The following is a 980,768-nucleotide window of genomic DNA, read 5'->3' on the forward strand; positions in this document are numbered from 1 at the left end:
AGCCTATCCTGCAGTAAGGCCCGGATGTTCTACCTTCAGGATATACGCTGCTGCTTTCACCTCCCTCTCCACCTCAAGCAGTCATCATTCCAGCCACTACCATCATGGGCCTGAACTATTTTATTCCCTGCCAACTGGTCTTCCTGCTGGCATCTTGCCCACTTACTTGTTCTCCCTGCACAAATAAATCATACCACTTCCTTGCTTCAAATTCTCCGGTGGCTTCTGTCACACGTGGGCTAACACCCCAGCTGGGGCTGCTAAGGCCTTCTGTGGTCTGGCAGCCCTTTCCGGGACCCCGTCTCCCACTCCTCTCCTTCTTCCCTGTGACTGGCCCACTCAGGCCTTCTGACAGTTCCTCTAACAAGGCAGCTATTTCTTTCCTTGAGGCCCTTGCCCTTGCTTATCCCTCTGCCTGGAATTCCCGGCTTCCCCCAGCTGCCTCCTCCTGCTTTAAATCTTGTCTTCTTAGAGAGGCCATTCCTGACCAACCACTCTAATGTCAAGCCCACCCTGCCCCAGCTACTGGCCATTAAATCGCTCCTTATCCCACACATTCCCATTTGTCCTATCTGCTAGCTGCCGAAATGCAATATACCAGAAACAGAATGGCTTTTAAAAAGGAGAATTTAATAAGTTGCAAGTTTACAGTTCGAAGGCCATTAAAGCAAGTCTATAGAAATGTCCGATCAAAGGCATCTAGGGAAAGATACCTTGGTTCAAGAAGGCCGATGAAATTCAGGTTTTCTCTCTCAAGTAGAAAGACACATGACGAACATGGCAGCATCTGCTAGCTTCCTCTCCAGGCCTCTTGCTTCATGAAGCTCCCCAGGAGGTATTTTTGTTCTTCATCTCCAAAGTTCACTGGCTGGTAGACTCTGTGCTTCTCTCATCCTCCTGTCATGATTCTGAAGCTCTCTCCTCGTTCTCAAAAGAAACTCTCTCTGAAATGTCTCCTCTTTTATAGGATTCCAGTAAACTAATCAAGACCCCAGGTAGAATGGGTGGAGACACGTCTCCATCTGATCAAGTTTAATACCCACAATTGATTGAGTCGTATCTCCATGGAGATAACCTAATCAAGTTTTCAGCCTATAGTACTGAATAAGGATTAGAAGAAACTGTTGTTCTCACAACACTGATAAGGATTAAACATGGCTTTTCTAGGGTACATAAATCCTTTCAAACTGGCACACCATCTAAGATCACCTTGCTAGCTTATTTGTTTCTTTCTTTGTTATCTTTCTCTTCTTGTCAGATGATCATCCCCATGAGAGCATGGTATGTGTCTGTCTTGGGTGAATCTCCAGGGTCTACAATGGTGTTTGATACACAATAGGAACCTAATAGACATGTGTCGAATGATGGACTAGTCGGGAGCCAGAAGTCCTTTGCTATCTTACCAGCTCTACCACTCGCAAGCTAATCAAGCTTGGGCAAACCACTTCACCTCACAGCCTCAGTTTGCCCTTTGTGGACAGTGGGGATAAGAGTCCCTTTGCTTTCTGTCTGAGTTGAGCTTGGAAGAGCTGCTATGAGGCTCAAATGAGGGATTGAAAGTGAAGACCCTCTATAAGTGTTTTCTCATGAAACATGAAGTCCTGTGGACATATACAGGTCAGGGGGGTGGCTGTCATCTTCACAACTGTCCTTACCACCTCCACATAACCTAGAGGAATTGGAAATGAGAGGAGAGCCGGGAAGGGCAGAGGGTAACCAGGTTTGAGTTCTCAGTTCACTGTGAAAGATCCACTGCCATTTATATGGCAAAAAGGAGGTGGGTAGCGCCTTTACAGCACCCTAAAATTGAGGCCTGCAGGGCTCCTGCATTCATCTCAGCCAAGCAGTGAGGTTGCCCAAGCTCTGCAAACTGAACCCAGAGAGCACAGGGGCCGACCTGGTGTTAACCGTGACAAGGACATCAATGATTGCATTCTTGCAATTTATAGCCAAGAAGCTTCTGTGTGTTTATTGATGACACCTTATTTTTTATAATAAAAATAAATCAGAGCATATTCTGACACTGGTAAATGACCCCAGAAGGGGTCAGAATGGCCCCTTCCCCATTTTACTAAGGTCACTAATCTTATTCCTTTTTTAAAATGGCAGCTATAACTGACAAAAAGGATATTGGGTTTTGCTTTCTAAGCCTCTTGTTATCAGTCCCCTCCCTTTGCAAGGTTTTAAGTGTGTGGTTCCATCTGGGAACCCACCAGCATGCAAATCAAGCCAGCACAGCTCTCCCTGCAGTACCACGTGTTTCCATCATGACACCTTTCAGCGCAAGTCTAAGCCGTATTCCTCCTTTCTGTTTCTGTTTGCCTTGGGGATTTTCAGTGGGGCCTCCTGTAGGGCTTTTTATAGAAAATTGAGATTTCAAAGTGAAAATGGAGGAAAGAGAGAGCGATGAGAGCATGGCATGTCCTGTAGTTGTTTAGAGAGGCATCCCCTTCCCAGAAGTAGGCAAAATCTCTGGAATTGGGCTGTGAAAATGCTCATGAGCACAGAGTAAATATTTCCCAATGGGGCCAGCTGTGGGACAGGGACAGGAAATGGGCCTGGACATCCAGAATCTCGGGGTTAGCAGGGACACACAGGTCAGGCCATCCAAGCGCCCATCTGCTGCTTGACTTTCATCTCGTCCTGTCATAAGGGTTGTGCAGCTTCTGCTGGGACACATCCAGTCTGGGAAGCTCACACCCCCCTTTGGACAATTCTGATTGCTAGATAATTCTCGAGTTCTGAGGTTGGCCACCAGGAATCCTCCTTTTCTGCCCCGCCGGTTACTTCAGAATCATCCACCTGGGTCCCGCTGATAATAGAACACTCGAAGGCATCCTCCAATCAGATGCTGGGATTTATATGGGCAAAACAATTACCACAGGGACTGTCAAGCTCCAGGAATTTGTAAGCTAGATGAGAGGACAAAGGTGAACACAGGATATTCATTAAAGGGAGACACACAGTGAGCTTTCCTGCCATGAGTGTGTACTTCTGGGCCTCCACCCATTTCCCCACCTCCCCAAGGGGAACGCCTCCGAGTTGCACAGTGCTCCCCCATGCCTCCTTTCTTTGGTCCTCACTGGGAGTCTGTGAGCTGTGCAACTCAGGGACTATCTCCACTCTTCCTTACTGCCTTCCCTCCATCCCCAAATCCACCAGTATCAATTCTCTTCTCTTCTCTACTTATGATGTGGGCACGATCTTCACTCAGTCATGTAGCCAAATGAAAAGAATGAATGTGTGCCCTCAATGTGCCAGGCACTGTGCTAGGTGCTGTGAGTACAAAGACAGCAGCCTCCCTGCCCTCAAGTAGGGCACAGGCCAGAGGCAGAGCCGGTCGCCCAAAGAGAAATTGTGATGACAGTGATACATGTGTAGTAGTAGATGTAATCCACCCAAGCTCCTGGGCCCCAGACAGCATCCAAAGACATGACAGCAGTCAAAATTAAATTACAAAGTAAGATCAATATGTATGTGTGCTTCTTAAAGACAAGTAAAGGGATCCCCCTTTTACAGTGACAAGTGTCACTGTTTTGGTTTGCTAAAGCTGCTGAAATGCAATATGCTAGAAATGGATTGGCCTTTATAAAGGGGATTTATTAAGTTACAAGTTACAATTCTAAGGCCGTGAATTTGTCCAAATCAAGGCACCAAAAAGAGGACACCATTCAAGAAAGGGTGATTGAGTCTGGGGTTTCTCTGTCACATGAGAAAGTACATGGTTACCTCTGCTGTCCTTCTCTCTGGGATTCTGTTTTCAAATTGCTCTCAGCATCTCCAAGCATCTGTGTCTTGGTTCCATCTCTCTCCTCTCTGCTCAACTCTGAACTCTTTCTCTCTACGTGAACTCTCGTAAGGATTCCAGTAATTAATTAAGCCCCACCTTGAAATGGTAGGGTCACATCTCCATGGAAATGATCTAATCAAAAGGTCCTACCTGAAGAATTATACATCATGACCAAGTAGGATTCATCCCAGGTATGCAAGGATGGTTCAACATAAGAAAATCAATTAATGCAATACACCATATCAACAAATCAAAGCAGAAAAATCACATGATCATCTCAATTGATGCAGAGAAGGCATTTGACAAGATTCAACATCCTTTCTTGTTGAAAACACTTCAAAAGATAGGAATACAAGGGAACTTCCTTAAAATGATAGAGGGAATATATGAAAAACCCACAGCTAATATTATCCTCAATGGGGAAAAATTGAAAACTTTCCCCCTAAGATCAGGAACAAGACAAGGATGTCCACTATCACCACTATTATTCAACATTGGGTTGGAGGTTCTAGCCAGAGCAATTAGACAAGAAAAAGAAATACAAGGCATCAAAATTGGAAAGGAAGAAGTAAAACTATCACTGTTTGCAGACGATATGATACTATATGTCGAAAACCCGGAAAAATCCACAACAAAACTACTAGAGCTAATAAATGAGTACAGCAAAGTAACAGGTTACAAGATCAACATTCAAAAATCTGTAGCATTTCTATACACTAGCAATGAACAAGCTGAAGGGGAAATCAAGAAACGAATCCCATTTACAATTGCAACTAAAAGAATAAAATACTTAGGAATAAATTTAACTAAAGAGACAAAAAACCTATATAAAGAAAACTACAAAAAACTGTTAAAAGAAATCACAGAAGACCTAAATAGATGGAAGGGCATACCGTGTTCATGGATTAGAAGACTAAATATAGTTAAGATGTCAATCCTACCTAAATTGATTTACAGATTCAATGCAATACCAATCAAAATCCCAACAACTTATTTTTCAGAAATAGAAAAACCAATAAGCAAATTTATCTGGAAGGGCAGGGTGCCCCGAATTGCTAAAAACATCTTGAGGAAAAAAAATGAAGCTGGAGGTCTCGCGCTGCCTGACTTTAAGGCATATTATGAAGCCACAGTGGTCAAAACAGCATGGTATTGGCATAAAGATAGATATATCGACCAATGGAATCAAATAGAGTGCTCAGATATAGACCCTCTCATCTATGGACATTTGATCTTTGATAAGGCAGTCAAGCCAACTCACCTGGGACAGAACAGTCTCTTCAATAAATGGTGCCTAGAGAACTGGATATCCATATGCAAAAGAATGAAAGAAGACCCATATCTCACACCCTATACAAAAGTTAACTCAAAATGGATCAAAGATCTAAACATTAGGTCTAAGACCATAAAACAGTTAGAGGAAAATGTAGGGAGATATCTTATGAAACTTACAATTGGAGGTGGTTTTATGGACCTTAAACCTAAAGCAAGAGCACTGAAGAAGGAAATAAATAAATGGGAGCTCCTCAAAATTAAACACTTTTGTGCATCAAAGAACTTTATCAAGAAAGTAGAAAGACAGCCTACACAACGGTAGACAATATTTGGAAATGACATATCAGATAAAGGTCTAGTATCCAGAATTTATAAAGAGATTGTTCAACTCAACAACAAAAAGACAGCCAACCCAATTACAAAATGGGAAAAAGACTTGAACAGACACCTATCAGAAGAGGAAATACAAATGGCCAAAAGGCACATGAAGAGATGCTCAATGTCCCTGGCCATTAGAGAAATGCAAATCAAAACCACAATGAGATATCATCTCACACCCACCAGAATGGCCATTATCAACAAAACAGAAAATGACAAGTGCTGGAGAGGATGCGGAGAAAGAGGCACACTTATCCACTGTTGGTGGGAATGTCAAATGGTGCAACCACTGTGGAAGGCAGTTTGGCGGTTCCTCAAAAAGCTGAATATAGAATTGCCATACGACCCAGCAATACCATTGCTGGGTATCTACTCAAAGGACTTAAGGGCAAAGACACAAACGGACATTTGCACACCAATGTTTATAGCAGCGTTATTTACAATTGCAAAGAGATGGAAACAGCCAAAATGTCCATCAACAGATGAGTGGCTAAACAAACTGTGGTATATACATACGATGGAATATTATGCAGCTTTAAGACAGGATAAACTTATGAAGCATGTAATAACATGGATGGACCTAGAGAACATTATGCTGAGTGAGTCTAGCCAAAAACTAAAGGACAAATACTGTATGGTCCCACTGATGTGAACCGACATTCGAGAATAAACTTGGAATATGTCATTGGTAACAGAGTCCAGCAGGAGTTAGAAACAGGGTAAGATAATGGGTAATTGGAGCTGAAGGGATACAGACTGTGCAATGGGACTAGATACAAAAGCTCAAAAATGGACAGCACAATAATACCTAATTGTAAAGTAATCATGTTAAAACACTGAATGAAGCTGCATCTGAGCTATAGGGTTTTTTTTGTTGTTTGTTTGTTTGTTTGTTTGTTTACTATTATTATTACTTTTATTTTTTTCTCTATATTAACATTCTATATCTTTTTTGGTTGTGTTGCTAGTTCTTCTAAACCGATGCAAATGTACTAAGAAACGATGATCATGCATCTATGTGATGATGTTGAGAATTACTGATTGCATATGTAGAATGGTATGATTTCTAAATGTTGGGTTAATTTCTTTTTTCCGTTAATTAATAAAAAAAAAAAAAGATCCCACCCACAATAGGTCTACACCCACAAGATTGGATTAAAGGAGCATTGCTTACTGGGGTACACAACAGTTTCAAACCAACACAGTCACCAACTCCTATCCTTTCTCCAAAATTCTCTCATGTGTCTCAAACCCTTGCTCACAATTCTTTCCCTAAAACAGACCCGGAAACTGCCTCTTCTTTCTGGTTGAGACCTCACAGCCTCTGCCAAATGCCCCCCAAATTTCTGCTTCCCCCTATAGGTCATGTCAGGAACTATAGGATGTTGCTAGTCAGAACTTCTGGACGCTCTACAGCCCTGGACTGCCTTTGGCCCTCTCAGGAAGTGGCGAAGCTTGCTCCCTATGATGCCTTACTCTTTTTTTTTCATATTTTTATTGAGAAATATCCACCCACATACAGTTCAACCACATTATACAATCAGTGTTCCAAAGTATCCTCATATAGTTGTATATACTTCACCACGATAATTTTTAGAACATTTGTATCACTTCAGAAAAAGAAATACAAAGAAAAGAAAAGAACTCATACGTCCTATACTCCTTACTCCTCTCTCCCATTGACCCACAGTATTTCAATCTCCCCAATTTTTAGCATTTATCTCCCCCTGTTATTTATTTGTCTTTTTATCCTTATTGTTTTTACTCATACTTCCATACCATGGATTAAAGGAGCATCAGACACAAGGTTTTCACAATCACACAGTCACATTGTAAAAGCTATATATTCATACAATCATCTTCAAGAATCAAGGCTACTGCAACACAGCTCAACAGTTTCAGGTACTTCCCTCCAGCCACTCCAATACACCATAAACTAAAAAGGGATATCTATATAACATGCAAGAATAACTTCCAGGATATCCTCTCAACATTTTGAAATCTCTCAGCCACTGAGACTTTATTTTGTCTCAGGTTTTTTTTCTCACTTTTGATCAAGAAGGTTTTCTTATTTCCATTATGCTGTGTTCTGGCTCATCTCCAGAAGTCAGGTCCCACATGTCAGGTCTCTACATGTCCCATGTAGAGGGGAGGGCAGTGAGTTCACCTGCCAAGTTGGCTTAGAGAGAGAGGCCACATCTGAGCAACAAAAGAGGCTCTCTGGGGGTAACTCCTAGGCATAATTATTAGTAGGCTTAGCTTTTCCTTTGCAGGAATAAGCTTCATAGGGGTGAGCCCAAGATCAAGGGCTTAGTCTACTCAATTGATTGTCCCTACTTCTTGTGTAGTCCCCAGTGCTTATGAAACTATCAGAAATTCCCCAGATGAGGAAATTGAATACTTCCTCCTTTCTCCATAGTTCCCCAAGGGGACTTTGCAGATACTTTTTTATTCTCTGCCCAAATTACTCTGGGATATATCAGGGCATCACACTAACCTGGACAACCCAACAAGATCTCAAGTCCTATTCAAAATTTCATAAAAACTTATGGTGTTCAACTAAAATGACCATACAAGTTAAATTAGGAAATGCAATACCCAAAATATAAATTGTGCACCAAATAAACATTCTTCCCTTTGGTCTTGCACAGTTGAAGTTTGAAAATATGGACCATATCATCCTTTACTCAGTGTGCTGGTTTGAAAGGATGTATGTCCCCTAGAAAAGCCATGTTTTAATAAAAATTTCATTTTCTAAAGGCAGAATAATTCCTATTCAATACTGTATGTTTGTATCTGTAATCAGACCATCTCCCTGGAGATGTGATTTAATCAAGAGTGGTTGTTAAGCTGGATTAGGTGACGGCATATCTCCACCCATTTGGGTGGGTCTTGATAAGTTTCTGGAGTCCTATAAAAGGGGAAACATTTTAGAGAATGAAAGAGATTCAGAGAGAGCAGAGAATGCTGCAGCACCATGAAGCAGAGAGTCCACCAGCCAGCGTTTTTTGGAGATGAAGAAGGAAAATACCTCCCAGGGAGCTTCATGAAACAGGAAGCCAGGAAAGAAAGCTAGCAGATAACGCTGTGCTCGCCATGTGCCCTTCCAGCCATGGGAGAAACCATGACTGTGTTCACCATGTGCCTTCTCGGATGAGAAAGAAACCCTGAACTTTATCAGCCTTCTTGAACCAAGGTCTCTTTCCCTGGATGCCTTTGATTGGACATTCCTATAGACTTGTTTTAATTGGGACATTTTCTCAGCCTTAGAACTGTAAACTAGCAATTTATTAAATTCCCCTTTTGAAAAACCATTCTGATTCTGGTATATTGTATTCCGGCAGCTAGCAAACTAGAATACTCAGTATTCTGATTTACCTTTGTCCTGTCCAGATCAGCTTTATTCAAAGCCTTACTCTTGCAAGAATCCTCCGTCAGGTCACAGAGGGATACCAAGGTGTCACAGGTGTTAGAGAAGGGATATATAAACCCATCCGGGGGTTCAAAGAAGGCTTCCTCCACCCCGGGCTGTCTCCAGGAAGGAGCAGGAGTTGGCACAGGAGAAAGGGGGTGAGGGGCAGAGAGGACACTCTAGCAAGGTGAGCAGGGCAGGAGGTATAAAGGCCGGGAGGCATGGGACATCAGTGCATGTTCAGGTTTGGACACATTTTTTTGTTCCTTAATCTTCATAGGCCATTGATGAGAAACTCTAAAACAAAGCCAGCTCACCCCATGAACACATGTTCAGCACATATCCAAGTCAGGCAGGCCCTCTCTGCACTTCTGCCAGTTCCCACTTTCTAATCTCCTTGTCCAACTCACCAAGTGCCCCCACAGCCCAGCAGCCCTGCACTGAGGAGATGAAGCACAGTCACCCAGACCTGCATTCTCACCCGAACAAGGCTACGGTCCCCCCACCCCACCCCTGTTCCCCTGTGTGAGAGTCATCCCTAGAACATGAGGATGCCAACTTTGCTTCACAATTTCTCATTTCCATCTAGGCCTGGAATTGCACAATCTAGTCTGTTACAACAGATACCCGGGGTTTAGAGATGGTACGTAGCTTGCTCAGACTCACACAGCAAGTCTACGGCTGGGCAAAGAGGCTCCCCGCCTGACTACCACCCTGCCTGTCCCTGAGTGGAACCGAATGGCCCCCTTAAACCTGTCCACTCAGCTCAGGACATTTCCTCATTTCCAGAAAATGATGGCTCCTGGTGAGGTGGTTTGAGGCTATTATGTACCCTAGAAAAGGCCATGTACCTTTTATTTTTAGGGGGGTGGGAGGGAGTGCATAGATGGGAATCGAACCTGGGTCTCCCACATGACAGGTGGGGATTCTACCACTGATCCACCCTCGCACCCCCCAAGGCCATGTTTTTTTAATCCATTCCTGTGGGTGCAGTCCTATTGTGGGTGGTACCTTTTGATTACATTATTTCAGTTGAGGAGTTGTCCCAGGGTGGGTCTTTCTATTTCATTTATTTTTATTGTGAAAAATAACATATAAACAGAAAAGCAATAAATTTCAAAGCATAGTGTAACAAGTAGTTACAGAACAGATTTCAGAGTCTGGTATGGGTTACAGTTCCACAATTATAGGCTTTTCCTTCTAGCTGCTCTAAGACACTGTTGGCTAAGAGAAATATCATTATAATGATTCAGCAGTCATACTAATTTGTTAAATCCCATCTTCGCTGTTATAACTCCACCTTCTAATTTGATCTTTCTCTCACTGTTTAGGAGTATTTATGTTATGCCCTTTCTAATTTTTCATGTTGGAATGGGCTGTTGCTAATATGGGATAGGAAGATGGAACTAGGTGATATTTTGGAGTGGCTGACCCCTCTGGGTTTTAGGACTTATCTGGTCTAGGAACCCATCTGTAGATTTCTGGAAAGTAATCATAGTGCATTAGAACCTTTCTAGAATCTTAGATAGAGCCCTAGGTGTTCTTTATGGTTGGCAGAAATGGTTTTGGTTTTGGTTTGGCAAACCATGGTAAATAACAATATCTAGGTGAAGCTCCCATAACAATAGCCTCCAGAATAACCTCTTAACTTCATTTGAACTCTCACCACTGATACCTTATTTTGTTATGATTCTTTTCCCCCTTTTGAGATTGCTGATCCCTTGGTGCCAGGGCAAGGCTCATCCCTGGGAGTCATGTCCCGTGTTGCCAGGGAGATCTTCACCCCTAAATGACAAGTCTCATGTCATGTCAAGGGAAGGTAATGATTCCACTTTCAGAGTTGGGCTGAGACAGAGAGAGGCCACATCTGAGCAACAAAAGAGGTCCTCTGGAAGTAACTCTTAGGCATACCTATAGGTAAGTTCAACTTCTCTGCTATGTAATTAAGTGTCACAAGAACAAGTCTCAAGATCAAGGGCTTGATCTATTGACTTGGGGGTTCCTAATATTTGAGACAGTATCTGGAGTTTCCCTGATGGCAAAGTTTAATGGTTCCATATGTTTTCTCCCATCCCTCAATGGACTTTGCCAACATACTCTGGGCTGTATCCAGGCATTACATTAAGTTATACAGAATTACAAGCCCTCATTCCCAAGGTGGGTCTTAATCTTCATACTGGAGTCCTTTTATAAAAGGATAGTGGACACACAGAAAAAGAAAAACAAAAAAACAAAACAGAGAGCTCAGAGAAGCCCCAGAGAAATGGAGAAATGAAATTAAGAGAAGCTCAAAAAGAAAAACCCTGGAGGAGCTAAGAGAGGACCTACAGAAGCTCAGAGAAGAAGCCACTGGAACCAGAAGTTGAAGACAATGAAACCCAGGAGCAAAGGACCTGCAGACACCAGCTATGTGCCTTCCTGTGTGACAGAGGTGTCCAAGATGCCAGCAGCCTGTCTTCAGAGAAGGTATCATCCTGCTGATGCCTTAATTTGGAAAATTTCATGGTCTTAGAATTTAACCTTAGATAAGGTTAAAATTTGTAAGCTAATAAATCCCCATTGTAAAAGCCAGTCCATTTCTGGTCTTGCATTTCGGCAGCTTTAGCAAGCCAAAACACCTGGGATTTATTATAGTAATAGCCACTATTAGTTGAGAATCTAGCATACATCAGAAAGTCCATGATTTACATGAATTATCTCAATCAGTCCTCGCAACAGCCTGGCAGATGGGAGGTCCAGAGTGTGAAATACGTTCCTCGAGGCCTCCTAGCCATGCTCTCTCACCAGGAGCCTATCTGGGGTTCATGTCGTGTCCTCTAGGAGGCATCCCTCTCCCCATCCTCTGGTGCACCGTGGCTCCCAGTCAGATCCTTGCAGTAAAGCCACCTCACAGGTGGGGAAGCTCTATCAGGTAGAAACTTGAACCCAGCATTGAACTCACAGCAGGGGGCTGGTAAATATCTCTGAAATGCACAAATGAATAAAGTGTCAGAGCTGGGCTATGAATATGGGTCCTCCTCTCTGGAGCCCATGCTCTCTCCACAACATACATCTGTCCCCTACACACACACACACAAACACACACACACACACACACACACACACACACAGCAATAGGCAATCCTAGAGGGGTTCACAGCTTTGACATCAGCCTTGGCAGGGGGAGATGCCCCTTGGGTTGGAGGCATCCTTAACCTTTGGGGTGCACCTCTTCCACTGGCCCAAGGAGCTGCCAAGATGTGCTCCTTCCTACCAGGTGGCACCCCTACTGCCTGTCAGTGCTCCCTGGACCATTCACCCATCTTGGAAACCACAGAAGCAGGTGAGCCACTGGGCTCCTGCAGGGACCCAGTTCTGGGGGACAGAGGCAGTGGAGCTTGTTCCTGCAAATAGGAAGGTGACCTTCTCTGGTGTTGCTGTTGGGCCTGGCCCAGCCCTACGTGGCCTGCTGGGCTCCCATAGCCCGGGAAGGGTCACCATGGAGAGGTGGCAGACCCACTTAGTGGGTCTTAGTCCAGGGGCCCCCACACCAGAAGCATGCCAGGAAATCTTCATCACTAATAAACCTTCCCTGGGAGAGGGCAGAGCTGGAGCAGGGAATGCCCAGAGCTGAAGGACTTTGTAGAAATTTGGCTTTGAAGAGAGAGAACAAAGGGTGGTTCAGAAGAAAGTGAAGGAAAATGCAGGAGGGTGAGAACAGCTGGGCCTTCAGGGTTCTGGGGGCACCTCCCAAACCCCCTTCAGGAGGGCCCTCCTTCCCCTAGCTGCCAGGAGTGTCAGCCGCTGATGACTCAGGGCTGGGTCCTTCCCGAGAGTCCCTGGCTGAAGGCAGCTGCCTTGCCCCACACTGCTCGGCCCAGGGGTGACCCGTGCCCAGTGACTGGGCACGGTAAGGGTTACCATCCCGTTCCCTTGCTTTCCCGGTCCTCCTCTGCAGCGTGGGACTGGCTGAGGCATCCGTTGTGCCTCCATCACTCTACACCCTCTCCCTGCCCAATCCTGCTCCCCTCCCGCAGGTCTTGAACCATAGGACACTTGCCAGAGATGTCCTGAGGGTAAATCTGGGTAAATCTCCATCGCAGAGTCTGTTTCCCAGGAATGGAAGAAACCTAGTGGGGGAGAAGCGGGAGCAGGGGTTGCTCACAGCACATGATGGTTCGGCAGCAGGGGTGAGACAGGGGAGCTCCTTCAGGGTAGTGGCAAAGCATGTGGGATCCCGGAGAGGAGGCCGGGCCAGGGAAGTGGGGGAGATGGGGAGAGGCTGCAGCAGCTGGTAAGAAAGGGATATCGAGGGGGAGGAGTTGTTAGGGCTTCCTGGACCTGAGATAGGTCAATTTCCTGAAAGGTGGGATGGGATGCTATGAGTCCAAGTTTATCACCAAGCGGCCTGCTCCTAACGGTGAACAAGGACCGACGCTGTCGAAGCAGGTGCTCACTCAGCCTCGGAAGATTAGCGGCCCACTTTTGGGCCCAGCTGTTGCTTCAACAGATCACCCGCATCCCGACCACACACTTCCCTGCCGAAAGGCTACACGCACCTACCGCCCATTCCCAGCCTTATTTCTGCGCCTGTGAAAGGGAGGCACCAGAATCTGGCTGGATGTGGTTTGGGGATTCCTGGCTCTGCCTGAGCTGTGGGAGAGGACGCCTTCCTCAAGGAGCGCAGGGGGGCCCGAATGGAAGGGTCCGCGCGGGACGCAGCCCGAGCGCGGGACCAGGACCTGGATGCCCACGGGGCGGCCTGGGGGTGTGGGCGTCTACACCAGCCGCACTGAGCAGCCCTGGGGCTGCCCCGAGGGACCGAGGCCTGTGGGTTATCTCTCCTGCTGCCCAGCTGTCCTGGGAGGGCGGCAAGGCCAGGAGTCAGGTAGGTTCTCCCCGGAGGACCCAGGCGCACCCAGCTTGCCCAAGTCCTGCTGTGCAGCCGGCACCAGGATCCAGGCTCCTGCCCCGTCCGTCCAGTCCCGGCCCGGCCGGCCACACAGAGGCACAGCTCGGACTCGGAGCCCTGGAGGACCCTAATAGGATCACGGATCCGCACGCGTGTGGACGCACAGGGGCGCGTGGACACGCCACGCTGCGGGAGAGAGGGCGCCGTGAGGGTGGGAGGGGCGGCCACTCTAGAGGGCTCTCAGCACCACTTTGTCAAAAAATTGAATACCTTAGGATCCAGCAGTCTCGTTCCTGGGCTTACGACCCAAAGAAATTCTCACCCAGTCCGTAAGGGACCAGTACATGGATGTGCACAGCAGGGTCATTTGCGTGTGCGTGTGGTGGGGGAAGGGCGCCATGAGCGGGAGCCGGGCGGGGCCGTGGGGGGCGCGCCGGGCGCAGCAGTTAGCAGGGAGGTGTGCACACCACAGGACGGTAGAGCTTACAGCCGGAGCTGAGGGAAAAGGAAAGGGCTTGAGAATATAAGAGGACTTACCTAAATTAAAACACAGATCCATAAAACAATAATAGCCTTTTGCAAGAACACTATGGTCAAAATGGCATACAGTAAGACTGTCTATCGAGGAGAGGGAATAGGAGACTGTGATGAAGGAAATAAACAAATGAAACAGGAGAGGGCCTTACAGGGAGCACTGGTGGGAATGGCATGAATTGAGGAGCATTAACTCAATCCTCTGTACCTGCAGTTTAAAAACAATGGTGACAATGAAGAGGAAGGAAGAGGTGGAAGGAACTGTTAGGACCCTGTGGCTTTGCACCCCCCCACCCCCCCACCCCCCACTGAACAGCAGAGCAGCCCAAGCTCCCAGGGAATGCCCCATCCCCCTCCCTGCCACCTCTGCCCCTCCCCCAACACACCCTCCCCCATCAAAACTTTCACCAGCGGGGCCTGCTCTGTGCCAGGCCTGAGCTGGCGCTGCAGAAGATACAGAGATGGTGGCGGCAAGGTAGCTGCCTGCAAGGGGCTCACCAGCCAATGCAGAAGGTGAGACATTGTGCAAGTAACCATGTTTCAAAGGAGAAAGTATCAGCTACTGCAAGGAAAGTAGGCAGGAGTTGGGGGGAGACCTCCAGGGGTTGGGGGAGAGCTTACGTCTTACAGGGGGATCAGGTCCTGCATGGGTATCAGGGAGGGTGTCAAAGAAGAGCTGGTAAGGGCATGTCAAGAAGAGAGAACAAACACTGGGAGCAGAAGGAATGGATTTAACAAGGTGTAGGGCTGGGTGTGGAGCTGGAAACGCATAGCTAGGATTTCAACCTTAAGGTGTGAGGCAGGTGGGCACTGGGGGTGGGGTGGGGGTGGCAGGCTGCTTAGCCTGAGAGGCTTCTTTGCAACCTGGTCACATAGCCAAAGGCCAATCGCTGTTAGCTGGCATAGCTGTCAATGAATCATAAGCAGAGGGGCTGGGGTTCCTGGAAAGCTGCTCATTCTCTCTGAATGAAAAAACAAAGTTGGCTAACAATAAATCTTGAGTGAGTTTCAATTTGAATGGTCATAAAAGTTCAGGTTGGTGAATTATAAGTTGAGGTCCTGAGGTTTTCAGGTTGGATTTAGACTCCGTGCCATGTGCATGCAGGAACCCAGACGGACACATTAAAAGGCCCATTTCTCCAAGCAGACCCAGTGCGGGTGGAGGTGGGAGATCTTGTTCAACCCCCTTGCTTTCTACAGATGAAGAAACTGAGGCCCAGAGAAAAGAAGGGGCTCCCTTCCAAAGAATTACCCACGGAGCTGCAGTAGCCCTTGACCCCCTGGCCACCCTCTGGCATCAGTGGTGTGGCTGGTGAAAAATCTACAGCCTACAAGCATCATGGCCATGTACCAGGCTTAGGAAGATGCTGTAAGCAAATGTAATGTGTCCCAGATTGTTGTTCTCCTCATGTAAAAGCGTTCTTGTATTTGTTGTAACTTGTTATTTAGAAAGGATACTTTACTTAATAAAATACCGATTCCTTCCCATCTGTGTAGTCTGTCACAACTTTCTTCTTGAGGAGGTCTGGTCACTATGTGTCTAGAAATGAGGAAAGAGGTGACTTTCCCAAGATTACCCAGGTAGTGAGGGCAGAACACAGGTTCACAGCCAGACCTCGGGCCCAAGGGAGGGCTCTCTCCACTACACCAGCCTGCTTGCTTGGAAATTTATGCTTCAGTCTTAAGCTCCAGATTCAGCCTGACCTCTGAGTATCCCACATTAAGATCAGCCAGGAAGTCTTAAAATTAGCAGCGTATGATGACTTGGAGGCTTTATGGACCCCAGAAAATATTGTTAAAGTTAATCTATTGCTGTGGGTGTGGGCCACTGTCAGTAGGATCTTTGTGATGAGTAGGTGCTTGAGATGTGACCCACCTCATCCAGGGTGGGTCTCAGTCTCCTTACTGGGGGCCTTTATAAGAGATCAAAGTCAGAGAAACACACAGAAGCTCAGAGAAAAAAGCCCAAGAGAAGCTGACAGAGAGAAATATAAAGAAAGCCCACTGATGGAGAAGCCAGAAGCTGTAAGCAAAGAAACTGGGGAAAGAAGGGAGAGACCAGCAGACGTCGCCGGGTGCCTGGACGTGTCACAGAGGAGTTGAGGATCACTGAGAGCCGGTCTTTGGGGACACTGCCTCACCTGTTGATGCCTTGGCTTGGACATTTTCATAGCTTGAGACCTGTAAGCTTGTAAGTTAATAAATCCCTATTGTAAAAGCCAACTCATTTCTGGTATATCGCATTTCGGCAACTTGAACAAACTGAAACACAGAGGTTTGTGTTCAAACCTCTCATCAAAGCAGGTGCCAAGCCACAGCTGCACTTTACTACCTTAACCTATAAATTCCTGGTGTATTCCAGGCTGTGTGCCCACTGAACCAGTACTGATGAAACGTTATTGAAGGGGATGCTATAGTGTTTTTGGGTGACATACATACAAAAATAAATCTTTTCAGTCAGGCTGTGAGCTTTTCAAAGCCCATTATCATTTGTCAGGTGGACTTTTTGTACCCACAAAAGAGGATGGTATCTGAGAGATGAAAGCAGAATCTGGAGCTGCTATTATTAGGATCACTTCTATTTAGAGAACTAGGGCATCAATAGGGAAGGTTGAGGATCCCAGAGCCAATTTTCTTATGGGTGATGTCAGCCATTTCAATGACCAGCCATGAGCTATAAAATGTGCCATACCCGAAATCGGGAGGGTAGGGACTGGTGAATTTTTTATAGAATTTAGTATGTTCATTATAAAAGCAATTACTATACACTATGGAAAATGTGAAAATTGCAGAAATAAAGATGAAGATAAAAATCACTTAAATCCTAAGACGCAGAAATGCTCTCTTTCAGACTTCTGTTCCACTCATATGAACAGGCATATGCTCTGTAGTGAAAGTTTTCAGGAGGCAAATTAAACACAACACAATGACCTATGTTTGCATTGCACTGATTACAACAGGAATCGGTGCTCAAAGATTGCTCATGGAAAAGTGCAGGAGCGCACGGTTGCTTTGTTGGTCTGGCTGTACTTCCTGTGGAGAGTTAATTTGCTGTTCACCATGAAGTTATAAGGTCAAGGCCAGCGGTAAGAAGAACGGGACGCTCCTGAGCGGGTGATCGCAAAAGGAAACAAGGAGATTCTGTTTAGCTTTGGACCAATTTGACCAACCAGTTTATTATTTTTTCCTTGCAATAACAAAACACATTATTGCTATAGGAACATTTTTACTATTGAAATTATTGCAGGGAAAAATACCTTTATTATTGTATAAGTCTAAAATCCTCTAGCCTTTAACCCACTTCTTCCCCATTAAAACAATTGTTTTTGTAATGGAGTGTCTGAAACACATGGTTTCTTAGGAGTTTGAATATTGAAATAGAACAGGACAAGCTCACTGGCCCTCACTACATACACACACCCACATACATACGACTTAAAAAATAAAATGAGGATCATACTGTACATGAGATTTTGTATTTTGCATTATTAATACCACATTATAAGCATTTCTCAAGGTATTACATGTTCTTCAAAAAGGCGATTTTTAATGGTCGCCTAAAGTATTCCATTATATGGATATAACATAATTTACCCACTGCTCTGTTCAGCATTATGAGTTGCTCCCCAATTTTTCCTATTATGAATATGCTGTGATAAACATGTAGTAAATGACTCTCCGTCCACATCTCTCATTATTTTCTTACAATAAATTTTAGAGTTTGAGTGATGTTAGTGAGGTTATGTGAGTAGTACTGATAGTCTACATTCCCTTCCTACCCTCCGTTCAATGTTTGGCACATTGCAGGCACCCAGTAATTGGTAGCTACAAATAGGAAATCAAGTAACTAGGAAAACAGACCAATTCCGTCAGAGCAGAGAGTTAGGAGAGAAACGCTCCACCTGTCCCAGGGATGATAAAACCGGATGGTGTGAGGGAAGGGGGATGAGAAAGGACAGGGTTGATTTGGCTCCCAGGAGCAGTTGGACTTGCCAATACTAGAATGAAATGATTCTCTACTTTGATCCATACACAGCAGTACCACCTGCCTAGCTACTCTCTCAGACATGCTCTCCCTTCGGTCTGAAAGGCTTGCTGTGAGCACACTGAGCTTAACTGTAGGAAGACGAGGGAGAATGTTGGGGGGCACTGATCACACTCCTGAGCCAGAGCCTTCACACAGCTGAGAACTATGTAAAAACGACAAAAATCATTGTGTTCTCGAAGGTTATTTATTAGCTGTTCTCACTCATGGGAAAAGAAATAAAAAAGCAAACAAAACAGAAACAAAGTAAGATGGAAATCCAACAACAATTCTGCCCCAGGAGCCTCAGCTGGAGTACAGAAAATGGACCACCAAGGGTTTCATGTTTGCAGCTTACTCTTGGGAGAACTCACTAAAAGATGGAATAAAGAAATGGCACGCTATTTTCTATTAAGGTATAAGGTTTGCTGTGGTACAATGAGAAAGTAACAAGGGTAATTTTTTTAAACAAAGGGTCTAGAATACTAATAAGCCCCCTTCCAAGGCCACATGGCTACACTGGTGGATGGTGAGTTCCTCTTTGGAATGAGCCTTTCCAGGCCAGAGAATTCGACTGCAGGTCCTCGGGAGTGACCAGCCTTTGTTCTGTGATGGTGATATTGATTCCTGAGCACAGTCTGATCACCTGGACCTGGCCTGAAGAAGGGACAATGGGGTTCTGTGACACAGTTGGAAAAGCAAAGCAAAGCTGTACATTCTAAAATAATGAAACCAGTTTTCTTATGTGGACCACAAGTTGGGCCCTGAAGATCTTATCCAAATGGGTGGTGCCCTTTACACCCACACTGAGCAATGTGAGCTTCGCAGTTAGAAGAGCTCGCAGACTCCCAGGGAGACTGTGAGGATGGACAGCATTCATTTGGCTGTTTAAGTGTGAGGTTGGTCATTAAAAAACTCTACCTGTCTCATTCATTCCGAGATCACAGCACTGCTGTTTGTTCTTTCTCATAAAATGGAAGCCTGTCCATTGAAATTAAGTTTATATTTGGTCCAAGAAAAGATGGGTCTTCAAAGAGTTTCCATTATTTGGGGACTGAAGGAAAGGAGCGCCATTTTCTTTTGTTCCTTTTCTTCAAACACTTAGCATTCTAGTCCAATGAGGGATGTCACCGAAGGCCAGTAACTCTTTGCCCTTCATGATGCCTGGCCCCCTGGAGGAAAACGGTCCCAAGGACAAGTAATCTATTAGATAGTGACCTGTCACTGTCACTGCGACCCGCTGGTGGGATATCTGCAGTACCTGGTCATAAAGAATATCACTGCAATGTCTCTGAAGGAGTTGCCACAGGTTCAGACATTGCCCTGGGGCTCTGGGGCATGTCCCAGGGGCACCTCTTCCTCCCCAGGTTGTGGCCCCGAGGCCATGGCAGTCAAGGATATAGCTAGTCCTCTGGGATAGGGGTATTGCAGTTCCCATGGTAGATCTTGACGTGGCCCTCACACCGGAAGTAGGCCTGAAAGACATCACTGTAGCCATGGTCCCTCCACCAGGTGCAGAGCTGGCGGTTCCAGGTGCAGTCCAGCACGTGGAAGAGCTCAGGGTGCTCCATGCCGATCATGGTAAAGAAGTCCTGGTCCCCGAGGTGGCCACGGAAGTGGTACTTGTTGGCCAGTTGCTGCACCTGAGCCGGCTCCAGCAGGCGGCTGTAGAGCGGGGAATGGCGCATGGCCTCCAGGTTCAGCAGCATCACCCCGCTGTTGAAGCCAGGGAGCCCCTCGGGGGGAGGGCTCCCAACCCGGGTCTTGGGGTTCTCATGGCGGAACTGCCAGAATGTGTGCCTGGGAAAGGGAGAGAGAAGACAGTTAGCCTGGCTTGCAGGGGTGAAGCAGTTTACCAAGTCTGTATTTCATTGGGTCGTCACAGCCATCCCAGAGCAACGGAAAATGACATATTCTAAAACTCAGAATCTACATCATACCGTTAATGAGTAGAAGAGCAGGGACTTGAACCCAGGTCTCCCAACTCCACACTCATGCTCTCATGTTTTTTCCAACATCCTCTGCTTTTGTAGATGGTGATGATGATGATGGTGATGAAAATGATGATGTCATTGTCATAGCTCACATTGTATGGACTTACAGTATACCAGAGAATATACCAGAGCAACTTACTTAATCCTCACGATGCCTTATGAGATGAGAGCCCATTTCACAGATGAGGAAACTTACTCACAGAGAGGTTAAGTTGCTCAAAGTCACACAACAGGTAAGTAGCAGGAGCCGAATGAAACCCAGGCCATCTGGCTACAGAGTCCATTTAAACACCCTGCTATATCTCTGAGGCTTTTCTTGCTTGATATAGCAACAATCTAGGTAGCACTTTCTACCTTTGTCTATTGTTCTAGTTTGCTAGCTGCCAGAATGCAATATACCTGAAACAAAATGGCTTTTAAAAAAGGGAATTTAGTAAGTTGCTAGTTTACAGTTCTAAGGCAGAGATAATGTCCCAATTACAACAAGTCTATAGAAATGTCCAATCAAAGGTATCCAGGGACAGATACCTTGGTTCAAGAAGGACAATGAAGTTCATGGTTTCTCTCTCAAGTGAGAAGGCACATGGCGAACACAGTCACAGTTTCTCTCTATCTGGAAAGGCACGTGGTGAACACGGTCAGGGTTCCTCTCTCATCTGGAAGGGTACATGGTGAACATGGCATCATCTGCTAGCTTTTTCTCCTGGCTTCCTGTTTCATGAAGCTCCCCGGGAGGGATTTTCCTTCTTCATCTCCAAAGGTCGCTGGCTGGTGGACTCTGCTTCTCAAGGCTATGTCATTCTGCTCTGTTGTCTCTGAATCGCTCATTCTCCAAAATGTTTCCTCTTTTACAGGACTCCAGAAACTTATCAAGACCACTCAAATGGGTGGAGACATGTCATCACCTAATCCGGTTTAACAACCACTCTTCATTAAATCACATCTCCAGGGAGACGATCTGATTACAGTTTCAAACATACAGTATTGAGTAGGGATTATTCTACTGTTGTGATATGGGATTTAGATTAAAGCATGGCTCTTCTAGGGGACATATATCCTTTCAAACCAGCATATCTATGATCCTGAAATGGAGAAGAGAGAGAGAGAAGTAGGGGGGGTGTTACTTTGAATGGTGAATTGGTAAAGACAGAGAAAGCTCAACACAGGCTGTGACAAAATCAGGTTCTGCTTTAGAATATGCCTCATTCATTAAGCCCCCCAAGCCTAGCATTTTTGAAAAGCTGGGCAGGGGGAGGAGGCTTGAAACTGCTCAGGAAACACACCTGTGTTTCAAGGTCAGACGTAACTATAGAATAGCCAAATCAACTCATGGCTATTTTAGAGGGAATGTCACCTCCGTTTCAATTTCCATCTAGGCAGATTTGGAAATCCAACCAGGGTTCATGGATAATGAGATGTTGGAGACAAAGGGATCCCCTATTCAAGCGCTTCCCTTTGGAAAGGGGAAAACTGAAATGCAGAAGCCTCCCTGCAAGTGACATGGTTAGCACATAGCTCACTCTTTTTGCCAACTTCCTTGGTATCAAGTTCTTGTATGTGCTGCAAAGGATGGGCAGCAGGAGGGGGCAGAGGGTGCCCCGAGCACCACACCCACAGAGGTGAAGTCATAGCAGACGCAACTGTAGGTTGGACAAAGGAAGGACAGGAGAATCCTCTGCTGCATGCAAGGGGCAGGGTTGGGTGTGAGGGTGTCCACATCAGATTCTGCGTCTCACCCATTTTTACCAGCTTCACTCCTTCCCTAGAGGGTGCTGAGAGTCGGGGAATTCATCAAAGCAAAACCAACTCTGCTTCCCAGCCTGGAAATGCTACCCCTCTGGTCCATCAAAGACTGATTAAAAGCAAGGAAACCAAGATACTGCCCCCCACCCCACCCCAATCACAGGATAGGCTTTGTGTGGTGAAGTGTGGGGCACAGTGGAAATAAAACCAGAGGTCTAGCTCAGGGTGGCCTCAGTGGATCCGTTTTCCAGTGTCTGGGAATGGAGAAACCTTCCTTGAGGTCTTTCTTATCACTGATGGCGCCGAAAGCTTGATCCTGATGGGGAAAAGCATTTTCTTCAGACATTCTTAAGGGTGGAACACACAGCTTCATTGTTTGCAGCTTTGCAATAATTGGGCTATGAGTGGAAAAGAGCTCTGGTACCCTGCGTGGTGATAACAACCTTGGCAAAAATAAGCTTCTAAAGCAAAATGAGATGCTGTAGTCACTGCTAGTCACAAAAACCTGCAGTAACGGGATCACAGTGAGGCTGGAATGCAGTTTGGCAACTGTTTGCTCATTTTACCATATTTCCTCCAAATTGTTGAAGACTGGGTTACAAACCAGCTAAAATTCTACCAAAACAGACTTGGGCCCCACTAGTAGGGATGATCCAACTAAGGGAAGTGGGTGCTGTACCACAAAGGGACTCAGTTTATCTTTCACAGAATGAGAAGAGAAGAATTTTGCAGGAAAGATGAGAGACACAAAGGAAAGGAAGAGAAGAGAAGCCGAGTCAGAGTCATTGCTGCAAAGGTCCAAGACCACCTCCTACTCACTCCATCACGCCTACTGGTCCTTTTGTACTTGCCCCACTTGGGTTCATCCTGCCTTCCCAGCAGACCCAGGGGAGGGCTTGGAAGCATGAGTGTAGGGGGTAGTGGCATGGGCTTTGTGTGTGACAAAGTTTGCCTCCCCCACCATGTGTCAGGTCTCTAAGGGCAGCCCCTCACACAGAGCTGGGCAAAGCAAGGAAAGATTAAGTGACCGAATACAAATGATGGAACGGCAAGTGTGGCTCAGAAATATGTATCTGTCAATATCTGATGGAGGCAGGGAGCATTACATTTATAGCCTCTGAAGATTGGGCTGGGCATGTGCCATCTATTTCCCTCTGTCATTAACCTATTTGAATCTCCAGTTTAAACCTGTCCTCCTCCATGAAGCCTTCTCGATTTTACCATTAAAATCTGCACCTTTTCCTCTGTCCTTTGTATGTGTTTCACCATGTTGTGCCATCCATTGCAACTGCTTGGGCCCGTTTCCATATTCCCTCTCCAGACTGTACAGGCTTAAAGGAAAAGAACTGAGTTTTATTCATTTTTGTAAAAGCCAGTGTTCGGCCAATGCTGACTGAATTCACAAATGGGGAATTTAAAAAAATGTTAAGACACAAAATCATAGTTGCTGACAGAAAGGCTGCTTCCCTGAGCATGCAATCCACCACTGCCAGGTCTATTTTGGGGAAGAGTGAGGAGCAGGGAACCACTGAAAGGATGCTCAGATGTTTTAAAAGGGTTCAAAAAAGGTTTCTTTTCTGCAGCAAGCTGGAGAGCAGACAGACCATCCGTGGCTCTGCAGCAGAAAATTCCCCCCAAATTTTCCCTGTCTGTGGCAAGAGTGACTTAACATGGAACCTACTGGGCTCAGGAGAGGGAGGGCCAGAGGCGGAGAGAGGGGACAGAATATCCTTCCAGGCAGAGACCATAACCCAGATGGCTCTTTGGGAACATTATGCCCAGCACTGCTGCTCAGTCAGGATCAAGAAGTATTTTATATCAAAGAGCCTGGTCTGGACAATTGCACATTATGATTTGTAAGGAGAAGCAAAGGAGGGACAGGAAATTGGAATTGCAGTCTGCTCAACAGAACAGATGGAAAAGGAACTAATGGCTCTCTTGACACAAAATTATTTCTAGGGTGTACATGTTCAAAGCATTTCTACTACTCCAAAATGAACCTGGAACACAGAGCAGCCACTTAGGGGAATGGTGGGTTTCTCGGGCCTCCGTGTCCGCGGGGTCTCATAGAGGACCTGCACCAGCCTTGCGGATGTGGGAGCAACTAGGGCTAAAGCAAGGGCCTCAGATTCACAGTAAAATGGACCACGGAGATGGTGCCACCAATTCCTCACATACTCTACCTCAAGTTCTCTCCCAGACAGCCAGGGCCATTATTACCTCACTGTAAGGGAGGGAACAGGGATCCTTAGCTTGGCACAGGCTTTCCTCTCTGACCACCTCACATCCTATAGGCTCACGCTCTAAAGGGCAGCATTTGGATTTCATTCTTATTTCTGAATTTGTTAGGCACATCCCAGGCCAGAGATCCAGGCGAGTGGACCACGGGATGATGCAGCTGCTGCTGGCGGCTAGGGTCAGATCCCAGCTGCTCTTGGCAGTCCTCACAGGGCCCGAGGCTGACCATATTCACAGGCCAGCCACTGAGAGTGGCATGTGCTGAGGCTGAAGGAAAGCTCCGTATGAATCTGTTTCTGAGTCCAGGGACTTCCAGAAGTTTCTCTGATTAACGTCACATGCCCCAAACCTGGCCATGTTGCCCTAATTGTTAAGACTTAGGTCTGAGGTCTTGTTCATGTGGAGACCCACATTAGAGGGGATAGAGTTCCCCCTTTAGCAACCCAACTGAGAAACAAGCCCGCAAGCAGATGGTCCACTGTAAACACCAGGTCCTTCTAGAAGGCAATGAACACCCACTGGGAAAAGATAAGAATCTTCAAATACATTCTTCCCATCATGGGTGATGAATTTATGTCCCAATTAATAATCACTGAAAAAAAAAAGGCTACTAAAAAACTACATCAGAGGTCCATTTAGTGGAAAGAGATATTTGGAATCATTTTTAGAAACAGTCTAATCGTCCTCTGCGATCATTGCCAAGGTTGCTCCCATAAAGACTCTCAACTGAAGAGACCCTGGCCAGAGAATCTAAAGCCCATGTTCCCTAAAGAAGAATGCATAAATAATCTCTTCTTCCTCCTTCTGCCACCCCAAATCACAGAATTGCCTCCCTGTCTCATTATTTTCACCTGGGTTAGCCCTTCTCGATTCTTGAGGCCCAGAGTTCACCCCCTTCCACTTCTAAGAGTAGAGAAGCAAGGATTGGGAGACACACTGAGCCTAGACAGGCCACCCAAGGCTCCCAAGGAAGGTTCTAGATGCCTGTGCTGACTCAGAGGTTGAGTCTAAGCTGAAGGCTATCAGGCAAAGAAAGTTCCATTTTAGCTCCGAGATTCATAAGGACAACACCACATGCTGCAAGCCTCCTGGCCGCTGGAACCCAAAAATGTTCATCAGAGCTGGGCGCAAAGTCACTAATGAGCAAGCAAGGCTGGGCCTCCTCCAGGAGGAAGCATGCCTCTGGGTACTGTCTAATCAGTGAAAGCCAGAATCAGGAAACATTATTTCCCTTATGCCCATGCTTATGTACCTGGCCCAATTAGCTCTTGTTTGACTTGGAAGGAGCCCTGTTTTCCACCTCCCAAGATCAAAGGCCAGGAGTGAAGAGCAACCCTTGGCAGTGGCCCAGTGTTTTATCCACCCGGGTCCTGTAAGGTGGCCTGGGGACAGGTCTGACAAGGTGACTTGGGGACAAGTCTGGCTCCAAGGGCTCTGATGGACACCCCACTCTCAGGGATGGATGAAGTGGAGCTAATTTCAGACCACTGACACTGTACCTCAGTTCTGTCTAAAGCTGAGGCTGTAGTTCTGGTGGTAGGTGCCATCTCTTCATTCTCTAAGGGAACCAGTGCCTTGTGGTATTAAACTAGAGAGGGCATGGTCTTCCTGAAGTTGCGGGGCCACCCACAAAGCTTCAAAGTGTCCATTCCCTAATGCATTGCTTATTGCCAAGTGTCATAACTGATCATTTTTTAGGAGCTCAAGGCCTGAAGCAGGTTTAGTTCTACAGCTTTGCTGGACAGAGAAGGTAAGACAAGTTTCCAAAGTCACATAGGTTTTTAGTAGTGGGACTGGGAGGGGTTCCTCCTAGAACCCCAGTGAGAAGACATGTTGAAACTATCTGGTTCATGTTCCCATTTTACTTATAGGGAAACCATGGCTCAGAAACTGCCCTGCTCTTAGTCACACCACTGACAGGGTGATGCCACAGTCCCAGACCAATCATTTGTGCTTTTCCACAAATGTCTCTGCTCAGAGGACACAACTGTATCCCCAATAGGTCCCATGGCCCAGGGGATAGCGCTACTCAGACAGTGCTGCCTTCCAGGAGGCAGAGAGCTTGTGCTTTCCAATCTGGCAAGGGCTACCTCCTCCCAGCTCTATTTCTAGCACGTTTGCACCTGGATGGAGCGCTGAGTACCCAAATGACTGTCCAGCCTTGCTTGGGCAACAGGAGGAAAATAAAGCAGGTGGAGAAGGCGTGTGTTTGTCCCTGTTCACAGGCTCTCATACAAAACATGTATTTGTTTTCAAACAGCAGCCCTACTTGCAGGCAGGTAACTGAGTTTTATAAACTGCAATATCCATAGTACTTGGACAGGACGGATTGAGGACAGGTGGGGGTTTGAAGCTGAGCTTAACAGGCTGAGAGGGCACCTGAGGGTGCTGGGAGTGAGGGGTGGGGCAGCTCTGAGTGCCGAAGCCAGGTTGCCTATTGGGAGAGGAGAGGATGCTTCCTCTTCACCCCTCCCTGTCCTCCCATCTCATTCCCACTTGAGCCTCTCCCAGCACTGCAGGCTGCAAATGCTCCTGCTTTGCAAACTCCTGGCATCTCTGCATACCCACTCCAGTCTGAGAGAATGGGTGTGGTGGATTGAATTGTGTACCCCAGTTTGGACATGTCCATGGTCTTGGTCCGCATTCAGGTGGGTGTGGGCCCATTGTAAATAGGATCTCTTCAAGATGCTATTTCAGTTAAGGTGTGCTGCCACCGAATCAGGTTTAATCCAGATTACTGGGGTCCTTTATAAGCAGAATGAAATTCAGACAGAAAACAGAACCACGGTGAGAACCCAGAGGAGAAAGAAGAGATTGCCATGTGCACAGAAAGCCAAGAACCAAAGGGTCACCAGCAGCCAGCCCCAGAAAACCAATCTTTGGGGAAAAAGCATTGCCTTAGTGAAGCCTCGATTTTGGTCTCCTAGCCTCAAAACCATGATAACAGGAGTTCACGGAAGTGAGCTAACCTTGGGGGAAGGTTTGGGAGAGAACTGGAGGGAGAAAAGAGCTAAATCTGCCAAGCTGATGTTTATCTCATTAACAGGACAATATTACCATCCAGCTGGCCCCCACTGGTTCAGAGAGGTGAAGTAACTTACTTGAGGTCACAGAGCAGACTGGGCTTTGAAATCAGCTGCATATGTCCCTGAAAGTCTGTGTCTGTTGAACTATGCCACAATGGGGTCTTCATTTGGGGAAGAGGGGATAACAACAGGGCACTGGGATGGCTATCATATGAGCCAGGTTTTCTAGAGAGCCAACTCTGTACCACTTGTTCATGGGTTCTTCCTTTTTGCCTATAAGACCCACTGAGTTCTCCAAGAATAAAGACAGAGGAGAGTATTATAGCTCATCTTCACCTGCATTCTCTTGCCCACAGGCTCAGAGTCCCTGTGGGGCTCAAAACTGCTCTTGGCAAAGCCCCTACCCCCTGCTGTCCCAGTGGGCCGGGGCTGAATGAGCCAGGATGGGGCAGGGGCCTTTGTCCAGGAGGGTGCCAGAAGAAAAGGGTGTCATGGCTAGGACACACTGGCTGCAGGTAAAGCAGAGAGGCATGGGGTTCAGAAATGTGGGTGTTGGGGAGCCAGAGGTCAGGCAGCGAACATTGCAGTGTCTCTTAGTTCTCTGTGAAAAATGCAGGAACAACAGAAATCACATTGAGTGGGGGGAATAAACTGATCAACAACTACCCAAATATTCAGTAGAGCATCTACTGGGCCTGATAGACCCACAGGCAAGTAGAACACAATTCCTGCCGTCAAAGGACTGGTGCGTAATGGGGATCCCCCATGACTCTGTCATCAGTGGCGGTAGAGACAGGAAGTGGGCCTGCTGTGTGAATCTCAGTTTGTTCAGCTACAAAATGGGGGTAAGGTTGCCCCTCCCCACAGGACTGTAATGAGACCAGGAGCGTGAGAAGGTACAAAAGCCTGCCCAATGTGGTGACCATGACTGTCACCGTGGATGCCCGGCCACAGGGCAGATGCAGCGGATACCTGCTCTCTGTCCAGTTCCTCTCAGAGTGTGGTGGCACCTCCCAGACCAGCCCTCGTCCACCCAGCCAGCTGGATGGAAGTTCTGCTTTGGCACGGCCTCCTGCTTCTGGGAGTCTGCCATGATGAAGGTGCCACATGCTTTCTTGTTCTCAAACTGTACTAGCTACGACCAGTTTATCTCTGTGAAGCTCTAAAACCCAGCACAGTGGTGGAATCGTGGAAGGTGAACATCAGTGCAAACAAGTAGAAAGGAGTCCAGTGCCATAACACCTGCAACCCTGAGGGCAAGGCTTCTGAATCACTGCAAGACACCCAGCCAGTTCAGGAGCCCTGGTCATCCCCAGATCTCCACAGGCCTCATTCTCTCTGGAGCCCTTGGGAAGGGCTGTCAGTCAGCTGGGGGTGGGGGGGCTGCCCCATCACATGGCACATAGAAGGCCCCCGAGGCTGCACATCCTGGCACAAGGCCACAAGGGGTCAGTGACCCTTCTATGGAGCTTCAGGTCCTCCCCCCACCCACATAAGGAGCAGGTAGGTCTACTGCCCTAGGTTTCCCATCCCAGCCCACCTGGGCATCTGTCAGGCCAGATCCCTTATCAGCTGCTGGCCTGGAGCTGTGAAAGCAAGTGGGTGGGGGAGTCATCGTGCTTCAATCCAACCAATAGCTCTAGAGCATGCATGTGCTGGAACTGGGCTAGGCCCTGGGGGTCTGCACGGGGAGGACTGAGGGTGGCAAGGGACAGACAGTGGAGGAGGAGGCATTGGAGGATTTGAACCGGAACACGGTGCTCTGGAGGCTTCGAGCCTGGGCTGCCACAGCAATGAGAAGGCAGGGAGGAGGGGCCTGAGGGGCGAGGAAAGGGGGAGGATCCCTTCTGTCCTGAACAGGTGCCAGCCACAGGAACAGCCAGGAAAAGTCCAGCAGGTGGCCAGAGTCCCAGGTCACAAGCAGAAAGTGCAAAGCAGGGCTGACAGAATTCTGGAGAGTTCCTACATTGAGCGGGGAGAAGAGGAGTTAGGTAAGATGTAGAACCCTGGAGCACCCCAGCCTCCTGTCCGCCCACACACAGCCTGAGTGTAGTACTGACTTAGGGGTGGGGCCCTTCATCTGCTGTGGGAACTGAGGGGCCACACGGGCTTTCTGCTGGACCTGCAGGCCCTGGCCTCACTCCAACCTCTCGTCCCTCCCCGCTCTGTGCTTAGGTGCACCCCAGTAATTTCAAACACCACCAGCCATACGGCCTGCCTCATCAGTCTAGTTCCTCTTCACCCCCTGCTCATCACCACTGCCCCCAATCGTACCCTCTTCCTCCCTGCTCTGCACCTAAGTGTACCCCAATACTTTCAATGGCCATGATGATGATCCTTCCCTCACCTTTGCCTCAGCGTTCCTCGAACCCCACCTCAGTGCCCATTCAGTTTCCCTGTGACTCTGGCCACCACCAGAAGGCACTCTGCTTCAGTGTCGGGGAACTGAAGTCCCTCCCGGAGGCTACCACGGACTGCTCTTCAGTCCCTTGGGAATCTCTGGGTCCCTACCTCTCCCAGTTCTCTAGATCATCACTCTCACTACCCAGTCTTAAAACTGCCCCCACCAGCACCTCGCAGCCTGCTGGAAGCCGCAGAGGGTGAGAGCTTGGCCATGTGAGGGAGGTGAATGACAAAGACTAAGCAACAGGACCTAGGACACCGGGGCGCATATGAACGGGAGGGGACAGAAGCAGGGAAGGCAGATGGCACGTCAGCAAAGAGAGGGCACAGGGAAGAAGGTTTTACAGAGAGGAATTGCTGAGTATGTCAATACACTGAGGGAAAGGAATGTATATGCAGAGAGGGGAGGCTGAGGTGTCACCAAATATGGGAGGAAACGAAAGGGCAGACCCTCTGAAGAAAATAGCTCACGTTTAGTGACTATGAACTATGTGTCAGGCCCTGCTTTAAGTTCTTTAAGTGGATTGACTCATTTAATTTTTGTAACAACAAAAGGACATATCATGATTTCTATTTTGTAGATGGAGAAAGTGTGGTAGAGAGAGGAAAAAAATTTGCCCAAGATCAGGAAGGGGAGAGGAGCCAGGCAGGAGAGTTTTCCAAGAAGAGGGAAACTTTGGGATGTGGCTGAGACCAGAGGAGAGGACGCAGACACCAGCAGGAAGGGAGAAACTGCGCCCAAGCTGGGTCGGGGTAGGGATGCTGACAAAGCTCAATCTTTATGAACTCTCAATTCTTGGGAAGAGAAGAGGTGACGTTATCTATGGAGAAAGAGGAGCTGGGGCACAAAGAAGTCTCTGAGGAAGACAGAAACAGTTTACAAGGGTCCCTGTGGATAAGACAGTAAGAAATCAATAAAAAAAAATCATTAAAGGGACTTGCCAAGGAGTGGTGAAGGCATCGGGATTCATCAGGAAGCCCTGGGACTAACAATCAGGGTGTCTCTTATTTATCTTTATGTCCTGAGGGCCGAACAGGGGCATCAAATTCACAGCAGGCCCTTGAAGATCTGGTTTCAAAAGAATGAATGGATGAACAAGGGAATGATTATAAAATCAGATGGCAGGAATTTGAAAGAGGAGAATGTGGAGTGAGGGTGGTGCATAGTTCAGAAAGGCAGTTGGTGGGCAGGAGAATGGGCACAGGATCTGAGCAGGGGCTGCCGGAGAAGGAGCTCCTCCCGGGGGGGGGGGGGGGTTGTGAAGAAAGGTCTTTTTTGGAAGAAGCCAGGTCTCCCTCCAGGTGAGAACAGAGAAGGCGAGGGAGAAAAGCTGGCCCCACTAGTGAGACATCCACTCCGGTGATGAGATGCTGCTGTGACAAAGGCTAGGCACAAGGAGGCCCAGAGGGACAGTCTGACCCAGGGGAGCCCACAGCCCTCTGACAATGCCCTTCCTGGTGCTGGCCCCTGGAAGACCCCAGCCTCCACGTATAGGGTCTTGAACATCATGTTAGGGAGCAGCTCAGATCTGGAAGGCACCCCAGGACCTAACCTGAAAGATGAGAGCCTGATGCTGGCGGGTGGGCGGGGGAGACCCGCATGCACTTGGCCTGGTCTGGCCCTCAAGCCCCAGCTCAGCTCCATTATCCTGCCGTTCCCTGAATTAAGGATGATGAGGGGACCTTCATCAGGGTGAAGACAAAGCCAGAGAGTCACCTTCAGAATCGGCTCACTGCCCCGCGGTCCCACGGCATCAGAGGACATGGGAAAGGAGATGCGTGAGGGTGTTTTCCAGAACAGTGAGCAGAAAGCAGACATGCGAGGTAAGGGTGGTGGGGGTTGAACTGTGTGGAATTTGACCTTGAGTTAATTTTTCATTGCTCTGCGCATGTCTGTGAATGACCACAAAAGTGCCCTGAGTTTTGGTTTGGGGGCTACAAATAAATTTTAGCAAGTGGGTGAATTTGCAAATATGGAGTACATGCATAATAAGAATCGACTATAATTTATTATTTTTATGAAGTGATAAAAACCACAATGTAACAATGACATTATTCTACTTTGAAAATGGTCATAAAATAGGCCTACATATCCACTTGCAAATTTTATACAAATCATATGCTAAGACTTCCTGTGCCTTCTCCCTCTGCCAACCCTGGTGGTGCCACTATGAAATGCTTCCTGGAGGCAGCAGGATACCTGGGTGCCAGAAGGGAAGGCCCTGCCGCACTACCTTAGATCCCTAGGAATTAGCAATCATTCTGCAAAGCAGAGGAAGGCCAGGCAGGGAAGAATGCATCTATCAGTTTCCCCTGCCCTGAATAAAAGGTATCAGTGCATGTAGGAGTTAGAATACAGGTCTGGGGGTGGGCAGAGAGACCAGAGTTCAAGTCCTGGTCCTCTGCTTACTGCCCTAGAAAAGGTACTAAAAAACTCTCTGTGCTGTAGGTATCTCATCTAGGAACAGGGCTGGTTGAGAGGATTTTAAGAGCTATTGAGAGTAAAATGTTCAGTATATTTAGATGAGATAATGAAAGCCACCGGCACATGTCAAGTTTAATGAGAAGTAGCATGGATTCTCTATGCCAAACACACTCACTTCACTGCCACATAGAATGGCAGGCAGTGAGCCCTGCACCCAGCTCATGGCCTGCACGCCCCAGTTGGAGCCTCAGTTCCTTCATCAGTTAGAGGGATAAATCAGCTCTGAAAGTCCATGGCTCTAAGCCAAGCCTTGGATTTAGAGTCCATGAAACCTTCTTGAGGGAACTGCAAGGCAGAAAGAAAATAAATATCACTAAACTCCAATGATTTATCTCTCTTTAAATGTATCACCAATGTCTGAGTATAACCTGGATTTTTGTTGTTGTTGCCTATTTTTGTTACAAAAACCCATGTCCATGTATCAGCAGACCACTGTTATTTGTCTTTCTGATGCTTTAGAGTCTCCCCCCTAGAGCTGGCCATCTGGCAGTTTTCAATGACAACTACCTGGTGTGTTAGAAGCAGTGCACAGAGCCATCACTGGTACTGTTTCTGCGGAATTGTTCTTAGTTTAGTCCTATTTGGACGCTGTAGAAAAAAGGTTTCAGGAAATAGGCTGTGGACTGCCCTTAGATTTTTGACCCTCTCCCTTCCTTCTGGGTGGTTTCACTGGATGGTTGCTGACACTTGCTCATCCTTTCTCTCTCTGGTGCTGCTCAGAAGACAGCTCCATGCTTCCTGTGCAGGAGCAGGTAAGTTCCCTGCTTCCCTGTACTCCCTCACTCAGTCATTTCAGCATAAAAACACTAGACCTCCGCAGGAGCGGGAGCCAAAGCAGGAAGAAAGAAAAAGAGGGATCCTGAATAAAGTCCTCAGCTGTGGTGCTCACTCGCTCACACAGAATGAGAGCAGAACTGGGGGAGCCTCTCCAACCACGGGGGGCACAGACACCGGTCCTCAGCCGCAGGCAGCTGAGCATGTAGGCCAGGAGTTCAGGTCACCCTCTCCCTTCCCCTGAAATGATCCCTCCGAGGGTTCTATTTAGGTTTCCTCAAGAACTGAGGCCTCTCTCCACATCAACTCCTTCTCAAAAAAGTCTTCAATTAACATTTACTCAAAGCCTATTCTGGATCAAGCACTGTGCTTGAATCAATAAGGAGGAAGAGAATGGCTGCTACCCCTTATTGAGCTCTTTATTCAGCTTTACATTCTTTATCACTATGCCTCACAACCACCATCTGTGGTCAGTATTATTCCCATTTTACAAATAAGGAACTGGAGGCCCAGAGATGAAATAATGTGCTTTTGGCCATACAGCCCTCCTGCTAAGCTAAACCAGAGGTAAGAAAGGTTGCCAGGGACAGGAGGAAGCTTCCTTCCTTACTTGGAGTTTTGCTCCAGAAAGGGCATCTACTGTGAGGGTCTACAGGATTGGATCTTCATCTCCTGTGTTCTCACCAAATTCAGAGTTTGAGCTGAGAAATAACAGCAGAGAATAGACTTATGGGGGATTTGCAGTCTCAGTGTAGGTCTGGCTAGTGTATCAGAAGATGGAATATGGGGATGTCTCGCCCCAAGGTTGGGAAGGTGGGTCCAGTTCATCAGGTCAGCTCCAGTCAAGCAGCAGGCTGAGTGTCAGTGGGGGAGACAGCAGGAGCATGCAGCAGTTCCCCGACCAGCACAGCAGACAGGAAGAGCAGCGAGCATGGAAGCAGGAAGCGTGGGGCAGCCAATGGCCCTAGTCCTAGAAGTGAAATCTTATAGCTGAAACAAACCTATAGGGATTACTCAGGAAAACAGAGAGCAAAAGCAGCATTCCAAGGCCCCCAACTGGGATATAATAACTCATTATTACAGGTGAAGGCACCACAAAAAAATGCCTTGGCCCATCTCACACCAGCAAGATGGCAGCCTTAGCTTATTTTGTCTCATGCTTTCAGATTCTGACTGAGGAAGATCACATTATTCTTAGGTCCCTCACACATCAATTCTTTCCCTAAAGTACTTAAGTTAACCCTTGCTGCCTGTTCTTCACTGGCCCTATTCTACTGAGTTTAACCACCCCAAGGGATGTTCTCTGCATAACTCCTACCACCACATACAATCACAGGACTCAGCTTTTGAAACCAAACCACAGCAATTCATTCCAATTCCTTTGTTCAATTACATTATCAAGGGCCTAGGATGTGCAGGGCATTGGTGATACAAAGGTGAACTGCACAGACCCTTGTCCTGTAGAGCTCATTTTCGATGGGACAGACACTCAGATGGCAAAGCCTTAGGGGCCAGACAGGTCCAAGTTCAAATCCAGGCTCTTTCAGGGACATTAGGAGATTGGACAACTCATTTTATCTTTCTAAGCCTCAGTTTCTTCATACTAGTCACAGGAGTGCTGTGGTCTGATAGATAATATCTATGCAAGTGCTTGCTAACCCTGATGAGCCCTGGTCAGATTTGAGAATATTATTGCAGAATGACTCCCTAACTATAGGAATCTTTGTCATCAACGATTCCTAGAAGTTATGCCAAGGAAAAGTTACCTTCTCCTATATGACTGCCATGTTTGTTTTTAATCATATGAAATCTACAAAAGTCTTCATGTTTCTCAACTTAACCTTGGCTGTTGGAAGCTCAGGGCACATGCAAAGCTCAGTTGTAGAAACCCTCCCGGGACAGTTATCTGTTCCTGGGACAGTTATCTTAGACTTGTTCTATAGTCCTCTCATGTCTTCTTGAATTGAATTTCTGGGTACATAAAAAAAAACAACAAAATCTGAAGTATAACATACATTTGAAAAATGTACAGATAATAAGGATATCATGGATTTTCAAAATGAACACATCTGAGTAAAGCATCACAGATCAAGGAATAGAATGCTACTATCACCTAAGAGTCCCCCTGATGACCCCTACCTGTTACCATGTCCCTGCCCACCAAGAGTGAACTACTATCTTGCCTTCTATCTCCAAAGATTGGTTTTCCTTGCTTTTTATTTGAATAGAATCATATAGTGTATACTCTATTGTTTCAGCCTTATCTTACTCAACAATATGCTGGGGTGAGATTCTTCTACGGTTCTGTATGTGGCATTGAATCATTCCTTCTCATTGCTGTATAGCATTCCATTGTATAAATGTATCACAATTTATTTATCCATTCTATTGTTGATGGACATTTGGGTTGTGTAGCTCCTGACTCTTACAAATAGTGTTCCTATGAATACTCAGTATATGTCTTTTGATGCATATATGCATGCTATTCACTGAACATATACTTAGAAGTAGGCTTGTTCATAGGCTATGTGTAGGTTCATTTTTGGTAGATGTATAGACTCAATATATCGACATATTTAAGTTCCCACACTCCCGCTAGCAATGGGAGTTGCAGCTGCTCTACATCCTTGCCAACATGTGGTACGATACTTCTCAAAAAAAATTCACCTATTCTGATGGATGTACTGGTATTTTATTGTCATTTTAATATACATTTTCCTCATGTATAATAATGGAAAATGTATTTTCAAATTTTTAGTAATCATTTAGATAGCCACGTTTGTTAAATGCCTATTCAAGTTTTTGCTCATTTTTCTACTGGACTGTCTATCTTTTTCTTATGGATTTGTATGAATACTTTATATATTCTAGATACAAATCTTTTATTGAATATGTTCATTATGTTCATTGAATATGCTTCATATTGTCTTTGGGTGAACAGAGTTCTTAAATTTAATGAAGTCCAGTTGCATAATTCTCCTTTATAGAGCGCAAAGAAAAATCATACATAAAATACAGGGTTCCCATGTACCACCCTATTATTAACACCTTGCATTGACGTGATACATTTTTCAAAATTGATGAGAGCACATTCTTATAACTACTATTAATTATAGCCTGGGTTTAATTAAGGGTTCACTGTTTGTGTTGTACAGTTTCATGGATTTTATAAAAAAATTTATTCTACTAACATTTATTCAACTTAAAATGTACCCTTTTAGTCACATTCAATATATAATTCAGTGCTGTTAATTTCATTCACAATATTATGCTACCATCACTACCATCTATTACCAAAACATTTTCATTGTTCCAAACAGGAATGCTGTACATTATAATTAGAAGCCTTAACTTCCCTATTCCTTATCCCCATCTTGTCCTCTGGTAACCTATATGGTAGATCCAGACTCTATACGTTTACCTGTTCTAATTATTTCCTATCAGTGAGCTCATACAGTATTTGTCCTTTTGTGGCTGGCTTATTTCACCCAACTTGATATCATCAAGGATGATCCATGTTGTTGCATGTATCAGAACTTCTTTCCTTTTAACAGCAGAATAATATTACATTGTATGTGCATACCACATTTTGCTTATCTATTCATTGGTTGATGGACATTTGGGTTGCTTCCATCTTTTGGCATTGGGAATAATGCTGCTATGAATATCGGTGTGTAAATAATCCAATTGAGTCCCTGTTTCAGTTATTTCAGGTATAATATGTAGTAGTGGGATTACTGGGTCATATGGGAATACTATAGTTAACTTTCTGAGGAACTTCCAAACTGTCTTCCACAGTGGCTGCACCATTTTATATCACCACCTTTCTCCACATCCTCTCCAACACCTGTAATTTTCTGTTTTTTTAATAGCAGCCATTCTAATGGGCTTGAAATTATATTTCATGGTTCTGATCTGCATTTCCCTAATACCTAGTGATGGTTAGCATTTTTTCATGTGCTTTTTAGCTATTTGTATATCCTGTTTGGAGAAATGTCTAGTAAAGTCTCTTACCTATTTTAAAATTGGGTTATTTGTCTTTTTATTGTTTCTTTAAACATTCTGGATATTAAACCTTTCTCAGGTATGTGGTTTCCAAATATTTTTTCCCATTGAGTAGGTAGTCTTTTCACTGTCATGATAAAGTCCATTGATGTGCATATGTTTTCCATTTGAGGAGGTTCTACTTATCTATTTTTTTGTTTGTGGCTTATGCTTTGGTTATAAAGTCTAAGAAACTGCTGCCTAAATACAAGGTCATGAAGATTCTTTCCTACATATTCTTCTAGGAGTTTTATAGTTCTGGCATTAATATTTAGGTCTTTGATCCATTTCGTGTTGATGTTTGTATATGGTATGAGGTAGGTGTCTACCTCCATTCTTTTGCATAAGGACATCCAGTTTTTCCAGAACCAACTATTTCTTCAATAATGGAAAGAAACTATTCTTTCCCAATTGAGTGGTCTTTGACCTCCTGTCAAAAATAGTTGGCCAAAAATGTCAGGGTTGATTTCTGAACTCTCAATTAGATTCCATCATTCTTTATGTCTATCCTTGTCTTAGTACCATGCTGGCTTGATTACTATGGCTTTGTAATAAGTTTTAAGATTGAGAAGTCTTGAGTCTTTCGACTTCATTCTTCTTTTTCAAGATGGCTTTGGCTATTTGGGGCCCACATAAATTCCATGATTGGCTTTTCCATTTCTACAAGGAAAGTTGTGAGAATTTTGGGTGGGATTGGTTTGAATCTGTAAATCACTTAGGGTAGAACTGACATCTTAACAATATTTAGTCTTGTAATCCATAAACATGAATGTCTTTCCATTTATTTAGGTCTCGTTTGATTTCTTTTAGCAATGTTTCATAGTTTTCTGTGTTCAAGTTCTTTAGGTCCTTGGCTACATTTATTCCTAAATATTTCATTCTTTAATTGTAATTATCAATGGAATTTTCTTCTTGATTTCTCCTTCCGATTGTTCATTTCTAGGACATATAGACACTATTAACTTTTGGCCATTGATCTTATACCCCACCACTTTGCTGAATTCATTTATTTGGCTCTAGGAGGTTTGTGGTGGATCTTTCATTATTTTCTGCATACAGTTTCATGTTATTTGCAAATAGGGAAAGTTTTACTTCTTCCTTTCCAGATTGGATGCCATTTACTTCTTTTTCTTGCCTTATTTTTCTGGCTAGAACTTCCAGTAAAATGCTGAATAACAATGGTGACAGAGGGCATCCTTGTCATGGTCCTGATCTTAGAGGGAAAGCTTTCAGCCTCTTACCATTAAATATGATGTTAGCTGTGGATTCTTCTCCTTTCTTCTGTTCATGTTGTGAACTAGGCTAACTGATTTTCAAAGGTTAAATCCAAACTTGTATTGTTTAAATAAGCCTAAATTGTTCATGATGCATTATCCTTTTTACATGTCACTGATTAAATGGGCTAAGATCTTATTTAGGATTTTTGTGTATATGTCCATGAGAATAATTAACTTAAAAATTCACTTTGTTGTTATGTTGCTGTCAAGGTTCTGCTGTCCCTAGAAAATGGATTGGGATGTGTTCCCTTTTTTTCTATTCTCTGGTTGAATTTGGTACCATTGGGATCATCAGTGAATACATCTGGTTCTGGAGTTTTCTTTGAGGGGAAGTTTATTTTTGATTGCCCTATGCTGAAGATGCTTTCCTTATACAACACCTTGAATCCTTTCTGGAAGCAAGGAAATAAACTATTAAAACTTCTCAGCAGCCCAGGGCTAGTCTGAGTACACAGAAGAGAACAGTTCAAAGAATATCAGTGGAAGTTTTGAGAAGAGAAATCAACACCCGTCCTTGGGTGTAATACATCCCCCTGGTCCAACAGGACACTGGGAATAGCACACCTTGGCTCCTGGCAGGGAAGCTTGTTTGAGGAGTTCCAGGACAGTTCTTCCTGTCAGTCACAGGAGCTGAAGGCAAGAAAAGCACACCACTGCTAAATTCTCTCAAAATACTGAAAACCCTCCACAGTATGTGCTTCATCTGAGTGGCCACAGTCTTTACGTGGATATATGAGGTCAAGCAAGAAAATAAAATATTGTCATTTGGAAGTTCAAATTGGGGACAAAAGGATGCCTCGTTACTTCCCTGCAGAATGGTTCAGAGAAGGAGCGTGGGCTTCAGAGGAGGAATACCTGAGTTTGTCTTTGCTCCTCCCCTTTCTGACCAGGTTTGTTGGGGATGACCCTGACTTCTCTGCACTTTCTCTGGGCCCTGCTGTCCTGGCTCCAAACTATCCAGTAAAGTCAGAGAGAAAGGGGGTTAGAGTCTAACTCCAAGTGCTCCTGCACAGCTGCATAGCCCACACCAGGCTGGGGTAGGCATTTGTGAGTCAGAATCTATATATAATGACAACTCCAGCAGAGCCCAGATTTGTTGCACCAAGCCCACTTCTTTACTCAGGTTCATTCTGACCATTCAACAAGTAGCTGGCAGGGTTTTGTTAAATATTCTCAAGACCCTGATAGCTTCATCACCCATTGGCTGTGGTGGTGGCATAACTGCTACGAACACTAAGTTCATGCTAAACTTTAAAAAAAAGCAGCAACTAAAGGGCTTGGGGGGTTAGCCCCTTGAGACAGCCCCCCCCCCGTCCACCCACCCCATTCATCTCTGCCTGCTGTGCAATACATGCCTTGAGGAGTTCAACCCTCACTCTAACTCTGTGATGCCTGCAAGCAGCAGAAAGTCTCATTCCTGATTTTTTTTTTTAAGCCTCTCCTCATTCCAGGGTTTCCTGTGGCCCTGTGCACAGGGACAACTGCATTAAAAGTCATTTCTATAAATAGAGCACACCTGAGCAAAACAAACCTGGCCTCCAGCCCACCCAAACATCCACCTGCCCAGCACCCCCACACATCTGGCTGCACGGCATGTGCTGCTGTCTCACAGCTTGGCATGACACTGTGTTGTCCTCTTATTTTTTGTTTTCTTTGTAAGAAAAAGAAGAAAATCCACAAAACCTGTCGTCCTGACAGGCTAACTCAGATCACAATTATGTTGGCTAGATCACAGAGCAGCATTACTAGGGCCTTATCAGAACTGTTCGGTTCAGAAAATAAACAACTAATTGAAGGTGGTGAGGTCTGGAATCTCAGCTGCTTCTCCTTTCCCTCATTCTCCATGTCTAAGCATGCCAGTGGGGTTTCAGAAAAGAATACAAACCTGCAGGAGAAAAGTCTCTCCAATTCTATTCAATGATCACAGTGGTTGAGATTTAAACCCTGGGTTTAAATCTTGGAACTTACAGGTAATTCCTTAAACTCTCTGAGTTGTTAACGTCTGTATAACTGAGATAGCTTCTTTTTAGAATTTTATGAGGCTCCTATAAGATAATGTTTACAAAGTGGCTGGGGGAGAGCTTGGCAAATTTATTAATTCAAGAAATACTGAGCACCTACTGTGTACTCGATGCCCTTCTAGGCTCTAGGGAGGCAGCACTAGGTAAGAGACTCATGAGGCTCATCTCCAAGGAGCTCAGCGCCTGGTGGGGGAGGTGGACCTATAAACAGGCCATTACAGTTTGGGGTGTTAAGAATGTGATGAGACAGTAATGGGACCTTTGAGACACCAAAAGAGAGGCTGCTTTCCCAGCCTTGGGGGGTCCACAAAAGCTGCCTGGAGGAGCTGGTGTCTGAGCCTGGACCTGAAGCATGAGTGAAGAGGTGGGATGGTGGGCAGTGAGAGAACCTGGCATGGGGAAACTGCAAACAGTTCAGTTTGCTTGGGGCAGGGTCTGACAGGCAGGGAGTTGAGAGAGATGACATGCGTGAGGGGTGCAGGGGTCAGACTAGGAAGGACCCTGTAAGGAATGTCAAGGAGGCTGGCCTTGATGCTGACGGTAACAAGGGGGTTTACAGCAAGGCAGAGGGGTGACCTACCTTGTGTTTGAGGAAGGTTACTTGGGCTGGGGTGAGGGGATGGCCTGGAGGAGGCAGGACTGGAAGTGGCAAAACCAGCCAGGAGCCTGTTGCAATGATCTAGGGAAGGTTGGGGGGTGGGGAGGGGTTGTCAAGGAGACACAGCAGATACTGGATCTGAGGACTGATGGACATAGGGGATGAAGGAGAACAAGGAACTTGATGTCCGGGTGTCACCTGGTTTATCCTGCTCTCTACCAGTCCAGGATAAATGTGAGTAGCTATTTTAAATCTTATCACTGACTTGCACAGTGAAAATGACCAGGTCATGCTGCCATTCTGGGCCTCATCCTCCCACCTGTACTACCGGGAGGCCGGACAGGAGTTCCTCTGGCCTTCCCACTCATGTAAGCTGTGACTCTGTGGCTCTTTACGTTGGGTCACCCTTAACCCCAGTCCTGCTGCAGTAACAGTACCATGCTCAGCAATTCCTGCCTCTCTGCATTTTCTCTAACCATAAGACCAGGTGGGCAGATGGGGATGAGAGCAGCTATGAGAGGCTGGCACCGTGCAGCCCATCTACATGCCACCTTCTTTCCAGGTGACTTGGATCTTGGAGCAAGTCGGCTCTTCCCCTACTCCTTCTGGACCTCAGCCAACCTCACACCCTCTGCCAGGCTGCTCAGGACTCTCCTGTGGGAGACGGTGGGAGATGGAGATGGCAGGAGACAGTACCCCCAGAGCTCTTTCTTTGCCTCCCTTCCCTACTGCCCAGTTTCATGAGGAAATTGTTTTCCCCTCATCAAATCTGAAATGTTAACCCTTAGCCTCTCTTTGAAACCTCTTTGTTCAAATCTCTTCTTGATGCCTTCTAGACTGTTCCCTTGAGTCTCTGCTGTGCCTGGGTGCACTCTATAAATGCAGAAAAGAATCTGAATCACCCTCTGTCCTGGATGGTGCTGGGGCCTGGGCTTTCCTGGAACTGCCAACTGGGATTTGAATGAGTGTGAAGAATGGAATTTAAAAAGAAGAAAAAGAAAAACAAAGACCAAAGTTGGCATTAAAGTTAGATCTTGGTTTAACACTACCTGAGAAAATAATTAGAATCCCCTAAACACAACAGCAGGTTGCTCGTCACTAACCCTGTAGCTTTTCTTCTTCTGGAATCCTCCTCGTCTCCTCTGGGGCTCCTAGCACCCTCTCTTTGCCTTCCTTTCCATGGCAGGTCAGGCTGCCGGACTTGAATTGGGGGAAAAGTGTCCTGACCCAAACCACACTGGACTAATGAGGCTCTTATCTTCATCACACCCACACCCTGCAGAGGGCTGGGGCCAGTCTGAGCTGCTCTCCTATAGGGCAGCAGCCCCTCCCTTCCCCGTGTCCTGTTGGAGAGGCCACAGAACTGGAAGGGTGGAGTTCCTAACACTGGCCTCTCCTCCTAGGTTTCAGCTGGAGCATGGTGAAACCTGGGCTTTGGACACACCTTGGAAAGCAGGCAATGGAGGAAAGAAAGAAACCCGCCAGGCAGAGCAGGGCCGGGCTGCTGGGAGCCGCTCGCCACCAGCTGGCCCCGCACGCCACCAGCTGGCCCTGCCTGCCTGTCTTCACCCTGCTGGAAGGCACCTCGATGCCCATGCCAGCCAGGTGTCCTCTGCACGTCCCTCCCGTCTGTGCCTCCTTCCTCAGTCACCGGGCCCTGTGCCCGGCCCAAGCATGCCACCTTGCCTCTCATTTGGTCCAGACACAGGTTCCCCAGAGTCGCTGACCCCAGGAGCGAGACTGTGTCTGACACATGCCCACAGCCGGAACGGAGGTGGACACACAGAGGGGTCTCAGGAAACCTGTGCTGAGCTGAACCCCAAGACCACATTCATGTCCTCAGAAGGGCTCCCCCATAGTAACAATCACACCTGAGAAGACTGGGGTGAGGATTATGTGAGGTAATGCCAGGCTTGACTGTCCCTAAATCACAGCGGGTGCTCACAAGTGCAGTTTCTCTTCCTTTTCTTTCCATTTTCTCACTGTAGAGGCCACAATGCCTCAGAGGAACATCAGGAGAAGGAAGTGAAATGATAATGAGGACACCCTGTGCGCAGTAGGTGAACCATGCGGTGGGTTTTCTTCCTTCTTTCCACTGCCTACGACTCGGTCTAGCTAAAGGATGAAGGAAGGGGTGCAGGGAGGGGGTGGGGCGGGGCCCAAGGGCCTGCCTCTTATAGCAGGAGTCTCCACATCTCATTCTGAGTGCTTGTGAGAATGCTGTTGAGGAAAGGCGCTGTTCCAACCACAAAGACAGTCAATTCCTCCAGTGATTCTGTTATTTGTGTGCTTACGCATGAGCCAGAATGGCCAATAAAGCTCGGGAGAAGCCACAGCGGAGAGAGGGCCTGGAGGTAGCAGCCAGTGTGGCAGTCCTAGGAAAGCCCCAAGATCTGCTGCCTCCTGCCGACCAGTGGGTTGGGGTGGCCTTTTAGAGTTAACACCAGCCGGGGCTAAAAGGCCAAAGCGGAGGACTCTGCGGACATAGTGAGTCTGATTCTCACAGCAGGTCAGCAGAAGGGCGGTCAGGCTGGGAAAGAATCATTTAGCAAAACCCCTCCCTCCCTGTCCCCTTCTCTGGTCTATAGAAACTCAAGCAGCTTTCACAGAGGGTCTTGCTTTCTTCCAGGGGCTCAGGGAATCCATCCAGTTCAACAAGCAATATATAGCAGTGTTGCTTTTAGGGTCTAAAGCAAAGGCAGGAGGAGAAAACTGGCTGACGGACAATCCCTCGTTGGCAACCATTTACTGATGTCCAGTCTTCCTTCTGACCTTCCCGCACACACGCATACAAAACTAAACCCCTCTGAGCTTAACCAGAAAATTAAGCTGTTCTTTCAACCTACATTTAGAAGCTACTTGCTGACGCTGGGACATCAGGGGAAACTGGGGGGTGTGGGGGAGGACGTGTGGCTGGAAGAGGGAGCCCCGTAAGTGATGCTGTGCAGACAGGGCACTCGGAAGTCTGTGTGTGGAGAAAAGGTGTGTGATCCCCGAGAGTGCCCCCTGCCCCCAACACACACATTTCCTCTGCCTTTGGAAGACCAAAGTTCAACTTCTCATCTAGTGCTGAGTCTTCGTTTCTGAGGTGAAATTTGTAAGGACCCCATCCCTTCAGCTCCCCCCGCCCCCGCCGTGCCCGACTGTTGAGTTCTGTCAGTGTTAACATTTCACGTAGCTGTTTAACAAACAGGCTTGAGGTTTCTTTCAACTGGCAATTAAGACCAGAGCACGGAAACAAGTTTTGTAGAGCTTGTTTTCCTGCAGGATAACTTTTCTTCCAGGGTTTAAAAAAAATGAGTGTCTTGATTGAAACTGTAGGTACCCACATGAACAGTGAAGCCCACTCAATCTCCCAAACTGAGAGGGAGTGTAAGGATCCTTTGCCAAAGGCTGTGAAGAATTAAAATTTCCATGATTTGTTTCCAATTTTGTTTTTAAAAAGGTGAAAATGCTAATACTATGAACTCACAGGAGACCTCAAAAGGCAGGCTGCCCTGACATTTACCTCAGCAGACCCTGAGAAGAGTTCCCTGTGGCATTTGTTCTAGTTTGCTAGCTGCCAGAATGCAATATACCAGAAACGGAATGGCTTTTAAAACGGGGAATTTAATCAGATGCTAGTTTACAGTTCTAAGGCTGAGAAAATGTCCCAATTAAAACAAGTCTATAGAAATGTCCAATCTAAAGCATCCAGATAAAGATACCTTGGTACAAGAAGGCCGATGAAGTTCAGGGTTTCTCTCTCAAGTGGAAGGACACATGACGAACACAGGGTTCCTCTCTCATCTGGAAGGGCACATGGTGAGTACGGCATCATCTGCTAGTTTCTTCTCTCCAGGCTTCTGGTTTCATGAAGCTCCCCGGGAAGCGGTTTCCTTCATCTCCAAAGGTCACTGGCTCGTGGACTCTCTGCTTCATGGTGCTGCAGCATTCTCTGCTCTCTCCGAATCTCTCATTCCCCAAAATGTTTCCCTCTTTTATAGGACTCCAGAAACTTATCAAAGAAACTTATCAAATGGGTGGAGACATGTTGTCACCTAATCCAGCTTAACAATCACTCTTGATTAAATCACATCTCAAGGGAGATGATCTAATTACAGTTTCAAACATACAGTATTGAGTAGGGATTAGTCTGCCTTTATGAAATGGGATTTGGATTAAAATATGGCTTTTCTAGGGGGCATACATCCTTTCAAACCAGCACAGCATCCATTTGTGCAACTTCCTACTTCTCTGTTCTTTTCTCCATAAGAGTAGGAAATGCAGGCAGTTCAGTTTTGATCTACCACTGGGGTGACCCAATACCCTATTACAGACCAGTGAGTTCAACCTGAAGACAGCCTGTGATACCGGGCTCAGTGCAGAGCTGGTCTGAGGTAATCTCACACACACACACACACACACACACACACACTAGTAGCTAGCATTTACTAAGCACTTCGTACATGCCAGTTAAAATATCTGTGAATATTTATATGAATTACATTTAATCTTCACAAAAATTTTGTGAAGCAGGTTACAATAATGACAGCAACAGCCAACATGTGCCTTGCACAGTCCAAATGGTTTATACTCATGAACTCATTTACTCTTCATGACATGTTTGTGAGGTAGGCACTACTGCTATCCCCATTTTACAGATGAACAAACTGAGGCTTTCGGGTTAAGGAATTTAGCCACAGCCACCCAGCTATGAAGTGGTGGGGCCCAGATTCATACCCAGGCACCCTGGCCCCAGAACCTCCTCTCATATACGGTGCTCAGCTGCCTCAGTGCATAGAGAGGGCCCTGGGAAGAGGCTGCTAACAGAAATCACATCCCTCAGCATCTGCTCTGTGTTGTGGTCCTGGTGCCCTCTCCCGTGGCTCCTGACACAGCAGGGGCATGTGGGTGGAGAAAGGGCCCTCTCATCCAAATAACATCCTTCAGAGCAGTGAGGGTGGGCAGACAGCAGGCTTCAAACCAATACTCTGACAGAGACGGGTCCTGCTAGTTGAGGGGAATCAACACAAGCACATGGACAGCCAGACCTTCGTGACGAACCAGGAAGAAAGACCCACAGAGTTGCCAATGCCCAGGAACGGCCAAGTGAGGGAAGGGAAAATGTGCTCGAGGGCCTGGAGGCAGCAGAGAGACCCCACTGGACCCAGGCGCTGGCAAGGTCCCCAGGGAACCCTGATCACTGCACTGGATGGTCCCTGCTGCAGAATTGTGGGCTGGGAGTGAGTGATTTGTTTCCCTTCAGTTCTGAGAGTTAAAGCAAAGCCGTTGTGCCTCTACATAGGATCAGATATACCAGAAAGAGGGGCTCTCTGCACACCAAAAGGCGCCTGCTCCTGGGGTCCTGCTCGGGCCTCGTCATCCCCAGGTGCTCTCCAAGCCACCCCGAGGCTGGCAGTCCCCAGCAAGCCCGAGTCCTGGGCAGCCCTGTTGACGAGCTTGGAAGGGCTGCTGCTTTCCCTTTTCAGTCACACCACTTCGAGCACAGACTGTTCTGCCATCACAGTGTTTCTGTTTTCCAAAGCTGTGGATGCCGAAGGAAAAACTGTGGTAGGAGCGTACTATATAATTAACGTGGAATGTTCACTCTGTGTTGAAGAGGGTCTGCTGTTTCTGACTCTCCCTTTCCCTTCCTGAGAGATTAAAATAAACTGAGAGAGAACAAAAATAAACATGTTTGCCTTCACATTTACCAAAAGACCCTAGTGTTGCTGCATGGACTCATGTCTGGAGTAACAGCTGGACAGACTTTGGTCTACATCCATCTGCACCTCCCAGGTGTGGAGGCGACAGAGGCACAGCTGGCAGACCCCACCACTGTGCCGGCACTGTCAGTCTAGACTCAATCAAGTCTGCTGAAAGGGAAATCCACTATTTATAATAAACATGTTTATAAGCCCCTTTCCCTGCAGCAAGTAATTTGGCAAAGATAGAACCATTTGATGAAGAATTAAATGCAGTAACTGTTATTTGAAATCTCATTCAATGTAGAGGCTCTTAAGAAAAATTTATCTTTTTTTTTTTTTTTAAGTCTAGCTTTGGTGATATTTGGAATCTGTTTCTTACTGGGTACAAATGGGAGAGGGAGGAGAAAAGTTCTTCCTGTCTATATTTTAAATTTAAAAACAGACTAAATAAAGTAGAATAAATAACTTCACAGAAGAAAGTAAAGGAAGTTTGGGGGATCTGGCATTTCCAGCTCCTACACAAAGCCTTCTGAGATCTTGCATTTGAAGTTAGTCTTCCCCTCACCCTGTTCTCACTGCTTCATACAACAGGCCATCAGAGCACTCCTTGCAATAAGTGGGGGTATTCTATTTCCCCTACTCTGTGGTCCTCTGATGGACAGGGTTGGTTCCCTATTTATCTCTGAATCTCCTGGCCACACACTTTGCATGGGGTCTTGTCTCAGGAAATGTGGTCTGTGGGAGATGGAATAGAATTCTGACTGCCAAGGTGTGTTAGCTAGGGTTCTCTGGAGAAACAGAATCAGCAGGAAAAATCTGTAGACATAAAATTTATAAAAGGGTCTTACATAACCGTGGGAACATAGAGTCCAAGGTGTGCAGGGCAGGCTGTAAGCTGGTAACTCTGATGAAGGTCCTCAACAAACTCTCAGAAGAGGCTGGCTGGACAACCATAAGAATGGAAGAGTCCTAAATCCGTAGGGTAGGCTGTGAAGCTGGCAACTCTGATGAAGGGTCTAGACGAACTCCACAGGAGAGGCTCACTGGTTTGATGCAGGAAGGAGCTGTTCCTTCTGAATCCTCCTTAAAAGCCTTTCAGTGATTAGATTAAGTATCACTCATTGCAGGAGACACTCCCTTTAGTTGATTACAAATGCAATCAGCCATGGAGGCAGCTGATGTAATCATGATTTAAGACCATGAAATGTCCTCATAGCAACAGACAGGCCACCACTGCCTGACCAGATAAACAGGAATCACCACCTGGCCAAGTTGACACATGAATCTGACCATGAAAGCCCACTCCTTCTCAACTTTGCAGCTATACACATCACCTTAAATCATACTTAATTTCTAAACAGAAAACAGTAACAGACACATTTCTTTCCTCGCCTAATGATACTCAACTGCCCTGCATACAACCAGTAATGCATTAACTCTCCCCAGAACAGAGTGCAAGTCCTTGGGTAATATTCATTCTTAAACTTGATATCTTACAACTTAAATACTATAATATGGACAAAACAGCATTACAGTCCTTATTTCTGTAACTGATCATGTACTCGTAGTTCATATTTATCACTACCTTCTTCCATGACCCATTCCATGTTCCCTTTATCCTCAGCAAGCACTTCAGCTGGCCATGATTCTTTGACTGGTGGGGTGACCCAAACTTTCATTCCTGAAGTTTCAGAACCATTGGTAGTCCTGCCTGGATTGAGTTTTTGCAGTTTTCCATTGATTTTAATCACAGGGCATGGTAGTACTAAAAGATGCCTGAGGGGGAATATTCCAAGAAATTATATTCCAGGAAAACTCTTCTTTACCTCCATTGCATAGTTGCAGTCCTATTTCCCCTGATAGTCAGAGTCAATCACCCCAGCCAGTAAAGTAATCCCGTTCTTGGCTTCTTGTTCCAGCAGCGTCAGTAGCCCAAAGTGACCAGGTGGCAGTCTTAGATTTCAGTTTAATGAAATCATTGTTGTTTCTCCTGGTGGAAGCACTCCCCCTTCTGGAACTAAAACCTATAGACCAGCAGAGCTCAAGGTCACAGGGACAAGAAGCAAACATTTTTCTAGTGGATCGCTAGGGCTAATAGTGAGGGTATCACTCCTATTCCTACCCCTTGGTTCCTGGACCCATGGATCCTGGCTATGGGAGAAACAGCACCGTACAGTGGATACTGATTCAGAGCATACACAGCCTCCTGGAGAACATCACCCCAGCCCTGCAAGGTATTGCAACCTAGTTGGTGCCAAAATTGAGTTTTCAAAAGGCCATTCCACTATTCTATCAATCCAGCTGCCTCTGGATAATGGGGAACAAGGTAAGATCAGAAAATTCCTGGCCCCTGCCTCCCATCTAGCCTCAGCTGCCTATGCTCCCTAGCACCCTCCTCTGCTCTCTAGTAGCCTCCTCTTGTGGTCTTTCCAGACCAAAGTATCTGAAGTCCCTGCATATGCCACCCTCTTCGAGGCTCCTGTGCCTGCTGTTCCTTCTGGCTTGGGTGCCCTTCTCCCTCCTTGTCCACCAGACAACTTCTCGTCATTTATACCAGCTCAGAGCTCACATCCTTTGCGAAGCCTGCTTCCTCCTTCCTCCTTCCTCCTTCCTCCTTTCTCTGGGCCTTGGAGCACTCGGGCTGTGGTGTGCATAAGACCCGATATGTGTCTCTGTCCTGTTAAGCTACCAGTTCTTTGAGGAAAGGAACTGGATCTTTTTATAGCTGAATCCCCATCATCTATCCCAGTACTTGGCACAAAGCAGGGACTGAGTACCTACTGACTGACGTGAACTCTTCTAGACAGGTATATGCTCACTGTCAAAGAGCAAGGATAAAACCTGCTTTTCCAAGATAGCTAGGTGCCACATTGTGGCCAAAAGGCCACCACGAGTCCCTGTGAAGGGGTTTAGGAACAATTGCAGCAGCACCCCAGCCTCAGTGCTATAACCTACAAAGCATCTTAAAGCATATGACAAAAGGCTACAACTAATAATACATTACTTTCAGAGCCTGCCCTCAGCCACTTGCCCATGCCATGCCATCCTTTGAAACTCTGACCATGTGTAACCAGACTGAACATAATCTACTTAATTAATTTACATCATATTAAAAAAACAACATAACTTCACTGCCACTTTCACAAAAACCTCTAAAACCACATTGGGAAAAAACACACAGAATCTTCCTGACAGACTAGAATTTATACTCTCAGGACACTGCCATGGTGGAATTGGCAAAAACATCTACTTTTACAAAACCAAATGTATATAACTTCTGTCTACTTTCAGTAAATATTTTAAAACACATATTGGCCCCAGGGATACTTCTTTCACACATTCTATATCTCAATAAGATTTGGGGTAAAATATGACAGCTATACATATACTTCCGATTAATCTATTTTCTGAATGAAAATGAGTACACCTGGCCCTTCATTAAGTTGAACATATGAAATTGGGATAGGACAGAAAAAATCTAGCATGTCCGATTCTCTACATTTTTCCAGCACTTGGTATAGAATGGATGTTTTCCGATTTTGCCTCCTCCTTTTTGTCTCTAAGGAATTAAAAAGGTATCACTTTAATCAAAGCCTGCACCAGATGGGGAGAAGTTGAAACTATTGCTAATGACTGTCATAGTGTTGGAGTAAGACAGAGGGCGGGACTGGGAATCCTATATGGAAATGGTGATTTGCTCAGTATGGGAGACTGGGATTCTGGGCCACAGGGCTGGACCTAGTTTACTCAATGCTGGCCGCCTGAAGTTCTCGTCACTAAGAAAAAGGGGAGTGCAGAAACTTGCCTCCCCCCCTCCCCCCCGGCAGGCTGTCCTTGGCAATTTTGAATTGAGATCTCCTGGGTCCAACTCACACGTGCCCAGAGCTCAGAAGGAATTGGGCCAGATAAGGCAAGCAAGGAGTTAAGCTTAAAAAGGAAAATGCTCTTTGGTTTTTTAAAGGTTACTGATACCTACTATCTCTTGCTCTTACCTGGACTTGGATAAATGAGGAAAGAGTCTGTGTTCTGTGAATCCATCAAGGGAAAGCTACTAGGCAAGAGAACTGTGACTCAGGCCTTGGGTAACCCAGGGAAAAAAAACAGAAATAATGCAATCCTGCCAAAGTGACCAATAGAAATGGCATCCTCTGACCTCGCAAGAATAAAAAAAGAGTCCCTGAAATATCTCAGAAGAAAACAGGAGCCAGGGTCATGCTTCTGGTTACTGAGCAAGGCCAGCAGAGGCTGACAGTACCTCGTGTTCCTGCCAAGCCACGTGTTCCTATACAGCCTCCCGAACAGGCGATAAAAGTTTAGTGCTCCAAAGATTCATTGCTTTGAGCCTGTTGTTTGGAATTCTGAACACATTATCCTATAAAAACTATGTCCTGGTAGAGCTCAGGCTCCTTTCTACATATTAAACACAGATGGACCTAGAGGAAAATGAGAACTCAGCAGGGCACTCTGGGACCACACTCCCACTGAGATGGCTGAGAGGGATCCATGTGTGCACATGCACAGCTGAGCATTTCACAGGAGGGCAGGTGCCATGAAAGAAAAATGGGGCCCTAGAAACAGAAACAGAGGTGTAAGGAAATGATACAAAGACAAGGAGAAGTACTAAGCAGAGGAGATGATCCTAAGTCCCAAAAACTCCTTACATTTTTATCATATTAAGTCCGTCTCTCCAAGACAGTTCGCTTCCCAGGTAGGAACAAAGGTGAGCTGCTCCCTTGAGGCACGAAAGGGGAACTGGGGACAGCAACCGGGTAGAAGCAGATTCCTGCTGCCTGCAGGAAAAGGATATTTGTAAGCCAGCTGCTCAGGTTATGATTGGAGAACATTATGCATGACCACGTGTGCACTGAATACAGATCATGGAAACCTCAGATACACAGAGGACCAAGCCCAGTGCTGTGAATGAGTGAAGGGCCAGGCAGTGCTGTGAATGAGTGAAGGGCCAGGTAGTGCTGTGAATGAGTGAGGGGCCAGGCAGTGCTGTGAATGAGTGAGGGGCCAGGCAGTGCTGTGAATGAGTGAGGGGCCAGGCAGTGCTGTGAATGAGTGAAGGGCCAGGTAGTGCTGTGAATGAGTGAGGGGCCAGGCAGTGCTGTGAATGAGTGAGGGGCCAGGCAGTGCTGTGAATGAGTGAGGGGCCAGGCAGTGCTGTGAATGAGTGAGGGGCCAGGCAGTGCTGTGAATGAGTGAGGGGCCAGGTAGTGCTGTGAATGAGTGAAGGGCCAGGTAGTGCTGTGAATGAGTGAAGGGCCAGGCAGTGCTGTGAATGAGTGAAGGGCCAGGCAGTGCTGTGAATGAGTGAAGGGCCAGGTAGTGCTGTGAATGAGTGAAGGGCCAGGCAGTGCTGTGAATGAGTGAAGGGCCAGGCAGTGCTGTGAATGAGTGAAGGGCCAGGCAGTGCTGTGAATGAGTGAAGGGCCAGGTAGTGCTGTGAATGAGTGAGGGGCCAGGCAGTGCTGTGAATGAGTGAGGGGCCAGGCAGTGCTGTGAATGAGTGAGGGGCCAGGCAGTGCTGTGAATGAGTGAGGGGCCAGGCAGTGCTGTGAATGAGTGAAGGGCCAGGCAGTGCTGTGAATGAGTGAAGGGCCAGGTAGTGCTGTGAATGAGTGAGGGGCCAGGCAGTGCTGTGAATGAGTGAGGGGCCAGGCAGTGCTGTGAATGAGTGAGGGGCCAGGCAGTGCTGTGAATGAGTGAGGGGCCAGGCAGTGCTGTGAATGAGTGAAGGGCCAGGTAGTGCTGTGAATGAGTGAAGGGCCAGGCAGTGCTGTGAATAAGTGAAGCTGGCTGGGGACCTTGGAGACCTGGACAGCATGTGCCAAGGGGCAACCATTGCTTAGCTCCAAGCCAAGGTCTCTGGACAGAAGGCAGACTGAATATTGTCATAACTTCTCAGTTTTATAGACCTGATTTTAAATGTTGGAGACTAATATACTTAAAAAATGCTACAGGTCAAAAACCAAGGCAAACAAAAAAACCTTCATTGTCCATTGGATACTCCTTTCCCATATTTGTAGCTCCAAGGAGTTCAGTTCTTGGGTTCCCAAGTCTAATTAAAGACCAGAATCACTTTGGGTGCATGTTCAAAGTGCAGATTTGCACTTTGGGTGCATGTTCAAAGTGCAGATTTGCAGGTCCACCCTAAGTCAATGGATTCAGAATCTACCAGCAGGAGGTCTAGGAAACTTTTTTTTTAACTGGCTCCCTGGTGACTATGATGTGGTCATACTGATTTTTGGGACACCCTGGCTAGTTTATATTTTTACTTTCCTTGTATTCATAGGAATAACCAAACATCTACTTTTTCTTATACCTCTAGGTCATAATGATAAAATGATGATATTACAGTAAACATCAACCAGGGACTCCCAAACTTCTCCTCGGGGAAAGGGCAGAGAAGAATGTCCAGGAAACCTGTGGACCCATCTAGTACCTAGTATGTGAAATTGTATCTTACATAAAAGATTTATAAAATTTTAATATTCTACTCTATAAAATACCCATATATTTTTTAATACACCAATTTCCCCCTACCAAATCTTTGCATAAAACTGACTCTTCAGGAAGATGCAATGTCTATCCTAAGATTTGTAGAGACCCACGTACTCCCCAAGTACAAGTATCCCAGGATATTTATACCTGAATTTGAGAGGCACAGACTTATGCCTATAGACCATGTTAGTTCATTCGATCTTAAGCTAATGGCAAAATGCCACATAAGTCCACAGTAGGGAGTCCGTGTTCTAAAAAATGTATGTATGTGTTAGAAATGTGTTAGATGTGGGAAAAAACAAGGACTTAAGAAACTATCCTTTAACAACACCCAGTTTCAAAGATTAATGGCTTAAGAATGGCTTGTTTACGTTTTTCATAAAAATAAGCAGTCAGCTGAAATTTAAGCACTTAAACTGCTCTAAGGCCCTGCTAATCTGGGCAGTGAGGGGCTGCTTTTGGAAGATTCTTTATTGTACTTTGTCATGTGAGTAGATCACACTCCTTCAGAGACCACAGCCCATCCCCGGGTCTGCCTCTGTGTCACCACACAGGGTGGCAGAGCAGTGACTTGGGGCCTGGTTCAACCATCACTGGGCAAAGGGTCAGCTCCTGCTGCAGACACTGTCAATGCGCCCTGCTGGCCACCCTGCTGTTGTCCATAAAATTATGAGGGAGACCAAGGAGCTCCCAGCCTACCTGCTTACCCTTGCTCTTCTTGGTGACATGCCCAACTGCCCCCAGCATTTAATGTCATATCCTTGATTCCCCACCTTCCCTTACACCAATATCACTTCTTAGTAAGCTTAAAGCCTTACTTTTTCCTGGAGTATTTACGTTTTCGTAATTGTGAGGCCACTGGTTCATTTTAGGCCGCAGTCCCTGATATGTAGCGTTTAACTATTGAAATACCATAGGTGCCCATTCTTATGGAAAGGGAATATTTATATTAAACCTTTTTATCCTTCATTCATCATTCATTAATGTTCCTGATGGAGAAATGTTCTTGTTTTATTCTGTTCCACTTTCCCGGAAGGTTCCAGCCCTGGCTTGGCCCCAGATCCACCATCTCTCATGAGGTTAGCCACTTTCTCTCCCTGCACCTCAGAGTGCTGCCCAAGTCCCCTTAGGCTGGAATGTTCCAGAGCTCTAGTGGAGCTGTGGCATGGGGGAGCCCAGAGCAGGTTCTTGGGCCTGTGCATGGGCTCAGGTGTGACAGAGGTGAGGCCCCTGCTGATATAAGATGAGACGCTACACTCACGCTGGAGGAGGAGGGCTGCCCCAGCCGGGAGGGGCTGGGGGCACGGTGGGTACTGACGCTGGGAGGTGACAGGAGCCAAGTCCTCCTCCTTCCTTTGCACCGCTGTCTGCCTGCTGCTACCACTGCCTGAGGATATAATCCATTATCCCGCAGTAATGGACAAGGCGGACTGGCTCCATCCCAAAACAGAATTTACCCCTCCTGGGCCAAGACGGAAATCTCCAGAGCCATCCCCAAGAGGGAAGGGGGCTGGGAGAGGCAAAGAGAAGACTCTTGGGGCACTGGGCATCTGGGCAGGGATCCCACAGACGACAGATAAGCTGCTCTCGGAGGCTAATAAAATCAGAGGCTCCTGAGAGTCTTTTTCTGCTAGTAACAGGATTAGAAAATAAAAATAAATGCCAAATACACTCAGAGGCACCACCCCTTTGCCTGCTGGAGCAGAGTTTTGTTTGGTTTTGCCAAGGCTGGCTGACCTTCCATTTTCAGCTTCGCTTTAGCAAAGACCCAAAAGCTGCCTCCAAGCACATTTCAGAAAGAAGAAAAAGAGCCATGAAGTGCCATGGGGCAAAATTAACAATAGCAATCAGTAGTTCCATCAGCACCACCATTCACCCCTTCTCTGAGCCTCCCACTTCAATTGAATCAAGCCCTGTCACCCCTTTTAAGTCCCATGTGGTGGAGAAAGTCACCACTGATTTTTTTATGGGAGGAAAATAGAAACTCAGGCATGGAAAAATTACTTCTCACAGCTTCCCACGGAGCAGGACCCTTCCTCCACTGTGGGCTGCCGGCCAGCGCTGGGGAGTGCTGGGGCGGGTCCCTGCACGCCTCACCGGAAGGACCCTTCTATCGGGGTGGCAGGACTCTAATCCCACTGTCCTCTGGCAGCCGCTGAACTCAAGGTAAGGCTGAAGACATCCGCACCCAACTAGTCGATTTTCAGCAGCCTCCCCAGGAAGAGCTGGTTCGAGGCATCTAGTGCTTTGCAGAGGTAGCTGGGTTGCAAGCACTCTGAGCCCCTGTTCTGGGCTTTATCCACCACCTTATATCGCTCTATCTCTTCCCATTTTTCTTTAATAAACATAACTCTATATGAAAACCAGCCAGACATAACATTAATTAGCAAACCACAACATTCCTAAAGTATGTGATCTGAGCAAGCTATAAAGAAATCCTAAGAACTAGATATTTGGGGAAGCTTTCTCAACAATGTTCAATTGTTATCAATCTGCAGAATCTCTAGTTTTACTCATGTGAAACTTAGTAAAATATATATTTTTATGTGAGAATCTGTTTGTAAAACACCTATGTTCAAAACAGCACTTACATATAATCCTATCACCAAGAAAGAGCACTTTTAACTTATCTTGAAACAACCTCAATATTGTTCTTTCACTCCCCCCACCTTCCCCTCTGTTCTCTCTCTCTCTCTCTCTCTCTCTCTCTCTTTCTCTCTCTCTCTCTCTCAGCCTAGGGAGGCAAATCTAAGGACTGTCCTCAACAACCCATTATTGCTTAAGTCGTTTCCCTCCAAGCATTTATCAATAATAATAATTAAGGCAGCTGTCATTTTGTGAGTTAAGCACTATGCTTAGTAGTTTACCTATATTTTCTTTAGTTCTCACAATAACCCCAAAGGTATTATCATTATTTGCAATACATCAATAAAGTAGTAAAGTCTCAGGAAAGTGAAGTAAGCAAGTGGCAGAGTCAGAATTTTAAATCAACCCAGTCTATCTGCAGCCCAAACTCACACTGTCTGCATGACATCAGATCCTTTCTCTTCATTTCCTGCAGCTCTCCCTTCTCAAACGGGAGCATAATTATAAAAAGGAAAACATAAGCATGCTTCTTCCACACCAGAGGCCACATCCCAGAGCCACTTTCATTACAGTTACAAAGTCCCTGTTATCCGACCACCATAAGGAGCAGGCTGGGGAAGGTGGTAATAACCAGAGCCAGGGGTGAGTGTGTGTGCAAGTGTGTGAATGTATGTGTGTGTGTGTGAGAGAGAGAGAGTGTGTGTGAAGGCAGGGCAGGGAGGGACTGGGCTGGGCTGACTTGCCGGTACACTTGTGTGGTTTCCACCTGGCCAGGACAGCTCTCGAAGGAGGCTGGCAGGTGTGCCATGGGGCCCATGTTTCTTATGAAGAGGATACACCTGTGCTTGTGAACAGCTGTAAGCTGTAGAGGGACATGCTAATAGTGACCAAGTCTGAACACCTGGGCCACCTCTGGCCCGCCCATCTACAACCCCTGGTGCTGACTCTCAAATCACACATTTTCTTTCAGAGTTCTACTACCTTTGAGCTGGTAAGGTTGACAAATAGGCTTCTAATATATGTTGTCCTCAGAGAGCCTTAGGGCTGGCTGTCTTATCTCAGTTACGGCAGAACTGAATTTTCAACAATATAATCTAAATGAAAAGATTTACAGTAGAGACAAAGTGGCCCTACTATGTCCCTGGGAAAAAAATATGTAAATATAGGACATCACCCTGCCTCCAATGGTGGAAACTTGGTTCAAATAGAGCATGCATGCTGTACACACAAAGTGTAAAAGATAGGCTGCAAATGTCTTAGGAACTCAATTCTACCACAGTTTACTTGGTATTACTGCTGCTGCATAAATGATGTTAAGATCAGTAAACTGGTATACCAAATCAGACGGAGTAAAGAAAAGACAGTTCTAATTATTCTTAAAACAATAGACCATTTCCAATCAATAATTGAATCCATGAACTAGAAAACAGAAAAAGGCCTGCTAACAATAATACCTTGACTACTTCTTGGTAAAGGCCTACAGAAATCTAGGTTGGGGGTCTGTGAACCATTACAACTGCACACTGAGCAGCTGATAAACATGGGTTGAGCTGAATGCTTTTGGCTTTTCCAGTACCAGAAGAAAGACCTGCCTATGCTGATCTGCTCTGCTCACTCCTGATCCCTGTACTGTTAACACAGGAGGCCACACAGGATAGGGCCACCACTTTCCAAGCCCCCTCACCCACCATCTGCCAGGACCACACAGCCCCTCATCTCTGAGCCCCAGATGGTGGGAGAAGCTGCATGACGCAGTCCAGGGAACATGAGTTTTGGAGTCTGGTCTGGGTTTGAATTGCAGGGGGGCCATTCACAAGCTGTGTGAATCAGGGCAAGTTGTTGGTCCTTTTGAGCTCAAGTTTCCTGTAGGATGGGAATATTAATACAAAATCTAGAGGTTCTGGTGAAGAGTAAATGGCATTTTGTATGAACAGCCTTCGCACAGAGCTTGGCCAGAGCCAGTTCTTAGTGGAAGTTTCTGTCCTTACTCCTTCCCATGGTGAGAACTGAGTCCTCTCAGGGAAAAATCTCCACCCAAATTGACAGTTTAATATGGCAGCAATTGTGAGATATAAAACAGAGGAAGAGATGCGCTCATCGGTATATCAGAAAATCACCAACTTCTGGCAGTATCTCCTGACAAGCAAGTAAGAAAGTTCTGAAAGTGTATTTGGGGAGAGGGTTTAATATATGGAATTTTGTTATGTGCCAGACACTGTTTTAAGAACTCTGTGTATCTTAACATATTTTAACTCTCACAACAGTTCTGAGGCGTAGGTAGAATCCTTATCCCTACTTACCAGAAGACGAAGCTGGGGTTAAATGACTGACCCAAGGTCACAGGGCTAATAAGGGGAAGCCCAGGACCCAGACCCAGTCATTGCAGACCCAGCACCAAGGCCTTAGCCACACTGCCCTGTGGCACTTTTGGCTGGAATCCCTGCCTTCTTCCTTGGTTTGAGATTCCTACTCTGTTTCATGAACTTTTCCTGACCTTTGCCTTCATTTCACTTTTTAATCATTCGCTCAACAAACATTTCTTGACAGTAACTCCGAGCCAGGCCCTGGGAATACAGAGCGAGGCTGTGAGGACAAGCTGCACAGCACCCCTGGAACTAAGTAAGGAGGCAGGAAGGGGTGAGGGCCAGGAGGGCAGGTAAAAATGCTCTGAGCATTCAGAGAGGGCAAGAGGAAGCACCTGTGGAATGCCATGAAGAAGGCATGATGAGCTGCCCTGAAGGACAGAAAAGATTTCTCAATGTGAAGATGGGTGAGGAGAAGCCAGTCCAGGTGGCAGGGACAGCACAAGTAAGGAAACGGAGGTGAGACCTTGGCCCACTACGAGGGAGCAGCCTCCAATTTGGCTGGAGGTCCTGAGTCAGTGCCAGATCACAGAGGCCTTGAATGCCTGGCCCCAGGGATTAACAATCTGAACACATTCCAGGATTCAATTAAGGATGCAGGGTGAAGACCTGCCATAGAATCATCACCGGATTCTAGTCCTAACTGGCACCTCATAATCCTGCCAAAACTGTGCCCTTGTTTGAATGCTCCCCAGAGAAGCTACTTTGGGAGGGGGGTGGTAGAATTCTCTTTTCTCCACATGGAGCCCTGAATACAGCTGAGCCAATCTGGTTTTTCCAAAGTCAGATCCTTTGGAAATCTGGGGGACTGGAGAGCTGGGAGGCACTCTGAGTCACTAGTTTCCTGACTTCCAGCACATTTAATTTCCATTCATTTCATTCTAGGTAACAAATAAATCATTTTTGAGCATCTACTCTGCATAGGGTGCTGTGCCAGGATCTGAGAAGGAAACAAAGGACTCAGACCTGGATAGGGCACCTCGAAGTGTGCACCCAGAAGTATACGCCCAGGGCATCTGAGGTGTGATTTTCATGTCCTTCCCTATTAATCAATCTTTGCCTCCTAGGAACTAAACACCTGGGCCAGTTCTGTAGCCATAAGCCAAATCATGCCAGCCTGCTGAACACTCTTCTATACCACCAAACTGAAACCCCTCCTACAGGCCCCAAGAGATACAAACTGCTGTAATTTCCCTAGCTACTTAAACATATTTCTCCCTCAAGCCAGTCATGTGTTACAACCATGTCATGATCAAGAAAAAGCTCTTGCTCATTACAGTGCTGGGACAGTACTCCTTTATGTGTGTAACAGTGAAGGCCAGGATGGACACAAAATCCTAATGATCCAAAACAAACACCACTTGATGCTGAAGCCAGCACAAATTAGCAGTCAAATTTCCTGCACATCTATCAAGTTTGTCACTCTGAAACCAGGTAAAACAAAGTAAAATTAGGAAGTGCTTGAAGACCTCAGGAAAATAGCAATATCTTAAGTGGATTCAAAAGCAGAAAGAAACAGGGAAACACTGTGGTTTCTTTGTTGGTTCACTGGGACCATGTTTGCTGAGAAGGAGAAACTCACTCCTGGGAGGGGGCTGCCACCTATAGAAGGCCCTGAGGCCAGCTGAGTATGGGAAGAAACAGGTCTAGCCTCGGTGCAGCCAGTCCCTTGGGCTGAGTGGAGGCTGGATTTAGTAGTGTGACTGCAGACCCCATCCATTTCCAGCATCAAAATCCTACCTATCTGAGAAAGAGGTTCGGACTGGCTCCCCTCCAACCTCCTTTTCATCCTCCTTTCGAGAGACTGGAGTGGGAAAACTATATTTCTTCAGCTCTGCTATAGCCAGAATTTTGGATATGAATTCGATTTTGCAGCTGAAGATATTTGCATGAGACGTGGAAGGTGGGAATGCAGCTTTTGGCTGCCACTGCTGGCTAAGAAGGCCACAGTCACTCCAGACCAGAAGACATGTTGCAGCTTCCTGGGTGTCAAAAACACCCAGGGTGGTGGTAGTGGTGGCTTCTTATCCTAACTCTGTAATCCTTGGACCTCAGTTTAGGGTATCCATTTTTCAGCCTCCTGTAGAGTTCAGAAATGGCTGGTTCTATACATTTTTGGAGTCATTCAAGAGGTTCAGCCTGCAACCTGCCTCTTCAGTATGTCCTGCAATTTTGTAAGCACCCACCTCATTCCCAATATTAATCCCCTTCTGGGTAAAATACCTGGAGTGGTTTCTGTTTCCTGTATTGATCCCCAGCTGGTAAACCATGCCTCAGCCTAAGTTCAAATGCTAAAAGAGCCAGAGCAGAAATGCTGCTGGGAGCACAAGAGTACCAACGCGACTCATTTTGCCAAGTGTGGAAGAGAAGTTTGGAGGAAGGCTGTGTGTGCTCTCAGACAGTGGCATGTGGGGGACATGTCTGAGTGGAGGCAGAGGTTCTGCAAGGGTTGGGGTGGATGAAGGCCAGTGGGTCAATGCCTAAAAGTGGGCTCAGTTACTTAGTGGATCACCAGGCTGAAAGTAGAAGGGCTGAAGACAGGTGAGAGTGCCGGTGGTAAGGGGCTAGACACACAGGAACTAGGCTGGGGGCCATGAACCAAGGAGGTGGAGCATCAGGGATCTGCTACAAAGGGAACATGGGAGGTTGAAGCAGGTTGTTTATCGATATGGGCTTGGTGTGACTGGAAGGTTCAAGGACAAGGAGAACCAGATGAATTTGAGACTATTGGGCTTCCCTGTCATCCATGGGAGAGAGGTACTATCTCCTGTTAGGTGATGCACACTAAAAGATTTCAAGATTAAGAGACAAGAACCTGTGCTACTGTGAGCTGTCTGATCTATATCAGGTTGGATTTATTGATGCACTAAAAAAAAAATTCTGCTATTTCTGGGCAAGTAATTTCTACTAAATATATTTTTTCTCACAACTCTAATCAGAATGCTTTAAGCCTATGTTCTCAAACTTTGATGTGCATACAAATCAGCAGGGGATCTTGTGAATGCCAATTCTGATTCAGTAGGTCTGGGTGGGGTCTGGGATTCTGCATTTCTAAAAGGCTCCCTAGAGATGCTGATGTTTCTGGTCCACCGACCCCACGTGGAGTAGAAAGGCTTTAAGCTTCGTAAACATCAGTCAAGAGCTGGGCTACTTTTTATGAGCAGACAACTCTGTCCAGTGTTGGTTTCCTATTTTACAGATGCAGATTTCACATTGCAAGAAGTTAAGGAACTAACCCAAGGGCCAGGCTACAGGTTTTTACCTGCTTGTAATTTAATTTCCTGCTCCCTCTCAGCGTCCTCACCCTCCACCCCTACCTCCCACTCTCCCCACCCTCCATGACCCCACAGCTATACCCTGGAACTCTCAGGAGAAAGTGATTAATTTATCTGTTCTATATACTCAGAGATTTGCCATTTAAAAAATAGCAATGAAAAATGAATTATGAGATCTGATAGTCACCAGGATCAGGTGAAGTCTCTTATGAAAACACACTCTTGCTTCCCTGGCTGACCCAGAAAGCCTTATTGGCCCCCGCCTCTGCGGAACCTTGGGAGAAAAATAGACAAAGGATATGAGCAGAAAATTCATGAAAGACAAATTCAAATGGCAACTAATCATATGAAAGAACGCTCAGACTCACCAGGAGTGAGAGAAATGAAAATCAAAGTAACAATGAGATATTCCCAGCTACCCACCAGACAGGCTAGCTAGCACTAACAAGGAAATAAGCAATACTGCTAGGATGGGAGACACTGGTACTCGCACGCATTGCTAATGGAAATAAGAACTATTGGTTTTTGGGAAAAGAATCTGAAAACATTTATTCAAAATAAACATACATGTACCCTTCAGCTCAGCACTCCTACTCTTAGGAATCCATCCCTTGGAAATTAAAGCACTACATAAGAATACACACACTCACCTACAAAGGTGTTTATGGAAATTTGATAAGTTAAAAAAAAGCAAACTGGAGACAAAGTCAATGCAATCAGTACAATAACAGTTGATTAAATATGGATAGTTTATACTAAGAAATAAATAAAATGAATGAAGTAAGAGATATAGTAGCTAACTTGGAGGGATTTCTCTATGAAGTACTGAGCGAGAAACAGTATGTAATAAATGTGACTAATATCCCATTTTTGTAAAAAAAAACATACTTTTAAAACCCTCTCACATATATACAAATATGTGTATTTATGTATGTATATACTTAGCCATGATTTTTATAAATATAGATAAAATTATGAAGATTCCTGGTTATTAAAATTAATCATTTGATGTGGAGCTCAGATTGGGGTTAGCATGAAAACAAAGAAAAAAACCCATACATATCTCTCTCTCTCTCTCACATACACACACACACACACACACACACACACACACACACACACATTTGCATGAACAAGGAGAAAAGCTATTCACCTGGCTATTTACACTGGATACTAACAATAGCTGTCCAAGGGTAGATTCTGGGGGAGAGATGATTAGCTTTTTTAAAAATTGTATCTCTGTATTTCACAGGTTTCATAACCATATCTTCGTTGACTATATTTGGAAAAATGCAAAAAAAGTTTCTATTTTTAAAGGAGAGGAGGAAGTGAATGCATATTTGAATACATGTTATATGCCATCACTACCAGGTACTTTAGGTTATGTATTTCTCCATTTAACAGTAATAAGGCTCTGTAAGGTCGCTGCTGTTTTCCCTCTTTACTGAAGTGGAAACGGAGTCACAGACATATCAAGGAACTTGCCCAAGGCCATAGCTATGAGGATGGCACAGTTAGGATTTAGAACTGACTCCCCCAAATGTGACTTTCCCATTTTCTTCATTTCTCCTTAGCCAAGGAGGCAGCCAGGCTGGGTGCAAGAGAAGGGAAAAGGAAGAGAGCAAGGCTGCAAAGCAGACCCGATCTGTTTACAAAGAGGCATCCCAGAGCTGCCTCTGAGGACAGGACATGTCCTAGAGCTCCGACCCCAGTCCCTCACTCCCTTCTCCTTGGAGGCAGAATGGCCAGGCCTGGTCTGCCACTCTGAAGGAGGGGTCACGGCTCACCCTGGCTGCCTGTGGTTCTGCCTGCTTCGTGCTGCTGTACATGTTCCCTGAAAACCCTGCACCAGAACATCCAACACACACACTTATCAGTACAAATGCCAAAGGATTGCAGAATATCCTATGTAGATTTAGGCTAGAGAAAAGAAACTTTTTTTTTATTACCTATCCTAGCATTAGTTGTGACCCAAAAGACAAAAGCAAGAATAATAATAATAAGCTAGGAAAAGAAGTATACGAGACCATTAAACACCAGCCCCTCAAGTTTCTTGATTTTCACAAAGCAGCTCTGAGACCTACCCTGAAAGCCAGCTTTACCATATTATCTCAATCAACAGGTTGGCACCTCAAAACCAGGCTCAAGATTGGCCAAAATCGCCATTAGGATGCTGAAGGGATTTTGGTCTACTATTTCATGTGCTTCCTGTCAGAGGCTTAAAAGTGGACCCCCTAGACATTTCATAGCACCATTGTGAGGTTAAACAGTGTGTTCGCGGGTGTGCAAGTGGGGTGTCTTCTGCTTTTGTGGTATGAATTGTTTCTAGAAGCCACAACATTTCTGCACTGATGAATGATGAGTGATGAAAATGGAAAGGTCATAGTTGTAGAAGTCAGTTTTTGAATCCCAACTCTGCCATTTAGTAGGTATGGCTTTGAACAAGTTCCTTCATCTAGCTGAGACTCAGTTTCCACCTCTGAAGTAAAGAGAAAAGAGGGCAAAATGTTAACAGTCTTGTGTGCTCCCAAAATCCTCCACATAAGCTCATTCCACATCATTAATGAGAACAACAGAATGAGCAGGTGAAGGAGAAAAACCACAACATACAAGAGTTCTTATTACACGATGTAGAAAAACCCAGCATAGGAAAACACGAAAACTCAGGAGCCCTGTACTACTTAGAAATCCCTTTGAGTGCAGCAGAAAAGAGCTTAAACACTGACAGTGCCAATGATGATTCTTTATACATTTACAGAATTTCAAAGTTACAAAGGTCTTGCGTTATATGTTATTCAGTTTGATTCCATCACTGACCTTGTGAGAACACATCTTATCTTTGCTTAATTAGAGTACAGGGGATACACACACACACACACACACACACACACACACACACACACACGTATCTCATCTCTAACCCTTATAAGAACCTGAAGGTCGGGGATTTTATCCCATATCACAAGGGAGGAAATTGAGGTTCAAAGAGGCAAAATGACTTGCCCCAGAGGCCTGGCACATGGCAGAGCAGCAGCGGGAATCCAAGCCTGGAGCTCCCTCTGCCCTCTGCCTCCACCCCGACGGCCAGGGCTCCCCTGAGTACTCCCTTTCTTCAGTAGCTACGAGTCTCCTTGGATACTCATTAGATCCGCATACCGCTGGACCAGGGGCTCTTCCAAAGTAACAACATTTCCCCAAGTAATTTAGCAAGATTTTTGATAACAGGAGGCACGCACAAAGTGAGGGAGAGATGCATGCCATTTATTTGGAAACCACTGGTTTAGAGGAAGAAGACTATGCCAGGTACTGTGCCTCCTCTCCTAGGGGCTGCCTCTTCACCAATAGGAGGGCTGTTCGATGTGGGTGAAGAGAAACCCTCCGCTCCAGACACTGAACCTACTTTGTCTCACTGCATCTATGGCCTTGTGAGGTAGCTCCTACAAAGGTGGACATGGGTCCCGAGGGGTCAGAAACTTGCTGGATGCCTTCCATCAGATAATGGATATGAGGCTCTAAGGGATACAAGAGCTAGAGGGCTGGGCTGCTGGGACTAGAACCCAGTTAGTCTGGCTCTGTGTCCTTGGTTCCCCCAGTCCATGCTGCCAACTCACAGGGCTGCTCGAAGGAAGACTTGGCACTCTACCACGCTGCTGTCTTCAGCAAATGTCTCCCACTGTCTGCAAGGTGTGAATCCAGAAATGAGATATCATAATTCTCTCCTCTCTCAAGAATCCATATGAAAAGCTACCACTCACAAGCCAGGCTGTGCTTACCCAGCTCTTATTCTCTACAGAAAATCCTGATAAGCCCTGTTGCTACATCACCAGCATCACATAGAGAAATTAAGGCTGATGTCAAAAGCACAGACCTCACCTGATTCGAGGGCATAGGTTATCAGGTGAAGGCCTATTGTAAAGGTTCCTAGATTGTAAGCTCTTACAGCAATCACATCTATTCCAGAGTCCTAACTGTTATTTCTAAATTCTGAGATGCCAGACTCTTTATGTATAACCTGGTTGTTCTCTGGAACTACGAGTATTTGTGAGACATCTGAGACTCAGAGCTAGAGTTCTGCAGTTATGAAAGTCAGCACTACCCTGTATAGCTATTGTTAAACACACTGAAAAAGTTATCAGACTTCAATTAGAGATATGAATGAAGTGATCAAGGTAGGATAAAGGTAAAGTAGACTAAAGGGTAAAGAATGATATCGATATATTTTAAAACTTCAGCTTCTGTGTGAGACCAAAGGAAGAAATGTTTATTTGGTACAAAATTTATATTTTTGGTAGCACACTATCTAACTTGTATGGTTAACTTATTCAAACACCATTATTACATGGAACCTTGACTGGGGAGTGAGATGTTGTTGGTTTGTACAGGTTGGTGTGATGCCCTGATACATCCCAGAGTCATCTGGGCAGAAGATTAAAAAGTATTTGCACAGCCTCCTTAAGGGACTGAGGAAAAAGGTGGAAATATTAAACTTCCCCACCTGGGGAAGACCTGAAATTCTCACTATCATTGGAGACTGCCAATTTGATGGGCCAGGCCCTCGATCTTGGAACTTGCCCTTATGAAACTTACACCTGCACAGGAGAAGCTAAGCCTACTTATAATTATGCCTAAGTCACCCCCAGAGAACCTCTTTTGATGCTTAGACATGGCCTCTCTCTTTAAGTCAACTTGGCAGGAGAACTCACTGCCCTCCCCCATACATGGGACATGACTCCCAGGGGTATAAATCTCCCTGGCAATGTGGGGCATGACTCTCAGGAATGAGCCTGGTCCTGGCATCATGGGATTGAGGAAGACTTCTTGATCAAAATGGGAAAGTGAAATGAAAGAAAATAAAGTTTCAGTGGCTGAGACATTTCAAATAGAGTTGAGAGGTCATTCTGGAGGTTACTATGCAGTGTATAGATATCCTCTTTCAGTTTTTGGTATATTAGAGTAGCTAGAGGGAAATACCTGAAACTGCTGAACTGTAATCCAGTAGCCTTAATTCTTGAAGGTGATTGAATAAACTAAGAGCTTTTAAGGTGTGAGTATGCAATTGTGAAGACCTTGTGATTGGCATTCCCTTTATCCAGTGTATGGACAGATGAGTAAGAAAAAAAAAAACAAAAATAAAAAACTATAGTGGGGAGGGAAGGTATGGGATGTTTGGGTGTTCTTTTTTACTTTTATTTTTACTTTAATTTTTTTTTTTTGGTGTAATAGAAATATTCAAAAATTGAGTGTGATGCATGCACAGCTATATGATGATACTATGAATCAGGTTGTACAATTTAGATGATTATATGGTATGTGAATATATATCTCCATAAAACTGCTCTATGGAAAAAACAAAGCATGGGTCTTGCCTAAAAGAGGAGTTCACGGTCTCCTCTTTCCCTGTTTCTCTTCATCTCTGGGGAACCTACCTGGGGCCCTGTTCTGGGCTGACTCAGTTCTCATGGATAGTGTGATGGTCAAATTCTGGTGTCAACTTGGCCAAGTGATGATGGTCCAAGCAAGCACTGGCCTGACTGTTGCTGCAAGGATATTTTGTGACTGGTTGATAAACCAAAAGGCTGGAATATTAAATCATCAATCAGTTGATTGTGTCTGTGGCTGATTAAATCTGGATCAACTAAGGAGCATCTCCCACCAATGAGATAACGCAATCAGTTGTAGGCTTTTAAGGGAGAAGAGAAACTGCTTCACTACTTCTTCAGCCAGCGAATCTTTCCTCTGGAGTTCATCCAGACCTTTCATCAGAGCTTCCAGCTTCACAGTCTGCCCTACGGATTTTGGACTCTTCCATTCCCATGGTTGTGAGACACCTTTATAAATCTTGTATTTACAGAACTCTCCTGTTGGTTCTGTATCCCTAGAGACCCCTGACTAACACAGGTAATCTTCCTTAAAGGACACTAGGGAGAGTGTCAATATGGATAAAAGGTGGGCAGTCATCTCATTGCTCACCCAGGGTTAGCCTCCCTATTCACAGTAGAGCTTGCAGATTTCCAGGGATAGAAACTTCACTCTGTTCAGGATGACATATCCTGTTTTCTGAAAACTAGTTTTTAGCGAGTTGTTTCTTACACTGAGCTGAATTTTGCTCCCTGGAAGCTCCCACATGAAGACAGTAATAATGCCCCCATGAGTTTTCTCTTATCTTGACTAAACATCCCCAGTTCCTTCCACTGGGGCTCAGCATTACTTTATGGCATTTCCTGAAGACAGGTCAAGTTGTTACTCCTCTGGTGAAACACAGGAATTTTGATAGGATACAGACAAAGACCCCAAATCTCCAAAGCCTCCAAAGGAACAAATCTGTACTATCTCTATCGGAAGAATTTTAGGAGGAGATAAGGAGGAGGATGGGGAGGAAGGAACTTCCAAAGTCCCTTCCAATTTCCTCATGACACCCTCTCTGAAGAATGTGAAAGAAACCCAACACTGCCGACCACTGGTATTGCAATACAAATGGCTAGAGCCCCTGGCTTCAGAAACAGATAAATCCAGCTCCAGATATATCTCACTGGCCAGGACTCATACAAGAGAAGGCTGCACAAAGTAAACCAGACATGGAAATGGCAGGAAGGCTATGCAATTGAGCCGCGTCCTCAAGAAGGCAAGTGAACGTCTTGGCTTCCTGACAATCACCCTTTAAAGCCTGTGGGCTGTGTGGAACGCCGGCATGCCAAGTTGCTGAGGAACAGCAGCCTTTACAAGACTGCTGTGGGCACCTGGGCCTGGGCTACTGGGGCCCACTGAGGGGGCTGCAAAGGGAGAGATGAACATTAGGGCAAAACTCTGCCATTTCAGGACTAGAAAGACCTGGGGCTGGAGTTTTAGAGTCCCAATCCTAAAAATAGCTTTCAAAGATAAATACCATACTGGAGTCACAATGTTTTACAATTTCCAAGGAAGCTGAGATAGTAAGCTTTCAAAATTTAGTTCCTTGACAGAGGAATCTTCAGTACAGTTCTCTTTCAGTTTGCTAAAGCTGCCAGAATGTAACAGTCTAGAAATGGACTGGCGTTTTACAAAAGGGATTTATTAGGTTACAAATTTACGGTTCTAAAGCCATGAAAATGTCCAAATTAAGGCATTGAGAGGGAGATACCTTCTCTGAGGAAAGGCTGCTGGTATCCGGGGTTCCATGGAAAGGCACATGGCGACATCTGCTGGTCCTTCTCTGTGGGGCTGTGATTTCAAAAATACCTCTCTCAATTTCTGTGGGTCCTTCTTACTTTTCCTGGGGGTGTTTTCTTTCACTCTTAGCTTCTCTAAACATCTCTGGGTTCTCTTGGCTTTTACTGTCTTTTTATCCTCTCATAAAAGACTCCAGTAAAAAGGATTAAGACCCACCTTGAATGGGTGGGTCATGTCTCCATGGAAACTACCTAATCAAAAGGTCCTGCCCACAACAGGTCTATACTCACAAGAATGGATTAGAAGAACATTGCTTTTTTGGGGGTATATAACAGTTTCAAACCAGCACAAGTTCTAAGAGTACTTTGTTCAATTCAGGCTCTGTTAGTTATTAGCTGTGTAATGTCAGGCAGGTCACCTCCCTGCTTTGAGCCTCAGTTTGTCTCTGATAAAATGGAGACGATAACACCTACATAATGAGAAAAAGATCCAATATGGAAAATCACATGAATTATTCTACCAAACTATGAATTGCTATCATACCTGAATATGGCTTTGTTATGCCTGCTGAGGATAGGTGATTGAAGGTACCCAGTAAGAGACTTGGGTAGCTAGGAATCTGTATGAAAATACTGTAACAGGGTGATACTACTGAGCCACTTCTCCCAATAAGATGAAAACGAGTGAGGATTAAAGGCAATTATAAGTGTGAATCCATCCCTAGCCGAGACCCTGCACAGAGCGGGTGCCTGACACTGGGGAGAGGACTCCAACTATATTCCAGGAGGCTCGGCTGGATGCCCCCTGAAGGAACCGTTTCATCCCTGCTTCTCCGGAACAATGCTGAGTCTCCGAATGCCTTTTTTGTTGCATACAGCCTGAAAATCACAAACATTTTTAAACTACCCCATGTTTTTTCTAGCTGTTTGTTCTTTTCTCAAAGGTCCCAAGATCACAGAAATGCTTCCAAGAACAATAGCGGGTAAACCCGCTCTGTGCAGTTGAAACAACAAGGCCGAGGGGTGGCTGGCTGAGAGGCAAGGAGGGCAGCAGGGTTAGGGGGTTGGGCCGGCGGGGTGCAGGCTCTGTGCCCACACTCCCTATCCGGCTGCCCCGGGGACAGGAAGCTCCCACTGAGTCTGGAGGATTCCTGCTGGATGACTGGGGCACTGGCTGCACTTCCCCAGGATCAGATTGCAGTCAAAACTCACATGGTCTTGACCTCACATTCTTTTCTCTCTGAAAACGAAAAGTTTAGACTTCTACCCTGCCCTCTGCCTAAGGTCTAAATCAAGGCTCCAAGGAGGGGATGACCTGCTTAAAGAAGGGCAGTCCCCGGAAAGGGTCTTGGTCCCTTCCACTCTGACACTGCCGCCGCCCCCTGCTCCCAGGAGCATTCCCCCAGCTCCCAGCTCCACTGCTGCCCCTCTGATGCCTAGTATGGCCTCACATGGACTACAGAGGGAAGGAAGGTGGGGTGAGGAGACTCAGACCGCGTGTGTGCTGGGGCCACCACTTCCTGGCTCTGAGGCTGACCTTGGGCCAGCACATATCTGTTCCTTAGTTATCTCATCTGGAAAGTGGGGATAATATTAATTGCTCTGTGGAACCGTTGTGAGGATTAAATGATACTCCGTATAAAGTGGATAAAAGTTAACTAATCTTATTTTTCCCATCAGTGGGAGCAACAAAAGGACCAGTATATCTGTACTGGTATTATTGTCCTTAGCACTACTATTGTCCCTTCAATGTTCTCCTCAGATGAGCTGGGTCCATGAAAAGCATTTAGTAACTGTTAAAGCTTACTTAGCTTAGCACCTGTTTTCATCATTCTAATTTCACTCAGGGCCTCCCTTCTCTGTGGCTCAGTTACTGAGCCCTTACCTTGTGGGGTCCTGCAGGGGAGAACAAGACAAGGCGTATCCCGGCCCTCGGGATGCTCACAGTGCTGGAGGCACACGGAGGGGGAGGCCTGGCCTGGCCCGGCTCTCTCTCTCTCTCTCTCTCTCTCTCTCTCTCTCACACACACACACACACACACACATACACACACACTCCTCACCTGCCTGCTCTTCCATAGATTCTGGACTCCCAGGACTTAACCTCTCAGGCCCCCTACAGCCTCAATCTGCCCTCAGCAGTGCTCTCAGACAGGACTCTCTTAGGACATTTGGCATGAGTTACAGATTAGGGAGTGGCTCAGATTAAAGCTGGGGGACCTGTTACGCTAAGTCTGTCCAGGGGCTACCTCCCACTTGTGTCCTCCCCTGTGGTCTAAACATCTGGACCCATGGTCCCCTCCGGTCAGGCTATACTCTGTCCTTAGAAATTGTTCCCTTATTAAATGCCCCCCGAGAGCCTCGGAGAGCATCAGAGTAGAAGCTGCCAAGCCAGTGTATGACGTCTGTCTTTTCTGCCTGGCTCCTGTCTGGTTTCATCTCCCTAAGCCTTTCTGGGCAAGCCCTGCCCCAGTTTGAAAGTCAAATAAAAAGAAAGCTTGTGAGAGAAGTGCTCCCTTTAGTGGAGAGAGGAAGTGAAGAAAGCCAGGATCCCTGTCTGGACTGGATGGAGAACCGCACCCATCATCCTGACTCCTACCTCTGCTCCTTCACTTACCACTCGTCCTCATACTCTCCAGATCGATCTCCAAGGAGCTCCACTCCTCTGGGCATTCCATTCCTCTGCTGAAAGCCTCTGAAGGCTCCTCTTTGCTTCTTGGCCCCGGTGAACTTTTCCATCTTATCTGTCCCCTCACCCTACTGTAAAACTCCCATCAGCCACACCAGCGTTCCCTGCTCTCTAAACCTATTCTGTATTTCCTAGTCATTGGTTTTCGGGGTTATGAGACCCGTTTGTCTTATACTGGAGAATGACATCCCCAACGGAAAGGCTGAAAGCCTATAGCTGAGACTCTGCAGGAAAAACTCTGAACGGGAGTCAGGCAGCCTGTGCTTCAGGCCTGGCTCTGCCAACAACTGGCCCTGGGACTCTGGGCAGGCGTCTGGGCCCTGATGTCCTCATCTATAAATGTGGCCACTGGACCAAGTCAAATCTAAAAGTGTTTCTAGCATTAAGACCCCACGAGAAAAATGACGATTGGTCTGCAGTCTCCAGTGCACCCATTTGTCATTCCCTCCTCCTCATAATCTAAGAGTCAGTATTTAAAATTCAGGTGGGGAGGGGTAAGATTCTGATTTCTCCCACGTCCAATTCTCTCCAGGGGAAAGTGGAAAACCAAGCTCAGGCCTGAGCACCCCGTAGTCAGGGACCAGCTGAGCCTACAGCAAATGAGAAGGGCTGATTTCCAATCTATTTCCCCGAGACAGCTAGGCTGGACTCCATGGCAAGGGGGGAAGAGATGTGAAGAAGTGACTGCCAGCACCAATCACCACAAATCATGAGGGAACCTGGGAGAAGGAAGGAGGAGTCTCCAGCCCTTTTTAACTTCCACATTATTTATGGCACTTAACAAAGGAGCCTCACAGCCCCATCAGTGTGACAGCTTAAGACCAATGAGGTATTCTGGGCATCATGACCTCAGAGAAGGAAACCAGCATCTGGGACTGTATACAGCACTCCAAGAAGGACCCTGCGCTCAGAGGCAGGGTGTGACGGACTGGAAAGGACACATGGCTACGAGCCTGGAGGCCTGGGCAAGGCCCAGTTCTGCAACCAACCAGCTGGGTGACCCTGAGCAAGCCCCTTTGCTCTGGTCTCTTTTTCCTACACTGAAAAATGAAGGAGCTGAATGAGATGATTTCTATGTTCCCAATCAGCTGTGATATTTTATAATTCTACTAAATGAGAATGACAGCCAGCTCTAATCAGCTAGAACTAATTCAGCCAATATTTTTAGGTGCCTTAGTGTGCAAGCCTATAACTTGCAAAAAAAAACCCAAAGCTCTTTTTTTTTTTCCAAATGACTGAATGCTACAGACAGAGGAAGCAGCGGAGGGGGCCCATTCACCCATCAGATTGGATAAGCTCTCCCCACCCTATCCCAGCACAAGAGCACCCCCTCCAAAGTGGCTGATAAAATTAGAGTGGGATTAACCTGTATCAGTCTTCCCTCTTCCAACTGATGAGGCTTTCGGGATGCTGGGAGAGCACAGAGGTACTACTGCTGGAGTCATTAACATCTGTAATATATCAGAAAATTCTCCCTGAAATGTCTTTGGAGGCAAAAGACAAGTGAGTCCTGAGGGCTGGAAGACCTGCATCTGAAGGAGCTCATCAGCTGAATTATTAATGGGACTCTGAATACTGCTCAAGTTTCCCATGACAGATGGTTGTGCAAGCTGATGGTTCTGAAGCCAATTATGAATGACTGTGGATTCTGACAGTGCCACTACCAGTGAGTATTTTAAATTGTCTCCAGTACCCGTTGGAAATTCACAATCAGCCATCTCCTTCGATACAGCCCCAATAACTAGCAAGGAGGAAGGGATGCCTGATGCCACAGGGAGTCTGGGGCCATTGCCCCACAATGACTGCTGACCCCAGCCCAGAGCCCCTACCTCCATTTACTCTATACTCAGCATGGTGCACCAGAACCCCAGTTACAGATGGCTAGAGCAGAAAGGGCCTTCAAAGGTTTCTAGTTCAGCAGGCTCTGAATATGTGTGTATATATATATATTTATTATATATTTATTATATAATATTTATATAAATATGCATTATATATACTTATATATATATATATGTTCAGAGTTTCTTGAATTTATCTGATAAGGAAACATCTCCTGGGATACGTGTAACATGGAACTCACCTCGGGAGGTGCAGCTGTAGACCACAACCCTCATTTAACAGATGAAGCAACAGAGGCCCAGAGTGGGGAAGGGTCCTGCCTACGATCAAGAGGAAGCCAAAGCCCAGGAGGAGTAACTAGAACTACAGAATTTTGTTCAAGGTGCTTGGCAGCTGCTTCAGGGCAGACTCCAAGGCTTCCTCCAGGAACTGCCAAGATGGCCTGGGGATGAAATGCTTCTGGGAAAACCATAGGTATAAAGTTGGGCCCTAAGATCTGCCTAAAGGGTCTTTTTTTGTTGTTTGTGATAACAGCATGAGAGGTCTCTGAGACCTTCTGGCCTAGCACAGAATAACACTTTTTTTCCTGATAATGATATTGCTTAATGCTTCTCTGTCTCCCCTGTTAGACCATGAGCTCCACATGGCAAGGACCATGCATGTTTTGCTCATGAATGCATCTCAGCACCTGGCCCAGTGCCTGGCAAGTAGACAGTGTTCTGTCAATACTTGCTCAGTGACTGATATAATACATACCTCAATATATCTGCTTCCAAGAAGTCTCCCAACCTACCCCAGACACCTTGAAAATGACATGCAAGAGCCCATGGAGAAATGTACACTGAGCCATCCTTCAGCCAGCGCTGGCAGGCTGCCCTTGCTGATTGAAGATGTGATCATTCAGGGTCCAGGGCCATAGCTCCCACAAGAGCCTACCAGAGTATGGAAAAGGGCTGGCTCCAGACAGGCTGGAGTCTGAGGAAACATGTGAGCCATTTTTCAGGGATGCAAGACATATCTGTATTTTCTATCAGTGATGCTAAATATGAGAGGCAGCAGTGAGTTACAGTGGTTCAAATAAATGGCACCCCAGCTTCTTTTGAGCCAACCCAGTATCCTTTCATCTACATGTACAAAAGGAAAGAGGAAAGAAGAAAAGCTTGGTGTATCCACCCTCTCCCTGCAAAAAGGCCGGTCAACACCAAAGACAAGAGGGATATATGCAGATGTGACTACCCAGCAGGAAACACACTGACATCAGAGAAACAAGGGCTAAGCCTGGCTTTGACAGGAAGATGCACTGATATTAAATTTGGGGGCTGAAAACGAGGCTCAGAGCTCCTACGCCTCCCACCCTTTGACCAGAACCATCCCAGATGGCTAAGGCGTAAGGTAAAGGTGGGGGAAGCCTGGATCTGGTTCCTCTCATTCCCATCCCTTCCTCTTTGGCTCAGGAGTTAGAAAAGGAGTCAGGGCAGGCCCTCCTTGGGAAGATCCACCAAGCATTAGGGCGATTCTCACCAGGACAGGAGGGATGCAGAGAGGAGCTGGGGCCGGGAAATGGGCACAGGAGCTGAGAAGGGGAACAGGGGGCTGTGACAGCCAATCTCTCAGCCTCCTGATTCAGCCGCCCTTAATTCTAGCCTAAACTGGAAGGATGGGGGAGGGGATCCCCTGTTAGAATCTAAACTCATCAATTCCCCTGACACTGCCAGCCAGCCCCCAGGCTTCCAAATGTAAATTACCCCAAGGAAGGAAGAAACCATGTTCATTCAGTTCTTGACTGAAATAAGTCAAAATTTCCACGGTAAGAACAAAAGATAAGATCAGGCTGGAAGACCCCAATGGTGCCCATCTGGTAAGAGGGGCTTCAGTCTATGTGTATGGGAACCCACAACATTTGGGAGCCAGAACCAGACAACAGCACCCACCAACAGGGAAAGTGAGGGCTGGGTCAGGCCTAAGAAAGACAGACAAAGGCATAAGCCCGAGCCAGGAGCCCTTTGGTCCAATACAAAACAGTCTCCTTCCTAAAAAGTGACTGTGAAAACAGGATAGGGGTTTCTTCCCACTTGGAAGAATGTCTGAAGGTAGAAATGGAAATATGAGGCCTGCTGGACAAAATGGGGGGCGGGGGCTTTCATATGCAAATGTGTACTGAGTACCCTCAATTTCAAAGGACAAGGAAGGAAACCATGTCGGCCCAGGAACTGGGGCAGCTGAGCCTGAGAGGGGCCAGGTGGGCAAGGGGCACCAGGGAATTGTTTCTCAAGAACTGAACGTACTTTACTGGCTGAGGTGGACACGAAGTCAGGCACAGTGAAAAAGAAGGCCTCTTTCTAGGACAAAAGTGTTCCTAAGGAGGGGCATCCAAGGCTCCTTCCAGCCCTGCGATGGGGGAACTATCAGACTCACCATCATTTTTTTTTGTTTCCTGCCTATATCCTGACCAAGGTACTATAGGATGTCAGGGGTGGGGTAGGAGTCAGTTCCTGAGACAGGAGCTTGTGTACAGATAGTTCCATTATGAGGTGATCCTGAGAAGCAGAAGTGAGTGAGAAGGGAGAAAGGAGGAAGAGCAAACATGGGGGGCTATTAAGATCACTGCTGTAGGCAATGGACCCGAGTGGGTGTACAGAATGTCCCCCAGAACTGTCCTCCAAAAGGACAGGAGGTGGAGCATTTATCCATCAGTTCCCACGCCCCTCAGGAGCGCTTGCCCCCCCCCCCCACTTCTGTGCGCGAGTGGACGCCCCCGATGTGCAAGAAGTCCTTGAGGACGAAGGGGAAAGATTGGCAGCCACCTGAGGTGGGATGCAGTTGGAGTGGGGGAGCCTGAGCTCTCCAGCTCTTCCCCGAGGCTGGAGCTGAACTCAGAGGTGGGACAAGGGCATCTGACTTGGGGATACCAAGATGTATCACATATTTCATCATACATAATTTTTTCTTGGCCTCCAAGAAGCTAAGTGCAAAACCAAATCCTTAGTCGAAGAAATTAAAATATCTTACTTTTTACTTCCTCTTTTTTACATGGTTTTTAAAAATCTTTCATTTTTATTTTAGCATGGCCTTTATCTCCTTTATCAGACACCACCTTAAAATCCTTGCACATACAAGCGGCCTAAAGTAGTAATAATTTTTTTTTGTAATGTGTGAATTGAAATTTTGATTTGAGTAACTTTTTGGCAAGCTCATGACATCCCTTGTGATGCCTGAGAAGGATGCCAGGGAGTACCACAAAACCACACACAGGAACTACTACTCTATAGTCAGCAAGTGAAAAACGTCAACAGTGACAAATGACCCCATCATGCACATGCTGTAAGGTTATTTTTAAATTTCTCTCCATCACAGACTTTCCTTGAGCAAGCTGATGCAGTTTTTTCTTTCTTTTCTTTTTTGTTTGTATGAGTTGAGTTTCCCTCCTAATTCACAGAGATGAGGTGGGGGAAGCTACTCACTCTTCCGAGCCTGGAGAGAGCAAGGCCCTGGAAGAAGGGCTTCTGGGCCCAGGCCTGAAGAGGCCACACGAGCACCACAGCAAAGGGGCCTGAGGTATTTATTCTTCTACCTCCAGGATACTGGCATGGCTAAGACCCCTGCCTGAGCCTGTAGGAACTCCAGGTCTGATGGGCAGTCCCAGAACAAGAGTACTCCCTGGTGAAGGCAGGTCAGAGGTCACCTCCTCACTGGCAGACGAGGACAACACTCGGGGGCTCATGATTTCGCGGAGCAAATACTCAAGACCACTACTGTGTGCCAAGCACAGGACCAGGCAGCAGGGATAAAAAGACGATGGAGTCCCAATTCCTGCACTCTAAGGGGGAGCTCAAGGACTTGGACTGGACCCTTCAACTCTGATTTTCCTCAGTTCTATTACAGTCTTAGCAAAGACCCAACAGGACAAAGCAACTTACAGGGGAAGAAAGCATGCAGGCACAGAATGTCCTTCCTTGAGAAAGAGGAGATACAGAAAAACAAACAGCCTTGAAGAGTGTCGCCTTCTTCCCTCAATCTGAGAGAAAAGAGACTGTTCAACAACAACGCCACACTGTCTCAGATGCCTTCCATTCGGCCCCGGTCACCTCAGTGGAAAAACACTGTAAATCTGGTGGGAAGAGGTTTGATTTTCTTGCCTTGGTTGTGATGCAATTATGATGCTATAAAGCAGAAGGACCAAAATAACTCTCATAGGGAAGCAGACAGAGTCCTTTCATCTTAACACGTACCATTTTGCTACCCAATTCTAGCAACCAACACCTGGGTCCATTTAACAGAATGTTCTCCATGTGGATTTTCAGAACTAGGCTATGAAATTAAAAGAAGAGGTCACAGGGAGAGTAGGGGTGGAAGGAACCAGAAGTATCTGGTGCGGGCATCTGTATTCAGAAGCAGTCTTGGTGTTGGGAGAGGCCTTTACCAACACAGCTCCCCGATAAATCTGAATCCTTCAAGATCTGCGTTGGGAAGAGAAGCCTTGGCAAGGTAGGGCAAAACTGAAAGCTAAGCTTTTGGAATTAACTAAATTCTGAGTAGACAGCCAATCAGAAATGAAAGTTTTGAAGTGCCTCTGCAATGATTATGTAAATTATTAAAAGAAGTGATTGTGCAAATCTGTAATCTGCCATCATATAGAATGACAGGATATCAGGGCTGGAAGAGAGCTTGGAGATCAATAACTCCATCTCCTCCTTGTACAGACAGATAATGAACCCCGGCCCAGGAGGCAAAGGACCTGGTGTGCTGGGAGCCCAGGGCCCATGAGGCCTGCAGCCTGTGCCAGGGCTGCCAGGGCAGGCTGCCCATGGCCACCTCACCGTTTGGGTCCATTCAGAACACACTGCCATATTTAAGCAGATGGACCAGCCTCAACACAGCTCCCTAGGAGAAAGCCAAGTTTAAAAGACTACATATCCCCCAGTTCCTCCTACCTCACAGATGACCATCATCACCCACAAGGATGTCCATCTCAGAGCCCCAGGCAGTGTCCTTGACCCCACAGCACTGTCCCCTCCTAACCAATTTCCTCTCCTTAAATCTTATCCCCACTCCAGGCATTTATGACTGAACCCAGTCACAACTAGTCTTCTATCTCACTGTCCTCCAATCTAACCCTTTGCAACACAGTTAGCCTGCCCTTTCTAAAATGAAAATGGAACCAGGACTCCTGACCCACTATAGAATAAGGTCCAAAGGCCTTTGCATGGTTCATGGGGGCCTCCAGGTATGGCTCCTCTGACCGTATCTTTTCCCTGCCCATCCTGGACCAAACTCTCATATGTCCCTGAAATACCTAAAATGTCCCTTCTCCCTGACCAACTCTTACTTATCTTCCAGTGAGTCACCTCCTTCTGATGCTTTCTCTCATTATTTCCAGCTCAGTTCAAGGGCCTCTCCATGTGTTTGCAGAGCACCCAAAGCATGTCTCTATTACAGCACATCTATTTTTGGCTTACTTAGAGACTTTTAACTCTATCTCTTCAGATCTTAAAACACTGGTACGTAATAAATCTTTGCTGTGAAAGAATGGCTGAATGAACGAATGAATGAATGAAAGAATACAAGCACCAAAACTGAAGATTAGTATAACTGTCTTGTCCTGGAGGACAACAAAGAAATACAAATACAAGCTGAGTTACTTTAATTCTCTTGGAAAGTAAAAGGACAGCTAAATAATAGAAATGAAATAAAATTTTCCATCTTTTAAAAATGACTGTATACTGGTCTGTCAATAGCTATGCTTGTCCAACCCTGGAAAACATATTGTGGGATTGAAGAGGATGGACAGGCAGACAGGGAATGTATTAAAAAATGTCTCCTTCTGTGAAAAACAGAGTTTAAGATACACATTAAGTCTACACTTATATTGCAGCAATGAAGATTCTCTTGCCTTTTTTTTTTTTGGTAACAGCTTTACTGACATATAATTCACATACCATATAATACACCCATTTAAAGTATATGATTCCATGGTTTTTAGTATATAGAGAGTTGTGCAACTATCACCACCATCAATTTTAGGACATTTTTGTCACCTCAAAAAGAAACCCCATACTCTTTAGTTTTCACCATTCAATCTCCCCATCCTACCTAAGCAATCACTAATTCACTTTTCACCTCTACATATTTGTTATTCTGGACATTTCATATAAATGGAAACATATAATATGTGGTCTTTGGTATATGTTTAGTATAATGTTTTCAAGGGTCATCTATGTTATAGCATGTATCAGTACACATTCCTTCTTATGGCTGAGTAATATTCTATTGTATGAATATATCATGTTTTATTTATCCAGTCATCATTTGATAGACATTTGAGTTGTTTCTACCTTTCAGCTATTGGGGAAAATGTTACTCTGAGCATTCATGTACAAGTTTTTATGTCGACATATGTGTTTGTTACTCTTGGGAAATGAAAGGAGTGGGGTTGCTGGATCATATGTTTAATCATCCAAGGAACTACTAGACTGTTTTCCAAAGTGGTTACACTGTTGTACACATATTATATACCAGTGGTGTATTACGGTCCTGATTTCTCCACATTCTCGCCAACACTTGTTATTATCAGACTTTTTATTCTAGCCATCCTAATGGGTATGAGGTGTATCTTATTGTGGTTTTGATTTGAATTTCCCTTATGATTAATTACATTGAATATCTTTTCATATACTTATTGGCCATATCTGTATCACTCCTGCCTTTTTGCCAGTCTTAGTAAATATTCAGTATACCCAGTTCCCAGGATTTCCTGGTAGATCTCTGGGTCCCTCTGGGTGGGAGTCACTGACTAGCATCTTTACAGGTGACTCTGGAACTGACTTTGAAGTGATACTGATACAGCCCAATAAATAGTAACTGTATAGCTTGCTGCCTTCTAGAGACTGTGCCAAGTGGAGCTAGTTAGGGGGAAGGGATCCAGAGATGAGAGAGGGTTGACCTTGCCCTAAAGGACCATCTGGGCATAGAGATATCAGGTAAAATGAAATAAATGCTTTAACAGTTATAAGAAAAGAGCTCTAGGAAGACAGGGAACAGGACAAGTGATTGCAACATGGGAATGGAGTGTGGATCAGAATGGAGTTCAAGGAAACGGTTATATTTGAGCTCAGCTTACTAAATAAGTAGGAGCTCAATAGATAGAGTTGGGGGAAGGGCATGCCAAGCCAAGGAATCAGCATGAGCAAGGCCTTGGAGGCGGGGAAAGAAGAACCAAAGCAGTAGGCAATCTGGGGAGGCTGGGATTAGGGTTGGCATCATTGAGAATATGAACAAATGCACCCATGCCCACACAAAGTCCACTGCAAACAATTTCATGATGTGGGAGAGAGGGGAGTGGAGGGGATGAGGTTGAAAGGACAGTTAAGGCCAGATCAAAAGGAGCCTCCATGCCATGCCAAATGTGGTTGTGTTCCACAGGCCATAAGGAAGGAGGGCGAGAAGGGCTCAAAGATGACAGGATCCCCAAGGGTCTGCACTCCCCAGGACCTGCAAATACAGTTGCTCATAGGTTCTATAACCGAGGGCTATGAGTTCTTCAGGCAGAACAGCCTGGTGCTTCCCTCAGTGTATGCCATCTAGCTACCTTCCCCTGTGGCTCCCTCAGAAACGGACCACAAAAAGTGTCCTCCCTTATGCTGGCTTTCATCAGCTTCTCTCCGTCCGATCAGCCTAAATACCAAAGATCTGACCCCACACTGCTCAATCACCCAAGAATCAGAACCTGAACCTGCTGGAGAAGGTTTCTTCCACCCCTCCTTCACCATCACCAATCATTTCCAAACATACTTGATCCTGTTCTGTGAAAGGGACATGCAGGCCACTGTCAGCAGGACATATGCTCTGACTCTGTTCCCTGTAAGGCAGGTAGACTTTTCTGTCCCAGCTCTGCATTCTCACCAGAACCTCATAAGTACAGTCAGGTCTTGGCTTTTTGCAGACCCCATATCTAGGAAAAAACATACATAGAGCATTTGACCAGCTACAAGCCTGGCTATTTCTGCAACCGCAAAAAAAATTACACAAATATAGTCACAAAGTATGGCCTGGATCACATAGTCACAAAGTATGGCTGCACCAGAAAAACACATCTCCAGGAATCCCTACTGTATATGTGAGGCACTTTTCCCACTCTTACCCCACTCAGTTTATAAGTCAACAATGCAAGAGACAGTTCAAATTGAGAACTAAGAACTTCCTTCTGAGAAGACTGGTCTCTGGGCATGTGCTGGGGCAGGGTTGGGGCAGCAGAACAGGAAGTGGGTGATGAAATTCTATAGCAAGTGTTTATCAGTAGCCAGCACATTTGCTACAATATGTAAAAAGAATACTGGGAAACAACAATGAGATACCACTACACATCAATTAGAATGGCTAAATTCCCAAAACTGACAGTAGCAATTACTAGTGAGGACATGGAGCCCTGGGAACTCTCATTCATTGCTGGTGAGAATGCAAAACAGCATAGACCCCCCTTTGGAAGGCAATCTGGCAGTTTCTCACAAAGCTACTTAAATCCAGCAATCATGCTCCTAGATATTTACCTAAAGGACTTGAAAACTTATATCCACACAAATACATGCATAGGAATGTGCATAGCAGCTTTACGCATAGCTTCCAAAAAACTGAAAGCAACAAGAAGTCCTTTAACGGATACACAAGCCGTGGTACATCCATACAGTGGAATATTAGTCTGTGCTAAAAAGAAATGAGCTATCAAGCCATGAAAAGACACAGAGGAACCTTATATGCATATTGCTGAGTGAAAGAAGCCAGTCTGAAAACGCTATATATAGTATGTCTGGTTTCCAGGGGATTGAAGGTGTGTGTGTGTGGGGGGGGGGGGGGGGTCAGGGAGGAAAGACGGAATGAAAAGATGAAGCAAAGGGGATATTTAGGATGATGAGACTCTTTCTTTTGTATGATACTATAATGTAATGGTGGAAACGTGATTATGCATTTGTCAAAATTCACAGATTTGTACACAGAGTGAACCCTAATGTAAACTATGGACTTTAGTTAATTTAAGTAAAAAAGAAAGAACAACAATACTGGGTTATGCTTGAGGGCTGGTTCCTCTATTCTCTAGTTTTGACACATTGGGCAAATTCTGTAAACTGGGAATACTATCTCCCCTACCTATCCTCCAAGGTCCTCAGTGGGTAGATCTGGAAACAAAGAAAAAAAGAAATCCAGGCAGGTAGTCAGCATCTGGGAAAGTCAACAGGAAGATGGTGGAAGTGAGCTAGTGAGACTGGGGACCTTGTGCCTAAGGCACTAAGGAACTAAATGGAGCTGAGGCAGGGCAGGAAGCCAGACACGGGACAAGGCTGGAGCCTGGCTGTCAGGCCGAGAGTGGAGGTGGAGCAGGACAGCAGAAGGCCAGAGGGTGAGGAACTGCTTGGCACTGTTGGGGGGACAAGGCTGCAAGGCTTAGGGTCAAACAGGGTCAGAGACAACTGGAAAGGGCTAAGCCACCACATCACATGACCCCTGGATTATGAGTCAGCCCACAGAATGAGGCTGAACACAGGTATAAGCACAAGGACTTCTAAAAATGGGATGGTCTCAACTTCCCTCTCCAGACTTACTTTCCACTTCATGCAATAATTTGTGCATAAATTATACCCCAGTTTATTCACACCCTATGCTCTAGACACACTGTTCCTTCCCTGGTCCTTGAACTCAACCTTACCTCTTCTTTACTTGGCCCTCATTCCTGCTGTACCTTCTGCAGAGAATGGCCTTTCTGCAATTTTGGCCTCAAGGAAATACTGGTGTCTCTCACTGCACCTCTTCAGGGCCCTCTAACTTAATATCCTTTCTGCCCCTAAGGCTTCCCCAGGCCTCATCCTTACCCAGGAAAGTCACAGACGCAGTGTCCTGCCCTTCTTGCAGAGGACTGGTGGCTCCTGTGTCTCTGGCCAGACCACCACTCCCCACCCCTGAGGGCAGCAGAGCCTGTGTTTGACTTCTTTCTGTCCCCCAGTGCTTGGCAGCTACCTTCACAGAATAAGTCCCAACCAGGATTTGCTAAGTTCTGAAAACCAGCAGTGAGCTTAATTTTTGAAATTTCAACTGTAAGGAAATGGCATTAAATGAACCACATGAGTCCTTGGCACCTGCCGTGTGATCACACACTCTGGGTCAGAGTCAGCTCTGAGTGCTCAGCATTGACACTCCAGGGAATGAGGCGACTGTCCCTACAGGCATGTGAAAGAAGATTGTGCAAAACAAGAAATGTCAAAGAGCTGATTCCTAGGGGTATGCCAAACAGACCCACAGTCAGCCCAACACAAACCTTCCTCCTCATCCTCAGAAACGAAGACACCCAAGGAAACCACCAGAGGGACAGACTGAGGCTCTCTCTGTGGTTAAGCAAATCAAGGCACTTTCTGGAGAGCATGTCTACTCTAGGAACTGGACAACCACAAAGGGGAGGCACCAGCCAGGGTCCGTCACCTGATACACCCGGGCCGAGGGCAGAGCCTTGATCCACAGCAGGACTCTGCGGGCGGCCTGCCAAGGTGTGCGCCGCGGCTCCACCCACCTGCACAGGCTGGGACCCTGGGGTGTGGGGAAGCCCTCAGTTTTCTGGGCCCCACTTTCCTCATCTGTAAAATGGGGATATAAATAGCCAGGACCACATGCTGTTGCGTTGATCAAACATCCAAGCACCTAGCCCTGGGCCTTGCACATGAGACTCAGTCACTGAGTCTCTGAGTCAGTATGTGAGCCAAGGAGCAGTGCCACGTTTTTACTCTTTACAGCTGATACCCACCATCCAGAAGACCCCGATGAAGTAAAAATGCTTAAAGATTAATAACAACAAAAGTAATAATTTTTCATAGATGTAACATTTTAAGGTTTACACAGATCTTCAAACAGCTGTGTGATTCTCATTTTACCAATGAAGAAAGTGAAGTGATGGAGAAATCATAAAAATTGCCAACATGTCTGCCGTGGCTGATGCAAGGCAACACAAAATGGCCTAGTCCGCGACCGGCTTTCTTCCCGGAACTGGCGGTGGTTCGCGCCAAAAGCGCTAACCTTAAATCTGCCCTCCACCCTAGCAACAACGGTGACCAATCCCAGAAATCTGCCCTCCACCCTAGCAACAACGGTGACCAATCCCAGAAATTTGCCCTCCGCCCTAGCAACAACAGTGACCAATCCCAGAAATCTGCCCTCCACCCTAGCAACAACGGTGACCAATCCCAGAAATCTGCCCTCCGCCCTAGCAACAACGGCCACCAATCCCAGCCTGACACGTGTCCCTGCATGCTCCCAGCCTATATAAGCCTGTGCACTTCCTCAATAAAGTGGACTCCTTCCACTCACCCCTGAGGGTTGTCTCCTGAGTCGTGTGCTGTGTGCTGTGTGTTTGTGTGACTGACTCAGTACGGCCGCTTACCCCCAGCCATCAGCTACCCAACAGTGAAGCAAGATTTGAGTTCCATTTGCCTAATTCCATATAGAACTCTCTATCAAACTGTATATTCTGAGGAACAGGATTTTCCAGTTAACAAGGGGCAGTAATAGCTACTGTCTGGCTACTGGAATCTTCCAGTTACTTGAGTTCTAATGAAATGAAATTTTATGGCATCTTATCCACAAAGACCTACATGGGGCAGAGGTGAGGGCAGACAGATGTCAATACCAGCATGGCTTTAGGAGTCTGATGGACCGAGGGGGATGTGACAGGGAATCAATTGGAGTAAGGAGCATGAAATATGAAGAAGGAGGCAGCTGATGCTTGAGCTGCCCCTCCTGCTGAACAGACAGATGGCTGCTGGGCTGTGAAGCTCTGATGAAGAGTAGAAAATTAATTTTTACTGAACGTCACTGGAGCAGCCAGCATCTGCAAGTGAATGGCTCTGCCAGCTCTGTGGCAGGAAGAAAAAGGGTGAGGGTGTGTCTCATAAAGCAGAAAGAAGAAAAATATCCAAATGCTCCCAAGAGTTCTGGAAGTACCATATGCAAACCTCTTACCAAAGACCTTCAGGAGAAACTGTCCCATAAATGACAGCATATTTCAGACTCTAAAAAACGTGTCTGCACCAGGAACGTTAGATTTACTGCCTCTAGCCTGATTACGTTTCAGGTTTTCATCACTTCTACTATTAATAACCACCATCGTCAGAAAGCTCTGGGATGCATATTTCTGGCAAACAGTTATACAGGCTGTATTGTAGATTTCAGCACAACTCTTTTGCTTTTTCCACAAATACTCATCTAGCACTTGTGCCAGCACTGTTCTAAAGCACTTGGCAAATGTTAACTTATTTAATTCTCCAGATGATGATCCGAGGCACAGTGAGGTTAAGTGACCTGTCCAAGGTCATGCAGGCAGTGCCCTCTGTACAGGCTCTGGGGTCTATGTTTTCTTCTCTTCTCTTCATAGAGGACTCCAGTAAAAGGATTAAGACCCACCTTAAATTGGGTGGGTTACACCTCCATGGAAACCATTTAATCCAAAGGTCCTACCCACAACAGGTCTGCATCCACAGGAATGGATTAGAATAACATGGTTTTTCTGGGGTATCTAACAGCTTAGAACCAATGCAGTCCCCGAGCTCAGCTTTTTCAAAACTTGTGGAGATTAGCCCAGAGACATCTAGGGTTTTAGTTTCTTTCTATTTCAATATAAAATTCAGGGTAATTCTTGGTAGAGACAATGTGGTATGAAGGCAGCCACGGAGAATGCTCTCCAAAGCCATGTCACCTACCCCATGGCCATGAGTCCAGTGGTCAGGAAGCTCCAGGCCCCTGAGATAAAGCTGGGAAAATGCACAGCCCAGCATGTGGTGGGAAACCCAGAAAGTACAGGCCTCTACCCAGAGGGCAGGAAGAATTGATAGCCACTCTGTAAAGCACTACGATTTGGAGAAGACCCACAGAACTTGTGAGTCTGCCTGAGGGCGGCGCTAGCATCCATCTCACCTGGCTTCAGTGATCTGGGATGACCACGCCTGTCTGTTAGCCAGGAGAAAAGACACAACCACAGATAATCTCTTATTTCTTCCTTACAACTGAGATGGGGCATGTAAACTGAGGCGGGAAAGCAAGTCAGTGTGGTCTATGTGGCCAATTCTTGGGAAGTCCTACAGGCCCTGCTTTTAGGGAACCTCCAATTGGCTCCCAACAAACACCAATATCTCTCTCTTCCAGAAGCTGGTTGTCCCTAAGCTCTAGCACTTTTTCTTCTAATGACCCCAGGCATCCAAACCCTTTGCTTGCTTGTCCCTGTACCCAGAACAAGAGCATAATCCTGGCGGATCATTATGCACTGAGGCATTTGCAAAAGGCAAGCGCTCAGGCAAGGCTCTGGGTCTCCTGGGTCCTCGCTGCGGCTCCACCATTCATTTTGTTCCCAGCAACTGGCAAAGTTAGCCCTCAGGATGCAGGGGTGGGACTCAGAGAAAATGACAAGTTCCTAATTTCCCATGTAGGAACTTGGAGTCTGTAGAGCCTTGGCTCCAGAGAGGCCTCTTTCCTGCCTCCTAGAACTTGTGCCAAGAGGAGAGGCTCTCCATCCATATTTCCAACTTGCTGGTGTTTAGAAGTGGAATGCCCTTTTCTGGGGTGGGATGGGGGTGCAATGTTAGCCCAGAGAAGAGCTGACTCAGGAGAAATGAAAGCTTCTCTGCAAATCTGAATATCTGAAGGGCCTTTGTAGGGAAGAGCGTGCAGGATCTGTGGCCTCAGAGTGTACAAGTGGGGACAATGGGTAGGAATCATAGAAAAACATTCCAATCCACGTGCCCAGTCACAAAATCACAGGCTCTGCATTACGGGAGGATCATGCTGTCAAGTAAGGGATGCTGTAGAGGAAATTCAAACATAAGAGGAGATGCCTTCCAAGGCCCCCACCCGCACCCCGTTCTGAGGTTCTAGAATTCCATTAATAGAATCAACAAATTTTGTTAGTTAGGAATGACATTTTAACCCATCCTTCTCATTTTATAAATGAGGAAAACAAGACAGACAGAGAGGAACTGTCTTGGCCCGAGCCACCCAGGTTTATCTTTCCATTCCCTCATCAAACAAAGTCATTCAGCAGGAGCAGGAATGTTCCTGAAACGTTTCACTGAGAGGAAAGTGGCAGCACGGAGATGGAAGAGAGGGAGGAATACAGCGGGTGGTCTCAGTTCCCGAGGGCTGATGACATGGTGAGCGCTGCTCCTCGCCTCCCTGGAGAGTCCAGGCTTGCTCTCTACGGGGCCCAGCCTCAGCACTACGCGCTGAGACCCTTGGGAGACACAGTGCAGGAGAAGTGGCTGCTTTCACAATAAATACCAGAGCGGGAGTTCTGTGAGTTAAAGAGCAGAAATGGAAACTCATTCAGCTTAAAGAATCTCCCACCCAAAGTAAATCCTTCCTCTCCCACTAGATATATTTCTGAAGGAAGGAAAGAAAGAAAGGAGGGAGGGATTGCACCAATGCTCCTATACTAACAAGGGAAGTTTTAATCCAGGTCAGGCTGCAGATATGTCTGAAAAAGGCAGCCACTGCCCTCTAATAACTAAAAACATACCCCTTGGATATAGAAGTGAAGTGGTTTGACTAGACACAATTCACACCTGGATGTATACCACTGAGATTTATACTCAATGAACTTAAACCCCAGTGATCAAAAAGCCCAAGAAACAGTCTGAAACCAGTCATCAACAATTCCCTTTAATTGCATGTTGATCACAAAATCATCAGGGACATCAGTGTGCTGTAAGGAAAAGTAATAACCCTTTCGGCTGGATCAACGGGCATATGTTGGAGACAAAGTCCAGCCTTTGCCAAATGTGACTGTGGATGAGGTTGGGAGGGCAGTTTGTATGGGGTGCAAATGCCAAGAGAGGAATTGAACGTTTTTAAATGCTTTAATGGAAAGACCGTGATTGTCTTTCAGATGTAAGTACATGCTCTATAAACCCCAGAATCACAGACTCAGTGACCCAGGCTGGGGATGAGGCTATGAAACCTGTCAAGATCTGCTGTTTCCTAATTCAGTAAACAGAGGTCTAGGAAGCATCTGCCTGGCACCTTGGGTGCACAGCGTACAGGCAGGGGGCCGAGGGCAAAGACCAGCTTCTAGTACTGACCGAGCAACTCAGGGCAAATCTAACCTGCTCAAAACAGTCTCCCCTTCTGCAAAATGAGAAGAAAACTTCCTATTTTCCTATTTTACTGAATTACTCTAAGGAGCAAACAGTTTGTCTTAGTTTTCCAGTGATGCTGTAACAAAGTACCACAGACTACTTGGCTTCATTTACAGAAGTGATCTCACAGTTCTGGCAGCTAGAAGTCCAAAATCAAAGCATTGGCAGGGCCATGCTTTCTCTTAAAGGGTCATGTTTTTTCTTATCCTTCCTCTGCCTCTCTCTTGGTTTCCAGTGGGTGGTTGGCAATCTCCAATTTCCACCTCCATCACATGGCTGTCTCTTTCTGTCTCTGTCTCTGTGCAAATTTCCTCTCCTCAAAAGCACAACTGTTGTACTGCATTAGGACCCACCCTAATCCAGTTTGACCTTATCTTAATTAAAAACATCTTCAAAGACCCTATTTATAGATCAGTTCACATTCACAGAACCAGGGGTTAGGACTTGAGCATGTCTCTTGGGGGACACAATCCAATCCACAGCACAGCTGAGCACCATGCAAGCCTAAGGAACTGCAGCACTGCTATAGCCCTTGGTAGGAGCTAAGGGACTGAAATGGAAGACTTACCCATTCAATATGTATACTTGTTTGCTGGTCAGGTGGATGGCATCTCTGTAAGAGGGCACAGGGAGTGGTGACTTGAGCAAAAAAGGGCCAAGAGAAAGTCCAAGGAAGTAAATAACTTATTCTTTGCTTCTGGAATGGAAGTGGCATAGGCTGGCAGCACACTGACCCCAAGGATCTGAGCCCAAAAGATAGGTTCCCAAACAGAGAAATGGCCATGACCATGTGGAGTAAGTACTTAGAACGAAGTGGCTAAACTTCAACATGGTCAAGGAAAGTGAGGCCGACCTGCTCACGCTCCACTGCAGGCAGGCCTGGAATCACCTGCACCATTAGATCATGTCACAGTGCCCACATGCTACAGGGGTAATGTGTCCTCCTCAGCAGATGCACAAGCCAGGGCAGAGAAGGGGCCCTGAAGGGAAGGAGAAATTGGGGTGAGAGGAAAGTGATGTGTGAAGCTTTCTTCTGGGGCATGGGGGCAGGGGGTGGCATGCAGAGATGGGCATGCTGAAATGCCTGAATACTGGTGCTGCAAAAAGCCTTGACACCACATTGTTAGATGCTGTTTTCAGTTTGTAATTTACAATTGAAATTGTAATTTCACCTTTAGCTCCAAACTGGCCACAATTTCTGGATCTTTGCCATTGGGCTTTACACACTGACCTCTGCACTATGGAACAGAAAAGCAAAATCAAGTTTTTCATCATGGCCAAGGGCACGCAACCGGCTCAAAGACCTCAAAGACCATGAAAAGAAAATGGCCAGTGGCGGCTTTATACGAGGCAGGATGCAGCCCCTTCCTGCACGGCACGTTCCCATTCCAAGCTGGAACAAATTCCTTCTGGCTTCAAAGGTGTCCCTAACTCACCCTCTACAGTAACCTTGTCATGTTCTGTAAATATCATCCAAGATTGACAAGCCCTCAGGGTCAGTTATAGACCATGTAAGGTGGGGATGGAGGGAGAGGGCGACTTAACTCTCACCAAGCTCCTCTGTACCTACTGCCATGATGGGTGAATATGATGCCACTTCATTCCCAACTATTTATTGAGCACCTATAATGATCTAGGCCAGTGATTCTCAAAGCAGGGCAAGGGCAAGAGCACAAATTCCAGCATCTCAGAACCACCAGGCAGGCCTTTTCAAACAAGGCATCTTCCCTGCTTGAACTACAAGTGACATGCTTGTCATAAATCTCAAATATGCCAGGGGGTGGAGACAGAAGAGGCTATGAAATAATTTTATGCTGGGTGCATCCCCATTTTACAAACCGAGGCTCATATAGGCTTAAGTTTATCATACAGAGTCATATGACTTAGAAAGTGGTGGAACTAGGAATCAACCCAGCTCTGCCTGATATCAAGGTTGGACACATTCCCAGCATCTTCCCAGAAAATATAAATGATTTTATTTTATAGCTAGAGAGTTGAAACTAGAGAGTTCAGTTCCTCTGCTTTCTCTTGACCCTTCATGCCATAACTGGAATATATAGTCAAGCCTTTTAACTCCAAGTAAGATGTAGTTGGAGAACCAAAGCTGGATATAATGCCTGGTAGAATGGTCTCAACTGAAGACCCCTGTGCTGGTTTGAAAGTATTATGTACCCCAGAAAAGCCATGTTTTAATTCTGATTTAAACTTGTGGGGAGAGCCGTTCCTTGTATCCTGATTCAATACTGCAGGTGAGAAACATTTTATTAGACTATCTCCACAGAGATGTGACATACCCAACTGTGGGTGCGGCGTATTATTAGATGGAGACATGACTCCATACATTCCAGATGGGTCTTGATCAGTTTACTGGAATAGTTTAAAGAGGAAACATTTTGGAGAAAAGAGCAGAGCTGACACAGATGCCGATAGCTGGAGAACAGAGACACAGATGTTTGGAGATGCCTGGAGCCCAGCAGATGTCACCAGGAGATGTTAAGCAAGCCAGAATCTGGAGAGAGCCAAGGGAAGCCAAGAGATGAAAGCCAGCCCAAGAGAAGTAAAGTGAGGAACCCCCACAGGAACAGAGGCTGAAAGCAACAGAGCCCAGGAGCAAGGGACCAGCAGATGCCAGCCACATGATTTCCCAGATGACAGAGGTATCCCTGACCCGTTGGCCTTCCTTGAATTAAGGTATCTTTTACTGGATGCTTTAGTTTGGACATTTTCATAGGTTTAGAAATGTAAACTTGTAGCTTATTAAGTTCCCTTTTTAAAAGTCTTTCAATTTCTGGTATATCATATTTCAGCAGCTTGCAAACTAATATAGCCCCTATATTGGATTCATGAGACCAGGAGGAGAAAGGGTGGGCAATGATTAGTTTTCCTAACCAAGGCCCCATCTTCCAAGGATTCATTGCTGTGTAGAGAGTGACACACATGACCCATGAATGATCTAAGCACAATACAAAGCGCTGAGGAATGGGAACTACAGCTGGACACAAGGAGGCCCTTGGGGAGCACCAGTGGCATCTCATCTGGGCCTTGAAGGATCAATCAGCAAAGGGAACAAGAGGATGGAATAAAAGGACTCCAGGCAGGGCGGGCCACGGTGGCTCAGCAGGTAAGAATGCTTGCCTGCCATGCCCGAGGACCCAGGTTCGATTCCTGGTGCCTGCCCATGTTTAAAAAGAAAAAAAAAAAAAAAAAAGGACTCCAGGCAGAGAGGACCACATATAAAGCCTATAAATATGGATAAGCACCTGTTTGGGAAATAACAAGGGTTCAGAACCTCTAAGTTACAGGAGTGTGGTCACAGACATCTCACTGCAAGGAGCTTGGCATATGGTAGGCAAAGACCTGTGGAATTCTTAGTGAATGAATGCTGAGCTATTCAAGTCATCCAGTTAGCTTGGATAAACTCAGATGTGCTGAGATGAGAGAACTAGAACCACCTCCCACAAAATGCTCCCACATGATGTCCAGCTCACATTAATTTCCTGAGGTCTTCTGTATCTTAGGGAATTCCAGGGCCAGGCCACATGGGTCTAATCTGCAGTGGAAATGTTGAGTTTCCATGCAGGTCCCCTTTTAGAGTGGGGCTAGCCTGGGCTGGGCAGCCTTTGCCCTCAGGCTCCTGCTGATTCTGCCAAATGAGGGACCTTCCCAGCTTATGGAGATTCTGCTCCAGACATACAAACTGATTCAGAAGGCATAAGGTGATGTTTTCTGAGCCCTCCACTCTAGTCTGGAGAGAGAAGCCCTCTCTGCCAGATATCTTCAGGCCCTCTGGAGTGCATGAGAACATGCAAGTCATGCTTTTACATGAAAGCTTCCAGTCCTGGTGAAATTCTGATGTGTAGCTAATGCACACTAAAAGCAGCTCTTGGGAATTTTTGAGATCAGCCAAAAAGCAACAGTGAAAAGAAAACATTTACACTTTTGTGAAGCAGCTGCCACACCTCCACTTCTTTCCTTTCTACATGGAATTATGGCCAAATCCTAGCAGTTAATTCTCAAAATTAGCAAATTTGTCTGCAGGCAGTGTTAGCACCACACAATATGGAAAGCCTAATAATCCTATTCCAGCCACCCAGGACCAATTTACAGCTCATCCGTGGGGATGCATGAGAGGTAGCCTTGGTAAGATTTATTTATAGAGACAGAGTATTTCTACCCTTTCTCTGAGGTAAAAAACAAACAAACAAAAACACTAAAATCCTGCCTAAGAATAGCTCTACTCTGTTCTCCTGGCCCTCTGGTCCATTAGCAGGAACTACCTCAGCGGTATTTCTAACCCTAAGCATCTCAGCCTCTCATAGCTTCCCTCCCTGCTGGCTTTCTCCACCAATTCTGCTCTACCACATTAATCTTAGGGTGATCGTACATTTTCAGTTTGCCCAGGATGGCCCTGGTTTACATTTGTTCTATCAGTGTAATTATTAATAGTACACACACACATACTACCCTACCTTTCACTCTCAAAAGTATTCTAGCTTAAATAATAAATTAATGGTTAAATTAAGTGCTTACCCCACCCATGCCACACTCCCATCTTTTCTCATGGTGGTTAGTTTTATTTATCCTAGGCAGGCGATCTAGAAAATGAAGTCTAAGCAGGTGGGACCTAATTCAGAATACGTACTTTCCTTCCTTCCCTTTCTCAAATTTTAATCCCCTATTTTGTTCCAGAAAGAATATTCTCAGATAGCAAAGCAACCAAAATACATCCTATGAAGAGTCACAAGCTTGCCACAGGTATACTACAAATCTAGCTCTAAGTTGTCTCTTAGTTATCTGAAAAAAGACTTTAATTGGTTGGTCAGAAGAAAAAACAAATTAACCATCCAGGAGAAAGAAATACAACTACTCCTGACTCGAAGACCAGGAAGAAAAGTGTTCTGAAGGGTCATCAAGAGGAACCTCTGCAATGTCATTACCAGCGTCCTTGACAGCACCCCCAGGCAGCAGCAGGTTTGGCGCTGGCGTCTGTGCCCACGCTGGGCCCCCACCTGTCCAGCACTGCTCCAGCCTGTTCATCAGGCAGCGCTGAATGGGCAGGACAATGAAATGAGAAGCACTGAACCCACACCTCCTGCCTCACTCACGGGCCTCTCCCTTTTCTCCTTCCCTCTCTTGGCTTTGGAGCTCTCTCCCTCCTTTCTTCCCTGTCGTAGCCTTCAACCTCCCCAAATCATCTACAGATACTGAGAGTAATTTAAAGATGTTCTTGTACATAATGTTAAAGTAACTGCAGGCTATGATGAATGGTGGATTTGGGGAGAGAACTTTTGTTTTTTTCCAAAATTATATTGCTGGACAAGAATTACGTTTGGCCTGTGCATTTTGTTATTTGGTAAGGCTGGGGTTAGAAAACATTTCATGGTATTTTAAGTTACCACTAAAAAACAGTGATTTCAAGTTAAATGAGAAAAACAATGTCTGAGTGCCCCAGAAAACCACCGGCATCAGCGGATGCATCCTAAGACCAGCCAACCAAAGCCTCCTGCGTATCCAGGCTGGCTGGAGGAAGCATTATCCATTCTTTGGTCTCCGCAAACCTTTAAACAAAGGTCTCAGACTGGCAGTTCTTGGACTGAATGTGGTGCACAAATGTGTTGTGTTTGTTTGCCCTGCAGTCCGTCTGCTTAATTGTCAATATTTAAAAAGCAGGAGATTTGCATTAAAAACACAGATTTTTGGCTTCTCTTTAAAAAAGAAAAATCAGAAGGTCTGGCAACACTGTGCCCATAATCACACATTATAAACAAGAACCAGGCCTAGAGAGGGGGGTGTTAATCAATTACTTTCCTTCCCCCTCTTTCACAGCCCATTTTTAAATCTTAAAAAACTTCTATTACTTTCTGGAGGCATCTATGTGAAATTAAACTGCTACAGGCTGTATCCTGAGTTTCTGAATCACATCTGGTCTCTTCTTGTACTTGTTACAATATGTTACAGTCATTGGATGATCCCTTTTTCTTTTGAGAACCTAATCAGGTGTTCTCTCATTTTACAATTTAAAAAAACATCCACCCACCTCCATCCCATCTTTAATATGATATGGTGTGTATCTGGGGACCAGGGCTCCTCAGGCCTGTTCAGTGGGGGTGGCTGGTAGACAATGACTTACAGTTAACCACATGCAATCTGTGTACTGCATCTCATTCACGAATCTATCCCAGGTCTGGCCTCTGGAATTCTCTCTACTCTCTTTCTATAGTAATGTATTGCTTGCTCTTCTGAAGGATATGCTTAACCTTTGACAACTGTCAAAAGCCTGTGAAGTATGAATAGAGAGGTGATCTGCAGAGCCAAAGAGGCCAGCGTCTGTCCTCCTCCCAATCCCCACCTATATGACTAAGACTGAGAAGGCAGAAGAAATGGAGGTGCCTTCCCTCTGCTCTAGTTCTTCCTTCTAAAGAATATGATTCCTCTTTATGTCTTCATCTAGTTTAGACACTCTCTCCCAGACTGACTCTGAAAGCTGAATGCCAATGAGCAGCAATTACATTACGAGGAACATGAAAATCATGTTCACTGCAGGGCCACATTGAGTGCTAAGATTATATTGCCTGCTCTACAGTTATAAGTCTTGATCCCTGGGCCAATCGAGATAAGATAGTTCTAGCTGTAAGGGTGAAGGTGTCACTTTCTAATACTCCATGAAGACTCTGGGCTTCATTTTATTAAGGGAGGCAGTGTTTCCTTAGAGAGCCCACAGGGATCAAGTGGAACCAGGGAGTCAGCCGAATGCTGACGGAGAATAACGAGGCCCTGGGAGCATTTCTAAGACTTCACATTTCTGAAAGTCCACCAGGATAAGCAACCTCATAATGAGTGCTTGTTAAAAACAGGCAGGCACACAGCAAATGTCCAGGCAAACCATTACATACTAAGCAATTCTGTTTCTCAAATATGCTTCCTCTTTTATAAATAGTGATAGAAATGTCCTCAAGTCAGGGATAAGACCAAGGGATTCTCTGTGTGCAACAGTCAATAGCTCACTTAAAGAACTCACCCAATGCAGGAAAAGAAGGTAAGGCACTCAGTTTCAAACCCATGTCCAGCTTAAAGGCTTGATATTTCTGCAATAACCAATTCTGTTGCTAACCTGGAGGCAGAGGGCCTGGGGACTGAATATCCATTTCATTTGGTCACTTGCAGAAATGCAGCCAGGTGGCTGAAATGTGTGCCCAAGGTGGCCATGCAGCCATACTGGAAGTCCCCTCACATGGAACTGATTACACTTAACTCCTTCCCACAAGCTGTTTGTCATAGAAGGTCCCCCCTGTGCAAATGCCACTGGGATTTGACTATGTTATTTTGCTTCTATTTGCCAGGAAGATGCTGACAGGTATGTCTTTTTTTTGCTGCCTGGACTGCAAATGAGGTCCTCTCCATGAGATTTCTATTTGGCAAAAGAAACAGGTTGCAATAAGGCAGGAAAAAAGGACAATTGTCCTGGGCCTGTCATCTTTTGTCATGCCTCAGCTGAGCACGTGCCCAAACCTACCTCCCAGTGGAGCGATTCAAGGACTTGGTCCTACCCGCTAGGCTGCAAGCTTATGCAGGAAGGAGCCAGATCTAATTCCTTCCCACCGGACAGCCAGGCCTCAGCAAAGGCTGGTTTCCTGATTTGGACAAAGAGCTAGGCCTACACGAAGTACACCTCCTAGAGGCTACACCTGCACAGCAAATATCACCACTCTTCCAAGAAACCCTTCAGGACGGGAACGTCGCAGACACCTGTTTGCTTCATATTCTGTCTTTGGAATTCTGAAGAATTCTGCCTTTAGCATTCATATTCTGCCTTTAGAATTCTTAAGAATTATGAAACTGAGGGTGAGATGGGCCACACAGGGAAGTTTAGAGTTCACGCAGCAAAGTGCCTTTAGGGACATCTCTAAGCAGCAGCACTGGCTTGGCATTTCTGTCTTTGACATTTGCGTCCTTATTGAATTTTATCTGCCCCATCTCCCTTACATTATAACCCCCTTGAAAGTAGCAACCAGGTCTTCTACCTCATAATACCTCAAATCACCTAATCCTGTGGTTCACCCATGTGAAAATCCCAATAAAAATTTGAGAATAAGAATATTTCCCTTGGACTATCTTTAAAAAGAAAAAAATGAAAGTGAGCGCAAATTTCTCTAAGTACACCAGTAATGGGACCGTGATCCCTTTCTTAATGCCTTACTGTCATATTGTTGAAGAAGTATCCCTGATTATACATCTGTTCCTTCATTTATTCAGCAAGCATCTACTATATGTCTGGAATTCGGTCTGCATTGTTTGGAGAGAACATGCAACCCGGCCCCACCTCATCTACTCATTCATTCCTTCACTCATTCTTTCAATAGACACCTGCATCAGGCATTATACGTTAGATAATTTTTTTACTAATTCAGCAGTACCAAAGCACTCATAATGGGCAGGAAGACAGAACTGAAATGAGCTGTGTTTCCAGAGAAGGGGAGCCCCCTTTCAGGCCTTCAGCGGTTTCCAGATGCTCCGAGCTGACCGTGGCAGAAGCAGCCACCATATCCACAATAACTCACCTGCGTTCTTTTGCATACAGCTTTTTCTTTCTTAAATGCATTTTATCACTGATGTCGCTAAAAAATAACTTCATAGACATTTTTTATCTCTACCACAAGGCAGGTATTTCCCTCCACTTTTATTAGTAATTCCCAGAAGAGCTGCATTATTGTCCCAAGGCTCTATGGACTATGCAAAACTGTTAGTCCAATCTTATGAACCCAGAGAGTGAAGAAACCCTGGGCTTCTTTGCCAATCCCTATTTTAAAAGGTGGCAGGCTTTTCCCTCTTTCACTCAGATTTAACTCTAATAGAAACTGACAGGTTCAATCTTGGTTAATTTAAAACACACACACAAAGAACAAGACCTGAGAAATTCATTCTCAGGTGTCACGGGAAAGATGAGAATCTAATACCTTTGATCGTCAAGTTGGACATTTACTCATCCTGAAATGATGGCAGTAATAGGGTTCCCTTCTGACGCTTCATGCCTACTGAACAATAGAGCTGAATTTCTTTCTGCCATAAAGCCTTCCAGATGTGACTGCTACATTAACATTCTGACACTAGACAATCTGGAGACAGAGAGAAGATGCTGACTGGCTGGATGTTAGAGTGGGATTGTCTTTTTCCTCCCTCACACCCACTGGCTTCAGATTGGGGAACTTGAAGACAAAACAACACATTGAGTTCACACAACTGTCCTCAGGTCCAAACCCAGCAACAGCAGATAGTATGTTTTCAAAAAATATTAGATTAAAAATAACAAAGGGGGTTAAAGATGCATGGTAAAGTATTTACAGATGAAATGGTATGATGTCTGGGATTTGCTTCAAAAAATAATCAGGGAGGAGAGAAGAAGAAAAGTGGATGAGAGTAGAGATAAAACAAGATTGGCTAGGGTGCATAGGTAGTTCCGTGGTTAGAATGCCTGCCTTCCATGTAGGAGACCCGGGTTCGATTCCCAGACCATGCACCCCAAACAAACAAACAAACAAAAAACAACCAAGATTGGCTAAGAATTGAAAATTACTGAAGCTCCATGTATATGTTGGAAATTTTCCATGATAAAAGTTTTAAAAGTATATTTGGAGATTAAGTAAAGTTAAAGGAAGACTGAATTAAGCATAAGGATATACTGTTATGAGATATACTTGTTAGGTCGGGGAAATGGGAAGGCACTGCAACTGGAGCTGCGGAGGCTCTGTCGCCCCTCCCAACATGGCTTCTGGAACCGCCCCTTCTGGACACCTGATTTCCGGAACTAATGAACCACCCCCTCCGGACACCTGACTTCTGGAAAACTGTCCCTTCCGGATACCTGACTTCGGAGAACCGCCCCTTCCAGACGTCACCTTGACCCCCTTTAAAAACTGCCCACACCATCACCCAGGCACTAACTTCCCTCCATCTTGGATTTGGTGAGCTCAGCCCGGGAGCACAGAAATAAACCTGTCCGCTTTAAATTTCCCAGTCTACCTTCCTTCTTTCTCACCCTTTCACCTCCTAAACCATTCAATACTGTTACATGTCTAAGGGTGAAAGTCTCCCTGGCAACATGGCACATGACTTCCAGGAATGAGCCTAGCCCTGGCACCATGGGATCAACAATATCTTCCTGATCAAAAGGGAGAAAAGAAATCTATAAAATAAAGTATCACCGGCTAAGAGAATTCAAATAGAGTTGATAGGCTATTCTTGAGGCTACTCTTAAGCAAGCTTCAGCTAGATATTGCTAATTACCATAGTTTGCCAAACCCCAACCAAAACCATTCCAGTTAACCCTACAGAACACCTAGGGCTCTATCTGAGACTCTACAAAAGTTTCATGCACTGAGATTACTTTCCAGAAACCTAAAACCTCCAGGTGGTTCACAGGCCAGATAAGTCCTGAAACTCAGAGGGCCCAGCCTCTCCAAGAACATCAAGTAGTTCCTTCCCCCATCCCGTATTGTTGACACCCCTTTCCAACATGAAAAAGTTAGAATGGGCATAGCTCAAATATCCCTAAAGACTGGGAGAAGGATCAAAGGAGAAGGAGGAGTTATGACATGGAAGATAGGATTTAACAAATGAGTATGACTGCTGAATCATTACATTGATATTTCTTTTGGTCCCTAGTGTCTTGGAGAAACGAAAAAAGAAAAAGAAAAAAAACTAAAATTGTGGAACTGTAACCATACCAAGCTCTGAAATCTGTCCTACAAATACTTGTTAAAATGTACTTTGAAATTTATTGCTTTTTTGTATATGTTAAATTTCACAATAAAAATGTTTTCAAAAATATGCACACGGATATAAAGTATGAGTCCATCTACATACACACACACTGCTAAATTTGTAGAAGATTACTGTAAATATAGTGGGAAACCATTAGCAGTTAATTCTGAGGAGTGAGGTTGCATATAATAGAGGAAGGAGGGCTTTTATTTTATGTAATACTTTTGTATACTATTTGAAATTTTAATAAAATTTATTACTTTTAATAATTACTTTTATATTTTTTTAATCCAAGGGGTCAGGACATAGTAAGGCACAAAATTGAGATACATTTTTATTACTTGCACACTTCACTTACATTGTATTGAGAATAGTATGCCAAAGTCTCTTATAACCAGTATGTTATTTTTATCTATTTTTCTTTCATCTCCTGTAATTTCTATTTTATGAACAGAAATGGTTCTGTTCATTTTGTGCACAGATATTCATAATTGTTATATCTTCATCATGGTATGTTAAAAAATATTTTTGTCCTGTTTTACATTGATTTCTATGATGCACTTTGAGTTAACTTTTATAAACAAGTAAATTATGACTCAAATATCATTACTTTGCATGTGGATATCAATTTTTCCAGCACCATTTGTTAAAAAGACCATGCTTTCCACAGTTAACTGCCTTGGTACCATAGCCAAAAAATCAGTTGTTCATAAAAGTGTGGGTCTATTTCTAGACTCTAATGCTCTGTTGATCTTTTTGTCTATCTTTACAATATCATGTGGTCTTGATTACTGAAACTTTAAAATAAGCCCTCAAATAAGAGTGTTAGTCCAATACCATTCTTTGTTTAAAATTTTTGGCAATTCTAGGTCTTTTTTATTTCTAAGGGACTATCAGAATTTGCTTGTCAATTTCTAGAACAATTTCTGGGATTTTGTAGGGATTGCGTTGAATCTGCAGATCTGGGGAAAACTGACATCTTGATAATGCTGAGTCTTTTAGCCCACAAACACAGTATAACTCCCTACTTATTTAGGTCTTCTTTAATTTTTCTCAGCAATGTTTTATAGAATTTAGTGTACAGGTCTTGCAGATATTTTATTATATTTATCTCTAAAAATGTCTTATTTTTTGATGTTACTGTAAATAGTATTGTCTTTTTGTTTTAATTTCTGATTTCTTGTTGCTACAGAATAGGAAGACAAGTGATATTTTATGTTGATTTTATAACTTGCAATCTTGCTTAACTCACTTACTATTACTAGTAGATATTTTTTTTTACAATCCCCAGGATTGTCTACATAGAGAATCATGTCATCTGCAAATAATGGCAGTTTTACTTCTTTCTTTCAAATTTAAATAGACTTCATTTCTTTTTTTATCATTTTATTTTATTTGCTATGTCCTCCACTAACATGTTGAATTAAAAAAAAAATTTAAGATAAACATCTCCACGGACCAGAAGTGGAACAGAAACCATATCAGTGACCAGAGCTAGGGCCATGGGCAGGAGTTCACAGGAGGCAGAGTGGACAGACAGTCACACTCTGGAAGGTAACAGGGACTGAGATACCCCATGCTTGGGCAGAAAGAAAAAGCCAGGCTCAGAGTGTGTGCTTTAGCTTCCTGGGCTGCTCAAACAAACATCATGAAATGGTTCAGCTTAATCAATGGGAATTTATTTACTCACAGTTTTGAGGCAAATCAAGGCATCATCAAGGTGATGCTTTCTCCCCAAAGACTAGCATTCTGGGGCTGGCTGCCTGCGATCTTTGGCTCCTGTCATGTGGCAAGACACATGGGGGCACCTTCTGGTCTTTTCCTTCTCTTCAAGGTTCTGTTTCAACTTCTCAGTTCCTGTGGCTTTCTCTCTGCATTTCATTTCCCTTATAAAGGACTTATTTCCCTTATCAGGATGGAATAACACCCATCCTGATGGAGGTGGGACACACCTTAACTGAGTAACCTACTCAAAAGGGCCTACTTACAGTGGGTTCACATCCACTGGAGGGGATTAGATTTAAGAACATGCTTTTCTGAAATGGATACAGCACAGAGAATGGGGTGCCTGCCTCAGGCACTGTGAGCCCTTCTCTTGCCTCTCCCCTTCTCCTTTTTCCTTCCCCCTCTGCTGTAACTGTATTGCAAACTTCTATTACATACCTCCCCTCATTTTGATCTCTTGGTTTCTTATAGATGTATATTAAAATTTCCCTCTATTATTATGGACTCATTTTCTCCGCGTAATACCGTCAGTTTCTGATTTGCAAATATCTTACATGGTTTAAGATATATATATAAAAAAAGTATAAAACTGGCCTGGATAGATAAAAATTCATGATGGTGGTTTCCTCAGAGGAACACAGTATCAACACCACTGCTGAAAGGAGGTTGGAAAATAAAGTATCCAGCCTTTTTGTGTTCCACGATGGGAGACAGGCCTACATGGCAAAGAATTATTCAAACATAGGAAGGGGGTTCAGAAGTAAAAAAAATCAGCTCTAATCATATTAAGTTATCAGAAGCATCAATTTTTTTTTAATATTTTATTTGAGATGTCCTCACACACATACAGTCCATTAAAAGTATACAATCACTGGCTCACAATATCATCACATAGTTGTGCATTTATCACCATGAACAATTTCAGAACATTTGCATCACTCCAGAAAAAGAAATCAAAAGAAAAAGGAAACAACTCATACATACCATATCCCTTATCCCTCCTTCTCAATGACCACTAGTATTTGAATCTACTCAATTTTTTAAATCCCTTATTCCTCTCGCTAATTATTTATTTTTTATCCTTATTTTTTTACTCATCTGTCCATACCCTGGATACAGAAGCATTAATTTTACATACAAGAAAACTGAGGCTCAGAAGTTAAATGACTTCCCTGGGGTCACCAAACTAATAAGTGGCAGAGCTGGGGCTTTGGATAAAACTTTGCTGCCACCACCACCACTGAGTACTGCTCTGTGCCAGGCATTGTAAATACATTGTATAATTTAATTCTCCCATCAATTCTGCCACTATGATATTATAACATCCATTAGTCAGCTAAAGAAACCAAAAGCTCAGAGAGGTCAAGTTAATTGCCCAAGGTCACACAGCTATTGAGTGGCAGTGGCTGTCCATCCACATCCTCTCCTCCCACCTCTTCACTTTCTCCCCTACATAGCCCCTAAGAGCCTTTCTCCAGTCCTAGGAATGGGATAAGGTAGCCAGCAGATGAGCTGGAATTTTTCATGCCAAGCAGCTGGAAGGAAGCTGGGCTGGCACAAGAGCTGTCAATAAAAAACCCAAGTGACTAAAATGGTGAAAGAGTGGACACTATTTAATATATCACAAAAAGCAAATCCCTGCCTAGTGGCATGTTATCAGCAGCTGACAGGATTGCCTGCTGCTTCCGCCTCATGGTGGGTCCAGGCTCAAAACAGCACACAGCTGGCCTGTGGAGCCAAAGAGAATGAAACCGGAAGCCCTGGGCCTGGCCCACAAAGCTCCCATTCAGAGGCTCCTCAGGAGGCCAGTTCTGGGACAAACTAACTAGAGCCAAGGGCTGCAAGCAGCACAGTACATACACACACTCAGCACTGACTCCAGGTTCAGCAGAGGCCCTGGGCCTGAGGCTAAGCCATCAACGGGCCCTCTGGCCCCACTGGACTCCCAGAGCCAAGGACCTAGGATGCATTCGGGCCCCCCAGCACCCAGATGGTGGTTCTCAGGCTAGGCGCCCACAGAGGCTTTGAGGACAGCCTCGAACAGCCTCCCACTGCCTCTCTCTCGCTCCTTTTTCCCTCACAAGCTTCACTTCGGTATCCTTTGTTCCTGTTCACCCAAGGATCTTGCAGAAAAGCCAGATCACTTGCTTCTGTTAAAAAAGAAAGCTTTAAAATCTAGGGTAGGGCTAGGACAGCGGGATTTATAGGGAAAAAAAAAAGAAACAAAAAAACTAGGATGCCAGCTAAATTTAAATTTCAGATAAATTACAAATAATTGTTTCGTATAAGTATGCAATATTTGGGAAATACGTTAACCAGTTATTTGTAGTGTATCTAAAATTCAACTTAATTAGGTGTACTGTATTTTAACTGGTAGCCTATATGGTGGGGAGTTGGGGGCAGGGGGGATAGGAGGTATCCAGAGAAACAAATCATCAGGAAAAGAAAACACCAAATGGAGTTGTAAGGATTAAAGCAGGGGGTGAGGACACACATTTTACAGAGGGCCTCTCTCAAACCAAAAACTTTCAGGTGCATTATTTCATTTGAATTGTCCAGCAATTCTGTCATGAAGTATATTTAACCCAACTTGTAACCAAGAAATTAGGATTTAAGGGATCATTTTGATCACTGAATCATTATATAGATATTACTTTTTTAAAGCTTTTTATACTGTATAATATAACATACTGGAAAGAAAAAAGCAATAGTTTTCAAAGCACTCTTCAACAAGTAGCTACAGGGCAGATCCCAGAGTTTGTCATGGGCTACCATATCATCCTCTCAGATTTTTTCTTCTAGCTGCTCCAGAACATTGGAAGAATATATATATTTTATCATCACTTTTTTTTTCTTTTTTGTGAGAAACAACATATATAGAAAAAAAAAACCAATAAATTTCAAAGCACAGCACAAGAATTAGTCATAGAACAGATTTCAGAGTTTGGTATGGGTTATAATTCCACAATTTTAGGTTTTTATTCCTACCTGCTCTAAGACACTGGAAACTAAAAGAAATATCAATATAATGATTCAGCAGTCATACTCATTTGTTAAACCCTACCTTCTCTGTATAATTTCACTATCACCTTTGATCTTTCTCCCAATTTTTAGGGGTATTTGGGCTACGCCCATTCTAACTTTTTCATATTGGAAGGGTCTGTCAATAATAAGGGGTCAGGAAATGGAACTAGATGATGCTCTGGAGAGGCTGGGCCCTCTAGGTTTCAGGACTTATCTGATCCAGGGACCCATCTGGAGGTTGTAGGTTTCTGGAAAGTTACCCTAGTGCATAGGAAGCTTTGTAGAATCTTATATATTGCCCTAGGTGTTCTTTAGGATTGGCTGGAATGGTTTTGATTGGGGTTTGGCAAATAGGTAGAAATGTCTAAGTAAAGTTTGTGTAAGAGTGACATCCAGATATCCTCTTGACTCTATCTGAACTCTCTCAGCCACTGATACCTTATTTGTTCCACTTCTTTTCCCCCTTTTGGTCAGGATGGCATTATTGATCTTACAGTACCAGGGCCAGACTCATCCCTGGGAGTCATCTCCCATGCTGCCAGGGAGACTTTCATCCCTGGATGTCATGTCCCTGTAGGGGGGAGGGCAATGGTTTCACTTGCAGAGTTGGGCTTAGAGAGAGTGGGGCCACAACTGAGCAACAAAAGAGATCCTAAGGAGGTGACTCTTAGGCACACATATAGGCAGGCTATGCTTTTCTGCTATATATATCAGCGTCACAACAGCAAGCCTTGATCTTGAAGATCAAGGGCTTGGCCTATTAATTTGGGTGTCCCTAATACGTGACACAGCATCAGGGGTTTCCCTGGTGGTAAAGTTTAATAGTTCCATATTTTCTCTCCCATCCCTTAAGGAACTTTGCCAATACTTTTGATCATCTGCTTAATATTTTCTGGGATATATCCAGGTGTTATATTAAGCTATACAGGATTATAGTCCCTCATCTTTATTCTGGGTTCCCTGTGTTTCAGTTATTTAAATGAACTACCTAGACGGGTTGAGTTAGATTATGTGCTACAGAAAATTTAGGTTCTGGACAAAATAAACCTTTCTTCCTTTGGTCTCATGGAGTAGGTGAGGTTCTAATATACAATGTCTTCTTTACCCCTGTGTTCTGAATTACCTTAACCCTGACCTGACTGGCTTCATTCTTAGCTCTAAGTACCAGTTGTACAAACGTAAAACAGCCTCTAAAAATACAGAAATAATAATCACCACTCCAGACAAAATGTGACTGCAACAAGAGCCCACAATCTAGGCCCCTGTTTCCTTATAAGCATTTTCTAAAGGAGAATATACAATAAATGCTCTTTTGTTTCTGGCTTATTTTTTTGTTTGTTTTTGTCTTTTTTGCATGAGCAGGTTCCAATCTCTGTCGTAGAGATTGAACCCAGGTCTCTGTCACAGCAGGCGAGAACCCTGCCTGCTGAGCCTCCATGGTCCACCCGTTTCTGGCTTATGTTGCCTCACCAAATGTCCCACAAGTTTGTTCACAATGTTGCATGTCTTACAACTTTGCTCCTTTTTGGAGCAGCACAATATTTGATCATACGTATATACCATTTGTCATATAGATATTCCTTTTTGCTTTCTGGTATATTGGAGTAGACAGAGGGAAATACCTGAAATCTCTGAATTGTAATCCAGCTGTCTTGATCTCTGATAATGGTTGGACAGCCTTTATCTTCTGCCTCTATGATTGTAAAAACCTTGTCACTAACCTTCATCTGTAACCAATTATCCAGTTTTTCAACTTTAGAGTCTTGTACTCAGTAAAGACAGCCCCTAATGTTTATTAATGAAGGGTCTTGGGTCAGCCCAGAACTAACCTACCACAAGGCCAAAGTTACCTTGATGACCAAGACAGGATCTAACCAAACTGGGCCCACCTGACATGTGCAGTAGCTTCGACTTTAACCTGTAAGTCACTTACACCTCACTCCACCGTTTTCTTACACACTTTCTGTGACTAAGCATGTAATCAATCTGCGCATGCTCAATAATCAGATCCCCGCTAATTACATCATCTGGGGCCATGGTGCTCATTACCCTAAACCCTGCCCATCTTTTCTCTAATAAAACCATGAAAATTATTTCAGTTCGGAGAGACAGATTTTGAGATTATAGGCCATCTGTTCTCCTACTATGCGCCTAATAAAAAATTCTTTGTCTCTTTGAAACCCCAGTGTTTCTGGAATTGGTTATTGAGTATGTCAGGCAAAAGAATCCACAGCCTTTGTCTGGTAACAAACTTACAGACGAAGAAACAGGGTAAAAGAAGCAAGTGAATTAATTGTAGAGTCTCGTGGATAATTTCTGGAAGGCAGGGCTTCTGAGTACAACCTGAGGGCTATTTCTTCTGTGTTGCACAACCTTACTTGCTGTGACACCTTTATAACTTTACAGGCTGCCTTAAGAGGAGCCAACGTTTTTTGCCTATTTTTCCAAAACATTTGTAAGGACAAAAACTCAAAATGGCATCCTGGAAAAACACGAATTTGCAAAAATAGTTGTCTATTTACAGAGACCATTCTGGTTTTTAGAGTAGGCACTAGATGCTTCTTTCCTTTTGGCCACTGGTACCAAGTAAACACATCACTAATAAGGACCTGTCCAGGGGTCTAGTTCCCTGCTAAAAAGGCAGAGAAAAGGTTAAAGAAGAAAGGGCAGTGCTCTACCTCTGTAGAGCACTGCTCAACATTTTTCATATGAAAAAGATCAAATAATGCTTGACTCTTAACACAGACCCCAGAGGGAAAGTTTCTTCTATCACTATGCTAATGCCCAGAAACACCCTCAGTTCTGGGCACATTTAGGGGAGGGAATTGTGGGAAAAAAAACAACTATTTGTCAAATGGACAGTAGGAAATTCCTTCTCCCCCCCCTTTCCCTCCGAGCTTCTAACATTTGTGGCACACAATAGAAGGGAAACAGTCATAAAAATGACTCAGTATTTGTGCCCTTTTGAAGTGCAGTAACTGTCGGACAAGCGACTATAAAAATAACACAGCTGGGGAGATCAAAATTTATTCCTGCTTAGTGATCTTCCAGATCACAATGTACTCAGTTAACCAGTCAGGTTTTCCTTTTGTGCTTTTATTTTATTATCTTTTATTTTTGCCCTCTTTTCATGGATGCCAGCAGATTCCACTCACAATAAAAGCTCGCATGCCTCACACTTCACCACTTGGGGAGACCCCTTGGCTGTGGGAACCCAGCTGCCAGCTCTTTGGGACTCTCATGGAGCTCCCCCTGCAGGCAGCTGTCAGAGCGGGTCTCTGAGCTGGGGATCCCCCATAAAGCAGGCTCTCTCCTCACCAAGGCTAAGGAGAAAGGGGCTGAGACAACCTGCCCAAGAAAGGGGCGGGCTATGCCTCTTAACTTGGGCGGCATGGTCTCATACCCCTTTAATTCTCACCCTCTTTCTACTCTCACCACATCCACCTCCTCATTTCTTCCTTAAGCGCAAACTCCAAAACTGCAGACAACTCAAACTTGATCAGTCAGGCCTCTGGAGCCTCCAGTTTTCTTGTGGAAGAAGGAAAAAAGCCATTCCATTCCTGGCCTGCCACCAGCCAGCACCAAACTACTCCCAGGCCCAGCAAGAGACTGCAAATATTAAAAGGCAATTACCCAGGGCCAGTAGGTGCATATTAGTGCAAGGCAGTCATTTGCAAATAATTACCAGAGGCCTTTAGAAACATTTCGATTGGAAGGAGAGATGGAGGGCAGACAGAGCTTGAAAAGGAGCTTCAATCTCTGTTGACTCTGAGTGCCCAAGCTCTACAAACAGGACATTTTCTGCACTCTACCAGCGGCCCTGGGGCAGAGGTCTTATTTTTCTCACGATGCTTCATGGCATTTAAAGACTCTGAAGGTGAGAAAAAGTCAATTTCATTTTGAATTTAAAATCTCTAATAGATTTCTTTTGAGAAGTCCAGACAATTAAATTATTTATAAAATCCTAGATCCATGGAAAGTATAAATTCCAGCCAATGCTGTTTAATTAAGTACCATTAGGTTTCTAGATTTCCATTTATATGTCATGAGATTTCTAACCAGGGTTTGAGGGCTTTAATGCTCTAATAGCATTTAATAATCAGCCTGGTTTCCCTATCCCAGAGACAGCAGGCCTTAGGAAGCAATAAGGAGCTTACCAGCAGACAGTGACTTCAGTACAAAGGAAAGAAAATGAGGAAATGGTGAGGGTCAGAAGAGCTTATGATCACAAAACACCAGAGCTGGGGGAAGGAGGTCTAAGAGCGCACCTGCTCCATTCTCAGATGGGGAAGCCAAGGTCCCAAGGATGGTGGCATATGGGACTAGCACCCAGACTTCCGACTCTCAATTCCATATTCCTTCAGTCACCCCCCTTTGTTAAATCAAGGGCCCCAAATATAAGCAAAACCTTGGATGAAAGTGGGAGTGTCTAATCCCCTTAATACCCCTTGCACCCACCCCCATTCCTCCTAACTCTGGGACAAACTGGGAGAGGATTGTGACAGGGAGAACAGTCCACAAGGCCCCAGGAGTTATCAGCTCATTCAGAGACTTGTATGATCATGGGCTTTTGCAAATAGCCAGAACCAAGCTGCTGGCTATCACTTTTTCCCCTCCCTCTTAGAGGAAATGTATGCCCTTGAATCACCAGCTGCTGGTGTCCAGCAGCTCTCAAAAGACTGGGCCTGGCTCCAAGAAGGTCCACAGGGAGTCAGCATTAGGCCTCTGCATGGAGAACAAAGAGTGGGCAAGCTCAGGGGCTGATGAAATCCCCGTTCTTTCCAAGTACACTTGTGCAGCTCTGGCTTTGACCCAGAGGAGGGAGAATCAACAACACGGCACTCTGGACCCACGGCTGTGCATCTGATTTTTAACAAAAACCTGTAGGTGCTTTTGTGTTTCCTTTTTTTTGGTTTTTGATTTTTAAAAAAACTGTAAGATCTACTACATATAAAAGAGTACATGCAAATATGTACCTATTTCTTGCCCCAAGTCAAGAAATATAGCATTACAGCAGTCCAGAGACAACCCCATCCCTTGTAGCTCTCCCCATCACATTCTCTCCCCACCCTCCAGGGGTAACCACCAATGCTGACTTTGGGGAGAATTTCTTTGCTTTTCCTTATAATTTTACCACCTGTGTATACATCTCTAAAAATTACAGTTTCATTTTGCTTTTTATTACATGTAGCTATAGTCTGCTCATTTTAGTTGTTGTATAATAACCCATTGATGAATATAGCACCATTTGTTTATTCATTCTGCCTTTTATGGACATTTAGGTTGTTTTCAGTTTGGCCTACTGCTGACAATGCTTCAGTGAATATTCTTGAACATGTCTCCTGGTTTGCAAGTACTCGAGTTTCTCTATGACACACATTTGACAATGAAATGCTGTCTAATGTGCTTGTTCACCTTGGTCAGGTAATACCAATCTGTGTTCCAAAGTTGTGCTGCCTTCGTCCTTACAAATCCACTGATAAACCCATCCCACGTATACAGATTAGAGGTCCCACTAGTGACCTGGAGGCCAAGGAAACTTAGTTTATCACTAGAATGGATATTACCTCTTCTGTAAGACAAAGATCAAGGTTTTAAAATTCTGAGTTTATTCAGAACCAACAACCAAAACAGATGGGCTTTCCAGAAGAAAAACATCACACAATCCCCCAAAATAGTGACGTAACATCCATGGCTTGGGAGCAGACCCACCTGCTCATACAAATGGGTACAAATTTGTTCCTAAGATATTAAGTACAAAAAGACTGCATGTCAGTAAATCACCATCTGCCCTGAATAGAAGAAAGGAGAGGGTAAAGGGATGCAAAGGAGAACTGGGGGCCACTCCATCCTAACTCCAACATACCTGTACACAGGCTGCATCTCTCTGGCTATGCCAATGACGGCACTTGGCAGGAAATTGTCAAACTCCTCAAACAACTCCCGGATGTTCGTCTTAAACTTTAGGTCTAGGTCCAGCTGAATTATCTGCAGAATCTCTGGAGGAAAGAAGAAGACCACAGTAAGACAAGGACATACATCCTGGAAGCTTCAGCTACTGACAAAAAAATGAAGTGGGGAACGCAGAAAAGGGTACAGGATTATTACTGCTGTCACCGGATAGTGTTAGTTATGGCCAGATACAAAGGCTATTCATCCATCAACTCCCTCTGCATTCAGAGTCTTCATGAACAACTGCCCCCTATATTACTTTCCAATTGCAGTCATATATATTTTTTTAAACTACATATGTTTCAGTTTAGTTTTGTTGTCCTAGTGCACCATTTCATTCTTAAAAGGATCCGGCCTAGAGGATACGTTATATAGACACTCTTCTTAAAACTCATGGCATCCTGGTGTTTCTCTTTGGGCACAAGGGGCAAATGATCCACAGGAGAGAACAGGGGAAAAAATCATTTTCTTAGGCCCTTATTAGTTCTGCAAACCCAGTTATATGTCAAGTTAAGACACTTACTCAGAGGGAAAGAGCTGGAAGACCTCAGATACTGTCTAAAGGACAAACTGAGCCATAACAATTCAGTCTCACAGTGATCTGACATGTAAGAGCTATTTGCTTTCTGCCTTGCCTCCAGATGATTCAGGGGTAAGAAAAATAGAGGAGGCAGAGTTTAGACCGGCAGAGGGAGTGAAGCTCTGGCCAAGTTCATTAGCTCATCCATTCACCCAACCAAGCCTGACTGAGGTCCTCCAGTGGCAGGGCCAGAAGGGGTCCAGAGACCAGACTGGTGGGACCCCTGCCCTCAAGGAGAGGCATACAGGTGACCATAAACAGACAAGGAGAAACTAATGTTGAGACATGACATAGAAGAAGGACTATGGAGCTCCAAAGAAGGGGCCTTAGGGTTAAATGATGAACTAGACAGAATAAGTACTTGATGCTGAAAGAAGGCCTGACCTGAGAATCAGAAAATAAAAGTGCAAGTTACAGTTTTGCTGGTGATTAATCCTATGACCCGGGAAAAGTTATTTACTTCTCAGAAACTTAGTTGTTTTGTTGGTTAAAATGGGGAAGATACTACCTATCTTATGAAGCTGTGATGTTGAGATGAGATAAATAGGAATATCCTGAAGCTGGAGAGTGCTACAAGAATCAAGAGTTTGGAAAGCAGGGAACTTGTTAAGGCTTGAAGACTTCATGGAAGAGGGGGCATGTGGACCTTAAAGTGTTGGGCAGGTATAGCGAGGAGAAGGGTCTGATTATGTGTCAAAGTATCACTAACACCAACTCTAGAACACTGGGGCTCTCCCTTTTGCTCTTCGCCAGCATTTTCACACCTTCACATGACAGAGTATTACAGCTCTCTAAGGACTGTCCACCCATAGTAGTGAGAGGAGAACCACATCTTACACATTTCAGCCTCCACCTGCTCAGGTGTGCAGCTTGGCATACAGGAAATACCCAGGAATGTTTATGAATTCAACAGCCATTCTCTTAACTAGTTTATGAAGAAATCACAGCTTACAGTTCAAGAAAAACTGATTCATTTGTTCCTTGTTCTATTTTCCTTTGTGATGCGGAAACAAAACATTGCTTGGCATTCTACATGAGTTTTCTGAAAAAAAAAATAAATAAATGGCAGCAGAGGAGACTCCAGCTGCTCAGGCCAGAGAAAACTGAGAGGGCACCAGGACCTGGCTTCGCTGGCCCATGTGGGAAGGAGTTATCGAAAAATGGGCTCCGCCCAGGCAGATGTGGGCACTGCTGTCTGCCTGACTTCACACAATGATGAGTAAAATTACTGCTTTCCTTCCTACACCTAAGAACCACCACCACCACCTAGAAATCGAGAAAGCTGATTATCCAGAGCCCGGATCTTAGAGAAGACTTAATAGCGACCTTTCCTGGTCTCCTGGAAACCTGTCCCAACCTAAGAAGTAGAGAACAGAGACAGGTCACAGGGCAGAGCTTCCAGGCACCCGCAGCTATCAGAGGCGGGCAGGGGGCAAAGGGAAGGAAACCGATGGTGACCCTAGGGAAGGACACTGTGTCCCAAGAAAGAACATACAGGAATGAAAGTTGCTGCCTTAGGGGAGTCATGATGGAGTGGTGAAAAGTTGGCCGCCACGGGCTGGGGAAGCCCCACTCCACATAAGCCTCTCAAGCCATTTCTCTTATTGCTCTTGGCTCATCTCCTGTACCCCGAGCTTCCATGTTCAGGGTCTCAGGCAGCTCTTAGGGGAAGTGGAGCAGAGCCCTAATGAGACAGGGATTGGCTGGTACTATCATCCCAAGCACAGAAACCAGGTCATCACAAGGTCTGTCGATGAAGGAGGGAGGGGGACAAGAGGGTTTGGCCTGGAGATAGGGCAGCCTTCAGTTTGCTTGGTGAGAGTTTTGCGGCACTGATATGGCTGTGAAAAAGAAGGGGAGCTCTCATCCTCGTGGCCCCAGGGAGCATGTCCAATGACGGCCACACAGGAACACCCGTTTTTCAAATTGTTTTTCAAGTATCCAGCATTGCATACACACTGGTTTATTTCTAATCCTCATAACTATCCAACAGGTTAAGTAGATTCATTCCCATGTTTATATAAAGAAACAGAGGCTTAGAAAGGTTAGAAACACTATCCCAAAGTCAGACAGCAAATAAGTGGTGGAGCCAGGCTTTGAGTCCCGTTGACTTGAAAGTCTTGCAATCTCTTTCCAGTATACCTTATTCCCCTTGTGATGGGAGAGGGACACTAGGGAGGCAGATTTGAGCTCCACTCCTGGCCCCACAGGGGCTCCAGAAGCACTGAAGTACAAGAGACCCTGACAGACAAATAAGAGTTCTGGGGCAGAGCAACAAGTTGGCCAAATACAGGGTTCAAGGGAAGCCCTCTACCTGCAAATGGTAATTTCACTATAATGAAAGAAACTCCTGCGGCAGATTTGTCAAGATCAGGTTCTTCCTTTGTTCCTAAATGCTGCCTCCCCTCACCGCACCCACCCCCCTTCAGGATGATGCTCTCACCTCTAGGAAAAATTCTAGAGACTCACCAGGGTCTCTGGCATTTCCATGTATGCTGGCAAGTTAACAATGAAGAGATCCAAGTGTGGAGCTGGAAGTTTGGGATACAGGAAAAGAAAGGAACACACACAAACACACATAAGTACGGGGGTGGCAGGGAGGTAGGCTCTTCCTGTTGAGTTGCGTCTTCCTCTATACTCACAGCTCTTTACAGGGCCAGCTGCAGCTGTCAAATGGCTTTTCAGCAGGGATGGTGCGAGGGGCCAATCATTCATTCATTCATTCAGTCAGTCAGTCATTCTTCATTGAAAGCCTACCATGTGCTGTGTTTACTCTCTGATGTTTCAAGGTCATTTACACTATCACTGGTCCCTGTGTACCTGTCTTCCTGCGTGTCTTTGCCAGAGTGAACACTCTTTGAGGACAGGAATGTGCTGGGAGGGTGGAGCTCAAGGACAGCAGTTGTTTCCTAAAAAGACCCAGCTCCCTCATTGCAGCAGAGTCCTAGCCTTGCCTTAACAAACCCCTCAATAAACCTGAGCACCTTCCCCGCCCTTTAGCGACTGACTGGGAGTGAACTGGAAAAGGTCATGCAAAGGTCACATAGAGCCCTAAGACAGAATTTCAGATGCTTAATATTATTTACACCACTTCATTTGTAAAGCACCTTTCAGGAAGGGTATGCTCAATGTGGCTAACATTTCTTTCCAGAGGGACTTCACCAAATGAGGTTAGATTACCAGGAACAGGCAGCAGCTCCAGCCTGAAGGAACTTCTTCACACTGATGTCAAACCCAAGGGACCGGCCTCACCTTTCAGCTAGGGCAGAGCCAATACTCCCTTCCAGCCAGGGAGGCCACAGCCCCCACTGCAGCCTGTGGGCATCTGTCCAAACAATTATCCTTTTATGTAATTACACAGTTAGATGCCAAGCTGTAAATGTCACTGCTGAAAAGAGGAATATGCTAACTAGGAACTCTGGGATTCATTAAGATTTCTTTTAAGGGACCTGTTCCTCTGGCCTCTGACCCTCAATGGGAAGAACTGAGTCTAGGGGCTTTCATAGACAATGCTGAAAGGCTGTTCTGGAGATGAAATTGATTATCCCCAGAGACTGATATATAGAAATGACAATCACAGTGATAGCAAAGCAGATGCTGGTTGGAGGACAGCTGAAATGACAGCAGTAGGACCACTGGAATTTAAGGAATAAATGAATAAACTAATTGCCCCCCAAGCAAGGAGGAAATGAAATCCGCAAAACATAGGGAAATGTGTATGTGTCTGAGGAACAGAAGGGCTAGACGTCTGCAAAACTCAAAAAGTGGCCGACTCTTTCTCTCTAAGCCCAAATCTGCAAGTGAAATCATTGTCCTGCCCCTATGTAGGACATGACATCCAGGGGTGAAAGTTGCCCTGGCGGCATGGAAGATGATTCCCAGGAATGAGTCTGGCCCTGGCACTGTGGGATCAACAATTCCATCCTGACCAAAAGGGGGGAAAGAAGCATAACTAATTAAAGTACCAGTAGCTGAGAGAGTTCGAATAGAGTCAAGAGGCTACTCTGGAGGTCACTCTTACATAAGCTTCAGTTAGAGACCTTGCTACCAGTCATAGCTTGCCAAATCCTAACCAAAACCATTCCAGCTAATCCTAAAGAACACCTAGGGCAATATATAAGATACTACAAAGGTCCAATGTACTAGGGTAACTTTCCAGAAACCTACAACCTCCAGATAGATCCCTGGACCAGATAAGCCCTGAAATGCAGAGGGGCCAGCCTCTCTAGAACATCAACTAGTTTCATCTCTCTACCCATGTTATCAACAGCCCTCTCCATCATGAAAAAGTTAGAATGGGCATAGCCCAAATACCCCTAAAGAATGGGAAAAAGATCAAAGGTGATGGTGGAGTTATTCAAAGAAGGTAGGGTTTAACAAATGAGTATGATTACTGAATCATTATATTGATACTTCTTTTAGTCACCAGTATCCTAGAGCAGGTAGGAGTAAAAATCTAAAATTGAGGAAGTGTAACCCATAACAAACACTGAAATCTGTTCTACAACTAATTGTTGTGATGTGCTTTGAAATTTATTGCTTTTGTTGTATATATGTTATTTTTCACAAAAAAGAAAAAAAGTTTTTTGTGATGATAAATGCACAGCTAGCATTTATTGTGAACTATATGATGATATTGTGAACTAGTGATTGAACACTTTGGATAATTATATAGTATGTAAATATATAATACATGTCAATAAAATATAAAAATAAAAAAAGAGTGGCCAACATCCAAGGCTGGTTTGTATGTCTACTATGTCAGAATTCTCTGGCAAGACAACAGAAAACAGAGGACAGAATAATCTAAATGATCAGATCTGAAAATAGAGGCTGGTAATAACCGAGGCCAGTCTACCCATTTTACAAACATGGAAACTGAGGACCAGAGAAGAAAAGGGACTTGTTGGGGCACATAGTCAAACTAAGTGGCAAAACTCAGGGGTTCTGACTTCCTAGTTAACATGCTTGTGTTAATTAGCAACTCCTCCAACCTTCCGCCCCCTAACTGGGGCCACAAACTCTCAGAAAGCAGAAACCATGTGTAATGGCCCTCAGAGCAGTGCACAGGACTTGGCAGCTACCCAACACAACTAGCTAATGGTGTATCTGCATACCATCCCATGAAAATACAAACCTGAAGAGTAGTAAGTAGTCAAAGAAAAGACATGAAACCTCCATAATCTTAAAACCTATAGCCAGCATTTGGAAAGAGAATGTTGCTCTCCATAATCTCACACTAACATCAGGCAGAGATTTTAAAACAAAGAACATACCTTGAACTGTGCTAAATTTGAAGAGAGACAGAAACCAGACTTAACATTCAGGACACAGAGACACTTGTGGAGACCCAAACTCAATGCCTAGCGAGAGGCCCTCAACCAGTTGCAAAATACCAACTGTCTACCTCAGTGCCCAGCCCTCTGTTCAGATTAGACCTGTTGCTTCCTAGAAAGGTATTTGCTGCTGCATCCAATCAGTTGAGCCTTCCAAACAGTTCCTTGTACTTATAAATCTTTGGAGTTGTCTAAATCACAAAAACAAGACCAGGAGTATGAATGTACAGCCTGTGGCATTTTCCTAGGCAGAGGAAAATCTGCCTGTGTCAGGAGCAGTCCTATGAAGGCACCTGGTAGCTGGGAACCCACGTGTGCCCAGCAACCTTCTTAGACTTGCTCACCTGCCTGATGCTGGATAATCAGGCCTCCTGGCAGAAGACAGGACCTCAGAGAGCCTCCAGCATTCCCAACTCATGGGTCAGCAGCTGGAGCTCTAAACACTGGTTTCCATGAGGGATGACAGTTTGGCAAGAGGGGAGGCTGACCTGGGCTATTTCAGGAAATGGAAGAAGTGCTGCCTCAAGGGCATGTAAGGTGGTTCAGGATCTTAGCTGAAGTCTCCAAATACAGAACTCATGAATGCTTGACCAGAAGACAGGACTCACTGAACTCTACGGCAAGCTAAAGTGAGGGAAGACACTAAGGATCTAGGTGGGCTTTCTGATCTGAGAACATATTTCCACTTGAACTTCAACTCAAGGAAAAGAGTAAAAAATGTGGGACCCTCTTCACTGGAGCATGTGTATGCTTACCTACATCTTCTCACATTCAAGTTTCAGGCTAAATAAATAGTGCCACCTGGCTGAACAAGGTGGAAGATGAAGGACAAGATAAAAAATGCTGGCTAGAGATGTAGCTTTCAAGACCCTCGGGACCCCATCAGCATCATCACCCCAAGGGCCTGGACAGCACTGAGGGGGTTGGGGTAGGCAGGGGCTGCCCAGGCAATTGTTTTCAGGCTTGAAGGAAGCCTACACTTGTCTATAGGCCTGAGCACCAGCCCTGGGTGGGCTGGAGGGGCAATTCCTCTATAAAAGTGGGCCATAGAAGGCAACGTTCACTGCCAGAGGACCAGCTAGGAGAGTCCCATATCAACATTTCCCTCACAAATCAACATTCCTCCATGGAAACAGGCTTGAGACAACTCATCATCGGCTTCCAATTAAACTAGCCACAAGGCATGTCATCTGACTATGGATGGAATTACAACCCAGAATGAGTAATTCATTATACCCAAAAATGAACAACAAAAGAAAAAAGAAAATCCAAGAATGTTTAAAAAAAAAAAAAAAGGCCTCCTTTCCTCAACCCTCCCTACTCCTATCCCCAGAAACAATTCCTGGCAGACACCTCTTACGCACAAAACAACACGCAGCAAAATAGATCAGGAAATTATGAAAAGAAGAGACGTGCTTAGGGAGGCCCTGAGACGATTATCCTGGGAAACAGGCTTTCTGGGAGGGGTAGGTTCGCCATGCAAGCGCTGTCTCTCTCTTTCTGTTGTGAAACAGCTTCAGACTTTCCCTGAGAAAAATATTTACAACACATCAGAGGGCTTTCACCTCAGTAAATCAGCCCAAGCTTTCCACTGAGCGGGAGACGGTCGGGGGAGAAGGGGAAATTATGACAATGCCGAGTTGTATGGCTCCATCACGAGGCTGAGGACCTCGGAAACAGCTGCTTGGAAAGAGAGCTCGTGTTCTCATTGTCATCTTTGAAATATTGTGGCCATCTGCCACCTGCTTCATCATCACTCTGGTGCTCTTTAATTGCTTCTCAGCAGCACCTCTGGCCTGCGGGAAACAGAGGGCACCTGAAAAGGGGTGGAGACTTCCTCAAAAGGTGAAAGGCTCCTGACCCCAGAGGAGCTGTTTTGAAGCCTGGGGTTAGGGACAGTTCTGCTGTGTCAGACTGGCTGGTCAGAGCAGTGACGTTCTCCAGTCATGATGGTGGGCTCGCCACTGCCTGCTCAGACCCGGTGGTGTTCCTGAGGGGATTCGTGGCTGGAATTGGCTGTGGAGTTCTCACAGTCAACAGGAAGCTTGGGTTGCTTCCCCTTCAGCATCCCCTTCGAAGCCTGAGGCCCCACGGCAGGACAGCTGGCTGGCTATGGGAATAGCTGCCACAAAGGAACAGTGCAGAGCATGCTGGGGCCTGGGACACAGATGCCCAGGGCTCCTGCAGGCTGGTCAGACAACCCCCACGTCTCCAGGAGGAAGGAGAGGGTGTGTGTGTACAGGCCCATGTGGAGGGCTTTAGGCTTTCTGACTCAACCCCCACTAAGGTTCTGTGAGGTGAGGGTTAGTACCTCCCATTTTCTGATGAAGAACCTGAGGTTCAGAGAGTTTTGGCAACTTGTGTAAGGCTACCAGCAAGGAGGCATCAGATTTGAAAGTGGATCTGCCTCACTCAGTTTCTTTGATCATTACAAAGAAATGAACATTACAATTTTCTGAGAAAAATGTTTAGACATCTCTGATGTCCCTTCTTAAATCCTGCTATCTTCAAAGAAAAAAACAAGAAACACCTCCACATCAAGGGTGAAAGTATCAGACAGTTTCCAGGCATCTTGGTACAATAACTGGGACCTCTATGGACAAAATAGAGGTTCTCCGTGTCCCTCTATCACCTGCCTCAAGACCCTCACCCCCAAGGAATCTGAAGGCTATTGGGTTTCTTATCATTGGGTGGTGACGAATGGAGAAACTCCTGGAAAAAAAAAACGGTATAAGGCCACATAAGCAAATTGAAAGGAAGTCTTTAATGGCAATAGCCAACATGTATAAATACATGATTCTCATTTAATCATGAACACTCTCAATGAGATTACCATCGTTTCCATTTGACGGATGAGGAAATAGAGACATTAAGTACAGCAATCAAGAACCCATGGCTGGTGAGTGCAGGACTGGGAATCACATGCAAATGTGTTGGGCTCTAAAAAGCCCCAAGTCCTTGCTCCTGATGCCATGTTACCCCGGGCTCAGGGTAGGATGTGGCAAGGATGGCCAGGATACAACCAGCATCAGGTCTGTGGGCTCCGCTCAGCCCGCAAGTCCCTGTCTCTCACCAGTATGAATGCATGTTTTCCATATTAGCAGCCTGCCCCCGCCTCTGAGACAGGAAGGGAAGAAAAAGGAAATGGAGTCCAAAAGAGTTATTTATGCAACCTAGTAGGAACTCTGGTAAAAGATTTGAGGGCCAGGAGGTTGAAATTAATGACCATGGTCAGTTTTATATATTAGTTCTAAAATAATTTTTTTCTTCTAGCCCTACCCACTGCCTCCCAAAATTAAACATGGAAAACTGAGGATTGGTTAGGGCTTAGCCATGACATTTTAAAAAACAATGACTATCAGCTCCTGTTTGGTGGACAAAACAAAACACATTATGAAAGGACATGGCTTCTGCTTCAGCGACAGTGTATCATGAGCTCCTTTCTCACCCTTAGCACCTTCTGTGACTAGTTGTAAATCATATCCTTTAAGATGGGACAGAATTTAGTTTGAACTTGGCTGAAAAACTTTAGGGACCATTTTAAATAATTCAACATGTATAGCACCTGGTCTCAATTTGCCTCTCGCTTCTAGTGCCAGTACGAAATCATAGCTCACATATTTCCTTATGAGGTCAACACACAGGGGAAATGGAATTTGAGATCTGAAAGGGGGACTATCCCATTTTTCCATTTCTATGGTACAGAGGTATGTCCTCGGTCCCTTTTGACCTCTCCACAGCTTATACATCTCCTGGAGTCTGCTACAGACTTTTTTTTTGTCTCTAAAAGTTTAAGCAGAGTTCTCTGTATTTTTTTGGAGGACATTGGTTTGCTAACATTTATGCTGATGCCTGGTCTTTGCTCTCCACCAAAAGGCTTTCTTCCTAGACCCCTGGAAGCCACACAAAACTATCCTCTGAGGCTGATTTAACAGGTGTTTTTGAAAATAATAATATAGCCACCACTGGTCTGCCCAAACTGACACAGTTCAACTTTCAGAACAGCCCACTTTGTGGTTTTTATATGGGGACTCATTTCTAATCTTATGTGCCCCCTCTCTCTCTACATCTTTTAGCTGCTCCTTCCCTCTTTCCTGACAAATGAACCAATGCTATACTGATGGATTCAGTGTAAAATTAGGAAAACTAGGAAGGTTTCCTCCTACTCCCTACAGCATCTCATCTCCACGCTCTACCCTGGCATGTATCCTGACCCTGGACCCAATGCAGCCCTGTCCTTTGGTTTATTAATGGAGATATCAGTAACAGCACTAATTCCTTCTATTTTACAGCACTTCATAATGTTCAAAGTGCATCCCAAGCTCATAAAACTCATTCCCATGCCCATTTAATCCTTGCAACAACTCTAGGGGACAGGTGCTTCTATGCAGATTAGGTTTGACTGCACATAACAGAAGACCTAAAGTTACAGTGGCTTAAACACATATAAGACCACAGCTAGGCCATCCAGGGATGGTATGGCTGGCTACTCCACGAAGTCATCAAGAGTCCAGGCTCTATCTACCTTTCTGTTCTGCTATCCTAGATCTGGTTTCCATCCTCAAGATCACTCATGGTTCAAGACAGCTACTGGGGCTCCAGCCAACTTGGCTGCATTCCAGGCAACAGAAAGGAGGAAGGGGAAAGGATACCCATCTCTGCCCCCCTCCACCGTACCCCTCCCCCCCCACACACTCACACAATGAGTCAGACTCTTTTAAGCAACTTTCCTAGAAGTCCTTCACATTTCTTCTTATATCTCACATGGAAAATTTAGCTGCAAGGGAAGCTATGAAGTGCATTCTTTTATAGAATGTAATGCCACTCCCCCAAAATGGGGTTCAGTTTTAAATGGAAAAGGAGAAAATGAATATAGGGCAGCAACTAGCAGTCTTGTCTGCAGCAGACAGTATTAATTTTATCCTTTGTACGGATGAAGAACTATAGACCCAAAAACATTAGGTTTTGCTAAGGTCAAATGTCCACTAACGGCAAAATGGAAACTAAATCCATTTCATCTGACTCATGTCCTTATCTTTATTCACGGACTCCCCTCACCGCAGTGGAGCTTCTGGTGTGTTCCTCTCTCCTTACCTTCCTGACCTCCACTCAGCCCCCACCTCTTCCAAGTCAGTCAGGATCTGCCTTCCTGAAGAGCTTCCTGCCTGAGTCCATATACCATGTCCCACTTGTGTCTTGGAATCCAGGCATGGTCACTAGTGGTGGACCAAGCCAGAGATGGCCACACCCTAGAGAGCCTGCAGATCCAGAGGGAGGAATACAACCTCCGAACTCTCTGAGATTTACATGGGAAGAACTACCCATTCCCTTACCTTTTATAGCAAGAGAAAAAAAGATATGATTTTAATCTTTTCAGTAGCAGCATCTGTTGCCCTGTGATAGTTTGCAAACTGACAGGCCAACAGTCAATTGGCTTTTCAGGTTTCCTGTCTCCTGAGCCAAGGCCCTTGCCAAAATGTCATGTATTTGTAGTAATTTTTGTGCTACATTTAAAAAATGAAAGAAAGAAAGATGAACTATCTAATGTATGCCAGGTACTAGGCTAGGTCTTTTTACATATTTTACTTAATTTAATTCACATAAGAATATAGTTTTCTCCTCCCCAACCTCCAGACTAAGTTTCATTGCTTTCATTCCTGTTTACTGCTGCTGAGGGAGCCCTCCTACTAAGAGTCTTTGATAAGAACTACACAAGGATGTGGAGAAGTCAAAAGACTGTTCCTATGCTACCAGAGCACATTCCAATTTCCATATGAAAGACAAATCTAGCCTTCTATGGAACAGGGTCCCCAAACTTTTTACCACCAAGAAACTCCCTTCATAACTTTTTCCCATTATAGACTCTAAGACTGAAAAGATATAGACTTTTCTCTCTACCAAAATACAGTTAAGCATTAATCTATTTCTCCATTTTAATTAAAATTTTATTTACTTAATTTAGTTTTTATTTTATTTTAATTAAATAACATTTGCCATTTATTTTCATTTTAATTAAGGACATAAAATACTGGCTGAATGAATGCAATTGCAGCTAAAAGCAAAAAAAAAAAAGTTTTAACCTCTAAATACTTCAGTGTGCACTTCTTAAGAAACAAGGATACTCTCTTACAAAATGACAGTAGAAGCATAAAAATCAGAAATTAACATTAATATATCACTACCATCTAATCTTCAGTCCCATTCAAAATTTGTCAATTGTCCCAGAAGCAAAACCAAAATTTCTAATCCAGGATTGCATTTAGTTGTCAAGCCTCTTAATCTGAAACAGTTCCTCAGTCCTTACTTGTCTTTCATGACCTTGAGCATTTTAAGGAGTACAGGCCAATTATTTAGTTAAATGCCCTTCAATTTGGATTTATCTAACATTTCCCATGATTAGATTGAGGTTCTAGAAGCAATGCTATGTTCTTCTCACTGTATCATATTTAGGAGGCACATCATGCCAGTTTGTCTCAAATATTTGTGATACTACTTTGATCACTATTAAATTGGTATTTTTTCTTTGTAACTGAAGTATTTTATGGAGAAATACTTTGGGATTATTCCCAAAATTTTACCTGCTCACTTTAGCATGCATTGATGATTCTTGACTGAATAAACTGTTACTAAGACAGCTGCCAAATGGTAATAACTTTCTAATACTTCCTACCAAAAATTAGGAGATATTCTATTCTAAAGAAGAGCTTTCTTTCAACCCCTACCTGCTTATTTACTCATGTATTTATATCAGAGTGGATCCATGGAGCTCTATTTTATTCAATGGGTTACAATCACAAATAAGCATTATTTATTTTGACGCCCGTTTTAGGCCATGAGAGTCCCTTCAAACTGATTGCTGTGTTCTTTTAACAAGTACCTGATTTTTTTATTTATTTATTTTTTAGCACTTACTTACTTTCTGGTACGTTTTAGACTCATTTTCTACTTTCCCTTCTTCAGCCCTGGAACCAGCCATTTCTCCAGGAAGCCCTGATTTCTTTCAGTGGACAACGGTATTTAGAAACTAAGAGATGGATAGTAGGTACTCATTGCTACTGAGATACTGTTTCTAGACCATCAGCAGAGTTATCATGCACACACACACCTTTATCTATTCCATATCTATCTGTCTGTCTGTCTATCTGTCTAAAACTGTAGGTTCATACCTGTACCTTCAATTTCGATCTGGACCACAGGGTTAATTCTACCTTTTACCACTTTCATACCTGTAATTCCCTTTTTTGACATTAAGAAACTTGGCTCCCATTATCCTCAATATATGTAATTATCTGTTCATCCCTTCTGCATGTAAGCAGTCTCCCAACCCTGAGACTGGGGCTTGTCATTCCCAGCCCCACATGCCCTTCCAGCCCCTTCTTCCTCAAGGGAAGGGAAGGAAAAGGAAGGAAAGAAAATTAATAAATACTTGAAAATAAGAGAAGAGAAAAAGAGAGAGAATGGAGAAAAGGAAGAGTGAAGCAAAGAATTTTGATGTTCTAAGTTCTCCTAGATAATCATATCGGGTAAGTGTTTAGTTTCTGCAAAATTTTTGAAACGTTGAAATTAACTCATTTAGCCCCATTACTGTCTTCTACAACTCTTATGGTTCAGAGACCGTGCAGGGGACCACAGCTTCTAAGCACACTGCAGTGAAGGCCCAAATGATGCCCAACATATATCCATTCTCCTCTCCTCATAGTGACTCCATTAAATTCCTGAGCTGGGAGACGAACAAAATTCAACACAGCTTCACACATATAACTCACAAAAATGACCCTCCAGCGTTTTCATTAACATGGTCTGCTCCAGGAATAACAAAGCTGTGAACACTTGGCTTTCCAGGGCTTCCTGGCCCATGAGAGAAAATGGGTCCCTAGCCTCATGCTGCTGGAGATTTTCCAGAGGATCAATGTGACCCCCAAATTTCAGATGAGGGGCCCAAAGCCACAACGACAGCAACTCTGGCACGTCCTCTTCATCTAGTTCTCCTGCAGCAGGTAACCCCAGAGTCTTTCATTCAGGGAAGGATTTGCTTGTTACAATTTACTGAAGCAGATTTATAGAAACTAAGCCTATTATGTTTTACTTTGGTCAACTGGGCAGCATTCTGAAAAGGTGATTTCCTTAGCAAGAAGGGGAAGCCTGCATGTCAGAGGCACTTCTACTAGGCAACACCAGACTACCTTTTCCTTCTCTCTTTTTTTTTAAACAAGTAATCCATGTTCTCTACCTTATTTAATGAAAATGTAGTCTTGGAGATCTTAGGCAAGTATGAGTGAAGAGGGCACTGGTCTGAGCCCTGGCTTGAGAACCTGACTCTACCATTACCTGCCTCTGGGCATTAGTTTTTCCAGGCTGCAAAGAATAGATTTGGAATAGAGGGTCTCCTAGACTCCCAGTCTGCCACTCTGCCCCTCATCCACAACCCACAGATAAATACTGGGAACAGAAATAGAGCCCACTGTGCTGATCTCGTCTATGCCAAGTCAAGATAGCCATGAAGTCTCAACCATGGGCCAAGTACAGAGTCTATATCAAATACAGAGGAGACTCATAAAGGAATGACACATTGTTCTTAGCCACAAGTACAATAAGATTTTCATCATATATGCACTGCTGCTACCACTGCTGCTGCTGTTTCCCTTGTTTCCTTATCATCATTACTCATGATGATTAAATATCACCGTATGGAAATTACATGTATTTAGTAACTCCTGTGTGCCAAACAGTGGAATACTTTTCAGCTTCCCAATTTCCACTTCACAAATGAAAGTTCATGGTAGCCAGGTGCGGTGGGTTGAATATGTTCCCCCCAAATTCATGTGCCTCTGGGAATCTCAGAATGTGACCTCATTTGGAAATAAGGTCCTTGCAGATATAATTAGTTAAGGATGTGGAGAGGAACTCATCCTAGTTTCCTTATAAGGAGAGAGGATCCAGGGACACACAGAGAGACGCAGGGAGGAAGACCGTATGTAGATGGAGGCAGGGACTGAGACTGGAGTTATGCTGCCACAAGCAAGGGCCCTGGAGCCACCAGGAGCTGCAGAAGAGGCAAGAGAGGAGCCTGCCTTGGAGCCACGGCCATGCTGACACCTTGATTTTCGACTTCTGGCCTCCAGAATTGTGAGGGAAAATTTTCCTGTTGTTTTAAGCCACCTAGTTTGTGGTAATTTGTTATGGCAACCCTAAGAAATTAATACACCAATAACTTGCCAGCAGTCACGTGGCTTGTGAGTGATAGAAGAGGAAGTCAAACCAGGTCTGTCTGGCTGCAAAGTCTGAGGTCTTTTGCCTTAACATGCTCCCTTTAAATGGGGTTTATTTTTAAATTAGCCTATGCCCTGTGCCAGTTACCTGTTGCTATGCAACAAACTATCTCAAAATGTAGTACCTTAAAACAACAAGGTACTATTATCCTTCATAGTTCTGTGGATCAACTAGGCTTAGCTGGCAGTTCTCATGGAGGGTCTCTCACATGGATGCAGTAAAACGGTGGCTGGGGTTCAGGTTATCTAGAGGCCCCAGCAGGCTGGTCACCCTAGATGACTTGACACACTCCTCGCCATCAATGCTGACTATTGGCAAAGGGCTCCACCGGGGCTGTCAACGAGAGCACCTTCGGGGAGCCATGCCAGGGGCTTGGGCTTTGTACAGCATGGCAGCTGGTCCCAAGAGGGATTGCACCAAGAGCAAGTGCTTCAAGACATCCAAGCTGAAACTGCAAGGCTTCACAACATCACTTCTACTCTCTTTGTCCAAAGCAAGTCACAGGGTCAGCCCAAATTTAAGGAGAAGGGACTGCACACAGTGTAACTACTGGAAGGAGTGGTTCATTAGGGGGCCGTCTTTGGGGACCGCTTAATACACACCCTCACTCCATAGTGCAATGACAGATTATTTTAAATTTCTTCTTTATGCTTCATTCAAGTCTTCTCCAATGTATATGTATTCTTTTATAACTATAAAAATATTAATATTTTAGAATATATTATATTGCATATATAATATAGAAGAGTATAAGAACATTTATGATGATTAGTCAGTCAAATTCATATATGTATATACGTGTATACGCATATGAAAGTATGTGTGTATATCTGTATACTTATACATAGATATATATAGCTAGAAGAAACTGTGCTAAAATTTCACTGTGGTAAATTGCGCAGTTATTTTTAAAATACTTTCTCATCTTTTCAAAATGGACATGTATTGATTTTAAATTTAAAACATTTTTAAAGGAATTCATTAACAACCTCAGAGAACATACCCATTCTGAGGCCATGTATATCAGATTTAAGGCATTTTGCCATGACCTGAAGTTTCTTTAGGATCACTCTAAAGGCGGCCAGAGGGACCCATTTTTTTATAATCTTTCTTCTAAGTCAAGTCCATCTAGAAACTTCTGCCTTTCTCTCGCTTACCACAAGGTGGTTTACTGGAGTCCCAAATGTATTTTTCAAAGAAAAAGCAAACATTGAACAGGAAGTTATTCTCATCTGGCTTCATTTCCATGTCACTTATTTAATTATATTTGTGCTACATTCTCCCCATCTCCTCTTGCCAAGTGCCTCTCGGAAGTACAAACCAAAGACCCTTTGTGTATCTGCGCCACTTAGAAAACCCCCAAGTCTAGTTGAAGAGTCTTTCTCCCAGAGGACAATTTGCATTCTTGGAAGCTCCAGGCTTAGAGGAATCCAACAAACAGAGAGAGCAGCCTTAGAAACCCAAGAGGCGCGAGAATGAGAACTGGGAAGTCCAGTTGCCCCTCCACGGCAAGGAAGGGAACACAAGGCAAAGCAATTCCCTTCCTGTCAGGCTTACATGACTGTAAATTTCATGACTGACAATGACAGTTGAAGGTGATGATCAAAGTTACCACGGCTTATAGATGAAAGGACCATCCACACCCAACACCTAAAGCAGTAGGGGGGTTTCCCTGTGAGTCACATCTACCACAGGAGACGGGGTGGGCCTAGACCGGAGACTCAGCCATATTCTCCTGGAGGAGGGCAGGGTACCAGGGCAGGGAGATGCCACATATGGCACTGAGCTCTCCTAGCAGCTCACACCCTTCCCAAAGAGAGCTGATTCTGAACAGAGAGCCTGAGAAGACAGATTTGGTGAGTCAGTCAGTGCTATTTTTACACTTTCCAACGATAAACCCACACTTCAAATTTCACTGTTTGGGGTAGATTAAGAAATCCGACTGCCTTTCTTGTGGTTTAATTTCCTGCGTGCCTATATGAGGGGAAATCTTCTGCATTCTTATGGAAACATACAACATTTTAACCTTTTCTTGGCGGGACGCTGTCCAAATTACTGGTGCCTTGACTCTGAACCTATGTCTCTCTGATTAGCAAGCAGGGATGCCATCAGCTGCACTGCTCTGCTCTACCATGACAGGTAGATTTGTGCAGGTCTGAATTTGTAGTCTGGCTAGTAAGGTGCCAGGTCTGGACAGGTCTGCCTTACGGCTATTGCCATCCAATGCCAAGAGATGAAGTTGCTTCTGTGCGATTCATTTAACAGATATTTGTAACTTTATTAAAGTCATTAGTGATAAACATCCAGGCACTGAGTTTAATATCTGCCAGTGATAGAAGGCTTGAACAATATAAATATTATTCCCAAATGGTTTCAATTATAAAGCCAGGCATGACAGTATGCTTGTAAAAACTTCAATACACGTGGAATTAAAGAAAAAAAAAGAATGCTCCTTTTTCATGGAAACCAGTAAGAGTTTTGTTTTCATTTTAAAACACTTTACCCCCACTCGTATCTTAAGTACAGTCATAATGTTGGTGACTTAAATTTCCTTAACATAGACAAAGTCTCTAAAACTCCAGGATGTTTCTGACTGGCAAGAACACTCAGGCAGAGCTATGATTTTCTGCAAAAGGACGAAGCCCTTCTCCTTTTCAAAAGAAAAACCTGGAAAACTTACATCACATTCTCCTTCTGTACCTAATGAGAAGCTTGAGATGCCATAATAAAAATAGAAATGCTGCTAGAAGAAGCGATCTGCTCAGGAGGAGAAAACAGCCCCCAGGTTGCCGACTGTCTCCCAGCCCAGGGAAGGCACCAAGCCAGGCCCTCTAGGCGACAGCACCAACAGTACAGCAGGCCAGCAACGCACTGCAGAGTTCCAAGATGCAGTTCTAAGTCTCTGATAACCAACAACTCTTCATTCTTTCAGTCAGTCAACAACTATATTGCACACGTACTGTGCACCAGGCACTCTTCTAGTTCTAGCAAATACAGCAGCGAAAAGACAGACAAGGGCTGAGCTCTAACATAACTTACAGTCAGTAAGCAAGTGAGCAAAGAAAATGACTTCAGATAGCAGTAAGCACTGTGCAGAAAATAAAAGAGAGTGATGGGATGGAACAGGGCATGGTGAGGGCGACTGAAGTCAGGCGGTCACAGGAGGTCTCTTTGAATTGGCAACGTGAGCTAGACCTGAAAGATGAGGAAACAGACATGCATCAGGAGGAAGATGGGGCAAAGGGAGCAACTAGCGCAAAGGCCCTAAATTAAAACCAGGGGATGCGTTTGGCACATTCATGTCAAAAAAAAAAAAAAAAAGGCCAATTGGGTAGGAGCCTAACTGAGTGAAGGGAGCGAGGTGTGACCATCAGAGGCCAGATCCCACAGGGCCTTTTTGAGGCCAGCCAGGGGCAAAAAGTGACCTGAAGTGGCAAGCTTCCTAGGCCCTGCAACACCCCCAGTCTGTGGACCTGGCATGTCTCCGAGTCTCCACCACGTCCAACTAGCCTGACACATAATTTGGCATGCCCTCTGGGCAGCCCAGTTCTCTTGATTTTGCTTCCAAACAGTGAAAATGCTCAACTTGAAAGACATAATAGGGCTCTTCCACTTAGGGAACTGCTTCTCTCCTGTGCTTTGTGTCCATTATTAACGTCTGTGAGGTGGGATGCAAAGACAGAGGGTGTGGCCACTGCTGTTTGAGGGAACAAAGTGTCAGGAAGGCTTAGGGAATCGTGCTCTCCCCTTCCCCAACATCTCCCTTTGACAGTATGGCCCCGTTCTGGTTGTGCTTTGGTTCTCCTTTGTGCTATTACCAAAGCAATACATTTCTTTTTAACCAACCCAGATAGGAAGAGCTACACATTCAGGCAAACCGGGGCAAAATGAGAGTAGAAAAATAACACGGGGGGGGGGGGGGGGGCAGTCTTCCTACATTCCTACCTCTGCCCCTTCCTCTGCCCATGAGTCCAGGTGAAATCAGGTAAAATGATCATCAAGAGCAGTGATAACAGAACAGTGGCCCTGAGAAGACTCTACATGGCCTAGCTCTCTGCAAAGGTGTGGACTAGGGGTGAGGAGGTGAGGGGGTATGTGCCTGTACATTTAATTCATTCAATCATAAGCTGTATTAACATATAATTTCTGCCACTCTGATGCTAGGAGTTGAAGAGAAAGGGATGAGCAAAACAAGGTTCCTGCCCTCAAGAAATTTAAAGACTAGAAGTAGAGATTAAATAATAACAACAGTAATCCAAGGAAGCATGTGATAAGTGTTCAGAGAGGAAAAGACAGTACTGAGTGCAGAGAGATAGAGGGGACTTTGGAGAAGAGATGCTATGTAACTTGGGCCTTGAGAAACAGATATGATCCAGGGTATTTATAGATAGGAATGGATATTCCAGAAGGAAAGCCTGGGGACAGCAAAGATAGGAGCATGGGAGCCTAGAAGACTTGTTCAAAGAGCAGAAATCCAGTTAGCCTGGCTGAGTAGACATGTGAAGGGCACAAGAGGGAGACAAGGCTGGAGAGGCATTGTGGGAGCAAGTTGTGAAGGATTCCAGTGCCATGCTTTGGCAAAAGCCAAACAATTTATTAGTCATAAGACTGACGGGCTCAGGTATGTACATTGTAAAGACCTCTCATGGTGAAGTGTGCAGGCTGGACTGAGCAGGGGCGAGTGGCTAAAGGCCGCTGCAATAGTCAAAGTGAAGACAGGGCTCTAATTAAAGCTATGCCTCAGAAGGGTGTCTTACAACAGACAGACGAGCATGAGCCTTTCTGGGACTAATTCTTTAGAGTGCACCCTGGGCAGCAGGTGGACAAAACTGAGCTCCTTACATCCAGGGATGCTTAGCAAAACTCCTCTCTGTACGAGAATGACTACCAAAAATCTGTCCAGGCACCATGGACAAAAATACTTCCCCATCTCATGCCCCCAGCCAGGGGGCCACACACCCTCCAAAGGGAGTATTCACCAGTAGAAGGCATGGGTTCCTCTCCAGCTAGGCTGAAGTCAATTGCTTCTTATTGGATCAAGTACTTCCCTAGACCTCAACCGTGCTCACGCTGACTCCTACGATGGGGAAACCACAAAAACCAGAACTAATGCTTATACCAAGCTACCCTCCCAGATCCTTCTCCCCAGAGTGACCCTAAAGCTTCCCTCAAGACAGAAAGGAAGGCAGATCCCTTGCTACTCTTGAATGGGAAGGCAAGGGGGGCATCCAAAGGTTCCAGAGAGCAGGACCTGTCCCTACGACCCAGAGGGCAGCATTCCTGACAGCAGAGACCAGAGCAGCCACCATGGTTTTCTGGTAAGGACAGAAAGTGGGCTTTGCTCAGTGGGGTCCTAGTCCCACACCATCTGACTACCATGGCTTCTGCACCCACTTCTCAGCTGCAAAATAAGGAGGCAGCCTGGATGACTCTCAGACCTTTCCAGTTCTAACTCCTAAGCTAACACAGTGCATACACCAGGGAGGCAACTGACCTCAGCTGTGCTTAACACCAAATATCATTCTGATGAATAAGGGTTGACAGGCGAACACCTAACAGGGCAACCTCAAGATGTGCCTAAAATTCTGTATAAAATGACTCTGGATCAAACCATTTGTCAGCATCATAGGAGCCTTACTGTTGGTAGCCAGGAAGCCCTCGCACTCCCCATTCCCATCTTTGCTCTAAGACCTCCCCAAAGGGGATGAGCCTTTCACTCTCCTTCCACAGAGGGAGCACCCAGGACCACAGTGACCAAGGCTAGGCACCTGCTCAGACCCTTATGCGCACAGCACCCCATTCCTCTTCTTCTCAGGACTTTACATTTACATTTTTTGTGTAATTATTTGTGGTCTGCCTCTCCCGTGAGACTGCAAGCTCCAAGAAGACGTGTGATGTTAGGAACTAGCAGTGCTTGGCGTATTCAACAACTGTTGTTTAGAAAGGGAAGGAAACGCAAGACCCTCTCCAGGAACCAGATTCACCTGGTAAGGAGATCCCCTCTTAAGAAATGTAGTGTCTCGTGGGGTAAACTATAAGAAACAGTCAGGGCTGTGTGCTGGACCTTACCGGCCACAGAGGCAGAGCATCAAACTCTGTTGGGCAGGGCAGTCAGAGAAGCTCAGGAAGGGAGTAAGGCTTGACAGAAGTCTTCAGAAAGCAAATGGCAGGACCTCACAGGTAACAGGCTCGCAGGGAGGCAGAGCTCAAGGCAAGCCACTGGCAGGGAGGCCACCTGGAACGTGGAGCAGGTCCTGCAGCCCTGCCGGGCCAGTAGATAGCAGGGGGTATAGGAACAACGTCAACTTACCAACCAATATGGGAGCATTTCACTATTTGAACAACTAGGGTGGCCATGCGGTGTGCAGGGGCCAAGCACCAGCCCCATGGACAGGAGCAGAAAACTGAAGCTACCAAGAGATTGGTGAGAGGGAAGTTTGGTAAGACTCAGTGACATCTATAGGAGGAAGGAGGAAGAAAGGGAAGTCTAAGATGATTCCTTTGTTTTGGGTTCAGACAATCTATGCTTCGTCAAAATAAGGAAAGGGGAAATTTGAGGAGAGGAAGACAATCAGTTCTGTGTTGCATATGTTAACTTTAACAGATTTGTGGGATATTCAGATGGAGATTTCCAGGGAGAGTTAAGATCTGGGTCTGGACTTTATTAAAAACGGGCCTGATGCGGAGAAGGCTGTAGCAAACATCACTAGCGATCACTCGCATCCTGTACTTCTGGCCAACTGCTATTAGATGGGGCCATGTGACCAGTTCCTGGCTAATGGACTGTGAGTGGAAGTGAAATGTCACTGCACAACCTCATCCACTCCCCCCAGGAAGCCATGTATTCCAGATGCTTCCAGGATGGAAGCAGCACGGATTCCTGAGTTGCTGCTTAGAAGGAAGCTGCCCTTGAGAGCCAAGGCAGCCTGAGTGAAATTTGCTTGGGGAAAATATCCTTTTCTGTATTAAGCCATAAGATTTCAGGATATGTCTGTTAATGCAATCCAGTCTAGCCTAGTCTTTCCTGTATAGAAATCATCAGCAGTTCAGGTGTGTTCTAGTTTACAAGCTGCCAGAATGCAATATACCAGAAATGGAATGGCTTTTAAAAATGGGAATTTATTACATTGCAAGCTTACATGTTCTAAGGCCATGAAAATGTCCAATTAAAGCAAAGCTATAGAAATGTTCAATCTAAGGCATCCAGGGAAAGATACTTTGGTTCAAGAAGGTCAATGACATTCAGGGTTTCTCTCTCAACTAGAAAGGCACATGGCAAACATAGTGACATCTGCTAGCTTCCTCTCCAAGCTTCTTATTTCATGAAGCTCCCCTGGGGGAATTTTCCTTCTTCATCTCCAAAGATTTCTGGCTGTGTGGGCTCTTGTGGCTCTAAAGCTATCTCCAGAATGGTTTCTTCTTAAAGGGCTCCAGTAAGTAAATCCATTTGAATGGGTGGGGACACATCTCCACAGAAACCACCTAATCAAAAGTTACCACCCACAATTGGGTGGTCACATCTCCATGGAAACAATCAAAATCTCCTACCCAACCATACTGAATGAGGATTAAAGGACATAGCTTTTCTGGGATTCACAACAGATTCAAACCAACACAGTGGTAACTGAAATCAAGGCATGGATGATATAAGCACACATAATAATACCTCATCTACCCACACACCTAAAAGACATTTTTTTTTTTTTTTTCTTGCATAGGCAGGCACCAGCAATCGCACCCAGATCTCTGGCATGGCAGGAGAGAACTCTGCCTGCTGAGCCACCATGGCCTGCCCTAAAAGACACTTTTAAGGATGCTTCCACACTGAAGTAATGGCTGTTAGGGGAAAAGTGTACCCTTTGCCCACTCTGGAATGTGCATCATAAGCTTGAGTGAAGGGGATTATATAGATTTTTTTCAAAATCATCAAATAATTCTGACACCTTTGTGTCGCTCTTCCACCTCTACAATCTGAGAAAGAGAAGAAATGCCATTCAGTCTGCCATTCAGTCTCAAACACAACAATCCGCACTTGTGAACCATCCATATGCACCACCTCTCTGGCACTCAAGTATTACTTGATTAATTTTTCATGTCTATTAAACTTCCTTAGATTCTGCAATTCATTATATTCAAGGATATATTGATGTTGATGAGGCTGGGAACTCAAGTAGAGTTCACTTGTACCTCACACTGCAGTCTGCATACGATCACATCCTAATGCTTAAGGCATCATGCAAAAGGCAGAAGTTTGGGATTGGAACTGACAATAAGAACAGCTCAGTAAAAAGATGCAAAAGTCACTGTTTCTATAGCAACACTCCTTACCTCACAGAGCACATGCCTACAGGGTCTGCTGGAAATGTGATTTTATTTGTAGGACATAGCCAACTACTTAGAACCAATGGGAACTCTCAAATACCTGTCTAGGAACTAAATCTCCAGGTCTGCTGACACAGCCCATATCTCCTTTCCAGCATGTCAAGGACCATGTACCACCTTTCTATCTGGGGCTTCACATCAGCACATCCAGCCAGGCACTCGTCCTCTGGGAGAGAGCAGGACACTGCTTACAAAAGCTGGGTCTCTTCCTCTGGCTTCAGCAGGTGCCCTCCTGCCAAACTCCTTCTCACACTTCAAGACCTAGTACGAATCTCATCTCCTTTTTGTTGACTTTCCTGACTGCCTATGCGGAATTATTTGCTCCCTAGCAGTATTTCTTTTACATAATTCTATTATATGCATATGGTAGTATGCATACTAGTCTGTGTGTCTGTGATACCCATCAGACAAAATAGGGACTGTATCTTACTCATCCTTTTATCCCACACCCTGGGGGCAGGATCTGAGGCAGGAACTCAATTCCAAGATAACCTCAAATGAATTAATTCAGGTCTCTCTTTACCTTATTCTGTTAAACATTTTCATTAAAGACCAGGTTTGCCAAACACACAGGATGATAAACTGGAAAGTCCAAGGGGTATGATGCTGATCTGGAGAGGCAGAATCAATGGGCCAAACCAAACTCAGGAAAGGCTAATCGAATAAAAATGCAGACCCCACACTGACATGGTGCTAACTAGCCACACAAGTTTATGGCCAAGAGACCTGCTTTAGCAGTAGCCTAAAAAAATGGAGAAAAAGAAATTGCTGTGCATCTTCACTCGGGTATTGGTTACAAGGATGTACACATGTGTCAAAACTAACTGAACTATACACTTACGATCTGTATATTTCATTGTATGTAAAAACTTTCCCCAATAGAAAAACTGAAAAAGGAATGTAATACAGAATACAAGGTAAAGGATGATACTGCCCATATTTTCAAACTTCAACCTCTGTGTGAGATCAAAGGGAGAAATGTTTATTTGGTACAAAATGTATATTTTGGACAGCACATTATCTGATTTAACTTGCATGGTCAGTTTAGTTGAACACCATAAGTCCAGGGAATCTTGAATAGGGTGTGAGATCTTGTTGGTTTGTACAGGTTAGTGTGATGCCCCAATATATCCAAAAGTAATTTGGACAGAGAGTAGAAAACTATTTGCAAAGTTCTCTCGGTGAACTGGGGAGAAAGGAGGAAATATTAAACTTCCCCATGTGGGGAATTACTGATATTCTTGCAAGCAGTGGGGACAACTGATTCATTAGGCTGAGCCCTCAATCTTGGAGCTTGCCCTTATGAAACTTATTCCTGCAAAGGAGAGGCTAAACTTACTGATAATTATGCCTAAGAGTCACCCCCAGAGAGCCTCTATTATTGCTCAGATGTGGCCTCTCCCTCTAAGCCAACTTGGCAGGTGAACTCACTGCCCTCCCCCCTACATAAGACATGACTCCCAAGGGCATAAATCTCCCTGGCAACATGGGACAGGACTCCTAGGGATGAACCAGGACTGGCATCATCAGAATGAGAAAGACTTCTTGATGAAAAGGGGGAAGAGAGAAATGAGACAAAATAAAGTCTCAATAAACTTGTGCGGCTGAGAGATTTCAAACAGAGTTGAGGTTATCCTGGAGATTATTCTTATATTGTATATATATCCCTTTTTAGTTTATAGTGTATTGGAGTGGTTAGAGGGAAGTACCTGAAACTGTTGAGCTGTGTTCCCGCAGCCTTGATTCTTGAAGACGATTGTATAACTACATAGCTTTTACAATGTGACTGTGTGATTGTGAACATCTTGTGTCTGATGCTCCTTTTATCCAGTGTATGGACAAATGAGTTAAAAAAAAAAAAGGATAAAAATAAATAAATAATAGGGAGAGATAAAGGGTAAAAATTGGGTAGCTTGAAATACTGTGTGTCAATGAGAGGGAGGAGTAAGGGGTATGGGATATATGAGCTCTTTTTTTTAATTTCTTTTTCCAGAGTGATGCAAACGTTCTAAAAATGATCATGGTGAAGAATATGCAAACAACTATGCGATGATATTGTGAGTCATTGATTGTATAATATGATTAGACTTATACCGTGTGTAGATATTTCTCAATAAAAATATTTTTAACATAAAATAAAATAAAAAACATTATGTTACAAGCCAGAAACAAAAGACTGCACATTGATGATCCTATTTATGAAACATTCTAGAAAAGGCAAAATTATAGAGGCAAAAACCAGATCAGAAGAGACTGACTTTAATAAGGCATGAGGAGAATTTTTTGGGGGGTGATGGAACTACAGTCAATTATCTATAATCAATTAAACTATAAACAGTTAATTATAATTAATTAATGTAATGTTCTATATATTAATTGTGGCTGCAATCACATGACTACATATTTGTCAAAACTCATTGGACTGTACACTTAAAAATGGTATATTTTATCAAATGCAAATTATACCTCAATAAATTTTATTTTCCTCTTTAAAAAAAAAAGGGAACGTAATAATCTGATTCCATTTTCGACATCTGACTGCTAAAGCTTTTAAGCTCACTCTTCCCTCTTGTCCTCTGCCACACATCTGGGCAAGCCGATAAGAAAATCCGGTGCTCCCTCCTTTGACGCCAGTGGGAAGTTCATGTAATATAAGCCCAGGTCCTCAAGAATGAGAACTCTCACCCGAGCCCTATACCCTAACCAGCCTAAAAACCCCAAATTTGTCTCCTTTCCTCACTGTCTCAAGCTATTTTTGGACCATCTTGGGAAGCCCACCCTGTTCTACCCAGAAAGCCTCATTATATAAGTGATAAAAACCCTTCCTATCTTCTCAGTGTGTGTGTGGCATCATCAGTCTCAACATCCAAACTGAATTTGGGGTGAGAGTTCATCCCAGTACTGCAGGAGCAAAGGGGTCACAATAAGAGGGATGGAGAGGGATTGATGGAACTGTACATCCAGCAGCACGTAGCCATCAAATTAGAGCAGAGGTACAGCAATGTCAACAGAGGTACAGTGATGCAAATATTCTAAAAAATGATCATGGTGATGAATATACTACTATGTGATATTGTAAGCCATTGATTATACGCCATACACAGAATGTCTGTATATTAAGAATGTTCATGTTTGTATGTTGTTTTGGTTTGATAATATAAAATAAATTAAAAAACAAAACAAAACAGAGGTATAGTCGTTCATACAAGAGAAGTAAGAATGCCACTTCACTCTGTGCTCTGGTTTATGTCTGTCACTCTTATAGTGCCCACATCGGAAGTATTGTGTTTCAAATCTGGGCCCCATATTTTAAGAGAAGCAGAGACCAACTGTAGTGTGTCCAGAAGCAGGTATCCAGATAGCGAGTAGTGTAGAAATATTTCCTGTGGGGAACACATAAGGAAATGGGCTGTTTCCCCTGATTTAGAAAGCTGCCTTTGAATTTCTGAAAGAAACTAGGTTTCTTCAGTGAGGTCAAGAGTTGGTTTAAGCATTTGTATGAGTTTCCCAGCTGCTAACACAAATACTTACAATGGGTTGGCTTAAACAACAGGAATTTATTGGCTCACAGTTTTAAGGCTAGGAGAAGTACAAAATCTAGGCATCAGCAAAGCAATGCTCTCTCCCTGAAGACTGGCATTCTGGGGCTGGCTAAAGCAATTCCTGGTGCTTGATTTTCCCATCACATGGCAGTGTAGATGGCAGTGTCTGCTCCTTTCTCTTCTGGGTTTCACTGACTTCCAGCTACTGGCTGCTCCCCACGGCTTCTCATTCCATGTCCAATTCCCTTCGCGTATAAGGACTTCAGCCGTATTGGATTGAGGCCCACCCTCCTTCGGTTTGGGCACCTTACCAACAATATCTCTAAAGGCCCTCTTTACAAATGGGCTCACATTCACAGGACCAGGGGTTGGGACCCAAACATGCCTTCTGTAGGGGACATGATTCAGTCCCCGAAAGCATCAACAGATGAGAGCAGTTTCTGGACAACACAAGAAAGAACTTTCTAAAGTCAAAACTTTCATGTCTGTAGGTGAAAGAGGCTGCCTCTGGTGGTAGCAGTTCCCTGGTATTAGAAGCAGTTTGCATTGGACAATCCCTCTTTCTGGGAAGGTCATGGAAGAAATCCAAGAGCCAACTATGGGATCGTTTCCTTAGAGTTTTTCTAACCCTGAAATTCTCTGACCCAATTCAACAACTTCCTTATCTCTGCTAAAAATTGCAGTGTTCAATACTCAGACCAGACAAGGATGCAGAAGTTCAAGCACTGGTTTTCAGTCACGTCTTATTTAAACTCAACCTGAATCCCAACCAAAAAAGCAGTAAGCTGAAGAGATCTACGTGTTCGTGGGTGTATATACACATCTGAATGGTTGGGGGGTGGAGATGGTGATAAGATTCAAACCCAGGGAGAATATTTTTAGATTACAAACTCGAAATCAACCCCAAGGAGGAAAACCCATGAAACAGAAACAACCCTATGTATACCCAAAGCTAAGCAGTTTCTAACTGAGGACTCGATTTCATCCTTCCTGTGAGGGAGGCACTAAAAAAGTGATTTCCCAAATTTCACTCGTAAGTGGTAAAATGTGACACAAATTTTAAAAGTAAGCCACAACTGTGACATGATCTTGTGGTGCGGCTTTGTTCCAGGAAACCCGTGTCTACATCCCTTCCATGCTGTGCCTGACGCACCCGCCTCTGTGCGCACCTCTGTGTTCCCCATTCTCCACCAATCTCTTGCCTCTTTATTTCCTCCTCTCCATCCTGCTTTGTCTCACACAGGCAGGCAGGCTCCAGGCCAGGACTCCAGGCTGTGGACAGGGTAGTACTGGGTGAAGGTGAGTGAGGGAGCCCCCAGTGAGGGGCAGAAGAATCTCTGAGCAGTGCCAGGAGTGACTTGGGGCCCTAACGGGGCCCTGGGAGAGCACTCCTGTACTCACAGTGGAAGGAGGGGAGCAGAGGAAGCAGCACAGGAAAGAGAGGTGGCCACACAGCACACCAGAGACTCATTTCTGACTCCAGGTCCCAACATCTGCACTGAAGCCAAAGGCGGGATATGGCCCAGAAGGCCTCAGTACCAGGAGGGGTCACTGGAGGCCCGGCTGGTCAGTGCCAGTGAAAAAGGAGTCCCAAAGGTTTGGGGATGATTTGCATCTCTGGCCTGCCTGCCCCTGCAAACTTAATTCCTTTGCACAGCCTTCTCTGATTCTCAAGCTGCTTATTGTAGGTTTTCTCATTTCATCATCCCCTTTTGAACAATTTCCTGTTCATTTTCTTTCCATGGGGGTTGCACTCCTCTTCCTGGCTCTGTAGCCCTTGGAAATAAGCAAACAAACAGATAAGTGTCAGCTTCTGGGGCCGGTCCCCGTAGTCCTTCCCGGCCCTCACCAGAGCACGACGTGGCCGCGCCTGGCCAAGAGCAGCAGACGGCGGCGGCATTGACCCGAGCAGAGCAGCAGGCACCACTGCAGACGTGACCAGGCTCACAGGCCCAACGGCAAGACACCAGACATGGATGGAAAGGTTCCCGCTGCTTCCTCAACCCGGCGACTCGCCAGAGCAACAGCAGTGCGGGGGCTCTTAGGAGAAACCATGGGGACCCTGTTCCTGCTGCAGGATTTTGCTCCTAAGGGATCTTCAGATCTGAAGTCATTAAAGACATTTACCCATAAAAAAGGAAGCGACACGGTTCACCCCTGCTTGGCTGAGGGTCGACTACATGCCCAAAGAGAAAATTTCCAAGTGATTTCAAAGAACTAAGTTTAGACAACAGACTGGGGTTAAGCAATGGTAGATGCCTCCCCCGCCAGACGACCGCGCAGTGAACAAAAGCCTGTCTGTGGTCCGGGTGTGAGAATGCAGAGCACATTTTCTCTAAAAAGAGAGAAATAAAGGTGTTCATTACTTTCCGAAGTCAGTGCTTGGGGAAGTTTTGCTTCCCCTGGGGATTTGATTTGCTTTCTCCTCTCTGATGAGGATGGCAATGTAAATTATGAGAATTTCCCGCTGTGCACAGGCAGCAAGGAACCAAACATGAGGATTTTCTTTTGCAATTATGCACGTCTTTACATCTTTTTTTAATGAGGTCTATATTTTCATCTTCGCTATATTTAGCCCTTGGCCCTGAGTTTCTATTTGTTTCTATTTTTGTTTTTTGAATTTTGGGTTATTTTAGAGAGCACCTCAAATTCTCCAAGGAATATGACAGAGGATTAAGTAGATAGGCAATAATAATATCAACAATACTAGCATGAGAAGTAAGCTTTTCTTTCTTTTTTGAGTGCTTGCCACACACCAGGTACTGCTTTAAGCTCTTCTTGTGTGTATGCTCATTTGGTTGTCACAACCCTTGAGGGAGATAAATTATTATTATCCTCATTTCACGGACGAGGAAACTTCAGTTCAGAGTTGTTAAGTAACTTGCCCACAGGTGGTATTCGGAAGGGCTCGGGTTTAGACCAGTCCAGTTTTCTTCCCCAGCCCTACTCTTAACCACGTGGAAACAGCACAGGTACATAAATGAACTGTCAGTTAACTAACTCACAGTGGTCAGGCTCCCAGGCTAAATTCTGAGGTTAATTCCTAATGTATTTAGTATTCTGCTTGTAGCCCTGGTTCCCCAAGGTCCCCCAAGAAATATACTACTCCAAACACATTTCCTATCTGTCTCAAGAGATACTCCACTTCTTCAGTCCAATTCCAGAACAATATGAGTAAAAACGGCCATTTGTTGAGTTTCTCCCTTGCGCTAGATATTCTCACCTTTAAGATGGGAATACCAACAGTCTGTACTTATCTACCTACCTCTTAGAGTGTGTGGGGATTCGGAGTCGGCACATGTAAAGCATTTAGTGGCTAGCTAACAGTAATTGCTCCACAGACGGCAGTTATTACTGCTGCTGCTCCAGCAGCTGTTATTATCAGACAATGTCAACTACATAAGGCAACCTGTTTATCTAACGAGAGCAATAATTGTAGGTTTTACTATACAGAGGACTAGAATGTAGCATTTCCATCCTAAAGGTTCTAAGTAAGTCTCAAATCACTCTCTAAATAAGTTAATGAGCCCCATGTTCAACTGGTCAAGATTCAGGGCTGCAGCGTCTGACTCAAACGATCACTAGGGTATGTTACTTCCACTGCCAAGAACTTATGACCAGCTCTGCAAAGGAGAAAACATCCTGCCTATTTTTCATTCTTTTTCACCCTGGAAACCTAGAAATAAGCCAAGATCTGCTTTCACCATCAAGAGAGTGAAGATCTTAATGCAAAAAGTCCTTGGTGGAAGGAAGGAAATTTAAAACAAGGCCTTACATTTTTCATCCCTTCCTGTGAAATCTATTTTTTCTTTCAACAATAACAACAACTACCTCCCCATAGAGGTCAGAATTAAAACTTTTTTCGGGTAGGCCTGCCAAAACAACTCCCTGAACCCAAAAAAGATTCACTGAGAACCTTCTAATGTCCCGGGTGCTAAAGAACGTACCAAGGATAGAGGAAAAGTTATTAAAATCTCAACTCCCCTCACTGACCGTCACCATACCCTCAGACCACTATAGTAAAGGGTTTTCTAATCCTGGAAGTTCTGGAAAAACCTCAAAATGATTTAAAACAACTCTTTCATCCACCCACCCACCCCCAAAGATTTGATGAGTCTGTCTGATCTAAGTCTTCTTACCCAAGAAACAGGGTCACTTCCTCTTGGGGTCTCACTGGGCAATCAACAAAACCCTCTCACGATCCCTATACATAGCTTGTAAAATTTCCAATATTTGAATCTAGTATAGACAATGCATCCGGGAAAATATTCTGGGAAATTTACTAATTCTGAAAGAAGTGCCTACTTCAGTTAAGAAAAAAATTTGAAGGTTTCCATGTTAAATCATCCTTATCTTTACCAATAAATGGTCAATATTTTGAAAAAAAGTATAGTTTATCTCTTGAGTCTTGAACAAGTCTTTCAGTTTCATTCTCCCAAATGCTGGGTATTTTATATGGCTTCTTTTACAGACTGTACAAATCAGAAGTTGTATGCAAGGAGAGCTTAGCATTCCTTTACTTCTACCTGTATAGGGCAGAAGCACCTCTGCAAATGATCTCTAGCTACCTGGAAAAGGAAAAGGAAAAGGGGAAGGGTAAAGGAAAGGAAAGGAAAGGAAAGGATGATGCATTGGGAGTATTAGGCATAAAGGTTTGCTCTGGAAAACAGAGAACAATCAGGTTTGGGAATGCTCAGTGTCTTTGAACCAAGAAGAATAACGAATGGAAAAAGCCGCTCAGCTAGGGAATGTTCCATTACAATAATTTGATTAGTGGAACATGAAACTTTGAGCACATCTGTGGTGAAGTGGGGGAGGAACGGAGACACTGGAGGGACAGTCCCCACCACCCGCACATGAGGACAAACAGACTAGGGCAAACAACAGACCTCTGATACCTTTGGGTCCCACCTTGGAAGTAAAGCTCAGGGAGGGGTCTTTTGTGTATTTTTGTTTTTTGACTTTGATCTTTGAGTTCTCTGTGTGACAAGGGTAATGAGGTCAGTTTGTGTGGATTTAAAAGAATCAGCTTTCTGATTTGAGAGCAGTGGCACAATTTTATTAGCCCTCCACTCTGCATCTGTGTAATTTATTACTGGAGCTAGGCTGACTTGGTCTGAGTGGCATGTCAATCCACCGTCTGGATGCCGAGGGATGAAATGGGGACAGCATAGTCACTTCACTTTTTCCTTCAGGCCCTTCTTGAGTGCTTGCAAGAGAGATTTAACTCATTTCCCTAAAGGGAGGGGTGGGGGCAGGAGGGAGGAATCATATACCCATCTCCACACCTGGATATTGCTCTCTCTTGTCACAAATCTCCAGCTTCTTCTCATTCACTTTCACTCAGATGTGCAACCTCTTTGTTTTTCTTAAAGCATCTCCTACTCTCTCAGCACTCAAACTTTGGAGGCTTTAGACTACAGCTTTCCCACGTCCTCTGACACCCGCCACAAGTGCGAAACCTCTCACTTTAGGATTTCCAAGCCCCTTCTCTTCTCATTGCCTGGACTGGCTCTCTCAGCTGCCGTCTGGTACACAGTATGTTTGCTCAGCACTTGAAAGCCACCGCAGAGCTACTGCCTGGACTATGCCGTTCACCTCTTCAAAACCTTCCAATGCCAGTTCCCTGACCACAATCCCACAAAGAGAATGCTTTGCTGGGCTTCGGTGTGCTCCATGGAGGTCCTCCAATCCATCCCTCAAGAAGGACTCTTTCAGGCCCATCTTATAGAAGAATGCATTAAAAAGCACTCAAGTCAGTTGATGGAAATACAAACCATGTCACCCCTTTGCTTAAAACTCTTCCGGGGCTTGCAAAACCCCACTGTCCCCAGGATAAATCCCCAGGCCTCAGCAAGGCTCTCCAGGCCTGACCATGCCCTCTGTTTAGCTCTGGTCTGCAGCTCAGTGGGCATTAGCCACACTGGCTATGCTTAGGTTTCTGGGGTGTATCAAGCTCCTTTCACTGAAAAAACCTTTTGCTGGACTCTCTACCTGTGTCTCTCTACTCTTCTGCCCCCTAGCCCAGCTGAGTCCCAACCACCTGTCAGTCTCATCTTAATGTCACTCTCTCAAGCCTTTCCTAACATTTCTCACCACCACCATGTCCCCGCTGGATCCCGAGGTGACACACACAGCACCTGTAGTTCTCCTTTACTGTCCTTATCACAGCTGCAATTAACTCCTTGTTTATCTGCAATTAACTTCAGTGTTTAACTGTATCTTCCATGAGGACAGAGACCACATCTGTTTTTCCAACTCCTGGGTCCCTAGCATAGGATTTGGCTCACAGTTGGAACTCAGTAAATCTTTGCTGAATGAATGAGCGAGTGAAGTCCTGGTGATAACTTCTCCATCTACCTGAGTCCTCTCACTGGCCAAGATTGGCTGATGCTCTGCCCCAACTTTCTCTTTTGTGTCCTTTCTCTTGATTTCTGCCTCTACTACTTAATCTTCATTTAATTTTTTCAGGAAACTAAAAAAAAATTATCCATGTAGCACTATGCAGAGCCATAAAAATATACTAGGGTAGGAACTGGGATTGGGAGTCCTCCAGAAGGAAGAGGAGTGAATTGGGGCTGGGGGTAGGGGTGGTTTGTGGCAGCGGGGCTGACAATGAGCTTTCTTGAGACTTTTTTTTTTTTTGGTCCCATTTGTGAGACCGGCGTTGACCTTAATGATGGGGAAACCAGGAAAATAGAAGAAACAAAAACTGAAGATGGAAAAGTAAAATAAAAAACACTGTCTAGTCTATGACAGAAAATCTGTTTCAGGGAAGGTAAATCAGCCTTTAAGCAACATGGAAGCTTGAGCACCAAGGAATTGGAATTGAACTTGTAGGTCAAACTGAACTTTTCACAGTGACAAGAGTAATACCCATGAATTTGTAAACCCAGTGAAAGAACTGGCCTTTTAGGAGAACTGAGTCAAGGCAGAAGTTATGACTTTGAACTCATGTAAGCTGAAAAAGCTATATGAATCTTACACTGGTGCCCATGTCCACTTGAGGTATTTTCTAAAAGTGGCAAAAGTAAGAAGACGGATGGACTTGGTAAAAGAGTCTGATCTTACTGCCACCTAACCTGATGTCAACAATCATTAAAATGGAAGTGGGCACTGATGACTGTCCACACATAGAACTTGAATATAGTAAATCAAAGTATCATTTAAAGGATGCGCTTGTTGGAAAAATTTATTTATTAATAAGGATAAAAATCTAACATATGGAATTACAACTGATCAAAAAAGAGATCATGGGAATTGGACCCAGTGCCATAACAGAAACAGAAAATATGAACTAATGGATGGTGCACCAATAAAAGGTGAATTAATTCCAATAAGGCTATTTTTAGCAAGTTCTGATCCAACTCCACCAATGAGAGACATGAACATAAATTTTTTAGTAGGCTGCATTTTGGACCTAGTCCTTGTTGATGAGAAAGGCAGAAAATCCTTCAAGCAGCAGCAGATCATTTTATGGAGAAAAGCACCTGAAAAACTGAAGAAACCAAGAACAAACAAATGTTCATCAGTGAATTGAATCTCCAGAATCACAGCCATCTGCAGAACATCCTGAAATGTGAACTGAATAGGAGAAAAAAGAAAAACAGAAAACTCCTATAACTGTTGAGATTAAGGTCAGCAGGTAAAAAATGGTTGCAGCAAAGTGAGGTGAGGGTGGGGTGGGGAGGCCCAAACTCCACTTTGGAATTAGTCTTCCTTTATCTAACAGTGCTGCATATAAACTAAATGTTCTTTATGTATACACACGTTTGAAAGTGATTTCTTTTAAGCTGCTTTTTTTTTTTTTTTACTGCATTTTTATTTGATGATAAACATGAAAGATTTCCCTGAGTAGCCTGGTATCTATAAGCTTTCTATCTGCATGGTGTTGATTATAAATCTTTTTTTTTATGCCTCTTCATGCTAATGATTACTTCTTTTTCCCTGTATGCAAAAATTAAATATTTTATGTTCAAATAAAATTAGAAAATCTGAGTAGCCCTTATATCATGCAAAGATTTTAAAAGAGCATCTCAATTAATTTTTTAAAAATGAATTTGTTTTTACATAAGTTTGAGAAAGGCATTGAAGTGTTTAACTGTAGGTGCTTCTGCATCTACCACTCCATAGCTTCTGGAATTTGTAATCCCTTTGAAATCTTTTGTCATATGAATATTAAAATTTTTTTCAAGGGATTATGTTGCATGTTATTGTGGCTTCTTTTTTTTTGCCATATTAAATAACCATTCTGCTACTTCCCAGCAATATCATTGTATGTTTTCTGCAATGTGGAACTGACCCTATGTTGATATTTAAACATTTGTCAAACTGTATAATTTTTCCATAAATACTGTGAAAACATGAAAAATACAAGAAAAAAAAAGGAATATACTAAATCAATCAGAGAGGCAATCTCCTCCTAACATTTGTCCTAAAGTTTAATGAAATCACTTAACTGAAGAGCTGCAATATGCAAAAGGGGAAAGGAGTGGGTTCCAACCTCTGGAAATGATTTCTCTAAACTTCTTTGATTTTTATTGTCTTGTGTGCAAACTAAGCTAGAGTCCCAGTTTCTTCCATTTGTATCCAGAAGTGAATGCTATGGGCTGCATTCCAGTGAACATGTTCTTAATATTATGGGAAGATTCAGGGCTGAGGATATGCTTGAATATGATTAACAAAGTCATGAACTTGTGAATTAGATGAATGCCAAAGAAATATTTTAAAGTTTCCGTTTTAACTAAACACTTCAAAGAGAAACAAAAAACTTTTGTTTTCTCAAACTTTTGCCCCCAATTAAAAAAAAAAAAGCAAATTCCCTTCTGACTGGCAAAGGCCTTACCAAAGAAATTCATTGTCATGTGAAATGTGTCCCAAGGACATGAGTCTAAGCATAAACACCTGGCTCTGAGAAAGGTCCAATACCAGAGATACCACTTTCAAAAAGGAAAAAAGTCTAGGGGATAGAATTAAATTAGTATAGCTCAAAGGTACAGTTAATAGAATTAGTCTCTAGCCACCTAAGCAGAAATATGGGACTTGGCCTTTACTCCTTGGGGAAGGAAATTCAGAAAACAAGGCTGAAACAGTTCTCTGTTCTGGCCAGAGAAGACTGTAGAGTAGCAGAGACAATAGAGGCTATGCATTCCAGTGATCACTCCATCTAATCTTCAAACTCTCTTCTACAGTTTCCTCTCGTTTTCTGAGCTGGGTAGACAGTGACATAAGGTACTCCAGCCCCCAGGGAACCTTTCAGAAATCCAAACTCATGCAAAGGCTGGGGTGAGCTTGGCTCTGCGAGGTGCTTTTTGGATTCAAAGCTGAAGATGCCTCTGGGGTGTATGTGGTCTCTCCCTGTTAGGTCCTCACAAATCTGAGGCTCTAATCGCTGATGTTATGTGATCAAAGGGTCCCCTGCCTGCTTGAGGTTCAATAGCTAAAACTACTTGCTCCCATATCTGTCCATTGTGCACTCTCTTAGAATCATAGAATCTGGGATTGAAAAGGTGAAATTTCTTCCACTGCCCACTCCAATGTTTGATTTCCTTTCACAGGCAAGCTTCTGTAAACATCAAGTATTTACTCAAACATTCTGTGACTTAACCTGATAGTGATATATCAAGACAAGGAGGCATAACCAGCTGGCCTGGGGACAACTGATGCTCTAGCTCTTCCTAGATATGTGATGCTTAGTAAGTCACTACATCTCTCTGATTTTCTTGTTCCTCACTCAATAATTATAGTAAATAATAATAAAACAAGGCAAAAAAGATACTGGACAGAGACATCAGAGGCCACTCATTACAGTTAAGGCAGATTTCACAGATTTTTCCCAGGCAAGTTAGTAAACAAATAAACAAGAAAAAAAACACAACAGAAACAATAACAACTGTCATGAGGGAAATATCAGAAACCCAACTTGCTATAATATATTATCAAAATGTCCAGTTTTCAACAAAAAAATATAAGTATGACCCATACTCAGGAAATAGAAACTACCTTTGGTTGTGTACTTAGACATCCAACTCAGCAGACAAAAATTTAAAGCAGCTACAATAAATATGCCCAAAGAACTAAAGGAAACCATATGTGGTAGTTAGACTCAGTTGTCAACTTGGCCAGGTGAAGGTGCCTAGTTCTGTGGCTGCGGACATGAGCCAATGGTACATGAACCTCATCTGTTGCTGATTACATCTGCAGTCGGCTAGGAGGCGTGCCTGCTGCAATGAATGATGTCTGATTTAGTTGGCTGGTGCTTCAATGAGAAAGGTCAATGTAGCACAGTCCAAGCAGCTCAACATTCCTCATCTCAGCACTCACAGCTCAGCCCAGGCCTTTGGAGATGCAGAAAGAAAACACCCCAGGGAAAGTTGTTGGAACTCAGAGGCCTGGAGAGAAGGCCAGCAGAGACCACCCTGAGCCTTCCCACATAAGAAAGAACCTCAGATGAAAGTTAGCTTCCTTTCCTCTGAAGAACTAATGAAATAAATCTCCTTTTATTAAAAGTCAATGCATCACGGTATGTTGCATTCCGGCAGCTAGCAAACTAGAACACCATATTTAAAGAATTAAAGTATGGTAATGATGAATCAACAAGTAAAGATTCTCAATAAAGATGCAGAAATCTTTTAAAATACTCAAATGGAAATTCTGGAGTTAAAGAGAGGGACTAAATGGAAGACTCTAGATGGCAAAAGAAAGAATCAGAGAACACAAATATAGACAAATAGAAATTATCCCATCTGAACACCAGAGAGAAGAAAAATTAAAGGAAATGAACAGAGCCTCAGAGACCTATAGGACAACATTAGATATATCCATATACACATAACTGGAGTCCCAGACAAAAAACTGTCAATCAAGAATTCCTTATCTGGGTGGGCAACAGTAGCTCAACGGCGAGTTCATACCTGCCATGCTGGAGACCCAGATTTGGTTCCCAGTGCCTGCCCATGTAAAAAAAAAAAAAAAAAAAAATCCTCATCTACCAAAACAATGCAAAAAAGAAACAAAATAAAGATATTAGTGAAGAGCACCAGAAATGTTAAATACATGTGTTAATATAAAAAATTCTATAAGTATATTTTTCTCACATCTCTTTTTTTTAAAGACATAAAACTGTGTAAAGCAAACATCATAACAGTGTGTTAGGAGTTTATAGTATATAGATGTAATAAATATGACAATAATAGCACAAATGTAGGGCAATACAATGGAACTATACCAGAGCAAAATTTCTATATTTCATGTTAATTAAGTTTCTAAAGTAGATGGTGATAAGTTAAAATGCACATTGCAAAAAAAAAAAAAAAAAATTTAAGAGAAAAAATATGCTTTCATCAATTGAAACAAATGTTCTACACAATACAAGGTATTAATAATAGGGTGGTACATGGGCATCCTGTACCTTATGCATGATTGTTCTGTAACCACGTTACTTCTCTGTGATGGTTAGGTTCAGGTATCAATTTGGGCAGCTGATAGTGCCCAATTGTTTGGTCAGGTAAGTACTGACCTAACCATTACTGCAAGAATATTTTGTGGCTGGTTGATAAACCAGAACACTGGTTTATTAAATCATCTGTCAGTTGACTGCAGCTATGCCTGATTATATCTATGATCAACTAAGGGCACATCACCTACAAACAAGATAATCCAACTAGGTGGAGACTTTTAAGGGAGAAGAATTTTCACTGTTTCTTCAGGTAGTGAGTCACTCCTGTGGAGTTTGCTGATGCCCTTCATCAGAGTGGTCAGCCTCATGGCCTGCACTATGGATTGGGGACTCTTGCATTCACATGGTTGTGTGAGACACCTCTACAAATCTCAATTTTCAGATACCTTTTGTTGGTTCTATTTCTCCAGAGAACCCTGACTAATACATTCTCTAATAAAGAAAAAAAGATCCAAAGGCATATTGCCATTCCTAGAGCAACCACAATGAAAATGGCAAAAAATACAGTGAAAAAACCAACAAAAGAATTAAAATGGTACTAAAAAATATTTAACATAAAAGGAGACAATCAAGAAGGAATAGAGGTACAAAGCCCACAGATATATACGGAAAACACATAGCTAGTTGGCAAATATAAATCCAATCATATGGACAATTATAGGAAACATGGATGGCCTAAACACCCTAATCAAAAGGCAGAGATTAAAAAAAAAAAAAAGGTGGGCCAAGTGGCTCAGTGGCACAGTTCTCACCTGCCATGGAAGAAACCCGGGTATGATTCCCGGTGTCCGCCCATGAAAAAAAAAAAGAAAAGAAAAAGGCAGAGATTGTCAGATCAGATACAAAAGCAAGATTCAAACTATATGCTATCTATAAGATTAGATTCAAAGGTATAAATACGTTGAAAATAAAGGAATGGAGAAAGATACACCATGCAAAGAGTGACCATATGTGAACCAGAGTGGCTATATGAATAAGAGACAAAATAGACTTTCAGACAAAAAAATATTATTAGAGAGAACGTTATTAGAGACAAAAAGGGATATTTCAAATTAAGAAAAGGGTCAATACATCAAGAATATATAACAATTACACATACATATGCACCTAACAACAGACCCCCAAAATATATGAAGTGATAACCATCAGAACTGAAAGTAGAAGTGGTGGCTACAATTCAAGAGTTGTAGATGTCAATATCCCATTCTTGATAATTGATAAAATAACTACACAGAAGATGAGCAAGGATATAGAAGACTGGAACAATACAATCAGCCAACTTGACCTAAATGATATATATATATAAAACACTCCACCAAGATTGCAAAATACTATTCTTTTCAAGTGTACATGGAACACTTCCAGTAGGTCATTGTGCTGGTTTGAAAGTATTATGTACCCCAGAAAAGCCAAGTTTTAATCTTGATCCAATCTTGTGGGAGCAGCTGTTTCCTTCAATCTCGATTCAATACTATAAGTTAGAAACTTTTGATTAGATTATTTCCACAGAGATGGGACACACTCAATTGTGGCTGTAATGGATGATTAGGTGGAGATGTAACTCTACCCAATCCAGGTAGGTCTTGATTCTTTAAAAGAGGAAACATTTTGGAGAGAGTCAGAAATGACAGAATCCTGAGAGCTGACAAAAACTTCAGAGCAGAGTTGACAGTCAGAGAACAGAGACACGGATCTCTGGAGATGCACGGAGCCCAGCAGACACTGCTAAGCAAGCCAGAACCTGGAGAAAGCCAAGGGAAGTCAGGAGATAAAAGCCAGCCCTGGAGAAGGAAAATGAGTAACCTCCACAGGAAGAGGCTAAAAACAACAGAGCTCAGGAGCAAAAAGGTACCAACAGACTACCCAACTGGCAGAAGTATTCCTGACCCCTCAGCCTTCCTTGATTTAAGGTATCTTTCCTTGGATGTCTTAGTTTGGACATTCTTATAGGCTTAAAACTATAAACTTGTAACTTATCAAATTCCCCTTTTTAAAAGCCGTTCCAGTTCTGGTATTTTGCATTCTGGCAGCTAGCAAACTAACACAGCCATACACGAGGCCATAAAATAAGTCACAATAAATTTAAAAGTTTTGGAATCATATCAAGTATGTTCTCTGTTTAAAGTTAGAAATCAACAAGAGAAAGAAAGCTGGGAGATCTTCTCATACTCAGAAATCAGACTCTATACTTCTGATCTAGTCAAAAAAGAAATCACAAAGGGAATTATTAAATATTTTGAATGCCACAAAAATGAAAACACAGCATATCAAAATTTGTGAGATACCTCTATAGAAGTTCTTTAGAGGGAACTTTATAGCTATAAAAGCCTATATCAGGTAAGAATATTTTCAAATAATTAGATTAATCTTTACCCTAAAGAAAACTGGAAAGAGAAAAGCAAACTAAAATCAAGCAATCAGAAGAAAGGAAAGAATAAAGATTAGAGAAGTCAATGAAATAGAAAACAGAAAAACAATGGAGAAAATCAGTGAAACCAAAAGTTGATTCTCTGAAAAGATCATCAAAATTGACAAATACTTAGCTAAATTGAGAGAAGAGACACAAATTACAAAGTGATGAATGAAAAAAAGGGACACCATTACTAACCCTACTGAACAATTTTGTGCTAACAAGTTAGACAACTTAGATGAAATGAAATTTTTAGAAGTACATAAATTACCAAAACTGACTCAGGAAAAAAATAACCTGAAAAGATCTATAACAAGTTAAGAGACTGAATTCATAATTTAAAATCTTCCCATAAAGAAAAGCCCAGGCCAGGTGGCTTCACTGGTAAATTCCATCAAATTTTTAAGGAAGATACAATATCAATCCTTCACAAAATGTTTCAGAAAATAAGAAGAGGGAACACTATTCAAATCATTCTATGAGGCCAAAGACATCACAAGAAAATAAAACTATAATTCTTAACAAAATGCTAGCAAACTATACCACTTAATTATGATATATAATTCTTTTTATTTTAGATTATATAAAAAAATTGATTTCTGATAACGGTTGTATAGCCCTTATCTTCTGCCCCTATGAATGTAAAAATTTCGTGGCTAACCTTCATTTGTACCCAATTATCCAGGTTTTCAACTTTAGAGTCTTATACTCACTAAAGACAGCCTGTAATGTTTATTAATGAAGGGTCTTGGGTCAGCCCAGAACTAACCCATCCCAAGCTCCAAGTTATCATGATAACTGAGACAGGATCTAACCAGTGGGCCAACCTGACTTGCACAGTAGCTTAGATTTTAACCTACAAGTCAACTGTACCTCATTCTGCCATTTTCTAACACACATTCTCTGACTAAGCATGTAATCAAGCTGAGCATGCTTTATAATCAGATCACCTCTAATTAAATCATCTGGGGCCACTGTGCTCATTATCCTAAACCCTGCCCAGGTTTTCTCTAATAAAACTATCAGAATTACTTCAGTTCAGGGAGACAGATTTTGGGCCAAAAGGCCATCTGCTTTCCGGTGACATGCCTAGTAATAAACTTTTTCTCTCTTTGAAACCACAGTGTCTCAGGAAATAGTCATTGAGTGGATCAGGCAAAAGATTCCACTTTCTTTCTCTGGTAACAGTGCCAGGGTGATTCTCATTACTTATCACTACTGTAATTGAATGGGGAAAGGCTAGGCCACTTAAATATTCACACGCAAAAATAAATAAATAACCTAAACGCTTACCTCACACCATACACGAAATTAACTCAGAATGAATCATAGGCTTAAATGTAAGTGCTAAAATTACAAAACTTCTAGGAAAAAAAACACAGGGAAAAATCTCCATGATCTTAGTTTGTGCAAAAAAATTTTAAATATGGGCCATGGTGGCTCAGCAGGCAGAATTCTCACCTGCCATGCTGGAGATGCAGGTTCATTCCCCGGTGCCTGCTCAAGTAAAAATAAAGAAATAAATAAAAATAAAAAGTTGTTTAATATGCTACCAAAGTCACTAACCATAGAAGAAAATACTGATAAACTGGACTTCATCAACATTAAAAACTATTGTGCTTCAAAAGACACCAGCAAGAAGACAAAAAGACAAGTCACAAAATGGGAGAAAACTGTTTGCAAATAATATGCCTGGCAAAGGACTTATATCCAGAATATACGAAGAACTCTTACAACTCAATAATAAGAAAATAAACAACCCAATTAAAATATGGGCAAAACATAACAAACTCTGAAATCTGTTCTCTAACTACTTGTTGAAGCATACTTTGAAAATCATTGCTTTTTCTTATTATTTTTCTTTGTATATATGTTATAGCTCACAATAAAAACTGTTTTTAAAAAAGAAACAGAAGGGATAATCTACATAATGGAAGAAACTTTTTGTAAATCACATATTTGATAAGGGAGTTATATCTAGAATATATGAAGTACTCCTACAACTAAAAACAAAAAGACAAACAATCCAATTTAAAATATATACATATGGTTAAAACACTTGAGTAGATATTTCACCAAACAAGAAATACGAACAGCTAACAAGCCCATAAAAAGATAGTTAACATCATTAATCATTTGGGAAATGTAAATTAAATAAGAAACCTGTATAGGGCCACTACAGTGACTATAACCAAAAAGATGGTAGCAAGCGTTGATAAGGATGTGGAGAAACTGGAACCCTCATGCATTGCTGGAGGTGATGTAAAAAATTGCACAACCACTTGGGAAAAGAGTTTGGCATTTTCCTAAAACACTAAACATGAACTTTCCATACAACCTAGCAATTCAACTCCTATGAATTTACTCAAGAAATACGAAACCATATGCTCTCACAAAGACATGCACATGCATGTTCATGGCAGCATTATTCATAATAGCCACAAACTGAACTGATCCACATGTCCCAAGAACTCATGAATGAATGAACAAAATGTCATATATCCACACAATGGAATATTACTCAAAAATGAAAAAGAATGAACTTCTTATTCATGCTATAACATGGATAAAGCTGAAAGCCATTATGCTATATGAAAAAAAAAACAAATGCAAAAGATTACACATTATATGAATCTATTTATATGAAATTTCTAGAAAAGGCAAATTGTTGAGAGTCAGAAAGTAGATCAATGCTTATCTAGGGCTGGGGTAGGAGCACAAGGGCACTTTTTGGAGTTATGGAAAAGGTTCTAAAACTGGATTGTGCTGCTGGCTGCACAACTCCATAAATTTACTAAAATCACTGAGCACTTACAATGGGTAAATTTTATTGTACACAGATTGTTTCTCAATGAAATGTTTTAAATAAATCAATTAAATGTTTTAAATAAATTTCTCAATTAGTTTTTTTAAAACAGACAATGCATGCGAAGGTTCTCTGTAAACCATAAAACACAGCAGCTACTATTACCTTCATTGGCAGGCTGCTGCATGCGTGGCCCCAGGCCTTTCCCACTGGGAGCCTCTAGGGATAAACTGCTCTCACTATTCTCATAAATGTCCTTTTAAATGAATTAATACATGTAAAGCACTTAGAACAGTGCCTGGCTCTTAGTAAGCATTGTAAATATTAGCTATTGTTATTATCAGCATCATCCTCTCTGCCATTATTATTATTAATGTGTACAGGCAGGCCTTTAAGTGTCCTGAGAAGGGGGTTCCTGAACCCCCCAAGAGTGGCCATTGTGATTGTTTCAGGACAGTTCCATAACTCTTTGAGAGTTAGCCACATTTCTTCCACTGGATTGACCCTTTCAATTTGAAAATTTTTAAAAAGTCACCTTCATCTTATTTGTTCCTTTGTTCTTAGAACCATGCAGATGCCCGGGGAATAGACACTCCTTGTGTCTATACAGATGAAGGAGATTCATGAATGAATAGCCTTTTGCGCCCTGGTCCTTCAACTCTCCCCTAAGTTTCCTCCTTCTGCCCATCCCACCAAATTTACTCACATCACTCTGTGGGATAGCGCTGAAGGTAGAGCAGTGCTGTCCTGGGAACCCTGCCTTCCCTACACCCCAAATAGGGCCCCACCCACCATGCGAGGGTCTAGACTCAGCTTGCTGCCACAGGTACCCCAGGGTGCTACAGTGACCGCGCACCTCTTTCTGACCTCCAAGCTGCAGTCCCCTCGTCCTCGCAGGGCTGACCCAGTGTGTGCTGGGTTTCTGCCTCCGCTGCCTTGCCTGGCACTGCGCTCCCTCCAGAAATGGAGGCCAGCCCTCGTCCCCAGCCTGCCTGTCCAGCCCACCTGCCTAGATCTGCTACTTTTCTTTTTCAGGAAGCTGAACTCCATTCCCTATAAAAAGGATCTGGACGGAAACTGCTGTGAACAAACACCCTAAATACTGGCCTCTCCAACCACCCAGGGGCTGCCAAGCCCTCTGGAACAATGCTGTGTAACAGGACTTCCTGCAGCGATGGTAATGTTCTCTATTGGTGCTGTCCACTGCATTAGGACTGGTCACATGTGACTACCGAGCACTTGGAATACGGCTAATGCAACTGAGGAGATGAATCTTTTGTTTACTCATAATTAAATTAAATTTAAACAGCTTCATGTGCCTGGTAGCTATTGGACAGTGCAGCTCCCTGACCTCCACCCTTCACCCCACCCCAGGACAGCACAGAAGGGCCCTGGCTTCCTCTCCTCTAGCCAGTACCACAGGACCCACACAACATAGATAAACAGGTCTGCTCACAGGGTGAGGACTGCTCCTTCAATCTTTCTGCAACACATCTTAGGAAAAAGAAAAAAATAATAATGCAACAGAAGTGGGGTGGAATGAGGAAGAGGACACAGAGATGCCAGCCTTGTGATGGAAACCCGAGGGGCAGAGGAGGCCTCGGCTTTGCTTTTCTAAATTGGAATAAATAACTTGCTTGGAATTTTTTCATAATTTCATCACTGCATTAACAGTTGGGAGCCAACTGTGTAAAACAAAATTTCAGAGTCTTATAAACAGGGAAAAAACGGGATTGGTATAAGGTGTTTATACTAAAGTGTCAAAGTATTGAGGAATATTGGATAAGATGAGACTAAGCTGGCTATAATTTCAAGTCGTTAATTGTCACTTCATAGAAATTAAAAACAAGTAGTACATTTGAAGCCAGGCCGAGGAGTTAGCAGAAAGAAAATGCTTTATGTTGGAACTACTATATATTTTTTTAAAAAGCTGCTGTGGGTCAATTATCCCACAGCATAATCTCCTCGGGCTGAAAAATCAATGTGCACCAAGGCAATTATTTTCTGTACCTCCTGCTACTGAACTGGCAATGAGTTTTCACAGCTCAATTAGCTTATAACTTAAAAAGCAGCAACTAGTCTCTATTTTCATCTGGCATAGTTATTTAGATCAAAAATACAATGCTAGTTCAAGGTGATTTAGGGAATCCGCAAAGGACAGACTGAGTGCCAAATGTTAGAGGTATAATATTAAAATGTTTTAATTCTTTGATCTAGTAATTTTATTCTTATCCTTGGAAAATAACACTCTGAAAGAAAAATGATGTACTGAAAATGCTCACAAACATCATAATCTATAATGACAAAACACTGAAACAATCTAAACAAAGTAAGTGTCTAAACAATCATATATCCACTCCATTCAAGCTATACTTCTCACTGCCCCTGCGAAGCTCCACCTCCAGGCTGCTAAATTCAGTCCTCCTCTTCCTTAGCCATCACCAACACTTGGTGTGGTGGATCTTTCTCCCTCTCAAGAAACACTCTGTTCTCTTGGCCTTGCATACTCCCCCAATGTAGATGACTAGTACTTGTAGAAGAAAAACAAACCAGGCTTCCCCCGACAGCCCTGTAGGCAGCAGGCTAGAGAGCAGCCCACACTGGTCCCAGTTACCAGTTACCTTCTACATAGGTCAGGGAGAGGAGCTAAACGGAACCATGCCCGGCTCACCTACTAACCACAGGCTTCACTCTCAACTTTCCATTATCCACAAAATCACACTAACAGAAGTGTGACTAATTCATAAAAGACACTCCAATAACCATTAAGCTGGAGGGGTTGTGGATTCACAGAGTATATTAAGCTCACTCAATTCTGTTTCACATGGATTATGTAAATTAAGCTACACTTCTAACTGCGAAGCAATTGTGGAAGGAAATATCCCAGAAGTATGCTTGAGAAAGGAGGGAAGCAAACTCAGGAGGCATTAATTAACATGAGTGATTCGTAAAAGGATGCGTAACTCTAAATAGGAAAAAAACTCGGAGAGAAGAGCCATGCAAAAGAGAACTTCTCAAAATGGGGGCCAAGAGGGCGGCTTAGCGAGGTGTGGGTTTGTCCCCCAGAACAGCTACTAAATAACCAAGAACAGTACAGAACTACTGCTGGGCCCACGTCAGTGACCAGACCACACAGCATACCCCAGACTAGACCAACTGGACCAAATGCAAGCCCACCCAGAACCGTGACTGCCCCAAGCCATAGTGGCGGGCAGCTGGCGCCCCTCCCCCACAGACTGCTTCCCAGAGGGGAAAGGAAAGAGACTTTACCAGCAGCAGGGGCTGAGCGCAACCAAACTCCAATTGTGGAATTAATTCACAAATTCTGACTACTAAAAATAGGCCCCAGCTCAGCTGAACCTCCAGTAAAAGCAGAGGTTGCTGGTTTTTACCCTGGCGCAGAGGGGGCAGGGCTGACAGAAAAAGAAAAAAAAAAAAACCAGGTTTTTTTTGGATCTGAAAAGGTCTGGGCCCTGAAGGAAAGGAGGGGGCACATAAGACCTGGAGATACACAGAGCAATGTACCAACTTAAGCTCCTGACTGGCAAACCCAAGGGACGGGGTCCTGCTCTGAAAAGAATTTTTCTCTTTCATTTTGGTGGCTGTGTTTCTATGGCATGACTGCTCTTTGGATACAGATGCAAGGCTTCTCGGGCTCCACTGCTCCAGGCATAGGCAGAATTAAGCTTATTTGAGTGTTTGTCTGGAGGCTGTACCTTCCCCAGGAGAGGGGTGGGACCCAGCTCAGGGGGAATCCTCTCTCAAGGAATTCAGACCCCAGGGTCTGGAAAAGCGAATTCAGACCCCAGGGTCTGCAGGCAGACAAACACACATACTGGGCAGGATAGGAAAATCAGAGAGTCCAGAGACTTCATAGGAAAGCCTTTCAATCTGCTGGGTCTCACCCTTAAGGAAAACTGATGCAGGTGACTCTTTCCTCCTGACACGAGGCCAGTTTGGTCTGGGAAAATCTGATCGGGGTCTATAGTACCTAAGTAGACAGTCCTAAGGTGGGGAAAAAAGGAACCATATATGCAGGGTAAGAAACAAGAAAATAAGAACTGAAAAATTCTCATCTGTTAAACAAAACCAGAGCTAGAGGTCCAGAAAAAGCTGAACTGAATGTCAAAGAACAGATAGACAACAAAGTCATCCAGGAAGAAAATCTGAGCTAAAAAAAGTGAAAACAATCTCCAGAATAAACTAATTAAGGTAATTAAATGCCTAGACACCAGCAAAAAGTAACGAATCATATTAAGAAAATTGAAGATATGGACCAGTCTAAGCAACAAATCAAAAATTCAAATGAGATACAGGAGTTGAAACAATTAATTCAGAACGTTCAAACAGACATGGAAAACCTCAACAAAAATCAAATCAGTGAATTGAGGGAAGATAATAAAGAAGGCAAGCAAAGAATAAAAAGAAGAAATCGACACTCTAAAAAAAAACAAATCATAGAACGTATGAGAATGGAAGTCACAGTAGAAGAGATGAAAAAAAAAATGGAAACCTGCAATGTCAGATTCCAAGGGGCAGAAGATAGGATTAGTGAACTGGAAGGTAGGACATCTGAAATCTGACAAGGAAAAGAAAATATAGGGAAAAGAATGGAAAAATATGAGTAGGGACTCAGGGAATTAAATGACAACATGAAGCACATGAGTATACATGTTGTAGGTGTCCCAGAAGGAGAAGAGAAGGGAAAAGGAAGAGAAAAACTAATGAAGGAAATTATCACTGAAAATTTCCCAACCCTTATGAAAGACTTAAAATTACAGATCCAAGAAGTGCAGCATACCCTAAACAAAATAGATCCAAACAGACATACTACAAGACACTTACTAATCAGAATGTCAGATGTCAAAGAGAAAGAGAGAATCTTGAAAGCAGCAAGAGAAAAGCAATCCATCACATACAAGGGAAGCCCAACAAGACTATGAGTAGATTTCTCAGCAGAAACCATGGAGGCGAGAAGACAGTGGGATGATATATTTAAATTACTAAAAGAGAAAAACTTCCAACCAAGAATTTGATATCCAGCAAAACTACCCTGCAAAAATGAGGGAGAAATTAAAACATTTTCAGACAAAAAAAAATCACTGAGATATTTGTGACCAAGAGACCAGCTCTGCAAGAAATACTAAAGGGAGCACTAGAGACAGATATGAAAAGACAGGAGAGAGAGGTGTGGTAAAGAGGGTAGAAAGGAAGACTATCAGTAAAGGTAAAAAGAAGGAAAATCAGATATGATATATAAAATCCAAAAGGCAAAATGATAGAAGAAAGTACTGCACATACAGTAATAATACTAAATGTTAATGGATTAAACTCCCCAATCAAAATACATAGACTAGCAGAATGGATTAAAAAACAGGACCCATCTATATGCTGCCTGCAGGAAATGCATCTTAGACCCAAGGATAAACACAGGTTGAAAGTGAAAGGTTGGGAAAAGATATTTCATGCAAATGACAATCAGAAAACAGCAGGAGTAGCTATAGTAATACCCAACAAGTTAGACTTCAAATGTAAAACAATTAAAAGAGAAAAGAAGTACACTATGTATTAATAAAAGGAACAATTCAACAAGAAGACATAAAAATCATAAATATTTATGCATAGAGTCAGAATGCTCCAAAATACATAAGGCAAACACTGAAAAGAGAAATAGACACCTCTACCATAATACCTGGAGACTTCAATTCCCCAATCTCATCAACGGACACAACATCTAGACAGAAGATCAATAAAGAAACACAGAATTTGAATAATACAATAATTGAGCTAGATAACACACATTTATAGAACATTACTCCCCACAACATCAGGCTGTACCTTTTTCTCAAGTGCTCATGGATCATTCTCAAGGACAGACCATATGCTGGGTCACAAAGCAAGTATCAATAAATTTAAAAGGATTGAAATCATATAAAGCACTTCCTCAGATCATAAAGGAATGAAGTTGGAAATCAATAATAGACAGAGTGCCAGAAAATTCACAAATATATGAAGGCTCAACAACACACTTTTACACAACCAGTGGGTCAAGAAAGAAATTACAAGAAAAATCAGTAAATATCTTGAGGAAAATGAAAATGAAAACACAACATTTCAAAATTTATGGGATGAAAGGAGGGGGCACAAATGAAATCAGAAAGATAGACGATAAAGACTGAGATGGTATAATCTAAGAATGCCTAGAGTGTATAATGATAGTGACTAAATGTACAAAATTTAAAAATGTTTTTGCATGAGGAAGAACAATGGAACGTCATTATTGCAAGGTGCTGAAAATAGATGGGAATTATTATTTAAAAATTTTACCTTATGTGTAAGACTAAAGCAAAAGATGTTTATTTGGTACAAAATTTATATTTTGACTAGTGCATCTCCTAATATAACTTATGTAGACAGCTTAACTGAATACCATAAGTACATGGAACCTTGAGTAAGACATGAGATTTTGTTGGATTGTCGAGAGTGATGCCCCGATAAATTGCAGAGTGATTTGAACAGTGAATAAAAAAGTATTTGCAAAGTCCCCTTCGGGGAATGATGAGAATGGGGGAAAATTCAACTTCCCCAAGTTGAATTGTTGATATTCTCACAAGCACTGTGGACAATCAAAGCTATAGGCTGAGCCCCCAGTTTTGGGGTTTGTTCAAATGAAACTTAACCCCACAAAGGATAGGTCAAGCCTACTTAAAATTAGGCCTAAGAGTAACCCCCAAGAGAACCTCTTTTGTGGTTCAAATATGGCCTCTCTCTCCAGCCAACACAACAAGCAAACTCACCACATTACTGCTGTCCACATGGGACATGACATCCAGGGGTGTGGACCTTCCTGGCAACTTGGGACGGAAATCCTGGAATGAGCTGAGACTTACCATCAAGGGATTGAGAAAACCTTCTCCACCAAAAGGCGAAAGAGCAAAATGAGACAAAATAAAGTGTCAATGGCTGAGAGATTCCAAACAGAGTCAAGAGGTTATCCTGGAGGTTATTCTTACGCATTAAATAGATATCACCTTTTTAGTTAAGGTGTAACAGAGAGGCTGGAGGGAACTGCCTGAAAATGTAGAGTTGTGTTCCACTAGTCATGTTTCTTGAAAATGATTGTATAATGATATAGCTTTCACAATGTGACTATGTAATTGTGCAAACCTTGTGTCTGATGCTCCTTTTATCTACCTTATCAACAGATGAGTAAAACATATGGAATAAAAATGAATAATAGGGGGAACAAATGTTAAAATAAATTTAGAGTGAAATGCAGGTGATCAGTGAGGGGGAGGCTTGGGGAGTATGGTATGTATGAATTTTTTTCGGTTTTTTTAAATTTCTTTTTCTGAATAGATGCAAATGTTCCAAGAAATGATCATGATGATGAATATGCAACTATGTGATGGTACTGTGAATTATGATTATATATGTAGAATGGAATGCTCAAAAGTTATGAATGTTTGCATTTGGTGTTTTTTGGTATTTAAAAAAATTAAAAATTAAAAAAAAGTAAGTCCTTAATATAGTATAACAGAGAAGCAGGATTTAACAAATGGATATGACTGCTGAAACATTATGTTGATATTTCTGTTGGTCTCCAGTGTCTTGTAGCAGCTAGAAGAAAAAAACGAAAACTCATGGAACTGCAACCTATACCAAACTTTAAAATCTGTTCCATAACTGCGTGTTAAAATGTACTTGGAAATTTATTGGGTTTTTTTGGTATATCTGTTATATTTTGCAATAAAAAAGATTTTAAAAAATAAAAAAAACTTTACAGGATGCAGCAAAGGCAGTGCTAAAAGGGAAATTTATTGCCCTAAATGTCTATATCAAAAAAGAAGAAAGAGCAAAATTCGAGGAATTAACTGTCCACTTGGAAGAACTAGAGAAAAAACAGCAAACTAACCCCAAAGCAAGCAAAAGGAAAGAAATAATGAAGATTAGAGCAAAAATAAATGAAATTGAGAACATGAAAACAATCGAGAAAATAAACAAAACCAGAAGTTGGTTCTATGACAAAATCAATCAGAAAGACAGATCTTTAGCTGTCTAAAGGGAGTATGCAAATAAATAAAATCAGAAATGGAAGAGGAGACATAACCACTGACCCCATAGAAATAATGGAAGTAATGAAAGGATACTATGAACAATTTTATGCTAATAAACTTGACAATGTAGATGAAATGGACAACTTCCTAGAAAGGCATGAACAACCAATATTGACTCCAGAAGAAATAGATGACCTCAACAAAACAGTCACAAGAAATGAAATTGAATCAGTCATTAAGAAGCTCCCCAAAAAGAAAAATTCAGGACCAGGTGGCTTCACATGTGAATTCTACCAAACATTCCAGAAAAAATTAGTACCAATCATGCTCAAACTCTTCAAAAAAATTGAAGAGGAGGGAAAGCTACCTAACTCATTCTACGAAGCCAACATCACCCTCATACCAATGCCAGACAAAGATATTACAAAAAAAAAGAAGACTACAGACAAATCTCTCTTATGAATATAGATGCAAAAATCCTCAATAAAATTCTTGCAAATCTAATCCAGCAGCATATTAAAAGAATTATACACCATGACCAAGCAGGATTCATCCCAAGTATGAAAGGATGGTTCTACATAAGAAAATCAATTAATGTAGTACACCATATCAACAAATCAAAGCAGAAAAACCACACGATCATCTTGATTTATGCAGAAAATGCATTTGACAAAATTCAACATCCTTTCCTGTTGCAAACACTTCAAAGAATAGGAATAAAAGGGAACTTCCTCAACATGATAAAGGGAATATCTGAAAACCCCACAGCTATCATCCTCAATGGGGAAAACTGAAAACTTTCCCCCTAAGATCAGGAACAAGACAAGGATGTCCACTATCACCACTGTTATCCAACAATGCGTTGGAAGTTCTAGCCAGAGCAATTAGACGAGAAAAAGAAATACAAGGCATCAAAATTGGAAAGGAAGAAGTAAAACTCTCACTGTTTGCAGATATGATACTATATATCGAAAACCCCGAAAAATCCACAGCAAAACTACTAGAGCTAATAAATGAGTACAGCAAAGTGGCAGATTACAAGATCAACACTCAAAAATCTGTAGTGTTTCTGTACGCTCATAATGAACAATCTGAGGGGGAAATCAAGAAAAGAATTCCATCTACAATTTCAACCAAAAGAATAAAATATTTAGGAATAAATTTAACTAAAGAGACAAAAAATCTGTACAAAGTAAACTACAAGAAATTGTTAAAAGAAATCACAGACGACCTAAATAGATGGAAGGGCATACTGTGTTCTTGGATTGGAAGACTAAATATAGTTACGATGTCAATTCTACCTAAACTGATTTACAGATTCAATGCAACACCAATTAAAATCCCAACAACTTACTTTTCAGAAACAGAAAAACCAATAACCAAATTTATCTGGAAAGGCAGGGTGCCCCGAATAGCTAAAAGAATCCTGAGGAATAAAAACAAAGTCGGAGGTCTCACGCTGCCTGACTTTAAGGCATATTATGAAGTTACAGTGTTCAAAAGAGCATGGTACTGTCATAAAGATAGATACACTGATCAATGGAATAGAATAGAATGATCAAATATAGACCCACTCATCTATGGACAATTGATCTTTGATAAGGCAGTCAAGCCAACTCACCTGGAACAGAACAGTCTCTTCAATAAATGGAGATCCATATGCAAAAGATGGATATCCATATGCAAAAGAATGAAAGAGGATCCATATCTCACACCCTGCACAAAAATTAACTCGAAATGGATCAAAGACCTAAACATTAGATCTAAGACCATAAAAATGTTAGAAGAAAATGTAGGGAAATATCTTATAAATCTTAACATAGGAGGAGGTTTCATAGACCTAACACTCAAAGCATGAGCACTGAAGAAAGAAAGAAAGAAATCGGAACTCCTCAAAAGTAAACACTTTTGTGCATCAAAGAACATCGTCAAGGAAGTAAAAAGACAGCCTACACAATGGGAGACAATATTTGGAAATGATATATCAGATAAAGGTCTAGTATCCAGAATATATAAAGAGATTGTTCAACTCAACAACAAAAAGACAGACAACCCAATTACAAAATGGGCAAAAGACTTGAACAGACACTTCCCAGAAGAGGAAATACAAATGGCCAAAAGGCACATGAAAAGATGCTCAACTTCCCTGGCTATTAGGGAAATGCAAGTCAAAACCACAATGAAGATATCATCTCATACCCACCAGAATGGCCATTATCAATAAAACAGAAAACGACAAGTGCTGGAGAGGATATGGAGAAAGAGGCACACTTATCCACTATTGGTGGGTATGTCAAATGGTATAACTGCTATGGAAGGCAGTATGATGGTTCCTCAGGAAGCTAAGTATAGAATTGCCATATGACCCGGCAATACCATTGCTAGGTATCTACACAGAGGATGTAAGGGCAAAGACACAAATGGACATTTGCACATCAATGTTTATAGCAGCATTATTTACAATTGCCAAGAGATGGAAACAGCCAAAATGTCCATCAACAGAGGAGTGGCTAAACAAGCTGTGGTATATGCATACGATGGAATATTATGCAGCCCTAAGACAGAATAAAGTTATGAAGTATGTAACAACATGGATGGACCTTCAGGACGTTACGCCGTGAGATTAGCCAGAAACAAAAGGACAAATACTGTATGGTCTCACTGATACGAACTAACATTAATGAATGAACTTGGAGAATTTCAGTTAAGAACAGAGGTCATCAGGAGATAGAAATAGGGTAGATATTGCATAATTGGAACTGTAAGGATACAGATTGTGCAACAGGACTTATTGTAAAAACTCAGAAATGGATAGCACAATACTACCTAACTGTAATACAATATTGTTAGCACACTGAATGAAGCTGAATGTGAGAATGATAGAGGGAGGAGGCCTGGAGGCACAAATGAAATCAGAAGGTAAGATATATGATAAAGACTGAGATGGGATAATCTAGGAATGCCTAGAGTGTATAATGATAGTGACTAACTGTACAAATTTTAGAACGTTTTGCATGAGGAAGAACAAAGGAATGTCAATTAGTGTTGAAAATACATGATAATTCATATTTTAAAACTTTAACTTATATGTGAGACTAAAGCAAAAAATATTTATTTGGTACAAAATTTATATTTTGATTTGTGCATTTCCTAATATAACTTATGTGGACAGCTTAATTGAACATCATAATTACATGGAACCTTGAGTAGGGCATGAAATTTTATAAGTTCGTCTAGAGTGATGCCTTGATAAATCCCAGGCGGATTTGAACAGTGAATAAAAACGTATTTGCAAAGTCCCCTTAGGGGAATGGTGCGAAAGGGGGAAAATTCAACTTCCCCAAGCGGAGATTTCTTGATATTCTCACAAGCAGTGGGGACAACCAGAGCAATAGGCTGAGCCCCCAATCCTGAGGTTTGTTCATATGAAACTTAACCCCAACAAGGATAGGCTAAGCCTACTTAAAATTAGGCCTAAGAGTCACCCCCAAGAGAACCTCTTTTGTTGCTCAGATGTGGCCTCTCTCTCAGCCAACATGACAAGCAAACTCATGGCCCTCCTCCTCCTCGCTATATGGGACATGATTCCTTGGGGTGTGGACCTTCCTGGCAACGTGGGACAGAAATCCTAGAATGAACTGGCACTCAGCATCAAGGGATTGAGAAAACTTTCTTGAATAAAAGGGGGAACAGTGAAATGAGACAAAATAAAGTTTTAATGGCTGAGAGATTCCAGAGTCAAGAGGTTACCCTGGAGGTTATTCTTACACATTAAATAGATATCACTTTGTTAGTCAAGATGTAGCGGAGAGGCTGGGGGGAACTGCCTGAAAATGTGGAGCTGTGTTCCAGTAGCCATGTTTCTAGAAGATGATTGTATAATGATATAGCTTTCACAATGCGACTGTGTGATTGTGAAAATTTTGTATCTGATGCTCCTTTTTTCTAACTTGTCAACAGACAAGTAGACCACATGGAATAAAAATAAATAATAGGGGGAACAAATGTTAAAATAAATTTAGTTTGAAATGCTAGTGATCAATGAAAGGGAGGGCTAAGGGGTATGGTATATATGAATTTTTTTTGGTTTTCTTTTTATTTCTTTTTCTGAATAGATGCAAATGTTCCAGAAACGATCATGATGATGAATATGCAACTATGTGATGATATTGTGAATTGCTGATTATATATGTAGAATGGAATGATCAGAAGTTAAGAATGTTTGCATTTGGTGTTTTTTAGTATTTTTTTAAAAATTAAAAAATATAAAAATAATAATAATTTAAAAAAAAGAATTATACTTAAAAAAAAGAACTCTGGTTCTATTCTGACTTTATCAGTGACTCAGTAGTCTAAGGATGGTGCAGTCATTTGGTGGCAAGAGCCCTGGAATATAAGAGAGAAACCTGAATTCAGGTCCAGGGCCCAATACAAGTTCCAGTGTCCAATGTGCTTTTCTACTCCACCACTAATCATGTCTCTGGGCCTCAGTTTCCTCTATCAGTAAAATCAGAAAAATCTTTTTTAAAATGAAGATTCTCAATTGGAGATATATATCAGTTTTATTCAGAGAATTTTGGGGGGATAGCCCTGTCCAGACACAACCCAGATCCAGTGAGTCTAAAACCTCTACTTTTACTTAATATAAATTTGACCCTAATTAAAAGAAAAACCTCTGCATGCTGGAACCCAGGCAAGCATTCTGAAAAGACTCCAGGACTCTAATCCATCCTCTTACTGAGGCCCACGGGCCTGGACGGACAGAAGCATCCCTTCGAAATCTTACACGAAACCATAAAACTTCTGGGTTCATTTGTAAAGAAGGCATGAAATTTAATGCCCCTTCAAATCATTTGGGTTGATGAAGTCAGGATTTCCCAAATGTTCTAGTCTACTAGCTACTGGAATGTGATATACCAGAAACAAAACAGCTTTAAAAAGGGGGAAATTATTAAGTTGCAAGCTGACAGTTCTAAGACCTTGAAAATGTCCCAATTAAAGCAAGTTTACAAAAATGTCCAAATGAAGGCACCCACAAGAGGTTACCGTCACTCAAGAAAGGCCAGTGCAGTTCAGGGTTTCTCTCTCTACCAGAAAGGCAGATGGCAAACATGGGGATGTCTGCCAGCTTTCTCTCCAGGCTTCTTGTTTCGTGAAACTTCCCCAGAGGTGTTTTCCTTCTTCATCTCCAAAGGTCTCTGGCTGTGTGGGCTCTCATGGTTCTCATGGCTCTCTCCAAAATGCTTCCTCTTTTAAAGGACTCCAGTAAACTAATCAAGGCCCACCTGGAATAGGTAATGTCACATCTCTTTCTAATCAAAGTTTAATACCCACAACTGGGTGTGTCACATCTCTGTGGAAATAATCTAATCAAGTTTCCAACCCATAGTACTGAATAGGGATTTAAAGAAAAGGATGCCTCCATAAGATGGGTCAGGATTAAGACATGGCTTTTCAGGGAACATAATCCTTTTAAGCTGGCACACGAAGGATGTATGTTAGGAAGAGTCCTCAGTCCATACACAGAAAGGTGATCTATACATATTGGATGTCTCCAGCATACATTTTTAACCCATTTGCTTCTGGAACATTCCTTACAGCTGTCTCTCTCTGGGAGTCCATCTCAACCCTCTACCTTTAAGCCATCCTAACACACTCTCAAACCATGTAACCACAAAAGCAAGAGCCAACAGTCCCAGATCCTCCTTTCTAATTCTATACTCACTTTACCCAAGTCCTATCAAAATGCTATTCCTTGTTGATAATGCCATTTCTACCTCTCTGGACTTGGAAATAGTGCTAGAGTCTCAGACTTTCCTTTGACAAGTTACCCTGTCCTGGGTGTGCCCCACTGGATTTTCACACTTTGGTGTATCTCAGGTGTGCTGGTTTGAAAGGATGTGTGTCTCCTAGAAAAGCCATGTTTTAATCCTAATCCCATTTTGTAAAGGCAGCCATTTCTTCTAATCCCTATTCAGCATTTTATGTTTGAAACTGTAATTAGATCATCTCCCTGGAGATGTGATGTAATTGAAAGTGGTTGTTAAACTGGATTAGGTGATGACATGTCTCCACCCATTTGGGTGGGTCTTGATTAGTTTCTAAAGTCCTATAAAAGAGGAAACATTTTGGAGAATAAGAGATTCGGAGAGAGCAGAGCAGAACGACATAACCACGAGAAGCAGACTCCACCAGCCAGTGACCTTTGGAGATGAAGAAGGAACATGCCTCCTGGGGAGCTTCATGAAACAGGAAGCCAGGAGAAGAAGCTAGCAGATGACACTATGCTCACCATGTGCCCTTCCAGATGAGACAGGAACCCTGACTGTGTTCATCATTTGCCTTTCCAGATGAGAGAGAAACTCTGTGTTCGCCATGTGCCCTTCCACTTGAGATATATGATCAAAAATAAGACAACAACAATGAAAAACAATTAAAATGAGCTTCATCAATGTAGTTGTTTTAGTTTGTTAAGCTGCCAGAATGCAATATACCAGAAATGAAATTGCTTTTAAAAAGGGAATTTAATAAGTTACAAGTTTTCAGTTCTGAGGAAGTAAGTGTCCAAATTAAGGCACCAACAAGAGGTTACCTTTACTCAAGAAAGGGTGATGCCATCTGGAACACCTCTGTCAGCTCAGAAGGCACATGGCTGGCATCTGCTGGTCCTCGTTCCTGGTTCATTGCTTCCAGCTTCTGATGGCAGTAGTTTCCTCTCTAAGCATGTGTGGGCTTTCACTCAGTTCTTCTGGGACCCAACTCTGGGTTCAGGCTTGCTTAGCTTCTCAAGGGAAGGTACATGGCGACGTCTGCTGGTCTCTGCCCATGTCTAGGCATATTCTCTCTCCGTGGGCACGTCATGCATCTCCAAAACATCCATGTCTCTGAAGTAACCGTTTTCCAAGCATCTGCATCTGCTCTGTTCTGAGCTCTCTCCAAAATGTTTCCTCCACTAAACTTAACAAATGGGTGTAGTCACACCCACAGTTGGGCATGCCACATCTCCATGGAGATAATCTAATCAAAAGTTTCTGCCCTACAATGTTGAATCAGAATTTTAAAGAAAAGCTGCCCCCGACCCCCAAGACTGGATCAGGATTAAAACGTGGCTTTTTTGCGGTATATTATAAATTCAAACTGGCACAGTAGTATATCTATCTTTACTGATATTGATATTTTCTTTCATGTTATCAAGTGAAAAAAAGGAAAAGCAAGTTGCAGGTCAATACGTAGACCTTAATTCCATCTATATTTTTTAAAAATTTCACTGTCTATTGGCATATGTGTGTTTATAAATACAGAGAGAAAGATCTATGATGAAACACACCAATCTATTTACAATGCTTACTTTTGAACCATGGGGAATTGAGGGCAGGAAAAAAGAAATAAAGGAATTCATGCACTGGTTTCCTTTACAAATCTACGGTTTTTTAGATTTTCTTAAAAATTGACCATCCAAAGCTTTTAATTTTGATTACTGTATTCTTTATTTCTTCAGTTCTATTTGGTTCTTTTTTATGTTAGGTCTTTTTTTATGATTTCCTGATTCCTTACAGATATTTTCAAGCTTGTCTTCTGTTTCTTTAAACATGGTTAGCATACGTCTTTTATAACTTTGAATATCTCCATTCCAGCGTCTCAAGCTTTTTAGGGTCTACTTTTGCTTCACTTGTTTTTTCTGGTTTTTACTCCCTGCATGTTGTTTTCTTTGTGCTTGGTTATTGTGGGTTGTGCATGGCTAACTGTCTTTGAAAGTTATTTGTGAGAATGAATGTACCCAGGACAACTTTTGACTAAATCCCACTGAGGTTTGTGAATCACCCAGCTCTCCTTTTATTGCTAGAGAGCACAGGTGCTGGAGTCAGGAAGTCCAATTCCAGTCCAGCTACTGTGTCTTGAAGCAATTTACCTGATCCCTCTAAACTTAATGTTCCTCATCTATGCAGTAGGAAGTTGCACCTCTCTCATGCTTATGGGGAATAAAATAAGAAAATACACATAATAAGGCACTCATCATATGTCTGTCCTCTGCAAACAATGGCATTTATTATTACCTACTGGGGACCTGATCCAAACAGACAGCAGCAAGAATGGAGGGGAAAGGGCAGCTAGAGACAATAACTGGAAATGGGGTCTGTGCCAGTTTGAATCTGCTGAATACCCCAGAAAAGCAATGTCCTTTAATCCTCATTCAATATTGCCAGGTAGGATCATTTTTATTGTTTCCATGGAGATGTGACCCACCCAATTGTGGGTGGGAACTTTTGATTAGGTGGTTTCCATGGAGATGTGTCTCTACCCATTCAAGGTGGGGTTGCTTACTGGAGCCCTTTAAGGGGAATCATTTTGGAAAAAGCTTTAGAGCCATCAGAACCGACAGAGCCAACAGAACAGACAGAGCCCTGGGGAAGCCACTGAAGAAGCCTGGAGAGAAAGCTAGCAAATGTTGCCATGTGCCTTTCAGCTGAGAGAGAAACCCTGAATGTCATCTGCTTTCTTGAACCAAAGTATCTTTCCCTGGATGCTTTAATTTGGATATTTTTATCGCCTTGCCTTAACTTGGACATTTTCATGGCCTTGGAACTGTAAACTTATAACTTATTAACTTCCCCCTTTTAAAAGCCATTCCAGTTCTGGTATATGGCATTCTGGCAGCTTTTACTAACTAAAACAGGGTTTCTCTCTGACTGACCTACAAGCTCTGCAGGAACAACAGGTGGTGGAGGGTGCATCTTAGCATTCCTCACAGAGCCGCCTATCTCCTTGGCAGGCATAAAACAGTGCCAAAGAAATCAAGAAACAAAAGAATGGGATTGTGTGCTAAAGAATCTTCCTCACCCTCCCTCCCCTCAGGCTTCTCAGAGACTGCACTGGCTGCCCTAAAACTGACTGCCCTCAAAAAGGCTGCTGCTAAGTCACAAAGCCACAAAGAGGACGTGCTCCCCACAGAACAGCCCCTGAACATGCTACTAATTGCCCTTTGGCTACAATTCTTGCTCACATCTCAGTCCTACATTAATATGAGCACTTCTGCCAGAGTACCAACACTCCTGAGGCTTGAATAGCCCAGTATTTGTTTAACTGAGTGGCTTGTACCCACCTTTCCACTTCACTGAAAACCTTTTTGGGGTCCATGTATCCTTCAAGAGAGCAGAGATATTGAGAAGAATTGACATCTTGTGAATATTGCATCTTCTAATCTGCAGACACACCATATCACTACTAAATCTTCCTTGATTTCTTACAATGATGTTTTGTTTCTAATTGTTTGCTGCTGGTATATAGAAATGCAATTGATTTTTGCATATTGACTTTATTTCCTATGACCTTGCTAAATTCACTTATTTGTTCTAGAAGATTTTTGTGTGTTTGTGGATTTAGGATTTTCCATGTACATGATCACATTGTCTGGTAACGAATAAAGTTTTACCTTAAAGACAGAGAGAGAGAGAGAGAGAGAGAGAGAGAAAGAGCAGTGAAGCAATCCCAACCCCAGGCCTGGGATTGATAGTGATGCAGAAGAGGGTATTGCCAGTACTAAAGTAGACCCACCAAAAAAGGGAATCTAACAAAATAAAAAACTCATTTTCTAAAATACAAGAACAGAGATCTAGCAATCATTCAGGCCTTTAAAATAAAGTGCAAGAGGCTTAACAGATGCATTCTCTCTGCTGTAACAGTATCTTTTCAATATGATTCATCAGCATCATGTTTTGTTTTGTTTTTTCCCCATCAGCCTATTATTTACTCCTCACAACCCACCTCCGCAGTATGCTGGTACCATTACCTTGGATGCTGATGGAGCTGGTCAAGCTAGGTAGCTGCTGGGCTTCAAGGAATTTGGGGACACATTAGTCAGGTCAGCCACTGGTGCAGAGGCTGACACTAACCTTAGGGGTATCAGTCAACAGCTCTGTAAGGGAGAGGAAAGGATGACGAGGAAATTATAGTTGTGTTAGACACAGCATAAAGGAGGAGACAAGTGAAGTGCTTTTAAAAGCTCCAAGTTTTTGCTTCTAATAGAGCCTGGTATTTGCCACACACAAGTGTTGGAGAAAATTGTCATCTTAAGCAAATCTGGCACAGATATGTGGCGGAAAGGTCAACTTTCACACCCCGGCCCCCCTCTGCGCAACACACATGTTGGCACCTCTGTGCCAGCCAGACAGGGTGAGTAAGAGGCCGACCTGCAGCACCATTTCCAGCAGCCAGACTGGTCATGTCAGAAACCAGACTGCGTCTAGCCTGTCAGCCAGGACCACAGTCTTCAGAGGCTGCTCAGGGAACTCGAGTGTCTCACTCTTGCCCATCATTTAAAGGCCAAGCTACACTTAACATGCTTGACCTACAGGCACCCTCATGCCCCAACTGCCCTGCAGAATCCAGCCAGGCTAGGAAATGCAGGAGCGGACAGCTAATAAATGTCTACATCACTTGAGATTCTATGACACCATTTTCAGATACACACATAAAAGTCCTTGACATCCCTGGTTAGGGTTATTCCTAGATACCTAATTCTTCTGGTTGCTCTACTGAATGGAAGTTCTTCCTTAGTTGTCACCTTAGATAGGTCATTGCTTGTGTATAAAAACATTGCTGATTTTTTTTACATTACTCTTGTATCCTGTCACTTTGCTGAAATTATTTTGTTTGCTCAAATGTTTTACTGTAGATTTCTCCAGGTTTTCTAAGTATAGGATCATGTCATCTGCAATAATGAAAGCTTTACTTCTTCCCTTCCTATGCGAATGACTTTTATTTCTTTCTCCTGTCTAATTGCTCCAGCTAGTACTTCTAATACGATGTTGAATTATAGTGGTGACAATGGGCATTCTTGTTTCATCCCTTATTGCAAGAGGAATGCTTTCAATTTCTCACTGTTAAGTATGATGCTGGCTATGGGTTTTTCATATATGCCCTTTATGATATTGAGAAAGTTTCCTTTGATGCCTAAATTTTTCCTTTGACATGCGCAGCCACCAGGAATTAAACCCGGGTCTTCAGCATGGCAGGTGAGAACTCTCCCACTGAGTCACTGTTGCCAGTCCCAGTTAGGAACAATTTATAAAACAGTTTTATGTGAATCACCTGAATTGCGCAAGATAATCAGAGACCAAGATTTTATCCCCAGTTGGCAGATCAGAAGAGAGCAGATCTATAGATTAAAGAGACTCAAGTTTCCATTCATATGAAATATCCAAAGCAATAAATCCATAAAGACAGAACACAGACTGTTCAGGGTAGGGGGTTGGAGAGCACTGCTTAATCAGGTTTGCTTTTGGGGTAATGAAATGTTTTACAACTAGATAGAGGCAGCATTTGCACAACACTGTGAATATACCAAATGCCACTGAACAGTTCACTTTAAAATAGCCAATTTTATGTTACTTGAATTCCACCTCAGTAAAAACTTAAGAGAATAAAATAAAAGAGACTTAGGAAACACTCACACCTTGCTGGTGGAATGTAAAATGGTATAGTCACTCTGGAAAACACTTGGGCATTCTCTTATAAAACTAAACATGCTATTACCATAGACCCAGCAATTTATCCCAGGGAAACAATAACTTACGTTCACACAAAAACCTGTATACAAATGTACATAGCAGTTTTATTCATGCTAGCCAGAACCTGGAAACAGACAAGATGTCCTTAAACTGACTGCGGTACATCCACACAAATTACTCAGCAATAAAAAGGAATGAGCTATTACGGCACACAACACCTTGAATGAATCTCCAGGGAATTGTGCTGAGTGAAAATGCCTATCCCAAAAGATTACACAATTTACAATTCCATGTATCTAACGTTCTTGAAATGACAAAATCATTAAAATGGAGCGCAGATCCATTTTGGCCAGGGTTTAGGGCCAGGCGGCAGGGAAGGAGGCGACTGTGGCTAGTGAAGGACAGGAGCGATCCTTGTGAGGGAACGTTCCAGCACCTTGGCCATAGCAATGTCAACCTGCTGGCTGTGACAATGAACTACACTTCTGCAAGACGGAACCACTGCAAGAAACTGCATAAAGGATCTCTCTGTCTTATTTCCTAACAACTACATGTGAGCTTTCAATTCTCCTAAAATACAAAGTCTGATTAAAGAAAGAGAGAGAGAGAGACTCGAGTCTGCCAAACAAATGCGTCTGTATTCTGATTTGAAGAAACCTATAAAAACACATTTCTGAAACAAGTGAAAAATTTGAACACTGCTTGGATATTACATGACAATAAGGAATTACTGTTAATTTCATTAAATGGGATAAAGATACTATGTTTAAGTAAAGTACTTAGCTTGTCAGAGATCAAAGTATTGAAGAATAAAATAATAGTATGACATCTAGTACTTGCATCAAAATAATCAGAGTTGGGTAGCAGTAGACATGCAATCAGACTGGCCATGAATTGATAACTATTGAGGCTGGGTGACAGGTACATAGAGGTTCGTTATATTTTTCTCTCTACTTTAGTATATAATTAAAATTTTCCATATTCAAATTAGAGAGGGAAAAAAAGTTTCAGAGAAGACTTAATAAGGCCATGCCTAGGTCTTCAAACTCGTCTACTCTCCTGGAATATGAGTCATGAGGGTGAGGCCCATGTCAGAGCTGGTAAGAAACTGCCCAGGGAGCCCTCAGTAGGCACACAGGTCCAAGGAGCACAGCGGGTAGGAGGCCTGTGGGTTCCCAGATGTCACCTCTAGTCAGCATTCAGTGTGCCAAGCAACCTCACACATGGATGGTGGCACCACAAATGGAGGCCCCCAGGGCCTAGAAGACCTATCCTTCATCAAAGATGCCACGCTCACACTGGGCAGGCAGGATCGAGGTAACAGCACATCTTACCCTTCCCAATAGAAGATGTGGGGGTCCTCAGAGGCCAGACTTTAGAAAAACAGCTTGTCCTCTAATCACCTTGGAAAACAGGACTACCTGATGGGCCTCTGTCAGGCACAATGGTTCACCTTATAGGGGACACACTCTATGTGGGAGAAGATGCCACTCTATGGAAAAAATAGGGTAGGCCTTGCTCAAATGCCACACACTTCCAATGCCTTCCCAAATTCCTTAGCCAGAGGTGAGCTTCTTTTACAATCCTGCCGCTCTGCATTATATCATATCCCCAAATTAGTTATCTATTGCTACATAACAAATTAACCCAAAACTTAATGACTTAAAAAAACAAGCATTTATTATCTTCGTCAATCTTCCAAGGTATATGGGTCCCCATCTTTCTTGCATGATAGGTGTTTGCATATTTATGACAATGTCTAATTCCTCCACTAAAAAATGAAGTCATGAGGATAGGCCCTGCATCTGATCCCCTCTGCCTGGCGGAGCGTCCAGCATGCGATGGCTGCTCAGTGCATGAGAGCAAGCAACTGCATGGCCTGCCCGCCCCCCACACCCATGCTGAAGAAACAAGCCTAGGAGGCAGGGTGCAGGAGCATTGCACGAAAGAGTTTACCTGAGGTTAGCCACAAAATCAGCTCAAATCAGAAGTTCACTCCTATTGTGGGTATTTATTTATTCTCCAAATTCCATAGCTCTGTGATTAATGACTGCAATGGACAACCTTATTATGTGATAGATGATACCTTAAAAAAATCAATATTGCACCTTGTATTAGTCAGGGCTCCCCAGGGAAACATAACCGATAGAAGATATAAATGTAAATATTAAGAGATTTATAATGGGAACTGGCTCATGCAACTGTGGGAATTGGCAAGTCTGAATTCCACAGGGTAGGCCTCAAGTTGAAAACTTGATGAAGATGCAGCTGAATTCCCCAGGAGGAGCCACAAGGTGGGAATGCTAATGACAATGATGAATTCTCCAGGAGAGGCTGCCTGACTGAAATGCAGACAAAAATTATTCCCACTACTGAAATCCTCAGTTCTCCTTTTAAGGCCTCCAACTGATTGGATGAGGAGATGCCTCTCATTGCTGAAAGCTATTGTTGACTGTAGATGTAATCAGTCTTAGATGCAACCAACTGACTAGTGATTTAGAACCATGAAATACCCCCACAGTTAACAATATGACCAGTGCTTGCCTGACCAAACAACTGGACACCATAATCTAGCCAAGTTTCACATGAACGTAACCATCACATACCTTATTAGCCCAACTCAATGCAGCAGAGAAACCCTCATCTACCTCACCTCACATGGCTTGCTCACTTCTCAGGAGGAAGTTTAGGTCCCAGAGCTTAAGATGTAAGAGAGATTAGGACAGGCACAGATTAGGACTGGTTAAGAAACCAGTCTTGAATTAAGGTAAGAAGCCAAAAAGCCAAGGTTTAACGCAAATAAGATCTACAATAGCTTCCTGGGAGATAGCTCTAAACAGTGTTTCATTAGCACAACTCCAAACCCATTTACTAGACTCTTACTCACATAGTAGAAATGCTTGGCTGCCTAGGAATCATTCTCGCCCCTCCAAGGGTTTTCAGATATTATAAAAAAAAAAAGTTAAAGTTCACATCATTTGGCCTGACTCAGGGCTCCAAAGGTCAAGGCAGAAGCAGCCTGCTGCTCAGAGAGGCTGCCCTGTGGGGACACTTCCCCATAGGCAGTGCCTTGGGAGTGGGGCATGAGGTGGGGAGGGAGAAACTTTCAGGTCAAAAGAACAAATGGGAAATGGGAGCTGGGAAATGGGAACGCAGAGTGTATGTTCAATCAAGAAAAATTTAAGGCAGCCCCTTTGTCTGGAGCACAGGATGGAAGTGGGAGAACAGCAAGAAACAATACTGAAGGGGAAAGTGGGCCAGACAAGGGAAGCCAAGGGCAGCAAGTCCTTGCAGCTCTCTCTGGGGGGCCAGGTAAATCCAGGAACATCCCAAAGGCCATCTAGAAGCCAGCACGAGTGGTGGGGAAAAGAAAAGAAAAGTCGGTCTGAGATTGAACCCAAGATGGTTAACCAACAGCACCAAGTCACGAGCAATTATGCATACATGGCTTGTATAGAGAAACTGAGTCCTCTCCTGGCAGTGGATGATGTGGGAGGGACAAAGAGAAGACACATAATAATGTCAGAGGTGCATGCTGGCCCGACACATTTGGGATTTAAGGCCATCTGACTGAAGGTCTGTGGCCGCACGCTGGCTGAAACCCAGGCTGCCCAGCATATCCCTCGGTCAGAATGTCTGCTCTGCCACTCCCCATCCTAATTGCTTAGGCTTCAAAGTCACACACAAAGCCCACCTCATCCTCTTCGAAACTTCCCTCTGAACTCTGACAGAACTGGCAGACCAAATAATCCTTCGTAATCCCCCTGAGGTCCTGGCACGGCGCCCAGGCTGCCATGCTGTCCTCAAGCCTCGTGCTCTGACCATCCCATCGCTTGCGTTCTCTCTCCCCAACCAGAGGATGAGCTCCCCGAGGACCGCTGCAGCACCCACCCCAGCGCCCTGCATGTGGCAGAGGAGAGCAAACCCTCCAATGGTGAAGAGGTGCCTAGAATAAAAGCTGGCTGGTGTCTTGACAACAATAAAAGCTGATTGATGCCTCTGACTGAGAGCCAAGAGTTTACAAGAGGCCCTTGAAAAGTTAAAAGGCAAAAATTAACCGAAGGGATCAAAATGGAATATGCCATTGTGTGACCAGTTTGGCAACTATTTTCGTGTAGTTTAGAAAAAGCTTCTGGCGCTGAGTTAGTGGTCCCCATTGCATTACTATTTTTAGCATCTTTGGACAAATTTGTTCAGCTGTCCCTCTTCAGAGTAAGAATCAAATGCCTCAAATTTGCTCCACTGGGAGCTGCCAGAAAATAGTTTTCACTGGACACATGTTTATAACCTTTTTTCAGTATTTATTCAGATGTTTTCACTCAGGCAAGTTCCTGAATATCATTTTTTCCCCTTGCTTTCTTCCACACGAGAACTCCTGCACCTCACGCCACGCTAAACCCTGGCTGTGAGAAGCCTCATCTTCTGTACCAGGAAATCAGCTGATGTGTGCCCCAAGGTTCAGGGAACCCATGGAGACGCGGATGTTCAAAAAATTTAAGTTCTTGGGTTTTTTTTAATCTTATTTTATTTTATTTTTTTTCTTTTTACATGAGCAGGCACCAGGAATCGAACCTGGGTCCTCTGGCATGGCAGGCAAGCATTCTTGCCTGCTGAGCTACCATGGCCCAAGTCCCCAGTTTTGACTAAATCTCAACTCACAGGAACATTTACCTTCCTCAGGAATTTGTACAATGGACTTACAAAGAGGTGCTGAGGCAGTAGCATATGTCGATTCTGACTGACTTCCAAAATAAGGTAGCTCAAGATAAAAACCTAATGAAAATTCATTCAGTCAAATCATTTGACAAATATTTACTGAATGCCTACTACATACCTGGTATTGTTCTAGGCATAAGGAATATAACACTAAACAAACAGACAAAACATCCTGTCCTCATGGAACTTATATTTGGGTGGGAAGGACATGATTTTTAAAAAGAAAAGGGCAGGAGTGCCAGGGTAGTTCAGTGGTGGAATTCTCGCTCGCCATGCGGGAGACCTGTGTTCAATTCCCGGTCCACGCACTTCCCCAAAAAACAAACAAAAATTCAACAAATGGTGCTGCAATAATGGGATATTCACATGGAAAAAGAATAAAATATGACCCCTGCCATACAGCATACAAAAAAATAAGCATTCCAGATGGGTGCAATTATAAATAGGCTGGTAGGGACAGCCTCGTTGAAAACAGGGCATCTGAACAGAGATGAGACGGAGGTCAGGAGCAAGCCGTAGGGCTAGCTGCCGGAATGGTATAACAGGCAGAGGGAGCAGGGAGCTAGTATGGTTGCAGTGGAGGGAACAAGAGAGGCCAGAGAAGGAGTTGAAGGCAGAGCAGCTAGCATGATAGCATGTAAAGAAGCCTCAGAGGGCTCCTTGTCCATGGGTCACCTGCAGGTAATGGAAAGACATGAAACCAAGATCTGAGACTAGACAAGGCACTCCACCTACCCAGGTACAGAGTTGCTTAAACCACCCACCCCCCGCCCCCTAAGGATAATGAAACAGCCAAAAAGAACAGAGTCTATCGCCATAGTCAGCCAGTCTGCATCCCTGTATCTTAACCAACACCTGGACTGAAAGGTGAGGACCTACCACCTAGACAGGGAGGGGCACTGTCCATGTGCCCACAGGGAGGTAGTGGCAGAATTTTTGTTTGTTTTCGTGTGTTTGTTTGTTTTGGGGGGAAGTCCTTGGGCCAGCACTTCTCTCAGCTACAACTCATGTGGCCTTTTGATGCCACACAGAACAAGTCTGCTTCTTCTTTCCCAGGACAAGGCTTTTAAGGGTCACCAAGCAACAGGTTTTAGACCCAGTTCCTTCAAGAGTCAATTTCAAACCCCCTCAGTCACCGAGACCCCTCCAGCTTATCAAAGCCACAAATGTGCTCTACCTACTGAGTGACACCAGATATACATTCCTCCTTTAAACCTCCTATGGCCCTGATGTCCCCATCATGATCCATGAACCAAAGAGAGTCTTCTTGGAGCTTCTGGGTCATGAAAACTTCAGGCATATCCAAAGCTACTTCAAATCCATCCAGGAAGTTGTTATGGTTTAAATAACAATGCAAGTAAATAATTAAAACGTCACACCCATGTTCTATTGGCTATTAAAATGTCACACCCATGTTCTACTGGCTGTGCTGCAGGAAAGAAAAGACAAACTTTATGCAGTGCCTTTGTCTGAAGGTTGAGGCTTTCCTGCTCCCCATTCCCACCCCAACAGAGAGGGTTACACAAGTGTTAAAAAAAAAAAAAAACAGCTGTTATTTTAGAGCAGGAATGCTTAAAGTGAGTTCCGTGAAACAATTCTATTTCCAGAAGTGAACAGGTATTCCTCAAAAAGGAGTTTGGTGGTAAATTATGTTTGAGAAATGTTGGGTTAAACAAAGTCAAACTTTTTTTTTTAACTGCAGCACTTATCAGAGCCTTTGATTTGCTGACAGGTACTTGGCCTTCAGAGAAGGCAAGTTATATCTGACACATACTGTTTTAGTTGCTAAAGCTGCCAGAAAAGAATATACCAGAAATGGATCAGCTTTTATAAAGGAGATTTATTAAGTTACAAGTTTACAGTCCTAAGGCCAGAAAACTGTCCAAACTAGAGAATTTAGATAAAGATACCTTGACTCTAAAGAAAGGCTGAATGGCATCTGGGTTTCCTTTGTCACATGGGGAGGCAGGCATGTGGCCTGTGACTTCTGGTCCTTCCTTAGCTTCTCTAGGGTAACTCTGGATTTCTTCTTTTAGCTTCCCTTGGCTCTCTCAAGGTTCTGGATTGCTTAGCATCTCAAGGAAAGGCACATGGTAATGTCTGCTAGGCTCTGGTTCCTGTCTAGATCCCAACTCCTGGTGCCTCCTGGGGATTCTGCATTTCCAAATGTCTGCTTCTCAGCTTTCTCAGTATTGGCTATCCAAGCATTTCTGTCAGCACTCCAAGGAACTCTAAATGCCTGCATCTATGTTGGCTCTGAACCCGTTCCCTCTCTGTGAGCTCTCTTAAGGAGTCCAGTAAACTAATTAAGACCACCTGTCACATTTCCATCTAATCAAAAGGTCACACCCACAATTGGGTGGATTACATCTCCATGGAAACAATCTAATCAAAAGGTTCCACCCTAAACAACATCTGGCCCCACAAGATTGGATCAGGGTTGAAAGAACATGGCTTTTCTGGGGAGTGTAACAATTTCAAACAAGGCGCACCTACTAAGCCAGGCTCTACACAGCTATCTCAATCAATTCTCATCACAACCCTACAAGTTCTATACACTCATCATCCCCATTTTACAGAGTCTACAGCTCAGAGAAGTTAGCTTGTTCACCCTCAGTCTCTGTTAGGAACTGAGAGGGACGTAGGAAATACTAGAAGATATCCTGACCAGAGCACTCAGAAATGGCCCAGTCATGCTTCTTCCTATAAATTTCTAAGCAATTTATACACATCAGGAATGCTGGCAGGTGGGAAATCAAAATAGCACTTTACATTGGCTGGGGCACAATGCAGACGTCTTGGTAAACCAGGTTGGAGAATGCGAACAGGCTCAAAGTCCCACAGGGTCTAACTCTCCTCCACTCAAGCAGGCATGAGGGATAACTGCGGAGAGAGAAGGAAACAATGCCCTTTCCCCACTGCCCAGCCCAGCTTATTTCTCCTGCCTCAGTAGTGGAGAGAAAACTACAGAGAGAAGGAAAGCTACGCTCGTGTGTGTATGACATTTTACACCGAGACTGACCCCTGGGAGCAAGGCCCAGGAATCTGTGCGGATTTGCCCCTGCTCTGAGCGCTCTCTCCTCTCCGTCGGACAGCCAGGGGTAATGGGCAAAGATCTCACTCCAGCCTCTGACACCAGTACTGGCATATCCTGGCCAGTACCCTTCTATTTTGGACTAGAACACCATTTTAAGAAGCATCAATGGGTTTAGGCAGCTGCTTGTCTCTCCTGATATTGAGATTAATAGGGTGAGGGTAGATGAGAGGTCACCCCAGGGTCCCCACCACTCCCCCACCTCACCCCAGGTTCCAGCATACATTTACATTCCTTTATGTATGGCTCCCCCAGCCCCACCCCATTAGATTCACATGCTTTACTGATGGCTAACAAAACATTCATTACACATTACATTGATATTTCTTTTAGTCTCCAGTATCTTAGAGCAGCTAGAATTAAAACCTAAAATTGTAGAATTGTAACCCATACCAAACTCTGAAATCTAATTATTGTGATGCATTTTGAAATTTATTGCTTTTTTGAATATGTTATTTTTCGCAAAACAGAAGTTAATTGTGAAAAAAATAAACAAAAATAAACACTGATTATGGAGTAATTCTCTGTTTTTGTTTCAAACCAAACAAAGTTATGAAGTTCCATAAACCAACTTAAAAGCCTCCATTTTATGAAACTGATATGAAAGAACCTTAGAGAAGGCTATAGACCTCCCTCAGTAGTTAGTAAAAATACAAAATGCACAGAACAAAAAAATTTCAAACTGAATACAGCTTTTACTACACTGGTCAAATTTTACTTGAGAGAGAAAGAAAAATGATGGAGCTTTAAAGACTCTCTGCAAAAGGCTGCACACTGGCCTCAGAGTTTCAAGGCATGAATGAATGATCAAATGAATGAGGACTGCCAGCCCGGATTTTCCCATTTGGTTTTGTCCCCAGTCTGCAGACTTTCTTGCCCTGCCTCAATTCTTTCTCACACTGGCCTGTGAGCCTGGGCTAAGATGCACAGGCACATGAATTAATCCAACGCCACTGCCTCAATGCAGACCAGGGAATATTGCTGCAAGATTCCAACTGTCAGCTCCCTACCTCAGGACAGCAAGTCCCAAAGACAGATAGCTGAAATAAGGACTCTTGGGATGATGATGCCCATGATGCTGGGAGAAGGGGACTAGAGCAGGACTGGGCAGCCCCTCTTCTTCAACAGGAAGGCAGTAGGGTTGGACTCAATAGAAGGGCTTGGCCACTGCTTTCTGCATGGCAAGTGCCAAGTTAGGCTTCAAGAAAGGGGCCTTGGGGCACAGCAGGCTTGCTCCGGTTTTGCATGGATCTTTACAACCTCTTGCATTTCCTTAGGGTTTTTTTTTTTTTATACACCCAGACATCCTTAGGAGACAGGAACAGGATGTGGCTGGTGGTGATAATAAAAACAATATGATATGATTGGGCGGGTTGCAGATACCCTGATTGTGGGGGCTGGTGGTAAAGGTCCTTCAGACAGACAAAGTGTTTTAGCTGCATTACTCCATTTCTAACTCACAGTAACCCCGAGGGAAGGCAGGTCACAGATGGTGACCATTACCTGGGGGACAAGAGGTGATATAACTTACCCAGGACCATCCAGAGAATTTCCTTTTCCCATATCCAAATCTCTTTCCAAAAGGTAAAACTGGGGTGGTCTAAAAGAAGAACTCCAGATCCCCACTCTTGGGTGTTGTGTGTAGAAGTGTGAGTTACCTCATCATCACCACCCAAGCCACTAACAGAAACCACTGGCCCTCACTGTGTGCCAGGCATCATGCTAGCTGCTGTTACGGGTATTACGTCAATCACCTTAAGTGAGCACTATATTATCCCATTTTATAGACAAGGAAACTGAGACCTAAATATGCTCATAAAGTGTTAGCCATGTGCCAGGCACTGTTCTGAGTCTGTTACATGTACTAACTCATCTAATCCCACAACAACCACTTTACATGGGAACTGCTAGGATCTCCATTTTATAGGTAAGGAAACTGAGGCATAGAGAGGGTAGGTAACTTGGCTGAAATTACACAGCTAATAAGTGATGGAACTGCCATTTGAACCCAGGCACTCTTGTGCCAGGGCCCACAATCTTAACCATTGCATTATACTGCCTCTTTTAAGTAACTTCTCAAGGTCATAAAGCTAGTGAATAGCTGAGCAGAGATGTACATCCAGCTCTGTCTGACCCAGAACCTGTACTTCTACTCCCTATGATATACCAACTCCCTTCTCAGCCTTCTAAGACCTGCCTGGTTCAATGCTTCCTGCAGACAAAGGGCCTGCAAATCAATAGCAGCTCAATCACAGTCGTCTATGGGCCCATTGGTTCCTGTACACCACAGTTAGTGGCCTGTAAGGGAGCTGGCAAGTGTTCTGTACAGGATGGGCCCCAGCAATGGACATGAATACCCTCTGCAAAGGGACTATTTAAATCAGACAGTGAGACGTGCCTGAAGAAAGTGCAAAGGCCCACAGTGTCAAGGGACTAAAGGAGTTTCTGAGATGCTGGCATTTAGAAAACACATACATGCAGGCGCACCAGAGTCTGAAATAATGTACACCAACTTCAAAGCTGTGGAATAGACAGAAAACAAACACACACATACCCTACACAGCCAGTATGCTCCTGGCCTATAACTGAAGGGAGCACATGCCCCAGATACTTGCCTGGGGAGGGCTGAAGAGACAATGGAGTCCAACATCCTCTTTGAATAGCTAGGGAAACTGAGGCTAGAAGAGAAATGGAGTTGGACAATCTAGGTTCTAATCACAGTTTTGCTTCAGTCACTTTGTCAATTCAAATCACCTCTCTGGCCTCACTCTGTCCATCTATAAAACTGGGATGATAATTCCTGCCTAAGTCACAGAATTTCTAGAGGCTTAAAATATATCATAGCTCTGCTCAGTCATCTTCAACAATTTCCATTCCCCCCACCTCAATGTCCCCAATGCACACATGTCCTATTAGGGAAAATTCACATAGATTTTTCCAGGATGAACACAACCTCTTCAGGAATACACAGTTGCCCACTAACAGGACAATGAAGTGCCCTATTGCAGCCCAGAGCTGCCAATCAGCCAAATCCACCTCTCTGGACAGGGCACCAAACCTAGCACCATCCTTTGCCCCACAAATAGGCATTGGTCTTCTCCTGGTGGCAAATGGAAGAGACAGTAATCAGTGATCTGTGGTGTTTTCTGGGCAGTGGAAGGGGTCTCCAGATGGCCAAACTAGGGAGCCAATGCTTTAGGGGTATATGACCTGAGAACACACCAGCATGCAGTAATAATAACTCCTAATGTGTACCCAGAGTCCATCACTGCTCATTCGACATTTTCCCTCACTGATCTTTCCTGACAACAGCCCTGGATTCATGGTAGAAAAGGTGAAATCATCCTCATTTCACAGATGAGAAACCAAGGTTATTTCCCAAGCACGGTATGAATTGCTAGGGTCACACACAGAGAAGCTGAAGCTCTCATGCCTCCACTGTGTCCCCTACTCTCTCCTCACAACAAATGCAAAGTCTCTACTATTTCTCTAAAATTGTGTCACTTGTTTCTGCTTTCTCTTCCTGATTAAACCATGCTTCATTTGAGGCAAACTGAGTCTTCTCTGCTTATTCTGAAGCACAGGCAAATGGCTGGGGCAGAGCTTGACTGAGCTCGGGTCTATCAAAGCTCGGTAGATTGGCTCAATGACAAACAGATGCTTCTCCAAATGTTAACCTCTCCTGCATCATCTCAGAGTATTAAGCCTGGAAGTCTGAGTGACATGGCTTAGGTCAGCCCCTAAGCCTTACTTCTGGGTCTCGCACAACCTGCCCATAATGTTCATCCCAGCAGACACTCAGTAAAGATATTCTGGTTGAATCCATCATCTCCCCTGTAATCCATTCCACCTCTTAGACATGTAAGCTTTCCTAAAGCACAGATCGGGTCAGGTCAAAAATAACCACCAAGGTCTCATCTATTGTTTGGTGCCAATTCCTCAGCCTGACACTCAAGGGGCTTTCCAGGATGTGTGTGTGACTATAGGAAAGTCTGCCAGGGGCCTGTGGCTGGTGTAAAGTGCTACAGATCAACTGGGAACCTGCCTTTCCTGCCCAGGGAGAGGCCCATCATAACGACAGACCAGTCAGTGTAACTCAGCCTCTGGAAAGCCTGCTTTTATAGCCCACATCACTGAGTGGGGGCAACAACTCCTGAGAGCCATGTGGCACAAAAGAGGGAAGGCTGTTCTTTGCTCCCTCCAGCTCCAGTTGGGCAAAAAACGTTGTATTTTCCATTGCATAAGAAGCTCCCGGTGGTGACAAACCCAACACCCTTGGCAGGAGGAGATAAAAGCCCTCTGGGTATGAGTGAGAAGGTGAGAGTAGCTGGGTGTCTGGGGAAAGACACAGAGCAGGTAAGTGTGAGGAGACCAGCCATGGAAAGAAAAAGGCAACGTTGAGTAAGCAACAGAGAGAAAAATAAGCTTGGACCTAAATCAAAGCCAGCGTGTTTCACCTGAGAGAGCCCCTGCTTCCTTCCCGAGGCACCCACTGTGCAGATGTGGCTCTGTGCAGTGCTGCTATGAGAGAAGCATCCAGGGCAAAACACATGGAGTTAATCACAGTCATCCCCACCCCCTGACCCCTGCCCCCCTCGACCTCCCCCAGCCAGGCCCACTCTGCAGGGCTGCCCTGAGCACCAACCCGTGGAGGGAGGAGGATGGGGGGAAAGCAACAAAGGCCACGCAGGTGTCAGAGGCTGGGGACAGCAGAACAGTGTGGGCCGAGGGATCAGAAACCAGGGTGAGATCTGGCCTAACCTCTCAGGTCCCCACTTTCCTCTCCTGTCAAGTGCAGACATCCACTTGCCAACAGTCTAGAAATTCCTATGCGGAGCGACAGAGGAGGTGAGACGTCAGTGTGCTGAGAAAATGATAGAACCTCACGTGGTGGGGCTGACAACACTGGAGAGGGGACAAGGCCACATACAGGTGGCTTTGTGAGGACCACCTTGGGTCCAGTAATTCCACTCCTGGGGAAATACTGTAAGGAAAAATCCTAATTAGACAAAACCATCTTTACGCATATGGATATCCAACAGTATAATTTGTGATAGAGAAAAAAATGCAGAGTCTAGATACATAGGAAATGATGAGTTAAGTTTTATCCATCTACTCATTCAAAAATTTTCAGACTATAATTACACAAAAAATGATGACGTGTGACATTAAGGAAAAAGTCAAAACAGCTTTATTTATTGTGCTTCTCTCATTTTGAAATGAAAAGCCCTGTCAGTTGAAATGAAGGTTCAATTTCATATTTTGTTGTGTACATTTTTTAAAAACTATGTGTTGGGAAATTATTAGAAGATGAAAAAAGAATAAATATTAATGTTATGTATGTAGTAGATAGTTTACTACTACTAACTACTGAATGAGTGTTAGTTTTAAAATAGAAAAAAAAAGTAAATATATTTTTAAATTAGTTTAGGTCCAGGAGGGTGAACTTCTGCTACAGAAGGGAGATGGGGAGGAAAGGCCGAGACACAGAAATATCTGGACCTGGATTACTGGGGCAAATACTAGAAGAACCTCTTGCAAGTATAACTCAGAGGAACACGAGCTTTTCTAACCCAGCCACCCTAGGTGGGTCCAAGGGCTCAGGACCCACCCACACTCCCATTCTCAATTTCCAGGAGAAAAAAGGAACTCAGTCAAAGAAACAAAACAATCAAAACGGCAAGAAAGGAGCAATTATGCAAGAACAAAACCAGAGACCAAAGCACAAAGCAACAGTAATTTCTACGATTAAAAAGAAAAAGAATACACAAAGGCAGCCATAAAAAAAAAAATGACAAGCTCAAGACAGCACTACTAACGCCTGAAAACAAAGCGTCCTTTCAAAAACTGCAGGATTTCCAAACCATCTGCCCAGTAGGAACTTTGCAATACCGCCAAGTTTGTGCAGCAGCCAGACTTCTCTAAGAACACGGCTCAGATTCCGCAGGAAACTCTTAGGACCACTCACTTTATTTCATAGCTTTCAAATTGTAGAAACTCCTAGTAACTCTCTCCTTAGGAAGCAGACCTTGCACATATGTAAAAATGAACCTCTGGAAGTGCGTTATCATTTGCCAGGAGAACCGGAGTAAAGACTTCGTGTTTGGGTCTGTTGAGGCACAGCTGACGCTCCTTCTGCAGATTCTGACACAGGGCCCAGCAGAGGGGCGCCGCCCACACTAGGCGGGAAGCCCATGACCTAAGCCACCACCGGCATTTGCAGCAAAGCTCTGGCCAAAGCCCCTACTCTGCAGACATCGCCCCCCTGAGCAAGGCCAGACTGCCGGGTGGGAGTCATGGAGGGCTGTCTGGTGTAAACTGCTGCTCGCTGCCCAGAGGGATGGAGGGAAGGCATTGTGGGAGCCTTACCATGTGGCACTTCACAACTCACTGCCTGGTTCTCTCTGAAGCAGAGACACAGAGGTGTCTTCTCTTCCCTGAAAAGCCGTGAGGGACACACTTCACCTCCTGCTGGGTGCCCCACCCCACAGCCCGGCCTAGGGTTTAGCGCAGGATGGGCACACCCAGCAACCGATAACGGGAGGGGGGAAGGAGGAGAGAAGGTCAGGATGCCTCCTCCCTGATCCCCTGCTGTCCTTTGATGAACGGTTTCTTTCAAGGCCATTCGTACATGCAGGACAAAAGGGCAGTTCAGGCCGTTCAGGCCTGTTTAGTGGAGTTGTTCCAAACTCACTTAGTGCAGAACCCCTGGACCAAACAGAATCCTACTTCACAACCTGATATAGCAGCAGATCAAGATGAACTGCTAGGAGTAAGGGTAAGAGACAGGAGAAGAAGCTAGATAAGAGGTCTAACCCCTCTGCCCCAACTCCTCAGAACCTCAGAACCCCCAGAGGGGTTCCTGCAATTCCTGAATTCTTGCAATGCTGAAGCATCACCCTGGTTCAGCCCCCTCATTTTACAGGTGGTGAAAATGAGGCCTAGAGAGACAAGCGGCTCATCCGAAGACACACAGGTGGCCAGTGGCAGAGCTGGAGCCAGGGGCCATACCTATGTGTATCTTTTCCATTAGAATCTGGGAAAGCAGGAATCCCAACTTCCTAAGTCTGAGTTACCTGCAGCACTGGACTGCCCAGAGATCACATGTGGCCACCAGAACAATTAGAAGTAACTGCTATTTGGAGAACTAGGTCTCTACAACAGACTTGGGTTCAAATCCCAGCTCTGCCACTTAAAAAGCTGTATGACCCTGGGTAAATCATTAACTCCTCGGTCAGTTCTCAACTGTAACCTCACAGAAGTGGTGGAGGATTTGATGAGATAACAGCAGAAACATACCATAAAGAATCATAACTGCCAGTTCTTTTCTCTGGGCCCTTTTGGTCAGCTTGTCTCCTCTATCCTTTAGACCCCAGCTCAAGCCCCCTGAACCCTTAGCCTTACGACTGACAGAATATTCAGACACCTCCAGGGTGCTGAAATTGCCTCGTGGGGACAAAGTCCCAGGCAAAATGGATGGGCATGATTTCCCCTGTGGTGTAGTAACCTGAAAGCCGAGTTGAAGTTTAACTTTGCACTCCTGAATCCCTGGCTTACCAGTCCCTTCACATAGTGGTGGTCCCTGACTCTTCCTGGCTGCTGAGTTGAGTAGGAGGCCACCACCAAATGGCCCAGCTGACCCCCAGCTGTCAGGTCCTGCTCGGTCTGGGGACTGCTGGAAACCCAACCAGCCACAGTTCAGGAAGCCACTGCCCCATGATCCTGGAACTCCTCACCCAGGTCACAGTTCACCATGGCCAGAAACTGGGCAACCTCCAGGGCTCCAAAACTAACCAAGGACCATGTGGAGGAGAACCCAGAAGCCTGGGACACCCCACAAGTGAGAACCCTCCACCAAGCCTTCAGTCCAAGGGTGAGCAGACTGCTTATTCCTAGCACTTCCACACAACCAGGACTTACTACAGATGGACACTGAAAAGGTTACGTGTATGTGTCAACATGGCCAGGTTATGGTGTCCAGCTGTTTGCTCAAACAAGCACTGGCCTGACTGCAACTGTAAGGATAATATGTGGATTTAAATCACTGGACAGTTGATGACCTCTGTGGCTGATTACCTCTACAATCAACTAAGATTGTCTCATTCCAATCAGGTGAAAGCCTTAAAGGGCGAACTGAGGATTTCACAGTCAGAAGGAAGAATTTCCATTTATACTTCAGTCTACCAACTTCTCTTGAGGAATTCCTTGAAAACCTTCATTGCACTTCCCAACTTGCAGTTTGCCTTACAGAATTTGGACTTGCTCATATCCACAGTTGTATGAGCCAGTTCCTATAATAAATCTAATATTTACAGGTATCTTCTGCTGATTGTTTCCCTGGAGAACCCAAACTAATGCAGACAATCACATCTCTTCTTTCCTTGAAGACAGAGGTCCAGAAAATCCTATTAATTGTGCATCAGAGTGTCAAAAAAAAAAGTCCTACTCAGAAACTGTATTGCGTTTCTCTCATATGTAGGTTTAATATTTTCTAATCTGTTAAGTGCAGATTCAGTCTAGGAAGAGTGAGGTCATAGTTTGGGATGGAGGATCATCTAGTCCAACCTGCCATTTTACAGATGAGCAAACTGAGTGCTGGAGGCGGCTGCATACCAGGGAGAGAGTCAGGCTGGGGCCAGATGCCCTGAGTCAGGCACCACAGAGAGCACGACTCCCCTGTACCCCAGCGGGTGTGCAACCCGGGCCCCTACCCTTGATTCTCATGAAACAGACCCTCTTAAGAAACGGCTTTGCTGGCTCCCTTGCCCTTTCCCTTAAGTTTCAATGGGGCTCTTTGTACAGACAGAAAGTTCCAGAGTGTTGGAGGCAAGGAAATGGATGCAGAGAAGTCAAACCCCCAGGGGCTGCTGCCCCCAACAGCCCAGGTTACCTTTGGGCAGGATCTGATGCATGGCCACCGAGAGGAAGAAGATAGAGTCACTATAGTAGGTTCCTGAGCCAGCACTGAAGTGCTTCTGCATGGCCTCCACGACAGGGAAGAGCTTCTCTGTCAGCACAGCAACATCGTGGAAGATGACCTGCAGCCAGGGAGGAGAAAACCAGCAGGGTGAGCAAGCCAGCTCTGGGCCCATAGGGATAAACAGACAGGGCCACTCCAGGGTCCAAGAGGCAGAATGATGCTGGGCCAGGGGGTGGGAAGTTAAGGAAACAGGGAACAACCAGGCATCAGAGTCAAGACAGCGCAGAGGTTGGCAATGGGGACGTGGTGACGTGAGGCATATGCAGGCATACCTAGAGGGGTGTGGGTGGAGGGAAAAGAGTCAGAGGGAGGACATGGAGTGGGAACGTCCACAGTCTGCTTTCTGCTCCTGGACTTTAAGCTGGCCCTGAAGGCAGCATTTTTTGTGTCAGTGACAAGAAAACATGTTAAAGTATCTGCATGTCTGGGTGGCTCATGCTGCTGCTCCAGGAATCACCACCTCCTGATGGCCCATTACATGTCGTTCCACATGAAGCTCAAATGCTTTGACTCTACCTCTCTTGTTGACTGTGGCCACTGGAAAATAAAGCCCAGAAAACGCCTAGTACCACAGTAACTCATCCATCAACTTAACCAGTATTTCTTGAGTATCCCACATACTTTGGAGGTACTGTGAAGGTGTAAGGAATAATCAGGAACTCTCACTAGGGAGTCACCAGCTGCCGAACACACAGACACACACGGATCCCCATAACAATCCTGGGAAGGAGCAAGGCAGACATCTATTTTGGTCTCCAAATTACAAATGAGAAAACAGATGCTCAGAGAGTTAAACTTGACCAAAGTCACGTCGCTAATAAGAGGAAGAGCCAGAACTTGAACCCTGGTCTTTGGATTCCAAGACCCATGTTCTTTCCACTATAAATACTTTCTGATTCCTTATCAGTGACCAACAAGGGAGGAAGATATTAGGGCAAACCAGTCATTAGACTAGACAAGACCTAATAGGGGTGACGTCAACAACACAGCAATGTAAGACATGCCCTGGAAAAACCTTGCCAGAGATTCAGTGAATAAAAGGACAAATCCCATTTGCTTAGAACTGCAGAGGATGGGAGAGACTGGAGAAAGACTCCACAAACACAAAATCGAAGAAAGGAAAATAGCAAGTAGGAAACTTCTGCCTCAGACCAGCAGGTCCTCTTGCCTTTCCCTCACTCGATCCCATGAAGCTTGGGAATTGCTCCAAGGCAGCGGCCAGGATCCCTCTCACTACCCACCAGGGACTGTAAAGCCACTCACAGCACTGAGTAAGAACCCCATGTATATCCAGACACGGGACCAAGTCCACACAGACCCAGGGAAGAACACAACCCAGCTGCTGAAAAGTGCTGCATTCAAAAGGACCCCCAGGGGGGAAATAAAAACAAAGACCACTGTAGAGCAGTAGTTACCAAGGGGTACTCTCATTGGATCCAGTTATATCAGTTGGACCACATAAATGCAAAACAGATTTTTCTGGAGTGACCCACCTTTCTGGCCTGACCCCCTCTGACTTCCAGGGGTGGGATACCCTAACAGGGAAGATTCAGGGGCAGAAAAGCCTAACAGAGAAAATAATGGAAGAGAAGGGATTTAAACTGAACTACTGTAAGACAGGAATGCTCCAGAACTGAAAAGTGTAAGGAAAACAGGGCACTGATTGAGGGAAATAATTTAAACAAATCATAGGAGTTGGGGAAAATTTTCTGCACAAAAATGAACAGCACAGATAAGATGCCCAGAGAAAGAACCAAGAAAAGCAAACTCTCTCCTGGAGGTGAAACAGTTACACAAAAGTGCAATCTCAAAAAATTGTACAACATAACCAGGGCAAAAATCAAATGAATAAGATCTGAGAAAATCTGATCAATTAAACTCAGGCTATTGTAAAGGTCCAGGATAAGTTGGACCAAGCAAAATACAAAGTGGTAAAGTGGGAAAAAACAACAAAGAGCCTTAACACAAAGCTAATCAACAAAACTCTAGATAAGAGGGAGAAACTGATCATCAGAGTTAACTCATCAAGATAATCAGATGCCTGGACATCAGCAGAAAACTACAAGTCATACTCAGAAACAGAAGGCCATGGCTCAGTGAAAGGAACAAATTAACAGTTCAGAGGAGACACAGATTTTGGAATAATTAATCAAAGAAGTTCAAACAAATCTCCTAAATCAACTCAAGGAAATGAAGGAAAATATGTATAAAGGGATAAAGGACATAAAGAAGACAATTGTGTGAAGATAAATAAGAATTTGAAAGCATAAAAAGAAATATAATACTCAAAATAAGTGAAAGAAGGAGTCAAACAGACATCTGCACACTGATGATTATGGAACATTACTCATGATACTCAATGGATTGAGGTGGCCGATGAGTGTAATGACTGAGAAGCAGAAGGGCAAACTGTGATGTATGCATCTGATGGAATACTGTGCAGCTACAGACAGGAACGAAGTCAAGAAGCATGCAACAAGGTAACTGATCAATGAGGACATTAAATTTGGCAAAATAAGACAGAAAAAAAGGGACAAATATTGTATAGTCTCTCTAAGAAAATACTTATAATAAAATTGGGGCCTAGATTGTAATTGTAATATACTAGTCATGTTTATTCCTGAGCCTTAAGTGTTATTTCTAAATTTTGAGTTGCTGTGCTATATGTGTATAACCTGGTATTTTCCTGGAATTTCAGGTACTTGTGTGACACCTAAGATTAAGAAATAGTGTTCAGCAACTCTGAAAGTCAGCATTCCTATATATAGCAACTGCTAAAGAAGTAGAAAAAGAGATAAGGCTTCAATCAGATATAAGAACGAAGCTGATCAGGTTGGGATTAACATAAACCAGAATACGGGGTAAAGGATGATACTGCCTGTATTTTCACCTACTGTATGAGACCAAAGGAACAGAGGTTTATTTTGTCTAAAACTTAAATTTTCTACAGCATACAAACATAACCTTTTTGATCAATTCAGTTAAACAACCTAAACACCTAGAGCTTAGAATTGGGGATAAGGTCATGGAATTCTGTATAGCTTGTAAATTCCAGAGTATGTTGGGCAGATAATTAAAAGGTAGTGCCAAAGTCCCTTGAGAGACTGGAGAAAAAATACAAAACTATTAAATTTTCCCACCTGGGAAATTCCTGTTCCTCTCTCAAACATTAGGGGCTCCCCAGTTAATTGGCCAAGCCATTGATCTTGAGGTTTGCTCCTATGGAACTTATATCTGCAGCAGAGAAGCTAAGCCTACCTATAATAATGCCTAATAGTCACTTCTAGAGAACTTTAGTTGCTTAGATGTGGCCTCTCTCTAAGCCCAACTCTGCAAGTAAAATCATAACCCTCCCCCCATAAGGGACATGATGTCCAGGGGTGTGAGTTACCATGGCAACATGGGACGTGACTCCCAGGGATGACCTGGCCCTGGAACCACAGGATCAACAATGCCTACCTGACCAAAATGGGAAAAGAAATGTAACAAAATATGGTGTCAGTGGCTAAGAGATGTCAAATAGAGTCGAGAGACTATTCTGGAGACTACTCTTATACAAGCTTTAGCTAGATACTGCTAATTGCCATGGTTTGCCAAATCCAAACAAGCATCATTCCTGTTAATCCTAAAGAACATCCAGGGCTCTATCTGAGACTCTATAAAAGTTCTACTGACTAAGTTTATTTTTCAGAAACCTATAACCTGCAGAGGGTCCCTAGGCCAGATAAGTCCTGAAAGCCAGTGATCAGTCTCTCCAAGAGCATCAATCAGTTGCATTCCCCTACCTCAAAATGTCGACATATCATTTCAACATGAAGAAGTCAGAATGGTCTTTGTCCAAATATCCCTAAAGATTGGGAGAAGGATCAAGGACAAGGAGGAGTTGCAATAGAGAAGACAGGATCTAACAAATGAGTATGACTACTGAATTGTTATATTGATATTTCTTTTCAGTCTCCAGTGTCTTAGAGCAGTTAGAAGGAAATAACTAAAATGGTGGAACTGTAACACATACCACACTTTGAAATTTGTTCTAAAACTACTTGTTACTGTGTACTTTGAAATGTATCACTTTTTAAATATATATATATATATATATTTCACAATAAAATATTTTAATAAATATAACAGAAGTTATGGGGACGGGAGGCAAAATAATGAACATTAAAAATGTGCTAGAAGCAAACAATGGCAGATTTGAACAGACAGAAGAATGAATCAATGAACTAGAAGACAAGACCATCGAAATCATACACTCAGAAGAACAGATAGAAAAAAGAACAGAAAAACAAAATCAACAAGTCTCAGGGATATGAGGGACAGCATGAAGTGCACAAATATATACATCATAAGTGTCCCAGAAGGGACAGATGAGGAAAAAGGGGCAGAAAGAATATTTGAGGAAATAATAGTTAAAATTTCCCAACTCTTACAAAAGTCATAAACATCCATGCCCAAGAAGCACAACATATTCCAAACAGAATAAATCCTAACACACACATACTAACCAAATGCCTTATCCAAAGACAAAGAGCAAACTCTGAAAGCAGCAAAAGAAAAGCAATTTGTCACATACAAGGGATACTCAATAAGAATAAGTTCCAATTTCTCATCAAAAGCCATGGAGGGGTTAAAACACTGAATGAAGCTGAATGTGAGAATGATAGAGGGAGGAGGGCTGGGGGCATAAATGAAATCAGAAAGAAAGATAGACGATAAAGATTGAGATGGTATAATCTAGGAATGCCTAGAGTGTATAATGATAGTGACTAAATGTACAAATTTAAAAAATGTTTTTGCATGAGGAAAGAACAAAGGAATGTCATTACTGCAGGGTACTGAAAATAGATGGTAATCAATATTTTAAAATTTCAACTCATGTGTGAGACTAAAGCAAAAAATGTTTATTTGGAACAAAATTTATATTTTGACTAGTGCATTTTCTAATATAACTTATGTAGATAGCTTGGTTGAACACCATAAGTACATGGAACCTTGGGCAGGACATGAGATTTTGTTGGTTTGTCCAGAGTGATGCCCCAATGAATGCCACAGTGATTTGATCAGTGAGTGGAAAAGTATTTTCAAAGTCCCCTTCGGGGTATGGTGAAAACAGGAGAAAATTCAACTTCCCCAAGTTGAATTCTTTATATTCTCACAAGCAGTGTGGACAACCAAAGCTATAGGCTGAGCCCCTAGTCTTGGGGTTTGTTCATATGAAACTTAACCCCACAAAGGATAGGTCAAGCCTACTTAAAATTAGGCGTAAGAGTCACCCCCCAAGAGAACCTCTTTTGTTGCTCAGATGTGGCCTCTCTCTCCGGCCAACACAACAAGCAAACTCACCACCCTACCCCTGTCTATGTGGGACATGACTCGCAGGGGTGTGGATCTTCCTGGCAACGTGGGACAGATATCCTAGAATGAGCTGAGACCCAGTATCAAGGGATTGAGAAAACCTTCTCGACCAAAAACGGGAAGAGTGAAATGAGACAAAGTGTCAATGGCCGAGAGATTCCAAACAGAGTCGAGAGGTTATCCTGGAGGTTATTCTTACGCATTAAGTAGATATCATCTTGTTATCCAAGATGTAATGGAGAGGCTGGAGGGAACTGCCTGAAAATGTAGAGCTGTGTTCCAGTAGCCATGTTTCTTGAGGATGATTGAATCATGATATAGCTTTCACAATGTGACTGTGTGATTGTGAAAACCTTGTGTCTGATGTTCCTTTTACCTACCTTGTCAACAGACGAGTAGAACATATGGAATAAAAATAAATAATAGGGGGAACAAATGTTAAAATAAATTTAGTTTGAAATGCTAGTGATCAATGAAAGGGAGGGGTGAAAGGGAGGTGTAAGGGGTATGGTATGTATAAATTTTTTTTTCTGTTGTCTTTTTATTTCTTTTTCTGAATAGATGCAAATGTTCCAAGAAATGATTATGATGATGAATATGCAACTATGTGATGATATTGTGAATTACTGATTATATATGTAGAATGGAATGATCAAATAGGAATGTTTGCATTCGTTACGTGTTTTTTGGTATTTAAAAAAACAAAATTAAAAAAAAAAAGAGCCATGGAGGTGAGAAGGTAAGACGTATGATATAGTTAAGATCCTGAAAGAAAAAACTGCCATTCAAGAATTCTTTGTCTGACAAAACTATCCTTAAACAATGAGGGAGAGTTAAAAAGTATTCACACATAAACAGAAATTGAGAGAATCTGTCAATGAAGATATGCCCTACAAGAATTACTAAAGGCAGCTCTGAAAGTTGAAAAGACAAGACAGGAGAGAATGGCTTGGGGTAGTTAGAAGACACCAGCAAAAAACTATGAGTTATAGCTGGAAAAAAGAAGATACGGCCCAAGCAAAGGAACAACCTAACATTGCAAATGAGATACAGGAGCTGAAACAACTAATTAAGGATGTTTGAACAAACATGCAAAATCACATCAAAAATCAAATCCGTTCCTGAGCAGCTAGTAAATAGCCAGGAACAGTACAGAACAAGTGCTGGGGCCACATCAGTGACTGCACACACAGCGTTTATCAGCCTGGACCAGGTGGAACAGCGGAGACCCCACACAGAACTGTAAGTCTCTCAAGCCGTACAGGCTGGCACCCCTCCCACACGGGCACAGCAGGCTGGCTCCCCGAGGGGAAAGGAGACAGACTTTACTAGCAGCAAGAGCTTAGCTCAACCAAGCTCCAATTGCAGAATTAACAAATTCTGACTACCGAAAATAGGCCCCAGCACAGATAAACCTGAAATAAGCACTAAAAGTACTAGGAGTTTCTGCTCCTGCAGAGAGGAAGTGGGGCTGACGGAAACAAACAACAACAACAACAACAAAAAAAAAACAGGCTTTTTGAGTTGGACAGCACAAAAGACTGGGAAAGGGCTGGACTCAAAGAAAAGGGCACACATAGAGCCTGGAGATACACCGAGCCACTTCCCAACTTAAACTTTTGATTGACAAACCCAAGGAGCAGGGGTCTGGCTCTGAAAAGGCTGTTTTTTGTTGCTGTTGTTATTGTTATTGTTGTTTTTTGCTTTATTTCTTCTCCTTAACGGCTCATTAGATAGAACTGGAAGCGCACTCAGGCTCCAGCACTGCTCCAGACAAGGGGAGAATTAAGCTTATCAGAGAGACAAATAGGTGAAAAGAGGTAATTCCCTAAAGGGTATATCTTCCCCTAGAGAATGGTGGGGACCAGCTCAAGCGGAATCCCTCCTTCAAGGAATTCAGGCCCCAGGGACTGAAAAACTGAAGCAATTAACCCATCATATTAACTCATCCCTCTCTCAACCAAGCCCCCGGCAGGAAAAATCTGCTAAAATTAAAGGCACCACATCACTTTACGCTGGTGGGAAGCCACAGGCAGACAGGATAGGAAAAACAGAGTCTAGAGGCTTCTTAGGAAAGTCTGTCACCCTGCTGGGTCTCACCCTCGGGGTAAACTGATGCTGGCAACAATTTCCTCCTGAGGTGTGGACCTGTCTGGTTGGAAAAAAATCTGTCTTGGATCTATAATATCTGAGGAGACCCTCCTCTTAAAAAGGGGGGGAGGGGCATATAGGCAGGGTAAGAAACAGAAAAACAAGAACTGAAAAATTCTGATCCTTTGAACAGAACCTATGCTAGTGGTCTAGAAAAAGTTGACTTGAATGTCAAAGAACACATAGAGAACAAAGCCATCCAGAGAGAAAATCCTAGGTGAAAGAGTGAAAACAACCTCCAGAATAAACTAATTAAGGAAATCAAATGCCTAGACATCAGCAAAAAATAATGAGTCACATTAGGAAAATTGAAGATATGACCCAGTCAAAGGAACAAACCAACACTTCAAATGAAATACAGGAGTTGAAACAACTAATTCAGGATGTTTGACCAAACATGGAAAATCTCATCAAAAATCAAATCAACACAGTGAGTGGAAAAGTATTTGCAAAGTCCCCTTCAGGGAATGGTGAGAACAGGGGAAAATTCAACCTCCCCAAGTTGAATTCTTGATATTCTCACAAGCAGTGTGAACAACCAAAGCTACAGGCTGAGCCCCCAGTCTTGGGGTTTGTTCATATGAAACTTAACCCCACAAAGGATAGGTCAAGTCTACTTAAAATTAGGCGTAAGAGTCACCCCCCAAGAGAACCTCTTTTGTTGCTCAGATGTGGCCTCTCTCTCCGGCCAACACAACAAGCAAACTCACCACCCTACCCCTGTCTATGTGGGACATGACTCGCAGGGGTGTGGATCTTCCTGGCAACGTGGCACAGATATCCTAGAATGAGCTGAGACCCAGCATCAAAGGATTGAGAAAACCTTCTTGACCAAAAGGCGGAAGAGTGAAATGAGACAAAGTGTCAATGGCTGAGAGATTCCAAACAGAGTCGAGGGGTTATCCAGGAGGTTATTCTTACGCATTAAGTAGATATCACCTTGTTATCCAAGATGTAATGGAGAGGCTGGAGGGAACTGCCTGAAAATGTAGAGCTGTGTTCCAGTAGCCATGTTTCTTTTTTTTTTTTTCTGCTATTAATATATTTTTAAATTTTATTTATTAATTAAAAAAATTAAACAAATGAAATAAACATTAACATAGATAATCAGTATAGCCATAACTATGTTATGTTAATGTTTCTTGATGATGATTGTATAATGATATAGCTTTCTAATGTGACTGTGTGATTGTGAAAACCTTGTGTCTGATGCTCCTTTTATCTACCTTGTCAACAGACGAGTAGAACATATGGAATAAAAATAAATAATAGGGGGAACAAATGTTAAAATAAATTTAATTTGAAATGCTAGTGATCAATGAAAGGGAGGGGTAAGGGGTATGGTATGTAAAATTTTCTTTTTTCTGTTTTTGTTTCATTTTTCTGTTGTCTTTTTATTTCTTTTTCTGAATTGATGCAAATGTTCTAAGAAATGATCATGGTGATGAATATGCATCTATATGATGATATTGTGAATTACTGATTATATATGTAGAACGGAATGAGCATATGTTAAGAATGTTTGTGTTTCTCTCGTAATTTTTTTTAATTAATAAAAATTAAAAAAAATCAAATCAACAAGTTGAGGGAGGATATAAAGAAGACACTGGATGAAGAAAAAGAAGAAACTGAAAGCTTGAAAAATCAAATCACAGAGCTTATGGGAATGAATGACACAATAAAAGGTGAAAAAACAACAGAATGACACAATAGAAGAGGTGAAAATACAACAATAGATTTGAAAAGGCAGAAGGGATTAGTGAACTAGAAGACTGGACATCTAAAATGTGACACACAAAAGACAACACATGGAAAAATCTGAAAAAGAATGGAAAAAATTGAGCAGGGCCTCGGGAAATTGAATGACAACATGAAACACACGAATATATGTGTTGTGGTGTCCCAGAAGGAGAAGAGAAGGGAAAAAGGAGGAGAAAGACTAATAGAGGAAATAATCACTGAAAATTTCCCTCATTATGGAAGACATAAAATTACAGATCCAAGAAATGCAGCACACCACAAACAGAATATATCCAAATAGACGTACTCCAAGACATTTACTAATCAGATTGTCAAACATCAAAAGCAAGGGGAGAATTTTGAGAAAAGCAATCCATCACACACAAGGGAAGACTGATAAGACTATGTGTAGATTTCTCAGCAGAAACCATGGAGGTAAAAGGCAGTGGGATGATATATTGAAGATCCTAAAAGAGAAAAACTGCCAACCAAGAATTCTATATCCAGCAAAACTGTCCTTCAAAATGAGGGGGATAAGGTTTAACAAATGAGTATGAATGCTGAATCATTATACCGATATTTCTTTTAACTCCAGTACCTCAGAGCAGCTAGAAATAAAAACCTAAAATTGTGGAACTGTAACCCATACCAAACTCTGAAATCTGTTCTACAACTAATTGCTGCAACGTACTTTGAAATTTATTGCTTTTATGTATATATGTTATTTAAAGAGAAAGAGTATAACAGAGAAGATAGGATTTAACTCATGAGTATGACTGCTGAAACACTATATTGATATTTCTGTTGGTCTCCAGTGCCTTGGAGAAGCTAGAAGAAAAAATGAAAAATCATGGAACTGTAACCCATACCAAACTTTAAAATTTGTTCTATAACTATTTGTTAAAATGTACTGGGAAATTTATTACTTTTTTGTATATCTGTTATATTTCACAATTAAAAAAAGATCAACATACAGAAAAAGAGGTTGCAATAAAGAGAGATACAAAAAAAAAAAAGATATCACATATAAAAACCAAAGGACAAAATAGCTGAAGCAAGTATATAGCTCTGCATGTTAATGGATTAAACTCCCCAATCAAAAGAAACAGACTGGCAGAATGAATTAGAAAGAATGACCCAACTATATGTTGTTACAAGGCACTCACGTGAGACTGGAAGGCCCAAATAGGCTGAAAGTAAAAAACTGAAAGAAGATATCCCATGCAAACAGTATTCAAAATAGAACTGGGGTGGCTATAATAATATCAGACAAAATAGTTCAAGTCGGAAGCTGTTATAAGAGTTAATGATACTATATATTAATAAAAGGGGCAGTCCACCAAGAAGAAATAATCATAAATATTTATGTACCTACCACTGTGCCCCAAAATACAGGAGGCAAATACTAGCAAATGGAAGGGAGAAATGGACAATAATAGTTGGAGACTTCAATATACCACTCTTATCTATAGGTAAACATCTAGATAGAAGATCAACAAGGAAATAGATCATTTAAATAATATGATAAATAAACTACACTTAACAGACATTTACAGAAAACTGCACCCAAAACAACAGGACATACATTCTTCTCAAGTGCTTATGGAATATTCTCCAAGATTGACCACATGTTGGGTCACAAAACAAGTCTCAGTAAATATAAAAAGGCTGAAATTATATGAAGCATCTTCTCTGACCATAACAGAATGAAGCTGAAAATCAATAACAGGCAGAGAACTGGAAAATCTACAAATACATGGAGATTGAATAACATTCTTAATCAGTGGGTCAAAGAAATTGCAAGGGAAATCAAAAAATGTCTTGAAATGAATAAAAATGACAATGGGATGCAGCAAAGGCAGTGCTAAGAGAGAAATTTATATCCCTACAATTACATTAAAAAAGAAGAAAAGGCAGAAACCAAAGACCTAACTGCACAGCTGGAGGAACTAGAAAAAGAACAGCAAACTAATCCCAAAACAAGCAGAAGGAAAGAAATAATAAAGATTAGAACAGAATTAAATGAAACTGAGAATTTAAAAAAACAAGAGAGCAGTAACAAAACCAAAGATGGTTCTTTAAACAGATCAACAAAATTGACAAACCCTTCATTAGACTGACAAAGAATAAAAGAGAAGATGCAAATAAATAAGATCAGAAATGAGAGGCGGGCATTCCTACAGACCCCACAGAAATAAATAGGGTCATAAAAGATTACTATGAACAACATATGCCAACAAATTCATCAACTTAGATGAAATGGGCAAATTCCTAGAAACACAGGAAAAGCCCACACTGACTCTAGAAGAAACAAGATCGCAACAGACCAATCCCAAGTCAAGAGATTGAATCAGTCATCCAAACCCTCCCAGCAGAGCAAGGGACGGAGACCCACCACCACACCAGGTACCCTGCCCCTACCCCCACAGCCGGCAGCTGTGCATGGGCCTAGGTCTTGTCAGTCAGCAAAACCCAATGCACTTCTGGTTAGCTGCTGACCAGTGAAGTCAACCCTCTCAGTCTCACAGTCTAGACTTTCCACCTTCGTACCCACAAGCTGAGTATTTACCATTATACCCAGCACTCAAATTCCCCACCCCCAAGGTTGTCAGCTTCAGATAAACCAGGACCTGGGAAAGATGAGGAGGCTGTCCCCTTGGGAAAAGAGGAAGAAGCAGAACAGTCCTGATGAAATCACTGCCAGGAGAGGGCAACCTATTGGGTCCTGCAGCCTTGAACCAGACCTTGACCCAGTCTGGACCCTGCCTAGTCAGCTGCTGCAACCAGGAAGACAAGGGATTGCGAGGAATAGGTGGCCTATGAGCACCATCTGCTGGAAAGGCTAGGAAAGTGCAGTCTGGAAAGCTGCTTTTCTGCCCACCCTCTATGAGTCTTCCAAAAGAGGCTGAACCCCCTGCATGAGGCCCTGGTGCTGGTTTGACTGGGAAATACTGACAAACCAAGTGCCAAAAGAGACCTTCAATGCAAACCCAAGCAAAAACGCAATCTTAGACAAGAGAGGGAAACCAACTTTCAAAATAATATTATCAAGATAATCAGATGCCCAGAAACCAGCAAAAAATTATAAAGTACATCAAGAAAGAAGATACAGGCAAGTCAAAAGATCAAATTAAAAAGTTAGTAGAGACATGGAATTTGAAAGAACTAATCAAAGATATTTTAATAAATCTCCTAAATAACCTCAATAAGCTGGTTAAAGAGATAAAGCATATCAAGAAGACACTAGAAGAGTATAAAAATAATTTGAAAGGATAAACAGAAAAACAGCAGATCTTACAAAAAATGAAAGATACTATAGATGAAATTATAAATATACTAGAAGTTTGGTCCACCATATTCTCCACGGTGCTTTGGGCCTGGGTGGCTGGCCTCACTACCCAGTGGGAGACACATACAAGGAATGTGCATAATACAGCTGTGCAAAATGGAGCTGGAGGAGCCTTATTTGTGCATAGAGATACTCCTGAGAATAACCCAGACACTCCATTTGATTTCACACCAGAAAACTGTAAGAGGATAGAGGCAATTGTAAAAAAACTATCCAGATGGGTCTAAAGTAGCAGCTGTGCTTCCAGTCCTGGATTTAGCCCAAAGACAAAATGGATGGTTGCCCATTTCTGCTATGAAAAAGGTTGCTGAAGTTTTATAAGTGCCCCCAATGACAGTATATGAAGTAGCAACTTCTTATATAATGTATAATTGAAAACAAGTTGGAAAGTATCACATTCAGGTCTGCACTACTACACCTTGCATACTTCAACATTCTGACAGCATACTAGAGGCCATTCAGAAAAAGTTGGGGATAAAAGTTGGGGAGACTACACCTGACAAACTGTTCACTCATATAGAGGTGGAATCTTTAGGGGCCTGTGTAAATGCACCAATGGTTCAAATAAATGACAACTATTATGAAGATCTGACTCTGAAAGATATTGAAGAAATGATTGATGAATTCAAGGCTGGCAAAATTCCAAGAACTGGACACTTCTTGTGAGCCAGCTGGTGGCCTTACCTCTTTGACTGAACCACCCAAAGAACACCCAAACCCAGGCCTTAATTTATATTAATTTATATTCAGATGTATGTATGTGTGTGTGTATATATATATATATATATATATATATCATACAAGAAATAAACTATGAATGTCCCATCTACTTAAACGGGAGTGACTGAATTCCAAAAGCACAAAGAACAAATGAAGAAAAAAAAATGGAAAAAAAATTTAACTTGATCTCAGAGAAGTGACTGACAACACAAACTGCACAAATATACAAATCATAGATGTTCCAGAAGGAGAAGAGTACAGAACCAGAAAGAAGATTTGAGAAAATAGTCACAGAAAATTTTGCAAACTTTTTAAAAGATATAAATATGTAAATCAAAGATTAAAGCATAAATAAATGAAATGGAGAACAAAAAAAAATAGAGAGAATCAATAAAACATAAAGTTGGTTCTTTGAGAGGATCAATAAGGTCAACAAACCCTTAGCTAGACTGACACAGTCAAAAAGAGAGACGATGCAAATAAATAAAATCAGTAATTAGATGGGGTCATTACCATGGACCACAAAGAATAAATAAGATCTTAAAAGGATACTATGAACAGCTATATGCCAACAAACTAGACAACTTAGATGAACAATTTCTTAGAAATACACAACAACCTACACTGACAAAGAAATAGAAGACATCTACAAACCAATAACAAGTCAAGATGTTAAATCAGTCATCAAAAACCTCCCTACAAAGAAAGCCCAGAACCAGATGGCTTCACAGGAGAATTCTACCAAACATTCCAAGAATTAATGACATTCCTGCTCAACCTCTTCCAAAAAATTGAAAAAGAGGGAACACTACCTAACTCATTCTATGAAGCCAACATCATCCTAATACCAAAGCCTAATATAGACACTACAAGAAAGAACACTACAGGACTTCCAGGCCAAGTGGCAGCTTAGCAATGTGTGAATTTTAGTTCGTCCTTCAGGACAACTACTAAATAACCAGAAACAGTACAGAAGAGCTCCTGGGTTCACGCCAGTGACTGGACACACAGCGTACCCCAGGCTGGACCAGCTGGACCAGCTGCGAGCCCACCCAGAACCGTGAGTTCCCCAAGCTGCGGAGGCTGGCGCCCCTCCCCCACAGGCTGCTTCCCAGAGGGGAAAGGAAAGAGACTTTGCCAGCACCAGGGGCTAAGCCCAACCAAATGCCAATTGTGGAATTGATTAACAAATTCTGACTACTAAAAATAGGCCCCCAGCTCAGATGAACCTGGTCAAAGTGGAGGTCGCTCATTTCTGCCCCGGTGCCAGGGGGCAGGGCTGACGGAGAAAGAAAAAAAAAAGGAAATAGGTTTTTATGGCTTTGTTCTATAAAGGCTTGACTGCCTTTGGATATAGCAGCAGGACTTCTCAGGCTGCAACTGCCCCAGGCATAGAAGGCAGAAACAAGCTCATTTGAGGGCTTGTCTGCAGCCTGTGCCTCCCCCAGGGAAGGGGTGAAGCCCAACTCAGGTGGAATTCCTGCCTCAAGGAATTCAGACCCCAGGGGTTGGAAATTTGAAGCCATTAAAACCAGCCTACAACCTCTCCTCTGTCTCCACCATGCCCCCACCAGGGACAGTCTGCCAAAGTTAAAGGTACCGCATCATCTTATGCTGGTGGGACTGCAGGCAGACAAGTACCACATACTTGGCAGGATAAGAACAACAGAGCCCAGAGACTTCACAGGAAAGTCTGTCAACCTGCTTGGTCTCACCCAGCAGGTGACTTTTTCCTCCTGATAGGAGGCCAGTTTGGTCTGGGAAAACCCACTGGGGTCTATAATACCTAAGTAGACCCTCCTAAGGGTGGGGGTAAAAAGGCACCATACAAGCAGGGCAAGAAACAATAACTGAAAAATTCTCCCTTAAGCTAGAGGTCCAGATAAAGCTGAACAGAATGTCAAAGAACAGATAGACAACAAATTCATCCAGCAAGAAAACCTTAGGTAAAAGAAGTGAAAGCAATCTCCAGAATAAACTAATTAAGGTAATTAAATGCCTAGATGCCAGCAAAAAATAACAAATCACACTAGAGAAATTGAAGATATGGCCCAGTCAAAGGAACAAACCAGCAATTCAAATGAGGAAACAATTAATTCAGAATATACGAACAGACATGGAAAACCTCATCAAAAATCAAAGCAATGAATTGAGGGAGGATATAAAGAAGGCAAGGAATGAACAAAAGGAAGAAATCGAATGTTTGAAGAAAAAAATCACAGAACTTATGGGAATGAAAGGCATGGTAGAAGAGATGAAAAAACAATGGAAACCTACAACGGTAGATTTCGAGAGGCAGGATATAGGATTAGTGAACTGCAGGACGGAACATCTGAAATCCGACAAGAAAAAGAAAATATAGGGAAAAGAATGGAAAAATATGAGCAGGGACTCAGGGAACTGAATGACAATATGAAGCAACCAAATATATGTATTGTGGGTGTACCAGAAGGAGAAGAGAAAGGAAAAGGAGAAGAAAAACTAATGGAAGAAATTATCACTGAAAATTTCCCAACTCTTATGAAAGACTTAAAATTACAGATCCAAGAAGTGCAGCGTACCCCAAAGAGAATAGGTCCAAATAGACATACTCCAAGTACTTACTAATCAGAATGTCAGAGGTCAAAGAGAAAGCAAGAATCTTGAAAGCAGCAAGAGAAAACCAATCCATCACATACAAGGGAAGCCCAATAAGACTATGCATAGATTTCTCAGCAGAAACCATAGAGGCAAGAAGACAGTGGGATGATATATTTAAATTATTAAAAGAGAAAAACTGCCAACCAAGAATTCTATATCCAGCAAAACTGTCCTTCAAAAATGAGGGAGAAATTAAAACATTTTCAGACAAAAAAATCACTGAGAGAATTTGTGATCAAGAGACCAGCTCTGCAAGAAATACTAAAAGGAGCACTAGAGACAGATACAAAAAGACAGAAGAGAGAGGTGTGGTGAAGAGTGTAGAAAGGAAGACTATGAGTAAAGATAAAAAGAAGAAAAATCAGATATGACGTATAAAATCCAGAAGGCAAAATAGTAGAAGAAAGTACTACCCGTGCAGTAATAACACTAAATCTTAATGGATTAAAATAACCAATCAAAAGACATAGACTGGCAGAATGGATTAAAAAACAGGACCCATCTATATGCTGTCTCTACTCAAAGGACATGAGGGCAAGGACACAAACGGACATTTGCACACCAATGTCTATAGCAGCATTGTTTACAATTACCAACAGATGGAAACAGCCAAAATGTCCATCAACAGATGGGTGGCTAAACAAGCTGTGGCATATACATACAATGGAATATTATGCAGCTGTAAGACAGAATAAAGTTATGAAGTATGTAACAACATGGATGGACTTTAAGGACATTGTGCTGAGTGAGATTAGCCAAAAACAAAAGGACAAATACTGTATGGTCTCACTGATATGAACTGACATTAGTGAATAAACTTGGAATATTTCACTGGTAACAGAGACCATCAGGAGATAGAAATAGGGTAAGATATTGGGTAATTGGAGCTGAAGGGATACAGATTGTGCAACAGGACTGAATATAAAAACTCAGAAATGGACAGCACAATATTACCTAACTGTAATACAATTATGTTAAAACACTGAATGAAGTTGTGAGAATGATAGAGGGAGGAGGGCTGGGGGCATAAATGAAATCAGAAAGAAAGATGATAAAGATTGTGATGGTATAATCTAGGAATGCCTAGAGTGTATAATGAGGGTGACTAAATGTACAAGTTTAAAAATGTTTTTGCATGAGGAAGAACAAAGGAATGTCATTACTGCAGGGTGCTGAAAATAGATGGTAACCAATATTTTAAAATTTCAACTTATGTGTAAGACTAAAGCAAAAAATGTTTATTTGGTACAAAATTTATATTTTGACTAGTGCATCTCCTAATATAACTTATGTAGATAGTTGGTTGAACAACATAAGTACATGGAACCTTGGGTTGGACATGAGATTTTGTTGGTTTGTCCAGAGTGATGCTCCGATGAATCCCAGAGTAATCTGATCAGTGAGTGGAAAAGTATTTGCAAAGTTCCCTTCAGGGAATGGTGAGAATGGGGGAAAATTCAACCTCCCCAAGTCGAATTCTTGATATTCTCACAAGCACTGTGGACAACCAAAGCTATAGGCTGAGCCCCCAGGTTTGGGGTTTGTTCATATGAGACTTAACCCCACAAAGGATAGGTCAAGCCTACTTAAAATTAGGCCTAAGAGTCACCCCCAAGAGAACCTCTTTTGTTGCTCAGATGTGGCCTCTCTCTCCAGCCAACACAACAAGCAAACTCACCACCCTACCCTGTCTCCATGAGACATGACTCCCAGGGGTGTGGACCTTCCTCGCAACATGGGATAGCAATCCTAGAATGAGCTGAGACTCAGCATCAAGTGATTAAGAAAAACTCTAGAATGAGCTGAGAAAACCTTCTCGACCAAAACGGGGAAAAGTGAAATGAGACAAAGTTTGTCAATGGCTGAGAGATTCCAAACAGAGTCGAGGGGTTATCCTGGAGGTTATTCTTACACATTAAGTAGATATCACCTTGTTATCCAAGATGTAACAGAGAGGCTAGAAGGAACTTCCTGAAAATGTAGAGCTGTGTTCCAGTAGCCATGTTTCTTGAGGATGACTGAATAATGATATAGCTTTCAGAGTATGACTGTGTGATTGTGAAAACCTTGTGTCTGATGCTCCTTTTATCTACCTTGTCAACAGACGAGTAGAACATATGGAATAAAAATAAATAATAGGGGGAACAAATGTTAAATAAATTTAGTTTGAAATGCTAGTGATCAATGAAAGGGAGAGGTAAGGGCTATGGTATGTATAATTGTTTTTCTGTTTTCGTTTTATTTTTCTGTTGTTTTTTAATTTCTTCTTCTGAATTGATGCAAATGTTCTAAGAAATGATCATGATGATGAATGTGCAACTATGTGATGATATTGTGAATTACTGATTATATATGTAGAATGGAATGAGAATATGTTAAGAATGTTTGTGTTTCTTTCTTGTATTTTTTTTAATTAATAAAAAAAAGAACACTACAGACCCATCTCCCTAGTGAATACAGGTGTAAAAATTCTCAAATAATATTAGCAAAGCAAATCCAATGGCGCATTAAAAGAACTTTATACCACAATCAAGTGGGTTTTATTCCAGAAATGCAAGGGTGGTTCAACACAAGAAAATCAATCAGTGTAATACAGCACATTAACAAATCAAAACAGAAGAACCACATGATCATCTCGATTGATGCAGAAGAGACATTTGACAAAATCCAGCCTCTTTTCTTGATAAAAATACCTCCAAAGGTAAGAATTCAAGGAAACTTCCTCAACATAATAAAGGGCAAATATGAAAAATTCACAGCTAACATCATACTCAATGGTGAGAGACTAAACGCTGTCCCTCTAAGATCAGGAACAAGACAAGGATGCCCACTGGCACATTATTGAACATTGTACTAGAAGATCTAGCTAGAGAAATTAGGCAAGAAAAAGAAATAAAAGTTATCCAAGTTGGAAAAGAAGTAAAACTCTCATTCTTTTCAGATGACATGATCCTATATCTAGAAAATCCCGAAAAAACAATGACAAAATTACTTGGACTAACAAATGAACTCAGCAAAGTGGCGGGATGCAAGATCAACATGCAAAAATCTGTAGTGTTTCTACACACTAATAATGAGCTATTGGGGGATAATTAAGAAAAAAAAACTATTCACAATAGCAACTAAAAGTATCAAGTATTGAGGAATAAACTTAACCAAAAGGATGAAAAAGGACCTCTGCCTCACACCCTGTAAAAAAATTAACTCAAAGTGCACCAAGACCTAAATATAAGAGCCAATACTATAAAACTCCAGAAGGAAATACAGAGAAACATCTTCAAAACCTAGTGATAGGAGGTAGCTTCTTAGATATTACATCCAAAGCATGAGCAATGAAAGAAAAAATAGATAAATGGGAACTCCTCGAGACTGAATAGTTCTGTGCTTCAAAGGACTTTTTTGTCAAAAGGGTGAAGAGGAAACCAACTTGAATGGGAGAAAATATTTGGAAACCCCATATCTGCTAAGGGTTTGATATTCAAAATATAAAAAGAAATCATACAACTCAACAATAAAAAGATGAATACCCTATTATAAAATGAGCAAAAGACATAAATAGACATTTTCCCAAAGAAGAAATACAAACAGCTAAAAAGCACATGAAAAGGTGCTCATCTTTACTAGCTATTAGGGAAATGCAAATGAAAACCACAATGAGATATCATCTCACTTTCATTAGAAAGGCCGTTATTGAACTAACAGGAAACTATAAGTGTTGGAGAGGACGTGGAGAAATAGGAACACTTATTCACTGCCGGCAGGAATGTAAAATGGTACAGCAGCTGTGGAAGACAGTTTGGTGGGTTCTCAGTAAATTAAATATTAAGTTGGCCTATAACGCAGCAATTTTGCTACTCAGTATATAACTAGAAGATCTGAGAGCAGGGACACGAACAGACATTTGTACACCAATGTTCATAGCAACATTATTCACAACTGCCAAAAGAAGGACACAATCCAAGTATCCACCAATTGATGAATGGATAAACAAAATGTGGTATGTATATGATTGACTATTATTCAGCCCTAAGAAGGAATGAAATCCTGATACCTGAGACAACATGAATTCTGAGGACAGTATGCTGAGTGATATAATCCAGACATAGAAGGCCAAATATTGTATGATCTCACTGATATGAACTAATTATAAGCAAACTCATAGAGTTAAAATATAGGTTACCAGGGGTAGACTGGGTCAGAGAAAGGGGAGTGGATGCTTAATTTATTCAGAATTTCTATTTAGGTTGATTGTAAATATTTGGAAATGGATGGTGGTGATGGTAGCACATTATTCCAAGTGAAATTAACAGCACTGAATTATATAGGTGAATGTGGTTAAAAGAGGAAATCTTATGGTGTATATGTTGCTAAAAGAAAAATCAAAAAGGTAAAACATAGGACTTTATAACAGTGAACCCTATGGTAGATGATGGACTATACTTACTAGCACAAGTTTTATAATGTTCTTTCATGAATTATAACAAATGCATATCACTAATACAAAGTGTTAAGAATAGGGTGGTATATGGGGAAAAATACATCTAATAGATGATAGTCAATAGCACTATTTTTTTTTTTTTTTTGCACAGGCAGGCACCGGGAATTGAACCCAGGTCTCCAGCACAGCAGGCAAGAATTCTGCCTGCTGAGCCACCATGGCCCACCCAATAGCACTATTTTAATAATCTTTCAACAATTATAACAAAGGTAACTACTATTAAAAAAAAAGTGCTATTATCAATTGTAACAAATGCTCCACACCAATGCAGGATATTGGTGGCAGGGTGGTATACAGGCATCCTATATTTTATGCATGATTGTTCTGTAAACCCACAACTTCTCTAATAAGATAAAATTTTTTAAGGCTAATTTAAAAAGTAAAATGACAACCTGACACATGAAATGAACAGGATATGGCAAAAGCTGGATCCAGAGAAAATGTAAATATTTAAATGCTTTCATTATTTTTAAAAAAATGAAAAAAAATTTAAAGAACTAACAGGGCCCTTAATTAACTGGTTCTCCTGGTTAGACATTGTCCCAGATTATAAACCCATCACACATGCAACTCTGGCCTTATAAAACATGCCAAATTACCAGGAACTCTGCTCTCGGGTCTTGGAGGTTTTCTCTGTTGCTCTATGTCCCCCACAACCTCTAGAACACTACACAAGAGACGCTCAGTAAATTCAGGCCAAACGAGAAACCTGGATGTTCCTTCTCCTTCTTCCCCAACGGTCGTAAGAAATCTACCGACAATCCTTTAATCCCCATCTTCCCTGGCAGCCAAAGGAAACACAGGATGGGCCAGCAAGGCTGCCACACTGCTAGTCTCTCCCCAGCTCAACCCACACCAGGCCAACTCACAGGCCAAGGACCTACGTGGACAGGGTGCCACTCAAATCCTGGGTCCTTCGTGCTGCCTGCGGCCCTGCCAGGGGGAGAAGAGACAGGTGTGGACAGTATCTGAGAAGTTCTCTGACATCTCCATTCTATCACCCACCCTCTGTCCTTTCCCTTTACTGTACCGGGTTGCTTCCTCTCCTGGTCTCACGGTGCCACCCGCCAAGGCCCACACTTCCCTGCACTGCTGGAGCCTTCTGTTACATCATTAGAAAACCAGCTCTCACAGCTCTGGAATGGTGAGAAACCTACCTGTCTGCTCTTCCCTACTTTTTTTTTGTTTGTTTTTGTTTTTTACATGGGCAGGCACTGGGACGCAAACCCAGGTCTCTGGCACGGCAGGCGAGAACTCTGCCATTGCGCCACCGTGGCCTGCCCTCTTCCCTACTTTCAGAGCCTCCTTTTGGAGAGAACCCTGTTTTGTTTTTTTGCTAACTTAGACATTGACGTTTTTTCCTTAAGTCTATTTAAACTTCTAAAGTACTTAACTTTAAAAACTTTCATACCACCTTAGTCCTCATCCTTCACTAATGCATTTTATGTAACTCTTTAATTATTTTATCTCCTTATAAAAGCCCTTCTAAAGTTACTTGACATTTCTCTTCTAATATTTTGTTTTCCTTTACATTTTTCTGACTACTTTTTTCCTTTGATTTTTTTCTGTTTTGGGCCCTCTCAACCCGAGATGGGAAATCTAGACAGTTCCTGCTATTTCCCAACACAAACACCAAATTATATCTTTCAACACTTCACTCCCTACCACCCCTGCCCATTTTTCAGTGCAACCTCTGTGAGTTCCTCACTGCCCACTTGTTTTAGTTTGTTAAAGCTGCTGGAATACAATATACCAGAAATGGAATGGCTTTAAAAAAGGAATTTATTAAGTTGCAAGTTTATAGTTCTAAGGTTATAAAAATGTCTAAACTAAGGCATCCAGAAAAAGACACCTTGATTCAAGAAAGGCAGATGGGATCGGAACACCTCTCTCAGCTGGGAAGGCACATGGTGATGTCTGCTAGCTTTCTCTCCTCATTTCATTTCAGTGCTCTGTCTGCACCGAAGGCTTTTCCAAAATGGTTCCCGCTTGAAGGGCCCCAGTAAGCAAACCCCACCCTGAATGGGTGGCAATACATCTCCATGGAAACCATCTAATCAAAAGTTACCACCTCTAACTGGGTGCGTCACAACTCCATGGAAACAATAAAAAAGCTCCCACCCAGCAATATTGAATAAGGATTAAAGAATATGGCTTTTCTGGGGTACGTGACAGTTTCAAACCAGCACTATGCTCATAATAAACCCTGAGACGATTCCTTACCTCTTGCCTTGGCCCCTCCAAACCAGCCTCCATTGTGCCTCTGGAGTAATTTTTCAAGCATATAAATTCATTTATTTCTCTCCTCGACTTCGAAACCTCCATGGCCCCTCAGTGCCCTTGGTTACAGTCCAAGCCCCCCAGCAAAACTACACAACCCTGCATTACTGACTGACTCTCCTGCCCTCTCCTCTGGTGCCTAGGCAGGACTCAGCCAGCCAGTTCCCCACCCTGCCTGCCACACCCTGACATTTCATATCCTTGTATATTTATACCTGTTCTTTTCCCACTGTCTGGAACTCCTTCTCCCATTTCTTCTCTCCCTTTACAGCCCCCATCTGCCTGGTAAATGCCTACCTAGTCTTCCAACTTGCTTGGACACCCTCCCACCTTCGCATAGCCTCCTACAATTAGCTACGCCCTTCTTGCACCCTGTGTTAGGGAAGACTTCATTTACTCTGACTCCCTGCAGGTCTCTGTTTCTAAATCCACCAGCTGGAGCACTCATTGAGACCAGAGGCAGTGATTGGCACCTGACATGCCATCAAATACAAGTTTAATAAACTTAGGGCAAGACTGAAGTTCTCCGAGCCTCAATGTCTTCACGTGTACTAGGGATCTGGATAACTACCTCCTATGGTTGCTGTGAGGATTGTGCGGGACAAGCACGTAAATCACCCACTCAGGGGCTGCCACACTGCACTTATTCCCAAGTGTTCACATCCTGTCTGCCTTCCCCCTCTGCAGTCCCCTGAATCCCCTCTTCTCACACATCAGTCCTTACTCATGAGTCCTCCTTTCCCCTGAGCCTCATTACACCTCCAAACCACCACCGGACTTGGACAAGAAGCAAGAAGCCAACAAAAGGGTCCTCAAAGAATTGGAAGTCTCTATATTCATTAAAAAGGAAGAGAGAGAAGGGATATGTACAACTACACACACAGCACAGCCAAGCTGGTCACGCCCAAGCTAGAGGAAGTAAAGAGAAATCAGCAGCTGGTTTGTTCCCTACCTCAGCCCCCACCTCAGCCCCAAGCTCCACAGGAGACAATTATATCCATCAGCATTAATAGATTTATGAGGACACACTGTACTCAGTGCTTTATTCCAAGAGTTATACAGTGGAGCTCTTGCAAATGAATCTTTCATATAGCAAATTTACTTAAAGATAAATTAGCATATTTCATGGAACACTTTATACAGCAAAAAAGTAAATCACAGACACTGCAAGTAGGAATCAAAACACCCATGGCCTGCCTACCACACCAATGCAAGGAGTATTGTGGGAACTCTGATTTTCCACATTTAAATTTTATAATATGTATATATATATATTTTTTAAAAGCCCATGCCTCCCAATGCCAAAAAATGGGTTTGCAAATCATGATCTCTCTGAGAGAGGGTGGGGTGGGAGCCCAGCACACTCCAAAGCCCCCAGCCCAGTCCAGCCCTCAATCTGGTGCTTGGCAAGGGGAAGCAAAGGAAGCAATGGAGAGAGATAAGAGGAGAGGGACAGGGGTAGAGAAAATGCCACCTCTCCGTCCTCTCCTCCTCCCTTTCAAATCCCCCACATCAGGAGCTGCAGGAAAAACTGCCAAATAACCTAGAAAATCAAGGCTATAAGGTGTTTCCCAGATTCAAACTGGCCAATGAGAAGATTCAAAACCATGGTTTGTGCCAACTTGAATATGAGTTTTAGGGAAGTAGATGAAATAGTCTAAGTGACTTCTTATAACTTTTATTATTTACATACACATATTCAAATTTTAAAAACCTATTAATTCTAAAATACCACTTCCCATTTACATATTTTCTTTTTCAAACCCTTCACGTGCACCCTCCACATTAATGTCGTCAAGTCAAGTTCTAGAACAGTTTTCCAGAGCACCTCTGCCTCATCATCTGTTTCAGACGTTCTGGACACAGCTCTCTGAACTGGAAGACACCATTAGGAGAAATGTCATTCCAGCCCCCAGAGCCCATTTTCATGTCATTACGGCAGTCGGCTTTCTCAGCACCCTACACACATTTGTAACCATTGACTAGCCACTCGCTATCTTCCTCTTATTTGTGATCTCAAAGGGCTTGTCTATAACAGCATTCCACACTTATAACTGTGAAGTCAGATCCCCAGGAATAATGACTGAATCTGTGTTAAATTTCTTTGCCTGCTCTTTATTTTCAGTCAACGCTGTCAGGTGACTTTCATAAGCGCCCCCACTCACCAATGGCTGAGGTTGCTTCAGGCTCGAGTCCTCGAATAGTACTTTGTTGTTCAAAATAAAGCATGTAACTGAGAGAGCACTGCATAACATAAAACACTGCAGACTCAGGCTGATAGAAATTTCATAGTAAACGTAAATAAGGTCGGAGGATCTAATATAAAAACTGATAATAAAGCATTAATGTAAAAATAGAACTTATTTTTGTCAAGAGTGAGATGTACACCTGTCATGATTTATATGTGTTGGCTTATATTTACTGCTATTTTCAAAATAGCCATGACCATTTTCCTTCTGGTCAGACTAAGTACTTTTTCTGATTCATATATATTCTTCATATGTTAAAATAAGAGAATCACTTTTATGTATCTATACAAATAATAAATACCCACATGGAAAAAGAATAAATAAGCTCTTACATAAAATGGGGAACAAAACATTAAAGACTGTAGACCAGGTGTGTGGCAGTTGCTGACCACAGAAGATCTGGCCAGCGAGGAGGCTGGCAGCAGCGGAGGCGGCACAGCACAACTCTCGGAGCCAGTAAATGCCCTGTGGCATAACGACTATTAAATGGCAAAACAAATGGGGAAGGACATTCAAGATAAAGATGATACATATCACAGGAACGCTATGAAAATGCAAACATGAAGCATTTGCAGATGAGTAAAATATATGGATAAAAATAAACAAATAATAGGGGGAACAAAGGTTAAAATAAATTGAGTAGATGGAATACTAGTGGTCAATGAGAGGGAGGGGTAAGGGGTATGGCATGCATGAGTTTTTTCTTTTTTCTTTTCTTTCCTAGAGTGATGCAAATGTTCTAAAAATGATCATGGTGATGAATATACAACCATGTGATGATACTGTGAGCCACTGATTGTACATCATGTATGGAATGTTTCTATGTTAAGATTTATCAATAAAAATATTTTTTTTTAAAAATGAAGCATCTGAGTGGACTAATTACACTGAGTTCAGCTTTTGTGGATTTTTGTACAGACCACACCGTAAGATTGACTTCTGCCTCAATTTCCTGTTGGAAATGACTTGCCCGTTTTAAGAACTGGTGTGTCTAGACACTTATTCTGCCCTCTGAGCCTTAATTAAACCTGGGCCTATACTTGGAAAGTTCATTACTATAGATTCAGAATGTCTAGTATTCATCCTAGAGTCACCTACAAAAGCTATTTTAACTCAAAAGAGACAACCCCAGTGGCACAAAATGCAGCCCAGGTTCTTGAGTCCTCGGAGTACCTGACACCTCTCTCAAAACCACCACTGCTCCTGCCTGAACTCATAGACAGAAGCCGAGGTGCATTTCCTCCCCCGAAGCCTGAGCTCAAAGTGAAACAGGTGCTGAGACTCAGGGGCACTGCCCTGACCGGAAGCATCATCAAAATCAACCCCAAGTGTGCCCCTGTGGAGCTACTACCTCTTCCTGTGCCATGAAAACCCTAGTAATAGGTTGACTTGGAAGAAAATTGGAGAAATTAAAGCTTTACCTCTCCCCACCCTGCCCCCTCCCCTCAAAAAAAGAAGACTGTAGACTCAATTCGTGGAAAGGACAGTTTTGGGGAGAGGGAGAGAGAGAGATCTTGCCTCGTATCCCATCACGTACAGGACATCCCCACACTTTGGACCTAGGGAAGCCAAAGCTGCTGGGAGCGGTAGAGCCCTGCGCCGGCAGGGGAGGCATCCATGCCAGCCAGCCCACTGGCACAGATAGGGCACTGTCCCTAGACATGTGACAGGGGCCATAAACCCAGATCAAGCCCTTAGCTCAACATCAACTCCCTCCCAGAGTCAGCTCAGGCCATGCTTTGGAGCCAAGGAGAAGTGGGGAGGACTGGCCCCGAGCACAACAAGATGACAGGAACACCCAGGCCTGTTTGAAGAATGGCTGCTGCAGGACGGCTGTGGGACAAGCACTGTGTCCACCCCTCCCCACTCCAGGTTATATCAGAGACTATCCCTAGAAAGAGGTACTGGAGGGAAGAGTGACAGCACAAAGCTCTGGGAAACCTATCCAAACCTAACATTCCTGGAGCACTTGGCCAAATGCTAGAATCCACCTACAGGCAAGAACCACAAACAGGTTTCAGCTTGCCCTGAGGGTCAGGCCAGAGCGCCCGGTAGAAAGGATTCTGCAGCAAGAAAACTTGCCATCATCAACAGATTGCACATTTGCCAGGGGGTCAGCAAATAGACCTCCTGGGTATTTGTCATCCCAGCTCTGTGGTCATCCTGTTTTGGTCTGAATCACTCCAGTGTTGTGCATTCAGCGCCTTCTGGAGATGAAGAGGCAAATGGCACACCATCATAGGACAGGCATCAGGGGAGGCATTCTGGGTTCATATGCCAGCTCCACCTCTTACTCACCTGGCAACCCTGGTCAAAATATTTAACTCCCTAAACACAGTCTCCTTGTCCATAAAATGGAAAGAATCATAATACCTGTCTCACAGGGCTTTTAGGAGGAATATAGCAGGAGTTCAATAAAGATAATATCATCATCCCATTCCAATTCAGTTGGAATGCCTTTCCTATATGAGAATACCTAGACTTGAGAAAGAATACGCTCTGCAGTAAATGGTCCCACACACTATATGGCTGTAATCAGAGCTGTCTGGCTCAGCAATGCTCTGGCCAGGATGGAAGGTGCTTCCAGGTCCTACATCCTGCTCCACTCAGCCCACACCCATGATCCTTACTCCACTAGCAGCTGCCTGTGCTCAGAAAGGTTGCTTCCATACTCATCATGCTCAGCAATCCATGCTTCTGAAGCTTAGAACCCATGCTTCTAAAATAATTGAGACCGTTAGGTAGATTAAACAGAGCCCCTACAATTTTGTTGATAAACTCTTCTAATTCAGAGCTTAGAAAAGAAAGCTTCAGACCAACTCCTGCTGAACTCTCACAAATTCTGAATTGAAGAGGTCTTGATGTATCAGAAAAACTCAGTAAGTGGATATCTGCATCCCACTTAGAAATAACATCTCACGCGTGCCAATCCCCTGCTCTCATGCCTTCTCCAGGGAAGACACAAAGGAGGTAAAGCTTCTTTGAGTTCAAGAAGCATGGCAGGTCTTTCAGAGGACTCCTAAGAACTCACCACCTTCCCAAAGAGGAGCTGTTTACACCTTCCTGGAACCAGGCAGATCTCCCATTCTCCCCCTGGCCCCACAGCTCCTCTCTGGACAAATGGGGGAAACAAGCATCACAGAATGATGTGCTATGAAGTTGGGGTTGGTGACAGAGTGGGCCTCCCATGGTCAAGTTCATGTATCAACTTGGCCAGGTGGTGGTGCCTGATTATCTGATCGGGCAAGCGCTGACCTGGCCTGTCTGTTGCTATGAGGACAGTTCATAGACTTAAATCATGTTTATATTGGCTGCATCCATCACTGATTGCATTTGTAATCAGCTAAGGGAAGTGTCTTCTGTAATGAGTGATGCTTAATCCAATCACAGGAAAGCTTTTAAGGAGGATTCAGAAGAGACAGTCACTCTTCCTGCTTCAGCCAGTGAGCCTGTCCCACAGAGTTCCTCCAGACCCTTCATTGGAGTCACCAGCTTCACAGCCTGCCCTACGGACCCTGGACCCTTACATTCCCATGGTTATGTGAGACACTTTTATATCTATGTATATCTCCTGCTGATTCTGCTTCTCTAGAGAACCCTAGCTAACACAGGGCTCCATCACAGACCCAGGCTCCTGATTCAGGAGACCACTTTTCTCCCAGGCTGGTCAACACCCATAACACACTCCCAATCTGAGTCAGATTAGTAACCAACTCCGACAACAGATGAAGGAAACAGTGACTTTCTGGAAAACAAACTTTTCTCATCCACTTATATTATGAATGTGAAATGTGAACCTACAGGTTGGCATTCTTCCAATCCCACAAATATGCCAAACATGTTTACACCTCAGGGCCTTTACACTGGCTTTTCCACCCCAGAATCTTCACGTACCTAGATCCTCTAGCCATTCATTTGAGTTGAGTTGAGGCGTCAACTCAAATGTCACCTCCTCAGTGAGACATTCCTGGACTACAAAGATAGCTACCACTCCCCCTTTACCCTGCCTGCCCCCCCTCAACACATGCACAACTAGTCCTGGCTATCCCATTACCCAGTGTATTTTCTCCATAACAATTATCACCACTTGATATGATATTTTTAAGTGTTTGGTGATTTATTGTCTGTCTCTCCTCACCACTCAACCAGCCTGTGACTCACCATGAAGGAGAGATCCTGCCTGTCTTGTTCGCTGTTATGTATATTCAGGTCTTAGCAAAGTGCTTTGCAAGCAGGAGGCTCAGTAAATGCTTGCTGTATGAATGAATGGATGAATGAATGGGCAGAGGTAAAAGCATCCAGAGAGGAAGGGGTAACATGACCACCTGCTCCACGATACCCTGCAGAACCTGTCCGTGGCTGAACTCAAGAACTCAGCAGCTTCTTCCAACCCCAGGCTCTCCCCTTTCAGCCTCTCGCATGCTTCTCCATCTCCATCCTGGCCCTTATCCAAAGGAGGGAAATTTCTTCCACGTGGGACTTAATGTAAACCTTTAGGAACATGGGCCTTCTTTTTACCTTCAACCTATTGGTTAAAATGTCCAGGAAAGCCAGTCTGTTATATCCCACCTTGTCAGTAAGAGCTGTTACCCAATAATTCCTATACCCAACTTGCAGGCTGCTTTAGAATTTTTAATTCTGAAAGCAGGTCAAAGGTGGTTTCTTAAATGAAGTTCTCCTGAACTATGGAGAGATAGAGCGATAACTGATTGACAGGCAGGTAGAGCAACAGATCTACTGATCTCTCTCTCTCTCTCTCTCTTTTTTAATCACTATCATGTTCTAAAAACACCATCAGTTACCAAGGGCTGTATGTTCACCCTCCAATAACTTTATTTCACTTTGAAAACAAAGATCTCTCAGAATAAGTTACAAATGCTCAGAATTTGTTAGTTTTAAATGGGAAAAAAGGTGAAAATCATCATTTTTTATAAGAAAAGAAAATGATGAATCCACAAGTTGGATCTCTCCCTGATGGGACTTTTATCACTTCAGTGGGATGTCCTAGATATAATTTAATTTTGTCAGGCAGACCCTAAGCAGCTGAAGAGAAAAAAAGAAGCCTGCACATTTAATTTCCAAAGTAATTTCCAAGACCCATTCTCATGGCCTACTTTCCTACACCTCAAAAGCTACAGCCCTCCCTTCATTCTCACTGCAGGGCCTCCAGTCATCACCAGACCATCACTTGGTCTGTGCCGCCCTCCCCATTCTATCTCACATCTACTGTACCATCGGAAGTTTGCAGATAGCCAGACCTGCAATTAATGTTCTGGGGCTCCAGCAAGGTGCCCTGTCCTGACTGAGATGGGCCATATTCCAGTGCTCCAAAGGCTTGATCTGACAGGGAACAGGACGGCAAGGAGGAAACATAATGTAAGAGGATTCAGCCCAACCCCTGTGGAAGAGGCCCACTGGGTGGTGGGTGACTGAGGGCCAAGCACAGAGAGATGTGTCCCCAACAAGACAGCATGTTTCTATTGCATCAGTAGGAAGGTCGTTTTGGAGCAGAGGTCTTGTAGTGCTTCACTCTGTAGACTCTCAAACACTTGGGCCTATCCAAAGGAATTCTCAGGCTGATCGCAAGGAGCTGTGACAACTCTCCAGGAGAGGGTCACCTCCCTGGAGGGCAAGGAACAGCCAGAAGAAGGATGAAAAGAAACACATGGAAAGGAGTAAAGGGAGGTAGGTGAGTTATGTCCTAGACACTCCTCCAAAGCCGAATATGCATGAACCGTAAGGCCACACCAAAGGAGAAGGAGAGGGAAAAAGGCCTGTGCTATCTTCTGAACTCTGTATTTGTCCATGATCAGCTAACAGAACATTAGATTGTGGCCACATGCCCTTCTAGGTGTTCTTGACATAGCTAAGAGGTTAAATAAGCATACATCCTAATGTCTCTTTAATCCAGTCCATCCAGTCCCCCAGAGGCCCACAGTCAAGGAGGCATGCCTGCCTCTCAAACTCCAGGATAGCTTGCAGAACCTGCCCCTGGTTGAACTCAAGAACTCAGCAGCTTCTTCCAACCCCAGGATCTCCCCTTTCAGCCTCTCGCATGCTTCTCCATCTCCATCTTGGCCCTTATCCAAAGGAGGGAAATTTTTTCCACGTGGGACTTAATGTAAACCTTCAGGAATAGGAAGGGCTCCTGATTCCAGCTTCACCTTGCCCTCACAACCTGCTGCTCTGGCCACTGGTCCTATTTCCCAACTCTCAACAGTGAGCAGCTCTTTTTGAAAACAAATGAACTTCTCCTGCCATGTGGGAGACCTGGGTTCGATTCCCAGACCATGCACCCAAACAAACAAACAAACAAAAATATGCACTGCCTGTCACCCTCCATCTTTCTTTACTTGCAAGACTTCCGGCATTCTCCTTTCTCTGCATGTGTATTTAATAAATTTCTTACCTACTTGCTCTATCTGTGCTGTGCTTCTGAATTCTTTCTTACAGCACAGCTAAGAACCTGTAAACCAAAATCCGGTAACATATTTTGGCGAACCAGTCAGGAGTGACTTCTTTCCAACTGTCTGGAATGATGAGTACCAGGAGTCTTGACCATGAGCTGTTGCTTTTCCTTCTCACTTGGTTCACTTCTATCCTATCCTATGTCTTCATTTTCACTGCTCTCTCTGGGACACAAACCTCGGTTCACCCTAAGCCTTTGGCTCCCTCCTTGGAGGTGGCAGGAACCTGTCTCAATGCCATGCAGATTCAAGAAGGCTCAGGGTGGCAGGTGATCAGCCCTTTGGAATCTGATTGGGGGCTTCTCCCCGTGTCTAGCAGAAGTCTTGTGGGAGCCAAATCAAGTCCCTCTCTCTCTCAGTTTGGCTGAGACCTCCCCACACTCTCTTTTCCTCCCTTGTGAAGACTAAAACTTTTCCTCCTGAGTCTATTCTTTTTTTTCACCTCTTCATCAGAGGTCTTCTCCTTGCCTCCATGAGAATCTCCCTCTTTCTCCTCTGTCTAGCTTTCAATGCCTTCTAAGACATCCCAGGACCCTGGGCTAAAAATTCTTGTACTAAACAAGGTGCTGTCATTAACATTTTAGAGAGTCACTTCTGGTTTATGCCCATGGGAACTGGGTACTTTACAACGGGAGTGTCTCCCCTAAAAGCCAAAAATAAGGTTTGTAGAATAAACAAAAGCCCTGGGTATCCTTTTATCTGAGTCTTTCCCTTTCTTTGTCAATTACTATGTCTCAAGTCCCAGCATGTTCTGTTCTTAGCTCTCTTGAAAGGGTCACCCAGTGTGGGAATAAACCATTGGCTGGGGACAATACACTCTTGTGTGTGTGTTCGCTTTCACTTTGTAAGATATGTGCTATAAAAGACAGAGAGAGCCTCATTCCTGGCCCTGCTGAATAGTATGCCTATACCTGAACCCTGTGATTGCCCGAAAAGGGTATCAAGCCACATTTTGTTAGGTGACTGGCCTTTCCCAGGACATTCTCTCTTAAGGGGAGCCCAATATCTTTGTCATATGTTCTTTCCCTCTATCCTGATCCAGGCAAAACCTGAGGAAATTCCCTCCTTAGAGTTTCTTTGTGGCAAATCCTTTCCATTCTCTTAAGCAGTAAGTCAGGCAGTAAGTTTAGAGCACAGACACCCAGGAAGATGAGTGGGTAGGTTCAGCAGCAAGAGAATGGTCCTGGGCCATCAGTCTCCTGAATCTTTGAGGATCCCTGGGGATGCCTGGGAATAGGGGGCCTGATACCATAGGCCCAATGGATTAGCACTTAGAATGGCAGGCTGGTAACCTGGGACACAGGGCACTGGTAGGGAAATCTGCTTTATTTCTTCTCACTCTTCCTTGAGGTGCTCCTACTGCAATACTGTCTAGCCACAATATCACCTAGAGAACAGCCAGTGTTGGCTCACAAATGGGAAATCTCTTGTGAAAAGGAGATAAAGTAGCAAGAGATTCTTTATATGTAGATCCATGAAGGGCTCTTGCAAATTACGTTATGTCCAGGTGGACTCTCAAGGGCTTCCTCCTCATGACTCTTCCTTACAGATGAAGGCAGATATTTTAAGTGATCCCTTCTTAAACAGCCCTCCCTACTATGGCCCTGTTCCAGACTGAAGCACAGGGCAACACAGACCAACTTGCGGGCCAACAGCCTACGCAATATGCAGTATGAGAGCAGCAATTCCAAATGCTGACCCAAACTGGAACTACCAGAGGAGTCAGGGAGACTTGAAAACCAGAGACCATACGATAACTTCCACAATGGAAAGAATGAAAAAGTATACCATCAAACCTGTAAATTGTAATAGATTAAAGAGCAAACTCAGGAGGATAAGGAAAACCCTGCTCTATTTCAGGGAAGGCTGGTGGAGACTATGAAAAAGTATACCCAAGTAGTCCCTGACTTCCCAGAGAGGCAAATAATGCCTAAAACCTATGTTTATTGGTCAGTCATCTCCCAATATAAAGAAAAAACTCTAGAAACTGGTCTCAGGGCCATAACCCCCTACGGATTATCTCATGAACACCAATTTTTCTGTTTTTAATAACCAGGACAGGGCTGTGGAGGAGGAGAAGGTAAGGAGAGACAGGAACAAAGCTCAGCTCATAGCACTTGCCTTGAATGGCAAACAGCCGCCTCAGGGCCCCTTGGGGCAGAAGCAGCTGGATTCTGCTATAAGTGAGGAAAGATGGGCACTGGAAGTATGAGTGTCCTCAAAGATGCTGAGAGCCCCCAGGGCTTTGTCCTAAGTGTGGGAAAGCTGGACACTGGGCCTGGGAGTGCGCCGAGTTCCAAAGGGGAGTCAAGGTTCTCCCAAAGGCATTAGTGACCACTCCCAAGTAAGACTGAGGAGGCCAGGGGTCACTAATGGCTCCCTGGACATTGCTGAAGAACATCAGTTTTAACAAGCCCCAAATGACCTTCAACACTACAGGTAAGACAACTAATTTTTTAATTAACACCAAAGCCACTTACTCTGTTTTGACCTATCACTCAAGTTCATTATCCTTGTGAACCTGTCCTATAGTAGGAGTAGATAAAAAGCCTGAAGACAGGACCATCATTCATCCCCTCCTTTGTCAACTGTCAGTGCACTTTCAGTTCATCTGTTCCTGGTAGTACCAAAATGCCCCACCCCTTTCTAAGGCAAGATCTTCACTCCCTGGGGACCACTTTAAAACTAGTAAACCCAGACAGTAGCTACCCTTAATTTGCCCCAGGCCTCTACTGAGTTGAGGTCTCTCAGCATCTCAAAGGAAATCCTTGAGCAAATAAGCTTGTCTATATAAAATAAAGGCATCCAAAGGCTAACCCAGAAATAACGCCAAACTGCATTCAAGTTCTCAGTCATAAATCTTAAAAACTCATTTTTGTATCCTTCTTCACCCTAATACCCATTGGCTTTTAAATGGCAAAAACTTAATAATAAAATTCCCACTCTACTTACTTAAACAGTGCTGCCCCAAAGTTTTCAAAATAATCCCCGTATCTGAGAATAGCTCGCACCCGCAGGGAGCCTGGAGGGCAGCAATCATCCACCATGGGGCAGGCCTCAGGGTGGGGGAAGTGATCACTCAATCAGGTGTAAGAAAAGCCAGCCTGCAGCAGCAGCATTTGGCAGGCCAACCAGCGCTGAGGATCAGCTGATGAGCTGATCTTCTAGGTGCTGGTTGGCTCCCCAGTTCCCTCGCAGAGACCTGCCCGCTGGTCAGCCCTGGTGGAGCAGCCCCCTGCTGAGCACGTGGACCTCCAGTCGCTCTGGCCAGGAGGGGCTGGGCTGAGTGAGGAGAAGACTCGGGCATGCCATCTGCTGGTCAGACAATGCTGAGAGTTCAGGCTGCATCTCCAGCATGGTAGTCAGCCATTCTGCCACTGGAATACCCATGCACTCCAGCCTACCTTATAACAGACCCTTAAATTAAACCATATCCCTACATGAGATCCAGACCTTGACTGAGCAGAGAATAATTGACAAAGTGCAAAAGGAAACATTCATCAAAAACTAAATAAATACAAAACTTTAGAAGAGTAAAGGAAACCAACTTGCATAGCAACCATATCAAGATCAACAAATGCCGAGAAAACAATAGAAAATCACAAAGCACATGAAGATCCAAGCAGAAATGGCCCAACCAAACAACCAAATCAAAATTTCTGAAGGGACACAGAATATGGAACTACTCAAGGATATTTATAAATAAATAAAGGATATAAGGAAGACACTAGAAGAGCATAAAGAATTTGAGATGTTAAGTAGAAAAATGGCAGATCTCACAGCAATGAAAGATAAGTAGACCAAATAAAAAATATACTGGAGATACACAATAGCAGATTTGAAGAAGCAGAGGGAAGAATAAGTGGGCTAGAAGATAGAACTAGAGTGCACAAAAGAACAAGAAAGATGGAAAAATGCACAAAAGAACAAAATAGAAAAAATACAACTCACCTTAGGGAAAAGATCGACAACAAGAAGTACAAAAATAAAAGAATTGTTGGTGTCATAGAAGGGGAAGAGAAGAGCAAAGGGTTGGAAAGTTAATTGAAGATATAATTGGAGAAAATTTCCCAACCCTTATAAAAGACATTAATATGCACATCAAAGAGACCCAATGAACTCCAAAAAGAATAAATCCGAACAAGCCCACTCCAAGACACATACTAATCAGACTGTCAAGTGCTGAAGAGAAACAGAAAGTCCTAAAAGCAGCGCAAGAAAAGCAATCTACTACATACAAGGGAAAACACACAAGACTGACTTCAGACTACTCAACAGGCACCAGGTAATCAAGAAGGCAATGGTGTGATATTTTTAAGATCCTGAATGAGAAAGGCTTTCAATTAAGAATTCTTTATCCAGCCAAATTATCCTTCAAAATCAAGGGAGAGATTAAAATCTTCAAAGATAAAGAAAGATTGAGAGAACTAGTCAACAAGGGACCAGCCCTACAAGAAATAGTAAAGGGAGCCCTGTCAGCTGATAAAAAAAGACAGGAGAGGGAGGTCAAGAGAAGGGCACAGAATTGAAGAATATGAGTAAAGGTAATGTAAAGGAAAAGAGAGGGAGAAGGAAAATATTATACAGATCTGACAAATAAAAACTAAAGGACAAGATGGTAGAATCAAGAACTGCTCCTACAGCAATTACTCTGAATGTGAATGGACTAAACTCACCAATTAAAAGATACAGACTGACAAAATGGATCAAAAAACATAATCTATGTATATGCTGTTTACAAGAGACACATCATAACCTCAAGGACACAGTTAGGTTGAAAGTAAAAGGATGGAAAAATATCTTCTATGCAAGTTGTAGCCAAAAGAAAGCAGAAGTAGCCATACTAATACTAGACAAAATAGACTTTAAATGTAAGGACATCATAAGAGACAAAGAAGGACACTGTATATTAATAAAAGGGGCAATTCACCAAGAAGAAATAACAATCACAAATGTGTATGCTTCCAATCAAGGAGCTCCAAAGAACACGAGGCACATACTGGAAAAACTGAAGGGAGCTATAGACATAAGCTTATTCAGAAATAAGTGGGAGACTTCAATACACCACTCTCCACTATAGATAAAACAACCACACAGAGGATCAACAAGGAAATAGAGAACCTAAACATTAAGATAAATGGATTAGATCTAATAGACATATAGATCATTACAACCCCAAACACTAGGATACATGTTCTTCTCCAGTACACATGGAACATTCTTCAGAATAGAGCTTATACTGGGACATAAATTGAGTCTCTATAAATTTAATAAGATTGAAATTATCCAAAGCACTTTCTCTGATCACAACAGAATGAAGCTGGCAATTAATAATCACCAAAGAACCAGAGCTTACACAAATATATGGACATTAAACAACACACTCTTAAATAATCAGTAGGTCAAGGAAGAATTGCTAGAGAAATCAATAAATATCTGGAGATGAATGATATGAGAATACGACATATCAAAACCTATGGGATGCAGCAAAGGTAATGCTGAGAGGGAAATTTATTGCCCTAAATGCCTATACTAAAAAACAATAATAAGCAAAACTTGAGGATTTAACTGCTCACTTGGAGAATTTAGAGAAAGAACAGAAAATTAACCCCAAAGTAAATAAGAAGAGAAATAATAAAGATTAATGCAGAAATAAACAAACTGGAGAACAATAAAACAACAGAAAGAATCAACAAAACTAAAAGTTGGTGCTTTGAGAAAATTAATAAAATTGATGGTCCTCTAGCTAGACTAGCAAAGAAGGAAAGAGAGATGACACAATAAACAAAATCAGAAATGAGAGGGAGGTTGTTTTCACAGATCATGAAGAAATTTTAAAAATCATAAGAGGACTTCTGGAGAAGATAGTGGCTTAGTAAGACGTGCGGGTCTTAGTTCCTCCTCCAGAACAGCTACTAGAGAAGTAGAAACCATTCAGAACAGCTCCCAGAAACACGACAGAGACCAAGAAGACAGCGTACCCCATTCTGGAACGGCTGACTGGCTGGGAGAACCCGCTCCGGTGAGATCTCCGAGGGGCGCGGGCTTCCCTGGGCCAGGGCGGCAGGCGGCCAGAGTCCCTCCCTCCCTCCTTCCCGGGCCGGCTGGGAGAATTGGACAGGCGGTCCCCGCAAGCCGCGGTGGCTGGCGCCACCCCCCCCACGCACGGCCCCCCAGACCACCTGGGAGAATTGGATCAGAGATCCCCAAGCCACGGAGAACGGCAACGGGGGTCCCTTCCAAACACATGGCTTCCCGGTCCGGCTGGGAAGGGTAGATAGACACTTCCCAAAGCCACGGCGCTGGCGCCCCCCTGCCACGCTTGGCCCCCGGCCGGCTGGGAAATTTGGACAGGCGTTCCCCCAAGCCGCGGAGGCCGGCGACCCTCCCCACGCACAGATCCCCAGGCCGACTGGGAGATTTGGATTGGCACTCCCTCAAGCCGCATCGGCTGGTGACCCCCGCCTACAGCGAGAGTTTTCCAAAGTTAAAGGGGCCACAGCATCTTTTACTGGTGGGACCCGCAGACAGATGAGCACCATGAGCGCCACCTACTGGGCAGGATAAGAAAAGCAGAGCCCAGAGATTTCACAGAAAAATCTTTCAACCTGCAGGGTCTTACACCCAGGGAAATCTGATTAAATGCCCAGACGCCAGCAGAAGATAACGGACCACACTCAGAAAATTGAAAATATGGCCCAGTCAAAGGAACAAACCAATAGTTCAAATGCGATACAGGATCTGAGAAAACTAATGCTGAATATACGAACAGAAATGGAAAACCTCTTCAAAAACCAAATCGATAAATTGAGGGAGGACATGAAGAAGACATGGACTGAACAAAAAGAAGAAATAGAAAAACTGAAAAAACAAATCACAGAACTTATGGGAGTGAAGGACAAAGAAGAAAAAATGGAAAAAACAATGGATACCTACAATGGTAGATATAAAGAGACAGAAGCTAGAATTAATGATTTGGAGGATGGAACATCTGAATTCGAAAAAGAAACAGAAACTATAGGGAAAAGAATGGAAAAATTTGAACAGGGAATCAGGGAACTGAATGACAATATGAAGCGCACAAATATACGTGTTGTGGGTGTCCCAGAAGGAGAAGAGAAGGGAAAAGGAGGAGAAAAACTAATGGAAGAAATTATCACTGAAAATTTCCCAACTCTTATGAAAGACCTAAAATTACAGATCCAAGAAGTGCAGCGCACCGCAAAGAGAACAGACCCAAATAGGCGTTCTCCAAGACACTTACTAGTTAGAATGTCAGAGGTCAAAGAAAAAGAGAGGATCTTGAAAGCAGCAAGAGAAAAACAATCCATCACATACAAGGGAAACCCAATAAGACTATGTGTAGATTTCTCAGCAGAAACCATGGAAGCTAGAAGACAGTGGGATGATATATTTGAATTACTAAAAGAGAAAAACTGCCAACCAAGACTCCTATATCCAGCAAAATTATCCTTCAAGAATGAGGGAGAAATTAAAACATTCTCAGACAAAAAGTCACTGAGAGAATTTGTGATCAAGAGACCAGCTCTGCCAGAAATACTAAAGGGAGCACTAGAGTCAGATACAAAAAGACAGAAGAGAGAGGTATGGAGAAGAGTGTAGAAAGAAGGAAAATCAGATATGATATATATAATACAAAAGGCAAAATGTTAGAGGAAAATATTATCCAAACAGTAATAACACTAAATGTTAATGGACTGAATTCCCCAATCAAAAGGCATAGACTGGCAGAATGGATTAAAAAACAGGATCCTTCTATATGCTGTCTACAGGAAACACATCTTAGACCCAAAGATAAACATAGGTTGAAAGTGAAAGGTTGGGAAAAGATATTTCATGCAAATAACAATCAGAAAAGAGCAGGAGTAGCTATACTAATATCCAACAAATTAGACTTGAAATGCAAAACAGTTAAAAGAGACAAAGAAGGACACTATATACTAATAAAAGGAACAATTAAACAAGAAGACATAACAATCATAAATATTTATGCACTGAACCAGAATGCCCCAAAATACGTGAGGAATACACTGCAAACACTGAAAAGGGAAATAGACACATATACCATAATAGTTGGAGACTTCAATTCACCACTCTCATCAACGGACAGAACATCTAAACAGAGGATCAATAAAGAAATAGAGAATCTGAATATTACTATAAATGAGCTAGACTTAACAGACATTTATAGGACATTACATCCCACAACAGCAGGATACACCTTTTTCTCAAGTGCTCATGGATCATTCCTAAAGACAGACCATATGCTGGGTCACAAAGCAAGTCTTAACAAATTTAAACAGATTGAAATCATACACAACACTTTTTCGGATCATAAAGGAATGAAGTTGGAAATCAATAATAGATGGAGTGTCAGAAAATTCACAAATACGTGGAGGCTCAACAACACACTCTTAAACAACGAGTGGGTCAAAGAAGAAATTGCAAGAGAAATTAGTAAATACCTCGAGGCAAACGAAAACGAAAACACAACATATCAAAACCTATGGGATGCAGCAAAGGCAGTGCTAGAGGGAAATTTATTGCCCTAAATGCCTATATCAGAAAAGAAGAAAAGGCAAAAATGCAGGAATTAACTGTCCACTTGGAAGAACTGGAGAAAGAACAGCAAACTAATCCCAAAGCAAGCAAAAGGAAAGAAATAACAAAGATTAGAGCAGAAATAAATGAAATTGAAAACATGAAAACAATAGAGAAAATCAATAAGACCAGAAGTTGGTTCTATGAGAAAATCGGTAAGATTGATGGGCCCTTAGCAAGATTGACAAAAAGAAGAAGAGAGAGGATGCAAATAAATAAGATCAGAAACGGAAGAGGAGACATAACCACTGACCTCACAGAAATAAAGGAGGTAATAACAGGATACTATGAACAACTTTATGCTAATAAATACAACAATTTAGATGGAATGGACGGGTTCCTGGAAAGACATGAACAACAAACTTTGACTCAAGAAGAAATAGATGACCTCAACAAACCAATCACAAGTAAAGAAATTGAATCAGTCATTCAATTTCTTTTTAGGAAAAGTTTCCTAAAAAGAAAAGTCCAGGACCAGACGGCTTCACATGTGAATTCTATCAAACATTCCAGAAAGAATTACTACCAACTCTCCTCAAACTCTTCAAAAAAATCGAAGTGGAGGGAAAACTACCTAATTCATTCTATGACGCCAACATCACCCTCATACCAAAACCAGGCAAAGATATTACAAAAAAAGAAAACTACAGGCCAATCTATCTAATGAATATAGATGCAAAAATCCTCAACAAAATTCTAGCAAATCGAATCCAACAACACATTAAAAGAATTATACATCATGACCAAGTAGGATTCATCCCAGGTACGCAAGGATGGTTCAACATAAGAAAATCAATTAATGCAATACACCATATCAACAAATCAAAGCAGAAAAATCACATGATCATCTCAATTGATGCAGAGAAGGCATTTGACAAGATTCAACATCCTTTCCTGTTGAAAACACTTTAAAAGATAGGAATACAAGGGAACTTCCTTAAAATGATAGAGGGAATATATGAAAAACCCACAGCTAATATCATCCTCAATGGGGAAAAATTGAAAACTTTCCCCCTAAGATCAGGAACAAGACAAGGATGTCCATTATCACCACTATTATTCAACATCGTGTTGGAGGTTCTAGCCAGAGCAATTAGACAAGAAAAAGAAATACAAGGCATCAAAATTGGAAAGGAAGAAGTAAAACTATCACTGTTTGCAGACGATATGATACTATATGTCGAAAACCCGGAAAAATCCACAACAAAAGTGCTGGAGCTGGTAAATGAGTACAGCAAAGTAGCAGGTTACAAGATCAACACTCAAAAATCTGTAGCATTTCTATACACTAGTAATGAACAAGCTGAGGGGGAAATCAAGAAACGAATCCCATTTACAATTGCAACTAAAAGAATAAAATACCTGGGAATAAATTTAACTAAAGAGACAAAAAACCTATATAAAGAAAACTACAAAAAACTGTTAAAAGAAATCACAGAAGACCTAAATAGATGGAAGGGCATACCATGTTCATGGATTGGAAGACTAAATATAGTTAAGATGTCAATCCTACCTAAATTGATTTACAGATTTAATGCAATACCAATCAAAATCCCAACAACTTACTTTTCAGAAATAGAAAAACCAATAAGCAAATTTATCTGGAAGGGCAGGGTGCCCTGAATTGCTAAAAGTATCTTGAGGAAAAAAAAACGAAGTTGGAGGTCTCACGCTGCCGGACTTTAAGGCATATTATGAAGCCACAGTGGTCAAAACAGCATGGTATTGGCATAAAGATAGATATATCGACCAATGGAATCGAATAGAGTGCTCAGATATAGACCCTCTCATCTATGGACATTTGATCTTTGATAAGACAGTCAAGCCAACTCACCTGGGACAGAACACTCTCTTCAATAGGTGCCTAGAGAACTGGATATCCGTATGCAAAAGAATGAAAGAAGACCCGTATCTCACACCCTATACAAAAGTTAACTCAAAATGGATCAAAGATCTAAACATTGGGACTAAGACCATAAAACAGTTAGAGGAAAATGTAGAGAGATATCTTATGAAACTTACAATTGGAGGTGGTTTTATGGACCTTAAACCTAAAGCAAGAGCACTGAAGAAAGAAATAAATGGGAGCTCCTCAAAATTAAACACTTTTGTGCATCAAAGAACTTCATCAAGAAAGTAAAAAGACAGCCTACACAATGGGAGACAATATTTGGAAACGACACATCAGATAAAGGTCTAGTATCCAGAATTTATAAAGAGATTGTCCAACTCAACAACAAAAAGACAGCCAACCCAATTACAAAATGGGAAAAAGACTTGAACAGAAGAGGAAATACAAATGGCCAAAAGGCACATGAAGAGATGCTCAATGTCCCTGGCCATTAGAGAAATGCAAATCAAAACCACAACGAGATATCATCTCACACCCACCAGAATGGCCATTATCAACAAAACAGAAAATGACAAGTGCTAGAGAGGATGCGGAGAAAGAGGCACACTTATCCACTGTTGGTGGGAATGTCAAATGGTGCAACCACTGTGGATGGCAGTTTGGCGGTTCCTCAAAAAACTGAATATAGAATTGCCATACGACCCAGCAATACCATTGCTAGGTATCTACTCAAAGGACTTAAGGGCAAAGACACAAACGGACATTTGCACACCAATATTTATAGCAGCGTTATTTACAATTGCAAAGAGATGGAAACAGCCAAAATGTCCATCAACAGAAGAATGGCTAAACAAACTGTGGTATATACATACGATGGAATATTATGCAGCTTTAAGGCAGGATAAACTTATGAAGCATGTAATAACATGGATGGACCTAGAGAATATTATGCTGAGTGAGTCCAGCCAAAAACTAAAGGACAAATACTGTATGGTCCCACTGATGTGAACGGACATTCGAGAATAAACTTGAAATATGTCACTGGTAACAGAGTCCAGCAGTAGTTAGAAACAGGGTAAGATAATGGGTAATTGAAGCTGAAGGGATACAGACTGTGCAACAGGACTAGATACAAAAACTCAAAAATGGACAGCACAATAATACCTAATTGTAAAGTAATCATGTTAAAACACTGAATGAAGCTGCATCTGAGCTATAGGTTTTTGTTTTGTTTTGTTTTGTTTTGTTCTTACTATTATTACTTTTATTTTTTTTTCTCTATATTAACATTCTTTATCTTTTTCGGTTGTGTTGCTAGTTCTTCTAAACCAATGCAAATGTACTAAGAAACGATGATCATGCACCTATGTGATGATGTTAAGAATTACTGATTGCATTAAGAATGGTTGCATATGTAGATGATTTCTAAAAAAAAAAAAAAAATGGACAGCACAATACTACCTAATTGTAATGTAATTATTTTAAAACACTGAATGAAGCTGCATCTGAGCTATAGTTTTTATTTTATTTTTTTCTTATATATTTTTGTATTTTTTATTTTTATTTCTTCTCTATATTATCATTTTATTTCTTTTTCTGTTGTCTTGCTATTTCTTTTTCTAAATAGATGCATATGTACTAAGAAATGATGATCATACATCTATGTGATGATATTAAGAATTACTGATTGCATATGTAGAATGGAATGATTTCTAAATGTTGTGTTAGTTAATTTTTTTAATTAATAAAAAATGTAAAAAAAAATGTAAAAAAATAAAAATTAGAAAAAAAATCAGGTTAAACTAAGAATCCAAACTGATGGTGATAAATATGGTGGTACCCCAATTCAACTCCATTTGAAAGAGAGAAAAAAAAAGGATATTGTGAATGTTGCTTGCAGAAATACGAAGATCTCGAAACTCATCTTCTAACTGAGCAACACAGAAACTTTACACAGAGTAACCAGTATCAAGTTGTTGATATTGTATCTAACTTGGTTATTGATTTTGTGGAATATGAAAGGAACATGCCTAAACAGAAATGAATAAAATACAGCGTTGGATCCCTTTCTCCTGTTACTGCAAAGAAGACTAAGCCAAGAGAGCACCTAGAACTGCAGTATATTTCTCAGAAGGACTTCAGGGAAAATAAAGTTGTGCAAATGATCAAGCAAAATTTCCTGTGTAAAGAGCCCCAAGAACCTGAACATAAATTTATGTTTATTTCAAAACCCACCCCCTGCCCTTCTAGTGAACTGAGAGAACTTGAGAAAAAATAAAAATAACAAATATTCCATATTAAATCCAGCTGAAAATGACATAAAACAGAATTTTACGCCGTTATCTTCACATGAAAATAAACAAGGATGCATTATTGATGTTTCTGAACATAAATGCATCATAAATGAAAGTGACTTAGAAGAACTAAGGGCAAATAACTGTCCATGTGGGCTACGGGACAATATTCTGATTTCATTAATAGTGCATCCCAACTGAAGCAGAAGTCAGATTCTGTGACTTTTGCAGCAAAGGATCTGAAGGAAAAGGACCTTAATTCAACATTTGGTCGTGGTTCTGGTCTGATAGCAATACACAGTTCACAAGATGACCTAACAATTCAGGCAAATACTCCATCCCACAGCCCTCTCATGGAAACAAATGATTGTGACACCAAGAATATGGATACTTTACCTTCTGGTAAAATCCATCGGAAAGTGAAAATATTAGGAAGAAATAAGAAAGAAAATCTGGAACCAAATGTGGAATCAGATAAAAGAACAGAGTTTCTTGCTACACAAGAAGAAAACAGAATTTGTAGTTCACCAGTGCAATCTTTACTGGACTTATTTCAGACCAGTGAGGAAAAATCAGAATTTTTAGGCTTTACAAGCTATGCTGAAAACAGTGGTACATGTAATATTATAGATATTTGGGAAGAAGAAAATTCCAATGATCTGTTGTCAATGTTTTTCTCTTCCCCTTCCACTTCTATATTCACTGGCTTTTAGTCTTTTTTAAACAGTTTGTACTTTACACAAGTAATAAGGATCATATTCTTGAAATTTTTATAAGTATGTATAAAAATTCTTGGAATTTTTTGCCAACTTCATTAAAGAGCTGAATGTAAATATTAAAAAAAAAAAGTCAACCCATAAAACTGAAGCAAGTATTTGTAAATCATACATTTGATATGGGATTTATTTAGTATATATTAAAAAATCTTACAACAAACAATAAAAAGAGAATCCAATTAGGAAATAAGTAAAGGATTTGAATAGACATTTCTCCAAAGAAGATATGCAAATGGCCAATAAGCTCATGAAAAGATGCTCAGAATCATTAATCATTAGGGAATTGCAAATCAGAACCACAGTGAGATCAGTATAATTAAAAAGACAGAAAATAACATGTTTTGGCGAAATGCTGAAATTGTAACCCTCATGTATTGCTAGTAGGAATGTAAGATGGTGCAGCTGCTTTGGAAAACAGTTTGACAATTCCTCTAAAAGTTTTAAACATAGAGCTGTATAATCCAGAAATTCCACTCCTTGGTATATACCTGAGAGAATTGAAAGCATATATCCATGCAAAAACTTACACATGATTGTTCATAGAAGCATTATTCATAAAAGCCAAAAATGGACACAACACAAAAAACCATCAGTTGATTAATGTAAAAATAAATGTTTATGTCTATGTGGTGGGATATTATTAGGCCATTAAAATGATTGGTACTGATACATGTTACATCGTAGGTGTACCCTGAAAACATACTAAGTGAAATAAAGCAAGACACAAAGTTCAAAAAAAAAAAAAAGAATTACTGATTGCATATGTAGAATGGAATGATTTCTAAACGTTGTGTTAATTTCTTTTTTTTCTTTAGTAAAAAAAATCATGAGACTATTATGAACTATGCCAACAAACTAGATAACTTAGACAAAATGGACAAATTCCTAGAAATACACGAATTACCTATACTGACTCGAGAAGAAATAGAAGATCTCAACCAACCAATTACAAGTAAGGAGAGCTAATCAGTCATCAAAAATCTTCCCACAAAAAAAAGCCCAGTACCTGATGGCTTCACAGGAGAATTTTATCAAACTTTTTAAAAAGAACTGACACCAATCCTGCTCAAACTCTCCCAAAAAACTGAAGAAAAAGGAACACTACCTAACTCATTTTCTGAAGCTAGCATCACTCTAGCTAAATTGGATAAAGATGATACAAGAAAAGAAAACTACAGACCAATCTTCCTAATGAACATAGATGTGAAAATTCTTAACAAGATACTAACAAATCGTATCCAAAGCCACATTAAAAGAATTATACATCATGATCAAGTGGGATTCATACCAGGAATGTAAGGGTAGTTCAACATAAGGAAGTCATTCAACATAATACAGCACATTCACAAATCAAAAGGGAAAAATCACATGATCATATCGATTGACACTGAAACAGCATTTGACAAAACCCAACATCCTTTTCTGATAAAAACACTTCAAAAGTTAGGCATCAAACGAAACTTTCTCAGTATCATAAAGGGCATATATGAAAAACCCATAGCCAGCATTATACTTAATGGTGAGAAATTGAAAGCATTCCCCTTGAGATCGGGGAGGAAACAAGGATACCCATTGTCACCACTATTATTCAACACTGTATTAGAAGTACTAGCTGGAGCAATTAGATAGGAGAAAGAAATAAAAGGCACCCAAATAGAAAGGGAAAAAGTAAAGCTTTCGTTATTTGTAGATGACATGATCTTATATTTAGAAAACCCTGAGAAATTTACAGTAAAACTACTTGAGCTAATAAACAAATTCAGCAAAGTGGCAGGATACAAGATTAATGTACAAAAATCAGTAATGTTTCTATACACAAGCAATGACCTATCTGAGGTGACAACTAAGGAAAAAATTTCATTCAGAATAGCGACCAGAAGAATCAGGTGTCTAGGAATAAGCCTAACCAGGGATGTCAAGGACTTATGCACAGAAAACTACAAAAAAAATGCTAAAAGAAATTTAAAAATGACCTAAATAGATGGAAAGATACTTCATGCTCATGGATAGTGAGGTTGAATATCATCAAGATGTAAATCCTATCCAAACTTACGTACAGACTCAATGCAATACCAATAAAAATCCCAACAAATCTACTTTGAAGATGTGGAAAAACTGGTTATCAAATGTATATAGAAGACCTCAACTAGCTAAAAATATCCTAAAAAAGAAGAGTGAACTGGGAGGTCTATCATTTCCTGACTTTAAAAGCTTACTATAAAGCCACAGTGGTCAAAACAGCATGGTACTGGCACAAAGACAGAAGGATTGACAGGTGGAATAGAATCGAGAGTGCGGAGACTGCCCACCAAATTTATGGACATGTTATCTTTGATAAGGCCCCAAATCCACTGACTTGGGACAAATAGTCTTTTCAATAAATGGGTATGATAGAGCTAGATTTCAATAGCCAAAAGAATGAAAGAGGACCCCTATTCTTACACCCTATACAAAAATTAATTCAAAATGGATCAAAGACCTAAAGGTAAGAGCCAGTACCACAAAATTTCTTGAAAAAAAATGTAGAGAAACATCTTTAAGATCTAATAATAGTAGCTGGTTTCTTAAACTTAACAGGTAAAGCACAAGCTGTAAAAAAATAAACAAGTGGGAACTCCTTAAGATCAAGAGCTTCTGTGCCTCGAAGGACTTTATTAAAGAGGTGAAGAGGCAGCCAACTCAATGGGAGAAAATATTTGGAAACCACATTCAGACAAAGGCTTAATATCCTGTGTACATAAAGAAATTATGCAGCTCACCAACAAAAGAACAAACAACCCAATTATAAAATGGGCAGGGGAAAGGAATAGGCCCTTTTCTGAAGCACAAATACAGATGGCTAAAAAGCACATGAAGAGCTGCTCATCTGCATTGGCTAAAAGAGAAATGCAAATTAAGACGACAATGAGATACCATCTCACACCTATAAGAACAGCTGTTATTAAACAAACAGGAAACGATAAATGTTGGAGAGGATGTAGAGAAATTGGAACACTTTCACTGTTGGTGGGAATGTATAATGGTTCAGCCACTGTGGAAATCAGTTTGACAGTTTCCCAGAAAACTAAATATTAAGCAGCCCTATGGCTCAGCAATAGCAATTCTTGGTATATACTCAGAAGAGTTAAGGGCAGTGATTCAAACAGACATTTGCACACCAATGTTCACAGCAGCACTATTCACAATTGCCAAGCGACAGAAACAATCCAAGTACCCAACAAGATATGAGTGGATAAACAAAATGTGGTATGTATATATGATGGTATATTATGCAGCATTTAGAAAAAATGATGCCCCAAAAAATATGATAACGTCGATGAACCTTGAGGACATAATGCTGAGTGAAATAAGTCAGACACAAAAGGACAGATACTGTGTGATTCCATTATTCTGACTCTGATAAAGTCGCCAGTGTTTTGGAGCAGCTAGAAGAAAAAAATCTGAATTGAGGGCATGATAGCCCATGACAAACTGGGAACTGTTCTGTAGCTGCCTGTTGAAGTGTGCTTTGAAAATTATTGCTTTTTTTCTTTGTGTGTGTATATATATATATATATACTAAATTTTACAAATGAAAAATGGTTTAAAAAAACTATAGGCAGTTATGGTAATATTAGATAAAATAAATTCCTAAAATCAAACATTTGAAAATACTTAGTAACATAGGTCACTACTTTAGCAAAGTTGGTACTTGTAATAATGTTTTACTTGATATTTTGAGAAAGCACATAGTTTTGATAGTTAATCGAATGGTATTTAAGGTACTGTTTAATATTTAGGATTCAAGTAACTCTGCTATTTGCATTTTTTAGATTTTTTTCCTTCCTTGATTAAATTTTTTTTTTTTAACTTTGGCAGGCACCGGGAATCAAACCTGGGTCTCCAGCATGGCAGGCGAGAACTCTGCCACTAAGCCACCATCGCACCACCCCCTTGTTTTAATTTTAAGTTGGTTTATGAAACACATTGTACAATTAGGCTTTACAATGATTACGTAGATTTTTTTTTTTAATTTGCCTACTACGGATAAGCTAACTAAGAGATCCATTTTCAGTGGTTAAGATTTCCATATGTTACTTGTTAAAATATTTGTATCTTCATATTTTCCTGAAATAAGGAATATATTTAGTAACATGGGTCATTACTATAGTAATGCTGATATTTGAAGAACTTTCTAGTTGATATTTTGAGAACATTCAGTTTTGACAGCTGATCAAATGGTATCTAAGTTAGTATTTAATACTTAGAATTTAAGAACTGTGCTACCTGAATATGTAATTTTTTCCTGTTGTCTCAATTTTAAATTGGTTTATGAAACTTACTGCGCAAACACAGGCTTTACAATGATTTATAAGGATACATTATTTAAATATGTCTATGGTTAAGCTAACTAAGATATCCATTTTTGTGGTTCTAAATGTATTGTTTGTTTCTTAAAAAAAATAATAATAATTTTAAAATCCCCATATTCTTAAAAAAAATTCCTTAGCAGCAAACTTTACTAGCCACCAATTGCCTCAAAGTATACAGTCTTGCAATATGTTAACTCTGTAAACTAACATATTCCTAACATAAAAGTGAATTTTATTGTAATTATTATTATTAACTGAACATATATGGATATGAAAAGTCACAAAATGGTTTAAGAAAGTAAATTTTATAGTCATTACTGACAACAAGCCCTAAGTGAACACAGAAAATTGCAAAAGGTTTAAGCCCTAGACGGATTTGGGAAGCTGTGAAAAAGTAAGATTTTTGTTTTTTTTTATTTTGGGGGCATGGGCAGGCTTTGGAAATTGAACCCAGGTCTCTGGCATGGCAGGCGAGAATTCTGCCACAAAAAATAAGTTTTGTTTATAGTCATAGCTAATTACAAAAAGTTCTGTTCAGTCAATGCTCTCAGTTAAACTGCTCTTAATGAAATATTATAAAACTTGTTCTTAAACATCTGAATACTCTATCTAAAAAAACAGGTTAATAATATCCTTTTGCTTAATGTTTATGTTAGCTTTATCATCCTTTATTTCAGAAAACAAACCTTCTCACCCTTAAAAGAAAACTTACTTTTACAAAGTGAGAGAACAAATCCTTTGTAAGGTGCTTACTGACTGAGAAGTAGATTGGTGAACGATGGTATAAACATATGATTAAACATGGTGCTGCTACAAAAAGGAACAAAACTGTGAGGCATGCAATGATGTGAATGAACCTGCGGGACATTTCGTGAGGCAAAATAAGCCAGAAACAAAAGACCAAATATTGTGTGATCTCATTTAGAAAATACTTATAAGAAAACTGGGGCCTAGATTGTAAGGTTTTATAGCAGTCATATTTAGTCCAGAGTGGTAATTATTATTTCTGGATTTATATATATATATATATATATATATATAGTGAATAAGAATGACAGTCTTTAATTCTGTATAGTTTAATGTGATGCCTGGCTATATCCCAGAGTATATTAAGCAGATAATCAAAAATTCTTGCAAAGTCCCTTGAGGGATGGGAGAAAAAATATGGAACTATTAAACTTTACCACTGGGGAAACCCCAAATACTGTGTCAAACATTAGGGACACCAAAATCACTAGGCCAAGCCATTGATCTTGAGGCTTGCTCTTGTGAATCTTATGCATGTAGAGGAGAAGCTCAGCCTAGCCATTGGTATGCCTAAGAATCACCTCTGGAGGACCTCTTTTGTGGCTCAGATGTGGCCTTTCTCTCGCTAAGCCCAACTCTGCAAGTGGAATCACTGCCCTTCCCGCCATGGGACATGACATCCAGGGAGGAACGTCTCCCTAGAAGCATGGGAGATGATGCCCAGGGATGAGTCTGGCCCTGTTACTGTGAGATCAACGATGCCATCCTGACAAAAAGGCAGAAAAGAAGTGTAACAAATAAGGTATCAGTGGTTGAGAGTTCAAATAGAGTCAAGAAGCTACTCTGGAGGTCACTCTTGTGCATGCTTCCATTAGACATTGCTATCTATCATGGCTTGCCAAACCCCAATCAAAACCACTCCTGCCTTTCACTGATAACTGTTCGCTGCAATACAAATATATTTTGAAAATGCATCCACAATAAATGGAATTCCTCCCAAAAAAAAAAAAACCACTCCTGCCGATCCTAAAGAAAACCTAGTGCGTACAACCTACAAACTTTCCAAAACCTACAACCTCCAGATGGGCCCCTGGACCAGATAAGTCCTGAAATGCAGAGGAGCCAGCCCTTCTAGAATATCAACTAGCTCCATCCTCCATCCCATATTACTGACAGTCCCTTCCAAAATGAAAAAGTTAGAATAGGCCTAGAACAAATACCCCTAAAGAATGGGAGAAAGATAAAAGGTGATGGTAGAGTTATACAGAGAAAGTCAGGTTTAACAAATGAGTACGAGTGCTGAATTATTATATTGTTATTTCTTTTAGCCTCCAATACCTTAGAGCAGCTAGAAATAAAAACCTGAAATTGTGGAATTGTAACCCATACCAAACTCTGAAATCTGTTCTACAACTAATTGCTACAATGTACTTTGAAATTTATTGCTTTCATGTATATATGGTACTTAAAGAGAAGGAGGAGTATAACAGAGAAGACAGGATTTAACAAATGAGTATGACTGCTGAATCATTATATTGATATTTCCATTGGTCTCCGGTGTCTTGGAGCAGCTGGAAGAAAAAATGAAAAATTGTGGAACTATAACCCATACCAAACTTTAAAATTTGTTCTATAACTACTTGTTAAAATGTACTTGGAAATTAAAAAAAAAAAAAGTAAGATGCTAAAATAGTTAACATATTACATTAAAAAGTGTTTACCAAGTATTACAATAATTAAAAGAAATTTTCTATCCTTCTGTTAGCTAAATTTGCATGAGTAAATGTTACATATTTTAAAGCTGTATAAAATTCCTAAAGATGTAATAGTATTCTCATTGCCCATGTTATATCTCAATACTTATCTATGTAACAACCAAATTTACTTATCAGTTAAAATACTTTAAGGCTTCTCTAAAAGCACAGGTAGTCAGCTATAAGTCAAAACTTCATTTTCAACAAACAGAACTTTAAAGAAGAAAAAAGGCAAGTATACAAACTATGTTCTAACTACTAATTAACCTAACCCTAGTAGTGTGTAAAAGTAAAACAAAACTTCTGCTATAGTTTGTAATTAATAACTCCAATATAAAACAACTGTCAAATGTTTTAATTTCTAAAAGTAAATTCAATTTAAAATGCTTATAAAATTAAAGCTTAAGGTGTAAGCTCTTAGAGCAATCACATTTACTCCTAAGTTTTAACTGTTATTTTTAAATTCTGAAATGCTTTGCTGCTTGTATTATCTAGTAATTCCCTAGAACTTTAAGTATCTCTGTAACACCCAAGACTCAAAGTTAAAATTCTCCAACTCTAAAAGTCAGCATGAGTCCATTCAGCAACTTGTATATGACACTGAACTAGTTAAGACAAAATAAATATAATATTGTCTATATTCTAAAACTGTTTAACTTCCTCAACTGGGTAATTCCTTCTATTCTCTTAAGCCACAAATGTTCCTAATTTAATAAAACAAAGCCCTACCCCCCAGGAACTTTAGCTCAGAAAGCAAAACTAATTGTCCTTAACTCTAAAACTGAGAAATGGGAAAAAGCTGTGTCTTCCTAGTTCTGCATGCTTATGTAGCAGTGTAGAAAGAGGGAAGCGTTCTCCCAATTAAACCCCATCAGGAGATACTCAATGTTGAGAACTTCCATGGAGACGGTGGAATAGGATGGGCTGAGTTTACCCATGCTCCAAGGAACAACTAGAGAAGGGACAGGAAAATGATCAGGACAGCAGTTTCAGGGTGCGAGTGACCTGAGAGTATCTTATATACTACATTGGAGGCACTGGATGAAAAACCTGAGGAAATGGGATGCAGAGAATGTCGTGACGTCACCGGGGACAGGCAGCCACACCCAGGAAAGTGCCTGCCACTGCAGCTAGTTTTGTGTATCAGCCCGTTCAGCTCCACAGCCCGGAGCGCCCTTGGGGAATCCGGAAGCCAGTAAACTTGCTTTCCTGTCCATAGAGACCATCCAGCAGGTGCACAGAGCTTACCACTCCCCTCTCCATGCAGAAGCCTGGAGCCCTAGGAGTGCAGACAGGGAGGTGGGGACAAGGAAGCAAGCCACGTCGCTCCCTGTATCCCAGGACCCAGCGCCCACATGCCCATCACCCTACGCACCTTGTACCCTGCCACTGCACCCAATGCACCCACACCCCCACAAATACGCCCAACCCATGCCCACGTGTCCCCGCACACATGCACCATACCCCCACCCCATGGTGGGTCCTGCCCTGCACCACCCTGCTCCACGTATGCCACACCTCAAGGCCATGGCATTGTGCCCCATCTTGCACCCCAACCCGGCCCTGCACCCTGCATCGCGCCCCACCCCATGCTGACCCCACCCTGGCACCCCACACTATGTCCCACCCCTGTGCCCTGCCCCACTCCCACACTCCCACGAGCCACTGCACCCTGTACCACACAATGCCACTGCACACCCACACTACACTACCACAGCCCCTCCCACCTACTATACCATGAACCATTTCCCACATTGCCCCATTCCCCTGGTGCCCCATTTCACACTGGCCCATGCTCCTGCACCACACACCGCAACCCCAGGCACCACATCACACACCACGACCCTGTGTCAGGCCACACCCAGCCCCTATCCCATACCATACCCAGCCCTGCATTTCTCTGTTCAATGCCCTGCACTCCACCCTGTGCATAACGCTTCATGCCTTGTACCCCACACCATGCCCTGTACCCCTGATACCTCGCCAGCAGGCATTTCCAGGTTGGCTGTGGACAGGGACAACTGGCACACTCAGTCCTAAAATCCAAGGTCATTACAAGCAGGAGTCTGGCGACCACCAGTCCAATCAGGCCCACAAGCAGACTCTCCACTGAGGTGCACACTGTCCAACCCCCAACCCCCAACCCCAGGGTTGGTGTCTTTCAGCACCACCAGGACCCGTGGACCTGGCTAGAATTACACCAGGTCTCCATGAAGCTCACCCAGCTTCCAAAGTCAGATAGAAGTGGGACTGAAGGGAAGAGGAGGCCCAAGAATGCTATCTGCTGGGAAGAACTGTAAAGGGCAGTCTAGCAAAGTAACTTCAAACAGATCCTCAAGTAGAGTTGCATCCCCTGCATAAGGTCATTTGGCGAGGAATTAGTGACAAACCAAGTGCAAAAGGAGACCTTCAATGCAAACCCAAGTAAATACAAAATCTTAGACAACTGAGGAAAATCAACTTTCAAAATAACCCTATCAAGGTCATCAAATGCCTCAAAGCCAATAGAAAATAACAAAATACATGAAGATACAGCCAGATATGGGTCAATTCGATGACCAAATTAAAGCACTGGAAGAGACACAGACTTTGCAACGACTAATCAAAGACGTTCATACAACTTGTCTAAATAAATTTAATGGGTTGGCTAATGACATAAAGGATATCAAGAAAACACTAGAAAAGCCTAAAGGAGAATTTGAAAGAATAAGTAGAAAAGTAGCAGATGTCAGAAAGATGAAAGATACTGTAGACCAAATTTAAAATATACTAGAGACACACAACAGCAGATTTGAAGAGGCAGAAGAAAGAATGAGTGAACTAGAGGACAAGTCAATTGAATCCGAACATACAAAAAACAAACGGCAAAAAAAGATGGAAAAATTTTAATTGGATCCCAGGGAAATGATGGACAACATGAAGCACACAAATATGAGAATCATCAGTGTCCCAGAAGGAGAAGAAAAGAGTAAAGGGCTAGGAAGATTAGTTGAGGAAATAATGGGGGAAAACTTCCCAACCCTTATAAAAGACATAAATATGCAGACCAAAGAAGCCCAAGAAACCAAATAGAATAAATTCAAATATGCCTACTCAAAGACACATACTAATCACTCTGTCAAATATTGAAGAGAAGAAAAAAGTCTTGAAAGTGGCAAGAGAAAAGCAACTCACAATATACAAGGGAAACCACACAAGACTGAATTTGGACTACTCAATAGGCACCATGGAGGTGAGAAGGCAGTGGTATGACATATTTAAGATCCTGTAAAGAGAACAACTGCCACCAAGAATTCTTTATCCAGCCAAGTTGCCCTTCAAAAATGAGGGAGAAATTAAAATTTTCGCAGCCACACAAAGAATGAAAGAAATTGTCAACAAGAGTGGCCTTATAAGAAATACAGGGAGTCCTGTTGGCTGAAAAAAAAAAAAAAAAAAAAAGACAGGAGAAGGAGATCTTGAGGAGGGCACAGAATTAAACAGTACCAGTAAGGGTAACTTCAAGGATAAAAAGAGAAAGAGAGAAAAGAATACAGGGACCTTACAAATAAAAAAAGCAAAGGAGAAGATGGTAGATTCAAGAAATGCCTTTATAGTAACAATTTTCAAAGTTAATGGACTAAACTCATCAATTAAAAAATACAGATTGGCAGAATAGATTAAGAAATGTGATCCATCCATACGCTTCTTATAAGAGACTCATCTTAGACCGAAGGATACAAATAGATTGAAAGTGAAAGAATGGAAAAGGAAGTTCCATGCAAACTGTAACCAAAAGAAAGCAGGAGTAGCTATACTAATACCAGACCAAATAGACTTTAAAGAAATGACATCGTAAGAGACAAGAAAGGACACTACATATTAATAAGGAGACAATTCACCAAGAAGAAATAACAATCATAAATGTGTATGCTCCCAATCAAGGAGCTCCAAAGTACATGAGGCAAACACTGGCAAAACTGAAGGGAGCTATAGACGTTTCAACAGTAATAGTGGGAGACTTAAATACACTACTCTCCCCTAAAGACAGAAAAACAGACAAAGGGTCAACAAGGAAAGAGAGAGCTTAAACAATTTGATAAGCAAATTAGACCTAACAGACATATATAGGTCATTACACCCCAAAACACCAGGACATATACTCTTCTCTAGCGCTCACGTTAACATTCTCTAGGATAAATCGTATGCTGGGACATGAAACAGGTCTTTATAAATTAAAAAACACTGAAATTATTCAAAGCACTTTCTCTGATCACAACAGAATGAAGCTGGAAATCAATAACCATCAAAGAACCAGAACTTTTACAAATATATGGAGATTAAACAATGCACTCTTAAAGAATCAGAGGGTCAAAGAAGCAATTACTAGAAAAATCAGTAGCTATCTGGAGACGAATGAAAATGAGAATACAGCATATCAGAATTTATGGGATGCAGCAAAGGTTGTGCCCAGAGGGATATCTATTGCCCTAAATGCCTACATTAAGAAAGAAGAAAGAACAAAAATCAAGGACTTAAGTGCTCACCTGTAGGTACAGGGGAAAAACAGCAAACTAACCCCAAAACAGATAGAAGAAGAGAAATGACAAAGTTTAAAGCAGAAATAAATGAATTGGAGAGGAAATGCAAAAAAATTAATAAAATCAAAAGTCGATTCTCTGTAGTGAATATTGATGGACCCTTAGCTAGGCTGACAAAGAAAAAAAGGGAGGATGAAAATCAACAAAATCAGAAATGAGAGGGGGGGGGTTGTTGCCATGGCACCAAAAGAAATTTTAAAAATCATAAGAGGACACTATGAACAACTATACACCAACAAACTAGACAACGTAGATGAAATGGACAAATTCCTAGAAACACATAAAAAAGCTATATTGACTCAAAAAGAAACAGAAGATCTCAACAAACTAATAACAAGTAAAGAGATTCAATCAGTCATTAAAAATCTTCCTACATGTATTACATAATTTAATTTGTATGGTCAATTTAGTTGAACACCATAAATACATGAAATCTTGAAAAGGTCATGAGATCTTTTTGGTTTGTATAGGTGAGTGTGATGCCCTGATACATCCCAGAGTAATGTGGGCAGAGAATAAAAAAGCATTTGCAAAGTACCCTTGCGGGACTAGAGAGAAAGGAAAAAAGACTCAACTTCCCCATTTGGGGAATTCCTTATATTCTCACAAGCAGAGGGAACAACCAAATCAATAGGCTGAGCCCTCGATCTTGGTGATCACCCCTCTGAAGAACCAGAGAAGAAGCTAAGCCTACTTATAATTATGCCTAAGAGTCACCCCCAGAGAACCTCTTTTGTTGCTCAGATGTGGCTTCTCTCTCTAAACCAACTTAGCATGTAAACTCATTGCCCTTCCCACTACATAGGACATGACTCTAGGAATGTAACTCTCCCTGGCAATATGGGACAGAACTCCTGAGATGAGCTGGGACCCACCATCATGGGATTGAGAAAGCCTTCCTGACCAAAAGGGAGAAGAGAGAAATGAGACAAGATAAAGTTTCAGTGGTTGAGAAATTTCAAACTGAGTTGAGAGGTTATCCTGGAAGTTATTCTTATGTATTATATAAATATTCCTTTTTAGTTTATGGTATATTGGAGTGGCTGGAGGGGACCGCCTGAAACTACTGAACTGAGTTCCAGTAGTCTTAAGTCTTGAAGATGATTGTATAATGATATAGCTTTTACAATGTGACTGTGTGACTGTGAAAACCTTGTGTCTGATGCTCCTTTTATCCAGGGTATAGACAGATGAGCAAAAAAGTAAGGATAATAAATAATAATAGGGGGGAATAAAGGGTAAAAAAACTGGGTAAATTGAAATACTGGTAGTCAAGTAGAGGGAGGAGTAAGGGGCATGGGAGGTATGAGTTATTTTCTTTTTTATTTCTTTTTCTGAAGTGAGGCAAATGTTCTAAAAATGATATGGTGATGAATTCACAAATATGTGATGATACTGTGAGCCACCCATTGTATACACCATGTATGGACTGTATATGTGTGAAGATTTTTCAACAACATATACATATAATTTTCCTACAAAGAAAAGCCCAGTGCCAGATGACTTCACAGGGGAATTTTATCAAACATTTAAAAAAAACTAATACCAACCCTGCTCAAATTCTTCCAAAAAAAGGAACGTTACTTAACTCATTTTATGAAGCTAACAACACTCTAATACCAAAACCAGGTAAAGATGCTACAAGGAAAACAAAGGCCAATCTCTGAAGTGAATATAGATGCAAAAATTCTCAAGAAAATATTAGCAAATCAAATCCAATGACACATTAAAAGAATTATACACCAGAACCAAGAATACCAGGAATGCATGGGTGGTCCAACACAATAGAATGAATCAATATAATACAATACATTAACAAATCAAAAGGAAAAAAATCACACGATCATCTCAATTGATGCTGAAAAAGCATTTGACAAAATTCAGCATCATAAAAACATGTCAGGAGGAAGGAATCAAAGGAAACTACCTCAATATGATAAAAAGCATATATGAAAAACCTGTAGCCAGTATCATACCCAAGGGAGAGAGATTGAATGCCTTCCCTCTAAGATTGAGAATGAGACAAGGATGCCCTCTGGCACCACTATTATTCAACATTGCACTAGAAGTTCTAGCTAGGGCAATCAGAAAGGAAAAAAGAAATAAAATGCATCCAAATTGAAAAGGAAGAAGTAATACTTTCATTATTTGCAGATGACATGATACTATACTTGGAAAATCATGAGAGATCTATGATTAAGCTTCTTAAGTAATAAACAAATTCAGCAAACTGGCAGGATTTAAGATTAATATGCAAAAATCAATATCGTGTCTATACACAAGCAATGACCTGAGGAGACAATTAAGGAAAAAATTACAATCAAAATAGCAATTAAAAGAATCAGGTATCTAGGAATAAACTTAACCAGGGATATAAAGGAGCTGTACACAGAGAATTATAAACACTGATAAAAGTAATCAAAGAAGAGCTGAATAGATGGAAAGACATTCTCTTCTAATGGGTAGGAAGGTTAAATGTAGTTAAGATGTCAATTTTACCCAAACTGATCTACAGATTCAACAAAATACCAAACAAAATTACAATAGCCTACATTGAAGATTTGGAAAACCTAGTTATCAAATTCATTTGGAAGAAAAAGAGACTTCAAAATACCTACAAATATCCTTAAAAAGAAGAAGGAAGTGAAAGGACTAACACTTCCTTATCTTAAAGCTTGTTACAAAACCACGGTGGTCAAAACAGCATGATATGGGCACAAAAATAGAAGTACTGACCAATGAAATCAAATCAATAGTGCAGAGATAGACCACCAAATCTATGGTCAATTGCTCTTCAACATGGCCCCCAAATCCATCGAATGGGAACAGAATAGTCTTTTCAACAAATGGGCATGGGAGAATTCAATAGTGATAGCCAAAAGAATGAAAGAGGACCCTTACCTTACATCCTATACAAAAATTAACTCAAAGTGGGTCAAAGACCTAAATATAAGAGCTAATACCATAAAACTCCTAGAAGAAAATATAGGGAAACATCTTCAGGACTTAGTGTTAGGAGGTAGCTTCCTAAACGTTACACCAGAAGCATAAGCAACAAAAGAAAAAACAGATAAATGGGAACTTCTCAAAATCAAATGCTTCCTTCTGTGCTTCAAAGGACTTTTGTCAAAATGGTGAAATGGCAGCCAACTCAATGGGAGAAAATATTTGGAAATCACATATTGGATAAAGGTTTGATATCCTGAATACATAAAGAAATTACACAACTGGACGACAAAAGAACAGATAACCCAATTACAAAATGGGCTAAAGATATGAATAGAGATCTTTCTGAAGAGCAAATACAGATGGCTAAAAAGCACATGAAGAGATGCACACTTTCACTAGCTATAAGGGAAATGCAGTTAAGACTACAATAAGATACCACCTGTAAGAATGGCTGCTATTTAAATAAAAAGGAATCTACAAATATTAGAGGGAATGTGGAGAAATTGGGACATTTATACACCGCTGGTGGGAATGTATAATGGTACAGCCACTATGGAAGGCACTCTGGAGATTCCTCAAAAACTGAATATGGAGATGCCCAATGACAATAGGACAATGGCACTACTCGGTATATATCCAGAAGAGCTGAAAGCAGTGACAAAAACAGATAGCTGCACATTGACGCTCACAGCAGCATTACTCATAATTACCAAAAGATGGAAATAATCCAAGTGCCCATCAGCAGATGAATGGATTAACAAAAATGGTATATACAAAAAATGGAATATTATGCAGCAGTAAGACGAAATGACATAAGAAGTACATGACAACATGGATGAGCCCTGAAGACATAATGCTGAGTGAAATAAGTCAGACACAAAAGGATAGATACTGTATGATTCTACTTTTATGCCCATGGTAAAGGTGAAGTCAGAGGCTTATAATACAGAATATAGAGGACCTAGAGAAACCTGGAAGCTAGCGATGGGTAAACGGTTAGCTAATGAGGTTGAACTTAAATGTAAGGGAACATATAGAGGTGAAGGCGGTCACTAGTGGGTTTTTAAGTAATATTACAATATTGAATGTGAACATGATTGAAAGAGGTTATATAGACCCATGTATCCCACTGATAAACACTAAAAATATAAATAATTTCTTGCATGAACTACTTCAAAATTGTGAATCTTTTACAAAGAGTGTATAATTTCAGTGTTAGGGGGAAAACTGCTATTATATGCTATGGGATATGTTAACAGGAAAATATCAACAGTACTACAGCAATATGAGGGGTAAATAATGAGGGGAGGGATGACAGTTAAGGGGAGGTTTGGATTTTCAATTTGTGAGGGTGTGTTTATCGGCTATTTTTCTCTTGGGAACAATGAAATTGTCGAAAATTTAGAGTGTTGATGGACTGTTGACTTTGGACATTATGCATGATGCCCATTGGATGGAGCTGGTTGAAGGATGCACTGACAGAAGTAAATTAGTAAACGATGGTGTATACATATGATTGAATATTGTGCTGCTACAAAAAGGAACGAAGTTATGAGGCATACGATGTAAATAAACCTGTGGGACATTTGGTTAGGCAAAATAAGCCAGAAACAAAAGAGCAAATATTGTATGGTCTCATTTGGAAAATACTTATATGAAAAATGGGGCCAAGATTGCAAGCTTTCATAACAGTCACATTTCATTTGAAGCAGTAATTGTTATTTCTGGATTTTGAGAGGTTGTGCTATATATGTATAACCTGGTATTAAGAGATAAGAACAAAGCTGATCAGGTCAAGATTAAGGTAATTCCGAATACAGAGGTAAGGAAGACACTTTCTGTATTTTAGAACTTCACCTACTCTATGAGGCCAAAGGAAAAAAGGTTTATTATGCTGTCTAGAACCTAAATTTTCAGTAGCACATAATCCAACTCAACCTGTCTGGATAGATCATGTAAACAATCCAAACACAGGGAGCTCAGAATAAGAATGAGGGCCTGAAATTCTATATAGCTTAATGCAATGCCTGGATATATCCCAGAGTAAATTAAGCAGATAATCAAAAAGTATTGGCAATGACCTTTGAGGGTAAGGAGAAAAAGTATGAAACTACAAACATTATCATTGGGGAAACCCCGGATACTGTGTCAAACATTAGGGACACCCAAATCAATAGGCCAAGCCCTTGATCTTGAAGTTTGCTCTTCTGAAGCTTATTTATGTAGTAAAGAAGTTCAGCCTACCTATAGGTATGCCTAAAAGTCACCTCCAGAGGACCTCTTTTGTTACTCAGATGTGGCTTCTCTCTCTTTAAGCCCAACTCTGCAAGTGGAATCATTACCTTCCCCCTTAAGTGGGACATGACATCCAAGGCTGAAATTCTCCCTGGCGGCATGGGAGATAACTCCCATTCCCAGGGATGAGCCTGGCCCTGGCACCATGGGACCAACAATGCCATTCTAACCAAAAGGGGAAAAAAGAAGTGTAACACATATGTTATCAGTGGCTGAGAGAGTTCAAATAGAGTCGAGAGGCTACTCTGAAGGTCACTCTTACTCAAGCTTCAGTTAGACGTTGCTACCTATCACAGTTTGCCAAACCCTAACCAAAACCATTCCTACCAATCCTAAAGAACACCTAGGGCATTACATGAGATTCTACAAAGGTTCCATGTACTAGGGTTACTTTCCAGAAATCTACAACCTCCAGAAAGGTCCCTAGACCAGATAAGTCCTGAAATTGAGAGGGGCCAGCCTTTCCAGAATATCAACTAGTTCCATCCCCCTATCCCATAGTATCAACAGTCCAAAGCAACATGAAAAAGTTAGAATGTGCATAGCCCAAAGAACTCTTTAAGGAGTGTGAGAAAGATCAAAGGAGATGATAGAGTTATTCAGAGAAAGTAGGGTTTAACAGGTGAGTATGACAGTAAAATTATTATATTGGAATTTCTTTTAGTCTCCAGTGTCTTGTAGCAGCTAGTAGTAAAAACCTAAAATTGTAGAATTGTAACCCGTACCAAACTCTGAAATCTGTTCTACAACTAATTGTTGCAGTATGCTTTGAAATTTACTGGTTTTTTGTATATATGTTATTTTTCATAAAAAAGAAAAAAGTGAATTATGATGATAAATGCGCAGCTATATGATGATACTGTGCACCATTGATTACACAATTTGGATGCTTACATGGTATGTGAATACATAATATATATCAATAAAATTTTTTTATAATTAACGATACACCATATAAAAAATGCTATGCGGGAATTTAAAAGAACAAAATAGATTTTTACGTGCTATTACCAAATGATGATCCAGATGTAAATATATCGATTGAGTGGAAAAGGTGTAGTAGAATAGCATTCATACTATGATTTATTTTATGAAAAAAAAACTACAATATGGCTGTATGTGAAGATAAGTTTTCAAGAAGAATATACAAGGAATTCTGAATAGGAGAAAAAGAAGAGTAGAAATTGAGGAATGGAGAGGATCAACTTTTACTTTTCACTTTATACCTTCTGAATTCTCAAACTTTTTAGAATTTTTGCCATAAGCATCTACTTTTTTTATTTTAAAAAATAGCTTGGGGAGGCGGGGTCAAGATGGCGGCTTAGTAAGGTACATGCGTCTTAGTTCCTCCTCCAAAGCAACTACTAGGTGAACTGAAACAGTGCAGAACAGCTCCCGGGGCTACGGCAGGGAATGGACACACGGCATACCCCAGTCTGGACTGGCGAGTCTGACTGTGAGACTCGGCTGCGGTGAGATCCCTGAGCGGTGCTCGATTTCCCGAGCAGCGGCAGCTGCGGCGGCCGGAGCTACTTCCTCCCTCCTTCCCAGGCTGGCTGAGAGTCTCAGAGAGGCAACTTTCCCAAGCCGAGGCGGCCGGGGCCCCTCTTTTGCGGGCGGCTTCGAGTCTCGGCTTCGAGTCCGCGGCTACGAGTCTCGGATCAGAGGGCTACCCAAGCCACGGTGGACCTCCCCCATAGGCGGCTTCCTGGTCCGGTGGGGAATTCCCCAGGCCGCGGCGGCCGGTGACCGACGCCCCTCCCCCGCGGGCGACTTCCTGGTCCGGTGGCGAATTCCCCGGACCCGCTGCGGCCGGCGACCAGCCACAGGGTCCCCTCAAGCCGTGGCGGCTGACGCCCCCACCACGCGCGGCCCCCTGAACCAATGGAGAGAATTGGATCGGAAATCCCCAGGCCGCGGAGATCGGTGACCGGGGGGATCCATTCCAAACACATGAGACAAACGTGTGCCACGAGCGCCACCTACTGGGCAGGATAAGAAAAACAGAACCCAGAGATTTCACAGAAATATCTTACAACCTTGTTGGGTCTGACACCCAGGGAAATCTGACTAAATGCCCAGACGCCAGCAGCAGAAGATAACGGTCCACACTCAGAAGATTGAGAATATGACCCAGTCAAAGGAACAAACCAAGAGTTCAAATGAGATACAAGAGCTGAGACAACTAATGCTGAATATACGAACAGAAATGGAAAACCTCCTCAAAAATGAAATCGATAAATTGAGGGAGGACATGAAGAGGACATGGGCTGAACATAAAGAAGAAATAGAAAAACTGAAAAAACAAATCACAGAACTTATGGAAGTGAAGGATAAAGTAGAAAAGATGGAAAAAACAATTGATACCTACAATGATAGATTTAAAGAGACAGAAGATAGAATTAGTGATTTGGAGGATGGAACATCTGAATTCCAAAAAGGAACAGAAACTATCGGGAAAAGAATGGAAAAATTTGAACAGGGTATCAGGGAACTCAAGGACAATATGAAACGCACAAATATACATGTTGTGGGTGTCCCAGAAGGAGAAGAGAAGGGAAAAGGAGGAGAAAAACTAATGGAAGAAATTATCACTGAAAATTTCCCAACTCTTATGAAAGACCTAAAATTACAGATCCAAGAAGTGCAGCGCACCGCAAAGAGAACAGACCCAAATAGGCGTTCTCCAAGACACTTATTAGTTAGAATGTCAGAGGTCAAAGAGAAAGAGAGGATCTTGAAAGCAGCAAGAGAAAAACAATCCATCACATACAAGGGAAACCCAATAAGACTATGTGTAGATTTCTCAGCAGAAACCATGGAGGCTAGAAGACAGTGGGATGATACATTTAAATTACTAAAAGAGAAAAACTGCCAACCAAGACTCCTATATCCAGCAAAATTGTCCTTCAAAAATGAGGGAGAAATTAAAACATTCTCAGACAAAAAGTCACTGAGAGAATTTGTGACCAAGAGACCAGCTCTGCAAGAAATACTAAAGGGAGCACTAGAGTCAGACACGAAAAGACAGAAGACAGAGGTATGGAGAAGAGTGTAGAAACAAGGAAAATCAGATATGATACATATAATACAAAAGGCAAAATGTTAGAGGAAAATATTATCCAAACAGTAATAACACTAAATGTCAATGGACTGAATTCCCCAATCAAAAGACATAGATTGGCAGAATGGATTAAAAAACAGGATCCTTCTATATGCTGTCTACAGGAAACACATCTTAGACCCAAAGATAAACATAGGTTGAAAGTGAAAGGTTGGGAAAAGATATTTCATGCAAATAACAACCAGAAAAGAGCAGGAGTGGCTATACTAATATCCAACAAATTAGACTTCAAATGTAAAACAGTTAAAAGAGACAAAGAAGGACACTATATACTAATAAAAGGAACAATTAAACAAGAAGACATAACAATCATAAATATTTACGCACCGAACCAGAATGCCCCAAAATACGTGAGGAATACACTGCAAACACTGAAAAGGGAAATAGACTCATATACCATAATAGTTGGAGACTTCAATTCACCACTCTCATCTATGGATAGAACATCTAAACAGAGGATCAATAAAGAAATAGAGAATCTGAATATTACTATAAATGAGCTAGACTTAACAGACATTTATAGGACATTACATCCCACAACAGCAGGATACACCTTTTTCTCAAGTGCTCATGGATCATTCTCAAAGATAGACCATATGCTGGATCACAAAGCAAGCCTTAACAAATTTAAAAAGATTGAAATCATACACAACACTTTCTCGGATCATAAAGGAATGAAGTTGTAAATCAATAATAGGCGGAGTGCCAGAAAATTAACAAATACGTGGAGGCTCAACAACACACTCCTAAACAACGAGTGGGTCAAAGAAGAAATTGCTAGAGAAATTAGCAAATACCTCGAGGCGAATGAAAATGAAAACACAACATATCAAAACTTATGGGACGCAGCAAAGGCAGTGCCAAGAGGGAAATTTATTGCCCTAAATGCCTATATCAGAAAAGAAGAAAAGGCAAAAATGCAGGAATTAACTGTCCACTTGGAAGAACTGGAGAAAGAACAGCAAACTAATCCCAAAGCAAGCAAAAGGAAAGAAATAACAAAGATTAGAGCAGAAATAAATGAAATTGAAAACATGAAAACAATAGAGAAAATCAATAAGGCCAGAAGTTGGTCCTACGAGAAAATCAATAAGATTGATGGGCCCTTAGCAAGATTGACAAAAAGAAGAAGAGAGAGGATGCAAATAAATAAGATCAGAAATGGAAGAGGAGACATAACTACTGACCTCACAGAAATAAAGGAGGTAATAACAGGATACTATGAACAACTTTACGCTAATAAATACAACAATTTAGAGGAAATGGACGGGTTCCTGGAAAGACATAAACAACCAACTTTGACTCAAGAAGACATAGATGGAGACTTCCGGAGAAGATGGCGGCTTAGTAAGACGCGCGGGTCTTAGTTCCTCCTCCAGAAAAGCAACTAAAGAAACAGAAACAATACGAAACAGCTCCTGGAGTCACGACAGAGACCAAAAAGACAGCGTACCCCACTCTGGAACAGCTGAACAGGCAGGGAGAAACCGCTGCGGTGAGATACTCGAGGGGCGCGCGTTTTCCTGGCCAGGGCGGCTGGCGACAGGGGTCCCCTCCACGCACGTGGCTCCCCGGTCTGACTGAGAACGTTGGATAGCGGGGCCCTCCCATCACGCTTGGCGTTTCGGGCCAGCTGGGCAATTAGGACCAGCACTCTCCCAAGCCGCGGCAGCCAGCGACCCCCGCCTTCACGCGCGGTTTCCCGGGCCGACTGCTGTGCAGACAGACGAGTGCCACGAGCGTCACCTACTGGGCAGGAAAAGAAAAACAGAGCCCAGAGATTTCACAGAAAAACCTTTCAACCAGCTGGGTCCCACACCCAGGGAAATCTGATCAAATGCCCAGACACCAGCAGAAAATAATGGAGGAAGCTCGGAAAATTGAAGATATGGCCCAGTCAAAGGAACAAACCAATAGTTCAAATGAGATACAGGAGCTGAGACAACTAATGCTGAATATTCGAACAGAAATGGAAGAAGTCTTCAAAAACCAAATCAATAAATTGAGGGAGGACATGAAGAAGACATGGGCTGAACAAAAAGAAGGAATAGAAAATCTGAAAAAACAAATCACAGAACTTATGGGAGTGAAGGACAAAGAAGAAAAAATGGAAAAAACAATGGATACCTACAATGGTAGATATAAAGAGACAGAAGCTACAATTAGTGAACTGGAGGATGGAACATCTGAATTCCAAAAAGAAACAGAAACTATAGGGAAAAGAATGGAAAAACTTGAGCAGGGGATCAGGGAACTGAATAACAATATGAAGTGCACAAATATACGTGTTGTGGGTGTCCCAGAAGGAGAAGAGAAGGGAAAAGGAGAGAAAAACTAATGGAAGAAATTATCACTGAAAATTTCCCAACTCTTATGAAAGACCTAAATTTGCAGATCCAAGAAGTGCAGCGCACCCCAAAGAGAATAGACCCAAATAGGCGTTCTCCAAGACACTTACTAGTTAGAATGTCAGAGGTCAAAGAGAAAGAGAGGATCTTGAAAGCAGCAAGAGAAAAACAATCTGTCACATACAAGGGAAACCCAATAAGACTATGTGTAGATTTCTCAGCAGAAACCATGGAAGCTAGAAGACAGTGGGATGATATATTTAAATTACTACAAGAGAAAAACTGCCAACCAAGACTCCTATATCCAGCAAAATTGTCCTTCAAAAATGAAGGAGAAATTAAAACATTTATAGACAAAAAGTCACTGAGAGAATTTGTGACCAAGAGACCAGCTCTGCAAGAAATACTAAAGGGAGCACTAAAGTCAGATACGAAAGACAGAAAAGAGAGGTGTGGAGTAAAGTGTAGAAAGAAGGAAAATCAGATATGATATATATAATACAAAAGCCAAAATGGTAGAGGAAAATATTATCCAAACAGTAATAATACTAAAAGTTAATGGACTGAATTTCCCAATCAAAGACGTAGAATGGCAGAATGGATTACGACCCAGCAATACCACTGCTAGGTATCTACTCAAAGGACTTAAGGGCAAAGACACAGACAGACATTTGCACACCAGTGTTTATAGCAGCATTATCTACAATTGCAAAGAGATGGAAACAGCCAAAATGTTCATCAACTGACGAGTGGCTAAACAAACTGTGGCGTATACCTACGATGGAATATTATGCAGCTTTAAGACAGACTAAACTTATGAAGCATGTAGTAACATGGATGGACCTAGAGAACATTATGCTGAGTGAGTCTAGCCCAAAACTAAAGGACAAATACTGTAGGGTCCCACTGATGTGAACCGACATTCGAGAATCAGCTTGGAATATATCATTGGTAACAGAGACCAGCAGGAGTTAGAAACAGGGTAAGATAATGGGTAATTGGAGCTGAAGGGATACAGACTGTGCAACAGGACTAGATACAAAAACTCAAAAATGGACAGCACAATAATACCTAGGTGTAATGTAACTAGGTTGGAACACTGAATGAAGCTGCACCTGAAATATGGTTTTTTGTTTGTTTGTGTGTTGGTATCTTTTGTTTTTGTTTTTTTCTTTTTCCTTTTTATATATATATATGTATTTTATTAGTATTATTATTTTAATTCTCTTCTCTATATTAACATTCTATATCTTTTTCTGCTGTTTTGCTAGTTCTTTTCCTAAAGCGATGCAAATGTACTAAGAAATGATGATCATACATCTATGTGATGATACTAAGAATTACTGAGTGCATTTGTAGAATGGAATGATTTCTAAATGTTGCGTTAATTTCTTTTCTTTTTTTTGATTAATAAAAAAAATTTTAAAAAAAAGTAGAAAGACAGCCTACACATTGGGAATCAATATTTGGAAACGACATATCAGATAAAGGTCTAGTATCCAGAATTTATAAAAAGATTGTTCAACTCAACAACAAAAAGACAGCCAATCCAATTACAAAATGGGAAAAAGACTTGAACAGACACCTCTCAGAAGAGGAAATACAAATGGCCAAAAGGAACATGAAGAGATGCTCAATGCCCCTGGCCATTAGAGAAATGCAAATCAAAACCACAATGAGATATCATCTCACACCCACCAGAATGGCCATTATCAACAAAACAGAAAATGACAAGTGCTGGAGAGGATGCGGAGAAAGAGGCACACTTATCCACTGTTGGTGGGAATGTCAAAGGGTGCAACCACTGTGGAAGGCAGTTTGGTGGTTCCTCAAAAAGCTGAATATAGAATTGCCATACGACCCAGCAATACCATTGCTGGGAATCTACTCAAAGGACTTAAGGGCAAAGACACAAACGGACATTTGCACACCAATGTTTATAGCAGCGTTATTTACAATTGCAAAGAGATGGAAACATCCAAAATGTCCATCAACAGACGAGTGGCTAAACAAACTGTGGATACATACGATGGAATATTATGCAGCTTTAAGACAGGATAAACTTATGAAGCATGTAATATAATAACATGGATGGACCTAGAGAACATGATGCTGAGTGAGTCTAGCCAAAAACTAAAGGACAAATACTGTATGGTCCCACTGATGTGAACAGACATTCGAGAATAAATTTGGAATATGTCATTGGTAACAGAGTCCAGCAGGAGGTAGAAACAGGGTAAGATAATGGGTAATTGGAGCTGAAGGGATACAGACTGTGCAACAGGACTAGATACAAAAACTCAAAAATGGACAGCACAATAATACCTAATTGTAAAGTAATCATGTTAAAACACTGAATGAAGCTGCATCTGAGCTATAGGTTTTTGTTTTGTTTTGTTTTGCTTTTACTATTATTACTTTTATTTTTTTCTCTATATTACCATTCTATATCTTTTTTGGTTGTGTTGCTAGTTCTTCTAAACCGATGCAAAGGTATTAAGAAACGATGATCATGCATCTATGTGATGATGTTAAGAATTACTGATTGCATATGTAGAATGGTATGATTTCTAAATGTTGGGTTAATTTTTTTTTCCATTAATTAAAAAAAAAAGAGAGAGAGAAGGGGTCATTGGAGCTGAAGGGATACAGACTGTGCAACAGGACTGGATATAAAAACTCAGAAATGGACAGCACAATACTACCTAATTGTAATGCAATTATGTTAAAACATTGAATGAAGCTGCATGTGAGGTATAGGTTTTTTTTTTCTCTCTATTATCGTTTTAATTCTTATTCTGTTGTCTTTTTATTTCTTTTTCTAAATTGATGCAAATGTACTAAGAAATGATGAATATGCAACTATGTGATGATATTAAGAATTACTGATTGTACATGTAGAATGGAATGATTTCTAAATGTTTTGTTAATTTTTTTTAATTAATAAAAAAAAAGCAAAAAAAAAAAAAAAGAAGAAGACATAGATGACCTCAACAAACCAATCACAAGTAAAGAAATTGAATTAGTCATTCAAAAGCTTCCTAAAAAGAAAAGTCCAGGACCAGACGGCTTCACATGTGAATTCTATCAAACATTCCAGAAAGAATTAGTACCAACTCTCCTCAAACTCTTCAAAAAAATCGAAGTGGAGGGAAAACTACCTAATTCATTCTATGAAGCCAACATCACCCTCATACCAAAACCAGGCAAAGATATTACAAAAAAAGAAAACTACAGGCCGATCTCTCTAATGAATATAGATGCAAAAATCCTCAATAAAATTCTAGCAAATCGTATCCAACAACACATTAAAAGAATTATACATCATGACCAAGTAGGATTCATCCCAGGTATGCAAGGATGGTTCAACATAAGAAAATCAATTAATGTAATACACCATATCAACAAATCAAAGCAGAAAAATCACATGATCATCTCAATTGATGCAGAGAAGGCATTTGACAAGATTCAACAACCTTTCCTGTTGAAAACACTTCAAAGGATAGGAATACAAGGGAACTTCCTTAAAATGATAGAGGGAATATATGAAAAACCCACAGCTAATATCATCCTCAATGGGGAAAAATTGAAAACTTTCCCCCTAAGATCAGGAACAAGACAAGGATGTCCACTATCACCACTATTATTCAACATTGTGTTGGAGGTTCTAGCCAGAGCAATTAGACAAGAAAAAGAAATACAAGGCATCAAAATTGGAAAGGAAGAAGTAAAACTATCACTGTTTGCAGACGATATGATACTATACGTTGAAAACCCGGAAAAATCCACAACAAAACTACTAGACCTAATAAATGAGTACAGCAAAGTAGCAGGTTACAAGATCAACATTCAAAAATCTGTAGCATTTCTATACACTATCAATGAACAAGCTGAGGGGGAAATCAAGAAACGAATCCCATTTACAATTGCAACTAAAAGAATAAAATACCTAGGAATAAATTTAACTAAAGAGACAAAAAACCTATATAAAGAAAACTACAAAAAACTGCTAAAAGAAATCACAGAAGACCTAAATAGATGGAAGGGCATACCGTGTTCATGGATTGGAAGACTAAATATAGTTAAGATGTCAATTCTACCTAAATTGATTTACAGATTCAATGCAATACCAATCAAAATCCCAACAACTTATTTTTCAGAAATAGAAAAACCAATAAGCAAATTTATCTGGAAGGGTAGGGTGCCCCGAATTGCTAAAAACATCTTGAGGAAAAAAAAAGAAGCTGGAGGTCTAGCGATGCCGGACTTTAAGGCATATTATGAAGCTACAGTGGTCAAAACAGCATGGTATTGGCATAAAGATAGATATATCGACCAATCAATCGAATAGAGTGCTCAGATATAGACCCTCTCATCTATGGACATTTGATCTTTGATAAGGCAGTCAAGCCAACTCACCTGGGACAGAACAGTCTCTTCAATAAATGGTGCCTAGAGAACTGGATATCCATATGCAAAAGAATGAAAGAAGACCCATATCTCACACCCTATACAAAAGTTAACTCAAAATGGATCAAAGATCTAAACATTAGGTCTAAGACCATAAAACAGTTAGAGGAAAATGTAGGGAGATATCTTATGAATCTTACAATTGGAGGCAGTTTTATGGACCTAAACCTAAAGCAAGAGCACTGAAGAAGGAAATAAATAAATGGGAACTCCTCAAAATTAAACACTTTTGTGCATCAAAGAACTTCATCAAGAAAGTAGAAAGACAGCCTACACAATGGGAATCAATATTTGGAAACGACATATCAGATAAAGGTCTAGTATCCAGAATTTATAAAGAGATTGTTCAACTCAACAACAAAAAGGCAGCCAATCCAATTACAAAATGGGAAAAAGACTTGAAGAGACACCTCTCAGAAGAGGAAATACAAATGGTCAAAAGGCACATGAAGAGATGCTCAATGTCCCTGGCCATTAGAGAAATACAAATCAAAACCACAATGAGATATCATCTCACACCCACCAGAATGGCCATTATCAACAAAACAGAAAATGACAAGTGCTGGAGAGGATGCGGTGAAAGAGGCACACTTATCCACTGTTGGTGGGAATGTCAAATGGTGCACCCACTGTGGAAGGCAGTTTGGCGGTTCCTCAAAAAGCTGAATATAGAATTGCCATACGACCCAGCAATACCATTGCTGGGTATCTACTCAAAGGAATTAAGGGCAAAAACTCAAACGGACATTTGCACACCAATGTTTATAGCAGCATTATTTACAATTGCAAAGAGATGGAAACAGCCAAAATCTCCATCAACAGACGAGTGGCTAAACAAACTGTGGTCTATACATACGATGGAATATTATGCAGCTTTAAGACAGAATAAACTTATGAAGCACGTAATAACATGGATGGACCTAGAGAACATTATGCTGAGTGAGTCTAGCCAAAAACTAAAAGACAAATACTGTATGGTCCCAATGATGTGAATCGACATTCGAGAATAAACTTGGAATATGTCATTGGTAACAGAGTCCAGCAGGAGTTAGAAACAGGGTAAGATAATGGGTAATTGAAGCTGATGAGATACAGACTGTACAACAGGACTAGATACAAAAACTCAAAAATGGACAGCATAATAATACCTAATTGTAAAGTAATCATGTTAAAACACTGAAATGAAGCTGCATCCGAGCTACAGGTTTTTGTTTTGTTTTGTTTTGTTCTTACTATTATTACTTTTATTTTTTTTTTCTCTATATTAACATTCTATATCTTTTTCGGTTGTATTGCTAGTTCTTCTAAACCGATGCAAATGTACTAAGAAACGATGATCATGCATCTATGTGATGATGTTGAGAATTACTGATTGCATATGTAGAATGGTATGATTTCTAAAAAAAAAAAAAAAAAAAAAAGGACAGCACAATACTACCTAACTGTAATGTAATTATGTTAAAACACTGAATGAAGCTGCATCTGAGCTATAATTTTTTTATATATTTTTGTATTTTTTATTTTTATTTCTTCTCTATATTATCTTTTATTTCTTTTTCTGTTGTCTTGCTATTTCTTTTTCTAAATCGATGCATATGTACTAAGAAATGATGATCATACATCTATGTGATGATATTAAGAATTACTGATTGCATATGTACAATGGAATGATTTCTAAATGTTGTGTTAGTTAATTTTTTTAATTAATAAAAAAATGTAAAGAAAAAATAGCTTGCACCCGTAGGTTATTTCAATTTTCTGGAAAATTCACTTGTGTAACACACCCCTCAAATCCTTTAAAGTATACTTTATGAATCAATATAATTAAATTATATTCAAATAGGTTAAAAAGAAAAAGACTACAATGAGATATTACCTCACACCTGGAAGAATGACTGCTATTAAATAAACAGGAAACTACAAATATTGGAGAGGATGTGGGAAAATTGGAACACTTATGCACTGCTGGTGGGAATGTATAACGGTGCAGCCACTATGGAAGACAATTTGGCGGTTCCTTAGGAAACTAAATATTGAGTTGCCCTATGACCCAGCAACAGCACTACTCGGTATATACCCAGAGGAGCTGAAAGCAGTGACACAAACAGGCCGACATTCATAGCTGTATTATTCACAGTTGCCAAAAGATGGAAACAATCCAAGTGCCCATCAATAGACGAGTGAATAAGCAAAATGTGGTATATACATACAACGGAATATGTAGCAGTAAGACAAAATGAGGTTCGGAAGCATATGACAGCATGGATGAACCTTGATGACATAATGCTGAGTGAATTAAGCCAGACATAAAAATAAAGATACTGTATGATTTCACTATTATGACCTTGGTAAAGGTAAACTTAGAGACTTATAATATAGAATATAGGGGACCTAGAGATACACAGAAGCTAGAGATGGGTGAACGGATAGCTAATGAGGTTGAACTTAAATGTAAGGGAATGGATAGAAGTGAAGGCAGGTCATTAGTGGGTTTATAAATAATATTGCCACTCTGAAGCTGAACATGTTGAAAGCAGTTGTATAGAGCCATCTATCCCACCAATGAACACTGCAAATATCATTAAGTTATTGCATGAACTAATTCAAAGGTATGAATCTTATACAAAGAGTCAATAAGGGATATAGGGGGAAAAGTACTATTGCATGCTTTGGGCTATGTTTAAAGGAAGACATCACAGTACCATAGCAATGCCAGGAGTAAATAACTGGGGGAAAGGACAAGAGTTTAGGGGAGGTTTGAACTTTCTATCTGTTAAGGGTGTGTATATCGGCTATTTTTCTCTTAGAAGCAATGAAAATTTTCTAAAAATGAGAGTGTTGACTGTACAATACAGTGAGGATAATGTGAGGCATGGATTGTTGACTTTGGACATTATACATGGTGCCCAATGGATGGAGGTGGGTGAAGGATGCAGATACTGAGAAGCAGAATGGTGAACTAGTTCCATCCCCCTATTCCATATTAGTGACACTCCTTTCCAACATAAAAAAGTTAGAATGTGATCAGCCCAAATACCCCTAAAGAGTGGGAGAAAGATCAAAGAAGAAAGTGGAATGATAACAGAGAACATAGGATTTAACATATAAGTATGACTGCTGAATCACTATACTGATATTTCTTTTAGCCTCCAGTGCCTTGGAGCAGCTAGGAGAGAGAAAAAAAAAAAACCTAAAATGGTAGACCAGTAATACCAAATTCTGAAATCTGTTCTATAACTACTTGTTACAATGTACTTAGAGCAATGCAGTTTATTGCTTTTTTTGTATATGTTAAAATTCACACAAAAAAAAAATTTAAAGAAGAGCTGCTCAATTTCTTAAATGCTGTGCTCTTACAATCATTGTAGGGCCATCTGAAAAAATAATGCTAACATCTCTTGAGGGAATAACTGGGCTAACACGGCAGCCAAAGTTGCAGCCCAATCAATCAAGCCCCTTCTAAGCCTCATTCTTGTACTTCGTAGCACATGCCCTCTTATTCCACACTTAAACAAGAATGACCCTCCCAACTAGAATTCATCTTAAACCTAAAAAAAATGGTCATTTCCTTCCCTCTTCCCTAGCCTCACTTAATTAATGCCTCTCCTAAGCTTGCTCATTTGTATACTCCTAACAATTGGCCCTTGCATATTTAAGCTTCTCACCAAGTTTCTTTCTTCCAGACTAGAAGCCTTTCACACCAAACCAATGTGATGGGAGGATTTTTAGCTATTCCAACCACCCCTCCTGACTCCTCCCCTCTCAATTTAAATGAGATAGCCAGAAAGTACTGTGCCCCACCAGGCAGGGTCTACATCCCCTGAGAAGCCAGAAGCAGCTACAGAAGACAGGCATTCACCCCTCAGCACCCCTTAAGATTAAGGAGCTAGACGTCTCTGAGGGGGAATTTAAGGCAAGCTAGAACAACAGGGAGAGAGAAGAAGAAAACCATGAAAGTGCCCTTGAACAAGGACAATTAATCAAGGTCAGCAGGACCTGTGGCTGGCACAGACACCCTGCCTATGGTAAGCACCCAGCAGCAGCCAGCCCATCTAAAGCTAACGCCCCCACCTGAGTGGTCATCCACGGTGAAGTATAAAACCAACAGACCCACCCAAATACACTATCTACCACTTGGCACTGTCCTGAGAAAAGGTCAGGGTAGAAGAAAGAGCCCCAAACAAGGAAGGGGGAGGAGGAACATATAAAACTCATCTATACCTCTCAGAGAATGGCCTTTCTTTGCAGTTGTTTAAAACTAATTTCCATGAAACAACAACAGAAAGCCTACCTCTTTGGTAAGACTAACTTGTCTCAGGGTGAAGGGCAGAATAAAGAAAGAGTTGGACAGAAGATAAAGGATGGCTCCTTCTGAAAACTTAGAAGAACGCTTTCCCCTATTTTGAATTGAGCTATGACATGGAGACTTCATAAAAATGGGATAGGGTGATGTTGGAACTAGTGATGGAAATATGCCTAGCTTTAATTTGGATTGATTAGCACTTAATGGTGTTAAGTAGCATAACCTTGTAAATGTGATACTAAAACTTGTATTTATCTCTAATGGGCCTCTGGCTGGACTTTGGATTTGGCTGGGGTCAAAGCCAGTTTGTTCTTCTCAAGTTGAATTCATTCCGATGCTTGACCCTGCTCCCTTCTTAGCTTGTCCAGTGTTGCCCTAATTCTAAAGATCAGTAGGCCATCTATGTAGTATCACAGATAATAATTAAGAGTAGGCCATGAGGGAAGATTGTCAATATTTTGTGTGGGAAATAAAGCCACTATCATTTCGTCTTTGAAAAAAAAAAAAAGCTCATCTATAAAAGCAAATGGCCCCACATTCCCTATTGCCTCTCACCCTCCATCTTTCTTTACTTGCAAAAGTGCATGTATTTAATAAATTTTTTACCTACTTGCTCAAAAAAAAGCAAACAAACAAATGCACTGATTCACTCCTTATCTTTTTTTTTTCAGCACTTACTAAAGATTCCTTTCAGTGAGCTCTTTGTAAAACACTCATCTGCAAGCACGGGTGGTCCCATGGTAGAATACTCGCCTTTCGTGCAGGAGACCTGGGTTTGATTCCCAGACTATGCACCCCCCCCAAAAAAAAATCAAATAATACTTATATAGTATGTATAATCATTCCTTAATGTGCCTCTCTTTTTTCAATTATGTGCATTTTTTTTAAATCTTATGGTAAATTTTTCAGACAGTAAAAATCAGTTTTCTACAAGATAACATTTTCCACTCAAAAGAAATGGGTAAACAGGGGTGTAAATCTCCCTGGCAATGTGGGACAGAACCCCCAGGATAAATCAGGACCTGACATCAAGGGACTGAGAAAGTCTTCTTGACCAAAACCGGGAAGAGAGAAATGAGACAATCAAGTTTCAGTGCCTGAGAGATTTCAAACAGAGTCAAGAGGTTATCCTGGAAGTTATTCTTATGCATTACATAGATATCCCTTGGTAGTTCATGGTGTATTGGAGTGGCTGGAGGGAGGTACCTGAAACTGTTGAGCTGTGTTCCAGTAGCCTAGATTCTTGAAGGCAATTGTATAAAGATAAAACTTTTACAATGTGACTGTGTGATTGTGAAAACCTTGTATCTGATGCTCCTTTTATTCAGAGTATGGACAGATGGGTAAAAAATATGGATAAAAAAATAAATAATAGGGGGGATAAGGGGTAAAATAAATTGAGTAGATAGAAATACTAGTGGTCAATGAAAGGGAGGGGCAAGGGGTATAGTATGTATGAGTTTTTTCTTCTTTCTTTTTATTTCTTTTTCTGGAGTGATGCAAATGGTCATGGTGATGAATACACAACTATGTGATGAGACTGTAAGCCACTGATTGTACACCATGTGTGGACTGTATATGTCTGAAGATTTGTCAACAAAAATCATTTTTAAAAAAAGGAAATTGGTAAAGACGTGAGAAAGAAAGCAGGGAAGGGGGTGGGTAAGGAAGCAGAGAGTGATAATTGCAGTCCTGGGATTTTTTTTTTTTAAATGGGCAGGCACCAGGAATCAAACCCAGATCTCTAACGTGGCAGGCAAGAACTCTGCCACTAAGCCACCGTTGCCCTCTCTACAGGTTTTGTGTAACTTCTGCAACTATCCTGTGAATTATTTCAAAGCAAGAAATTCAAGAAAGAGCCAAAAAAGAGACTGTATAAGACCTACATGTATCAACATGGATAAATCTCAAAATGGTGACTAAAAAAAGGAATATCAAAAGATTACCTAACATGACAACACTTACGTAACTACTTAAAACCTACAAAGCAATAATATGCATAATTTATAGATATACATATATGTGATAAAAATACAGAAACACAAATTCCACAAAGTATAACAGCTTCAGCATAATGGACATCTCTAGAGGGAATGTGATGGGGAAGAAACAAGGGTAGATTTCAGCTATATTTAGAATATTTTATTTCCTTAAAAAGAAAAACCTAAAGCAAATACAGCAAGATATTAGCATTTCTTTAACCTATATGATGGAACACAGATGTCTATTATGTTTTTTTCTGAATATTTCTATTCTCTTACAATATTTCATTATGTAAAGTTTTAATGTATAAGGAATAGTGTCCTACATACGAGGAAAGAACAGGGGCTATGTAATCTAAATTAGCAAGAAAAAACTGATTATAGTGGAAAACTAAGAAAGAGTGAGCACTGAGGAACATTAGTGCTAGCTTCTGATTTTCACAGATTTATAAATATGGACTGCACAGGATAGTGAAGTGTTTCTTGGGAAGATCAAGGAACAGTTCCCCAGAACAATGCAAAAGAAGGAAGAAGCCATATGCACAGAGATGCTCCTCGATGTTATCTCTGTGCATGTTATTTATAGTGTAGAAAATTAGAAACTCACAGAATGGCTTACAAATGAGATATGATAATATCTTATGCTATAGTCACAGAAACAATAAATCAGAGACAGGGCAGCAAGAGAGGAAAATGTTTATGACATGTGACACCACATGCAGATCCCATATAAAGTGAAGTGAGCAGAAAACAAAATTGTCCCGTGTGCTGGTTTGAAACTGTCGTGTACCCCAGAAAAGCCAGGCTCTTTAATCCTCATTCAGTATTGCTGGGTGGAGTCTTTTTTATTGTTTCCAGGGAGATATGACCTACCCAATTATGGATGGTAACTTTTGATTAGATGATTTCCATGGACATGTGCAGTCCCTTAGGAGGGAAAAAGCTCAGTGCTGATGGAGCCCACATAGCCAGAGACCTTTTGAGATGCAAAAGGAAAGCACTCCCAGCAAAGCCTTCTGAAATGAGGAGAGAAAGCTAGCAGGTGTCGCCATGTGCCTTCCCAGCTGACAGAGATGTTCTGGACCCATCAGCCTTTCTTGAATCAAGGTACCTGTCCCTGGATGTCTTAGTTTGGACATTTTCATGGCCTTAAAACTGTAAACTTGCAATTTAATAAATTCCCCTTTTAAAAGCCATTCCATTTCTGGTACACTGTATTCCAGCAGCTTTTACAAACTAAAACACCCAGCTATATCAAAATTGTCTGTAAGCAAAGGTTCAAAGGGAATATGGAAGAATGAAAAGTTTATCAGAATAGATTTATGATTGTATACCATTTGTCAAAGTAGGTCACCAAGGGCTCTCAGTGGGGTCCACTGCCTGCTCCCACCTGCTCAGTCTTTTCTAAGTACTTTCATCTCCCACTTTCTCATCACCTTCCCTCCACCTTAAGGCCCAGGGAGAAGACTGGTTCCTCAGAGTTGAACATTGTCATGGGGCAGTAAGAATTCTCTTTTATATGTCAGGCTACACAAATCCCCCAAAGATTTCCATAAATCAAATTCAGATGCTATATCTGTCACAGAAAAGGGCTCAGAAGTCCACAACTCCAGAAGCCAGCAAAGCCATGTTTCATTTCCCAAAGCCAACTGCTTAAGACAGAGCTTTAGCCTTAAGTGAAGAGAAATGCTTCCATTTTGCATTTGCTCTAAAAACGTCTTACAACTCACTAAGAGAATCTCATTTTTAAATAACCAACCACAGTTGCTCATGTTTCCAATCAAAGCAAGAGCTGAGGGTGAGTCCTAAGAATAGACAAGGAAATAGAGCCAACATACATAATGTCTTACAACCTCTGCAAATATTGCTCACCAAACTCAATTATTTAGCTGGCCCTTCGTCACTGACAAAGGCAGTCACTCACTAGGCTCTGCTTTAAACTAGCACATGGAAGGAAAGGATGTTATCAGTACATCACAGGGACGGCTGTGCATGCACCCCACCCTAGGGGTGCCATCACTGCAGACTGCAGGAGAAACGGTGCCCCTGAGCTGGGATGTGGTGACCTGTGCTCCCACATGTCCTACCCATCACCCCTTCCTGGCTGCAGGAGTCCATGCCAGCAAGCCCCCCATGAGCAAGGCCACAGACACAGCTGGACCCACTGGACGATAAGGGACCTGAGACTGTGGCCATAATTCAGAACTTAGCCTTGCCAGTTCTCCAGTGCCTCGTCTTCGTGACCAATGTCCTCCCTGCTCTGAACACAGGTTAGTCACTCTCAAACAAGGAGTCAGCAGCCAAATTATCAAGTAGCTCCTCTTCCCCCCCCCAGAGCCCAGGCCCACCTCCCAGCTAGGGTGTTTCCAAATCATGGTCTCCTCCTCAAGAGCATTCTCTAGAGCTGAGAGGGTGTTCCTTCTCCACTGTAAGAAAGCTGGGGACCACAGGGTGCAGCGCTTTGCAAACAGAGTCCTCTGAGCTCAGTCACTCTCTCACACTGACTTGGCATTTACAGAGAATAGAATAAGGTATGTGGGCAGCCAGTGGCTGCCAAGCCAGATGAGGGCATGAGGAGACCTTGTACCAGGAGCCCCACAGGATGAGCAAGTGAAGACCCGTGAGGAGCAGGTACATCGGACAGTTATTTTGGGGGTGGACACAGGTGGGGTTGCAGTGCTAGAGGGGAGGGTAAGACAGAGACCAGGAAGGACTTAGAAGGCATGGGGCAGCCACACCTAAGTTCACACCAGACACCGACCAGGTGCTGGGCATGAAAAAGTCCTTTGTATGCATTAATTTCATTCCTATAACAGTATTTTTTAATCTATTTTTTAACTTTTTTATTATATAGTATAACATATATACAAAGCAAAGAAATAAAAAAGCAATAGTTTCAAAGCCCTCTTCAGCAAGTAGTTATAGGACAGATCCCAGAGTTTATCATGGGCTACCGTATGATCCTCTTATATTTTTCCTTCTAGCTGCTCCAGAATATAGGAGGCTAGAGGGCTTAAATATTTATCATCACAATCAACTTTTTTTCCTTCTTTTTTTTGTGAAAAATAACATATATACAAAAAAGCTATAAATTTCCAAGCAAGCACCACAATTAGTTGTAGAACATATTTCAGAGTTTGACATGGGTTACAATTTCACAATTTTAGGTTTTTACTTCTAGCTGCTCTAAGATATTGGAGACTAAAAGAAATATCAACTTAATGATTCAGCATTCATATTCATTGGTTAAATCCTATCTTCTCTGTATAACTCCACCACCACCTTTGATCTTTCCAGCCCTCTCTTTAGAGGTATTTGGGCTATGCCCACTCAAACTTTTTCATGTTGGAAGGGGCTGTCACTAATATGAGGTGGGGAGATGGAACTAGCTGATGTTCTGGAGAGGCTGGGCATTCTAGGTTTCAGGACTTATCTGTTTCAGGGACCTATCTGGAGACCCTACAACAGTATTTTGAGGTAGGTGGAATTATTATGCCCCTTTTGCAGATGACAAAGCAGTTCAGAGAAGGCAAAGGAGTACCCACTGTCTCCCAAAGGGGTGGGATAGAGTTGGAATCTGAACTAGCCCCACTGGTGGCCAGCAACATACTCATTTCCTCCATCGGGCTGCACCAGGAGGGAAAGGGGAAATCAGCAGTGGACCCACCCTCAAGGCTCCCAGTCTGGCAAGGGCACCAACCTCACAGCCAGCGGGGGAAATAGTGGCATCAGAAAGATCAGCAGAGGCAGAAGGTCTTCAGAGAAGGGAATGGAGCCTCCAGCTTAAAAAAGGGGTGTTTATACTGCACCTTAAAGGTGAATTAGAAGGTAAGCCAGCAGAAAAGGAGGAGACATCCAGAACACCTACTGTGTGTCGTGGAGATCACCTCACATAATGGGGAGCCCCATCCTGGGGACCCTGAGATCCTTGGAATGGGCACAGCAGGGCTGGGGTAGGTGAAGTGCAAAACCAGGCCGCATAGAGTTCAGAAGGACTCCTTATACCACCACCATTATCCTCAGCTGCCAGCGAGGCCAGGGTCAGGCTGGGGGCTGAGCAGGGCCAGGCAAAAGGACAGCCTTTCTGAGTGGCTCTGGAGCCTGCATCCGAGGAGGCCCACTCAGCTTCCTTCTGGAGCAGCACTCAGTGGCATGTGAATCAAAGCCATTTGATGTATACAAAACACAGGTGGATGCAGGCAGTCACAGGTGGGTGAGATCCAAAAAATCTGTGAGGCTAGGAACAAAAACAGAAGACAAGAACACAGAACTGGTTCCAGGAACAAACAAAAGTAAAAGCAGGCAGGGGAAAAAGACAGGGAAACAGTGAGGGCAGGAAATCTGAAAGGGACAACAGGAGACCTGCATCCCAGACCCCCTTGTCCACTAACTGGCTGTGTGGCCTTGGGCAAGTCACTTGGCCTCTCTGGGCCGCAGTCTCCTCACAGGTATCCTGAAGGGCCTGAACTACATGGCCTTTTCAGCTGCCCTCCAGCCTTGACTTCATGTGACCTGCTGCCACATGAGGGAGGGGAGGCTCTGAATATCAGTCCCATAAGATCCCACATATACTGAAGGAGGAATGAAAGATCTGCTGTGAACAGGCTCTGGCATTTCCCTGCCCTCTGCATGCCATCAGGTGGGCCCTCCACCTGCCGACAAGGCAAAAAGGAGCCGTGTACAAGGACCCAGCAAGCAGCAAGCATGGGGCATCCTAGGCACACTTCTGGAGAGACCCCAGCTCTCACAGAGCATTCCCAGCTTCAGAATCTTGTTAAAGTCTTCTGGGTCAGCCAGGTACAGGAGGCAGAACCAGTCTGTTGCCCCCACTGACTCAGTTTCCTCCTGTATCAGATGGAAGATGTAGTAGTTAGGTTCAGGTATCAACTTGGCCAGGTGATGGTGCCCAGTTGTTCTGCTGCTATGGCCTAAAATCATCAGCATGTGAAATTCATCTATGGCTGATTACAACTGCAGATGGCTAAGGGGTGTCACAATGAATGAGGATTAAAAGGAGAAGTCAGAAGAGCAAGAAAACAGCTTAGCACTCGCACAACTCAGCTCAGAGCTGGCTCAGATCCACACATTTTGGAGAGGCAGAAAGGAATCACCCTGGGAAAAGCCATTTGAACTCAGATGTCAGGAAAGAAGGCCAGCAGATATCACTGTGTGCCTTGCCCTGTGACAGAGAAAGCCAGAGGAAAGCATGAATGACTCTGAGACTTTGAAATCTAATGGAGTTTGCCCTGCAGGTTCTCAGAATTTTTTTAGGTCCAGTGACTCATTTTCCTTACAATCTATCCCTATGGCAATGGGATCATTTATCATATGACTGTTCTTCTCTGTATACCAGAAACAGATAAATTGCTCTTAAGTTCACAGGTTCATAGCCAGTGGAGAATTTTGCCTTAAGACAGACTGACTTCAATGAGATTGTGAACTATTTTTGAGTATTATTACTGAAATGGTTTGTGATATTGTGATAAAATGAGTGTATTTTGTATATGGAAAGACTTAATGTGCTGTACGCAGAACAGATGAGCATTATTAGGTGAATAAAATGTCTGTTACTGTTTTCTATTTAGAGATTAAGTACTGTTTAAGATGATGTGTATAGCTGCCAAGTTGACAAAGGGTGAATGCTGTAGCAGTTAGGTTCAGGTGTCAACCTGGCCAGGTGATGGTGTACAGGTCTGTTGCTATGGACTGAAGTCATCAACATGTGAAATTCATCTATGGCTTATTACATCTGCAGGTGGCTAAGGGGAGTGCCTTCCACAATGAGTGAGGCTTAAAAGAAGTCAGAAGAGAGAAACAGCTCAGTATAGCCCAGCACAACTCAGCTCAAGACAGCTGAGACCTAATGTTTTGGAGATGTAGAAAGGAGTCGCCCCTGGGAAAGCTGTTTGAACCCAGAAGCTGGAGAGAAGGCCAGCAGATGTTGCCATGTGCCTTTCCATGTGACAGAGAAAGCTGGAGGAAATCCAGCTGACTTTCCTCCAAGGAACTGTAAATTTGCAACTAAATAAGTTCCTTTATAAAAGCCAGTCTAATCCAGGTAATCAATGTCTCTCTGGTGGCATAGGAGATGACCCCAAGAGGTGAGTCTGACCCTGGCACCATGGGGTCAGCAATGTTATTCTAACCAAAAGGAGGAAAAGAAGCGAAACAAGTAAAGTATCAGCAGCTGAGAGAATTCAAACAGAGTCGAGAGACTACTCTGGAGGTCACACTTACACAAGCTTCAGTTAAACACTGCTACCTATTATAACTTGTCAAACCCCACCCAAAACCATTCCAGCCAATCCTAAAGAACACCTGGGGCATTATATAAGATTCTACAAAGATTTTATGCACTAGGGTAACTTTCCAGAAACCTACAACCTTCAGATGGGTCCCTGGACAAGATAAGTCCTGAAACCTAGAGGAGCCAACCTCTCCAGAGCATCAGCTAGACCCATCTCCCTACCCCATATTACTGACAGCCCCTTTCAACATGAAAATGTTAGAATAGGCATAGCCCGAATACCCCTAAAGAGTGGGAGGAAGATCAAAAGTGATGGCGGATTTCTACAGAGAAGGTAGGGTTTAACAAACAAATATGATTGCTGAAATATAATGACATTTCTTTTAGTCTCCAGTATCTCAGTGCAGCTAGAAGTAAAAACCTAAAATTGTGAAATTGTAACCCATACCAAACTCTGAAATATGTTCTACAAGTAATGTGGTAATAGGCTTTGAAATTTATTGCTTTTTTTGTATATTATTTTTCACAAAAAAGAAAAGCTGATTATGATGCTAAAAATGTATATTACTTCTAGCCTCCTATATTCTGGAGCAGCTAGAAGGAAAAATCTGAGAGGATGTTATGGTAGCCCATGACAAATTATGGGATCTGTCCTGTAACTATTTGTTGAAGAGTGCTTTGAAAACTACTGCTTTTTTCTTTCTTTGCTTTGTATATATATTATATTATACAATAAAAAAAAAAATTTTTTTTTAAAGCCAGTCTGTCTTTGGTGTAGTGCATTCCAGCAGCCTTAGCAAACTAAAACAAAAGGGTCACATCCAATCAATTTATAGTGGATGAGCATCCTCAAAGCAAAGTTGCTGCCCTAGGCAGTCCCTCCATCCTTACAAGGCAGCCCCAGGCACACCTGAAGGAACCTCCTCCCCTCTGCCTTCCTCTCCCGCCTCCCCCCAGATAGCAGATGGCGTGGGGCACCCTGAGCAAGACTTGCACTATGCCTACACCTGTACAAGTTCTTACAACAAATTACTAATCCACCTGTCCACCTGCCAGGGCCAATGCAGCCCCTCTAGAATCCCACAATGACCCATATTCAAGGAGCCAGACCATCTGGGCAGGTCTCACAGGGCCCACGTCCTGGACTGCTGCAATGATCTGGCAAGAGCAGGGCCCCTCACAGCACTCAGGGGGTAGGAGGCACAGAGGACAAGGTCCAAGACCCACCGAGATATCGGGCTCGAAGCAGGGGCTTGGGGTAAGCATGGGCCCTAGCTGGGTATATATGGGTCTCCCCAGCAACCTGGTCTTTTTTAATCATCTCAAGTTGATACTTGGCTGAATTTCAAAAGAAGACGGTGAACAACTGGAGTGTGCAATCAGACCAAGAAAACAAATAAAAAGCCATTAGGAAGAAGCAAACAATACATCAAAAATGCTCACAGTTTACTATAAATAGATTTGAATTGGAAACTTCTGGAAACCCAGGAATATTCACAGAGAAAACTTCCTCCTCTGGAAGGTGAAACAGGATCACTTATGTTTCATTCACAAAACTAGAAAACACAGAGGCTCCGGCTTTACCATCTTGATAAGAAATAGCAGCCCCAGCCTGGGAACACAGGCCGAGTCAGAACCTCAGGGTGACTAGCATTCGCTGAGCCTCTGCCACAGGCTAGGCACGGGCTAGGCACAGTGTGAAAAGGGAGAGGGAAACACAGGCCTCTGGCCAAGATGGCAGCTTAGCAAGGTGTGGGATTCAGTTCGTCCTCCAGAGCAACTACTAAATAACCAGGAACAGTGTAGATCAGCTCCCGGGGCCACGTCAGTGACCAGAAACACAGCGTACCCCAATCTGGACCAGCTGGACCAGCTGCAAGGCCCCCCAGAACCGTGAGTTCCCCAAGCCGCCGCGGCCGGCACCCCTCCCCAACAGGCTACTTCCCAGAGGGAAAGGAAAGGGACTTTACCAGCAGCAGGGTCTGACCCCAACCAAATGCCAATTGTGGAATTGATTAACAAATTCTGACTACTAAAAATAGGCCCCAGATCAGGTGAACCTGGTCAAAACGGAGGTTGCTGATCTTTGCCCTGGCACTGAGTGGACAGGGCTGACGGAAAAAGAAAAAAAGAGAAACAGAAGGTTTTGTGGCTGTGTTTCTACAAAGGCCTGACTGCCTCTGGATACAGTGGCAGGGCTTCTCAGGCTGCAACTGCCCCAGGCATAGGCAGAAACAAGCTTGTTTGAGAGCTTGTCTGGAGCCTGTGCCTTCCCCAGGGGAGGGGTGAAGCCCCACCCAGGTGGAATCCCTCCCTCAAGGAATTCAGACACCAGGGCTTGGTAACTTGAAGCCATTAAAACCAGCCTACAACCTCTCCTCTGTCTCCACCACGCCCCCAGCCAAAGTTAAAGGTACCGCCGCATCATCTTACGCTGCTGGGACCTGCAGGCAGACAAGCGCCATATACTGGGCAGGATAAGAAAAACAGAGTCCAGAGACTTCACAGGAAAGTCTGTCTACCTGCTGGGTCTCACCCTCAGGGAAAACCGACGCAGGTGACTCTTTCCTCCTGACACGAGGCCAGTTTGGTCTGGGAAAATCCGGCTGGGGTCTATAATACCTACGTAGACCCTCCTAAGGGTGGGGGGAGAAAGGCACCATTCAAGCAGGGAAAGAAACAAGAAAACAAAAACTGAAAAATTCTGCTCTGTTAAACAAAACGTAAGCTAGAGGTCCAGAATAATCTGAATTGAATGTCAAAGAACAAATAGACAACAGATTCATCCAGCAAGAAAATCGTACATAAAAGAAGTGAAAACAATCTCTGGAATAAACTAATTAAGGTAATTAAATGCCTAGGCACCAGCAAAAAATAATGAATCACACTAGGAAAATTGAAGATAAGGCCCAGTCCAAGTAACAAACCAAAAATTCAAATGAGATACAGGAGTTAAAACAATTAATTCAGAATGTTCGAACAGACATGGAAAACCTCAACAAAAATCAAATCAATGAATTGAGGGAGGATATAAAGAAGCAAGGAATGAACAAAAAGAAGAAATCGAAAGTCTGAAAAAACAAACCACAGAATTTATGGGAATGAAAGGCATGGTAGAAGAGGTGAAAAAAACAATGGAAACCTACAAAGTTAGATTTCAAGAGGCAGAAGACCCAGGATTAGTGAACTGAAGGATGGAACAACTGAAATCTGACAAGCAAAAGAAAATATAGGTAAAAGAATGTAAACATATGAGCAGGGACTCAGAGAATTGAATGACAATATGAAGCACATGAATATATGTGTTGTGGGTATCCAGAAGGAGAAGAGAAGGGAAAAGGAGGAGAAAAACTAATGGAGGAAATTATCACTGTAAATTTCCCAACTCTTATGAAAGACTTAAAATTACAGATCCAAGAAGTGCAGCGTACCCCAAAGAGAATAGGTCCAAATAGACATTATCCAAGACACTTACTCCTCAGAATGTCAAATGTCAAAGAGAAAGCAAGAATCTTGAAAGCAGCAAGAGAAAAGCAATCCATCACATACAAGGGAAACCCAATAAGACTATGCATAGATTTCTCAGCAGAAACCATGGAGGCGAGAAGACAGTGGGATGATATTTTTAGATTACTAAAAGAGAAAAACTGCCACCCAAGAATTCTATATCCAGCAAATTGTCCTTCTAAAATGTGGGGGAAATTAAAACATTTTCAGACAAAAAAATCACCGAGAGAATTTGTAACCAAGAGACTGGCTCTACAAGAAATACTAGAGGGAGCACTATAGGCAGTTACAAAATGACAGGAGAGAGAGGTGTGGAGAAGAGTGTAGAAATGAAGATTATCAGTAAAGGTAAAAAGAAGAAAAATTAGATATGACATATAAAATCCAAAAGGCAAAATGGTAGAAGAAAGTACTGCCCATACATTAATAACATTAAATGTTAATGGATTAAAATCCCCAATCAAAAGACATAGAATGGCAGAATGGATTAAAAAACAGGACCCATCTATATGTTGTCTACAGGAAACACATCTTAGACCCAAGGATAAACAAAGGTTGAAAGTGAAAGGCTGGGAAAAGATATTTCATGCAAATAACTATCAGAAAACAGCAGGAGCAGCTATACTTATATCCAACAAATTAGACTTCAAATGTAAAACAGTTAAAAGAGACAAAGAAGGACACTATGTATTAATAAAAGGAACAATTCAACAAGAAGACATAACAATCATAAATATTTATGTACTGAGCCAGAATGCTCCAAAATACATGAGGCAAACACTGAAAAGAGAAATAGACACATCCACCATAATAGTTAGAGACTTCAATTCCACACTCTCATCCATGGACAGAACATCTAGACAGAGGATCAATAAAGAAACAGAGAATTTGAATAACACAATAAATGAGCTAGACTTAACAAACATTTATAGAGCATTACACCCTACAACAGCAGGATACACCTTTTTCTCAAGTGCTCATGGATCATTCTCAAGGATAGACCATATGCAAGGGTCACAAAGCAAGTCTCAATAAATTTTAAAAGATTGAAATCATACAAAATACTTTCTCAGATCATAAAGGAATGAAGCCGAAAATCAATAATAGACAGAGTGCCAGAAAATTCACAAATATATGAAGGCTCAGCAACACACTCTTACACAACTAGTGGTCAAGGTAGAAATTACAAGAGAAATCAGTAAATATCTCGAGGCAAATGAAAATAAAAACACAACATATCAAAACTTATGGATGTAGTAAAGGCAGTGCTAAGAGGGAAATTTATTGCCGTAAATGCCTATATCAAAAAAGAAGAAAGGGCAAAATTCGAGGAATTAACTGTCCACTTGGAAGAACTAGAGAAAGAACAGCAAACTAACCCCAAAGCAAGCAAAAGGAAAGAAATAATGAAGATTAGAACAGAAATAAATGAAATTGAGAACATGAAAACAATTGAGAAAATCAACAAAACCAGAAGTTGGTTCTATGAGAAAATCAATAAGATTGATGGATCCTTAGCAAGGTTGACAAAAAGAAGAAGAGAGAGGATGCAAATAAATAAAATCAGAAATGGAAGAGGAGACATAACCACTAACCCTGCAGAAATAAAGGAAGTAATGAAAGGATACTATGAACAACCTCATGCTATTAAATTCAACAATGTAGATGAAATGGACAACTTTCTAGAAAGGGATGAACAACCAACATTGACTTGAGAAGAAACAGATGACCTCAACAAACCAATCACAAGTAAAGAAATTGAATCAGTCATTAAGAAGCTCCCCAAAAAGAAAAGCCCAGGACCAGATGGCTTCACAGGTGAATTCTACCAAACATTCCAGAAATAATTAGTACAAATCCTGCTCAAGGGAAACCTACCTAATTCATTCTGTGAAGCCAACATCACCCTCATAGCAAAACCAGACAAAGATATTACAAAAAAGAAAAACTACAGACCAATCTCTCTAATGAATACAGATGCAAAAATCCTCAACAAAATTCTTGCAAATCAAATCCAGCAACACATTAAAAGAATTATACATCATGACCAAGTAAGATTCATCCCAGGTATGCAAGGATGGTTCAACATAAGAAAATCAATTATTGTAATAAGCCATATCAACAAATCAAAGCAGAAAAACCACATGATCATCTCAATTGATGCAGAAAAGGCATCTGACAAAATTTAACACCCTTTCCTGTTGAAAACACTTCAAAGGATAGGAATAGAAGGGAACTTCCTCGACACAATAAAGGGAATATATGAAAAACCCACAGCTAACATCATCCTCAATGGGGAAAAAACTGTAAACTTTCCCTCTAAGATCAGGAACAAGACAAGGATGTCCACTATCACCACTGTTATCCAAACTGTGTTGGAAGTTCTAGCCAGAGCAATTAGACAAGGAAAAGAAATACAAGGCACCAAAATTGGAAAGGAAGAAGTAAAACTCTCACTGTTTGCAGATGATATGGTACTATATGTCGAAAACCCCAAAAAATCCACAGCAAAACTACTAGAGCTAATAAATGAGTACAGCAAAGTGGCAGGTTACAAGATCAACACTCAAAAATCTGCAGTGTTTCTATATGCTGGTAATGAACAATCTGAAGGGGAAATCAAGAAAAAAATTCCATTTACAATTGCAACCAAAAGAATAAAATATTTAGGAATAAATTTAACTAAAGAGACAAAAAACCTATGCAAAGAAAACTATAAGAAATTGTTAAAAGAAATCACAGAAAACCTAAATAGATGGAAGGGCATACCGTGTTCATGGACTGGAAGACTAAATATAGTTAAGATGTCAATTCTACCTAAATTGATTTACAGATTCAGTGCAATACCAATTAAAATCCGAACAACTTACTTTTCAGAAATAGAAAAAAACAATAACCAAATTTATCTGGAAGGGCAGGGTACCCCTAAAGAGCTAAAAGTATACTGAGAAAAAAAATTTAGTCGGAGGTCTCACACTACCTGACTTTAAGGCGTATTATGAAGCTACAGTGTTCAAAAGAGCATGGTACTGTCATAAAGATAGATATACTGACCAATGGAATAGAACACAGTGATCAAATATAGACCCACTCATCTATGGACAATTGATCTTTGATAAGGCAGTCAAGCCAACTCACCTGGAACAGAACAGTCTCTTCAATAAATGGAGATCCATATGCAAAAGATGGATATCCATATGCAAAAGAATGAAAGAGGATCCATATCTCACACTCTATACAAAAATTAACACAAAATGAATCAAAGACCTAAACATTTGATCTAAGACCATAAAAATGTTAGAAGAAAATGTAGGGAAATATCTTATAAATCTTATACTAAGAGGTGGTTTCCTAGACCTTACACCCAAAGCAAGAGCATTGAAGAAATAAATAAATGGGAACTCCTCAAAATTAAACACTTTTGCACATCAAAGAACTTTGTCAAAAAGACAGTCTACGCAATGGGAGACAATATTTGGAAACGATATATCAGATAAAGGTCTAGTATCCAGAATTTATAAAGAGATTGTTCAACTCAACAACAAAAAGACAGCCAATCCAATTACAAAATGGGGAAAAAGACTTGAACAGACACTTCTCAAAAGAGGAAATATAAATGGCCAAAAGGCACATGAAAAGATGCTCAACTTCCCTGGCTATTAGAGAAATGCAAATTAAAACCACAATGAGATATCATCTCACACCCACCAGAATGGCCATTATGAATAAAACAGAAAATGACAAGTGCTAGAGAGGATGTGGAGAAAGAGGCACACTTATCCACTGTTGGTGGGAATGTCAAAATGGTACAACTGCTGTGGAAGGCTGTTTTGTGGTTCCTCAAAAAGCTAAATATAGAATTGCCATATGACCCAGCAATACCATTGCTAGGTACCTACTCACAGGACATGAGGGCAAGGACACAAACGGATATTTGCACACCAATATTTATAGCAGCATTATTTACAATTGCGAAGAGATAGAAACAGCCAAAATGTCCATCAACAGAGGAGTGGCTAAACAAACTGTGGTATATACATACGATGGAATATTATGCAGTTGTAAGACAGAATAAAGTTATGAAGTATATAACAACACGGTAGGACCTTAAGGACAATTTGTTGAGTGAGATTAGCCAGAAACAAAAGGACAAATACTGTATGGTCTCACTGATATGAACTGACATTAGTGAATAAACTTGGAGAATTTCGTTGGTAACAGAGACCATCAGGAGATAGAAATAGGGTAAGATATTGGGTAATTGGGGCCTAAGGGATACAGAGTGTACAACAGGACTTATTGTAAAAACTCAAAAATGGATAGCACAATACTACCTAACTATAATACAATTATGTGAAAACACTGAATGTGAGAATGATAGAGGGAGGAAGGTTGGGGGAACAAATGAAATCAGAAAGATAGACGATAAAGACTAAGATGGTATAATCTAGGAATGCCTAGAGTGTATAATGATAGTGACTCAATTTACAAATTTAAAAAATGTTTTTGCATGAGGAAGAACAAAGGAATGTCATTATTGCAGGGTGTTGAAAACAGATGGTAATTAATTTTTAAAATTTTAACTTACATGCGAGACTAAAGCAAAAAATGTTTATTTGGTATAAAATTTAAATTTTGACTAGTGCATCTCCTAATACAACTTATGTAGACAGCTTAATTGAACACCATAAGTATGGAACCTTGATTAGGGTATGAGATTTTGTTGGTTTGTCCAGAGTGATGTCCCAATAAATCCCAGAGTGATTTGAACAGTGAATAAAAAAGTATTTGCAAAGTCTTTTTTGGTGAGAAAGGGGAAAATTCAACTTTCCCAAGTTGAATTCTTGATATTCTCACAGCAGCGAGGACAGCCAAAGCAACAGGTTGAGCCCCCAATCTTGGGGTTTGTTCATATGAAACTTTACCCCACAAAGGATAGGTCAAGCCTACTTAAAATTAGGCCTAAGAGTCACCCCCAAGAGAACCTCTTTTGTTGCTCAGATGTGGCCTCTCTCTCTCCAGCCAACACAACAAGCAAACTCAATGCTCTTCCCCTGTCTACATGGGCCATGACTCCCAGGGGTGTGGACCTTCCCGGCAACACGGGACAGAAACCCTAGAATGAGGTGAGACTCAGCATCAAGGGATTGAGAAAACCTTCTCGATCAAAAGGGGGAAGAGTGAAATGAGACAAAATAAAGTGTTAATGGCAGAGAGATTCCAAACAGAGTCAAGAGGTTATCCTGGAGGTTATTCTTATGCATTAAATAGGTATCACCTTGGTAGTCAAGATGTAGTGGAGAGCCTGGAGGGAACAGCCTGAAAATGTGGAGCTGTTTCAGTAGCCATGTTTCTTGAAGAAGACTGTATAATGATAAAGCTTTCACAATGTGACAGTGTGATTGTGAAAGTCTTGTGTCTGATGCTCTGTTTATCTACCTTATCAACAGACGAGTAAAACATATGGAATAAAGATAAATAATAGGGGAAACAAATGTTAAAATAAATTCAGAATGAAATGCTCGGGATCGGTGAGGGGGAGGGGTGGGGGGCAATGTTACATATGAATTTTTTTCTCTTTTCTTTTTATTTTTTTCTGAATAGATGCAAACGTTCCAAGAAATGATCATGATGATGAATATGGAACTATGTAATGATATTGTGAATTAGGGATTATATATAGAGAACAGAATGATCAAAAGTTTTAAAAAAAAAGATATAATGGAGAGGCTGGAGGGAACTGCCTGAAAATGCAGAGCTGTGTTCCAGTAGCCATGTTTCTTGAAGATGACTGTATGATGATATAGCTTTCACAATGTGACTGTGTAATTGTGAAAACCTTGTGTCTGATGCTCCTTTTACCTACCTTATCAACAGAAGAGTAAAACAAATGGAATAAAAATAAATAATAGGGGGAACAAAGGTCAAAATAAATTTAGATTGAAATGCTAGTGATCAATGAAAGGGAGGGGTAAGGCGTATGGTATGTATGAATTTTTTTCTGTTGTCTTTTTATTTCTTTTTCTGAATCGATATAAATGTTCAAAGAAATGATCATGATAATGAATATGCAACTATATGATATTGTGAATTACTGATTATACATGTAGAACGGAATGATCAAAAGTTAAGAATGTTTGCGTTTGTTTGTTGGTATACATTTTTTTAATTAAAAAATTAAATAAAAAAAGATACAGTCCTCTTCCTGCTAGCACTACAGAGAGTATAAATGCAACTGAGCATCAAGTGAGGCCACAGTGTTTGGTGTTTTCGGATTAGGGCAACCAGTGCATTGTCAAGGGGTGGGAATGAGGAGATGCTGGGAGGGTCAGAGCTGGAAAGAGCACTTTGTTTGGGGAACTGAGGAAAACTTGAAAGAGCATGAGGACACTGGAATAAATTGGGCAGAATACTGTTTTGCAGTCTAGCTCCCCTGCCCTCTGACTGAATAAGCAAGCATCCTGCCTTCTAGAACGATAAGTGTCCCCATTCCTGACACACCCACCATTTGTTAACCACTTGTCCTGTGCCAGGCCCCACACTGCCTCATTTTTACAGCATGCTCACCTGTAATGTTGGCATGTCCCCTGGTCACATATGAGGGGATGAAGGCTCAGAGAGGTTACCTCCAGGGTGAACGGCCACACTGTCCCCAAGTCACAGACTGGCCATGAGCCCAGGTCTCAGGCTCCAGAGTTATGCTCTTCCCACAAGGCCACAAACTCCTGGAATATCTCCCTGGCAAACACATAACAGACTCTGAGGAAAGAAGAGCTGTAAGATCCCCTGAGGAGGAGAGCATTTCCACAACAGAACCCAGGAGAGGGAGAGGAGGGACAGAGCACAGTGCTCCTGACCAGGGCCTGGCCTGAGCTGGGCAGAGAAGGCCAGCCTCCCGCACACTCAGTCCCACCAGCGGAATCACTTAATCAGGGCTGCTTAACAGTAATCACTCCCAATAAACAATAAATGAATGAGTTTAATTTAAAACACATAAAGCTAACTGCAGGCTGTCTGCCAGCTGACATGGCCTGGTTCAGCTGGTCAGAGCATATACCTGAAAACAGTGTTGGGGTATAAGGAGCTGCCTCCAGGGCCAAAGCCCCCACTAAAAGGTCTGGGGGCAGGTGTTGACCCTGGTTGTCCCTGCAGGTCCTCAACCACCCATCGGTGAGCACGAGTGATCCAGAAGCCAAAGCCGAGTGCCCTGAACAGAGAAAGCGTTGTGAGGAAGGAAAGCAGGGACACCCTTCCTAGGCCCCAGAGGACGGCAAATACTGGAAGCCTAGCTCTCTTAGCCTGTCCAGTGGTGACTGGTGTGGCTGGTGTTCCCCCTCCTCAGCCAGAAACAGACTGAGGGAGCTGACATCTCAGTGAGTGAGACTCTTCTGCCTGGCTCCAGTTATAACATGGGCCACGACATGGCTCATCCCATGCAAGGGATAAGCCTGTGAGGCGGAGCTCCGAGCCCATTTGACAGCTGAGGACATTGAGGCTCCACGTAACTAAGCAACTCTCAAAGTCACATGACCACAAGGACTAGAGGAGAACCAGCACCCACACGTCCCAACACGCCTGCCTCGCAGAGGCTGGAGACGGCTGGGGCTTCTGCCACCGTCTGTCCGGCTTCCCACCAAGTGCCAGGATACCTGAAGCCCACAGCGCAAACCCTTCCCACTGCCTGCGGCCCACTTACACGGAGTTCCAAATGACACAATCCCCAGAGTTGGAGGGCAATTCTCCCGCCCGGAGGGAGGAGGGCAGGCCGTGCTGTGACGCGCCCCGGGAAGTCCCTCAAGGAAAGCACACCAGGCTGGGGCCGCAGGGCCCCGCGAGCGGACTCGGGATGCAGGGACGCAGCCCTTCCCACGTCCACACTCGTCCCTCCAACCGCGCCGCCGGGAAGCTCGGGAAGCCTCTCCGTCGACGATCCAACCATTCGGTTTATTTTTCATCCGCCTTTTTCCAAAGAGCCTCATCAAAGCAGGTTTACAGCGAGCGCGGGAAGGAAATGACCGCCCACAACGGCCACCCAGACTCCTTTCATTTCAGTTTTCTTTTCTAAAAAAAAAGGAGGGGGTGACCTCGAAGAGAACAAAAACAAGACGGCGCTGGCTTCGAGCTTGCCAGGGCGGTAGCAGCTCACCTCGCGGGCCGGGCCTCCGGGGCGTCGGGATCCCGCCGAGCGAACGCGGTGCGGCGGCGCCCCCCAGCGGTCACGCTGAGCATTGCGCCCGGCTCGCCCGTCCGCAGAGGCGGGAGGTGCCGGTCGAGGCCAAGCCCTCCCCAGCTGCCCGCCGGGCCCGGAGGAAGCAGGAAGGGCGGGGTAAGCCGGCGCCGGGGCGGGGGCTGCACTCCGCAGCTCCTCCTCCCAGCCATCCGGGAGGCCCTGGCGGGGACTTCAGCCCGGAAGGTTGCTCCAACCCACTCTGAGGCAGAGAAAAAAACGCGGCTTCCCTCCGAGGAATTTACCTACTCCCAACGCCGCACACAGTACCTCCTCCCTGCGGCCCCAGGAAGAGGACTGGGTCAGGGTCAAACACAGGGATTCGGCCACCTGGTGGTCAGAACCGTGCCTCCCCTCCCCAGCCAGAAAGATCCGTGGGGGGGACCGAGGGGTGGGGCCCTCACTAAGCGACTGGGACGGATGGAGACGGACCCCCACACCCTTGTCCGCTCCGCTGTGGGTTCAAGGTGAACCAGATCTCAAGCCACCCTTCCAAATGGAACCCGAGGCTGCTGGTAACAGCAAACCTGAAACAGAAGAGTGAAGAGCCCGGGCTGGTGAACTCCAGCTCTGTATGACGCTTAGTAAATCGCTGCCCCACCCACCCACTTCACTCCACCCCACCCCCGGTCTGCCAGCTCATCGGGAGGACGCTGCACCCAGAGGCCTCCCGGGTTTCCTTCCTGTTCCAGTGCTCGGTGATTCTGCAGTGCTTGTGAGGCTGAGGAGACTGAAGCTACACTGGTAGCAAACACTGCTTTTGTTTGGATTCAATGTATTTATTTAGGGAAACATGGCAGGAGGAGGACACCTATTATGAAGTTGTCATGAGCAAAGTATACTCCTTATCTGCACACCCAACATTCCTTGGTGCAGGCATGGATGGCTCCATCCTGTAGTGCCTCCTGCTTCCCAAAGCACAGGCACACGGCCCCCTCCCCATGAGCTGGGGGAGCTTCCTAGGTCACCGGGAGGCTCATTGCGAAAGCACTTGTATAAACTGTAAGCACTGAGCAAATATTACCATTATTCTCCTAATCAAGTCTTCACACTAGCAAAACCTCCTCACTGATTTTAGGCATAACATCACCATACATGTCAGCAATTTCCAAGCCATGTTCTTCATAATAGAAGTGTTGTAACATCTTTCAGGGTGGAAAAGGGGATAGTTGATGAAATTGATTTTTCCTGTGAAATGCATTTTGGTAAACACATAAGAAAAATACTAAATACATTTATGTGGTTGTTCTTACTGATATGTAACATCTCACCGTTAGTCATTTGGGAAACACAAATCAAATTTACAATGAGATAGTACTTCACACCCATTAGCATGATGTGCTGGTTTTAAACTGTCATGTACTCCAAAATAGCCATGTCCTTTCATCCTTGTTCAATATTGCTGGGTGGGATCTTTTTTACTATTTCCATGGAGATGTGACTCACCCAATTGTGGGTGGTAACTTTTGATTAGATGGTTTCATGGAGATGTGTCTCCACCCATTCAAGATGGGCTTGCTTACTGGAGCCCTTTAAGAGGGAACCATTTTAGAAAAAGCTCAGAGCCAACAGAGCCAATGGACCCCACACAGCCAGAGACCTTCAGTGATGCATAAAGAAAACACCCCCCAGGAAGCCACTGAAGAAGCCTGGACAGAAAGCTAGCAGATGTCACCATGTGCCTTTCCAGCTAAGAGAGAAACCCAAATGTCATCTGCCTTCTTGAACCAAGGTATCTTTCCCTGGTTGCCTTAGTTTGGATATTTTTATAAACTTGCCTTAATATGGACATTTTCACACTTAGAACTGTAAACATGCAACTTAATAAATCCCCTTTTCAAAAGCCTTTCCGTTTCTGGTATATCGCATTGCAGCAACTTTTACGAACTAAACAGATGACTATAATAAAAAAGACAAACTTATAATCAAAAAGACAAGTGACAGTGAGGATGTGTAGAAACTGGGACCCTCATACCCTGCTACTGGGAAAGTAAAATGGTACAGCTGCTTTGGAACAAAATTTGGCATTTTCTCAGATAGTTAAAAATAGATGTAACATGTAACCTACAATTCCACTCCTAAGTACACACACAAAATGTTCACAACAGCATAATCATAAGAAGCAAAAAATAGGAACAAACTAAATGCCCGTCAACTGAAGACTGGATAATAAAATGCTGTGTGTATCCACCCGTTCAATGGAATATTATTCAACCATAAAAAGGAATGAAGTACTGATACATCCTTTAACGTGGATGAACCTTAAAAACATTATGCTAAGTGAAAGAAGCCAGTTGCAAAAGGCCACATATTGAATGATTCCAGAAATGTCTAGAATAGACAAATCCAGAGAGAGAAAGCAGATTAGTGGTTGCTAGTGGCTAAAGGGAAGGGAGAATGGTGAGTGACTGCTAACAGGTATTAGGTCTCATTTTGGGGATGAAAATGTTCCAAAACTAGATGATGATGGCTGCACGACACTGTGCATATACTAAAAACGACTGAATTGTACACTTTAAAAGGTGAATCTTATGAATTATTTCTCAATTTTTTAATCGCAAAAAATATAAAATATCACCTGTCTTTACGAAAAGGTCTGTAGTAATGGAAACAGTTAGGAATTCACCAGGAATTACTGTTGCCCAAAGCTGGAGCACCCCAGCTGTGTGTTGAGGCCTCCACAGCATTTCCAAATCACCCATGTGCCAACGTATTCATGTATATGATGATCCCTGGACTATGTAAGGGGCTTTACCGTATAATTTCAACACATATCTGTGGAAGTATTCAAAGTTTATTGCATATGATACAATAATATTATACAAAGTTATTCCCTACAGATGCATAACTATAAAGTTTTATATGCATTAGGAAATAAGGAGTTGTTTCATGAATACATTATAATTTAAAAGAGTTTCACAGTTAAATGCTTTTGGTAAAATACACTGTTCTATAATCTCAAGTTTAAAATGTCAGCCTGTCTTTTCAAAGAGCCTCTCGCTTTGAGGAATGTTTCTTTGATCATTTCTTTCTCTGACTTTCATAACTTATTCAGAAGTTTCATTCAGGCAACAAGGTACCCAGTGCTGTGACAAGAGGAAAATCTATGCGTTTTCAGTATCACCTGTTTGTCATTGGCTTCAGCAATAAGATAGCCGGCGCCACGGCCTTCAGGCTCAGGCTTCTCAGTTACCAAGTTTAAGCTGAGGTACTCATGTTTTCAGTGTCACTCAGTTTTTCTGTTGTTGTTGTTGTTTTTTACATGGGCAGGCATGGGGAAGTGTCACTCAATTTTATGCTGTATGAAAAGAAACTCCGGAAATTTCCCAAAGCACACACAGATTATCTATCCGGTCATTCCTGGTCCTCAGCTTATGCTCTCCTGCAACACAACAATCACTTTCAAGTGTGGAATGCACAGACAGCTTCCTTCTTACTCCTAACTTTTCATCTGGACCCTGAGCAATCTGGCCTCAGGCTCTGAAGGAGGTTGAGGTCTGATGGAAGAGGGGCTGACCACTGAGAATTCTTCAAGGGTTTCCTGAATTTAATCAGTCAGTCAACTATATTAAGAGTCTAGACTGGGCCAGGAACTGTGACAAGCACATAACAGTGATGGGAAAAGGAGAAGCACCCCCTTTCCCTTGTTTTAGGTTTCTGTATGGAGGATGTTCCACAAGACCAGCACTCCCTGGCCTCTTGTCCTCTGGTCCAACCCCCTTTCCCTACCACACACACATCAACTCCTCCCTGTGAAAAAGGAGGAGACATTCTGATGGCTGAGTGTGGGAGGGAGGTCTGCCCCAGCCCCTTCCGCTCCTTCTCTTCTCTGGAATCTGCCTAGGGAGAGCCCCACCGTCCCTGCAGAGCAGACAGTGATTACCCAGAGCTGCCTGCCTGTCCCTGGAGAAGTCTGTCTGGTTCTCATGTTCCAGGCTAGGAGGCTGCCTGCCCCCTTTATCTGCCTATCATAGGGGGTGGAATTTAGGGGTTCTCTCAATACATGAAAAGGAAGTAAGGTGCCTGCCATCGTGGAGTTTATGTTCTAGTAAGGAGAGGCAGACTATAAAAAAGAAATAAGGTAGTTATTTCCTCAAACATGAAGAACACACTCCTACCTACAGCCTTTGCACTCACAATTCTCTGCCTAGAATGCTCTTCCCAAGACATCCAAATAGCTCATTCTCTCACTTCTTTTCGTCTCTGCTCAAGTGTCACCTCATCAATGGGGCCTTCCATGACCACCCTAAAACAAAATAGCCAACTTGCCCCCCACTCACACTCCCTAACTCTTTATCTTGCTTTATTTTTCTCTACAGAATCTGTCCCAATCTGATCCTCTCTAAATTTACCTGTTTCCTTGCTGAAACCCAGTACAGACGCTCGGTGTGGACGCAGACAGTTCTGCTCCCTGCTGTTCATCGGCACCTACAACAGTGCCTGGCACAGGACGAGCACTCAATTACAGCAGCTGAATGAATGAATGAGTGAAAGAATGAATGAACAAACAAATGAATATATGCCACAAAAGCAACGGATGAGGTAATGGGATAAATGACTGGGGGCTGGGATAGAGGCTGCTTTAGATAAGGAGTTCAGAGAAGGCCTTTCTGAGCAGTTAACATTCAAGCTATCATGGAAGACAGGTACAAACAGCGCAGGAGACATACCAAAAAGGAAGCAATACTGCACCCCTCCCTCCGGAGTACAGCAGTAACTGGGTGGGCCCCATCACACCCCAAGGAATGACAGGATGAGGTAACCCTGGTGGCAAGGTGCTCTAAGACTTATTCATTGTGTTTATTCTCCCAGAAGTCTAGACAGTGAAACTGTATTATGAGCCTGGGCCCCAAATAATAAGCACAGCAGCACTGTTAAAGACTTTACAGCATCAGAGGCTTTAATCCTTATAACTACCTTACAAGGTGGGTGTTAATCCTTATTCTACAGATGAAGGCTCTTGAAGGCAGTGGTTCACCCACAACCACCCACACCATCTGGGGTTTAAACTCAATATTCAGTCCCTCAATACTGTTTCACAGCCAATCCACTGAGTTTTGCCACAGGACAAGATGTACAAGAGTATGAGACTAAGTGACGTGAGTTCATTTATGGCAGCGGGTATGTCTGAGCCTTGTCTATGTTCCCTAAAGTTATGAATTCAGGGTCCCACATACAGAAGGTAGTTTGGTCATTCCTGGGGCCTCCAAGTACAGGATGAGTTCCTGAAATGTGAAGTTAGGGAGGTGTGGCAGAGATAGCCAATTGCTACCCCAAACCATTCTTCTCTCCTTATTAACTGAACCTTTTTAACTGGGTATTCCCAACTAAAACACAGTTATCTTCCTCCTTGCAGTTAGATGTGGCCATATGACTAAGTTTGGGCTGTTGAGATGTAGGGAAAAGTGTTGTCTGAGACTCATAGGTAGACTCCTTAAAGGGAGGAGTTTCTTCCACCATCCTGTTACTGCAAGACAAATGTGATAGCTGAAGCTCCAAAAGCCATTCTGGACCATAACTGCAAGGGTCATTCCCTGGGGTGGTAGAACAGAGAGCTAGAGGGAGCTTAAGACCCTAATGACCTCATAAAGCTCCCATGCTAACCCGGGAATACCTACCTCTGGACTTCATTTGTTGAGAAATAAGGTCAAGTCTCATTTAAGCCACCATTATTTGGGATTTTCATGGTATATTCGGTCAAAGCTGATACAGCAAGGGAGGCTCAAGGAAAATATAAGTCTTGAGCTAAGCTGTCGAAGTGTGGGATTCCACCTGCCAGACAGAATGAAACAACAGATGGCTTGGAGCAGAGCAAGGAGAGTTCCATGAGAAGGCCCAGCCTTTCCTACAGCTTAGGGAAAAAAGGCTAGATAAGGAAACTGAAGCCAGCAACTATAAGTCTAGAATGCTGAAATGATCTGGGATGACAATTTCCTGAAAGGGATGTGATACAAGTCACGTTTTAGTAAAATGAATCTAGCAGCCTTTCCCAGGCCAGCAGAGCCAGCACAGTCTAGCTATAGAAAGTTGTTCATTCTGAATGTTTTCGGAACGTCTACTGGGTGCCAGGCGCTGCTCCCCTAGAGAACGCTACACAAAGAAGGGGATGCCTGAGCTGGGGGTGAAGGACTGACAGGAGAGCACAAGCACTCCTGCTCCCTAACAGCTGTGGCTACCAAGCCTGCCTTCAGAGCTTCATGTAAATATGGATCCCCAGACCTTACCCAAGAGCTTCTGACCCACAGTCTGGGGCAGGGCCCAGGATTCTTTTTAGTAAGTGTCCCCTGGTGATTCTGATGCAGCTAGTCCATGAACCTATTAGATAGTCTAGAAACAATTCCTAACCTAGTACCTGATGTGAACAGGGTAAGAACTTCTAAAATTTCCTCCTTCTGACTTAATACTGAAAAAATAATTCTTAATATAAAATTCACTCATATGTAGAATATGGTATTACATGGGGGATGTAGTATTAAGGTCAGCTAGGGGTCCATTCCCTTAAGGAGTTAATAGTCTAGCAAGGTAGACAAATAATTCAATAATTATATAAATGCAACTGTGATAACTGTTGCTAATGAAAGTACTTGATGCTTTGAAAGTGCATAATGGGGGCTCAGGAAAGGTTTCCCAAGGAAATAACACTGAAGCTAGGGCCTGAAAGTAGAGTATCACTTAAGGATTGGGAGGTGGGAAAACTCTAGGTAGAGTGAAGTGAAGCCTGAAGAAGCATTCTTTTCAGGAAAACTCCTAGTCTGTGGAAGAATTAAATCACAAATAAAATGAAGCAACCCTTTTAGAAACACACATTAAAGAAAGAAAAAAAGAAGAACACTTTCTATGACAAAAAAAAAAAGATGCAAGAAATAGGAACTCAAAGTTACGGGATTTTTTGTGTCGAAACTGATAAGCACTTATCTGACCAATGACATCTGGCTAGAAGCCCCTGACCCTCCAACCTCCAGCTGCACATATTCCCTGATATCATATATGCAGCTGTCTCTAGGCCTCGGGTGAGGGCTGTGACTCCCAGAACTGGGGCCAGCATGAAACACAGACTCCAAAAGGAGAGCTGCTCCAGGGGCTGTACCAGGCATTGCACATGGAGGTGGGTGGCAGACATGATTCAGTCACAGCACCAAGGGATTCAAGAGGGAATAAGAAGAATACATACCTTTCACCTGGAGAATCCTTGGATGGCTTCAGAAAGGTGGTATCAGATGAACAAGACTTGGAGAGAGAGAATAAACTAAGCAAAGGCAAACGCAGGGTTAGAAAGCAAATGTGCAACAAGAAGCCAAGGCTAAAGCTCAGGATAAGGGGAGGGCAGAGATCTGGTAATGGGGTAAACTTGAGCCAGGTTGCTACCTCTGCCTAGAGAGGCAGAGGTGACAATGCTCGGTTCCAAATGGTCCTATAACCAAGGGCAGAGTTTCTCACACTTTAGGATCCTACGGATCACCTGGGACAGGTTGCCAGGCCCACCTCCAGAGGTTCCTATTAGGTAAATTAGTTTGGGCCCCAGGCTGAGGCTCACAAACTCCAAGGCCCTGGATTCTTCGCCTCCTACAGCATCAAGTTCAGGCCCAAGGGCCTTTCCCTGACCACAGTGGATGTTGCTGGTGGGTTCATTTGCTCTGGGCTGGAGAACAAACCCTCACTGGTGAGTGGGGGAAGCAGGAATGGGGAATTGCAGAGAGCTGGGCACAGGCTAGGGTCGTTTCTCAGGAGAGGTGAAAACTGAGGAAAGAGTGACCAAAGGCCGAAGAGGAAAGGAATGACATTCTAGGCAAAGAGTACAGCTTGTATAAAGGCACATTCAATACAGTTAAGATACATAGTGTAGGGAAAGGACAAGAGGCAAGGCTAGAAAGGAGAGCCAGACCCACAATACTGACAGCTCTACCAAGATATTGGGACTCAACTCTGTAGGCAGCAAGAAGCCACTGCAGGATCCTGGCAGCAGCTCCTCTTACTCACTGGGCACAAACACATAAAGCACGATTTTCGTCCCGCCACCCTCTCACCTTCTACCAAATCAGTCTCCATCCTTTAATATCACCTACCCCACCAATCCAAAAAATCAGACCTCAGTTCCCCTCTGCGCAACTATTTGGTCAAAATGAAGCAAGCAACTTGATAAAGGCAATTCATACTAAACCAGGAACCCAAACTCTGACAAGCAGAGCCAAGTGAAGTGAAATGATAGGGAGAAGTGGGGAGCTGCCACGGAGGCAGGTTGTTCCAGCCTGAGAGAAGACTCCTGGCTCTGCTCGCCCCAGGGATCTTATCTGTATCTCTTAGAGCCTTCTCTCCTTCCTTAGAGAAACCTGCAACTTTTCTAACCAGGTTTATGACCCTTGAGGACCGAGTAGAAAGAGAGCATGAAGAGGGCATGACATAGATCACACTGGTTGGATATGGGCTTGACCAGATCAAACTGAACTAACTAAGAGCTTTATAAGAAATGTCGCTGCAACTTCAGTACTTCCTCTGGCCTCTCCAGTAGATTTCCATCAGGATGATCACTCGTGTCTTCAAATGACCTGCTCCATCCTCAAAAGTCAAAGAATGAAGAGAAAGGAGGGAAGAAAAAAAGTGCACTAAAGGCACTACTGAATCCTGCAACACTCCTGAAGGAAGGGAAATGTCCATTCTCCAAGAGGGCAGCACCTGGGGAGGGGAGGGGAGGACAGGGGAGAGGCGAGGTGGTCAGTTAACACCATAGCTGCATTCAGCACCAGCTGAACGCGACTCGCTCCCAGACACGCCCCCGTGCGACGGCTCCAGTCGGCTGTGAAAAGACATTTCCACCAGGGCCAAAGCGTTAGGCTCTCTAGCCAGAATTGGTAGTGGGCAGTCCAGCGAAGCCCTGGCTCTGTCCTCAGAGCCCGGCCGGGTGCGCACACTGACCGCACTGGGGAAGGGATGGAATACCCGCCAGGAGTCCCCAGCTCCGTCCCCGCTCGCTCACCTTGCACTTGAAGCCGGCGGCGGGCGGCAACAACTCCCGCAGCAGGGCCTTGGCCACCTCGCGGCTGGCCTCCTCGCTCACGAAGTGCAGGTTCAGCACCTCGTGCGCCTCGAACTTGGCTAGGCGCAGCAGCGAGCGCAGGGCGGCGCGGGCCTTGGCCTGCAGCGCTGCGTTGTGCTCCGCCTTGGTGAACATCATCAGCAGGTGGTAGTCCACCGGCCCGGCCCCGCCGCCCTCCAGGCTCTTGGCCTTGGCGCCCGGGGCAGGCGCAGCGGAGACCCGCACCAACTCCGGCGCGGGCGGCGAGGACGCGGCGGGGGCCCCGGCGCGGGCCTCCTTCAGCCTCTTGGTGGCGCTGGAGAAGGTCTCCCGGCCCGAGCCCAGGTAGTAGAAGGCACAGACAGCAAGCGCCGCGGCCAGCAGCAGCACGCAATAGTGGGAGCGCACAGAGCCCAGGCGAGCCATGGCCCGAACTCATGGGGACCTGCTTCTGAAGAGGCCCATGCCACGCGCCGGTGGACCGAGTAGCCAAGGGGTGACCAGTCCTCCCGCCGGCGCCTAGTAGCCCCGGCGGCAGGCGGCGGCCATGGCGGGGGTGGAGTAGCGCTGCTCAGCGCCAATCCACCACAGTGGATGACTGTGGAGGCGGGGCCTGGACGTGCCCGGCAGCCGCTGGGTCCTAGGTTCAGAGGGGTTAGCGCCTAGATGGCCCGACTTTCAGCCGTAGCGGCCCCCGGGGGGGAGGGGCGGCGGGCTGCGGACTCTGGCATAAAGAACCTCGGTACGCCCATAGTGAAGTTGATCAAAACAGGCTGCTCCTGACTACCCAGCTCCAGATGTTAGAAAATGAAGCTGCGCCCTGGAAGGAATTGAGGTGCCCCATCGCAAGACCTCCTGTTTAAAAAAAAGACGCAAGGAGGGAAAATTGTATCGCTATATTCGTTTGTTTGGTTTTATTGCGTTTGTAATTTCTTAGAGGCCTTAAGTCCTCTCCCTCTACCTTCTAGTCACTTTGGAGATTAGCTGAGGCCCGGAAATTTAAACTAGCAAGCTCCTGTCACCCAAGATAAGGTAGTGATGCCTGAGGTTGAAATCATCTCCCCGCCCTACTTCACACCTCTAAGAGACTAAAGGCAATCTAAAGGTTGTGGCCAGCAGGGGGACCCCGTTGTCCAAAACGTCGTGGTAGATCAGACAGTCTCCGCGTTTTAACACCAGGGAATATGATATTAATTCACCTTTTTTTTTTTTCAGTATATGTTGGCTCCGGGCTTCGAACCTGCGTCTCCCCGCATCGCAGACAGAGGACTAACCACTGGGCGACCAATGCCTTCTAATTCACCTTTAATTATACAACCTTTACTTTATAAAGAGCTTTAATATATACGAGGTAACTTGCCCAAGATCACACAGCCAGCCAATGGCACTTAATGAACCTACCCGGTTGGACATTTGCCAGTTTGATTAACAAAACTAATTAACAATCATCTTCTGATGGCAACATGTACAAATGCCAATGGAAACTGATCTTTCACTAGTTTTCTGAGAAATAAATTCCATTATTTCTCAAGGGAAGGTGGAACACACCTTTACCAGAACCACCTCATTTTAAACTCTTGTTCTTTTCCATTGGAGCAACATATTTTTGAGAAACATGGTTCTCTGAAGTAGGCCTAGCAACACGTTCAAAACATAACTACTCACCTTGTTAAAAAAAAAAAAAGCCAATAGCAGAATTTACTCCTTTGATAATCAGCTATTACCCAAGTTTATTTAGTCCCCACAACTCTATGAGGTAACTGTGTTATTCCCATTTTATAATCAAGGAAATTTAAACTTAGATAAGTAAATTGCCCAAATCTAGTTGGCTGATAAATAGAGCCAGGATCCAAACCAAAGTCTTCCTGCTTTGAAACCCAATGTTCTCAGCCAAGATTAGCTTTGAAAGTAGTACATCAAGTTCTGAATTGTGTGTATCTACTTTACCATATACCTTTAGCACAAAGCTCTGACATAAAGAGAGATCCTGAGCAAGCTCTAGGGTAAATGTCCAGGCCAGAACTCCAGGTCCACCATTACAAGTTGTTAGCCTTCAGACAAGTTATTTTAACTTCTCTGAGCTGCAATTCTCCCCATTTGTAAAACAGTTAAAACTAGTACCTATGCTTTATAGGATTATGCAAGTCATTAGATATAAAAATTAGAACAGAACCTAAAACTTTGTGTGGTAGTTAGATTCAGTTGTCAACTTGGCCAGGTGAACATGCCTAGTTTTGTTGCTGCAGACATGAGCCAATGGCACGTGAACCTCATCTGTTGTTCATTACATCTGCAGTAGGCTAGGAGGCGTGCCAGCTGCAGTGAATGACGTTTGACTTAATTGGCTGGTGCTTAAATGAGAGAACGCAATGTAGCAGAGCCCAAGCAGCTTGGCATACCTCATCTCAGCACTCATAGCTCAGTCCAGGCCTTCGGAGATGAAGAAAGGAATCACCCTGGGGAAAGTTGTTGGAATCCAGAGGCCTGGAGAGAAGGCCAGCAGAGATTACCCTGAGCCTTCCCATGTAAGAAAGAACCTCAGTGGAAAGTTAGCTGCCTTTCCTCTGAAGAATTAACAAAACAAATCCCCTTTTATTAAAAGCCAATTCGTCTCTGGTGTATTGCATTCTAGCAGCTAGCAAACTAGAACACTTTGAAAACAAATATAAATTTTAGATACACCAAACTCTCAAAAAAAAAAAAGCCAAATATTTGACATGGTCAAAAATATTATTTTGCTACCATAACTTTTCTGGGGTATTTGCAAATACTAAGACCCAAATCTCCATTTAAGTTTTTATCACATTCCACAGACAGCAATGTGCCACAGCTGCATTGTCACATTCTAAATATTGTTCAATAAGGGAGAAATAATTCTGGAAATGTGCCATTTAATCCCCTAACTACATGATCAATGAGATTTTCCCCCTCTGCCACTTACTCTATAATTCATTCATTCAACAAATATTTTGTCCTTCCGACCTTCATAATATTGAAGTAGGATAAAATAGAACAACTGTAAGTCTCTGGTTTCCTATTCAGCTCTGAAAGAGTTAAAAGATAACTGCAAGTCCTTTATTTCTTATCTAGCTCTAAAGGAATTAATACAGAGCTACAAACTTACTGGAACAAAAATTTCCCTAAAGTCCTAGAACCTCCCCAAACCAGTGAAACCTCCCCTAACCATAAAAACTTGTAAAATTCTGGGCCCAAAGCAAATTCTTAGTTAATGACAGGAAGCATAGGGTGATAAAGATTGCTAACCATCAGCTCAAAGACAAATTTTAGTTATGTGACAACAAACCACAAATTCTGATAGCACTCTCCTCCTAGAGGTGGCACCTAAGACCTACCATGGGAATCTGTACAAATAAGATACCCAGTCCTCAAAGGTTATGGAAACCTGCTACCTATAAGACTTCCTGTGAAGTAACCTAAACCCAACCCACTCGGTGTGTATCCCTCCCTTGGGCACATCCATATTAACCTCTTCAACGTGTACTATTTTTTTTTTTTAACAAACATTACTACTTATTCCTACTGGCCCTCTCATCTCTAAATTCTTTTAGTTTCAAAACTAACGAATCGGGCAGGCCATGGTGGCTTAGCAGGCAAGAATGCTCGCCTGCCATGCTAGAGGACCCGGGTTCGATTCCCAGTGCCTGCCCATGTAAAAAGCAAAAAAAAAAACTAGTGAACCTGGATCGGGGCTCAGCTGGCATCATTGCCAACCGGGCACCAGTTACATTATGATCACTGCTGTAGGAACTTATAGATAAGAAATTAATAATAATAATATAATAAAACTTTAAATTTACATAGAAAGTCAGATATACAAGAAAATACTAAAGAGATTGGTCTTATTGTATGAGGATTTAAGGGATGATTTTGATTGCTGAATCATTATATAGATATTCCTTTTTTGCTTTCTGGTATATTGGAGTAGGCAGAGGGAAATATGTGAAAAATCTAAATTGTAATCCAGCTGCCTTGATCTCTGATAACGATTGTACAGCTTTTATCTCCTGCCCCTGATTATAAAAACCTTGTGACTAACCTTCATTTGTACCCAGTTATCCAGTTTTCCAACTTTAGAGTCTTGTATTCGCTAAAGACAGCCCCTCATGTTAATAAATGAAGGGTCTTGGGTCAGCCCACAACTAATCCTTCCCAAATTCAAAATTATCTCAATAACTTAGACTGGAACTTACCAACATGGACCTGTCTGATGTGCACAGTAGCTTAGACTTAAACCAAGTCACTTGTACCTCATTCTGCTATTTTCTTACTCTGTTCTCTGAGCATTTAATCATTCTGCACATGCTCAATAATTAGATTACATCATCTGGGGCCACTGTGCTTATTATCCTAACCCTGCCCATCTTTTTCACTAATAAAACTCAGAATTACTGCAGTTCAGGAGACAGATAATAAACTCTTTCTTTCTTTGAAACCCTTGTGTCTCAGGAATTGGTTATTGAGCGCATTGGGCAAAAGAATCCATGACCTTTGTCCAGTAACATTATCTCCAAGTTATAGCTTCTTCACTCCCAGTTCTTTGCCCAGAAAGAAAATTTCACATTGCAAGCAACAGTTTCCTAAAGCTATTGCTGACTGAGAACTAAAGTGGAGAATTCAAGTCATTTATTCAACAGATGTGAGTGCCCACTACATGCCAAACATAGTAGCACTATAAATTAGGATTTAAGGGATGATTACTGAATCATTATATAGATACTCCTTTCTGCTTTCTGGTATTTTGGAGTAGACAGGGAATACTTGAAATCCCTAAGCTATAATTCACCTGCCCTGATATCTGAAATGATTGTAAAAGCCTTAGTGATTTTAAGAGCAGTTACTCTCTTTACCCAGTCATTTCTTGTAGGGCAAAGGCCCTAATGGTAATGAAGAAATGAAGTCAGCCCCAGACATTTGTAAATCATATCTACTAAACTCTGCTTTCAAGTTATACCTTTAGTATTGAAGTGATAGCTCTGCCTCCCCTCCTTTCAGCTTATATTTTCCTATTGAAATGATAGTGATAACACTGTCTCCTTTTCTGCTTAGAAGTATTTGAAGTTGTAATCACCTCAGCTCTCCTTGCTAAAATCCCTAAAAATCTTGAACCCCCCAAACTCGGGATACAGATTTTGGCTAACAGGCCTCTCCTCCTGTTTCTTTGAAACCCAAGTATCTCAGGAATTAGTTATTGAACATGCTATTACTGGACAAAGGCCATGGACTTTTTTGCCAGAAGTGCGCAATAACCAATTCTTGAGAAAATGGGGTTTCAAAGAGAGAAAGAGTTTATTACTAGGTGCATAGTAGGAGAGCAGAGAGCCTAAAGGCCCAAAATCCATCTCCCGGAACTGCAGTAATTCAGGTTGTTTTACTAGATAGAAGATGGCCAGGGTTTAGGATAATGGGCACAGTGGCTTCAGAGGATGAATTAGAGATGCTCAATTGATAACATGGCCAAGTGGACAAAGAATATGGTAAGCACAATAACCCTCGTTTCTAACTAAGGCCAACCTCTCTGACTTCTGACCAGAAGAGATTAAGTAATTGGCTTTTCCTGTTGTACAATTTCTACTTCTTAAAGAGCTCTATTTATACAAATTACAAATAATTGAGTGCCTGATATAAATAAATTGGTACTTCCGAAATAAAGAGAAAAAACTCTCTGAACAGCAAAATTCAAAACCTTAGTTTTATAATTACTGTAAACAAACCTGTACATTAGAAAGAAACCATCCCTGGAATTTCCCTAAGGCAGCAGAAAACTGTCAAAGGGCTGCCTCCATTAAAAGCAAATATCTTTTCCAGTGGTCACTCAGCTTTTAGTAAAATAAATCTAATAATTGGAAATAGTTACAGAAGAACATAGGAACTCTCAAAATTCCACAAGCCAGGCTTCATTCTGTCTGTGCAGTCTATCCTTGCCCCATGACTTAACCACCTAAAGCAGTTATGGGGGAAGGGTTAGATACAGAAATATATGGTGTGCTATGGTTTAGAATTCTTTTTTTACTGGACCTGGAGATTAGAAATGGTAAGCATTAAAAAATGCTAGAGAATAGGATGTTTGTTAATGTTACTTTTCCCAATACCTTTGCAATGGTAACAGCAATAATCGGATTATTATTAAAATATATGTCACTTTGGAATGGGAGTAACTGAATAAAATTTAATTATCAAATTTCAGTAAGTAAAATGAAAGGCCTTTGAGAGAAATGGAAATGTTTTCCCAGATTTAGGGTTGGAACAAATTAAACAATTGCAGCATATTTTTCAGAACTTGATAGTCAATGTATTTAAAAAATTGTTTGTAATGTTGATATTATGAAGATAAGCAGATTTTCCAACTTCCAACAAAAGGAATTTTATGACAAATTTTGAATTGAATGCAATTTGATTCTACTTGAGTATGTTCTCCCTGAATTTATGTAAGCTTACTGATAAAATAAGCTAGGCTAACTAATAGGTTGTTACATAAACTGAGCAATATACCTGGTATAATAACAATTTATGTAAAGCATAATAAAATTTAAAATATGCTAATGCTTAAAATATATTCTAAAAATATATGCTTAAAATATATAAGAAACAATTAAGTTTAGTAAGAAACATAGATTTTTTTTATAACTTTGATTACCTGGATTTCAAAGAATCTGGCTTTTTTGTTACATGGCCATTTTTACCTAAGTATGTGGGGGAATTTGAATTTGCAGTGGCTTTGTTAATGTCAATCAGTATATTTTGTTTGTAAATGATGTTACAAACAAGGAGAATCTAATTCTTAGCTTCAAAGAGTTCATATTCTAGTTAGAATATACATGTACTAAGGCATAGTATGAGACAGTGGTAACAAAGGAATCAAAGTGCTAGAAACATTTTGAAAGCAGATAGATAAAGAAAGATCTAAGACCTCATAGAAGGCACCTGTAAGACTTTTAAATAGAGAAGCAGCATTTAAATAAATAGAACTCTGAACTAGTTTCTTAGAAGTCATAACTTGATTTTGTAAACTAACATATTCTTGGTATTATTTAGCACTTGATAATAATGTTATGGAAAATTTGAGAGTTTTTAAAATATATATCCCTTAGATATTGGAAAGCTGATTGTATTTCAAACTTGGGGCCTTTCGACCTTTGTTGGCAGTGCTGAATTGGACTGAGAGATTTAAGGCATATTGTAAAGTAATAAATTGTGTGCTCTGAGTATACAGCATACAGATGCATGACTGTATTCCAAATACAAGCATAAATTTCTTTCTTCTCCCATTATTTTGTAGTATCTCTGTATCTTCTCTCCTTCATGAATAATATTATTGGAAGGAAGTATGCAGGTTCAAAAGCTTTGTGAGTTTAGTATCAAATTTATTTCTGATTTTGTAGTTTATATAAATAAAAACTAGAAGTGGAATGGATATGGAAGGTGATAGAAAGTTTAATGAAATGTATTTTATTTGTTATCTTATTGTTGACTATAAGCTCTGAATGGATACAGAAAGTTGTAAAACAAATAAAAAAGGAGTTTATGAAAGTGAAATATCTGTCATAGTCTATGCTAACAAAATTTGGTAAGTTCGCTTATCATATTTCGAAAAAGAAAGCTTTTGTGTCAAGCCACGTATTCATGTCAAAATAATGTGGGTTGTTAGTCTGCTTTTAATATAAAGTTTGAGTACTCTGTCTAGAAAACAAAGATTTTACATATGAATAATATCATTGTTAATGTTTATCCTTGGCCTTCTGATACTTTATTTCAGAAAACAAGGCTTCTCATTGCTAAGGGGAAAACTGCTACAAATAATTTGTTATTTCACCTTGTATAAGTAAGGTGCTAAAATAGTTAAAGCTATTGCATAGGAAGTGTTTGGGAAGCATTATAATGGTTAAAAAAGATTTTCTATCCTGTTGCTGGTTAAATTTGCATAAAATAATATTATTCATATATTTAGAGATGGTAATGGTTAAGTTCTGGTGTCAATTTGGCCAGGTGATGGGCCCAGTTGTCTAGTCAGGCAAGCACTAGTCTGACTGTTGCTAAAAAGCTATTTCATGGCTGCTTGATAAATCAGAAGGCTGGTTAATTGAATTATCAGTTGATTGCAGTGTGGCTGATTACATCTGTGATCAACTATGGATGTGTCTCCTGCAAGAGATAATCCAATCCGTTAAATACTTTTAAAGAAGAGAGACTTTTTCACTGCTTCTTCAGCCAGCAAGCCTCTCTTGTAGAGTTCGACACCCTGCATTGGAGCTGCCAGCTTCACACCCTGCCCTATAGATTTTGGACTCCTCCATTCTCATTGTTGTGTGACATACCTTTATAAATCTCTATTTACAGTTATCTCCTATTGGTTCTGTTTCTCTAGAGGACCCTAATACAGAGACTATATAAAATTCCTTAAAATTTGACAATGTTCTCACTGTCCATGTTATATCCTGATACTAATCTGTGTATGTTGAGCAATGGTATGGTGTTGTTAGTCATGGTTTTAGTTATTCTTAAAAAAGCTAGATCATATCATGCATCTATGTGATGATATTAAGAATTACTGATTGCATATGTAGAATGGAATGATTTCTAAATGTTGGGTTAATTTCTTTTTTTTCTTTAATTAATAAAAAAAAAAGCTAGATCATAGAAATAGCCAAATTATCAGTTGCACTGCTTTAATACTTTTCTAAAAATATATATGATGAGCTGTACGTCAAAGCTCCATCTTTAATATGGAGTCTTTAAAAAAAAGGCAGAATACATAAATTGTATTTTTTTTCTGTTAATTAACATAACTCTGATAAATGTATAAAAGTGAAACAGAACACCCCTGGGAGTCATGTCCCACATAGGGTGGGAGGGCAGTAGTTCACCTGCCAAGTCGCTTAGAAAGGCCACATCTGAAGAACAGGAGGTTCTCTGGGGGTGGCTCTTAGGCACAGTTATAACTAGGCTTAGCTTCTGCTTTGCATGAATAAGCTTCATTGGGGTGAACCCCAAAATTGAGGGCTCAGCCTATTGAATTTGTTGTCCCCACTGCTTCTGGAAATATCAGGAATTCCCCAGATGGGGAAATTGAATATTTCCTCCTCTCTCTCCAGTCTCCCAAGGATACTATGCAAATACTTAATTCACTAATTACTCTGGGACATGTCAGGGCATCACACTAACCTGTACAAACCAACAAGATCTGATGCCTTAGAGAAATCAAGATTTAAGGGATGATTTTTGATTGCTGAGTCATTATATAGATACTCCTTTTTGCTTTCTGTTATGTTGGAGTAGACAGAGGGAAATACCTGAAATGTCTAAATTGTAACCCAGCTGCCTTAATCTCTGATGACTGTATAGCCCTTATCTTCTGCCCCTGTGATTATAAAAACCTATGACTAACCTTCAGTTGTACCCAATTATTCAGTTTTTCAACTTTAGAGTCTTGTAATCATTAAAGACAGCCTCTAATGTTTATTAATAAAGGGTTTTGGGTCAGCCCAAAACTAACCCACCCCAAGTTCAGTTATCCTGGTAACTCAGACTGACATGTGCAGTAGCTTAGACTTAAACCTACAAGTCACCTATACCTCATTATACCACTTTACAACATAGGTTCTATGACTAAGCATACAATCAATCTGTGCAGCCTTAATACATCACCTCTAATTTCATCATCTGGGGCCACTGTGCTCATTTTCCTAAACACTGCCCATTTTATTCTCTAGGAAAACTATCAGAATTACTGCAGTTTGAGGAGACAGATTTTGGGCTGATAGGCCATCTGCTCTCCTATTATGCACCTAGTAACTAATTTTTTCCATCTTTGAAACCTGTTGTCTCAGGAATTGTTATTGAGCACTTTGGGCAAAAGAATCCACACCCTTTGTCAAGTAACAACTTTACATTTCAAAGGATAGAGAGCAACAGGTACACTCTTACAAACCAGGCGAGTATTTGTACATTGGTACAGGTTGTCTGGAGAGCACTTTGGTGATACTACTCTCTGGTCTCCAATAAACCTAGAATGCATCTCCCTGAGACAATGGGCCTATAATTTTTAGTTGGCATCAGAAGCACCTGAAGAACTTGTTAAAAAATACAAAGGCCCCTAGCCCTATCTATCTTTAATGAGCCTGGGCCTCATTCACTCATCAGGAGATTCTTTAACAGACAAAATTGTGAAAATCATTACCCCAGACCTTCCACCAGCTAACCTCTCCTTATGCTTCAGACCTTGACTAACTTCCTCCTGGGTGGTCTCTAAACACTTCCCACCCACTGTCTGGGCTAAAGGCGCTCTCCAGTGTTTCCATGAGGGACAGCTATATACTAACTTAACCCCATCTTTCTCCTTTAGAAGAACATAAACCTCCATGAGAATAAGAAGCACCTCTTTTTCCATTATATCCCCAGTACTATAACAGCATCAGGCTCATTAAATGAGCCTCAAAAATACACCTAACCACTGAGCCAGCATAAGCCAAAGTAGAGTTAGGCTTATGAAAACAAAAGTGGAATTAAATGTTCTTCAATAAATTATAATAATAATGCAATTATTAAAAGTGATGTATTCAACAAACGTTAAGTGAAAGTTAAAAAAAAAGAGAGAACTCAGACTAAGAGATACTTGAGAGACATATTAGCCTATTAAAATGTGTGGCATTTATGTGATTTCTGATTTGAAAATCTGTTAAAAACAGCACAATAGAGAAAATCTGAATAGTGTTTGTAGAGTTTTTAGCGTGTGATACTGCGATTATGTTTTCTTTTAAGGATACTTATCTTTTAGAAATACATAATGAAGTATTCGCTGGTAAAATGTTTGGGATTTGCTTCAGAAAAAATCAGGGAGGGAGGAAACAGGTCAGGCATATAGCTTAAATAGTGTTAGCCATAAGCTCTTAGTTATTGAAGTTATTCTCTCTACTTTTGTATACATTTGAAAGTTTCCATAATACAAATATTTCTTAACTGTCCTTCCAAAATTTATTTAGATGACTTAAGGACTTAGAAATTTGTTACATATCAAATACATGAAAAAAGAAGGTAACAAACAGTATGATCCCACTAGAGAGAGAGAGAGAGGGAGGGGGGAGGGGGGAGGGGATGGGGGAGAGGGAAAGGGAGAGAAGGAGAGAATAGAGTGCACACAGCAAAAGGTCTAGAATGTTATACACTAAGGAAATGAAGGTTTCTCTCTCAGCACTGTTCAACAGAACTTCTTACAAGGATGGAAATGTTCTATTATTTGCCCTGTCCAAAACAGTAGTCATTGGCCACTGCGGTTATGGAACTCTTAAAAATGTGGCAGCATGACTGAGGTACCAAACTAATTTTATGTAGTTTTAATTAGTTTAAATAGCCACATGCAACAAGTGCAGATGATGAAACTGGATTTTCTTTTTTACATAATTCTAATATAATTCTAAACTAATTTTTCTACAATCAACAAGCACTATTTTTGCCATAAGGAAAGAGTAGGTGGTTGTGTTTCATTTGACAGTTGCTGAACATTCTCTTCCTCAGAGAACTATTCTGATAATGAGATAAAACAGATTACATAGAAAAGTTGTATGTCTGTTTTCAATTTAAAAGGAATAGGCAAAAGCAGGTATTTCACTTCCACTTTAGTTCTTTCAAGGCTCCCTTCAATTCCAATTCATCTAAAAACACGTTTTTGTTTTGGTCACTAAAAGGATTTGAATGTGTGTTGCCTAATTTAGGAACTTTATAAAAGTTGGCATCATGAAAAACTAATATCACAGTATAATATAGTATTATTGTTATTTTTAATAATCAGTGCATTGAGAAATTCAAGAATAATCGTAATGGGAAAAACATTAAGAGCTAGGGCCAAAAAAAAAGTCTTTTGTGGTTTTTAGTCACTGAAGAGGGAGCCACAACTGCTTCATGACCAAGTAGAAAAAAATTTTTAAATAGATCGCTTGATTAAGGCAATCAGCAAATAGGATCAATCTGGATCGATTTGAGATCAGCTGTTTACAGATGTGCAGTGTAGGTCAGAAGAAAGTGCAAGTCTAAGCATAAAAGAACTATGCCGGAAGTGAGGCTTTTTTATTGGATTCTTATTGTAATTCTTCAGCATACAAGTATTTAATCAAGAATAATATTTACAATTCTTACATAATGTACATTTTAGAATAACTATAAAGATAATGTACTCCATTTACATGAAAAACTACAGTAAAACTACATTCATGTTTTAGATACAGATCCTCTACATAATAATAAAAAGTAAATGGAGTCTTGGTTATACATTCTTTAAAAATACCTTTTCACAGGGAGCAAGAAATACTACACATACGTCTTTATGACTGGAATGATCCAGAAATATCACAAAGCACAGGTAAACACATATAGAAAAATAGCCCATCATTTCCAAAAGTTAACCTTTAGCTTTTGTGTAAATAAATGTTGTCAACAATCTTCCTAATGTAGCAAGCTTTCCTTGTTTGAAATTAACATCCAAAAAGGGACTAGGGGAAAAATGAAAAAACCTTGAACATAAGACAGTGAAAAGGCCAATGGAGAGAAAAGTCTAAGTAAACAAACTATTTTCCTCCATCATCTAAGTGGATAAATTTATATAAACAAAAAAGAATTCTGTAAAACCATATTTATGATGTCAGGTTTCAGCTAAAATGAATCCAAGCCCATTTTAGCTATGTTTCATTTGGAAGCATCAAGAAATTGATACATATATGGTGAATTAAAATTACCTTTACACTATTTTTCTTTCATTAATGTTTGTTATTGCAAAAATGTAAAATTCCCTAGAACTTGCTTTTAAATACCAATCTACTACTTTAAGGTAATATTATATCTATGTTGTCCAGGATATTTGGAGTCTTTGTTATCAAAACACAAGGAAAGCTGGCAGTCATTATCAGATTTTGCTGCTTTACAATGATTTTAAACCACTTCACAATACAAGGAAAGTGCCTCTGCCTAGAAGTCAATCAAGACCATAGGCTGTGGTGTCAGTTTTGGCACCAACTAGCAATCTAAGTGACCTCTGTAAAACAAGAGGAACAAACTGGGATCAAAGAAGCAAGAGGTTAGAGCTCTGAGATTAAGATCTGAGAAACCCTGCTGTGAGAATCACGAGAGATACAGTAATGTCAAAGTATAAGTAGCAAAACATTATACATATGGATGTTACCGTATTTCCACCCTGTCTTATCATACTCATTTTAGAGGAGGAAACCTGAATCCTAAAATGTACTGACTACCAGTCCAGTCTCTTTCTACTATATCATTCAGCTCTGGAGACACGTTGGGCTTACAATTCTATAAAAACATTTTTTCAACTCATGTCCATAGTCAAAAGTGCTATCAAGAGAAAAGTTAAATAATATGAGTGATATGGAAATGTTTTATTATTCAAAATGAACAATAAATTTAGTCTTAAATATAATTTGGTCTACGGTGACCATACTTTTATACTTATAAAATTGTATTTTTAAAATACTGCTTAACACATTCCAAACTAAAGTTGTCAAAAGCGTGAAGGCATAAAAAATTTTTTCAAAACATACTCATGAAAAACAAAGCACATTTTCTGAATTAAACTGATGTTCTGAAAACTAAATTCATTAATATCTACAGTGAAGACTAGTTTAAATTAGACAAATGGTATAATGTAGTGAATCCCTGGAAATTTCTGAATTCCTAAGGATTGTACCAAAGGCAATTTTTAAAACCTTAGAAATCCTAAGATATAGATAGTGTTGAAATGAAACATTACAAATAACTGCTCAATTACCTTTAGTCTATTTCTAACATGAAACTGCATTTCATATTTAGTGCTGCTATTCTTATTTTAATATTAATTCTTATTTTGATATAGATATAATTTTTAAGCTAATGATAAAATGATAACTCAGTATATCATCAGATCAGTTATAGAAAGAAAACAAAGGGCAATCACAATGACTTCTGAAGCCCAAGAGTATGATTAACATGCTTACACTGTAACTTTTCATAATGCACTGAATAATTCACAGCATAAAACTCAGACTTGTTACATTATATAAATATTTGCTGACAGCTAAATTCATCTATAAAGCCAACCTACCTTATAACTACTTTGTTACTATTAATTTACTTTAAAGCCTTGCTGTTTATTCCATCACTTCTGCCAAATTTAATCCAAATGAGGTCTCAGCATATTCAAAAAATCAAGTCACAGAAATACATTTTTGCATTGTCAGCTTCCCTGCTTCCCTGAATATCTTCTGTTTAGAGCCATGACCATCCTTTTTACACTTCAAATACATCTCTAACCACTGAATTTAACTAGATAATAATTATTGCCATATTACAAAAGTTATGACTCAAGCCACAGAAGATAAGAATGTCATATGGAATTGCTTTCATCACCAGAAAGATGCCAGGGGTGATATGAAGCACTACTGGCCAAATCCAAAAGGAAAGCTGCCTAGAATTCCTCAGATAAAAAGGTTAGGAGCTTTAGGAGTGAAGTCCTAGGATGAAAACAAAGGTAGGTACTGCAAAGGAAAAGCAAGGCTCTTTTTCTTTCTTCCTTCCTTCCTTTCCCCTTCTTTTAATTCGTTTTTCCTTCCTTTCTCTTTCTTTTTGCTTGTTCTTAAACATTTTTCTTTATCTTTGAGCTTTTTGCACACTTAATCTCAAAGTATGCTCTAATAAAAATATTACAAATCAGACTTTTTACAGTACCCCAAAATGCTAGATGACCTGTGACTCTGAGGTGAAACATGAAAGAGTTAATGTTCCTGATATTGTTGTAATTCAAATACAATGCTTTAGAAGTTAGCATTTCCTCAGAAATAAGTAACAAATGCAAAAAAATGTATATTTATTCTTATTCTAATATACAGAGTCTATTACCAAATAAGCACTGTATGCATGCAATTTGGCCATACAGATAATGGAGACTTTTCTGTTGAGTGAATTTATTAAAGCATAATTCCTGTTTAGCTAGATTCTGATTTGATATTTAATCAATTTGTAAAATCTTAATTATTGGGACAATATGTTAGAAAATTTAGTATCTACCCAAATGAATATCATTTCTCTACTTATTTAATAACCCAAGTTTAAAATTCTCTGTTATTTTGAGACTGGGTATCAATAATTACTTAAACATAATTTGTAAAAGATGATTAAACTAAATTGCTGACTATATTGGAAAGGAACTTAACACAAATAACTCCTGACAAAAAATGACAATCAAAGATGGAATCAGACTAATTGGACTAATTTGCAAATAGATGGCAAATAAGTTTATCCATAATATTTTAGAATTCAAGAGTCTGAGATTCATGTCATCAAACACTAAGCTACATAGATGATATAATTTAAAAGAATGCACACTGTGTACAACACAAGCACATAGGATAATGTAGGAAAAAAATTAAAGAGCAATTTATTGCTGTTTATTTTAGAATAATATAAGAAAAACTTTTTTTCCCTTTGTACAAAGAGATTTTTCTTTCATGAGGAGTCACCGTAAAAATGTGTCTTAAAAAGGACACATTGCAAATATTAAAATGTACATTATTTTATAAATCAACTATTCTTTTGAAAGCTACATTTTGATGAAAGCATAATTTTGCAACATTCACATAACCTTTAAAACAGTTTTATTACATAAATCAATTTGTCAAGGATTTAGGAAATCAACCCAACCAATAAAGAGCTTCAAATTCTGTGACTGAGTTTTCCGGAATTAAAAAAATTAAGAGCTTTTTTTTTGTTTCCTAAAATAGGATATATCTAAAGCGCTGAACCATGTCTACCTGTACAGCCATTAATTATACATATGTTAAAGTAATGGAAAATAACCTGCCATCTAAACAGTATAACTGTGCTTATGAGCAAATAGAGGGAAACATACTCATTTCTAATAATTAAATCATATATTATGTGAATGACAGCTAGGCTACTTAAAAAAAGAGAGAAAGAGAGACCTAATTCAGAACCACCAAAAATGATCATTGAGGGTAAAGAAAAGACGTTCTTGAGACAGGCAGCATAGTCGATTCCCACTCAACGCAGACATACTTAACTGAATGATCCTGGGCATGATGTACAGAAAAATTAATGCTTCAATGCTACAATCCACTGGCAAAGAGATTTTCTCTAACCTACCCACTCAGTATTTGGAAACTTAGAGATAGCCAAAGTCTAGATTGAACTTTTTAAATATACAATAGCCCACTACACAGGCTTTTTAAAAAATGAGGTCCTAAAAAAAAAAAGGAGAGGTCCCTTCTTCTCCCAGCTATTAGAGATTTGTTTTACTTTATTAAAATATCAGTGAATGGGTAGCTTTTTCCAAACCATTCAGTAGCTACCAAAATTAAGCAGAATTAAAGAAATTAAAATTTGTGAGTTTTCAGCTGTATACTTTAAAGGGAAGTTCACCAGATTTAATATTTTCCCCCTTCATAAAAATATTCAGAATTTCTGTGAATCTTGCTGGAAACGATTTAGTTTCTCTGGATTATTGGACGCCATTTGGGAAAAATCACGAAATATGTCCTGGTAAGTTTCATCACCTGCCAGAAAATAAAATGAGGACACTTTTAAAATTTAAACAATTGAATCATTAATAAACAATATTCATTTTATGATTAACTACTTTTTATTCATTACATTAAAACTTTGTCAGATGAGCATTTTAGAATAAAAAGACCAACTAAATATAAATGCGGGAAAAGTAAATATTGAAAGGAAAAAAAAAAAAACTATACCTGAAAAAAGCACCTCAGATGCAGCCACAGAAGAAAGTTCAGAGTTAGAAAAGAGCAAAGATGCAAGTGTTTGAAAGCAATGTAAAGGAACACATTTATTAACATATGAGAAATAAACGTCATTCTAACTGAGGTATAATAAACAAACATCATTTAAATAAATATTTCCCATGATAAAGCCCAAAAGAAAAGACCAAAATCAAACATTAATGTTTCCAATGGATGCAAGTTATTAACAAGGTAAACTGATAATCAAGAGGGGGAAAAAGACTTCTGCTTTAAAATTATCTCTTAAATAAAAGGAATTTTAATTTGAATGGAATGTGAAAAGTAATTAATCAAGCTTTAGTGCTTAATTAATACTACTATAACGCTTAAAAAATAATAAATCCTAGAAAATAACTATAAAATCCTGGTTTCACATTTAGTCAGAAGTTTATTTACTGTAAGCCATTTGAATAAGAATGCTATGGCAAACAGGAATAAATACTAAAGACATCTGCTAACTTAGAGTAATAAAACAAAACTGTATTTAACGTGTATATGTAAAAATATGCTTATAGAAGATTATAGATATTGATATTATAGAAGATTGAATACTACCTTCTTGCCATGATAAACTAAATATATAAATACATACACAAATACAGATTAATTCCTCAAAGGATTTGTGTAAAGTTAACCTATTTTTCAAGATGAATCATTTATCATGAATGTTTCCCGCCAAACATTAGCTTTATTCAGAAGTTTGGCAAAATATTGTTCTCAAATTTACACCATCAAATATGGTTTTAGATGAGTATTGTTGCAACATGCTTTTATAATTATTTCCAATTAGATGCCTTGCATCCATCTTAAAACAAACTCATTGCTACAGTGGTTGTTATTAATGCAGTAAGTTTTATCAGCTTTAAAAAAGCAAGATTTTTGAGGCAATAGATGTCATACCAAAAGCTAGAGAATTAGGGAAAAGTTAAGGGAGAAGGATAGGATCTAGTAAAAAGGTTTAACAGCATAACCCAAGATTTTTAATGAAAAAAATTGTAATTCTTTTACTATTTACTCTCTTTTAATATTTAGTCTATATAAAAAAGCAATTTACTAAAATCTCTACATAGCTTTCAGTTAACCCGGCAAATTTTTTCACTACCTGAATCAATCAGACCTAATCAATCTAATTTATTTAAATAAAGAAAAAAACCCGTTAGTAAGAAGAGTATCTTAACAGGATAGTTGAAAATAACACCTAACTCCTAATTATTACTAAACCAATAAAAATAAAGGTTGGAACAACTGGTAAGACAATCTAATTATACCCGTGATTTCTTAAAAGTTTACTTCCACATTAAAAGACAAAAACTATAATCTATTTTCATTTTTAGCTATTCTAAAATTATAAAATAAGAGAGCAACATTAAATAGCAATTAACAAACCATACAAAATAATTAAAATTTTCTTATCCTTTGATATTGAATTAAAATATTTAAAATATTTATTGTAAACATTATAAATATTTTTAAAATACTATTTAAATTGGATCTGGAATTTTACTTTCCAAGAAAGTGTAAAGTGCTGATCATAATACAAAAATACCACACTTATTTTACCATTCAACACCAAAAGTAACTTAAAAGGCACACATTATACATTCAAGAAGAAATAGGAAGAAGGATCTAGCAGACGATAATGCCAAATAGTTTACAGATAGCACCAGGTGAGCATTCTCAAGTATTACAACAGTACAATGGCAATATATGGCTTCTACTATTAACAATGCATATTTTGCAGAACAAACTGTGGGATTATTTATCTTTCTGTGGTTCTCCAGTTTTTGTTGTTAAATCTTCTAGTACCTATTACACAAGTACATTTAGTAGATCCATTGTACCATGCAAAACAAATTATAAATCTTCTCATTCATTGAATTAAATGCTTCCTTGAAGGAAACTGTTGGTGCTACTTGGTACACAAATCATTGGTTTCACTGACTGATTACATTTTTAAAAACTGAGTACAATACAAAAAGAAGGCTCCACCTTCTCACACACACACACACACAAACTCTGTGTTAATAATCAGTTTCTAACAAGACATTAATGCACTAGCAATATACTACCTTTCTTAGACCTAGAAATGTATTGTCAAAAAAGCAAATGTAATAGCAACAAGAGATTAAGATATTTAATATAATTAGTACAAATTGGACTTCAATGTGATTCTTTAAAATTTAACTATAATCTTAGTAACTTAGAAATTTTCCCAAAGCAAATATAACTTGTCTACACTGTAGCACATAATCAAAACCACCTGGAATTCGTCCCCCTGGAATGTTCAAAGAGCATATTTAACAATTTATAATAAACAGTAAACAATTAATTACCCAATATTTTTAATACCTAACCACATGCTATTTCCCTTCAGATAGCTAACTTTTCTATGTGCAAGGGCAATTCTGAGTTTTTTTAATGTGAACTACTATATTTCCACTACTAGGTTAAAACTGTCTTTGATTTTGGTATTCATAATATCCATCACAAGAGCAGTTAGGATAATCAAAGATTTTGCTCATTTTGTTCTTGAAATGTACTCCCTCAAAGGCATCACGTGATACCCCACCCCCAGAGGATCGCGCATAGGATCCTGCCCTTCTGGGTTGATAACAGCTTCCGTTTTAAAAGTGATTACATCATTCCCAACCTTTGCCTACAAAATACTCTCATAACCACTAGTGGTTCACCAAAGCAATGATTCTCAGCTGGCTAAAATACTCTGCCAAAGATCAAGAAAAGTATGGAGCCAGGAACTGTGGTAACTGGGTTCTAACAACTGAGAGTAGGGTGTGATATTTCACTCATCCACCCAGGCCCCTTAAGAGTTACAGGAACTGATAAGGGGGATAATCTTCTTTTCGGTAAACGTGTTCTTGTATCACCTTGCAAAAAATAGAGTCCTAGGCCTTTTAGGGTTGTAGATATAAAGTTCAGAAGTCAGGTTTCCTGGAAATAGGTCCATGATTGCCAAAGATTAGATCCAAGCCTTTTAAACAGTAGAGTCCTTCATTATCAAAAGATCAAAAATACCTGTATTTCAAAATTATTCGAAAATCTGAGGTTTTCTTTCTATTACTAAGGGCAATCAAAATCTATGAGAGAAAAGTTTGGAGTGATAAGAACAGGAGGAAATAGAAGAGCTGCTACCCGCATGAATGTATCTGCTCTCCAAAGACACATAAAGGAAAAGTACCCAAACAGCACTTGCTGTACCATTTCACCATGTCACCTGTATAAGTATAAATTGTTCTGCTTTAAGTATTAGTCCCTCTGAATGAGTTTAAAATCTAAATATTATCAAGATGATCTATTTGAAGATCTCCTTTTATTCTTCTGATATACCATTTCCAGAAATCTGATCTACTTTTGAACCCCTAAACTAAAATATGAGAGTGGTAGAAAAGCTTGTTTTAAAATCACCCTCCCCAATCCATCCCCCCAATTTTCATTTAAATAAGTTGGAAAAAACTATTTTTTTCACTCCTGATTGGAAAGTACTTATTTGCATACTTATATATAAACTTATACATAAATGGCAGTGAAAGAGACATCTGAATGCTACTAAGGATGGCAGCAGAAAGCACTGCGGGTAGAACTAGAGGTGGCAAGAACAAAGAAGTCTCTATCCTGTCAAGCTTCCCAACTCTAGAAAAAAGCCAATCACTGACCTTCTGACTAATTAGATGGGTGTAACTTCATTAGCAAATACCTTAAGGAAAGAGCGGCAGACTAAACATTTAAATTTAAAATTTCACGGAAAAAAATGTTTTAACTTAAAATTCTGAAGTTCACTCTTATCTCACAAATATCAGGTCATGTCCTTTAAACAATTTTTATTTTAAAGTGCTTCAACACAAAGGCCTCAAAAATGGCCTAGTAATACTATCACTTAAGTAATCTGTTACAAAATTATAACTTATTTAAAATCTAACATTCAAGTTTAAACTGAGTGGGTGAAATCCAGAATTAACACTGAAACTTCACCCTTAATCAGCACACTTATATCTTGGTATATCATGAGTCTGTAGTACTGTATGATCCATAGGATTAAACGAAGGCACCCTAGATTAGAAGCATCTAGCTGAAGTGCCTCTATTCTCAAAGTTCTAACCTGTTTCCTATTAAATTAGACCAAATATAATGATAAATACAGTCTCTGAGAAAAGAATGGTCCCACATTTACATTAATTATATATTAATCTGCTTAAAAATAAAAGCAAGAAGCTAGCATAAAGTACAGAAAATTCAGCTCATATTTAAACAGGAAGTAAAGATGATATTACCAGGCCACTTTAAAAATAATACGTTAATATTCATTGAAAAAAATGAAATATGTTCATTATAAACTGAACATTCCTCAAATATTTTAGCCATGGATTCCAGAAATTTTTTTTACCAATATGTATATCAATTTAAAATAGATAAATTAGTAATCTGTATATCCTAACTCAGGAAACTAGAGGTCCAATAATTACTTTCTTCTTTACTAAGAATGGCGCACAAGGATATGTTCATCAAAGAGAAGAACATGTTCAACAACACTTCTTCCTTTTCTTGACATCATGACTTAAGGTGAAAATTACTCAAAATATATGATCATGAACTGAGATTTCTCTAATAAGAATAAATCTACTTTGCCATCAGGCTCACAAAATTTTGTTCTACATACTTTCACTTATCGAAAAGATACTGTACGATTCACTGGGGCAAAGCTGTAAGATAAAATGGGACCTTTTCCCTCTACTTTATATACTAACTCCACTCCTATTATGGACTTCTCAACTTACTGGTAAATTTTTTACCCTTCAACTAAGTCGTAGCTTGAAGCACAAATCTTTTTCTTCATATCTTTCATACTGGCTTGTTTTTTTTTACAGGGGCAGGCACCAGGAAACAAACCTGGGTCTCTGGCATGGCGGGCAAGAACTCTGCCTGCTGAGCCACTGTGGCCCTTCCCTTCCATACTGACTTTTTATATGCCAAAACACACGGTGATTTGCTTTCTCCCTGAACACAACTTATATAAATTCCCTGAATGACAAAAATAAAATAATTTTGTTATATTCACTTGACAATAAAACAGAATTCCAAAAAGAAGAAGTCTATTGTGCTGCTGAAGTGTATAAAGAACACATTACCATTCCATTCACTTCACTGGAATGTATATGGAAGACATCTATACAGCAGATAAAGCAAGTCAGCAGCCAGGGTTAAATACAGCAAATAATGTATACTCTAATAGGAATAGTTATAGATTTGTAAAGGCCTGGCAATTAGCCACCCAAGAAATTCATTAAGTACAGTACACAGTTAACAAACTCACAATTTACAAGTAGGTTATAAAAGCTCTATATAGTACTATTTTAGTTTGCTACAGAACTAGGAATCTTCCAGTTGTAAACTGATAAATTCCTGAATGCACTTCTTATACTGCATCTCAGTGTGATTATTAGTAGAATATTGACCTGGCTGTCCATAAAGTCCTTCTGATTCACGCATCTCTTCATTCATTCTTGCTAAACGTAACCTAAAATGAAATAAAAAGATTTTTAGATGAAGTTACATAATATAAATGTCCATAAACTAATGAATTGCAGGTGTGCTGGTTTGAAAGGAAGTGTGCCCCCTAAGAAAAGCCATGTTTTAATATGTCCCATTTCATAAGGTAGAATAATCCCTATTCAATACTGCAGATTTGAAACTGTAATGAGATCATCTCCCTAGGTGATGTGATTTAGTCAAGAATGGTTGTTTAACTGGATTAGGGGATGACATGTCTCCACCCATTTGAGTGGGTCTTGATTGGTTTATTGGAGTCCTATAAAAGAGGGAATATTTTGGAGATTCAGAGAGATTCAGAGAGAGCAGAATGATGTAGCCATGAGATGCAGAGAGTCCACGAGCCAGCAACCTTTGGAGATGAAGAAGGGAAACGCCTCCCGGGGAGCTTCATGAAACCAGAAGCCAGGAGAGTAAGCTAGCAGATGACGCCGTGTCTGCCATGTGCCCTTCCAGCTCAGAGAGAAGCCCTGACTGCGTTCACCATGTGCCTTTCCAGATGAGAGAGAAACCCTGAACTTCATCAGCCCTCTTGAGCCAAGGTATCTTTCGCCAGATGCCTTTGATTGGACATTTCTATAGACTTGTTTTAATTGGGACATTTTCTTGGCCTTAGATCTGTAAACTAGCAACTCATTAAATTACCCTTGTTAAAAACCATTCCTTTTCTGGTATATTGCATTCCAGCAGCTAGCAAACTAGAACAGCAGGTAATACATGTAGTAACGTGTGTGTGTGTGTGTGGATATAAATATAAATTTTTTGAAACCAATTATTTACCACTAAAACTATCTTTTGGTTCATCAGACTCAGGAATCTGGAATCAAAACTAACATACAATACTCATGAAGGATGACAAAAGATTTCTGACAAGTGTATTCAGCTCAATATAAGCAGCTTCCCTACAGCAGGTTGCTTCCTCTAAACTCCAGAGTTTCCCTACAGCAATCTGTAAAACTTTTTAACTGCTAGCTGCTGAAATTATTGCTTCTACAATGTGAAAGCAATAGCCCAAAATAAGTTCACTCTGGATTACTCTGAGGCAAAGTAAGAGTGTATATAAATGTGTATAATATGTATAAATAACATGTATTGCCATGGATTATTTGAAACCTGGGACTATATTTAATATTCAAACATTATAATAAATGACTGTAGATGTTGGGAATTGAATCATGTCCCTCACAAAAGACATGCTTGGGTCCCAACCCTTGGTCCTGAGGGTGCAGACCCATTTGTAAACAGAACTTTTGAAGATGTTGTGAAGGTGTGCCCACACTGAATGAGGGTAAGCCTTAATCTAATATGACTGAAATTCTCATAAGCAAATGAAATATGACACAAAAGAGAATTATGGGGACCAACTAGAAACCGGAAGTCAGTGGAACCAGGAGGAGAAAGAAGACATCGTCATGTGCACCGCCATGTCATAGAAAATCAAAGGAACCCCAAAGATTGCTGGACAGCCAAAAGATACCTCCCCCAGAGGGAAGCAAGCCTTGTATCCTCTGAAACTGAGCTAATACATTTCTGTTGTTAAGCCAACCCCATTGTATGGTATTCGTTTTAGTAACCAGGAAGCTTAAATAAAGGTTACCAAGATTTTCCCAAGATTACCATATTAGTTATACATTTTTTTTGGGTAGTTAATCCTAGCAGCAGGAAGACATATAGCATTGGCTTAAGAAGACAAAAATTTCCTATTTTCTTGTTGACTGTAGGCAACGTTTTGAAATAGGCAAACACTGTCTTTGGTGCCCCTCACTTACTTTGTGTGCTCACTCACCTATCCTATGAAGCCACCAAATACCCAGATCTCTATCATCCTCTTACATTCTCTCTGTGGCAACTGCAACATCTGTTATGGGCTTTTCCTATCTTCAAAGTACTACAAATTCCCTTCATCTTCATCTCAACCACTGAGTGGGTTAATAATAGCTCCTTAGTCTTCCTTTGGTATTTGGATGCTTAGAGAGGACACTTATTTCAAAAATTGCTAAGTGAAAGTTCAAGTCCTCACACAAGGTAAAACTGAAAAAATTTAGATAATTTGAAGATGGATTTTTTTGAGGAAGGGGGCCATTACTACATAGGCACTGCACAGGAAGCTGCTTCAGAGTTGGTGCCTCTATACTATTTCTTCTTTTTTTCTGTAATAACTTAGCTTTCTACAATAGTAAACCTACAGTGATTATGTAGTTCTAAACTTTCTTTATGATAGTCTCCATAAACAATAACCCTTTCATTGGGGAAAAGATAGTGACTGCAGAGAAAGTATATTTTGCTATTTTGCTTTATTTTTTTCTTTTTAGATTGACAGAGGGTCAGAGAGGGTGATACATAGCAAGTCAAGAATTCTCAGTGGGAGCACAGGAATTCAAGGCAGTGGTGGAAGTTTTTCTTTGTAAGAGGCTGAGATTCAGGAGTGTGGATGGAGCTATCTCTACTCACATGACAGAGAAGTCACAAACTCTATGCTTCATTCAGCCCATTTGAGCTGAATGTGAATTCATACAAATATCCTTTAGACTTCCTACATAATCATGAAATGTCAGTGACCATCTCATATCTAGAATCCTTGTATAACAAACTATTTTGATCAAACTGATCAAAGATAAAAATCAAACTAAGACATCAAAGTTTTTTCTTTAATATACCACTTAAAATTTTACTCAATCGTGTAAAGCGACTGGTTTTTATCTTAAAATCAGTCTGGTATTCACATGAATAATTAAAAAAAAAAAAAAAAGATTCTTAAGTATCACTGCCTGGAAGTAATGCAAAAGTTACTAGCAAGAGTTACTAATATCAATGCAACTATCCTCCCTATTTATAATTCTATAATTCTTGGGGTAGGAATTAATCCTCTAATTCTTACTCTACAACTTCTATCCTGCTTCCCCAGCATTATATTAAAAGTTAAAGAAACCATTTTAGAGAAGGCACTGATTTTCTGTTTCCACTGGTCAGGCAGTATAGCACAAAGTGGATAACAGGGTTTTTTTGTTGTTATTTTACACAGGCAGGCACCGGGAAACGAACCAGGGTCTCCAGCATGGCATGCAAGAACTCTGCCACTGAGCCACTACGGCCCGCTCAATAACAGGGGTTTTAAAGCCAGAATTATGGATTCATATCCCAGGTCCACACTTACTAGCTGTGGACTATGGGCAAATTTCTCAAATAATCTGCTTTGACTTCCTCATCTTCAAAATGAAGGTAACAGTAATACCACCCTCAGAGCGTTGTTGTAAGAACAAAATAAGTTCATATATTTTAAGGTGCTTAGAGAAGTAAATGACATGTAGTAAATAACCAACCACTTTTAAGGTTCATACATAGCATGAAACACTATGTTAATACCCTGTACAAGTAATATACTATATGGGAAATATTCAAGTAAAGAGAAAACACTTACAAGGTCACTATATCAGCATTGGCCGCTTCTACAGCTATACTCAAAGGGTCTTTCCCTTCTTCATCAGTGGCATGTTGATTGGCACCTCGTTTTAAGAATAAACACACCTGCCTGTTAAAGGAAACAGCATTTTTAAAAGATTTCTAACAAGAAAAAAACACAGTATTCACTCTAAACATAGTAAATTCTACCTAACTTAAAGGAATAACATTTTAATTAGGAAAATTCTTGATTCATTCTACAGCTATTCTAACAACAAACATTCACCAAGAGTAAGCATGTTATAAGTGTCAGGGTATTTTCAAATATTGTCTTTTTTTGATCTGGTGCTATACAGCATGGTAGGACATATCCATTACGGTCTCTTCAAAGAACAAAATAAAAAAGATGTATATAGAGCTCTATGCCACATAAACAAAACAAAAATCAATCAAGGCCATTATCTGGGAATGAGTAAAGCCAAGGCAATATTAATATAACATGTTAATGATACTACAACTGCAAAAGACTGGGAACTAATCCTCCTACTATACTGTACAAACACTCATAGTAATTTGAAGAATTGACAAAAAAGAAGAATATATGAAAGGATGAGTAAATAGAGGCTACGAATTAAAATGAGAAGAATTAGTATCTGTTTAATTTATAGAAAAAAAAACGAAGAATGAGTTAAATACTACCTTTTTCAGTATTGAAAAGCTTTTACACAGATGTTATCAAACTGGTTCTCTTTATTGGTAGTGGAAAAGAAAAAATTAACAATAAAAATAGAAGATGCTCTAAATGAATGCAAAAAACAGCTTTTTGATTATCAAAATAATAAGAACTGGATATTGTGAGATATCTTCTTAAAAAGCAATTACCTATGACATAAACTTTTCAAATAAGGCAAACAATTTGACTTCATTTATAACTTAAAATGAAAAGTACATTTGTATGGTTTTGTTGTTCTAAAAATAAATATTGTTCTAAACTACAAACAAAAATTTAGTTTAGATTTTGACTTCAGCATTATGCTAAAGCTAAATGTCAACACACACAGGGATCTGGAAAGGGGTATGGACTCTCTGCGGAAAAAAAGGAAATGTCTGCAGATAGAATATGGTGGCAAAGGCATGTCTATACAGTTAGGCTGAGGCTGGATTGTATGATGTGTGAATAAAACTATTTAAAAACAAACAGAGAGAAACAAGTGCTTGAGAAAATGAGAAGAGATGTACCTACTTTTTATATAACTTTTTTTTTATAGTGTAACATATATAAAAAACAAAGAAATAAAAAAGCAAACCAAAATAGAATTTTCAAAGCACTCGTCAACAAGTAGTTACAGGACAGATCCAAGGGTTTGCCATGAGCTACCATACAATCCTCTCAGATTTTTCCTTCTAGCTGCCCCAGAATATAGGAGGCTCTAAGGCTTAAATATTCTTTTATCACCACAATCAACTTTTGTTCTATTTTTAAAAAAATAACATATATGCAAAAAAAGCAAAACATTTCAAAGCACAGCACAACAATTAATTGTAGAACACATTTCAGTGTTTAACAATTCCACAATTTTAGATTTTTACTTCTAGTTGCTCTAAGATACTGGGGACTAAAAGAGATATCAATTTAATGATTCAGCATTCATATTCATTTGTTAAATCCTATCTTCTCTGTGTAACTCCACCATTATCTTTGATCTTTCTATCCCTCTCTTTTGGTGTGTTTGGGCTATGGCCATTCTACCTTTTTCATACTGGAAGAGCTGTCAATAATATGTGGTAAGGAGATGGAATTATCTGATGTCCTGGAGAGGGTGGGCCCTCTAGGTTTCAGGACTTATCTGGACCAGGGACCCATCTGGAGGTTGTAGGTTTCTGCAAAGTTAGTCTAGTGCCTGGAACCCTTGTGGAATCTTATATATTGCCCTAGGTGTTCTTTAGGATTGGCTGGAATGGTCCTGGTTGGGGGTTGGCAGGTTATGATAGGTAGCAAGGTCTACCTGAAGCTTGCATAAGAGCAACCTCCAGAGTAGCCTCTCGACTCTATTTGAACTCTCTCTACCATTGACACTTTACTAGTTACACTTCTTCTCCCCACATTGGTCAGGATGGAATTGTGATACCACGGTGACAGGGCCAAATTCATCCCTGGGAGTCATCTCCCACATCGCCAAGGAGACTTTCACCCTGATGTCATGTTCCATGTAGTAGGGAAGGGAGTGATTTCATTGCAGACTTGGGCTTAGAGTGAGTGAGGCCATATCTGAGCAACAAAAGAGGTCGTCCAGAAATAACTCTTAGGCATACCTATAGGTAGGCTAAGCTTCTTCACTACCTACATAAGCTTCACAAGAGTAAGCCTCAAGACCAACGGCATGGCCTATTGATTTGGGCATCCCTAAAGCTTGACACAGCATCAGGGGATTTCCTGATGGTAAAGTTTAATAGTTCCAGATTTTCTCTCCCATTTCTCAAGGGACTTTGCCAATACTTTTTGATTATCCACTTAATATAGTCTAGGATGTATCTAGGCATTACATTAGGCTATACAGGATTAAAGGCCCTCATTCTTATTCTGGGTTCCCTGTGTTTCAATTGTTCAAATGACCTATACAGATAGGTTTAGTTAAATTATGTGCTACAAAAAAATTTCAGTTCCAAACCAAATAAACCTTTCTTCTTTTGGTCTCAAAGAGTAGGTGTGGTTCTAAAATATAGACAATGTTTTCCTTACCCCTGTGTTCTGAATTACTTTAACCCCAACCTGATTGGCTTCATTCTTATTTCTAAATATCAAGTTATATATACATAACAGCTTCTTGAAATCCAGAAATAATTATCACTCCAGATTAAATGTGTCATCTATAAAAGCTTACAATCTAGGCCCCTATTTCCTTATAAGCATTTTCTAAAGGAGACCATACCATTGTTGTTCTTTTGTTTCTGGCTTATTTTGCCTCCCCAAATGTCCCACATGTTCATTCACATTGTTGCTTGCCTCCTGACTTCGTTCCTTTTCTTTTGTAGCAGCACCACATTTGTTCATAAGTATACCCTATCATTTGCCAATCTACTTCTCTGTCAGTGCATCCTTCAGCCATCTGCATTCATCAGGGATCCTGTATAGTGCCCAAAGTTCACAGTCCTTCAGCACTCTCAATTTTAGATGCTTTCATTGTTCCAAGAGAAAGAAAACCAATAAACCTCGCTAAAGAGGAAATCTAAACCTCCTCTTATCTCTTGTCCCTCCCTCCATTATTTACCTCTGTTGTTGCTGTGTTAGTGCTGATGGTTTCCTTTTAAACATATCCTGTAGTAGGAAATAGCAGTTCTCCCCCTGTACTCAGGGCTTAAACACTCTTTGTACATGAATCACACCTTTGAAGCAATCTTGCAAGAACTAATTTATATTTCTAGTGTTAATCAGTGGGACACGTAGGTGTGTAGAACCCCTTTCCATCTTGTTCAACTTCAGTATGGTAATATTACTTATAGACCCACTAGAAGATGGCCTTCACTTCTACCTGTTCCCTTAAATTGGAGTTTAACCTCATTAGCTAACCATTCTAGCTTTGATGTATCTCAAAGAAGCCTCTGATTTTACCTTACCATGGACATAAAAGTGGAATCATACAATATCTATACTTTGGTGTCTGGTTTATTTCACTCAACATTATGTTCTCAAGTTGCATCCACCTTGTCATGTGCTTCAGGATGTCATTTCATTTTACTGCTTCATAATATTCCATTGTATGTATATACCACATTTTGTTAATCTACTCATCTGTTGATCGGTATTTGGTTTGTTTCCATCTTCCTTTTTTTTTGACGATTGTGAATAATGCTGCTATGAACATTGGTGTGCAAATTTCTGTTTGTGTCATTGCTTTTAGCTCTTCTGGGTATATACCAAGTAGGGCTATTGCTGTGTCACAGGGCAACTCAATATTTAGTGTCGTAAGGAACCACCAAACAGTCTTCCGTAGTGGCTACACCATTATACATTCCCACCAGCAGTGCATAAGTGTCCCAGTTTCTCCACGTCTTCTCTAACATTTATAGTTTCCTGTTTGTTTAATAGCAGCCATTCCTACAAGTGTGAGGTGGTATCTCATTGTAATCTTGATCTACATTTCCCTTATTAGCCAATGAAAATGAACATCTCTACATGTGCTTTTGAGCCATCTGTATTTGTTCTTCAGAAAAATGCCTATTCATATCTTTAGCCCATTTTATAATTGGGTTGTTTGTTCTTTTGTTGTTGAGTTGTTTGATATATTTGTGTATGCAGGATATCAAACCTTTGTCCAATGTGTGATTTCCAAATATTTTCTCCCATTAAGTTGGCTGCCTCTTCACCTTTTTGACAAAGTCTTTTGAGGTGCAGAAGCATTTGATGTTAAGGAGTTCCCATTTATCTATTTTTTCTTTTGGTGCTTGTGCTTTGGGTGTAAAGTTTAGGAAGCTACCTCCCATTTCTTGAAGATGCTTCCCTACATTTTCTTTTAGAGCTTTATGGTGCTAGTTCTTATATTTAGGTGTGTAATCTACTTTGAGTTGATTCTTCTGTAGGCTATAAGATAGGGGTCCTCTTTCATTCTTTCGGTTATTGATATCCAGTTCTTCCATGTCCTTTATTGAAAAGACTATTTTGTCCCATTTCAGAGGATTTGGGAGTCTTGTCAAAAATCACTTGACCGGGCGGGCCACGGTGGCTCAGCAGGCAGAGTTCTCGCCTGCCATGCCAGAGGACCCGGGTTCGATTCCCGGTGCCCGCCCATGTAAAAAAAAAAAAAAATCACTTGACCATAAATTTGGTGATCTATTTCTGCACTCTCGATTAGATTCCATGGGTCAATGCTTCTATCTTTGTACCAGGACCATTCTGTTTTGAGCACTGTGGCTTTATAATAGGTTTTAAAGTTAGGGAGTGTTAATCTTCCCACTTCATTCTTTTTTAGGATACTTTCAGCTATTCAGGCTCTCTTTCCCTTCTAGATGAATTGTGGCAGCTACATCTACCCAAGTCTTCAAAGTAGGTTGTTGGAATTTTGATTTGGTACTGTGTAGAATCTGTATATCAATTTGGGGAGAACTGACATCTTAACTATATTTAGCCTTCCTATCCATGAGCAGGGAATGTCTTTCCACCTATTGAGATCTTTTTTATTTCTTTTAGAATTGTTAAGCATTTTCCTGTGTAGAAGCCCTTTACATCCCTAGTTAAATTTATTTCTAAGTAGTTGATTCTTTTAGTTGCTATTTTGAATGGAATTTTTTCTTTAATTGACTCTTCAGTTAGGTCATTACTTGTGTATAGAAACGTTTCTTTTTTTTGCACATTAATTTTATATACTGCCACCTTGCTGAATTTGTTTATTCGCTCAAGTAACTTTGCTGTAGATTTCTCAGGATGTTCCAAGTATAATATCATGTCATCTGCAAATAATGAAAGTTTTACTTCTTCCTTTTCAATTTGGATGTCTTTTTTTCTTTGTTCTGCCTAATAGCTGTAGTAAAACTTTTCTCACAATACTGAATAATAGTAGTGATAGTGGGCATCCTTGTCTCATTCCTGATCTTAGGAGGAAAGCTTTTAGTCTCTCATCGAGTACGATGCTGGCTATTGGTTTTTCATTATCCCCTTTATCATATTGAGGTAGTTACCTTTGATTGTTGTCTTTTGGAGTTTTTATCAGAAAAGGATGCTAAATTTTGTCAAATATTTTTACAGCATCAATCAAGATGATCATGTGATTTTTCCCTTTCGATTTGTTAATATGCTGTATTACATTAATTGATTTTCTTGTGTTGAACCATCCTTGCATTCCTAGTATAACCTCCACTTGGTGCATTTTCTAATTTAACTTGTATGGTCAGTTTAGTTGAACATGATAAGTACATGGAATCTTGAATAAGGCATGAGATTTTGTTGATTTGTCCAGGTTAGTATGATGCCCTTATAAATCCCAGTGTGATTTGGACTGTGAATAAGAAGTTTTTGCAAAGACCATTTGGGGGACTGGTGAGAAAGGGGGAAATATTCAACTTCCCTGTATGGAGAATTTCTGATATCCCTGCAAGCAGTAATGACAACCAAATCAATAGGCTCTTAATCTTGGGATCTGCCCCTAAGAAACTTATTCCCGCAAAGGATAAGCTAAGCCTACTTAAAATTAGGCCTAAGAGTTACCCCAGAGAACCTCTTTTGTTACTCAGAAGTGGCGTAAGTGGACAGAACAAGTGAACTCACTACCCTCCCCACCCTCATCCCCCACACCCCATGGAGGGCATGACTCCCAGGGGTATAAAAATCTCTATGGCAACATGGACAGAAATCCCGGGATAAACCAGGACCCACCATCAAGGGATTGAGAAAACCTTCTCAACCAAAAGAGAGAAGAGAGAAATGAGCAAAATAAAATGTCAGTGGCTGAGAGATTTCAAACAGAGTCAAGAGATTATCCTGGAGGTTATTCTTATGCATTATGTTGATGCCCCTTTTTAGTTTATGGTGTACTGGAGTGGCTAGAAGGAAGTACCTGTGACCGTAGAGCTGCATTCTGGTAGCCTTGTTTCTTGAAAGTGATTGTATAATGATAAAGCTTTTATAATGTGGCTGTGTGATTGTGAAAACCTTGTGTCTGATGCTCCTTTTATCTAGGGTATGGACAGATGAGTAAAAAATATGGATAAAAAAAATAAATGACGGGGGGACAAAGGTTAAAATAAATTGGGTAGATGAAAATACTAGTGGTTAACGAGAGGGAGGGTAAAGGGTATGGTATATATGAGCTTTTGTTTCTTATTTCTTTTTCTGGAGTGACACAAATTTTCAAAAAAAGATCCTGGTGATGAATACACAACTCTGTGATGATACTGTGAGCCATTAATTGTTTACCATGTATGGAATGTTTGTATGCTAAGAATGTTTTTATGTTTGTATATTAATTTTTATCAATAAAAATATTTTTTAAAATAAGTATTTGATTTTAGCTACCCTATGGAAAAACTAAAAATCTCAAAGTAAAAAAATTCTCCCAAAGTAGGTTCTGCATGTGTTATATACATAATACACACCTATAACTATACAGACTTAAGCTGTCTAACAAAATCATCACAATTTCAGTAACAGAGAAAGTTACAGTAATAACAAGTTAAGTTTTGCAACTTTCATATCTGATAAATAAGGGCTTTTTTCTGAATGAGATTTCCAAAAAATTTTAAATTCCATAATGACAATAGAACTCATAGAAAATATCACTTTACAAACTCTAAGTAGAGGCCTTAACCTGAGAAAAGGCAAAATACTTATTTTAAAAACAAAAAAATAAGCAAAAATAATTTTTAAAAAATAATAAAGTAAATATTTAAGCACTACAGTTTACCCTGTGTGACCTAAGACAGTGGCATGATGTAGTGGTCCCCGCCCTTGTACATCTCTTTGGTTCACATTAGCACCATTCTGTAGGAGGAACTCGCATGTCACCAAGGAACCCTTAGAGAAGGAAAAAAAGAAGAAAAAAAATGAAAAAAAGAACAATAAGAAATAACGATATATTTCTGTTTAAAGACAGTATAGTTTTATTTACTTTACTCAACTAGCCTTTCCATTATATCCTCCCCAAAAAGAGAAAATATCCTCCAAAAGGAGAAATTATATTATTTTCTTCTACTTCCTTCTTCTAATAGGAATTTAATTTTCAGATTGTGATCTAGCAAAACAGTTTTCATTATTATAATTCTCTTCCTTAAGAAAAAAAATTGATTAAACAAAGTCAAATGTTATGCTTAGAAACCACACAGAAGCTTCTATTTTCCAACCCATCTTTTAAAGCAAAAAATAATACTAAGGCCATGTTCTAAAAGGAATCAACAATTTTTTTTTTAAATTTTACTATCACAGAAAACCTCAATGTACAAATCCGTACCCCTAATACGGCTTGAATAAGTGGTGTCGCTTTGTTTTCTTCTGAATTAGCCCAGTTCACATCTGCACCGTGAGCCAAAGCCTCAGCCATTTTAGGAAGGTTTTTCTCATATGAAGCCCTATAAAGCTGAAGTCCTGGATTAAGATGCTTAGAATCAAGAAACACAGAAGAATCTTGCCTTTCTCCCTCTGAAAACCAAATACAGACACACCAATAAAAATGAGCTCTTTAACGTTTCACAATGTGAAAGCTATGATGTAAGAAACCACTAATCTGCTATAATAAGCTTATGGGAGATTTTCTCATAAAGATCTTATTTCCAATAGATTAATTCCCCAAACATTCAACCTTCTCCTATATAAACATCAACTGGTATGCCAGGTCTTTTGCCAGTATCCAATGGGTAGGTTAATGACTCTCTACTGGATTGAAACTATATATAAGGCCTACATTTTAGAACTCAGAAGAGGCAGCAATGATTCCTAAAGGATTTTAGTACTAGACTAAACCTCATTTCAACTCTAATATTGTCTAATACTGTCACAATTTGCAGTATAAACACTTCAAATAATTTGAAGAGTGCACACTACCCTGAGTATTCTATAAGACCAGAATCACTGAAATCCACGGAGAGAATATGGGAATAAAGCACAGGTCAAAAGAAAAACCAAATGGGAAAGCTGCTGATTTCTTCCTCCTGATAAGAAAAGAGAGTCACGAGGAAAGATCAAGTTTTGTAGGGAACTTTTAGCACATATCATGAAGTTTGGAGACTGCAAACTCACCAGGATCATATAAACTATTGGCTGATACCATGGAGGGTAAAGATTCTCTTATATCATCAGAGCTCTGTTGGATTCCACTGTCATTACTTTTCACTGTTTTAAAGAAAAATCAGCTAGTGATTAAAGTTCACATCATTTAAAAACTAATATTCCACATACAGTTTTTAAACTGAATTCTTACATGTCAGCATAAACTCAATCACCACCAGTAGGATACATTAAATACAATTTTAATCCTTTCAAACACTTAGCTTATCAAGATATGAATTATCACAAAGCTTGAAAATAAACTTATTTTCAGAGGTGTTGACACATCTGGATAATAACCCCGTAATATTCCAGGGGTAGTAAAAAGCTGAATTTATTGTATGACTGCAAGTAATGTATAACTCTGAGACAATGGGTAACATCTAGAGAAATGGCCACACTGCACAATGACCACTGGCACAGACTTGGAATGCTCCACAACAGCAGTACTTACTACTACGCAGTTTTGAAGAAGTATCAAAGTAGGAGAAGAGTGAATCTAGTTCATCAGGACAGAACAGAGACTCCCGCCTGGCCTCGTCGCTATTTACAGCAACCACTGAGGACATGCAAGTTAGCAAAGCACAAAGCAGGCAGTAAGAAGGGAAAAGGGTAGGAAAAAACATTATTGGGAAAAATTGTGGAGGAAAAATAGGGAGGAAATTAGGTGGTTATTCAGATACTTAGGGCTTTCAGGCATGATTTATAATCCCCATCTCCACTTGCATTTAAACATTTTCATTCCTTAATATATACACAGTACCTAGAAATTTGAATTATCATAGCATTGTTTAAACTTAGCTGTTGTAAACACATAGAAATCCAATTTTTCCTTAGACTATATTGGAGTAAATAGATTTTTAGCATTTACAAACCCTATTTGGCTATTAATTCAGATATCATAAAAGTGACTATCAGCTTAGAAAATATTTATATAGACAACAAGTAAGTACCTGAACTTTGGGCAGATGCTCTGATTTGATCACCTGGCCCAAGCTTAGGAATGCTCAGTCTCTTTTCTTCACACCTTTTGGAAACGGTCTTTTTTTCTTGCTCAGAAGGTGATGATGTTATAGAATATTTATCCACAAATTTTCTCTCCACATATTTTGCTCTGATATACGCCTCTTTCTCCTGTCTGGCATACATAAAAATGTCATGACATTGCACTTAGTCCCTTAGCTAGCTAATACTTTTGAAAAGAAACCATTTATGTTGAATATTTTCAGAGAAAATCACTATTGGTTAAAATTGAATTTGGGATATTATGCAATATATTTTGGCTTCCAAATATTTAATGAACTACTATTACATGTTCAAAGGAAACACAAATAGTAACCTGAAAAATCGCAAGAATTAACATGATATCCTTTTATTTGCTTAATTCCTGCTCAATCATTTCTATATTTATTCTCTCATGCTGTAAACAGAACGAAAAACACTATAAACAAGAAGACTATAAAAACTTATAGAAGTAACATTAGTTTCATTTTTACCCAAGAAGAATGAACAAATATTGAAAACCACAATTTTCCATAAGATCGCAACTTTAAAACAATGTAAACTGCAAGGAAAGAAATGATAAAATTTAAATTTCGATTTATGATGCATCATAAAATGCCAAATCTGTTCTACCTTTTTTTTTTTTAACTTATATCCTTTCAAGATGTTTAGGTCTTTAGCAAAAATAGAAGGGTATTTAAGGTCTAAAATATTCTATAAGGCTCTGTATTAACAAAAAAATAACTAAGAGTTGGATTCAAGTGGTATTAGTTTACAAAGCAATAGCTTTTAAAATATTATAGATTATATATAAAGATTTACTCAAGCATAAAATCCCAAAACAGAATTATTAACAAATAAAAGTTTAATGCTAAAAAAACTCATGGAGGGGGCAGGCCACGGTGGCTCAGCAGGCAGAGTTCTTGCTTGCCATGCCGAAGACCTGGGTTTAATTCCCAGTGCCTGTCCATGCAGGAAAAAAAAAAAAAAAAACACCTCATCAAGGGGGTGCAAGGCTAGTTCAGCAGTAGAAATCTTGTGTGACATGCAGGAGACCCAGGTTAAAAAAAAAGATCAACAAATGGTGCTGCAATAATGGGATAGTTACATGGATAAAATGTGACCCCACCCACCATACTGCATATATAAAAACAAAGAAATAAATAAAACTCATGGAGTTAATATCTAGAATACAGGTTACCAGATGATAGAATGAGGATAGAGAATGGAGAGTCGATAACTAATTTGGGCAGAATTTTTAATGAGGTTGTTTGTAAATGTTTGGAGATGGAGAGAGGTGATGGAAGCATATGATCATGAGTGTAATGAACAGCAGTGAACCGTGTGAGTGACTATTGTTGACAGGGGAAGTTTAGGGTCATGTATGTCACTAGAAGGAAAGCCAGAGGATGAAACATGGGACTGTATAACATAGTAAAGCATGTTGTGGGAAGATGAATGTGGTTAGCAGTACAAATATAAGAATGTTCTTACATAATTAGAACAAATGTATGTCGCTATTACAAGGTGTTAATGATAGGGTGTTATGTGAAGAAAAAAATACACCTAAGGCAGACTATGGACTATATTTAATGGTAATACTTTAACATTCTTCCATCCATTGTAAAAAAGGTACCACACCAATGCTAAGTGTCAATAACAGAGGGGTATAAGGGGTAGGGTTTTTCTTTTTGGAGAAATGAAAATGTTCTCAAATTAATTGTGGTGATGAAAGAACAATTCTGTGATTATACTGAGAGTCACTGATTGTATATATTGGTTGGATTATATGGTATGCATAAAATTGCTTAAAAAAAAAAGTTTAATGCTAAAAGTAAAGAAACATAAAAGCTAAAAACACCAAAGTAATTATGTACCTGAAGGCAATGATTCTTACCCACTTCTTAAGATGAGCCTCCACAGAAGTAGAAGTATAATTTCAAACACAGCAATTAGATACTTTACCCTTACCAGAAGCTAAACTTTTCAACTGATTCTTCAACATCATAATATGAAGTATGTGACTCATAATATTTGTTGAACAAAGTCAAGCAATGTAAAATTATTCCTTGTAGGTACTAGAAACTTGATCCTTGGGGACATTTTTAAACAGATTGTCACCTTTTCAAGTCTGCCTCAAAGAGAGCTTTGGTCTACTGTAATTGCTAAGAGCTTTTACATTCCTATATAAAGTCAATTTTTAAGATTTTCTCTCATCTGGATACTATAAGTGAATTTATCTGCTCAATAACATATGCCTATCTGGTTATCATATCCAAAAAAAGATACCACATTTTGAACAGAAGCGGTAATGATCTCCTCTAAACACTTACTCTTCTGTATCACTATTATATAGTAATTATAATGAAATAATGTCATAGCTATATTCCTGATTAGAAAAAAAGAGGTAACACATTAAGACAACTGAAATAGTACCTTTGTCCTGGTTGTGGTTTCTTTATTCCCATTTTTTCCACCTTAGCTTCATAAACTCGATTTATAACATCATTTCCCAATTCACACATAAGCTGGCAAGAAAACAGAAAAAGAAGTCATATATTTCTAAAACAACTATCAAGTCCTTAATCCCCAAAACAAGTACACCTAATTTCTTGTGCATATGATGCAATTTCTAATTCTACAAAGAAGTGTAAAGTTAAAAGCAAACAAGACAAAAACTGGGAGAACTATCACCTTGGTACTGTACACCAAAATACACTCTTGTAAGATTATTTTTCCTATGAAGAAGAGTTTCTATTGATAACTACTCTATCTGTATGTCCAATAGTAAAGAAAGAATGCCAATAAAGCACTATATATATATATATATATATATATATATATATATATATATATATATAAAAAGGTGTGGTAACTTGTCTTCACCAGTCTTAGGAAAGCTAATGCCCTAAGTTAAAAGTAAGTGGTAAATTAATCGTGCGTTCTTTAGCAGTTTTCTCATCACCACCTTATAATTCTTACAAATACTCAAGTCCATCAAATTTACAACTATGTTGAAATTAATTTTGGACTTTTCCTTCTCCTTGGGTTCTATCTCCAAATGACAACCAAATCTTCATTATATTTTCCTATATTTTTTAGACTCCAGTTTTCCTCTTCATCTCTCCATTCATCTTTTTAATTCATTTCTATCTCTCCTCCCCTCACTAATAAATTATATGTGTAGTCTCTCAGTTAAACTTATTCCTTCTAGTCACTCCCAATTCCTGTCTTGACCACTAGACCAACAAGCAACATTTGAATCAAACCATTTTCCTGAAAAATCATATGTGGTAAAGGAAAGACTGGGTGCACACTGGGATAATATAACTGGAAGTTGCAGAGAATAGAGGTAAAGTGGTTGAGACAGGTGGATTGGGGGAAGAGGGAGAAGGTCTGGGCTGAAATAGCAAGAGGATAAAAATGCTATCTAGACCCAAGAACAGGAGCAAAGTCTGGGGAGAGCATTCTCCCAGAGTACACACTATGAGGGCAGGACAGAATGGTTTTCATTTCTCTTCTATTCGTTAGTAATGAGCCCTTTCAGATTTCCTTGCTTCTATCACATCTCTCTTATTTTCATGACTTCCTTTCTTTGTTTCTATTACCTCTCCCTCTCTCTCAGTTCCTCTCCCCTGTCCCTTCCCACAGACAAGGTACCACTTATAAAACTTGAAAATGCTATTTCCATCTTTGAGGAATTATCTCCAGTTTCATATACCATATTTTTTTCACTTTTAAAGATACCATTTTTTTTTCCAAACACTCCCTTTCCTGCTTCCCCTCATCCTCCATAACCTCTATCTACTTTCTATCGACTATGCTATATTTAGTTATCTCATAAGTGATACCATTCAGTATCTATGCTTATATGTCTTGTTTATTTCACTCAACGTAAGGTTTTCAGGGTTCGCCAAGGTTGCAACATGTCTCATAACTTTTTTTTCTTATGGTCAAAAACATTCCATTGTGTGCATGTACCACATTTTGTTTATCTGTTCATTTGCTGAAGGACAATTGGATTTTCCACCTTTTGGCTATAATGAGTAATACTATAAACACTGGAGGGTACTAATTATTATAGTAGCCCTAAAAAAAAAAAACTTGCACCACTAGTACTCATATTGGATGAGAATTGGAAGCACATCAACTCTATATACTATAGCAATACAGCTCTTTTTTTTTTGGAGGGGTGCATGGTCCAGGAATCGAACCTGGGCCTCCGGCATGAAAGGCGCACATTCTACCACTGAACCACCATGCACCCTACATCTTATATTTTTAACATTATATCTATGTTTATTTTATAATTATAAAAGATTAAGAATGAGATGCAGAAACTAGAATACTTTTTTCTTAATGAATGAACTGATTCGCAGTTAGGAATGCTACATGAAATGTGTGATTTAAAAAACCTGTTATGAGCTGTGCTCCGGTGGCCATGTTTCTTGAAGATAATTGTATGATGACATGGCTGTCGCAGTGTGACTGTGTGGTTGTGAGAGCCTTGTGTCTGATGTTCCTTTTGTCTACCTTATCAATGGAGAAGTAAAACATATGGATTAAAAATAAATAATAGGGGAAACAAATGTTAAAATAAATTTAGTAGATTGAAATGCTGGTGATTGGTGAAGGGGAGGGGTAAGGGGTATGGTATGTATGAATTTTTTCCTGTTTTCTTTTTATTGCTTTTTCTGAATTGATGCAGATATTCTAAGAAATGAACATGACGATGAAAAAAAAAAAAGCCTGTTATGAAAACACCAGATGTGCCAAAACAGCTTTAGATATGTTCCAGTACAATTTAGTTCATTATTACCATGTGAATCTCACAAATCTGTAAATCAACATTCTAAAATCTTCAGACATTTTATGTGAAAATGCAATATTTTTATGCAAATATGTATTTTACCTTTAAAAGTTCAGGCTCCCAGGTGTCCAAAGTTAAAGACCGTACTTTTGAAAAGTGAACTCCAAGACTCCTAAGTGAAAAAAAGACTGCATTAATTAAAGCTACTTAGTCTCTGCTTTCTTTGCAAATGTATGCAAATTCTTTTTCTCTTTTACTGTGACATAGTCTCTAATATAGCTTTCAACATAGATATAAATAGAAACAAATTTTTCTGATTAATAACAAATGGTGATCCAAAGTTCTCAAAAGCATTTTACAAGCCAGAAATTTATCCACTTTATGAAAGGTACAAAGGTACAAAATGGCACTTAAATAAGAAAAGTAGAAAAGGGTCTTCTAAGCAAGGCGACACAATAATACACTTTGCATTTGTCAGAAAGCAGCACTACCCACCGGTGAATCCCAGAGCACTCGATGCACAGGGTAATGCCCAGGTTGATACTGGCCCACCTCGGATCTGCAAGCCCACAGTCACAACAACTGGCATTGCCAGGGATACACTGGACCCGCTGTAGTGCACTTTCTCCTTTCAATAGTTTCTCTTTTGGTTCATTTCCAGATTCTAAGCTTCCTATGGATGGAGAGGATTTCTTGTCCAGCTTCTAAAAGAATTAAGATTTGTTAAAGAAAAAAAAAGATTCTGATATTATATTGCACGCTTCATGCTCCAAACAGAAGCTTCCAATCAATAAGTTATTAAAGGTTTATTATGGGTCAAATAATAAACCTATGAACTGTTCTAGATTAATGAAGATTCAAAGATGAAAAGATATAGGCTCTACCATCAATGGGCTTTTAGTCTAGTGGGGAGAAACATAAAAATATTGAAAATTATATATAATAACTAATACACTGGAGGTGTGCCTGAAATATGAGGGCATAGAGAAATGGAAACACAGTTTCATGTGCAGGGTAGGAAACAGAAGGGAAATGAAGCTATTAAGAATCAAAAATAAAATATCATTTCTGCCAAGTTATTCAATGAATGGTAAGCATTCAATGAAGTTTTTTAAATCACTGCAATAAAGTTGAAAACTGGAAAAGGTATGGTCTTCCATAGTTAAACACTAAAAAACAAATCAATTACATAATTATAATGACAAAGCCAATCAACAACAGAAGACTGTCTAAAATCTCATGGACTATTAGGTAAATAAGAAAAAAAGTAAAAGATGGCTGGTAAGCAAAAAGTTAATTTTTTAAGTATACAAGCTAAATCTCACTTGTCTGTACATGGCAATACTGACCAAATGCAAAGATGCAGTTAAGGGAAGTAAACACTATGAAAAGTCTACTGGATTAAAACATTTTCAACTTTAACAAGCCAGATTTTAGTATATAATCAGTAGAAATATAATCTAGCCCTTCTCTTGTCCTCCCTGAAAATTCAGCTGCAAATAGGTGGGGCCAAGTTAAGAGTGGGGACGTGGTATTCCAGAAAGGGATATCTGAGCTTGAGCTGGGTGAGGAGGGAATTCATATAGAAGAGCAGCCTAGCAAAGGATAAGAGGCAGCCCAGCATAGGAAATGGGAGTCCTGTCTCATATGAGACATCAGGGCCTGAGTGGGATATGAGGACATCATACAGGGTCATTAGAACAAGATTGGGGGTGGGTGACAGCACAGACACGAAACTGGTTTCACACGGGGGTTAATCATATAAGTAAAGATAAATACAAATGTCTGGAGATTTATTCTTTGGAGGAGTAAAATGGAGTTTCTGGATGGGGGGCATCTGAATAAAGGAAAGAAGATATTGAATGAATATATGCATACTGAATGCTGAGATCCTCAGCACTTCTCTCCCAGAGAGTCCCTTATTCCTAAAGAGGAATTTGGAGCATATTCTCTAGGAAATCATACCAATCAAAAAGACTGAAGATCCTGACTCTGATTGTTCCTCAACAAACGGTCTAGTCTTAAGCGAAGCTGGAGCCCTAGCAACATGCTCAAGAGCTTCCAATGTGGTATTTAGTCCCTAATTTATAATCATGAGCAGATTATTATACAGCCAAGGAATGCCTCTAAATCAGTGGTTTTCAACCTTGGCTGCATTTGGAAATCAACTAGGAATCTTTAAAAAAAATTTTGATGCCTAGATCCCAACTTCATTTAATTATACTGAGAGGGACCTAGGTACTGGAATTTTTTAAAGCCCCCAAACAAACATAATTTGCACTCAAGATTAAAAACCACAGCATTACATCCATGAAAAAAGAAAAGGTTTATATTTCTAAACATTCAGAGAAAGAAAAGATCTTTTGGAAATTAAATTATGTGCTAGCAGAACTGAAAAATTCAATACTAGATTTGGAAGATTAAATAAAAAAATATCCCAGAAAGTAGAGCAAAAAAAGACAAAAAAAGGGGGGGGGGGAGAAAATTACAAGATGAGGCTAGGAATTCCAGAAAGAAAAAACAAGAGAAATTATAAAGGAAGAATACAAAAGACCAGTAACCAGAAAGGCCCCAAGAATAGCACTAGGACTCTAGAAAAATAGCATTAACCTCTTTAATAATGATTTTCAACCTAAAAATTCTATACTCAGCCAAATTATCAAAGGTAAAGTTAAAATAAAGGCATTTTCGGTTGTGCAAAGGCTCATAAATGCCACATTTTCAGGAACTACCCAAAGAAGCAACTGGAAGAAGTACTTAAGCACTTTTTGACAAATCAAGAAGGTGGAAGATATGGGGTACAAAAAAAAAAGGACTCCCCAGGATAACTGTGTAAGGACATCATAGACTAACAGCTTCCCACAAATTTAGAAGGCAACTAATCCAGAGTGGAGAAGTGTGATTCAAGAGACTGACATATTGAGGGCTATCTTCACCAAGATGCCATCTATCAATGTTCCTATCATTTGTCCAGATAAATTGGTTTCTGATGAAATTCCTACTCTCCTCTCTATACTCTACTACTTGGACATATTCACTTGAATATTCTTATTTCCTGCTTGGAAAAGATTCTACTTTGATCTACTCCTAGGAACTTAAAGTTGGCCATGGTGAGCTGCAAAATACAATCTACAGAAAAAAAACATCCCACCCACCCCAACTATGTTCCTGACAGCTGTCTAAAACCAGGTTTATGCTACAACCCTGTCAGATGCTCCAATAGTTGTGAATTCTATTTCTCAAGACTCACTCATGGCCTTGTTCCAAAACAACTTGAAATTCTGGATAGCTGAGGTCACATTATGACCCAAAGATTCCATGGTCAGCTTACCTTCTCCAACTAAGAGGCAATGTTGTGCTTTCTTTTTTCATATTTTACTCCATTTTAATTTTAAATACATTTCATGTTCATTATTTTATTTTATTAACTAGATAAAATATTTGGAGGAAAAATGTTAACATCAGACACAAATTTGAATATTAAAAATTATAGGTAAAATCAAGAGAAATTAAATCTAGATTTCTAAAAATAAACCAATTTCAATTACATAAAATCATTCCCTATAAAAAAAAGGACGTTACAAATCATATAATGCTGCATTGTTAGACTAAAATTAAAAACTACTGACAATATATTATTTTGCATTGCAGTGCTGTATACTAACCTCTGATTCATCACCCTTCTCTCGATAAGCAGTGGCAATACTAGTCTGAACAGCCTTAATCCATGCCTGACGCAACTTTTCAGAATCTGCCTGGAGCATACAACTTCTAAAAGGAAATAACATATTTTTTCCCTCAGATGCTAAATTAACTCAGAAGAACCAAAAGTTTTACATTTTTGTCCATTTTAAATAATTTTCTAACAAAAATATAATTTTGTTTGAAAAGATCATTTTATTTCACCTGTCTTTAGACCAAGCATGTTCACACAGAAATTCAAAGTATGTTCACGAAGAAATTAAAGTACCAGTGAAACAAATTATCTATTGAAAACAGGCCACCAATTCCTACAAATTTTAAATAAAAAAATAGAAGCACTTTATATTTGCCATACAAACATTAACACTAATTTTTTTTTTATTGGGTAGGTTTTTTAAATACTAAATAATAGTTGTCAAATTGCTCTGTGATTTCGGTTCCTCATCATGACAGTGAGAAAAAAAGTGTCCATATGGGCATATCAGTAATTTCTATGGAATTTAAAGATACGATACATGGGTAGGAGTTATATAAATATCTGAAGATGACAGCGTTAATCATTAATATTCAAATTTATTTTAAAACACTTTTTTTCCCCTTTACAACAAATAATTATGAGTCAAAGGTAAACCTTTCTCTATTCTGGAAAGTTCTTTAAGATAAACTATAAACACATAAAAACAATTTTCATATTCTTTAGAACCACTCACTTTGTTGGAGAGACCACCTCAAAGCAGAATCGTCGTTCTATGTCTTCACAATGTTTTACTGTACATAGCCTGAGATCTTCAACTACCACAGTGGGGTTATCCTACAAATGAGCAAACTTTCTTATTTACACATTTAGGTTTTAAACACCTCTACTAATAACACTATCCTTAACAACATTACTAGAAACAAATAGTCTAACTTTAGTATTTATTTTTATTTGATTTTAGGGTACAGAGAAAAGATCATCAACATGGACGGAACTAATAATGACAATTATATCCTATTAATAACTGCATCTGCCTCAAAAAATTGTTGTGCAAGGTTTAACTGAGTTTCTATAAGGAGCAACACTTGGGACTTAATAGGTGTTCAGTAAACACTAACTTCCTGTAATTCTACTCCATATTTTTTCACGTCCTTTATTTGCCTGATTCCCACTCACACATAATAAAAGCTACTTTCCTCCAAAACAGAAGGATTTAATAAATCAAGTTTAAACAACTCAAAGGAAAAAAGAAGTTTTTTCTTCCTACCTTTCTTAAAATACTTAAGAAAATGAGGGGGAAAAATGATCATTTTCTACTACTTAAAAAAAAACATATAAACTCAAAACCAGGTTTATCAAAATTAGCTAGACTAAGACTATAAGAATAAACCTACTATCATAGAGCATAGCAAATAAAATTTCATAGTGTCATCTCTAGATTTAAGTGAATATTTGAAATTTACAGCTGAATAAAAGCGAACTAGGTGAAAATCAAGTCCTCAATTAACCAATGGCTCTTTCTTTTTTCCAATTATGTGTGTGTGTGTGTGTGTGTGTGTGTGTGTGTGTGTGTGTGTGTGTGTGTGTTGTTATTGTTTTCATGGGCAGACACCAAGAATCAAACCGGGGTCTCTGATACAGCAGGCGAGAACTCTGCCACAATGGTCTGCCCTTTTTCCAGTTACTTTTAACCCAGGTGTAACATGTAATCCCAATTATTTTTTATTATTTCCCATAATAAAACTTCCCCACCCTTAAAAATAAGGATCAGGAAAACAAAATATATGAAAACAATGTTAACAAAATTTAAATGTTTCTATTTAAATTTATAACAGCTTACATTTTAATGTCATTTTAAAACTCTTCTACATTAAATCTTTGACCAGAAGGTGATTTTTGCCACTGAAGTGCCTTTACTGAAAGTTAATATTAATTTCAAGCTTTTTGGATATAACATTTGGACATTGTTTAAAAATCTGAATTACTTATTTCATCTCAATATAAAATAGGTCAAAGCCTGAAAAAATATAATAATAACAATCCTCTTCTTTAGCCTCAGAATAATACTGATATATTATTTGTCTAGCTTTGTCACATAGCTAGAAAAAGAATTATAAAGGAATAAATGAAATTATCCTGGAACACAGAGAAATTCATCTCAAAGCTAGAAACTCAGGATTCAAAATCACTGTTTTTGAGGATTGCATGTTGATACTTCACATTCTTGAGTGAAACTGTATATAAAAATAATAACAGTAATTTTGCACAATTCAGTATATAGACGTCAATGATTTACAAAGAGAAAAAAGGAAAGAACCGAAATATGTGCATCACTGAGTTTTCAAATTAATATTTAATTACCTAAAAAAAAAACACCTACCTTAAACTTTTTCTGGTAAACCAACTGATTGTTCTGTATTGAAAACCAGCGTCTAAATAAATATAAACTAGATTAAGTTTTCATAAACATAATTTCAATTGTTGCTAGAAATGAAATATTTTATTTCATTGTTTTGTTTTGCTTTGTATAAATTGATATCAATATGAGACATCTACTGAAAGTAAAGAACAAGCATTTTAAAAGCACAGAAAAATAACGTTACTGTGTTTTGATTCTTTTTGTGGTAAAAGTTTATATCCTAACAAAAGCTATTATCCTCTAAGCTATCACCAAATAATGTTTAAAGTAAAAATATATGGCTTTTTTATGGTCCTCAAAATATCTAAAATCTTTCCCCCAAAATAACTGCTTTTATTAAATAGAAATCAATTTATATCATGAATACAATTATTCATTTTTATGTAGTAAAATATATGAAATAAATAGTGCTTTATTTTCAACCTTTCTATGATAATTCATCAAGTGCTTGATTTGCTAAGCAAAACAAGGAGACAAAAACTAATTTTAGAACTGAAATCATACAGGAGATAATCATCAATTAACTTGGCCTTACTTTCATACAGTGGAATAATCAGTTATTATTATAAATGATTCATCCAATTGCTTATCTAGTTCTGTTCATTGTTTTCAATTATGAGGCAATCAATTTACTTTTAATTTCCTTTAGAAGAAAAAGCTTAAGCTATGTATGGCATATTTACTAATTCTAATTTATTAAAAACGTTAAAAGGCCCTAACGACTTGCCAAAAGAAAAAAAAATCACAGCCAAAGCCATTCATAAAAGGAAGCAAAATTTCTTATCAAGCATGAAAGGTAAAACAGCATTTGAGTAATTATTTTAAAATTAGTTTCATGTGAAATGATTTCTATTATAAACATTAGTTATTAATCTATTACCAGATAGAGATTCTACCTTTTCATCGATACTGTCATGAAGTGCTAGAAATATATATTTAGCAATTAGAAGATTTCTATTTAAAAAAATTAATTCTCCAAAGCTGAATAAATGATTAGGAGATGCTTTTCACTTTTAAGTCATTTTCTAGACAGACAGTTTTTGTTGTTACTTAAAAAGGTATCACCATTATCATTAAAATAGAGATCTGTTAAAATATCATTTAGATAAAGCCAGATAGGTTGCCTCTAAAAGCAAATCATAGTAAGGCAGGCTAGAAAAGGAAGAACTTCTAAGTTTCTTTGCTTTGAGACAAATAGTTGGTTAGATATGTTACAAGAAATACCTACAAACAGATAAAATAGTGCAGTCTTGCCACATGGGATGACATGCAATGGAAAAAATCTCTGATAAAGATTAATGTGTTTTTACAATCATTTGAAATAAAGTGTACTACATTAATTAAAAATAATGTACTATAATAATATTATATAATATGAAGGAATACTGTATAATGGCAAAACACTCATTTAACCATGTAAACTTTTCATGCTTTTGATGTCTTCAAAAAAGGAATTTTTTTAACCTATTGCAACTTAGAATAATATTCTCTAAAAATAAAAACAAAATAAAAGATAAAAAAACTAATGCTCTTTGTCAAAGACGATTTCCTCTGATAACTTTACAGATCATCTATATTTCTGAATGCCACTTTCCCTATCATTTATCTGCTTCTGGCTGATTTTTTCACATTGGTTTTTATACACACAGAAAAGAAAAATTAATTTCCAAATGAATTCATCTTTATTTGACAACTATACTTATTTAATCTTAATTGAGATTTTAATCGGGTATGTGTTAAATGGAATATAATTTTAATGGTTCCTAAGGAACAATCCTAGGTATTACTGATATTTCTAATAAAAAGAAAAAGAAGACTTACAAATAGCCCATGACCTAAAGAATACAGAAAAAATACTTAGTATTTGAAGCACTAGGTACCTGGAATGTGAAGTACTAAAAAAAGTAACTACAGCCAAAGGAACACATTATGGAAAGCATTATAATGACAACTACACTATATTCTACCAGATTCAAAAACTGACCACAAAGACAAGATATGACAGTTTTGTAAAATGGAAAACTTATTGCTCCATTAAGAGAAAGAAGACGTAATTCTGTATCTATCTCAAATTGAAATAATTCAATATAATAAATACTATAGACTAAATTATTAATCTATAAAAATTAAATATTAACATAAATACTTATTATATCAATAGAGCTTTCAGGTAACATCATTTTATAGGAAAAAGGAAAACTAAATTTAAAAAATTAACTATCTTTTACCATGTTTGATCCATACCCCCAGAACTATACTTACAATCAAGAACACTGGAAAAAGTTAAACTTCTAAATCTGTAGATTTATCACTAAAATTATTTAGATAAGGGATATGTGGCCACATTCATCTGCATGTCAATTAGAGAAATATTTAACAAAATTAAAAGCTTGAATATATATGCTCCTTTATTTTTAATTCCATTTTGTTTTCACAGAGGAAAAAAAAAGCAAAGTGGCAAAACAAAGAAAATTAAGAAACAAAGTTTCTTTGCAAAATAACTAGCATGTTTATTATCAAAAGAACTACTCCTAGATACTATATAAAATTTTTAAAAAGTTTATTAGCTTATTTCCTTTAATAAAAAAAGATGATATAAGTATTTATTTTATGTAATCGGCATCTTCTTTGGGTAGATATCACCATATCAAATGTTCTTTTCCAGATTAAAATAAATTGAGGAGATAAACAATTTCAACTGTAGGTCATTCCTCAAATGAAAAATTTACCTGCTCTTCCAAATTTAAAGCATAAAGAGACTTCATATCCATTGCAAGTAATCCAACTGAAATGCAGGTTAATTATGAGCTTTTTCGTGCCAAAAAGAAAACTGGAGTAAGGAAGAGGTGGGGAGGGAAAGGAAGCCATTTGGTACCTGATATGATCGGGCTTTTTCCTGTCATATGAAAAAACGGGGTAGGATTAAAACATAAGGGAAAGGTGGTAAAAGAATGAAAACGCAAATGTGCAAAATAAGCAAAGGACTAGCATGATATGAAAATAAAGCAAGAATTAAAGGAAACCGCTTAAGCTCATAACCTAACAAAATTATCAAAAGTATACACTGCATTTTATTTACATGCTATATCAATGTGTGTGTGTGTGTGTTTATAAAGTCTTAGGAATCTGAAATGCTAATATTTCAAATATATTTTTTAAATTTTATTGAAGTATTATACTATAAAAAATTATAGTAAGACAGGACAGTCAGGCATACATCTACTAATATTTTCTGCCTCTATGGTCATAGCTGTAGAATACAGGTAGCACCTCTCCTCATCTTAATAGCTGCTCCTAAAAAAATTAAGGTAAATAATCACTGTAGGTATATTTATATAAACCTGAGTCAAATGAAATTTTTTCAAAAGTAGGATCACAAATTAAGAATTTCAAAGATCATAAAATATTATCAGCCAAATTAAGCATTCCTCCCACCTTTTCCCCCAATGATGGCAAAGACTGTAAGGCCACAAATAAATACAGCTCATCTTTAATCTGTGTATAAACTTCTTATTTTACAACAAAAGTCAATAAAAATCAATCATTGATATTTGTTCATTTTAGGTTTTTAGCTTTATTTTCTAGTCCAACAAAGATTTAGCACAGCTTCTTTATTAGCTTTATTGACTTAGTACTAAATAAATTATGTTAATATTTATTTCTCCTTGCTTGTTCATCCTTTCTGAATTTGTTATGAAGAGCAAAAGAGAAATACAGGCTCTAGCAACCCACCTAGCACTGATTTGAGGCTGAAATAAAGCTGCCACACTGAGAAGATGACCTGATAAAGAAAGATTATTTTGGTAGCCCTCAATGTTTTCAGAAAAATATATATTATATACATAAGAAATCTTCAGAGATACCACAAACTAAATATGAAACCAATTAGAAAGAAGCTCAACAGCCCACATGAGACATAAACCATTTTACTATTTATGATATCATAATCAGATCACACAAAATATGACCTATTCAGTTAAATTTTAGATTATAGAATACTTTCAAAATACACTTGAAATGTATGAAACACAGCAGTCAGATTTTAAAACTACCTGAGAATCCGTATTCACGTTCACTTTTTTAAAAGTTGTTTTTCAAAATACTATATGCCATAATTCAATAAAACCATAGATAATGAAAATATGTCACTGCATGGTTGGTGTCTAATGGTGGCCATAATAAAAAATATAATTCTCTAAAACTAATCCATGAGCAATATTAATTAAAAAAATACTTAAACACTGGTTTATGTCTGGATAGCTGGATTCCTTGATTTTTTAAATTAATACACAGATACCATCACAAATATACAATTTTTCACTCAAGACCAGGAGACCATATTAAATCAAGCTCGACAGAGAACTAATTAAAGTAGGACAGACTCTAAATTCACATGTGAGTAAAGGGAAATTATTTGCAAGTACTTCCTGGAATTAGGGTTTTTGACAAACCTCATATAAGAAATACAGATCAAAATATAAATTGTTTGGAATTTCGACAAAATGTAAAAAGAACATTGAATAAGAGTTGGGACTTCCAGGTTTTACACCCCAATTTTGTCACAAACCAGCTCTGTGACCTTGCATGAGCAAATAAAATCTCTCTGAACATCAATTTCTTTTCTGAAAATCAGAGCATTGAAGAAGGTTCTTTACTGTTTCAATCATCTATGATGCTCTTATGCCACTACATTTAGACAGCATTTCTTTGTTTTTATCAAACCAATAGCTTACATTCTTATGGTTCTAATCAGTAACTATTATGCCACTACATATAGAAAGCATTTCTTCTTTTTTTTTATATCAAACCAATATTTTATATTTTATTGTGTCAACTTCTGCCTCACAAACTTATTTCCTATTTCGACAAAGTGTCCTCGTCTGAGTTTGCAAGCTGCTGGATACCAGAAGTGGAACAGCTTTTAAAGGGGGGGAATTTAATAAGTTACAAGCTTACAGTTTGTCCACACTAAGGTATCCAGAGAAAGATACCTTAATTCAAGAAAGCCCAATGCATCAGAAACACCTATCAGCTGGTGTGTTGGTTTGAAAGGATTTATGTACCCTAGAAAAGCCATGTTTTAATCCTAATCCCATTTTGTGAAGCAACCGTTTCTTTTAATCCCTATTCAATACTATAGGTTAGGTTATCTCCACGGAGATGTGACTCACCCAATTCCCAACTGTGGTTATTATACTTGATTAGTTTTCAATCTATTTAGCTGTGGTGAATATGCAGAAGTACCCTGAACTCCTGGTATCAGTGCGTGGATGCTGCCAGCACACCCCCACCCCCAAAACGAACAGCAGTGCATGTCCATGTGGTCCAGGTAGTGGTCCCCACATCTCAGGCCAAGCCAGCAACAGCTCCCAGTAGTCCAGGGGTGGCCTGCAGGAATGGCAGACTCGTGAAAGCTATAGTTACCTTCTCCATTTTACATCCATTGTGGCCAGCTTGCACAGCCAGCATTTCTTTTAAAAAGCATTCTTATTGCCAAAGGGATGTGTCTTTTTCACTTTCAAAATGGTAACATATCAACACACTGAGAATTTAACAGTTATTTCTTAGTTAATTTAATATCTATGCTAGTTAATAGAATTGATAAAACAAATAATAAAAATTAAAAAGATGCATGCTTAAATTAGAACCAACTAAATTTCCTCTACTGCCCTAAATGACAATGTAATTTTCCACTAACAGTTACAGTGCTTCATGTTCAAGTATGAGATTATTTTTCATTGGAGCAGTCCATAGGAGTTCATTACATTTCTTCTTAACATAATGGTATAGTTTCTATGGATTTACTGTATTTACACTGTGGTAAATTTTAAGTAAGATGTTTTGAAATCAGGAGGTTAAAATTCAAGTCTAACTCATAAAACCATATGAGTTGGGTAAACTTCATTTATTTTAAAGATCTGGCAATCACACCTTTTTTTTTTTTTAATTTCCCACTCAGACTAGGGAAATTTACCAGGAAAGTCTTAAAAGATCATTATCTTAATTTTTTTTTTTTTGCAGGTACAGGCACCAGGAATCAAACCCAGGTCTCCAGCATGGCAGGCGAGAACTCTGCCACTGCACCACCTTCATCCACCCTACAGATTATCTTAATTTTGAAACTATAATTTTGACTTCTGATTTTCATTTAAAAGTAATATTTCTTAGTCCTCCTAGCATTCATGTATTATAAAAAAAAGTTCCACATAACTCAAAAAAGTTTGATATCATATATAATCAATAATTTTCCTGGTTTATATTCATGTTACAACAAAGAAAAATTATCTCAAACAAGACAAACCATGTGCCATTTAAACATGTGACAATATTAAATGCTAGGCAAATACTCAATAAATACTGACATTTTTTAAATGTTTCTGAACTTTTTTCTATATAATCTTATCACCAAGAAATCAAAATAAATGTACTAGGAATCCATTTCAATAAAGCATGAGCATTTTCTTTTAAATTAATATGATTCATACCAAAATAAACTCAGAAAGAAAATCCTATTTATTTTGCTAATGTTCATGTAAAAAAAAAAACAAAACCAATTTTATCATTCGGTTTATTCGTACCCTGTTCAAGTAACAAATTATTCACATTCCAACCAATATAAACGTAAATCAATCAACAAGAACCCTAATAATACTACCAATGATTCCCAAACTGTTCTAATCAATAATCCTTTGTAGAAAAAGAGAAATATTGGGCGGGCCAGGGTGGCTCAGCATCTGCCATGCTGCCATGCCGGAGACCTGGGTTCGATTTCCGGTGCCTGCCCACGTAAAAAAAAAGAGAGAGAGAGAAACATCCTTGAGTAAAAGATCAATCATTGATATTAAAAAGGTTGATCATGACAAAACGTTAATCTTTTCTCTTTTTTTGATGCCTTACTTACTGTCTAAAATTAATTTCATTTTGATATGTCTTTAAGGACCATTTTGATGAAAATACTAGTAAAAAAAGCAGACTTGTAAAAACTATAGCATATAAACATTACGCAAAACTCCCTTCAATAAATAAAACTCAAAATCTTACAGCAAGTCTTTAAATATTTTCTAGTTTATAAGTAAGAAACTATAAAGAAAGCAAAGCGTAATATATAAAGACATTAAGAATTTAAAAATTTTTGAATCTGTCTATATTTCTCATATAAAGTTTATAAGAATAAACATAAATTTCAAAAAGAACTTGCAAATAATTTTCCTTTACCCATGTGCGAATTTAGAGTCTGCCCAATTTCTTGAATTAGTTCTCTGTCTAACTTGATTTAATATAGTCTCCTGGTCTCAAGTTGAAGATTGTGCATTTGTGATGGTATTTGTGTATTAAATTTAAAAATCAAGGAATCAAGCTATCCAGACATAAACCAGTGTTTAAGTAATTTTTTATTAACATTACTCATGGATTAGTTTTAGAGAAGAATTTTTATTGTAATCGCCGTAAGGTACCAATCATATAATGGGAAAACATTTTCCATTATCTACAGTTTTGTAGAATCAAGGCATCTAATATTTAATACATGGGAAAGTATAATAAAATATTTATGCATTCATTCAACAAACATTTGCCAGATTTATAAATTTTGCAGAAATCATTTTGACAAAAACAATTCAAAGTTTTTGACAGCTATCAAGTTAAGAATAAATGAGCATCCCACTGCTTGCTACACACTTCATATACGAAAAAAAAATTTCATTTCCTAAAACTTCAGTTTGATTAAAGCTGTATGCAGAGATCAAAAGGTCAGATCACTTAGCTGAGATATTCTTAAGCAAACACCAAATTAACCACTATTCAACCACACATACAATATATAACTTGTAATGAAATCTATTTTATAAAAAACATAGGAGGTTACTCACATTTAAAATATATTCATTATAAAGACCTTGTCACTAAATGACCAAATATTATAAAAATTCTCCCTTGCTTCCTCATTGAAATCTTGCTTCAATGTTAAAACTAAGAATTAACAGTGTCATTTTACCACCTGTTTATAAGTGTCTCCTTTCCTAGAAAGGTGTTTTCAATGGAATGGGTTCAGGAAAGTTACTATGAACTAAGATTTTAGACAATTATGAAAGAAAGATTAGCCAAATCACAAGGAAAGTCAGAAAACTATTTGTGGAACAATCAAGGCTAGTATATAAAATATATTACCTGTTCCAAGTTTTGAAGGCATTACTGGCTCGTTTGAACAGATATCCTTCCATAACAATGCCATTTGCAGCATCTACATTATATTCTAATTTAGAATCATCACTGGAGAAATCCTAGACAAAATAATGCATAAAAATGTTCATATGAATTGACTAAGATTTCTAGCAACAAATTTATCCTGGGGAAATAGCAAAAAAGAAAGAAAAGCTTTGTATTAAGACCGTCACAATATTATTCACAAGAAAAGGAGGAGACCTCAATGTTAAGTGGAAGAATGTTTCAACAAATTAAAATAATTCAATTCTATGGACTATTTGCAATAATTATCATGTCAATATTATATCACAGAAGACTATATGGAATATACTGTAAGGGAGAAAAAACAGAATGTAAACTGTATAACACTGTGATCAAAACCACAAAATATACATATACAAATAGATAAAAGGAAAAGCAAAGTATATAGTGTATGTTTATTTATAAATGTTTTTCACTTTATCCTAATATTTTATGTTAAGTTTTTTTAAGGCATATGAGGGGCGAGGCAAGAAGGTAGTGCAGTGAGGAGCAGAATTTAGTTTGTCCTCTAGGGCAGCTAGTAAATAGCTAGGAACTTTAGGGAACAATGGTTTGGGGAACCTCAGTGACTGGACACATCCTACACTAGTCATTAATGGTGAAATGGATGAAGTCCACCCAAAATCTAAGTTTCCCAAGCCATGGAGGATGGTGCTCCTCCCCTAAGAGCACAGAAGGCTCATTCCCCAAAGGAATGAAAAGCCCTGCTCCACCCTCCAGGACCAGCCCTTCTGCTGGGCACCACGAATATCCACCATGCCGGGCACCAAGAATAATCGTCCAAAGCAGTACAGAGAAGAGTTGCCCTGTTGGGCACAAGAGCAGACACCCCTGACGCCAAGGATAGCCTCCAGGCTGGGTGCCAAGAATAGCAACCCTGCCCTCCACCATCTTGTTTAGCCAGCTACCACAGTTGGGGAGAGGTGGAGTTGAGAGGAAGAGGTGGATCAAGAGGACCATCTAGTGGTAAGCCCCAAATAGAACTGCATCCCCTTCATGAGATTTGGGGCTTAGCTTGGCAACTAATTACTGAGAAACCTAGTGCAAAGGGGGACCTTCAAGGCAAACCCAAGCAAATACGAAACCTTAAACAAGCCAAGGAAATCAACTCACAAAATAACTTCATCACTATAAACAAATGCCCCAAATACAACAGAAAATCACAAAGCACATGAAGATTCTGGCAGATAAAGCCCAGCCAAATGGCAAAGTTAAAACACTGGAGGGGACATGGAATTTGGAACAACTAATCAAGGACATTCATTATGACAAAAAGAAGACACTGGAGGAGCATAAGGTAGAATTTGAAAGAATAAATAGAAAAATAGTGACACAAACAGACATTTGTACACTGATGTTCATAGCACACTATTTACAATTGCCCAAAGGTAAAACAATCCAAGTGTCCATCAACAGATAGAATAAACAAAATGTGGTATGTACATAGGATGAAATATTATGTAGCAGTAGACGAAATGAGATTCCAAAGCCTATGACAACATGGGTGAACCTTGAGGACATGATGCTCAGTAAAAAAGCCAGACAAGAAAGGACAGATACTGTATGATCTCGCTATTATGACTCTGGTAAAGATAAACACAGAGGCTTACAAAGTAGATTACACAGTACATAGCACTTAGAGAAGTTAGAGATGGGTGAATGGTTCCCAATGAGGTTGAACTTAAATGTAAGGGAACATATAGAAGTGACAGTTGTTCATTAGTGGGGTAATAAATAACCGCCACTCTGAAGGTGACTATGATTGAAAGGGGTTGTATAGAGTCATGCATCCCACGAATTGACTACAATTATAAAAAAGTTCTTGCTTGAACTACTTCAAAGGTTTGATATCGTACAGAGTCAATAATAGAGGGGTATAAGGGGAAAACTAATATTGCCTTCTATAGCCTATAGTTAAAAAGAAGACATCAACAGTACCACAGCAATATCAAGGACTAATAATTGGGGATGGAGGGTGAGAAGAAATAGGGGGATCTTTAGATTTGATATTTGGTGAGGCCATGTTTATCAGTTCTTTGTCTCTTTGGACAGATGAAAACTGTCTAGAATTGAGAGTGCAGATTATTGTACAACTGAGGACATTGTGAGATATGGATTATTATGGATATTATCCATAATGCCCACAGATGGAGGGGGCCAAAGGGCACGATGACAAAGATGCAGAATGGCGAACTGTGATACATACATATGATGGAATATTCTGCGACTACAAAAAGTGTGAAGTTGAAAGGTATGCAGTGAAGTGAATGAACCTTGGAGACATTGTGTTGTTTGAAACAAGACAGAAACAAAAGAACAAATATTGTATGGTCTCTTCTAGAAAATACTTATAAGAAAACTGAAGCCTACATTGAAAGTTCTTACAGCAGTCACATTTAGTCCAGAGTTGTAAATGTATTTCTAAATTCTGAGATGCTGTGCTATAGGTACATAAGCTGGTATTTCCCTGGAATAGTGAATACCTCTGGGACTCCTAATAATAAGAGTTGGAATTCTGCAGCTCTGAAAGTCAGCATCGCTTCATTATGGCAATTATTAAAGTAATAGAAAAATATATCAGGCTTCAATTAGAGATAAAAGCAAAGCCAATCTGGTTGGGACTAAGGTAAATGAGAAGACAGGGTAAAGGATGATAATGTATGTATTCTAGAGTTTTATTTATTGCATGAGGCCAAAGGCAAGGAGGTTTATTGTGTCTAGAACCTAATTTAATGTAACACACAATCTAAAATCATCCTGCCTGGATAGTCCATTTCAACTACCTAAATGCATAGAACCCAGAACAGGAACAAGACCTTGTTATTCCATATGGCTTAATGTAATACCCAGATACATCCCAGACTGGTGGGCTGACAATTTAAGAGTATTGGTAGAGTCCCCTTGTAGGACTGAAGAAAAAATATGGAACTATTAAATTTACCTGAGAAACACCTGGAACTTTCTCAAATATTAGGACTTCCAAGAAAACAGGCTAAGCCCTTGTGGGTTTTTTTGTTATTCTTTTTTTTTTTTAATTTATGAAACATATCCACATACAAACACAAACATTCTTAACCATATGATCATTCCATATTGTTACACAATCAATAACTCACAATATCATCACATAGTTGTATATTCATCATGATCATTTCTTATAACATTTGCATCAATTCAGAAAAAGAAATAAAAAGAAAAAAATTCATACATACCATATTCTTTATCCCTCCCTTTCATTGATCACTAGCATTTCAATCCTTCCCTTTCACGGATCACTAGCATTTCAATCTACTAAATTTATTTTAACATTTGTTCTCCCTATTACTTATTTATTTTTAATCCATATGTTTTGAGGATTGCCCATACGAAACTCATTTCTGTAGCAGAGAAGCTAAGACTACTTATAATTATGCCTAAGAGTTGTTTCCAGGAAAACTCTTTCATTGTTCAGATGTCTCTCTCTGGACTTCCTGGAAGATGGCGGCTTAGTAAGACGCGCGGATCTTAGTTTCTTCTCCAGGACACCTACTAGGGGAGTAGAAACGATACAGAAAGCGCCCAAAGCCACAACAGAGATAAAAAAGACAGCGTACCCCATCCTGGAACGGCTGGCTGGCTGAGAGAAGCAGCTCGGGTGAGATCACCGAGGCGCGCGGGCCTTACCGGGCGGGGTGGCAAGCGGCCGGAGTTACTCCCTTCCCCCTTCCCGGGCCGGCTGGGAGAATTGGAGAGGTGGTCCCCTGAAACCAAGGCGACTGGCGCCCACACCACGCGCAGCCCCCGGACCAACTGAGAGAATTGGATCGGAAACCCCCAGGCCGCGGAGAACGGTGACCCCGTGACTCCCGGGGAACGTGCACTCTCTCGGGCGGGCCGCTGCCGCTGGCGCCCTCCCGCCACGCTTGTTGCCCAGGGCCGACTAGGAAATTCGGATGGGCTCTTTCCCTGGCTGCGGCGACCAGCAACCCTCCCTGCGTTCGGACCCCGGGCCGGCTCAAGCCGCTTCGGCTAGCGAACCCCCAGGATGGCGAGAGTTTTCCAAAGTTTAAGGTCCCACAGCACCTTTTACTGGTGGGACCCGCAGACAAACGTGTGCCACGAGCGCCACCTACTGGGCAGGATAAGAAAAACAGAACCCAGAGATTTCACAGAAAAATATTACAACCTTGCTGGGTCCAACACCAAGAGAAATCTGAATAAATGCCCAGACGCCAGCAGCAGAAGATAACTGTCCACGCTCAAAAGATTGAGAATATGGCTCAGTCAAAGGAACAAACCAATAGCTCAAATGAGACACAAGAGCTGAGACAACTAATGCTGAATATACGAACAGAAATGGAAAACCTCTTCAAAAATGAAATCGATAAATTGAGGGAGGACATGAAGAGGACATGGGCTGAACATAAAGAAGAAATAGAAAAACTGAAAAAACAAATCGCAGAGCTTATGGAAGTGAAGGATAAAGTAGCAAACATAGAAAAAATAATGGATAGCTACAATGATAGATTTAAAGAGACAGAAGATAGAATTAGTGATTTGGAGGATGGAACATCTGAATTCCAAAAAGAAACAGAAACTATAGGGAAAAGAATGGAAAAATTTGAACAGGGTATCAGGGAACTCAAGGACAATATGAACCGCACAAATATACGTGTTGTGGGTGTCCCAGAAGGAGAAGAGAAGGGAAAAGGAGGAGAAAAACTAATGGAAGAAATTATCACTGAAAATTTCCCAACTCTTATGAAAGACCTAAAATTCCAGATCCAAGAAGTGCAGCGCACCCCAAAGAGATTAGACCCAAATAGGCGTTCTCCAAGACACTTACTAGTTAGAATGTCAGAGGTCAAAGAGAAAGAGAAGATCTTGAAAGCAGCAAGAGAAAAACAATCCATTACATACAAGGGAAACCCAATAAGACTTTGTGTAGATTTCTCAGCAGAAACCATGGAAGCTAGAAGACAGTGGGATGATATATTTAAAATACTAAAAGAGAAAAACTGCCAACCAAGACTCCTATATCCAGCAAAATTATCCTTCAAAAATGAGGGAGAAATTAAAACATTCTCAGACAAAAAGTCACTGAAAGAATTTGTGACCAAGAGACCAGCTCTGCAAGAAATACTAAAGGGAGCACTAGAGTCAGATACAAAAAGACAGAAGAGAGAGATATGGAAAAGAGTGTAGAAAGAAGGAAAATCAGATATGATATATATAATACAAAAGGCAAAATGCTAGAGGAAAATATTATCCAAACAGTAATAACACTAAATGTCAATGGACTGAATTCCCCAATCAAAAGACATAGATTGGCAGAATGGATTAAAAAACAGGATCCTTCTATATGCTGTCTACAGGAAACACATCTTAGACCCAAAGATAAACATAGGTTGAAAGTGAAAGGTTGGGAAAAGATATTTCATGCAAATAACAACCAGAAAAGAGCAGGAGTGGCTATACTAATATCCAACAAATTAGACTTCAAATGTAAAACAGTTAAAAGAGACAAAGAAGGACACTATATACTAATAAAAGGAACAATTAAACAAGAAGACATAACAATCATAAATATTTACGCACCGAATCAGAATGCCCCAAAATACGTGAGGAATATACTGCAAACACTGAAAAGGGAAATAGACTCATATACCATAATAGTTGGAGACTTCAACTCACCACTCTCATCAAGGGACAGAACATCTAGACAGAGGATCAACAAAGAAATAGAGAATCTGAATATTACTATAAATGAACTAGACTTAATAGACATTTATAGGACATTACATCCCACAACAGCAGGATACACCTTTTTCTCAAGTGCTCATGGATCATTCTCAAAGATAGACCATATGCTGGGTCACAAAGCAAGTCTCAACAAATTTAAAAAGATTGAAATCTTACACAACACTTTCTCGGACCATAAAGGAATGATGTTGGAAATCAATAATAGGCAGAGTGCCAGAAAATTCACAAATACGTGGAGGCTCAACAACACACTCCTAAACAACGACTGGGTCAAAGAAGAAATTGCAAGAGAAATTAGCAAATACCTCGAGGCGAATGAAAATGAAAACACAACATATCAAAACTTATGGGACGCAGCAAAGGCAGTGCTAAGAGGGAAATTTATTGCTCTAAATGCCTATATCAGAAAAGAAGAAAAGGCAAAAATTCAGGAATTAACTATCCATTTGGAAGAACTGGAGAAAGAACAGCAAGCTAACCCCAAAGCAAGCAAAAGGAAAGAAATAACAAAGATTAGAGCACAAATAAATGAAATTGAAAACATGAAAACAATAGAGAAAATCAATAAGGCCAGAAGTTGGTTCTATGAGAAAATCAATAAGATTGATGGGCCCTTAGCAAGATTGACAAAAAGAAGAAGAGAGAGGATGCAAATAAATAAGATCAGAAATGGAAGAGGAGACATAACTACTGACCTCACAGAAATAAAGGAGGTAATAACAGGATACTATGAACAACTTTACGCTAATAAATACAACAATTTAGAGGAAATGGACGGGTTCCTGGAAAGACATGAACAACCAACTTTGACTCAAGAAGACATAGATGACCTCAACAAACCAATCACAAGTAAAGAAATTGAATTAGTCATTCAAAAGCTTCCTAAAAAGAAAAGTCCAGGACCAGATGGCTTCACATGTGAATTCTACCAAACGTTCCAGAAAGAATTAGTACCAATTCTCTTCAAACTCTTCAAAAAAATCGAAGTGGAGGGAAAACTACCTAATTCATTCTATGAAGCCAACATCACCCTCATACCAAAACCAGGCAAAGATATTACAAAAAAAGAAAACTACAGACCAATCTCTCTAATGAATACAGATGCAAAAATCCTCAATAAAATTCTAGCAAATCGTATCCAACAACACATTAAAAGAATTATACATCATGACCAAGTAGGATTCATCCCAGGTATGCAAGGATGGTTCAACATAAGAAAATCAATTAATGTAATACACCATATCAACAAATCAAAGCAGAAAAATCACATGATCATCTCAATTGATGCAGAGAAGGCATTCGACAAGATTCAACATCCTTTCCTGTTGAAAACACTTCAAAAGATAGGAATACAAGGGAACTTCCTTAAAATGATAGAGGGAATATATGAAAAACCCACAGCTAATATCATCCTCAATGGGGAAAAATTGAAAACGTTCCCCCTAAGATCAGGAACAAGACAAGGATGTCCACTATCACCACTATTATTCAACATTGTGTTGGAGGTTCTAGCCAGAGCAATTAGACAGATGTCTCTCTCTAAGTCCAATTCTGCAAGGAAAATTATTATGCTGCCCCCTAGAAAGGACAGGACAGCCAGGGATGAAAATCACCCTGAAAGCATGGGACATGATTCCCAGGGATGAGCCTGACCCTGGCACCATGGGATCGATGATGCCTTTCAGATTAAAACAGGGGAAAGAAATGTAATAAAATAAGGTATCAGTGGCTAAAAGAGTTCAAATAGAGCCAAGAGGCTATTCTGGAGGTTAGTCTTATGCAAGCTTCAGGGAGACATTGCGAATTTCCATGGTTTGCCAAACCCTAAACAACATCATTCCTATTAACCCTAAAGAATACCTAGGGTTCTAACTGAGCCTCTACAAAAGTTTCATGCACTAAGTTTATTTTCCTGAACCTTCAGAGAGTTCCTAGGCCAAATAAGTTTTGAAACCCAGAAGGACCAGTCACTCCAAGAATATCAACTAAGTTCATCCCCCATCCTATACTGTCAATACCTCTTTTCAACATGAAAAAATTAGAATGGGCATACCCCCAAAGAACCCTATATATTGGGAGTAGGATAAGGAGAAGGAGGTGTTGTAATAGAGAACACAGGATTTAACAGATGGGTATGATTGCTGTAGCACTATACTGATATTTCTTTTGGCCTCCAATGTTTTGGAGCAGCTAGACGGTAAAAACCTGAAGCTGAGGAATGGTAACCCATAACAAACTTTGAAATCTGTTCTGTAACTATTTGTTAAGAATGTACTCTGAAAATTACTGCTCTTTTTTAAAATTATTTTTTACTTTTTGTTTATGTTATATTTCACAATCAAAGAATTTTTTTTTAAAAGGCATATAGATAGATATATTTAAGTGGGATTATTTAAATCTATCACTATTTTCTAAATACATTACTACTATGGTAGTGTTTGAGTCTGGCAGAAGTAATAACTCCACTATTTGGGGGAAGGGAAGGAACAAAGTTCAGAAATAGGACAAAAGGTGGTTTTCCTAAATATAATTTAGTTTTGCAAAAAAGAACCCTGTTCTACACTTTGAGATAAGCTATTGACTTCACTTGTTTAAGAGAACTATGACCAGACATTCAGGGGTGAAAATCTCTCTGACATGAGAGATGACTCCCAGGGATGAATCCGGCCCTGGCACTGTGAGATCAACAATTCCATCCTGACCAAAAGGAGGAAAATAAGTGAAGCAAATAAAGTATTAGTGGCAGAGAGAGTTCAAATAGACTCCAGAGGCTACTCTGGAGGTTCTCTTATGCAAGCTTCAGTTAGACATTGCTACCTGACATAACCTGTCAAACCCCAATCAGGACCATCCAGCCAATTCTAAAGAACACCTAAGGCAATATATAAGATTCCACAAGGGTTCCATGCACTAGAGTAACTTTCTAGAAACCTACAACCTCCAGACAGGTCCCCGGACAAGTAAGTCCTGAAACCTAGAGGTCCCAGTTTCTCTCCAAAATATCAGATAATTTCCTCACCCTACCTCATATTATTGCCAGCCCCTTCCAATATTAAAAAGTTAGAATGGACATAGCCCAAACTCCCCTAAAGAGAGAGATAGAAAGATCAAAAGTGATGGTGGAGTTATACAGAGAAGATAGGATTTAACAAATGAATATGATCACTGAATCATTAAATTGATATCTCTTTTAGTCTCCAGTATCTTAGAGCAGCTAGAAGTAAAAACCTAAAATTTGAATGTAACCCATGTCAAATTCTGAAACGTGTTCTATAGCTAATTGTGGTGCTGTGGTTTGAAATTTATGGGTTGTTTTTTTTTTGTATATATGTTATTTCTCAAAAAAAAGAAAGAAAATAAAGTCGACTGTGGTGATACAAAAATATTTAAGCCTTCTAGCCTCCTATATTCTGAAGCAGCTAGCCTTCTGAGATGGTAATCCATGACAAACTCTGGGATCTGTCCTGTAACTACTGGTTGATGAGTGCTTTTGAAAACTATTGCTTTGTACATTTCGTATATATGTTATACTATACAGTAAAAAAGTTCAAAAAAAAAAAAAAAGAGAGAGAGAACTCTGACCTGAAATCTGCTGCTGCCTATTCACTTGAATGCAATTCCAACTTTGCATTTTCCTCCAGTGATTCATGAAGTTTCAAAATCAGAAATCCCATTTAAATTATTTCAGAATAAAATTCCAAAGTAATTGGACCAAAAGTACAAGATTGCTTCTATCCCCAAACTTAAAACTCAACAAAAATCTAAAAATCAAACTCAGTACTTCCAAAATTACTTTTGACCAATGATCAAATATAGAATACTACCCTATTAGGGAGAAGTAAAATTCCTGTTATGAGAAACATTTTGGCAGAGATTGGAATATCATCAGCAGAGAACACTGGAAAGTAGGGCCCTGAACTAGAGGGGAGGTAGAACAATAGTCACCTAGGGGCCTTCTAAACTAAGAGTCCTACTTTTAAACAATCTGAACTCAGAATTTTTAAAACGTCCCAATATCTTTCAAAATTCAAGCATAAAAAAAGTCATGTTAATCCAGAAATAATTAATTGAATCTATAAATGAACATTTCTTTCCACCTCTACTTTAAGGGGAAAAAAAAGAATCAGGGAAACTTTAATTACCTTATTTAAAATGTATTTGAGGCTATAATTTATTTAATTATGCAGACAGAATTGTCAGCAATAGATATAATTGAATTTGGCAACATTCCAGAGGTTTTTATATTTGCAGCATTAGCAGTATTTTAATAACCATGACAAACATAAAATAAAACTTCCTTGAGAATGCAGTACAAGAATTTGTCTAATTTTCAACTATACTTCTTGAGATTAAGTCTTGAATTTAATTAACATTAGTAGCAATTGCTATTTTATAATACTTAAAATAGTTACAGATTATATGATTTTATATATAAATAAAATGAATAAAATAAAAAGTACTAGAATTTCTTTAAATGCATTCATGAGCTGACAGATTAAGAAAGAATACTCAGAGGCAAACGATTACGTGACCATGGGAAGAAAAAGAAATAGGCAGCACACTGAAGTCAGTTTTCACCTTAAGGATATTTGCCTCATACACCCTCGAACTTTGTGTGAGGCCCAGATGCAGAAGGCAAAACCAAGGTTGGTCAACACAGACAATCTAATAGAAGCTTTCCCTTTGAAATTGCAAATAAGACAAGAAGGCCCAGTATTTTCAATTTCATCAAGATTATACTGGAGGTACTAGTCAAAGTAAAGGATTGGATTGTATACATGAACATGATTGTTCTGTGAACCCACAACTTCTCTAGAAAAAGGAAGAAAAAAAAGTAAAGGATTGGGAAGGAAGAAATAAAACTCATTATTTACAGATGATATGCTTGTGTACACAAAACATTCACAAGAATCCAGAAATAAATTAGTATTAAAAGAGAGTTTAGATGAGCCCTCGATTTTGGGGTTCGCCCCTATGAAACTTATTCCTGCAAAGCATAGGTTAAGCCTACTTAAAATTAGGCCTAAGAGTCACCCCCAAAGAACCTATTTTGTTGTTCAGACGTGGCCTCCCTCTCTAAGCCGACACGACAAGGGAACCCACAGCCCTCCCCTCCTACGTGGGACATGATTTCTAGGGGTGTGAATCCCCTTGGCAACAGGGCACAGAAATCCCAGGATGAGCTAGGATCCAGCATCAAGGGATTGAGAAATCCTTCTAGACCAAAAGGGGTAAGAGAAATGAGGAAAAATAAGGAGTCAATGAATGAGAGATTTCAGAGTAGAGAAGTTATCCTGGAGGTTATTCTTTTCCGTTTATGGTGTAGTTGAATGGCTAAAAGTATAAGAATCAAACCAAGTTTAGCTTTCCCACAAGGTGATGGAGGCAGGAAAAGGGGAGGGCCTCTGATGCAAGCCTAGAACTGGTGCCAAATTCTCAATGGCCAGGGTCATTAAAATGTAAACCATAATCAAAGGGAGACCCATCGGCAGGAAGTTCTAATTAGTTAGACTATCTGGATAGGCTGTAACTTCTGGAGTATTCAATCAGTGGAGAAACAGGGGACAGTCTGCAAGCTAGGCATAGGTATAACCACTTTGGCATTCTATTGTTTAGCACACCGGCCACCATTTTTCAGTTAGGCACCCATTCTTGCAAGATCATGAATAAATTCTTTTCTTTTCCATAATCGGATGAGAGTTTGTTTTCCTTCAGGTATGACATTCTTTCTAACAAATGGAAGTACCTGAAACTGTAGAGCTGTGCTCCAGTAGCCTTTCTTGAAGATGATTATATGAAGAGACAACGTTTACAATGTGACTGTGATTGTGAAAAGCTTGTGTCTGATGTTCCCTTTAACTAGCGTATGGACAGATGAGTAAAAAATATGGATGAAAAAATAAACAAATAATGGGGGGAACAAAAGTTAAAATATACTGAGTAGATGGAAATACTAGTAGTCAATGAGAGGGAGGGGTAAAGGGTATAGTATGTGTGAGTTTTTCTTTTTTCATTTATTTTTCTGGAGAGATGCAAATGTTCTAAAAAATGATCATGATGATGAATATACAACTATGTGATGATATTTTGAGCCACTGATTGTACATCATGTATGGAATGTTTGTATGTTAAGAATGTTTGGTTTTGTATGTTGTTTTGTTAATAAAATATTTATTTAAAAGCGTGAAAAATTTTTAAAAAGAGAGCTTAGCAAAAAATCAATTTATTCTAATAGAAACAGTGAGAGAAGAAATTTTTTTAAGTCAGCATTACAATATCACTTCAATACAAATATCTTAAAATAGATCTAATGAGAGCTGTACACATAAATTAGTAAACCTGTGACAGATATTAAGAAAACTTAAATAAATGGAGAAATATACCAAGCACATTGATTAGAAAACATACCATAAAGATACAAATTGAGCTACAGATCCAATGCAATCCCAATCAAAATCTCAAAAGCTACTTTATGGAACTTGAAAAGCTGCCCCTGAAATTCATATGGAAACGTACAGACCAACACTACACAAGTCATTTTTGACAAAAAGGGTGGGCCACGGTGGCTCAGCAGGCAGAGTTCTCGCCTGCTGTGCCAGAGGACCCGGGTTCAATTCCCGGTGCCTGCCCATGTAAAAAAAAAAAAAAAAGAAAAGAAAAGAAATAAAAAGGCTTTGCTTCACCAGATATCAAGATTTACTAATAAACTACAATAATCAAGCCAGCATGGTTTTGGCACAATTGACATAAAAAGATTGATAGAACAGAACTGAGAGGTCAAGAGACCTGGCATATATAGAAATGTAGTGTAAAACAAAGGCGATATTGCATTATTAGTGGGGAAAGATCAAACTTTTTAATAACTGGCTCTGGATCAATTTACCAATGTGAAGATAAAAGGAAATTGGATATCTACATCACACCATACTCAAAAAACCACTTACACATGGATTAAAGATCTGAAGATAAAAAGCAAAGTCCTAAGTATTTTGAAAAAATAATATAGGCGCTATCTCCATAGTCCTGAGATTCGGAATAATTTCTTAAGACGCAATACATACAAACTATAAAATATCATTAAGTTAAAGTAAGTGAAAATAAAAACTTTCCAATCATCAAAATATTTGATTGTGGGGGGTGGGGGGTGGAGTGAAGGGAAGGAACCACAAAATGGGAGAAGATATTTATAACTTACAACACATATATCTAACAAGTAGTTAGGCAACCCTAATAGAAAAATAAGAGAAACACATTTCACTAAAAGAATATCTAAATGAGAAATAGACCTAGTAAAAAAAAGGTGCTCAGAACAATGTCGTGAGGCATGCAACGATGTGAATGAGCATGTGGGACATTTGGTAGACTAAATAAGCAAGAAACGTAAAACAACAGTGGCATAGTCACCTGTAGAAAATGCATAAAAGAAAACTAGGGGCCTAGATTGTAAACTTTTAGAGCAGACACATTAAGTCTGGAGTGATAATTATTATTTCTGGATCTTGAGAGGCTGTTTTATATATATAACCTGATATTTAGAGATAAGAACGAAGCTGAACAGGTTTGGGATAAGGTAATTGAGAACATAGGGGTAAGGAAGACAGTGTCTATATTTTAGAACTACACATACTCTGAGACCAATGGAAGTAAGGTTTATTTGATCTGGAAGTGAATTTTTCTGCAGGGCATTTTATCTAATTCAACCTACCCGTATAGCTCATCTGAACAACTGAAACACAGAAAGCACAGAATAAGAAAGAGGTCCTTTAATCCTGTATAGATTTTTGTAATGCCTGGAAACACTGTACAGTACATTGAGAGATAATCAAAATGTATTGGCAAAGTCCCCTGAGGGATGGGAGAAAGAATATGGAACTATTAGACCTTACCATTGGGAAATCCCCTAATACTCTGCCAAGCTTCAGGGATACCCAAATCAATAGGCCATGCCCTTGATTCTGAGGCTTACTCTTGTGAAGCTTATGTAGGTAGTGGAAAAGCTTAGACTACCTCTAGGCATGCTTAAGAGGTACCTCTAGAGGACCTCTGCGGTTGCTCAGATATGGCCTCAGTCTCTCTAAGTCCAACTCTGCAAGTGGAATCATTGCCCTCCCCCCTATGTGGAATATGATATCTAGGAGTCAAAGTCTCCCTAGCAACATGGGAGATGACTCCCAGGAATGAATCTAGATCTGGCACCACAGGATCAACAATTACATCCTGACCAAAAGGGGGAAAAAGTGTAATTAATAAAGTATCAGTGGCAGGGAGAGTTCAAATAGAGTAAGAGGCTACTCTGGATGTTGCTCTTATGCCAGCTTCAGATAGACCTTGCTACCTATCATAACCTGCCAACCCATAACCAGGACCTTTCCAGCCAATCCTAAAGAACATATAAGATTCCACAAGGGTTCCAGGCACTAGAGTAACTTTCCAGAAACCTACAACTTCCAGATGGGTCTCTGGTTCAGATAAGTCCTGAAACCTAGCCCAGCCTCTCCAGAACATCAGATAGTTCCATCACCCTACCCAATATTAGTGACAGCCCATTCCAACATGAAAAATTTTATATTGCCATAGCCCAAACAACCCCAAAGAGAGGTATGGAAAGATCAAAGGTGATGGTGGAATTATACATAGAACATAGGACTTAACAAATGAATATGAATGCTGAATCATTAAATTGATATGTCTTGCCTCCAGTATTTTAGAGCAGCTAGAAGTAAAAACCTAAAATTGTGAAATTGTAACCCGTGCCAAAGTCTGAAATAAGTTCTACAACTAATTCTGGTGCTGTACTTTGAAATTTATAGCTTTTTTGTATATATGTTATTTTTCAGAAAAAAAAAAGAAGGAAAAAGTCGATTGTGATGATAAAAAAGTATTTAAGCTCTCTAACCTCCTATATTTTGGAGCAGCTAGAAGGAAAAATATGAGAGGACTGTATGGTAGCCCATGACAAACTCTGGGATCTGTCCTGCAATCACTTGTTGAAGAGTGCTTTGAAAACTATGGCTTTTTTTTTCTTTGCTTCGTATATATGTTATACCATAAAATTTAAAAAGTAAAAAAAAAAATGGTACTCAAAGTTATTAGTCATTACTGAAGTATAAATATTAAAGAAGTATAAAATGAAATCAAAATAAAATATCAATATATACCCACCAGATTGTCAAGTACTAAAAATTTTCACAATACAATGAGGTGGCAAACAGCAATAGGAACTCTCACACAGTACTTCCAAGAGTGGCATAACACTTTGAAACCAAAGTTTATAGCACTACCTACTTGTGCTGAACATATACAAATTATATAATCCAGCCATTTTACTCCTAGGCATAAATCCATCAGAAATTCGTACACATATTCAAAAGGCATGTATAAAAATGTCAATAGCATCACTGTTTCTCCAATTGATCAATAATTCTTGAAAAATGTAAATATTACATTGACCATATTTTAGTTGACTGGATTTTTTTTTTACCTGTAATGCAGCCTTGTGTCAGCATTTAAGAGCAGAAAAAAGGTAAGTGTTCATAAAGCATAATGAGCAAAAAAAAAAAAAGCATTTCCTTCTTTTAAGAAAACAGTTAACTGAGTATTATTTCACATCAAGCAAACTAAGCTTAGATATAATGTATCTATTAGTTTTGGATCTTCAGCATAGCACTGAACCCAAATCAAGGCTTCACGTGTACAAACGACAGAAAAATATGAAAGATGCATAATATTCATTGAATAATTCAATTTAAGCAGATATTCATATACTTCTGAAATTATCATGATCTTGTGTTTTAGTTAGAAATGAATGGTTTCAAGTTTTTAACTATGCTTCCATTGTCATGTGATTAAGACAAGTTACCCAATCAAACGTGAATTTAACTTTACTTAAAAGAAACCATGGAGTTATTCTCACCTACCTATAACTCAGAAGTGACTAACCTAAATAAAGTCCGGAAGAAAATCTTTTTCCTTTTTTTAACACTGTTTCTCTTTGACTATTAATAACTCACCAACAGTAAAATTTTCCTCACTTCTATTACTGACCTTCCTTTCATTTTGTTCCACTGAAACATCTTTTTTAGCAGATCTAGTTTATCGTTATTTTAAATTCTAAATAAGCCAAAAGTTGATTTGATCATTCACTACCAAGAGAAAAGAATTCTTTAAAGCAGTGCCAGATGTCCTACCTTTATAGTAATAACATTTAACCTCTAACCCTCTCCATCTATTTCCCAACTAGTGAATTAAAAAAGTCACTATGTATTCATCACCAAGATCATTTTTTAGAACATTTGCATCACTTCAAAAAGAGAAATAAAAAAAAAGTCACTAACTATATAAAATAAAATATTACTTATTAGGTTGAGCTCCAAGTGTATCACCATCAAATCTTTTAGAATACAAAAATAAAAACTGGTTTAATATTTACTTTCTCTCTTATAAAAACATATTTTTTCAATTCCTAGTTTTCTAGGCTTAGACAAATCAAAACAAAATGTGTTTCATGAAAAGTAAAATTTCAACATCAAAATGGAGTGTGGGGTGGCGAGTGCTTCCTTAGAGTGACTGCAATGGGAAAATTCATAATAACAAAACTCACACATTGATCCTAAGGTACTCATTCACTCACACACAAACTTTTACAGGGGTTGGGTGGTAGCCTAATTAAAACTACCAATGGTTTTTTAAATTCTAACTAAGAGCAACTTTAAATTTAGTTAAGGCCATAAGAGACTAACTTTTTATAAACTGGTTTAAGAGCTTGAAAACATATTTGATCTGAAAGAATAATGATATACATACCTTAACATATGAAATTATTTTACTTTTCACAAAAAGAGGAGGAATTTATCTATACAAAGGATTTGGTTCAACACAAGGTTCTAATTGTACCTTGTTGAAATCAATAGCCAAGCAATTGCATAGAAGTGGAATTAAAAATTAAAAATTAAAAAATGGAATTAACCTTCATTAACTGTTCCCCTTAGGTACCTTTTGTTGAATGGTAGAATGCTTTTGCTCCATCTCTCTTTTTTCCTTTGCTGCATCCACAACTAGTCGATCCAACTATAAAGGGAAAAAAGGCGAAAAATGTGCAGATTTAAAAATCAAAGAAAATAGAAGTATAATTAATTTTTAAATTACACTCCAAAGTTATTTCACAGATAAACATTCCAATAAGTCCATCAATTTAACTTTACTTAAAAAGGCATTTTGTCTACAACTTTAAAGTCAAAATTCATATTTTGTATAGTACCAAATACTCTACGAAAAGGTCTTTATCTCTTCTCCGAAAAACATTTCCAAGTACAAAGACAGAACCAAGCATATGCAACAAGAGTTTCTTCAAGTGATGACATGCCTAGTCCCTGTATAAGGAAAATGACTATAAGCTTAAGTTGCCTGCTTACCATTCGGCAAATTCTGACAGTCACAATCAAAGCTAGAAACAAAAGATATCAGTGATTTTTTTTTCCCAGCAGCAAAAGCAGGTAAGCTAGTGTGATTAGCTCTCACAAGTTCCTTGTAACATGTACTTTCTACATGTTTCATGTTGGCTTCCATATATTACAACTAAATCTAACAGGTAGAACAAAATAATTCACCAGAGAAAAGAGAAAGCTAAAAAAAATTTTAAATAAAAATCATTCATAAAATCAAGGTATAAAAGCACTGATTTTTAAAGATAATTTTCATTTTTTAAAGATTTAATGAAATAATCAAATCCCATTTTTATCTTGTTCCTTTCCATCAGAGAAGTTTTCCTTTTCATAAGAAAAGAATTATCTTTCTTTTCCCTACATGATGAGAAATTAGATTCTTGAACTCCTATTTGCAGAATATTAAACTTTAGGGTTACTATATACTCCATGATGTGGGTCTCCTCCTCTAGACTGTGATGTGTGTCTTACTACATCTTTTAACTTCCACCACTTCTAACTAATTAATTCCTGTTTGATAAATGAAAAATAAAAATGTAAAGAGCATGAATGAGAAAACAGACAAAAGTATTAAATGTCCAAATGTTTTAAATGATATTCTTTAAAAACTAAGTTGGTAAAAGCCTTCTTAAAAAACAATTTGTTCCTTTATTCACTCTGTCACAAATGATATTTTTTTTTACAGGAGAATAATTTCTGTCACAGAATCTTAATATTATTGAAGAAATAATACTAAAAGAAAACACTTTCTTTGAAAAAGAACAATCACTGTTATAAAGTATTTGGTTTTGATGGCAATTGTACTACTTCACTTTAGGATATAATTAATATACACCTTTGTGACATGTAACTGATATAATGGGTGACTCTAGCATACCTTGCCCTAGGAATGTGTGCCTTCAATATTTTCTTATACAGAATTAGTGGAATCAGTGCAATAAACAGAATGTCATAAATAAACACAAATGTTTATTTATTGAATGGCATATAAATATTATTCATTCATTCAAATTAAAGTGCTGTACAAGGTACTTCTTAAAGCCCTGTTTCAAGCCAGCTTCTCCTCTTACTATACACCAGTGGATCTTAACTTTTAACTTAAGTATCAAAATCTGTTTAGGTATTAACTCAAAATGGATCAAAGACCTAAACATTATATCTAAGAGCATAAAACTGTTAGAAGAAAATGTAGGGAAATATCTTATAAATCTTATCATAAGACGTGGTTTCATAGACCTAACACCCAAAGCATGAGCACTGAAGAAAGAAAGAGAGAAACGGGAACTCCTCAAAATTAAACACTTTTGTGCATCAAAGAACTTTGTCAAGAAAGTAGAAAGACAGCTTATACAATGGGAGACAATATTTGGAAACTATATATCAGATAAAGGTCCAGTGTCCAGAATTTATAAAGAGATTGTTCAACTCAACAACAAAAGGACAGACAAATCAACTACAAAATGGGCAAAAGACTTGAACAGATAAACTTCTCAGAAAAGGAAATACAAATGGCCAAAAGGCACATGAAAAGATGCTCAACTTCCCTGGCTATTAGGAAAATGCAAATCAAAACCACAATGAGATTTTATCTCACACCCTCCAAAATGGCCATTATTGATAAAACAGAAAATGACAAGTGCTGGAGAGGATGTAGAAAAAGAGGAACACTTATCAACTGTTGGTGGGAATGTCAAATTGTACAACCGCTGTGGAAGGCAGTTTGGCAGCTCCTCAGGAAGCTAAGTAGAGAATTGCCATATGATGCAGCAACACCATTCCTAGGTATCTACTCAGAGGACATGAAGGCAAAGACACAAACAGACATTTGCACACCAATGTTTATAGCAGCATTATTTACAATTGCCAAGAAATGGAAACAGCCCAAATGTCCATCAACAGATAAGTGGTCAAACAAGCTGCGATATATACATATAATAGAATATTATGCAGCTGTAAGACAGAATAAAGTTATGAAGCATGAAACAGCATGGATGGACCTTAAGGACATTTTGCTGAGTGAGATTAGCCAGAAACAAAAGGACAAATACTGTATAGTCTCACTGATATGAACTAACATTAAGGAATGAACTTGGATAATTTCAGTTAAGAACAGAAGTCAGCAGGAGATAGAAATAGGGTAGATATTAGGTAACTGGAACTGAAGGGATACAGACTGTGCAACGGGACTGACTGTAAAAATTCAGAAATGGATAGCACAATACTACCTAACTGCAATACAATAATGTTAGAACGCTGAATGAAGTTGAATGTGAGAATGATAGAGGGAGGAGGCCTGGGGGCACAAATGAAATCAAAAGGAGAGATATATGATAAAGATTGAGATAGTATAATCTAGGAACGCCTAGAGTATATAATGATAGTGACTAAATTTACAAATTTAAAAATGTTTTGCATGAGGAAGAACAAAGGAATGTCAATTGGGGAGGGTGTTGAAAATAGATGGTAATATTTTAAAACTTTATGTGTGAGACTAAAGCAAAAAATATTTAGTATAAAATTTATATTTTGACTAGTGCATTTTCTAATATAACTTATGTGGACAGCTTAATTGAACACCATAAGTACATGGAACCTTGAGTAGGACATGAGATTTTGCAGGTTTGTCCAGAGTGATGCCTTGTGAAATCCTAGAAGGATTTGAACAGTGAATAAAAAAGTATTTGCAAAGTCCCCTTGGGGGAATGGTGAGAAAGGGGGAAAAGTAAACACCCCCCAAGTGGAGAATTCTTAATAGTCTCACAAGCAGTGGGGACAACCAAAGCAATAGGCTGAGCCCCAATCTTGGGGTTTGTTCATGTGAAACTTAACCTTGCAAAGGACAGGCTAAGCCTACTTAAAATTAGGCCTAAGAGTCACCCCTAAGAGAACCTCTTTTGTTGCTCAGATGTGGCCTCTCTCTCTCAGCCAGCACGACAAGCAAACTGAATGCCCTCCCCCTGTCTATGTGGGACATGACTCCCAGGGATGTGGCCCTTCCTGGCAATGTGAGACAGAAATCCTAGAATGAGCTGAGACTCAGCATCAAGAGATTAAGAAAACCTTCTTGACCGAAAGTGGGAAGACAGAAATGTGACAAAATAAAGTGTCAATGGCTGAGAGATTCCAAACAGAGTCAAGAGATTATCCTGGAGGTTATTTTTACACATTAAATAGATATCACTTTTTTAGTTAAGGCGTAACAGAGAGGCCGGAGGGAACTGCCTGAAAATGTGGAGCGTGGAGCTGTGTTTCAGTAGCCATGTTTCTTAAAGATGATTGTATAATGACAATAGCTTTTGCAATATGACAGTGATTATGAAAACCTTGTGTCTGATGCTTCTTTTGGACATCAAAAACATCTACCTTATGGACAGATGAGTAAAACATATGGATTAAAAATAAATAATAGGGGGAACAAATGTTAAAATAAATTTAGTAGATTGAAATGCTAGTGATCTTTTGAAAGGAAGGGGGTAGGGGTATGGTATGTATGAATTTTTTTTTCTGGTGTTTTTGTTTCTTTTTCTGAATTGATGTTCTAAGAAATGACCATGATGATGAATATACAACTATGTGATAAAAAAAGTTTATATTTTATGTTCATTGGTTTTATTAATAAAAATGTTTTTTTTAATCTGTTTAAATATGTTATGATTATGTCTATTAACACCCCCTGGGTTGAGTCATCCACTCTCATGATTGAAATTAGCAATTTTATACATCTGGTTCTCTTAGTGTTTATCTTTCTTGAGCTCCAGATATATCTACTTGGATGTCATATCCTCAAAAATCAGCATGTCTTTGGGAATCAGCATTCCCAAACTCATCAGTTTCTTTCATCCTAAATTGGCTATATTTTTAATATCCTTCAAGTATATCTATTTCTCTCCATCTCTACTGCCATGACCATAGTTGCAGATGCCATTATCTCTTAATCGAATTACTGAAAGAATATTCTATCTGGTCTCTCTAATTCTAAATTTAGTTCCCATTCAGTCTGTTCTCCAAATTGAGGCATCTTCCTAAAATGCAAATATGATCATGTCATTCCCTAGCTTAAAACTTTCAATGTCTTCTTCTCATGGTTCTTGTGATAAAATCCAAACTCTTTTATGTGGTGTACAAGGCTCTGCATGAACTGGTTCCAGATCAATTTATCCAACTTCCTCTCTTATCAGTTCCCACATCAAATTTTACACTACATGCAGGCAGAATTTTTTAATCATTCTCCATTCTTCCTAACTCAACTTTCCTTCTGAGAAGCTTTCCATGACATCCCCAACAAGCCCAAATTATCCACTAGGCACTACAGACACTGAGCCTTAGAAACCTTTGAAAGGCCTACAAAATTATTCGAATCATGGTGGGGTAGGAGGGGATAGGGCGGGGTAGAACTACAAAAGCGAAATTAAGAAATGTCTAAAATTATGTAGTTACTTCAACTAGTCAACTCCAATTCCACTCGTATTGTTGTATTTAAATTATACTTAATACGAAGTGAGGGAACAATCTAGCGTTTGATATGTGAGAAGTACCTAGAAACTAGAAAGGTTCTGCCTAGGTCTGCTTAGATCCCTGTCTGTGTTCTTATAAAAAAACACTTACCCCTCCTCAATGTGGCAGAGATTACTACTCCCAATACCCATTCTCCCCTCCCCCCTTAAGAACAGAATCCCTAAATTCAAGCAGATCACATACCTACCTACATCAAGTCTCTTCACAGCTTTCCTAAAGCTATTGTCACCTTAAGACTACGTACTGACCATTAGAATGTACATAGACGTGGTATGTGCAATTTCCAAGAAATATCCTTTTTGTAAATGCAATTTTATTGAGATATATTCATACACCATACAATCCATCCAGAGTATATAATCAGTGGCTCAGAGTATCACCACAAGAAATATTTTTAAAGAGAGGAAGTGAGCCCTCTTTTTCCCTTTCTTCCTTCCTGTTAGCTAGAATTTGAGTATGATGAGAGGAGCTTGAGCAAAATTTGGAAGGAAGATAAGCCTGGGTCCCCGCTGATCAACTGACTATTATGCCAAGCCTTTGACTTTAGAGAGGGGAAATAAAATTCTATCTTGGTGAAACTACTATTTTTAGTTTTCTCTCACTTGCAAATAAATCCAATCCTAACTGATATACCCAGACTTAGCACTTAGCACAGCGATTAATAGTCCAGTGACATGTTGGCTTTTTCCAACAGATCACATTCTGGAAAGGCAGAGGACAGCATATACTCTCTCTTTATTCATCACATATGCCCTGCGAATCATTCCTCCTTCACATTTACACATACTGTGGGCCAGTGGCTTCAATTCCAATCACATTTACCTTTTTCCCATTTCCCTCAATTTGGTTTTCAACTTTAATCCCCCTTCCCCAGAAAGAAACCTGAACCATCTTGAGAAAGAAAATCATCTGAAAATTGACACTATTAAATCTAGAAAAGCACACCAGTCAGCAAAGGATAATACTTCCAGAACAGATACAATATGAAATTCTGATCAGATATCAAAAATATTTTGGACATAATGAAATTTATATAAAATAAAATGAAAACATACCACAGAATTTTAAAATCTTAAGATTCTAAAATATTATTATGCAAAATATTTTTTATAAATCAAAGCAATAACCAATTAAAGCATTACTTAATTAGACAAATGTAAAAACCCTAAAAATAAATCCAACAATATAGACTATAAAATAGAAACTTTATTTTTAAATTCAGCTTTTCAGTTTCCCCAGATACTATGTATAACAATTATTTTTTACCTTTAATTTCATTTTTGATTACACATTTAACTCATATATAAATCTGCTATAGAATGAAAGTTCTTCATTATATAAATGAAATATAAATCTCCCAATATATATAATTTCTTTAATTTTCAAAAACACAGAGATTTTAATATGTGGACTCAATTAATAAAGTTCAACATTACCTGTGTGCCAAGATCCTTCATGTAGGGCCCAAGTTCACTAAATAGATCATATCCCTGATGAAAGAAGGCCAAATGGGCATACATAAAGGATAACATCTAGTTAAAAAAAAAAATTATAATTTTAAAATCCATTCTTAGATATTCTAGAATTTTTAAAAATTTTCATCCTGTTTAATATTTTAAAATTATTCCACAGGAGTTCAAAGTGTAAAGTCTACTTAATATTAAACTAGCTGAGTCATTTTTCTTAAAAAAGCATTTCAGAGGGTGGTGCGACAGTGGTTCAGTGGCAGAATTCTCACCTACCATGCTGGGACCCAGGTTTGATTCCCAGTGCCTGCCCATGCAGAAACAAAACAAAAACAAAAACAAACAAAAAAGGGTAAAACATTTCAGAGATATTTGTAAATATAGAGAAAATGCATTTATTTAAAAAAAAATCTCAGTGGTTTAAAAACTTAACAATGTCCAAAATTTTAATTGCTTAGAATAAATCTTGATGATCAAACTATATACTAAGAATTCATATAATCAAACTTGGAATAGCTTATAAAATATCTACATATTCCTTTAACCAAATTCACTGGCAAACCTTCAATTGCAAATAAAACATAAAAAGATAAGGGGAAATATAAAGCTCTCAAAAAGAAAACAACCACAAAACACTTTAAAACCTACTAGATCGTGAAACACAATCCAAAGTAGAGGAATCCTCACTTTTTTCCTCTAGATACTAAAATAAAATTAGTCAACAGACTTTGCCAACCTGGAGATTTCTTTACATTCATGTACTAACCCAAAAAGGTCATTAATGGGTTGAGATTTTTTTCCAGGTTTTCCTATATTTTGAAAGAGAAATAACCCTTATCTGTGTTAGCTATTTTTACATATTAAGAAATTATATAATTAAATTCATAATACTGAAAAAACTTCTAAATATCTGTGTTATTTTTAGCAAGAGACATCTGTTGACTTCTCTGAAATCTAAAATAAGTCATGAAGCATTTAATATTCAAGAATAATCTAAAAAATACTATACAAGTACTTTTTGACAAGAAGAACCAATTAAATAAACCACAAGGAAAAAAAATGTAACTCACAAAGAAAAAATTCTGGAAATAGTGGTGATGTTGCACAACTTTGTTTATATAATCAAAGCCACTGAATTGGAAGAAGGAAGAGAGGGAGGGAGAAAAGATCAATAGCTATATTGTATAAAAATGTAAAGTACAATGTACATAATATATAATATGCACATAATAGGATAAACATAATGAATTGGTATAGAATTTCTGTTTCTGGTTGATGGAAAAGCTTTGGTAATAGATGGTGATAATGGCAGCACAATATTGTGTACATAATTAATAGAGCTGATTTATACATTCTGATGAGGCTAAAGGGAAATTTTAAGTTGTATATAGATTTCTAGAATAAAAATTTTAAACCACAAACATAGGACTGTACAACGCAGTGAATCCTATTTTAAACGATGGCTGATAGTTAATAGCACAACTATAAAATTGTTCTTTCATGAACTATAAATTAATGCAAGGTCTTAATAATAGGTTAATAATAGAGTGGTATATAGGAAATCTATATTTTATGCATGATTTTTCTGTAAACCTACAATTTCTCTAATTATTTTTAGAAAGATAAATGATAAACCAGGGAAAAATACATAATAAAGGGTTGATATTCTTGATACATAAGAGCTGTATGTACTACAACAGCACACTACAACAGACAAAGGATATAAACAGGCAACATGAGTTTTAAAAAAAAGTAAAAAGTTTTCAAATTCATTTGTATTAAAAATGCAAAATTGAATGGTGAGATCAAATTTTCTATCTACTGAATGGGGGTATGGTAGGGAGAAACTGTTATTCTCAATGTTGACAAAAGTATAGAGAAATATTTGCTCACACATCATTAGTAGAAACGTAAAATGCTATGTAACCTTGAAATTTAATAATAATTTTCAGAAGTCTTAATATTTAAATCCTTGACTAATCCCTTGCCTATGAAGCTATTCTAAGGAGATAATCAGATAATTCATTACAAAGATCATCACAATGCTTTTTTTAATGTAAAAAAACAAAAACAAAAACACAGAAATTACTTAAACATCCACTAGTGAAAATATTTAATTTATGCCATATTCAAGGGGTCAGCAAACTACAAAACAAAGACTTTTACATTTTTAAATGACTGAAAGAAAATAAAAAGCAGACTGTTACACAACATGTGAAAATTATAAAGTTCATGTTTCCATGTCCACAAATAAAGTTTTATTGGAACCCGGCCATGCTCACTCATTTACCTATTGTCTATGGCTGCCTTTTCACTATAATGGCAGAGTTGCAACTATGCCCTTGAAAGAAAAAGTTTGCCCACTCTGTTATATTTATGTGAGAGAATTCTACCTAGCCACAAAAGCTATTATTAAAAATAGGATGTTTAATGACATAATATTATTTTGTAGTATATCAGTAAACAAAATTATAAAACACTATGTAGGAATGATTCCTATTTTGTTTAAAAAAATTTAAATGCAATTTTAAAAGGCACTAAAACATGTTAACATACACTCACACACACACTGAGAAAAGACTGGAAGATAAATGCCAAGCTATTAACTGTGGTTCTCTCCCTCGGTTTTAGGATATTTAAGTGGTTTTTATTCTCTTCTTCATACATTTAATTTTTCTCTACAGTTAATACACATTACTGTCAATCTGGGGAAGAGGGGATACATAATTTTTTTAAATAAGAAGTATAAGATTTATTGAGTGGCTATAACATGAATATAAACATAAATTTAGAAAAGAACTGATGGGGGCCTAGGGTTAAAACCAATTTAAGTATAGCTTTTGGAGGAAAACAAATAACTGCAGTGTATAAACACAGAGAGCAGAGATTATTTCTAAGTTTCTCAAAATATAAGGAGTGAGGCATCATACCTAACATTCTATACCCACAACCTTCCAGCCTTTAAGGCAAAAAAATGGGTAAATAAAAAAAATCAAAGGTATATCATCAACATAGAAGCTTAAGGAAAAAAAGTGATCCCCAATTTTATTCCACTTCTTTTCTAAATACACACTAAAGAATCAATTTCAAATATTTTAAATTTCAAAAAAACACAAAAAGTAACAGAAAAATGTAATTCTTTGAAAAGTGCTGGGCAGAAAAAAACTTTAAAGCAATCAGAAATGAAAATGTGATGACTCCCAGGGGTGTAAACCTCCCTGGTAACATGGGGCAGAAATCCTAGAATGAGTTGGGACTCAGCATCAAGGGATTGAGAAAACCTTCTCAACTGAAAGGGAAAAGAGAGAAATGAGACAAAATAAAGCGCCTGTGGCTGAGAGATTTCAAACAGAGTCGAGAGGTTATCCTGGAGGTTATTTTTACGCATTATATAGATATCCCCTTCTTAGATTAAGGTGTATTAGGCTAGAGGGAAGTGCCTGAAAATGTAGAGCTGTGTTCCAGTAGCCATGCTTCTTGCAGATGATTGTATATTGATATAGCTTTCACTATGTGACTGCATGGTTGTGAAAACCTTGTGTCTGATGCTCCTTTTATCTATGGTATGGACAGATGAGTAAAACATATGAATTAAAAATAAATAATAAGGGGAACAAATGTTAAAATTACAAAATATATACATTGGATAAATGGAAATACTAGTGGTCAATGAGAGGGAGGGGTAAGGGATATGGTATGTATGAGTTTTTTCTTTTTTCTTTTTTAGTTCTTTTTCTGGAGTGATGCAAATGTTCTAAAAAAGGATCATGGTGATGAATATACAACTATGTGATGATATTGTGAGCCACTGATTGTATACCATGTATGGAATGTTTGTATGTTAAAAATGTATGTGCTTGTATGTTATTGTATCAATAAAAATTTTTTAAAAAAGAAATCAAAATGTGAAACATTTTACATTTATTAACTTTACTTTTTTTTTTTTTAACAAGGGCAGGCACTGGGAATCAAATACAGGTCTCCAGCATGGCAGGTGAGAATTCTGCCACTGAGCCACCCACACACTGCCCAACATTCATTCATTCATTCATTCATTCATTTTTGCATGGATATGCACCGGGAATCAAACCTGGATCTCCAGCATGGTAAGCGAGAACTCTGCCACTGCACCACCATCACCCTTCCCCACACTTATTTTTATATATTATAAAACAAATCTTAAAATATTCTCAGGCATGCTTAAATCACCATTTTCAGTCATACTCCAAATAGCTGTAGGCATCTAATACCTGTAAAGTATCATTTTAGAATAATAGAAGATAAAAATGGAACAGCACAAAGTCTGCCTTTAAGGAGCTCACAGCATATTAAAAGATGAGATACATGAATGCTGTAATATGAAGGAGACAAAAAGTAGTTAAGTGACATGAAAGAAGTGCAAATAAAAATCAATTAAGAGCGATTAAAAATCTGGAAATATATATATTGCTGCCACTTTAAACACCTGTAACAATTTGTTACATATTAAAATACTTAAAACATTTTTTCAATATATATCTTACTGATTTTAGAATTTCTGATCTCCTTTTTGATTGAAGAACATTAATCTGAAGGAAAATAATACTAGGTTAATCACCCATACATTATTTTAAAAACTAATCCATAATGTATTATAAAATTTGTTTATTCTAATGGTTTAACACTTTTCTAGAATAGCAAATAAAAACCAAGTTCTGAGGGTTTTTTTCATCCCTCAACCCTCTTTTTGCACAGTTAAGACAAACATAGGACTGAAATTCTTATCCATTTTTAGGCTGAAAAAAACCTGGCTATTTAAATTATAACACTGTAGTGATATAACTATTTTTGGCACTTGAACTCTCAAAATTTCCTTCTTCCCTCACCCTCCTTAGCTAAAAGCTTATCAAGACAGCTGCAAAATTTTTGCAACATGACAAATCAAGAATTTGTCATCTCTTTTGCCACTACCATCAACCACCATTATCTTTTCTAAACTGTTCAAATAATCTAAGAAATGATCTCTCTGCTCCCACCCTTTACTCCCTACAATCTATATTCTACACAGCTATCAGTGATCTTTTTCTTTTTTGGGGGGTGGGGTGGAGTGCATCGTCCAGGAATTGAACCTGGGTCTCCTGCATGGAAGGCTAGCACTCTACCACTGAACCACCCCCGCACCCTTTTTGTTGTTGTTGTTCTTTTTTAATCAGTGATCTTTTTAACATATAAGTAAGATCTTGTTACCTCAGCTTAAAATTCTCTAACAGCCTTCCATTATTTCTGGAATAAAATTAAGAACTTCCGACCTTGCTCTGCAAGACCCTTTCTGATATGGTCCCAGCCTGCCTAGTTTTCTACCACCATTCACCCTTCCTCTGTGCTTCTATCACACTCCAAGACTACTCCAACCTTAAGGCCTCTGTCCTAACTGCTGTCCTGCTATTTCACCCACATCAGGACAAGGCTATCTTTTACTAGCCAGATTTCAGTTTAAATACCTTCTCCTCAAAAAGGTTTAAGTAGTCCTATAGTCCTAAATGCACTCTCTAGCATATCAATCTTGTTTATTTTCTTAACAGCTTTTATCACTACTTTATATTTTATCATTTATTTGTCTTTTCCCCAGCTAAAGTATAAGCTCCACAAAATCAGTATCTTTTTCTTATTCCAGGCTCTATTCCTGAGTGGCACATACTAAATACTAAATAAATATCTGTTAAACAAACTAATGAATCTTACATAAATATTTTATTTAGACTAAATTTACTGGAAGATCAGTAAATTGAGGTTTGCTTTTTATGGAATCTCTCCCAACTCTAGGATTTTATAATAAATATATATATATATATACATTGTTTATATATAACAAAATATATGTATTTTTTTCTCTACTATATAGCAGCATGATGAAATAATTTTTTTTCCAATTGCTCATTCTTTGCTAATACTGTCAAAAGATTACAGAACACCTACCTTTTTAATATGCCCCTCCCACTGAATTCTTTGCCTTGTGTTTTATAACATAATTTTAAAGCACTGACCAGAAAACAAACAGAAAATCCAAAGGCACTGTTTAAGCACAGCTTAGTTTTTTCTATATTGCTGTTTCAAGACCTAGAATACTAATTTTCAATGCTGTAGGTAAAAACACAGTCTGCAAATAACCTATTACTGACACTCTGAAAATAAAGTGCTTCTGTTTTTTATGTCTTTATAAGTCTGTTTGGTAATGAAAACAACATTTAACTTCCTGAATAAAAACAGTAAATTTATACATTTAGAGAAGATAAAACATGACAAACTTCATACATTTGGATATTTACTATTTTCTATTGTCTTAAATAGATACATTGGTCACAGCAATAAAAATGACACCAGAGAAGGTAGGGTTTAACAAATGAGTATGATTGCTGAAACATTACATTGATATTTCTTTTAGTCTCCTGTATCTTAGGGCAGTTAGAAGAACCTAAAATTGTGGGATTGTAATCCATACCAAACTCAGAAATCTGTTCTACAACTAACTGTTATGATGTGTTTTGAAATTTCGTGGGTTTTTTTGTATTATATGTTATTTTTCATACAAAAAAGAAAGTTGATTGTGATGATAAGGACACAGCTGTATGATGCTATTGTGACCAAAAATATATTTAATTCCTTTTACTATGTAAATAATAAATACAAAATATTAAAAACAAAACAACAAAAAGTGATACAACAGTTCTCATTAGAAAAATCAAACAAAAAAAGAATAGTTCTTCTGGACAGGTAAAGGGGACTAACTTAGAACTACTGGATGGATACCAAAGGAAATGGATAAATAATTTATAATACATAAGTTTAAAAATGATGAATATTTTAACAGTAACCCTCAAATAAAATCTAGGACATTAAGCCATTCATTCTTTGAAAAAACACTTACTATTTTCTAACCACAATCTAGGTGTGGAAAAGATGTATGAATAAATAATTACAATAAATGTGATAAATGGTCTAATAGCAATGTGTATAACACTATGGAAACACAGATGAGGCAGAGACAAGAATGATTCATTATGCCTGGAAAAATTTTTTAACTATGACTTCAGAATAAAGAATGGATTGGTACTGGGGCAGGTAAAAGGAATGAAAAGAAGAACAAATTAATGAAACTATAGTACTGCTCCAGTCAAAAAATAATGACTGCAATTAGAGCTGAACACATGCAAGGAAAGAACAGATTTTTAAGAGGTACATAAGAGGAAACTTCAAGACATTTTGGTGACTAGATGTCGGAGAATATCTGATATAATTCTCCAATTCTCAGCTTTTATGGTTGAGTAAGAGAGTGAAATCATTCAGTTAGATAAGGGCAAGGGAAAAATAAACAGTTTGGAAGATGGCAGATTCCAGGTTCGCACAGTCTGTGGTACCTCATGAGAGATGAAGATTTTTACATCTATGTATAGGTAGTACACCTCAAGTAAGGGTCACTGTGAGACTATCAAATAAATCATAGCGTAAGAAAAGAACAGGACCAAGATAGATCCTTAAGGAAGGATTCCAAAAAGGTAGACAAAGGAGAGAAGCTCAAATCAGGAACTTAAAAGAAATCAGAAGAGAAGGACATAAAAATTGTTTCAGATAAATCAAGAAAGAAGTGTTTCAAGAAGGAAAATGTCTACCATTTCATTGAAACAGAATCGGTAAGTCAATTTCAATATTAACATATATCTAATGAATGAACAAGATCTTAGGATGAGCCATTGAGTAGGAAGGGGTAGGGGGACTGAGCACTCATATGACAGCAGGAAGTGGTGTGGATGTGAGGAATAGGAAGTAGAAAACACAGACTACTCCATTCTGAAGTCTTTCATGGATAAATGGTATGCACCTATTTTTTTTTTTAATTTAACTTCCCATCTACTAAACAGGCACTTAATAGAAAAAAATTCAAGTTTACTTTCTAATGTTTTTAAAAATTACTTAAGTAACTTGTTAATCACTAATTTATGTATGGTTACTTATAATTTCTTCAAGAAATACTCTGTGATCATGATTAAGGAAGTAATTTCTGGGAATTCAACCACTGTTTTGTAAAAAGACAAAATAATTCTCTAAGCTTTAAAGGTTTTAATTTTAAATTCCCATGGTATAGCAACACATAATGTACAGAAATATCAGATATAAAAAATGTTTAAAAAGAATGCTTTCATTTTTCTTGCATCCAAAATTCCTCTGGAGACCCATCATATTCACACTAGCTTTATTTGTATATTCAGATCAGAAGATTATTAAGCTATGTAGGGAGATCAATACCTGAATCACTAGTTTTCAGAAAACAGCATCTAATGAGAATATTATTATTTGAAATATTTTTCATTTGGTAATGCATTAAGGGTTAGAACTCAATGTGATTTCATCAGCTAATTCTACCTCTAAGCATCTATTCTAAAGAAACAATCAAAAGATTTGTGTACAAAGATGTTGTCACTTACAACTATTACAAAGATTTTATTTTCACTATTGCCAGTAAAAATCAGAAATACTGTCACTGTCTGAAAATCAAATACAAATTAAATTGGTATGGCAACTACAGTCTATGACAATTAAAATGATGATTTTTAAAACACTTAAAAACGGGGTAAACTATAATGATAAGTGAAAAGAGGAAGAAATCAGAACCAGATGAATACATTCACACAGGGGTAAAAGTACACAGAGACACACAGGGAGACATAGGTGAATTTTTTCACAGATCATGTTTGTGCTGGTTTGAAACTGTTATGAACCCCCGAAAAGCCATGTTTTAATCCAATCTTGTGGGAGTAGACCTGTTGTTTTGGGTGGGATCTTTTTGATTGTTTCCATGGAAATGTTGACTCATCCAGTTGTGGGTAGGACCTTTTGAATAGGTTCTTCCCATGGAGATGTGACTCTGCCCATCCAAAGCGGGTCTTAATTCGTGTACTGGAGCCCTTAAGAGAGCTCACAGAGAAAGAGCTCAAAGCTGACACAGACCCAGACATTTGGAGATACAGAAGATGCCAGAAGTCCCAGGAGATGTCAGAAGCTGAGAGAGCCCTTTGAAACCAGAAGCCAGGAGGGAAGGTCAGCAGATGTTGCATGTGCCTTCCCATGTGAGAGAGAGACCCCAGACAGAAAAGATCAGTCTTTCTTCCTAGAACGTATCCTATTGTTAGGTGCCTTAATTTTCATTCCCTTAGAATTGTAACTTATAACTTAATAAATCCTCTTTATAAAAGCCAATCCCAAACCCCAACCAGGACCATTCCAGCAATCTTAAAGAACACCTAGGGCAATACATAAGATTCCACAAGGGTTCCACACACTAGAGCAACTTTCCAGAAACCTACAACCTCCAGATGAAGAAACTCTGGACAGAGAATAGAGGACCCAAAATCCTATTGTTGGGTGCCTTAATTTTTACTTTCTTAGAAGTGTAACCTGTAACTTGATAAATCCTCTTTATAAAAGCCAATTCTGAACCCCAACCAGGACCATTCCAGCCAATCCTAAAGAACACCTATGGAAATACAGAAGATTCCACAAGGGTTCCATGAGCTAGAGCAACTTCCCAGAAACCTACAACCTCCAGATGGGTCCCTGGTCCAGATAAGTTCTGAAACCTAGCCCAGCATTTCCAGAACATCAGATAGTTCCATCTCCCTACCTCATATTAGTGATAGACCCTTCCAACATGAAAAAGTTAGAATGGCCATAGCCCAAACACCCCTAAACAGAGGGATGGAAAGATCAAAGGTGATGGTGGAGTTATACAGAGAAGATAGGATTAACAAATGAATATGAATGCGGAATCATTAAACTGACATCTCGTTTAGCCTCCAGTATCTTAGAGCAGCTAGAAATAAAAACCTAAAATTGTGGAGTTGTAACCCATGTCAAGGTTTGAAATATGTTCTACCACTAACTGTGATGCTGTGCTGTGAAATTTATTGCTTTTTTGTATATATGCTATTTTTCACAAAAAAAGAAAGAAAAAAGTCGATTGTGATGATAAAAAAAATTTAGGCCCTCTAGCCTCCTATATTCTGGAACAGCTAGAAGGAAAAATGTGAGAAGATCATATGGTAGCCCATGACAAACTCTGGGATATGTCCTATAACTACTTGTTGAAGAGTGCTTTGAAAACTAATGCTTTTTAATTTCTTTGCTTTGTATATATGTTACACTATTCAATAAAAGAGTTTAACAAAAAAAGCCAATCCATTTCTGGTATGTTACATTCTGGCAGCATTAGTAAACCCAAACAATGCGTTGACTTTATAATTAAACAAAAAGAACCATTTATTCTTTTTGGTATCATGACCCAAAAGTAACATTATGTAGTAAATACCTTTCTGAAAACATATAATAAATATACCTGAAGTACGTAGTCAAGGGCTATATGTCGAAAACATTTTCTCGTTGCTGTCAGAATGTTTGTGGCTTCTTCAACTTCATGCTGCTTGTTTCTTTGTACTTGAGCATTTTTTACCAATGCATTTTCTTTTTCTTCACTGACTTTCTCAAACTGCTTCTTGGCATCTTTGAATTTTCTAAGATCTCTAAAATGTAAGAGCTTCATGAAATTTTCATAAAAATGTCGTGATATTTTCTTTATCAAAAATGTCAGCAAAATAACATTTAGAATTGAATTATGTTCCTCAATCTGTTTGCTCCACCTTACACTGGCCTTCACTAGCTCTTTCAGCTAAAATTTATAGCTTCTCCATTATATATTAATCATGACACAGTCAACTAACATTTCATTATTTACATTTATAAAATTTAAGGTGAAAATAAATGACCAAATTAAAATTATAGAAGCATTAAAAACAAAGTCATGCCCCCACCACTGCAAAAGACAAATCATGACAAGTACTACCATTTAGTGATTTTTTGAATAGTAACATACATAAGAATCACAATAGGGAATTTGTTTAAAATGTAAATTGCAAGGTCCTTCTGGAGGTTACAATTCAATAGTCTATGGGATTAATTCTGTAAATCTTCTTTTTTAAAGACATACCTTTGGTTTTACTGTTTCAGGTGGTCTACACCCACGCCATAAAAAATAATAATTTAACCATTCATTTCTTGGTTGAGGAAATTACTGGGTCAAAGGGCACGAATACTAATACATGCACTCACTCACACTCACATACACATCTCTCTTCTAAAAGAATTGTTATGTTAGTAAAGGGTAACAGTATCAATTTCAATGGACTAGAAATCTTAAATCTTTGATTCATTATTCTTATATAGTATCCCTATAGTATCCCTTTACTTTTACTTTTTCTATCAAGGAACTAGCCAAAATAACTTGAAGACAAATGACATAAATATGTATCAAAGACTTTAAACTCTTTTTTAAAAAAGTCATAAATGTTACTGTTCTACATTAAAATATCTATGAGGTCATTCTCAGGTTTGCTACCAGTGTTACTATATTATAAAATAACATATAGAGCATCTGAGACATCTTCAGGACAACAAATTCCAACCTACTAAAACATTGTATTAAGTAGATCTGATACTACTTATAGATTATAATGAATATAATTTATCATGAACACTGTATCATACTCAACCTTTTATTTATTTTTATGTATTCTCAGTTGGGAATTAAAAAAGAAAAACTGAAAAAAAAAAAAAAAACAAAAACAAAAAAAGAAAAACTGAATCATCATGGTGAAAAGGAAAACATGAGTCCCTAACTTGAAAAGTCAAACTTTTAAAAAAATTCCTACTTTCATTTTATTTCACATATCAAATATGATGACTGTGATGCAAAGGAATTAGCATGTAATGAAAAACATGCACTTCCATTGCTTATCTCTTCCATTATCTTACCTTGAAACAAAATATCAAACTAATATCAACTCTCCCTATCACGGTATAAAAGATTCAGTGAAAGATATAAAGTGTGATGCAATTCAGGAAGAAATGCAATGTTAAAAAAAAAAAGAAAGAATAAATAAGCCTTTATTATTTTCAGTAATTCATGTTTCATAATTTCTTTCAAAAGAAACCAATTTCAGATGTGAATTGTATTGGTTGTTTTTCCCTTCTCTTCACTGCAAGTGACTTACTCTTTAACAAAATTCTGCAGTTGTGCCTTAATTGATCTCTGAGTTTGGTCAAACAGGATCTAAAAGATAAAATAAAACATCAGATGATTAGAAAAGTAAGTAAAAAAAAAAAAATTCAATGTCATTCTGTAAATACCACATCCCTCTACCAACACTGCAATTTTAATAACACTGAAATTCCTTATTGAAGACTATTTAGGAATAAGAATTTTCAAAAGAAACTGAAACGGTCAATAAACCTGTTACATCTGTCTACAGACAAAATTGTTTCTATTTACAGAAGAGAACCAATCTGCTTTAATATTTAAGTAGAAGGCTCAAACAGTAGGTCAATCTATTTCCTTGATTTTAATTCAGACTTTGGAAGATAAGATAACCTTATAAAAAATATGAAAATTCCTTTCCATCTACTACAGAAATTTCTTATCCAATATATCAAAGCACACTAAGTGAAAATAAATTCAGAATTCTCTTAAACCTTAGTAACCCTAGTAAGTGATTACTCCTTTGAGAAGACCTGGAGATTTAAATGTTTCACATATCAAACTCAAATAAACATTATTTATTCTTTAGATTAGTAATTGCTAAGATGGAAAGAATAAAATTTTATTCCTGTGGACAAAATTTAACTATGCTAGCTCTGTGTGTGGTAAATTTCACCAAGTTTATCATGGGAATTCCAAGTACTTTCATAATTTACAGATACACTTCATTCAGAATTTGAAAATCATGTCAAATGAACAGACAATAAACCCAATATTTTTTTAAAAGCCTTAATCCACTTAATTAAAAAAAACAAAAACGTTTCATTAGTTTTTTCCTTCTTTTATAAAAGCAGTGTCACAATTTAATTTTCTCTAAAATTTTGCTATTAGGAAAGTCTCACATTTTCCCCTAAATATCAAATATGCAAAAACACATACACATATATAATTAGAATTTAATATAGGGTCTCAAAATCTGTCAATTTACTTCAGAAAGAAAACAAAACTATTTTTTTCCTATATTATGTTAAACTAAAAACATTAAACCCAAAGTAAGCAGAAGAAAGAAAATAAAAAAGATTGTTATAGAAGTTAGTTAAAAATAAAAGAAAATGAATAGAGAAAATCAATGAAATCAAGAGCTGGTTCTTTGAGAAGATCTATAAAACTGATAAACCTCTAGCTACATGGATTATGAAGAAAGGAAAAACAAAGACATAAACTTCCAATATCAGGAAGGAGACAGATGACTTCTCTACATATTCTACAGATATTACAAGAATAATCATGGCAATCTTTGAGGAAACAGTGTTATGCCAATAAAATCAACAAATGAAATGCACAAATTCTTTGAAAGACACAAATTACCAAAGCTCACTCAAGAAGAAATTGATAACTGAATGGAATTAAAGAACTAGAATTTGCATTTAAAACTTCAATATCTTATGAAGTTAAACACACACTTACCCAAGACCTAGCAATACTTAGCATTTCTAAGTATTTGCCCAAGGGAAATGGGAGCTTACATCATATTTAGTGCTAAAAAGCTGATTGCTTTGCCCTAAGATCAGGAACAAGGCAAGGATGTCCACTCTCCTCACTTCTATTCAACACTGTACTAGAAGTTTTTAGCAATAAAATCAGGCAAGTAAAAGAAATAAAAAGCATACAGATTTAAAAAGTACGACAGATTGAATTATATATCCAACAAAGGCATGTTCTTAATCTTAAACCATGTCCATTTGAGTGTAAGCTCCTTGTAAACAGGACCATTTAAGATGGTATTTTTTGTTAATGTGTGGCCCAACTAAATCAGGATGGGCCTTAATCCATATTACTGGAGTTATTTTTAAGCAGAAGAAATTCAAACACAGTCAGAGAAGGACACAGGGAAGAACCAGAGCTAGATATCAGCAGACACAGGAAGAGTAAACAAAAGGAAAAATCACCATGTGATAGGAGACAGAGATGCAAGACAAGGAACCCCAAAGGACTAAGGAAAGCCCACCCCAGAATAGGACAGAATCCTTCAAAAAATCATAGCTTTGCTGATACCTTGATTTCGGACTTCTAGTCTCCAAATCTGTGATTAAAAAAAATACTTTTTGTTTAAGCCAACCCAATGTGTGGTACACATCATAGCAGCCTGGCAAACTAAGATAAAAAGGAAGAAATAAAATAGTCTAACCACAGACAATATGATGGAGTCAACCAAAAGTAATAAGTGAGTTTAGCAAGTGTGCCAGTTAGAAGCTATTATGTATTCCAGAAAAGCCATGTCCTTTAATCCTCATTCAATATTGCTAGCTGGGAGCTTTTTGATTGTTTCCATGGAGATATGATCCATCCAACTGTGAGTGGCAACTTTTGATTAGATGGTTTCCATGAAGGGGTACACCACCCATTCAAGGTGGGATTGCTTACTTGAGTCCTTTAAGAGGGAACCATTTTGAAAAAGCTTTAGAGCCATAAGAGCCACCAGAACCAACAGAGCCAACAGAACTGTCAGAGCCCCAGGGAAGTTATTGAAGAGAAAGTTAGCAGATCTTGCCATGTGCCTTTCCAGCTGAAAGAGAAACCTTGAATGTCATCAGCCTTCTTGAACCAAGGTTATCTTTCTTTGGATGCCTTAGATCAGACATTTCCATAGCCTTTCCTTAATTGGGACGTTTTCACAGTCTTAGAACTATAAATTTGCAACTTAATAAATTCCCCCATTTTAAAAGCCATTCCATTTCAGGAATATTGCATTCCAGCAGCTTGCACACTACAACAGCAAGGTTATGAGAACATAATCAACACACAAAAAACAGTTATATTTCTAGGTGGCAGCAATGAACAATTAAAACTTTAAAAATATATAAAGTAAATCAAAATACAAAAAAAATCAGTGCATCAAAAATAAGAAATTCTTAGTCCCAACTAGATCAACTTTGTTCTTATCATTAATTGAAGTCTGATATCTTCTTCAGCTTTTTTAACAGTTGCTGTATAGAGTAATGCTGACTTTCAGAGCTACAGAACTATAAATCTGAGTCTTAGGTAAATCAGAATACAGGATAAAGGATGATACTATCTGTATTTTAGAACTTCATCTACTCTATGAGACCAAAGGAAGAGAGGTTTATTTGTTTAAGACTTAAATTTTCTGTAGCACACAATTTAACTTAACCTGTCTGGCCAGTTCATTTAAACAACCTAAACACATGAAGCCTAGAATTGGGAATGAGGTCATACAATTCTGTACAGCTTAATATAATACCTGGATATATTTCAGAGTATGTTAGGCAGATAATTTTAAAATATTAACACAGTCCCTTGAGGGACTGGAGAAAAAATAAAGAACTATTAAACTTTCCCACCTGGGAAAACTTTTCCACCTTTATCTTGAGGTTTGCTCTTATGAAACTTATAACTGTAATGGAGATGCTAAGCCTACCTACAATAATGTCACTTTCAGAGAACGTCTTTTTGTTGCTCAGATGTGGTTTTTTCTAAGTCCAATTCTGCAAGTAAAATCATTATCCTCCCCTCTACCTGACACATGACTCCCAGGTCAAAGGGAGAAAAATGTAACAAATTAAGGCTAAGAAATTTCAAATAGAGTTGATAGGCTATTTTGGAGGCTAAGCTTATGCAAGCTTCAGCTAGATATTGCAAATTGCCACAGTATGCCAAGCCCCAACCAACAGTACTCCTGAAAACCCGAAATAATACCCAGGGTTCTATCTGACGTTCGATAAAAATTTCACTCACTAAGTTTACTTTTCAGAAACTTAAAACTTCGAGATTGTTCCTATATCAGACAAGCCCCTGAAACTCAGAGGTACCAGTCTCTCCAAGAACATCAACTAGTTACATTTCCCCTACCCCATAATCTTGACGTCCCTTTTCAACATGAAGAAGTTAGAACAGTCATTGCCCAAATATCCTCCAAAACTGTGAGAAGGATCAAATGAGAAAGAAGAGTTGTAACAGAGAAGATAGGATTTAATAAATGATTGTGACTACTGAATCACCATATTGATATTTCTTCTTAGTCTCTATTGTATTAGAATAGGTAAAAGGAAATACCTGAAATTGCAGAACTGTAACCCATACTATACTTTGAAATTTTTCTATAACTAACTTGTTAAACTGTATTTTGAAGTTTATCACATTTCTCATATATATTATATTTCACACTAAAAACATGTTCAAAAACAAATTTTTAAGATTAAATTTGGCAAAAGATAAATAAACTTGCACAGCAAAACTACAAAACATTGACAAGAAGAATTAAAGAAAATCTAACTAAATGGAGAGATATACTGTGTTAATGGTATGAAGTCTTATTAAGCAATAAAAGATCCTCAGTATGCTCAAGGGATAAATGAAAACAAAAAGAAAGAACTAAAGGATATGAGGAAAATGATGAAAGAATAATATGGTAATTTCTTTGAGATTCTTAATAGAAATCTGGAGTTAATACAATAACTGAAATGAGAAGTTCCTCAGGTGGTTTCAACAGCACATTGGAGAGGGCAGAAGAAATAACCAGGGATCTCAAAGAAAAGACAATTGAAATGATTTGGGCTAAGAAGAAGGAAGGAAAAAGAATAAAAAAAAAAGAACAGAGCCTCAGAGACGTGAAGGGCAAGCATGCCGATACAGATATCATGGGAGCCCCAGGAGGGAAGAAAGAGAAAAAGGGGAGGAAGGACTATTCCAGGAAATAATGGCAGAAAACTTCCCAAATTTAATGAAATACATAAATATGCATATTCAAGAAGCCTAATACCCCAAAACAGGATATATTAAAACAGAAGCATGCCCAGACACATAGTAATCAAACTGTCCAATGTCAAGGACAAGGAGAGAGTTCTGAAAATTACAAGAGAAAAGCAATGTGTTATGTACAAACACATCCCAGTAACATTAAGTCCCAATTTCTCATGAGAAACTATGGAGACAAGAAGTCAGTGATATGAAATATTTAAATTGGTAAGAAAAAACAATTGCCAACCAAGGTTTTACCTCTGGTGAGACTTTCTTTCAAAAATGAGAGATTTTTGTATCTAGTCCTGTTGCACAGTCTGTATCCCTTCAGCTTCAATTATTCATTATCTTACCCTGTTTCTAACTCCTGCTGGACTCTGTTACCAATGACATATTTCAAGTTTATTCTCGAATGTCCGTTCACATCAGTGGGACCATACAGTACCTGTCCTTTAGTTTTTGGCTGGACTCACTCAGCATAATATTCTCTAGGTCCATCCATGTTATTACATGCTTCATAAGTTTATCTTGTCTTAAAGCTGCATAATATTCCATCGTATGTACAAAAACTCAAAAATGGACAGCACAATAATACCTAATTGTAAAGTAATCATGTTAAAACACTGAATGAAGCTGCATCTGAGCTATAGGGTTTTTTTTTTAACTATTATTATTACTTTTATTTCTTTTCTCTATATTAACATTTTATATCTTTTTCTATTGTGTTGCTAGTTCCTCTAAACCGATGCAAATGTACTAAGAAACGATGATCATGCATCTATGTGATGATGTTAAGAATTACTGAGTGCATATGTAAAATGGTATGATTTCTAAATGTTGTGTTAATTTCTTTTTTTTTCTTTCCGTTAATAAAAAAATAAAAAAGAACAGACACCTCTCAGAAGAGGAAATACGGATGGCCAAGAGGCACATGAAGAGATGCTCAATGTCCCTGGCCATTAGAGAAATGCAAATCAAAACCACAATGAGATATCATCTCACACCCACCAGAATGGCCATTATCAACAAAACAGAAAATGACAAGTGCTGGAGAGGATGCGGAGAAAGAGGCACACTTATCCACTGTTGGTGGGAATGTCAAAGGGTGCAACCACTGTGGAAGGCAGCTTGGCGGTTCCTCAAAAAGCTGAATATAGAATTGCCATACGACCCAGCAATACCATTGCTAGGTATCTACTCAAAGGACTTAAGGGCAAAGACACAAACGGACATTTGCACACCAATGTTTATAGCAGCATTATTTACAATTGCAAAGAGATGGAAACAGCCAAAATCTCCATCAACAGAAGAGTGGCTAAACAAACTGTGGTATATACATACGATGGAATATTATGCAGCTTTAAGACAAGATAAACTTATGAACCATGTAATAACATGGATGGACCTAGAGAATATTATGCTGAGTGAATCCAGCCAAAAACTAAAGGACAAATACTGTATGGTCCCACTGATGTGAACGGACATTCGAGAATAAACTTGAAATATGTCATTGGTAACAGAGTTCAGCAGGAGTTAGAAACAGGGTAAGACAATGGGTAATTGAAGCTGAAGGGATACAGACTGTGCAACAGGACTAGATACAAAAACTCAAAAATGGACAGCACAATAATACCTAATTGTAAAGTAATCATGTTAAAACACTGAATGAAGCTGCATCTGAGCTATAGGTTTTTGTTTTGTTTTGTTTTGTTTTGTTTTGATTTTACTATTATTACTTTTATTTTTTTCTCTATATTAACATTCTATATCTTTTTCGGTTATGTTGCTAGTTCTTCTAAACCAATGCAAATGTACTAAGAAATGATGATCATGCATCTATGTGATGATGTTAAGAATTAATGATTGCATGTGTAGAATGGTATGATCTCTAAATGTTGGGTTAATTTCTTTTTTTCCGTTAATTAAAAAAAAAAAAAAAGAGAGAGAAGGGATAATTGGAGATGAAGGGATACAGACTGTACAACGGGACTGGATATAAAAACTCAGAAATGGACAGCACAATACTACCCAATTGTAATGCAATTATGTTAAAACACTGAATGAAGCTGCATGTGAGGTATAGGTTTTTTGTTTTTGTTTTTTTTGTTTTTTTTGCTTTCTATTATTGTTTTAATTCTTATTCTGTTGTCTTTTTATTTCTTTTTCTAAATCGATGCAAATGTACTAAGAAATGATGAATATGCAACTATGTGATGTTATTAAGAATTACTGATTGTACATGTAGATTGGAATGATTTCTAATTGTTTTGTTAATTCTTTTTTTAATTAATAAAAAAATAAATAAATAAATAATAAAATAAAAAAATAAAAAATAAAAAAAAAATGAGAGAGAGATTAAGATACTCCAAGATCAGCAAAAGCTGAGGAAATTCATTACCATTAGACTTGCCCTATAAGTAGTGCTAAAGGGAGTTCTTAAACTAAAAGAAAAGGACACTGGACAGTGGATCAAAGCAGCATAAAGAAATTAATACTTCTAATAAAGGTAATCATATGAGTAATTATAAATGCCATTATTACAGTAATATATTTTTTGGTATAATATTCCATTACTTCTCACAGGTGATAAAATGCAAATGCATAAAAATAATGGTAAATCTATGAGTCTGGACTACAACATACAAAGATACAATTTGTAATGAGTACAAAAAAGATAGGAGGAGAAAAAAGGCAAAGGAGAGATTGTAACAAAGAAGACAGGATTTAACGAATGAGCATGACTACTGAATCATAGTCTCCAGTGCCTTAGACCACCTAGGAGGAAAAACCTGAAATTGCGGAACTGTAACCCATACCGTACTTTGAAATTTGTTCTAGAGCTACCTGTTAAAATGTACTTTGACATTTATCACTTTTTTGTGTATATGTTATCTCTCACAATAAAAAAATGTTTAAAATAAAAATAAAAAAAGATAGGAGGACAAAGGGGTACAGGAACAGAATAAATATGTATGTTTTGAAATTAAGTTGTTATCAAATCAAATATGACTGCTATAGATTTAGGATGTGAAATTTTAACCCCATGGTAACAACAAAGAAAGCATCTGAAAAATATATTCAGAAAAAAAATGAGGAACTCAAAATACAACAATACAAAAAATCGAATAAACATGACAGTAGACAATAACAGAAGAACTAAGGGTCAAAAAAAGGCACAAGACTTATAAAGGCAACATAGCAAAATGGCACAATAAAGTCCTGCATTATCACTAGAAAAATTTAAGACTAGATGGCTTCACTGATGAATTCTACCAAACATTCCAAGAAAAATTAACACCACCCAGCTAAAACTCTTCCAAAATACTTCCTAACTAATTTTAGAGGCCAATATCACCTTCATACCAAAACTACAGAGATAGCACAAGAAAATTACAGATCAATATCCTTCATGAATACAGATGCAAAAACCATCCCAACAAAGTACTAGTAAACCAAATCCAATAGCATATTAAAAGAATTTTACACCATGATCAACTGGGATTTAGCCCAGGTATGCAAAGCTGGTTCAACATAAGAAAATAGATCAAGGTAATAATACACCATATTAATGGAATGAAAAAGTAAAACCTCATGATCATCTCAATGCAGAAAAGACATCTGACAAAATTCAGCAGCCCTTCTTGATAAAAACATTTTAAAAATGAGAAATAGAAGGAAAATTCCTCATCATGATAAAGAGCATAAATGAAAACTCCACAGCTAATAATCATCCTCAATGGTGAAAGACTGAAAGCTTTCTCTTCAAGATCAGGAAGAAGACAAGGACACCCCCTGTCACCATTGTTACTCAGAATTGAACTGAAAGTTCTGGCCAGAGAAATTAGGCAAGATAAAGAAATAAAAGATATCCAAGTGAGAAAGGAAGAAATAAAAATGTCTCTATTTCAGATCACATGATCCAATATATAGAAAAATAATTATTAGAAATGATGAGGCAACATGAACAATATATGAGACAATGTGATCAGCTACCTAGAATGTCCAAGACAACTGAAAACTGTGAAAGGTAATGAGACAAAAAAGGTGATCTGATGAATAAAATCAATAGGTGGATAGGTAGATAAATAGATGAATTGATAAACAGTTGCACAAAATACACAGAAAATGTAGCCAAATGTTAAAAGTGAGTGGGTCTATGGGCCACGGTGGCTCAGCAGGTAAGAATGCTTGCCTGCCAAGCCCGAGGACCCGGGTTCGATTCCCGGTGCCTGCCCATGTTTAAAAAAAAAGTGAGTGGGTCTAAGTATCTGGGGTGGGGGTATATTGGAATTCTCTGTATGAGTTTTGTATTACTTTTCCAACTGTTCTGTACATTTAAAAGTCCTTCAAAATAAGAAGTTAAACAAACAAATAAAAACGGAAAAAAGTGACTAAAAAGACAGCAGCAACTGTACTGACAATGATAATGATAATACAAAACATGATCCTGGATGGGTTTCTAGAAAGGGAGGAGAAAAGGTTCAAAGGGCCATTACTGGGACATATGAAAAAAGAATGGGATATTGATTGTAAGCTTTATATCAATTTAAATTTCTTGAATGTTAACAATAGATAACTAATACATCCATCAACAGGTGAGTGCATAAACAAATTGTGATATATCCATACAATGGAATGCTATTCACCAATGAAACAGGAATGAATTAATACACTCAACAGGATTGTGTTTCAAAATAATTCCACTGAGTGAAAGAAACTAGACAAAAATAAAAAGAATTACAAAAATTCTAGAAAATGCAAACTAATCAAGAGCGATAACAAGCAGATCAATGATCACCTAGGAATGAGGAGGAAGCAAGAAGAAGAAAAATTACAAAAGGACACAAGAAAGCATTTGGGGCATAATTATTATGATCATTAACTTACTTGTGGTGATGGATTCATGGAGGTATACATGTTAAAAATGTACTGATTGTGTATTTAGTTACATACTACTTAAATTGATTATTCTCCAATAAGGAAAAAAGAGAATATTTTTTTCAGCATGGTATTATTGTTTTAAAACTATATCAGCATTACCATCTATATCTTCCAAAATATAGAATTATCTAAATTACATCTTTCTATCCATTTGAATAGAATGAGAACTATTTCAGAAAACTTAGCCTATATGTTTTTAACATTTGCCACTGGAGTGAACAATGATAAGTAAATTCTGTTGCTATATTCTGAATACTAAGAAATAGAAGAAAATGATTCAGTTGACAATATTAGATCATCCAAAAAGGTTGTTAATTTGAAGGCAACTGAATAAAAGCTCTGTCTTCTATTTGTCAATCTCAGGCTACCTAGCTACACAACAGCTAACTCTATTCTGTGGTGGTGAACAGAACTACCTCAATTAATCTGTGGATGTCTAGCTCAATCCCTAAATTACTTATCAAATCTAGGCAATGCTGAGAGAATTCACAGCATTCTTTTCACATCTTGAAATTAAAAAGCTACAAAAGTTGCCAATTCAAAACCTAAGATTCAGGGCGGACAATAGTGGTACAGTGGCAGATCTCACCTGCCACACTGGAGACCCAGGTTTGATTCCCAGTGCCCGCCCATGCAAAAAAAAAAAAAAAAAAAAAAAAAAAAAAAAAGCTAAGATTCTATTCTATTTCTAGAAATTAACAGTATTATTTCTTTCTTTCTTTTTTTTGTAGGCTCTATGGACAATTGATCTTTGATAAGGCAGTCAAGCCAACTCACTTGGGACAGAACAGTCTCTTCAATAAATGATGCTTGGAGAACAGGATATTCATATACAAAAGAATGAAAGAGGATCCATATCTCACAACTTACACAAAAATTAACTCAAAATGGATCAAAGACCTAAACATTGGACCTAAGACCATAAAACTTTTAGAAGAAAATGCAGGGAAATAAATATCCTATAAAACTTTTAATAGATAAAGATATAGATAAATGGGAGCTCCTGAAAAATAAACACTTTTCTGCATCAAAGAACTTTGCCAAGTAAGGAAAAAGGCAACCTACCAAAATGGGATCTGATATTTGGAAATGACATATCAGATGAGGGTCTAGTATCCAGAATATATAAAGAGATTGTTCAACTCAACAACAAAAAGACAAACAACCCAATTGCAAAATGGGCAAAAGATGTGAACAGACACTTCTCAAAAAAGGAAATACAAATGGCTAAAAGGCACATGAAAAGCTGCTCAACTTCCCTGGCTATTAAGGAAATGCAAATCAAAATCACAATGAGATATCATCTCACACCCACCATAATGGCCATTATCAAAAAGCAAACAATGACAAGTGCTGGAGAGGATATGGAGAAATAGGCACACCTATCCACTGTTGGTGAGAATGTAAAATGGTACAACCACTATGGAAGGCAGTTTGGCAGTTCCTTGGGAAGCTAAGTATAGAACTGCCACACAATCCGGCAATACCATTGCCAGCTATCTATTCAGAAGACATAAGTGCAAGGACACAAACGGACATTTGTATACCAATGTTTATACCGGCATTATTTACAATTGCCAAGAAATGGAAACAGCCCAAAAAATCATCAACAGATGAGAGGCTAAACAAACTGTGGTATATACATACAATGGGATATTATGCAGCTGTAAGACAGAATAAAGTCATGAAGCATGTAACAACATGGATGGACCTTGAGGGCGTTATCCTGAGTGAGATTAGCCAGAAACAAAAGGACAAATATTGTATGGTCTCACTGATATGAACGAACATTAATGAGCGAACCTGGAGAATTTCAGTTAAGAACAGAGGCTATAAGGAGATAGAAATAGGGTAAAGATTGGGTACTTGGAGCTAAAGGGATACAGATTGTGCAACAGGACAGATTGTAAAAATTCAGAAATGGAAAGCACAATACTACCTGAATGTAGCACAATAACATAAGTACACTGAATGAAGCTGGATGTGAGAACAACAGAGGGAGGAGGGCTAGGGGCACATATGAAACCAGAAGTAAAGAAAGACGATAAAGACTGAGATAGTATAATCTAGGAATGCCTAGACTGTGCAATGATAGTGACTAAATGTACAAAAACATTTTTTTTTGCATGAGGAAGAACAAAGGAATGCTAGTATTGCAGAGTGTTGAAAATAGATGGTCATTCATATTTTGAAGCTTCAACTTATGTGTGAGACTAAAGCAAGGAATATTTATTTGGAACAAAATTTGTATTTTGACTAGTGCATTTCCTAATTTAACTTATATGGACACTTTAATTGAACACCATTAAGTACATGGAACCTTGAATAGGGCATGAGATTTTGTAGGTTGGTCCAGGTTAATGTGATGCCCTGATAAATAAAGAAGTATTTGCCAAGTCTCCATGGGGGAATGGGGAGAATGGGGGGAAATTCAACCTCCCCATTTGGAGAATTCCTGATATACTAGCAAGCAGTGGTGACAACCAAATCAATAGGCCAAGCCCTCAATCTTGGGTTTTATTCCTATAAACTTATCTCCATAAAGGATAGGCTAAGCCTACTTAAAATTAGGCCTAAGAGTCACCCCCAGAGAAGCTCTTTTGTTGCTCAGCTGTGGCCTCTCTGTCTCAGCCAACACAGCAAACAAACTCACTGCCTTTCCTCTCTCTACAGGAGACATGACTTCCAGGGGTGTAAACCTCCCTGGCAATATGGGACAGAAATCCTAGAATGAGCTGGGACTCAGCATCAAGGGACTAAGAAAACCTTTTAACCAAAAGGGGGAAGAGAGAAATGAGACAAAATAAAGTGTCAGTGGCTGAGAGATTTCAGACAGAGTTGAGAGGTCATATTGGAGGTTATTTTTACACATTATATAGATATTCCCTTTTTAGTTTAAGTTGTATTAGAGAGGCTAGAGGGAAGTGCCTGAAACTGTAGAGCTGTGTTCCAGTAGCCATGTTTCTTGAAGATGACTACTGCAAGAATATAATGATATAGCTTTTGCAACGTGACTGTGCGATTGTGAAAACCTTTTGTCTGATGCTCCTTTTATCTATTGTATGGACAGATGAGTAAAAAATATGGATTAAAAAAATAAACAGTACAGGGAACAAAGGTTAAAATAAACTGAGTAGATTGAAATACTAGTGGTCAATGAAAGGGAATGGGTAAGGGATATGGCAGGTATGAGTTTTTTCTTTTTTGTTTTGCTGGAGAGATGTAAATGTTCAAAAAAAATGATCATGGTGATGAATAAACAACTATGTGATGAAAAAAAACACACCATGATAGACACAGAATTTCAAACTAATCAAAGATGTTCATACAAATCTCCTAAGTTCAATGCATTGGCTAAAGACATAAAGGATCTCAAGAAGACACTAAACAAGAGCATAAAGAAGAATTTAAAAGAATAAATAGAAAACCAGCAGGTCTTACGGAAATGAGAAATACTGTAGATCACATTTAAAATATACTAGAGACACACAACAGCAGATTTGAAGCAGAAGAAAGAATAAGTGAACTAAAGGACAGGACAACTGAATTTGAAAGCGAAAAAGAACTAATGGTGAAAAGAATGGGAAAATTTGAATTGGATCTCAGGGAAATGATGGACAATGCAAAGCGCACAAATACAAGAATCATTGGTGTCCTAGAAGGAGAAAAGACTTAGGAAGATTATTTGAGGCGATAATTTGGGAAAACTTCCCAACACTTATAAAAGACATAAATACGCAAATCAAAGAAGCCCAACAAATTCCAAATAGAATAAACCCAAATAGACCCACTTCAAGACACATAATAATCACACTGTCAAATGCTAAAGAAAAGCAAATGCTGCTGAAAGCAGCAAGAGAAAAGATTTTCATCATATACAAGGGAAGCCACATAAGATAAAGTTCAGACTATTCAACAAGCACCAAGGAGGTGAGAAGGAAGTTATAATATACTTAAGATTCTGAAAGAGAAAAATTTCCAGCCAAGAATTCTTTATCCAGCCAAGCTATCCTTCAGTAGTGAGGAAGAGATTAAAATTCTCACAGACAAACAAATGCTGAGAGGATTTGTTAACAAGAGAGCAACCCTGCAAGGAATACTAAAGGGAGTTCTGTCAGCTGAAAAAAAGACAGGACAGAGAGGTCTGGAAGAGGGCACGGAATTGAAGATGATTAGTAAGGGCAATGTAAAGGATTAAAAAAGAGGGGTGGTGGTGGACTATATAGATCTGACAAATAAAATCCAAAGGATAATAGGATATGTGAATATATATCTCAATAAAACTGCACTAGAAAAAACAAAGGATAAAATGGTAGATTCAAGAACTGCCTTTACATTAATAACTTTGAAATGTTAACAGACTAAACTCACTAATTAAAAGATAGGGACTGGCAGAATGGATTTTAAAATGTGCCCCATCTGTATGCTGTTTACAGGAGACTCATCTTAGACACAAGGATACAAACAGATGAAAGTGAAAGGATGGAAAAAGATCTTCTAAGGAAGCTATAACCAAAAGAAAGTAGGAGTGGCTATACTAATATCAGGCAAAATAGGCTTTAGATGCAAAGATGTCATAAGAGACAAGGAAGGAAATATTAATAAAAGGGAGAAGAAGAAATAACAATTATAAATGTTTATGCATCTGATCAAGGCGCTCCAAAGAACATGAGGCAAATGTTGGCAAAACTGAAGGGAGCACTAGAAGTTTGAACAATAATAGTGGGAGACTTCAACACACCTCTCTCTTCTACAGACAGAAAAACCAAACACAGGATCAATAAGGAAACAGAGAACCTAAGCAATGTGATGAATGAATTGAACTTTACAGACATATATAAAACATTACAACCAAAAACATCAGGATAGACCATATGCTGGGGCACAAAACAGGTCTTTGTAAATTTAAAAAGACAGAAATTATTCAAAGCACTTTCTCTGACCATAATGAAATGAAGATGGAAATCAATAACCATGAAACAACCAGAAGTTTCACAAATACATGGAGATTAAATAACATTCTTAAACAATCAGTGGGTCAAAGAAGAAATTGCAAGAGAAATAGGTATATATTTGGAGAAAAATGAAAATGAGAATACAACATATCAGAACTTATGGGATGTGGCAAAGGCAATGCTGAGAACGCCAAGTTAAAAAATAAGAGCAAAAATCAAGGACTTAATTGCTAACTTGGAGGAACTAGAGAAATAACAGCAAACTAACCCCAAAGCAAATAGAAGAGAAATAATGAAGATTAAAGCAGAAATAAATGAATTGAAGAATCAAAAAATAAGAGAGTCAATAAACCAAAAGTTGGTTTGTTATAAAATCAACTAGGCTGACAAAGAAAAAAAGAGAGAGGATACAAATAAATAAAAACAGAAATAAGAGGGGGATCATTACCATGTACCCTGAATAAATGAAAATAGTGAGAAGATACTATGGACAAATATATGCCAACAAGGCAGATAACTTAGATGTACAAATTCCTAAAAACAAATGAACAAGCTACATTGACTCTAGAAGAAACAGAAGATCTCAACAAACCAATTACAAGCAAAAACATTCAATCCGTCATCAAAAATCTTCCTACAAAGAAAAGCCGAGGGCTAGATAGTTTCACAGGGGAATTTTACCAAACGTTCCAAAAAGAACACTTGCTCAAACCCTTCCCAAAAAAACAAAGGAAAAGGAATACTATCTGTGCTGGTTTGAAAGGAAGTATGCCCCCTAAGAAAAGTCATGTTTTAATATAAATCCCATTTCTTAAAGGTAGAATAGTCTCTATTCAATGCTGTGTATTTGGGACTGTGATGGGATCATCTCCCTGGTTGATGAGATTTAGTTAAGAACGGTTGTTAAACTGGATTAGGGGATGACATGTCTCCACCCATCTGAGTGGGTCTTGATTAGTTTCTGAAGTCCTATAAAAGAGGAAACATTTTGGAGAATGAGAGACTCAGAGAGGGCAGAGAATGCTGCAACACTACAAAGCAGAGAGTCCACCAGCCAGCGACCTTTGGAGATGAAGAAGGGAAATGCCTCCCGGGGAGCTTCATGAAACCAGAAGCCAGGAGAGTAAGCTAGCAGATGACGCCGTGTCTGCCATGTGCCCTTCCAGCCGAGAGAGAAGCCCTGACTGCGTTTGCCATGTGCCCTTCCAGCCGAGAGAGAAGCCCTGACTGCGTTCGCCATGTGCCTTTCCAGATGAGAGAGAAACCCTGAACTTCATCGGCCTTCTTGAACCAAGGTATCTTTCCCCAGATGCCTTTGATTGGACATTTCTATAGACTTGTTTTAATTGGGACATTTTCTCGGCTTTAGATCTGTAAACTAGCAACTCATTAAATTTCCCCTTTTAAAAGCCATTCCGTTTCTGGTATATTGCATTCCGGCAGCTAGCAAACTAGAACACTATCTAACTCATTTTATGAAGCTACCATCATTCTAATAGCAAAACCAGATAAAGATGCTACAAGAAAGGAAAACTACAAGGCAATCTCCCTAATGAAAATAGGTGCAAAAATGTTCAGCAAAATACTAGCAAATCTAATCCAATGGCACATTAAAAGAATTATACAGTACAACCAAGTGGGGTTAATTCCAGACATGCAAGGCTGGTTCATCACAAGAAAATCAATCAGTGTAACAGAACATATTATTAATAACTTGAAAGGGAAAAGTTACATTATTAGCTCAATGGATGCTGAAAAAGCACTTGACAAAATTCAGCATCCCTTTCTGATAAAATCACTTCAAAAGGTAGGAATTGAAGGAAACATTCTCAGTATGATAAAATGCATACATGAAAAACCCACAGTAAGCATCATACTTAATAATGAGAGACTGAAAGCCCTTTCCCTGAAATCAGGAATGAAACAAACCAAAACCACAACAAGATATCATCTCATACCTACAAGAATGGCTGCCAGTAAACAAACAGAAAACTACAAATGTTGGAAAGGATATGGAGAAACTGGAACACTTATCTACTGTTGGTGGGAACATATAATGGTACAGCCACTGTGGAAAACAGGTTGATGGTTCCTCAGAAAACTAAATGTCAAGTTGCCCTATGACCCAGCAATACCAATACTCAGTAAATACCCAGAACAGCTGAAAGGAGTGTCATGAACAGATACTTGCACACTGATATTCATAGCAGCATTATTATGCACAGTAAGAAGAATTGGGGTCCTGAAGCATATGACACCATGGATGAAACTTTAAGACATAATGCTAAGCAAAATAAGCCAGACAGAAAGGGACAGATACTGTATGATTTCACCAACATGAACCCCTTTGAAAATGCAAACTCAGAGTCTTAAAATACAGAATATAGGGGACCTAGAGTTAGACATAAGCTAGAGATGGGGGAATGGTTATCTGATATGTACATACTAGTTAATGAGTTTGAACTTAAAAGTATGGGAATGGATAGATGTTATGGTAGTTCATAAGTAATGGTGCCATATTGAAGGTGAAAATGATTGAAAGGGCTTGTTTACAGCCATGTACCTTACCTATTAGCACTACAAATACAAATAAGTTCTTGCATGAACTACTTCAAAATATGACACTTCTACAAAGAGTTAGTAATAGAAGGGTATATGGGGAAAACTACTTATTGCATGTTATGGTTTACATTTAACAGGAATACATCACTGGTACCCCAACAATACTAGGGGGAAATTATTGGGGGGGGACAGTTAAGGGGAGTTTTGGATTTTTCTTTAGTGTAGGTATGTCTATCTGTTATTTTTCTCTTTGACGCAATGAAATTTGTCTAAAATTGAGAATAATGATGATTGTACAACCAAGTGAAGATACTGTGAAACACTGATTATTTTGAATAGAATATATGCTACAGAAATATATCTCAATAAAACCTGCAGATTCAAAATAAATAAATAAGTAGAAAAATTCAAGTGCTAGAGAAAATATGGAGGGAGAGGTATATCTATTCATTGATGGTAGGGTAGCAGAATGGGGCAGCCCCTCTAGATTCACAGGAGTTTAAATATAGGGTTGCCGTATGATTAGGCAATTTCATTACTGGGTGCTGATTCTGTTTCTCTAGAGAACCCTACCTAATACACTGGGAATATACTCAAAATAACTGTAAGCACGGTCTCAAATAGATATTTGCACACTGATGTTTATGGTGACATTTATTCATAATACCCAATGGATGGAGGTGGCCATAGGGTACAATGACTGAGAAGCAGAAGGGCAAACTGTAGTATATATGATGGAATTATGTGCGGCTACAGAAAGGAATGAAGTCATGAGGCATCTAACAAGGTGAATGAACAATGAGGACATCATAGTGAGCAAACTAAGCCAGAAACAAAAGGACTAACATTATATGGTCTCTTTTAGAAAATATTTATAAGTAAATTGGGGTCTAGGATGTAAATTCTTATAGCAGTGACATTTATTCCTGACCTAAGTTCTGAGATGCTGTGCTACATGTGTATAATCTGGTATGTTTCTGGAATTTGGGGTACACTTGAACACCTAAGATTCAAAACTGGACTTCTGCAGCTCTGAAAGTTAGTATTCCTATATATAGCAACTGTTAAAGAAGCTAAAAATGAGATCAGGCTTCAATTAGTGTTAGAACAAAGCCAATCTGGTCAGGACTAAGGCAAATCAGAATACAGGATAAAGGATGATACTGTCTGTATTTTAGAACTTCACTTAGTCTATGAGACCAAAAGAGAAGAGGTTTATTTTGTCCAAAATTTAAACTTTCTATAGCACATAATCTTACTTAACCTGTCTTGGCAGTTCAATTAAACAACCTAAACATATGGAACCTAGAATTGGGAACGAAGTCTTGCGATTCTGTATAGTTTAATATATTACCCGGATGCATTCCAGAGTATATTGGTCAGAAAACTTAAAAGTACTAGCAAAGTCCCTTGAGGTACTGGAGAAAATATATGGAACTATTAAACTTTCCCACCTGGGAAATTCCTGATACTCTCTCAAACATCACGGTCTCCCAAATTAATAGGCCAACCCCTCGATCTTGAGGCTCTTATGAAAGTTATCTGGAACGTAGACGCTGAGCCTACCTATAATAATGCCTAAGAATTACTTCCAAGAATCTCTTTTGCTGCTCAGATGTGGACCCTCTCTCTCTCTAAGCCCAACTCTGCGAGTAAACTCATTACCTTCCACTCTATGTGGGCATGACATACAAGGATAAGGCTGGCCCTGGCACTATGGACAGTGCCTTCCTGACTAAAAAGGGAAAAAGAAATGTAACAAAAAAAGTATCAGTGACCAAAAGATGTCAAATAGAATCGAGAGGCTATTCTGGAGGCTACACTTATGCAAACTTCAGCTAGATATTGCCGATTGCCAGGGTATGTCAAGCCTCAACCAACAATATTCCTGTAAACCCTAAGAATACCCAGAGAAATGTGTGGAAATGAGTCACTAGTGAGTGTTAATTTGAATCCAAAGAAGAATTATTAAAAGCAAGTAAAGCAACTCTGTGCATACTTCTGGGGAAGTACCTTCATTATTTTACTTGAAATCTACTGAACTTATCCCAGAAAATTTAAACATATTTTTCAATGCCAGAAAAAGAAGAGCAGTGGCACTCAATGAATGCTTTTTCAAAGTACAGTTTAGAGACTGAATTTTTTACAATCTAATTACATGCAGGATAGGAGCACATGTCAATAAGGAGAAGAAAATAAGCAATAAATATTTCTCTGCCTTTCACTATCATTACTACTCTTGCTGGTAAAGTTTCACATCAACAATAACAACCAAAAACTGGAATGACCATCAACTAAAAAATATCAATCAAGAATTCTTGAAGCCATTTCATGAGTAAAACCTATTTTTTTTAAAGTTCTATTCATGGAAACAAGATCTAGTTTCTTACTAAATTATTTATAAAATATTTGGTAGCATTGCACACATTCAACATGTAATACTGACCCTAACACTGTGTATTTTAGCCTAATTCTATAAAAAAAAAATAAAATGTTAAAAAATGTTTTCACCAATACCCAAATTAGTTCTCCTATATTTCCCCTCGTTTTCATGTCCCACACAAATATGACCATCCATCCATTCCCATCAGTGCCACAGGATGAGAAAAAGTTGGAAATACTACTGTATTCTCAGTATTTCTTGAATGAATGCTTTAATACAGAAATTTAAATTTTAAAAAACATTTCCAAAGGGTCACACATTTTCAAAGAACTTATATATAGCAAATCAACTTCAATCAGCAAAAATGAGTCAAATACTCCAACTTGTTTATATCAACAGCAAAGCAGAATCCAAGAGTCACCAGAGAGATCACAGAAACCTCTAAACTCCAGGAAAACAAGTTAATTATTCAAACCAACTCTAAAATATAGTAGAATGTAGCATACATAACCTTTCTGGAAAAGTCAGTTGTTGGCATTTGTGCTGGTTTGAAAGAATGTATATACTCTAGAAAAGCCACGTTTTAATCAAAATCCCATTTCATAAAGCCAGAATAAGCCCTATTCAATACTGTGTGCTTGAATCTGTAATTAGATCATCTCCCTGGAGATGTAATCCAATCAAGAGTGGTTGTTAGGCTGGATTAGGTGGAGATGTGTCTCCACCCATTTGGGTGGGTCTTGATTAGTTTACTGGAATCCTATAAAAGAGGAAACATTTTGGACAATGAGGGAGATTCAGAGAGAACAGAGCAAAACGACATAGCCAAGAGAAGTGGAGTCCACCAGCCAGCGACCTTTGGAGATGAAGAAGGAAAAGGAGGAAGTTTAGCAGATGACACCTTGTTCACCATATGCCTTTCCAGATAAGAGAGAAACTCTGACTGTGTTCGCCATGTGCCTTTCCACTTAACAGAGAAACCCTAAACTTCATCAGCCTTCTTGAACCAAGATATCTTTTCCTGGATTCCTTAGATTGGACATTTCTATAGACTTGCTTTAACTAGGACATTTCCATGGCCTATAAACTGTGTTTCTAGTAAACTGCATTCTGGCAGCTAGCAAACTAGAATAGCATCTTATAAAGACATAAGAATTCAAATCAACCTTAAGAAATTCTCACTCTAAAAGGTAATTAGGAAGAGCTCTAATGAGGAGATGAATCACAAGATAATTCAAACGATTTATTTTTTTTAATTATCAGGTAAATCTGTTTATTCTTAATTTGGCTAACAGCCAAAAATGGTCCTGTTTTTTCCACACTTATTTAAGCCCACAAAATTATTTCATAAATCATACTTCTGGAATATCTAGATTTTTATTCTGACACAAACTGATACACCAAAACTTAAGTGTTACAAGCTCTGCTATCGAACCTGAACAATGTTCTGGTGTTTATTTCCTTTTAAAATTTGCAGTCTGTCTTTTCCCCTAAACTCTCCTTTATCCTGGAATGCTATGTAACTCAAATTTCATTGCAAGAATGTTATTAAAATAAATGTGTTTTTTCTCACATTTTAGCAAATGGCTCTGATATGATATTTAAATCTTATAATAATTCTTTATTTATTATAAAGAATAATCTTAGAATTTTTATAATTAAAATTAATCTAACACAACCCCTTCATTCTACAAAAGAGAAATATAAAAATTAGAAAAATTAAATTACTTTTTCAGAATGAGAATTATGCTAAACTCTAACAGTCAGTAAATACATGCCATCCTCATGCACAGCCTAAAAAAGTTAACAGTGCTATGACGGGGAAAGTACCTTTGCCCCAAATATATGAATTCTGATTCAAGTGCACACAAGTTACTTCTGTGGGAAAAAAATAAGAGAAAAGTATTGGTTAGCAAGATACAAAAAGTCTGGGTAAAACAGACAGCAGAGAAACTATAAAAGGGAAGAAAATTAAGAGAATAAACCCAGGGTCTCACAATTTCGTTTTTATCTATTAATAGTAAAATTTCTGAGAACCCACAAAAAGAAATATAGGAATAAAACTAGAAAGGCACAGGGCCCCTGGGTGCAGTATGAGACACAGAGTTGCCAGTATATACATCTATGTAAGTATATACATGTACACACATATAAGCTCACCAACCTAATAACCTTCAGACTTCTGAGCAGACAGCCCCACAAAAGTTACTTCCTTTTAATGTGCAAATTATGCTTGAAACAACATTAATTTTAGAGTCAAAACAGAGATCCTGAAGTTTCTCAGATGTAAGGAATAGTAAAAGAAAAATTAAAGTTTCAATATACAATAATGCTAATTAAAAGAACATCAAATGCCTTTGTCCATTTAGTATGTCTTCTTACTGGTTTAATCAATCTTTACGGACTTAAATGACCATAAAAAAACATTTAAGAGCTTCCATAAATTCATTCAAGTCCTCAGTCTACCTGCCCTAAGCAACTACCTTCTCTTGACCACTGCTCTAGGTGTTAGCAGCAGAGATGAAAGAGCCTGCACTCACGAAACTTAAAGGAAATATATATATATAAGAACAAACACATGTGAGTGGTTGTATGTATGTAATTGTGTCCATTGTGTGTATGAGCATATGTGTCCTTCTTTAAAAAGGAAGGTAAAATAGTAGAAAGAGACCATGGGGGGAGAAGTAAAGGAACACCCTTTGAAGAGGCAGTGGCCTAAATAAAGTATAAGGGGGACCTATAGAAAGAGAGGAATATTGTGAGGAAACTAGTCCCAACACAGACATAAAGGAATAACACTCCAGACACAACATACCACAAATCAAAGGTAGTGAAATCAGAGACTTTGGGATGCTCAAAGAATAACAAAGAAGCCAAGTGGTTATAGCAAGGCAAAGAATAATTAAAAATTAGATCAGGGAATTATGAGCAGGGGCTAGATCATACAGAGCTTGGTAGATCACAGTTAGGACATTTTTTGGGTATGCTATATTTCATTCTTTTCCCATGTGAGTATCCCATTATTGCAGCACCATTTGCTGAATTTTGTTTGTTTGTTTGTGGGGGGAAGTACATGGGCCAGGAATAAAACCTGGTCTCCCAAATGACAGGCGAGAAATCTATCACTGAACTACCCTTGCACACCCCCACAGTTAGGATTTTATTTTAAGTATGATGGGAAGCCACTGGAACAGGGCTGATGTAAATTTAGATTTTCAAAAGTTCATTCTGGGAGGTTTCCAGGTAAGATAGCAGAATGGGGAGGTTCAAAACTCAGTTTGTCCTCCAGGGCAGTAAGTAAACAGCTAAGAGTGGAGGGAAGAGACTGATAACCCACCATGAAGAGCTGTGATTTACTCTCCAAATTGTGAAGGCTGGTGTCTATCCCACACTAGCAACAGGCCGCCCTGGATATAAAAGTCCGCTTCCCCAAAGTAGAGGGTCATGACTGAGCACTAACTGTGATTTTTGATTAGCAAATTTGGAACACTGGGTCCCAGGTCTGAGGACAGTTAACAGTTTCAACCAGTCCAGGACAAAAAGCAGTCAGCAGCCTCTGTTTCAACCCTTCCTCCAGTAGTGGTAGAAGTGAGGCAACTGAGAGACACAGTGCCTTCCTGGGGCTATGGGGAGCAGTTTGCTGAAGGGCAGTGCTTCCCCAAGAACAGGAAGGGGCACAGCTGAGTACCAATTGTGACGTTTGGTTAGCAAAAACAGAAGGCTGGGTCCTGGGATCTGTACTAGGGTTTCAATCCAACCCAGACAAAAGCCACTGATGGCCTCTGCTTCAATCCTCCCCCCCAATACCGGCCAAGTTGTTGAGAGTTAAAAACACAGTTAACACCTTAGGACTGCAGGGAATAGTTTGCTGAAGAGTGTCATCTGCTGGGCAGGCCAAGACAGAATAGGTAGGTCCTGGGAGTCATCAAAGAGAAGTCTGGTGTCCTTCTGGGTCTCCTCCCCAGGGCACTTCAGAACAGACTGATGCCCCCTCCATGGATCTCTGCGCCTATACTGACTGGGAAATATTGACTCAGAAAGCTCTCCAGGTTGAGCCTCCTCCCAGAATTTGCCCTCCAGGCAAAAGCAGCTACAGACAACAAAAAGTACAGCTTTTTGTTTTGGCAATGAGCTTACTGCCAAAACACAGATGTCATGAAAACCATCACTATGTCTTAAGCCAAAGTGGAAAAGGAAATTTGTCATCATTCGACATACAGATTTGGGGAAAGCCACCAATAATAGCCACCTAATCTACAAATGAGGCAGACTCAACAAAAGAACCATCAAAAATTTTGAGAAGGAAGCTACTGAGATAGAAGAAGAGTCTTCCAATATATGTGGGTCTTGGGAAAACTGAAAGCTGAATGTGAGTGTGGTATCACCACTGATACCTCCCAGCACTAATATTTGAGACCAGCAAGCATGTGGCCATCAGTGACACCCCCCCACACAAAAACGTTTTTAAAAACATGATTACAGGCACATCTCAGGCTGACTGTGCTGTCCTGATTGCTGCTGCTGGTATTCGTAAATTTGAAGGTGGTCTTTCCAATAGGCAGATCTGTGAACATGCCCTTCTGGTTTATGCATTGGGTGTGAAACTAAATGTTTCTTCTTGAAAAATGGATAAAATATTCACAGATAAACAAATGCTGAGAGACTTCATCAACAAGAGACATGCCCTACAATAAAATACAAAAGGGAGTTCTGCAGGCTGAAAGGTAAAGACAAGAGAGAGAGGTATGGAGTAGAGCACAGGAATGAATATTACCAGTAAATGTAACTAAAAGGGTAAAAAGAGAGGCCAAAAAAAAAAAAAAAAAAAAACCCAACATGCAGCATACACAAATCAAAGGATAAAGTGGTTGAAGTATGTACCACTGAATGTTACTGGATTAAACTCCCAAGCAAAAGACACAGATTAGCAGAAAGGATAAAAAAATATCATTCACCTACTGCTGTCTACAAGAGACACACTTAAACCCAAGAACACAAATAACATGAAAATGAAAGGCTGGAAAAAAATATTCCATGCAAACAGTAACCAAAATGGAGCTGAAGTAGTTTATACTAATATCAGACAAAATTATCTTTAAAAGTATAATTGACTTTGTTTTAAAAACAAATATTTTATTTTAATAAAAGGGGCAACCCACCAAGAAGAAATAACAGTTATAAATATTTATGCACCTAACCTTGGTGCCCCAAAATGCATGAGGTAACCACTGGCAAAACTGAAGGGAGAAATGGACACCTCCAGAATTTTTATTGGCACTTCAACACACTACTCTCACCAATAAATAGAACATCTAGACAGAAGGATCAATAAGGAAACAGAGAATTTGAGTAACATGATAAATGAACTAAACCTAACTGACATATGCAGAATACTGCACTGTAAAACTGCAGGATATACATTCTTCTCAAGTGCTCATGGGTCAATCAATCTCCAGACCAGACAGCATGTTGGGTCACAGAACAAGTCTCAATAAATTTAAAAACACAGAAATTATACAAAGCATTACCTCTCCTCATAATGGAATGCTAGCTGGAAATCAATAACAGGTGGAAAACCAGAAAATTCACAAAAATATGGAAGCTAAACATCATACTCTTAGACAATCAGTGGGTCAAAGAAGACACTGAAAGAGAAATCAGTAAATATCTGAGGATGAATGAAAATGGGAACACAACATAGCAAAACTGCAAAGGCAGTGCTGAAAAGGATATATATATAGCCTATCTCTAAAAACCTAGATTAAAAGGAATAAAGAATATGGTATGTAAATATATCTCAGGGAAGAAAACAAAAGCTAAAATCAAACACCAAATTAAATACCAGGAGGCACTAGAAAAAGAACAGGAAACTAATACCAAAGCAGAAGGAAAGAAATAATAAAGATTAGAGCAGAAATAAGTGAATTGAGAATTTTTTTTTTAATAGGGAAAAGGACTAAAATCATAGGTGGGGTCCTTGAGAAGATCAATAAAACTGACAGACCCTTAAGTTGGAATCAAATAATCAAAGAGAAAAGATCTAAAAAATAAAATCAGAAATGAGGGAAATTACTACTAACTCCAACAGAAATAAAGGAATCATAAGAAGATACTATGAACAGTATGCCAACAAATTAGACAACGTAAATGAAATGGAAAAATTCCCAGAATTTCTCACTGACTCAAGAAGAAATAGGAGACCTCAACAAACCAACTACAAGTAAAGAGATGGAATCAGACATCAAGAACCTCTCCAAAACGTGAGGTATAGGTTTTTTTTCTCTCTATTATCGTTTTAATTCTTATTCTGTTGTCTTTTTATTTCTTTTTCTAAATCGATGCAAATGTACTAAGAAATGATGAATATGCAACTATATGATAATATTAAGAATTACTGATAGTACATGTAGAATGGAATGATTTCTAAATGTTTTGTTAATTTTTTTAAATTAATAATAAAAAAAAAAAGAACCTCTCCAAAAAGAAAAGCTCATGTCCAAATGGTTTCATAGGTGAGTTCTCCAATTCATTCCAAGAAGAATGAATACCAATCCTGCTAAAATTATTCCAAAAAATGGAAGAGGAGGGAACAATAATTAGGTTCAGCTGACAACTTGGCAACTGATGGTGCCCTGTTGTTCTGGTGCTATGGACTTAAATCATCTGTATGTGAAATTCATCCATGGCTGATTACATTTGCGATCAGTTAAGGGGAGTGTCTTCCACAACACGTGAGGTTTGAGTAAATTAGCTGGAGGCTTAAAAGAGAGAGATCAAAAGAGAGCTCAGCAGCTCAGCATACCTCATCTCAGCACTTAGAGCCCAGACTCAGACATTTGCAGTTGCAGAAAAGAACTGCCCTGGGGAAAGCTGTCAGAACTCAGAAACGAGGAAAAAAAAGGCCAGCAGTTATCATCATGTAACTTCCCATGTGACAGAGAAACTCAGATGAAAGCTAGCTGCCTTTCCTCTGAAGAACTATAAATTTGTAACTAAATAAATCCCCTTATTAAAAGCTGATCCATCTCTGGTATATTGCATTCTGGCAGTGTTAGCAAACTAACAACAGATTTTTGGTACCAGGAGTGGGGTGCTTCTGCAGTTTGCAAATACCAAACATGTTGGAATGGTTTTTTAAATGGAGCTGTGAGAGTTTTGATAGGAAAGGACTGAATTGCTTTGAAGAGATTGTGGGTTGAAATGCGGAGTCTAAGGATACATCTGATAAGGCTTTAGACAGAAATGATGAAGGTGTCATTGAAAACTGGAAGGAAGGCATTCTTTGTAGATGGAAGGCAGAATTTGAAAGTAATGAACTTGGATATTTAGTAAAAGAAATTTTCAAACTAGGTGTGGAAATGGCAGCCTGCTTCTCCTTGCAGTTTATAGTGAAACGAGACAGGAAAGATAAATTGGGGACTGAACTCTTGGATACAAAGAGGCCAGGGGTTGATGGCCTGGAGAATTCTGGACTTCCAGTGAAGGAGAACCCAAATAGTGCCCCACATGAGGAATTAACCAAACATGGACGCAGTCAGCCATTATAGGACATTCTGTGAAGCCAGCATCACCCTCACACTGAAGCCAGAGATACTACAACAAAAAAAATTATGGACCGATTTCTCTAAAGAACATAGATGTAAAAGTCCTCAACAAAATACTCCCAAATCAAATTCAACAGCACATTAAAAGAAGTATAGACCATGATCTAGTGGGCTTTATCCGAGGTATACAAAGATTTTCAATATAAGAAAATCAGTTTATGTATTATACCACAGTAATAAATAAAAGGGGAAAAAACACATGATCATCTCAATAGATTCAGAAAAGTGCTTGACAAATCCAGCAACCTTTTCTTTATAAAACACTTCAAAGAGAAGAATAGAAGGAAACTTCTTCAACATGATAAAGGACATATATGAAAAATCCATAGCTAATATTGTACGCAGTTGTGAAAGATTGAAAGTTTTCCTTCTAAAATCTGAAACAAGACAAGGATGCCCATTGTCACCACTGTTATTCAACACTGTGCTAAAAGTTCTAGCTAGACCACTTAGGCAAGAAAAAGAAATAAAAGGCATACAAACTGGAAAGTTAGAAGCAAAACTTTCACTATTTGCAGATGACATAATCCTACACATAGAAAGTCTAACAGCAATTAGAGCTAATAAGTACAACAAAGCAACTAGAGCTAATAAATAAATTCAAAAAAGTGACAGGGTACAAGATCAGTTTATAAAAATCAGTAATGTTTCTATCCCCTAGTAATGAAGAATCAAGAGGAAGAAATCAAGAAAAAAATTTCATTTACTATAGCAACTAAAAGAATCAAATATCTAGGAATAAATTCCACCAAGGATGTAAAGGACCTATACTCAGAAAACTACAAAACACTGCTAAAAGAAATTAGAGGAGACCTAAGTAAATGGAAGGACATTCCATGTTCATGGATTGGAAGAATAAATATCATTACAATTTCAATAATACCCAAACTGATTTACAGATTCGATGCAATCCCAATTAATATTACAACAGCCTACTTTGCAGAAATGGAAAAGCCAACTGTCAAATTTATCTGGAAGTATAAGGGGACACAAACCGCCAAAAGCATCTTGGAAAAAGGAAGAAAGAACTAGCAAAACTCACATTTCCTGACAAATCATATTACAAAGCTACAGCAGTAAAAACAGTATGGTACTAGCATAAAGACAGATATATTGACCAATGGAATCAAACCAACAGTTCAGAAATAGACCCTCATATTTATGGTAAATCGCTTTAAAAAAATGTTTTTTGTTGTGAAATATAGTATATATATAAAAAAGCAATAAATTTCAGAGAACATTTTAAGAAGCTGTTATAGAACAGATTTCAACATTTGGTATAGGTTGCAGTTCCACAATTTCAGGCTTTTCCTTCTAGCTACTCCAAGACACTGGGATTAAAGAGTATCAATATAATGACTCAGTAATCCTACTTATTTGTTAAAAACTAACTTCTCTGCTATAACTCTTTCTCTTTTGATCCTTCTCACAATCTTTAGGGATATTTGGATTATGCTCATTCTAAGTTTTTCATGTTGGAAAGGGGTATTACGATATGGGATGGGGGAATGAAATTGGTTGATGTTCTTAGAGAGACTGGTTCCTCTGGGTTTCAGGACTTATCTGGCCTAGGAACAATCTGAAGGTTTTAGGTTTCTGAAAAGCAAACTTTTCACTGTCGATTCTACAGTGCCAGAGCCAGGTTTATCCTTGGGAGTCACATACCACATTGCCAGGGAGACTCACACCCCTGGATGTCATGTCCCACATAATGGGGAGGGTAATGACTTTACTTGCAGAGTTGGGCTTGGGGGTGGGGGGGGTGCCACATCTGAGCTACAAAAGAGATTCTCCGGAATTAACTTGTTTTTTTTAATTTTTATTGACAAACCAAAACAACATGTAAATACAAACATTCTTAACATACAAACATTCCATATATGGTGTGCAATCAATGGCTTGCAATAACATCACTTAGTAGTATATTCATGGTGTGCAATCAATGGCTTGCAATAACATCACTTAGCAGTATATTCATCATGATAATCATTTTTTAGACCATTTGCATCACTCCAGAAAAAGAAATTAAAAGAAAAAAGAAAAAACTCATACAGACCATACCTCTTAGCCCTCCCTCCCATTGACCACAAACATTTCCATCTACCCAGTATATTAACCTTTGTTCCTCCCATTTTTTCTATACCCCTTAACACTCCCTTTCTTTGATCACTAATATTTCAATCTACTCAATTTATTTAAACATTTGTTCCCGCTATTATTTATTTATTTTTAATCCATATTTTTCACTCATCTGTCTGTACTGCACATAAAAGGAACAACAGAAACAAGGTTTTTACATTCACACAGTCACACTGTAAAAGCTGTATCATTACACAATCATCTTTAAGAAACATAACTTTGGAACACAGCTCTACAGTTTCAGGTACTTTCCTCTAGCCTAACACACCTTAAACTAAAAAGGAGATTTCTATATAATGCATAAGAATAACCTCCAGGAGGATCTCTCAACTCTTTGAAATCTTTCAGCCACTGACACTTTATTTTCTCTCATTTCTCTCTTTCCTCTTTCAGTCGAGAAGGTTTTCTCAATCCTTTGGTGCTGAGTCCCAGCTCATTCTAGGATTTCTATCCCACATTGCCAGGAAGGTCCACATCCCTGGGAGTCATGTCACAGATAGACAGGAAGAAAGTAGTGAGTATGCTTGTCATGTTGGCTGAGAAAGAGATAGGCCACATCTGAGCAACAAAAGAGGGTGACTCTTAGGCCTAATTTTAAGTCAGCTTAGCCTATTCTTTGTAGGGGTAAGTTTATAGGAACAACTCCAAGATTGAGGACTCAGTCTATTGATTTGGTTGTCCCCACTCTGGAAGTAACTCTTAGGCATGATTATAGGTAGGTTTAGCTTCTCTGCTACAGAAATAAGTTTCATAAAAATCACAAGATCAAAGGCTTGGTCTATTGACCTGGGAATCCCTAGTGTTTGAGAGAGTACCTGGGGTTTCCCTGGAGATAAAGTTTAATAGTTTCATTTTTTTTTTCTACCATCCCTCAAGGGGCCTTGCCAGTACTTTTTAATTATCTGCCCAATAACAACTGATTTTTAAATTTTCAGTTTTACTTCAGTAAGGTTATACCAATTTACATTTTTCACCAGAACTAAATTCTTATATTAACATCTAAAACAAAATCCACCATATTTATATTTTCTAAATTATCACTCTGGTAGATGTAGCAACTAAATAGTATTAACATATATATAGATATGTAAATCCAGAGGGGTCTAGATTTTGTGGGGACCTAGAGCTTAAACAGTTTCAGACATCCTCTTTAAGAGTAATTAAACAAACTTGCAAAAACAAAACTAGATACTAACCTCAATTTTTATGTAGAATGAGAAAAGAAATCACATTAAAATGAAAAGTGAAAAAGATAAACTCTTATAAATTAACTGTATGATGCTGTGCCGGTTTGAAACTATTATATACCACATAAAAGCTATGTCTTAATCCTGATTTGATCTTGTGGGGTCAGACCTATTATTTTACGTGGAAACCTTTGATTGGAATGTTTCCATGGAGATTGACCCACCCATTTGTGGGTGTGAACTTTTTTTTTAACTGTATAATATAATTATACACACATACACACACACACACAAAGCAATAGTTTTCAAAGCACTCTTCAACAAGCAGTTACAGGACAGATCACAGAGTTTGTCTGGGTTACCATATCACCATCCCAGATTTTTTCTTCTAGCTGCTCCAGAACATTGGAGGCTAGAAGGAATAAATACTGTTCTTATCACAATCGACTTTCTTCTCTTTTTTTGTGAAAAATAACATATATACAAAAAAGTAATAAATCTCAACGCACAGCACAACAATTAGTTGTAGAACAGATTTCAGATTTGGTATGGGTTACAATTCCACAATTTTAAGTATTTACCTCTAGCTATGTTAAGATACTGGAGACTAAAAGAAGTATCAATAATGATTCGGCAATCATATTAGTTTGTTAAACCCTACCTTCTCTGTGTAACTCCACCATCACCTTTGATCTTTCTATCCCACTGTTCAGGGGCATTTGGGCTAAAGCCAATCTAACCTTTTCATGTTGAAAGGGGTTGTCAACAACATGGGGTAGGGAGATGGAACTAGATGATGCTCTGGAGAGGCTTGGCCCTCTAGGTTTCAGGACTTATCTCATCCAGGGACCCATCTGGAGGTTGCAGGTTTCTGGAAAGTTACCCTAGTACATGGAACCTTTGTAGAATCTTACATATTGTCCTAAGTGTTCTTTAGGTTTGGCTAAAATGGTTTTAGTTGGGGGTTGGCAAGTTACAATAAGTAGTGATATCTAACAGATGCTTGCATAAGAGTGACCTCCAGAGTAGCCTCTTGACTCCATCTGGACTCTCTCAACCACTGATACTTCATTAGCTACACTTCTTTTCCCCCTTTTGGTCAGGATGGCATAGTTGATCCCACAGTGCCAGGGCCAGACTCATCTCTGGGAGTCATCTCCCACAGCACCAGGGAGACTGTTACCCCTGGATGTCACATCCCACATAGTGGGGAGGGCAATACAGTATCAACTGATTTTTGACAAGGCTGTCAAGTTCACTGAATTGAAACGAACAGTCTTTTCAACAAATGATGCAGGGAGAACTGAATATATATTTCCAAATGAATGAAAGAGGACTCCTACTTCACACCTTATACAAAACTTACCCAAACAGATCAAACCCCTAAATATGAGAGCCAGGACCTAACTCATAGGAGAAAATGTAGGGAAGCATCTTCAAGATTTTGTGGAAGGCTATTTATATAGAAGCTACTCTTATTTTCAGTAAACTTTTACAAAATTTCAAAGATATTTCTTAAAATTCCAAAAGCAGTATTATGATTGAAGGATAAATGCCCTGTAACCTTAAAAACACATCTAAGCAGCTCAAAGAATTCAAAGGCGGTTAATACTGACTATTGATAAAACAAAGGAATATATTTATAAGTATTTTTCAAAAGATTTAAATTTAAAATAATGACCTTTACTCTTTATTCCTAAATTCCTTTTTTTTTTTTTTTGCATGGGCAGGCACCAGGTTTCTGGCATGGCAGGTGAGAATTCTACCTGCTGAGTCACTGTGGCCCACCCTACTCCTAAATTCTTAAAACTAAAATTTAAAAACTTACAAAGCCATAAATGAAAAGGAAAAAAATAATAACTTTTATAGATATACATTTATTTCATTGATATTAAGGTGACTATATTAGAAACAGAAATAAAATATATATTCTCTCTCTCTCTCACTCACTCACACACACACACACAAACTCCAAGCATATCTTAAACCTACCCAACTAAAAAGCATGTATGTATGTATGTATGATGTATGTATGTAATGAATTCTAACTTTAGTCATTTCATAAAATACTGCCACTGAAGAAAAGAACTAAAATATTAACATGGCCAATAGTAAACACCTACTTACTGACACTTACTGTGTGAAAATTTATCATTTCTTGAAGACTGTCAGAAAACTTGGTCAAACTTGTCTATGAGAAAGAAACCAAAAGAAAACCAAATTATTAAGAGCTACTAAAAGGGGTCACAAAAATGTTACTTGAGCATTTCTGACAGAAAGATTAAATTACACAGTAAAACAATAACATTTGTTCCAAAGATAATCCCACTACCCCATGGATATGCTCTGCAGAAAGGTCAAGTTCTACATATATTGCCCCATCAATAATATTATGCTAACAAATAGAATTAATATATAGGTTTACAGAAAACATTGTTTGAATCTATCAAGACTGCCTACTTAGGCAGCCACGGATCAAATAATTATCAAACCACATATATTATTTCACTAGTTCTCTTTCCTCATGAAAGAACCATCATAACACCACACAGTATAGCAAAGGATCTTAGCTAATCCAGCACAACCTGCTGACTAGAACCTTCCTATCCAACCTATATTTTAAATATGTATACACCCACACACCCATACATGTAATATATACCTTAATCTAACAAAGAACAGTTAAGTTAATGATCTCTGCTTGCCCCAATAAACAGCTACTAGTAAGTATATCCTGCTCTCCTTGCTCATTATCCCTGGCAAATAGTTCAGCTTACTGAGGTAAACTTAGTAAACTGGCTAAAACAACTCAGTACCTGTGTTTGGAGAGAAATGCTATGTTTGGAGAGAAATGCTAGATGCACACAATGCAAATCAATCAACAACTTTTAACAATCTTAAAAAACAGGATTATATACAGTGGCACCAAAGGAAGACAGCTTTTCTACTTCTTATTTTAAGGACAGAAACTATAAATAAGATAAATGTATGTATAACTCTTTGATGTCTTGTTGCATTTTTAATTGTAATTTTAATGATACTAACCTCAACTACTGCATCATTACTAGAATACTGTGCCAGGTCTCGAATTCCATTCATGAATTGCTTATTTGCAACACAAAAGGCTTTTCCAGTATCAATCATCACAATACAAAGTTTTACAAGCTGAAAAAGAAAAAAAAATTACTTCAGGTTGAAAATCATTTTACAAATTACTTGGCTATACAAGTGTCGACATTAAACACAGGAATTAACATAGTTAAATTAAATTAGGATACATCAATAAACCCAAAATAGGTTAACTGAATACTGTGTTTTTTCCCCTTTGACCTATACAGTAAATTCACAGGAGAGTTTTAACAAAAAAGAAAGTTGCCCTTGTCTAATGTTCACAGATTCTTCTGATAACAAAACAAAAACATATATTTTTATCACATTAAATCAATCCCATAAATTAGTCCAATAAATACTCATTAAGCACCTCATAGAAGGAAGGAAAGGGTACTATAGGCAAAGCAAATTATATGACCATGCCAGTTTGAAAATGTTATGTACCCCAGAAAAGCCATGTTGTAATCCTGATTCATACTTGTGGGGGTAGCCACTTCTCTCATTTCTGAATCAGTACTGTAGGACAGAAACTTTGATTAGATTATCCCACAGACATGTGGCGGGGCTAATTGTGGCTGTGACCTTTTGATTAGATGAGATGCAACTCTGCCCATTCAGGGTGGGTCTTGATTAGTTTACTGGAGTCCTTTAAAAAGGGAAGACACTTTGAAGAGACATCAGAGTAGAACTGACACAGATGCTGACACCTGGAGAATAGAGACATGTATGTTTGGAGATGCGTGGAGCCCAACAGATGTCACCATTAGATGTCAAGCAAGGCAGAACCTGGAGAGAAACAAGGGAAGCCAAGAGATGAAAGCCAGCACCAGAGAAGCAAAATGAGGAACCCCCACAGGAACAGAGGCTGAAAGCAACAGAGCCCAGGATCAAGGAACCAGCAGATGCCAGCCATGTGACTTTCTAGCGGACAGGTGTTTCAGACCCATCGGTCTTTCTTGAATTAAGGTATCTTGACCTGGGTGCCATAATTTGGACATTTTTATAGGCTTAGAACTGTAAACTTGTAACTTATTAACTTTCCTTTTCAAAAGTCGTTCCATTTATGGTATATTGTATTCTGGCAGCTTAATAAACTAAAACAATGATAAAAGACTTTTCTTTTTTTAATAAAATGTGATTGGTATATTAGAAAAAAGGTGAATAAACTACTGTGGTAAGTTAGTCATGCTTTTAATATCAGCCTACCAAAGCAGATATCTGAACCAATTAGCTATCCATTTATTCAAAAAATTATTTCTCCATTGTCTACTGTTCTAAACACTGTGCTAAGCCTAAATGCAAAACATTTCTTCATTTCTTTCTCCTTCTCTCTCTCTCCCCCTCCCTCTCCCTTTCTCTTTATCTCCTTTCCTTTCTTCCTTCCTTTTAGAAAGAACAATTTCTTCAAATAAATTCTTGGGTAAAAATATAATATATAAGTATACTATTTAAAAAAACAGATAAAATTGGAACTGTTTTAGACAAAAGAGAGAAGAATACTTAGCGGATAGGAAGGGAAGACACCAAGAAGAGGACAAAGATCCTAGAGAAACTCTAGACAACTCCCAGGATAACAGAGTATAATTTAAAACTGTTGCCCTAGGGTCTAAAGGAACAAAAATTTAAACAATCTCTGCTTTCAAGGAATTCATTCTAACCCAATAAACAAGCAGGTAAATTCTATATAGCACAAATGCAACTGCTATGACAAAACCAAAACAAACTGGAAGGATTCCTATAAAGGCAACATTTGAGATGAGACCTGAAGAAGTACAAGAATTAGCCAATCTTCTAAGGGTAATGTGAAGATACTACTCTAAGAAGAGCATGTCCTAAGGGCCCAGAAGTTTAAGAGGCCATGCCACAGCTAGACACTAAGAAGTATAGTACAGTGTGACAACATGGGGGCATTAAAAGTGGTGCTGAAAAGATGTATAAGAGCCAGATCAGGAAGAGCTTTGTATGTACTGATAAGGTGCTTGGATTTTATATGAAAGGAATTAAAGATATAAATCTGAGGAGATGATCCGAGTTCCAGTTTTAAATGATGATAACTTAAAAAAGGACAAAATAAAGACAAGGAAATAGGAAGAATAAGAGAAGGAGATAGGACCAAAAACAATGAGAGCTTAAATTAAGGCAGTAATCAGGAAGAGACAAGGGGAGAAAAAAAAATCAATAATTTTAATTGAGTACCCCATACAGTTATGCAGTTTGTGCCTGACCAGGAGACAAGTAGGAGCTAAAATACAGCCTAAGTTTCACTTGCCAAGTTATGAATCATGGAAAAGAACTAAATCTGCTATAAAAATACTAATTCACACAAAGACACCATACCAGCTAGCAGAGAGTCTCGTCTTAAGCACATGAAGCCTGTGAGAGTGAGATGGTTCTCTGAGATAAGACAAACGGAAAGTCTATCAAACACATCTGTAAACAGATATTTGAAGTTCAAAAAGAGAAGTGCACTGTAGATACAGATATGGGAGTCATTAGCAAATAAACAAAGTGTCAGTAATATATCCTAGACAGAAAGCAGAGAGGAGTTTTTAAAGTAAGAACCCCCAAAAGAGGTTCTTACTTTACTAAAGAAGAACAGGGAAAGGCAAGAGGAAAACCAGGAAAATGATTTGCCACACTCAAAGTAAAACAGAGTATTAAAAAGCAGATGAGAAATAGGTTACCTACAGAGGTCAAATTTCTTAAGACTAAAGAAATGCCTACTGGATTTGGTGACCAAGAGTCAATGGCAATCCTGCCAAGAATAGTTTTAAGAGAAATTTATTGTGGGAAGTAGCCAAATTATAGTCAGTTAAGAACTACAGATTAAGAAACCATAACTACAGATCAGTGTTTCCAAACATACATTCTACAGAATATTGTACAGAAACATCCAATACCAAAATAAGGATTCTGTGATCAAATAAGTCTTTCTTACACTGGGATTTAAAAAGTTAAGCAAAATTTTTCACTGCTAAACTTTCTATACATTAATGGGCATTGTGAATCCAAGATTATAATATGCAATATTTCCCAAAAGTATTTCACCATGAAATTCTCTTTAGAGGAAGCATCTCATAGGACCAACATTCCACAAAACCTACTATAAGAAATATAGCAAAGATCAGCCTTTTATATAGTTTTCCAATTAATATATATATATTTATATGTTTTATAAACCAGAAGAACTGGTTCATATGGGGTAATCAACATGCAAGAAGAGCAAAATATTTTGAAAAAGGTAAGATCGTTAACTCTGCATAACATCAAAATACAGTAATTAAAAAACGGATCAATGAAATAGAATACAGAGTCAAGAAACAGATACATACATGTAATATTTGATAACAGTAACATTTCAGTTAGTGGGTAAAAAGGATTATCCAATAACTGGAATAGAAACAGCTGGAAAGCCACCTGAAGGGGGAGAAAAAAAAAACTAAACTGGAGTTCAAATCCTCAAATGAAACTCAGATGGAATAAAGATTTAAATGTAAAAAATGAAATCACAAAAATATCATGAGAAAACATTATGATAATTTTTTTATAATAATCATAATATCAAAGTAGGAAAGGCCTCCCTGAGAAGGATATAACTCAAAAGTGATAGGACAAAGGAATTGATAAATTCAACCACTTAAAAATAAAGCATTTCTACAAGGGGAAAAAAAAAAACTTAGTACACAAATAACATGGGAAAACAACATCAGTAGTGAATCACAAAGGGCTAATTTTCTTACTATAAAAAAGGTTACATAAATAATGCTGAACTCTAACCATTCACTAAAAAAATAAGTAAAGGACAAGTCACAAATAATTTCCAAAAGAGAAAATGCAGATGTCTCTTAAACCCATGAAAAGATGTTCAAAATTACCCATAAAAACAAATGCAAATTACTATTTTTTTTACAGAAGAGCAAATTTCAAGAAAAGTTTGATAATACTCTGCTTTGCAGAGAGTAAGTATAGGGAAACAGGTACTCTCTTACATTGTTGATGGGCATGTAACTTGGTACACTTTCTATCAAAGGCAATTTAGAAGAGTTATCAAAATTTTTAAACACACATACCCTAGCAATTTCACTTTCAGAAATTTTTCATACACATGTTGAGTGAAATAAGTTAGACACAAAAGGACAAATATTTGTATTAATTCACTTATATGAAAAACCAAGCACAAGCAAATTTATACAGACAGAAAGTAGATTAGAGGTTATCAGGGGCTGGGAGGTGAAGAATGGGGAGGAGTAACCGCTTAATAGAATTTCTGTTTGGGTGATGAAATCATTTTGGTAATAAATGGTGGAGATGATAACAGAATATTGTGGATGTAATTATTAATATCTCTTAATTATACCCACAAAAGTGGTTAAAATGGGAAATTTTATGTTGTATACATGTTACCGCAACAGTTTTAAACAATTTTTAAAAGTGTTTTTTAAAAAAATGTGCATAAAATGCTACCATTTTATAAACAAAAAAAGTATACATGAATATAAAGTGTGCATTATATCCCATTTTAAAAACAAAAAAGTATACATGTACATGCCTAAATAGCTACACATAAACAGGATATTTCTGGCACATAAACCTGAAACTTATAGCCACATTTAACTTTGGGGAACAAAATTATAAGACTAGGGACACAGGTGGAAGACTTATTTTTCACTGTTAAAAAAAGATTAAAACTGCTAATATTAAAAAAAAGTACCATACAGATATATTTGTACATGAGCCATATGACACACATATAAAGTCACTCACTGCAGCCACAGTAGAATATAGAAAAGAATCTAAGTGTCCTTCAGTAGGCAACTGGATAAACAAATTATGATGCATTCATACAATGAAATGCAAAGCAACCATTAAAAAAAGGAATGAATCACCTCTACAATTATAAACAAAGAACAACCTCTAAAGCACAGCAAGAGAAAAAAGCAAGATGTAGAACAGTGCTAACATTTGAAGGATAGAGGTAGGGTGTTGAACACAGAACCCCATGTTTTTGTTTTGTTTTGTTCTCAATTTTTCAAAAATATTTTTATTATAAACAATGAGCATACAAACATTCTTGGCATGGTTACAATCAATGGCTCACAATACCATCACATAGTCGTGTATTCAGCACCATGATCATTTGTTAGAACATTTGCATCTCTCCAGCAAAAGAAAAAAGAAAAAACTCATATATGCCATACCCCTTAACACTCCCTTTCACTGATCACTAGTATTTCAATCTCATGTCCCACGTAGAGAAGGGAAGCACAGTGAGTAGAACCCCATGTTTTTAACCATAACAATACATTACATTAACAACCTGCCTCTCTCCTTCTAGTCATATAGAAACTTTAAATTAATTTTTGAATTGTTTAACTTGTTAAAAAAAATAAGTATACATGCAGTGAAAAATTAGTCATCTTATTATCTTACTACATCTGTACCTAGCCATACAATTCATTTCCTAGAGGCAACCATGGAACCAGTTTCTTGCATGTTCTTTTGGAGATTTATAAATAAAACAGGGTTCTGGGCTCAGTCTACTTAAATTCAAATCCTGCCGCCACACTTAATCATCTAAGGGACCCTGAGTGACCTTAACCTAATAAGCTTCGGTTTCTTCTTCAGTGTGATGCGATAACAATGGAATCATACCACAAAACTATATAAGGTTACTGTAAAAGGGTAAGATAATGTAAATAAAGTTCTTAGCACAAACTATTACGAGAATATGGTAACTTAAAGATTTGCTTTCCTTTCTTTTTTTAAATGTCAGAGGGGAGGCTTTCTTGTTGTTTGGTTTGTTTTGATTAATAAGAGAAACTTGAACATCTTTGGGAAATGATGGCTAAAAGTCCTGAGGAGCTGGAGGATTTAGAATTGGATAAAGAAAAAAAAAGATATTTCTATCACTCAAATGGGGGAAAAAGTAAAAAGATAAGAACAGATAAGAACAGATTCTGTTAAGTTTTTAGATTAGGAACAAGAAATAAAGAATATTCTAAACAAATGGAAAGAGGCAAGGTCATTTGTTCAATGTGAAGAATAAGGGAATAATCTTTAGAAAAATAGTGAAGTACTGAATAGCTGCTGAAGAAAACAAAAGATGGATCTGATCAGTCTTGGAAAATTTGCTAGACATCAAGAATTTCATAAATGAGTAGCTCCACCACTGCTTTAACCAAACAGTGTATAACTTCTCCTTCAGGGCTTACAGCCAGATATAGGAGGAAAGGATATAAATGGTTAGACTAATATAGTGAGAATCCTACAAAGTAGATGTCATGGAAGGGGCTCGGGGACTGAAGATCTCCAGAAGAAAAAAATAATGAAATAATAAAATTAAGAGTTCACTGAAAGGGTCCACAGCAGCATTATTCATAATAGCCGGAAAGAGGAAACAATCCAAATGTCCATCATGAACGACATGTTAAAATGTTCACTGATGAATGAATTTTGAGGCACGGTATATCTGTACAATGGGATATGATTCAGACATAAAAAGGAATGAAGTATGGATACATATAACATGGATGAGACTTGAAACCATTGTGCTAAGTGAAAGAAGCCAGACTCAAGAGGCCACATGTTGTATGATTTCACTTCTATGAAATGTTCAGACTAGGCAAATCCAGAGACAGAAAGTGGATTAGTGGTTCCCAAGAAACAGACGAAGGAGCAAATGGAAATGACTGCTACCAGGTACTGGTGAGGTGAAGGAAATGTTCTGGAATTAGATAGTGATGATGGTTCCACAACACTGAAAACCACTGAACTGTACACTTTAAATGGTGAATTTTATCTCAATAAAAAATTGCAAAAAAAAAAAAAAAGAGTGAAAAAGGGAAGTGAATTTAAGAGGTTCTGAATACTGAAGTGGACAGACTGAAAGATTAGAGTTTCTAGATAAGCTCGAGGAATAGAAATAGTAAGAGTAAGTATGAAAACTGAAAGCACAAAAGTCAGAATAAGATCTCAGCATTGGAGAGTTCAGAGATTATAACACTTAAGTGATGAGAGACAGAATATGGCCATGAAAAGAGGTACAGAATAAAAGTAATTCTATTGAAGAGAAAATGAAATTGTCACTTAGCTGAATTACATGTACATTGCAGATACCCAGGATAAAGGACTGTCATGGAGACAGAAAGGAAGACTCTGCCAGCAGTCAAAATCCTGATTAGATGACAATGATGAAGCAGATATAGTAGAATAACAAAAGCCTACAAAGAGGGAAGATTTTTATCTGAGAAAGATTAAAGGTCAAGTTAGTCAAAATCATCAAACTAGCAGCCCCAATTCATCCAACATTTTTTCTACTAAGTTATTATTTTACCAGATAATGGGAATACAAACAAACAGATACTTGTTGACTATCCTTGGGTAAGTAATATGTTCTTTAAGTCTCATTTTTCATGTGCAAATTAGAGCTAAGGTCAATTTTGTAACATTGTTATAAAGACTGGAGATAATAAAAGTAAAACGGAACTTCATACACAGTAAGTGTACAAAAAAATGAGGATTTTTTTTTTACTTAAAGACTATCTTTGTCTTCAAAGCGCTAATATTCTACTGAAGAGACATCATCATCACTAACATTTATTTAGAACTCACTACGTGCCAAGAATTGTGCTAAGCATATATGTGCTATCTCATCTTATTCTCATAATAACCTATGAAATATGTAGACATTCAAAACTGCCCCATTTTGCAGATGAAGACACTGAGGCACAGAAAGACTGAGACTGAGGAGTTTGCCCAAGTTCACACAGCTAGTAACTGATAAGGCCAAATTCAAGTCCAGGCCACCTTGTTTCAGTCTTTGTGCTCTTAACCACTAAGGTAAGCTACAAACCAAAAATTACAACAGTTCTATAATAGTTTAAGTGGAACTGTGTGTAAGAAATGATGCAATACAAAAAAAAGAAGCTAAGTTGGTCAGTGCTTGAGCAGAGATTTAAAGTGTGTCTGCTTAACAAACAGGGACCAAGCACTCCAGTGAGAGGATGTAACCCATACAGAACTTTTATCTAGATGGCAACCATGAATGTCTATGATGCTACCACCAGTGCTAGAACACATGCCAGAATGGACCAACATTTAGACTCAGTGGAGCAATGCCACTCACAAAGCATTATTCACCAGAAAGAATGTTACCTACTGGTGGCATACATTATAAGCAAAATAAATAAGCTAAGTCATCAAGCAAGTTTAACCTGTCTCTGGCAGATTTAGAATGAAACTATGGGTGGAACTTGCCCTGCACAGTTATGAAATGCTAAAACTAGTCCTGGGCACCTTCCCTGCACCTTTCCTTCAATGCCACCACTTTTAATAACAACTACTTCCTGCTCTTCGCAGGCTCTCTTGTCGGCATTAACCCCACTAATTCTAAAGCAAAAATGAAGATAAGAATTTGGAAGGAAACATTTCATAAAGGATGAAAACCTTGAACTAGAGGAATATAAAAGTAATTATGAAACTTCCCTTAAGAACGGTAACATTTAAAAGATGGTATGTTTCCATGATGTCTTTAGTAGCCCTTTGGCTAAAATTAACTCTTTAGAAAGGGCTTAAGGGTCTCACAACTGAATACTAGTACTGTTATAACCTGTTACAGAAATGAATCTTTTGATTTTAAGAAACTGCCAATTCCCCCCACCTCCACCAAATGATATAAAGAAAAAGAAATAGACACTTATAAAAGCACAATCAGCAACAAAAGCAGTCAGTTTAGAGATAAGAATGAAGCCAATGGGTCAGGACTAAGGTAAATCAGAAAACAGGAGTAAGAAGGACACTTTCTATATTTTAGACCTTCACCTACTCTGTGAGATAAAAGGAAAAGAGATTTTCTCCAAAACCTAAATTTTCTGTGGCATATAATTCAATCTGTCTGGATAGATCATTTAAACCCAAACACATGGACCCAGAATGGGAATAAGGGAATGCAATTCTATATAGCTTAATGTAATGCCTGGATACATCCCAGAGCATGTTGAGCAGATAATTAAAAAGTATTGCCCACCAATGTTTATAGCAGCATTATTTACAATTGCAAAGAGATGGAAACAGCCAAAATCTCCATCAACAGACGAGTGGCTAAACAAACTGTGGTATATACATACGATGGAATATTATGCAGCTTTAAGACAGAATAAACTTATGAAGCATGTAATAACATGGATGGACCTAGAGAACATTATGCTGAGTGAGACTAGCCAAAAACTACAGGACAAATACTGTATGGTCCCACTGATGTGAACCGACATTCGAGAATCAGCTTGGAATATGTCATTGGTAACAGAGACCATCAGGAGTTAGAAACAGGGTAAGATAATGGGTAATTGGAGATGAAGGGATACAGACTGTGCAACAGGACTAGATACAAAAACTCAAAAATGGACAGCACAATAATACCTAATTGTAATGTAATTATGTTAAAACACTGAATGAAGCTGCATCTGAGCTATAGTTTTTTTGGTTTTTTGTGTTTTTTTATATATATATTTTATTTTTATTTTTTTCTCTATATTATCATTTTATTTCTTTTTCTGTTGTCTTGCTATTTCTTTTTCTAAATCCATGCAAATGTACTAAGAAATGATGATCATATATCTATGTGATGATATTAAGAATTACTGATTACATATGTACAATGAATGATTTCTAAATGTTGTGTTAGTTAATCTTTTTTTTTAATTAATAAAAAAAAGTATTGCCAATAAATAAATAATGGGGGGAGGGACAAAGGGTAAAATAAATGGGGTAGATGAAAATCCTAGTGGTCAATGAGAGGAAAGGGTAAGGAGTATAGTATATATAAGTTTTTTCTTTTTTCTTTTTATTTCTTTTTTCTGGAGTGATGTAAATGCTCTAAAAAATGATCATGGTGATGAATACATAACTATGTGATGATATTATGAGCCACTGATTATACACCATCTATGGACCATATATGTGTGTGAAAATTTGTCAGTAAAAATATTTTTTTTTTAAAAAAAGACACTTGCTTGGACATTTACTAGCGTTCCTTAGAAAATTTCCAAGTAGCATGTGCTCCCTCAACATGGATCCAGAGGTACAGTGGTATACAAGAAGAGCACTGAACTAAGAATAAATATATATAGTTTCTAACTTTGGTTCTGCTCCCTCTAACCCTGGAATCTGAAACAAAGAGAGGTCACTTTCTTGGGCTTTGATATCTTCATCTATAAAATGGGTATAATACCATTTGTTCTACTTAGTTTAACAAGATTATTGCAAAAATTAAAAATACTGTATATCAAAGTGTTGTAAAAACTAGAGTTCTAAACAAAAATTTTTTTTCTAAAAATATTTTTACATATATAACTAATGCTACCGCTTATTTATATATATTGTATAAGATGTATATTATATTTTATTTATATTATGTATGTGTGTAGTTCATGGTTTCAAATCATTTCAAATCTTCAGCCTGATTAATGTATTTTATATCCTTGCTACTAAAAGTGTTCTAAATAGGCAACAGTACTGGCACCACATGGAATCTGGTTAGAAACACAGAATCTTGGATGTGCCAAAACTATTAAATCAGAACCTGAATTTTCACATGATCCCCAGGTGATGCCTATGCACAGTGAGATCTGAGAAACTCTGCTTTATTCAGCAATAGCATTTATAATAATTATATAACTAGGAGATTAATTTCAGAAAAGATATTTCAAATATATGCATTTGACTTATTTCCAGAAATTTTGAGACATATTTCCCAGAACAATGATTATGTGGGATCAGAAGCCATCTTACTCATTCTGATATTTCTGACACCCAGTAAGATGTGTGATACAGTGTAGGCATTCAATATATGTCTCAAATAGATGTAGTAAGATGAACAAACATTAATATAGAAGGAGGGAATCAATGAATCTTTACTCTTACATAAAATGTAACCACTTAGTATCTGTTGGGGATTGAATTGGGTCCTCCATAAAAATCATGCTCCGATCCCACACCTGGTCCTGTGGATGTCAACCTATTTGTAAGCATGCCTTTGAAGGAAGTTATTAGTTCTGGTATGCTAAAATTGATTAAGAGTGAGCCTTAATCCAATCTGACCGGTCATTAATAAGCAAAGGAAAACTGGAGGAAGATAAGTCATGGGAAACAGAAGATGGAAGTCAATGGGACCCAGAAGAGAAAGGAGAAGACGCTGCCATATGCACTGTCATAAGACGAAAAACCAAGGAACAAGGATCACTGGCAGCCAACACCAGAATGCCATAATCATCTGGAAGAAAGCACTGCCTTGCTAATGCCTCAACCTTGGACTTATTAAGCAACTCATTGTATGGTATTTAATAGCGGGCAAACTAAAACAATATCAATCATTAAATATATCTTAAGTATTTCTGAGCTTAACTAAAAAAAAACTTGAAATGAATATACTAAATTTTATTTACAGTTGAACCTATACATAATGTATGAAATCCATTTAAGTAGATGCAGGGGTGCAAGGGTAGTTCAGTGGTAGAAGTCTTGCCTGCAATGCAGGAGAATGGGTTCAATTCTGGGCCTGCATATTTCTCCCCCAAAATAAGAAAAAAATTCAAACAAAGAGTGCTACAATAAGGGATATTCACATGGAAAAAGAATGAAATGTGACTCCCACCACATAGCATTCAAATAAATAAATAAACAAATAATGAATAATAAAAAAATAGATGCAATCTTTTTGATGGAAAAGAATATAACACACTTCCAACAATATGAAGGATATTTAATGAGCTTTGGAATCAGGCATGGAATAAAGTACTTGCTCTAGCACTCAGAGACTTTGAACAAGCCATTTCATCTCTGCAACCTCCATTTTCTCATATATAAAATCTGGATAATAACTAGTAACTACCCTCACAGGAATAAAAGAAGTAATACCAACCAACTAGTATTGTAGACACTAATCTATTCTGTTATGGAAAGCAGAATATTTTAAAAAGTTAAAAATGTAAAATTTACCTTATCGAGTTTTAGTTCCAATTCTGCCACATCTCCTTCTACTTCTTCCAGTGCAGCCCTAAAAAAATAAAGTATAAAATAAAAGTTATTTCATAAGCTTAACTGTATTCTTTTCTTTTCTTTTTAATTAGAGAATTGAAGATTTACAGAAAAATCAGGCATAAAACACAGAGTTACCTACCATTTGTGCTGTTTGGGAGCCATATATACTCCGGAAATATATGTTCTTAAACTTAATTCATTCATGGTGTGAACTCATTTTTAAGTAGGACTCATTTAATTCGGCCTGGGCGGCCTCTAAGAATCCAGCCCAGGTCTCTGGCATGGCTAAGAAGGATCTTTTGATGATGCTACTTCAGTTAAGATGTGGCTCACCTCAATCAGTATAGGCCTTAACCTATTACTGACACCCATTATAGGCAGAAGGAAATTCAGACATGTAGAGGCAGCCACAGAGAGTGGCCAGAAGTTGAAATCAACAGAATCCCCGCTTGCCATGTGACAAGCAAAGGACAAGGGTACCAGAGGCCAGTCTCAGAACACTACAGTAATTGGGAAAAAAGCATAACGTTGATGATGCCTTGATTTAGACTTTCTCTTAGCCACAAAACTATGAACAAATTAATTCCATTGTTTACACCAAACCACTGCACAGTATTTGCTTGAGCAAATAAATTATTATTCCTGGATTTTAAGAGGCTGTTTTATATATGTATATCCTGGTATTTAGAGATAAAAATGAAGTCACTTAGGTCAGGATTAAGGTAATTCAGAACACAGGGGTAAGGAAGACATTGTCTATATTTTAGAACCATACCTACTCTTTGAGACCAAAGGAAGAAAGGTTTATTTTGTCCAGAATCAAAATTTTCTGTAGCACATAATCTAACTCAACCTGTCTGGATAGCACATTTGAACAACTGAAACACAGGGAGCCCAGAATAAGAATGAGGGCCTTTAATCCTGCATAACCTAATATAATCCCTGGATATATCCTAGACTCTTTTAAACAGATAATCAAAAAGTATTGGCAATGGTCTTCCGGGAAGATAGCTGAACAGAGGAGGCCCTGGTTGCAAAAGCTGAGGAACTGAGAAGCAGAAGGCTGGAACCTAGCATACAGGTGTGGAACCTGTGGGAGTACACAAACGGGAGCACACGGATGAGAGCTGGAGACTAGGAAGTAAGTCAGGCCACCAACGTTCCTTGTATGCGGCACCCTCACCAGAGCAGCCCTGTGATCCACAACCCACTCCACACCCCACGCACCCAAACCCCATCACCCGTTTCCATTCCCAGCACTTCAAATGCACCCGCCCCACACCCCACACCCCAAGTGCAGCCCAACCCACCTCTCCTGCACCCTTCCCAAGCACTACTTCCCTCTTCCTGTTCCCTGCAGGCTGTTGCCAATGCACAAAGGCTACAGCGCTAACCTCCATATTCAGGCTACACCCACCCCCTACCCATAGTGTCACACAGGCTCACCCAGCCCCCCTCCTGAGCTCTGCACATCAGTTTAAGGCACTCCTAGATCCGTGCATGTGCACGGGCTTCCAATCACATCCTCAGCTCTGGGAGCTTCAGTTTACAACACTCCTAGATCCTCACATGTGCACAGGCCCCCAATCACGTTCTTCAGCTCTGAGAACTTCAGTTTACAGCATTCCTAGACCGGTGTATGCACATGGGCCCCCAATCAGGTCACTCAGCTCTGGGAATGTCAGTTTACAGCAGTCTTAGAACCACGCATGCACACAGCCCTCAGTCACATTTCCCAGCTCTGAGAAAGTACTGACCTGTGCAACCGGGTCACACCCGCCCCCCCAACAAACAAAGACATAACGCCAACCTGCTGCCACAGCTCTATGTGTGCACAAAAAGGGCCCCGCACCCTGGACCAGTGCACACAAGGGTTACGTCCCCCAGATTGGTGCACCCACACAGCTATATCCTCCCTGGCTGCTGGGCACCCACGTTCACAAACACCAGCGTAACAGGTCCAACCTGTGCCTATACCTGCCTAGAAACAAATCACTGCACAGTTGTGTCCTGCCCCATGTCCTGCTCCCTACTGCACACACATCCCCAAGCACAAGGCCTTAGACTACTGAAGGAAATCAATCCCCAAAATTAATCAATCAAGATATTTACATGCAACAAAAACAACAGAAGATCACTAATCAAATCATAATGCAGACAGATAAAATCCTGCCTAATGACCAAATTAAAACACCAGAGGAGAGACAGATGTTGGAACTAATCAAAGATGTTCATATAACTATAATTAATAAAATACATGGGATGACATAAAGGAGATCAAGAAGACAGTGGAAGAGCATAAAGAGGAAATGAAAGAATAAATACAAAACTAGTGGATATCACAGAGATTACAGACTCTGTTGACCAAATAAAAAACATACTAGAGGCACAAAACACCAGATTTGAAGAGGCAGAAGAATAAGCAAGATAGAGGACAGGAAAACTGACTTTAAAGACACAAAACAGCAAATGACAAAAAAGATGGAAAAATTTGAATTGGATCTCAGGGAAATGACAGACAAAACAAAGTGCATAAATATAAGAATCACTGGTGTCCCAGAAGAAGAGAGGAGTAAAGGCTAGGAAGAGTAGCTGAGGATAAAATGGGGGAGAACTTCCCAACCCTTATAAAGGATATAAATATACAAGTCAAAGAAGCTCAACGAACTCCAAAGAGAATAAATCCAAATAGGCCTTCCCCAAGACACATACTAAATCAAATGCTGAAGAGTATCAGCCACTGATACTTTATCAGTTACACTTCTTTTCCCCCTTTTTGTCAGGATTGCATTGTTGATCTCATGGTGCCAGAGCCAGATTCATCTCTGGCAGTCATCTCCCCTGCTGCCAGGAAGACTTTCACTCATGGATGTCATGTCCCATGTAGGGAGGTGGGCAGTGATTTAACTTAGACAGTTGTGGTTAGAGTGACCCACAACTGAGCAACAAACCAATTTTATCTTTATACAACCATCTTGAATGATCAAGGCTACTGGAACACAGCTCAGTTTCAGGTACTTTCATCAAGTCACTTCAATTGCAGTTAGAGTGACCCACAACTGAGCAACAAACCAGTTTTATCTTTATACAACCGTCTTGAATGATCAAGACTACTGGAACACAGCTCAGTTTCAGATACTTTCATCAAGTCACTCCAATACACCATAAACAAAAAAGGGATATCTATATAATTCATAAGAATAATCTCCAGGATAACCTCTCAATTGTTTGAAATCTCTCAGCCACTGAAACTTTATTTTGTCTCATTTCTCTCTTTTCCCCTTTTGTTAATAAGGCTTTCTCAATCCCTTGATGCTGCGTCCCAGCTCATCCCAGGATTTCTGCCCCTCATTGCTAGGGAGCTTTACATCCCCGGGAGTTATGTCCCACATAGGAGGGAGGGCAGTGAGTCCACCTGCTGAGCTGGCTTAAAGGACAGAGGCCACACCTCTCTCTCCCTCAGCCAACACGACAAGCAAACTTACCGCCCTTACCCTCTCTATATGGGACATGACTCCGAGGGGTGTGAACCTACATTTTCAGGCAGTTCCCTCCATTGTCCTTTCGACAGACGAGTAAAACATATGGATTAAAAATAAATAATAGGGGGAACAAATGTTAAAATAAATTTAGTAGATTGAAATGCTAGTGATCCATGAAGGGAGGTGTAAGGGGTATGGTATATATGAATTACTTTCTGTTTTCTTTTTATTTCTTTTTATGAATTGATACAAAAATCATCATCATGATGAATATACAACTATGTGATGATATTGTGAATTACTGATTATATATGTAAAATGGAATGATCATACGGTAAGAACGTTTGTGTGTGTTTGTTATGTTTAAAAAAAATTTTTTTAATTAATAAAAAAAATGAAAAAAAAGAGAGAGAGAGAGAGAGAGACCACATCTGAGCAACAAAAGAGATTCTCCGGCGGTGACTTTTAGGCATAATTTTCAGTAGGCTTAGTTTATCCTTTGCAGGAATAAGTTTCACAGGGGCAAACCCCAAGATCAAGTGCTTGGCCTATTGATTTAGTTGTCTCCACTGCTTGTGGGAATATCAGAAACTCTCCAAATGGGAAGGAATATTTCCTCTTTTCTCTCCAGTTCCCCAAGGGGACTTTGCAAATACTTTATTCATTGCCCAAATGATTCTGGGATATATAGGGGCATTGCACTAATCTGGAAAAACCAACAAAATCTCACACCTTATTCAAGATTCCATGCACTAGAGACTCAGCATCAAGGGATTGAGAAAAACTTCTCAACCAAAAGGGGGAAGAGCAAAATGAGACAAAATAAAGTGTGAAGGGCTGAGAGATTCCAAACAGAGCTGAGAGGTTATCCTGGAGGTTATTCTTACACATTATATAGATATCAACTTGTTAGTCAAGATGTAATGGAGAGGGCAGGCCACAGTGGCTCAGCAGGCAAGAATGCTTGTCTGCCATGCCAGAGGACCCGGGTTCGATTCCCAGTGCATGCCCATGTAAAAAAAAAAAAAGATGTAATGGAGAGGCTGGAGGGAACTGTCTGAAAATGTAGAGCTGTGTTCCAGTAGTCATGTTTCTTGAGCTTTCACAATGTGACTGTGCGATTGTGAAAACCTAGTGTCTGATGCTCTTTCTATTTACCTTATTAAAAGATAAGTTAAACATATGGAATAAAAATAAATAATAGGGTGAATAAATGTTAAATTTAGATTGAAAGGCTAGTGATCAATGAAAGGGAGGGGTAAAGGGTATGGTATATATGAATTTTTTTCTGTTGTCTTTTTATTTCTTTTTCTGAATTGATGCAAATATTCTAAGAAATGATCATGATGATGAATATGCAACTATGTGATGATATTGTGAATTACTGATTATATATGTAGAATGGAATGATCATAAGTTAAGAATGTTTGCATCTGTTGCTATTTTAATTTAAAAATTAATAATTAAAAAAAACACAATGAGGTATCATCTCACACCCACCAGAATGGCCATTATCATTAAAACAGAAAACAACAAGTGCTGGAGAGGATGTGGAGAAAGAGGCACATTTATCCACTATGGGTGGGAATGCTAAATGGTACAACCGCTGTGGAAGGCAGTTTGGTGGTTCCTCAGAAAGCTAAGTATAGAATTGCCATATGATCCAGCAATACCATTGCTAGGTATCTACTCAGAGGACATGAGGGCAAGGACACAAATGGACATTTGCACACCAATGTCTACAGCAGCATTATTTTCAATTGTCAAGAGATGGAAAAATTCAAAATGTCCATCAACAGATGAGTGGCTAAACAAGTTGTGTATATACAATGGAATATTATGAATCTGTAAGACAGAATAAAGTTATGAAGTATGTAACAACATAGATGGACCTTGAGGACATTATGCTGACTGAGATTAGCCAGAAACAAAAGGACAAATACTATATAGTCTCACTGATATGAACTAACAAAAGTGAATGAATTTGGAGAATTTCAGTTAAAAACAGAGACCATCAGGAGATAGAAATAGGGTAGATATTGGGTAATTGGAGCTGAAGGGTTACAGGTTGTGCAACAGGACCGATTGTAAAATACTACCTAACTGTAATGCTACAATGTTAGTACACTGAATGAAGCTGAATGTGAGAATAATAGAGGGAGGAGGGCTGGGGGCACAAATGAAATCAGAAGTAAGGACGGATGATAAAAACTGAGATGGCATAATCCAGGAATGCCTAGAGTGTGTAATGATAGTGAAAATGTACAAATTTTAAAATGTTTTTGCATGAGAAAGAACAAAGGAATGTCAATACTGCAGGGTGTTGAAAATAGATGCAATTCATATTTTAAAACTTTAACTTATGTGTGTGAGACTAAAGCAAAAAAGTTTATTTGGTACAAAATTTATATTTTGACTAGTGCATTTCCTAATATAACTTATGTGGACAGCTTAAATGAACACCACAATACATGGAACATTGAGTAGGGCATGAGATTTAGTAGGTTTATTCAGAGAGATGCCCCAATAAATCCCAGAGTGATTTGAACAGTGAATAAAAAAGTATTTGCAAGGTCTCCTTGGGGGAATGCTGAGAAAGGGAGAAAATGCAACTTCCCCAAGTGGAGAATTCTTCATATTCTCACAAGCAGTGGGGACAACCAAGCAATAGGCTGAGCCCCCAATCTTGGGAGTTGTTCATATGAAACTTGTCCCCGCAAAGGATAGACTAAGCCTACATAAAAATTAGCCCTACAAATCACCCCCAGAGAACCTCTTTTTTTGCTCAGATGTGGCCTCTCTCTCTCTCTCTCAACCAACAGGGCAAGCAAACTCACTGTCCTTCCCCTTTCTAAGTGGGACATCACTCCCAGGGGTGTAAATCTCCCTGGAAACGTGGGACAGATATCCTAGGATGAGCCGAGACTCAGCAACAAGGGATTGAGAAAATCTTCTTGACCGAAAGGGAGAAAAGAAAAATGAGACACAATAAAGTGTCAGTGGCTGACAGATTTCAAACAGAGTTGAGAGGTTATCCTGGAGGTTATTCTTATGCATTATATAGATACCCCCTTTTTAGTTTAAGGTGTATTAGAGAGACTAGAGGGAAGTGCCTGAAACTGTAGAGCTGTGTTCAAGTGGCCATGTTTCTTGAAGACGAATGTATAATGATATAACTTTTGCAATGTGACTATGTGACTGTGAAAACCTTGTGTCTGATGCTCCTTTTATCTATGGTATGGACAGAGGAGAAAAAAATATGGATGAAAAAAAGCAACAAAAATTAACTAAACAAATAAAAAAGAAAAAACAAAAACAAAAAAAGAGATTCTATGCACTTATGGTGTTCAACAAAACTACCCTACAAGTTAAGTCACGAAATGCTCTACCTAAAATATAAATTTTGCACCAAATAAACATCTCTCCCTTTAGTCTCACACAGAAGCTGAAGGTTTAAAATATGGACGATATCTTCCTTTACCCCATATTCTGATATACCTTAGTCCTATCTAGATGAGCTTCATTCATATCTCTACTCGAAGTTTGACCATTTTTTCAACTTTTTAAACAGTTCCTGTAAGTGTACTGCTGACTTTCATAGCTTCAGAGCTCTACCTCTAAGTCTCAGGTGACAGATAAATACCCGAAGTTTCCAGGAATGATCAGGCTATATATATCAAGAGCTCAGTATCTCAGAACTTAGAAATAACAGTTACAATTCCTGAATATATGTGACTGCTGTAAGCTTACAATCAAGGACTCTTTACAGTAGGTCACAACCTGATAACCCATGTTCTAGACTTTAGTTCACCAAGTTTTTATAATTAACTATAGTTAATTAGTCCATATGGAGGCAGGATAATAATTGTCTTTTTCTTCCTGACATTTCATTCAACATACCACTCTTAAGGTTCATTCATCTAGTTGCATGTCTCACAACTTCATTCCTTCCTGTGGCTGCTCAGTAGCCCATTGTATATATACACCAAGATTCCCCCTTCCATTCATCAGTCATTGTGCCCTGAGGCCACCTCCATCATTGTGGATCACAAACACTGCCACCAGAAACAACGGTATACAAATATCCAGTCTGTCCCCACACTCTATTCCTCCAGGTATATGTTGAGCAACGGGGTTTCAGGATCATATGACAACCTCACCCCTAGCCACCTGTGGAAATACCACACTGCCCTCCAAGGGGCTGTACCTCTCAGTCTTCCTACCAACAGTGAATAGGTACATCTCTTTCTCTGCATTTTCTCTAGCACTTGTTTCTCTGTTCATTTTTAAACAGTTTTATGCACACATCAAACAATCCAACCTAAGTGCATAAACATGCCTTCGCCACCATAATCTATATGAAGACGTTTCCTTTTCTCCTACAAAGAACCCACCGCTTTCCCATGTACCCTCACCCACCTGTTGACATTTAGTTTTCAATGTATTGTTAGAATACAAAATTCAGCACCCAAAATTAATAAATTTTAGTTTCACCTCTTCTTCTAACCAATTTTAATTGAGAAAACTTAGCAGAGGCTAGACAATGTAGCAGAAACTAAATAATAAGACAGGAACCTTTATTGACAAAAAAGAATACTAGTTAGCACTTGATATCACAATACTAGGCAACAATATAACATTGGACATTTCTCTGGAACAAATAAGCAGCAAGCAAAACTTAAGGATAATAAAATTTAACACTTAAGAGTAATGCACAACAAAATGCAGCTCATCTACTTTAGGTCACCTATGCCCTTTTTAGATACCTACTTGATAAACTAGCAATTTCTCAATAGGTTTCTGGGGAGAGGGGCGGCATGGTCTGGGAATCAAACTCAGGTCTCCCACATGGAAGGCAAGCATTCTAACACCGAACCTCCCATGCACCCCATCAATAGTTATTTTAAGATAGTTGTTTAATAGTCAGTTCAACTGGATAGTAGTAGAGGGCTGAGCTATTTTGGACACTGACTCAAATACTCTCAATTAGACCACAGAGCTAAGAAGAGATAGATAACTAAGCTATAAAGACATATTCCCAGAACTACCTACATCTACAAGCTCACTTTATAAGCTTGTGATCCTACTTCTCCAAATAGCAACATTTGTTGAAATAAAAAGTTTTTTATCTCCAAACTATGAAAATAATAAAAAATTATTCAGTAATGATTTGTCTGTTCCATACAGTAGAAAACTCTAGTATACACAGCTCAGTTAAACAGGAGGTACTCTACCCCTAAAGCCCAGAAACATAAATTCTTCTCTCCTGGCTAAAAGTTAGTCCTTTTCATCAGCAGAGTTTTTTAAACTACATATTGTTCTCTTGGCATAGAAAATATTTCACATTCACAGTAATCCTTATTCTCTACTGACATCCTACTCATCATTTAAAACTTAGTTTACAGGACTTCAGGGCCAAGATGGCAGCTTAACAATGTGCGCATTTTAATTCTTCCTCCAGAACAACTACTAAATAACCAGAAACAGTACAGAACAGCTCCTGGGGCCATGTCAGTGAACGGACACACAGCGTACCCTAATCTGGACTAGCAAGACCGGCTGCGAGCCTCCCAGAACCATGAGTTTCCCAAGCCACGGCGGTCGGTGCCCCTCCCCAACAGGCTGCTTCCCGAAGGGGAAAAGAAAGAGACTTTACCAGCAGCAGAGACTGAGCCCAACAAATGCCAATCGTGAAATTAATTAACAAATTCTGACTACTAAAAATAGGCTCCCAGCTCAGGTGAACCTGGTCAAAGTGGAGGTTGCTGATTTTGCCCCAGCGCCAAGGGGGCAGGGCAGATGGTAAAAGGAAAAAAAAAAGAAAGAAACAGAGGTTTTTGTGGCTACATTTCTACAAAGGCCCAACTGCCATTGGATACAGTGGCAGGGCTCCTCAGGCTGCAACAACCCCAGGCACAGGCAGAAACAAACTCATTTGAGGGCTTGTCTGGAGCCTGTGGCTTCCCCAGGGGAGAGGTGAAGCCCAACCCAGGTGGAATCCCTCTCTCAAGGAATTCAGAAACCAGGGTTTAGTAATTTGAAGCCATTAAAACCAGCCTACAACCTCTCCTCTGTCTCCACCACACCCCCAGCCAAAGTTAAAGGTATTGCACAATCTTATGGTGGAGGGACCTGCTGGCAGACAAGCACCACATACTGGGCAGGATAAGAAAACAGAGTCCAGAGACTTCACAGGAAAATCTTTCAACCTGCTGAGTCTCACGCTCAGGGAAAACTGATGCAGGTGACTCTTTCCTCCTGACAGGAGGTCAGTTCAGTCTGGGAAAATCGGGCTGTGGTCTAAAATACCTAAGTAGACCCTCCTAAGTGTGGGGGGAGAAAGGCACCATACAAGCAGGGCAAGAAACAAGAAAACAAAAACTGAAAAATTCTCCTCTGTTAAACAAAACTTAAGCTAGAGGTCCAGATAAAGCTGAATTGGATGTCAAAGAACATATAGAACAAATTCACCAGCAAGAAAACCCTACGTAAAAGAAGTGAAAGCAATCTCCAGAATAAACTAATTAAGGTAATTAAATGCCTAAATGCCAGCAAAAAATGAGAAATCACACCAGGAAAATTGTAGACATGGCCCAGTCAAAGCAACAAAAAAACAATTCAAATGAGATACAGGAGCTGAAACATTTAACTCAGAATATACGAACAAACATGGAAAAACCTCATCAAAAAGCAAATCAATGAATGGAGGGAGGATATAAAGGAGGCAAGGAATGAACAAAAAGAAGAAATTGAAAGTCTGAAAAAACAGATCACAGAACTTATGGAAATGAAAGGCATGGTAGAAGAGAAGAAAAAAAACAATGGAAACCTACAATGGTAGATTTCGAGAGGCAGAACATAGGATTTCTGAACTGGAGGATGGAACATCTGAAATCCGGCGAGAAAAAGAAAATATAAGGGAAAAAATGGAAAAATATAAGCAGGGACTCAGGGAACTGGAAGACAATATGAAGCGCATGAATATACGTGTTGTGGGTGTCCCAGAAGGAGAAGGGAAGGGAAAAGGAGGAGAAAAACTAATGGAGGAAATTATCACTGAAAATTTCACAACGCTTATGAAAGACTTAAAATTACAGAGCCAAGAAGTGCAGCGTACCCCAAAGAGAATAGATCCAAATAGACGTGCTCCAAGGCATTTACTAATCAGAATGCCAGAGGTCAAAGAGAAAGAGAGAATCTTGAAAGCAGCAAGAGAAAAGCAAACCATCACGTACAAGGGAAGCCCAATAAGACTATGTGTAGATCTCTCAGCAGAAACCAAGACAAGAGGCAAGAAGACAGTGGGATGATATATTTAAATTATTAAAAGAGAAAAACTGCCAACCAAGAATTCTATATCCAGCAAAACTGTCCTTCAAAAATGAGGGAGAAATTAAAACATTCTCAGACAAAAAAATCACTGAGAGAATTTGTGACCAAGAGACCAACTCTGCAAGAAATACTAAAGGGAGCACTAAAGACAGATACCAAAAGACAGAAGAGAGAGGTGTGGAGAAGAGTGTAGAAAGGAAGACTATGAGTAAAGGTAAAAAGAAGGAAAATCAGATATGGCGTATAAAATCCAGAAGGCAAAATAGTAGAAGAAAGTACTACCCATGCAGTAATAACACTAAATGTCAGTGGATTAAATTCCCCAATCAAAAGACATAGATTGGCAGAATGGATAAAAAACAAGTCCCATCTATATGCTATCTCTACTCAAAGGACAAGAGAGCAAGGACACAAACAAAAATTTGCATACCAATGGTTACAGCAGCATTATTTACAATTACCAAGAGATGGAAACAGCCAAAATGTCCATCATCAGACAGGTGGCTAAACAAACTGTGGCATATACATAAGATGGAATACTATGCAGCTGTAAGACAGAATAAAGTTATGAAGTATGTAACAACATGGATGGACCTTAAGGACATTATGCTGAGTGTGATTAGTGAGAAACAAAAGGAAAAATACTGTATGGTCTCACTGATATGAACTGACATTAGTGAATAAACTTGGAATATTTCTTTGGTAACAGAGACCATCAGGACATAGATACAGGGTAAGATATTGGGTAACTGGAGCTGAAGGGATACAGATTGTACAACAAGACTGAACGTAACTCAGAAATGGACAGCACAACACTACCTAACCGTAATACAATTATGTTAAAACACTGAATGAAGCTGAATGTGAGAATGATAGAGGGAGGAGGGCTGGAGGCATAAATGAAATCACAAAGAAAAATAGATGATAAAGATTGAGATGGCATAATCCAGGAATGCCTAGAGTATATAATAATAGTGACTAAATGTACAAATTTAAAAATGTTTTTGCATGAGGAAGAACAAAGGAATGTCATTACTGCAGGGGGCTGAAAATAGATGGTAATTAATATTTTAAAATTTCAACATATGTGTGGGACTAAATCAAAAAATGTTTATTTGGTACAAAATTTATATTTTGACTAGTGCATCTCCTAATACAACTTATATAGATACTTGGTTGAACAACATAAGTACATGGAACCTTGGGTAGGACATTAGATTTTATTGGTTTGTCCAGAGTGATGCCCCGATAAATCCCAGAGTGATTTGATCAGTGAGTGGAAAAGTATTTGCAAAGTCCCCTTCGGGGAATGGTGAGAACGGGGGAAAATTCAATCTCCCCAAGTTGAATTACTGATATTCTCACAAGCAGTGCGGACAACCAAAGCTATAGGCTGAGCCCCAAGTCTTGGGGTTTGTTCACATGAAACTTAACCCCATAAAGGATAGGTCAAGCCTACTTAAAATTAGGCCTAAGAGTTACCCCCAAGAGAACCTCTTTTGTTGCTCAGATGTGGCCTCTGTCTCTAGCCAATACAACAAGCAAACTCACCACTTCCCCCTGTTTACATGGGACATGACTCCCAGGGTGTGGACCTTCCTGGCAACGTGGGACAGAAATCCTAGAATGAGCTGAGACCCAGCATCAAGGGATTGAGAAAAACTCTAGAATGAGCTGAGACCCAGCATCAAGGGATTGAGAAAACCTTCTCAACCAAAAGGGGGAAGAGTGAAATGAGACAAAGTGTCAATGGCTGAGAGATTCCAAACAGAGTCCAGAGGTTATCCTGGAGGTTATTCTTACACATTAAGTAGATATCACCTTGTTATCCAAGATGTAATGGAGAGGCTGGAGGTAAATGCCTGAAAATGTAGAGCTGTTCCAGTAGCCATGTTTCTTGAAGATGATTGTATAATGATATAGGTTTCACAATGTGACTGTGTGATTGTGAAAACCTTGTGTTTGATGCTCCTTTTATCTACCATGTCAACAGACAAGTAGAACATATGGAATAAAAATAAGAATAGGGGGAACAAATGTTAAAATAAATTTAATTTGAAATGCTAGTGATCAATGAAAGGGAGGTAAGGGGTATGGTATGTAAAATTTTTTTTTTCTTTTTCTGTTTTTCTTTTTCTTTTCTGTTGTCTTTTTATTTCTTTTTCTGAATTGATGCAAATGTTCTAAGAAATGATCATGATGATGAATATGCACCTATGTGATGATATTGTGAATTACTGCTTATATATCTAGAACAGAATGAACATATATTAAGGATGTTTGCATTTCTTTCTTATAATTTTTTTAATTAATAAAAAATTATTAAAAAGAAAAAAAAAACTTAGTTTACGGCGGTGCAATGGTGGCTTAACAGCAGAATTCTCACCTGCCATGCCAGAGATCTGGGTTTGATTCCCAGTGTTTGCCCATGTATAAAAAAGAAACTTGGTTCACATGAGGAAACAACTATATATGTATATGGATATTTCTCGGTAATAGGTTGGAAACAATCTAGACATCCACCAATAGAAAATATGTAAACAAATGACAGTATATCCATTCCTTATGAGGCAACTAGTTTTTAAATGATACTTTCTGCATCTACTGACACGGAAAACTACGTGGCTCTTAAATGAGTGATCTGTATTTACTGACATGGAACATGTAACTGACAGATAATTAAATGGAGGAGGAAGGAAAGCAAATTACAATAGTATATGTAATATGAAAGTGATATGATCAACAAAGTGATCAATAGGGGATAAGACATCCCCTAGAAAAGTCTCTCCTCAGAAACAACTAATAAAAGGGCAAACTTCACTTGCTTGGGACTCTGAAGCATTACAGAAACTTGAAAAGGACATTACATATGCTGAATCAAAGAAAAAAGGAGGAAAAATAAAAAACACCAAAAACAAGGTCAGAGATCTTCTGTCCAGACATGACAGTCTGAACCACTCCCCCACACTTGTGCTCCCACACAGCTTCAGAGCAGCATAAAGAGAGCACACCCAGAGTACGTGCTGCAGTAGATGCAGATCACAGAGTCACTCACAGCAACTAAGTAGAGCCTCACACCTATCCAGGTTCAGGGACCGAAATCTGCAGAGACCCAGGGCAGAACACAAGCAACTGGTGAGCATGGACAAACAAAGGGTCCCCAGGGAATAAAAGAGGTTGCAGGAGAACTGTTGAAGTACACAGTCAACCAGGTCTCTAACTGCTGGATCACCTAAACAACAACAACAAAAAAAACCCCAACATTTTTAAACACTGACCTCATCTGGACCTCAGGCAGCATACCTAAGGAGCAAGTAAGAGGAGGGGGAGGGTGGGGGACAACTGAACTGCTGTAAGGGAGGATAAGTCCCAGAACTGAAAAGTTTAATGAAAAGGCAGCACTACATTAGGGAGACAATTTAAATAAATCATATGAGTTAGGAGAAAATTCCGCACAAAAACAAACAGATCAGGTTTCCCAGAGAAGGCATAGAAAAGGGGAAGTTTTCTCCTGAAGGTAAAACAATCGCACATTCAAGGGCAATCTTAAAAGTTGTACACACACATCCAGGGCAAGAAACAGTTACAAAAGACCCAAGAAAACATGAACAGTTAAACATGGCTACTCTAAAGGTTCAGCATAAGTTGGACAAAGCATCAAAGAGCCTTAACACGTAGTCAATTTATAACAAAACCCTAGGTAAGACAGAGAAACTGATCTTCAGAGTTACTTCATCAAGATAATCATACACCCAAACATTGGGAAAAAATTACAAGTCAGGGCAGGCCACGGTGGCTCAGCAGGCAGAGCTCTCACCTGTCATGCGGGAGACCCGGGTTCCTTTCCCGGTGCCTACCACGAAAAAAAAAAGTAAGTAGAAGCCATTCTAAGAAACAGAAAGATATGGCTCAGTCAAGGAAACAAATTAAAACTTCAGAGACACAGAATTTAGAACTAATCAAAGAAGTTCAAACAAATCCAATCAATTCAAGGAGATGAAGGAAAATATGGATAGATATAAATTGTTAGACTTATTTAACAGTTAGAAATAAACTGTTAGATATGGAGCTAATGGATTTTAAGACAACAATGTGTGAGAAGAAAGAAGAATTTGAAAGTTTAAAAAGAAACATAACAGAAAGTACAGGGATGAAATGCACAATAATGGAAATTAAAAATACACTAGAGGAAGAGTTGAAAACCTGATAGAGAGGCTAATAAAACAAATGAACATAGCTCTTCATTCTCCACTGTCTCAGCTGTTTTCCCAAAAGAAAATACTCCGGGTTACAAAGAAAAAAAGAAAGACAAAGTGATCCCAAATGTTTGATTTGAAGAATCTAGATTAAGCCAAACTGCTATGCCTGTATGAACTGCATGATCCTTGGGCCACTGATGCTTAACAGTGGGCATAACTGTTGCCAAGTATGTCTGCTCCAGAATGGAAGAAACCCACTAATCTTTTTCTTATCCACAGCAAAACAAACAGTCCTATCTTCAACTAGCAACACATGCCAGGATGTCCAAAAGGCTCCACTCCCATTTACAGCCAAAAAATCCCAGAAGATAACCACTATATGAACACTGAACAACCACAGAAGGCCAAATCAAACTTTGTGTCAAGGGTTTCCTGTCCCAAAAGCACAAGAATCGCACAGTATATAGAGTAGAAGAGGCTGTTGTGAATTACAGTTGGGTATTCCAGGAAATACTGAACACACTGAAGGAGAAACTTGAAGTCGCTTAAAGGATATTGGCTGATGAGCGAGAAAGAGCAGTGATGATTCAGGGAGAGAAGCTGAATTGTAAAGAAATGATTAAGCCTGAGTATAGGATAAGGTTCCAGCTATTGAATGAAAAGAGTAAGATGAACCTCTTGAGACTGCAAGGATGCTTATTCAATCTGAATACGAGCAAATCTAGTCTGAAACATTTCATCAGGTTTGCCAGAGAAGCAGAGGAGAAGTCCCAAGAAATACTCTAGAGAATGAACTATCTGGGAAGAGAGAACACGAATAAACTGAAGAAGACTGAAGTCAGGATCTCAGAAAAGATCAGCAGCCTCCAAAGGATCACCACAGACTAGAGAAGTGTGGAGAATCTGCCTTAGCATTGCTCTAGAATACAAGATATTCTTTGGAAAGGAGATGAGTCACTACTGCTTCAGTGTCTACAGCTTGTCCCTAACACAAATGTGAGTTTTTGCCAATTAGCAAGAGTGAGAAAAATGCTAAAAATATTCCCAAACCATCCTGAAAAAGCTCATCCCTATTTAGCCTTATCTGAGGATCTGAGAATTCTGAAATTTGGAAATCCCCTCTAATGTACTTGATAATCCAGAGAGATATGAATTCAGTGCCACTTCAGTGTATTGGATGAGGAGAACTTCACCTCAGGGAGGCATTATTGGCAGGTGGTTGTAGAAAAGGCTACAAACCGGCAGTTGAACACACACAAGGACTCTGCAAGCTGAAAGGGTAGCAGGCCTAATGTTTCTAGAGATAAACATTTGGATTCATTATAGGGATTGATTTTATTTTATGGATCTTTCCTCCTTTAAAAGGGTCTCCCTGAAAGTGCAAACACAAAATTGAAGTTTTCCTAGACTACAAAAATGGGCAAATATCATTCTACAATGTGAGAGATCTCTTTCTGACCATTTCTCTTATCCTACCTTCCAAGGAACTCTCGGGCCTATACTTATTCTTTGTACCCCAAATGAGAGCTTGAATTCAGACTGCCTCACCATCTGCACCCCTCATATTTCTTCCTGTGTTACAGTTAGCCTCAATCTTCCTTGATGTGAGAACCGAGGCCAAGAGAGGCGAAAAAGTTCAGAGTGTGACTTTGTGAAAGCAGTTCTATAAAAAGACATTTTGCACTTGAGATGGACCCAGTTTGATATCCCAGAGGCTTTGTTTTCAATCCTCGTTTAGTGGAAGAGGTTGCTTTTAAACCGAGACATGAATAACTAAAGGGCTCTACACTGTCTAGAATAACAAAAATGATATACTATACCGAACTGGGAAATGAGAATGGAAATGTATGTAATCTGGCCTCATAGTTCCTAAAATATTAGCAGAATTAATTTGCTAGCTATGGGAGCTTTCTTGTGGATTTTTCTTGATTTTCTGTAAATAGGATCATGTTATCTGCAAATAGGGAAGGTTTTACCTCTTCCTTTCCAAATTGGATGCCTTTTATTTCTTCTTCTTGCCTAACACTCAGACAAGAACTTTCAGAGCAAAGTTGGGTAACACTGGTGATAGTGGGTGTTCTAGTTTACTAGTATCAGAATGCAATATACCAGAAATGGAATGGCTTTTAAAAAGGAGGTTTGATTCAGGTCAAGATGGCGGCTTAACAACATGCGTATTTTAGTTCGGCCTCCAGAACAACTACTAAATAACCAGAAACAGTACAGAACAGCTCCTGGAGCCACGATAGTGACCGGACACACAGCGTACCCCAGTCTGGACCAGCTGGACCAGCTGCGAGCACCCCCCAGAACCGTGAGTTCCCAAAGTGGCGGCGGCCAGCACCCCTCCCCCACAGGCTGCTTCCCAGAGGGGAAAGGAAAGGACTTTACCAGCAGCAGGGACTGGACACAATCAAATGCCAATTGTGGAACTAATTAACAAATTCTGACAACTAAAAATAGGCCCCCAGATTAGGTGAACCTGATCAAAGTGGAGGTTGCTCATTTTTGCCCTGGCGCCAAGGGGGCAAGACTAACAGAAAAAAGGGAGAAAACAAGAAGGAAACAGAGGTTTTTGTGGCTGTGTATCTACAAAGACTTGACTGCCTCTGGACACAGTGGCAGGACTTTTCAGGTTGCAAAAGCCCCAGGTATAGGCAGAAGTGAGCTCTTTTGGGGGCTTATCTGGAGCTTGTGCCTTCCCCAGGGGAGGGGTGAAGCCCCACCCAGGTGGAATCCCTCCATCAAGGAATTCAGTCACCAGGGCTTGGTAATTTGAAGACATTAAAACCAGCCTATAACCTCTCCTCCGTCTCCATCACACCCCCAGCAGGAAGAGTCCGCCGAAGTTAAAGGTACCGCATCATCTTATGCTGGTGGGACCTGCGGTCAGACAAGTACCACATACAGGGCAGGATAAGAAAAAAAGAGTCCAGAGACTTCACAGGAAAGTCTTTCAACCTGCTGGGTCTCACCTTCAGGGAAAACCGACGCAGGTGACTATTTCCTCCTGATAGGAGGCCAGTTTGGTCTGGGAAAATCTGGCTGGGGTCTATAATATTTAAGTAGACCCTCCTAAGAATGTGGGGGGGGAAGGCACCACACAAGCAGGGCAAGAAACAAGAAAACAAGAACTGAAAAATTCTCCTCTGTTAAACAAAACTTAAGCTAAAGGTCCAGATAAAGCTGAATTGGATGTCAAAGAACACACAGACAACAAATTCATCCAGCAAGAAAACCCTAGATAAAAGAAGCGAAAGCAATGTCCAGAATAAACTAATTAAGGTAATAAAATGCCTAGATGCCAGCAAAAAATAACAAATCACACTAGGAAAATTGAAGATATGGCCCAGTTAAAGCAACAAACCAACAATTCAAATGGCATACAGGAGCTGAAACAATTAATTCAGAATGTATGAACAGACATGGAAAACCTCATCAAAAACCAAATCAATGAACTGAGGGAGGATATAAAGAAGGCAAGGAAAGAACAAAAAGAAGAAACTGAAAGTCTGAAAACACAAATCACAGAACTTATGGGAATGAAAGACACAGTAGAAGAGATGTAAAAAACAATGGAAGCCTACAATGGTAGATTTCGAGACACAGAACAAAGGATTAGTGAACTGGAGGATGGAACATCTGAAATCTGGCAAGAAAAAGAAAATATAGGGAAAATAATGAAAAACTATGAGCAAGGAAATGAAAGACAATATGAAGCACATGAATATACGTGTTGTGGGTGTCCCAGAAGGAGAAGAGAAGGGAAAAGGAGGAGAAAAACTAATGGAGGAAATTATCACTGAAAATTTCCCAACTCTTATGAAAGACTTAAAATTACAGAGCCAAGAAGTGCAACATACCCTAAACAAAACAGATCCAAATAGACATACTCCACGACATTTAATAATCAGAATGTCAGAGGTCAAAGAGAAAGAGAGAATCTTGAAAGCAGCAAGAGAAAAGCAATCCATCACATACAAGGGAAGCTCAATAAGACTATGCACAGATCTCTCAGCAGAAACCATGGAGGCGAGAAGACAGTGGGATGATACATTTAAATTACTAAAAGAGAAAAACTGCCAACCAAGAATTCTATATCCAGCAAAACTGTCCTTCAAAAATGAGGGAGAAATTAAAACATTCTCAGACAAAAAGTCACTGAGAGAATTTGTGACCAAGAGACCAGCTCTGCAAGAAATACTAAAGGGAGCACTACAGTCAGATACGAAAAGACAGAAGAGAGAGGTATGGAGAAGAGTGTAGAAAGAAGGAAAATCAGGTATGATGTACATAATACAAAAGGCAAAATGGTAGAGGAAAATATTATTCAAACAGTAATAACACTAAATGTTAATGGACTGAATTCCCCAATCAAAAGACATAGACTGGCAGAATGGATTAAAAAACAGGATCCTTCTATATGCTGTCTACAGGAAACACATCTTAGACCCAAAGATAAACATAGGTTGAAAGTGAAAGGTTGGGAAAAGATATTTCATGCAAATAACAACCAGAAGAGAGCAGGAGTAGCTATACTAATATCCAACAAATTAGACTTCAAATGTAAAACAGTTAAAAGAGACAAAGAAGGACACTATCTACTAATAAAAGGAACAATTAAACAAGAAGACATAACAATCATAAATATTTATGCACCGAACCAGAATGCCCCTAAATAAGCGCAGAATACACTGCAAACACTGAAAAGGGAAATAGACACATATACCATAATAGTTGGAGACTTCAATTCACCACTCTCATCAATGGACAGAACATCTAGACAGAGGATCAATAAAGAAATAGAGAATGTGAATATTACTATAAATGAGCTGGACTTAACAGACATTTATAGGACATTACATCCCACAACAGCAGGATACACCTTTTTCTCAAGTGCTCATGGATCATTCTCAAAGATAGACCATATGCTGGGTCACAAACCAAGTCGTAACAAATTTAAAAAGATTGAAATCATACCACAACACTTTCTCGGATCATAAAGGAATGAAGTTGTAAATCAATAATAGGCGGAGTGCCAGAAAATTCACAAATATGTGGAGGCTCAACAACACACTCTTAAACAACGAGTGGGTCAAAGAAGAAATTGCTAGAGAAATTAGTAAATACCTCGAGGCGAATGAAAACGAAAACACAACATATCAAAACTTATGGGACGCAGCAAAGGCAGTGCTAAGAGGGAAATTTATTGCCCTAAATGCCTATATCAGAAAAGAAGAAAAGGCAAAAATGCAGGAATTAACTGTCCACTTGGAAGAACTGGAGAAAGAACAGCAAACTAATCCCAAAGCAAGCAAAAGGAAAGAAATAACAAAGATTAGAGCAGAAATAAATGAAATTGAAAACATGAAAACAATAGAGAAAATCAATAAGACCAGAAGTTGGTTCTATGAGAAAATCAATAAGATTGATGGGCCCTTAGCAAGATTGACAAAAAGAAGAAGAGAGCGGATGCAAATAAATAAGATCAGAAATGGAAGAGGAGACACAACTACTGACCTCACAGAAATAAAGGAGGTAATAACAGGATACTATGAACAACTTTACGCTAAAAAATACAACAATTTAGATGAAGTGGATGGGTTCCTGGAAAGACATGAACAACCAACTTTGACTCAAGAAGAAATAGATGACCTCAACAAACCAATCACAAGTAAAGAAATTGAATTAGTCATTCAAAAGCTTCCTAAAAAGAAAAGTCCATGACCAGACGGTTTCACATGTGAATTCTATCAAACATTCCAGAAAGAATTAGTACCAACTCTCCTCAAACTCTTCAAAAAAATCAAAGTGGAGGGAAAACTACCTAATTCATTCTATGAAGCCAACATCACCCTCATACCAAAACCAGACAAAGGTATTACAAAAAAAGAAAACTACAGACCAATCTCTCTAATGAATACAGATGCAAAAATCCTCAATAAAATTCTAGCAAATCGTATCCAACAACACATTAAAAGAATTATACATCATGACCAAGTAGGATTCATCCCAGGTATGCAAGGATGGTTCAACATAAGAAAATCAATTAATATAATACACCATATCAACAAATCAAAGCAGAAAAATCACATGATCATCTCAATTGATGTAGAGAAGGCATTTGACAAGATTCAACATCCTTTCCTGTTGAAAACACTTCAAAAGATAGGAATACAAGGGAACTTCCTTAAAATGATAGAGGGAATATATGAAAAACCCACAGCTAATATCATCCTCAATGGGGAAAAATTGAAAACTTTCCCCCTAAGATCAGAAACAAGACAAGGATGTCCATTATCACCACTGTTATTCAACATTGTGTTGGAGGTTCTAGCCAGAGCAATTAAACAAGAAAAAGAAATACAAGGCATCAAAATTGGAAAGGAAGAAGTAAAACTATCACTGTTTGCAGACGATATGATACTATACGTCGAAAACCCGGAAAAATCCACAACAAAACTACTAGAGCTAATAAATGACTACAGCAAAGTAGCAGGTTACAAGCTCAACATTCAAAAATCTGTAGCATTTCTATACACTATCAATGAACAAGCTGAGGGGGAAATCAAGAAACGAATCCCATTTACAATTGCAACTAAAAGAATAAAATACCTAGGAATAAATTTAACTAAAGAGACAAAAAACCTATATAAAGAAAACTACAAAAAACTGTTAAAAGAAATCACAGAAGACCTAAATAGATGGAAGGGCATACCATGTTCATGGATTGGAAGACTAAATATAGTTAAGATGTCGATCCTACCTAAATTGATTTTAAGGCATATGCCGGACTTTAAGGCATATTATGAAGCCACAGTGGTCAAAACAGCATGGTATTGGCATAAAGATAGATATATCGACCAATGGAATCAAATAGAGTGCTCAGATATAGACCCTCTCATCTATGGACATTTGATCTTTGATAAGGCAGTCAAGCCAACTCACCTGGGACAGAACACTCTGTTCAATAAACGGTGCCTAGAGAACTGGATATCCATATGCAAAAGAATGAAAGAGGACCCGTATCTCACACCCTATACAAAAGTTAACTCAAAATGGATCAAAGATCTAAACATTAGGTCTAAGACCATAAAACAGTTAGAGGAAAATGTAGGGAGATATCTTATGAAACTTACAATTGGAGGCGGCTTTATGGACCTTAAACCTAAAGCAAGAGCACTGAAGAAGGAAATAAATAAATGGGAGCTCCTCAAAATTTAACACTTTTGTGCATCAAAGAACTTCATCAAGAAGGTAGAAAGACAGCCTACACAATGGGAGACAATATTTGGAAATGACATATCAGATAAAGGTCTGGTATCCAGAATTTGTAAAGAGATTGTTCAACTCAACAACAAAAAGACAGCCAACCCAATTACAAAATGGGGGGAAAGACTTGAACAGACACCTATCAGAAGAGGAAATACAAATGGCCAAAAGGCACAGGAAGAGATGCTCAATGTCCCTGGCCATTAGAGAAATGCAAATCAAAACCACAATGAGATATCATCTCACACCCACCAGAATGGCCATTAGCAACAAAACAGAAAATGACAAGTGCTGGAGAGGATGAGCAGAAAGAGGCACAATTATCCACTGTTGGTGGGAATATCAAATGGTGCAACCACTGTGGAAGGCAGTTTGGCGGTTCCTCAAAAAGCTGAATATAGAATTGCCATACGACCCAGCAATACTATTGCTAGGTATCTACTCAAAGGACTTAAGGGCAAAGACACAAACGGACATTTGCACACCAATGTTTATAGCAGCGTTATTTACAATTGCAAAGAGATGCAAACAGCCAAAATCTCCATCAACAGACGAGTGGCTAAACAAACTGTGGTCTATACATACGATGGAATATTATGCAGCTTTAAGACAGAATAAACTTATGAAGCATGTAATAACATGGATGGACCTAGAGAACATTATGCTGAGTGAGTCTAGCCAAAAACTAGAGGACAAATACTGTATGGTCCCACTGATGTGAACCGACATTCGAGAATAAACTTGGAATATGTCATTGGTAACAGAGTCCAGCAGGAGTTAGAAACAGGGTAAGATAATGGGTAATTGGAGCTGAAGGGATACAGACTGTGCAACAGGACTAGATACAAAAACTCAAAAATGGACAGCACAATAATACCTAATTGTAAAGTAATCATGTTAAAACACTGAATGAAGCTGCATCTGAGCTATAGGTTTTTTTGTCTGTTTGTCTTTTTTTTCTTTTTCCTTTTCTTTTTTTTTTTACTATTATTATTATTTTTATTTTTTTCTCTATATTAACATTCTATATCTTTTTCTGTTGTTTTGCTAGTTCTTTTCCTAAATCGATGCAAATGTACTAAGAAATGATGATCATGCATCTATGTGAGGATGTTAAGAATTACTGATTGCATATGTAGAATGGAATGATTTCTAAATGTTGTGTTAATTTCTTTTTTTTCTTTAATTAATAAAAAAAAATCTAAAACTATTTACTATTTGGAACCTTACAGAAAAGATTTTCTGACCCTTTATTATGTGTATCAAATAAAAGAACATGAAAGAAATACCTAGGGCATTATATGAGATTCTACAAAGTTTCTATGCACTAGGGTAACTTGCCAAAACCTACAACCTCCAGATGGGTCCCTGGACAAGATAATCATGAAATGCAGAGGGACCAGCCTTTCTAGAGCATCAGCTAGTTCCATCCCCCATCCCATATTATCGATAGCCCCTTCCAACATGAAAAAATTAGAATGGGCATAGCTCAAATACCCCTAAAGAGTGGGTGTGCTGGTTTGAAAGAATGTATGTACCCTAGAAAAGCCATGTTTTAATCCTAATACCATTTTGTAAAGGTAGGAGTTTCTTCTAATCCCTATTCAGCACTGTATGTTTGAGAGTATAATTAGATCATCTCCCTGGAGATGTAACTCAATCAAGAGTGGTTGTTAGGGTGGATTATTAGGTGGAGACATGTCTCTACCCATTTGGGTGGGTCTTGATTAGTTTACTGGAATCCTATAAAAGAGCAAACATTTTGGAGAATGTGAGAGAATCTGAGAGAGCAGAGAATGCCACAGCACCACAAAGCAGAGAGTCTACCAGCCAGTAACTTTTGGAGATGAAGAAGGAAAATGCCTCCCGGGGAGCTTCATGAAACAGGAAGCCAGAAGAGAAAGCTAAACAGATGATGCTGTGTTCGCCATGCGCCCTTCCAGCTGAGGAAGAAAGAAACCCTGGCTATGTTCACCATGAACCTCCTCACTTGAGAGAGAAATCCTGAACGAACTTCATCAGCCTTGTTGAACCAAGGTATCTTTCTCTGGATTCCTTTGATTGGACATTTCTATAGACTTGCTTTAATTGGGACATTTTCTTGGCCTTAGAACTGTAAACTAGCAATTTATTAAATTCTCCTTTTTAAAAGCCATCCCACTTCTGGTATATTGCATTCTGGTAGCTAGCAAACTAGAACAGCGGGAGAAAGATCAAAGGTGATGGTGGAGTTATACAGAGAAGTTCAGGTTTAATAAATGAGTATGAGTGTTGAATTGATATACTGGTATTTCTTTTAGCTTTCAGTACCTTAAAACAGCTATAAATAAAACCCTAAAATTACGGAATTATAACCATACCAAACTCTGAAATTTGTTCTACAACTAATTGTGGCAAGGTGCTTTGAAATTTATTACTTATATATATGTGTGTGTGCGCGTGTATGTGTGTTATTTAAAGAGGAGGAATATAACAGAGAAGATAGGATTTAACAAAAAAGTATGGCTGTTCAATCATTATATCGAGATTTCTGTTTGTGTCCAGCTAGAAGAAAAGATGAATACTCATGGAACTGTAACCCACACCAAACTTTAAAATCTGATCTATAACTACTTGCTAAAATGTATTTGGAAATTCAGTATTTTGTAAATATGTTATATTTCACAATTAATAAAATTTTTTAACAAAGAAAAGGAAAGAAAATTCTATCTCACATATGAATACAAACAAGAAAATAAATTTAAGGACTTAGTTTTGGCTGTCTGTACACTAAGCAGCTGAATAAGCCAAGAATTTTAGACTATCTTTAGTAAAATACCTTCATTCTTTTATCTATTCATGCACCACAGTTTTTAACAATCAACTCAAAAAGTAGTTAATTCAAAACACAAAAGTAGAATAGAAAAAACCTAGCAGCATGAGTTAACACAGAGACATTTCTAATCACACAGTGATCACTTTTTGCTGCGAAGTGAATAAAACTCTATTAGAAGCACAAAAATAGGACTCTCCACACCCAGATAATTGCATATCCCTAGTATAACAGTAAACTATTGAAACTGTTTTCTAAATGATATCCATAAAAATAACTAAATAGTGTATGTAATTTGAGCATTATATTTTCTTGATAAAAGAAAAGTATTTGAAGGAAAAAGGAAATATGGTAAAGAAAGAATATTCTTCCCACCCATTTAAAATTTAAAATGCATAACCAGATACTCAAGATCATAAATATCCTCAAAAGATCAAAGATGGACCTGAGGTTCCTAAGTCATAACAACTTCCTAACGATTTACCAAACTAAAATAGATAAAATACTTAAAATATAATATACAGATTTTGAAACTCACATCTGTACTTCTTGTTTTATACAATAGATGTATAGAATTTCAGCTCAATTGTCTTACCCACAATGTCAGTTTGAATCTTTTATGTAGCCTCTTCTTTCTTTTTCTTAACAAAATCAAACAGGATATTGCCTCACTCTTCAACAGTCCTTTCCAAATCATTACTGAGCATCAAAACTTCAGCATGGTCACTGATTTCATTCATTCTGCACCTTTGAGCTTCCTCAGTCGTATCTTCTCCCCAATTATCATCCTCCTCTTTTTCCAATAGCATGTGGAGGATGAATGATTTCATTTGGTATTGGTGGTGGTGGTATGTCACTGCTGGATATGGAGCCATCTTCCTTGTCTTTGCCCTTCCTATTTTTCTTTTCCTTTTCTTTCTTTCCTATACCACTGTCAATATTCTCAGCTGGGTTTTTGAGAATGAATGTGCATAGTTTATGACTGTGTCAAGCATGCCTTGATAGACATAGGCTTTACAAGAATTACCTATTGTTTGCTTCTTTGAATTGACATGAAGATCTGTTTCAGGATTCTCATACTCAGGACTGAGAATAAATTTTTTTAATGAATCTATCTAACATGTCTTATACCAGCTTATTTGCCTCACGAGATCCATTGACCATGTAACTGTCATTCTTAACATCAAACTGGGTCTGTGCTCCCAGCTCAGAATCAAAATATTTGGTAGGATATATTGGAGGTTGATTAAGTGCCTTTGCAATGTCAACCATATTGACTATAACTGTCTTGATTCCATTTCCTTTACACTCAACCTTGACAATCAGACAGGACATCTTGTGGCAAAAGAACTAGTCTGGGGCCATGGTGGCTCAGCAGGCAAGAATGCTTGCCTGCCATGCCAGAGGACCAGGGTTCGATTTCCAGTACCTGCCCATGTTAAAAAAAAAAAGAACTAGTCTGACATGCTAGAGTTGATGTTGACAGACATTTTGGCTAATTAGTGGTCTTATCAATAAGATGAAGATAATTGTAACTTTTTGGTATCTTCTGTATGGAGAAGAAGGGATGACACAAACAACTATAAGACTTCTCCGTCTCTGATATGAAAATATTTTCACCGCTGAGACTGTAAGCTTCTTGCTTGCATGCTGTTTCCCCAATACAGGCACCAATTGCTGTGCAAGAGCTCATTTGCATCAAATAAAAACAAAGCCAACACTGCTCAATTGGGACTGAGATGAAGTGAGGGGCGTTATAAACCGGAGTCGGAGGTGGGGCTGAGAACAGGAGAAGGAAACAGAGATGCAGCACAGGAATGGCCAGGTCAGGTGCTCCTGCCGAGCAGCAGGGATGGGGATGGACTGTTCTAGTGATGTCAGAGGTTCACACCCCTCCGTGCCTGAGCCTGGCGATCTCTAGAATGTTCTTGCTCTGTCTTATATTTATTTTTTAAAGATTATTAACATTATACTACCATTTCCCAAAGGAAAAGAAAACTTAAAAAAAAAAAGTTTAAGGACCTAAAAAAAAAAAAAAAAACCTCTTCTTCCCTCAAGTTCTCCCCCTGTCAATTAATAAATAATATCCAAAGTAAATCCAACAGGGCCAGGGAAGAGTGTGATCAAAACGGGAACCAAACCAAAGTCCAAGGAAAGGAGACCTATATGTTGCTACTCAATAAATACTGCACTGGACACTCAAGTCACAACTGAGGTGTCAATTACCTGCCTCATCATTTAAAAAAAAATGTCCAGTTCATCATCCTGCAAAGTGGGATGGAAGGAGGAGAGAGATACTGGATTATCTGTGCTATTCCTAGAGCTCTAGCCTTTCACTTTAAGGGGATTATTACTTCAATTGTCATTTCTAGAATTTGCTCTGCATGGCACTCTGGAGTCATATATAGTTATTTGTTATCATACAGGGTGGCAAAAAGTCACAATTTTAAACCAAATTAGTTTAAGAAAATATTGCTAGTATTTTATTTTGATCATATTAATTTATTCCATAATTTCCCCCTCACAAAAAATTCAGTACTAGTTTAGTAAGGTATGCTTCCATTCTCACCCTCCTATAACAGCTTTTCTTGTTCAGGGATTTAGCATATTCAAGCAGATAAAATGACACTATAATTAAGTTCTTCTACTATGCCATAAAAGTAGAGGGTAGTGGAAAAAGAGATAGCCCATTTCTTTATTGATTAGCTCAATAAAACAACAAAATAACTGAAAAATAACTAGTAAATAGGCACTTCCAGCTTTCACAGTAGAGGAGAGTGAAGCTATAAGGAAAGCATTAGTCACCTTAGAAGGTCATCTCAACTTCCCCATTTGGATAATTGCTGATATTCTCATAAGCAGTGGGGACAACCAAATCAATAGGTTAAGCCCTCGATCTTGGGATCTGCCCATAATGATACTTATTCCTGCACAGGATAGGCTAAGCCTACTTAAAATTATGCCTAAGAGTCACCCCCAGAGAATCTCTTTTGTTGCTCAAATGTGGCCTCTATCTCTAAGCCAATGTGACAGGTGAATTCACTGCCTTCCCCAGTATGTGGAATAGGACTCCCAGGGATGTAAATCTCCCTGGCAACATGGGACAGAAATCCCAAGATGAGGCGGGACCCAGCATCAAGGGATTGAGGAAGCCTTCTTGACCAAAAGGGAGAAGAGATAAATGAGACAAAATAATTTTACTAATTCACTAATTTGTCTATCAATTATTGAAAGAACAATATTGGAATCTCTGGCTATATCTCCTTGCAGTTCCATCAGATTTTGCTTTCTGTATTTTGATGCTCAGTTATTAACAGCATAAGTGTATTTGGTAATGTTAGGTCCTTTTGATTAACTAACTCCTTTAGCATTATAAAATGACCTTCATCATTAACAAAATTCCTTACCACATTCTGATAAAGTCCATATCTAGTGAAATCTCCTTTGATAATAATTTACCACTCAGGCTTTCTTTTGACTAATGTTGGCATGGTATTTCTTTTTTCTATCCTTTAACTTTTAACCTTTTTGTATCTTCCTAAAATGGGTTTTCTTATACTCATCATATAGTTGAGAAGTGTTTTTTTATCCAATTTGTAAATCTCTTCCTTTTATTTGGAATGTTTAGATCATAATAATTTAATATGATTCTTCATATAATTAGATTTAAGTTGATCACCTTGTTACCTTTTTCTGTCTTCCATTATTTTTTTTAATGATTTATCTCTTTTTTGTGCTACTAATTCTAACTCTTTGTTTTATTACTTTAGTGATTGCTTGGAGGTTTATAGTATACATCTTCAATATATCACAGTCTACCATTAAGTGATATTATAACAGTTCATATATAGAATAACCTTACAACAGCACTTTTCCCTTTTCTCGCCTCCATTCCTGTACTTTTTGCCATTCTTTTCACATAATTAACTCTTATCTATATTATAAATCCTGTAATATATGGTCATAATTTTTGGGTTTCGTCTGAAACATCTTTGTCTTCACTTTTGACAAATATAAAATTCATGGTTGAAAGTTTTTTTCCTTCAGTACTTCAAGGTTGCAGCTTTATTGTCTTTTCATTTGCACTATTTCCAATAAGAAAGAGGCTATAATCTTTATCTTTGTTCCTCCGTACCTAACATCCTTCTTTTTTTTCTGGCAACTTTTAAGATTTTCTCTTTATCACTGATTTTGACCAATTTGATTATGATTTGCCTTAGTGTCAATTTCTTCATGTTTCTTCTCCTTGCAACTTTGATCTGTGAGTTAATAGTTCTTTGCAAATTTGGAAATTTTTCAGTTATTATTCTTCAAATATTTTTTCCATCCCATCCCTTTCCTTTGGAGATTGCAATTGCTTATATATTGAAGTTGTCCCACAGCTCAAAGTGAAACTTTTCATTTTTTTTTTTTGTGCACCATTTAGGATATGTTCTTTTGCTATATCTTCAAGTTCACTAATCTTTTCCTCTACCATGCTAATCTGTAGTTATCTCATCTAGTGTTATTTTTCATCTCAGACATCATACTTTTCACAATAAAAGCTCAATTTGGGTCCGTCTTTATGTCTTTCATGTCTCTGCTTAACTTTTTAACTTTTGAACATACGGCTAGCATTCTTTGATTGGATATCAGAGATTATGAATTTTACCTTGTTGGATGCTATTAGTATTATTACAAATATTCTTGAACAGTTCAGTTAGAACTGGAACTTTCCAGTTACTTGGAAATATGATCTTTTGGGATCTTGTTTTAATGGACTGTTAAATAAGTCTAGAGCAGTGCTCAATCTAACATTAAGTATTCCCCACTACGAGGCAAGATTTTCTTGAATTCTCTACCAAAAGCCTTTTTGTATCTTTATAAAATAAAGATACAAAATGAATAATCTTTATGAAATAAAGATACAAAATGAATAATCTTTATAAAATAAAGATTTTTCTTTATAAAATAAAGATACAAAATGAATTTTAAGTTTTTTCAGTCAGGCTGGTAGAGAAAGGCACTATTCCTGGTTCTGTGTGAGTGGCCAGCACTTCTCCCTTTAATCCTTTTAGATGGTTCTTTCCCTAGAGATTTTCTCACATGTATGAACTCTGCATGTACTTTGCAACACATGAGGAGTCCCTCTGTAGATTTCTGTGCAGCTCTTTCCACAACAGTTCACTCTTCTGTGAATTCTAGTTGTCTTGATCTCCCCAGGCTTTCAGCGCCATCTCCTGAACTCAGAAAATTCACCCATCTCACAGGGATCACTATCTTCTGCTACCTATTATCTAGAGTTACAAAAAACATTTTTAAAATATATTTTTTCTGTTGTGGCTTTGTATGTTTGTTTGTTTGGCTGTTTCAAGTGGGAAAGAAAAACTGTTCCTTTTTACAACATCTTGGACAGAAACAGAAGTCTTCTCTAGGCTCCCAAGGCCACTACCACCATCACTGTGCAGAGGTGGAACAGAAGGAGGGAGGAGACCAAGAGGAAGGGAGAGGAGGAAGACGCAGAGGTAGGGGAGGTGCTGGAATGGAGGGAATTGTCAGTACTTATAGACCACACAAGTCACGGTTCAATTTGTTCAGGGAACTTTTGTGGAAAAATATAATCCAAGACATAAGCTTCATACAGAAAGCAAGTTGAAACAGGTTGCCAACAGTGTATACTCAAAATCCTGAATATAACAGGGACAGAGCAATTTAAAGCAATGAGGGATTTGTTTATGAACAATGGCCAAAGGTTTGCACTAGTATATTCTATTACAGTTCAGGCTACATTTCATGACTCACAGGACCTGAGGGAACAGACTTTATCAATTAAGGATGCAGAAGATGTTCCAATGATTTTGGCTGGCAATAAACGCAGCCTGGAAGATGAGTGAGTAGTTGGTAAAGTACAGGGTCAAAATTTAGCAAGACAGTGGTGTAACTGTCTCTTTTTAGAATCTTCTGCAAAGTCAAATATCAATGTTAATAAGATATTTTATAATCTGGTTATACAGATAAATAGAAAAATACCAGTGGAAAAGAAGACATCTAAAAAGAAATCATGTCTGCTGCTCTAGACCCATAGTAAGCAGTAGCTCTGAGCCAGATTACAGGAATGAAGAACTGTTGCCTAATTGGAAAGTGCCAGCATTTCAGACTTCAAAAAATAACACTGAAGAGGCTTCTCCTGCTTTATATATTATGTGAAAAATTTAGATCTCTGTATTGGTTTGCACATGTACCTTGGAGAAAAAATTGCTCTGTGCATCTCTCTTGGAAATTAAGCAATAGTATCTCTCCTTTGCAACAGTAGTTATAACAGATGTAAAAACAAATATACTTGACTCTAACATGATTATAGAAAAGAGTACAGATACATTTCAAATGTCAGATATTTGCCACTATAATCAAGTGATTTCATATTGACCTGTTATCATGATTCAACTCTGCCAAGCACTAAAAAGTTGAACCATTATACTTTACTTTACATCTGTAATGATATAAATTATGAAATTTCCCCTCAACTCATTGCAGCAGATAACTGTCATTATATTCTAATTAAAATTGTTTGCTAATAATGCTTTGGAAAAAATGGGTCTTTTATAGGAAAAAAAAACGGGGATAACTGATTTCTATGGCTTTTAAAGCTAAAATATATAATATATTACACCAAATCTAATACTGTTTCTTGTGTTTTACTGTTAGATTAAATTAGTTTTTATGCATGATTAAATCTGAGTACATTTTCCAAAAAAAAAAGTCTTCTCTAGGTTCTTGTGAGATGAAAATGAAAACGATATCAAGACCTTGTGGTACAGTTAGGTTCAGGTGGCAACTTGTCCAGGTGATGGTGCCTAGTTCTGTTGCTGTGGACTTGAATCATTAGCATGTGAAACTCATCCATGGCTAATTACATCTGCAGTCAGCTAAGGGGATGCCTTCTGTAAAGAGTCATGTTGAACTTAATTAGCTGGAGGCTTAAAAGAGAGAGAGAGGTCAAAAGAGAGTTCAAGGCAAGACAGCATACCTCATCGCACTACTTGTAGCTCAACCCAGTTGGAGATACAGAAAGGAATCACCCCAGGGAAAGCTGTTGGAACCCAGAAGCTGGGAGAGAAGGCCAGCAGACATCACCCTGTGCCTTCCTGTGTTGAGAACCTCAGAAGAAACTTAGCTGCCTGTCCTCTGAAGAACTATAAGGTTTTTTGTGTACTTTTAGCACAGGCAGGACCCGTGAATCAAACCTGGGTCTCCAGCATGGCAGGAAAGAATTCTGCCACTGAGCCACCATTGCACAGTCCCACTCTGAAGAACTGTAAGTTTTTAACTAAATAAATCCCCTTTTATTAAAAGCCAATCTATCTATTGGGTAATTGGAGGTGAAGGGTTACAGATTGTGCAACAGGACTGACTGTAAAAATTCAGAAATGGATAGCACAATACTACCTAACTGTAATACAATAACGTTAGAACACTGAATGAAGCTGAATGTGAGAATGATAGATGGAGAAGGGTTGGGGGCATAAATGAAATCAGAAACAAAGATAGATGTTAAAGATTGAGATGGTATAATCTAGGAATGCCTAGAGTATATAATAAGAGACTAAATGTACAAATTTTAAAAATGTTTTTGCATGAGGAAGAACAAAGGAATGTCATTACTGCAGGGTGCTGAAATAGATGGTAATTAATATTTTAAAATTTCAACTTATGTGTGAGACAAAATCAAAAACTGTTTATTTGGCACAAAATTTATATTTTGACTGGTGCATTTTCTAATATAATTTATGTAGATAGTTTGATTGAACACCATAAATACTTGGAATCTCAGGTAGGACATGAGATTTTGTTGGTTTGCCCAGAGTGATGCCCTGATGAATCCCAGAGTGATTTGATCAGTGAGTGGAAAAGTATTTGCAAAGTCCCCTTTGGGGAATGGTGAGAACAGGGAGAAATTCAACTTCCCCAAGTTGAATTCTTGATATTCCCACAAGCAGTGTGGACAACCAAAGCTATAGGCTGAGCCCCCAGTCTTGGGGGTTATTCATATGAAACTTAACCCCACAGGGGATAGGTTAAGCCTACTTAAAATTTAGGCCTAAGAGTCACCCACAAGAGAACCTCTTTTGTTGCTCAGATATGGCCTCTCTCTCCAGCCAACACAACAAGCAATCTCACCAATCTCCCCCTGTCTACGTGGGACATGACTCCCAGGGGTGTAGACCTTCCTGGCAACATGGGATAGAAATTCTGGAATGAGCTGAGACTCAGCATCAAGGGATTGAGAAAAACTCTAGAATGAGCTGAGACCCAATATCAAGGGATTGAGAAAACCTTCCCGACCAAAACGGGGAAGAGTGAAATGAGAAAAAGTGTCAATGGCTGAGAGATTCCAAACAGAGTCCAGAGGTTATCCTGGAGGTTACTCTTACGCACTGAGTAGATATCACCTTGTTATTCAAGATGTAAGGGAAAGGCTGGAGGGAACTGCCTGAAAATGTACAGCTGTGTTCCAGTAGCCATGTTTCTTGAACATGACTGAATAATGACATAGCTTTCACAATGTGACTGTGTGATTGTGAAAACCTTGTGTCTGATACTCCTTTTATCTACTTGTCAACAGATGAGTAGAATATATGGAATAAAAATAAATAATAGGGGGAACAAATGTCAAAATAAATTTAGTTTGAAATGCTAGTGATCAGTGAAAGCGAGGGCTAAGGGTTATGGTAGGTATAATCTTTTTCTTTCTATTTTCATTTTATTTCCTTCTCTATTGTCTTTTTATTTTCCTTTCTGAATGGATGCAAATGTTCTAAGAAATGATGAATATGCAACTAAGTGATGATATGTAAATTACTGATTATCTGTTAATTTTTATTTCATTTGTTAATTTTTTTAATTAATAAATAATTTTTTAAAAACTACACAGTAACATTATATGGTAAATAATAATAACAAAAACATTCTACATCAAAGTAAAATTCAACAAAGACTAAGCTCAGTGGAAAAAGCAATGTTCTTGAAGACTTTATACTAAATGGTAAACAAAAGAATGTAAATGAACAACATGTAAGATTTTCTTTCCTAAAAAAAGTAGAAAGAGAATTAATGAAGATTAAGGTAGATATTAATAAAAAGTAAACTTGATAAACTCAAGAACTGGTTCGGAAAGGTAGGTAATAAATAATAAATATTCTAGGATACCCACCATATTAACTAAATAAGAAAGCATCAATTTCCAAAATTAAGAAGAGGAAAATTTTAAAATCATAATTTTTGTATGCCCCTTTGTTATACAAATTTCAAAGCCTGATTGAAACAGATACTTTTTGGTAAGATAAATTACCAAAGAGTAAACGTCACAAGGTAAGTTATATAAAATCTTCAAGAACAAGAACAAGTAATTTCAAGATTAAATTATAGGAGAGCATGAATCTGGGAGGTTTTTTTTTTTTTTTCATTTTATAAAGCCAATATGACACTATTACCAAAACCAAAACAGAACAAAATCTCATTATAACTTACAAACATTAATGTGAAATCCTAAATAAAATGTTAACAAGTAAAATTTAGCCATGTTTTAAATGTTATGACCAAATGAGATTACGCAACTGTACCAATATTTAAATATTAGGAAATCCACTAATTTAATTAATAAAGTAATTGATAAAAGGAGAAAAGCAACATGATTATCTCAGATGATAAAAATGCATCTGATAAAATTAAATAGCCATTCCTCATTTAAAACTCTATTTATTTAAAAAATAAATGATACTTCCTTAAGATCACACACCACAACAAAGAAAGCACTGATATTTAGTTGAACTAATTCCCTTCATTATTCTTCTTTTACTGCAGCAAAATCTGGCAATATTTTCTAAAATTTTAAGTGTAAATCCCCTTACCCAAACTGCTATGATTCTGATGCACAGAAGCAAATACACAAAGAATATAGAGGGAAACTCAGAGGAAAAAAAATAAAAAGAACCCCATCAACAAACTGGCTAATCAAATTGCCGTATAGTCATTCAATAATTAGTAGGTAGCAAGATGGCTCTATATACACTGACAAAGAAAGAAAAATATTAGATTAAGTGAAAAAAACCCAAGTGCAGAAGAATGAATGGGATCTTATCCCATTCATATAAGAAAAATGTATGTGTGTTAGTATTGTGAGAGCAAAACATCTGAAAGGTTACAATAAGTTGTTACCTCTTAGAATTTATTTTAGATGGTTGTATTATATTTATTACCAATGAATATAAATTGTTTTTATATGTTTTACAAGAAACTGTAAAGCTTTACAATTTTTTTAGACAGAAGAGAGAAAAGGCATCACAATTAAAGTTACAACATATAAAAAGGTTTGATGTGTTCACTATGACAATCTCTGGGTAACATGAAAGAAACTGCATTACAGAGTAGAAAGCAGAAAGAGCAAGTATGTTAGGAGGCCTTGGCAAAGTTTACCTGAAAAGTAATGTGGACATAGCCCAAACAACTCCAAAAAGGAGGTAGGGAAAGACCAAAGGTGACGGTGGAATTATACACAGAAGATAGGACTTAACAAATTAATATGAATGCTGAATCATTAAATTGATATCTTTTTAGTTTCCAGTGTTTCAGAGCAGCTAGAAGTAAAAATCTAAAAGTGTGAAATTATAACACTGTCAAAGTCTGAAATATGTTTTACAACTAATTGTGGTGGTGTGCTTTGAAATTCATAACTTTTTTGTATATATGTTATTGTTCACAAAGAGAAGGAAAAAAAAAGTCAACTGTGATGATAAAAAAGTATTTAAGCCTTCTAGCCTCCTACATTCTGGAGTAGCTAGAAGGAAAAATATGAGAGGATGGTATGGTAGCACATGACAAACTCTGAAATCTGTTCTATAACCACTTTTTGAAGAGTGCTTTGAAAACTACTGCTTTTTTCTTTGCTTTGTATGTATGTTACACTATATGTTAAAAAAAAAATTAAAAGAAGATGAGGGGCAGTGTTAGGGTGGCTCAGTGGTCAAATTCTTGCCTGGCATGCAGGAAACCGGGTTTGATTTCTGGAGCCTGCCCATGCCCATGCCAAAAAAAGAATACACAGTGACTTCCGGGTCAAGATGGCAGCTTAACAATGTGCACATTTTAGTTTGTCCTCCAGAACAACTACTAAATAACCAGAAACAATCCAGAACAGCTCCTGGGGCCACGTCAGTGATCGGACACACAGAATACCCCAGTCTGGACCAGCTGTAAGCCCCCACAGAACTGTGAGTTCCCAAAGCTGCAGTGGCCGGCGCCCCTCCCCCACAGGCTGCTGCTCAGAGGGAAAGGAAAGGAACTTTACCAGCAGCAGGGACTGAGCACAATTAAACGCCAATTGTGAGATTGATTAACAAATTCTGACGACTAAAATTATGAACCCAACTTAGGTGAACTTGGTCAAAGATGGAGATTGCTCATTTTTGCCACGGCACCAAGGGGGCAGGGCTGACGGAAAAAGGGGAAAAAATGAGAAGAAAACAGAGGTTTTTGTGGCTGTGTTTCTACAAAGGCTTGACTGCCTTTGGATAAAGCAACAGGACTTCTCAGGCTGCAACAACCCCAGGCATAGGCAGAAGTGAGCTCTTTTAGGGGCTTGTCTGGAACCTGTGCCTTTCCCAGGGGAGGGGTGAAGCCCCACCCAGGTGGAATCCCTCCCTCAAGAAATTCAGACACCAGGGCTTGGTAATTTGAAACCATTAAAACCAGCCTACAACCTCTCCTCTGTCTCCACCACAGCCCCAGCAGGAAGAGTCTGCCAAAGTTAAAGGTACCACATCATCTGATGCAGGATCTTATGCAGGACCTGCACTTATGCTGGTGGGACCTGCAGTCAGACAAGTACCACATACTGGGCAGGATAAGAAAAACAGAGTCCAGTGACTTCACAGGAAAGTCTTTCAACCTGCTGAGTATCACCCTCAGGGAAAACCGGCACAGGTGACTCTTTCCTCCTGATAGGAGGCCAGTTTAGTCTGGGAAAATCTGGTTGGAGTCTATAATATCTAAGTAGACACTCCTAAGTGTGGGGCAGGGGGGAAGGCACCATAAAAGCAGGGCAAGAAACAAGAAAACAAGAACTGAAAAATTCTCCTCTGTTAAACAAAACTTAAGCTAGAGGTCCAGATAAAGCTGAACAGAATGTCAAGGAACAGATAGACAACAAATTCATCCAGCAAGAAAACCCTAGATAAAAGAAGTGAAAGCAATCTCCAGAATAAACTAATTAAGGTAATTAAATGCCTAGATGCCAGCAAAAAATAACAAATCACACTAGGAAAATTGAAGATATGGCCCAGTCAAAGGAACAAACCAACAATTCAAATGACATACAGGAGCTGAAACAATTAATTCAGAATATACGAACAGACATGGAAAACCTCATAAAAACCAAATCAGTGAATTGAGGAAGGATATAAAGAAGGCAAGGAATGAACAAAAAGAAGAAATTGAAAGTCTGAAAAAACAGATCACAGAACTTATGGGAATGAAAGGCACGGTAGAAGAGATGTAAAAAACAATGGAAACCTACAATGGTAGATTTCGAGAGACAGAACATAGGATTAGTGAACTGGAGGATGGAACATCTGAAATCCGGCAAGAAAAAGAAAATATAGGGAAAATAATGAAAAAATATGAGCAGGGACTCAGGGAATTGAAAGACAATATGAAGCGCACGAATATACGTGTTGTGGGTATCCCAGAAGGAGAAGGGAAAAGGAGGAGAAAAACTAATGTAGGAAGTTATCACTGAAAATTTCCCAACTCTTATGAAAGACTTAGAATTACAGATCCAAGAAGTGCAACATACCCCAAAGAGAATAGATCCAAACAGACATACTCCAAGACATTTAATAATCAGAATGTCAGAGGTCAAAGAGAAAGAGAGGATCTTGAAAGCAGCAAGAGAAAAGCAAGCCATCACATAAAAGGGAAGCCCAATAAGACTATGCGCAGATCTCTCAGCAGAAACCATGGAGACGAGAAGACAGTGGGATGATATATTTAAATTATTAAAAGAGAAAAATTGCCAACCAAGAATTCTATATCCAGCAAAATTGTCCTTCAAAAATGAGGGAGAAATTAAAACATTTTCAGACAAAAAATCACTGAGAGAATTTGTGACCAAGAGACCAGCTCTGCAAGAAATACTAAAGGGAACACTAGAGACAGATACAAAGACAGAAGAGAGAGGTTTGGAGAAGAGTGTAGAAAGGAAGACTATGAGTAAAGGTAAATAGAAGGAAAATTAGATATGACATATAAAATCCAGAAGGCAAATAGTAGAAGGAAGTACTACCCATGCAGTAATAACACTGAATGTTAATGGATTAAACTCTCCAATCAAAAGACATAGTCAGGCAGAATGGATTAAAAAACAGGACCCATCTTTATGTCCAACAACAGATGGTTGACTAAACAAACTGTGGTATTTACATAAGATGGAATACTATGCAGCTGTAAGACATAATAAAGTTATGAAGTATGTAACAACATGAATGGACCTTAAGGACATTATGCTGAGTGTGAATAGCCAGAAACAAAAGGACAAATACTGTATGATCTCACTGATATGAACTGACATTAGTGAATAAACTTGGAACATTTCCTTGGTAACAGAGACCATCAGGAGATAGAAATAGGGTAAGATATTGGGTAATTGAAGCTGAAGGGATACAGATTGTGCAACAGGACTGAATATAAAAACTCAGAAATGGACAGCACAATATTACCTAACTGTAATACAATTATGTTAAAACACTGAATGAAGCTGCATATGAGAATGATAGAGGAAGGAGGGCTGGGGCATAAATGCAATCACAAAGAAAGATAGATGATAAAGATTGAGATGGTATAATCTAGGAATGCCTAGAGTGTATAATGACAGTGACTAAATGTACAAATTTAAAAAATGTTTTTGCATGAGGAAGAACAAAAGCATGTCATTATTGCAGTGTGCTGAAAATAGATGGTAATTAATATTTTAAAATTTCAACTTATGTGTGAGACTAAATCAAAAAATGTTTATTTGGTACAAATTTAGACTTTGACTAGTGCATCTCCTAATATAACTTATGCAGATAGTTGGTTGAACACCTTAAGTACATGGAACTTGTATAGGACATGATATTTTGTTGGTTTGTCCAGGTGATGCCCTGATGAATCCCAGAGTGATTCGATCAGTGAGTGGAAGAGTATTTGCAAAGTCCCCTTCGGGGAATGGTAAGAACGGGGGAGAACTCAACTTCCCTAAGTTGAATTCTTGATATTCTCACAAGCATGTGGGCAACAAAAGCTATAGGCTGAGCCCCCAGTCTTGGGGTTTGTTCCTATGAAACTTAACCCTACAAAGGATAGGTCAAGCCTACTTAAAATTAGGCCTAAGAGTCATCCCCAAGAGAACCTCTTTAGTTGCTCAGATGTGGCCTCTCTCTCCAGCCAACATAGCAAGCAAACTCACCACCCTCCCCCTATCTACGTGGGACATGACTCCCAGGGGTGTGGACCTTCCTGGCAACATGGGACAGAAATCCCGGAATGAGCTGAGACTTAGCATGAAGGGATTGAGAAAAACTCTAGGGTGAGCTGAGACCCAGCATCAAGGGATTGAGAAAACTTTCTCGACCAAACAGGAGAAGAGTGAAATGAGACAAAGTGTCAATGGCTGAGAGATTCCAAACAGAGTCCAGAGGTTATCCTGGAGGTTATTCTTATGCATTGAGTAGATATCACTTGTTACTCAAGATGTAAGGGAAAGGCTGGAGGGAACTGCCTGAAAATGTACAGCTGTGTTCCAGTAGCCATGTTTCTTGATGATGATTGTATAATGATAGAGCTTTCACAATGTGAATGTGTGATTGTGAAAACCTTGTGTCTGATGCTCCTTTTATCTACCTTGTCAGCAGATGAGTAGAACATATGGAATAAAAATAAATAATAGGGGGAACAAATGTTAAAATAAATTTAGTTTGAAATGCTAGTGATCGATGAAAGGGAGGGGTAAGGGGTATGATATGTAAAAATTTTTTTTCTGTTTTTGTTTTATTTTTCTGTTGTCTTTTTATTTCTTTTTCTGAATTGATGCAAATGTTCTGGGAAATGATCATGATGATGAATATGCAACTATGTGATGATATTGTGAATTGCTGAGTGTATGTGTTGATAATGTTTGTGTTTCTTTCTTGCAATTTTTTTTAATTAATAAAAAAATTTTTTAAATTAAAAAATATATATACATAGTATTGTCAGTATTTTCTTCCTGCACACCAATGGCTTGTCTTGGCATCCCCAATGGAGACCAGTGATCTAGAGCAGTGCCACTCAAAATGGAGTTCCAACAACCAGAGTTGGTGCACAGATCATTTTGCTAGACTGTGATACTGTAAGAACAAAAATGGAAAGTAAGAATACAAAAACTTTGTAGAGATTTGAATTAGTAAATTTCTGTCTTCGGGATATAATAATTAAAAAGCTTGGCTTCAGCATTATTTATGATTGCCAAGAGATGTAAACAGCCCAAATGTCCATCAATGGATGAATGGCTAAACAAGCTATGGTATTTACATATGATGGAATATTATGCAGCTATAAGACAGAATAAAATCATGAAGCATGTAAGAACATGTATGAACCCTGAAGACATTATGCTGAGTGACATTAACCAGGAACAAAAGGACAAATACTGTATGGTCTCAGTAATATGAACTAACTTTAATGAGTGAACTTGGAGAATTGAAGTTAAGAACATAGATTATCAAGAGATAAAAATAGGATAGAGACTCGGCAATTGGTGCTTAAATAATATAGGTTGTGCAACAGGACTGACTGTAAAATTCAGAAATGGATAATACAATACTACCTGATTGTAGCACAATAATATAAGTACTGAATGATGCTGAATGTATGAGAGGGAGAATGGCTGGGGGCACCTACGACACCAGAAGGAAAATAGAGGATAAAGACTGAGACTATAATTTAGGAATGCCTGGAGCGGACAATGATGGTAATTAAATGTACAAATAAAAAAACCGTTTTTGCACGAGGGAGAAAAAATAGGAATGTGGACAGAAGTAAAATGGTTAAATTGTTTTAATTTTAAAAAGACTCAAATTAAAAATGTAAAGGAAGATTGCTGAAAATACAACTATAAATTGGGTTGGGCTGGACAGAAAACAGATTATCTAGCCACTTGCTGTAATGAGGCTTTCTGCAGGGAAGCGGTTATTAAGATCAGTCTGAGGCTTGACAATACATTTGTTACTAATCACTGGAATATAAATTAATCACACCACTCATCTACTAAGAACACTTTAATGGCTGTCTATTGCAATTCTGAATGATTTATTTGCCCTAGAGAGTCAGATTAAAGAATGGAGTTATAGCTAGCCAGTTATGTTGAAATTTAAAAGGGGGCAAAGGAGTGAAAAATAATTGTGCTTTATTATCTTTTTTTTTAATCTTAAGACAATGGTCCTTAAACAAAGGTCCATTTCAGAATCACCTAGGGAGCTTTTTCAAAGAATTTATGCCCAGATCCAATTCTACTTAAAAGTTTTGATTCAGTAGGTTTTAGGCAAACTCCAGGCAAAGGTATTTTGGAAAAAGCGCCCCGGGTGATTCAAATGTAAATTTCTGTTAAGAAACACCTATTGGACTTCATCATGGCTTCAGTTCAATGATCAATTAAACATCAAAACAAACAAAAGAAAGCTTAAAATGTTCCTAAGACAGGGAGAAAAAGCCTTAACACAAAGTCTGTTAATTTTCTTTTCAAGAAGAGTGCTACCTTCATGGCATTCATGGCATCTTTACCTCAAAGATTGCTATTGGCACCTGTGGCCAGAACACAGTTGCTGGTTTCAAATCAAAAGAGATGCCATTGTTTATATCTGATGGGATCACAGAAAGCAGTACCAATAATGCATTAGTGCTATAGTCATAGGAAAGATTACACACGACTTACACAATAGCCAATTGATAAGAACGAAATGAAATCTCCTCCACAACAGTGTTCTACAATTGTGTGTGGTGGTTTGAGAATTAAACAGTTTTGTAATTTGTACAGAATCTCTGAAGATGTATTTTTCTGCTGTCATAGCCAGCTTTCTGCCATACTTGAAAGACTGCAGTTGTTTGACATAAATACTGTTAAGAGCAAGGTTATTTCTTAATACTTTAAAATGTTGGGTTCTTTTTAAGTGATTCAGAAACATATACAATAAGCTGTTTTTACTAAGAATTCTTTCTCTAACCAAAGTTTAGAAATAAGTTTCACTGGAATATACATCATGACACAATTATATAAAGAATTCCTCTGGAAAGTAGTAGAAGCTTTATATATCAGACAATTTCCACATACAATTTACCCTTCCAGTTCAATTTTAGTATCACAAAAAATGAGATTTCAGCAGTTGCTTTTAACCTCTTATGAAACAATTCAAACAATAAAAATAGAAAATTCTTTAATGTCTTCCTCCCATATACCCATCACTTAGTTTCATTAACACTTTGCCATTCTTATTTCATACAGTTCTATAATCATTTTTGTTGATGCATTTTAAAGCAAACCCCAGGTGCAGCATTATTATTATTTTGTCACCACTTGTATTTTTTCTTTTTTATTGCTTCTTTTTTTGTGAGCATTTATCATCACAATTGACTTTTTTTTCTTTTTTGTGAAAAATAACATTTGTACAAAAAAAGCAATAAATTTCAAAGTACACTGCAACAATTAGTTGTAGAACAGATTTCAGAATTTGGTATGGGCTACAATTCTACAATTTTAGATTCTTGCTTCTAGCTGCTCTAAGGTGCTAGAGACTAAAAGAAATATCAATATGACTCAGCAATCATACTCATTTGTTAAACCCTACCTCCACTGTATAACTCCACCATCACCTCTGATCTTTCTCCCATTCTTTAGGGGTATTTGGGCTATGCCCATTCTAACTTTTTCATGTTGGAAGAGGCTATCAATAATATGGGAACTAGTTAATGTTCCATCCACCTATCCCATGCAGAGGCTGGCCCCTGCTCAGATGTGGCCTCTCTCTCTAAGCCCAACTCTGCAAGTGAAACCTTTGTCCTCATTCCTACGTGAGACATGACATCCAGGGGTCAAACTCTCCCTGGTGGCATAGGAGATGACTCCAGGGATGAGCCTGACCCTGACACTGTGGGATCAACAAAGCCAGCCTGAGCAAAAGGGGGAAAAGAAATGTAACAAATAAGGTATCAGTGGCTAAGAGAGCTCAAATACAGTTGAGAGGCTACTCTGGAGGTCACTTTATGCAACCTTCAGTTAGACATTGCTACCTATCATAGCTGCCAAACCCCAATCAAAACCATTCTTGCCAATCCTAAAGAACACCTAAGTTGATATATAAGATTCTACAAAGGTTCCATGCATTAAGGTAACTTTCCAGAAACCTACAACCTCCAGACGGGTCCCTGGACCAGAAAAGTCATGAAATGGAGAGGGGCCAGCCTCCCCAGAACATCAACTAGTTTCATTCCCCTACCCCATATTATCGACAGCCCCTTCCAACATGAAAAAGTTAGAATGGGTATAGTCCAAATACCCCTAAAAAAGTGGGAGAAAGATCAAGGGTGATGACGGAGTTACACAGAGAAGGTAGGGCTTAACAAATGAGTATGAATGCTGAATCATTATATTGATATTTCCTTTAGTCTCCAGTAACTTAGAGCAGCTAGAAGTAAAAACCTAAAATTGTGGAATTGTAACCCATAACAAATTCTGACATCTGTTCTACAACTAATTGTTGCAATGTACTTTGAAATTTATTGCTTTTTTGTATATATGTTATTTTTCACAAAAGAAAAAAAAAGAGGAGGAGTATAACAGAGAAGATGGGTTTTAACAAATAAGTATGACTGCTAAATCATTAGATATTTCTGTAGGTCTCTAGTGTCTTGGGGCAGCTAGAAGAAAAAACAAAAAATTGTGGAACTGTAACCCATAGCGAACTTTAAAATCCGCTCTATAAATACTTCTTAAAATGTACTTGGAAATTTATTGTTTTGTACACATGTTATATTTCACAATTACAAAATAATAATAAAAATAAACCCAAACATTCTATAGCCAACTTATTTTCAACAAAACCAAGACCATTCAATGGGGAAGGAAAACTTCTCAATAGATGGTGCTGTGACAAGAGGATAGCTACATGCAAAAGAATGAAGTTGGATAATTTCATGTTACCATGTACAAAAATTGATTCACAATTTTTAAAGAACTAAACTTTAGAGCAAAAACTATAAAACTCATAGAAGAAAACATAGGGGTAAATCTTGATGACCTTGGATGTGGCAAGGAATTCTTAGATATGACACCCAAAGCAGGAAGAACAAAAGAAAAAGAAATAAATTATAATTCATCAAAATTAAAAATGTTTGTGCATTCAAGGACATCATCAAGAAAGTGAAAAGAAAATCCACAGAACAGGGAAAATATTTGCAAATCACATATCTGACAAGCAACATGCATCTAGAATATATAAAGAACCCTTACAATTCAACAGTAGAGAGACAAATGACCCAATTAAATACTGAGCAAAGGATCTGAATAGTCAGATATTTCTCCAAAGAAGATGTACAAATGTCCAAAGAGCACATGAACTGGACGTTAGTGTTGGAGTCTGAATCATGCTCCCACAAAAAGCACGTTCAGGTCCTAACCCCTGGTCCTGAGGGTGTGAACTTATTTGTAAATAGGACCTTCAATGATGTATTACTTAAAATATGCTCAAACTGAATGAGGGTGGGCCTTAATCCAATATGGCTGAAGTCCTCATAAGTCAAGGAAATTGGATAAAGAAAGAGAAGCCATATGAACCAACCCGAAACTTGAAGTCAACAGAATCCAGAAGAGAAAGGAGAAGATGCTGCCATGTGCATTGCCACATGACAGAAAAGGTCAGGAACCCCATATATTGCCAACCAGCCAGAATATTAACCCCAGGAAGAAGCAAGTCATCTAGCCTCTGAGACTATAAGCCAATAAATTCCTGTTGCAGACAGGCAACCTACTGTATGGTATTCATTTTTTATTGTTGTTTTTAGAAGATGTAAAACAAAATTTTATTAATAAGCATATTAAACATACTCAAAGGAAAAAATGTAAAGAACCAAGATACACATCACGATAAATGATAGTTTATAAACTATCCTTCTCTTGATAGAATTTCAGTTTATTGCATTTGCTTCTACTTATCTTGCCATCGTTTACCCAATGCTTTTCTATTTCTTTCCCTCTATCTTTTCCTGTTCTATGATTTCCCCTTCCCCTCTATGGCTATAGAAAGCTTACCCCTATACAGAGGGCTACCATTACATTTCTTAATAAACTCTTCAACTTTACCAACAACATCTAGATAATATCTATAATCTTCCTTTCCCCTCAGCTCCAAACATGCGCTTAGCTGTGCATCTATACTTCCTGGGTAGAGATGTGGTGCTTTATTTTCCAGTTTTACCTGTTGAATGTGGATGTGTGTGTTGGGAGGAAAGGATATTGTATGTCTGTATTTGTAGCCAAGTTGGATTGCTATAATATATCTTCCGGTAATTCTTTCAAAGAGGGTATGTAAGAAATAAATTTCCTGAATTTTTCAATATCCAAAAATATCTTTGTTTTACCTTCAATACTGAATGCCAGTTTGGCTGGTACAGAATTCTAGGTTTAAAATCTTTTTCCTGCAGAACTTTCATATTACCCCATTAACTTCTAACATTTCGTGTCCAATGATAAATCTGCTGTCAATCTGATTCTTGCTCTTTTGTAGGTTATCTCTTTTCTCTCTCTGAAAGCCTTTATGATTTTCTACTTATCGGCGGCATTCCAAAATTTCACCAGGATGTGTCTAGGAGTGAACCTCTTTTCATCAATCTTACTGGGTACTCAGTAGGCACAGATAAACTCAAAGCTCAAATCTTGCTTTTGCTCTGGAAAGTTTTCTTTAATTCTTTAACTATTACTATTTCCTCCCCTCCATTCTTTATTATATTTTTCCAGAATTCCTAGTAAACAAATGTTGGAGTTTCTGGTCTATCCTGTCTCTCAACCATTTTTTGCTTATGATCTGCTTGGCCATTTGCACTGTGGTCTTAAAATTCTAGATAGTTGTGGGTTTTTTTTTTCTTTAAGTATATCCACTCTGCTACTGAATGCATCTATTAAGTTTTTATTTTCCAAGACTTCTAACCGATAATTTTTAACCTTTCCAGTCACTTCTTGTATCTCTCTGAAAATATTAATTTTATGTTTTCTGGAGTTTTCCACTGTTTCCTATATTAAGTCTGCTCCTTTGGATGTTTGCTTTTCTTTTTGCAGAATTTTGTCTCTCTTTCTCAGCTTTCTTTAAAAGCTTGGTGATTCCTGATGGAGTAGTCAAATTTGTTTATGAATGATTGTTCTGTTTACCATAACTTAATCCAGAGAGTTTGAAGGAAGAGGTTAAATGTAAGGTTGGAGAGGATGTTCTGATTTCTTGATTTTGGAGCACAGCCATTTTCTTTCTTCTGGGTTTTATTTACCATCTGGTAGTTTTAACCAACTGTTTCTTATCAGAATCCCAAAAGCAGTAATTTTCTCAGTCTTGGAAGGAGACTTTAACCATTCTCCTTTAGAAGTCTTTTCTTCTTCCCATGTTCAGTATTCACCATTTCCCACTCTGAGGCTTCTTCCACCTCAGGTTCAGTATCCCCTATGTTTCTGACATCCCTGGGTATTTCCTCATCTTCATGCTTTGTATGTACTATAGTATGATCCTGAGAAGTTGAGTCCTGTTCCTCATGTACAGTTGAGGCCTCTTCTCCCTTCTCTTCTAGTTCTGAGGCCCCTCCTACTTCCTCCTCCTCCAGTCCTGAGGCCTCTTCTCTCTCCTCTTTCAATTCTGAAATTACTCCATCAGCCGCCTCCTCCTCTTCTTCCAGTTCTGAGGTCGCTTCTTCCACCAACTCAGGGGCTGCTTTCTCCTTCCACTTTGAAGAATTTTCTTCCTAAGTTTCTAAGTTCTTCATTTCTCTGGCTCAGCAACTTTTATCTCTTTAATAAACAGCAAATTCAGACCATCACTAGTTGTTCTCCCATCTCCATGCTTTGAGTGTACTGGAGTTTTACCCACTTTTTCTTGAACCCCATGCCTTCTTCCTCCGTGGCTTATTTTTCCATTTAATGAGAGTGCATCCTTCAGTAATTCCTTCATAGAAGATTTGTGGGCAATAAATTTTGAGGCTTTGCAGGTCTGAAAATACCTTTATTTCACCATCACATTGAAATGCTAACTTAGCTTGGCATAGAAAATTTTATTTAAAATCATTTTATCGAGGTTTCTGGGTCAAGATGGTGGCTTAACAACATGAGCATTTTAGTTCATCCTCCAGAACAACTACTAAATAACCAGAAACAGTACAAAACAGCTCCTGGGGCCACGTCAGTGACCGGACACACAGCATATCCCAGTCTGGCCCAGCTGGACCGGCTGCGAGCACCCCCCAGAACCGTGTGTTCCCAAAGCTACGGCAGCCAGCGCCCCTCCCCCACAGGCCGCTTCCCAGAGGGGAAAGGAAAGGACTTTACCAGCAACAGGGACTAGGCACAATCAAACGCCAATTGTGGAACTTATTAACAAATTCTGACTACTAGAAATAGGCCCCCAGCTTAGGTGAACCTGATCAAAGCGGAGGTTGCTCATTTTTGGCCCTGCGCCAAGGGGGCAGGACTAACAGAAAAAGGGGAAAAAAAAAAAGAAGGAAACAGAGGTTTTTGTGGCTGTGTTTCTACAAAGGATTGACTGCCTCTGGATACAGCGGCAGGACTTTTCAGGCTGCAACTGCCCCAGGCATAGGCAGAAGTGAGCTCTTTTGGGGGCTTATCTGGAGCCTGTGCCTTCCCCAGCGGAGGGGTGAAGCCCCACCCAGGTGAAATCCCTCCATCAAGGAATTCAGACACCAGGACTTGGTAATATGAAACCATTAAAACCAGCCTACAGCCTCTCCTCTGTCTCCACCACACCCCCATAAGGGAGAGTCCGCCAAAGTTAAAGGAACCATTCATCTTATGCTGCTGGGACCTGCAGTCAGACAAGCGCCACACACAGGGCAGGATAAGAAAAACAGAGTCCAGAGACTTCACAGGAAAGTTTTTCAACCTGCTGGGTCTCACCCTCAGGGAAAACCGACGCAGGTGACTCTTTCCTCCTGATAGGAGGCCAGTTTGGTCTGGGAAAATCTAGCTGGGGTTTATAATATCTAAGTAGACCCTCCTAAGTGGTGGTGGGGGGGGGGAGGCACCACACAGGCAGGGCAAGAAACAAGAAAATAAGAACTGAAAAATTCTCCTCTGTTAAACAAAACTTAAGCTAAAGGTCCAGATAAAGCTGAATTGAATGTCAAAGAAAAGACAGACAACAAATTCATCCAGCAAGAAAACCCTAGATAAAAGAAGTGAAAGCAATCTCCAGAATAAACTAATTAAGGTAATTAAATGCCTAGATGCCAGCAAAAAATAAATCACACTAGGAAAATTAAAGATATGGCCCAGTCAAAGGAACAAACCAACAATTCAAATGGCACACAGAAGCTGAAACAATTAATTCAGAATGTACGAACAGACATGGAAAACCTCATCAAAAACCAAATCAATGAACTGAGGGAGGATATAAAGAAGGCAAGGAAAGAACAAAAAGAAGAAACTGAAAGTCTGAAAAAACAAATCACAGAACTTACGGGAATGAAAGACACAGTAGAAGAGATAAAAAAAAAAACAATGGAAACCTACAATGGTAGATTTCGAGATACAGAACATAGGATTTCTGAACTGGAGGATGGAATATCTGAAATCTGACAAAAAACAGAAACTATAGGAAAAAAATGGAAAAATATGAGCAGGGACTCAGGGAATTGAAAGACAATATGAAGCGCACGAATATACGTGTTGTGGGTGTCCCAGAAGGAGAAGAGAAGGGAAAGGGAGGAGAAAAACTAATGGAGGAAATTATCACTGAAAATTTCCCAACTCTTATGAAAGACTTAAAATTACAGAGCCAAGAAGTGCAGCGTACCCCAAAGAGAATAGATCCAAACAGACATACTCCAAGACATTTAATAATCAGAATGTCAGAGGTCAAAGAGAAAGAGAGGATCTTGAAAGCAGCAAGAGAAAAGCAATCCATCACATACAAGGGAAGCTCAATAAGACTATGTGCAGATCTCTCAGCAGAAACCATGGAGGCGAGAAGACAGTGGGATAATATATTTAAATTATTAAAAGAGAAAAACTGCCAACCAAGAATTCTATATCCAGCAAAATTGTCCTTCAAAAATGAGGGAGAAATTAAAACATTTTCAGACAAAAAAAATCACTGAGAGAATTTGTGACCAAGAGACCAGCTCTGCAAGAAATACTAAAGGGAACACTAGAGACAGATACAAAGACAGAAGAGAGAGGTGTGGAGAAGAGGGTAGAAAGGAAGACTATGAGTAAAGGTAAAAAGAAGGAAAATCAGATATGACATATAAAAATTCAGAAGGCAAAATAATAGAAGAAAATACTACCCACGCAGTAATAACACTGAATGTTAATGGCTTAAACTCTTCAATCAAAAGACATAGTCTGGCAGAATGGATTAAAAAACAGGACCCATCTATATGCTGTCTCTACTCAAAGGACACGAGGCCAAGGACACAAATGGACATTTACACACCAATGTTTATAGCAGCATTATTAACAATTACCAAGAGATGGAAACAGCCAAAATGTCCATTAACAGATAGTTGGCTAAACAAACTGTGACATTTACATAAGATGGAATACTATGCAGCTGTAAGACATAATAAAGTTATGAAGTATGTAACAACATGAATGGACCTTAAGGACATTATGCTGAGTGTGAATAGCCAGAAACAAAAGGACAAATACTGTATGGTCTCACTGATATGAACTGATATTAGTGAATAAACTTGGAATATTTCCTTGGTAACAGAGACCATTGGGAGATAGAAATAGGGTAAGATATTGGGTAATTGGGGCTGAAGGGATACAGATTCCATATTCTTATGCATTAATTAGATATCATCTTGTTATCCAAGATGTATGGAGAGGCTGGAGGGAACTGCCTGAAAATGTAGAGCTGTGTTCCAGTAGCCATGTTTCTTGATGATGATTGTATAATGATATAGCTTTCACAATGTGACTGTGTGATTGTGAAAACCTTGTGTCTGATGCTCCTTTTATCTACCTTGTCAACAGATGAGAGGAATATATGGAATAAAAATAAATAGGGGGAACAAATGTTAAAATAGATTTAGTTTGAAATGCTAGTGATCAATGAAAGGGATCAGTAAGGGGTATGGCATGTAAAATTTTTTTTTCTGTTTGTTATATTTTTCTGTTGTCTTTTTATTTCTTTTTCTGAATTGATGGGAAATGATCATGATGATGAATATGCAACTATGTGATGATATTGTGAATTGCTGAGTGTATGTGTTGGGAATGTTTGTGTTTCTTGTAATTTTTTTTAATTAATAAAATTTTTTTTTTTAAATAAAGAAAAAATAATAAAATCATTTTCTCTCAGAATATTGAAAATATTGCTCCATTGCTTCCTTTGGTTCCTAAGATTTAGTGTTGCTGATGAAAAGTCTGCTGCCAGTGTGAGTACTGCTCCTTCATCTATCAACATTTTTCTTCTGTGGAAGCTTTTAGAATTTTTTCTTTATTCTTGAAATTTTGAATATTTTTCTCCTTCCTCAGTTCTTTGACTAGTTCATCCTCCCTATTCTCTCTGTCCCACTCTTCTGTAACATCTATTTGAATATTGTAATTTCTGTATCTGTCATCTCCATTGCTTATGTTTTCTTGTACATTTTCTGTGACTTTTTGATTCTGTGATCCATTCTGGAATAATTTCTTTACTTGATTACTAAAATACTCTTTAGATTTATCTAATTTGCTACTGAGCTTATTGATTTCTTTTCCTTTAAAGGTCAAATTTCCAATATCCTCAACTATCTTAACATTTAGCCCTTCTATTTACCCTACAATGCTGTAATTTGTATGGCTAAATCTCTTAATTGTTGCCACTCTTTCTTATTACTGGAAATTGTTGAATTTTTCATTTCAGATATTATACTTTTTACTCCTAGAATGTCCTTTAAGTTACTTTCAAAGAGTCTTCCTTATTTCTTCAACCCTTAAGTCCAGATTTTCCATCAAGATTTTAAACTTCTTCATAGTAACTGCTGATATGTACTTGTATTTTAAATCCAATATCTGGGCCATCTGCTGGTTGGTTTCTATTAACTGCTGTCTTTCATATAGGTAATATTCTTCTGTTTCTTTCGAAGTCTAGCACAATTTGGTTTTACACTGGACATTGTGGGTCATGCTGTCGAGCTTGGATTCTGTTATATTGTCCTGAAAAGGAACTTCTGTTCTTGTAGGACTGCTAGAATCCAGCAATTCATAAAGTTTTTAAAATACGTCATACATTTATGGCCCTTCTGGAAGAAAACAAGCTCTGTGAATGACCAAACTTCACTTCCTGTAAACTCTGTCTTGTGCCTCAGGAAGAAGGGAGTCCAGCCTGGAGGATTTATTAGTTTTAACAAGTAGAAAGCTAATACAATTAGTCTTCAGGGAAATGCAAACCAAAACCAACAGGAGATAATACTTCACATCTATTTGGAAGATGAGAATCAAAAAGTCAGATAGATAAGAATTGGTAAGAATGTGGTGAAATTCCATGTATGGAATATATATGTGTGAAAATTTGTCAATATAAATATGTTTTTAAATGTTTAAAAAAAAAGAATGTGGTGAAATTGAAACCTTCATATACTCTTCATGGTAATATAAAACGATGCTGTCACTTTGGGAAATATTCAGACAGTTCTTCAGTTACACACAGAGTTGCCACATGACCCAACAATCCCACTTCTAGGTATATATGCCAAAGAAATTGAAAGCAGGAACTCAAACAGATATGTACACACCAATGTTCCTAGCAGCATTATTCACAACAACCAAAGGTAGAAGCAATTCAAGTGTCATCAACAGATGAATGTATAAACAAAATTTGGTATGTACCTACAATGGAATATTACTCAGCCATGAAAAGGAATGAAATTCTGATACATGCTACAACATGGATGAACCCTGAAGATATCATGTCAAATGACATAAGTCAGAAAGGACAGATATAGTATGATGCCACCTATACAAAATAACTAGAATGTGCAAGTGCATACTGACAGAAAGTAGAACACAGGTTACCAGGAGCAGGAGGGGTAGAAGGGAGGTGAATCAATGCTGTAGAGTTTCTGTTTGGGGTGGTGTAAAACTTGTGGTAATGCATGGAGGTGATGGCAGCATAATAATGCAAATGTAATTAATGTCACTAAATTATAGGCTTGAAACTGGTTAAAACAGATAACTACATTGTATATATGTAACCACAAAAAAATAAAAGCTGGGTATACCAAGAGACATAAAACCAAACGACAAAAGGGTCCATGGTGGGGGAAAGCATGAACGGGTAGCACACACAGCATTTTTAGAAAGGTGACATCATTTCAGATTTAAATCTTTAGGGCACTGCTCCTTCAGTTCTTAAATATTCTTTTCTTCTTTTGTTGACTCCACCTTCTTAAACAATCAAATCTACATATGGCCCTTTTTTGAGACCTCTACTTCTCTCCCTCCACATTAAGTGAAGGTTACTATCAACTTTTATTGTTTCAACATCCATAACATAGATGATTTTCAAATCTACAAGTACACAACTAACTTTCTAAATTATATTTTATTTCCTCCATAGGTTCTAAGAGACTTCCAACCAATATTTTATTGCCACATGATAAAACCAGTATATCTAAGTCTTCCAAGCTTCTCTTTAAGGCTACAATAGAAAGAGGAAAGAAATTAGTATTATTAAGTGGATACTCACTACCAAATTCTGCAAAAGGCATTCTGAATCTTTTTAACAATTCTCAATAATATGCCTTGCTCCCATTCTCTGAGCCTGGAAGAAATTAAGAAACTAGACCAAGATTTCACAATCACTAAGTCAAAGATAAGAATCAAACAGGCAATCTGACCCCAGTACCCACATACTCGGTGCACATCCACAACCCTTTGAGTCCTGTTTTAGTTTGTTAAGGCTACCAGAACAAAACCAGAAATCAAACGGCTTTTAAAAAGAATTCATTAAGTTGCAAGTTTACGTTTCTAAGGCCATGAAAATGCCCAAATTAAGGCATCGACAAGAGGTTACCTTCACCCATGAGAGGCTAATGCCATCCAGAACACCTCTGTCACCGGGGAAGGCATGTGGCTGGTGTCTGATGGGGTCTTTGGCTTCTAGATACTTCTGTCAGCTGTAAAAAGCACAGCTAGCTGTATCTGCTGGCTTTCTCTCCTGTTTCACTCTTGTTCCATAAGGATTCCCCAGGGGTGTTTTCTGCATCTCCAAAGGTCTCTGGCTTCGTGAGTGCTGTTGGCACTGAAGTTTTTTCCATAATGGTTCCCTTTTAAAGGACTCCAGTAAGCAACCCCACCTTGAATGGGTGGAAACCCATCCTCCATGGAAACCACCTAATCAAAAGTTACCACTCACAACTAGGTGGGTCACATCTCCACGGAAACAATAAAAAAGATCCCACCCAGGAATACTGAATGAGGATTAAAGAACATAGCTTTTCTGGGGTACACAACAGTTTCAAACCAGCCAAGTCCCTGTGAGTGTTCTCCAATACAAATTATGTTTTGTCTGCTAAGATTGCACAAAACCATGGCATTATTGACTGCACAACCTAAATAGTGCAAATATTTTCCAACAGTTTTCAGGTCTATCCCACTGTGAGTTTCCTTTTTTGTGTTCCTCTGTTGCTCCTATAGATTAATGCATGTAATGCACCAAGGGAGAATGGTGAGAGAGGGACCTAAATTCAGATGGCATCTGGGTGATGAAATATTGTGGTTGGCAATTCCTTTGCAGTGACTTTGGTACATTATATATATAGCAGACTTTATTCTTCATACTTTGTGTACATTTAGTTAATTTAAGAATATACTTTGCAATTTACCTTAAAAAAAAAAGATTGCACAAAACCTTTCAATTATCACAAACTGAATATACCTATTTATCTCCATTTCTACAGAAACCCAACTAAAATGATAGAAACAAAAGAAAAAGCATTCATCAACGTGGCCTCTCTCTCCAGCCAACACACAAGCAATCTCACCAACCTCCCCCTGTCTACGTGGGACATGATTCCCAGGGGTGTGGACCTTCCTGGCAACATGGGACAGAAATCCCAGAATGAGCTGAGACTCAGCATCAAGGGATTGAAGAAAACTCTAGAATGAGCTGAGACCCAACATCAAGGGATTGAGAAAACCTTCTCGACCAAAAGGGGGAAGAGTGAAATGAGACAAAGTGTCAATGGCTGACAGATTCCAAACAGAGTGGAGAGGTTACCCCTGAGGTTATTCTTATGCATTCAGTAGATATCACCTTGTTATTCAAGATGTAATGGAAAGGCTGGAGGGAACTGCCTGAAAATGTAGAGCTGTGTTCCAGTAGCCATGTTTCTTGATGATGACCGAATGATGATATAGCTTTCACAGTGTGACTGTGTGATTGTCAACAGACGAGTAGAACATATGGAATAAAAATAAAGAATAGGGGGAAGAAATGTTAAAATAAATTTAGTTTGAAATGCTTCTGGTCAATGAAAATAAGGGGTAAGGGGTATGATATGCATAATCTTTTTTTTTTCTGTTTTCATTTTATTTCTTTTTCTGTTGTCTTTTTATATCTTTTTCTGAATTGATGCAAATGCTCTAAGAAATGATGAATATGCAACTATGTGATATTGAGAATTACTGATTATATATGTAGAACGGAATGATCATATGTTAATGTTCTTGTTTGTTAATTTTTTTAATTAACAAATAAATTTTAAAAATTTTTTTAAAAAAAGCATCCATCAACAAGGACAAAGAACAGAAAGGATAACAGTAGCAAAATAATTATGGAAACCAAAAGGCAGACAAGGACAACTCACTCAGATCAGAGAAAGCCAAAAATCTAAGTCTGCAAAGTACACTGCGGAAGCAAATTTGAAGCCCAAGCAGTGTTAAAAATATATATATATATCACAAAACACAGAGATGGGGGGATTTGAAGAGTGGGTTAACCAAGAAGATTGGATGAAAGACTACCACTGATAAGGAATAGACTTCTCAGATCCTCATTCCACCCTGACATGAGGACTCCTCCCTACCCTGACAAAAGATAGAAATTTTATCTTCTGGAAAGACTTATATTATAAAAACAAAGAGATTCAGTAAAAGCATACCAAATATTGAAAACCTTCAACCCTCAACCTCTTTCTCCAGGTCCTTTACCTAGCTCAGTTCTCAGAAAGCATTTGGGCTTACATCCACCAGATAGAAGGATGGCTCATTAAGGAAATTAATCAGATAACTAAGAGAATAGACATTTGGGAGTGGCCCCAACGTAAATGTTACCCTATAGGGAACCCATGAGTCCGCAAGCCCTGCTCAAATGCCTATTCCTTGATATGAACAGAGAACCCTAATCAAGAGAAGCATTTAAGGTAAACTCTTAAAACAAAATCAGAGATCAAAACAAACAAAAAAGAACTTGGAGGAAAGAGAAATAATTTAGGAAGGAGAAAAAAAAATGTTTAACTACGATGACTAGCTCCAACAGGTAAAGGAAGCTCTTAAAATATGAATGGGTTGATATTTAAGAATATTCATAGGAACAAGAATGAGCTCTTGAAAAATAGGACTAAAAAACAAATTGCATAAAATAATGAAAAATAAATTGCATATATTCTCAGACATTATAATCATTCACGTAGAAAATCCTATTAACTCTACCAAAAAAGTTACTACCCTGCTAAGCAAGACTAGCAAAGTTGCTGGGATACAAAAGTAAAACACAAAAAGGAACTGAACAATCGGAAACTGAAATAGGATTTCAGTAACCAAGAGAGCAGCATGACACTCCATGATTTCATATCACCTCTACAGAATCTTTGATTAACAAGCAAAAACTGGCAGAATCATCTCCTCAAAACTGGAAAATAGTAATGGGTTGCAGTAACTGGACAAGGGCAAAATGAGGAAAATACAACTTTAAAAACAGTGGGAAGGGGGAAATGGGAGAACAGGATAGGTAGAGTTCACCTCTGCTCTAAGGAACACTAAAGAAGGGACAGGAGGGCAACTGAGACAGCGACTCCAGAGTGTAAGTGATCTGGGAGTATCTTCTACACCACAGAGCCCCTGATTGCAAAAGCTGAAGAACTGAGAAGCAGAGAACCAGAGACTGCATAGGTGGTGAAAATAGCCTACATTGGAAGCCCGGAGCCCTTAAGAGTACACAGATAGGGAAATGGGAACTAGAAGGTAAGCCAAGCTGCGTTCCTTGAATGCACTATCCTCACTGGCACAGCCCCACAACCCACAACCCACTCCACACCACAAGCACCTGAACCCTGTCACCCAGATCCCCTCCCTGTGCTCCAAGCACCCCCGTCCCACCAACCTCCCACACACATACCCACCCACACCCCCACCCCAAGTGAGTGCATAGCTGCTCTGGCCCAAACCACCTCTTCTGCGCAAGTGCAATCTCACCCCACCCCAACCAAGCCCTACCATCCCATTCCTGCCCCCGGCAGGCAGTCACCAGCACATAAAGGCTAAGGGCACTTACCTCCATACCCAGGCTACACCCACCCCAAGCCCATACAGTCATGCAACCCCACCCCATCCTACCCCAAGCTCTGTGCAAATGCCCCCCAGACATGTTCCCCAGCTCTGGGCAAGTGCTGACCTGCAAAGCCAGGCCACATCCACCCCCAGCCAACATTTCCCTGAGCTCTGTGCATGCACCCAAAGGGTCTCACACCCTAAACCAGTGTACACCAGGGCCCTACCACCCAGACCTATGCCCCCACACAATCACATTCTTCCCGTTGCTGGGTGCCCACACTCAAAAGCACCCGTGTAGTGTCCCAAACCTGCATCTATACTTGTGCTGCAATCATCACCATACTATTGTGCCCCACCCCGCAGCCCACAGCCCACTCCACATCCATCCCACAAACACAAGGTTTTAGACTACAGAAGAAAATCAACTTCCAAAGTAAACCAATAAAGGTATTTACATGCGGCAAAGACAGCAGAAGATCACTAAGCATATCATGATGCAGACAGATATAGCCCTGCCTAACAACCAAATTAAAATACCAGAGGAGACACAGACATGGAACAACTAATCAAAGATGTTCATATAACTCTACTAAATAAAATACATGGGATGGCTAATGACATAAAGGAGATCAAGAAGATACTAGAAGAGTATAAATAGGAATTCAAATGAATATATAGAAAAATAGCAGATATCACAGCGATCCTGTAGACCAACTGAAAAATATACTAGACACACACAAACGGAGATCTGAAGAGGCAGAAGAAAGAATAAATGAACTAGAGGACAGAACAACTGCCTTTGAACACTCAAAACAGCGAATGGCAAAAAAGATGGAAAAATCTGAATTGGATCTCAGGGAAATGATGGACAAAACAAAGCACACAAACATAAAAATCATTGGTGTCACAGAAGGAGAAGAGAAGAGTAAAGGCTAGGAAGATTAGCTGAGGATATAATGGGGATGAATTCCAATCCTTATAAAGGACCTAAATATTCAAATCAAAGAAGCTCAATGAAATCCAAATAGATCTTCCCCAAGACACATACTAATTAGTCTGTCAAGTGTAGGAAAGAAGCAAAAAATCCTGAAAGCAGAAAAAAAAAAATCTACTACATACAAGGGTAACCACATAAGACTGAGTTCAAACTACTCAACTGGTACTATGGAGACAAGAAGGGAGAGGTATGATATATTTAAGATCCTGAAAGAGAAAGACTTCCAGCCAAGAATTCTGTACCCAGCCAAATTGTCCTTCAAAACTGAGGGAGAGATTAAAATTTTCACAGACAAACAAATCCTGAAAGAATTTCTCAACAAGAGACCAGCCCTGCAAGAAATACTAAAAGGAGTTCTGTCAATTGAAAACAAAAGACAGGAAAGGGAGGTCTGGAGGAGGGCACAGAATTGAAGAGTACCAGGAAGGGTAACTTAAAGGATAAAAAGAGAACAAAGGAAAAGAATATATAGATCTGACAAATAAAATCCAAAAGATAAGATGGTAGATTCAAAAAACATTTTTTCAGTTTATAATAATAACTTTGAATGTTAACGGACTAAACTTACCAATTAAAAGATACAGATAGGCAGAATGGATTAAGAAATATAATTCAGCTATATGCTGCTTACAAGAGACTCATCTTAGACAGAAGGATACAAATAGATTGAAAGTAAAAGGATGGAAAAGATGTTCCATGCAAGTTGTAACCAAAAGAAAGCAGATGTAGCTATACTAATACCAGACAAAATAGACTTTAAATATAAAGACATCATAAGAAACAAAGAAGGACACTATAAATTAGTAGAAGGGAAAATTCACCGAGAAGAAATAACAATCATATGTTTATGCTCCCAATTAAGGAGCTCCAAAGTACATGAGACACACATTGGCAAAACTGAAAGGTGCAACAGACATTTCAGCAATAATAGTAGGAGACTTCGATACACCACTTTTCTCAATAGACGGAACAGCCAGGCAGAAGATCAGCAAGGAAACAGAGAAGTTCAACAACCTGATAAATGAATTAGACCTAACAGACATATATAGGTCATTACACCACAAAACACCAGGACATACATTCTTCTCTAGTGCTCATGGAACATTCTCTAGGATAGATTATATGCTTGGGCACTAAATAGGTCTTTATAAATCTAAAAAAACTCAAATTATTCAAAGCACTCTCACTGATCACAGTGGAATCAAACAGGATATCAATAACAAAAAGAATGAGATTAAATAACACACTCTTAAACAACCAGTGAGTCAAAAAAGAAATTGCTAGAGAAATCAGTAGCTATCTGGAAATGAATGTAAATGAGAATACAACATATCAGAACTTATGGGTTGCAGCAAAGGCTGTGCTGAGAGGGAAATTTATTGCCTTAAATGTCTATATTAAAAAAACAAGAAAGAGCAAAAATCAAGGACTTAACTGCTCACCTGAAGGAACTTAAAAAAGAACAGCAAACTAACCCCAAAGCAAATAGAAGAAGAGAAATAACAAAGATTAAGGCAGTGTTAAATGAATATGAGAACAAAAGAACAATAGACAGCATCAATAAAACCAAAAGTGGGTTCCTTGAGAAAATCAACAAAATTGATGGGCCACTAACAAGACTGACAAAGAAAAAAAGAGAGAGGATGCATATAAACAAAATTAGAAATGAGAACGGGTACATTATCCACAGACCCTGAAGAAATAAAAGAAATCATACAACAATAATATGAACCACCATATACCAACAAACTAGACAACTTAGATGAAATGGGCAAATTTCTGGAAACACACAAACAAGCTACACTGACTCAGGAAGAAACAGAAGATCTCAAAAAAACCCAATAACAAGTAAAGAGATTCAATTAGTCATCAAAAATCTTCCTACAAAGAAATCTGGCCCAGGGCCAGATGGCTTCACAGAAGAATTTTACAAAACATTCCAAAAAGAACTAATACCAATCCTCCTCAAACTTTTCCAAAAAAATTGAGGAAACAGGAACACTCCCTAACTCATTTCATGAAGCTAATATCATTTTAATACCAGATCCAGGTAAAGATGCTGTAAGATAGGAAAACTACAGGCCAATCTCTCTAATGAACATAGATGCAAAGATTCTCAATAAAATACGAGCAAATCAAATCCAATAACACATTAAAAGAATTATATACCACAACTAAGTGGGTTTACACCAGGAATGCAAGGATGGTTCAACACAAGAAAATCAATTAATTTAATACAACACATTAATAAATCAAAAGAGAAAAATCATATGATCATCTCAACTGATTTTGAAAAAGCATTCAACAAAATTCAACATCCTTTTCTGATAAGAAACACTTCAAAAGATAGATATCAAAATGAAAGTGAGGGGTAAGGGGTACGGTATGTATAATCTTTTTTTTTCTGTTATCATTTTATTTCTTTTTCTGTTGTCTTTTTATTTCTTTTTCTGAATTGATGCAAATGTTCTAAGAAATGATGAATATGTGTAGAAGCCAAGAGTTTAAAGCAAGACCTACAGAATTTGTTGCAAGCTGCTGGCCTCAGGATGGCGGCGGTAAACTGTGGAGATTGTTATGTAGAGCAGTCTGAGAGGAAGAGAATGTTTACCCCAAATAGTTATGTTAAGTATAAAGAACACTGAAAGATAAGAATCTTGCTCCCTCAGGAAATGCCTGCATATCTATTGACATCCTATGGTATATAACTAGGATCTGGTTAAGAATAAAATTGTCTGAAGTCTGTCTGAAGTAAACTCAAGCTTCAGACCCCCTGAGCCCATCTGTGTCTTTCTTTCTTTCTTCCTTTCTTTTTTTCTCATCATTCCTTAATATCCTTCGAGCTCCGTTTCAACAGAAAGCAACAAATATGCAATTATGTGATGATATTGAGAATTACTGAATATATATGTACAACAGAATTATATGTTAATATTTTTATTTGCTCTTAATTTTTTTAATTAATAAATAAATTTTTAAAAAAGATAGATCTCAAAGGTAAACTTCCTCAATATGATAAAGGGCATATATGAAAAACTGATAGCCAGCATCCTACTCAATGGAGAAAGACTGAAAGCTTTTCCCCTAATATCAAGAACAAGACAAAGATACCCTCTGTCACCACTATTATTCAACATTAACCTAGAAATTCTAACTAATGCAATCAGGTAGGACAAAGAAATAAAAGGCATCCAAATTGGAAAGGAAGACGTAAAACTTTCATTATTTGCAGATGACATGATACTCTACTTGGAAAATCCTGAGAAATGTACAACAAAGTTACCTGAGCTAATAAACAAATTCAGCAAGGTGGTGGGATATAAAATTAATGTGCAAAACTCAGTAACGTTTCTATACACAAGCAATGACCTAACCGAGGAATCAGTTAAGGAAAAGATTCCATTCAAAACAGCATCTAAAAGAATCAAGTACTTAGGAACTAACTTAACTAGGGATAGAGATGTAAATGACTTGTAGCCAGAAAACTACATAACTTTGCTAAAAGAAATCAAAGCTCTAAATAAGTGGAAATACATTCCCTGCTCATAGATAGTTAGGTTAAATAGAGTGAAGATGTCAATTCTACCCAAATTGATCTACAGAGTCAATGCAGTACCAATCAAAATTCCAACAACCTACTTTGAAGACTCGGAAAAACTAGTTACCAAATTCATCTGGAAAGGAAAGAGACCCCAAATAGCTAAAAGCGTCCTAAAAAACGAAATGAGAGGACTAACAGTCCCTGATTTTAAAACTTATTATAAAGCCACAGTGTTCAAAACAGTATGGTATCTGTTCTACTTTGCTAGCTGCCAGAATGCAGCACACCAGAGACAGATTGGCTTTTAATAAACGGGGATTTATTTTGTCAGTTCTTCAGAGGAAAGGCAGCTAACTTTCATATGAGGTTCTTTCTTACATGGGAAGGCTCAGGATAATCTCTGCTGGCCTTCTCTCCAGGCCTCTGGGTTCCAACAACTTTCCCCGGGGTGATTCCTTTCTGCACCTCCAAAGGCCTGGGCTGAGCTGCAAGTGCTGAGATGAGGTATACTGAGCTGCTTGGACTATGCTACGTTGTGCTCTCTCATTTAAGCACCAGCAAATTAAGTCAAACGTCATTCATTGCAGCAGGCATGCCTCCTAGCCGACTGCAGGTGTAATTAGCAACAGATGAGGTTCACGTACCATTGGCTCATGTCCTCAGCAACAAAACTAGGTGCCTCCACCTGGCCAAGTTGACAACTGAATCTAACTACCACAGTATGGAATAAAAATAAGTAATAGGGGGAACAAATGTTAAAATAAATTTAGTTTGAAATGCTAGTGATCAGGAAAGGGAGGGGTAAGGGGTATCATATGTATAAATTTTTTTTCTGTTTTTGTTTTATTTCTTTTTCTGATAGATATAAATGTTCCAAGAAATGATCAAGATGATGAATATGCAACTATGCAACTATGTGATGATATTGTGAATTACATGTAGAATGGTATGATCAAAATAGGAATGTTTACGTTTGTTTGGTGTTTTTTGGTATTTAAAAAAATAAAATTAAAAAAAAAAACAGCATGGTACTGGCACAAAGATAGAAGTATTGACCAATGGAATCAAATTGAGAGCACAGATACAGACCACCAAATATATAGTCAACTGATTTTTTATAAGGTCCCCAAATCCACTGAACTAGGACAAAGTAGTCTTTTCAATAAATGGGCATGGGAGAACTGGGTATCAATAGCCAGAAGAATGCAAGAGGACCCTTACCTTACACTCTATACAAAAACACCTAAATGTAATAACTAGCACCATAAGGCTTCTACAAGAAAACATAGGGAAACATCTTCAAGACCTAGCAATAGGAGGTAGCTTCCTAAACTTTACATCCAAAGCACAAGCAACTAAAGAAAAAAATAGATAAATAGGAACTCCTCAAAATCAAATGCTTCTACACCTCAGAAGACTCTGTCAAAAAAGGTAAAGAGGCAGCTAACTCAATGAGAGAAAATCTTTGGAAATCATACATCAGACAAAGGTTTGATATTCTATATACGTAAAGAAATCATGCAACTCAACAACAAAAGATCAAATAACACAATTATAAAATGGGCTAAAGATATGAATAGGCATTCTACTGAAGAGCAAATACAGATAGCTCAAAAGTACTTGAAAAGATGCTAATTTTCATTAGCTATAAGGGAAATGCAGATCAAGACTACAATGAGATATCGCCTCACACCTATAACAACACTGCTATTAAACAAACAGGAAACTACAAATGCTGGAGAGGATATGGAGAAATTGGGACACTTATGCACTGCTGGTGGGAATGTATAATGGTACAACCACCACGGAAGACAGTTTGGTAGTTCCTTAGGAAACTAAATATTGAGTTGCCCTATGACATGGCCAAAACCATTACTCATTTTATACCCAGAAGAGCTGAAAGCAGTGACACAAACAGACATTTGCACGTGAACATGCATAGCAGCATTATTCACAAACACCAAAAGCTGGAAACAATCCAAATGCCCATCAACAGACGAGTGGATTAACAAAATGTGGCATATACGTACGATAGAATATTATGCAGCAGTAAGACAAAATGACGTCCTGAAGCACATGACAAGATGGATGAGCCTTGAGGACACAAGTCTGAGTGTAATAAGCCAGACACAAAAGGACAGATACTGTATGACTCTTGTTTTTATGACCATGGTAAAGGTAAAACCAGAGACTTATAATATAGAATATAGGGAACCTAGAGATACATAGAAGCTAGAGATAGGTGAACAGTTAGCCATTGAGGTTGAACTCAAATGTAAGGGAACAGATATAAGTAAAGGCAGTTCTCTAGTGGGTCTATAAGTAATATTACCATATTGAAGGTGAACATGATCTAAAGGGGTTGTATAGACCTATGCATTCCACTGATTAACACTAGAAATATAAATAAGTTCTTGCAAGAAAAAAAAAATGGTGGAAAGTGTGCATGGTGGTTCAGTGGTAGAATTCTCACCTTCCATGTAGGAGACCTGGGTTCATTTCCCAGACCATGCACATACCCCAACCTCTCCCCATCCCGAAAAAAAAAACCACACTGGGAAAAACTCCAGGAGTCCTTGCTGGCCTGTTCCCCTCCCCTCTGGCATCATGTGGAGGCAGCCTAGACTCACATTTTAGGTCCCCATTCTTGTTTAGAGGAAACTCTATTCATATCCTGAACTGCCTATAGGTCAATACCCATCTATGAAGGGTGGGAAGCCATGGGTAGCCGGAAAGATTGAACCTGGATAGACCTGGCTTGCCCTCCCAGACCCTGCACTGCAGACAGAAGCAACTTACAAAGGAGTCAAAACAGTGTAAAAAACAAAAATAAACAAGAAACATTAAATTGAGGCAGCATGAGGCAAAGGATTATCTACCATAAGACACACAATAGAGACTGAGGTAGGGAAGAAGGGTGAGTGAGAGGGAGTCTATATCATAGGGACTAGAGGGGTTATTCAGATTCCTAGAAATGGGGGAATTTCTAAGACCATAACTCCATGCCAGGACAAGATGCATAACAAAAAAAGACAGAGAGATCCTACATTTTCACCTTGGGTAGGAAGACTAAGAAGAGTACCAACTAACAAAGAACCAATTCGAAGACTATGAAAAGGTGTTTGGTTGGTTGGTTTTCGTTAGCTTCTGGAATTCAAGGGAATCTCCATCATATCACTAGCTGGATACAAATTAAGGAACAGACAGCCCAGGGACTAAACCCCAAAATCAAACCTCTAAAATATTAAAGTATACAGTGCGCAACAAAAGACTGCAAGACAAACAAAGAAACAGGAAATGATGGCGCTCCAAAAGAACATGATAAAATCCAGAACCCATCAACAAAGAAGACCAAATTTTGGACATACTAAAGGCTGAAAAAAAAATTATCTCCAACATGCTCAAAGAGATAAAGGAAAACATGGAGATGAACTAAATGTTATCAGGAAAACAATATGAGACCCTCAATAAAGAGACATTTTTTAAAAGTACCAAACAGAAACAGTGGAGTTGAAGACCACAATAACTGAAATAAAAAATTCTCTCTAAAGTTTCAATAGCAGATTACAGCTTGCAGAAGCATCATTGACTATGAAGAGCAGGCAAATGCAATGATTCAGGCTGAGGAGACTCAAGAAAAAAGAATGAAAAGTGAACAGATTTCCTCCTTTCCTGATATTCTTGCAAGCAGCAGGAACAATCAATTCAATAGACTGAGCCCTCAATCTTGGGGCTCGCCCCTATGAAGCTTTTTCCTGCAAAGGAGAAGCTAAGCCTACTGATAATTAAACCCAGTGGTGGAATTGTTACCCATACCAAATTCCGAAATCTGTTCTACAATTAATTGTTGTGATGTGCTCTAAAATTTATTGCTTTTTAGTGTATTTGTAATTTTTCACAAAAAAAGAAATAAATTTCTTCTAGCCTCCAGGGTTTTGGAGCAGCAAGAAGTAAAAATCTGAAATAGTTGAATGGTAATCCACAACAAACTCTGAAATCTGTTCTATATCTACTTATTGAAGTGTACTTTGAAAATCACTGCTTTTTTTCTTCTTTGCATATATGTTATACACAACTATAAAAAACATTTAACAAAAAATTAAGTCACTGACTTGAGATCCTGCTTTTTTAACAAAGGTGTTTACAGCCATTAATTTCCCTCTAAGTCCTTCTACATCCTATAAGTTTCTGTGTTGTATTTTTGTTTTCAGTCGTCTGAAATTCCTTAATTTCCCTTGTGATTCCTACTTTGACCCACTGGTTATTTAAGAGCATGTTGCTTAATTTCCACATATTTGTGAATTTTCCAGAATTCCTTACTATTTGTTCTAGTTTGCCAGCTGCCGGAATGCAACACACCAGAGATGGATTGGCTTTTAATAAAAGGGGGTTTATTTTGTTCTTCAGAAGAAAGGCAGCTAACTTTCCACTGAGGCTCTTTCTTACGTGGAAGGCACAGGATGGTCTCTGCTGGTCTTCTCTCCAGGGCCCTGGGTTCCAACAACTTTCCCCAGGGTGACGTCTTTCTCCATCTCCAAAGGCCTGGGCTGAGCTGCAAATGCTGAGGTGAGGAATGCCGAGCTGCTTAGCTGTGCTACGTTGCAATCTCTCATTTAAGCACCAGCCAATTAAGTCAAACGTCACTCATTACAGCAGACACGCCTCCTAGCTGACTGCAGATGTAATTAGCAACAGATGAGGTTCACGTACCATTGGCTTATGTCCGCAGCAACAGAACTAGGTATGCTCACCTGGCCAAGTTGACAACTGAATCTAACTAACACACTCTTTTTTTCCTAACTTCATTCCACTGTGGTTAGAAAATATATTTTGTATCATTTCAATCTTTTTAAATTTCTGAAGGCTTGGTTTATGACCAAACATATGGTTTATCTTGAAGAATGTTACATATGCACTTGAGAAGAGAGTGAATTGATACAGCTTACCAAGTGTTCAACAGATGTCTGTCATGGTCTAGTTGGTCTATAGTGTTGTTCAAGTGTTCTATTTCTTGTTGATCGTCTATCTGCCTGTTTGTTCTACCCATTACAGACATCGCCAATACTATTCCTGAATTCTCTATTTCTCCCTTCAAATCTGTCAATTTTTGTTTTATGCATTTTGGGACACCATTGTTACCTACATACATAATTGCTGTTTCTCTCTGATGGATTGACCTGTCTATCATTATAAAATGTCCTTTTTCTCTAGTAACAATTTTTGCCTTAAAGTTCATTTTATGTGATATTAACCTAGTCCATCCAGCAATCTTTTAGGTACTGTTTACGTGGTTTATCTCTTTTCCTATCCTTTTACTTTCAACCTATTTGTGTCTTTGAAACTAAAGCATGTGTCATGTAAAAACCATGACTAATATTTTACATAATAAAAAGTTTTAAATAAAAAAAGCTAAAATACATAGAAAGATATACCGTCTTCTGAAATGGAAGAAACTACCTTAAAAACTAAAATATTCAAGAATAGTCATAAATTTTGAAAAAATAAAGGGAAACTTGTCCAACCAAATAGCACAATAGACTACAAAGTATTGTAACTAAAAAATGTATGGTGTTTATGTAAATAGAAAAATACATCAATAGAAAAGAGTAGAATCTAGAAATAGACCCACGCATATATAGAATTTTAATATATGATAATAGTAGCACTTTAAATCCATGGGGAAAGGACCAGTTATTCAATAAAAGGTGTTGAAACAAGTGGCTTCCATCAGAAAGAAAAGAAGTTTAGATTATCGCCTATATTTAAAACTAAACTCCAGCTGGACTACATGAAACTGAAATTATAAAATGACTGAAAAATATTTTGTAATAATGGGTGGGGAAGATCTTAGGTAATACAGAAAAGCCAATTTTTAAATTTCTACATAATAAAAGATATATTTTAGATATATAAATTTAGATAATGCAAATTCAATCAATGCAATTAAAGGCTTCGGTTTGATAGAGTAAATGGGTAAATCCACTCCAACATTCACCACTTGGTAACACAAAAAAAGTCAAGCCTCTCAAAATACCCAAATGTTGGGATTTTTTTAAACATCTGAAAAATGAAGATAATTTCTACCTGATGAGATACTTTAAAGATTAACTGAGAGAGTAGACATAAAAGCATCTAGTAAGGGGTCCTCCACATTACAAAATCTTGTGCTTCCTTCTCTCAATACAAGTTGATGTTCCATTAAATGTAGCACTGAGAAGCCGCCGCAATGAAGAATACAGTTCCTGTATTTTGGCTTACGATAAAATTACTTTATTAATTCTATGCTACCATTTCTGAGATGAAAACACATTTCCCCTCATTCCTTGTAGTTTTCCATGTACAAGATACCAGTTGTTAAAAGTTTATCTGTTCTAATGATGGAAGGAAGGTAAAGTGGCTAAGCAATCTAGGATTGATTAAGTAGCAAAACATAACCACTGTATATACAATCATATTTTATTCCAATGTCTTTCACCCATTAAAACCTTTCATCCAAAAACGCTCTACAAAAATAAAAAAAATTTTTAACCCGTTACTTAACAATGACCATATCAGAAATAGAATCTACAAATGAAAAACCTTCAAAATGGTATACAATAAATACTACTAAAGGATAAAAATTGCATATATCAGATAAGAATTAAATGTTTGAAGGTTTACTAACTCCAACATTTTTATATTTGCTTAGGGCAAAAATCTTTCATGATTCAGAAAGCACTAATTAATTCAACTTGTTATTTCAAAACTAAATGTTCACTCTGTTGAGTGAATCAAAATGTTTAAATAAAAGAAAAGCACAATATTCATAAAAGCAACTGCACATACAATTTAGTGCCCAAACAAGTTCAAACAACTTCAAAAAATGTTGTTCAAAATGTAAAATTCTCACCTAAAAAAAAAGTACCCTTAGATACATTTATGTTCTTGCAAATTTTTATATGAACAAGATTTTGACCTTTAAGCTGCTTTAGTCTTTGTTTAAAAAGCTAAAAAGGCAAGCCAAAATTACACAATGCAATGTGCCCTACTAACTAAGCACAAACAAAAAAATTAATTGGAATATAAAAGTAACCACTGACTTTATTCAAATTACTAAAGATAATGTTACAACTGAAACATCCTTCCTCCCTATTTCAACCAGTCTTATATTCCTCATCCATTTAACAGGAAAATTAATGTTTAAAACTTGAACAAAGAAAAAAAATTAGCAAGATTTGCCTTTTGCCTTAATTCTGCAGCATCAAAGGCAGTTAGGTCCGTATGCCAGTATTATAATGCCTCAAGATTCACTTTAGAAGGAAAATAAAAATAGGAATCAATTTAAAGACAGCACAATAGATCAGGAATAATTACTGCAGCTACCTTGCAAGTCCTCATAAAGTTTCTATTTTGATATGAAAAATTCCGATAAATCACCCATAATAATTATTACAAAGAATAATTGCTGCGGCTACCTTGCAAGTCCTCATAAAGTTTCCATTTTGATATGAAAAATTCCGATAAATCACCCATAATAAGACACAATACTCTTAAAAGTCACATTTTCCTTAACATAAAACGTGAATAAAAAGGCTATCCTGAAATGTTCTTTTCAAATGCTATACAGTTGTGCAAAGTAATGAAACTATAGAAAAACTAAAAATTACGAATGTGAGACTTTATTTCTTGGCATTCTTCCCTCCACTGCACATCTAATCTAGACCAAAAAAAATGTATACAAGGTATTGCAGTTCTTGGAATCTTGGAATCGCTTCCCAATTTGCACCAAACAAAAATTGAACTACTAGAAACAACACTCCTGAAAATTTCTAATATCTTAATTTCAATAAAGTAGACATTACATTCGAGTTTTAAAAAGTTCACTATAATATTCTGTATAATGTAATCAGTATTTTATATTCAATGATTCCCTTATTTCAAAGACAAAGACATCACATAGTTCATGACCAAGACCAGTGGCTACAAGCATTTCCAAATCACTTCACTTTTTTTTTTAAGGCAGGCAACGGTGGCACAGGGGCAGAGTTCTCACCCGCCATGTCAGAGACCACAGTTTGATTCCCAGTGCCTGCCCATGGGGGGAAAAAAATGCTGAGAAAAAGATAAAACTTAAAACGTTAAACAAATTGAGCACAAAGACACATTTTCTAAGAGGAAAATGACATGATTACTTCATTAAAATAGAAATAGCTGAGTCACATTAATAAAAATTTCACAAAAAGCAGGAGAACTTTCTAAAGTACATTTTAAAAATTATTTCATTTGATTCACCATCCAGGAAGATAATCTGCAAGGCTGTCTTAGACAACCCATTTGTGTCTCTTCCGAGTCACACTGAACATAAAAAAGTTTCAAACACTCATAGTAAAAACAGCAATAAAGGAAGTGCAGGGTTTTTTACAAGCAACAGCTCGAAGCTCCAAATAAAATTAACACTAGAAAATATCAAAGATCAAAGACAAAACACGTTCTTGAATTTTCTCTCAAAAGCAGGAGTTCCTTAGTGGTACAATTCTTTTCTTTGCGTTCACCGAAAAGGGAATGGGAAATTAATAGTGACAAGGATGAGAACAGTTAGTTCCCTTGCAGAAGATGCAAGAATTGACAAAACAGGCTTGGCCTAGAGATCAGGGGACGCACACACAATTCTCAGGGGGAGAAGCTTTCAAGAAATGTCACTAATGGAAGTTTTATGACCTTTTTTTTAAGGCCTAAGGAGAGCCCTACACATCACACAGTGAAATACAACGTAGAAAAACTCAATTCTCCAAAACAATTCGAGTTTCCTACAATGCCTGAAACGGAAAGAGCAGGTATTCTGGGCACCCTCAAGGTCTGACGCCCCTCACAGGCAAGGAGGGGCAACCCATGTGAATCGGAGCGCCATCGCGTCCGTCTATGTGGCAGATCCACCAGGAGCATCCGACTGTGATCCGGGGCCCTCCAGAGCCAAGGCTGCTGAAGAGGAACAGAAATGCAATCTTCAGGGCCCTCCTACTTCCGTTCTCAAAACAGAAATGCGCTGTTTCTCCTAGCGCTCACTCCTCAGCCCCAGTACCTCTCGACAGCCGTCCCCAAAGTGCTTAAGTGGAAAGAAATGCAGAGCAATGGACGAGGGTTGATACAACGCCGTTGGTCAAAGCACCCCCACCCCCGACTCGCGAACAAATCGACCGCCAGCGCCTTCCCAAGAGCCCCTCTAGCAGGGAACACCGAAGAAGCAGAAGTCGACGAACCAGCTCGCCCCCTACTCCCTCTTCCCCGAGGTAAGGGGGTGGGGGGGAAGCGCAAAGAGGAACTAAGTGATCTGCATGAGGGTGCCCCCCCCAACGGGGGGGAGGGAGTGGGGGTGGAAGAAGGAGCGGAAGGAAGAGGAAAGGATAAGCAGCAAGAGGACGGCGACGACAGCGCGCAAAAGGTTTGGGTCTTTGGGGAGGCGGCTGCACCCCATTTCCTCGACGCCAGAGCGGGTGCGCCCGGCGAGCGGCGGCCTTTGAGACGCTTGGCCCTGGGCAGAGGGCAAGGAAAGGTGGATGAGGAGGCGCCACCCCTCTCCCCGCCACAGTCTCGCCCCTCGGGAAGGGTCGGTGGGGGCTCCAGTGCCCCGGCGGGGTCGGAAGGAGCGGCAACGGCCGCTCGCCCCGTCGGAAGGCACACACCTCGGGGCCCTCGGCTCGTTCCCGGGGGCCGGCTTTCACGCCCCCACCGCCGTTGGGGAAGCAGCTGCCAGGTGATCCCGGCCCTGCGCGGGGCAGCAGTGTCGATTACCTGAAGCGGGGTGAGTCCTTCAGACACTCCTCGAAATCCACCGTCATCTTCATCCTGCCTCCGCCTCACCTCGCGGGCGGCGCTGGAAGAGCCGAGGGAGCGGCCGCGCTGGGGACCCAGACGGCTACGGCGGACGCACGGCTGGGGCACGGCCAGGGCTAGCGCTGCGCTGAGCTGCGGAGATCGCCTCTTCCGCTGGTCATAGCAGCCGCGAAGGCGGTGGCGGTGGCGGCAGCAGCGACAGTCGTCAGGCCCCAGTCCGGCCCCTCTTCCTCCCGCCCCCAGCAGAGGACCGGCCCCAGCAAAGCCACCCGGGAGTGACAGCCACCGCCAGCCAGCCACGAACCCGTCGGGCAGTGGGAGGAGCTTCCGGTAGCACCGCCTGCGTGTGCCCTGGCAACGAGCCTGAGTGACTGTAGATCCAGCCAGTGAGCAGCGCGACCGTGGGCGCCTCCTTGACGCAGCGATTCCCGAGCCAACCAGGATGCACTGGCATCGTTTGGCGGAACGCACCGGATTGCGGAGAGGCGGGCAGCTGAGGCTCTTTGGGAAGGAAGTCATGTGACAGCGCGCCGCTCTTCCCTTGGAGTCCCGGCCTCTTCGGCTTCCCTATCCCCGCCCGACTGAGCCGCCAGTGCACAGGAACCTGTGAGGGAGATTTGCTCTTTTAAAACGGATTTGGCAGCGATCTGAAGTAAGGGCAGAAATTATAAAAGGAAGAGATATGCTAAACCATTCCTTCCTTTCAATTTAGGAAAACTGAGGCCAGGAGAGGAACAGAGTAGTTTTAATGACAAAATCCTTTTTTTCACACCTGGTTTCATCGATTTATAATTCAGAAATTGCTTCCACGTACATCTTTTCATATAACCAGAGACCACTTCCTGAAGGAGCTGGTATTTGGCATAAAGAAGAGAGGTAGGGCGTTTTGTTCGCTGTCAAAACCACAAAAGACATTCCTCCATACTTTTCTCCCAGTAGCTTTCCCCTCTTGTAAGATGATAGGGTTATGAGGATCAAGCCCACCGTACCCCACCCTGCAACACTTGCCCTGTGATTCACAATTTTATAATACTACAAGGCAAGTATTATCCATATGCCTTGATTGTAAGAAGCCATTGATTGATAAAAGTACTGTGGATACATTTTGTTTAAATGTGTACTTTTTAAACCAACCTAAAAAAAATTGTCTAAACAAGCATAGGTAGGGTGTTTTAACAGATGCAGCTCTGAATGAAAGTCTGTAGGTAAACCTAGATTTACCTCCTATCTCTGGCACTGTAACATAAAGATAACACCACAGATCTCATAAAGTTGTCTTGAGGCTGAAATAGATATGACTTGTAATGATACTTAAGTGGTGGCTATTATCGTAATTATACCGCTTTCTTCTCCAGTACCACAATCAAAGGTTAAATTTGAGACTTCTCACTTTCACTGTCTAAAATCATATATAAAACTTTTGACCATCTGGCTAAGTATAGCTTTATGATGGCACGCTGTTTTTCATAACCTGTGGTTATATCTTCATCTATTTAGCACCTTTATAAATTAGTGTAATTTTGAGATATTTCAAAGAATATATCTATGGTTCATCTTTGGTTACAAATTTAGTTTTTTAAATTGATTTGCACATTCCTGGAATCTACACAGCTTCATTTGATAGCTAAAAACTATTTATTGATAAATAAATGTTCAGTGTCCTCAGACATATCAGTTGTTGGTTGGGTCAGGCCAACCTTTTCTAGCTTTGAACTTCTATGTTAAATTTACCCAGAGAATTGGCAATTGCTACTACATTTCATTGCATTCCTGACACATGACAACTAATTTGGCAGCTAATCTGTGTTCACAATAACTTATTGTTTCAATGTTTCATCATAATGTAGCTTTTTGAAGAACACCTACATGATACTTTGGAGTTCAGATTAAAATTCAATTGCATGGCACCACCAATGCAAATAACTCAACTTAGCTTATTATGAGATGAAATGTCTTCCTTCTGTGGATGGCTAAATTTGCATATACCCAGTTAATGATATAACACTGTCACAATTTTTCTTCTTTGCCTTGTGGTAAAGCAAACATATCTATTGAAAGATATGTTAAGAAACATTAAAAGTGGGGCAGGGTGCCAGAATAAGAATGATGGCTTGTAATTCTGTATAACTTAATGTAGTACCTGGATATATCCCAGTTTGTTAGGCACATAATTTAAAAGTATTGGCAAAGTCCCTTGAAGGATGGGAGAAAAAAATATGGAACTATTAAGCTTTACCACCAGGGAAACCCCTGATACTGTCTTAAGTATTAGGGACTCCTAGGTCAATAGGCCAAGCTCTTAATATTGAGCCTTGCTCTTGTGAAGCTTATTCCTGTAATAGAGAAGCTAAGCCTAGTTATAGTTATGGCTAACAGTTACTTCCAGAAAACCTGTTTTGTTGCTCAGATATGGCCTCTCTCTAAGCCTAACTCTGCAAGTAAAATTGTTACCCTCCCCCCTACATGGGACATGATATCCAGGGGCGAAAGTCTCCCTGGCAACATGGGATATGACTCCAGTGATGAGCCTGGCCCTGGTACTGTGGGATCAACAATGCCTTCATGACCAAAATGGAGAAAATAATTGTAGCGAAATAAAGTATCAGTGGCTAAGAGAGTTCAAATAGAGTCTAGAGGCTGTTCTGGAGCCAATTTAGTCAATCTTCAGCTACACATTGCTGATTACCACAGTTTGCCAAGCTCCAACCAAATCATTCCTGTTAACCCTAAAGAACACCTAGGGCTCTGCTTGAGATTCTACAAAAGTTTCACACACTAATATTACTTTCCAGAAACCTACAGCCTCAAAGTGGATTCCTAGGCCAGTTAATTCCTGAAACCCAGAGGTGCCAGCCTCTCCAAACATCAACTAGTTTCACCCCCCATCCCATACCATCAACAGCCCTTTACAACATGAAGAAGTCAGAATTGGGCATAGCCCAAATACCGCTAAAGATTGGGAGGAGGATCAGAGAATGAGGAGTTATAGCAGAGAAGACAGGATTTAACAAATGACTATGACTGCTGAATCATTATTAATATTTCTTTTATCTCCAGTGGTCTTGGAGCAGATAGAAGGAAAAGCCTAAAATTGTGGAACTGTAATCCATACCAAACTCTAAAATTTGTTCTCTAACTACTTGTTACAGTATACCTTGAAATTTAATGCTTTTCTGTATATATGTTATATTTCACATAAAAAAACGTTAAAAAAAAAAAAGAAAAGAAAAAGTGAGGCTAGGTGGAGTCAGTGGATCTTAGAATGAAAGAAATACAATATTCTTATTCTCATCTTATAATAATGGTAACCAAGGCTCCAAGATATAAAAATAACGTGCCACGTCACTCAGGCCAAACACGGGCCACATGATGCCAGACCCCATCTTGAAACTATCTGCTTTCCCCTTATGAATTGCGACCCTGCCTTTGCAGTTGTGACTATATCTGCCTACAAAACATTTCCCTTTTACCTCCTTCTTAAAATGTAGCCATCTCTTTCAAGAAGTCTTCTCTTGAAATACAAGACTCTCTTTTCAACGTATAAGCATAGCTTATTATCAGACCCAGTTTACACTCCTAAAGGATAGAAATTATTGAAATTAAATATCTCCCAAATATCATCTCCCAGACTTCTCAGTCCCTTTCTCCATACTCTTGAATCCTGGAATTCTATAGCCCTTCCTAGCATGTTTCTGATTTCCTTGGAGGATACTTTTGACATTGCATCCTCTTAAAGTTGGTTTTCTTCTACATGATCCTACTGGGCCAGGGTTTACAATCCAAAAGAGCCTAACTCTTGACTACAATTTAAAGACATTTTACATTCCACCTTCATGCAAGAATTTCTCCTTACTTGAGGCTTATGTCATCTAGCCATACCGCTATCTTCTTTTCCTTACTGCTACTACCCACCAGTTTCCTAGTAACTCCCTGCTTTAGCCTGGCTAATTGTATTGCAAATGATATCAAGAAAAGGTTAGTTAGTTATAAGGGAAGCTCAGGAACCCAGTCACCTCTAGAAACTGATTTCTCTCTCTTGACCTCTGTAGCTTCTCTTTCTTTCTCTCCTACAGCCCTGCCAAATTTCCTTTGCTCTCTTGTGGTTTCTGTTCCCCCTGGAAACTTGGCTTGCATAGAATCCATCATTGCTGCTAGTCCCTTCTAAAAGTTGGCTTTCAGATGGCTACTGGGACCAAGCCGGTATAATGGGTAAAGCTGGGAAAGTGTAAGCAGTATGGCATGGTGGGGACTGTGGTGAAGGGGAAAGTGTGTGCCCTGTGTACTGCCAGCTCCATTTGGCTTTACCAGGAACCTTTAGATTTTAGAAGAGAAGCCAGATAGCAAGATTTTAATGTAAAATCTATTTCTCAAATGTTGGCAACCTTTCAAAATGTTATAAAATATTGTTCAGGCCATAAAAAGTTTCAGGACCACTCTGCAATTTCTACTCTGTATTTCTTGATGATTCTTGACATTTCCTTTCAATGTGTGCCCCTGGTGCTAATCAGTTTGATCTGTTTCCCAATTCCCAGATCCCTGAACAAAATCAGATTAGCCCAGCCCTATTTTTCATGCCAGGCCACACAGACCATGGGTCCAATAAAGGGATGGCATCAATGGATTAAATCATTTGTACAGGAGTTAGGGTGGAGCTAAGAAGTGCAGGACAGTGTATCAGTGGTCCAGGAAGTTTCCCTAAGATATTGATCTGCTCACACCATAAAGCTCAGCTACTAAACTTTTTTCGCATTCATCCAGGACTTTGGCCCCTGTTCATAGTTTTCCATGCTAACTCTTACCATCAGCTCAGCTGATTTCAACACTCACTCATTCTTTCTTTCATTCAGTATTATCGATTGAACATGTTCACTTACCAGACCTGTGGTGGGCTCTGAGTTTTACAGATGAAATAAATAGGGTTTTTTCCCCTCTAGAGCTCTCAGACTGGAGGGGCTGGCAGATGATCATAATACCATATGATGAGTTCTGTGCCAGGAATATGTTCAGGATGCCCCTGATATTCTGGGAGTCATTTCTCCTGGGGAAGGAAATAGGCATTCTCATATCTCTTCATATCTAAGAAATCTTGAGAAAGTGAGAGTGAAGGAGAGGAAAGTCTAAGGACCATTAGTCACAAGGAACTATGTGACTAACACACAGAAACAAGAGAAACACATGGTCTTCAAGAGCTGTAAATAGAGCATGAGGCTTTGGAAAAAGAGTAAAAAATAAAGCCATAGAGGTAAACAATGGCCAGATTTCATTGTCTGCCTTGCTGAGGAATCTGTATCTGAAGGCAGTGGGAAGCCATTGAAGAACTTAAACCTGGAAATGGGGTGATGCAGTTTGCATTTTTAGGATTGAGCCTATATTATGTAAGTAACTGTGCTGGTTTGATACTATCGTGTATCCCAGAAAAGCCATGTTATTTTTCCTAATTCAGTCATGTGGGAGCAGATCTTCTGTTTAGGGTGGGATCTTTTGATTAGGTGGTTTCCATGGAGAATGTGACTCCACCCACCAGAGGATGTCAGTCCTCTTACTGGAGTCCTTTAAAAGGGAACCATTTTTGGAAAAACCTAAGAGCTGACACAGAGAAACATTTGAAAATGCCTCCAGGGGAGCTGTCTGAAGCCAGAAGCCAAAGGACCAGCAGACACCAACCACATGCCTTCCCGGATCAGCCTTTGTTGAGTCAAAGTACCTTTATCTGGATACCTTAGTTGGACATTTTTATGGCCTTAGAACTGTAAACATGTAAGTTAATAAATTCCCTTTATAAAAGCCAACCCATTTCTGGAATATTATATTTCTGGCAGCATTAACAAATTGAAACAGTAATCTTGAGGTTTTCAAACAGATATATTTAAGAAATAAAATTGAATGGATCTGATGGCCAATGAAATATGAGGGCGGAGGAAAAGACAAACTCCTAAAGTGGCTACAGGTTTCAAGTTTGGATGATAGGTGGGAGGTGATGCTATTCACAGAGAGAAGAAAATTAATCTCTTCATCTCAAAATATATCACATCAGAAAATCCTTCAAGGTTCCCACCTTAAACCTCACCTCATCCAGAACATTGCGTGCACAAGCTCACTCCCACACATTCACTTCAATGTGTGGGACTCTTTTTATCTCCCAGAGTGGTTGGTATCCACTCAGTCTTGCCTTCCTGCCCATCACTTCAAAACTCTCTTTTACAGTATTCACAGAATCGTGCCTGACTGTTTCACACATCCAGCTGTGATTAGTCCAAACATTCTCCTAATTTACTCTCTCCTGGTTTCTGAGCAAAACTGGAGACAATTACTGGAAACAGTTTATATCTTAAAGCCATGGAAAGCCATTGGAAAATGTAAGCAGGGGAGTAAGGTAATCTGACTGGTACTTTAAAGGGGGGTGGGCAGGCAAGGGAGTGAAGGTTTTAGGGCTGAGACAGAAATGCAGTGATACAAGACCTGGACCACTACATATTTTCAACTTCTGCACTAGTCTTTGTATTCATTATCTGTGAGCAGATCCCTGGCCCACTGGCACAAAAGCTGTTACCAAACCTTACCACTCTCCTCAAGCCTCCTCCCAGGAGTGATATAAAAGAGACGCTACAGTCATTACTGGCTTTGAAGAAGGAGGAAGGGGTCTACAAGCCAAGGACAGGGGTGGCCTCTACAAAGTGGAAAAGGCAAAGAAACGGATACTCCTCAAGAACATCCAGAAGGAACACAGTCCTACTGACACCTTGATTTTAGCCCAGTGGGATCCATGTCAGACGTATGGCCTCCAAACTGTAAAATAATATGTTTGTACTGCTTCAGTCACTAAGTGTGTGGTAACTTGATACAGCCATAAAATAAAACTAATACAACTGCATACCTAAAAAAAGAATATTGGATCAGGAATTGTGGGAAGATGACCGAGTAAGAAGCTTCAGGAATCAGTCTCTCCACCAGAACAACTGTTAAATAGTTAGGAACTGTCTAAATTAACAATTTTGAAACTCCAGAGTCCAGTAGAATATTGTACAACATACAAAGAAGAGCAGAAGAAAGAGGCTGGTAAATTATGGTAAATACCAATACATTTCTCTCTCCACATGGTGGTTACTGGGGCCCAGCCCCCCTCTTGCAACAGGTAGCAATGGGGTCTAATCCCTGGCATAGTTTGCTAGTGCCAGAAAGGGTCATAAAAATCCATTTTCCCAAGATCCAGGATAGGCACAGGTCAGTTGAAAAGCTCCTTCAGATCACTGGGGGACTGACTCAGAAAATGGCCATTGTTACAAGCCACCCTGGGCAGAGTCAGCAGAGGAGACTTAAAGACCACACATGTCCTTAGAGTTGTGGAGGACAGGTGAAGGGCACATTTGCTGGGCAGATCAAGAAACTGCAGCCCTCAGGAGTTGTGGAAGCAGCTCCTGGTGCCCTTCCCGACCCCTCCCTCACCCTCTCCAGGGCAGTTTGGAGACAGTGGCTTTCCCTTTGTGGGTCGCTGGACATGTGTCAGCTGGAAAAGACTGCCCTGGGAAACTCCTCTCTGGTGTGGCCCCATCCCAGAATTTGCCCTCCAAGCAAAAACAGATTGAGACAACTCAAGAAGTATGAGAAACGATTGAGGTAGACGACCTGGGGCAAAGGCTTGTCTGCTTTAAATCCAACAGGAACACCTGTGAGAGGGAATAGCTCTGTCTTCTGTGAAGTAGAGAGGACATTCAAACTCTTATAAATAGGGGAAGCCCTAAGGCCACTAGCAAGCACAAGCCTACAGCAAGATTCAAGCCCTGACGTTAGGGAGGACCCTGCACTTCGCATTGACCTTGGGTGGGGCTTCCTGACACAAGGCTGACACTTAAGAAAATCTCTGTCATATCACTCGCTTGTTACCAACTCAAGAAACAGACATCTCAAGGAATACATCAAAGAGTTAACATTTTTAAATATTAATTGTACAGTGTGCCAAACAACCTATATGGACTCAAGAAGAAATAGAATAAAAGATCTCAACAAACACAAGTAAAAAGATTCAGTCAGCCATCATATATGTTCCTACACAGGTGGTTGTGGTAAAATGCTTGCCTGCCATGTGGGAGACCCAGGCTCGATTCTTGGCCCATGCATCAAAAATCATCATCATCATCAGCAGCAGCAGCAGCAGCAGCAGCAGTAGCAGCATCTTACAAAGAAAAGCCCAGGGCCAGATGACTTCATAGAGGAATTTTACCAAACATTCCAAAAACAACTAACACCATTCCTGCTCAAACTCTTCCAAAAAACTGAGGGAAAAGGAAGACTACCTAACTCACTATGAAGTCAACATCACTCTAATACCAAAACCAAACTATAAGAAAAGAAAACTACAGGCCAATCTCCCTAATGAATATAGATAAAAACATTAAAAAAAAATTACTTGCAAATCAAATCCAATGATACATTAAAGAATTTTACAGCATGACCAAGTGGGGTTTATACCAATCATGCAAGGGTGGTTCAAAACAAGAAAATTAATCAAGATAATATAACACATTAACAAATCAAAATAGAAAAATCACATCATCATCTCAACTGACACTGAAAAAACATTTGACAAAATTCAGCATCCTGAGGCCCCAGTCTTAGGGCTTGTTCATATGAAATTTAACCCTGCAAAGGATAGGTCAAGTCTACTTAAAATTTAGGGGTGGGCCACAGTGGCTCAGCAGGCAAGAATGCTCACCTGCCATGCCAGAGGACCTGGGTTTGATTCCCGGTGCCTGCCCATGTAAAAAAAAAAAAAAGAAAGAAAATTTAGGCATAAGAGTAACCCCCAAGAGAACCTCTTTTGTTGCTCAGATGTGGCCTCTCTCTCCAGCCAACACAACAAGCAAACTCACCACCCTCCCGGGTCTACGTGGGACATGACTCCCAGGGGTGTGGACCTTCCTGGCAACCTGAGACAGAAATCCTGGAATGAGTTGAGACTCAGCATCAAGTGATTGAGAAAAACCCTAGAATGAGCTGAGACTCAGCATCAGGGGATTGGGAAAACCTTCTCAACCAAAAGGGGGAAGAGTGAAATGAGACAAAGTGTCAATGGCTGAGAGATTCCAAACAGAGTCAAGAGGTTATCCTGGAGGTTACTCTTACGCATTAAGCAGATATCCCTTGTTAGTCAAGATGTAATGGAGAGGCTGGAGGGAACTGTCTGAAAATGTAGAGCTGTGTTCCAGTAGCCGTGTTTCTTGATGATGATTGAATAATGATATAGCTTTCACAATGTGACTGTGTGATTGTGAAAACCTTGTGTCTGATGCTTCTTTTATCTACCATGTCAACAGATGAGTAGAACATATGGAATAAAAATAAGGAATAAGGGGAACAAATGTTAAAATAAATTTAGATTGAAATGCTAGTGATAAATGAAAACGAGGGGTAAGGGGTATGGTATGTATAGTCTTTTTTTCTGTTATCTTTTTCAGTTGTCTTTTTATTTCTTTTTCTGAATTGATGCAAATGTTCTAAGAAATGATGAATATGCAACTATGTGATGATATTGAGAATTACTGATTATATATGTAGTACAGAATGATACGTTAATGTTTTTGTTTGTTCTTAATTTTTTCAATTAATAAATTTTCAAAAATTCAGCATCCTTTTCTGATAAGAAAAACACTTGAAAAGGTAGGAATCAAAGGAAAGTTCCTCAATGTGATAAAGTGCATATATGAAAAACCCACAGCCAGCATCATACTTAATGGTGAGAGAATGAAAGCATTCTCCCTAAGATTGGGAATGAGATAAGGAAGCCCACCATCAACCTATTATTCAACACTATGTTGGAATTTCTAGCTAGAGCAACCAGGCAAGAAAGAAATAAAAGGCACCCAAACTGGAAAGAAAGTAGTAAAATTTTCATTATTTGCAGATGACATGATGCTATACTTGGAAAATTCTGAGAAATCTATGACAAAGCTATTTGAGCTAACAAACAAATTCAGCAAAATGGCAAGACACAAGAATAATGTGCAAAAATCAGTAATGTTTCTATACACTAGTAATGACCTGACTGAGGAGACAATTAAGGGGGAAAAATTCATTCAAAATAGCAACCAAATAAATCAAGTATTTAGGAATAAACTTAACTGAGGATGTAAAGGACCTGTATGCAGAAAACTACAAAACATTGCTAAAAGAAATCAAAGAAATAAATAGGTGAAAAAACAATCCACGCTCATGGATAGGAAGATTAAATGCCCATTAAGATATCAATTCTACCCAAATTGATAGAGATTCAATGCAATACAAAACAAAATTCCAACATCCTACTTTGAAGATTTGGAAAAGCTAGTTATCAAATTTATTTGGAATAGAAAAAGACCTTGAATACCCAAAAATAACCTTAAAAAGAAGAATGAGGTCAGAGGAATAACACTTCCTAATTTTAGAGCTTATTATAAAGCCACAGTGGTCAGAACAGCATGGTACTGACACAAAGATAGACATATTGATCAATAGAATCAAACTGATCTATTTTGTTCAGAAGCAGACCACCAAATCTATGGTCAGTTGCTCTTTGACAAGACCCCCAAATCCACTGAACTGGTACAGAATAGGCTTTTCAATAAATGGGCCTGGGGGAATGAATATCAATAGCCAAATGAATGAAAGAGGACCCCCAACTTACTTCTATACAAAATTAACTCAAAGTGGATCAAAGACCTAAATATAAGAACTAGTACCAAGAAACTCCTAGAAGGAAATAAAGAGAAACATCCTCAAGACCTAATACTAGGAGGTAGCTTCTCAAACTTTCCACCCAAAGCACAAGCTACAAAAGAAAAAATAGATAAATGGGAACTGATCAAAATCAAATGCTTCTGTGCCTCAAAGGACTTTGTCAAAAAGGTGAAGAGACAGCCAACTCAGTGGGAGAAAATATTTGGAAACCACATATCAGATAAGAACTTGATATCCAATATATATAAAGAAATCATACAACTCAACTCAATAACAAAAGAACAAAAACAAACTGATTATAAAATGGGCGAAAGTTATGAACAGACATTTTCTGGAAAGCAAATACAAATGGCTAAAAAAACACATAAAGAAATGGTCATCTTCATTCACTTTTTGATAAATAAAAATCAAAACTGCAATGAGATTTCATTTCACACCTATAAGAATGGCTGCTATTAAACAAATAGGAACTACAAATGTTGGAGAGGATGTGGAGAAATTGGAATACTTACCCACTGCTGGTGGGACTGTATAATGGTATAACCACTGTGGAAGAGTTTGGTGGTTCCTCAGAAAAGTAAATATCAAGTTGCCCTATGACCCAGCAATACTGCTACTCATTATATACTCAAAAGACCTGAAAACGGTGACATGAACAGATATTTTCACACCAATATTTATAGCGCCATCATTCATAATTGCCAAAAGATGGAAACAATCCAAGTGTCCATCAACAGAAGAGTAGATAAAAAAATCTAGCATTTGCATACAATGGAATATTATGCAGCAGTAAGATGAAATGAGGTCCTGAATTGTATGGCATTATGAATGAACCTTGAGGACATACATAATGCTGAGTGAAATAAGCCAGACACAAAAGGATAAATACTGTGTGATTTTTATAATATAGCCCTGGCAAAGCAATGAAAATTGTCTAAAATTGAGAGTGATGATGATTGTACAACTATGTGAGGATATTGTGAGACATGGATTATTTATTTTGGACATTATACATAATGCCTAATCAAGGGAGGTGGCCTAAGAGTACAAAGACCCAGAAGCAGAAAGGTAAACTGTGATATATACATATGATGGAATTATGCAATTCTAGAAAGGAACTTAATTGTGAGGCACACAACAAGGTGAATGAACCATGAGGACATTATGCTGTGCAAAATAAGCTAGAAACAGAAGGACAAATTTTGTATGGTTCCAACTTATCCAGGCATTGAGGAGACAATCTTATTCTCAGCACCATCCTCTTCAAGCATCTGGTGACATCTGGACTCTCTGCCATCTCCAGGGCACATACTCAACCCTTTCAGAAAAATGGGGTAGTGGCCAGGCTCTCCCCAATCTCTGGGGAATGTGCTCACCCTCTCTGAAGCGTGAGGGGGGCAACACTCTTCCCAAGCAATGAATGGAAAGCCCACCCTCTGCTTCCAGAGCATACTCACCCTCATCACATGCATAGGTGAATCTGCTGTCCTGGACCAAGATTTCCTGGGTCAAGACTTTAGCTTCCATGGTTCTGCCTTTGAAGTTATTTTTCCGTCAATATGTCCCTTTTAGTCCAGACTGGGAGTGGTTTCATTCATACAGATCTTCCAAAAAATTTGTTGACTTGGCATGTAGCATACAGGGGTTAAAACCATCAGACAATAGGGCTTTCCACAGATCCTCTCTGGATAACTCCATCTCCAATCTGGACTTCTTCTGAAATGGCTGACTGTTTCCATGTTTGGTTAAATCCTCACAAGGGGCAATACTCTCTGGGGTCTCATTTTCCAAAAGCTCAGAATTTTCCAAACTATCAGTTTCTGGTTTCCTTATACCTAAGAGTTCAGCTCTCAGTTTATCCCTTTCCTGTTACCTTTTACTATAAGCTGCAAGAAGAAGCCAGGCTGCATTTTCCGCATTCAGTTTGGAGATTTCTTCAGCTAGATATCCAAGCTTGTCACCTTCAAATTCTACTTCCATCCAACACCAAGGCTCAATTTTGCCAAATTCTCTGCCACTTTAAAACAAGGATCACCTTTCTTCTGGCTTGCAATGACATGTTCATCATTTATGTCTAAGGCCTTATTAAAAGAAACTAGTCCATATTTCCACCAACAGTTTCATCAAATGATTCCAAGCCTTTCCTATTCACCTCCTCAAAATTCTTCCAGAATCTTCCCCTTATCCATTTAAAAAGCTGTTCCAACATTTTTGCTATTTGCAAACTGCAGCACCCTACTCCTGGTCCTAAAACCTGTTTCAGTTTGCTAAATCTGCCAGAATGAGGTATAACAGAAATGGACTGGTTTTTATAAAGGGTATTTGTTACGTTACAAATTTACAGTTCTAAGCCATAAAAATACTCAAATTAAGGCATCAACAAGAGGATACCATCACTCAAGAAGGGCCTATTGGGTCCAGGGCTTCTCTGTCTCATAGAAGGCACATGGCAACATCTGCTGTCTTTCACTCCTGGCTTCTGGGTTGAAATGAATCTCTGAACTCCTTCTGCATCTCCAGATGTCTGTGTAGTTTTATCTCTCTGCCCACTGTGTCAGTTCTGAGCGCTCTCTCTCTCTCTCTCTCTCTCACTCGCTCTCTCTGTTTTCTGCCTTTTATTCTCTTCAAACAGGACTCCAGCAAAAAGATTACAGCCCATCTTACATGGGCATATCCCCATCTAATAAAAAGGTCCCACCCACAATTAAGTGGGTCACATCTCCGTGGAAGCAACCTAAACAAAAGGTCCCACCCTGTGATAGTTAAGTTGAGATGTCAGCTTGGCCACTTGATGGTACCCAGTTCTGTTGCTGTGGACTTAAATCATGAGCACTTGGATTTCATCTATGGCTAATTCTGATTACATCTGCAGTTGGCTAAGGGGAATGCTTCCACAATGAGTGATGCTTTAATCAAATTGACTGGAGGCTTAAAAGTAGGAGTCAGAAGAGTCTCTCTGCTTCAGCTGGCAAGCTTCTCCTGGGTAATTCACTGAAGACCTTCATCAGAATTGCCAGCTCACAGCCTTTCTTGCAGAGTTAGGACTCATGCATCACCAGGTTGCATGAGAAACTTTTATAGAGATTCATATTTACAGGTATCTTCTGTAGGTTCTGGTTCCCTAGAGAAACTTGACTACGACAGCTTTGGTACCAGGAGTGGGATGGTTCTTGAGAAAAGAATCTTGAAAATGGGTTTTTGCAATTGGTTTTCTACTCTGATTCGACTCAAAGGCACTAATTGTTAGGTAGAACCCCTTCCCCCATGATGTGACCAACCCCTAGCAAATATTCCATGATTTCCAGGACCCACTAAGACCACCCCAGCCCATGCCTCTTGCCCTCTGGCAGCTGTAATCTTGAGAAACTTACCCAACATCTGCCCTCCAGCAGTTGCAACCCTGCATGACTACAGCAGCGCTTAAATTTTAAACCTTGCCAATGGAAAGCTGTCAACTCGCATTAGCCACCTGCTTCCAAAACCAACCAATGGATATCTACTAACTTCCCATGCCTAAGCTAGACAAAGAAAACTCACCACCTCCCTTTCCCTACTTCCCACCACCACCCTTCTGCTACTCGGAGCTGTCGCCATCTTAGGCTTCGGCCCACTTGCGCATAGCCTCCCAACAAAACTCCTTTGATTAAAATCTCCTCTCTCCTGGTTGAAAAGCCTACCATTTTGGTGCCAAAAGCCAGGATTTGGAAAGGAGATGAAACCTCCACAGGAGGGGGCAGAACCCATTTGTCTGACTTTAGCCCCAACACCGATGAATCATCTCAGGGTAATGAAAAGTGCTCCAAACTCACGCAGATACCTTGAATAGGCAGGACCCTACTAACAGTCCCACGGGAGCCACTGCAGTGCCCCAAAAGAAACCCAATTGGAATCATCAGGATGGGGAACTTGGCCGACAGTCTCACAACTTTGTAATAATTTGCCTCGTTGCAGGACAGCGGGCAACCGCACACAAAGTGGTTAATTATGAAAAATTAAAAGAAATTTCTCAAAAAGGTGATGAAAATCCAGCAGCCTTTCTAGCTAGACTCAGAGAAGCCCTCGAATGCTATACTAATCTCAGCCCAGCCTCCCCTGAAGGCACTTTACTCTTCCATATGCATTTTATTTCCCAATCAGCCTCTGTCAGAAACTGGACAAGTCAGAGGCAGGACCCCAAACTGCCCAAGGCAACCTAGTTAACCTAGCCTTTAAAGTCTTTAACAATAGAGACCTAGAAAAAAACCCAACAGGAAAAATTTAAGGAGGAAGCCAAAGCTTCCTAGGTTTACCAACTCCTTGCTTCCCCATTCAGAGAAACCCCAGGTTCTTCTAAACCGAGAGGGGAAAGCCCATCAGGTACTTATTTTAGATGTGAACAGCCCCAGCACTGGGCCAGACAATGCCCAAATCCCAACCTCCCCATCCTGGGGCAGTGCCCACTCTGCAAGCAGGAGGGTCATTGGAAGTCCAATAGCCCCCGGGGCCCCTCAAGGCACAGGGACATCAGTTACGCACTTGAGCAAGACCCCTAGCTTTGCTCTCCCAGGACTCAGGGACTGGTGGTGGAGGACTGAAGGTGCCTGGGAACCACACCAGGCCCTGTAACGATCACTCATGTGGAACCTCGGTTAACTCTTTTAGTAGTAGCTAAGCCTATTTCATTTCTTATAGATACAGGGACCACATACTCTTCTCTCCCCAAATATGAAGGGCCAACTAACAAATATTCAGTCTTGATCGCATAGTTTCATAACCTTTAACCACCCCACTCCTACCCTATTCACTTGACAACCGTGCATTTATTCACTGATTCCTTATCCTCCCACACTGCCCCACACCAATCTTAGGAAGGGACATCTAAGTTGGGTTAAAAGCCCAAATACTCATTCCTTCTCCTCAAACCACATCAGGCAACTTCCTTCTGTCTTTAGTCAATACAACCTCTTCCACAAACCCTACTAACCCCCCTTCTCTCCCTCTCTTGTCAACCCTGAAGTATGAAACACAGAAACCCCCATTGTTACTGCCCACCATAAACCAATTGTTATTTGCCTTAAAGAACCTCACCTCCTTTCCTGCTCATCCCCAGTACCCAATACCCCTTGAAGCCCTCTGAGGAATCGAATTCATTGTTAAATGCCTCCTATGAGTGAAACTCTTAAAACCAACTAATTCTACTTACAACACTCCATTTTACCAGTTAAAAAGCCAAATGGGACATATTGGCTAGTTCAAGACTTAAGCATCATTAATCAGGCTGTCATTCCTCTCCACCCCATTGTCCCAACCCTCTATACACTGCTGTCACTAATGTCCTCTAACACTACCCATTGCTCGATCCTAGATCCAAAGATGCCTTTTTCTCCATTCTCTTGCATCTTGATTCCTAAAATCTGTTCCCATTTGACTGAACTGATCCCAACATGGGTGTTTCTCAACAGTTAACCTGGATGGTTCTCCTGCAGGGGTTCTGAGACAGTCCTCATTTATTCGAACAGGCTCTAGCTCACGACCTCAGAAGAAATAACTTCTTTCCTTCTACCCTGCTACAATATGTGGATGACCTCCTTCTATGCAGTCTTTCCTTCCTAGACTCCCAGCAGCGCGCCACTAAGCTTCTCGACCATTTCAGATGTCTCATGTATCACGTAACAGTACAAAAGGCCCAGATCTCACTAACCTTAGTCACTTACTTAGGATGTTCCCTAACTTTCTCTGAAAAGATGATGACACCCGACAGAGGAACCCTAATCACTCTCTGTCAACCCCCACAACAAAATAAGACCTCCTTTCTTTCCTCGGGCTAGCTGGATACTTTAGAAACTGGCTCCCAAAAGCTCAGACTCCTGGCCAAGCCTCTTTAAGAAGCAATAAAGGGACCTTTCCAAGAACTTCTACCACCTGAGAAACCAATCAACAGTTCCTTTAAAACTCTCAAGCAGACTCGTCAGCGCTCCAGCTCTCACTTTGTCTAATCTTAACGAACCCTTCATCCTTTACACTGACAAGGCAGAGAATTGCCCTAAGTCTCTTAGGACAAACATTTGCCCCAGATTTCAAGGTTACAGTCTACCTATGTAAGCAATTAGACCCCACAGACAGATGATGGCCTACGTGTCTTAGAACACTAGCCACAGCAACTACCCTCATTACTGAAGCTCAAAAAACTAACTTACTCCCAGCCCATCAGGATATACAATTCCCATGCCATTGCCAATCTTATTTCTAACCAGGCAGAAAAATTCTTACACCCCTCCCAACTTCAAAAAACATTCCTCACCTTACTGCAAGCTCCCCACGTTACTTGTCTCATGCTATTCTACCGTCAACCCTGCCACTCTCCTTCCACTTCCTACAACCACACAAAATTCCCATTCATGCCCTGAAATCCTCTCTAGCCTCCTCTCCCTTTCCCACATATCTCAGAAACACCCCTACCTAAATCTCATGATACCTGGTTTATCAATGGTAGTTCCTTCACAAACACAGGGAAAAGGAGAATAGGATATGCCGTTGTCTCACATGTACAAACAATAGAAGCAAAACCCCTTCCTCCAGGAATGTCCTCTCCATGGGCCAAATTAATTGCACTAATACAAGCTCTAGCACTAGCTCAAAACAAAAGAATCAATACATACACTGAGTCTCGCTATGATTATCGTATCTTGTCCTCACATGCAACAATATGGGCAGGAAGAGGGTTCCTTACCAGTCAAGTGTCCCCCATTACCAATGCTGATCTAACCTCTAAACTCTTACAAAAAGCCCAAGAAGTAAGCCAAGTGGCAGTCATCCACTGGTCCTACTCCGACATTGCCCAAGGAAACAAAGAGGCTGATAAAGTAACAAAAAGGCTGCAACCATGGAAATATCAGAAAATCAACTCCTAGCCAACCCCATCATCATCCCTCAATACACACCTAAAGAAAAACAATCTACAGAAGAGGCAGGTATGATATGGGGAGGAGCATCGCTAACATCAGAAGGAAGATGAACTCCCTATTTCACAACATAAGCAAATTCTTCACCATGTCTTACATGTGGGATTCAAAACAATCTTACAATTCCTCACACTTCTAATTATATGCCCTAGTTTAACATCTGCCCTTCAAAACATTACTCAGTAGTGCCATATCTGTAGCCAAACCTCCCCTCAAAGAGGAATCAAACCTCTGCCTTCTTTCCCCACACACTAAGCTGGGAGACAGGTACCTGGTCAAGACTGGGAAATAGATTTCACCCACATGCCCCTGTTCACCATCACAAATATCTCAGAACTCTAATAGACAACTTTTCAGACTGGATAGAAGCCTTCCTGGCAATGTCCAAGAAAGCAATAGAAGTAACCAAAATCCTCACTGACCAAGTCATTCCAGCCTTTGGCCTACCTTCCACCCTAGTCAGATAATGGTCCAGCCTTCATTTCTCAGGTAACACAAAAAGTTGCCAAGTGCTTACATATCCAATGGCATCTACATGTTCCCTGTCATCCCCAGTCATCAAGAAAAGCAGAGAAAGCCAACTCCATCCTTATGACACACTTAACTAAGCTAAGCATGGAAACAAAAGAAACTTGGATCACTCTTATCTCGCTAGCTCTTGCAGGCGTACGAGGCACCCTGCACACTCCCTCTTTCCTAGCCCCTTTAAACTTATGTATGGAAGACCCTTCCTTCTAGGAAATTTCCCCCTTAGGACATTACATCCCAACCCTTAACCATACCCAACAGTAAGAACTTACTAAAAGTTCTTCCCCAACCTACAGTCACACCCCCACTAAACCACCTCTCGAATCTGGGGACTGGGTTCTACTAAAAGACCACCAAACTGGAAAACTATTAGAAGCCTGATGGTCAGGCCCCTATCAAGTTCATCTCACTACTCCCACTGCAGCCAAACTACATGGCCTGGCTCCCTGGTTCCATACCATCTGGCACCAAAGACTCTAAAGGTCCCCACTACCAGAACACCCTAGTTGCACCACTGAAACATAAAACTGTCACATTCCAGAAGGAAGAGAATCACATGAGCCAGAGACATGAGCACCCCCCCCCAAAATATACACAAAACCTTCACACCCTACACCACCTTTTCCTCTGTGTCCTCCCAAAAGGGTGAAATCACTTTTTATGACCCCTTAATAACTCTCGACTCCTTCTACTCTGTAGTCCTTAAACTCATAGCTTAAGCCTCTCCTCCAGACTATGCACAGACTATGCACAGGTTTTTAGGGTCTGTGACTTGCATACCTGAGAAGTATTCATCCACGCACAAGGGGAGGTAGGTTGACTCTAATTTATTGTGTGGACTTTGACAGAGTAAATTTCAAAAAATTAGTTGGAATTTTTTTCCTACTCTTTCTCTAGAAAGTGTTACTGCAGGGAGACCTAATAGATTTCATCTGGGAGCAAATTACTGAATGGCTAGAAGAATGAAATCAGTCAATATAATACAAATAACAAACCTCCTCATTGCACTAACTGATACCACACCCCATCACCCTCTAACTCCCACTATTCAACACATTGCTGAAATAATTAAATGAACAAATTTCAAATTCCACTCATATCACCTCTCTATCTCTCTCAGCCTTCCCCTTAAATCCAGAAACCTTTATCTCCGTAACACCTCAATTCCATGGATTTAGAATCGGTTTCAGTAATAATCCCAACAATAAACTTTCCTTTACTAGGACTGAAAACCTTCAAACACAAAGTTTTCCAGAAATTCCCCAACCAATAGGGAAACACCACCAACCTAATGGATAACACCTACCTGTGCTTCATATGTTTATCTCAGGATTCCAAAGGTACTCTCTTAGGACACCTGAATAAATCATACTTTACTTTTCAACACAGCATGCCTAAAATGGGTCCTCTATGGATCTCCAAATACCTCAGCAAATTATTACAACAACACTGCTCTGCTAGTCTGGGGAGGTGTCATGGTTAGGAACATGTGTCAACTTGGCCAAGTTGTGGTAGCTGTTTATCTGATTGGGCGAGTACTGGCCTGTCTGTTGCAATGAGGACATTTCATAAGATTAGGTCATGAGCACGTCAGCTGCATCCACAGCTGATTCCATTTGTAATCAGCCAAAGGGGTGTGTCTTCTACAATTAGTGATGCTAAATCTAATCAGGGAAGCCTTTTAAGAAGGACTCAGAGGAGACAAGCCCCATTCCTGCTTGGTTGGTGAGCCTCTCCTGCCGAGTTCATCCAGACCCTCCATCGGAGTCGTCGGCTTCACAGCCTACCCTGTGGATTTGGACTCTGCATTCCTGCGGTCACGTGAGACACTTTTATGAATTTTATATTTGCAAGTGTTCCCTGTTGATTCTGTTTATCTAGAGAACCCTAACTAATACAGGAGGTAACTCCCAAAATGCCTCAAAAAATTACACTGAAGCAGTTCTGTTATATAACAGTTCTCAATATGGAGCTGAACTCTTTAGCCTAGGAGCATACTCAGGCCAGCTCTTCAGTATTTCAGAGAACACTCTAAAAAAGATGTTCCCTATCCTAGGCCCCCAAAATATCCTTTCCAACTAATTTTTTGCAATTTACCCTGTCAAAGTCCACACAATAAATTAGAGTCAACCTACCTCTCCTTGGGCGTGGATGAATACTTCTCAGGTATGCAAGTCACAGACCTTAAAAACCTGTTTATACTAAGCTCCTTTAAATATTCCCGACCCCAAGGACCTACAACTTCCATCTCCCTCATGGGAACAGGATACTGTTTTGTATGTGGAGATACAACATATCTTACTCTCCCAAGGCCATGGTCTGGTACCTGTACAGTTGTCTTACGACTCTTGGATGCAGATATCCTAGACACTAAAGACATGGCTTCCTCTCAACAAATCCCAAACCTTTGGTCCTTTCTTGAAACTTCCCTCCTTCTCCGTAAACCCACAACGTGTGTGAGTAAGAGGAGACCCATGCTCAGCAGACCCTGAATATATGCATCATGTACACCCGACACAATCCTAGAAAAGCCTGGGATAGGAAATACAATCTTTCAAAGTCTGTTTTGGTTTGCTGGAATTCCACTGCTAGAAGCATCTACACTCAATATATCCCTCATGATGTAATAATTGTGGAACACCACAGCACAAGCTACAGAAAACCAATGAAAGTCAATCAATAATAATAATAATAATAAAGTCAATTAATAGCATAGCCTCTGTGGTCTTGCAAAACAGAAGTGCACTAGATGTCCTAACTGCACTTAGTAGCAAGAGGTACCTGTGCAATATTAAATGGGACTTGTGGCTCTTACATTAGCACCTCAGGACAGGCAGAAGAAAACCTAAAAGTCCTAAAAGATCAAATAGAAATAATAAAGAGGGCACAAGAAAATGCTGCATATGACGACCCATCATGGCTAGGGTCTATTCTGTTATACTTTTCTTCTTCTTTGAGAACAATTCTAATTCCACTTCTAACATCCCTCCTCATAATTATAGTACTCCTCATTTTGGGGCCCTGTCTCTTAAAACTCTTAATCAGCTTTATTTGCAGAAATGTCTGAGCAATGACAAATCAGGCTGTTGATGACATGTTACTCCTCCAACCCAAACATCAGTACCAGTTACTGCCCTGTGATGAAACATAGGGACAGCTCTATGTCCCTCACCAGCCAGAAGCAGATACAGAAAACAGACCTTTACCCTTCAGCTTTCCAAGAAAACTAAAAGGAAAAGGCTGGAATATTAGGCAGGGCCCCTTCCCCCATTATGTGACCAACCCCTAGCAAATATTCCAAGAACTTTCTCCCATTCATGATTTCCAGGAAGCCCACTGAGCCCACCCCAGCCCAAGCCCTTTTGCCCTCTAGCAGCTGTAATCTTGAGATAAATTCCCCTTACCCAGCACTGGCCCTCCAGCAGTGCAAACCTGCATGACTATGGTGACCTTTAAAATTTAAATCTCATCAATGAAAAGTTTCCAACTCCCAACTTAGCCACCTGCTTCCAAAACCAACCAGTGGAAGCCTGCCAACTTCCCACTCCCAAGCTAGATAAAGAAAACCCACCACCTCCCTTTCCCTACTTCCCATCACCATCCTATATAAGCTGCACCCCTTCCTCTGCTCAGGGCTGTCACCACCTTGGGCTTCAGCCTGCTTGCGCATAGCCTCCCAACAAAGCTCCTTTGCTTGAGTTTTGGCCTCTTCTCCTCCTTTTGATAGATCAAAAAAGCTATCACTAATCTAGGAATGCCTAGAGTGTACAATGATAGTGATTAAATATACAAATTTAAAAATGTTTTGGCTTTCTTTCTGGCAAGATTTGTTGTTGGCTGTGGTGGACCATTTCCCTTCCTTCCTTCCTTCCTTCCTTCCTTCCTTCCTTCCTTCCTTCCTTCCTTCCTTCTTTCCTTTCTCTCTTTCTCTCCCTCTCTCTCTCTCTCTGTTTGTTTCCCCCTCATCAGTTTGACCAGTGGTTTATTACTTTTCTGTGTTAAAGTTTTAAAATAAATGAAATGAGACAAAATAAAGTGTCAGTGGCTGAGAGATTTCAAACAAAGTCAAGAGGTTATCCTGGAGGTTATTTTTATGCATCAAATAGATATCACCTTTTTAGTTTACAGTATATTAGAGAGGCTAGAGGGAAGTACCTGAAACTGTAGAGCTGTGTTCCAGTAGCTGTGTTTCTTGAAGATGATTGTATAATGATATAGCTTTCACAATGTGACTGTGTGATTGTGAAAACCTGTGTTTGATGCTTCTTTTATCTATGGTATGAATGGATGAGTAAGCCATATGGATTAAAAATAAACAAATACGGGGAGCAAATGCTAAAATATATTGGGTAGATGGAAATACTAGTGGTCAATGAGAGGGAGGGGTAGGTTATGGAATGTATGAATTTTTTCTTTTTTCTTTTTATTTCTTTTTCTGGAGTGATGCAAATGTTCTAAGAAATGATCACGGTGATGAATATACAACTATGTGATGATATTGTGAGTCACTGATTGTATGCCAAGAATGGAATGTTCATATGTTAAGAATGTTCATGTTTGTATGTTGTTATATTTTGTCAATAAAAATATTTTTAAAAAACTATCCTAATGACTCTATTTCCAATAATCAAGATGGCACTGGCATTCCCAGTGCCTGCCCATGTGAAAAAAAAAATGACACTGACAGTCCATGGCATGAGTTGGCAGTGAAGATACACAAAATATCACCATTTGATTCTGCTAATTTTATGTTTATGAGGCAAGGCTCTGAGTGGCAGTTTTTTTGACATTTTGACAGAGTTTTGTGGTTGTTAGATACACTGAATGCCATTATAAAAGACAGGGATGAGCTGAAGGCTGCATGAAATACATAAAAGTGTCTATGTGTGTTCTGAAAGAAAATCGTAATTCTTTTTTTTTTTTTAAAGGAAAGACAGAGAGAAGGAAGGAAGGAAGGAAGAAAGGGAAACATCTTTTTTAAACATTTTCTTGTATTCTGTTTCTCCGTTTTTGTTACATGGGCTGGGGCCGGGAATCGAACCGAGGTCCTCCGGCATAGCAGGCAAGCACTTTGCCCGCTGAGCCACCGCGGCCCGCCCCAAGAAAATCGTAATTCTTTTGACTACAGACTTGAGATCTCTGAAAACCAGAACCAGAGTCTCATTGTTTGAGTAGTAGGTTTACAGTGTAAATGGAAATTTAACCCTTCAGGGAATCTGCTGCTAAAGTGAGGGCATTAAAAATATAAATAAAAATTAATAATAATAAAGTGAGGCTATTGATTGGGAAGGAATGGGATCGTGAAAATTGGGATGGAGATACCTGAGTAGATAAGGATGGCAATGGGGATATTGAAACCATAGATCCTGCTGAGTCAGTACTAGATGAACCTGTAATGATCTACCCTGAGGAGACAGCCACCGAATCTCTTGCCTGTCCTGAGGAGACAGCTACCTGACAACACTCAGCCTGCCTTGAGGAAACAGCTCCCACCTCCTGTCTACCCTGAGGAATTTACTAACCTACCTCCACCTGAAGAGATTAACCTTCAGTGCCTGCTAGACTTATAACCATTTCCTCTGGGAGCCAGTCCTCGTTCCTCTGTCTGGAGAGATTAATCCTATGTCACCAGATGAAACTGCAAGGGAATGCCCTGAGGTAATTGGCTTGAAAGGCACTTCTAATTCTTTTCATGACACACCCCCACAACCCCTTTGTTCTTCCAGGTATATGAGTAGACTGAAGTCCGAACAAGTCCTGAAAGATGAGTTACAAAGTATGACCCATGAGGAGGTATACTAAACTCTAAGAAAGCTGCATGAGTTTTCCAATTTATATAGATAGAAATCAGGGAAATATGACCGGGCAAAAAAACATGAAGATATGTGTATCCCTTGTGAATGCACAGCAGAGGATGACTTCAGAAGAGGAAGGTTTTTTTTTTTTTTAAAGGAAAGACAGAGAGAAGGAAGGAAGGAAGGAAGAAAGGGAAACATCTTTTAAACATTTTCTTGTTTTATTATATTCTGTTTCTCCGTTTTTGTTACATGGGCTGGGGCCGGGAATCGAACCGAGGTCCTCCGGCATAGCAGGCAAGCACTTTGCCCGCTGAGCCACCGCAGCCCGCCCCCAGAAGAGGAAGGTTTTAATAATCAAATGGATAAGATGACCCATTCTGTGGATGCCAGCCAGCCTCTTTCCCCAGCCACTCCTGTCATTGCCCAATGGGCTCATGAAAAATGTGGGCATGGTGATAGAGACTGAGGTTATGCACGGGCTCAGCAACATGGGCTTCTACTCACTCATGCTGACCTGGCTAAGGCCAATGCTGAGTGCCCAATCTGGCAGCAGCAGAGACCCATACTCAGTCCCAGATGTGGCACCATTCCCTGAGGTGAGCAGCCTACTATCTGCTGGCAGGTTGATTACGTTCAACAACTTATATTATGGAAGGGGCAACGATTTGTTCTAACTGAAATAGAAACATACTCTGGATATGGGTTTGCCTTTTCTGCACTCAATGCTTCAGCCAAAACTACTCTCTGTGGACTTCCAGAATGCCTTATCCATCGTCATGGTATTCCACACAGCACTGCTTCTGACCAAAGAACTCACTTCACAACAAATGAATTGTGGAAAAGGGCACCTGCTCATGGAATTCTCTGGTCTTACCATATTCCCCATCATCCTGAAGCAGCTGGGTTGATAGAATGACAGAACGGCCTTTTAAAGACACAATTATGGTGCCAACTAGGTGGCAATACCTTGCAGGGCTGGGGGGTAATGTCCTCCAGGAGGTTGTGTATGCTCTGAATCAGAGTTCACTCTGTGGTGCTGTTTTTTCCATGGTCAGGATTCACAGGTCCAGGAATCAAGGGTTGTAAATGGAAGTGACAGCACTCATTATTACCCCTAGTGATCCAGTAGGAAAATTTTTGCTTCTTGTCCCTGCAACCTTGAGTTCTGCTGGTCTACAGGCCTTAGTTCCAGAAGGGGGAGTGCTTCTACCAGGAGACACAGTAATGATTCCATTGAACTTGACGTTAAGACTGCTACCTGGCCACTTTGGGCTTCTCTTGCCTCTTAATTTGCTCTTAATTCCCTTAAAGAAGGGAATTAAGTTAGTCTAGTGGCTGGGGTGAATAATTCTGACTATTAAGGGAAATAGGACTGCAACTACACAATGGAAGTAAATGAGAAGTTTTCCTGGAATACAGGAGATCCCCTAGGGTGTCTCTTTGTATTACCATGCCCTGTAATTAAAATCAATGGAAAATTGCAACAACCCACTCCAGGCAGGGCTACCAATGGCCCAGAAACTTCAGGAAGGAAGGTTTGGCTCGCTCCTCTAGGCAAAGAATAAATGCCAGCTGAGGTGTTTGCTGAGAGTATAGTGAACATGGAATGGTTATGGAAGAAGGGAGTGATAAATATGAACTTTGACCACATGACCAGTTACAGAAATGAGGAATATAATGATACGAATGTTTCTTCCTTGTTTTATTATGAGTATGTTTTTATTTGTACATACAACAAATATCTTTGTTTTCCTCTCTAGCTTATCCTCTTTATCCTGTGACATAAGTTGTATTACTCATGTTAACAGTATTTAAGATGCAGGATATCAAGTTAAAGAGTGAATATTACCCAAGGACTTGCACCCTATTGTGAAAAGATTTAGGGCTTTGTATGCAGGACAGTTGAGCGTTGTTAGGTGAAAAATATGTCTGTTATTGTTTTCTATTTAGAGATTAAGTATGGTTTAAGATGTTATATATAGCTGCCAAGTTGACAAGGAGTGGACATGTGATAGTTAGGTTCAGGTGTCAACTTGACCAGGTGGTAGTACCCAGTTGTTCTGTTGCTGTGGACTTAAATCATCAGCACATGGATTTCATCTGTGGGTGATTATATCTGTGGTCAGCTAAGTGGAGTACCTCTGCAATGAGTGATGCTTTAATCTAATCAGATGGAGCTTAAAAGGAGGAGCCAGAAAACAATCTGTCTCTCTGCTTCGGTAGGTCAGCCACTCCTGGGGAATTCATTGAAGACCTTCATCAGAGTTCCTGGTTCACAGCAGAGTTTGGACTCATGCATCCCCACAGTTGCATGAGACACTTTTATAGAGACTCATATTTACAGATATCTCCTGTCGGTTCTGTTTGCCTAGAGAACTGTGACTACTACACACCCAAACAATAGGTCTGCCCTCACAAAACTGGTTTAGGATTTAAAGAACATGGCTTTTCTGGGATACATAAATTTCAAACCAGCACAGATAGATATCCTATTTTTTCTTTTAACATGTTGATAATTGTCCCCGCACTATGCATTTAAAAGATCATTGTGTGGGTGCATGGGTAGTTCAGTAGTAGAATGCTCACCTTTCATGCAGGAGACTCAGGTTCGATTCCTAGACCATGCGTCCCATCATGGTGGATCACTTATTTTTAGATAACTTTTTTTTTCCTATTTCCCCTAATAGCCCATGAGTTCCTTTAAAAGCTAGGACAGTGTCTTATTTTTCTTTGTGTATTAAGTCCCATTAAAATTCCTGGCACTAGAAACACTCAAAAAATGCCATTAGATTGACTTCTGTACTCTTAAACTCATAATACTACAGACCATTTGAGCTAGAAGGAATCTAAAAGTATTATCTTTTCCAGCCCCTTTATTTTACAGGTGAGAAAATGGAGGCCCCCTGTTCTAGTTTGCTAGCTGCCAGAATGCAACACACCAGAGATGGATTGGCTTTTAATAAAAGGGGATTTATTTAGTTAACTTATAGTTCTTCAGAGGAAAGGCAGCTAACTTTCGACTGAGGTTCTTCTTATGCAGGAAGGCACGGAGTGATCTCTACTGGCCTTCTCTCTAGGTTCCAACATCTTTCCCCGGTGTGATTCCTTTCTTCATCCACAAAGGCCTGGCCTGAGTTGGACTGCTGAGATGAGGTATGCTGAGCTGCTTGGACTGTGCTATGTTGAGCTCTATCATTTAAGCACCAGCCAATTAAATCAAACATCATTCATTGCATTAGGCATGCCTCCTAGCTGACTGCAGATGTAATCAGCAACAGATGAGGTTCGCATGCTATTGGCTCATGTCCACAGCAACAGAACTAGGCACCTTCACCTGGCCAAGTTGACACCTGACTCTAACTACCACATGTACACCCCTTGTCAACTTGACAACTATACACATCACGCTAAATGATATTAGTGGAAAAATTCTCTTCTACCTGTGGACCTATGAAACACGTTATCTGGTGCCAATATGCAAAGAAGGGACAGTCACAGGATACACATTTTCATTTCCATAGGGAGAAATTGGAAGGAACACAGATGTCACAAGACCTGTGGTAGTTAGATTCAGTTGTCAACTGAATTGTGTCACATCTCCATGGAGATAAGCTAAGTAAAATTTCCAACATACAGTACTGAATAGGGATTAGTAGAAAAGGCTGCCTTTACAAAATGGGATTAGGATTAAAACATGACTTTTCTAGGGTACATAAATCCTTTCAAACTGGCACAGGGACCCAAATAGCCAAAACAATTTAGAAAATGAAGGCAAAGTTGCAGGACTCACATTTCCAGATTTCACTGCTTGTTACGGAGGTATAGTAATCAAAATGATGTTGTTGCTGGCGTAAGGACAGAAAAAAGATCAATACAATAGAATTGAAAGTCCAGAAATGGGCCCACATATCTATGGCAATTGATTTTTAATAAGGGTGCCAAGTATATGCAATGAAGAAATAACAGTCTCTTCCACAAATGGTGTGGGGAAACTGTATATCCACACAAAAGAATAAAGTTGGACACTGTTCTAGTTTGCAAACTGCTGGAATGTGATAGACCATAAATAGAATGGCTTTTAAAAAGGGGGATTTATTAAGTTGCAAGACAGAGGAGCCTTAGCTCACTGGTAACTGGTCTTTAGAGAAAGTATCTTCCTGTTGATGCCCTAACTGGGACATTTTCATGGCCTTAGAACTGTAAATTTGTAGGCTGATAATTCCCATTGTAAAAGCAAACCCATTTCTCGTACATGACATTGTGGCAGCTTTACCAAATCAAAACACCAAGTTCCATCAACAAATGAATTGGATGAACAAAGTGTAGTACAGGTACACAATGGAGTATTATTTGGCCACAAGAAGAAATGAAGTTTGGAGACATGGAAAACGCTTGAAAACATTGTGCTCAGTGAAATAAGCAAGGCACATAAAGATAAATATTGTATAATGTCACATATGTGTGATATTTAGAAATAACAAATTTGCTGGGCCAGAAAGTAGATTAGAGGGAATGGGAGGAGGTGGGAAAGGGAAGTTTTGCTTGGTGGGTACAGATTGTGTGTAAATAAAGGAAAAAAATGAGAACCAGGAAACATGTTTAAGGGAACAGAAATAAATCTTGGTGAGACTGGGCAAGTAGACATTCCATAGGAGCACAGAACTTTTCTGAAGGACAGTGTGGCAATATGTATCAAGTTTAAAATAAATGTATCTTTTGCATTTATCCTAAGGAAAATATAGGACAAATAATAAAGGTATAGCTACATATGGATATATATATACTAAATTTTTATTGAGACTGATTAAACAAATTACAATATATCCATAGAGTAGAATACCATGTAGTGTGTTATTCCCAGAAAAAATGAGAAAGGCTAGCAGTGATTTTTTTGTTTTATTCCTTTATGTTTTCTTTTTTATTCTAAAAAAAGTCATTTAATACTTTTTAAAAAGTCATGTTAATTTTATTGCACAAAATAAAACAAACTATGATCCCCCCAAATAATTATAAAAGCTTACACAAAAAATATTATTGCCTGAAGTTTATGAACTTTAAGTTACAGGTCAAGAGAGCTTGTGTTGTGGTGGTTGTCATTTCAAAACACACAGTGAAGACTGTCTCCGAAGCAAGGCCTGTTCCTTCTGCAGAGACTGTCCTATTCCACGAGACACAGCCAGCTCATGTCCACTGCGACAGCACGTACCAAGCACGCTGTGCTCAGTTCCCAGAGGGTCTGAGGCGGGGCTCGGGGCTGTCAACATAAAGCATCAGTCCTAGGGTCTGTGTTAAAACAATCAGGAATTTGCTCACTTGAGAGGTTAATGAACATAATAGTAAAAGATAAATTATAATCACACAGTCACATTGTGAAAGCTATATCATTATACAATCATTATCAAGAAACATGGCTACTGGAACACAGTTCTACATTTTCAGGCAGTTCCCTCCAGCCTCTCCATTACATCTTGAATAACAAGGTGATATCCACTTAATGCGTAAGAATAATCTCCAGGATAACCTCTGGACTCTGTTTGGAATCTCTCAGCCATTGACACTTTGTCTCATTTCACTCTTCCCCCTTTTGGTCGAGAAGGTTTTCTCAATCCCTTGATGCTAGGTCTCAGCTCATTCTAGGGTTTTTCTCAATCCCTGGATGCTGAGTCTCCGCTCATTCCAAGATCTCTGTCCCATGTTGCCAGGAAGGTCCACACCCCTGGGAGTCTTGTCCCACGTAGAGAGGGGTGGGGTGGTGAGACTGCTCGTTGTGTTGGCTGGAGAGAGGGGCCACATCTGAGCAACAAAAGAGGTTCTCTTGGGGGTGACTCTTAGGCCTAAATTTTAAGTAGACTTGATCTATCCTTTGTGAGGTTAAGTTTCATATGAACAAACCCCAAGACTGGGGGCTCAGCCTATAGCTTTGGTTGTCCACACTGCTTGTGAGAATATCAAGAATTCAACTTGGGGAAGTTGAATTTCTCCCCATTCTCACCACTCCCCAAAGGGGGCTTTGCAGATACTTTTCCACTCACTGATTGAATCACTCTGGGATTCATCGGGGCATCACTCTGGACAAACCGACAAAATCTCATGCCCTACCTGAGATTCCAAGTACTTATGGTGTTCAATCAAACTATCTACATAAGTTATACTAGGAAATGCACTAGTCAAAATATTAACTTTGTAACAAATAAACGTTTTTTGCTTTAGTCTCACACAGAAGGTGACATTTTAAAATAGTAATTACTATCTATTTTCAGTACCCTGCAATAATGACATTCCTTTATTCTTCCTCATAAAAACATTTTTAAAATTGTACCTTGTACATTTCACTGTTATTATATACTCTAGGCACTCCTAGATTATACCATCTCAATCTTTAACATCTATCTTTCTTTCTGATTTCAGTATGTCCCCAGCCCTCCTCCCTCTATCATTCTCACATGCAGCTTCATTCAGTGGTTTAACATAATTATATTACAGTTAAGTAGTATTGTGCTGTCCATTTCTGAGTTTTTGTATCCAGTCCTGTTGCACAGTCTGTATCCCTTCAGCTCCAATTACCCAATATCTTACCCTATTTCTATCTCCTGATGGTCTCTGTTACGAACAAAATATTCCAAGTAAAACCTCACTTTTATACTGAATTCCTGATTTTGAAAGTGTTTACACATGAGGATTTGGTATTATTTATTACAAGAACATTTTTGGTACTACCTTTTATGACATTCAAGGCGTATCTTAATGTCTTACTTTTATTTATTTTAATTTGGAATTCCCAAATATGAGAATAAAAAGATTTAATCCAAATTTCAAGGGACTTTTAGTTTTGTTGCTGTTGCTTATGATTTGTTGAAAACTTTAAATTGTTGCACATGGTACAGAGGAGTATACACTGAAGCTTGAGTCTCCTTCCCACTGCTATCAGTACGAGGAGCACTCAAGCCTTGCTTGTCCCTGTAACTGCCAGCCATGTCCCACAGCCTTCAACACAAGCACTTACTGCTTTTCTGCCTCTAGATTCTTGGTTGCGGTGCTAGGGAAGTATAAAAGCAATACAAATCAATGTCCCCTCTTCCTCATCCTCTTCTTTTCTCTCCTTCTCCTTCTTCCACTCTTCTTCAGAAAACTAAAGGGCCTGCTAAAAGAGACCTGGTGGCCACAGCTATGCCAACTGAAGATGGTGCTTCATGGCGTGGTTGGTTCTTTTAGGGGCTTTGATGTTTCTTGTGATTTGTGAGAGTTCTACCTCTAACAGACAAGTACAACTCATTTTAATAAATTGTTATTTAGTAGCTGTCATGTACCAAATTGAAAATGCAGGGGATTAAGTGGTGAACAAGACAGACAAGTTTTTTCAAGGAACTTAAAGTATACCACAGATGGCAGGCACTAGACATGTCATTACAAGTGGAATGAGGATGCAGGAAATACAGAGGACCTAATAAAAGGACTTAACCAAGTTTAGAAGTCTAGACAAGACCTTTCTGAGGAGGTGCAATTTAAGCAAGATTTTCTGGTTCTGCATTTAATTTAAATTTTCAGTGTTAGATGTCCATGGAAATCCTTACATAAATACTTGGATTTTTCCTTTTAGGCCAGAACCCCTTCTTACATATGCTGAGACTTATATATCATATGCTAATTGATAAAATTGGTATTGAAAAATAAAGCCAAACTGTTGACTTCCATGGCTAAGATTAAAAGCATTTCTTCAATTTTATAAATAATGGGAATAAAGTAAAATATGTTCCTCACTGGGAAGGATAAGAAGCTACTGACCCATAGTGGTGTGGAGCCGTATGTACCCCGGAAAAACATGTTCTTAAACTTAATCCATTCCTGTGGGTGTGAGCCCATTGGAAGTAGGACCTTTTGATGTGGTTACTTCTGTTAAGGTGTGACCAGCCCAATCAGGAGGGTTTTAACCATATTACTGGATTCCTTTATAAGTGGTACAAAATTCTGATAGAGAGAAAGCCACAGAAAGTAAGAAGCTGAAAGTCAGTGCAGCCCAGAAAAGAACTGAGAGGCTGGGAGAGGCCACCATGTGCATTGCCATGTGACAGAGGAGCCCAGGACCAAGGATCTCCGGCAGCCAGCCCCCAAATTCCAGTCTTCAGGAAAAAATTATCACCTTGATGACACCTTGATTTGGACTTTCTCTTAGTCTCAAACCCATGAAATAATAAATTCCCATTGTTTAAGGCAACCCATTGCATGGTGTTTGCTTGAATATTACCCCAAACTATCTGCCAAAGATGGTTTTTGGAATGCTTCATTAATCTCTTATAATAACAAAATGGCTTGTTGTAATTGTTTAAAATGATGGGCGCCAAACTTCTCCTACTTATTGGTCCCTCACTGCCCTATATCATCGTAGAGGTCTATAGACCAGAGGGAAGTAGTCTTTTTAAAAACATTCTAGACGTGACATTACAAATAGTCCTTTCCACCAAAATGACTGCTTGCCAAAATGCTATAAGCCCAAAATGACATATTCAAAACAAAATATGTGTGCTCTGGGGATGCAATGGGAAGGATGGCATATCAAGTTAGTAAAAAGAACCAGAACGAGGAATAACTGTTAGAGAAGTGGCAGAATCCAGGAGTTACCTGCCTCCTTCCCTGAATCTCAGTGCCTCTAAATGCAATGTTGTTTAGTGTACTGTGATTTCAACACATGACAGGAAACTAGGAAGTGGGCTAGTGACAGTGGCATACTGCCACTAACAAAAGGGGAGTGTAGCAGCACTGGCATTGATTAAATTGCTACATGCATATAACTAGCCGAGTCAACCTTCCCCTCCACCCAGGGAGCAAACATCTAGCAAAGAAGTTTGGCAGAAATGACCATCAGGCATTTGGGGTCCTTGAATCTTCTCAGAGATGTACCAGTCTAAACTGTTCTCCTCAGCTAATTTCATAATTGGTAGCTGAAAGGGGGGCAGATTAGGCAGGGGCATTGCCACGGAGCTGCTGTCAGCTTGTCTACGCTGGAAGGCAGCAGAGGTGGGTGGTACTATGGAGATAAGCTATTCACACCTCCCCACCCTTCCCTCCCACTCCCGGACTTAGAAACACAAGATACTTTGGGATCTGGAAGAGGCCTCCTGCAGCTGCTCTGCTATGGCTTGTGCTTTTCCAACTGCTTTCTTAGGGCTGTCCCTTGAGGAGTGTTTGGGTTTTGCCTTTTACCTCACTACAAGTCACAGCAAGACATTTGGCCACACAATCAAAAAAGGGAGGATTTCCTACATCCAGTCATAATTTTATTGAGCTTTAAGAACCTCAAGAGATCCTGGAAAGGACTCACCCAGGGTGACACATCTATCTTGCAGAACAAGAATTAGAATAGGTCCCCTAAAGCACTGGTACTCAAATTTGTGACACCAGGTTTCATGATGAAAAATATATTTTGCCTAGTGGCCAATGATGGGAGTGTAATATATACACACATGGGAATAAATATGTACATATATGTAATTGATACAGAAACGTCAGAACATAATACTTACCCTTTTCATGTACTATGCTGTTTTCTTTTCTATGATTGTTTTTTCCGAAAGCTGTTTTTACCCACTAAATTGATTTATGGCCTGCTAATAAGTCACAACCTGTGCCAGACATAGAAAAATTCCTTGTACTATTTTATACTGTGCCATCATTCTAACTATATAGTAAAATTTTCTGAAAATAAGAGTAATCATAACTCAATTTTAAAAAGGTCTCATATTTCATGGAAAGCCCTTTTCAGAAGACAATTGTTTTCCCAGTTCAAATCATTCTCCATACTGCAGCCATAGCAAACCTTTAAAAAAGTTCTATCATGTCACTTCTTTGCATAAAACTCTTCAGAGGCCCCCTATTGCCAGCCATAATAATAGCTCATATAGACACTATGTACCAGGTTCTCTTCTAAACACTTAACACATATTTCACTCATTTATTCCTCACAATAACTCTAGAAAGTAGGGCTAATGTCGGATTCATCTTACAAAGATTTTGAGTAACCTGCCCAAAGTCCCACCAGGACTAGGAAGAGGCAGGGCCTAGGATGTGAACCCAAGCAGCAGTCTAGCTCTAGACTCCAGACTCTGTGGGCCACCATGCCACACTTCCCCTCAGCAGCTAAAAATATTGCCAGCCTGCTCAAAACAATTTCCAAGCCTCATCATGCTGTCACAGTATGCTCCCGCCTCCAGTAATACGATCTGTGGATCTTCACTCATGCTGTTCCCTATGTCTAAAACATGTCATTCTCTGCATCTTCACTTTAGGTCTTCCCTTGTTCCTTTATCTATCTGAGATGTTCTCTTGGTGTTCTCATAGCGATTCTTCTTTCCCTCCTCATTCATCCATTCATTTCATTTAATAAGTATTTACTGAGCACTTATCCCATGAAAGGAGATAGAGTAGCAGAGGAGACCAAGACTCAGCCCTCAGGAGATCGTTTTCCCAAAAAAGTGATGGTGGCGGGATGGATGATGAAAGATTAAATAAAAATCAGGTGGTGATAAATGTTAATGAGAAAAAGACAGCCCAGAAGGCAGATAGGGTGTGCCAGAAGACAAAGGGGCATGCTGTTATTTCATATAGGGAGGTTAGCTCATTGAGAATGTGACACCCAGTAAAGATTAAAGGAAGTGAGAGATAGTCTTACTTTCCTGGGGAAGAACCATCCTTGAAGAGAGAACAGCTAGTACAAAGACCTTCAGGCAAGAGAGTGCTTGGCATGTTTAAGGAATAGTAAGGAAGCCAGCGTGGCTGCACCAGAGAGGGCAGGAGGTATCAGAAAAAAGGGAGGTTAGGAAGGTAAAGTGAGAACTCTTGGAGCTTTGTAGATCACTTTGTTCTTTGACCCTGTGTAAGACAGGAAGCCACTGGAGTGAAGTTTTAGAGTCCTAAAACAGTCTAAAATAGTTTGAGTCCTATTGCTGCTGTAACAAATTACCAACAAATTTAGAGGCTTAAAGCAATGCAAATGTATTATCTTACCATTCTAGTCTGATTCAGATCTCACTGTGCTGAAATCAAGATTTTCGAAGGTTTGAATTTCTAGAGGAATAACTGTTTCCTTGCCTTTTCCATCTTCTAGAAAGGAAAGGCCACCCACCTTCCTTGGCTCTTGGTTTCCTTGATCCATCTTTAAAGTCATCGACATCACAGCTCTTTCTCACCGCAGCCAGATAAGGTTCTCATTTTTAAGGGTTCATGTGATTAGAATAATTCAGAATAACCTTCCCACTTCAAAGGCTCTAACATAATCATATCTACAAAATCCCTTTCGCTATATAAGAAAACATAAATGTTCTGGGTATTAGGACATGGGCATCTTTGGGGAGGGGTAGGATTATTCTGCCCACCACAAGTGATATGATCTGACTTAAGTTTTAACAGGATCATTTTGGCTCTCTGTGGAGAATTCTATAGGGGGGAAAGAGTGGAAGTAGGGAGAGCAGTTACAGGGTATTACAGTAATAACAGGTGAGAGCTGATCGAGACCTAGACCTGGGTGCTAGCAGTAGAGGTGGTGAGATGTAGTCAAGTTTTGCATGTTTGATGAAGATGAAACAGAGATGATTTGTTGATGGATTGGATGTGGGGTGTGAGAGAAGGACAGGAATTAGGATAACTCAAGGTTGACACCACCTCTTTCATAGCAAACACAGCATGCATCATCTTGCCTACAACACTGAAAGTTCTGAGGGAAAGAGCCCATATCTGGTTTATTCATTGCTGTATCTAAAAAGTGCACGGAACATAGCAACACAGTTCATAACCACTATTCATTGAGCCATTACTATGTGTTAGGCACTTCACATAATCTCATTTAACTCTCACAATAGCATTGTGACATAGGGACTATTATTATTCCTATTTAGTAAAGGATGAAATAAAAACCTAGAGATATAAATGGCTGCCGCTAGTAAGTAGCAATGCTGGGATTTATATACATTTTGATAAATTAATTAATTCATTCAAATTAAGCAAAGATTTGGGTTTAGCTAAATATTCTGACAGCATACGGAATGGATGTGGGGAAAAGGGCATGGGTTTACAAATAATTCAAAGTTTTAGTCATAGAAAAATCAAGTCAGAAAACATTAAAAGTTAGAGCCACTAACTTAAGAAGTCTCAAACTATAGTCAATCTTAGCTGTGGTTTGGTTGCTGTCATGAATTAAGTATGTAGCAATTTCAGAACTGTTTTTAATCACACCAGAGACAAAGAAGAGAAAAACAGAAGACCTCAGGTTGACGGTAGTGGTGCAGTGAAACATCCCTAGACTTGAGAGTGAAGAGGGAGAGAGGTTTTAGTCTCCTTTTAGTCTCAACCACTTATTAGCCAACAGATCTGAGATATTTATTTCACCTTTTTGAACTCATCTCATCTGTAAGAGAGGTTATTCTACTATGTGCCTTACCTACCTCAGACTGTTTCTGGATATTCTCCTAGGGGCAGCAAGAGACCACTGAAGGCTTTTAACTGGGGGCCTAATAAATCAGACTTTTGAACAGCTCACTTTGAGGATTGGAGTTGAGAACAACAAAAAGGCGACAAGACTTCTGGTTAAGAGGCCACTGCTATCCGCACTGTGGAATATTATGCAACCAATAAAAAGGAATGGAGTTCTGATACCTGCTACAATGGGATGAACCTTGAAGACATCATGTTGAGTGAAAAATGCTAGACACAAAAGGACAAATCTTGTAGTGTTCCATTTATACAACCTACCTAGAATAAGCAAATTCACTGAGACAGAAAATAGATTAGCGGTGACCAGGGATAGAGGGCTGGGTGTGGGGGTGGATTGGGAGTTATTGCTTAATGGGTACAGAGCTTCTGTTTTGGCTGCTGAAAGAGTTTTAGTAATGGATAATGGTGATAGTAGCACAAAACTATGAATGTAATCAACACCACTATATTGAAACTTGATGGTTAAAATAGAAACTTTTATGTTGTGTATATGTTACAATAAAAAGTTAAAAAAAAGTGGGGAAAACTAAACTTATTCATGTAACAAATATAGAGCATTTATTATGTGCCTAGCACTGCTCTAATCACTAGGGATGTCATGAACAAAACAGACAAAATCCTACCCTCACGGCATTTGCATTCTAGTGGAAAAGGAGATTGACAAATACAAGAATAAGAAGATAATTTCAAAAGTGATAAATGCTTTGAAGAAAAATAAAGCAAGGGAAGGGGTTGTAGAGTTATCAGGAAAGAAGTAACATTGGACAGATGTGAATAAAATGAGAGCAAGCCGGACAGGAATCTGAGGAAAGGACAATCCAGGCAGAGGGAGCAAAATATATAAAATTCCTGAGGTGGAAATGAATTTGGAGTATCTGAGGAATAGCAAGGGGTGAGGGAGGCGGAAGAGTGGTAGATGGTGCTGCCGAGGTAAACAGGGGCCAGAGCATACAAAGACTTGAGGGCCAGGGCAGATGAGAATGGAAACAAAATATACAAAGAGAAAACAGAATAGTACTGTATGAGGTGTAGCAATATGGTTCACCTATTAAGAGCACAGGCTTTAGAGTCTGCCTGGGTTGGAATCCTGGATACATGTCATACTAGATGTGTTTGTGACCTTGGACATATTACTTAATTTCTCAGTGCCTCAGTTTCCTCACTTGTAAAATAGGGGTAATGATAATGCCTACCATTTTAGGGTTGTTTTGTAGATCAAATTAAATATTTCATATATAATCCTCAGAACACAGTGGAGAATAAAGGTGTTCAATAAATGTTTGCTATTAGTTGTTATCTAGATGTGTAACCAATTGAGTTCATTAATATGGACCTTTCTAATTCATAATCTATTTACATATTTTAAGTTTTTATTGTGAAATATAACACACATACAAGGGAAAGAAAGAAATGCCCATTTCGACTTTTTCATATTGAGATAGGGTGTCAACAATAAAGGACAAGGGGAAGCAACTAGTTGATAATCCTGGAGAGGCCAGTCCTTCTGGGTTTCAGGATTCATTTGGACTAGGAGCCTCCTAAGTCACAGGTTCCAGGAAAACAAACTGAGTGCATGAAACCTCCACAGAGCTTCAGTTAGAGTCCTAGATGTTCCCAAGAGTTAAGAGGAGTGATGTTGGTTTGAGCTTGGCAAACCACGGCAACAAGCAATATCTAGTTGAAGCTTACCCGAGAGTAACCTCCAGAATAGCTTCTCGACTCTATTTAATCTCTCTCAGCCACTGAGGCCTTACCTTACTATACCTCCCTTCCCCTCTTGGTCAGGAAGGCGTTGTTGACCCCATGGTATCAGGGCCAGATGCATCCCTGGGAGTCACGTCCTATTGTTGTCAGGGAGACTTTCACCCCTGAATGTCATGTCGCACTTAGGAGGGAGGGTAATGATTTTCCTGGCAGAGTTGTCTCTAGAGAGAGGCCACATCTGAGCAACAAAAGTTTTCCTGGAGGCAACTCCCAGTCTTATTATAGGCAGTCTTAGCTTCTCCCTGACAGAAATAAGTTTCATATGGGCAAGCCTCAAAATCAAGGACTTAGTCAATTTTCTTGGGAGGCCACAATGTTTGAGACAGTACCAGGTTTTCCCAGATGAGAAAGTTTAATAATTCCATGTTTTTTCCTTTGGCCCTGTGGTACTTAGATTCAGTTGTCAACTTGGCCAGGTGAAGGCACCTAGTTCTGTTGCTGCAGACATGAGCTGATGGTACATGAACCTCATTTGTTGCTGATTTACATCTGCAGTCGGCTAGGAGGTGTGCATGCTGCAATGAATGATGTTTGACTTAATTGACTGGTGCTTAAAGAGAGAGCGCAATGTAGCACAGCAAAAGCAGCTTGACATTCTTCATCTCAGCACTCGCAGCTCAGCCCAGGCCTTTGGAGATGCAGAAAGGAATCACCACGGGGAAAGTTGTTGGAACCCAAGAGGTCTGGAGAGAAGGCCAGCAGAGATTATCCTGAGCCTTCCCACATAAGAAAGAACCTCAGAGGAAAGTTAGCTGCCTTTCCTCTGAAGAACTAACAAAATAAGTCCCCTTTTATTAAAAGCCAATCCGTCTCTGGTGTGTTGTATTCTGGCAACAGGCCCCTCAAGGGACACTACAAATGCTTTTTAGACCCACCGTAGTCTGGGACGTATCCAGGCATTACCTTAAGCTATTGAGAATTATAAGGCCTTGTTTCTGTTCTGGGCTCCATGTGTTTGGGTTGTTTAAATGATCTATCCAGACAGATTGATTTAGATTGTGTGTTACAGAAACCTGAGGTTCTAGACACAATATGCTTCTCTGCATTTGGTCTCATATAGTAGGTGAAGCTCTAGAGTATGTACCCTATCATCTTTTACCCTATTTTATGATATACCTTAGTCCCAGCCAGATCAACTTAATTTTTATCTCCAATTGAAGCCTGATCAATTTAGAGACAAATTTTTTAAACAGAAAAATGAAAAGTTTATTTCTTATAAAGTATCTTAGAATCCAGACATTTAATAAAGAAAATAAGTTCTGAATATTAAGGTACGTAAATAGTTGAATTTGAATATGTACACGGAAAGGCTTTATCTCCCCATTTTCCCCTTCCTTTAGTGGACCATCCCTTCCCCTTTCCCTAGTGATTCTTCTGGATCCATGGGATACTGATGAGGAGTAGAGATGAAATCCAGGTCTACCCAGATCTTCGTTCTATTCTCAGCCACTGAGAATAGGTTGCCAGAATGCAATATACCACGAATGGATTGGCTTTTACAAAAAGGATTAGTTAGGTTACATATTACTGTTCTAAGGTTATGAAAATGTCTAAATTAAGGCATCCAGAGATAGATACCTTGGCTCTGAAGGAAGACCGATGGCATCTGGGGTTCTGGGGTTCCTCGGCCAAATGGAAAGGCACATGGAAAGATCTGCTGGTCCTTCTTTCCAAAATGTTTCTGGGCTTTTGTCTGTCCTTGCTTGTTCTTCCCAGGGCATTTATGTCTCTCCCTAGCTTTTCTCAGCTCTGGGATTTTTCCAAAAGTGTCTCTCCCTTAAAGGACTCCAGCAAGAGGATTAAGACCCACTTTAAATGGGTGGGGTCACATCTCCATGGAAACAACCTAATCAAAAGTTCTTACCCAGCATTAGGTCTACTCCCACAAGATTGGATTAAAAGGACATAGACTTTTTGGAGGTACAAAACAGATTCAAACTAGCACAGCCACCTCCACCCCCATTTCCTCCCTCCAATGTATGTATAAATGATTACTCCAGAAATGAGGCGCACAAGACTCAGGCTGGGCCAAATCAGAGTCCTCCTTGGGAGTTTTGCCAACCTGTAGGGCTAAGATGGTGTTTTTTTGTCTGGCATTTCAAGCTTTTATGTTGATGCAGCACAGCATACTTACTAGCAGCCAATTTTAGCACCCAGTAGAGAGAATGAGGCCTAGCATGAGGTCAACACAGTGTTTATTAGTAGAGTCAAAAGACAGAGAGAAAAAGCCCTGAAGAAATGAGTACCTGAATCTAGGCATATCTGAAGTCAGATCTACCTCTAGGCTTATGAGACATAAATAGACCTTTGGGTAATACAAGCCATGAATTCCTATTTTTGTTTAACAGTAGATTTCTGTCACTTGCAACCAAAAGACTCCTAATATATATACCTTCTATTAAAAGACATTCTGATTTTTAAAGATATTTGTAATATTCTGTGTCTGTATAACATTCCTTATACACTACTCTTAGTATTTTAATACTGATGTTATACCATGGATAAGAATGTTCAGAATAAATCATCAGATTACCTGATAAACCAAGGCATACAGACTTTGTCAATATTGTTGGTAACCTATGTTTTCAGATCTACAGAGGACTTCATGCTAGTAATGGAAGCTCCTTAGAAATGACTTATTTCACATTAAGCTTTTACTGTATTTGTTACTTTTCCAGGAAAAGTACGAGTAACATGCATGTGCTACTTCTGCCATCTTTGTGTAATAAACATCTTTGTTTTAAAGTGTAATGTGATTCATATCCACAAATAAACTCTATTTTCATAAGTTCTCCCTTATTTTCACAATATTTAGCAAAACCTTATTGTGACTGCTTGAATGGAAGAAGGGAGTTAGAATAATGTTTAATTGAAGCAAACCAGATTAAGAACAAGGTAATTCTAAAACCCAGCTGTCAACCAGCTACCCCATCAACCAGATTTCTTAATTTGTTCTCCTGGACTTGAATAACAGCCAAAAACAAACTCTTTGAAACTGGATTAAGATGCATGTGGATAACAAACCCTTTTTAAACAAGCCTTCCTGTATCAATAAATAGCTTGATAGGAAAGAAGCAGATGAAAAATCTCTGGGAATTTAGGAAAATTTGGCAGAGATGTTTATCATTGAGTTATGCAAGAAACAATCTTGATACTAAATAAGCACACTGAAATGCATAGCATATTTTATCACTATTTGAAAAGTATGTAAAAATATTTTTGTTTTTAATTATGACCTTTCAAGATCAAGGCGCCCCGTGCCTTCAAGAAGCTATTTTTGGTGATGGTATAGTGTTCTGACACCTTTTATCCTAAGTAAAAGTGACACATCTGCTGAAATTAACATTTTTATCTCCGTGGATCCACATGTCTCTGAAAAAGATAAAATATCACTAGGTTTTCTAGCTAACTAGCATTTGGAAGCAGACAGCTGTTCCAAGCGAAACTTATTCCAATCCTCCTTGAGAGGTTGAGACCATGCGTCACTAAACTCTATTGCCTCTGAATATTGTAAGGTCTTGCACAGGCGGATGAACTAGGCTCAAACAAACTAATAATGCTTTCTGTGGTAGCCAAAACACCATCTTCTGGAATCTGCAAATAAATAATAAGTTGGCAAGCCAGCAAATTTGCTTGGAACCCAGGTTTAGAGAACAGAGAAAGGCTGAGCAATGCAGCTGTAATATTTTCTTACATCCAATCAAGAAATAGGTCCAATTTTGCAACCTTCTTTTTTGGTTTCTCCATCCACATTCAGCTATAAATTGATCCTGGGGGCCCATCATTACCTACTGGAATCACATACTAGTAATTCACTAGTCAATGCAACTCAAAACTCAAGAGCAATTAAACATCAGTTGTGCTCTTTCCTATGTGTTAGAAAATATAAGGAAGACATGATAAGTCCAGGGGAAAAGACAGGTTTACAAGTAACTGTAACAAAGAGCATAACCCAGAATAAGCATAACATTATGGGGATTCAAAGGAAGACGATCAACCAATATGAAATAATGTAATGAAAGAAATGTAATTTCTTATTCTAAACAATAAGAATGGTATGGGGTGATATTAATAGAGAAAAGAAAAAGAAGGTAAGAAAGCAAGGGCTATTTTGAGATAAAAGAGTTCTCCAACTTCACTCAAACCCAAGGGACTTAGAGGTTAGAAAGAGCTAGAAAGGTGGACCAGGGCCTGAGCATAAGAACCTAAGGGGAAACTGAGTTTTTATTTTATTCTGTGGACTACAGGAAACCAGAGGTTTTTAAATAGGTAATATTTTAATGCATGATTATATTTGTTTTAAAAGGAGAATTAACCTCCAGGAATAGGATGGAAGTTATATGAGCAAGGGTGACAGTAAGAGAACTGAGCTGGTGGGAGAGGGGTTGGGTGGGTAATAAAGGGTCGGAGTTAAGAATAGTTACAGAGAAGTTAGAAAAGGACAGATTTAAGAGACATTTTGAAAGTAATGTTGATAGAGTTTACTAACTGATAAGATATTAGGAGTAAGGCAAGGAGGACCTCAAAGGTGACTCACCTACATGGTATGGATGACAGGAAGAAACTCATCCACAGTTAGGGCATTGTTTGAAGGGAAGGTTGATGGGTTTAGTTTTGTACACATTGAATTTAAACAAAAGAATGTAAAGTTAAGATCTGTTTTTTCTCAGATATCCTTTTGAAAAGATTTGCTTTGACTGCTGAATTCTAAAATTAGCTCCTAGCTGTCTAGCTGTGTGCTCAGTGTTTTGTTCTAGCATTTGGAATATCCCTTTTCTATAAGACCTGCCACTTTTACTGTCCAAAATTTCATCTAACTAAAAATAGAGGGTGGTAATTGTAAACATTTTTCACAATAACCTTTTTTATTTCATTAGTAGATATCTTAGTTTTTATTATAACTAAAATTGGGATGCAGTAACTTTTAAAATAAGATATGTGAACAAAGAATCATTAAGCTTGGGCTTCTAACTTAATATACATCGAAGCCTCTACTCTGAAAAAGATATCTTAGTTGTTGTGCCATCTGCTTAGAGACTAATTAATGGTTTAAAAATAGATCTTTGGAAGGCAAATGACATGAAAATTGTGGGAAATATTAATATAGATCTCTATAAACCCACACTACAGACAGCAATAATATGTTTTGGGCACTGTATCAAGAAAAACATGCTGAGAAAATGAGACAATGAGATGCTTAATAAACATTATGTGCACACTATAATTTAATCAGTTACAGAGAAAGAGGTAACTACTTCAAAGAACAGAAAGGCAGGGTTATTGATTAGGTACTTTCATAGGTCATTTACACAACAATTTTTCTAAAATGCAGCTTTATACACACACACACACCTCATAAACCATCTGAAGTAACAATCACTGGCTGACAGTATCATCATATAGTTGTGCATTCAACCCCATGATTAATTTTAGAACATTATCATTACTTCAGAAAATAAAAAGAAAAAACGAATCCCAAATTCTCCCATACCCCTTATCCCCAGCTATTATTGACCCACAGTATTAGCGTAGTACAGTTTTAACTGTTGATGAAAGTATTAAAATATTACTAACTATATTCCATAGTTTGTAATAGATATATTTTTTACATATATCTGGTGATTAATTTTTAAACATTATCTAGTCATGTATGCATGTGAGGTGAACTTTCTCTTCCTATCTCCCAAGTCTATACAAAATGAGTTCCGAAAGATAACTATTAACATACAAAATCCCTGTTCTGCCCTTTCTATTGTATCTGCATCTTCCCTTTTAGAACTAAACTTTTTGAACAAGCTGCCTACACATGGAGTATTGTTTCTACACCTTCCACTTATTCCTCAACCCATTGCAATATGGCTTCCACTCTCAAAAGGCCAATGAAATGATTCTTACCAACATCACCAATGATCTAGGTGACCTTAATCTAACGAAGACTTTGTCACATTTGCTCTCTTTAGCAGCTCTGGCTATTAACTGCCTCCTTCTGGAAACATTCCTTCCCTTGGATTTCATGAAATCAGTTTTCTTGGCTTTCCTCTTACTTCTCTGGATACTTCTAGCCTCCTTGAAAGTTCTCAGCTCTCTGTTCAGGTGGGAGCAAGGGAAGGCCACCCTGAGGAAGAATCTCAGCTGAGATTGCCAGCATGAGGGGATAGGGAGAATTTCCAGGGGCGAATGTAGGGACTGTGTAGGGGAGGGTGGAGGATTGCAGAACTAGAAACAATGCAGTATGACTAAAGCAAACAGTTCAAGGGATATTATATTATAGTGATAACCCATTCACCCCAGTGTCAGTTGGAAATGAAAACAAGCCTCTTGGCATCAAGGAAAACAGTCCACATCCAGAAACCTTTAACTACCCTCAGATGTTACTTTTGAAAAAGTCCAGTATCTTAAGGCTTAGGAAAAATCCCTTTGATGGGTCCAGACTATATTTCAGATAGCAGAATAATCAATATTCATGAGGACAAACTGGAATAAGTAAGTAAAGATTATGTCTGGGGTCCTTTGTTTGTGACTACTAGAAAATAAACCATTCTCTAGCAAGACATTTCCAATTTAAAGTTGGGAGGTTCGGTACTAAGCCTCAGTTGTTTTGAAAAATTTTATTTGGGAGGAAGAGCTCATTTTCAGATGATCTTGAATAATGAGTTAATTCTTAACTGCCTCCATTCTCAACTCAAATACAAACACCAAGTCAGGGTCCCAGTTATTCACTGTAAGGAAAGAATTATGAAAATAAGGAGTCATAGGAACCAAATTTGAGTCTCTTTCTGCCAATAACCGGTTGGGGAATCTTAACCTCCTTTTGTCTGTATTGCCTTTTTTAAAAAAAAACAAAACAAGGATGTTAAACTACTTGATATCTAAAATCCTTCCCAGTTCTAATATTCATACAGTAAATACATGAAGACACTAAAGGGAAACAGGAAATAAAAGGTAAATCACTATTATCCTTTCACTGAATCAGCAAATATTTATGGAAGCTTCCACTGAGTTGGTCTATAAGCTCTGAGAATACTGTAGTGAGTCCCTCCCTTCACGAAGCTTTCTATCTAATGAGCAAATCAAACAACCAATCAATCGATCTGATAAGGAAACAAGGATCTAAGAGAATTCAAGGAATAGCAGGCAGCTCTGGGGAAGTTACTTTTGAAACAGGAGAATGAGAACAGTCATATGAGAAGTTTAGTGAAGATCATTTCAGGTAGAGGGACTTTCTAGCGCCTAGGCTCTAAAAAAAGGTAAAAAGTTTGGTGAATTGGAGAAACTAAGGGAAAGAAAAGTGAGTGTAATAATAAGTGGTATAAGATTGGAAAATGTAGGTGGGGACAATCCTTGCAGTTTTGTAAGCCATGCTAAGGTATTTGGACTTGTTCTTAAGGGTAGTGAAGTCACTAAATAATTTTAGGTAGGAATAGCAACACTTGTTATTATATGAGCTAGGATAACTGCAGTAGAGATTGGAGAATGGGAGAAATCTAAGCCACATTATGGAGGCAGAATTAATAAGGCTTACTAGTGAACTGTTTTTGTGTATTTGAGAGAATAAATCAAGGTTAAGAACTTTGTGGTGCTAAGTTACTGATTTTGGGAGAATGTTTGGGGTAGGAGATAGAGCCGCTAATAGTTTGGAAGGAAAAATAGAGTCCAATTTTGGATATGGCATTTGGAATATGTGTGAAATCTTAAGAACCCTGGTCTCTCTGTTCTACCTTTCATGTATCTTAAATTTTGCTTTTGATCACAGTAATTGCATATCTTGTTTACCTTTTTATGCACAGTACCAAGGAAATTCCTGGGCATAAATCTGGTGCATAATAAATGTTTAAATGTTCTCAAAAAGAAACACTACATCCTGCCCCGCCCCAACTTTACATTTATCAGTGTGTCCTCATCCAAACCATAAAATTCTAGATAGCTGTAGTCTAGGCCTAGAGAACAATATTTGAAGCTTAGAATAGAGAATACTATTCTGGGTTCAACTCATTTTGCAATCTGCGTTTTTTTCCTAGGACTGCTTTTCAGATTCCTAGATAGGATTATACATTTTCTGATTTACCATCAAAAACTCAAGTCATCCTGCTTGGGGAAGAGGAAGGGGAGACTGATTTGCCTTTCAAAGTTAGTATCAGACCATACCATATTTCCTGAGATGGTTTCAAGTTGGAATGCGGCTCTCATAACTGTGGGAGACTTTCTCTCACATCTTGTCCTCCAATAAACTGATTTAGGGACTACTAATGTGGCAACACAGGCTCAACTGAAAACAATCCACAAATATTTCTAAGAGTTTAATATCTGAAACTCAGTATTTTGGATTAGGCGTTAGTGTTTTTTTTTAAAAATCATTTGCCATTTCTGAATCCTGTGGATCCTGCTTATTTGTGACAACTTTGTGGTAGATAACTAAAGCAATCTTAATTTCATTTTAAGGAAAACACGCAAAACTTGTTAAGAAATTAAATCTTGTTAATTATTATTAGCCCATCCTTTCCAGCCTGACCTACCAGAAAGGTCTCAAAATTGCTGGAGAGGGTAAGCATATTGTTTACTCTTTCCATATTCCTCCAAAAGCAGCACTCTTTCTTCTGTAGCACATTTGAGTTTTAGACTGTTACAAGTAAAGCAATTGCAAACAAACAAAGATTGAGGACTTGGACTGAAGCTTAAGAATCCCTAAAGCTGCCCTCATTTAAGCAGGAGTTGTAAGCACCTTTGCAGTATGCCCTAAGCGTAAAAACCTTTAAAAGTCAAAGAAAGAAATATCCATATCTTCCAATTAGCCTGGCTCAGTACCCTACAATAGAGAAGTGCTTATTTTCAACAGGGTGTTTCTTTTACATAGAGAGATTTAAAGAGAATATATAGTCTTTAAGTAACTGCTTATTAGGGATACTTCAGAGACCAGGGAGTGTAACTAAATAAGTACCATTCTTGTTCCCATGTTGATTAGCTGTCGGTAACACTTTCTTATACTGAACCATTTTATTAGAATAGGGCATACTGCAAATGTGCTTACAACTCCTTCTGCTTAAAAAATGAGGGCAGCATTAGGGATTCTCAAGCTTCAGGTCAAGCCCTCAATCTTTGTTTGTTTGCAATTGCTTTAACAGTCTAAAACTCAAAACGACCTGAATGCCTCTCAATAGGAGACTGTATAAACTGTGGTATTCATACAATGGAATGCTAGGCAGCAATGTAAAAACAAAACAAAAACACATGAACTACAGCTGTACACAACACCAATAAATTTCCTAGACGTTATGATGACAAAAAGAAGTCAGACAAAAAAGAAACATACTGGAGGAATCCATGTGTAGTTTTTTTTCTTCCCATTATTTTAAAAAATATTTTTCTTGAGATATCTTCATGCACCATACAGTCCAACCAGAGTATACAATCAATGGCTCATAATATCACCACATAGTTGTGTACTCATCACCATGATCATTTCTAGAACATTTGCATCACTCCAAAAGAAAGAAAAATCTCATATATCCAATACCCTTTCCTCTTATCGACCACTAGCATTGTAATCTACCCCAATTTTATTTTTATCCCTTACCCCATCTCCCTATTATTTATTTATTTTTGTCCTTGTTTTTTACTCATCTGTCCATACCCTGGACAAAAGGCGCATCAGACACCAGGTTTTCACAACCACACAGTCACACTGTAAAAGCTACATGGTTAGACATTTGTCTTCAAGAATCAAGGCTACCAGCACACAGCTCAACAGTTTCAGGTATTTTCCTCCAGCTACTCCAATACACCATAAACTAAAAAGGAGCATCTATATTATACATGAGAAAAACCTCCAGGATAAGCTCTCAATTCTGTTTGAAAGCTCTCAGCCACTAAACTTTGTCTCATTTCTCTCATCTCCCTTTCGGTCAAGAAGCCTTTTTCAATCCCATGATGCCAGGTGCTGGCTCATTCCGGGAGTTTTGTCATGTGGCCAGGGAGATTTACCCCCCTGGGAGTGACATCCCAGGTAGGCAGGCGACAATGACTTGTCCAGTTGGCTTAAGACAGTGAGGCCACATCTAAGCAACAAGAGGTTTTCTGAGGGTGACTCTTAGGCTTAATTATAAACAGATTTAGCTTCTCCTTTACAGGAATAAGTTTCATAAGAGCAAATTGTGAGATGAGGGCTCAGCATATTGAATTGGTTATTCTCAACAGCTTGTGAGAATATAAGGAATTCCCCAAATGGGAAAGTTCAATATTTCCTCCTGTCTTCTCCAGTCCAAGGGGACTTTGCAATACTTTTGTAGTCTTTGCCCATATTACTTTGGGATATATCAGGGCATCACACTAACTTGTACAAACCATCAAGATCCCATGCCCTATTCAAGATTCCATGTAATTATGGTGTTCAAATAAATTAACCATACAAGTTAGATATTGTGCTACCAAAAGTATAAATTTTTAACCAAAGAACCATCTTTCCTTTGCTCTCACATAGAAATTGAAGTTTTAAAAAATAGACCGTATCATCCTTTACCCTGTATTCTGATTTACCTTAGTCCTATCCAGATCAGCTTCATTCATTTCTCTAGTTGAAGGCTGATTCCTTTTTCAACATTTTTAACAGTTGCTCTATAGAGTAAGGCTGACTTTCATATTTTCAGGGCTCTAACTCTGAGTCTCAGTGTCACACAAATACCCAAACTTCCAGGGAATACACAAATAGCTAAGCTTCTCAGAATTTAGAAATGTTACAATTCTGGAATAGATATGACTGACGTAAGAGCTTAAAATCTAGGAACTTTTACAATAGGCCTTAACCTGGTAACCCATGCCTTCAATTTTAGTTCTCTAAGTTTGTATACCATGAGTGAGGCATGGTAATATTTATCTTTTTGTTTCTGACATTTTATTCAACATACTGTCCTCAAGGTTCATTCGCCTATTTGCATGCCTTACAACTTCATTCCTCCTTGCAGCCACAGTCCATTTTATGTATATACCACAGTTTCCCCTTCCATTCCTCAGTCATTGTACCCTTAGGCCACCTCCATCCATTCCAAACACTGCCACCATAAACAAGCCCGCAAATGCCCATTCGTGTTACTATTCTCGGTTCCTCCAAATATACACCTAGCAATAGGCAAGCCCTCAATCTTAAGATTTGCTCTTATGAAATTTATTTCTGTACAGGGAAGCTAAGTTGACCTGTTGCTCAGATGTGGACCCTCTCTGTAAGCCAAGTCCTTACAATTAAACTCATTTTATGACTTCTAGGGGTGTAAATCTCCCTGGCAATGTGCGACTCAACTCCCTGGGATAAAAGCCTAGTCCTGGCATCATGGGATTGACATTGCCTTCCTGACCAAAAGGGGGAAAAGAAATATAACAAAATGAGGTATCAGTGGTTAAGAGTTCAAATAAAATCAAGAGGTCACTTTGGAGGTTATTCTTATGCAAGCTTCAGCCAGCTATTGCTAATTGCCATGGTATGCCAAGCCCCAATCAACAGTATTCCTGTAAACCCTGAAGAATAGCCTGGGCTCTATAAAAGTTTCACTCACTAAGTTTATTTTTCAGAAACTAAAGCCTCTGTATTGTTCCTATGCTAGTTGGGCCTTGAGGCCCAGGGGCACCAGTCTCTCTAAGAATTTCAACCAGTTGTATCCACCCCCCTTCCCATAATGTTGATACCCCTTTTCAATGTGAAGAAATGAGAACAATCATTGCCCAAATATCTCTGAAGATTGGAAGAAAGATCAAGTGAGAGGGAGGAGTTGTAACACAGAAGATAGGATTTAATGAATGATCGTGAGTCTTGAATCATTATATTGATATTTCTTATTAGTCTCTAGTGTATGAGAACAACTAGATGGAAATACCTGAAATTGTGGACTTGTAACCCATATCACGCTTTGAAATGTGCTCTATAGCCACTTGCTGAACTGTATTTTGAAATTTATTACTTTTCTGTAATGTTATATTTCACAATTAAAAAAGTTATTTAAAAAAAGTGAGGGCAAATGATAATATTATGATACAGAAGATTAGCCTGCCCAATCCTTTTCCATTTCTAGTCAATCTTCTGTCATCAATCCCAAAAGAATTAAACAAAAGGGAACAACAATTTGTAGGAGTTCCAATTCCAGTAATTCCTATAGGTAGAAATGAAACGCAGAATACCCGCCTAGCAGACTTTCTGAAACAAATTTCAGGTTGGACAGCTTAAATGAAATCATGACTAAAATACTTGCCAAATCCACCCTCCACTTAGCTACTCTCTGCATTACCTCCTCCAAATAATTCCTCAAATAAAAACTTGGATGAGTCAAAGTCTAATTTAAAGGATAGGAGCCCAAAAAACACTGCTGGGGCAGTTAACCCAGGCTTGGGGGTGGTAGCCACAGACCAGTCATTGGCTATCTACTCTTCTATTTTCCCATGAGTAGCAGATATCTTATTAACCAGCAATCCAAGAGCTGGTAGGGATGGACATTAAAAAAAAAAATTGCTTAGAGGGCGGGCCATGGTGGCTCAGTAGGCAGAGTTTTTGCCTGCCATGCCGGAGACCCAGGTTTGGTTCCTGGTGCCTGCCCATGCAAAAAAAAAAATTGCTTAGAACAGCAAGTCTTGAAGAAAGAGCCATACCCATATTAAACTATAACAGTTTATAGCCAACATCAACCACACACCTACCTCATCTATCCTGGATGTTTACAGCTTCTTGCATAAATTAAAAAAAATTAAAGTCTGAAGTTTGACAAATTGTATATAATCCCCAAATAACATGCACCTATTGCTACCATGCCTCTCCTCTTTCACTGGCAAACTGTTTCCTCCCTCCCTTAAGAGGAAGTTCAACTTTCATCATCATACCAAGACTGTAGCCTACTTCCCTACCTGTTTGGGATGTTATTTAAGTAAAAAGGTGAGATTATGGTAAAATAACCTTGAAAAATGCCAGACGAAGCAAAGTTAAACAGGGTTCTTTAAGCAGGACTTCTCAGATCCTTTAAGATGATAATGTGCATTATTATAAGTGTCCAAGGGGATAGGAGGTAAAGCACAGAGCATGTACAAAGCTAATCTGCTCATGGAACCCTTTTCTGGAACATCATATGGAATGAGGACAGTTTTATAGAACACACTGGCAAATGGTAGTTTAGCTACATGTTAGTTTTTATAAGCTAGCTTGATATTTAAATACTTTATAACACTGATTCCTTGAAAAAAATCTGTGTGAAACATTCTGCTTAGAAACAAACTTGTAGAATACACCCTAAACACATGCATTCTGACATTTCCAGCCACTATTTGTGCTTTAGAGATTTTTTCCTACTTGACATATACATCCCAATCGAAATCAAGTTATTTTAAATTAAAAAAAAAACAGAAACCCAAACTATACATCTGAAAAATTTTACTACTGAAGCATATGATGTATATTAATAACCCAAATAAAGTTTATTTGTAAGGTACAATTTCTAAAACGAGAGAATTTTCAACAGTTAAAAAATCATGATAAAAAGCATAAAATTCAGTTTGATTTGGATTTCAATCCTGTCATTTACCATGTGTGACAAACAAAGACTGACTAACTTGGCCAAGGGCATTTTACCCACAAAAGTGCTGATAACAACACCTACTTTGCATGACTGTTATGATAATTAGTTATAATGTAAGGGACATAGCAAATGCCAGGCAAGTACAAATAGGTTCTCAAGAAATGGTAGCTAGTGTTACCATTTCTACCACAACTAAACAAAGAAACTACTGTGCCATTATGTAGTCCAAGATTCAGAACAGCTGGCTAAAGGAACATGGTCTGAACAGTAAAAACACAAAATCAACAAACAGGCAACTGTCATATTATTGTATTTTATTACAATATGTGTATGTATGTATTGTACATATTACAATATGTAACTTAAAGGGAAAAAATGTAAACAAAATGAAAATCTAGGGAATAAATGCATTTTGCCTAAATCGTCAACCTAAAGTTACTCTTATTTTAACAATCCATTTATATGAGTATTTGTCAGACTTTAAAGAGTCATCCTGATGAATTTCAAACTGAAAAGGGAATAGACAAAGTGACATCAAAACAGTTAAGGAGAGAAGGTGCCACTGATTAAAAAAGTTGAAAGAAAAATCTGCGTTTTCTTAGAAGTGAACATTCACCAATAACTTCTTCAAAGGAAAATCTAATGTGACTCATAAAGGCTGATTTTCTGTACAGCCTAATACCAGGTCAATTAAGAAACCATGACTTGATGTAAATATTTTTACTCTATTCCATTTGATTAACTAAAATCATATAGGGCACGTTATTCAGTATAGGTTACTCTTCTGAGCTATTTCTGAAACCACAAATAAGAGTTTGCCTGTAAGTTTAAAAAAATCAGCTTATAAAAAATACCCCAAGAATCAGTTGTAAAAGGTCTTACCTTCTTTACACTGTACAAGCAGGTATTTGTACAAATAAAAAGAACGTTTATTTTCTAAGAACTCACACTGAGAAAACCAAAAACACAGAGGTCTGTGATTACATGAACATTTGTGCACACATATGAACAGGCTTAATCTCTACATCCTCCAAAACAGGTTTAAAACAGGTAAGATAAACTCAATACAGAAAGCAGAAATAAATCGTTTCGTTTGCAAATCAGTGGTATTACTAGCTAAAATATTTTAGTTGGAATATTGAACCTACAGTTCAGAGGTACTTTGAAACCCATTAAAATAAAAAAAAGGACATTCAAAGTAATAATCACATTCTTCTAACAGCGAATAATTCTTCCACTTTTTATTGATTTTGACATACTGATATTTCCATAAACTTGCAAGTGGAAGACAAGCTGTTAAATAAAAGTCATTTCATATATACAATATACAGAAATTATTTAAAAAGTCTGCTCATAAATGGATTCTTTAGTACTGACAAAAAATTAAGATTCAAATAATTGACTAGAAATGAAGCCATCACTAAATCAAAATACACAGGAACTATATTTCTTTTCAGGAAAAAAATCCAAATGATTCTTATTGTGTTAGAAGAATAAAGTAGATTTGTCATAGTCTACATTATCATATTCCCTTAAAGCAGGGACTATTTAAAATTTTTATATTAAAAAATGTTCAGGCTTACTTCTGTCTGTACACATTCAGGAACTATAATCATATCACTGGTTGCACACAATTTTCTCATCATGCAAAAAAATGTCAGTTATTTTCTAAGAGCTAAATAGGCCAAACAATAAACTAATAATGTCTGTTTAATTAGCAAGCTACAAACCAGAGAGATGTACAAATTCAGAGTTAAATTTTATTTCCTGTTTATAGTACTACTGTTACACAAACATTTTCTCTTAATATTAGAAGAAATAATAGGCACTGATGATCAAAGAATTTCATTGCTGTAGCAAATGATTCTACATGTGAGAGAAGGAAGGGTTCCTAATATCTTGACAATCTTTATGATACTTTATAAAGGTAAATTGTGTATGTGTGTAAAAGAGTGGGAAACAAAGTATATTAGAATTACATTAAAAAAATAGATCTGAAGTCTGCCCAGCTAGTGTACCAAAAATAACCAAAACAAAACCAGAGTAGATGCTAGTGCAAGTTTAACTTGATAATTTATTTGTGTAAAAAGGCTAATTTTGATGAGAAAAAGTTCAATTCTTTCCTTATAAGCACAGAGAACTCAAGATGAGTTTTAAAGGTAGTAGGCCAAGAAACTGGAACAGTAACTTTTATAATCCTTTTCAATTAAACAGACAAATCAAGTTGAAGAAAAGTGTTAAAATACTTTAAAGCCTGAATATTAATCAGCCTATATAATCTGTTGTTCCAATGGGATTTTGATTTAAAAAAAAAAAAAAAACAAAACCTTTTTTTAAGAGCTACCACATCTGGAAGTGAAGAAAATAAATTAGCCACCCCCCGAGAAGATAATGTTTTAACCTCTAAAGCATAAAAAGCTATATAATATCTTATACAAATTAACCAGTGTTCATATAAAAGTAATGCAGTTTTGGATCGATGACATTATGCTGTATTTGTGGTGAAGTACTAGGCACAAGAATATAGGTATCAATTAGGCATTTTCAGTCTAATCAGTCTCTAAGATTACCATTTAATTCTTGGCAATATATTATAATTGGTATGCATTTCAGTACTTAAGTCATGAATTGTAGAGAACAAGAAGCAGTATATTATACTAACAGGGTTTGTATCTGACAAACAATTGCATTGTTGAACAAATCTCTTCTATGAACTGGATTTGTTTTGCAGTTGGTTACCTGCAGTAGATCCTGCAAAGATAAAAAGAAAAAGAGTTTAATGCACAGATTAAAAACACAAACAAGGTATATTTCATGTAGGCTGATATGAGCGAATCTGTGTAACTCCTAAAAATTCCAAAGAATAGAAGTGTCGACTTGGTGATGGGAGAAAGAAATGGGTTTCAGATTGAACATTTTTGTTAATAAATCACAGACAGATTTTATTACAACTCAAATATACTAAGCAATAAAAAATGATTTGCATTTATTATCTCAAAACTATAAAATATTTCCTCAGAGTATAGACTTGCCACTTTTTTTGTTCTTTTTAAATAAAATCAGTAATAAAAGAGATGAGGATTGGGCAGGCAGGGGAACTCCAACACTCAAAATGTAATGGGTTTTGTAAAACCTTGAGATTTAAAAAAAAGAGTAAGATTTTTAAGGGCCCCAAAATGGAGGAGAAGGATAATTAAGGAGCTTATTTCCTTAAGATTTACTATGAAGTCTTCCTAGCACTGTGGAGTTTAATATGCTAACCAGTAGGATATACTCTATATTAAGGAGTAGTTCATCTCCACTGAAGAAAAATCAAACATGAATATGAATATTCATCTATATTCTCAGAACAAATGAAAAAATATAGATTTACTAAATGTGTGAATTTAATATGTTACAGAGATAGGCAAAAGGCCAGAGTTATTTGTCAAAAGCCAAGCTTAAAAAAAAAGAAAGAAAGAAATTCTTCAATTTCTGGCACAGTGAGGCTGGTGAAAATTTCTAGACGCAAATGAGGGGGTGAAAGTGAAAACTGATAAGGGCAAAGACTGAGAGTCTGAATAGAAATTGATGAAGAGTTAAAATCTAATAAAATGGAAAACAAAGACTTCAGGGGCAATTGGGAGATAGATCATCTAAAAACGGATAAGAGATTTTAAAAGGGGAAAAAAAGAAAGACATTTAACAATTACTACTTAAGAGATGAAGCCTACTCAAATTAAGTAACAGCTAAACAGGGTATACAGGTAGTTTGGTGGCAGAATTCTCACCTGCCATGCAGGAGACCATGGTTTGATTTCTGGTCCAGGTACCCCCCTGCCCCCAGCACCTTTCCCACCAACATTGTGAACAAAATTCCCCATGATATACTTATCACATATCTGCCTCTGTGTGTGTGTATGTATAGAAATAGAAATACATATATGCAGGAGCAACATTAAAAAAAAAATTATTAAAAAAAATTATAACAGCTACACAGACTGGTGTATGCGATTGAAATGAAAATGCTGTATGAAATAGAATGAAAGGCTAAAGTATAGCATGAAATAACAAAAAATGTGATCCCGATAAAGAGACAGTAACTCATGATTCTATCACAGAATCCTCATATTGCATACTATGCTCACCAAAACAACAGTATAATTATCTACTTACCTAAGACTTAACCATCCTGTACAACAAATAAAATAGTATTTATTCCTTCACTGAAAAGTGTCAGTTTGCAAGTACAAACAACAGGTAACAGGCACACAAAAATTTTGAATTAGTGGTGTCACCTTCATTCAATACCAGTTTATGACCTGAAACCCTGAAAACAAACAATACACCTTAATATGAAGACAAACATCTTTGCCCAAAGCCAAGCAAACCATAAAAATAAAGTCATGTAACAAAGAGTGGTAAATAAATTCTGGACATCATTATTATTATTTTGAAATTGGCCACAGGGATTGAAATTTTAGAAACTCTGAGCAGAGAAAAAAAGTGAATCTTAGCAAAATTTCCTGACATCCTTTACAAGTTTAAAGCAAAAAAAAGCTTATAATTTTAGGCACAAAAGGTCATAAGAAGCTCAGTGTTATTTTCAAAACATCTAACCTTGATTTGATTCTTCCATATTCATGCTCTCTCCATCGGCAGCCTCTAACATTTCTTCATCTTCATCTTCCTCATCATCATGCAGGTCTTTGGAAATTAATTGTCTAGCTAATTTAATATTTAGTCCTTCATTGTAGTGAAGCTTCCTTTTCATTTCAAACTGTCGCTTTTTTTCTACAAAATACAAGGAGGTTTAGGAAGTTCTTAGTTTAAGGATTGGCAAACTATAGCTCATGTCTGCTTGTCAATTAAGTCTTAATGGAACACAGTCACATTCATTTGTTTAGGTAATATCTTTAAGCCTACTTTTGTACTCAATGGCATAGTTGAGTAGTTGCAACTGTATGTAAAACCTAAAGTATTTACTATTGTAATCCTTTACAGAGAAGTTTGCTGACCCCTGCTTTAGATAAGTTCAAATCCTTCTCTATAAAAAACAGGAATAAGAACCATGGAAAAAAAGCAAGGTATATAGTGTTATTACTATATAAATATATGTACAAAGCCAACATACACACACACACGAGCAGAAAAAATAAAACTCAATAATTAACAGTGGTTAATTCCAGGCTAAGGAACAATGGGGGTAATTTTAATTCCCCCCAATTTTATTTTTTAAAGAAAAATCCCCTGTAAAAATTGGTTAATTCTGGGCTAAGGTACTGGGAGTAATTTTAATTTTCCATTTTGTTTTAAAGAAAAATCCCCTTAAATAATCCTTACTATCCATTAAGAAAACTGATATGATTTAAAACATTGCTGGCTAAAAACAATCTCATTCGATCTCATTGCTGGCTATAAACCTCTTGTAAAGGAATGGCGAAGTGATTCTAGATTATTATTTCATTTTATAGTTTTCACTATAAAAATATAAAGCCGGTAAAAATTCAACACAATTTTTTGTGTGTTGATCAATAAAACTGATCATGTTTCATTGATAGACAGCACTTTAAAGAGAAGCCATTTATGAAGAAAGATTTCCAAGATTTAAAAATTTTTTAGACCAGTAAAGTAAAAAAAAGAAGAGGAGATTTACCAGGGGTCAATTAATAATGCTAAATTCATTTGCCTGTGCTTTATTAAAGTATTCATAAAACATTTTCTTGCCAAAAAAAAGAAATATCATTCAGAATAAGCATCCTTTAAAATCATTTTCACAAAAACTCAGTACACTGTCATTTGACATACACACGTCAAGATTTCATTTTGAAAGCAAGCAAATTTTTTTCAAATTTAAAGGCTATTCAAAGAACTTTATCAATGTCCTTTAACTCCCTCTAAGCTTTTAGCATCATCTATACTTCTGTTTTAAAAACAGGTCTTTACAGTTTGTGTCACTACTTTTTGCTTTTCAGCCTCTACTTGGGTTGGGAGAGGGAGGTTCTGACACTGACCCCCATACTGTCATCCCATAAACACTGGTTTCAGATACTATGGATCTTGTTAGTTTCTTTCTTCCTCTCTACTTACGATTTTTGTGATTTGTTTGCTCCTTGAGGGTGTTAAAGAGGCTAATACAAAGATCAAATCCTCATGACTATCTTTTGGTGATGCCTTTCAAATACAAGTATACCTAAGAAATATTGTGGGTTTGGGTTCCAGACCACAATAAAGTATCATAATAAATTTTCCCACTGCATACAGAGGTTATGTGCACACTATACTATAATCTATTAAGTGTGCAACAGCATTATGTCTAAAAAAATCAAAGACAATGTAGAGGTCTGGCAATGTTCCAGGTGGAACTGTGGAGCTGGGCAGCCTCGGTGTGTGTACTTGGCTCCGGAGGCTTGTAGTGTGTGGAGATGGTAGAGGAACTGGACAGGGTCATGAAGTTACTACAGGCTGAAGGAGAGCCAGAAGCACAACCAGAGCAAGAGCACCTGGGTCATCCTGCACAAGGTGTACGATCTGACCAAGTTTTTGGAGGAGTATCCCAGTGGGAAGGAAGTCCTACGAGAATAAGCTAGAGGTGATGCTACAGAAAACTTCAAGGATACTGGGCACTTTACAGACACTCAATAAGTGTCTATCATTGGGGTGTTTTATCCAGATGACAGATAAAAGATAATTAAACATTCAGACACTCTTTACAACTGTTGATTCTCATTCCAGCTGGTGGACCAAATGGGTGATCCCAGCCATCTCAGCACTGGTTGTAGTCATGATGTAACACCTCTACACAGAAGACTGTTTTCTCAGATGCCAACCAGAGAAGAGACTGCTTTAGATGAGGGTGGAAATAAGTCGGCGTAATTGCCTTCTTTACTGATAGAATCTTCACTGAAAAGATCATCTTAATGTCTGCTTAGAAAAACAAAACAAAACAAACTGTTCTAACCTTTCTACTCTGGGACTTCTCTTTTAGAGTGTGCCTTTTTATTCATCATCCTTATTTTGACATTTCATTAATATATAATTTACTTATTGACCTGCTATGATCTTTAAAAAATATATCTGGCTTTAAAATTATACCACCATATTTGCCTATCAACTTGGTATATAATTGTCTTTAATTTTTAGAATCTCAGATTATTTAGCAGAATCATTTAATGTGTTAATCATTCAGACCCAAGCAATTTATATGATTTGAGATAAGGTAATGACCTTTGGCTCTTTTCTTGCAGTTCATCACATCTAATTGAATAAGCAAGCACTGCATGCTTCCAATATTGTTTCTTTTTCAAGGAAATTAAGAAAGGACCAGAAGTTACAGTTTAAAGACATCTAATAATCGTTCTACCTGAAATAGATGGTTTTATAGGACCTATAAAAGAGGCACCCTCTCTGATTAAAAACACCAGCAAAAAGGCTACATACTGTATGATTCCAACAATACGACACTCTAGAAGAGGTAAATTTATAGATGCAATAGAGAGATCAGTGGCTGTCAAGGGTTTAGGCGAAGAGGAGGATGAAAACATGCAGCACAGGGGAGTTTCAGGGCAGTGGGGCTACTATGAAAGATAACCAAAGTGGAGACAAGACATTGCACATTTGTCAATACCCACAGGACTGAACATCACAGAGAGTGAACCGGAATATAAACTGTGGGCTTTAGTCAACGATCATTTAATAGTATTTGTTCAACTTTAACAAATATACACACTAATCCAAGATGTTGACAATAGGGGAAACTGGGAGAGTGGGGTAATAGGGGAACTCTGTATTTCCTGATCAATTTTTCTAGAAACCTAAAACTCTAAAAAGGAAGTTTATTAAAGAAACAGTGACATAAACACCTGCAAACAGGCACAGTCCAAATATCCCTGAAGAGTGGGAGAAACGTCAAAGGTGATGGTGGAGTTATACAGAGACGGTCAGGTTTAACAAATGAGCATGAGTGCTCAATCATTATATTGATATTTCTTTTAGCCTCCAGTACCTTACAGTAGCTAGAAGTAAAAACCTAAAATTGTGGAGTTGTAACCCATATCAAACTCTAAAATCTGTTCTATAACTAATTGTTGTGATATAATTTGAAATTTATTGCTTTTATGTATGTATATATGCTATTTAAAGAGGAGGGGTATAACAGAGAAGATAAGATTCTACACATGAGTATGACTGCTGAATAATTATACTGATATTTCTGTTGGTCTCTAGTGTCTTGGAGCAGCTATAAGAAAAAACAAAAAATCGTGGAACTGTAACCCATACCAAACTTTAAAATCTGTTCTATATCTACTTGTTAAAATGTACTTGGAATTTTATTACTTTTAGTATACAGTGTTATATTTCACCAAAAAAAGTTAAAAAACAAAAAAACACCGTGAACTAGGAGAGGACATTCTTTTTTGTCCATTCTTTTGGCTTACAAAATATTCTAAAGAAGTTTTTAGTTTTTCTGGTTCAAAGTTTAAAAAACTTCTCATTCAGTGGTACAAGGTGTTATGTACTCTTCTAAAAAAATGCTGACTCTAATTTATAAAAAAACAACAACAACAACAAATAAGCTTGAAGGAGATTTGGAATCTGATTTTCAAAGAAATTTAGCTGACAGAGTAAACCACAAGGAATTCTGATGGGCTCTTTCTCACTGGTAGCTCTGGCTGGAATGATTCAGGAATCTAGTCTTCCATTTATTACTCTACCTTGTACTTTTTTTCTTTTAAACATGGAAACTTGAGAGATAAACTTATTAGTTTATATATATTTGTAGTTAACTATGATAATGCATGTCTCCAGTGGCAGGTAAGCCAAATGGTGAGCAATTGCATTCTTCAGAAAGATCTAAAGCACATTAAAAAGGAAGTTAGAAAGGACAGATTTTGATACTCAATGGCATGCATCATCGTTTTCTCTGTCTTTGTCACTGAGTGAGTGAATGTTATACAGGTAGGAGTGGAGAAGGGCGGCTATATTGGCAAGTGAACTATTATCTTGCAGGAGAATTTATTCAAATACTAAAATAAACATCTGCCTAGAACAAAATTAAAAAAATGTAAAAGTCTTAATTTAAAAATACTTTATTGCTAAAAAAATGTTAACCACCAACTGAGCCTCAGCAAGTCATAATTTTTTTGCTGACAGAAAGTCTTCCCATGATACTGATGGCTACTGACTGATCAGGGCGGCGGCTGCTGAAGGCTGAGGTGGCTATGACAATTTCTTCCAATAGGACAACAATGAAGTTTCACATATTGACTGACTCACCCTTTCACGGAAGATTTCTCTATGGCATATGTGGCTGTTTGTTAGCATTTTACGAACAGAACTTCTTTCAAAACTACAGTCAATCCTCTCAACTATGCTACTAATTTATCAACTATGTTTATTACTCCAAATCCTCTGCTGTCATTTCAACAATGTTCACAGCACCTTCACTAAGAGCAGATGCCATCTCAAGAAATGACTTACTTTATCTGTAAGAAGCAACTCCTCATCAATTCAAATTTTATTATAAGACTGCAGCAATCCAGTCACATCTTCAGGTTCCACTTCTAATTCTAGTTCTCTTGCTATTTCTGCCACATCTGCAGTTACTTCTTTCACTGAAGTCTTGAATCCCTCACAGTTATTCATGAAGGTAGGAATCAACTTCTTCCAAACTCCTGTTAATGTTGTTATTTTGACCTCCCATGAATCATGAACGTCGTTAATGGTATCTAGAATGGTGGATCCTTCTCAGAAGATTTTCAATGTACTTTTCCCAGATCCATCAGAGGAATCATTATGGCAACTACTGCCTTAGAAAATGCATTTCCTAAATGGAAAGATTTGAAAGTCGAAATGACTCCTAGATCCACGGGCTGCAGAATGGATGTTGTATTAGCAGGCATGAAAACATTAATCTTGTTTACATCGCCATCGGAGATCTTGGATAACCAGGTACATTGTGAATCTGCATAGTATTTTTTTTTTTCCTGAGCAGTAGGTCTCAACAGTGTGTTTAAAATAGTCAGTAAATACGTAAACAGTTATGTTGTACCCAGGCTTTACTGTTTCATTTACAGAGCACAGTTAGAATAGATTTAGTATAATTCTTAAAGGCCCTAGTATTTTTGGAATGGTAAATTAGCAGAGGCACTAGCCCTTAACACAGAGTCAGCCTGTCCTTTGATGCGTTGAAGCCAGGCATTGATTTCTCCTCTCTAGCTATGAAAGTCCTAGATGGCATCTTCTTCCAATAAGGTTATTTCATCTAATTAAAAAATGTTGTTTACGAGAGCAATAAAACTTGTCTAAAATTGAGAGTGTTGATGATAATACAACTAAATGAGGATAATGTTATGGACTGTTGACTGTGGACATTGCACATGACATCCAATGGGTGGAGGATATACTAACTGAGAAGTAGAATGGTAAACTGTGGTGTATACATATGATTGAATATTGTGCTGCTACAGAAAGGAACGAAGTCATGAGGCATGCAATGAGATGAATGAATTTGTGGGACATTACATGATGCAAAATAAGGCAGAAACAAAAAAAACAAATATCATTTGGTCTCATTTAGAAAATATTTATAAGAAAATTGGGGCCTAGATCGTAAACTAGAGTTATGTATATATGTAAAACCTCTAAGACCTGTTCTGCAGGTCTGAAAGTCAGCATTGCTACATACAACTGTTAAAGAAATGGAAAAAGAGTACAGGCTTCAATTAGAGATAACAATGAAGCCAACTGGGTTGGGACTAATATAAATTAGAATACAGGGGTAAGGACAACACTGTATTTCAGAACTTCACCTACTCTATGAGACCAAAGGAAGAGAGGTTTATTTTGTCCAGAACCTAAATTTTCTGAAGCAGATAATCTAATTCAGCTTATCTGGATAGAACATTTAAACTCAAACACAGGGAGCACAGAATGGGAATGAGGGCTTGTAATTCTGTATAGCTTAATGTAATGCCCAGATACATCTCAGAGTATGTTCAGTAGACAATTAAAAAGTATTGGCAAAGTCCCTTGAGGGATGAGAAAAAAATATGGAACTAATAAACTTTACCACTGGGGAAACCCCTGATACTGTCTCAAGCATTGGGGACTCCCAAGTCAACAGGCCAAGCCCTTGATCTTGAGACTTGCTCTTGTGAAGCTTTCATACGTAGAGGCCTACCTATAGTTATGCCTAAGAGTTACTTCCAGAGGACCTCTTTTGTTACTCAGATGCGGCCTCTCTCTAAGCCCACCTATATAAATGGAATCATCACCCTTCCCCCTACATGGGACATGCCATCCAGGGACTAAAGTCTCCCTGGCAATGTGGGATGACTCTCAGGGATGAGCCTGGCCCTGGCACCACAGAATCAACAGTGCCTTCCTGACCAAAAGAGGGAAAAGAAAGATAACAAAACAAAGTACCAGTGGCTGAGAGAGTTCAAACAGAATCAAGAGCCTATTCTGGAGGCTATTGTTACACAAGTTTCAGCTAGATAATGCTATTTACCATGTGTTACCAGTTTCTTAAATGCTGCCAGAATGCAATATACCAGAAATGGAACAGCTTTAATAAAAGAAATTTAATAAGTTATAAATTTACAGTTCTAAGCCTACAGAAATGTCCAAACTAAGGCATCCAAGGAAAGACACTTTAATTCAAGAAAGGCCAGTAAGTCTGGAACACCTCTGTCAGCTGGGAAGACACGCTGGTCCCTTGCTGGTCCTTTGCCTAGGCTCCATTGCTTTCAGCCTCTGTTCCTGTGGGGGTTTCTCACTTTGCTTCTGTGGGGCTGGCTTTCATCTCTTTGCTTTCCTTGGCTCTCTCCAGATTCTGGCTTGCTTAAAATCTCATGGCAATATCTGCTGGGCCCTAAGCATCTCCAAACATCCGTGTCTCTGTTCTGGGAAGCAACTGTTCGCCAAGTGTCTCTGTTGTCTCTCAAAAATGTTTCCTCTTTTAAAGGACTCCAGTAAACTAATCAAGACCCACCTGGAATGGGTGGAGTCACATCTCATCTATTCAAAAGGTCACACCCACAAATGGGAGCACCACATCTCTGTGAATATAATCTAATCAAAAGTTTCTGTCCTGCAGTAGTGAATCAAGATTAAAAGAAACAGCTGCTCCCACAAGACTGGATCAGGATTAAAACCTGGCTTTTCTGGGGATATATAACAGATTCAAATTAGCACATCATGGTTTGCCAAACCAAATCCATCCCTGCCAGCCCAAAAGAACACCGAAGGCTCTATCTGAGATTACAAAGGTTCCATGCACTATGATTACAACCTCCTGGTGGGTTCCTAGGCCAGATAAGTCCTGAAACCCAGAAAGGCCAGTCTCTCTAGAACATCAACTACTTCCACCCCTAATCTCATATTATCAACAGCCCTTTCCAACATGAAAAAGTTAGAATGGGCATAGCATAAATACCCCTAAAGATTGGGAAAAGAATCAAAAAAGAAGGTGGAGTTATAACAGAGAAGAGATAATTTAATAAAATAGTATGACTGCTGAATCACCATATTGATATTTCTTTTTAGTCTCCAGTGCCTTGAAGCAGCTAGAAGGAAAAACCTAAAATTGTTGAATCGTAACCCGTACCAAACTCTGAAATCTGTTCTATAACTAATTGTTTGCAGTGTGCTTTAAAATTTATTGCTTTTCTGTATATCTATTATATTTCACAATTTAAAAATCTGTTGTTTAGTGTATCACTTTCATCAATTATTGTAGCTAGATCTTCTGGATAATTTGCGGCAGCTTCTCCAAAAGTACTTGCTATTTTATCTTCCATTTTTGTTATGGAGACGGCTTCTTTTCTTAAACCTCATGAACCCAACATCTGCTAGTTTCAAATTTTTGTTCTGCAGCCTCCTCACCTCTCCCAGCCTTCACAGAACTGAAGAGTTAACATCTTGCTCTGGATTGCTCTTAGGCTTAAGGGAATATTCTGTCTGGTTTGATACTCTCTTCAGGCCACTAAAACTTTCTCCATATCAGAAGTAAGGCTGATTCACTTATCATCTGTGTGTTGACTTTCAAATCTTTGGTCCAAGATTTCAGCTTATCAGCTTTCGACATGCCCTCCTCACTAAGCTTAATCACGTCTAGCTTTTGATTTAAAGCGAGACACATGTGCCTGTTCCTTTCACTTAAGAAGCTATTGTAGGTCTTTTTCTGTTGTCTTTTTATTTCTTTTTCTAAATCGATGCAAATGTTCTAAGAAATGATGAATATGCAACTATGTGATGATATTGAGAATTGCTGATTGTATATGTAGAATGGAATGATATGTTAATATTTTTGTTTGTTGTTAATTGTTTTTAAATAATAAAAAAAAGAAGCTATTGTAGGGAGGCAAAATAAGTCAGAAACAAAAGAACAATTATTGCACGGTCTCCTTTAGAAAATGCTTCTAAGAAAACAGGGGCTAGACTGTAAGCTCTTATAACAAATTAGTCCAGAGTGGTAATTATTATTTCTGGATTTTGAGGCTGTTTTATATATCTATAATCTGGTATTCTGAGATCAGAATGAAGCTGATCAGGCCAGGATTACGGTAATTGAGAACATGGGGTAAGGAAGACATTGTCTATATTTTAAAATTACACTACTCTTTGAGACCAAAGGAAGAAAGGTTAATTTTCTCCAGAACCTAAATTTCTTGTAGCACATAATCTAATTCAACCTGTCTGGATAACTCATTTGAACAACTGAAACATAGGGAGCCCAGAATAAGAATGAGGTCCTTTAATCCTGATATAGCTTAATGTAATGCCTGGATACATCCTAGAATCCTAGAATCTATTAAGCAGATAATCAAAAAGTACTGGCAAAGTCCCTTGATGGATGGGAGAAAAATTATGGAACTTTAAAACTTTACCATCAGGGAATCCCTTGATATTGTGTCTAACATTAGGGACACCCAAATCAATATGCCAAGCCCTTGATCTTGAGGCTTACTCTTGTGAAGCTTATGTAGGTAGGGGAGAAGCTTAGCCCACCTAGAGATGTGCCTAAGAGTTACTTCTGGAGGACCTCTTTTGTTGTTTAGATGTGGCCTCATTCTCTCCAAGCCTAACTCTGAAAGTGAAATTACTGCCCTCCCCCCTACATGGGACATGACATCCAGGGGTGAAAGTGTCCTTGGCAGTGTGGGAGATGACTCCCAGGGATGAGTACGGCCTTGACATCATGGGATCAATAATTCCACCCTGACCAAAATAGGGAAAGATGTATAACCAATAAAGTGTCAGTGGCTGAGACAGTTCAAATAGAGTTGAGAGGCTACACTGGAGGTCACTCTTATGCTTGCTTCAGTTAGACACTGCTACCTATCATAACTTGCCAAACCCCAACCAAACCATTCCAGCCAATCCTAAAGAATACCTAAGGCAATATATAAGATTTGGCAAAGGTTCCATCCACTACGGTGACTTTCCAGAAACCTACAACCTCCAGCTAGGTCCCCTTGACCAGGTAAGTCCTGAAACCTAGAGGGTCCAGCCTCTCCAGAATATCAGCTAGTTCCATATTTCCACCCCATATTATTGACAGTCCCTTCCAACATGAAAAAGTTAGAATGGCTATAGCTCAAAAACCTCTAAAGTGTGGGATAGAAAAATCAAAGCTGATGGTGGAGTTATAGAGAGGGTAGGGTCTAACAAATGAATATGATTGCTGATTCATTAAACTGATATTTCTTTTAGTTTCCTGTATCTTAGGGGAGCTAGAAGTAAAAACTTAAATTGCGAACTGCATCCCATACCAAATTTTGGGTCCTGTTCTACAACTAATTGCTGTGTTGTGCTTTGAAATTTTTTGCTTTTCTGTATATATGTCATTTTTCACACAAAAGAAAAGTTGATTGTAATGATAAAAAAAATTTATTCCTTCTAGCTTCCTTTATTCTGGAGCAGCTAGAAAAAAAATCTGAGATGATGGTATGGGTAGCCTATAACACACTCTGGCATCTCTGTCCTGTAACTACTCGTTGAAGAGTGCTTTGGAAACTACTGCTTTTTTCTTTCTTTGCTTTGTATATGTATTATATTATACAATAAAAAAGTTAACAACAATAACAACAGAGAAGCTACTACAGGATTATTAGTTGGCCTATATCAGTATTGTCGTGTCTCAGGGAAGGGAGGTCCTAGAAGAGGGAGAGAGATGGGAATGCCTGGTTGGTGGAGCAGTGAGAATACACAGCATTTATTCACACCTTTATATGGACATGGTTTGTGGTGCCGTAACAAATAAAACAGTGACATCAAAGATTAGAGATCACACTAACAGATGCAATAATAATGAAAAAGTTTGAAATATTTAGAGAATTACCAAAATGTGACAGAGACATGAAGTGAACACATGCTGTTGGAAAAATGGCACCCATAGACTTGCTTGATGCAGGGTTGCCACAAACCTTTAACTGTAAAAAACACAGTATCTGTCACATTTCAACACTGACTACAATAGCGATGTTTTTGGTTTGTCCCACTAACAAAAAAAACACAGTATCTGCAAAGAGCAACAAAGTGAAGTGCAATGAAACAAGGCATGCATGTATTCAGATAATGTAAAAGCAATAGTAAACAACAAAAATAATTGTTCTAATTGTCTTCAATACCAAAAATCTACTAAAAAGGTAACACTTTTTCCTTATTACAGAATAATTCTTGTTCATGGTAGAATCGAAAGAGCAACTCTTTCACTCTTAACAGTGACCCAGTTTAGACATGTATGTGCACATACCGTTAACATTCTACCATGAATATAAGTAGACATGTCATTTTTATGGAGTTACAAAGAACTGAGTTATAATAATGCTTTATGCTCAAAGATTTCTGATTTCCCCCTTTTATTCTCAATGTTTCTATAACATAATATACACACAACTTTGTGCATTTATTCCATTCTTTTCTCAACATAAACCAGTGTTTTTCAAAATATGCATCATGACTCTTCAGTGGGTATGATGCCTTAACATTTTATGTACCCCAGAAAAGTATGTTTAAAGTTAACCATTCCTGTGGGGTGTTTTTTGTTTTGTTTTATGATTTTTGGTGGGGTTTTTTGTTTTTTTGTGAGTAGGATCTTAAGATGTGACCCGCCTCATTCAGGGTGGCTCTTAATCCTCTTACTGGTGTCGTTTATAAGAGAATGATATTCAGACAAAAAGAGAGAAAGCCAGGGAAATAAAAAGGTAAAAGCAATGAAGCCTGGAAGATAAGGAAGAGACCAGCAGATGCTGCTACATGCCTTGCCACATGAGAGAGGAGTCTAGAATCACTGGAGGCTGGTTTTCGAGGGGAAAGCATCATCTGATGATGCCTTGATTTGGACATTTTTCTCAGCCTTGAAACTGCAAGCTTGTAAAGCTAATAAATTCCCACTGCTAAAAGTTAATCCATTTTATGCTATCTGTTTACAGCAGCCAAGCAAACTAGAATAGTGGGTCACAATCAGAACTTTTTAAAAAAGAAATAAAATAGAACTGGAATGCATCACATAAAATAAAGGTGAATACTGTTTTGTGAAAGTTTTATTTTTTTAATTGTGTGTATATATGTATAAGGAATTGTTTTGGTAAAAATGCTAGAAAAATGGAATGAACCCTAAGAAACTGAATTACGAGGTCAAAGGGTAAATACTTTCTAAAGCTTTTGCTATATATATGTCACATTGCCCTACAGAAAGGTGGAACCATTTACATACCCATCAATGGTTGAGTGGCCTATTTCTCTACATTCTCTACAATGAATGAGTGGCCTATTTCTCTACATTCATACCAAAAGAGAAATTGTCATTCTTTTTAGTCTTTGTTGATCTGAAAGGAATGATGCTTTTAAAATTTAGTATCATGTTTCTATGAGTTGATATTCATTATTTCCCTTTTGTGAGTTTTATTTCCTAGTCTAAGAAAATTATTTCTAATTCTAAGAAAAATTGAACTTAGTATTCCTTGTCATAAATATAACCTAGTTCTTGAATAGTCAAAATTTATTTTACAATTTAAAAATATAAATTGTATTTATATCATAGAAGGCTACTCATATAAGTGGTCTCAATCTCCTCTGAATATGTATATTCATTTGATAAACCTTATTTTCACATTATAAACACTCTATAAAAGGTTTATCAAGTGAATATAGAAAAATTGTCTTTATAATACAAAGAGTACAGGAGATTTAGGCTAGTCAGGCCCAGCTCTAATGGTTAACTATCTATGTGAACTTAAGAGGAGAATTATCCTTTTTACACCTTCTTTCTCTCTTCTGCATGATATTATCATGGGGAACTTACTGATCAAGTTATTAAGAGTTAATATATGCTGAGTGCTTGCCATATGCCAGGATTAGTGATTAAGTTCTTTAAATATTTTTCCTCATTTAATATTCACCAACAACTTGGAAATAAATATTTTTACAGCTCCCAATCTAGAAATGAGGAAACTGAGACTCAGAGAAATTCAGCAAACCAGCCAAGTGGCATACCTAGAGCAAAAATTTAAGTCTGTCTGGCCAATAATCTTAATTTTTAAAAACATTTTTTTCATGCAGAAATGCCAGGGCAACATTACAACTTCCAAATATACCATGATCCATTCATAAAATAATCTTTGAGTGTCTGCTACATACCAGGTACTGTTCTTATGGAGATACCTGCTCTCATGGAGCTTACACTCTAACGGAAAAAACCAACAGTTTTTAAGAAATTGTTAAAGAACAAAACAGGGGAAAGGGATAATGAAAGATCAAAGCAGAGGTGTTTCTTCAGATATAAAAGGAGGGTAACATTTGAGCCAGGAACTGAATAATGCTGCTATTCATTATAAAGCTAGAACTCACTATGACAAAAATAGTAAAAAAACAAAATTTTGTGATTTTTCTCAAATATATGCCCTTTAAACAGATGGAAAAAATTAAATGATTTTACACAATGTCTAGCTATAACTGACTAGGCACATGTAAATGAGCTCGTTTTGTGAACTCATTTATTTTTTAAGAATGTCTACTATAAATAAACAAAGATTTTCAAACATTTAATTTGTTTAAAGCAAAAACACATATAAGTCAGTAACAACTAGTGGAGACTGAACTTGAACTTACAGCTAGTCAAATAGCTACCCCTGCCGGCTGACTCCTGGAACTACAACTTGAGGAACCGTAACATGAAAATTGACAGATAAAAAAGTTTTAGGTTAATAATAATAATTGATTTTGAAAGACCATGTTTTTGGAGTGTAATAAGGAAACAAATTCTAGAAACTATTTTTACTCGAAACCCCTTTCAAGGGCCGCTTGAGGTATATATTAGGACAGTAAGTTAGGAAGTCAAAGAGGACAGAAGAGAGATATAACAAGTTGAGCAGGAGCTGTATATACACCTTTTCTTTTTTTCAACAATTAGGCTCAGATCATGATAGTTTTGGTGAGTATGCTATAATCTGAAGATGACAGGAAAGAATAGCCAATTATACCTTAGTAGCTACATATGACAAAGATCCTGACGGTTAACTAGAAATATTAGGAGACTTAGTTTTAAAGTTCCTGGACTTCCTTATGGTATAGGTAATACCCACATTTCAAGGTTACATATACATTACTGCTCTATTTTCTTTCTTTTTTGGGGGGAAGGGGAGTATTTTCTTGCATGTTTTTTTCTATACTTAGGCCTGGTTTTTCCTTTTAAAACCAGTTAAAAATAAACAACAAACACTTTATAAAATCTCAAGACTATATATGTTCACATGGTAAAAAGACAGTAAAAACAAAAACAAGGTGAAATATCTCCCTACTCCACTAACCATTTTACTTGTAAAACACAAACCATGAAGTAGGTTCAACTGCGAACATGTGATTAGGCTCTGAGAGCCTCTTCTGTTCTTATTAAGGAGAGGGCTATCTTTCTCTGCTTTCCTATGACCCTCTAGCTCTGTTCATTCTGCGGGACCCAATGAAGACCTTCACTCTACATATGACCATTTTATTTCATCTATTAAGTTTCACCACTGTCCTAACAAAATAGAAAAAGCACAGTAATTGGGAAATTTGCTCTTACAGCTATCCACTTTAAGACCATCCATTCAATGACCCTAAAAAAAAGCATTAATTCAACAAATATTTATTGAGCATCTATTCTGTGCCAGGCACTAGAAAGGGGTACTTATAACTACTTTAAGGATGGCAATATTTCCCCCAATTCTTGAAACTGCAGTGAGGGAGGGAAACATTATACAATAAAGCCAAACAAGCAGTTATAAAAAAAACTGCTCCCCATTCTCCCACCCTTGACTTCCCAAAGTAGGAAAAACATTTAGTTATGTTTCAAATGATGGATTTATTTTAGCAAAAATGATTAGCATAATGCTGAAAGCAGTAAAGGAAATAAACTACCTTGTTCTTCAGGTGAGAGGTCACTATCCTCCTCCCCACTGCTTTCTTGTTCCTGAACCCGATACTTTGGCTCCGAGCCTTCAGCAGCAGCTAATCTATACAACAATCATTTACACAGAAATCAAAACTGTGATATTCTTGTATTAAATTGTCTTATTCAACTTCTGAGTCTCATAAAAACATCTAAAGATCATTACAGCAAGAGAGTAGAGATGGGTGTAGAAACTACCAAGTAATGAAAAGAATGGAATAGGTACTAGAAATCAATGAACAGCAAAGAAAAAGAGCTTGTGTTTTATCAATTTACTGATTTTTGCCTTTCTCACACCTTTCTTTTTTTTTTTTTCTTTCTATTAATGTTTTAATTCTTATTCAGTTGTCTTTTTATTTCTCACACCTTTCTTTAACACTGAGGTGGCAGGATATTAAAAGAAACCACAGGAAACTGACATACCTCAGTATCTTAGGTTCAAGTACTCTAAACTTTCTGCCAACTACCTTGATTTTAATCAAGAAACAAGACTATAAAGTTGGTATGAAGAATTTAGATAAAATTAGAATGATTTTTTTTATATTTGTACAAGTAAAGCAAAGAAAAATGCCTTTTAAGAATGTACAATTAAAACAGCATAAGTGAAGATACTTTACAGTCATCAGTACTTACTTTTTGGCTAAAAGATCTGGTGTCATGGCTTCAGTGGTTTCTGAATCACTCAAAGCATCCTCATCATCACCTATCATACTAGGATAATAAATATATCATAATTAGCACGTGAAACATAATTTTACAACCAGAGAACCAGATAAACACAATTCTACTATGTTTACAGTTCTCCTGTTATAATTGAAGTGCAAATTTAAAATTTTCTATTTTAATGCAAATATTCAGAAGTATAGCACCAATCAAGTCTACAACAGACTAAAAAAAAAAGATATAACGATAAAAATGAATATTGAAAACTTGAATCATCTGAAAAAAATAAAAATAAAAAGCTTCTTCCCCAAGTTGAATTCTTGATATTCTCACAAGCAGTGTGGACAACCAAAGCTATAGGCTGAGCCCCCAGTCTTGGGGTTTGTTCACATGAAACTTAACCCCACAAAAGATAGGTCAAGTCTACTTAAAATTTAGGCCTAAGAGTCACCCCCAAGAGAGCCTCTTTTGTTGCTCAGATGTGGCCCCTCTCTCCAGCCACCACGACAAGCAGTCTCATCACCCTCCCCCTCTCTGCATGGGACATAACTCCCAGGGGTGGACTTTCCTGGCAACATGGGACAGAAATCCTGGAATGAGCTGAGACTCGGCATCAAGGGACTGAGAAAAACCCTAGAATGAGCTGAGAATTAACATCAAGGGATTGAGAGAAACTTCTCGACCAAAAGGGGGAAGAGTAAAATGAGACAAAATGTCAATGGCTGAGAGATTCCAAACAGAGTCGAGAGGTTTTCCTGGAGGTTATTCTTACGCATTAAGTGGATATCACTTTGTTGTTCAAGATGTAGTGGAGAGGCTGGAGGGAATTGCCTGAAAATGTAATGCTGTGTTCCAGTAGCCATGTTTCTTGATGATGATTGAACAATGATAGCTTTCACAATAAGATTCTGTGAATGTGAAAACCTTATGTCTGATGCTCCTTTTAGCTACTATATCAACAGAAGAGTAGAACATATGGAATAAAAATTAATAATAGGGGGAACAAATGTTAAAATAAATTCAGTTTGAAATAGTGGTAAATGAAAGCGAGGGGTAAGGGGTATGGTATGTATAGTCTTTTTTTTCTCTATTATCATTTTATTTCTTTTTCTGTTGTCTTTTTATTTCTTTTTCTAAATCGATGCAAATGTACTAAGAAATGACGAATATGCAACTATGTGATGATATTAAGAATTACTGATTGTATATGTAGAATGGAATGATATCTAAATGTTCTGTTTGTTAATTTTTTTAATTAATAAAAAAAAGTTTAAAAAAAGCTTCAATTACTCCACTTAGCAGGAGAGAACAAGTAATCGAAAAAATTAAAAAATCAGTTTAGTTATTTATACATAAACCTAAAGAGAGACAGATTATCTAAGCAGATATAAGACTAAGTAAAATAACAAAATTAGATTCTAAAGACCTAATTCAGGATGTTTAAATGCTATTTCACATTCTTTCCCAGCTAGAATCATGGAGGATGGTGAAGAATAGAAGGTTCCGGCTATGCCAGAAACCCAAAAGATGCCTGAAAGGCAAGGGAGCTTATTTATGAAAAACCTAAGCACTGAAATAAAGAATATAGGCAGATGTACAGAACCGAGATTCAAAAGGCTATAATGGCAAGAAAAGCTGGCAACTTCTCTGCACCTGTGGAACTCAAACTGGCATTTGTCCAGAATCAAAGATATCAATGGTGTGAGTCCAAAGGTCCAAAAAGTGTTGCAGCTTCTTTGCCTTCATTAATGGACCCTATGTTAAGCTCAACAAGGCCTCAATTAACATGCTGAGAATTGTGGAACCATATATTACATGGGGGTATTCGAACTTGAATTCAGTGAATGAACTGATCTATAAGTGTGGCTATGGTAAAATCAGTAAGAAGCAGATTGCTTTGACAGGTGACTCTTCAACTGCATGATCTCTTGGTAAATATGGCATCATCTGCACAGAGGACCTGATTGGTGAGATCTATACTGTTGGGAAATGCTTCAAAGTAGCGAACAATGTCCTATGGCTCTTTAAATTATCTTCTCCCGGAGGTAGAATGAAGAAAAAAACCACCCATTTTGTAAAAAGAGGGAGGTGCTGTCAATAGACCAGATCAATAGGCTTACTGGAAGGATGAACTGAGGTGTCTGGCTACGATTATTTTGTAATCTGGTCAATTAATAAATAGTGACTGCTTTCATACTGAAAGGTATTATTGTAGTGGTGACTTTGTTAGCCTGCCTTTAACTGTTATGTCAGTTATGTGATAAAATTAACCTAAATCAATAGCCGCATTATATACAAAACTAGTGTCTAGTTTTTTATCTTGTGCAAACACGTCAAGGCTTATGTCATGGTCAGGTTCATTTGTCAACTTCGTCAGGTGGTGGTGTCCAGTCGTCTAGTTGGACAAGCGCTGGCCTGTCTGTTGCTATGAGGACATTTCATGGACTTAAATCATGATTACACTGGCTGTATCCACAGCTGATTGGGTTTATAATCAGCTAAGGGGAGTGTCTTCTGCAATGAGTGATGCCTAATCTAATCACCAGAAGGCTTTTTAAGGAGGATTCAGAAGAGACAGTCACTCTTCCTGCTTCAGCCGGTGAGCCTCTCCTGTGGAGTTCGTCCACACCCTTCACTGGAGTCGCCAGCTTCACAGCCTGCCCTATGGATTTTGGACACTTCCATTTCCCACAGTTGTTCAGCCAGAGAATTCACTGAGGACCTTCATCGGTTACTAGCTTGCAGCCTGCCCTACAGACCTAGGACTCTACATTCCCACAGTTATGTGAGATACTTTCATTAATTTTATACCTACAGCTATCTCCTGCTGATGCTGTTTCTCTAGAACCTAGCTAACATAGCTTACTAAAGGCTTTTATCTACAGAAAAAAAAAAAAACACCTTAAATTTTGATCTTTGAATCATGACAATAGAATAAGCCAAAATGGGTCTATTTTATTTTAAGGAAGACTATTTCAGAAGCATTTGTGCATGATTTGTAAGTAAGGCAATAAAAGTTCAGTTTATACATTAACAACAAAAAAAAGCTATTTAACTTTTCCATCTTACCCTCTGATGAAAAATTTGCTACCACTGAAGAGGATATCCATAATTCTCAAGTACTGAATGATACATAAAGGAGAACTCAGATATATATATAGAAAACCACTGGTCTATACCTTTTTTTGTGAGGGAGATAAGGTGAATTCATAAAGTTCAGACAATGCTCTTTTTTTCCCCAAAGAAGTTGAAGTAAACACATTTAACATTATTGTTTTTGATGAAGCAGAGTAGGGTAAAAGAAACAATTTGTCAATTTGGAGAAATTTTCTATAGAAAATACAAGGTTATGTCATAAAATTTACAGATGAATTATGTGTGTATGTACATACACATGCATATGTACATACACACATAATGACTTTCTCTATAGTAACTGTGAGATTCTTGTTTAGCACAACATGATTTTTCTATAAAAAGCACCTTCTTCTGTTAAATAACTCTTTAAAAAAAAAGCACCATGAAATAATTGTTAAAACTGAGCACTGAATTATAAAAGTTGAGCACACATATTTGTATACAGATACAATCTCAATTACTTAGGGACTAAATAACTTTTCATCAACTCTTAAAGGAAAGATATGGGTAAGATAAAAGAAAAAAAAAGTAGTATCAAATATCTAGCATTCTCATTTATTATGTTTTAAATCTTACATTATATATAAGATAAATAGTCTAAAAATAATGGCTACAGCTATTTTCTTAAAATCATGTCTTGTATCAATTTTTTTAGGATAGTTATCCCCAGCCAAAACAGGTAAGGGATGGCTACTACATGTACTGGAAAGAAAGGCAGTCCTGTCTTTGGCTTCTGATTTGATAAAGGCTTTAAGTTTTGCTTCAAAATATATATATCTGTAATGAGAAAAATAAAGACAAACTTTTTGTAATAAGTCTATTTCTTCCCTCAAACTTTCTTACTACTAACTTTCAGTATCTGTACCTCCTATTTGATTTCTTTCTACTCTTTAAGTTTATTCTTATTTTCACCATTAATCTCAAATTATCTCCCAAATTTTTCATCCACTGATTTAAAATATAGAAATTCTTAATTCTATATATATTTTTAACTTAGAATAGCTGTAAGTTTACAGAAACATCATGCAGAGGGTATGGCATTCCAATATACTCCCATGCCACACACACAGTTTTCCCTATTGTTAACATTTTGCTTTAGTGTGGTACCTTTGTTATAGCTGATGGAACAACATTATTCTTAATCCTATTTTTAATAGTAACTTCTGGATTTATATTGTCTTCAATGACAAAATGTTTAGCCTTGGAAACCTTTATTTTTCAATACAAGTTAGGGCAACATCTAAATTAGATACTTCCACTGTTTAAAAATCTCCTTTTTCTCATGAGGCTTACTGGTACATTATTCTTATTTTCATACCAATTACTGTCACAGAATATCATTTCACAATTCACTTTAAAAATGCTGGGACAATCAAAATTGCCAAAAATCACAATGCAATGATCTGAACTACACCATTATTTAAGTTTAAAAATAAAGACATTAAAAAAAACTAAAAAAAAAAGACAAATTCAGAAAAAGAGAGTAAATTAGAGATTACCAGAGCTTCAGGGGAGGAGGAATGGGGAGTTATTGCTTAATGGGTACAGAGTTTCTGTTTGGGGTGATGGAAAGGTTTTGGTAATGAATGATGGCAATAATAACACAATATTGTAAATGTAAGTATGTCGCTAAATTGTACATGTAAAAATGGTTAATGTGGCAAATTCTATGTTTTTTAAAACATAAATATGTTGTCACAAAGAAAAACAACAAATTAAAAAATAATAAGTACATGCAGCAGTAGTAATGGCCATCTGCCTTTGACTTGATTAAAAAAGAGCTATCATCCATGTTATCCTTTTCTGAAAATACACTAAGTCCCTGATTTCTATTTCAAAGAAAACAAGCCCAAAACGTATGATCCTTTCTATAAATAGTGTATTTTAAGGAAGGTAAAACTCACCAATCTGTGTGCCATTGGCAGTTAGGAACCACTGAAGTGCCATAAATAAATGTTTACTACAACAGTTACAAGGTACAAAATGGAATCCATGATTTTAAAGTTATACATTATTTATACAGTAACACAAAAATATGCAGTTGTATTATTAACTGGTATTCAGTAACAAATATAAAATTAATACAAATTCATATAGCTGTTATTCAGAAGTTCGTAGCATACGTAAACAGGAAAGAAGTAAAGAAAGGAAACGATGGCTGCATAACATTACCTATGGTAAGGAGTGCTAGGTTCATCTATTTTCATTAAGCCATAGTCTTTGTCTGCTGGATGATATGTTGCCAGGATGTTCATTTCATCCCACTTCTGGGATTTTTTACTAAAATTAAAAAGAAAAAAAAATTTTCTCCAATATGATAAAAGGTCAAAAAGTTACACATCTAAATACACAAATATCCATATTCTACTTTTCAAGTTTATGTGACTGCTAACCTCTATTTTCATTTATACTTTCTTAGAATAAGAATTGATTTAGTGGAAAAGAGATAAATTACAATAAATTGTCTTCATTTGGCCTATAGAATTAATAACAGCAAAAACTGAAAATCTATACATTGCTTGTTCTCAGTAGTTTAGAATTTTGACTTACGCTATGCCAGTCTGCTAAAAATCTTAACGTGAATATTTCCTTGGCTTACTTTCTTCAGGGATATCCATAACAATCAAAAGAATCAGAATGTAAAACTACAGGGAGAATGCCATTACATTCTAACACAACAAATAAAGAATTAGGTTGAAGTAAAATTATAGCTCAGTTTTTAAAATTTAGAAAACTTGGAAGTTGCTAAGAAATGATGTATACAGATTATCTGGAATAAATCTACTTAAGAGAAACAGAAATGCTTTATTTGTGCTTTAGGAGCATCTTTTAACATTCATTCAGCAAAGTACTTGCACAATTCTTAAGGTGCTCGATAATTAAGTATCTTAATTACAAATCCTTCTCATCTACTCTAAAAAGGACCTTGAAGGCCCCTCTACCGGTCAATAATACTTTGTTAGATACAGAGTCTGTGACTTATGTATTTAAAACAAAAAGTGCTTTAAAAGGAATCAGTGATGCAGATTTTATAGTTTCAAATTCCTTCTTGCATTTTGTTCAGATTGGTGAGGTTATTACTACAGATTTTTTCAATTCTCCTAAATCTTCCAATACTCTGTATGAAGAATGACACACTTATCATTTAATGTCATATTCCCTTCCCCATGGGCTTAAGTGGATTTGCTGAGTCATCTTAAAAATTACACATGCCCACTAATGGCAGCTGAACCCTACTTCATGCTCTCTTCCTTTCTACCTTGAAGGACCCAAAGGGTTCCTTTTCAGACTTAATATTTTTGACTACAACTTTCTTTCAATTCTTAAACCTTATATTTTCTCAACAGGCAAGGGTAAAAGGTTGACCCAGACAGATATTCCACAGATGACTTAAGACTACAACTTTCACTGTTCCTTAAAAAATAACCTGTCAGAAGTTGTTGCCTAATATCTTCCCACCACAAAATAGGAAAATCTTTAAAGCTTGTAAGAAGCTAAAATTAAGACATATATAGGTTATTGATTTCTAGACATAGAAACTAGACTTCTTTGTTTTTTAAAGATTGCTTGTTTATTCATTCAGCATGGACGTCAAATTAATTTCCACTCAATATGCTTGACGTTTCAACTAATCAAATGTTACTAGAAAAAAAAAGTCACACGATTGAACTAGACTAAGTCTACATAGAAATTGCTCTTTACAATATTTATTTCTTCAGATGCCTAGCTTGATTGTCTCTCACAGCTGGTCTTGTGAGAGAAAAAAAAATTTAACTGGGAAGCAGATACTTAAGGTTCAATTTCAGTCACCCTTCATAAATTCTGTGACTACTGGCAAGTCCAATAAACATCCCTTCTTGAATTGTCTTTATGTGGAAATTATAATAAAACAGAATATTAACAACAGTCCTTCTTACAATATAAGATTGTTGAAAATCAAATGAAATACATCTGTGAAACCAAATTACAAAAGCACCAAAAAACTATAAGGAGTTCTGATGGTTTTAAAATCTGAAGTATTGGGCTAAATATCTTGAAACATGATCTCTCTTAGCACTGTATGGTACAGGCTTAGATAAAGCATTCTGAAAAGTTTAAATTGCTTTTGTATTAAATTCCTTTACTTTCACCCTGTAAGACTCAAATTAAAAATTATTCTGAAATATTTAAGGTATTCCACAGAATGAGTATTTTTCTTAAATAGCAGTTTTCTATTTCTGATTAATCTATAGTTTTAGAAATTTTATTTTGCTAAACAGCTCTATTATCTACAAATTCAGAAAGCAAATGATGCGGTCTGCGCATGGCCACATCCTGTCTAAGAGAACCACTTCCAAAGATTTAAGAAGATAGCAGAAATGATCAAGGAGCTTCATAACAATATTAAGTCTGAATCAGAATTACAAAAGCAAAAGTAAAACTTTCATAAAACTTGTTTTAGTAGACTGTCCTGTTAAGATTCCCTATTACAAATACTGTAAAAGGAAATCAGCACATCCCCCTTTATATAAAGTTTAAAAGCAGGCAAAACTCAAGTGTTTAGGGATGTATATCTAAGTGATCACCACAGTGGTTACTATTACAGGAAAGGAGAAGACTGAATGAGAAGGGGAAAGAACATTTCTGAGGTGATGTTCAAGGTGGTGGTTACATGGGTGCTCAGCTACATTTACATTTAATACACTCTTGTGTGTACTACATTACATTATTAAAAAAAATAAACACACATTAATGACCCTACTAATTACAAAGTAGAAAAAGTTATTTCCTAATGATAAGAATACTGAATGAAAAGTAACAATTTGTCATCATTACTGCTTAAGCTAGAAAAAGAATGAAAATGGATGTTTGGAGTTTAAAAGGTATCTTTCTTGGGTTAACACAACATCCTGTAAATCTGTTTTATAAGATAATGATAGAAAAAAAAAAACTATACATAGAATTAAGAATAAAATCTACTAATCACAATCCCAGTACTTTAAACTACTAGGAATGTTCATTTCTACATATTCTTTCCATACTCTATTAAATAATATAAATGAAAACACAATAGTTATAAATATACATATGTTTTATAAGCTATTTGTTTTCTAGACTATCATTTTGATGGCTGCATAATATTTAATAATAAACTACTCAATGCTATTTATATTGAATCCCAATGTTTTCCTATTTTACAGTAAGGCAGAAATGATCTTGTTTCTGCATTTCTAGTCAATGATATTTTTAGGACAATGTGCTAGGACAGGCATTTCTGGGTTAGAGTTTATGAAGAGCTTCATAGCTCACTCCATGGAGCCAGAGAGTCTTTTTTTTCAAAGAGAGAACTATTTGTAACGTCCTCAACATTACCAAAAAGTTGACAAGACTGTGTATTTCTGTGTATATGTGTTTCATCTACTTCAGCAAGCATACAACAGAACTAAAGAGTTTTGTTTCTTTGCTCATTACCAAATAAATATGAAAAAAAGTGCTTATTTTACTTTCCTCATGTGAATAGATGTTTATATTTTTTCCCTATTTACCAGAAACATTCTCTTATAAGGTTGAGTGAATTCGATACATTTATATAAACCACTGTAAACACAACTCCAATTTTTCTCCCTATTTTATTTTTCACCGTAAAGAGAATACAAAGGTCTGTATGTTCAAAGCCTCAATCTCTTCCATTTCCTTAATGCAACACTAAGAAAAAGAAAGCTTTAGAATTATTTAGATTCACGATATCTTTGAATTCTTAGATGGAAAATAGTGAAGCTGAAGAAACTGTCAGCAGAGGATATTGGATATGGAAATTAGCATCTCCCTAAAGCTTTGGTAGAATGAACATTAGCTTTATGAAACTGATGGAATGAACCTGAGTTTGAATCCCAATGCCATCATAAACTGTTTGATCTTCACTGCATTAGTATCTGTAAACACAAAAATTGGGCACTACCACTAATATCACAGATTTGCAATGAGGATGAAAGCACTGGCTGGTTTCAGCACCCCCCACCCGTTCTTGGGTGACTGTTTTTCTACAGTCTAAATCTGGTCTTGAAAAAGTCACTCCTTATTACTTTCACTTTGTTAGCTCAGATGCCATCTCAAAGACCAAGATGTACTTCTTGTTGCTGTGACTTGCTTGTTTAATAGTTTTAGCTGTGCTTGGAGAAGGAGGATTTTGCTACAAGGTGATTAACTCCACATTTCAAGAAATGGTTTCTCCTTTAAGATTCAACTTAGGTAGGTGGATCAAGTACAAAACTTCCAAGTCTGAAACCGTTACTGAACAATTAAAGTAAGACTTAATAATAAAAGCAATTGCAAGCAAGCAAAAAGTCATTTTTGTAAAACATTTTATTTTATTCGGTAAGCCTTTGACTATTTCACACCCCTTTATAGACAGAAACAGACACATTTAAAGCATGCTTATACATTTTTTTTTTTTTTTTTTTTTAAACATGTGCAGGCACCAGGAATCAAATCTGGGTCTCTGGCATGGCAGGCGAGAATTTTGCCTGCTGAGCCACCATGGCCCGCCCTAAAGCACACTTTTATCTTAAACTATATTAGACAAAATTAAAGCACAATTTTTTTTGAGGCAGAATTTGCCTGTGTTACCTAAGACCACTACAGAATTTGAATTGCATAGACTAATGGACTCCAAAGCAGATTATATAAAACCAGTCTTGAGGTATAGGAGAAATTAGATTACCCTATTTATTTCTATTAGAATAAAACTAACATTTCAGGGTGAAGAACTGGGTTAAACACTTTAATTAACTAATCCAATACTTAAACTAAGACACAGATATAATAACTAACTTACCCCAAATCAAAGCTAGGAAGTGGGAGACAGGATTTGAATCCAAGCAATCTAGCTCCAGAACCAGTACTCGACTCTTAACCACTAAGCCATAGTACTTCTCACAACACAGACTATAGTGATAGTTAATACAATATTTTCATCAATTCCAAAACACCCATTTTCACATTTTAACATTTCTGAAAACAGGATATGTCTTAAAATGGAAGGCACGTTATAATCTCGGCAGAGGTTTTTCTTTCTGGGTGGCACATAAAATCATGGTTTATCTTAGAATCAATGAAGTCTTGTTTTAGGTGAACTACACATACATACTTGTTAAATGTGTTGTTAGACCTTCACAAGTTGTGTACTATATTCACAATCATAGGACCTGACAATGGTGTTCAAACTAGTTGAACAGTGTGTTATAAAGTACTGATGTTTATTTATGTGTAGAATTTACAGATTCAATCTATTAAGAGAATGAAGATATCAGATTAAAAAAAAAACACCAACAATGATTTAATCAGTTCTGACTAGAACTGGATAAAAAAGGAAATAGAAATGCTTAAGATTATTTGAAATATGGTTTTACATGAATCTCATTTTAAGTGTATATTGTGCTTTGAGATACCAAATGATAGTAGTAAACGTACATAACTTATAAACAAACATGAAGTATCTGAATTTTTTTCTGTACTAAAAAGAATGCGCAATCAAAAAGGCTAGACCATTAGAACACACAACTCAATTTCTGACCTTAAAAAAAATTCCTTTGTAACATCTCTTTACATAACAGAGCCTCATAACTATGGGAGTGCAGAAAAAAAAAAAAGACCCCTGCATTTTACATGATAAAGGCATCAATCTAATTTATTAGATCTGTGGTCATTTTCATTTTAATATGAGATTCTTTTGCCGTGTTATACTTCGTTCTGACGTTTCAAGTTAGACCAATATTATACTACCTTTATTAGTTTCTGAATTGTAAGTGCATTGTAATTGCAAGAGCTATTTACTTTCAATACTTTTTATATGGAAGGGGGGACTATTGGTTGTAATTAAAATAAACATTACAAAAAGTTTGTTTAAAACATATTCAACTATGTTCTAATTGTTTCTGTTCAAAGAGGCTATAAAGTGACTAATGTTGCTCCATGAGCTGTGACTTTCAGTTTCTTTGCTTTACAGTCATGTAACACTTGTCATGAACAAGCCCGCCCCTTTTTACACTTAGAACCAAACATCATGAACCTCAATGAATGAGGGCAGCTTCCTTTGAAGACAGGACTATAACCCTCTAATTATACAAGTCAATTAAAGTTGCCCACCTTACAAAAAGGCCCCTTTTAAGTAAATCTGCACTGCCAGCAGTTCCTAAAGGAGCCCTATGTGGGTGTATGAGTCTAGGATAGTGGCTGAAATAAAACCTGGAAGTAACCCCAGTCACTTGCAGAGAGTGAAGGCAACCCAGAGTAGCGCCAGGAGAGGGTACGAAAGATCAAAGCTGAGAACAAGCAGAAGTTAAGGGAGATGAAAAAGAGGAAAATAAGCCAGTTGGAAGCTTTTCAAAAAGAAATTCACACTGGAGAAGAGCTAAAGAACATAAGAGAACCATGCTCTTGCTGCTTAAGACCCTGGAGCTGCACTGGGGCCTTCTATAGTTGTTGCTGTTTACACTGCCTTGTACTTCCTGCTACAGATTTATCTTAGTGAGATTGTTTGATAAATCCCATGGTTTACAACCCCCCCCCCCCCCCCCACAGCCCCATTTGAAGCAACTTACCTCAAATTGAGGTTTGAAAAGTAGGCTGTTGGGGAATGTAAGAAGAGTCAAGCACCCAAAAGAAGGTAGGAGTGGGAAGGTGAGATCTAAACTGCTACTTAATGTTTTCTATGTTACACAAATCCCCATAAATTTACTACCACCAAGTAGTAGTTCCTTCTATGGTCCTAAACTAAATTAGTTCCTTAATACAGATGTGTCCTAGTTTCAACATTCTAATACTACATGAACATCCTTATTTTTGCTTCATGACTTTACAAATTTCACATAACTTTTCTATGCCTTATTTCCAGAAAGCGAAGTCCTTAATTTTTTTTAGTATCTTATAACACTCCAGCCCCACCGAGCTTTTAACCTACATGTATATTTTACACTACATACTGTGCTGCAACTTTTTTTTTCAATGAGCACTGCACCTTGGATATCTTTTCCTGTCTGTTCATAAACACGTACTTCAATCTTTTTTAAAGGCTAGTGCATTGTTCTATTGTACAAATGTACTATAATTAATATTTCACCAGTCTTTATTAACGGACGTTGGATTGCTTCCAATTATTTACTATTACACACAATGCTTTGGCTCACCATCTTTTGCATGGGCATGCAAGAGCAACTAAAAAAATCACTGGATCATTTTAAGTTGCTCCTCTAGAAGCACTTTACTTGCAGATGCAAAATTAATTAGCAATAATCAGCTTTCCGTAAAATAAAAATCAAGGATCTGCAATTTCGGTTTCTCTTAGTAGAGAGATGACAAGCCTAGAACCTAAGAGAGTGAAGCATCATGTTTTGATAATATTTACGTAAAAAAGAATAATCGTAGAAGATAAGCAATAAGAAAAATGGGGACATGGTCTTTTTTTTGGCGTCTCTCATCAGCTTGCGTCTAGATCTCAGAGTTCTCAAGCCAAGAAAATACGCTTTTATTATAGATGAATTTTAGATACTTCGGATATGAGGTTAAGAAATAAAAGCTTAACAGATGAAGCTTTGAAACTTCAATTTGATTCTTAAACGTTACCAATTCCCCAAAGTTCAAGATCATAAGTTTGTTCTTAAAATATTATACATGAGTGCACTTTTTTTTCTTTTTTAAAAGGAAAAACACGATAAACATCATCGCTCCTTTAAAAGCCTTCTTAAAAAGCACTCGCAGCCAGGCCGAAAAAGGGGAGAGACCTGAGCGGCGCTGAAGCCGCATCCCCGGAGCCGCGGCCGGGTGCTCGGGGTCGGTAACGGGGCTGGTGGGCGAGGCCACCCGGGCCGGAAAGGAGTGGCTTCCCCCGGGAGACCCGGGAGACGAGCCGCCGACCTTCCTGGCTCTCACCTCAGCTCTTCATCGACACTCCCGCCGGGCTGCTCGGCCGAAGCCAACACAGAGGAAGTCGCAGAGCTCTTGTTCTTCAAGATCCCCTTGATGGGCCGGTGAGAGGCCGTCGAGGCCGCCATTGCCCGCCGATCCGGCTGTCGGCTCAGTGTCGCAGCTTGGCGCGGGCTCGAGGAAGGGAAAGGACAGACGTGAGCAAGGACCCTCCAGGCAGTCACGGAGCCCGCTCGAGGCTAAGGCGGCCGCACCTGCTAGCACAGAGACGGCTACCGGCGTCGCTGTCACGACACAACGACCCCGAAGCCGCAGCCGACCCCGCGCGGCTGGCAACCAGTCGCGCGCCCTCGGCGGCCGGCACCTTCACGGCGTCCGGCGAAGAGAGGCCGGCTTAGTACCCCGGCGCGGGAACGACGCCGACGCCAAAAGCAAGCAGACCCGCCCTCTCGCGATATCTAGGCGGGGCGAGAACAAAACCAAACTCCTCGCCCCGCCCGCTGCCGGCCCACTGTCTTTCCGCTTACCCCTCCCACGGGGGGAGGTTCAAGGCTTCTCTACAGGGTTTTACTGCTCTCCAAGCACTCATATCCCTACCACCTTATTAAGTCGGTATTGCTGTTTCTATTTTGTGACTCGGCAGACGGGCTCAGAGGTGATACCACTGACCAAAGATGTAGCTGACTCAGAGAATTGAATACAATGTACCTCTTCCCTTCCATTTAAACGGAATAAAAACTCCCTATTATAAAATCATGGAATATCAGCATTGGAATGGTCCTTAGAGACCTATTATGAAGTCATAGAATACTGGCATTGGAATAATCTAAGATTGTCGTTTTACTATTGGAGAAGCTGACCGACAGAGGGGAAGTGACTGGCCGTCTCCACATAGCCCATCCAGCACACAGTCATAGAACTTGAGGCTTCTGACGTCTAGTCTGGTGCTTTGCATCTACCATGTCGCCTTCCCATTGGTAAAACTGTGGAAGGTATTGCTGGCAGAAGTTCCTAGAACTGTGATTTGTAATCTGATCCATAAAATATCTTCTAGGGAATTCATTTAAGATAACCATTTGTCCAACACTGACTGAAATAGGCCAAAAGCCTTGGGAACCGGATAGGTTTTCAGGCGAAGAGTTCAAATTGAGAAAATGAAAGAACCCTCCCCCTATTATTTTGTGTTTGGGTGTGAATGAAAAGCATGAGAGAGAACTTTCATAAGAAAGAAGGAGAGAGCTTCTGGTTGAGAGGTGCTGTGCATATTGTGAGGAGTAGAAGTGGGTTCTATGGAGTATATGAAAGGGCAGAAGTTTGAAGATTTGAAGCCTTAGAACAATTGCATAATTTTGCTGCATCTAAAGTCCAGAGTCAAGCTAGCATCTGTAGAGGTGGTGGTGTCCATGCAGTGCAGGACCAGGAGTTGTACAGATGGGAAAAATGAAGGTCTCAGAGGTTAAGCACTCCCACCCCAGTCTCTTATCACCCGACACTTTTCTACCACCCATTCCTAATCAGGCCTCTTCATAATCTTTGCAGCAAGCCAGAGAAGAGCAGGTTGGGTGACCAAGAACTGCCTTCTCCAACATACCAGCTCCTCTATAGATTCATGGGTTACTAGGTCTGGAAGGGACTTTGCCAAGCACTCCTACCAGGTAGCAATTTGGCATCTTCTTGAACATCCCCAGTAGCCAGGAGCTTGCCATTTCCCAACACAGCTCATTTTATATTTGGACAGCTCTGACTCAGAAGTTCTTTCTTAGTCTTAGCTGACACCTGGTTGCCAGCAACATCTGGTGTCAGGGGACAGAGAGGATATGGACAGGGTGAAGGGTGCTACCTTATTTTACTCTGATGGCAGAAATCTCATCTCCTTTAACACAGGCTCCTGTGGCTTAGGCAACAACAGTTGGTTCTGTATTCTTGGGACTCTGCTCCCCAGGACTGACTATAAGCAACTATCTTGTTTTCATTGTCTGGCACTCAGCCCCTGGCTGAGTTCCTGGCATGGAACAGGGCCTTAGTAAGGGAATGAATCCTGAATGGAGATGAGAATGGGGTAAGTAAACAAGAAGGGAAAGAAGGGAAACAACTTTGGCAGCCACAGAGCTGAATGTGCTCCCCCAGGGATTTCCCCAGTTGGAGTCTAAAGTGGCTCCACAGCCATTCTTTTTTTTTTTTCTAACATGAAATTTATTTCTTATTTCAAAAATTAAAATATCCACATTATAGAACAATCAAAAGACAGAAAAGCAGAATGAACAGAAACCCTCATATCTTTAGAAATGTATTTAATATTTACATTAAATGCTATGTATAAATTTTTTTTATTAGAGAAGTTGTAGGTTTATAGAAAAATCCTGCAGAAAATAGTTTCTATATACCTACCTCTATCATTAACATTTTGCCTGTGTGGTACCTTTGTTACAACTGATGAAAGAATATTATTATAATTGTACTAACTATAGTTCATAGTTTACATTAGGGTTCACTGTTCATGCTGTATAGTCCTATGCTGTTATTGTTTTAACGTTTTAAAATTGTGAAATAGAACATATATACACAAAAGTAATAAATTTCAAACTGTATTTTAACGAGTAGTTATAGAACAGACATCAGACTTTGGTATGGGTTACGGTTCCACAATTCCAGGCTTTTCCTCTAGCTGCTTCAAGACACTGGAGACTAAATGAAATATCAATATGATTCAGCAGTCATACACATCTGTTAAATCCTATCTTTTCTATTATAACTCTTCCTTCTCCTTTGATCCTTCTTCTGATCTTCAGGGATATTAGGGCTATGCCCATTCTAACTTTTTCATGTTGGAAAGGGCTGTTGACAGTATAGGATAACTTGACAGCTGCCATCTCCCTTCCTGAGTCCCCAAAGGAACTCTCCTTCCCTGTCAGGATTACTTGTCAGCGGTGGTAATCCTATTTTCAAGGAAATACACAAAACTTCCCTTCATGTGTTCTAAATTATTGGGCAGACTTGCTTTGTTCCTGCTTGGACCCAGCAGTTACCACCTTGAACCTGTGACTAGGCCCCTAATTAAGCATTGCCTTGCTTTGAGACCCTCTAATGAAAAGAGCTACCGTGGTATGATGTAAGGTGTTTTATTACAGTTAATAAAACAAAATAAAAAAACAGTCGATGGTTCCTGAAGAACCTTGAAAAAAATGTTTGCCCCAATAAAAATAAAAAGAACTTTTGTCTCTTTGTAAGATTTCTACCACTCCCAGCTCCACTAAAAGGTAATGCAGATGAAGAGGACTTCCTTAATATTTAAAAAAACAATGAAATATTAATTTGGCCACAAGATTGCAAGTGCCAGCCCAGCTTCTCCCTGTATTTTTCAGTGTGGTGCAGAAAAAAATTTCCAAATGCTTCTAAACAGAATTCTCCTCCTATACCTCTGCCATAATATGCTCTTTACAGAAATTCATCTAGACCAAATAGCCAATGCACTGAATTTGGCTGAATTTATGTTACATTTTCTGTATGTTGAGAGTTTGGCTGCCGAGAGATGGATTGCGGATGGAATCTTCCATTCTGGTTACAGTGTCTGGAAGTAGCTATTGTGCGCAAGGCAAATTCACAGTTTAAAAATATATACATAAAAACAAAAAAAAAAAAGAAAAAAAATATATATATAAGTTTAAGGATTATCAAACAATATTGCTGTTCTCTTTTGAAGACTTTTTTATGGTAGCCCAAACCAATGCAACATATTAAAAGAAAGAGATGCTTTTACTGTACCTCCTTATGTGGCTGAGTAAGTTGGTTACTATGCTTATTGCAACAGGCTTCTAAGGCCACCACCTCTTGGCTTCCCACCAAAAACAGAGTTCCAAATGTACAAATGCTTCCACGGCCGGCTCCACCTAGCCTACCTAAGACATCAGCCAGGTTTCACTGAGCAGGGAAGTGGATAGTGCTCCTTCCCTCCACCCCACATTTGGAAAAATACCCAGAGGTTGTGACTTAATGACCACTGAGTCAGTAGCAGCTCTTTGCTTGCCAAGAATGGCACATTGTTCTTTTCCTTTTCAGGTAATCCTCCACAGGATGGGAAAATTATGGATTTTATAACACATGGTAGAAAAGGCAAAATTATTTAAACAAACTACGAAAAGTATTTTTAAAAGAGAGAGAAAGCTAATGCTTTGATTTACAACAATTTACAACAATTTTCTATTGATTCTCTTCCCAGTAAAGACATTGATTAAGAAAATCACTTAACCTCACCACAAAAGCCTCAAAGATGCCCAAATACTTATCTGAAAAGACTCACAGCATATGCACACCTGTTGGATATACAGATGTTTCATTAGTTCCTAGATATTTCCTGACCCTTTAAACATGATTGTTAAATTCAGGGAATCTAGAGAAATACTTACTTTTTCAAAACTTATCAGACAAAAACCTGGAAAGGGAAAAGAAGGTAGGGTAAGTAGTAAGTGCTTTAGAATGGAAAATAGGAAGTGTGAATTTTTTTTATTAATTTTTTAAAAATATAACAACAGACATCTTAACGTATGATCATTCCATTCTACATATATAATCAGTAATTCACAATATCATCACATAGTTGCATATTCATCATCATGATAATTTCTTGGAACACTTGCATCAATTCAGAAAAAGAAATAAAAAGAAAACAGAAAAAAATTCATACATACCATATCCCTTGCCGCTCCCTTTCATTGATTACTAGCATTTCAATCTACTAAATTTATTTTAAAATTTGCTCCCCCTATTATTTATTTTTATTCCATATGTTTTACTATCTGTTATAATGTAGATAAAAGGAGCATCAGACACAAGGTTTTCACAATCACACAGTCACATTGTGAAAGCTATATCATTATGTAATCATCTTCAAGAAACATGGCTACTGGAACACAGATCTACATTTTCAGGCAGTTCCCTCCAGCCTCTCCATTACATTTTGACTAAAAAGGTAATATCGATTTAGTGTGTAAGAATAACCTCCAGGATAACCTCTCGACTATGTTTGGAATCTCTCAACCATTGACACCTTATCTTGTCTCATTTTGCTCTTCCCCTTTTTGGTTGAGAAGCTTTTCTCAATCTCTTGATGCTGAGTCCCAGCTCATTCTAGGATTTCTGTCCCACGTTGCCAGGAAGGTCCACACCCCTGGGAGTCATGTCCCACATAGAGAGGGGGAGGGTGGTAAGTTTGCTTGTTGTGTTGGCTGGAGAGAGAGGCCGCATCTGAGCAACAAAAGAGGTTCTCTTGAGGGTGACTCTTAGGTCTAATTTTAAGTTGGCTTGACCTATCCTTTTCGGGTTTAAGTTTCACCTGAACAACCCCCAAGATTGGGGGCTCAGCCTATTGCTTTGGTTGTCCCCACTGCTTGTGAGAATAGCAAGAATTCTCCACTTGGGGAAGTTGCATTTCCTCCCTTTCTCACCATTCCCGGAAGGGGACTTTGCAAATACATTTTCACTCACTGTTCAAATCACTCTGGGATTTACTGGGACATCACTCTGGACAAACCTACAAGATCTTATGCCCTATTCAAGGTTCCATGTATTTATGGTGTTCAATTAAACTGTCGACCTAAGTTATATTAGGAACTGCACTAGTCAAAATATAAATTTTGTACCAAATAAACATTTTTTGCTGTCACGCATAAGTTAAAGTTTTTAAATATTAATTACCATCTATTTTCAACACTCTGCAGTATTGACATTCCTTTGTTCTTCCTCATGCAAAAACATTTTTAAATTTGTACATTTAGTCACTATCATTATACACTCTAGGCATTCCTAGATTATACCATCTCAGTCTTTATTGTCTATCTTTCTTTCTGATTTCATTTGTGCCCTCAGCCCTCCTCCCTCTATCATTCTAACATTCAGTTTCATTGAGTGTTTTAACATAATTGTATTACAGTTAGGTAGTATTCTGGTGTCCATTTCCAAGTTTTTACATTCAGTCCTGTTGCACAATCTGTATCCCTTCAGTTCCGATTACCCAATGTCTAACCCTATTTCTATCTCCTGATGGTCTCTGTTACCAATGAAATTCTCTAAGTTTATTCACTAATGTCAATTCATGTCAGTGAGACCATACAGTATTTGTCCTTTTGTTTCTGGCTAATCTCACTCAGCATAATGTCCTCAAGGTCCATTCATGTTGTTACATACTTCATAACTTTATTCTGTCTTACAGCTGCATAATATTCCATCATATGTATATACCAGTTTGTTTAGCCACTCATCTGTTGATAGACATTTTGGCTGTTTCTGTCTCTTTGTAATTGTAAATAATGCTGCTATAAACATTGGTTTGCAAATGTCCATTTGTGCCCTTGCCCTCATGTCCTCTGAGTAGATACCTAGGAATGGTATCACCGGGTCGTATGGCAATTCTATATTTAGCTTTTTGAGGAACCACCAAACTGCCTTCCACAGCGGTTGTACCATTTGACATTCCCACCAACAGTGGATAAGTGTGACTCTTTCTCCACATCCTCTCCAGCACTTGTCATTTTCTGTTTTATTGGTAATAGCCATTCTGGTGGGTGTGAGATGATATCTCGTTATGGTTTTGATTTGCATTTCTCTAATAGCCATGGAAGTTGAACATCTCTTCATGTGCCTTTTGACCATTTCTATTTCCTCTTCTGAGAAGTGCCTGTTCAAGTCTTTTGGCCATTTTGTAAATGTCTTTTTGTTGTTTAGTTGAACAATCTCTTTATAAATTCTGGATACTAAACTTTTATCTGATATATCGTTTCCAAATATTGTTTCCCATTGTGTAGGCTGTCTTTTCACTTTCTTGATGAAGATCTTTTATGCGCAAAAGTGTTTAATTTTGAGGAGTTCCCACTTATTTATTTATTTCTTCAATGCTCTTGCTTTTGGTGTAAGGTCTAAGAAACCACCTCCTAGTATAAGATTTATAAGATATTTCCCTACACTTTCTTCTAACAGTTTTATGGTCTTATATCTAATGTTTAGGCCTTTGATCCATTTTGAGTTAATTTTTGCATAGGGTGTGAGATATGGGTTCTCTTTCATTCTTTTGCATATAGATATCCAGTTCTCTAGGCACCATTTATTGAAGAGACTGTTCTGTCCCAGGTGAGTTGGCTTAACTGCCTTATCAAAGATCAATTACCCATAGATGAGAGGGTCTATATCTGAACACTGTCTTCTATTCCATTGGTCAGTATATCTATCTTTATGCCAGTACCATGCTGTTTTTACCACTGTAGTTTCATAATAGGCCTTAAAGTCAGGTAGCGTGAGACCTCCAACTTCATTTTTTTTCCTCAGGAATCTTTTAGCTATTCGGGGCACTCTGCCCTTCCAGATAAATTTGGTTATTGTTTTTCTGTTTCTGAAAAGTAAATTTGTGTATTTTAATTGGTATTGCATTGAATTTGTAAATCAATTTAGGTAGAATTGACATCTTAACTATATTTAGTCTTCCAATCCATGAACCCAGTATGCCCTTCCATATATTTAGATCTTCTGTGACTTGTTTTAACAATTTCTTGTAGTTTTCTTTGTATAGGTCTTTTGTCTCTTTAGTTACATTTATTCCTAAATATTTTATTCTTTTGGTTGCAATTGTAAATGGAATTCTTTCCTTGATTTCCCCCTCAGATTGTTCATTATTAGTGTATAGAAACACTACAGATTTCTGAGTGTTGATCTTGTAACCTGCCACTTTGCTGTACTCATTTATTAGCTCTAGTAGTTTTGCTGTGGATTTTTCAGGGTTTTCAACATATAGTATCATATCATCTGCAAACAGTGAGAGTTTTACTTCTTCCTTTCCAATTTTGATGCCTTGTATTTCTTTTTCTTGTCTAATTGCTCTGGCTAGAACTTCCAACACAACTGTTGAATAATAATGGTGATAGTGGGCATCCGTGTCTTGTTCCTGATCTCAGGGGGAAAGTTTTCAGTTTTTCCCCATTGAGGGTGATGTTAGCTGTGGGTTTTTCATATATTCCCTTTATCATGTTGAGGAAGTTCCCTTCTATCCCTATTCTTTGAAGTGTTTTCAACAGGAAAGGATGTTGAATTTTGTCAAATGCCTTCTCTGCATCAATTGAGATGATCATGTGATTTTTCTGCTTTGATTTGTTGATATGGTGTATTACATTAATTGATTTTCTTATGTTGAACCATCCTTGCATACCTGGGATGAATCCTACTTGATCATGGTGTATAATTCTTTTAATGTGCTGCTGGATTAGATTTGCTAGAATGTTGTTGAGGATTTTTGCATCTATATTCATTAGAGAGATTGATCTGTAGTTTTCTTTTTTTGTAGTATCTTTGCCTGGTTTTGGTATGAGGGTGATGTTGGCTTCATAGAATGAATTAGGTAACTTTCCCTCCACTTCAATTTTTTTGAAGAGTTTGCACAGGATTGGTACTAATTTTTTCTGGAATGTTTGGTAGAATTCACATGTGAAGCCATCTGGTCTTGGACTTTTCTTTTTGGGGAGCTTCTTAATGACTGATTCAATTTCTTCACTTGTGATTGGTTTGTTGAGGTCGTCTATTTCTTCTCAAGTCAATGGTGGTTGGTCATCCCTTTCTAGAAAGCTGTCCATTTCATCTACATTGTTGAATTTATTGGCATAAAGTTGTTCATAGTATCCTCTCATTACTTCCTTTATTTATGCAGGGTCAGTCATTATGTCTCCTCTTCCATTTCTGATCTTATTTATTTGCATCCTCTCTCTTCTTCATTTTGTCAACCTCGCTAAGGGTCCATCAATCTTACTGATTTTCTCATAGAACCAACTTCTGGTTTTGTTGATTTTCTCAATTGTTTTCATGTTCTCAATTTCATTTATTTCTGCTCTAATATTCATTATTTCTTTCCTTTTGTTAGCTTTGGGGTTAGTTTGCTGTTCTTTCTCTAATTCTTCCAAGTGGACAGTTAATTCCTCGATTTTTGCCCTTTCTTCTTTTTTGATATAGGCATTTAGGACAATAAATTTCCCTCTTAGCACTGCCTTTGCTGCATCCCATAAATTTTGATTTGTTGTGTTTTCATTTTCATTTGCCTCGAGATATTTACTGATTTCTCTTGTAATTTCTTCCTTGACCCACTGGTTGTTTAAGAGTGTGTTTTTGAGCCTTCATATATTTGTGAATTTTCTGGCACTCTGCCTATTATTGATTTTCAACTTCATTACTTTATGATCTGAGAAAGTGCTTTGTATGATTTCAATCTTTTTAAATTCATTGAGACTTGCTTTGGAACCCAGCATATGGTCTATCCTTGAGAATGATCCATGAGCACTTGAGAAAAAGGTATATTCTGCTATTGTGGGGTGTAATGTTTTATAAATGTCTGTTGTCTAGCTCATTTATTGTATTATTAAAATTCTCTGTTTCATTAATGATCTTTTGTCTAGATGTTCTGTCCATTGATGAAAGTGTGGAATTGAAGTCTCCAACCATTATGGTAGATGTGTCTATTTCTCTTTTCAGTGTTTTCCTCATGTATTTTGGGGCATTCTGGTTTGGTGCATAAATATTTATGATTGTTATGTCTTTTGTTGAATTGTTCCTTTTATTAATACATTGTGCCCTTCTTCGTCTCTTTTAACTGTTTTACATTTGTAGTCTAATTTGTTGGATATTAATACAGGTACTCCTGCTCTTTTCTGATTATTATTTGCATTAAATATCTTTTCCCAACCTTTCATTTTCAACCTATGTTTATCCTTGGGTCTAAGATGTGTTTCTGTAGACAGTATATAGATGGGTCCTGTTTTTTTAATCCATTCTGCCAGTCTTTATCTTTTGATTGGGGAGTTTAATCCATTAACATTTAGTACAGTATTGCAGTACAGGTAGTACTTTCTTCTACCATTTTGCCTTTTGGATTTTTTATGTCATATCTAATTTTCCTTCTTTTTACCTTTACTCATAGTCTTCATTTCTATACTCTTCTCCACATCTCTCTCTCCTGTCTTTTTGTAACTGCCTATAGTGCTCCCTTTAGTATTTCTTGCAGAGCCAGTCTCTTGGTCACAAATTCTCACAGTGATTTTTTTGTCTGAAAATGTTTTAATTTCTCCCTCATTTTTGAAGGACAATTTTGTTGGATATAGAATTCTTGGTTGGAAGTTTTTCTCTTTTAGTAATCTAAAAATATCATCCCACTGTCTTCTCACCTCCATGGTTTCTGCTGAGAAATCTATGCATAGTCTTATTGAGCTTCCCTTGCATGTGATGGATTGCTTTTCTCTTGCTGCTTTCAAGATTCTCTTTCTCTTTCACATCTGACATTCTGATTGGTAAGTGTCTTGGAGTATGTCTATTTGGATCTATTCTGTTTGGGGTACACTGCACTTTTTGGATCTGTAATTTAAATCTTTCATAAGAGTTGGGAAATTTTCAGTGATAATTTCCTTCGCTAGTTTTTCTCCTTCTTTTTCCTTCTCTTCTCCTTCTGGGACACCCACAACATGTATATTTGTGTGCTTCATGTTGTCGTTTGATTCCCTGAGTCCCTGCTCATATACTTCTATTCTTTTCCCTATATTTTCTTTTACTTGTCGGATTTCAGATGTCCTGTCCTCCAGTTCACTAATCCTGTCTTCTTCCTCTCAAAATCTAACATTGCAAGTTTCCATTGTTTTTTTCATCTCTTCAACCGTGACTTTCATTCCCATAAGTTTGGTGATTTGATTTTTCAGACTTTCGATTTCTTCTTTTTGTTTATTTCTTGCCTTCTTTATGTCCTCCCTCAATTCATTGATTTGATTTTTGATGAGGTTTTCCATGTCTGTTCAAACATTCTGAATTAATTGTTTCATCTCCTGTATCTCATTTGAATTGTTGATTTGTTCCTTTGACTGGGCCATAGCTTCAATTTTCCTAGTGTGATTCGTTATTTTTTTGCTGGCATCCAGGCATTTAATTACCTTAATAAGTTTATTCTGGAGATTGTTTTCACTTCTTTTACCTAGGATTTTCTTGCTGGATGACTTTGTTGTCTATCTGTTCTTTGACATTCGGTTCAGCTTATTCTGGACCACTAGCTTAGGTTTTGTTTAACAGAGCAGAATTTTTCAGTTCTTGTTTTCTTGTTTCTTGTCCTGCCTGTATGGTGCTTCCACCACCCCCCTGCCCTGCCCCCACACACACTTAGGAAGGTCTACATAGTTATTAAGACTACAGCCAGATTTTCCCAGACCAAACTGGCCTCCTCTCAGGAGGAAAGAGTCACCTGTGTCAATTTTCCCTGAGAGTGAGACCCAGCAGGTTGAAAGACTTTCCTGTGAAATCTCTGGACTCTGTGTTTTTCCTATCCTGCCCTGTATGTGGCACTTGTCTGCCTGTGGGTCCCACCAGCATGAGGTGATGCGGTACCTTTAACTTTGGCAGACTCTCCCTCCTGGGGGCATGGCTGAGACAGAGAAGACTTTTAAAAATATATGGAAAATTAAAAAATTTGTCACCTAGTCTGGTCTATAAATTGTTGCAAGAGGTAAGCAAATTATACTGTATGCTATACTTTTACTGTAATAATTTTGCCAAATTATATTGCATTTTATTAATCTATGAATATCTATTGGGATAAGGAATATAGAATTTAATTCAGAATACATGTGACATTGGCAAAAATGCTTCAAGGAAAACCCTAAATATTCCATTTTTATACTGTTTATAATAGAGAGACTTTTTAGCCTTATTATTTATGATCCCTTGGATGTGTCCTAGTTTGAAGCTTATCAAATATATAATTTTTAAAAATTTTGACCAAACTGCTATAATAGTCTCCAGATTGGTCTAGGGAGATCTGCTGTCTTTACCTTTTATTTACCGTCATACTGTTTGTTTGGGACTGAATCATGTCCCTCACAGAAAGCATGTTCAGGTCCCAATCCCTAGTCCTGTGGCTGTGAGCCTATACACACCTGTAAATAGGATCTTTGAAAATGTTGTTAGTTAAGTTGTGTCTAAACTGAATGAGGGTGGCCTTAATCCAGTAAGGCTGAAGTCTTTCTAAGCAAAAGAAGTTGGACACAAAGAAAGGAGCCACAGGGTGCAGCCAGAAGCTGAAAGTCAACAGAGCCTAGAGGAGAAAGGAGAAGATGCTGCCATTTGCATTGCCATGTGCTAGAAAAGCCAAGGAACCCCAAAGATTGCTGGCCCTGGGAGGAAGCAAGCCTTCCACCCTCTGAAACAGTGAGCCAATAAATTCCTGCTGTTAAGCCAACCCATTGGTATGGTATTTGTTTTAGCAACCAGGAAACTTAGGACTCTGCTCTCTTACTTTTTGTTTTTTTTAAAGGCTACGTATGTAATGACCCTTAATTTATAAATTAAACTCTACTTTTCCAGGCACTTTGTTAGGAATAGCGCAAATAATTAGAATTACCATCCCCTTTCTTGCTTTTTCACTCAATTTGCTCAATCTTCTATAGTTGCTCATTGCATAAGACAAAGTCCAAATTCCACAGGCCTTCTCAATCTGGCCTTGTTTTTCTAGGCTCCTTCTCTGTTCACATCCACTTTCTTTCCCCTATGTTCTTCACACCAGAAACATGAAACTTCTCACAGTACCAGATTGTCTCTCCCACTGTGCCCTCCTTGGGAACAGGCGCAGGCCTTTCTCCTCTTACTCTCCAACAGCATAACAATGAATGCAGTGTCTGTCCATAGATGTTCTTGATAAATGTTGGTTCAATCAGTGAGTAAGTGAATAAACTGTTCTGACATTTCTCCCCAAATAATGACACCCTTTAAAATATAGGTTTCTTGGAAAATAATCTGATTGCATATCTCGTTATATTTGGGAGACTGAGATATTAACAGCTATAATGCTGAAAAGGAAATAATAAAAATAAGAAAAATGGCTGAATAAGGTAGAAAAGACAATTAATCAGACTTTGACCAATCTTTCAATCAGACAGATTTTTGACCATCAACAATCAGTCAAAACTTTACTGAGAGCTTATTATATGCCAGGTACTTTTCTAGGTCCTATCTATTGCTTGGTTTCTAAAATAAATTATAGCAGATATTTTCTTTTCATTTTAGGTTAAGGATCCTTTAAAAAAATTCTTTGTTTTTAACAAAGACACATATCTAGTTTTTTTTTTTTTTTAGCAGCATTATTTATTATAGCAAGAATTGAGAATTATGTAAGTATTCCAAAATACAGAATTGGGTACATAATTACAATATATCAAAATCATGAATCTGTAGCCTTTAAGAAAAACAATGTCCTTTAAGAATATTTAAAAGGAATGGTCATGATATCTTTTTTTATGAATATATTTTTAAAATACCAAAAAACACCATACAAACGCAAACATTCGTAATTTTTTTCACTTTTTATTAATTAAAAAATTAACAACAAACAAACAAAAACATTAACATATCATCCATTCTACATATATAATCAGTAATTCTTAATATCATCACATAGTTGCATATTCATCATTTCTTAGAACATTTGCATCAATTTAGAAAAAGAAATAAAAAGGCAACAGAAAAAGAAATAAAATGATAACAGAAAAAAAAAGATTATACATACCATACCCCTTACCCCTCGCTTTCATTTATCACTAGCATTTCAAGCAAAATTTATTTTAACATTTGTTCCCCCTATTACTTATTTTTACTCCATATGTTCTACTCGTCTGTTGATATGGTAGGTAAAAGGAACATCAGACACAAGGTTTTCACAATCACAGAGTCACATTGTGAAAGCTATATCATTGTTCAATCATCATCAAGAAACATGGCTACTGGAACACAGCTCTACATTTTCAGGCAGTTACCTCCAGCCTCTCCATTACATCTTGGATAACAAGGTGATATCTACTTAATGCGTAAGAATAACCTCCAGGATAACCTCTGGACTCTGTTTGGAATCTCTCAGCCATTGACACTTTGTCTCATTTCACTCTTCCCCCTTTTGGTCGAGAAGGTTCTCTCAATCCCTTGATGTTAATTTTCAGCTCATTCTAGGTTTTTTTCTCAATCCCTTGATGCTGAGTCTCAGCTCATTCCAGGATCTCTGTCCCACGTTGCCAGGAAGGTCCACACCCCTGGGAGTCATGTCCCATGCAGAGAGGGGGAGGGTGGTAAGACTGCTCATCATGTTGGCTGGAGAGAGAGGCCATATCTGAGCAACAAAAGAGCTCTCATGTGGGTGACTGTTAGGCCTAATTTTAAGTAGGCTTGACATATCCTTTGTAGGGTTAAGTTTCATATGAACAAACCCCAAGATTGGGGGCTCAGCCTATAGCTTTGATTGTCTACACTGCTAGCGAGAATATCAAGAATGCAACTTGAGAAAGTTGAATTTCCCCCCTTTCTCACTATTCCCCGAAGGGGACTTTGCAAATACTTTTTTTATTCACTGTTCAAATCACTCTGGGATTCATCGGGGCATCACTCTGGACAAATCAACAAAATCTCATGTCCTACTTAAAGTTCCATGTACTTGTGGTGTTCAATTAAGCTGTCTACATAAGTTATATTAGCAAATGCACTAGTCAAAATATAAATTTTGTACCAAATAAACATTTTTTGCTTTAGTCTCACACATAAGGTAAAAATTTTAAAATAGTAATTACCATCTATTTTCAGCACCCTGCAGTAATGACATTCTTTTGTTCTTCCTCATGTAAAAGCATTTTTTAAATTTCACACATCTAGTTTTAATAAGGTCTCTCTTCCAGCTTTAATTCTGTGTTCTTTGAGAGCAGTGAGTTGCTATTTTCACAAAGGTATAGCTTCCAATTTGTGTTAGTCTGGTGTTTCTAATAAGTGGGCCTGTGTCCTGAATAGGATTCAAGATGCTCTGTGTTCTCCTGTGGCTAAGGTAGGTGGGGGAGAAAAATCCTCGGTGGGAACCACAAAACTCTAACAAGAGAAAGTGTCTAGTTGTTTTCTCACTCATGTACTTGAAGGTCAGAAAAGCCATTGGTAAGGAAGGCTGGAGAGAAAAGCTCAGGCTTGGGAAAACAGCAGCAAGGGATGCATGGATTGGTGGTTTCTATGCAGATGTTCTTTTTTAAAATTTTTTTTTTATTTTTAAAAAATATATAACAACCAAACACAAACATTCTTAACATATGATCATTCCATTCCTCATATATAATCAGTAATTCACAATATCATCACATACTTATGCAGACTTATCTGTGAAACATAGAGCAAGAAATGCTGAAGCCTTCCAGTTCTCTTTTCATATCTCCCATCAAGATCATCTAGCATACAAAAGAGTTTGCTTCTCATTGTTTCTCATATATGGGTTTTTCTAGCCAGCGTCTTGAATTGAATTAAATTCAAAATGAAGTCAAAGGACTGGCTCCACATCCCAGCTCACAGAACTGCCAGCCCGCATCTCCAGGCCCAGGTTCCAACAGACCTCACCAAAATGCCATATCAAATGCAACACCACATGTTTGTAAACTGTGATGTTTACATTTCAAAAATTTGCCACGGATAGGAGCTACTTGACAAAGGAGGGCCTGACAGTACTCGTGGAAAAAAAATTTCTCAGATTTTTGGAAAATCAAAAAGACCATCTGGTTGTGGATAAAATAATGAAGGGTCTGTACCACTATCAAGATGGCAGTGAGCGTCCAGAGCTTCTTCTCGCTAATTGCTGGGTTCACCATCACATGCAAAGACTCTTCTGTATTATACATGAAGCAGAAGGGAAAGAAGTAGGCAGAAGTGAAGAATTAATTCCCCCCACCCTCATGAGAATGATTCCAAGAGTTGCTTAAGGTATCTGCCCTACAGCTTCCCTCTGCATAAGGACCTCAAAGCAAGTCGAGGTCCTTAGAAACTGTACAAATAAAATTCAACTCCCATTTGACAAGTAGTAGAAGAAGAGTTGATTAAATGCCAAATAAGCTTTATTTTTATATTGTTTGCATCCCCTTGCCTGCAATAAACCATTTTTTTAATACCTAAAAAAAAAAAAATGAAGCCAAAGTGAAAACTAGCTTTGTCCTTAGATATTTATTATTTACTTACTTACTGTGGCACCTTAACTGTTGTTTTGTAGGATTTTCTAACTACCTGTCATTAATGATTTACCTACTTGGAAACCTAACTCTGTCCAAGACAGGCCCCTAGTCAAAACTAATTTTATTTTAATTTTATGAAGGTCACAACACCCATAATATTTGCAACATCCTTAAACCCATTGTTAAGCTGTACTTGTCGAAGGCAATTCCATTTGCCACATTTCTAAGAGAAATATGTTTGACTCTGTACTCAGAACAGTTGCATTGAGGGTTGGGGAGCTTTAAGAGTGACCAAAACTAAAATTCATATTGTTTTTTCTAGATCATTCCATAGGGGAAGTAATGAAGTAAAACTGTGGGATAAATTCCCTATTACTTTTTCAGTGTGATTTTTTTTTCAGTGCACGGTCTGGAACTCGAGCCTGGGTCTCCTACATGGAAGGCAGGCATTCTACACTTAACCGCTTGTGCACCCTAAACATTAGCTACTTTTGTTTCATGTTTCCTGGTGCTCCAGAGAAGGACATAGAAATAAAGAAAATTTATATGGAGTGAGCACGAATAGGATCTTCTAGTTAAGCAAGTTAGCAGATTTATTAGATGTGAGATTGTACTTCTTGAAGGATTAGAATGTAAAAAACGTTAAGTCAATGGTAAAAGTAACTCTAAGAAGAATTTAGCATAAATGTCTTTGGCAGTGACTCAAGGTCATTATCATCATCATGGATAGGTGCTCTCCCACCCCAGGCATTGAGCTCTACTTCTTATCTTTCCAGGCTCTGGGATATAGTCAAGTTCTTTCCTCCTAGGACAGCTGCTTTCAGGAGCCAATTAGGCTAGGACACCTCTCCCCCAGCTAGTTCTGTTCATTAGACCTCCCATCCCCGTCACCTTCAGCCTCCCTGGATGTGCAACCTCTTTCCTCACTGTCATCTTCAGCCATCTTAGTCTATTAGGTCCGCCTGCCTCCATTCCTCAGAATCAAACTGCATATACTCAGGGATGATATTAAAAATACTTGATAACCAGGATGGTGTGGACTGACCCCCCAAAAGCAGAAGGGATAATGGTCATCATGAGGCACTCTGCTGTACCAGGTGTTACCTCTTTAGTTTCTGGGTTACTGGGGAGACCTGTGGATGGTCGAGAGATGGGAAACACCAGGCTTGGAAGAGTGGCTGCATACCAAGTGGTACTGTTATGTTGGTCCTCACCTGCAAAGTGACAGCCTATCTAAGACCCTGACTGCTTTCCCAGAATGTTGCTTGCATCCCCCACCTTAACAAAAGTCTGGCTTATCTCTCCCACACAGCTCTCACAGCTGGCAGTTCACTCATGTGCCATGGAGCACAGAGCTGTAGAGGGCTTGGGCTTCCTCCTTCACTTCCAATGCTGTTTCCTTCATCACCGTTCTCCCATTCTTATCCACGCCCAAGGTGAAAATTCCTCTGCCTTCATGAAGCTCTGATGCATGCTGCAACATAGATGAAACTTGAAGGCATCACGTTGAGGGAAATAAGCCAGACAAAAACAGACAAACATTGTACAATCTTACTGATTGGAAATAATTAAAATATGCCAATTTATAAAGTAAAAGACTAGAATATAGGTTACCAGGAGCTGGGTAGGGGTGGGGAATGGAGAATGTGCTGGTTTGAAAGGATTATGTGCTCTAAAAAAGCCATGTTTTAATCCCGAGCCATCTTGTGGAGACAGCCATTTCTTTTAATCCCTATTCAGCACCATAGGTTGGAACTTGATTAGATTATCTCCACAGAGATGTGACTTGCCCAATTGTGGAAATTAACCTTAGGTTAGAGAGAGATGTGACGCCCCCCATTCCAGGTGGGTCTTGATTAGCTTACTGGAATCCTTTTAAAGAGGAAACATTTTGAAAAAAGCTACAGAACCATGAGGCCAACAGCCCCTGCAGCCAGAGACCTTTGTAGATGAAGAAGGGAAAATGCCCCCCGGGGAGCTTCATGAAACAAGAAACCTGGAGAGAGAAAGGTAGGAGATGTAGCTGTGTTCGCCATATGCCTTTCCGGTTGAGAGAGAAACCCTGAACATCATCAGCCTTCTTGAATCAAGGTATCTTTCCCTGAATGCCTTAGATTGGACATTTGTATAGCTTTGCTTTAATTTGGGTGTTTTCATGACTGTAGAACTGTAAACTTGCAACTTAATAAATCTTTTTAAAAAGTCATTCCAGGTTTCTGGTATATCACATTCTGGCAGCTTGCAAACTAGAACAGGGAGTTAATGCTTAATTGGTACACAGTTTCTGTTTGGGGGATGGAAATGTTTTAATGATGGCTGATAGTAATGGTAGCACAACATTGTGAATGCAATTAACATCACTGAATTGTATATCTGAAAGTGGATAAAATGGGATATTTTGGGTTTGTATATATGTTAACAGAATAAAAATGTTAAAAACAAACAAACCAACCTATAGAATTTTATAATGCAGTTGTAAACTATGGACAGCAGTTAATATGATTATAATAATACTGTTTCATCAATTGTAACAAAGATATTACACTAAAGCAAAATTTTAATAATGGGGCAAACTGTGTGTATGGAAGGGTAGATAAGAACTCTGTACTTTCTGCGTGATGTTACTGTGAATCTACAACTGCTCTAAGAAAAAACAGAAAAACAAAACTCCTCTTTGAGGCTCATGTCAGCTAACTATGGAAACATGCCTGCGCCCTTCAGTTGCTGCCATCTAGTAAGTTCCTGCCAATCTCTAAATTTAATCAAGTATGTTGGCTCATTTTTTCTCTTAGGAAATATTCATTAAACATTTACTGTGCCAAACAGTTTGCTGTATGAACAAAGATGCATGACACATGAACCTTATCCTTAAAGATAAGCTCATGCTTATTCATAGCTTAATGAAGAAATATAAAAGAATTACCAAATTAGATGATCAGTGCCTCAGTGGACATAAAATATAAACATGGACACCCAGAAATGATTGAGTAGGAAGGAAAAGAGGGGAAGGGCCAGAGAAGACTGAACAAAATTGGTAAGCACCTAAGTTGAAATCATCCACGTAGAGCAGGGCAAGGCAAGGGTTTCATGTCATATGGAGTGATGTGAACAAATGGACTGAGGTCTGAGAGAGGGTGGCACCTTTGGGAAATTGCAGGCCATTCAGTCTGGCAGGTGTAAAGGATCTGTTTTGTAGGCGCAAGAGATAACCCCTAATGTGGCAGGAGCCAAGGTCATGAATTTAATAATCTCCACAAACAAGCATGCCTTCACTCCTCGACTCCCCCTTTATGGCTGGTGGCAACCAGCAATCTTGGACCCCTCCTTCCCCACCACTTTCTACAGCCACTTGATCCTTAAGTCCACATGATTCTGCCTCCTAAAAAAAAATCTCCTAAATCTGCCTTCTCCTTCCCATTCCCACTGCTGTTGCCTTGGTTCAGGGTATCACCATGACTTATAGGCCTTAGTGCTGGTCGTCTCACTTTCAGGCTCACCCCTCCCCTCTCCATTCTCCTCTGCTGCCAGAGCCATCACTCAAGATTACCAGCCAAGGGAAGGTGACTGGACAGGTAGTGGATCCCCATCATGCAATGAATGAGATTGCTTAAGCTTAGTTCAACCAACCCCTTCCTCATCAGACTTTGGCACCCCAGGTAGCCAATATGGAGGCAAATTGTTTGTTTCCCAGAGGACTCTAGCCTCTGAACTGCTCTGCAGGGTGATATTTTCACCATGATTAAACTGGCATTCTGATTTTAATTTTAAAATGCAATTAAATTGTCCCCTAGATTTAAATCCTTAAATAACTTCTGTTCATCTTCAGATTAAAATCCAAACTCCTTGTTGTGGTTTACAAGGCTCTTGGTGATCTGACCTCTAAGTCCCTACCTGGCTTCATAGTCTGTCACTCCTCCAAATGCTATTCAATTATTTGAGTTCTTTTTGTGTGACAGCCTTTCTTCTGCCTGAGATACCTCCTCCTTTGCTTTCTATTCCTGGCTAATTCCAGTTTATTCTTCCAAATGCAGCTCAGAGTTTGCTCCCAAATAAGCCTTGCTTGACTCTTCCACAGCAGATTCAGGTGATCCTCCTCTGTGCTCTCACGTGCCCCTTGCTCACCTCTTACAGCTATGTGTTACTCAGAATCCTGTATTATAATAGTTGGTTTTCCTGCTTGCCTTCCTCTCTAGACTGTGAGCATGATGAGCAGGCTTCAGGTCAGTTCTCCAGTGAACCCAGAATCTAAAGCCTTTTGACATCGGTTTGGGCATCCTGTGCTTTGTATATTTTGCCTACTTTTTGACATTTTTTATTTTGCTTGTTCTTGGTGGAATTGCTGATTTCCACAGACATTAAATGTGAACTCTGAGGCACCCTCCTTTGTTTTAGTTTTCTTGGCTGCAAACAAATACCATTCAATGGGTTGGCTTAAACAATGGGAATTTATTAGCTTATGGTTTTGAGGCTAAGAAATCAAGGTGTCATCAAGGTGATGCCTTCTTCCCAAAGACTGGTGTTCTGGGCTGGCTGCCAGCTATCTTTCTTTCTGGGCTTTGCTGGGCTTGGCAACCTCTCCTGGCCTTTCTGTTGCCTTCTGAGTTCAGTTGAATTTCAGCTTCTTCCTTCCTGTGGCTTGCTCTCGGTCTGAATTTCATTCTGCTTAGAAAAGACTCCAATAATTGGATATAGACCCATCCTGATTGAGGTGGGCCACACCTTAACTGAATAACCCCATCAAAAGGTCCTACTTACACACCAACAAGAATGGATTAAGTTTAAGAACATGCTTTTCTCGGGTACATACAGCTCCAAACCACCACACTCTTCAAGGAAGTAGTGTCTGCAGTTGTTCAGGATGGATGCTGAGCAAAAAAGCCTGAGTGTGGTGGGGATGGAACAATTATTAAGCAGCTGGAACCACCAACATGGGTGAGATGTTGAAATTATTTGGAAACTCTAAATACTTGTCTGTGGGTGGATCCCAATGGTAAATTTTTGAAATAACTTGCTTTCAGTGATCCATAGTATTTAGTACAAATTAGTATTTCTGAGTGACAGTATTTATAATTAGTATTTTAGAATCTCTTGTGTTGTTTTGTGAATTTGACATCTTTATTAATAGCAAATAAAAGGAAAACGACAGCCACAAGGGAACCAAACAATACCAACCTTCATAAAATGTTACATATCTACTATAAGCTTATTTGAAATTCAAAGTCTGAGGTGCCTTTGGTCAAAATGCTTTTTAAAAGAAATCCTTAAAATGCTGGAAAAATGTGAACAAAGAAGAATTAGATTAAAACATTCTCAAAAGAGGATTGAATATTAAACCAGGTTCCATACCCAGTTGCATTTGAACTTCATTCCTCTGCACTAGAAGCTGAAGGTAGGAAGATAAAGCAGACGGGGCCCTCCCGTAAGGCACCCCCCATCTAGTGGAAGAGACAGGCAGGTCAACCAGCAGTTCAGGGTCAACGAGATAATGTGGAGGAAGTAATCCTAAGAACAAGATCTAGCTGTGAGCCCCTGGTATTCTTAGGCATAATTCACAATGAATTCATAATTCACAATGAATTCATAATTCATAATGAATCAAACCAGTCCTCAGAGCGCATATCTGAAAACACCACATAGGTTATCAATCTTTGTCCCCCAGGCAGGAAACTACCATAATGCTCTTTTTTTTTTATCATATTGAATGTTGGGGTTAATGTAATGTTTTCTGGGATGTTCTGTGGAATCTATTTCTGGAAAGTTGTTCTATTACTACTTGAATAGTTTTCTTCTATTATTCTCAAATAATAATTACTCTTCATTTTAAGTTGCTTTGCTTTGTGCTTCTTTCCCAGTTTTGTGTTTAACATTTATGTGCCATAATTCTGTTGAAAACTTTCTCTTAGTAAGCCTTGCACCGGTTGCACTTTGTGTCTTTAAATGGAGATGATCTTTTTTTAGAAGGTGATGGAAGTGGTTGCTAAATTACCTAACATAAATTAATAAATAATATCATTTAATGAAGATGTTTGCTTTGAGAGCTAGGAAAAGATTCCCTAAGATAGATTATTCTCTAGTAAATGACTCATCTTCATATAGTCATTCCTTACTGTGGGTAATTCTCTTGTTGTCAGTTGGTAGTGAACTTACTTATGAGAGGATCTGGCACCTCAGGGCTTTTCTTTGTTTGGAATGAAAAACAATTCTCCTTCCAATGACAGACAGTGATACTTTCCTATCATAACTCAATAGAGCTCTTCAGAACAAGTAACATTTTCAAGCAGAAAGAAGAAAGGAAGAATGAGCCAGGGTACACTTTCCACAACATATAAAGGGAAAATGAGAACTGTACAGATAGAATATTTACACTTGTTAGGAAAATAGTAATGTTTCTCAGTTGATATCTTGAGTAAACACAACCAGCATTTGGCTCTCAAATCACAAGGAGGCAGCACAGTCCCATGGAATGAGGGGCAAATGGGTATTAGAAGCTCCTTTCCTTTGTGCTTCCCAGGCTGTCTTTGTCCAGATGACCCTCAGGAGCTGGGAAGTTCTCCTACTTCCTGGTAGAGTTGCCCCTTAATCCTAGAAAACAATCGTCCTAATGGTAAAAATAACCAGAGTCTGGGTCCAAGATGTCCATGTTGACTATCTCATGTGTTCTAGTTTGCTAGCTGCTGGAATGCAACACACCAGAGATGAACTGGCTTTTAATAAAAGGGGATTTATTTTGTTCTTCAGAGAAAAGGCAGCTAACTTTCCACTGAGGTTCTTTCTTACGTGGGAAGGCACAGGATAGTCTCTGCTGGCCTTCTCTCCAGGCCTCTGGGTTCCAACAACCTTCCCCAGGGTGAATTCTTTCTGCTAAAGGCCTGGGCTGAGCTGAGAGGGCTGAGATGAGGTATGCTGAGCTGCTTGGGCTGTGCTACATTGTGGTCTCTCATTTAAGCACCAGCCAATTAAGTCAAACATCATTCATTGTAGCAGGCACGCCTCCTAGCCAACTGCAGATGTAATCAGCAACAGATGAGGTTCACGTACCATTGGCTCATGTCCACAGCAACAGAACTAGGTGCTTTCACCTGGCCAAGTTGACAACTGAATCTAACTACCACATCATGTAACTGGTAGCCAGGAGTAGCAGGATGTCCTTCCTCTTCTCAGTCATCTCTAGTAATGTAGAGTATCCTCAAGCCTAGCCAAGTTTGCCTCCTTAATAATTATACTTTAAATGCGACCCCTTTAACTTGTGGTTCTAGACCTGTCAAACATGCCACTAAGTTGGTACTGGTATTTTTGTACCAAGTACAAAATAAACAACTTTTTTCATAGCAGTTGTTTTATTTTATTTCTAGAAGAAAAGGACAAAAGGAGGTCAATCACCCTTTGAGTAAATTAGTTCTCTGACAGACATTAGGGTCCAAGTCCAAGTTCCAGCTATAACCCTCATTAACCACATGGTTTTGTTCAAGTCACTTCACTTAATTGGGCTTCAGTTTCTCCAGTTATAAAATGAATGTTCATTGCAGGGGAATGATATTTCAGTAGTAAGTTGTGGGACATATCAGAAATAGCAAATTGGGAAGCAATCTTAGCTGAATTTGTTGAAGCACATGAATATAGGACATTTATATCTGGGTTCTCTTTTCACTTGCATGGCTGATTCATTCTGGATCCTGGGGCATTTATTTTAGCCTCTACATTCATTCATTCATGTGTTCATTCATTCACTCATTCATTCTAAAATATTTATTGTCTACTCTGCCAGGCCTGATAGTACAAGAGTGTACCAAAAAGGCAGGATTCCTGTCTGCATATGCCCTTCATTCTAGTGGGAAAGATGGACAATTAATACATAAGCAAATAAGCAAACAAGATAATTGCAGATTGTGAAAGTGATATGAAAAATTAAAAGGGTGATGGGATGAAAGGGACTGGAACAATCAGTTTTAGGTAGGTGCCTGTGGAGATGCCATTGGATCTGAGACTTGATAAATGAGATGCCAATAAACACAGTTTCTAAGACTGCCAATGTAGGTAGGTTAGCCTTATTAGTCATCTGTAAGGGACAAAAATGACCCATCCAGACTGTTTCCCACGTACAAAATACTTTGTGGACAAAACAACCTTAGGCAAGATGCGACCTCAATTTCAGCCTTCTCTGCTGGCCTTCTCTCCAGGCCTCTGGGTTCCAACAACCTTCCCCAGGGTGAATTCTTTCTGCTAAAGGCCTGGGCTGAGCTGAGAGGGCTGAGATGAGGTATGCTGAGCTGCTTGGGCTGTGCTACATTGTGGTCTCTCATTTAAGCACCAGCCAATTAAGTCAAACATCATTCATTGTAGCAGGCACGCCTCCTAGCCAACTGCAGATGTAATCAGCAACAGATGAGGTTCACGTACCATTGGCTCATGTCCACAGCAACAGAACTATTTCATATATTTCCATGTCAGCCTCAATTTCATATATTTCCATAGCATCTTTCAGTAGGATTGATCCTGGTCATTACCAGCCACTCCCTCATTTGGGGAGGGAGGACTACAGGAAGTCTCCGGATGTGGAGCATACACTGGCATTCATCAATTCTGCTCGGGACCAAGCTGTGAGTACATAACAATCACCCACTTAGTCACACATGAATTGTCCTGGGAAAGCGTCCTCCAACCCTGCTCACGTCAGTCAAGAAGCTCACCAAGCCCATTTGTCACCTCCTAGAACAGAACTGACTCACAGAGGACTGGCAGCATTTCTTACCTAGAAGGGTTGGGAGACACAGGCTTGGACTGAAAACAGGGGGAAGATGTAACAGATATATAGAGAACATTTCAGCCACAAAACAGAATACACATTCTTCTCAAGTGCACATGGATCATTCTCCAGGACAGACCCTATATGGGTCACAACACAAATCTCAATAAATCCAAAAATATTGAAATCATACAATGTATATTCTCTGACCACAATGAAATGAAGCTATAAATCGATAACAGAGGGGATAAATGGAAAATTCACAAATATGTGGAAAGTAAACAACATATTCAACCAACCAATGGCTTAAAGAAGAAATCAGAAGCAAAATTAGGGAATATCTTAAGGCAAATGAACACAAAAATAAAACATACAAAAACTTATTTGATGCAATAAAGGTAGTGTTGAGAGAGAAATTTATAGCTCCAAATGCTAACATTAAAAAAGAAGAAAGATAATCAAATGTGAGACCTAACCTCAAAACTGAAAGAACCAGGAAAAGAAGAGCAAAATAACTGTGCCAGTTTGAATCCATGGTGGACTCCAGAAAAGACATGTCCTCTAATCCTCATTCCATACTGCTGGCTGGGAGGTTTTAACTTGTTCTCATGGAGATGTGACCCATCCAGTTGTGGGTGGTAACTTTTGATTAGATAATTTCCATGGAGGTGTGTCTTGACCCATTCAAGGTGGGATTGCTTACTGGAGGGAACCATTTTGGAAAGAGCTACAGAGCCCACACAGCCAGAAACCTTTGGAGCTGCAGAAGGAAAATGCCCCCGGGGGAGCTTCATGAAACAGGAGGCCTAGAGAGAAAGCTATCAGATGCTGCCATGTTTGCCATGTGCCTTTTCAGTTGAGAGAGGAACCCTGAACATCACTGGTTTTCTTGAACCAAGATATCTTTCTCTGGATGCCTTCAATTGGATATTTCTATAGCCTTACTTTAGTTGGGACATTTTCATGACCTTAGAACTGTGGACTTGCAACTTAATAAATTCCCCCTTTTAAAAGCCATTCTGTTTCTGGTATATTGCATTCCAGCAGCTAGCAAACTAGAACCATAACCCAAAGCAAGCAGAAAGAAGGAAATAACAAAAATTAGAGTAGAAATAAATTAAATAAACCAACAAAAACAATACAGAGAATCAATAAAACCAAACCTACGCTCTTTGAAAATATCAATAAAATTGACAAACCTCTAGTTAGACTGACAAAAAAAGAGAGGATATAAATAGCTAAACTCAGAAACAAAAAGGTGGACTTTACTACTGATCCTGCTGAAATTAAAAGGACTATAAAGAGGATACTATGAAAATGCTATATTTATTAGTATGCTAATAAATTAGATAACCTAGATGAAATTGGCAGATCATTTATTCATTTATTGGTGCTTGGGTTGGGACTCAAACCTGGGCAAAATGGACAAATTCTTAGAAACACAAAAACTACCTACATTGACTCAAGAAGAAATAGAAGATCTCAACAAACTAATTACTAGTAAAGAGAGTGAATCAGTAATCAAAAACCTCCCAACAAAAAGCACAGGTCCAGATGGCTTCACAGGAGAATTCTACCAAATATTCCAAGAAAACATAACTACATTTCTTCTCAAACTCTTCTAAAAAATTTGAAGAGGAGGAAACACTCCCTAACTCATTCTATGAGGCCAATACCAACCTCCTACCAAAGTCAGATAAATATACTACAAGAAAAGAAAACTACAGACCAATGTCTGTTATGAGTATAGATGCAAAAAATCTCAACAAAATATTAGGAAACCAAATTCAACTGCATTTAAGAAGAATTATAGACCATGATCAAGTGGAATTTGTCCTTGCTATGCAAGGTTGGTTCAACATAAGAAAATCAGTCAATGTAATACACCACATTAACAGAACAAAGGGGAAAAAACACAGGATCATCTCAATCAACGCAAAAAAGGCATTTGATGAAATTCGGCATCCTTTCATGATGAAACACTAGGAATAGAAAGAAACTTCCTCAATATGATAAAGGGCATATATGAAAAGCCCAAAGCTAACATCCTAAATGATAAAAGCCTGAAAGCATTCCTTCTAAAATCAGGAATAAGTCAAGAATGCCCAGATTGTAAATAAAAGGCATCCAACTTGGAAAGGAAGAAATAAAACTTTCTCTCTTTGTAGATGATATGATCTTATAAACAGAAAATCCTGAAAAGTCCACAACAAAGCTCTTAGAGCAAATATATGAATTCAGAAAAGTGGCAGGGTATATGATCAACACCCCAAAACCAGAAGTATTTCTATACATGGGCAATGAACAATTGGAAGAAGAAATCAAGAAAAAAAATTATATTCACAATAGCAACTAAAAGCTCAAATATCGAGGAATAAATCTAACATAGGATATAAAGGACCTGTACACAGAAAACTGCAAGACATTGCAGAAAGAAATCAAAGAAGACATAAATAAATGGAAAGACATTCCATGTTCGTGGAATGGAAGACTAGATATCCTTAAGATGTAAATACTACCTAAAGCAATTTATAGATTCAATTAAATCCCAATCAAAATTCCAACAGCCTTATTTGCAGAAATGGAGAAACCAATCATCAACTTTATATGGAAAGGTAAAGAACCATCTTGAAAAAGAAGAATAAAGTTAGAGGACATGTTTCCCAATCTTAAAACTTATTGCAAAGCCACAGAAATAAAGTAGCATGGTATTGACACAAGGACAAACGTATAAATCAATGGAGTTGAATTGAGAGCTCAGAAATTAACCCTTGCATTTATGGCCAACTTATTTTTTATTTATTTTACTTTATTTTTCTTTTCAAAATGTCTTATTGAGAAATATTCACACAGTACAGTTCACCCATATTATACAATCAATGACTCACAATACCATCACATAGTTGTGTATTCTTCACCATAATTGTTTTTAGAACATTTGCATCAATCCAGAAAAAGAAATAATAATAAAAAAGAACTCATACATTCCATACCACTAACCCCTCCGTCTCATTGACTCACACTATTTCTTTTTTTTTTTTAATGTTTTTCAGATTGTGATATATAACATACATACAAAGCAGCAATAAATTTCCAAGTAGATTTTAACAAGTAGTTATAGAGCAGATTTTAAAGTTTGGTATGGGTTATAGTTTCACAACTATTCATTTTTCCTTCTAGCTGTTCCAGGACACTGGAGACCAACAGAAATATCATTATAATGATTCAGCAGTCATACTCATTTTTTAAATCCTATCTTCTCTTTGTTATACTCCTCCTCTTTAAATAACATATACATAAAAGCAATAAATTTCAAAGTACTTCACAACAGTTAGTTGTAGAACAGATTTCAGAGTTTGGTATGGGTTATAATTCTACCATTTTCTTGTTTTATTTCTAGCTGCTCAAGGTACTGGAGGCTAAAAAAAAAATCAGTATAGTGATTTAGCATGCATACTCATTTGTGAAACCCAACCTTCCCTGTATAATTCCACCATCAACTTTGTTCATTCTTCTACTTTTTAGGGGTATTTGGGTTATGTCCCTTCTCACTTTTTCATGTTGGAAGGGGTTGTCAGTAATATCAGATAGGGGTATCACTTTTTTAAAAACTTTTAAAATTATATAGTATAATATATATACAGAGCAAAGAAATAAAAAAGCAATAGTTTTCAAAACCTTCTTCAAAAAATGGTTACAGGATAGATCCCAGAGTTTGTCATGGGCTACCATACAATCCTCTCATATTTTTCCTTCTAGCTGCTCTAGAACATAGGAGGCTAGAGGGCATAAATACTTTTTTATCATCACAATTGACTTTTTTTTCCTTCTTTTCAGTGAACAATAACACATATACAAAAAAGCTATAAATTTCCAAGCACAGAAGCACAATTAGTCGTAGAACATATTTCAGACTTTGACATGGGTTACAATTTCACAATTTTAGGTTTTTACTTCTAGCTACTCTGAAATACTGGAGACTTAAAGAGGTATCAATTTAATGATTCAGGATTCATATTCGTTAAGTCCTATCTTCTATGTATAATTCCACCATCACCTTTGATCTTTCCATACCTCTCATTGGGGTTGTTTTGGCTATGGCCATTCTAAATTTTTGATATCGGAAAGGTATGTCACTAATATGGGGTAGGGAGATGGAACTAGCTGATGTTCTGGACAGGCTGGGCTAGGTTTCAGGACTTATCTGGACCAGGGACGCATCTGGAGGTTGTAGGTTTTTGGCAAGTTACTCTAGTGCCTGGAACCCTTGTGGAATCCTATAAATTGCCCTAGGTGTTCTTTAGGATTGGCTGGAATGGTCTTGGTTGGGGGTTGGCAGGTTATGATAGGTAGCAAGGTCTACCTGAAGCTTGCATAAGAGAAACCACCAAAGTAGCCTTTTCACTGTATTTGAACTCTCTCTGCCACTGATACTTTATTAAGTACACTTCTTTTCCCCATTTCATCAGGGTGTAATTGTTGATCCCATGGTGCCAGGTCTGGATTCATCCCTGGGAGTCATCTCCCACATCACCAGGGAGACTTTTACTCCTAGATGTCATGTCCCATGTAGGGGTGAGGGCAATGATTTCACTTGCAGAGCTGGCCTACAGTATTTCAATCTACCCAATTTTAAACTTTTATCTCCCCCTATTATTTATTTATTTTTTATCGTGTGTGTGTGTGTGTGTGTGTGTGTGTGTGTGTGTGTGTGTGTGTTTGTTTTTGTTTTTATTTTTACTCAGCTATCCATACCCTGGATAAAAGGAGCATCAGACACAAGGTTTTCATGATCACACAGTTACATTGTTAAAAGTTCATAGTTATACAATCTTCTTCAAGATTCAAGGCTATGGAGCACAGTTCAACAGTTTCAGGTACTTCCCTCTACTCATTCCAAATAACCATAAACTAAAAAGGTATATCTATATAATGCATAAGAATAATCTCCAGTATAATCTCCTGACTCTGAAATCTCTTAGACACTGAGACTTCATTTTGTCTCATTTCTCTCTTCCCTCTTTTGGTCAAGAAGGTTTTCTCAGTCCCTTGATGCTGGGTCCTGGCTCATCCCAGGAATCCTGTCCCACGTTGCCAGGGATAGTTACACCCCTAGGAGTTGTGTCTCATGTAGGGGGAAGGGCAGTGACTCTACCTGCTGAGTTGGCTTAGAGACAGGGGCCACATCTGAGCAACAAAAGAGGGCCTCTGGGGATAACTCTTGGGTATAATTATCAGTAGTCTTAGCCTCTTCTTTGCAGGAATAAGCTTCATGGGGGCAAGCCCCAAGATTGAGAGCTCAGCCTATTTAATTTATTGTCCCCATTGCTTGTGAGAATGTTAGGAATTCCCCAGAAGGGGAAGTTCAATATTTCTTCCTTTCCCCTCAGTCCCCCAAGGGGACTTTGCTAATACTTTTTTGTTCTTTGCCGAAATTACTCAGGGATATATTGGGGCACCACATTAACCTGTACAAAGCAACAAGATCTCACGCCCTATTCAAGATTCTATGTAATTATGGTGTTCAAGTAAACTGCCCATACAAGTTAAATTAGATAATGTGCTTCCCAAAATACAAATTTTGCACCAAATAAACATCTCTCCTTTTGGTCTTACACAGAAGTTGAAGTTTTAAAATGTGGACAATAGCATCCTGCATCCTGTATTATGATTTATGTTAGTCCCATCCAGATCAGCTTCATTCATATCTCTACTCAAAGTCTGATCACTTTTTCAACTTTTTAAACAGTTCCTGTATTGGGTACTGTTAACTTTCATAACTTCAGAGCTCTAACTCTTAGTTTCAGGTGTTACATAAATACCTGAAGTTTCTGGGATGACCAGGCTATATACAAACAGCTCAGAATCTCAGAATTTAGAAATAACAGTTAACAACTCTTGAATATATGTGACTGCTGTAAGAGCTTACAATCTAGGACCCTTTACTATAGGCCCAAACCTGATAACCTGTGCCCTTGACTTCATTTCACCAAGTTTTTATATTATAGCTAGTCCATATGAGTGAGGCATGATATTAGTATTTTTGTTTCTGACATTTCATTCAACATACAGTCCTTAAGTTTCATTCACCTAGTTGCATGCCTTACAACTTCATTTCTTCTTGTGGCCACTCAGTAGTCCATTGTATGTGTGCACCACAGTTCACCCTTCCATTCCTCAGTTGTTGTACCCTTAAGCCGATTCCATGCACTGTGGATTGTGGACACTGCCACCATAGACACCAGTGTACAAATGTCTACTTGTGTCCCCACATTCAGTAACTCAAGGTATATACTGAGCAATAGGGTTTCAGAGTCATATGGCAACCCCACCCCTAGCCTCCTGTGGAACCACCATGCTGCCCTCCAAGTTTCTCTACCAACAGTGAATAGGTGCATCTCTTTCTCTGCATTTTCTCTAGCACTCGTTTCTCTCTGTTCATTTTTATTTATTTTCATCCTCTCCCTTTTTCTTTGTGTCAACCTTGCTAAGGGTCCATCAATTTTATTGATTTTCTCAAGGAACCAACTTCTGGCTTTGTTGATTTTCTCAATTGTTTTCATGTTCTCAATTTCATTTATTTCTGCTCTAATCTTCATTATTTCTTTCCTTTGCTTATTTTTGCTGTTCTTTCTCTAGTTCTTCCAAGTAAAGTTAATTCCTCGATTTTTGCTCTTCCTTCTTTTTTGATATTGGCATTAAGGCAATAAAATTTCCTCTTAGCACTGCCTTTGCTGCGTCCCATAAATTTTTATTTGTTTTCATTTTCATTTGCCTCGAGATATTTACTGATTTCTATCGTAATTTCTTCCTTGACCCACTGGTTGTTTAAGATTGTGTTGTTCAGCCTCCACGTATTTCTGAATTTTCTGGCTTTCTGACTGTTAATCATTTCCAACTTCATTCCTTTATGATCCGAGAAAATGTTTTATATGATTTCAATCTTTTTAAATTTATTGAGACTTGCTTTGTGACCCAGCATATGGTCTATCTTTGAGAGTGATTCATGAGCACTTGAGAAAAAGGTGTATCCTGCTGTTGTGGGATGTAATGTTCTATAAATGTCTGTTAAGTCTAATTCATTTATTGTATTAATCAAATCTGGTTCTTTATTGATCCTCTGTCTAGATGTTCTGTCCATTGATGAAAGCCAGGAACTGAAATCTCCAACTATTATGTAGAGGTGTCTATTTCTCTTTTCAGTGTTCGTCTCATGTATTTTTGGAGCACTCTGGCTCAGTGCATAAATATTTATAATTGTTATGTCTTCTTCTTGAATTGTTCCTTTAATTAATACATGTGTCCATCTTTGTCTCTTTTAATTGTTTTATACTTGAAGTCTAATTTGTTGAATATTAGTTTAGCTACTCCTGCTCTTTTTTTATTAATTAAAAAAATTAACTAACACAACATTTAGAAATCATTCCATTCTACATATGCAATCAGTAATTCTTAATATCATCACATAGATGTATGATCATCATTTCTTAGTACATATGCATCGATTTAGAAAAAGAAATAGCAAGACAACAGAAAAAGAAATAAAATGATAATATAGAGAAAAAATAAAAATAAAAATAAAAAATACAAAAATATATAAGAAAAAAAACTATAGCTCAGATGCAGCTTCATTCAGTGTTTTAACATAATTACGTTACAATTAGGTAGTATTGCGCTGTCCATTTTTTTTTTTTTAGAAATCATACCATTCTACATATGCAATCAGTAATTCTTAACATCATCACATAGATGCATGATCATCGTTTCTTAGTACATTTGCATCGGTTTAGAAGAACTAGCAATATAACCGAAAAAGATATAAAATGTTAATATAGAGAAAAAAACTAAAAGTAATAATAGTAAGAACAAACCAAACCAAAACAAAACAAAACAAAAACCTATAGCTCAGATGCAGCTTCATTCAGTGTTTTAACATGATTACTTTACAATTAGGTATTATTGTGCTGTCCATTTTTGAGTTTTTGTATCTAGTCCTCTTGCACAGTCTGTATCCCATCAGCTCCAATTACCCATTATCTTACCCTGTTTCTAACTCCTGCTGAACTCTGTTACCAGTGACATATTCCAAGTTTATTCTCGAGTGTCGATTCACATCATTGGGACCATACAGTATTTGTCTTTTAGTTTTTGACTAGACTCACTCAGCATAATGTTCTCTAGGTCTATCCATGTTATTACATGCTTCATAAGTTTATCCTGCCTTAAAGCTGCATAATATTCCATCATATGTATATACCACAGTTTGTTTAGCCACTCCTCTGTTGATGGAGATTTTGGCTGTTTCCATCTCTTTGCAATTGTAAATAACGCTGCTATAAACATTGGTGTGCAAATGTCCGTTTGAGTTTTTGCCCTTAGTTCCTTTGAGTAGATTCCCAGCAATGGTATTGCTGGGTCGTATGGCAATTCTATATTCAGCTTTTTGAGGAACTGCCAAACTGCCTTCCACAGTGGTTGCACCATTTGACATTCCCACCAACAGTGGATAAGTGTGCCTCTTTCTCCGCATCCTCTCCAGCACTTGTCATTTTCTGTTTTGTTGATAATGGCCATTCTGGTGGGTGTGAGATGATATCTCATTGTGGTTTTGATTTGCATTTCTCTAATGGCCAGGGACATTGAGCATCTCTTCATGTGCCTTTTGGCCATTTGTATTTCCTCTTCTGATAGGTGTCTTTTCCAGTCTTTTTTCCATTTTGTAATTGGGTTGGCTGTCTTTTTGTTGTTGAGTTGAACAATCTCTTTATAAATTCTGGATACTAGACCTTTATCTGATATGTCATTTCCAAATATTGTCTCCCATTGTGTAGGCTGTCTTTCTACTTTCTAGATGAAGTTCTTTGATGCACAAAAGTGTTTAATTTTGAGGAGCTCCCATTTATTTATTTCCTTCTTCAGTGTTCTTGCTTTGGGTTTAAGGTCCATAAAACCACCTCCAGTTGTACGATTCATAAGATATCTCCCTACATTTTCCTCTGTTTTATGGTCTTATACCTACTGTTTAGATCTTTGATCCATTTTGAGTTAACTTTTGTATAGGGTGTGAGACATGGGTCTTCTTTCATTCTTTTGCATATGGATATCCAGTTCTCTAGGCACCATTTATTGAAGAGACTGTTCTGTCCCAGGTGAGTTGGCTTGACTGCCTTATCAAAGATCAAATGTCCATAGATGAGAGGGTCTATATCTGAGCACTCTATTCGATTCCATTGGTCGATATATCTATCTTTATGCCAATACCATGCTGTTTTGACCACTGTGGCTTCATAATATGCCTTAAAGTCAGGCAGCGCGAGACCTCCAGCTTCGTTTTTTTCCCTCAAGATGTTTTTAGCAATTCGGGGCACCCTGCCCTTCCAGATAAATTTGCTTATTGGTTTTTCTATTTCTGAAAAATAATTTGTTGGGATTTTGATTGGTATTACATTGAATCTGTAAATCAATTTAGGTAGGATTGACATCTTAACTATATTTAGTCTTCCAATCCATGAACATGGTATGCCCTTCCATCTATTTAGGTCTTCTATGATTTCTTTTAGCATTTTTTTGTAGTTTTCTTTATATAGGTTTTTTGTCTCTTTAGTTAAATTTATTCCTAGGTATTTTATTCTTTTAGTTGCAATTGTAAATGGGATTCGTTTCTTGATTTCCCCCTCAGCTTGTTCATTACTAGTGTATAGAAATGCTACAGATTTTTGAATGTTGATCTTGTAACCTGCTACTTTGCTGTACTCATTTATTAGCTCTAGTAGTTTTGTTGTGGATTTTTCCGGGTTTTCGATGTATAGTATCATATCGTCTGCAAACAGTGATAGTTTTACTTCTTCCTTTCCAATTTTGATGCCTTGTATTTCTTTTTCTTGTCTAATTGCTCTGGCTAGAACCTCCAACACAATGTTGAATAACAGTGGTGATAGTGGACATCCTTGTCTTGTTCCTGATCTTAGGGGGAAAGTTTTCAATTTTTCCCCATTGAGGATGATATTAGCTGTGGGTTTTTCATATATTCCCTCTATCATTTTAAGGAAGTTCCCTTGTATTCCTATCCTTTGAAGTGTTTTCAACAGGAAAGGATGTTGAATCTTGTCAAATGCCTTCTCTGCATCAATTGAGATGATCATGTGATTTTTCTGCTTTGATTTGTTGATATGGTGTATTACATTAATTGATTTTCTTATGTTGAACCATCCTTGCATACCTGGGATAAATGACATCAATACCTTGGTCATGATGTATAATTCTTTTAATGTGTTTCTGGATTCGCTTTGCTAGAATTTTATTGAGGATTTTTGCATCTATATTCATTAGAGAGATTGGTCTGTAGTTTCCTTTTTTTGTAATATCTTTGCCTGGTTTTGGTATGAGTGTGATGTTGGCTTCATAGAATGAATTAGGTAGCTTTCCCTCCACTTCAATTTTTTTGAATAGTTTGAGGAAAGTCGGTACTAATTCTTTCTGGAATGTTTGGTAGAATTCACATGTGAAGCCGTCTGGTCCTGGACTTTTCTTTTTAGGAAGCTTTTGAATGACTGATTCAATTTCTTTACTTGTGATTGGTTTGTTGAGGTCATCTATTTCTTCTTGAGTCAAAGTTGGTTGTTCATGTCTTTCCAGGAACCCGTCCATTTCATCTAAATTGTTGTATTTATTAGTGTAAAGTTGTTCATAGTATCCTGTTATTACCTCCTTTATTTCTGTGAGGTCAGTGGTTATGTCTCCTCTTCCATTTCTGATCTTATTTATTTGCGTCCTCCCTCTTCTTCATTTTGTCAATCTTGATAAGGGCCCATTAATCTCACTGATTTTCTCATAGAACAAACTTCTGGTCTTATTGATTTTCTCTATTGTTTTCATGTTTTCAATTTCATTTATTTCTGCTCTAATCTTTGTTATTTCTTTCCTTTTGCTTGCTTTGGGGTTAGTTTGCTGTTCTTTCTCCAGTTCTTCCAAGTGGACAGTTAATTCCTGTATTTTTGCCTTTTCTTCTTTTCTGATATAGGCATTTAGGGCAATAAATTTCCCTCTTAGCACTGCCTTTGCTGCGTCCTATATGTTTTGATATGTTGTGTTTTCATTTTCATTCACCTCGAGATATTTACTAATTTCTCTTGCAATTTCTTCCTTGACCCAGTCGTTGTTTAAGAGTGTGCTGTTGAGCCTCCACGTATTTGTGAATTTTCTGGCACTCCGCCTATTATTGATTTCCAACTTAATTCCTTTATGATCCGAGAAAGTGTTGTGTATGATTTCAATCTTTTTAAATTTTTTAAGACTTGCTTTCTGACCCAGCATATGGCCTATCTTTGAGAATGATCCATGAGCACTTGAGAAAAAGGTGTATCCTGCTGTTGTGGCATGTAATGTCCTATAAATGTCTGTTAAGTCTAGCTCATTTATAGTAATATTCAGATTCTCTATTTCTTTAATGATCCTCTGTCTAGATGTTCTGTCCATTGATGAGAGTGGTGAATTGAAGTCTCCAACTATTATGGTAGATGTGTCTATTTCCCTTTTCAGTGTTTGCAGTGTATTCCTCACATATTTTGGGGCATTCTGGTTCGGTGCATAAATATTTATGATTGTTATGTCTTCTTGCTTAATTGTTCCTTTTATTAGTAGATAGTGTCCTTCTTTGTCTCTTTTAAGTGTTTTACATTTCAAGTCTAATTTTTTGGATATTAGTATAGCTACTCCTGCTCTTTTCTGGTTGTTATTTGCATGAAATATCTTTTCCCAACCTTTCACTTTCAGCCTATGTTTATCTTTGGGTCTAAGATGTGTTTCCTATAGACAGCATATAGAAGGATCCTGTTTTTTAATCCATTCTGCCAGTCTATGCCTTTTGATTGGGGAATTCAGTCCATTAATATTTAGTGTTATTACTGTTTGGATAATATTTTCCTCTAACATTTTGCCTTTTGTATTATATATATCATATCTGATTTTCCTTCTTTCTACACTCTTCTCCATACCTCTCTCTTCTGTCTTTTTGTATGTGACTCTAGTGCTCCCTTTAGTATTTCTTGCAGAATTGGTCTCTTGGTCACAAATTCTCTCAGTGACTTTTTGTCTGAGAATGTTTTAATTTCTCCCTCATTTTTGAAGGACAATTTTGCTGGATATAGGAGTCTTGGTTGGCAGTTTTTCTCTTTAAGTAATTTAAATATATCATCCCACTGTCTTCTAGCTTCCATGGTTTCTGCTGAGAAATCTACACAAAGTCTTATTGGGTTTTCCTTGTATGTGATGGATTGTTTTTCTCTTGCTGCTTTCAAGATCCTCTCTTTCTCTTTGACCTCTGACATTCTAACTAGTAAGTGTCTTGGAGAACGCCTATTTGGGTCTATTCTCTTTGGGATGCGCTGCACTTCTTGGATCTGTAATTTTAGGTCTTTCATAAGAGTTGGGAAATTTTCAGTGATAATTTCTTCCATTAGTTTTTCTCCTCCTTTTCCCTTCTCTTCTCCTTCTGGGACACCCACAGCACCTATATTTGTGTGGTTCATATTGTTCTTGAGTTCCCTGATACCCTGTTCAAATTTTTCCATTATTTTCCCTATAGTTTCTGTTTCTTTTTGGAATTCAGATGTTCCATCCTCCAATTCACTAATTCTAGCTTCTGTCTCTTTAAATCTACCATTGTAGGTATCCATTGTTTTTTCCATCTTTTCTACTTTGTCCTTCACTCCCATAAGTTCTGTGATTTGTTTTTTCAGTTTTTCTATTTCTTCTTTTTGTTCAGCCCATGTCTTCTTCATGTCCTCCCTCAGTTTATCGATTTGGTTTTTGAAGAGGTTTTCCATTTCTGTTCGTATATTCAGCATTAGTTGTCTCAGCTCCTGTATCTCATTTGAACTATTGGTTTGTTCCTTTGACTGGGCCATATCTTCAATTTTCCGAGCGTGATCCGTTATCTTCTGCTGGCGTCTGGGCATTTAATCAGATTTCCCTGGGTGTGGGACCCAGCAGGTTGAAAGATTTTTCTGTGAAATCTCTGGGCTCTGTTTTTCTTATCCTGCTCAGTAGGTGGCGCTCATGGCGCTCATCTGTCTGCGGGTCCCACCAGTAAAAGATGCTGTGGCTCCTTTAACTTTGGAAAACTCTCACTGTAGGGGAGGGTTGCCAGCCCAAGCGGCTTGGGGGGGTGCCAATCCGAATCTCCCAGCCGGCCCGGGAATCTGTGTGTGGGGAGGGTCGCCAGCCTCCGCGGCTTGTGGGAGTGCCTGTCCAAATTTCCCAGCTGGCCCGGGGCGCCAAGCGTGGCGGGGGGGCGCCGGCCGCCGTGACTTGGGGAAGTGCCTATCCACCATTCCCAGCCAGACCGGGAAGCCACGTGTTTGGAAGGGACCCCGGTCGCCGGTCTCCGCGGCTTGGGGGATCTCCGATCGAATTCTCCCAGCTGGTCCGGGGGGGCCGTGCATGGAGGGGGGGCGCCAGCCACCGCGGCTTGAGGGGATCGCCTGTCCAATTCTCCCAGCCGGCCTGGGAAGGAGGGAGGGAGGGACTCCAGCCACCTGCCACTCCGGCCCAGGGAAGCTCGCGCCCCTCAATGATCTCACCGCAGCGGATTCTCCCAGCCAGTCAGCCGTTCCAGAATGGGGTACGCTGTCTTCTTGGTCTCTGTTGTGGCTCCGGGAGCTGTTCTGTACCGTTTCTACTTCCCTAGTAGCTGTTCTGGAGGAGGAACTAAGACCCGTGCGTCTTACTAAGCCGCTATCTTCTCCGAAGTCTAGAACTATTTTTATGGCAAGGGGCATTCACTCAGTCAAGTTAAATTACTTTACAAAAAAAGTTTAGGGTGTATCAAAGGATAGGCTAAGCCTACTTAAAATTAGGCCCAAGAGTCACCCCCAGAGAACCTTTTTTGTTGCTCAGATGTGACCTCTCTCTCTCAGACAACATGACAAGCAAACTCACTGCCCTCCCCCTCTCTATGTGGGACATGACTCCCAGGGGTGTGGACCTTCCTGGCAAGGTGGGACAGAAATCCTAGAATGAGCTGGGACTCAGCAACAAGGGGTTGAGAAAATCTTCTAGACCAAAAGGGGGAAGAGAGAAATGAAACAAAATAAAGTGTCAATGGCTGAGAGATTTCAAACAGAGTCGAGAGGTTATCCTGGAGGTTATTCTTATGCATTAAATAGATATCACCTTTTTAGTTAAGGTATATTGGAGAGGCTAGAGGGAAGTGCCTGAAAAGGTAGAGCTGGTTCCAGTAGCCATGTTTCTTGAAGATGATTGTATAATGATATAGCTTTTACAATGTGACTGTGTGATTGTCAAAACCTTGTGTCTGATGCTCCTTTTATCTACCTTATGGACAGATGAGCAAAATTATGGATTAGAAACAAATAAACGATAGGGGGAACAAATGTTAAAATAAATTTAGTAGATTAAAATGCTAATGGTCAATGAAAGGGAGTGGAATAAAATAGGGGAAACAAAGACAAAAATATATTGGGTAGATGGAAATACTAGCAATTGATGAGAGGGAGGGGTAAGGGATATGGTATATATGAGCTTTTTTCTTTCTTTTTCTGAATTGATGCAAATGTTCTAACAAATGATCATGGTGATGAATGTACAACTATGCAATGATATTGTGAGTTATTGATTATATACCAATAATGGAATGATCCTATGGTAAGAATGTCTGTGTTTGTATGTTGTTATGCTTAAAAAAAAAATTAAAAATTTAAAAAAAGATAATACCGGCAGGATCCCAAGGGCTCTATTCCCTGTCAAAAATATCCTACATGCAACTCATCTCTGCATCTAGACTGGGTTTTCCTCTGATCTATTTGTAGCACCATTTCTGTTAAAAAGTGAGTATTTCGTGAATTTCAAAGTACTTTATCTCTTTATACACAGTTTTGCTTGTTTTTGAGATTTATAGAAGGAGTATCATACTTTAAAAAAAAAGTTTAGCATGTGTGTCTAATCTTACAAAATCTTACGAAATCCCAGGACAGTAACCCAAGATAGGTAGCCTTCACAAGAATCGGAGCTAGTACGTGGAAAGCCATCAGCTACTGGAGCTGTTCTGTCAGGGGCCACAGGAGCTATCTCTGCCTATTTCTGCATTTTGGTTCGATGCTCTTATACCTTTAGTTGCACACAGCCAATAATGGCCTCTCCAAACTACACGGTTCAGCCACAGAGTTTCCCATCATCCTGCCTCCACATCTTAAAGTCAAATCCTGATTGGATTGGTCCAAATTATCTATTTCAGTCAGGCCACAAAATTCAGGGGTTTCTGTCAGCTAGTGGATTGGCTGTCACTGGCTCAGGAGGACAAATACCTGGTCCAATCAAATGTGGCTGTGGAGGTGGAGTCACGTGGGCCAGACTCCAGCTCTGCGGGGCCTGGAGGCCGGTGGAGGGAATCCCGGGCAATGGGTGTAGCTGGGTAGGGGCTAGCTAGCGCCCCAGTGGCTGTGTAATCTTCGTAACTACACAGTGTAATGACTGCATGACTCTACATCGAATTGTTGTCCCACAATTTGTGATGCCATTACTTTGCTATTAGATTAAAAATTTTAGTTTAGCTCCTTCCAGTTTGGGGACTGTTATGAGTAAAGGTATGATGAGCCTTTCATCCAGATTATAGAAAAGCATGTTTAAATTACATAGAGATTACATTCTGGTGAGTACCTTCAGGATATAGAACATAACCTTCTGTTCTACAACTAATTGTTGCGATGTGATTTGAAAACATAATGTTACTATTTTCTGTTTGTTTGTTTAAAAAGTGTCTATATTTGCTAGAAATTTATACTTGGATAGTTGCAGGTGAAATAATAGGATCCAGGAAAAAGATGTGGGGGTGGTGGAGTGTAAGACTGGTGAAAAGTTGATGACTGGTTGAAGCCCTTAATAAGTATGTGGAAATTTATTATACTGTGTTTTAGTCTCTACTTTGATGTTTAGTTCCGACTTCCCTTCTCTCTCTCCCTTTCCTGGCTTCTTTGTTGTTTTCCCCTGTTTCCTCTGGATTCTTGATACCCACAGGTTGCCCTCTGGATTCCCCAAATTTTCATGTAAAAATCAAACCTCTGTAGTAAGCAAGGCATGTAAAAGGTGCCAAGTATAGTCACTTTCATTGTTTAGGTGTTATCAGACAGCTGTTAAGAGGAAAAAATCACAATGAATTTATTTTGTTCTGTGAGCTAAGAGAAAGTCAGTTAGTTGAGCGCTCTTTGGAATTTTAGAGGAGCAGCTGAGTGCCGTCTGGTGTGGTGGGCAGTGTGAAAAAGCACAGGGCTCAACAGCAGGCAGAGCTGGGGAGAGAGGGTCTTTTCCTAAAATACCTACCTCCTTCTTAGCACCTTTTTGCCCAAAAGTTATCAGCCTTTTAGAATTTTGAATCAGCAACTACATCTTGAGTTCATATAAATTTAGATAAATGAAAATTATACATATTAAAATCCTTGGAATTTTCATAACTTCTAATATAAAGCATTAAAGTCTCAAGTGCTCAAAGAAATTAGTATTTTATATTCATTTTCTAAAAAAAGAAAAAATCTAATTTTTTTAGATTAGTTTCCTATTCTAATCTACATTACTAGATTATAAATGTCTTGTGAGTTAAGTGAAATTGCAGGGTGATAATTCTGATTCTTAATTTTACATTAAGATTCACAAGGAAAAAAAAAACCTCAAGATGGTCCTAACTCCTTGAAGTTGGAGCTCCCAGAAGCATAGCTTTATGACATTTGTGGTCACCTGTGTTTAATGGGGCGGGGCCTTCTTCATAGCGCCCATGTCACCCTCTACGTCCCTCTAACTCCTCACTTTGGATTGTAATTTCATCTTTACCTGTCTGTCTCCCTCACTGGATGGTGAACTTCTGAAAAGGGATTGGAATTCTGTCATTTTCAATGCCTGGAATGCAGTTGGGCCTCAATAAATATCAGTTGAATGAAAGCTCCAGTCCACCTCAAAAATCATTTTCTTAAAAGAAAATTCCCATATCCTCCCCCTCATCAATTCTCTTTTCCCTTCCATGGACCCCAAAATTGTTCCATTCTTCAATATCACTCTCACAAGAAGGTGTGAGCTTCTAGGAAACTTCCTGCTAGAACCTAAAATACCCCAAATGATTCCTCCTAAAAAGTGTCTCCTGGTTTTTAAAATTAAAACCCATAATAAGTAATTCAATTCAGAACTACGGTGAGCATAGTAGGTCAAGAACATTTATTATTAGGCTAGCAAGGAGAGAAGGTGGGGCATGGCTAAGTGTTTGGGCCAACTTTCTTTGTGCTTCTGCTGTGCGATCTCCCTTCATGTATTTGAAATGGTTTGTCATGGTTGGTTGAGGAATGGGGTGGGGTGGGGGCAAAGCAAAGCAAAAGAAGTAATACGCAGTGGATGCAGCCTTCTTTTGAAGCCCTGTTACAGGAAGTCAGGGCAGTTCACCTGATCTGTGATAGTCATTTTCTCGATGTCGATGTTGTTGGAAGTCAGGATATCTTTTAGATAGGTCACTGTTTCTGGAGGGAGAAAAGCCTGTCTTCCCAAGATCCAAACGTGATCCATGTGAAAAAGCCAGACGAATGTAGTGCAGGAGTATACGAGTGCATAGTTCTCATAGTCGGTGGCCAGGACCCAGTATGGTGCCGACGGCATCACTGAGAACAAAGGAGGGCAGTGTTAGAAGGGATCAGCACTAGACAAGCCTTCATCTCTGGAACCGTGGAGGCAAGGCTCTGGCATCCTATTCCTTCGATAGGTTCTTAATTCTGGCTTCACACTGGAATCATCTGGAAGTTTTAAAAATATCAGACTCACTTCTACTCATCCCTCCCCAAATTCTGACCTGATCTGGGGGTGGGTGGTACTGGTGAACACTCCCCAGAGAGTCTAACGTGCAGCCACAATGAAGAGTCATTGTTCTGGATCCTCCCTGGGGACAGGTTGGTCTCTGGAGTCCCATAGCAACCAGGGCTTTGACTGGACCCCCTGGACTGACAGGCTGTGCTTGGCACCAGTGCACATGGAGGCACTGGTTAGCTAAGTGGAGACCAGATTGTAAACCCAGGTTTTCCAACTTCCTCCAGAAGAACGTGCCTAAGAGAGGAGGCAGAAGCTGATGTTTTGCCCTTTATTTTTTCTTCCTGTATGACCTTTGAAAACCCTTTCACCATTAAAAGTATGATAAATCAGTTGGCAGCAGGTTGTAAGCTCTTCCTCACAAAGCACCTATACAAACTCATTGACTTTGGTGAAGTGTTGACAGCCCAAGATTAAAGGAGAGGTATCCTCTCCATCTGGATTCAGAAACTTGTGAACCTGACCATTACAGTCACAGTCAAGCCAAGGAAATCCCATAGCCCAGCTTGTTAAACTCAGCGGAAGATGGACCCAGAAGAGAGGAAGCTTGCACTGATTCCATAAGAACAAAAGGCTCCGACACAGATGCAATCAGGGATGATTTTCTTCCCAGTGTTTCAGCACCCCATGTCTCTACTAAAAAATAATCCTGGCTGTATGGATACCTCTCCTTTAATCTTGGGCTGTCAACACTTCACCAAAGTCAATGAGTTTGTATAGGTGCTTTGTGAGGAAGAGCTTACAACCTGCTGCCAACTGATTTATCATACTTTTAATGGTGAAAGGGTTTTCAAAGGTCATACATTTGCTAAATCGAAACCAGACCTCAGAGTTTGGGAATGACCATGAGAAGCTGTTGGGCAAAGGAGGCAGTATGTGAGTGCTCAGCACTTGCTTGGGTGTCAGGGACCCAGCTGCTTATCAGACAACACAAGGGGTGGTACAGATGGCCGCCCACTGCCGTCCCTCTACCTCTGACTTTCTACCTGTTTATAAATATGAAAACAGAAGGACACTTGGAGGAAGTCTGGGTGGAAGCCTGGACAAGACTGAGTATTGTCTCTGACTAACTTTTCTAGAATTGTTGGTACCCTTCCTGCTTCCCTCACTCATGAGTACATATTTTCATCATACAATCTATATTTGAATTTCAACTGCTTCGTATATTCCTGGCTGTATGGAGAGTTCTTCAGCCCTGAGCAATTTTGGGAAAATATGTTTCTCACTTTTCCAGCAGCAGCAACATGCCCTCCTGCACATACCTGGCATGCACATTCTATCTTCCTCTCCCAGGGTCTAGTTCTCAAGAATAAATTTACCCAACTATTTCCTCTTAGTACAGAAAACTCTAATGTGTCTCTATTAGAAAACTTCCACAGTCTCCTATTGCTTAGGGAAGAAACTCCAAACTTTCTAACAAGGCATCCAAACCCTTACCAACCTTATTTCCTACTCCACGTACCATCCCATGCTCTAGGCCTCTTTCTCCAGGCCTTTTCTCATACTGTTCCTTCTACTCGGAATGTCCTTCCCCATGATCTCTCATAAACCCTACAAGGCCCAACACAGATGTCTGATCCCTGCAACCAAAATAAATCTCTCCCTCCTCTGCATCCCCCATCAACAGCTTGTACCTCTCTTTTTAGCTCCTGTCACAGGATTCCATACGAAGGTTGGGCATGTAGTATTTGACCTACACTCCAAGCCCCACCCCTAATCAGTGTTTATGAGAAAAGTTCTCAGTTGAGAGTTTGGGGACTTAAGTTTTAGTCTGAACTCTGCCCCTACTTAGTTCAGTGACCTTGCCTATACCATCCAACATTCCTGGACTTCAATTGCTCACCTGTAAAAATGACAAGAGAAACGAACATTTTCAAAGCCCTTTACAGTTTACAAAGCATGCGTTATCTAGTTTGCCTTCACAACCCTGGATAATTACCCCTGGTTTTTGGATGTGCAGTTGGTTATCCATAGTTAGATATGTGCGAGGAACTGTTTTCTTCTTATCTTATCTCAGCATTTCTGTGCGATCTAGGAAATAAGAACTTCCTCTCTGCCTTCTAGGGACTTGAGCAGTGGGGAGGGGGTTAGTAATTTCTCTTGTAGCTAGTGACTTTCAGTGTCTGCCCTGTAAATGGGGAGAGGGGATCCTTAGCACTCTTGAGAACAGAATGTCTTACAGTTCTGAGCTGAATTCTCCAGTGCATCCATATTGGCAATAAAATTAAAAACTATTTGGATATTTTTCTGTTGCCTGTTTCTATTCCTCACTTGCCTTGAGGCTCAGTAAATGACTGTGATTAAATATCTGTCGGAGACAAGACTCAAACTTGCCTTCGTACTTGCCATCTCTTGCCTCTAAGCTTTGTTGTATGTTAGTCCTTCTCCTAACATCTGCTAATTTGGAGGGCCTTGGCTTGTCTCTGGAAACTATTTCTTCCAGATTCTCATACCCTTTCAAGAATGAGTTGAGGTCTGCTACTGTGCATGTCCTATTGAAACACTTAGTGTAGTTTTGTTTTAATTTCCTGGATATTTGTTGGTACCCACACTTAGGTGTCAGCGCCATAAGGACAGAGGTCAGGGCTGTGGTGTGCACCATGGCATCCCCAGTCACTAACCAATAAAGGGCGTGTAATAGATGCTCAACAAATGATTATGGACCAACTGGATGACACGTGGATGTAAGGAATGCTCCAACCTAGGGCTCTGGTCTTCAGCTTACAAACCTCCTGTCTTTGAAATCTGCCCCAGAGAGAAGTGGATACTCACACCAGAAAAACTTGACTCCCAGCTTGGCGGGCTCTGTGATGTTGGCCTGGGTGGCCTCACCCTCAATTTGATTCACGGTTCCATCAGGTCTGCAACAAGTTAAAATTTTTAAAACAAAATTAAAAAGCTGAACTCACTGAGGAACAAAAATCAATAAAAGGCAAGGTGTGTGACGCTAAGGACTACAGCGGCCAACATCCTGATTTCTGGTGAAGAGGGGCTCTTGAAGACACGACAGACCCTGGTTCCGTCCCCTTCCCTTTCTAATGTCACTGCCCCTGAGGCCACCTGGAGGAAGACATCCTGCGGCTGATGAGAAGCAATAATTGATGTGCTCTAGGACTGGATAATACGATAGGCCCTCGTGCTGTTTGTTTGGACTGTATGCAGTGTCCGAAAGGCCACTCCTGCTCCCAGGTCTAAAGAAAGAAAGAGAATAAGAAAACCAAGCAAACAAAACAAAACGACATGAAAAAGTGTTCACTTTTTTCTTTAAGTGGGAAGGGCCAAAGGCTAAAATAAGGACTGGTTTAAATACTGAAAGAATGCAAAATATGGAGACTGGAGAACTGAAAGCTTTTCCCCGCTATAGGCTTCAGTGACATTATGTGATATCAAGTGACATATGACCTCTAAGACCCCTTCAAGTCTAGTAAGTCTCTGAATGAGTGTAAGAGATTTCAGTGGGGGCCAGGTAAAAGCCAACAGTGAGGAAACATTTCTCTTATCTCAGTGATTCTCTGGGATGGTAAGTGTGAAGAAATGTGGATAGTGCAATTGATGCCACCTTACATTGACAGCTGGCAGTGTCTTTTCTTCTGTAGTTATAAATAAAATGGTGGTAAGTCTTAAAATTGTTGGTGTCTTAGATTGGATGAAATGCCTTTCACCCTTTTGAAGAGATCTGGCCCCATTTCCAGATAACTTCCAATGACCTCATGAACCCAGGGGCAGGGTGAGGATGGAGAATAGAGGCAGTGAAGAGGGGGCTGCTCTGGCATCAGTGTGCTCTTCTAGGAAGCCGACAGAGAAGCTGCTTGTCCATCCATCCTTGGGGATGGAAAATGAAAAGTAGAGTGAGAGTGAGTATTTGAAAGCCAATAGGCTGCTGTTAGTGGTTGCTGGATGTCCAAGAAACCAAACAACAGGCAGCAGGCACAGGAGTTTGGGAAATGCACTCAATGCCCTCGGCTGTAATGCCTGTTCATCACCGTGCAGGGCTGGAGACCTTGGAACACACAGCCCTGGAAGATGGTTTCTTTGCATCTGCATGCAATAATTTAACAACCCAGTCTCTTCCCAACAGATGCATCCCTTTTATATGCATTTTGCTCCAGAACAATAATCAAAACACCAGTCTCTGGTCATAGACTCACAGCTTGTTCACAGAAAAAAATGTGTATGTGTTTTCAATGGTAGCGGCAGATAAAGAATAATAACTAATATTTACTAAAATGATTACTACATGCCAAATACTGTTCTAAGTGCTTTGCATGTGTTACCTCATTTAATGCAAAAGATAATCCTAGGGAGTAGGTTCTATTACTGTTGCCATTTTATAAATGAGGCCTAGAGAATTATCTTAACTAACCTAAGTTCAAATAGGTAGTAAGCAGCAGAATGATGCTCTGAAAGCAAGCAGCCTGGTTCCAAAGTCTGAGCCCTTCAGCTCCCAGCCCTGTGCCAGTGTTGTTTTGTCTCTCAAATTCTCTGACACTGGCTAAGAGTATTCCTCTGCTCAGACTCCCTACCGTGCCCTCTGCTTATTGTGAAATCCTCCTGGAAGGAGAAACAATGCCATTTCCCTGAACTAATGAACCTTTCTCCTTGTGCTCTAGTGTCATAAAAAGGTGCAACCCTAGAGGCAGAACTCCAAAGGAGTTGCAAAGAGACAGGGAATCTCGTAGGTTTGGGGATCTGTGTCATTGTCTGACTCTTGATCTTAGGATGGGACAAAATACTTGAAATGAGGTCATTGCAACTTTGGGGCCTACAAAAATTTCCTGTGAGACCTTCTGGGCATCTGCATCTCAATTCCTACAACCTTCCCCAGGCTCTATTTCTTTACTTTTTAATGAGCTGGGTTTTTCCTTTAGAAACCCACAAGATCCTTACTTAATTTCTATGGTTTTGCAGGGTCAGGGAGTCAACCCACTGTGTTTTGGCTCAAGCGAGGGTTAGTACATAATGGGGAGGACATAGGCTGAGTTGTAGCTGTTTTCTTGGAGTTGAAAATGTTCCCAGGACCTGTAGGGAACAGGAAGAACAAACTTTGATTCCCAGCCCAAGACAAAGGCCTCCTGTCTTTTATTTGTCTTCTAGCCATTTCAGTTCTCCTGGGGTTCACATCTCAGCCTCATCATTTATAAGCTGTGTGTGACCCTTGGGCAACTTACTTCATCTCTCTTCACCTTGGTTTCCTCATCTATAAAAGGGGCCTGACAATAGCGCCTGCCTTAGAGTTGCTATGGGGATTAAATGAATGTGTATGTATGTGTATATATATATATATATTCATTTTCATATATATAGCTTTGCATAGAATAATGTCTGGCACATAGGAAATGCTTAAAAATTATTATTACTGCTGTTCATTGTTGCTGATCTTTGTTGATGTGGGGTGAGTAGGGTTCTCTCTGGGATTCCTTTTACGTTTATGTTCGCCTTCCAAAGTGTGACTTCTTGGGTCAAATATGAATCTGTTAGAAGCCTCAGTAACAGAAAAGTGCACTTCTATAGTATACCCTGTTCCCATACCTTACAGTGTGACATGTATGTATTTGGTTCTTGCTCAATAGGAACAGGAGTTTTCTAATCGTGGAAAACTGGCCAGAGATGGATAAAGCCGCTGTGGAAGATGGTGACCATTCGTTCCTGGAAGTGTTCAAGCAGGGCTGGGTGCCCTCTGTCAGTGCCTAGTGTAGCAGGAGTGTCTCTCTTGGTTTGGAAATCAGACAGGATGGTCCCTGATGTCCACTGCTACCAGTATTTCTATTTTGCAATGAGTATAGGAATCCTGGCATTCTGGGTGACTGTTGAATCCCTGGCACGTCTCACAGGATCTGGTACACAACATATGCTTCAGCAAGTGGTTATGGAAATGCATGAGTGAATTCTAGTCCCCACAGCACCTGTCTGCAATGAGCAGGTAGTCAGACCCAGAGATGTTCTCACCCTCCCTGCACTAGATGCCAAGAACGCCCGGTCACGCCGGGACAGCGCTCAGTGGGGCTGGCTCCTGGATGCGCCTTGCCTTTAAAAACACAGCCACTTACCTCATCTCCTGGTTTATCACTTTGATGTTTCCGTTTTCCATTAGTGAGTAATTGGCTTGGATGCAGCTTCCTTTCTCAAAGCTCACTGGGATCTTCTCAATTTCGTACCATCTCCCAAGATACTGCAGAGACAAAAAGCAAATAAGTCCTATGGTTCCCTGGGGATCTGCAAGCTCTTCCCCAGTGTTTTCTTTCAGAAGCAGAGAGCCCTTTCCTGGGGAAAACAGGAAAATAGACTGCACTGTTCCCAGTGGCAAATGCAGCAAGGTATCAATTCAAATGAGAATAAGTGAACGGATGTGTGGGCATCGGTTGAATGCCACATTCTATTCCTAAAGTACTCTCTATTATTTAGGCAGGCTCTCAGTGTCCTTTATCTTCAGCCAAAATCTATGTTAAACTCTAAACCCTTAGAGGAGGGGATTGGTCTGCATGATGTAAGGTAGCTTCCATCTCAAACATTTTATTGTTCTTCAAGTCATCTTTGAATTTGGTGCAAAGTCGGATGAATTACTGGTGGAGAGCTAGGACTCCAGAGTTGGCTGGAGTCTCCTCAAATGACCTCATACAGGGAGCTCGTCCCAAAGGCGTTGGACAGGTGATCAGGATTTAGAAGACATGTACTATTCTGCTGAATTCTTGCTCTTAGGGCACAACTGCAGGGGTGCAGAATCAACTTTAAAAGAAGTACATGTGGTTATAGCTGAGGGGAAACAAACACTCTCCTACTTTCATAAATTGCCTTACATAGAGGCTGTACCAATTTACATTCTCTAGGAAGGGCAATTTGGCAATATCTAAAAATAATTAAATATACATGCCAACACTTCTGGGAATGTATTCCTCCTGATAAGATGTATGTAAGAAATGATGTATGCATAAGTTTATCCCTTGCAGTATTATTATTATAAAAGGCTAGAAACAGCCAAAATGAACATTAGTAGGGGACTGGGTAAATAAATGATGGCACATCTGTATGATGGAAGGTTATTCCTCCTCTTCTAAAAGAGTGATGTAGAATCATCTCCAAGATATATTTAGTGAAAAAAAAAGCCAGGTGCAAAATAATATATATATTATTCTACCTTTTACATGAAAATTGAGAAAAAAGGTAATTACATTAGGTTTTTATTGCTGTGGTAACTAATTATCACAAACTTAATGGCTTAAAACAACAAATTATTATCTTACCATTCTGTAGATCAAAAGCCTGACATGAGTCAACAGGGCTATGTTCTTTCATAGAGGTTCTAGGAGAGAATTTATTTCCTCATCTTTTTTGGCTTCTAGAGGTGACCCACATTCCTTGGCTTGGGACCCCTTCCTCTATCCTGAAAGCCAGCAATGGCAGGTCATATCCTTCTCACATTGTATCTCACTGACTCTTCATCCTAGGTCACATCTCTCCCTCTGACCATAGTTGGTAAAGGTTCTCTGCTTCTAAGGGCTTATGTGATTATATTGGCCCCATCTCATTGTCTGTAACTTTAATCACATCTGCAAACTCTCTTTTGCCATGAATGTAACATATCCACAGGATTTGGAGACTAGGGCTTGACTATCTGGAGGCATTATCCCGGTGACCACAGTATTATATGTATTTCTTTGCATATGTACAGATTATCTCTGAAAGACACACAATGAATTATTTTGGGGGGCAGCCACTGGGGCTTTGGAAACTGGGGCCAGGGGCACAGGGTGGGCGGCAAACTTTTATTATACACTCTTTTGCACTTTTAGAATTTTGAACCCAGTCAAAAACATTCATTGAAATTGGTTTAGAAATTTAAAAGTGTACTAATAACATTACAAAATCAGAGATGCACTCACCTTCAAAAAGGCGGAACATAAAAAGGAAGCCCACCACAACCAGGTGGCAGCATTGTCTCAGCCACATGGTTTTCTGCTCAAATACACTCCAACATTTATGACCATAAATTTTCCCACTCATTTATTAAAGCTCAACAACCAATTAAAATCACTGAACTCAATATTCATTGACAGCACCAAAAAATAGGGTGAAGATCAACTGGTTTCATAGGTATCCTCAAAAATATCTCCATTTTATATAGTGCATTTAAAATAGTTCTATTTATTGGTAAAGTGGCTTTGGTGCTCCACAATTAAAACTGAGGAAGCATGAATCTCCAAAAAACAGGAAACCCAGCGATCAAAGATTGGTTTTCCCTCATGATCTTATTATCTTTTGAAATCCTCTTAATCTTTGTAGGTCTTGGTTTCTTTAGCCACATAGGGAGAATGCAATTTTAAAAGATTCCTGGGAAGGAATAAGCAGAACTATCTCTATTTTCAGATGACAGGATATAGAAAGTCCTGAGAAGTCCGCTAAACCAATTTCTAATAAAAAATTATTAGAACTAATAAATGAGTTCAGCAAGATTGAATGTTCCACAGTCAATATATAAAAAAATCAATGATATTTCTAAATACTTGCGGTGAATAACCTGAAGATTAAATTAAGGAAACAACCCCATTTACAATAATATAAAAAAAAGAATAACATACTTAGGAATAAATTTACAAAAGGAGTGAAAAACATTGTTAAAATAAATTTTAAAAGATCTAAATAAATGGAAAGATAGCCTTATGTTCATGGGTAGGAAGACTTAATATTGTTAACATGGTAACTCTAAACTGATCTTCAGATTTAATGCAAGCTCTATCAAAATCCCAGCTGGCTTCTTTGCAGAAATTGACAAGCTGATCCTAAAATTCACAAGGAAATGCAAGGGACCCAGAATAGCCAAAAGAAAATATCAGAAAAGAACAAAACTGGGTCGTACTTCCTGATTTCAAAATTTAATATAACGTTACAGCAATCAAGACTGTATGGTACTGACATAAAGATATACATATAGATTAGTGGGAAAGAATTGAGAGTCCAGAAATAAACCCTCACATTTATGATCAATTGTTTTTGACCAAAGTGTCAAAGAATAGTATTTTTAACAAATGGTGATGAGAAGATTTGATAGCCTCATGCTAAAGAACGATGTTGAGCTTCCTATATCATACCACACACAAAATTTAATCAAAACAGGCCAAAGCATTAAATGTAAGAAGTAAAACTATAAAACTCTTAGAAGAAAATATAGAAGTAAATCTTAGTGATCTTGGATCAGGCAATGGTTTTTAGACGACATTAAAGCATAAGTAAGGGCCAACAGTGGCTCAGTGGCAGAGTTCTAGGGTTCGATTCCCAGAGCCTGCCCATGCAAAAAAAAAAAAAGCACAAATAAGAAAAGAAAAGAGAGATAACTTGAATTTCACAAAAATAAAAAAATGCTTGTGCTTCAAAGGGCACATCAATGACATGAAAATCAACCCACAGAATGAGAGAAAATATTTGCAAATTGTATATCTGATTCTAATACCTAGAACAAACAAAGAACTGTTATATTTCAATAATAAAAAGACAATAATCCAATTAAAAAGTGGGCAAAGAATCTGGATAGACATTTCACCAAAGGAGATGTACAAATGGCCAATAAGCACATGAAAAGATGGACAATGTCACTAACCATCGGGGAACTGCAAACCAAAACCATGACAAGGTATCACTTCACATCCACTGGGATGCCTACAATAAAGACGATGGGCAATAACAAGGGTTGGTGAGGATGCAGAGAATCGGAACTGTCATACGCTGCTGCTGGAAATGCAAAATGGTGCCACTGCATTGGAAAGCGGTCTGGCAGTTTCTCAAAAGGTTAAACATGCAATTACCATGTAACCCAGCAATTCTACTCCTAGGTATAGAGCCAAGAAAACGGAAAATATTTGCCCCCAGGAAAACATGTACATGAGCGTTCATACCAGTATTATTCCAAATACCCCCCAAACAAAAACAACTGAAAAGATGAATGAATAATTAGAATATGACATAATCCGTACAATGGAGTATTATTTGGCAGTAAAAAGGAATGAAGAACTAATGCATGCTATAGCATGGATGAACATCGAAAACATTATGGTAAGTAAAACAAGCCAGTCACTAAAGACTACATATTGTATGACTCCATTTCTATGAAACATCTGGAATAGTTAAAACTATACAGACAGAAAATAAGTTAGTGCTTGCCTGGGGCTGAGAGGCTCATAGGGAATGGGGAGTGACTATCAACGACTGTAGGCTTTCTTTGGGGGTGGTGGGAGTGAAAATGTTTTAAAATTGATTTGTGGTGATGGTTGCACTATTCTCTGAATATACTAAAAAATCATTGAGTTGTACAATTAAAATGGATCAATTCTATGGCATGTGAATTCTATGGCATATGGCATAAAGCTGACATTTAAAAAAACTTGCTTTAATTCTTATAGGACCCTTATATATACAAATCAATTACAATTTCCAAAGTGTCTTGAGAGTTTTACCCAAAAAATAAAATGTGAGTCAAATTTCCTGGCTCTTTTCTGTAAAGCCTCCTGCGGTCTATAAAGATTACTTGAATAAAGGGGTCAACCCTGAAAAATGAGTGGAGTAAGTCAGGGTAGACTTCAGTACAGTAAATCTCCCATTCTTACCACTTCTGTGTGAATTCTCTCCATCCTTCTGATATTTCTTCTTCCCTGCCTCCCTCAGGCTTCAAGCTCTTCCCTCACACTTCTACCAAACCCATCCCCTGAGAGTTACAATACTCATTCACATGGAGGTGTAACTGATACCAACTTCAATACCCAGGGTATTGCTTCTTAAAAGAGATCCAGGTCTAATTCTCCTAAGGAGGGTGAGATTCCATGTGTGAGGGAGCAGCTGTGGGAGCCTCTGAGGCATGCCACCCTGGCAGCTGCCTCCCCTGCTGCCACCTCTCCCGTTACACATGCATGCAGTAAGGCTGGACCTGACCCCAGGGAGAAGGACCATACATAGAAGAGCTATACAAGAAAGCCCACTGGGGAGTTCTGCCCTCTCCCAGGCCCCGTTAGAGTATCGCCTGGGTGTTCTGTGTTGCTGGGAGGCCTGACTTTGATTCCCATTCTGCATTTCCTAGCTGTGAGACTGGGTTGGTAACAAGCTCTTTGACATTCAGTTTCTTCATCGGTTCATTGGGAATAATAGCATCATGGCAGCTGCTGTGGATGCCTCAACCTGTATCCCCTCAGCCCACCTCTGAGTTTACCCCAGCCACCACGGACACACCCCCTGTGTCACTCTCCTTCTCTGACAAGGACTCTGCCAGCCCCATGGGAGCTCCCACGCCCACTTGCATCCGTTAGTGGGACAATCTGAGGTGCTTTCTACACATTTCCTCACAGAGCCCTCCAGTAGGGCTGAACCCTGTCGTGCACAGAATAACCTTTTCTGCCTTCCCTGTCTCACTTCCTCCACATATCCACTCTTGCTTCCTGAGATTGTCTTCCCAAAACTATCTACTCCGAGCCCTAATCTCAGAGTCTGCTTTGGGGAAATCCAAAATAAGATAAATACCTGCCATAGGCTTGTAACTGAGAAATCAGGATTTAAGGGATGATTTTGATTACTGAATCATTATACAGATATTCCTTTTTGCTTTCTGGTATATTGGAGTAGACAGAGGGAAATTCCTGAAATCTCTAAACCATAATCTGGCTGCCTCGATCTCTGCTAATGATTGTCTAGACCTTATCTTCTGCCCCTGTGATTGTAAAAACCTTGTGACTAACCTTCATCTACACCTAGTTATCCAGTTTTACAACTTTAGAGTCTTGGACTCACTAAAGACAGCCCCTAATGTTTACTAATGAAGGGTCTTGGGTCAGCCGGGAACTAACCCACCCCAAGTCTGAAGTTATCTTGGTGCCTGAGACCAGGTTTAACCTAAGAGGGCTCTCCAGACATGCGCAGTAGCTTAGCCTTTAATCTACAAGTCACCTATACCTCATTTTCTTTCATGCATTCTGTGACTAAGCATGTAATCAATCTGCGCATGCTCAATAATCAGATTCCCCTCTAATTACACCATCTGGGGCCACCGCTCTCATTATCCTAAACCCTGCCCACCTGTTCTCTAATAACACTATCTGAATTACTGCAGTTCAGAGAGACGGATTTTGGGCTGCTAGGCCATCTGCTCTCCTACTACGTGCCTAGTAATAGCTCTTTGAAATCCCGGTGTCTCAGGAATCAGTTATTGAGCGCACGGGGCAGAAGGATCCACGGCCTTTGTCTAGTAACAGGCTTGCAGTGAAGATGAAAGCAGAATAATAAAACTGAACTTTGTAGAGGGCTTATTAAAATGGGTCATATTAAAACAAAATGACTTGAGCTTTTTACCACACCTTATTCAGGTCAAAATTCTCCTGTGTCGGTGGATTTGGGCATTTCCCAAGATGGAATGCTTGTCCCTCCGCCGCCTGGAAGAGGCCTGCCAGAGTGGAAAGCAGCAGCAGCAGCATCACCATCTTGAGTTGGGTGGTTGGAGGTGGAACCTGGAGCTGGGGAAAAGTAAAGTAAGCTGGAGCGGCTCTAAGCCTCCTGAGGACACACAATCCCTGGACCAAGATTTCTGTGCTTGCTGGTCCCTCTGCAGAAGGGTGGACAATCCTTCCTTTCAGCCCGTCTGAACTAGCCCCCTCATCCTTCAGGGTCTGCCAGGTCTTCTCCCCTGTCAGGCCTCCCTGTCACTCTCTGAGTAGGACTTGTTCTCTCTGTCCAGCGCCTTTGCACTCTGTCAAAGCACGCCCTGTCTCGTAGGAGAGCTCCCTGGGTTTATTTTCACCTCCTCCCCCAACTAGTTTTGCATTTCTCAAGGATGGGCATCGTGTCTGAGTCCCCTGCAAACTATCCACAGGGACCTGAAGTTTCTGGGTTTGTTGAATGGATGGGAACAAAGTGGGGATAGAGGCAAAGCCGGAGACTGAAGCCTTGAATGAAAAGCAAAAACACGCACGGCACCAAGTGTCCTGTAAGAGTCACACAAGGGAAATGCCTTCCCTGGCTCCCCACCCCAGCCCTACTCCTGCCCCTGTCTTGCTTATTCTAACAACCCAAGAGCAAGCCTGGAAACCTTAATGGGAACAATGTGCTGGGACCCTGGAGTCATCCTGAACAAGTTCAAAGTCTGGGTCTGCTGCATACTAAGTATAACTATGTCCAATTTATGCCTTAGTTACCTTGTCTATTAAGTGGGAATAATAATCACAATCATAATAATGTGTGAGAATTAAATGAGATACTATGGAGAGAGCCACTTAGAGCAGAGCCTGACACAGAGTATTTCCCGAATTCCTTTTCTATTGGGATAGTTTTCATAGGTGATATACAAAGAACCAGGAAAGGACTTGTAGCTGATGTGTTACATTTCAACCCCAAGGGTCTTCTGGCAGTGGAAGCTGGCTTTAAGGAGGGGCAGAGGGGCTGGGGGTGCCGGGCTGCAGGGCTGTTTGTGGGGAATGGGCTCCTCTCCTGCTTCTTTCTCTCACTTTCAGTTTGTTCTTTTCCTTGTGACTCCTCGTCTGTAGCTGCACACAAGAGCTATTTCCAGAGCTTTGCCTTTCTCCCTGTGATGTACATGACTGAGTCAGTGCAAACAAAATGTTCTCAGATCTGAGCATTTAAAAGCATGTGTCATAACAGGAATAATTATAAGCACTTTATTATGAGTCTCTAAACCTCCAGATAACCTTTAATAATCAATAGCTTTTCTTCTTCAGGTTTTCTTGCCTGGGTTTCAAGAGAACACTTATGTAATGAGTAAAAACCCTGGTGGGGGTGGCACAGGAGGGTGTGGTTGCTGAGGCCCCCTTAAGCAAGCCTGTGGTTGGGCCTCTTTCCTTAGACCTTGACCTTAGTTCCGTTTCCCATCAGTTCCTTCCTACCACCATATAAACCAGACCTGTCTTTTAACCTTTTGGGGATTGTAGATTTGCAGACCCAGCCTATACTCATAAATACTTGCAGACATTTTCAAGAGATTTTTAGAGCCTGGAGCTCTACTCTTAGCCCCTCTGGAGGCCCCAAGAAAAAAACCTTGCCCAGAGGATCCCAGCCTCAAATCACACATTATGCACATTCCACAGGACCCCCAAACTGGACGGGACCTCAAAGGTCCTCTGTCCCACACAGCCGGGACCCGGCCCGGCCTCCTGCTCCCCAGTCCACAAGTTGTGTCCCGCACCATGCTGCCTCCTGACTATTTTCAACAAACACCCACCTCTGTAACCTGATGAGTCTCACTTTGCCACGTGACAGTTACAACAAAAGTCAGTTCCACATCTTACTCTGACAAATGTCTTTTTACAAAATGTTTCATTGTGGGCTTGAAACAGTTTCTTTAGCTCTGTAGGAGGATTCCAGAGCAAGGCTAATTCCCCTTGACTGTATCTCTTCCAAAGATGCCTCCATGCTTCAGTAGTTTTATCCCTACCGCTAGAAGGCCTTGGGAGAGAAAGGGTTGATGGCAGACACCATTTTTTCCCCCAATACCTCTTCCATTCTAATTCACCCAACACTTACTGAGTGGGGAAAGCCCATGATGAATGTGGACACCTGTGACCTTGGGTAAACTATCAATTATATATGCCATATGTATTTCATCCTCTTCTGAGGCCAGTGGAAAGATTGTGCTAATAAGGAGAGTTAAAATAATTAAAAATATCTATAATTTAAATATTTTAACTGAATATTAAATAATTTAAAAAGAAATCATAGGCACTGACTGTGAATCTCAGTCACATGCATGAGCTTGCCTACAGGGAAGCCCTGTCCTCTGTGCTTCACATGTGCTATGCAGTTAATCTTCACAACACCCTTAGCTGGAAGGTATCTTCATTGATGTGCTTTTTATGCTCGATGAGGTTTATTTGCCCAGGTGAAGCCAGATAACATACTCCCATATTGCTGGATGTTCCATACACAGAGAGAAGCAGCACAGAGTCCGTAAACTCAAGCATCTGTAGAACATTAAAGACTAGATTTCACATGATAAAACAAAATCCATAGCTGTAATCAAATGGGCCCTAAAACCTATTTAGCCGTTGAATCTAACAAGAAAACACACCTCCCGAAGAAAATATTTTTCTGCCATATTTTCCATGCATTTACACAATTAATTCCTGTTAATTTTCAGTTATTTTTACTGTAATGAACAGTCAGATAACTCCCTGAGAATTCCACTAGTCCGGCGTTGGTACAGGAGAAATTCTTTTCATTGCTCCATTCAGTATGGGGGAGAGGAGGGGGATGGCAGAGTGCAAGTGGAAGACTTTGGGGTGAGTCAACTCTGGGTTTGCACCCCAACTTGGACACTAGTTTTGTGTGTCTAACACAAACTGTTGCTGAACATATCTGAACCTCAATGTCCTCACCTGAAAAATAGAACTAATAATGCCTGCCTTGGAAGTGGTTGTGTGGAAAAATGAGACCATACCTGTAGAGCTACTGGCATATCTCTCAACAGTGGTAAGCTACTATTTCTAGCTGAAAGGAGCAAGGGAAAGTCAAGACTGTCTCCATTTTAAGTGTTATTTGTCATAAAAGAAAGTTAAAACTACGTACCTTTTTATCACGGTGAAGGCAGTTTCTAACATGCAAAGTCACCCAATTTGAGATGCCCGTCTCTGTGGCTGGCTTCTCCCAAGTTACTTTATAAGCTCCATGGTGTTTAATTTTAATACATGCCACACCCCCAGTGGTTCAGGAAGGGTGGCCTAAAAGCTTAGCTCTGTATGAAACACAAAGATGGGATGTTTTGTCCATCCCCTCCCCCTCCACTTTCCTTCACAGCTGCTCCCTGAAGAAGAAACAATGAGAGATTGTTTGTGTGTGTGTGAGAAAGACAAAATACATTTTCACTCAAAACATCTTTTTTTTTTTTTTTGCCACATGGATTTTCTAATTGAATTTTCTAGGTCAGAATGCACTTTTAGTTGCAGCATGGTGAGTTGTGATATATTTTTGAACATTTGGTATTTATTTTTCGTATTTGTATAAATGAAAAATCAACAATCCCATTTCCCGAAATGGGAAATAGGGTATGGCCTCACTTCATGTGGTCCCTGGCCTGGAATGCGGCTCTGTCAACAAAAGGAAGCATTAGGAATCAGAGTCAGCTTTCCACGTGGTCCCAGGCAAGCCGCCTGCTTCTCTGAGCCCCAGTCTCCTCGTTGTGAAGAAGTGACTGTCCTTTCGGTGTCCACCAGACTTGGCTGTATAGGGCTATACAAATACCAGTTCTGTAACAGCAGGGAGAGTAGGTGAGAAAGTCAAAGGTACCTTCTGCAGCTGTTCTCTGAACCTCCCATGCCTCTCCCAGCAGCACATCCTCACCCTCAGCAGCCTGGAACTGCTGGTGGGATGATGGTTACTTTTAGTTGAGGCTTCTTCTCTCCTTGTGAATGCACAGCTCTGACCCTTGTGCATGGGATTCTATGTCTCTGTGACAGGTGGGAAGTATTTTTCAGTGCTATGTAGATAAGACAGTGTACCCCAATAAACTTAGATTCCTGCATAGAATTCACTTTGAAATTTGCAAGCAAGAAAGAGAATTTGCACAAATGATGGCAGCGACGATGATCATCATAAATACAGACTTTATTCTCAGAAGCAGGGCAGGGTGAGGATGGTTGTACCAGTTTGAATCTGTTGTGAACCCCAGAAAAGCCAAATTCTTTAATCTTCATTCTCTATTGCTGGGTGGGACCTTTCTGATTATTCCCATGGAGCTGTGAGCAATTGGTAACTTTTGATTAGATGGTTTCCTTGGAGATTTCTCCAGCCATTCAAGGTGGGGTTGGTTACTGGAGCCTTTTAAGAGGAACCATTTTGGAAAAAAGCATTAGAGCCCATGCAGCCAGAAACCTTCAGAGATGAAGAAGGAAAACACCCCCGGGGCAGCTTCATGAAACAAGAAGCCTGGAGAGGAAACCAGCAGACTTCGTCATGTGCCCTTCCAGCTGAGAGAAACCCCCAACTTCACCGGCCTTTCTTGAGTGAAGGTTACCTCTTGTTCATGCCTTAATTTGGACATTTTCATGGCCTTATGACTACAAACTTGCAACTTAACAAACTCCCCTTTTTAGAAATCGTTTTGTTTCTGGTTTATCTCATGCCAGCAGCTTGCAAACTAAAATAATGATCAATAAGTTTGGGGTTTGAACCCCAGCCTCAAACAACAGCTGTGAGGTGGACAAGACCAGAACCAGTGATGCCGGAAGCACCCCATATCTCCGGGAGAGCTCTCCTAAGTAAATGACACGGGAACAGCTGACGAAATAACAAAGCAGATGCACTTGCACTGTGAAACAATTGTAATATTCTGTAAACTGAATACTCCATATGAGATCAGGTGCATAGTTCTGTGTAGGATCTCAGCCGTTCTGCCCATTCCAGACTGGTGTACTCTGTGCGAGCGACCACTGATATTCCCCAGCGGTGGTTTTGTGCTGTTGCTGGTTGTGTACTGGCTGCTCTGGAGGACGAACTGGGTTCCACGCCTCACTAAGCTACCATCTTGCCCCACCTCTGTGTTGTTCTTAAGAAGGTCCGGTAAGGGCAACGTTTCAGTAGGGGGTTGGGGAGAGGAGGCAGTTTTATGACCCTTAAATGAAATGGAGTCTGACTGTGCCTGACACATAGCAGGCACTCAATAGCACACTGATTCTCTTACCTTGCCTGCTGGGTCAGTGACATACCAAATTCTCACACACCTGGGTCTGTTACCTTGGACAGTCTCTAGTGGGTTCCCCTCTGTCTCCTTAATACCAGCATCCATGGTTGTATTATTTCTAATAAATAATAAAGAATAAAGAAAAGCCCCTGGTATTTCGAGGCCATACCCAGCAGGGCAAGGATGTGCCCAAGTCTTTGGTTTCCAAACTGAAGATCTGCTGCCCTCTGCCTGGAGGATCTGCTCTGGTCACCTTTGATGACCCCAAGGTGGCAGAACAGGTGCTGCAACAAAAGGAAACTAAGATCGTCATGGAAGAGTGTCGGCTAAAGGGTGGAAGTCCAGCCCTTGGAGCTCCCCATGGTGGCCAGCCAGACGCGCTGGTCAGTGGGTTTCCTACTGGGCTCCACCTGAGTGAGGAGCAGCTGCTGAAAAAACTGGAGATCTTCTCCGGCAAGGCCGGCAATGGGGGTAGTGATGTGGCGATTCAGGAAATGCTGCAAGGGGGTGTCATGCTGGGCTTTCCTGAGGATGGAGTGGCTGAGCGCCTATGTCAGATTGGCCAGTTCAGGGTGCCACTGGGTAGGCAGCAGTTCCCTCTGAGAGTGTTCTAGTTTGCTAGCTGCTGGAATGCAACACACCACAGATGGATTGGCTTTTAATAAAAGGGGATTTACTTTGTTAGTTCTTCAGAGGAAAGGCAGCTAACTTTCAACTGAGGTTCTTTCTTACATGGGAAGGCACAGGGTGATCTCTGCTGGCCTTCTCTCCAGGCCTCTGGGTTCCAACAACTTTCCCCAGGGTGATTCCTTTCTGCATCTCCAAAGGCCTGGGCTGAGCTGTGAGTGCCGAGATGAGGTATGCCGAGCTGCTTGGGCTGTGCTACATTGAGCACTCTCATTTAAGCACCAGCCAATTAAGTCAAACGTCACTCACTGCAGCAGGCATGCCTCCTAGCCAACCATAGATATAATCAGCCACAGATGAGGTTCAAGTACCATTGGCTTATGTCAACAGCAACAGAACTAGGTGCCTTCACCTGGCCATGTTGACACCTGAATCTGACTACCACAGAGAGTCTCTCCCTACGTGAGTGGGGAGCTCCAGAAGGTTGAGATCAGGTCCCAGCCAGTGCCCCGCTCAGTGCTAGTGCACAACATTCCCGATGTTCTGGACAGCCTGGAACTGAGCGATGTCCTGGAGATCCACTTCCAGAAACCGACCTATCGGGGTGGGGAGGCGGGATCCCTGACGGTCGTGTCCCCAGGGCAGCCAGCAGTGTGTAGCAGTCTTCACCTCTGAGTCTGGCTAGAAGACCGCCCTTCTCGTCACCCCCAGCCCCACTGCCAAGGTTCTCCAACTAGGCTGGGGGTGGATGTACATTGTGTACAAGGGAGAGATCTTTATGTTTATTAACAGGAGGTAAGGATTAGAAGTTGCAAAATGCTGCCTGACAACAGTAAAAGTGTGGGCAGCCTGAAAAAAAAAAGAAAGAGAATTTGCAGCACTGGACCTCATAAACAGTGAAAGCAACAATGACAGTGAATGAATCTGCAACATATCAAACTTGAGAGATCTTTTTTGGGGCTGTTGTTTACTCTTCAATTTTTGTCCCTGTTCGGGTCATGGACTCTTTTTTTTTTTAATTATTTTTAAATTTTTATTGACAAATCTTCACACACATGCAGTCCATACATGGTATACAATCAGTGGCTCACAATATCATCACATAGTTGTGTATTCATCACCATGATCCATTTTAGAACATGTGCATCACTCCAGAAAAAGAAATAAAAAAGAGTAAAGAGAAAACTCGTACATCCCATACCCTTACCCTTCCCTCTCATTGACCACTGGTATTTCCATCTACCCAATTTATTTTACCCCTTACTACCTGTATTAGTTAGAGTTCTCTAGAGAAAGAGAATCAACAGGGAACACTTGCAAATATACTATTTATAAAAGTGTCTCATGTGACCGCAGGAACGCAGAGTCCAAAATCCACAGGGCAGGCTGTGAAGCCGATGACTCCGATGGAGGGTCTGGATGAACTCCACAGGAGAGGCTCACCAGCCGAAGCAGGAATGGGGCCTCTCTCCTCTGAATCCTCCTTAAAAGGCTTCCGGTGATTAGATTTAGCATCACTCATTGCAGAAGACACTCCCCTTTGGCTGATTACAAATGGAATCAGCTGTGGATGCAGCTGACGTGATCATGATCTAATTCTATGAAATGTCCTCATTGCAACAGACAGGCCAGCACTTGCCCAACCAGATAAACAGGTACCACAACTTGGCCAAGTTGACACATGAACCTGACCATGACACTACCCCTCTATTATTTATTTATTTTTATCCATTTTTTTTAAACTCATCTGTCAATACCCTGGATAAAAGGAGCGTCAGATAAAAGGTTTTCACAATCATACAGTCAATTGTAAAAGTTACATCTTTATACAATCATCTTCAAAAATAAAGGCTAATGAAACAACATAATAGTTTCAGATACTTCCCTCCAGCCAATCCAATACACCATAAACTAAAAAGGGAACATCTACATAATGCATAAGAATAACCTCCAGGATAACATCTCAACTCTATTTGAAATCTCTCAGTCACTGAGACTTTATTTTGTCTCATTTCTCTCTTCCCCCTTTTGGTCAAGAAGGTTTTCTTGATCCCTTGATGCTGGGTCCTGGCTTATCCTGGGAGCTCTGTCCCACATTGCCAGGGAGATTTACACCCCTGGGAGTGATGTCCCACATGGGGGTGGGGGGTGGGCAGTGAGTTCCCCTGCACAATTGCCTTCGAGAGTGAGGCAGGGCATGGGCCCTTGTTGAACTCACCTGAAATACGTTCCCTCCAGAATGCCGCAGGGCTCTCCCTCTCACTCCTGGCTCCTGCTCAAATGTCATTTCCTTTGAAAGATCTTCCTGACTCTCCCAAAAGAGCACTCTTGCCACCATTTTATCTGCTTTATTATATCTTTTATTGAAATTATATCATTAATTTACATGATGTCTTGCTTATGTTTTCGCCTGTAGGATATAAGATTCATGGGAGCAGGAATTTTGTCTCATTTCCTCATTGCTATACCTCCCATTTAAAAGCTCAATAAATATTTGGAAATTGAAGGAATGCAATCCAAAGAAATTTAATGATCATTCTATAAAAGAAACTGTAGGCACTATTGAAGACACTTATTATTTAATTGTTTTCCTGGGAAAATAGTACTTGGTAATTCCATGTCTTTCTCACCTGCATTACGTTTGTCGCTGAGAATTGCCTGCCATTAAAGACATATACAATTAGTCTTCAACTGCATAAAAAGAGTATTTCCCTCTATCCTAAGTAGTTACACAGTTTTTCCCCAGAGGAATGTTGCTGGCATTCCCAAATATGGAAATTGATACTTTTGTGTATTTTATCCCTCAGCAGTAAAATAAATGTGGGGCTGAATGTACTAGTCTGGGAGTCAACACGTAAGAAAAATCACATTGACAAACGATATAATTCACGTGTTTCTGAAATGTAGAGTCAATCACAAGTTCTTATGCATCATAAAACAATCAGAAAATCAGACCTATGTTCAAAGAAAATCTTTTATTTTTTAATCCCCAGATAAAAACACATTTGTTGTAAACAAAGCAGTACCAAAATGAAGGCTTCAGAATGTGAAAGCTCCTCACCCGAGGTAAGTACTGTTATGTGTGAATTTATTCTTCTAGGTGTTTGTATATGGATTGCAACATAATAATAATAGTGACAACATCCAGTGTTCTGAAGCTTGCTTTTTCTCATGTATCTCTCTATATCAATACACATAGACCTACCTCATTTTTCACCTACTACAAAACACATAGTGAACATGCACTATTGAAGACTCTTAGTCTGGGTTTTCACATAAAAAGTATAGTTTTCTTCCCCTTTCATTTTAACTGACATGAAAGAAATCTCCATAGAAGGGTATTACAGGATGACTCAATACCTTTTACCTGACACATATTTCTTTAAGGAGACTGCCTGAGGCTCTGCAGTAAAGTAATTTCTGGTCCAGTGATCTTTCATAATATAGTTGATTATTTCAATGGCTTTCACTATAAGACCCATAGGGAAAATGAAATTATTTTGGTAGATTCTTTGTGGCAAGAAATGGAGAACCATCCCACCTTAAATAAAAATGCTTCCCTGATTGAAAAAATCTCTCTATTTCTAAATAAGTGGGTCTTTTAACTACCAGAGTCATCCTGTAATACCCTTCTATGGAGATTTCTTTTGTGTCAGTTAAAATGAAAGGGGAAGAAAAGTATACTTTTTATATGAAAACCCAGACTAAGAGTCTTCAATAGTGCATGTTCACTCTTGGGACTCAGCTCAGATGTCCCACTTTCTGGGATGTCTTCCTGAATTCTCACCCTACCCCATGCAGCCTTCCCCATTTTCTGTTTTGTGTTTCCTCAGCACGTATTGAACCTGTTCTCAGGCTCATCACACTGTGTTAGAAATTACCATAAGGCTTCTGTCTCCTTTTGGAGACTGTCAAATCCTGTAGAATAGCTTTATCTTTTTATCCTTGGTTCCCAGTATAATGCCTGATACACAGTAAGAATTCATTAAACTTTATTGGGTGCATGATTAAATGAGTAATAAAATGTTTAATTCTCAGTACTTGAAGGGATTATTATATCCTTAATGTATTCAGATTCTTCTTCCTGTCCCCTTGTGGCCATTTCCTTTATCTCTAGGAACTAGAACCAATTGAGGGTTAAATTGTGCCAAAGCATCTGATGAACAGCGAGAGAGCAATCAAACGGATTAAAACAGCAACTTGATGTAGCACAGGAGAAAGAGCACTGAACTGGAAAGCAAGAGGCCTGGGCTTCATCCTAGCCCTGTCATTAATTCATTTTTCCATTGATTCACTCATTCAACAGCATGTACTAAGCACTGTCACGCTCTAGCATTGTTCTAAGCCCTGCAGGTGTGGTGCTGAAGAAGAAAGACAAGGCACCGGCTCCTATGGAGCCTACCTTCCATAGAAGAGTTGGCCAGACACACAGGAAAATATCTATAAGAGAACAGGGTTACATGACTACTTCAGTTTGGTGGTCAGGAGGGGCCTTTCTGAGTACTGACGATGCAGCTGAGATCTGAATGGTAAAAAGGAACAGGTCAATCAAAGGTGATGGGGGAAAGCATTCAAGGCAGAATAACCAGGGCAAAGTCCCTCTGTGGAGACAGACGTGGCGTTTTCAAAAAACAGAGAGATTAGTATTGCTGGTATGTAAAGGGTAAGAAGGAAAGTGACTCAAAATTTATTTGGAGTGGTAGGCAGAGACCAGATCATATCTGTCTTTGAGGAGTATAGATTTGATTTCAAGTACAATAGGAACCCATAGAGAGTTTTAAGTTAACAAGATTGTTCAGAAGAATGTCAAGAACAGACTGTAGAATAGTTGCAGGGGGATCAGCTGAGAAGCTATTGCAGTCATCTAGGTAATGGATGATGGTGGCTGGGACTAGAGTGATTGCAATGAGAATAGAGGTTAATGAATGAAGAGGGTATATTTTGGAGATAATGTGGGCAAGACTTGCTGATGGATTGAATATGGAAGATAAAGAAAGAAGTCTCAAGATTGACTCACATTTGTACTTGAACAATTGGGTAGATGCTTATGCCAATTACTAAAACTAGGAAGCCTGAGGAAGGAGTAAGTTTGGGAAGAGAACTTTAGTTCTTTAAGGATAAATTATATTTGAGCTGCCTATTAGACATCTGTGCTGGTTTGCAAGGATGTATGTTCCCTAGAAAAGCCATGTTTTAATCAAAATCCCATTTCATAAAGGTAGAGTAATCTCTATTCAATACTGTATGTTTGAAACTGTAATCAGATCATCTCCCTGGATGAGGTGATTTAGTTGAGTGGTTGTTAAGCTGAATTAGGTGACAAGATGTCTCTACCCATTTGGGTGGGTCTTGAGAAGTTTCTGGAATCCTATAAGAGAGGAAACATTTTGGAGAATGGGAGATTCAGACAGAGCAGAGCAGAACGACATAGCCATGAGAAGCAGAGTCCACCAGCCAGCGACCTTTGGAGATGAAGAAGGAAAATGCCTCCCAGGGAGCTTCATGAAACAGGAAGCCAGGAGAAGAAGCTAGCAGATGACACAGTGTTTGCCATGTGCCCTTCCAGATGAGAGAGGAACCCTGACTGTGTTCACCATGTGCCTTTCCAGATGAGAGAGAAACTCTGACTATGCTCGCCAACTGCCCTTCCACTTGAGAAAGAAACCCTGAACTTCATCAGCCTTCTTGAACCAAGGTATCTCTCCCTGGATGCCTTAAATTGGACATTTCTATAGACTTGTTTTAATTGGGACATTTTCTCAGCCTTAGAACTGTAAACTAGCAACTTATTAAATTCCCCTTTTTAAAAGTCATTCTGTTTCTGGTATATTGCATTCCTGCAGCTAGCAAACAACATCCAAGTGGAAATGTTAAGAAGGCAATTGGATATTCAAGTCAAGTTTTGGGGAAAACTCAGGGCTGGAGACAGAGATTTGGGAACATTCAGCACATAGATCATCTTCAAAGTCATGGAACTGGGTGAGGTTATCAAGGCAGAGCATAGAGAAATGGAAAAAAGGATAGGGCTCTGGGACTCTCTAATCTTCAGAGTTTGAACAGAGGAGAAGGAGGCCAATATTGGAGACAGGAGGGGAAACTGGAAATGGGCAATCACTGAAGCCTAAGGAAGAAAATGTTTCCAGAATGAGGGACTAATCAGCTGTTGCTATGAAATCAAAGAAGAAAAGAACAAAAAACTGACCATAGGATTTAGCAATATAGAGGTCATATGTGAACTTGACAATAGCAGTCTCTGTGGAGTGAGGGGGATAAAAGTCCAATTTGAGTGGGTTGAGGAGTGGAAGTAGATGCAATAACTCTCTTTAAAGAAATTTTACTATGAAGGAAAGTAAAGAAATTAGACAGTAGGAAAGAGGACATGAAGGTCAAGGGAGATGATGGTTGGAGTCTGTACATGGGAACGACCCATTAGAGGAGAAATACTGATTGTATGGGGAAGGGTGCAGGGACAGATACTGGAAAAGCCATTATGAGTAGCAGAGGGGATATGGGATCCAGAGTACAGGGAGAGAGGCTGGCTTTTGAGAGGAACAAGGATTCTGTATCCATAACAACAAGAGGCACAACAGAGAGGAGGCATCCAGATGTAGGGAGGTGTGCAGATTTGTTAGTAGGAAATGTAGGTTTTCCTCTTTGTGCAACTTTTGTCAAGTTGTTCATCTTTCTGAGACGTGTTGGAGAACCAAACAAGTCTGCTCTGATCATGGTGAATGGGGCTTCTCTGAACACATTCGCTCAGGCTAATTACACCTACTTAATCTCTGCTTTGTTCAACAAAGGGCATAGAAGGGAAGAAGGTACAGGGTTCAACCTAGAAATAACATAATCGTCCTAACCATTGAGCATTACACATCAGGGCCTGTGTAGGTGCTTTCCATGTCTAATCTTCACACACCCTGCAAGGAAAATATTGTACTATTCCTATTAGAGAGATTTAGGGGGAAAAAACAGAAAACAAAACTGAGATGGGGTGGTAAATGTAACTTTTCTAAAGTGATGAACTTAAAGTGAGAATTTAAATCCTGATCTGTGATGTCAAATCCATACTTTTATTATTTTTAATTTTCTAACATGGGCAGGCACTGGGAACTGAACCCAGGTCTCTGGCAGGGCAGGTGTGAACTCTGCCACCGAGGTGCCATTACTCACCCCAAATCCATACTTTTAACCTTTATGTTCTATTTCTACAACAGGAAGAGAAAAAATGAAAGGGTTCAGCTAGGAGATTGGCCAGGGCTTAAGGCCCTCATATTAGACACCTTCCAACCTACTCAGCAGGGCAGTGGTGACTTGAGCTGCTCCTTAATTCCTAAGAAATGTTGAGGGAAACATGTGCATGGGGCTGAGACCAGCGCTCCAGGCTCCTTGACAAATTCATCTGAAAGCAGAGGAATTGAACCCATCCATTCAGTCCACAGTCCAACACAGGCATCCATCAATCCCCAGGAGCTAGGACATCTGCAGCCAGTGCACTGGGCAAATAAATCCTCAGGCAAGTTATTGCGTCCTTTGGCTTTTCCAGCTGTTTGCTGGGAAACAATCCTTGTCTGGTTTTGCAATTCTGTATAAAAAAAGCCAGTTCTCATAAAAACATATAAAGCCAGGAGGACTACCTCTGCACTATCCCATATGGACAAATTCAGGATTTTTCAATGCAGACACAGCAAAATTTCTTCATTTTCCAAAATAATAAATGAATTGGTAGAAAGTACAAGAGCACAGGTACAGGTGATATGGCTCTGGTCCTGGTTCTTTCACTTCCCAGCTGGGTGACTGTGTTAGTTAGATTCAGTTGTCAACTTGGCCAGGTGAGCATACCTAGTTCTGTTGCTGCGGACACAAGCCAATGGTACGTGAACCTCATCTGTTGCTAATTACATCTGCAGTGGGCTAGGAGGCGTGTCTGGTGCAATGAGTGATGTTTGACTTAATTGGCTGGTGCTTAAATGAGAGAACGCAATGCAGCACAGCTAAGCAGCTCGGCATCCCTCATCTCAGCACTTGCAGCTCAGCCCAGGCCTTTGGAGATGGAGAAAGACGTCACCCTGGGGAAAGTTGTTGGAACCCAGGGCCCTGGAGAGAAGACCAGCAGAGACCATCCTGTGCCTTCCACGTAAGAAAGAGCCTCACTGGAAAGTTAGCTTCCTTTCTTCTGAAGAACAAAATAAACCCCCTTTTATTAAAAGCCAATCCATCTCTGATGTGTTGCATTCCGGCAGCTGGCAAACTAGAACAGTGACTTTGGAGAGTTTCACAAACTTTCCGGTGAGAGGTTTAGCTATCAGCGGTTTATAAATTGAAATTTCCACGGATTCTAGCAAGAAGGCAAAGGGAACTGAATCTCGACATAATTGGATTCCTTTGTGAATCCATCCCTTTTATTTTATGTTTTTAAGATCATTATTCTGAAAATGGCTTTGCTAACCTGCCATAGGGGTCCATGGCACAGAAAGGGTAAGAACCCTGATAAGTTATCTCTGGGGTCCCGGCTTGATTCGATATTCTATGACTTCTGTTAACACACCTTCTGGGAACTAAACTTTTTCAAGTAAACTCCGTTTGAGTGATTGGACAGTTTCCTAAAACTGGGTTAGAGAGGTCAACCGATAGAGGGTCATGGAACCATCCCACACGAGCTGGGGCCCAGGTCAGCAGAGAGAGAGTCAGGCAGAGTATACACCATCCCTAAGCTCATATGTGGACTTGAGGACCCCGCCACCCTCTTATCCCCACCCCACTCGCCCTCAGAGGCAGGAGTAGTCTGCAGACTGAGATGTCTAGGGAGCTGTACACTACCTCAGGAGAAAAGGGAGAGGGTGGGAGAGTGGCCGCAGAAAGGGGATTGCAACATGGGCGATCTTCTACCTCGCATGCTATTTCCACTCCTTTGATATATTTCTGATAACAAAGATATGTGAGAATCAATCCTGGTCAAAAGAGGTATCACTGACTGATCAGCCATTTACCAGACACTGGATCCTTGTTCTGCTAGGTACTTTACACATATTATCTCATATATTTAAAGCAATCATATAAGGTATGAATATATCCATTTTTATTTTCTTTTTTTGAATGGGCAGGCACTGGGAATGGAACCTGAGTCTCCAGCTTGGCAGGCGAGAATTCTGCCACTGAGCCACGGTCACACCACCCTGGTTATATCCATTTGATGGAGGAGAGAACAGGCTCACAGATGTTCAGTATCCTACCTACCATCACACAGCAAGTGACTGGACTGGGATTCCTGCCCAGATCTGGCAGGCTTCAAAATGTGTATTTCCCAGTTTTGTAAAGCTCTTGACAAAGCACCTCCACCCAACTTCTCTTGAATGGGAGCTATCCCAGTGGGTCTCTTAATCCGAAGGAGTCCCTCCCCTTCTCAGACTGGGCCATCCCCAATTTTGAAGAACAAGTCTATGTCTCCATTTGAGTCCCTAAAAAAATTGCCAAGTTTTGTTTATTTATTTAGGAGCTTTATGTTTGTCTTGGACGACTTTTTTTTTAAGTTTTCTGAAATTAGTATTAACAAGTAGATCCTCATCAGAGCTATGTAGAGAGTGTTTTTGGATTTGAGAACCACAGTACACTCTGTTAAGAATGACAAGTGGTATTTCATGGGCTCTCCTGGATGGGAGGGAACAAGTGGGTGGGCAGAGGAGAGGGTGTGGAGAAGAGGTGACTCAGTACCAGTGACTTCACTGATGTCCAGATTTGGGTGGGGGCTAAAAATATAGCAGATCCATTACAGATTCAAGAATAGAAAAATGCAGCCCTGGGCCTTCCATGCCTTTCATAGGGTCAGAGATCTAATGTTAAATAATTATTGGTAGAGTGGATATGGTGGACTGAATCCTATCCCCCACAAAGACATGTTTAAGTCCTAACCCCGGTCCTAAAGGTATGAACTCATTTGTAAATGGGACCTTGGAAGATCATACTTGGATGAAGCCAAATTCAGTCAAGGTGGGCCTTAATCCAATATGGTTGAAGTCCTCATAAGCAGAGGAAATTCAGACGCGGTCAGTTAGGAGGAGCCTGAAGTGGATGCCAGAGAAGGAGACAGATACTGCCGTGTGACAGAGGCAAAGCTGTACCAACAAGCCAAGGAATGCCAAGAGTTTTGGGCAAGTCATCATAGGAAGCTACAGACTCCAGGAAAAAGCACAGCCTCATGATACATGGATATTAGACTTCTAGGCTCCAAAACTACACGATAAATTCCTATTGTTTAAGCCAATTCATTTTGTGGTATTTGTCATAGCAGCCCTGGCAAACTAAGATAGTGAGATGTTTTGAAATAGTAATCCTTGTGCTTTTCTTTTCCACATATCTTATGTTAGTGACACTTCTTTAGACCAGTGGTCCCTAACCCTGCTGCATATGACCTGGGATACTTTTAATGATACTGATTCCTGTGCCCCACCTCCAAAGATTCTGACTGGATACGATTGTTTCAGAACCTGGGCATCAGTAATTTTTAAAAGTTCTCTGTTGATTTCAGTGTTCAACCAGGATTGAGACTACTGAAACGTAGGCTTGCTCACCTTTGGCCATCCTGTTTGCTGCTCCTGCACCTGGAATACCTCTTTCCCTCTTCACCTGGCCAGCTGTCGCTTGTCCTGGAGGAAGCTTCCTCTGAAACCCTAGTTAGGCTAAGTGCTCCTCTTCAGTGCTCCCAGGGCTGCTTGCAGCAGCTCATTGTAACACATCATAGAGCATAACAACCTCTGGTATTTCTGTCTTCCCCACAAAGCTGTATTTGGGAAGGCAAGTGGCCTTACTGCTTTGCAGTCCCAGCTTCCAGTATAGTGCCTGGCAGAGGGTGGGTGCTCATAAAGGTTTGTTGAATAAATCAGCAGATGAAAATGTTCATTGGGAGAAAGGACCAGAAATGTGACCAGTGTCCTACTTGTTCCTTTCCAGTTCCTCTAGGGCCTTGAAGACATCTCCAGCTCATACATGTCTGGAAGATATGAGGCTAAGTGTTGAACCTGACATTTGGAGATACCTTTGCTTGCTAATAAAAGGTCTCCCACATGTTCTCACCATCTCTAGCACAACAAAATGTTGAACTCTCAGAGGCTGCAGCCTTGGTTGCCCCTGGGCTGTCATCACCCAGCCCATAGAGTATCCTTGGCTTATGAATCAGGTTGTCTCTTTGTCGCTCAAGGAGATGTTGGCTCTGTCTCAGAGGAACAAAGAAAGCATTCAGACCATGAGAGAATGGCTTTCAGGGTCTTCCTGACACAGCTCTGAAAAGATCAAAAATTTATTTTAAACAGTTTAGTGAGGACCAGTAGAGGCAGGGGTTGTGTCCATGACCTTTGGGACACTCCAAGGAAGAGACTTCAATAATGAAATATGTAAAGACGTTAGTGACAGGGTCTCTCTAGGCTGGGCACTCTGAGGTTTCCAGGTGGCAAAGTCCTAGCTTTAATGACTCTGATTTTGTTAACATGGAGAGGGAAGAGGAGGAGGGAAGCTGCTTCTATTAAGTACTTATGAATGGCACTCTAGTACTGGTCCTCTCCCTGGTTTATACATCTACTTCTTATAGCAATCCTCTAAGGTAGGTATTGCCCCTCTATTATGTTTACCTTTGATTCAGTTTGATCCTTCAACACCTGTGTTCTGTCCAGCCAGCCCCCTAAATTTCTACTTCATTCCCTCTCTCTTTCCCAGGGTCAATGCCTTAGCTCAGGCCACCACCTAGTTTGACACAAAAAGGCCCCGGTGTCACCAAGCTCACACCACATGTCACAACCTTAGTGGGAGCTGCATTTGCACCTGAGTCTTGAAGTAAAGGGACTTTCTGTGTTGGGTCAGAGATGCTGAGAGTTATTGCTATTCCCTTGAAGCTTCTGACTTCCTTCTCCCTCTACTCCCAAGTCTGATTCTTTGACCTGCTCTCAGAAATCAATCATTTATTCGTCAACAAATATATGTTGAGCACAAGCTGAGGAACAGGCATTTTGTTTGGCTGATGTGATATTCAAGATAAAGTCCTTGCCCTTGTGCAGTTTGTAATTCTAGCTTCTTTCCCCTTGAGAAGTCACTCTGGTCCCTTGTTTTCAGCCTAGATAATGCAGCCTCTCTCACCTGGAGCAGAGAACTACCAAGTGGCCTTTTATACAGGAAGCTGGACATGACCATTGTGCCGGTTTGAAGCTATTATGTACCCCAGAAAAGCCATGTCCTTTAATCCCTGTTCTAGTTTGCTGGCTGCTGAAATGCAATATACCAGACACAGAATGACTTTTAAAAAGGGGAACTTAATGAGTTGCTATTTTACAGTTCTAAGGCTGAGAAAATGTCCCAATTAAAACAAGTCTATAGAAATGTCCAATCAAAGGCATCCAGGGAGGGATACCTTGGTTCAAGAAGGTCGATGAAGTTCAGGGTTTCTCACTCGAGTGGAAGGGCACATGGCGAACACAGTCAGAGTTCTCTCTCATCTGGAAGGGCACATGGCTAATGTGGCTTCACCTGCTAGCTTCTTCTGCCTGCTTCGGCCGGCAAGCCTCTCTATGGAGTTTGTCCAGACCCTCCATCGGAATCGGCAGCTTCATAGCCTGCCCTGCGGATTCTGGACTCTGCATTCCGACGCTTACATGAGACACTTTTATAAATTTTATATTTGCAAGTGTTTCCTATTGATTCTGTTTCTCTAGAGAACCCAAACTAATGCAATCCTCATTCAATATTGCTGGGTGGGAGCTTTTTGATTGTTTCCATGGAGATGTGACCCACCCAATTGTGGGTGGTAATTTTTGATTAGATGATTTTCATGGAGATGCGTCTCAACCCATTCAATGTGATGTTGCTTACTGGAGCCCTTTAAGAGGGAACCATTTTGGTAAAAACCTTAGAGCCAAGAGAGCCAACAGAGTCAATAGAGCCCACACGGCCAGAGATCATTGGAGATGAAGAAAGAAACCCCCCCCCCACCCCCCATCCAGGGGAAGCCATTGAAGAAGCTGGGAGAGAAAACCAGCAGAGGTAGTCATGTACCTTTCCAGCTGAGAAAGAAATCCTGAACATCATTGACCTCCTTGAGCCAAAGTATCTTTCCCCGGGTGCCTTAGTCTGGACATTTTTATAGTTATGTCTTAATTTGGACATATTCATGGCCTTGGAACTATTGAATTTGCAACTTAATAAATTAACCTTTTAAAAGCCATTCCATTTCTGGTATACTGCATTCTGGCAACTTTTACAAACTAAAACAGCCATTAACCAGACAAGTGCTTGGAGACTCAGGGAATTCTCCATCCGTCATGGAGAGCCCTAAGCAACTCTGTTCTGCCTGTCCAGGGCTGCAAATGCTCTATCTTTCCTACCTCTTCTCCTCTTACCATCCACTTCCCCGTCCCTGGAGGCCACCTCCTCTCAGGAAGAGGACAGAGGTTGGGGATCCTAAGCATCTCAGGTGCCCAGCTAAGGCTCCGTCTCAGCCACGCAGTGCACCTTTCCGGTACCCTGGGGCCACAGGGGGATCCTGGTCTCCAGGGCAAGGAGCCTGTTGATGTGAAGTAAGCCAGGAATCCTTTTGTCTTGGCATCATGAGCTTTCAAATTAACATGGCATATGTACACTTTGCCCTTAGTGAACGCATGTCTAGTTTCCTGGTCCATCTCTTTCTTTGAACTGGCTGCTTTGATATTAGAATAACAAAAGTGTAACAAAACAAATAAGCTTAACTGTTAAAAGCAAAACAGGTGAAAGATGTGGCTTAGCAAATCTGTTTCATATAGGAACATTTCAATCACGAGTAGGAGAAGGCCTGTGGCTCATCTGAAGAAAGGTTCCTGGGTCTAAAGGAGGCTCCTGCCTCACTGCCCTAGCGGATGCACTTGCATCTTGGTGGATGAACTTGCATCTTGCCATTTTGTTCCACCGTCTGGTCTGAAATAGTCTTCACGTTGTCAGAATAACTATTCCGGGCTGGGAATTTCACTTTCTTGAGATTTTCTTTAACTCATTCAGAAAGAACCGAGCAGCAGATGGCCTAAAAGATTTGGGCATCAACCCAGCCCTTCCCTACCTCCACCCCCGACCTTTATTCCAGTAACAGGACAAGGGGGTGGGGTGGGGGCTGTGGAAATTCCTGGGGACTTGTGCTCCATTTGGGGGGAAGTTGACTGGATTCCCCAGAACCTTCCCACGTTAGGAGATGGCTCGGCCTGCTTGGGAAATAATGCCAAGTTCTGTTGCCAGGGATATGCTTGAGCAGGGCCAGCTTCAGCTGAGGCCCTGAGGGACTGGGTGTGAAATGGAGGAAAAGGAAAAGGAAAAAAAAAAAAACACAAACAAAACCCAAACAATGGTACAAAGGCAGCACTGTCCCTGCGAGCAGATGGAGTGGCCTGGGCAGCCCAGCCCAGGTTTCTGTACCAGGCCTCCCACGGCATCCGTTTGGGCTGGGCGGAAGCACATCTCTCATCTGGGGACAATGTGGCCCTAGGAAGTGGCCTGGGGAATGAAAGACCACATTAGGACATCCTGCAGAGCAGAGGGATAACCAAAGGATTCTTAGATTTGGAAATCAGATGAGAGGAGGGAAGTTTCCAATTCTACTATAGGAGTCCCACAGCAGAGGCCATCAAACACAATAATTCATGTGGCAATAGTGAACATTTCAGCTTGAATTCTACGGCTTGCCTGCTCAATTCTTCAGATTAACTCACCAGATAACTGCCATATCTCCAGGCCTCGCCGGCTCTGCAGACACAGCCGGAGGTTTGGTTTAAATATCGGGAGAATGTTTTCAGACCTTCAGCTGCTTCTAACATAGGCGATCCCATCTGCAACCGGTCAGCTGGCTAGACGGCAGGCCCTTTAAGACCCTTCTTTTCCCGAAAGTCTCCGATTTTGCAGAGACCCAGGGCGAAACAGTGTTAGAAATTGTGCTGCACATGGTCACTGGGTGAACAACCGAGGGGAGAAAGAACTCGTGACTGACACGTCCTGAATATTATCAGCCCCTGATACTCTTGGGAACTGGGGAGTTTGCAGCCTCCTCTCATTGATGTTATAGTCAACTCAGGTTTAACCTATTTGACTTATTCTGCTATCCTGTCAGGTCATTGTCATTTACACCCAGAGATTGAATCTGAGATTCTCATGACATCTCATGACAGTCAAAGAATTCCCTTCAGTGTGGAAAGAGTGCAGGACTGTGAATTAATGATGCTGGACAGCCTGGGAGTTCTCAGAGAAATTGAGACGTCCACCAAGGGTTGGCACCATGAAGGTTCTAGACTCAGTTGTAGGAAAGAATTCAAGGACTGGTCAGTGTGTACAATGCCGGAGAACCCTGGGATTTCTCTGCTAGATATTCGAGAGCCTCGGGAATTCTCAAAGAAGTCAAGACCTCAACGAGGGGCTGCTGCTATGAAGGTTCTTGACTCAACCACAGGAAAGAACTTGAAGACTAGTCGGAGGGTACAGCCAAAGAATCCAAAGACTACCCAATGTAGACAGCTTAGATGTGTGGCAAAAGTATGTGCTCAAAGGAAGATGAGTGCCGGCCTTCTTTATAGGAGGAGAAGTGGTTGGAGTTTGGGATCTTTGCATTATAAGGACTTGGAAGGTCCCTTCCCCCTCGGATTATGCTAATAAGGGATTGATGAGCTGCACTTTTTGTTGGTTCTTTTTTGGGTGCTGACCTGAGTGAGGGCTAGGTGTGGGGGGGCTAGGTGGGTGAACGCCAAAAGGATCTTCTCGTTATGGGTCTTAGGGTCACTTTCCCCCTCCCTTCTTCCATATCTAACCTACCTTCTTAAGACATGAGGTTCTAGATGCAGCTTTGTCATCAATTTACCTTACCTTGGCAAGGCACTTGCTCTCCCTGGATCAAAGTTGCATCCTCTTCTTTGCCACTATAACATTCTCTGACTGTGATTTACTACCTCATATGAGAAGAAGACAGTACCCCAGAGAGGTCAGAGGAGTCAGAGAAAAAAGGTAAGGTGAAGGTCATATTAACTGGGGAACCATTATAACACCTGGATCCCTACAAAATTTTGCCTGCATCTTTAGATGTTTGAAGCATTTTCCATTGGCTGCTCTCTGCCTCCCAAACCCTCAGCTCTCACAAGGGTCTTGTAGGCCCCCTGGAAAGCACCAAGACTCACAGTGTCCCCATTTCTTTACTATGCATGCACTCCTCAGGAGAGGTGAGCAGTATCGAGAGGCTAAGGAGTGAGGGAGGAGTGCCTGGAGAGAGTGGAGGTCGGGGAGAAGCTTTTGTTCTGAAACCAGTGGCTACAGGCCCCAGCCTCAGTACTGGGAGAGCATCACACTTGGGGGATGAAACTATTTATCTGAAACACCAAATGCAGAACACAAATTGTATTTTTCTGCACTATGTTATTCTGATGGGAATAATAATAGTTGTGCAACCCAGAGTGGGATTATTAAACCCATCTTATGAACACAAAGGAACTGTAAGGAAGCCAAGAAGCACATTCTCCCCAAGACAGGATTTGGAGGTTTTGCGAATTCCAAATGATTTTCCTGATGAGTTATAGGAACCCCCCGGAAGACAGAAGAGAGGGAGTCAAACTCCAAGTGCATTTTGTTCTCATAGAGCCTGTTTTGAACTAAAATAATTTCATCTGTGTGCTTTTTGTTCTCATGGTCTTACTCCCATGAGCTTGTTTAGCACTCAATATAGTGGACACTTGGAGTATAAAGGTCTGTCTCTCCAGCTCAAAATAACTGGATGAGAATGAGAACATTCCATGATTATTCCACAGGTTAGTTTATTTTCATTACCCAAATGGTCTGATTGATTCTTCTACCAAATTACAGAAGTGATTTGGGGTGGTGGGGATGGGAAGGTGGGATGGGGGTGGGGTGAAGGAATATCACAGATACACTAAGTGTCAGGCAGTACAGCAATTAGAGTCTTGTCTCCAAGGACTCTAAGAAGCTCTTAGACTCCAGGAGAAAAGCAGGATTTTAATGATAAGCCTCTAGTGGGAGGATCAGAACCAGCACTGGGATTTTTTTTTTTTTTTTTTTTGGTATATTCATCATCATGATCATTTCTTAGAACATTTGCATCAATTCAGAAAAAGAAATAAAAAGAAAACAGAAAAAAATTCATACATACCATACCCCTTACCCCTCCCTTTCATTGATCACTAGCATTTCAATCTACTAAATTTATTTTAACTTTTGTTCCCATTATTTATTTATTTTTAATCCATATGTTTTACTCATCTATTGATAAGGTAGATAAAAGGAACATTAGGCACAAAGTTTTCACAATTACATGGTCACATTGTGAAAGCTGTATCATTATACAATCATCTTCAAGAAACATGGCTACTGGAACACAGCTTCACATTTTCAAGCAGTTCCCTCCAGCCTCTCCATTAGGTCTTGACCAGCAAGGTGATATCTATTTAATGAGTAAGAATAACCTCCAGGGAAACCTCTCAACTCTGTTTGGAATCTCTCAGCCATTGACACTTTATTTTGTTTCATTTTGCTTTTCCTAGTTTTGATCGAGAAGGTTTTCTCAATCCCTTGATGCTGAGTCCCAGCTCATTCTAGGATTTCAGTCCCACATTGCCAGGAAGGTCCACACCCCTGGGAGTCATGTCCAATGTAGAGATGGGGAGGGCAGTCAGTTTGCTTGTTGTATTGGCTGAGAGAGTGAGGCCACATCTGAGCAACAAAAGAGGTTCTCTGGGGTGACTCTTAGGCCTAATTTTAAGTAGGCTTAGCCTATTTTTTGTGGGGTTAAGTTTCATATAAACAACCCCTCAGACTGAAGGCTCAGCCTGTCAGCATTGGGGTTTTGAAAGCCCTTACCCAACCTGTTAGGGGAGAAAGGAAGTACCTGGATGAGTTTGTGTGTGGAAAAAAATGATGACTCTTTTATGTAGTGCAAACCAGACAGGAAATCGGATATATATACAGTGTTCCCACAATTCCTCCCTTACAAGAAAAGAGGGCTGGCCCTTCCACATATTTCTTAGGCAGCAAGTCATTTGCTTCCTACAGTTCCTTTCCTGCCTCTTCCTCTCCCTCCATCCCTCATAAGCTTCTATAATCTTTCTAGAGGAAATCTTGGCGTATGTATCAGGAGCCTAAACCATGTGCATACCCTTTGACCAAATAATTTCAGTTACAGAAATTTAACCTAGGAAATAAACAGCTCATTGCTTATAATATGGAAATGTTTCTTTATAATAAGGAAATGTTCAAAAATAATCAGTAATTAATTAGGGCCCATCTGTACAATAAAAAATAAAAGCAAGCTGCAAATATATACAAAAAAAAAAATGTGTAGTGTTAAGACCTCATTTTGTTTTAAAAGATACATAACTCTATCTCTGCCTTTTATCTCCATACCACAAAAATGACATATACGAAAATGTTAAGCATGATTCTCTCTGGGTAGTGGTGGCTCTTGGGTGCTTTTATTCTTTTTGTTTTTCTGTGTTTTCTGCATTTGTGTACTGAACTTGAATTGTTTCTATAATCACACACATGAACCCTCACACATACAGAAACCATTACAAAATCTTCTTTTATGTCTTCCTATAACTAAGAATCCCAGGAATAATAGAAAAGAGACCTAGTGTTGGTATGTTTTAAAAATATATATTGTCAGCAGCATTTTACATCTCAGCAATGGCAACTTTAAACTAAAATGTCATTGGTAAGTGATAGATACCTGAATACTAGAATTTCCTCTAGTCACAGCACCAGGGGAGGTTATCATCTGCCAGATGTTGGTTTTCAACTTGATTTACACTTTCTTTGATCCTATTACCCTATATAGACTAAAAGACTATAAAATTTGTCCACAAAAATACAATACAGTAAATAAAATAAAATAAAAAGAGATACCTTTCTCGGTATGTATGGTGTCTGCAGAATTACAAAGCTAAAGTTAAAGAAAAGACAGTAAGAAATGGTGTCAATGGACACGAAAAATATAATTATCACTGTGTGACATAGAAATAATAATCAGTATAAAGTAAAAAAAAAAAAACTGATAAATTTGGCTTTAAATTAAAACTAGGGCATAATTGAAGGCCAGGCTGTAATGTAATTCACCCCTGTTTTCATGGGCTGGTTTAAACCTACTGACAATAAAAAGCATTAAAGTTTCTTCACCCAAATCTCCCCTTTCAAAGCACTCGCCGTGGCCTCAGTAAAGTGAGCTTGGAAGGTTAATGTCAGTCTAGACTTTGGAAAGCTAAACTGTATTCTTTACATTTTCTTAGTAGAGGGGGAGAGAAAAGGCCACTAATCAGGTGGGGAAATAAGGGGGAAAAGTTAGTTTTCTGAGACTGTGTCTTTTTTTGGTTTGACCTTGGATTTAATATTTCTTAAAGTGTGTGGAAGAAAACGAGGGGCCTTGTCTGCACTCAATTAACCAGTCCCATCTTGAAAAGGAAGCTCTTTTTATGGTGTACAATTGTGGTTCGGAAAATGGGTGGGCAAGGAAGTTATGTTGGCCAGCGCATCTGGGTTAATCTTTCCATGTAGAGACATTTTCTAGTGGGTATTCCTAAAATTCTAGAGGGACAAGGAGACAAAAAAAGAAAGAAAGAAAGAAAGTGATGCTGCAATTCTATCAGAGTGCATGTAAGACCTTCTGAGGAAGGAGTGGAAAATTACGCTAGCTGGGTCCTGAGTCCCCCCAGGATGAAGTTCTGGGAGTCTGGCCTTCTAAACTACCTTGGGATTACAACTCAGTATCAGTTTAATGGTCTTCTGGACCTGGGGTGTCCCCAGTCTGGCCGGGTCTCACTGCGGGTCAAGGCCTTTCCAGCATTTACTCTTATATGCAGCTCTCACTTGGACCTTAAGGAAGGTCATGAATAAAATGCATTTAACTAATTTTTCCTCTCTCCTCTTTTTCGCCTCAACCAGGGTCTTTGGTTCTCACTAGTCAAAGCTTTTTCTGCAGTTGAATTGTCACCTCAACAGTTTTTTTTTACAGTAATCTCCAGTTTATTTTAAGAATAAATATTATCATAGTTACCAGATGACTCTTGAGTCTACACTTTAATCAACAGATGCAATCTAATTTTTCTGTTAATTATAAGAAAAATCTGTGGTTGTCAATGAGTTTTTCTGTAGAAGCAAAATGGTCTATGATTAAGCTTCCACCGTGCTAACAGAATGGACATGTACTCGTGAGGGTAGGGCTATTGCTATGACAAATAGGTCCCAACATGTACAATGGCTAAACACAACAAAATTTATTTCTTCTCAAGCCATAGCACTGGGCACATGGACAGGCTGACACACAATCATTCAGGAATGCAGATTGAAGGAGAAACTGCTATCACCAACATGTGGTCTTTCAAGGTTGTAGCTGAGGATGCCTCCATTCCAGCCAGGGTTAGACTCCAGGAAATTTTCAAATCAAGGCATGATCAAGGTGATTCTTTCTTCCCAAAGACTGGCTGCCAGATCTGCCACATGGCAAGACACATCATGGTGTCTGTTAGTCTCTCCCTTCTCTTCCAGGTTTCCTTGCTTTCAGCTTACTACAAGTTTTATGTTTGGCCCAGATTTATTCAATGTTCATTCCACAAAATTTATTAAGCACCTTTATTAAGCAACAGATGGCCAAGTGCCCCTTTCTGCTATGCCAGGTCATTCGTTCATTCATACATTCATTCAATAAATACTGAGTGCCTACCATAGTAGTGTGTAGGCACTCAGTATTTATCGACACATTTGTAATGTGTCAACATGGCTAGGCTGAATCATGTTTTCTAGAATTCCCTTCCCTGCATGTTGTTGGATAGGGTGAACCACTGGAGATGTTTTGTGTGAGAGTTGGAGGTTGGAAGTGAAGCAGCATCCAGTTCAAGGCTCACACACATTGTCACTTTATCTGCAGGTTCACCTCATTGGCATAAAGCTGTGGCTGCAACCACGCCACCTTCCCCTGAAGCCTCCTTCATCTTCTCTGACTCCTGGACCAGGTATGTGCGTTCACCCGCATGACACAGGGCACTTTTATTTGGCTTCTCAGCCCCATTAGTGACTCTTCATTCTCCTTCCCTCTCCAAACACCCAATTCTCACATCTGGCATTCCTTACCTCCACCCTGCCGCATCTTGTATTCCACTTTTAATTAGCTAGGAAACCACGACACATCACTCATTACAAACCATTCTACTTTGCTCTATTTATTTATTCATTTGACAAATATTTTAATGAGCATCTGCTATATGAGAGGCACTGTGCTAGCTGCTGGGGGTACAGTGGAGAATAGGACAAACATGGTCTCTGCTCTCATGAAGCTTACAGCCCACTGGGGGAGAATCCAGTAAACAAATATAGAAATGAAATTGGATAAGAAAATGAGTGGGCTGTATCCACAGGGAAAACTGGGGTGGGGTGGAAGGGAAGCAGGACTTGCTTTAAATAAGGTAGATGGAGAAGGCCTTTTTATCCAAATTTATTTTTGAATAATAGAAAGTTGAAAGAATACGGACCCATTAAGAAAGCAGCTTTTGTTAGAAGTTCATCCATTTGAAAAATACTCTAAGAGGCTAAATTTCTTAAGAAGAAATACGAGTGGAGATACAAACCCAGCAGCCTGAGACACTCAAATCTGAAGGCGAAAGGACAGCCATACGAGATCCAGTGGGGAAAATGGAAGGTGTTCAGTCATCTTTTTCTTTCCTTCCGTTCTTTTGAAAAGCGGGAAATACATGTAATGGTTTTTCATTCTCACAGAGACCATTTATTAGGAAGTGCTTATTCGGCAGTGAAACAGGTGGCTCAGTGGCAGAGTTCTCGCTTGCAGAGCTGGAGACCTGGGTTTGATTCCCGGAGCCTGTGCATGCAAAACAAACAAAAAAAAGAGCGAGCTCAGGCTGTGCCATCAAAAACCTCTGGATGAAGACAGGAGTCAGATAAAGGACCTGGACACAGGGCAGACCCCGAGAGAGCCTGCAGAGTGTGCCTGGGAAGGGTGTGTGCATGTGTGTGTGTGAGTGCATGTGCGTGTGCACACAATCTTTTCCTACACAGAAAATCTATTAGAATATCCCATTCTGGGGAGGCTGAGCAGGTAACGCCTCTGCATTTTCTCTGCTGCTGCCCTGGAACTCAGGATGAGTCCACTCAGAGTGGCTGAAGGAGCAGGTGTTACCTGAGCAAGTGAATTGGAAACGCTCCCCAGTTAGAGTTCGCTACCCAGTCAGGGGTTCTGGGTGACACTGGAATAATTCACATCTCTCACCAGAAGGAGCTCTTTGGAGTAGGACCGTGATTCTTTGGTTTCTCCTCCTCGTGCCAAGCAAAGAGCTGTGTACCTAGTAGGAAAATCAGTTATTATTGATGCCTTTATACAAAAGCCTTCATCTGTGCAAAGTCAACTTTTAAAGTTTTTAAAGGTTGGGGCCCCAAGTGTGGTCTCAGAACACAGAGACCTATCAAGGAATTAGAAGGGCTTCTTTTATTGTTTCTCGTGATGGCTACAGGTTCAGTTACTGGTTTTGGATCCAGAGAAACTGCTCCGCATGTTAGGAATTTGAGGAAGAACTCAAAAGTTAAGAGAATCCAATGTGATGCGGGACAGTTTAAAGCTCCTTCCTTCTCAAACAAGGACAATGCTTTCAAAATAAGGATGAGCACTGTTTTAGCAATTTCAAATTCTCCTTACCATTTTGCTCTCTGGCCAATGTCAGTAAATAAGATCCCAGGATTATTCCGTGTCTTCCCTAGGTTTGTGTTAAGCAATATTAGCTAGTTGGCAGCATGCTGATGGGAAGAAATTATAGGAGGAGAAATCTAGGCTTTAGTTTTCATTTAAAGGTAGTGACTTTCCCTAGAATCTGACATCTCCTTTATGAGTCAACATGTCGAGTATTTCTGTGGACCGTCTGCCCCAGGGACACCAAACATTTCACAGATTTCTGTTATAAAGGTTGTTTTTTTTTACAAAGATTGATCCATGTAAAAGGTTCAATTGTCATTTTTAAGAACAATGGTGTTTCTTAGCTTTACATTCTGGCCACAGTCAGCGAAGTCATAAATATCATAACCTCCACTGTGACCTTGTCACAATTCACCCACTTAGTTATTAATGGCTTTCCCCTGACATAAAGGAAATCACCTGTCATGGTTCAGGTGAGCAAAAGAAATTATAGAAACTCAGGCAAAAGGGAAAAAAATACACGTATATATAAATATTTAACCCAAGTGTTTCTGTTGACTAAAGCTGCTGGAATGCAATATACCAGAAATGGATTGCCTTTTATAAAGGGAATTTATTAAGTTACAGGTTACAGTTCTAAGGCCATTAAAATGTTGAAATTAAGGCAAGAACAAGAGGATACCTTCTTGGAGGAAAGGTAGCCAGCATCTGGGACACCTCTGTCAGCTGGAAAGGCATGTGGTCGACGTCTGCCAGTCCTTTGCTCCTGGGTTCCATTGCTCTCACCTTCTCCAAGCGTCTGAGGGCCTCACTGAGCTTCTCCAGAGAAAACTCAGAGTTTCATCTCTCTGCTGTCTGTGTTGGCTCTCTCCAGGTTCTGGCTCTTTCTGTGAGTCCTTGCTTAGCACCTGGGTATTTCTGTCTGAATCTCCAAATATCTGTGTCTCTTGGTTTCATCTTTGTATCGGCTCTGGAATCTTTCTCTCTCTGCAAGCTCTTTTAAGGACCCCAATAAACTAATAAAGACCCACATCTCCATGGAAACAACCTAATCAAAAGGTCCCACACACAATAGGTCTGCATCTGCAGGGTGGATTAAAAGAGCATGGCTTGGGCAGGCAAGAGTGGCTCAGTGGTAGAGTTCTCGTCTGCCATGCCAGAGACCCAGGTTCGATTCCCAGTGCCTGCCCATGTTAAAAAAACAAAACAAAACAGCATGGCTTTTATGCCGTACATGACAGTTTGACATCAGCACATCAATGTCATCTATCCCAAGTCTCTCAGAATCTTTCTTCCAGTGATGTATTACTGGGTAGAAAACACAATTAGCATCATCAATAAAGTCTATCCCAGATATAGCCCTCCCATAGTTCCAACAGAGAAACTACAGCCCAAGACCCTGCCTCCTGCACTAGGAAGCCCTGTGACCTGGCTTCCACCTTCGACTCCGAGGCCAAGGCCTGGGACAGCTTGGATTCACCATCCCACACTGGAACAGGAGCTCAAGGAGGGCTGGCTCAAAATTCAAAGTTTATTGCATGGAGAAATGTTAATGTTCTCAAAAGCCTTTGCCTAGAGCCTTGGAGAGGATCACAAAGAAATGATTTCTTCCTCCAGCTTATCTCTTAGGAAATTACTTCCATATCTGCCAAAATCGCACAAACCTGCAGGACCTCACTGGTACCTTGGTCTGTGGAACATTTGGACATCCCTCGTGACTGTTTCTGCTCCTTTTTCCTCAGGAGAAAGCAGAAGATCTGGGAAGGAGAGAGAGCCTACCCCTGGTCTCTTGGCTGCCTTGATGGGACGGCTCCAAGTGACAGTTCCAGGAACAAAACCTGGGACTGTGAGCAAACCCATCACTTCCTGCTTCCATCTTCTCACTTCACACTGGGTGACCCCACTTTGTCAGGTGAGGGCCATACTCTCCGACCAGGTGCTTTGCCTTCACCCCTGTTTTTTTTTTTTAATTATTTATTTATTAATTTAAAAAAATTAACAACAAACAAAAATATTAACATATCATTCCATTCTACATATACAATCAGCAATTCTCCGTATCATCACATAGTTGCATATTCATCATTTCTTAGAACATTTGCATAGATTTAGAAAAAGAAATAAAAAGACAACAGAAAAAGATATAAAACGATAACAGAAAAAAAAAGATTATACATACCATATCCCTTACCCCTCACTTTCATTTATCACTAGCATTTCAAACTGAATTTATTTTAACATTTGTTCCCCCTATTCTTTATTTTTATTCCATATGTTCTACTCATCTGTTGATATGTTCCCCCCTGTTTTGTTACCACATATTTCCTTCCTTTCTCCCTCCTTCCCTCCCTCCCATCCTTCCTTCTTTCCATTCACCCATCTATCCATCCATCCTTCCATGTGTCCTCTACCCATTTGTCCCAAACTGATGAGTTTCTATGCGCTGGGCTCTGTGCTAAAAACTGACTCTAAAGATGGGCAAGAATAGTCCCTGGCCCCCAGGAGCTTCCAGTCCTGTGGAGAAGGTAGACACAGGTATAAATAACTTTAAAATGGTGCAGAGGTTGAGGTGTGACAAGACTGTGGGTGTTCAAAGGAAGACCATCACCTCCAGCTGTCACCTCCCTGTGGTGAACATTCTCTTAAAGTGGCTCCCAAGATACCCACTTCCTGGTGTTCACACCTGTGTGATCCCCTCTGACTGAGCATGGATGGGACCTGTGACTTGCTTCTAATCAATAGAATATAGCAAAGGTAACATGTGATCACATGATTCTGTTCCATAAAACTGTGGTGCCCATCTCGCTGGAGTCTCTCTGTCTCCCTTAGTGGCTTTGAGGAAACAAGTGATGATGTTGGGGACCCCAGGTGGCAAGGAACTGCAGAGCGGCTCTAGGAACTGAAGGCAGCCTCTAGCCAACAGCCAGCGGGAAACTGGAGCCCTCAGTCATATAGCCAACAACGTGGGAAGATAATCCTTCCTCAGCTGAGCCCCAGCTGACCCCTTGATTGCAGCCTTATGAGACCCTAAATAGAAGACCCAGGTAAGCCCACCTCCTGGTTAAGCTGTGCCTGGAATCCTGACCCATAGAAACTATGAGGTAATAACCATGTGATAAGTTGTTGTGCAGTAACAGAAAACTAATACACCTCCTAAGCAGCAGCCCTCAGAAACGTGAATGAAGTTCTGGGAATTGGCTGACAGATGAAGAAATACCTCTAACCCTCATATTCATTCATTCATTCATTCATTCATTTGCTCATTCAGCAAATATTTACCGAGCACTTGCTCTGCACCAGGCACTGTCCTAGGCCTACAATATAGTCGGGATACATCAGTGAACAAAAGAAAATCCCTGCTCTCATAAGCCGATATTCTAGTCAGGAGACACAAATGCTAAAGTGATAAATCGATTCTACAGTATGTTATTAGATGATGAGTGCTATAGAAAGAGATAAGGGGGTCTGGGAATGTCAGGGAGATGGGTTGCAATTTTTAACAGTGGCCAGGGTAGGCCTCATGAGAAAGCTCCATTTGACGAACACTTGAAGGATCTGAGGACGCATCGCATAAGAAACTGCAGGCATCGTCCGTGTGCACAATTTCAGGCATGGATTCAAGGCCTGATCCTGCCCTGGGAGCATGTGGGTCATAACCTCCCTTTTCAACCTCATCTCCCACTGCTACCCCTCTGCTGCCCTAGTCCACCCTGTATCCCCACCACCCCACCACCCTCTACCATTCCCCAAACCCTACCAAAAGTCTTCGCTCCTCTGGAAAACCCTCATTTTGTTCACCTGACAAAACACTTCTCCTATCCACTCACCTCAATGGCCACCTCCTCCTGTGCCTGGCCCAACATCAGCCTCTCCTCCGTGTTCCCCTGAGCCGGGCTTATGGTTTTATTGTGTGATTTCCCTTTCCACACACGTGTTACGGCACGTGTGGACTCACTGTGGGCAGGGACCCTGACTGACCCTGAATTACCAGACCCTGGCGTATCGTAAGTGGTATTTGTTCTCTGTTTTCATCCCTCTCTCTCTCTCTCTTCCCGGTGCCATCCCCACCCTGCCTCTCTCTTCCTCTGCTCATCTCCTTCTGCATCTCTGAGTATCTTTTTCTGTTTCTCAGTCCTTCTCTGGTTCTCTCTCACACAGAGAAACTCATACACTTGGACATACACAATTGTATGTAAAAGTTTCTTTTGAGCGTCCGTCCTCTCCCAGCAGCAGGGGGTACTGGTGGGAAGGGAATGAGACTGTGATGGGTAGGATGGGGGTAAAAGGGTACGTTTCCTTCAAAGGAAAACGGAAAGTATACAGCTGGCTCCTCATAAATATTAGATTAAAATAACAACTGTGTTATTATCAGCACATCCGCCAATGGAAGAGAGTTTCTCAACAGCAAATAATTCTGTTGTGAAGGGGCTGTCCTGTGGATTTTAGGATGTTTACCAGCATCCTTGGCCTCTACCCACCAGTAGCAGTCTCTGAGTCGTGACAATCAATAATGTCTCCAGACATTGTCAAATGTCCCTTGAGAGGCAAAATTCCCCCATGGCCCCTTGAGAACATCTGATGTGCGGCCACTTCTCCCAGGATCTGAAGGCATTCAGCAGTGATTTTCCAGGCAATCTCCCAAGCATAACATTTCTACAGGGCACAACAGAGGATAAAGCTTCTGAGTTCAGGAAAGAACAGCAACCTCAGCCCATTTCCATCCTTCTGGATGTGGCCCTTTTGACCCAGCACTGGTCCTGTGTGGCTTCTGGTAGCCAGTAGGGTCCCTTTGTGCTGTGACTTCCTGTGGGAACACCTATCTCCAGGACAGAGCCCACAGCTTAGATTTTAGTCTCCATTGACCAGCTCTGCTGGGCCTTTTTGTTCAGTGTACCAACTGCAAAACATCTCCTGTAGCCCTGGACACAACCTCCTGACTACCACTAAACAGTGGAGCAGCTGCCAATGAGTTGCTCTTCTAAAAACAGCCCTATTTTTCACTGATACATCCACAAATGAGGTGGTGTGCATAAGCGGAGGTGAGAAGTGGGAAGATACAATTTCCCCTTCTTAAAGCATCAGACTGCCCTTCACAAAAGTAGTTCACCTAGTAGCAAAATCTGGCCACCTGTGCAGAAGAGCTGATTATTAGAGAAGGACACTATATTGTTTTGAAAATCTAGGTAGAACTCAGAAAACATCCAGGATGGAAATGCAGTGGCAGATTAATGACCCACACTGGCCAAACCATTTCCGGGACTTTGTGTGATAGGAGTCCCAGGAACTCTCCAAGGGTGGTCTGAGTGCACATCTGATCTGATTTACGAGGAATCCATCCCAAGGGGGGTTATGTAGCTTGATCCTGAATCTGCTTAACTTGTGTGATCAGCCTTAGTGGTGTAAGCACAGGCATTTAGTATGATACCTAAAATGTTGTTTAGAAATGTTGAAGTACTTGGAGTAGGTTTATTTCATTTTTTATTTGGTTTGTTACCCAGAGAGTATTTGGACAAGGCATTATTTGTTTTCCAAGTGATACTTCTGAGCCAACTTTTTCCGTAGCATATACCTGACCCTTGTCACAGAATCGCACACATGTTTATAGCCACAGCTTTAGACTTAAGTGCAGATAACCTGTACAGCCACATCTATCCTCACCCTCTGGAAAAGACAGAAAATTGTGACCTGTAAGTGTTCTTAATAAGCTGTAAATACCTTGAAGGAGGAATGGTTTCCCATTAGCGTCCAAATATGGTGATTTTAAAAAATCTATTTCATTACCATTGCAATTAAAAATGAAACAAACATTTATGGTTTTGCTAATGGCAGCTTCAGTATGAAATTCAAGCATCTGCTTGCTCATAATGCCATTTATTATCTAGACAAATTACTGAAGGAAAGAATTAGCTTGCTTCCAATTACATCTGATGCCACCAGTCATAACAATGAACAAGGCCAGATATGCCAAATGATACTTGTGGGAAGCTCTGATGAAGGCCTGGGAAACATTTTCAATAGAGGATATACAAGAAAAAATAATTAATTTAGAGTCCCACAGATAAAAGGCAAACTGATGGAACTCAGTCATCAGAGCAATGCAAATTAAAATAGCAGAGATATCACTTTATACCCTATTAGACCAGCAAATGGTAGAAAGGTGGAAAATGCCAAGTGTTGGGGGCTGTGGGTTATAAGAAACTTCCTGTATTGCTGCCATTCTAGAGAGAATCAGAATTTAGTCAAATAACATAATCCAAAGGCCCAGCAATTCCTCTTATGGTCTGTCTCATAGAAAAATCTCATACAGGTTCGGAAGGGGACATGTAAGAAGATATGCATTGCAGTGCTCATTGTGAGATTGGAGGCAATTTGGCTGTCCATCAGTGGAGTAGTGGAGAGATAATCTATGGTGTATGCATACCTTGAAGTGCTATGCAACAGTTAGAACTAAAAGATTAGTTGTATGCACAATAACAGTGATGATCTTAAAAAAATACAGTGCTAAGTTTAAAAAGTAAGAAACTAAATAAGCTATGAACCACACACAATTTAAGTGACTTAAGACCTAAGGCATATCAAACAACAAAATATTTTGTAAGAACACAGAAAGATCCATGTCAAACACATTAGAAAATTTACCCATATGGCAGACAGGGAGAGGTATGACAGTTGGAATTGGTACAAAAGAAAATTCATAATTAAAATAAGAGAGGGACTTTCATGGACCAGTGATGACAATATTCTATGAACCAAGTAGTGTAACTAATTCAGTTCTCTGCACTTGAGACTACTTCCCCCAAATATATTTTGTTTTAACTACAATTTTTGTCAACATAACATGGAACATGTGATAAAAACAGTTTATCTTAAGGTCAGTTTAAAAGGAGATGGAATATTGGCTTATACCTAAGACTCTCTACTGATACCAGGTAGAGATTAGCCGTCCTTGGGGTAAAGGCCTAAAACCTACCCACCCCAGGACTCCTGAACGGACACTGGGTAAAAGCCATCTATAACTGGTGGGCGGGTGATAATCCTGCTTACGGTCCAGATCCTTTTCTGTAAGGCAGAGATCTGCTGCCACCAGACCTGCACGACACAGCACAGTAGCACCAGCTACCTGTAGCTATTTAACTTAAAGTTAAATTTAAATATGGGGGTTGATATCATCAACATGGTGATGGAAAGCATCCCCTGGAAAGATCCCCCCTCAGAATCAGCTAATAAAAGGACAAATACCACTTGCTTAGAATTCTGGAGGACAGTAGAGACTGGAGAAGGTCTCTACAAATGTAGAGTCGAAGAAAAAGAAAAATAATCTCTAAGAACAGGTAGGAAATTTCTATCCTGGACCCACCAATCTGTATCCCTTCCGCTGACTCAGTCCCTTGCAGCTTGGGAATCATACAGGCAGCGCAGCCCAGGTCCCTCCTGCGTGGATGCAGACTCTGGAGCTACTAACCACAGCGATTTAGAGCACCACGCATATCCAGGCATAGGGACACAAGTCTGCAGAGACCCATGGTGGAACACAAACCCAAACCGTTGAGTTATACTACATGCTGCATACAAAAGGGACTCTGGGGTAGGGAGGGGAAGAGAGAAACCACGGCAGAACTGTTGGTAAGAGGTGCACAAAAACAATCCAGTTTCTGTTATCTGGACCACCTAAATGGAAAACAGAGTTTTATGAATTGGTCTACCTTCTGGATTAAGCCATCTGGCTTCCCAGGGCAGGATTCCCTAACGTGGAAGAAATCAAAAGCCTCACAGAAAAAAAATGCATGCACGTATGTGTATATGTGTGTGTGTGTGTGTGTGTGTGTGTGTGTGTGTGTGTGTGTGTAGTGCTGAACTGTTGTAAGACAGAATGGGTCCCAGAACTGAAAAGTGTAAGGAAAAGGGGGCACTGAGTGAGGAAGAGAATTTAAACAAATCACAGGAGTTGGGGAGAAAATTCTGCACAAAAACAACAGAATAGATTAATTCCCAGAGAAGGACCAGAGGAAAGTAAATTTCCTCCTAGAGATGAAACAATTGCAAAAAAAGTGCAATCTTAAAAACTGAACCACAAATCCAGGGTAAGAAGCAGATAAAGAAGAGCTGAGAAAATCTAAACAGTTAAACATGGGCTATTCTAAAGGTCCAGAATAAGTTGGGTCAAGCATCAAAGAAGAGCCTCAATACAAAGCCAATCAACAATAAAAACTCTAGAGAAGAGGGAGAGATTGAGCTTCAGAGTAAACTCATCAAGATAACCAGATGTCCAGATATCAACAAAAACTTAAAAGCCATACTAAGAAACAAGAAGACATAGCTCAGTCAAAGGATCAAACTAAAACTTCAGAGGAGACGTAGAATTTGGAATAACTAATTGAAATTCAAACAAATCTACTAGATCAATTCAAAGAGATGAAGGAAAATATAGATATAGTGCTAAAGGATAATAAGAAGAAAATGTGTGGGCATAAAGAATATGAGAGTATAAAAAGAAACATAACAGAAATTATGGGGATGAAGGGCACAAAAACATTGTTAAAAGAAATCAAAGAAGACCTAAATAAATGGAAAGACATTCTGTGTTCATGGATTGGAAGGTTAAATATCATTAAGATGTCAATTCTACCCAAATTTGATTTACAGATTCAAAGTAATCCCAATCAAAATTCCAGAAGCCTAATTTTCAGCCATGGAAAAACCAATTCTCATATATTTTTGAAGGGTAAAGGGCCCCAAATAGTAAAAAAAAAATCTTGAAAAAGAGGAATGCAGTTGGAAGACTCATACTTCCTGACTTTAAAACTTATTACAAAGCTACAATGTCAAAACAGCATGGTTCTAGCACAAAGATAGATATATAGACCAAAGGACTTGAATTGAGAGTTCAGGAATAGACCCTCGCATCCACAGCCAGTTGATTTTTTGTTTGTTTTTGTATTAAAGCAAGCAGGTCAATGCCATATATCCATGGGTGCAAGCTGGAAGGGCAATGAAGCTACCAGGAGCAGAGAAGAGAAGGGAGGTCTCTCAGTCCAGGCTAGGTGAGTAGACGGTGAATCTGTAAGATTCCCAAACATTTGGCTGTGTCAAAGCCAAGTGGAGGTACTGTCCTTATGTGCGGGCGAGGTGGTGGTTGTGGCCAAGCACCTTCAGGCCTTCCTCTCCTCCTCTCTCACTGCCCGAGGCGTGATTGCTCCCCTTCGCTTCATCTGGGAGGCAGCCAAGAGGACCTCCAGCAGTGTCACAGCTCCCAGGCCGGGTTTTTCATACACTCGCTGTTTTACCTGTAAGTCAAATCAATCAAAAAATTGATTTTTTTAAAAATATTTTTATTGTAAAACCTTAACAAACAAGCATGCATTCTTGACATACAAACATTCTATACATGGTGTACGTTCAATGGCTCACAATATCATTAGCCTACTGATTTTTGACAAGTGTGTGCAAAAACCACTCAATTGGGAAATAGTCTCTGAATCCTCTCTTTTCTCACATGATATGATTCCTTATCTGCATGTCTCTCCTTAACCCACTGGGCTTTGGTTTGCCAGGACTTCTGGGGAGTTTGGTGCCCAGAATTCAAAGGCTGTTCTCTGAACTTGCCTGGGACACACTGCTTCTATTATCATACTATAAGCTTCATTTAAAGTGTTTCCCTCCTTGTTAACAATCGGCTTTAAAAAATTATATAAAACATATCAGGCATATACAAAACTATCAAATAAAATAATATTCTAAGAACCTACCCCTCTGCTTGGGTGATCTACCATGATGGCACATATGCTTCAGAATTTTGAAAAGAAATGAAATGTCACAGCTACAATCGAAGCCCCTATGACCCCGTTCACACTCTGTTTCCTCTCTCCCCAGGAGAAACCATTATCATGAATTTAGTGTTTACCGTTCCCATGCATTTTTTTTTTTTGGTATAAATGTCACTGTATTTTTATAAACCTGAAGTTTTCTGTAACACTGTTTATTGATCCAATAAAGGATTCACTGCTATCTAAAATTTCATAAACTCCATTCAGAATTCTAAATTGAACCTTACATTTTCAATGGTTCAAAGAGACAGTTTTTAGATGTATAGCACACAATAGTTGAAATTTAACAGCAGACATCCCTAGCATACCAATAGCAAGTCCACCAAGATACATACAAAATTACAGATAAGCATTTCTTTCACTGTTTTGTCGTGCAGGGAAAAAATATTTATAGAGGAAATAGAAACTCAGCTGGTGAATTTCAGATATCATCATCATCTTCTTCATCCTGAGAAGGTCCTACCTGATTGGACGCACCGGCTGAGGCAGCAGCAAGCTGGAGTTTTTGGGCGGCTGGCTGCATTTGAAGCCATTCCTGCTGGGCCAATTCTGCTTGTTGCTGTCTACCCTTTGCAAATAACTCCTGTTGCTGTCTCAGTAATTCTTCTTCAGGAATGCCAAGGTCTTCTAAACGAGAACTGGCCTTTCTTCTTTCTAATGCTACTGTCTAGCATTCTTGTAAGATTCCTTTCACTTTACTGTTATAAGAGCTGAAACCCAAACTTTCTAGTGCTGGTTGCATATTGAGACCATTACTAACACTTTATCTTTTGGGGCTTTTAAAATGGCTTAACTGCTTGCAATCTTTACGTGTACTTGCTGGATGAAAAGTACCGCAAGACAACAACAGGGATTTTCATAAGGCACAAGCTGCCTCCATACCCGTGTGGCTGTTTTTCATTTCCTCGCGTGTTTTTATATAGTTAAAAAAAAAAAGAACATGTGAATCAGAAAACAGTACATAGCATTGTTTTGCATGTTTTGAACTTCACATAAACGGGGACATATTGCGTGTATCTTTCTATAACTTAACTTTGGGAGATTTATCCATATTGATTAATTTGAAACACTATGTAGTAATTCATTGAATTTTCCACAATGAAGTTATTCCTTCTCTTGTTCATGGGCATTTAGGTTGTTTCCAATTTTCTCTAAAACAGACAGCGTTGCAATGAACATCCTCGATGATGATTCCTTGTGCGCACGCGTGAGAGTTTCTCCAGGGTCAGATGTGGCTGGAATGTCAAAGTCATTGAGTGTGTGCATCTTTTACTTTATTAGACATTACACGCTTACTTTTTTAACCATCTAAGTCATGGTAAGCATCTGGTCAGCTAAAATCCCCCAGGTTTTGTTAAATAAACTATCAAGTGAGGTCTCCCCCACTCCGCCCCATATGTTCTGTTTTTAAAAAGTCAACATTGTGCAAAGTAAAACATAGTTACAGTTTGTACTGCAGAAATTGGAAAATACCTCGACCGGGTAATTAAAATTAGCATCACCTGTGAGGCATGGATAGACATATGTGCCTCCGGATGTGATACTCTAAGAGGGACACATCATGACATAGAATTCCAACTAGAAATGCATATATGTCTAATCATGAAGAAACAAACGCCAAATGAGGAACATGCTATTAAATTAAAGTGAATGGTGAGGGGAACTGTATATGCCAAAAATGTGAGTGTCCCAGTAGAGAGTTAATTATTAATATTTTGTTTAGATTCTGGTATGTGGAATAGGTGAACTTGGAACCCAGGCTTTTATTCCAGAACCCATGACATTTCCATGGACTTTTAACTGCTAGAAGAGTATAGGTACTATACGAGAAGGAAAAGGTGCTTGTAAAAATCAAAATCTAGTATTACTGGTCTCTCAGCTTCTTGAATCAGAAACATGAAGATTAAGACTAATTAAAAATATATATATATATTTTTAGATTTATGAATCTTCTTAGAGCAGAATTTGGCCAAGTTTTAACAAAAGTAATGCTCTGTAATAAAGTAATTTTTGATCTGAAGATTGTGTATAAAATGCAAATGTTACCAGGCTAAAATATGCACTGAATAGTCTGCTGCTCTTCTATATCTGAGGAAAATAACACAAGAAGCATTTAAATTTACAGCTTACTGTAAGGAGGGAAGTCATGAATTGGTATTAATCTTTTTGTACTTTTTAAGTATGGTAAAATATATTATGGGGTGGATGCTAAGGTTCAAATCTATCAAGATAACTTGAGATGCCCGAAATAGGCCTAAAACTCGTGATTCAAATGAAACCACCCATATAATCGACAACCCCTTCCAACGTGAAAAAGTTAGAATGGCCATAGCCCAAATACCCCTAAAGAATGGGAGAAAGATCAAAGGTGATGGTGGAATTACATAGGGAAGATCGGGTTTAACAAATGAGTATGAGTGCTGAATCATTATATTGATATTTCTTTTAGCCTCCAGTACCTTAGAGCAGCTAAAAGTAAAAACTTTAAATTGTGGAATTGTAACCCATACCAAACTCTGAAATCTGTTCTACAACTAATTGTTGTGATGTACTTTGAAATTTATTGCTTTCATGTATGTATGTTATTTAAAGAGAAGGAAGAGTATAACAGACAGGATAGGATTTAACTAATCATTATACTGATATTTTTGTTGGTCTCCAGTGTCTTAGAGCGACTAGAAGAAAAACTGAACACTCGTGGAAGGGTAACCCACACCAAACTTTAAAATCTGTTCTATACTACTTGTTAACATGTGCTTGGCAATGTTTTGCTTTTTTGTATATATGTTATATTTCACAATTTTAAAAAAAGTTAAAAAAAAAATGAAACCAATTATAAAATGGTAGAGGTGATGCAAAAAAAAAAAAGTGAACATTGCACTCACTGCAGTGATGTGCAGGACACTGTCCAGGAGGCTGTGCTGGCACTGGGTGCAGACGGGAGAAAGGCTTCGCCATTAGGAAGCTTTCAAATGCATACAGGCAAATTGAGGCCACAGCTGGGTCTGTCAATGGAGGCACCTTGCTGATGCTCTTAATTACCTATGAAAACCCACTGATGAGCTGAAGGCCCCACTACTTGGGAAGGGAAACAGAACAGTGAAATGTGATATCTATACACAATGGGCCTGACTGTGCCTTTCCTTCAAGGCTCACCCCTGTGGAAGTGTGAAGCTGGATGTACCCCAGAAAAGCATGTTCTTAAATCTAATCCGTTCCTGAGGGTGTGAACCCATTGTAAGTAGGCTGTTTTGGTGAGGCTACTTCCGTTAAGGTGTAAGCACCTCGCTCAGGACGGTTCTTCATCCTCTTGCTGGAGTCCTTATAAGCAGAATGAATACAGAGAGAGAAAAAAGAAACCCATGGAAGCAAAAAGCTGAGAGCAATGAAACCTTGAAGAAAAAGGAGAGAGCAAAGCACGATCATGTGCTTTGCCATGTGGGAGAGGAGTCAAGGACCGCTGGCATCTGGTCTTCTGGAAGAAAGCATCACCTTGGTGATGCCTTGATTTGGACATTCTAACAGCTTCAAACTGCAAGCTAATAAATTCCCATTGTTTAAAGTCAACCCATTTCATAGCATCTGCTGTGAGCAGTCTTTTTAATTTCATAACTTTTACATTTCCCTAGTGTTCCATAGTTCACAAAGTGCTTGCATACACATCACCTAATTGATTCTTATATATCTACCCTAAGAGGCTGAGAGGCACCTGGCTTTATCCCCACTGTAGACCTGAAGGCAGAGAGGCAGCAAGTGAAATGTTTCACATCACCAGGCCAGAAATGGCAGAGCTCAAGCTGGAACTCGGCTCTTCTGACTCTGAAGCAGCGCCTTCCTCTGCACATCTGTGACTCCCCATAGCAGGGGACTTTCAGCACTTTCAGTCTGAAAGATAGATGTGTTATCAACGAAAGCTCACCATATTAAAGTCAGGGCCCCTGATGCTGACAAATACTCTTCACAGCCAGGACACGAGTGCTCCTAGGTGCTCTCCTTACTCTTCCTCCCCAGGCTGGGTCTTCACAGTCCCTATAGGAAAAGAACAATTCCATCCATGGTTGAAAGCATCTGTTTTCTAGAAAACACAACCTTACTACATTTATAGAGCTAAGGTGCAGACAGCTGGAACTATTCACCACATCCCCATTTTCCTCCACTGTACCCTGACTCAGTTTCCTTTCCTGAGTGCTCTCACCAACATTTCTACCTATCACAATCCTACCCTTATTTATGGATTACTCCTTCTCCAACCCTGAGATTTTGGGGATTGGGGAGGAAGGAGGAAAAGACAGGTCAGTGTGATGAAGTAGGAAAAGCTTAGAAATGGGGCCAGGCAGACCTGGGCTGGAATCCAAAGTGGTGAATTTACTGTCTGGCTGGCCTTGGGCAAATTATCTTACCTTTCTAAATCTCAGCTTTCTTACCTGCAAAATGGGGATAAAAATATCTAGGCCATTCTTGTGAGGATTATGTGAGATAATGCATGGAAACACCTGGGACAAAAAGGGCCTTTCTTACACTTATCACATCTGACCTTGTAGAATACAGGGATCCTACAGGCAAGAGTCTCTTTTATTCGACCCCTGGTTGCCTCAAGGACATACACTGCCTGATATCTGTGTCCTTACCAATTGGTGATGTAGTAAGCTGGGTCACATGGATATCTTTTGGAGGGTGCTACACCTGGCCCTTAGCCTCAGAGTGCTGGGCAGCAGCTGGGGGGTCTGGGCAGGCTTGGGAATGAGTCTCATAATAGAGGGTGGAAAATGAAGCCCAGCACCTCCTGAGGCCACACAGAAATTGGCAAACCAGGAAAAGAGCTCAGGTTTCCACACTCAGTTCTTTCCATTAAAACAGAAAGGGAGGGGAAGAGAGGAGAGGAATGGGGTATGGGCTGGGGAGCAAGAGAAGGAAAAGGAGAATGTAGAAATGGTGCAAAAGGAGATTGCTCAAAGTGCGGGATTCATGGCTTAGAGGCCCCTCCCCACAAATGTGTGATTTAGTGTGATGTGGACATAGATATGTACACTGTGAGGTTCAAATGAGCCAAGGTGATGGATATCAGACTATTCGAAAAGAGTAACATACCATACAGATGTAAGGGTGTCCTGCCTTCAGTCCTCAGTGTTCTGCCACTGACAGGTGGGTAAACGTTCACATGATATACCCTCCTGAGCCTCAATAAAAGAGAAACGATAATACAGTGCCTTCCTCCCAGGCTTATCATGAAGTTAAATTCCTAGCTCATAGTAGTTCCTCAGTGTTGGTTGTCTTTTCCTTCTGTCCTACCTAGGGCATGGGTGGGTTAGGAGCATCCATCAATTCTTGCTTGGCTCTCCAAATAGCCCTGAAAAGTAAGGGTCAGTGTTCCTGGGAAGGGGCGTATTCAGCTTAGAAGTAAGTTTGCTGATACCAAAGCCAGCCTGCCTGTTAGTGGAACTAACCTTGGAACTAAGAAGGAACAAACAGGCAGTCTGCTCTGGCTCCCCATCACTCCTGGTCATTGGGGAAAACCTCCTCACACACTTGGCTCCCACATGTTAAGGGCTCTATTGACCCTACCACACATTTAGGATGACCCAGCTGGAACCAGTCTTTGGGACAAAATTGTGAAGCAGAAAAGGTCCATTTTTGGCAACTCTCTCAGTGTATCCTTCACTGTAAAGTGAATACGTTGTCAGTATCCACCTCCTGGTACTGTCATGAGGATTAAATGAGATCAGGCATGTATAACACTTAGAACAACACCTGGCACCCAGCAGATGTTCAATAAACATTAGTGATAAGTATTCAAACCATCAGGGCATGGGGCTGGGTTCTATGGGGGTGGGACGGCACAATCCAGGATTATTCTGGGTTAGAAATGGCTGACCCAGATCTTCCCCTTTGTTTTTGTAAAGAAGGGTTGGGAGGAGAATACTCTGCCTAATTGGAGAGAGGTCTTTGTGCCTCTAACCCAGAAGCACATCAGTCATGAACCCCAAAGAAGCATTGGAAGGCCCAACGATCCCCTTGGGATGGGGGCCTATGCTGGTCTGAAAGGTTTTATGTACCCTAGAAAAGCCATACTTAAATTCTAATCCCATTTTATAAAGGCAGTCTTTTCTTCTAAACCTTTATTCAGTACTATAGGTTAGAAACTTGATTAGGTTATCTCCATCCAATTGTGGGTATTAAACTCGATTCAATGGAGATGCGACTCCACCCATTCCATGTGGGTCTTGACGACTTTACCAGAATCCTTTAAAAGAAGAAGTATTTTGGAAAAGGCTGGAGATTCTGAGAGAGCAGAGAAGGACAACAGAATGACAAGAGAACCATAGAGTCCAGCAACCAGCGACCTTTGGAGATGAAGATGGAGGACGTCCCTGGGGGAGCTTCGTGAAGCAAGAGGCCTGGAGAAAAAGCTGGTAGACATTGCCACGTTCACCATGTGCCTTCCCAGTTGAGAGAGAAACACTGAATGTCATTGGCCTTCTGGAACCAAGGTATCTTTCCCTGGATGCCTTAGCTTGGATATTTTTATAAACTTGCTTTAATTGGGACATTTTCTCGGCCTTAGAACTATAAAGTAGCAACTTATTAAATTCCTCTTTTTAAAAGCCATTCTATTTCTGGCATATTGCATTCCAGCAGCTAGCAAACTAGAACAGGACCCAATCCAATCTGAGAACTAAGAAAGAACAGAAGGACAAACAGGTGAGCCTTGTGCTTATGAAAAAAGGTGACTAAGACATTGGCAGGTGGTGTGATGCTACCTGTGGGGAAGGGAAACTCCTTCCCTGGCAATAACCTTCTTCTTGAATAGGTCCTGACAAAAGATAAAGATTTCTGAGGAGAGGAAAAAGCAGGAACCACATCCCACCATAGAGAGATGCTGCATTAGATTAGTCAGGGTTCTCTAGAGAAACAGAATTGACAGGAGAGATCTGTAAATACTAGATTTATAAAGATGTCTCATGCAACTGTGGGAATGGAAAAGAACAAAATCTGTAGGGCAGGCTGTGAAGCTGGTGGCTCCAATGAAGTGTCTGGATAAACTCCACAGGAGAATCCCTTAAAAGCCTTCAACTGATTGGATTATTGCCTTGCGCCTTAGTTGAATGCAGATGCAATCAGCCCCAGATGCAGTCAACTGAATGATGATTTAATGCACCAGCCTTCCAGTTTACAACCAGCCAGGAAATACCCTTGCAGCAATGGTGAGGCCAGTGCTTGCCTGACCAGACAACTGGGCATCATCACCTGGCCAAGTTGACACCAGAACCTAACCATCACAGATGCCAAGTCCTATTTTAAACAGGAAAGGGGTAGAAAAACTGGAGAGAGAGATATATATTCTTTTTCTTCAGTGACTACCCTGATTTAAACATTCTGTTCAGGCTTAATTGCCTCACAACCTTCAATGTGAAAAATGTGTCATAAAAACAATACCTGTGGCCTGAATGAGAATTTTGAAAAGTAGCTCCCAGCAAGTTGTCACCTATATGAAATGATTGAAGGAGCCTGGAAGTGACCTGAAATAAGGACTGGAAAGCCCTGTTCTCAAGGGAAGAAAGTTACAGGGAAATTAGGTCTTGGGACAACGGTAGGTTGAAATAATGTATATGACCATCGTTTTGAGCAAATAATTTAACCATTAACTAACAGATCGTTGAAGCAAATACATAATCCAATCACCTTTAATAGATAGCAAAGAAAAAGAAAGAAAAATTCGCTCTAGATTCTGCTTCCCCTAAGTTAAACAAATTTTCTGGATTCCTCGTATATAATTTTACCTTACTTATTTGTATATGTTTATTACCTTACAGATTTTGGCTATATTTACATATAAGGTAATATTTGCCTCCCATATATTATAATAGCATATAGATACGTTTTTATATTCTGCTTTTCTTACTTACCCCTGATTAATACTCTGTTTTGGGAGGCATCACTTTGAACAATTTTTAAATTTAGGAACGTAAAAATAGTAACACTCCAATCATTAAGGCAAAGTTAGCACAGTTCCACTAAACACTAAGGTTTTACTTTTGCAAGTGATCTTTCATAAAAAATTTGAAATGGAAAAGGTTTGAGATACCTGTAAAATATTGGGTTTAAAGCTCTGCTAAAGCACCAAATAACCCTGAAGAATAGATCATGGGAATAATTGTTATTTGTTCTATCACCATTCTGCCTGGGTGAGTCAATAAGACAAAGAATAATTAGTTTAAGTACAAGTTCCAGATAAATATCAGGTGGAAAGCTGCTATATTTTATTAAGTATGTGCATTTATTTAACTATTTTATACCTGTGTTTGAGTATGAAAACAGGCATTGTGGACTGAAGCCTGGAAACAGGCATGATTTATAAACAAATAGAAGAGCTATACTCTCTCCTTAGCATCCATCATGCCAAAAAATATATTAATTGAGCATCTACTATTTGCCAGGCTCTATTCTAGGTGCTGGGGAGAAAGTAGTAAATGCAAACAGTCAAAAATCTCTGTCCTTGGAATCTCAGTTAAGACATGAGATTTTGTTGGTTTGTCCAGAGTGATGCCCCGATGAATCCCAGAGTGATTTGATCAGTGACTGAAAAAGTATTTGTAAGCCCCCTTCGGGGAATGGTGAAAGCGGGGAGAAATTCAACTGCCCCAAGTTGAATTCTTGATATTCTCACAAGCAGTGTGGACAACCAAAGCTATACGCTGAGGCCCCAGTCTTGGGGTTTGTTCATATGAAATTTAACCCCAAAAGGATAGGTCAAGTCTACTTAAAATTTAGGCCTAAGAGTCACCCCCAAGAGAGCCTCTTTTGTTGCTCAGATGTGGCCTCTTTATCCAGCCAACACGACGAGCAGTCTCACCACCCTCCCCCTCTCTGCGTGGGACATGACTCCCAGGGGTGTGGACCTTCCTGGCAACGTGGGACAGAGATCCTGGAATGAGCTGAGACTCAGCATCAAGGGACTGAGAAAAACCCTAGAATGAGCTGAGAATTAACATCAAGGAATTGAGAGAAACTTCTCGACCAAAGGGAGAAGAGTGAAATGAGAAAAAGTGTCAATGGCTGAGAGATTCCAAACAGAGTCGAGAGGATATCCTGGAGGTTATTCTTATGCATTAAGTAGATATCACCTTGTTGTTCAAGACGTAGCGGAGAGGCTGGAGGGAACTGCCTGAAAATGTAGAGCTGTGTTCCAGTAGCCATGTTTCTTGATGATGATTGAACAATGATATAGCTTTCACAATGAGACTCTGTGAATGTGAAAACCTTGTGTCTGATGCTCCTTTTAGCTACTATATCAACAGAAGAGTAGAACATATGGAATAAAAATAAATAATAGGGGGGAACAAATGTTAAAATAAATTTAGTTTGAAATGCTAGTGGTAAATGAAAGCAAGGGGTAAGGGATATGGTATGTATAATCTTTTTTTTTCTCTATTATCGTTTTATTTCTTTTTCTGTTGTCTTTTTATTTCTTTTTCTAAATCAATGCAAATGTTCTAAGAAATGATGAATATGCAACTATGTGATGATATTAAGAATTACTGATTGTATATGTAGTATGGAATGATATCTTAATGTTTTGTTAATTTTTTTTATTAATAAAAAAAGTTAAGAAGAAAATCAGGTGACCAAATATTTGGTGATGTATTTCTGCACTCTCAATTAGATTCTACTGGTCAATACTTCTATCTTTGTGTCAGTACCATGCTGGTTTGACCATTGTGGTTTTAAAACAAAATGTATATTTTATTATACTTATTTTATTAAAACAAAAATTTTCAAATCAGAAAAAAAAAATCTCTGTCCTTATGGCGCTTATATTCCAGTGGAGGAAGATAGTCAAGAAAATATATATATTATATCATATCTATGTAATATATAATGTTATAATGTGATAAATGCTACTGAGAAAAATAAAGCAGGAAAAGGGGGTGGAGAAGGCTGGGAGATGGAAGGGCTGAGAGGTGGGAGACAATCTCCATTTCAAATAGGGTTGTCAGAGAAAGACTCTTTAAGCAGAATATGTTGGAGTGGGAAGACAAAAGTTACAGGTTATGATTCTGAAGCATCTCATGGAAGAGGAGGCTGAGCTCACCCTCAAAGATCCTTCCCCAATCTGACATTTTGCTACTCCATGATACAAAGCTTCAAGAAAGTGGGTTTGTGGGTTTCCTTGTATGTCACACCCATATGCATCCTTCCTTCAATGTCACATGAAAACGACCGGAGATGACAACAGCACTGAATCCCCTGTTTGCGGTAGTTAGAGCTGTCAGGATGCGGCTGCCTCGAGAGGGCAGTTTTCAACAACAGGAATGAATCTCGCACATTTCACCCTAATGGAACAGAGAAGTTAGGATTTAAGGGATGATTACAATTACTGAATCATTATATAAGTAGTCCTTTTTACTTTCTGGTCTTTTGGAGTAGATGGAGGAAAATCCTGAAATCTCTGAACTATATTTCCAGCTGCCTTAATCTCTGAAAACGATTGCATAGCCCTTATCTTGTGCCCTTGTGATTGTAAAAACCTCTGACTGACCCTCACTTGTACCCATTTTATCTGTTTTTTTTACTTTGGAGTTTTATGAGCACTAAAGACAGACTCTAATGTTTATTAATAAAGGACCCTGGGCCAACACAACAAGCAAACTCACCACCCTCCCCCTATCTACGTGGGACATGACTCCCAGGGGCGTGGACCTTCCTGGCAATGTGGGACAGAAATCCTAGAAAGAGCTGGGACTCAGCATCAAGGGATTGAGAAAACCTTCTCGACCAAAAGGGGGAAGAGTGAAATGAGACAAAATAAAATGTCAATGTTTGAGAGATTCCAAACAGAGTCGATAGGTTATCCTGGAGGTTATTCTTACACATTAAATAGATATCACCTTATTAGTCAAGATGTAATGGAGAGGCTGGAGGGATCTGCCTGAAAATGTAGAGCTGTGTTCCAGCAGCCATGTTTCTTGAAGATGATTGTGTAATGATATAGCTTTCACAATGTGACTGTGTGATTGTGAAAACCTTGTGTCTGATCCTCCTTTTATCTACCTTATCAACAGACGAGTAAAACATATGGAGTAAAAATAAATAATAGGGGGAACAAATTTTAAAATAAATTTAGATTGAAATGCTAGTGATCAATGAAAGGGAGGGGTAAGGGGTATGGTATGTATGAATTTTTTTCTGTTGTTGTTTTATTTCTTTTTCTGAATAGATGCAAATGTTCCAAGAAATGATCATGATGATGAATATGCTACTATGTGATGATATTGTGAATTACTGATTATATATGTAGAACGGAATGATCAAAAGTTAAGAATGCTTGCGTTTGTTTGGTGTTTTTTTGGTATTTAAACAATGATAATAATAAAAAATAAAGGGCCCTGGGTCAGCCCAGAATTAACCCACTCCAAGCCCAAAGTCATCTTGATAGCCAAAGCTGGATCTAACCAAAATGGGTCCGCCTGGCATGTGCAATAGCTTAGACTTTAACCTATAAGTGACCTATACCGCATTATAATACTAAAAATCACACCCATCATCATATTAAGGCCGTCATTTTCTTACATATGTTCTGTGACTAAGCATGTAACCAATGTGTGCATACTCAATAATCAGATTACCTCTGATTACATCACTGTGGCCACCGTGCTCATTATCCTAAACCCTGCCCATCTTTTGATATTATAAAACTATCTGAATTATTCCCGCCTACATATCTGCCCATGAGATGGGAAATCAATATTTACTGAAACGCTTTCAAGTGAGGCATCTTATTTAATCTTCTCAACCACCATGTGAGAAATGGAGTACTAGCCTCGCGTCTCTCTGATGAGAAGACGAAGGCTCGGAGTTTAACTAAATCCCCTCCAGTCACCCAGCCACTAGGTGTGGCGCCCTGACAGCCTCACTCATTGCCTCAGTCACACCGCTCCATGGTCAGAGGTGACACAGTCACTGCACACCTGCGGAAGGGACACAGGTGCTTGCCCCATGGTATGTGCGACTTCATGGCAGCACCCATCCTGGGAGCAGGTACTGAAAGAGAGGAGGGCCTGGCATGGCCGAAGCGGAGGTTTCACACAGCAAGGAGAAAAAGCAGAGCCAGGACTTGCAGGAGGCAAGCGAGGTACCTGGCAGCACCCATCCTGGGAGCAGGTACTGAAAGAGAGGAGGGCCTGGCATGGCCGAAGCGGAGGTTTCACACAGCAAGGAGAAAAAGCAGAGCCAGGACTTGCAGGAGGCAAGCGAGGTACCTGGGGTGCAACGTTCAAGAAGCATTCAGTGGCAGGTGCTGCAGGGCATGTGCTGGGCCCACAGTCAGACAACTTAACTCCCCTTTTCCAGGCATAACACTGAGAAAGAGGCCATTTTTCTTTGTTTATTTTGGTGTAGAACTGACTTAGTTGAGTGGCGATCACTTGCTGGGCACATCCTGGGATGGGTCTGGCTGAGACTGTGTAGTGGATTGAATCGTCTCCCCTCCGTGCTCAAAACTGGTGTCCACTTAGAACCTCAAAATGAGACCTTCTTTGGAAACAGGGTCTTTGCAGATGTAATTAGTTAAGATGAGGCCATGCTGGATTAGGGTGGGCCTTGTAAGGAGAAGAGGGGACATACAGAGATACACCCAGAGGGAAGAAGGTCATGTGGAGGCAGAGACTGGAGAGATGCTGCTACAAGCCAAGGATTACTGGGAACCACCAGAAGCCAGGAAAAAAGGAGGGAAGGATTCTCTCTTGGAGCCCTCAGAGGGAGCACCTCCCCACTGCCGCCTTGATCAGACATCTAAATTCCAGAACTGTAAGAGAATGAATTTTTTTTGTTCCAAGCCACCTAGTTTGTGATGATTTGTTATGGCAACCCTAGAACACTAACACAGGCTGACAAATTGACGGATGAGTGGTGCCGAAGGGGTTCTGAAAGGGCAGCTTTTCTGAGTGTGTTGTGGGGATGGGCGGGGTGGGGGCTGGAGGAACAAGCAAGGGACAGATGGCGTCTGCTCCTTCAGCAGAAGGACATTCTCCCCACTCCTCGGAGGTGTGGCAGCTGGCAGGGAGCACACAACACTTTGGGAGCACTGAAGACGGTCTTGGCAGCAGCCCTTGGGAGGACCCCGACTGCAGGAGCTCCCCACCAGTCCGGGCAGGCAGGAGCAGGAGCAGTGCCTGGAGAGAAGTCTGGGAGGGAGCTAACCCTGAGCACATCTAAGCTACTCTGGGGCTTCCCAGAGATGAGAGGGGTGGTGGAGATTCCTGGGGCAAGTGGGTGGGTGACAGGAAATTACGAGACTTTTATGTTAAGATGACCTTTGTAGCCACAGGCTGGGGTTTGGGGGATGTTTTGAAAATAGAAGAAATCTCGCTTACTGACTTCCAGCAAGGAAAATATGTAAAAAATAACCTCGGGAATATTTTGTCTCCTTGCATTCCAGGACACTTGAAAGAAGATCTTCAAGGTCAAGAAGAGGTGAATAACCGCAGCCTGCTCTCATGGCTTACCTCCCTTCTGGCACAATCCTGTTTCTCAAGGCTAGTGAAACACACCAAGGAAGGCAGTTTCTTAGGGGAAAAAAAACAAAACAAAACTGTTATTTCTTGAGGTAGAAAGAGAAGAAATATAATGAAGTCTGTTCTTTGGTAGATAGTACTATTTATGAAAGGTCATCTTTTTAGGAACTACTTTTTAAAATCTAAACAGATGCCTTTAAAGGATTATGGTGTTTCAATATGTATTTTTGTTACATCCAAGCATCTGTGTTTCAGGAAAACGTGTTTCTTCCAAAAGAGGAAGCCTTGGCTTAATTCAATTCAGTGGAAAGGTTAAGAAAAGCAGCCGTCACATGCCTTGTGCCTGGGTTTGTGGGGGATTCTAGGGTAAATCAACCATAGCTCCTGTCCTCAAGAGACTCATATTCAAATATGGAGAGAAGGTGTGTGCTGTTGGGTGAATACGTTAAATATTTACATTAAATTACATTTGAACATTTTGGTTCGGCATCCATGGACCACTGTGTACTACAGCATCAGTATGAATCTTTTTTTGTGTGTGTGTGGGCAGGCACGGGGAATTGAACCCAGGTCTCCAGCATGGCAGGCAAGAAGTCTGCCTTCTGAGCCACAGTGGCCCGCCCACGAATCTTAGCATCCAAGGCTGCCAGTATTGGGCCGTCTTGTCAAGGTCATTTTGGAGCTGGAAAATAGATTGCCTTATTTCTTCCTAACTTATGGGCCTGCCTGGCTATGTTGGGCTTAAAGTGCCACATCCCCTATCTGCTCTCCAAACGACCGTACTTAGCTTTTTTGGGACACACCAAGCACTAGAGGTGGGCAACCAGCCCCAGCTGAGGCCTGCCGTTTATTCTGGATGGATACCAGCTTGGGAAACTATAGAGGCCAGCAGCGGATCTCTCTTCCCCATCCCAAAACCAGGTCAGAGGGCGCAGCTGATGATGGGCTTGTGGACAGTGCTGCCTCAGTGACAGAGAGATGGTTTACTGGGCCGAGAGGTAAAGCTCACTTTCTGGACTTTTATTTTGTTTTGAGGCCCTTGCCTTGTTTAAAGGTTTCCAGCCTGGGGACAGTTTTCGCTTGTGACCCTGCCTCCTTTTGCTGAGGAAGGCAAATAGCTCTCCCGAGTGAGAAAGGCAGCCAGGCACAGCTGTGCAAGCACTGTTTATCAGCTTCAGCAGGATATTCGACCCCTTTCAACCTCACTGTCCCATCTGTCGGGAGAACAAGCCCTTCTGGCTTCCAGCTGAAAACAAATGTGACCAGAAAACTAAGGGTAAAAGTTGTAGAATTGCCTTCTGGAAGCATCTTCTCTCTCTCTCTTTTTTAAACTTTTTTTTTTAACCGTATAATACAACATATATACAAAGCAAAGAAAGAAAAAGCAATAATTTTCAAAGCACTCTTCAACAAGTAGGTATAAGAGATCCCAGACCATCATCTCAGACTTTTCCTTCTAGCTGCTCGAATATAGGAGGCTAGAATGAATAAATATTTTTTATCATCACAATTAACTTTTTTCTTTTTGTGAAAAATAACATCTATACAAAAAAGCAATAAATTTCAAAGCACATCACAACAATCAATTGTAGAAGAGATTTCAGAGTTTGGTATGGGTTACAATATTCCTCAAGATTAGGTTTTTACTTCTAGCTGCTCTAAGATACTGGAGACTAAAAGAAATATCAATGTAATGATTCAGCAATCATATTCGTTTGTTAAACTCTACCATCACCTCTGATCTTTCTATCCCACTCTTTAGGGGCATTTGGGCTATGGCAATTTTAACTTTTTCATATTGGAAGGAGGTGTCAATAATATGGGGTAGGGAGATGGAACCAGCTGATGATCTGGAGAAACTGGTTTCTTGGTTTTAGGACTTATCTGGTCCAGGGACCGAACTGGAGGTTGTAAGTTTCTGGACAGTTAAACTAGTGCATGGAATCTTTGTAGAATCCTATACATTGCCCTAGGTGTTCTTTAGGATCAACTGGAATGGTTTTGGTTGGGGTTTGGCAAGTTATTGTAAGTAGCAAAGTCTAACTTAAGCTTGCATAAGAGTGACCTCCAGAGTAGGCCTTTGACTCTATTCGAACTCAGTCACTGATACTTCATTAGTTACACTACTTTCCCCCATTTTGGTCAGGATGGAATTGTTGATCCCACAGGGCCAGGGCCAGACTCATCCCTGGGAGTCATCTCCCACGCTGCCAGGGAGACTTTCACCTCTGATGTCAAGTCCCATGTAGGGGGAAGGGCAATGATTTCATTTACAGAGTTGAGCTTAGAGAGAGTGAGGCCACATCTGAGCAATGAAAGAGGTCCTCCAGAAATAACCTTAGGCATACCTATAGGTAGGCCAAGCTTCCCCATTACCTACATAGGCTTCACAAGAGTAAGCCTCAAAACAACAAAAACACACACACACACAAAAACAAAAACAAACAAACAAACAAAAGTAAGCCTCAAAATCAAGGGTTGGCCTATTGATTTGGGTATTCCTAATATTTGACACAGTATTGGGAGATTCCCTAATGGTAAAGTTTAATAATTCCATATTTTTTCTCCCTTCCCTCAAGGGACTTTGCTAATATTTTTTGATTATCCACTTATGATATTCTAAGATGTATCCAGGCGTTACATGAAACTATACAGGATTAAAGGCCCTCATTCTTATTCTGGGCTCCCTGTGTTTGGATTGTTTAAATGATCTATCCTGATAGGTTGAGTTAGATTATATGCTACAGAAAATTTAGTTTCCAGACAAAATAAATCTTTTTTTCTTTGGTCTCAAAGAGTAGGTGCTGTTCTAAAATAAAGACAATGTCTTCCCTACCCCTGTGTCCTGAATTACTTTAAACCCTACCTGATCGGCTTCATTCTTATCTCTAAATACCAGGTTACAGAGTATTTCGACTACAGGTCGTAGTCGAAGCACACACGGCACTTCCAGTGCATGCCCCGCAGCCCGTGCTTCTTGCAGCAGTCGCAGATGATGTTGGGGTGCCGGACGCCTGTGGGGGGCCAGCAAGCTCAGCCTCTCAAAATCCAGAAATAATAATTACCACCCTAGACTCAGTGTGTCTGCTATAAGAGTTTACAATCTAGGCCCCTGTTTTCTTAGAAGCATTTTCTAAAGGAGACCATACAATAATTGTTCTTTCGTTCCTGGCTTATTTTGCCTCACCAAATATCCTACAGGTTCATTCACATTGTCACATGCCTCATGACTTTGTTCCTTTTTGTAGCCACATAATATTTGATCATATGTATACACCATCGTTTGCCAATCTACTTCTCAGTCAGTGCATCCTTCAGCCACCTGCATTCATTAGGCATCATGGATAATGCCCAAAGTCCACAGTCAATCAACACTCTCAATTTGAGATAATTTCATTGTTCCCAAGAGAAAGATAACCAATAAACATGCTCTCACCAAATAGAAAATCTAAACCTCCCCTTAACACTTGTTTCTCTCCCCATTATTTTCTCCTGCTGTTGCTGTGATACTGCAGATGTTTTCCTGTCAAACATAGCCCATAGCATGCAATATCAGTTTTCCCTCTATACCTTGGACTTAAGCACTCTTTGTACATGAATCATACCTTTGAAGTAGTTTTTGCAAGAACTTACCTATATTTCTAGTGTTAATCAGTGAGACATATAGGTCTATATAACCCCTTTCAATCTTATTCACCTTCAATATGATAATATTACTTATAGACCCACTGGAGAACTGCCTTCACTTCCATCTATTCCCTTACATTGGAGTTCAAACTCATTAGCTAACTGTTCACCAATCTCTAGCTTCTATGTATCTCTAAGTCCCCTATATTCTGTATTATAAGCCTCTGATTTGACCTTTACCATGGTCATAAAAGTGGAATCATACAGTATCTATCCTTTTGTGCCTGGCTTATTTCACTGAGCATTATGTCCTCAAGGTTCATCCATCTTGTCATGTGCTTCAGGACGTCCTTTTGTCTTACTAATGCATAACAGTCCACCATATGTATAAACCACATTTTGTTAATCCACTCACCTGCAGGTAGGCATTTGGATTTTTTCCGTCTTTTGGTGATTGTGAATAATGTTGCTGTGAACATCGGTGTGCAAATGTCTGTTTGTGTCACTCACTGCTTTTAGCTCTTCTGGGTATATACCAAGTAGCGCTATTGCTGAATCATAGGGCAACATGAGATTTAATTTTTAAAGAACCACCAAACTGTCTTTCATAGTGGCTGCACCATTATACATTCCCACCTGCAGTATGTAAGTGCCCCAGTTTCTCCACATCCTCTCTAACATCTGTAGTTTCCTGTTTCCTTAATAGCAGTCATTCTTATAGGTGTAAGGCGGTATCTCATTGTAGTCTTGATCTGCATTTCCCTTATAGCTAATGAAAATGAGCACCTCTTCAGGTGCTTTTGAGCCTTCTTTATTTGCTCTTCAGAAAAATGTCTATTCATATCTTTCACCCATTTTATAGTTGGGTTGTTTGTTCTTTTCTTGTCGAGTTGTGTGATTTCTTTATGTATACAAGCATCCTCTCTTTTTACACAGAAAGTCAGGCCTCTGTGAGGAAAGCCTGGCCAAGAAGATTACAAGGGAGAGAGAAGCATAGCTAAGTCGGGCTCAGGACCATCTTGGGAGGTCCGGCACAAGACGGCTCTCACCAGACATCTGGGCCACCTTTACATAGTGTCCATACCTGCAGAGAATAATAGTCCAATTAAAAATGGGGCGGGCCACGGTGGCTCAGCAGGCAAGAATGCTTGCCTGCCATGCTAGAGAACCCGGGTTCGATTCCCAGTGCCTGCCCATGTAAAAAAAAAAGAAAAGAAAAGAAAAATAGCTGTGGCTACCTCTCCTGCATAGTACTTCACAGTTTGCAAACATGTTAGTTAGCTTGTGTGCTCTCCATGCTGCACAGGCTTTTTTTTTTTTTTTTTACTTAGAACGGGATTTTATTCTTTTTTTTTTTAATGCCACAAAGGCATGGTTTTATTTAAAGCTATCAAGGAAACAGCTATAGCAAATGGGGGAAAATAACATGAATATTTCTAGTATGGGCCAGTAATGAAATTCAAAGTTCAAACCAACAAAAGCCATGCAAAACAATACATATAAAAAAATGTAAGTCACAAATCTGCTTGAGGGACATTACCCACTATTTTTAATGTTTTTCACGTTAGGATCATCCAACACTCACCGTGGTGCCAGAGAGTGTGAATCAGTAACAGGTAGGAAAAGAATGGAGGCGGGAGCCACATACACCTATCCTGTGGTTCCCAAAGTTTACTGCACATTGGCAACACCTGGGGAGCTTTACTAATATGTACAGATTTTTGTTGTTGTTGCTCCCCGAAGTTTCATCTTTTGCGGAAAGTATTTCTACGCAGATTTCATCTTTCCCAACCCTGCCACCAGGCAGCTTCTCAGACCCCAAGGCACTGTCCCCACATTGCGCTGCGTCCCCTCTCCAGGAAAAAAGCCAGGACAGGAGAAAGGACCGTGAAGATAGGCTCTCCCGGCTCAAACTGACGCATCTCCCCCACTGCATCCAGCCCAGTCTTGCAATAACTCAGCCACGGTGGGGCCCCCCCTGGAACTTGGCCGGCTCAGCCTCCTCATCTGTCCCGGAGCAGCAACTTGCCATCCGGGGCAAGAGGCGGCCTGGAGACTCACTACCCCCGGTGCATTTTAATGATCATTTTAATCTCAAATTCCTTCAGCGGAGGCGCTGGACCTTGCGTGATGGTGGAGAACAGCGGCCTCTAGTGTTGCCTCTTGGGAGAAGCGCGGCGGCGTCTTGGCCTGCGGTGGAGAAGGAGGGCGAGCCCAGCCCAACCCGCGTGGCCGGGGAGACGCGGGGAGGCCGCGAGCAGACGCCCTTGTGCTTCAGGCAGCCTGTCTGCGCGCACTGTGGCCGCTCAGGCAAGCTCCTGGACGCCGAAACAGGGCTGTCTCTCTCCCTCTTCTCTTTCAACACCTCTGAACATGGCTCTCTCTCCCTCTTCTCTTTCAACACCTAAGACTCAGGTCTTGGGAAAGAGCAGCTGCAATAAGCTCAGCTGACTCGGTGGCTGGAGAAAGGAAGGGCGGGAAAGGCATCAAACTGTGTCTGGGTATGAAGGAGCGCACCTCGTTGTCCACTGGAAGCGCCGTCCCTCGGGAGGCCTCCGTGGGCCTGTCCTGTGCACGGGGAAAGCGCAGCAGCTGCGAGCAGGCTGATGGGGGGGGGGGGGGCACGCGCCCTGCGAGGGAGAAGGACTGCGGCTTTTCCACCCTCACCATCTTCATCAGCCCCACCCCTTTCTTTGAGGTGGACAGTCCGCATTTTCCCACTCTTCAGTAAAATGCTGCATCATTCTAGATTAAAGCCCCACCCCCACCCCCAAGCCTCCCCTTCTAGACGCATGACCTTAAGGGCCTCCTATACTGACATTTTAGAGCTGTCGCTGGCCATGGGGCTGGGTGTCCGCGGTGCTTATGAGGGCAGATGCTTTGGGAAATAAAGCGACAGCGGTATGCAGGGAGGAAGGGGCATGCTCAGCTCCACGCCCTCTCCCTTCGCAAAGCAAACGCATTCGGTACCATTTTTGTTGTTTCCTGTGAGTGATAATCTACCTCCAGCTCTATGAGACTTGACTAAGTTTAATGAGACTCCAGACTGTCACATCTACAAGTCAAATTGAATATTATTTGTGTATAAATTTTGCCAAGTCTATATCCAATACCCAGCCCGGTTTGTGTCCACGGTCCTGGTTTACCTCTGTCATCCTGGCATAATTATTTGCAGCATTCCCTTCCACGTTGACAAGGGTCCCCTTTAGATGGTATATTACACAGTCGCTGTAATCAGAGATGGTCTATGTAAGAAAACGCTTAGGCATTGGGATTTAGAGGGTGTGAGGGAGAATATTACCAGGAATTTGAGGTTAAAATGGTTATCATCACCTTGGAATAATTAGCACCAAGCTTCCTGATAGCTGGAGCAGAAGAAAAATCTCAAAGCTTTGAAAGTTGATGCTGCCTTGCAAACAGACAGATATTACATCCTCTGGAGCAATATATTGATCAGGTACTAACTTTTAGGAATATTTTCACATAAATTGATATAAAAGGGTCACTGAGTAACATGAGGTTCTCTGTTCTTCAGTGGTAATCTTGCAGAAGTTTCTATGTGGCCATTTTTAATATTTATCCTCAAAAATGATCGTCCTTTTCCAATTCTCTCTTTCTCTGAAAAATGGGGAGGCAAGAATGTTTCACAGGCATTAACTGAAATAATGTGTGTGAAAAGTGCCATGTAAACTACAAAATCAAAACATTGTTTTTATTATTGTCTTGTCCAGACCTGACATTTTGCTGATGGGGAATCCAGGATCCTGAGAGGGGCATCGATGTGACTAGTGAGTGGTAAAGCTAGGGCTAAGACTCCTATTTAACTCCAAATGCTAATAAAACCCCAAGCCTCTGTTCACTAAGATGCTAATGAAAATCTGTCAGGCCACCAGTGGATGGTGAGTGTGGGGGTTGGGAAGATGCCACAGTGGGTGTCCCAGATAATAAGCTAGAAGTGCCTATTTTAAGTCATTGTTGTGAAAAGACGTTGTTAACATAATTTTCTTGCAAAATAAAAGGCTTCCGCAGTTTGGTGGTTCCTCAAAAAGCTAAGTATAGAATTGCCAAATGACCCGGCAATACCATTGCTAGGTATCTACTCAGAGGGTGTGAGGGCAAGGACACAAATGGACATTTGCACACCAATGTTTACAGCAGCATTATTTACAATTGTGAAGAGATGGAAACAGCCAAAATGTCCATCAACAGACGAGTGGCTAAACAAACTGTGGTTTATACATACGATGGAATATTATGCAGCTGTAAGACAGAATAAAGTTATGAAGTATGTAACAACATGGATTGACCCTAAGGACATTATGCTGAGTGTGATTAGCCAGAAACAAGAGGACAAATACTGTATGGCCTCACTGATATGAACTGACATTAGTGAATAAACTTGGAATATTTCCTTGGTAACAGAGACCATCAGGAGATAGAAATAGGGTAAGATATTGGGTAATTGGAGCTGAAGGGATACAGATTGTGCAACAGGACTGAATGTAAAAACTCAAAAATGGACAGCACAATACTACCTAACTGTAATACAATTATGTTAAAACGCTGAATGTGAGAATGATAGAAGAAGGAGGGCTGTGGGCACAAATGAAATCAAAAAGTAAATGAGAATGAAATGAAAGAAAGAGATGATAAAGATTGAGATGGTATAATCTAGGAAGGCCTAGCGTGTATAATGATAGTGACTAAATGTACAAATTTTAAGAACGTTTTTGCATGAGGGACAACAAAAGAATGCCATTACTGCAGGGTGCTGAAAATAGATGGTAATTCATATTTTAAAATTTCAACTTATATGAGAGACTAAAGCAAAAAATATTCATTTGGTACAAAATTTATATTTTGACTAGTACATTTCCTAATATAACTTATGCAGACAGCTTAATTGAACACCATAAGTACACGGAACCTTGAGAAGGACATGAGATTTTGTAGGTTTGTCCAGAGTGATGCCCTGATAAATCCCAGAGTGATTTGATCAGTGAATAAAGAAGTATTTGCAAAGTCCCCTTCCGGGAATGGTGAGAACGGGGGAAAAATTCAATTTCTCCAAGTTGAATTCTTGATACTCTCACAAGTAGTGTAGACAACCAAAGCTATAGGCTGAGCCCCTAGTCTTGGGGTTTGTTCATATGAAACTTAACCCTACAAAGGATAGGTCAAGCCTACTTAAAATTAGTCTTAAGAATCACCCCAAGAGAACCTCTTTTGTTGCTCAGATGTGGCCTCTCTCTCCAGCCAACACAACAAGCAAACTCACCACCCTCCCCCTGTCTACGTGGGACATGACTCCCAGGGGTGTGGACCTTCCTGGCAACATGGGACAGAAATCCTGGAATGAGCTGAGACTCAGCATCAAGGGACTGAGAAAACCCCTAGAATGAGCTGAGACTCAGCATCAAGGGATTGAGAAAACCTTCTCAACCAAAAGGGGGAAGAGTGAAATGAGACAAAATAAAGTGTCAATGGCTGAGAGATTCCAAACAGAGTTGAGAGATTATCCTGGAGATTATTTTTATGCATTAAGTAGACATTACCTTGTTATTCAAGATGTAATGGAGAGGCTGGAGGGAACTGCCTGAAAATGTAGAGCTGTGTTCCAGTAGCCATGTCTCTTGAAGATGATTGTATAATGATACAGCTTTCACAATGTGACTGTGTGATTGTGAAAACCTTGTGTCTGATGCTCCTTTTATCTACCTTGTCAACAGACGAATAGAACATATGGAATAAAAATAAATAATAGGGGGAACAAATGTTAAAATAAATTTAGATTGAAATGCTAGTGATCAGCGAAAGGGAGGAGTAAGGGGTATGGTATGTATAATTTTTTTTTTCTGTTTTCATTTTATTTCTTTTTCTGAATAGATGCAAATGTTCCAAGAAATGATCATGATGATGAATATGCAACTGTGTGATGATATTGTGAATTACTGATTATATATGTAGACCGGAATGATCAAAATAGGAATGTTTGCATTTGTTTGGTATTTTTTTGGTATTTAAAAAACTAAAAGTAAAAAATTATATATAAAAAAAAAAGGCTTCCTTTTGTTTTCTCAAGTCACTCCTGGCTTCCATCATTTCAGGCACTTTATTTTGAAACTGTTAAACATCTATCTACTCAGCCTTGATGTTGCCTTCCTAACTCCTTATCTCCTTATGTCTTTCCATTAAAGCTGGGGTTTCTGCCTTCACACCTAGGCTAGGTGGACTTAAGATGGCCACTCCCCAGTCCAAAGGCTTAATTTCTGGCATCAGGAAGACTTTCCTTTTTCTCAGAACATGCTAAACTCGGCGATGCTGCCTTATTCTGGTTTCCCTAGAAAATAGAGCCCGAGGAAAGCTTGCAGGTGAAATCTTTAGAGGGGGGTGGAGTTGAGTTCCAGGCAAGTAAGAGTGAGAAAAAAAGGAAGCGAGGAGGCAGAGCAAATACAGGGTGGTACATTGTCAAACAGACCATAAGGAAATAGAGCTGGTTGCTCGGTCAATGGCTGCCTGATCAAAGACCAGGGCTGTGCACTGGATAAGCAAGAGTTCACTGACGTGGCGCCCAGGCAAGGATGGCAGAGCATGGGGGCAAACTGGTTGCTGGGGCGGCTCTTAGAAGCCTGGAGAGAGCCTGGAGAGAGGAATGGCCAACACTGAGCAAAGGGGAATTGCCTGAGTTTCCCTGGCAGATGGTAGAGAAGGCACAGAGGTCAAGGGAAGTGAGTACCTAGGAATGGAAATGTGAGGCCAGATGATCCAGCAGGGGAGTATGTTTGATCAGGGGCCCAAGGTACACACATTCACAATGTCATCAGGATTGTGTTGGTGGGAGGGGAAGCATCACTGAGAAGTCCACTGTTGTTCTCCTCTCCTGCCCAGAGCTGGGTTCATTGATATCCATAGGGTTGATATCCCCTGCCCCCATGTTATAGAGACCAGGTGGGGGCCCTTACCAGCAAGGCCAGAGGCAGGGCCATTTACCCAGATATTTTGAGAACAAAGAAATACCCAGATATTTTGAACACTATTGAACACAAGGTCTGAGTTGACATTGATACCTAGAGACCCAAAGCATCACTGAAGCCCCCTTGCTAGACTGAGGACCTCCTGGGACCAGGTAATGCATGAAGTCCTGTCTAAAGTGTGGCCTACATGGGAGGAAGAACAGCCTAGAAGAATCCGTCAAGAGCAAGGAGGACACCCTAGGAGAGAAAACAGTCACCACCTGAAATCGCCTGCATGGGAGAGTTAGAGTTTTGTTAGCGCAGGAAGGTGAGGGTAGATAAATTTCTTATTTTTCTTAATGTATTAATAATCTTTATTTTCTAAATCCTCTAGACTATGCTATCTATGTTAAAGCGAGCAAGTCATCAAGAGTTCCTCATTTAGTGAATTTTCCTGGATGCAGAGTGCAGATTCTGCAAGAAGTTGGACCACCTTCAGGGAGGTCACCATTCAAAACCCAAAGGAACGAATGAAGCCCAGGAGCAGTCCACTCTGCGTGGAGGAGGTGAGTTGTAACAGGGAAGGGGAGAGGCCCTAACAATTCCACAGACATCTGTGCAGCATCACCCATGTGCCAGGCCCTGTGCCAAGCTCTGGGAATGCAGTAATTGATCTGGTCTGGACCCTGAGGTGCAGGAGCTCCCAGACTGAAATCAAGAACCAGCCATGCAGTCCTTCACAGCTGGGCAGAGGTCATCTCCTTGGGCCTCTCCCCAAATTGGGCATGTTGATATTTGCACACTTCTGGAACGGTCAACCTTTGAGTTGTTTTCCCAGTAACAGAGAATTCCTCTGATCCACCGTCCACCTTGGACTCAGCCAGGTCAGGGCCAGAGTGGGCTCTGGGCCTGTGGGGGGCCTTGGCCAGCTGTGTGTTAACTAACGGGGGGACTGCTGACGCGCTGCCCAGGCCGGCAGCCTTCTAGGGAAATCCATGAAGAAAGCCCACTTCAGTGTGTGCGGTATTTCCCCCTGGGATTCTGTAGCGTTCTTGCCACTTGGAAATAAAGGAGGAGAAATAACCAAGAACAAGGGGCTGAACAAAGCTCCCTTGAACTGGAGGAGAGATTCTTGGCCTCATCTCTGTGTTGCCCCAGTTGGTGGAGTTGGTAGAGGCTAGATTGTTACTGGATGTGTTTGAAAGTTGAGCTCAGCAATTTGTTTTAATTATGAAAGTACGAAATGCTCTGACAACAAATTCCAAGAGGTATAAAGTAAAAGCTGCTTCCCTCCATCCCCACTCTTACTCCCCAGAGGTAATAACTCTCAATAGTTTTCACCGTTCCTTCCAGAAATTGTCTTAACAAATGAAAGTATAAACGTATAGAGAGATGTACACACATATGGTTGGTTGTGCTACATACGGTCTGATCCTTAATTTGCATTTTCTATTTAAAATTATGTATCAAAGATCTTTCATACCAGGCTGTTCTATTTAATGGCTGCAAAAAAAATTTCACTGTACAAGTGTACCATAATTTAGTTAGTAGTTCACCATGTGGTGGATATTAATATTGTTTTTAGCTTGTTTGATATCATGATGTTCTAGTGAACATAATTGTTCATATATTGTTAGGCCCTTCTATGAGTAAGTGTAGATGATATATTACTAGGAGTGGAACTGCTTCTTTGAGTTGTGGGAGATATTGTAAAATTGTTCTCCAAAAAAATTTTTTTGGGAACAGCTAGGGTAGGAGAATGGCTGCTTTCCCACGGCTAGTACCACCCTGGACAAAGGCAAGAGGGGCCCCTGCCATGGGCCCTGAGCTTCAGAAAGCCCACTCTGATTCTTCTCCGACTGCCTTTTCTGACGGGGCAAACTCTGTGGGGTCAAGGGGATGTGCCCTCCTAGAGCCTGTACCCTTTCCCCTAGATCTTGTTTTGGGTAACTAGGACCCCAGCATTTCCTGCCAATAGAGAGTCCCAAGCCTGCTTCCGGGGTCTGCACAGGCCTCCCCCAAGATCTACCGTCCAGAATGTGTGTGCCTCGTGCACTGATCCCTAGTTGTAGGGTAGCCAAGGGTGGCTATGTACCGGCTGTGGATGGGGTTCTGGTGGGGGCTGGGGGGTAGGAGGGTGACACTCAGTGGAGGTAGACGGCGGGTAGGAAAGGAAGGGAGAACAAACCATGCACCAGCACTGGGAGCTGCTCCTCCTCATGCTACCACAGTCTGGTGCAGAAGTCTGGGGAGTCTGAGAAATCTAAACTTGAACCTGGCCCTTTGGATTGTTATTGAGGTCTATTTGTTAAGGTGAGAGAAAACATATTTTACTTGACAATTTGTTAGCTTGATTTATAAATTCTAAGTATTTACTTTTATCGTATATGGGCATGCATTTGTACTGTTGCTTTAACCTGCGAATGTTAGGGGTGGGTCATTTCCAAGTTTTTAATTTTTGTCCATCTGCTGGTGAAAACTGCTATACGTAAGTGTGATGGACATTCCTTTAGAATTAGTGAAGTGGAACACCTTTGAATATGTGTCTCAGCCATTAAGCTTCTTTTTCTGTGTACTACCTGTTTATATCCTTTGTTCATTTTGGTTTTTTGTTGTTATTTTGTGTAATATACTAGTGAGCTGTTTTCCACATATAATGCAACTATTCTCCTCCCCCCTTTTGTCATTTATGTTTTCACTTTTTTAGATGATTTTTCCCATAATAATTTATGCTTTCAAATGTATCCATCATTTTCCTTTTTCTGTTCTGCTCATTTTTTCATGACTGTTATTTACATGCTGCCTATATGATTTTCTAAAATCTATATCACTCTGAGATCATTTTTTAAAACAATCAATCAAATAAAGCACCTTTGCTTTCTTCCAGTGCATATTGCCTCCTGATCCAGTCAAACAATCAGAACATGGCTTCTTTCCCCAGGCGTAAGTATGTGGTTAGCTCTGTCCCAGGGGGGTTCACAAGACGGAGGAGGCCTAGGTGAATGAGACATTTCTCTCCTTCTCTCATTATAATAAACGCACATATTTATTGAGATATAACCCATTGCTCTAGTTTGCTAGCTGCCAGAATGCAACACACCAGAGATGGATTGGCTTTTAATAAAAGGGGATTTATTTTGTTAGTTCTTCAGAGGAAAGGCAGCTAACTTTCAACTGAGGGTCTTTCTTATGTGGGAAGGCACAGGGCAATCTCTGCTGGCCTTCTCTCCAGGCCTCTGGGTTCCAACAACTTTCCCCAGGGTGATTCCTTTCTGCATCTCCAAGGACCTGGGCTGAGTTGCGAGTGCTGAGATGAGGTATGCTCTCTTGCTTGGGCTGTGCTACCTTGAGCTCTCTCATATAAGCATCAGCCAATTAAGTCAAACATCATTTATTGCAGCAGGTATGCCTCCTAGCCGACTGTAGATGTAATGAGCAACAGATGAGGTTCACCTACCATTGGCTCATGTCTGCAGTAATAAAACTAGGTTCCTTCACCTGGCCAAGTTGACAACTGAATCTAACTACCACATTGATCGAGCTTAATCTTCCCAGCCTTCACTTGCTCTCCAAGACTCTGTACCTACTTTTGTACTGATAATTTTATGAATAAAATTTTAATTCACATTTTAAATGTTATTTAATTAATTAACTGTTATTTAATTTGTATTAAAATAATAATTTTCTTAAAGAGGGCCCCTGGATTGTATAAACGTCAGGTTATACGCACAAATCATACACAAATCTTGGATGTATTCCTGTTTTCAGATATCTGTATGGCTCATTCCTCCACCCTTTTCAAGTCTGTTTTCAAATACGATCTTTGGAGTGAGACTCTATTTAAAGTTGCACCACCATTCCTCCATGTCTAGCAATATCCTATCATCTGTTCCCAAATTATTATTATCCTTAGTACTTATCACCATCCAAAATACTAATATTTATTTATTTATCTTATTTGTTTTCTATTTATTTCACTAGAATTTAGGTTCCATGAGGGCAGGAATTTTTACGTATTTCGTTCCCAGCTATTTCTCTAGTGTCTAGAGCAATATTTAGCTAATAGTAAGTGTTCAATAATAAATATTTTCTAAGTGAATGAGCTCTACTTTTGGAGTAAAGTGGTGGGATAAGCTAATTTGTATTTATGGACCCAAAAAGAAGGGGCAGCAGGACCCTGGGAAGAGGACACAGGAGGAATGGAAAAGGCATGTGCTCTGCATTCACCACTGACCAGATGCCCGAGTTCCCCTGACAACAGTCCAAGGTTAGGGTTTGGCCTGGAGGTGGGAGGTGGGGGTGGTGGGTAGGGGGCGATAGAATATGGATGCTCTGTAAGGTCAAGGGCAATTGCCCAAAAGCAGGGACAGGTTTTAGGGCCCATTCCTACTCCATTGTCTCCCTGTGGAAGATGCTTCACCTCTGTGCGGCATCTGGAAGTCCCTCTGCTACAGAGATTTCTCCTAAGATAAGAAGTCTCTCTTCCCCAGTAATACTCCAGGACACTTGTAAGCATGGGGCACTCCTGATCACCCAAAGAGAGTGAGGTAGAATGGAAGCAAAAATAGAACGAGTGTCAAGCATTAGGTTTAAGGAGTGGGCAAGATTATCCCAAAGACAGGAAAATAGGACACAAGCTGGAAAGTTCAGGAGTGGTCAGAGAGGATTTGAAGGTGGGTCAAAATGCATAGTTATGGACAAATGTCAAGACAGTGGAAGAGTATTTAAAGCTCATTGATAAGTGGTACAGGCTGTGTGGTTCAGGAGCCAAGAGGCTAAATGATGGCAGAAAGCACAGGTGCATCTTGCAGAAGCAGCTAACAAGGCCAAAATTTCTTGCCAGCTGCCCCTGAATCGAGTTCCCACCATCAGCCAAAAAAACTGGATCTTTGAGAGGGTCACTGCCTTTCCAGGATAGTCATTTAGCCTGGGTCTCAAAAATCTTTAAAATTTAGCTTGCAGTAACCAAAGGACTTGAAAGATAGAACAGTAGCCAAGAAAGCAAGGTTCAAAACACCTTCTGAGGATCGAGATGGCTGCTGCTTTGAAATCCATTGAATATTTGGGAGCAAAATGATACCCTTTCTTATTGCAAAGGGTCCTAGATTGCAAGCCCTTACAGAAGTCACATATATTCAGGAGGTGTAATTCTAAATTCTGAAATGCCGAGCTGTTTGTATATAACATGGTCTTTCCCAGAAACTTCGGGTATTTATACGACACCTGAGACTCAGAGCTAGCGCTCTAAAGCTGTTCAGCAGTACCCCATGCAGGAACTGTCTGAAAAGTTGAAAAAGTAATCAGACATTAAATAGAAACATGAATGAAGCTGATCTGGATAGGACCAAGGTGTATCAGAAGACTGGGTAAAGGATGATATCATCCATGTTTTAAAACTTCAACTTCCATGTGAGATTAAAGGGAGAGATGTTTGTTTGGTGCAAAATTAATATTTGGTGTAGTGCATTTCCTAATTTAACTTGTATGGTCAGTTTAGTTAACACCATAAGTACATGGAATATTGAATAGTGCATGAGATTTGTTGGTTTGACCAGGTTAGTGAGATGCCCCAATAAATCCCAGAGATTTGGACAGTGAATAAAGAAGTATTTGCAAAGTCCCCCTCCAAACTTTCCCATTTGGAGAATTCCTGATATTCTAGCAAGCAGTGGGGACAACCAAAGCAATAGGCCAAGCCCTCAATCTTGGGGGTCGCCCCTATGAAACTTATTCCTGCAAAGGACAGGCTAAGTCTACTTAAAATGAGGCCTAAGAGTCACCTCAGAGAACAGCTTCGGTTGCTCAAATGTGGCCTCTCTCTCTAAGCCAACGCAGCAAGTGAACTCACTGCCCTCCCCCTCTACTTGGGGCATGACTCCCAGGGATGTAAACCTCCCTAGCAACATGGGACAGAAATCCCAGGATGAGACGGGACTCAGCATCAAGGGATTGAGAAAACCTTCTTGATCAAAAGGGGTAAGAGAGAAATGAGACAAAATAAAGTGTCAGTGGCTGAGAGATTTCAAACAGAGTCGAGAGGTTATCCTGGAGGTTATTCTTATGCATTATATAGATACCCCTTTTCAGTTTAAGTTGTAATGGAGAGGCTGGAGGGAACTGCCTGAAGCTGTAGAGCTGTGTTCCAGAAGCCATGTTCCTTGAAGACGATTGTATAATGATAGAGCTTTCACAATGTGACTGTGTGATTGTGAAAACCTTGTGTCTGATGCTCCTTTTAACTAGGGTATGGACAGATGAGTAAAACATGTGGATAAAAAATAAACAAATAATAGGGGGAACAAAAGTTAAAATAAATTGGGTAGATGAAAATACTAGTGGTCAATGAGAGGGAGGAGTGAGGGGTATGGTATGTATGAGTTTTTTTGCTTTTCTTTTTTACTTCTTTTTCTGGAGTTACGCAAATGTTCAAAAAAGTGACAGTGGCAATGAATACATAACTATGTGATGAGTTGTGAGCCATTGATTTTATACCATGTGTGGAACGTTTGTATGTTAAGAATGTTTGTGTGTTTGTATATTGTTTTATTAATAAAAATATTTTTTAATGATGCCTTTTTATACAGTAATTTTATTAAGGGAATAAATATCTACAGCTGCATGTTATCCAAATTTATTCAGCCATAGATTTTAGAGGACTTATTTTAATTAACTTAGGCCCATTAGATTAACTTTCTTAATGTTTCTGGCCACAATAAGCCGTCACACTCAGATTAATTTCTCCTAGAAGAGGAGCTATGCAGTTACGACTGTCACTCACCGTTGGCAGAGTCTATTGATATTTGAGGGAATGTTATTTACCCAAAATATTCAGTGCTACACTGTTGGATGGTAACATTTAATCAGACCATTAGCTTAATATACAACTTAATTAGCTCTCAATCGAATGGACAGCTCCACTCTCTAGTCTGTTTGGTTCATTGCAGTTTTTCACAAGTGCTGATATCGTTGCTGGGAATGGATGCTGAGCTCTTTTCTGACTCTCCACCATGGGTCCTCTGCACGCTAGAGGTAGAGCTATTGGAACTTGGAAGGGCAGTGCAGGACAGGGAGAAGGTTGGAAGGGCAGTGCAGGATAGAGAGAAGGCAGGACGGCCTCATGCTGGATAAAGTCATGGGACAGCAGAACTCGAAGATATCTTCAGTATTACTCAAGCCTACATAGAGACAGAGGTCTGGAGAAGAGAGGTTCTGTTGCGCATGGCAAAATTAAGGGCAGAAACTGGATGCTGTTTCTTTTGACTTTCAAAAATGTTCAGACCTTCTGAACTACTAACTTCTTATCAGCCTCTAGAATAAGAGTTCTTCATAACTTTGTCCTGATGCATACTGCCCTCCACAAATCTTTTGTTCAGAGAACTTTAAGAACAGTAAAGAACAGACCCAGACGTGTGGACTTGATTATTTTTCAGGACTTCTCCTTGGCTTTCTGCCCTCAGGACAAAGGGGATGTGATGAATGCTTGATTTACGTCCCACCCAACCTTAGGGAGCAGAAACACTAGAGAGAGCTCAACAGATGTGCATGGGTGTGAGTGGTTTCTCTCACGGACTTTTCGATATAAGACTGTTAGCAACTCATCCCTTGGGTGGTTCATTTCTGTTGCTTCAGGAGTCAGAAGCTGCCTGCTTCTGCACGTGTGAAATTCCCTTTTGTTATTTCTGAGCCTTTGGCCAAGATTGGCTAAGCATTGCAGACTCATTTCAGAACAGATCTATCCTCCGGTCTGCTGGAATTAGGGGGAAAGTCTGTGCCTATGCTTGGGTGGAAGAATGGGAGAAGTGGCTTTTCCAAAGGACCGTTTGAGGGGCTCCAACAATAGTGAGGGGATTGGATTTCTAAGGGGAAGGGAACCCTGGAGTAAGAAGCTGGGGCAGTGAAGGACAGCCGCCCCTTCTCTGATGACCTCAGAGACTCTTGGTGCACTTTTTTAGTGCTGAATTGAGGGGAGAGGGTGCTTACTTAATGTAGTTATTCCTTTATTTATTTACTTGACAAATGTCTCTGAAGTTCCTATTATGTGCCTAGAACTGCTTATAATAACCCCTCACATGCAATCCATTTGACTTTGGGTTTGTACAAATATGGAATGAGCTGTCACGGGAATTGGTTCATCTCTAGGATTACTGCACTCACTGTTCTTCCCCCAGCTTTTGTTTTCCTGGTTTGGGGACTGAGCCCTACCCACCTCCAGCTCTGGCTCCATGTCTTAACTCCTTGGATCCATGAACCTGTGGATGTTTGTTTGTGTTTTGACCTATTATGTATTCAGTTGGGCTAGAATGAATGTCCTGTGAAAGTAAGTGTTTTGCTGTATGTCAAGATCAGCACTTACATCTCTCCATAGTAGGTACTCCATAAATATTTGTAGAATGAATACATTAATATGGTGGAGTTGCCAAAAAAAAAAAAGAGTAGGGCAGCACCCTCACCTCAGAAGTCTTTAAAATATATTTTTTTAAATAAAAAAATGTGATACCAAGAAGCGGAGTTTAACTCCCTTCCCATTGAATGTGAGCTGGACTTAGTGACTTGCCTCCAAAGAATAGAATTTGGAGATGGAAAAATAGTAACTTTATATAGAGAGACCTAGCAGACACTACCTTAACAAGTAATCAAGATTAGTATCATCGGCGGTAAGTCATGTTGATCGTATGCACCTGAGAAAGAAATGATGGGGGCAGCACTTCACACTGAGCTATTCTTCCCCCCAAACCAGAAACCCTGTCTAATCATAAGAACAATAGCAGACAAACCCAAATTGAGGAAAATTCTACAGAATATCTGACCAATGCTCTTCAAAACTTCCAAGATTTTGAAAAACAATAACCAAGAAACTATCACATATTAAAGAAGACTCAGAGACATGATGACAAAATGCAATGTTGTATCCTAGACTGTATGCTGGAACAGAAAAAAGGCATTAGTGAAGAAACTGGTGAAAACCAAATAAAGCCTAGTATTTGGTAAATAGTGATGTACCACTGTTAATTTCTTTGTTTTGATGAGTTTATCATGGCTATATAAAATGCTGGTTGGCCTTTTGTCGCTCAGATGTGGTCTCTCTCTCAAAGCCAACCTGGCTGGTGAGCTCACTGCCCTCCCCACTTAGGTGTAAATCTCCCTGGCAATGTGACATGACTCCTAGGGATGAGCCGGGACCAGGCATCATGGGATTGAGAAAACCTTCTTGACCAAAATGGAGAAGAGAGAAATGAGGCTAAATAAAGTTTCAGTGGCTGAGAGGTTTCAGAGTCAAGCAGTTATCCTGGAGGTTAGTCTTATGCAATATATAGATATTCCTTTTTAGTTTTTAGTGTATTAGAATAGCTAGAAGGAAATACCTGAAACTGTTGAAATATAGTCTAATAGCCTTGGTTCTTGTAGATGATTGTATAACTATAGAGCTTTTACAGTGTGACCATGTGATTGTGAAAACCTTGTGGCTGATGCTCCTTTTATCCAGGGTATGGACAGATGAGTGAAAAAATAAGGACAATAAATAAATAAATTACGGGGGGAACAAGGGGTAAAATAAATTCGGTAGATTGCAGTACTAGTGGTCAATGAGAGAGAGGGGTAAGGGGTATATTGGGGTTTTTCTTTTTTCTTTTTATTTGTTTTTCTGACTGATACAAATATTCTTATGTGATGATATTGTGAACCACTGATTGTATACTTTTATATGGTGCATGAAGTTATCTCAAAATATTAAAAAAATAATAATAATAAAATGATTATGGTGATGAATACATAACTACGTGATGATATTGTGAGCCACTGACTGTATACCATGTATGGAACGTTTGTATGTTAGGAATGTTTGTATGTTTTAACTTTAATCAATAAAAATATTAAAAATAAAAAAATAAAAATAAAATAAAATGCTGGTTGGGTGGGGGTGGGGAGGCAATGCATGGGCGCCCAGTGGTAGAATGCTTACCTTCCATGCAGGAGACCTAGGCTTGATTCCTGGACCATGCAGAAAAAAAGAAAAAGTTCATGGGGAACTTGGGAACCCCCTGTACCATCCCTGCAACCCCTTTGTAAATCTAAAATTATTCCAAATTAAAAAAAAAAAGTTTTTAAAGCCCTTGAAAAGACAGCCAAACACCCTCCACATACACAGTTCTAAGGCAAAGCTCTAGCCTGCACCCTGGAGTCACAAGAAAGTAACACAAGCAATCCAAAATTAAAAGAAAATATAAAAGTTTCTCACCTGCTCTGGCATCCTAATACTGCCCCTCAGAAATAATAGCTTTTGGGAGTTGGTATATAATATTTCAGATCTTTTTCCATGTCTACATAAAAGCTTGCAATTTTGTATATTACACAAATAAATAGTTCTTTTTTTTTTTTTACATTTTAAACAAGAATTTTATTTAAACAACAAGACACTTAACTTGAAGGGAAAACTATCTCTGGTTCATTTCTTTTAGAGTAATTTATCCTTACATAAAGACAGATTGCCCTATATGTAACAACTACATACAAAAAAGTTATAAAATTGCCCTTGGTTTTGTAATGATAAATAGAAAACATTAAAATTCTCCAATAGAATAGGGTATCAAAGATTTTTTATGTTGTAGTTTTTGTTCAACAGTGAGAGCAAAATAACTCACTGGAATATAAAGGTAAGAGTTGAATGAGCATGCCACTAATGGAGAAAGGGGTGTTTTCACAGCATGAGTATTTTCCCCCCATCCCATCTCCATATGATGTTGATTAAAACACATCATCAGCCATTTAGTTTTTTAAAAAAAAAAGCATGTGCACATACACCACTTATTTATATATAATGAAGGATCAGGGAGGGGTAAATGAAAGAATAGAGAAAACTATACTATAGTAGTCAGGATGTGGTGGAACCAAATGGCAGTTTTTCTAGTTGAGAATGTACTGAGAGTCTGTAGGAAAAGAGTTCTGGAGTAAAGTAGCAGGCTCCCTTTTCAAAAGACACCTCCTGTCTGCTGCTGGAGCACATTGTTGTGTCTTCATCCTCCGTTTCCAACTGTGCAGGCGTTGTCAGCGTCACTGATTGGCAGCCTGTCAAATCAGAATCTCAGCCTCTTTGACAAACACGTCATTCACAATAGGCTTTCATTTACTAAGCGGTGTAGGCCTCTTAATCTTACACTGCACCACAGAATCATACTGCCCCACCACCTTCAAATTAATGTGATCATTGTTAATATTAGCTTGACTCTTTCCTCGGGTTTTTCTTGGGCCACGGTGAGAGCCAGAGTCTCCTCAGCTGCCACTTCATGAAACAGGTACTAGGTTGACACCATACAGGCATGCAGGTAGCACCAGGAGAGGCAGAAGAAACACGTTCTTAAATTCTAAGTTTTTAAAAATGAAATCATGGTATACATATTATTCTGCACCTTGGTTTTTTTCACATGATAATATAGCCTTGATATTTTCCCTTGTCTCTACACACATTTGACTTTAGTCTTTTTCCCCCTCTTTATTAGACCAGTTGTGAGTTTACAAAGCAATCATGCATAAAACACAGGATTCCCATATACCACCCCACAAACACATTGCATTGGTGTGGAACATTTGTTACAATGGATTTTTAAAATTTGTGCTATTTTTTACTTGCGTTAGTTTGCAAGCTGATGGAAAACGATGTACCAGAACTGGAATGGCTTTTACAAAGGGGAGTTTAATAAGTTACAAGTTCACAGCTGTAAGCCTATAAAAATGTCCAAACTAAGGCATCCAGTAAAAGATATCTTAATTCAAGAAAGGCTGATGTTCTAGTTCACCAAAGCTGCCAAAATGCAACACACCAGAGAGGGATTGGCTTTTAATAAAAGGGGATTTGTTTAGTTAAAAATGCATAGTTCTTCAGAGGAAAGGCAGCTAATTTTCAACTGAGATTCTTACATGGGAAGACACAGGGCGATCTCTGTTGGCCTTCTCTCCAGGCCTCTGGGTTCCAACAACTTTCCCTGGGGTGATTCCTTTCTGCATCTCCAAAGGCCTGGGCTGAACTGCGAGTGCTGAGATGAGGTATGCTGAGATGCTTGGGCTGTGCTATGTTGAGTCTCTCATTTAAGCATCCAGCCAATTAAATCAAACATCATTCATTGCAGCAGGCACACTTCCTAGCTGACTGCAGATGTAATCAGTGACAAATGAGCTTCACATACCATTGGCTTGTGTCCATAGAAACAAAACTAGGCACCTTCACCTGGACAAGTTGATGACTGAACGTAACCACCACAGCCAATGAGTCAGGAAAACCTGTTTCAGCTGGGTAGTCATGTGGCTGGCATCTGCTGGTCCCTTGCTCCCGAGCCCCATTGCTTTCAGCCTCTGTTCCTGTGGGGGCCCCTCACTTTGCTTCTCCAGAGTTGTCTTTCATATCTTGGCTTCCCTTGGCTCTCTCAGGTTCTGGCTTGTTAACATCTCATAGTGACATCTTCTGGGCTCCAAGCATCTCCAAACATCTGTGAATCTGCTCTCGATGTGTCAGCATCTGTGTCAGCTCTGCTCTGAAGTTTCTGTGGGCTCTGTTGTTCCTGAGGATTCCAGTAAACTCATCAAGACCTGCCTTGAATGAGTGGAGTCACATCTCCATCTAATCATAGGTCACACCCACAATTAGGTGTGTCACATCTTTGTGGAGATGATCTAATCAAAAGTTTACAACCTACAATATTGAATCAGTATTAAAAGAAAAGGCCGTGGGTGGGTGGGCCATGTTGGCTCAGCAGACAGAGTTCTTGCTCATGAAAAAAGAAAAAAAAAAAGAAAAGGCTGCCCCCACAAGATTGGATCAGGATTAAAACATGACTTTTCTGGGGCTCATAATATTTTCAAACCAGCACAGTACTATTGCATTGTTATAATTGCAGTACTAATTAAAATCCATGGTTTAACTTAGGGTTCACTGTATAGTACAGTTCCATGGATTTTGAAGACAATTTTATTGTTGTCATACATACAATCTAACATTTCCCCTTTTAATCATATATAGATATATATTCAGTGCTGTTGTTCCCATATTTTCACAATTGTGAATAATACTACTGTGAACATTTGTGTGAAAATATCTGTTTAAGCCCCTGATTTCAATTATTTGGGGTAAATACCTAAAAGTGGGATCGCCAGGTCATATAGTAGTTCTACACTCAACTTTCTGAGGAACTGCCAAGCCGTCTTTCACAGTGGCTGCAGCATTTTACATTGCCACCAGAAATGAATGAGTGTTCCTATTTCTCCACATCCTCTCCAACACTCCCTACTTTCAACTTTTAAAGTAAAAGTCATGCTAATGGTATGAAATGGCATCTTGTTGTAGTTTTGATTTGCATTCTCTGATGCCTAATGACATTGAGCATTTCTTCATGTGCTTTCTGCTCATGTGTATATCTTCTTTGGAGAGATGTCTATTCAAGTCTTTTGACCATTTTGTAATTCGGTTGTTTTTCTTTTTGTTGTTAAATTGAAGGTTTTCTTTATATATACTGGTTATTAATCGTTTATTTGGATATGTGGTGTATTAGTCAGGGTCCTCTAGAGAAATAGAACCAACAGGAGATATTTATAAACATGAGATTTATAAACGTGTCTCACACAACCATGGGGACACAAGAGTCCAAAATCTCTAGGGCAGGCTGCAAGGTTGGCAACTCCAGTGAAGGGTCTGTACGAACTCCACAAAAAAGGCTACTGGCTGAGGAAAACAGTGAAAATTCTCTCTTCTCCCTTGAAAGTCTGTCATTTGTGGAAGAGACACCCTTAGTTGATTGTAGATGTAATCAGTCACAGATGCAATTAACTGACTGATGATTTACTAAACCAGCATTCTGCTTTATCAACCAGCCACAAAATAGCCTTGCAGTAATGGTTAGGCCAGGGCTTGCCTGACCAGACTACCGGGCACCAACACCTGGCCAAATGGACACCTGAACCCAACCAACACATGTGGCACCCAAATATTTTCTCTCATTGTGTAGATTGTCTTTTTACTTTGATGATAAATTCCTTTGAGAAATAAGTTTTTTATTGTGATGAAGTCCCACTTAGCTATTTTTTTCTTTTGTTGCTTGTGCTTTAGGTGTAAAGTCTAAGAAACTATTTCCTAACACAGGTCCTGCAGATGCTTCTCTACATTTTCTTCTAGAAGTTTGATAGTTCTAGCCCTTATATTTAGGTTTTTGATCCATTTTGAGTTGATTTTTGTATATGGTGTGAGATAGGGGACATCCTTCTTTTTTCTGCAAATGGAGATCTGCTTTTCCCAGCACTGTTTGTTGAAGAGACCATTCTTTCAAAATTGAGTGATCTTTGCCACCTGGTCAAAAGTCAGTTGGTTGGGGGATGGAGATGCTTCTGGGAGAACCACTGTGACAGCCACTCAAGGATAACCCTAAGCTGAGTTTAAACTGGTATTGGTTGGTGATGGTGGTACTGGAAAAACTACATTTATAAAATGCCATTTGACTCGTGAATTTGAGAAATACGTAGCCACCTTGGGTGGTGAGGTCCATCCCTTGTATTCCACACCAACAGAGGACCTATTAAATTCAATGTATGGGATACTATCAGTCAGGAGAAATTCGGTGGACTGAGAGATGGCAATTACATCCAAGCCCAGTGTGCCGTTATAATGTTTGGTGTAACATCAAGAGCTAATTACAAGAATCTGCCTAACTGGCGTAGAGAACTGGTATGAGTGTGTGAAAAATCCCCATCATGTTGTGTGGCAACAAAGTGGATATTAAAGATAGGAAAGTTAAGGCAAAATCCATCGTCTTTCACCAAAAGAAGCATCTTCAGTATTATGACATTTCTGCCAAAAGTAAGTCCATCTTTGAAAAGTCCTTCCTTTGGCTTGCTAGAAAACTGATTGGCGACCCTAACTTGGAGTTTGTTGCCATTCCTGCTCTTGCCCCACCAGAGCTTGTCATGGACCCAGCGTTGGCAGCGCAGCATGAACACGACATAGAGGTTGCTCAAACAATTGCTCTGCTGGATGAGGATATTGACCTGTGAGAAAATGAAGCTGCAGCCCAGTGTCAGAAGTCTAGCTTTATAGGCAACTGTCCAGTGATATCAGTGGTGCAGCCCGCTTGCCACTTTATTATATAGCTAAGCAGAACATGTGCTTAATCTTCGAGATGCTGAAGGAGACAAATAGGCTTTGGAGTGAAGGTGGCAGTTAAAAAAAGAACAACTTCATTTTTCGGACCTGCATATTTAGCTGTTTTGGAACACACTTGTTTCCTTTCTGAGTTTCAGATATAAGCCTGCTACAGTCACATCACACACACACACACAAAATCAGTTGGCCATAAATGTGAGGGTTCATTCCTAAGCTCTCTACATGTCTGTCCTTGTGCCAGTACCATGCTGCTTTTATTACTGTGGCTTTGTAATAAATTTTAAGATCGGGAAGTTTGGCAGTTAGATTCAGTTGTCAGCTTGGCCAGGTGAAGGTACCTAGTTCTGTTGTTGTGAACATGAGCCAATGGTACGTGAACCTCATCTGCTGCTAATTACATCTGCAGTTGGTTACGAGGCATGCCTGCTGCGATGAATGACGTTTGACTTAATTGGCTGGTGCTTAAACGAGAGAGCACAACGTAGCACAGCCTAAGCAGCTCGGCATTCCTCATCTCAGCACTCGCAGCTCAGCCCAGGCTTTGGAGATGCAGAAAGAAGTCACCCCAGGGAAAGTTGTTGGAACCCAGGGGCTTGGAGAGAAGGCCAGCAGAGACTATCCTGTGCCTTCCCACATAAGAAAGAACCTCAGTGGAAAGTTAGCCACCTTTCCTCTGAAGAACTAACAAAATAAATCCCCTTTTATTAAAAGCCAATCCGTTTCTGGTGTGTTGCATTCCAGCAGCTAGCAAACTAGAACAGGAAGTGTGAGTCCTCCAGCTTCATTCTTTTTTCAAGATAACCTTCCACATAAATTTGATGATTGGTTTTTCCATTTCTGCAAAGCAGTTTGATGGAATCTTGATTGGGATTGCACTGGAACTGTAAATTGTTTTGGGTTATATAGACATCTTAACAATATTAAGCTTCCAATCTATGAACACAGAATGTCCTTCCATTTATTTAGGTCTATGATTTCTTTCAGTAATGTTTTGTAGTTTTCTGTGTATGTTTCCTTTACATCCTTTGCTAGATTTATTCCTGGACATTTGACTCTTTCATTGTCAGTGTGAATGGATTTTTTTTCTTGATTTCTTCTTCCAATTGTTCATTGCTTATGTATAGAAACACTACTGATTTTTTATCTTGTATCCTGCCACTTTGCTGAATTCATTTATTACCTCTAGGAGCTTTGTTGTGGAATTTTCAGGATTTTCTGTATATAGTATTATATCATCTGCAAAAAGGGGAAATTTTACTTCCTTCTTTCCAATTTGGATGCTTTTTATTTCTTTTTCTTGCCTAATTGCTCTGATAAGAACTTCTAGTAAAATGTTGACTAACAGTGATGACAGTAGGCATCCTTGTCTTGTTCCTGATCTTAGAGACAACGATTTCAGTCTTTCACCATTAACTAGGATGTTAGCTATGGGTTTTTCATATATGCCCCTTATCATATCGAGGACTTTCCTTCTAGTCCTAGTGTTCTAAATGTTTTTATCAAGAAAGGATGCTGTATTTTCTCAAATGCCTTTTATGCATCTATTGAGATTATCACTGGTTTCCCCCTTTCATTCTGTTAATGTGGTGCTTTACATTAATTTATTTTCTTATGTTGAACCCTCCTTGCATACCAGGGATGAACCCCATTTGATTATGGTGTATAAATCTTTTAATATGCTATTGGATTTAGTTTGCTAACATTTTGCTGAGGATTTTTTCATCTATATTCATAACAAATACTGGTCTGTAGTTTGTTTGTTTTTGCTGTAATTTCCTTATCTGGTTTTGGTTTGAGGATGATGACCTCATGGAATGAGTTAGGGAGTGTTCCCTCCTTTTCAGTTTTTTGGAAGAGTTTGAGCAGAATTGGAGCTAAGTCTTCTTGGAATGTTGGGTAAAATTTCCCTGTGAGGCTGTCTGGTCTTTGGCTTTTCTTGTTGGGCGGTTTTTGATTACTAATTCAATCTCTTTATTAGCAATTGGTTTGTTGAGATCTTCAATTTCTTCTTGGTTTGGTGTATGTAGTTTGTTTCTCAGAATTTTTCCATTTCATCTAGGTTATCTAATTTATTGGCATACAGTTGTTCATAGTATCCACCTTTCAGCAGTCCTTTTTTAATTCAGGACTAAAAAAGGCAGGATCAGTAGTAATGTCCCCCATTTCACTTCTGATTTTTGTTATTTGTATCCTTTCTCTTTTTTTCTTTTCCCACTTAGCTAAATGTTTGTTGATTTTGTTGACTTTTTAAAAAAATTTTGGGTTTGTTTATTCTATTGTTTTTGTTTGTTTTTATTTCATTTATCTCTGCTTTAATCTTTGTTATTTCCCTCCTTCTGCTTGCTTTGGGTTTAGTTTCCTCTCCTTTTTCTAGTTTTTCCAGTTTTGAGGTTAGTTCTCTGATTTGAAGTCTTTCTTCTTTTTTAATGTTAGCATTTATATATATATAATAGAATTTATATATATATAATAAATATATAAAATATATATATTTCTCTCTGCTCTGCCTCCCCTGCATCCTATAAGTTTTAGTATGTTGTATTTTCATTTTCATTCACCTAAAGATATTTCCTAATTTCACCTCTGATTTCCTGGTTGTTTGAGTTTGTTGTTTAATTTCCACATATTTGTGAATGTTCCATTTCTCCCTCTGATACTGATTTCTAGCATCAATCTGTTGTCATAAAATATGCATTGTATGATTTCAATATTTTTTAAATTTATTGAGACTTTTTTTGTGCCCAACCTTTGGTCTACCTTGGAGAGTGATTCATGTGCAATTGAGAAGAATCTGTATTGTTTTTCTTGGGTGCAGTGTTCTATATATTTCTGTTAGGTCTAATTGGTTTAGTGTATCATTCAGGTCCTGTACTTCCTTATTGATTTTCTGACCAGATGCTCTATTCATTACTGAGAGTTGTGGGTTAAAGTTTCCTACTACTAATGTAGAACCATCAATTTCTCCCTTCAAATCTGTCAGTATTTGAAGCCCATATATTTTGGGACTCTGCTGTTAGGTGCATATAGATTTATAATTGTTACATTGCCCTGTTGCTTTATCCCATTTATCAGTATATAATGACCATCTTTATCCTTCATAATTATTTTTTACTTAAAGTCTATCTTATCCTATGTTAATATAGCCACCCCAGCTCTCTTTTGGTTACTACTGGTATGGTATATTTTCTCCCATCCTTTCACCCTCACCCTACGTGTATCTTTGACTTTAAGGTGAGTCACTTGCAGACAGCATATAGTTGGGTCATGCTTTTTAATCCATTCTGCCAAGCTTTGACTTTTGACAGAATTTAATCCATTTAAATTTAAAGTCACGACTGATAACACTTCTGCCATTTTGCTACTGAGCCTTTGTAAATCTTTTGACTTTCTTGCCCTTTACTTCTGTTAAACCTACTTTTATATTTACTTGTTTTCTTGCGATGTAGCATATTGAATGCCTCCTCGTTTTTATCTGGATATGTTTTTCATCTGTTTTTACTATAGGGTTAAAATTTAAAATTTAACCCTAAATATCTAACAATTATATTTGGTTTGATACCTACTTAACTTCAATAGCATGCATATATACTTTACCTATATCTCTCTATCCCCCCACCATTGTTTGTACTTGTTACCACTTATATCTTTGTACATTACATGTCCAAAAACCTAGATTTATCATTACTTTTTATACATTTGCATTTTAACACCTATAGGAAGTAATAAGTGGAGTTACATAACAAACAATACAATAAAATAATTATGGCATATATAATTACCCAAATGGTTACATTTACTGCAGGTCTTTTATTTCCTTATGCTGCTTTGAATTGCTGATTAGTGTCCTTTCGTTTCAGTCTGATTCCTTTTAGCATTGCTTGTAGGGTAGGCTAGTGATGATACATTCCCTCAGTTTTTGTTTATCTGGGAATGTCTTAATCTTTTCCTCATTTTTGAAAGAAAGTCTTATCGGATATAAAATTTTGACTGGCAGTTGTTTTCCTTCAGCACTTTAAGTATGTCAGCCCACTGCCTTCTTGCCTCCATGGTTTCTGATGAGAAACTGACACTCAATCTTATTGGGACTCCCTTGTATGTAACACACTGCTTTTCTCTGGCAGCTTTCAGAGCTCTCTTCTTGTCCTTTCCGTTTGATACTGTAATCAGTACATGACAGGGTGTATTTTTCTTCATGCTTTGTTCTTATTATTCTCTGAGCTTCTTGGATGTGCTTATATGCATCTTTTGCAAAGCTTCAGAAGTTCTCTGTTTTATTTCTTTGACTAATCTTTCTGCCCCCTTCTCTCCTGCTTCTTCTGGGACTCCCATAATGCATATATTGGTGCACTTGATGGGGTCCCATAGTTGTCTTAAGCTATTTTTGCTTTTAATATTTCTTTTCTCTTTCTGGTCCTCTGCCTGATTCATTTCAAGTGTATTGTATTCAAGTTCACTGATTCTTCTGCCAGCTCCAATCCACACTTAAAACCCTCCTCGGCATTTTTCATTTCAATTACTGTGATCTTCAACTCCAGTAGTTCTATTTAGTTCCTTTTTAAAATTTCTGTCTCTTTACTTAGGCTCTCATATCATTCCTTCATTGTTTTCCTGATACACTATAGTTCTTTCTTCTTTCCTTCATCTCTTCAAGCATTTTTAAGATCATTTTTTAAAGACTTTATTATGTATGTCTACAGTCTCATCTTCTTCATTGTTATTTTCTGGATTTTTATCCTCTTCTATTGGATGGGCCATCATTTCCTATTTCTTTGTCTTGTAAGTACTCTTTTGTTGCACACTGTACATTTTAATATTTAAAAGTGTTATCTCTTGGATTTAATCCCTGGGATGTGTGTTTCTTGATTTTGTAATAACAAATTGGTGATAAGACAGAAATTTTCTTGAGCTTCAGCTTTTATATCAGGAAGTCTGTGTAAAGTGAATGCATTGTGCAGGGTTTTTCCTGTCTTATTGGGTCTCTGTCTTGTCCTCAGCTTTTGCTTATTAGATGTTTTGGAGTCCCTCTTATTTACAGGTGCTTAGTTGTACCTTCTCTTTCCCAGGGGCCAAACCTCCCTCTCTCAGGTGTCTAAAGCCAATAGGCCTTTGTCCCAGATTGTCTGCCTCTATAGCTTTTTTATTATCTTTTAAACATAACATAAAAACATGGACATTTGCCTCTATAGTTTTTAATACTCCTTTTGTTGTTTCATGCTGCTTTTCCTGGAGGGCAAATTCAGGAAAGAGGGTCACCTGGGGAGAACGTTCCCAATTTGGTCTTTTCCAGCCAAAACAGGGTCAGGGACCCACAAAGAAGGCGCAGACCGGCTCCAAAGTGCCCTGTGGAGGGGTAAAGGAAAGGCACCAAAAACTTCCCTGATGGCTCCCCAAAGTTGAGTTTTCCTGACCAGCTCAGCAAATGCAGCTCTTCAGCTAACTGTCCCCTGCAGCCTAGAGGAAGATATATTTGAGCTGTATCACCTATAGCAGTAGTTCTCAAACTATGCTACTCATCGGAATCACCTGGAAAGCTTTAAAAAATACTGATGTCTGGGTCACTCCCCCAAAGATTCTGATTTCATTGGTCTTTCATAGATCTTTAAATCTCCCCTACCTCAGCCCCTTTCTAGAAAAGGTTGAAATTAATGGCTGTCACCACCTTTGTCTGGAGTAAGTTGAAATAATAGCTGCCCACAGAGCCAAGACCCAGTGATCCAAATTTGCTAATCAAAAGCCATGATCAGTGATTGCCTGTACACACCCCTGTTCTTGGGGAAGAGGGTTTTTAAGTCTCTTGTCACCAACAGTTATGCAGGGCCTGGACCCCTCAGCACCCCATGTAAGATGGGGGATGGACACTGGGATCCACTGCACAGAGAGAGCAATTTACAGTTCTTTATTGATTGTAATTTACCAGCCTCTTCCTCTTGCTCACCCCTGGATTCTGTACAATGTTCTTCTACCCTCCAGAGTTTCAAAACAGTTGTTTCAGACAGCTCCTGCCTTTTAAATAATTGCTTTGGTAGAAATAACTACTAAGTCTCGGAGTGTCCTACCTACTCTGCCATCTTCCCCAGTAGTTCTCTGAGTCTATTTCTAATGGCTGCCCAGAAATCCACATTGGCTGTCATATAAGTTATATTATTCAGGGTTTTTCAGAGGAACCACCGAATGACAGAATATGTATTTAAATATTAAGAGCCATATTATAGCAATTGGCTCACACAACCATAAGGATTGGTAAGCCTGAATTCCACAGGGCAGGCCAAAAGTTGGGAATGCCAGTGAAGGTTTTTGATGAATTTCCCAGGAGAAATTGGCCAGAGAAAGAAGAGGTAGCAATTCTTTCTGACTGCTGAAATCCTCAGTTTTCTCTTTAAGGCCTCCAGCTGATTGGATGAGGAGACTCTTCATTGCTGAAGTCAATCTTCTTTATTGATTGTATTTTGAACCAGCCATAGTTACAATCAACTGACTAATGATTTAGATCCATCTATGAAATAACCTCACAGTAATAATCAGGTCAATGCTTGCTTGATCAAACATCCTTGCCAAGTTGATACATGAACATAACTATCACATTAATTAATACTCATCTGGTGGTAAGTGACTGCCAGCTTCAACTAGTTTAAGCAAGAAGGGGAACTGAGCATAAAGATTAATAACATTTGGTCTTATAAAACTCGTGAGAAGTACAGCTGGGGCTGGGGGCCAACTGGGCCAGGGCAGAACTCTCTCACCTTCTCTACATGGAGCACTTCTGTGTCTCAGTTTCACTTCTCCCTTTGCACTCCCTGCAGCCTAGCCAGCTGTGTTTGTCAGGATCATGTGGTGGGAAATGTGCCTTCTGAGAGGCTCTCAAGATACCTCCATAAAAAGGCTTAAAATTTGAATTTTTACACTGGCTCTCCTTCTCACTCCCAGTCCAAAATTTCAGGGAAAGTCTCTGGTTGGCCTGCTGTGGATTTTGTGAACGTCACCAATCAATCGGCTGGGCCAGGAAGGCAGAGCTTTTCTAACAGGAATCAGATGTAAAGGGTCAAGGGATGGAGAAGGCCAGAATGCCAGGAAAAATGATCCTTAGAAAAGTAGCTGAACTGGGCAAACAATATTTTGGTATAGGTAGACCATAATTTATTTATATGTTCCACTGTTAGATTGTTTTTGGTCTTTGTTTTGCTGCTACAAATAATGTTGCACTGAATACCTATGCACACAAATCTTTGTAAATATATGATGGTAGTCTAGAGTCTTAGAATGGAATTGCTGGGTCAGTGGGTATCATACATGCTGCCAAATTTTCGAAAAGGATTGCAATTCTCACCCCTAACAGCAATGTATGATGGTGCTGTTTCTTCATTCTTTCTCCAATCTTTTTCATCTTCACCAATCTTATTTTAAAAATTATTTATTTTTGATTTGCGTTTCTTTAGTTATGATTAATAAGTCATAATTGATGACTGTATCTTCTTACATTTTCTAGCCCTTTGTTTTTTTATTGTGATTTATCTACTCATGTATTTTTTCCAGAGTGCTTTTTTTTCCCCTTATTTATATGTAGGTGCATTTTATATTTTGTGGATTTTTAGCCCTTATCTAATATCTGTGTTATAAATGTTTTCTTTTAGCCAATGACTTCAATGGTGGCTCTCCCTGTACAAAAGTCAAAATTTTCATCTAATCTTTCAGTCTTTTCCTTTGTGTCTTTGGAGCATGTTTCAGACTTAGCAAGTCCTTTTCATACCTCGAGATTATAGAAATAGTCTCATATTTTCTTCTAGTATTTGTATTGCTATAGCTTTCATTTGTAGATCTTTAAACCACTTAGAACTTATTTTGTGTATGGTATATAATTAGACAATGGTCTCTATATCATCAAATAATTCATTTTCTACTTTTTGATCAGAAGTGCCACTTTTTTAATTTATTAAATTTCCATTAATTTGTAGTTCTGTTTTCTGGACTGCCTAGTTCCATTAATCTGCTTTTCCTATCCGTGCATCAGCACCATACTTTTCTAATTAGCTGGACTTTGTAAAAGGTTTCAATCTTATGAGGCATTTTTCAAAATTTTTCTGATTAATTTGGCATAAAATCCACTGGTCAAGTTTCTTCTCTATCTAAACTGCATTACCTTCCGGATTGGAAACATAACTTGTCTCCTTGTTTTAGTTTCCTAGGCTGCTGAAAGCAGATATCATGGAATGGGTTAGCTTAACAAAGGCAATTATTAGCTTACAGTTTTGAGGTTGAGAAAAATGTCCAAATCAAGGCATCACCATAGCAATCCTTCTCACCCAAAGACTGGCTGCCAGCAATCCTTGATTCCACATGGCAAGGCACATGGCAGTGCCTGCTGGTCTCTCCCTTCTCTTCCAGGTTACATCATTTCAGCTACTTGCTTTCTTTCTCACTCTATTCATTCCTTTATAAAGGACACCAGTAAGAGTAAGGTCCCACCTTAACTGAAGTAGCCTCACCAAAAGATCCTCCTTACAGTGGGTCCACGCCCACAGGAATGGATTTACTTTAAGAATATGCTTTTCTGGGGTACATAATTTCAAACCACCACACTCCTCATATATTCAGTCCATTGTTCATGTCTCTCAGTAAAGACACACATTTTCTTTTATAAAGAGTTTGCATCTCTTATTGTCTCTAGGTATTTATAGTTTTTGTTGCTATTGTAATTTTTTACCATTATATTTTCTGAAAGGGAAAGCTTTTAATTTTTTCCCCATATTTGTCTCATATTCACCTAACAAACATGAACTCCGTTATCATTTTTAAAGTTATATATTAATTATCTGAAATGTTCTAATTTAGTAATTATAGTGCCTGCAATAGTAGTAATTTCGACTCTTTTATTTACACTTCATTTCTTTTTCTTGCCTTAATAGCCTCACCATTGCAGGGTCTGGTCATAGTGTGTCTCTCTGCCACCCCTTTTGGATGTGAATCTCCATCTCTGCCTTCTAGCTTCAAGCCCTCATCTATAGGTGGAGCTCTATTTTAATTTTGTGGACCCACTCCCCTGAACCAGCCTCTGTTTGTCAGAACACAATCTCCCTGTAAGCGTGGCTTTCATCCTTTCCTATTGCAGCTGCCACGGCCTCATGCTACGCAGGAAAATGAGCAGCCATCCAAGGAAAAGCCTCAGAGGACGACCTGTCCTATATCCTCTGTCACCCCCAGACCTGCCTCAGTGGTCAGAGAGAGGGAACTTATAAGGATGCTAGGGCAGATAGCTGAATTGCTCCTGTAGTCCAAGGCTGGCTGTAGAACCTGGTGAAATGGGAAGGTTGAGGGAAAAGGAGAGGTTTCAGGAACCCTTAGTCTGCCCCAAGTGCTCCCCAGCTATGAAGTAACATGACACCAGGATAACCCAGAGCAATCCCAGTGCGCCTGGCTGGCCGGGGCCTCCTTGAGGACCCGCCCAGTGAACCTGCTATGAGTCAGAGGGTTGCCACTGCATACACATTAAATTCAAGAGATAACTCCCCAGCCATCTATATGGCCATTCCTCAGTTTCACCTCTTTAAACTATCTTCATTTTTAACCTACTCCTCCTTCTTGTATGGCCACTGACTTGGCCACTGCCCATTACCTGCACTGGATCCCCTCCAGAGTCAGGGCCTTCTTGAAGTGATCTGCTTTGGGGTGGGTCCCAAGCCCCCCAGTTGGGAGCAGCCCTAAAACGGCAGGCCTGATGGGCACCACCTGGTGACCTGGTCCTTGCTGTCTTCCCCTCCCCTCCCCTGCCATACAGGCTGCAGTCAGCTGGACCAGACAGGTTGAATGAGAGGAGGACATCTAGGAGGAACTGGGGTTTTTGGTTTGGATAACTAGGAAAGAAGAGAGAAGGGAGAGGAAAGGATATGGGAGCTGAAGGGAGCAGCTCTGAGGAAAATGGCTGATAAACATGGTGAGAGAAAAGAGGAATGACAGTATTCAATTGAATTTTCCTTTTGTCTTTTTTTCCAGTTCATATGTTCTGGTCTGGGGATTGTTTGTAAAGTTCCCGTTGTTAAAAATATTTCTTCCAGGGGCTCAAATCACCATTTGAGACTCATTTCTTTGAGTCTTGAAGACGTTTCAGTTTTTGAGGGTCTTTTATAAAAAAATTAATATGACTCCAGAGGCTAGGGCTCCCCAGTTCCCTCTGAACAAAGGCTAATGAGCATGGACCAAAACTGCCCTGGACCAGCCTCATCTCTGGCCACTTACCACCCACTCCCACCCTACCCCCTCGTGCCCCATCCCACAAGGCAGCTTGCGACCACACCTACTCCCAGACACGCCTGGCTCTAGCAAACCTAAAGGACACAATTTTTGCTGTTCCCTATGTCTGGTGCATCCTTCCCCAGCTCAGCCTGCCCAAATTCCACCTAAGCACCACTTACGTAGTATTCCTACCTGTGCTGGTTTGAAAGGATGTATGTCCTCTAGAAAATCCATGTTTTAATCTAAATCCCATTTCGTAAAAGCAGAATAATCCCTATTCAATACTGTATGCTTGAAGCTGTAATCAGATCATCTCCCTGGAGATGTGATTTAATCAAGAGTGGATTAGGTAGGGGACATGTCTCCACCCATTTGGGTGGGTCTTGATTAGTTTCTGAAGTCCTATAAAAGAGGAAACATTTTGGAGAATGAAGGAGATTCAGAGAGCAGAGAATGCTGCAGCACCACGAAACACAGTCCACAAACCAGCGACCTTTGGAGATGAAGAAGAAAAATGCCTCCCGGAGAGCTTCATGAAACCGGAAGCCAGGAGAGAAAGCTAGCAGAAGAAGCGGTGTCTGCCATGTGCCCTTCCAGATGAGAAACTGTGACTGTGTTCGCCATGTTCCTTCTCACTTGAGAGAGAAACACTGACTTCATCGGCCTTCTTGAACCAAGGTATCTTTCCCTGGATGCCTTTGACTGGACATTTCTATAGACTTGTTGTAATTGGAACATTTTCTCGGCCTTAGAACTGTAAACTAGCAACTTATTAAATTCTCCCTTTTAAAAGCCATTCCGTTTCTGGTATATTGCATTCCAGCAGCTAGCAAACTAGAACACTACCAGAAAAAGTTTAACCTCAATCCAATCATGAGGGAACAACCAGATAAATCCAGATTTGAGGACATTTTACAAAACAATTAGCCTGGTCATCAAATAGACAATGTCAAAAGAGTCCCCCCACCCATCCCCCCCATTGTATTTCCACCAAAAAAAAAAAAAAAGGGCAGGTTACTGTTCTAGATTAAAGGAAACTGGAGACCTGATACCTAAACTCAAGTCAGGATTCTTGACTGGTAACATGATACAGGGAAAAAACCATAAAGGACAATATTGGGTACAAGTAGGGGAATTCAAATGTGGATTAATTTGATAATGTTATTGATGTTAAATTTTCTTGAGTGTGATGGTTGCATCATCATTATGTAGAATTGTCTTGTCCTTTTGAGATACACACTGAAGTATTGGGGAATATTTTGTCATGATGTCTGCAGTATACTTTCAAATGATTCAGCAAAGTGTATATGTGTATATGTATGTGTACACGTTCATATATATATACGTGTACATGTATTGTATATATATATATGTATATGTGTTATAAGAATCTCTTTGCCCACTTTCCTCCCATTAATAAACACACTGACCCTGGTAGAAACTTAAGCAGTTTGTTCTTTAATGAAGGTCCAGACGACAGCCCAAAGCCATGCAGAATTGGGTGTTGGAGGCAAATTGGGGATTAGGCCCTTGGTTGAGCTAACTCATTCCCTTGTGTGCTAGAAGGGGTGAGGCCTGCTCAGACCTTAACAATATCTCATGTAGATACTTCTCTGGGCTCTGTCTCCCTTATCCCTCTCCTTGGAAGCTCTTCCCTTTGAGACCTTCCTAGTCCAGTGCTCCCCCCACCCCACTTTGCCCCACCCCTTGGGAAACATCACTCCTTCCCACAGGATAAGAAGCCTCAGCACCCCTTCAGGCTCTTCTTGTGTTTGCTGGTTGATAATAAATTTCTCCTCTGCTCACTTTTGCTGACTTCCATACAGAAAAGGGGAACCCTAATTCTCTATAGGAAATGGTGGTGCCTCTGCTCCAGCCCAGCTGATTCCTCCTAAAACGATCAAAGTTAAAAACACCTCTCTACCACAAAGGTAATTTTCCTTCCTTAAGATACCCTATCAATTCTACTTGAGAAACTGATATTTCTAGTTACATAATGTTGACTCTATTCCTTGTGATACATTAACTTTGGTGTTTTTAGGTTGAGGCACATTCCCAGCTCTCACCTATCCATGTTATCAGAAAGTCTCTGCCAGCACTGCTAGAGGAATGGCCCCAGGTTTTTCCGAAAATTTTAAGAGTGAAGAGGTCGGACATCAGTTCATTTCATCTAGCTACTTATATATTAATAAATGTGTTGAAAAAATATTTCCTTTCTTCTTGAACTGAATTGAATGGTGCCACCCAAGAACTCATGTCCACAGGAACCTCAGAATACGACCTTATGTGGAAACAGAGTCTTTACAGATATAATTAAGTTACAATAAGATCATACTGGATTAGGGTGAGCCCAAAATCCAATATGATTTGTTTCCTTATAAGAAGAGAGGACATGCAAATACACATAGAGAAGAATGCCATGTGTTGATGGAGGAGGGATGCAGCTTCAAGCCAAGGAATGCAATGGCTTGCTAGGAACCACCAGCAGCTAAGAAGAGACAAGGAAGGAGTCTTCCGTAGAGTCTTTGGAAGGAGCATGGCTCTGTGATTCCTTGATATCTGACTCTAGCCTTCAGAACTGTGAGAGAATAAATTTTTGTTGTTTTAAGTCACCCAGTTTGTGGTCCTTTGTTATGGCAGCCCTCCGAAACGTATACATTTCTCTTCAATATTAAAAAAAAGGGGGGGGGGGTAGTGCAGGAGTAGTTTAGTGGTAGAATTTCTCACCTGCCATGCGGGAGACCTGGGTTCGAATTCCGGCCCATGCACTTCCCCCTGCCCCCCAAAATTCAACAAATGGTGCTGCAATAATGGGATAGTGATATGGAAAAAGAATGAAATGTGACCCCCCGCCATACAGCATACAAAAAAAAAAAAAAGATTGATGGGAAGGAGGACTCTGAACAGTAGCGAAAAATAACTCTATGTTAAATTCTATTTTTTAGTTAAGAGTGTTTAATAGGAAACATATCTTTGAATTTATGTTATTGTTTGCGACTCTGGGGGAAGTAACTGCATTACTACAGTGAGAGCAGGAAACATTCTGTGAATTCACCTGAGACCTCCCAGGCAGAATAGGAAAAATCTCCTAGAGACAAATAGAGGAACCGGCCTTAAATGGTTCTCCCTGGGGCAGATAAATGGTTCTTGAAAGGCAAACTCACAAGAAATGAGACAGGATGAGGAGTTTAGGCAAAGGCTTTATTTCAGGGAGAAACAGAGCTGCCTGGGAAGCATTTCAAGAGAGAAACACGGTGCGCCGAGGAGCAGGGGATAGGGTTTTTATGGTTTGAGGTTGGGGGTGAGGGGGATTTGGGGGGCAAGAGTTAGGAAAGTTTCTATTGTCTAGCTTTCAGAATTAGGGTTGAAGTTAGGAGTTGGGAGTGCTTTACAGGTAAAGTTAAAATTTAAGCGCTGCCTGAAGTATGCAGGATTGTAATTGTCTCTGCCGAAGGATGGTGGTTGAGTAAGGGGGTCACTATGAGAGCAGTTGCTAGAGCGTGAAAAGGTGCAGGTTAGGGTGGGAGAACTGTTTGAAATATTTGCCAGAGATGGGTTACATCAAGGCAGGAAGGGGTCCTGTTCTCCAGGCCTAACAGTTCTCATTCATTATTTCATTAATTCAACCCACCACACTTACTACAGGTGTAACACGGGGATACACAGATGAATTGGGAGGGTGCTCTGCCTTCGCTATAGAAGAGACAAGGCAAGCAAAATATAACCCAGAGTGGAAAATGCTGTCCCAGAGGGATGGGCAGAGTGCTGGATGGACAAACCACTGGCTATCAGTGGTTGTGAGCCATTTATTCAAATAATTCACTGTTACTAGAAGATACAGATCCAAACTGCTTTGTAGCAACTACCCACTAAACTCTTAAGAATTTCAGGAAAACATTGAATGATCCAAAGAAAAAGAAGTTAGATGGAGTTTTAGGATGAAACTGTCTAACCTTGTATGCTAATCCTGTGACCACCGTGTGATGTTCAAGGGGTATGGTTTTGGCCTCATCTTCTTGCAGGTGATCCTGTCCAAAGTCACTTGGCCATCTTGAAATCTTTCTTAGGCCCTGATTCCGGGTTATGCTCAGGTACTCTCTGGATATTTCTCATTCTGTTCAGGCCAATTCCTGTGCTCATTTATGTTTGCACATACCAGGTCAGAACTCAGGATGGAGTCTGCTGGAGCTGCTCAATCTCTCCTATGTGTCCAAAGCAGCGGCATCTAGCCTTTGCCCTCCTCTGTCAGAGGGCCAAATCCACAGACATTTTAAGCTTAAAACAAACAGTTACAAAACTGAACTTTGCCTGTTCGGTGGCAAACATACAAACATCCAGAATCCTTCCTGTGTTTTTTCATTAGGTGGTTTTGCTTACCACATGAGTGTGGGAATTCTTTTCCCAGCTAAATGCAAGCGTTGAAATAATAGACATAAAGCCTGGAGGACGTTTCCTGGGATATTTATCATACTCTAAGTGAGTATTAAGAGGCTTCCAAGAGTGTCTATCTTGTAATTTGCCTGAAGAGATTCTACCTGCGGTTAGCCAGGAGGAGGGAGCCTTGCTGATTAAGGTGAGAAGGCTGACCGGGAGGGCTGTCAGTAGGGCCTGGTGTGAGGGGAGGGGGTTGGAGAGGAGCAAATAAACTTTGAAAAGAGGTGCTGGCAACCCAAAACGGAGGGAGCAGCTTTGCTATTTGATTTCCCCCTTTGAAATAGCAGGCTCTGTTCCTGGTTGCAATAAGCCAAAAATAAAATTAATGTGTATTCATTGGGAACAAATTGGGTGAAAAAATGAACAGAGATCGGGAAAAAATTGGGTGAAAAAATGAACAGAGATAAGCATATGGTTTTGTAACTTTTTCTTTTAAGTTTATAGTAACATATTAAATATCATTTTAAAAATGAATTTGAAGTTCAGAAAATTAAATCAGATTTAGGAACTGAGAATTTTGTGTCATATTTTTGTCTTTCAAAATTGACACGGGGGGTGCATGGGTGGTTCACTGGTAGAATGCTCGCCTTCCATGTGAGAGACCTGGGTTCAATTCCCCCACCATGCATCCCCCTCCCCCCCAAAATGATATGTTCAATTAGAACATGTTACTTTTCCTACTAGATCTTGCACATGTGGTGTACCCAAGTGAAGTCTCAGTGAAAGAAATACCATGTAGTGAAGCAATTCCAGCTTCTGTTGGATTACCCCCAGCAACAATGCCCAACTTGTTATAAAAAAATTCTGTAGTCCAAGGTGCATTATAACTCAGATTGGTTTTGTTTGTTTGTTTTATCTATTTTTTCCTAGGGTAACTGGTGGTGCCCTTAAGGCAATGTCTTTAGAGTGGGAGAAACTTGGGTTGGGATCTGTCTCTGCCACTTCCAGGTTGTGTGCTGTGGGCTAGGCATTTCAATTCTCTGAGCCTCAGCTTCCTCAGCTGCAAAATGCGGGGTAATCTCTGGTTACTTTGAGAATTGTTGCAAAAAATAAGTGAAATACTGTATATAAGGCACTTAGTCCAGTGTCTGGCACATAGTGATCCATCATTAATTACTAAACTGTATTATAGGAGAGGGGGCCCCACATGGGTTTATCTTTGCATTCCAAGAACATAGCACAATGCCTTAGGGCTCTATCGATGTAAATTGAATGAAGAAACTTTCTAGGTTGCTGTAGCTTGGGATGAGGGAGATGGGCACAGTTGTTTTTTTATCACCTCATACTTTTCCCTCTTCAACGATTCCCATCACATATGTACCTCAAAAGAAGTTTGCTTAATATCTTTTTTTTACTTTTATTTTTTTGCATCGTCAGGCACCAGGAATCGAACCTGGGTTTCCGGCATGGCAGGCAACAACTCTGCCGTGGCCCGCCCATTTTTATTTGCCTAAAATTTTAAACCCTACCCTGCCCCATCCCCAAAACTAAAACAATCATCTTAATGAAACACATTAGAGTCAAGAGACAGAAAATGAGGTGGAGATGCCAGTGCCTGATACTGCCCCTCTTTTTCTCTCAAGGTCGGAGCACTTGCTCAGTTAATACAGGAAAGAGGCTGGACCTCTGCTTTTCTTTCATCTGCAGAATTCGGTATTATAGTCTCGTTAGGATCAATTGTCAAGGGTGCTTTTCAATACACTAGATCTGAGCACCACAGCTTTATTATAGGAGCAACACAGAATGATACATTGGACTTTTTCTTTCCTTCACTGTCAATTATACAAGCTACATGATACTTTTAAAATTCTGCAGTTAGGGCATGATTTCTATAGCAAAAAAAAAATTTTTTTTCTTTTTTACAAAAATTCCACTGCATTAAAACAAACAAAAGACCTGTGGCTTTTAGGGTATTAGATGGTATTATTGTTCTCTATTCCCCAGCAGAAGTCAGCACAGAGAACTGCATACCTGGGCTCCTTCAGGGCTTGGAAGTGACTGGCTACAGGTAAGATTTAACCTGCAGCTACCATTTGGCATAATGCTGATGGCAAAGAAGAGCAGCGACATTCAGAGACAAGGCAGGGCCAGATTTGGCAGGGGAAAAACTGGAACTTAGGAAGATGAAGGAATGATCATGCTGACCTGAGATTCCCAAAGGGTGTGAGCTAGAAGGCAGTTAGGAGCTGGTACAGAGACTGGAGCAGACACTGTGGGCTCTTGGCTGGGGAGGGGTTTTGAGGGGTGCTTTATACCAACTGAGAATCTTTCAGGATTCTACAGCTTCTACAGCCTATTCTGACCCCCTTCCAGAACTCCTATTGCATTTAAATGTCCCTCTTTTAGAAGACTTACGGGATTTACAATGATACATTCAGCTTGTGTACATGTCTCATTTCCTTCCTTGAAGGGAGGGAGTGAGGGCTGTTTCCCCTCACTCTTAGCTTGGTAATCAACACCCTCTTGTTGAAATTAGATGAAACATGCCAGGTGTTGAAAAACCTGGCCTGACACCTTGTATCCTGGCAGAGAGAAGGTGCCTTTCTGGGGAAGGACAGGAGAGAGACAGAATCTTGGCACACATGATATTGGGAATAATCTGGTTCCCACTCTGTCTCTGCTTAGCAGATTCAACCCCAGAGCTGCCAGTTTCTCGGATTTCAAAGTCAGCAAACAGGACTTGGAAAGAGGGGTGGGGTTGAGAATGGCTTTGTCATCTATTCCCAACCCTTCTGCTGGCTCTTTCTCCTGGGACTCTCTCACGCTTTCAGCTTATCTTTGAGAACTTATTAGCAATGCCCTAAAGAACAGGGTAACTGGGAGATAAAAGGAGCTAAAGTGCAAAACAGTCAAATGGACTCAAATCAGATTTAGGAAAGGTCTGATGGGGAAGAGGAACTGAAAGGGCTAAGATGCCTCTTTTGAGTTAACCATTGCTTAGCCTGGCTTCCCCTCAAAAAACAGAGATCAAGCAAGGACTTGGTACAGGGAGTTTGTTCTGGGAAGGAGTAGAGGACTGAGAAAAGTCAAACAGAGGAGGGAAAGAGAAAGATAGCTCAAGGGTACATTGTTGAGTTGGTGGGCATCAGATCTTAGGAGCTGTATAGAATGTATCTTGAAATTGTCCACCAGCAGAATGGAAGAACAGAGCATTTCTCTACCAGCTCCTGTGTGCCATTGGTCAGAGGTTGCCCCATGAGGTGTTTATTCTTTTGCACTTCCAGGTTAATGCATGTGTGAGAATGAGTAGTGGGTTCCTGCAGGGGTCCTATGCTGTACGGTCAGAGAAGCCTTGGGGTAAGGAGTTAGCAGGTGCAGCCGAGGCCAGATACTCTTGGATTATACCTTAAGAAGCTGGTTGCCACAGCAAAAGCTGAAGTAAAAAGGTGGGCCAGCTGGGAAGATGTGAGGCCAGCCACTGAAGGTATCTGATACAACCTCAGGACAAATGTCCTTTCCCTGTCTTCCATAAATAGAACCATATTACCATTTTATTCCCAGTCCAAATTTAGGATCTGTGGTTTTCCTACCTGGAAAGGTTCATTCTTCCTTGAACTGCTTTTCCAGTAGTGCATAACCCTCAAAGTGTAACCTGCTGACTCAATATAGGGATTTACTGATGTAGCTATGGCATGATGTACAGGAGACTATTCTCAAGCGAGTATTGTGGGCTTGAATTTGTCTGTGAAATACAGAAAACCAAGAGTGCATCCTCCCATTATGATTTTCCTGGTCCTCAAGGCTCATCCTTCACAAACAGACTAGGAGGCTTGTATGTGTCAGAAGCTGGGAATATCGAAGTTAAGTCACAACCTCAGCACTCAAGAAGAGTTGGCATGTTTCTTTAAAACCTGGCAGGTTAGTACTTCCTTCCTAATTTCATCTGCCTGGTCCTTCTCTAGAATTTAAATATAACTTTGCCACTAATTTGCCCTGATATTTTCCTTCTCTCCTCAGCTTCTAATTCTGGAGACTGAGGGGCCACCCTGCCCTGCTATAGTCCAGTCTCTGACGTTCTATGGTGGAAACTGGGGAGCTGTGACATTCCCAAATCATTATTAAAAGACTCTTCGAAGAAATCTTTAAACGAATTTTATCTGATCAAAAGACAAATGAGAACAAACAAACCCTGACAAGCTCTAAAGACAGCAAACACACACACACACACACACACACACACACACACACACACACACACACACGACTTGGAAGGAAGTGAGCCTCATCCTCACTTCCTCGGGCTGCATTTTTTCCTCCCCGCCCGCAGCCCCCCGGAATGTAACCTTTCCCGCCCCCTCCAGGAAGGAGGTGGGATTTGCAAACGAGACGAGACAGACAGGGGCAGGAGTGGGTTAATCCCCGGCTGGGCGCCCGGGATTTGCGAGTACCTTTTCCGGCGCGCCCCGGCTAAGGAGGAGGAGTGGGTGCACTCCCCGCCCCAGCGACGCTCGCCGCCGCGCCCCGCCCCGCGCCGCCCTAACGCGCGCGCCCCAGGTGTCTCCCACAGCCCCCGGGCGGAGGTTCGAGGCCGCAGGAGCGCAAACTGGTGAAGGGGCATCCGGCAGGAAACGGCGGCAGCGCCCCCACTTGGTCTTCCAGGCTAGGAGCGCAGGTACCTGCGCGCGGCCGGGGAAGGGAGGGCACCCAGTCAAACCCTCTGCGGCCGGAACCCCTGCCCATCTGGTTTGGGGTAAAAGGAGGGAGCCAAATATCTGTACGTAGCTCGGGTGGGATGTGCCGGCGCCCTCTGCTCGATTTGGTTTGGCCTCGCGTGCTTTTTAATCAGATCGCCAGGATGCTGCGGGGAACGGGCATCGCGTCCTGTAGGCCGGGCCCTGCGGCCGCAGATAAAGGAAGATGGGCGCGATTTCTTCCAGGCCCGACCCTAGGTGGTTCTCACACGACGCCCTTCCACCCCTCACCTCGGGGAGCTAGACCTGGCGTTTCATATTCAGATTTCACATTCGTAATAATGTGCTCGCCTGGAGGAGGCCCTACGTTGAACGCACGTGGCTCCGCGACTCTAGGTGAAACCTTCGGGACTCTTCCTTTCCCGCCGCTGCATTTTATGGAAGGGACTCTAGGTCCTAAGAAGGGAGAGAACCGGCCCAAGGTCACACAGTAGTCAGAGACCGAACGGATCAGTATTGAATTCAGTAGCCCTTGCCTTGCAGCCCTGAGTTCTAGGCCTGCTTCCTGCTCGCCGCACTTCCTCCACTCCCAGTCTGCCGGCCACCCCCTTCCCGAATTCCATACGGGACTCTCGTTCTCGGGGGCCTGGAGCATGCCCCCTCCCCTCCTACTGCGTTCTCGGAGAGGATGCTGGACAGCGGTCAGGCTGCCGGTCCAGCTGCCTGAGCACGAGCCGAGCCGGCAGCGGCGGGAAGATCGGACTGGCTTTCAGGCTGGGGGAAGGAGGAGAACGGAGCAAAGTGGGGACGCCGCGGGGACTGGCCGGGGTGCTAAGGTGCTGGTGGGTCCAGATCACTGAAGGCCAAGAGTCGACGTGAAGTACGGACGCGGGACTGTGGGGCTTTGTCTGGGCGGCGCCGTCCCAGCCAATGGGAGCGCAGGTCGGGCCGAGCCCTGTTGGCTCCCCGTACTCAGGCCAGCAGCGAGACACAGGCTTCACGATGATTGGCTGCGCCGCCGGGGCGCGAGGTCGTGCGCGGCGCGGAGCGAGACTGCGCCTGCGTGCTCGGGCGTTCCCGCGCCCTACTGGCGGCCCTACTGGCGGCGGTGGAGCGTGCTGGAGACCGCGTCTACTCGAGCTCAGTGACGCGGCCCGAGGCGGTCTGCGCGTGCCAGCTGTACCCGGGAGGGCTTGGTACAGCGAGCCAGGTTGATCGCTACGCGAATTTTTCCATCCAGTCAGCCAAAGTCAGCCGATGCAGAGTCATCGTCTAACCCTGCGGTTCATACTTTTTTAAGGGTTGCAGACGCATAAATTTCATTACGGCAGCCAGCTGCTGCCAGAATCCTTTGTGGCGCAGCAGATGACCTTTTTTCTTACCAGGGCGTTGAAGCCAGCCCTGAGTGGGGCACATACTCTGCACTGAGCTTTTACTCCTGGCGGTCGTTGAAACCAACCTTTGTAGCTTTTCTGTTCCCACAGTACATATTTATAGATCGTCTGCTTTCTGTTAGGCACCAGAGTAGAAATTCTGGAGGAGCCAGAAGAGAATGACTGAACACGTGGCTCCTGTGGCACGGTTCAGGTAGGATAGGTGGTTGGATAAGAGCTGTGAATGACTACTCAAATTCCTCTAGTACTCTGCCCACATGGAGGAAGGAGTGAAATGCAGAAGTGGTCTAGAGACTGAGTTTTCTTTTAATTTTTTAAATTGAAAATATGTGAACAAAGCAAAGAAAGTAAAAGCAGTAATTTTCAAAGCACAGTTCAACAAGTAATTACAGAACAGAACCCAGAATTTTCATGTACTACCATTCTACCATCTCAGATTTTTCTTTCTAGCTGCTCCAAAACACTGGAGGCTAGAAGTAATGCTAATATAGTGATTCAGCAGTCACACCGGATTGTTAAATCCTATTTTCTCTGTTATTCCTCCTCTTCCTCTTATCCATCTCCCAATCTATAGGGATCTTTAGGCAATGCCCATTCTGACTTTTTCATGCTAAGAAAGGGTATGGACAATAACGGATAAAGGGGTGGTCAGTAGTCTTGGAGAGGGTCTTCCCTCTGGGTTTCAGGATTTAAGAGGAAGAGTTGTTTTTTTTTTAATAGTGTATTTTATTTAACAATATATTTTATTTAATCACCTATGTCCAGAATAGTATCACTTTAACATATATCCTCTATAAAATTATTTACATTTTTTTGTACAAAGTCTTTGAAGGGCACATTTATAGTACATGTCAATTTAGATTAGCCACAGTATTGTGGCAAAGTAGATTGCCACAATAACTACATGTGGCAAATAGTGTGTATTTAGACTTTGTAAGTTTTACTACTGTTTTGCTTGCCATTGTTTCCTTTATTCCATATTTTCATCTCTGTTGGCTTCATATTTTGTTTTTCTGAAATATGTCATCGGGTAATTCATTCTGAAAAGTTCTTTTTAGTGGTAAATTTTCCAAGTCTTTGTTAAACACTAACAAAGTGTGTTTATTTAGCTTATGTCACTTCAATGCTGATTTACTTGTGTATAAAATTCCAAGTACAAAATGATTTGCCCTTAGAATTTGCAATGCGAAAGCTTGTGACTGTGTGATTGTGAATACCTTGTGTCTGATACTCCCTTTTATCTACCTTATCATCAGATGAGTAAAACATATGGAGTAAAAATAAATAATAGGGGGAACAAATATTAAATTTAGTAGATTGAAATGCTAGTGATCAATGAAAGGGAGGGGTAAGAGTATGGTATGTATGAATTTTTTTCTGTTTTCTTTCTCCTTTTTAATTAATTTTTAAAAATATAACAACAAACAAAAACATTCTTAACATATAATCATTCTGTTCTACATATGTAATCAGTAATTCACAATACCATTACATAGTTGCATATTCATCATCATGATCATTTCTTAGAACATTTGCATCAATTCAGAAAAAGAAATACCATGAACAAACCCCAAGATTGAGGGCTTGGCCTATTGATTTGGTTGTCCCCACTGCTTGTGAAAATATCAAGAATTCTCCAATTGGGAAGTTGAATTTTCCCCTTTTCTTGCCATTTCCCCAAGGGTACTTTGCAAATATTTCTTAATTCACTGTTCAAATAATTCTGGGATTTATTGGGGCATCACACTGGACAAACCTACAAAATCTCATGCCTTATTCAAGGTTCCATGTACTTATGGTGTTCAATTAACCTGTCCATATAAGTTACATTAGAAAATGCACTAGTCAATATATAAATTTTGTACCAAATAGACATTTTTTGCTTTAGTCTCACACAGAAGTTGAAGTTTTAAAATATGAATGGCCATCTATTTTCAATACCCTGTAGTGTTAACATTCCTTTGTTCTTCTTCATGCAAAAACATGTTTTAGGTTGTACATTTAGTCACTACATTGTACACTTTACGCATTCCTAGATTATACCATCTCAGTCTTTATTGTGTATCTTTCCTTCTAGTTTCATTTGTGCCACCAGCCCTCATCCCTCTATCATTCTCACATTCAGCTTCATTCAGTGTACTAACGTTATTGTGCTACAATCAGGTAGTATTGTGCTGTCTGAATTTTTACAATCAGCCCTATTACACAATAAGAGATTGAGGTTTTTTTTTTCCTTTGCATTGGCAGGTACCGGGAACCCGGGTCTTTGGCATGACAGTTGAGAACTCTGCCTGTTGAGCCACCATGGCCTGCCCAATAGATTGAGTTTTGATTTAGAAGATTAGGAAAGACATTTGGAGGAGGTGTTGTTTGAACCCGGTAGGACTTGGTCAGAGGAAGAAGAAGTCAGATCTGGTATAGGATGAACCAGGCATGGAAGTTGGAAAGGAAGGGGCCTGTTGAGGGATGAGTATAACAAATGGTATAAGAGCAGTTATAGACTTGATTTGGAGAGGCCAGGAGAGAATCAGGATGCCCAGCTTGAGTACTCTGATTCAAAATGTGATCAACACTTGTGAATAGAATGGTTCCTTAATCTGCCAGTGGTACTAATGCCATGCTTTATATATAGACCAAAAATCTCAGAAGTATCTTTGATTCTTCCTTTTCTCACACTCCATGTTCAGTCTGTCAGTAAATGTAGTGGGCTGTACCTTCAAAACATAGCTAGAATCCAACTACTTCAAATCACCTGCGTGGTTTCCACCAGAGTTGACAGCCCTTTTGTCCATCTCCTGGGGTCACCTGTTTGCATTTCACCAGAGCTGTGTGGTGTACAGCCTGAATGACTATACATTCTTACCCTGAATTATTGCATTTAACTTCCTAATAGTCTCTCTGCTTCTGCTCTTACCATTTGCTTCAGAGTTATCTTATACATATGTAAGTCTGGTCATGGCATTCCTTTGCTCAAAACTCTCTGATTCTGCTATGTGCCTATGGTGTTGAGGTCACTGTTCTATTTATTGGGGATACAGCAATGAACAAAACAGACAAAACCCCTGTTCTCACACAGCCTTCATTTTAGTGGGATTGAAAAATGACAAATGAGATAAGTACAATATGGAGAGTGTTATAATTTGGTACATTCTGAGGAGAAAATAAGAAATGGAAGTAGGAAGGGGGATAGAAAGTGAGGGATTGCTCAACTCTGCAAGTGAAATGATTGCCCCCCCCCCCCCCCCCATGGGACATGCCATCCAGGGGTGAAAGTCCCCCTAGTGGGAAATGATTCCCAGGGATGAGTTCAGCCCTGGCACCATGGATCAACAATTCATGGTGAAAATGGAAAAAGAAGTGTAACTAATAAAGTATCAGTGGCTGATAAGAGTTCAAATAGAGTCAAGAGGCTACTTTGGAGGCTGCTCTTAACGCAAGCTTCAGTTAGACATTGCTACTGAATGTCTAACTTGCCAAACTCCAACCAGGACCATTCCAGCCAATCCTAAAGAACACCTAGGGCAATATATAAGATTCCACAAGGGTCCCATATACTATAGTAACTTTCCAGAAACTTACAACTTACAGATGGGTCCCTGGAACAGATAAGTCTGAAACTAGAGGACCCAGCCTCTCCAGAGCATCAGATAGTTTCATCTCCCCACCCCATATTATTGATAGCCCCTTCCAACATGAAAAAGTTAGAATGGCTATAGCCCAAATACCCCTAAAAAGAGGGATAGAGAGATCAAAGGTGATGGTGGAGTTATACAGACAAGATAGGATTTAACAATGAATATGAATGCTGAATCATTAAATTGATATCCCTTTTAGTCTCTAGTATCTTAGAGCAGCTGGAAGTAAACACCTAAAATTATAGAATCGTAACCAATATCAAACTCTGAAATATATTCTACAGCTAATTGGGGGGCTGTGCTTTGAAATTTTTTGCTTTTTTGTATGTATGCAATTTTTCACACAAAAAAATGTCGATTGTGATGATAAAAAATATTTATTCCTTCTTGCCTCCCATATTCTGGAGCATCTAGACGGAAAAATCTGAGAGGATCGTATGGTAGCCCATGACAAACTCTGGGATCTGTCCTGTAACTACTTGTTGAAGAGTGCTTTGAAAACTATTGCTTTTTTCTTTCTTTGCTTTGTATATATGTTATATTATACAATTAAAAGTTAAAAAAAAGTGAGGGATTGGTATATTAGATGGGGTGGCCAGGAGGTATCTGACTGAAGCAATGGCATTTGAATAAAGAGCTGAAAAAAAGTGAAATAACGAGCCCTGTAGATAGTTAGGGGGAAACGTTCCAGGGAGAGGGAGCAGTAGGGGCCAAGGCCCCGAAGCAAGAGCTTGCCTAGCATGTTCCAGGGACAGCAAAAACGCCACTGTGACCCAGATGCAGCGAGTATGGGGGAGGGGATGTTAGGGGGGGGTGGCCAGAGTCCACAGGGAGCCAGATCACATGAGCCTTCTAGGCAGTCTTTAAAGAATTTGGCTTTTCCTCTGAGTAAGAGTTTTGTGCAGGAGTGATATGATCTGATTTATATTTTGGTAGGATTGTGCAAGCTGTATTGAGCAGAGTCTGAAAGAAAAGTAGGGTGGAAGCAGGGGACCTGTTTGGGAGGGTACTGCACTAGTACAGGCAAGAAATGATGGCAGCTTAGACTAAGATGACAGCAGAGGATCTGTTCTAGTTTGCTAGCTGCTGGAATGCTATATCAGAAACGGAATGGCTTTTAACAAGGGGAATTTAATGAGTTGCTAGGTTACAGTTCTAAGGCCGAGAAAATGTCCAATTTAAACAAGCCTATAGAAATGTCCAATCAAAGGCATCCAGGGAAAGATACCTTGGTTCAAGAAGGCCGATGAAGTTCAGGGTTTCTTTCTCATCCGGAAAGGCACATGGTGAACACGGTCAGGGTTTCCCTCTCAGCTGGAAGGGCACATGGCGAACATGGCATCATCATCTGCTAGTTTTCTCTCCTGGTTTCTGGTTTCATGAAGCTCCCCGGGAGGTGTTTTCCTTCTTCATCTCCAAAGGTTGCTGGCTTGTGGACTCTCTGCATCTCATGGCTACATCGTTCTGCTCTCTCTCTGAATCTCTCATTCTCCAAAATATTTCCTCTTTTATAGGACTCCAATAAACCAATCAAGACCCACCCAAATGGGTGGAGACCTGTCGTCACTTAATCCAGTTTAATAACCATTCTTGACTAAATACATCATCCAAGGAGATGATCCTATCACAGTTTCAAACATACAGTATTGAATAGAAGATTATTCTACCTTTATGAAATGATATTTTGATTAAAACATGGCTTTTCTAGGGGGCATATTTCTTTTCAAACCAGCACAGGATCCTTGACAGATTGTGCAGGTGGAAACAATAGGATTTTGCTGATAGATTGGCTGTGGGGTGGTCCAGAAAGAGAAGTCAAGAATAAGGATGCTGGGTGGGCCACGGTGGCTCAGCAGGTAAGAATGCTCGCCTGCCATGCCAGAGGACCTGGGTTGGATTCCCGGTGCCTGCCCATGTAAAAAAAGAAAAAAAAAAAAAAAGAATAAGGATGATTAAAAGAGCGGGTTTTCAGGGCAATAATTCAAGCTCAATTTTGGACAGGTTAGATTTGACATACTGATTAAACATTCTAGTAGAGACACTGGAGGTTGGTTACATAAGTCTGGACTATCGGGGGAAGAACTTGGGGTCGGAGACAAAATTTGGGAGTTAGTAGCATGTAAATCATACTTAAGGCTGTGAGGCCAGATGAGATCACCAATGTAGTGAGAAAAGGACCAACAGTGGAGCCCTGACACCACTGTTAAGTGGTCTGACTTGAATTTGGTAGGTGAGCCCTGCTCGCTTAGGGATAGAATTCTACTTTAGTCTGCCAGTTGCAATTTTAACAGTTTTAACAGTTCTGGTAACCCTTTCTCTTAGGGAAGGACAGATGAGAAGTAGGATACAGGGAGGGGCATGTTCCTGTTGTCATTACAAAGGGAGGTCTTGCAGTGAGGCAGTCTCAGAATATGGGGCAGGATGAAGAATTAATAATAACGTTTTGCAGAAAGAACCTACCTCTTTAGTGTATTTCAGATAATATTGTTTTAGCTGCAAGTAACAAACCTTAAGTTTGCTTAAATCACCATAGAGAATAAAGGCACAGAATGTCTTACAGAGCTGAAGGACAGGAAGGCAATTGGGCTTCAAAAGCAGATCTGTCTTGAGGAACTGCTCAAGGCTCTGTTCTTGTTGTTTTTTCTTTCTCCATCTCCATCTCTGCTTCTTTCTGCATATGTCTCATTCTCCTCTCCCTTCTCCTCCCCTCCTCTCCTCTCTCTGCGCAACTGGCTTTCTCCATCTCTCTCTGACTTTAGGGCCAAATGTAGCTGCCCCACAGCTCCCGGGTCATGTTGCTGTTCTGCAAAGGCTGATCATATCTTTCATGATATGAAAGGAGAGAAGGATGGGCCAATCCTGTTGGGTGTCTCTCTGGTCCAGGCCTCCATGGCCAAGGGGTCAGCCTCAGAGTCTAAACACAGTTGCAGAGGACAGATTCTGTGGATGAGACAAGGGGCAATCAGGTGAACAAGGCAGACATCCAAACTTTGGTGACCACTGCAGAGTGTTTGTGTTGTGTTATCTGAGGGGAACTGGCCATCACCCGAGTCTAACCCAGTGACTAAAGTGTCTATCAGACCAATCAAGATATCTTTGCCTTTGTTGAAGTGGGCCAGCCCAGCTCTTGGAGTGCTTGGGTCAGGGCAACCCAAAGACCAAATTAGGACTTACAAACAGGAGAGGATCTTCCACAGTGGCAGCTGGCCATGGACAATGGAAGTTAATGCTCCGCAAAGGGGGCAGGGGTAGTGCAGGGGCTTATGAAGGTTTAGGACAAGAGTGTGAGCAGCAGGGTCCTCTGACATAGGGATTTGAAGTTATGTTATCAACAGTGATCAAGGGAGGGGAGTTTCAGTGCCTTGTTTGTGATACCATTTGTGCATTCCACCTCCCCCATTCAGGAGGTTTGAGGATCTTTAATGTCTGTCCTGGTCAGGTAGGCGGCTAAATGAAATGACCTGCTCTCAATATGGAGGGGAATCCTGGGCCCTGGATCCCCACAGCTATAACGTTTAAGTCTTGGCTTCTATTGAGGGTCTCTGTGAAACACAGCTGTATGACAGTCACCTCTGCATTTATGATAAAATGGCACAGTGAAATAAACAGGACACACAAGGACAAATATTGCATGATGTCACTAATAGGAGATGTATAGAAATAATAGCAAATTCCCAGAGCCTATCTGTGGATTAGAAGTAACCAAGGAATGGGGCAAGAGGGAAAGGAGTGGTGTGTTTGGTGGATATGGGGTGTTTGTAAATCAAATTAATTTATAAAAAAAACTGGATGAGCAGACGTGGATGAGACGGTTGTCCTTCAATTAAAATGTAATGATAAAAAATACGGTTTTGAGAACACTGTCTGCTCCATCATTTGCATTTGATGTTCCTATTTAGTGCTTTTAGACTTTTGTTCCAAAATAGTCCCCTAAAGAATAGTAGGCATCTTTCGTGAATGAGGATTTTAAAACTTGGCAAGTTTTCCTTTTGTCTTAGCCTAGAGGAAGCTCCCACTAACTATACAGTTAATATTGTTAGAAAGAAAGCCATACCTGAAAGAGAGCAAATGCTTATCCAATTATGGAGAAAAAAGGAATTTATTCATGATCTTGCAAGAACGGACACTCAACCGAAAAAAAATGATGGCTGGCGTACCAAGCAATAGAATACCACAGGTTTTATACCCTAAGCCTAGCATGCAGGTCCCTTCCGTTTCTCCACTGATTGGCTACTCCAGAGGTTACCGCGTATCTGGATGGTCTAACTAATTCAACATTCCTGCGAAGCTTCCTGCTTTTGATTACACTTTACATATCCGTAGCCCTAGCCATTATTTATTTAAACTTATTTTTACCTATATAAGGAATTGGTGCCAATTCTAGGCTTGTGTTAGAAGCCCTTTCCTTTCCCTGCCTGCAAGACCAGTCTGAGCTGTTTTGCAACCCTTTGTTTAGTGAGTTCTGTTTTTCTCATCCTGCACCATCTTGTGTGAAAGTTTATGCTTAATTTTATTCTTACAGCATGCATAGCTGAGCTGGGCTGGAACTTTTAAACCAGATTATAGTAATTGATCAAAAGGGAAAGAGCCAAAGTGATATGCCTTTGGCTGGTTAGGGGTCTCAAACTCAAATGGACATAGGGTCCAGATGGTTAACAAATGTGATGTGGGTAGGTTTAAGATAATCAGCGCAAGCTGTTTGTTTTCAACTGGAACGTAATTTAGCTGCCTTTGTTGTAACTGAGGAATTCTGATTTAAGATAATTATGACTATATAAATATATATTTTTTCTTTCTGGTATATTACAGTAAATCTCTGAACTTGTAATCCAGCTGCCCTGATCCCTAAGAATGAGTGTAAAAGCCTTTATCTTGTGCCTTAGTCTATTTTGTTTGTTTGTTTGTTTACTTTAAAGTTTGTAAGGGCAAATGCCCTAACGCTAATGAGTCAGGCATTAACCAGTTCCAACCCCAGTTTCACTCCTTTACGTTTATAAATTTGTTTCCGTCTATACCTGCTGTTGGAATAACTCCCTCTCTTCATTTTTGCTTACATTTGCTATTGAAATGATAGCTCTGTTTCCCTTCCTCTCTGCTTACTATTGAAATTGTAATGTCTTCATCTCCCCTTGTTAGAATCCATAAAAACCTTAAACGCCGTGAACTCAGGGAGACAGATTTTGGGGGCTGCTAGACAGATTTTGGGGGCTGCTAGGCATGTTCTCTTGCTTCATGCCTAGCAATAAACTCTTTCTCTTTTTGAAACCCTGGTGGCTCAGAAATTGGTCATTTGAACCCTCAGGCAGAGAATTCACCACTTTTGTCTGGTATCATTGTTATATTGCCTTTTAAAACACTCTGGCCAAAGAAAACAGCAGCCAGGTGGAACAGGGCAAGCTACTACTTGTCAGATCTGTTAATCTCTTTGGAACAGAAGCTCCCTGATCAAGTTCTCGAGTATGGGGTCCCAACATAGGATATTTCTCTGCCTAAACCCAACTTGCCCTCCTCCTTGGGACAAGTGCCTTCCCCTCCCATGTGAGAGTGCCAAAGAACCATCCAGACATTGTGTCCAGAAACACAGGAGTTCTCTTTCCTAAGGCCTGCCTACCAAGTTCCTGTTTCCTGCTGATGGCCCCACCTCTTCTGAGGATATCAATGCAGGAAATGATTGTCCCTTTCAGAGGAGCCCCTGCTCCTGCCTCGTAGGAATGCAGCTAGCTATGTCCTCTGCAAGACAATCTTGTCAGAATGCAACTCAGGTAGCCCAGCATCAGCGCAAAGATATATGCAGTTTTTTGGCAGGGTGGGGGTAGGGAGTGGCAGCTTTCCATGCTTTATGCCTTGTTAGTAGAAAGATGTCCTTGTTACCTGACAAAAGCCATGGATTCTTTTGCCCAACGCACTCAGTAACCATTTCTTGAAATACCGGGGTTTCAAAGACAGAAGGAGTTTATTACTAGGCGCATAGTAGGAGAGCAGAGAGCCTAAAGGCCCAAAATCTGTCTCCCCAAACTCCAATAATTTGGGAGTTTTATTAGAGAAAAGGTGGGCAGGTTTTAGGATGATGAGCACAGTGGCCCCAGATGATGTAATTAGAGGTGATCTGATTATTGAGCATGTGCAGATTGATTACATGCTTCATCACAGAATGTATAAAAGAAAATGGCGGAATGAGGTCTAGGTGACTTGTAAGTTAAAGGCTAAGCTACTGTGCATGACAGGTGGGCCCACTTTGGTTTGATTCAGTCTTGGTCATCATGATAACTTTTGATTTGGGATGGGTTAGTTCTGGGCTGACCCAAGACCCTTCATTAATAAACATAAGGGACTGTCTTTAGTGAGTCCAAGACTTTAAAGTTGGAAAACTGGATAACTGGGTACAAATGAAGGTTAATCACAAAGTTTTTACAATCACAGAAACAGAGGATAAAGGCTATACAATTATTATCAGAGATCAAGGCAGCTGGATTACAATTTAGAGATTTCAGGAGTTTCCCTCAGTCTACTCCAATATACCAGAATACAAAAAGCAATATCTATATAATGATTCAGTAATCAAAATCATCCCTTAAATCCTCATTTCTCGGTTACAGCCTTGGGAGCAGACTAAGTGTTCTGAGCTTTAGTAAAGCTTCCCCAAGGGTGCAGATTGGAAGGTGAACAGTGTCGTCTGAATTTGGTCACTGTGAGTCAAGTCCCCCGAGCCAGGTTACTCACAGGCAGCTAGTTACTTTCAATATGGCGAGGCCGAGGAAGTTGGCCCCCAGGCTCCCACAAGTGCTCTGCCTTTCTCCTTGCATCACCCACTTCCCTCAGCCATTCCTGTTCCCAAACATAAAGGCGAGTGGGTGGCTTTTCAAGCTTGGAAACTTCATATTTACCAAGAATAAAGCCCAGTACAAACCATTAAGGTGGCAGATAACAAGACGTCCTTGGGAGTCCCAGCCCCTATAACATCGTGCTTGGAGTGGAAATAGTAACATGTTTCAGAAACATATAAAAAAGAAGGATTCATTTAAACTTCTGCTCCATAGGTAAGAGACCATGTTGTGAAGGGTGCATTGAAGGGACTTGAATTTTTATGTAGTTTAAACCATTTTGTCCCCAGTCCTTTTAGGTATTGCTGACTCTTGGGGAAACAAAATGGGAAGCAACTCTCTATTTGGAAATGATTTTGAAGTGTTTTCTGCCACCGAGTAGAAGAGATGGAAAAGGTTTTAACTCTAGCCAGCTGGGTTTGAAATCACCCAGGGGTGGTGACCTCAGACTCTGGTCCTGGAGAAAGGAGGGTGGAGTTCTTGGGTGGGGGTTAGGGGTGGGGGGGGAGGTGGTGGTGGTATCCAATTAGGGAATCTGAGCCAAACTTGAGCTTGTGCCTTCCATAAAGGGCCAGCCTGAGCTTGATTCTGTTGTTGCCCCCAAGGTACTTTCAATGGAAACTTTGGTTTGGGCCACAGATTGACTTTCCTCTCCAGGAGCCTAAGGTAGCTCACTCTGCTCATCTCCACGCAGCAGAGACTGGCTGAGTGCTCCACTGGGCCAGGCCCCGTTCTGGGATCCCGCGGTGACAAGTTGGACAGGGCCCCCGGCCTCACCAAAATTTTAACCAAGTGGAGGAAAACAAAGTAAAAAGGATAATTTGGGATTGAGATAGGTGCTATGAAGAGTGATCTTATAGAGAGCGAGCTGTGTGTTGCAGGAGGAGCTTCTCTAGAAAGAGGACCAGGGACAGGCTGTCTTGGCCATTTAGAGGAAGGCCCACGCACAGAACTTCCAGGTCAGGGCAGAGAGCAAAGGGAAGTGAGGCACCAGATAGGGATCGAGAGGGAAGCAGAGGCCAGCTCCAGCAGGCCCAGAAAGGAGGGTTTTAAGCAAGGTAGTTATGTACTCTCATTGACGTGAGAAAGAACCTGCTGGCTGCAATGGTGAGCATGAAGTGTGCTGAGGAGGCACAGAAGTGGATGTGGTGAGGATCTACTGCCAAGCCCAGGAAAGATGACACCAGCCACAAGGACCACGGCTTGCTGGCCTTTCCTAAGGATTAAGCACATTAAACATCTCCACCTGCCTCCTGCAGTGAGCAGTGTGGGTACTTATCACCGGCTATTCGCCAGGGAGTTGGTTATCAGTGTTAGGTCTGGAGTGACAAACGATTGGGGGGGGGGGGGTACTGCTTCCTGCATAGTGCCTTATGACTGATTACAGCAGTAGGACCAACTGCAGCCAGGTGTACACAAGCGAGACTCAGACCCATTTGCCAGGAAAAGAACAGCAGCCACTCCCCTTGTGAGTTGTGGCCTTGCTCAACTCCCCTGGGCCCCCTCTTCCTTCTCTGTTAGGGCACGAGGAAATGCACACAGCAATCACAATACCACACAGCCAGTCACCTTGCTCAGTAGCCTCAAGGCGACACTGAGTGCTGCTTGTCCTTGTGTGATAAGGTGATTGAACCTCGAGTGGAGGGCGGGTGGTTGTGTGTTTTAATTTAGGTTGATTAAAGAGTCTCTTATAACTCCAGTCTCCATGCTCTAATGAGTTACTGATGAATTCAGCTGCTGCTTGGAGCCAGACCCCATGTTTGGGGGGTGGGGGTGGGGTGGAAGAGGAGGAGAGTTGAATCAAATTAGGCACGGGGCTAGAAAAGCCACCTGCGGAGGTCTGTGAGCAAATTGGGAGTGAAGGCCAGTGCACTGGGTCACCACAGATGGGTGTTTTGCTGGATATGGGGAACAGGATGCACAGAGGCAGAATCTCTAGGGGATTAGGGCCAGGAGTCCCTGGTGGTCGTTGTAAGGCCTGGTTTGCGAATTACAGGACTCGTCCAACCTCCCCATGTTACAGTTGGGGGAAGACTTTATCCAGGGTGACCCAGTGATACAGTGGTATGTTTTTCCATGCCTGGTACCACGACCAGACCTGGGGCAAACAGACAGAGCCCAGTTTGACAACCTGAGAGAATCACAAGGCAACAAGATAACACTGACGTGCATTTTGTGTTTCAGATCCCACAAAGAGAAAGCAGAAGACTCTACCACTTGTGGCCACCATGCTGGCTGCCCGCCTTTCCACACCCCTGTCACAGCTCCCAGGGAAAACCATGAGTTTCTATGATAGAGGAAACAGAATGAGGTAAGAAACGGAGGAGTGGAGGTGGCCTTGAGGGGCACGCTTTATGGGGCAAAGTAGAGCTTTCCACACATGTATGATACAGGTGGTGATAAGGCCTGACACTCAAATACCCAGCTCAGGAAATGCAAAGCCTCCCCACAGAAGACAGCAACCTTCCCAGGGCACACAGGACAAAGAAAAATATCTTGCATAACTGCCTTTTTAAACTTTTTATTTTGAAATAATTTCAGACTTATGTAAAAGTTGCAGAAAGAGTACAAAGGGTTTCCGTGTACTCTTTACACAACATCTCCAAATGTTAACATCTTACAAAACCATACTGCAACTATCAAACGGTAAATTACCATTGATAAAGCACTATTTACTAATCTACAAACTTTATTCAAATTTTGTGAGACATCCCACTAATGTGCATTTCTTGGGCCAAGAGCCAATCCAGGATCCCCTATTGTATTTAATTATCATGTCTCCTTGGCCCCTTTCTATCAGAGACAACTCCTTGGTCTTTATCATTCATGATTTAACACTTTGGAAGTATACTGGCCAGACATTTGTGGAATGTCTCTCAATCTGGGTTTGTGTGATATTTCCTCATGTATAGATTCAGATCATGCATGTTTAGCAAGAACCCCACAGAAGTGCTGTGTCCTTTGTGCAGCACATCGGGAGGTACATGATGTTGACATTTCTCATTATTTTGATCACTTGGATAATTGCTTTTTAAAAAATTTTGCACATGAAACCAGTTAACTAAAATGCCTTGACTCTTCCCTGAACTGTTTGTTAATGTGATTTAGAAGAAGCACTGAGTAAGAACAAATTAAACAAGCTGATCTTCTTTGGGAACTTGTTGAATTGCCTTTTCCAGGGGGATTCAGTGTGCTCTGTTACCCCATTTTCCTCTTTTACAATCAGAGCAAGGAAAAAAATTTTTAAACGCCTTTTTCTTCCTGCTATATTTGAGAGGAGTAAAACTAACCATCAGGCTGTATTCAAAGTCCCAGCAGCTAGAAAATGGATGAATATTTTCTATGCCAATAAGCGTGTTTAGAAGAACATGCATTTAGGCTCTTAGCAGCATTTACTTAGAAGCATATCCGTGGTGATAAAGAAACTTGGTTGGAGATGGGGCTTCAGTTACCACAGGACAAGAGTTTAGATGGCCCTTCCAGCAGAGGCAGCAGGGAGGCGGGGCTTTCCATTTCCAGTCCATTGCCCTTGAAGAGAGAACGAAGCCTGGCTCTGTGAAGAGCTTTGGAAAGAACGTAATTCATTTCCTTCTTTTTTTTTTTTTTTTTTTTATTTGAGTGATTCATTGAAATACCAAAACCTGTTTCAAAAGTGGCTTCTAGAGATCTCTAGAAATTATTTTCATAGTGAGGAAAATAATCCCAAAGGAAGTTAAAACATTTTCCCAAGGTTTGATCCTCAAAGGGAAGTAAGGCATAAATCAATATCTGGCTCATTTGAGGGGAAAGAGAAAGGCTGTCAGGGGGAGATTCTGAATCTTATGGATGGATTATAAAAACAACCTGGTTCAGTTAAGGGGGACAAGGTAAGGCAAGAGACAAGGGGCTCTGGAGCAGAGCCAAGTTAGAAATCTATTAAATATTCTTAGGATGAAGGTGTGAGCAGAGGTCCAGGGGGTGGGGGGCAGCTCAGCTATGTAAAGGAAGATGGATCCGTGGGTGATCACTGAGTCAGTCTCAGTGAGGGAACGGGTGGAGAGGTATTTTGACTTGGTCCTTTTGCTTGACGCTCAGTTGGAAAGGGCCTCATACTGTAGTCTCCCTAACAGTAGGTGAACCCTGTCATTAGCATCCTTACCCAGTGGTCTTACAGCCCCCATTTGAATATCTCCAGTGGTGGAGAGATCAATACCTCTCACAGCAGGTCTATCTTTGGACAACCCTGCTGTCCGGCGCTGTTCCGTCTGGCTTCCGATTATCCCCGCCGCCGAGGGAGGGAAGGAAAAAGAAACAGACACGGACACAATACTCACGGCCGATTCGAGTGCTAATCTTTACTGGGGTTAAGCTTTCATCACACGAATACAGTTTCCACACAGGGAAAAACCCCGTGGGGGACAACCTCCCTGCGGCCGTCAGGCACGGCTCTCTGCGGGTTGTCTCCTCTCCCCGTCCGGGTAACGCCTTTATATACAAAATCCAAACCCAATGGGCTAACGCCACGTATACAAGGGTGATTGGTAGACAGGGTTGGCGGGCGCGTACGTCATACGCGGAGGCAGGATGCGGGCGCCATCTTGGCTCACTCGATGGGCGGGGGGAACTCTAGGGCAGGCTGCGGCGTGTCCACTAGGCCAAACCCGGAAAGCGGCTCTCTACACCCTGCTATAAAGTCCTTCTTCTTATCAAGTAGAAATCTTTCTCTAAAAAATGGCCCACATTGTTCTTTGTTCCTGGGTCTGCACTTGGTCTTCATATTGAATAAGTTAATCCCTCACCCCCAGCGACACCCTTGTCATGTCTGAAGACAGGTGATCATGCCACCCCAATACTCACCCACCCCGCCTTCTGTTACTCAATCTGCAAGTTTTTTCATTGCTTATCTCTCCTGGTTTCCCAACTTAGCACCCAGCCCCATCCCACCCATCCCCCACCCTCCGAATTGTCTCCATTTGGCCTGAACCGGAGCCACCAATACACACGCAACTATCTGAATGTAAACCTCCCCAGAAGTGGCCTGCTGCAACCCCTGACCCAGTACCTGACCACCCACGCTGCTTACTGCCTCTGCAGGGCCCTCAGAGTTTGGACTTCTGGCTTTGCCAGAAGGTTCAGGAGCCTCCTGGAATGGGTGACTTAGGGATGCATTCCCCACACAGGATACTGCCTCCTGGATCCTGGAGACACTCACCAGCTGTCTCAACTCCAGTGCTCAGCTCTGCCTGCTCAGGCATGACACAATAGTCCAGGGGCAGCCTGGTATGGGCAGAGGGGAGTAGGTTCTTGCCTACCTTTTCCTAGTTTCTTTCCTATCCCACCCCATAGCTTCTTTTGGCAGCCATATCACACTTGTGATTTATGGTTGACCAAACTAAAACTTTTTTGCAGAGGTTGCTATAAGGCCATATTTTTCCCAAGCTGTACTGTGCTATTAACATTTGTCCCTCCTAAGCCCCAGCTTATTGGCCTCAGTCTATCGAATTGTCTTATGGCTCCTCTCAGCAGAAATATTGGGTTTTGATTACTGCTGTCCATTTGTGATGGGTGAAACAAAAGCTGTAGAGACTCTAACTCATAAGAGGGAAAGAAACCAGAATTAATATCCTGGCCAGAATGTGTGGTCTCTCAAATGTAATCTGGTAAGTTGTTGGATGCCAGGGCTCTGGGAACCAGCAGGTTCTTCCCAGGTCCTTGCGGAAGTGCCAGGTTACATCTCCTTTGTCCAGTCCCATTCTGCTTTGGGGCCAGGAGAGAAATCAAGAAGCTCTCCCTCTCTGAATCTTGCTGCCATCCCCTTGGGATTCCACTCTTCAAAATGTTTACCAACTATCCGAGTTTAACTTGCACTACCTGTGAGACTGACCCAGATGTTGGCCTGGTGGCTTGGTTGACCAGAGGCTTGCTGCCTCTGTAGGACCCTCCTGGGCAGAAAGTTCCCTTCCCAAATTTTATTTATTATAGGGTTTGAGCTTAAACTGTCAGGGGCACTCTCAGCCCTGGCAGGTAAGTGTTTTAACTAGGATCACATCATACTAAGAGTAGCAGAAAGCCCCAGAAATCCAGGACTGGTAAGACTTCAGGAGACCTAGGCTCCTTATTCCTTTCTGTTCTGCCATCCATAGGGTGATTCTCACCCAGTGTCCTGAGATGCTCTGCCACCTCCAGCCTCAATCCAAGCAGGAAGGAATGGGTGGCACCTATCTCAGTAAAGCAGAACTTCCAGCAATCATTGTGGACTTCTGCTCACACCTTATTGGCCAGAAGTGGGTCACATGACCACTGATTAGTGAGAAGTCTATGAAGCGGTGAGGCACAGTGCCATTCCCGTAAAAAAATCCAGACTTTGTTAGTGAGGTGAATGAGAAGAATGGATATTGTAGGGCAAATGGTGACGTATGCCAAAGCTAGATGATTTTGTCTCTAGAGATGTTAAAGTTTTTGTAGTCAAGAGGCTCAGAAAGGAAACCCTAAAGTTGGAGGACTCACACTGCTTGATTTCAAAGCTGACTACAAAGCTACAGTAATAATAAAAAAAAAAAGATGTTATTTGTATAAGGATAGACATATTGATCAATGGAATAGAAGACAGCTCAGAAATAAACACATGTATCTACGGCCAGTCGACTTTTGAAAAGTGTGCCAAGTCCACACAATGGGGAAAGGTTAGTCTTTTCAACAAATGGTGCCAGGAAAACTGGATATCCATATGCAAAAGGATAAAATTGGAACCCTATCTCACACTATATACAAAAATTAATTCTAATTAGGACCTAAATATAAGAGCTAAAACCATAAAGCTCTTAGAAGAAAACAGAGGGGAAAATCTTCATGACCTTAGATTTGGCAATGGATTCTTAGATATACCAAAGTGCAAATGACACGAGAAAAAATAAATTAGATGTAAACAAAATGAAAAATTTTTGTTTTTAATTATTAAGAAAGTAAAAGGACAACATATAGAAAAGGAGAAACTAATTGCAAATCATATATCTAATAAGGAACTTGTATCTAAAATATATAAAGAACTCATGTCTCAATAATAAAAAGATAACTCAATTTCAAAATGGGTAGAAGATTTGAATAGATTTTTCTCCAAAGAAGATATACAGACGGCCAATAAGCACTGGAAAAGATGCTCAACATCATTAGCCCTTGGGGAAATATAATGAGATACCACTAAACACCCACCCACTAGGATGGCTATTATTTTAAAAATGGAAAATAACAAAGGTTGCAAGGATGTGGAGAAAGTGGAACCTTCATGCATTTCTGGTGGGGATATTAAATGGTGCAGTCACTGTGGAAAACTGTTTTGCTAATTCCTTAAAAATTAACACAGAATTACCATATCATCCAGCAATTCCACTTCTCTCAGTACATACCCCAAAGAGTTGGAAATGAGGACTTAGATACTTAGACATCAAAAATGTTCATAGCAGCATTATTCACGATAGCCAAAAGGTGGAAAAACCCAAGTGTCCATCGATGGATGAATGGATAAATGAAATGTGGTCTGTCCATGTAATGGAATATTATTCAGCCATAGAAAGCAATGAAGTTCTGATAAACGCTCCAACATGGATGAACCTTGAAAACAGTATGCTAAGTGAAAGAAGCCTGACCCCAAAGGACAAATACTGTATGTGTTCTAGTTTGCTAGCTGCTGGAATGCGATAGACCAGAAACACTTTTTAAAAGGGGAATTTATTAAGTTGCAGGTTTACAGTTCTAAAGCTCTGAAAATGTCCAAGTTAAAGCAAGACTATAGAAATGTGCAATCTAAGGCATCCAGGGAATGATACCTTGGTTTAAGAAGGCTGATGATGTTCAAGGTTTCTCTCTCAACTGGAAAGGCACATGGTGAACATGGCTGCGTCTGCTAGCTTTCTCTCCAGGCTTCTTGTTTTATGAAGCTTCCCCAGGGGTGTTTTCCTTCTTCATCTCCAAAGGTCTCTGGCTGCATGGGCTCTATGGTTCTCGTGGCTTTCTCCAAAATATTTCCTCTTTTAAAGGATTCCAGTAAACTCATCAAGACCCACCTGGAATAGGTGAGTCACATCTCTCTCTAATCAAAGATTAATACATATCTCTGTGGAGATAATCTAATCAAGTTTCCAACCTATAATACTGAATAAGGATTAAACGAAACAGCTGCCTCCACAAGATGGATAGCTTATTTAGGACACATAATCCTTTCAAACCAGCACAGTATGATTCCACTTATGTGAAAGCTCTAAAATAAGCCAATCATAGAAGCAGAAAGTAGATTAGAGGTTACCAGAGTCTGGGAGGAGGTGGATAAAGGAAGATACTGCTCAATGGGTAGATTTTCTGTTTGGGATGATGAGAAAGTTTTGGTAATGGTTGGTGGTTATGGTTGTACAACATTGTGAATGTAATTAATGCCACTTAATTGTATACTTAAAAATAGTTAAAATGACAAATTTTATGTCATATATATGTTAACACACACACACACAAAAGAGAGAGAGAGAGAGAAGGAATTTAAAGAATGGGTTAAATAGGAACTTCCCACTCAAAGAAGGAAAGAAAGTGTGTATGCATTGTGGGGGGGGAGGGGGTAGAAACCCTAAGGAAAATAAAATCCTTTTTCTTCCCCTGAGGCAGTGTTTGGCTTTCAACTCTGGTTACAGGTTAGAATCGTTTAGAGCACAGTGGAGGAAAATCCCTACATGCAACCTACAGAGATTTATATTTAATTGGTTGGGGGTAAGGCCAGATGTGGGAATTCTTTAAAAGGCTTCACTAGTGATCCTTTTTAAACTATTTTATGACCCTGTCCTCTATGGACAACTGATATTTGATAAGGAAGTCAAACCAACCCAACTGGGAAAAAGCAGCCTCTTCAATAAATGGTGTTTGGAGAACTGGATATCCATATGCAAAAGAATGAAAGAGGATCCATATCTTAGACCCTACACAAACATTATCTCAAAATGAATCAAGACCTAAACACTAGAGCTGAGACCGTAAACTTAAGGAAAAAAATGTAGGGAAATATTTTATAAATCTTATAATAAGAAGTGGTTTCCTAGACCTTACACTCAAAGCTTGAGCAATTTTAAAAAGAAATAGATAAATGTGATCTCTTCAAACTTAAACATTTTGTGCATCAAAGAACTTTGTCAGGAAAGTAAAAAGGCAGCCTACAATATTTGGAAAAACACATCAGATAAGCATTTAGGATCCAGAATAAAGAGATTCTACAGCTCAACAACAAAAAGAGAAACACCCCAATTAAGATATGGGTAAAAGACATGAACAAACACTTTTCCGAAGAGGAAAAACAAATGGCTCAAAGGCACATGAAAAGATGCTCAACTTCACTAGCTATTTTGGAAATGCCAATCAAAACCACAATGAGATATCATCTCACACACACTGGAATGGCCATTATCAGAAAACAAATGCTGGGAGAGGATGTGTAGAGAGATGCAAACTTATCCACTGTTGGTGGGAATGTAAAATAGTACAACTGCTCTGAGAGGCAATTTGGTGGTTCATCAGGAAGCTGAATATAGAATTGCCATATGATCAAACAATCCCATTACTAGGTATATATTCAGAGAAGTTGAAGGCAAGGACACAAATGCACATTTGCACACCGATGTTTATAGCACCATTATTTGTGATTGCCAAGAGGTGGAAACAGCCCAAATGTCCATTAATGGCTTTCTGGCTAAACAAGCTGTGGTATATACAGATGATGGAATATTACACAGCTGTAAGACAGAATAAAGTCATGAAGCATGTAACAATGTGGAAGAACCTTGAAGACATTGTGCTGAGTGAAATTAGCCAGAAAAAAAAAAAGGAAAAATACTGGATGGTATTATTAATATGAACTAACATTAATGAGTGAACTTTGATAATTAAAGTTAAGAATACAGGCTATCAGGAGATAAAAAGAAGTGGAGATTGTGCACTCGGTCCTGAAGGAGTACTGATTGTTCAGTAGGACTGATTGTAAAAATTCAGAAATGGATACTACAATATTATGTGATGGTTGGTAACACAAGAATATAAATACACTGAATGAAACTGAATGTGAATATGGTTGAGGGAGAAAGGCTGGGGGCACATAAGAAACCAGAAGGAAAGATGGAGGATAAAGACTCAGTTGATAAAACTTAGGAATGCCTAAAGTGTACAATGATGATGACTAAAAGTATAAATATAAGAATGTTTTTGCATGAGGAAGTACAAATGAATGTCAACAGTACAAGGTGTTGAAAATGGGATGTTATAGAGGGAAGACTACAATCAATGCAAGCTAGGAACTATAGTCAAGAGTAACATTGTAATATTCTTCAACTGAATATAACAAAGGCATTTTGCCAAAACTAAATGTCATCAAGTGGGAATATGAAGTAGGGGTATGGATTCTTTGCAGAAGAAAAGGAAATGTCTTCTGTTCTAGTTTGCTAGCTGCCAGAATGCAACACACCAGAGACGGATTGGCTTTTAATAAAAGGGGATTTATTTTGTTGGTTCTTCAGAGGAAAGGCAGCCAACTTTCCACTGAGGTTCTTTCTTACGTGGAAGGCACAGGATAGTCTCTGCTGGTCTTCTCTCCAGGCCCCTGGGTTCCAACAACTTTTCCCAGGGTGACTTCTTTCTGCATCTCCAAAGGCCTGGGCTGAGCTGCGAGTGCTGAGATGAGGAATGCCGAGCTGCTTAGCAGTGCTATGTTGCAATCTCTCATTTAAGCACCAGCCAATTAAGTCAAACATCACTCATTGCAGCAGACACGCCTCCTAGCTGACTGCAGATGTAATTGGCAACAGATGAGGTTCACGTACTGCTGGCTTATGTCCGCAGCAACAAGACTAGGTATACTCACCTGGCCAAGTTGACAACTGAATCTAACTAACACATCTTCATATATATTAGGGTGGTGAAGGCATGTCCATTTACTTTGGTTGGATTGTATGATGTGTGAATAAATCTGTTTAAAAATGAAAATAAAAACGATTTTATGGAGAATTTATGGAGGACACATACAAAAACAGAACTTAGTATAGTGATGCTGGGTGTACCTATTGCTTAGATTTCAATAATTATCAGTTCACACCTAATTATGTTTCTTCCATTTCCTCACTCATTTTCCTCCCCCTGCCCCTACTGGATTATTTTGAAGCAAATCCTGATCATATTTCATTTGTAAATATTTTATTATCTATGTCTAAACGATAAGAACTCGTTTTAATAACCTAACTGCCAACCGTGCTCACGTCTCCAAGTGCTTATAAGAAATGATGAGGGAGGAGAACTTGAGACCTACATCAACCAGCCCTTTCCGCTGGACCTCCAGTACTGCAGTCACCTGAGAGACTTGTTAAACACACAGATTCCCAGGTGCATTCTACTGAATCAGAATGTCAATGGCAGGGCCCTGGGAGTTTGCATTTAAACACACTCCTCAGGGGCGTGTTAACTCAAGTTTGAGAATTGAGAAGCAGCTACAAGTCAAGAATAATAATAGTGCAGGAGACTGCTCTCCAAAGCGAGAGGAGAGAAGTAAGAGCAGGATGAGGCAGCCCCAACAGTGTCCAGAGGGGAAAGCTGAGATGTCAAGCACGGTCCACCAGGGCTCTCACGCAGACTGGAGCATCCCAGGCAGTGTTCTTAGTCCTGACTAGCTCAACTTGTCATGGTCCTGCCTCTCAGGTCTTGGGTGTGGAGGGATGGAGCTTTTTCTTTATGGAAAAGTAAAACTATGCCATTGACAGCTGGACTGTACGAGCTGGCATGAGTGGGTAGAGCCTGGTGTAATACATCAGAGATAGTCAAGATCGGGTCTGGATATTTTTGAGAATAGGGAGGTGGATTAGAGAAAACTTGGCAGCAAGTCCGACTGAAATAAGCTCTTTCTCTTGCTGAGCTCTTTTTGGTACTTTTTAAAATGTCGAGTAGTGCTAAGGGGGTGGCAGTCGACATGCATATAATCCATTCCAGCAGAAACACTTTGCTCTTTTTTGCAGAGCAACACCTGGGGTCATGGGGAAAAGGAGTGATTTTTCTTTGGATAAATTTATTTAACTGACTTTGGATGTATTAACCATATTATTGTGTTGACATGAGACCGTACATACACAAAGATTTAAAATCCAAAGTGGCTCTTTTGTGGCAGTTTAAGTGAAAAAGAGATTACCGTGGCGAATTTTCATAGTGAACCCAACATTCTTTAAGATGTTGGATAACACAGTTTTATTGAAAAAAAAATTTTTTAATGGAACATTTTGAATAGGTAATACTTCATATGGCATAAAATTTAAATGGTAAAAAAATGGTATGGAAAAAGTAAGTCTATCTTCTACCTCTTTCCCCTGTTACCAGCTGCTCACCCCACCCCATCTTCTGCAATTGTTGTTACCACTTTAATATTCATTTAAAATCTAACAGGATTTAGGCTTTTAGGAAGATGAATAGATACATTGTTCCCTATTTCTCTTCGTAAATATTTAAAAACTCTGAACATAATATATTAAAAAGGCATAAGAGGACTCTGGAAAACAGAGAAGACAATCAGCTAGGAACCTCAGGACCCAAGAAACAATGTGCTGAGTTCTCCGGGTTTTATTTTTGCCTTGTATATCCCAAATTTGGAGCTACAAGAAGCTACCAACCCAGAAATGCCATGATTGCAGACAAGAAACAAGAAAACAAACAAACACACAACATACTGATCTGTCTAGCCAAAGGACTTAGAAAGGAGCAGCATAGTAAGACAAAAAACTTTTTAAAATTACTGTTCTACTCCAGCCAACTGCCACAGAAAAAAACTGTGGACCCACCCACCAGGAAGGGACAGTGGGAGACCTAGACTTCTGCCTACACAAGATGAATCAACCCCCCAGCCAGGGCTGCTGTTAGAGCAGGCCAGCTAGGTGCCAGGACTTTCATCCTCACCTATCAGTAAAAAGTGCCCCTCTCTGTTTAGGGTGTCTGAACAGGCCTAGTCAGGACTTTGTCCACTGCCCAGCAGTAATGAAGCCACACACCCAACCCGCCCCTGATGTGGAGAGCTGCAATGAGCCACTCTAAGCGCTTCCAGCCAGGGAGGTATCAGTGGAGACCTAGTCAGGAGCTGAAATTCCCACCTACTCCCACCAGTAACCCTTATACCTAGATACCAAAACCAGACAAAGATGGTTCCAAAAAAGAAAACTACAGACCCAATATCCCTCATAAATATGGGTGTAAAAACCCATAAAATAGTAGCAAGTAGAAATCAGAAATTGTCATGGTTAAGTTCATGTGTCAACTTGGGCCAGGTTGTGGTGCCCAGTTGTTCAGTCAAGCAAGCAGTTCTCTGATTGTTCTGTGAGAGTATTTTGCGGACTTAAATCATCAGTAAGTTGATTGCATCTATGGCTGATTATATCTACAATCAACAATGGAGATTGCCTTCAATAATGAGAGAGGTCTCATCCAGTAAGTTGAAGGCTTTAAAAGAAGAAGCGATGATTTCAATTGTCAGAAGAGAGGATTTCCATCTCTGCTTCAGCCAGGAGCTTCCCCTAGGGAATTCATTGAAAACCCTCCTTGGAGGTCCCAGTTTGCAGCCTGCCATACAGAATTTGGACTTGCCTATCCCCAAATTCAGATGAGACAATTCTTAGAAAAATCTCATATTTAAATGTGCCTCCTGCCAGTTCTTTTCCCTAGAGAACTCTGACTAAAACATCAATATATGAAAAGAATTAGACACCATAGCCAAGTGAGATTTTTCCAGGGATACAAGGATGGTTCAATATTTGAAAATCAGTTAGTGTAATTCATCATATTAACAGGCTAAAGAAGAAAAATCACATGATCTTATCTATCAATGTAGAAAACTCATTTGACAAAATTCAACATACATTCATGATAAAAATTAAGGAAAAAAGGAATAGAGGGAAACTTCCTTAAGTTGATAAAGACCATCTACAAAAATGCTATAGGTAACATTACACTTCATGATGAAAGACTGAATACTTTCTAAGATCAGGAGTAAGGTAAGAATGTCCACTCCTATACCTTTTTGTTTGTTTTTTTAATGCAATTTTATTGATAAATATATATATTCACGTATCGTGTAATCATCCAAAGTGTATAATCAGTGGTTCACAGTATCATCATATAGCTGTGCATTTATCACCACAATTGACTTTGTTTTTCTTTTTTTTGTGTGAAAAATAACGTATATACAAAAAAGTAATAAATTTCAAAGCACGTGACAACAACTAGTTGTAAAACAGATTTCAGAGTTTGGTATGGGTTACAATTTTGCAATTTTAGGTTTTTACTACTAGCTGTTCCAAGACACTGCAGACTAAAAGAAATATCAATATAATGATTTAGCAATCATATTCATTTGTTAAGCCCTACCTTCTCTGTATAACTCCACCATCACCTTTGATCTTTCTCCAGCTCTTTAGGGGTATTTAAGTGATGCTTATTCTAACTTTTTGATGTTGGAAAGGGCTGTTGATATATGGGATACAGGGATGGAACTAGTTGATGTTCTAGAGAGGCTGGTCCTTTGAGGTTTCAGGACTTTTATGGCATAGGAACCCATATGGAGGTTGTAGATTTCTGGAGAGTAATCCTAGTGCATGGACTCTTTGTAGAATCTTATTAATGCCCTAGGTGTTCTTTAGGGTTGTCAGGAATGGTTTTGGTTGGGGTTTGGCAAACTATAATAGGTAGCAATGTCTAGCTGAAGCTTGCATAAGAGTGGCCTCCAGAGTAGTCTCTCGACTCTATTTGAACTCTCTCAGCCACTGAAACCTTATTTGTTCCACTTCTTTTTCCCCTTTTTGTCAGGTTGGCATTGTTGATCCCGTGGTGGCAGGGTCTGACTCATCCCTGGGAGTCACATTCCACATTTCCAGGGAGACTTTCACTCCTGGATGTCATATCCCATGTAGGGAGGAAGGTAATGATTTCTCTCTGAGAGGCCACATCTGAGCAACAAAAGAGGTCATCTGAAACCACTCTACATTTATTCAACATAGTGCTGGAAGTTCTAACCAGTGCAAGAAGGAAAAAAAAAAAAAGGGAAATATAGACCAGAAAGGAGGAGATAAAACTGTCCCTATTTCCAGATGACATGTTTGTCTGCATAGGAAATCTCAAAGAATCTACAAAAAACCTCCTAGAACTATTAGTGTCTGGGAGAATTCAAATAGAATTGATCGGCTACTCTGGAGGTTATTCTTATGTAAGCTTCAGTTAGACGTTGCTACCTGTTCTAGTTTGCAACTGCCAGAATGCAATATACCAGAAATGGAATGGCTTTTAAAAAGGGGAATTTAATAAGTTGCTAGTGTACAGTTCTAAGGCCAAGAAAATGTCCCAATTACAACAAGTCTATAGAAATGTCCAATCTAAGGCATCCATCCAGGAAAAGATACCTTGGTTCAAGAAGGCCAATGAAGTTTAGGGCCTCTCTCTCAAGTAAGAAGGCTTATGGTGAATAGGGTCATGGTTTCTCTCTCATCTGGAAAGGCACATGGAGAACATCTGCTAGCTTCCTCTCCTGGAAAACACCGAACATGGCATCATCTGCTAGCTTTCTCTTCTGGCTTCCCTTCACGAAGCTCCCCAGGAGGCATTTTCCTTCTTCATTTCCAAAGGTCGCTGCCTAATGGACTCTACTTCTCATAGCTATGTCGTTCTGCTCTCTCCAAGTCTCCCACTTTCTCCAAAATGTTTCCTCTTTTATAGGATTCTAGTAAACTAATCAAGAACCACCCAAATGGGTGGAGACACACCTCCACTTGATCCAGCCTAACAGCCACTCTTGACTGGATTACATCTCCAGGGAGATGATCTAATTACAGATTCAAACATATAGTATTGAATAAGAATTATTCTGCCTTTTACAAAATGGGATTTTGATTAAAACATGGCTTTTCTAGGGGACATACATCCTTTCAAACCAGCACACTACCTATTTTTAACTTGCCAAACCCCAACCAAAATGATTCCTGCCAGTCGTAAAGTATACCTTGGATATTATATAAGATTCTATAAAGGTTCCATGAACTGGGGTAACTTTCCAGAAACCTACAACCTTCAAATGGGTACCTGGACGAGATAAGTCCTGAAATGCAGAGGGGCCAGTCTCTCCAGAATGTCAACAAGTTCCATCCCCCATCCCATATTATTGACAGCCCCTTCCAACATGAAAAAGTTAGAATGGGCTTAGCCCAAATACCCCTACAGAGTGGGAGAAAGGTCAAAGATGTTGGTGGAATTATACAGAGAGGGTAAGGTTTAGCAAATGAATATGACTGCTGAATCATTATATTGATATTTCTTTTGGTCTCCAGTGTCTTGGAGCAGATAGAAGAAAAAATGAAAAATCATGTAACTGCAACCCATAACAAACTTTAGAATCTGTTCTATAACTACTTATTAAAATGTATTTGGAAATTATTGCTTTTTGTGTATACGTTATATTTCACAATAAAAAAAGTTTTTAAAAATGGGAAAAAAACCTCCTGGAACTAATATGTATGTGAGTGCAACAATATCATAGGATACATGATAAACATACAAAAATCAATTGTATTTATATATACTGGCTCAAAAACTATATAAGTGTAAATCTAACAAAATGCATACAAGACTTTAATGCTGAGAAATACACAAAGCTAATGAAAGAAATAAAAACAGATCTAAATAAATGGAGAGTCATACTCAGTTCATGGATTGGAAGACTTGACAAAGTAAAATTACAAATTCTCCCTAAATTGATATAGAGATTTAGTACAAATCCTATCAAAGTATAGCCTGAAATTTTGTAGATACAGATAAGTTTATTCTAAAATTTAGTAGAAAAATAAACAAAACAATAGCTAAAATGATTCTGAAAAAGAAGAATAAAGTAGGAACAATCAGACTACCTGATTTCAAGACATCCTATAGCAACAGTAATCAGGGCTGTTTGGTGTTTTCAAAGGGATAGACACTCAATCAGTGGGACAGAATAGAGAACCCAGAAATAGATCCACACAAATATGCCCTATCTTTATATGACAAAGGTGTAAAAGCAATTCAATGGAGGAAAATTAACATTTTTAAAAAACAGTAAGCAATTAGACATCCATAGGCAAAAAAAATAAATAACTTTCACATGGGTCTCATATGTTATGCAAAAATTAACTCAAAATGGGTCATAGATTTAAATGTAAAACATAAAACTGTAAAACTTTTAGGAAGAAACATAGGAGAAAATCTTTAAAACCTAGAGCTAGGCAAAGAGTTCTTAGTTATAACGCCAAAAGCATGATTCATACAAAGGAAAATTGATAAGACAAACTTCATCAAAGTTAAAAACTTTTGCTCTGCAAAAAAAACCCTGTTAGCACCCTGGAGAAAGGAGGAAGTATTCAAGTTCCCCATTTGGAGAATTCCTGATATTCTCGCAAACAGCGGAGACAACCAAATCAGTAGGCTGAGCCCTCAATCTTTTTTTTTTTATTGACAGAACATAACAACATACAAACACAAAAATTCTTAACATATGAACATTCCCTCCTAGGCATATAATCAATGACTCACAATATCATCACATAGTTGTATATTCATCACCATAATCATTTCTTAGAACATTTGCATCACTCCAGAAAAAGAAATAAAAAGTAAAAAGACTCTTTCTCCGCCGGACCGCCGCGCGGCGCACGCGCCCCGCAGCAGCCGAGCCGCCCGACCTCCCTACCCCCTCTCTTTCTCCGCCGGACCGCCGCGCGGTGCACGCGCCCCGCAGCAGCCGAGCCGCCCGACCTCCCTACCCCCTCTCTTTCTCCGCCGGACCGCCGCGCGGCGCACGCGCCCCGCAGCAGCCGAGCCGCCCGACCTCCCTACCCCCTCTCTTTCTCCGCCGGACCCCTCCTCCCCCTCCTGCTCCGGCTGCTCTCCAACCAACACGGTGCCCTCTTCCCCCGCCTTCACCGTGCTCCTCCGCCACCAGCCTCGACAGCCTTGCCGCCCTCACCTTTCCTCCTCCAGAACAACTACTGGGGGAGTGGAGATAATACAGAGCAGCTCCCGGAGCCACGAGGGAGATCAAAGGGACAGCGTACCCCATCCTGGAACGGCTGACTATCTGGGAGAACCAGCTCCGGTGAGATCACCAAGGGGCACGGGCTTTCCTGGGTGGGACAGCAAGCGACCGGAGTCCCTCCCTTCCACCTTCCCAGGCCAGCTGGTAGAATTGGACAGGCGGTCCCCTTAGGCCACGGCGGCTGGTGCCCCCACCACACGAGGCCCCCCGGAACAACTGAGATAGTTGGGTCGGAAATCCCCAGACTGCGGAGAACAGTGACCGGGGGATCCCTTCCAAACACGTGACTCCCCCGTCGGCTGGGAGCAGTGCACTCTCCCGGGCTGCGACAGCTGGCGCCCTCCCGCCACGCTTGGTGCCCCGGGCCGACTAGCTAATTTGGCCGGACGCTCTCCTGTGCTGCGACAGCCGGCGACCCTCCCCGCGTTTGGAACCCCGGGCCGGCTGGCATTCTTCCAAGACGCTTCGGTTGCCGAACCTCCCCTACGGCGAGAGTTTTCCAGAGTTGAGGGACCCACAGCAACTTTCGCTGGTGGAACCCACAGACAGGCGTGTGCCACGTGCGCCACCTACTGGGCAGGATAGGAAGAACAGAACCCAGAGACTGCGCAGAAAAATCTTTCAACCTGTGGGGTCGAACACCCGGGGAAATCTGACTAAATGCCCAGACGCCAGCAGAAGATAACGGATCACGCTCAGAAAATTGAACATATGGCCCAGTCAAACGAAGAAACCAATAGTTCAAATGAGATACAGGAGCTGAAACAACTAATGCTGAATATACGAACAGAAATGGAAAACCTCTTCAAAAACGAAATCGATAAATTGAGGGAGGACATGAAGAAGACATGGGCTGAACATAAAGAAGAAATAGAAAAACTGAAAAAACAAATCACAGAACTTATGGAAGTGAAAGATAAAGTAGAAAAGATGGAAAAAACAATGGATACCTACAATGACAGATTTAAAGAAACAGAAGATAGAATTAGTGATTTGGAGGATGAAACATCTGAACTCCAAAAAGAAACAGAAACTATCCGGAAAAGAATGGAAAAATTTGAACAAGGTATCAGGGAACTCAAGGACAATGTGAACCGTACAAATATACGTGTAGTGGGTATCCCAGAAGGAGAAGAGAAGGGAAAAGGAGGAGAAAAACTAATGGAAGAAATTATCACTGAAAATTTCCCAACTCTTATGAAAGACCTAAAATTACAGATCCAAGAAGTGCAGCGCACCCCAAAGAGATTAGACACAAATAGGCGTTCCCCAAGACACTTACTAGTTAGAATGTCAGAGGTCAAAGAGAAAGAGAGGATCTTGAAGGCAGCGAGAGAAAAACAATCCGTCACATACAAGGGAAACCCAATAAGACTATGTGTAGATTTCTCAGCAGAAACCATGGAAGCTAGAAGACAGTGGGATGATATATTTAAGTTACTAAAAGAGAAAAACTGCCAGCCAAGACTCCTATATCCAGCAAAATTGTCCTTCAAAAATGAGGGAGAATTTAAAACATTCTCAGACAAAAAGTCACTAAGAGAATTTGTGACCAAGAGACCAGCTTTGCAAGAAATACTAAAGGAAGCACTAGAGTCAGATACAAAAAGACAGAAGAGAGAGTCATGGAGAAAAGTGTAGAAAGAAGGAAAGACAGATATGATATATATAATACAAAAGGCAAAATGGTAGAGGAAAATATTATCCAAACAGTAATAACTCTAAATGTCAATGGACTGAATTCCCCAATTAAAAGACATAGACTGGCAGAATGGATTAAAAAACAGGATCCTTCTATATGCTGTCTACAGGAAACACATCTTAGACCCAAAGATAAATATAGGTTGAAAGTGAAAGGTTGGGAAAAGATATTTCATGCAAACAACAACCAGAAAAGAGCAGGAGTGGCTATACTAATATCCAACAAATTAGACTTCAAATGTAAAACAGTTAAAAGAGACAAAGAAGGACACTATATACTAATAAAAGGAACAATTAAACAAGAAGACATAACAATCATAAATATTTACGCACCGAACCAGAATGCCCCAAAATACGTGAGGAATACACTGCAAACACTGAAAAGGGAAATAGACGCATATACCATAATAGTTGGAGACTTCAATTCACCACTCTCATCAATGGACAGAACATCTACACAGAGGATCAATAAAGAAATAGAGAACCTGAATATTACTATAAATGAACTTGACTTAACAGACATTTATAGGACATTACATCCCACAACAGCAGGATACACCTTTTTTTCAAGTGCTCATGGATCATTCTCAAAGATAGACCATATGCTGGGTCACAAAGCAAGTCTTAACAAATTTAAAAAGATTGAAATCATACACAACACTTTCTCGGATCATAAAGGAATGAAGTTGGAAATCAATAATAGGCGGAGTGCCAGAAAATTCATAAATACGTGGAGGCTCAACAACACACTCTTAAACAACAAGTGGGTCAAAGAAGAAATTGCAAGAGAAATTAGTAAATACCTAGAGGCAAATGAAAATGAAGACACAACATATCAAAACTTATGGGACGCAGCAAAGGCAGTGCTAAGAGGGAAATTTATTGCCCTAAATGCCTTTATCAGAAAAGAAGAAAAGGCAAAAATGCAGGAATTAACTGTCCACTTGGAAGAACTGGAGAAAGAACAGCAAACTAATCCCAAAGCAAGCAAAAGGAAAGAAATAACAAAGATTAGAGCAGAAATAAATGAAATTGAAAACATGAAAACAATAGAGAAAATCAATAAGACCAGAAGTTGGTTCTATGAGAAAATCAACAAGATTGATGGGCCCTTAGCAAGATTGACAAAAAGAAGAAGAGAGAGGATGCAAATAAATAAGATTAGAAATGAAAGAGGAGACATAACTACTGACCTCACAGAAATAAAGGAGGTAATAACAGGATACTATGAACAACTTTACGCTAATAAATACAACAACTTAGAAGAAATGGACAGGTTCCTGGAAAGACAGGAACAACCAACTTTGACTCAAGAAGAAATAGACGACCTCAACAAACCAATCACAAGTAAAGAGATTGAATTAGTTATTCAAAAGCTCCCTAAAAAGAAAAGTCCAGGACCAGACGGCTTCACATGTGAATTCTATCAAACATTCCAGAAAGAATTAGTACCTACTCTCCTCAAACTCTTCAACATAATCGAAGTGGAGGGAAAACTACCTAATTCATTCTATGAAGCCAACATCACCCTCATACCAAAACCAGGCAAAGATATTACAAAAAAAGAAAACTACAGACCAATCTCTCTAATGAATACAGATGCAAAAATCCTCAATAAAATTCTAGCAAATCATATCCAACAACACATTAAAAGAATTATACATCATGACCAAGTAGGATTCATCCCAGGTATGCAAGGATGGTTCAACATAAGAAAATCAATTAATGTAATACACCATATCAACAAATCAAAGCAGAAAAATCACATGATCATCTCAATTGATGCAGAGAAGGCATTTGACAAGATTCAACATCCTTTCCTGCTGAAAACACTTCAAAAGATAGGAATACAAGGGAACTTCCTTAAAATGATAGAGGGAATATATGAAAAACCCACAGCTAATATCATCCTCAATGGGGAAAAATTGAAAACTTTCCCCCTAAGATCAGGAACAAGACAAGGATGTCCACTATCACCACTATTATTCAACATTGTGTTGGAAGTTCTAGCCAGAGCAATTAGGCAAGAAAAAGAAATACAAGGCATCAAAATTGGAAAGGAAGAAGTAAAACTATCACTGTTTGCAGACGATATGATACTATATGTGGAAAACCCAGAAAAATCCACAACAAAATTACTAGAGCTAATAAATGAGTACAGCAAAGTAGCAGGCTACAAGATCAACATTCAAAAATCTGTAGCTTTTCTATACACTAGTAATGAACAAGCTGAGGTAGAAATCAAGAAACGAATCCCATTTACAATCGCAACTAAAAGAATAAAATACCTAGGAATAAATTTAACCAAAGAGACAAAAAACCTATATAAAGAAAACTACAAAAAACTGTTAAAAGAAATCACAGAAGACCTAAATAGATGGAAGGGCGTACCGTGTTCATGGATTGGAAGACTAAATATAGTTAAGATGTCAATCCTACCTAAATTGATTTACAGATTCAATGCAATACCAATCAAAATCCCAACAACATATTTTTCAGAAATAGAAAAACCAATAAGCAAATTTATCTGGAAGGGCAGGGTACCCCGAATTGCTAAAAACATCTTGAGGAAAAAAAACGAAGCTGGAGGTCTCGCGCTGCCTGACTTTAAGGCATATTATGAAGCCACAGTGGTCAAAACAGCATGGTATTGGCATAAAGATAGATATATCGACCAATGGAATCGAATAGAGTGCTCAGATATAGACCCTCTCATCTATGGACATTTGATCTTTGATAAGGCAGTCAAGCCAACTCACCTGGGACAGAACAGTCTCTTCAATAAATGGTGCCTAGAGAACTGGATATCCATATGCAAAAGAATGAAAGAAGACCCATCTCTCACACCCTATACAAAAGTTAACTCAAAATGGATCAAAGATCTAAACATTAGGTCTAAGACCATAAAACAGTTAGAGGAAAATGTTGGGAGATATCTTATGGATCTTACAACTGGAGGTGGTTTTATGGACCTTAAACCTAAAGCAAGAACACTGAAGAAGGAAATAAATAAATGGGAGCTTCTCAAAATTAAACACTTTTGTGCATCAGAGAACTTCATCAAGAAAGTAGAAAGACAGCCTACACAATGGGAGACAATATTTGGAAATGACATATCAGATAAGGGTCTAGTATCCAGAATTTATAAAGAGATTATTCAACTCAACAACAAAAAGACAGCCAACCCAATTACAAAATGGGAAAAAGACTTAAACAGACACCTACCAGAAGAAGAAATACGGATGGCCAAGAGGCACATGAAGAGATGCTCAATGTCCCTGGCCATTAGAGAAATGCAAATCAAAACCACAATGAGATATCATCTCACACCCACCAGAATGGCCATTATCAACAAAACAGAAAATGACAAGTGCTGGAGAGGATGCGGAGAAAGAGGCACACTTATTCACTGTTGGTGGGAATGTCAAAGGGTGCAACCACTGTGGAAGGCAGTTTGGCGGTTCCTCAAAAAGCTGAATATAGAATTGCCATACGACCCAGCAATACCATTGCTAGGTATCTACTCAAAGGACTTAAGGGCAAAGACACAAACGGACATTTGCACACCAATGTTTATAGCAGCGTTATTTACAATTGCAAAGAGATGGAAACAGCCAAAATCTCCATCAACAGAAGAGTGGCTAAACAAACTGTGGTATATACATACGATGGAATATTATGCAGCTTTAAGACAAGATAAACTTGTGAACCATGTAATAACATGGATGGACCTAGAGAATATTATGCTGAGTGAATCCAGCCAAAAACTAAAGGACAAATACTGTATGGTCCCACTGTTGTGAACGGACATTCGAGAATAAACTTGAAATATGTCATTGGTAACAGAGTTCAGCAGGAGTTAGAAACAGGGTAAGACAATGGGTAATTGAAGCTGAAGGGATACAGATTGTGCAACAGGACTAGATACAAAAACTCAAAAATGGACAGCACAATAATACCTAATTGTAAAGTAATCATGTTAAAATACTGAATGAAGCTGCATCTGAGCTATAGGGTTTTTTTTTTGTTTTTGTTTGCTTGTTGGTTTGTTTGTTGTTGTTGTTTTTTACTATTACTACTACTTTTATTTCTTTTCTTTATATTAACATTTTATATCTTTTTCTGTTGTGTTGCTAGTTCCTCTAAACTGATGCAAATGTACTAAGAAACAATGATCATGCATCTATGTGATGATGTTAAGAATTACTGAGTGCATATGTAGAATGGTATGATTTCTAAATGTTGTGTTAATTTCTTTTTTTTCTTTCCGTTAATAAAAAAAAAAAAAAAAAAGATGAAAAAAAAAAAGTAAAAAGAAAAAACTCATACATACCATACCCCTTACCCTTCCCTCTCATTGATCACTAGTATTTCCATCTACCCAATATATTTTAACCTTTGTTCTGCCTATTTTTTTTCAATACCCCTTACCACTCCCTTCCATTGATCACTAGTATTTCAATCTACTCAATTTATTTTAACATTTGTTCCCCCTATTATTTATTTATTTTTAATCCATATGTTTTATTCATCTGTCCATATTGTAGATAAAAGGAACATCAGACACAAGGTTTTCACAATCACACAGTCATACTGCGAAACTTATATTATTATGCAATCATCTTCAAGAAATATGGCCACTGTAACACAGCTCTATAGTTTCAGATACTTTCCTCCAGCCTCTCCAATTCACCTTAGACTTAAAAGGGGATGTCTATATAATGCGTAAGAATAACTTCCAGGATAACCTCTCGATTCTGTTTGAAATCTCTCAGCCACTGAGCCCTCAATCTTGGGGTTCGCTCCTATGAAACTTTTTCCTGCAAAGGATAGGCTAAGCCTACTTAAAATTAGGCCTAAGCAGGTCAAAAAAAGAAAAATTAGGCCTAAGAGTCACCCCCAAAGAACCTCTTTTGTTGCTCAGATGTGGCCTCTCTCTATAAGCTGACATGGCATGTGAACTCACTACCCTCCCCCGCTACGTGGGACATAACTCCTAGGGGTGTAAATCTCCCTGGCAATAGGGGACAGAAATCCCAGGATGAGCCAGGACCCATCATCAAGGGATTGAGAAAGGCTTCTTGACAAAAAGGGGGAAGAGAGAGATGAGACAAAATAAAGTGTCAGTGGTTGAGAGATTTCAAACAGAGTCAAGAGGTTACCCTGGAGGTTGTTATTACACAGCATGTAGATATCCCTTTTTAGTTTATGGTGGATTGGAGTGGCTGGAGGGAAGTACCTGAAGCTGTTGCCGTGGTTCCACCTTGATTATTGAAGATGACTGTATAACGATAGAGCTTTTACAGTATGACTGTGTGATTGTGAAAACCTTGTGTCTGATGCTCCCTTTATCCAGGAAATGGACAAATGAGTAAAAAATATGGATAAAAATAAACAAATAATGGGGGGATAAAGGTTAAAGTAAAATTGGGTAGATGGAAATACTAGTGGTCAATGAGAAGGAGGGGTAAGGGATATGGTATGTATGAGTTTTTTTCTTTTTATTTCTTTTTCTGGAGTGATGCAAATGTTCTAAAAAATGATCATGGTGATGAATACACAACTATGTGATGTTATTGTGAGCCATTGATTGTACACCATGTATAGAATGTTTGTATGTTAAGACATAAATAAAAATATTTTTTAAAAAACCTGTTGGAGGATGAAAAGATGAACTATAGATGGGGAGAAAATATTTGCAAACCATATATAGGACAAAGGTCTAGCATCTAGAATATATAAAGAACCTTAGAACTCAACAGTAAATAACAATTGGAAAATGAGCAAAAGACATGAAGAGATATTTGATTAAAGAGACTATACAAATGGCAAATAAGCACATGGAAAGATGTTCAACATCACTAGCCATTAGGGAAATTAAAATAAAACCCACAAGATACCACTATGCAATTATCAGAGTGGCTAAAATTTTAAAATGACAATACTGAATGCTTACATGGATGCAGAGAATGTCGGTTACTCCTACATTGCTGGTGGGAATGTAAAATGGTATAGCCACTCTGGAAAACAGTTTGGCAATTACCACATGACCCAGCAATTGCACTCCTTGACATTTATCTCAGAAACATGAAAACTTATGTTCACCCAAAAACCTGTGCACAAATGTTTACAGCAGCTTTATTTGTAATAGCTTGAAACTGGAAACAACCCAGGTGCCCTTCAGTGGGTGAATGGTTAAACAAGCTGTATCTGGTACATCCGTGTCACGAAATACTACATAGCAATAGGAAGGAACAAATTACTGATACGTGCAACAACCTGGACAAATCTCCTAAGAATTATGTTGAGTGAAACAAATCAGTCCTCTCAACATCATTAGGCATTAAGGAAGTTTAAATCAAAACCACAATGTGATACCACCTCATACCCTCTAGAATGGCTACTATTAAAGAAACGGAAAATAACAAGGGTTGATGAGATACATGTTGTCAGTAGAGATATAAAATGGTACAGCCGCTGTGGAGAACAGTTTGGCTGTTCCTCAGAAAGTTGAAAATAGAATTACAATATGATCCAGCAATCCTTCTTCTAGGAATATACCCAAAAGAATTGAAAGCAGAGACTCTGACAGATAACTTGCACACTGATATTCATATCAGCATTACTCACAATTGTCAAAAGGTAGAAACAACCAAAGTGTGCATCAATAGATGAATGTATAAGCAAAATGTTTTTATGTACAATAGTATCTTATTCAACCTTAAAAGGAATGAAGTTCTGATACATGCTATAACATGGATGGACCTTGAAGACATCATGTTGAATGAAATAAGCCAGACACAAAAGGGCAAATATTGTATGATCTCACTATACGAAATCATTAGAATGTGCAGGTTCACAGTCAGAAATGAGAACACAGGTTACCAGGCTGGGGGTAGAGGTGGGGATTGGGAAGTTAATGCTTAATTGGTACAGAGTTTTTATTTGGGGGGATTGGAAAAGTTTTGGTAATGGATGGTGGTGATGGTAGCACAAGATTGTGACTGTAATTCACACCAGTGAGCTGTATATGTGAAAGTAGTTACAAGGGAACATTTTTGGACTGTTTCAAGTGTTACCAGAATAAAAAACTTTGAAAAATCCTGTAGAACTGTATAATACAAAGGGTGAACTCATATGGACTATATTAAAAATATAGTTACACTGTTTTATCAATTGTAACAAAAGTACCACACAAATACAATATGGTAATAACCGGGAAACGTGTGTATGTGTGTGTGTGTGTGTGTGCATGTGTGCATGTGATGGGTGGTGTTTATTATAGTTTCTTAGCTGCAAAAACAAATATACAATGGGTTGGCTGAAATTATGGAAAGTTATTGGCTCAGATTTTGAGGCCAGGAGAAGTCCGAAGTCAAGGTGTCAGCAAGGTGATACTTTCTCCCAGAAGACTGTGGCATTCTGGGGTTGATGGGCATGCTCCCTGGTCCTTGGCTTTTCTGTCACAGGGCAGTGCACATGGCGATGTCTTCTCTTTTCTCTTTCTGGCTGCTCCCTGTGGCTGCTCTTGCTTTATCCACTTTCCTTTGTTTATAAAGACTTAGCCATATTGGATTGGGGCTCACCTTCATTCATTTTGGGCACATTGAACAACATCTTTAAAGGTCCTATTTACAAATGGGTTCATACCCGCAGGACCAAGAATTGGAGCCTGAATATGCCTTTTGTTGAGGACATGATTCATTTCCCCGCAGGGATGTCTTTGAGAACTTTGTACTTTTGGCATGATTTTTCCATAAACCTGCAAATGCTCTACCAAAAAAAGTCAAAAGTCAATCCCAAGAGATTACATACTATATGATGCCATTTATATAACATAAAAAAATTATAGAGATACATTTATATAACATGAAAAAAAATTATAGAGATGGAGACCAGGTTATTGGCTGCCAGGGGCTAAGGGAGGGTGGTGGGTGTGGCTGTAAAGGGGCAACATCAAGGATCCTTGTGATGAAAATGCCCTCTATCTTGACTGCCTCAATGTCAATAGCCTGGTTGTGATATTGCTTTATAGTTTTGCAAGATGTTACCATTAGGGGAGATTGGGTATAAGATATAGGACATCTCTCTGTATTATTTCTTAAAACTACATGCAGATCTACAATTATGCCAAAATAAAAAGTTTAATTAAAAAAAAAACTGTCTGGAAGCAACCTTAAACCTATTGGGAGTTAAGTGACTGAATTTGCAGAAGGCTTTATTTATTTATTTATTTTTAAAACATTTTTATTGACAAATCTTCACACATATTCGGTCCATACATGGTATACAATCAATGGCTCACAATAGCATCACATAGTTGTGTATTCATCACCATGATCATTTTTTAGAACTTTGCATCACTCCAGAAAAAAAGAAAAAAAAGAAAAAGCTCATACATCCCATACCCTTTATCCCTCCCTCTCATTGACCACAAACACGTCCATCTACCCAATTTATTTGACCCCTTATCCCCCATTATGTATTTATTTTTTATCCATATGTTTTTACTCATCGGGCACAAGGTTTTCACAATCACAAAGTCACATTGTAAAAGTTTTATCTTTATACAACTGTCTTCAAGAATCAAGGCCACTGGGACACAGCTCAACAGTTTCAGGTACTTCCCTCCAGCCATTCCAGTACACCATAAACTAAAAAGGGATATCTATATAATGCATAAGAATAACCTCCAGGGTAACCTCTCGACTTTGTTTCAAATCTCTCAGCCACTGAAATTTCGTCTCATTTCTCTCTTCCCCCTTTTGGTCAAGAAAGCTTTCTCAATCCCACTGTGCCGGATCCTGGCTCATCCTGGGATTTCTGTCCCACGTTGCCAGAGAGATTTATGCCACTGGGAGTCATGTCCCACTTAGGGGGGAGGGCAGTGAGTTCACCTGGCAGAAGGCTTTACTAATAAAGCTATATTTACTGGAAGGATAGTCCACATGTGAATTATTCTGAAACATTGCGTATTATATCACTTTGGAAAGCAGAAAATGGAACTTTATTGGGGTGGTACACAGGATGGTCAAGTTTTGACAGGGCCTCCCAATAAAAGTAGCTACCGGGTTGGCTATGTTCCATCATCTCTTCCAACACAGTTGCGACGGGGGCCACTATAACTGCTAGCTCACTTTCTATCAGCCTAGCAACGCTGGTGCAAAGAGCTTTTTCTCAGTGGTACTAGCGGGTTGTTTCAGGAGCTTGGGGTGAGGAGACAATTGGTGCCGCTTTTGGCTGAATGGTGGGTGAGGGCCCTCGGAGTTACTTCTACCGCAGGAAGGGAGTAGGTGGTGAGTGTGCTCATGGCTTCATTTTCTCTTGCAGACACAAACTGCTGTTTTACTCCGCCTCCTTTGTCCCACTTGGCCGTCGAACCTATGCCAGCGAGGTGAAACCGGTGAGTGGCAGCCCAGCTCCCTGGCAATCAATCAGATGATCAGACCCCTTCCCCTGGGTCCCTGGGCCCTGAGCCACCCTCAGAGCAGGGCTTTTCAGCTTCCAGGACACTTGGAGCCACTTTCTCATTTGACAACCCCTCCTCCCCCAACCTCATCATTTCAAATGAAATTAGGGGTTAAGAGTTTAGACTCGAAGTTCTCAGTCTGGTTTTCAGTTCCAGTTCTATCACTAACTATATTGGAGATTTTTTTTTTTAATGTCTGTTTCCTCACCAGTAATAATAATCATACTTATTATATGTGGTTATTGTGACCATATTGTGAGGATTAGATAAGAATAATATATACCCAATGCCTTACTCATGGTAAATACAAATAAAAGTTAGCTTTGATGGTGATGATGACAATGACAATGATAATGGTGACTGTAGATGAAGAAACTGAGTCCAGAAGGAGGAAGTATGTTCCCTAAGAACATTGGTAGCTGGTGGCAGAGCCTGGGGTAAAATCCACACTTTGTCCTCTATACCACGGTGTTTCTCCAGACAGTGAGAATCAGGTGGGGAAGACCCAGCCTAATCCACTCAGGAAACACTAATTGCAGAGGGTGGAGAGGACAGCTTATTCTGTCCTTAGAACTCGGGGTTCCTAATGTGGGATCTGACTTTCTGAAATAGGTTGACAGCAAAGCTGTCCTGGTCACAGGCTGTGACTCTGGATTTGGGCTCTCCTTGGCTAAGCATCTGCATTCAAAAGGCTTCCTTGTGTTTGCTGGCTGCTTGATGAAGGTAAGAGATGGGTCATCTTCATCATTGTCCTTACACGCAGTCACTGTCTTGCAGTTTTTAATAGCATTCCTTGCAACTGGCTCGTCTGTTGCTTAAAACAGCCTATACCTTTTCCATTGGCTTTAGCCTCACTTGTTCTTCACAGCTTTGTCCATTCATTCACTGATTTTTTTCATTTACCAAATACTGCTGATGAACCTGACACTTCACTAGGTGCCATTGAAGAATAAAACCAGGTTCCTGCCTCAAAGAGCTCACTCAGCAGTGGTGAAGGGCAGCTACGAACAGATACAGTTGCACAAATTAAAGTGAAGATGGTTTGCAGGGATGTACAAAGAATGTTTAATGAGAATGCACAGAAGGAAGTGATTGATTCTCACATCAGAGAGGAGGTCATGTATTCTGGGCCATGGAAAATACATAATATTGTGATGGGTGGAGTCATGGAGAATGACCTGTCAGACAGAAGGAATAACTTGAGCCAAGGCTAGGAAGCTTAAAGCCCTCTGGAGCCTCTCAAGTGGTATTGAGGGTCCATGTAGGGAAGCACTAAAACACAAGGCTGCAAAAGTAATTAGGAGACAGTCCCCCAGTTTAGAGAGTTGTGCAACCATCACCATAATCCTCTTTTAGAATATCTCCCTCACTCCCTACAGTTCCCTCGTGACCATTTGCAGTTAATCCCCACACTTACCTCCAGCTCTAGGCAACTGCTAGGCAATCTGTCTCTTTAGAACGTCTTTTCTGGACATTTCATATAAATGGAATCATACAATGTGAGTCTTTTGCACTAGGCTTATCACTTAACATAATGTTTTTATGGTTCATTCATGTTGTAGCATCTATCATCAGTTCATTCCTTTTAATTACTGAATAGTATTTCATCATAGGGACATACTATATTTTTCAATCCACTCACCAGTTAATGGGTATTTGGATTATTTCTAGTTTTTGTCCACTATGAATAATGCTTCTATGAACATTTGTATACATGTTTCAGTATACACATGTGGTTCTTTTTTTATTTTTATTAATAAAACCAGTCAACATACAATATGAGCATTCTTTTTTTATCACATAGTTGTATATTCATCATTATGATCATTTCTTAGAGTGTTTGCATTATTCAGAAAAAGAAATAAAAAGAAACCAGAAAAAAAATTCATGCATACCATACCCCTTATCCCTCCCATTAATTGATCACTAACATTTCAATCTACTAAATTTATTTTGATATTTGTTCCCCCTATTATTTATTTTTAATCCATATGTTTTACTTATCTGTCCATAAGACAGATAAAAGAAGCATCAGACACAAGGTTTTCACAATCACACAGTCATGTTGTGAAAGCTATATCATTATACAACCATCTTCAAGAAACATGGCTACTGGAACACAGCTCTACATTTTCAGGTAGTTCCCTCCAGCCTCTCTGTTACATTTTAACTAAAAAGGTGATATCTATTTAATGTGTAATAATAGCCTCCAAGATAGCCTCTTGACTCTGTTTGGAATCTCTCAGTCATTGACACTTTATTTTGTCTCATTTCTCTCTTACCCCTTTTGGTCAAGAAGATTTTCTCAACCCCTTGGTGCCGAGTCCCAGCTCATTGTAGGATTGCTGTCTAATGTTGTCAGGAAGGTCCACACCTCTGGGAGTCGTGTCCCACGTAGAGAGAGGGAGGCAGTGAGTTTGCTTGTCATGTTTGCTGAGAGAGAGAGGCCACATCTGAGCAACTGAAGAGGTTCTCTTGGGGGTGACTCTTAGGCCTAATTTTAAATAGGCTTAGCCTATCCTTTGCGGCGTTAAGTTTCATATGAACAAACCCCAAGACTGGGGGCTCGGCCTATTGCTTTGGTTGTCCCCACTGCTTGTGAGAATATCAAGAATTCTCCACTTGGAAAAGTTGACTTTTCCCCCTTTCTCACCATTCCCCCAAGGGGACTTTGCAAATACTTTTTTTTTTTACATGGGCAAGCACCGGGAATCGAACCCGGGTCCTCGGGCTTGGCAGGCAAGCATTCTTACCTGCTGAGCCACCATGGCCCGCCCTGCAAATACTTTTTTATTCATTGTCAAATCCTTCTAGGATTTTGCGAGACATCACTCTGGACAAAACTACAAAATTTCATGCCCTACTCAAGGTTCCATGTACTTATGGTGTTCAATTAAGCTGTCCACATAAGTTGTATTAGGAAATGCACTAGTCAAAATATAAATTTTGTACAAAATAAATATTTTTTGCTTTAGTCTCACACGTAAGTTAAAATTTTAAAATAAGAATTACCATCTATTTTCAACACCCTGCATTTATTGACATTCCTTTGTTCTTCCTCATGCAAAACATTTTTAAATTTGTACATTTAGTGGGTGGGCCACGGTGGCTCAGTAGGCAAGAATGCTTGCCTGCCATGCCAGAGGACCCAGGTTCGATTCCTGGTGCCTGCCCATGTTAAAAAAAAAAAAAAAAAATTTGTACATTTAGTCACTATCATTATACACTCTAGGCATTCCTAGATTATACCATCTCAGTCTTTATTATCTATCTTTCCTTCTGATTTCATTTGTGCCCCCAGGCCTCCTCCCTCTATCATCCTCACATTCAGCTTCATTCAGTTTTCTAACGTTATTGTATTATAGTTAGGTAGTATTGTCCTACCCATATATTTGGTTCTTTTTAACACAGTTTAGAAACCAAGATCTGGACATTAGGTGTGCCCATTGCTAATAGGACATAGTTGCTGCTAGGTACCCTCTGTGGACAGAGCTGGAATATGTATATATAATAATATACATAGACATAAGCAATATAATAGGTATATAGAGAATATGTATATAACAAACCGGGTTCTAATCCAGACTCTGCCACATATATACTCAGACACTATATCTCTCTATATATCCTATGTACATTTCTTATAAATATTCACATATATATATAAATTATGAGCTTATACTGACCTCCTCTTCCATTTCAATACATCAGCTTTCTTCCTTGTTCCCACGTTGCCCATTTGTTTCCTCCTTCTTCTGCAGGGAGAAATCTAGCTCCCAGTTACATCAGTATACATTCTTTTGGTTAATCCTATAATGCACATAAATAGTTTCAGAATTGCTACATTTATATCATTTCAAACAGCAAAGCTACAATTAAATGTGTCAGTTCTGATTTTCTGAGAAACAGATGCCCAAATAGGGCTAGATGTGCAAGAGATGGATTGAGGAAATGCCTGTGATGGATAAATGAGAAATAAGCAGAAAAAAGGCAACAAAAGCCTTTACTGCAGTCCGGTTTGTAAAAAGAAATTGGGAAGGCAGAAAGGTTAGGAAAACAGAAATTCAGACTGCAGCACAGTTCTGAGAGTCTCAGTAGGATGATGAGTCGCCAACCAATAGTTGCCTGTTAGAGGAGCCCTGTGTTGGGAAAGAATGGCCCAGCATTCCTGCTACGCTCAGTCATTGAATAAGAGCAGCCGAGAGGTAGCATAGCTGTGACAGTCATGCTGCAGTGGATTGGAAGGTGCAGCAGCTGGAGGCAGCTTTCTGCTGTCCTGTTCGCAGCAGGTTCTCATGAAGGCGGCTCTGACGGGTGCACCTCCGTGGCTACCACAGTAGAGCTTAAGATTAAGATTTCTTTAAAGTGCTTTTTTTGTTGTTTTTTGTCTATTGACTGAAAATATACAGTAAAAGTACCATATCTAAAAGTTACATGGATTCTTTTATTTTTTTAACCATAAAAGCACTTTAAAAAATTAAAAAAAAATTTTTTTTCATAAAAACATTTTTAAAAATTAAAAAAAAATTTTTCATAAAATAAACATTAATTCCCACTTATTTTCTAAAGAGAATAATACAGTTTATTATAAGAATTTCTTAAATAAAAATTCTGAAGTGTTTTTACTATAATTTCTAAGGTTAATTCCATTTTTGTTTTCTCTGCCTAACTTTTGTTTTCTCTGACTAATTTATTCATATATAATAAATATAAATACTTACTCCAGTTTTTCCAAAATAATACTTCAATTTTATTTTTATATTAGAATTATTACAAACATATCCTCAACTGGAATGCCTTTGAATCAGATCCTAGAACAAAAATAAAGATTACTCTGTCACTCTGTCACTGTCTTTCAAATTCATCAGTGCTGGATTCCTTTATTCTGTCAACCCAACCTTACATTAATTTTGCTGTTTTGTATCTTATTAATAACTGTGTTTTGGGCTGACATTATTTTATGTTTGGATGTATGTAAATCTTATTCACGCCACTAGCTCTATGAAAGAGGGAATTACTTTTTTTTAATTTTATTGAGATATAGTCACACACCAATCCATCCAAAGTATACAATCAGTGGCTCACCATATCATCACATAGTTGTGTATTCATCACTACAGTCAATTTTAGAACATTTTCATTACTCTAAGCAAAAAAACAAAAGCTTCCCTTATCCTCTCCTATTACTGACCCCAAGTGTTGTTGGTGTGGTACATTTGTTACTGTTGATGAAATAATATTAAAATATTACCATTAACTACAGCCCATAGTTTGCAATAGGTGCATTTTTCCCATATGTCACTCTACTATTAACTCCCTGTAATAGCAATGTACATTTGTTCTAGTTCATGAAAGAACTTCTTTATATTTTTATTGTCATAATCATCATCCACTACAAGGTTCACTGTGTTATATAGTCCTATTGGATTCTTTTTTTTTTGCTTCTGTATCATTATATTATTTATTTGAAATACAATTCAATTCATTTATTTCTGTTTATGGTTTATTTTCTCTCATTTTTCTTGAGTAAAGCCTCTAAAGTCAAAATTGTGCAACAAGGTCAGGTACAAGAGATCCTCAATAAGATTAACATCTGATTTCATATCAGAAACCTTGAAGGCCAGAAAGCAGTAGAATGACATGTTTAAAGTGCTGAAAGAAAAAAATTCAATCAAGAATTTTGTGTCTGGCAAAGCTATCCTTCAAAACTAAGGAAGAAACTGAGATGTTTCCGTATAAACAAAAGCTGAGAGAGAATATTACCACTGCCCTACAAGAAATGCTAAAGGGAGTTCTTAATGTTGAAAGGAAAGGATGCTAGACAGTAAATTGGAGCTGCATGAAGAAATAAAGATCTCTGGGTAAATAAAAAGCCAATATTGTATTTTTCATTTATAGTTCTGCTCTTTACTTTTTTGCATGGTGTCATTGTCCGGTTCATGTGTCAACTTGGCCAAGTGGTGGTACCTGTTTGTCTGGTTGGGCAAGTGCTGGCCTGTCTGTTACAATGAGGACATTTCATAGAATTAAATCATGATCATGTCAGCTACATCCACAACTGATTCCATTTGTAATCAGCCAAAGGGGAGTGTCTTCTACAATGAGTAATGCTTAATCTGATCACTGAAAGCCTTTTAAGGAGGATTCAGAAGAGACAGGCTCTTCCTGCTTCGATTGGCAAGCCTCTCCTGTGGAGTTCACACAGACCCTCCATCAGAATCGTCTGCTTCACAGCCTGCCTGCGGATTTTGGACTCTGAGTTCCCGTGGTCACGTGAGACACTTTTACAAATTTTATATTTGCAAGTGTTCCCTGTTGATTCTGTTTCTCTAGAGAACCCTAATACACATGGTTTATACAAATGCATTAAAAAAATCATAAGCCTATGATAGCAGATGCACCATTTATAAAGATATAAGTTTTGACAGGAATAATAAAAAGAGGGGATATGGAGAGCTAGGAACAGAGCTAGTGTATTCTATTGAAGGAAGGTTGGTATCAATATGAACTAAATTATAGTAGAATTAGGATGTTAAATATAATCCTCATGGTAACCACAAAGAACTTTTTTTTTTAATTTACAAAAAGGAAGTGAGAAATGATTCAGAATGATTCACTGCAAAAGATCATCTGAACATAAAAGAAGGCAGTAAAGAAGAAACACAAAAGGTATAAGACATTAAAAAATATTAGCAGAGTGGGCCACAGTGGCTCAGCAGGCAGAGTTCTCACCTGTCATGCCAGAAACCTGGGTTCAATTCCTGGTGCCTGCCCATGAAAAAAATAAAAAAACCAATTAGCAAACTGACAAATATGAGTCTTGCCTCATGTGGCAGTTACCTTAAATGTAAATGGATTAAACTCTCCAATAAAAAGCAGAGAAGGGAAGAATGAATAAAGGAGCATAATTCAAATATATGCTATTTACAAGAGATTCACCTTAGAGCCAAACTCGCAACTAGGCCAAAAGTGAAAGGATGGGAAAAAATATTCCTTGCAAGTAGTAACCAAATAACTGTAAAAATAGGGGTGGCTATAATATTTGTAAAAACAGACTTCAAGTAGAAGCACAAAACACAAAGAAGGACATTATATATTGACAAGGGATCAATTTACCAAGAAGATATAACAAATATAAATATATATATGCACCAAGAACAGGGCTCCAAAATATACAAAATAAATATTGACAGAATTGAAGGGAGAAATAGATAGTTAAACAATACTAGTTGGAGACTTCAATACACCACTCTCAATATTGGATAGAACATCTATACAGAAGATCAAAAGGAAATAGAGGTCATGAACAACACTATAAACTAATTAGATCTCATAGGCATATATTAGAACACTGCACTCAAGAATCACAAAATACACATTCTTTCCAAGTGCACATGGATCATCCTCCAAGATAGAGAATGATCCACATACACTTGATCTCCAGGCCACAAAACACATTTCAGAAAATTTAAAAATACTGAAATCATCTTTAACCACAATGGAATAAAGCCAGAAATCAGTAGCAGAAGGAAAACTGGAAAATGCACAAATATGTGGAAATTAAACAACCCATTTGACCAATAGGTCAAAGAAGAAATCACAAGGAAAGTTGGAAAATACTTAGAGATGTATGAAAAAGAAAAGCCAACATACCAAAACGTTTAAGACAGTGGTCAGAGGAAAATTTATAGCTATGTATGCCTATATTTAAAAAGAAGAAAGATCTCAAGTCATTAGCCTAACTTAACATCTTTAGAAACCAGAAGAAGGAGAGAAAAAAAACTCAGTGTTAGCAGAGGGAAGGAAATAATTAAAATTAAGGCAGAGATAAATGAAATGGAGAAGAGGAAAAAACCTGAGAAAATCAATGAAACTAAAAGTTGGTTCTTTGAAAAGATCAATAAAATTTTTTAAACATCTATTAGCTAGATAAAGAAAAAAGACAAATATGTACAATAATAACAAAAATGGAGAAATCACTACTGATCTTACAGACATAAAAGGATTATAACTATTAATTGTATGCCAACAAATTAGATAATCTGTAGGAAATGGAAAAATTCCTAAAAACACAAATTATCTAAACTGACTCTAGAAGAAATAGAAAATCTCAATAGATCTAAAGCAAATAAAGAGATTGAATCACTCATCCAAAACCACCCAACAAAGAAAATCCAACACCAAATGGCTTCACTGGTGAATTCTACCAAATAGTTAAAGAATTAACACCAATCCTTTGCAAACTTTTCCCAAAAAAATGAAGAGGAGAGAATACAACTTAACTCATTCTATGAGGCCAGCCTTGCCTTAATATCAAAGCCAGATAAAGACATCAAAAAAAAGGAAATTATAGGCCAATTTCCCTTATGAATATAATGCAAAAACTGTTGTGGGGCACACCAAAAGAGAGACCACATAATTCAAAACTGCAAGCCAATTTGGAGTCTTTATTAGCCGGCTGGCGACTGCCCCAGAAACTTCCAAGAAGGAAGATTCAGAGAGCAGCATCCAGAGGTTTTCAAGGTGTGCTTATAAAGGCTAAAATCACATTGTGGTTTTGCAGTTGCTAGCAAGCAAGTGGATCATAGAAGCAGAAGAATGCCATTAGCTGTTGCCAAAACACATCCCGTTCCCTCAGTTTCCTAACAGTGGTTATTGTTTAACTCTTGGGGACATTCCACCCCAATGTTGTGGGGACTTTCCCTGCTTGGGCCTGATTAATTGCTCTGCTTGCGCCTGATTGATTGCTCCTGGCCCTCCACAAAAACCTCTAGCAAAATACTAATAAAACTGAGTCCAACTACACATTAAATTCATTATACACCATCATCAAAATGAGATTTAACCCAGGAATGCAAGGGAGGTTGAATGTACAAAAATCAATCAGTACAATACACAACATTAATAAAACAAAGAAAAAAAAGCATAATCATTCCAATAGATGCAGAATAGGTATCTGACAAAATTCAATACCTTTCATGATTAAGATACTTAGAAAACTAGGAATAAAAGAGGTCTTCCTCAATACATTAAAGGCCATTTATGAAAAACCCACAGCTGACATCATACTCAATAGGGTAAAACTGAAAGCTTTCCCCCTAAGATCAGGAACAAGGCAAGGATGCCCATTTTCACCACTGCAATTCAACACTGTACTAGAGTTCCTAGACAGAGCAATTAGGCAAGAAAAAGAAATAAAAGGCATCCAGATTGGAAAGGAAGACGTAAAACTATCTCTGTTCACCGATAACATGATCTTATATATAGAAAATCCCAAGTAGTCCACAAAAAAACTACAAGATCTAATAAACAAATTTAGCAATGTAGCAGGGCACAGGATTGACAACCAAAAACCAATTGTGTTTCTATATACTAGCAATGAACAATATAAAAGGTGAAATTAAGAAAACACAATTCCATTTACAATAACATTTATAAGAATAAAATGTCTAGGAATAAATTTAACCAAGGAGATGAAAGACGTGCACACTGAAAACTATAAAACGATGCTAAAAAGAAATGAAAGAAAACCTAAATAAATGGCAAGACCATTTCATAGATCGAAAGACAATATTGACAAGATGATAATACTACCTGTGCTGGCTTGAAAAGACTTATGTACCATGTTTTAATCTTAATCAATCTTGTAGGAGCAGTGGTTTCTTCTAATCGCTATGCAGGACTATAGGCTGGAAATTTGATTAGGTTATCTCCACAGAGATGTGACTCAATCAATTGTGGTTATTAAACTTGATTAGATGGAGACATGTGTCCACCTGTTCTACATGGGTCTTGATGAGTTTACTGGAATCCTATAAAAGAGGAGACATCTTGGACAGAGTTCCTTTTGAGAACGAGGAGAGAGCTGCAGAACCACGACAGAAGGACGAGAGAACTACAGAGCCCACCAGCCAGTGACCATTGGAGAAGAAGAAGGCCGCTGGGGAGCTTCCTGAAGCAAGAGGCCTGGAGAGAAAGCTAGTAGATGTCGCCCTGTTCACTAGGTGCCTTTCCCGTGAAGAAAGAAACCCTTAACTTCATCGGCCTTCTTGAGCAAAGGTAATCTTCCCCTGGATATCTGCCTTAGATCGAACATTACTATAGACTTGTTTTTGGACATTTTCATGGCCTTAGAACTGTAAACTAGCAACTTATTGAATTCCCCTTTTTAAAAGCCATTCCAGTTCTGATATATCACATTCCAGCAGCTCGCAAACTAGAACACTACCCAAAGCAATATACAGATTCCATGCAATCCTTACCAAAATTCCAGCAGCATTTTTTGGAGAAATTGAAAAGCTGATACTCAAATTCATATGGAATTGCAAGGGGACCAAATAGACAAAACAATTTTGAAAAAAGTGAACAAAGTTGGAGAACTCACACTTCCTGATTTCAAAACTTACTACAAAGATACAAGTAAATGACACTTAGGCCAGTGTCATATTGGCCTAAGAATAGATTGACAAAGGAATAGAATTGAGGGTCCAGAATTAGACTCACACATCTATGACAAGGATATAATGGAAAAAGAATAGTATCTTCCACAAATTGTGTTGGGAAAACTCTGTACCATAAACAAAAAATAGCAGTGGATTGATGACCTAAATATAAAAATTAAAACCATAAAACTCTGAGAAGATAAAATGACCTTGATTTTGGCAGTGGTTTCTTAAATTTGACACCAAAAGAATAAAACCACAAAACAAACAATAGATACAATTAAATTTTTAAATTTTTAAATCAAATTTTAAAACTTCTGCATCAAAGGACCTTTATCAAGAAAGTGAAAAGACAACCTGGGAGAATATAGTTGCAAATCATATATTTGATAAGGGCTTAATATCCAAGACATATAAAGAATTCCTACAACTCAAAAGCAAAAAGATAAATGAACAATTAAAAATAAGCAAAGAGGGGGAAGAAGTATAACAAATAAGGTTTGTTACACAAATAAGGGCATTATATAAGATTCTATAAAGGTTCTATGCACTAGGGTAACTTTCCAGAAACCTACAACCTTCAGATGGGTCCCTGGACTAGATAAGTCCTGAAATGTAGAGGGCCCAGCCTCTAGAACATCAACTAGTTCCATCCGCCATACCATATTGTTGACAGCCCCTTCCAGCATGAAAAAGTTAGAATGGGCATAGCCCAAATACCCCTAAAGAGTGGGATAAAAAGATCAAAGGTGATGGTGGAGTTATACATAGAAGTTAGGGTTTAACAAACGAGTATGACAGCTGAATCATAGTGATATTTATTTTAGTCTCTGGTGTCTTGGAGCAGCTAGAAGTAAAAACCTGAAATTGTGGAATTGTGACCCATACCAAACTCTGAAATCTGTTCTACAACTAATTGTTGTGCTGTGCTTTGAAATATATTGCTTTTTTGTATATATGTTATTTTAAAAAATTCATTTGTGAGACAGCTGGGTAACTGTGAACATTGACTGGATATTAGCTATAAAGGAATTGTTAATAAAAAACAATATGCCTCAAATGTAATAAAATGTAGAAATAAATTGAAATTGCCAAAAAAAAAAAATAGGCAAAGGATTTGAACAGATATTTTTCCAAAAAATATGTACAAACAGCCAGTAAGTACATGAAAAGATGCTCTAACGTCATTAGCTATCAGGGATATGCAAATCAAAACCACAGTGAAATACCACTTCATGCCCACTATGATGAATATTTTTTTAATGGAAAATAACAAGCATTGGAAAGGATGTTGAGAAACTGAAACCCTTGTGCATTACTGGAAGAAATGTTAAGTGGGGTAGCCACTGGGGAAAGCAGTGTGGTGGTTTTGACCTGTCGATTCCATTCCTAGTTATATACCCAAAGGAACTGAAAATAGTGACTCAAACAGATACTTGTACACCATTGTTCATGGCAGCATTATTCACAAAGGCCAATAGGAGAAAGCGATCTGAGTGCCCATCAGCAGATGAATGGATAAACAAATGTGTTGCATCCACATAATGGAATATCATTTAGCTGTTGACAGGAACGATGTTCTGATATATACTACAAATGAATGGATCTTGAAAATATTATGCTGAGTGAAATAACTGTCATTGCAGTGTTTCTAATATGTGTGATAAGATGCTCAAATATAATACATGCCAAGTCTACTCAATTCTTGCCTTAAGGTGCTAGACCACCTAGTAATATATGCCGAGAGAGTATAAAACCATTCTGTCAGGATTAACCCATCACCTGCCTCAATATTGTAAAAAATTGAGAAAGAATGAAATTGTGCATTTCTTTGGAAAGAGTCGCTAGTGTGCTGTGATATTTTCCCTCTGATCTCAAGTCAGATGAGGTGGGATTCAAGAGAACTACACAAATAGCTTACCATTTGTGCCCTGGAGTCTGGGCTCATATGGCAAATCTAAATGCCTGGGAATGAGGCTAGAATGGCTTATCTGGAAGCAGAGCAAAGGCCCATGCCCATGCCACTGTTTCCTGGACCTGATGTGGACAATGGGGAAAGCAGCCTGGGGGCATCTTAAAGGCACCCACTGCTGCCCAGATCTGAGGGAAAAAGCTAGAGAAGGGACACTGCCCTTGCCATTGAAATAGCAGTCAGAGAATCCAGTGGCGGGATCTCTGCAGAACCCACCAAAGAGCCCCAAGAAAGAAGAGCGAGCCCTTGGTCATGTGCCTTTTTGAGGACACCAATGGCAGATAATAACTTCATCAGGCTCAGACGACCACGATTTTGCCTCTTAGTTTGCCACCCTCTGGATTCCGTCCTGGAAGGGTCAGAAATTAAGGCTACTGATAGGAGAGGAGGAGGAGCAAGAAAATACCAAAAAAGACAACCTCCACCAGCCTCCCCCAGCTTCCCATACCTGGTCAGGCTTGGGTCAGGGAAAAGCTTTAAATTGGATACAAGTTTGGGAGTTTTGGTTTCAAACCAGGCTGGGCTGGAGTTGATTATTAGACTGAACTGGGCTTTTAATGCCAAAACAAAGAGCTCTCTGTCTATTATCTGAGAATGACTGGAAAAGTTCCACAACTTGCCTGAAATTTCATCTAGGGATGGAAAAAACAGCATACAGAGATGGGACAGTGATTAGCTCTGAGAAAAGGCTCTTTGCTGATAAGCTGCCAGTTAAAGTTTACATGAACACCCTCACCTTGGGTGAGGGGCTTCCTAGGGGGATCACAGAGGCACTGGTGGGGTGCTGGCTAGAGGCACAAAGTGTGGTCTGGTATGGGGGTCCAAGAGTTGCTGCACTATGAAAACAGAGTTATCAAAGTCCTGGGAAGTGGAAAAGATGTTCAACTTCCTCTGGTACACCTAAGCTAGAATCTGCAATATTGGCAGTAGACACGAGGCGTCTGAGATTCAGACTGCTTACTTGGCTCCGAGGGGCCTTTGAGGAAACACTAGGTAGAAGACTGCATTAAAACAAGATGCATGGGGTGGGCCACGGTGGCTCAGCAGGTAAGAGTGCTTGCCTGCCATGCCCAAGGACCCGGGTTCGATTCCCAGTGCCTGCCCATGTAAAAAAAAGGTGTCTCTATGCTGTCTGTGGAAGAGAGATGTGCTGTAGGCATGGACTGTGGGCACCAGCACCACCCACATCTGGACTTAAAGATGGCATCCCAGGGCATTCTTTTTTGGTGGAGCCCTCTTTGGGCCTCTGAGAATGGAAGCATAAGCTCCAAGCTGTCTACTCCCCTGTAGATGGAACATCTGCTGTGTTGTTTGGGAGGGTTGGCACACCCAGGGGATTGCAGAGCCAAACCTTGGACTAAATGAGCTTCAAGCGTAGCTGCTTTGTGCAGCGGTGACTCTGGGTGTAACTGGCATTCCTGATGCCAGGCCTGGGCAGAGGACCATGGGTTATGTCACACTGTTGTTTTAGAAGGGCCATTGCGGAGGTTCCCGTTCAATGGAAAATGAGCTGTGATGATGAAAGAGTTTAGGGTTGGAAGGGATGTTTGGGGGAAGTCAGACTAACATCCCGTCTGATGCCTGGTCTTCTCATTACCATAATCCCCAAACTCCAACCACGGCCACAGGCTGTCACCCATTTGCTGCCTGAACACCGCCTAGGCAGTCCACACCATCACCAGACCGGGAAAGTCACACTTTATTTTGAGTGGAACTTGACTTCTTGACCCAGGTTCTGTTCTCTGAGGCTGCATAGAAGAAGTTGGTCCCCTCACTGTCCTGGTCTCCCTAAGGCTTCTGTCTAGAGTCATTATCTCCAGCACCTTTGGTCCTCTTTGACAGGGTCCCTTCACCATTCTTTCCTCCATCCCTCTGAGTTTGGGTGCTTACCGGGGTCCTCTAGGGCTGAGGTCAGAGTTATTTATATATAAATGGTTCAAGCCATGTATTAGGCTTATCTGACCTTTAGATTAAACTTTCCACCCTTGATAGATGCTGACATTTTTCCATGCTGTCCTCTCTTGCCTTTTGCCTGGTATATTAGCTTCGATACCAGTTGTATGTGTCTCTGGCAAGGCCTGGGTGGAGCGTAGGCATTTCTCTTTCACTTCATTCTCTGGCAGTTATTCTAGTCCTCTTGTAAGATATGCTCCAATATTCCATGTGCCAATAAATAAAAACACTGCCAGTTAAACCGACAATGTTTAGTTTTCACATGGATTATAACTCATCCCTACCATGAAAAAAATGTGTGTCATACAATAGATAAGTAATACAGCCTGCTTCATGATATGAGGACTAACGAGATAATGCACGTGAAGTGCTTAGCACAGCACGCACCACGGTAAACACTCAGTAAACATTGTCTGTTTTTACTAACATCCTTCAGCAGCTCACTGCTGCCCCCAAACAGACCCCTGCCCATCCACCTCTCCAGCCTCATGCCTCATCATTTGCTTCTACCTTTGCTCTGGTTCCAGCCAATGACTCTCCATCCTGTCCTCTTACACTTCCCAAAAAGTGCCCTGTCCCCAGTGGCCCCCTCTTGTGAACTCACAGATCAATATCCTCAGTTGTCACTGCCTTTGGAAAGCTGTTCCTGCCCCTCCCCAGCCTTCTGTCCCCTCCCATCTCCCAACAGGTTAGAATCAGCAAATACTCACTGTACTATTTGTTTATCCATCTGTCTCCTTCCCTAGAACTTGAGTCTTTGAGAACAGGGACTGCATTATTGATCTTTCTGTCTTCAATGCCAAGCCCAGGGCCTGGCACAAGATAGAGGCCCAAGGAATGCTTGCTGAATGAGTGGCATTTTTCCAGTATTGAATAATTCCTGAATTTGCATTGGATTTTACAGGTTAACAGGTTTTTAAAAACAAAACTATTTCTCCATTCCAGTAACCTGAGCAGGTCAAAACAGGTAGCAATATCCTTATTTTACAGCTGGAAAAACTAGGCGGCAAAGTTAAGGGACCCCCCACCCCACCCCACCCCACCCCTGAGTGCACAGAGCCTGGTTAAATGGTAGAATTGGAACTGGAGTCTAGCCCCTTAACAACTCAGGGCTTGGGGAGCTCTTGGCTTAGCACAAAGATGCAGACTTGCCACCTGCTAGTCAAATGTGACCTGCAGATGTGTTTTGGCCCAAACGGTGTTGTTATTGTTGTTTTTAACATGAATAAGTTACCAATACTTAAAAAATTTGATTTCACCCAGAAATCCCAGTTCCGAGCTTAAAAATCTAAGCATCTGACAACCCTGGGTTTATATACCCACATGGGCATCAACTGGCGGCAGGGGTTGAGAGACGAGGCATGTGCTCCAGCTCTCCCAGCTCTCCACCCTCCCCATTGTCTGATACCTACAGGTCTGGCTATGATAGGAATTAAGTTTGCAACACAGTTTGGAGAAATCAGCCTGCCAGACAGTGTTTGTGGGCATGGTCTCCATCCTCTTAGTAGCTGTGACTCTGGAACTTAGCTTGATGCTCCATATGTCATCAGGGCTTGGGGGTCGACAAGAATGACCTGATGATTGGGCAGGACCACTTGGGCCTCCAGAAATGCCACCTGCAACTGTCAGTAAGCCCAAGGCTTTGGCATGGTCTTGGGGGTCCCCAAGTTTGCCTCAGGAGGGGAAGGACAGGGGTTGAAGCAGCTCCTCTCTCCTTTCCAGGACAAAGGGGGCCCTGGGGTCAAAGAGCTGGACAGCTTGAAGAGTGACCGATTAAAAACCGTCCAGCTCAATGTCTGCAAAATCGAGGAGGTGGAAAAAGTGGTGGAAGTTGTCCACTCCAGCCTGAAGCAACCAGAGAAAGGTAGGGGGGCACACTGGGGCAGTAGGGGTCATCTTTAGGCCATTCCAAGGGGGTTTCTCCTAAATTATACCTCCACTTGCCAGTATCCTGTCAAAAGACTTATTCCTTTATTGTTTATTCTTTTCTTCTTGCACAGTAGGAAGAAATAGAATAAATTAAAAATACCCTTGTAAATAGGGCAATGTAAAATAAAGCCAGAAGGTGATATCAGAATATATAGGAGTGATGCATACTTGTGGGATGGTTCAAGTCAGGTCAGCCACCACACATTGAATGCCCACTCTGGCCAGATGTTGGGCTATGTTTTGGAGACTGAGGATGACCAAGACATCATCTCTGTACTGAAGGACATCACAGTTCAGTGTAGGGACTGACCAGGTGATTTCAATAGGAGCACTGCTCTGAGAAGCAGGGCAGCCCAGGGAAGAGAAACTTAGCCCAGTCTGAGGGTTGGCATGGGAGAATGGGTCAGTTAGGGCAGATCGTGGTTGGGAATGGGGAATGTCATTTCAGAAGAGAGGAGTATGTGAGCAAAAAGGCCCTGAGGTAGTATTTTAGTTTGCTAATGCTGCTAGAATGCACCAGAAGTGAATTGGCTTTCATAAAGGGAATTTATTAAGTTACAAGTTTACAGTTCTAAGGCCTTAAAAATGTCTAAACTAAGGCATCCAGAAAAAGATACCTTGACTCTGAAAAAGGCCAATATCTGTCAGATGGGAGGGCACATGGCTGGCCAATCAGCTGGTCCTTGTTCCCAGTTCCATTGCTTTCAGCTTCTGATTCTGGTGACTTCCTCTCCAGCATCTCGTGGGATGGCACATGGGGACATCTGCTGGGCTCTCCAAATGTCTGTATCTGAGCTTTTTCCAAAATGTTTCTTTCCCCTTTTAAAGGACTCCAGTGAACTAATTAAGACCCACCTTGAATGGGCAGAGTCACATCTCCATCTAATGCAAAGGGAACATCCACAATTGGGTGTGTCACATCTCCACGGAAACAACCTAATCAAGAGGTCCTGCCCTACAGTATCAGATCAGGAAGCAATGAACATAGCTGCCTGCTATTGGATTAGGACTAAACAAGATTGGATTAGGACTAAAAGAACATGGCTTTTCTGGGGTACCTAACAGTTTCAAAACAGCACAGGGTGCACTGGGGTGACAAGTGGTTTGGTATTAGTCCAGGGTGGAGACTGGTGGAGATGGCAGCAGCCTATGAAGTTAGAAGGTAAGGCCCAGGTTGCCCAGGGCCTTGAGTGCCAGGCAAGGGAGAATGGCCGCACTTCTGTGAGCAGGCGGGGAGCCACAGAAGGGATTTTAACAAGGAGAAGGACCTGGTCAGATTTGTGGAATCTCACTTAGGGGCTGAGGCAGCTCTGTGGGGGATGGATTTAAAGGAGCAGCAGAGCTGAGTCCTGAACTAATGGGCATTGGAATAGATTCAAGGAATAAAGAATGCAGAACTAGCTGAACTTGGTGACTAATGCATATGGGGTTGAGGGAGAAGAAAGAGGACTTTATCCTGGACAACTTGTGCCCCGCACTTTAGGGGCAGGTAGGAGGAATAAGGAGTTGCAGAAGTGCCTGTGGAACACCCTGGGGAGCATCTTGGCTGGAGATTAGGTGTCCATGGTGGGAGGTGATCCTGGGAGTGCGGAGCAGCAAGGAAGGTCTCCTGGAAATCATGAGTACTTAGAGACCAGAAGGGGGGGGGGGGGGAAACTGAGGAAAAACTGTCAAGTTTGAGAATAGTGTCCCAGAAGCTAAAGGAACAGAAAGTTTGGGTCAAATGCTGCGGAAAGTCCCCATAGCATATGGACCCAAGTGTCCTCCCAGTTCAGCCACATGGAAGGTCTTAGTGGCAGGGGCTGGCAGACGACTCCAGGGGACATCCTTCATGTAAATACAGTGGAGATGCTGCCTCTGGAAATGGGCAGCATTGTGGAAAAGCACATCTGATCTACTCTTTCATCTGTGGAATTTTCCTTTGATGGGTGCACAGGTGGTTCAGTGGTAGAATGCTCGCCTTCCATGCAGGAGACTTGGGTTCGATTCCCAGACTATGCACCAAAAAAAAAAAAAATTTCCCTTGAGCTTCCTGGCAGCGCAGGCAAAAAGGGAAGGATGCCTTGGGTATGCCTCATTTCAGCTCTCTGCTCTCCTGGGTAGCGGCAGCTCTCCTGAAGAGGGAAGTGGGTAGCATGACTAGAACCCGTCCTGAGCACTCCTTGCTGAGTGTTTCTAAGTCAGGAGGGAAAGCTGGTCATCTGCGAGCAGCAGTCTCAGAAGCTTCTGAACTGTGGCTGAGAAGCTGGGCTGCCAGCCTGTCGCTGAGGTGTGACCTTGTCAGCCCACTGCCACCCCCACCTTCCATAACAGGCTGTTTCCAGACCCCCATGTTCTCTAAGGAGAAGCCTGTGAGTTCCTGAACTTGTCCAACATCTGTTTAATAATTAACAGGCAGAGCCAGGGCTCCTGTCCCATTAAGAAAAGGCAGGATAGGTCCCACTGGGATGATTATCAGCCCAGAACATGCAGCCTGCTTGTCCCCTCCCAGATGGTAAATCCTCCCGCTGCCCGCCTTCCCCAGGGCAGCTGGGATATTGCTGTCATAAACTACTAGGCAGGAAAACAGCTGCAGTCAGCTCCGTAACACCACTTCATTACAGCCTGTTGTAAATGCCCATGGAAAGGAATGTAAAATGTAAAATGCCCATGGAAAGGAATCGTCACTCTGGACGTGAGCAGAGAAAGGGGCTGCGCTGGCCCTGCGGCCTCTTGTACCCAAAGGGCTGGGGGCTGCTCAGGGCTGTTCTCCCTGTCCCCAGCCCAGGTGGCAGAACCGCCTCTGCTCCCTGGACTGGACTAGCCAGTGAGCCGAGCCGGGCACCCTGGAGACGGGCTTGCCTCCATGCCCTTGGCTCAGGTTCAAATCCCCACCCACCCACCCCCAAGGCACAAACCTTTGCTGGATGCTTTTCTCCACAAGATGTCTTCAGGGAAGAGTTTGATAAACTACTCACCGTGTCCTGACTTCGCCAGTACTGCTTTTTTTTTTTGAAAAAAAGTATTTGAGGATTTTTATGTCTGTAAAAGAAAATAAATCTGTCAGATAGGCTTTCATGCAGGATACGCACACTTGTCTCCTCCTGGAGCTGTCTTTTCCCGCCCCTGGAAAGCAGCGTCTCAGACGCTGCAGGCTTTGAACTCCAGGTAGCGCCCTCCCAGCCTGTGATCCCTGTGCAGGGGCGCCTCTGACTCACATCCACCCAGCAGGAACCTGCCAGGAGAGCTGTCCCCTTCCCTTCCCCTGCCCCGTGGTGGGGGGACATATTTTGATGGTGACTTTGATGCCTTCATCCTGGCTCCTTTAAACAGTGGCTGCCAAAGCCTCTTGGAGCTAGCCGCAGGGGGCGAGATGAAGGGGACACTAATTAGAGTGGGTGAGCCATCTGCTGCCAGCCCCTTCCTTCCAGCAGGACTCTGAGGGACTGGATATCTGGAGCCCATGACCAGCCTCCCTCCACCCCATCCCAGGGAGGAGCCATGTGGGTGGGCCAGCGGGTAGGCCATGGGCACTGTCAATTCTGAGTCACTAACCCCGTGTTGAGCACCTACTGTGTACCTGGTAGTATGCTGAACATTGGAAGGGTGTGACCTGGCAGCAGGGGTTTACAGTTGAGTAGGAGCCAAGTGGGAGCCAGTGGCTTCTGGGAACGACTTCTGAGGAATAGATATAGCATCAGGGAGCACTAAGCCATGGTGAGGGAAGACCCTACGTCAGGGACTCCCTCAGTCTGGGAATGAGAAAACGGAATTTCCTCTGGGCTTCACCTCTTACTAAATGAGGTTTGGTTTTATGCCTACACCCGCGTGAGCCTCAGCCAGCACATCCGTGGAATGAGAAACGTGCCCTGAGCAGTCCAGTGTTCCCACCCAGATCTGGCTGCTGCAGCAACATACATAGAATTTTCATACAAGTTTCTCTCAGGCTGAGGGGTGCGGGGACGGAGTAGAGCCAGGAAGTAGCAGAGGCAAGAAGAGGCCATGAAGTCAGAGGCGTGGCAGGCTGGTCAGACTTAGAGGGGGCAGAATATATGAGGGGGAGTGGAGGAGAGTCTGAAAATGAGGCCTCACAGGCTACACCACAGCAGGGGAACCTCAGGGAGCAGGAAGGTGGAGCTGGCTGTGGGGATCGGATCAGGGTGGAGGTGGAGGAGAGAGTGCGAGACAGGGAGACGCTGGTGGGGGTTTCTCTGAACGACACAGGAGAGAGGAAACAAGGACCTAAACTAATGGAAATGAAGACAAACAGGAAGGAAGACACATATTCTAGTGCCACAGCAAAGGAAACCAGCAATGGCACAGGGTTCAGCATGTGGGCAGTGTCCTGAGACAGACCTGGGTCCACACCCCGTCTTTTCCCACTGGCTTTGCTGGGTGACATGAGCCAGGTGTTTAACCTCTCTGAGCCTCAGTTGCCTCTTCCAGATGCGGAACAATTCAGTTGTAAGAATCAGGTGATTGATAGATGCAGAGTGCTTAGCTCAGGCCTGGCAGCTGTCACTTTGATCTTTAATAATAATACCAACAGTGCTTGTTGACTTATTAGATGGGTGAGAAGTGAAGGAGCCAGAGGAGTCAAAGGTTAAAGCCACACTGTTAATCAAGGGGAGGAGCTGGCATGGGCAGCTTGGGGAATTGAAGTGTTGGTAGTTAGGGTGTGTTAAGGTGAGTTGGAGAACATGTGGGACTTTCAGGTAGAAGCATCTGTCAGGAGGAGGAGACAGGGATCAGGGGAGAGCCCTGACTCCTGAGGGGTACCTGAGAACCGTTGGTGTAGAGGTGATGTTTTGGGCTTTTTTAGGGACCAGCTGTCACTCAAGCCAGCAGGATTATGGTGAGTTTATTCAGAATATTGGTTGAGGACTAGTGGGTCCACAAAAGTTACTGCTTACCAGATCATAAGAGATAAAATCCTGGAGCAGTAGGCTTTCAGAGGTCAACCTCAATTTAACATTCTTGGATATCAGTGTCAGATGTAATTGTTTTGATTTTTAAACGGCAAAATGTATGCAGTTTAGCACCACCCTCCCCCTGTCTGCGTGGGATATGACTCCTGGGGGTGTATACCTCCCTGGCAGCGTGGGACAGAAATCCTAGAATGAACTGAGACTCAGCATCAAGGATTGAGAAAAACCCTAGAATGAGCTGAGACTCAGCATCAGGGGATTGAGAAAACCTTCTCGAACAAAAGGGGGAAGAGTGAAATGAGACAAAATAAAGTGTCAATGGCTGAGAGATTCCAAACAGAGTCAAGAGGTTATCCTGGAGGTTACTCTTACGCATTAAACAGATATCACCTTGTTAGTCAAGATGTGGTGGAGAGGCTGGAGAGAACTGCCTGAAAATGTGGAGCTGTGTTCCAGTAGCCATGTTTCTTGAAGATGATTGTATAATGATATAGCTTTCACAATGTGACTGTGTGATTGTGAAAACCTTGTGTCTGATGCTCCTTTTATCTACCGTATCAACAGATGAGTAAAACATATGGAATAAAAATGAATCATAGGGGGAACAAATGTTGGAGTGAATTTGGAGTGAGGTGCTGGTGATCGGTGAGGGGAGGGGTGGGGGGTGTGGTGTATATGAGTTTTTTTCTGTTTTCTTTTTATTTCTTTTTCTGGGTGGATGCAGGTGTTCCAGGAGGTGATCATGGTGGTAGATGTGCAACTATGTGATGATATTGTGAATTACTGATTATACATGTAGAATGGAATGATCAAAAGTTTGTGTTTGCTGTTTTTTGGTATTTTAAAAAAATTAAAAAATTAATTTTTAAAAAATGTATGCAGTTTAGGTCATGTGATACAGACCTGTATTAATCATACCGAAAGAAGCTGGGAAATTCCACAAACATAAAGTAGATGCAATTGCCTAAGACCTGAGTGGAGGAAGCAGGCCCGGGAAGGGACACTGGGGGATACCTCTATTTAGAGGTGGGCAGGTAGAAGAAAGGGCTCAAGAAGGATGAAGGAGATGCTTGGGTATCTTTATGTCAAGGGAGAAGTGAGTGCCAAGGGGATCAGTAGTGTGTCATGCTGTGGAGAGGTAGAGTAGAGTAAAGATGGGGGTTGGGTATCCTTAGCATGTTGTACCCTAAAGACCATGGGTGGGCGCAGGGTCTGGACCAGCTGTAGGGCTGGGAACCCTGAGTGTCCGGGAGATGGGAAACTGGAGAGTAGAGATTATGTTTCAGAAGACTGGCCATGGAGGGAAGGTGAGAAGAGAAGACAGTGGCACGAAAGGGAAGCATGGTTAAAAGAGGGTTCTTTAGGATATGGAGGCATGGCATTTGTAGACATCCATCCATTAACAAATATTTATTGATCCCCTAATGTGTACAATGTGAGACAAAGGAACCAGGGACAAGGGAAAAGTTGCAGTTGCAAAAGGGAGAGAGAAGGATTGACAGATCACTGTTGAAAGTTGGAGGGGGAAGCATCAGCCTTGAAATGTGGAGAGTGGTCTCCTGCTCTTCCTGGGAAGAGAGAGCTGGTGGGAAGGTTCAGGGGAGGTCTGCAGGGCTGGGGGCAAGAATGTAGGGATGACACTGAACTTGTCACTATAGTCCATTGCGAGGTCATGGGTGGGGATGGAAAGCAAGGAGGCTTCAGAACTGCCCCTGCCAGGAGTGGGGGCAAGCACTTCATGAGCACTCAGTTAACCGGCAATTTCCTTTCTCTAATAAATTGTACTTAATTCTCTATAATTGAAGGAGAAGGCACCAGCGGTCAGTTGACAGGCTTTAATTTGGGTAACATGGAAGGAAAGCAGTTAGAGACCAATTACTCTGTCATTTACATAAACTCATTTCCATGATTAACTCTCATAGTTCTCCCACTGGAGGAGGGGGGAACAGCCCCTAACACAAGGGCAGAAGGTCTGCTCCCACAAGACCATGTGGAAGCTGTAAACTCTGAGGGTTTCCACAACAAAGAGGCAGGACCTGTCTCTGTCCTGAGGAACCTGCATGTCCAGTCCTTGCACCCAAAAAAACTGAACTCAGAAAGCATCCTGCAAAACAAAGCTGCCTCCTCGTTGCCACCTTCCCCCAGTTCAGCTTGCTTCTGACTTACTGAGTAATCTTAAACCAGTTCTTTCCCTTAGGGCCTTAGTTTCCCATTTGGTCATTAATCATCAGATCAAATAAACTCCCAAGGAACCTTCCAGCACCAACATTTTCTGGGTCTACAAAAGCCAACTGTCCTTTAACTAGTCTTGCAGGAAACAGTCAACCCAGATATACTCTTGAGAATGTACATCTGCTCTGATCTTATACTGAGTTCTGTGGGACTACACAAGGACAAGGGATGGTCTCTGCCTGCAGAGACCAGAAGTATGCACGTAGGACATCGGTGAACTAGTTACCATGTCACCCGGACTTAACCATTAAACAGTGCCACAGTTCAGAGACATGAGATCAGCGAGCAGGTAATTGTTAGGAGAGTCTCCAGGTAGAGTGGAACAGAGGCCTAACCTAAGATCAGGTCTTGGCTGAACCTCTAACTTACTGTGTGATTTTGGATGCTGATTTCCTCCCTGGAAGGTGCCCCTGGCTTCTGACAAGAGGGACAGTGTGGGCAAAGGCCCAGAAGCAGGGATGAATAAGCAGGTGCATGGATGTTGGGTGTGGAGCCATCAGGGCACAGGGAAGAGTTGATGGAGTAGAGTAGAAGTGAGTGATTGAGCTGAGGTGGAACTCAAGGCCAGAGGGCCTCAGCACAGCTGGTCATGATGGGCCCAGAGAATTGGTTCAGGCAGAAGCGATAGCCTGCCTTAGGAAGATGAGGACTCAGCATTCTAGATTATAGAAAGGATCAAAGCCAACACTTCAGGCCTTTTTATGTCCCGTCATTCTTGGGTGACTCTAGAAAATGTCCTGAGAACTGTGGACAAGAGGCTGGGAAGTCCTGGGACAAGGGGACAAAAGTGGGGAGGATGGGCTGGTGGGTGATGTCTGCAGCTGAGCCCACATGGTGACTGCCCATCTTGTCCTCTCCTGTCCAGGGATGTGGGGCCTGGTTAACAACGCGGGTATCTCTACATTCGGGGAGGTAGAATTCACCAGCATGGCGACCTACAAGGAGGTGGCAGAAGTGAATCTCTGGGGGACAGTACGGACAACAAAATCCTTTCTCCCTCTTATCCGAAGGGCCAAAGGTGAGTTGGAAAGGAATCTCCTTCTTGCTCCCTGGATCTGCCCCACTTTTCCATCTTTGCTCAGCAGATCAACATCCATAGCCCAGCAAGGCTGAGCACCTGAATCCCAGGGGCCATGCTGGGCCTATGTGTGGTGCCAGGCAGAGGCGCCATGTCCAGGCAGTGGGAAAGGATTTGTGGTTTTCAGAAAGTGGAGCAGGTAAGACATTTGCAGTCCAAGCACCAAAGATTTGAAGATTAGAGCAGTGATCTTTGGGAACCTAATCTAGAGAAATACTTATCTTTGTGCACAATTGTGTACATGTCCATTGTTGCAATAGGGGTGTGCAGTTAAGTACATTTTGGCATATCCATTCTAAGGGTTATTATGATGTGGTTAAAATAATGAGACAGTCCTGGTAATAAGTAAAATAATAATAATAATAAATGATTAGAAGTTTGGAAAACAAAACACCCAAACCACATTGAATAGCCAAATGTAAGCAAACCACCTAAGAAGTCATTGACTTTCTCCCTAGAACATCAAACAGTAGTGACAAAAAGGGCAAGATCTAGAGGGTCTATCCCAAAGTCCTGGTAACATGCACGTGGAGAGCAGCTGTAGGATTTTAGAAGAAAACCCAACCCTACCGAGACCTTGACTTTAGAGGCTCCTGAAAGTTGCTCATAGGGCTCTGGATCCTTCCTGGGTATGCTAATCCCACCGTGAGTCCACCATGGCTCACACCACCTGGCTGGGTAGGATCCACCTCCAGTTCCCCCCCACACCAAGGGCTGGGAGACACTGTCATGGTGGTTGGCCCCTAGCCTCCATAGGCCTTTCGAGGTCATCACTCTTCCAGTGCCCAAGATTATGCCCATAATGTCTTAGTACTGAAGTCAGGGTCAGAAACCCTGCTCCTGCCCCATCTGTTTCCCTCCTTGCCTGCTGTCTTGGGGTCCATCCAAGATGGGACAAAGTTGGGGAATCAGTCCTAACAGCACAAGACTTTCTTTTTCCAGGTTGTCTTGAGGCCCTGCCTGCCTGCCCCAGCCCTTGGGTGGGATCTGTACTTCCACCTCCATCCCTCTCATTGCCATCTGTCAGTAAACACCTGGACTCAGCCATGTTACTTATCTGAGTGTTAGTATTTGAGCTCAATTTTAAGCCCTATGTGGTAGGTTTAGGCTATATTTTTCCCTGGCCCACATCATACCTTGCCTATAGTGGCTGCTGGCTCACCTTCCCACATTTGCCCATTACATTTTCACCCCAAATTATCAAAACATGCTGGACCCTGTTTGGTTTTTTGAATTAACTGTGTGTCGCCCATTGTGTTTGTGCCTTCATGGCACGTAGGCCTACTTCTCACTCGTGTGTCCACCCCTGTCCTGCCGGGCACCCAAGAAATGTCAGGAATGCTGATGCGGATGTGTGGGGGCTGAGCTGGCCTTGGGTACGGTGTGAGAAGGCTAGTGCCCTGCAGGTGAGCAGACCTGAGCGCACCTGAGCACGCCTGAGCAGGTGTCTGCCGTCTCCCCCTGCAGGCCGCGTTGTCAACATCAGCAGCATGCTGGGCCGCATGGCCAACCCAGCCCGCTCCCCCTACTGCATCACCAAGTTCGGCGTGGAGGCCTTCTCTGACTGCCTGCGCTATGAGATGCACCCCCTGGGCGTGAAGGTCAGCGTGGTGGAGCCTGGCAACTTCATCGCGGCCACCAGCCTCTACAGCCCTGAGAGCATCAAGGCCATCGCCAAGAAGATGTGGGACGAGCTGCCGGAGGTGGTGCGCAAAGACTACGGCAAAGAGTACTTTGATGAGAAGATCGCCAAAATGGAGAGCTACTGCAGCAGCGGCTCCACGGACACGTCCCCCGTCATCCACGCTGTCACCCATGCCCTGACCGCCACCACCCCCTACACCCGCTACCACCCCATGGACTACTACTGGTGGCTGCGCATGCAGATCATGACCCACTTACCTGGAGCAGTCTCTGACATGATCTACATACACTGAGGAGCTTCTCTGTGGCCTCTGATGTGCGGTGAGGGCGGGGGGGGGGAGGAGAAAGGGTGGGAGGAGGGAGCTTATACAGTCACCTTTTGATTTCCCACTTGTGAATTACCCACAGCAGCGTCCCAGGAGGACCCACCACTAGTTGTAGCATTAACCAGAGGGAATAACCCAGCATGACTTGTTTGCATAGTGAGCGGTTTGGGCCTTCACAAACAGGGTGCATAGTGGCTGGCAGGGACCCCTAAACCTCAGTGCAAACGTGCTTCCAACTTTCTGGAGTTGATTTTATTCAGAGATTTTTGTAGGAACAATTTTATATTAAAAATAGAGTTATTATAGAACAGAATCCAAATTTGCTTCTATTTTTGTGCTAAAATGTCCATTCAAAAAAATTATCTCATTTGATCCTTAAGGAGCCCCATGAGTTAAAAGAACTGATTTTTTTTTTCTTTTTTTACATGAGGACTCTGCAGCCCAAAGAGGATACATGAATAAAGCTTTTATTGCTTATTAAGTAGAGAGCCTGGACTTGAACCCAAATCATGTGTTCTGCCTGTGCTGTAGAAACATGTATCCCATGTATCCCAGGGCTTTCTGCATCCCAGGGCTACTAGAGACCAGGCGAACTCTGGTCTGAGTCATGCATGCCAGGTCCCCACTTTGGAGCCTCTTTGCATGCCCACGGTGCCCGGCCAGTGACCCAGTGACTCAGAGCTGACTGTAGGGAGGGGGTGGGATCATTCTGGATCTTTTCCATTTGAGAATCTTCCCATCTCTTTTAGGACTTAGGATAAATGCGTGTGGAGATGCTCTTTGGCTGAGAGGGCAGTTGGTGTCCGGTTTGGGTCTGGTTTGCATCTGCCTGGAGTGGGAACAGATGCTGAGGGAGCATCCTTGGCAGGAGCCCTGGTGCTAAGGCCAGGCACTCTGGGACCTTCTCGCCCAGGGGTGGCTCCAGGGTCTGTCTCGCCTGTCCCGTGCGGTGTTAGCAAAATACTCTCTCACACACACAGGTGTTCTGCAGGTTTCAGGGCTCACCTTCCTTTTGAAGCCTTAATTTTTACTGAAGAAGCCAGGTCATTGTGTTATCACTTCTTGCGGGTTTGGGTTTGAAGGCTGCCTGCCCAAAGCTGGGACGTTTGGACTGAAACCAGGCACCGCTGTGCTCCGGGTGGCTGCAGGCCGAGAGCAGGGTGCCAAATGCCAGTCTCCTAAATCAAACTAGCATGTCAGCGTCCTCCTGGAGGGGCTAGGCCTGCCACTAGAGGGCCCCCTGCCTCATCCGCATCCGGAGTGGCCGCCTCTGTCCTCAGCTTCCACCCAAGCCTGGGGCTCTCAAAGGGCTGGTGATCCCACCTCAGAAACAGCCCACACACAAAGAAGCAAGGCCCTTTTAGGACCAGCATTCTTGCTCTTCTAGCAACTTCCTGCCTTAAACTTGAATCTGGCATCAGGAGAAGGCAGAAAAGCCCTGGCTGCTGGAGCAAGCCATGGGGCTTAGGCCTTTCCGAGGGAAATGGGTCTCATAACGAGCTAGCTCTAAGTTTGCCTTTTGGGCCTTTGTCCCCTGGGTCTTCAAACAAGGAAGCTGTGTCGCGCTCCCTGTGTGCAGGGTGGGGCCAAGATGAGCTTGGGGTGCCGGAGGGGGTGGGCAGGTAGGGGCTGAATCTGCACAGAAGCCCTGAGAGGGGGCGCTGGAAGGCCACTGTGTTTACATAACAGTAAGATGTTTTTGTACCTCCCCCAAGACCCTTTCAGAATTGCAGTTTTATGTCTTGGGAGATTTTGTTTTTATGCTTAATTTTATAAAAGAAAAATGGATGCAATCCTTGGAGTTATATTTGTGCAGCAATACCTGGGAACCAGAAGGAAGGGGAAATGGTCACTGGCTGGGTCGGAATCTGCAGTGAACTGGACCTTGGAGATTCCAGGTTTGTCCGCAGAGAAAGGTCAGTTTCTAGGAGGAGACAGCACTGCTGAGCCAACCTGCAGGCTGCCTTGATTTACCCTTTTGGTCCCATGAGTGAAAAGTACCTTCCCTGCAAGTAATCTCAATGCTTATTAAAACCATTCACTTTTTGGCCTACAGACAGGTGAGGCAGGCAGAGCAGGGAGGGTTGTTCCCATATTATAGATGACATAACTGAGACCCAAGGAGAAGTGAGTTGCCCAGTGTTACGGTGGGTAGAGGCAGAACAAGGGCCAGAACAAAAGGCTTCTGGAGGGTGCTGGTCACCAGTGCATCACACTGTGGCTCCCAGCAGCCCTGGGAGCTAGACAGGTCAGGGCGAGCAGGCACCCAGACCCTCGCTGCTTGTCCGGTGGCAGAGAGCCGTTCCTTCCCGTGTGGACAGGGAGCTGGGAAGAGGTCTTCCACCCGGCTCCCACATCCCACCAACGGATGGAGAACAAATAGCATCCACAAGCCCTGCCTTGCATAGGAGCAGCATCTCCAACAACCCTTACCTTGGAGAAGGATTCGCTGGGTCAGTGAAGCCTGAGAACTCTTCTCCCGCTGCCTCCTCAGGACTGCAGCTCCCAGCCTGAGCCCCTTGAAGAAACTCCTGTCCTTAATCAGTAGCTACCTCACCGCGTGACCCAGGAACCAAGCATTCATGATCTCAGTTGCTCCTCACCAGGGCCTGTGAAGTGGGGAGAGGGCCCAGCAGCCCTGCTGGTACCCCTTTAGCCACCCCTGCAGTATGACCTTAAGCAAACGGCATCTTTTATGGCCTCGGTGGGTGCCCCGGACAGTTAGAGCAAAAGGACAGCAGACAAAGCCTGGAGCTGTGGGAGCAGGCTGCAGCCTCAGCTGGGTTTGCACCCAGAACCTCACCCTGTTCCTCTGTCAGTGGGGACCCAACACTCAACTGCTGGAGGTTGGGTGAGGGCTTTATCCCAGATGCTCCTGACAGTGGGTGCCTCGTTACCAAGCGCATGCTGCACTTAACATTCTACCTGGGCCACAAGGCTGTGCAAGCAGGGGACAGGCTGATCTGCCGCTACCTGCCAGAGCTGCTGGGGCTGCGCCCTGGCCACCCACAGCAGGGAATATGTAGACTCCCCACTTGTGAGGTCTGTTCGCTTCCTGTGTTTCAAAACATGGCCCGACTCTGCAAATCTGTACAGACCTCTCTACAGGTACAGGCATGAGAAGAGGCCCCCCCAGCTTGGGTGGCACCAGGCTCGGGTTGCCGGACAGTCACAGGCACAGCTGTGCCGAGTTGGGCACGTTACATGGCCAGTTCCCCGCCTCCTCTCACCTGATCCTCACAGCAGCTCCCAGAGCTAGGCAGGGTGGAGTTATTACCTCATTTAAAGATAAGAAAACAAGCAACCTCTAGTCTCTCACCAGACACAGATAGAGCCAGGTCTTCAAGTCAGGTAACTTCCAATCCAGAGCTAGCGATGCATGAAAAACAGAGCAGATAGTACCAGGAACTGAAAGGAAAAAAATTACCTCAATTACATAACAGTGAGAAAAATCTTTAAGCCTATGTACACTAACAACCACAGAGTACCGCACATGAGCCGGCTCCTTCTTCCCTTGCCCATCTGGGCGCTGAGTGCTGGCCCCTAAGAAAGAACGTGCTGAAGAGGCCCCTGCTTCCCTCCAGGAGTGCCTCGGCCGGGCCAGCACTGCCCCATCAGGTGCATCTTGAAGGAGATGCTCTAGGAATACTGAAGCCCAAACTTTGGGCAGGGGCAGGCTTTGGGACTGGCCTCCAAGGTTCTCAGGGGCTACATGAGCAAACAGCTTGGGAAATGCAGGGACATTTCTCCTCAGACAAGGAGAGGGAGCAAAGAAGGCTTTGGGCGCTGCACTCTGGAGGTGACAAAAACAAAAATCTCCAGAGTGCTACGTTTATTTTTCAGAAGACTAAAACTTCCATATGGTTCCTAGGCCAGGTAAGCCCTGACTCCCAGAGGCAGCAGCATCTCCAGGACCATCAACCAGGTGCATCCCCCTACCCCATAACGTTGACACCCCTTTTCCACATGAAGAGGGTAGAACAGTCATTGCCCAAATATCCTGGAAGACTGCGAGAAGGATCAAATGAGAAGGAGCAGTTGTAACACAGAAGGTTGGATTTAACAAATGAGTACAACTGCTGAATCAGATCGCTATTTCCTTTTAGTCTCCAGTGTCTTTGAGCAGCTAAAGAAATATCTAAAATGGTGGAACTGTAACCCATACCATACTTTGAAATTTGTTCTATAACTACTTATTAAAATGTATTTTGAAATGTATCACTTTTCTTATATATGTTATATTTCACAATAAAAAATGCTTTAAAAAGGGTGCAAATGTTCTAAAAAATTATCATGGTGATGAATATACAACTGTGTAATGAAATTGTGAGCCATTGATTGTACACCATGTATGGAATGTTCGTATGTTAAGAATATATGTCCTTGTATGTTGTTTTATCAATAAAAAATTTTTTTAAAAGGCGGAGTGCAAGGGTAGTTCAGTGGTAGAATTCTTGCCTGCCATGCGGGAGACAGGGTTTGATTCCTGGCCTGTGCACTTCCCTATCCAAATAAATAAATAAATAAATCAACAAATGGTGCTGCAATAACAGGATAGTCACATGGAAAAAGAATGAAATTTGACCCCCACCATAGAGCATACAAAAAAACAAACCCAGATCCCATTTGACTCAAAGAGACTGATCTGAGGCTTGCCTCCAATATCCTTGCTGGTAAACTCTGTTCTCAAAAACAAAAAAAAAACCCGGAGCAGGTAGCAGAGCATCGCCTGGTGTATGCGGGCAATAGGGAAGGATGAGCTGTGAGTGGCGGCTTCTGAGGCACGTGTAATCACCAGCGGGACCAGGGACAAGGCCCAGGACTGACAGCAGCTACCAGGACCCCCAGAACCTGAGAGAAGGAAAGGGGATTAGCCATCATCAAACCTAGCTGCTGGCCTCCTGGACAAAGGCCCACCTAGCCAGGGCTTGAATCTCTCCAGTGATAGGGAGCTCATTACCTCATGAGAGGGCATTTCCTTGGTGAGAGGGAAACAAAGAAGGCTTTGGGCTCTGGTGCTCTGGAGGTGACAAAAACATCTCCAAAGCGCTACATTTAGCATGAGAGGGAGTTTAGCCAAAGTCTGTACTCCCTTCTAGCTCAACTCCTTAGGCACCTGGCTCTGACCTACAACTGCACAGAACAATTTTAATCTTCTCAAACAGCCCGCTGGGTATCTGGAAGAGCCCAGGTCCCTTACCTGATAAAGTTTCCATACTTCTGCAGAGAAGATTTTTGGCTGTGGTTTCTCATCCCTCATCCTCAGTGACACTTGCCAGGCTGGATGGCCACCAGGGTTCCCCTTGAGCAACCAACAACTTTGCGACAGGTTTTAATACTGCTGGAGAGAGGCTGACGGCTCGTCACATACCCAGGTGCCCACACCACAGGTAACCGGGTGCAGTCATCATCAGTCTCGCATCTGATCCTCATGAGCAGCTATGAGTCAGGCAGGGCAAGGCCCATTATTACCACTTCACAGATAAGGAAACTGAGCCTCAGGGAGGCAAAGTGATTTATTTGCCCAAGATCAAAGAACCAGAAAGTGGGGGAGCCAAGACAGACACCCCGGCCCTGTGGCTTCCATCCCAGGAGCCCTTCCTTTACCTCATGCTGCCTCAGTCTCCCCATCAGGACCATGGACTTAGTCAGAGGCCGAGCATGTGGCTGAGTGAGGAAGTGACCGAGAGGGGAACACTAAAGTCAACTTCCTCCTAGTCTGCAGTTTTGCAGAAAGCAGCCCTGAAAGGGAGGCTGGGCTTTTCCTGTGTCTCATTGCATGTGTGTCTGGGGTATCTCCCAGTGGCCTGGGCACTGATGGAGGGCCTAGGGCTGGAGGGAGCAGGGGTGGGAAGGGCTCCCGGGGCTGTGGCTGGGGACCACCCTGACCTCAGCATCCATGGAGATGTGTCAGAGGGGAGAGGAAGTGCAAACAGGGGCCACTGTCAGGAGATGCTGGGTTCTGGAAACACCTTGCGCTGCTCTTTCAGTGAAATGCACTTAATTACTCTATGAAATGTGAAGCTGCTTTCCCTTATCAAATTATAGATGAGCTTAATTACAGCTCACTGAGTAATCACTCTGGGCTCCTTCAGAAATAGCAGTGGGCTGGCTGCTCTTAACAGCTTCAGCTGCAGCTACTCCACTTTAGGGGGAAACTGCCCAATCCCAGGGTCTCCGAGTGCTGCTGCACTCTGTTCTTAGACAACAAGAGTGGGCTGGGTAGTCTGTATTGGGACCACTCAGCCAGCAAGTTCTCCACTGGGCCAGCTGGGCCTGTGTTCTGTTCCTCAGTTGCTTAGTTTGCTGGGGCCTGTCTCTTCTGCTCAGTTAACATTCTGGTCAAGAGTTCTGGCCCTTCCAGTAGAGTAATGGTTAAATAAATGTTAGCATGGATATATGATAGAATCTAAGTAACCATTAGAAATTGTTTTCAAAGAAAATTTGCTAACTTAATACTCAGACTGCAATATTGAAAAGATCAAGATAGAGTTCACATATAAAGTATGACCCTACTTTGGTGTAAATAGAAACAGGCACACATATATTCTTATGTGTGTGTGCCTAAACGTACACGCATAGAAAATGCCTGAAAATAGATGCATCAAATCATCAGTGATTTTCTCTGCTTGTTGGAATTACAGAAAATTTTATTGTCTTTTTTATTTTCCAAATTTGCTACAATAGGTAGTATCTTTATCATCAGAATATATTTTCAAAAGGCATTCATTCAGAAAAGTACATTTTTTTGTTCAAGCAATCACAACAGGACTTGTTATATTTAATGTGATTTTTCTATATTTCAATTTGTAATTTGCTTGAGAGCAAATATGTTTACAAGGAAATCCCCCTTTTTCCTGGAACATCAGTCTGTGCTTCCTTGTTGGCTCTAACCCAACCCTTATCCAGAATGTGCAGTTTTTCCAAGTTAATTGCATGAAACTCATAAATTGGGGATTTAAAAGTACATTTCAACAATGTCAGGAGTCTGTTGTTTAGTGTTACACTATAAAACATTTCCAAAACACTCACTTCGAACTGCAAAAGAAATATTTGGGCAAATAAAGTTCAGAAAATTCTACCATTAAAAAAAAAAAAACACTTTGGTCCACGATGTCTGACGAAAGGTGTACAAAAATAATATGACTGCTGAATCATTATATTGATATTTCTGTTGGTTTCCAGTGTCTTGGAGCAGCTAGAAGAAAAAAACGAAAAAATCACGGAACTGTAACCCATATCAAATTTTAAAATCGGTTCTGTAACTACTTGTTAAAATGTACTTGGAAATTTCTTGCTTTTTTGTATCTATGTTATATTTCACAATAAAAAAAAGTAATATGGGACCTGCCACAAGAAACAAAGAACATGGTGCTGGGTGAGAGAACAGACACTTTATAGAGACTGAAAAACAGCTTCAAGGAGACAGGGCAGAGGGCAGCAGGCCACCAGGGGGTGGGGAAAGTTCTGTGGCGTGACGATGGACACCATGAACACCCTGCGGGCAGCTCCAGCAGAAGAAATGGGCTGGAGGCATGTTGTGACTTCAGGGGCCTTGATGGGAATAGAGGAGCAATTGCCAATGATAATTCAAATACAGGTAGTGTTCCCATATTCAGGGGTACAGTCCTGTGCTTAATAGCATCACCCCTCCTTCTCCTTCTGCCCCCCTTTATTTGAGTCTCTTCTCTAGGCCAGGCTCTGGGTGAGGTCCCAAAGGGTCAAGGGTAAGCAACCCACTGCCTTCCTGGTTTCCCAGTCTAGCCGAGGAAGCCAGAAAGATTTAGCCCACAGTGACAGGTGCCATGCTGGGGAAGACTGAGGGGGAATATGGGGCACGTCGTCTGTTTTGGGGTCAGAGAAGTCTTCTTAGTGTAAGTCACATTTATGTTGAAAGCCAAAAGATGAGTAGATGTATCTTAGTTTGCCAGGGCTGCTATGACCAATACCACAGAAGAGGTGGTTTAAACAACAAGACTTCATTGCCTTACAGGTTTCGAGGCACTCTTTTAGTCTGCCAAAGCTGGTAGAATGCAATTCACCAGAGATGGATTGGCTTTTAATAAAAGGGGATTTATTTAGTTAAAAACTTAATAGTTCTTCAGAGGAAAGGCAGCTAACTTTCATCTGAGGTTCTCTCCACACGGGAAGGCACAGGGTGATCTCTGCTGGCCTTCTCTCCAGGCTTCTGGGTTCCAACAGTTTTCCCCGGGTGATTCCTTTCTGCATCTCCAAATGTCTGGGTTGAGCTGCAAGTGCTGAGGTGAGATATGATGAGTTGTTTGGGCTGTGCTGTGTTGAGCACTCTTCTGACTTCTCTCTTTTAAGCCTCCAGCTAATTAAATTAAACATCACTCATTGTGGAAGGCACGCCCCTTAACTGACTGCAGGTGAATCAGCCATAGATGAATTTCACATGCTAATGATTCAAGGCCACAGCAACAGAACTAGGCACCATCACCTGGCCAAGGAGACACCTGAACCAACTACCACAGGCTGTAAGTTCAACATCAAGGTATTGGCAGGGCTTGCTTTCTCCTGGAGTCTGTAGCATTCCGCAATCCTTGATCACATGATGATCTCTCAGCTTGCATCTGCTGCCCTGGTTTCTGCTAACTCGTGGCTTCTACTTCCATATCCAATTTCTGTTGCCTGTAAGGACTTCAGCCATACTGGATTAAGGCCCACTGTCGTTCCGTTTGGGCATGCCATAACTAATAACATCTTCAAAGGTCTTAGTTACAAATGGGTTCATACCCTTGGGAATGCAGATTAAGACTAGAACATGTCTTTGTGGGGGACATGATTCAATCTAACACAATGAACCAGGAAGAGAGTTTCAAGCGGAGGGAACAGTATGTGCAAAGGCTTGGACTAAAACAAGAGCTCAGGGACCCTTCAATATGGGGTGTGGGGGAAGGGTAGGCTGAGGGAAGGGGGAGTTGAGTTGACAAATGAGGATATGAAGACAGACATGGGCCTTGTAAGTTCTGACAGGAGTTTTTCATTTAACTTAAGGACAATGGGGAGCCATTAAATTGGTTTTAAGCAGTCGAATAGCAGAATCTAATTTACATGTTAGAAAGAAATGGTAGCTTCTGTGTGAAGAATAGATTAGAGGGGGGCAAGAGTGGAAGCAGGAAGAACAATTGCAAAGTTATTGAGATAATCCAGGCAAAAAGGTGGCCTGGACTAGGAAGGTGAAATAAGGATGGATTCGAGAGAGATTAGAGGGAGATTCTAAAGGACTTGGTAATGGCTTAGATGAGGGGTTCAGGGACAGTCATCAGGGAATACCCTTTAATGAGTATGTAGTATGTATAAGACGCTGTGCTGGGCACCAGGGATACGATGGTGAACAAAAAGCACCTACAAAAATCACAGGGCAGTGCGACAGTGGCTCAGTGTCAGAGTTCTCGCCTGCCATGCTGGAGACCCAGGTTCACTTCCTGGTGCCTGCCCATGCAAAAAAATAAAATAAAAATAAAAAATCACTTACATACCTTATATTCCAGTGAGTTTCTTGCATCTGGTTCAGTTCTTAGATTTAGGGGGAGAAGAGAAATGCTTTATTCTACCAGGTATGAATAAAACTCTAGTTGTTTTCAATCTAAATACAACCTTGTTTGTCTTCCTCCCCGCAGTCTGCTCTCGGGAGGACAGCAGATTTGTGGGTACGAACAGACAGAAGTCTCTCCCTACTAGGGGAAGCCCCTGACTTTTGAAATAATAAAATTTTTCAATGAGAAAAACTGTCGGCCTTGCCCAGATGCCAACAGTGTGAGGTGGCTGAGCAAACGGTGCTGCGGCTACAAAGAATGGCCAGGCAGTGGGGCTCTGTGACCCGCGGGACTGGGCATGTGGGGGGGAGGCTGACGGCAGCAGCACATCAGAAACAGGTGGAGCACAGACACAGAGGATGGACATCCCCTGGAGGAATGCGACAAATTACACCTTTCAGCCTCAGGGGCTTATTTTCCGTGAGATGAAGCACAGAACAAAAGAATGCAATAAAAATGAAGACGGAGAAGCAGCAACAGCAGCAGCGGAGGCTTTTCTTTTCCTGCAGCAGGAAAATATGCACAGGTCCTGTAGAAGGGAGCCCACTGGCTGCAAAAGGTGGAAGGGTCCTCAGAGACCCTGCGGGCAGAGGGATGGAAAAGAACCAAATTTAGAAATTTGGTTCTAGGCCGAACAGAAAAGTTGGGTAGAAAAAACACAAATTTTGGAGTCAGCTGGCTCTGACTTTAAATACTATTCTGCAACTTTACAGGTGTGTAAGGCTGTCAAGTTATCCAGTTTCTCTAAGCCTGTGTCCCTATATCTAAAATGGGGATAATAATCGGTCCTTGCAGGGTTGCATGTAGATTAGGCTAGGGTGTAAATGCCTTTGCCCAGCACCTGGCAGAGAGCCAGATCACTCCACTTGGGACCTCAGAAGCCATCCAGCCCCTTGGTTCCCTAATGAAATGCACCTGAATCTCCTGGGGGACCTGATTGAAGAGCAGAGTCCCTATGTCCACCGAACTAGCTACCCTGGAGTAGAGCCTAGGAACCTGCATTTCTAAGAGTTGACTCCAAGGTCCTGCAAGGAAAGGAACGGTCAGAGAAGGGAGGCGTCTGTGTCCTGAACTAATTCAGGGACCCAGGTGTCCCGCCCCTACTCTGTGCTCTTCCATTTGTCACACGGTGGAAGAGTTGGAGCATCTGGGACTGTGGTTTTGCCAGCCCCTTTGTAATTACTAGCGGTGGAACTCCTGAAGCAGAAAGGCCCTGGGGGCTTGTTTCAGAAGCATCAGGGTGGACTTTCCTTCCTTTCTCAAAGACATTTTGGGTGAAAGAAAGACTAGGAGGGAGGGGGACAGGTGTGCTGTGAGCCTGGCAGACGTCAGGTGGCCTGCCAGGGTGTTTTCGTTATCAGAAAACTGCCAGTGAGGATTTGTTCCTCCAGTTAGGCATTGGATTGTGGCACTGGCTGGTGGGACAGCCTCCCCACAATTTGCCCGTGTCTGTCGTGCTGTGGGTGACTCCATCAAGCTGTGGCTAGCACTCTTGCTGGCTGTGCTGCTCTGCCTCTGGACCCTCAGCTTTGTTCAATGCCCTCTCATTGGCCAGGAGGAGGCAGCCAGCTCCCTCTCCCGTGTCCTTCCTACCCTCAGAGCTGAGGTTAGGGAGGACAAGGCGGTGGTCTTTCTCTGAACCATGGCAGGAGGCCTGAGTTCCAGAAAGAACTGTGAAAGCCTGGAGACCAGGTATTTTGCCACTTTCTCAATCGCACACTGAGCCACTGGGGGTGGCTGGGGAGAAGGCAGAACGCTCCTGTGCCTGTTCTTTAGCCTTCAGGTACTAGGCTCTGGCTGCCTCACTGGTCTAGATGAGCCAATGGCTTGGGCAGAGACCGCTAATGTCCCTGACAGCATTTCTTTCCTTCTATAGGAATATATCCACCAATATTTAGCTGGGCACATGGCTGCTCACAATAAAGACTACATTTCCCAGCCTCCCTGGCAGCTAGGAGTTGTCATGTGACTTGTTTTGGCCAACAGGATGTAAGCAAAAAGAGCACAACAGCTTCTAGAAGCCTTCCTTAAAAGGTAGCTTACAGGCAACCTTTGGCTCCTTCTTAATCCCTTCCTCCATCTCTGCTGCCTGGAACTTGGATGCTTTCATCTTGGGCCATGAGGTCAAAGTCACCTTTAGCAAAGCAACAAGATAGTGTCTAGTTCCCAGACTCTGGGAGCCACACATCATCCTCGTCCACCATCCAGATTTTACGTGAGAGGAAATAAACTTCTATCTTCTTTGCATCGCCTCTATTTGGTGATCCTGTCCTTGCAGAGACACCAAATCCTAACTAATGCAGGCTCCAGCCCAGCAAGGGAGAAGGCAGGGAGCCCTTTGTGCATGAGGGCCAGGATGCCACATTTGATGATGATAATTAGAAGCATTTATTGATCACTTCCCACGTGCTGTGCCAAACCCTAGGTTAAGCACTTTATATGCCTTAGCCCACCTGATCCTCCCAATGACCTTTTGAGGCAGGATTTATAATCCCAATTTTATAGATGATTAACCAGAGTTTAGGGGGTTTAAATACCTTGCCCAGACCATTAGGAAGTAACAGAAACAGGATTCGAAACCAGACTTTGATTCCCGGGCACGAGTATTGTCTGTTCATCAGGCAGCAAGGAAGGTCCCTGGCACTCTGGCCGTGGCCTCCCGGACCTCATCTGGGACACTGGGGCCCGTGGCTCAAGTTTAGATTGAGAGGAGAGACTCATCAGGTGATAACTGCAATGAAATTGACCAGGCTGAGACCTTGGGCAACCCAAAGTGTAGTCCCCTATTCCCTAGACAAAATTCTTAGACTTGAAACATTTTAGAGATTTAATTCTTCTACGTATTGTAGGTGTCCCCTCAAAAGCATACCCAGTGAAGGGTAGTTCAGCGTAGTATTCTCGCCTGCCACGTGGGAGACCCGGGCTCAATTCCTGTCCCATGCATTTCCCCCTACCGCCCCTGCCCCTCAAAAAAAAAAAAAAATCAACAACTGGTGCTGCAATAATGGGATACTCACATGGAAAATGAATGAAATGTGACCCCGTCATACAGCATAAAAAAAAAAGGCATCCCCAGTGAGAGCATCTTCTGTTTAATGGCTGAGCTAAGAGGGCTCCACGTTTTTCTTTTCTTGCTTCCCCTTCCCTGACTCCCTCTGCTCCTCCACTTCCTGAGGCTCTTGGAGGTTCTGCCCCAGGCCCCTTATACAGCCTGGCCTTTCCCAATTTATAAACAAATAGCTTTTGTTTATTTGCCAATCTTCAGAGATTTCCATAAGACCTAAAGAATTCCATCTAAGACCTAAAGAACTCCATCCAGATCAATCAAAAAACTTTATAATTACTCCCTGTTTTACTACCAAGTGGCTTTGTGACTCTGGCAAGTCTCTTACCCTCTCTGGGCCTCATTCTCCTCATCTTAAAAGTAGTATCGACAACTCCTAATACATACCTCTATGTGCGTTACATGTATAAACTCACTTAATCTTTACAACAACCGTATGAGGAGGAACTATTATTTCCCCCATTTTACAGAAGAGAAGACTGAGACAGAAAGTTTTTATCTTGTCCAAGGTCATACACAATAAGGGAAAACAAAAACAGACTTAGAAAATCTTAACCTCGTTTTCAGTAACAGAACACCTGTTTAAATCACATACGCAGAATCTCACTGCAGTAAAGCCAGCGGGAGTGTCTGAGAGAAACAGGGGTGGGAGTCTAAGCCCTCATTCCTGGGTCTCCCCTGCACTGACCCTGGAGGCCACTCCTTGTATTCTAGAACAGTTTGAAAGTCACAAAACTCTGTTCTCTAAAGGCCCCTCCAGTTGGGATATAATGTGGGTCTCCCATGGCCAGGAGTCACTGAGGTTTAGAAGGGCTGGGGCAGGGGGCGGATCCTGAACAGAGAAGACACAGCGCCCTGCCGCCTGCCACCTATCACGGAGACTGGGGTTAAGGGCTTGATCTGCACCTGTCTACGGGTTTCTCGCTAGATTAACTCCTCCAAAATAGCCCGTGTGTGTTCTATGTGTGCAGAATCTCCGCCTAGGCGCGCCTGGGGCTCAGAAAAAGACCTCAGATCCTCTCAGAAAGCAACTCTGCTTTAAATTAGCGGCAACACCTACTCTCTAGAGCACAAAGAATGGAGGCAGCTGCGACGTTGTTCAGACAAAGAGCAGAAACTCGTCTCGGGGCCGGAGCCGGGTGCGCTCACCAGCCACGGCAGCTCCCAATGGCCTCCTTCAGCGCGTGCCACGTGGCACATCCCAGCGCCGCGGCTCGCCCACTCGGGAGCTCCGGGGCGGCGAGGGGAGGCGCTGGCGTCCGCAGCTCAACTGGGAGCGGCCGCTGGACACTCGCCCCGGCACCGGAGGCGCGGGGCGGGGGTGGCCTGGGAGCACCATAAGGGGGAGGGGAGGGAGCAACCGGTGGGTGGGGGCGCCCACGCCCATCCCCCTCCTTTCCAGTCCCCGCCCCCTGCCCCTGCCTCCGGCCAGACCAGCTGGAATGCGTCCCTCCCTCCTCGGATGGTCTGCTGGGCGTGGGACAAATCAGCGCGAACCTCCCCTACCCCCACGCCAGTTCTGCACTGACCGGCCCTGGGACCTTGGTCAAGTCTCTTAAACCTCTTAAGCGTCTCGGAGGCTTTAGCCATAGAACCGGGCGCTTGGCCTTCAGTCCTGCGGGCTCTCTCCTCGCCGCTGTGGTTTGTACCTCTGGTCAAGCACCTATCCCATATGAACACGTTAGAGTTACTTGACAGTCTGTCTCGTCCGCACCCCCAGGCTGTCAGCCCCCCGCGCCCCCTGGCAGGAAGCTCACCCAGAACCTCCTCTCTAGCTCACGGCTCTTGGGAAGTGCCCTGTGACCATTGGAGGGAGGCAGCCGCGGGTCTTGGCGGCGTCGGCGCCGGGTTAAGGACTGGCGGCCAGCGCTCTGGGAAGCAATGGAGGAAGTCCAGAGGCCAGGCGGTGGGAAGGAATTTCCACTTTCCTGGTTTTGCCTGATCTGCTTCTGCTTTATTTCAAAGGAGGGGCTCAATGGGTCAGAAGCATCCTGCCAAATATACTTGTCATTTCAAAGGAGACAGGACTCTACTGCTTACCCGGTAGGATTGGCTTATTACAACTACATCAATAAATCGCCCCCATTCACTATCCCATACACCCTTTGTGAGCCAGGGCCTCCTTCTCTAGGGTGTGTAAATGATCTGCAAATGAAGGGCTCTTTCATTATTTCTCTGAGGCCACACTGGGGACAACTGTGCTGAGGATCAGAGACTTGGATTTAAGGTGGGTTTTTTGCTTGTTTTTAACCATTGGCTTATTGTGTGGCTGTGGTCAAGTTCGGTCCCCTCTTTGAGCCTCAGTTTCCCATCTGCACACTAAGTCTATGGTGCTTCCCAGAGACTCAGTGTTTCTCCAGAAATACCTGACAAGGAGTTCACTCTCAGACCTTGTGGAAGGACGGGTTCTGCTTAAAAAAACAAGAGTTTGGAAAACTGGTCTAGCTGACCTCACACCTGTGTCAAGGAATGTGTGTACTTAGTTCTAACTGAAACTGTTTTTACTGCAGTGTCCCCAGGTTGAAATGTCTTCTCCCGTTGGTGTCACCAGGCTGAGCTCAGCCCCGGGGAATGAGGGCCCTCATAAGGCACAGGAAATGCTGTCCTGGGGCAGAACCAAACCGAGACAGAAATTAAATCTTTCCTACCCCTGTTTTATTCTTAAGAGATGAACAGGGAAGACAGGCCTCCTGGAGAAGAGAATTTCTATGTTCAGTCTCTCTCCCTCCCCTGTCTGGGCCTCCTCCATCCCTAACTCCTCCTATGAGATAATGTTAATCATCCTTTATCTGTAGGAAAGCTCTCCAGCACCATGCTTTCTCATCTGATACTTATAGCGAAACCCTACAATGGAGGGAGGGGCAGGAATTATTTTCCCCATTTCACAGAGGAGAAAACTGAGGCTCAAAGAGGTGAAGAGCCGTGAGCAAGGTAACAAGCAAACTTTTGGCAGAATTGGGTGAGAGCCTTGGCATCCTGATAATTTCAGATGAATTGGGAGTCCCACCAGCTGGGGAAATGGCTCTGAGAGGTGTGCCATGGTGAGAAGGAAAGATACACTTTGAGCTAAACCACCGTCTTGAACCTGGTGTAACAGCCACACAGGCCATGGCATGAAGGCACAGGTGTGACTGCCCATGGCCCCCAGGGGCCCTCTGACCACATGACAGGGCTCCTGAGCCGGGATACTCTAAGAGATGGACAGAGGGTCCTGGCAGTACCAGACCTAAGGCAGGAGGACCCTGGTCTGTGACTACAGCCCCGGCAACGAAGAGGGGTTCTGGTCTGTGGCATGTTCCTGACACAGGAGTGTTGGGGACAACAAGCTGTGTGAGCAGAATGCAGCCATAAGGCCCTGAGAATCTCCCCCAGAGCATCTCTGGCAGCTTCTTAGCTTCCTCTGCTGTTTCCAAGACGGGCCTGGCACGTCCTCAAAGGACCCTGGGTGGAAATGAGTATTCAAGTCACACCTCTGGCATCTGTAACCCCTTTTGCCTAGGCAGTATTAGGGGTTTACAAAGTGCATCCAGACCAAAGGCCAGCAAGGTAGGCAGGACACATCGCAGGTTTATCTCCATTTATAAACTCAGTGAGACTGAGACTCATTGGAAGTCACGGTGGGTAATGAGAGGACTCAGCCCTGGACCTGGGGCTGCTGCTGAGTCAGGCTAAGTGCCCTACTGGGTCAATTTTCCACTCTGCCTAAGGAGTTTCCTACTTTACCAAAGCTGGAACAGGGTATCAGTCCTGATTTCCAGCATCTTCCCGTGGCAGGCTGCCCCTCTTAGAATCAGAAAAGGGAGGGCCCCGTTAAAGAGCCAGAATCATGTCATCGACTTGAACAGGATGCACTTTCCCTGCCCCATCCTAGCCACAGCCAGCCTGGGCCCACTGTCCAACTCAGGAACTGGTTATAAGGGGGGCCTTAGGCAGGAGGACATTTCTCCTGGAGTCTCAGTTCCTTCTTCTGAAGCTGAGATAATGGACTAGGATCACTAATGAACAGCTCGTCTCAGGGTGGCCTGGGATGTTTGCGCAGAGCCCAGATTCTGGGGCAGCCCCCGAGGCCTGGTGGATCCGCTTCAAGGAAGGTGCGTCTGTGGGAACACATTTACCAGCCTCTGGGTGAGATCGAGGCCCATGGAAACCTGCGACCACAGGTCACCGTGGCCCAGGGGCCTTTCCTGCTCTGACATCCTATTATTTGGGGCATCAGGATGTGTGGTAGGTGCCCTCTGACTCGGATTCTTTTCTCCCATGTTTTTATTCTTTGTAGCAGACTCCAGGACCCTAGATGTGGAAAAATATCTTGAACAGATTACCAGGGTGCTGTACCTTCAGGAAAAGCACCAGTACACGAAGGCGCGGGAGAGGCAGGGTATCACGTTCCCACGAGGCCGTGAGGCAGCGTGAGTTCTGGGCGTCCACCTAACAGATGCTTCTCAGGCCGCTGGGCTGAGGTGTATTAGGGTGGCCCACCCTGCAGTCTCGGGAGGCGTGCTGGATTCAGGGTGGTACAGCCAGCTCAACCTGCCCGACCAGCACCAGACCACGGTTCTGAACTGCAAATGGAGGAGGGATGTCATTTTCTAAATCCTTAAAAACCTGAACACTTAGAGGTGTCGTTCAGTGAGATAGGGGACACTGGATGAAAAGTAAGTTCCAAGGGAGGGGTCACTAATTTAGCTTTAGATTCCTTTCCTGACTGCTTTGATTTCTTTTCTTTGGCTTATTAAATCAGCACATTTGCCCACATACACTTTTTTATTATCTTGGCAGGAAGAGAGCATTAACTACATTTAAAAGAAGAATTTCTAAAATTTTACTTTGCTTTGGTAGGTCAGTCTGGACTTACAAATCTGAGCCAGGTCTCCTCAGAGAAATGGTGAGCCTGCACCCCTTCCTATAAGAGCAGTCCTAACCAATACAACTGAGTACTTGATGCGTCCTAAACTGCACTCAGAGTGTCTCATTTATACTTCACAATACACTATGGAAGAAGTGTTTTACAATTCCCACTTTACAGATGGAGAAACTGAAGTCTAGAGATGTTAAGTGTCTTGGGCAAGGCCATCCAGCTAATAAGAGGTGAAGTCCTTGCTATGAATGCTCTGTTGACTAGAGAATATGCTAGAAGATTTTTAATCACCAGGTGAAGAGTAAGAAGTACATTTGTTTATTACATTCTCAGCTGAGGAATTCCTAGGACCTCTTGTCATATTCCATATGACCTGTCTCTGCTTTCCTCTCCCCATCCATGCTGTACCCGAGAGCCCTTGCAGCAGCCACCTAAACTAAGAGCTGTTCTCCTTCCAAACTTCCCCCTCCTCTCCTGTCATGCAGAGACAACCTGTCTGGTAAGGCCCCTCAAATCTGGCCAGAATCATCTGGAAGAGTTTAGCAGACAGGCAGGAAGATCAGCCTGAAATTGAATTAGCCAGGATTCTGCCTGAGGCGCTCACTTCAATGGAGCAACACAAACCACTGCCCCATGAGGAAAACAGACCTGGTTGTGGCGGCTGGGCTGGCTTGTCCCTGTTTGCACTGAGAAGTAAGGCTGTTGTAAAATTCTCCATCTCCTATAGTTCTGAATCAGAAGTAGGAGTGGGCACGCCTGTGCCTTTCCTTAACCCAGCAGGTGTGGTCTCCAGAGCCCCCTGCACCTGGGCCCCGAAGCAAGGTGCTTTCATCAGTGGCCCATTGGCTGTGAATGAGCAAGGCCCTGTTGGGCGGGGCTCAGGGCTCTGCAGCCTGAGCACCCGGATGTTGTCCTCTAACCCTCATGTAAAATGAGGATAACATTTGTATCGACCTCCTGGGAGCTGTCATGAGAATAAACGATTTAATATATGTGAAATGCTTGGCGCATAGTAAGTGTTATAAAATGGTTTGCTATCCTCATCATCATTCAGTGCTTAGTTTCCCACCTTCACACTTTAAAAACTCAAAACTGAGTACCATATGTAATATTACTTACTTAATACTTTATTTAAGCCATCTTTAAATAAACTCACTTTTAAAACCAAGCCTCCTCCTAAGCGACAGTATCCTTGAAATCCTAGGTTTGATGGTTTAGTTATATTTATAAGTCTCATGACAATAAATACATGCCTATTAAAATAAAGTTGTTCACCCTGAAGCACTAAATCATCTTGGGCGCGACGTGCCCGCACGATGTGCTTTGAGGAGCTCTGCTGTGGCAAATCCTTGCACAGCTCTCAGTTTCCTCATCTATAAAGTAGAAGTGGTGTGACGACCACACTGCTTCCAGGGCCTGTTGTCACATTCTGTCGGGTGCTGGTTGTGAACATGTTTTGTAAAGTGTCTTTCACCCATGAATCCCCTCTCATCCCTCCCCCACGCCCCTCACATGCACACCTCATTTCCAGGTTTCTAGGAATTTTAGTTCTCCAGAAGCGGTGTCACTGGTTCACCCCAGGTTTGCAAAAGGAACTGCTAATCATCAGTTTCCCCAATCCTCATCCCCACCTCTCCCTGGAATTTGTTGGGCTTTCGTTCGTGAATATTTTTTTCACACGCCTTTCCTCCCCTCAGCTAGAACAGATTCCCACACCTATTTTAATCCCTCATCTCCATTCAGCATCCCTTCTCCTCCTCTCTTTTGTTATCCTGACCTCTCTGAGGACATCAGGCCCAGTTACTACACTCAGGGGAGCCCTTCCACCACCCCCCACCCCCGCTAGCCTTCTAGCCCGGCTGGCCAGCCTGCCTCAAGGTTCACAGAGCAGCAGCTGAATTTTATCTTCACTGATCTTGGGCTCTCCTGTTTGCCAGGCGGCCCAGTTGGCCAATCCCAGGACACCTTCTGTCTGGACTAACAGAGGCAGCTGCCCAAATTCTGCTTTTTCTTTATGCATCATGACCAGTTGGGCATTCCCTCTGACCTGAGCCTCTTCGCCCCTCTCCACATGGGCCAACAGGGTACATCCCCAAGAGTGGCCTTGAGACACCTTCGGCTCCAGGCAGAGAACGCTGAAGCCTGCTGGGACCGCGCTGTGTGCAGAGGAGAGGATGGGAGCGGAATTCCGGCAGACAAGGCCCGGGATATTTTGCATTTCTCGGATCCTGCCCCACCCAGCTGCACCACGGCCTCCACAAATGTCCATTTAGCCAGTCCCCGAGACTGGCTGGCTGGCCCCCATTAGAGGTAGGAAAAGTGGGAGGCACAAACTTTAGAAAAATCATGACAATATAATTTCTTTCATTTCGCGGGAGGGAGGAAAAAGTGCATATAAAGCAAATTCAGAAATTCTCCCCTAAGAATGGGAGGGAGGAGTGGTTTGGCCTGTTATATAACTTTACTTTTAGCCTGTTCGTGCCTCGTGGAGGCCAGAAGAATTTACACAACGGCCCTTCAGGTTTGTGTTGTGTCTTCCAATCCACTCAGAGGCTGTTAAGTTTAAGGGTTCAGAGTGGCTCCTTCTAGTCTATTGGCAAATTCCCTGGGCTCTTCCCAGCCCTATGCGGCTTGCAGCGAGGCCTGAGGGTCACCCATCCCCCCCTCCCCGTTTGGCCATCTCTCCTTTCACCTCCCCCTGTCCCCCCACCTCCTGCCCCTTCAGGCTTTACTACCCGCCACTTGCATCCCCAGGTCCTGCCTCCTGTCCTCAGCCTCTAAAGTGGGTTGTCGCACATCTGGCAGAATTGAGTTCTGCTCTAAGGCCGGGACGTGTGGAGGCTGGTGGGAGAAACATGTCCTTGGATTCTACAAAACCAACTGACCTTCCGCTCTGCTTTGTGTCTCCTGTGTGTTGAAACGCCTACGGAATCTTTTCTCTTCCTCCCCCTTGGTTAGTCTAGCTTTGGCCTGTGAGGCCCCAGGTGAAGACCCCTGAGGGCGGTGGGCAGTGGAGGGACGTAAAAGCCTTTTCTGCCTGGTACGTGTATTTAATTATTGGATTAGAACACTGGATTTCATTTGTTCATGGAATGCATTTCATTGTCACATATAAATGGGACTCTTAAATAGTTGTTCCAGTGGGTAGAATTCTGGGGAAAAAAAAAATCTTTCCAGAGCAATGACCTGGCGTCCTCCCCACAGAATCAGACTAGTCGGAAATGTCTGCAGCCATCAGCTCCCACCTTAAGAAAATTCCCCAAAGTTGGCCTGCGACAGCCTCATATGATGGGAGAGTTGGAGGGTGATACGGGGGCATACAGAGATTATAGTAACAATAAAATAATAGTTATTATAATCAGACCGCTGCCTAAGGGCTAGGTTTTGTGCTCAATGGTGAGGATTAAAAACAACCAAGACACACTCTCCACCCTCAAAGCTCTTCACTCAAAAGAATTTGAAATGACCCTTCAAATCCACTTTCTGTGACTTCCAGCAAGTGATCAGATGGGTAAGGTGTGATTAAGGATTAAGCATCCGCGTCTTCTGTTACTTATGACATTGTCCAGCTATTGTGCATATGCTACCTGTCTGCCTGTCCTTTACATCTTCATCCACATCAGTTTTGATTTTTGCTTCTCAGCTAAATTCCCTAAGGTGAGAAATGCATTTATTCATTTAAATTGCTTTGTGCAGGATCCTCTCAGCCAAACACCTGGAATCGTATTTAGATGATGATGTTGATGTTGACAAAAGCTTGATAATTTAATAACTATATAATTCATGTCTTTTTAAGAAAAAAAAAAATGCTGGCTGGAGCCTAACTACAGCTGCAGACAGAGTTCTGAAGAGGTGTCTCTTTTGTTTTTTAAAGAAAATGGCTAAAGGAAAGGTTTTGCAAACCTACCAGAAGAGAGAACGGAGTTCCTCACACTAGTTTTGTCTGCATTTGTACTGTCCGGGTCACCCCAGAATGACACAGTGTCCCTGTGGGCCGCATCCCATCTGCTGCTGTCTGTCATGGCCCGAGGCCCATCAGTCCCTAAAGGCTCCCCTTCCTGCCTTTAGGCAGGCCTGGCCATCCTCTGTGAGTCACTTTCTCAGCAGCGGTGACCTGGGCAGCCTCCCGGGGTGTCTCAGCGTAACCCTTCACCGCTAGCCTCAGCCTCTGTCCAGCAATTTCAGAAAGTCACAGGATATTGTTTTTCTGACTATTCAGAGGCTGTCCTGCAAAACAACAATGCAGTTTATGATGAGAGTTGCTTCCAAAGCTAAAAGTAAAGCCAGACAAATATGAACTTGAGATATTCTGTTGGTCAAACTGGATGCTTTCCTGTCGCTCAGCCTGTCAGAGCCAGCACAGGCACCACCGAAGCCGCTTGTGGACTCCTTGGGACCAGGGCTGATAATTCTCTGGTGTGCAGGGTAAGGGCACTCAGTGATAGAAGAGTCTCCAGAGCCATCTTTCATCAGAAGATTGTCTGTAGCTCTACACCTACCCCTGAAACTTGTTTGGTCACATCCATCTCTCTGACCTGAAGAATGCAAAGAGGAGTATTCTGGCAACCTCTGCATTTTTGTCTACCCTCCTTAGCCACAGAATCTGAAATCCCAGCATACATGGAGCTGGGACTGGCTAGGACCATTTTCTCTGCAGATTGCAAATGTAAAGCAAGGGCCTTGGAAACAAATTCCAGAAGAGACAGGTAAAGAAAAAGAAAGACCAGTGACCAGGACTGATTCATATCAGTAGATATGGTAGAATGACACTGGTTCTTTAACGGAGCCCATCATGCTGCTGGTTCTCACCCGGGTGAGACTCTCTGTTGGACTGTGAAGACATCCTGGGCATGTCCAATAACCTGGGTATTTTCTCTACCTTTTTCCAGGTTTCAACTTCAGAAACAGAAGAGGGAGGATGGCTGGTGGGGACAGAGGAGTATGTGATGGAAAGATGTGGAAGTGAAAGAAAAGAATTCATCTAATAGCTGACATTTGCCTCCAGACAGAAAAACATTAATTATGCACTGTCCCTGGCCACTTAGTACAGGGCCCTCTGAAAACCCGTGGAACAGTTTCAACCTGACAGCCTCATACTCACCCAGATTTATATTTCATAGTCCTCGATTCATAGCCAAGGAAGGGAAGGTTGAGGGCCTGGTGGGAACTGCAAATAGCCTGGCCCAGAAATCCAGAGGAGCCTGAGTTTGGCTCAGACACCGACAGTATAATCTGTCTTTCGTTTGATCCCTCTTGGATCCAGTCTTTGGCAGATTTAAGGTGGTTTGCTGGCTGAAGTAGCTGATGGAATGGAAATTTGGAGAGCAAGAACTAGACCATAGCAATCCATTGGCCACAACAGGCTGCACTGCTGACTGTCCCAATGCAATTAAAGTCCTCATTTATTACCTACTCTTCTCTGTGGGTCACCTGCTGCTGGTGACTGACTGTTCCCCCACTGGTGAAGACAGATGGTCTGATGTAATGAGAGTATCGCAGCATCTCATTTGAATTCAGAAGATGACAGATGTCAGGGCTAGCCCTCCTTCATTTTACAGATAAGGAGACTGAGCCCAGGGAGGAAAATATTCTACTTATTGGTGCACATGCTTCCCCATTTAGATTATGAGTTTCTCTTGGGCAAGAGCTATGTTTTTGAAACCCTGAGGCCTAGCGGAGGGCTTGGTCCATAGAAGATGCTCCATCAATGTTTGTGAAAGGAAAAGGGGAAGGAGGGAGGGAGGACTTGTCCAGGGTCATGTGTTAGGAGCCAGTGGCAGAGCTGGTCCTCTCCCCGGGAACAGTGCTGTCTCTGCTTCTCTCTGGAGGCATGCCGGCTCTCAGCTCACCAGAACTAGTTAGTGTTTGAGCAGGTCAGGCTGGCTCTCCTTATTGCCAGAAAATGTCAAAGATACCATCAGCCCCCGAGGCATCTGCCATTCCACAGCGGAGCCCAGGGAAACTCCACTGGTTTGCAGTGTGATCAACATCAGACAAACCAATGAATGCTTTGTCTCAACTTTCTTGCTGGAGGAACTAAGTCTGGGGTATCGACTCAGGCTGGAGTTCATAGCTGGGTGGAATCCAGGAGTAGGACATGGCCAGCTCAGGGCTGGAGGACGTGGAGTCCAAGGAGAGCTAATATAGTGGTGCAGGATACAGGCAGGAAGGAGCTTGACAGACCATTGTAGCAAGGCATCCATGCAAAGTGGCTGGCAGAGGCATAGTTCTGGAAAGGTCAGTGAGGCTGGACCTGGGAAACTGAGGCCCAGCGTACTCAAGCTTAGCCACTGTCAGGGCAGAGACAGACTAGATGCAGGATGGATTTCTTCAAGGACAGAGCCATGGGCTCAGAATGGAGAGGGAGAAAGAAAGCCCGAGTATGTCCCTGAGGCAAAGTAGTGCAGCTGCAGATTCGTTTATAGGGTGGCAACAACAGCCTCACCCAAAGCCTGTCGGGAGGTGGGGGGAGGGACATGTTCTCGGCACTATTAAGGGAGCTGAGCCAGTCTGCAGTCTGGACGAGAGCTGAACCAGCCTGGATAGTTCTGCATTGTCTGAGACCCTCTCCACTCTGCCAGCCCTGGGGATGCAATATCCACAGACATTTACTTGGTATCCCCTGTGTCCTAGGATTAGTGCTGGGATATACCTGGACTGGAGCTCCCCAGGGGTCTCATGCTTTTGCTGGGGAAAGTGGGGTACATTTGAAGCCCCCCAGCACAGAGCACTCCAGGGCAGGCTTGGTTCCCCGTACGCACACTGAGTTGTTCAGAATAAGTAGGGAGCCTCATGGGCAAATTGGCTTCTTGGAGGAGGTGAGGCTGGAACTGGAGGGGGCAGCATTACAAGTTGGGAAGGAAGTTTTGAGTAACGTCAGCAAGCATACATAGGGTTTCTGACAGGGGCAGGAGATGGTGTGGTGGCAGAGGGAAGGAAAGTTGCAAGGGCAGCTTCAGAGCCATAAAGTGAAGGCCAGTGTTTTTCAAACATTCTTTAGCAGCAGAATGATGCAGAATGCATCGTCTTCTTGAAGCACTGCTGTATCCTCTTGGCTTTCCCCCTACCTAGTGTTAGCCTATAGCTCCACAAAACAAATGAATGGAACTTTATGGCTGGACTAGGTCAGCCTCCTTGTTGGATTGGCAGGAAAACCAAGGCATGGAAAGCAGAAGGGACCTAGTCAAGCTCATTTGCTATCAGGATCAGAGCCAGACAAGAATTAAGGTCTCTCCTTCCAGCTCAGGACTTCGGCTACCAGATCTCCTTGCTGCCTCCAGGATGGGACCAGGCAGCAGGGACCTTCGGCCAGGCTAAGGAATGTGGGTTCTACAAAACAGGGAGCCATTGGACACATTCAAGCAAAGAGTGCACTGTTTCTTTTTGGCATTCCAGTCTGACAGCCTAGGCAGGCCTGCAATCTACTGGTGTTTTGTTTTGTTTTTAATTAATTTATTTATTTTTTTGTCTTGGTGTTTTATTTAATCTCTTGATTGAGAAGACTAGCATTTTTAATCATCTGAGAACTATAACAAAGCAAGGTCAAAAGAACTGGTGGGAATTGTGGCTTGGGTTAAAGAGGAACAACAGATGTCATTGGTTGTTTAGGGGAAATAGTTGAATTGCTGGTGAATAAGATTAATAGAAGAATCAATGCTCCTTTAAACTGCTGTAGAGAGGTTGTGCCCATGCATTCATTGGCCTAATGATGTGGCTTTAATCAGGAAATTGAGAGTAACTCATAAAGCCCCATCTTGAGCTCATAAATAATGCAGTAAATGATAACATCTTTGGAAGTGAAATAAGACCTGCTTTCCCTGGGGTTTGTTTTGGCCAAAGCTCCTTCCACCAGGCCTCTACCAGTTTTCATGACAAGTTTTGGTTTCAGTTACCTTGTGGCTGAGAAAGCTAACTGGAACTTGGGGTGAGTGAAACACCTAAAATGGGTGCTATGTGCTTTTCGGGGGGGGTGGGTATTATTTCATATAACTAACCTGAGAAATGCTTGTCAGAGAAAATTGGCCACTTTCTGAGGTTACAGAGTTAAACCACCCCTCCATGGTCATTCAGAGAGCTGCTTTCCCGGGCTCTGACTCCACCAGCCACACCTGCCACATTATACTTGGGGGCACTTTAGAGTTTGTAAAGAATTTTATGTGTACTTGATCTTTACAAACATGCTGTGACAGTGGCCACGCAGGCATTGTCCCTGTTTTAGAAATGGCATAACCAAGGATCAGAGAGGCAAGAAGATTTGCCCAAGATGGTATCAGTAGTTAGCATTTATTCAACAAACAGTCCTTGTTTTATGTATAAACTTATTGGCGAGTGATATTTTCATTATAGCTTGGGGTCAGATCTGCTAACTTGCTTCCTAGAACTCTCTCAGCAGCACTAGGCTATTTCTTCTAAGGAGACAAATAGAAATGGATTTTCCGCTGGAAACAAGTCAAATGACTTAATACAGCCATAGACAATTCAGAGCAACCTGGTAAATCTTAAGTGAGTCATGCTTCATTTGAATAACAAACCAGAGGAACTCTCAAGCCTGCAGCAGAAAGAAATGGAATTATGCAGTTGGAAGAAACTCGTTTATTGAGACCAGTGGCTTTTAAACATTTTTTAAAGCACAAAAATCTGTCCTTAAAATAAAATCTTACCAGGCAGCTCAACGTGAGAGCTATCAAAATTACATCTCTATAAAACTGAAGGCCTCATTTAGCGTCTTTGGAAAACCCTCTTATTTATAGATGAGGAAACAGGCCCAGAGGCCCAGGGAGAGGTTTTTGGGTGAATCAGTGCCAGAGCTGGGGCTGGAACCCCAAGCCAGTGTTACTTCCATTGAAGGATCCTTTTGAGGAATGAGTTGATTGTCCCAACTCATATTTGACCATGTCTTTACTGCTTTTCCTATTTCTCAAACACACCCTATACTTTCTAGTCTTTTTTGCTCAGGCTATTTCCTCTTCTCAGGAGTCATTTCCACTCATGAAACTTGCATTTTTAGTTCTAGACCAAGGTCAAAGGAATCTCCTCTCTCCCCGCCCCCCCACCTACCCCACACCACTTAAAGCTTTCCCTAAGGATCATTACTGCACAGACTAACAGTCTCACCTCAGAGACCCTCTAGAACCTTGGGGGTCACTCTTAGGGCATTCTGCTTTGTCTTATGGTCACTTGGGGACCAGTCCCCTCCTTGAGCTCTCATCCTTCTTGATGACAGGGGCTTCATCATTGAACCTAGCACAGTGTCTTAAAATATTATGAAGCTGTGATCTCCAAAGACATTACTTTAAAGTAGAATTATTCATTTTTTTAAAAAAGGGGATTTATGTCCAGAATCATCAACCTCATCGCTGAACATCGAAGTCCTGGCTAGAAAGATTCTTTTAGTGCTAAATGAAAGTCCTCCTATCTTGTCCTCATCTTCATTTCTGTTTATCTTGCAGCTCACACCGACACTGTGCCATGATGGACCTTGCCCAGGGTCCGTAGAGCTGACAGTCGCTGCCTTCCTGGGCACCGGCCAAGGAGGCGGACTGGCCCAGGGCCCTGTCCTGGACCTGCCACTTCCCAGGCAAGCCATGTCCTCTGGCAGGGTTTCTATCCTTCAGCCATAGCGCTTGCCCACTCTGGGGGATGCTGTGGGGAAAAGACAGGATATATGTAGAAGCATTTATAAACTGCAGACTGCCTTGTTGGCCAGCTTGTTGAAATCAGAGGGAGAATTTTAAAATTCAGATTTTAAGATTTTTAAAAATTGTGTAATATCAAAAAAGTGGCTTAGCGAATGTTTCTCTTTCCAGTGAGTCACTTTGGTATTATATAGTCTTCCTTCTACCCACAAGTTCAGCCCTGAGGCCCTTGTATTTGCTGCTCTGGAAATCAGCTCCCTCTATTCTTTTGACTCCAGTTGAAAATATTCATTCATTCTAAAAGTATTTTTGAGCATCTACTGTAGGAGGTATGTATCAGAGGACAAGATGAGGTGTGCCCTCATACAGCTTGCATTCTGATGAAGGAGGCATGACAACACATATGAGATCAAATGAATCAACATAGAAATGGAAGATTCTGCCAAGTGTGCTGAAGGGCGTAAACAGGATTTTAGGACATTTTAGTTGTTACCTGGAGAAAGAGGTCATGGCAGTTGGCATGGGGGGAGGTGGAGTGATGGAGAGCAGGCGCCCCATCATGTAGGACCAGGGGATGATATATGCAAAATGGATTGTCATGGGACCAGTGTAACTGTGGACAGATCCAACGGGTTATCAGAGTGCATGTCAGTGACTTAGAAGAGGACAGTGGCAATAGAGACGGAACAAGATGGACAGATTCAAAATATCTTGTGATGACAAGACCAAAAGATCTTGCTGATGGGGTGGCTGTGGAGATGCAGGCTAGAGAGGAATCAGGAATCGTGGGTGAGTTGAGGTTTTGATTCAGGGCCTGGGTAAATGGTGAGGCCGTTTATTGAAATAAGGAAGATTAGGGAGTCACATGTCGGGGGTGAGAGGAAGGGAATCAAGAGTTCTGCTAGTTAGACATCTTTACAGAGAAACCAACTATTTTGATTTGCTAAAGATCCCAGAATACAATATACCAGAAATGAGTTGGCTTTTACAATGGGGATTTATTAGCTTGCAAATGCACAGTTCTAAGGCCATGAAAATGTCCCAGGTAAGGCATCAGCAGGATGATATCTTATCTTCTCTAAAGACAGGCTGTTGGCATCCAGGGTTCCTATGTCAGATAACATGACCAGCTTCTGCTGGGCCTTTGCTACCAGGTTTCATTGCTTTCACCTCCTGGTTCCAATGGCCTCCTCTCTGAGCTTCTTTGGGTCTTCTCTTAGCATCTCTAGGGCTTTTCTCTCTAAACTCTCTCAGCCTTTTCTGTCATTTATCCTCCCATAAAAGACTCCAGTAAAAGGATTATAACCTACTTTGAATGGGGTGGATTATATCTCAGTTGAAATAACCTAACAAAAGGTTCCCACCCATAATAGGTCTGCAGCCACAGGTATGGATTAAAAGAATATGGCATTTCCTGGGGTACATCACAGCTTCAAACCAGCATGCCAACTAAGCCATTAGCTATGTGAATTCAATGGCAAAAGGACCCCCCCCAAGACCAGGGTCCTTTACCTTCTCTCATGACAAGAGACCTTCCCAAATCTCAAGGCTTCCAATGAGATTGTAAAGAGTTTCTTTCTTTCTATTGGAAGCTGTTTTAGTTTGCTGGGATGCAATATGCCAGAAATGGGTTGGCTTTTTTTTTTTTTTCATGGGCAGGCACTGGGAATCGAATGGGTTGGCTTTTATAAAGAGAATTTACTAAGTTATAAGTTTACAGTTCTAAGCCCATAAAAATGTCCAAGCTAAGGCATCCAGAGAAAGATACCTTGACTTCAAGAAAGGTCGGTCTGGAAGGCACATGGCTGCATCCACTGGTCCTGTGGCTTCTAGTTTCAGACAGCTGCCCCGGAGGTGTTCTCCCCCTGCATCTCCAAACATCCCCATCTGTGTCAGCTTTGAAGCTTTTCCCAAAATGATTCCTTCTTAAAGGACTCCAGTAGACGGATTAAGACCACCTTGAATGGGCAGAGATACATCTCCATGGAAACAACTTAATCAAAAAGATCCCACCCTACAATATTGAATGATTAAAGAGCATGGCTTTTCAGGGGTATACAACAGATTCAAACCGGCATAGAATCCTTCTCTTTCTCCAGGGTTCCAGTTGAGTGCATGCACCTCGGGGGACTCTGAATAACTGCCAACACTAAAGAAACTTGCTAAGTAGCACTGGCATTTTTTAAGCACCTTCACAAAGTATTCTGTCCTTCGGAAGCTGCCTTGTAATGTCTTCAGAGTTGTGTTTAGCTTCATCAGCAGAGCCAGCTCTCTTGGGGCTTCCAGGATAAGCTGGGTGGAAAGGTTGGGTGGAGGCAATCCTGGCTAGTATTCCCAGGGCTCCAGACTCCTGGTTGCTTGGTCAATTAAGGAAGCAGGAGAAACCTTTCGCTTTGCGCAGACCTGCTTCCTGCACAAAAAGGTCAGTGTGGGGGCAAAAAAAAAGAGATCCAGAGAAGATGCCAGCATTCTGGGCAGGCAGAGCCTCACCCGAGGGTGCTGACTCAGAAAGAGCAGCTGCTTTCTGGGAGGTGGCAGTTGTTGGCACAATCAAAGATCAATTAAAATATGCCATTCTGGTTTGCTCTCCTTACACCACCCCCTCCAGCACACTTCCTCTCACTTTCAGCTTCCCCCAAAGAGTCCTTTGCTCCCTAATTAACTTGGAGCCCCATGGCCTGGGAAGGAGCCGGCTGTTATGTGAGGGAGGAGTGCTGCACCAGCTTTGATTCCACTGCAACTCTTCCTGGGAATTGTTGGCCGGTCATTTACCCTCGCTGGGACGTAGGTTCCTCAACTATGAAACAGAGGTGATTTGTTGGGAACAGCTCATCTTCCTGGCCTGTGCTTCAGGGGAGTGCCTGGAGGTGGAGGGAGAGTGCCTGTGATCACTGTAAACTTTAAACCCTCTCCAAGTGTGAATGATATCTGTGACACACAGCATATACACATGACAAAATCTTATTTTTTAACCCATTTGAAAATGGCAGGGGAGCAGAAGAAATAAAAAATGCCTAAACTCTCAGAGCAGCTAAAAGTAAAAAACCTAAAATTATGGAATTACAACCCATACCAAATTCTGAAACTTGTTTTACAACTAATTGTTGTGATGTGCTTTGAAATGTATTGCTTTTTTGTATATATGTTATTTTTCACAATAATAAAAAAAATGCCTAAACTCCTGATCTCAGCTGACCCTGCGTCCCTGTGGCCTCAGTGGTCCAGCATGGGAACTGGAGCTGGGTGCAGGAGGATGACGGTGGCAGAGGGTTCGAGGAGCCTCTAAGGGAGAGTTGCCAGATGGGGCCAATAGAAAGCCAGGTTAAGTTAAATTTGAATTTCAGATAAATGACAAATAATTTTCTTAGTATAGCTATATTCCAAATCCTGCATGGGGAATACTTATACTAAACAATTATTTGTTATTTACCTGAAATTCTAATTTAATTGGAAAACATACTTTATCAGGCAACTTTACAGGAACCCTAGGCAGCCTCAAGCCAGGAGTCCAGCACAGAAGGGAGATGTCTGAAAAGCCACTTGGGTTTCCAGCCCTCTCTAGGAGAGAGCTCTGCCTCCAGTCTCAACTCTTCAAGCTCTTTGGATGAAGGAAATTAAAGGTCTGTCTTTAATAATTCAATACATATGTTTAAGGACTCCCCATATGCAAGAGAACATCTTCTAAATGTGCAAAACAATTGTCTAAACACCACGGACTTCAACCTCAGAGAGTGTTAAGGGAAGGAGAAGAGACCAGACTCAAAGCAGGCAAGGAGGTGAAGGGTTGGAGGCTGTTAGCTGTGGAGGACAGAGGAGAAAGCAACTGAGTGTAAGTGTTCCAGGGGGCTTCCTATCCCCCCAGCATAGCCTCCCATACCTCTTTGACTGGGTGCCTTGGGACCCAGCCAAGGGCCTGTCTTGTCCTTATGCAACTCTTCCTGGCAAAGTCCACAACCTTGAATCAATAAGGGGTTTGGCCACAGGCTTTTCAAGTGAGGTGCAGGGCAGCAAGGAGTGAGCAAAAATTATCTCAGGCAGTGCCTCACCTGAAAGCAGCACATTTGAGCTTCTCTGCTGCAACTTATCATTAGCAGCCCCAAAAGTGCACACAAAGGAGAAAACAAAGAAAATTGGCTGCTGACACTGACATACCCTAGACTCAGCAGACAACTTGTGGTCATGGAGTCTGCTACCCTCCTTTCTTCCTGTCTTTACTATTTTCTGAACAGCTACCATGTGCAGGGAGGACCTTCTCACCGGCCCCATGGGAATACAGAAGTGACTTGGCTAAAGTTGCACTAAGATGCTGTGCTGGTTTGAAAGGATGTATGCCCCCTAGAAAAGCCATGTTTTAATCAAAATCCCATTTCATAAAAGTAGAATAATCCCTGTTCAATACTGTATGTTTGAAACTGTGATCAGATCATCTCCCTGGGTGATGTGATTTAGTCAAGTGTGGTTGTTAAACTGGATTAGGTGACGACACGTCTCCACCCATTTGGGTGGTCTTGATTGGTTTACTGGAATCCTATAAAAGAGGAAACATTTTGGAGAATGAAAGAGATTCAGAGAGAGCAGAGAAGAACAACATAGCTACGAGAAGTGGAGTTCACCAGCCAGTGACCTTTGGAGATGAAGAAGGAAAATGCCTCCCGCGGAGCTTCATGAAACAGGAAGCCAGGAGAAGCTAGCAGATGATGCTGCGTTTGCCATGTGCCTTTCCAGATGAGAGAGAAACTCTGACTGTGTTCTTCGTGTGCCTTCTCACTTGAGAGAGAAACCCTGAACTTCATTGGCCTTCTTGGCCAAGATAACCAAGATATCTTTCCCTGGATGCCTTTGATTGGACATTTCTATAGACTTGTTTCAATTGGGACATTTTATCGGCCTTAGAAATGTAAATTAGAAACTTATTAAATTTCCCTTTTTAAAATCCATTCAGTTTCTGGTATATTGCATTCTGGCAGCTAGCAAACTAGAACAGATGCTCACAATCAGAGGTAAGTCAAGAAGGGAAAAAGATTGTGGACTGACAGACCACACACAACTTAAGAATCTGGGAAGGCTTCCTGGAGGAACTAGCATTTTGTTCTGAACTTTGAAGAATCCATAGGATTTGGACAGGGAGAAGGAGTGCACCCTGAGCAAAGGAAAGAGCAAAGAACAAAGATGAGGGAGCCCTGAACTTGCAGCGAAGGTGGTGGTCACATGATTTCAGACTATCCCTAGGTCAGCTTCAGGGCCCAAGCTAGGGCCCCAAGGGGAAATGAAGTTTGCACTATCCTGGGGTGCTCAAAAAAGCATTATAGCTTACTTGTTTCCGTGATTTTCTCCTTTCCCTTCTCTTGAGTGCACCTTTCTCCCTTGGATGGTCATCTATAATTTGAGCAACCTCCTTCAGAGAGAGCAGGTGTTTCTCCAAAACACTTTGAGACACAGAGTGTACACGTGGAAAAAAAGCATGTCACAGCACAGCCAGGCAGAGAGAAGCTTGGGTCGAGGCAAGGGCAGGAGGAAGAGGAGGCTCGGTTACATGAGAAAACAAGGCAGCGAAAGAGTGTATCATATTCTTCACATCCCAACACACACACACACACACACACACACACACACACACACACACACACACACACACAGGAGCTGCAAGTCTGGATTGACCTTACTCTCCCTCATCCCCACTGTCCATAATTCTACCAGTAGAGCACCTTTCTTTGAGTCTTAATAGTTCCTCCTTCAAGACTTCCATTTAAAAATGCCCCTATCCTTGCGAAGGACTGTCTACCCTGAGTTCCTCAGAAAGCAGGGCCTGACATAAATACTTAAGTATAACTGCTTTCTTGGGAGTGCGAGCCCAAAGGAGCAGAAGTAAGGGAAGAGGGGAGTGAGGCAGAACGGCAAGCCAAAACAAAGACTCCTTTGCAAGCTGGCCATAATTTAATATTAACTACAGCTGCTCGTTTCATGAGACCATCTTCTGGAGACCATATAGCAACCATATCAACCGTTTCTTCTGTTTGGAGGAGGGAGAGAGAAGAATTTATCTGCTGAAGATATTTGGCCCATGGCGCTATATTTCCTCTACACCCCAGGTGTGGGCCTGTGAATGTGGGTAGATGTGTTTCCAGGTGTGCACATGCATGTCCTCCAGGCTGGCCACAGGAGATTTTATGCATTGGGGTCAACAGGAAAGCATGAAAGGCATAGCCTTGGGTTTGGGACCCGGTGAAGTTTGCCGCAGCCCATCCCGGGTTGGTGTCCAAGGTGCTGGCTGGGGCTGAAACAAAGGGCTAAAGGCTCCATAGACAGGAGAGAACCTCTGGAAGTGCCTGAGGGACTTTTCTGTCATTTCTTAATAGCTCTCTCCTCAGTTACCTGTGAGCTCTTTAGAGAGGCCTGCTTAGTGGCAAACAGGGGAGGGCACGATGGACACAGGTTGGGCCTGAGGGTGGGTGGAGGTGCTAAGAGGCATCTTGCAGACGTGTTTCCCTACACACTGACCCTGACCCAGGTTGAGGTGTGGCCGCAATGCCACTCACACTGAGAGCCCACTTTTGGCTGCTCATTTTTGACTAGGAAGCAGCCCCCAGAGGGCCTCAGAAAGCAAAAAATACTTCTAATGACAAAGCATTAAAGAAACCCCTGAGAACCCAGCATTATTAGTGTCCTACCCAAGCGGGGGCAAATCAATACTTATTTAGGAAGAGTTTTTTGGAAGAAACTAGTTCAGATGAAGAGAAGGAAAAATAAATACTTGCTGTCCATGAGAATGAGAAGGGAGGTAGGGTTTCCCCCAGATCGACAGTTTTCCTAAAACTTGTTGGCCAACAAATGCCAAGAAGGAGGGTCTGTGAATGTGGGTAGATGTGTTTCCTAGTCTAATTTTCCCTTACCCTTCCAGAGAGCCCGAAATTGCATTGTTTTCTAAAACAGATTAGTGCCTTCTTCTCTGAAACACTCAGAAATTTAAAGGCTTTTGAAGCTCTAGAGGACAAATATGAAATGCTGTGCATTTTCAATTTGGCAGTAAAATTAAAGACAGTTCTGAATTCCATTTGAATATTACAGTGTTTATCTAATAGTTTTTTCCAGGAACTTTAAGCTCTACTGTGTATAAACACATTCTTATTTTCCCCAAGGGAAATAGGTGTTCAGCATTATTGGCCCAGTTTGGCAGCTAGAGAAGCAAAGCATGTGATGGGAAAAAGATTTATCCCAAATAACACTGTGACAGTGTTAGGCATAATTGCTCTCCACTTTCTGTCATCTTGATTAAGTTGCCATTTCAGAACAGAAATTGTTGTAAAGACTCTCGATTAAGCACCATCATTGTAGAGGGATGTAAAAAAGAGAAGCAGCATAGAACTGTCGTTCAGGGGCTGGAAATCTGTTTAATGCACCTCCTTTGTGCCCTCACCCTGCATGACTAAAGCAGAGCACTCAGTAGCTGTGGTGCACACTCCGGCACTCCACTAACCCAGAGAGGGCTCCCTGGGCCTCCTGGTACCTTTGTTCAAAATCGGGGTGTTGGCATTCACCCCAGGGACCCGGTGGGGTTTATGCCATGACCTAATGAGGCTTGCGTTCAATTCCCCTTTGTTAAGTGCCTTCTATGTACCAAGTCCTGAGCAGGGCACAGAGTGGTCACGAGAGACTGCACTTGGCAGAACCGTTCGGTGCTGATTTCAGCGACCTTGGCCTCCAAGGCGGGCCTGCCCAGGAAGCTGCAGGGTCTGTGGCTTTCTGGTCCCAGGGTCTGGGCCCAGGCAGAAGGCAGCACAGTACTGGGGCAAGAGACCCCGGCTTTGGTTCAAACCCCAGTTCTGTCACTTACCAGTTGTTGATCTTGCGAAGATAAGTTGTTTAACCTTGCCAGACTTTGGCCTCCTCATCTGTTAAATGAAGGTAACGATCTCTCTTAGTGGAGGGATTAAATTATGTCATATATGTAAAGTGCCTGGCACATAGGAGGCACTCAATAATTTCGATCAATTCTTGATGATGAATATGCAACTATGTGATGATATTGTGAATTACTGATTATATATGTAGAACAGAATGATTATATGTTAAGAATGTTTTTGTTCATTTGTTGTTAATTTTTTTAAAATGAATAAATAAATAGATAAAATAATTCCGATCATTGTTACTACTGGTTTAGTTTCCAATGTCTCTAGGTGATGCTATTCATCAGACAGGAAGCTGGGCTTCCCTTACTTCCCGTCGTGACTCCTGTTTGGGCTTGTTTATCTATTAAGAAGGGCTACGCAGATGGAAAATTACAGGCACACCTGTTCCCGCAGGGAAATCAGGAAGCTTCCCGACTACAGGGTCCGGGTTCCCCATTCTGCAGGGTAGGGTGGGCTGGGGTGGGATTTGGACACAACTTGTTGTCCTTTGTGAATTTCTTTAGAAATCTGAAAAGGTGAGCAGGAAAAACATTGTCCGGGGGAGGAAAACCACTGTGGTTTCTGGAAAAGATGCACCACTCTGTTCGGCCCACTCCCCAGCTCTTCCCCCTGCTCCAGCACAGGCTGACCTTGACCCTGACGGACAAGCCCTGCCTCCTCCTCTCCCTCGGCCCATCCCCATGGGACTGCTCTAGGTGACCGGTGCTGCATTGCACCATTTGTGCTGCTGCATAAGCCACACCCACCCATACCCACTCCTCAGTGGACAAAACACAGATATTACAGATACGTGTAATTGGTGCAAGAGAAGGGTGAGCGCGTCCGTCTTTCACCCGCGGTGTGGTCGGGATCTATGGATTTCTTGTTGTTTCACTGGTTACCTGAGGTTCTGAGTGTCTTCCCATTTATGTATCAGCAAGTTTTGTTGCTGTTTTTAAAATTGTGAGTATCCCTCTTTCTTGAGTGTGAGGGATATATTCAAAAGGAGAGCCTTTGGTTGATAAGCAAGGCTTATTAAAATCCACCCCATGGGTGCGAGGGTAGTTCAGTGGTAGAATTACTGCCCGCCATGTGGGAGACCTGGGCTCGATTCCCAGCCCATGCACTTCCCAAAAAACAAACAAGGAAAAAAAAAAAGGGAAAAAAACCAAACAACAAAAATTCAAGAAATGGTGCTGCAATAACGGGATAGTTACATGGAAAAAGAATGAAATGTGACTCCCGCCAAACAGCATACAAAAAAAATAAAGAAAAGAAAAGAAACAAAATCCATCCCATGAAGCTCTTGGTACATTTAAAAGAAGACAGTAGGTAAGCCCCTGCTCGTCAATGTTAGTACGTTTACACTGCAGATCATAAATTATAGAGATAACCAGAGAAGACACAAAGGTTTGTGTGTTTGTGGCATTTGTGCTGTCAAGCAGAGCCAGGGAAAATACACAATTATGATAGTAAGTTCTTCATCTTAAAATTGATTTATAAGCATCATTAGAGAACTTGATATTTGTCTAACTTAAAAGATTCTTTTTTTATTTAATAAGAAATGTTTCTGCCAGTTATAATTCTGGCTAACCTAATACAGTGTGTCCTGGGATTCAGTTTTTTTCCTCAGTTGTTGATAATTTGATAAACCTTTATTGCATTGCAGTTCTTTCTGGGGTAGAAGATTCTAGACTCCTGATCATTTTCTTTCGAACAGCACCTTCAAGGAAGGCTCATAACAAATTATGTGAGGCAATACAGGTAGCATTACCAATAACTAGCATTTGGGTAGTATTTTATCTTTTATGAAGCATATTCACACACAGTCTCTTTTAATTGCCAAAAAGATAAGTGCCGAGTATTTAAATGAATTGGTCAAAGACATACAATAGTATTTTAAAAAAATATTTTATTGAGAAATATCCACACACCTACAGACCAATCACATTATACAATCACAATATCATCACGGAGTTGTGTATTCTTCACCATGATCATTTTTAGAGCATTTGCATGACTCCAGAAAAAGAAATAAAAAGGAGAAAAAAAACCCCCCAAAATCATACATTCCATATTCCTTATCCCTCCCTCTCATTGACCCATAGTATTTCAACTGATCCAATTTTTACCCTTTATCTCCCCCTATTATTTATTTATTTATTGTCCTTTTTTCTTCTTCTCATCCGTCCATACCCTGATAAAAGGAGCATCAGACACAAGGTTTTCATGATCACACAGTCACACTGTAAAAGCTGTATAGTTATCCTCTTTAAGAATCAAGGCTATTGGAACATAGTTCAACAGTTTCAGGTACTTCCCTCCAGCCAGTCCAATACACCATAAACTAAAATGGGAATTTCTATATAATGCATAAGGATAACCTTCAGGATAAACTCTCGACTCTGTTTGAAATCTCTCAGCCACTGAGATTTTAGTTTGTCTTATTTCCCTCTTCCGCTTTTTGGTCAAGAAGCCTTTCTCACTCCAAAGATGCTGGATCCTAACTCATCCCTGGGAGTCATGTCCCACGTAGCGGGGTAGGGCAGTTACCTCACCTGCTGAGTTGGCTTAAGGAGAGAGGCTACATCTGAGCAACAGAAGAGGTTCTCTGGGAGTCACTCTTAGGCATAATTATCAGTAGGCTTAGTCCCTTCTTTTCAGGAATAAACTTCAGAGGGGCAAGACCCAAGATTGAGCGCTCAGACTATTGAATTGGTTGCCCCCACTGCTTGTGAGAATATCAGGAATTCCCCAGGTGGGAAAGTTCAATATTTCCTCCTTTCTCCCCAATACCACAAAGGGACTTTGCAAATACTTTTTTATTCTCTGCCCAAATTACTCTGGATGTACTGGGGCATCACCCTAACCTGTACAAACCAACAAGATCTCACACTCTACTCAAGATTCTATGTAATTATTGTGTTCAAGTAAATTGACCACACAAGTTAAATTAGGTAATGTGTTACCCAAAATGTAAGTGTTGTACCAAATAAACATCTCTTCCTTTGGTCTCACATGGAGGTTGGAGTTTGAAAATATGGAACATAGCATCCTTTACCCAGTATTCCGATTTTACCATAGTCCTATCCAGATTAACTTCATTCATATCTCTAGACAAAGTCTGATCACTTTTTCAGCTTTTTAAACAGAGAGACATGCAACAATTTGAATGCTGAGCTGGAATTAAAACCCAAGCCAGAACTTTTTCCATGGTACCGTCTTTTTTTTTTTCACAAATGGGCTTAGAATTCTGCCATAGAGGTTTTGTTGTTCTGTAGTTACCCAGGGTTAGAAACTAAATAATAGAAAGTGGGTCTTGTTGAAGTGGTGGCGTTATTGTTAGTAACAGCTGGACTGAAAAACAAAGGACAATTGGAGCCCAATTATTTGCCATGGTATTTGTTATGGGCTGAATTGTGTCCCCCAAAAAGAAAATGCTCAAACCTTAATCCCCAAGTCCCATGAACATGACCTTATTTGGAAACAGAATCTTTGAAGATGTGATGTGTTAAGATAAAGACAAACTGGATTAAGATGGAAGGAAGAAGAGACCTGGCTAGGCCGAGGGGAGAGCGCCCTGACATGAGAGAGGCAAAGATGAGGGCTGCAGTCACTAGCCAAGGAATGCCTGAGGTTGCACCAGCCAATCACTAGGAGATAAGAGGAGGCAAGGAAGGATTTCCCCCCAGAGGTTTCAAAAGGAGCATGGCCCTGCCATGGAATCTTAATTTCAGACCTGTAGCCTCCAGAACTATGAGACAATGTTTGTTTATTTGTTTGTTTGAATGCTATATGGCGGGAGCCATATTTCATTCCTTTTCCATGCGAGTATCCCGTTATTGCAGCACCATTTGTTGAATTTTCTTTGTTTGTTTTTGTTGGTTTGTTTTGGGAAGTGCATGGGCTGGGAATCGAACCAGGTCTCCCGCAGGTGAGAATTCTACCACTGAACTACCCTTGCACCCCAAGACAATGTTGTTTTAAGCCAATAAATTTGTGATAATTTGTTCCAGCAGCCTTGGAAACTAACATGGTATTCCTAGAAACTATCCATTGTGTGTTAAGCCCAAATAGCCAACATTTTGTAGGTGTCACCTGTGCAGATACTGCAAATTCCTTATCTTTTTAAATAACCTGTTGGTGTTGACCCTCCGAAAATGTAATTTAGGTATCAAGGCGGTCAGAAAACTGATTGATGTAGGTTTCATTTCTCTCTGCCAGCTGAAGGGATCAATTGCCCAGATCGAAGCTCAGGGACAGAAGGAATCACAGGTGTCACTCTGGAAAAGCACAGCCAGGAGCATTCTTTTCTTCACTGTTGCTGAATATGGCTGGGAGGCTCGGTCTTAATTCCCACCCAGCACTCTCTTGAGACATTCTGACTCTCTTCCCCTATTTCCAACTTCCTCCAAAGCAACTGGAGGAACTGCCTTATCACCTCGTTGCCGTATTTTCTAGGTCTCTCCTCCTAGCGCACTTCAAGAGATGGGAGCCAGCTAGAAGAAAAGGTCAAGCTGGTTTTGAAGTCACAGCCAGAATGAACTGTCTCCCAAGGGGACTTGCTTATACATCAGGCTAATGGCTTCTGATGGTCCCAAAGTCCTGAAACTTATTTCTATCCCATCCTTCAAGGCTCAATTCAGATGCCACTTCTGTGCAGATTCCCCAGATTCCCACAATACAGAACTAATCTCTCCCTCATCTGTAGCCCAAAGCACTTTTCAGGCCCTTCTTCTAAGCATGCAAGCCTGGGCTTATATTTTGGTTATCTACGTCCCCATTTTACCATCCCAATAGACTGAGCAGTGTGAGAGGAGACTCAAGTCCAGCAGGCCCAGCTGACGTCAGTGCCTGTTCAGGGTATGATATTGAATTGAATACACATGCCCCAAAATGTCAAGTTCAAAGGCACTCTTCAGCCAAACAGTGATTCGGTACTTCCCTGACAGCAAGGAAAGGCAGGCATCAAAACCACAAGAACTGGACAGCTTTTCATGATGGGGTGGGTGTTGCCTATGTTAAACCGCTCCACACCTACACTAAGCCATCTTCCACCTACTTCCCAACCACACCTTTAATTTGGTTTCTTAGCTGTTTTGGGTTTTCCCTGAGTAGGTTTCAGTGTTCTAAGCACCCATTTCACCTCCTGTACCTTCCTTCTCCTTCCCTCCCTCAAGCCCTGGTCCACAAACCTTCCAGTGCGCTTACTCTAAAGAAGGGAGGCAGTGGCCTCCCAAAATGCAGGCTCAATAACCTTCAAACTCCCACCTGGGACATTTGAGAAACTTACTGAGGAGCCAAGGGCAGCAAAAACTTGACTGGACTAAGGCCCATTAATGAAGTTCACCATTCTTTTAATATCTCAGAAGAGTTACTACTCACAGTACACTTTTAGAAACATTTTCAGTTCCTATTATCCCATTTCAGCTGCTAAATATTGCTTCTTCTATATAAATAGCTCCCATAGCTGATTTCTCTCTTGTCTCTGGATGCTGTAGAGGTGTTAGGTAAACAATGACAATAGAACATGTGCTAAAATCCAGAATGCTGCCCCTCCCCAGACCCAGTTCCCAACTCAAATCTGACCCCCTCAGTCCCTTCTCTTTGGAGAAGGTTGTCAGGTTGCACTCTTCCTAACAGATAGGTAAGCAGCAGGCAGCATACAATTCTTCCTGGGCAATTCACTCAGAGCAAAGAGTGATCTTTTTTGAGGCTCCAGAATATCAATATGTGGCTGCTTTGCTAAAGTGCTTTTCATCTTTCACAGCCCTGAGCTAGCCTTGAGTTGCTTGTTAAGAAGCTAATTTTAGAGCTAATTTGGGTTCCATTAGTATATGGTTCTGTTGCAAATCTGACATTAACATTGGCGGCTTGATGAGTAACAAAAGGAGGAAAAGTCTTTTACCCTAACTGCAGCAATGCAGGCACATATGGTATCATTTTTCAAAGAACAGATTTTTGTCTTTCATGCCATTTTAAAGCTGTTTCCCTCTGAAATTACCAGCTCTAATTTAATGCAGAACATGCCTGGATGTCACTGCAGAGATCTAGTTAAACTGAGAGAGCTGGCAGGTCCCAAAAGTTTGCAAAAACAGTGCTCATTTGCACAGTATAATGTTTCCCAAGTCCATATGCATGCACTGGGAATAGGCCACCAGCAGGTGTGGGGCTCCTTTCCGGGGTTCTCCCAGCCCCCTCCTCTCCTAAGTCTGTGTTACTTGGGATCTCAGCCTGGGGATGGTGAGGAGGGAGGATGATGAGCTCTTCCTTCCTCCCCCTCTGCCTCTGGCCTTACAATGAGAGCAGTTTAGCTGTTTTGTGTCTGAGGTTGGGACTCTGCTCCCACAGACCCAAGTGAGGGGAGGTCAGAGCATCTCCCATTTCATCCCCAGGCCAGGTGATACCTCCTCTGCGAGCCAGGATTCCAGCTGTGGCCATGGCCTGAGACATGCATACTAATTTGAACTCTGCCAGTAGCTGCTGGATGACCCTGTTTCCTAAGCCTTTATTTCCTCATCTATAAAATGAGGGAATTCAAAGACTCCCTGATATCAAAGCTCAATAGCCCATAATAGTAATTTGCATTTACCTAGCTTTTTAAAATTTTTTTCTGAAACTTTCATATTTGCTACATCCTATGCTCATCACAACACCCTGTGAGGCAGGCAGTCCTGTCTTACACTTGGAAAATTCTGCCTCACAGAGGTGAAGGTCACACAGCTGGTAAGAGGCAGAGCTGGGACTAGAATTTAACTGGCCTGATTCCACCCAGTTCAGGGCTCTCAAAGTCAACAGACTGAATCAAAAAGAAAGCTTATCATTAATATGTAGTATTAATAGAGGCCTAAACGTAGTGAGAAAAGCACTAGAATTAGAATTGAGAGATGAGGATTCAAGTCTTGGATCTGTCTCAAATTGCTGTGTGACTTTGAACAAGTCACTTGGCCTCTCTGAGCCTCAGTTCCTAAATGAAGTAGGTGAGCAAGCTGCTTTCCCAAGTAATTTTCCTCTGGATACATCTTTGGTTCTATGGCAACAGCCTTAATACCAAGACTAAAGAACACAGCAGCAAATGTAGACCTTTGGGCTGGGAGCAGCTTCCATATCTAAGATATTCAAATTATGAAAAATCAAAATGTTTTCCAGGCTGTTCAGGATCTTTAGAAGTTAAAGAATGAAACTGATGAAAAGGTCAACCAAATGAAGAAATTGAAAAGACAGTCCACAGAATGGGAGAAAATATTTGGAAACGATATATCTGATAAGAGTTTCATATCCACACTATATAAAGAACTGTTACAAATCAACAACAAAAAACAAACAATCCAATTTAACAATGGACAAAAGATTTGAATAAACATTTCCCCAAGGAAGACATGCAAATGGCAGATAGGCCCATAAAATGATGCTCAACATCATTAGCAATTAGGGAAATGCAAATTAAAAACACAATATGATACTATTTCACACCCATTAGAATGACTATTATTTTTTAAAAAATGGAAAAGAAACAAGTGTTAGCGAGATGTGGATGTGGAGACTCAGAACCCTCACATATTGTTGGTGAAAATGTAAAATGGTGCAGCCACTGTGGAACACAGTTTGGCCATTCTTCAGAAAGTTAAATATAGGGTTACCATATGATCCAGAAATCCTACTTCTAGGTATATTTGGGTTTTGAATCATGTTCCCCACAAAGGCATGTTTGGGCACCAATCCTGGGTCCTGAGGGTGCGAGCCCATTGGTAAAGAAGGCCTCTGAGGATGATATTTGTGAAACTGTGCCAAAGTGAATGAGGGTGGGCCTTGCTCCAGTACAGCTGAAGACCTCATAAGCAAAGAAAATTGGACACAGAGAGAGAAGCCACAGGGAGCAGCCACTAGCTGGAAGTCGGTGAAACCCGGAAGAGAAAGAAAATGCTGCCACGTGCACTGCCTTGTGACAGAAAGCAAAGATTGCTGCCCATCCAGAAGATAGGGATCCCAGGAAGAAGCAAGTCTTTGAGCCTCTGGAACCATGAGCTGATACATTCCTGTCGTTAAGCCAACCCATGGTATGGTATTTATTCTGGCAGCTGGTAAACTGAAACAAAAGAATTAAAAGCAAGGACTCAAACAGATATTTGCACACCAATATCCGAAGTGACATTATTCACAGTTGCAAAAGATGGAAGCAACCCAGGTGTCTATCAACTGATAAATGGATAAACAAAATATGATATACACATGCAATGGTATATTATTCAGCATTTGAAAGGAATGAAATCTGATCTACACGACAATATGGATGAACTTTGAAGATATCATGTTGAGTGAAACAAGTCAGACACAAGACTACAAATATTGTATGGTCTCACCAGTATGAGAGAATTCGAATAAGCAAACTTAGATAGTCAGAAATTAGACCACAGGTTAGCAAAGGTGGAGCTGGCCTGGGGAAGGGGAGTTAATGCTGATTAGCACAGAGTTTCTGTTTGGGGTGATGGAATCATGTTGAGAGTGGATGGTGGTAGCACAGCATTATGAATGTAATTAACACCAGGGAATTGTACCCTTGAAAGTGGTTAAAATGGGAAATTTTAGGTTATATATATGTTACCAGAATAAAATTTTTTTGGAAACCCATAGAAGTGAACAACGCAGAGAGCGAACCCTAATGGAAACTATGAATGATAGTTGTTTCCTCGATTGTGACCAAGATACCACACGAATGCAAATTGTTAATAAGGAAAACTGTGTATGGAGGGGAAGGTACATAAGAACTGTGTACTTTCTGCATGAGTTTTCTGTAAACTTACAATATGTTCTAATAAAAAAAAAATTAAAAGAAAAAAGAGCAACCAGAGCAGGTTACTTCTGTAAGTGACCAGGCAAATGCTAAAACAGAAACCACAAACTCAAATGTGCCTGACTTAAAACGACCATGACCATTCAACTCCATCCAAGAGTTGTCAGGCAGGAATGCAGAGGCAGTGCAAACCGCCTTCAACTCTTCAAGAGAACTGAAGATCTAAATATTTATGTCCGGCATCCCGGTTCTTAAACATTGGGAACAAATCCAAAGACTTTAAAAACCCTCTCCTGCCAAACAAAATGTATCTGCTAGCCATAAACTGCCCAAGAGCCCCAGTTTGCTAATTCTCTGCTAACCTCTTCTGGAGTAGTTTGTATCTACCTCTCCCTTAAACAATTCCAGAGGAACTGTTGACCGGAATCCCTTGGGAGCACACTGCAGTAGTGACCTGCCGGGACCACTGCAGGTCAACAAGACTTTGCATCACATCCCATTTTCCTGTCTGTAGCCTTTGTGACACAGACCCCTGAGAAGAGCCAGCAGGCACGCCCAGCTCTCACTCCACCTGCTTGGAAATAACCTTCTCCAGAAAAACAAACAGTGGGAGGGGAAGAGTGATTTGGCCTCGCTAGAAGGGGTTATTTTTTTCCTGCCATCATTTCTACTTTATTGGATCACATAACCAGTTTTATTGTTAATTTAAGCACAAATTAATTGCTGTACAAATGAGTGCAAACACAGATGAATGCTCTCCCCGTTACTTGAACCTTAAATGGCAATTACTTGGCTTTGTAATCCAATATAGCAAATATTAGTGCAGCTGTGGTACGTTCCTTGGCCCAACTCACTGCTAATAGAAAGAGTGGATGTCCCTGGAGGTTGCCCATCAACCTGAGCAAACCCGGCAGGAAAGTGTTGCAGATTCCAGAGCTTCCCTGTCTGTGTCTACCTGGTTTCCTCTTTCCAAGTGGCGATCAAATAAAGGTAGTAGAGGATTTGATATTATCCTTTCATACTGTTTTTTTCCTGTGAAGGATTTCTTATCACACACTTGTGATTCTGTATTTATTCTTTTCTTCAGAGCCACCTGTCAAGTATCCGTCCTGGAAGGCACTTTAGAGAGACTTCTCATTTCTCTCTGTCCAGGCAGCACCCTATCCCCAGGTGGGTTTGAGAGCCTGCCTACCTGCTCCCACAATTCCAGATATCCCTGGCTCCAAAGGGATCTGACTTTGCTGGGACTGTCTAGTTCTTTGGCGGAGACTCCTGCAATTGGAATATAGAATTTTTTTTTTTTAATAATTTTATTGACACATCTTTACACACATACATTCCATACATGGTTACAGTCAATGGCTCCTGATATCATCACATAGTTGTGTATTCATCACCATGATCATTTTTTAGAACATTTGCATCTCCCCAGAAGAAGAAATAAAAAGAAAAAAGGAAAAATACATACCGTACATCCTACCCCTCCCTCTCATTGACCACAAGTATGTCCATCTACCCAATTTGTTTTACCCTTTATCCCCCCTATTATTTATTTATTTATTTTATCCACATTTTTTCACTTGTCTGTCCATACCCTGGATAAAAGGAGCATCAGACATAACCATTTCAGAACCACACAGTCACATTGTAAAAGTTATATTTTTGTACAATCGTCTTCAAGAATCAAGGCTACTGAACTATAAGAATCTTGAAGGGAGGGATAGCATCTTAACTTCCTTAGTAACCCCTGCTCCCAGCTCAGGTTGGGGCACCTGGTGGTGGTTTAGGCAGTGATGCTTAGAAATTAGACAGATGAAGCTTGCCAAGCCCCTCACTTTATCTCTACTGGCAGCAGCTTCTGAGCATATCCTCTCTGTAAGGTTACCAAACAAGTAATTTCCTCCTTTGTGTCACAGACTTTTGTAATTTCCTGCATAATTCTGTCATCTTTCATGTAACAGTGAAAGCCAAAACTTCCACCTAGAAATATTTCCTTAGTTTCCATTTGCCAAATCAATCCCCTCTCCCGTTTACAAATAATATATAATTACTTTCTTGATCAAATGAGAAGATATTGTATGAATCATGGAATTGCACTGTATTATTTTTTTAAAAAAGAAAGGAAGTCAGTCCCTTGGTGAACGTCAGTCAATACTAGACTCTAGATTAAATCTAGCAAATATTTTTTTCTAGCCCCCTTGAGATAGATTCAGTGAAACCTGTTTTGAAGTTTCTATGATGAGATTTTAGATTCTCATCACAAAGAACTGAAGGTTAAAGTATTCTGTTACTGGTTTTCTCTAACTACTGTAGCCATTTGAGAGCCTGTAGAGAATTCAGAGAATCTCTGACACATTTGCAAGGATTTTTAAAATCTGCATACTTTACATTCCAATAAAAGAGCTCTTAACCTTGCATCAAAAGTATTACTAAGCATCAATTTTAAATCAGTCATCATAACTTTCTTGTAGTTGTTACTGATTTCTTCAAAGAGGGTAGCTTCAGAGGTTTGTGTTCAGGGGGAACACAATTTTGCTATTTTTTAATAGCAAATTTTGCTATTTTTAAGGCTATACTTCAGAGCCCAGTTCAGTGCCTTACACACAATGTTTGATGAATGAATGAATGAATAGACAGATGTCTCTTGAACAAAGGTAACAAAACATTCATTTATTTTAGAGAATTCTTCCTGTGATGACTCTGATAGAACTCACAGTTAGATTAATAGAACGTCAAAGGTATAATAACCCAGAAATATTTAATCTAGTTCAATGATTGTTACTTTTCAAAATTGGTATGTGAGGCCCAGACAAGGCAGGAGAGTGCCCCCAAGATCACCTGGAACCCTCAAGGGGAATTTCAGGAAATTGTACCAAGTATTAACCCTAAGGTGAGCATGGGATTCCCTGGCAACTAAACATGGACTTCTTCCTTCCTTCCTTTCTTTTTCTTACCTTTGTGAAATTCTCATTAACTAACTGGAATTCAGAAATATGTGAAGTGACTAGCTCATCATAGCCCTTAAATACCTCCTGGGCCTTCATCCATTGGTTACCATGGTATTTGATATTTGGTGTTGAATACATCAGAGACCTGGGGGCAGGGGGAGGAGCAGTTGCAACGCTGGGGGAGGGGAAAGAGCTCTGGGTCCTGAGTCAGAGGCTGGAGTATGGCAACACCTGCTGCCTGTAGGTCCTGAGGCAAATCAGATTCCCAAGCCCTGTCCTTCTCCATTGGGTAGAAGTGGTCGCTGCAGTTCCTCACTGGAAGCTGGAGGAAACAATGAGACGATGAGCGTGAAAATGTTTTAGAAAGTATAAAGCACTGCAAATGCGAGGGGTTAGGACTGTTCCTCTCACTGTGTTCCAAGGGACAGAGTGAACAAGCAGATCCCCCAGGGGCTGGGGAGAGCAACAGTGAGGCACTGTGTCTCCCTGCTCAAGAACTCGGCCACACAGGAAATTAACCTTCTGAGGATCAAACAGTGATTCCCCACTCTTTCTGGGGTAAGTCCTCCTTTTTATTCATTAAAAGCTTTCCCTGGTCCCAACCCCCACTAGATAATATTTATACTTTTATTATTTGTTGATTGAGAAAATACATATTGACAAAAAAGCTATTATGAATTACGACCACTTTTTAAAATGTTCACATTTTACTAATTTCTACAGCATATCAATATTTATGATAAATATAGGTACCTGGTAAGAGCAAGCCATATTAGTTATTAGCCTCCAGGCACCCATGAATTAGCTGACTTCTCACAATAACTCCCCCTGCTTTCAGAGCAGAGAATTCCTGCATTACATTGTAAACACAATGAATGGATCAGATCCAACTAATATTATCATCTCAAGTGGCCTCTGGCCCTCAGGTCAGACTTTACTGGTGACGTTAACATATCCAGAGAAAGAAAGTGTTCATCACAGGGAGGTTTCCAGTGAAAGTTAAGAAGTACCTTCCCAGTGAGCTTGGCAGTGCCCTCAAGCACCGCCTAAGGAAGCCATGCCCTGACCTAGAGACTCAGTCCTAGCTGCACCAGGCAGCATGAGAATCACATAACTCAGTCCTTACTTTCTACTCCAGGCTCTGCTGAGCACCCTCACTGCCAGCTCAGAGCAGCTAGACATCCTGCTAGGCATCCTTCATTGCAGATGTATGCCCTGGCTTTAGGTGGCGTAACTATCCTACGAGTTTGGGGAAGGGGAGAGAAGCCCGAGCAACGGCTCAGCCCAAGTGGCTGACAGGCCAGGCCGCTGAGCCTCACTTTGGAGTCTGTGAGTAACCATCCTACTGACTTGCTAGGGGCACGCCTTCTCTTTGCAACACCGTGGACCAGGTTTTCTCAACCTCCCCACTACTGACATTTTGGGTTGGATAATTCTTTCCCGTGGGGGGCTGTCTTGTGCATTGTCAGGTGTGAGCAGTATCTTCGGCCTCCTCAGGCTCCACTTCACTAAATGCAAAGAAAATAGGGATTCTGGGCAGGCAAGTGAGCTGAAACCTTACTTTGTTGTCCCGGTGATTCAAGAGTCATCCTTCTGAACCTCCAGTGTTCTTATTGTAAAAATGTAAAAAGGATGGATAGGCCTGACCGGGTGTGGATCCTGGGACTGTTCCTGGAAGCTGTTGACATTTTGTTGTTTTTAAAAAATAAATCTTTGATTTTATGGTTTCTTTATTATTTACCTCTTTGACCTAAAAACAGTGGAGGATGGAGGGAAGAAGAAAAGGAAGGAAGCAAGGAAAAGAGGGAGGGAGGGAGAGAGGGGGGGAAAAAAGAAAATTCTTGTCATCTGAGAAATCCAATTAGTTTTGTGCTGATGAGTTGAGGATTTTTGTTGAAATGGTTCCAGCTTTTTCTAAAGGAATTTGGAAATTACTTCATTTGAGGGGAGCCTTCTGACCACAGTCAAACCCATCACAGCGTCGAGAGAACCATTACTCCACCTTATAGAGAAATCTTCACTTGGTTCTCTTCAATTATCCCTTGTCAGAGGTGAGCTTTTCCCCTCTTGGCCCCATTCCTGCCCAAGGGCCTCCCAAACCCCCGTTAGCTGTTCCAGCCCCCACGTATCCAGGATTTCACCCTGTGGGGGCCCGTGCTCTTCCACACTAAGTGCCCTTCCATCTTCCTTCCCCCACCTTCCACTTCAAGGGTCAGGTGTGTTCCCCTCTTCTCCTTAAGATGCAGCTGCCTCTTCCTGCTTCCCCCAGCCCTAGGTTTTTCTTGTCTTTGGCAGAGGAAAGTCTGGTTCTACCAGCCCATTTCTAAGTCTTTGCATCTGTCCCTGCTTCTGCAGTGGTTTCTGTGTTTATTTCTGCTTCAGTGTGGCCTGGGTACCAGTGAGAGCAGAGTGAAAGATTAATAGACTAACTCTTGGAGATAAAATCCTGTCTCATGTTTTACCAACTGTGTGAGGCAGAAATGAAGACAGAAAGGGGGTAGCAAGTCAGCCCTGCCTGGGAAGCCTCCTTACCATGTGAACTGCTGCTGAGGCACATAGTATCTCAAGATGGTTGGGGCCCTGAACTCCATTTTTTTAAATATATATTTTTATTGATAAATCTTAACATATAAATATTCCATATATGGTGTACAATCAGTGGCTCACAATATATCATCACATAGTTGTATATTCATCACCATGATCAGTTTTTAGAACACCTGCATCACTCCAGAAAAAGAAATAAAAAAGAAAAAACTCATACATACCATATACCAAACCCCTCCCTCTCATTGACCACTAGTTTTTCCATCTACCCAATTTATTTTAACCTTTATCTCCCCCATTATTTATTTTTTATCCATGTTTTTTACTCATCTGTCCACATACTAGATAAAAAGAGCATCAGATACAAGGTTTTCACCATCACAGTCACATTGTAAAAGCTGTATCATTATACAACCATCTTCAAGAAACATGGCTACTGGAACACAGCTCAACATTTTTAGGCAGTTCCCTCCAGCCTCTCTGTTATGCCTTAACTAAAAAGGTGATATCTATTTAATGCGTAAGAATAACCTCCAGGATAACCTCTCGACTCTGTTTGAAATCTCTCAGCCACTGACACTTTATTTTGTCTCATTTCTCTCTTCCCCCTTTTGGTTGAGAAAGTTTTCTCAATTCCTTGATGCCAGGTCCCAGCTCTTCCCAGGATTTCTGTCCCATGTTGCTAGGGAGATTTATATCCTGGGAGTCATGTCCCACGTAGCAGGAGAGGGCAGTGGGTTCACTTGACCTGTTGGCTTAGAGAGAAAAGTCACGTGTGAGCAACAAAAGAAGTTCTCTGGGGGTGACTCTTAAGTCTAATATTAAGTAGGCTTAGCCTGTCCTTTGCGGAAATAAGTTTCATAGGGGTGAACCCCAAGATTGAGGGCTCAGTCTGTTGATTTGGTTGTCTCCACTGCTTGAGAGAATATCAGAAATTCTCCAAATGGGGAAGTTGGATATTTCCTCCTTTCTTCCCATTCCCCCAAGGGGACTTTGCAAATACTTCTTTATTCATTACCCCAATTACTCTTGGATATATCAAAGCATCATACTAACCTGGACAAACCAACATAATCTCATGCCCTATTCAAGATTACATGTATTTATGGTGTTCAACTAAACTGACCATACAAGTGAAATTAGGAAATGCACTACCCAAAATATAAATTTTGCATCAAATAAACATCTCTCCCTTTGGTCTCATACAGAAGTTGAAGTTTTAAAATATGGACAATATCATTCTTTATTCTGATTTACTTTAGTCCTATCCAGATCAGCTTCATTCATATCTCTACTCAAAGTCAGATCCTTTTATCAACTTTTTAAACAGTTCCTGAATGGGGTACTACTGAGTTTCATAGCTTCAGAGCTCTAATTCTGAGTCTCATGTGTCACATAAATACCCGAAGTTCCTGGGAACGATCATGTTATAATCAAACAGCTCAGTATCTCAGAATTTAGAGTTAACAATTACACCTCCTGAATAGATGTCACTGCCGTTAGAGCTTACAATCTAGGACCCTTTATAACAGGCCCCAACTTGATAACCCATGCTTTCGACTTCAGTTCACCAAATTTTTATATTATAATTAGTCCACATGATTGAGGCATGATACTTGTTTTTTTGTTTCTGACATTTCATTTAATATACAGTCCTTAAGGTCCATTCACCTAGTTGCAGGCCTCACAACTTCATTCCTTCTTGTGGCTACTCACATCACAGTACCCCCTTCCATTCCTCAGTCCTTGTACCTTAGGCCACGTCCATCCATTGTGAATTGCTGCCATAAACACCAGTGTGCAAATGTCCATTTGTTTCCCCACACTAAGGTCCTTCAGGTATATACTGAGCAAAGGGGTTTCGGGATCACATGGCAACCCCACTCCTGGTCTCCCGTGGAACCACCACACTGCCCTCCAAGGGGCTGTACCTCTCACTTCCCTGTCCCCAGTGAATAGGTATATCTCTTTCTCTGCATTTTCTCTAGCACTTGTTTCTCTCTGTTCATTTTTAAAGTATTATTTACACATCATGCAATCCAACCTAAGGGTATAGACATTCCTTTGCCACCATACTCTATCTGAAGACATTTCCTTTTCTTCCACAAAGAATCCATAACCTTCCCCATGACCTTGCCTGTTGACATTTAGTTTTGGCATAACACCTTTGTTGAACTCCATTTTTAAGACTATTCCTTAAAAAACCTTTTTTTTTTTTTTTTTTTTTTTTGCTTCAGGGCAAAAAACCTGCCTGGCTTTTTGTCTGAGGTATTAAGGAGAGCCTCTTTTGGGGCCCTAGGATATAAAGGTCCCAAAGATCTAAACTGCTAGTGGGAGTCCTGCCAGGAAGACTCGTGGTTGCCAGGGCTGGGTTGCAGGCAGGCTAGCCCCCAACTCGAGGAGTCACCCCCCATGAGAAAAGTGGAACCCATCCCAATGGCAGCTGTTCTCTACCTCACCAAGGCCAACAATGACCAGCAGGAGAGGAGGGGAGCCTGGTCTTACCGTGGGGAGGTGCCATTGGAAGTCCCATTGTTTCTCTGCCCAGCAGGTGGGCTGGGTGCCAGCCCTAACTGCGCCTTTGTGCAGAGAAGCCCCACCCAGGGTCCCTGATACTAGAGTGAAGCACCCATGGTATTTGGGTCTCCACCCAGCCCCTGCATCTGTGTTGGCTCAAACAGCACAGCCACATGTGCTGCAACCTGCTCTCAGAGGCACTGCTTCCCCCATGAGCACAGGTAAGGGGACAGGATTTATGAAGCCTCCTAGGTGCCAGATACTTTATATGTATTATCTCATGTGATCAGCAATATGAAGAAATAGGCATTTTTATCCCCATTTTACAGATGAGGTAAGTAGAGCTTAGATATGTTAAGCAACTCACCTGAAGTCACCCAGCCAGTAAGGCCTTGTGAGTCTTTATAGGAAAGGATCGGTCTGGAGCCTCTGAACAACCTACTAGCTCACACACTGCTCTCCCTGAGCAGGTGGTGAATGGGCAGGAGGGACCCAAGCAATTCAAGAGTAAGAATCACTGATGAGGCAATGAGGGGTCTCACCTACTTCCTCAGACAGGAATGCAGGAAAGGACTTTTTTTTTTTTTAAGTTTTTTATGCTTTCTTGTTGAATTTTTCCTTTTATTCATACATAGTGTCCTTCTTTGTCTCTTTTAATTGTTTTATATTTGAAGACTAATTTGTTGGATATTAGTATAGCTACTTCTGTTCTTTTCTTATTGTTATTTGCATGAAACATCTTTTCCCAACCTTTTGCTTTCAGCCTATGTTTATCCTTGGGTCTAAGATATGTGTCCTGTAGACAGCATATAGATAGGTCCTGTTTTTTAATCCATTCTGCCAGTCTATGTCTTTTGATTGGGGGATTTAATCCATTAACGTTTAGTGTTATTACTGTATAGGCAGTACTTTCTTCTACCATTTTGCCTTTTGGATTTTATATGTCATATCTAAGTTTTGTTTATTTTACCTTTACTGATAGTCTTCATTTCTACACTCTTCTCCACTCCTCTCTCTCCTGTCTTTTCCTATCTGTCTCTAGTGCTCCCTTTAATGTTTCTTGCAGAACTGTCTCTTGGTCACAAATTCTCTCAGTGATTTTTTACCTGAAAATGTTGTAATTTCTCTCTCATTTTTGAAGAACAATTTTGTTGGATATAGAATTCTTGGTTGGCAGTTTTTCTTTTTTTAGTAATTTAAATATATCATCCCACTGTCTTCTTACTGCCATGCTTTCTGCTGAAAAATCTATGCATAGTCATATTGGGCTTCCCTTGTAGGTGATGGATTCCTTTTCTCTTGCTGCTTTCAGGATTCTTTTTCTATTTGACATCTGACATTCTGCTTAGTAAGTGTCTTGGAGTACATCTATTTGGACCTATTCTGTTTGGTTTATGCTGTACTTTTAGATCTGTAATTTTAAGTTTTTCGTAAGAGTTGGGAAATATTCCATGGTACTAATTTCCTCCATTAGTTTTTCTCCTCCTTTTCCCTTCTCTTCTCCTTCTGGGACACCTACAACATGTATATTCATGTGCTTCATGTTGTCATTGAATTCCCTTAGTCCCTACTCACATTTTTTCATTTTTTTCCCTATATTTTTCTTTTTCTTGTCAGATTTCAGATGATCTGTCCTCCAGTTCACTAATTCTTTCTTCTGGCTCTTGAAATCTGACATTGTAGGTTTCCATTCCTTTTTTTTTTTTTCATCTCTTCTACTGTGCCTTTCATTCCCATTCATTCTGTGGTTTGTTTTTTTTCACACTTTTGATTTCTTCTTTTTATTCATTCCTTGCCTTTTTTATATCCTCTCTCAATTCATTGATATAATTTTTGATGTTTTCCATGTCTGTTCGAAAATTCTGAATTAATTGTTTCAGCTCCCTGTATGTCATTTGAATTATTGGTTTGTTCCTTTGACTGGGCCATATCTTCAATTTTCCTAGTGTGATTCATTATTTTTTGCTGATGTCTAGGCATTTAATTACCTTAATTAGTTTTTCTGGAGATTGTTTTCCCTTTTTTTATCTAGGACTTTCTTACTGGATGACTTCGTTGTCTGTCTGTTCTTTGACATTCAGTTCAGCTTATCCTGGACCTCTAGCTTAGGTTTTGTTTAACAGATCAGAATTTTTCAGTTCTTCTTTTCTTGTTTCTTGCCCTGCCTGTATGTTGCCTTTTTTTCCCCCTTAGGAGGGTCTACTTAGGTATTATAGACTGCAGTCAGATTTTCCCAGATCAAGCAGGCCTCCTCTCAGGAGGAAAGAGTCACTTGCATCAATTTTCCCTGAGTGTGAGATCCAGCATATTGAAAGGCTTTCCTATGAAGCCTCTGGACTCTGCATTTTCCTATCCTGCCCAGTATGTGGTGCTTGTCTGCCTGCAGGTCCTATCAGCATAAGATGATTTGGTACCTTTAACTTCAGCAGACTCTCCCTGTTGGGGAAGTGGTTGAGACAGGGGAGAGGTTGTAGGCTGACTTTAATCTCTTCACTTTTCCAGAGCCTGAGGTCTGAATTTCTTGAGGGATATTATCCAACTGAACTGGACCCCACCTCTCTCCAGGTAATGGCACACCGGGAGTGTTTGTCTCCAGACAAATACTCAAACAAGCTTAATTCTGGCTGTGCCTGGGGCTGTTGGAGCTCGAGAATCCTTGCAGGTGTTTCCAAAGAGTAGTTAAGCTTTAGAAACGCAGCCACTTGCTTGATGATGAGCTTCAGTAAGTCTAGGAGTTCATAAGAGTTCAGATTCCACATTCACTCAACAGCAAATTAAAGGGTTTTGTTTCTCACATTTTGTGGCCCAAACCTCATTCACAGGATTTTGCTGGCAGTTAGGTCCTCATCAAATTTTGGAAAGCATCAAAACTCCAACTGGCCTGGGAATGATGTTGACAACTGAATGACCATTGCATTCAATCAAGCATGATCAGAGATCCGCTTTTCTCACACATCAGTTGTTGCTTCCTATGAAACGGAGCTCGAAGGATATTAAGGAATGATGAGAAAGAATGAAAGAAAGATAGACACAGGTTCAGGGGGTCTGAAGCTCAGCGATAACAGACCACAGACAGACCAGGAAAGGACTCTTGACTAGGTAAACTACTTAAGGTGGTTCTCAAAGTGACTGAAGAATCTGCAGTGTATCACTTGGGAGTTTGTCAGAAATGCAAATTCTCTGGCACCACCTCAGACCCACTGAATCAGAAACTCTGGGGTGGGGCCAATCTGTTTTCAGAAGCCCTTCAGGTGATTCTAATGCATGCTCAAGTTTGAAAAACATTGGCCTATAATACTTACCTATTACATATTAACATAGATTGGGAATATATGCCACTAATATTCTGAGATTTAAACAAATCTCAACTCTGCTTCTAAACCTGTATTTTTTTTTAACCACCTTGTCTCTCTCTCAGTTGGCATCAGCACCAGGTGGGGTAATGCTGGAGAAGTCTGAGCGCTCCTCTGACTCCATTCTGGAGGTGAAGGGCACTCCAAGGGGGAGGGTAGAAAGAAAAGACCATGCTCTTTGGGCCTGTGGGCAATAAGTGATTAGGACTCCCAAAGAGAGCGAAAGGTGAGTCTGGGGTGGGGAGAGTTCTCTGCAGGATGCGGTGCGTGTGCATCCCTGTCGCTGGCCTGCGTGGCTGAGTGTGCGGAGCTGCTCTGAGCCTGGCATCCGGTTGGAAGTGCAAGTCTGGAGCTCCTGGCATGGGCTGCTGCAGCTGTTCGGAGGATCGGCACAATTAGAATTCTCCTGGCGCTTAGTGCCCGCAGGAATCTAGTCACGTGGTGGACGTGGTGCCTGGGTGAGCTCAGGCTGAGGGAGAAAAGCTTTCCTCCCCTCCGAGACACATCCTGCTTCAGGCCCCGCTGAGCTCTTGCCCACAGTAAACCTAACCACCTGTGGGAAAAGGATTCTGCAAATGGCTGAGGCTGGGTTTCTGAGCCTAGCCTGGGGCCTCGCAGGAGCCTGAGTGGTGGTGAGTGTGGAACGAAGGGGGTCACTGTTCCTTGTGGCCCCGATGAGAATTTTACCAGTCTGCCATTTCAGTCAAGGCCGCGCACTTATTCCTCAGCCCCCGCCCTCCGCCGGGCCCCACGCTTGTTTCCTTTTCCTCCCCTCGGCAGAGCGGCCTTCCCTCCAAGCGTGCTAGGAACCGGCTCCTCGGTAAACGTAAGGGCTACAGCCTTGGCGAAATCACTTCTCTCCTGTCCCGCCCCCTTGCCGAGAATATGTCACCAGTTGAGAGGCAAAAGTTCTCATCAGAATTTCCAGAATCAAAACCAACACTTCCTTACTTCAAGGTTTACGGGATTGAAGAAGGAAGGGCCACATTTCTCCCTCTTTTCTCTCAGGGACGGGACCGCATTCCCTGGTCACTGACGCCCCCGTTTACTGTGTAACTCTCCTAGATATCCCCCCGTCGCCGCGGCTCCCACCCCCCAAACGAAACGCTCCCCCGAGAGCTGCCCGGCGCGGCCTCTCCCGGACCCGCTCGCTCTTTTCACTGATGACGCTCCCCCAACCCAGGGACGGGAGCTATTTCCTGACGGAGTCTGATGCCTCCCTGCTGTTTCCCGCTTTGTTCTGTTACTGCCTTTTGTCTTTCCTAACGGAAATTCTCATTCTTGTCAAAGACCTCCTGTCAGAAGTCGCGGCTCCTGTCAGAATCACCAGCGTTCTGTCAGAATCCCCTGCCCTACAGCCAGCAACTGCTCCTTTCCTGTCAGAAATTACACTTTCCTTCGAGAAATCACCGTCCTGAGGAAAATCCCGAGGTTTCAGCAATCCTTGCTCTCTTGTCAGAAATCCACTAAAATCCCGTCAGAAACCACCATTTTCTGTCAGAAACTTCTGTTTTCCTGTCATAAATCACTGTTCTCTTGTCGAAATTCCCTCTTCTGTCAGAAATCCCTAGTGTCCTGTCAAAAATTCCTGCTCTCCTAACAGAAAACCCCGTTTCCTGTCAGAAATCATGACCTTCCCATGGGAGGTCACTGCTCCTCGCCTGACCCTCCTCTCCACAGGACAGTCAGAGCTGTTTGTCGTCTTTTGACATGGTGACTTTCCTGTTACTTTCTCGCTGGGAGAGAAGAAGGGCTGGCAGCCCAGGAAACATGCACCTGTTTCCTGCATCTCTCTAAGTACAAAGCTGGGTGCAGCAGGGGCCTGGGGGCTGCGGACACAGGGCGGGGGCGTCCAGTCTCCTGGGTCCCTCCTGGGTGATTACAGACGAGTTGTTTTTACTTGCTGGACCGTTTGCTCACGTCTTTATTAGCAGCGATAACATCATCTGCTCTACCTGCTTCACTGGGTTCTTTAATTTAGATCAATGACATTCTGACTTTCAGAGAGTGGCTGTCTTGCTTGAGCCAAACTCTCTTTTTCTGTAATTTTCACTCACTGTTTCCCAACTGAGCAAATCTAACACTTCTTCCACACCACAGCCTCTCCATCCCACCCCTAAATCTTCTCTCACCTGGAAACATCCCCAGTTCTCTAACATCCAGATTAAACCTGCCTAGTTCCTTGTATGACACAGATTCCAATCGGTTACCAGCCTGGCACAGCCCCCAGATGTGTTCTAGTTTTTCTGGGTTTCCCCTCAGTATAGTCTGAGCAGCTCAGGAAAGGGCAGGGTAATCACCTCACTCCTTCTAGGGCGACTATGAATGTGGCTCAAGATTGCATGAGCTTTTGTATTTCAGATCAAATTTTCCATTTACCATGTTGAATTTTCCCAGCCAGAAGCCCCATTTACTCGTCAGCTGTTTTTCTTCCACTAGAGGTTGTAATTTTCTTTAAATAGGATTTGCATGTCCTTTTAAGTTAATTCCAAAAAACTTAATGGTTTGGATTCTTCAGAGAATTCATTTACTTCTAGTCTTCATCATTGGAATCTAGAAATGGTTTGGATGGAATTTTTTCCTTATAGTCTGCAGTGTCACTGAACCGATTTGTCATTTCTAGTAATTTTCCTAGAATACCCTATATCTTTCCTGGGGTGTTTACCCATTCTGCTTTGTAAGGGCCAAAGCTTTATGGCAAGCTGCAATGGTACCCCATCGTTTTCTACTTGGAGACACTCAGAAGGGATGACCACAGCCTCTTAAGCAGGAGTTGCATTGGCTGCACCTAAGGTTGTCCAAAACCCTTAAAAATTCAAGTCAGGGGCCCTCGAGGATATAAAATTGACATTATCAAGGGGTAATCTTTAATTCTATTTTTTAAAAGTAAAGTAAATCATTCAATAACTTTGGCAATTCAACTATTAATAGCAACAAATTGCTTGCCACATACATCCAACTGAGCATTAGTCACAGCAAAGTTGAGAACACCTGGCCCAGTGATGAAAACATAAGTTTTGGAGACAGATTATTTAAGTCTCAGCTCTGCTCTTTACTGGTCTTGTGACCTTGAGCAGTTGCTTGATTTCTCAGAGTCTCAGTTGTCAAACGTAAAATGGGGATTAAAAATTGCCTCTTCTTCATTCCACTATAAAAGAACCTCTACTCCCCCTCCATATGGGGTGGCCAATCAAAGTGTCCCTTTCTCCTAGACACAGTGACTGCTGTAGACATGTTCACATGACCCAAAGAAGGTCAATCTAGTTTCTTGAGGGGGACAGATGTGGAGATTGAGTCCAAACAGAGCTCTGCCCTTCTGAAATTATAAGCTGTAAGGATCATGGGAGCCAGAGTTGCTGGAGGTCATCTTTCTCATCACATGGAGAGAACATACTAGAAAATGAGGTCAACCTAGAAGAAATAGAGGGAGAGAGTGATTTCTCACAACATTGCCTGAATACATGGATCCAACCTAGCCTGAAGATAGACAACTCCTGCTATTTTCAATAATTCCCTTTTTTCATAACCTTGTTTGAGTTGGGTTTCTGTCATGAACAATCCAAAGAGGCCTAACCCAGAAATCCATTTTATAAGGCTTGTGGTAATGCATGTAAAGCCCTTACCCAATGCTTGGTTTATCCCAGGTACTCAAGAATTGAAACTTTTTATTCTCATCAACATCATGCAATGGTCGGGGATAATTTTGGTTTTGCTTAACTTTAAGACGGTAGTAAGTATAAAGTAGGACTTCAGTAAGCATATCCTTATGGACAAATTGGTATCTCTTTCCCATAATATGGAGTTTAAACCCAAATTCACCAGAATTTTTCTCTATTTTTGACTCTTAGGAGATGGAGATGAATTTATAGAATGGACAGAGTGTTGAAAAGTCAGGAGGCCAGGATTCCAGTTCTGATGGTGCTTTTTACATACTGAATGCCCTGGGCAAGCCCTGTCCCCTCTCTGAGCCTTGGGGTCTCCATTTGTCAAATTAGGCCGTGGAACTGGATGGCCTCTTAGTTCCCTTCAAGCTCTAATATCATATAAACCTGAGATTCAAGGAAAAAATATCAGGGACTTCTTTAAACCTTATAATTTCTTGGGATTAAGACAAATTCAACCTCTAACCCCTTTTGCATCCCTACCCACAGCCTCCCACAATGATAGCTGGGAGGGACTGCTAGGGTACTTGCTGAGGACCATTTGCAAGATTCCATATTCCGCAGGAAGATGCAAGCAAGTTCAGTAAAAATGCTGCCGAATACATTTTAGATTGATTTTCAGCCACACAGCCTGAAATATAATCAAATATCCAGAAAAATCAACTAGAACAAATACCATATTTTTCATTCAGCAAGCATTTCATTCAGGCCTGGGGGCTGACACTGCCACGCACGGTGGGGACAAAGGCCCCGACCCTGGAGTCAAGGAGAGCACAGCGTTGCAAGGACAGTTTCCTGAATATCTTATTCATCAAGCTTTCAATCTAGTTCAGGTTCAAATAGAGCTTTTGCTAACCTTATCCAGCACCCTCAAGAGCAAGGCACTGGGTTGACAGGTTAGTGTACATTGTCTTGACAGTTGGATGTAGCTTTCCTGTGCTTCCACCTCCCAGAAACCCTGATCTGGCTGAGACTCAGAGACGTGAGCATGTGCACACTTGGCTCTCTCGTCACGAAGACGGCGTGACCCTCATAGCCTTATCCCCACTCATCCTTGTGGTCTGACCATAAAGGAAGCTTTGCTAGAGGCCCTGGACCTGGGAGATACCCCACAATAACTCCTCCTCGCCTTTCTCAGCCCAGGGCTTGGAGTGTGCAGGAATCTGAAACCCCAGTTTTGTGGAAGTCATGAGGCACTGATTTTTACTCAAGTATTTGGAAGTCATTGTGATATGAACGCAGACATATCATAGAGTAAAATTTTAAGATCTAAACGAATGAATTTTAAGATTAATTCATTTTCTTTCAAAAAATATTTGTTGAATGTCAGGCACCATCCTAGGCACTGGGAATTGAGTAGTAAATAATGCAGAAAAAAAAATCAAGCTGCATTCATGGAGCTCACATTCTTAGGGAAAGAAGCAAAGAAGAAATACAGTATTTCGGATTCCGATAGGTACTTTGGAGAAAATTAAGGAAATAGACTTCAAAGAAATGTCCAGCTTGTGGAGGACAGCTTCAGGCTTCACCATCCAATTCCCTGGGCATCCTTTCCTCTGCCACAAGGTGACCTGCAGCAAAGGGGACAGGAGATGAACTAGCTTAAGAGATGTACCTTGAGTATGTTGGCCCAAAGAGAGGACATGCTGAGGGTGGGGTAAAGACACTCGCCCAGAGGCACCTTTTGGCTCAGAACCCACACCCTGTGGAGCCCCAGTCAAGCCTTGGGCACTCCTCTGTGGGCTCCCTTTTAAAATATATATTTTTATTTTTAAATATAAATATTTAAAAATTTTTTAAATTGCACCTTCCATATATATGTGCAATCAGTGACCCACAATATCATCACATAGTTGTATATTCATTACCACGATCATTTCTTAGAACATTTGCATCACTGCAGAAATGAAACAAAAAGAAAAAAACACATGCATACCATACCCCTTACCCCTCCCTCTCATTGACCGCTAGTATTTCCATCTACCCAATTTATTTTGCCCTTTTACCCCCTATTATTTGTTTGTTTGTTCGTCCATACTTTTTTACTCATCTGTCCATACCCTGGATAAAAGGATCATCAGACACAAGGTTTTTACAATTACCCAGTCACACTGTGAAAGTTATATCATTATACAAACATCTTCAAGAAACAAGGCTATTGGAACACAGCTCCACAGTTTCAGTTACTTCCCTCTAGCCACTCCAATACCATAAACACAAAAAGGGGATATCTATATAATGTGGAAGAATAACCTCCAGCCTAACCTCTCCACTCCGTTTGGAATCTCTCAACCTCTGAGGCTCTTCTGCGGGCTTCTGCCTCTATATTTCTACCTCTTTATGCAACACAATCTCCGCTTGAGTTTCTCAGACTTGCAGTTGGCTGCCTTGGGGAACTTCCTTCCAATGATCACTCACTTTCACTGACCAAATTTTGTCAGCAATTCCCAGGGCTCTGCCCCAAGCCCTTTGCCCTTTTGGCCAAAGGTCAGCCCTTGTTCTCTGTCACCAGCCCACCTCCTATTGCTAGAGGGGTTTGCCAACAGTCTCCTAACCACACCCTATGGTGGTTTCTCCTGCCACACTCTTGCAAGGGCTTAGCAGAGCGAGGCACATCAGAGAAGGGAGCTTAGTGGGCGGTGAGATGGGGGAGGACCCTGCTGGATAAGACAGTCTCTAAGCCAGTGGTCCTTAAAATTGAGTGTGCATCTGAGTCACCTGTAGGGCTTGTTAAAACACAGCCTGCGGATTTCAGCATTCAGATTCAGTAGGTCTAGAATGGGGCACCGGAATCTGCATGTTTAACACGTTCCCAGGTGCTGCCTCTGCTACTGGTCCTGGAACTACACTTTTAAGATTCACTGCTGTGGCAAACCGGAGAGGCCGGTAAATTTTCCTTTTGTGCCCCCAGCTTCTTCTTGTGTCCTTCCTTACCATTTGTGGATCTCTCTCTCTCTCACTCTCTCACTTTCTTCCCTTCCTCAGCCATCTGGCTTTCTCCCTCTCCCTCTAAAAAATGCTTTTGGAGTGTGATCTGAAAAAATGTATACAAACATACCTCAGAGATAGTGCAGGTTCGGTTCCAGTTCATTGCAATAAAGCAAGACACATGAATTTTTTTACTTTCCCAAATGAATGTAAAAGTTATGTTCATACTATACTGTAGCCTATTAAGTAGGCAATAGTGTTATGTTTAAAAAATCAATATATATATATATTTTCACATTTTGCCTAAATTTTTAAAAAAGTATTTTTGTTGCCAAATCTTCACACACATATAGTTCATATATGGCGTACAATCAATGGCTCACAGTATCATCACATAGTTGTATATTCATCACCAGAAGCATTTTTAGAACATTTGCATCACTCCAGAAAAAGAAATAAAAAGAAAAAAGAAAAAACCCGTACATCCCATACCCCTTACTCTTCCCTCTCATTGACCACCAGTATTCCACCTACCCAATTTATTTTACCCCTTATCCCCTCTATCATTTGTTTTTATCCATATTTTTTTACTTATCTGTCCATACCCTGGATAAAAGGAGCATCAGACACAAGGTTCTCACAATTCAATATGTATGTCTTAATTAAAATTCAACATGGAGACATGAAGTGAGCACATGCTGTTGGAAAAATGGCACTGATAGACTTGCATGTAGAGTTGCCACAAAATTTGTGAAAAACACTGTATTTGTGAAGTGAAATAAAGCAAAGCACAATAAAATGAGGTATGCCTATTTCTGGAGGACCTCTGTTGTTGCTCAGATGTGGCCTCAGTCTCTCTAAGCCCAACTCTGCAAGTGAAATCATTGCCCTTCCCTCTACATGGGACAGGACATCCAGGGGTGAAAGTCTCCCTGGCGACATGGTAGATGATTCCCAGTGATGAATCCAGACCTGGCACCGTGGAATCAACAATTCCATCCTGACCAAATGGGGGGAAAAGTGTAATTAATAAAGTATCAGTAACAGAGAGAGTTCAAATAGAGTTAAGAGGCTACTCTGGAGGTTGCTCTTTGCAAGCTTCAGGTAAACCTTGCTACCTATCATAACCTGCCAACCCACAACCAGGACCACTCCAGCTAATCCTAAAGAACACCTAGGGCAATATATAAGAGTCTATAGGGGTTCCAGGTATTAGAGTAGCCTTCCAGAAACCTACAACCTCCAGATGGGTCCCTGGTACAGATAAGTCCTGAAACCTAGCCAGCCTCTCCAGAACATCAGATAGTTCCATCTCCCATATTAGTGACAGACCCTTCCAATATCAAAAATTTAGAATTGTGATAGCCCAAACAACCCCATTGAGAGGTATGGAAAGACAAAAGGTGATGGTGGAATTATACATAGAAGATAGGACTTAAATGAATATGAATGCTGAATCATTAAATTGATACCTCCTTTAAAAAGTCTCCAGTATTTTAGAGCAGCTAGAAGTAAAAACCTAAAATTGTGAAATTGTAACCTATGTCAAAGTCTGAAATATGCTCTACAACTAATTGTGGTACTGTGCTTGGAAATTTATAGCATTTTTGTATTTATGTTATTGTTCACAAAAAAATAAAAGAAGGAAAAAAAAGTCGATTGTGATGATAAAAAAGTATTTAAGCCTGCTAGCCTCCTATATTCTGGAGCAGCTAGAAGGAAAAAATCTAAGAGAATCATATGGTAGCCCATTACAAACTCTAGGATCTATCCTGTAACCACTTTTTGAAGAGTGCTTTGGAAACTATTGCTTTTTTATTTCTTTGCTTTGTACATATGCTATACTATACAATAAAAAAAATTAAAAAAAAAACAAAAAACTGAGTATGCCTATACTAAGTTGCAAATGACAGGTCATAATTATCACCCCCTTCCTAGAATATTTGAATTTTAGCTGTCCAAAGTTAGAGAAAATTCTGATGGCAGAATTCAGGAATCAGCTGCTGCTGATGGCTGTGTTCAGGGGCTCAGAGCCTCTGTCACTGGGTAGGTGGCTACTTATCCCACCTCCCTCAGGGTGCCTGTGGGAGAATATCTCCCACCCAGGCTGGATACAAATTTAAATTCCATGTCCCTCTTCTCCAGAAGCAGTCAGGCAAAGACGCCATTACTGAAAAGGAGAGCAACTAATGTCAGCAATTAAATCCCCCAAGGAAGCATGATTCTCAGTGTCTTTTGTGTTTCCATAGTCTCTCTTGCTTTGGTGGGGTAGAAAGAAAATCTATTGTGACAGGCTCTGACTGTCTTGCTGAGGGATGCTGTAGTTGCATCAGAACTTGGGATCTCCCTCTGAAGAATAAAATGCCCAGAATTAAAAAAAGTAAGGCCATGCCTCCCCAACCCCAGTTCAGGTTTAAAAAAGGGTGGGAGAACTTAGAAGGGTCAGGAGGTATACATAAGAAATAGACTGGAAAATTCTGCTTACCTGCCTTGAATTTCACCCCTCAGTGCTTGTCCTCCAGTCCCAGAGGAGGACTGAAGAAGCAGTTATCTCCTGAGAAGCAATCATCTCCTGGAAAGAATGAAAACGTTGTGAGAGAAGAAGCAGAGAGGAAGGAGCAGTGTCTGCTGGGTGGACCAGAGGGAATCATTCCTCCAACTTGACTTACAAAGGAAAGCGTTATCACCCAGGTGGACAAGCTCTGCTGGGAGCTAGAGGCTTGGCTTCTTGCCCTTGTGAGGCCTCCAACCACCCAGAGGAGTTGATTAAAATAATCTCTAAATATTCCTTCAGAGCATGAAACTCAACCGCCTTTTCTATCCTCTTCATTTGCCATAAGCACATCCAGGAAAAGGCAGGACTTGAGAACTATTCAGATGATAGTTGTTTTTTTTAAATTCCTCTTGACTTCAGATGGGCATTATACACAGGACATGTCTGCTACAAAGCATTTCTCCAAGTCTGTCTCCAATTACTGTTTTGATGCCACATTCCACACCAACAAAGTTCCCATTTTCTCCTTGCTCCACCTCCCCACCCCATCTCCCCCTTGCCATTCTTCGTCAGCTTCACACAAGGAATTCTGCAATCATCTCAACTGTGCTGACTCTGAGAAACCCCTCTCCACGCTGTCCTAAAAAGCTAAGGATGGAAGCGCCAAGAGAACGAATTTGTTACATAACACGTAGCTTTTGTAATTTGTGTTATGCAGCCCTTATATGGTGGTCAAGAGCTCGGATTTTGAAGTCATACCTGGATTTAATACCTGGTCTCTGTCACTTATATTGCCTGTGTCATCTCAGGCAAGCTGCCTAACCTCTCTAAGCCTCAATGTACTTATGTTAAATTAAGAATACTTTGTATCCCAAGAGTTTTCTAGGGGCCACTTATTTCCTTCTCAGAGGATAAAATTTGCTAGAGATAATCAGAAGGCCCCTTCAGTGGCTTGGACATGCATCTGCTCTTGTAGATAGTTCCACTTCTTTCAACCGCTCTTTGTTCATTGTAGGTGACCCTCTTACACCCACAAAGACATCTAAAATTCTGAGCCAGCGTCCCCCAGTTCTCCAGATGGGCCACAGCATCCAAGCGATAACTGTGTGGAATAGGCCTCTCGTCCCCTGACCCATTGACCCTTCAGCCTCCCTAAGATTACATTTCAGGCATATGCAGATTTGTCTCCTGAAGTAGCATAGCAATTTCAGAAGGAAATTATAGTATATAAGAACAGAGCACAAGTTTACTTGGACTTTCTTTTGCATCTCACAAGGAAAGATTTAGATCTTCATAAGAAAGGCCCATTCGGATGTCACCACCCAACTCCTATATTTTGGACTTTAAGTGCAGAGGCACACTTTCATCTTTGATCTGTGCAAGGCCCTGCTCTCGTGTTAGTACCCCCTTTTATGCCTCCATAAACCCCTCCCATTCTCTTTTCCCCTACAGGCAATCATTCTAATGGATTTAATGTATATATTTTTGTACATTTCTTGCAAAGTGTTTGGTGGTGTTTTGTGTGATGCATTTTAAATTTGCATAAACGGTGTGTCACATAGCACATTCTGTTTCTCCCTTCTTTCATCTGGCTCTAAGTCTTTAAGATCCACTCATGTGGCTATATGTGCTTCTGGCCTGCTTTCCCCCTCAGCTCCTCTTCCTCAAAGGACTCTGGGTGGCTTCCAACTCTTTCCCCCACCCCCCATCCCACCACAGATAATGCTTTAAGAGCATCCTCTGACAGTACTTCCTCCCACTCATAACTTGACTCACCTGCTCTCAGATTAGTCAGTGAAATCTCTAATCTTTGAATCTAGAAACTGACAAATAGTTCTCTTCCTCTGGATCCTTCTTTGAGTCATGAAGTCTCTGGTAATACCCAGGCAGGGGAGAAGTGGGCACTGATGTTTGTGCCATCCTGTCTCACATGGCCCGAGGGGAGGGGACTCTAGAACTGTAGCTCTAAAGATAGGAGCCTCTTAGAGGAGTTTCCATTTCAGGGCTGATGCTTCCTTCATTGGTTCACTGCACATCTCCTAAAAGCCAACAATTTTTCCCTCTCAGAAACAGTACAATCTGAACCCAAAATGAAAACATCCTTCATTAGCAATGATTTACCCTGCCCTTGGAGTCTTGTTGATGAGATTTTCGGCTCTTTGGGGGTGAGGTGGAGGTGACACCCACCTCAATGCAATTTTTTTTTTGTATACTGTATGGTGGGGTCACATTTCATTCTTTTTCCATATGAGTATCCAGTTATTGTAGCACCATTTGTAGAATTTTTGTCTGTTTACTTGTTTATTTTGTTTTGGGGAAGTGCATGGGCCAGGAATTGAATCTGGGTTTCCTGTACAGCAGGTGAGAATCCTACCACTGAACTAAACCTTGCATTCCTGCAATGTAATTTTGACATTACCCAGAGTTAGGCCACAGTCACAGTTCAAGAACCCAATCCCCATGAGACTGCTCTCACTACAGACACCAGCCACAAGTTCAGGGGTTCCCAGGACACCCAAACCTCTGACCAACTGGCTACAAATTCAGGGGTCCCAGGTTCTCAGTTTTAATAATTCACTAGAATAACTCATAGAACTCAGAAAAGTACTATACTTATGAGTACAGTTTTATCATGGCAAAAAGAAAAAAAAAAAGATAAGAAGACACAGAAAAAAAGAGACACAAAGGGGTCTGGGAGGGCTCCCAAATGCAAATCTTCCATGTCCCCTCCTCATGGAGCCAGGATGCATCAAGCTCCTGGAACACTGTTGTATATTACCAACCAGAGAAGCTCACCAGAGCTACCATGTCCAGGTTTCGTTACATAGGCAATGATTGGTTGAATCAATGCCCAGGTGGTTGAACTCCATCTACAGCCCCCTACCCTTTCCACAGGTCAGGCTGATATGACCTGGATCAAAGCCCCAGTAGTCTCATATCATGGTTGGTCTTTCTACCATGGCGAGTCCCCACCTTGAGTCATCTTGTTAATATAAACTATCTAGTGCAGTCCAGAGGAGTGCTGCCATGAAAAACAAAGATACTTCTACAGGGGAAATTCTAAAGATTTGCAAGGTCTCTCTCTGGAACCCAGAGCAAAGTCTAGCCTAAGTCTTTATTATGCAGCAGGATCCTACTGGCATCTCAGAAGAGCTATACTTGATTTTTGTGGCGGCTCTGGGCTTTTACAGGGAAGGGCATTGGCCTCAATTAAATTCTTTCATCAGCAATTCCCTTCTAGTCAAGAAGGGCTCAATTGTTTGCAGATTCCTTCCAAAACATTAACAGGATTAAACACTCTTTACCGAATGGCATCTATTATTTTGGGGCAAAATCAGGGGTACTGCACAAGATTCAGAGAACAATGCATAGAAATGGCAAGCCTGGCCTTGACCCTGGCCCAGCCATATCCATTGGCCATTGATTTGGGTGACCTTGAGTGACTGGCTTGACCCTCAAGGCCTCTGTTTACTTATTTAGAAAACAAGGGGGTGTTGAAGATTTGAGGCCATCCAGGTCTTAACATTCTGTGATTTTGGATTTCCTTAGCATTTCCCAGAAGTACACCTCTTGCCTGCTCTCTCCCCATCTCAGTTATGACCCCTCACCCTCAAACAGCTACACTATAATCCTTATGATCCCAACCCTCCCACCTCCCCCCTGCCTCAGCAGCCTCCACCCCTCTCTGCTGGCCTTCCCCAATTCAAACCTCTTTCTGCCCTATTCACTCTCTCCCTCAAGGGATTCTCATTCACCTCTTAGTCTTCCTCATTGAAATGACTGTTCCAGGCACAGTATTCTCTCTGTCCTTTCCCAACCCTCTCTTGGGTCCAGAAATCCTGCAGTGGTTTTTGTCAGGTAGTGGAAGCCAAGCATGCTTTGAAGCCACTGACTTTGCCTTAGAACTAACCCAGATTTTTGGGACTCCTATAATTCAGGAGTAATTCTGGCCTACTCTGGAGCTCTCACAGTCGTGTCAGGATCCCAGTGTTTCCTAGGTCAGAGAAGCTAAGGAGCACATACCTAAATACTGACTCTTGACAAATCTGCTCCAGGGAAGACTGCTGTGCCTCTCGACCTTCCCGAGTCAAATCAGGTCCTATTCTAAGAGCTAGAGGCAAATGCCTCTGCCTCAGACTCATTCATGTGTGAACACAGCTCAAGGATGCTGAGTTGGATATGCTGCAGAGACCTGGTCTTCCAGAACTCACAGTCAGAGGGGCACCTGGATCATTGATGGATGGAAACCGGCACACAGGTCATGCCTTCCACCACACATAGTGCTTCTTACTAAGGAATGGGGACCAGAAGATGGATCCGGGTTAGATAAGGGTTTCACTGAATGCTTTACTTAAGCTGTGGTCATTCACCTGCAAGTTGCCCACTTGTTCCCCCAGATGCAATAGCATAGATGGCAGAGCACGAAAATCAATAGGCTGAAAAGGACAGTGGATTGTACTGTGATAGATAAATAGGCATACTTACCAACTTGCCCTTCTGGCTGAGCTTTCTCCTTCTCCATGCCAAATTGCCTTTCTTTTCTCTCAACAATCTAGGTTAGAGGCTGGAAGATAGCCCTGAGGGGACTCAGTGTATTGTACATGGGGACCCCAACTGTGGCTTTGCATCAGCTGAGCAGGGAGGTGTTCTGTGTTCTTAAAATAAAGATATAGAATAAAGTACAGTTTCAAACAGGGTATTATCTTTGGACCACAAGTTTACTAGATATCAATGTTTAAAAGAGTTCTAAAGACACCCCAATTATTTATTTATTTATTATTTTAAAACTTTTTTTTATTGTGTAATATATATACAAAGCAAAAAAAGAAAAATGCAATAGTTTTCAAAGTACTCTTCAACAAGTAGTTACAGGACAGATCCCAGAGTTTGTCATGGGCTACCATACCATCCTCTCAGATTTAATCTTCTAGCTGTTCCAGGATTTAGGAGACACCCCAAGTTTTTAATGTCACTGGTGAGCATAACACTAATCCATATTTCTGTGAAGTTTAGATAAAAAGAGCAAATACTTGATAAATATGTGTACTAGAGATTGCGAATTTACATACAGTTATTCAGATGTGAGAAGAAACTGTGGCACTTTTTTTTCTCTGACTGATCTTTCTCAGGAGCCCTCCCTCTGTTGGGTAATAGAAGAAAAGAAAATGGTAACTTGCCAATTGACAGTCAACTTACTCTCTCCAGTTTACAGATTGTCCTTGGGGTAATCCTGATTTCTTTTACCTTCCCCTGCTCTACCCCAGAGTGGCGGCAGAGGGGATGGGTGGGTGGCTTACTTGACCTTGGAGGGTGGCCTTAGAACTCCTAATGGTCCTTGTGCTGGCTTCAGGACCCTTGTGAGACCCTGCTGCAGGCCTGCTCTCTGCCCGTTTCTGGTTTCCAGGGAGGATTGTGTGGTTCAGCCAGGGCTCAGGACACACCGTTGTTGGGTCACAACCCTCTGAGTTTCTGCCACGTCCACCCTCATGCCTGTTCTGCAAAGTCCCGCCATCCCTTGTCAGGAGCCCTCTGTCAATCCCACGGGCTTACCCTTCAGCTACTGTCTTTATTTTCCAGGGAGCATGTGGGAACTTCTGGGCCTTCCCACAATACCCCAGCCCTACCAGGTCTTCTCCCTGCTCAGCACCTTATGCTGCCCGTTTTAGCTCTTAATATGGCCACCTCCTGAGTGATCAGGCCCTGGAAGGTGCCACCCTGGAATGGAAGGCATGGAAGACACCTTTGCTTTTGGCTTTCCTATAACCTAACAACCTCCTCCCTCTTGGATTGTAAAACTCAGGGGAGGGAGGAAGCTATTAACTTCAGGTCTGATTACTCTTGTGCCCTATTTTTGTCTCTCTTCCTTTTCCCACTGCCCCCTGGAGAAGGAGGCGGAGGCCCCCACCTCTTCCTCTTTTATCCTATCCTACATCTTGCACAGGGCAGTAGTGCCCATGGCCTGACCATCATGAAGAAAGCAATTATCTTCTCTACACTATGGAAGAAATTACAAGTAGTGGTCCTCAGGCTTGGCTGCATTTTTTCCTCTCAACTTTTGGTTTTGAAATAATTTCAAATTCACAGGACAGTTGCTAAAAACAACACAAACTCCATACTTAGAGTTATCCCCCACTGCTTATCAGATACCAGATCCACCAATTTTAACACTTTGCCACATTTACCATGTCTTCCTTTCTATCTATCAATCATCTACCTACCTACTTACCTATCTATTGTCATCTCTCCATTGTCTGAACATTTGAGAGCAGATTGCACACATCAAACTCCTTGAGCGCATAATACTTCCGTGTACAAGGATATTCATGTAAACACCTTAAGTCCCCAGGCTTAACTTTTGATACAAGAGCTGCTGAACAACCAGGAACTAAGGATTACCAAAGACAAAAGTGCACTACTTTACCATTTCCTAAATATCTCCATGACACTTTGTATTTATATATGAGCGCCAGTCTTTTTCTAGATTAATATTGTTGCTTAGGAAGACATAAAGGTTAGGCAGATAGTAAGTGCATTTTTTTCAATTCCTAGTTTGAGGAAGTTTGTGCAGGGAGAAGGAGAGACAAATGATAAGACCTGATCTCTGGTCCCAAGGAACTAATATTCCTTGAATAGCGATAAATGTGAATGAGCAACTGATCTGCCACAGGAAGTTGTAGGTGCTTAAGAGATGTGTTGCAGTGGCTGAGGTAAGAGGGTTTTGTGGCGGTCTTGTGTGTTTTGGGAGGGATGTGAGCCGGAAGGGGGTCACAGATGGCTAAGGTGACGGGGATTTCACGACTGGAATATGGAGTTTCTGAGGAGGATCTGGTTTGGGTTTGCACCCTCTACCACTCAAGCTGCAGGTCTAATGACTCACCACACACTAGGCTTGGTTCCTAGGAGCTCAGTGACCTTCCCAGGCTGCTGCATGGATTTGCACCCTGTATCTCTGATTGGTTTCTGATGAGTGGCTATGTCTATAGCAAAACTTGACTATTTCAACATTTGCCCAAAGGAAAAATATGTGGCTTTAGAAAATAGAGTTAGCCTATGGGATGTTTCCCATGGTCACTCCCCTTTCCCTAGCAAATGAATCATCCAGCCACTCTCCTCACTTATAACAGCAGCAGCAGTTAAAGCTTGACAGCTGCCACTATGGCAACTCAGGGCATGGATCATGAAAAGCTGGCAGGGCTCCACACTGAGGAGAGTCAGGGAAGATAGATGATAATTTCATTAAGAGCCAGTGGTGAGGGTGCACGGGTGGTTCAGTGGTAGAATGCTTGCCTTCCATATGGGAGACCCAGGTTCGATTTCCAGACCGTGCATCTCCCCCCAGAATTAAAAACAAACAAACAAAAAAGCAGTAGAAAGAAAAGGAACCAGTAATGAGGCTGGGAGGCACGGACACTTGGGGGTGCGTTAATAGAATGACTGTTTGTTGAGTGCTTGCTACATACGCGGCTTTGTTCAAGGCATTACAAATACCTAGAAGAAAGCGATGCATGAGATAGAAAAGAGCTTTGCTCTACCTACATTCTAATAGGGAATGTGGACATTAAATAAGTAAAAAACAAACTACAAACAAAGACTATAAAAATATCAGGGAGTGGTAATGCTGTGCAAAAAACTAAAATAGAGTGATGGGATAAAGAGGAAGTGGGTGACTTCTTTGGAGGAGCTACTCAAAATGGTTCAGCAAAAATATATAATATTCCTAGTGGGCTTCTGAACTGAGCACGAGTAACCCTATAGTTATTATTGGAGTAAATTGTGTTAATTCTCTCTCCTTGTGCCTTGGGCATTTATATGCATTATTTGACAACAAAAGTTTATTAAGTATTTACAATAATCTAATGACAGGCCATACTTGTCCTTCTCTTAAGCTTCTATCAGATTGGATTAAGACGGTTCTGTCTGTTTCTAGTTGAAGTGAATGGAGTGAAAGAGGTTGCTTCCTTGGCTCTGACTGCAAATTAGTCTGATAGCTTTGGATAGAGAGTAGTTCCTATAAAACAATAATGGGGCAAGCAATCAGTTCATTAAAGGATGAATCAGAGGAAAGGAAATAGAAGTATTGGATATAGGAAATATGGGCCACAAGTCGTGAGCAATCTTCTCATTTATAGCTGATGGGAACATTATACCTCCTTTCTTGTCTATGGCTCAACAGAGCTAATTCTCAGCTATGGGTAATTTCTCCCTAAAAATAACTCTTGCCTTCTCTGAAAGGATCCTCTTAAGAAGGCATAATGCTTAATAGCCTTACCCAAATATTAAGAAAGAAAGACTAACAATAATACTCTAAAACAAGAGTATCAGCCATTGTAACCTGAAGGTTTCTGAGGCTTTGCAGAAAGAATTGCTTATAAATGAGAAAATGAGTCTAGAGTAAAGGTCAGCTCATCCCAAGTTTGGAGGCAGGTTTTCATGAAATAGGATGGAGCAGCCATGTCTTCCCTCAGGGAGAACCACTAATTAGCTCTGCTCCATGATTTAAAGTGATATTGATTTGTCCATGACATTCAGGTATTTCTGAAGATTACATTTCTAAATATGCTATTTCAGAGCATTTTTCCCCAAATGACCAAATCTAATGGAGAGTACAGTGATATATAGAAATGAAAAGAGACTTAACCTGAGCAGGATTTCCTTAAACCTCATTATCCTTTTGGTAAACCAATTTACTTTAAGTTCAACTTTCTGTTTAATTTTCTTTTTCTATGGTTGAGATCAATCATTTAAAATATTGTTTCTGAAGCAGTTTTTCAAACTTTCCATTACCAGTGGGAGCCTCAACAAGAAAGCAGTTACCACATGTAAAATTAATAGCTTAAACTCACAATACTAGATGGAAAGGTTCTGAAGTGATTCTTCCTCTTCCCTCTCTTTGAGAAGGGAAATTCACTATGGCTTCTGTGGGGGAAATCTAGGTAAGGATTTGTAACAACCCCTTCCCTCCCTGCCCTGTCTTCTCTTCTAGTATGAAGAGATACTTGCATTTGGCATCTCAGAGGACTAAGACCCTCAATGTTGAGCAGAAGGAAGACAGCTAGTTATGTGTGTGTGGAGGGAGGTGCTTGTTGGCTGAAGGAAGCCAACTTCTTCATGCCATTTGAACCAGTCAACAACATGAGCACCCCTTGCTAAGCAAGGTGCTAGAGCTAAGACTCAAAGTGCTGGAGCTCCCATGGTGTTGAAATGTAGGTAGTTAGATTTATAAGAGTTCTGGCATACAAACCCTCTTCTGAGAACTAACCCAAGACCCTTCTCAGAGAATCTACTCCCCCTGTCCCTGTGGAGACCTCTCCTCACCCACTTCTTTACCTTCTGTCACAGTTGATTGGACCATTAATAGACATGTGACCCCAGTTGGACAAATCAAATACTCTCTTCTTGGAATATAGAATCAGGTTTCAGAAAGGGTAGGTTTCTGAACTTTATGAATTAAAGATCAAGTTGGGATTAAAGCATCTGTGTTTGGTGTGGTTAAGTGATAAGACAAAGATAATGAAAGCAAACATATGCACTATGTCAGGCATTGTTCAAAGGATTTCACATATGTTGATTCAGTCTTAAAATGATAAGGTACCTGGCCAGTTTGAAACTGTTGTGTACCCCAGAAAAACTAGTTCTTTAATCCTAAATCAATATTGTTAGGTGGGATCTTTTTGTTAAGTTGTTTCCATGGAGATGTGACCCATCCAGTTGTGGGTGGGAACTTTTGATTAGGTGGTTTCCATGGAGATATGTCTCTACCCATTCAGGGTGGGTTGTTTACTAGAGTCCTTTAAGAGGGAACTATTTTGGAAAAAGTTTCAGAGCTGACACAGACAGAGACCTTTAGAGTTGCAGAAAGAAAGCACCCCAGGGAAAGCTGTTTGAAACCAGAAGCCAAAGGACCAGTAGACACCAGCCACATCCTTTCCCAGATAGGCCTTCCTTGACTCAAGCTATCTTTTTCTGGATGCCTTAGTTTGGACATTTTTATGGCCTTAGAACTGTAAACTTGTTGTGTGGCAGGGGTGTGGACCTTCCTGGCAACATGGGACAGAAATCCTGGAATGAGGGAATTTTATAAATTCCCTTTATAAAAACCAACCCATTTCTGGTATATTGCATTTTGTCAGTATTAGCAAACCAAAACAGTGCCCTTCTTCAATCCCACTTTATGAATGAGGAAACTGAAGAACAGATGGTTAAAGAACTTACACAAAGTTATTTGGGAAGGCTTCTGGTTTCAAACAGCTTTCCCTGGGGCGCCTTCATTCTGCATCTCTAAAGGTCTCTGTCTGTATCAGCTCTGAAACTTTTTCCAAAATAGTTCCCTCTTAAAGGACTCTAGTAAACAACCCACCCTGAATGGGTAGAGACATATCTCCATGGAAATCACCTAATCAAAAGTTCCCACCCACAATTGGATGGGTCACATCTCCATGGAAATAACTTAACAAAAATGATCCCACCCAACAATATATATATTTTTAATTTTTGATCATTCCATTCTACATATATAATCAGTATTTCACAATATCATCACATAGTTGCATTTTCATCATCACAGTCATTTCTCAGAACATTTGCATCTATTCAGAAAAAGAGATAAAATGAAAACAGAAAAAAATTCATACATACCATACCCCCCACCCCTCCCCCTCACCAATCACCAGCCTTTTACTCTAAATTTATTTTAACATTTGTTGCCCCTATTATTCATCTTTATTCCATATGTTTTACTCTTTTGTTGATAAGGTAGATAAAAAGAGTATCAGACACAAAGTTTTCACAGTCACACAGTCACATTGTGAAAGCTATATCATTATACAATCATCTTCAAGAAACACGGCTACTGGAACACATTTTCAGGCAGTTCCCTCCAGCCTCTCCACTACATCTTGACTAAACAAGGTGATATCTATTTAATGTGTAAGAATAACCTCCAGGATAACCTCTTGACTCTGTTTGGAACCTCTCAGCCATTGACACTTTATTTTGACTGATTTCACTCTTCCCCTTTTTGGTTGAGAAGATTTTCTCAATCCCCTGATGCTGAGTCTCAGCTCATTCTAGGGGTTTTCTCAATCCCTTGATGCTGAGTCTTGGCTCATTCCAGGATTTCTGTCCCATGTTGCCAGGAAGGTCCACACCCCTGCCACCCAACAATATTGAATCAGGATTAAAGAACATGTATTTTCTGGGGTACACAACAGTTTCAACAGGTGTTGCTGGTATTTGAGCATAGGCATATTGACTCCTGAAACTCACCATATGGTAAACTGCTGTCTGTAAAGAAAAGAGGAGGGGGAAAGGGCAGAAGGGAAAGGAATAACAAAAAGGGAAGGAAGGAGAAAAAGGGGAGGTGGAAGACAAGGAAGAGAAGGAAAGGAATAGAGAGAAAGAGAGTGAAATAAGGCAGGAGACTAGAGAGTCGGAAACAAGAGACAATATAGCTCCAGCAAGAAAGTGACGAGTCTGGGTTCCACCAGATCCCTCTATTTCTTTCTAATCTTTTTTTTTTTTTTTTTTGCTTAAGCTAGCTTGAGTGGGTTCTGTTCATTGCAACCTAATGATCTCTGACTCAATAAATAGTAATAAAGGAGAACATTTTCCATCAGGGCATCTGAAATTAGGTAGAAATTTGTTTTGTTAAGCAGCTAGAAAGGTACATGAGAGTTTAAAATTTTTCTCCTTATTGAATCCACACTGTATACTAAGCAGGGATGATAAAATTGCTTTACTAATAATGACTGAATTTCATACAAGGATATGGCTTAGGAATGTGAGTCAAATCTCTGCCCGTTGTCTGGGGACCAATATAATCACAGTTTCACTTCCCCTGATGGAAGTAGACCTAAATCATAGGACTAGCTTTTTTTTTTTTTAATGTATAGTATAACATATATACAAAGCAAAGAGATGAAAAAAAAAAAGCAATAGTTTCAAAGCACTCTTCAACAAGTGGTTACAGGACAGTTCCCAGAGTTTGTCATGGGCTACCATACAATCCTCCAATACTTCTCCTTCTAGCTGCTCCAGAATATAGGAGGCCACGGGCTTAAATACTTTTTTATCATCAGAATTGACTTTTTTGCCTTCTTTTTTGTGTGTGTGAAAAACAACCTATATACAAAAAAACTATAAATTTCAAAGGACAGCACCACAATTAGTTGCAGAATATATTTCAGACTTTGACATGGGTTACAATTCTACAATTTCAGGTTTTTACTTCTAGCTGCTCTAAAATACTGGAGACTAAAAGAGATATCAATTTAATGATTCAGCATTCATATTCATTTTTTTCTTTCTTTCTTTCTTTTTTTTTTTTAACATGGGCAGGCACTGGGAATCGAACCCGGGTCCTCTGGCATGGCAGGCAAGCATTCTTGCCTGCTGAGCCACCGTGGCCCACCCATTCATATTCATTTGTTAAGTCCTATCTTCTACGTATAACTCCACCATCACCTTTGATCTTTCCATCCCTCTCTTTAGGGTTGTTTGGGCTATGGCAATTCTAAATTTTTGCTGTTGGAAGGATCTGTCAGTAACTATGGGGTAAGGAGATGAAACTATCTGATGTTCTGGAGAGGCTGGGCTAGGTTTCAGGACTTATCTGGACCAGGGACCCATCTGGAGGTTGTAGGTTTCTGGAAGGTTACTCTAGTGCATGGAACTCTTGTGGAATCTTATATATTGTCCTAGGGGTTCTTTAGGATTGGCTGGAATGGTTCTGGTTGGGGTTTGGCAGATTATGATAGGTAGCAAGGTCTACCTGAAGCTTGTGTTAAAACAACCTCCAGAGTAGCCTCTTGACCTTATTTGAACTCCCTCTGCCACTAATACTTTATTACACTTCTTTCCCCCATTTTGGTCAGGATGGAATTGTTGATTCCATGGTGCCAGCTGTGGATTCATCCTTGGGAGTCATTGCCCACGTTGCCAGGGAGACTTTCACCCCTGGATGTCATGTTCCACATGGGGGGTGGGCAATGATTCCACTTGCAGAGTTGGGCTTAGAAAGACTAAGGCCACATCTGAGCAACAACAGATGTCCTCCAGAAGTAAGTCTTAGGCATGCCTATAGGTAGTCTAAGCTTCTCTGCTACCTACATAAGCTTCACAAGAGTAAGCCTCATGATCAAGAGCATGGCCTATTGATTTGGGTGTCCCTTAAGTTTGACGCAGTATCAGGGGATTCCCTGATGGTAAGGTTTAATAGTTTCATATTCTTTATCCCCTCCCTCAAAGGACTTTACCAATACTTTTTGATTATCTGCTTAGTATACTCTAGGATATTTCTGGGCATTACAATAATTTATACAGGGTTAAAGGACCTCTTTCTTATTCTGTGCTGCCTGTGTTTCAATTGTTCAAATGAGCTATACAGTACAAGGATAGCTTTTAAAAATGGGAGTAAACCAGGACTGCTTAATTAAAAGAAGAGTATTGATACTTTTAAGTACTCTTTATTTATATACTTAAAAATATTAGGAGTGTAAGGGTAGTTCAGTGGTAGTAATCTCACCTGCCATGTGGGAGACCCGGGTTCAATTTCCAGCCCATGCACTTCCTGAACAAACAAACAAACAAAGAAACCCACAAAAACAAACAAACAAACAAAAAATTCAACAAATGATGCTGTAATAACGGGATACTCACATGGAAAAAGAATGAAATGTGACCCCGCCATACAGCACACACAAAAAAGAAAAAGTATATATTATGTGAGTTTTCCATGCTGAGTATAAATCATCCCCAAAACACAATGGCTTAAAAAAAATAACACTAATAATCAATATATTATCTCTCATGGTTTCTGTGGGTTAAGGCTTCAGACAGAGCAAAACAGAGATGATTTGTCTTTGCTCTACAATGATTGGGACCTTAGTCGGGAAGATATGAAGTCTGGAGGTGACTCAGTGGCTAGGGCCTGGAATCATCTGGAGGGCATCTGGCTGTTGGCTGGGACCTCAGCTGGGCTGTCATCCAGACACCTCCATGTGGCTTCTCCATGTGGTCCCGCCATATGACCTAGTTTTCCTCACAGCATGGTTGCTGAGTTCCCAGAATGAGCATCCCCAGAGACACAGGTAGGAGCTGTATTGCCTTTTATGATAGGGCTTTGGAAGTCACACAGTCCCTTCTGCCATAGTCACAAGTCTAACCAGATTTAAGAAGTAGTAGGACTGTAGATCCCACCTTTCTATGTGAGAAATGACAAAGTCATATAGTAAAATGATAAAATGAGATCAGAGATACTGTTATGGGCCATATCTTTGGCAAACTAACAGAAAGAAAAAATACCTTGATAAGTGTTGACTTCTAAAAACTAGGCATTTTGTGGAAGTCTCTAAGTCTCATACTTTTTATAAAACAAGGCATCTGGTAAATTCTTAAGTGGTCTGATTGAAAATTTCGTTGCTCGTAAGGAGCAGATTACTCCAATGGGAAGTGTTATCCCAGGTTTTATTCTGACCAGCAAAGAACTGTTAGTAATGAGAAAGTAATGAGAACTTGGAAGAAAGTGACCATCCCATTAAAGCAAGGGAGAGAAGGCTGGACAAGTCAGATGTGTATCTTCAGATTTGTAGACTTGAAGAAAGCAGATTTCAAGAAATTCAAAATAGATGAACTCATGGCAAGAACCTCTAAAAGAGAATATGGCTAAAAAAGGATGGCTCTAAAAATAAAATTCAGAACCTAAAATTGCAAATGATCCTGATGAGGAAGAAAAAAAGGAGACATGTAAAGAAAATAGCAATTCTGCTGATGAAGTCTGATTTTAAGAGGAAACACACAATATGGGAGAAGGGGCACTCAAGCAAATAGGCATATGGAAGAATGTCACAAAGTTTTAGGAATGTCAGAGGAAAGCAAAAAGCACAGAAAAAGTTGAGGTTTCAGGGATTCTTATTACGTGCACAAGAACAGACAAAGAACGTTTCCTTAGACCCATAATACTATCTATTAAAACAACCAGTGTTGGCTGTTGACACAACGCAGACTTAATAAAACCTTCATAGCATATACAATTTTATAGAATTTCCTACAATTGATGGAGAGAAAGCAGAATGATTTCATTCTTATTTTGCTTTCTTCTTCACCCTTATAGACTTTCAAATTTAGGATGAATATATGTCCCAGGCTACTCAGGATAGGCCAGGCTTATACCTGTTTCCTGGTATAATTATTAATAATGTTCCATGTCATTCTCAGAAGTGCCCCAATTTGGATACTGGAAAGAATAAGGTAGAGACTACCACATAATTTGTCAGGTCCAATGCCAAATGAAAATATGAGACCTTTTCTTCAAAAAGCAGGGAAAAAAGTCCCATTAAAAGTTCCATTAAAGATACTAAAATATAAAGCTTTTTCCTTTCTCCCACAGTCTCTCTCGACTGTCATGGTGTTTTTATTTGCTTTATTTATTTATTTTGCTGTTGTTCTAGGTAAGGGAAAAAGTAAAATTTTAAATCATTAACATGGATTTTATAGTTCATCTCTATACTGTGCAATGCCAAATTTAAATGCAAATATAAGAGCATTTAACTCGTCTGTGGAATCACCAAAATTACATAATTTGTATTTCATGGCTCATACATTCTTTTCTTATCAGAACAATAGAAATGCTGAATGAAGCTAATTCATCTGGTTTTAATTTTACCTTTCTGGTATATATGCATTCTACAACACTCTGTACTTGCAGCTTACTGATGAGCAAGGCAAGACTGAAAGGCAAGGAACTATAGGTTGTCTTATCTTTCCTTTCCTTCCATGTCATCGTTTTCAGAGTAAGTGCCTGGCTAATACAGAGAGGTCACATGAGTAAGAAAGGGCATGATGGGATTCCTTGGTGGTTCTAGTTTCCTAAAACATCATTGCCGCCTTTCTTTATAAAAAACAAGTTCTAGTTCTAATGAAAAATGTGTCTCTTGGGGTTGTCAGTGCTCCCAGTAACTCAGTTATAGATGTAGCACGCTCGCCTTGTACTCACTGTAGTCTGGCTGAACTCCAATGCATTGCGGGTCCACTGGAATTCTGTACCCATAAGGCATCATGAATGCTATATGCGAATGGAGAGGCAAGGAGTGGTGATGGACATAGAGCTCTTCTGCTTATATGCTCCATTGTCTCATCAGACTTCACTTAGAAAACTAAACATCAGGGATAAAATTAAGAATTTCAGGACAGCGACCACAGAACATTAAACCGTGGTCACACGCCCATGTTGGTAGCCCTCGGTAGAATAAGGATTGGGTATGGTTTCACATACTTGCACATCCCTGCATCAGAATCACCAAGTGGGCTTGTTAAAACACGGATTGCTGGGGGCCACCCCCAGAGTTGCAGTGGGTGTGATGGTTAAGCTCATGTGTCAACATGGCCATGTTTGATGTCCAGTTGTTTGATCAAGCAACCACTGACCCAATTTTCCTGACTGTTACTGCAAGGATATTTCCTGGACTGAAATCATCCATTAGTTGATTGCATCTATGGTTGATTGTATCTACAATCAACTGAGGAGATTGCCTTCAACGGTGAGAGAAGTCTCATCCAATCCATTGAAGACTTTAAAGGAAGTGATGATTTCAGCAGTCAGGAGAGAGAATTTCCATCTCTACTTCAGGCACTCAGTTTTTCCTGGAAAATTCATCTAAAGCCTTCATCCAAGTTCCCAGCTTGCAGACTGCCCTATGGAATTTGAACTTGTGCATTCCTAAGTCATGTGAGACAATTCTTATGAAAATCTCATAATATTCACAGGTACCTCCGGTTGATTCTGTTTCCCTGGAGGACACTAACTAATAAAATCAAATCTCTTCTTTCCTAGAGGACAGAGGTCCAGAAAATCTTTTTAATTGTACATTAGAGTTTCAAAAATGTCCTACACAATTGCAATACAAAATTCTAGGGGTGGACCCAGAATTTAGAACTGGTTTAGCTCTGGTTTAGAAGAGTGCTCCTCATACTCGGTTGTGCATACAAATCACCAGGTACCTAGTTGAAATGCAGAATCTGAGTAGTTCTGGGATGGGGCCAGCCTTTGAGTAGCAAAGATCTAGAGTAGATAATACATGCTATAGGAAGAGAGGGAATAGGACTTGAAATGGGCTTTATAACAAAAGTAGGAATTGCTTAAGTGAAGAGGAGGGCACATTGCATTCCACGCAAGGCATAGGGAAATGGACAAAAAGAGGAAGAGTAGGACCAGTGAGTAGATATATTCAGTGGGAGCAGAAGGGTTTTACTGGGGTATAGGGAACTGAGGGTAGAAAGTCTGGCAGGACCAGAATGCCGAGGGTCCTCAGAAACATTGAGTGCCTCCCCGGAACTAGCAGTTTTGTAGAGTATGCCTGGAATCCAGGACTCCCAAAGTAGTTCGCCAGACCCATCGTCATTAAACCTTGATCATCAGATCAGTGTTAAAATAACAGTTCCAGAGGAACCAAACCTTGCAGGAGTTTGCTTTATCAGTGGAGCGCTAAGGCAGCATGGTGGGAGAGCAGAGGCCTATCTGGGTCAGGAGACCCACTTTCGGTCTGGCTTGGGTGGCAGGCAGTGAGTGACTTGGCAAGCCAGGCTTGTTCTGCTCCTCTGCAGAATTCCTTCACACCATGAGGTGGGTCTTAGATGACCTCTCAAGTCCCTTCAAGCGAGAAGATTCCACAGTTGAAATCCTGTGTGTTCCACCCCGTCAACATTCCCTCATGAGGTTCTGCCCTAACTAAACTCAGGTTTGCTGGGTTTGGGCTGAATGGAGGGGAAGAGTGAGCCAGATTCCCAGAGCAAGAGGAACTTCTTGGCAATCTTATCCCTCGCTCTTGATTTCTCATGCCTGGAATGGGTGCTGAGTCCCCCAAACTGAGGCAGCTCCAGCCATTAAAGCAGCAATCTCAGGAAATGGACCTTGACCACTAAGACCTAAAGGAGATCCAGGTGTGCCCAGGAAGTGGTAGGGGGTGGTGGTTATGAAACCAAATTAACAAGCAGATGACTGGGCACATGCCGTGGGGCTTCTTCCTTCTTCCTCTCAGCTCACTGCTGCTGCAGACTCACTGCTGCTGCAGCTCACTGCTGCTGCAGATCTGGGCAGGGATTGCTACTTGGATTTATGGAGGGCTATAGGGAAAGGGAGGTCATTGATAACCAGATAAACAAATTGTAGATTATTAACTAAACTATGCACAGAGGATCGGAGGAGTTCTCTTTGAAGGCTGGAAGGCTGGAGAAAACATTTTTCTCTTCTGTGTAGCACGCACCATGGGGGTGGATCCCGCCTTTGTTTTCTGTTCTGCTCCTACTTTCAAGAGAGACTCCAGGCCTCGGCCCCACCCCCACCCCTCTCCCAGGCCCCCACTGGGAGGTGGGGAAGGCCACTTCCGTGAGGTTTTTAATTCCTGGGGTAATTCCTTCCTTCAGTGCCAAGTGGAGTCAGGCGGGAGGTGGGGGTGGGGGTGGGGGGGTGAGGAGACCCCTTGCTTCCAAATCTTTGATCTGGGCTAGAGCAAAAGAGAAGGGCTTCTATAAAACTGTCAGGCAATGGGATGGGGCCTTGAAAGAGGGGTTGTAAATGGGCAGTTCACCTTTGATCAGTCCCCCAAATCCTTTTTACAGCCCCAGATTACGGGTTTAGAAGGCCCATTCATGTGTTCCCAAGGGAGTTCTGTGATTCCAGAACAATTGGATTGTTCTTTAAGTTTAGAAAGACTATACACAAATGACTTTCTTTCTCATTAAGGGAGAAGGAGAAAAGAAAAACAAAGGAGAAAACATCAGCCCAAGACATGAAGTTGATCCCAAAGTTAGCAATACACTGGAAACTCAGTCCGTTTCTTTCCATGAAATAGGACACTCTCTGGCATTAGATTCCACTAAAATGTATTAACTGAGAAGGGTATGAGATATATTTTTATTCCCCACTCCGTTAACCCCCGGACAAAAGAAACAAAGCATTTGCTGTCTCTCATTTTGGATTTTTATTTCATGCCATTAAAATGTCAGAAATACAGAAATTTAACAGTCTTGCCTTTTTTCAGTTGGATATAAACAGATATTAGGGCTGATTGCTGATTTCCAGTTAATGTTGATACTTCATAGAAAGACTAATTAACTTTGGCTATGTCTGTGTCTGCTTATGCATTTTGATGAATGTCTCTGTCCCATGCCAACTCAAATACTTCTCTCTAAAAGAAAGAAAATTTACAATCTGTTCTTTGTCTTCATATTGGGTCAGCATAAGATTTTGTCTTTTGCTGGGAAATGTGAACAGCATCGTGTTACTGGACAAAGGCCGTGGATTCTTTTGCCCGATGCACTCAATAATCAATTCCTGAGACACCGGGGTTTCAAAGAGAGAGTTTATTACCAGGTGCATAGTAGGAAATCACATGGCCTAGTGACCCAAAATCTGTCTCCTGAACTGCAGTAGTTCTGATAGTTTTATTAGAGAAAAGGTGGGCAGGGTTTAGGATAATGAGCGCAGTGGCCCCAGATGATGTAATTAGGGGGGGGATGTGATTATTGAGCATGCGCAGATTGATTACATGCTTATTCACAGAATGTATGAAAGAAAATGGTGGTTGAGGTATAGGCGACTTGTAGGTTCAAGTCTAAGCTACTGCGCATGTCAGGTGAGCCACTTTGGTTAGATCCAGTCTCAGTCATCAAGAGAACTTTGGACTTGGATAGGTTAGTTCTGGGCTGACCCAAGACCCTTCATTAATAAACATCAGGGGCTGTCTTTAGTGAAAAACTGGATAACTGGGTACAAATGAAGGTTAGTCACAAAGTTTTTACAGTCTTTGTAAAAGAAGATAAGGGCTATACAACCATTATCAGAGAGCAAGGCAGCAGGATTACAATTTAGAGATTTCAGGAATTTCCTTCTGTCTACTCCAATATACCAGAAAGCAAAAAGGAGTATCAATATAATGATTCAATAATCAAAATCATCCTTTAAATCCTGATTTTTCGGTTACAATGTCAGTGTTCAGGGCAAGTTTGTAATCTGGGGAAAGGAAGAGAGTTTTCAAATGTGGCCAGTCCTAAACTCAGTAGCCATGGGGCTTCCTGCTTGCCTACTCAGCCTTCCTCTCCCAGGAAGCATGACTGTGAGTGGCCCTGACGTTCCAACACCATTGGTAGCTGAACCCGCAGGAACATCCCATTTCCTGCTGCAGTATTGGCTTTCCCTGCTTGTGCATCAGCTGGCTGGTAAAGAACCTATCCTTGTGATACTGGTGGGTTTACCTGGTACTCACCACACCTAAACTGTTTCTGATCCATTCTGAACCCACTGGAGTCACATGGAATAATTTCTTCCTCTACTCAAAAACCCCCTTTGTTACACAGCTCAAGGTGCCTGTCTCCTTCCCCGGCGCCATTGAAATGGAAGTAGAATTGACTACCCCATTGGCAAATACTGGGCCACGTATTTGAAGCGCAGGCAGGGCTTCTACCTCTTCTCCAGTGGCTCTAACCCTAATTATAGAATTACCCAATGCACCATCGTCCCCGAGAGGGGACAACGAGTGTCTGGTGAGCATCAGGACGTTCTTCCTTGACGTGAGAATTAAATGAAGTCATTCCCGCGCTAGGCCCCGCTGCCCACATGGGAGGGCCCCAGAACTGGGAAAGAGGGCACCAGCCTCTTGAGAACTGGAAACTCACAGTAGAATCCTGAAGACTGACAGATAATATGAATAACAGGGGGATAATTAAGGGAGTCCCCATAGGGAAAAATATTTAAAATGAGATTTTCCTTTGTCAAATAATTTTCTCTTCTGCCTTACCCTCATCTACACACATACCATAATCTCATCGTTCTCCCATGATTATCAATAAGCACCAGAGATTTTTTTTCTTGTCCCTGCCCAGTGGTACATAGCCTTCTAGGCTGCAAATAACGAGGAAATCTGTGAACTCCAGAGACGTATGTATGTATTTAAATATTCAATGCCTGGCTCTTTAGGACCTCAAATTACCTCATAAGAGTCAGTCAAAACATAGGTAGTGTGAGGCAAAGCAGTCTTAGTATTCACTTATTAGTTTGTTCATTTAAGAAATCAATGCACATGCCAGGAGTCATCTAGGGAATACGGAGGAGCACAAGGTATAGAAAATTGTTGTTTGGAGAGATCCTTGGCGGACTAATCAGACATCTCCCATTCTTGCTGAGTGCATTAGCTTTTTAAAAGTATTTATCTTTGCCCTGGTTCTGTCTCAGCTAACTCAGGTAGTCAGCTCAGTTCCTTGGAAACGGGACATCATTTCCATTCACTCTCATTGTGACAAGATCTATGTGTCCAGTGTAACTTTACATTCATTCTGCTGGAGGTTACTTGTTCTCAGGCTTGTAGCTAGAAAAGCGGTATAAGAATCGCAGGTTCTCAAGGGCAGGTAACCAATGACAATAAGAAGGCTAGAAGGCCCAGCTGGTGGGAAAGAGTATGGTAGGGTAAGCTAGAAAAAAGGAGTCCACTTTATTTCTGTTGTGTCCCGACTCCCCCAGGGCTTAGCAGGAATGGAGCCTGGGGCCCTGCCAGGTGTGCCACAGGAGGAGGCATTTTGCTAGAAACCTAGGAAGGGGATCTTGTCAGGCTGGAGGGGTTGGGATGGGAGGCATGCTAAGTCCCACTACAGGAAGAGCAGAAGACTTCCCAGGTCCAGAAGACAAAGCTGAGTCTAAACACGAGGGTGAAGCTGGGTAAAGGAGATACAAGCAAAGGTTTCTCATCCAAGGGAATCTCTCAAAGCTCAATGGGACCAGCTTTTTGGGCTCTCACCCAGAAACATTTTAAAGGCCTTGAGCTGCCATTGGCAGATTCTCAGTCACCTTGGCCTGGAAACTTAGAACCCTCAACCAGGGCTCTTTTCACATCTCTCAACTGTTAGTGATTCCTCTGTTTGTACACTCTTCAACAGCTGTCCAATATCCAGCCCTTGGAGGAATTTGGGGCACAAAGGGAATGTAGGGTTCCTCATCCTTAACTATGGAAAAGCTAACATGCAAAAATTCTGTCTTAGTAGGTAGATCTTAGAGAAAAGTTACATCTGTGGCAGAAGTCACAAGACAGATTAGTAAATTCTTATGATTTGTACATTCTTTTGTTTTTGTTGGGGTGGAGGCAAGAAATATTTACTGAACACCCGCTGCTGCTGACTGGGCCTTAGGGATAAACTCTGTTCTACTTCTCCTCCTCCTTCTCTGGCCTTTTCTCTCAGTCCTCGCTGGCTCCTTTTCCTCTGCCTTCCACCTATTAAGCTGCCTCCCTTAATTGGTGGGAGTGTAAAAAAATGTAGCTTCTGTGGAAAGCAATATGGTGGCTCCTCAAACAGTTAAATATCGAATTATCGTATGACCCAACAGTTCTACTTTTGAGTATACACCCAAGAGAGTGAAAGTAAGGTCTCAAACAGATACTTGTACATCAGTGTTCATAATAGCATTATAGACGATAACCAAAAGCTGGAAAGAATCTGATTGTCCACCAACAGAAGAATGGATAAACAAAATGTGGTACATACAATAGAATATTATTTGACCGTGAGAAAGAATCGAGTTCTGAGACATGGTGCATCATGGAAGAATCTTGAAAACATTATGCTCGGTGAAATAAGCAAGGCATATAAGGACAGCAAATTGTGTGATATCACTTATAAGAGATGACTAGAAATAGTGAATTTGTAGAGAAAGGAAGCAGATTAGAAATTACCAGGGAAAGAGGGGGGAGGGCAGAAGGTGGTGTGTTTGTTTGTAAAAACACACACACGCAAAACATATTAAAAAAAAATTCCTCAACTCTTCCTACCCCATCAAACTTACTTTTTCGCTGTTACAGACCTTTGTTGTGTTGGAAACTTGGCAATGTGTTCATTGGTCTACTCCTGTATTAGTGTGTTGTGCACCACAGAAAAGCCATGTTCTTTAATCCTCATTCAATATTGTTGGATGAGATCTCTTTGATTAAGTTCTTTCCACGGAGACGTGACCCACCCAGTCGTGGGTGGGACCTTTTGATTAGGTGGTTTCCATGGAGATGTGTCTTGACCGGTTCAATGTGGAGTCTCTTACTGGAACTCTTTAAGAGGGAGTCATTTTGGAAAAAGCTTCAGTGTCCTCACAGACCCTTGGAGATGAAGAAGAAAAACACCCCCACGGAGCCTTTTGAAATGAGATGCTTGGAGAGAAAGCTAGCAGGCATTGCCGTGTGCCTTCCCAGCTGATAGAGTTGTTCCTAACCCATCGACCTTCCTTGAGCCAAGGTATCTTTCTCTGGATGCCTTACTTTGGATATTTTTACAACCTTAAAGCCATAAACTTGCAACTTAATAAATTCCCTTTTTAAAAGCCTTTCCATTCCAGCAGCTTTAGCAAACTAAAACAGCTAGAAAGTCCTGACTTCTTTTTATTTCATCTCTCTCACTACCTAGCATTATACTTAGCACAGAGCAAAGGGCATTGTAAATGTTTGTTGAACAAGTGAATGAATAAGGGAATAAATGCAGGAATATAAAGATGTGTCTTGTGTGGATGTCAATGGCAGGGTGGGCACCTTAGCCATTTTGGCATCGATGTACCAGGTGCCCACCCTGTGCCAGGTGTGGTGCTAGAAGGGCATCGTGGCTGCTCACTCACCTTCCTGCCAGCCAGAAAGCTTGTTTAAACTTGCCCCTGGCAGGGTCCAGGACCCCCAGAGTTTCCAGGGTCCTGACAAGTACAGAATGATGTTCCTTCAGATGGTAACTTCATCAGTTTACATTCAAATTGCTTTTCCCCCAAAATTAAATTGCCTTTTCTTCCCCCAAAGGTATAATAATCTCTGCAATAGATTTTTTCCTGTTCTATAAAGTGACTCTCTTCTGCTCATCACATCCCCTTCACGACATTACTTTCTCTCGATGTTTTCTATTGCCTTCTCTTGGGCTCCTTCTTTCTTTTCAAATAAATCACCTTGACCTTGGACCTGAGTGCAGTCCCTCCAGCTGAGCGTCTAGTCCCTTTTCTGGGTTCTGGTGGCTCTTAGCCTCAGTTCAGCATTCACTGGCTTTGCCTACAGACAGATGATTTAAGGTAAGGCCAACATCATCTCCCCATGGTCCTTAGTTCCAGGATTATTTAGCATGGGCAGTTTCTTCTTTTAATTTCTTGGCAAGTTTGGACTAGACCAATTAAAGTTTCATTTGGGGAGCAGTGATTCTGGATCCTGACCCAGGGGGACTCAGACTCGGCATGTCTTAGCCGAGAAAAATCACCTCCACCCTTCCTAGATTACCCCCAAGTCCTTACTGGTCCACAGGCATCAGGCACCAAGAACTTGTGGTTTGCCAAGAAGGAGAAACAGTATTGGAATGGGCTGGGATGGGTGGCAGAGGTGAGAAGAAGTTAAAAAAAAAAAAAGAAGAAGCAGAGGTGGGTGGGAACCAGGGCAGGATTCTAGGGAACCAGCCGTCAGCAGCACTGTGGGTCAGCTGTGCAAGGTCAAAGGCAAAAGGCTACGAGGGGGCTCCTCTCAGGGCTAATATTGCATAAAGCTTGTTTTAGGAAGATTTAAGACTGTAGCATGCACACACATACACACACAAAGCACCATCCCCTCTGAATCTCCTTCAACTAAGAACCCAGACAAGATAAAAGTATTGGGATTGTATGTAGTGTAAAACTGTGCCCACTCTGTCAATGTAGGAATGAGAACTAGACACTAGTCACATTAGGAAAGAAATTGGGTTAATGTAAGACTGATGGCGATGTTTTATGAAAAAAGTACCAGATAGCTATTTGCCTCTCTAGATTCACTCTCCTCCTTCTGCACTCTGCCTTCTGCCCTGTGGCATTGCCTTAGTCTGGCTGCCTCATTCCTTTCAAGGCATCCCAACTCTGAAAAAGTGTCTTTCTCCCGGCTCTGGGAACCTACCCCTCTCTGCTCCTTCATGCCTAGAGATGATGACAGCTCTGCTGCTGCCAGCCCTGGGTGTCTGAACTGTCCTATGTAGTCCTCCCGTACTCCAACCTCATCTTTGTTAGTAGTTAGCTCCTTTGTAAATAAACCCTCCTTGAATTGCCCTAATTTCACAGTGCTGTCTTCCGGTGGGATCCTGATACAGATATAAAATTGTATGTCAGTATAGGTCTCATTTTGTTTTTTAAAAGAATACATATGCGCCCGAAATAAACACATTCACCAAAATGTGAGTAGTGGTTTCTCTAGATCAGCATAGTCCAGTAGGAATGCAATGTGAGTCACATAAATCATTTTAAGCTTTTTAGCAGCTATGTGACACAGGGTAAATGGAAACAGTTGAAGCAAATTCTAATAATAGAGTTTATTTAATCCAATATACCCAAAATAAAAAAAATTTTTAAAGTATTAATAATGTATTTTTTTTGTTGTTTTGGGGGTATTAAATCTTCAAAATCCAGTGTGTATTTTCAGTATTCCACACATGTCAGTTCAGACAAGCCATATTTCAAGTGTTCAGTAGCAAAATGGGGCTAGTGGCTACCACATTGGAAAGCACAGGGAAGGAGATAGGATTATGGGTTCTTAAAAACATAAAAATCCAAATTTTCTACATAAACATCTGTTCTTAATTTTATTTAAAAATTTTCCAGTCTATACATGCCATTATATCTATGTTTTATTTATTCTCTATTTTATTTTAGCACAAATTTTCTCTTAAATATTTTAGCCTTGCCTGTGGCAGCCTAAGAAGAAAAGAGATGATTTCCATCTTGGGTTGCATGAGTCTTGAAGAACATCTATTGGGCAAGGGCAGCGCTTGGTCCGAGCTGCAACAGACTGAGACGGCTGCCCCAGGGTGGGCAGCTGGGCTGGCTAGGAGCCCCCTCTCTGCCTGTGCTGCTCCCTGCATGGATCTGACCAAAGCCACCCGGCCCCCAAACTGGGATCAGACCAGACATCCCACAGGACTCCACTCAAATATATACAACTAGATGCATTTCAAGGAATAACTCTAGTTGCTTTTCAAGGAACAAGTAAGACACTAAATTTAAATACAGAGATTGAACAGAGATCCTAAGATGCAGGCCAGCTCTGCTCTGCTCCAAATATTGACTGTTACTGTTGCATTTTGGAAACCATAAAACAATAATTCTTTGCAGCAGAGAAACTTGCAGGTTTGGTTAGTTGTTTGGTTGATTGGTTGGTTTTAAACAGCTACCCTGAGAAAGTAGCAGAGAATTTACCCTGTGGCTAGAGGCAGTGTGGTGAAATGAAAAGAACCCTCAACCGGGAATCAGGACAATCTGACCTCTGGAGGTCAGAAGTTCCTTGAGCAAGGCACTTCTCTACCTGTGACATCATGCTTCTCCACAGACAGAGAAGTAAATTAGCATCAGAAGATGAACTCTGAGACTATTCCCAGTGAAAGCATTTTTGTGATTTTTGCTTCTGGAGGAAGCATTTAAAAGTCATGCAATGCAGAGATGAATTGGGAATTACTTCCAAGGCTGATTCCTTGGGGCCAGAAGGAGAGCAGCCTGCATTTATCATTAGGACCAGCACCGGGTGGAAAAGAACTGCTCCAGAGCCCGTGGTCTGAGTAGACAGGATCCAGTGAGAACCGCTAGGGTAGACAGTGTCAGCAGACACAGTACTGCTGATTTTTTTCCCCCATTGGAAAATCCTTTCTGTCTGAGGCAATGTTTTCCACAGCACCAGGGGGCCGCGGTCATCTCTTAACAAGATTGTTCCTATTTTTGTGTAGCTGTGGTCTGGCATTCGAGACACTAGGGTTTTGCTTGTTTTTTCTCTGTTTCTTTTTTTTTTTTTGCATGGGCAGGCATGGAAATGGAACCTGGTACTCTGGCATGGCTGGCAAGAATTCTGCCACTGAGCCACCATCGCACGACCCAAGACACTCAGGGTTTTTAAGCTCAAATAGACTCTGGTCTACCAGGGCTGAGGGCTCTGGGTTAATGCAAGGCTGGCTGCACTCTGGGCTATGTCCTCTTGTAACTGAGAAATTAAGATTTGAGGGATGATTTGGATTATTGCCTTACTGTTATAGATATTCCCATTTGCTTTCTGATATATTGGACTAGACAGAGGGGAATATCTGAGATCCCTAAACTGTAATTCAGCTGCCTTGGTATCTGAAATGACTGTAAAAGTTCTTATCTTGTGCCTTTGTGATCCTAAGAGCTCTTACTCCCTTTATCTGGTCATTTTCTTAAAGTAACTTGTAGGGCAAATGCCTTAATGGTAATGAAGGATTTGAAGTCAGTCATTAACTGGTTCCAGCTGCTTCCATTTGTAGATCATATCTGCTAGACTCTGCTATTGGAAAGATAACTGTCTCCCTTCTTTTCCACTTACACCTCGAGTATTAAAATAATCCCTCTGCCTCTCCTCTTTTCTGTTTATGTTTTCCTATTGAAATAACTCTGTTTCCTTTTCTGCCTAGAGCTTACTATTTGAAATTGTAATGAGTCATCTTTCCTTGCTAAAATCCATAGAAACCTTGAACCCCTTAAACTCAGAGAGACACATTTGGGGCGATGGACCATCTATTCTCGTGCTATGCACCTACTAATAAACGTTTTCTCTCTCTGAAACCCCCATGCCTCAGGAATTGGTCATTGAGCACATCAGGCAAAAAAATCCACCGCCTTTGTCCAGTAATACTCTGCTCTTCAAACCACAGGTACTGCCCATTTTGCCATTACTTTCAAAAGATGGTGTTAGAGACATCAAATGACAGTTGTCAAATGTTAAAATAAATTTGGTAGATTGAAATGCTAGTGATCAACGAAAGGGAGGGGTAAGGGGTATGGTATGTATGAATTTTTTTCTGTTTTCTTTTTTCTGAATTGATTCAAATGTTCTAAGAAATGATCATGATGATGAATAAACAACTATGTGATGATATTTGTGAGTTATTGATTATCTATCAAGAATGGAATGATCCTATGATAAGAATGTTTGTGTTTGTATGTTGCTATGTTTAATTAAAAAAAATGACAGTTGTCAGAATTGCAAGGGCCTTGGCAGATCATCTAGTCTAATCTTCCCATTGCATAACAGAGGTACTTGCCCAAGGCCACATGGTCAGCTCGAAGAAGACTGCTCTGCTGACACTTCATCCAGGCCCTCTGGACTTTCAGCCAAGACCTGTCCACTGCATTTCCTCCTTTGGGGATATGATGACATAGGGAGAGAGAATTTAACTGGCTGTGAATAGTTTAATAATATGTTTCAGCCTTACATTTCTGCGTCCTTATCACCTGATACCTCTTTCTCCATTTCCTGTTCTTTGGCTTTCAATGACATTAGAGAAGGTATACATTGACCCACAAATTCATCTGATAGACACTCACCAGACACCTTCCACTGCAGAATGAGGAAAATGTGAGTCGGGCTGTAGCCAGCAAACTCACTTTCTTGCTACCTGCAGCTCAAGACAATGAGCACCACGATATCCATGGAAGGCATAGCTTGGTGGGCACAGAGAAGAGGCTGCTTACCCTCTCTGGGGCAGGTCAGGGACTGCAGGAGACAGTTTGGCAGACAGAGATCTATCTATACATAATAAGAGATGCTGATATTTTGCTTATTTGGTATAAGAGTTGAATTCAGCCTCTAGTGTATGAATAGGTGTTAATATGTAATTCGTGACCATCAGACAAGGGCCATGAGAAACAGGGCCTCCCCAGGATTCCATCTCATAAAGTTCTCTACCTATCTTTTCAGTGTTGGTTACACTGCTGGTTAGATGCATGTGGCTTGTTCACAGCTTAAAGACTCCTCAAAAGTCTTTCTCATCCCACTACACATGCAGACCTCGGGAAGGGAGAGCAGGCTAAATTCCAGGCATGGCTGGGCACCTGAAGCAGTACCCTTGTCCCGTTCAGGAACCACAGTGAGTCTGGGGAATTCCCTTTCCCCCAGGAGGCTGAGCAAGAGCCTGATGGCAATGACAGTGAATCTTCTGGATCTCTTTTAATAAAAAATCGGTTTGACAATGTCAAGCACCTGGCTCAATTGGTCCTTTTTCCAAGTTGTCATTTATTTGTAAAAGGAGCACTATTCAAGCCTCAGATGTCAGCTTCTTGCCTCTGAAAATGTGGGATCAGGTAACCCCTCAAGGCATGTGGCCCATACTCTCACCCCGAGGTCTAGACGCCCAGGCTATTAGCCAAAAGCTGTGAGTCATTTTGTCCCAGAAATGTCCACTAGGTACCAAATGTTGTGGGTTTTTGTCTGTGAGTTTAATGCTGCTTCTCCTTCCTGAGAGCATTTTCTAACTCTTTATCCTTATACATAAAAAAAAAAAAAAGACGATTTTTAAAAAACAAGATTAGATCTGAAGTTTAATTCCTAAGCTTGGGTCTCTTTACCTGGCAGCTCTTCCTAGATCAAGTCCAAATGCCTTCTTTTCTATGATACAATCCTGAGCTAATCCCTCTCTTGGCTCCTGTTTATGGCCTTCCCCATCCCTCTGAGGCACCATATGCTTAATTATATCCTATAAAGAGGATGCATTTCCCTTAGCTGTCCTCTGATTTGGGGAATGTACTGTCTCTTTCATAGTGTCAGAAAGAAAACAAAACTCTAAGGTGGCAAGAGAGCTAAGGGACCTGTCTTTCCGAGAGAAAGGAACAGACTTTCCAACAATTTGCATCTCCTGAAAATCCCACTGAGAGATGATCAGTCCCAGCTCCGGCTAATTGCTAACGAGCTCAAATTCATCTATTCAGTGATTATCCCTTTATTCCACTCTCCTCTGCTACCTGAATTGTCTTCCCCACTCTGCCTTCAGACAGAAGTTCACCTCAGGGCCAAGAGATTGTGATTTGAGCCTCTAGTTATTGTAAATCGCTAGAGCGATGTCTTAAAATTCAAGACAATATAAATCTGAGCTATTGGACTTATTATGAGCTTGTTTTACCGGAAACACTAGGACATTTACAGTGCATATTATATAAAGGGGAGAGTTCTTTTTATTATCTCCTATCCATTCAGTTCGTAGAGTATTATAGAATATTATTGAGCCTTAACTCTATGCACAGAATATGTGGTTCTCGCCCAATAATTCCACATTATTTAGATTGCTCTGGATGAAATACATGTGCAGTAATGAGTTAGTGCAGGAGAAGCGGCTCACCCTCCAAACCTTATATAACTACACGGTAGTCTTGGCTTTATTCCTACCCACATACTAGGCTGAATACAGACAGAACAAATCAGCCAATCAGGCTAAAGTCTCATTTGACTGCCACCTCCCCCACCTCCCACCCCAAATTAGCACATTTTTTTCAGGCATCATTCAGAACAGTGGGTCTCAATCTTGGCTGCAATTAGAATCATCTAGGGAGCTTTAAAAAAAAAAAAAATCAATGTCCAAACCCTACTCTAGATCAATTACAATAGATTGGGGGTGGGGAGGGGGGAGGCTAAGGGAGGATCAGGCCTGGGAATTTTCATAAAGCTTCTGTAACCAAGAAGTGAGGATTTAACAAATGATTTCGACTACTGAATCATTATATAAATATTCCTTTTTACTTTCTGGTATATTAAAGTCGACAGAGGGAAACCCTTGAAATCTCTGAACTGTCATCCAGCTGCCCTGATCTCTGCCAATGATTGTAGAAGTCTCTATGTTGTGCTTTTGTGATTGTAAAAGCTGGTACTCCCTTTATCCATTTTTGTTTGTTTGTTTGTTTTACTTTAGAAATTTGTAGCAAACCCCTTAATGATAATGGAGGAAACTTAAATCAGCTCAGAACCAATCATTAACTGGTTCTAGCATAGTTTCACTCCTTTACATTTGTAAATTGTTTCTGCTTATATGTGCTATTGAAGTGATAATACCTGTCTCCCTTCCTTTCTGCTTACACTTGCTATTGAAATTGTAATGACTCCATTTCCCCTTTTTGAATCAATAAAACCTTGAACTCCCCAGACTTGGCCAAGACAGAACTTTAGGCTGCTAGGTCATCTGCTCTCCTGCTTCACACCCAGCAATGCACTCTTTCTCTCTTTGAAACTCTAATGTCTCAGGAATTGGTCATTTGAGTGCATTAGGCCGAGAATCCACTGCCTTTGTCTGGTATCACTTTCCTGGTGCTACCAATATGCAGCTGTGGTTGCGAATCACTGTTTTAACCTGGAACAAAAAGAATGATTATAGGTTTTGCTTGCTTGCTATAAAAGCATAAGTTTTATTGTTAATTTAGTGTTTGTACAAAACTTAAGATATTCACACTTTGTCACTAAAGTCAACAAGAGGCTATACCTATAGTGCAACTAAATTGCATAGGGAGAGAAAAAAAGTAGCAATGTTTGTTCTAATGTTACCTAGAGTAGCCAGCTCTATGGAGGTCCTAAAATAATAACATACACAAACACATTTGGACAAATCAGTTTTAGCAAACAGTTTCTTATTTGACATGTTTCTAGCGGAGTCAAGGCTGTAGGAGATGGGAAGGTAGTGATAACACACCCTTCATTCTCTCCATTCAGGTGGCCAGGATGGAAAGCCAGAGGTGTAACCACAGGACTGGAGTGACGAGGCTGAGATTAATTAGACCCAGGACGCAATTCCTCACATGACATTGAGACCACAGAAGACTGTGGCACCTACTTCTTGGAAGACTTTTGGTGAAAGGGAGAAGAGCTCTATCCATGGTTCTTGAATTGTTACAGTCCTCTACCAAGAGATACACCGAAGGACCATTTGAACTCTCTTCAAAATGAAAATTCCATGACAACCTGGAGTGCCCAATTCAAGGATGTTTCCCTACCCCGCCCCATCCCCCACAAACACACACCGTGGGTCGATTCTGAAAGCGGTTCTGTTTACCTGGCATGAGCATGCTCCAGAAAAGACATCTTGGCTGCCGCAGGTCTGCAGCTTCCCTGCTGAGGCAGAGCCTCTTTTCCTGAATTTGTTTGCCAAGTTCATCTGTCCCCAAATGGTTCCTCTCACAGAGAGGTCCAATATGCAAGCTTTCCAACATCTTCAAAGCTTTGCAAGAATGGGGGAAGTGTCTGCTTTTAATTACTACTTTACAACTTCTTTTTCTCCCCTATAGAAAACTTGCAAAAATTTCACATTTGTTTAGAGAGCAGATTTCTTTCCAGGTTTTTGGAAAGCTGAAGTCACTAACACATGGCTGCTGTGTGGTAATAATTCTGAGCCCAAACATCACTAGTTCCTAACACAATCAAACCTGCCTTTTAAGTCATGGTGGGGGTGGGGTGGGGTGAGACTGAGGTGAGACACTCCCGGGGGCTGCTGGGAGTGGCACATTTCTGGCTGCAGAGACCTGAAAGAGAACAACTGAGCAAGGTGTAAGGCAGTCTGTTTTAAGTCTTGCCCCTTCACTGTCCCTGCCTCCAATCCTGTCCAAGGCACCATTGGATTCTAGTTCAGACCTCTGTTTAGCATGGGACTGTAGGAATATCTGTGCCCTTTTGTGAGCAGAAACAGAATGGCGTAGACCTCAGGCTATCAGTCTTGCCAAACTTCCAGTTTGAATCAAGTCCCAGCTGCCATTGGTTCTCTTTAGTCTGTGAGACTCTCTTCTATAAAGGGCATGGATAAAGCAAGATCTAGTCTAGGGCAACTGGCTGGAGAGGCTAGAAGCCTCAGGATCCTGCTCATTATTATTACCAGCCTGGACTGACCTCTGTATATTCCATATAACTTTCTATTAATAGTGTTATTCCCCTAAGTAGCCTTTTCTTTTGGGAAAAGAATATGTTGATCAACTTACACACATATTCTGGTTCACACTAAAATTTGTCAGCAGAAGGTAATAGAAAGAGCATTGATTTTGGAGGATTTTTAAGTTCTCATCTTATCTCTGGCGTTAACTAGTTCAACAGCAGTGGGTTCCCTGCCTTGACGTGCTCAAATGACCAATTCCTGAAACACTAGGGTTTCAAAGATAGAAAAAGCTTATTGCTAGGTGGGAAGCAGGAGATCAATCACATGGCCTATTGGCCTAAAAATCCCTCTCTCTCTGAACTGCAGTAACTCTGATGGTTTTATACTACCGAAAGATGGGCTGGTTTTAAGACAATGAGCACAATGGCTCATGATGACCAAATTAGAGATGATCTAATTATTGGACATGCGCAGACTGATTGCATGCCCAGTCACAGAATGTAAGAAAATGGTGACCTTAATATGATGATGGGTGCGATTTTTAGTATTATGGTGAGGTATGGGTCACTTATAGGTTTAAGTTTAAGCTACTGCGCGTGTTCGATCAGCTAATTTTTGTTAGATCCAGCTTCGTCTACCAAGATAGCTGTGGAATTGGGTGGGTTAGTTCTGGCCCGACTCAAGTCCTTTCATTAATAAACATCTGGGGCTGTTTTTAGTGATCATAAGATTCTAAAGTTGAAAAACTGGATAAAGGGATACAAGTGAGGGTCAGTTACAAGGCTCTTATGATCATAAGATAATGGCTGAATAGCTGTACAATCATGATCAATAATCAAGGCAGCTGAATTACAGTTCAGCAATTTCAGACATTTCTCTCTGGCTATCACAATACCGTAGAATATAATCATTGTATATAGAAACATCTATATAATGATTGAGTAGTCACTATCATTTCTTAAATCCTAATTTCTCAGTTACAAAGGTTTGTATTGGAGAAAAAATGGATGAAGCCAAGAGTCAGGGATGTTGGAGGGCATATGGAGAAATTGACCCAGAGATGCTCAGCTCCCCATTTTGGGAGCCAGGAAAACCAAAGCAGCCAGGAAATTTTTTGTCACTCTGTGAGCAGTCAATAAAGAACCAGAAAAAACAAAACAACAAACTGGGAGAAAATACTTGGAAAACATATATCTGATATGGGTTTAACATCCAAAATTTATAAAGAACTCCTACAACTCAATAGCAAAAAAAGACAAATAACCCAATTTAAAAATGGGCAAAGGGCTTGAACAGACATTTCTCCAAAGAAGATACACAAATGGCCAATAAACACATGAAGATGTGTTCACTGTCATTAGCCATAGGGGAAAGGCAAATCAAGCCCACACCCACTAGAATCACTGATATTTAAAAAAAGGAAAATAAATGCTAGCAAGGATGCAGAGAAATAGGAACTTTAGTGCATTGCTGTTGGGGATGCAATAATGGTACAGCCCCTGTGGAAAATAGCTTGGTTGTTCTTCCAAAAGTTTAACATAGATGACCATATGACTTGACAATTCTACTTTTAGGCATATGCACAAAATAATTAAAAATGGGGACTCAGGTGGACATTTGTACACTGTTCATAGCAACATTGTCCACAATAGTCAAAAAATTGGAATCAACACAAATGTCCACCCGCAGATGAATGGATAAACAAATGTGGTATGCACATGCGATGGAATATTATTCAGTTGTTAAAAGGAATGAAGTTCTGATACAGGTGACTACATGAATGAAACTTAAAGACATCATATATTAAGTGAAATAAATCAGACCAAAAGGGACAGATATTGCATGATTTTACTTACATGAAGTAGCTAGAATATGCAAATTCGTAGAGATAGAACATAGAGTACAAATCACCAGGGGCAGGGGGTGGGCTGTATGGGGAAAGGGGAGGTAATGCATAAGGGATGTAAAGTTTATACTTGGTGTCATGGGAAAGTTCTGGTAATGGAGGTGGTAAGGGTAATGCAACATCTTGAATGTAATTAATCCCATTGAATATACGGTATGCCTGGGAGTGTTGTATATGCTTCCACAATTTAGAAAAAAAGAATGACTAAAGGAAGAATGGTCATTAAATGTAATCATGATCCTGGAGGAGAAAAAGTCCAAAGGACAAGTTTAGGACATATGAAAAAATATAGAATGTAAGCTTTATATCTGTTAAATTTCTTGAACTTGAACTGTACTTAAGGTGGTTACATACGTGAATATCCTTGTTCTTAGGAATTGTACATGGAAGTATTAAGTGTTCAAGAAGGACAAAGTATACAATCTGCTCTTAAAGATTTAGAAAATAGATGATAGATGATGATGATGATCGTTAGATGGACAATAAGTTAATAGACAACAGATGATAAATAGATGAGATAGATAGATAGATGATAGATAGATAGATAGATAGATAGATAGATAGATAGATAGATAGATAGATAGATAGATAGATAGATGATAGATATAGATAGATTGATAGATATGGCAAATGTGGCAAAATGCAAAAAGTTGGTGGCTGTGGTATCTAAGAGGTTGTTGTGGGGGGGGTATGTTGGAGTTCTTTGTATAGGTTTTGTGTTATTTTTGCAACTGCCCTGTAAATTTGAAATCACCTCAAAATCAAACATTAAAAAAAGAAAAGAGGCCAGGCTCCAAGGGAAACTGAAGTCCCTGAATTCAAAGTGGAATGATTCTGAGAAAGAAGAGAAAAAAACAACAGAGGAAAAAGTTAATCCCTCCTTAGCTGCTTTTTGTTTCTGGACACAAGCTGAAGCAAGAAGAAGGAATTTCTAGCTCAGAACCCCAAGTGAGAAAACTGTGATCAGTTGATTCTTTTAACCTACTGCCAGCCCAAGAGAAGAGCCCTGGAGAGATGTAATGGGACACGGCTATTTTATGGGAAAAAACCAGTTGCTGGAATGAAGGTGCAGTTGTATTTGTTCCCAGGTTGGTTCAGTGCCACAGAGGGTGGGAAAATATTCCCTTGGTGCAGGCATGGGGCAGAGTTCCCAGGAGCAGCTGCCAGGATATGGCTGCTTCCTCTCCCTTTCTGGAAAAATACAAGCAAGGAAATTTGAACTTGGCTCTTGAACAGGCTCATTTTGTATATCAGTGTAACTTGAGTGCCTGGCAAGCCTTAGGGCTTGGTCTCTGGTGACTTGCCCTTCCAGCATCTCTGGAGACTGCCAAAAAAGTGCTGGTCACTCAGTCCATGCCTGTGTTGCCCATAGTGCCAGTAAAAGAAGAAATGGAGGGTGACACAAATGCTTCTGATGGGCTAGAGGTCAATGCTAGGGCAGTGCCCTCTGTATGACAATGGGAAATAGAACCAGGTGTAATGGGATTCTCTAAAGGCATCTCTGGTAATAAAGAAAATGAAGTAAGAAGAGGGAGATTTCCAAGAAAATGATGAACTATATGCCAAACAAGAGTGAGCTCAAGGTCACTACAGTGGAGCACCCAAGAGCTGTCCAGCAACTAAACAGGGTTCAGATAAGCCCAGGCTCTGGGAAGCCATTGGTTCTCATAGAGGTGAGGTGTGGGCTACATCCCCAGGGACACCCTCCACTGAGGCTCCGTCCCTTTTTCTTCACCAGGCAGGCATCAGCCCTGCTGGTTACATTGCAGGGACCGGGAACAGAAAACCAAATCTCTAGGAGATTGAACTTGCATCCTTAGTTCTGACTACTGCATTGTGAAAAGCTCTTTCCACAACACAGTCCTTTCATTCCCAGACCCTGAATGACAGAGCTGCAGAACAAGTGGGTATTATGAAAGGGAACAGTGACCCCCCTCAAAGACTGCCCGACACTAAACTTGCATGACTCTAAAGGCCTACACAAAGACAGGACTCAGCAATGAAAGGGAGTGATACAGGTAAAGTGCCACATGGCCCCAGTAGGATAACTGTGCCCCCATTGCCCAGGGAACAAGAGAAGGTATCAGTTCCATTCCAAACAGATCCTGGGCTGAAGAGGACATGCTAGTGGCTTTGAAGCTATAAAGTTTCGATCCATGAGTCAGCACAAATGTATTGAGCATCCTCTCTGTGCCCAGCCATGTTGGCACAAAAGGCCATGGGGAGGAAGAGAGACACTATCCCATGCACATGCTATTTAGTTTCTAGTAGGGAAATTAAATAGCCAACCAGTAGTCATAGGTGTGATGTGATGAGTGCTGTGAGGTGCTATGGCATGATGGGAGAACCCAGTGCAGCCAGAGGGCCAGAATGGTTTCCCCAAGGAAGTGACGTATAAGATGAGACCTGGGGACGCAAAGGAGTTGGACAAACAGGGAGGGGAGGTGGCAGGGACTGCAAGTTTCCCCTCCATCTCTTCTTCATCCACAATCACAGGGTTTTCAGTAAGTACTATATTATATATTATATACATGGCCTCCCAGAAAGCAACTACATTTCCCCAACCTCTCGTACAGCCAGCTGTGGTTATGTGAACTCATTCTGGCCAATGGGAAATGAGAGGGAGTGAGGAAGAAGCTTCTGTGTTATAGACAAAAGGTCTTCCATCCTCTTACCCCTTTGCCTCTTCTTACTAGCTAGATTGTGGTGGTGACAGGAAGTCATCTTGGACTATGCAAAGGAAGGCAATACCCAAGGCAACAAGATAGATGGAATCTGGGCTCTATATGACTTCACAGACCAGAGCCACCACACCAACTTGGACTTTTATATGAGAGAGCAATAAATTTCTATCTCTTTTAAGCCATTGTTATTTTGGTCTCTGTGTCACAGCAACCAAAACAATATCTTAACTAATACACAGTTCAACAGAATAGTACAGGGCTTCTGTGTATCTTAATTTCATTTGATCTTGAAATGAAGGGGATTGTTATCATTATTTTAGTGTTTAAAGAAACTCAGGTTGAGAGAGATGATTGCTTTGTCCAAGGATACACAGTGGTAGCACCATGAACTCAAAACTTAGGTCTTCTTCAGTTCAAGTCCAGAGGACCTCCACTGTGCTGAATTGAAGATATTATGTACCCCAGAAAAGTCATGTTCTTTTTTCCAATCCAATCTTGTGGGGGCAAGCCTATTGTCTAGGGTAGAAACTTGGGTTAGATTGCTTCCACGGAGATGTGACACACCCAATTGTGGGTGTGACCTTTTGATTAGATGGAGATGTGAACCTACCCATTTAAAGTGGGTTCTGATTAGTTTGCTGGAGTGCTTTAAAAGGGGAAACATTATGGAGAAACCTCAGATTCAGACACAGACGTTTGGAAATGTAGAAGCCTCAGGAGACACCAGGAGCTGAGAGAGCTGACAGAAACTAGACAGGAACAGAGCTGACAAAGATGCAGGCATTTAGAGAGGTCTGGAGTGCCTACAGAGAGAATAAACTCCTAGACACAGACATTTGGAGATGCGGAGCCCAGCAGACGTTGCTATATGTGCCTTCCCATGAGATGCTAAGCAAGCCAGAACACAGAGTTTTGCCCCGGAGAAGTTAAGTGAAGGTCCACAAATGTTTAGAGAGGAAGCCACTGGAATCAGAAGCTGGAAGCAATGGAACCAGGTACAAAGACCAGCAGATGCCAACCATGCACCTTTGCATGTGACAGACATCGGCCTTTCTCTGGAATCAAGGTATCTTTCTCTGGATGCCTTAGTTTGGACAATTTAAGGCCTTAGAACTGTAAACTTGTAACTTAATAAATCCTCTTTATAAAAGCCATTCCACTTCTGGTATATTGCATTCCAGCAGCTTAAGCAAAAGTTAAAACATCCACTATGCCATGCTCTAGGATGTGTTTTGGTGATTCCTCCAACAGTGAGATGAGTTTTCACCAAAACATCCACAATCCCAACTTCACTTCACACCCCATATGCCAGCCCAGCCAACAACTCATGGTCTTGGTAGCACATGTCTTGACGAAAAGTAGATTTAAGAGCCTACATGAACTGGTGATTTGTAATATTATTACTTTTCTCAGAGAAGCATTTAAATTTTATTCTAAAAGGAATAATCCCCTCCCCAGCCCCAGCTTAACCTAAATCTCACTTGTGCAAAGAACCAGGAATTCTTTTTTTTTTTTTTTTTTTTTTATAAAGGAAAGACAGAGAGAAGGAAGGAAGGATAGAAGGAAGGAAAGAAGGAAGAAAGGGAAACATTTAAACATTTTCTTGTTTTATTGTATTCTGTTTCTCCGTTTTTGTTACATGGGCTGGGGCCGGGAATCGAACCGAGGTCCTCCGGCATAGCAGGCAAGCACTTTGCCCGCTGAGCCACCGCGGCCCGCCCTCTTTTTTTTTTTATTATCAAACCCAAACAACATACAAACATGAACATTCTTAACACACAAATGTTCCATGCATGGTGTACTACCAATGGCTCACAATATCATCATATAGTTGTATATTCATCACCATGATCATTTTTTTGAACATTTGCATCACTCCAGAAGAACAGATAAAAAGAAAAAAGAAAAAACTCATATATACCATACCCCTTACCCCTCCTGCTCATTGACCAGATCCAGGAATTCTTAAAGACACCAGCACTTGAGAGCTCAGGGGATCCTCAGCTCCTTCATGAGAGCAAGTTTCTTCCCTCTTTATGTTGATGGTCCAGACTTCTTAGCAGGGGCAGCCCAGCTCCTCTGGGTTCTCTTCAGGGTGCTATGTAAGAATAATTCTGCTATTTTATCTTCTGTCAGCTCTTTGAGTGATTGCATGGGAAATTGTGGGCTAAGCCATGTTCACATAAATCCTCAGCTGCTGTTCTCCCACAGAGGTGCTCCTCAGGTTATGAACCACCTCTGGGATACAACATTTGAATAATTCAGATTTAAAAATACTGATTTTTATTCCTCACAGCTAGGAAAGACAGTTTTATGTATACATTTGGCTCGATTGGTTTAACATGTGGCACAGATGACTATAACTTGCAGAGGCTTACTAGGGCCTTCATTTTGCAGAAGACGGAAGCAGCCAAGGAGACAAGTTTGCAGGCCCAAGCAAACACCTCTGGAAAACCTGTGGTTGAAGTTGGACCTAGGGGTTGGGGTGGGGCTATCGGCCAGGCTCTGAGCATGATCTCAGATAAGCAAAAGCACAAGTAGGTCTCATCTGGCAGCCGTCTTCTTTTCTTTCATGATGCTCCTTGTGTGGACTTCTTGCTATCCATGAAGGAATACCTGAACATGAGTCTCTTCTCTCAGTACTGCTGTTTTTCTCTAATTGCTTTTCTCATGAATTTTCATTTTGCTTTGGGACAGAAGGTGCACCTAATTGGTAATAACACCGAAGCACTCAAAGGATTCTTCAAAATGTTCTGAAAATCTTCATAAAGGTTATGGAGAATCTAAGACAGCCCTTTCCTCTTCTACCTTATACCTTCTCCCTACCTGACTCACAGACCCCATAGTTTCCCCTCTGCCTACATCTCCCAGAAGATCCAGAATCTGTATCCCAGCCCAGTTCTCTTCCTTGTGTTCCCGACCCACATGTCCCTCTTCTTCTTGGATATCCCAGCGTTGGTGTTCCACAGGCTCTTCAAACTCCCCATGCCACAGATGGGACTGATTATCTTCACTCGCAAGCCTGCTCCTCATCATGTCTTCTCTCGTGGATGATGGAGCCTCCTCAACCCAGTCACCAACTCCAAAGTCTGAGAGTCATTGGCAGCCATTTGGTCATTGAATTCTGGTAAGCTACTTCTTTCATGTCTATTCTTCTCCACGTTTATTTTCCAAGTATGTTGTCAGCATCTTCCCCAGAATTACTGAAATAATTTCCTAACTGGTTTCTCTTGAATCATTCTTATTCCTCTGATTTATTTTCTACAGCGTTATAACAGTGATCTTCTAAAATGCAAATCTGATCATTATGCAATTTTGGAATTCTTTCACTGGCTCCTTGAAGCCTCCAACGTAAAGTCTAAATTCTCTAGCGTAACCCTCTCTGATCTGGTCTGTCTATACCTCCAAATCCTATTTGATCTCTCCTTCCCACTCCCTTAATTCCAGACTCTGTGCTCCCTAAACTGTGGTGCTCTCATTCCTCTTTGCCTCTATGAATGCTCTCCTCTATCTCCTTACCTGGACAATTCCTCGGGACTCAGTTCAAACATCCCTTAAGCCTTCCTGACCATCCCACCCCTCACAGCACCCTTTGCACACCTATCAGAACGCTCACCACCCGCAGTGTAAACATTCCTACATATGTCTAGTCTGTGAGCTCCTTAAAGGCAGGACTGTGTCTTGCTTGTCTTGTCCTTGGGGTCTGGCTGTGTGCCCACCTAGAGTAGCGGTGCTCATTAAGCATCACTGAAGCAATGAGGCTACTTGGAACCCTATGAGGACACAATGCTTTCTCCCAAGATTTTTGTCTCTTCCACTTCACCAAACAAATTTTTTTGGTATAGTAAAACTTAAGTCAAGGATAGTTTAAGCCAATAAAAGCAATTCATTTTATTTTTTTTTCCTCTGGGAATATCAACTCCTTTAATTATCCATTAATCAGACAATTCATTTATCAAAGATAAAATACCTCTGTGGTGGTTTGGAGTAGTATGCACCCCAGAAAAACATGTTCTAAAACTTAATCCATTCCTGTGTGTGTGAATGAAATGCAAGTAGGATCTTTTTGATGAGGTTACTTCAGATAAGGTGTGGCCCACCTCAGTCAGGATGGGTCTTAATCCTTTTTCCGGAGTTTTTTATAAGCAGAATGAAATTTAGAGAAGAAACTAAATGTGATGAATTTTATTAATAATGAAATTTAGAGAGGAAGCTTCACAGAAGAAGCTGCCAGAAGCTGAGCATCAATGGGACCTGGAGAGATGGGGGAGACCAGAAGACACTGCCACGTACCTTGCCATGTGACACACCAAGGACCAAGGATTGCCAGCAGCCAGCCCCAAAATACCACAGTCGTCAGGAAGAAAGCATTGTCTTGATGAATCCTTGATTTAGATTTCCTTTTAGATTCAAAACTGTAAGCAAATAATTCCCATTAAGTTGACCCATTGCATAGTATTTGCTTGAGCAGCCCAGGAAACAAAAATAACTTCCTCTTGACCCTGTGATAAGCATTAGGGATTTGAAGGTAAACATGACAAAGTCCCTGTCCTCAAAGAGCTAATAGTCCAGTGTAGGAAGACAGACAAACAGACAACATGATGTGGCAAATCTTATAAGAGATCAAGTAGGTGGGAGAAATGAAGACTGGGTTAGGGGCCCCTCCTTTGAGGCTCTCCTAAGCCACATGTTCTCATTGCTCCTGTTAGAGAACTGCCTGGAATTATAGTTGCTTATAACTCTGCTCCTCCCTCCCACTAGTCTTAGAGTCCCTTGAGGGCTGAGACTGTGTCTCATTCATCTTCATGTGCATTCATTCAACAAATATTTCTTAAATGCCTTTTATGAGGCATAGATACAGCACATAAAGATTATACTCCCTGCCCTCATGGAGTTTGCAATGTGCTTGGGACATGGTAGGCTCTTGGGGAATACTTATTCAATGAATGAATGAATGAATGAAGGTCAGACTCAGAGGGATAGGAGAGTATCCTCAGACATGTGAAGGATGGCCATGGAAAGAGAAAAACACTTGTTCAGGAATACATCAGAGCGCAGAGCTAGGATTGATATGGGGCTTTGTGTGGGAGTCAGTTTGGGAAAACTAGGAAGAATTTTCTAGTTTTCCCAAACTGAATGGGATTCCTACAGTGGGTTCAAGGTGATTAAACTAATGACCTTCCAATGACCTTCTGCTTTCCAAATCTGAAATTTCATCATTTGAAATCATGGATGTTTGTCTAAAAGCTATCAGAATATATGGTAAATTGGCCATTCATTTGTGGAAATTTTCTCCAGAAAAGGAAACCAAGCTAATACTGTTGCCCATATCTGTTCGTAGCATTTTCGCCCTGAGCATTTAGGCATATGTGGACTTCTCTGACGCACTTGCCCTAGGCCATGTCTGATTCTTAGGGGAAAACCAGGGGACCAGAGGATGAACTAGTGCTCACAAAAGTAGAAAAACTTCAAAATCTTCCTAGACTAAATTTTAAGTCCATTTGATGAAATATTATTTGGTCATTATAAAGAACAAAGCATATATATATATATGAAAGTTACATTAACAAAGCATATATATATGAAAGTTACATTAACAACTTAAAAATGAAATCGAAGAATACCATATTGGTATGATCTGTGAACTTTTTAAAAAGAATATATCTAAATATATGTGCATAAAATTTCTGGATGGAAATTTAAAAAACTGTTAACAGTAGTCCATTTTCTTTTGGAAAGCAGAATGGGAGAATGGGAGAAGGTGGTTTTCAATTTTCATTTCATATAATTCTATATTGCTTCAATTTCCTAATTATGTACCCCACATCACTCCCTCTCTAATGTCAATAGCTCTTACCTGAACCATGGCTAATTTTTAATTTCTTCTTTACAGCTTTCAACAACAACAAAAAAAGTCTAACAATATTTTTCATTCCCCAGAGGCTACAGAAAAAGGGCCAGGGACTGGCCCGGCCATCACAAAGACAAATTTTACCAGCTCCGTTCTAAACGTGAGAAACTAGAGTTAAGGAAGAAAAGGGCTGGGAAAACGAGCACCTCTTGCTTGAGATCACACCATAAAAAGACGGCTGAGCCAGCATGATTTCCTAAAAATACCAAGAAGGGAGAAGGAAAAGGATGGTGGAGGAAGAGTTAACATTTGTGGAAGAGCTACTGTGCACAGGCATTTTACACATTCACCAGCCAACTTTGTCCTCAGAAAGCTTTTAAACAGAAAGATCCATCTTACCCCAAGCTTTCCAGAGCCAGAAGGCTTAAAGCAGGATCAAATACTTACCTTGGAGACCTAGAAGGAAAATGTGATAAAAATGGTACCTGCAAAAACTCCCTTAGCACGTATCCTGGGATTCACATTTTTCCTAGGGGTCCTATTTATTGCAGAGACTTGATTGTGGAATCATAATGCCACTGTCCAGGAGGGACCTTCTGTATAGTAATAACTGAGGAAGGCAAGGTCTGGGCAAGTAAAGGTTAACCTGTGAGTCAGAGCAGTATTTGTGGCCATCTGGACTTTCTGGTTGTACTTTATGAGCCTGAGTGCGGCTTCCTTCACTCTCCTCGGCTCTGTTCTCCTCTGCTCATCTCTGGTTCCTCACTTTGGGCCAGTTCTCAGTTGCTTCTGGGATAGGGTTGGGGACTGCAGGGACAGTTGGCAGGGTTTGAAATAACCCCCGTGGGGAAGAGGACCCAGGACAAACTGATAAGTCTCTTTACTCTTCTGGTACTCTCAGACCTTCCAGTGTCCTGGGTCTGATGAGTCATGCAGGGTGCCTTTCATAAGAGGAGCTCGTACCTCACCCATTTCCCATCAACAGAGAGGTCTTGACAGGCCGGTGTGGACCAGTCTGCCCTTGAGCCCATTTCCTAGGGGGGTGTCGTCTCACTGCTTTCATCCCTCTTGGAGTGGGCAAGATCTGAAGACTTGGCTCCCATTGGTTGTTTCCTCTACCTGTCATGCTGGTCCTGGTCAAAGGGAGCCATTGGAGATTACACCTATTACATTTCAGATAAGATGGTAACTTTAAGAGGAAATCAAATAAAAGGTGGGAAAGTTCATGGGCTAGAGGATTTCCATTCTTCCCTCTGAGCAAAGCTGTTCTGCCCAGGACAGGGAAGAACCTTTATCCTGGTGCCAACTTTTCATCCCACTGAAGGTCAAAGATCAGAGATGTGTCTTTTCCCATTCGCATGAAGGAGCAGGGCACAGTGTGTGGTAGGGTCTTGTGATTTACTGATGACTTAGCCTGTGACTTTTTAGGGGAGATCTCAGAAAAAGAAAAGGTCGAGAATCTGAGCTTGCTTTCCGAGGGCTCATGGGTGGTAGTTGTTGCGGCTTGTTTTAGAAGTTTTCGGGGTAGAGAGCTGAGCTAATCCTTCTCCTTGGTTCATGGACTGTTAGCATCACTGGCCCCTCTCTTGAATTACTTTAGTTACTTATTCTATTTAATCTTTATGCAGCAATTTCATCCCCCTCGCTCAACCACAGGCAATGCTTTTTATTGTTTAGCAGGCTTTTATATCTTCATATAAACAGTATTTGTTTAGAGCATTTTTTTATCTAAAATATTTTGTTAACTCCATTTTGCTTCAAAAAGTTACAAAGATTTACCTAATCAAAAAATACATTTTTCCAAGAACCAGCTGATATTTGAGACATTCAAATTTTCAGACTAATTTAGGAATATTTCCCTGAGTTTTAATGCTTTCAGCAGACTCCGTTTGTTGTAAACATTGGCATCTTTTACATTGAATAATACTTGATCTAAAGTGTCTCTATATTTATGAATGATTATAGAGCATCAAAAAAGATAAGCTATTTTAATAAGTAATTTCCCCCCACCTATGGTTTTCTTTTTTAAATATTTTTATTGAGAAATTTGTCACTTACATACAGACCATCCATAATACACAATCAGTGGCTCACAATATCATCACATAGTTATATATTCATCACCATGATCATTTTTAGAACATTTGCATCACTCCAGAAAAAGAAAAAGAAAAAAAAATCCGTACATTACATACCCCTTACCCTTTCCTTTCATTGACCACCAGTATTTCCATCTACCCATTTCTTTTACCCTTTGTCCCCCCATTATTTCTTTATTTTTTTATCTTTATTCCTTTACTTATCTGTCCCTACCCTGGATAAAAGTATTAGACACAAGGTTTTCACAAACTCACGGTCTCACTGTATAAGCCATATCATTATACAATCATCTTCAAGAATCAAGGCTACTGGAATACAGTTCAACAGTTACAGGTATTTCCCTTTAGCCAGTCCAATACAACATAAATTAAAAAGGGATATCTAGCATATGTATGAAGCAAAAAAAAAAAGGGAATATCTAATCTATATAATGCATAAGAATAACCTCCAGGATAACCTCTTGACTCTTTTGAAATCTCAGCCACTGAAATTTTATTTTATCTCATTTCTCTCTTCCCCCTTTTGGTCAAGAAGATTTTCTCAATCCCATGTTGCTGGGTCCTGGATCATCCTGGGAGTTCTGTCCTAGAATTATACCCCTGAGAGTGATGTCCCACATAGAGGAGGAAGGCAGTGAGTTCATCTGCCAAGTTGCCTTAGAGAGAGAGACCACATCTGAGCAACAAAGGAGGTTCTCTGGGGGTGACTCTTAGGCCTAATATTAAGTAAGCTTAACCTATCCTTTGCAGGAATAAATTTCATAGGGGCAAACCCCAAGACTGAGGGTTCAGTCTATTGAATTGGTTGTCCCCACTGCTTGCAAGAATATCAGGAATTCCCCAGATGGGGAAGTTGAATATTTCCACCTTCTTCCCCAATCCCCCAAGGGAACTTTGCAAATGCTTTTTTATTCTCTGCCCAAATTACTGTGGGATTTATCATGGCATCACACCAACCAACAGCATCTCATGCCCTATTCAAGATTCTATGAAATCATGGTGTTGTTTAGAGTATTTTTAATTTATGTAAAATTGTATGCTCTCATTGATTCTTACCTTTTTTCACTTTTTTCTTTAAATTTGTATTTTTCATTGTTCCTAAGATCCATCCATGTTACTATGCATATATATAATGGTTTCTTTAGTCCTGCCACATGATACTCCCTAGTGTGCTTTTCCTATATTTTATTTCTCCATCTCAGTGATGGAAAGCCAGGTAATCTCTTGCTCCCAGCACAATGCAGGGAACATTCTCATGCATGTCTCCTTATTGGGCTATATTCCTTAAAAGAGTTTCTCTGGGATGTATACCTAGTGGAGAATTTGTTGGCATATAGAGTATGCTCTACTGAATTTGTCTAATAATACCAGCATGCTCTCCAGCATGTTTGCTGATGCAGAGTTCTCTGATGGCCAACTTCTCACCAGCAGTGTACAAAGTGGCTATGTCCCACCTCCCAGCCAAAACTTGGAATGATCCCTCTTTCTATATTTTGCTAAACTAACAGTTATACAGATAGGCAATTGTTTAATTTTTCATATTATTAATGCTTTCGAGTCTCCCTCCATCTCTGCTGTGGTGGAGGCATGGAGTGCTGCTCAGATCCCCACTTCAGGACTGAGGCCCTCATTCCCCCAGCTGCTAGGAGATTTGGCTGCTGACAGCTCACAGGTGAGGACTCCTCTGGACTTGCCCTCAGCCAAAGGAACTACTGCACCCAAGGTTATGACCCCTTCTTGAGGGTAGCATGCATCCAATGACTAAATTCAGAACATCTCTGAAAGGGCATCCCAGCTGCAGTATCCCCCATGGGATTGCCTGACGCTTGTGCTGCAAGCACATTGCAGTTCAAATACTTGCTCTGCCCAGTCTTGCTTCCCCCACTGCCTCCCAGTGCCATAGCCAAAAGCACTCCCTCTAAATTTCCTGCATACCAGTCTCCATCTCAGGGACTGTCTCGCAGGAAAAATATCCTATGCCAACTTATTAGCTTTTTGAAGTTTCATCTTCTGTAAAAGTTCTGTTTGGATCCTTTCAAGTTTATCTATTGCAGTTGTAAATATTCATGACCCTTGCATAGTCTTCATGTCAGTTCCTCATTGGTTTTAGCCATTGCAAACACCTCTCCTATTTTGTCACAGTCTATTGTTTATCCACAGGGTCCTTTGTTCACTAGAAATCCTTGACTTTGATGTCATCAAATTCAAAAAAATTTGCCTTATGTTTTATGCTTTTAAAAGAGCTTCCCTTTATTTTCCCTGAAAAAAAATAAAGGTATTTTTCCTGCATTCTATTCTACTAATTTTGTTTCCACCTTTCCTCTGTAACCTTCTACACATAGGCCTTTAAACCATTCAGAATCCTCCTTTACATGTGGTGTTAGGTAGGGGTCTAGTTTTCTCCATATAGTGAGCCAATTTCCCCAACACCATTTGCTAAACAATCTATCCTTTCCCCACTGATTGAGGTACTGTCTTCATCCTATGCTAAGTTCCAATATACACATGGGTCTGTATCTGAGCTCTCTGCTCTGTTCATTTGGTCTTTTGTATTTTTTATTGATGTTTCTATTAATGTGGTCTTACAGTATGCCTTAATATTGAATAAGGTAGTCCTTCTCTTCACTATGCTTTTTAAAGTTTGACTTAGCCCTCTATGTCTAGTTGAAATGTCTGTCTCTATCCTTTACTTCCATAATTTTTAGAGTAAGTTTAGCTTAAGTGTTTTAGACTTAACATGGTGGCTTTATTTGGGGTCAGCAGCCCTTGGTACAGCTGGCAGATGTGGGCCTGTTAGCCAGCAAGCCTGAATGGTTACTTAAGTCATTGGCTGTGCACACACAGAAGTGCTGGGGAGAAACTTTAAGAGGAAGTCAAGCCAAGAGATGGTATCTGCCCTGCTTCGGACACTAGAAAGCCCTGACAATTCTCTGCAAGATGGAATCCAAGCTTATCCAAGAGAAATGGTCAAAGCCACACTGATTTTAATGAGCCTGAGAACCTAATTAGAGGTGGTAATGAATAAAATTAACAATACAGTCCTGCCAAGACAAAAATCCTATCTGGATCCTTGGTTGCTTGACCCCTGCCCTTGAGGATTGCAAGGGCCTGTCAGAAGGTCAGCTCACTGCTGCTTGCATCCCCACTGCTTCAGTAACTCTTCAAACCCACTGTTCCCGAAAGCTCAACTTTAAGGCACATAGCATTTTCATTTTGTGATAATTAGGAGACTGTGAGCAGGCCACAGTTAGTCATCCATGGTGTGAAGATGACGGGTGCTCCAGCGTTGGAGGTGCTTGCAGGTTCAGACACATCAGGGCTATGGTTAAAGACAGGAGTGAGGGGAAATGAGGTGACTCATCCTCGAAACCTTGAAAACTGAGTTCAAGGATAGGCCAAGCCTTTCCAAATGCAGAATCTGCTCTTTGATGATGCTGAGGTCCCACCAGGGCATAAATTGTGCTGCTAACTCCCATTTTCTTCTTACTAAGAACTATTTGGTACTGTCTGAATAGCCCCCCCTAGCAATGAGGCAATTCTGATAAACCTCTTCTGGGGGGTTGGGTCTCCCTCTTCTTCCCCATGCCATTTTCATCCGCCCCTGCTGTGTGATGCTCTCATCCCTTCTTTTTACTTCTAACATTCCTAGTCTTTATGAACAGAAATGTTCAAGTGATTTCTATAGACAGTTTTCTTCTTTCAGTTGGATATACAAAAAATTCTGGTTGTTGGCTTCACACGTTGACCTCGAGAGTGATCAACAAGTCTGTAGCTATTTTGCCTAACCTCAGTGTCTGTCCTCATTGTACACCATTACTGACTCCCCACATTGTGGTAAGAAGAGGCCCGTATCATCTGCTCCCTTTGGGAAGGGTTTCTTCCTGATTGAGGCTCAAGAGAACAGATTCCCTCCTCAGCAGGGCTCTTACTTGACCTGTGTAACATTCCTGAACTTCTGATGGCCAGCTTTAACAAGCTTATTGTCTTGCCTCTCTGCACCTAAGAAACAGGGGCCTCATAGGACCATTCCAAGCAGAGAAGGCTTTAATCTTTCCTTTTAATTCTCTGCTCTCCCTTTTGCTCTCGGGATATGGTAGGAGATCAAAGAAGCTCACTGACTATCGTTTTATTACCTTTAGCTCTTCTTTAAATGTAGTAGCAAGCACTAAGAGCCTCTAAAATTCACTTTAGACTCCAGAGACCACTGTCTTGAACAAGACAGGCTTGTTCAAAAGCCTTTTAGTAGAAATGTTTGGCTCCTTACTCTGAGGAATTTCAAAGGGCTTCCTCCAGTGCTCTCCTGTCTAGGGCAAAGGATAGACAGAAAAGGGGTTGGGTATGACTTTTTCTAGAATCAATGATGAAAGGAAGCAGGACTGTGTTTTAAGATGATCAATAGGGTTGTTGAGGAGGTGTACATTCAGAAACATTAGGAGCCAGCACTTGGATAGTTATCCTAAAACATTCACAAAAGGAGATATCTCAGTTATAGAAATCAAGTTGTTGACTAAATACACTGCTTCCTTGGAAAATTAGATCATCTGCTCTTCACCCTTACCCTGTTTCCCCCATCAACTCCAGACCTTCAGGAGGAGTGGAGGACTACAGTCCAGACCTTGGTCAGGCCACCAGACAGGATATTGGGCTGATTGAGAAAGTTACCACATGGTCTGCTCTGGTGCTAGTCAGATGCTGGCCAGATCTATCATGATGACAATGATCTTATTCAGGGCTCTCAATAATCTTAGAATTCCTCTACCTCTTAAGGCCTTAGCTTGTCCACATATCTAGCTAAGACCAGAAAATCCATTGCCCAGTTCCTAGAGGGTGGAAAGTTTACCAGACATGTAGGCAAAGATGCTTACTGCAGAAAGAGCAGTGGTATCCCCAAAGCTGACTTTCTTATATTTGGTTTCTTCCGGGTGTACTAAATGTAACTTTTCACATGTCACAGGCTTCAGAGAAGACCATGTGGACAACAGACTTCTTGGTGTGAGCTCTAAACTTGACCTACCATTTCCTGAGGGAACCTCTAAAAGTCAGGCTGTACCAAACTACTCTGAAAAAAATTGCCTGTTGATGGGGAAAGTCAGGCAAAGGTAGGAATATGATCTGGAGTAGGTGGACATAGGGTTCTTTTTTGGGCCTACTGTTTCTGCTACCTGAGTCATTGCTTTCTATCATAACTTCCAAGGAGCTCAGCTCAGCTATTGCAGCTCAGACAGACCAAACAGAACCAGGAAGAGCTATTTTCCTGGGAGTGACACTTGGGAATACTCTGCTGTGCCTTCTTGTAAGTCATAGGAGCCAGTAGGGGAAGAAAAGCTGTTAAGGAAGGGTACTTACATTGCTTTGCACCTCAGGGGTTCTGGTTTTTGCTTGCGGTTGCAGGAGAAAGAGACCTTAGAACAAGGAATCAAAGATAATGAGCAGAGGGATTGCAGATAGAAAACTATCTACAGAAAGGTGAAAAGCCTGGCTAAAATGGAAAGAAATACAAAGCTTGTCGTGATCAGGTTCATGATCAGATTCAACTTGGCCAGGTTGTGGTACCTGGTTATCTGGTCAAGCAAACACTGGCCTGTCTTGCTATGAGGACATTTCATGGACTTAAATCATGACCACATTGGTGGCAAATTGAGGCAAATGCAATTTGCAAGAAGAATGTCTTCTGCAATGAGAGATGCTTAATCTAATCACTGGAAGACTTTTAAGGAAGATTCAGAAGAGACTATCACTCTTCTTGCTTCAGCCAGCTGGCCTTTCCTGAGAGTTTGTTGAGGACCTTCACTGGAGCTGTCAGCTCATGGCCTGCCCTATAAGACCTTGAACTCTACATCCTCACAGTTACATGAGACACCTTTATAAATTTTATATTTACAGATATCTCCTGATGATTCTGTTTCTCTAGAGAACGCTAGCTAATACAAATCTATACTCAGGTGGTGGTCTTCACTGCACATCTGTTAAACTGGTGTCCACTCTAATCCTGAATTTTCAACCCAGGCTAACTGCCCTACATACTCATGTACAATTGGCTCTAAAAATAAGCCTTATCCACTTAGCTCCATTTGTCTTAGCTTCTGCCCAGTTCTGCTTCTTGGCTTCATCTCACAGATTCTCTTTCCTGACTTATCTTCTATTCTAGTTTGCTAGCTGCCGGAATGCAACACACCAGAGATGGATTGGCTTTTAATAAAAGGGGATTTATTTTGTTGGTTCTTCAGAGGAAAGGCAGCTAACTTTCCACTGAGGTTCTTTCTTACGTGGAAGGCACAAGATGGTCTCTGCTGGTCTTCTCTCCAGGCCCCTGGGTTCCAACAACTTTCCCCGGGGTGACTTCTTTCCGCATCTCCACAGGCCTGGGCTGAGCTGCTAGTGCTGAGATGAGGAATACCGAGTTGCTTAGGCTGTGCTACATTGCACTCTCTCATTTAAGCACCAGCTAATTAAGTCAAACGTCACTCATTGCAGCAGAACGCCTCCTAGCCGACTGCAGATGTAATTGGCAACAGATGAGGTTCACGTACCGTTGGCTTATGGCCTCAGCAACAAGATTAGGTATGCTCACCTGGCTAAGTTGACAACTGAATCTAACTAACACATCTTTTAACTGTTCTACTGAACACTGAAATACTGTTCCAGCTTCCCCAGGTTGACATGGCAAAAAAAAAAAAAAAAAAAAAAAAAAGAACATAAATGAGAAAACTCAGTGATAGCACAGTTCTGTGGGAGATAGGCAGGAATGGCACATTTAAACAGACTTGTAGGCCATACAAATTGCTTGGATTTTTTGGGACAGTAATCTGACAATGCCAAGAGTTGAGTCCTAGCCATGCACCCAAACATTCCATCTAGAGCAGCACGTCCAAATGAATAAATCCAAAGGGATAAAAGAGCTAGTGGTACAAAAATAATCATGATGTTGAACTACTTAGTTATGAACTAGAATTGAAGCAAATACTCAACCTGAGGCAAAGTGGAACGCAAATTACGATGCCCCTACAAAATGGAATACAGTATTACAATTAAAATTTACGAGGATGAGGACTCTGCTCACACACACACGTGAATAAGAAATAACTTTAGAAAAATAATGATTGAAAAAGTGTATGCTCACACTAATTGCACAATGTGACACACATCAGAATTGAATAAATAGAATCATAGGCATTTAATAGACAATGGGTTTTACCTCTGGAAAGTTGTGTATGGTCATAAGAGAAGTCTTTACTAAAAAAATTAAAAGGTGAGAGGATAAGACATTCTCCTGCTCAGTGTTCATACCCTAGTTTGGTTAAGAGGCTTGGCTCTTTTTTCCTTTTTATGTTTCATTTCTGTCCTGTGGATGGTCTCACCTCAGGGAGAAGACAGGAGAAGACTTTCTAAGATCTCTCACTTTGGCAGTACTGCCCTACATCCCAGCTTCAACACCCAACATTCTGTCTGTAGAAAATCCTTGGCTTTCTTTTATTTCTCCTAACCTATCTTTCAAAAGTCAAGGCTATAATCTGTTGGAAAGCACCTGGAGAATGTTTGTCTGTTGCAATAAATAGTTGAGAGCACGAAAACAAGAGGTAAGTCCATAGGGCTAGCCCTAGCTTTGCCACCACCTTGCTGGGTGATCTAGGTCAAGTCACTTCCAGACTTGGGCAAGTCTGGGCCTCAGTTTCCTCATCTGTAAAATGACAAGATTGGACTAGGTGATCTCTAAAGTCCTTAAAATTCTGATGTTTCTATGGCTCTATCTTTATTGAATAGGGCTAGAGGAAGAGCCCTGATAACAGCATTTTCATCACTCGGGGGATAAGAATCAGCTCCACTTCCCAAAGCCAGCTGCCCAGAAACCCTGAAGAGCAGGAAAACACAGTGACAAGATCCCTGTCACCACAGGTGCAAGGGCTCATCAAGAGAAAAAGGATTTGTCTTGGGCCTTTGTCATCACACAATAACATTTCAGTGTTTCTTCAAAGGGTTAAGAGCCAGAAAGTACAGCAAGATGCTGGGCTTCTTTACAGGCAGGCTGTGAGACTCCTGTGTGAACCTGAGTTCCCAGAATAAGGCACTCTGAATGGCTCTGAAGCAGTTGTGCAGTTGCCATAACCAGGCTCCCATGTCAAAACAACTCACCTCCATCACAACTACCCAGAGAACCAAGGGGACCGAGCAAGGGTAAAGTCCCAGAAGCTTCAGCCAACTGGAGAAAGACATTTGAATCAAGTCAGAAATGTTCCCAGGTGTGCTGTGATCAAGAAAAAAAAAGGGAAGAGAAAAACAGAAACTGTGTAAGAAAAAGCAACTGTTGTGGTAGGCAGAGAGGGCTCTGGCTGCTATTCCAGCCTTCCCACATGATGAGCACATCTCTCCTTGTGCGGTGCAAAGTGGACGAGAACGGGGAGGGGACAAGAAAGCCCGGAGAGGAGGAATCTTTTGTCTCCTTCTGGCAGAGAGAATGCCAGTCTTCTCTGGCCAGGATACAATAAAAGAATAGAGAAGGCTCTCCTCACTGAGAATAATTGTCCCTGGGGGGACAGCCGTGTCCTGTCTACAGCAAAGAGCTTGTGGAAACAGTGGATACTGCTAATTTTATATGGAATTGTATGACTTAGTTTTCACTGAATAACAACCGATCCCCAAATTTAGTGGCTTAAAACAACCACCATTGATTTAGATCAAATTCTACGGGCTGGCTGGGCACTGCTTTTGATCTGGGCCAGCTTGACTGATCTCTGCTGGGGCTCTTATGCAGCTGTAGTCAGTTGGCGAGTCGGCTGGCAGTTGAATGATTTAGGATGGCTTCACTCACATGTCTGGCAGTTAGCAGGCTGACAGTAGGAGTTATGGGGTGACAGCCAGCAGGCTAGCACAGGTTTGTTCATGTGGCAGCAGATTTCCAATAGCAGCAAGAGAGGGAGCTGCAAAGCCACTTGAGGCCTAGGCTTAGAACTGGTACATTTGCACTTCCAATGCATGCTATTGGTCATGGCTAGACACAAGGCTAGCTAGGGTGACCAACTGCCCTGGTTTGCCCAAGACTGAGGAGTTTCCTGGGACAAGGGACTTTCTATGTAAAAACTGGGAAAGTCCCAGGCAAATCTAGACAATTGGTCACTCTAATGCTCAGCCCAGATCCCCTATTGATGGGAGGAGTTGCAAAGTTTTGTGGGCCATTTTTGCCATCACCGTGAATTTAATTCAGTAAAACCAAGTTGTTGCAGAGGATCATAGGATGTAAGGAAGTGTGCTGGGAGACAGCAAGCAGGATCCAAATATTGACTATTTGATACTCTTTCCTTTGGGAGCCAGTCACAGCTTATAGTAAGTCATTTGGGTAGGAAAAAGAGGGACTAAAAGAGGTACATGAAAATGCAAGGATAGTTCAGTGGCCGAATTCTTGTCTGCCATGCGGGAGACTTGGTTTCGATTCCCAGCCCATACACTTCCCAAAAAACAAACAAACAAATTCAACAAATAGTGCTGCAATAACAGGATACTCATATGGAAACAGGATGAAATGTGACCTTGTCATACAGCATACAAAAAAAAGGTATATGTTGATGATTGATTGAGATGCTAAGGATGTATGGTAAGGCTTTAAGACTGGTCAGCAAATAAAATAAAATGAAAATAACTTGGAGTCCAAAAGAAACCGCTAAAGTATATGGAAGGATCTAAGGTACCATTTGCTGCTTCCTTTACCCCCCTGGCAAAGAGCCAGGCATAGAGCAGGCAGAATAAACGCCAGTGGGATGAGGTGCTCAAGGTGTCTGAGGAGCCAGACACACAGCAACCTGGGCAGGCACTGCCTCTCCCTCCTAGTCTGCTCTGTTTGGTGTTCATGGGATTCTGTGTCTATGAGAAACTCGGAGCATGCCTGATCCAGTGACAGAAGAAGTAGACAGTAGTGAGGAATGAGGAGAAGCTGGCCAGCCTGGTACAGAGGCAGAGAGGAACTGAAGGAAGCAGTGAAACAGCTGACTGAGAAACAACCAGATTCCGGAAATGTAGTGGCTAGAAGGAACTTGGAGAACATCTTGCCTGCTCTTCCTATCAGGAGAATAAGGACATTAGTCCAGAAATGTTCAGTGACTTGTTCACAGGTAAGCAGGGAGTGGCAAAGCTGATATTTGGAATAGTTTCTGATTTCTAAGTCGGTGCATCATCCTCTGCCTCCAGTGGCTTTCAATTTTCCACTGAACCTTCCCCACGCTGGTCACTGGAAGAGGGAGTGGTAAAGCACCACCAAAACATGCCTCCTTTCCTCCTCATTTGACTCAACTGCCGCGGGTGAAACCATGCTCTCTGGAACACAGGCACAAGTATTCGAGCTTTCTTTGCACTGGAAAGTCTGATACAAAGGTAATACCTGTCCAGCTACATGAATAAGGGGTTCTACTGTATTTGCCAGTCAATTTCCCCATGCAGCTCCATGGGTAGAAGTTATTTTTAGGTGTTTACAGTGCAGACCAATTCTTAGCTTGCTCTGGGTTTGTTGTTTAACATTTAAAGGGCAACAGTGGGTGAGAATAGCTTGTCTCAAGGAGGCTGAAGTGCTAGGAGATGAGTAGGGCTGAATGTAGTAATTTCTTTTATTATGGTGAGGAAAACGTCTTGGAAAAATCTCAGTTGGAAGCATCTGGCATGTTGATGTATTGATCCAATCGCCTTTTCCAGCTGGGAAGCCTTCAGTGTGTGTTTGTGTGTGTGTGTGTTGGGGGGGGGGAGCTGGGGAGTGGGTATTAATACCAAGCCTGCAGCATGCTGCACAGTCCAAGGCTCATTCTGGAGATCTGGTGATTCTTAGATGCGAATCCACACACATGACTAAGAGCCTACTATGGACACATTACTAGGAGACCAAGAGGAGGAAGATCCAGTGCCTGCCCTCAGGGAGCTCACAGTCTGGTAGCAGTTACTCAACACAAAGACAAGTGGCCAAGATAGGACTCACGATGCTTCAAGAGCTTGGCACGACAGCCAAATAGCAGAGGTTGAAAACAGTGAGGAAATAGAATCTGAAAATGCTAGCATGGCCACCACCACCCTCTCCATCTTGTGTCTGCCTGTCAGGGAAATACCAGAGAAAAGATTCAAGTCTACCTTGGTAAATTAGACTGTCCATGTCCAAAGCACTGAGTCAAGTAGGAGGGGGCAAGCCAGAAACTGAGATGAAGCAGTGGGCTGAAAGCTAAAAAGGGAGGGAGGGGGCAAAAACAGAAGAGGAAGCCAAAGAGAATTAAGTGGAATAGAACACTGTATTAGTTAGGATGAAGGTTGAGCTACGTGAGACAGAGACACAAAGTCACTGAGGTTTAAACAAACTAGACATGTATTTCTCTCTCAAGTAAAACCTGAGCTGATAGAATGACTCTGCTCAGTGAAGTCATCAGAGGCTCAGTTATCTTTCCTCTTCTTAGTCCATCATCTCTAGATTGTTGTCCTAATTTCCCTGGTTCAAGATGGCTCCCCACGACATCCTTGTCCCAACAAACGGAAAGGGGGAAAGGAGCCATAGGAGACCAGGAGATAGCGCTCAACATTTCTGCTCACATCCTATTGGTCAGAATTTGGTCACATGATCAAGCCTAGCTACAAAAGCGGCTAGGAATAGTAGTCTTTATTGTGGTAACCATGTATGCTGCTAAAATTTCTACTACCATGTAAGAAGGAAGTATGGGGAGGCACCAAGCAGTATCTGCAACAGGCATAAATAAACTAAGTGGAAGCAAAACAAAATAGGATCCATGTTAGGTGTTGAGGACACCAAGTGCAATAGCTCCTCTGGCTAACTCTGCAGAACTGTGGGAGATGTAAATGTCAGGCTCCCCTTGGATATTGAAGGAACAGAGAAGGGGGAGAGTGCAATCATTTGGAAGGACTGGGGAAGGCTTCATGAAGAAATGCATTTGAGCTGAATCTTGAAGGATGGATAGGATTTTGGCAATAGATGGGGAGGAAGACACATCAGTGTGTGGGGAGAGTGGTAGGAATGTAATCAGGATAACAGGAGGCACTGAAAGTGTTTGAACAGGGGAAGACATGGGGATGTACTCTCCTGGTCCATCATAGGCCAATGCAACAACACTTTGATGCCAAGGCAGGCAAAGGAAGAGATGACTCTTGGGGATTGGGCTCAAGACTGGGTTGATCCCTCCCCAAAAAGAGTTGGACCTCATTGATTTTACATTATTTTCTCATCTAGTTGGGAATAAGATAGCTGTGCCCCCTAATGTCCCACAAAGGTATCCTTCCTGTATCTCTGAGCACTGGGTGCAGATGCTTGACACTGATCCTTAATCTGGAACTCTGGTTCTCAGTAGGTGTCTCTAAGGGGTTGATGAATAAGGATGGGGGCCAGACCAACCTCATCCTGTGGACGTAGCAGAGCAGGAAGAGTTGTGAAACCCAGGAGGATTGCTAGGCTGTTCTGCAGTAAATACCTGTTATAAAAATAAACCTATCCTGTGTTCAACAACAATGAGAAATACCCTAGGGTTGCCAGTGCTGGAAATACTGATCCGTCTCCGAGTAAACTGCTTAAGGATGCAGGCCAACCTATGGCAGTGTGCTCACATGTACACATCCTCACTCGCCCCACTTCCTACATCTCAGGACAGACTGCGATCTCCTTCAAGTTTTCTGTTGATGAGAGTTTTAGGATTGCAGCCAGGTATAGAGAAATGTAAAGTTCCACATTTGGATCAAACAAACAAACAAAGACCATTATCAGTGTAGGATAGAGAACTTGACTGCAGTTGGTCAAAGATTGAAAGGTTTTTGTGGACTCCACATTTAATATGACCTGATGACATGATGGGGCTACTGAAAATGCTGATGTGGTCTTTAACTGCATTTCAAGCCTTTAGAATGTCCCAAACAAAAGAAGTTGCCGATCCTGTACCAGGTCAGAGTAACATATACAGTACATTCAGAGGAAAGACTCTAGGATGGTATGAAAATTCAAAACCATGGCAATAAGCTAGGGGAACTGAAACCCTGCAGCCTGGAGGAAACCCAGAGGAATATAATGATGAACTTCACATACCTGAAGGGTTGCCATGGGGATAAGGGAGTGACTTGATCTGTGTAGGCCTAAGGGGAAAATTATAGCTTGGACAATTTGATTTCAAAGCAGAATTATCTGAAAACAGAATGCTTTCTCTCACGAGATAGGGAATTTTCCATTGCTGGTGTTTGAAAAAGAGCCTGAGTGAGTCTGGGTCTGATATGCTGTGTCAGGAAATCACACAGTGAATGGAGACAGAACTAGGTGGCTTCTTAAGTTCCTCCCACCTTAAGGTCTTATAATTTCATATGTTTCATTTTTTTAATTAGACCTTTAATTCTGAGATGATTTCAGATTCACACAGGCTGGTTGGAAACAATACAGAGACATTCTGTTTACTCATTTTCCCCAATGGTAAGCCTTGCAAGATTATAGTATTGTATTCCAATAAGGGTATTAACTGCTCCAACAAGGTTTTGTCCTTCCTGTGCCTTGATAATCCTTACCCTTGAGTAGTTACCTATCTAACAGAGAAAAAAAGAAACACATGTAGAATTTTAAAGTGGTGTAAGTTTGGCTAAAAAAATAAGCCAGTTGAGTGGGACCAACCAAATGCTATGGATGACCACAGAACAGAGAGATCATGTCTGCCTAGGAATATCAGGAGAGGCTTCCCAGGAGAAATGACATTGAATAGGACCTTGAAAGATGAGCAATATGATCTGTAAGTGCCAAGGAAGCGAATTTGGAAACTCCAGCTTCTAGGCTGTGCTTCATCCAGTTCCTCCAAGGACCTCGTGCATAGTTGCTACTCAGCATCTGCTGAATGAATGGCTGAATGAAGAAATGAGTGGATAGACCACTGTCTCTGGTACCCAGTTCTGCTCTTCTCCTCCCATAGCATGGAAGGCAATGACACTGGTTCAGTTTGGGTGATTGCCTAAAACCCTTGTGGTTTTCTAGTGCAATTAGAGAGTTCATGATGCTGATTAAGGCTGAGGTTACAGATGCCCTTCAAACCCCCAGGGATGAGTTAATTTTGCTCTCCTCTGTGACTACAGGTTCTACACACCCTCAAAGGTGTACCAGTGTTCAGAGGAATTTCATAATCCACAGTTGGTCCTTTTCCTTAAACATTTCAATAATCACACTTACTAGAACAAGTCTTTGCTTTACACTCAAAGCTCAAGCAAAGAAAGGAAAAATGAATAAATAGGACCTCCTCTAAATTAAAGACTTTTTTGCTTCAAAGGACTTGGTCAAGCAAGTGAAAAGGCAGCCTACTCAATGGGAGAGAATATTTCAAAACCAGATATTTGATAAAGTTTTAATATCTAGAATATATAAAAAATCCTATAACTCAATAATAAAGAGACAAACAACCCAATTAAAAATGGGCAAAAGTCTTGAATAGACACTTAAAAAAATCTTTTTATTAATTAAAATTTTTTTTAAATATAACAAAAAAAAAACACACTCTTAACATATGATCATTCCGTTCTACATATATAATCGGTAATTCACAATATTATCACACAGTTGCATATTCATAATCACGATCATGTCTTAGAACATTTACATCAATTCAGAAAAAGAAATAAAAAGACAACAGAAAAAGATTCATACATACCATACCCCTTACCCCTCCTTTTTTTTATTAATTTATTTTTTATTTATGATACATAACCACATACAAACACAAACATCCTTATCATATGATCATTCTATTCTTATTATATAAACAATAACTCACACTATCATCACATAGTTGTACATTCATCATCATGATCATTTCCTAGAACATCTGCATCAATTCAGAAAAATCACTTAAAAGAAGACAGAAAAAAATTCATACATACCATACCCCGTACCCCTCCCCTTCACCGATCACCAGCATTTCAATCTACTAAATTTATCTTAACAATTTTTCCCCTTATTATTTATTTATTTTTAATCCATATGTTTTACTTGTCCATCGATAAGATAGATAAAAGGAGTATCAGACACAAGGCTCTCACAACCACACAGTCACACTGTGACAGCCATATCATCATACATTGTCTTCAAGAAACATGGCCACCAGAGCACAGCTCCACATTTTCAGGCAGTTCCTTCCAGCTTCTCCATTCCAACTTGACTAACAAGGTGATATCTATTTAATGTGAGATTCTGTTTGGAATCTGTCAGCCACTGACACTTTAGTTTGTCTCATTTCACTCTTCCCCTTTTTAGTCGAGAAGGTTTTCTCAGTCCTTTGATGCTGAGTTTCAGCTCATTCTAGGATTTCTGTCCTATGAGGCCAGGAAGGTCCACACCCCTGGGAGTCATGTTCCACATAGAGAGGGGGAGGGCAGTGAGTTTGCTTGCTATGTCGGCCGAGAGAGAGAGAGGCCACATCTGAGCAACAGAAGAGGTTCTCTTGGAGGTGACTCTTAGGCCTAATTTTAAGTAGGCTTAGCCTATCCTTTGCGGAGTTAAGTTTCATATGAACAGACCCCAAGATTGGGAGCTCAACCTATTGCTTTGGCTGTTGAATAGACACTTTTTTTAAACAAGGAAATACATATAGCTAAAAAGCACATGAAAAGATGCTCTACCTTAGCAGCTATTAGGGAAATGCAAATCAGAACCACAATGAGATATGATTTCACACCCATTAGAATGACTACTATTAAAAACCAGTAGTTTTCTGTTTCAGAGAAATAGGACACTTATTCACTGTGGGTGGGAATGGGGAATAGCATAGCCACTGTGGCAGACAGTTTGGTGGTTCCTCAGGGAGCTAAGTATAAAATTGCTGTATGATCCGGCAATCCCCCTACTAGGTATATACAGAGAAAAACTAAAAACAGGAATGCAAACAGACTTTAAAAAAAATTTTTTTTATTGATAAAACCGAACAACATAGAAACACAAACATTCTTAACATATGAACATTCCATACTTGGTGTGCAATCAATGTCTCACAGTATCATCACATAGTTGCATATTCATCACCATGATCATTTCTTAGAACTTTGCATCACTCCAGAAAAAGAAATAAAAAGAAAAAGGAAGAAACACACACATACCATACCCCCACCCCTCCCTCTCATTGACTGCTAGTATTTCCCTCTACCCAATTTATTTTAACATTTGTTCCCCCTATTATTTATTTATTTTTAATCCATATTTTTTACTCATCTGTCCATACCATAGATAAAAGGAGATGCAAACAGACATTTGCACACCAGTGTCCATAGTGGCACCATTTACAATTGCCAAAAGATAGAAACAACCCAAGAGTCCTTCAACTGTTGAATGGATAAATAAAATGTGGTATAGAACATGCAATGGACTATTACTCAGCTGTAAGAAGGGATGAAATACTAATACATGTGACACCATTGGACATTATGCTGAGTGAAATAAGCCAGACACAAGAGGACAAATATTAAATGATCTCACCAATATGAATAACGGTAGCCAGCGAACTCATGGAGTTAAAGTCCAGGTTATAGGTTACTAGGAAACATTGAGGATGGGGAGTTGATGCTTAATTTGTGCAGATTTTTAAATAAGGTTGATTGTAAATGTTTGGAAATGGGTAGAGGTAATGGTAGCACATTATTGTGAGTGCAATTAACAGTGCTGAATTTTGGGTGTGATTGTGGTTGAAAGGGGACATTTAGAGTCATGCATGTCACTAGAAGGAAAACCAGAGGATAAAACATGGGATAGTATAACATAATAAATCCTCTTATGGATGATGACTGTGGTCAACAGTACAAATACAAGAATGTTTTTCCATGAACTAGAACAAATGTACATCACGATTACAAAGTGTTAACAATAGGGTGGTATATGGGAAAAAATACAATTAATACGCACTATGGACTATGTTTAACGGTAGTATTGTAATATTCTTTCATCAACTGTAACAGAAGTACCATATTAATGCTAAGCATCAATAACAGGGGTATAAGTGTTTGGGAGTTTTCTTTTTGAAGCAATGAAAATGTTCTCCGATTGATTGTGATGATGAATGCACAACTCTGTGACGATACTGAGAGCCATTAATTGTACACTTTGGATAAATTGTATAGTAGCATGAATAAAACTGTTAAATTCATACACACAAACAAAAAAGAGCAAGTCTCTGTACCTAGCCACCTTGATCCCTGCCCAATCTGCCTCAAGGGTGTGGGAAAGGTTTGTGTTTCCCAGAAGCAAGTAGTGATAGAGCTTGGGCAAGGGGAAGGAGGGCTTTGAAATTTAGAAATCATCTGGCCCCACCCCCTCATTTTACAAACCAGTAAATGGAGGTCAGGAGGGGACAGGGCCCATCTAGTGTCATCTCCTGAGCCATCGATGGAGCAGGGCCCAGAGCTCTGGCCTCCTGGCTCCTCTTCTGATGCTCACTCCAAGGCCTCCAGCTGTTTCCTCCTCCGACAAAGCCAGCCCCACCCCAAGCCTCATACCCATGGCCGTGGGCCAAGAGTGTCTTAATACTTATCACAACACAGCATAGGAATTGAGTGTACTTGGTTTTCCTTATGTTCAGAAGCATAAAAAAGATCAAAGCATTTACAATTTGATGATGTTCCTAAATGCGAGTTCAAATTGCTGAGTTAAACAGCCAACAATTTTTTTTTTTTTCGAGGGCTTTCCGGAGTAATTACTCAAGATAGAATTAAACCATATTTGCCTTTGGCTCATTCTCATCTCCTCCCACAGCCTGGAAGAGGGAGGAGGGGAGAACCAACAAAGAAAATCTTGTGAGACTATGACTAATTACAGATTTTTACCTGCCTGACGTTCTTTTCTTTGCACGTTAATTAAATCAAGGCCAGGTGTCTTGCAGATGGGTTAGCTGCTGGCTATCAGAAGAGATTAATAGAGCCCAGCAAATGGGTAAGGGAAAAAGCTCTCGAGTTTATGGGTCATGGATACTGCTTCTCTCAGCAGAATCAAGACAGAGAGAAAGAGAAAGAACTCCTTGGGCTTAAGTGGCTGCTTCATTAGAGAACTTCACGTTAACTACCTCCACGGCCCTTGGTCAGTGCATCGGGCAGAGGCGTTAGATCTGGAGGAAGTCAGACATCAAATTATTACTCTAAAGGAAATCGGCTTGGAATTTGGGCTGCCAGGAGGGTCCTGAGCAGCGACTGGGAGTCAGCCAAGTGAACAGGAGCCAGTCCATGCCTGCTCTTTCTCCACTGACTGACACAGCTTCCCCACTGTTGTCAAAGCCGAGAAAGAGGAGATTACAGAAGCAGACTTTAAAAGATGTTCAGCCACAGTTCTACTTCTAAAGACCAGGGCTTTTACCCCTATCCCTTTGGCCTTTGGGTTCAAACACAGAATGACACCTGCATCCCAAGCTGTATTGTGGCCCAAGGTGCCCGATCTCATTGGCAAGGGAGGGGACACCCAGGATCAGTGTTGAAGTCAGGATGAAGCAGGGAGGGGTAGGAGGCTGGGACAGAGGGAAACAAAGGTCATTTATTATCTACAAAGGAGCATTTGTTCTGGCGTGTAAAGGCTGGAGCTTTTGCACAGCATTGCACCATTCACTGAAGCCCTGAGCTCACACCAACAAACTCATCCATTCCAAATACTCCTCAAAAAAAAAAATCTGCCTTCTATGAGGCTGGTTTCTAATTGACTGCTGCTGAGACTGATTTCTGGGTGAGAAAAATGATGAGCAACAAACAGCCATGTGGGCCCTCCCCCATCGCATCTCTCCCACACACTATTTAGAGGCAGACACACACTCATCTTCTTTGTGACTGCGACAGGACATGAACGCACATTGGTTCATATAACTCGAATCCATTTCTGAAGAACCCTGGACTTAGTACACCCCCACCCCACCCCCACAGTGAGTTAAACTAAAAGGTCCTGGCTTCGGAGAGCTGGAAGAGATGACTAAGCTCTATTTTTTGCAGCCAATAGTCATGACATATCATTCTCACCCTGGAAACAAGGAAAGCATTTAAGGTAATCACTTGGTCTGTTCGTTCTTTGGTTTTCTGCCTACTCTCTTCCCAAGCGCAATCCTCAGCAGGTCTCCTGGCCCCATGACCCGTTCATCTGTGACCTTCTGGTGCCTTCCGTAGGAAGACGGCTCATGGCCTGAACTATCTTTTCAAATTGGGCCCAGGGAAGGTACCTACCTGGGAAGGAGTGCAGAGCCAGTGCAGAGTGAGATAAGCAAGGTGAGGCTCCTGGCCCAGAAAGAAGGAGGCACTCTCAGCAAGGCCCTCACATAAGCTCGGCAGTGGCTGCCTCCATGAATGTTGCATCCTACATGTGTCATTTGCCTCACCCTAGTCCTGGCCTGGTATGGAGGATCTTTCTTTTCTTGAAGCAAGCAATTCACACCCCAGATTCACAAACCTGGGGAGCAAAGAAACCAGTGCCATAGCTTCATTGCAGATGAATCAGATCAGGACCTTTGGGTGGTGGGGGGGGGGGCTGGGCATCTGAGTTATGCTTCAAAACAGCCCCCCAGGGGTGTCTACTGTGCAGCCGTGGTTGAGAATGGGTGGTGTGAGGGCCCACATCAGGCCACAGGAATGGATGGGTGTTTGGCTGTCTGCTGCATTTTGGCCAGGGCTCAGTACTCTCTGTGCGGAATTGACCCCACAAGGTCCTGAGGTCTGGCTGGACTTCCATGCCCACTTACCCAGAGAGTCTGCTCTTGGTCACAGCGCCAGACCCCCACACTTCTCATGCTCCCAAGACTTGCAGCTAAGTTCCCTACCATTCTCTAGCTCATGCAGAAAATGCCCATGCTACACTGTGCTGACTTTGATGCCTGTTCATGCAGGGGGAATCTGTGAGGGGATCCTTGCAGGACAAAGTGTTCTCTACTTATCTAACACAACTGTCCACTTGGACTTGGGGTGGGAGACGTGGATACACTCTCTATCTGACTGCCTGACCCCCTTTTCTGTGTCTCCCTTTTCCCGGTGCTCTGCTGGCAATTAAAGGAGTGGGCTTCCTCGCTCCCCCTGCTTGCCTCGTAGGGACCTCCTGACATAAAATTCGATGACCCAGTCTTCTATGCTTTTAAGAAATCCTTTCTCCTTCACTCTTGACTGTCAAGCCTATTGTAATCCTTGGGACTTACAAAAATGCAATTTGACAGTGAAACCTCATCAATGGCAGATATGTACCTTTCCCCTGAAAGCATTGGAATTCCCTGCCACAGGGAAGGGATGCCTTCCTTCCACAGGGCAACAAGATTTATAGGATACAGAAACAGTTCTGAAAATATACTTCATCCATGTGCTAGGTATTTTGTACCAATTCAGCCTTTTACACAGAGCCTTGGAAAGCACAAACCACCTTCTGGGTCTTTTGATCCCTTCTTCTCTCAGCATTTGGAGAGGCAGATAGAAGCGGGACACTGCTATTCCTATGTCATGTTTGTACAGTGTGTTAGAGGAGAGAATGGAGTGAACACGGCGGTTGGAATAGAGAGGGCCGAAGGAAAGAGACGAGAGCTCTGAAGTGGATTCTGAGTTTCCGTTTCTATGCTCAACCCATTCGGCTCCTTCAACCTCTGAGCAGTTGGAGTTCAATTTTCTTGAGAAGAATTGAAATCATTGACTCACCTATGAAAATTGGAAAACGCATAGCCCATCTTTGCCTAAGCCATGATGCTCACTGTGGACTGACTTCGTGGTGTTAGCGTATTTGGCTCTCCCAACGTCCACCCGCTTCTGTCTCTGTGTCACTCCCCTCTGCAAACATTCCCATGGCCTCTGAAGCAGGCTCTCCTCTCCCTGCTCTCTCACTACCCTGCCCCCTGCTCTCCTGCCTTTTTGTTCAGTGGCCAGGCAGGGCTTTGTGCCAGTCTACAGGCCCTGCTTTTGTAGCTTTACAAACACCACTAAGCCCTCCAGGCTTCCAGGGAGCCGGGCCTGCACACCACAGGAGATTAAGAGCCCACAGTGAGTCAGCAGCCGCCCAGCTGGGCTTGCAGCCCGAGTCTCTTGGCCGGGTCTCGATCAGCTAGGGCAATTCCCTGACCCCTCCTCTACGTACTGTCTTCTGGACCCCTCTTTCTCATTCCGCCAGCCCTTAGATGAGCACCTGCCCCCACGCTGGGCTCTGAGTCAGTGTCTCCCTCACTCCCCCTTCCAGGCTCTGGAGTTCTCCTGCGGAATGTCCTTGGCCTTGATGCTTGGCCGTGTCTATAGGGCAGAGAAGCTGTGGCCGTGGTGGTGATGGTGGCATGCGGAAGACTGAGAGTGTGGGATGTGGGTACCTCCTCTTCTTGGCTGTGGCCCTCTGGGATCTAGCAGGGAGAGCTGGACAGCTGCAAGGCTCACCCCCAGCCTTCAGTGCCCACACTCTGAATCACAGCTACTGTACTGTGTGCTGAGTCATTGCCAGGAATATGGAAAGACAATATAGACCTATTTTTAAGACTTGTTAGCCTACCCAGTCTCTGACGAAACGCTTGATAATTACACCCAAAATAGGTTTTGGTTTTGGTTCTCCGGCCTTGTAACAGGCAGCTCCTTTGATGAGGGACTGGGCCTTATATGAAGTTCAAACCACCACCGAAGGGGCCTGGATTTCAGTAAGTAGGGCTCCCCAGCTGCCACACAAGGAATATGTTGGGAAAGGGGAAAAGAAAATGGAGGGAAAGAAGGGAAACTGCAGAAGCCCTTAGCACCAACTTCGAGGAACAGAGATCGTGCCTTTATACCAGCTGCTCTCTCAGTCATTTAATGCCATTATCATTCACAGAAAGAGAAAAAACTGGTGCACTGGACTAACTGGTTTGAATTTCCAACTGCTTGGCAAGCCAAGAATTGTAAAGGCTTCCAAGAGCAGCAAGTCCCCCAAATGCTCCCTTTTCTGGTGGGAGATACTCCTTATAGCCTTCTCTTCATTCAAGGAGCATTTAGTGGATTATAGACCATGGGCCTTCAGAGTGACAGGGCTCTTTAGGGATCATCTTGTCCAACTGCTCACTGACCCATGAGCAAATCAAGACCCAGAGCTGGGATGGGACCCAGGCAGTCCTGGGGTGAACCCTACAGAGGGGACGATGGCCTTAGGGACACAGCTGCTGCTTGTCCTGTGCAAGTTACTACAAAAGGGGTCATGTGAGGTCAGGCCCGTAGCTCCTAACTGGGGCTTATTTCTACTTTTATTTTGCATTTCTCAAGGAGTCCCACATTAGCAAGGGAAGCAGTCATTTGCCTAAAGAGCAAGATACAAGGTAAATTAAAGCCATAAAAGGTTGAAACAAATTATCATGGGAGAGCAAAGATGCAGGAGCACACCTGCACAAGGAACCAGGAAAGATATCATGGGGAAGGTGATATTAGAGATGACCCTACAAAGATAGGTCGAATTTGGATGCTCAGGTATAAGAGAAAAGGGAAAGGGAATGCAGATGAAGGAAACACCTGGAGATAAGTCCTGGAGGTGAGATAACCAAAGAATGTAGGCCAGTTTGACTGTTGTATAGGAAGGTACTTAAACTGAATAATAGGTTTGAGGGAGAGGAGGAGCCAGTAGGTTAGGGGGACAGACAAGGGAGGGTCTGGAACACCAGGGCAAGGAGCTTGAACTTTATCATCTAAAAGCATCAGGTGGCAATACGCCAGGCATTATACAGAGCAAGATTAATCATGCAATGCAGAGTCCACACTTCCTTAGAGCTTGGAATTCAAGACAGATAATGAAATTATGGACTGATATTGAAGGCATATATTAAATATATACATAAATCAAAAACTATTTAGCACTAAGTATTTAAGTGCAAGTAAAAGAATAAGTGCATTTAACGGACTATGAGGGGAGAAGGCATCTAGGGATGTGTTCCTGGAAGGTCTCTCTCTGTCCTTAGCTTCCCCTGTGTTCTGTAGCTCTAAGGTAGAAGGCCTAAGACACCAGACTTATATTAGACATTGGCTTGATGTGGCTTTGTCTTCTAGACAGATGACTTCTGATGTGGAGCTGTTCCTTCAACTGCTACTCATTTTCGTTAATTGATCCAGTTTTCCTCTATGTCCAATCCTGACCCCATAGACCACAGGGATGCCACTCGGAGATCACAGCCACTGAGCAACAGTTGCACAGGTTATCCACTCCACAAGAGAGAGCAAGAGGAAACGGAAATCCTGTGTCCACCTGGAAGGAGGCACCTTTTTCTAACCCACACAAAGGCATCTGATGGGCAGGTGGTGCTGACAGGGATGTGGCCACGTAGTTTCTGCAGATAATGCTTTCTGATCCTATCCTCCTGCCTAACCCCAAGGGGAATGGGAAATACACCCAGTTTGATGCCCTAGGTCAGGTGCCCGCATGGAGGTGACTCTCAGCCACCAAACTCTCCACACGGGACCCCAGATTGTTTTACATTCCAGTAATTCAGAGACCTGAGAAAGGGCAGAAGAAAATCTTTGCTCAAATTTATCAAATTTGTCAAATTTATCAAAGAAGAATACACACGCATTACACCAAGCATCTTCCAGGTCAGGTCCTGTCCTCAAGCTCCTAAACAGGCGTCTAACTATCGTGGTACATGGTGGCAGATGCAGTCTTCAACAACTTAATACAATCCAGGGGTTGGAACCACTGCAGAGCCTTTGGGCAGCAGATATCTCTCCATATCCCCAGCTAACACCATCCCTAACAGGAGCCACCAGGCTCTGTCTGAGCACTTTAAATAAATAGCTTAGAGCTCGCCAGCCCCAGGCCGCCCCTTTTCAGTGTGAGTGAGCTCTGGTTATGTTAAGCATTGTTTTCTTTTTGTTGGGCTGCAATTTGACTCCTGTAGCTTCCCCTGTTAGTTTGGTTACATCCTTTGTTGTCACAGATTTGTAGATAGGAAGAAAAGAGAAAAAGAAAAAAAGTGACCTCCTCCCACAAGCTATTTATTCCTTTTTACCACTCTCATCTGCCCCTGCACCTGAAGATTAAAACCCTTAAGAAGCAGCTCCCAATTCTCCCAACTGAACTTATGCTGATTGCCCATGTTCATAGTCATTCCCTGCCCTATTCCTATCCTCAGTTCCTGATGAGAGGCTCATTGACAAATGCGCATACCACCTCACCTCTCTGTGCTACAGAGACTCCTAGGGGCTTCACTTCCTTTGTCATCACTTGTCATTAGAAATGAGCATCATATTGACCTAGTAGTTCCCAAGTCCTTCTGTTGGGTCTGGCTTCCTTGCAAACTCCTCATTTCTACTCCTACACACCCAGTCTGCCCTTCTTTCCAAGCTCCATTCCTGCTCTCCATTGGGTTCTCAGCAAAGTAAGATAACTGTAAGGTCACCTGTGCCACACTTACAATGTCAATAAGGATGGAGAGAAGGGGACAGCAAAAAAGTAGTATGAAGGGTAAACCAAGAGAACTTGATTTGGGTTGAGTGGGCAGTAGAGACTTAATATGGTGATGAGAGAGAGGAGTCAAAGAGAAGTCCTCTAAGAGGGTGAAGATCCATGGATGAAATATGAACAGGGAGAAGACTCAGACTAAGGAAGATAATTGGTCCGAGTTTGATTTTGTATAATTTGGAGGTGCCAGATGGACAACAAGTTGGAGTTGTACACTGGTTGTTGGAGATAGAGGACTGAATCTGTGATAAGCCAACTGTAGTAGAAACAGTAATCTGAGGTCATGGTGAACAAGTGAGGGTGGGGAAGTTCTCCCTAGGACCAGTTACTCCATCTCTTGCTGTTTATGTGAGAACAAAAGCCCAGCTGTACTTGCCTCAGAGCTGTGAGGAAGCAGAAATGAAGAAAGCCTACTATGTGCTAGGCACTCTGCCAAGTGCACTACACAAGCCACATACTCAGTCTTCACCAGACACCTATGACAGTGTTATCCTACAGAACTTTCTGTGGTGATGACAATGTTCTGTATGTGTGCTGACAAATACAGTGGATACGAGCCCCATGAGGTTACTGAGCACTTGGAATGTGGCTAGCACAACTAAGGAACTGAATTTTTATTCTAATTAATTTGAATTTAAATGTAAAATAATCACATGTGGCCAGTAGCTACCACATTGAACAGTATGCTGAATTCACTAGCGATGATATTGGACCAGTGCAGCTCTATTCCAATCCCTTCAATTCATATGTGAGGAAATCAACAAAGTGAACTTCCCAGCAAATTTATTTTCCCTAAAACATGAACTAACTTGCAAAAACTCCATTTTTGTGTTACTCTTTTTGTATGTACATGCTTAATAGAAACCCTGATAAGGTTAGAATTTTAAGCTGGAATCATAAGAAAGATCCTTTGAAGCATGGAGGGTTTTGATGAACTTTTACATTGGTTTTCAATGTTAGGGTTAACTAGATTGTGTTTTAGTAACCCAGATGCTCATTAATGTTAATACTGATGCAACAGGTAACCTTGATTGAACACTTACTAAATGTGCTAGATACTTGTAATAGTTATCTACTGCTGTGTAACAAAATAACCCCAAGCTTAGTGGTTTGCACAATAAGCTTTTATTATCTCATATGGTCAGCTGGGCCTGCCGTCTTCTGAAGGCTTGACAAGAGCTGGAGGATCCATCCCTAACATGGCTCACACTCGGCTATCAGCAGCAGGCCTCAGGTCCACCACACAGGCCTCTTCTTTGGGCTGATCACAACATGGCAGCTGTTTTCTCCAAGAGTAAGGGATCCAAGAAAGAGAGACCATGCAGGAAGCCTCAGTGCCTTTTTACAACCTAGCCTTGGAAGAGCATGCCATCACATTCCTCATATTCTATTGGTCACACAGACCAACTTAATACCTTGTGGGAGGAGAATATATGGGGTGTAATACTAGGAAGTAGGGGTCACTGGGGACCATCCCGGAGACTTGCTATTTCAGCCCTTTATATATATTACATCATTTAATCTTCACCAAACTATCACCCTCCAGAACAGATGAGGAGATTAAGGTTCAGAGAGATTAAGTAACTTCCCAAGGTCTCCCAGCTGATCCGCAGCAGAGCCACATCTCCCAGTTAAAGATCACCAGACGTCTAGGACATCACTAATAACCCACACACTAAACTGCTCCAACAGGAATTCTTAACCCATTCCCTTGACTTGGGGCATTTTGCAAGCTGTTAAATCTTTATTAAATCAGGAAATTTAATATCCTCTCCTGATTTGTTAAAAAACATTTTAAAAAGGACAAACAACCCAATTATAAAATGAGCTAAAGATATGAACAGGCATTTTTTCTGAAAAGCAAATACAGATGGCTCAAAAGCACATGAAGAGATGCTCATTTTTATTGGCTATAAAGGGAAATGCAGATCAAGACTACAATGAGATACCACCTCACACCTATAAGAATGGCTGCTATTAAACAAACAGGAAACTACACATGTTGTAGAGGATGTGGAGAAATTAGGACACTTATGCACTCTTGGTGGAAATGTATAATGGTACAGCCACTATGGATGACTGTTTGGCAGTTCCTTAGGAAACTAAATATCAGGTTGCCTATGACCCTGCAATAGCACTGTTCTGTATATACCCAAAAGAGCTAAAAGTGTGACATGAACAGACATTTGCACACTGATGTTCACAGCAGCATTATTCATAATTGCCAAAAGATGAAAACAATCCAAATGCCATCAACAGAAGAATGGATTAATAAAATATGGTATATACATATGATGGAATATTATGCAGCAGTAAGACAAAATGACGTTCTGAAACCATATGACAAGATGGATGAGCCTTGAGGACATGATGCTGAGTGAAATAAGCCAGACACAAAAGGATAGATACTGTGTGACTCCACTTTTATGACCATGAGAAGGTAAAATGCTAGGCTTTTAATACAGAACATAAGGGACTTGGAGATACATAGAAGCTAGAGATGGGTGAACGGTTAGCTAACGAAGTTGAATTCAAATGTAAGGGAATAGATAGGAGTGAAGGTGATTCTCTGAGTCTAAAGTAATATTACCATATTGAAGATGAACAAGATTGAAAGGGGTTGTGTAGACCTACGTGTCCCACTGATTCATACTACAAATATAAATTAGTTCTTGCATGAACTACTTCAAAGGTATGATTCTTGTACAAAGAGTGTTTAAGTTCAGACTATAAGGGGACAACTGCTATTGCATGCTATGGGTTAGGTTTACCAGGAAAACATCAGCAGTACCACAGCAACAGCAGGGGTAAATAATGAGGGGAGGAACAAGAGTTATGGGGAGGTTTAGATTTGGTGAGGGTGTGTTCATTGGTTATCTTTCTCTTGGGAACAATGAAATTATCCAAAATTGAGAGTGCTGATGGACTGTGGTCTTTGAACATTATACATGATGCCTAAAGAATGCAGGTGGCTGAAGAATGCACTGACTGACTGAGAAGTAGACTGGCGAATGATGGTGTATACATATCATCGAACATTGTGCTGCTACAAAAAGGAACGAAGTCAAGAGGCATACAGCATTGTGGATGAATTTATGGGACATTTGGTGAGGCAAAATAAACCAGAAACAAAAGAGCAGCTATTGTATGGTCTCCTTTAGAAAATGCTTGTAAGAAAACAGGGGCCTAGATTGTAAACTCTTATAGCAGTCACATTTAATCCGGAGTAGTAATTATTATTTCTGGATTTTGAGAAGCTCTTTTCTGTATGTATAACCTGGTATTTAGATAAGAATGAAGCCATTCTGGTCGGGATTAAGGTAATTTAGAACACAGGGGTGAGGAAGACGTTGTCTATATTTTAGAACCTCACCTACTCTTTGAGACCAAAGGAGGAAAGGTTTATTTTGTCCGTAACCTAAATTTTCTGTAACACATAATCTAACTCAACCTGTCTGAATAGCTCATTTAAACAATTGAAACACAGGGAGCCCAGAATAAGAATGAGGGCCTTGAATCTTGCATAGTTTATTGTAATGCCTGGATACATCCTAGAATATATTAAGCAGATAATAAAAAAGTATTGGCAAAGTCCCTTGAGGGATGGGAGAAAAAATAAGGAACTACTAAACTTTACCGTCAAGGAAACCCCTGATACTGTGTCAAACATTAGGGACACCCAAATCAATAGGCCAAGCCCTTGATCTTGAGGCTTACCCTTGTGAAGCCTTGTATATAGTGGAGACACTTAGCCTACCTATAGGCATGCCTAAGAGTTACTTCTGGAGGACCTCTGCTGTTGCTCAGATGTGGCCTCACTCTCTCTAAGCCCAACTCTGCAAGTGAAATCATTGCCCTCCCCCCAATAGGGCAACCTGATATTTAGTTTCCTAAGGAACTACATGATATGTAGGGGTGAAAGTCTCCCTTGCGGCGTAGGAGATGACTACTCCCAGGGATGAGTCCAGCCCTAGTGCTGTGGGATCAACAATTTCATCCTGACCAAAAGGGGGGAAAGAATTGTAACAAATAAGGTATCAGTGGCTAAGAGAGTTCAAGTAGAGTTGAGAGGCTACTCTGGAGGTCACTCTTAGGCAAACTTCAGTTAGACATTGCTACCTACCATAACTTGCCAAACTCCAACCAAAACTATTCCAGCCAATCCTAAAGAGCACCTAGGGCATTATATAAGATTCTACAAATGTTCCATGCACTGGGATAACTCTCCAAAACCTACAACCTCCAGATGGGCCCCTGGATCAGATAATTCCTGAAACATAGAGGGGCCAATCTCTCCAGAATATCAGCTAGTTCCATCTCCCTAACCTATATTATAGACAACCCCTTTCAACATGTAAAAGTAAGAATGGGCATAGCCCAAAGAGTGGGAGAAAGATCAAAGGTGATGGTGGAGTTATACAGAAGGTAAGGTTTAACATATGAATATGATTGCTGAATCATTATATCCATATTTCTTTTAGTTTCCAGTATCTTAGAACAGCTAGAAGTAAAAACCTAAAATTGTGGAATTGTAACCCATACCAAACTCTGAAAGTTGTTCTACAACTAATGTAGCAATATGCTTTGTAATTTATTGCTTTTTTGTGTATATGTGTTGCTACTGTTGTTTTTCACAAAAAAGGAAGAAAAAGTCAATTGTGATGATAAAAAAAATATTTAATCCTTCTAGCCTCCAATGTTCTGGAGCAGCAAGAACGAAAAATCTGAGATGTTGGTATGGTAGCCCGTGTCAAACTCTGGGATCTGTCCTGTAACTACTTGTTGTAGAGTGCTTTGAAAACTATTATTTTTTTATTTCTTTGCTTTGTATATGTTATTGTATATATACATATATATATAGTATATATACATATATATATACACAATAAAAATTAGAAAAAAATAAAAAAACTTTTAAAACTCAGAGTAGGAAGAGACTTCCTTGATACATCAAGTGCATCTCATGACAATAGCAAACAATAATTAACTGTAAAACCCTAGACATGGTCTCATTAGAATTAGAAACAAAGATCTCTGCAATTACTGCTAGTCTTTAATATTGGGAAAATTTGGTTAGTGCATTAAATAGAAATGAGGGGTAGAATTATTGACAAGGAGGCAAAATTATCTCTATAAAATCCCAAAAAATCAACTGAAAACACTTAGCAGTAGTAAACAGCAAAGGGCTGGATCTAAGATACACAAATCAGAGCAATAGTTTTCCTGTAGCACAGCAATAACCTGCAACAATATCCAACAATTTCCCCTCCCCCTCTGGCTGCCATGTGTCACCCTGGAGTGAGTGGCCAGCACTCATTCTGTGGCTGAGCCTTTGCCCATTTCCTGGCCTGTGTGCAGGACAAGGAGAAAGACTGCAAGGGAAGGGAACCACTGGGAGGGAAACCTTTGGACTGCAAGTTCTCTGCTTGATTCTAGGACAGTCCACACCCTGAAAAATGACGTGCAATCTCCCTCCTGCCCCTTTGGCTTTTTCTTTTCAAAGGAAAATAATGGGTAGGAGATATGATTCTAGCAAGTGCTGGAATGTGTCTGACCTGTGAAAGCAGCCAAACAGCATGGAAAGTGCCCCGGGGGTTTGAATCCAGACAACCCTGTTGGGGTATGGCCTGGCGCTATTCCTGCCGTGACCTTGAAGAAGCCACGCAACCTCTCCAACCCTCACTTTCTTTACTTGTGGGGAAAAAGTGGGATTGCCTACCTCGTAAAGGTTGTGAGACAAGAAATATGGTAATAAGCGGGAAACAGCTTTGCACACTAAACCACCACGGGGACCTAGTATTGATGTGGGCTCTGTGCCAGCCTGCTGACATTGCCCGGCACGGTGCCAACTCCCTGACTGGTCCCTGGGGTGCATTTGACCCAGCTGCAGCACCACGCGCTGCTCCCTCCCCGGGCTCACACTCTGGTGAACTGGCCATGCTGAGCTGCTTTAAACCCTGTTGCCTCACGTGTGCAGTGAGGATGGGTCCAGAAATGCAATTCTCCTGCCCATGTACCTGGGGCCCAGCTTTCAGATCCATGGATGGGCATCGATTTCTGGGGTGGCTTGAAGCTGTGTTCCCCAGAAAAACATGGTCCTAAACTTAAACCATTCCTGTGGTTTTGGTGAGGCCTTTTGATGAGGTTACTTCAGGTAGGGCATGGCCCATCTGATTCAGGATGGGTCCTAATCCTATAACCCAAGGCCTTATAGGGAAGGCCACAGAGAGAAAGTAAAAACACATATATAATGATTCAGTAATCACATAATCATTTCTTAAATCCTAACTTCTTGGTTACAGTCTGTTTCCCTCCCTCACCCTCTGAAAGTGTGTGTCTCTAGTGTTCCTTCTATACAGCCTCTCATTTTCTTTCTATCTGTTTGTAATCTTCTTTCTGTACCTTTCGCAGTCTTTCTGTCTCTTCCCCTGTGTATCTGTCTGTCTCGCTATTTGCATTTGTCGCTGTCTCTGTCTTTGTCTCTGCCTATCTCTGTCTTTCTATCTCTTTCTCTGTTGCTTTTTTCAACTTCTCATCTCTCTCTCTTTTTGTCCCGCTGTCTGTCTTTAGTCCTTGTCTCTTTGGTTCTCAGTCTCCCTGTCTCTCTGTCTCTCTCTGTCCCGCTATTTTTCTCTGTCTCTATGTCTCTCTCTTTGATTCTCAGTCTTTCTCTCCCCCATTCTCTCTCTGACTGAAGCCCCTCCCAGGGGGTACACAGAAGAAAGCAGGGCCGGCTGGGCTGGGTCTCTGGGTCAGGTTGGCACAATCATTTTGCTGGGAAACTTCCCCGCTGTTCACATTAGGCTCATGTTGGGGTGAGAGCGTGCCAAGCGGAAGACGTTCTGGGCATGCAAAGCAAGGCTCCTTCCGGCCATGCTCCTTAATAAGCAACAGTAGCACACAGCTCATCCCACCCCAGGGAACTGCACAAAGCCGATTACACGCTGTGTCAGCTAATCCTGGGAAGCTCCTGCGTCTCCTACCGAAGAATCCGAGCATTCTCATCCCTTGTATTCTTTGGTCCTTCCAGGTGGCAGAAAAGACTTCCAGAAACCAGTGTATGAACAAAATACTGGCTGGAAAAATCACAGGTTTCTGCCTCCTCTAGGAAATTGGAGGGGAGTGAAGCTGGGGCTGAGGGCTGGATAAACAATTAAGGAGGATATAGAGGTAAAACACATCAGGTCCCATAACCTGAAAGCTTTAGAAAGTCCAGCTGGATCCTGTGCCTCTGACTGTACCCACTGGTGGCCTAGTTACATGTCCCCAAACAAAAATAGTCTTCCAGCAACCAAGATAATTAATAATAATAATAATAATGGCCATTTCTCTTGGGTCAGGTGTACCATCAGCTGCTCCTCAGATAATATCTTAGTCATTATTCTCAACAACTTTCTGAAGTGGCAGCAAAAACCTTAGGTGAGTAGACTTCTTGCCATTTTACAGATAAAGAAACTGAGGCTCAGAGAGATGAAGTAACTTGCCCAAAGCAATACAGCTAGTGAGTAGAAAAGCTAAGATGAGAACCTGGGTTGTCAGACCTGTCATGCTTGTCCCCTTGTTACACAGAAGAAACATTTTTGGTCAAGTTCTTTTCATATCTGAGTCCCCTTTGTGTGGGTGGGATCGAGCATGGAAACATTAGGACACAGTTAAGCATCTGGTCAAGCTGACCTGCCTTCCGCGCCTTTCTAGCAGCAGGTGCCTTCTGAGCGTGTCCGGGAGCAGCTCTGCTCCTTTTAGTCCAGGAATCAGTGGCCCGCGGTGATGGCCACGGGGCTTGGAGCCAGACTCCACTTGCTGCACTGTCATTTCACCAGCAGTCAAAAGAAACCAGACATAAAAAGCTTAAGAAAAAGGTAAAGCTTTATACATCTCTTTACAATTGAGAAAATTCTATTTTCTTTCTCTCTTTTTTTTTGAATTGAGATAAAACCGACATTATTCTAATTTCTGCAGGAGAATGTTTTCTCCCACTAGATTCAACCTCAAGGTCTAAGAAAGGAAGGAAGGGCCCTCCCGGGAACCTCCCCCCAAAGGCTGCTCCTCTTGTCAGCCTTTATGAGGATGTGTGGCAGGAGGGAGGGAGGAAGTGACACAAAGAGAGAAGAAAAGCATTTGTTCCATCTATCTGTAGACTTCTCATCACTCGCTTCAGCGGGGAGGCGTGTCTCATTCACAGTCATTGCTCTGCAAAAGAAGGGGTGGGGAGGGCCGAACAGCAGAGCGAAAGAAAGCCAGGCAATGCAACAAGCGGCACCCCCTCGGGGATGTCTGATCCTCCTTCAGATCCTTGGAGTTCATTTCTCCCTGCAGAGACCTCGTGGGGACAAGATGTGTGTATGTGGTGCCAGACGAAGCTTCGGCTTCACACACACAAAATTTTGGAGATTTGAAAGAACTCATTACTCTGCTTATAAAACAGCAACCCAGAGAGTACGCAGCCAAAGTGAGTTTGGGCCCAATTGCCAATTTGTCTTGATTGATGGGACATACGCTGCATTCCATTTCGTTCTTGCAGTGTTTCCTAAGTTCCTACTGGGTGCCAGTGCCAAGCTAGATATAGAGCATATGGATATAAATCAGACGCGGCCTCTGACATAGAAGAATGTATAACTCTAGGAAGGGAGATCAAATAGGTACTTAAAGAGGGAATGTATTTGTCGACATTCAACAAATAGAATTTGAGGGTCTACTACTACCTGCCAGGCATTCATGACTAGAGCTTCTAAAAATGATTTTTGGAGGAAGTCTGATGACAAATGTGTATTTCTGTTTTGATCAAATAAACCAGATTTGATTCAATTTCATGGACTAGTCCCAATCATTTATCATGATTATTTAATACTGTCTTTCCCACTAGACTGAACTTCGTGAGGGCTGGGCTACAGATACACCTTGTCCACTGTGTATCTCTATTACTGAGCACAATGCGTGCCCTGGCAAATACTCAAGAAATGAGTGGGTCTCACCCTGGGGGAGCTCCTAGGCTCTGGGAATGGACACAAGATAGAAAAGGAGTGGAGAATGAAATGCCCACTCACAAATTTTATGAGCTCACAACAGAGCAAAATAAGTTTTTTTTAAATTATTAAACATAACATACAAACACAAACATTCCTACCACATGATCATTCCATTCTTGATATATAATCAATAACTCACAATACCATCACATAGTTGTATATTCATCATCATGATCATTTCTTAGAATATTTGCATCAATTCAGAAAAAGAAATAAAGAGAGAACAGAAAAAAATTCATACATACCATACCCCTTACCCCTCCCTTTCATTGATCACTAGCATTTCAATCTACTAAATTTATTTTAACATTTGTTCCCCCTATTATTTATTTTTAATTCATATGTTTTACTCGTCTGTCGATAAGGTAGATAAAAGGAGCGTCAGACACAAGATTTTCACAATCACACAGTCACACTGCAAAAGCTATAGCAAGATATGTTTTTAAAGACTCGGTGAAATCATTCTGTCTCTCTCACGTGCACACACACATACACAAACACACGGGTAAAACTAGGACAGAGGACAAATTAACTTTCTTTTAGAAATTCTTCTTTTTTTAAATGATTGACTTTCACACATTCATGAATCATTGTACATATCCTAAAATTTCTAGGGCAGGCCTGAAGCAGAAACTCCCCCTTCCAGTTCCAGTGCCACTTGTTTAGGTAACATTCAGCTTCCACAATGCAGAGTCTTGGAGAGTGGGGGTGCAAAGAAACTTCTTCCCTAAAGACAGCAATCCTGAAATTCATAGCCTTTCCTTTCACTTTCACTTCTCTTTATTGCCTGACACTCTCTCCTAGTGTGTCTCTCTCACACACACACAAACACACACATACACACAGAGTCAATGAAAGGCATAGAGTGAAACGTGGGCTCTAAATTCCCATGGCTCATGGTTATAAAATCTCTAACCATCAAGCAGCAGGTGCCTTGGTTGATTTTCTCTCCCACTTCAACCTCCTTCCCCTTGTCATCTCTACCATAGGATCTGGAAAGCTAAAACATTTCATTTCCCAGCCCCTCCCCTGCAGCTAAGATGCCCAAGTGACACAATCCTGGCCAGGGAGACCTTAGTGGAAGGGGAGAGCTTCCCTTTGAGAATCAAAAGGCGGATATCACTTGATGCTCCCCCTCCTCCTGCCTGGACCGTGGAATGGAGGAGCTGCAGCCATCTTGCAGTCATGAGGACAAAAACCACACACCAAGCAAGCAGGCAGGAACCTGGGTCCCGAGAGGTCACTGCAGATTTGCCACACAAGCCAGGGACTGCTCACCCCTGGGCTTCTTGTTAGAGGAGAAGAAAGATCTCATTGTTCAGGCTGTTCTAATTGGGGTTCTATTGCTTATATCTGACACGAGCTTTGATGTATATAAAAACTAACATTATTGAGCACTTGTCATGTATCAGAGGCTTTACATTCATCAACTACCTCATTGACAGCAGTAAATAGCTCGTATTTATTGGCCATTTATTTTGTGCCAGACAATTTGGAGTTATTTACATATTATCGAATCTATACTCTTCACCTTATTATCAATCCCATTTTACAGATGAAGAAAGACAAGGAGAAGCTATGTAACTTGCACATATCTGATAAGGGCTACTGGCTGGACTTTTTACCCACCTCAATTGCATTTTCCCTGTCTCTTTTATGAAGACAAGCTTCAAGAGTGGTCCCTGGCCCACAACATCGGCATCTCCAGGGAACTTGTTAGAAATGCAAATTCTTAATCCTCACCCCAGACCTGCCACTGGTGGGGTTTGCCAGTCTGTTTTAACAAGCACCTCAGGAGTGAGAGCTGGAGAACCATGGCTTTAGCGTCCAGATGAGCCTCTCTTAGTCCCTTCTGGATACTCCTTGTTGAAGCCCAGCAGGCTCTTCCTCTGGCTCTAAATTTGGAGTCTTTCTTGATCCTGGGTCTTGATAGAGCTTTACGTCCTGCCTCTTTACTTGAAGAATTCTTTACTATTGCTCCAAGCCTACCCTGGGCCCCAGGCCAAAACCATTCTCCTTCTAGTCACCGACCCCTGTTCCCAAATGTCATGAATAAGTCTTTCTGACCCTGAGTTAGCGCAGCCTAGCCCAACCCCAGGCTGGGATCAGCTCATTTGCTATTCCAGGCTCTCCAATCTTCTTTTTCATACATGTCAAAAGTCCTTCCAGATTCCATCCTGGGCAGTCTGACCTCGAGTTACCACTTTCCTCCCATCTCTATTTTCTCCATCTTTGAAACAGGTAGGGCCTAGAACCACACTGATGTCTCTAAAATTCCCATGTTTTGTGACTTCTTTCACAGACTCAGAGATCTTAGAGATCATCCAGTTTCAATCTTCCGATTTTACCAGAAAACTGAGGTCCAAGGAAGAGGAGTGACAGGTCCGTACTCATGAGAGAGTTATGGAAGAATTGGGCTAGAACACTGCCTCTCTAGACACTGAAGGGCAACTTAATGCCACCAGCTCAAGCAAGTTTGGGGAGAATATAGCCCCCAGGTGCTTCAGCTCCTGTTGGACATTGCTAATGCTCAGACTTTGATTTATCTGTGCTCACTGATGCTCCGTGCAAGATGTGGACAGAAATCTCAAGCCAGTGAAGTGGAAAAAGAGAACAGACAGGGCTGCTGGCCTGGTTGGGAAGAAACCAAAAGATTTTCTGCAGCATAATGGCTTCCCTTGGATATAAACCAGCTCAGGTTTGAGCTGTCACTGGGGGAATGTTACAGGACTATTTATTATGTTGATATGGTTGAGGAAGAGAGAACTGGGGACCACAAGTGAAAGAGCCTTTAATGGGAGGGCAAGAATGACTGGACTCGTCCTTCACAGGGAGGATCATTATTCCATCCTTCCAGAAAGGCTACTGCAGTGTTACCTTAGCATAAGGTTCCAATTCTCAATGTAATAAGGGCAAAGTGATACCACACCTCCAATGGGAATCCCAGCGGGGAGCTTCTTTCTGCTCTGGAGGATGGCTCAGTAGAAGTCAACTTTATTTCATTAAATTGTGCCATACCGAGGTGTTCAGCATAATTTTAAAGTGCTGTGATCATCAGAGCCCTTGTTTATGGATAGGTTATCTGGTGATGCCTCCTGGCATTCAGAGGCAGCCAATTTTTTCCCTGAGAAATTTCTGCTAATCTCTTCTCCAGGAATAGACCTTGGCTCTCAAGGCAGCGTCAGTGAGTTCAAGGCAGCCCTGTCATTTCCCAACCCTCTCACTGCCAAAGCAAAATGTCCTGGCCGTAGGTAAGTAGATGAAGTTTGCAAAGTCTTTTATGAGGCACCCAAGCCCAAACTGGATGCAGTGGTCTGGGAGCTTTGGAGATTAGAAGTCTGAGAGAGGTGAGGTAGCACCAAGGGGGAGCAGAAGCTCATGCTCATATAACAGGACCCTCTCTAACCTCATGCTCATATAACGTAGCCCTCTCTAACCTCCTTCTCCTCCCTCATCCGCGTACTCTGCGGGAGTCCTTCCATCTGAGCCTCCCTTCATCTTGATGCCAAATAAATTTAAACTATTTGGGTGAAAAAGTATTGTTTTCCAGGCTCTGATTCTCCCTGGGAATGATCTTCAACCAAATAGAAAATGTAATTTGTAAAATGCTCTTTCCAGATTGTCTTCAAAATACTCTCTGATAGAGGGAAATGGCTGGAATTATAGACGAAACAGAATTGGCCATGAATTGATAATTCTTGAAGCTGGGTGATGGTACATAGGTGCCCTTATATTGTTCTGATTGCTCCTGCATGCATTTTGAAATTTCTATAATAAAAAACTAAACATGTTCCACATATAACAGCAACAAAAATGATAAAAAATCATCTAGTAATAAACTTAAGAAGAAATGGGCAAAGTCTACATAAAGATTATCATAAAACTTTATGAAAGAATATAAAAGAGGTCTTGAATAAAGGTTATCTTGTTCCTGGATGGGAAGTTATTATCTTGAAATGATGTCCATTCTTTCCCAATTTATCTGTAAATTTAATTCAATCCCAATCAAAATGTCAACAAGGAACCCATCTAAGGAACAACTGGCTGATTCTAATATTCATCAGAAAGAGGAAATGCATAAAAAGACCCAAGGTAAATTTGAAAAAGAGAATTGAGGAGAAACATGCCTTACCAGGGTGCAAAACTTACTTTAATGTTATGGTAATTAAAACTATATGGAGGTTCCGGGTCAAGATGGCGGCTTAACAGCGTGTGCGTTTTAGTTCATCCTCCAGAACAACTACTAAATAACCAGAAACAGTACAGAACAGCTCCTGGGGCCGCATCAGTGACCAGACACACAGCATATTCCAGTCTGGACCAGCTGGACCTGCTGCGAGCACCCCCCAGAACCATGAGTTCCCAAAGCTGCGGCGGCCAGCGCCCCTCCCCCACAAGCCGCTTCCCAGAGGGGAAAGGAAAGGACTTTACCAGCAGCAGGGACTGGGAACAATCAAACGCCAATTGTGGAACTAATTAACAAATTCTGACTACTAAAAATAGGCCCCCAGCTTAGGTGAACCTGATCAAAATGGAGGTTGCTCATTTCTGCCCTGGCGCCAAGGGGGCAGGACTAACAGAAAAAGGGGGGAAAAAAAGAAGGAAACAGAGGTTTTTGTGGCTGTGTATCTACAAAGGCTTGACTGCCTCTGGATACAGCAGCAGGCCTTTTCAGGCATAGGCAGAAGTGAGCTCTTTTGGGGGCTTATCTGGAGCTTGTGCCTTCCCCAGGGGAGGGGTGAAGCCCAACTTGGGTGGAATCCTTCCATCAAGGAATTCAGACACCAAGGCTTAGTAATTTGAAGCCATTAAAACCAGCCTACAACCTCTCCTCTGTCTCCACCATGCCCCCAGCAGGGAGAGTCTGCCAAAGTTAAAGGTACTGCATCATCTTATGCTGGTGGGACCTGCAGTCAGACAAGCGCCACATACTGGGTAGGATAAGAAAAACAAAGTCCAGAGACTTCACAGGAAAGTCTTTCAACCTTCTGGGTCTTACCCTTAGGGAAAACTGACGCAGGCGACTCTTTCCTCCTGATAGGAGGCCAGTTTGGCCTGGGAAAATCTGGCTGGGGTATATAATATCTAAGTAGACCCTCCTAAGTGTGGGGGGTGGGAAAGGCACCACACAAGCAGGGCAAGAAACAAGAAAACAAGAACTGAAAAATTCTCCTCTGTTAAACAAAACTTAAGCTAAAGGTCCAGATAAAGCTGAACGGAACGTCAAAGAACAGATAGACAACAAATTCATCCAGCAAGAAAACCCTAGATAAAAGAAGTGAAAGCAATCTCCAGAATAAACTAATTAAGGTAATTAAATGCCTAGACACCAGCAAAAAATAACAAATCACACTAGGAAAATTGAAGATATGGCCCAGTCAAAGGAATAAACCAACAATTAAAATGACATACAGGAGCTGAAACAATTAATTCAGAATGTACGAACAGACATGGAAAACCTCATCAAAAACCAAATCAATGAATTGAGGGAGGATATAAAGAAGGCAAGGAAAGAACAAAAAGAAGAAACTGAAAGTCTGAAAAAACAAATCACAGAACTTATGGGAATGAAAGACACAGTAGAAGAGATGTAAAAAACAATGGAAACCTACAATGGTAGATTTCAAGAGACAGAACATAGGATTTCTGAACTGGAGGATGGAACATCTGAAATCCAAAAAGAAACAGAAACTATAGGGAAAAAAATGGAAAAATATGAGCAGGGACTCAGGGAATTAAAAGACAATATGAAGCGCACGAATATACATGTTGTGGGTGTCCCAGAAGGAGAAGAGAAGGGAAAGGGAGGAGAAAAACTAATGGAGAAAATTATCACTGAAAATTTCCCAACTCTTATGAAAGACTTAAAATTACAGATCCAAGAAGTGCAGCGTACCCCAAAGAGAATAGATCCAAATAGACATACTCCAAGACATTTAATAATCAGAATGTCAGAGGTCAAAGAGAAAGAGAGGATCTTGAAAGCAGCAAGAGAAAAGTAATCCATCACATACAAGGGAAGCCCAATAAGACTATGCTCAGATCTCTCAGCAGAAACCATAGAGACGAGAAGACAGTGGGATAATATATTTAAATTATTAAAAGAGAAAAACTGCTAACCAAGAATTCTATATCCAGCAAAACTGTCCTTCAAAAATGAGGGAGAAATTAAAACATTTTCAGACAAAAAATCACTGAGAGAATTTGTGACCAAGAGACCAGCTCTGCAAGAAATACTAAAGGGAACATTACAGACAGATACGAAGACAGAAGAGAGAGGTGTGGAGAAGAGTGTAGAAAGGAAGACTATGAGTAAAGGTAAAAAGAAGGAAAATTAGATATGACATATAAAATCCAGAAGGCAAAATAGTAGAAGACAGTACTAGGGTACTTAATATTTTAAAATTTCAGCTAATGTGTGAGACTAAAGCAAAAAATGTTTATTTGGTACAAATCTATACTTTGACTAGTGCATCTCCTAATATAACCTATGTAGATAGTTGATTGAACACCTTAAGTACATGGAACTTTGTATAGGACATGAGACTTTGTTGGTTTGTACAGGTGATGCCCTGATGAATCCCAGAGTGATTTGATCAGTGAGTGGAAAAGTATTCGCAAAGTCCCCTTTGGGGAATGGTGAGAACGGGGGAAAATTCAACTTCCCCAAGTTGAATTCTTGATATTCTCACAAGCAGTGTGGACAGCCAAAGCTATAGGCTGAGCCCCCAGTCTTGGGGTTTGTTCATATGAAACTTAACCCCACAGGGGGATAGGTCAAGCCTACTTAAAATTAAGCCTAAGAGTCACCCCCAAGAGAACCTCTTTTGTTGCTCAGATGTGGCCTCTCTCTCCAGCCAACACAGCAAGCAGACTCACCACCCTCCTACTGTCTACGTGGGACATGACTACCAGGGGTGTGGATCTTCCTGGCAGCGTGGGACAGAAATCCCAGAATGAGCTGAGATTCAGCATCAAGGAATTGAGAAAAACTCTAGAATGAGCTGAGAATTAACATCAAGGGATTGAGAGAACCTTCTCGGCCAAAAGGGGGAAGGGTGAAATGAGACAAAGTGTCAATGGCTGAGAGATTCCAAACAGAGTCGAGAGGTTATCCTGGAGGTTATTCTTATGCGTTAAGTAGATATCACCTTGTTATCCAATATGTAAGGGAGAGGCTGGAGGGAACTGCCTGAAAATGTAGAGCTGTGTTCCAGTAGCCATGTTTCTTGATGAAGATCGTATAATGATATAGCTTTCACAATGTGACTGTGTGATTGTGAAAACCTTGTGTCTGATGCTCCTTTTATCTACCTTGTCAACAGATGAGAGGAACATATGGAATAAAAATAAATAGTAGGGGGAACAAATGTTAAAATAGACTTAGTTTGAAATGCTAGTGATCAATGAAAGGGATCAGTAAGGGGTATGGCATGTAAAATATTTTTTTTCTGTTTGTTATATTTTTCTGTTGTCTTTTTATTTCTTTTTCTGAATTGATGCTAATGTTCTGGGAAATGATCATGATGATGAATATGCAACTATGTGATGATATTGTGAATTGCTGAGTGTATGTGTTGGGAATGTTTGTGTTTCTTGTAATTTTTTTTAATTAGTAAAAAAAAAACTATGTGGAAAAAAAACCAAACAGAAAAACCAAACTATATGGTAGTAAAAACAGCAACAACAAATAATAATAATAAAGCTGTATGATAGTGGCAAAGTAATAGACAGAGAAATGAGAAAGACTAAACAGAGAATGAAGAAACAAGGGATTTTGGAAAGGCAACAGCTTACATGACTACTTTCTTCCATATACAACTTTGGCTGCAATGAGCCTGACTCTTCTGAGCTAAAGTGTTGCAAGCAAGGGCCTGGAGGAAACATGCTGGAGAGTTCAATTGGGTCTTTCCCCACTCTGAATAGAACCCTTTATGATATTCTGGAGAAAACATGACTCTGTCCACTTTTGTATGTGTAAGACTCTCTGGCCACCAAAAGCCAAGGAGCAACTGAAAAGGTGAGTCAAAGGCACTATTCCTGCAGGGCTCTAAGACCCGGAGCAGAGTTCCTCTCCAAGAGACTGCCTGCCTGCCTGCCCTTACACCAGCCTCCAAGATGTAGACCACTGCGGCCCTTCCCACAACCACAGCAGTTTTGTGGCTGTTGAGCCAGGGAGCAAGCAAAGAAAAGGAGAACATGCCCAAGAGGCTGGTGGCCCCAAAGGGGAGAAGCATGCCAAACATCCAGAACAGACTTCTAAAGAGATACCAGAGTCAAATGACAACTTGGACAACAACAGAAACTCAGTAAAACTTGTTGAAACTAAAAAAAAAAAAAAAAAAAAAAAAAACACTGATGTTTTAACCAGAAAACAAAGAGGATGACTAAGGGAAAATATAGGCATAATCAAAACTAAAATTAGTGGCTTATAAGCTAAAATGTGAGCACTATCATAACCACAGAACAGAATAAAAAGACTTAAAAATCCTGAACAAAATATAAGAGCTTTGGAGGACAGAGGTGGGAGACCCAATTTGGGACTAATAACGGAGTTCCTGAAGACATAAAGGAATAGATGGAAAAACAAACTCAAAAAAACAAAAACAAAAAATGGTAGTTTGAGTAATACTAGAAGGTAATTTACGGGTCAAGGAGAAAAACCAGGTTTGTCGGGAATATCCTAACAAAATTTCTGTGCCCCAAGGACAAGGTGAAAGTCCTATACATTTCCAGATAAAAAGAACAAGTGTGCTTACAAGAAGAAAGAATCAGACTCCTTATCTGCAACACTGGGAACCTAGGAGACAGTGAAGTAAAATCTAAAGACCCCTTGGGTAAAAGAAGCACAGCCCATAGTCCTATACCTAGTTAAGAGGTCTAGGGTTTGTGTTAGTTTGCAAGCTGGCAGAATGTAATATACTGGGACTGGAATAGCTTTTAAAAAGGGGAGTTTAATAAGTTACTAGGTTACAGCTCTAAGCCTATAAAAATGTCCAAACTAAGGCATCCAGGAATTGAAACCTTAATTCAAGAGAGGCTAACAGGTCTGGAACACCTCTGTCAGCTGGATAGTCATGTGGCTGGCATCTGCTGGTCCCTTGCCTGGGCTCAGTTGCTCTCAGCCTCTGTTCCTGTGGAAGTTCCTCACTTCACTTCTCCAGGGCTGGCTTTCATTTCCTGGCTTCCCTTGGCTCTCTCCAGGTTCAGGACAACATCTACCGGGTTCCAAGCATCTCCAAACATCTGTGTCACTGTTCTCCAACTGTTGGCATCTGTGTCAGCTCTGGACTCTGTGGGCCCTGCTGTGTCAGCTCTGCTCTGAAGTTTTTGTCATCTCTGTCATTTCTGAGGTTTCTTCAAAATGTTTTCCCTTTTAAAGACTTAAACTAATCAAGACCCACCTGGAATGGGTGGGCTCACATCTCCATCTAATCAAAAGGTCACACCCACGACTGGGCCTGCCACATCTCCATGGAGATAATCTAATCAAAAGTTTCCAACCTACAGTATTGAATCAGGATTAAAAGAAATGACTGCTCGCACCAGATTGGATCAGGATTAAAACATGGCTTTTCAGGGGTACATAATATTTTCATACTGGCATAGGGTTAAATTATATATCTATATCTATAAATATGCATAGATTTAAATATTATATCATCACATGCATGCTATGAAGAAAATAATTTTTAAAGGACGCCAACCAAAATCATTTATAACAAAGAGGAGAGGCAACAGGAATGAGCAATAAGTCATGTTTAACTACATATCTACGTGTATATGTATATAGCTAAATAAAAATAGATAATGATAAACTATCTGGCAATGTGTGGTGCTGATTTAAGCATTTAAAACGATTTAAGAATTTAAGGATTCTTAAACTATTGGTGAACTACTGCAAGGGAAATTCTATAAGATCTAGAAAGAAAAATACTAAGCAATTTCAGTAAGAGCAGGAGTTGGGGGCAGGACACGCATAGTCAAGACATCCCAAAGGCTTCCCTGGGGTGAGGGGGAGGAAAACAGGGAAAATGAAAGTATTCTAAAAATCTCACTGGAGGAAAGAAGCAACTAAATAGGAGAAATAACAAAAGAACACAGTATGTAAATGGAAGAAATAATGTCCCATTTTCCTATGACAGTGAAGAAATAGAGTCTGATTGTGAGCATTAAGGAAGGGAAACTAACCATCAATAGAATGGAAAGAATACAGAAGTATTCCCATAGGAGCAAAGAGGAAAAGGAATAGCAATTTGATTACACTGGCAAAATTAAGGGGAAAAAAGAAGAAGAAAGTAACAAAGCAAAACATGTAATAAATATAAGGTAAGCTGGAAGGAATAAAATTTAGTATATTTTTATTTGTTACACTGTGTGAATGAACTGAATTGTTTTTTAAAAAGACAGAATTTAGAGCTACAAAACAAAAAAATCTATCCTTATACTGTTTATTAGTAATATCATTAAACAAAATGATATTAAAAAGTAAAAAGTTCAGGAATATGTCAATGTAATAGGAAAATTTATTGCATGGCAAATTTGCATTTCACATCATCAGGGAATGGATAAACTATTCCATAGAGTGTTGGGACAATTAGATACACATTTGGAAAATTTAAATGTTGGATTAAAAATGAAAGTGTCTGCAGCAAAACAAACAAAAAGGACCACCATCAAGCAATTTAAAAGACAAGCAACAGATTCAGAGAAATTATTTAAAACATATATATTATTCATAATAGACAAATAGTTAATACCCAGAGTATGTAAGGAAATCCTACAAATCAATAAGAAAAAAAGACAAATTACCTATTAGGGCAAGGGGCTCAGGATTCACAGACGAGGAATGCTGAATGGCTGATCAAACCTATAAAATAATGCTCAACCACACTCAATAGGAAAATGCATATTAAAATAACAGTGCCACTTTTCTCTCATTGGATTGGGGAATATAAATAGACAGTTTCTTTGGAATTAAACTGACACTATCACAATTTTATTTTATTCTTTTTAATTTTAAATTTTATTGTGAGAAAATAACATATATACAAAAAAGCAATAAATTCCTAAGCACACAGCAATAGAACAGATTTCAGAGTTCGATATGAGTCACAGTTTCACAATTTTAGGTTTTTCTTTCTGGCTGCTCCAAGACACTGGAGACTAAAAGAAATATTGATATAATGATTCAGCACTAATACCCATTCGTTAAATCTTATCTTCTCTAATTCCTCCTTTTCCTTGGATCCTTCTCCCAGTCTTTAGGGGTATTTGGGCTATGCCCATTCTAACTTTTTCATGTTGTTAGACATGGAAAGGGCTGTCTATAATATGGAATAGGGGGATGGAACTAGTTGATGTTCTGGAGAGGCTGGCCCCTCTGGGTTTCAGGATTTAGCTGGCCTGGGAAACCATCTGGAGGTTGTAGGTTTCTGGAAAGTAATCACAATGCATGGAACCTTTTTGAATCTTATATAAAACCCAAGGTGTTCTTTAGATTTGGCAAAAATGGTTTTGATTGGGGTCTGGCAAACCATGGTAAATAACAATATTTAGCTGAAGCTTGCATCAGCTTGACTGTATTTGAACTCTCTCAGCCACTGATACCTTATTTGTCAGAATTCTTTTCCCCCTTTTGGTCAGGAAGGCATTGTCAATCCCATGGTGCCAGGGCTAAATTCATCCCTGGGAGTCATCTCCCACGTTGTCAGGGAGACTTTCACCCTTACTACCACAATTTTAGAAGTGCATTTCTTTTGACTCAGAAATTCTACTTCTTCATTCTAGAAGAACACATATGAGTGCAAGAAGTTATGTACAAGGCTGTTTAGTGCAACTTTGCTGCAATAACAAAACTAACCTAAATTTCCATCAGTAAGGGAATGGTTAAATAAACCATGGCATTCAATCTATGAAATACTTGCAGAGTTAGAAAGATTGAGTTATCATCTAGCTAATACATAGAAAGAGGAAAAGATCTTGCTGATGTATTGTAAAGTGAAAGAAGCAACCTGCAGAATAATAAATATAGTGTATCACTTTTGTAAAACACACACGCACACGAAACTATATTATTCTTACATGGTATATAGGTAAATAAATGGGGAGTGGGCTGGGATTAGAGGTAAGCAAAGGAAATTTTAGCTTTATCTATATTGTTTGAGTGTTTTACAATATGAATATAATTGTGAATTATATATGTGGTTAAATATAGGCTTACATCATAATAAGAAAAAATATTCCCATGAAGGGCAAATGTGTCCATGAATTCATTCATTCGCAAGTGTGTATTGAATGCCTACTGCAGACCTGTTGCTGTTAGGGAGACAAAAATGAATCGTGCCTAACTGGATGAGTCCTGGAGGCATTCTCTTTCTGGCAGAGGAGTTAAGACTTGTAAACCAGTACGTGAAATATGTTAGCAAAGTATAATCCAAACCATATGAGGCATCCAAGCAAATGCTGTGGATGTTCTGAGGGGGGAGATTAGTTTCTAGGGAGAGAAGAGAAAAAGAGAAAAAAAGCAACAAAGGCTTTGTGGAGGAAGCAGCCCGTGTGTGTATGTATCTGTGCATGTGAGTGTATGTGTGTGTCTGTGCGCATATGTGTACATATCTGTGCACTGTGTGTGTATGCACGTATATGTGTGAGTATGCATGTGTGCATGTTTGCATATGTGTGCATATTGGCGCGTGTGTGCACGTGTGTGTATATGTGTGTGTTTGTGCATGTATGCATGTGCGTGTGTGTGTGCTGGCAGAGGTTGGGAAGCAGTGGACAGAGGCCGAGGAAAGGAAGACTTTCAGTGGGAAACAGGCTTAAAAGCACAGACTAAAGGAGAATTTTGGCAGGAGGGAAAACAGTGAGCACTTGAGTTTGACTAGCCTATGAATAGGTGGGCAGAGAGGGAAGATTAGTGAGTAATAAACCTAGAAAGGGAAGCTGAGGCAAAGTTATTCATTTATTTAACTGACAGTCCCTGAGTGGTGGCCACTGTTTACAAAAGTGATAGACTCAGGCCCACTTTCCTCCTCAACGATTTTACTGCCTAATGGGGTGCGCGGTTGTCTGGGACAAACAATAACTACATGATTCTCTGTTTTAAAATTACCACAGTACTACAAACATACTTGATTACAGAATAAAGATGTCCAGGCTGAGAGGTTTGGATTTAATTTATAAGATGATGGGGAGCCACAAAAGGTGTACGATAGAGGAGTGACGCGGTCTGTTTTAGCAGTCTCACTGGGCACTGCAGGCAAGGGCTGGAACTGAAGTCCAATCCCACCCTCCTCCTGGGGCAGAGCGGTGCTCAGGAAGTGCTGGGAGGTGAATGGATGTTTGAATATTATCTGAGCAGTGTCTGCCTTGCAGAAGCTCCAGGGAAAAGGGAGGGCTTCCGGAAGAGCTCCATTTCCTACTTAACCCTCAGTGAAGGAGGCTCTTAGCATCTTTCCTGGAGACCAGAATCACTGCTCATTCCACCATTGAGGGAGACCCTGTCCAAGTGAGGGAGGTTCTTTCCACCCCCTGGGTGAGCTCGCCTGGGATTCCCTGAGTCTGTAAGTGTGTAAGTGATTAAAAGGAGGCTGGCTGAGCTCCCTGCTAAATCACTTCCAGCCTCGTGCCCGAGGGGCTCTGCAGGAATGCAGGGCAGGAACATGCACGCACCCTTGCACAGGGCCTGTCTTGGAGAAGAAGGTCATGTCAGACTGGAGAAAGGGGCCTGTGGGAGAACAGTGGGAGAAACGGCACCCACCCCAGGAAGGGGAGTAGATTCCTCATCTCCTTATTGGACTCCACGAAATACCCTATTGTCAGAAGCAGCAGGAAGCAGCCTCTGCTCAGGTTAATGCCACGGCCACCTCCAAGGGAAAGGAGATGCATTTTGGGCCTTCTCTCCTAGAGGGTAAAACAGGCTGGGGAGGTTTTGATAGCTTCCCTGGCAGGAGATTGGCTGTAGGGTGGTAGATATTCCTGGGGCCAGATTTTGGCCAGAGAGGAGATTTTTGTCACTGAGAGTACAGGAAATCTGCTTAGCATTTGAGGAGCTTCATGAAAATTAGCATGAGGCATGGAAGCCAACTCTCTGCTTTGACTTTCTAAGTCTTGTGCCCAAGAATGTAGGGGCTTTCAAACCAGAAAATTACCAGATGGCTTGGGAATTTCTTCCACTGTTTGCTTTAGAATTAAGATGCATTTTTATCTTTTTAATAAAATTGGAAGAGTATGCTAGTAGGGAAGATCAGGGAGTGATGGATTACCTCTCAGCTCTACATATGATTATGAATATGCACGTGTGTGCCTAGTGGAGGGAGGGGTGGTGCTAATACAATCAGTGGAATATAATACCAAACACCAGTGGAAAGACACTGACCACAGGCAGCAGATCCATCCCCTAGACCAGGCTCTGCTTTCAAAATTGTTGTCACCATAGGTAAGTCCAAGACAATTTCCTCTCTGAGCCTCCATATTTTCACCAACAAAAAGAGATCATTGTGGGATGCAAGTAGTTTATTGGTAGAGCTCTAACCTGCCAGGTGGAAGACCTGGGTTCGATTCCCAGTCCATGCACTTCCCAAAAAACAAACAAACAAAACAAACAAAAGAAACAGACAAAAGTTCAACAAACAGTGCTGCAATAATGAGATACTCACATGGAAAAAAATTAAATGTGACCCTGCTATAGAGCATACAAAAATAAAAGCAGAGAGAGAGAGATCATTGGACTAGATGATCTTTACTTTACTTTCTCTTTCAGTAAAGCAAAGTTAGAGCAATCACAGGCCATTGAAAGAGTAAACCAATTTTTAGTGCTCCGATTAGGTGAATTTATTCTCCCTAGAGCATTGTAGTAACTCACCAGGAGTTGTGCTACTTGGGCTCTCATCTTGACTGTGCCTCTTCCATCTGTGTGCTCTTGGATAAGTCAACATGTCTCTCTGAACAGTGGTTTCAGGAAAGGATACAGAAAGCACTGCCCATCACTTCCCCTAAGTCTCACCTGGTCAGATCTGGCCTCATTCCCTAGAGAGAAGCTTTGTGGTTCAAAACCAAAAGGACTTTGGGTCTCACTGTGTCAGTTCCGGCTGAGGAGACAGGGATTTTGAGCCTTTTCTCCTAGGCATCCCCGGAAAATAAACAATTAGCCCATCATATATCCTGACTTAAGATCCACCTTAAAATAACCCCCTGGGATTTAAATGGAATATAAATGAATAGAAGATTAATGTATCTTGGGATACTAAATTCTTATATTTAGGCTCCCATACCTTCATACCTGGTTTTTTTAAATGTACATTAGAGAAGTTGTAGGTTTACAGAAAAATTGTAAATAAAATGCAGAGTTCCCAGAGACCACCCTACCCCATACCTTCTGAAGCTGGGTCTTAGTCCCTGACATTGTATATCCCTTGTGTGACTCAAGATTGCCAGATAGTCAAGAGACCTTTCGGGATAGAAGACTCATCCCCTTCAGGAGTTTTTCATGATCCTGAATTCTGAATCCCAAACAGTTTCCATTGAGTCTCATTTCCTCAAACTGCCTCTAGCTCACCTATTTTAGTTTGTTAAATGCTGCCGGAATGCAATATACCAGAAATGGAACGGCTTTTATAAAGAGAATTTACTAAGCTACCAGTTTACAGTTCTAAGGTCATAACAATTTCCAAACTAAGGAATCCAAAGAAAGACACCTCGACTCAAAGAAGGCCAATGTCTAACACATGGGAAGGCACGTGGCTGGCATCTGCAGGTCCTTGTTCCTGGTTCCATTGCTTCTAGCTTCTGATGCCAGTGGTTTCCTCTCTAAGCATATGTGGGCCTTCTGTTAGCTCCTCTGGGACACAACTCTGGGTTCTGGTTTGCTTAGTATCTCATGGGAAGGCACATGGTGATGTCTGCTGGGCTCTGCATCTCCAAATGGGTCTGTTCTCTCTGTTGGCACTCCAAGCATCCCAAAATGTCTATATCTCTGTCAGCTCTGAAGCAATTGTGCTTTCTTCAAAATGCCTCCTTTTTAAAGAACTCCAGTAACCGAAACAAGACCCACCTTGAATGGGCAGAGTCACATCTCTATCTAATCAAATACCACACCCACAATTGGGTGTGTCACATCTCTGTGGAAATAATCTAATCAAAAGACCACATCTACAGTTGGGTAGGTCAATTTCCATATAAACAACCTAATCAAAGGTTCCACCACACAATATTAAATAAGGATTGGAAGACATGGCTTTTTCTGGAGGAACATAATAGTTTCAAACCAGCACACCACTCTTCCTGCTAATTTACTGGTAACAGCTCATGACATGTAACTTCCTTAAACATGGGGAGCTGGAAGGAAGAGGTGCTTTCACAAGGAAACAGGTGAAACAGGTAAGGCCTGAAGGCCTCCTCTCAGAGCACTGGCTTTGGAATAAGCAAACCTAGGTTTGGATTACTTTCTAAACTTGATTTTGGGCAAGTTACTTTATCTCTCTGAACCTCAGTTTCTTCCTCTGGGAATACCTACCTCCCAGAACAGTCATGAGGTTTAGAGATACTGTACATAGAGAGCAGTCGTTTCAGAACAGTGGCTCCCATGTATCTGGAGCTCAATTAATTTTAATTCCTTCCCCTTCTCCTTGCTTTCACAAAGGATTATGAGAAAGTGGGTTTACAGGTGGGTCAGTGGTAGAATGCTAACCTTCCATGAAGGAGATCTGGGTTCGATTCCTGGACAATGCACCCCCACCCCCACCCCCAAAAAAGTAAAAAAGATTATGAGAAAATGAAAAGCTGAAAACTATTGGTTTAGTAGCATCACAGATTCACCATATTAAGCCCAGACTCACCTCTCTATCCTATCATTAGCCCCAAACTTTTCACCTTCTCTGATCCGGTTATGTAGAACTACCCACCCATCCACAGACACATAATACTCACGGATGCCTTTGCTTTCTCAATTCTCTACCTGGACAATCTCCACATGTCTAAATATTTCTCATCCTTCAAGGGTCAGTTCAAATATTGTTATGCAAGAAGCATTCCCTGATCCCCAAATTGGCAGCTATCACTGCCTCTCTGGAATTACCCAAACACTTTTGCTGTCTCTCTCATCATTTTTTTTCTTTTATTACAAAAAAAGTAGGATATTGCTCCTTCCCTCCACTACCAGATGATAACTAATACATGTATCGCCTTGGAATCCCCCAGGAGAACGTACTTCACAGAGAAGAAACTCGGCAAATAACATTGACTGAATAAATGAATAGAAATGTATTTATTTGAGATAGAATTGAGATAAGATGAACTATAGCTCTTCAGAGAAGGGAACAGAGGGGAAAGGGAAATTAACACTGTTTGCACATCTATTGCATGAGAGGAATATTTCAATCCCCAATTTACAGAGGTAGAAAATGAAGCTCTTGGAAGCTAAGTAATGATGTTATGTAACCATTAGTGGCCATAATGACCTGCCGGGCACCAGGCCCAGGGCTTTGCATGCTTCATTTCATTTAATACTCATAGCAGCCCTATGGGGTAATAGAATTCCCATATTCTAGATGTGAAAACTGAGGCTCAGAGCAGTAAAGTAGATAACCCAATGGTATAAAGTTCATCGTAGGGTGGGGTGCTATAAATGTATACACTGTCCCTCACTTGTGCACAATCAGTGGGGTCCTTTATTTTTTAATAATTGACCATTTTATCTTCTAGAGCCCCAAATCCCACTAAGAAGTAGAAGAAAACAACTTGCCAAGTCAAAGACCTCAGAGTTTTGTCGGGGGTGGGGGTGGCGTAGAGTGGGGGCTATATAAAGATGTTTTTGCTCCAGTTTCTGTTTCTTTTGGACAGATATTCAAATACTTCAAGGCTCAAACTTCAGGGCTACTTCTTTCTAAGCTTTGCCCCTCCCCTGGTCCTCTACAGGAAGGCTGGTCCTTATCTTATCTTCTAGGTCCTCACTGGCATAAGTGGAGAAGTCCCTGGCACTCCTGCTCATCGTGTGCCCTGGTCACACCTGCAGCTAAAGCCCAGGCTAAAGCTCTTGTGTCCTGCCCTCTTGGCCTGGCTGGGGTCCAGTGTTCCCTTCCTCTGCCTCCCTGCTGCTCACTCAGTGGCACCCCAGCCCTCTCTGGTAAAACAGTCCGGGGTCTCAGCCTGTCCTTTGTGGTGCAGGCAGTCTTCCTTCTCACAGCCTCTGCTGTGGGCCACCTCCCCCTTGCCACAGAGGCCTATGGCAGGCCTGCTGACCTCAGCTCTCTGTGACCATCTCAACTCCCCACTGGAGCTACTGGGTCAGGCCAGGGAGCACCAGCACAAGGGGTAGCCCCATCTCAGTTCTTCTCACTGCTCCCAGGTTGGATTGGGGCCCTCGGCAGGGCAGTCTCCTCCTGGGGTCTTGTAACCAGGAGGAGGGGTATAAACTCTTCTACTCAGGGGTTCCTCCCAAATGAACCTATTTATAACCCTCCCCTTTCTGGATTTAGCCTGGCCAGTGAGTCAGGCCACAACTGTCTGACCCCTTGCCTTCTCCTGCCCTTCCTTCCTTGTCTCCCATTCCACCTATGTTGAAGGGCATCCTTTCCTTCTGCTGTTCAATAAGGATGTTCTCTAGATGGTGTTCTTTTCCTTCCTGAGGTGCCCTTCAACTTTTCCCTTTCCAAGAACCCTAATGACAGAATGGCTGCAAGGAAAATAATGAAAGGAGGCGTTTTGTAAAATGCTACCCTCATTCAAATAGTAGCACTAGAAATTAAACCCAAATATGTCCAGCTCTAAGGCTTTGCAAATAACCACCGTATTACACCATCCAATATGACAAAACTAGAGTAGGGTAAATCTGGGATTTGAACCCAGGTCTAATCCAACCTCAAAATCCAAGCTTTTGCATTTTACTATTTTTCTTTCCCCACCAATATCCTCAGCCCCTGTCTGACAGATCCCGACCCTGACACCCCCCGATTTATCCTGGAACTACCATTCTGTAACACTGTAGAAGCGGGCATCCCAGGGACCCTCACTTCACCACCAGCTCCTATTTTCTCCCTCCTAGTCGAGCCGAGTCTGCAAGTATTTCCAATGTTGACTCAAGGGCGCTTTAAAAACAGAAATGCGGAATATCTTTCTATGAACGTACATGCCCATTTGCTTCCCTGCTTTGGATCACTTAAGGCAGGCCTTTTAATAGGCTTGTTTTGTGGTTGCTTTATTCCTTGACAGGGTGAATGGATTACACTAAGTTGTGTAAAGGAGGAAAGAGAGTTTGTGAGCCAAGAGGAGCAGCAAATGCCAGATCAGGCTGAAGGAGACTGCAGTTTCTCACTAGCCCCCTAACCCTGTGGAGCACCTTACTCTGCTGATTCGGTACAAGTTTTGCTTTATTTTGTTTTCCTCCCAGCCAGATATTCAAGGTGTGTTTCACTTACCTGGAAAGTTGCATAATCTTGACAAGCACAAGGTAATTGAAAGATTCTTCACCGCTGCTCTGCTGCTGCTGTTACTATATATTAACGAGGTGGAAGAAAGGACGTTTGCCCTCTCAGAATAGAAGACTGTGCCCTCACCAGCAACTCGAAGTGGAGAGTTGAGGCAATCACCCAGATTGTGCCACCAAACTGGAACTATTTTCACCTAAAATATGTTAAGTCATAATTCTCAGGTGACAGGGGCTAGAGTAATGAATCACCTTGATTGCCTCAGTTCTTTACTATTGACTTGGAGAAATCTAGTCTAAGAATTTAACTTAGCAAATAGATGGCTGAGTTCCTGGTGCACAAAAGGAAGGGCCTGCCCAGGTCAGAGCTTTGATTACAAAGAAAATTAAGACATGAACTTGAACCCCAAGTGGTTTCTATCTGGTAGGTGTGTCATAGCTTGACTTGTGTCCTCCAAAAAGACATGTTCAAGTCTGAACTCCTGGTCCTGCAATTGTGAACTCATTTGTAAATAGGATCTTTGGCAGAGACACAGAAGACTGATGCAAAACCAAAGAGAAAGGCAGGCAAAGTGATGGAGGCTGAGGTACATCCTGGACTGCCGCCAGGCCACCACCAGAACACTATACAGCCTTCGGAGGAAACACGGCCCTGCCAATACCTTGATTTTGGACTTCTGGCTTCCAGAACTGTGAGACAATGCATTGCCATTGTGGGTTTTTTTTTGTTTTGAAATATTTTGATTGACATATCTTCACACACATAAAGTCCACACATGGTGTACAATCAGTGGCTCACGATATCGTCACATAGTCATGTATTCATCACCATGATCACTTTTTAGAACATTTCATTGCTATTGTTTTTAAGCCATACAGTTTGTGATTTTGTTATGGCAGCCTGAGCAAATTAAGACAGAGGGGTAGAGGGAGGATGAGATGGCATATAATGTCTGCTTTCCTTAAGAAAATCATCCCTGCCTTAATCCTGCTCCTTACCCTATTGCTTCAGATCCTGGTTTCTAAAAAGATTGGTTCATAAACACTGTCTCCATTTCTTCCTCCCTGCCCCCCTCCTGATCCTTCTCCCTGCAGTCTACTGTTCCTGCTTTAGCTACTGCATCTACTTGCACAAAATGTAAGCTTTATCTTACTAGGGTTGCCAGATTTAGTAAATAAAAATATGAGATGTACTCACACTAAAAAAAGTATTCGTTTCTACTGAATTTGGAATTTAACTGGGGGTGCTGTATTTTATCTGGCAGTCCCATATCTTCCTTGACTTATTTGCTTCCTCTAACTTAGCGAGTGTTCGTTGAAACCATCTTCTCCCTTGGCAAAGGCAACACTGACACCACCCTCTCTTGGTCTCCCTCCTTCCCTTTGCATCATCCTTCAGTCTCCTTCCCTGCCTTCCCTTTCTCTCTATGATTTCTTAAAGGTGGCACTTCCTCGCCCACTCTTCCTGGGACATCTTCAACATACTTCTGGCCTCTACCACAGTGAAGTCCGCAGATGATACCTCTACTTTTAGCCTAGAGTGTGTATACTCACACATACATACTCTCTCTCCCTCCAAATCTTTATGCCTCACTGTCCCTTGGCCACTGCAAGACATATCACAAGTACCCTAAACTCAGCAGGTTGCAGAGTTTACTCATCTGTTCCCCCCTCCTTTCCTCCTCCCCAATTTCAGTGAATTTACACCACCATCCAACCCACTGCCCAAGTAAGAAACCCACAGTAACTCACCATTCTGTCCTCTCCTTTCCCCCACATCTAATCTCTCTCTGTGCAGGATGGAGTTTATTTTCTAACCATCTCCCATCTGTCCCCTCCTCCCTCTCTGTCACGGCCTGCTTACAGACCATAATTATCTCTCACTTATACTATTGCTATAGCCTCCTAATTGGTCTTTCTGCCTCCATTCCTGCCTCTCTCCCAACTGTCTTCTATGCTGTCCCCTGAAGAATGTTGTCAATGCAAAAGTCCTATTATGCCCTTTGCTTGCTTCATTGGTTCCTCAACAGCCACTGGATAGCATAATGTATGGGATTCTTCATACATCATGCTATCCATGGTCACTTCTTCAAGCTCATCTGCTAATAGAGCCATATGACGATACATTCTCATCTCCAAGCACACACTATAGTCTCAGACTCTGATTTCACAGGCATTGGCTTCTTCAATAGTGCTCTCTTACCCATGGATGAAACCCTAGAAACTATTCATCCTCCCCGCCCTAATTCAAGTTTTTCCTCTCGCAGAAGCCTTCTACATTCTCCAAGAAGAGCGGGTGCTTCCTGCTGCATGTTCTCCTAGCTGCTAGAATCTAGCACCTTGTGCTAGCCTCCATGAGAATGCTTTCTAGAGTTATGATCTGTTTGCATGTATGTCATTAAATGCGCAAAATTGCTTACATGCAATTCCAGGCCCTGAGTTCCTTGAAACTAGGGATAGAATTTTTTAATTTTATTTAATATTTTTAATTTTATTTAATATTTAGAATTTTAAAAAATATCAGTGAGAATCCAGAGACTAATAAAACAAACACCTATGTTCCAATTGCCCAGAGTTGACCACCGCTCTTAATATTTTGTTGTATCTGCTTTCAGTCTTATTCTTTTGATCTTACTCTAATCCCCAGATGTAAAATTGGAAGTCATAGGACCAGACATAGTGACCCTGGAGTAAGTGTCTAAGAGATGCTAGTGGTTACGGGGTATGGGGGGCCATGGCAAGGAGGGGGAGCCTGGGGAAGCAGAAAAGAGGAGAAATGGAGTCAGTTAAGGCATACTTTTAAGGGATTTGAAACAAGAAAAATTCACCTTTTTTTCTTAAGAATGCCCATTTTCCAAGGGAATGATGGTCCACGTGTGGTGTATACTGCTGGCAAACTGAAATTGCAAACTGAAAACATTAGATGGAAGAAATGTTGGCTTTTTGCATTTGTGGCCATATATATTTTGAATTTAATGTATGTTTTTTCTGTTTGCTTAGCTTCATTTTTAAAAGCATTGAATATGTATTCCTTGTGTGTAGCAAAAAGAGAGACATTGCTTTAAAAAATGCATATCCTAAAAAACATTCAAGAAAAATTAGTTTCAGAACTTTCATGACAGACAGAGAGAATTTGAAGAGAGTGAGGTTGTTTGTTGACAGACTAGAATTTGAAGCTTGAACTTTAATGAATTTCTTCCTGTCAGGGTGATGGATTGACTGTACCATCCAGAGAACAAACAGCTGATCTCCCATCACGTGCTAATATATTCACAAACAATCACTCAAGAAGCTGTAAAGCACACAAAATGCGTAGTGGTTAAAAATAATAAACAAATGAAGCTTCTGTGTCTTTTTGCCTGAGAACAAGGGCCTGTTCTTCTAGTCTTAACAGTGAAATAGTGAGACTCTGTGGAAAAAATACAGCAGTTGGTAAATGTTCTAAGTGAAGCATTGCAAATGTGTTCTAGCATCTGAGTGCCTCTGACTTCACCTGTGATAGGTTAAAAATGAAGGGCTGGCTCCAAGCAGGTGTCCAGCGGTGTTCAAGATACTTACTCAATATGAAAAAGTGACCATTCCAAGGACTGATTTTTTCCTTTTCTTAAAATCAAGTTTGATTTTGGTTTTAAAGCAGGAGAAGTATTTTATAATGAGACAGTGATTAATTTAGAGTTTTTTCGCCTATGCTACTAAAACAATGTTTTGTTTTGCTGCATAAGGTAATGTCCCTATTCCAGGACAGATATTGATAAAGCAGGTTTTAAAAGGCTTGCAAGATTTCCATTTTGAGAACAGAGCACTTCCCTCCATTTTATTTAGTCCAGTGCAAAGTGGCAAAGCAAAATGCCCTGTTTGGTTTGTTTTAATTAGATGCTCATGTTTTTAGTTCCCCTTGCTTCCTTGTTTTTAGTTCCCCTTGCTTCCTTGGGGAGGAGAGTTGTGTAAATGCTTGCTATTTTCACATCCAAATTATGGGATGTGACATACCTCTGGATTAATCAGTCCTGAAATACCTTTTAGTGTGAGGTCAGACGTCCATATTTCAGTTAGGGGGCTTTTCTGGACTGCCTGCAACCAAATGCTGTAGTGTGAAATGGAAGTTTCAGTGGCTGGATAGGTGTTTGATGGACAGTGATCTGACAATGGCAGGATAGTCTGCCAGACTCCTCCCAACAAATGCCCCCTTTGAGAGTTGCTCTTCTATCTGCTGGTCCTTTACTAGACACCATTTTGATCTCTAGTGATATGAGGGAAATAATTAAAGGTGTTCATTCATTTATTCATTCTGTCAGTCAATGAATCAAGAACTCTTTATTGGAAAGACATCGACAATGAATTACAAACTTATAGATGCAAATGATGTTACAAAGAATAGAAATTTAGGCCTATGAAAGTATTTCTTCATTTATAACAAGCTTTCATCTGTGTTATTTTAAAAAAAGATAAGGCAGGCATGGTCTTTGTAGTCAAGAAGTTTATAATCTAGAGGGGGAGATAAAACATGCAAATAAATTATTACATTACAGAGTAGAATATGGTATATGTCACACACAAAAAAGAGCAAGTCCTTAGTCAGCGAATGAGCATCTGTCCTGGTGTCACTGTGCCAGTATCTTCACTGTTCAAAAGGGGAAGAGGTCATGTCCAGCTTTGGGATGGGGTTGAGCCTGGGCTGGGCCAGCACAGTGGAATTTGTACATATGGATATGAAGGACTGAGTGACTGCACTTTTGTGCTTTTCAAGATTTTTAAAGTTCTGCTTTCTTGGTTTGGGAGTTCAACCCCTTCAAGAGGATGTGCCTACCAGCCATGTGGTTGCCTTGGCAGCACCTGGACTTTGAAATCTAGGAACATTTCAGGAGTCTAAAAGGTAATCAAATTGTGGAAGATAATTCATATGAAGTTAAACCTACTGACAGCAGGTTTAAGTCTCACACTTAACCATTTTCGAAAGCACCACAATTTCGAAGCTAATACTTTCCAAATTGTGGGGAGATAATTTGCAGACCTCAGTGGCTTAGGTCGTTAACTGAGTCTTAGAATTTAAAACTCTTTAAATACAATCTCACAAAGGTTTGTTCCTCGGGTCTGCTAATGCTGCTGGAATGCAATATACTGGAAATGGATTGGCTTTTACAAAAGGCATTTATTAAGTTACAAGTTTATAGTTTTAAGGCCATGCAAATTAAGGCATCACCAAGAATATAACTTCACTCTAGAAAGGCCGATCACTTCCAGGGTTTCTTTGTCACAAGGGGAGTACATGGCAACATCTGTTGGCACTTTCCTGCCAGGTTTCGTTACTTTCAGCTCTTGGTTCCAGTGACCTCCTCTCTGAGCTTCTGTGTGCCCTTACTTAGCTCCTCCAGGGCAAAATCTGAATTTCATGTCTTGGCATCACCAAACATCTTGTCTTGGTTTCATTTCTCTGTTCTGTGTCGGTTCTCCAAGCATCTCCAAACATCTGCATGTGTACTTTCTCCAAAATGTTTTTCTCCTAAAGGACTCCAGTAAGCTTCATTCATTTCTTTATTATGATAAAATTTCTAATGTGGTGTAGAAAGATTTGCTTTGGTAATGAATATGTTATTTTTTCTTGGGTGATTCATTACCTTGGGGTGCTTTAAAGGTCTCATTCTGAATGCTAGTTGCCATTGAGTAGAACTGTAGAAAAGGAAGATGTGGGTGTTTTAGATGAATGTGTACTGACACCGAAAGATTCCTTGAAAAAAAGTAGCCCACTAGATCTGCATCCCCCCCCCATAAAATTATATAGTGTTCATGTGTGTGGTAGTCTTATTTCTTCTAAAAAGGGAGTCTAAAAAATAAGTTTATTAGGGTTCTCACTAGTCTGATATTTTGTATTTCTCACTTTGCTTATAATCTAGAACATTATTGTTTTTCATGACTAATATCCTGTGTCTAAGATGCTAAAGACCTGCCTTAGAAACTCTTTCATATTCACACATCAAGGCAAATTGTGGAATTTGACAAATTCTGAGCTTGACACAGTCTTTCCCAACTGATTAAAATGGCAAAAACAACAAAAAAGGTATACCTATTAAGAACACATACAAACAACAGTCTGACGTTTTAGGAAATTTTTTTCTTTGAATGAAAATGTTAGTTAGTCATTTATATTTTCAGATAATTTTAAAAAACTTTTTAAATGCCAAAATCAATAATACCTGAAGTCAAAAGCCATGTAGAATGAATTTTCGTTCCAGTGGGTCAAAACATTTCTGTTGACATCTAACGTCCCTCTTCAATGAGACATAAATGAAGATGAGAAGCAAACTTAAGTCTACTGACAAATATAGAAAAGCTTTCACGTATCGAATGAGTGTGTTTATGTTTTTCTTTTCCATCTGGATCCTTTTCAATGTGATTACTTATTTTTAGGTTGGCATTTTAGAAGGAAGATGAAATGGCTTCAGGAAATGATGTGAAAGGTTAAGATGGATGAGAAGTGTCAGTCTTATCATGAAGGAAAAATGTAGCCTCACAATATGTTTTATTTCAATACATTACTTAGAAAAAACGAATATCCATGTTTCTGCTAACTCTGTATCTTTGAATTCTAGTAGCCATGTCAGAATATAAAGGATTACAAGCGAAAGCACAGAACTTGAAGACATGTCAGCGTCAGGGGTGGCAGTGTAACCAAATAATGAAGTGGGAACAGGCCTCCAAACAGGCTGGCACAATTAAAAAAGAAAACCTTGTTTCATGCAACATGATGTCTTCAAGGTTCATCCATGTTGTCATATGAATCAGCACTTCATTCCTTTTTAATGCTGAGTAATATTCCATTTTATGTATACCACATCTTGTGATGGACTATAATTAATAGTACAAATATAAAAATTCATGCTTCATGAATTATGGCCAATGCACCACACTAAAGTGAGGGGTGATTTATAATAGGGTGATCTATAGGGAAAATACACTATAATGTAAGCTATGGATTATACCTAATAGTACAATTATATTTTCATCAACCGTAACCAAGGTGCCACACTAACGCAAAGCGCTAATAATTTGGGGTGGGGTGGGTGATATGGTAACTATATTTTCTGCATGATTTTTCTATAAACTTACAACTTCTCTAATAAAAAAAATATTTAAAAAAGTGAAAAAACAAAGCATTGGAGCCTTGTGGGAGGAGGGAGCATGAATTAGAAACAAAGCGGCGATTTGGTTATATTATTCACGTTGGATCTGGACCACCTACCGAAGCTGAATTACATAGTGTTGGGGAAAGAAACCCTAAGAATTTGAGTAAATATGAGGTATTTTCCTAAATTTTTGATGAGTCCAAGACATGTCAGAAAGCTCCATATTCTCTTAATAAGGGACCCTTATGAAGTAAGTAACAATGGCCCTGTCAGTCCTGCCGTACGTTGGTCAGCCACGCCCGCTGGTCTATGCAAGACGAGAGGGCTCCAGTCCAGGTAAGGACAGTCAGAGCACCTCGCCCCCTGTTCAGAGGTTCCATGTTTGTCTTTTTTTTTTTTTTTAACTTTTAAAAAATTGTATAATGTAACACACATACAAAGAAAGAAAAAAGCAGTAGTTTCAAAGTACTCTTCAACAAGTAGTTACAGGACGGATCCCAGAGTTTGTCACGGGATACCATACCATCCTCTCAGATTTTCCCTTCTAGCTGCTCCAGAATAAAGGTGGCTAGAAGGAATGATGTTCACCTTTGATCCTTGCTGAGCCTCTTCTCTTCGGACCCCCGATTTTATATTCCTCCTTTGGGTTCCACAGCTGACCTCCAGACTGGGTTTGGTATTTGTCATCCTTGGCTGATTCTGAGCTCTCTGTCAAGACCTCAGCTCATATTCACCCCTTAAAATCCTCCCACTCCAGAATGCTTCAGTCATCCTCTCTGGCCCACCCATTCCCAGCTGGGCTGTAATCTACACAGATGCAGCCTCGGCCAGGCAGCCTTGCCTCTGGTCAAAGGGCAGTCCAGCAAGAGTTACGATTTTCATTTTCTAAGGATGCAGAGGCCCACACTGTGGTTCCTTTCTAGCAATCCCCTCAGCACATGGAAGTGGCCCTGTACACTGCTCTGCCACTTACTAAATGTGACCTTCCTGCACAGACATAAAAGAGGGGCTGCACTCTTACTGGGAATGAGAGGTAGACACTGTGTTTTACTCTTCTTTTTCCTTCCCTCGCAATCCTCCTTCTGCCCAAAAGCCTTTACCGCACTTCTTCTATGAGCCAAGGCCTGTGCTCTGTGCTGGATTTGCAATGGCACTGCCCCATCATCTAGAAACCCATAGTTTAATGGAGAAATAAGACCAAGACTGACGTTCCTAATGACTATTGATGTTGAACGTCTTTTCATGAGCTTATTTGCCATCTATACTTATTCTTTGGTGACATGTTTATTCAAATATTTCCCTTTTATATAAGAGCGTTTGCTTTCTTATAAAGTTTTGAGAGTTCCCCAAGAATCCCTCCAATAAAAGTTATCCCCTACCCTGCTTTTATTTTGTAATTTTATTGCCAGATTAAGGTTCTGCTACTTTAGAGCAAAGTAACCCTAACTAATGCTGACCTCATTCTGCAAAGTAAAGAGAGAGTTGTGGAAAGACAGGAAATTAGGTGGCAACACATCTTGGTGAAAGGTCAGCTAACAAGATGTCTTCTTTGAACAAGAGATACTGGGGAAAGATTTTTCTCCTGCTTAGTTCCTCTTCTTTCTTGATCCTCTCTTTTGGTTGAGTCGGAGAAATCTTCTCAATGAGCTCTTACTACAATAGTGGTAGCAGGAATGTACAAAAACTTTGCAAAGCATTCTGCCATGAATTTGATCATACAATCAGAGTAAATATATTATGACAACATATAAGAGAGAATAATTCTGCTAGGTTGGGAGGAGGTGGTCAGGAGATGGCAGAGGAAGGAAAAAGTTGTCCAGAGGATATGGCAAATCAGCTGGGCTTGGAAAGTGGATATGATTTTAGTAAGTGGAGAGAAGTGTCAAGGTGTTTTCCCAGCAGAGGGAACAATGAGAGTGAATGTATGGAATTAGAAAGTACAGCACTTGGTCAGGGAATATTGGTCTGTGTTGCTGGAATATAGGGTTTTCAGGAGGAGCCGGGCAAAGGGCAGGGTGTTGCTATGGCCAGGAAATTAACTGGGAGCCAATGATGGAATGTCTAGAATGTCCAGAAAAGGGGCCAAAGAAGGTCTCCAAAGGGGGTTTGACACTTCAGTCTTTTTTCCCGTCAGTGTATTCCTTTCAAGCCCCCCTCAAACCAAAATAATTCCTGTAAAGCTTAAAATAATATTTTCTTTTGCTATTTTTCTTCAATGTTAAAGTTATCATTTCATGCAATTTTTTACTGATGGTCTTTTATTTTTCTTAAGGTTTTCCTGGAATACTAACGTAATACATGCAATCTGTAGAAACTTAAACAATGTTTTAAAAAAGGCACAAAGAAGACCAAAACCAACCATAATCCTTTTGTTCAGAATTAACTAGTAAACACTGATACCTTTTGTGCTGGTCTGAAACAGATGTGTACCCCAGAAAAGCCATATTCTTTAATCCTGATTCAATATTGTTAGGTGGGATCTCTTTGTTTAAGTTCTTTCCATAAAGATGTAACCACCCAGTTGTGGGTGGGACTTTTTGATTAGGTGGTTTCCATGGAGATGTGTCTCCACCCATTCCACCTGGGGTCGCTTACTTGAGTCCTTTAAGAAAGCTTGAGAGCTGACACAGACAAGAGACCTTCGGAGATGCAGAAAGAAAATGCCTCTGGGGATGCTTTTTGAAACGAGAAGCCTGGAGAGAAAACCAGCGGACATTGCCATGTGCTTTCCCAGCTGACAGAGAAACTCTGAACATCATCAGACCTTTCTTGAGTCAAGTTGTCTTTCTCTTGAAGCTTTAGTTTGGACATTTTTTCTGGCCTTAGAACTATAAACTTGCAACTTAGTAAGTTCCCTTTTGAAAAGCCATTCCATTTCTGGTATATTACATTCTGGCAGTGTCAACAAACTAAAACACCTTTTTTGTAAGCTTCATCAGTCCCAAGGCCCACCCACAGCTGTTATCATTCTTATTGTATTTTCTGAACTTCATCTTGTACCCCCAAGTCAGGAGAATACTTCCATGGCCATTGATCTGAACTTCTCTCGTAGCATTTATCCTTTGTAGCTTGTATTATGTCCTTTATGAATTTATTCTTCCTAAATTGTGAATTCCTTGAGGTATGGATCTGTGTCTGTATCATCTTTTTGTTCTATCATTCCTTTCTACCACCCCTATCCCAAGATCTCACATAGTACCTGGCACATAGTGAGGATTCAGTAAATGTTGGTTAAGTAGAAGGAAGGATGAATGGATAGATAAATGAATGCTTTAATTTTTCCTTTACTAGTTAGTGTTTTTCTAAATTCCAAGGAGTACTGGGGTTCAACAGGAAAGCCTCAAGTTTACCTTGTGGGATCTAAGGGGCTTGCCATGTGGGTGGGACCCTGGCAGCTCTATATCTCCTATCCCCACCTGTCTTCAACAAAACCAGTTCTACTTTTAACATTTTATATAGTTTACCTCCACATGAGATTTCAATTGAAAGAAAAAACAGGATTCTGCTGCTTAAAAAAAAAAGTTTGAAAACTACTGATAGCACTACTGATCTGCTTATGTAACTCCTTAAAAAAGAGGAAAAAATAACAAGTGAATCCTAATCCAATGTATACTGTGCTAGATACAGATCATTCAACTATTTTTAGATTAGACTCTCCAAAGTTGAAAACCAGGCTCCAATGTATTAGTGATTAAAGGGCTAACTAACGTCCAAAGGTGAGGCAGATGTCCCAGAATCATCAAGATATCAGTGGACCCACTGATGATAAATGCCCACATGTTTATAAGATGACAGCTATTAAATCCTTCCATTCCACACCAAAATATCTTTTACAGTCTGGGAGAGACTAAAAAATTGGCAGTGGTAACAAATACCTGAGTCTTCCTTAAATAATTTAACAAAGAGATAGAGGTAGATTAAAGAACTGTTGAGAGAGGTTTGTGTCTGCATTAAATTTCTTGAAATAAAGAATTTTAGCTTTTGTTCTAAATGCCTGAATAGAATAGGTCATAGGCCAGTAAGAATGATTAATAACGGCCCTCAGACCTCTGGCCAAATCATTTAAATATTTCTGAACATCCTGTTTTCTTGTTTGTAAACCAGTGATATTAACATCTCTCCCAGTCACCAGGGAAGGATGTTATGTAAGTTACAGAAGATTATGAAGGTGAAAGCAGTTTGTGAATCCCAAAGCACTATACAAATTAAACATGTTGCTGTTGCTCCTGGAAACTCTAGCAAAATCTTAAGACGTTTCTCTGGCAGAGGTCTGACCTATCTTTCTTTCTTGTTCTCCTCCTTCTCTCTCTATCTCTGCAGCCCACTCCTGCGTATAACCACTAGACCTGTGAAAAAGCAAGAAAATATGATCCATAACAAAGAGAACAACCAGTCAATAAAGATAGGCCTGGATATGACACAGACAAGAAAATGACATTGCAGACAAGGACTTTAAAATAGTGAATATGAATATGCTCAAAGCTTTAATGGAAAATTAATATAATGAAAAGTGAAATGGGAAATATAATACAATAAGAAAAGAATTTCTTCATGCTAAAGTAAAATAAACCAGATGGAAGCTCAGGTCTACACAAAGGAATAAAGAGTGCTGGAAATAAAATAAATATACGAGTATATGCAGAAGTCTTTTTTCCATTTTTAGTTTCTTTAAATTTAAAATCAACTGTTTGACCATTCCAGCCAATCCTAAAGAACACCTAGGGCATTATTATATAAGATTCTACAAAGGTTCCATGCACTAGGCTAACTCTCCAAAACCTACAACCTTCAGATGGGTCCCTGGACCAGATAAGTCCTGAAACCTAGAGGGCCCAGCCTTCCCAGAACATCAACTGGTTCTATCTCCCAACCCCTTATTATTGACAGCTCCTTCCAACATGAAAAAGTAAGAATGGCCATAGCCTAAACACCCATAGAGAGGGATAGAAAGATCAAAGGTGATGGTGGAGTTGTACAGAGAAGGTAGGGGTTAATAAACGAGTATGATTGCTGAATCATTATATTGATATTTCTTTTAGTTTCCAGTATCTTAGAGCAGCTAGGAGTAAAAACCTAAAATTGTGAAATTGTAACCCATACCAAACTCTGAAATCTGTTCGACAACTAATTGGTGTGCTGTGCTTTAAAATTTATTGCTTTTTTGTATATATGTTATTTTTCACAAAAAAGAAAAAAGTGATGATAAAAAATATATATATTCCTTCTAGCCTCCAATGTTTTGGAGCACCTAGAAGGAAAAATCTGAGATGATGGTATGGTAGCCCATGTCAAACTCTGGGATTTGTCCTATAACTACTTGTTGAAGAGTACTTTGAAAACTATTGCTTTTTTTGTTCCTTGCTTTGTATATATGTTATATTATAAAATTTAAAAAGGTAAAAACAAAATAAACCGTTTGAAGCAAAATTAATAACAATGTATTGTGGGTTATTCAACATAGAAGTAAAATATGGCATTAGCATGAAAATCCAGAGAGCAAAAATGGAACTTACCCTACACTTACAGTGATATAACATCATTTGAAGGCAGATAAGTTAAAGATGCATATTGTAAGCCCTACAGTAACCACT

At 40.6% G+C, this 980,768-nt stretch overlaps 5 protein-coding genes, 2 long non-coding RNA genes and 8 pseudogenes across 17 annotated transcripts; 9 read left to right on the top strand and 6 right to left on the bottom strand.

The window, feature by feature from the left end:
* Positions 1-18,493: 18,493 nt before the first annotated feature.
* XXYLT1 (xyloside xylosyltransferase 1) lies at positions 18,494-295,209 on the bottom strand. Of its 4 annotated transcripts, none has more exons than XM_077117923.1 (5): positions 294,609-295,209; positions 189,667-189,814; positions 109,533-109,665; positions 51,259-51,387; positions 18,494-20,104 (listed from the first exon to the last, which is right to left on the bottom strand). In XM_077117923.1, exons 1-5 carry the CDS (start codon positions 295,071-295,073, stop codon positions 19,708-19,710), a joined length of 1,272 nt encoding a protein of 423 aa, XP_076974038.1. In that variant the 5' UTR covers positions 295,074-295,209; the 3' UTR covers positions 18,494-19,707. The 4 variants fall into 4 exon arrangements, with proteins under 4 accessions (XP_076974038.1, XP_076974040.1, XP_076974039.1 ...); XM_077117925.1 differs by lacking the exon at positions 294,609-295,209 and adding an exon at positions 285,107-285,527; XM_077117924.1 differs by lacking the exon at positions 51,259-51,387.
* Positions 143,344-144,311, top strand: LOC143647818 (vacuolar protein sorting-associated protein 26A pseudogene; annotated as a pseudogene).
* Positions 202,309-203,093, top strand: LOC143648809 (NADH dehydrogenase [ubiquinone] flavoprotein 2, mitochondrial pseudogene; annotated as a pseudogene).
* Positions 233,085-234,689, top strand: LOC143648810 (protein DBF4 homolog A pseudogene; annotated as a pseudogene).
* An 11,486-nt stretch (positions 295,210-306,695) lies between the features above and the next one.
* Positions 306,696-501,468, bottom strand: ACAP2 (ArfGAP with coiled-coil, ankyrin repeat and PH domains 2). The gene is made up of 24 exons (XM_077119331.1): positions 501,422-501,468; positions 430,182-430,239; positions 418,122-418,241; positions 417,214-417,267; positions 384,564-384,622; positions 382,853-383,036; positions 377,010-377,054; positions 372,457-372,552; positions 366,057-366,131; positions 349,245-349,357; positions 343,954-343,974; positions 341,040-341,091; positions 339,393-339,493; positions 338,646-338,751; positions 335,476-335,684; positions 335,083-335,152; positions 332,607-332,698; positions 330,122-330,306; positions 329,142-329,234; positions 328,357-328,544; positions 327,814-327,923; positions 320,439-320,549; positions 316,927-316,988; positions 306,696-311,215 (listed from the first exon to the last, which is right to left on the bottom strand). Exons 1-24 carry the CDS (start codon positions 501,466-501,468, stop codon positions 311,115-311,117), a joined length of 2,352 nt encoding a protein of 783 aa, XP_076975446.1. The 3' UTR covers positions 306,696-311,114.
* Positions 450,498-464,347, bottom strand: LOC143648232 (eukaryotic translation initiation factor 5 pseudogene; annotated as a pseudogene).
* On the top strand, positions 456,684-461,501 carry LOC143648811 (ras-related protein Rap-1A pseudogene; annotated as a pseudogene).
* Positions 501,469-554,130: 52,662 nt separating the features above from the next.
* On the bottom strand, positions 554,131-587,175 carry PPP1R2 (protein phosphatase 1 regulatory inhibitor subunit 2). Of its 4 annotated transcripts, none has more exons than XM_077117929.1 (7): positions 587,049-587,175; positions 586,347-586,514; positions 578,613-578,720; positions 573,273-573,350; positions 572,609-572,703; positions 557,825-557,998; positions 554,131-555,976 (listed from the first exon to the last, which is right to left on the bottom strand). In XM_077117929.1, the coding sequence occupies exons 1-7, from the start codon at positions 587,060-587,062 to the stop codon at positions 555,933-555,935; spliced, it is 681 nt and encodes a 226-aa protein (XP_076974044.1). In that variant the 5' UTR covers positions 587,063-587,175; the 3' UTR covers positions 554,131-555,932. The 4 variants fall into 4 exon arrangements, with proteins under 4 accessions (XP_076974044.1, XP_076974046.1, XP_076974045.1 ...); XM_077117931.1 differs by lacking the exon at positions 587,049-587,175 and adding an exon at positions 586,941-586,959; XM_077117930.1 differs by lacking the exon at positions 587,049-587,175 and adding an exon at positions 586,941-586,959 and having other exon boundaries at positions 586,347-586,594.
* LOC143648812 (large ribosomal subunit protein uL30 pseudogene) lies at positions 574,786-575,403 on the top strand (annotated as a pseudogene).
* On the top strand, positions 586,673-656,428 carry LOC143648236 (uncharacterized). Its single transcript, XR_013158469.1, has 3 exons — positions 586,673-587,332; positions 650,226-650,298; positions 656,334-656,428. It is a non-coding gene; the product is annotated as an uncharacterized LOC143648236 (long non-coding RNA).
* On the bottom strand, positions 628,298-644,686 carry APOD (apolipoprotein D). The gene is made up of 5 exons (XM_077117927.1): positions 644,496-644,686; positions 641,279-641,434; positions 635,000-635,121; positions 631,725-631,813; positions 628,298-628,750 (listed from the first exon to the last, which is right to left on the bottom strand). The coding sequence occupies exons 2-5, from the start codon at positions 641,399-641,401 to the stop codon at positions 628,515-628,517; spliced, it is 570 nt and encodes a 189-aa protein (XP_076974042.1). The 5' UTR covers positions 641,402-641,434; positions 644,496-644,686; the 3' UTR covers positions 628,298-628,514.
* Positions 643,004-647,917, top strand: LOC143648813 (interferon-induced 35 kDa protein pseudogene; annotated as a pseudogene).
* A 12,638-nt stretch (positions 656,429-669,066) lies between the features above and the next one.
* Positions 669,067-677,444, bottom strand: LOC143647819 (uncharacterized). Its single transcript, XR_013158201.1, has 3 exons — positions 677,370-677,444; positions 669,491-669,563; positions 669,067-669,082 (listed from the first exon to the last, which is right to left on the bottom strand). It is a non-coding gene; the product is annotated as an uncharacterized LOC143647819 (long non-coding RNA).
* A 41,022-nt stretch (positions 677,445-718,466) lies between these two features.
* Positions 718,467-718,852, top strand: LOC143647820 (GTP-binding nuclear protein Ran pseudogene; annotated as a pseudogene).
* Positions 718,853-733,534: 14,682 nt separating this feature from the next.
* Positions 733,535-805,839, top strand: BDH1 (3-hydroxybutyrate dehydrogenase 1). 5 transcript variants are annotated; one of them, XM_077117936.1, is made up of 7 exons: positions 733,535-733,661; positions 752,285-752,411; positions 779,211-779,283; positions 779,962-780,072; positions 795,439-795,580; positions 803,650-803,802; positions 805,330-805,839. In XM_077117936.1, the coding sequence occupies exons 2-7, from the start codon at positions 752,329-752,331 to the stop codon at positions 805,797-805,799; spliced, it is 1,032 nt and encodes a 343-aa protein (XP_076974051.1). In that variant the 5' UTR covers positions 733,535-733,661; positions 752,285-752,328; the 3' UTR covers positions 805,800-805,839. The 5 variants fall into 5 exon arrangements, with proteins under 5 accessions (XP_076974051.1, XP_076974050.1, XP_076974052.1 ...); XM_077117935.1 differs by having other exon boundaries at positions 733,645-733,758; XM_077117937.1 differs by lacking the exon at positions 733,535-733,661 and adding an exon at positions 737,361-737,477.
* Positions 805,840-980,768: the final 174,929 nt, after the last annotated feature.

The sequence above is a fragment of the Tamandua tetradactyla genome, chromosome 10 (assembly GCF_023851605.1).
Source record: "Tamandua tetradactyla isolate mTamTet1 chromosome 10, mTamTet1.pri, whole genome shotgun sequence".
Taxonomy (NCBI): Eukaryota; Metazoa; Chordata; class Mammalia; order Pilosa; family Myrmecophagidae; genus Tamandua; species Tamandua tetradactyla.

What these genes read in the sequence shown, in the direction of transcription:
- XXYLT1 (XM_077117923.1), bottom strand. Translation starts at nt 295,073, where the DNA reads ATGGCTCGCCTGGGCTCTGTGCGCTCCCACTATTGCGTGCTGCTGCTG. An exon ending in GCATCAGATCCTGCCCAAAG is followed by an intron (nt 109,666 to 189,666) that starts GTAACCTGGGCT and finishes TCTTTCCTCCAG; the next exon opens with AGATTCTGCAGATAATTCAG. An exon ending in GGACTTAATATGATAAAAAT is followed by an intron (nt 20,105 to 51,258) that starts GTAAGGAGTTTT and finishes TCCCTTTCCCAG; the next exon opens with GCACACATTCTGGCAGTTCC.
- PPP1R2 (XM_077117929.1), bottom strand. An exon ending in CCTCTCACCTGAAGAACAAG is followed by an intron (nt 557,999 to 572,608) that starts GTAGTTTATTTC and finishes TGTATTTTGTAG; the next exon opens with AAAAAAAGCGACAGTTTGAA. An exon ending in TATGGAAGAATCAAATCAAG is followed by an intron (nt 555,977 to 557,824) that starts GTTAGATGTTTT and finishes TTATCTTTGCAG; the next exon opens with GATCTACTGCAGGTAACCAA.
- APOD (XM_077117927.1), bottom strand. Translation starts at nt 641,401, where the DNA reads ATGGTGATGCTGCTGCTGCTGCTTTCCACTCTGGCAGGCCTCTTCCAG. An exon ending in AGAATTTTGACCTGAATAAG is followed by an intron (nt 635,122 to 641,278) that starts GTGTGGTAAAAA and finishes TTGTCTCTGCAG; the next exon opens with TATCTTGGGAGATGGTACGA. An exon ending in GGGAGTCAAGTTTTTCTGGT is followed by an intron (nt 628,751 to 631,724) that starts GTGAGTATCCAC and finishes CTTTGTTCTCAG; the next exon opens with TGATGCCGTCGGCACCATAC.
- BDH1 (XM_077117936.1), top strand. Translation starts at nt 752,329, where the DNA reads ATGCTGGCTGCCCGCCTTTCCACACCCCTGTCACAGCTCCCAGGGAAA. An exon ending in GATAGAGGAAACAGAATGAG is followed by an intron (nt 752,412 to 779,210) that starts GTAAGAAACGGA and finishes TTTCTCTTGCAG; the next exon opens with ACACAAACTGCTGTTTTACT. An exon ending in CCTGAAGCAACCAGAGAAAG is followed by an intron (nt 795,581 to 803,649) that starts GTAGGGGGGCAC and finishes TCTCCTGTCCAG; the next exon opens with GGATGTGGGGCCTGGTTAAC.
- ACAP2 (XM_077119331.1), bottom strand. Translation starts at nt 501,468, where the DNA reads ATGACGGTGGATTTCGAGGAGTGTCTGAAGGACTCACCCCGCTTCAG. An exon ending in AAGGACTCACCCCGCTTCAG is followed by an intron (nt 430,240 to 501,421) that starts GTAATCGACACT and finishes TTATTTTTTTAG; the next exon opens with GGCTGCACTGGAAGAAGTAG. An exon ending in AGCATCTGCCCAAAGTTCAG is followed by an intron (nt 329,235 to 330,121) that starts GTACTTACTTGT and finishes TCTTTAAAACAG; the next exon opens with TGAAAAGTAATGACAGTGGA.